The 1,059,829-nt window shown below is 39.3% G+C and overlaps 1 protein-coding gene, 1 long non-coding RNA gene and 2 pseudogenes across 5 annotated transcripts; 1 reads left to right on the top strand and 3 right to left on the bottom strand.

The window, feature by feature from the left end:
• Positions 1-21,346: 21,346 nt before the first annotated feature.
• On the bottom strand, positions 21,347-22,191 carry LOC104657868 (annotated as a pseudogene). The gene has a single exon (XR_747347.2). The product of XR_747347.2 is annotated as a gamma-aminobutyric acid receptor-associated protein pseudogene (transcript).
• A 134,024-nt stretch (positions 22,192-156,215) lies between these two features.
• Positions 156,216-1,007,081, top strand: EXOC4 (exocyst complex component 4). 2 transcript variants are annotated; one of them, XM_010357736.2, is made up of 18 exons: positions 156,216-156,352; positions 178,579-178,768; positions 193,010-193,204; positions 217,128-217,312; positions 228,828-228,934; positions 261,837-262,080; positions 280,427-280,601; positions 385,966-386,111; positions 390,774-390,862; positions 535,752-535,848; positions 731,285-731,504; positions 814,411-814,547; positions 843,001-843,156; positions 862,506-862,684; positions 923,445-923,586; positions 937,167-937,345; positions 939,950-940,109; positions 1,005,609-1,007,081. In XM_010357736.2, exons 1-18 carry the CDS (start codon positions 156,267-156,269, stop codon positions 1,005,844-1,005,846), a joined length of 2,925 nt encoding a protein of 974 aa, XP_010356038.2. In that variant the 5' UTR covers positions 156,216-156,266; the 3' UTR covers positions 1,005,847-1,007,081. The 2 variants fall into 2 exon arrangements, with proteins under 2 accessions (XP_010356038.2, XP_030788391.1); XM_030932531.1 differs by lacking the exons at positions 535,752-535,848; positions 731,285-731,504; positions 814,411-814,547; ... (4 more) ...; positions 939,950-940,109; positions 1,005,609-1,007,081 and adding an exon at positions 443,831-444,000.
• LOC104657870 lies at positions 539,157-539,664 on the bottom strand (annotated as a pseudogene). The gene has a single exon (XR_747348.2). The product of XR_747348.2 is annotated as an elongin-C pseudogene (transcript).
• On the bottom strand, positions 697,890-715,040 carry LOC115898273. The gene is made up of 3 exons (XR_004057983.1): positions 714,887-715,040; positions 707,206-707,314; positions 697,890-697,989 (listed from the first exon to the last, which is right to left on the bottom strand). It is a non-coding gene; the product is annotated as an uncharacterized LOC115898273 (long non-coding RNA).
• Positions 1,007,082-1,059,829: the final 52,748 nt, after the last annotated feature.

Here is a 1,059,829-nt window from a genome sequence, read left to right as displayed (position 1 = left end):
GAGATCTCAGGGGCAGGAAAGATGTGCTGGAGGAAGGCTGCAGAGAAGGTCCTAGGGGTTAGGGGTTGGAGAACAGAGTGACAAGAGAGATAGGGAAATTCAGTCAACCTTTCTGTGGACTGTGAACTGGCTCCACTTCATTCTTTTTCAGTAGATGCCAGTTTATCTCAGAGTTTTCCAGAGAAATTGAACCGGTAGGAGATATAGATGATAGAGATAGAAGTAGAGAGGTAGATGTGTGCTGGGCATGGTGGCTCACGCCTGTAATCCTAGCACTTTGGGAGTCCGAGGGGGGTGGATCACCTGAGATCAGGAGTTCGAGACCAGCCTGGTCAACATGGTGAAACCCTGTCTCTACTAAAAACTACAAAAATTAGCTAGGCGTGTGGTGAGTGCCTGTAGTCCCAGCCACTCAGGAGGCTGAGGCATGAGAATTACTTGAATCAGAGAATTACACCCTAAGGGGTGGGGGTTGCAGTGAGCCAAGATCATGCCACTGCACTATAGCCTGGGCAACAGAGTAAGATTCTGCCTCAAAAAACCAATAAACAAAAGTAAATAAAATAAAAACAAATACAAGGACCAGCATCACTCCATGGATTAAGGAGGTGCTGTGCAAGTATTAGGTTAGTGCAAAAGTAATTGTAGTGTTTGCCATTATTTTCAACCCCAATTACTCTTCTTCAATATTTTTGCTGATTAAAATTATAGAGGGAGAAGAGGAAGAGAAAGTAATTGGGCAGCTGGGCCTTCTGGCTCTGCCCTTAGAGGATTCTGGGGAGAGAGCCTTCTCTCTGAGGGTGGGCAATCTAAAAGTGTACATCCCAGCGTGCAAAGCTGGCCCGAAGGGAGCACTGGCGTCTTCAGACAGCACTTTGGTGCTTGATGTGTGTGTAGTAACTTAGTCCAAGCATCTGCAAAGTCCAAGTGATCTATTCATTTGTAAATGATAGTACCGCCCAAGAGGAAAGAAAAGGCCAGGAGGGACACAGAGAAGCAAGCTGATTCTAGCAATGGAAGAAAGAAAATGCTCCAAAGTTTCCTTGGGTAGCCCGTAGCCTGGTCCTCTGAGGAAGAACTCACCTTCCTGCAGCATTGGCTTCTTTGGGTCCCGAATGTAGGCTGCTCAAAGCCCTGTGTCTCAGGGCCTCTTCTTTTTTCTTTTTCTTTCTTTTTTTTTTTTGTTTTTTGAGACAGAGTCTTACACTGTTGCCCAGGCTAGGGTGCAGTGGCGTAATCTCCGCTCACTGCAACCTCCACCTCCAGGGTTCAAGTGACTCTCCTGCCTCAGCCTCCTGAGTAGCTGGGATAACAGGTGCCCACTACCACACCTGGCTAATTTTTTGTATTTTTGTATTTTTTATTTTTTTCATTTTATTTATGTATTTATTTTTGTATTTTTAGCAGAGACAGGGTTTCACTATGTTGGCCAGTCTGGTCTTGAACTCCTGACCTCATGATCCACCCGCCTCGGCTCCCAAAGTGCTGGGATTACAGGCGTGAGCCACCGTGCCTGGCCCCAGGGCCTCTTCTATAGAGAGCAGCCTGACAGGAGGGAAAAGAGGCAGCCACTTCCTGGGCCCCCATCTACCCTCACCCCATCCCCACTGAAGCATCATGGATTACCTGTAGACTGTTGAAGCCCTCTTGGCCTTCCCGGAGTAGATTTCCTGGATGGGGATGCCGTCCTCCAGGCACCCCTTCCCAAGCTGCGTGCTATAAACTGAATCCTCAGCATGGAAAACAAAAGCCTTGCTGGCCCACAAATCACTTTTAATGATCCCTGAAAGAAACCATCAGTAAACCTCAGGCAGAGATCTGGAAGTCTGGAGGTATGGCTACAAAACACAAGGTGAGGAAGGTGACATATCAAGGCTCATTTCACTTGGGCAGCATCTCTGTTGCTTTCTTTCATGGATCATTGTGTTTGCCTCTTTGTCTGCCGGGAGGTAGAGATGCATCTTACCTGAACACATTAGGAATTTATAGTTAATCTTGAGCTGTGATGAGCCTTATCCATCTCGATATTGGTACCATACTTGGAACTGTGCTGCCCGTGTGTTCAGGCAGTGGGATTCGATTATAAACAAAATGCCTGCAACAAATGCCAGCCTTCTCCTATTAGAATGTTAAATGGTCAGTGTAGCTGTGAGCGCAGAAGGAAAAGCTATTGTCAGCTCCCTCCACCCCTCACCCTACTTCATTTCTTCTGCCCTGCCTTCCCCAGCCTCTTAGGGATCTGGTGTGGTGATGAAATTCGGTCCTCACCCTTTTAGCCTGGCCACAGTCCCCTCCCAGGTTTAAGTAGACTCCAGAGTGCTAGAGCCCATTCGACAGAGAGGAAGTGCATCAACTTTTATAGCCCTGATTCAGTGTCACAAATATGGTAAATCATATTTTCAAAAAATGGCCAGAGCCATATTTCCAATATTTCTGGTCCCATGTTCTTTTCCTGAACTTTTCACTCCCTATTAAGGAGTGGAGTCTACTTTCCCTTCCTCTGAAACTGGTAGGGCTTTCTGACAGCTTTAGTGAATAGAGTGCAGCAGATGAGATCCTGTACAGCTTCTGCAAGGCTGGGTTATAAAAAGCAATATTGCTTCTGCCTGGTTCTCTCTTTCTCAAGATGCCAAGCTTTGGAGCCCAGCCACCATGCTGTGGGGAACCCCAGGCCACATAGAGAGGCCATGTGTGGTTGTTCCAGCTGACAGTCCCTGCTAAGGTCACAGCTTCCAGCTGGCAGCACCCACCAGACCTGGGAGTGAGTGAGACTTCAGACGATTCCAGCCTTGACACACCCCAGCGTGTGTGGGTGGAGCACTTTCTTATCCCTGCTCAGCCCTGCCCAAATAGCAATTTGTGAGCAAAATTAATGCCCTATTGTTTCAAGCCGTAAAGTTATAGGGTAGTTTTGTTGCAACAGGCATAGCAACTGGAATAATGACTCTTCTAGATCTGGAATCTAGAAGCCTGAAAAGACTACTGCACTCCTCACTCACTGAGTCAGGTCAATCTCAAGCCAGGCCCAGAAAGACAAACACTGCATGATCTCACAAGTGGAATCTAAAAAAGTTGAACTCACAGAAGCAGAGAGTTGAACAGAAGTTGCCAGGGGGTGGGGAGTGGGGAAAATGGGAGATGTTGGCCAAAGGGTACAAATTTTCAGTTATAACATGAACAAGTTCTGGGATCTAATGAATAGCATGGGTGGTGATGGATGTGTTAATTAATTTGACCGTAGTAACCATTACACAATGTACATATATGTCAAATCATCACATTGTACACCTGAATACAGTCTCTTTTTATTTGACAATTCAATGTTTTTTTGGGAGACCGAGGCAGGCAGATCACTTGAGGTCAGGAGTTCGAGACCAGTCTGGCCAACATGGCAAAACTCCATCTTTACTAAAAATACAAAAATTAGCTGGGCATAGTGGCACGCACCTGTAGTCACAGTTACTCAGGAGGCTGAGGCATAATAATCACTTGAACCCAGGAGGCGAAGGTTGCAGTGAGCCAAGATCACACCACCGCACTCCAGCTTGGGCAATAGAGTGAAACTGTGTCTCAAAAAATATATATATATTTTAAACATTTTTAAAAAGAAAATACCCATGCTTTGCTGAAGTCAACAAGCTTTGTGAAAAAGCACTGGTACAAGCCAGGTGCAGTGGTGCCAGCTGTAGTCCTAAATTGGAGGCTTGAGGCAGGAGGAATAGCTTGAGCCCAGGCATTCAAGACCAGCCTGGGCAACAAAGTGAGACCCTGTCTCAAAAATAAAATAAAATCATTTTTTCAAAAGCACTAGTACAAATAAAAGTCTTGATAGTTTTACTGTAAAGAAAAAGGTCTAGAACAACCAACATTAAATTGGTCATTTTTGAGGAGGAGAATGGGATGTGAGGTGATAAATTGCAGACTTTAGTTTTTTGCTGTATATACCTCTGTATTATTTGAAAAGAATACAAACAAGTATTACAATTTCTAAAATTCTAAAACCAACCAACTAGCCAATTAATAAGTAAATGTCTTGCTTGTTGATTGACTTAGAATTGAAAAGACAGAACGGACATGTCTTGCCATCCCCGGGCTCTTTCTGGAGCACTTGGTTCCTTTCTGGATGTTGGCAAAAGGGACGGTGATGGGGAATCTCCCCTTAGACTTCTTCCCCTTTCCCATGCAGGGCAGGTCTGGTCAAGTACAGGACACCTGTGGCCCATGAGGTCCTGGGATGATTAGCAAATATCAAATCTAAGCAGCACCGAGCAGGCTCCCTCTCGGGATTTCTAAGAAAGTCTGATACCCAGATGCTGTTTCTTTCATTTGAATGTGAGGATGAAGCTGTTTCTTTACTTTTCTTTTTCAGCACAAAGCTTTTAAAGCCATACCATCAGTTGATAATGCACCTTGAGTTGTTTGTCTAAAAATGGGGATAATTTTCTCAAAGAACTACTGGTGAACACTTGCCAGGTTTCTCTGACAGCCACTGGGCTCAATTTTGGGAGATGTTGGTTATGAGTAGTTGGTGACATTGGGAGAGAGAGAGACTGAATTCATCGTTCAGATCCAGTAACAACAGAAGTCGGTCATTTTGAAGTGGATACAGCTGATCTTGTGAATGGACATGGCACCAGAATACAATGCATTCTTACACTTTATTTACTAAGCAAACAGAGGCAAATGGCTTGATTTCTCTTTTATTCACCCCTGTAACACTCAACTGAGCTCCCACTTGTACCAGAATGTTCCGTCCTTAGTAAAATGAACAGCCAGCAGACAGCATATGAGTGGCTTGTAAATGCAAAAGTGTTGCCTTTTACCTTGGATGTGCCTTGGCCAGCCATATGTAACTGAAGCCATGGCTACCGAGAGTGACATTTTATCAGGTTCCCCAGGGAACAGCAGTGGCAGAATCAGAAATACAAAGCTGACCAACAGCTCTCTTTTCATGCTAGATGGAATTTACTGAAAGTGAATCCAGACTGCAAAAGGGTACTGAGGCTGGGTTAGAAATTATAAATCTCCATGAGACACAAATAAAACACACTTTCCTATCAATCAGCCAGCAGTACAGGAGAGCACTGCCAACCAATGAGACGTCCGAGAGCTTACCTCCACAAGATTTCAGTGGAGTGACACTGGGGAGCAGGTAGCATTTTGATTGTGAATGTTTCTTTGATTTGGCACTGCTCTGAGATGGAGCTGTTCCATAACAGATTTAGTGTGGTTATATACACAATCTTATGATGCTGGCTAGCAGAAAGTTTGAATACTCAAGTGATACTTTAAATACACTTTTCAAAGGAAAGCATTTTTAAGTATCCCTCAATTCTTTCATTTCTTTTATCCTTTGAAACTCAAGGTGTTTCCTCATCAAACAGTACATTCTCTTTAAATATACTAATCACATGCTAAGCATTCCTTGCCCTCTTTTTACAAAATGATCAGATTAGGAAGAATGACACTGCAACTGTATTGCTAATTTCTTTATCTGTCCTTACAAAGGTTTAGCTTTCCAAAGCAGCTTTAAAATTTAAGTGCCTATAAGATGCCATGTGCAGTCAGGTACCAAAGCTACAGTTCTACCGCAATGGCTTTCTGTTTGGGGTGACAGTTCTAAGCATTAATGTATTAATGTGCACCAGAACGACCTGAGGTACAATTTTTTTTTTTTTTTTTTTTTTTTTTGAGGCAGTGTCTCACTCTGGTGCTCAGGTTGGAGTACAGTGGTGCGATCTCAGCTCACTGTAACCTTGACTTCCCCAGGCTCAGGTGATCCTCCCACCTTAGCCTCCAGAGTAGCTACTACTACAGATATGCACCACCATGCTCAGCTAATTTTTTTTTCTTTTTTCTTTTTTTTTTTTTTTTTTTTTTGAGAGACAGGGTTTTGCCATGTTGCCCAGGCTGGTCTCCAATTCCTGGGCTCAAGTGATCTACCCATCTTGGCCTCCCAATGTGCTGAGATTATAGGCATGAGCCACCACACCTGGTCTGGGATACTTTTTATTTATTTATTTATTTTGAGACAGAGTCTGGCTCTATTGCCCAAGCTGGAGTGCAGTGGCCTGATCTTGGTTTACTGCAACCTCCGCCTCCTGGGTTCAACCAATTCTCCTGCCTCAGCCTCCCAAGTAGCTGGGATTACAGGTGCCTGCCACCATGCCCAGCTAATGTTTGTATTTTTAGTAGAGACAGGGGTCTCACCACATTGGCCAGGCTGGTCTCAAGCTCCTGACCTCAAATGATCCACCTGCCTCAGCCTCCCAAAGTGCTGGGATTACAGGCACGAGCCACCATGCCCAGCCTGGGACAGTTTTTAGACGTGTAAATACCTGGACCCATCCCCAGAGGTTGTGTTTCATTAGGTCTGGGGTGTGTCCCCTGGCATCTGCCTTTTAAACAAGCATCCCAGATGATTCTGTTGAAAGTAGTCTTCAGCCTACACCACCCCTCCAGAGGTGAAAATCTCCATGGCCTTCCTGTCTGCCTACACTAGAAAGTGCCATTGTGCAGCATTTGACACTTATCTGTCATTCTGCTTTTCAGAATTGACTTTTTATATAATGACTTTATTAAAATTCAATTTTTACTTTTTCCTGTTTGTCCCGCAAGGTACAGACTTGAGATAGAAATAGGTTTGGGGCCGGGCGCTGTGGCTGACGCCTGTAATCCCAACACTTTGAGAGGCTGAGGTGAGCAGATCATGAGGTCAGGTGTTTGAGACCAGCCTGGCCAACATGATGAAACCTCGTCTCTACTAAAGATACAAAAAATTAGCTGGGTGTGGTGGCATGCCCCTGTAATCCCAGCTACTTGGGAGGCTGAGGCAGGAGAATCACTCAAACCCAGGAGGCCGAGATTGAGTGAACCAAGATTGCACCACTGCACTCCAGCCTGGGCCACAGGGTGAGACTCTGTCTCAAAAGAATCATAATAATATAATAAGTTTGGAGGAGCAAGATTACAGGGAAGTGGATGTTTAAAGTCTAAATCAGAATCTAATTTTGATGCAAGGTATAATGTTCACTTACTAAACGCAGCTTAGGGATTCTGAGCTAAGAAATATTCATGTGAATAAGAAAAAAATCTATTGTAGAAGTAAATTATATATTCTTTTCAGAAATGTCATCCTCTATTTCATTAAAACAGTTTTAATGCTAAAGAAAAAAAGGCATGTGTCCTGTTTAGCTAAACTGTAATTGCTGAAAGTATCATGATAGGACATTTCATTCTCCCAGCCCCCAGGCTTCCCTCAATTCGTGTTAATAGTCAGGTTGGCAGGACACACATCTTGAACACTGAAAAGGTCATCACATCCTGATTCAAGACCTCATAGCTAAATTTATCATCTTATCATTGGGTCAAAAAAATCGTTACTTCTGTTTTGACCTTCCATAAACCCCCTTCTCTCCCTAGGGCTCCTCGGCATAAAACAGAGTTGAGACCAACTAAGCAGAGTCACAAATAGTACTTCCCATCTGTTCCCTGGGCTTCTTAAAGATGGTCGCCAGGGTTAGGAGAGTGGATATTACTCCTGAACTGTGTGGATAGAGTGAATAAAGTTGTGAAGTCTCCTCTCCTCTGATAATTAAGGGTCTGATCACAGGAGAAGAAGAAGAATTAGAAAAATGAGTGGTACTGGATGATTACTGTTTTGTTTGTGTGTTTGTTTTCTCCATTTGACATCCCTTTCTCCTTCTGGTAATTGAATCCCTCTTTTCTATGGGAAATTCTTTACGTGTGGTTTGGATAGAGTTGCCACTGCCCCATTACCACAATCAGAGTACTTGGGTTCCTCTTCTTAACCCCTCCGCACCTCCCCACCACCCCGCCCCAATCCCCAGCCCTGAAGTAGTTGGCTACAAGATAGGCATAGAGGCATATGCCTTAAAGGGGCCAGTCGATAACCTCCCTGGTACTTTTCTGCCAGAGGTACGAGAAACCTTCTCTTTCCACTGGGATTGCTAAACCAGCAGGAGGGGAATCTTGGGCTGTGGGGTATCATCATTATCATCATGATGAAAGAGCCTACCTGAGCTAGGAAAAGATAGATGGACCTCAGGTGACATTATTTGAGCGCTGACTGCAGCTAAGTCTGATTTTTAATTACCTGAGTCCATAAAAACCCTCCCATCACTTGAGGCCAGGAGTTTGAGATCAGCCTGGGCAATATAGTAGACCCTTCCCTCTTCAATCAAAATTTAAAATGAGCTGGGCATGGTGGCATGCACCTGTGGTTCCACCTACTTGGGAGGCTGAGGTGGGAGGATCGCTTGAGCCCTGGAGGATGAGACTGCAGTGAGCCATGTTTGTGCCACTGCACTCCAGCCTGGGTGACAGAGTGAGAACCTGTCTCAAATAAAATAAAACTCCTCCAGAGACTGTTTATCCTTAGGTTAGTTGAGGGTGGCTCTCTGTCACTTGCAACCAAAAGAAGCCTGAGTAACACAGATTTGTACATTTGTCCTTGAGATTTATGGCATGGTGGAGTGGATGCCACTGATGCAGCCAGTGGCCTCATCTCCCAGCTGCTGTGAGTGGTATCTAATGACTTATACCTGTTATAGTCCTGGAGGATTGCCCTTGAATGACAAAGCACCTTCACCCTGAAATGCATGGGAAGTTACATCCCACCCTGGAGTCAGGCATGCACTAACTGATACACTTCTGCCGCAAGGTAGGACAGCTCTGCAGAGCAATTTCTGAGCCCAGGCTCCCCAGAGATCCGCCAAGCCTAGCGTTTACCTGAGGCCACACAGTGCTCAGCTCTTCCCCTTCCGTATCTGCTTTTCTTGCCCCCTTACAATTTTCCTGAAGAGCCTTCCCTCAGTATATTCCTTTCTTTTTTTTTTTTTTTTTTTTTTTTTTTTTTGATGGACTCTTGCTCTGTCACCCAGGCTGGAGTGCAATGGCGCAATCTCGGCTCACTGCAACCTCTGCCTCCTGGGTTCAAGCGAATCTCCTGTCTCAGCCTCCCCAGTAGCTGGGATTACATGTGCACACCATCACGCCCGGCTAATTTTTGTATTTTTAGTAGAGACAGGGTTTCACCATTTTGGCCAGGCTGGTCCCAAACTCTTGACCTGAAGTGATCCTGCCTCAGCCTCCCAAAGCGCTGGGATTACAGGCATGAGCCACTGTGCCCGGTGCCCTCGGTACATTTCTCACACCTGAATTCCTGCCTTGGCCTCTGCTTTTAGGGAATACAATCTAAGACACATAGTCTTTTTTTTTAATTCATTCTCATTTTAATCAAATAAATGTATTACATGGTTAATAAGCAAGAAGGTATGAAGAGGCTTTTGCTGGTAAACAGCAGTCTCCTGCTCAACCCTTCTCCACCCCCAGTTGAGGGGGAATTAATCTTGACTCTTCTAATTCCCTATTACCTATGTCAATGATTTGAATAGCAAGCATACGTTATTTCCATTTTCAGCATTATCTGCTGACGTCCCCCAAGGGCAGAGGAGAAATTTGCTCATTTATACTGCCTTTGCTCTCATTCTCCCCATCCCCCACCATCATGATGTATCAGAAGTTTTGCTTCAATTAATAGTTGTTTGTTTGTTTGAGACAGGGTCTTGCTCTGTCGCCCAGGCTGGAGTATAGTGGCCTGATTCCAGCTCACTTCAGTCTCAACCTCCCAGTCTGAAGCCATCTTCCCATCTCAGCCTCCTGAGTAGCTGGCACTACAGGCATATGCCACCACACCTGGCTAATTTTTGTATTTTTTTGTAGAGATGGAGTTTCACCATGTTACCCAGTCTGATCTCAAACTCCTGAGCTAAGGCGATTCACCCACTTTGGCCTCTCAAAGTGCTGGGAGGCATGAACCACTGTGCCCAGCCAATAGTTATTTTTTATATTATTGTGACTATTATAACCTATAACCGTATTTCATCAAATGTAAGATTGTCATCAATTGTAAAATATATTATTTTGTGGGTACATAATAGGTGTATATATTTATGGGGTACATCAGATATTTTGATTCAGGCATGCAATGTGAAGTAAGCACATCATGGAAAATGGGTATCCATCCCCCCTCAAGCATTTATTCTATGTATTATGAACAATCTAATTATGCTCTTTTAGTTTTTTGTTGTTGCTGTATTTTTTTTTTTTTTTTTTTTTTTTTTTTTTTTTTTTTTTTGTGAGACAGAGTTTTGCTCTTGTTGCCCAGGCTAGAGTGCAATGGTGTGATCTTGGCTCACTGCAACCTCTGCCTCCCAGGTTCAAGCAATTCTCCTGCCTCAGCCTCCCAAGCAGCTGGGATTACAGGCATGTGCACCATGCTTGGCTAATTTTGTATCTTTAGTGGATGGAAACGGGGTTTCTACGTGTTGGTCAGGCTGGTCTGGAACTCCTGACCTCAGGTGATCCGCCAGCTTCGGCCTCCCAAAATGCTGGGATTACAGACCTGAGCCACTGCGCCCAGCCATTCTTTTAGTTATTTTTAAGTGTATAATCAAACTATTATTGACTATCATGACCCTCTTGTGCTATCAAATACTAGATCTATTCATTCTTTCTACTGTTTTTGGTACCCCTTAACAAACTTCCCCTTCCACCCACCCCCCACCCCTGCCCACCCACTACCTCTCCTAGCCTCTGGTAACCTGTACTATTATTTTATATACTACTAAGAAGACAAAATGTTTCCAATTAAGCACGACATACCATCAATTATATGTTGCATCCCAGTTTCAGAAATAGCAACATGTAAAAAAATGTTTTGTCAGTCCCCCTTCCCTACACACTAGAATATCAGATCCATAAAAGCAAGCATTTGGTTTGTTTTCTTCACTGCTGCAGGCTGGGTAAAGCACACAGAGCTCAATGAAGAACTGTTAAATGAATATGCAAATTCTGATTCCTCTTGAACTGCACAGTTTGCTATGATGCCATTTGATTCTTATGTAGAATTTGCTTAGTTTTCTAGGAACCTCCCATTAGTAGTTCCCAAATGTCCCAGCATTACTGTCACGTATGCTTTCATTCCATTCTCATGTACTCAAACATGTCAGTCCTATTTTCTCTCCCATTTAGGAGGACTCTGGATTGACCTCCTGAAGCCTTCTGTCCTTCTGTTCCCATCTCTACCTCCCTCACCTCATCTGGGAATTCCCTTTACTGCTCTCTTGTGTTTTCTCCTTGATCCCATGTTTCCCCTTTTTTGGATTACCACCTTGTTCTTATGGAGCATATCCTTGATTACCTTCCTGGGAAAGGTGTTTTTTGGGGAGTGGTTGTGTGTCTAAAAAGATCTTTATTATACCACCCCACTATTGATTGATAATTTGGGGTAGGTAGAGAATTCTAGAATGAGTATTAATTTTCACTCAGAGCTTTGAAGGCTCCATGGAATGAATCAGCCCTCCTAATCCCACAGGCACTGTGGTGTGGCCTTCTTTGCTAATCAGCTGCTACTCTTCCATCTTCCTGCCATTTCCCAAAAATATCCTGAAATCTGTTTATTCTTGCTTCATCTCCATTTTTTTTTTTTTGGTATTTGTGAGTTTATCCCTTTTTAAAAAATTTATTTACTCTTTATTATTTAGTAGAGTTTTAAGAAACAGAGGAAAGACATTACTTCTGGTTACTGTTTTTCCATTGGGGATTTGTTTTTAAATAACATTTCCTTATTTCAAAGTTAATGTATGTTTATTGAATAAAACACAAATAAGCAAAAGCAGGAAAATTATATCACCTGTGATCCCACTGCCTAGAGAAAGTAATTGTGACTATAGATTTTTCCAGCACTTTTTACTATATGTCACATAAAAAAAGTTGTCATTGCTATTGTTACCCATTGCTACCCTATTAAGGGGTCGGAGAAAGGATGCTGGTAACAGAAGATCCCTTTGTGAAACACTACAATGGGAGTGGTAATGCAAATTTGGAGCTAGAAGCTGAAACAGAGGATTATTCTACATAATTAAAGGGGATACCAATGCGTTTGGGGCCAGAGGGAAAGCCAGGAGAAAGTGTACAGAGGTCAGGGATGTTGAGTGTTGTATTAAAGATGAATGGCAAAAAAAAAAAAAAAAAAAAAAAAAAAAAATCCTATTGGCATCAAGGTAGGAAAAAAAAAAAGGATTTTCAAAACTAGACCTGACTGATGGATCAGTGCTTGCTTAAGGATGTGAAGTGTAAACCCACTTTATTGTATTGTTCAATGATACCTAAATTAGCAGGCTCTTTCTCAGAAAATTCAAGAGCTACTTAGTCATCTGTACAATTCAGCATAAGAATAAGTATTACATGTGGAAAAAGGTGATATTTAGTTTACATAACCATATATGTAGATTTTAGGGAAAATGGGACCATTTTTATACTGGACACTTATGTATCATGTTTTTTTCCACTGAATATATTGTGAATGACTTTCACATTATTACCAATTCCCCCACTGAGACAACTGAATAGATATCTCCCTGCAAAAGAAAGTAAAAAGACAGCATACAAAAATGGGAGAAAATATTTGCAAATCATATGTCTAGTATCCAGAATATGTAAAGAACTCCTACAGCTCAACAACAAAAGGTAAAACAGTGAAACTAAAAAAATAGAGACAGGACTTGAATAGAGATTTCTCTAAAGAAGCTACACAAATGGCCAAGAAGCACACAAAAAGATGCTCGGTAGCATTAGTCATTAGGGAAATGCAAATCAAAACCACAAGATGATACCACTTCACATCTACTAGAATGGCTATTATAAATCTTTTTTTTAAAGATAGAAAATAGGCTGGACATGATGACTCATGCCTGTAATCTCAACATTTCGGGAAGCCAAGGTGGGAGGATCATTTCATGAGGCCAGAAGTTTGAGACCAGTCTGAGCAATATAGTGAGACCCTGTCTCTACAAAAAATTTGAAAAATTAGCCAGGCATGGTGGTGCACATCTGTAGTCCCTGCTACTTGGGAGGCTGAGGCTGGAGGATTGCTTGAGCTCAGGAGTTTGAGTTTGCAGTGAACTATGATCACACCACTGCACTCCAGCCTGGGTGACACAGCAAGACGCTATCTCAAAAATAAAATTAAATTAAACACAGAAAATAAGTGTTGGTAAGAATGTGGAGAGATTGGAGCCCTCATACATTGGTTTTGGGAGTGTAAAATGGTTCAGCTGCTGCAGAAAACAGTTTCTTTTTGGTTCCTCAAAAAGTTAATGTATGACCTAGCAATTCTGCTCCTAGGTATACACTCACATGAATTAAAAACAGGTACTCAAATACATGAACATCCATGTTCGCAGCACTATTCACAATAGCCAAAAAGTGGAAACAACCCACATGTTCATCAATGGATGAAGGGATAAACAAATTGTGGTATATACATACAATGGAATATTATTCAGCTGTATTAAGAAATAATAAACTAATACATGCTCTACAACATGAATAAACCTATAAAACACTCTGAAGTGAGGCACAAAAGCTCAAATATCATATGGTTCCTATGGTTCCATTGATTTGACATATCCATGATAAGCAAATCCATAGAGACAGAAATCAAGGTAAGTGGTTGTCAGGAGCTGGAGGGATGGGGAAATGAGAAGTAATGGCTTAATGTTTGCGGGTTTCCTTTTGGGATGATAAAAATGTTTTGAAACTAGATTAAGGTATTAGTTGTGCAAAGTGTAAATGTGCTAACTGCCACTAGGTTGTTCACTTTAAAATGTTTTTTTTTGGTTTTTTTTTTTTTTTTTTTGAGATGGAATGAAATGTGTCTCTCTGTCGCCCAGGCTGCTGGAGTGCAGTGGCACAATCTCAGCTCACTGCAAGCTCCGCCTCCTAGGTTCACACCATTCTCCTGCCTCAGCCTCCCGAGTAGCTGGGACTACAGGCACCCGCCACCACTGCCTGGCTAATTTTTTTGTATTTTTAGTAGAGATGGGGTTTCACTGTGTTAGCCAGGATGGTCTCAATCTCCTGATCTCGTGATCTGCCTGCCTTGGCCTCCGAAAGTGCTGGGAGCCACTGCACCCGGCTTAAAATGGTTATTTTTATGGCATGTGAATTTCACCTCAAACTTTTAAAATCCCCTAAACATTGTTTTTAATGACCACAGTGTTATATTTGGCAGATACACTATAATTTAAAAAAAAAAAATCCTTCCTTTTTTTTTTACCATACAGATTGCTTCTAGTTTTTCCTTGGTATAAACAGAACTGTACAAACACCCTGGCAGCTTAATATTTGCAGCTATCTCCATTTAGGAAAAAACAATCCCAAAAGGTAGGCATGCTTGAGCAATGAAGATATATAGTTAAAAATGTTTAGATAATTTTTCCAGATTGTCCACCAGAAACACTGAAAAAGATTGATTCATCTACTGTACTTCAGGGAAATTATTTGTATCAATATGTTTTAACCATTGCTCAAACTAGAGCCCTAATGACATCACACAGATTTTCCAACATCACCACCCTTCTTGCAGTCCTATGGCAACAATCTCTCATCTGTATCTTCAAATATCACCTATATGTGTATAATTCCCAAAGCTCTATCTCCAGCCCAGCTTTCTCTCTTGAATTCCAGCCTTGCATACTAAACAATTAACTAGTTTATACTGCGTAACAAACAAGTCCCCAAATTCAGTGTTTTGACCCATTTTTTGCTAATCAAAGTTTTTTTCCCCCCACATGGTACAATATGGACCAGCAGTGGGAGGTGGAGGGAGGGGTGTTCCTCTACCCTGTTACTCAGGGACTGTATTAGTCAATAAGGGTTGCCATAACAGAGTTCCACAGATTGGGTGGCTTACACAGCAGAAATTAACTTCCTCACACCTCTGCAGGCTGGAAATCTGAGCTCAAGCTATGGGCAGGGTTGGTGTCTTCTGAGGCCTCTCTCCTTGGCTTGTAGATGGCCGTCTTCTCCCTCTGTTTTCATATGGCCTTCCCTCTGCATGTCTGTGTCCTAACCTCCCCTTCTTAGAAGCACAGCAGTCTTATCAGATTAAGGTCCACCCTATGAACTCATTTTACCTTAACCACTTCTTTAAAGACCCTGTCTCCAAATACAGCCACATTCTGAGGTCACTTCCACATAGGAATTTGGGAGGGCTACAGTTTAGCCCATAACAGGCGCCTGTGTTGACAGAGGCTCCAGCATGGTAAGGCACTCTCTGGAACATGGAGCCTTTCTTAGTGGAGGTGGGCCAGGGAAGAGAGAACTTCAGGGTCTGCCCAAAGATTCAATGCTTCAGCCCAGACATGGCACATGTCATTGTCATGTACATCCCACTGGTCAGAACAAATCACATGGCCCTGTTCGTCTGCAAGGAGACTGTGAAGTGTAGTCTTTCATGAACCTGGAAGGAGAGGAAAAGCAGGTATTGACAAGCGCCAGCAATGCCTGTCAACAACTACCGACCAAACATATCTGTCACAATGGTCCACAGGCACCTCACATTCAACAAGTCTCAGACTGACAAAGTCATCTTCCCCACTCCATGCCACCCCACCCCATCCCAAGCCTGAGCTGTGCTTGTTTGGAGATTGACACCATCCATCCAGTTGCCCAAGCCCAAAGCTGGTGCCCACCTTCTCCCTTTATCTCTAATACAATTGGTCATAAAGTCTTTTAATCCTGTTATCCTAACAGGTTTTGGTTTAGCCTTCCCACTCCATCTCTAATATGGTTTTAGTTTCAGCCCACCTTGCTTCTCTCCTGGGGTATTAGAAGAGGCTCTCTTTTTCCTTCCAGCCTTCTGGCTCCCATTCACTATCTACCCTGCTGGCAGAAGTAACCCCCTAAAATTCAAAGTGCACTCATGTCTCCCCAGTGCCTAAAATACTCCACTGCTTTCAGTCCACGGTCAGAGCTCCTCGGGGATGTGGGGTCAGGTGCACTCCTACATACTCCATAAGTCAGAATGTGTCCTCCTCTGCTCTGAACCTTCCCATGGCTCCTCATTTCATACAGAGTTAAAAGCCAGTATTTTTCCAGCATCTCACAGGATCTGACTCAATCTGCCACCTCCTATTACTTCTCTACCTCCACTTACTCCTCTGCTCCTTGTCCATCTTGTTCCAACCACACCGACCTCCTCAGCATCCTTCAAATACTGCAGGCCCCACCATCATAGGGACTTGTGTTGGCTGAATCCTTTGCCTGGAATCTTCTTTCTCCAGTTCTTTGCAGGATTGACTATCATTTTCTTCAAGCCTTTGCTCAAAGTTCCCCTTTTCAGCTTTCCTCACTGTATTAGTCTGTTCTCATGCTACTAATAAAGACATACCTGAGACTGGGTAATTTATAAAGGAAAGAAGTTTAATGGACTCACAGTTCCACATGACTGGGGAGGCCTCACAATCATGGTGGAAGGCAGGGAGGAGCAAAGTCACATCTTACACGAATGGCAGCAGGGACGAAGCCATGTGCAAGGGAACTCCCCTTTATAAAACCGTCAGATCTCATGAGATTTATTCATTATCACAAGAACAGCACGGCAAAGACCCACCCCCATGACTCAGTTACCTTCCACTGGGTCCCTCCCACAACATGTGGGAATTATGGAAGCTACAATTCAAGATGAGATTTGGGTGGGGACACAGCCAAACCATATCACTCACTCCACCTGATCCTCACACTTACCAATCTACTCTGCTTTTAGCTTGTTTTCCTTGTACTTATCACCTTCTAACATGTTATACAATTTGTCTATTTATTTTTATTTATTATTTACTTTCTGTCTCCTTCCTACTGGAATATAAGATCTGTGAAGGGCCGGGCGCGGTGGCTCAAGCCTGTAATCCCAGCACTTTGGGAGGCCGAGACGGGTGGATCACGAGGTCAGGAGATCGAGACCATCCTGGCTAACACAGTGAAACCCCGTCTCTACTAAAAATATAAAAAACTAGCTGGGCGAGGTGGCGGGCGCCTGTAGTCCCAGCTACTTGGGAGGCTGAGGCAGGAGAATGGCGGGAACCTGGGAGGCGGAGCTTGCAGTGAGCTGAGATCACGCCACTGCACTCCAGCCTGGGCGACAGAGCGAGACTCCGTCTCAAAAAAATAAATAAATAAAATAAAATAAAATTAAAAAAAAAAAAAAAAAAAAGATCTGTGAAGGTAGGGAACTTTCGTCCATTTTGTTCACTGATGCATCCCTAAAGCACACCCTGGGTGCATAGCACACGGTAGTGCTTAGAGAATGCATGAAAGATTGAAAGAATGAATCTCTGTTTTATTACTTTGCACAGAATAATCAATTATCTACTGACTTTTCTGTTGCTCACACTACAATGTGGATTATTTGATTTCTGTAACTGCCTTCTGATGCCTGACACATACGTGCTTAATCAATATTTGTGGAATCAATAAAATAGGATAAATCTATCACTGTACCAATAAGAACACAGAGGCCACAGATCTTGCTCCATACCACACAGTGAGGAAATGGTGAGGTCAAAGCTAGAAGCCAGGACTTCTGTATCCCTGGGCTGATATCTCTCCACTGTCTCATCCAGCTCTACTGAAAATAGTTTAAAGTCTATCTTGGCTTCCAATTATGTTGCAAATTTCTTGAGATGGGGGCAAAACACCAAGCTGCTTTAAAAGCTCCCACAGTGCCTGATACAGTGCTAGGTAGGCATAATACTTATTCAATAAATATTCATGGTTTGAGTGCTCGATAAAAATATTATTGTTAGCATTATTTCCACTTTTAATGACAGAAATGATAATAGCCTCCCAGCAGTCTGCTTTAAATAGGTTCAAGACACCGAAATACAATTTGAACAGTGTCTTCCATCAGCTTGCTCCCTGGAGAGATGAAATGAGTTCATAATGAGATTCCTGCAATGAGTCAAAAAGCAGAGGGAAGGAGTGCAGGGTTTTGCTGCAGTGGGCGCAGATGCTTCATTGGCATTTGGGAGCCCAATTTTTCTCTGCAACTCAGAGCTAGCACCAGTCCATGGGGGAGGGGCTGCAGCATGCAGTCCCCCTGGCCCCACATTACTGAGCACACATTCTCTTTTCCGGGCACTGCACTGTCCCTTCATATCTACTTTAGTTGTGGCAGAGGGTTGATGGAGAGCTGATTGTCTATTTAGAATAAATGTAGTGTGCTACCACCTATGGAAACCACGAGGGCCCCTGCATCCCACACAAAATAACACATTGATTAATTGCTAGCAACTACAACAGGTTATTTTCTCAGTCAGAGATTGGCACGAAGACTCTTACTTCAAGTTTCTGTTGCTAATAGGTTTGACTTGCTTGATTTGGAAGTATAGGTTAATGCTAGCTGGAGTTTTTAAGCTTTGGTGATGAAAGTGTTAGTTCACTAGAATCTGGGGCCAGAAGTGGCCAAATCATTGCATGGGTAGGGGTAGGGTTTTATCATCTCACTTTATGCAACTGATATTTCATTAGGAAAAGGAATAGAGAAAGGAGGAAAAATGAGCCACAAGGTCATCCAGCTCCTCACACGGGGACACTTACCTGGCTGCTCTGGATGGAAAGGGGTCTTGAAACACTGCCCTGTTCTTCTGTCTGAGGTCAATCAGGGTCGACTCTCCAATGACAGCCTTTCAAAATGCTGCTCTATTTATTCCAACTCGTGGGATACACTATCCAGGGGCCTTTTCCACCTGAAATGACTCTTCCCAGTAGTTCAGCATCACCCCCTCTCCAGCTCCCTTTTTTGTCTGTGAGGCCATTTAGAGCTTCTCTCCGCATCTTCAATTTGCCTCCTCACAAAGAACTTCTTCCTTCAACATCCTTAGAGGAGAGAGGGTTTGGAAATGACAAATATTTTTTCCTTTGTCACATTAAGTGAAGGGGGTTAAGTGTTAAGGGCTGAGATAAGGGGTACTTGGGCGCTAAATGACATGTGGCTCAGCTCTGGTTAGGGCAGTGTTCCAGTGAGGGCTCTGGGCCCAGCTAGAGGCACTGGCTGGGAGTTGAGATGTTCAGCAGAAGGTGTTTGATGTGGTTTGGATTTGTGTCCCTGCTCAAATCTCATGTCAAATTGTGATCCCCAATGTTGGAGGAGGGGCCTGGTGGGAGGTGAATGGATCATGGGGTCACATTTGCCCCTTGCTGTTCTCATGATACTGAGTGAGTTCTCAAGAGATCTGATTGTTTAAAAGCGCGCATCACCTCCCTTTGTTCTCTCTTCCTCCTGCTCCTGCCGTGTAAGAGGAGCCTGCTTCCTCTTTGCTTTCCGCCACGATTGTAGGTTTCCTGAGGCCTCCCCAGCCATGCTTCCTATACAGCCCGAGGAACTTTACAAATTACCCAATCTCAGGTAGTTCTTTATAGCAATGCAAGAACAGACTAATACAGTGCTTCACCCCTTTGTTTCCTCATAAGGTGGAATTAATAATATTACCTTCCCTACTTCCTCTGCAAGGTGGGATTCTAGATGAGAAAGCACAGGAGAGAATAATTAACAGATTATGTGAAATTGCTTTGCCCTGGCCACAGATTCTGTGATTACCTTCGCAGTCTTACAACTTTTAGTGGTTTCTATCTGTAATTATTCTTTCTGTCTCCTTTCCCCACAGGGGCTAAAGAAGGCCAAATAAAACCTCTAGAGCTTCCTGAACTGTTAGCACATCACATCTGTCCAGCGTAATGCTTGCCTTACTAGCTCTTTTCCCCACACCCTTCTTGTTTCTAAGAAAAACATTGCACTGAAACTAAACACTATCCCTTTTCTAGTCCTGATATGCATTTTCTTCACTAAGTGTTTATTTCTGAAGGTTTCCAGGGAAAGTGCAGGGAATAATAGTCACAATAGTAAATCGAATCACATTGTAGTGGGATGAGGTGGACTCCCAGGTTAAAAAAAAGTGACAATGTATGAGATATTTTTATTATTTTTAGCAAAAGTATTTCTTAAAGTAGATTTCACCCAAGGATTTTTCTGTTAACTTGACACCCAATGTAGCCACACATGCGCGAGCACACACAGACACACACACACACACATACACATATACATACACATAAACAAGGCAAAACAGAGGAGAAATTTAAAATCAAATTAGATTGAGATCTTTTTTCCCTCTCTTTCTCTCTCAGTTTTGCCATAATTCCCTGTACTGATGGCAAGAAGGAGATGATCTTCCGTCTGGGCATTTGTTGCCATTAAGAGGAAGAAAACACCAACAGTGGGTGGAATTTTTCTTTGATGCCAAATTCTATTGCACAGTCTCTCATAAAAACATTAGTATACTTCATTTCATTTTCAAAACAACTCATCTCAAAAACCTTGGGGCCAGGTGCGGTGGCTCATGCCTGTAATCCCAGCACTTTGGGAGGCCAATGCAGGCAGATCACCTGAGGTCAGGAGTTCAAGACCCACCTGGGCAATGTGGTGAAACCCCCGCCTCTATTAAAAATGCAAAAATTAGCCAGGCACGGTGGCATGTGCGTATAATCCCTGCTACTCAGAAGGCTGAGGCAGGAGAATTGCTTGAACCCGGGAGACGGAAGTTGCAGGAGCAGAGACCACACCATCGCACTCCAGCCTGGGCGACAGAGCGAGACTCCGTCTCAAAAACAAAATCAAAACCGAAACAAACAAAAAAGTTGGAAGCTCTTAGCAGTACCTCAACAATACCGCTAAATGTCCTAGGATTCAGTATGAGTTCTGAAATCCCTTCCCAGCTTATCACTTTCATACTTAATGGACCTGTTGATTCCACGACATGCCAGCACACGAATCCATCTGTCACAATGGCATGGTGCCCTTTCTGTAGGATGACATGCCAATAGCCACCAGCCCCAGTGCCAGCCAATGTGGCATTAACAACAATGCCCTGCATGACACAATAAACTGTGTACCGATTCAGCAAGAAGGTCTTCCCAGGGAAGCCATGAGCTGCCAAGTGAGAGGCATGCTGCTCATTATGACAAGTCATGCATGGCTCATTCCAGTGCAGACCCTGTCCCATGGGTCACATTAGCTCTGTCTATGTGAAGCTACGATGACAGAGAACAATTCTGTCTTCAGCAGCCACTCCGTGGTACTGACAGAACACACTCTGGAGAGGAGAACTATCAATTGTTAGAACACCCCCTAGGGTGACCCACGGTCTTGGTGTGCTAGGGACCGAAGGGTTTTCTGGGACATAGGACTTTCAATGCTAAAAACAAGAAAGTCAAAGAACTAGAATGAGTTGACCACCCTACCTGTATCCCTATCCCAGTTGCCACTGGTACATTCCTCCTTGTCTTGTGTCTTCATCCAACCTTGTTTTACTTCTACTTTTATGGTAAGGATCTGAAATGGCCTCAGTGATCCCCACTTTTTGGCATTCATACCCTTGCCTAATCCCTTCCACTAGAGAGTGGGCTGGACTTATTCACTTACTTCTTTTTTTTTTTTTTTTCAGTTCAACTTGGTGGTTTCCTCTTTATTGATGTGCCTCCTACCTTTCCCCCCACAATTTCAGTCCCTTCTAACTACCCCCAAAAAAGAAGGTAGTGAAAGGAAGGGATTGCTGGGGTTCTGAGCCCCTTGGGCAGTCAGAAAGGGAACAGAAACCAAAACAATCACTGGATGTGACAGAGACTGACAATCAAGAAGTCTAAAGCAGGATGGGAAAGGCAGGCAGAGAAAGGGGAAGAAAGGAGAAAGGAGAGGTACAAGATGCCAACTCCACCATTACCCCTCCTAAGAAAGGCTGGAGAGAAAGCCTCAAACATTAAGAAGTGCCCGTCCTGAATAATGGAGGTGGTGTTTGAGCTTGAAGGAGGAGGACGTCAAGAAAAGGGGGCCACCTCTCTCTTTGTAGAACAAGGCCCCCCTCCAGCTCAGGGACAGCAGCTTCACAGACCGTAGACACTTTCGTCACTGTAGGCAATGTAGAGAAAGAAGTCTTCTTCATGGTGCTCCTGGTAGAGCTGACCCATTGTGGCACTGGTGGGTGGAATAACATTGTTGACAAAGAAAAACAAGGCATCCTCAGCTCGGAGATGAATTCGCTTCTGGATCAAGAAGTAGAACTGACCAACTGTGAGATCAGAAGGCACCAGGTATTTCTTTTTGTCCAGGTCTCCTATCCGAGCTTTGGGAGCCTTTTCTACTATCACCGGCACCCGGTCCAGGTATTTCTTTCGGATCTTCTCGCCCTCAGAGCGGCGTTTCTCGAACGGATGCTCTTCTTTGTACATGAACTTCATCCTCCCGGGAACCGGGCTGGACCGGGCTGGGCTGAGGGAACCCAGGGGGGCTGGGCCGGGCTCACTTACTTCTAAGAAGGGCAGAAGTGAAGAGACGTCACTTCTGAGATTATCTTAGAAAAAAAGACTATGGTGTCCATCTTGGGCACTCCATTTTTTCTTATCTTCCCTTCCCCAACACTCAAGCCCCTACCGTTTTTTCCTTCTCCCTCTGAGGGTAACCAACTACCATGTTGCAAATAGCCGCATGGAGAAGCCCATGTGGCAAGGAACTGATGTCTCCAGCCAACAGCTGGAGACCTGCCAATAGCCCCCTGATTGAGCTTGGATGCAGAAACAACCTGAAGCCTGCCAATAGCCCCCAGAGTGAGCTTGGATGCAGCTCCTCCCTCTCTCCAGCCTCAAGATGACTGCAGCCTCTTCTGTCACCTTGTTTGCAACCTTGTGAAAGGCCCCAAGTCAGGGCACCCATCTAGTCATGCCTGGATTCCTGACACACAGAAACTATAAGATGATCAATGTATGTTGTTTTAAACCACATGAAAGTAAAGAACCAAAACAGTTTTAAACTGTGAAGAAGCAAGACTCAGTTCTGAAACGGACTGGACTGATAATAGCACTTTACAGTTAACAGGAACCCAGGAGATCAACTGTTCCACTCCATTCATTTGACAGGTGAGGAGCCTGAGCCCAGGGGAGGCCAAGCACCTCGTTCTGTAGCTCGTTAGCCACCGCTAGACTGTGCCCTGGGTCTGCTGACTCCTGCTTCGGTGCTGGTTATCTTCAGTGCTGCTGCCCAGATTGGCAACCCCAGCGCCCAGATTTTCAGGCTGTACCTGGTTGTCAGAATCCTGCTACCTCTCATTTGCTTCACAAAAGAAGATTGCCTTGAACAGACCAGCTCTTCTTAATCATCTCTTCCCTGCTGGAAGCCATTCTAACTCCTGTTAGCTCACTGGATGCTGCTTTCAAAGGCTTTCTAGATGGAGTGGAATGGAAGTCCCATCCCCCTATTTGCTTCTTTTTTAAATTGTGTTGTTTCTCTGAGATCTTGCAGGGAGAGAATTTATCTCCAGCTTTGTCACAGGGTTGATAAACTTAATAAAATCTTTTCTACATGATGATCTAGAAACACTGCAGATTTATTTCTGGCTCTGAAAATCAGGAAGCCTCATATCCTCTTTAAATCAGATTTCTGCAGTGTAAATAAACCATCATTTCAATTTAATTCAACAAATATCCCTAAAGCACCTATACCATTATTTGTTCTAGAAGGGTTAGAATAGAAGAAGGCACAAATGGAAAAAAAAAGACATGATTATTATTCTCAAGGAACATTTCTGGATGGAAATAATCATTATCATAATAACATTTAGCAAAAGGGACTTATCTATGTTTATCTATAATATTTTATTTATTTTAAATGATCTGAAAAAGAAGAAATGTTAGCAGTTGTTGATCCTGAATGGTGACCTCAAGGTTGTTATATTATTTTCTTTTTACAAATATACACTATATTTTAATAATATATACTTTATAACATATTAAAACATACATTATATTTTTAGAGTATATATTATAATGTACATTAAAAATGCATTATATTTTCTTTTTTTTTTTTTTTGAGACAGTCTTGTTCTGTCACCCAGGCTGGAGTTCAATGGTGTGATCTCGGCTCACTGCAACCTCCACCTCCTGGGTTCAAGCAATTCCTGTGCCTCAGCCTCTCAAGTAGCTAGGACTACAGGCATGCACTGCCATGCCCGGCTAATTTTTGAATTTTTTTTGGTAGAGACGGGGTTTTGCCGTGGTGGCCAGGCTGGTGTCGAACTCCTGACCTCAAGCAAAGCGCCTGCCTCGGCCTCCCAGTGTGCTGGGATTACAGGCATGAGCCACTGGGCCTGGACATAAAAATATATTATATTTTCTAAAGGTAATTTTTTTCAAATTAAAAGAATCTAACATAATGACTCTAAGGCACTCTAATGAGCACTTTGCAGGAATATCTCACTAAATCTTCCCACCAATCCTCCGAGGGAAGTACTGTGCTTTCCTTGTTCCTCTGCAGCTCAGAAACGTTGAGTAACTTATTCAAAGTCAGCCAGCTAATAAATGAAATTAAAATCTAGTTCTGTCTTATTGCAAAACCAGTTATCTCATTGCCAACCTTTAATTCCTGCCAACAAAAAGGATATCTACGTGGAAAAATGAGAAATACATGTATGAAACAAGTTCAGGCAAATAATTTCAGCAAGCTTCTACATAAGATATATATATATAAGTGTTAGACAAGACAAAACAGGGCACTGTTGCAGTGGAACTCACATTCTAGTGGGGAGGGATTGACAATCAAAAAGTACATGAGGCTGGGCATGGTGGCTTACACCTGTAATCCCAGCACTGTTGGGAAGCCAAGGCAGGCAGATCACTTGGGGCCAGGAGTTCGAGACCAGTTTGGCCAACAAGGCAAAACCCCGACTCTACTGAAAATACAAAATATAGCTGGGCGTGGTAGCAGGGGCCTGTAATCCCAGCTACTCAAGAGGTTGAGGCATGAGAATCACTTGAACCTAGGAGGCAGAGGTTGCAGTGAGCCAAGATCGTGCCTTTGCATTCCAGCCTAGGCGACAGACCCTGCCCCCGCCCAAAAAAAAGTACATAAATTAGACAATTTCAAATTATGATAAATACTAGGAAGAAATTAAAACAGAATGAAAGAGTAGTGGAAGTGAGGGCTTTTAGGTTGATTGGTTTAGAAGACTCCACTGATTAAAGTTTGAAATCAGTTTCCCTCCTTCCACATTCTGCAGAGGTCAAGGTCTCGTGACTGGTGCACCCCAAATTGTAATCAGTGAAGTTTATGGGGATGGGACCAGTATGTGAGAATTGACTATGTCAGAGGACCTCATTCTTCCATGCATATAATCTCATTTAGTAATATTTGGATATGTTAGGAGTGGGTGGTAAATAGAGATTTGCCCATCATGTTCTATTTAAGAGCAAGAAAAAACATTATGTGTTTGGACAACAGTGAGAAAGCAAATCAGATTAAGGGAGGGTGCAGGCTACATGGTGGGAATCAAGGACAGAGGATTGCAGACAGATAAGGAAGGGCCAGACTTTTGAAAGCCAGTATGGAGCCTTGGATAAAAAATTAGAGCCTGATTAGATACTGAGCAAGAGAATGAAATGATGAATGTGACAGTCTAAATGGCCTACTCTGCAAACAGAGCATATAGCGGTGGAGATATCCGGGGGGAAGGAAGCCTTTCAGAAGACTATAGTTTATATTGGCCATATGGAATCCTTATCTAAGAAGGCAGAAATTGAGAATGGAGGGATGTATCTGAGAGACATTGCAAAGAAAGAATCAACTGCTCAACCCCAAGAGGTAGGACTTTTGGATGGAAATTGTGCGAGCTCTTAGTGGGAAGTGGCAGCATTGTTTTTGCCCAGCATTTCTGGGGATTAAGTTCCTCTGGTCTGTTGATGCTTGAACAGATTGTGAAAAAGCTCTCTCCAACTTTTTGGTTTTGGACTCAAGATGGAAAGTTGATCTGAACTATTTACTTGGGTACGTGGGAGGATCATGCGTAGGACTTGAGCTTCCGGGGGCAGAGAGCTGTTGCACAGATGGATACGTTACAGAGTAGAGATCACAATCAACTCCAGCATTTAGAAGATTTCCTTTCTTACTCAAATTTATTTTGCCCTTTGAGAAATAACAAAAGAACTCGTGCCATATGCCTCAAATATCACTAATGCTCCAGTACTTTCCAAAGATTTTTAAACTTCTATCCCTTCTTCTGTAATTAACACCCTATTTGCCAACTTATATGTATTTTAATTTGAATCTGAGTTTCAAAGAATAGAGATTTGCCCAAGTTACCTTAAAATTCCATTTCAGAGTATGTTCCTGGAGAATGCAACTTGTAATGCTATTGCTAATGCTATTGCTATATGACTTCAATACTCTTGAAAGGTGTGACTTCTTTTTTGGTCCTATCATGTGGTCCGTTTTTACAAATTTTCCATGAGTACTTGAAAAGCATCATCAGGCTAAAGATGCTGGTGCTGTGCTATTGGGTGCCATTAGGCCAAGTTGGTTAATTAAACTGTTGCTGGTTCTAGTCATCTATAGTCTTAGTGATTTTTGCCTGCCCTTTCTATGAATTTCTGAGAAAAGTGGTTAAAATTTCTTGCTAGCCAGGTGCGGTGGCTCATGCCCTGTAAACCCAGCACTTTGGGAGGCAAGGCAGGAGGATCACATGAGTTCAGGAGTTCAAGACCAGCCTGGGAAACATAGTGAGACTTTGTCTCCACTAAAAAATGTTTTAATTAGCCAGGTTGTGGTGGTGCGTGCCTATAGTCCCAGCTACTTAGGAGGCTGAGGTAGGAGGATCACTTGAGCCTAGGAGGTGGAGCGTGCAGTGAGCCATGATGATACCATTTTACTCTAGCCTGGGCAACAGAGCCAGATCTCATCTCAAGAAAAATATATAAATAAATAAATAAAATATCATGCTAAGACTGTGAATTGATCTATTTTTCTTGTTAGTTATGTCCATATTTGCTTTCTATACTTTGAGATGATTTTATTAGATATATATTAATTTAAATTTACTATTTTTTTGGAGATTGCAATTTTATTAAGAAGTGATCATTTTTACCACTAGTAGTTATTTCTTTTGTTTTGTTTTGTTTTGTTTTGAGATGGTGTCTCCCTCTGTCGCCCAGATTAGAGTGCAGTGGTGTGATCTCCACTCACTGCAACCTCCACCTCCCAGGCTCAAGTGATCCGCTCACCTCAGCCTCTAGAGTAGCTGGGATCACAGGTATGCACCACCATGCCAGGCTAATTTTTTTTCTTTTGTATTTTTGGTAGAGACAGGATTTCGCTGTGTTGCCCAGGCTGGTTCTCGAACTCCTGAGCTCAGGCTATCTACCCGCCTCAACCTCCCAAAGTGCTGGGATTACAGGTGTGAACCATCATACCTGGCCTACCACTAGTAATTTTTTAAACTAAAAGTTTATTTTGCCAGATATCAGTATAATTAAATCAGCTTGCTTTTCAGTAGTATTTGTCCAGTATAACTTTGTGCATATTTTTACTTGTTTTTTTTTTTTTTTTTGAGACAGAGTCTCGCTCTGTCGCCCAGGCTGGAGTACAGTGGTTCAATCTCGGCACACTACAAGCTCTGCCTCCCAGTTCACGCAATTCTCCTGCCTCGGTCTCCTGAGTCGCTGGGACTACAGGCTCCCGCCACGACGCCTGGCTAATTTTTTGTATTTGTAGTAGAGACGGGGTTTCACTGTGTTAGCCAGGATGGTCTCGATCTCCTGACCTTGTGATTCACCCGCCTCAGCCTCCCAAAGTGCTGGGATTACAGGCATTAGCCACTGCACCCAGCCCATATTTTTACTTTTTTTTTTTTTCAGCTTTACTGAAATATAACTAACATATACTAAAAAATACAGAATTAAAACATACAGAAGAAAAAGTATTAACATAACACACATGAGATTATCAGCACAATCAAAACAATGGACATGTTCATCTTCCCTGAAAGTCTCCTTGTCCCCCTTCTCTTTCCCTCACTCTCCCTGCATCCTCCGCCACCACTTCCCAGGCAACCACTGAGGTTTCCTCTGTCACTATAGGTTAGTTAGCTTTGTCTAGAACTTATATAAATGGAGTCATCATGAGATACTTAAAAAAAAATCCAGCTCTGTCATTCAGTATAATTATTTTAAACTGTATCCTTGTTATGTGTATCAATAGATCATATTCCTTTTTATTTCTTTCTCTTTTTTTTTTTTTTCTGAGACAGAGTCTCACTCTGTTGCCCAGGCTGGAGTGCAGTGGTTCAATCTTGGCTCATTGCAACCTTCACCTCTTGAGTTCAAATGATTCCCCTGCCTCAGCCTCCCAAGTAGCTGGGATTACAGGCATGCACCACCATGCCCAGCTAATTTTTATATTTTTAATAGAGATGGGGTTTCACTGTGTTGCCCAGGCTGGTCTCAAACTCCTGACCTCAAGTGATCCACCTGCCTTGGCGTCCCAAAGTGCTGGGATTACAGGCGTGAGCCACCATTCCTGGCTGCATCCTTTTACTTTTAATCTTTCTGTTGACTCAGGTTTTATATGTGGTTTTTGTAAATAATGTGTATTTGGACCTTTTAAATCTAGTCTCAAAGTCTTTGTGTTTTAACTGAAGCATTAGTCCACTTTTTTTTTTTCCAGAGTCTCACTCTGTCGCCCAGGCTAAAGTGCAGTAGTGTGATCTTGGCTCACTGCAACCTCCACCTCCCAGGTTCAAGCAGTTCTCTGCCTCAGCCTCCTGAGTAGCTGGGATAACAGGTGCCTGCTGCCACGCCTGGCTAATTTTTGTATTTTTAGTAGAGACGAGCATTCACCATCTTGGCCAGGCTGGTCTTGAACTCCTGACCTCATGATCTACCCGCCTCAGCCTCCCAAAATGCTGGGATTACAGGCATGAGCCACTGTGCCTGGCTGCATCCTTTTACTTTTAATCTTTCTATTGACTCAGGTTTTATGTGTGGTTTTTGGAGATAATGTATATTTGGACCTTTTAAATCTAATCACAAAGTCTTTGTGTTTTAACTGAAGCATTAGTCCACTTTTATTAAGCAATTGCTGATATGTTTAGGTTTACATCTACTACCTCATCTTTATATTATTTCTCTCTGCTCTACATTTTGAAATTTTTTCTACGGTGAGTGAAGTGGTGAGTTCCTCTAATTCCAGTGCTTTGGGAGGCTGAGGCCAGGAGCTTGAGACCAGCCTGGGCGACATGGAGAGACCCCATCTCTACAAAAATAAAATAAAATATTAGCCAGATGCAATGGCACGTGCCTGTAGTCTTAGCTACTCAGGAGGCTGAGGTCGGAGGACCACTTGAGCACAGGGAAATTGAGGCTGCAGGGAGCTATAATCATGCCCCTGTACTCCAGCCTGGGCCACAGAGACCCTGTCTCTAAAATATATACATCACTTTAAAAAATGTTTACTTCTTATTTCCCTTTTGGCTTTCTTTTAAATTGATTACTATTTGTTTTTTTTTTTTTTTCATATGTTCCATCTGAACTACTTTGGAAGTTACTAGTCTATTATACTTTAAAGAAGCAAGTTTTGTAAACCTGATAATATAGTCAACAAGATTCAGAATCATGAGTAGACCAGAATCCAGGTGCTGTAATGAAATCACAACAGGACTCTGAAAAGAAAATTTAAGGAATGTGAAGTATCCAGCATGGCTACTGAGTAGAAAATTAATTAATAATGGAAGGGGAGATAGCTGAAGGAGAATAACTTGTTATTATCAACACAGATTCTGGTGGCAGAGGTAAAATGGCAATTGCTGCAGTACTTTTAATCATACTTACATGCCTTATGGGGCCAAGAGAGCAAATGAATTCCTGAAGATTTCAGAGATAGTGGGAGGTGGGTGGTGTAATCTAAGCTTTCTGGCCGGGCATGGTGGCTCACACCTGTAATCCCAGCACTTTGGGAGGCTGAGGAGGGGCAGATCACTTGAGGTCAGGAGTTCAAGACCAGCCTGGTCAACATAATGAAACCCCTCTCTATTAAAAATACAAAAATTAGCCAGGCATGCTGGTGGGCGCCTGTAATCCCAGCTGCTTGGGAGGCTGAGGCAGGAGAATCGCTTGAACCTAGGAGGTGGAGGCTACAGTGAGCCGAGATCATACCACTGCACTCCAGCCTGGGTGACAGAGTGAGACTTGGTCTCCAAAGAAGCCTTTCTGCATCTTGCTCTTTCTCTAAATTAAAAAGTCTTTCCTTAGGGAAATAATAATAATAATAACAATGACAGTAATGACAGAGTAGCTTATGGTTTTTGAGCACTTAATTATGTAATGTGCAATGCAGTTTTTATGGTTTTGTCACTTAATCTTCCCAGCAATCCTTTGATAAAGATACCAGGTAGGACACCATCTGTACACCACTTCAAATCCCCTCAGCATTGCCTATCTGCTAATTTAACCACTGCTGCAGTGGCCTGTCCTAAGCAGATGCAACCTGGTGACACTTGTTCCCAATCCTGTGCCACACACCTCTTGCTTCCTGCGCCGAAGCTTCTTTATTGATGCCGCAACTTGGAATCCTAGGAGAAAGTCCCAGATTATGTCATTGGGATAGATGTACTTGGAAATTGGAAGAATCTTCACATTATTTCTCTGACCTGTAGAGAGCTTTCTACTCCACCTTACTGGAGATAATAAAGCAATCATGCATCCCAGAAGGAATTACAGAGATTAATTCTACCATTAAAGGTTTAAAAGATATAAGAGTAGCAGTCCCCACAATTATTCCATTCAATGCACCTGCCTGGATGCATCAAACAGCAACAACAACAATATAGCTCATGGTAGATGACAATCGTAAATTTAATTAGATGGTAACCCCAATAGCAACTACCATGTCAGCTGTTGTAGCTTTACTAAGGCAGATCAGCACAGAGTCTAGCTCTTGGTATGTGGCTATTGATCTGGCAAATGCCTTCCTCCCCATCCAGGTCAGTACAGGGAGAATCAGAATCCGTTTGATTTTACATGAGAGGGATAGAAGTGCATTATTTACTGTCTTACTCCAGGGCTATGTTAATGTTCCTGTTCCCTTCCCCAGTAGAATCTGCAGGGACTTGATTGCCTTAAGGTCCTACCAGAATTTAATGACGTCATACAAATGGGCTCTGGTGAGAATGGGATGGCAGGTATGTTGGATGCCCTTGTAAGTGAGCCCATTTGTGAAGATAAATCCTATGAAGACTCAAGTGGCAAGCACTCCTAATGTACTTATTTACTGAAAATTTAGTTATTTGAATTAAAACATTTAAAAACTTTTCTTATAGAAAATATCAGACATATAAAAAATTAGGGAAAATATAAAACAAACAATATATTTGTTATAAGTAATATAACAAATAACCAGCTCCAGCAATTACCAATTTAAAGCCAGTTTTGTTTCATCCATAACCTCATTCCTTTCCTCCTCCCATGTTATCCTGAAACAAATCCCACATCTTTTCATTCATAAATATTCCATATGGATTTCTAAAAGATAAAACTTCTTTTATAACATAACTGTCATATCATTATCGCATCTAGGATAGGACTGTCATATCATTATCACATCTAGGATAGGATACTTTTTTTTTTTTTTTTAAGACAGGGTCTCGCTCTGTCACCCAGGCTAGAGTGCATTGGTGCCATCATAGCTCACTGCAGGCTCAACCTTCCAGGGTCACCCTCAGCCTCCCAAGTAGTTGGGACTACAGGCAGTAACAACCATGCTCGGCTTTTTTTTTTTTTTTTTTTTTTTTTTTTTTTTTTATTTTTAAGAAACAGGGTCTCGCTATGTTGCTCAGACTGGTCTCAAACTCCTGGGCTCAAGTGATCCTCCCACCTCGGCCTCCCAAAGTGCTGAGATTATAGGCATGAGCCACCATACCTGGCTCAAAAAATAAAACTTCTTTTATAACATAACTATCATATCGTTATCAAATCTAAGATACTTAATAATTCTTTAATACTATCAAATATTCAGTCATTGTTGAAATTTCCAGTTGTTTCCTAAATGTCATAATTTTTAAAAGTTGGTTGTTTGAAAAAAGATACAAATAAAACCTCGACATTGCAACTGGTTGATATGCTTTAATAGTCTCCTCTAGTTTCTTAGTTCTCCTTCCATCTCTCTGGTTTTATTTTTTGCAATTTATTTGTTAAAGAAACTGGGTCATTTTTCCTGCAGGGTAGATTTTGCTAATTGCATCCCTATGGTGTCTTTTGACATATTCCTCTATGTTTTCTATAAATACGTAGTTGGTAATGACATTTTTAGTGGCCCCTGGAGTCTAGGATGTCCTGGGATATACACCTTTAAGGTAGAGAACAAGTTTTTGTACCTTGCGTCTTGTACGGTTAAGAAGGAGACACATGTTTGATTAATCTTCTTGGATTTTGGAAGCAGTGTACACTGTACTTGAACCAGTTTATCAGGTGACTAGAAAGGCTTCCATTTTCAAGTGGGATTCAGAATACAAAAAGAACTCAGCAACAGATCCAAGTTGTGTTGCAAACTGCCCTGCCACTTAGGCCTCTGCCACCCAGCAGATCCAATAGTCCTAGGGAGATCCCTGGTGGATAAGAATGCTGCATGAGGCCGGGCACAGTGGCTCACACCTGTAATCGTGGCACCTTGGGAGGCTGAGTTGAGTGGATCACCTGAGGTCAGGAGTTTGAGACAAGCCTGGCCAACATGGTGAAACCTGTCTCTACTAAAAGTACAAAAATTAGGCCTAATCCCAGCTACTCAGGAGGCTGAGGCAGGAGAATCGCTTGAGCCTGGGAGGCAAAGATTGCAATGAGCCTGGGCAACAGAGTGAGGCTCTTTCTCAAAAAAAAAAAAAAGCGGGGGAGCGAGGAGAGTGCAAGAATGGACACATAACCGAGGATCCTCTGGTCTGACAGTGTACCCCATTATTCAATAGCAACCCACTTAATAGAACACTTTATTAAGGAGTGTCTGATATGGTTTAGCTCTTGGCTCGGTGTCCCCACCCAAATCTCATCTTGAATTGTAATACCCATATTTTGAGGGAAGGAGCTGGTGGGAGGTGACAGGATCATGGGGGCAGTCTCCCCCATGCTGTTCTCATGATAGTGAGGGAGTTCTCACGAGATCTGATGGTTTAAAAGTTGTGGTTTCCCCTGTGCACGTGCTCTCTCTCTCTCGCTGCCATGTAAGACGTGCCTTGCTTCCCCTTCACCTTCCACCATGATTATAAGTTTCCTGAGGCTTCCCTAACCACGCAGACCTGTGAGTCAATTAAACCTCTTCTGTTTATAAATTATCCAGTCTCAAGTATTCTTTATGGCAGTGTGAAAACGGACTAATACAGTGTCATCCCCAGGAAGGTTCCATTTCAGAGATAACACTGCTGGATTTGCTCTAGGATACAGAAATGCATTGAGCCAAAAGAAGGCATGTGGTGCTATCTCCCCAACAGCTAGTATCCGTGGTGGAGTGCAGGGTGGATGAATGAATGCCATGGGACTTAGTCATTGAACTTGAAGTGGCCACTACCACCAGATCACTCTGGGATCCTCATACTGAAGGACAAGGTAACTAAGAAAGCAATTATTACACTAGCAAGGATAAACGACCCTGATTGCCACAAGCAGCTACTGCTACTACACGATTAAAGTAGGGAGGAGTGGCCAGGTGCGGTGGCTCACACCTGTAATCAAAGCACTTTGGGAGTCCGGGGTGGGTGGATCACCTGAGGTTGGGAGTTCAAGACCAGCCTCACTAATATGGAGAAACCCCATCTCTACTAAAAATACAAAATTAGCTGGGCGTGATGACACATGCCTGTAAACCCAGCTACTCAGGAAGCTGAGGTAGGACAATCACTTGAACCCGGGAGGCAGAGGTTATGGTGAGCCGAGATCATACCATTGCACTCCAGCCTGGGCAATGAGAGCAAAACTCTGTCTTAAAATAAATAAATAAATAAAAATAAAGTAGGGAGGAGCATGTCTGGAACACAGGGGATTCAATGGGGGCATCTCTTCAGGCAACCTCTCTGAGCCTTAGTTTTCTCATCTGTAACACAGGGGTTGTGAGGATTACATGAGGCCATATAGATCCTGGCATAAGTTAGCTCCACAAAAATGTTATTTCTCTTTTTCTCATTCTGGCCTTTAATTTTTCTGCCTTAGTTCTCCTTAAACATTTATAAGGACTTTCCATGAAACAGCCAACTTTCTGGCAGGAGAAGGCAACTCTAGGAGGCCGTTGGCTGTGATAGGTTAGTTACAATATTTAGGAATAGTTTACAAAGGAAGATAGAGTTATAGTCCTGCAATCACATAGCTTTTTCCAAATAAAGAGAAAAAGAAAAAGTTACAGACCCATAATCACACAGTCTTGTCACATTCACCATGGAAACAGGTTTGGGTTACTAACCAGAGGCATGTAAACACAATGTAATAAAAAATAGATGATACTAGAGCTATGCTCCTTTTATTAGGAAATTTTAAACTTTGTTTTATATGCATGGCAGTATTAACAAATGCTTTTTGAATTCCCACTATGTGTTCATCACTGCACTGGCCCCTGGGGATGGAAAGGTTAAAGCAAGCTGGTCTCTGTCCTCCAGACTGAGGGGTTAGAGTGTGGTCTACACTAGATTTCACAGGTAACATATGACAGGTGTCATACTATTAGTACAGCTGCTTTGTCCTGGGTCGCCTACGGTCCTAGAGGGTGGGCCAGGAACAGTGATGGGGGTGGAGTGGGGTGTTGTACCAACCAGGCTGAGCAGGTAATCAAGTGGGCAGGTCATGGCTACAGGGGGATTCTGGCTCAGGCCTGAGTAGATGTTAATGGGAAGGTTGTAGTCTCTTGTTCGAAGCAAGATGAAATTTAGTTGCAGCTCAACTAAATCCAGTTCCTGATGGCTCCTAAGGAAGGATGTCTGAAGCCTGAACAGATGCACATGGCTGGCTCTTGCTCCCAGCTCCTAAGTAGGGAATTCTGGTATCCTGAGAGATTCAAGCTAAACTGTCAGCTGATCTCCCTTCATATGCAAGGGGAGGTTGCATTTGAACACCCCTGTGGCAATGGTTGGGTCCTTCCTGGCCCACCTTGATGTGGTTTTTCTTTTCTTTCTTTTTTTTTGAAACACAGTCTCATTCTGTCGCCCAGGCTGGGAGTGCAGCAGTGCAATCTCAGCTCACTACAACCTCTGCCTCCCAGGTTCAAGTGATTCTCCTGCCTCAGCCTCCCGAGTAGCTGGAACTATAGATGCACACCACCACGGCAGGCCAATTTTTGTAGTTTTAGTAGAGACAGGGTTTCACCATGATGGCCAGGCTGGTCTCGAACTCCTGACCTCAAGTGATCCACCTGCCTCGGTCTCCCAAAGTGCTGGGATTACAGTCTTGAGTCACCACAACTGGCCTTGATGTGGTTTTTCTATGGGTAGTTCAACATCACTGAGGGGACTGGGTTTTACTTGAGGGGTTAAAGCCCCCTTCTTGGTTCACCCTTGGCAGCTCATCTAGGGTCTTCAGATTTCACTAGTGAGAATTCTTCTGGAGGAAATGGTCCTTGCTGGAGACTGGGGTCAGAGGTGCGTCTGGTAGCATCTTTGAGTGTCCACTGAAGGGAGAGTCCTGAGGACTCTGAGAGGATCAGAAAAGCCCTCCCAGAGGTACCATGTGAGGAATTAGATAGCTGATCACATTGTGGTCTGTGTAAATAGAGCCCTGGAGCTGTGCAGTGCACAAACTGTGTAACCGTATATGGCATCCCTGTAAATAAGCAAAGAAGAAGGGGATTAAGTAGTCCAGGAAGTGAAGAAGACAACATGAGCAAAGGCCCAGAAGCTCTCATTTGGTCCACATTCATTTATTACCACTGTAATCCAGGGAACATTCTATAACTCACAGGCATTTTCACCTCATTATTACTTCATTAACTCCCTCTGTATCTCGAGAATTGCTTTGTGGAAAGCATTATTACCCTCACAGCATCTCGAGTAGAATACATTAAGAGTAGCCACTTGGATTCTGAGAGTGAATTATTGGCTAGAGTTGGGGAGTGAGAATTTCCCACCCCCCAGGTTCTAGCTCCTCTCCGGTCCTGCCTCAAATTCTGTCACTTACATGTTTAAAAATCAACCTGACTTTTTTGAGGATGATGGGGAAAAAAGCAAGCTGGCCATGAGTACACTCCACTAAACAAGGGTCGAAGCTGGAAGAAAAAAATTAAAGTCACTTATCCTTGCACAGTGACAAACTGAAGTTGCTATAAACGCCAAGAGAAAACAATAGAGAGAAAATGAATGGGGTTACGGGAACATGTTCATAAATCTGTGCAGTAAATGCGCCGTGCATTCTCCAATTGGCAAATGCCTGATATAAGACAGTATTAAGACACTGCAGAATCTAAGTTAGTATAACATTTCCCCACGATCCTATTGAGATTTATAGACTGAATTTTTATGGGTTTTAAACAGCTTTTTCTTGACATTAAATATTTAGCAGTTAATGGTTAATTTGTCATTTTAATCTCAAATTGTTTCATACTGCATAATATGACAGGACTTGGGGGGAAAGAAAGAAGTGCGATATGGTTATGCCTTATCACATTTGGATTTGTGGGCAAGCTTGGAGATGGGAATGCCAGATTGGAAAATTTCAATGTTTTGATGAATCTCTTGTACTGAAAATGATGAAATGATGTGTTTTGAGGCTCTCATGGAAGGTATTTTGGGGGTAAAGAGCAAGGTCTCCACTAGTATCACCACCTGCTGTTAGCAAGAATAGATGTTGGTGATTAATTTCTACATACGGGAGAAGTTAGGCACCAAAAGCAAGTTTCACGTGGTTAGCAAAATGTTGATAATTGTTGGATACGCGTAATGGGTACGCAGGAGGTTGATTAGAGCATCCCCTCTGTGTTTTCTTTTTTCTTTTCTTTTCTTTCTTCTTCTTTATTTTATTTATTTATTTATTTTTGTACGTTTGAAAGTATCCATAGCAAAAAGGAGAAAGAGAGAGAGACTCTAGAAAGGAATACTTAAAAGGAAAAGCGTATTTTGCCCTATGACAAGATATGACTGAGCCTGGGTGGCTGTGCCATTTCATCTGCATGGTGTCCCTGGCAGGCGTTCCTCCAGGCCTTTCTGAGTCACGGCTTAGAACCATAACTGCAAATACAGTATTGGGTCCCTTTTAAGATTTCAGTTGGGCTGGGCACAGTGGTTCACACCTGTCATCCCAGCACTTTGGGAGGCCAAGCGGGGAGGACTGCTTGAGCCCAGGGGTTCAAGATCAGCCTGGGCAAAATGCTGAAACCTCATCTCAAAAAGAAAAAAAAAAAAAAATTAGCTGGGCGTGATGGCCCAACTACTCAGGAGGCTGAGATGGGAAAATTGCTTGAGCCTGGGAAGCAGAGGTTGCAGTGAAGTCTGATCCAGCTTGGGCAACAGAGGGAGATCCTGTCTAAAAAAAAGTATTTCAGTTGGAAGAAGCCATAGAAATAATAAAAACATCACAGTTAAAAATAAACCAGGCACAGAAGGTCATGCCTGTAATCCTAGCACTTTGGGAGGCCAAGGCAGGTGGATTGCTTGGATCCCCCACTGTGTGAGGCCAGCAGGAGGATTTCACAAGTGCCAAATAGGATGAGACCCCAGGCAAAAAGTCTGAGGTTCAGGGCAAGCCTCTTGGCACAGCAGAAATCCTGGGAGTCCATATCAAGTACTCAAGGTCATTTGGGCTTGATACTGGTCCCTGATTATCCTTTCTACTCTAACCTAATCTTGCCCCACCCACACTGTGGTTGACATAATGATTCCAGGAAATACCACTGTAAAGCTCACTGTGATTTCCTCAAGGGAAAGAGCCATACAGTTAACCTTCCATACACTGCACTTTCTAATGCAATGCCTAGTTCCAAGGAGGTCCTCAAGAATGTCTGTTGACTGTTGAAAAAATGAATGGGAAGATTCTATACAGGGATATGATATAGAAACTTACCTTCTAAAATCAAGATGATCCAAACAGATCAGGCCTGTCATTTGGCTCATAACTCCCTGGTTTTTCATGACTCAAAAGGTCATCACTGAAAATAGCAGGTCAGTCCTCTACACTTGACTTCATTTGGACCTTCTTCAACCATGATCATCCCACTTGGAGCTCCCTGAGACCAGCGCTTCATTCCAGGCCCCAGGTCTCCTTATGCAGGCCAAGCTTAAAATGCTGGAGTGAAGAGCTGGAAAAGAATAGCAAAACCTAGGAACGGTCAGACTTTCTCTCTGTGGATCTGTTTCTCATTCTAGGGTTAGCCCCATTTCATGAGCATATATTGTCTTGTTGATACTGGAATCCAGGCTCCAGATGCTGCAAGTAGAGGCTTTCAGAGAAGCTAACTCAAGGACCTGAGTCATCCTTATTTTGATAAGAGTCACTGGGAGAGCAATGCCCAGCATGGCTCAGCCCTTATAACATGACTGAAATCTTGGTGAACTTACCTTTGCTGCTTACCACTTTCCAAGGTAGTTGAGTTAAACCAATCTGAGTTCTGCAAGCACAGGTTCCTTAGAGACAATGAAGACAACAGCTTACCCTGGGTCATGTCCTTCCTTTGTAGAATCAATCTTTGAAGCTGTTTCTGGCTTCCCTGTTGCTAGTGGACATTCCTTTTGTATCAGAGTTGGGCTGTGCAGCCACCAGGCAACAAGAAGATTTAAGCTCACCTCTCAGCTTTTGTCTTGCATCTTCCAGAGCCTGATGGATTTGTACAGCAAGCTTCCTGCCAATGGACCATCCGGAAGGGCTAGAGGCACTAGGCAGTCTGGGTCAGATGGGCTCCCCTTTCTCATCTGATTTCTATTCTTTTGCTGGAATTACCAGGGTCTGTCTTAGTGTTCTTGTGACGGATGCTGTGATATATCACTTAGATCCTCATTTAAGAAAGGAGGAATTGTTGCCCCAGCTGCTAAGGGCTGTAGGCAGCTGTCAGCCCCTTTTATAGATTGCTGGAGAGCCACTTTGCTCAAGGTCATGCTTCCTTCCCACAGCAATCAGCATCCAATGATTGATCCATAGGGAGCTTAAAAGTCAAGTCCTCTTGCCCCAACAGGGGAAGTTCTGAAGCTCCCCATAGTGTTGGCCAAAACCATTGTTGAGCTTGCCTCACAGCTCTACTTCTCTCTTGGCCCAATCTTGCTACTGGAAGTCTCTTCTGTTTCATTTGTATCAATCCCAAGAGCCCTCCCAGTAAATCCCCCAATTTCTGGAGAGCCAATCCTGTGACAACTCTCACACTCCAGGCCTTGAACTTGCAGGTGTGGGACTGGAAGGTAGAAAAGTTAAGGCTTACCTACATGGACCAGTTTCAGATGAGTCACTGTCAGAGTGTGCTCCAGAGTTGAGGAGTGGTAGAAGAGATCTCCAGACGTACCTAGGACCTTGAGACCTTCTCTCTCCAATTGTTTATTCTCTGTTCTCCTTGGATGGGCTAAATTGGTTTCTACTTTAATTTCAGAGTCATCCAAGAGTCCTCTTGAAGAGGCCAGAAAATCTGAGCAAGGAAAAGCTGAGGCAATGCTTTTCTCTACCAAGTATATTTCAGTGGGGTTCAATGTTCCCTTTTTGTTTTCTTTGTCTTTTACATTGCTTGCACTTAATATGGGTTTTTAACTGATATTTGAAAATTAAGTTCTATTTTCTTTTGTTTTGTTTCTCAGTAAAGTCAATTTGGCAATTAGCACTCCACACTCAGATTGTAGTCCATGTAGCAAGGATCATAGCCTCAAGCAGAGAAGAAAGGCAGAGGATGACTTTGTGTATATTTACAACCTTGTTAAGGCTCTCGTATCTTTTGCTTTCCTGGTATGTTTGAAATTTCTCAACCAGGATGGGGCTGAGTTATACTCTCCATTCATTGCCTCTGAAAAAAACAGTAGTGCAAGTCAGAGAGAGGAAAGGCAAGGGTACCTCTGGAAGGTGGGATTGAGAGTATTTAAAATATGTTTTTTTTTAATCATGTATACCCGGGACTACACTGTGTATGTTAGTAGGCCTAAATAGAAGAGGGAACTCCAAAGTTACATCTCCAAATACTCGTATAATGACTTTCATAAAAGAATAAGAAAAGTCATTGCGCTTTCTCTGTTTTAGGGCCTTTATTAAGGAGAAATAAGGATATCAAACTGACTTCTGTGATTGGGCAGAAACATATCTGTTAGATGGTCAAATTCTCACGAATACAGAGCAGTGAAAGAAATATGAAGCAATTGACATAAGACAATGTGGCTTACTGCAAATTCCAAATACAGCAATGGTGGGAAAAATCTTTCAAACAGCAGATCTGCAACTGTGGGTTTAGTTATTGCCTTTGATCTGTGCTTTTCTTTAAGAATAGTGAATATCCCTGCGCTTCAGTGTTTAAAACAAGAGGGCAACTTGAAGGATTAACTCCAGAATGTGAGGGCTTAATTATTTTTTTATAAAAGTTATTTTTCTAAATGCAAAACCTGAGCACTACTGCTTATCATTTTCTTGAAGAAGGAAATGCCGTTGGAGGTGGAGGGATGAACTGGCGAAGAAGCCGCAGAAAGGGACCTCAGGAAACCAAACTGTTTCAAGGCAAAGTTGGCTCAGAGAGTGGACATTCCTGAACTCTCACTCCAGCACCACTGTTGTAGGACACTAGGTACTCACTTCCCCTATCTCCAAAATGGAATTGGTTATACACAGTGCCTCTCAGCTGTTGTAAAAGTAGATTTAAGCAAAATAGATCTTTCCACAACATTTTCACCTAGACTGAACCAAGAAGTGATGAGCGTTGAATTCCAGATGTTGACTGATCCTCTATTGCTATCATTTCTCTCTGCCCCTGCCTCTTTTTTGACAGCCCAGGGTATGGATGGTATCCTGAGATGGCTCACTGCTCTGTCTGTTTCCCCTCCCTTCCTCCCTCTCCCTTCCATCCCTTCCCTTCCCCCCTCCCTGTTTATTTCTCCCTTTGATGAACACTGCCATCTATCAGAGTACAAAACTTTGCATATATTTAAAGGAAAAAATATTCTTTTCTCCCCAGATATTGCACAAGTAGCAAACACAATAAAAAATCAACTGCTTGGAAATATGAAAAGTGTCTTTTCAATGGTGCCAGGGAAGTGAGATGCCTGTAATGTGAAGAGGTTTACCATCTGCCACCCAAACATATTCTTTTCTCAGGAAACAATGAGGTGCTGGGCTCAGGGAGGTCCCATTCTTTCTTTTTTTTTTTTTTTTTTTAATTTTAAGGAAAAATCCTTGCTAATGGTTTAACTGCTTTTCTTTTCTTTTCCTTTCTTTTCTTTTTTTTCTTTTCTTTTCTTTTCTTTTTTTTTTTTTTTGAGACGGAGTCTCGCACTGTCACCCAGGCTGGAGTGCAGTGGCGTGATCTCGGCTCACTGCAAGCTCCGCCTCCCGGGTTCACACCATTCTCCTGCCTCAGCCTCCTGAGTAGCTGGGACTACAGGCACCCGCCACCACGCCTGGCTAATTAACTGCTTTTCTTGAAGACAGTAACCTTCCTACAATTTTTCATGATGCTTGCACTTCCTTGATGCCTGCAAGCTGGACTGATTGAAAAAGAGGTGGGGAAATGCTAATGTATCCAGTGGGTCATCACTCCATGTCATGAAACATCCAGGAGCCAAGCAAACTCATCTAATCCACAGAGGCAAACTTCAACTGCTGAGAAGCAGTAAATGTACACGGATCGGGGCTCTAGGCAAGTTGCTGATGGGTGATTAACACTCTCGGAAAAGTCTTCTGTAGTTACAGAGAAGAAATGTGAGGGGGCATCTGACAGAAATAAAAAAATAATAATAGACTGGGCACGGTGGCTCATGCCTGTAATCTCAAAACTTTGGGAAGCCAAGGCAGGTGGATCACCTGAGGCCAGTACTTTGAGACCAGCCTGGACAACATGGTGAAACCCTGTCTCTACTGAAAACACAAAAAATTAGCTGGGTGTGGTGGTGCACACCTGTAATCAAAGCAACTCGGAAGGCTGAGTCAGGAGAATCATTTGAACCCGGGAGGTGGAGGTTGTAGTGAGCTGAGATCATGCCACTGCGCTCCAACCTGGGGAACAGAGTAATAATAATAACAATAATAATAATAATGTATTTATATGGTACTCTGTTCTTTTATAAAGCTTGAAACATGTTTAATCCTCATCACAAATGTATGAGTTAAGGAGGACAGTTCTTTTCTAGTTGGAAAAGATACATGGCTTATCAGTATTAGTCAGGGACTAAGGCACAGTAAGCCCAGATGAAATGGGGCCTCTGACTCCAGAACTATGTTCTTTCCAGCACATGAGGCATTTGTTCCCCCAGGAGCTGCGAAGCCAGTCAGGGGATGTGAGTAGGCAGCAGCAGGAGGGCTCAGTCGAACAGCATGCATCACAGCCTGGGGCCAAAGCTCAATCCTACTCTTACTCAGCTGCATGGACATCTCTGCAGCAGGTGGTCATGATGCAACGTGACACATCTCCTAGACCCACTTGATTTCAGCACAGCGGTGGTGGACAGTTCCATGCATTTTGCAGCATCCCACCACCAACATAAGGTCTCTGCCTTGCTCACATAAGCCTTCCTCTGAAATTCAAAAGGCACTCAGCAGCCACCCGTAGGTGCAACCTGGAAGTGCAGAAAAGGAGGTAATGAGGGCTTAACCAATGGTAAAAGATCCGTGGGTAAACACCCCAGCTCCCCTCTCCTAGTTCTGTGCTGTTCCTCTGAGGGTTCCCAGGACTGAGCCCCAGTTGCCTAAGGCAGTAACCAATCATTAACAGACCCTTTATTAGCTTTTCTCCCTTTCTGTTTTACTCTTTTTACTCCCTCACTCCTGGCTCCTGAGCTCACCTCCCAAATAACCTTCCTATACTCAAGCTCTTATCTCAGGCTTTGCCTTCAAAGAAACCCAAACCAAAGTCAGTCTCCTCCTTAATCCACTTCCCCTGCAACTCTCACTGTTTTGATGTCTTCTTATTAATCATGACCAGCCAGCCCCACCTTCTCTTTCTTTGAACCACCCTCCCCCACTTCATTGCTCAGTCCGTCTTCTTTGTAACACCATTAACAGTTGCTAATGGCCGGTTCACCATCTTTGCTGTCCTGGAGTCTTGAGGGCAGGGAGTAGCTGGCAGTATTTACAACTCTCTTGGCATGCATCACGTTATGAGGTAGCTTCCTCTTACATGTGCATCCCCCAAGACCATGGCTGGCAAAATTTTTCTTTAAGGGGCCAGATAGCAAATATTTTAGGTTTTGCTGGTCATTAAATCTCTGTTGCAACTACTCAATTCTGCTATTACTGTGAGAAAGCAATCATAGACCATATATAAACACATAAGCAGGGCTGTGTAGAACTTTACTTATAGACACTGATCTGTGTTTCATATAATTTTCATGTCATGAAACATTCTTTTATTTTTTCAACCATTAAAAAAATGCAAAGACCTTTCTTAGCTCTTGGGCTGTACAGAAATGGCTGCTTCTGCCTGCCCTTGCCCTTGGTCTTGAGCTACTTGAGAGAGGAAATGACTTGTTCAGGCAGCCTGTCCTCTGTTTAGCACAGAGCGTGGGATCCAGAACATGCTCAGCACTCACTGGATGGCTAAATAAATGGGGCAAATGCCACCCCTAGATTGCTTCCTAAACAACATTCACCTGCTCAACCTCATATTCCATCTGCTCAGGAAGTCTCTCGAAAGGCAGCTGCTTCCCCAACTTGATGTTCCTCAGTCAGCTGGGAGGTTTTCCTCAGCACCAATGGCTCTCTGAAAACCACTTACATTATATGAATTTGTGTTCATTGTCAGCAGCATAAAACCTCTTTCCCAGTCTTGTTTCCAAAAATTTCCAGGAAACAGTTTAGCACTCAAATCATCTGAATTTGGGTGTTGAAAACAGGAACATAGGTAACAGGTGCTTCTGCTGCTCTGGCCAGGAAAAGACGAAAATTTCAACCATGTTGAAAGCTTTGTTATTAAAATGACACACACACCACGGGAAAATAATGATTACAATCTGATCAAGCAATATTACCAGACTGGTATTATATAAGCCCCAAGTACATTCCCTTAGATGACATCCCCACTGATTTCATCCGCACCGTTAGGATAGCCATCTGCAGACTCAGCCTAAAGGATTTATCGCCTCCTGGTTCTGCTGCTAGAACAAGTGCCCACTGTCGATAAGATCAGGAGGCTGATTTAACAAATTGAACTTTAATATGATTTTCCTAAGAAAATTTATCATCCCCGATTCCCCTCTGGCTTGTTGAAACAGTCCCCACAGGAGATAAGAGATAAGGAAGTTCTGAAACAGCATGGCCTTTAGGCTCAGCCCTACCCTGATTCTTGGATCAAGCTTTGTGGCTGTGTGGGCACACGCCACATCCAAGAGCTCCCAAAGAAACGTAAGTGAGGCTGGGAAAAGACTGACCCAGGGACATCAACGCTCCTGCAGTGTGGCGCAGGGACCCTGAGCTGACTCCAGGCAAAGGTAGGATGGGCACATCCATCCAGGCTTCTGACAGCCTCATCTGAGGCCCCCTCCAATTGATGTGCTCCAAACACCCCGATTTCCCGAAGCCAGGCCTTGTGTCTTTGCTGCCCTCTCCTCTATCAAAACTTGTTTTCAGAAAGCATATATGATGAACTTATTCACACTGAAATGCTGACTTCCCTAGAATAATTATAACTAACTGTTCATTGCCTATCTCTTTACATTGGAATATAAGCTCAAGAAGGCCAGTGCCTGCTTCTGCCTTTACTTAACAGATTATCAATACAACTTTTTTATTTTTATTTATTTATTTTGAGATGGAGCCTCCCTCTGTCTCCCAGGCTAGAGGGCAGTGGCATGATCTTGGCTCACTGCAACCTCTGCCTTCTAGGGTCCAGTGATTCTCCCACCTCAGCCTCCTGAGTAGCTGGGACTACAGGCAGCATGCCACCACACCTGGCTAATTTTTGTATTTTTAGTAGAGATATGGTTTCACCATGTTGGCCAGGCTGGTCTTGAACTCCTGACCTCAAGTGATCCACCCGCCTCGGCCTCCCAAAGTTCTGGGATTACAGGTGTGAGCCACTGCACCAGGCCCCAATACATCTTTTTTGAAAGAATTAATGAATAAAGGGCATATACTTGAGCATGGAAATGCTGTCTCACTGACCCCCAGAAAAGAAGAGGGATGAGAAAGAGAGAAGAAAAGATATGCCCATTGCTTAAAAAAAAAAAAAAAAAAAAAAAAGGCCTGGGACTCCTAGACCTAAATATACCCAAATGATTATACTTGTAAATGTGTATGGTTTGAAGAAATTTAATATTTGTAAAATGCTTAGAACGGTGTCTAGCTCATAGAAAACAATATATGAGTGTCTTAAGCAAGCAAGCAAACATATATAAATAAAATAAGTAAAAACCTGGTCAACCTTCTCCCATTGCTGAGAGAAATTTTACAGGATAGCCCCGCCCAGGCATAGTGGCTCATGCCTGTAATCCCAGCACCTTGGGAGAACAAGGCAGACTGATCACCTGAGGTCAGGAGTTCGAGACTAGCCTGACCAACACGGTGAAACCTTGTCTCTACTAAAAATAAAAAATAAAATAAAATAAAAATTAGCCAGGCATGGTGGCACACGCCTGTAATCCCAGCTACTAGAAAGGCTGAGGCAGGAGAATCGCTTGAACCCAGGAGGCAGAGTTTGCAGTGAGCCAAGATTGCATGACTGCACTCCAGCCTGGGTGACAGAGCAAGACTCCATCTCAAAAAATAAAAGAAATAAAAATTAAAAGACAGCCCTTCTTAACACCCCTCCTCCATCACCTCTTTGTCTCACATTCTAACCCCATTTCTCTCCTCCTTCCCTCTTAATCCAACCAAATTGCACTTTGTGTTTTTCCAATTTAAGGCTATTGCTGCTATTTATTCTTACCTGCTTGTATTTGGTCTGGGAATGTTAGAGGTTGGGAAGGGCCCCCTGCTTCTATACCCTTAAGGAGAAGTCCTTCTAAAAGCCCAGCAATGAATAAGCTCCTGTGATACCCCAGCTGCATTTTAATAGTCTGGAACTCAAGAAATACCTCTGTGAAGGTGTAACTTTGGGGATACTGAATGGGTTCAACTTGGCCCCTTAGGTCTCACTGAATATGTAAATAGCTGATTTGTAAGATCAGACCTGGTGGGTCAGTTCAGCATTGTTCTTGATAATGAAGATATGAAGATGATGACAAAGAAGATGAAGACAATGGCTTCAATTCAATGTGCTTGACACATTCTATTCACTGTATAAGAAGTTCTTTTTTTTGTCAGGCGCGGTGGCTCACACCTGGGGAAGCCATGCCAGGCAGATCACTTGAGGTCAGGAGTTTGAGACCAGCCTGGCCAACACGGTGAAACCCATCTCTACTAAAAATACAAAAATTAGCTGGGCATGGTGGTGTGCACCTGTAATCCCAGTTAGGAGGCTGAGGCAGGAGAATTGCTTGAACCCAGGAGGCGGAGGTTGCAGTGAGCCGAGATCATGCCACTATACTCCAGCCTGAGCGACAAAACAAGACTCAGTCTCAAAAAAAACAAGCAAACAAATAAATAAATAAAAGCTCTTTTTAAAAATTAATTACCCAATGTAATCCTAGAAATAGCTGTCATTTTTATCTCCCCGTTTTATACACTTACAGAGATTATCTAACTTACTCAGGGTTCAAATAGCTTGTAACTAGCAAGGCAGAGATTCAAATTCAGGTCTGTCGTTATTCATATGTACTATGCTAAAGGCCATGCTTATATTATCTCTAATTCTTGCCACAATACTGCAAGGGAGGTATTAGTGGCCCTTTTTTATAGCTGTGACAAATGAGGTTCAGAGGAACTAGTGACTTGTTCAAGGTTACAGCTAAAAAGTGACAGAGCTGGTATCTGCACTGAGAATTTTTAAGTTTTTTGAACATGCAGTTTTGTTCTAGAATTGTGAGTCATTATTATTGTCTCCTTTAAATTTAAAAAAAATTCAGATTTTCAATAATAAGCATATATAATTTTTATTTGTATTTTTATAGTCTTTTTTATTATGAAAGTAATATATGAATGCATGCTTATTGTAAAAAACTTACTACTTTAGAAGTTAGATTACTTTTATGCTGAGGAGAAGATATTACAGGTTCTTTAGGCTTACTGATGTCTTCATTCTTGTTATCACTAGCAATTCTTAGAGAGCGAAATGGGGCAATACCCCCATTTTTCAGATAAAGGCCCTGGTAAGTAGTGAGAGTGCTTTTTTTTTTTTTTTTTTTTTTTTGCAACGGAGTGCAGTGGCTCAATCTCGACTCACTGCAATCTCCGCCTCCTAGATTCAACTGATTCTCCTGCCTCAGTCTCCTGTGTAGAGTGCTCTTCGCCATTGGTTTATGTTGAGAGATTCAGCACATCTCTCATCCTCCTGCTTCTACTCGGTCTCCCAATACTAGGGCAGTCAGGGTAGGCTTCAGTGGTGCCAAGGGGAAACAAGCTTCTCTTGTGTCTCCTGGAGAGGCAGTGTGGGTTATAGCCTGGTGGGTTGCAGGGCGTTAGGGATAGATCAAGCACATAAGGAAATATTGGTGGTGATGAAGATCTTGAAACCCTGAGGATCACTAGGATCAGAGCAGGATTAAGCTGGTCCAGTCAAGCAGAGAAATTGGCACTTGTTTAATGAAAGAGCTACTTACAAAGGTGTAGGCAAGGCTAAAAGAAACCAATAAGTGGGCTGGGCTTGGTGGCTCACGCCTGTAATCCCAGCACTTTGGGAGGCCTAAGCGGGTGGATCACATGAGGTCAGGAGTTCAAGACCAGCCTGGTTAACATGGTGAAACCCTGTCTCTACTAAAAAAATACAAAAAATAGCCAGGGGTGGTGGTGTGCATCTGTAATCCCAGCTACTTGGGAGGTTGAGGAGAATCGCTTGAGCATGGGAGGCAGAAGTTGCAGTGACCCGAGATCATGCCATTGCACTCCAGCCTGGGCAACAAGAGTGAAACTCTATCTCAAAAAAAAAAAAAAAAAAAAGAAAAGAAAAAGAAAAAAAAGAAAGAAAGAAAAAGGAAAAGAAAAGAAAAACAAGTGATGGTAAAATATCCAGGGTAGCAATGGCAACAGTTACCAGCCTAGGTCTGAAGGAGCAAGAGGAATGGGGAGTTAGGGAAACCTTGAGGGACAGCTCCAGAGAGGGACCCCCAGCCAGAGCTCTGGCCTTGGATAATACAATATAGTCATTGCAAGTCCACAGCTCAGCAGCAGGGGTGTTACCGGAATAGATAGCCCAACCTCTCCTCCACTTTCATCTCCTGCCAGTACCTACCATTTGCAGAACCCAACCAGAAGTCAGGGGAGGGAGATAAGGGAGCCCAGTTGGTGCAATTCATAGTGGTCAGCTTCTATAGGCACAGAGAAGGGTGATGCAAATATAGCCAGTATCGCCCTGCAGTCCTAACCAAAGAGGAAGTGGGGCATGAGAGAAGGGGACCAGGATGGTAGTTCTAATGACCCCAGAGCCTGTCTTATTTATTTTATTTTAAGACAGAGTTTCACTCTGTCACCCAGGCTGGAGTGCAGTGGTGCAATCCCAGCTCACTGCAACTTCCACCTCCCAGGTTTAAGCAATTCCCCTGCCTAAGCCTCCCGAGTAGCTGGGATTAAGACGTGCGCCACCATGCCTGGCTAATTTTTGTATTTTTTGTAAAGACAAGGTTTCACTTCACCATGTTGGCTAGGCTGGTCTCGAACTCCTGATCTCAAGTGATCCTCCCACCTCACCTCCCAAAGTGATGGGATTATAGGCGTGAGCCACCGTGCCTGGCCCCCTTTATTTATTTTTTTATTTTTTATTTTTTTGAGACGGAGTCCAGCTCTGTCGCCCAGGCTGGAGTGTAGTGGCCGGATCTCAACTCACTGCAAGCTCCGCCTCCCGGGTTCACGCCATTCTCCTGCCTCAGCCTCCCGAGCAGCTGGGACCACAGGCGCCCGCCACCTCGCCTTGCTAGGTTTTTGTATTTTTTAGTAGAGATGGGGTTTCACCGTGTTAGCCAGGATGGTCCGATCTCCTGACCTCGTGATCCACCCGCCTTGGCCTCCCAAAGTGCTGGGATTACAGGCTTGAGCCACCGCGCCCAGGCTTTTTTTAAATAGACTATTTTTTAGAACAGTATTAGAGTTATAGAAAATTTTTAAAGGTAGTGAAGACACTTCTCATATACCCTTTACCAAGTTTCCCCTATTATTAACATCTTATGTCAGTATAGAACATTTGCTACAATCAATGAGCCAAGATTGACATATGACTATTTTTAGAGTCCATTGTTTTTTCAGGTGTCCTTACTTTTTCTGCAATGTTCTGTTTTTATTCCAGGATACCACATCACATTCCGCTGTCATGTCTCCTTCAGCTCATTTTAACTGGGCTGGTTTCTTAGACTTCCCTTGTTTTTGAGGTCTTTGACAGTTTTGATCGGTACTCTATTGGAATATGTCTGATGTTCTTCTCATGATAACACTGGGGTGTTGGGTTATTGGGAGGAAAGCCACGGAGGTAAAGTGCCATTACATCACTTCATATCAAGGGTACACACTATCAGCTTGATTTGTGACTGTTGATGTTGATCTTGATCACCTGGCTGGGGCAATGTTCGTCAGGTTTCTGTATGTAAAGTTACTCTTTTTCCCTCTTCTCGGTATTATACTTTTGGGAAGGAAATCACTATGCATGGTCCATTCCTAGGGACTGAGGAATTATGTCCCCCTCCTAGAGGGTGGAATATCTACATACATTATTTGGGATTCTTCTGCACAGGAGATTTCTCTCCTCTTTCCTATTTATTGATTTATTCAATACTTTATTTATATCAGTGTGGACTCATAAATATTTTGTACTTTGGGTTATAATCCAATACTACTTTATCATGTTGCTCAAATTGTTCCGGATTGACCACTGGGAGCTTCTTCAGTTGCCTCCTGTGTTCCTTTGACACACCTCTATCAATGCATCTCTGTGTGTGTGTGTGTGTTTGTGTGTGTGTGTGTTTCTCATCTTCTGGCACTACAAGATGCTCCAGGCTTATCTTGTATATTTCTTACTCTAGTCCTAGAATCTGTCATTTCTCCAAGGATGCCTGGTTCCTGTTACTGGAAAATGATATTTGAAACCAAGATCTGGATGTTAGGTATGTTTGTTGTCATCAAGGTATTGTTTTTTGTCAGCCCTCTGAGCTGACATCAAAAAAAGATATACTTGTTTATGCTAACTGATATCCATATCTATACATACTTCTTTTTTTTTTTTTTTTTTTTGGGACGGAGTCTCACTCTGTTGCCCAGGCTGTGGTGCGATGGTGCGATCTCTGTCACTGCAACCTCTGCCTCTCATGTTTAAGTGATTCTCCTGCCTCAGCCTCCCGAGTAGCTGGGACTACAGGTGCCCGCCACAATACCCAGCTAATTTTTGCATTTTTAGTAGAGATGGGGTTTCACCATATTGGCCAGGCTGGTCTCGACCTCTTGACCTCGGGTGATACGCCCACCTCAGTTTCCCAAAGTGCTGAGATTACAGGCGTGAACCACCGTGGCCGGCTGTCTATACACACTTCTATGTTACCATATGTATCTATATTAAGCTAAATATGAGTTCATAGGATGTGTCCAACTCTAATCTTTCACTACATGAATCCACCTAGGTTCCGATCTTTGCCGATCTGTAAATTTCCACTCCGATTGTGATGAATCCGGCTCCCACATCTGCTATTCATTCACTAAATTGTTCACTTCCAATATACATGTATAGCAGTATCAGAACTGTTGACCCATACCCCTGTGGTTTACAACCTACCAACTTGTATAAACTCAGTGCTTTATCAATTAGAGCACAGTGCTTAGGTGCTGTTTCTTTTGTCTTCAGTCAGAGATTTCACTAATTACCAGTTACCTGGGTCAGCATTATTTCTCTTGTCCCCTTCAGTGAGGTTGTTTCATATATTTGTAACACAGTTAGATTCTCCTGTCATACTCTGCACTCCTTCCTGGGACTCGTCAACTTCCTCAATGATTTTTTAAAATGTACATACATTAAGTTTCACTTTTTGTGCCACAAAAGTTCTATGGGTTTTGACAAATAGATAATAATATATATGCATAATGTCATGCACCTATGCAGTGTAACACGGAATAATTTTAGTGCTTAAACACCTCTGTACTTCACATATTCATTCCTCCCCTCATCCCTTTGGATACCTGGAAACCACTGATCATTTTATTGGCTGTATAGGTTTTCCTTTTCCGGAATGTCATATCACTGGAATTATACAATATATAACTTTTTAAGACTTTCTTAGAAACTTTATTTCCATCATGTATTTTTGTGACTTGATAGAGAGTTCATTTCTTTTTATCACTGAATAATATTCCAGAGTATGAGTTAATGTAGTTTGTTGATCCATTTACCTATTGAAGGACATCTTGGCTGCTTCCAGTTTTTGACAATTTTGAATGAAGTTGCTAAAAACATGGATGTGCAGGTTTCTGTGTGAACGTAAGTTTTTATATCCATTGGGTAAGTACCCAGGAGTGTGATTCTGAGATTATGTTAAAAGACTATGTTTAGCTTTGCAAGAAACTGCCAAACTGTCTTCCAAAGTGACTGTACCATTTTGCATTCCCATCAGCAATGAATGAGGGCTCCTGTTGCTCTGAGCCTTCCCTTTGAATTCAAATCATATCTCTCACAACATGAAGAAAAGCTCCTAGCCAATCCCCTTCCCACAGAAGGCAGAGTTTCCATAAGAAGAGGTAATGACTGGGGCACAAGTCCTCAGGATCCACCATGTCCATAACTCGAGGAGTCATGAGTTCACAGCAAATACCTGGGACTCCCATATTTTTGCAGTATGAGGGGAAGTGATGATTCCCTGAATGAAATAAGAGAATAAGATGTAGAGGATACCCAAGAGAGTTGAACTTCTCATTACACAGTCAAAGACAGTAGTTTTGTGATATCAAAAAGGAACTTCATTAATCAACACTCAAGATGAACATATGTAACCTAGGTCCCAAATTTCCCCACATACATGATAGTCAGGACAAATCGACCAGCAGGAGCCTTTAAAGTATGAAAATGTGACATAGCAGAGCAATTAAGAACTTGCTAGCGTTTTCATTCACCAATGCTCAACCTCAGAGATCCATTGAGCCTGTGCTATGTGCCAGTCACGTGCAAGATGCTAGCATTCCAGAACTCAAAGTACAACGGAGGAGCCCGGCATGTCCCCAGATCATCACTATCCGATGTGGTACATGTAATATCAAAGAAACACACATTGACTTTGGATCTGATGATACAGATCTGGTTAGGAAAAGAGAACAAGTTCACTGGCCATTTCAACAACAGCCTTTGCATCCAAGGAACCTGGCCAGTCAACCTGAGGGGCCATAATAACTTCTTCAGGCTTATGCTAAATTACTGCCATGAGATTTGTTTAGATGGATTTGAAGGAGGGGATGAATTCCCTTGTGTTTTTGAGGCTATTGTGGAGGAAAGGGTGGCAGGGGGCAAAGGAAGAAGTCCAGTGGTAGAGCAGCCCTGGGCAGAGAGAAGCAGAGACATTTATTACAGGAGCAGCTGCACCCCACACTCACCAGTTTCCAAAGCTTCCCTCTCATTTGGAGAGAAGACAGAACACGTTTTAAGGACACAGTAGATTGCAAGCAATTGATGGGTCAACACGGCTGGCTGGGCTGGTGATTTTGTAATTACGAAGCAGATTTTTTAGACAGAATGGTTACCCCAACTGTGTAATTAAGAGAATCGTTAAGGAATGTTGCTGGGCTGTGCATCACCCTGGGGCTAGAGCTACCACATGGTTACAATAGAAAATGCAGTCAGGCTGCATCATAGGGCCATTGCTAATTAATTGAAACAAATATTTGCAATAACAATTCCTATAGATGATATATTTGCAACAGTTGAATGCTGAGAGAATCTTGATAGGTCTGATCAGGGGTGAAATAATAGAAAAACAGGTGGTAGTCCCCAGGTTAGAGAAAACAAATGGGCTGGTTGAAATTGGATGGCCTTGGTGCAGTTTTAGTTGAATCCAACTCTGTAGCACTGGTTTGGATCTTATTTTTCTAGCATATTTACTGTAGAATGGGCATGGCTAAACTGGAGAAATTCCAGAAACTAACAAGAGTGATTTCAGTTGGAAAATAGCACCTAGGAGGAAGGTGAGGAAAAAGTTAATTTACTCTGGACGATGTCTGCATAACACATTAATAAAGACTTTCAAAATGACAAGAAGTTTTCCTTTCCAAGAATAGAAATTAGCCATGTCCATCTCCTTTGAGCACAAACAAGCCATCAACATCAACTGCAGAATGAGGAATTTGAACTAAGCAAAAATTTTGATGTTTTAGATTTTTTTTTTTTTTTTTTTTTTTGAGACAGAGTCTCGCTCTGTTGCCCAGGCTGGAGTGCAGTGGCCGGATCTCAGCTCACTGAAAGCTCCGCCTCCCGGGTTCACGCCATTCTCCTGCCTCAGCCTCCTGAGTAGCTGGGACTACAGGCGCCCGCCACCGTGCCCGGCTAATTTTTTGTATTTTTAGTAGAGACGGGGTTTCACTGTGGTCTCGATCTCCTGACCTTGTGATCCGCCCACCTCGGCCTCCCAAAGTGCTGGGATTACAAGCGTGAGCCACCGCGCCTGGCTGATGTTTTAGATTCTAAAATAGGAGACTACACAGATATTTGATCTAATTCCCGTGAACACTTTTTAGAACTGTAGAGAGGCTATAAATCCCAACACAGGTCACTCCGTGTTCTGCACAGATTTTCATTTTGCTTCGTATTATTCTAGACATCTTCTTGGTTGGAAATCATTAAACCGCCTTTGTTAGATGAAAGTACTACTTTGGTAAAAAAAAAATATAGGCCAAATCATTAACAAAGGACTGGATCTCATGCATCAGAAGTGGGGTCAGTTTGTAGCTTATAACTGAATCCACTTAAGGCTTAGGCATGGATTCTACATTCTTTGGAGGTGGCTTCCAACCTTAGGATTCTAGAAACGACCACTTTCTTTCTATCTTCAGTGACTGCTACTGTGCTCAACCCATAGTAGGTGCTCAGTAAACACTGCTACTAGAGAGCACATGTAATATAAATCCTCAGTGTTCTTGTTTAAAATGCAGATGACATCAGAATCTCAGGAAATTTACATTTTAAATAACGTCTCCCAGTGATTTTGAAAACTCCTGGCCTAGGGCAACCAAACTTCAGCACTGGGCTTGAAGTAATCTCCCTGGGAACAGCATCCTGGGAGAAAATGCTAGGATTTCAGTGATCAGAGGGAGAAGCTCTTATCTAGTTAACAAATTCAAGCTGTATCTACTCAGCCAGCCAGGTTGTCATGCACAGATAAAAAACAGAAAGACCTGCTGGAATGACCCTAGATGTCTCCCGCACTGCACAACGCCTCACTGGGTATGTGCGGAGGTTCTGTGAGAAGTTGACAAATGCATTGCTCTCAGGGCCTAATTATGAATCAGTTTGTTCCAGCAGCCCCCTTCACTTCTGCAGGGGTTTGGCCAGGCAGGAAGGCACATCACTGGTAACAGACAGACCCTCGGTGCTCCAAAAGCCATGTTCCTTCAGCCATGATGTGAGAAACCACAGGAGACATCTAACACCTTCCCAGTTTGTCAATTTTATTCGGTGTTCGGTAACTAAAAACAATTTTTTTTAACATTAAAACCAAGGTGGTAGGCCAGGCACGGTGGTGCATGCCTATCATCTCAGCACTTTGGGAGGCCAAAGCAGGCGGATCACCTGAGGTCAGAAGTTAGAGACCAGCCTGGCCAACATGGTGAAACCCCATCTCTACTAAAAATACAAAACCTAGCCCTGTGTGGTGGTGCACACCTGTAATCCCAGCCACTCAGGAGGCTGAGGCAGGAGAATCACTTGAACCCAGGTAGGTGGAGGTTGCAGTGAGCTGAGATCCCACCACTGCACTCCAGCCTGGGTGACAGAGTGAGACCTTGTCTCAAAAATAAAAAATAAAAAAAAAAAAAAACAAGGTATACATCTTATAGAACTGAAAAATCACATCTTTAAACAAAAAGAGAGAGAGATACTTCAAAGAAATTTCTCCCCTAATAACGTTCTGTTAGAGGCTCCAGAACCCCAGGACTATGCACTTACTCTCCTCCAAGGATTGTTCAGAGCAGCGCTGTTCCTAGAACTTTCTTCGACCAAAGAAATGTTCTGTATAGACACATACGCTACTGAGCCCTTGAAATGTGGCTGGTGAGACTGAGGAACTGAATTTTTAATTGTATTCTATTTTAATTAATTTAAATTTAAATAGCCACATGCAGCTAGCAGCTACTGCATGGGGCAAATTTAAAGGAAAAGTTTACATTTTAGTCCCAACGTCTCCTGAGAAGTCTTTGGGAATTAAGGAAGAATTTAGGAAATGGAGCCAAGCAAGAGGCATTGGCAGCGTTCACTGTCGGTCATCCTTCACTTCTGTTCTCAACCCTTTCCTTACCTGAGAGCCCCTTTTCTAGTCTGCAGAAAGAACGAGCATGCAGTAGAAGGTAAGACCTGTTTCTCTGGAAAGCCAAGAATGAGGAAGAGGGAGCGTGAGAAAGACCCAATCTTTGGCCGGACACGGTGGCTCACACTTGTAATCCCAGCACTTTGGGAGGCCAAGGCAGGTGGATTACTTGACGTCAGGGGTTTGAGACCTGCCTGGCCAACATGGCAAAACCCCATCTCTACTAAAAGTACAAAAATTAGGCCGGGCGCGGTGGCTCAAGACTGTAATCCCAGCACTTTGGGAGGCCCAGCACTTTGGGAGGCGGATCACGAGGTCAGGAGATCAAGACCATCCTGGCTAACACGGTGAAACCCCGTCTCTACTAAAAAATACAAAAAAACTAGCTGGGCGAGGTGGCGGGTGCCTGTAGTCCCAGCTACTCGGGAGGCTGAGGCAGGAGAATGGCCTGAACCCGGGAGGTGGAGCTTGCAGTGAGCTGAGATCCGGCCACTGCGCTCCAGCCTGGGTGACAGAGCAAGACTCCGTCTCAAAAAAAAAAAAAAAGTACAAAAATTAGCCAGGTGTGGTGGCACACACCTGTAATCCCAGCCACTCGGGAGGCTGAGGCATGACACTTGCTTGAACCCAGGAAGCGGAGGCTGCAGTGAGCCGAGATTGTACCATTGCACTCCAGCCTGGGTGAGAGAGACTGTGTCTCAAAAAACAAACAAACAAACAAACAAAAACAAAACAAAAACTCATCCTGGGTGTCTTCTGTCCCCTCAACAAGATCTTAGGAATTCTGGAGGCAGTCATGTTCAAGTTCATCTTATAGGAGGGGAAACTGAGGCTTGGGGGTGGAAATATGTTCGTCCCAGTGACTTGGTGAATGACATGGTGCTAGCACTCTCAGCCTCCAGCCACCGTGAGCTCCTTCCTGTACTGCGCCTGTGTCCTTCTCAGGGGAAGAGGATGGATTGTTTTTCTCTGGCCTGCGAGGTCGCTGAGATTTCAAAACAAGACAATATCATTATAATTTGACCATATGTATCCCATGATTTACAAATGTCCCTCTGACCTAGTGATTCTTGTACTAGTAATTTATCCGAAGTAAATCATGGGGAAATGTGAATAATGTTGAAATTAAGTAGAAAAAAAATAACAAAATTATCTGTGTGTGTGTGTGTGCGTGTGTGTGCGTGTATGTGTATGTGTGTGTGTGTGTGTGTGCGTATATATATATATATATATATATATTTTTTTTTTTTTTTTTGAGATAGGGCCTCACTTTGTCAACCAGGTTGGAGTGTAGTGACATCATGATGGCTCACTATAGCCTCAACATCCCAGGCTCAGGTGATCCTCCCACCTCAGCCTCCCGAAGTAGCTGGGACAATAGACACACGCCACCACACCTGGCTAGCTTTTGTATTTTTAGTAAAGACAGGGTTTCACCATGTTGCCCAGTCTGGTCTCACACTGGACTCAAGTGATCTGCCTGCCCCAGCCTCCCAGAGTATTGGGATTACAGGCGTGAGCCACCACCCCTGACCATATAGTTAAACACATATAAAATCTCAAGATTTTTGTGGGGTTTTTTGGTTGGTTGGTTGGTTGTTTCAGACAGAGTTTTGCCCTGTTGCCCAGGCTGGAGTGCAGTGGCATGATCTTGGCTCACTACAACCTCTGTCTCCCAGGTTCAAGAGATTCTCCTGCCTCAGACTCCTAAGTAGCTGGGATTACAGGCACATGCCACCATGCCCAGCTAATTTTTTGTATTTTTAGTAGAGACAGGGTTTCACCATGTTGGCCAGGCTGGTCTCAAACACCTGACCTCAAGTGACCCACTCACCTTGGCCTCCCAAAATCCTGAGATTACAGGTGTGAGCCACCATGCCTGGCCTATTCTTAAGAGTTTTTTAATGCATATGTACATTTATTGAAAAAAATAGAAAATATATAGTGATTATCTCTAAGTAGTAGGGTTATAGATGATTTTAGTTTTCTGCTTTATGCTTTCTGTACTATAATTGGAAAGGCCAATTATTGATAAACACTGGCACTTCATTTATTAATAGTGATTCAGTATGTGGTATTCAGTGAAAGCCCGTAATATCATCTTCATTGTTGCAGACACAGAGTGTGCTTTGGTCCTGCCTCCAGGGAGTGGATGTTCTAGGTCAGTACGGAATTTCACAGATCCCCTTCACTTCCCGTGTAAGTTTTCTCTGCAGAGGGCCCTGTGTGGAGGAGGCATGTTCAGGAGGAGCAGTGCCCATGGGCAAGAAGCAGGTAGCCTATTGTCAAAGTGTGCAGCCTCATAGGTACCTGGTAGAAAAAGCAGTGCCTTAATTTACAAAAAGTCCATTTCCAGGCTAACAATAGCCCTGTGCAGGCAGGCTCTTTGGTATCAGCAACTTGATCATATTCACAGTGAAATGCAAACCTGGCAAAAACCTGCAGGGGCTACATGGGAAGTTACCCTCACGAGAGCCTTCAAAAGTCAAGGCAAATGCCAATATCTCAAGCGCACCTAATTTCTAACCACACACATGCAATTCCAGGCTCATCTCTTCCCTGAGGTGGTGGTAGGTTGAAACTGATAGGCTTCACTTTTGAAAGCGTTTGCTGATACAATGTGGAGTTTTTGAAAGCAGTTGCCAATAGAACACAACTAAGAACTCAGGAGTGGTTTCTAAGGTATTGAGAGAGCTCATTGCAGAAGTGAGGCAGTTCCCCTCAGACCACTGACAGATGCAGGATCAGTTGAGAGCTGGGCTTTCTGTTATGATGTGCTGATCCTACTGAGAACACGCTGCTTTGTAAGCAGGACACGTAACGTTGAGTTATACATCTCCCAGCTTGCCACATCCTGTTATGTTGCATCCCATCAGCCTAAGCCATGATGGAGGCAAACACAACCTGGGGTGACATGTAGTGCTTTGTAATGCATCGTAGCATTTAAATCTACATTGGCCAAGTTGCACCCATCAGCTTGGACATGAGATGCTCATTATTCAGAGAATGTGATCTAATGTGCAGGGACGGCTGGCTGAGGGTATAAAATGCACCCAGGGAGAGCATGTATGTCACACTCCATCTGAGAGCCAAAGTTCATCCACTACATTGAATTCCCATTTCTCCACTGGAAAACTCCACAACCACCAAGTCCTTATGAGAGAGGATCTGATAAACAAAATACTCAAAACTTTTGGAAAGAACACGATGCCTCCAGTGCACAGTGGGAAGAATCATGCCCTGTGCAGAGATTTTCAAGCATTGATGCTGATGAGTAGTAAGACGGTTTCTGAAGCATGTGACTGGATAACAGCTGGCACCTCCACTTAGAGCAATACTAACTGATTTACTTGGAGTTTAAACTTAGAATCTTTGGAATACCATGCAGCCATCAAAAAGAATGAGATCATGTCCTTTGCAGCAACATGGATATAGCTACAGACCATGTCCTAAGAGAATTAATGAAGGAACAAAAAACCACATACCACATGTTCTCACTCACAAGTGGGGGCTAAACACCGAGAACACATGGACACAGAGAGGGGAATAATAGACACTGGGGCCTACTTAAAGGTGGAGGGTGGGAGGAGGGTGAGGGTCAAAAAACTACCTGTCAAGTACTATACTCACTACCTGGGTGATGAAATCATTTGTACACCAAACCCCAGCAACACTCAATTTACCCATGTGACAAACTGGCACATATACCCACTGAACCTAAAATAAAAGCTGGAAAAAAAAAATACTTATGATCTGTTTATTATCCTTCTTCTAACCAGTAGATTGATATACATGGGACTTTTCAAGAGAGCTGTGATGATGAGTGATGAATGAGTGAATGTCTTAAGGCTCGAAAGCCACCCTTCACTACAAATAAAGGCTTGACACCAGCATTCTACAATCTTCTTCTCCAGTCACTCCTTGAAGGCCCGGGCTCTGATACTCAAGGGAAGCCTCATGCTCTCTAAACCCAACTCAAGGAGCAATAATGGGGCAGCCAGCCCTCAAAGGATAAAGAAGCATTGGCATATGGCCCAAGCCATTAATTTCTCAGCTGGCTGGGAATCCTCAGAGTTTCCTCGTATGAAAGAGGGATTTGCTGCAATTTCAGGAGGGCTTCAAGAGCTCATGGCCTCCCTTTAGATTAACAGGAGCTTTCTATTTCATCCTTTTTGAAAATGTCATGTTCTGAGGTACTCTTGGCCCAGTCAGAGAGCAAGGAAAGCTTCAGGAAAGGAGGGTCAGGCTCTGTTTCTCAGGAGAGTGTTTTTATAAAGTAGAATTGGAACCTTCCAATGGACAAGAGGCCTGTCCAATGACTGGGGGTAAGTAGGAGGCCCACAGCCATGGTGATGTCAGGTAACCTCTTAGCCCACAACCCCCCACCAGCCTCTCCTGATGTGACTAAATTTTTACCTTTCTCCTTAGTTGAGGCTATTTGGTTGGTGGTAACAGAAATCCACTTAACCTAGCTCAATCAAAAAAGTGCAGCTAGGCCAGGCACGGTGGCCCACACCTATAATCCCAGCACTTTGGGAGGCTGAGGCAGGAAGATTACTGGAGGCCAGGAGTTGGAGATGAGCCTGGGCAACATAGCAAGACCCTTGTCTCTACCAAAAAAAAAATTACTTGGGTTTGGTCCCAGCTACTCAGGAGACTGAGGCAGGAAGAATGCTTGAGCCTAGGAGTTGGAAGCTGCAGTGAGTTAGGATAATGACGCTGCACTCCATCCTGGGTGACAGAGTGAGACCCAGCCTCTTTAAAAAAAAAAAAAAAAAAAAAAAAAAAAAAAAAAAAAAGATGAAGTGCAGCTAGACCTTACCAGATCTGGCAAGCCATTGAGTCAAAGCAGCTTCTCTTCCACTGCACTTGGTCTCTTTCTCTGTCAGCAGCCACGTGGCTTCTCACCTTTACTTTCCCTGTGATATCTTTCTCTCTCTGTCCCTCTCCCTTTACCTCTGTGTTTTTCGGTGTGTCCAACTCTCTTAACCGGCTCTCTCTGCCTCTTCTTGTGCACATAAATAAATGTGGCTACCTAAGTCCATTTTAATTCTGTCAGTTCAAGTGACTGGCTGAAAAACGCACTCATATTCCATAGTTCCAATACACAGTCCCAGAAGCTTTGGTTCACATTGGGTCTACTCCATTGCAATCAGTACTGTCCTCTGATCGTCCACCCAAGTTGCCCAGCCTGGCCTGGATGGTATGGTATGGCCATGCAGTGCACACACAGCTGTCTTCATCCACTCCTGTCCCTGTGGAAGGTTCTCCAGAAACGGGACTGTGGGCTGGACATGCACCTCCAAGGCATACTTGTCATGTCTATTTTCTCTCCACTCTAATCACATCCGCCATCCTCTCTTCCAAACTAGATGCCACACAAACCATGGGATAGTGGAAGAGAAATAGGCTTGGGAGACAGACTTGGTTCCTAATACTGGCTTTTTAATACTAGGTTTATGGCCTTGATTAAGGAGGGCAAACCTCAATTTCTCCATAAGAATAGGGGAAATAGTATCTATACCAGAAGCTGATTTTGAGGATAATGACCCATTTTGGAAAGAATCATCTAAATACAGAATTTTTATTTCTTCATTTTTCATTTATTCTATACTATACAGGTGGCTCACGCCTGTAATCCTATTTACAGGTGAATATAGGCTCACACCTGTAATCCTAGCACTTTGGGATGCCAAGTTGGGCAGATCACTTGAGGTCAGGAGTTTGAAACCAGCCTGGCCAACATGGTGAAGCCCTGTCTCTAAAAATACAAAAAAAAAAAAAAAAAATTAGCTGGGCATGGTGGCAGGCACCTGTAATCCCAGCTACTCGGGAGTCTGAGGCAGAAGAATTGCTTGAATCTGGGAGACAGAGGTTGCAGTAAGCCAAGATTGTGCCACTGCATTCCAGCCTGGGCAACAGAGTGAGTGTCAAAAAAAAAAAAGAAAAAAAAAGGCTCAAAGTGTGTGAGGGTAGGAGGGGGAGATGAAGAGAGGTTGGTGAGTGAGTACAAACTTACAGTTAGATAAGAAAAAGAAGAAATAAGTTCTAATGCTGGACAGCAGGCTAGCGGAACTGTAGTTAGCATCAATACACTGTATATTTCAAAGTAGCTAGAAGAGAAGACTTGAAATGGAACCAACACATAGAAATGATAAATATTTATGGTGATAGCTACCCTTAATGTCCTGAATTGCTCATTACACATTCTATGCATGTAAAAGATACTCATATGTATATATTGTATATATCAATAACCTGTATATCAATAACAGAAAAAAAGAAACTAAAAAAAGGAGGGTACAGCTACTACATTTCTATTTAAGACACTGGCACTCCTATAATTTCTACAGTCTTCCTTCTCCCACTTCTTGATTTGTGTTGCATTATTGGTATTTTGTTTGTTTGTTGTTTGCTTGTTTTGAGATGGAGTCTCGCTCTGTCATCTAGGCTAGAGTGCAGTGGCACAATCTCGGCTCACTGCAACCCCTGCCTACCAGGTTCAAGTGATTCGCCTGTCTTAGCCTCCCGAGTAGCTGAAATTACAGGTGCCCACCACCATGCCAGGTTAATTTTTGTATATTTAGTAGACACGGGGTTTCACCATGTTGGCCAAGCTGGTCTCAAACTCCCGGCCTCAAGCGATCCACCCACCTTGGCCTCCCAAGGTGCTGGTGTGAGCCATCGTGCCCAGCCTGTTTTTATATGTTTAACATTTCAGTTTAATTTCTGTTCACATAATTCCCACGGTTGCCTGGAATCTGGTTTTGGCTCTATATTCCAATGTATTTTATGCTTATATGAGGTTTCTTTTGTCATGGAATATCCATTCCAGAGTACTTTGTTTTGATTTGTCTCCATGTGGAATTTTATCAGCAGTTTTTTCAGAAGTGCTTATGTGTCTGTATTCTCTGATTTATTTCATGTGTTTGAGTTATTTTCATGTCTGTAGCTTTTTGCTGGAAGGCTTCTTAGAGAATGTCATGCTCACGGTCACACATACTTTCCCTTAGAACTTTGATGATGTTCCCCCTTTGCCTTTTTCTGGCATTGAATGATCTTGTGGAAAAGTCTGGGGCAGCCTTATTTATTGTTATTGACTGTATGCTGGGGAAAAAAAATCTCTCTGTGTCTGTGTTCATATAACTGGCTTAGCTTAGCTAGACTGGATCTTGAAGTTCAGTGATCTGAACGATTGAGATTATGTATATAAAAAATTGATGTTCATAAAATGCTCAGCACAGAATCCAGTATGGGGTCAGCAAATTATGGCCTACAGGCCAAATCCAGCTCACAAACTACAAGTAAAGTTTTACTAGCACACAAACATATTCATTTATGTATTTATCTGTGGCTGCTTTCCTGCCTCAATGGTAGGGCTGAATAGCTGTGACAGAGACCATATGGTCTGCAAGTCCTAAAATATTTACTATCTATCCCTTTTACAGAAAATGTTTATCAACCCTATTCCCCAACACACATACTCACTCTGTCCTATAGAATCAGGAAAAACTGGCTATTGAAAGTGACTTTACATCTCACTTTCTAGTCTAACATGATGTTTTCTGCAAAAGCAATTTCCATAAAATCTAGATGTGTGCTCCACCAACCTTAACCACTTCCAAAGAGAAGTTCACCTGCATTATGTAATGTCCATATAATATGGTATTATCTTTTGAAGACAAGCTCACATCTATAGCCAGAGACCGAGTCACAATTGAGGCACAATGACGTTTCAATTTAAAGCTATATTCAGAAACTTTCCCTATTACCGCCACATAGTCAGATGGCCCATGCCCAGTTGCAAATAACCAATCAATATCAACAACATGGTTGTGGCACTTCAAAAGTGGCAGAAGAGAAGGAAAAAAAAAAGGTGATTTTCTTTTTAGTAAAACCCAAGAAAATACAGTAAGTCTATAAAAGGCAATTTTGAAATGGTCCATATGTTAAGAGTTTCGCTGTTGCTGCAATGACTTTGAAATGCCCTTGAACTAGATTCATCGGGTCCTTCCTCCTGGGGAATGGGCAGCTTTCTACCTAAGGAATACCTGTAGAGATTATTTCTGGCTCTGTGAATTGCCATTCTGCATTCACTATCTCTCATGTACCAATTTGGGAAGAGTGATGAGGGTGGTAAGATAGGAGAAAGGATTAATAGTCTGCTTTCTAGTCACTGGGAATGTTGAGAATAGATATTTAGCAGAGGGTGAGATAAGGAATCTCCACACTTTATGTGTCTGTACATGGAAGATATTATCAATATATCAGCCTTTCAGATAGCCACTTGCCTTAGGTCAGTAAAAATTAGAGGCAGACATTTTATTTAACTCTGCGTTATCTCCTCTTGGCAACCTGAAGTAGACATAGGCTAGTTAACACAAAATATTATTGGGGTGGATACATACTTGTAATTGATATAAAAGGCTGAAATACACCTCATTCTATTTCTTTGCCCAAAGATGGAGTAAGCATTTATAAACTTCCTATGAAATATTACTGCCTTAGAGTCAGGAGACCCAGAATATGTGAACTTGGCCAAGTTTCTTAACCTGCTCTTTCTAGTTTTCTGATCTCTAACAAGAGCTAACCTTTGTCAATAATTGCCTGTGTGCCAGGAATGACTGTAAATGTTTTCCATGCATTTTCTCATTCAATTTCACAACTGCTTAAGGTTCATATATATATAATATATATTATATATGTATATATTTTATTTATTATATATTATATATTTATATATTTTATTTATTACACACATATATATATATATATATATTTTTTTTTTTTTTTCAGATAGAATCTTGCTCTGTTACCCAGGCTGCAGTGCAGTGGTGCAATCTCAGCAATCTCGGCTCACTGCAACCTCCACCTCCCGGGTTCAATTGATTCTCCTGCCTCAGCCTCCTGAGTAGCTGGGATTACAGGCAACCGCCATCACACCCAGCTAATTTTTGTATTTTTAGTAGAGATGGGGCTTCACCATGTTGGCCAGGATGGTCTCGAACTCCTGACCTCAAGTGATCTGCCCACCTCGGCCTCCCAAAGTGCTGGGATTACAGGCGTGAGCCACCGTGCCTGGCCAGGTCCATACTATATTATGATGCCTCCTTGCATGAGGAGACTGAGGGATAAAGTGGTTCAAGTCATTTTAAGAGGTAAAGCTAGAGTTGAACTTGGCAGTCTGGCTCCAAAGTTTGTTCTACCTCTTACTAGTAATAAGATTGTTAAAAATATAAAAAGAAAAATTGAAGAATATATTTTTATTATATTCTTTGTATATAGTAAGCATGCAACGAATGGTAATAATCTATATAATAGTGATGATGACTGTGATAAAAAGAATAATAAAAAACAGGGTGACTATGCTAGGTGCGGAGGCTCACGACTGTAATCCCAGCACTTTGGGACCTGGAGGTGGTGGATCACTTGAAGACAGGAGTTTGAGAACAGCCTGGCCAACATTGCGAAACCCTGTCTCTACTAAAAATACAAAAACTAGTGGGACATGGTGGCATGCGCCTGTAATCCCAGCTACTCAGGAGGCTGAAGCATGAGAATCGTTTGAACCCAGGAGGTGGAGGTTGCAGTGAGCTGAGATCACGCCACTGCACTCCAGGCTGAGTGACAAAGCGAGACTCCATCTCAAATATATATATGTATATATAAAAAATATATATATGTATAATATTATATAATATATATATAATTAAGAATTAAAAATTGTAAAAGGCTATTTAGAAAATACATTATTATAATCCTTGAAAGGGCTTCTGGCCCCAAGCAAACTATTCTCCTACGGGAGAGAGGGATTTCTTAATTTGTGCATAGATCTGACTTGGGACAAAGACTATCTGCTCACACTACAGTGTTGATGAAGTTCAAAGTAGCTGAGGCTACTATCACATCATAGTTCTGGTTTTTGGTCTTTGACTACTGGGCTTATGTTCAGCCTTTGTCTTTTGCCAATCTCAAAATCAGGGATGATTCTCATGTATTCAGGTGGACTTCCGTGTTGGCCCTAGTAGGCAAATGGTGAAAAAGGGCCCGGGGAGAGAAACCAGAATCTGTGAGTTGAAGAAGGGGAGGCAGGGAGAGCCAGTAAGGAGAAGAGACGGGATCCAGGCAGTGACAAAGAAAGGCTTTGGCAGGAACTGTGAGTCAGAGGAGATGAAAGTTGGCACAGGATCACAGAGCAAAGGAGATCACCATACTTCTGAAGAGTAGGAAAGACCAGAAGAATCGAAAACCAGGACTTGAACAGATATTTGTACACTCATGTTCACAGCAGGATTACTCACGAAAGTCAAGAGGTGAACACAACCCAAATGCCCATTCACAAAAGATGGAGGTCAATGCTTTTCTCACTCCCAGAGACACTGGACTCCAGAAAAGGTGTTGATTGATGTGGCTGCAGTATTGCCATGTCAGCAGATGAATGGATCAGCCGATGAGTGGATCAACAAGATGTTGTAGGTACATAATGGAATATGTATCCAGCCTTATAAAGGAGGAAATTCTGACACATGCTACAAAATGAATGAGTCTTGAGGACATTATGCTAAGTGAAATCAGCCAGACACAAAAGGGCAAATACTATGATTCCACTCGTATGAGATATCCGGAGTAGTCAAAATCACAGAGACGGAAAGTAGGATGGTGGTTGCCAGCGGCTGGGGGGAGGGGATATGGGGAGTTATTGTTTAATGTCACCATCCCCAACCTTCTTGGCACCAGAGATTGGTTTCATAGAAGACAGCAGGGGTGAGGGGATTGGGGAAGTGGCTTTGGGATGAAACTCTTCCGCCTCAGATCATCAGGCATTAGTTAGAGTCTTATAAGGAGCTCACAACCTAGATCCCTGGCATGCGCAGTTCACAGTAGGGTTCACGCTCCCATGAGAATCTAATGCTGCCGCTGATCTGACAGGAGGCGAAGCTCAGGCGGTCCTGGCCCAGCTCCTAACAGGCTACGGACCACTCTGTGGCCTGGGGTTTGGGGACCCCTGTTTAACAGGTACAGAGTTTCAGTTTGTGAAGATGAAAAACTCCTGGACATGGATGGTGGAGGTGACGGTTGCCCAACAATGTGAATGCACTTAATGTCACTAAACTATATATTTTTCAAAATGGTTAAAATGGTAAATTTTATACTATGTATATTTTAACACATTAAAAATAATAAAGAAAATCTCACAATAAAAAAAGAGAGGGCAAATATGAATGACATGACTTAACTATAACAGTCGCTATTTAACGCACATCTGTTACATAGATGTATGTCTATATATTCACCAGTGGTGGCTGGGGCAAAGAGGAAACTGGCTAAATGTGTAGAATTTCCATTTTTGCCAACTGAATCAACCCATTGGTCAGAAATGGGGCCTATCATTTATTCCGGGGAACTACCACAAAGTAACTCCAGCTGGAGTTATTTTAATTGAGTATTGAGCACCATTTCTCGATGGTGCTCATAAAAGGACAATTGGTGGGTAGCCCTGCCTTCCCCCACCAACCACACTCCAGAAGGGACCATGGTGGCCAGGGGACACCTGCTGGAGGGTCATCACCACGATTCTGGATGACTGGAGCTGTTGCGATTAGATCAGCAGGGAAGTAGGTGAGAGAGAAGCCACTTACCGGCTTGCAGAGACTTCGGCTGGGGTGCAGAAGAGCAGGCGGTGCTGCCGGCCGTGTATCAGGACACAAGTGCCTTCTTATGCACCAGCAAAAGTTGTGAGTTTCAGCAGGGCGTAGTGGTTCACATCTGTAATCCCAGCACTTTGGGAGGCTGAGGTGGGCAGATCACAAGATCAGGAGATTGAGATCATCCTGGCTAACACGGTGAAACCCTGTCTCTACTAAAAATACAAAAAACTAGTCGGGCGTGGTGGCACCTGCCTGTAATCCCAGCTACTCGGGAGGCTGAGGCAGGAGAATCGGTTGAACCCGGGAGGTGGAGGTTGCAGTGAGCAGAGATTGTGCCACTGCACTCCAGCCTGGGCAACAGAGCAAGATTCCATCTCAAAAAAAAAAGAGAGAAAAAAAAAAAGTTGTGAGTATCACAAAGGTTGCCTAGAAACCAAATCATAAGACTTCCAGCGACTCTGGCAGGCTCCCTAGTGTTGACAAATCAGGGCATCACGGGACTCTAGTCTCCCTACAATTAAACAGATAATTAAGAAATAAGAACATATTTTTCTGATATAAATTGATAGATTCTAGTTGGTTATGTTAGCATCAGAAATAAATTGAGCAGTAATCTGCAAAGGATGTTATTGCATTATAAAATAAAGATCTGTCTCCACAACCAATCAATTCAGCAGATATATACCAACAATCAAATTGTTAAAAATGACTTCTATAAATTATCCGGGGTTCTGTCTAATGGCGCCAGAAGCAGCTGTGATACAATTTAGGGCTGATATAACCATACATCGAGAGTGCTTTTTCATTCTGATGCCTTCCGTTCCCTTCAAAGCAGTTGTAGTGGAGCCCACAGCTTTGTTTTGTGCACTCATGTGAAAACAAAGTGTATTTCACTCCATAGGTTAGCAAAGTCATTTTGGCAGCAATATATGCATTTAATATGGGAAGAATAATTCAATTTTCTTTCTATTATTTCAGATACAAAGTCGCCATATACTTAATTCTTCATTAAGCCCTCTGGCTTGCAAGGAAGGTGCTGTTCTTTATGAGCTGCCATACTTCTTTCAAATGAAGGTGGAAAAGACCCACCAAGGCATAGTTATAATCATGCATTTTTCAGTCTTGTCTAACAGCCATTTCAATGAAATCAGAACGATTTAGTACCTTTTCTTAATACCGGCAGCACTTAAAAATTCAGTCTGTCCAAACTGTGATTGTCTGTTAATGCCTAATCACCAAGCCGCACCGGGATCTGTCGGTAGCCTTTTTTTCCTTTGCATATTCATGTCAGTTGAAAAAGCAGTTAAATGCTGGCTGAACTGAAAGCAATTTTCCCACTTGGGAGCCCTGACACAACAGGAATCCATCGTCAATATAACAGCTCCAAACTTAGTTCTTCCGCGAAGGTTTGTCTAGTAAGCTTAGATGGTGCCCAAGCTGAGACATGGTTTACTCTCCAGACACAATTAACAAAGACAGCAAAAAACTGCAAACAGTAGCCACTGGACTCCCACTGGGTATTAAGTTCTTTCCTCAGAATATGAGACACCAGGAGACACATCAAGACAAATAAACATGGTCCCTGCCCTCAAATAACTTACAATATAGTAAGGAAGTAGATAAAAATTTGAATGGTTTGAGAATAACTAAGTGGAAACAAATTAGCATCAGTCTCAACAATGGATCTGCTTTTGGAGAAAAGGTTCCTATTTCTCTGCTAGATAGAGGTGGAGAGGCTCTGCATGGGACATTGTGGAAGGTACAGAAGGATCTAACAACCTGGTTGAGGAAAAAAATTCAAATAATGGCTGATAGCATAAGGTGAGAGAAAGAAAGAAATTCAGGGGCAGGGGAAGGAGAGCATAGTTGGAGGGGTGCTGGAGTCAGGGACAGGTTTAGAGAGGCATGAGTGAGACATACTAAATTTGCCATAGAAATGGTGCTCAACAGTCAATTGAAATCTGAGTCTGGAACTCGGGAGAAAAGTCAAAAATAAAGACAAAGATGTAGGCCGGGCATGGTGGCTCATGCCTGTAATCTCAGCACTTTGGGAGGCTGAGGTGGGTGGATCACCTGAGTTCAGGAGTTCAAGACCAGCCTGGCCAATATGGTGAAACCCAGTCTCTACTGAAATACAAAAAAATTAGCCCTGCACGGTGATGGGTGCCTGTAATCCCAGCTACTCAGGAGGCTGAGGCAGGAGAATCGCTTGAACCCAGGAGGCGGAGGCTGCAGTGAGCTGAGACTGCCCCACTGCACTCCAGCCTGAGTGACAGAGCGAGACTCCATCTCAAAAAAAGACAAAAGAAAAAAAAAGGTTAGAGATGTAGAGGTCTTGGATTTTTTGGAGGACTGGTCAGACATGTTGTAGAATGTCCTGTTTTTAAATATCTGTTTTAATACCTGGAGCACTTGAAAATTCCGTCTGTCCAAACTGTGATTGTCCGTTAATGCCTAATCACCAAGCCACGCCAGAATCTGTCAGTGGCCTTTTTTGCCTTTGCATATGCATGTCAGTTGAAAAAGCAGTTAAATGCTGGCTGAACTGAAAGCGATTTTCCCTTTAGGAGCCCTGACACGACAGGAATCTATCTTTAATATAACAATATAACAATTTAATATAATAATTCCAAACTTAATTCTTCCACTCAGATTTGTTGTAGAAGTACATGTATACAATGTATACATTACAGCAGGATAATTGGGATATCTATCACGAGAAGTCCTGTTTTGACTCTCAAAAATAGTTAATTTCTTTCCTATTAGGTACCCATTCTGAAATTCTCAATGGACACTCGCCAGCCTTCAGTGTAATGTTTGGATAGAAACATGTTGATAACTCCTAATTGGTCCTTGTACTAGAGATTTTCTGGCTTTACCTCCACATCCTCTCTTCATTCTTCTCCTTCCTGCTTTTGCCCTGGCAGGCTCAGCTCTGTGAACTGCATCACCTTGCCCACTGGCTGCTGAATGGTTTGGCCAACGGGAGACACAAATGAGACATAATAGCCTGGAGGGGAGTGAGCTCAAGATGCACATTTATTGTGAATCCCTCTTCGCCTGGTCATGACGAACTGGCTGCTTCTTTGTACAGCCACTTGCTTTAGGTTGCAGTCAGCACTCTCCCTACTTGCCAGTCTGGCCTAGAGGTGGTGACAGCTCCCGCTGTTAGCCTGTGGGAACTGACACTATCCCTTGTGAGTTTCCCTACACCTTGCCTATTCTTTTTAAACAGTGCTTTTGGTAAGCTTCATTAGCTTAACTTAATGAAACTCTTCTCAATTACCTAGTTTGAATGCACTGTGTCTTTTGTGACATGACTGTGAAAGAGTCTTCTGCAAATATTGATTGATTGATTGACGATATTGTCTGATCTTGGTTCTAATATATCTTCCTTTAAAAAGTTCTACAACATAGTAATCACACTTGGGCTGATCTGTTTTCATGAAAGAAAGTACTTAAGATAGTTTTCTCCAATTTAAATATTAATAGGAAAATGATTAAATAAATTATGATCCATCTCTCTATATGATACTTTTTTTTTTTAATGAGACAATTGGCCAGGCACGGATGGCAGCTCATACCTGTGATCCCAGTACTTTGGGAGGCCGAGGTGGGTGGATTACCTGAGGTCAGGAGTTTGAGACCAGCCTGGCCAACATGGTGAAACCCCGTCTCTACTAAAAATACAAAAAAGTAGCTAGGTGTGGTGCTGCGTGCCTGTAATCCCAGCTACTCAGGAGGCTGAGGCAGGAGAACTTCTTAAACCTGGGAGGAGGAGGTTGCAGTGAGCTGAGATCACGCCACCGCACTCCAGCCTGGGCGACAAGAGTTAAACTCCATCTCAAAAAAATAAATAAATAAATAAGAGAGAGAGACAATCTTACAGGTATGGACATAGAAATATCTTTAAGAAACATTAAGTGAAAAAAAATAAAGTGACAGAAGAATAGGCTCAGTATAACCCCATCTATGAAAACAACACCAAACAAAATAAAACTATACATTTTATATAAACTCTTATGAACACATGGGCCTTCAGACTCTAGTCCTACACTTTTCCCTTGCCTCACCCCCTCCAATATTCCCGCCTTGACATTGCACTTCAAGTCAGTGACTACATTATGCACTCACTAAATTAGAGTAGGCACTCAATGCTTGTGGGATAAATGAATGAATTGCAATTTTCAAACATGTCCTTCACTTTCAAGACTCCCTCTTAGTGTTTGTCCCTACTGTTCCATCAGCTTAAAATGCTGTTCTTCTTAGTTCTTCTACAACAGATCTGTTGTAGAAGTACATGTATACAATGTATACATTACAGCAGGATAATTGGGGTATCTATCACTAGAAGTCCTATCTCTAGAAGTTCCCTCAGCAACTGTGATTTAGTTAGTAGTCCTCCAGCATCCACTAAATTCCACTTTATTTGCAAAGTCTTCCCAAACCCCTTAAACTAGAATTTTCTGGCCCTCCTCTGCTTTTCTAGAGCAATTTATAACTTCACCTGAGCACTCAGAACACCTTGCTTTGCAATCAAATACAGTTTCCCCTACAAGATTCTAAGATCCTGGGGGAGCTTTGGCAATTTTGTATTCCCCATAGTCAGCATAACATCTCACACATAGTAGTCACTTGGTGTGTTACCTTTAATTAAATCTGATTGACTGTTAGGGTCCCAGGGGCCAGGTACACCAGACCAGGTAAAGTAGAATAGGTACAATGCCTATTGTAGATTATTAATTGAATGCCTCCAAACAAAGTAAATTGATTAATTTAATCATGAAATTGCATGCCATCCTACTTTAAATAATTTACTCTAAAACTTCAGGCAATTTAAATCTAAGATGGAAAGCAGGTGGAGAATGTAAGAGCCTATATAGGACAAAGTTTTCTTTGTTGGATATCAAAGGGCCTCAAGGAATGATCTGGCCTGGACAATGCAGGAATGGGCAAGAGAGAAGGACATAGTTGAACAACCTTCTCTCTCTTCTCTCCTGAGGAACAAGCATATTTTCCTGCCGACTTTAGTAGCAGTTGCCCCCTGTGGATTTCCCAATGAATCAGAAGCCGCCTCCGCACAGACCCCTAATCCACAACTTGCATTTCTCAAATCTAATTTATTAAAAACTCATTTATTTTCGACAACACCAGATTTCTGATTAACTCCCAGCACCATGGGTTATTTAATGCAGTGAGTTTCATTGTCATTTCTGATTTCCCTAAGTGCTTGATTGATAGAAGCTATCATGGGCTTAGTCTGTCAGTGTATTGTTCCTTTGTCAAGTGACAACAAAAAACTTTATTAATGAAATTGGTGGTGTCTCCTAAATAAGGTGGAAACCCAGTATGGCATTGGAGACCCACAGGCGCTAGGCTTTCACCAGGGCAACTACAAATCATGCCCGGAAGCTTCACTGAGATCCAAGGCAGATATCCCTACCTATGCTCCACCTGGAAAAATCTGGCAGAGTCCACAGTTGTGTTTTCTCATCTGGTGTCAAGGAAGAAAGGTTTATTTTCATTTTGCCTTTTGATAAGGGTGATGAAATGCACTGAAGTAGATTCAGAATGATAAATCAACTTTAAATGCGACCAGCCTTATCTTTTGTTTGTTTTTATAATTTTTCAGACCCATTTAAATCTTTGAGGAGAGTGACCCCTTAGAATACAAGATAGAGTTGTTAAGACTCTAAAATAAAATATGATAGGCAGCAGTGGCTCATGCCTGTAATCCCAGCACTTTGGGAGGCTGAGATGGGAGGATCTCTTGAGCCCAAGAGTTTGAGACCAACCTGGGCAACATAATGAGATCTCATCTCTAAAGTAATAATAATAATAAATAAAATAAAATCAAAGCAATAGCTGTTGTCATGCTGTTTGTGTAGCTAATCCCTTAACCTGTCTTCTGGACTGAGATTGCTTCCTCAGCCCAGCCATAGACTTGAGCTACCCAGAGATGTGAATTAGGTGGAAAAGCTGCCACAAAAATGTCAGTAAAGGTGAAAGAAGCAGGAGCAGGTCTCCCACATATTAGCAAAATGTCTTCACAATTTAGTGTTCTCAGTTGGCTGAAATATAGCAGATCTCCCTTACATACCTTCCACTGGTGTCTTTGGTGCTTTATCTTCCTAGCTAGACAAGGACTCTGGATGGAGGAGAATCGGTCATTCAGTGGAAAGTCCAATCTCCTCCCATTTCTCAAACTTGAGAACAGATAACTTCCTAATCAGTTCTTCCCTTCTGAACATCTCCTTCCACAACCCTCTGTGACTGTAGCCCAGAGATTTGGATTAACTTCTGTGCCAAATTTTTCCCTTTAGCGTGGTGGCTGACAGCTGAGATGTTGTGATGTTTATGAACTGTTCAGTCAAAGAGATTATATAGCACCTTGAACAGCTTAGAGGACACACACTGTGTAAATCTAAGCACTAAGAAGTCAGGAACATGAGAAGAAAGCATAATTCAGGATAAGTCTCCCAATACCTTCCCATCACCTCTACTTGTCTCCCTGGGGAAAACCTCTAAGAGGGCAAACTAGAGAATAAGGCACAGAATCCAGAGTTCTTGAGATTTCACTTCCCTGGGCCCTTTTACTGAATATGAACAAGTCCACTGATGGGCAATCTCTTACATATAAATACTACTTTTCTGACACTGTAAGAAAGGTGAGCCCTTTGAGATATTTCCCAAGAGTTATCTATAGTAATTTATCTACTAACATTTGTATGCAAAGACACGTATTTACCGAACAACTACATTTAGGATTAATGGGATCTTAGCACCGTTTACAAAAGCTATAGTTAAAATTACGCTACCCCCATTTTTCCCTAAGATTGATGAAATTTAAAAGCTAATAATTAAGATGGTTAAGACATGGGGAGTGCATGCTTTTTTACGTTGTTATACATAAGTTGGTGCAAACTCTATGGAGGGCAGTATGAGAACATTTGTCAAAATTAAGATGTGAGGCTGGGCAGGGTGGCTCACGCCTGTAATCCTAGCACTTTGGGAAGCCAAGCTGGGCGGATCACCTGAGGTCAGGAGTTCGAGACCAGCCTGGCTAGCATAGTGAAATTCTGTGTCTACTAAGAATATAAAAATCAGCCAGGTTTTGTGGTGGGTGCCTGTAATCCTAGCTGCTTGGAAGGCTGAGGTAGGAGAATCGCTTGAATCTGGGAGGCAGAGGTTGTGGTAAGCCAAGATCATGCCACTGCACTCCAGCCTGGGTGACAGAGTGAGACTCCATCTCAAAAAAATAAAAATAAAAATAAATAAATAAAAATAAATAAAATGTGCAATCAGAGATTTTTCCATTTTAAGATAGTAGTGAAAAGATTTTTTTCTGCCCTTGCTCCTTTTAGGACATTACCCCAAACCAACAAGGGTGATGAGAAAAAAACCTGCAAATTTCATAATCCATGAAATTAGGAAATGTTTATATGAAAATGAATGAAGGAGTTTAAAAAATGATGTAGCAGAGCAGAGGTAGCCTATATTGTTAATTAGTGACAGGATTTTTTTTTTCTTCTTTTTGATACAGAGTCTCATTCTGTCACCCAGGCTAGAGTGCAGTGGCATGATCACAGCTCACTGCAGCCTCGATCTCCCAGGCTCAGGTGATCCTCCCACTTTTGCCTCCCGAGAGGCTGGGACTACAGGCACCATGCCACCTATGCCTGGATAATTTTTGTATTTTTTTTTTGTAGAGACAGGATTATACCGAGTTGCTCAGGCTGGTCTTGGACTTCTGGGCTCAAGTGATCTACCTGCATTGGCCTCCCAAAGCACTGGAATTATAAGCATGAGCTACTGCATCCAACAAATGACAGGATTTGGGTTTTGTTTTGTTTTGTTTTGTTTTGAGATGGAGTCTTGCTCTTTTCCCTAGGCTGGAGTGCAGTAGCACGATTTCAGCTCACTGCCACCTCTACCTCCCAGATTCAAGCAATTCTCCTACCTCAGTCTCCCAAGTAGCTTGGATTACAGATGTGCACCACCATGCCTGGTTAATTTTTGTATTTTTAGAAGAGACAGGGTTTCACCATGTTGCCCAGGCTGGTCTCGAACTCCTGACCTCAGGTGATCTGCCCGGCTTGGCCTCCCAAAGTGCTGGAATTACAGGAGTAAGCCACTGTGCCTGGCCAATGACAGGATTTTTAAGATACTAAATGCCACAGGAAGTGAGGGTTAAGAAAAGGGCTAAAAGCGAAGACAGTGTGATGATTCCTCAAGGATCTAGAACTAGAAATACCATTTGACCCAGCCATCCCATTACTGGGGATATACCTAAAGGATTATAAATCATGCTGCTATAAAGACATATGTACACGTATGTTTATTGCGGCACTATTCACAATAGCAAAGACTTGAAACCAACCCAAATGTCCATTGATGACAGACTGAATTAAGAAGACGTGGCACATACACACCATGGAATACTATGCAGCCATAAAAAAGGATGATGAGTTCATGTCTTTTGTAGGGACATGGATGCAGCTGGAAACCATCATTCTCAGGAAACTATTGCAAGAACAGAAAACCAAACACCGCATGTTCTCACTCATAGGTGGGAATTGAACAATGAGAACACTTGGACACAGGAAGGGGAACATCACACACTGGGGCCTGTTGTGGGGTGGGGGGATGGGGGAGGGATAGCATTAGGAGATATACCTAATGTAAATGGCGAGTTAATGGGTGCAGCACACCAACATGGCACAAGTATACATATGTAACAAACCTGCACGTTCCGCACATGTACCCTAGAACATAAAGTATAATAATAATAAAAAAAGAAAATATGTGTGCACAAAAAAGACCTATATAGGAATGTTCATGCAGCTTTATCTGAAATCACTAAAGACTGGAAACATGTCCATCAACAGTGGAATGGATGAACAAAATGTGGTATATCCCTACTATGCAGTACTATTCAGCAGTACTAAGAAACTATTAGAACCTGCAGTGTCAGTGCATCTCAGAGACATTACGCTGAACAAGAGGAGCCAGACTCAGGATGAGATGCTGTATGATTCCACTTACACGTAGTTTTAGAATAGGTAAATTAATCTAGAGTAATAGAAATCAGATTAGTGATTGCCTGGAGTGAGGGGTGGGGAATTCACTGGCAAAGGACACAACGGATCTTTTGGGGGGTGATGGATATAGTCTCTATTTTGACCAACGTGGTGATCACAGGTATGTGCACATTCGTTAAAACTCATTGAATTATATAGAGCACTTAAAATGAACACATTTATTTTCCTGTGTGTAAATTATGACTCAGTACAACTGATTTTAAAGCATAAAAAAAAGATAAGGGCTAAAAGTTGGGAGATTTATTAAAAGTCTATATAAGGAGCAGAAAATATCCCACCCTCTCCTGAGTGGCCAGGAGACTACCCCTCACATAATCCATACCAAGAAGAAATTAAACCAGTGTAACTCCAGACTCAGGAACCCCAGCCCAGTGAATGGCAGGTAATAGGCACAAGGCTAAAGAAGATCAAGTGTAAAGTGAATAGTGAGACCCTCACTGCATGCTCAGCTTCCAGAACACTGGGAACCAGCCTTATGGCCATGGCCTCCTCCTTTTCCCACCACCCTCTACCCAAAGAGAGCAAATTGTCGAATTCTTCTCCAGAATACGGAATATCCCAGAGAAAATACCTAGAGATACAGATAGTTATGAACTCTACCAATAAAAATCAAGCAGCCTGCTACTCCACTCATCTACAATGAAACCAACAAGCTCAACCGTACAAGTGGAATTTTCAATCAGCTCTTTGATGGCTCCTTTTTAAATATGAACTGACAACCAGGGATCACTTGACATTTAAGAAAGATTTTCCAATATGAAAGACTCTAAAACACACACGAATGTGTGCATATGTATGCACACACAGAAAAAAGGAACTAGGAAGAAACAAAGACAAGGTAGGTAGCAAAAAAATTTTTCAAAATTAAATCTAATTGATATTCTTAGAAATAATGAAAATATTACCTCAATAGGAAAAAACTGGGTACTACATAAAGAATAACAAGAGAAATGGAGCTCTTAAAAATTATAGATATTGGCCGGGCACGGTGGCTCACACCTGTAATCGCAGGGAGGTTGAGGCAGGAGGATTGCTGGAGCCCAGGAGTTCAAGATCAGTCTGGGCAACACAGGGAGACCCCATCTCTACAAACATTTTTTTAAAAGTTAGCTGGGTAGGCCGGGTGCGGTGGCTCACAGCTGTAATCCCAGCACTTTGGGAGGCCAAGCCGGGCGGATCACAAGGTCCAGGAGATCGAGACCAGGGTGAAACCCCATCTCTACCAAAACTACAAAAAATTAGCCGGGCATGGTGGTGGGTGCCTGTAGTCCCAGCTACTCGGGAGGCTGAGGCAGGAGAATGGCGTGAACCTGGGAGGCGGAGCTTGCAGTGAGCTGAGATCGTGCCACTGCACTCCAGCCTAGGCGACAGAGCGAGACTCTGTCTCAAAAAATAAAAATAAAAACAAAAAAGTTAGCTGGGTGTGGTGGTGCATGTCTCTGGTTCCAGGTTCTTGGGAGGCTGAGGCAGGAGGATTGCTTGAGGCCAGGAGGTCAAGGCTATCACATTGTACCACTGCACTCCAGCCTGGGCAGCAGAAAGAGACCCTGTCTCAGAAAATTTTTTAAATATTAAAACAAAAACTTTTAAGTGTTTTTTCAATAAAGGGGTAGAAGACAGAGTTTAAGAAATCTCCCACACTGACCAGGTCCAAGATCCCGTAATCCATGGTTCATGCCTATAATCCCAGCTCTTTAGGAGGCCAAGGCAGGGGGATCCCTAGAGCTCAGGAGTTCAAGACTACCCTGGGCTACATGGTGAGACCCCGTATCTACTTAAAAAAAAAAAAAAAAAGCCTGGCATGGTGGTGTGCACCTGTGGTCCCAGCTACTCTGGAGGCTGAGATGGGAGTATCACTTGATCCCAGGAGGCAGAGGTTGCAGTGAGATGAGATCATGCCACTGCACTCCAGCCTAGGTGACTGACAGAGTGAGACCCTCTCTCAAAACAACAAAAAAAAAAAAAAGAAAAAGAAAAAAAGAAGAAATCTCCCACAGAGTATAACAAAGAAACAAGGAGATAAACCTTAGGAGAAACTTAGAGGTTCGAACCAAGAGATTCAACATCTGATTAATGAATGTTCCAGAGAGAACAAGGAAGGTAAGTCACAGAGAGGAAATTATCAAAGAAATAATTCAAGAAAAGTATAGAACATGAGTCTCCAGATTAAAAGAGCCCTAAAATGTTGGTATAAAAAGCACCCCCACCAAAGGACATCATTGTGAAATTTCAATACATCAGAAAGACCTTGTGCAGATGAGAATGGCATCAGTGGTCAGAATGGCACTGGACTTCTTAAAAGCATTATTGGAAATTAAAAGATAGATGGGGAAATGTCTTTACAATTCTAAGCAAAATCATGCTCTACTTATATTGAGCCAAGCTACCAACTATGAGAGTAAAATAAAGATATCTGCCTGTAGAAAAGAACCTACACATTTTATTCCTCATTACCATTTTCAGGAAGCTACTAGAAAATGTACTCCACAGAAAAGATTAAAACAAGAACAAAAAATATAGGGAGCAGGAAATTGCGGGTCAAACAGGGGAGAGAGACATAAGGAGAATTATTAGAATGATGGTAAAGGCCAGGTAGCCCAGAGAGCAGCAAGTCCAGAGAGCAACTGTCAAGCTGGAGCAAGAGAGTGGGAGGTTCTAGGGGAAAGAAGAAACGGACTGATTATCTGATGAGTGTGATGGCATGAAAAACAGCATAGAAAACTGGATTGAAAGGTTGTTGGAAGGAAAATTAGATATTTAGCCCCCCATCCCAAAAAATAAAAACAGAATATGAAAAATATAAGGCAATCACTAACACCAGGGGAATAAAACGTCTAAGAAAGGAAACAACCATAGTATACTACTTGGCACACCAATGAACAAACTTTCACAGTCATAATAATGTAATGTAAATATGCATGTCCATTTAACCTTAAACTGTGGTTCAACCACGCTGGGAGTCTGGAGGGAGGGGGAAGGGGTATGTAAGAAACCTAGATATTTTCACATAATATGAAATCAATAGAAAACATCAGAATGGATAAACTGAATATTAATGGTAGGAGCACATGACATAGAAATATGGTGAAAACCAGAAGAAACAAATGAAAGGGTTGAAAGTGAAGGAACTGGCATGTGGGAAATCAAGAAATAGTGGGACAGGGGACTGTGGTTTTTAGTTATAAGGTTTATAGCCCTATTTGATTTTTTAAAATTGTCTACCTGTGATAATTTGATAAAATATAGTACTTGTTTAAAAATAATAATGGGATTATATGATATGATCTTTAAATGTTTTTCATAGCTATAAAAGACACTATTGGCTGGGTGCAGTGGCTCACACCTATAATCCTAGAGCTTTGGGAGGCTAAGGCAAGAGGATGAGTTGAGTTCAGGAGCTTGAGACCAACCTGGGCAACATGGTGAGACCCCATCTCTACTAAAAACACAAAGAAAAATTAGCTGAACGTGGTGGTGCACACCTGTGGTCCCAGCTATTCAGGAGGCTGAAGTGGGAGGATTGCTTGAGCCGAGGAGGTGGAGGTTGCAGTAAGCCAAGATCACACTACTGTGCTCCAGCCTGGGTGACAAAGCAAGACCCTGTCTCCTATAAAAAATAAAAAGTTTGTTCTAAAAAAAAAAGGCACTATTGAAAATTTCAAATGAAAGAAACCTCTCGAAATAGAAAAGTATGAAAAGTAACTAGCAGGTTAAAGAAATAAATGCTTTTTTCTGAATATGCTTCTTTTTTTCTGCTCTTATGCTAATTCCATAAGCTTTGGACTAGAAAAGAAAATGTTTGTACAGTAGCTGTAGACTGGAAAAGAAAATGTTTGTGTGATTAGAACCTACATCTGAACTTGGCCTACGTTAACTTCCTGAAGAGTAATTTGAAAGAACACAAACAGAAGAACTACTCGGCAATAAAAGGGAACACATTTCTGATACCTGCCACAACATGGATGAATCTTCAATGAATTAGGCTAAGGGAAGGAAGCCAGCTCCATAAGACTGTATAATGTGTGATTCTATTTATATGACATTCTAGAAAAGGCGAAACTATAGGGATAGGAAACAGATCAGTGGCTGCCAGGGACTGGAGGTAGAGTATGCAGTTGACTCTGAAGGGGCTCTGGAAAATTTTTTTAAGGTGATGGAATAAGTCTATTTCTCAGTTCTGCTGGGGATGGAACAACTATACATTTGTCAGCTTATAGAACTGTATGGTAAAAGGGATGAATTTTATTTTATGTACATTATCTCTCAGAGAGAGAGAGAAAGGAAGGATATGGCTTCCAAAGTAGTTTTAGCTTTACAGATTGTCAAATGAAACTAAAAAATATCCCACCTCCTTGGGCCTCTTCTCACTCTACTGGGTGTATCATGAAGACCCCATAAGACCTTCTTTCCCAGATGTACCAGTTGGGATAGGAAGCCCCAAAGTGTCATGCAGGAGTCTATATTAGCTTCATGATCAACACAGTTTTTCTCAGAATTTTCTAAAAGCCAAATGTTACACAATAAAAACATCTCTACGGTAGATTTTGAAAACAGCTGCAATTATTCCTCTCCTGAAACCCACATTAATTTGCAATACGCTTTTGCAGCTCTTTCTCTCAAGAGGAAGAGTCTAGTTCTCCACCCCGCGACTCTGGGCTAACTTTGTGAATTGTATTACAAACCAAATATGGTGGAGGTGTGACTTTGTGCCAGTTGTGAGCATAGGCCTCGAGAGACCTGTGGCCTTTCATGAGTTCACTTAGAGCCCAGACGAGCTACCCAGAAAGATCCCAAGCTGGTCTCTATGAGAGAAATCTGACCAGTCACCTTGTCACCACAGCTAATAGCTTGCCAACTTCCAGACGTGTGAGTGAGGCCATCCTACACCAGGAACCTCCAGCAAATCCACGGGCTGCCCACGGACACATTAGCACCCAGTCAAGTTCAGCCAAGCTTGGCCCAGATGAGCTGGGTTATCCAGTTGATCCACAGAAACAAAAACAATAATAAATGGTTGTTGTTTTAAGTCACTAAGCTTTGAAATACTTTGTCATGTAGCAGAATCTAAGTGATACAACATGAAAAAGAACATACTTTTGTAAAAACATAAAAGGGGGGGCGAGAAACAGCTCACCTAGGTGTCTTTCTACTGCTAGATATTTTTGACCAGGGATAAGTCATAAAATAAATGACTTCTTAAAGTTTCATAAAATAGCAGATTGCATTGTGAAAAAAATCAGTTTTGCTTGCAGGAATTTACTCTATAGGTATACTCACATTGGTGTGTATATTATTAACTAAGTGAGCCCTGATCAGCCTAAATAAAGTTTTACTGGAACACAGCCTCAGCTATGCATCTCCATATTCTCTACAACTGCTTTCACACTACCATGGCAGAGTTTAACAATCTTGACAGAGTATATGTGGTGCACAACGCCTAAAATAGTTACTATTTGGTCCTTTACAGAAAAGTTTGCCGAGCCCCTGGTCTAAGCCAGTGGATCTGGAACTTTAGCATGCATCAGAACTACTTGAAGAATCTGTTAAGACACAGATTGCTGCATCTACCTTCAGGGTTTCTGATTCAGTCGGTCTGGATAGGGCTGAAAATTTTGCTTTTCTACTTCGGTCTCATGACCCTCAAATTGCCCTGTGGAGGTGACTGCCTGTTCTATGACTCCTGTGAGCTGGTTACAGAGGCTCCTCAATCCACACCTAGGTGCATTTAGAGCAGAGTTCAAAACAGCATTGCTGTGCCTTCCACGCACTGAGCATTCTGCTGAGCCACAGGGTTGAGCTCACAGCTCCCACTTTGTCTTTTTTTTTTTTTTTTTTTTTTGAGACGGAGTCTCGCTCAGTTGCCCAGGTTGGAGTGCAGTGGCGCGATCCCGGCTCACTGCAAGCTCCGCCTCCCGGGTTCACGCCATTCTCCTGCCTCAGCCTCCCAAAGTGCTGGGATTACAGGCTTGAGCCACCGCGCCCGGCCCACTTTGTCTTTTAAGTGAGACACTTCATCTTTCTTCCCAGGCATCTGGAGGGAGAGCCACAGAACCTGGAAAAGAATGTTAAGAACTGGATCCAAGTTTCTACTGCACTGTGTGCTTGTGTAAGTCAGTTTACCTCTGACACCTTGGAGATAATAAAATACTCTTCCAGGCCAGGCACGGTGGCTCATGCCTGTAATCTCAGCACTTTGAGAGGCCGAGCCTGGTGGATCACCTGATGTAAGACGTTCGAGACCAGCCTGACCAACATGGTGAAACCCCGTCTCTACTAAAAATACAAAATTAGCCGGGCGTAGTGGCGCGTGCCTGTAATCCCAGCTACTGAGGAGGCTGAGGCAGGAGAATCACTTGAGCCTGGGAGGAGGAGGTTGTGGTGAGCCGAGATCGCACCATTGCACTCCAGCCTGGGCAACAAGAACGAAACTCTGTCTCAAAAAAACAAAAACAAAAACAAAAAACTCTTCCCTACTTTACATGGCTATTGTGAGAATTAAATGGGAAATTTTATGCAAACTACTTCATCAGTGTTAACATTTCATAAAGTTAAATTATGTATTATCATTAGTAGTCTATTGTATTGTTGGAACATTGCTATTATTGGTAACCCTAGCAGTTCTAAGTAGAAGTTGCTATCAGCAGAGAAAAAGGCTTTGCCCAGAAAGAATAAACATTAATGAAATCAGTCCCTGATTAAAAGGAAGGCCTGTCACCCATTTTGTAGCTTCAGACATTATTCTGCATTCAAAGGTAAATATTTATCTTCATCCTTGGCAGAAGAGAAGAGTGTTCAGGACATGTGAGTGGTGTTGATGGATCCGAGTTGTCAGATCTGGGAGCTCAAAGCAAACCCTTCCTGTATCCCCGTCCAGAGCACCTCCTCAATCTTTGGGTTCCATGTTCAGCCTCCAAGGCCATGCCAGCCTCTGAGCACCTCCAGGTGCTCCAGCAATGTCTGCTGAATCGCCCCAGGAGGACTCAAGGCACCAACACCTTTCCACACAGGAACGCTCAGGAAATGCCTGCCAGCTGGCTCCAGGCCACAAAAAGTCATTAGCAGCTTGTGACCCCTGGCATGGCTGCCACAGGCTGGAGTGAAAGTTGATGCAGATTGTAGCAACCCGGCATTACCATCCCCGCTAGCCGCCCAGCTCCCCAGACATGCCTGAGCTGACGTTTGCTGGCTGTCTGATCTCCTGAATGTCTTTGTTGCAACCTCAGCTCCGTGCTTCTCGGGGAGGTGAGCCAGAGGTGGAGGCCTGACTATTTGCTTCATGTTTGCTCTTTAGCTATTATTTCAAGGTCATCTTAACTCCCTGGCAGCCAGGTCCCAGATTACCCATCAGCCTGGCGTATGCGTCTCGTGTCCTATTTGAAGCATGGTGCCTATAAGTGCTCTCCCTTGCCCCACTCCCCAAGGGACAGATTTACTAATTCCAGTGTTTGTGGCCTCCCAGCAATTCCTTACGCCCAGCTCACTCAGAACTCAGGTGAACCTCCATGAGAGCTCTGGGCTGGTGCCAAGAAATTCAAATCCCAACAACACATGGCAAGAAGGCTCAGAGCCCACTAGGGCTGTTAGGTAGCCTTAGGGGAATGGCTGTTGTCTAGTCCACAGGGAGGTGGAGGCTCCTGATCCAGCCTTCTTAGGAAGTTCTGTGCCTCCAAAAGTTAGACTGCATATGGCTTCACCCTTAGAGGCACTAACGAGTTTATACTGATGGTGCCTGAGCACTCAGTCAGCTTCTGATTGATAGTGTGTGATCTTCCCTTGGAATGAGGGAGTCAGAGGGCTGGATCTGGTCTTTCTTCTGCCACTAGTTTACTCTGGGGTTTCCCATAAGTCACATCACCTCTCTAGATCTTGGTTGCTTTCTCTAAAAAAAATGAAGGAAGAATTTGCATTATGATTTCTAAGATTTCTCTGAGTGCCAAGGTTTTATGATTGAACTCTGGGGATGCCATTTCTACCCCCTCCCCCAAATATATACACACTCATAAAGAACGCAAACAATTTTTAATATGAATACAAGCAAAATGTAATAAAGAAGGTAAATTTGCTGCCCCAAATTTGCATAATGTATTCTCAAGCCAAGCAGAAATGGCATTTGAGTTGTGTGCTGTTTTGAATTATCTGCACCACCGCACCCCTGCGTTTGTGCAGATAATTGGAAGGTGGCTCTATATGGGGCAGATGTACAGTTGTCCCATATGGGTCACATCACAATAGCATTTCTCAGAGTTGGGGTTAATGTGATTAACTCAGTTGGTGGAGTCCAAGGAAGACCATGAGTCAGATCTCTGCAGTTTTATATACAGAAAATTCTCTTTTCAGATGTCCCTAAGTGTGCCCCTGATTATAAAAGGAATAAAGAGGGTAAGAAAATGCATGTGTTAACTAAATTCTGAATCAGTAAACACTTGCATTCATAAATTTTGGTTTGCAATCAAAGTGACTCCAAAGGCAGGTAACATAATGTGTCACTTTATTGAGGCATGAGCTTGAATCACCTGTGGTAGGTGACAGGTGACAAGAAAAAGAGCTACAGACAGTGATGACACCAACCCAGTCTCAAGATAGCCATGCAGCAACTCAGCCTTGTCCTCACAGGCAGCAACACATGCAAACACTGTAAAGAAGTGTTTCACTTGGACACTTCAATAAAGCTTAAAAGGCTATAAACTTGTCTATGAAGATATGCAAAGGAAATGCATGATTTGGAATGCAACTCTGAAGAAAGCCTGGACTCTGTACAAACGCTCCCATTCACTTGAATTCAGAAATGTGAACAGGTTCTCTTGGTGAAGGTCTCAGGGACTACAGAGGTAGACCCAAGAAGCTGTCTTAGGAGCTTGAAAGGGATGGTTTTAGGACAAATACAACAAATTACTACTCGACAAAGCAGGTAGTAAAGAAATGAAACATGTTGCCCCTGAAGGCAATACAGGCTGAAAATAGAAATAGGTTCAAAAATTGCTTTGGATAAATTCAAGACCTATAAATCTACAACAGAGGTTTCCTTTGTAATAGGAAAGCTAGGTCTACTTGACACTTGACAGAATAGCTGTGCTTGATACAAATCGTCCTTATTGCCACTCTCAGAACCACGGCTGCTACTACTGCCCTTTGCTTTTTGAGTGCAAGGGACTTGCTAAGAACCGTACATGCATTCTCTTGTTTAATCCTCACAGGTACACTGTATCAGGCATGATGGTTCCCATTTCAGAAAAGAGGAAACTGAGTATTGCACAAACCTCCTGGGTTGACTGCTCAACTCTGACAGTCTCTCCCACCATGCGACCACATCTGGATCTTGTGATCCTGCTCCCCTCCCCCCATTGCCAACTGATACATGGGCAAACCCCTGACCCAACCCAAGGTGAGTCAGACACATTCTGTCTCCAAGAAATGTGAAGTGAAAGTGCACAGATGTGGGGCTGTGCCCACTGATGGCAGAAATCCAGATGAAGAACATGTCCCTGGAGAAACTGTAACCCTTGTACCTTGATGGTGGGAATGTAAAATGGTGCAGCCACTGTGGCAAACAATTTGGTGGTTCTTGAAAAAGCTAAACACAGAACTACTACAAGACCCAGCCATTCTACTACTATGTATGCATCCAAAATAACTGAAAACAAGGACCTAGATACTTACACACTAACGTTCATGACAGCATTATTCACAATAGCCCAACGCTGGAAACAACCCCAGTATCCACCAACAGATGAATACAGAAATAAATGTGGCCTATCTAGACAATGGAATATTATTTGGCTATAAAAAGGAATGAAATTCTGATACATGCTACAACACGGATGAACCTTGAAAACATTATGCTAAGTGAAATCGGCTAGACACAAAAAGACAGATAATGGATTATTCCACTTATGTGAAATATCTAGAATACGCAAATTCATAGAGACAGAAAGTAGGTTAGAAATTACCAGGGACTGGGAGAAAAGGAATATGGGAAATAATTGCTTAATGGATACAGAGTTTCTGTTTAGGATGATTTTTAAAGTTTTAGGGAAAGATGGCAGTGATGGTTACATAACATTGTAAATGTAATTCATGCCACTGAATTGTACACTTACAAATGGTTACAATGGCAACATTTTATGTTATGTATCTTTTACCCCATTAAAAAAGTAAACAAAGACACAGCCTTCTACTGCTAGCTCCCCAGTGCAGCCCTCACTGCTTAGGCTCTTCACTTGGCTGTTTAATTGAAATGACTCAGTATTATGAGAATAAGTTTCCTTCTGTTATTTAACTAGCCAGACTCAGTGATGTTACTGGTGACCACTAAACTGAAATAATATATGAAGTTTTCAGGTTTCAGAAGGAACTTGCCTAAAGTCTCGCAGCTTCAGAGTATCAGAACTGGGATATAAGCCCAAAAGCCCACAAATGTCTGGCCTCAGACAGATCTCAGAGCCATGATTTTAACCACAGTGTCACTGCACAGTGTCAGAAAACTGATGTTGGGCTGTGTAGGGTCTGCAAGCATTCACTCATGCCATTTTCATCTTCCAGAATGCAAGTATCCCAAGAGCACGAAAAATGAATTCATTCATTCATCTATCAAGCCAGTTTCCCAGACAACCAGTCAATGGCTAAGTATTTGTTGGGTATATAACACTGTAGAGAGAATATTCAAAGAGAGAGAGAGAAGGAGGAGAAGGAGGAGGAGAGGAATAGGAAGAGGAAGAGGGAGAAGAAGGAGGAGGAGGAAAAAGGAAGGAAGGAAAAAAGGGAACCCCAAACTTTATAACCTTGTGATCCATTTGGGGGCCAAGTACCACGTGGATAAAATACCTAAACGACTAGGCCATGTGATCAAGCCTTGCACATCAAAGCCTCTGAGGGTAACGAGATTGAATAAAAAGAAAAGAAAAAGCCATATGTTGTGAATTGGCTTCAGCAATAAAAGAAGTTCTTCCTGGTGGACAGTCTAGGCCTGGTGGAGATAATTATTTCCAATTGGTTTAGCAGCTCAACAACCTTAATTACAGTCCTCAAATACCAAGATTTAACCCCTAGGCTGGGCATGGTGACTCATGACTGTAATCCCAGCACTTTGGGAGGCCGAGGCAGGTGGATCACTTAAGGCCAGGAGTTTGAGACCAGCCTGACCAACGTAGTGAAACCCAGTCTCTACTTTAAAAATACAAAAATTAGCCAGGCATGGTGGTGCACCTCTGTAGTCCCAGCTACTCGGGAGGCTGAGGCACAAAAATATCTTGAACTCAGGGGGCAGAGGTTGCGGTGAGCTGGGATCACACCATTGCACGCCAGCCTGGGCAACAGAGCAGACTGTCTCAAAAAAAAAAAGAAAAAGAAAAAAAGATTTAACCATTTAACCCTTTATGTTATTCCTCAAAAGCCACCAGACACCCCCCTGTTTCGTCATTTTTGATGTTACTCCTCATGTCGCTGGTTCACTAGATTTTACTGTGAAAAGTTTGGCCCAGTTAGGATTTGGGGGAGGGGTGTTCAGTGTTCAAATCAAGAATAGGCCTGCCTTTACTTAGGCACAAACTTGTTTTATAGTCAGAAATCTGACTAGTCACAGATGTTTTTAAGAAGAGTAGTCCTGCATTTCATTGTTTATTTAACCAAAGGAAAATCTCACAAAGTTCCTATCACTGTAAACCACCTTCAAACCCAGTCTCCTCTCTGACTTAACACTTTGGCTGAGCCTGATTCATCAGGTCAGGTAGTTCAGCAATCAGCCACGTTAATCACAAAAGCATGTCTTAAATTTAATCTGATATGTTCTACCCATGAATACACACAAGGAAACACCCTTATATATGGATCTAGGAAGAAGTAACAACCATTACACCTGACCCGCTAATATATCTCCTTTGGCCTATGTGGCAGACACTGTTGATAGATTATGCAGACACCTTTCTCAAACATCTCTTCCTTGGCCCCTCCCACTATACAGGGCCCTCTTGCAACTAAGAGGGGCCTCATGATCCAGTTTGGGCCTTTGAGATGTAAGTGAAAGACTGTTGGGTTAGGGTGAGGGGAAATTCTAAAAAAGAGCTTGCTTTCCTGATAAAAAGGGAGATGGCCCCTTCTTCATGCCATGAAGGTGAACATAGCCGGGAGTATGGTCATTGTCACATGCAGTGAAAGGCTTAAGGATGAAAGCCGATAACCAAAGGTTGTAGAACACAGATATTTAAAAAGCTGGGCCCTGAGTCAATACCAGATCCATTGCTTTTGGACTTCTTCCTCTTCCTTTTAAATATTTTTACTGAACTACAATATGCATGCAGAAAAGACCCCTACCATAAACGCACAGCTCAATGAAATCTCACAAACTGCACACACCAAGGTAAGCAGAACTCAGATCAAGAAAGAGAACATGGCCAGCACCCCAGTGTCCCCCTGATGTGGTCTCTTGCAGTCTTTACCTCCACAAGGACAGCCCCTTCCTGCTTCTAAAATCATTGATGAGTTTGGCTTGATTTTTGTGCTTTATATAAGTGGAAGTGTAGGGTGTGTATTTTTGTGTGTCTGGCTTTATTTGCTCAATATTATGCTGGTGAGATTCTTTCATACTGGTGTGGGTAGTTGTGGTTTATTCATCGTCTTTATCCCATGTGTAACCCATGTGTGTATACTTCAAAATTTGCTTATCCATTCTACCTGTGATGAGCATTTGTGTGTTATTCAGTGTTTGGTTATCAATAGACATTCTCTTTTTTTTCTTTTCTTTTCTTTTTTTGAGACGGAGTCTCGCTCTGTCTCCCAGGTTGGAGTGCAGTGGTGCCATCTTTGCTCACTGCAAGCTCCACCTCCCGGGTTCACGTCATTCTCCTGCCTCAGCCTCCTGAGTAGCTGGGACTACAGCCACCCACCACCACGCCCGGCTTTATTTTGTATTTTTAGTAAAGACAGGGTTTCACTGTGTTAGCCAGGATGATCTTAATCTCCTGACCTCGTAATCCACCTGTCTCAGCCTCCCAACATGCTGGGATTACAGGTGTGAGCCACTGTGCCCACCCCAACAGATATTCTTTAACAGTCTGATATAAACACATGTGCACATTTCTGTTGTGTATATACCTAGGAATGGGATTACTGGGTCATAGGATATGCACTGCCAAGTAGTTTTCCAAAGTGGTTATGTCAGAAATCTCTTTAAGCAAAAAAAAAAAAAAAATATATATATATATATATATATGTATATTTGTTTAAGCCACTGTAAGGTAGGTTTTCAATAACTTGAAGCTGAATGCATTCCCAACCAATATACCCTTCCTGGTGATTTAATTTTTCTTTTTCAATTAGCTCAAACACATTCAGGGAACTTAACATGAAAAACTGCATTTCTAGCTTATCCTGAAATATTAGAAGATCTTACAAGATAGCACACATTCCTGGATGAAAACAAGTGTCTGAATTTAGAAATAATAATTGCCAGCATTTGTATCATTCCTACTATATGCCAGAAACTCTTCCGGATGCCTTCTATATATTGAGCATTTAGTACTCACAATAACCTTAGAAGGCAGGTGCTTGTGATGAGCCCATTTTACTGATGGGAGGCTGAGGTGCAGAGAGATCACATATTTAGACCATGATCACACAGTGAGAAACAGCAGAAGCCAGATTTGAACTCAGTCTGTCTGGTTCCAGGATCTGTGCTGTTAGCCACTGCACACCACCAGTAGCAGTGCTATGCATGCTCCAGTTCACCACAGTCTCCATCCATCTCCATCGTCTGCCACCTAGTGCTGCCTTCATTTATGTCAACCTGCTAGTTTCTGTAGACATCCAAATTTGCAACCTCGGCATCACATATTTAATGAGGGAAAGAAAGCCCAGCATATAAATTTAGGAATTTTGCCATACCACCAAATTGCTGACCCCTGGAACTCAAAACAAATTCCATACATTTATCCATGTGCAAGAATTTAGCAATTCTTATTATCACCCATCATAGTAAATTTCCCACCTCCCAACTTCCTGTGGATTTTTTAAAAAACTGTTTATTTGATGGCAGTAGTTTCACAAGTAATTTGTGTTTCCATATGTTGAAGTCAGCAATGTTTTGCAGGTTAGAGGCCCTGTAGGCCTGTTATCTCAAATATACTTGTAGGATAGTGCAAAGGGAAGCATTAAGAGACATGGGAGGCCAGGTGGGGTGGCTCACACCTGTAATCTCAGCAGTTTGGGAGGCCAAGGTGGAAGGATCACTTGAGCCCGGTAGTTCGAGATTAGCCTGGGCAATATAGTGAGACCCTGTCTCTACATAATAACAAATATAAAAATTAGCTGGGTGTAGTTATGTACACCTGAGGTCCTAGATACTTGAAGGAAGACTGAGTTGCGAGGATTCTTCAGCTCTGGAGGTCTGAGGCTACAGTGAGTCATGTTCATACCACTGTACTTCGACCTGGGCAACAGTGCAAGATCCTATCTCAAAAAAAGAGAGAGAGAGATACAGGAATGGGAAGCAGAATGGTGCAGAATGCTGTGATGTAAGTGAAGGAAAGCAGAAGTAACCAGAATCTGAGAAAATGAACTGAGGAGAGCCCAGAAGCATCTTGAAAGCAGGGAACCAATGCTGAAGGGAATATTTTCACTTAGGTCGAAAGCTCTGAGCAGAGAAAGGAGGGCAGGGAATGAGGAGCACACCATTTAGATTGACAAGCAACTGAGAAACTCATTTTCCAATTGGAACTGTAGGTAAGAGAAGTTGTTCCTGAAAAGCAGAGAAAAGGACCTTAAGTTTCTAGGGATGCAGAGAAAAAAAAAAGAGGAGAAAGGCTGTGTAGTGGACATTGATTGCTTTTGCTTACCCAGGACTTATTTCCCCTTCTTGGTTATAACACTACTCCCAGTCAGTGTCATTCTGAGAGAACTGACCCCACCCATGGCTCCAGAAATTGGTATGTGGCCCAAGCATGGCCAGTCAGAAGATTCCATTCTGCTGGCTACACTGATTGGTTCAATGACGTGAGTGCCATCTAAGCCAGGCGATATAATTCAATCCTGTAACTTGCACTGGAATTACTAGGACAGGTAAGCTCTTGCAGATATTTCTAGCTATTAATAAAAGAATGGTAGATGCTTGAAGCTGCTGGGAGCTCCTATAAGGAGAACAATTTGAAAATGATGCTAATACAGATGAGAGAAAAGAAAACGGAGTTCTATTGATTTGACATGGTTCAAGCCTCTGGACCCAGTCATACCTGAAGCTCTGAACCTTTCCATCCTGAGAACCAATAGATTTCTTGTTGCGCTAAACTCAGTCTGAGTTAGAGTTCTGTTGCTTGCAACAACAAAAAATATCTTTATTTGTTCGTTTATACTTAGATTGTAATCTAAAACTGTAAACCTAAGCCATGATAAAATATAAACTCTTAAAAATTAAGAGAGAAAGAAAAACAGAGACATAGCTAGTACAGAATAAAAGGAGAGAGGGTGTATCTAAGTATGTGTACCTCAGAACTGTCCAGAGAAAAGTGGAGTTGGGGAAGAAAACTAGAAGGGCTGCTGGTACCTTGTTGGTATGTGAAAGCAGGTTGGGCCAGATGAGCCATGGGTGTTTGCACCCTGCTCATGTCCCTACACACTGGAGGGCCGAGTCTGTAGGATTTGGAAAATGTGTCTGAGAAAGAGCTCCAGGGAGAGAGAATGCAAATGGCTCTGGACGTAAGATCTCATGCTTTAGACACAAGCGCTTTGCATCTCTGGAAGATGGTGAACACATTTCTGTTGGTTTCAGGCCAGCAGTCTTCTGGGTTTGGGGAGGGTGGTGGATGGGGGTTGGACCTTCCATGGCTACTGAAAGTCACAGGTGGACTCCAAGCCGAGCTGATTTACCAGTTGCTGCTAGTAGAAGTCCAGTCAGTGGCAGAATGCTGGGGCTGGGGTTCAGTTATGCAATCAATTAGCTGGCATAACAGAAACATTATTCCCACCAAACAACTCCCCATTTCCATGTTCCCCCAGCCCCTGGCAATCATAATTCTATGCTCTGTTTCCATGTGTTTGATTATTTTAGATATGTTATGTAAGTAGAATCACACGGTAAATGCCCTTCTGCGACTGGCTTATTTCACTTAGTATAACATCCTCCAGATGTATCCATGTTGTCACATATGGCAGGATTTCATTCTTTTTATGCTCAGGCCCATTTAGCCAACAACTTTTCTTTGGATTTCTTTTACTTTTCTGTCATTTTTCTCTTCTCACCTTCTCCGTCCTTTGAGCTGAATTTCTTTCTACTCCATTTTTCTTTTTACATTTGGTTGGTATGTGAGAGCTCAACCTGCTTTCACATACTAACAAGGTACCAGCAGCCCCTCTAGTTTTCTTCCCCAACTCCACTTTTCTCTGGACAGTTCTGGGGTACACATACTTAGACACACCCTCTCTCCTTTTATTCTGTACTGGCTATGTCTCTCTCTTTTTCTTTCTCTCTTAATTTTTAAGAGTTTACATTTTATCATGGCTTAGTCTTACAGTTTTAGATTACAATCTAAGTATAAACGAACAAATAAACATATTTTTTGTTGTTGCAAAAATCTTCTCTTCCTTGAGAGTTCAAAAGAACTTCAGATTGTCATTAATCATTTGGTATTTAATTGGGTTTTCACTAATATCTATGGATTAAGGTCACATCCTTCTCTTGGAATTTCTGGCAGAGTAGTGAAGGTGTATATAATTCTAACCCTGAGCCCCAAACTAAAATACTGTGGGCTAGGACAAATTACCTGTCAACATTTTGTTAATGTCCAGCTCCCAAATCATAAGACAAGTTTCTCAAGTGTTACAGATAGTGTTAATTTCATCACCAGGGCTATCCTTAAGTGAGCACTGATTTCCATGACTGAATCATTCTTTTTAATTGTGATAAAAACACTAAACATGAGATGTACTATCTTAAATTTTTAAGACAGTACAGTACCGGTTTTAAACTATAGGCACAATGTCATACAGCAGATCTCGTAGAACTTAATCAGCTTGCATAACTGAAACTTTATTCCCACTGAACAACTCCCCATCTTCCCATTGCCTCAGCCTCTGGCAACCACAGTTCTACTGTTTCCATGTGTTTGATTATTTTAGACATGTTGTCACAGGATCCTTGGGGAATCACTTGGCCAGCTGGAAACCTCTGTGGCTGTTGGCACCTTTGCCCAAGTTTTGCTTGGGCCCACTGGGCTTGTTCTGCCCACTAGGCCTGGCAGGCAGCTCTCAGCTTGCACTACAAGCCTGGATCTCATACCTGCCAAGGGTGAGCCAGGGGCAGAGCAGCGAGGAGTGTGTGAGCAAGCAAGCACAGGGTCCAGCCACTGTGCACAACCAGGCACACCTGCTGCCACAGGGTGGACAACGCCAGGAGCCAGCAAGGGTGATGGCTCCCTGTGAGGCTGCAGCTGGACAGGGTATACTGCAAGCAGCTTTCACTGAGGACATTGGGGAACATGGTGGCACCCAGAAGCTTGGAGACACCAGGAACTACAGAGCCCCAAAGAGGGTGTCACAGCCCTGGCTCATGTAGCTCCTACATCTGGACTCCCTGAAGGGCCACAGCTCTTCTTGCTTTCTCTCTTCTCTCCTTCTCATCACCCACAACATGATGAGTCAGGGGGCATGTTTCAGCCATGTTTATGTTACAGCCCTTTCAGTCCTGCCATTTCATGGGTCTCGAGTTCTTGTCCTGTGTCCAGGAAGAATGAAGTATGAACAGGTCTTCCTGGACAACTGGAGGGTGAGCAAGGTGAAGAGGTGCTTTATTGAGTAACAGTACAGCTCTCAGGAGACTCGAAGTGGGTAGCTCCTTTCCACAGGCAGGTTGTCCCAGTGAGTGCAGCTCTCAGTGGAGAGAACACCAGGAATGGGTAACTTCTATCCACAGGTAGGTTGTCCTGCCATCTGCAGCCCTCAGGAGAGAGGTGACCCAGAGTGGGTAGCTCTTACCTGCAGGCAAGTTGTCCCAGTGTCTGCCCAAGTCTGGCTGAGTCTGGGGGTTTTATGGGTTTCAGAGTGGAGGAAATGCCTGCTGATTGGTCTGTGGGCAGCCAAGGGTGGGCCAAGAAAAAGCACCATAAGTTGTCACTCCAGTCTGTGGAACTAGCAGCCCAGCCCCCATGCTTCAGTCCATCCTGGCTTGAAGGTGGAGCTTCACCAGGGACTGCCCCTTTTCGCACAGGAGCCTGTCTGCCTACTGCCACCATCAACCTGCCATCCATGGTGCCCACAGTGCCCAGGCTGTTTGTGCCAAGGGATGCCTGCAGGCCTGTGCCAGCCTGCCCTCAGCACTCCCTTGAGGTCCCTCCCATGCTCGTCAGCACCCAAAATCCGGAGGAGGCCAAGACAGCAGGGAGCTGGCATGTTAGCACTGCCCTGGGTGGGTGCACATCTGGCCGGGTTGCAACAGCACCCAGCCTCTGCCACAACTTTGTTCCAAATTTGGAGTGGGTGCTGGGAGTGGGGAGAGGCCAGGCAGTAGGAACAGTCCCTTCTGAGCTTGTTGAGGGGAGAGGAAGTTCCCAGGTCCCCAAGAATCCGGGAATGTCTGGACCACAGCCACAGCTGGGTGGCTGCAGCTGTGCCTGGGAGGGCAGGGCAAGAGCACTGCCAACTCAAAAGAGGGCAGGGCTCCCACCTGTTCCTGGCTCCCACAGGCTCTATGGAGCTGCAGCCCTGGCTGGGCCTCCCCTGCTGCAGCCAGTATTTTCTTTTTATTTATTTTTTTATTATTATACTTTAAGTTCTAGGGTACCTGTGCATAACATGCAGGTTTGTTACATATGTATACTTGTGCCATGTTGGTGTGCTGCACCTGTCAACTCATCAGCACCCATCAACTCGTCATTTACATCAGGTATCACTCCCAATGCAGTCCCTCCCCCCTCCCCCCTCCCCATAGTAGGCCCTGGTATGTGATGTTCCCCTTCCTGTATCCAAGTGATCTCATTGTTCAGTTCCCACCTATGAATGAGAACATGCAGTGTTTGGTTTTGTTCTTGCTATAGTTTGCTGAGAATAATGGTTTCCAGCTGCATCCATGTCCCTACAAAAGACATGAACTCATCATCCTTTTTTATGGCTGCATAGTATTCCATGGTGTATATGTGCCACGTTTTCTTAATCCAGTCTGTCACTGATGGACATTTGGGTTGATTCCAAGTCTTTGCTATTGTTAATAGTGCTGCAATGAACATACGTGTGCATGTGTCTTAATAGCAGCATGATTTATAATCCTTTGGGTATATCCCCAGTAATGGGATGGCTGGGTCATATGGTACTTCTAGTTCTAGATCTTTGAGGAATTGCCATACTGTTTTCCATAGTGGTTGAACTAGTTTACAATCCCACCAACAGTGTAAAAGTGTTCCTATTTCTCCACATCCTCTCCAGCACCTGTTGTTTCCTGACTTTTTTTTTTTTTTTTTTTTTTTTTTTGAGACGGAGTCTTGCTCTGTCACCCAGGCTGGAGTGCAGTGGCTGGATCTCCGCTCACTGCAAGCTCCGCCTCCCGGGTTTACGCCATTCTCCTGCCTCAGCCTCCCAAGTAGCTGGGACTATAGGCGCCCACCACCTCGCCCGGCTAGTTTTTTGTATTTTTTAGTAGAGACGGGGTTTCACCATGTTAGCCAGGATGGTCTCGACCTTGTGATCCGCCCGTCTCGGCCTCCCAAAGTGCTGGGATTACAGGCTTGAGCCACCGCGCCCGGCCGTTTCCTGACTTTTTAATGATTGCTATTTTAACTGGTGTGAGATGGTATCTCATTGTGGTTTTGATTTGCATTTCTCTGATGGCCAGTGATGACAAGCATTTTTTCATGTGTCTGTAGGCTGTATACATGTCTTCTTTTGAGAAATGTCTGTTCATATCCTTTGCCCACTTTTTGATGGGGTTGTTTGTTTTTTTCTTGTACATTTGTTTGGGCTCTTTGTAGGTTCTGGATATTAGCCCTTTGTCAGATGAGTAGATTGCAAAAATTTTCTTCCATTCTGTAGGTTGCCTGTTCACTCTGATGGTAGTTTCTTTTGCTGTGCAGAAGCTCTTTAGTTTAATTAGATCCCATTTGTCAATTTTGGCTTTTGTTGCCGTTGCTTTTGGTGTTTTAGACATGAAGTCCTTGCCCATGCCTATGTCCTGAATGGTATTACCTAGGTTTTCTTCTAGGGTTTTTATGGTATTAGGTCTAACATTTAAGTCTCTAATCCATCTTGAATTAATTTTCATATAAGGAGTAAGGAAAGGATCCAGTTTCAGCTTTTTACTTATGGCTGGCCAATTTTCCCAGCACCATTTATTAAATAGGGAATCCTTTCCCCATTTCTTGTTTTTCTCAGGTTTGTCAAAGATCAGATGGCTGTAGATGTGTGGTATTATTTCTGAGGGCTCTGTTCTGCTCCATTGGTCTATATCTCTGTTTTGGTACCAGTACCATGCTGTTTTGGTTACTGTAGCCTTGTAGTATAGTTTGAAGTCAGGTAGTGTGATGCCTCCAGCTTTGTTCTTTTGACTTAGGATTGTCTTGGCAATACGGGCTCTTTTTTGGTTCCATATGAACTTTAAAGCAGTTTTTTCCAATTCTGTGAAGAAAGTCATTGGTAGCTTGATGGGGATGGCATTGAATCTATAAATTACCTTGGGCAGTATGGCCATTTTCACGATATTGATTCTTCCTATCCATGAGCATGGTATGTTCTTCCATTTGTTTGTGTCCTCCTTTATTCCACTGAGCAGTGGTTTGTAGTTCTCCTTGAAGAGGTCCTTTACATCCCTTGTAAGTTGGATTCCTAGATATTTTATTCTCTTTGAAGCAATTGTGAATGGAAGTTCATTCATGATTTGGCTCTCTGTTTGTCTGTTACTGGTGTATAAGAATGCTTGTGATTTTTGCACATTAATTTTGTATCCTGAGACTTTGCTGAAGTTGCTTATCAGCTTAAGGAGATTTTGGGCTGAGATGATGGGGTTTTCTAAATATACTATCATGTCATCTGCAAACAGGGACAATTTGACTTCTTCTTTTCCTAACTGTATACCCTTGATTTCTTTCTCTTGCCTGATTGCCCTAGCCAGAACTTCCAACACTATGTTGAATAGGAGCGGTGAGAGAGGGCATCCCTGTCTTGTGCCAGTTTTCAAAGGGAATGCTTCCAGGTTTTGCCCATTCAGTATGATATTGGCTGTGGGTTTGTCATAAATAGCTCTTATTATGTTGAGATACGTTCCATCCATACCAAATTTATTAAGAGTTTTTAGCATGAAGGGCTGTTGAATTTTGTCAAAGGCCTTTTCTGCATCTATTGAGATAATCATGTGGTTTTTGTCTTTGGTTCTGTTTATATGTTGGATTACATTTATTGATTGCGTATGTTGAACCAGCCTTGCATCCCAGGGATGAAGCCCACTTGATCATGGTGGATAAGCTTTTTGATGTGCTGCTGGATTCGGTTTGCCAGTATTTTATTGAGGATTTTTGCATTGATGTTCATCAGGGATATTGGTCTAAAATTCTCTTTTTTTGTTGTGTCTCTGCCAGGCTTTGGTATCAGGATGATGTTGTCCTCATAAAATGAGTTGAGGAAGATTCCCTCTTTTTCTATTGATTGGAATAGTTTCAGAAGGAATGGTACCAAATCCTCCTTGTACCTCTGGTAGATTTCAGCTGTGAATCCATCCGGTCCTGGACTTTTTTTGGTTGGTAGGCTATTAATTATTGCCTTAGTTTCAGAGCCTGCTATTGGTCTATTCGGGGATTCAACTTCTTCCTGGTTTAGTCTTGGGAGAGTGTAAGTGTCCAGGAAATTATCCATTTCTTCTAGGTTTTCTAGTTTATTTGTGTAGAGGTGTTTATAGTATTCTCTGATGGTAGTTTGTATTTCTGTGGGGTCGGTGGTGATATCCCCTTATCATTTTTTATTGCATCTATTTGATTCTTCTCTCTTTTCTTCTTTATTAGTCTTGCTAGCGGTCTATCAATTTTGTTGATCTTTTCAAAAAGCCAACTCCTGGATTCATTGATTTTTTGGAGGGTTTTTTGTGTCTCTATCTCCTTCAGTTCTGCTCTGATCTTAGTTATTTCTTGCCTTCTGCTAGCTTTTGTGCAGCCAGTATTTTCACAGTGGCTGCTCCAGATGGGTCACTGCTGCCATCAATGTCATGTAAGTGGAATTGCATGGTCATTACATTTCTGTGGCCAGCTTATTTCACTTAGCATAATGTCCTCAGGTTTATCCACGTTGTGGCATATGGCAGGATTTTCTTCTTTTTTATGGCTGAATAATATTCCATTGTGTATATGTGATGATTAATATTAAGTGTCAACTTGACTGAACTGAGGGATGCCTAGGTGGCTGGTAAAGTATTGTTTCTGGGCATGAGGGTATTGCCAGAGGAGATTGACATTTGAATCAGTGAAGTGGAAGAGGAAGACCCATCCTCAATGTGTGTGTGCCATCCAATTGGCTGCCAGTGCAGCTGAAATGGAGCCAGAGGCGGAAAGGGGAATAGGCTTGCTCACTGAATCTTCTAGCTCTCTTTTTTTTCCCATGCCAGCTGCTTGCTTCTTCTCCTCCTGCCCTTGGACACCAGACTTCAGGTATTTTGGCTTTTGAACTCTGGTACTTAAATCAGCAGCTTCTCAAGGGCTCCTAGGCCTTCAGCAGCAGACTGACAGCTGCACTGTAGTTTTTGTCTGCTGCATTGTAGCTTCCCTGGTTTAAGTTTTGGGACTTGGACTACTGGCTTCTCTCTCTCTCCAGTTTGCAGATGGCCTACCTGTGTGAGCCAATTCTCCGTAATACACTCTCTTTCATATACACATATATCCTATTGGTTCCATCCCTCTGGAAAACCCTGACTAATACATTATATATACCACATTTTCTTTATCGGTTCTTCTGTCAATGGACATTTAGGTTGTTCCTGCATCTAGCTGTTGTGACTAGTGCTGCAATGGACATGGGGGTGCAAATATCTCTTTGAGATCCTGATTTCCCACAACTGAATCTTTTAATTGAAAACCATAACACACACACGTGTGCACCAGCACATGCACACGCACACACACAAACACACACATATATATATACATATACGTATATAAAAAGGTTGAGAATATGGGATTTTTTTCTCATTTTAATCCGAAAGTTTCAGGAGAACACTTTTCCTTGTATGCTTGTTCTTTACCTGACTCAGGTAAACCTTAATTCCACTTTCGATTGGTGCTCATCATCACAACTGAAGGCAATATTAGGAGACTCCTTCTACTCTAGTAAAACATTTAAGGATCCTCTTGATAGTTATATGTCACTGTAACTATTGATGCATCAAAAGTGTTTGGAAGCAATTAAAAGATCTTTCCAACATATATACTTTAAGTTATCTATTCTCCATTTTCACTGGCTTCCTCAAAAATCATAGCTAAACTTGAGTCACCTCTTTCTTTTGCAGTCTGTTTTCCTCCTCCCTCCCTCCCTCATGCTGTTAGCCTCTCTCTCTCTTTTTCTGTCAACATTTATTGAAGGTGCATTGTGTGTCAGTATTGTTGATTCTGAAATGACACTAAAATGTCCCTTACAGTTAGGTTACAGCCACTCTTGTTCCCTATTATTTAATTTAATACACTGAGAGAATAGTTTTTAATTTCATTGCTGGAAATTTCTTTAGCTTCTGATTTCCCCAGGGGATTGTGTGTTAAGCAAGAAAAAAAATTACTCTTTTTTTCCTTCATCTTAGTGAGTTTGAGGGCTGATATACATCATTGAAGTTTGCTATTAACATTAAGTTAGTTAATTATGGCAAGCACATACTCGACATGCTGTGATGATGGAAGAGAAAAAGAATAGTCCATCAGTCAGAGGATCCTCTAAACGATTTTGCCGTAATCTAGAGATATTGAAATTGATGGGTTTCAGCCCATCAACCAACCAAATATAGAACCCAGCTCTTACTGAGGGACAGGATCTGGAGTTTTAGGCATGTTAAAATCCACAGGCTCCATCAACCAACCAAATATAGAACCCGGCTCTATACTGAGGGGCAGGGTCTGGAGTTTTACGCATGTTAAAATCCACAGGCTCTGGGGTTGGTTGCAACATGTCACACTTGAACACAGAATTATTTCCATATCCCTCTCTTGTACCTCCCACAGATGTCATGGAACAAACTTGCCTATATTCACTACACTAGTGGTCCCCAACATTTTTGGCACCAGGGCCCAGTTTCGTGGAAGACAACTTTTCCACAGACTCGGGGAGGGGGATGGTTTCGGGATGATTCAAGCACATTATATTTATTGCGCACTTTATTTCTATTATTATTATATTGTCATATATAATGAAATAATTATACAACTCACCATAATGTAGAATCAGTGGGAGCCCCGAGCTTGTTTTCCTGCAACTAGACAGCCCCATCTGGGGTTGTCAGGTGACAGGTCATCAAGCATTAGATTCTCATAAGAAGCGTGCAACCTAGATCCTCGCATGCGCAGTTCACAATAGGGTTCACACTCCTATGTGAATCTGTTGCCGCTGCTGATCTAACAGGGGGCAGAGCTCAGGCCATAATGAGCCATGGGGAGTGGCTGTAAAAATACCACGTGCTGTGCAGCCTCGTTCCTTATAGAGCACGGACCGGTTGGGGACCCCTGCACTACAGGGCCTATTGTTGTGTCTTTTGTCTTTTCTGACTGTTCCCTTGCTAAGAGACACCTCTGGCTTTGTCCCTGAAACTTGTGACTTTGCCACCTGAGTTATGAGTGGTCCTGACTGGGTATGTGCCAGTGTTCCAGGCTTTGCCTCCACCCACAAGCCACAAGATGGACCCACCCATTATAAATCTTGAGACAACAGAAAATGTAAGAGTAGGGACTCCTGCTGTCCCTGCTGCGAGCCATGTCACTCTCCGAGGGGTAGAACGCACCCACCTTGCCCCACCTTGCCCGGTAACGGAGAACGGGGGCAGAATTTGACAACTGAGATCCGAGCTGCTTTGAATTGTTAATTACGGCTATCAGCAAACAGTTGGAAGACATTTTAGAAGCTGATGAAAAACCCACTCCTATAGGCCTTCTCAATCACCAGTTCCCTTCTTCTCCCCTCTTTCTCCTGTTACTTCTTTCTCCTTGATTCATGCAAACGAGTATGTATGGAACTTCCTTAATTGCACGGGGAGTCCTGGACTAAACTCAATGCTGCTGGGAAGAGGGATTTATAACCCCATCACAGCTGCAGGTCAGCACGATGGAAGCCTCATAATGGTCATTTTCCAATCAGAAAAGGCTTTTAGAGTCTCTATACCAACCTGCTGTCAGCATTCCCCTCCATCTCGAAGCACGTCTCTGTCTTCATCTGCATACACTTTTTCTCCTTAATAAGAACTGCAGCAGCCTTGAGCAGTTCATTTTTCCAGCCTGACCTCTTCTAGCAATAGCTCTCTCTTAAAATTACTGTGTATCATTTTCTCTGATGAAACTGAATATTAAAGAAGAACACACAGAGAGGCTTTAGACCACACAGGATGACAGTATTTCATCCGCAGAGACAGAGGGTGTTAAAATGTTCTACAGTTCGGCCGCGCGCGGTGGCTCAAGCCTGTAATCCCAGCACTTTGGGAGGCCGAGATGGGTGGATCACGAGGTCAGGAGATCGAGAACATCCTGGCTAACACGGAGAAACCCCGTCTCTACTAAAAAATACAAAAAACTAGCCAGGCGAGGTAGCGGGCGCCTGTAGTCCCAGCTACTCGGGAGGCTGAGGCAGGAGAATGGCGTAAACCCGGGAGGCAGAGCTTGCAGTGAGCTGAGATCCAGCCACTGCGCTCCAGCCTGGGCGACAGAGCTGGACTCCGTCTCAAAAAAAAAAAAAAAAAAATGTTCTACAGTTCTGCACCGAGGAAATTTCTTTTCCCTCACACCTCCATGAAGCCCAGAGCTGTGGCTAACAGGCTTTCGGGGCCACATTTAGCACATATTTAAACTCTCACAGCTTCTAGATGGGCATCTAATCTCATTTCAAAGCAAAGTCAGCCGGATTGGGCCACCTTATCAGTCTGAACCTATTAAATCTTATTTATTTCCCAGCTGCTAGAGATTCAGGTAATGGTTATTTATGTAGGAATTTGGCGAATGTCAGACAAACCCAGTGATGCTTGTCTAGAGGCCCATTTGCAAAGGATGGCAGCCAATGGGTCATGTGAGTATTTCATAACCTTTTCTCCTAAGACTACTCCCATTTGAGGTTTTAGACAACAAGGCCATACAAAGTCTAATCAGGAATGAGATGGTGAAGGTGACTGTCTTATTGAATGCTGAATGCTTCCGGAAGTAGAACATGATTTATATCAATAGTATAAACTGTTTATTCCACAAACTCACAGTGCAAATATGTTCACAGTTCTTTTGCTTTTCTCATTATTGTTTGCCCTGCAGCAAAACTTTCCCAAGCACCTATTGGCAGAAAGCCCAGGATTTCTCGGCTGAGGTCCACCCCAATACCTTGAATTGTTACTAGATGCTAAAGGCTTAATTTCTAGGGAGGGTGTATTGGGGATGGTGGTGATGGTTCTTCCGGAGAGCCAGTTTACCAGCCCGCCATTGCCCAGGAGTGAGATCTGATGGTGTTTCAAACCTTTCATTGTGTTAGAGCCAGTCCTTCTTTCACAATCCTTTTGTTCCGCCTCTACCCTTCCCCAAGTGTTTACCTTTCAGGGCAGTCTTGTGTTTCTGTCAGTTGGTTCATCCTTTCCTCAGATACCAGCATTTATGTATTTATTTATGAGACAGAGTCTCACTCTGTCACCCAGGCTGGAGTGCAGTGGTGCGATCTCAGTTCACTGCAACCCCCACCTCCCAGGTTCAAGTGATTCTCCTGCCTCAGCTTCCTGAGTAGCTGGAATTACAGGCATGCACCACTACGGCCAACTAATCCAACTAATTTTTGTATTTTTAGTAGAGACAGGGTTTTGCCATGTTGGCCAGGCTGGTCTCGAATTCCTGACTTCAGGTGATCCACCTGCCTGGGCCTCTCAAAGTGTTGGGATTACAGGCGTGAGCCACTGCATCCAGCTGAGACCAGCATTTATACTAAAATGTACTGACTGTGAGTGGCCTTGCCACCCTGCCTCACAGCTACAGGTGGCCCCTCTCTTAAATTTGCGTGTGGTCAGCTCAAGTCACTCTTCCTTGATAAGATAAGAACAGTCTCCCAAGGAAAGGTGTCATTTGAAGCCCCACTGTCAATGGACACTGTCTAATCCTCTAATCTCTATCTTGCTAGGCACACTGTTCCCAGAACATCTCTCACACATGGCCATCTTCGTTTTGTTTTTTAATATTTTCGAGACAGGGCCTTGCTCTGTCACCGAGTCTAGAGTGCTGTGGCACCATCATGGCTCACTGTAGCCTCAGCCTCTTGGGCTCAAGTGATCTTCCTGCCTTGGCCTCCCAGGTAGCTGGGGCTACAGGTGCACACCACCATGCCCTGCTAATTTGTGTGTGTGTGGAAATGGGGTCTCGCTGTATTTCCCAGATTGGTCTCAAACTCCTGGCCTCAAGAGATCCTTCTGCCTCGGCCTCTCAAAGCACTGGGATTATAGGCATGAGCCACCTCGCCTGGCCACGTGGTCATTTCTTTGTTCTTGAAGCAAACGGAGGACTGAAAAGCTCCCTAAAGTAACCTAGATCCATAGCCCGCAAGCTTATGGCAAAAACCAAGGCACTCACATTACCCGAGATCACCATCCCCTAGAGCTTCACTTGCCAGACCTCCTCAAGCTCCCCCTGGTTCCTCCTGGGAGTCCCCTTCACTGCTTGCCAGCTGCCCGCAGCAGGAGAGAGACAACTCAGATGTCCTTGAGGCCAGCCAGCCAGCCTGCAGCAATGAGATCTGCTGGGCCTCCTGCTGGCCTGGAGTCCCCACCCCAAACACCTGCCATCAGTTCAAATGGAATGTCAGGCAGTGGCAGCCAGCCACACAACTGCCTGGTCTCAGAGGGGTACAGCTCTTTGAGTTGACAGCCATTTTTACCATGGAGGTCTCACAGCACTGGGAAGGCTGAGTGAGAAGTTTTAATCCATAGGCTGTGTCCCAAACCAGCAGGTGTTTTCTGACAGCCAAGCTGCTCAGGCTAGGTCCAGGCCACCAGCCCAGATTTTGTCCTCTTTTGTGGTGGTCTCTTCTCAGGGACCTGCAGGTTCCGTTCTGCAATCTGGCCTTAGGCTGAAGCACTGGTCTATCATAATACTTGTGTGTCTTTCATACTCAGAGGAAAAGGGATAGGGTCTAATATATGTTCCCTGGGTGGCTTTTCTGCCTCTTATTTCTGAGTGCAAATTGATGAAGACTGAAGTGGGAAATTACCTTTCTACCTGGAAATAGCCAAAACCCACACCTAATCCTCACACCCTCACAACAGCTCAGCCTTGATTCTTGCCAAGCCAAGCTTAAAATGGTCTTTTTGATTTTTGTTTTTATTTTTTTGAGACAGAGTTTCGCTCTTGTCACCCAGGCTGGAGCACAATGGCATGATCTCAGCTCACTGCAACCTCCGCCTCCCAGGTTCAAGCAACTATCTTGCCTTAGCCTCTCGAATAGCTGGGATATCAGGCATGTGCCACTACACCCAGCTGATTTTTTGGATCTTCAGCAGAGACCAGGTTTTACCATGTTGGCCAGGCTGGTCTCAAACTCCTGACCTCAGGTGATCCATCCACCTCGGCCTCCTGAAGTGCCAAGATTACATGTGTGAGCCACCACTCCCTGCCCTAAAATGGTCTTTTATAGCCACATATGATGACAGTGATATATCTCATTTACATGGCCCTTTGTATTAGTTTCACATTGCTATTGTAATAAATTACCACCACCAAGAACTTAGAACAAGAACTTAGGATTTTTATTATCTTATAGTTCTGTAGGTCAGAAGTCCAAAGTCTCACTGGGCTAAAGCCAAGGTGTCTACAGAGCTGGCTGCTTCTGGCGACTGTGAGGGGTGAAGTTTCCTTATCTTTTTCAGCTTCTAGAGGTTTCCTGCACCCTTCGTCTCATGATGTCTTCTTCACATCACTCTAACCTCTTGTCCCCATCACCACATCTCCAACTAATCACTGCAATATCCTGCCTCCAGAGCTCCTAAAAAGACACTTGTAGCCAGGCGCGGTGGCTCACGCCTGTAATCCCAGCACTTTGGGAGACCAAGGCAGGCGGATCAGGAGGTCAGGAGTTCGAGACCAGTCTGGTCAACATAGTGAAACCCAGTCTCTACTAAAAATACAAAAATTAGCCGGGTGTGATGGTGTGCGCCTGTAATCCCAGCTACTTGGGAGGCTGAGGCAGGAGAATTGTGTGAACCTGGGAGGCAGAGGTTGCAGTGAGCCGAGATCGTGCTGTTGCACTCTAGCCCAGGTAACTGTGCGAAACTCCATCTCACACACACACACAAAAAGACACCTGTGATTACATCAGACCCACTCAGATAATCCAAAATTATCTCCCTATCTCAAGATCCTGAGCTTCATCACATCTTCAAAGGCCCCTTTACCATTTAAGGTAACATACTTGCAGGTTGCAGGAATTCTGATGCGGACATCTGAGTGGGGAGAGTCATCTATTATTCGGCCTACCACACCCATTGTTTTTTTCAGCAATGTTTTTAGATAAATTATCGTATGTAATATTTAAGACAACCTTGAGAGGCAGGTTATGGCAATTTCTGTTTTACTAGATAGGATATTACATAGGCTAAAGCTATGCCGTCCAATATGGTAGCCACTAGCCACACATGGCTTTTATCACTTGAAATGTGGCTAGTTCAGGTTGAATTATGAAGTAAGTTTAAAATTCACAATGGATTTTGATGATTTCTTACAAAAGGAATGTAAACTGTCTCATTAATAATTTTTAAAATGTAGACTACATGTTGAAACATTTAACAGATAATAATTTTAAAGGTCATCAATTACAGGAAAATATCACATGTATATAAAACTTTTTCTCATCTACATTAAACCAGAGAAATCTAGTTTTTATAACAAATTTTTTATAATTTTAACTCCAGATACCTATTGTATGGTAGCTGTCTACAATGCCTGCATCTCCACCAGCAGAGTAGTTTCTTCCATAAATGCAGAAGGAACAGGGCCTGTAGACATCAAGAAAGAAGTCAGACCCTTCTGGGACCAATTGTACCAATAAGAAAAAAAAATTAACTGGTGTGCACTTATCTTAGTTTTTCAGAAGTTTGCCTTGAGTGAAGTATGGCAAACTCATGAAGACGAAGTCCTTTGCCCGTGGATTCTCCATTTGTAACATAAGCATAAAGCTACTACGTAGTCCTCTGCACAGAAACATGGCCAGCATTTCATTTACTGTTCTGTTTAGCAACGTGTAGTAGGAAATTAATAAATGTCACATGAAAAGAATGCCCTGGTGAAACAAGTTCAGAAAACTAGGTTGAACAAAATATACTGTTCTGCCTATGCTAATGTACATCATGACTCACCAGGAATCAGGAGGCAGTATGTAGATTCCCAAAGTTATTTGACTAAGGAAACCCCTTTTTCTTTTGGCTAAATATGGAACTGCTATGGAACTAGTATGGAGTTCATATTCTGGGGAAATAATTCAGGGAATGTTGATCTATTTAAATGGAATTTTTGTTTTCTCTGTCTCTCTCTCTCTCTGTGTGTGTGTGTGTGTGTGTGTGTGTGTGTGTGTGTGTGTCAAAATCAGTTCTCAAGTTATGACCTAGACATGTTGTGGTTGCTGTTGTTTATTTGAACCTCGGGTCCAAGTAGTTTTATTATCATACTTCTCTGTTCATGGCACACTGTCAACATCAGTTAGACTTGTTTTCCAAATCTTAAAACTCAAGACTGGGTACAGTGGCTTACACCTGTAATCTTAGCACTTTGGGAGGCTAAGTAGGGAGGATTGCTTGAGGCCTAGAGTTTGAGACCAGCCTGGGAAGCATAGTGAGATCTCATCTCTACAAAAAAAATTTTTTTTTTTTTTTAAATTAGCCGGGGAAGGTAGCTCTAGTCTTAGCTACTCGAGAGGCTGAGGTGGGAGGATCATTTGAGCCCAGGAGGTGGAGGCTTCAGTGAGCTATGATTGCACCACTGTACTACAGCCTGGCCAACAGCAAGACTCTTTCTCTATAAAGAAAAACAAGACCTCAAAGAAGTGCTTTTATTACTTTATTCTTCTTAGGACATCCTTTTATTTATCGATTTACATGATAGTCAAATTCCCAGAGGAGAAATAACTCCCAAAGGAGTCTTTTAAAGACTAACTCTTTAAGGATAAGGTACTTGAGTGGACTTTGGATGTAAAGGAAATCATTTTATTTTAATAATATGGAAAACTGTAATGCAAATTTCCTCTTGCTTCAACAACCACGCTGATATTATCAGTCTTTTGCTTCTCGTAGCTTGTACCATGTCCCCTTTTGTCCTTACTGAAATGGATAATGTAAATCTGATCTTACTCTAACTTCATCAGCCCACTTAAATGAAAGTCCTGAGGAGCAGAAATCAGAAATCCTGTGTCCTCTTTGTAGCAACTTTATAACTTCCTCACCATTTCCTGGAACTCATACCAAATATATTGGTACAACCTTTAGATGAGCTGGATGCATTCTGTCTTTCCAGGACAAACTAATGGATAAGCATTATTTTCTTTAATGATGGCATAGTCTTACTTTTTTTTTTTTTTTTTTTTTTTGAGACAGAGTCTCTCTCTGTTGTCCATGCTGAGTGCAGCAGCCCACAATCTTGGTTCACTGCAACCTCCGCCTCCTGGGTTCAAACGATTCTCCTGCCTCAGCCTCCCGAGTAGCTGGGATTACAGGTGTGTGTGACCACGCCCAGCTAATTTTTGTATTTTTAGTAGAGATGGGGTTTCACCATGATGGCCAGGCTGGTCTTGAATTCCTGAGCTCAAGTGATCCACCTGCCTCGGCCTCCCAAAGTGCTAGGACTACAGGCCCCTGGCCATAGTCTTACTTTCATTAGCAATCATTCTAAAAAGCAAATAATCTCATTGACAAACTCCTATCAAAAAGGGAAGCCTGACTGGGCATGGTCGCTCATGCCTATAATCTCGCACTTTGGGAGGCCAAGGCACCTCCCAAACTTCCAGGGCCCAAGAGATCCTCCCACCTCAGCCTCCTGAGTCACTGGGACTACAGGCCTGTGCCACTATACGCAGCTAACTTTTTTATTTTTTGTGGAGATGGGGTTTTGCCATGTTGCCCAGGCTGGTATCAAATTTCTGGGCTCAAGCCATCCGGCCCCCTTGGCTTCCCAAAGCACTGGGATTACAGGTGTGAGCCACGGCGCCTGGCTAGCACATGAATTTCCTATCAACAATGTGGAAGATCTCTGCTCTAGGTCTCAAATTACCCACTATTCATGGTCTGTTAATTACTCACCTGAGACCACTGATTAATTGAGAAGAATTTTCAAAAAAGCATGGCCAAAGATATATCCTTCCAGCTGAAATTCTCCTCTAGCCTAAGTTCTATCCTCATGCTGAGTCAAAAAAACTAGCAAATAACACACCTGGGATAGACTTCTTTACACTACCTATGAGAAGACCTTAACAAATCAATGGCTTAACTGTCTTCCTTTGGCACTTTTCAAGGATATATTTGAGAAATCTTCATGTCAAAGTATTCCGATATCTCAAAATTAAATATAATAAATCTACCATATTAGTTGAATATCTCTGTGACAGATAAATTCAGTTTAGAATTTAATAATAGGAAAGGCATTTTTAAGGTTGGTATATTTAATTTCACAGATAATAAAGCCTAGTTCAGTTATTATATTTTCTCTTTTTTATCCTGGCTTCCGGGGTGCTCAGAACTATGTTTGGGGATCAGTTGCGTGGTTTTGCTAAACCTAAGTTTTATGACACAGCTATAATCCACATATTGGTTGGCTCATATTCTTCTGCTATCTTTTAGTGGTCACCTAGCATTTTAGTCTTTATTGTAAGTCATTTCAAATCCTCTTGAGCTATAGATAAAATCAAAATAAGGCTGGGAGCAGTGGCTCACACCTGTAATCCCAGCACTTTGAGAGGCCAAGGTGGGTGGATCACCTGAGGTCAGGGGTTCGAGACCAGCCTGGCCAACATGGTGAAACCCCATCTCTACTAAAATTACAAAAATTAGCTGGGCGTGGTGGCGGGTGCCTACAATCCCAGCTACTTGGGAGGCTGAGGCAGGAAAATCGCTTGAACCTGGGGGGTGGAGGTTGCAGTGAGCTGGTATCATGCCACTGAACCCTAGTCTAGGTGGCAGTGTGAAGCTCTGTCTCAAAAAAAAAAAAAAAAGTAAATAAATCACAAGTAAATTTTATACCATTATTCTAGGAATTTGGTAGAGTATAGTTAATAGTGGTGAGAAAATGAACTGCCACAGAAAAGGGGGAAAGCACAGATAGAGAGTAAAGGAAACTTCTGTTTTAGAGGAAAAGTGGGAAGAAATAATCTGACCTATGCAGCCCGCTTATTTCCTGAAATGGATTAGGGTTTGTACCCTCTCTGGATACTGAGCAGATCTACTGCTCCTTTGGACAAACTGTTAGTAACCTTTTAACAGAAAGAGAGGGAGATAAGATGGAGATAAGATGTGATTTATTTTAATTTAAGAATAATAAAAAATTAAGGCTACCTCTGTACGTGAATTTTTTTTTTTTTTAAGACAGGGTCTCACTCTGTCACCCAAGCTGGAATGCAGTGGCACGATCATGGCTCACTGCAGCCTCAGCCTCCTCAGGTTCAGGTGATCCTCCCGCCTCGGCCTCCCAAGTAGCTGGGACTGCAGGCATGCACCACCATGCCTGGCTAATTTTTGTAGACATGGGCTTTCCAAGTAGCTGGGACTGCAGGCATGCACCACCATGCCTGGCTAATTTTTGTAGACATGGGTTTTCCAAGTAGCTGGGACTGCAGGCATGCACCACCATGCCTGGCTAATTTTTGTAAACATGGGCTTTTGCCAGTTGCCCAGGCTGGTCTCAAAGTCCCAGGCTCAAGTGATTCACCTCCCTCGGCCTCCCAAAGTGCTGGGATTACAGGCATGAGCCACTATGCCTGGCCTGTACACGAAACTTTTAATGGTGTATGTTTGTTGCTTGCCTGCTTATTTGGGGGAAATGTTTTCTTTTCTCTTTTCTTCTTTCATTCCATGGTTTGTTCCTAGGCCTGTCATTTCCAAGTACTCTAGAGATCACGAACTCAGATGTGTTCAGCAGAGACCCCCTCATCAGCCCATCAGTCCCCTGCACTGCCTTCTGTGCCAAAACTCCTCTCTCTGTCTTATGATTCCCAGGTCAGAGTGAATTGGCTGGGTGGCAAGTATCTCTTGACGTCCCCTCAACAACTTCAGCTGCAGGGCTGGGCTCTTGACGGTCAACAAACAGTGTGTCAGGGTCAGCTGTTTAAGCTGAAGAGATTGATCCTGTTTAAATAAAATCTGGGGGGGTGACTAGCACAAGACTTTCAGGTGCTCTAACAGGGAAGGGTCACACCGGGAGAGAAAAATCTGATCAGTCAGAAGGGAAATGTATATGCTGGCAGCTTTAGATCTCACTGACTACAGAAAGGGATCTCAAATACAAGTTTAAGGGCTGGGCACGGTGGCTCACACCTGTGATCCCAGCACTTTGGGAGGCCGAGGTGGGCAGATCACTTGAGGTCAGGAGTTTGAGATCAGCCTGGCCAATATGATGAAACCCCGTCTCTACTAAAAGTACAAAAAATTAGCTGGGCATGGTTGCGCACACCTGTAGTTCCAGCTACTCCAGAGGCTGAGGCATGAGAATTGGTTGAACCTAGGAGACAGAGGTGGCAGTGAGCCCAGATCGTGCCATTGCACTCCAGCCTGGGCAGCAGAGCCAGACTCCATCTCAAAAACAAAACAAAAACGAACAAACAAACAAGTTTAGGGGAAAATATTACAAAAAAATTTTTTAAATTTTGGCTAACAAACCAACTTTGTGGTATGATCATAATATCATATAACTGTAAAGATACCCACAGTAATCAAATTCAGGTTATATTAAGTGACAGTTAACGAAACTTTCAAAAACTGAATGCAATATTGCGTGGGTATGTGCAAATGTTCATCCTTCTGGAAAAAGGAGTTATATTTTCATCATCACATTTTCAGAGGCCAAAAATCGAAAAACGGTCCAGAACCTCTCACTGATTCAATCCAATGCCCTAATTTCCTAGAGACCATCCAATCAAAACTAAATCAAGCAGAGCTGCCAGGTGAGGGATTAGGAAAGATCAATTGCAGGAAAGAAACTTTTCTAATGAGTTTTTTTTTTTTTTTTTTAAGTCCAATAGCTTGCAAGGCTAAAAGCATTGTATAAGCACAGAGAATGCCTCAAGTCTCTAACTCTTCAAACGCACCACTGCCCCCTACATTTCAACAGATGACATTATCTCTTACTATACAGAGAAAACAAAGGTCATCAGACTGAACATTTAGCAACTTCCTGCATCTGCACTGAGTTCTCCTCCTTTCATTCTGCTTCAGTTGGTTGGAAGTAAAGCTTGGAGTCACAAAGCAAACGAGCACTCAAACAAAAGATTTCTTTTTTTTTTTTTTGAGATGGAGTCTTGCTCTGTCGCCCAGGCTGGAGTGTAGTGGTGCAATCTCTGCTCACTGCAAGCTCCACCTCCCGGGTTCCCACCATTCTCCTGCCTCAGCCTCCCGAGTAGCTGGGACTACAGGTGCCCGCCACCACGCCCGGCTAATTTTTGTATTTTTAGTAGAGATGGGGTTTCACCGAGTTACCCAGGATGGTCTCGATCTCCTGACCTTGTGATCCGCCCACCTCAGCCTCCCAAAGTGCTGGGATTACAGACATGAGCCACTGCGCCTGGCCAACAAAAGATTTCTTAGCAAGGCAAATTTACTTCTGCAGAAGGGTGCTTCTCACGGGACTGTTTCCCACGAGAGCAAAAGAGGGAAAGGGTTTTTTTATTCCTAGTGCAGCTTGTCCCTACTACTGTGTTCTGTCTCCGTTGGCTGGAGTTGGACTGCACAATCTAAACTGAACCCAACTGGCTAACTTGAAAGACAGCTTTGGCAGGAAGAGCCATCACAGCGGGAGGGGTAAATTACAGAGTGAGTAGCAGATGTGGGCTCTGTAGATAAGGACCAATGGGAGAGTTGTTTACTGGAACTAGGAGCAGGGAGGCACAAAGGATAAGGAAGTTGGACCTTGAAAGTAGAGAACAAAGAAACTAAGAAAACTAAACCTTTGAAGAGGAACTTCTCTTGAATCTGACAAGTTGAAGAGAGGCTTCTCCTTTGTGTAAGGGTAATTTCTCCTTCTTTCTCCTAGGTCTCATTCCCTCCAACCTCCTTGGGGAACCTCACCCCAATTACTATGCTTTCTCTTCCAGCAGCATCAATCTCTCCTACTCTACTTACTCCTTAACACAGTTCTCTAATCTTTAAGAAAATTCTGTACTTTAGACTTGGCAATAATCATCTTAACTAAGTGGTCAAGCTTGGCATCCCCCAAAGTGGGGTGGTCTGATATGATGTGCCTCCTAAGGTAATAGAATTGGAGAAACATAGCCTCACTTTTGTGGAGTTCTTACAAGACATACATGACCCGAAATTTATGGCAAGGAAACAGATAAACTCAGATCGTGAGATACTCCATTGAACAACTAGCCTAGACTCTTCAAAGGATTCAATGAGATGAAAAATAGAGGGCAACATTGGTGGAAACTAAAGAGACATAACTGCCAAATGCAAGGTGTGAATCTTGATTGGATTCTGGATAAAAAATAAATACTAGGCTGGGTGCATGTCTCAATAGTTAACTCCTTTATGTTGCTGAGAAGTGTGCCATTGTATAGATACACTACAATGTGTTTAATCACTCATCTGTTGATGAACATTGGGGTTGTTTCCAGCTTGGGACTATGACAAATAAGTCTCCTATCTACATGCATCTACAAGTATTTGGATAGACATACATTTTCATTTTTAAAAAATAAATAATTAGGCCAGGCACGGTGGCTCAAGCCTGTAATCCCAGCACTTTGGGAGGCCGAGATGGGCAGATCACGAGGTCAGGAGATCGAGACCATCCTGGGTAACACGGTGAAACCCTGTCTCTACTAAAAAATACAAAAAACTAGCTGGGCGCGGTGGCGGCGCCTGTAGTCCCAGCTACTCCGGAGGCTGAGGCAGGAGAATGGCGGGAACCCGGGAGGCGGAGCTTGCAGTGAGCTGAGATCCAGCCACTGCACTCCAGCCCGGGCAACAGAGCAAGACTCCGTCTCAAAAAACAAAAACAAAACAAAAATAAATAATTAACAACCAATGGTTGGGTCACATGATAGATAAATTTAACTTTTGTAAAAGATGCCGAACTGTCTTCCAAGGGAGTTGTACCATTTTACACTCCCACCACTAGTGTATGTAATATATGAAAGTGCCAATTACTTCACATGCTGTCCAACATGTGGTATGATTAGTCTCTTAATTTTAGCCATTATAATAGGAGTGCAGTGGCATCTCACTGTTGTTTTAATTTGCATTTCCCTAATGATTGATGTTAAGCATTTTCATGTGATTATTTGCCATCTAAATATCTCCTTTGGTGAAGAGCCTTCTCAAATCTCTTTTTCCTATTTTTAAATACAATTGTTAACTTTCTTATTGACTTTTGAGAATTCTTCACATATTGTATATTTGAGTTCTTTACCAGATATGTGATTTTAAAATATTTTTTCGCAGTCTGTGGTTTGTTTTTTAATTTTCTTAACAACATCTTTCTAAGTTCTTAATTTTGATGAAATCCAATGTATTCATTTTATCTATTTATGCATTGTGTTTTGGGTATTTTTCATAAGAAATCTTTATCTAAAGTCACAGATGTTTTCTTCTGTGCTTACTTCTAGAAGTTTTACAGTTAGATCTAAAATCCGTTTTGAGTTAGTTTTTCGTATGACATAAGGTATGGATCAAAGTTTATTTTTTGCATATTGTTGTCCAATTGTTCCAATATTTTGTTGAAAAGATGATCTCTATGCCATTGAATTGCTTTTTATCTTGGTGGAAAATCAATTGGCCACATATGTGTGCATATATTTCTGGACTCTCTACTCTGTTTCATTGATCTATTTTTCTATTTTTTTGCCAATATCACACCGTCTTGATTACTGTATCTTTATCACAAGTCTTGAAATTAAGTGTAGCGTAAGTCCAAAAGTGAATATACTATCTTTTTAGTCTTATTCCTGTCTTTATCTCAATGAATGGTAGTGCCATTCATTCATGCCAGAAGCCCAGCATCATCTTGGACTTCTTCACCTCCTACATTTCATCAATAACCAGTACTTACTTTTCTCCACCCTTATTGTGACTACTCTGAGCTACTTTTTTATTACACATTCAATCTCACTCTCTCTCTCTTTCTCTCTCTCTCTCTTCCTCCCTCACCAAGCTTTCGTGGGGCTCAATAAATGTTGGTTGAGTGAACTAGTTAATTAGTTAACTTATCACCTGGATTTCTGCCACATGTACATATATGTCTTTTAACTGGTTTTCTCCAGTCTTGGATCATCCAATACATTCCCCACAATACAGCTGGAATAATTTTTCTAAGAAAATCTGACCAAATGCATTTCCTTTTAAAACCCCTTCAATGGGGTTGCAATCCTGGTGTCTGATAAAACAGACTTTAAACCAACAAAGAGACAAAGAAGGCCATTACATAATGGTAAAGTGATCAATTCAACAAGAAGAGCTAACTATCCTAAACATATATGCACCCAATACAGGAGCACCCAGATTCATAAAGCAAGTTCTTAGAGACCTACAAAGAGACTTAGACTCCCACACAATAATAATGGGAGACTTTAACATCCCACTGTCAATATTAGTCAGATCAGTAAGACAGAAAAATAATAAGGATATCCAGGACTTGAACCCAGCTCTGGACCAAGCAGACCTAATAGACGTCTACAGAACTCTCCACCACAAATTAACAGAAAATACATTCTTCTCAGTACCACATCGCACTTACTCTAAAATTGACCACATAATTGGAAGTAAAACACTCCTCAGCAAATGTAAAAGAACAGAAATCACAACAAACTGTCTCTCAGACCACACACTACAATAATATTAGAACTCAGGATTAAGAATCTCACTCAAAACCGCACAACTACATGGAAACTGAACAACCTGCTCCTGAATGACAACTGGGTAAATAATGAAATGAAGGCAGAAATAAAGATGTACCTTGAAACCAATGAGAACAAAGATACAATGTACCAGAATCTCCAGGACACATTTAAAGCAGTGTGTAGAGGGAAATTTATAGCACTAAATGCCCAAGAGAGAAAGCAGAAGAGATCTAAAATCAACATCCTAACATCACAATTAAAAGAAGTAGAGAAGCAAGAGCAAACAAATTCAAGAGCTAGCAGAAGACAAGAAATGACTAAAATCAGAGCAGAACTGAAGGAGATAGAGACACAAAAAATCCGTCAAAAAATCAATCTATCCAGGAGCTGGTTCTTGGAAAAGATCAACAAAATAGATAGATCGCTAGCCAGAGTGATAAAGAAGAAAAAGAGAAGAATCAAATAGACACAATAAAAAATGATAAAGGAACTATCACCACCAATCCCACAGAAATACAAACTACCATCAGAGAATACTATAAACACCTCTACGCAAATAAACTAGAAAATCTAGAAGAAATGGACATATTCCTGGACACATACACCCTCCCAAGACTAAACAAGGAAGAAGTTGAATCTCTGAATAGACCAATAACAGGTTCTGAAATTGAGGCAATAATTAATAGCTTACCAACCAAAAAAAGTCCAGGACCAGATGGATTCATAGCCAATTTCTACCAGAGGTACAAGGAGGAGCTGGTAGTTTCCTTCTGAAACTATTCCAATCAATAGAAAAAGAGGGAATCCTCCCTAACTCATTTTATGAGGCCAGCATCATCCTGATACCAAAACCTGGCAGAGACACAACACAAAAAAGAGAATTTTAGACCAATATCCCTGATGAACATCGTGCGAAAATCCTCAATAAAATACTGGCAAACCAAATCCAGCAGCACATCAAAAAGCTTATCCACCATGATCAAGTCGGCTTCATCCCTGGGATTCAAGCCTGGTTCAACATACATAAATCAATAAACGTAATCCATCACATAAACAGAACCAATGACAAAAATCACATGATTATATCAATAGATGCAGAAAAGGTCATCAACAAAATTCAACAGCTCTTCATGCTAAAAACTCTCAATAAACTAGGTATCTATGGGACGTATCTCAACATAATAAGAGCTATTTATGACACACCCACAGCCAATATCATACTGAATGGGCAAAAACTGGAAGCATTCCTTTTGGAAACCAGCACAAGACAAGGATGCCCTCTCTCACCACTCCTATTCATCATAGTACTGGAAGTTCTGGCCAGGGCAATCAGGCAAGATAAAGCAATAAAGTGTATTCAAATAGGAAGAGAGGAAGTCAAATTGTCTCTGTTTGCAGATGACATGATTGTATATTTAGAAAATCCCATCGTCTCAGCCCAAGATCTCCTTAAGCTCATAAGCAACTTCAGCAAAGTCTCAGGATACAAAATCAATGTGCAAAAATCACAAGCATTTCTATACACCAACAACAAACAGCGAGCCAAATCATGAATGAACTCCCATTCACGATTGCTACAAAGAGAATAAAATACTTAGGAATACAACTTACAAAGGATGTGAAGGACCTCTTCAAGGAGAACTACAAACCACTGCTCAAGGAAATAAGAGAGGACACAAACAAATGGAAAAACATTCCATGCTCATGGATAGGAAGAATCAATATTGTGAAAATGGCCATACTGCCCAAAGTAATTTACAGATTCAATGCTTTCCCCATCACCATTGACTGTCTTCACAGAATTGGAAAAAAACTACTTTAAATTTCATATGGAACCAAAAAAAGAGCCTGTATAGCTAAGACAATCCTAAGCAAAAAGAACAAAGCTGGAGGCATCACACTACCTGACTTCCAACTATACTACAAGGCTACAGTAACCAAAACAGCATGGTACTGGTAACAAAACAGATATACAGAAGAATGGTACAGAACAGGAGCCTCAGAAATAACGCCACACATCTACAACCATCTGACCTTTCACAAATCTGACAAAAACAAGAAATGGGGAAAGTATTCCCTATTTAACAAATGGTGTTGGGAAAACTGGCTAGCCATATGTGGAAAACTGAAACTGGACCCCTTCCTTACACCTTATACAAAAATCAACTCAAGATGGATCAAAGACTTAAATGTATGATCTAGGACCATAAAAATCCTAAAAGAAAACCTGGGCAATACCATTCAAGACATAGACATGGGCAAAGACTTCATGTCTAAAACACCAAAAGCAATGGGAACATAAGCCAAAATTGACAAATGGGATCTAATTAAACTAAAGAGCTTCTGCAAAGCAAAAGAAATGAGCAGCAGAGTGAATAGGCAACCTACAGAATGGGAGAAAATTTTTGTAATCTATCCATCTGACAAAGGGCTAATATCCAGAAACTACAAATAACTTATATAAATTTACAAGAAAAAAGCAAACAACCCCATCAAAAAATGGGCAAAGGACATGAGCAGACACTCCTCAAAAGAAGACATTTATGCAGCTGACAGACATATGAAGAAATGCTCATCATCATTGGTCATTAGAGAAATTCAAATCAAAACCACAATGAGGTACCATCTCACGCCAGTTACAATGGCAATCATTAAAAAGTCATGCAAAAAAAGATGCTGGAGAGGTTGTGGAAAAATAGGAATGTTGGTAGGAGCGTAAATTAGTTCAACCATTGTGGAATGTAGTGTGGCAATTCCTCAGGGATCTAGAACTAGAAATACCATTTGACCCAGCAATACCATTACTGGGCATATACCCAAATGATTATAAATCATTCTATGATAAAGACACATGCACACATATGTTTATTGTGGCACTATTCACAATAGCAAAGACTTGGAACCAACCCAAATGTCCACCAATGATAGGCTGGATTAAGAAAATGTGGCACATATACACCATGGAATACTATGCAGCCATGAAAAAGAATGAGTTCATGTCCTTTGCAGGGACATGGATGAAGCTGGAAACCATCATTCTCAGCAAACTATCACAAGATCAGAAAACCAAACACTGCATGTTCTCACTCATAACTGGGAGTTGAACAATGAGAACACATGGACACAGGGAGGGGATCATCACACACCGGCGCCTGTAGGGGGTGGAGGACTAGGGGAGGGATAGCATTAGGAGAAATACCTAATGTAGGTAATGGGTTGATGGGTGCAGCAAACCACCATGGCACGTGTATACCTAGCTAGCAAACCACCATGGCATATATATACCTAGGTAACAAACCTGCACGTTCTGCACATGTAACCCAGAACTTAAAGTATAATTGGAAAAAGAAAAAAAAAAGACCTTAAAATTTAAGATAAATAAATAAATAAATAAATAAATAAATAAATAAATAAAATAAAATAAAACCCCTTCAATGGCTCCTCATGACCCTGAAGATAGTATCCAAATTTCTTAGATTGATTTTCACCGCTCTTTTGACCTGGCCCATACTTAGTTCCTTATCCCCAATTCTCATCACATCCATCTTTAACCTGACGTTCCATATCCTCTTTCACCTTTTGATCTTCACTCATACTGTTTGCTTACTTGTACCAATGTTTTACTCTACCTGTCTCCTCTTTCTTTCCATCAAGTTAATGCCTACTCAACCTCATGTTTCAGCTGAAATGTCTTCCCTGAATTCACCACACCTGGGTTAAATGTTTTTCACAATTGTGCTCAGAGTGCCAGGTATTTCCACCTATCACAGCATATTATAGTTATCCATATCCATAGAGGGCTCTGTAGCAGTGGGGAATGCTACTATCTTGATCCTTGTATCTACAGCAGTTCCTGGCACCTAGTGGGACGGGTGCTTAACAAGTATCTGTTGAATAAATGTTGCATACTCTGACCCTTATGATTCTAACTATGTGTGTATTTGAAAGATTCACATTATTTCAAATGTATTTTTCTGTATTAGCAGATTTACAACTCTTGAATGTCCAACTTAAGACCTTTGAAATTTTTTTTTTTTTTTTTTTTGACGGAGTTTTGATCTTGTTGCCCAGGTTGGAGTGCAATGGCGTGGTCTCAGCTCAATGCAACCTCTGCCTCCAGGGTTCAAGCGATTCCCCTGCCTCAGCCTCCCAAGTAGCTGGGATTACAGGTACCCACCATCACGCCTGGCTAATTTTTGTATTTTATTTAGTAGAGATGGGGTTTCACCATGTTGGCCAGGCTGGTCTCCAACTCCTGACCTCAGGTAAGCCACCCACCTCAGCCTTCCAAAGTGCTGGGATTACAAGCATGAGCCATCACACCTGGCCGAAAATGTTTAATTTTGACATACATGAAGTACTTTTAAAGAAATCAAAATCGAACCCAGCACTTCTTACATTTTGGTGTGCACAGAATAACGTGGAGAACTTCTGAGAATTCCAGATTCCTGGGTGCTATTCCTGGAGTTTCTGCTTCAGCATATCTGGGAATGGGGCAAGAAGTCTATACTTTTCGTAAGCATTGTATTAATGAAGGTGTCCTGGTTGCCATAACAACCCTGCCCCCCTAACCTCAGGTGGTAAACACAACAAAAGGTTCATTTCTTGCTTATATCCCAATCCAAATGGATTGGCAGCCTTCCATGCAGAAGTTCAGGGACCTAGGCTGCTTACGTTTTAAGGTTATGTCATTTTCTTGGGACTTGAAGTACTACATGGAAAAAGTCTGTCTCCAATCAAAAAATGAAGGAAGACTGAGAATGTGATGTATATACTATGTGAGAGGTTTGAGAGTTTTTGTTTTGTTTTTTGTTTTGTTTTGTTTTGTTTTGTTTTTTTGAGACAGAGTCTCACTCTCTGCCTCCTGGGTTCAAGCGATTCTCCTGCCCCAGTCTCCCGAGTAGCTGGGACTACAGGCACGTGCCACCATGACCGGCTAATTTTTTGTATTTTTAGTAGAGACGGGGTTTCACTGAGAGGTTTTATAGGCTATCATGGTAGTGGCCATATTATGTCCAGAGCTGAACTTAATCCGGAGGTCACGTCTAGCTATAAATTGGGAAGGGGAATGTAATCTCATGATATGTTCAGATAGAACAGAAAAGGCTTGGACATTGGTGAGCACTAGCATTCCATGTCTCTTATGCCCTTTATTTCAGATCCACTAATCCATTGTCAATAGTTGGAAAACACCCTGGTATGTGGTAAACCACAGTTCACTTCTTACAAATTCTGAACACTATCATTCATAGCATGATATATCTTCCCAAGACTTGATTCGAAAATGTCTTTGTAATTTCTCTTTAATTCTTATTTTAAAGTCAGATAACATGTCAGATGGGCTCTGTAGTCTGCCTTAGGGTGAAAAGTTGTTTTCGTAGCTTCCATCAACTATTGGCTATCGCTTTAACTTAAAGAATCCTTTCGGTGACTTCCTTTCTTTACAGCTTCTGCTGAAGTTGTTTCTCTTAAGTTTCAGGTCTGATCATCGATTCTTCCCACACAGCAGGGAAGGAGGCGATTATGACCAGGTAAGGCATTTCAGCCCTTCAGCAGAAACCTCTTGGTAATTAATTCTATTTCTAGGTCCCTCTTCACTTGAGTGCTTTTACATCTTTGCGTTTTATTTTTCTTTTATGTGAGAGCTCACTCCAAGTTATAACCATTTGATCAATATTTTATTTTGCACATAAATGATTTTCCTCAGTAACTTCTCAGCAACTTACAACTTTTATAAACTGCCTTCTTAAGTAAACTGCTTTCTGAGAAAGATTACATAAGAAAATAGTTTGTAAAGATTATAAGTTGTAAAAGAGTGCTAATAAAAATTATTATGAGCAAATTGTGTTTTTGCTTGCAGAATTCATATTTGGAATAGCATTTTAGCACCAAAACAAACCTGTTTAAAGGAGATTTTAAATGTTTTTCAGGACTCAATGGCTGCAGTAATTATATGAATTATTTGGATGATTGGAAGTGGGGGTGTAGGGGAGATAAAGTGTTTCTTCAGCTTTAAACATGCAGAGTCCATTTTCACCTCCATTTTCTGCATTGGGGAAAGAGAGTTATAGGTGAAACCTAGGACATAATTATTCTGAGATGCTGAAGAATCACTGAGGGGAAGAAGGGGAAAAAAATTGGAAAGCCTCTGGTTGAGTTTCTAATTAATTCATTATGCCATCATGGATTTTCAAATTGCTCTTCTTACAATCTGGAATATCTTTGACTCCATCATTCCCCTACTTCCTGCCTCAGTTTTGCCACTTTATGGGCCAAAAAGTCCTGCACTAATCTATGAACTTAGAGAATCATAGATCAGAGAAGTTATGCCAGATCTGAACATTTCCTTGAATTCTGTTTTGTAAAATGGTAAAATTAAAGATTGATAAAAATATTGTTGGCAAGATAAGGCTCTGTCTCCATTTATTAAAGGCATTGTTCTCACTCCCAGACCTTTCTCAAATGGCCAGGGAGAAGGGTTGAGAAGAGGCTCAGCCTCCTTCCAAATAAGTAAATGTTAGCTCTTCTAATGCAATTTAAAGTTCAAAGGATAAGCAAGGAGAACACATCTGGGACACAGTGGCAAGGGCTCTGTACACATTTCCAGGAATGAAATTCCCTTAAGCCTTGAGAGGGGAAGAGCCTGATGAGCAGTGGCCTTTCTCTCTCGCTGCCTGGCTTCTCTCTCACTGCCATTCTAAACACTGGCAGATGACAGTTTTGATAGTGTTTCAGTTTAATATTTCCCAAGCTCTGACTCTGTGGACCTCACTGGGACTGGGTGACAGGATCTCAGTATTTTGATCCTGGCTATGTGGAGTGAATTCTGGAAGGAGCTTAGTTAGGATGGTGGAAATAACCCTAATCTAAAAAGTTCTACATCATCCTCCATCACTGATCCTAAATTCTAGGAGCTTAGCTTCTTTCTGCCTCTCCTTTCACATTGAAAATCTTTGGGCTGGGCACAGTGGCTCACGCCTGTAATCCCAGCACTTTGGAAGCCCGAGGTGGATGGATCACGAGGTCAAGAGATTGAGACCATCCTGGCCAACATGGTGAAATCCCATCTCTACTAAAAATACAAAAAATTAGCTGAGCGTGGTGGTGCGCACCTGTAGTCCCAGCTACTCGAGAGGCTGAGGCAGGAGAATTGCTTGAACCTGGGAGGCAAAGTTTTCAGTGAGCCGAGATCACTACCCTGCACTCCAGCCTGGGTGACAGGGTGAGACTCCATCTCAAAAAAAAAAAAAAAAAGAAAAGAAAAACTTAGATGGTGCTGTCTGCACTAAGGTTGTGTCAAAAGATGACAAGAGAACAAGAAGCTTTGAATATTTTATAGGAAGAATTTCCTATGGCTTATATGCCATGCCAGACATATCACTAAGTTTAGATTACTTTTTTAAAAAGATAATTTCAACTTTTATTTTAGATTTGGGGGTACATGAGCAGGTTCGTTACATGGGAATAGTGCATGATGCTGAGGTTTGAGGTACGATTCATGTCATCTCCCAGGTAGGGAGCATAGTACCCAATAGTTAGATTTTCAACCTTTGCCCCACTTCCTCCCTCCTCCCTCTAGCAGTTCTTAGTGTCTATTGTTCCCATCTTTATGTCTCTAAGTAGCCAGTGTTTAGCTCTCACTTATAAATGAGAACATGCAGTATTTGGTTTTCTGTTCCTGCATTAATTCGCTTAGGATAATGGCCTCCAGCTACATCCACGTTGCTGTAAATTACATAATTTTATTCTTTTTTATGGCTGCACTTAGATTACTTATAGATCAAATACAGAAAGTAGCTAATACTAATGCTAGATCTCATATAAACTTCAGGGGTTAATTAACTGTGGCAAATACTGTATCGTTCCTTAGAATTAGCATAATTACAGCCCCTCTTAAAATCTGTTCAATTGAATTTTTTAAAAATACCATTTTCAATAATTTTTCTTTTCTTTTCTTTTCTTTTTTTCTTTTTCTTTTTTTTTTTTTTTTTTTTTTTTTTTTTTTTTTTTTTTTTTTTGCCTTAAGACAATACCAATTTATTATCTTTCAGTTCCGGAGGTTGGAAGTCCAAAGTGGGTCTTACTGGGCTAAAGTCCTGTGCTCCTTCTGGAGGCTCTAGGGGAGAATCTGTTTCCTTGTCTTATCCAGCTTCCAGAGGCCACCATATTTGTTGGCTCAGGCCCCTTTTCTTCATCTCCAAAGTCAGCAATGTCAGGCCAAGTCCTTCTGACACTGCCATCTCTCTGGTTCATTCTTCTGCCTCCCTCGTCCACTTACCTTTTAAGGTTTGAATGTTTGTCTCTTCCAAAACTCATGTTGGAACTTAATCTTCTATGTGCAGTATTATGACATGGGGCCTCTAGGAAGCAATTGGATCGGCTCTTCCTTCATGAATGGATTAGTCCATTCATGAATTAATGGATTCATTCGTTATCATAGGTGTGGATTAGTTAGTTATCATTAGAGTGAGTCTATTGTGAAAAATAGCTTGGTTCTCAGTGCACACACTCACTTTGTGATGCCTTCTGCCATGTTATGACAAAGAACAAGGCTCTTACTAAATGGTGATGAGATGCAACTGTCCAGTCTTGGACTTCCCAGCCTCCAGAACTGTCAGACATGAACCTCTTTTCTTTATAAATTATCCAGTCTCAGGTATTCTAATGCAGCAACAGAAAACGGACTAAGACAGGACCCTTGCAATTACATTGGGCCCACCCAGATAATCCACCTACCTTTTTTTAATTAAAAATTTAAAACATTGTGGTAAAATACACATAACAAAAAATTTAGATCTTTCTTAAGCTAGGGGTGGTGACATGTGCCTGTTGTCCCAGCTACTTGAGAGTCTGAGATGGGAGGATTGCTTCAGCTCAGGAATTTGAGAACAACTTGCGCAACACAGCCAGAACCTGTCTCTTAAACAAAACAAAAATCTTAACCATTTTTAAGTGTACAGCTTAGTAGTGTTAAGTACATTGTTGTGCCTTTTAGATAATTCTTGTGTTAAAAAGGAAATTCAAGTCCATTTAAAATATCACTTGAATATTCAAAACACCTTTCTAATATTTCTTGGTTTAAAAAATCAGTAATGAAATTACATGTTATTGAAAAATGAAGGACTATAATGGCCCTACATATTAAAACTTGTTGGGTGTGTCCAAGGAAAATTTAAAGCCTTAAATATATTTATTAGAAAATAAGAAAAATTAAAAATCAATGAACTAGTCATTCATCACATGAACCTTTGAAAATAACAAAAAAGTACAGAGGAAGTGTTGTAAAAATAAAAGCAGAAATAGATGGAACAAAAAAAATACTAGACTTGGTCAATATAAATGTAAATGAATTATCTTAAAAGAATAGTAAGTAATTTTTTGCCAATTTTTATAAAGAGAAAAAAGAAAAATAATAAGCCTTAGAACAAATGAAAGTGAACAAATGAAAATTACAGCAGTGCTTCTCCTTCCAAGAGAGTATGTAAGTTTTGTACCATTGTTTGAAAAGGTAGATAGAATAGATGGTTTTCTAGAAAAAATATAAATTTTTCATATTGACTTAGGGAGAAATAAGTGGTAGAATACTGAATAATTCAATAACCATAAAAGTAATTTAATAGGTAATCAAATACCTATCCTTTAAAAGACTCAGTCCCAGACAATTTATAGGCAAGTTCTAACAAACTTTCAAGAAACAGAGAATTTTTGTTTTATATAAATTATTCCAGTAATAGGAAAATATGTAAAGCACTTCAACTTGTTATACAAACATAGATGGAACGAAAAATTACATGGTCATAAATGCATATATCCTAAATAATATAAAATAAAGAGAGAGAGAGATATATATATATCTCACATAATCACACCCTACCCAAGTGTTATTTAATGCCATGAATATAAGGATATTGCAATGTCAGCAAATCTTGTAATTTTCTACATTAACAAATGAAGGAGTTGACATTGCTATATGCTTTAAAAATCTGCTCAAATTCGGCTGGGCATGGTGGCTCATACCTGTAATCCCAGCATTTTGGGAGGCCAAGGTGGGTGGATCACCTGAGGTCAGGAGTTTCAGACCAGTCTGACCAATATGGAGAAACTCTGTCTCTACTAATAACACAAAATTAGCCAGGCGTGGTGGCGCATGCCTGTAATCCCAGTTACTCGGGAGGCTAAGGTAGGATAATCAGTTGAACCCGGGAGGTGGAGGTTCCAGTGAGCCTAGATCACACCAGTGCACTTCAGCCTGGGCAACAAGAGCGAAACTCTATCTCAAAAAAAAAAAAAAAAAAGAAAGAAAGAAAGAAAAATCTGCTAAAATTCAACTCTATTCAATTATTTCTGATTAACATTAAAAAAAAAAAACCCTCCTACTAAAATAGTAAAGGGAGAAAACAGTCTTAACTTGATACAGACTGTCTGCCATAACTTCAGCATAAGCAATGAAACTTCAGAGGGAACATCAGAAACATTTTCACTGACATCAGGACAAGGGGAGGGTATCTGTATCATCTCAACTATTCAGCATTGTCCTGGAGCTTCAAGCCAATACAGGTTTTATTATTTTAATTGCTGGGTCATAAGGCATGTGCATTTTTGATAGGTACTCCATTTTCTTCCCAACATAGTAATATGTTAAATCTGTTTTCAGTATTATGAATATATAAGTATTGTTTACTGCTGAACCAACCAATGTGCCGTAATTATATTTATTTTCTTGCACAAATTTTTGTTTTGCCTGGAGTTAAACATATACTCATATTTTCATTCACTTAATAGTCTTTGAACCTACAGTTAAGCTATCCCATACAATTACAGAGACATGTAAAAATGCTACTGCAAAGAATTTTCTACATAGCCAAACTTGTCAGGAAATTGATCCATTCTAATATTCATTTCCCGGAAATATTCCTTTTAGAGCCTCCACCTTCCTGTTCCAATCTGGACCCTCTCTGGTTCAATTTCTCCAAAAAATAAATCTCTAATCTCCTGCACGAGTCGGTGTGAGTAACTTTTCCATCTTTACATAGTGTTGCTTGGGGTAATATATAACCAGGTAGAGTTTGTGTTTTTGGTCACTTGTTGTCATTATTGTTTTGGGATGACTCTCAAGAGGAGAAAGGGTTGTATTTTTCACAGTCCCAAGAGGAAACACATGACATGCTAAATTTAGAATAATTTGAGAAATGTTCAGTTAGTGAAATGTTTACAAATGTATGAGCTGGATGTAGGGGAACTACAGGGAGACTGTAGTGCCAGGGGCTGTAGCAGAGCTCTTACTCACCTAGCATCTAGCCCGACAGGAAGAAAAGGGATAAGTGGGACCCAGAAGAGAGAATTAATCAGAGGAAGCCATTTTGAAAGAGTCGAGTGACCTTTGACTCCAAAGGGAGGAAGACCTCATCATGCTTCCTCATCATGCTTCCTCCCTTTCATCTCCTGTGAGTGAAGTTGGGGGCGGGGTGGGAGGGTGCCCAGACTGCAACTCAGTCAGGAGCCAGAGGGCAAAGGGGCCCATTGACAGCTCTGCACATACATATAAATCTCCTTGAGGAAGAAAACAGGGTAGAAGGAGGAAGAAAATGGGTCTGGAGGGTTGCACAGAAGATATCTGGCACAGGGGTAGAAATCTCTTCTGCACCTATTTTAAAACTGGAAGTCTGATATCCTGGCTTAAATGTTATCTCTTATTTGACACCTAAATTGAGGTTATTAAGGCCTCAATTTATATCTCAAACCAGACTTCTCTTTTAAAATCTAGATTTATAGCTCCAGCTGCCTACTTAATAGCTTCACTTGAATATATAACTGACATCTTGAACAGAACATGTTCAAAACAGAATTCTTGATTTTTACCCCCAGATGTATGCCTCCCCAGCCTTTCCAGAATTAGCAATAGCATTGCCACTTTCCCAATTGTTCCAGTCAAAAACCTAAGAATCACCATTGATTTTTCATTGATTCTACCCCCAAAATACATTTTGAATCATGCCACTTCTCTCAATCTGTACAGCCACGACCCAGTCCTGATCTCCCCTAATCTCTTGCCCCAATTAGGAATTTAAATATCTTCTAATTAGTTTCTCTGTTTGATGGCCACATTCTGAAAGCTACAGCTCTGATTCATAGTTTCTTTCAGCCCACCTAATTTTTTGGTTCAAGAACTGATTGGTCTTTGTTACTGGACCAGTTGCATTCAGTTGTTCCTAAATTCTGCAACTAAATTGATCGACCCATTTGTATAGTCCATTTTCAAAATGCTATGAAGAAATATCCGATTCTGGGTAATCTATAAAGAAAAAGAGCTTTAATGAACTCACAGTTCCACATGGCTAGGAAGGCCTCACAATCATGACAGAAGATGAAGTAGGAGCAAAGGCACATCTTACATGGTGGCAGGCAAGAAAGCATATGCAGGGGAACTGCCCTTTGTAAAACCATCAGACCTCATGAGACTTATTCACTGTCATGAGAACAGCACTGGAAAAACCTGCCCCCATGACTCAATTACCTCCCACCAGGTCCCACATGGGGATTATGGGAGCTACTATTCAAGATGAGATTTGAGTGGGGACACAGCCAAACCATATCATCATTCTTTCATTGATCTTTACATTTTCAGTTTTATCAGCAGTTATACCATGTAGGTCAAAGCCTTGTTTTTATTTGGGTTTAAAATATTTTAATCCATCTTGGGCTCACTAACACTAGCTAATGGTTTGATGACTTCATATTTAATGCCTAGTGTCCTGGTTCTGAAGAAATTAATAAATAGAAAAATAAAGCAATCCAAAATATGAAGTTTCAACATCCCTTCAGCAGGAGGTATTACTTAATGGGTGCAGAAGTTCTGTTTGGGATGAGAACAAGTTCTGAAAATGGATATGATGGTTGTATAACATTGTGCATATCTTAATGCCACTGAATTCCACACTGAGAAATGGTTTAGATGGTAAGTTTTATGTTATATATATTTTATCACAATAAAAAAATTTTAAGTTTCAACATCTTTGTTATCAGAAAAAAATAGGAAGTTTCCTAAAATGTTGTAAACTAGACCTGAAAGTCTGTAATATCATCTAGAGTAGAGACTGTTTAGTATAGTTCTCTTACCCTACACCCCACCCCCACGCTAACCTGCATTTCCAGGAGCCCAGCCCAGTTTGTGGAACATGGGGGGCCCTGAATAAGCACTTATTAATTGAATTTTGAGTGTCATATTGATGATGAAACAAGTCTACATTCATCAGTTAGTAGTAAAAACAGATTGAAATAGATATTACCTCATAAACATTACAGTCACTATCCTGCTTACTTTTCTGTGCATGAGCCTTTTGTTATCTAGAAATTCATTTCTATCACCTCTTGTTATTCTACCATACTTCTCTTCTTGTTTCTTTAATCATTGCTTCAGAGTTTTGCTTTCCCAATCTTTTTTGTTTGTTTGTTTTTTTGAGATGGAGTCTCGCTGTGTCACCCAGGCTAGAGTGCAGTGATGTGACCTTGGCTCGTTGCAACTTCTGCCTCCCGGGTTCAAGTAATTCTCCTGCCTCAGCTTCCCGAGTAGCTGGGACTACAGGTGTGCGTCACCACAACTGGCTAATTTTTGTATTTTTAGGAGAGACAGGGTTTCACCATATTGGCCAGGCTGGTTTTGATCTCCTGACCTTGTGATCTGCCCCCCTCGGCCTCCCAAAGTGTTGGGATTACAGGTGTGAGCCACCGTGCCCAGCCACTTTCCCAATCTTAAATCACTCCTGTCAGTCTCAGATTAGTGCACTAATATGAGCTCAAGGTCAAACTTCAGATACAATTTGTTAGCTCCCTATAGGGTGGGTGCACACCATGTCCTACATGGTTAAGAAGTGTCTGGCCTCATCCTAGACTTTCATGATGAGAATGGGGCAATGTGCAGTCTGCCTTGCCCTCTTTCAGAATCACTGGGGAACCAATCCCGCACTTAATCACACCCTTACCACCTCAACATTTTGGTTTGCTGCTTCTGTGTTGGACCTTTCACTCCCCCATCCAAACTAATTTCCAGTTCATTCTCCATACCACACACTCACCTATGGGTATCCCCATCCCTCCCCTTACCAATTGCACTCTAATCAGTGAGGTGCTGCTAAGTGTTTCACAAACAGCTCCCCAGGCAAAAAACAAGCACATGAATAATGCCCAAAGAAACAACAAAAACCGCTTGATTTGTAGCAATTTCTGATTTCTGTGGTGTAAATACTTATACCATGGCCAAGTTCAGGCAATCAATGTGATGTCACTGAATGTGGAGTTGCGAAGAGATGCATAGTAGCACATCACTTTATTGTATGTTTACCTATGTTAGTTAACCTCTAAGATGTGAGCCCTGGTATTCAATGTTTATTTCCCTCTCATATAGTTCCACGGTTGTTTTGTATAATCAGTAGGATATAGTGGAAGTGGTTGTATGTTACTTCCAAAGTTAGGCTATAAAAGACACTGTAGCTTCTATCTTGGTCTCTCTCTCTCTCTCTCAGATCACTCACTTTGAGGTAGATTAGCTGCTATGCTCTGAGTTACTTGACGGAGAAGCTCATGTAGCAAGGAACTGTGGCCTCCAGCCACAGTCATATGAGTTAATATTCATGGAAGTCATACCTTTAACTCCAGTCAAGCCTTGAGATGACTGCATCATCCCCTGACATCTTGACTGCAGTTTCATGAGAAATCCTGAGCCAAAGCCACCGAGTGAAGCTACTCTCAGATTCCTGACTTAGAAACTATGTAAGCTAATTAATGTTTGTTATTTTAAACTGCTCAATTTGGGGATAATTTGTTTTACAGCAATAGATAACAAATACACCATCATAAAGATAAAATAGATATAAATACCCTAAAGAGCACAGAATTAGTAAAATAAGAAGAGTAATTAGGAAATGCCAAGTTTTGGATATTTACTACCTTTGTTTTTAACATATATAATTATAAGTTTATGTAATTAAAATTTTAATAATATTTGTTGTATTAGTTCTCATGCTGGTAATAAAGACATACCTTAGACTGGGTAATTTATAAAGGAAAAGAGGTTTAATGGACTCATAGCTCCACGTGGCTGGGGAAGCCTCACAATCATGCTGGAGAGTGAAGGAGGAACAAAGTCAAGTCTTACGTGGCGGAAGGCAAGGGCAGGGGAACTACCCTTTATAAAACTATCAGATCTCGTGAGACTTATTCACTATCACGAGATCATCACAGGAAAGACTCGTTCCATGATTCGATTACCTCCTACTGGGTCCCCCCACGACATGTGGGAATTATGGGAGCTACAATTCAAGATGAGATTTGAGTGGGGACACAGCCAAACCATATCAGTTGTGTATAACAGGTAGTTTTAAAAAATTCCTGAAGTTTTTATAGCCGGCACTCATAAGCCTGTAGGGGCAAGTTCTAGCACAGCACTGACTCTCATTTAGTGGTTGTCTAACTTTTTTGTTTGCATCCACCTATCAGTAACAATTTTTTGAGCATATCATTGCAAAATATTTGTAGTTAGCTTTATATTATATACATACACTACTCTATTAATATGGTTACAAAATTTTTGAAGGGAAAATAAACAATATTTTAAAATACATTTTATTTCATTTATTTGTGATCTAAACCTTTTTATTTTTAACAGGAACAAACTTTTCATAAGCAAGAGAGATGTGTCAGCTATATTACATGACCACTGTTTTCACCTGTAATATGGCTGAATGAGAGCTCATGCCAGAAGGAGAAAAAGTTATCAGCTCTGCCAATTTCTTGTTGTTTCCTTTTGCTTGTGTTATTAAAACTCAATTCAATTCATGCTCTCTCTGCAGGAATATTTTAAAACTAAATAACCTCATCTGTAAAACCATATAACTTTTTACATGCAAATTGCAATATTTCACAATTCTAGGAAATAGAATGAATGAGAATGGAGGAGTCTGTGTTGCCACAAAGGAATATCTGAGGCTGGGTAATTTATAAAGAAAAGAGGTTTGCTTGGCTCACAGTTCTACAGGCTGTACAAGAAACACGGCACCGGCATCTGCTTGGCTTCTGGCGAGGTCCTCATGCTGCTTCCACGAACGGGGAAAGTCAAGGGGAACCCATGTGTGCAGAGATCACACAGTGAGAGCAAATCAAGAGAGCCAGATGCCCCGGGGAGGTACCAGGCTCTAATAACCAGTTCTTGGCTGGGCGTGGTGGCTCACGCCTGTAATCCCAGCACATTGGGAGGCTGAGGAGGGCGGATCACGAGGTCGACAGATGGAGACAATCCTAGCCAACATGGTGAAACCCCATCTCTACTAAAAATACAAAAATTAGCTGGTTGTGGTGGCGCATGCCTGTAGTCCCAGCTACTCGGGAGGCTGAGGCGGCAGAATCACTTGAACCCGGGAGGTGGAAGCTGCAGTGAACTGAGATCATGCCACTGCACTCCAGCCTGGCGACAGAGCAAAACTCCATCTCAAAAAATAAAAATAAAATAAAAAATAAAATAACCAGTTCTCCTGGGAACGAAAAGTGAGAACTCACTCACTGTACCCACTCCCCTCAGGGAGGGCATTAATCTCTTCATGAGGGATCCTTTCCCATGACCCAAACACTTCCCATTAAGCCCCAACTCCAACATTAGGATTAAATAACACCATGAGATTTGGAGGAGTCAAACATCCAAATTATAGCAGGGGTCACTGTCAATCCCAACTCACTATGGAATTCTCACGCTCCCTAGGACACTTGGCATACCAGTGAGAGTGTCTTTGTGTATCCATACAGTAAATACTAAAGTTGAATTCCTTTCACTTTTAAGAGAAAGAGATAACTGTTTTATTATTTTATCCTCATACACCAATAGATCATTTTGCCCAAACCCTAGAACATCACATTCAGGAATGAAGAGGAATATCTCACCCCCACCTCCCCCTTTAGAGACCTGTGGTCTAATCCTTTGCTGGAAACTAATGCTGACAAATGGTGTTAAGTGGTCACATAGGACCTCCACGAGGGCCCCTGAAAGGCACATCCCCTTTGGTAAGTGGTAGGGAATCACTGTACCTTGGGTTTACAAAACTGGATTGAATGCAGGGGATGTAAGTACACAAGGGATATAAGTTTGGAAATGCTTAGCTATCTCTGGAGTTGGAAAGACGAGCATACAAGAAGAATGTGTGAAAAATAAACAAAAATAGCAGCAGACACCTAACATGGGTGATGAATATAACAGTCAGAGCTATGGTGCTTTGCTGAAAGCAAAAGTCTAGAAAAGCAAGTGAGATAAACTCATCACAAGCATCTTTTGAGTCCCTAAAGTTTCTTTTCCTGGGAAGATTTAATAGAAGAATATGGCAGTCACCCATCCTCTGGCATAACATCAATAAATGTGTTATTCCTCCATCCCCCACCCAAAACTCTTTTAAGTTGATCATTCAAATGCATATTTTTCTGCATATTATAAAGTAATTTTTGACTTCTTTTGTATTTTGATAGATGTTTCCTGGTGTTTAGCTTCAGAATGTTTCCTTTTATGCATTTGAAACATTGTCATTTCTTGGAGACTCTAATGTGGCTTTAAAAAAAGAGGATCACTCTGTCCCCAACTGTCACCTGCTCTCCAAGGGAGAGCTCAACCCCAGGAAATTGGAAGGTACCGATTATTTAGCCTGCCTTAGTTCAGCTTCGTTATCACTGTTACAGCACCTTTGACTAGTGTTGCTGTTAGGGTGATGGCGAAGAATATATATTGACAATGTTTATTTTCAAGAGATCAAAGCCTGTATTAGTTATAGTATTCCAAAAGGAGAAACACATAATACATTGTTATAACCATATTCTTTAACATCTTACAAAGTACTTGTATATCCTTTTCTCATTGAAGCCTACCTGCAGTTCTAGGTTGAGATTATTTTTATTTACCATTGAAAAAAACTACGGTCATGTAGCTTACCCAGTTTACACAAACCTTGTTTCTAAGGTAAATATCACAGATATAGCAGGTCCCCTGTTCTGTGACACATGACAAAAAGAGACAAATAAAACATGTTTTTCCTTCTCTTTTACTTGATGTTTTCACTACCTCCCTAACTCCATCTGGTCCAGGTTGAGGTGAGCTGACAGTCTTCATTTACTTTCTGGTTGTTTTCAGAAGACTCTTAAACAAAATTAAACCTTAGGGGCAGGATAAGAAAATTGGGAGAAGGAGACAGGTTCATTGGAATACATAAACCATGAAGATGATTGCCAATATGGGGACAGACAAGGTTAACTAGAAATCTGTTTGGCTATAAAGCAGGAAAGATAGAGCCAGTAAAGGAAGATCAGAAAAAAGACAGGAATCAGGGAAACTCCCAAATTTTCAGACCACGATTTCACCTTTTCATAGCATCTTAGGATGAAATGAACAGAAACCCTGTTTCAGTATGTTAGACTGTGTAAACTAGATGAGCCACATGTATTCTCTGGGCCTGTTTCTCTCTCTCCTAAACAACACACACACACACACACACACACACACACACACACACACACACACACAAGGAAGGCCAAATAAAACACCAGATACCCAGTTAAATATGGATATCATACTAAAAGATAAATGCTTTCTTAGTCTAAGTATGCCCCAGTTTCATATGAAATATATGAAACATACTAAAAAATTGGTTTCTCTATCTGAAATTCAAGTTAATTTGGTGCCCTGTATTTTTATTTACTAGATCTGGCAACCGAAACCTAATGAAACTTGAGGTCAACTTGCTGTCACTGAATGAAGCTGAGGAAATCACTACTGCCCCCTGTTGGACTCTGTTGGAACAGTCATTTTCTTGTTTTGAGACGTGCATATTAGTTGCAAATAATTCTTGATTTCTGTCTGTAGCTACTCAAAGTTTGTGCTTTAAGTGCACTTTCCACTCTGTAGATGCTGAAACAAGTTTTTCAAGTAGGTCTATTTTGGAATTTGTTATCTCCTTCCCCAAATTCCAGAGATGCTCAACCCCTTCCACTATCACCAAGATAACTTCCTTTGCCAGACTAGCAAACATGTCCAGTTAAATCATAAATTGAACTTAATGTCGGCCTCCCATGGATGCATTACACATTACATATACCGTTAATGTGTACATATTACACATTACTTCCTATGCCAAAGTAACAAACATGTCCAGTTAATGATAAATTGAATTTAATGTTGACCTCCTATGGACACATTACAAAGACATAATCATCAATGTCATAATTTTCCCTACAAATCCTACTCATTGGATATGAGATCTACTACAATCATTTTGTAGAACCTCCCTTCCTGGGAGTTGGTTAACTTGAGAGAGGCCATCTCAAATGGATCAAATGCAGATGTATCAAATGGCAGGGGGGAAGAAACAGGCGACTCCTCAGACTCCATCGATTACGTTTTTATTTGTTATATCTCATTCTCCACTTTGCTAGGGAGAACATATGAAACTGGATTTGCAAAGATGGTGAACCATCTCTTCCAAAGAGTGTCGAGCGATACTCCCATCCCTGCATCTGACTGTGAACCTGACCCTTTTTATAGACCCCACAGTAAAAGCCAAAAGAAAGTAAGATTGCTTTGTGTGCCCTTGAGGTGGTTTTGGTACACAGAAATCATTCAGCAGTCTAAATATTCCTATTGAATGTATTAAATGTTAACTATGAAAATATAAATCTCATCGTAAGTCTTTTCTTGAGGTGAAATTCACTTAAGATTAGGCATTTTAAAGTGGACAATGCAGTGGCGTTTAGTTCCAAACATTTCCATTGCTCCAAAGTAAAACTCCCTTCTTGTTAAACAATCATTCCCCATTCCCACCTTCCCCCTCAACCTTGGCAATCACTAATCTGTTTGCTATCTCTATAAATTTGCCTATTCAGATATTTCACATAAATTGAATCATAAGCTATGTGGCCTTTTGTGTCCAGCTTCTTTCATGTACCATAATATTTTGGAGGTTCATCCACATTGTAGCATGAATCAGTACTTCATTTCTTTTATGGCTGAATGATATTTTCCTTAAGTTTTTTAGTTCAGCTTACAAATCTTATTATTCTATTTCGCGGAATTAGCAAATTTTGAATGATAGCTTTTACTGACTGATTAATATTTAGTCCATTGACACAGTTAATTAAAGCCCTTTAAAATTTCAAATAGTATATATACATTTAACATGTTCAATTTTCTTTAATAGACTTTTTAATTGAAGTATAACAGCCATATAGAAAAGTACACAATTCCTCAGTGTGCAGTTGCATGAATTTTCACAAAATGAACATGCCTATATCGCTACCAACCAGACCAAGCGGAAGAACATGACCAGCATTGCAGAGAGTCCCCCTGGCCCTTTGCATTTTCCTGTGAAAGAACCATCTTTAAGTCCTGAATCTGTCTGCTTTTCTGTGGAAGAAATACTTACCTACCAAATGTTCTACAAATTATTTGCTAGCCGCTTGTCTACCTTAACAGAAATGGCTGCAGGCTGCCAAAGACATGATTCAGAAGGACGCTCCCTGTGGTCTTGTGGTTTTGGCATCCTCTAACACCCCCTCAGAACCCTCTGCCCACAGATCTGTCCCTTTGTGCTGAGTACGCGGCACACATTGCCCTTTAGTATGAAGGAATTGGAAATAGCAGAGAATGACACTATCTCAATTATAACTGGGTTTATGCTGAAGATCCACTGCTAGTTGCTGTATATACATTTCCTACAGTTTTATGGGCAATTAATCCTTTTTTTTTTTTGAGATGGAGTTTCGCTCTTGTTGTCCAGGCTTGAGTTCAATGGCACAATCTCGGCTCACCGCAACCTCTGCCTCCCCGGGTTCAAGCGATTCTCCTGCCTCAGCCTCCCGAGTAGCTGGGAATACAGGCATGTGCCACCACGTCCGGGTAATTTTGTGTTTTTAGTAGAGACAGGGTTTCTCCATATTGATCAGGCTGGTCTCAAACTCCCAGCCTCAGGTGATCTACCTGCCTTGGCTTCCCAAAGAATCCTTTTTTATTTTATTAAAAAAACATTTTTTTTGAGACGGAGTTTTGCTCTTGTTGTCCAGGCTGTAGTGCAATGGTGCAATCTTGGCTCACTGCAGCCTCCGCCTCCCAGGTTCAAGCGATTCTCCTGTCTCAGCTGTTCGAGTAGCTGGGATTACTGGCGCCCGTCACCATGCCTGGCTAATTTTTTGTATTTTTAGTAGAGATGGGGTTTCGCCATGTTGGCCAGGCTGTTCTTGAACTCCTGGCCTCAGGTGATCCACCCTCCTTGATCTCCCAAAGTGCTGGGGTTACTGGCGTGAGCCACCTCGCTCGGCCTAATTAATCCTTTTGTTATGAAAATCTTTTAGGTATTTCCAGATGTAGACAGGGAAACTCAATGGACTTTAATGGCACATGCTGTCAAGGGTTCCTGTGGCCAGACCAGGATGCCTTGAGAAGAATTATGTCTAGCCAGAACAGACTTTAATAGCATAAGCTAGATGAACAGAAAGCCCAGAGCTAAGGTAAATGCAGAAAGGAGTTAAGAGTTCTGGTGAGGAAAATAGTCTGGGACCATACGGTACAGAGCTTCAAAAGCTAGGGCAGGAATGTGTTATGAGGCAATCCGGAATCACCGGAGGTTTGTGAAGGGAAACCCATCAGGGGCAAATCACCCTCCTCTCTTATATCATTTTTATGTTCAAAGGGGGCTTCTGCCATAAGGAGTAGGACTGATGAGTGAATTTTCACACACTTCTTGGGAGTGATGACTCTGTTCACACAGACCTTTTATCAGCTTCTGTCCTTACCATGGAGTTGACCACCTACCTGGCCTTGTACTTCTTGAGTGATGATGGGCATGTGATCCATAGCAACCATAATAATAGGTAACAGTATTTATAATGTGTCTGCCACTGTTCTAAGTAATTTTTAATCATTTTTATCTTCACAACAACCCTCAAAGTCAGTACTATCATTATCCCCATTTTACAAACGAAGAAACTGAAGCACAGAGAGGCCAAGTAGTTCACCCAATGTCACCACTAGCCAGTAAATGGCAGAAAAAGGATTCACAGCCAAGTGGCCTGACTCTAGAGGCTATATTCTTACCTTAATCTACTCTAGACTAATTCTCAACCTGAAGATATTTTATCTACATCAATGCTGCATTAAACGCTCAATTGTTTCTTCACATCTGTATGCTGCTATTGCAAACGTGGGATGAGGTTCTGTTTTTTTCTGTCCTTTCTCATCTGGGCCCTGGGCAATTGCTTAGAGGTAGGGCTGTCTTCTGCTCCTCCTCACCTGTGCTCCAGAGGACAAACACAGGGCAGCCTGCATCATTTCTTGCCCAGTTATTCAACACTCATTGATTGCCCATCTCAGGCAAAGCACTGAAAGGATTCAAGCTACACATGACATAATCCTTGGCCTGGAGGCTCTTACACCTCATCTGGATCCAGGGGCATTTACAGGAGAAGAAGATGGACAGGCCAGGAGACCATTAAAAACATGAATACTTGGCAAGGCATGGTGGCTCACATCTGTAATCCCAGCACTTTGGGAAGCAGAGGCGAGTGGATCACCTGAGGTCAGGAGTTTGAGACCAGCCTGACCAACATGAAGAAACCCCATCTCTACTAAAAATACAAAAAATTAGCCCGGCATGGTGGCGCATGCCTGTAATCTCTGCTACTTGGGAGGCTGAGGCAGGAGAACCACTTGAACCTCGGAGGCAGAGGTTGCGGTGAGCCGAGATTATGCCATTGCACTCCAGCTTGGGCAATGACAGCGAAACTCCATCTCAAAGACAACAACAACAACAAAACAAAAACAAAAACAGGAATACTCACCTCCAGCCGTGTTTGGCTACATGCTTTATTTCTCTTACTCAATCTCTGAATCACTGGGGTGCTATGGAAAAGTGACCGCCTTCATGCATCTCCTTTTCTACCTAAAAAATGTAGCTTCCTTGATTGATTTTTTTTGCCATAGAATACTGCATGGTTTGTTAGAGTGAAAGTGGTTTAAGATCTAAGGCAAAATAACAAAGTGTTATTATCTGAGTACATAGCACACACTGCCCTTTCAAAACTATCGCCTGTAGACTTACTGCACAGAGCAAAGCCCTCTGGGAACAAGCACTTACAACGAAAAATGGTTTATTATCATAATGGAGTATTCAATTACTTGCTCTGATGAGAGTTGGAGGGGTTTCTAAATTCATTGTATTAATTTAGACTTTGGGGGAGGGAAATAATTAAAAATGTAGGCCACCTATGGGTGCTACATAATGTGGATGATATAGTGTTGTTATAATGGGAATGTGATACATTTTATTTAGACAGTCTCTAGCTACAAAGAGTATATTAGGTATTTTACAGTGGGGCTCAGAAGCCTAAAACAAACAAGATTAAAATCAGCAATAAAGCAGATCGGGAGAAGCCAGTGAAATTCAGCAATAAATTTGATGCAAAGCCAATGTGATATGCCAAAGGCCTTTTAGAATTTGCTGCGGGCTGATGATTATGTTTTCTTAGTTTAGTGATATGGGAGGTTATAGAAGGTAGGGTTGATGACTGTGAAGGAGAGGTCAGGCAGGGAGCACTTCCTATTGTAGGAAGAACAATTCCGACTTGGTGGAGAATAGAATATTCATGGCCTAAAGGTTTTTGTGAAAACTGTGCGTGTGTGTGTGTGTGTTTAACTCTCCACAGTCACTCATTCCTGTGTGATTCATAAGTCTTATAGTCAGGAAATCCTTTCCCCACAACCCCATATCATTTTGTGGGATTTCCTACTCATGTTCTCTTTTTTTCTTCCAGTCCCATGCGCAGCCTTCAATCTTTTAAAACCTCCAGACTCCTGTAACAATTACTCCTGGTATTCCTCATGTTAATATAGCACAGCATACTAGACAGAAATAAGGCCCATGGAGAGGACAATGCAGACTTAACAGTCATATGGGATTCACTGGCTCCAATCTCAGTGTAATAACACTTAGCAAAATTTACCTCAGAATTCTCTGAAAATGGCAGCAAAGATTTGCTGAGAAAGACTGCATGTACTGTCTATTTTTCTCCAGGCACTTACATTAAACATACCCTAAAGCATATCTTCTAATGCCCTGGCAAAAACCCTTAGCCCACGTGTTGACGAGAATGGTTCTGGTCTATCTTGTGTCCTCCTTTATGTGTTCCATGTTGTTCTTGCTGCAAATGTAGACGCATTTGCCTGTCAAAGCATCAGTTCAAAGGACTGAATATTATGTATTTTCTTTTTCTTTCCTTTTCTTTTTTTTCTTTCTTTCTTTTTTTTTTAGAGACAGAGTCTTGCTTTGTTGCCCAGGCTGGAGTGCAGTGGCACCATCTCAGCTCCCTGCAGCCTCCACCTCCTGGGTTCAAGCAGTGAACTGCAGCCTCCCAAGTAGCTGGGACTACAGGCACAGGGTACCATGCCCGGCTAATTTTTGTACTTTTAGTAGAGACGGGGTTTTGCCATGTTGGCCAGGCTGGTCTCGGACTCCTGACTTCAAGTGATCTGTCCGCCTTGGCTTCCCAAAGTGCTGGGATTATAGGCATGAGCCACCACGCCCAGTCATATTATGTATTTTCGGTGGGAGACTTGCCTATGTGTTATGGATTCTAAGAATTATTTGCTAGTTGCCTGCTCTACTTGTTAATGAAAATGGGTGCTTGGTGAGAAAGAAAGCTCCGCTCTCAGGGTCCTCAGAGCATGTTGCATCCTTGGTCTCTTCAGTCTGTGTTCTTGCTTTGGCACAATGCGTGTTCCCTGTGTGGTGCAATCCCAGGGCTGGTTAATCCTCTTTAGTGGGAAGTATTGCTCCCTGCCTGGCAGCTACACTAAAAGGTTGTACTTTGAGTTACACCATGGCAATTTCTGGGCAACAGCATTAAGTATTCTCTTCCCTTCTATGCCAGTGACTCTAGGTGTTATTGTTTAAACACTTCGTATCTAAAACTGCATAGTAACATCAGATTATAATCATGTACAGTGCAGTTATTTGTTCCCACCTTGCTGGTGTGTTTCTACAGGGTGGACACGACTTCCACATTTTCTTAATTTTTCTCCATGTCTGGCTCATTGCCATATATATATATACACATATATATACACACGCCATATATATAGCCATATACATGTATTGTGTGTGTATATATATATGTGTGTATATATACATAGAGAGAGAGAGAGAGGGAGGGAGAGAGAGCAATGAGCTAGACATGGAGAAAAGTATATTTATTGAATAGCTTACATAAATAATATGTATATAAAGAATATTTATTGGGCATTTTCTTTTTTCTTTTTTATTTTTATTTTTTTGAGACGGAGTCTGGCTCTGTCACCCAGGCTGGAGTGCAGTGGCTGGATCTCAGCTCACTGCAAGCTCTGCCTCCCGGGTTTACGCCATTCTCCTGCCTCAGCCTCCCGAGTAGCTGGGACCACAGGCGCCGCCACTTTGCCCGGCTAGTTTTTTGTATTTTTTAGTAGAGACGGGGTTTCACTGTGTTAGCCAGGATGGTCTCGATCTCCTGACCTAGTGATCCGCCCGTCTCAGCCTCCCAAAGTTCTGGGATTACAGGCTTGAGCCACCGCGCCCGGCCAGCATTTTCTATATATACACACACCATTTATATTTTTTCATTTTCTCATGTTTTCAGAAAGTTTTGAGACATAATTATATATCTTTATGGGGTTACAGAGTGTTATTTTGCTACATGTATACAATGTGTAAATGCTATTTCAATAAATGTATACAGAGTGTTATTTCTATACCTGTATACAATGTATAATGATGAGATCAGGGTAACTAGCATACACACCACATCGAACATTGATTATTTCTTTGTGTTTGGAACATTCAAAATTCTCTCCTTTAGCTATTTGAAAATATACAATGGCCAGGTGCAGTGGCTCACATTTGAAATCCCAGAACTTTGGGAGGTTGAAGTGGGAGGATCACTTGAAGCTGGAATTCAAGACCAGCCTGGGCAACATAGCGAGATCTCATCTCTACAAAAATTAGAAGACATTAGCTGGGTGTGGTGGCATGTGGCTGTAGACCCAACTACTCAGGAGGCTGAGGTGGGAGGATTGCTTGAACCCCGGAAGTTGAGGCTGCAGTGAGCCATGATTGTGCCACTGTACTCCAGCATGGGTGACAGCTGGGTGACAGACCAAGACCCTGTCTCAAAAAAAAAAAAAAAAAAAAAAAAAAAAAAAAAAAAAAAAAAAAAAAAAATTAGCCAGGCATGGTGGTACATGCCTGTAGTCCCAGCTACTCAGGAGGCTGAGGTGGAAGGATTGCTTGAGCCCAGGAGTTCCAAGCTTCAGTGAACTATGATCATATCACTGCATTCTAGCCTGTACAACAGAGTGAGACTCTATCTCTTAAAAAACATAACAAAAACTAAGAAATAAATTAATAACTATAATCACTCTGTAGTGCTATAGAACACTGTAAGTCATTCCTCCTATCTAGCTTTAATTATGTATCTGTTAACCAACCTTTCCCTATCTCCCTGCTCCCCTTCCCAGACTCTAGCAACCACAGTTCTACTCTCCACTTCTATGAGCTCAACTTTCTTAGCTTCCACATATGAGTGAGAACATGGGATATTTATCTTTCTGTGCCTGACTTATTTCATTCACTTAACATAATGTCCTCCAGGTTAATCCATCAACATCTTATTATGAAAATGCTCAAAGCTACGTACAGAAAAGTTGGAAGAGTAGAACAGAGAAAACTTGTATACATTTACCTAGACTTACCAGTTGTTAATATTTGGCCACATTTGCTTTGCCTGTTCATATATACCTTAGTTTTTTTCTAAAATATTTGAAAATAAGCTGCAGAAAACATGACATATCATTTGCAAATATTTCAACACACATTTCCTAAAGATAAAAACAAAAAAAAATATAACTACAATATTGTAATGACACATAAGAAAAAAATACAGTTCATATTTTAAATTCCATAATAACTAAGGAGGCTGGTAAGAGGATTGCTTCAGGGCCGGGCGCGGTGGCTCATGCCTGTAATCCCAGCACTTTGGGAGGCTGAGGCGGGCCGATCATAGGTCAGGAGACCGAGACCATGCTGGCTAACAAGGTGAAACCCTGTCTCTACCAAAAATACAAAAACTTAGCCAGGTGTGGTGGCGGGCACCTGTAGTCCCAGCTACTCGGGAGGCTGAGGCAGGAGAATGGCATGAACCCAGGAGGCAGAGCTTGCAGTGAGCCGAGAGCACGCCACTGCACTCCAGCCTCGGCAGCAGAGTGAGACTCTGTCCCCCACGCACAAAAAAAAAAAAAAAAAAAAAAAGAGGATTGCTTCAGGCCAGGAGTTTGAGACTAGCCTGGGCAACGTAGTGAGACTTTGTCTCAAAAAAAAAAAAAAAAAAAAAAATTCCATAGTCATTTCAAACATTTTAAATAGTTGTTGTTATTATTGCTTTTATAAAAATATAGGACTTTATATATATATTCATGAATTGCATGCTGCCAATTATTATTTCTAAATTCAGACACTTGTTTTCATCCAAGAATGTGTGCTATCTTGTAAGATCTTCTAATATTTCAGGATAAGCTAGAAATGCAGTTTTTCATGTTAAGTCACTTTGAACAAATGTGGAAGAGTCATTTATTTACTGTTTCTGTCCCACAGTTCTTCTTGGTAGAATCTGAGATGAATATTACTACCTACAAAGATGATAGAGGGACTAGGAATAATAAGTATAGAACATATAGAACAGGATGTAGTCAACATATAAGACACTTGTTACTGGGAATAGCTAGGATTAGAGCAAGGCTGACATTCTGGTGATATGCACTCATATAATTGCATGATTGTTAATGTCAAAATGCTATTTACTATTGGCACACTATGGCATCAAGGCCTTAATTCCTGGCACCCCAGATGACCTCCAGGCCCACGACTGAGATGTCTGTTCTAATTGGTCAGTATCTGTGTCATATTCTTAATTTTTAAAATATCCCTCTGGAATGAAAAAAAATGAAAACCTTGAATAGACACATTCATGAGTACTCTGCCTATTTCAGTTCTCCTGTCTATTAACAGGGATTGTGGTTTTTAAAAATGGTTTTAGAATTTGTATTTTACCAAGTCACTCATAGATTTAGGATTAAACAGTTTTTACTACTTAAGGTCTTCCTGTTACTCTTATAAATTTCTGCATTTTCCTTTTCATTACACTCATATGAATCATATATTAAAATTTCAGACATATCTATGTATAAATATCATATTTCCCCAAGGTAGAGCACATTTTCTACATGTTTACTCCAGCCAAAGAACCCAGCATTCGGTGTTCAAATAAAAACCATATTTATTATTTTATAAATGTTGGCACTGAACAGATAACATGTGGTAGTGACTGTTTCTTAAGAATTGTGTGCACATCAGAGCATTTATTTACTTAATATTTTTGAAATTAAGCGTAAAAATTTCATAAACCTGTAAAGCTAAACAAATGTCATCTATTTTGCATTTACTCAGTACATACAAGTGTTTACAGAAGTGGTGTTTCTGAGCGGCTATTTACATAATCAAAGAATTTGATGAGATTTGGAGCAATAATTTCATTAAAGTTTAAAAAGTTTTAGAATGTGTAAAAGTGACTGAATGGTTATGTATGAATTCTGGGAACCTGCATCAGAAATGCCAATGAAACACTGGAAGAGGTTTTTTTTTTTTTTTTTTTTTTTTTTTGAAACTGACATTGGACATAGACAGAATGCTGAAGAATTACTGGAAATGCAAAGAGTGGTTAACAAGCTGTCATCACCTTAGAACACAAATGTGAGCCCTGTGCAATTCACAATATTAAGTGCCAAAAGGAAAACACCTTAAGTAAAAGCAAGAATACTGAAACTATAAGGATCTGTCAGAATAATGCATATTATACTGTGTAAATCTTGTTGTAGTGATTCATTTATTTATTTATTTTTTGAGCAAATACTAATTTATATGTTTCAAAACGTTAAGAACATGCACCCCTGGCTGGGCACTTTGGGATGCCCAGACTGGCGGATCACCTGAGGTTGGGAGTTCGAGACCAGCCTGATCAACAGGAGAAACCCTGTCTCTACTAAAAATGCAAAATTAGCCGGGCGTGGTGGCACATCCCTGTAGTCTCAGCTACTCGGGAGGCTGAGGCAGGAGAATCGCTTGCTGAGGCAGGAGAATCACTTGAACCCAGAAGGCAGAGGTTGCTGTGAGCCGAGATTGCGCCATTGCACTCCAGCCTGGGCAACAAGAGTGAAACTCCATCGCAAAAAAAAAAAAAAAGAAAAAGAAAATGCACCCCTATCCCTCAGCCATGTGTTTTTTCCCAAGAGACAGCCAAGATGATCATGTTATCTATTTCTTATATTCTTACAAGAATATATAATTCATATAATGTATATACATATGTATAATCAGAACATATATTCAGTGTATATATTCACATTCAGAAAAGTGAACAATATATTTGGCAATATATTGTTGTCAACTTCAGAAAAATTAGTAAAATATGACCCCCATAAAGCACAAAATATAAAATACAAAAATAAATAAAGTTAGTATCTATGTAATCAGCACCTGATCAAGAAAGAAAACATTACCAGCACTCCCCAATTTCTACCCTGTCTCTCCTACCTGGAAGGTAACTATTATGTTGATATATAACAATATATTTTGCCTGTTTTTGAATTTTATATAGATGAAATTATACAGTACACATTATTTTTATTTATTTGTTCATTCCATTTTATTTTATTTTGTTTTATTTATTTTATTTTTGAGACGCGGACATGTTCTGTCACCCAGGCTGGAGTGCTATAGTGTGAACACAGCTCACTGTGGCCTTAACCTTCTGGGCTCAAGCTATCCTCCCACCTCAGCCTCCCAAGTAGCTAGGACCACAGGCAAATGCCACCATACCTGGCTAATTAAAAAAAAATTTTTTTTTGTAGAAACAGGATCTTGCCGTGTTGCCCAGGCTGGTCTCAAACTCCTGGGCTCAAGTAATCCTTCCGCCTCAACCTCTTTAAGTGTTGGGATTGTAGGTGTGAGCCACCATACCCGACCTCATTTTATATTTTTGAGATTCATTCATGTTGTTTTGTGTAACAAAAGTTGGTTTCTTGTACATTGCTCTAGTATTTTCTGTTGTATAATTGTGGAACTGTTCATGCATTCTACTGTTTCGGCACATTTCTCTTGCAATGCTCAGCAATACTGCAAATATCTTTTGTTTTTTTTTTTCTTTTTGAGATGGAATCTCACTCAGTTTCCCAGGCTGGTGTGCAGTGGCACACTATCTCAGCTCACTGCAGCCTCCACCTCCTGGGTTTAAGTGATTCTTGTGCCTCAGCCTCCCGAGTAGCTGGGATTACAGTCATGCGCCACCATGCCTGGCTAAGGTTGGTATTTTTAGTAGAGACAGGTTTTCGCCATGTTACCCAGGCTGATCTTCAACTTCTGCCCTCAAGTGATCTGCCTGCCTTGGCCTCCCAAAGTCCTGGGATTACAGGTGTGCACCATGATGCCCTGCCACAAATACACTTTTTATGTTCCTTCGTGTACATGTACCCATATATCTGGAGAAGAAGCATGCACACATACATGTGTGTGTAAAACGTAAATAAGTTGTAATGTGTTATCACTCCCTCCACACACAATGGCTTTTCTTCACAAGGGCTTTTATTTTGTGAAGGACTAATAGAGGCAAGTGAGTTTTGGGGAGCTCATTAAATTATGGGGTAGCTGTTTTTCAACTATGTGGATAGCTGTTTTTCAATTATAAGGTAAACCAACTCACCTTGATAATCTCTGTTCAATGGATGTTCATTTTAGTACTCTTCACACGATTTTTAAAAAGCACAAAATACTCAAATGTCCAAAAGTAGGAGGTTGGTAAAATAATCACATAACTGTTCAAAGCTATATTATTCAGCTATTTTTTTAAAAAAATTAGTAGTAGATTATATAATGATACAGAAAACTGTTTATTATTTTAAATAAAGCAAGTAACAAGATAATATGTATTGGCATATACATAAACGAAATCTTAGAATACAAAATAAAATGTTAATAGTGGTTATGTCTGAGTAGCAGGTAGTAGAATTACATGGGATTATTTCATTCATTTTGTTGCTCCATGTTATTTTTTTTTTCTATAGTAAGCATTACTTTCATATTATTTTAAAAGTTACTCAGAAAAGTGGAGGCAGAGGCAATGATTTGTTGACTTGGACAGTGATGAACATCTGGGGAATTCGTGGTGCTATACCCCGTTCTGCCATGACTATTTTTAATTTTCCCTCTCTGTATAACTCTCTAATGACTTTCTGGAATCTCACTTGATTTTTCTTTAATATCCTCTCATGTTCTCTCTCTCTCCTCTTTGTTCCTTGTCTGTTCTGGGTACTAAGGGAACTAGGGAACTTTGTTGAGTAGCCATTGCTATAGGAGATATCCTGCATATTATGAGTCCACCAATTTATCCACCAATCCATGCAGAGCAGTTGAAATCATCTGTTAACTGGATTTCCCCTGCGATACCTCCCTAACCTCTGGATATCTATGGGACATTTGTTATAATAAATAAAATGATCTCTGTGGATGGCTGATAATCCTCTCCAAGGAGTTAAACAGAAATAGTAGTCATGCTGTTGAAGCTAGTTCCCGTTGCAATACGAACTGTGATTTTAGCATAATTGAACTTTTTAATGTCTGGTACAACCTTGTTGGGTGTTTTGTTTTGTTTTGTTTTTGTATCACTGATGAGTCAATGAAGGACCAAAACAGGCATCAAATAAGTATTAAGAGGCAGGCAGATCATGAGGTCAGGAGTTCGAGACCAGCCTGGCCCACATGGTGAAACCCCCGTCTCTAGTAAAAGTACAAAAATTAGCCGGTCCTGGTGGCACGCGCCTACAATCCCAGCTAATCAGGAGGCTGACGCAGGAGAATTGCTTGAACCTGGGAGGCGGAGGTTGCAGTGAGCCTAAATCACACCACTGACCTCTAGCCTGGGTGACAGAGCAAGACTCCATTTCGAAAAAGAAAAATAAATAAACAAAAATAAATAAATAAATTTCAAAAACTTTTGTATTTTGGATAGTGTTTCATCCCACATGAAATATCTATAAGTATTTTTACAGAATAAGTACATGGATTTTTGTACCATCTACAGTTTTATTCATATATGGGAAAAACGTAAACATAACATGATTTTACTCCAGAGAGTATGAGAAATTTTAGATATGAAATTATGTTGCTGATTCTGTTTTAATATTCCTCCCAGTTTTATGTATTAAAATAAGTTTATGAGCTATAAATCAGTCAAAACTGTTTTCTATTTTTGTTATTGTTCCCAAAAGACAACTTAAGTTTGCATTAATTCATCTAAACAGTGAAGTTTTAAAAAACGTATAAAGGAAATACTGTGTTTAAGTCACTTATCATTAGTTTGACAACTGTGATGACTTTTACCAGCCTCTATGGTGTAATTTTCCTTAAAATGAAGTGTTTCTTTTTTTTTTTTTTTTAGACTGAGTCTCCCTCTGTCACCCAGGCTGGAGTACAGTGGCGCAATCTTGGCTCACTGTAAGCTCCGCCTCCCAGGTTCAAGTGATTCTCCTGCCTCAGCCTCCTGAGTAGCTGGGACCACAGGCGCCCGCCACCATGCCTGGCTAATTTTTGTATTTTTAGTAGAAATGGGGTTCCACTCTATTGGCCAGGCTGGTCTTGAACTCCTGACCTTGTAATCTGCCCACCTCAGCGCCCCCCCCCCAAAGTGCTGGGATTACAGGCATTAGCCACTGCGCCTGGCCTAAAATGAAGTATTTTTGAAAGGTTCAGTCTTGGCCACGTTAGATATTAAAGTAGGATAGAGGATGTTACAATTCGACAAACACTGAGAGCCCTGCTCCATTGAAAGCATTGAGAGTATGAAAATGAATACAACAATGATTTTGTGTTCAAGTTTACAAATGAACTCGACTAAAGGGAACAAACACATCCTCTATAACAGTCATATTATCTTTTATTTGTTTGTTTTGTTTTTTTAGACTTAGTCTCTCTCTGTCGCACAAGCTGGAGTACAGTAGCATGATCTCCCCTCACTGCAACCTCCACCTCCTGGGTTCAAGCGATTCTCATGCCTCAAGTGCTCCAGTAGCTGGGATTACAGGTATGCGCCATCACCCCTGGCTAATTTTTGTATTTTTGGTAGCGCCTGGGTTTTGCCATGTTGACCAGGCTGGTCTCAAACTCCTAACCTCAGATGATCCACTTGCCCTGGCCTCCCAAAGTGTTGGGATTACAGGCGTGAGCCATCACATCCAGCCAATAGTCATATTATGTTGTCATACCAGTACTAATCAAGAATTAAAAGAGTTATGGTGTGTAAATGTGTGTGAATGCTTAGGTGAGCTACTGAACTTTGGCCTTGAAGAATAAACAAAGTTTTAACCCGATGAATTGAAAGAAACTTTTCTTAAAAAAGAACCCAATGCTGAGTGTCCTATGTACATATCTTATTTTCTCCAAGTCTCTCAACGACGCTGAAGATAGGTAGCCACATTTTAACAGATGTATAATCCGGGGCTCAGAGACATTTTAGGTTGAGCAAAAGTATGCAGGAAGAAGGGAAATATAAGAATCCTGGCCCACTTGGCACATAACTGGTTAGAGACTGGGGTGCAATGGCAAGAGTAATCAATAAAGAAGCTGAAAAGGTAGTTTGGAGCTGGTTCTCTAGTGAACAGTTTGTAAAACAATTATACGGGAAGTGGAGTCCTTCGAATTTTTTAAAGCTGGGCTATAAGGATCAGAGTCATGCTTCACTATAATCAGGAAGAAGTGTGGTGGGTAGACTAGAATGAGAACCAATCTCTTTTCTATTTAAGAAAAAGGAGTAACAACTGAGAAACCATTGCAGTAGCTGATGGAAGAGAAGATGAGGCCTAGTCAAGGCAATGGGAGTGGGAATGTGGAGAAGAAGATTAATTTAAGAACCACTGGCAGGGTGCGGTGGATTATGCCTGTAATCCCAGCACTTTGGGAGGCTGAGGTGGGCAGATCACGAGGTCAGGAGATCGAGACCATTCTGGCTAACATGGTGAAACTCCGTCTCTACTAAAAATACAAAAAAATTTGCCAGGTGTGGTGGCGGGTGCCTGCAGTCCCAGCTACTCGGGAGGCTGAGGCAGGAGAATGGCGTGAATCCAGAAGGCAGAGCTTGCAGTGAGCCGAGATAGAGCCACTGCACTCCAGCCTGGGCAACAGAGCAAAACTCTGTGTTCTCACTCATAGGTGGGAACTGAACAATGACATCACTTGGACTCGGGAAGGGGAACACCACACATCAGGGCCTATCATGGGGAGGGGGGAGGGGGGAGGGATTGCATTGGGAGTTATACCTGATATAAATGACGAATTGATGGGTGCTGACGAGTTGATGGGTGCAGCACACCAACATGGCACAAGTATACATATGTAACAAACCTGCACGTTATACACATGTACCCTAGAACTTAAAGTATAATAATAAAAAAAAAAAAAAAAAAGAAAGGCGACTTAATGGATCCCAACTTGGGGACTCAAAAGATTTTTCTTTTTAGGTAGAGTTTATAACATGAAAGAAACCATTTGAAAGTATACAATTTGGTGACATTTAGTACATTCACAAAGGTATGCAACCATCAACTCTATTTAGTTCCAGAACATTTTCATCTTGTGCACTCTATGCATTCAGTGTTTATTGAATGATGGAATTTGGGAGAGAAACTGGGGGGCCATTGCAGTCTGAGCTCAATAGCGATCAGGCTTGCATCCCACAGAAACAAAAAACATTCCTCTTTCAATGAAGCTATCCTTTATTATGGAAAATAATATCCTTGACCAACTTCCTAAAACACCCAGAAACTCAAATGCAACATGAAGATTAAGTCACAATTCCTGCATTAGACAACATAGGCTGAACCAGGTATTGAGAATACGGACAAGAAAATTAACAGCTTACTGTAATCTACTGATAACATTTTCCTCCAAATAGAATATACTATGTGTATATGTTTAACTAAGCTTATATTTAATTCAATGTAATTGAAAAAGCTAACATACAATTTAATTCCTGAATAAAATAAAACAGTTGCTTTTTATATGGTGACAGAATCATTGACTTTTCCCTTCAGTTTATTATCTATATCCTATACCTTGATTTACTCAGCCTTGGCTAAAGCACATTTTTAATATCTTAGCTGAGCTGACTTGTAAGCAGGCAATATTGATGGGGTCAGGGAAGCAGCCCCTTTTCAGGGTTCTGGCCACATAGCTGATATTATGAGACACTTCATTTTTCTGTTTGTTTGTTTGGTTCCAAATCTCCCGTGTCTGTGTTGGGTGTCCTGTAGACACCCAAGCCTGGGCATTTTTTATGAATCTCAGGGAGCCACTCTGCTGCTGAGCTGGCCTCACTCACACATTTCATTTATCCACAATAATAAGAATATCAATACCTTGGATTTATATAGAGCCATTCATCCAAAGAGGTCAAAGCATTTTAATTTAATTGGATGTTCCCGTGGCTTTAAGAGCCCCTAGGTATATTTACAAATGTAATATTAGGAAATGGTCTGCCCTGGTTTAGACAACATAAAACAAGACCTGCATATATACTGGTTTTAGCCGGGCATGGTGGCATGTGCCTGTAATCCCAGCTATTCAGGAGGCTGAGGCAGGAGAATCACTCGAACCTAGGAGGTGAAGGCTGCAGTGAGTTGAGATTACATCACTCCAGCCTGGGCAACAAGAGCAAAATTCGGTCTCAAAAAAATAAAATAAAACAAATTAATTAATTTGGGTGTGCTAATTTATTTATCACTTAATTGTATTTTCATTTTGTGATGAAAATAGGACATCATTTTTGACACTTATCCAATTTCCCTTTAAAGGAAGTACTTTTGTGTATTTCTGTTTATAAAAAGCAACACCTGGAAGCTTCTTTTTTTTTCTTTTTTTGAGATGGAGTCTCCCTCTGTCACCCAGGCTGGAGTGCAGTGGCACAATCTTGGCTCACTGCAACCCTCGCCTCCCTGGTTCAAGCAGTTCTCCTGCCTTAGCCCCCAGAGCAGCTAGGATTACAGGAGCTTACCAACACGCCTGGCTAGTTTTTATGTTTTTAGTAGAGACGAGGTTTCGCCATGTTGGCCTGGCTGGTCTTGAACTTCTAACCCCAGATGATCTGCCTGCCTCAGCCTCTCAAAGTGCTGGGATTACAGGCATAAGCCACCGTGCCTGTCCCGGAAACTTTGTAAAACACAGAAAAGTGTAAAAAAAAAAAAAATTACCCATGTTATTGAGGCTCAAAATAACTTTGCAATACCCCCAGAGATGTACTTTCAACAAAATTAGTACCATACTTTAGTAATAATAGCTGATATTTACCAAGTGCTGATAATGTATAACTCACATATTCTTACTAACATTCTCTACGTGACGTACAATGATCACCCGCTTTACAGATAAGGAAACTGAGGCAGAGTAAAGTTAAGGAACTTGCCCTAGGTAATCTAGCCAGGAAGTGGAAAGCTGGGATTGAATCTAGGCCATTCTGCTACACAAACTGCATTCTTTTTTTTTTTTTTTTTTTTAAAGGTTTGGTAAAAAACACATAACAAAATTTATGACTTTTGACTACTTTAAAGTTTATAATTCACTGACCTTTAATACATTCACAAGCTATGCAACCGTCTACTGTAGTTCCAGAACATTTCATCACTCCAAAAGGAAACTCTGTATCCATTAAGCAGTCATTCCCCATTTCTTCCTGCCCTGCAGTCCTTGGCAACCACTGATCTGCTTTCTGTTTGTATGAATTTGCCTATTCTGGATATTTCAGATAAATGGGGTTATACACAATATGGCCTTTTGTGTCTGGCTTTTTTCAGTTAGCATGTTTTCAAGATTTATCAATATTACAGCATATATCAGTACTTTTTTCATTTTTATGTGTGAATAATATTACATTGTATGGATATAGCACATTTTGTTTATACCACACTCATACAGTCATATTGTTGCAGTTCATCGATTGTTAAACATTTGGATTGCTTCCACCTTTAGGCTATTTTGAAACGGTGTTTTTATGAATGTTTGCATACAAGTTATTTTCTGAACACTTGTTTTCAATTCTCTTGTGTATATACCTATGAGTGGACTTGCTAGGTCATATGGTAACTTTGTGTTTAATTTTTTAAGGAACCACCAAATTGGTTTCTGCAATGGCTGAACCATTTCACATTCCCAAAAGAAATGTACAAGGGTTCCAGTATCTCCACATACTTGCCAACACTTATTTTCCATTAAAAAAAATTATAACCAACCTAGTGGGTGTGAAGTGGTATCTCATTATGGTTTTACATTTTCCTATAATGACTAATGATGTCGAGCATCTTTTTATGTGTTTTTTGGCCATTTGTGCATCTTCTTTGGAGAAATGTCTATTCACATCCATTGCCCAGGTTTTAATTTTTATTTCCTTTTGTGTTGAGTTGTAAGAGTTCTTTACATTGTCTAGATACAGGACTCTTATCAGATACTATATGTGATTTGCTTTTATTGTCTCCCATCCTGTGCCTGTATTTTCACTTTCTTGATAGTGTACTTTGATGTATGAGGGTTTTTAATTTTAATAAAGCCCAATATATCTATTTTTTCTTTTGTTGCTTATGCTTTTGATGCTGTAGCTAAGAATCATGAAAATTTACCCTTATATTTTGTTCTAAGAGTTTTATCTCTAATATTTAGGTCTTTGATCCACTTTTAGTTAATTTTTGCATATTGTATGAGGTAGGGTCCATCTTCAATTTTTTGCTTATGCTTATCCAGTTTTCAACACCATCTGTTGAGGAGACTATTTTTTCCTTATTGAATGGTACTGTCACCCTTGTTGAAAATCAATTGACTGGTCAGGTGTGGTGGCTCACACCTGTAATCCCAGCACTTTGGGAGGCCGAGGTGGGCAGATCACCTGAGGTCAGGAGTTCAAGAACAACCTGGTCAGCATGGCAAAACCCCGTGTCTACTAAAAATACAAAAATTAGCTGGGTGTGGTGGTGGGCGCCTGTAATCTCAGCTACTTGGAAGGCTGAGGCACGAGAATTGCTTGAATCTGGGAGGCAGAGTTTACAGTGAGCTGAGATTGAGCCACTGCACTCCAGCCTGGGTCACAGAAAGAGACTCTGTCTAAAAAAAAGAAAGAAAGAAAAAAAAAAGAAAATCAATTGATCATAGATGAATAGGCTTATTTCTGTATGGCTTATTCTATTTATCTATGTGTTTATTTTTAGGCAAGTACCATGCTATTTTGATTACTGTGGATTTTTAGTAAGTTTTGAAATCAGGAAGTGTGAGACCTCCACATTGATTTTTTTTTCCCCAAGATTGCTTTGACTATTAGGGGCTCTTTTAATTTCCATATGAATTTCAGGATCAGTTTTTCTATTTCTGCACAAAAAGCCTAGTGAATTTTGACCGGAATTACATTGAATTTGTAGATAGTTGTGGGGAGTTTGGCCATCTTAACAATATTAAGTTTTTCAACCCATGAACATGGATGTCTTTCCATTTATTTGAGTCTTCTTTTATTTCTGGCAGCAATGTTTTGTAGCTTTCAGTGTAGTAGTCTTTCACTTCCACGGCTAAGTTTATTCGTAGGCATTTTATTCTTTTTGCTGCTATTGGAAATGGAATTGTGTAAATTTCCTTTTTGGATTGTTTATTGCCAGTTTACAGAAATACCACTGATTTTCTGTTGCTGTTGATTTTGCATTCTGCAACTTTGCTGAATATTTTATTAGCTCTAATAGTTTTTTTTGTGTGTATTATCTAGGATATTCTATATATAAGATCATATCATCCAAAAATAGATATTGTTTCATTTCTTCCTTTCCAATCTGGATCACTTATTCATGTTCTTGCCTCATTGCTCTGGCTATAACTTGCAGTACTTTGTTGAACAGAAGTGGCAAAAAAAATGGTTATCCTTTTTTTGTGTCTAATATTAGTGGGAAGGCTTTCAGTTTTTCATTGACTATGATGATTGCTGTGAGTTGTTCGTAAGTACCCTTTATAGTCTATAAGAAGTTTCCTTTTATCCCTAGTTTTCTGAGTGTTTTTATCGTGAGAGTGTTTTGGATTTTGACAAAGCCTTTTTCTGCATCGGTTGAGATGATCACACTTTTTAGCCTATATCCTGCATTCTTAACCAGTAGGCCCACCTGCCTCTCCCTTTCTTTATGAATTATTTAATTTTATAGTCCAGTTTTTATACTTATACCATAAAAATCTTTTTTTTTTTGAGACAGTGTTTCCCTCTATTGCCCAGGCTGGAGTGCAGTGTGCAGTGGAATGATCTTGGCTCACTGCAACCTCCACCTTCTGGGTTCAAGCAATTCTCCTGCCTCAGCCTCCCAAGCAGCTGGGATTACAGGCATGCACCACCATGGTCCGGCTACCTTTTGTATTTTTAGTAGAGACAGAGTATCACCATGTTGGCCAGGCTTGTCTTAAACTCCTGGCCTCAAGTGGTCTGCCTGGCTCGGCCTCCCAAAGTATTGGGATTACAGGTGTGAGCCATCGCACTTGGCCCAAAAATCTTATTTTCTTTAAGAGTCATTAAAATTAAGATTCCCAGAAGCTGTATGTTATTTACTCATTTGAATGTTACATAATTCATTTAATACTTCTGTGTTATTTCAAAAATGTCAGTACCCTATCTTTATTTCTTTGGGAACAAAGTCCCTAGAACTGGAATGATCAGGCCAAAGGTTATGAATACTTTTAAGTTATCATATCATATATGTGTGTGTGTCATCTTCAACTAATTTTTAAAAATGTGAACTTCTACCAGCTCAATGTCTACTTATAAAAGTAGTTGATGCATTCTGAGTTTGCTGCTCCACAACTCCAGGACCTCTGAGTTAGTTTGCTTTCCATTCCTTTAAATTCTTCAATCTTTATTGTTACTGAGCAGGCTACCTCCTTCCTTACTTTTAATTTTTATTATCATTCTTGTTCCTCAGTCTAACCACTTTCCACACACATTCTGGTCTTGTTTTGTTCACTTGGTCTTATGAATTAACGACTAAGCCAACGGAACCAAATGCAGGAAATACTAAAAGCTTACCGGTAAAAGTATTAACACAAATATGCATTACTACTAACTATTTCATTTAGCTTGAAAAAAGGGAATCTGCAGTGTGGTCTGTTTGTTTTTCGCTTATACTGTCTTTTCTTCATCAATATTCATTTGTTTATTCCTGTGCGTGTGTTTTTGGGGCTATCTGGAAATATAAGAACACGGGAAAATTGAACTCACACATAAACCTAATGTAGAAACATTAGTTTTACAGAACATTAAAGAAAAGCATTTCTGCTTATATTCATTTTCGTATTTTATTGGATTTTTAAAAAAATCACTTGCGCTTAAGGCTAAAACTTCGCACATAGGCATCCAGCAGAGAACCCCTCTTTCATTTAAATACACACCCTAACAAATTTTGGCATCATCAGATAAATTTGATTTAAAGCCTGACAAAATTCTAAAAGCAAGGAAGCCGAAAAAAGCTCGAAGTCAGAATAAAGACAAATGAAGACACTCATTACAAGACTCATGAAGTTGCAGCTGGTTTAGCTTTCATGCGCGCCCAGGAGACGGAGAAGGAAAACTACGACTCCCAGAGTGCTTAGAGCGAACAGGAGCGTCGTTGCCTCAAAACCTGTTCCCTTAGTCCCGCCTCCTCACTTCAGTGATTGGATTTTCCACTTCCGCGCCTCTGGAATTCTCCTCACCCATTGGTGGAGACTCCAGCGGGGTCAAATACAGAATTTACGTACTCTTGGCTTCCTTGGAGCCTAGCGGCTCTCCCAGCGTCCAAGATGGCGGCAGAAGCAGCTGGTGGGAAATACAGAAGCACAGTCAGCAAAAGCAAAGACCCCTCGGGGCTGCTCATCTCTGTGATCAGGTGAGGGAGGCAGGAGGCAGGGTCTGGGGACTGGGGGCAGCGGCTTAATCTCCGCTTTGGAAGGGAGAAGGGTTAGCTGGGTCCCACCCTGCTCTCCCTTCCCTTTCCTCCTTGCCTCCCGCAGCCCCTCCCTAGGGCCCTAACCCCTCCCCAGGGCCCCAGCAATTCTCCCCCCACCTTTTTTTTATGGGGTTAGCTATAGAGAGAGGAGCCCCGCCTCAGTCTTTTCTTTAGGGGCAGCACCTTCTATTACAGTTCCGGGGCCCCAAAGCACGCTATTTGGGTTTGCTAGAGAAGACCAAGTGAAGGTGTGTTAATTATTGATTCCTAAAATGTTTGTTTATTGTTTGCCTGTAGCAGCACTCACTGAGAAAGGCGTCTTGTTTCCTGGACTTTGGGATGTAAGGCCTTGGAGTCTGGAGACTCCTGTGATGAGTTGCAGATTGTGTTTTCACACTCTGGATACTTTCAACCACCTGTGCGTGGCCACAGCCACAAATACAAGAATCTGCAGTGAGCTGGTAGGAGGACTGGGTTTGAAGGCACACATTGGTTTTCGATTTTTGCTCTGCCTTTTTCTGCCTTCCCATTCTGGTCCATTCCTTAAAAAAACCAAACCAAACCAGTTTCAGATTATCTTCAATGCACTCCCGCTCTGCACCTACCAGAAGATTAAGGTGGGGGTGGACTGGGAGTGGTGGACCTTTTAGGAACTTTTTTAAAAAAAGTGAAATATATTGAGGATGGGGAACCCTTTCAAGAACCTTGGAGATGATACAGGTACTGACTAAAACCAATCTAAATAAAATTTATTATGGCACGTTTTTTACGTTGTTGGCATTTGAATTTCAACTCATTTATTTTTCGTAAACACTCCTATTTTTCCCCAACAATGCTAAACTTTTGTTTGAATTCTTGCAAGGCTCCTGGAATGTGTTGATCATCTTTTGAAAACCCAGGGCCCAACATTATCTGATGGGTACTAAGCACTTCAATGAATGAATATATCAAACCATTAAAACAGCTTACCACTCACTGACAAAGACACATCTTATGGGTCTTATTTAGGGAGCTTTACGATTATAGCCTGCTAAATCATTACTGTTAATTTTCTTTTGGGCTTAAGAGAAAAAATCTCTGCGTGGAAATGCTTAATATACTTGGTAGGCCATACAGAGGAAGTGCTGTTCTATTGTGAATCGATAGGCCCACATTCTCGCTGCGACAATACACAAGTAGTGTAGATGTATGTCATGATACTAAAATTTCAGTTAGAATGTTTGTTGTTTCCCATCTGAATTTCCTGTGGAATTAGAATTCCTGGACATTATTTGGATCCTTTTTTGAACTTGTTTGTTTTTTCTACCTTGTAGTCAACATTTAAGCAATAGGTATTTAGTGCCAGTTTGTAGTATGGTGTCTGGCACATGTTACATATTTAATAGCATTTGTTGACTGAATGAATAAATGCCCTGAGTTTTGCAAAAATAAAGCAGGCACAGTGTTACCCTTGAGGAGAGTATAGTTTACCTGGGGGATAAAACATGTCAGTAAAAATGATGACATAAGACTACGAGAGAGACATGAAATGTTATGGAAATCCAGGAGGATTAGCCATTTCTAATGAAAGTGAAATGTGCCATCTCATCTGTTTACTTTTGATTCTCCAAGCTCTTCCCATTTCTTTTATGCTATTTGTGCTTTCTTCAGTGCCAGTTGAATTTACTCTAAATGTCATATTTTTGAAAACAGCATGAAAGCCAACCTAAAGCATTTTTTACTAATGCTAATTCAGAACATACCTTGCCTTTGGTTGACCGTTCCTTCATGTTCTCCAGGAGGAACCCCGTACTGCTTAATGGCAAAGATTTTGTGGTCATCCATCTCTTATGCCAGTTTATTAATATATGCCCTGCACTTTATCAGGCCTAGGCATTTTTTACTTTGATCTCTGTTGTGCATTATTGCTTTTCTTTTCTTTCTTTCTTTTTTTTTTGAAACAGAGTCTTGCTGTGTCTCCAGGCTGGAGTGCAGTGGCGCGATCTCAGCTCACTGCAACCTCCGCCGCCCAGGTTCAAGTGATTCTCCTGCTTCAGCCTCCTGCATAGCAGGGATTACAGGTGTGTGCCACCACACCCAGCTAATTTTTGTACTTTTGGTAGAGACAGGGTTTCATCATGTTGGCCAGGATAGTCTCGATCTCTTGACCTTGTGATCCACCTGCCTTGGCCTCCCAAAGTGCTGGGATTACAGGCATGAACCACCGCGCCCAGCCCTCATTTTTCTACTTTATCCTTGATCACCTCAGATCACTGAATAACACTTCTGTTATATATTTTTTATAAGTGTGGTGTAAGGGAATGTCTATCCTTAGTATCCCGGGCAAGTTTAGTAAGGTTTGGGATACATTGTTACATGTGACCTTGAGACCGAATGGTGTTGGTGTTTGTATTTCAACATTTCTTTGAGTCACAGGGAGATTTTGGTGTTGGAGTGAGGATGTTGGTAGCTATAACTTCGTGTTATTTCCTTCCTAATACGCTTTTGAACATACCCAGTGGTTTAAATTTTATAAACAGTGGTAGTGAATGAGAGGACAATGGTTGTATTACTGTGGTGTTTGGGATGGGGAATGAGGGGAGAGTCCTGTGGGTAATAGAACCAGGAATGTATATTTCTTGTTAGTAAATTGTGCTGTCACTTGGAAGTTGCTTCTTGTATTTCTGTTCAATTTCTGTCCTTTGTGTTTTCCTTCTTGCAACATTGTATTCATGATTCTTAATTCCTGATATAAAACTTTGCTTATCTCCTCCTATCTTTTAACTTTTTTTTCAAATTCTCTCCCAAAGACTATAGCTTTCCTAGTTGCTTTGGCAACAAGCCACAAAAAGGAAAACCCATGTTAGGCTCGTGTTTGTAAGGTCTGAGCATTCCTAACATGTACCAGATACCTGCTAGCTCCTTTCATGTTTCCATGGACTTATTTTGTCACAAAATAAATTACCTGTTAGAGAGTGTACTGTCTTTTGAAAAGTTTGATCAGTTTAGCTTTTTAAAAAATATCTTTTTGTATCACTGAGTAGTAGTTTTTCTTTTTTAAATAGTGAATGTTAAAAATGCTCCTTTAATTCTCTTGCTCACATGTGTGAAAATGTCATTTCTGTACTACATTATGATACATTATGTATCATAAAATTTTGTATTTTTTCAATGCTTTTCCTAATAGTTGGGGTAGCTTTTATTGTTACAGTCATTTTTAATATTGTATTCAAAAAACTACAGGTGGATAAGGGTTTGACTTAAGGACAGAGTAGGTGTAGACATGGGGAATATCCAAGTCTCATCGCTATTTCCAGCCCTTGGACTAAATAGTTAAATAATGACTCTATTTTGCTAGCATAAAGTATTTTGCTAGTACAAAGTATTTAAACTTTAAAGCATTTAAAAGCCAAAAATAAAGATGAAGTATAGTGTAATTGTAATGTAAGTATTATATACTTTTTAAGTGCCTTTTGACTCAAATAAAAATGCTTAATTATTTAAAAATTATTGAGTAAAAATATGTCAGGGCAGTCAGATGTTTCAAAGGGTAGACTTCCAGGGCTTTACAGAAGAGGACCTCAGGCCTGTGAGGTGGGGCTTTGGTGAGGGGACAGATAGTGCTTGGAATTCAGTTTGTTGGAGGCTTCGGCCAACTGCAGCTTTTGGTTTTAAGTCTTGCCACTAGCCCTTTAAAATGGAACTAACTGTGGGGACAGAATCCTGATTACCTGCTGATGTGTGATGTACGATTTGGAGTTTTACACACACACACACACACACACACACACACACACACACACACACAGACACACACACCTACTTTTCTTTTACCCTGCTGATGTAAGATTTGGGTGTTTTATACACACACACGTGCACACACACATACAAGCATATACACATACAATTTTTCTACTTTTCTGTTGATCTCCCTTGCCAACCTTTTGTTTGGTGGGAAGTCAGAGGAGGCAGCCTCTCTAGATGGGAAATAAGATGGCATTTTGGAGATATTTTATTTCTGTGAGTTCTTGTCAGATTTTTAATTGGGAAATGTGTCTGCCACTTACTGTTAGGTGATTTGCTTTCCAATTAAATGTTGTCTCTCTTTATAACTTGGCCTGTAATAGCCAGTTTAATTGGGAAGACAAACTTTGGTTGCGACTTCAGGAGACCTTATCGGAACCTTGGAGCAGAGCTTTTGAAGACACACTCTGGTTACAGATGTCAAGGAGGTTTGAAGGCAGTGGAAGGCTCACGTTTTCATCAACTCTTATGTCTTCACAGAAGTTGAAATTTCAAAAACGTAGAAAATCCTTTATTGTAGACACCTGTTAAATTCTCTTCCTCCTTGGAGAGTATTTTGGTCAGCCCTGTGTTTAATTCAAAGTAAACTTTGTTGAAGGGGTCCAGGCTTTGACCAGGGCTTTGAACAAACAGCTTTGAGGTTCATAACACAGTCTGTGGCAGGAAAGGAAAGGAAAGCAGTCAGTCTCTTCCCCTGTTCTGAGCCGAGTCCTGGGAGTTGGGTTAGGTGTTAATGTTCTTTGCATCGCCATCTCTTCTCTTCATTTGAGCCCATCATATAATGGTTTTTTGGTTTCTAGCTCTCTTTGTACCCTGGGACATCTTGGCCCTACCGATGCTGTGTTGTTTGAAAATTACTACTAGAATACTCAGAAACAGTGCTTCCTGGAAGTCCTGGGATGTCTGGCAGCGTATGTGAATGTAAGGGGCAACACAATTCCCATACTTTGGCTCAGAATTAGTGTCTTGTGGACCCATGTCTTAATGTACCTTGTGTAATTGTTAACACTGGGATTTCCTGAAGGCTTTGAGGCCTGTAGTATTGATGGTGGGTGGTATGGTCAGGTTTTTTCAAGCCATTACTTGTAGATAGATGTGGTCACAGCCTGTGGTGAGAAGTGCTGTGGTGGTGTGTTGTAGTTGAAACTTGCTGTATTACCTGGGTAACATTAGACCAGTTCCTTAAAACCACCATGTCTTAGTTCCCTCATTTGGAAAACGGGCTAATACGATCTGTGTTTTTTTGCAACATCACACGAGATGAGAGTATATAAAAGTGCCTAGCACAGTTTGGCACACAGACGTTCATTTCCTTCTTTCTAGATCTGTAGCCTCTTTTGTTAAGAAGGTTCTTTTGATTTTAATAAATTTGCCAGATAGTAACCAGGCTATAAGGTTAATTTGCCACCAGAAATAACCTTGATGCCTTGACTAGAGTGTTTGATTCCATTCGTCAAGATGTTGTCTTTGTAACCAGGGAATGTTGTACAGCTGAATTAAAATAGTAATTATTTGGTAATTTGAGAGTCAGCTAAAGAAGCTAGATTTAAATATATGTATGGTTATGTGGGTATGTAAAACATGTAAACTATAAACACAAAGTATAAAACATTTATTAGATTAAAAGACTGAAAAGACTACGAACAAGCAAATCAAGGGGCCCATACTCGGTTGAGGTAATCCTTGTTGTCCTTTATAAAAAGGACAACAATATTGTGGGTTGTACAAATTTGTAGAGACTAGAGTCATAGAAACATTGTCCAGCAATCTCATTTCCCAAAATACTACCTGTTTTTCAGGTTTTCGTGTGGATCTTGTCCATGTATATACATTTTTTTAGTATTGCTATACAGTCTTCATAGTTATAAAAGTTTTTTAGGTGGAGGAATTAAACATATACAGAACAATAGGGAAGAAAAAAATCATCCATAGTTTCTTTTCTTTTCTTTTTTTTTTTTTGAGGCAGAGTCTTGCCTTGTCACCCAGGCTGGAGTGCAGTAGCGCCATCTCAGTTCACTGCAACCCCTGCCTCCTGGGTTCAAGTGATTCTCCTGCCTCAGCCTCCCGAGTAGCTGGGATTACAGGCACATGCCACCATGCCTGGCTAGTTTTTGTATTTTTAGTAGAGACGGGGTTTCACCATGGTGGCCAGGCTGGTCTCAAACTCCTGACCTCAGGTGATTGACCTGCTTCGGCCTTCCAAAGTTCTGGGATTACAGGCGTGAGCCACCGTGCCCGGCCCACTTGTATTTTCTTCACTAGCATTATCCACTATTAATACTTTTGCTTCCAGTTTAAGAAAAAAAATCACTCTATTGTTATAAAAATAGTACTCTCATGATAAATAATTCAAACAATGAAAATGCAGAAAACTGTGAAGATGAAAATAAAAAAATTATTTCAAATTTTGTCATCTATAAGTTATTATCATTGATATTAGAAGAACTGAATTCCAGACCCCTCCCTTTTCTGTGTGAATGTATGTGTGTATATGAAATGTTGATGGCCAGAAATAATTTTTCATTAAATATGGGATCTTACTCTATATACTAATTTCATTTGTCCTCCTTTTTGAGGTACACATATATATGCTAGAGTGCACAAATCTTAAGTATATGGCTTGATGAATTTTTACCTGTGTAACCACTGTCCAGCTGAAGATATAGAACACTTCCAGTATACTAGAATGATCCTTCTCTACCGTTTTTTTCCAGTACCTTTTTTTTTGTGTGTGTAAGGATATCCATTTCCAACACCACTTGTTAAAAAGACTATGCTGTCTTTATTTGCTTTCTTTTGCAACTTTGTCAAAAACCAATTTACTTTATATGTGTGGGTTTATTTCTTGACTTTCTAGTCTGTTCTATTTATGTTTATATTGATAACAATATCGTACTGTCTTGATTACTGAAGACATAGTGTTTTTTTTTTTTTAAGTTCTGCAGACATAGTGTAAGCCCTTCAACTTTTTTTTTTTTTTTTTTGAGACAGAGTCTCGCTCTGTCACCCAGGCTGGAGTTCAATGGCACGATCTCAGCTCACTGCAACTGCCGACTCCCGGGGTCAAATGATTCTCCTGCCTGAGTAGCTGGGATTATAGGTGTGCGCCACCACGCCCAGCTAATTTTTGTATTTTTTGTGGAAGCGGGGTTTTACCATGTTGGTCAGGCTGGTCTTGAACTACTGACCTCAAGTGACCCACCTGCCTCGGCCTCCCAAAGTGAGGCATCGTGCCTGGCCCCTTTTACTTTATTCTATCTTTTCAAAGTAGTTTTGGGTCTTCTAGGTTGTTTGCATTTTCTTACAAATTTTAAAATAAGCTAGTCCGTTTCTACAATAAAACCTGCTGGGATTTTGATTGGGATTAATATATGAAATTGACATCTTAATATTGAATCTTCTGATCCATGCATGGGGGTTATATATCTCCATTTAATTCTTCTTCAGTTTATCTCAGCAATTTGTGTGTGTGTGTGTGTGTGTGTGTGTGTGTATGTGTGTATGTGTATATGTAGATTTTAGTGTCTAGGTTTATATGTCTTTGGTCAGATTTATCTCTATTTTAGGCCACTTCAAGTTGTCCTACAGTTCATGGAATGTTGATGTTCATTAAAAAACGCATTTTTTTTCTCTTGGTGTTTTGTTTTATATAGTTTGTGTTGCTATGCTAGTTCACTAGTCTTTTCTGCTATTCCTAATCTCTTGTTAATCCCATCTAATGTTATTGTTTATCTTAGATTGTACTTTTCAATCTAAGATATAGAAGCTTATCTTCGTTATCTGGAAGTTTGATTTGGGTCTTTTTCATGTCTCTGCTTACATGTTTAATTTTTCCTGTAGCTTTGTGAACAAATGAAATACGGGTATTATAAGAGTTTTAATGTCCTTGTCTACTAATTTTATCATCTGTGCCATTTCTGGGTTAGTTTCCATTGATTAATTTTCCCTCTTCCTTTACATGCCTTGTAGTTTTTTTTTTTTTTTTTCTTTCTGAGACAGAGTCTAGCTCTCTTGTCCAGGCTGGAGCACAGTAGCGCAATCTTTGCTCACTGCAACCTCCACCTCCCAGGCTCAAGTGATCCTCCCACCTCAGTCTCCCAAGTAGCTGAGACTATAGGTGTGTGTGCCACTGCACCCGGCTAATTTTCGTATTTTTTTTTCAGGTTTTGCTATGTTGCTCAGGCTGGTCTTGAATTCCTGGCCTCAAGCAATCCGCAGGCCTCAGCCTGTGAACCACCACACCTAGGCATCTTGTACTTTTTGAGTTGATGCTAGACATTGCCAGTTTTATCTTGATGGCTGTTGGTTTTGGTATTTTTGTATTCCACTATTCTTGAGCTTTGTTCTGAGATGTGGTTAAGTTACTTGGAAACAATTTGCTCTTTTCAGGCCTTGTTTTATGTTTTGCTAGTTAGAAGCAGACCAACATTTAGTCTAGGGCTAAGTTTGTCTCACTACTGTGACAAAATTCTTTTGAATATTCCACTCAATACCATAAGAATTGTGAGACTTTTTCACTCTGGCCTAGGATGATAGGCACTATTTCCAGCCCTGTGTGAGTTCAGATCATTAGTCCCTCTAATCCTTTCAGGTTGTTTTCCTGGCCTTGGGTAGTTACCTGTCACATGTGTGCTGATCAATACCCAGCTGATGACCCTCTACAGATCTGCAGACTTCCCTGTGATGCTCTTTCCCATCTCCATTACTGCCCTGCAGATTCTAACCACTTTAATATGCAGTGTTTTGAAACCTGTTTTGTTTGTTTGTTCGTTACTTTGTTAGTCCCTGTTATTTTTTCTGGGCCTGAAGTAGAAGTCCATCAGCACTTCTTATTTTAAAAAATAGCTCTAAAGGTACTATTTTGGATTGCATCTTCTCAGTGTGGAAGAATAAGATACTCAAATGTGCTATTTAAGATGATGGGAGCTGGGTGCAGTGATATGTGCCTGTAGTCCCAACTACTCTAGAGGCTGAGGTGGTAGGATTGCTTGAGCTCAGGAGTTCAACTCCCGGTGGGGCAGCATAGTAAGCCATGAAATAAATTATGACCTTTGTCCTTATAGTGGTCAGTTTTTTTATGTGCTAGGAGTTTAGCTTTGAATACTATAAGTGTGTACAGTTTAACAGGAAGTAATAAGGGAAAATTCTTGTATTACATTTGACACCTGGTAAGAAAATAAAATATTTCAGCTGGGTGCAGTGGCTCACACCTGTAATCCCAGCATTTTGGGAGGCTGAGGTGGGTGGATCACGAGGTCAGGAGATCGAGACCATCCTGGCTAACATGGTGAAACCCCGTCTCAAATACAAAAAATTACAAAAAATTACAAAAAATTAGCTGGGTGTGGTGGCAGGTACATGTAGTCCCTGCTACTCGGGAGGCTGAGGCAGGAGAATGGCATGAACCCTGGAGGCAGAGCTTGCAGTGAGCCGAGATAGTGCCACTGCACCTCCAGCCTGGGCGGCAGAGTAAGACTCTGTCTCAAAAAATAAAATAAAATAAAATAAAATAAAATAAAATAAAATAAAATAAAATAAAATAAAATAAAATAAATAAAATAAAATAAAATAAAATAGATACTTAGGAGATTCTTAGGAGACCCTTTTCTGACTTTTATTGATTCTTTTAAAAGTATAAAGTCTTTGTCAAAAACAAAGTAGAATATAATTAAAAAGTGTTTTTCCATTTAAAACCTATAATTGTGCTGAACATTATTTGAGAATTATACTAAAAATATCACTTGAGAGCTTGTTAGAAATGCAGAATCTCAGGTCCTACCTGACCTACCTGAGCTGAATCTGCATTTAAACAAGAGTCCCAGGTGATTTGAAAGCACAATAAAGTTTAGGTAGCCCTTAGAACAAGAAACCCCAGGCTTGAAATGTTCTCAACACATAGAAATGATAAATGCTAGTGACGATGGATATCCTAAATACCTGATAGTTCGGCTGTGTCCCCACCCAAATCTCATCTTGAATTGTAGCTCCCATAATTCCCATGTGTCATGGGAGGGACCTGGTGGGGGGTAATTGAATCATGGGGGTGGGTCTTTCCTGTGTTCTTCTCATGATAGTGAATAAGTCTCATGAGATCTGATGATTTTATAAATGAGAGTTCCCCTGCACAAGCTCTCTCTTGCCTGCTGCCATGTAAGATGTGACTTTGCTCCTCATTCGCCTTCTGCCATGATTGTGAGGCCTCCTCAGCCATGATGAACTGTGAGTCAGTTAAACCTCTTCTCTTTATAAATTATCTAGTCTCAGATATGTCTTTATTGGCATCTTGAGAACAGACTAATACACCTGACTTGGTCATTACACAGTCTGTGAATATTACAAAATCACATGTGTGCCATAAATATGTACAAATATTTTGCATTAATTAAAAGAGATACAAGAAGCCAATTGCAATTGTTAAAAATTTATTCTAAGATAAACGTTATATAGATATATTTTTTGAAAAGGCATTCTTTTTTTTTTTTTGAGACAGGGTCTTTCTCTGTCACCCAAGCTAGAGTACAGTGGCGTGATCTCAGCTCACTTCATCCTCTGCCTCCCAAGCTCAAGCAATTTTTGTACCTCAGCCTGCTGAGTAGCTGGGACTACAGGTGTGTGCCACCAAGCCCAGCTAGTTTTTGTATTTTTTGTAGAGAGGGAGTTTCACCATGTTGGCCAGGCTGGCCTCAAGCAATCTGTCTGCCTTGGCCTCCCAAAGTGCTAGGACAACAGGTGTAAGCCGCCAGACCCAGCCAAAAACATTATTCTTAAGCAGTGTATATACTGAAATACATACCAACAAAAATGATATCATGTCCAGGATTTGCTTCAAAATAATGAGAGGAGGGTTAGAGTAACTGGGGTTGTCAATGTAGAAGACTGGAATGTGTTGATAATTGTTGAAGTTGGATTCATCTGACAGATCTTCTTTTTTTAATTTTTTTTTTTTTTTTTTTTTTTTTTTTTTTAGTAGAGATGGAGTTTCACTATGTTGGTCAGGCTGGTCTTGAACTCCTGTCCTCAAGAGGTCTGCCTGCTTTGGCCTCCAAAAGTGCTGGGATTACATGAGCCACAGTGCCTGACCTATTTGACAGATCTTTTAATTTTTGTACATGGTTGAAAATTCCATAAAAATTTTTATGTGTGTGTGTTTACATATGTATATGTTGCGGGGGAGGGAAGATAGTGAGAAACAAAGTTAATTGATTGATGTTTTAATAGATTAGTATATTACAGAAATGCTATATATTCTTTATGTCCTGTTCTCTCTCCCCTAGACACTTTGAATGATAACATATTTAAATGTCCCTGATTTCTGCATTTAAGAAATCTGCTTCAATTTGTGTAGCCCAGAATTTCCAAAATTTGACCACATAACACCTCTTAATTTTTTGTAAAACATTGTTTCTGAGGAAGTCACCAGAAAACAAGATCACTGGACGATGCTTAAAGAAGGATGTGGGGCTGCAATAGAAGTAGAAAAAGAGGTCAGTTTGGTGACGTAAGAGTAGGGGGAAGTTTTTAAGTTGACTTTGTCAACTTTGGGCTCAGTTTTATGCATTAGTGGGGTGATTTTACTTAATATTAGATAATGACCTTCTTTATTGCCTAAGAGATTTATAGCTTTTGGTCCCCAGAAGTGTTCTATAACTGAGTTAATTGAAATGTTGAAAAACTGTATGTGTTGGGTGTAGTAATTCACCCTAAGTGCTGTCTGAAGCAAGACACCAACGAATTTTCAATTGACTTTAAGCAAAAATTGTTTAGTGTCACTTGATATTAAATACATCTCTTTGTACTGTTAGAGGATATTGTTTTTATTTAGGGGATATTGTTTTTATGCATCAGAAAACTTTTTCAGAGGGACTTGTCATTGTGAATTGCTATCAGTTGGGATAGGATTAGCTTGCATTTTGTGTGCTCTAATAAGACATAATTAAGAAACAAGCAATCACAATGTATAATTGAATATAATAAAATCCGATTTAAAAATGTAGTGTAGATTTGGTTATGCTTTGAGTGAAGCCGTATCTTATATGATTATATAGTGATACACATCTTGAACATTTCTTTAATGTGTAATTTTTTACACATTAAGCTCATAATTCTGAGTAACTCAGAAAGGATATGATGAAGGTCTCTTATTTTTGTAATTCACTGGGAGCATTTATAGACTATTTGTCTTATACAAACTGTTCTGCTTAGAATAAGAGGCTTGGAAGACTTATTTCTTAACTTGTTTCTTTAGTGTTTATATTCTTAACTATCTCTTTTCCTCTTCAGTTTGTACTTTCATTCTATTCATACTTAGGACTGGCTTTTGTTTCCTGATGACATTATAGGTATGTGGTGCTGTCAGCCATTTCTTAGATTGGCTCTTTAGAATTTTAAAGGCAAAGAGAACCTGACTGTCACACTGTGAAATTAGGGCTGAATAGATACAATAACTTAACCTAATGTCTTCTGTTTAAAAGCAGTTTGGGAGAGAAAACAGGATTTGTGTTGTAAAGAATCACATCAGCTGTAGACTTTTTTTTTTGCATTGGGATTAGTAGCAACAGGAATATTATGTTCTGGAAAGATCAGTAAGCTAATAATTCCTTTTTTTTTTCATCTTGGAGTGAGGTTCTGAAACTAGTGAACTCTTCAGCATTTGTTGAGCATTTATGCTTAGTTTTTGCCTTATGATAATGTGTTAGAATACTTTGTAACTAAATCAGGATGGCTCCTTCTCTAGTACTCTTTGCATTATACAGTTTAAGAAATTTCATTGGGGCCAAGATTGCGCCTCTGCACTCCAGCCTGAGCGACAGAGCTAGAATCTGTCTAAAAAAAAAAAAAAAAAAAAAAAAAAATTTCACTGGAATTGTCCCAACAAGAGAGAAGGTAGCACTGATTGGACGGTTCAGGTGCTTGATGAGTAGAAAAGGCAGGGATTCCGTGATATAGTTTATTCACGTAGGGGCCCATTTTGAGTACTTTTAAGAAGGGTCACAGATTTGATTCTTACTATAGATTGTGCTCTGTAGAGCTGTTGCTTCCTGGTAAGTGATTTTTGGATATGTGAAGCTGTACTTGTGATTAGTTTTTCTGACTTGCTGGAAGGGATTTCCATTAATTGTTTTGTTAATCTTTATTATTCCTGGAGGAGAGGTCACTGGATGCCAACAAGGAATGTCCTTAATAGACAATTAAGCCCATTAACTGTTTGCAGAAAGCATGACTTAATACTAATTATTCTGCAGGTGTCGCCAAAATTCAGGTGTATTACATTAAATAGTTCTTATAGCTGGTTAATTAGTTTAGTTATCAGGGGCTGTATTAGGCAGCTAATTCTTGTGGATTTGCCAAGACTCTGTGTTGCTTATGACTAAGAGTAACTGATAACATCTATCTTGAGAAATTAGCCAACCAAAATAACACTGCTTGTGTTTTAAAGTGTGGTGTATTAGTCTAGTTGGGCTGCCATAACAAAACACCAAATACTAGGTGGCTAAACCAATAGAAATGTATTTTCTCACAGTTCGGGAGGCTACAGGTTCAAGATCAAGGTCAACCCATCAGGGCTGGTTTCTAGGGAAGCTTCTCACTCTGCTTGTAAATGGCTCCCTTACTCTACTGTCACATGGCCTTTGCTGTATAAGTGTGTGGAGAGGGCTTCTCCTTCCACTTCCTTTCTTCTAAGGACATCAGTCCTTTTGGATTAAGGCCCACCCTTATAACCTCACTTAACCTTTATTACCTTCTTTGTAGACTGTGTATCCAAATACAATAACATTGAGAGTCAGAGATTCAACATCTGAATTTGGGAGGGACACAGTTATGAACTGAAGTTCATAACAGGTGGTACCCTGGGGACTCTTATTACTTTGAAAAAATATCCTAAACTGCTTCTAGAGTGACAATCTCTCATCATCTACAAGTAGCCTTGAGGCTCAGGCAAGAGCCCTGATCAGGCTGCTAATTTTTCACAATTGTTTGTCAATCTTACTGCATGCTTTTCTGGTTTATATTAAAATTAATAAAACATAATTTGATCTATTTAGTCCTGAAAGTTCCTAAAATTCTAGCCTTAAATTAAAATGAATTGTTGGAAAACTTTATACCTGGGCTATATTCAGATCTTTCAAAATCTCTAGGCCTGAATTGAGTTTTAATGTTATGTTCTTGAAGGAACTTACAAGAAATGGCCATGTAAGATTTGTGACTTTGTCTGCTTTCAGAAGACTGGTAAGGACATCTTTTACTATATTAGGTCTTCCGTGTTTTTTAAGTGAAAGATTTCTTTTAGAATTTAGGACTAGTTCAAAATTTGCTTCCTTAGGAGGAACTGGAGTCTATAATTTTGACAATGAGAATTATATCATGTGACGTGTCTCCTTTTGCCTGGGCTGCTAGGAAGCTCAGATTTAGTTTGGGGGCTCACTTCATATTCACTCTGCTTGCCCATATGATCTGCATAGTTGTCTTTTACATCTATTTGGTGTTGTTTAGCTCTGCATCTCTTTAGTCCCGCTTTCTCATTTGTATTTTACTTTTTATTGTTTATACTCTTGTGCAAGCCATCTCACATCTTTTTTGGGAAGAGGTGGGATATAATTAAAATGAAACTTGAATGTAGATATTGTTACTTAGTTTCACCATTAAATACTGGTTGAATGGTTATCAGTCTTTAACTGGGTGCTCACCCCCAAGTAGCTTCATAGAACACTCAGAGTAAAAGCTCGCAAAGTTGGGACTGGTCTGACTCCTAATTTTCTCCTTTATTCATATCCTGTCACTGTCACTCTTCCTCAAGTCTCTAAAGCCACACTGACCTCCTTGTCATTCCATGTTCCTTGAGCAGGCTAAACACATCTTGTTTCAGGGTCTGTTCTCTCTGGAATCAGCTTCCCAGATAGTGCTCTTTCTCTTTCACTTTCCAGTAAGCTGTATTCAAATGCCATTTTCATCCGAGAGGCCCTCCCTGGCCTCCTTATAAATGAAGTAGCCGCCTTCCTCCTTGTCTGTCTTGGCTTTTGCGTAGCTGTTACCTCCCAGCTCCCCTCACTAGAACATAAGCTTCATGAGGGAGGGATTGGTTTTGTTCATTGCTGTATGTATCTCTAGGCCCTCAAAACTGTGCCTGGTAAGTAATAGATACTTAGTGAATATTTGTTGAATGAATAAATGAATTAAATAGGGTCACTAGCAACTAGTATTTGTTCTTTTCTGCAGATTTGTGAGCATGTCTTTCTTGTGAGACAATTTAGTTACAATTGTTTCTTAAGGCTGGGAACTGTCCTCCATGACCTCTCTAGATCCTGCATGGCATTGCTGCTCATAACTTAGCTTTTACTAAGCACTCAATGTACCAGGCACTGTAAGAGTATAGAGAAAAGGTCTGCTCTTAATTCAGAAATAGATATCATCAGGAACTTTAGAAAGGGGTAGACTTTAGGGGATTTGGGCTAACAATGTTGTGATTCATAGATTATTTATTTTGTTCCTAATAATACATCAACCAACACTTCTGTCACACTTTCTATTTTCAGAGCACATTCACACACTTCTCCAGTCCTAGCAATATCCTGGTGAGGCAGGTATTCTTATTATCTTACCTGTTTTACAAAGAAAAAAACAGACCCAGAAAAGTTAAGTCACTTACCAAAGGTCAAGCAGCTTGAAAGTTGCAGAGCTCTGTTTAAATCTGGGTTTTTTAAAATTCCAGAACCTGTGTTCCTTTAATGCGTATGTGGATGGCTTTTGTTTGACATGCTTGATGAGGTAGTAAGAGACTTTCTTGGTGTATTCCTAATGGTAGTATTCTAGATTTGGGTTTTTCTTTTTGCATCCTCTTATTCCACGTGAGAGGTGTGCTTTTTCCTTTATTGGATCTTTCTTTTGTCTTTAGGAACAATACCGACTTTTATGTATTTTTTCCTGTCTGGACTCCATTACTCTGTTAAGTCCAAAGTGAAAGCAAAATTGCTCCACAGAAGGAACCAGTGATGGTGATTGGTTATTTTCCTTTCAAAACATTGGATCGGCTATACTGAAATACAGAAGCTAGTATGAAAATGGGAAGCAGACAAATTCAGTTTTAGATCTCCCATTATTTACCCTGGGTTTTAATGCTTGTTTATGGGACTCACTTGGAGCTCATGGTTGTGAATCAACTAGAACTTAATAACATATTTGTTCCTACTAGATGTTGTTAACAGTAGCTTAACATGTGTACCGTGGTCCTTTCAGCCCTTTAGGTAAATAAATTCCTTCCTGGGGATTAATTAGTCATGGTTAAGATGTAATTCATCATGCAAAATACCAGAGCTGTCTTAGTGAAAAATTCTTAATGATCCAGAAATGTCTTTGTGTCCAGCTTAACTGGAATCTTGTTTATTCTTTTACGTTCCTCCATGAACTTGACAATAGTTTATAAGTCATAATCATTTTGAGAATAGGAATGGAAAAAAAATCTAGAGTGATTCAATAACTTGAATACGTCTTGGGTTGGCAACTTTATACCATTGATCCTTTGATCATGTCTTTTATTTAGCTCATGCTTTTAAATCTTGCCCAGATTCAAGACTGTTATTACTAAAAAAGCTGCTTGGTGCTCTCTTTTCATCCCTAGCTGTCTGCTGTTCTCTTTACCTATGAACTGTGGCTTGATGAGAGTACGTGTCCTGCAGCTCAGGAGTTGAAGGCAGGAAAGATAGGATTTTGTAACATGTATAGTAGAAGGAGCATGGATTTTGGAGTCAAATATACTTAGCTTTAATTTCAACTCTGATATTAACTGTGTGCATGTGTATAAGTTACTTTACCTCTCTGACCCTCTGATTCCTTATCTGTAAAAAGGCTGGTGATAATATTTTATTATACTAGACTGCTTTGAGGATTGTCTTAGACTAGGTATGCAAAATAGCCACTGTATTGCCTGGTGTATTATAGACACTCAGTAGTTTGTATCCTGTGCCTCACTTTCACCTTCCTTTCCAAACATGTAATTCCAAACATGTAAGACACAGGGATGTCCTAAATTTGTAATACATGTAAATTTCTGCATTTAGTTTTAAAATTTCACAAGTGGAGGATGAATGAGGGTTGACTTGTCAACACTTACTGTCAAAGGGATCTTGGATAATTTTTGGACTATATTTTTTTAAAATGCAATGTAGTTTTAGGCTATATTATTAGAAATATAGTGTTCATGTTGTGGGATATAAAACCTCTTTCCATTTGGAAGTATGTTGTGTTCACTTCTCAGCACATCTGAGAGGCAGGTTAGTGAAGCCATTAAGAGCCATATGGCCCAGGTTTGAGGTCAGACTCTGCTCCTTAAAGACTGTGCCTTGAATAAAAAACTCAATCTCTTTATCTCTACAAAGAGGGATAAGTATGGTACTGATATGGTTTGGCTGTGTCCCCATTGACATCTCATCTTGAATTTTAACTCCTACAATTCCCACGTGTCGTGGGAGCAACTCAGTAGGGGTTGATTGAATTGAGGGGGTCTCTCCTCGCTGCACTGTTCTTGTGATAGTGAATGAGTTTCATGAGATCTGATGGCTTTAAAAAGGGGAGTCCCTGCACAAGCCCTATTCTCTTGTCTGCTGCCATGTGAGATGTGCCTTTCACTTTCACCTTTCATCATGAGGCCTCCCCAGCCACGTGGAATTGTAAGTCCAGTAAACCTCTTTCTTTTGTAAATTGCCCAGTCTCGGGTGTGTTTTTATCAGCAGCATGAAAACAGATTAATACAGGTACCTACCTCATAAGGATGTTTTTGCAATAAATTAATTAATATGTGTAAACCACTTAGATTAATGCCTGGCACATAATAAGTTCTATGTGAGTGTTACCTGTTTCCGAGGGGACTTCAGATGAAAGCAAAAAGGATGGTGGGCTGTTGGAAGTCATGGTATGGAAGAAACAGTTGAAGAAACTGGAGGTGTGTAACCCAAGAAAGAACTATCGAAAGTCCTTTGCCATTTAAAGGGAAATTTTATGGAAGAAGGAATAGACATTTTTTGTGTTACAGAAAAAGATGGGACTAGGATCAATGGGTAGAAATGATAAAGAGGCTGATTTTATTTGATTTTAATGGAAGGCTTTATAATAAGTAAAGCTGTTCAAAATTGCAGTGAATTGCTTTGTGAACTGGTAGAGCTCTGCATTGCACAGAGGCTTAGAAGGCTGAAGAGAGGTTCATGACCTGGCTGGTGGAGTGAGCTCAATGACAAGTGTTCTTTTCTGCACTGCTGTCTGTTCAGGTTAAGGGACTAGTGATAATCCCACACTGAAATTTGCTGGGATTTGCTAGCGTTCATGAGAACTTTCCCTAGAATTAGTCAGCTCTTTCATGCTTTTCTTTCTTTTTCTTTTTGAGATGGAGTCTCACTCTGTTGCCCAGGCTGAAGTGCAATGGTGCGATCTCGGCTCACTGCAACTTCTGCCTCCTGGGTTCAAGTGATTCTCCTGCCTCAGCCTCCAGAGTAACTGGGACAACAGGCACAGGCCAGTGCGCCTGGCTGATTTTTTATATTTTTAGTAGAGACAGGGTTTCACCGTATTGGCCAGGCTGATCTCGAATTCCTGACCTTGTGATCCGCCCTCCTTGGCCTCCCAAATTGCTGGGATTACAGGTGTGAACCACCGCGCCTGGCCTCTCATGCTTTTATGGTCTATCATTTATTCATTTTTATTGAATATTTATCTCAGACAAATATTTATTGTCTGAGACATTGTATTTCTGCTCTCATATTGCAGAAAAGAAAACAGAGCTTGGAAATAAATATTCACTGCCTGCTGTTGCTTGGCACCATGCATTCAATCCTTGAAGGAACCCAATGACTTAGATTTTATTATTGTTGGGAGATTATTCTCCTCAGGTCTCTTATGTTTCTGAAGTTCTTGTGAGCCAAGCACTGATTGCCCTTTGTTTTAGGTTATTTTGCCAAGGATGTTTGTTTAGCAAACAGCGTTGGAAGATAGAGATGGTCTCTCACTCCAGAGCAAGGGGCAGGTGTGTTTCCAGTCCAGTCTCTGAGCTTAGATTCGGTTTTTGGAGCTTGGAGTTCTTCTCCAGAAGCTGCCTATGTGGGCAGGCTTCTCTTTGGGCCCATCTGCCTAACCCTTGTGGGATTCGGGGGCGAGGGGAACTGATGTGAACATGCTGCACTTATGCTGCACTTACGCCGCTTGCTGTGCTATGAGTGTGATCAAGTCTTCTGGATTTGAGGAGCTCCAGGAATTTTGTGTCTTCTGCCAGCACCTGTGAAACTGTGGCTAACCTCTTAGCTTGCAAGTAGGATAAAATCTCAACCTTCACCATTCTTGACATTAAGGAGGAATAAAGTGAGAACCAGAGAGTTTAAACCTAATGCCCAGAGTTAAGTGATCTAGTATTTTGGGGGCGGTGGGATTTTAACTTTTGTCTTCAGAGGGTGTACTTTTTATTATATTGTGGAAAAACGCTACTGCCTTTGCTGCTGCTATTACTACTGTTATTACTAGAACAATAATAGCTAACGGCAACCACCAACATTTGTTGAGTGTTAATGACATACCAGGCCTTGTTTGATCTCATGTAATTCTCACTAACAACCCTATGTGGAAGGTATCTTAGTATTTTCACTTTATAGATGAGCAAAATGAGATGCTATTACTAAGGTCATGAGTAGTCAGTATGGTGGAGCCACGATTCTAACCCAGGCAGCTTTACTCTGCCTGAAGAGACACCACTCTGTAGCTGTTAGGAGTGCAATCTGAAAGCAGACCAACCTGGGTTTAAAATCCCCATACTATTCCTAACCTTCATTGTGTGAGGTGGTGTAAATTAATGTAACCTCTTTAAATCTCAGCTGTTTCATCTGTAAAAAGAGGGGAGGGAATAATAATAGGACCTACTCCAAAGGCCTGTTATGAGGATTAAACATACATTCTATAAAATGTGCAACACAGCTGGCTCCTGGCAGCTAGTAAGCCTCTCTAAATATTAGCGGCTATTATTATTTTTATTATCCTTGCTGCCTTTTCTCTAATTAAAAAAAAAAGCTTTAATAGTTTTGCACTCTGAGTTCTGTAATGTAAATATTTTTCACTAAAGACAAAATATTATTCATCCCAGTTTACATCAAGAGGATACATTTCAAATATGGGGCAAAGCTGGCACAGGGTATTTCTTACATAAATATTTTCTTGAAAAAGGAAAATAGGAGGCAAACCCCCCAGTAGACCCAATTTACTCTCTAATCTTCATTTTAGTAATCCTTTCTATTCCCTAAATAACTCCTAATGATCTAGTAATGTGTTCACAGTGACAGCTGATGCCAGAGAAGGTGTCCTCTCTGGGCCTGACATTTTCCTTAATGGTAATTCTAACTAGTTAAGGTAAACAATGTGAAATGTTATATTTTTTCCACAAATGGTAGTGGAGCGGAAATCATGAAAAGCCTTGTAAAGATGGCAGACTGATTTGGTGTAGCTTTGCCAATTCTGTGACTGCTGTTACAAGGGGAAATAATAGTTAAACATCTAGGAACCCTTACCTTTGGGACAGTTGATAAATTGAAGGCATTTTCTGATTGTGCTTTACTTTAGATTAACAGCCTGGAAGTTTCAGATTTAAAGAGCAAAGTTGTGTATCATTAAAACAAGAAGAACACATGATACATGCTAAGCTGCTCTGTACCCAAATATTGCAAGTAATCTTGGTAGCTCTATCTTTGAAGCCTAGTTTCGCTTACATTCTCCTCTCTGATTTACTTTAATAGTCAAACACTTGGGTGGTATTCTCTACCTGCAAGAAACCTTGGAAGTAGTCTGGTTTAGGGTCACCAGTTTACAAATGAGGAAACAGGATCTCTCATGTAAAGGCTTTAAATCAAGTCTTGTGGTTCCCAGTAGTGTTCCTTTCCGGAGCATCGCACACTGTCCTTAGTGGCTTTTGCACTTAGCTTCTTTGCCTTCGTTCCTGCCATCCCCCTACTTGTATTCATGATAGAGCTGATCTTTTGGCATCCCTAACACCTAACAAAAAGAAGTATAAAATTCTTTTTGGAGGTTAGATTGAAATCAAAGACTGGCCTGAATTTCCCTATAAATTGAAAAAGGAGTTTTATATATTGTGTGGCTCATGAATTAAGATCCTTTGCTCTAAATGACAATTCAGAGCAGACTATTGTACAGTATTTTGCTTGCAAATATCTAGAAGTGGATATGTGATTAATTTGCTGACAGACCATCTCTGAAAGCAGTTCTAATGATGGACTTATAATTGATGGTATCCATCATTGAGAACCTAAAATATCCCCCTCCCTAAATTAAAAAAGATAAATGAAATAAACTAGGCTGAATGTATAAGCTGACAAATCTGAGAGAATTTAATGAAACTCTAAATTACCACAGCCAACAGATAAGAGGAAAAGGTTCCTTTGTTACTGATTATAATACTAAATTAAAAAAAATTATCCGAGAAAGATAGTAGAGGAAACAAAGATCTGTGGTCCATGTATCAAACGAAGTTATTGAAATATTTTTAGTAAGTATATCTATCTCATTCCCTGGTTATTGTTGATTCATATCAATCTTGTTAGTGCTGTTTGAGGACTAGTAAGTGCAGGAACTGTCCTGTAGGATACCTTAGATGACTGCTGTTGTAAGAGATTTTAGAATTAATATGACCTTATTTCCAGACTGCTGGGGGCTCCATAGCAAATTCAGGTCATTCAAATGAGCTTTTTGGAAGGTGGTTCCTCAGTGTATAAGTAATTGTATCCGTTACTGTGCTTTCAGCTATGTATGAAAAAGACCAGCTGAAAGTGACTTAAACAATGGATATTTATTATCTCCCCTAACAAGAAGTCCTGAGGTAAGGCTGCTGTAGGGCTGCTTTGGTGGCCAAGGACATAGTGATAGCTTGGCATTCCTCCTGGTTTTTCCTTCTACGGTTACTCAGACACATGGCTGAAGTGTCTGAGTATCTTGTCTTTGTACAGTGATACCTAGGGTTGGGAAAGGGACCTTTTCTTGTTATTATTCTTGCAGAAAATTGTTCCTAGTACTTCCTTAGGTCTGTCTCATTGACCAGACTTGTCACTGATAAGGAGAATGGAACAGTTCACTCAAATCAAGAGTTACCCAGTCTCTTGAACCGTTGCTGCCTGCCTGCTAGCTGATTAAAATCAGTTCTAATGCCAGTGACAGAGGAGAAGGGCCCCTTGGATAGGCAACAACAAATCCACTTGGATGGGCTATTGGAATTTACTGTGAAGGAAGTTTTGTGTTTTGTGTTTGTAACTTACTTCATTTCCTAGTTAGTAAGATGAATGTGCTTCACCTTTCTTTTGCATTTTACTTTCAAGTTTTACTCAGCTTGATATACTCTCTGCCTTCACCAGGACTCTGTCTACTAGTGATGATGTCGAAGACAGGGAAAATGAGAAGGGTCGCCTTGAAGAAGCCTACGAGAAATGTGACCGTGACCTGGATGAATTGATTGTGCAGCACTACACAGAATTGACGACAGCCATTCGCACATACCAGAGCATCACAGAGCGCATCACTAACTCCCGAAATAAAATAAAGCAGGTATTCCTTCCTTTTTGTCCGGTGATGGCAGCACTTCCTATCAGTATAGGCGTTGCAGCTTGGAGAGGAGCCATGGTAGTGGCTAATGGTCCTTAATAAGTGATTCAAAATGCTGCTTTTCAGGAGTTCTGCAGGTATCTGGAAAGGCTGGCTGGGAAAGACCACAGAAGGCATCCTCGGGTGATTTCTCCCCTCCCCTGTGTCTTATCATTGGTTCTGCCATTATTTCTCACTGCAGTGTGGAATGAGACAAGCAAGATGGCCTCCATTTGCTTGTGTCTTACGGTCCATCCCTAACAAACTAGTAGGCGTACTGGCCCTTGTATTCTCCATTCTCATTCTAGCAGTTATTCCTGTACTTCACACATCTAAACAACAAAGCATAATATTCGGACCGTTGAGTCAGTGCCTATTCTGAATCTTAGTGGCCGACCTATTTACACTCACATGAATTGGAGGGCAGCCAGCTGAATGCCCTTTTATCGGAATCTAAACCACAGAAGAGAGTGTGTCTCCTACATTGAAGTTGGTTGTGATTTGCCTGCATTTATTGTGCATTCTTGGTATTTTTTGTGAAGTGAAGAAAATTTAACCTACAGATTATTTAAACATAAAATGAAATGTTTATGAAAACAATTTTTTTTTTTTTTTTTAGAGATGGAGCCTTGCTGTGTTGCCCAGGCTAGAGTGCAGTAGTGCCTCACTGAAGCCTTGAACTCCTGGGCTCAAGCAATCCTCCTGCCTCAGTCTCCCAAAGTGCTGGGATTATAGGTGTGACCCACCATGCCTGGCAAAAAAGCAAAATTCTTGAATATCATGCTTTAGTTGTGACTAATGTGTATTAATTTTTTTTTTTTTTTTAAGTGTTTGAGATGGAGTCTCACTCTGTTGCTCAGGCTGGAGTGAGTGCAGTGGCATGATCTCAGCTCACTGCAAGCTCTGCCTCCCGGGTTCACACCATTCTCCTGCCTCAGCCTCCTGAGCAGCAGCTGGGACTACAGGTGCCTGCCACCGCGCCTGGCTAATTTTTTTTTGTATTTTTAGTAGAGACGGGGTTTCACCGTGTTAGCCAGGATGGTTTCGATCTCCTGACCTCGTGATCCTCCCGCCTGGGCCTCCCAAAGTGCTGGGATTACAGGCATGAGCCACCGCACCCTGCCATTAATTTTTATTTTGTAGTTTTCTTTTCATGTTTTGGAACAATTTTTCTTTTATTTGTTATTTTTCTCCCTTTTTCTCCTCCTTCCTTTCTTCCTTCCCCCACGTTCTTTCTCCCCTTCTCTCTCTTCTCCTACCCCATCTTGCTCCCCGCCCCCACTTTCTTCCATTTGCATTAGGTCCTAGAGAAAAATCTTGGTTCTTGGGTACTATGCCTTTTGTACCTAAAGAATAAAATGGTTTTGTAAGGAGTATTTTCACAATTGGGCAAAGGATGAACTGATCAAATAAGGATTATGTAGTATAACATTATAGTTATGTGGTTTTTAACTGTATATTTTGAGATCACTCCTTTAATACCGCTCAGTACTACCCTGTGATAAATAGCAATAATTGCCACCACTTACTGAACACTGAGTCTTTGCAAGGGATGATTATGTCCAATCATCTCAATGAATTTAGAATTTGAACTCTAATCTCCCTGATTCTAAAGCCTTTGATGCTGATTTTCAGGCATTTTTAAAGCAGCAGAAACTTTTTTTTTTGGATGATATTTTGTAGAATACCAGCATATCAATCATTAGGAGAGGCAATGCTCTCCTCTTATTTGGTTTTGGGGTGAGAGATCTAAAGCATCATGCTTGGTTCTCCCCACTGCTGTGGGACTGAGGGATGCATAGACCGTGATTTAAAATTCACTGCCCTATGCTATGAGATTGGTTAGGGGACTGTCTGGCCTGTATCTGCCCAGTAACAGCTGTGCATATGGCATCTTCATGTTTTGTTTTGTGTCCATTAGGTCTTATATTATGATTTTGTAAGCAGATATATAAATTATGCTTCTACAAATACTGATGATATATGACTTTCAATGTCTAAGAGTCTAGTTCCAGAATCAGTATGCTCTTAACCTTTTTGGAAGCCACATGTTGACCTCTGTACATTTTAAAATTAACTGGGCATTTTTTTTTTTTTTTTTTTTTTTGAGACAGAGTTTCATTCTTGTTGCCCAGACTGAAGTGCAATTGTGCAATCTCAGCTCACCTCTACCTCCATCTCCTGGGTTCAAGTGATTCTCTTGCCTCAGCCTCCCGAGTAGCTGGGATTACAGGCATGAGTCACCATGCCTGGCTATAACTGGGCATTTCTGAAAGGGATACTATAAATGTTTGCCTTTACAAGTGCTGAGTTCATCCTATGGATTTATCTGTGAAACTTGGTAAAGTTATAGATCACTTGCTCTAGATTTAAAGTAAACTGTAGTCCATTTTAACCCAATATACTAAGCTCAGGAGGGGTCAGTGAATGTATAGAGCTGCTGACCTTCTGGCTTTGCCTTGGGTAATCACAGCAAAGGTGAAGGACCTCATGGTATGTGTGTTTTCTGATTAGTCTGGTTGACTGAAAAGACATTGTCCTAATCTCACGGGAAGCACCAGCAGTGATTTCTGCTTTGCTTCCCATCACTCTGAGTCAGTAGCATCTTTGCTGCAAACAAACAATGTTCTCCTAATATTGAAAAAGAGCCTCGTCTTGATCATTTCACATTTGTTTTAGTAGCCACATTTCTGACCGTCCTCATTTTCAGTATGCTAGAGTTTTGAGCAAAAGAAAATAACAAAACTTTATTATATCTGATAGTTGTCAAGAAAGTAAATGTCATACTATTCTGGGTTATGAATTAGCTTCAGTATTGGGAAGAGAAATAAAGGGTCAAAGCTCTTTTCAAAAGAGCCTTTAATAATTGATTAATGGGAAAATAAAAGTGTTGGGGGAAAACGAAAATGAATTTGTTTTTGACAATTTTATACCATGACAGTCCATTTCTTATCACCAAGGAAACACTGATGTTTTCTCACTAATCTTTTCCTGTCATTTTTGGCTTTTAATTGCACTTTGGATTATATATGAAATATAGGTATGTATTTTTTTAAAGTGAAAACATGGATGATTCAGTAACAATTGGGCTACGTTATCTCAGAGCCAAGCAAGATGCTAAGAATGTGTAGATCTGAGTTGAAATTTTCTTTGTGTTCTCTGCCAAAAGAATAAGCATTCATGCAGCAAATATCTGTTGAGTGCCCGCTACATTGCTGGTTCTGTTTTAGGTGCTAGGGCTGCACAAATGGGAAACACCAGTTCCTGTCCTCATGGAGCTTATGTGCAAATGAGAGGATAGAAAACGAACAAATAGATAATGTTGAGCAACATTTATGTTGTCTCTATGTATTGAGTGTCTACTTTGTGTTGAGGATTGTTCTAGATTTTCAGGTATAGAAGTGAAGAAAACACAAATGTTTCTTTTTTTAATTTTTTATTATACTTTAAGTTCTAGGGTACATGTGCACAACGTGCAGGTTTGTTACATATGTATACATGTGCCATGTTGGTGTGCTACACCCATTAACTCGTCATTTCTATTAGGTATATCTCCTAATGCTATCCCTCCCTCCTCCCCGCTCCCCACAATAGGCCCTGGTGTGTGATGTTCCCTTTCCTGTGTCCAAGTGATCTCATTGTTCAATTCCCACCTATGAGTGAGAACATGCGGTGTTTGGTTTTCTGTTCTTGAGATAGTTTGCTTCCAGCTGCATCCATGCCCCTACAAAGGACACGAACTCTTCCTTTTTTATGACTGCATAGTATTCCATGGTGTATATGTGCCACATTTTCTTAATCCAGTCTGTCACTGATGGACATTTGGATTGATTCCAAGTCTTTGCTATCGTGAATAGTGCTGCAATAAACATACGTGTGCATGTGTCTTTATAGCAGCATGATTTATAATCCTGTGGGTATATCCCCAGTAATGGGATGGCTGGGTCAAATGGTATTTCTAGTTCTAGATCCCTGAGGAACCGCCACACTGTTTTCCACAATGGTTGAAGTAGTTTGCTGTCCCACCAGCAGTGTTAAAAGTGTTCCTATTTCTCCACATCCTCTCCAGCACCTGTTGTTTCCTGACTTTTTAATGATTGCCATTCTAACTGGGAAAACACAAATATTTCTGTCCTTGTGGAGCTTACATTCTACTCGGGGGAGACAGACTATAGACTATAAGTGAATATATGAGTAAAGTGTGGTATAGCAGATGGTGAGAAGTGCTACACACACCCCCACCCCCCCACCAAGGAGGGGAGATTAGGGAGTTGCTGTTTTAGCTGGGTTGGCCAGACAGGGCTTCACTGAGGTACTATATGAGCCAACATCTGAAGGAGGTTAGGGAGAGTGTCAGGAAGAGCATTCCAGGAAGAAAGGACACAGGTGCCCAGATCCTAAGGCAGGGACATGATTGGAGGTTGGGAGCAGCAGCAAGGTGGTTGGTGAGGTTGAAGCAAAATGAGGCATGGGGAGAGTGGCAGGAGAGAGATGAGAGAGCTAGGGCATGTGGTGTGGTGGATGGGTGGATGGAAGTCACGTAGGGTCTTGTAGGTCACTGGAAAGACATTGATTTTAACTATCAGTATTGATTGTAAGGCTTTGAGCACAGGAATAACATGGTGTGGCTAACATTTTAAAAGGCCCACTCTAGCTGCTGTGCTGGGAATGGATTTCAGTGGGGACCAAGGCGAATGAAGATGTTCATATTTGTCCATTGCCACTTTTTAAAGCTTGAGACCACAGAACTGTTTATGCTTCCCATTTGAGACAGAGTCTGTCTCCATCACCCGGGCTGGTGTGCAGTAGCACCATCATGAGTCACTGTAGCCTCGATCTCCCAGACTCAGGTGATCCTCTTGCCTCAGCCTTCTGAGTAGTTGGGACCATAGGTGCGTTCCACCATGCCTGACTAATATTTGATTTTTTTTGCAGGGACTGGGTCTCTGTATGTTGCCCAGGATAGTCTCATACTCCATCAAGTGATCCTTCTGCCTTGGTCTCCTAAAGTGCTGGGATTAGAGGTGTGAGCCACTGTGCATGGCCTACACATCTCATTTTTTGACATTACTTTCATATATTGATTTATATTATATTGGTAGATTCTATGTTTTTGAGGATAAAAATGAGCTGACAGATGGATTTAACTTTCTTCCCTGATGGTCCAAGCTTTTTTAAAAAAAAATTTAATTATTGATTTATTTTAGAGATAGGGTTTCACTGTGTTGTCTAGGCTGGAGTGCAGTGGTGCCATCATAGCTCACTGCAGCCTCAAACTCCTAAGCTCAAGGGATCCTCCTGCCTCAGCCTCTTGAGTAGCTGGGATTACAGGCACTCACTACCATGCCTAGCTAATTTTAAAATTGTTTTTGTAGAGTCGAGATCTCAACAGAAGGCTCATAGGCTCAGCCTTGATACCATGTACAATTGATCAGGTCAAGTAATGTGGACGATAAGCAAAATAATTGGGCAGTTCTATTACTTTTGAATGCATTGTAAACTTTCTCAAAATGAGATGTTATTGCATTGGTAAACCTCCAATTCCATAGGTCTTGCCAGTTCTCTCATAATAATGACCGACCAGCTTATTATAGCAGCAGCACCAAAATAGATGGATATGAGTTGAGACAAATTGGGGATTTGGGCCAAATGAATTGGTGTGTTTCTCTATGGTGTACTAGGTGAATGAGATGACCTCAGATTTCTTTAAAGTTACAGAGTAGTCTAATGCTTATCACTGGAGCAGGGTAGGTTGAAGGGAGATACCTGGCTTTGTTGTGATGTGCACACAAACACTTAACATTTCATCCCAATTTTGACCACCTTGTTGGTACTAGATCAAGTTTTGAATCTCATTTTTCTTGCCTATAATGAGAAATAACTGTACACGATTATTCAAGTGAAGTTGTTAGGGCTTAATCATTGAGTAATGAAACATTTATTATTTAATATATACCTAAAATAATTCTGGCTTTTAAATGAGATTATACCTTGAAAGGTAGAATTAGAACGAGGAGTAGCCTTAATATTAAAAATGTCCTAGTAGAACAACAAGGTTTGGTAGGAAGTTATTTACAACCCAAATATAAGATGGAAAATTCTAGCCACTTGTATGAGAAAGGGAGAAGGCCTTTGGTTTCTATAAATGGACATGCTAAACAGTGGGTAATAATGAGATATAATTTTAAATGTGTGCAGCACTCTAGAGCACATTAATGCAGTCGCAGGAACCATGAGGTGATCTTTCCATTAAGTTCAGGTGTGTGTGTATTTGTGTACTGTATTTAGGCTCTGCAGCTCAAAGGAAGGTATTGGAAAGCGTTGAGGGGAGCCTCTCAGAATTTCAGACCTTAGAATGGCAACTGAAAAAACCCGGGGAAAGAAAGCACAGGCAATACAAGTTTGAAGGTAATTTAAAAATGATCTATAGTTCTAAAAGGCTTTTAAACAGAACATTGAATGGTATTTCCAAGGTTTGTTCTTTCTAGGTGCTTTCTATAAGACTCCATGGAAAAAATTGGGTTGGTCTCTTATGGCAGGAGAAAACCTATGATAGTGCTTATATGTAGATTTACTTTTGCCAACAAAATTCAACAAAAACAAAGAAGACATCTCAATATTTTATACTTTTAAAATTAAGAATGATGTCAACACATTAATTTTCATTTACTATCCTTGCCTCATAGAGAATTTTTCAGGATATTTCTAGTCTATAGTTTCAATGAGCTGTTTGCACGTTGTTGTATTTTATTACAGATAATATGCATACGCAGAGGCATTCCCACACTTCTTTATCTTTTCATTGATCCAAATTCAGTACTTTTCTTTTTTGTTTTTTTTGTTTTTTGGAGACGGAGTCTCGCTCTGTCGCCCGGGCTGGAGTGCAGTGGCCGGATCTCAGCTCACTGCAAGCTCCGCCTCCCGGGTTTACACCATTCTCCTGCCTCAGCCTCCCGAGTAGCTGGGACTACAGGCGCCCACCACCTCGCCCGGCTAGTTTTTTGTATTTTTTAGTAGAGACGGGGTTTCACCGGGTTAGCCAGGATGGTCTCGATCTCCTGACCTCGTGATCCACCCGTCTCGGCCTCCCAAAGTGCTGGGATTACAGGCTTGAGCCACCGCGCCCAGCCCAGTACTTTTCTTTTTTTTTTTTTTTTGGAAACAGAGTCTCGCTCTGTTGCCCAAGCTGGAGTGTAATGGTGCGATCTTGGCTCACTGCAACCTCCGCCTCCCGGGTTCAAGTGATTCTCCTGCCTCACCTTCCAAAGTAGCTGGGATTATAGGCACCCACCACCACACCTGGCTAATATTTATATTTTTTAGTAGAGGTGTGGTTTCACCATGTTGGCCAGGCTGGTCTTGAACTCCTGACCTCAAGTAATCTGCCCAACTTGGCCTCCCAAAGTTCTGGGGTTACAGGCAAGAGCGATCACGCCCAGCCAAATTCAGTACTTTTCTGATTTTATGACTTTAAAGTTATGACCTTCCCCAGGCCTGTGTGTATCAGCCCCTCTCACTATATATATCTCTCTGGTCTTCCTCTCACAAATGCTAAGGCAGTTTTATTCAAAGCCCCACTTTGCTTTTCTCACCCCTTTATCTTTTCCAAGAGAGGGCTGCAAAAATCTCAACTTCTCTGCCGTCTGTATCATCTCACATTTCTATTCACAATAGCCTCTTGAGCCCTGTTTTCCTTCTTTTCTCTTTTTCTAATAGTCTCTAGTTAGGGTGACTTGTAGTTTTTGTGAAATTCTAGCTATTGCTGAACAGGTGATTATGAGCAACTGTGAAGTTACTAAAACTCTGAGAAAGCAAAGGAAATTTGTTTCTGACTTGATGTCGTGGTTTGAACAACCTGACTTTTCATGCATTTGTTTAAGGAAGAAATGGAGTAACATAATTTTTCAATCTTAATTATACTTATACATTAAATAGAATGAAATGAAAATACTGTCATCACATTTATAAAAGTAAAACAGAGTTTTGAGAAATAAATGATTCAGTGTTATTTGATACTTTTCTAACATTTGAATGTTATTATTCATTGATGGGTATAGCCCTGTTTCTTCCCATTAAAAAAAATTATTTTTTAATTTTAAAAAATTGACAAAAATTACATATGTTTGTAGTAGACAGCATGATGTTTTGAAATACATATACATTGTGGAATGGCTAAACCAAGCTAATTAACATACACATCACCTCACATGCTTGTCAGTTATTTGTGGTGAGAATACTTAGAATCTACCTTTTCTTCAATTTTCAAGCATACAATACATTGTTATTAACTGTAGTCACCGTGTTGTACAATGGGTTTCTTGAACTTACTTCTCTTGTCTAACTGAAGTATTGTATCATTTGACCAACATCTTCTCAACCCGTCCTCTCACTCCGAGTCGCTGGTAACTACTGCTCTACTTTCTGCTTCTATGAGTTTGACTATTTTAGATTCTACATATAAGGGAGATGATGCAATATTCATCTTTCTGTGTCTGGCTGATTTCACTTCACATAATGTCCCCCAGGTTCATCCGTGTTGTTGCAAATGACAAGAGTTCCTTTTGTTTTTGAGACAGGGTTGCACTCTGTTGTCCAGGCTGGAATAAATGGCGTGATCTTGGGGCTCACTATAGCCTCAACTTACTGAGCTCAGGTGATCCTCCCACCTCAGTCCCTCTGCTATCTGGGACCACAGGTGCATGCCACTATGCCCAGCTAATTTTTTGTGGAGATGGGTTTTCACCAGGTTGCCTAGGCTGGTTTCAAACCCCTGGGCTCAAGTGATCTACCCACCTCAGGTTCCCAAATTGGTGGGATTCGGGCAGGTGTGAGCCACCATGCCTGAACAGATTTCTTTCTTTTTAAATGCTGAATGGCATTCCATTGTGCTTATACCATATTTTCTTTTTTCATTCATCTGTTGATGGATACTTAGGCTGCAGTGATCACGGGAGTGCAGATGTCTCTTTGACATATTGACTTCAATTCCTTTTGATATAGACACTGTAGTGAGATTGTTGGATCATATGGTAGTTCTGTTTTTTCATTTTTTGAGGAAACTCCATACTATTTTCCACAGTGGCTGTATTTTCCATCTTTATTGAGGTATAGTTTACGTACAGTAAAATGCCATATTTTCAGAGTGCAGTGCAATGAGTTTTGGCAAACGTATGTATCACTGAATGTGTTACCATCACCCCGGAGTTCTCTCCTGCCTCTTTGGAGTCGGTTCTCTCTCACATCCTGCTCCAAGCAACTACTGATTGGAATTCTGGCACTATGGATTAGTTTTGCCTGTTCTGGAACTTTGTATGTTATGCCCTCTTTTGTGTCTAGCTTCTTTTGCTTGGCATAATGTTTTTGTGATTCTTCATTATTTCTTCCTTTTTGTGGCTGACTGACCCTATCCCCCAACTTCTAAAATAACATTTTTTTTACGACTGTGACTTTCTAATCATAAAGCAGAAACCTCAGGGCAATTTAGTATTAAAAGTTCCTGTAGTTTCTTTGGTCTGTAGCTTTGTTACCTCGGTTTAGAGAATCTTGGCGTGGTCATTTTCTACACAGCCTGATGCCAATTGTTTACCCCCGACAAATTCTGCTTCACTTTTCTTTCCATGTAGTAAGCAAAAGTGAGGAGTGAGCTGATTACATTGTACATATCCTAGTGTGAAATGACACAATTGTCTTTTTCCAATCAGATAGGAGTTTGCCAAGCTTTACTGACACCCTGTAAGTTTGTCCCCCACTCTGGATCAAGAGTCTCGTTGGGTGTTGTATGACATAAAATTTATTTTTAACTGTTTCCATGGTAACCATTACGCATAGAGGAAAAAGCTGAGAACTATATTAGCAAGGTGATATGAGCAGGATATCAGAAATCAAGATTCTAACAGATTTGAAGTAAGATTTAAAATGGAATGATTTAATAGCTGGAGTCTTTAACCTAGAGACTAAGAACTCCAGTAGAATCTAGGAATGGCTTTTAGAGAGATGCTTTTTTTTTTTTTGAGACAGAGTCTTGCTCTGTCACCCAGGCTGGAGTGCAGTGGTGCAATCTCAACTCACTGCAAGCTCTGCCTCCCAGGTTCGTGCCATTCTCCCGCATCAGCCTCCGGAGTCGCTGGGACTACAGGCGCCCGCCACCACGCCCAGCTAATTTTATTTTTGTATTTTTAGTACAGAGGGGGTTTCACCTTGTTAGGCAGGATGGTCTCTATCTCCTGACCTCGTGATCTGCCCGCCTTGGCCTCCCAAAGCCCTGGGATTACAGGTGTGAGCCACCGCGGCCGGCCGGAGAGATATGTTTAAAAGTCAAATAAAGCCACAAATGATGATAAAAGACTGGACTCTCCTACCTCATCCTACCCTAGTCCCAGTTCCAACATCTCAGAGGTGCCGACTTTTACTCTTTTAGTTTTTCTTTTTTAGGTATTTCTATTTCTAATAGTATGCTTGTGCTGTGTGTGTGTTTTTTAAATGTTATGTATTAACTTCCAATTACGGAAGATGAGGCCTTAGCCCGCTTCCCAATCTCTCCTCATCCTACCACATCCTCTTCCTTCATCCTCTCTATATAGTTCTATTCTAGTTTTGGTTAAATAGATGATCAGTGCTTGCCTTTTTATAACTACACTAATATGTACATCTAAGCCATACAGCATACTGTGATTATGTTTTTTCTTGTGTGCTCGTGTTGTTGTTTTCCTGGAGTTACTGATTGAATAGTCCTGTTACCTTTCTTCTGTATTGTGTTTCCTGGATCCCTTGTTTCTTCTCTTCTGTTTTCTCTTGTAGTGGTGGAACACATTCTTCAGTAGTTTGCTGAGATATGGTGCATACAAAGTTGAGTTTTTGAGAGCTTGCAGGCTGGAAAATGTCTTTATTCTTTCCTCATACTTGATTGATAGTTCTTCTGGGAAATAATTCTTACTTAAAATTTTGAAGGTTTATCGTTCCTTTGTCTTGTAGCTTTTAATGTTGCTGCTGAGAGAAATCTGATGTCATTCTGATTCACAAGCCTTTGTATAGGTCCTGGTTTTTCCTTTTTTTCTTTGACAGCTTTTGTGATTGTCTCTCTATCCCTTGTGTTCTTACATGTCAGAATAATGTGTCCTGACTTGGGCCTTTTTGCCTTCCATTTTCTTGAGCACTTGGTGTGCCTTTTCAATCTGAAAACTTAGGTTTTGGCATGTTCTGGCATTTTTTTTCTTTCTTCTTTTTTTATTAAAAAAAAAAAAAAAGAGCTGGAGTCTTGCTTTGTTGCCTAGGCTGGATGCAGTGGCACGATCATGGCTCTCTGCAGTCTCAACCTCCTGGGCTCCAGTGATCTCCTAACTCAGCCTCCTGAATAGCTGGGACTACAGGCATGTGCCACCATATCCGGCTGATTTTTTAATTTATTGTAGAGACAGAGTCTCCCTGTGTTGCCAGAGTTGGTCTTGAACTCCTGAGCTCCAGCAGCCTTCCACCTTAGCCTCCCAAAGTGCTGGGATTATAGTAAGACACTGCCCTTTTTTAAAAAATTTATTTAATTATTTTTTAAAGTTTTTAAAAAAAATTATTTAATTATTTAATTATTTTTTTAACTTTTTTTCTCCACTCCATTTTTTTCACTTTTCCTTACTTGGAACTCCTATCTGGTAAGTGTTGGACCTTTTGGATCAATCCCATTGTTTTGTTTTACCTCCTAACTCATTTTTTGGTGTTTTCCTATTTGGAGATTTCCTCAAGGATACATTCTAACCTTTCAATTTGATTTTTAAAATTTCTATTTTAATTTCTAAGAGTTGTTTTTCATTTCTTGACAATGTTTATATCATTCTGTCCTTGGTTAATTGATGTAATAACTTCTTTTATTTTTCCTAAGGATATTAATTATAGTTTAACAAAATTATCTTTCCTGCAGTTTCTGTTCCCTCATGTCCTGCTTCAGTAATTTTCTCTTTTTGTTTTGATGCCTGTCATTCCATTCTGCAGGCTTTCTGTGAATGTCTGATGATCCTTGGCTGACCATCTGTGAGTAAGAGGCAGGCACTACAAAGCTGATTGGAAGCTCAGAACATGTTATGGAGCTTGTCCATAATGATTGTTGGGTAGGGACTCAGCAGTTTCTTCCGTGAATCGTCAGATGTCACTATCTGTATAGGCCTTTTCACTTGGACCAGTTCACTTTCCCAAGGGAGAAGTCATGTGTCTCCTGTGTTGGGGTGAAAAGTCAAGCCGCCAGTGTTTTGGAGCCTAACTGTTGACAGAGACCGAGAGTCCATGGGGGCTGAGGATCATACTGTTTAATAGGTCCTACTTTGTCTTCATCCTCCTGTTTTCTGTGTAGTGTCTCATGCCCTCTGCTCAATCATACCTGACATTTCCTTGTCTAGATCCTTTCCAATTCAGTTGCTCCCAATTTGGCCAATGCTGTGGGGAGGGAATTACCCATGTGTGTGGCTTGATGGGGATTTGGGGCTCAAAATACTCCTATGGAAACTTTTAACCCAGTATCCCTGCCTTTAGTATACTTGGTGCCTCCTTTTTGATGTTGGCAAATCCTGCTCCAGGCTAAGGTTTTCAGATTTCTCTGGCCTGCTAATTTAGTTGCCTACTGTCCATCTTCTTGCTAACTTCCACAGTTTTGTTATCATCTCTTATTTGCTGTTCTTCTTCTCCGTTCTCTCTTTTTATGCTTAAAAAAATTTCTTTGCTATTACTTTGGTGGGATTGCAGGAAGGAGTAGAAATAATTGAAATTATCTTCATCAGATTCATCAGATTTTCAAAGAGTTCTATGACACCCCAAATTAATAATCAGTTTATTATACTTATTAAGAGAGGTTACAAGGTCTTCTTATTCAAGACTTTTTTTTTTTTTTTTTTTTTTTTTTAACATGGGAGAGTTTCACAGAAGCATGATTTAGGTGTTGTCATGAAGTTGTAGGACGGGATTGGGGCTTTCTCAAGAAACCTTTTAATCTTAGTATATTGTCCTCATATTTTCCATACTTGTTGGATGAATGTTGAAATTTAGTTTTGTAATCACCAGAGGCATATAGTGTCAGTGAATATTTTCATCACCATATCAAATCTTGTAGAAGAACAATACAGATTTTCAGTTATCAAAAGTATGGTAGACTCTCTGCGCTGATGGACATGTCCCATGTATTGATGAAGGTTTGGATTATACAAGTGGGCGCATTTGCCAAAACTTACCATGTGGTACACTTGAGATGCATTCATGGATAAATTTTACTTCAAACAAAAACCAGAAACAAAACTGTAAAGAAATATTTAAACTCAAATTTAAATAACATACATGTGAAGACTATCAAAAATATATGAAAGTAGTTCTGTGAATTTTGAAAGATCATGGTTTTTAAAATTTTTCCATGTTGCTGCAAAATGGCTGTCATTCCATTCTGTCATGGCTGTCATTTCCATTTTCCAAAAATGGAAAATTTTCAATTAGGGGAGCAAATAAAAACTTACTCCTATCACGTGCATCACAACTACCTCCTCCATTCCTCTGCTCTCCCTTTTATTTTGTCATGTTTTGCGTATGCTAGTTGCTATACCGTGCAGATCTACAGGTGGTGGAGGTTGTCTTATTTAATATCTGATAATCAGAATGCAAGGCAAAAAAGCCTTGGTACGTCCGTTTATTTTGAGATTATCTCTGGATGTGCCTACTCTCTTTTGGAAGCTGGGGTTATTTTTATTTTAGTCAGTTAAGTTGAGCACCCAGTTTCTTGGTTTTAAACTTCAGCTGGAGTTCTAGAGCTAGAAGCATGGACCAAGTGACCTATCAGCTGGATAGGAGATTTGCAGGGATTGGGGAAGGTATAATAGCATGGACTCTCACACTGATCACTCCCTTTTTAGGTATATTAATATTTATGAGGTACTTCATGTTTTCAGAGTGCTTTCTCTTTAGTAATTTTTTCTAGATTACTCAAAGGTAATCTAGAAAAGGTAGGTTGGGAGTAGTTTTTCTTATTTCATGGGAGAGAAATTAGAGAGAGGTGGAGATGTGCCCAAGTGAGTCTATGTCAGAACCAGGATTAGAATTTTGGAGGCAGACCAAGGAGAGTAAGTGGCAGTGGGAATTAGGAACTGCTACATACAGTAGTACCAGTGAAGACTACTAACCAGATTATAGGTTTAGACTGGCAAGACTTTGGACTGACCCAAGACTGAATCTGTTTTATTGTAGGTAAAAGAGAACCTGCTTTCATGCAAGATGCTGCTGCACTGCAAACGGGATGAGCTTCGGAAACTATGGATTGAAGGAATTGAGCATAAGCATGTCCTGAACTTGCTGGATGAAATTGAGAATATCAAGCAAGTGCCTCAAAAGCTGGAACAGTGCATGGCCAGCAAGCACTATCTCAGTGCCACTGACATGCTGGTAAGATAACAGCCTGTGCTAAGGGTCATTTTTGTTAAGATGTAAAAGCACTCTCTTTTGTTCTCTCTAAATCCTGTAATGTGTGTAGCACATTACAAACTGCCCTCTTGGGATGCATGAGCCCTTGCAGGTGAAGCCTGGCTGGTTCTCTTTCTAATTCCAGTGTTTGAAATGGTAGGTGATTATTATTTATGTATTATCTGCCTTTGTAACAATGGGAATAAATATAATAGTAAGAAACCAGTACTTAAATCAGGTTACAATGGTAATGAGAGGCGTTTTTTAGCTTCAGAGGAAAATAGTTAATGAATCCAATTTTAAAGAATGAAATCTACATGATACAGAACTTCTGAAGATTTATAGACTAGTGTTCCACACATTTTTTGAAGAAATTTTTACATTAGGGCTTTGTTCTTTTCCTTGAAATTGATAAGAAATAAAATTTTGGGAGACTAATGCTGGAAGCAACTTTATTGAGCAAGAGTACTCCACAATCTAGCCTTTAGCTTCTATCTTAGTTCTGTGTGTATGCTCCTTTTTGAATTGCTGAAAGTTCCCTGAAGGATGCAGTTAGTAGTTCATGTGGCTGAGTGTCAAGAAGATGAATAAAAAATAGAAATACAGAGTTTGTTCCCTAATAATCCTAACTTTCCCAGGGCCTGTGGCTCTTAGAGAGGGCTGCTCTTTCCCTCTTTCCTTCTACCCACCCAGTCCCACTTCCATCTCATTCAGAGTTGGTGAAGGAAGCGCTCTATAGGAGCTCTCAGCAGCAGATGGGCTGTATTTGCATTGTTGTTTTTTTCTTCCTCACAGTAGGTGAAAGCTCTTTACCGTTGTTTCACCAAATTAGATTGGCTTTAACACTGGAAAAAACACTGAGGGGAATTGGTAGGGACACAGATTAAATGCTCTAAGTGGTTCTGATTCATTCAGACTTCCAAGAAGAATTTTGCTAAAAGTCCTTCTTAAGAAGCTTTTTAAGGAAATTTGGTAACCAAGGAGTGAGAAGTGCCATGATATTCTATGAGATATTAAAACCTGGTTATGTGATAAGACTGAATGGTCAGTTTCCACAGTGGAAGGAGATTAATAATGGTTGGCCCTTGGCTGGCAGTTTGAGGCTGCAGTGAGTCATGATCGTGCCACTGTACTCCAGCCTGGGCAATAGAGCAAGACTCTGTCTCAAAAAGAATCCCAAAAAACAACAAAAAAAGATTGACTCTTGGGAGTGACAAAAGAATTGGTTATTTTCAGCATCTTATTCAAAGTGGCTTCTTCTTTAGTAATAATGACTATAGGGTGTCTGGTAGAAAAAAATTACTTTTCACCTTTAGTGTTGATTTATGCATTATGAATGCATACTTGTGCTAAATCATCAAGATTCAGCAATCAGATAAGCATGTATATATTTGTGTCGCAAATATATATCTATTTGAATCATGATTTTTTGGAGTGGGCTTGCTTTTAAGTAAGTGCCACAGATTAAAATAGGTTGTTAGAATTTATTTGTTAATTATATTCATTTAGGATTTCAGATTTTTGTGTAATGGTCTTTGTAGGGCTAATTTATTTACTTAAGGGCTAATCAATTTATTTACTTAAAGGCTAATCAATAATGAATACTGTTCCTTTTTTTCTAACATATTTTCCTCAAGACTCGTTAAATAACTTCTTTAAATTCTTGGTTGTAAGTTACAGAAATTCACCTCTAGCTAGCTTAAGTGGAAAGAATTATTTGACTCATGTACCAATCTACCAAAGGAACAGGAGTGTATGTGGAATGTCACCTGTGTGTTTTCTCTGCATACCCTCTTCATTGTTCTACTGAAGACTCGTCTCTTCATGTGTGAGGGAGGAGGTTGGGTATTGAGAGAAAACAGGGGGCACAGGCTATGTCTACATCTTTCCACCTTTACAGAAGAAAATACTCTTTTTTTTTTTCCCCGTAATTCAGAAATCTAGGGTTAGGAGCTAGATTGAGCCAGGTTGGGTATGATAATCATCAATAAAACTATCTGGTTGGGGACATGGGGGTGGAATGGGGAGGAAGAACAGTCATGTCCAGAAAAGAGTGAGTGTGTAAGACACATTTTCTGGAGGTTTTGTTTCGTTTTCTGTTTGGTTGTTTATATATTCTAGATACTAATTCTTCTTGTGTGTTAGATGGATTGCAAATATCTTCTCCCAATTGGGGATTTATCTTTTTCCTTTGTTTTTTTTTGTTTTTTTTTGTTTTTTTTTTTGAGGCGGAGTCTCGCTCTGTCGCCCGGACTGGAGTGCAGTGGCCAGATCTCAGCTCACTGCAAGCTCCGCCTCCCGGGTTCACGCCATTCTCCTGCCTCAGCCTCCCGAGTAGCTGGGACTACAGGTGCCCGCCACCTCGCCCGGCTAGTTTTTGTATTTTTAGTAGAGACGGGGTTTCACCGTGTTAACCAGGATGGTCTCAATCTCCTGACCTCGTGATCCGCCCGTCTCGGCCTCCCAAAGTGCTGGGATTACAGGCTTGAGCCACCGCGCCCGGCCTTTCCTTTGTTTACAGTGTCTTTGTTATAAAGAAATTAAAAATTTTAATGCAAAACAATTTCTCAGTATTTTTTATTATGTGATTTTTTTTTTTTTTTTTTTTTTTTTTTTTGAGACAGTCTCACTCTGTTGCCCAGGCTGGAGTGCAGTGGCATGACCTCAGCTCACCATAACCTTTGCCTCCCAGGTTCAAGGGTGTCTCCTGCCTCAGCCTTCCAAGTACCTGGGATTACAGGCGTGTGCCACCACGCCTGGCTAATTTTTGTATTTTTAGTAGAGATGGGTTTTCACTATGTTGAGTAACGCTGGTCTGGAATTCCTGACCTCAAGTGATCTGCCTGCCTTGGCCTCCCAAAGTGCTGGGGTTACAGCTGTGAGCCACAGTGCCCGGCCTGTTATGTGATTTTTGATGTAAGAAAACTTTTTTCCATCCCAATGTCATAAGAGAATCTCCTATGTTTTCTTCTTTAACCCATCGAAAGTCCATTTTTATATATAGTATCAACTGAGGATCTGATTTTATCTTTCTTCTATATAGTTGCTTGGCTCAGGCTGTTTATTGAATCCTTTTTCTACTGATTTATGATGCTATTTTGGTTACACAGCAACTTTTCACATATGCATGGATCTGTTTCTGAGCTCTTTATTTTGTTTAATGGTATTATTTGTACCTGCACCCAAACCGTGCTGTTTTAACTCCTATAACTTTATAATACATCTTGATAGGAAGTGAAGAGATTGTCTCTTGCTATTCAAAATTGTCTTTGTGGCCAGGCATGGTGGCCCACGCCTGTAATCCCAGCACTTTGGGAGGCTGAGGTGGGCAAATCACTTGAGGTCAGGAGTTCGAGACCATCATGGCCAACATGGTGAAACTCCATCTCTACTAAAAATACAAAATGTAGGTGGGATTACATGCCTGTAATCCCAGCTAGCTCAGGAGGCTGAGGCTGGAGAATCACTTGAACCTTCAATAGCTAATAGATAGAATTTAAGAGAATTATCTTTGCAATGTTAAGTCTCCTTATCTGTGAACATATTCCTTTCATTTATTAAAATCTTCGTTTGTGTCCTTTAATAATGCTTAGCAATATAGTCCTCAGAGGTGTCGCATGTATTTTGTTAGATGTATTTCTGGGTATTACATTTTTTTGCTGTTGTCTTTTAAAACAGTAGCTATTTATTTATTAAGGTTTCTAGTTACTGGTTGCTGGTGCATAAGGATGTGATGTATTTTTCTTTTTTAATTGACCTTATATTTCCCTGAACTGATACCTAATACTGTCTGCCTGAAAAGTGATGACTTATTTTTTAAGACCTGGCTCAAATTTCATCAACTCTTTGAATATCCCAGATATTCAGATAGCTAGGTGCTTTTCTTTATGAAAAAGACATCAGCTCGTATGTTTCATTTTAATATAATTCCTTTTGTTGGTGTGGTAGGTCATTGAGGGTAGGGGTTGTGTCTTACCTATTTTTGTCTGCCCTGTTCCCAGCATAGTGTAGCTCATATAGTCAGAGTTCACAAATCATTAGCTAAATGGGTGACTATGTGGAAGACTTTAATCCCACTACAGAAAGAAAAAGGTGTTTCTTTTGTGGGAGCTTTGTTCTGTTTTTTCTTCTCTGGTTATTTATTTATTTATTTATTTATTTATTTATTTATTTATTAATGGCAAGATTCTCTAGTGTCTAACCTTTCCTTTTTGTAGTAATTAAATGAATGACAATGATAACAATAGCTAGTATGTATTGAGCACTTACTATGTCCTGGTACTATCTGAAATATGTTACATTTGTTAACTTATTTCTCTCAACAACTCCACTTCTGATATTACCATTTTATAACTTTGCATGTTCTGGGGAGTTGGCATATCCCAAAAAACAATGATTTGTATATCCCAATATGCAAAAATTTCGTGAAGGTAGGATTTAAAGTGCACTTAAAAGGTTGGAGATATCTTCAACTTGGTCTGTTGTATATAAGATTGAGTAGTAAGCTCTATAATTGCTCTTTCATTGGACTTCACGTGGAAAGCAGTCACATTTTCTTTCCCCATGGTTATGTACTATTAGAAGTAAAATCTACTTAAGGCATCTCAAGGGTCCAAATGGAAATCTTTGCTAAAAGACATCAGAGGAAAGTGAAGACAAAACAATCTAGTCTTCAAAACCCCCTGATTTCCTTGGATTTGTTTGTCAGAAGATTTAGCATTTCCATTTTAAGGCAGATGCAGATGCTTAGTAATTTAATCCCTACTCAGAATAGATTAATAAATCCAGAGTAAATAACTCTGTGGTGACCCATTGCTCTTGGCAGCTCCTGCTGTTCCTACTTCACCATCAGACTGGTCTGGTAGCTATAGGCTTGGCTTCTAGGTGAGATATTTGTTTCTTCTTTTGATATGATAACCCGAGTATTGCATAAAATAATTAAATTGTCATGACAGGGAATGTCTGCAAATAGGTCTGGCCTTTTGTTTCTTTCTTCAAGGTAAACAGCTGCTGTTGGCTTATGAAAAGCTAAAAGTGATCCAACAAGAAGCCTGTATCCGTCACATTGAAATCAGAGACTTGATTAATATTGTAGCCTGTAGCTTTGTGATATGTACGGTTTAAATTAGACCTTTGCATTCATTGTGCTGGGTTGATGCAAGCACATTAATGACATAATTTCTGGTTGCAGCATCACATTTCTGCAGTCTGTCCTTTGTATTCCACTCACATTAATTGAAGTAATTTTGCCAGTGAAGCGTGTTTCAAACCTCTGCATTTAAATTGAAATTTTAATTCCCTTATTGTCTTGAAAAGACGGCTGAAGATGCCTTGTTACAGGTTTCATTATCACTCAGAACACTCCAGCTGCTGGTTCTAATGTACAAAGAGTGATTAATTCTGGGAAGAATTATTAATATAAGAATAGCAGCTTCTTCCCAGTGGCATGAGCTAACCAGGAAGGTATTTCATGGTAGTTAATATTTTCATAAACTTTTTTTTTAAAGGGAAAATTTGTGTAGAAGTCTGCATCAAACTAAAATTGCACAGATGAGCTTTGAAAACCACTTACACAAGTTCTGATTTATCATCCCATAGAAGTCAATTCATAATTGCATTCAATCAGTGGAAACCAAGCCAGTGCAAATAGTTTTGAAGCACTTTAGCTGACAGTCACAAGGCTTGTGACTAAAATAATTTTTTCATTTCTAAGCCTTCCTGAGATTGTAGAGATTTTGAATGTCTCTTAATCATTTTGTCTGTCTTTATTTATAAGCCTTTTAAAAAGAATCCATAGCTGTATAGTCAGATAAGGATTATTATGATAATTATAATAACAACTTATATTTATATAGCTGCCTTCTTCCCAGAGGATCCCAGAGTGCTTTGCTGAGAGAATGGTGTAATGGAATTATTTCACTTACACTGTGAAAATGTGGCCATATCTAGGATAGAGAGAGTAGGGCAGCTATTTAATCGAATAGTTTTCTAAGACTTTATGTAATGAAATAAGTATATTTGTGGTATTTTTAGTTAACAAGATCCTTTGGATTTGGATAACATGGTGGGTTGTGAATGTCAGCATGGGTCTTAATTTGGATTAGGTTGTCTGATGCTGGAATCCCAGCTTTGGCTCTTAGTAGCTGGATGACTTGTGGTTAGTAATTTATCTTTGCTGAAAGCTGGAGTTAAGAATAATAAATATATCTCCAAAGGTTGTTGAATGGATTAAGTGAGATATTAAACTGTGTACATAAAGTATATGCAGTATAAAGTTTTTGAAATGTTATGTACAATAAATCGATAAATTTTACTGACATTGTAGGAAATGATATGATGATTGCTTCCATGTTATAATCTCAAAAACTGTCTCGGAGGTGGACTTCTTTTGAGCTAGTAAAAGTTGAAGTAGGGTTGGGTTAAGCAGTTTAGCTTCCTTTTCTTCTTGGCCCAACATGGATATACCTGAATGAAAGACCAGCCTACCTTTTTTTTTTTTTTTTTTTTTTTTGAGGCGGAGTCTCGCTCTGTCGCCCAGACTGGAGTGCAGTGGCGCAATCTCGGCTCACTGCAAGCTCCGCCTCCCGGGTTCACGCCATTCTCCTGCCTCAGCCTCCTGAGTAGCTGGGACTACAGGCGCCCGCCACCTCGCCCGGCTAGTTTTTTCTATTTTTAGTAGAGACGGGGTTTCACCATGTTAGCCAGGATGGTCTCGATCTCCTGACCTCGTGATCCGCCCGTCTCGGCCTCCCAAAGTGCTGGGATTACAGGCTTGAGCCACCGCGCCCGGTCCAGCCTACCTTTTTTAAAGTTAAAGGAACTCTTGTGGGTGGATAGGGTTTTCCTCAGAAAGCAATTCTAGTCTACTCTAACATAGGCACAGATGGGCCACCAAGACCCACAATTCTGTGTTATATTTCTAGGATTTGGCATGGACAAATTTCAGATTCTGTGTCATCAGTTACCTACTCGGCTTACATTAAAAATATGTTCATAGGGTACCCATTGATTGTATAATCATGAGTGATGTAATTTGTTGGTAAAGTATCCAAGATGAGCTTGTAAAATCTACTTTTAGGTAAGTAAATATGTTAATCCACAGGGTATCATCACTAGATATAAGCCAGGTCACTACTGGAAGGTGTTTGTCATCAGAACATTTTAGTGTTAGAAGAGTTGGTGTTAAGCTATTGTTTCTGTGAGTGCTTAGATAGCAGGACCAGTGGACCAGTGAGGTTGCTTCTATTTGTGTCAATAAAACTGTGTCATTAGCAAATAGACTGATCTTATTTTCTCTTCTTTATGCACAAGGAATGGGTGATCATGCATCCACTGTGAAATGATTAATGTGCAAGCAAGAAAAAAGGGGACCAAAACATACATACATCCCTTTTATCTGGCTTGAAAGTTTCTGAGATCTCACAGAATTGTTTTTTCTTATTACTCTGGGAAAAGTATTGACGTGAAAGCTCTGTAGATGACAGGAGCTGGAATATTCTAGTGAGCTTATTGGACTAAACCTGAAAGTGGTTCAGTGACTGTACAACGAAGTTCCAATATTCCATATGGATTTTCCACAACATGATAAAAATATATCAGTGATCAATAATGAAATAGCCATTACTAAAGCCCATCTGTTCCTAGTGTAGAAGAGCAGCTTGAAAGACTGAGGCCAATATTCTATGCTAATAATTTATCAGGAAAGAATCTGGCACATATTTTGATAAAGAGACAAATGATTGGGTCTTTAACATGTGGTAATGCCATTGTTGATAACTTCTGTTGTTGGTATGTGTTTGTGTGAAGGTGGCCTTAACCGTGGAGGATATTACTAGCTAGTAGGTAGAGACAGATGGTGACCAAATAGTGTCTCTCATATTATATTAAGTACTATGGAGAAAAATACAGTAAGACAGGGAGACTGGGAGTTGGGGTAGGGGTAGTGTGGTTTGCTATTTAAATAGGGGTGGTCAGCTGTAGCTGCTTTTAGCCGCATTTGGGACCCCCCTTCATTCTTCCCTTCAAAAATATTTAGGAAAAGCTGAAAATAAAATGAGTAACTTTGTTTTTTTTATATCTACAATTAAGTGAGTAGGTTTGTGACAGCTTTATTTTTCTCTTATAGAGTAAAAGTGCAGGGCTTTTTAGTAGCTATTTTTCATGCTGCTCAAGGCCCTTTTTATTTATATTTGTTTTTGAAGGCTGGGGTTTTTGGAAACCAGTTTGTTTGATAGGCACCTGGTTATTGTGTTAGTTTTCCTTTTTTTTTTTAATTTGCTTTTTTAATCTGCTATTCATTTGCCTCTTTTATTTTAAAGCCAATGGAAATTCTGTTTTATTGCACTAAAGCCTACGAGGTTCAGCAATTTCCATTTGGCTTGCTTGCTGTGGGGCAATGATTCCCACACTGCATATTAGAGAATCTTGCAAGAATTCTAAACTCAGGTCACATCCCAGACCAGTTAAATAAAAATCTCTAGGGGTGGGCCACTGACTTCAGTTATTGACACTCTCCAGGTAATGCCAATATGCAGACAACATTGGAACTATTGGTGTAGAGTGTAGCTTGTTCTGTGGAATTCAGCAAAACTTAATTTTCTTGTCTTCATTTAGCGACAGCGGTAAGTAGTTGAAAACCAAGTATTTATGTAAGACACATATCACATGGTGATATTCACTTTTATGTAGAAGTTTATTGTTTGAAGTTGCTTTGTTGCCATACTTTATTGTAGTTTTGGGATAGAGCTGAGTATTTGGCTTTTATTCTGATTTTATAGTCTGATTATTTGGTCAAATAGATTTAGTAGTTAAATGAGATGATTTAGTAGTTAACTCACTTAGTTGTTAAATGAGATGATTCTCCAGGTTTGGACTGACTTGCACTCTTCAGAGCTGTCATCTTTGATGCTCTGATTTGTGTATTTTTGCTATGGGTCCTGATATGACCTACTGCAGGGATTTAATGGATTGAAATTAGAGAATATGTTTATTAATTGACAAGTGGTGGCTGTGTATAGTGTGTCATAGTGGAAGCAAAGTGGATTTAAAAGCAAGAATTCTTAGTTCTAGTCCTGATTCAACGACTTACCAGTTACTTGAGCTTAGATAAATAAATTACATTATCTCTCTGTTTTAGTATCCTTATCTGTAGAACAGATAAACAGATACTTACCTGTCTACATTATAGAATGGTTATAAGAATAAAAGTGAAATATAGTACAGGAAGAGTGCTTTGTAGAATACAAAGCAGTATAAAAACTTAAACGATGTAGGTAACATCGTCGTCACTTCCCAGTGCCAGGTAAAAAGAAAATGCAGGAGTCTGGGCTTGTTTACACTGAGCAGCATTTCTATTCTGGTGCTACCATCATTAATGCATACCTGTTTTAATCAGATAAACCAAGTGTGACTGTGTTTGCACACTTGAGTCTACAGGAAGAATGTTCTAAGTCAAGAATAATGCCTAAGTCATTTGCTGCCATCCTCCATCATATTTGTGGTTTCAACCTCACATATGACCTTTCTTGAACAGATTTTCGATTGGTCAGTCTGTGGCCAGATGGGAACTAGATATTTGTGTAAATTGCAGCCAATGACAACCATGTTGTTGATGGGGGACTTCAGTCTCAACTTGATGATGGTCTGAGAATGCTAATCAGTAGCTTTTGCTTGGCTTGACAAGATAGGAGGAGCTTGTTAAAGAAGTCTGTTTTCTCTGAGATTCATCCCAATACTAATTACTTGTGGTTGCCTAGCTCTTGAAATGAAAAAAGCCATATTCCTCTGTCATTCCTTTGTGGGATTTTAATAGTTCATGTTAGTAAAGAGCTGTGTAAGTGCTGAGCATTTCTAATGGATTTGGGGCTCTTGCAGAGTGTGGGTGAAATTGTCTTGATTGAAGTGCGAGCCTGAAGTGATTCTGAGACCTCCTTTGCCAACTCTTAAAAAGAGAGTTGTTCTGTAACTTTTTCTTATCCCAGAGTAACAAATAACATGACGGGGTGAGTGACTTTAGGACACTTGTTAAAAAAGAATGGCTTTTCTAGTGGTCTCTTCTACTGCATTTTGTAGTAGAAACCTAGGTTTTAATGCTCTCTTACAGAGCACTGATGGGAACTGGGAATTGAAGGAACCATGAGGTTAGGAACAAAAGAGGTTTTTTTTCTAGGTTTTCCTATGAGCAGTTTACAGTTATCTTTCTCTTACCATGTTAAGTATAGTTTAATTTCATCAGGAAAGTAATTGTGAACAGATCTGTTACAAGGCCTTTTAGAAGAAATAAGGCTCTTAATGTGGAATTATGCATCAGAACCCCTAGAACTATGCATAGCTTAGGACTTGGGATCTACTTCTAGAATTGTATTTTAAGGAAAGAATTAAGAATTGTAACTGTTTTGTGTCACAAATATGTATACAAGGATACTTATCACAGTAAGATCTATGAAAGTAAAAAGATTAGCAATGACTTAAATATAGGGAAGTGGTTTAAGTCATTGTATATTCATACTCATGGACTAGTATGAAAATACTAAATAGGGCCGGGCGCAGTGGCTCGCGCCTGTAATCCCAGCACTTTGGGAGGCCGAGGCGGGCGGATTATGAGGTCAGGAGATCGAGACCATTCTGGCTAACACTGTGAAACTGTGTCTTTACTAAAAATACAAAAAATTAGGTGGGCGTGGTGGCGGGCGCCTGTAGTCCCAGCTACTCAGAAGGCTGAGGCAGGAGAATGGCGTGAATCCAGGAGGCGGAGCTTGCAGTGAGAGGAGATTGCGCCACAGCACTCCAGCCTGGGGGACGGAGTGAGACTCCGTCTCAAAAAAAAAAAAAAAAAAAAAAAAAAGAAAATACTAAATATAATGTTTAGGGATAGGCACATGCTCCCAGTGTATTGCCAAATGGAAAAAGCATGTTTAGAAACAAGTATTTTTGCAAACACTTTGCATGGAAAAATGATTGGAAGGAATTAGGTTAAAATATTATATATTATTACATCAGATGAGTGACAATATGATGATCTTTTTCTTTTGTAATTTTCTGTGCTTTTCAAGTTGTCTTGGTTGAGTAGGTATTATTTTTGTAATTTGGGAGAAATGCAAAGCTTAAGAAAAAAATACCATTCTAGGCCTCACTTCTTTTTAATCTGTGAAATTAGGGTGGGACCTCAGTCTCGACAACCTTTAAAGGTCTTTTTCAATGGAAAGTTCTTACTTTTCATCTCAGATACTGTTGTTCTGTGAGGCTCAGGCTGATAGAGTATCTTAGAAGACTTGTCTGTCCCTACTTTAGGAGGGAAAAAAAATATTACTTTTTCTTTAATAAAATATGGGAATTATTTGTGGCAGAATGCCCTGATGTTTAAGGGGGAAAAACAAAAAAACCAACAGCAAAACAGGGAACCCCGAAGAATGCTTAAGAATAACTTAGTAAGGTGGTATGCTTTTAGAACAAGTCTGCATTTCATAGTAGTAATGAGATGAGATCTTTCATGAAGGAAGAAGTCACATTTGATCCTGTTTTTGAGTTTTATTTTCTAAGCTAGATCTGAAGATACTTTAAAGAAGAAATTCACAAGTAAAGGGCCTTTTCTTTGACAGCACTTTATCTTGCAGGCCCCCCTCCCTTCATTCACTTATCAATAACTTCATCTAATTTGCCTTATCCTGTAAATTCCATTATCTCCCTGGCAGTCTATTGCATTAAGCCCTTAGTACCTAATATCGCCTCATTTACATTGACACATACTTGACCTCAGTCCTTCTCCTCTCTTTGTTAATGCACCAACAAGCACTGATATCTCTCTGGAGCATTATCATTTGCTGTTAGCTCAACTAATAACAACCGTTCATTTGAGCTGATGAAGGTTTATTAAATACAAAACATGCAATAACCTGGCAGTAATGCAGGGAGAAGGGAGGTAGACAGCATCCTTTTAATGGTGAGAGTACACCAAGTCTGCTTTATAGGTATTGGGTTTCCTAAGGGAGATAGGACATCTGAATGGGTCTGATCGATATTATTTTGTCAGGCTGATTTAAGAATGGGCATTTTTGATTGTCTTACTTGATCACTGTTGATTAGCATATAGGCTGAGGAGTTAGGGGAAAAAAGTATTCTTGCTCCAGGCACTTGGCCTTGCTCCTGACGCAGCTATTTTTGAAAGTCTGCCTTCAGTACCAGATTGTCAATAACCCTGAGGCTTTCAGGCAGTGGCAAAGCTTGGTCATAGGGAGCCAGAAACTTCATCTTAGTCTTCTCCAATGAAGCTGAAATCAGAGATTGTTTTTCCCATAGATCCCGCAAGAGTCCCTGAAACTTTCACAATAGCCCTGAGCCTTGAATGAATCCCCTTTATTTTCCCTTGCATGTCCCATACTCTTATTCCCCCTGACCACCATTTTTACATGAAGACCAGTCTACTGGTGTCATGCTGTAAACAAAAGTTATGTGGATGATGTTATTAGGTTTATATTAACAGTTGGGATTTTTGGGTTCACTTGCTTGCACATTTATGTCACATACATATATATTGTGGTATATTCTACTAGTAAAATTGTTCCTAGTTTATCTGCTGCAGTTAAATACATAGAGTTCTATAAAGGCTACAATGTTTTGCAAAAAGTGCTGTGATGTCCCAGATGTATCAAAGCTTTCAGACTTGCTGCTACAGCTGTGAGGTTGGACCATAGGAAATAACCATAGATACCATATATATATATATATATATTTTTTTTTTTTTTTTTCCTAACCTGCATGGTTTGTTTTACTAGTTTCTGTCTGATAAAGATAAAAGTTTCTGCCTTGGGAAGAATAACATGTAGCAAAGTAGAAATAGTTGGTGAGTGAATGATCTGGGATTCTTGACTCCTGTGTGATAAATATCTTCGCTGCTTGCTTAGACCTGAGTCGGAATCATTCCGCATTCACTGGGAGACCTGGAGGCTTCTTGTGCCCACCCAGGACTCCCTGATCCTGAAGGTGGACACTTGGGGGTGGAGGCCCTCTAGGGAAGCAGGGCCTAAAACCACTGGAGGTTGCCTTCCAGCAGTGCAGGGGCAGGCAGCAGCAGGTGGGTGACCTGGGCACTAAGTAAATCTAGGGCTTCAGGGCATGTTTCTTTTGTTCATAGCCAGAGATTTTGCAGTGTTCTTATTTATTAAATAGTTGAGACTGCTGAACAAGTTTGTTTAACTGTGTCTTATATATATGTAAGAAGGGAGAAGGTATCAATTTTCTGGAGTAGCCTAATTTCATATGTTTTTTACTGCAACTCCAAGGTAGACCATGGCAACATTTTCAGAATGGTTATGTTGTCTTCCTAGAAAAATGCTTCCTTAAGGGAGATTTACTGACCTAGTGAAAAGTGATAAAACATTTTGGAACCATATAATTTTCAGAGTCCTCAAGGAAATATTTGTTTTGGATTCAACAATGGCAATACATTTGCTTTCCTTAGGAAACAGTGTTGCCAAAATAAGCATATTCATTAGCTACCAGATGATTTAGTTATCAGTTGTGTTTTTTGTTTATACACAAATTTTTCTTCTTTTTTTGGCTTGAACCTTATTTCTATTCAGAAACAGTTACTCATGTCATTTACCTTTGTGTGTCTTACTCACCTCAACTAGAAAAATTAAAAGATCAGTAGTTTCTTTTACAACATTTCTTCAACAAAGCAGCTGCTGAGAATGGCCAAGTTTAGTGTTCCTCCAAGATATTTACAGTGGTTCATGTCAGGACACAAGCTAGATCTTTTTACCTGATAAGCATGATTAAGATTGGCTAAAGACAAGCATTTAACTATGAAATAATTATTTCCTATGTTTTACACTAAAATGAAGTTGAGAAATAGACATTGGGAAAGAAAATTTAAGGGTATGGTGGTTCCTAATTGCAAATATTTTCTTTTGTTGTAGACTTATATCTCAACTCAGGGAAATGTTTTTGAATTCTTGATTATATACATTTTAACTGTGTGTTTGACCTATTCTTTTAGTTATAGAAACATAATTTTTGTTTTCTTACATGGATAGGTTTCTAATAGCAAAACATGCTTTCCTGTTCAATATCATGTGATAAAACATTTGGAAAATGTTTGCTTATCTTCATAATCCTAAAGGAAATATTTATTTTCAGCTCTAAAACAGATTTCTATTATCTATCTGAGCAGTTTCCAACTGTATTGACTAGAACATTAATATTCTATTAGATGGTAATAGGTGTTCTGTGAAAAAATTCACTGGTAGTGATATCTTTTTTCCTCCAAAATACATGTAAAACTACCTATATCTATCTGTATGAAGAATTTAAATACATTTAGGTGAATCATTATTATATAGTAATCTAACTTTAAGACACTGTGAGATATACCTGATAATTCTAGGACGTCATATTAGAGATCATTTGGTACATGAATGCATGGTGTTCGATTTGTGAATGGAGGAATAGACAGCATTTACCAATTCACTATACTGTGGATGTTGTCTGTTTGGTCTTTCATCTGCTATGTTTTATCTTGTAATTTTAATAATATTTGTGACATTATTCAGTGTTGTGTGTCACACTTATAAGCCTGTTTTTTTATAATTTCTTTTTTTTTTTTTTACTATTTTTCTCATAATTCTTTTATTTTTTTATTTTTTATTATACTTTAAGTTCTAGGGTACATGTGCACAACGTGCAGGTTTGTTACATATGTATACATGTGCCATGTTGGTGTGCTGCACCCATTAACTCGTCATTTACATTAGGTATATCTCCTAATGCTCTCCCTCCCCCCTGCCCCCACCCCACAACAGGCTCTGGTGTGTGATGGTTACCCTTCCTGTGTCCAAGTGTTCTCATTGTTCAATTCCCACCTGTGAGTGAGAACATGCGGTGTTTGGTTTTCTGTTCTTGCGATAGTTTGCTGAGAATGATAGCTTCCAGCTTCATCCATGTCCCTACAAAGGACATGAACTCATCCTTTTTTGTGGCTGCATAGTATTCCATGGTGTATATGTGCCACATTTTCTTAATCCAGTCTGTCATTGATGGACATTTGGGTTGGTTCCAAGTCTTTGCTATTGTGAATAGTGCCGCAATAAACATATGTGCGCATGTGTCTTTATAGCAGCATGATTTATATAATCCTTTGGGTATATCCCCAGTAATGGGATGGCTGGGTCAAATGGTATTTCTAGTTCTAGATCCTTGAGGAATTGCCACACTATCTTCTACAATGGTTGAACTAGTTTACAGTCCCACCAACGGTGTAGAAGTGTTCCTGTTTCTCCACATCCTCTCCAGCACCTGTTGTTTCCTGACTGTTTAATGATCAGCATTCTAACTGGTGTGAGATGGTTTTGATTTGCATTTCTCTGATGATGAGTCATGAGCATTTTTTCATTTGTCTGTTGGCTGCATAAATGTCTTCTTTTGAGAAGTGTCTGTTCATATCCTTTGCCCACTTTTGGATGGGGTTGTTTGTTTTTTTCTTGTACATTTGTTTGAGTTCTTTGTAGGTTCTGGATATTAGCCCTTTGTCAGATGAGTAGATTGCAAAGATTTTCTCCCATTCTGTAGGTTGCCTGTTCACTCTGATGGTAGTTTCTTTTGCTGTGTAGAAGCTCTTTAGTTTAATTAGATCCCATTTGTCAATTTTGGCTTTTGTTGCCGTTGCTTTTGGTGTTTTAGACATGAAGTCCTTGCCCATGCCTATGTCCTGAATGGTATTGCCTAGGTTTTCTTCTAGGGTTTTTATGGTTTTAGGTCTAACATTTAAGTCTCTAATCCATCTTGAATTAATTTTCATATAAAGTGTAAGGAAGGGATCCAGTTTCAGCCTTCTACATATGGCTAGCCAGTTTTCCCAGCACCATTTATTAAATAGGGAATCCTTTTCCCATTTCTTGTTTTTGTCAGGTTTTTCAAAGATCAGATGGTTGTAGGTGTGTGGTATTATTTCTGAGGGCTCTGTTCTGTTCCATTGGTCTATATCTCTGTTTTGTTACCAGTACTGTGCTGTTTTGGTTACTGTGGCCTTGTAGTATAATTTGAAGTCAGGTAGTGTGATGCCTCCAGGTTTGTTGTTTTGGCTTAGAATTGACTTGGCAATGTGAGCTCTGTTTTGGTTCCATATGAACTTTAAAGTAGTTTTTTCCAGTTCTGTGAAGAAAGTCATTGGTAGCTTGATGGGGATGGCATTGAATCTATAAATTACCTTGGGCAGTATGGCCATTTTCACGATACTGATTCTTCCTATCCATGGGCATGGAATGTTCTTCCATTTGTTTGTGTCCTCTTTTATTTCATGGAGCAGTGGTTTGTAGTTCTCCTTGAAGAGGTCCTTCACATCCCTTGTAAGTTGGATTCCTAGGTATTTTATTCTCTTTGAAGCAATTGTGAATGGAAGTTCATTCATGATTTGGCTCTCTGCTTGTCTGTTACTGGTGTATAAGAATGCTTGTGATTTTTGCACATTGATTTTCTATCCTGAGACTTTGCTGAAGTTGCTTATCAGCTTAAGGCGATTTTGGGCTGAGACGATAGGGTTTTCTTGATATACAGTCCTCTCATCTGTACACAGGGACAATTTGACTTCTTCTTTTCCTAACTGAATACCCTTTATTTCTTTCTCCTGCCTGAGTGCCCTGGCCAGAACTTCCAACACTGTGTTGAATAGGAGTGGTGAGAGAGGGCATCCCTGTCTTGTGCCAGGTTTCAAAGGGAATGCTTCCAGTTTTTGCCTATTCAGTAGGATATTGGCTGTGGATTTTTCATAAATAGCTCTTATTATTTTGAGATACATCCCATCAATACCTAATTTATTGAGAGTTTTTAGCATGAAGGGCCATTGAATTTTGTCAAAGGCCTTTTCTGCATCTATTGAGATAATCTTGTGGTTTTTGTCTTTGGTTCTGTTTATATGCTGGATTACGTTTGTTGATTTGCGTATGTTTAACCAGCCTTGCATCCCAGGGATGAAGCCCACTTGATCGTGGTGGATAAGCTTTTTGATATGCTGCTGGATTCGGTTTGCTAGTGTTTTATTGAGGATTTTTGCATCAATGTTCATCAGGGATATTGGTCTAAAATTCTCTTTTTTTGTTCTGTCTCTGTCAGACTTTGGTATCAGGATGATGCTGGCCTCATAAAATGAGTTAGAAGAGGATTCCCTCTTTTTCTGTTGATTGGAATAGTTTCAGAAGGAATGGTACCAGCTCCTGTTTGTACCTCTGGTAGAATTCAGCTGTGAATCCGTCTGGTCCTGAACTTTTTTTGGTTGGTAAGCTACTAATTATTGCCTCAATTTCAGAGCCTATTATTGGTCTATTCAGGGATTCAACTTCTTCCTGGTTTAGTCTTGGGAGAGTGTTAAGTGTCCAGGAATTTATCCGTTTCTTCTAGGTTTTCTAGTTTATTTGCGTAGAGGTGTTTATAGTATTCTCTGATGGTAGTTTGTATTTCTGTGGGGTCCCCTTTTTCATTTTTTTATTGTGTCTATTTGATTCTTCTCTCTTTTTTTCGTTATTAGTCTTGCTAGTGGTGTATCAATTTTGTTGATCTTTTCAAAAAACCAGCTCCTGGATTCATTGATTTTTTGAAGGGTTTTTTGTGTCTCTATCTCCTTCATTTCTGCTCTGATCTGTTATTTCTTGCCTTCTGCTAGCTTTTGAATGTGTTTCTCTTGCTTCTCTAGTTCTTTTAATTGTGATGTTATGGTGTCAATTTTAGATCTTTCCTGCTTTCTCTTGTGGGCATTTAGTGCTATAAATTTCCCTCTACACACTACTTTAAATGTGTCGTGTCCTAGATATTCTGGTATGTTGTATCTTTGTTTTCATTGGTTTCAAGGAACATCTTTATTTCTGCCTTCATTTCGTTATGTACCCAGCAGTCATTCGGGAGCAGGTTATTCAGTCTCCATGTAGTTGAGCGGTTTTGAGTGAGTTTCTTAATCCTGAGTTCTAGTTTGATTGTGCTGTGGTCTGAGAGACAGTTTGTTATAATTTCTGTCTTTTACCTTTGCTGAGGAGTGCTTTACTTCCAACTATGTGGTCAAGTTTGGAATAAGTGCAATGTGGTGCTGAGAAGAATGTGTATTCTGTTGATTTGGCATGGAGAGTTCTTTAGATGTCTATTAGGTCCCTTCATGCAGAGCTGAGTTCAATTCCTGGATATCCTTGTTAGCTTTCTGTCTCCTTGATCTGTCTACTGTTGACAGTGGGGTGTTAAAGTCTCCCATTATTATTGTGTGGGAGTCTAAGTCTCTATGTAGGTCTCTAGGGACTTGCTTTATAAATCTGGGTGCTCCTGTATTGGGTGCCTATATATTTAGGATAGTTAGCTCTTCTTGTTGAATTGATCCCTTTACCATTATGTAATGGCCTTCTTTGTCTCTTTTGATCTTTGTTGGTTTAAAGTTTGTTTTGTCGGAGACTAGGATTGCAACCCCTGCCTTTTTTTTTGTTTTCCATTTGCTTGGTAGATCTTCCTCCATCCCTTTGTTTTTTAGCCTACGTGTGTCTCTGCATGTGAGATGAGTCTCCTGAATACAGCGCAATGATGGGTCTTGATTCTTTATCCAGTTTGCCAGTCTGTGTCTTTTAATTGGAGCATTTAACCCATTTACATTTATGGTTAACATTGTTATGTGTGAATTTGATCCTGTCATTATGATGTTAGCTGGTTATTTTGCTCATTAGTTGATGCAATTTCTTCCTGGCATCGATGGTCTTTACATTTTGACATATTTTTGCAGTGGCTGGTACTGGTTGTTCCTTTCCATGTTTAGTGCTTCCTTCAGGAGCTTTTGTAGGGCAGTCCTGGTGGTGACAAAATCTCTTAGCATTTGCTTGTCTGTAAAGGATTTTATTTCTGCTTCACTTATGAAACATAGTTTGGCTGGATATGAAATCCTGGGTTTAAAATTCTTTTCTTTAAGAATGATGAATATTGGCCCCCAGTCTCTTCTGGCTTGTAGAGCTTCTTCCCAGAGATGTGCTGTTAGTCTGATGGGCTTCCCTTTGTGGGTTACCCAAGCTTTCTCTCTGGCTGCCCTTAACATTTTTTCCTTCATGTCAACTTTAGTGGATCTGACAATTATGTGTCTTGGAGTTGTTCTTCTTGAGGAATATCTTTGTGGTGCTCTCTGTATTTACTGAATTTGAATTTTACCCTGCCTTGCTAGGTTGGGGAAGTTCTCCTGGATAATATCCTGCAGAGTGTTTTCCAACTTGGTTCCATTCTCCCCTTCACTTTCAGGTACACCAATCAGATGTAGATTTGGTCTTTTCATATAGTCCCATATTTCTTGGAGGCTTTGTTTGTTTCTTTTTACTCTTTTTTCTCTAATCTTGTCTTCTTGCTTCATTTCATTCATTAGATCTTCAATCACTGATACCTTTTCTTCCAGTTGATCGAATCGGTTACGGAAGCTTGTGCATTTGTCACATAGTTCTTGTGCCATGGTTTTCAGCTCTATCAGGTCATTTAAGGAGTTCTCTACACTGGTTATTCTAGTTAGCCGTTTGTCTAATCTTTTTTCAAGGTTTTTAGCTTCTTTGCGATGGGTTCGAACTTCTTCCTTTAGCTTGGAGAAGTTTGATGGTCTGAAGCCTTCTTCTCTCAACTCATCAAAGTCATGCTCCATCCAGCTTTGTTCCCTTGCTGGCGAGGAGCTGCATTCCTTTGGAGGGGGAGAGGTGCTCTGGATTTTAGAATTTTCAGCTTTTCTGCTCTGTTTTTTCCCCATCTTTGTGGTTTTATCTACCTTTGGTCTTTGGTGATGGTGACGTATGGATGGGGTTTTGGTGTGAATGTCCTTTCTGTTTGTTAGTTCTCCTTCTAACAGTCAGGACCTTCAGCTGCAGGTCTGTTGGAGTTTGCTGGAGGTCCACTCCAGACCCTGTTTGCTGGGTATCAGCAGCAGAGGCTGCAGAAGAGCGAATGTTGCTGAACAGCAAATGTTGCTGCCTGATCGTTCCTCTGGAAGCTTCGTCTCAGAGGGGTACCTGGCCATGTGAGGTGTCAGTCTGCCCCACTGGGGAGTGCCTCCTGGTTTGGCTACTTGGGGGTCAGGGACCCATTTGAGGAGGCAGTCTGTCGGTTCTCATATCTCAAACTCCGTACTGGGAGAACCACTACTGTCTTAAAAGCTGTCAGACAGGGACACTTAAATCTGCAGAGGTTTCTGCTGCCTTTTGTTCGGCTATGCCCTGTCCCCAGAAGTGGAGTCTACAGAGGCAGGCAGGCCTCCTTGAGCTGAGGTGGGCTCCACCCAGTTTGAGCTTCCTGGCTGCTTTGTTTACCTACCCAAGCCTCTGCAATGGTGGGCGCCCCTCCCCCAGCCTAGCTGCCCCCTTGTAGTTAGATCTTAGACTGCTGTGCTAGCAATGAGGGAGGCCCCGTGGGCGTGAGACCCTCCGAGCCAGGACCCGGATATAATCTCCTGGTGTGCCGTTTGCTAAGACCCTTGGAAAAATGCAGTATTAGGGTGGAGGGGACCCGATTTTCCAGGTGCTGTGTGTCATGGTTTCCCTTGGCTAGGGAACGGAATTCCCTTATCATGCACTTCCTAGGTGAGGTGATGCCTTGCCCTGCTTTGACTCTCGCTCTGTAGGCTGCACCCACTGTCCTGCATCCATTGTCCGACACGCCCTAGTGAGATGTACCCGGTACCTCAGTTGGAAATGCAGAAATCCCCCATCTTCTGTGTCACTCATGCTGGGAGTTGTAGCCTGGAGCTGTTCCTGTTCAGCCATCTTGGAACCATCCCCCCTTTTTAAATAATTTCTTATAGTAGCTACCCTGTGAAATTATTTTATTGCTGTCTACATTAATCCAACTGCATCTCTTAAATTTCTGTTAATCTTTCATCAGTGTGTTATTTAAAAGGTACTCTGTGGTCATTACATTTGGAAAAGTGCAGTAATTTATACAGTGACCACTTCCCATATATTAAAACAATCTTTTTATTATTAGTTATGCACATTCCTAAATACAGATGATTATTATTTCTAGTAAATCTCAAGTCTTAGTAAATACCTGGAAACTGCACCTCCCCAGTACAACAGAATTGACGGTCAGGTCAGAGGTGGTAGTCTGTTGGGTTGACTGCTACCTCACCAACTGTTCCTTTGTGGGTGAACTTTATGTTTCCAACTCCTTAAAACCAGATAAGATAAATGTTAGGGCTGGGCGCAGTGGCTCACACCTGTAATCCCAGCACTTTGGGAGGCTGAGGTGGGTGGATCATGAGGTCAGGAGTTTGAGACCAGTCTGTTCAACATGGTGAAACTCTGTCTCTACTAAAGATACAAAAAATTAGTTGGGCATGGTGTCAGGCTTCTGTAATCCCAGCTACTCGGGAGGCTGAGGCAGGAGAATTGCTTGAACCCCGGAGGCGGAGGTTGCAGTGAGCCGAGATTGCGCCACTGCACTCCAGCATCGGCGACAGGGTGACTCCATCTCATAAAAACAGAAAAAGGTAAATGTTAGGTTTCTAAATATATATTCTAGAGAGCAAATGTTGCATTGACAACTATTTTCTTTAAATTGGTTTGAGTACCACTTAGTATGGTTAGAGTAAGGGAAGATAGTGGCCTTGTCCAGCTTCCATAATTACAGCTTTATAAATAGACTATTAATAAGTGAAGGCCAGAAAATAAAACAGTGATTTCTTATAGAAATAAGACACTATTCTCTTTTCTCTTTTGTGGTAAGGTTTTCAAATTTTTGAAGTTCTGAGACTACCTTTGATAATATATATGTTAATTTTACTTGTATTTTGGGTCAAGGAAATATATTCAAAGTTTGTCATTTAAATGGTTACAATGGCTCAAAGAAGGAAGGAACACTTACTGAAATTGCTTCACTAAAACATGTTGGGAATACCCTCTGAGGTTTCTTTACTCATGGAATAAATAGGTACTCTTAAAAATAATTTCAGTAAGCATTGAGGAGGTGCCAGGCACTGTGCTAAGTGTTGTACCTGAATTTTTACTTTTAATTTAATTAGGTGGCTTTGAAAGTTGACACTTGTCATAAAATTCTGTATTTGGACCATGTACTGTTTGGGTTAAAAATCTTCATGTAAATTCCTACAAACAAATCAAGTGTGGATGTGCAGTGGGTGGTTTTTAAGCTTAAATATCTCAGCTGGATTTAATTACCTTAAGGGATAAGGCTACATGATGGGCCAGTGATTTACCAAATTATTTTTCGTTTTTTGGATCTCAGTGTCACTAGAGGTTAATGCATCCTCTTTTCTCTGCTAGAGACCCGAGTTAAAATCCATTTTAGGGCATAAGTGTAAATGAATTTGTTGTTGTTTTTTCCTCCTTGGGGACACTGGTCATTTTGTGAGGCTGCCTTTCCATTTGGAATTGCTGGCAGCTTGCTCTGGGCCCAGGGCCTCTCATAGCAGGGGCAGTTGCAAGTCAGCGTGAAAATGAACTGGTAGGCTTCAGAGGGCAGAGCTGGCCCAGGGCTTGTCACTCTTACATTCCTTGATTCTTTCTTGGTTAACTTAAGGAAACTTATTTGCTACTGACATTTGATTATAGCACATCACAAAACAAGTGATGTGGTTGTGGGTAAGCCATCACATTTTCTTTACCATTTCAGGCTGGTTTATATTGGGCAGCTACAAAGATTTCTTTCTTCACTGTCCACAAACTCCTAAATGACTCCTTAGAATGCTGTAGATGTGTGATCAACATTTTTGATCACCAATGTGTTTCATGGCTTTAATTACCTATTGTTTTAGTGTAAACGGTTCATTCTTTAGGAGCGTGTTTGTATCCAGAATTACATTTAAGGGTTTTACCCTGAAGTATCATTAGTTATTTCCTTTATCTGTACCTATTATGAATATTTAGTATAACCTACGCAGGGAATAACACACATAGCATTTCATCCCTGAGGGAGCTCACTTGTGTTCTTTCCCTCTAAGCTCATCCTGTCATTTCTATTTTCTCTCAAAGAATAGCACCTAGAGTATGCTCTTTAAGTTTTTTTCTTTGAAAAGATACAAGATCTTTATACATAAAAACAAACGTAATTTTGTGTACATGAATAAATGGGATCATATCATGCATGCTGTCTTTTTTTTTTTTTTTTCCCTTTGCAGATGTCACTTTGTGTTTCAAAGTGAGTGGGTTGCTCCAGGTTCCCTGAAGCCTTCATGTTCTCCATTTATTGTAGGCATTCCTATACCAGTTTGATTTATACAGTCCTTTTGCCTTGAAAATCTCCCAAACCACTTTGTACCAGGAGTATCTTCCTCTTTATGTTATGTCTTCCAGTCACCGTTCATTTCCCATTTCTTCTATTAAACTGAATCAGGACAAGGAGAGGTGATGACTACTATTGTCCACTTGTAGCATTCATATAAAAAAATGTATTTACCTCTGTATGATGTGTATTTGTAAAAGAGTGAGAGAGAGCCCGACTCTTGGTAAGCATAAAGAGTCATGATTGCTGTGAGAACAAGTTCTTTTTAAAACATTTATATAGTGTGCTTTTTTTAAAGCCTTAGTTTAAAAAAGCTAACTTTGAGTAAAAGTTGATTAAACCATTAGTACATGGGATTCCTGTGAGAATGTGAATGAGAGTATCATTTAAATAGGGAGGTCTCTTTACATGTGTCCATTGATGGGCGTGTGTGGGCATAAATAGTTTGCTGTGGTGCTGTGTATGCTTTCATGTTTATCTTTGTCAAGACTGTTTTATCATTATCTAAGGTGAGAAAAACTCTCCCCTAGCCACATTATACTCTGCAAAGTCTTGGATATGCTGATAAAGTTCTCATAAGCTCCCTTTTGTTAGTATCTTTTTAAGATATCTTTCTTATTTACAATATTGCCAGGTTATTAAGTTGTACTTAATTTCTTTCTTTCTTTTTTTTTTTTTATCTTTTCAGGTGTCAGCAGTTGAGTCTTTGGAGGGCCCCCTGCTCCAGGTGGAAGGACTGAGTGACCTTCGACTAGAGCTTCACAGCAAGAAGATGAACCTCCATTTGGTTCTCATAGATGAACTACACCGGCACCTATACATCAAATCGACTAGCCGAGTTGTGCAGCGTAACAAGGAAAAGGGGAAAATGAGGTTAAAGAGGCTCTTTGCTATAAGTGTCTTGTGGCAGTGTAGGATTAGAAGGAATATTTTTTGTTTTCCAGAATGTTGTTGTAGTTTATTTTTCCTTTAATGTACTGTCTCTGAAACTTCAGGATGGTTTTATAATAGCAAATACTCCATGTTCTGAGAGGCTGACATTTGAAGTTTGTTCATTCATTCATTCTACATTCATTATGGTCCTTTTCTGTGAGGATATATAAGAGTAATTTACTGTGGGTCTCATATTCTGGATCAGAGACATTGGTACGTCTCAGAAGGAAGTTGAAAAATTCTTAAATTGGACTGTGAAGTCAGCCTAATTAAGAAATGTGGATATATTGGCTGGGTGCAGTGGCTTACGCTTGTAATCCCAGCACTTTGAAAGGCCAAGGTGGAAGGATCGCTTGTGCCTAGGAGTTCAAGACCAGCCTGGACAACAGAGCAAGACCCTGTCTCTACAAAAAATAGGCCAAAATTAGCTGGATATAGTGGTGTGCACCTGTAATCCTAGCTACTCCAGAGGCTGAGATGAGAGGATGGCTTGAGCCCAGGAGTTTGAGCTGCAGTGAGCTATGATTTCTCCACTGTACTCTAGCCTGGGTGACAGAGACAGAGACCCTGTCTCTTAAAAAAAATGACAAAAAGAAATATAGATGTATTGATTGAATAAGATTCTTTGTTACTTAGGGTTATGTTCAGCTTTAGGTTGTCCTTTTTCTGGAATAGTTAAGGAAAGGTTCAGAGAGAACACTTTTATTCCTTGGTTGGTTGTAGCATAGCCCTATATTTAATGGCCTGGGTAGTCTCAAGAAATTCATTAGGTTAGTAGAGGCCTGGTAGGGAATAAGACTAGATCTTAAGATGATAGAACATTGGAGTTTTTAGCATGTTAGATAGCTGTGCATGGTACATGTCCTTCCAACATTTCTTTAGAATAGATCTTTTCAGAGGGCATTTTAGCACTGTCTACTGAAATATACATGTTGACGCTTTTTCATTCAGATATAGACAAGAAGAGTACTGGAATCAATGCACACTGGGAATGAAGTCTTTCTTACCCTGTTTGAACAAAAAATGCCAAATTTGCATGTGATGCTTCAGTTTAATCAGAGACCCTGACAGAGAAAGAGAAGTTTCTACCTCTTTTCAGCAGATGGGCACTAGAAATACTTCTGCCGGGCACACAGATTTGATATGTATCTGACACATAACTTCAAGGCTAGCTCTGAGTACGGTATCTGTCAGTACCTCAGCAGAGAGTGAAGTGGTGGGTAGGGGAAGTGCTAAGGAATTCTTTCTACAATGCCTGGTGATAAATAGCAGATCTGAAGAGATTTCTTCCCATACAAGGTTAAGTAATAAAATCACTATGAGTCCTGTGAAAATATTCTATATTATAAGGGAAAATGAGCATTATTTTGAGGTCTCAGAGGAAGAACATTTATTTAAAAAAAATTTATGTAAAGCAAGCAAGAAACATTTAAGAGACTTAAGCTCAAAGTTTCTCAAAAAATATAAGAAACACGATGTAGTAGACTATTCAGAATAATCACTCCTTTCCCCTCTACTTTAGTGTGAGGAGTAGTATTTCCTACCCTTTGGTTTTGGGGCTTTGGCTTTTGCCATCATTAGGGTACATGACACAAGCAGGGGCTTCAAATGTGCTTATGCTGTTGAGTGTGGCCTCTCGTGCTTCTGCCATTGTCTTGCTGTTGGTCCCAGGAGAAGGGCGAGAGACACATGGAACTGACTGAAGATCAGCAGACCTGCCTAGCCTGCATCAACCAACCCCCAAAATATATGCTTATTGTTGAACATTATTGAGATTTTGTGGTTGTATGCAGCAGGCGCATAGCTTATATGAAAACAGTAACCAGGAGTTACAAGAACAGAGTGAGGAGAGATGCTAACAGAGCTAACAAAAACATGGAAAACATGTAAGGAAACCAAAATGAAGTAGGGAAATTTAAGTCTTTAAAACTTTAGAGAGAAGATCTGAATCACTGATGTGGAGGGAAAACTTTTCTCATGATGAAGAGGAAAAAGACAAGATGCCAAAAGGAAGATGATAAATATGGAAGATGAACAGTGGCCAATCCAGTGATTTTAGGGTTTCCAGAGGATCACACTAAAATGATAGTGTTTGGGGCTGAATTATATTCTCCCTAAAATTCATATATTGAAATCCTAATCCCCAGTACCTCAGAATATGACTGTATTTGGAAATAGGGTGTTTTAGGAAGTGACTAAGTTGAAATGAGGTCATTAGTGTGGGCCCTAATCCAGTAGGCCTGATGTCCTTTTAAAAAGGAAATTTGACACACTTGGAGGAAAGACCATGTGAAGACACAGGGAGAAGATGGTCACCTACAAGCAAAGGAGAGAGGTCTCAGAAGAAACCAGCCACGCCCACACCTTGATCACAGACTTCCGGCCTGCAGAACTGTGAGAAAGTAAATTTCTGTTGTCTAAGCTATCCAGTCTGTGTTAACTTTATTATGGCAGCGGGAGTGAACTCAGGGGATCAGAAGCAATAATTAGAGTATAAATAAAGAAACCCACTTAAACAGAAAAACAAGTCTGCAAGTTGAAAGAATTTAAGGTAAAGTTAATAAAAAACTTAATAAAAAAAGTTACTCTTTGATATAATCTGGAAATTTTTATGATTTTCCAAAACAAATTTTATAAGCACCGGGAAGAAATATTATGTGATCTGAAGTGATAGAGATAATTATTTGCCCACCCAATATCCATTCTTCCCTTCATTTTTAATGACAATCTTTATTTCATTCCTGGTGGCTATTGGCCCAGCTAAAAGGCTGCATTTTCCATCCTCCCATATAGCTAGAGGGCGATTAGTGGGACTTCAGTTTGCAAGCTGTTGAATGGGGAGGTCATTAATTTTTCAAAGATACCAATTAAACTGGTATGCTCACTCTTTTACCCCTCATTTGCCTTTCTTTACTTTCTATCTGGGACATAGATTGGTGCCATCAAGCCATCCTAGACACAAGGTGACCTTGAGGATAGAAGCCACATCCGAAACTCCGTGATCACCTTGAACCTCTTTTCTAGGCCTGGATGGGGTACTTCTTTAATATGAGAGGAAGTTTTGTTTTACTCAGACCACTGTTATTTGGTCTTCTTTTTATACACTTAAAACCAGTTCAGTTACACAGAAAGGAGCAAAAATCAGGCTCACCAGGATTTGCTGAATACTAACGCCAGAAGACAATAGAACAAAGTCTATAAAGCTGAATGGAGAAGAGTTGGGATCAAAGACTTCTCTACCCAGCCAAGGGGACATTGATATGTGTAGGTGATAGAGAGACATTCTCAGATATGAATTTATAATAAAAAAACATGAGTATTCTTTTTCTGAGCAAAATTCTCAGAGGTAAACTGTAAGACCTACATCAAAATTACAACCAGAGAACAATAAAGTTGTAGGTAATTTGAAACAACTTTGAGGGCCACATACTGTTAAATATGTACGTGTATATTTGTAAGTAACTGAAAAATATATTTTTGCAAGATTGAGAATATCAGCTAAAAACCATTGTTGAAAAAAAGGTCGGCCAGGCATGATGGCTCATGCCTGTAATAAACTTTGGGAGTCTGAGGTGGGAGGATCACTTGAGGTCAGGAGTTTGAGACCAGCCTGGTCAACATGGTAAAACCCCATCTCTACTAAAAATATAAGTTAGCCAGGCATGGTGGTACGTGCCTGTCGTCCCAGCTACTCAGGAGGCTGAGGCAGGAGAATCACTTGAACCCAGGAAGTGGAGGTTGCATTGAGCTGAGATTACGTCACTGTATTCCATCCTGGGTGACAGAACAAAAAAACAAACAAAAAAAAACAAAAAAAGGTCTATGTAGTCAAGGAGTACTCTCTAATAGTAAACAGAATTTATATCACTTTTTACTCAGTTAATAGTGACTAGGAAATTTGGATAGTTAGGAGAAAGGAATGCTGAATTCTTGCTTAAGATGAGGGTGAAGTTTTGTTTTGGACTTTAGTAATTAGAGAAAATGTTTAATTTTGTTTTTATTGATCTAGATATGTATATTTAAAGATTTTTATATTTAAAAATCAATAGAGAAGACAAATAAAAATGTTCTGTATTACAAAGGATATTGTACTGCAGCCCTCCTTTGTCAGCAGGGGATATGTTCCAAGACCCACAGTAGGTACCTGAAACTGCAGATAGTACTGAACCCTGAATCTGCCTGCACAGTAAATTCTCACTTAATGCTCTCAGTAGGTACTTGGAAACTGTGACTTTAAGTGAAATGAAGCTGTAACTTTAAGTGAAATGACGTACAGAAGGTCCTAGAATAACATTGTGTCCTTCAAGGTCCTCTGTTGATGAGAGAAAAACAAAAAATGGTTAAATGGTTTCATTATATGCCAAGATTCTTGATTGCAAATAGAGGAAATCAGTCTGGGTAACAAAAATAGGAAAAGAATTTATTGGAAAGTTATCAGGTTGTTCACGGAATCTATGGGAAGTCTGTATAATCAGGCTCTAAAACCCAGTAGGAACCAACGGAGATTAAGCAGCTGAGCACACACAGTCTTAGACAAGCCACAGGAAGGGTCTGTTTGGGTTGCTATTTTTGCTGGCACCCTGCCCATAGTAGCTGGATTTTAATTCTTCTGTAAATGATCTCTAAATGTCCCTGCATCTTTCCTTTATCTCTTCAAGATTCAAAGTTCTGGATTCAAGCATCCAGTTTGCTGAGCCTGGTAATGCCTGGCCTCCTTCAGCTTCCATAGTAGGAAGTGGGGCCTTCTTTTTGCTTTGATGCAGTCAGTGGGGATGGACTGTTCAGATGTTTGGTAGCCAAAACAAACACCCAACAAATTTCTACTGCGGGAGAAAACAAAGGAAATCACGTGAAGGCACTTACGTATAAAGACTACTAGACATTTTCGAAGTAGAAAATAGGTAGTAGAATTGACAAATGAAAGAAAGGTACATACTCACATACAAAAAATAATAAATATTTTATTTGGAGGAAATGAAACAAATAAATGGTGAGACTGTCCTTGTTCTTAGCTCATGAAGATGTCAGTTCCAGTTAAATTCCAGTTGAAAATTTTGAAACTGTCAAATGAAATCTAAAGTTCACATGGATGAATACATGCGTAAGACTTGTTTAAAAGAATTGTGAAGGGAGGTTATGAGGGGGGCATTTCTTATGTGATATCAAAGCATATTGTAAAACTGTTTTAGTCAAAACAGTACAGACATGCAAAAACAAAATTTTTTTAAAAAAGAAAACAGTACAGACATGCAAATAGAAAATCAGATGGGTGAGACAAAGTAGAGTTGAGAAATAGACCCCAGGATCTATGGACTTTGGTATTTTTGAACAATAGTTCAAGTCAACTGGGGGTAATGAAGGCTATTTATTATATAGTGTTCAGACAATTGACTGTTAATTTGAAGAAAATAAATTTAGATGCCTACCTCTTATGTACAAATAATTCAGCCAGATGTAAAAATCACATAACACTGTATTAGCATTAGAAAAACTTATAGAAGGATATGTGTGGAGGAGCCTTTTCCAAGCATATCAGAAGACATAAAGAAATATATTAAATGGTTTAGCCATTTAAAAACCCAAAACTTACCTTTAGTAAAACGAAGTCAGAGGATAAACTACACTCTGAGAAAATATATGTATGTCATATAACGCTTTAATATCTAAAGCATGCAGATATTTGTAAGCTTAGTAAAAAGGGATATAGACTGTTCATAGATTAAAAATGCAAATGGCTAATAAACATAAGATTGTTCAATATCATGAGTAGTCAGAGAAATACACTTTTGAAAAATTAAATGCAATTTTTTGTTCAAAGACATTGATAGCATGTTATGATGGCAAAGATGGCGGAAATGCATACCTTTCTCTTAATGGTGGAATAACCAGTATGCCTTTTTGGAAAATAAATTTGCATATTCTTTGTCCAGGGAATTTTGTTTCTAGGTCTACATCCTACAAAAACAGTACCAGTTCATAAAAATATATGTAACAAGATATTCATTGTGACATTGTTGGTAAGAACAACAAAAATATGCAGCTTAAATGTTCATCAAGAGGAGTATGGTATATTGATACCATGTAATTATAGAACTTGAATGATAATGGTCTCTATGTGCTGATGTGGAAAGGTTTCTAAGGTGCATTTTTGGGTCCCAAAAGCAAATTGAAAAATAGCATAGATAGTACGAACCTATTTGTGAAAGATTGAAAAGATAGAAACTTAAATATGTATACTTTATATGTTGGTATAAATATTTGTATGTGTATAGAAAATGTCCAGACAGATAATGTCAAAACACTGACAAAAGGAATTACTTGTGAGAAATGGAAATGTGAGGTGGGGAATAGGGAAGTAGAAATTCTTTTATTTCCTGTATACATCATGAGCGTGTTTAAAAAAAAAATACAATTACTGATGATCTTTTTGAAGATTTTTAAAAATGAAATGGGAAAATGCTTAGGCTATATGCTTGAAGGGAAAAACTGGAATTCAAAACTATGCAGGATGATCAAAGAATGTTGAAAAAGGAGCATGTGTGCCATTTTTGTGGTGTGCGATGTTGGGGGTGGATGGAGAGACAGAGACTCATTTTTAAATTTTTTTTCAAGCAATCCTTGCACCTCAGCCTCCTAAGTAACAGGCATATCACTGTGCTTGGCCTTGATGCTCCTTTCTGTAAAATGTTTTGGAAGGCAATATACCAAAATGATGTGAATGGATTATTTTTTTTTTTTTGTATTTTCTAGAAAGAATTTACACCTTTATAATCAGATAAAATTAAAAAGTTGTTTAAAAGTAATTCTTTTATTTATTGCATGATCTCTTGGATTAATACTTGGTTTAACCTTGCTTCCTCAGCCATCCTGGGACATCCTCTAGCTCATGGAAGAGAAAATTTGGTGTCCATATTTGTCTCTGGGCATGTAAAGAACGTTCTTGACTCCATTGTATTTGTTCCCTATTTTGTCTTTTAAAGATTTTTTTTTTCTGTTCACATATGTTGGTTTTCTTTTTATCGTTCAGTTTTTGTTGTTTTTTTTTTCCCCTCTTTGCTTAGATTTAAAATTTTTAGCTTCACTTTATTTTCTGTTACCATGTCTTCACCTTTGGTCTGTCATTTGAAACAATGGCTCATTTTTACTTTTATACCCTCTAAATCATTCATTATTCTTTCTGAGTGTTCCACCAGATCTTAGAACTATTGAGAATTACTATGCCAGCCATTCCTGTTTCATTATTTAGTTAAATCTTCTTACTAAGGGCACATTATCTTTGACAGATATTTCTCAGCTCAGTTTGATTTAACAAAATTTTATGAGCACTTGCTCTTTGACAGGTACTGTGCCAGCTGTTCTGGTTATAGAATTGAATATGTCAGTTAATTCGATTTACAACTTAAAGTTCAACTCATCTCTGTCATTTTTTAGTTTCACAAAATCAGCCAAATGAGTTGCAGTTGTAAATTTTGTACGTAGTTGAACCCATTTATTGCGAAACGAAGGAACAGAAATATGTTATAATTAAAAAGTAGATGTTTAATAAGCTGTCAGCACTTCTAACCCCTCTTAAAAAACTGTTTTCATGTTGTGAAATTTTGAACATTTAGAAGCAGATCTTTACTAGTTGGATGGTTGGTTAATGGCCAGGAAGTTCTTGAGGTTACAGTGGCAGTGGTTGTTGTTGCTTGTTTTTGGTTTAATTTGTTGTATACTTTTCTTGTCCTCTACCAATGTTGCTATTAAATGGCAAAATGCATTCGGTCATAATATATAATTGGTAATTTTGGGGGGACTGTTTTATACTAGCAGGGATTTACTGTATATCAGCTGTCTTTTGATCTCAGTTATGAATGATTCTGAATGGATTTAAAATAAAAAATTGTAATCATGTATTTAAAATGAAAAATACTATCAATATTTCCAAAAGAGCAGTCTAATTTTTATTTTATTTTTTGTTTACAAAAAATGCTTTCTCTGAGAGATTAAAAACCCTTTGAAGGTATTAATTAATCCCTTCTCAGCTTTATCTCTGATATGTGGTGAGGTCTTTTTCTCTCTTGTGAAATGCAAACTGAGGTCCATACTATTTAATGCGATATTCTACAATAGCGCCTACCTTCTGCTGAGCTTCATTCATGTCTATAGTCACAAAGTGAGTGGGTGTGCCCCTTTCTCTGGAACTTTTGAGACTAAGTCCTTTCATAAAACAGCGGGAGCAAAACTAAAGTCATTTCCAGAGTTACTTGCCTTTGGGTTAGTGCTCACAAAGGAGAAAATTGAAGCCTAAGGGAACATTTTAGAGAGAGAGATGAGTGTATGAAAATAGTTTTGCAGTAAATTGACTTTCTAAAAGTTTATTGATGGAATTCAAGGGCCCTTCTGGCTCTGATAATAAAATCAGCAGGTTATGTTTTTCAGAGTTGAAATGGCAAGTCGTTTATCACCCTAAATTTAACCGAAATATGTTTTTAGGTTAAAACTGAGAAAATAATTGTAGGATTTAATCTAAAGTGATTCGCATGTACATCTATGTTCATAGAAGTATGTACTGTTATAAATACACGTAAAAATATCAATGTGCACTGAAAAGTATCAGTGTGCACTGTTTCATCATTAGGTGTGGCAGGCAGTATTCCAGCTATATAACTGAATTTCTCTGCTGATTGATACCTTTGTTTATGCTTTGAAAATAATTCCTCCACTTTGTTCTAGAAATATTTAAATATTTAGACAATGTATTATTCCTGTCATTTAAAGTTAAAGTTTTTTTACTCTGTAGCAGTACCATAAACCTGTGTCTTTTTTTATAATTAAAAAATTTTTTATTGCCCCAGCACTTTGGGAGGCCGAGATGGGCGGATCACGAGGTCAGGAGATGGAGACCATCCTGGCTAACCCGGTGAAACCCCGTCTCTACTAAAAAAATACAAAAAACTAGCCAGGCAAGGTGGCAGGCACCTGTAGTCCCAGCTACTCGGGAGGCTGAGGCAGAAGAATGGCGTAAACCCGGGAGGCGGAGCTTGCAGTGAGCTGAGATCCGGCCACTGCCCTCCAGCCTGGGCGACCGAGCGAGACTCCGTCTCAAAAAAAAAAAATTTTATTTTACTTTATTCATTTGTCCATTGAAGCATTTTATTTGTAAATATGTATTACATCCCTAGATGAAGAACCCCAGAATTTTCTCTCCTGTGTGTTTTTGTGTTGCTTCTTCATGGTCCATGATTTGAGCGAAATCAGTACAATGAAACCAAACTGGTGGTATGGGAGCAGATTATTCTGTGTTTTTTCTAGATTTTTCTAGATCTTTGAGTTGGACATCAAATCTGGGGCTGATCACACTTGTTCACAACAACTTGGTCACACTGTGAGGTTCACAACAATTTTTCCAGCTCTGGGATCATCAGTGATTTCAAATTCGCCCATGTACCCATACTTTGTCATCACAGTTGATGAAGACACCAGACAATGACTTTGGAACAAGGTCTAGTAAGAACCAGGTGTTTCCCTCTCTTTTCGGCATTGTCGATGCTCTTGAAAGCAGCAGACAGGACATTTATGCACACCATTACGGTGGCATGGAAAGATGGTGGAAAGAGCTCTCTGTGTCTTTGGGCATCTGTATCCAGGGCCTAGGGGAACCTGTAAAGTGTTTTCTAATTGTGAGTAAAATGCAGGTGAAAGAGGATGACGTCACTGAGTGGAAAAAAATGAGAGGACAAAAGAAGTCATAAAACATGAAAGAACGGACAAATCGATTATCTATTTTATAAATAGATAAACCATTATGAAAAGTTATTGGATTTGAGGACTGTTGGATTTTCTTGAGATAGTTTAGGCTGGGAACTTACAGGTTTATATTGGTGGAAAAGAGTTGTTGGGAGGATGCCAGTTCAATTCCTGGTAAATGCTTTCTGTTACTTTAATATCTCATACTTCACTTTTCACATTAGCCTGTGGGTAATTTTAACAATTGAAAATATGCTGTTTGGTTTAGCTCATTTGGAAATAACGCTGTTTGGTTTAGTTCATATCTTAGTCATACTCGCATCCTCAGAACTGAGCACAGTGCCAAGCACATAATGGATGCTGAAGAATCGTTTGAGTAATGATTCCCTTGTTCCTTGTAATAAGTGAAAAGGGAGAAGTTAATGACTGTCATAGTGATCCTCAAGGCCTAGGACAGTGGCTCCCACATTATTTGCACTCAATGAAAAGAATAAACCCTTAAGTGATAATTTCGCTCTTTAACACAGTGCGAAATTATCACTTGAACCTGAATTATCACCTAACAAACTTTATTTTTCAAAGTTCTCTGAGAGAACATGTTTGTTTTTTATTGGGTTATAAATACACACATACCTAGCACATTCGTTCCAAAAGAAGTGTAGGGGGGAGATGGGGATATATCACTGTAGTGGGGGCAGACGTTGTTCCCAATTGCACACATCCTTCCTTTCTTCCATTTGAAGAAATCTTTCCTATGGGCTTGGTCGCTTCCCTGCTCTTCCTTTGCCTGCTCTCCATAGCCAGTGCTACTGATGATGTATTTCAGTACTAAAAAGTGAGAATTACGGCTTTGACTTCCCTACCCTTGGATTTGGCTCCGAGGGGCTTTTCTGTTGTAGATAGTGTGGCGAGACGATTCCATTTCTTGAGAGCAGGGCATACAGTTTAGTTGGCTTGGCATTGCCTGCATTCTTGCACTTAACAGGTACTTTGAGATGGGAATTAATTTGAAATTTTGATTTTTATAGTTTTCGTGATTTAAAATTAATGTGTTTATTTTGAAGGAAGTTGATTTATTAGTTTCTTTAAAGTTTATTAGTTTATTTAAAGTTAATTATTAAGATGAGGAGCTTGGCCTTCTTAGGAAAGGTGAAATGGGTAATCAAATACTGAATTAACCTGTTTGAGATCCTTAAATCATTTTAATTGTTGTGATTATCAACGTCATGAAATTTATGAGTCTCTTTTGAAGAAAACTAAATGTAGTAAACTTCTGGAATATGTCAAAAACTGTAGCCTGAAAAACATATGTAAACACTAGTTAAACCTTTATTCAGTATCATGGCATGTTGTCATTTGATCTTTCTTTGTTGATAAATTAATATTTAATACAGATACAAAGGAGGATAGTGAAATTGCCTGGCATAGTGTTATTACAAGGTGGTTATCCAGTGATCCAGAATACACTACGCTAATTTTTTAAACAGCTTTGAATGAAATGACAAAATAAAAATTTAAGTACTTAGAATCCTTACAATACATTTTTATACCCCTGTCTGTGACAGTTACCTCTTTATTGAAAATATACTGGGGAGATCCAGATGTTTGAAGTTCTAGTGTAAAGAGGACTCATGACAAAAACAAAAGTGGTAAGGATGGGGCATGTAGTGGGAGGACTTCAGTTGGTTTTGGAGAAAGTGGTAACTAGTGCTGTTTTCCATTTCAGCTCCCTTGTGAAAGATGCTTCTGTTCCTCTGATTGATGTTACAAACCTCCCTACTCCTCGAAAATTCCTTGATACCTCTCAGTATTCTACTGCTGGAAGCTCAAGTGGTAAGTATTTAATTCTTCAGCCACTAAGCTTTTTAGTATGCCTCAGTTCCTAGGCAAAGACCTGGAGGAGCTTTCTGGGGGCTAAGCTAGGTTGGGCTGGGCTGGGTGGGCCTGAGGTAAGTGCGTTGGAACCTGTGATGAGCCCTTTGCAACCTTCAGAGCAAATAAGATGTACAGTGATTCATTGGTCTGTTGTATTATCAGGGTTGAAAAGTGGCAGCTGAACCTGGCCTGCCTGCTGAATCCAACTGCATCTGTGTTTTATTAGACCAGCCCTCCCTCCCTCCCTCCCTCCCTTCCTTCCTTCCTTCCTCCCCTCCCCTTCCGTCCCCTCCCCTCCCCTCTCTTCCATCTCCCCTCTCTTTTGTCTCCCTCCCTCTGTCCCCTCCTCTCCCCTCCCCTTTCTTTCATCTCGCTCTGTTGCCCAGGCTGGAGTGCGGTGGCACAATTTTGGCTCTCTGTAACCTCTACCTCCTGGGTTCAAGGGATTCTCCTGCCTCGGCCTCACAAGAAGCTGGGATAACAGGTGCCTGCCACCACGCCCAGCTAATTTTTGTATTTTTAGTACACACAGCGTTTCACCATGTTGGCCAGACTGGTCTCAAACTCCTGGCCTCCCAAAGTGCTGGCGTTACAGGCGTGAGCCACCACACTTGGGCGACCAGCACTGTTTTTCTAAAGTTGAATGCTTTTTGATAGAGCATATACTTTCCTTTGTGCTATAATATTTATTACTCCTAGTAGCTTTTACTCAGTTATCTCATGTATTACATTCAATGTCTGGTCCTGGGAGCTTTTGAGTATGGGACCTCTGTCCTATGCCGTCTCCACTCCTAAATGTGCACGCATCCACATGTGCATACATAGTCATACCTGTAACACACTTTGAGGAAATATCCATGAACTTATTTTTTCTTCTTTGAAGACACCCAATATCTTACTGAACAAGACAAAGCCATTTTGGGGTTATGTTTAGGGTTGAGGGCAGGAGGGTATACTTTGAATGTGAAGATTTAGGGGAATCTTGTGGATTGTCTTAGACTTGCTTTTACAGAGGGTTCAGCTCAACTGGGCTTGGAGACCTTCTGGACCTCTGCAGAGAGTTTCTTTGCTATTATAAGTTTGGGTTGGGGAAGAAGACTGGATGTCTTTTGTGGGATGCCTCACACGTGCCTTCTTGTGGCAGCCAAAATCTTCATTGCATTTTAACAAAATTGTAATGTTTATTATCATTGTCTTTTCAGATAAAAATTAGTTCTTATAGTTCTTATTAGTTCTGTAGAGCTTGAAATAATGAAAAGGTAGAAAAAAACAGAAAAACAATTTGGATTCAATCAGTACATTTTGTATAACTAATTGGAAATATTTCTGTTGAGAGCTTAATATATTGTTGGAGCATATTTTGCTACCTTTAAAATGCCACTTAAAATTATTTTAGGGTTATTTAGGCGTGGAATCTTGAAGTTTATTACTTTAACTACAGGAAAGTATAGAATTTGTTAATAAATTTTCCTTTGTTTAATTAGTAGCCAAATTTTAAAAAATTGCAAACATTTAGTTTTATTATACAATAAATACAATAGTTTGTACTCCAGTCTCTTCTTGGAGCTAGAAAGGTTTTGTTTTCTCCCTCTTTCTGATGTAATGTTGCTTTTGAGTTTTAACACTGCTCTGAGGTGTTGTAGACTGTTGAAATATGAAACAAAATGTATTTGTACCTTTGATTTGTATTTTATCTCTGCCTTTCATGGAAATTACCAACTGTTACATCTTTGCTTTTTTATAATGTGAATCATTACTGCTTAGCCTGGTTATATTAATTTATGTAAATGTTGCCAAGTCAGTGGCCAAGTGAAATAAAAAATTTAATTATTTATGAAGAAATGACAGGGCAGGCTTTGCAAATAAGTGTTGTATAAATATAAAATAAGCTGAAATATGCCAATTATGGCAGATTTCAGTAGAAGCTAATTTTGCTACATCTGTTATTTTTACTATGATAGGCCTTACTTTTTGATAGGCACTTTATTTGTCAGCGTCTGGAGTTTGCATTCATCACCTAGTGGAGTTCATGGTGGCACTCTGACTTTGGTATTATTAGGAATTACTCTTGAAGAACTGCTTGGTAGTTGACTGGGGCTAGGAGCATTATGGGGACTGCTTGTAGAGATGTGTATAAACCTTTCATTTATTTATTTATTTGAGATGGTGTTTCACTCTTGTGGCCTAAACTGGAGTGCAGTGGTGCAATCTCGGCTCACTGCAACCTCCTCCTCCTGGGCTCAAGCGATTCTCCTGCCTCAGCCTCCTGAGTAGCTGGGATTACAGGCATGCATCACCATGCCCTGCTAATTTCTGTAGAGACAAGGTTTCACTATGTCAGCCAGGCTGGTCTCAAACTCCTGACCTCAGGTGATCACCCACCGTGGCCTCCCAAAGTGTTTGGATTACAGTCATGAGCCACTGTGCCTGGCCACAGCTTTCTTTTTAGATGGGTTCATTTCCTTGACTATTCTGAAGACTTGATCTTGTTCTTTTTTTTCTTTTTTTGTTTTTTTGTGCATGACCAAAAAAGAAGGTAAAAATATTACTGATTAAAATCAATAATAGCAGAGGTTAATATGTGTTTAGTGCCTAGTATATGGTGAAGCCATGTCTTAAGTGCTTTACAACAATTTTATAACAATTTATTGTCAGTCCCATTTTACAGATGAGAAAACTGAGGCACAGGGAAGTTAATAATTGATAAAAGTTTACACAGTTGACAAGTAGTTGTGATTTAAGCTCAGAGCCAGGTTCGACTATGCTCTTCTAACCAGTTTGTTTTGCTGAAAACAAGCTAAGTATCCTCTGTGTATTAATTTTCCACTCACGCAAACTTAGTGGCTTAAACAGCATACATTTATTATCTTACAGTTTTGTAGGTAAGAAGTCTAACACAAATCTGATTGCAGTAAAATCAAGATGTTGGCAGGGCTGTGTTCCTTTTTGGAGGCTCTAGGGGAAAACCTGTTTCCTTTCCTTTCTGGCTCCTAGAGGCCACCATATTCCTTGGTTCATGGTCTACTTCCTCCATCTTCAAAACCAGCAACGATGGGTCACATTCTTCTCACGTTGCCTCTCTGTGACCCACTCTTCTGTGCTTCCTTCCTCTTTTTAAGGACTCATGTGATGAGATGGATTCCACCTGGATAATTCTGGCTAATCTTCCCATCTCAAGTCCTTAACCTTAATCACATCTGCAGTCTCCTTTGCAATGTGACTAATCACAGGTTCTAGGGATTAGGACATGGATGTCTTTGGGCAACCATAATTCTGCTTACCACACTCTGCACTGCCCATTTTGTGACTTAAATTATCTTTAGGAGCAAGTGTAAAAATTTGACTTTCTTCAAATTATGTAGCGAAATCTTTTTCAGTCATTGCAGTCTAGTCTTTAGGACTCTATTAATCTGGATCACATTATTAAAGGGAATTGTATAAATGAGGAAGATGTAAATTATGTAGAGAACTCTACAAAATGTTACTAAATACATATAAAATTATGGGACTGATGAAATATACTATAATAAAAAGCAAGAGTTTTGTCTTATTCTTAATAATAAACTGTAAGTCCTAAGAGTCTATTTGTGAAGTGCTCTGCAAGTCCGCCTAGAAAGTAATAGCCATTTTCAGCAGGAAATTTAACATAGGCTCTTAAAGCTCCTCTCTCATTTTGTGAAACAGTAAGATTGAGGGTGTAATCCATTAGAATTGACACTTTTATAGAGGAAGTTCCAGTAGGGAATCCCTGGGTAGTATGGCTCTCCCACTGGGGTACCATAAATTAAGGTTGGAGGTGATTTCCTGAGAACTTTCAGGTTATTATTAATTAAATGAGAATTCTGATTGCTTTTAAACAAGTCGTTTCTCACAAGTCCTATTTTGAGGTAGAGTTGTGGGTGACTATTTTTTTAAAATCATACTTTATGTTCTGGGCTACATGTGCAGAACGTGTAGTTTTGTTACATAGGTATATCTGTGCCATGGTGGTTTGCTGCACCCATCAACCCATCATCTACATTAGGTATTTCTTCTAATGCTATCCCTTCCCTAGCCCCTCACCCCGACAGGCCCTGGTGTGTGATGTTCCTCTCCCATGTCCATATGTTCTCATTGTTCAATTCCCACTTATGAGTGAGAACATGAGGTGTTTGGTTTTCTGTTCTTGTGTTAGAAGACCTGAACCCATCCTATTTTATGGCTGCATAGTATTCCATGGTGTATATGTGCCACATTTTCTTTATCCAGTCTATCACTGATGGACATTTGGGTTGGTTCCAAGTCTTTGCTATTGTGAATAGTGCTGCAGTAAACATATATGTGCATGTGTCTTTATGGTGAAATGATTTATAATCCTTTGGGTATATACCCAGTAATGGGATTGCAGGGTCAAATGGTATTTTTGGCTCCAGATCCTTGAGGAATCACCACACTGTCTTTCACAATGGTTGAACTAATTTACACTCCCACCAACAATGTAAAAGCATTCCTATTTCTCCAGATCTGCTCCAGCATCGGTTGTTTCCTGGGTTTTTAATGATCACCATTCTAACTGGCACGAGTTGGTATCTCATTGTGGTTTTGATTTGCATTTCTCTGATGACCAGTGACGATGAGCATTTTTTCATGGGTCTTTTGGCTGCATAAATGTCTTCTTTTGAGAAGTGTCTGCTCATATCCTTCACCCACTTTTTGATGGGGTGGTTTTTTTTTTTTTTTTTTCTTGTACATTTGTTTAAGTTCTTTGTAGATTCTGGTTATTAGCCCTTTGTCAGATGGATAGATTGCAAAGATTTTCTCCCATTCTGTAGGTTGCCTGTTCACTCTGATGAAAGTTTCTTTTGCTGTGCAGAAGCTCTTTTAGTTTAATTAGATCCCATTTGTCAATTTTGGCTTTTGTTGCCTTTGATTTTTATGTTTTAGACATGAAGTCTTTACCCATGCCTATGCCCTGAATGGTATTGCCCAAGTTTTCTTCTAGGGTTTTTATGGTTTTAGGTCTTATGTTTAAGTCTTTAATCCACCTTGTTAATTTTTGTATAAGGTGTAAGGAAGGCATCCAGTTTCAATTTTCTATATATGGCTAGTCAGTTTTCCCAGCACCATTTATTAAATAGGGAATCCTTTCCCCATTGCTTGTTGTTGTCAGATTTGTGAAAGGTCAGATGGTTGTAGATATGTGGTGTTATTTCTGAGCCTTCTGTTGTTCCATTGGTCTATATATCTTGTTTTGGTATCAGTACCATGCTGTTTTGGTTACTGTAGCCTTGTAGTATAGTTTGAAGTCAGGTAGTGTGATGCCTCCAGCTTTGTTCTTTTTGCTTAGGATTGTCTTGGCTATGCAGGCTCTTTTTTGGTTCCATATGAAATTTAAAGTAATTTTTTTTTTTCCAATTCTGTGAAGAAAGTCAGTGGTAGCTTGATGGGGATGGCATTGAATCTGTAAATGACTTGGGGCAGTATGACCATTTTAACGATATTGATTCTTCCTGTCCATGAGCATGGAATGTTTTTCCGTTTGTTTGTGTCCTCTCTTATTTCCTTGAGCAGTGGTTTGTAGTTCTCCTTGAAGAGGTCCTTCACATCCTTTGTAAGTTGTATTCCTAAGTATTTTATTCTCTTTGTAGCAATTGTGAATGGGAGTTCATTCATGATTTGGCTCGCTGTTTGTCTGTTATTGGTGTACAGAAATGCTTGTGATTTTTGCACATTGATTTTGTATCCTGGGACTTTGCTGAAGTTGCTTATGAGCTTAAGGAGATCTTGGGCTGAGACAGTGGGGTTTTGTAAATATACAGTCATGTCATCTGCAAACAGACAATTTGACTTCCTCTTTTTCTAATTGAATACCCTTTATTTCTTTCTCTTGCCTGAGTGCCCTGGCCAGAACTTCCAACACTATGTTGAATAGGAGTGGTGAGAGAGGGCATCCTTGTCTTGTGCCGATTTTCAAAGGGAATGCCTCCAGCTTTTGCCCATTCAGTAGGATATTGGCTGTGGGTTTGTCATCAACAGCTCTTATTATTTTGAGATATGTTCCATCAGTACCTTGTTTCTTGAGAGTTTTTAACATGAATGGGTGTTTAATTTTATTGAAGGCCTTTTCTGCATCTGTTGAGATAATCATGTGGTTTTTGTCATTGGTTCTGTTTATGTGATGGATTACATTTATCGATTTGCGTATGTTGAACAAGCGTTGTATCCCAGGGATGAAGGCCACTTGATCATGGTGGATAAGCTTTTTGATGTGCTGCTGGATTCGGTTTGCCAGTATTTTATTGAGGATTTTCACACTGATGTTCATCAGGGATATTGCCCTGAAATTTTCTTTTTTTGTTGTGTCTCTGCCAGGTTTTGGTATCAGGATGATGCTGGCCTCATAATGAGGCCTCTTTTTCTATTGATTGGAATAGTTTCAGAAGGAATGGTACCAGCTCCTCTTTGTACCTCTGGTAGAATTTGGCTGTGAATCCGTCTGGTCCTGGACATTTTTTGGTTGGTAGGCTATTAATTACTGCCTCAAATTCAGAACTGGTTATTAGTCTCTTCAGGGACTCAACTTCTTTTTGGTTTAGACTTGGGAGAGTGTGTGTGTCTAGGAATTGATCCATTTCTTCTAGATATTCTAGTTTATTTGCGTAGAGGTGTTTATAGTATTCTCTGATGGTAGTTTGTATTTCTGTGGGATCAGTGGTGATATCCCCTTTATGATTTTTTATTGCATATATTTGATTCTTCTCTCTTTTCTTCTTTATTAGCCTGGCTAGTGGTCTGTCTATTTTGTTAATCTTTTCAAAACACCAGCTCCTGGATTCATTGATTTTTTTGAAGGGTTTTTTGTGCCTTTATCTCCTTCAGTTCTGCTCGGATCTTAGTTGTTTCTTGTCTTCTGCTGGCTTTTGAATTTGCTTGCTCTTGCTGCTGTAGTTCTGTCAATTGTGATGTTAGAGTGTCCATTTTCGATCTTTCCTGCTTTCTCTTGTGGGCATTTAGTGCTATAAATTTCCCTCCAAACACTGCTTTAAATGTGTCCCAGAGATTCTGGTACTTTGTGTCTTTGTTCTCATTGGTTTCAAAGAATATCTTTATTTCTGCCTTAATTTTGTTATTTACGCAGTAGTTATTCAGGAGCAGGTTTTTCAGTTTCCATGTAGTTGTGCAGTTTTAAGTGAGTTTCTTAATCCTGAGTTCTAATTTGATTGCACTGTGGTCTGAGATACTGTATGTTACGACTTCTGTTCTTTTGCGTTTACTGAGGAGTGTTTTACTTCCAATTGTGTGGTCAATTTTAGAATAAATGCTGTGAGGTGCTGAGAAGAATGTATATTCTGTTGATTTGGGGTGGAGAGTTCTGTAGAGGTCTGTTAGGTCTGCTTGTTCCAGAGCTGAGTTCAAGTCCTGAATATCCTTGTTAATTTTCTGTCTCGTTGATCTAATTATTTATAGTGGAGTATTAAAGTCTCCCACTATTATTGTGTGGGAGTCTAAGTCTCTTCGTAAGAACTTGCTTTGTGAATCTGAGTGCTCCTGTATTGGGTCCGTATATATTTAGGATAGTTAGCTCTTCTTGTTGAGTTGATCCCTTTACCATTATGTAATGGCCTTCTTCGTCTCGTTTGATCTTTGTTGGTTTAAAGTCTGTTTTATCTGAGACTAGGATTGCAACCCCTGCTTTTTTTTTGCTTTCCATTTGCTTGGTAGATATTCCTCCATCGTTTTATTTTGAGCCTGTGTGTGTCTTTGCACGTGAGATGGGTTTCCTGAATACAGCACACCGCTGGGTCTTGACTTTTTATCCAGTTTGCCAGACTGTGTCTTTTAATTGGGGCATTTAGCCTGTTTACATTTAAGGTTAATATTGTTAATTTGGTATGTTTTTGCAGTGGTTGGTACAGGTTATTCCTTTCCATGTTTAGTGCTTCCTTCTGGAGCTCTTGTAAGGCAGGCCTGGTGGTGACAAAATCTCTCAGCATTTGCTTGTCTGTAAGAGATTTTATTTCTCCTTCGTTTATGAAATTTACTTTGGCTAGATATGAAATTCTGGGTTGCAAGTTCCTTTCTTTAAGAATGTTGAATATTGGACCCCACTATCTTCTGGCTTATGGGTTTTGCAGAGATCTGCTGTTAGTCTGATGGGCTTCCCTTTGTGGGTAACTCAGCCTTTGTCTCTGGCTGCCGATAGTATTTTTTATTTCATTTCAACCTTGATGAATCTGACGATTATGTGTCTTGGTGTTGCTCTTCTTGAGGAGTATTTTTGTGGTGTTCTCTGTATTTCCTGAATTTGAATGTTGGCCTGCCTTGCTAGGTTGGGGAAGTTCTCCTGGATAATATCCTGAAGAGTGTTTTCTCAATTGGTTCCATTCTCCCCGTCACTTTCAGCTACACCAATCAAACGTAGATTTGGTCTTTTCACATGGTCCCATATTTCTTGGAGGCTTTGTTCATTTCTTTTCACTCTTTTTTCTCTAATCTTGTCTTCTTGCTTTATTTCATTAATTTGATCTTCAATCACTGATACCCTTTCTTCCGCTAGATCGAATGAGCTGTTGAAACTTGTGTATGCTTCACAAAGTTCTCGTACTGTGATTTTCAGCTCTGTCCGTTCATTGAAGCTCTTCTCTACACTGGTTCTTTTAGTTAGCCATTTGTCTAACCTTTTTTCAAGGTTTTTAGCTTCCTTGCGATGGGTTAGAACATGCTCCTTTAACTTGGAGAAGGTTGTTATTACCGACCTTCTGAAGCCTGCTTTTGTCAACCTGTCAAACTCATTCTCCGTACAGTTTTGTCCCTTGCTCCTGAGGAGTTGTGATGCTTAGGAGAAGAGGTATTCTGGTTTTTGGAATTTCAGCCGTTTTGCACTGGTTTCTCCCCATCTTTGTGGTTTTATCTCCCTTTCGTCTTTGAAGTCAGTGACCTTCGGATAGGATCTCTGAGTGGACATCCTTTTTGTTGATTTCTGTGTGTTAATTTTCCTTCTGACAGTCAGGACCCTCTGCTGTAGGTCTGCTGGAGTTTGCTGGAGGGCTATTCCAGACCCTGATTGCCTGGGTGTCACCAGCAGAGCCTAAAGAACAGCAAAGATTGCTGCCTGTTTCTTCCTCTGGAGGCTTCATACCAGAGGGGCACCAGCAAGATGCCAGCCAGAGCCCTCCTGTATGAGGTGTCTGTTGGCCCCTACTGGGAGGTGTCTCCCAGTCAGGAGGCACAGGGGTCAGGAACCCACTTGAGGAGGCAGTCCGACCTTAGCAGAGCTTAAACGCTGTGCTGGGAGATCCGCTGCTCTCTTCGGAGCTGTCAGGCAGGTACGTTTAAGTCTGCTGAAGCTGTGCCCACAGCTGCCCCTTCCCATACGTGCTCTGTTCCAGGGAGATGGGGGTTTCATCTGTAAGCCCCTGACTGGGGCTGCTGCCTTTTTTTCAGAGATGCCCTGCCCAGAGAGGAGGAGTCTAGAGAGGCAGTCTGGCCACAGTGGCCTTGCTGAGCCATGGTGCACTCCACCCAGTTGGAACTTCGCGGTAGCTTTATTTACTCTGTGAGGGTAAAACCTCCTACTCAAGCCTCAGCAATGGTGGACACCCCTCTCCCCACCAAGCTCGTGTCCCAGGTCAATCTCAGACTGCTGCTGTGCTGGCACCAAGAATTTCATAACAGTGGATCTTAAATTTCCTGTGCTCCGTGGAGGTGGGACCCACCGAGCCAGACGACTTGGCTCCCTGTCTTCAGCACCCCTTTCCAGGGGAGTGACCAGTTCTGTCTTGCTGGTGTTCCAAGCATCACTGGGGTTTGGAAAAAAAAACTGCAGCTAGCTCCGTGTCTGCCCAAATGGCTACCCAGTTTTGTGCTTGAAACCCAGGACCCTGGTGGTGTAGGCACTGGAGGGAATCTCCTGGTCTGTGGGTTGCGAAGACCGTGGGAAAAGTTCAGTATCTGGTCCAGAGTGCACTGTTCCTCATGGCAGGGCACAGTCCCTCACAGCTTCTCTTGAGTAGGGGAGAAAATTCCTCGACTCCTGTGCTTCCCAGGTGAGGCGACATCCCACCCTGCTTCAGCTCGCCCTCCGTGGGCGGCCCCACTGGCCAACCAGTCTCAGTCAGATGAACCAGGTACCTCAGATGGAAATGCAGAAATCCACCTTCTTCTGTGTCCATCTCACTGGGAGCTGCAAACTGGAGCTGTTCCTATTCGGCCGTCTTGCCAGCAATCTGTGGGTGACTTTTCTGTGAGAGGTTTTTTTTTTTTTTAAATCATAGTTTATAAGTTATAGTTTGCAAAATATATCATTTAAATGATGCAACAGTCCTATGACGTAGTTAGGGCAGGTACTATGTGATTACTATTACAATTATTATATTTAGATTGTTAAGTTTAAGTGTGTGATCAGATATAAAACATTACTTACAAGATGCAAAGTCAAGGCACAGGTTGGCAAAAGCAAGTAACCCATTAAAAGAAAAGTGATTAGCATCCGCTTAGCTTTCCTACATATTAATGAAGAAAAGAAATGACATAATAAAGAACTGAGCAAATAATGGACAATTCAATGAAGAGTCCCTTTCCATGGAAAAATTGGCATTTATCTGATGGAGATTTAAGTATCTAGAATATGTTAAGAACCTCTATAAATCAATAAAACAAGCTAATAGAATAATAGGCAAAATTATGAACAGTTTACATAAGGGGAATCCAATGCTAATAAATATATGAAAAACCACTTATATTCTAGTTAATCAGGTATTATCTTTACAATCACTTTACAGATATGGAAGCTGAATGCAGGTAGGTTGAGCGGTTTGGCCAGGTTCAACCAAGATGGTAATTGTTGGAGCCTGGCCTCATGCTGTTCCCAGACTAAATATGTAGGGCATGTATTTTGCAAGCCTTTCTGTTTTTCTCCTCAGTCACAGTATTTTGTAATGCACAGAGAAACTAATGTCTAATTTAGATGCAATAGTTCATCTATAACTTAGGTAGAAGGATGGGAGACGTGTGGAGAAAAGCCAATCATTGTAGAAGAATGTTGGTTTAAGCTTTTGGACTCCCAGTATGTCTTTTCATTTGGCAAACTGCCTTTGGAACATTTTGACTGAGCAGTTACTCCCAGGGAACACAGGTATTTCATTTGTGGCCTCTTTATTCATTTTATTCATGCTTCTGCTGGGATTGCGTGAATATGACTATAATGAAACTGGACTTCTTAGTTCTTTTCTTTTTGGTACAAGCATAGGTTAAGCAATAAAAACCTAAAGAGAACACGAATTAAATGATTTTTTTGCTGCTATTTTCTTGATGTGCATTTTATTCCATAAAGTTTTGTTCTGAGACTTAATATATATCTTAAGAATTTGGATGCCGGGCGCAGTGGCTCACGCCTGTAATCCCAGCCCTTTGAGAGGCTGAGGCGGGCAGATCATGAGGTCAGGAGATCGAGACCATCCTGGCCAACATGATGGCCAAAATACAAAAATTAGCTGGGCATGGTGGTGAGTGCCTGTAATCCCAGTTACTTGGGAAGCTGAGGCAGGAGAATCGCTTGAACCTGGGAGGCAGAGGTTGCAGTGAGCCGAGGTCTTGTATCTACCAATTTTGTTGAATTATTTTCAAAATTCTAATAGAATATTTAAAAAATATATTTGTATATTTTCCTGGATTTTGTATGTAAACAGTAAGTGTCTGCAGGTAAGGGCAGTGCTGTCTCCTTTTCTTAAAGATTCCCCTTTTTGTTTATTTGTTTTTAATTTTTGCATAGCTGGGAAAAATTTAATTTTTGCATAGCTGGGAGGCAATAGTGTGAGTCTTGCCCTTAATGGAAATGGTTCTAAAATGTCATCAAGTATAATATTTACTTTTCATTTTTGACTGGTTATTTACGCTTCTGGGTGGGAAGCTATAGATTATATTTTTGTTCTTTTAGATTTTAACCTTAATTTTTGGCACCTACTATGCTATAGAGATATTTTAAAGTTATCAAATATCTATTTTTCTTTAATATTTCAAATGCAGTGCACATTCCAAGGTATGATTATTATTCTTGCCTATAGCAATTATCAGGTGTTGGTCAAATTATGATTTTCTTTTTCTGTCATTCTTTTTTCATTTACTAATAGAATTCTACTGTGATGAAGGGCTGTGTCTTCATGTATTTCCATATTCATTAATTGTTTAAATCAGTAAAAATTTATGGATATTTACTTTGTTCTATGACTTGTAATCAGGTGCTGTCATTATTCATATTATTGTTCAAATTGTCCCAAATTTGGCCACTGGTAGCTCCTTCAGGTTGGTTCCTAGGTTATTCCAACATGTCCCCATCCATTTTTGAAAACTTCCTTACATTCTGGTACCACGAGACATTTCAGACTCACCTTGTACTTCCCCTCCCTTTGCCTTGGAATTAACCATTTCTCTAAGGAGATCCTTGGGGTTTTTTTTTTTTTTTTTATTGGAGAATGATATTTTGAAACCTAGATTTGTATTCTAGTTGAATACATTGCTGTTGGTGTAATGTTGCTGTAGTCCCTCTTAGTTGACAGAGCTAGGGGATAATGTAGGTGCATGCTTATGTATATTACATGTGTATATGTGTGTACACCATACACATGTATAGACAGAAACATATATATATATATATACACATCTGTATGTATCTATTTCTGTATGTATTTCTACATAGATCTGTATCTATTTATTTCTGTATCTGTTTATTTCTAGCCATGTGTATATATAAGTAAAACATGAGTTCAACTCCAATGCCATGTCAACCACTGCAGTTCAACTGAGCCTTCCTCTTTTCCTTATTTCTAGCTCTTTTTAATAGTGAGACACCTGTTTCTTGTGACAAGCAACTCATTTGTGTAATCCTAGTATACACATAAAATAATTTTACAATTACTAACCAATGAAAAACAATTCACAGATGTGAAAAACAAATCTATTGACTTGAGTACAATGTTTGTGTGCAGTTCAATTTGCATATTAGACGGCTTATAATATTTAGTCAAAATAGTCAAAGTCCAGTTACTTAGGTTAGTTCTTTTTGAACCCAACCCACTCACTTATGGTTATGTTACTTATTTGCGATGCGTTTAGGTTCATTTGTAACTGTTTTTATTTCATTTGGGTTCTCCTAGATCTCAGTTGATTTTAATTATTTATTGTGGGGGTACGTTGGAAGCATTATCACGTTGTAAGCATTAGAACTGTTAACACAAAGCACTCAGGCAAGTGTCACTTTTCCATCCTTATCTTTTATCCTATTCCCAGTCTCCTACCTATTTTTTCCATCTGTCCCTATAGGTCATCAATCACATTAATTTCTGCTTTATTCTTCCTGTATTTCTTTTTGCAAAAGCAAGGAGTTAAATGTATCTTTTCTTAAATCCTTTCTCTCTTCCATGAAGGGTAAGGATACTATAGATACTCCTTTATACTTTGCTGTTTCACTCTACAATATATCCTGGAAATCATTCTGTATTAGTTTATAGAGGTTCTGCTCACTCTTTAGTGTTCTTTTTATATCTGCATAGTACTCTGTTGGGTTGATTTATCATAGGTCAACCACTCTCTGTTGTTGCTCTTTTTTATACTTTTAAGTTCAGGGGTATATGTGCAGGTTTGTTACGTAGGTAAATGTGTATCATGGGGGTTTGTTGTATAGATTATTTCATCACTCAGGTATTAAGCCTAGTACCCACTAGTTATTTTTTCTGATTCTTTCCCTTCTACCACCCTCCACTCCCCACTCTCGATGGGCCCCAGTGTGCATTGTTCCCCTCTGTATGTCCCTGTGTTCTCATCATTTAGCTCCTACTCATTAAGTGAGAACATGGTTATTTGGTTTTCTGTTCCTGCGTTAGTTTGCTACGGATAATGGCCTCCAACTTCATCCATGTCCCTGCAAAAGGACATGATCTCGTTCTTTTTCGGTGATGTAATATTCCATGTTGTATATGTACTACGTTTTCTCTATCCAGTCTGTCATTGTTGGGCATTTAGGTTGATTTCATGTCTTTGCTATTGTAACCACTCTCTTTTGTATGAGTATTTAGATTGTTTTCAGTATTTTGCCATCAAGCAGTGGTGGAATAAATAACATGCATGTGTATTTACATGTTGTTGGAGGTGTATCATTAAATTTCTAGAAGAGGGACAGCTCAATCAGAAGGTAAGCCCAAGCCCATATGTATGGAATCTTTTTTTATAGCTTAAAATTTTTTTAAATGTTTTAAAAAACTCATGAAATTTACTGTCAACCGTTTCAAAGGAGACAGTTCAGTGGTGTTAAGTATATTCACATTGTTGTGCAGCCAGTCTCCAGAACTGTCTCATCTTGCAAAGCTGGAACTGTGTGCCCATTAAACAACTCCTCTTTGTCCGCCCCCACCAACCCCTGGTGACCACCATTCTACTTTCTGTTTCTATGAATTTGACTACTGTGGATACCTCATTTAAGTGGAATCATGTAGTATTTGTCTTTTGTAACTAGTTATTTCACTTAGCATAATATTTTTAGCATTCATCCATGTTGTACCCTATATCAGAATTTCCTTCCTTTTCAAGGCTGAATAATACTCCATTGTATATATACTGTATTTTGTTTATCCATTCATGTGTCAATGAACATTTGGCTATTGTGATGGTGTTGTGAACACGAGTGTGCCGATATTTCCTTGAGATCCTGCTTTCAATTCTTATGAATATATACCTAGAATTGAATTGCTAGATCATATGGTAATTCTATATTTAATTTTCTGGGCATCTGCCATGCTGTTTTCACAGCAGGTATACCGTTTTATATTCTCAACAACAGTGTACAAAGGTTCTACTTCTCTGTATCCTTGTCAACATTTGCCATTTTCTGTGTTTTTTTCTTTGGATAGTAGCCATCCTAATGGGTATGAGGATATATCTGATTATTGTTTTGATTTGCATTTCTGTAATGATACTGATGCTGGACATTTTTTCATGTGCTTATTGCTCATTTGTAGGTCATCTTTGGAGAAATACCTACTCAGGTCCTTTGCCCATTTTAAAATTGGTTTATTTGTTTTTGTTTCCGTTGAGTGGCAGAGACTCTTTATATATTCTGTATATTAACACGTTTTCAGATGTGTGACTTTCAAATATTTTCTTCCATTTCATAGGTTGCCTTTTTGCTCTGTTGACCATGTATATTGATGCACAGAAGTTTTAAATTTTGATGTAGTATAGTTTTACTTTTGTTGTCTGTGCTTTTTATGTCATATCTTGGAAATCCTTGCCAAATCCGATGTTATGAGGCCTACTCCCTGTGTTTTCTTCTGAGAGTTTTATAGTTTTAGGTCTTATGTTTAGGTCTTTGATCCACTTTGGGTTACTTTTTGTATATGGTATAAGGTCAGCATCTATGCTCATGTGTAGTTTTATTAGGTCTTGCCAGATGCTCCCCCAAAGAGAGTAGTACCGGTCTGCATTCCCACCACCTGTGCATCGCAGAGTTTCCACACAGCCTTCCCAACAGAATGTGTTTTCATTTTACAATTTTTGCCGGTCTGAGAAGTAAATAATGTTATCACAGTGTTGTTTAATTTTCATTTCTATAATTATGTATAACATTTGTACAATTTCTGATATGTTTAAGGTTTATTTTTATATATTTTGGTGAATTATGTATTTTTTTTTCAATCTTTCTGTTTTAATTAATTAATTTAGAGATGGAGTCTTGCTTTGTTGCCAGGCTGGAGTGCAGTGGCACGATCTTGGCTCACTGCAACCTCTGCCTCCTGGGTTCAAGCCATTCTCCTGCCTCAGCCTCCAGAGTAGCTGGGACTACAGGCGCATGCCACCACGCCTAGCTAATTTTTGTATTCTTTAGTGGAGACAGGGTTTCACTATGTTGGCTACGGTTGTCTCAAGCTCCTGACCTCGTGATCCACGAGGTCTAGGAGCTTTTTGGATGAATCTTTGGGGTTTTCTAGGTATATGATCATCATATCATCAGTGAACAGGGACAGTTTGATTTGCTCTTTACTAATTTGGATGCCCTTTATTTCTTTTTCTTGTCTAATTGCTCTGGCTAGGACTTCCAGTAGTATGTTGAACCGAAAAGCTGAAACTGGGTGTCCTTGTCTTGTTCTGGTTCTCAGGGGGAGTGCTTTCAACTTTTTCCCATTCAGAATTATGTTGGCTGTGGGTTTGTCATAGATGGCTTTTATTACGTTAAGGCATTTCCTTTCTATGCCGATTTTGCAGAGAGTTTTAATCATAAAGTGATGCTGGACTTTGTCAAATGTTTTTTCTGCATCTGTTGAGATGATCCTGTGATTTTTGGTTTTAATTCGGTTCATGTGTATCACATTTATTGCCTTTGGGATGTTAAACTATCCCTGCATCCCTTCTGTGAAGCCCACTTGATCACGGTGGATTATCTTTTTGATATGCTGTTGGAATTCAGTTAGCTAGTATGTTTTTGTTTTTGTTTTTGAGGATTTTTGTGTCTATGTTCATTGGGGATATTGGTATGTACTTCTTTTTCTGTTATGCCCTTTCCTGGTTTTGGTAATAGGGTGATACTGGCTTCATAGAATGATTTAAGGAAGATTCCCTCTTTTTCTATCTTGTGGAATAGTGTCTATAGGATTGATACCAATTTTTCTTTGAATGTCTGATAGAATTTGCTGTGAATCTGTCTGGTCCTGGACTTTTTTTTGTTGGCAGTTTTTAAATTACCATTTCAGTCTCGCTGCTTGTTATTGGTTTGTTTAGAGTTTTCATTTCTTTCTGGTTTAATCTAGGAGGGTTGTATATTTCCAGGAGCTTTTCCATCTCCTCTAGGTTTTCTAGTTACTGCTCATAAAGGTGTTCATAGCCTTGAAAGATCTTTTGTATTTCTTTGGTATTGGTTGTAATATCTCCCATTTCATGTCTAATTCAGCTTATTTCAATCTTCTTCTTTTCTTGATTAATCTTGCTAATGTTCTATCAATTTTATTTATCTTTTCAAGGAACCAGCTTTTTTTTTGTATTTTATTTATTTATTTTTTGTTGTTGTTTGTTTCAGTTTCATTTAGTTCTACGCTGATCTTCGTTCTTTTCTGCGGCTGGGTTTGGGTTGAGTTTGTTCTTGATTCTCTAGTTCCTTAAGGTGTGACCTTAGATTGTCTGTTTGTGCTCTTTCAGACTTTTTGATGTAGGTGTTCAATGCCATAAACTTTGCTCTTAGCACCACTTTTGCTATATCCCAGAAGTTTTGATAGGTTGTGTCACTGTTACTGTTTAGTTCAAAGAATTTTCAGATTTCCATCTTGATTTCCTTGTTGATGCAAAGACCATTCAGGAGCAGGTTATTTAATTTCTCTGTATTTGTATTGTTTTGAGGGTTCCTTTTGGAGTTGATTTCCAATTTTATTCCACTGTGGTCTGAGAGAGTACTTGTTATAATTTTGATTTTCTTAAACTTGTTGAGACTTGCTTTGTGGCCTATCATAATGTCTGTCTTGGAGAATGTTCCATGTGCCACTGAATAGAATGTATATTCTGCAGTTGTTGGATAGAATGAGAACATAAATATCTGTTTGTCCATTTGTTCTGTGGTATGGTTAAGTCCATTGATTCTTTGTTGACTTTCTGTCTTGATGACCTGTCTAGTGCTGTCAGTGGAGTATTGAAGTCCACCACTACTATCATGTTGCTGTCTATCTCATTTCTTAAGTCTAGTAGTAAATATTTTATAAATTTGGGAGCTCCAGTGTTAGGTACATATAATTTAGGATTGTGGTATTTTCCTGTTGGATTAGTCCTTTTATCATTATCTAATGTCCCTCTTTGTCTGTTTTAGCTGCTGTTGCTTTAAAGTTTTTTTTTGTCTGATATAAAAATAGCTATTCTTGCTCACATTTCCTGTCCACGTGCATGGAATATCTTTTTCTACCCTTTTACGTTAGATTTATGTGAGTTCTTATGTGTCAGGTGAGTCTCTTGAAGATGGCAGATACTTGGTTGGTGAGTTCTTATCCGTTCTGCCATTCTATATCTTTTACGTGGAGCATTTAGGTCATTTACATTCAACATTAGTATTGAGATGTGAGGTACTGTTCTATTCATCATGCTATCTGTTGCCTGAATACCTTGTTTTTTTTTTTCATTGTGTTATTGTTTTATAGGCCCTGTGAAATTTATGATTTAAGAGGTTTTGTTTTGTTGTATTTTCAGTATTTGCTTCCAGATTTAGAGCTCCTTTTAGCAGTTCTTGTGGTGGCTTAGTAGTGGCGAATTCTCTTAGCATTTGTTTGTCTGAAAAAGACTGTATCTTTCCTTCATTTATGAAGCTTAGTTTTGCTGGATATGAAATTCTTGGCTGATAATTGTTTTGTTTAAGGAGGCTAAATATAGGACCTCAATCCCTTCCAGCTTGTAGGTTTCTGCTGAGAAATCTCCTGTTAATCTAATAGGTTATCTGATGCTTTTGCCTCACAGCTGTTAAGATTCTTTCCTTCGTCTTAACTTTAGATAACCTAATGACTGTGCCTGAGTGGTGATCTCTTTGCTATGAATTTACCATGTGTTCTTTGAGTTTCTTATATTTGGATGTCTAGATCTCTAGCTAGGCCAGGGAAGTTTTCTTTGATTATTCCCTCAAGTAAGTTTTCCAAACTTTTAGATTTCTCTTCTTCCTCAGGAACACCAATTAATTTTAGGTTTGGTTGTTTAACATAATTACAGATTTCTTGGAAGCTTTGTTCATTTTTTTTTTTTTTTTGATTCTTTGTCTCTGTCAGATTGGGTTAATTCGAAAGCCTTGTCTTTGAGCTCTGAAGTTCTTTCTTCTACTTGTTTAATTCTATTATTGAAACTTTCCAGTGTATTTTGCATATCTCTGAATGTGTCTTTTATTTCCAGAGGTTGTGATTGTTTTTTATTTATGAAATCTATTTCTCTCAAGATTGTTACATCCATAGCTTGCATTAATTTTAAAATTTGTTTTTCACCTTTCTCTGGTGCCTGCTTGAGTAGCTTAATAATTGACCTTCTGAATTCTTTTTCTGTCAATTCAGTGATTTCTGCTTGGTTTGGATCCATCACTAGTGAGCTACTGTGATCTTTTGGGGATGTTACAGAACCTTGTTTTGTCATATTACCAGAATTGTTTTTCTGGTTTCTTCTCATTTGGATAGACTATGTCAGAGAAAGGATCTGGGACTCAAGGACTGCTGTTTAGATTTTTTTGTCCCACAGCCTGATTCCCTTGATGTGGTGCTCTCTGCATTCCCCTATGGTTGGGGCTTCCTGACTGCTGGACTGCTGTGATTGTTATTGCTCTTCTGGGTCTAGCCACCCAGCAGAGCTACCAGGCTATGGGCTGGTACTTGGGGGTGTCTTCAAAGAGTCCCGTGATGTGATCTGTCTTCAGGTCTCTCAGCTGGTCTCTCAGCCAGCACTTGCTCCAGTTACCACCACTACACTTGGCTAATTTTTCTATTTTTTGTAGAAAAGGGGTCTTCCTATGTTGCCTATGCTGAACTTGAGCTCCTGGGCTCAAGTGATCCTCCCACCTTGGCCTCCCAATGTGATGGGATTACAGACATGAGCCACACACTAGACTTAATCTTGTCTTTTCCTTCCGTTGTTTTTTTCTGAGTTTCATCACTTCCTTCTCACTCGTTCATGTTTTTTGTTCATGTTTTTTGTTCATGTCTTTTCTTAGTTTTGGAATTTCTGGCTCAAGGTGGCTTTTCATATCCCTCATCCTGCCTATTTCTTTATCTGTACTTTGTTCTCTATTTTGGTGTCTTGTATTTCCTCAGTGTTTCCTATGAATTATTCATTTGAGCCCCTCTCTTGGACATTTAATAATTTATTATTTATCTTTGATTTTTTTTTTTTTTTTTTGAGACAGGGTCTTGCTCGGTTACCCAGGCTGGAGAGCAGTGGTGGAATCATACCTCTCTGCAGCCTTGAACCTAGGCTCAAAGGGATCCTTCTGCCTTAGCCTCCCAAATAGCACTACAGACGTGAGCAACCACATTTGGCCAACTTTTTTATTTTTGTTTTTTTGTAGAGATGGGGTCTCACTATGTTGCCCAGGATGGTCTCAAACTCCTGGCTTCAAGAAGTTCTCCTATTTTGGCCTCCCAATATACTGGCATTACAGGCGTGAGTCAGAGCACCTGGCCTAATTTTGTCTTTTTCTTCCATTTCTTTTCTGAGGGTCATCTTTTCTCTTCACACTTTCCTGTTTTTTGTCCATATCTTTTCTTAGTTTTTGAATTTCTGGCTCAAGGTGGCTTTTCCCATCCCAAATTCTTGTTTGAGTATATCGGTTCCTTCTGGAATGTTGCCTTCTAGTTTTCTTGTGGTTCATGGTTGTTTTGTTGACGGGAATTTACCCCTGTTGCTGTGTGTTGGATATTCTGTCTTTTTAAAATAATACTTCACTGTGAGTCTGTTCATCATTTTTTTCTGTTCATTTTTATGATATTGGGGTGTTTTATAGGATTTTTAGCTCATTGGCTCCCTCTTCTGTCACTAGAGCAAAGTCCAGATTTTTGTTTGTTTTGATGGCAGCGGAAGGTTGTATGGTCTCTGAATTTTAGCTCTCTTGTCATCGACAGGATTCCAAAATTTCCCCTTTTTTCCTGTTTCTCTTTTAGCCATCCAACAGCCAAAGAGCATTTCTCTCTTCCTTTTTTTTTTTTATTATTTGTTTCCCAGAAGGTGCATGTTTCAAAAACTGGTCCTTAAGATTGTGTCTGCTTTTACATCCCATCCCTGTAGTCAGCTCTCTTATCTTTCTGGATACCTTTTAAGTATTTTGAAACTTAGGGTTGACTTTGTCTTTCCTCTGATGGTTTTAGATCAACCTTAAGTTCATCACTAATTCCCTTCTCTCTTTGTTACAGTTTTTCACATTCTACCTTTGTTTGCAATAAAGCCTTCTGGCAGATCAGGGGCAGAGGAGGAGCATGAGAGATCACTTGCTGGGATTAGGTTTTTGTTTTCTTATTTTTATTTACAGTTGTTTTGGATTTTGGTCAGTTTCTGTTTTCTAGTGATCCTGAGGACATGGTTTTTGTGTAGCTTTGCTGCTTCTTTTTCTTGTTCTCTATTGCTTCTGGAGGAAATATTGAAAGATGGAGACATAAGCAACCACCATTGTCAGCCTGGGAGTTTCCAAAGCCAAACATTTTAAAAGTGCCTTTTAAACTATTTTTCTTAATTTTGAGTTTTGATATTACATTTCATCACATTATCTCATTAAATTTACACACCTCTGAGCTACACATATTATCTCCATTTCACAGATGAAAAAATCAAGGTCCAGCAAGATTAAATGACTCAAGGGAGATCACACAACTAGGAATGATAGAGATTCTAATCAACTCTGAAATTGTATGATGCCAAGCTCTTGTTCTTTCCACTACATCTTGCCATCTCTCTGAGCAACTGAAGTTAGAAAACCCATGCATTAACGAAATACTGCAACCTAAAACATTTTAGTGATTATAAACTGTCAATTTATTCATCTGTTCCTTATCCCTCCTATTATCTTGTATTCCTGTTATATTTTTAGTAGCCTCTTCTCCACTGGCTGCTACTCCTTGACCTTCTAAGGTGCATTTTCTTTCCTGTAAATGAGATCATGTACATTAAGTGCTGTCTCTTGAGAAAAATGATTCAACAGATGTCAATTTTGTTTATTTTATTTATTTATTTTCCTAATAGAGCTTTCTACTCTATCTCCCCTTAAAGCAGACCTACTATCATTTCCCTCTTGGCTCACTTTCACTTACGGGAGGACCCGTGCACACTCACCTGGCTTTCAAAACTCACTGCCCTCCCTGTGCAAACTCCCCACTTAATGGAAAGGATAGCGCCAAGTAGCAGTTGGCAACAACTTTTGGCCGCCTCCTTTCAGGAGTGGGTGTTATATTGTCTGTAGTTTTCTTTAAAGTAATTTAATCTGCACCTTAGGGGTGCTTAGTTAACATTTTTGAAGTACCTTAATCATGAATCTACACTCCAGGGGTAGTTAGTTAACATTTGAAAGACCCTAATCAAAATTCTGTACTCCAGAGGCAGCCAGTGCCTCAGATATTGCTCTCAACCTGCACCAGTGGGTGCATTAATTAGAATAAAAGATGTAAGAAGTAATTTTTCACTGGTGAAGGGAATGCTATTTAAGATATGTAGTTGGCCAGTTTCTTACACAGAGATAAGACATGAGTGGAGGCTAAGGATACAGATTTGGCAAGGGCAACAGCCTTCCAACCTAGGTAGGCCCTTGATTTGGTCCTGTGCTTGCTGCTTTTGATGGAGGATTGGTTTGATTGGCTCCCCTGGCCTGTGGAGCGCATTAAGTCTCTATTACCCTGCATGGGCCAAATCCGGTCTGCTTCTGTCTACTTCACCCAGTGCTCACTGGACCTGTACTCCAGCTCCTCTTCATGTTTGCATTTCTTGTCCACAGAGATGTTACTCTGAATCTTGAGTCAGATGATTTCTTTTTAATTTCTTAATTTATATTTTTACATTTAATTATATTTTGAGCATATTGGATATGTTAAGTGTGAATTTATAGTGCCATTTTGATCAGAAGCACTCACATTATTTTTAAATGGTAACTTTCTGTAGGGCTTGTAGATAAGTAACTTTTTTGATACTCTAGTGGTCTAATTAGACTGGGTAATGTTTTTGAACACTTTTTTTTATATTGAATTCTATTCAATAGTGGCAGACAATTCTCATGTGATAGAGGGATAATATTCTTGAACACATGTGATTTAAGTTATGTAGATTGAAATCATATATGTGATTTTTGTGTAATTTGTGTATCATGTGTGGTATAAGGAATGACATCTACCAAGAGTTTCTATAGTAAACACTGTTATTGTCCTATATCTTAGTTAACATGTACAAATATAAATGAAATAATTTAGTTTATTAAGTAAAAAGTTGAAGTATATCACCAGGGCCCTTACCTTCTGGGGTTTGGTGATGTATATGTATGGTATGGCATATGTTACTGATCTTGTCCCACCAAATATACTGAACAAAGGAAGCAGTCATGATGAACTGGTGGTCTAGATTGCTTTCTGTACTTGCTAGGACATGAAGTAGTTTTTTAAATAAAATATTTAACTGTATAAATAGTCTATTTAGCTTTTTTATATGTTGTTTTTTAAATGAGCCATCTATAATATAGGTATACATGTAAGTAGCTGTAGGCTATGGTAACCAAGGATATATAGACGTAAACTCTACTTTTTTTTGAGACACAGTCTTGCTCTCTTGCCCAGGCTAGAGTGCAGTGGCACGATCTCAGCTCACTGCAACCTCTGCCTCCTGGGTTCGAGCAATTCTGCTGCCTCAGTCTCCTGAGTAGCTGGGATTACAGGTGTGCACCACCACACCGAGCTGCTTTTTGTATTTTTAATAGAGACAGGGTTTCACCATATTGGCCAGGATTGTCTCGATCTCTTCAACTTGTGATCCACCTGCTCTGGCCTCCCAAAGTGTTGGGATTACAGGCGTGAGCCACCACGCCCAGCCTGTAAACTATACTTAGTGGAATCATGGAATTGTAGAGAATGAAAGGACCATAGATATTATGTAGTCAATCCTTTCATGAGTCCCAGAGAGTTTTAGCTAAGCCCTCCTTTCATGATTCCATTCTTAGCTTCAATCACAGAGATGATTTATAGCCATTTAGACGTATATACCAATATTTTCTTATCTCTATATATAATGTGTGTGTGTGTGTGTGTGTAGGGGGCTGTGATCACAAGCACTTGGGACCAAGAGAATTTTAGTAGAAATAATTGGTTAAAGGGCATTCAAATCTTTTAATATTTAGCATTATCTTATCAGTCTGTGAAAGTCTTCAAAACTAGGTTTGAGAAATCTTCACTCTTTAAGACCCTCAGAGCAGAATAATCAAGGGTAAGAGATTTGGGAAAGGAAGTAAAGTATTTCTAATTTTAAAGTGTTCTAAAACCTACATGCTGAGTACATATCGTAGCAATATAGATACTAGGGAATGACTAGGAGTTCAGTCGTTTGGAAATATGTATATTTTGTTATAATTCTGGTGTGAGACTTTACTGAATTCCTGTTAACTTATTTTTGTACAGGGCTTTTTTCATAAAGCACCAATAATTCTACCTGACCTCACAGGGTTTTGTGATATTAGACTAGTCATGGTTGATTATATTATCCTTTTAAATTGCCTTTTAATTTTCAGCTGATGTAAGTGAAATAGATAATATAAATTAATTAATATTGGATCTGTTCAGTGTTTATGCTCTAGGATATTTCAGGAAACAAACAGGAAGATAAGGTTCTAAACAAGTGCCATTTGGGGCTGTGTCATTTTATTACTCATACCTTGCTTATTTGCTGTTTTTTAGTGGGCTATCTATCATATTAGTGTGTATATAAGAGGCTACATGTGACATGATCTCAGGCCTTATTGATTTAAACTGCATTTAGCTCATCACTAATCACCTTTGTGGCAGTTAGCTGCAGTGGTCGGGGGCACTTTGTATGTGTCACGTTTGTGACTTGTGCTCTTTTGTGAACAGCATTTTGTCTCACCTAAATTCCGGTTACTTTTTTGTAGTTCTTGAAGCTCTGCTTACAGTTTTGCGTGTTTCTACCCCCAATCCCTAAACATGCTGGATTTAGTTGGCTCATTGACTGCTAAATACTTTTCTCTCCTTGCTGTGGTGTTGGTTTTGCTGGATGGAGTACTTCTGATCTAGCTTCTTCATGTGTAAAACAAACCCAGTAACTGAAATTTCAAATTTGGAAATATCAGTGTCTTTTTTTTGATCTGCCTTCAGCATTGCGTTGTCATCTTTATGAGCTTAAGACTTCTTGGTTTTATTCCAAGTTTTACTAATATTCAAAAAGTTTATTTGTTAAATCCCATATCATCAAATGCCCTCCACATTGCAAGTAAAACCACATGAATCTGGTCATTATACCTCTCTCTCCTTATAGATTTCAGGGATCTAATGAGTCTAGTAAGATTTGCATCATGGATAATTAGAGGACTTATTCTTATAAGAATAAAACTTGTGTAAGTGATTATATCATGTATGTAATTAAAATGGTTTTGATTCAGATTTAAATGCTTTTTTTTTTTTTATTGTGGTAAAGTCATATACCATAAAACCTACCATTTTAACCATTTTGGAATGTACAGTTCCGCAGTATTAAATACACTGATAGTGTTGTGCAACCATCACCAGCATCCATTTCCATAACTCTTTTCATCTTGTAAAACTGAAACTCTGTACTCATTAAAGACCAATTCCCCATACCCCTCTTCTCCCAGCTTTTGGCAACCAGCATTCTACTTTCTGTTTCTATGAATTTGACTAATCTAAGTACTGCATATAAGTAGAATCATACAGTATTTGTCTTTTTTTTGACTGAGTTATTTCATTTAGCATAATATACTCAAGGTTCATCCATGTTGTAGCATGCATCCAAATTTCCTTCCTTTTTAAAGCTGAATAATATTCCATTGTATGTATATATCACATTTTGCTTATCCATTCATGTGTTGATGAACACTTGAGTTGCTTCCACATTTTAGTGATTGTGAATAATGCTGCTATGAAAATGAGTGTACTCTTCAAGACCCTGATATCTCTTCAAGACCTTGCTTGCAATTCTTTAAGTATATACTCAATTAGAATTGCTGGATATATAGTAATTTCATTTTTAATTTTTTAAGGAACTGCAATACGGGTTTTCATAGTGACTGTACCATTTTACGTTCCCAATAACAGTGCACAAACGTTCCAATTTCTCCACATCCTTGCCAACTCTTGCTATTTCCTGTTTTTTTTTGGGGAGATGGTGGTGATATTAACAGTAGCCATCCCAATGAGTGTAGGACAGCATCTCATTTTAGCTTTGATTTGCATTTTCCTAATGATTAGTGATGTTAGGCATCATTTCAAGTACATATTGGCCATTTGTATATCTTCTTTGGAAAAATGTCTATTCAAGTCCCTTGCACATATTCAAGTTGACTTTTTTGTTGAATTTAGGAGTTCTGTATGTATTTTGTATATTAATCCCTTATCCAATATGAGATTTTGAATTTTTTTCCCAATCTTTTGGTTGCCTTTTTACTCTGTTCTTTGTGTCTTTTGGTGCACAAAAATTTTAAAATTTTCATGCAGTCCAATTTGATTATTTTTTCGTTTATTGCTTTTGTTTTTGGTATCATATCCAAGAAATCATTACCAAATCCAATGTCATAAAGCTTTTGCCCTGTGTTTTCTTCTGAGAGTTTTATTGTTTTAGGTCTTACATTTAGAACTTTGATCTATTTTGACTTAACTTTTGTATATGGTGTTAGATAAGGATCCAACTTCACTTTTTGTATGTAGATATTGTTTCCCTGTACCGCATTTGTTGAAAGGCCATCCTTTCCCCATTGAATGGTCTTGGCATTCTTGCCAAAAATCATTTGACTGCGTATGTGAAGTTTTTTTTCCTAGGGTCTGTTTTCTATTCCATTGGTCTATATATTTGTTTGTGTGCCAGCACCACAGTGTTTTGATTACTGTAGCTTCTAAGTAAGTTTGAAATTAGGAAGTAAGTTTTGAAATTAGGAAGTATGAGTCTTCTAGATTTGTTCTTCTTTTTCAAGATGGTATTGGCTATTTTGGATCCCATGAGATTCTGCATGAATTTTAGGATGGTCTCTCTCTGCAAAAAAATGTCATTGGGAATTTGATGGGGGTTGCATTGACTTTGTAGATTGCTTTAGGTATAATAGTATCGACATCTTCACAGTAGTAAATCTTCCAGTCCATGACATGGGATGTGTTTCTATTCATTAATTATAATTTATTAATTTAGCAACATTTTATAGCTTTCATTATATAATGAAAGCTACTATATATGTATATAAGCTATATAAGTTTTTCACCTTTTTTGTTAATTCCTGATTATTCTTTTAAATGTAAATTGAATTATTTTTATAATTTTCTTTTGAGATTGTTAGTGTATAGAAATGTTAGTGTATAGTTAGTGTATAGAAATGTTAGTGTATGGAAATGCAACTGACTTGATCATGGTGTATAGTCCTATAAGTATGCTGCTGAATTCAGTTTGTTAGTGTTTTGTTGAGAATTTTTACATCTGTATTCATAAGGGATATTGGTCTGTAGTTTTCTTAAAGTGCTTTTGTCTGGTTTTGGTATCACGGCAATTCTGGCCTCATAGAATAACTTAGGAAGTTTTCTTCCTTCTTCTAGAATTTTTTGGAAAAGTTTGGTTTTCTTTAAATGTTTGGTAGAATTGACCAGTGAAGCCATCGGGTCTAGAGCTTTTCTTTGTTGGGAGATTTTAGACTACTTATTTAATCTCCTTACTAGTTATAGATCGATTTGGATTTTCTATTTCTTTGTGATTTAGTGTTGATAGGTTTTATGCTTCCAGGAAATTGTATGTTTCATCTATGTTATATAACTTGGTGTTGTACAATTATTCACAGTACCCTGTTATCAATTTATTTATCTAGAATCAATGGTAATGTAACTTCTATTTCTGAATTTAGTCATTTGAGTCTTCTCTATTTTTTTCTTAGTTCACCTGGCTAAAGGTTTGTTATTTGCCCAGACTAGCTCGGTTGGGGAGACCGTAACCCAGTGGTGCTACAGGAATTAAAGACACACACACAGAAATATAGAGGTGTGAAGTGGGAAATCAGGGGTGTCGCAGCCTTCAGAGCTGAGAGCCCCAAACAGAGATTTACCCACGTATTTATTAATAGCAAGCCAGTCATTAGCATTGTTTCTGTAGATACTCGATTAACTAAAAGTATCCCTTATGAGAAACGAAGGGATGGGCCGAAATAAAGGGGTGGGTCTGGCTAGTTATCTGCAGCAGGAGCATGTCCTTAAGGCACAGATCGCTCATGCTATTGTTTGTGGTTTAAGAACGCCTTTAAACGGTTTTCTGCCCTGGGCAGGCCAGGTGTTCCTTGCCCTCATTCCAGTAAACCCACAACCTTCCAGCGTGGGTGTTATGGCCATCATGAACATGTCACAGTGCTGCAGAGATTTTGTTTATGGCCAGTTTTGGGGCCAGTTTATGGCCCAAAATGGGGGGCCTGTTCCCAACAGTTATTTTTGATGATGTTTTCAAAGAACTAACTGTGGTTTCATCAGTTTTTGGTATTGTTTTTCTATTCTCTATTTTATCTCTGCTCTAATCTTTATATTTTTTCTGCTAGCTTTGGTTTAGTTTGTTCTTTGTTTTCAAATTCCTTAAGCTGTAAAATTAAGCTGTTGTTTTGAGATCTTTTTTGTTTTTTACCGTAAGCATTTATAACTATAAATTTCTCCTTTTTTTGCTGTTTTTCCTGCATCCTGTAAATTGTATTTCATATGTTGTGTTTTCATTTTCCTTAATCTCTAGGTATTTTTCTAATTTCCTTTGAAGTTTCTTCTTTGATACATTGGTTTTTAAAGAGTGTGTTAATTGACACAAAGTTGTGAATTTTCCCTTTTTAACTTTGTTATTGATTTCTAACTTTATCCCTATTTAGTTAGAGAAGATACTTTGTGTGATACATTCTGCTTAAATCTATTGAGACTTAATTGGCAGCCTAATATATGGTTTGTTCTGGAAAATGTCCCATGTGTACTTGAGAAGAGTGTGTATGTTGCTGTTTTGGGGTAGAGTGTTCCATATGTGTCTGTTAGATCTAGTTGGTTGATTGTGTTAGGTCTTCTATTTCCTTATTTCTCTCTGGTTGTTCTATCAATTATCAAGAGTAGGATATTGAAGTCTTCAACTGTTGTAGAACTGCGCATTTCTGCCTTCAATTCTGTCAGTTTTTGCTTCATATATTTTGATAGTCTGTCATTAGGTGTATAAATGTTTATAATGGTTATATCTTCTTACTGTGTTGAGCCTTTTATTAATAAATAATGTCCTTGTTTGTCTCTTGTAATCTTTTTTGATTTGAAGTCTATTTTTTTCTGATATTAGTATAGTTACCCCTGCTCTTTTTTTTGCTACTATTTTCATGGAATATCTTTTTCCAGCCTTTTACTTTCAGTCTATTTGTGCCTTTGAATCGATTTTGCCTTTGTAGACAGCATATCATTGGGTCATGAATTTTTATTCATTCTGCTAGTCTCTGTCTTTTGGTTGGACAGTTTACCCCATTTACATTTAAAGTAATTACTGATAAGGAGTGACTTATTTCAGACATTTTGTTATTTTTTTCATATGCATTATTATTTTTTTGCCCTTCATATTCTACATTACTATATTATTTTGTGTTTAGTTGACTTTTTATAGTGAAATGTTTAAATTCCTTTCTCATTTCCCAATGGTGTACATTCTGTAGCATTTTTCTTTGTGCTTACCATAGGAATTATGTTTAACATTCTAAAGTTATAACTCTCTAACTTGAATTTGTACCAGTTTAACTGCAATAAAATACAAAATGTCCACCCTTTAATGGATTTGTCCCTAACACCTTTGGTTGTTGATGTCACAAAATTGTATCTTTATACATTGTGTGCTCAAAAACATAAGCTAATAATTCTTTTAAATGCAGTAGCCTCTTAAATGACGTAGAAAACAAAATGTGAATTTACAAACCAAAGTTAACAGTAATACTAGCTTTTAGACTAATTATTTTAAAAATCTTTTAATATTCTAAATTATGTAGAAAACAAAGTTCCAGTTAGAAATAATTGTCTTGTAACATTACTAATTTTTATAATTGCCTAGACATTTATCTTTATTGAGATATTTATGTCTTCATATGCCTTCTAGTTACTGTCTAATGTCCTTTCTTTTTAACATGCAGGACTTTCTAAAGCATTTCTTGCATGGCAGTCCTGATGGTACTGAAATACTGTAGCTTTTGTTTACCTGACAATGTCTTAATTTTTCTCAATCACTTTTGAAGGACAGTTTTGCGAGATACAGAATTCTTGGTTGACAGATTTTTTATTTGTTTGTTTTGGCACTTTGAATGAATCCACTGCCCTTTGGCCCCTGAAGTTTCTGATGAGAAATCTGTGGATAATCTTATTGGGGATCCTGTATGTGATGAGTAACTTCTCTCAAGATTCTCTCTTTGTCTTTTGAAAGTTTGATTCTAATGTGTCGTAGTGTAGGTCTCTTTGAGTTCCTCTCACTTGGAGTTTGTTGAACTTCTTGGATATTTATATTCATGTATTTCATCAAATTTGAGATGCTTTCTGCTATTATTTCTTTAAATATTCTGTGCTCTTTTCTCTCTCTCTTCTCCTTTCAAAACTCTCACAATGTCTAAATTAGTGCATTTGATTGTATCCTGTGGGCTCTCTTCACTTCTCTTCAATCTTTTTTCTTTCTGTTCTTCAGATGATAATTTCTACTGTCTTATCTTGACATTTGCTGATTTTTTTCTTCTCCCTGCTCATATTTGCCTTTGAATCCCTCTAGTGAATTTTTCATTCCAAGTATACTTTTCAACTCAAGAATTTCTTATTCTCTTTTTTTTAGTTTTTATATCTCTTTATTGATATTGCCAGTTTGTTTATATATAATTTTCTTGACTTTCTCTATATTTTTTGTTATTTGAGCATCTTTAAAATAGTTAAAACTTAAAAAAAAACTTTTAAAAAGTTTTTTTCTTAATATATCTACCATTAAGTCTTTTTCAGGGACAGGTTCTGTTGATTTATTTTTTTTTCCTTTGACTGGGCCATATTTTCCTCTCTATTTGTGTGCTTTGTGATTTTTTTGTTGTTGAAAACTGGACATTTCAGTTTAATGATGTGGTGACTCTGTAAATCGGATTCTCCCTCTTTTCCAGGGTTTGCTGGATTTTGATGTTGTTATTGTTTTATAAATTACTATAGCCAGTGTCTATCCCAAGGATCAGCCTGGGCGTTAATTTAAGATCTCCTCAAATTAAGCTTTTCTAAGCCTGCACCTTTACATGAGCATGCACGGTCACTTTATAATTTTTTGAATACATTCAGTTGTTTTTGAATGTCCTAGTCCCAATGTTTGGGTTTAAAAAGGGAGCAAGAGAAAAATAAAGGTGGTGGGGGAAGGCTGTTGGCTCTTTAAATTTCCTGGAATTTACTTCAGCAAGAGTAGGAGAGGCTTGAAAAATTGGAGGAGGTGCAACAGCAATGGTCACCCACCTCTTTGTACCTCTGTGATTAGAGGAAGCAATCAGCGATCGGAGCATAGATTATTGATACTTGGTGGGCAGGGTTCTTTTTGCCCACCATGTCTTCACCAGGTGTGTGCAAGGTACTCCAGGAACAGGTACAGGGATGTCTGCCACAGTGCTGGGTAGCTACTGTGGTAAGAGCTGTAACTGACCGAAATTAACCACAATTTACCATCTAAGCCTTCCCTTGGAAGTTGCAAGCCTTACATAGACTCCAGAGTTACAAAATAGTTACATCAGAGAGATTCTGCCAGTACAGTCGTGTAGGTGGGGAGATTCCTGGTGCTTCCTACTCTGCAGCCTTCCCAGAATCCTCCTTAAGTGCATTTTATAAGTTGGGAACCCCCAAAATAGGGACTGAGGAGAATGCCCTACAGTGGATTTCAGATCATCTGAAACAGAGGTTTTACGGACTTTATGCAGCAGTTACAAGAACTCATTCCATATACTGGGATGTTTTCTTTCTTCCCTAGTAGATTTCAATACCATTCCAGTAGTGCTGAATAACTTAGAATGACTTGTAGTCTAATTGAGTTTAAATCTACTAAGGAAGAATGTATTCATTCTTTCAGGATATTGCATATTGTTAAAATCTCGCATTTGTTTTCAGGGATGGAGGACAGAGGTGGATGGGGCAAACTTTTGACTATTAGTCTCCATCTTCAGGCTTATGTCCACTTTTGCTTTTGTATATCTTAATCCAGCCATTTGTAAAATGAGGCAGTTACTTTTAAGTGAGAGATTTGTAACCTGTTTTTTTTGGCAGTTGTGGAAACCCGGAATTCCTATGTGAAGTTTTGCATATGTATATTCATTCTTTGGAGAGCAAGGCCTTTGGCTTTCAGTAGATAACAGAGATCTCCTATCAGCAGTTCTCCCCTCTCCCCAACTTGCCACAGGGGTTAAAAACTAAAGTTTTGGTTATTTCTTCAATTTCAATGCCAGATTGTTTGAATGAATGCTGTATTCTGAAGAGCTACAGAGGCTTTTGATATATAACATTACTTCTCAGAAACCTTTCATGGATTATTAGCAAGATCTGTCTCCTATAGATAATGATGTTGTAGCAGATTATGTTTAAAGAAAAACAGGTTGTTCTTTTGTATTTATGAAGTACCTCTTCGTTACTCTATTTCCTCAAAGTCTTGTCTCACTTGTATGTACTGTTTTTCCTTAATCTTTTTAAAAAATTTATTACAATTTTAATTTATTTACCACCCTTTCCCCTGTGTGTGTTTATGATGTCTTTTTCTCCAGTGACTTACCACTTTTAACTAACAAATACAAACCTGAGGCTAGGATCCAGCTCTTTAGAATTCTCTTGCAGCACCACATATGGCATTTTATAAACAGCAAGTGCCTAATAAATGTCATGGGCCAGCGGACTCATGGCAGAAGTAGTAGTCTGTGGAAAACTTCCCATGGTGATTTGTTTACTAATTTTTATTGCGTCTGCCTCTTATTACTAACTGATGGGTATGATTTGAGGAATACAAATGTTATTTTGTGACTCTTGGATGGTTATTGGGCAAATATAATTTAATTGAAAAATCCTCTTTAATCTTAAGAGAGTAATCAAGGCAGTGATTTCATTTATTAGACTGCTCTTTTTTGGGGTTTTTGAGTGGAGTCTGTATCTGTTATTGTTATTATTTAATTTTTCAGTGAGGGAGATAAATCTGCAGGACATCAAGGAAGATTTAGAATTGGATCCAGAGGAAAACAGCACCCTTTTTATGGGTATCCTCATTAAGGGTCTGGCCAAACTGAAGAAGATCCCAGAGACAGTTAAGGCAATCATAGAGCGCTTGGAGCAGGAGCTGAAGCAAATTGTGAAGAGGTCTACAACCCAGGTGGCAGACAGTGGCTATCAGCGGGGGGAGAACCTTACTGTGGAGAACCAACCAAGGTAGGTGGGAGTGTAGTTTGTATTTTTGATAACTCCATTTACTGTACATTTTCTAGGCAGAGCGTAAGTAACTTATCTTCTGTTGATGTTATTTTCCTGAATTTAGGATACTATAGCCCATACAGGCCAGGTGCAGTGGCTCACGCCTGTTATCCCAGCACTTTGGGAGGCTGAGGCAGGAGGATCACTTGAGGTCAGGAGTTTGAGACTAGCCTGTACTGGTAGTGAAACCCCATCTCTACTAAAAATACAAAAATTAGCTGGGCATGGTAGTGCATGCCTGTAATCCCAGCTGTTCTGGAGGCTGAGGCAGGAGAGTTGCTTAAATGCAGGAGGCGGAGGTTGCAGTGAGCCGAGATCACACCACTGTTCTCCAGCCTGGGTGACAGAGCGAGACTCCGTCTCTAAAAGAAAAAAAAAGGATACTATAGCCCATACAAACTTAGATTGGTAAAAACAGCTTGACTAGGCATAATTCAGCTGTCTGCTTTTTGATATTGTTGAAAAATTTAAAGCATATTGTCACTGAGTGAAAAATATGGACGTATTTATAGTAAAGACTGTCGATATTTAAACATATTTAAAGAATAAATAAGTTGAATCAAATAATGTAGTAGCTGTTGTACACATACTAAGTACTCAGCAATGTTCAAGGCAATTTATGTATATTATCTCACTTAATTATCACTACAACTGTATGAGCTAATTATTAGTATCCACATATTGCAGTTAGAAGAACTGGAGCTCAGAGATTGAATAATTAGCAAGCTCTTAGAACAGGTGGCTTGTCTTGGTGTTGAATACTAGTCCATTTGATTCTAAAATCCATGGTCTTTCCTGTGTCTTATGCTTTCTTCTTTAATGTGTAATGATATTTTCCAGTAGACAAATCAGTCTCAGGAATTTTTAAAACAATAAGATTTGAATTTCATAATGCTTGTTTCATATGGAGAGTACTGAAATTCAATTCAGATTCTAACTTTGTGACTATCATATGCTAAGGGATCATGTGTGACAAACAAGAAATCATAATCTTGTAGATAAGTTGTTAAGGAAATATCTACTGTTTTTACTTGGGGCGTAAAATTTTTTTAAAAGAAGATAAAATTAAGGAGAAATAATAACTCATTTAGTATAGAGTTCTCTGTAGACTTATTTAAATTTTTTGGAAAAAACATATTCTGTATTTCTATGTTCTTTTGCATATCTAAATAACATTGATTTCAGTTATACTTTAACATTTCAAAAATTAATTTCCTTGTAAACTTGATTCAAAAGTACTATGCTTGGTGAATGAAACTACCCTTTATCCTTCTCCTGCCACAGAATGTTTCAAAGTATATATCTGGCCAGGTGTAGTGGCTCATGCCTGTAATCCCAGCACTTTGGGAGGCTGAGGTGGGCAGATTGCTTGAGGTCAGGAGTTCGAGACCATCCTGGCCAACATAGCGAAATGCCGACTCTACTAAAAATACAAAAATTAGCTGTGCGTGGTGGCGCATGCCTGTAGTCCCAGCTACTTGGGAGTCTGAGGCACAAGAATTGCTTGAACCAGGGAGACGAAGGTTGTAGTGAGCTGAGATCACACCACTGCACTCCAGCCTGGTTGACAGAGTGAAACTTCATCTCAGAAAAAAAAAAAAAAACAAAACGCAAAAAAACATAAAACAAACAAAAACACCAAAAGTAAATATTTGATGGGTTTTGGAGAACAGACCTGACTTTGTATCCCCATTTTTTGATTTGCAAAATATACCTGTCTTACAGAGTTGCTTGCTTTAGATGAGGTTATATGGTTGTGGTGGTTAGTGGAATAGCACCAGTAAGTACTATAACATGCATGCATGCATGCTTGTGTATATGCATGTACACATGTGCATATGAATACACGTTTATTATCGGTGTCTTCCTCAAATTCCATGTTCTTTGATCATTTACATCATGATCCAGAGAAGCTGGAGAGTGGTTCTTTGAGCTTTGCCTTTCTTCTTTCTTTGCCTGGTACCTGGATTTTCGTGAAGACCTTTTGACTCCTTACTGATGATACTCTAAAATTCTGGTTTGCTCTTTGCCCTGTTGCTGCAAGTTCCTAGATGAATACAGTGAACTTTCCTAGGGAAATAACATTACTATAGTATATATCAGAAATAAAACAAAAGGGCATGGATTAATAACTTTTCTGCAGATCTCATTATAGTACCTTTAAAAAAGCACTGTGTCTTTCATAGGAGTTTCATCTTTTTTTTCCCCCTTGCCTAAACTCCTTCCAGAATTCATGAGTGGAAATTATAGCACTAGAAGTATAATGGAAATTCAGCGCACTGCCCTGGGAAATACTAAATGTTTCTCTATGAGGAATGAGTCAGCAGCAGGATTTTTTTCCCTGTTAAGTGTCTTTTTTTTTTTTTTTGTCGTATTTTAGAAAGCTTTTGTAGGCAGGGTATATTGGACACTAACAAGTGAATGAGCTGTTTGCCTTGGCTTTATGTCTATAATATAATCCCATTTTATAAAACATACAAATTCAACATTTGGTACCCAAACTGTTTATTATGAGACAAAATAGTACAGAGAAAGCAAATATTTGGAGTAAACCAGTTTGTTAGAAGATCAAAGATTCAATTTGGGGGTTGGGATTCCAAATGACTGATAATTTTGAGCTAGTCTCTAGTTGTGTACTGTCAAATGCTTTAAAACTTTTCAGGAATTAATTCTCTTGAATTAAGCACAGTCATTCAAAAATGATTAGCACTGTTGCTTCTAAAGGATTGGAATTTTAGAAGCAATATTGTCAAATTATCGCTTACAGCTTGTGGTGCTTTTGTGCATTGAATTTTACTTAGGAAGGTATTAGTGGCATTTATTTCAGAGAGAAGTAAAATCACAATACTTGGCATAATTTTTTACTATTGTTTACCATTCATGAAATTTTATGGTTAAAGATCCACGAATTTATTTCTTTAAAGAAAGTTGGAACATAGACCAAAAAATTCATAAATCCTGTTCCCCAACATGCATATTTTCTCCCCCACCCTCCAATGAAATATCCTGTTCTAAAACATTAGCTATTCTGAGACAAGATACCCATACTGTAACTTTCCCTGAAGGTTTCATCATCTTATTAAATATATTCTGGTTGTGATGCATTGCAGGCTTGTTTTCATTTGTCTTTATGTAAAGAGAATTAATGTTGTATGCTATTTTGCTAGAAATGTAGAAGGAAACAAGCTAGTGAATTCTTTCTTGCTTTTAATTCCGACAGAGCCAGGATACTTTCCCAGCCAGTTTTTTAAGAAATCACTTTGGTGACCTACATATTATTTTATTTTATTTTGTTTTTGATCTCCCAAACTATCTGTTGTCTATTTATAGGAGAAATATTTTGTCTTTTCTGTTCATTCATAATCTATCAGTGTCTTTAAGCCTCTACTTACTATTAAAGGAAAATACTCAAATACAATTATTGCCAACTTGATAAACATTAGGGTAACATTTGCCTTGCTAATTTACCAGAACCACCTGCTACCCATTATTTCTCTAGAAAGGTAGGCAGTGTCTTCAACTTCAGATGGTGACTGTGGCCTGAAGCCTCTGCATTTCAGAATCGATTTCTTCAACTCCGGCTGCCTGATTGTTGATTCTGTCCCAAAATCTAATTCATGAGTATTTTTATATTATTTTTATTTAAAAGAAGCTGGAAGGAGTTCTATACTTAACAAATAAGAAAAGCATAAGGAAGAGATGGAGGAAAAACTTACCAAAGATGTGGTATCTTGTCAAGAATATGGAAGAAAAGAATGTGGGAAAAGAGAATGGTTGGCATGTGGGAGGAAAATGGACCTGTTTAAATGCAAAGGCAAAAATTCATTGCACAAAGGGATGATGGAGGTCAGCTTCACTTAGGTAGAGCTGTTGGTCCTAGAGAGGGCAGAAAGCGTTGAGTGAGTTGAAGCCATTGCTTCCAGGGAGACATTGCTCTCTTTTGGAAGGAAACCATTTTAAAAGCTTCATTGACCTCTGTTATGAAGAAAGAAGATTAAATGTCAGATGTGAAAAGCAGAGAACTTTGTGTGTTTTGCGCTTGTTGTGATATTGAAGAAAGCTTCATGCAAAACATGGGAAACAAATACGCTTAATGCTAAAAGTAGTTGTGTTTGGTTAGTAGGCTTGTAGTCTTTGCTTTTTCCTATTTTGCACCTCAAGTTATAGTGAAAATAATTCATAATCAAGAAATTACATTATTACTTAGGTTATTTTAATCACAAGAAATTATTAGAAATTAAAATGCCTACGGGAGCATGAAAGTTCATAAAACTAAATTTTAATATAGAAAAATGTAATACCTGTTTTTAAACCAACTTGACATCGTTCATTAATTTTATTATTATGTGTAACTTTATATATGTTTGGTTATTTATTGGCTGCCTCTAGAATGGAAGAGAAGAGAGCATTAGTTTGTCTTATTCAGCACTGGTGTATCTCCAGAATCTAGTACAGTGCCCACCTGACCCATAATAAATTTATCGTTGATTGCAAGAATAAATTCCACATTTATGAAATATCTGCCATGGACCAGACACCGGGCTAAAATGCCCAACAAATTATATGTGGTCCCTGTCCTCCTGGAGTTTAAAGGGGGAAGAAAGGCATTACTCAAAGAACCCTAAGATGTGAGAATGAAAGCAGCCAGATTCTTGATAGGCCATTTTCACTGATTTTGCTTACCTCTGTGTTGATTAAATTTTAACTGTTGCCAAGTGTGCTTTTAGAGATGATACCAGTTTTTCATGTCATGGATAATGTTTGAGAGTTCCTATATACCCTTGCCAACAGATTGTATTATCAAATACTTTTATCCTCGCCAATCTGAGAGGTGAAAAATGGTATTTCCAAGGTGGTTTGGATTTGCATTTTTATTATTAAGTACGGTTACACTTCTTTTCGTTTGTATAAAAGTAACTTGTCATAATATCTGGGTTATATATGGATGTATTACTTCAAAATAAAATAGGTTGTGAGTGACTGAGGATACACTTACAATAAGCCATGAAATGATACTGAAGCAGGGTAATAGGTACAAGGTGGTTCATTATCCTATTATCTTCACTTTTTTAATGTTTGAAATTTTCAACAGTACAATATTTAAATAGTGTTTATTTCCTTTTCAATGAATTATTTTTCTAATATGTTTGTCTTTTATTGATTTGTAGGAACTCTTTACATTTTTCTAGTATGTTTGTCTTTTATTGATTTGTAGGAACTCTTTATATATCTAGGAAATTCGTTCTTTGGAATTTATTTTGTAACTTTCTGCCAGTTTCTCTTTTGACTTCATGATGCTTCTGGGCATGTAGACATTTGTTTTAATTTTTTTTTTTTTTTTTTTTTTTTTTTTTGAGACGGAGTCTCGCTCTGCCGCCCAGGCTGGAGTGCTGTGGCCGGATCTCAGCTCACTGCAAGCTCCGCCTCCCGGGTTCACGCCATTCTCCTGCCTCAGCCTCCTGAGTAGCTGGGACTACAGGCGCCCGCCACCTCGCCTGGCTAGTTTTTTTGTATTTTTTAGTAGAGACGGGGTTTCACCGGGTTAGCCAGGATGGTCTCGATCTCCTGACCTCGTGATCCGCCCGTCTCGGCCTCCCAAAGTGCTGGGATTACAGGCTTGAGCCACCGCGCCCGGCCGTTTTAATTTTTTATGAAGCTATATTTATCAGATTTTATAGCTTCTGGGTTTTGTGTCATACTTAGAGCTTCCCTACTCTTAGATTATAAATAAAATTTTCAACACTTTTCTAGTACTTACATAGTCTCATTCTTAATATTTATATCTTTGATACATATGGAATCTGAAGGAGTGGCCAAACGACTTTTGAGCACACCTGTCATGTACTACACTGTATTGTAAGGGGTTGTACACCATTTTCATTTCTGTCACCCATGTATCTGTCATGTAATTAATTGTCCATGTTAGCTGCATAATTGCTGAATAATTCTAACATTGAATCGTTTATAATATAGCCATAGTTCTTCTCAAGGTTGGTATTTGCCTCATTTTCTAAAACTCTTTCTTCCCTCCTGGTTTTTCAGTCTGTGAAGACTGAGATTTTCAGAAATACATTTAATTATTGCTCTAAAATTGAAAAAATAAACTTTTGAAATATTTTTTATATTTTGGAGGCCAGAATTCAGAATGAGGGCGTACTGATATAATAGAACATTCGTATAAAATGTTTTTCTCTGTGAGGAAGACTAAAGGCTCAGGCCTCAAGGATAGTTTTGTAGTATAAATACAATGTTTATGGAAAGAGAAATAAATGAAATATTGATCATGATTTTTTTTTTAGACCTGTGACTAGATTCAGGCATGAGTTTCTTTTTCATATAAATAGCATTTCCTTTTGTCTCTTCTTTCTATGTTAGTTACCCGTCTTCTAAGTATCCGAAATACAGGACATGGTGGAATTGGTCATTTTATTTTACAGAAAAGTCATTTAAGAGCAGCTTTGAAGCAAGGTCAGGCATTTGTCCTTGTGGCTTCTTATAGCCATTCCCAAGCACCGCATGTAGCACCTGGACATGCTTGGAATCAGGAAGGGCCTCCGTGTAATTTAGATGAGTAGTTAATTCGAATCAAAGCAAGCGGGAAGCAAGTAAATTTAACTTCAGTGATTATGATTCCATTTGATTAAATCTCTACTTTTGATTACATGTATCAGTGAGAACATGCTTTAAATATACCCAACTATTAAATATTGAAGGGGATGAATAGGATGAACCAGAGACATATAGAAGAAATTCCACTATTCTTCAACTAGGATATGTCCCCTGCAGCTTAACTGAAATATTTTTAGAACAAATGAATTAATTTTTTTTTACATATGGGACTTATTACTCCAATTGTTAACTAAAATATATAATCATTACCATGAAAGGTCCCAAGTCTATATACTTCCTAGTAAGACTTAAATAAATTAATTGATAATAGCTCCATCACATATACAGTGACTGAGAAATGTCGATAATGTTCATAGTTCTTTTGTAACCATGAGGTTGGACAGCTATTATTCTGGTTGTGTATTGTCCTTTGGTTATAGTCATTAGAAAAAGGCTTCTTGGCTGAATAAGCCAGAGATGTTACTCCATATTACATTTCTTAAACCTTTGTTTTTTTATGTGGCAAAGTTTAAAAAAAACAAAACAAACCTACTCTTGATTTCTCATGTTTTACATATTATAGCAGGTTCAAATTAAAGATCCGACCAGTCAGAGGAATAGATACAATCTGTTTCATGGACTGTCATAACTTTATTTAGATGTCAGCCATTGTGCTATATCAAGGCCACTTCTCTGTTTGCTAGAATGGGAGCTGTCTTAGGTTTTGTCATTTTTGTGCACTTGCTAGTGTTGTAATAGGAAAGGCACTCCAAGCTCAGACTAATACTGGATCTTTCCATTGCAAAAACAAACTAACAAACCTGTGTCAAAGGAAATTCTTTCATTGATGATGTGTAGGGGCGGTGTCATATATGATTAAAGCACCTTCATGTGTTTCTCAGGCTGATTTCATATTGTCTGGGCTCTTCTAGCTCCTGCCCCATCCTCTTGTCATAGTCTCTAATCAGATTGGACTGTGAGTTTATAAGGGGAGGGGGAGTGTTTAACTTTGTGTTTGCAGCCTGATTTAGGGCTGGGCACATATTAAATGCCTACGAGTTTATTTTTGTGGATGGGTGATCTCACTCTGTCACCAAGGCTGGAATGCAGAGGCCCAATCATCATTGCTCACTGTAGCCTTGACCCCACTGGGCTCAAGAGATCCTCCTGTTTTAGCCTCCTGAGTAGTTGGGACTACAGGTATGTGATACGATGCCTGGCTATTTAAAGTTATTATTTTATTTTATTTTATTTTATTTTGTAGAGATAGTGTCTCACTGTGATTGCCCAGGCTGGCCTTGGACTCCTGGTCTCAAGCAGTCCTTCCACTTTAGCCTTCCAAAATACTGGGATTACAGGTGTGAGCCACTGTGCCTGGCCAGTTTTAATGAATGAACGAATAAGAAAAATATGCAAATAAGGTAATTTAGTGGAAGTTATTATTATTATATTTTTTAGCACTACTCACAGTGAGTCTGTGGACCCACATCACCAGTGTCACTTGAGAATTGGAAATGCAAATTTCTCCAAGAAGCAGTGGTTATTAAATTGGAATGTTTGGGTGCAGGGCCCACAGGACTCTATGCCGTGGTTGATTCTTATGCACACTGAAGTTTGAGAACACTCTTTAGATAACATCACAAACGTCATAGAATTTTGCAATTTTGTAGTATTCACGCTTTGCAAAGCTGTCTGCCATCTGGTATCTCACCTGAGTGAGCCTCACCACTTGCCTCCTCACAGGCAGGGGCATTATTATTAATCCCAGATTTACCCAGAGAAATGTGAAAGCTGAAATAATTTGACAGTTCACAAAGCTTGTTCGTGGTGCAATTAAAATTAGAAGTAGTCTTTTTCCACCATGTAAGTTTGCTTTCTGGCTTATATAAAGACGATGTTTCCAACCCATGTCATGGGCCTGATTTTGTTTGTCCTCAGAAGGATGATCTCTGTAGTAAATATCCATTTTCCTACCCATACCTCACACTGTGGTCAGTGACAGGCCTCAGAGATAGCTGGAGATGTTGAGAAGTGTGAAAAGTAGCCACAGAGTGCCTGGATTCTAATTAGGTCACTTGAGAATCAAATTTGATTATCTAAATAATTCCTCTAGGGGCATTCTTGTACTAAGAACAAAACACAACAAAGCACTAAGAATATGCACCTAAAATCTTAACTTTTGTTGTCCCTGGGAAGTGGATTTATGGATCATTTTTCTAATATTCCACTATGATGAAATGTTATTTTTGGAATGGGGGAAAGGATTTCAAAAGAGTGATACTGATACTTTAATTCAAAGAAAGAGGACCTGGGTTTATTTTCTAATTTTAGCCACTAATTTGGCATACATCAGGATTAGATGTTTGAGGTCATCTCTCTAGAACTCAGAAACCTGACTTGACAAGGAGGGAGTAACACAGGAAGGAAGTGACTAGCGCCAGGCCCCACTTCAGTATTCTTGTTATTTTTACTGTGTTTCATTCTATATTACTACTAATTTTTTCTTGCTCTTTTCATAGAGCAGATGGAGAATTAGTCAGCACTCTTTAAATAGTAACCCCTTTTTACATGAAGACTTATTAATAAGTGGTAAAACGTATTTGTATCCCTTAAAAGTAAGTATTAGATAACCTTGAAGATTAAATGGGCTCCATGTCCTATTTGAAATGAAAAATAGTAACTCAGCCAGGTTTATTAAGGAAATGTGTATGAGAGATATGGGCAGGTAAAACAAAGACCACTTTTAGCTAATTGATTATACATTTCTTTTTATAAAATTATAAAGTTTTTATATAAAATCTATGCTCTGAGTTCACTACTTTCTTACCTTTTAGAGCATAGTAGTAGGGAAATAAACATTCTGTGCTTATTGCCTTTGTCTGTCAGTGGGGAAATGCAGAACCCTGATATTAAAGTCTCAGCAGATAAGTAGTAGAACAGAACTAATTCTTCTACCTTGTGTGTGTCTTTGCTTCGTGATCAAGTAAGGCAGCTTCTTGGCTGCAAACATGGGTTTTCCAGCCAAATGACTAATTCAAGGTTCCCTGGATGTTAAATTTAGATTCAGATAGTCTTATCTCACCTTAAATATTGAAAATTTTTCACAGCTTAATGATGTAGCTTTACACTGTTGATGCTTCTTGCCTTCTGCAACTGTGACTGTTTCTTAACATGTGCCTCTTAGCCTTCTGCCTTTTTTCATGGTAGCACTTGAAGATGAGATACCCAGGGATTGCTAAGTTAGTAGATGATCTGGAGAATAAGTAACATTTTACTTCTCTAGGAAGTCTGGTTTTAAAACCCGCTGGGTAATTGGATATGAGTTTAAGGAATTAACACTTTCTTCATCCTGATACTTTTCTGTTTTTTAAATGTAAAATATATTTTATTGCCATATTATTAAAGTTGGCTCTTAAAGTGTGTATCTTTCAGCTCGTAACTCGACTTCATGTTCTCATGTTTAGCTTTATAAGGTTACCTTTTTGAGAGCCTAGTTTTGTGTGAAATATTTTTTATAGTGGGCTTCTAAAATCAGGAGATTTTTAATCTATAACACTTTTTTTCTAACCACCTCATCTGTAATCAGGCCTCTCTCCTGTTCTGCTGGAGCCCACTTTTTCATTCCTTCATCAACAAATACTCATTTATTGCCTATCGTATGTTATTTTGCCAATTGGTGTCATGCCAAATATTTGGAATACAGTAATAAATCAGAAACTCATACCCATAGTGAGCTTACAGTAGGGGGAAGAGGAAAGGACTGGAGGGAAGGAGAGACTAGTTTGAGGACAGTTTTAATAATCCTGGCAAAAGGCAGCATGGCCTGCATGAGCAAGGTAACTGTGACAATGGAGTGAAGGAGGCCTATTTGAGAGAGAGTAAAGAGGTAGCAGTAAAGAGACTTGGTGATGCGTTGGGTATGAGGGAGGAGGGCAGGTAAGGATTTTTTGCTGGGGCAAGCATTACCATTTACTGACGTAGAGAACATGAAGAAGTAGGTTTGGGGAAGAATATGATGAGTTCCATTTAAGTCATATGAAGTTTGAGGTCTACAGCTCAGGGGAGTAATCTGGCCAAGAGATATGTGTGAGAGTTGATAGCGATAGATAATTGAAGATTAGGGGCAAATGAGCTCAGCTAGAGAGAGTTTGAGGGTTGAGAAGAGTTTACCGCATTTAAGGAACAGGCTGAGGATGAGGTTCCTGAGAAGGAGCAACTGGAGAGGTGGCAGGAAAGCAGAAGAGTGGAGGGTTGTGGGGCCGGTGGAAGCCAGTGTTTCAAGAAGGCAAGAGTGGGCAGTAGAAACAAGTGCTATGGCTGTTTGATTAAAGGCCAAAGTGGGTTTCTTGGATGGAGCAAAATAATTATTAGGGACTTTTAGCAATAGATTTTTCAGTAGAGTCCCAGGGGTGAAAACCTGTTTGTGTTGAGAAGGAAGAGGCAGTATAGACAGTTGGTTCTCTTTCTAGCCTTGGCTTCCCTAGCATCATAGAGTACTTACTTTGGCCTCTCTTCTAAAATCGTTTCCTTGTTTTCTAACACCCCTAAAAAGGGACATTCTCCAAACCTGTGTCCTTTGTTCTCTTCTTATCTCTGAACTTCAGTTTCCTTGTCTATAAAATGAGGATAAAGTAGTACCTTCCTCATAGGGCTGTCCTAAGGATGAAATGAGATAATCCAAGTAAAGTACTTAACACAGTGCTCAGAATGTTGTGAATAATTAGGAAAGAGTGGCTATTATGAGCATAGGTCTCCTTTTTGTTGCTATCATGATTTCATTGTCATTGTCACTGATACTTCATTTCAGTCTTACTTTCTGAGGAATCTCCTCCATTATGACACGTAGCTAACTACCTGCGCCTTGTAGAAGACGGACCCCAGGTCATCATCTTTCATCCTGGACTTCTGCTCATATTGCCATACTGCATTGCTCATTTTTTTATTCATGAACTCATTTGCCCTCAAAATTCGACTGTTTTCTCCGTTCTGGACATTGGTCCATGTGTTATAGGAGAGATGTGTTTACAAAGAACCGTAAAATAGGAATTCTGCCTTCACTTTCTGGCTCGGGAGGCCACGCATGCCTGTTTTGTCACTTCTCTCAGTTCATTGTAATTGTTTGGAGGGATTGTAGAATCACAGAGGAAAGAGAGAATTAGATTCTCTTACTCTATGGATTAGGCCTCTTTTGGTTATAAGTGCCAGAAATTGAAATCACCTAACTTAATCAAAGAGGGGCTTTTTATTAGAATGATACAGAATTTTCATTATGGAATATAAGCAGGACTTTACTAACCAAGCTGTTAGAAGGAGAGAGATGCGCTGGGCCTTAGGAACATCCAGAGTATCTCTTATCTCCTTTCCCTCTAGATGATAAATGTTAAAGATACAGGAATTAATTCATTATTACTTTTAATTTGCTGTTGTTTTAAGTGTTACATTCATATATATTTTTGCATGTAGCTCTCACAGTCAATTTCTGAGGAAGCTGAAATTTGGAGAAGTCTAGAGAGCTGGTATTCAAGTCCAGGTTTCTTACTGGCATTTATACCACATTGCCATCCAGGATTAATATTTTCTTTCACCAACTGTGATGCTGTATTGAGTATTACTACATACTGTTTTGTGACTTTAGAAATAACTTGTGAGAGAGGGGTATGTGTGTTATTTTTTTCTGAAGGGTAGAAATTGCAATTTATTGAAATTAAAATCTCTAAGGTTCTTGGGCCTTTACTAATTCAATTCAGCTTAAGGAATCATGAGATAATTTCATGATCTTGTCACTCTTTTGTCTTTTTGAGATCAGTGGTGAAAACCTTGATCCTAGCAGGATGTAAGCAACTGAGCTAGCTGCAATATAATGTTTTATTTCTTTTATTTAATATTTTGTGGTGGGAGTGGGGCAGGGAATGATTTCAATGGGGCGTTGTGTTTTCATCCTCAGTGTGTCTGCGGCTAAAGGCAAACAGCTCTTTCTCAATCTTGTGGGCAGTCAGAGAGTGTATATAAATATTAACAACATATTTCACTTTATTTCTGGTAGCTTTAAATTGGGCCAAGCTAGTGCAGATTTACATCCTGTTTATGTGAATGATTCCTAATCTCTTTTATTCTGTGCTGCATCAGGGGAGCGTTGTCTTCCTTTCTCCTTTTCTTTTTAAAGGAGTGTACATGCTGGTGAGGGACAACGTATGATTGACTTTGGTTTCTTTTTCCTTATTAGTCATTCACTGCTTATCCCACTACTGAGTTCCACTCAATGGTCCATTGAAACCCTTCTTGTCAAGGTCACTGGGGACCTTAAGTTGTACATTTCTCTCTTTAAGCCTTACCATAGCCTTTTGCTCTGCTGGTATTCTCTCTCTTTTCTCCTCTGCAATGTTCCCTGGCCTCCTTCTTCCTCTCTAGTTACTTTCTAACCATCTTTTTAATGATACTCTTTCCTGGAGTATTGGTCCTGGACCTCACTTGCTTTACTTATTCTGCATATTATCCCCGAGTGATCTCATCTCCTCAAATATTTTTCACTTTTAAAATTTCCAGTATCATTCTCTGCTGAGCTCCAGACTTGCATATCTGACTACCTAAGGATATACACCTTAAACTTAACATATCCAGATAAAAACCCAACATCTCTCCTTCTAGATTTCTTTCTTTTTTTTTTTTTTTTTTTTTTGAGATGGAGTTTCATTCTTGTTGCCCAGGCTGGAGTGCAATGGCGCAACCTTGACTCACCCAGCCTTCGCCTCCTGGGTTCAAGCGATTCTCCTGCCTCAGCCTCCCGAGTAGCTGGGAATACAGGCATGCGCCACCACACGCAGCTAATTTTGTATTTTTAGTAGAGACGGGGTTTCTCCATGTTGGTCCAGTTCCTGACCTCAGGTGATCCAACACCTCGGCCTCCCAAAGTGCTGGGATTACAGGCGTGAGCCACCGCGCCCGGCCTCCTTCCAGATTTCTAGTTTCACTTTAATTCTCTCTCCCCCTACCTCTCTCAAGCGTAAACCAAAGAGTATCTGAGGCAGGTCTCAACCATTTAGGAAGTTTATTTTACCAAGGTTAAGGACGTAGCCATGACATAGCCTCAGGTCCTTATGAAATGTGCCCACACTGGTCAGGGCACAGTTTGTTTATTTTTATTTTGAATTTCATACATTTTAGGGAGACATGAGACATCAACCAATATATGTAAAATATACATTGGTTTTGTCCCTAAAGGTGGGGCAAGTCGAAGCGAGGAGGGGCTTCCAGGTCATAGATAGAGACAAACAGTTGCATTCTTTTGAGTTTCTGATTAGCCTTTCCAAAGGAAGCAGTCAGATACAAGTTTATCTCAGTGACCAGAGACATGACGTTGAGTTCTGTCTGTTCTTTGTCCACAAGGAATTTCCGTGTGGACAAACTGTGAGGGAGGTATGTAGCTTTTAAAAAAAATCTTAGTAGCTGTTTTTTTAAGGAATAGAACAGGAAGCAGGTTTGCCCTAAGCTGTTCCCAGCTTGACTTTTCCCTTTGTCTTAGTGATTTTGGGGTCCCAAGATTTATTTTCCTTTCACACAGGAAAGGTTAACCATTCTCCTCAGTGTTGCTCAAGCCAGAATTTCAGACAAAGGAAACCTGAACCTTCCCCTCTCTTTAGAATTGTACCATTACCTCAGCTAGTTCTATTTTCTAATTCGATTTTTCCAGCAGTGTTGTGAGTCTCTTAGAACAGTTATTAATTAATACTTTCGCTTTGCAGATGGGGACACTTGGAGAAGTTGGGAGAGTTTTTTCATAATGAAAGATGTAGGAAGTGTCAATGCTGGGAAAGAATGGAAATCTGTTGTTTCTTACATGTTATTTAAGAAGGAGAAACAAATAAAAAACCAAGTGAGCTAAAAGAGAAAAGTTGATGTCCTCCTGGTAGTAAGAATGTAAAGGAATCAGCTTTCACAACACCTTGGTTTTTGAGATGCCAAGTTTCATTTTTCACTGTTTTATGTATTTCCTCTTCACTGTTAGAGAGGTGCTAGATCTTCCCTCTCCCCATTCACAGCCACAGCTGCTGTTCTTTGAACAGCTATATTGAGGTATAATTCACTGCTGCACAATTCACCTATTAAAAGTATACAATTCAGTGGTTTTTAGTACATTCGTAGAGTTTTGCAACCGTCACCACTATCTGGTTCCAGCAAGTTTATGTCCTCCCTAAAACAAATCCCATATACTTTATCAGTCAGTTGCCACCCACCCCCAGCCTAAGTAACCACTAATACATTTTGTGTCTCTATAAATTTGCCTATCCTGAATATTTTATATTACCATAATCATATAATATATGGTCTTCTGTGACTTTTTTTCACTTACCATAGTAATTTCAAGGTTCATTCCGATTGTACCATGTATCAGTACTTTATTCCTTTTTATGGCCAAATAATATTCTATTGTATGAATATACCACATTTTATTTATCCATTTATCAGTTGATGGATATTTGGATTGTTTCCACCTTTGGGTTTTTACGCATAACACTGCTAAGGACATTTGTGTACAAGATTTTATGTGCACGTATGTCTTCATTTCTCTTGGGTATATAGCTAGGAATGGAATCACTGGCTCCATATGGTAACTATGTTTAATGTCGCGAGGAACTGCCAAAGTGTTTTCCGAAGCGGCTGTACCATTTTACATTCCCACTGGCACTGTATGAGAGTTCCAATTTCTCTGCATCCTTACTCATACTTTTTATTGCTTTGCTTTTTGATTATAGCCATCCTAGTGGACTGAAGTTCTAGCTCATTGTGATTTTGATTTGCATGTCTCTGATGGCTAATGATGTTAAGGATCTTCTTGTTTGCTTATTGGCTATTCATATATATTCTTTGGAGCAATGGATATTTAAATCCTTTGTCCATTTTTAAGTTCAGTTGTCTTTTTATTACGAGTGTAAGATTTTAGATTTGTCTTTTATCAGATTAATGATTTACAAATTTTTTTCTCTCGTTTTTTGTATTGCCTTTTTACTTTCTTGATGGTATCATTTGAAGGACATACATTTTAAATTTTGGTGTGAGAGCTGTGGGTTTTATTAAATAATATGACACCATTGTGCTTTGGTAAGGTGGAAGAGAGCTTTCCTCCTGTTAAAATGGCTGGAGGTCTCAAAATAGGTAGAGCTGCAAGTGGAGTGTCACCACTTGTGATCTATCTCCTAGCTACAATTACATCTCCTTTCCTTCCTCTCTGTGTAGCCTGTCCTGTGGCTATGATGGCCACACTATAGGAACAGGCTTGTTTTGGCTTTGAGCCTCCAGGAGTGGCAGAAGCTGGAACTGTGTCAGCATTTTATTAAGAGATGGCTATTTCCAAGATGTTAACAGATACTGTGAATCTCATCTTACACCTCTATTCTCTACTGGGTTTTTTTTTTTTTCTAAATGTAGCACTGCTCCTGGCTGCTGAACAGCTGTTGTCCTTGACTGACAGGCAAGGTATGCAGTTGTGGAACTCATCAGCTCTGGAGATAACTAGATAACAGCACCCCTAACAAGAGGAGCCACTTTTCCATTAAAACTTTGCTGCTGGTTCACAATCCTGTATCTAGAACTTCATGCCACTGGGACATTAGACACCAGTGTACCTCAGGCATCTGAATGTCATGGATCAATATGATTTCACACCATGTTTTGAATACCCCAACATTTATGTTAACATACATTAAGTTTTAATTTTCTCCAGTAAGGACATTTGGCAACATAACTGCCATTCATGGCAGAAAATAACTAAGATTTTCCTATCAAAAGAGTACAAAAGATGTAATGTTAAATAAATTTACCTTTGTGAAAAGTCAGTATATTATTCATACTTTGGTATCCACCACTCAAAAACATATTAAGTCTATAGATTCATATTTGAGAACCACAGTCTTACATACCTAGGATAAATCTTTGTTGGAAAAAGAGAACCTTCACTTAATCAGGTATGTACTGATTAAGTTACTGATCTGTATGATGTCGGATACCAGTTTTATACGGATTATTTCCCTGCACCACATTAAGTGTTTCAGTTGGTATGTTTAGACACATGTTTCTGTATCTTGTATGTATCTCTGCTAATATTTGAGTAGTTCTTCAATAACACAGATGAGAAAGAAGAATTATTTTAGATATATGTGAGTATAAATATGAATTTGACTTGTAAAGGATTAAAAAGAATCATCAATCAAAAGGTAGAATGACTTCTATTTATAAACACAATATGTAACATCTGGATTATGTATGTATATTCTAGGCTGAGAGTACTACATAAATTCTATTGATTTTTGTCTCATCTGAATCACAGTGTCAAATAGATATTATGGTTTTACCAAAGATAGTTATGGGCTGTCACATTGGCACATTAATTACAATAATTGGGCAGTAAAGAAGCCATAGAATAGATAATGTGCTGTACGTTTTGATGAGATTGTAGTTATAACCCCTTATTTATGGTAATAAAACCTTGTTAATTGACACTGCTGACAAGCTCTTTTGCTTTCCTTTTCAACTTTCCAAGTTGGTTTATCAGTATATTTAGGAATTACAAGCTGAGAGCCACAAAATATACAATAAAGCTCACATTGCAATATTTTCTGTACTTGTTCATCCTATACACGTTAAATTCATTCAACAGTATTTGCTAATTATTGTTCTAAGTGCTTCTAAGTATTCAGAGATGTATAAAGCGGTGCCTACTCTGAAAAGTTAATAATGGAGAAGTGAGGTAAAATGTCTATATATAAAGAAATATGACCATCATTTATTGAGCCACATATGTGAGGCTCATGTGATCAGTTCCTTAAAAGCAGGACAAAATAGTATACAGGTTCAGAGGAGGAAAAGATGGTTCCAGGCCTATGTGATCATTGAAACTGTAAGTCTCAGTGGTAGAGGAATTACTTTGCATCTATGACATAAATCTTTGTGCTATCTCTAAAGATACATCTACATTCTAGAACTGTAGTGAGAGGTAGGTGGCTAAATGTACTGACATGGAAATCAACTTTTGTTCTAGGCCTAGCTGCACTGCAACCTTATTTTGTGTCCTTGAGTATATAAAATTGATGTAATAATATGTGTCCAGCATATCTCACTATGATGAATGAGATAATGTGGATGCCTGAGCTTCTCCCTGTGGTGAAAGTCAGATTGCTTGGCAGGTGTATATATTTTTTCAGGCAACTCGGGCCATGCATTTGGATTGTAGTAAGCGCAGCTTTCCCTGACTAAATGGATTAATATGCTTATCAAAGTGCCTAATTTATTGCTAGGGAACAGCATATTCTGTCCTACATCTGAGCTGTTGTCTGAAATGCGTGAATTCCTTGGAGAAGCTGCCTATATGAATACATAGTAGTAGTATTGTAATCAGTGAGCTATGTTAAAAAGGCAACATATGTTTATTGAGATGCTATTGGTAGTTTAGGGGCTTTACAATTGGTTTTAAAATTCTTACATCATTTCCATTTTATAGCAGAGGAAACTGAGGCTTAAATAAGTTCTTAAAAGTTGCTTAAGATAATACAGTTGTTTGAATTCACATCTGCTGAAATCTAACGTTTATGCTGTTTACATTGTAGAGTGCTACTTTAGTTTGATGTTTTTCTTGCAGGTCACGGTAAGCCATTTATCTGCATGTATGTATGTGTCAATGTTATTTATTTGTTTATGTCACTAGGTTGCTTCTAGAACTGCTGGAGTTACTGTTTGACAAATTTAATGCTGTAGCCACTGCACACTCTGTGGTCCTGGGATACCTGCAGGACACTGTAGTGACTCCACTGACTCAGCAGGAAGATATCAAACTGTATGACATGGCAGATGTATGGGTGAAGATCCAAGATGTTCTACAGGTAAGAGCCTTTTACAAAGGGTGTCGTCTTGATTCAGAGTAACAGTTTAGAATAACAACAACAACAGCAACAACAAGCCACCTAAAACATTACCTTGAGAGTCATAAAGAGGATGAGAAAGTAATGCTTGCATTTGAACGTGATGTTGCTGATGGCATTAACTTCTATCATCTTCAAAAAACTTTTTAACAGGCTGTGTGCAGTAGCTCATGCCTGTAATCCCAGTACTTTGGGAGGCCAAGGTGGGCGGATCACCTGAGGTCAGGAGTCTGAGACCAGCCTGGCCAACATGGTGAAGCCTTGTCTCTACTAAAAATACAAAGATTAGCTGGGTGTGGTGGTGGACACCTGTAATTCCAGTTACTTGGGAGGCTGAGGAAGGAGAATCGCTTGAACTCGGGAGGCAGAGGTTGCAGTGAGCCATCGTACCACTGCACTCCAGCCTGGGAAACAGAGTGAGACTCCATCTAAACAAAACAAAACCTTTAACAGACTTCTTTTTTTTTTTTTTTTTGGCAGACTTTAAAAACAGAAGCATATTCTTAATATATATAGTATCTGTCTTTCTGTTGTAGTATACTGTACTTCACTGGAATTAGTCATATATTAAGGTAAAAAATATTAAACTGTTCTTAAGCATTATTTTATAAACATGTATGTAGCTTAATTTTGTTGACTATTTCCTTAGAGTCAACTTGTGCATATATTGGGTTACATGACAGAACAAGAGCTTATTTTGAGAGATGAGAATAGATCTGTGAGGTATAAATGTATCACTTTGCTTGATTTGTTGAAGATTAGAGGAATGATATTACTGTCTGGTATGATGCTGCTGAAATGATATTTAGAAATTGTATTATATTTTTTCTGCATGTGTGAGCAAAATATATTTGATTTGGCCAGCTGGAAATTAGAAATATAATTAAGAGTTAGCTGAAGCAAGTTTGACATAACTAAATAGAAGTAACTTAGTTAGATAGTATCTGCTAATATGAAAAAAATTAAGTATATGTAGGGAATTGGAAAACGTAACTGTGTAGGAATGAAATTACTTCCATGGCAAATAGGAGTCTTTGCAGGAAAAAGTAAATCATGAATGTCAATTATAGTCATTTTTTAGAATGTAGACATGCTCTTGGTGGATTGAATGATTGATTCCTGGTTTCTCATTCGTTAGACAACTTTTGGTACAGTGTATATGCTTTACTGGTGGTTCAGTAGAAATAATATTTTGGTTGAAACTATATGCTCTAAGTTCTTTTTACTGCTTTGTCAATTACCAAGCCTGTAGTAGGTACTTGGTGAATATTTTTGTATTGAATAAAATATCTTTATGGGTTGGAGGCTGGTTATTTAACATTTTGCATCTTGATTTGCTCATCCGTCCTATGTAAATAATGTGTGCCTTTCATATCCATGTTTAAGTATGAAATAAGATAATAGATTTTAAAGCTAGATTAAAAATAATTAGAATTAGGGACTTCTGTTTTTCGTCTTGATGAAGTTACCTTTTGCTGTAAGCAACTTAGGTAGTCAGCACAGTCAACTGAGAAAAAAGAACACACTAGGTGAGCTCTACCTTCATCCCTGCATCTTCTTCGTGAATACTTTCCAAACTCTTAGCCTGTTGAACAGATATGAAGCTGTGTACACCACAAGGCTTGGCAGAAAACAGCTACTGTGGGACTGTGAGCTGAATGAAGATTTTAGAAGTTGGAAGCTTCTGAGCAGTGTTGGAGCTCAGACCAGCCAGTGTGGGGAGAGCTTGCTAAACATACTGTGCTTTCAGCTGTGACCTCAGAAAGGTCACACCTTATGAGTAGGGCCATTCTAGGAGTAGAAGACAGGCTACTATAGATCTCATACAACAAAGCCCCAAACCAAGCCTCTATTTCAGCATCTTGATCCACCTATAGATTTATTGTCTGATAGAAGAAAACTCTCTCTAAAGTAAGACAACATAATTCAGTTTCTCAATAACAAAGCACCTGCAATGTCTAGCATAGAATTATTATGCTTGTTAAAAAGCAGGAAAATGTGACTCTTAACCAGAATGAAAAAGTTGATAGAAATAAATATCTAAAATGAAAAACCCACCAGGAGTGGCTCATGCCTGTAATCTCAGCACTTTGGGAGGCCAAGGTAGGTGGGTCATTTGAGGTCAGGAATTCAAGACCAGCCTGGCCAACATGGTGAAACCCTGTCTCTACTAAAAATACAAAAAAGTTAGCCAGGCATGGTGGCAGGTGCCTGTAATCCCAGCTACTCAGGAAGCTGAGGCAAGAGAATTGGTTGAACCTAGGAGGTGGAGGTTGCAGTGAGCCGAGATTGTGCCTCTGCACTCCAGCCTGGGTGACAGTGTGAGACTCTGTCTCAAATAAATAAATAAATAAATAAATAATAAAATGAAAAATTCACCAGATGATTTAGCTGCAGATAACATACTGTAGAAGAAAGGATCAGTGAATTTGAAGATAGGTCAATGTAAACCATCCAAATCAAAGCACAGAGAAAAAAATAGACAAAAGGAAAATGAACAAAGCTATAATATCTTCAAGGATATTATGCAGCTTAACAATTATGTGGTTTACAGGTACAGAAGGAGAGAGGACAGAGTGATTGGGGTAGAAAAATATCAGGGGAAATAATGACTGAAAAGTTTTGAAATTTGTTGAGAAACATAAATGCACAGATGCAAGAAACGTAACAAATCCCAAGCAAGATAAACACAAAGAAAATCAGCACACATATGCACATTATGAAAACCAAAGAAAAAAATCTTAAAAATAGCCAGAGGAAGAAAAACACGTTGCCTACAAGCAAACAGTGATAAAAATTATCAGTAACATCTCATCAGAAACAATGCAAGCCAGAAGTCAATGTATATCATTCCAAAAGTGTTGAAAAGAAACAAAAATTGTCAATCTAGGATTTTGTATTACCAAAAACATTCTTTAAAATGAAGCTGAAATAGAGACATTTTCAGATGAAGTAAAACTTAAAGAATTTGTCACCACTAGACTTACACTTAAACGTTATAGAAAGTTTTTCGGCCAGGCACGGTGGCTCACGCCTGTCATCTCAGCACTTTGCAAGGCCGAGGCGGGTGGATCACGAGGTCAGGAGTCCAAGACCAGCCTGGCCAAGATGGTGAAACCCTGTCTCTACTAAAAATACAAAAAAATTAACTGGGTGTGGTGGCTGGCACCTGTAATCCCAGCTACTCCGGAAGCTGAGGCAGAGAATTGCGTGAACCCGGGAGGCAGACGTTGCAGTGAGCCACGATCGCGCCGCTGCACTCCAGCCTGGGCGGAGGGGCGAGACTCCATCTCAAAAAAAAAAAAAGTTTTTCAAGCTGAAGGAAAATAATACCAGATGATAACTTAGATCTACAGAAAAAAGTAAATAGGGCCAGAAATGGTGAATATGTGGACAAAAAAATAAAATGCTTTCCCCCTCCGCATTTCTTGATTTATTTTTATTTAAAGAATTTTTAAAATTTCTGTCTAAGTCAAAAACAATCATGGTGTATGTGGGTTTTATAATATATTTTGAAAGGCAATATATGACAATAATTATACAAAAGATGGGAGTAGAGTGAATGATACCATGCTGTTGTGAATTTCTTATATAATACATGAAGAGGTATAATGTTTAGGGTAGCCTATGATAAGTTCAGGATGCATATTTCAATCCCTGGAGCAAACATTAAAATTCTAAGATACATAGCTAAGAAGCCAGTAGAGGGGATAAAATTGAACAGTGAATATATTTTTGATTAATTCAGAAGAAAGAAAAGAAGGAAAAAGAACAAGGAAGAAAGAAACAATAAAAAACAAAGCAAAGATAGGATGAATAGAACCCAAAAGCAAGGTGATAGACTTAGCACCAACCATGTCAATAATTACATTAGATATAAATTGACAAGATACTCCAGTTGAAAGACAGAGATCATACTGGATTTAAAAAAACCAAGACCCAACTATGCTGTTTCAAGAGATGCATTTTATGATGTTTTATTACTTTAAAAAATTTTAAATAATTTTAAAATTGTAGAAAAGTTGTGAGAATAAGAATAGCACAAAGAGCCATATACCTCTTTATTTGAATTCAGCTGTTCTAAACATTTTACCACTTTTTTCCTGTTTTCTCTGTGTATATATGGACACACACATGCATTTCTCTTTGAAAAATTGACAGCAAGTTATATACTCTACTGTCTATATTCTTGTTTTGTCAACTGACCCAGTAATGTTCTATACAGCAGTATTTTTGCCCCTCCAGTAGAGAAACCAGTTTAGGATCAGGTATTTCGTTTGGTTGTCTTTAAACTTGAACATTTATAGTCTTTTTTTTTTCTCTTTTATGATAGTGGCATTTTTGAAAAATATGTATCTCTCCCCTGTTAATGCAAATTTGTCGTTTTGGGTTTAAAAGATACACTTTAAACATAAGATTAAACGTATGAGAATAGAAAGAGATATACCATGAAATACTAATAAAAATAGCTAGTATTACACAAATACATCAGACATTATTAGAATATATAAATGTAATTATTTGTATTATAGTAGTTAGGACATTTAGAACTTGAATACATCAAGGCCTAGAAAGTGTATTATGGACTATGTAATTTTACTTATGGCAAGGTCATAAAATAGTTTCTGAATAAGTTTTTATGACCCCCCCCATCTTTGGCTTTTACTTATGTTCTAAACTGAAAACAATTATTAAATCTGTTAGAATGCTATTTAGAATACTACCATGAGGAATTAGCTGTGATTATGAACAAAGTAAGATATCATGTCTTCCCTAACTCTGCTTACTTTGTAATTGTCAGATGTATATAATTCCTGTACAACTGAAAACAAAACCCATTATTTCATAATAAAATTGATTTTAATGAACTAAGCAACTTTAAATTCTATCAGATATTAACAGGTGAAATTTACAGATTAAAAATAGGTATTTCTGTTTTATTAAATGAGTTATACGTTTCATACATATAGTTTAAAATGAGTGATTTGGAGATTCTGTCTAAGTTATGGAATGAGTTAGTTGTTTATTTAAACAGCTTTATTGAAATATAATTTACATGCTGTAAAGTTTACCTATTTGAAGTATAGATTTCAGTGGTTTTTTAGTATGTTTATGGAGTTGTACAACCATCACAATCATATCATTTTAGAACATTTTCATCTATGCCAAAATAAATCTTGTATCTATTAGCAGTCACTCCTCATATCCCACTTACCTGTAGGCCTAGCCTGTTAGGGTACTGATCTACTTTTTGGAAATGACTTATTTTTATCGTGGATCCACGATCTTTATTTTGTTATTTTTCTAAAATATGGATCCTTGGAAATTTTATAGTTTAAGAGAAAGTAGACAAGATGAATTTAAGACACTAAAAGAGGTATCAATTTTGTGTTATATCTGTCAGAAACTTGTAGTCTCCAAATTATACACTTGGCAGTGCTGTTGCTATTTCACGTTAATGCATACATGCACCAATGGCATAAGCTATTTGACAGAGAAGGAACATAGAACTGAAACTGTTCTAATGAAAGGTGAGAGGTCTGACATAGAAATAACATTTCATTTCATGTATTTTGTTTAATTGCTCTGAGGCCAATATATGGCAATGTTCTTTGCATTTTTGCTTGCTTTCTCTTTCCCCATTTTTCTTCCCCTCTTAACTATCTACTTTTCTGCCCTTTTTTCTTAAGCATGTTGTGGAAGAATGGCCTTAGTCATGACTTGAGTTAATCTGTTGTTGATTGTTTCTTAACTATCTATTCTACTCATCTTTATTATTGTCCTATAAATTTGAGCATAGATCATTTTTGAATAAGAGGTTCATATAAATATTTTAAATTGTAATTGCTGTGCAATCAAAATTGTTATATAACTTTTAAATTATTTTTAGGTTTCCATGTTTTCTAGTTCTCTCAGAATTCTTTCAGGTTATACAGTACTGAGTAATGTTAGGCTATATACTCATCAATAAACTGGATGGCTAATGGCACAGACACACAGATGGACTAATGCTGCTGAATGTAAGAAGAGTAGTAGATGTAATATGTAATGTTATTATTCTGAGACATGTTGAATGGCCCAAGAAAGGCTTTGGAGATTGATGATGAGTTGATCCTTGGAGGATTCGTAGAGGTAGAGGAGATGGGAAATGGCACTCCAGGTAGGTGGAAAGACTAATGAGATAATATTTGCAAGTGGCAAAAAAGGAATGAATAGACAAGGATATTCAGGGATAGGTAAGAAGAAGAGTGTAGCATAACTGAAGGTTTACTTTGTGGATCTGATGATAAGCTTGGTTAGGTAGATTTGGGTGTAGGTTGTGAAAAGCTGTTAGGGTTATCTAAGTGGTTAGTGATTTATCTTTAGAGTAATAGTTTCTGAACCTGGTTACACATTTGACTCATCTAGGGATTGATTCTTAGCTCCATCCTACACCCTATGAATGACAGTTGCTGTGGATAAGGACTACATTCCGTTTTTTAGCACCTAAGGTGATTCTGATGTATTTGTTTAGGATCTTGTATTTGGAAGTCATTGTGTTGGGTGAGTGATTCTCAATGTATATCTCTTAGACCATCATTAGCATTATATGGGAACATATTAAAAAATGCAAATTTTTATCCCCACCTTTGATTGACTGAAACAAGAACTCTGGGGGCGGGACCTTCAGGTGATTCTTAGGCACACTCAAGTTTGAGGGCCTTTGCTGTAGGTAATATGGGACCTTTGGAGATTTGTATTGGAGTGTGATGAGATGAAGGAAGATTATGTGGTAGTAATGAAAAGGACTGAGTGAAAAGGACTGAGTAGAGAGGGTGGGGACTAAGACAGGCAAACTATTTTGTAGGCAATGGAGAGTCTATGCATATATTACTTGAGGTACTGTTTAATAGTGAAGTAAACAAGACAGGCTTTGGTGTATGGTCAAGGAATACAAAGAAGGGAGAAGATTTCTAAACCTTTTCAGAGTCTTTTAGAAAATCTGTAGGATGATATGGTCCATCTGCCAGCCTAGTTTCCAATATGACAGATATTTTAATGATGGTTTAGTGTTAATATTATTGTGACCAACTATGTGCTGAGTACTGGGGAACAGAAAAAAATACGTTGAACACAGGAGAGCCCTGGCTAGGAAATATTTAATGTTCACTTATATGGAGGGTTTAGGACGAAAATTTTTGGTTAAGTTTCTATGTACAGTTTTACACATGGGGCCAATTTAGTTTTCATATACTTGTTGGAGGAATGTTCTTTAGGTTAGAAATCATTCCTGGAGAACAAAATAATTGAACAGAATACTAGAAGCCTTTAGTTAAGTATGTAACAGCATGAATGAAGGTGATGGGATATTATGATTAATAGAGTTATAAGTGTTTAGAGTTCAAATTTCTGTATTTCTTTGAATGGAAAACGTTTCCTGCTGAAAAGTTGAAATGTTCCTTATATATTAAATTCTTTGTATAGTAAATTAATTCTTGGAGGAGAGAATAATTTTTGATCTTTTAATGACTTCAACAGTTTTTTTCCACTGGAACTTGGGCTTTCCCTAGCAGCCAGAACCCATCCTTTAGTTGGAAGGCTCATTTGTCTCAGCGTGTTTGTCTGAAGACAGACAGTGAGGAGACAAGGCTATAGCTATGATAGTAACGGGGTGTCATGGTTTTTCCCTGGTCTCAGCCCTGTGACCACACACCATTGCACTCCTTTTTCAGTTTTACACTCTTTTTGAAACTGTGATAATAGAAATACATGTTTTTGCCCTTTTGAGCAGCGGCAGCACCTTCCAAAATGATACCTGCTTGGTGACAAGTGTGTCATATTGTTGGCTGTGTGTTTTCTTTCTTTTTCTTTTATTTTGTATTATACTTTTAAGTTCTAGGGTACATGTGCACAATGTGCAGGTTTGTTACATGTGGCATGTTGGTGTGCTGCACCCATTAACTTGTCATTTATATTAGGTATATCTCCTAATGCTATCCCTCCCCCCTCCCCCCATCCCACAACAGGCCCCGGTGTGTGATGTTCCCATTCCTTTGTCCAAGTGTTCTCATTTTTCAGTTCTCACCTATGAGAACATGTGGTGTTTGGTTTTTTGTCCTTGCGATAGTTTGCTGAGAATGATGGTTTCCACCTTCATCCATGTCCCTACAAAGGACGTGAACTCATTCTTTTTTATGGCTGCATAGTATTCCTGGGTGTATATGTGCCATATTTTCTTAATCCAGTCTAACATTCATGGACATTTGGGTTGGTTCCAAGTCTTTGCTATTGTGAATAGTGCTGCAGTAAACTTATGTGTGCATGTGTCTTTATAGCAGCATGATTTATCATCCTTTGGGTATATACCCAGTAATGGGATGGCTGAGTCAAATGGTATTTCTAGTTCTAGATCCTTGAGGAATCACCATACTGTCTTCCACAATGGTTGAACTAGTTTACAGTCCCACCAACAGTGTAAAAGTGTTCCTATTTCTCCACATCTTCTCCAGCACCTGTTGTTTCCTGGCTTTCTAATGATCGCCATTCTAACTGGTGTGAGATGGTATCGCATTGTGGTTTTGATTTGCATTTCTCTAATGGCCAGTGATGATGAGCGTGTATTCATGTGTCTGTTGGCTGCATAAATGTCTTATTTTGTAAAGTGTCTGTTCATATCCTTTGCCACCTTTTTGATGGGGTTGTTTGATTTTTTCTTGTAAACTTGTTTAAGTTCTTTGTAGATTCTGGATATTAGCCCTTTGTCAGATGAGTAGATTGCAAAAATTTTTTCCCATTCTGTAGGTTGCCTGTTCACTCTGATGGTAGTTTCTTTTGCTGTGCAGAAGCTCTTTAGTTTAATTAGATCCCATTTGTCAATTTTGGCTTTTATTGTCATTGCTTTTGGTATTTTGGACATGAAGTCCTTGTCCATGCCTATGTCCTGAATGGTATTACCTAGGTTTTCTTCTAGGGTTTTTATGGTTTTAGGTCTAACATTTAAGTCTTTAATCCATCTTGAATTAATTTTTGTATAAGGTATAAGGAAGGGATCCAGTTTCAACTTTCCACATATGGCTAGCCAGTTTTCCCAGCATCATTTATTAAATGGGAATCCTTTCCCCATTTCTTGTTTTTGTCAGGTTTGTCCAAGATCAGATGGTGGTAGATGTGTGGTATTATTTCTGAGGGCTCTGTTCTGTTCCATTGGTCTGCTGTTTTGGTTACTGTAGCCTTGTAGTATAGTTTGAAGTCAGATAGTGTGATGCCTCCAGCTTCGTTGTTTTGGCTTAGGATTGACTTCACAATGCGGGCTCTTTTTTTTTTTTTTTTTTTTTTTTTGAGACGGAGTCTCGCTCTGTCGCCCGGGCTGGAGTGCAGTGGCTAGTTCTCAGCTCACTGCAAGCTCCGCCTCCCGGGTTTAGGCCATTCTCCTGCCTCAGCCTCCGAGTAGCTGGGACTACAGGCGCCCACCACCTCGCCTGGCTAGTTTTTTGTATTTTTTTTTAGTAGAGACGGGGTTTCACCGTGTTAGCCAGGATGGTCTCGATCTCCTGACCTCGTGATCCACCCGTCTCGGCCTCCCAAAGTGCTGGGATTACAGGCTTGAGCCACCGCGCCCGGCCTGTTTTTTTGTTTCCATATGAACTTTAAAGTAGTTTTTTCCAATTCTGTGAAGAAAGTCATTAGTAGCTTGATGGGGATGGCATTGAATCTATAAATAACCTTGGGCAGTATGGCCATTTTAACGACATTGATTCTTCCTATCCATGAGCATGGAATGTTCTTCCATTTGTTTGTGTCCTCTTTTATTTCATTGAGCAGTGGTTTGTAGCTCTCCTTGAAGAGGTCCTTCACATTCCTTGTAAGTTGGATTCCTAGGTATTTTATTCTCTTTGAAGCAATTGTGAATGGGAGTTTACTCATGACTTGGCTCTCTGTTTGTTTGTTATTGGTGTATAAGAATGCTTGTGATTTTTGCACATTGATTTTGTATCCTGAGACTTTGCTGAAGTTGCTTATCAGCTTAAGGAGGTTTTGGGCTGAGACGATGGGGTTTTCTAAATATAGAATCGTGTCATCTGCAAACAGGGACAATTTGACTTCCTCTTTTCCTAATTGAATACCCTTTATTTCTTTCTCCTGCCTGATTGCCCTAGCCAGAACTTCCAACACTATGTTGAATAGGAGTGGTGAGAGAGCGCATCCCTGCCTTGTGCCAGTTTTCAAAGGGAATGCTTCCAGTTTTTGCCCATTCAGTATGATACAGACTGTGGGTTTGTCATAAATAGCTCTTATTATTTTGAGATACGTCCCACCAATACCTATTTTATTGAGAATTTTTAGCACATAGGGCTGTTGAATTTTGTCAAAGGCCTTTTCTGCATCTATTGAAATAATCATGTGGTTTTTTTCTTTGGTTCTGTTTATGTGTTGGATTACATTTATTGATTTGCGTATGTTGAACCAGCCTTGCATCCCAGGGATGAAGCCCACTTGATCGTGGTGGATAAGCTTTTTGATGTGCTGCTGGATTCGGTTTGCCAGTATTTTATTGAGGATTTTTGCATCGATGTTCATCAGGGATATTGGTCTAAAATTCTCTTTTTCTGTTGTGTCTCTGTCAGGCTTTGGTATCAGGATGATGCTGGCCTCATAAAATGAGTTCGGGAGGATTCCCTCTTTTTCTATCGATGGGAATAGTTTCAGAAGGAATGGTACCAGCTCCTGTTTGTACCTCTGGCAGAATTCAGCTGTGAATCCATCTGGTCCTGGACTTTTTTTTGGTTGATAAGCTATTAATTATTGTCTCAATTTCAGAGCCTGTTATAATTCTATTCAGGGATTCAACTTCTTCCTGGTTTAGTCTCGGGAGGGTGTGTGTGTCCCAGAATTTATCCATTTCTTCTAGATTTTCTAGTTTATTTGCATAGAGGTGTTTATAGTATTCTCTGATGGTAGTTTGTGTTTCTGTGGGATTGGTGGTGATATCCCCTTTATCATTTTTTATTGCGTCTATTTGATTCTTCTCTCTTTTCTTCATTAGTCTTGCTAGCGGTCTATCAATTTTGTTGATCTTTTCGAAAAACCAGCTCCTGGATTCATTGATTTTTTGAAGGGTTTTTTTGTGTGTCTATCTCCTCCAGTTCTGCTCTGATCTTAGTTATTTCTTGCCTTCTGCCAGCTTTTGAATTTGTTTTTTTTTTTTTTTTTTTTTTTTTTTTTTTTTATTTTTTTATTTTTTTATTTTTTTTTTATTATACTTTAAGTTCTAGGGTACATGTGCATAACGTGCAGGTTTGTTACATATGTATATTTATGCCATGTTGGTGTGCTGCACCCATCAACTCGTCAGCACCCATCAATTCATCATTTATATCATGTATAACTCCCCAATGCAATCCCTCCCTCCTCCCCCCTCCCCCCTCCCCATGATAGACCCCAGTGTGTGATGTTCCCTTCCCGAGTCCAAGTGATCTCATTGTTCAGTTCCCACCTATGAGTGAGAACATGCGGTGTTTGGTTTTCTCTTCTTGTGATAGTTTGCTAAGAATGATGGTTTCCAGCTGCATCCATGTCCCTACAAAGGACGCAAACTCATCCTTTTTTATGGCTGCATAGTATTCCATGGTGTATATGTGCCACATTTTCTTAATCCAGTCTGTCACAGATGGACATTTGGGTTGATTCCAAGTCTTTGCTATTGTGAATAGTGCCGCAATAAACATACGTGTACATGTGTCTTTGTAGTAGACTAATTTATAATCCTTTGGGTATATACCCAGTAGTGGGATGGCTGGGTCATATGGTACATCTAGTTCTAGATCCTTGAGGAATTGCCATACTGTTTGCTCTTGCTTCTCTAGTACTTTTAATTGTGATGTTATGGTGTCAATTTCAGATCTTTCCTGCTTTCTCTTGTGGGCATTTAGTGCTATAAATTTCCCTTTACACACTGCTGTAAGTGTGTCCCAGAGATTCTGGTATGTTGTGTCTTTGTTCTCATTGGTTTCAAGGAACATCTTTATTTCTGCCTTCATTTCGTTAGGTACCCAGTAGTCATTCATGAGCAGATTGTTCAGTTTCCATGTAGTTGAGCGGTTTTGAGTGAGTTTCTTAATCCTGAGTTCTAGTTTGATTGCACTGTGGTCTGAGAGACAGTTTGTTATAATATCTGTTCTTTTACATTTGCTGAGGAGTGTTTTATTTCCAACTGTTTGGTCAGTTTTGGAATAAGTACGATGTGGTGCTGAGAAGAATGTATATTCTGTTGATTTGGGGTGGAGAGTTCTGTAGATATCCATTAGGTCCGCTTGGTGCAGAATCGAGTTCAATCGTAGATATCCTTGTTAGCTTTCTGTCTCGTTGATCTGTCTAATGTTGACAGTGGGGTGTTAACATCTCATTATTTTTGTGTGGGAGTCTAAGTCTCTTTGTAGGTCTCTTAAGGACTTGCTTTATGAATCTGGGTGCTCCTGTATTGAGTGCATATATATTTAGGATAGTTAACTCTTCTTGTTGAATTGATCCCTTTACCATTATGTAATGGCCTTCTTTGTCTCTTTTGATCTTTGTTGGTCAAAAGGCAACCCCTGCCTTTTTTTTGTTTTCCATTTGCTTGGTAGATCTCCCTCCATCCCTTTATTTTGAGGGTATGTGTCTCTGCACGTGAGATGGGTCTCCTGAATACAGTGCACTGATGGATCTTGACTCTTTATCGAGTTTGCCAGTGTGTGTCTTTTAGTTGGAGCATTTAGCCCATTTACATTTAAGGTTAATATTGTTATGTGTGAATTGGATCCTGTCATTATGATATTAGCTGGTTATTTTGCTCATTTTTTGATGCAGTTTCTTCCTAGCATCGATGGTCTTTACAATTTGGCATATTTTTGCAGTGTCTTGTACTGGTTGTTCCTTTCCATGTTTAGTGCTTCCTTGTAGGAGCTCTTGTAGGGCAGGCCTGGTGGTGACAGTATCTCTCAGCATTTGCTTGTGTATAAAGGATTTTATTTCTCCTTCACTTATGAAACTTAGTTTGGCTGGATATGAAATTCTGGGTTGAAAATTCTTTTCTTTAAGAATGTTGAATATTGGCCCCCCACTCTCTTTTGGCTTGTAGAGTTTCTTCCCAGAGATCTGCTGTTAGTCTGATGGGCTTCTCTTTTTGGGTAGCCTGACCTTTCTCTCTGGCTGCCCTTAACATTTTTTCCTTCATGTCAACTTTGGTGAATCTTTCAATTGTGTGTCTTGGAGTTGCTCTTCTGGAGGAGTATCTTTGTGGCGTTCTCTGTATTTCCTGAATGTGGATGTTGGCCTGCCTTGCTAGATTGGGGACATTCTCCTGGATAATATCCTGCAGTGTTTTCCAACTTGGTTCCATTCTCCCCCTCACTTTCAGGTACGCCAATCAGATGTAGATTTGGTCTTTTCACGTATTCTCATATTTCTTGGATGCTTTGTTTGTTTCTTTTTATTCTTTTTGCTCTAAACTTCTCTTCTCGCTTCATTTCATTCATTTCATCTTCAATCACTGATACTCTTTCTTCCAGTTGATCGAATCAGCTACTGAAGCTTGTGCATTAATCACGTCATTCTCGTGCCACGGTTTTCAGCTCCATCATGTCATTTAAGGACTTGCCTACACTGGTTATTCTAGGTAGCCATTTGTCTGATCTGTTTTCAAGGTTTTTAGCTTCTTTGCAATGGGTTCGAACTTTCTCCTTTAGCTTCGAGAAGTTTGATGGTCTGAAGCCTTCTTCTCTCAGCTCATCCAAGTCATTCTCCGTCCAGCTTTGTTCCATTGCTGGCGAGGAGCTGCATTCCTTTGGAGGGGGAGAGGCGCTCCGATTTTTAGAATTTTCAGCTTTTCTGCTCTGTTTTTTCCCCATCTTTGTGGTTTTATCTACCTTTGGTCTTTGATGATGGTGACGTACAGATGGGGTTTTCGTGTGGATGTCCTTTCTGTTTGTTAGTCAGGACCCTCAGCTACAGTCAGGACCCTCAGCTACAGGTCTGTTGGCGTGTGCTGGAGGTCCACTCCAGACCCTGTTTGCCCGGGTATCAGCAGCAGAGGCTGCAGAACAGCGAATATTGCTGAACAGCAAATGTTGCTGCCTGATCTCTCCTCTGGAAGGTTCGTCTCAGAGGTGTACTGTGCCGTGTGAGGTGTCAGTCCGTCCCTACTGGAGGGTGCCTCCTAGTTAGGCTACTCGGAGGTCAGGGACCCACTTGAGGAGGCAGTGTGTCCTTTCTCAGATCTCAAACTCTTTGCTGGGAGAACCACTACTCTCTTCAAAGCTGTCAGACGGGGACATTTAAGTTTGTAGAGGTTTCTGCTGTGTTTTGTTTGGCTGTGCCCTGCCCCCAGAGGTGGAGTCTACAGAGGCAGGCAGGCCTTCTTGAGCTGAGGTGGGCTCCACCCAGTTCGAGCTTCCTGGCTGCTTTGTTTACCTACTCAAGCCTCAGCAATGATGGACGCCCCTCCCCTAGCCTCGCTTCCCCCTTGCAGTTCCATCTCAGACTGCTGTGCTAGCAATGAGCGAGGCTCTGTGGTCGTGGGACCCTCTGAGCCACGTGTGGGATATAATCACCTGGTGTGCTGTTTGCTAAGACCCTTGGAAAAGCGCAGTATTAGGGTGGGATTGACCCCGTTTTCCAGATGCCGTCTGCTTGGCTGGGAAATTGAATTCCCTGACCCCTTGTGCTTCCCGGGTGATGCAATGCCTCACCCTGCTTTGGCTTACACTTAGTGTGCTGCACCCACTGTCCTGCACCCCCTGTCTAACAAGCCCCAGTGAGATGAACCTGGTACCTCTGTTGGAAATGCAGAAATCACCCGTCTTCTGCATCCCTCACGCTGGGAGCTGTAGACTGGAGCTGTTGCTATTCGGCCTTCTTGGAACTGCCCCTGGCTGTGTGTTTTCAAGTGTGTAAAAGACTGAGGTACACTAGAAACACAAAATATTTAGTCCTGTTGAATTCTGTATAGCAAAGGAAGAGGATCAGTTTCAACAAACCCATCCTCCAGATGTTTTGATTCTGTAAAAAATAATAATTTTTTTTTCACATCTCATTTCAAAACACAACTGGCTATTTAGCCATTGTTGGCTTAAATGTGTAACCCCTTGGCATGCTAAGCAGTGTCTACAGATGGAGACAGTGGGTTCTGATTATATGGTTTACCACTATTAGTGACACCTAGAATAAGTCATTTTACTTTTTTTAGTGCCTTGATTTCTTTTTCTGGAGATTAATGGAGACAGATTGTAAAATCATTTTACTTTTGTTCACTGCCATATAAATGTTTAAATAGTGATAAAATTAACCTCTTGCAGAGAGGGCTTGACGTTTGCTGTCAGGTAAGAGAATCCACCAGATTATTAGCACTGATCCTTGACCTGGAGTGGATTTTCAAGGAGACACATGCAATTTCTATTTTGAATCCACGTCTGAAACTAGGTTATTCTTAGATTTTGTTGAATTTGGTATTTTGGTTAGCTGAGGATTCTATACCTTAAAGTAAAACTAGCCTACTTTAGCATTTCAGGCCAGAAAACGTATGAGAACTTTCTTGCAGAAATAGTTTTTCTTTATTTCTAAGCCTGTAAAACTTTTTGATAACCTCTATTTTGGGTGGCATCATGAAGTCATGTTTTTGGCCAGGCCATTGAGTCTCCACAAAAGTGCTTGCTCCTAGAATGTTTCTTCTGTCTTGTCAATGGATAGTATGCTGCCAAGTGAAGAGAATATAATTAACATTTGCAAGTTAAATTAAAAATCTTCTAACATCGAGTTTGTTTCTATAGCACCAGGACTCTCCCTGTGTTGTTTTATGTTCACTACTAATTCTTCAAGCAGGAGCTGATGAGCAGCCAGGGAGATTCCTCTGGCTTCTAGTACAGACGTAGGAGATACCCACGTCAGAATGCTGGGGTGTCTAATGCCTAGTGAAGTGTGATGTCAATGTCGTGGACATTTTAGTACACTGGGCCAAACTTTAGAAAATAGTAGCTTTGCTGGGGATACCCCAGAATAGGTTGATCTGGTAGGAAGGCTATTCTCCTTAAATTTTCACATACCCAGGATGGGCCTGCTCAGGGCCTCATTACGTCTTGATCTAGAGAACACAAGTGTAGAAATGACAGCTCTTCCTTCTCCCTCACTGCCTCCAAAGCTTATCTCTCTCTGGTTTTGTCTGCTGTTTTAGAGGGTGAACTGTTAAAAGCCAAGTGTCCATCAGACTCATGCTGCTATTGCTCCTTTAAGTGTCCTCATCAAGATTTGGTGCATTTGGGCCAAGGCAAGAATGTTGCTAGGAACCAAGAGGCCATAATAAGTGGTGGTGATTAATAGCATGAAGTGAAATAGTGTGATGTAGAAAGTATCATTCTGTGATTTGAGTGAAATTATAGCTACTGGCATGAACTTCACTGATATATTGCTCTTGCCTACTTGAGAAGGTTTTGGAGCAACAATAATTACATTTTCCTGAATTGGTCTTTTTTTTTTAAGCGTATTTTTTAAAAAAAACGTATTCTGATTGTGGAAGCAATGGGTATGTCTGAATCCTTGCATATAGCGATAGTTCTTCTGATTTTTTTTTTTTTTTTTTTTTTTTTTGCTGTATAGCACATTCTTCAGAAACTTGGTGGTTTAAGACATCAACCATTTTATTTCTCATAGTTTTGTGAGTCAGGAATTCATGAAGGCTCCGATGCACAGTGCTTCTACTTGACATGGCATTGGCTGAGAACATTCACTTGGCTGCGCATCTGCAGCATGGACTGGTTAGGAGGTCCAAGAAGACTTTATTATGTATCTGGCACCATCATTTTTCTCTACGTGGCTTCTGTTTCACCACATGACCTTGCAGCAGGGTTGTCTCAGGGTGGTTGGACTTCATACATGATGGCTAGCTTTAACTAGAGAGCATTCTAAAGGGGGAAGGCTGCAGGTCTTTTAAAGCCTGGCCTTGGGCATTACTTGGTATCACGTCTACCGTGTTCTTTTGGTCAATTGGGTAGCTCAGATTTAAGTGGAGGGAAAATAGAATTTATTTAGTGTGAAGAGTGGCAAGGAATTTGAAGCTATTTTTTTTCTACCACTTCGCTGTGGACTTTGTAAGTTTGCCTTATAGACCCACCAGTCAGACACTGGCATGAGGTTATTGTCTTTGGGTTTGTATCATAAGATAGAGGCCAGTATTTCATTGTCTACTGTTCTTGTTAGAGAATATTTAAATGATTACCAGATTCAGCAACATTTCACCAGTTTGATCATATTAAAGACCATTCAAGATACATTTGGGAAAATACAAGTCTTTCACAGAACTCCTTTGTTCAGGTGAGTTAATTCTTATAGTAGTTATACTTTGTCACTTTACACACAAGCACTGAAATGATTTTTTATATGTTATTAATCCTTTTGATCTTTCTGTTGTTACAATGTGTCATATTGTGCCCCATTTTAGAGGTGGAGAAACTGTGATGGGTTTTAAATCATGTTTTTTTAGCATCAAAGAGTCAAATATGGAGTCAGCTTGCCCTAGCTTTCTTTTACAATGTTTAAGTCATCGATTTAAAAGCCTACTTTGGCTTATACTTTGGCATCTTGACATTTTACTTAAGAGAATTCATGATAACTCTTTCAGCTGATTCATTTAGTTAAAATGATTTCAGTTCACATATTTTTAAAATCAAGGCTTTGTGTTGAGAAATTTGTTCAACCAGGGATTTTACTGTTTGTATATATACAAGTGTGTTTACCACTATACATGTATACGTGTATTTGTGTATGATTGTTTTCCAATTGTGAAGATTCAGGATTTCAAGTTTATTTTTTTTACATTGACAGATAAAATTGTACATAATTACTGTGTGGATTTCAAGTTTAAAAGAATAACCATCTCTGCATAGAGATTTGTCTTTTCCTGTTTCAAAATACCAAAGATTTTGATAAAGGCACTAAGATTGGTTTAAGCCTTTGCATTACCCTATACAGTCAAGAAAGGTAAGGCTACGTCTGTTTCGTTTTTGGCAGTGGCTTCAGATTAGATCAACTGAACATTCTGAACATTTTGCTAGTTACGGCTATTCCAGTGGTCACTGGGCCTCCCACCATTCCTCTCCAGAGCCAATGGTAACTGCAATAGCTGTGACTTCCTCCCTCCCTCTTTTTAGAAGGTGTTGTTTTCTCTTGTATATCTTGCTTTTATGAAGTGGCTGTCAGCAGGGAGCACAAAGAGGCTCTCTGGCAGTTGCTGTTCCTTTGAGAGTGTGCTTCTTTTGCCTGTTTGTCACTCCAGTGAGGACTGCATTCTGGTAGTGAAGGGAGCAGTCCTTCGCCACTTCAGTTTGTGCTGCTTATACTCTTGTTCAGGGGTGAAGGCTGGAATATAGAATGGAGGGATATTACTGACATGTGTACCATAATGTGTATGCAAAACTTAAGTTAAAAATTGAGTAGAAGTGATATTGTAGGATATTGATATTTTATGCCCTTGACTTTAAACCCTCTGTGGTAAAAGGTGACGTAGAACCTGTTATTGCACCATTTCTTCTAATCTTGGCCTGTCTGATCTCCATTAGTTGGAATTCTGCAAATGAAAGACATAATGAAAGAAGAGTTTTTTTGTGTGAATCTTTGCTATACTGGGCAAGACCCAGTTGTTCTGGTAAAGAGGTGGCAAGAAACACCAGTGCAGAAGTCACACAGTACACTATAATGTATTGAACCCCATTATTTGGTCTATTTTAAATGTATGTGTAATCTGGTTGATGAAGTCTTCTGGATTCTGTTATCCTAGTCATGGTCAGTCTTAGTTTTGTTACCTTTACTATCTTAAAGCAGCAGATCTCTGTGGGGATGCACAATCAGAATGGCCTGTGGACCCTACATCTCTAGAGCATGCTTCAGTAGGATTCTAACTGATTCTAATGCACACTCCTGGTTAAGAGGCAGGATTAGTAAGTGATACAGGATTGGTCATATTAAAATCAAATCCATTAAAGTCTTAAGGGGTTGAAGAGGTTTACAGAGGCAAATTTTGATTCATTTTGAAAGATACGTCACGTTTAGGAGAGTGTTTGTATTCTGCAACATATAGCAAATGAAGATAGAATTATGAAACTTCATAAATATGGGAACGTGCTTTAATGTACATTGCTATAAAGGGAAAAGAAAAGCTAGACATCTGTGCTCTAACTGATCTCCATTTACAGATTTTGGTCAGTTTTATTTAGAGTAGCAGCCCAAAGTTGGCAAACATAGATAATTCCTATTTCTGACTTGAACAGTTGAGAATGTTGACAAATGCATTACTTCATCCAATAATTTTTTGGACTGGAAACAATTATATCATCATGTTAATTGTCTGTTATTAAGAAGGGGGTTTTCTAGGTTGCTTCTCACCCCACCTCCATTTATTACTTGTATAAATTTTTAAGGCTTATATTGATGAGATTTTTATGGAATGGAGGGGAGAAATTTTTTCCTTTTTAACAAGTTCATGTAAAAGGAATTTACGAAATTATTTTAATCCTGCTGGGAGCTGAGGACAAAACACAAAACAAAAACAGAGCAAAACAGTTTATGGTCCCATGGACAAATGGTCAGTCTGAACACAAGTGCTAGAGAAGACCTTGGGAGGCTGAGGTCAGAGTGGGTTAAAGTAGTTGAGTTCATGGGCAAAGGGGGACTTGGCATGTTTTTACACAGTTAAGTCTAAATGCATAATATGAATAGCACTATACAGACCTGGGGAGGATGGGTTTTGGGGGGTTTGTTTGTTTTCTTAGAACATGTTACCAGAAAAAAAAAAAGATTGAATACTTTTGGGTGATAGAGAGACCTTTGAAGAAGAGGTTGGGTGGCTTGGACTTTGCCTTTTAAGCCATGGACTGCAATTATAGTTTTGTTTTGTTATTACTATGGAAAATTTCAAACATGTTCAGAAATTGAACCAGTAGAATGGTTCCCCATGTATTCATTATCCAGTTTGATCAGTTTCAGTATTATCAATTTATGTGATATTGTTTTCTACCCCTCCCTGTTTCCCTCTCCTTTATTATTTTGAAACAATCCTAGAAATTATACTGTTTTGTCTATATTTTAATATGTATCTCTGAAAAATAAGAACTCTTCTTTTTAAAATTATACCTAAAAATTGGCTGGCTGTGGTGACTCACGTCTGTAATCCCAGCACTTGGGAGGCCGGAGTGGGCAGATCACTTGAGGTCAGGATTTTGAGACCTACCCGGCTAACGTGGTGAAACCCTGTTTTTACTAAAAACACAAAAATTACCCAGGAGTGGTGGCCTGTAGTCCCAGTTACTTGGGAGGTTGAGGCAGGAGAATCGCTTCAACCCGGGAGGTGGAGGCTGTAGCGAGCCGAGATTGTGCCATTGCATGGGTGATAGAGTGAGACTCTGTCTCAAAAATAACATAAAATAATACCTAAAAACATAATTTCTTTATCATCAAATATCTAGTCAGTGTTCACATTTTCAGTTGTCTCAAATATTATAATTATATTTTTTTACATTATGTTTGAATCAGGATCCAAATAAGGTTTAAATATTGCAATTTGATTAAGTTTCTTAAGATTCTTTTAATCTGTAAGTTCCTGCTCCATCTGTCATTTTATCTGTCATTTTATTTTTATCCTTTGAAATTTATTTATTGAAGAAACTATATCATTTGGTTTGTAAAATTTTCCACAGCATGGCTGGCTTTGGCTGATTGCTAGCGTCATTTGCTATTTATTTTTGTCCTGTAGCTTGGATCTAGAGCCTTGATCAGATTTAAGTTGATTTGTGGTAACATGATTACTTCATAGGTATTATGCTTTTTTGGATAGAGAAGTAAAGTAGTGAAAGTAATGTTTTTAGGATGGTTTGTCTGGCAGCAGTGTGCAAAATGAATTGGTAAAGGAGGAAATAGAGAGATTCCAATTAGAAGGCAGGTTCAATCAATGCGGGAGGGAAAGGCTACAGTAAGGCAGCAGCAGGGAAAAGAAAGACAATAGAGATGAGAGAGATTTTGAAAGAAGAAGGAATTTTCAAAACCTTTTAGGTTTAACTATAAGAAATGGAGAGTTGGCTGGGCGTGGTGGCTCACGCCTATAATCCCAGAACGTTGGAAGGCCAAGGCACCGGGTGGATCACCTGAGGTCAGGAGTTTGAGACCTGCCTGGCCAACATGGTGAAACCCTGTCTCTACTAGAAATACAAAAAAAAAAAAAAAAAAACACCAGCCGGGTGTGGTGGCGGGTGCCTGTAATCCCAGCTGCTTGGGAGACTGAGGCAGGAGATTCACTTGAACCCAGAAGGCGGAGCTTGCAGTGAGCTGAGATTGCACCATTGCACTCCAGTCTGGGCAAAAAGAGTAAAACTCCTGCTCAAAAAAAAAAAAAAAAAAAAAAAAAAAAAAGGAGAGTCATAAGTCAGGTTAAAGTTGTGAACCTTAGTGATTGGGAAATAGGGTCAGGAAGATGGTGCTTTGTGCCTGTTGAATTGAAGGTCTGAGTATTGGTAGACTATCCTTGCAGAATTGTGTTACAGGAAGTGTATTAGTCTGTTTTCATGCTGCTGATAAAGACATATCGCAAACTGGGCAATTTACAAAAGAAAGAGGTTTAATTGGAATCGCAGTTCCATGTGGCTGGGAAGCCTCACAATCATGGTGGAAGGCAAGGAGGAGTAAGTCACATTTTACATGGATGGCAGCAGGCAAAAAAAAAAAAAAGAAAAAAAAGAAAAGAAAAAAAGCATGTGCAGGGAAACTCCCATTTTTATTATTATTTATTTATTTATTTTTTATGATTTTACTTTAAGTTCTAGGGTACATATGCACAACATGCAGGTTTGTTACATATGTGTACATGTGCCATGTTGGTGTGCTACACCTGTTAACTCGTCATTTACATTAGTATTTCTCCTAATGCTATCCCTTCCCTCTTCCTCCAACCTGCCGGGCAGGTCCCGGTGTTTGATGTTCCCCACCCTGTGTCCATGTGTTCTCTTTGTTCAGTTCCACCTGTGCGTGAGAACATACGGTGTTTGGTTTTCTGTCCTTGCGATAGTTTGCTCGAAATAATGGTTTCCACCTTCATCCATATCCCTATAAAGGACATGAACTCATCCTTTTTCATGGCTGCATTGTATTCCATGGTGTATATGTGCCACATTTTCTTAATCCAGTCTATCATTGATGGACATTTAGGCTGGTTCCAAGTCTTTGCTATTGTGAATAGTGCTGCAGTAAACATACGTGTGCATGTGTCTTTATAGCAGCATGATTTATAATCCTTTGAGTATATCCCCAGTAATGGGATGACTGGGTCAAATGGTATTTCTAGTTCTAGATCCTTGAGGAATTGCCACACTGTCCTCATGGTTGAACTAGTTTACGGTCCCACCCACAGTGTAAAAGCGTCCCTACTTCTCCACATCTTCTCCAGCACCTGTTATTTCCTTACTTTTTAATGATCACCATTCTACCTGGTGTGAGATGGTATCTCATTGTGGTTTTGATTTGCATTTCTCTGATGGCCAGTGATGATGAGCATTTTTTCATGTGTCTGTTGGCTGCATAAATGACTTCTTTATTGTAAAGTGTCTGTTCATATCCTTCGCCCACTTTTTCATGGGGTTGTTTGATTTTTTCTTGTAAACTTGTTTGAGTTATTTATAGATTCTGGGTATTAGCCTTTTGTCAGATGGGTAGATTGTAAAAATTTTCTCCCATTCTGTAGGTTGCCTGTTCACTCTGATGGTAGGGAAATTCCCATTTTTAAAACCATCAGATCTCATGAGACTTACCACTATCACGAGAACAGCACAGGAAAGACCCACTCCTATGATTTAGTCACCTCCCACTGGGTCCTTCCCACAACACGTGGGAATTCAAGATGAGATCTGGGTGGGGACATAGCCAAACCATATCAGGCAGCTAGATTGGTCATGGGGGACTAGGGGAAAGGTAAGGGCAGGAGATAGAAATTTAGGGATTCTCTTGTCTGCCTGGGAATAGCTGAAGCCATACAAATGGACCAGCTCAGAAACTTATGAGTGAAGTGAGGAGCACTTTCCTTAAGTAGTTCGTCAGCTTAATCAGCTCTCTGTAGTTGTCACAGCAAAATATTACACGGTTTTTAGAGACTGGGGTTTCTCATGCTGATGCCACATTTTGCGTTTCTTTGCTTCTGTGGCTTTTCATCATTTATAGGTGATACGGTAGCAGATTTTTGAGCAGGATCCAGCTGCTGTTCAGGTCAGGAGTGTTGGCTTTCCGAAGCTGGTGATTCCATTGGGGATGTAGACACCTTGGGAGGAAATAAAAGCCAAGTCCATAAGTGAGCCTGGAAGGAGTGAAGAAGCAGAGTAAGCAGGACAAAGTGGGTGGGGCCAGCTGTAGGGAAAGACCTTGGAGTTGAAGGGATTTGATAGACTTGCGTTAGTCTCTTTTAGTTCCTTCAGAAGCCCAGCCTGACCTATACATCATGAGAGAACTGGTTAGTGAAGGTGGGGCACCAAGAGTTCCCTTTTGTCCTCTCCTGCTGTTTCTGCCTTATATCCACTGAGACTACAGAGACTGTGGTTAATGGGAAACTACAAAACTTATATGTAATCATTTCAAAAGTCCTCCCTAGCTGAAAGGATTTTAAGAAAATGTGCTATTCGGAAATATCCCTTAACCTGTATAACAGCGTCTTATTTACTCATCTGTGTTTTATGAATACTTTTCCCTAGTTGCAGAAGGATGGCAAAATAAATGTTTGCTATCAAATCTTTGCCTGTAATTCAGTGAGGCATTGAACACAGGTGATGTGCCCTTCTTCACAGGGGAATTGTGTTCAAAATCATTTTAATTTTTTATCCTCAGTAATATCATAAAGAAAATCTTTTATCTCTCAAAGGTGCAGATTATATTTTTCTGTAATAGTTCTGGGCTTTCCAGAAACTTTTGTTGGTGTTGCCAAAGAGTTGTGTCACGTAAGTGAGTGGCACAAACCTTTTTTGACTAGCCACCTGAAAGTCTTGAAGGGTTTTGAAAATATAAAGTAAAATACAAAGTGAGCACCACCACCGTCAACAAAATTCACTGCTTTGGATATGATTCCACAGGAAGATGACGGCTGTTGCCAATTCAACTACAGCAAATGACGAAAGCTCAGCACGAATTAGCCAGTCTCGTTGGGGTGATAAACGACAGCACATTAAATATGTGTTAGCAACGTGATATGGCAGTGAAAAAAGCCAACACTATTTTTGGCTGTGCTGCACAAAACAGCATCTCATCACCAAGCTGGGGCTGATCATTCCTTCCTACCCAGTACTTGTGAGGCAGCATCTGGGATGCTGTCTTGAGTGTAGGACACGTGCGTACCGGAAGGATAGACAAATGGGTAGGAGTCCCAAGCAGAGCATCTGCCGTGACTAAGGACTTTAGATGAGGCAAGTTTTAGAAGTGGCATATTTAGGAATGAGCATAGAAGTAAAGAGACGTTAACCTTTTCAGAGATAGGCTGATGTTGATGTTGAGGAAATACATCATAGACCTCTTATAGTTGGCATTAGTTTAGTACAGTGCACTTTAGAGGAATTACCCAAATACTTTCACAGGCAGCATATCAGCAAAAAGGGGCTCTAAAGCAAAATTAAGCAAAGACTTATTTGTGATCAACTGTGTTTTAATCAAGAGATTAACATTGGCAGTGCTTGCTATGATGTGAGAAGGAATAGAAAATAATAGATTATGTAAGTCAGGTGCTTTTGATTGGAAATTCAAATGCAAATATTAAACCTGGGAACAGTGGGAGTGAGACTTTATACTTAACTTTCCACAACAGTATAGGCAAACACAACAGAAAGAAATAATTTAAGAAATACAGAGTATAAACTGAATGTCAGGGAGCATTTCTGCAGTGACAACTATTGGACCATAGGATATTCCCCTAGGAAAATTGGGTTGAATTTCATTGGACATTTGATCCTGACAGAACTGGATGTGTATCAGTAGGGAAATAGACAGAAGATCCTTGTAGGCATTTTTCATTTCTCTCTTCTCTGATTCTGGGTCCTGTTGATGGTCTCTTCACCTGCTGTGATCAAGAAGAAATTTTATCTCTTGTTTTTCTATACCCAGGCACATTTTAGATGCTTTCCTGATTGACATAGGCTAAAAGTGGAGCTTCATTGCCTTGAGGTTGACCTGGCACCATCCCTCCTGGTGTTGTAGAATTTCTCCTTTCTATTTGGGAGGCAGTGTTAGGTTCCTTTACCTAAGGTGAATACATGTAATATAGAATGGACCTATGTGTATGGGGTCAGTGTCTTCTCCAAATATGTCTGATAACCCAACAGGGCTGCACGCTGGCCTCTTTGGGTGCTTTGGGAGTGAATGATGGTTTTATTTCCCCCTCTTCCTCCAGGACTTTACTTTGAAGAAAAAGGATATTTAGCAGACTAGGAGACCACAGACTTTTACTGTGTCCTGTAGAAACGTGAAAATGTCAGGTTCCTGGATGGGAAAGGGCTACTGGAGAAGAGCTTGACTCCTTATGATGTGGCAGTGGTGTGTATGCCAGTCTTTGCCTGTAGTAGTATCACTGTATAATCAAAGAAGTCAACTGAATGTGCAAACTAAATTTCCGGTTCATTACAATTGGTCTGTGTTTCCTTGTTATAAACTAGTCTGTTGAATAAGATTGTTAGAGAGATTGTTATCCAATCTTAAGTCTTTTGGATGAGATTGTTTTCTTAGCTTGGCATTCAAATACCTCTACAATTCGGACAAAGTCTCTGCTTTTCCAGGCTTAGCTTTACCACTTGTCTATAGAAATGCTGTAGTCCAGTTAAATCAGGCTTTCTTTCTGTCCTCTAAAAATGACTGTCCTTTCCTAAGGTAGTAGTTTTGTTTATTCCATACATCTTTCCTACTGTCCTTGCCCTCATCTCTGAATACCTTCTCTGATATGCTACAGTCCTCTGTCTTATCTGTGAAGCATTCATTGATCATTTCCCTTCAAGAACTCTTTGCACTTCTTGTTTTTACTACTCATTTGACATATCTAACAGTTATATTTTTCTTCCTCTCCCGAATCCACATCTTTCCTTTTTAATCAGATTAAAAAGGCTCTCTCGAGGACCATTTCTTACATGTCTTTAAATTTCTCACAGTGCTTTTGCCTTCCATTTTTAAATTCAATTTTCAACTAGTCTTTAAGCCTTTGGAGGGAAGAAACTATGGCTTATTTATCGTGCCTGTCTCCTCGCCTCCACTCACAGAGTTTGGCAGTATGCACTTATGTTTTGAGCAAATGAGTAGTAGATACTCTATACGTATCTATTGATTGATTAAGATTTGCTATAGACTGAATGTTTATGTCTCCCCCACCCCCATATTCATATATTGAAAGCCAATCCCCAATGTTTTGGTATTTGGAGATGGAGCCTTTGGGAAGTAATTAAGTCATGATAGCAGAGCCCTCATGAATGGAATTAGTGCCCTTATAGAAGAGGCCCCAGAGAGCTCCCTCGACAGTTCTGCCATGTAGGGTTACAGCAAGAATATGGCCATCTGTGAAACAGGACAGGAGTCCTCACTAGACATTAGATTTGCCGATGCCTTTATCTTGGACTTCCCAGCCTCTGGAAATGTGAGGAATAAATTTCTGTTGTTTATAAGCTGCCCAGTCTGTGGCATTTTGTTGTAGTGGTTTGAACTAAGACAAGGTTGAATTTTAAATGCTTTGTAAATGTGATGAACTTTGTAGGTTTAAAATCACGTAGCAGAGGACTCATAAAACTACGAAGGTTTGCTATATTCCCAGGAGACCAGTTCCTCCTGCTTTCTCTTAGACCGGCCTGCAATTAAATCATCCCTATATGAAGAGTTTCTGTTGGCCAGACAGATTGTTAGCTCAGATTTCTAGATATGAAATGATGTCATGAAATAATGGGCATGAAATAATGTTGGCAAGATAAACCATTAATAATTGGGACTGTCATAGTATACTATTATATAGCCAATGCTCATGCATAGATAGTATCATTTCTATCATGGGCAAGACAATAATAGATTTGGAAGAATGGTGAAAAATCTGATAATAGGTTAAGTGAAATTAAACTATACAACTTGTCCTTTATTCTTTGAAAATAATTTAAATTTTTGATTTTTCATTTTAATTTTCTTATTCGTATTTAAAAAATTTTCCTTCATATCTTGCTATAAGTGAAATGTACTTGCTGCAAATTAAATCTACTTCTTTCAGTGATAGCTTTGGTTTGTAATTACCTTCTTTAAGTGTTAAGTCTGTCTTTAGAATCATCAGAGCTTCCATTATGTAATTCTTTGGAGTAAACCCTAGTTAATCAGAGCATGCATTTCACTGGAGGGGCAGCTTCCAGTGAGTGATGTGAAGGTGTTTCCTCTGAGAAACAGAAACAGTTATGAAGTGTTTTGTGGTCCTCTGGGAGTTGAGGTGCTATAGAAATATAAGGCTTTTATTACAACTCCTGACCTACTATACAGAGCCATGCTAACATCATTGATGATTCTTTTGCATAATCAAAGAATTAAACATAAAAGTCATATTAATTTTCAGCTTCATTAGAGATGCAAGAATCAAAAGAGATGTTTGCCAAATGGGAAGGCACTAAATTGGTAGAAGAAAGAATTTTAATTTCAAGCTTCAAGTGAATGTTACAAATAACCTAGCATAAAAAAGACACTACCAAAAGTGCCTGATAGTGTCTTTTTTAAAGATCAGCAACGTTTAAAAGGGGAAAATATAAAAAAGAAAAAAAAAAAGGAAAAAAGAAGCTATAAATATATGGAATTAAAGTTGCAGTATTTGAGTCAGTTTATGGTAGCAAATTACTTCTGAGAGCCTCAATTTGAAGATCACCAGCTAGTCTGTGGTAATTAGTGTAATTTTGCTGTGGTCACCAAATCTTTATATTATGTTAGCTGGTCAAACAGCAGTACTTTTGCCTTTTTTTTTTTTTTTCCCCTTGGTCGCAATTGAAGATGATGAAAAATCCATTTACTCGTGAAAGGGTAAATGCAACTTCCTGATGTGAAATAGGGATGTTTGAAGCACTCACATTAAGGAAAGTTTGCATTTTAAATATAAAGTAGTCTTAAAATTTTTCTCTACCCACATATAAACACCATTCCAATATGTGTGAAGAGCTGTTGTTCATCTTCTGGGATCACTAATCAGAGGATTAAAGCAATGAGGAAGTATATACAGTGAAGAATGATGCCCTTTTCTTTAAAATAAAAATCTGGAGGCCGCCAGAAGAGCTTGGGAAACTTCTCATATTTTATACCTATTATGCTCTTGATTTTACATCTACTATATCTCCCTGATCTGTGGCCAGCTGGGATGCAAATACAGCACAAGAAGTTCACAATATCAAAGGAGCAAGTGAATAGGACCCCAGAACTGTGATTGTTATGAAAGTAAAGTATTGAGATTATTACATTTAGGCCCTATGTGATTCTGGAGGAAGTGAGTTTTACTGCTCAGTAGAAAATTATATATATATACTGTATATATAAAATACACACACTGTATTTAGAAAGAAAAAGACCATCTGTTCATTCTGTCTGTATTTCTGTGGGGATTTAATCTGACAGTGAATCACTTGGGATTTGTACAGAGTAAACTTGAGCTAACATTTTATGAAAAAGGGGAGGAGGACAACCAAATTTCTGTTTAGGAATTGTTTAGCTCTCAAGTCAGCAGATGCCTTTTTTTTTTTTCCTTTTTCTTCTTTACAGCATACAAACATGGCAATATGATTGTTTTAAAAAAAGTTTTTTTTTTTTTTTTTTTTTTTTTAAATGTTAGCCTTTTCTGATTCTATAGGAGAGGTTCATTCCTTTGTCTTAGCGTGAAAATTTCTCAGGATAGACAATAGCATCAGGAATGATCTTTGATAGACTAGTGGTTTTCAGAGAGTGATTCCTAGACCAGCAGTATCAGCATCACTTAGGAACTAGTTAGAAATGTAGATTCTAGTGCTGTATCCCAGATGTACTGATTGAGAAACTTGGAGGATGGAACTCTGCAGTCTGTGTTTAGTAAGCCCTCCTGGTTATTCTGATATGCAGGAGAACCATGGAATTAGACACAGACTGTAATAATGAAATGCTAGTGTTATTTCAAGAAACATCAACACTCAGACTCACTTATGCTGATGAATATGACCTGGGCCAAACCTTAAATATCTTATTTCCTTCCACCCTCATAACACTTCCGAGAGCCTGCTGTCATTATTCTTCCGTTCAGATGATGACACTCTGTTTATGCTCATTTGATTGGTAAGCAGTAAAGCAGGCTTTGAATCTTGGTCTGGTTTCAAAGTTTATTTTCTTAACTGCTGTAGAATAGGAAGATTTAAAAAAGAATGATTTTGAAGTGGCTATTCTTGTGCCTTTTTAAAACTAAGTATGTCATCAGTTAGGAAAGTGCCTGAGAGATTGAGTGGCAAGTTGGGTGCGAAGAGCAAACCAGAGTATAATCTAGAACTCAGCTCTAGTCCTGACTCTGCCTTTACTCTCTCTCATTCGTTTAGTTGGCCTAATATCCTCTGAACAGGCTTCCTCCTGGGAGACTTGATTCCTTAGATGACTGTACTTTCCCTGTGAAGTGTGCTGCCTATTTTACAGTGAGGCTTTCCACTTCGAACTGGAAAAATAAGCATAGTGGAGTGTCTTTTTCAAGGTCATTATTCCCTTTCAATGGGAGAGCTATAGTTTGCTTCTATGCAGTACCATCCTGTTGTGATGGAAAAAGAAATACAAACCAACCAAGATGCTAAAGTTTGCTTTTACCTGCATTTTATTTAGGGGTTCATTTGCAAACCTGAAGTTTTGCACTGATGTGTACCTTTGCTGTTTGTCACAACAATAGTCACGGTTCTTCCATCGCAAGCCTTGATTTGAAACAGCCTGGATCTGGTCCAGACATATCCCATCTGGTCATTATATCTAGGCCTTTCGATATCATCTTGTTTGTTTTTGTTTCATTTGGTTTTCTTACCTGTCACCTAAAGTTGCAGTCTCCTTAACTGAATTGTTAGTTCTTGGGCATTGAGGACAGCTTCTTTGCTTTTTGTCTGTAAACTCTTACTGTGTCGTTTTCACAGTGCGTGCTCGATAATGTCATAAAGAATTAATATTTTGCCTCTGTCTTATTTTATTGTCCCTTCCTATTATTTTCCAGCCTATCTTCTGTACATTATTCCGTTTATCTTTTCTCTTTGTGAGTTTTTTCGTCTGTTCCCTCCGAGCGTTTGTACTCGCTGTTCCACTACTGCGGATACATCATTGTTTTTTGCTCTCTCTCTTTATTCTCTCCATTAATAACAAAAAATTAAAAAATTACAGCTAACATTTGGTGAGCATTTGCCACATACCACCGTGCTTAGTACTTTATATGCATTATCTCATTTAACCCCCACATTTATAATGCCATTATTATTCTTAGTTTGTAGGTGATAAAAATGAAATTTGGAGAGGTTAAGTGCCTCGCCCCAGCTGTTAAGTGGTGAAACTGAGAATCAAATTCAACTGTATCTTCGTTCCAGTTAAACTGTTAACCACTATAGTATATTGCCTCCATTGTTTTCAAAAGATATAAAAACCTTTATGGCTTTGTCTCCTTTGCTTTAGTATGACATCTTTCTTACCCATGTATTAGGCTTAACCTGCTTATCATAATCTGGAAAAAAAATATGTAGAGACCTCTAGGCCGACAGGCACCTACCTACACCTAGAATAAGGATTTTCTGCTAGAGGGAGCTGAATGTCATATGGGGCTGTGATGGGCTACAGCCTCCCAGGTTAAGACTTATTTCACATGGCTCAAGCTATCTCCTCACTCTAGCCATGACACAGTTAGTATATATGTTCATAACTAAGCTTAGATGCCATTTTTAATAAATATACCAGTATAAGGTAAGGACAAGGATGCACACACAGTCCTGTTATGAAATAGGGCTGTATCAGCGTTTTCCCAGTTTAGTTACTTCCTTCCGATATTTCAATTCCTTTCAATCCAGGATCTTAGTGATTTCGTATTTTGCATGTAAACCTTTTTCCTATTTCATGCTCCCTCTTTGCATTTGCTTTATTCAGTTGTATTGAATTTCTAATGTGGATTAGATCACACAGTAGGGCGGGATCTTCATTTTAATAACTTTCCTTTCCAGGCACTCAGTAATCCTTTCTTTTTTTAAGCCAGGTTTAGAGAGGGAGCTAAAAGCAAAACAAGAAATTTGAGTTTGTATTGTTCTGCTTTATTTCCATAAGTTCCGCATTCTCAACTGAATTTCTAGGGACGAAAGAGAACCCGATTACCTTTAGATTACCTTTAGTTCCTTTCAGTGCCACTCTAACTTAGTGACTTGACTTCCATTTCTCTAAGTGGAAATATTTACATGTATTTCAGAGGATGCCCTCTGGCTTAATTAGTATCTCTACACTGATTAGAGAATGTAAAGTGATGTTTAAGTGCTTATTATTTTTAAATTACATTTATAGAGGTTAAAATATAGATAACCATTATTATTATCATCATTTAGAATGTGTATACCATTTACATTTCCAAAGTGCTTTGTTCATGTAAATTAGCTAGTCCTCCTGGCATTTCTATAAATTATGTCAATATTATCCTCTGAAATGTTGCCATTTTCCGTTTATAGTTCTTATTTTTATTTTAGACAACTACACCTTGTTAAAAGGGTGAAAGTGATTAATAGCTTTAAAACCACTAAAGGTAAACATTTTTAAATACCCTTGAAGTTAAGGAGATGCCGGAATTGCCGACATGGCTGCCGACATGACTTTCTTCTTCTCCCCTCTGTTTATTTTTATATTTTTTATTCATACAGGAATGTGCACACATTGTATATTTTTCACAAATGTTCATGAACTAAACCTACCCACTTAACACTTGGGTCAGGAAAAAACACACTACCAGCATCACTCGTTTGTTGAATCTCGATTTGAGTGTGTGATTCTGTCTTACAGACTGAATCTGTCTAAACATCAGCATGGTTGGAATTATGGACACAATGAGTTTTCATGCTCAGATGTTTCTTCCATTATAAAACTCATTTCTGTATGTTCCAAAAGTGTTATCTTACTGGATTAAAGTAACACTGAGTAGTCACAGTAAGAGATGCACACAAGTTGTGTCTCATGAGTGGTGTAGACAAGATCTACTGTTGGACATCACAGAAGCAAAGTTGTACCTTTTTAGAAATGCTTTACGTGGAGGTGGAATTAGAACTGAACTGCCCACTGGGGATAGAGGGCTTAGACATCAGTGTAGGCTTTGGTAAGAGAAACAAAAAAGAGGGAGTAGTGGTGACATGTATCCTAAGCAGGGAAGATAGCTATGTCTTGCATATTACATGTTTTGATACAGGGAGATTTCCACTTTGTTTGGAGTAAGGGTTCATGTATGGTTTAGTCACCATTCAAATTTGAGAGTTAAATAGAGGTCAGATCTCTAAGGACTTTGAATGCTAGCTAAGGACTCATAGTGAACTAACACTTACTGAATACCATCTGTGTGTTAGGCACAATGCTCAGCACTTTTATATGCATTTTGAATTTATGCTCAAGACACTTGGACTGCGGGGGCAGGAGTTAGTGGCACTGAGATATATGAGCAACCTGGGTAAACATGGGGAGACCAGAGATAGAAATAGCAGAAGGCTGTTAGGGTCGACGACCCCTTGGGTTATGGTTGGTCCTAAAATTTCGAAATTCAGCTACTGAAGACCTGGTTCTAGATGACTGAAACTTCATATTTTCTTGGTTATTCTACATATCATCTAATGTAATAAGAACTTGCAATGACGAGTATTTAGTTGGCAGATATTTATCAATCACCTACTCTATGTACATCTCTTCATTAGATTTGACGGGCTGCTTACTCTATCCCTCTGCCCACCTGATGTTAGTTACTTTGGGGGACAACCATGTAATAAGTTACTTCCTAGTATTTGTAATGACCAGTTATTTGGGAGTCACCTGATTGACCAAAGACTGTGTTTTTACAGTGTTGTCTCCTTTATTCTTTTCTTAGGATTTTTTTTTTTTTTTTTTTTTGGCTTTTCATTTTTACAACAGCCTACTGTGTTGCATCACTGAATCTAGTTTATAGTTTTTCGTTTTTTTTCTCTGTATTCCATCATTTTAGAAACAAAAGCCACATCTCTTTGAAGAAGTAGTTTTGACTTTTTCTCCCAATTTTAGCACTTGGCCATAACAACTATCTAAGGTTTGTTTTGGGCCCTCCTTTCTTTCCATCACCCCTTTGAGGGGCTCTTGTGCCCTGTTTTGTATTACGTGATAGGTTAATAAACAAGGTAATGAGGAGATGAATGTAGAGGTAGGTGAAACATATAGATTGGTAGATTAGTGGATATTTCGGAAAATGAATTGTTTCAGAGAGGATAGAAGTTGAAAACAGAAGGACAGAAAATGAAAACGTATGAGACCTCAGAGTGGGGGCACGAGTTGCTGTTTGTAGCCAGAGGTTTCTGATTGAACTCAGGTTCCTAAACTCTGAGTTGTACAGGAAGTAGTAAAGGTTATTCAGATGTCTTTCTAGGTCTCTTTTAATCAACTAGAAGAGTTGCCAGAATTTTTAATTTCCACGCTGGGGTGTGCCTAAGAATCTTAGTTACCATTACCATTTGTATACAATATTATTCCTTGGGAATAATTCCAGAGCCCACTTTTTTGTTTTTTGTTTTTGTTTTTTAACTTGGCAGTCTGAAGAGATTAGGCCTCTTTGTAGTGATTTTGTGCTAATATTGATCCAAATTTAGTTTCAGTGCCTGTTTTCTTCTCTTTCCTATTCAGTCAAGTATTTAACCTCTCAATGATTTTAGTTGTCCTGAAATTTGGTCTTTCTTAGCAAGGACAGTTTATTTTATGTTCTTTAATAGTTAGAGGATGACTGGTTTCATGCCCATAATCCCAGCACTTTGGGAGGCTTGAGATAGGAGGATCATGAGCTCAGGAATTCAAGACCAGCCTGTGCAATATAGTGAGACCCCCTTCTCTACAGAAAATAAAAACATTAGCTGGGTGTGGTTGCATGGGCCTGTAGTCCCAGCTACTTGGGAATATAAGGTGGTAGGATTGCTTGAGCACAGGAGGTTAAGTCTGCAGTGAACTATGTTGCTGCCACTGCACTCCAGCCTGGGTAACCCTGTCTCAAAAAAAAAAAAAAAAAAAAAAAAAAAAAAAGATAAATCATCACTCTGAATCTTTTTCACTGAGAATTTGTTTAAATAGCTTAAGATACTAAGTAGTCTACACAGTGATTTCTGCATGATTTTTCTTGTTTTTTGGTCTAAATCTTGACATAAGTTTACCTTCTTCAACCTTTTAATCTATTCCTGAATGCATTATTTTAATAGATGTGCTATTTATTGATATTTTGGAACTAGAATATTAATTACCCCTTTTAAGGCAAATCACTATCCAAAACACATTAACTGTGCCTTCACTAAGAACCTTGGTAACACATTTGCACCTGATAAAAGAGGGTAGGCAGAAAATTAGCTAATGAAATAGTTGTTCTGGACTACTATGTAATTAAGGGCTTTGCAGAGCCCTTGGGGAAGCTGGAAGACTGGGAATGAGTTAAATGTATATAAGTTTTCCAGTGCTCTAGTAAATAAATATGTGGTGGAAATGAAAATTTTCCTCTGGAAAGTATTTAAAACAAGGACAAACTGTAAGTATATTAGTTTGTCTAAGTATTCTGGCCTATAGGAAATCCTGAAGTTACTTTTTGATGGCTAATTGCCATTAAGTACCCATGTCTACTGCTTTGTAAGTGGTATACTTTGAAGGCTGTTGTTGAGTAACTGTTTCAAACAGGTATGAAGTCAGCAGTGCTTATGTTTTTGTTTTATCTTTAGGGAATAAGTTGTGGACAAGTCTCCTAATTCGGTGCTTCTCAAGCTTTAACAAGCATATGAATCACAATCACTGGGGGATCTTCTTAAAATGTAGACTTTAATTCAGGATTTTTGGGGTGGGACTAGAGAATTTGCATTTCATTCATTCATTATTTATTTTTTTAGATGGAGTCTTGCACCATCTTGGCTCACTGCAACCTCCGCCTTCCAGGTTCAAGCAATTCTCCTGCCTTAGCCTCCCAAGTAGCTGGGATTATTGGCATGCACTACCACACCCGGCTAATTTTGTTTTTGTATTTTTAGTAGAGAAGAGGTTTCAGTATGTTGGCCAGGCTGGTCTTGAACTCCTGACCTCAAGCAATCCACCTGCTTTGGCCTCCCAAAGTGCTGGGATTACAGACATTAGCCACCGTGCCTGGTGGAGAATTTGAATTTTTAACAAGCTATCAGATGATACCAGTGGTGCATAGACCACACTTTGAGTAGCAAAAGCCTAATCTTTCTTTCTTTCTTTCTTTCTTTCTTTTTGTTTTTTTTGGAGACAGAGTCCCACTCTGTCACCAGGCTAGAGAGTAGTGGCACAATCTTGGCTCACTGCAACCTCTAACTCCCTGATTCAAATGTTTATCCTGCCTCAGCCTTCCAAGTAGCTGGGATTACGGGCACGAGCCACCACACTCAGCTAATTTTTGTATTTTTAGTAGAGATGGGGTTTCACCATGTTGGCCAGGATGGTCTTGATCTCCTGACCTCATGATCCGCCTGCCTCGGCCTCCCAAAATGCTGGGATTACAGGTGTGAATCATCGCGCCCGGCCGCAAGAGCCTAATATTTCTTAGAAGAAGGGGAGAAATCCTTTACTGACAGGAACTATACACACATGCTCACACGTATGCACAAGCATGCCTGCTATCCATAAGCATTTGTCATCTTTCAGATGATGGGAGCTGTTGGAGACCCTTAAGGGACTGTAGTCATGACTCCTGTCTTTTCAGTATCCCTTTCCCCTTTTATCACTGTGATCCTACTGCATTTATGGAAAAACTGCTGGTGGGGTATCATGTTTGACCCAGAGCTGAAGTTCTGAACTTCCTTGTTGATTACCAGCGTTAGTAGGAATGAATTTAGTCCATTATAGTGATTGGCAGTTAGAATGGTACCAACATTATCAGTTAAATCCTGTCTGTTTGCTTAACTCAGTTTTGGGTCCTACGGCAGCTGTGTTGTCCATTTCAGTAACTTCTGAATATTACCATTCAGGTGCTCTACATCAAAAAGCCTCACATTGGCTGGGTTTTGTGGCTCACACCTATAATTCCATCTCTTTGGGAGGCCAAGGCAGGAGGATTGCTTGAGCCTAGGAGTTCAAGACCAGCCTGGGCAACATAGCAAGATCCCATCTCCAAATTTTTTTTTTAAATTAGCCAGGTATGATGGTGCACACCTGTAGTCCTTGCTGCTTGGGAGGCTGAGGTAGGAAGGTAACTTGAGCCCAGGAGTTTGCTGTCAGAAAGGTCCCACATCAGTCACTAAAGTCTAACAATTCTACCTCTTCCTGTCTCTAAAATCCTCTGAAGTCTGTCTGTCTGTCTCGAAGACCACAGCTTTAGTTCAGGGGCACTGGTCTGTCTCCCCAGCTCACTATACCATCCTATTAACTGATCTTCTGGCCCTATTCTGATATACTCTCCATAGTGCAGCTGGGATCAACTTTCTAAGTGACAAATCCCTCCTTAACATTTAAACTCTGAAAGTTAAGTCCAAATTCCTTGACATGGCACACAAGGCCTTCCTTGAGTCTGGCCGTGGAAGCTGTGCGTCTCACATTAGTTTCTTGGTGGGGTCCTTTTCTTTCTTGCCTCCAATCTTTTGCACATACTGTACCCTTTGTTGTAGAATTCCCTAAAGTGCTGTGCACATTTCTTTCTCGCAGTTTTCATCTTATGTTGTCATTGCCTTTTCTTGACTCAACTGGGAACTTTCTTGGGGCCATGACTGTGACCTGTGCACAGCTGTCTTAGTGCCTGGCACCTCTTATTGAATAAGAGGTGAAATGAAAAGAAAAGGCCTGCGTGCAGTGGCTCATGCCTGTAATCCCAGCACTTTGGGAGGCTGGGGTGGGAGGATTGCTTGAAGGCCAGGAATTCAAGACCAGTCCGGGCAACATAGTGAGACTGCGCCTCTATCCCCTGCCCCTCCAACACACACACACACACAAACGCACACACACACATTAGGTGGGTGTGATAACCTACACCTGTAGTCCTAGCTACTTGGGTTGCTGAAGAGGGAGGATCCCTTGAGCTCAGGATTTCAAGGCTGCAATGAGGTATGATCATGCTACTGTACTCCAGCTTGAGTGATAGGGCAAGACCCTGTCTCTAAAAACCGTTTTTAAAAAAAGAAAATTAAAACTTAGGTAAGTACTGTTTCTTTATTTTGTGTGAGGTAGAATTTACAATGTTGAGGCTATGGAAAGTTTATATTAAATTCATACACATAGATTTAGTAATAAAGCTTTAATGATGTATGTAGAGCAAATATCAGTAAAACAAAATTTGTAATTTTAGTATGTAGGCAGTGATTCATATTAAATATGGAAGAGGAGGGAAAATATCTGGAATAATAATCATAAAACCAATAATAAATATTTGAATAAAGATAGAGATGTAGCAATTGTGAAACGTTAAATTTTTCCATTTTTGTGGTTTCTCTATTTAGATCATGGTATAAGTATTATAAAAAATTGATTTTTTTGTTTTCTGAATATTATTTTATTTGTCTTTGCTAGCAAATGTACCACCTTAAGGTAGTAATTGGATTCTGATTTAGGGCTAGAAAACAGGAAGGAATTGCCTCCATCCAAATATACAGTAGTCTTCCTTTATTTGTGGGGATAATTTCCAGGCTCCCCGGTGAATGCCAGAAACTGAAGTTTGTACCAAACCTTATATACACCATATTTTTTCCTATACATAACTATGATAAACTTTAACTTATAAATTAGGCACAGTAAGAGATTAACAAAATAATAAAAAAGAACAATGATAGCAGTATGCCATAATAGTTACATGAATGTGCACTTGTGAACTCTTTCATGCACACACTCTCTTGCTCTCTCTCAAAATATCTTATTTTACTATATTGAAGGTATGTACTATACTGTGGGTAACTGAAAACATGGAAATTGAAACTGTGGATAAGGGGGGTCTATCCATTTACCTCAGTTAGTAAATATTTGAGTGCCTACTGTGAGCCAGACACTGTGTTAGGTGCTGGGATTATAAGCAAGATATATATGATCTGAAAGATAAACTATGTCCATTATTTGCAAAAACAACTTACATGTGAGTGTTCTTTGCTGTCTGTAGATAACGAATATGTGTATAGTGATGTACTGCTCATAGAGCTCTTTCGTGCGTCTTATTGCCTTTAATTCCACATCACAGATGAGGGAAACAGAGACTGAGAGTAATTTGTACAAAGTGACATTGCTGTGTGATGGAGAAAGTAAACTTGAACCTAGGCTAGGCTCCGATTCCAAATCCCGTGCCATTTCCTCACACCGTACTGTACTACATCCATGGTCGATTGTGGAGTATCGTACAGAATCATATCAAGTTTTTAAGAATATGGTTTGAAAAGCACTTTTTTTTGGTATTTATGCTGCAAATGCTTAATAATTTTTGAGCCTTGGGGATGAGCACAACCTAATTTATATCCATTATATTACTATTGGGTCTCTGTCACTGTAAAATGTTAAAAGCCTGGTTTTACCCTTAATGTTTTCTGGAATTGTATTTTTTTTTTTAAATTAGCAGTAAAGGGAAGGTATGTATTTTTTGAAATTTCTTTAGATTCTTTCTCTCTGCCTTTTGCAATTTCCTTGCTATCTTGATAAAATACAAAGGATGAAATTCTTATAGCTAGAAGGAACTTTAGAGAAAGAAATACATTATTGGAATTACAACACATAAATAAAATATCATAGTTCACTTCAGTTTAAATTATTTTTTGTATCTGCTTCTGCGGAAAGTTTTCGTTTAGGCAACAGTCATTTATATTGACAGTATCAGTTGATAAAAATGAATGTAACTGTGGTTTATTAAATGCAATGTGATGTATGAATGTAAGGTGGTATTATTATAGTCCTCCACTTGGACAGAGAGTGGGAGGGGACAGTCCATTGCCACTGGTATTGATGTCCTAAAATGTATGCCATGAACCTTATGTTCTTTATTAGGAAGGCTACTCTGGCCTGCACTCAGGGCTTGTTTACTCTTGGATTTGACAAAGACTGTTTCCTAAGGGACAAACTTCAGTTAGGTTCCTCTGAGCCCTCTTCTCAACTTGGGGTCAACCTTGGGTTTCTGTGTTTGTCCTTGCTACATCCAGTTTTAGCAAGAATCCTGTTGTGTCAGTTTATTGAGAATCCACCCTCTCCTTGATACCTGATCACCCTTGATATCTGATCAAGTTCCGCATTCCCCACCTTTGATCTGTAGGTCCTTGACCTGCCTTTAGCAACAATTCTGTTAGGTTAGTTTAATAAGAATCCCCCTCTTCTTGATGTGTTCTTCCTCTTAGTACTTTTTCATTCACCGTCCTCTTACTTTGCTTGTTGGCTGTAAATCCCAAATGTCTTAGCTTAATATGAAGTTGAGCCCAGCTTCTCTCCCCTGTTGCAAATATCTGTATTGTTGTGGTCTTGAATAAAATCTTTCTTACCATTTTTAACATGTTTGAGAGTGACTTTTTTTTCTTTAACAGATTCTCAGCAGCAAAAACAATTCAAGTAATCAAGTCTACGATTGGGTTTAGAGGTTAAGGTCCCTGTGGCCTAAAGATAAAAGAAGGGGATATCAGCCATATTCAAATATGTAATGTTTAAATAAGCTACGAAGAATAGCAATCTAGAGTATGATAAGGTGTATGTAAGATGTAGTCCCCAGCAAACTGAAAAGGGTGGCCGTAAATTCCAGGAGTAAGATTAATTTAAATAAAATGCTGATAATAAATACTAGTATTACCAACCTATGGAGCATTTCTCCTTGAAGGAGGTTGTAAAAACATTTAAAGTCAAGCTGGAATAAGCAAAATAAGAATTTAGTTAACCATGAGGTTCATGTTGAGCTCCTAGATTTCTAGATGCATACCTGGTCGGACTTTTTTTTTCTTTTATCCCCTCAATAATTATGCAAAGCCGGGACCATTAATTATTTTTCACTTTTAGATGATAAACTTGAAGTTAAAAATGGTCAAATAATTTATTTGAAGTCAACTAGAACTTAAACCTAACTCCAAAACCTGTAAAATAATGGTGGTGGTACAGATGAAGAAGGGGGACTGGGGGGAAGTTAGTGGTGATGGTGGAGGTGTTGATGGTGTTATAGGTGATGGTGGTGGTGATAATGGAAATGGTGGTGCTGGTAGTGGAGAAGGTGGTAGTGATTATGGAGGTCATGTTAGGGTGGTGGTGATGATGGAGATATTAGTGATGATGAATTGATGGTGATGATGGAGGTGGGGAGGGAATGGTGTTGGTGGGGTGGGACTGGTGATGGTGGTGATGATGGGGGTCATGGTAGGGTGGTAGTGATGATGGAGGTATTGGTGGTGATGATGGAGGTGAGGGGGGTGGTGATGGTGGGATGGGACTGGTGATGGTGGAGGTGATGGTAATGATGATGGAGGGATTGGTAGTGATGATGGAGGTGGAGAGGGAATGGTGTTGGTGGGGTGGGACTGGTGATGGTGGTGATGATGGGGGTCATGGTAGGGTGGTAGTGATGATGGAAGTATTGGTGGTGATGATGGAGGTAGGGGGTGGTGATAGTGGGATGGGACTGGTGATGGTGGAGGTGGTGGTGGTGATGATGGAGGGATTGGTAGTGATGATGGAGGTGGAGAGGGTTTGGTGATGGTGGAGTGGGAGTGGTGATGGTAGAGGTGGGACTGGTGATGGTGGTGATGATGACGGAGGTCATGGTAGGGTGGTAGGGATGATGGAGGGATTGGTAGTGATGATGGAGTTGAGGAGGGGCGGTGATGGTGAAGATGTTGATGGTAATGATGGGGGTGATGGTGTTATGGTGGTGGCAGCTGCCACTTACTTAGTATTTCTTTTGTCCTAACCTCTGGAATGATCTCATTTCACCTACACCTCTGCATCCATAATGTACTACATGCCTATTAAGTGACAGAGCTTGGATTTGAACCTAAGTTTGTCTGACACCAAGTCCACATACTTCACAGAAATGTTACGTTGCTTCTCACATTATTTTCAGTCCACCATATGTGAATTCTGTGTATTTTCACAGACTAACGACACCTGTATTCTGGGACTGTGGGACTAGTATAAGATGGTCAAACTGCCATCAATAGTTCTATTCTCTTACCTTTGCATATTTCAATATCCACCACTTTATTTATAAGACCAAAAGACCTTTCTGAACTATCATAGATAGCCTGTGTTAGGACAATCTCATATAAACACTTTTCTCTTGCTGGAACTATCTGGAGTGACTGCATAAAAAAGAAGTGTAATCAAAATCAGATAAACCTCCCAGTAGGTTAGTCAATAGATAAATCACCGTTGTTCTTACTTATAGGCTGTACCTCCGTGTTACTCATAAGGGATTATACAGTAACTAGCAAATTTGTAAATGTTTAGCTAAAATTCAATAACAGAATAATCAAGTTTTATTGCCACTTTATTGAGGCTTTGTTTTCCTGTTAGAAAGCTACCATTTGATAGCCTACTAAAAATACCAGAATTTTAGCTGTATTAGATTTACTCTTAATTCATTGCCATTACAGAATGTTCCTATAGCACAAGTGACAGGAAAAATCCATGTATAAATGTCTGTGCTACATGCTGTATGCACAGTGATACCCACCTCCATCCCCCATCTTCTCAAAGCAGTCATGTGAAGTATCACCATCTATGAGAGACAGAATGTGCTGGAGGCTGAATTGCTTTGTTTCTCTTGAAAGTGTATCCAAAAATGGCCACAGGAGTTGATTTGCTTTTGTTTCCATGAGTATTTTCACTATTACCTTTAGAAATCACTAACTCAGAGCAGTTCATGTGACTGTCTGCTGCCACCGTCCTGACCCCAGCCTAAAATTTTCTTACTGTGGAAAGTATTAACAATTGACCTTATTCAGCCATTTGGCAGGCTGTGGTCATTCAATTAATTCCTTCTTTCTTTTCTATACATTTTAATTGCCCTAGGGATCTGGTATTCTGAAGAATGTTACTAGTGGCTAGCTTGATAAGTTTTGGAAATACTTTCGTCTTCATAGCTCTGGGTTAGTTAGCCTTACAGGACTAGGAAGAACAGTTGAATGAAAGAACTAGAAATTACTAGATCTTTCTTACAAGGGAAACCTCTTTTTAGCTAACATTTTAAAATAATTTTGCATTTTTTTTTTTTTGGTTTTTCAGTACTTAATTAGGCTATCTGTATGATCTTCTTAAAAGAATATTCAGAATTATTAGCTTGATTTTACCAATAAAGATTAGAGACTGAGTCTACAGATTTGCTGGGAGTCTCTTTTTCATGCTAACAAATGAAGTTTTATTTTACCCAGGCCTCCCTGCTTACCGTCTTTTCATTTTTTCCCTTCCTCCAGACAACCCATCCTGCTGAGCCAGTACACAGTGAATGTACTTTTGAAATGGTTTTATGTCTGTGAGCACCACATGGTTAGTCTGCAGGAATCATAATAATGTCTTGGACATGTGTTTCAAGATAGCTCTGTCTTCTTATCAAGACTTACATCTCACAGTATATCAGAGGAGGGAGGGAATAAAGCATTATATTAGGGTAAAAAGCATTACATTAGGGAAATTAGAGTTTTGTGCGGGGTTATCAGATGAACATTAATATTGACGAATGTATATCTATCTATGTGTGTGGTTTTTTTTTTCTCCATGTGTGGCTCTACTACATGCATTCACATTGTGCACACATGGGCATCTGTCTGTTGCCTTGTTTTATCTTATTTTTTTTTTTTTTTACAACACAATCACTTAATTTGACTCACCTGAGGGTTTATTTGGTTATCAGCATGTTGTCCGCTTCTATGTTAGGTCTATTTTGATTCAAACCTTGGATTTTTACCTTCAGGATTGTGTGTTGGGGTGGGGGCATGTTGGGGATGACAGAGGGAGAAAGAAATATTTTTATTTTTCCTTGTAATAAATGTTCATTGAGAAAGTTATAGAATATGGAGAAAATGAAATTTACTCTATAACTATCCTATGCAGAAATACTGTTAGCTGTGAGTTTCTTTTCTATATATGCTTATATAGTTGAGATTATGCATGTATACAGTTCTGCATCCTAACTTTAAAAATAATGTCACATCTTGATAATTTCCCAAAGGTATTAAAACTATTTGAAGATATAATTGATGTATCACCTTGTTTTATATTCTATTTGAATAATACATCAAAGGTCACCAAAAGATGACAGTGAAATATATTGTTTGTAATCTACATTAGCATCAATAAATATGAACCATTTAAATTGTGCTAAGTCAACCTCTCTGATCTTATTTTACTAAAGTTTAGGATAGGCACTACATTGGATGGGACTGTGATTTTAAGAGTCTCTTACGAGGCTGAAGTTACAAATTGTAGGCTAACTATCTTTGGATTAGTTAACTTGGGCTGTTTTTTTAATTCATGTACTATACCCCAAATTATGGCCAGCCATCTTAAAAGTTTCCATCTTTTGTATCAAAAGGAATTTAGCAAAAAGATGTATGTAGATTAGTGCACACTCATTCTCACTTTTGTAAACAAATAGTTAAACTTGATGTCTTAAATCTGTAGCCTCATTTTTGGATACAAAGTCTTAAATAGTTTGTGTTAGCCAAATATAAAGAAGTTGAAGCATCTTTGTATATTCCGTAGATCATAGATCCTCACTGAATCATTTTACTATAGTGTAGTCTTTAATAGTTTATAATGTCATTAGAAGTAAACTCAATAATTCTTATTATTACTATAGAATAAACATGCTATTAATAAGAATAGAAATATTCTTAGTCATTTATGCGTTGAAAAGACATTTCCCATTTCCTGTGCTTTTCCTGGCCTCAACCACTACATTAGCACATTCATACACTAGCAGAATTCTAACTAGATATCATCACAGATTGTGTATCTGTACATTCAATCTTTTTAAGACTTAGCATCAGCAAAAGTAGGGCAGTTGTTTTAGTCCTTATATTCCATCTAAACATGTATTGACATTCTCACGAAAGTCATTTGAACAAAAATCCCAACATCAAGTACTCCAGACAGGGCATCTCCAGGTGCAAATTATGATCAGATTATGGGAGATTTATCTTCAATGTCACAAAAGTATGCTGGCTTTGGGGGAAGCTGTGTCATAGTGTCAAGTGGAACATGCTCGTTTATTTGGTACTCACGCAGCGTTGTTTATACTGAAATACTTGAATGTATGTGCTCACCTGCTGTTTTTCTTCTGCCTTTTAAAAGTTTTGGAGTACATCATTATAACAAAGCAATGTTTTTTGATTTTGCATTGCAAGTTTTTGTTTCTCTCTAATAATGCAGTTTACTTCTAAGTGTGGCTTTGATAGGAAGAGGTCAGACCTTCAAGTGGATCACTAAATAATAATCACTTGTCTATCACTGAGCTTGTTATAAGGTGTGTTGCTTTTGATGGGCTATTACCTGACTGCTGGGCCAAAGTTAGTTTTGCTCTGTTTTGGTCTATCTAAATTTAAGCCTTGAAGAGCGTCTAGACTGTGCAGAATTTCTGATTTGTATCTGGTCAATACCTTCAGAATTCAGCTTTTTTTTGTTGTTGTTGTTGCCAATATTGGTTGACGGGAATTAGTTAGCTGATAAAAGTGGTATGTTGTGGTGGGGCATTGTGGGAGGATTAGACATACTTTTATTTGAGTATATTTGGGTATTTTAATATTTCCATTTTTTTCAGATAATGTCTTTTTTTTTTTTTAACATTCAGGTATAAAATGTTTTTTTCTTGAGCATTTGTCTAATGGTAGCCCAGCTCTGCAACCTCACAATTAATCCCAAACCACCATGAAAAATCAAATACCCTCTTTAGCGGTGGTCCCAATTATGCTGGAGACTGAGGCAGGAGAATTGCTTGAGTCCAGGAGTTTGAGTCCAGCCTGGGCAACATAGTAAGACTCTATCTCTAAAAAAATCAGAACAAAACAAAAGAACAGGACTGGGCCATAAGCCTAATATGACAACATCAAGCATCAGAAAAAAGTAGTAATCATAGAGAAGTTTTTCATAAGTAAATTCTGAATCATATTAAAATTTAATGGGAGAAATGAAGTTTGAGGTTTTCTTTTTTTCCCATGAAAATAAAATTCAGAAGATGTTTACAATTGTTCTGCTATCTTTCTCAAAATAGTGGTTTAATGGCAAACCTCTCGGCAAGGACTCTCTATCTTTCTTAGAGGTGCTGAAGGCATTGTTGGTGCTCAGTTCATGTTTAATAATAATGTTATTCTGGATTGAAATGTGGCTAGTATACTAGGGTGAATGCTGGCGCTTTAAGGAGAAGGGTGATTGGCATTGTAATCAGTGGAAATGTTCAGAAACTTTGTCTGAACGACTGTATTTCCAACTGTTCGGATTTCTCAGTTCTGGTTCAGTACCAATTCAAAGGGGAGAGCTCCATCTACTGAAGACCTATTTCGGAATGATTTCTTCTGTTGAGTTCAGTGATTTTCCGTTTGCACAGCTCATTGAATTTTTTTCTGATTTATGAGCTCCAATGAAAGTTATGATGAAACTGGCAGTTTGGTCATTTCAAAACCAAATTCCTTGTCATTTTGCTTGGTGCCTAAATCCAAAGGACTTACCAGGGGGCATTCTTAATTAACTCTATTTAATAGTCAGGTTTTCTTGGGACCAGTGTAGATAGTAAGACTGCTCTTAAGAAAATGTTGCTGTAGATGGTCTTTCTTTAGTCTTCCCTAGCTTTAATCCCCTTTCATATACTCACATTGGGATTTTATTGATGATGTCATAGAACTGCAGTGACTTTGGTGTCAGATTTAGGCTTGACTTTTGGTCTTGCTACTTTGGATGGCTCTGGGGTATTGTGCAAGTGACTTAATTTTTATAAACCTCAGATTCCTTTTGGGGACTTATAGCCGTGTTTAATCAGTTTGGACTTGGCTGGAAGTGCAGAAGAGTCTTCGAAGGGTTTTAAATAGGAGATCATTCATATTTGCACTGTGGGTCAAACCAAAGATCTTGGTACCCAGAACTTCAGCTGTCACCTTGTTTAGAGATTGCCAAAGCTGCTGAGAGCTATGTTGTCCAAGATCATATACCTTCCCGGTTTGGCCCATAGTGACTGATCAATGAAGGAGGTATAAAGGCCAGGCCATTTCAGACAAACTCTGAATAACTTTAAAGGACCATACTTTCATGACACTGTAATAGAGAAGACACTTAAAGCAGATATAAAAATCACAAGCCCTAAAAGACTGACTTAAAAAAATACATTAACTTAAAAATCTTAAATATAACAAAAGACATTAAAACAAAACAAAATGCCAGACCACAGACTGGTAGTATGTATTTGTAACTCTTCTAAGTGGCCAAAGAGAATATCCAGAATTTGAAAGAAGTCATACAAATCAATAAGAAAAAGATAAAGTACTCAGTGGAAAATGGATAAAGAATATGACTAGGCAATTCACATAGGTAAATGCTTGAATGGCCAATTATAAAAGATGCTTAACTTTGCTAATAGTTGGGGAAATGAAAAGTAAAACCCTCGTGAGATTCCGTTTTACAACTATTGATTGGCAATACCTAATAAGCTTGATAACACCAAGTGTTGGCAAGGATGAGAAGAAACAGGAACTCTTGTATATTACTAATGAGAATAAATTACTACAGTCTTTTAAGCAAGCAATCTAGAAATATCTGGTAAAGTTGAAGATGTCCATATTCTGCAACTTAGCCATTCTGCCTTTATGTGTTAGCCTAGAAAATTGTCACACATAGAAAACAAAGAGACATGTACAAGGATGTTCATTTTAGCACTGTCTACTTCAAATAGAAAGAAAGTGGAGGAATGGATAAATGTAGGGTGGTGTTTCCTCCATACAGCAGAGCAGTTTAAATAAACTAGTTGCACATGTATCCACATGGATACATCTCAGAAACATGCTAAGGGTAATGTAAGCTGTAAAAGAGTATATAATATATGTAACATAACTATTATATATGTGATATAGTGATTGTCTATTTTCTCTATTATAAGTAAACCTTTTTTGAGATATAATTTTGATACCATACAGTTTACCAATTCAAAGCACACAATTCAATGGCTTTAAACTTGTTCACAGAGTTGTGTATCTATCACTGCAGTCAATTTTAGAAAATTATCATTACTCCACAAAGAAACTCCGTTCTCTTAGCCATCAGTCCCCTACCCCCAAACCCTGCCAGTCTCTCATATTCTCCAGCCCTAGGCAACCACAAATCTTTCTTTCTCTGTATATTTGCCTGTTGACATTTCATATAAATGAAATCATATAATATGTGGTCTTTAATGACAGACTTCTTTCAGTTAGATAATGTTTTCGAGGTTCATCAGTGTTGTAGCATGTATCAGTACTTCATTTTTTTTTTAATTGCTGGGTAATATTTAATTGCATAGATATACCACATTCTGTGTATTCATTCATTAGTTGAACATTTTGGTTGTTTTCACTTTGTAGCTATTATGAATAATGTTGCTATGAGCATTTATGTTTAAGTTTTTGTGTAGACCTGTGTTTTCATTTCTCTTGGGTATATACCTAGGAGTGGAATCACTGGATTCCTGGTAACTCTATGTTGGAATAGCCAAATTGTCTTCTAAAGTGGCTGCATGCTTTTACATTCCCACCAGCAGCATTGAGGGCTCCAGTTTCTCCATATCCTTGTTGATAATTGTTACTGTCATCTTTGATTATAAACATTTTAGTGGGTGTGAGGTAGTATCTCATTGTAGTTTTGATTTGCATTTCTCTGATGGCTAATGATGTTGATCATCTTTTTCATGTGCATATTGACTGTATGTAGATTTGTAAAGCATATAAAACATTGGCATATATTGTTTCTCGATACACACATGTATGATCAAAGTATAAAAAATGGGAAGAGATGGTGAGTGAAGCTTTAGCTATATTTGTGTCATTTTGTTTCTTAAATAACAAAAGGCATTAAACAAGGCAGAATATTAGCATTTGTTAAAGCTGTGGTACTAGATACATAGCTGTTATATCATTTTCTAAAATACAGATATGTATAGATGTAGTCAACAACCTCAAAATAATAGTCATTGTGATGAGAGTAGAAAATTTTGCCAAGGAAGAATTAAAACATAATACAAGTTGCAGAAATGCTTTGGTGCATGCTTACATCTTGTTGAGATCTGACAAACAGGAAATAAAATTTGGTCATAAAGGTATAAGTTGGAGAATCATTTATTAGTACAGATACTAAGGAAAGCTTGTCAACAATGTCAGATGGTACAGAGAGGGAGTGAATGTAGTTAAATAAAAACAACAAAACTTCATATTTGGCAATTAGCTTATTAATATCCTCCTAGGATGCAGTTTTCATTTTAGAAGCAAGGTTCAAAATCAGATTGTAGGGAGTATACAATATATATATACCCTATGAGAAAAAAAGACTGTGGTGTAAAACACATTAAAAAGGTTGTCAGTGAATTGAAGGAGAGAAATAGGGCTTGAAAGGAAAGATGGAGCTACGAAGTTTGCCTTATGCATCAGATTTGCTGTAATACTTGACCATCACTCGTGTGAACAGTTTGAAATTTCCAAGTGGTACCACAGCAACATAATTCTGATTTAGATACCTAGAGTGACAAGTTTTTTATTCATACCTTCTCTCTTTTAAAAACATGTTATGTGCATATAGGGTTGTTTCTCTTTCCAACGCTCAAAGATCCTTTGAGTAAGGAATAATAGTTTCTATAATACCACTGCCAACCACAGAGTATAGTCAGATACATAAGCAAATATATCTTGAAAAAGAACTTTATCCAGCATGGAGAGACTTTGTATGTGGGAAAGCTGTGAAAAACCTGGGAAGATGAAACAATGTGTGCAAAGTGCCATCAACACTGCCTCACTCACGATCAGTCAATCTTTAGTATTTCCTCATGTCTCCTCCACTAGATGTTTGAGAAGAAATAATTGAGGTAAACAGTTTCAGAACACTCTGAAAGGAATGAAGAGAAAGGGCAACAGTACGTTTTTTAAAAAAGGATGGGTGGATGGATGACTCTTTGCTTGCAGGGAGGGAAGCTAAGCTGATGTTGGAGTAGAGGAGGAGCTGAAGGAATGCATGGTGAGTGCCCTCCAGTTGGTAGGAAGAGGGCCTGGTGGTGATGAAGGTAGCAATGTGGGGCATTACAGGGAAGGAACAACATTTGGAACATCTTTGGATGAGTGAAGACTTGAAAGACAGATGTCTAAATGCATTGTCTAACAACATTGAGGATTCACATGGATTTAGATAGTACGAATGATGAGGTCTATGTGATTATATGATTTTTATACTTTGGAAGCTGGGAATGAAGAAGAGCATACAGGGTGTGTAATGAAAGGGATTTGCGGGACTGCAAGGACAGATTCGGTGGAGACATGGCAATTTCCCTTAAATGTTTTAACAGTTCTTTTATGGTTAACTATTTTAATTCTGTTTTATCATAGGACAGAACTCAGGCACTAAAGAGTCAAAGAAAGGCAGGTTCCTGCCCAGTCAAAAGAAATCACCAGTAATTAGAGCTATCTATTCTTAGAATACACTGTCTTTAGAGGTAGGGAGTTTCCTAACAAGGGAAGGATTCAGAGAGAAGCTAGGATGTGAAGATGGAAAGTCTGACTGCGTGTCAACTGAAAGCCTTTTTTACACTTAAGGTGTTAAATGGCTTTATAATCAGAACATTGATGGGGTAAAAAAATCTCATTTATAATTAAAAGCAGAATAAATGTAGTGACTATAAGAATCCAGGCTAGGTTAGAATACATATAGTGACTACAAGAATCAAGGTTAGGTTCTACTTGTACACAGAATGGAGCCAAGGATCTAAGACATTTGAGGAATATCTTTGCCATAGTTTACATCCTTTTTTTCTGCCTCTATACTAGTGACATCAAGGACTGATCATATCGGTAATACCCCTCTTACTTGTTGTGATCCTTGATCAGTTGACCTCATCAGTACCTTTAGGTACCGTGTTTTTTTTACCCTCGTTTAAAATTTCATTTGAGAACAAGTCATTATAATTGGCTTCTTTAAAGTAAAAAACCAAGGATTATTAAATTTATTTGTAGACTGTGCATGTGAAACATTAGAATTCTTTATAGGTTTCCAGTTTTTGCATGATTTTTAACCTCTGGCATCACTCAATAGATGAATATTTGATTTTAAGTGAAAGTCATAGTATTAATAACTAAATGTCTCTTCCATTTTTACTAAAAAAGAATTTTTGAATAATTCCTTTCTACCCTTTCTTTCCACTTTCATCTCTGCTTAGTAATAGCAAGAACATAGCAGATGTATCAGTTTCACTCATCTCATAAAGATAATGTCATCAAACATGTTATGAACATAGTTCAGGACAAGAGACAACTGTATGTTTGATTCCTTTCTTGGTTCAGTGCTTTACATGTTTAGACAGTAGGCTGCAATCTTGGAGAATCCCAGACTCGACACTTTTTTTGTTGCTGTGGCACATTAGTGCCCAGAAATTTAGTATTGGTTACTGTAGTTTGTCTTGCCTCATCTGAATGTGAAAGGAATGGCAAAGTAGCTTGGTTCGTAATGTTGGCCAGTTAGCTCTTTTTGCTTACTGAGGTTGAACATTGGTTTTGGAGAAGACTGAATAATCAGTCTCAGAGTTACTTTCACATTGTACTGCTAAGATACTGTTGAATTAAAGTCACAGTGTTCATGGAAAATAATGTCAAAAGTTACTAAGAATAATGTCTGAAATGTGCACGGGTTATGAAGTGCTGGAGAGAAAAAAATGGGTCAGTGCATTGATTCTCTTGGGGTAAGGGTGGGGACCACATTCTTTAAAGGGTGATAACAGAAGCTCTAGTTAAAACGTTTCTAAATATACACAACCCACCTCCTGAGATTCTGCTGTAGCTGTCATCCCCAGGGTTTGTTGTTTTCCTTTATTCTGCTTTGTATCACTCTGTGTACTCACTACTAGTAGTTACTTTTAGGGTTATTGTGAATATTGTTAGATATAAGATGAATTGGTGCATATACTCTGAGGCTGGGAGACCATTGTAATTGATTGGTCAGGTATTTTATAGCAAACTTTTATGCAGGATATAGGATTAGATGAAGCCTTCATATACAGTAAGCTTTCAGAATTTAAATTAAAAATGAAAAAATAAATGGAAATTTATGGGAATATATTATAAGGATGACAGATAATTTCAGTGGTGAGAAAAAGGTCATCTCCGACTGTGTTTCAAAGTCATAAAGTGGTTCAGTATGATATTCCTGGTGTAAGTGAATTCAAGGAGTATTGTACAGCAGAGGAAACGGGAGACATCCTCTGAATAACTGTTATTTCAAGAGGCTGGGTATAGGCAGAATTAAAGAAGGTAGAAGTGGAGAGAGGATTTCAAGAAAATAGCAAGGTGGTTTCAATTTGAGAGACATTAGATGAATCATGTAATGAGGATTTGGGGTGGTTATGGACTTGTAGCACCATCAGCAGCATATGAGCTGATGTATGATTAGTAGGACTGAAAAAATGTCAAGGAAGAGGAGGAAAGGAGACTCATAGTATGGAACGGATTGAGGACTTATTTACAGATCCACTGAAGGAACACATTTGAAATTCTCCAGTTCTTCAAGTTGGTACTCATGATTAAAAGAATTAAAAAGTCAGTTTTGAGAACTAACAGTAAAGCAATTGATCACCTGACTGGTGTTTTGATGTGAAGCAGAGTTAAAGGGATAAAATCTATATGATGGGAGATCAGGAAGGCAACAGTGGTGCATTCATGCACAGCCAACACTCAAGTATTTATTTGAGTATTTTCCTGGGGAGCCATGGAGGATATGGTTTTTGTGTTTTAAGGGAATCCTAGTCTGATTGGCAGAGGGATAACATCAAAGGCCAACCTAAACGGAAGACAGCAAATGTTGGTGTGTCAAATGAATGTTAGTGCTGTTTGAAGTGTGAATCCCAGATCCCAGGCCCCAGTCCAACCGACTCTTATTATTTTCCTATGGCTGCCTACAAATTACCACAAACTTAGTGATTTAAAATAGCACACACTTATTATCTCTCAGTTTTGGTGGGTCAGGAGTCTGGGATGCTAAGATGGTTCCCCTGCTTCGGGATCTGTCACCATGCTGCAGTCAAGGTGTTAGCCAGTGCTGGGTTCACCTCAGAGACTCAACTGAGGAAGAGTCTGCTTCTAAGCTCCAGTTGTTGGCTGAGTTCTTTTCCTTGCCGCTCCAGGATTCATGACAACTTGCTTCTTCAAAGCCAGCAGTGGGGTTGGTGGGAGGGGTTCTACTAGCTTCAGAGTCTTGTATAGTGTCATGTGACAGCCTGTCATCTTTGCCATATTCTGTTGGTTAAAAGCAAGTCACAGTTCCCTCCCACACCGAAGGGGAGGTAAACACACAAAAGCCTGGACAGTGGGAGGTAGGGATCATGGGGTCACTGTAAAGTCTTGTCTGTGGCAACTACTGAATCAGAATCTACATTTCAGCGACACTCCTTAGACGATTACATTTTAAGAAACTTTTACAGATGGTAGGTGCCAAAGAAGGTTGATTTAGAGGGAGAAGAAAGTTCTTTGGGCTTGACCTGGCCAGGTGAATTGTTTTATGGTCAGCAAAATAATTTGTTATGTAAAAGCTTATTCACATTAGGGAATTTTTGGTATTCTTTCTCCCTGCCACTTCTGCTTGAGTGTAGTGTTTTTCACGTTTGTAGTGCTGTTGAACTCCCTGAGAGAGTTTGTAATATCCTAACTTGGGCTTAAAACAAAAAAAAACGTTGTTCCTTTCTCTTTTACTATTCCATTTTGGTGATGGGGGTTGTTGTAAAGTAATGGACATGCTCTGCCCTAATAGCAGAACTATCTTGGGAAAGACATTGAACTATCCTTAGCATCAATTCTTTTATATGTAAGTTCTGTCATTCTTCTCTTATAGGGCTGTTGCGTGAATTGAATCAGTTAAAGAGGTGAAAGTTCTTGGTAAAGTGTAAAGCATTATATAATGTTGTAGTGGACTCATTTTGTTGTATTGCTTTATTCACAGGGCTGTCCCCTTCCTACCAATAGTAGTGTGTACCCAAAAATCATGATTGTTCCTTGAATTAGTCTGACAACAGTCCTTCAGGGAAGCCATGGATGGCTGATCCAAACTGGGTCACACAGATTCTCCGTCTTGGGAATTTGGATTTGGGACCAAATGATGACAGTTTAGTCCTTGCTGATCTAACGTAAAGAGATTAGAAACCGAGGAAGCTGTGGTACAGCTGACTTCTACTATATGAGTGGCAGAGAATGCTCCTTGCAGAGGACAGAGGGAGCTCAGATCTGAAGAGAGAAGAAAAGTTATGGAGAAAGAGGGCTTACTGCTGGGGACCAGTCTGCTTTTCATTTCCTGCTTGCTTTTCTGGGTCCTGGAAGCATTTTTGCCTTTAAGTTGTATAACACATAACTCTAAATCTAGGTATTAGTAATAATTTTCCCTCTTTTGTTCAAGCTATTTTGAGTTGTTTTCTGTTACTTTCAACTAGAGAGCTGAAATGTGAGCCAGTAAGTGTGTACTTAAAAGTTTTAAAAAATCTCCTAACTACTCATTTATTTTCCCCCCAGTGCCTACATAAGTTGTTTTTAAAGGCCAATTACATGTCTTCATTCATTGAATAGTCATTGAGCAGTTTTTCAGGATACTTTAGAAATACCAAAATGAAGAATATGATCCTTGCCCTGAAACGGTTTTTTAATTTACTAAGAGAAATGGACATTTAAATGACAACCTATAATACTAGGCAGAATAAAGAAATAAGAGCTATGTGCAATTCATTTGAGGTAATTTTTATGTTATGCCCAGTAACCTTATTGAAGGTCATTAAAAATTTCATTTTTTGCAAAGAATTGAGCCCTTTGTCCCTGATTGATGGTAAGGCCCTGACATGCTTTTGGACCCATCATGTTTGCTTGTGTCTCTGAACATTGGAAGTAGGCTGGGCAGTCCGGCCTACATACATTTCTTCATTAAGTAGGCAGAGGACAATACACTGAGGTAGGCAAAACTGAAAACAAAACAGAAGTTCAAATCGGAGATTTAAAACAAAACTTGCTTAGTGAAGTTGCTGATTTCTTGATTAAGCCATCCTTTAGCTCTGGGCAATTTTCATGTTTCAGGCTGGTTTTAGAGGTTTTGTTTTCCTTATAGCTTGTATCATGTATAAAAAGGGTACTTATATATCTTCTACAATAAAGAGGGTACTGATAATGCTTGCATTGCTTAATAAAAAGGGTGCCGAACGTAAGAGTTCTGTGTTTCCTGTAGTTTGCATTACATAATAAAATCGGTGCTTAAATTAGATGGGAGCCAGTGAAATTATAGTCAAACTGCATGAAGCTGATTTTAGAACCACATTTTCTTAACATGGAGGTTATGTAGGTTACATGTTTTACTGGCTCATGCAGCTCTTCAAAATGACCCAGTTCAGAATGACATTCAACTTAGAGCTGATTGAAGTGGGCATTGGTGGAAAATCCCTTGGGGATTTATGGAGCAATTAAAAAAAAACTAGGAATCTCATTCTTTTTAATAATAGAAAAAATATCTGTAGTTAGAATTTTAGAGAAGTATGTGAAGGTTTTATCTTACTGCAGAAATTGTGGGAAATGCTTACTTTTTAAAAGCAGAAAGGGAAAGAATCTCATGTTGAAAATTATCACTAGGTAAAGTAATAGAATTAACGGAGCAATCCAAAATGAGCTAAATAAGTTTCTTTGTGAGAATTCTTTTAGAGATTAATTCTAGAATTCTTCTAGAGGCTTCATAATATATGGTAAAACTAATATTGCTGCTTAGATATTCTGTGTCATCTTTTGTCCTCACTTTAGGTAAGCCATATGTAAGCCATAGCACCCTCTATCTTACTTTACATCACTTTGCTCATTTGGTGATTGTGTAGGTGTGAGTATGTGCACATGTGTAGACTTTTGTCAGTTTCCTTCCTGCTAAATTTTAAGCTCATTGAAAGTAAGAACCATGTGATTAGCTTATTATTATGTACCCCGTACCTAGTGCTGTTCTTGGACATAATAGGTGTTTAGTAACTACTAAATGAATAAATGAATATTTCTCATAACCTTGTACCCCACAAGCATTACTCATAAAAAGATATGCCTGGAATATTTAGAGGTAACGTTATGTTTAGAGTCATAATATTGTATATTCGATGTGAGGTTTAGCACTATGAATAGAGTCAGTCAACAATCCCTAAAAATGTGATCAGCTTAACTCTTGTTTCTTATATTCTCTCAGAGAGAAGCTAAACTTAAGAAAAGAGAGAGGGAGATCAATAGATGGGACATTTAAAATCTTTAGCCTGTAACTTGACAAATGACTACCAAAATTCTCTGGAGGCAAAGCCTCTAGAAGGTCGGTTGGCTAGCACACAGAAAACGTTAAGGGAGTTCCCAAAGCTTCAGACTATATTAGTGATGGCAACCAGTTCAGCGAGGAAACAACAGTGTTTCCTAGGGCCAGAGCTCAGGATGGGGAGACACTGCCATGGTACCCTGTGGGGGAAGGCATGGGCTCCATGGACTCCAGTTACAGTTGGCAGGGAGAAGAACTTTAAAGACAGTGAGCTGAGCAGCCATGGAAGCTTCAGGGGATAGGGAGATGTTGGTAGGGGGTTGCTTTTTCTTTTCTTTTCTTTTCTTTTTTTTTTTTGAGACGGAGTCTTGCTCTGTCACCCAGGCTGGAGTGCAGTGGCTGGATCTCAGCTCACTGCAAGCTCCGCCTCCTGGGTTTACACCATTCTCCTGCCTCAGCCTCCCGAGTAGCTGGGACTGCAGGCGCCCGCCACCTCGCCCGGCTAGTTTTTTGTATTTTTTAGTAGAGACGGGGTTTCACCAGGTTAGCCAGGATGGTCTCGATCTCCTGACCTCGTGATCCGCCCGTCTCGGCCTCCCAAAGTGCTGGGATTACAGGCTTGAGCCACCGCGCCCGGCCTGGGAGTTGCTTTTTCAAGGGAGGACAGAATTTAGAAGTCCGTAGTCTGGGGAATGTAAACCAAAAATAAAATTCTGAGGCCCCCCAATCATTTGAATGGACTTCCTCCTCAGCCAAGACACTCTTTTTTGTTTGTTTGTTTGAGATGGAGTCTCGCTCACTCTGTCACCTAGGCTGGAGTGCAGTGGCGCAATCTTAGGCTCACTGCAACCTCTGCCTACTGGGTTCAAGCAATTCTCCTGTCTCAGCCTCCTGAGTAGCTGGGATTACTGGTGCACGCTGCCACACCCGGCTAACTTTTTGTGTTTTAGTAGAGACGGGGTATCACCATGTTGCCCAGGCTGGTCTGGAACTCCTAAGCTCAGGCAATCCACGTGCCTCAGCCTCCCAAAGTGCTGGGATTACAGGTGTGAGCCATCACGTCTGGCTCAATACACTCTTAACATTTAATCTGAAAGACTGGCTTAGGTCATGACGGGAACATGGGCAGTTGGACATGCCCCATTATACCTCTCTAGCATTAACATCAACACAGACTTTAAGTCTGAGGAGAAACATTTTACAGCCTATTCTGTAAAGCCTTCTACCCGAAGGCTTCCTCTGCAAATAAGAGCTTTGATCTCCACAGTCCTTTCTCTTAACCCAGCCATTCCTTTCTCTTGATCCCAGGTCTTTAGCTAAACTCAACCAATTGTCAACCAGAAAAATTTTAAAATCTACCTATAATCTGGAACACCCTGCTTTGAGGTGTCCCACCTTTCTGGACCAGACCATTATATTTCCTAAATGTATTTGATTGATGGCTCATGCCTCCCTGAAATGTATAAAACCAAACTGCACCTCGACCATGTTGGGCACATGTTCTCAGGATCTCCTGAGGGTTGTGCCATGGGCCATGGTCACTAATATTTGACTCAGAATATATCTCTTCAAATATTTTACAGAGTTTGACTCTTTTTGTCTATAAGAAGGAGATGTGAACACCCCTTTCCCATAGATGTTTTCTGTTTCTGGTGATGATGTTTTTCGTGTTAGGGAATTCAGCCTTGGCTATTCTATGTTCATTTTAAGGTTAGTAACTTCATGCCCCAGTTGGGGGTTACGTGTCTGTAATTGCCACAGAAGCAGCCCTGTGTGTTATGCCTGCAGCTGGCTCTGAATCTGTCAAGGAAAGAGCAAGTAAATATTTTCTTACAACTATAAAAGGAAGAGTTAAACACTTATTGTTTGGAAACCAAGCTGATAAGCATATTATATTGTCTGAGGCCCCAGAAATAAGCAAATTAATTACATGCAAATAAGTTGCTCATGAAATGTGGGATAATAATAGTATCTGTTTGGATGTTTATGGCAAATTTATTTACATGGCTCAATTTTCTGCTAATTTTCCTGTGGAAAATAATAAATATTGGTTCCTTTTGCCTTTCTTTTAGAAACACTTCCTTGAAATTATGAAAACTGTTACCATGTCTTGCTATCTTTGCTTTGCCAAGGGCAATTTTAAAGACAGTATTTGTAAATACATGGTGAAGAAAGAACTATTAATGAATGTAGGTTCTTTCTGCTGTAAACAGATGGTTGTCATCACCAACATCATTAAATAATACAGAGGTTCTCATTGAATATTAACATTCAGTAGTTCATTTGACTTCCTGTTGATCTTTTTCATGAACATCTTTTGATGTCAGCTTCTTGCTGAGCTTCAGACATTTCCTCTCTTAAGGTAAAACAGGGAATTGAGCAGTTTGTATTGACAGTGTGATCCATGGTCTCTTTTTTCATTAATGAGTAATTGGATTCACATTGAAAAGATGGCTCTAAACTCTGCCTGGTGCTCCATACACTCTAAAGGAACCTTAGCATCCAATGTGACTCTCTTGATGTTCCCATTTATTTTTTTTTGAGGTATATCAAAGGTGATTTGATGAGTTGTTTTATTTTTTTCAAGATAATCATTTTTTTTGCAGTTCATTAAGTTGGATTGTATGTCAGTCACCTCATAAGCTAGGGGATGAGTGTGGGAATGAGTCTTTAGCTGGGATGAAGAGTGTTTGTTTTTGTATCCAACTTTATAGGCTGTGCTTCTCCACTCCCAGCCTTTGTGAGCCACAGCTATACCGGGTTACTGTTTTATTTGTTTGCTGTCTATATGCTAAGGCTCAGGCATTGACATTACCTCTGTGCATTTTCATCAGCAACTCTGACATTTTGACATGACAAACTTGAAACTATTATCTTTATGGAATGCCAGACACCATGATCTGTTGTTCACAAAACAGGAAGTAGAATGGAAATGGATTTTTGTTTTAATTTTTGGTAGAGCAGGAATTTTAACATCTAGTCAGAAAGGAAAGCAGCAATTTGTATCTTGGATTAGCTTTTATCAGCTACTCTGCAACCTCATTTCTGCCATCTACAAGTGTGTTGGGGTGCAGGGAGATGTGGGGTTGGCACAGGAAGGTTCAACCACCAAACTCTGTACTCTATAAATTAACATCTTGTTTTTGCATGGGTTCTCTTGGCCAGTTTTCTCCATCAATTGCCGTGGCAGAGATGAGAGTTTGGGAGGCTGGTGGCCAAATATTTTCTTATTGTATTTCCAGTGGGTAAGGGGTGGTACCACACACACCTTGGGTATTCCATTGTTCTTCCTTTCAGTTTGAGATTCCCATGTAGAAAAATTATACTTTGTTTTGATAATCTGATTAATAGAAGGAGAAAAATCAATTGGTAGATTTTGAGGAGATAATCAATTTCCTTATTACAGAAAAAGATGAGAGACATAACTACTTGTGTTTGCAAATTATTTGCTTCAGTCTGTGATGCTTTCAAGAGTTTGAGAAATAGGGTATTTAACTTCTCAACTTGTGACTGATAGGATCATGGTAAAAGTGCTCCAGCCTAATGGAAGCTTAAAAATGCAGCTCTCAGAATTGCTGGATCACACTTGACAGTGATTTGTATGTCTACAGCTTATTAAACCTCAGCATAGAGAATGTCCTGATTTAAAATTTTTCAATTTTATTCACTTGGTCTGATGTGAGGAGCAGCCATCCTTCCTGTTGTCTTGTGTAGTTGATTGTAAATTTCTCAGCTACAGTTAAATTTCTGATCAGGGCCAACCACACTGAGTGTTAAGGAGCTCTTCCTTGGATTTCTCAATCAGAGAATTGCTAACATTTCACCTTTGACTTTGTTCACTATTGACATCTAAATGCCATTTGTTATTCCAGTATCATAAGCATTTGCCACCAAGTAGAGCACATGCCTTAGAGTGATCAGGAATAAGCAATGTCAGAACAAATGGTCATCACTCTGTGCTAATATTCTATTCTATTCTGTTCTTTTCTGTTCTGCTCTGCTCTATTCTTATTTTATTGTAATCCTTAGAGCATATCCAGCTTTGGCTAGTTATGCACAAACTCAATGCTTTGAAATTTGCTCTTGTAGAATTTATAAATCAGGAAACGGATTCAATAGTTGTGGCTTGAAGACTTGTTTAGTATAATATTCGGGTTCCTTCAGTTATATTCTACATCAGTGTGTTTTCTGGTATGCCACTTGCTTTCTTTTATGCCACAAACATCTATTGGTGCTTATTGTAGATATTAAATTTTGAGCCACAGTATACCAGGACTTATTAAAGTTAATTTTGGTAAAATTGCTTGCAGTAAGTATCATCATTTTTCTTAATTTTGTTTTTGTATTTTCTTTTTCCCTTTTTCCCTGATCAAAAGTTACCTTATGAGTGTTATACAGATGTGTAGATTAGATATTCTTATAATAAGTCAAACGTTGACTAGAGGAGGATTGTGGAAATATTGATACCTTGGAAAGGCTGAAGTTGCAGGGAAAGTATTAAGCAAGAGAGGCATGGTTTGAGAAGAGGGATTGAAGTGATTAACAGCATGGGTTGGAAGAAAATGATGAAGGAGAAGTAGTGAGGATATTGATTTAGTAAAATGAAAGGGCACTGAAACAACGAAGTCTTAGAATATTAGAGAAAGAATTGATGGAAACATGACTTTTCATATTTTGTTTGAATCAATCTTAATGATGTTTATTTTGGATCTAAAATAATGAACCAAGTGTAAGACTGCTTTGAAATCACAATCTGAACATTATTTTAAACATTTCACTAGCAAATCATCTGCTTTCTGTTTTACTATGCTGTTTTCTAACTTTGCTAAGATAATTGATTCTGTTACGTATTAGGACCTAAATTTTTCCATAATTTTTAATTTTTTAAAATTAAAAATATTGCGATACAATTCACATACAAGTCACCATTTTAAAGAATGTAACTCAATAGGTTTTAGTATATTCACAAGGTTGTGCAACTATCGCCACTGTCTAATTCCAGAACATGTTTTTCACTCCAGAAAGAAAACTGGCCATTAGCAATCACTCACCATTACCAGTCACTCCCATTCCTGTTTCTCTTCAGCCTTTGGCAGTCACCAATCTACTTTCTATCTCTGTAGATTTGTCTATTCTGGACATTTTGTGTAAATGGAATCATACAGTATATGGCCTTTCTGACTAGCTTTCATTTAGCATAATGTTTTCAAGGTTCATCCATGTTATAGCATGGCAGTACCTAATTTCTTTTTATTGCTTAATAATAAGACAGGAGAATTCCCTTGACCCCCTCATGGGACTTGTGATGGGGGTGTGGCCCGCTTACTGGGCTGCTGCTGTGCTCAAACCTCTTGAGGAATGGGGAACACTCAGGCGAGTGGGTCAGGGCTGGGACAAGTGCTTTTGGGCTCCAGCCCCATGACAGTGTCTAGGGGTGTGTTAAAATTAATGCTCTTTTAGCAGTTGCTATCTGTGAACAGCTAAGTGTTAACAAGCTCAGTGGAGAGTCAGGGTGACAGCCTTTTACACCATGCCTTCTTGGTACCTGAGTTCTTGTCTAGCATCCAGGAACAATCAGGTCACATGGACTTGAAGGATGTAGAGATTTTATTGAGTGATGGAAGTGGCTGTCAGCGGGATGGGGAGATGGAAAGGAGGTGGAGTGGGAAGAGGATCTTCCCTCATCTCCGACCGTCCCAGCTGAACTCCTCTTGACCTTCAGATGCTTCTTCTCTTTTCTCCTTCTCTGCTGCGCTGCTCTGTTCCTCTGCCAGTGGAGTTTGGGGATTTTATGGGTACAGGATGGGGGGTGTGGCGGGCCAGGGTGGTTTTGGAAAAAGCAACATTTGAGCGGGAAAACAGGGATAACTCTTCCCATTTAGGGCAGTGGTTTCCAGGCTTGTGGGTGGGGCCTTTGCTGGGGAACTGCCTTCTTCTATCTAATATTTCCCTGCCTCCTGTCCATATCAATAATATTCCATTATATGGACATTTTGTTTCTCCATTCATCAGTTGGTGGATATCTGGGTTGATTCCACATTTTTGCTGTTATTAATAATGCTGCTATAAAAATTTGCATGCAAGTCTTTCTGTGAATATTTGTTTACAATTTTGCTATACCTAGGAATGGAATTGTTGGGTCATATCGTAACTTTGTGTTTATCTTTCTGAGGAACTGCCAAACTGTTTTCCAAATCAGCTGTATGATTTTATATTCCACCACACATATTGGGCATATTATTTGAAATGTAACTGATATACTAACACAAAATAGGTTTACCCTTTCTGTCTTGCCTTTTGGACATCATATATACTGGAATGAGTTATTGTCTGGTACTTTGAAAGGCCCTAAAGTTGTAGAACTTGAGAGGTTCTAATGAATCCATCTTTCTGCTGGAATGGAAAATCCCTGAGGTCAGGTGCCTTGTCCGTTTTGTTCACTTCTGTATCTACTCCACCTATGTCAGCACTGTAAATACTAGGTGCTCAGCCAGTTTTACTGAATAAGTGAATCTAATCAAACTCCTCTGTTTCATAATGAGAAAAATGATGCCCAGAGATGTCAGGTAACTTTCTAAAGGTCACTAAGGAATTTAGTGGTAGAACAAGGACTAGAATTCTGGTCCTGATTTCCTTGCCAAATTCTTGCCATCATAGTCATCTTGAATTCACTCTTCTTCCTGAACTTCGTGGTCCATTGCTGACCTGATACAGAATTTTCAGACAGTTTTATAGCTGTGCTTTGGGGGTTTATCGACATTTAATGAGTGTTTTTGTTCTTGTGAAGTCATTTACATGTTTACTGCTGAGGCTAGCATTCATAACAAGAAAAAAATATTTAAATGACTGCATTTTACCCAGGGAAGATAAATTACAGTTGCCTATCAATAAATAGATAACTTTCATTGCTGCCAAGATTATTAGATTGTGGAAGGCAATAAATTTGTACCCTCCCTTGTGAGTTACTTGCCTTAAAAATTTCACAACTAATTATCTGAAAGTGAGACAGGTTAGTACAGGTTTGCTATCTATCTACTGGTATTCTTTTCTTTGCTAATCACCCTTGCGGATGGAGGAATCCATTTTATCAGCCTTTCCTCCTTATTCTGCTCTTCCAGAGTAATATGTGTGTAAATTAAATGTAGCATAGCTTAAGTAAGCATAGATTACCCTGTATCTGAGGCATTGTTCTTGGAGCCACATTTGCATGTTAAGTGGAGTTGTGTGCCATGAGGGATAGGTTTATAGACTGGACCCCTAATGGAGTTGAGAATCGTGCAAAAACTGTAGACTACAGGTAGACATCAAGAGCCTTTGAATGCAGAGAGCATATATTTCATTTCCTTTTGACAAAGACTTTATTTTATCAGGCTTTATGCGAAACAGTGTGTTCAGTTACCTTAGTTAAAACTCATTCCAGGAAGCAGACTGTTAAAATATTACTTGAAAGTACTGAGATTTCCCTCTTTTTGTAACTTTTGATCAACTGATTGATACCTGGTATTTAAAGTAACACGTTTAAAAGATTCCTGAATTTTGTTGTATCTGTGAGAGATATTCTAGGAGGATCATAAGTCTATTATCATAATTGTGTTTCTGGTCTACTCTATCCCTTTAGTGTTGGGAGTTGAGAATGGGAGAATATAAAAGAATCCTTTTGGTTCAGGTAAAAAAGGCATTTTTAGAGAGTTAGCATGGGACAGTCAGGAAAAAACAAAACAGGCTTTTATTTAGAAGATTTGTGTTCAAATTCTGGCTCTACATCTAATTAGTTATATAACTTTATTAACTTTACCAAGGCTTACTTTACTCATTTGTAAAATGTGGACAATAATAATAAGTCCTACATTACAACATAGCTTTGTACTTTGTGGGCTAATGTATGGGATACACAGTAGGCATTTAATAGCTGATAGTGAAATCTGAACCTGGGGTTCCTTGGACCTTCTTAAGAAAATTTTGGTAAATAGATATATAAATATGTGTCATATTTATATAATATACATATTCCTCTCCCCCCTTTATATCTGCATTCCATGTCTTGTTTCCACTAGGATTTAACTGGTATGTGGTTGACAAGTTAACTTTTAAATGTATGTAATAGCCAGAGCCTTTTAAAGTTATCTTAAAATGTTCACTGTAAAGCTTTGTTAATAGCTGCTCTAAATCTGTTTGTCAAGTGCTTTCCACTCTCTTCCAGTTTCTGCTAATGCCACTACTATTGCTTACTACATTATCGAAGTTGGAAACCTTGGTGTGATCTTTCCTGCTTTCTCTTTTCTTTGTAATTCTGCTGTCTAGTAGGCTATTTGTATGCAAAACTAATACTGCATAAAATATTATTGATGCCGATGTAAGGTAGACAGCTTAGCAAGTACATGGACTTGAAACACTAGAGTATACTAAGCAGTACTCTATAGCTGTAATGTATTACCCTTTGTCAACAGATTTCTGAGACATCAATGAAACTCCTAATCATGTCCATTTATACAATATAATACCAGTTTTACAGTTTTTTCTGCTTAGTTCTCATTCTTATTTTCTAATGGTACTATAAATGGCAGACTTAATGTAAAACTAGGACTTATTTACTTAGATGATGAGATCTTGTTATTACATAAGCAGCAGGATACCAGATGTGGTAAACAAATAACCTCTAGCAGCCTGAATGGAAGGATGCGGTAGGTTAGATTATTGTTCAGCAAATATTCATTCCCTAACCCACCCCACCCCCAGCAGCCCCCCACCCAACCAGTGAGAGCGGTCTGTTTCCTCATCCAGTTGCTCTTGGGCTTGGTCGTGTGACTTGCTATAACCAATGGAATGTTAGCAAATATACCATTAGCAAAGGCTTGAAATATGCTTGTGCAGTTGGACTTGGTCTTTGTACTTCTATTGTTTGCCGTGAGAAGAACATGCTTCTAGTAGCTGCTAATTCAAGGAGGATGAAAAGCACCGGCTCTGGACCTGATCTGCAGGTTGGTACCAAGCCCAGTGTAGTCCAGCCTACAGCCAAGTCCCAGATAATGAGCATATATATGAGCAAGGAAGATATACTTGTTGTATGCTGCTGAGTTTTGAGGTGGTTTGTTACTCAGTATTGTGGCGGTAGCCAACAAATACAAAAGGATATTCATTTCTTTTAAAGACTTTCCTTGGGCACTGCTGTGAAAGCTGTAGCTTTCCATGTAGCATCAAGAACTTCACTGTTCAATGGCACCTATTTTAATGCCAATTTTGTCTCTGGTTACTGGCAAAACTGTTCAGGATTGAAAGCTCAGTTTAAAGAAATGCTTACAATTCAGATGGGAAGAAGAGTGCTGGTTGACCCTGTCTATCTCCACAAACCTGTCTGTACTTGGAAGTTGTTTCTAGGAAAGTATAATGGCCAGTGGCTCTTTTTTTTGTTGTTGGATCAGATAGTTGTATGTCCTTAGTGGTACAAAGGGCGGTGAATACACAAAGATAGTGTCTTTAATTATGGAAAGAGCCTATTAAAATTCCATTTTGTCTTAAGAAGTAAACATATAAAGGAATCTGGAGGAGGCCAAACGCCTCTTTAAAATAATGATTGTCTTGGGCTAATTCCTTTACTGTGCCTTCAGCATCATTAGATGCCAATCCTACTGTGTAGGTTCATTTGCAAACAAAACTGATTAGAGACTGGAGGCTGTGTGCATGAGACTTCCCTAAAGCAGGTTTCAGAAACCTGCACATTGTTTAAACTGGTTACCCTCAGTACTACCTTTATTTATTTTCTCTCTACATGGGGGGAAAAAAGAAGGTTGTTTATTTCAAAGGATATTAGAACCCATTCTTCAAAAGAGAATACTGAAAAAAGAGAAAAAAGAATATTGTGTAAAAGCTCAGAAGGTTTTCAGAATTTCCCTTTTTTGCCCATTATAAACATGATCTTTCCCTTTGCTCTGAGCTCCCCCCTCTGGCATTCATGGTATATTTCTCTTTCTAATACTACAAACTTCAGAGCTCCCCCTCCAAGACATTCTGCAAACCCTCTAGACTGTAAAGTAATGATAGGGACTGCTTTTATTTCCCAGAGTTTGTGGTGGGGGTGGATTGAGAAATGTAGAGGAATTGCTGGCAAAATTTATTAACTTTAAATTTGGTGCAGAAAAAATCGGAAACCAAGTACCATACACCATTGATGTTGCTTCAAAGATACTTTGAGCTTGTTTAACCATTTTTTAAAGCTAGTGTGCCAGGACTGAAATGAGGTGCCTTTTACACAGACTTCAGGATTGTGGTGTCATAATAGATAAATCCATGTATCTGTTTGTTTTTGTAATTAAAGCTTTATTCTTCCTCTTTTTTGTCTTCAATGGCTATCTTTGTTCTGATAGAGACTGATTGCTTTATTGTAAGTAAACTCCTAACTATTGTGTGATAGTTTCTTTAAAAAGAAGACTGGTGATGCCTAATTTATTAGCACCATCTAGGAATCTGATTTTCAATATGGCTTAATTTTCCAGAAAATAAAGTCTCTCCCCTTTAAGCATTAAAGGTTGTATTTAACATCTTTAGTGGAAATTTTATAAAATCTATTTCTCAGATTTGGTCCTTTTGTCACAACGTCTGAATTTGAGCACATTCAGACTTTTTCTGGTAACTGAAGGGCTGTCATTTTGAACCTGGTTAATGGATGCTTTGGTTGCACTTTTGCACACTACCCTTTATTGAAGGTATTGTGATATGTCAGAGGTCATCTTGTCGCTTGTGAAGGCATGGACAATGTTCCACCATGCTGAACCAGTCCTGGACTTCCATTAAAAAAAAAAAAAGCTTCCTTGTTGACTCTTCATGCCCTCTGTCTTTCCCTTGCTTTTTGGGGTAGGTTATCATGTCTAGCTATTGATTGTGTCTGTTTCAGACAAGCTCCTCTTGCTAAGTTGCTCAACTATTGTGTATGAGCTACAAAGGCAGAGAACCAAGGTGGTTAGAATTGTGTGTAGAGTAAGCGACCAGAGATCACTCTGTGGCATCATGCCCATGAATTCTCAGCTATGGATTGTATAACATAAGGAAATTTTTCCCCTGGAAATGTCCTTTTTTTCTTAATTTTCTCATCTTTAGTTTCTGCTATTCTTACTAGTCCAGGCTGCCAGGTAAATTAGGTGTTATTCTGCTAAAAATGGCAATCAAATGATACCTAAAACACTTTTATTGTAGAAGTCTTTATCCTAGTCCCATCCATCTGTATTTGTGTTCCTTAAGTTTTAGCTATTCCATGAAGATCCATTTCTGGGAAAAATGCTCCATTATCTAGTGATCTGTTAATTTCTAGAAGTGTCTAGGTTGGGGTTAAAGTTATTGCTGTTTATTTTGCCACCTGGATTGTGCTGAATGGATAAGTGAATGAATAAATATGCTTCTTTTGGTACTGAAGAAAGTGGGTTTTTTCTTTTTTGTGTGTGTGATTAAATATTTGGTTACTTTTTTTTTTCTCTTAATTTGTTCTTGTCCTTTATTCCTTAGAGCCACATAAGGAAGGACAGGGTGAAAGAATTTGAATTATCTCAGTTGTTTTTTTTTTTTTAAAGTAGATAGAATTTGCTCTTGCTATTCATTTCAAGAAATTGGTGCTCTTGCATCAGCCTGCTTGTTTTTGAAAGATGTTTTTCTTGGCATCCATACAAACTAACGATATGAACTGTATCAAACCCAGAGTGGCGTGGGCATTCCTTGTGCTGCCTTCTGACTGTTTCAGCTGCTGTGTCTGTACTTGCCCTGAGCTCTGCCCTCTGACTGAGAAGATCTAGAATTTGACTGTCCTCTTTAGGCCAGAGCTATCATTACTCATATAAATGATATTCTTTTTGAGATAGTTTTCTCCTTTCCTCTTCATTTGGCATCAAAACTAATAAATGATGAAACTAACTTCCTTTCCAGTAATTAGAACCTTTTTCTTTTTCTCTTTTTGTCTCTCTTTTCCTCAGTGAAGGCAGTGTGGTGGAAAAAAAAAAAAAACCTTAATATTATTCATATCTTATGGGATACTCTACTGGCATAATACTTCTAATACTTCTTTACTAAAGCCTAGAACCGTAGAGTTCAGTTTTGGGGACCTGACAAAAGAAATGAGATAGACCTATGAAATAATCAGCCTCTTTAAGTATCATCATATACCCTTCCTATATATGAGCCAGTGGCTTTCAATTGGATTTAATCATATATGGTTATTAATGTGCACTATTATGGAATGCACTGTGCTCTATGCAAAAAAAAAAAAAATCCAAAAATGAAATCTTCACCCCCACCCCTACCCCCACCCCCTTTATTTTAGCTTGTAGGAAATGCATTTCTTCTATTTTCCTTGGGTTGATAATTACTTTAGAGTAACTTATGATCTTTTCCCATGAGCTTTGTGTCAGTTTCCTGGAGGCATATACTTTTATATAAATTTGCCTGTTGGCCCTGTCTATAAATTGAGGATGAATTGATTAAAAAATAATACATCTGAGTGACTATGGATGGGTTTGTGTTGGAGTGTGTGAAGATGCGAGGATCTTCCGTGATTCATTGAGTTATATAGTGGTCATAGTAAAGGCTAATTTAAAAATTTCTCTTTATTTTTGATTTCTTTTTAAATTTTGCATGTTATCCAAATTTGTTAGAGGGTTTCATTTTAAAGTACTGAAAATATTTGCCCAAATTAATATTTGTGTTCTACTTTTTTTTTTTTTGCTTTTATAGTTTCTCAAATTTACTTATATTTGTGTTACTAGAGTTTTTAGATGTTTATTCTGATTATGGCTTATGATGTAATTATCCACCAGATGTTTAAGGATTTTACCTTTTGCTATTATTTACGGGAGAAAAAAATGAACTGTAAGCTCCCTGTGGTACAATTTTCTGTTCAGAAGAAATGGAAAAGTTTGGTGGCATTCATTTTGTAGCTCATGGTTTTTTCCCATTTTCAGTTATCTGGTGATCACTTACTATTTGCTCTAAACTCCAGACTAATGCTGGACAATGAAGAACAATGCCTCTGACTTCGTGGAGCTCACATCAGGATGGGAAAACAGTGCTACTGGTTTCACCACTAAAATTTTCCATAGTATTTCTTTGTTACCATTTTAAGATCGATAGGATATTTTGTTATCTAATATTTTTTCCACTTCAGATCTTTTATTTCCCCATTTTTCTGTGATGTTCTGTAATGATCGTAAATTACTCCACAAGTGCGTGTGTGAATTCCCTTAAGATCCTCTGCCTCCCATCATCCAGGTCTGCTGATTGGTATGAGTTCAGTATTGTCAAGTGTTCCCCATCTGCTTTTTGTCAGTCGCTATTTTTGCAAAGTCTTCATTCTCTCTAATTATACAAATATGTCTTCTTCATTTTTCTTGTCAAAGACAAATTAAAAAGAATTAGTTCAGTTTCTTAGCTAGTTTAGTCTTCATTAATTCCAAACCCCACTCCATTTTTAGCAGCGTTTTCCTTTTCCTAGTCTTTGTCCCGCTCTTGGTAATTTTAAAAGCTCCTTTTCTCATGTCTGACTTATTTGAGTAGCATGAATTAATTTGCTACCTCTGACTCTTTTCTGTAAGTTTTAGCTGACTGTAACAAGATACTTTTTCACTTTTCTCCATATTTAGTTCAGATCTGTCTTTGTCTGTAGATATTTGAAGAGTCATTTGTGAAACTACATTAGGTGTTTCTTGTTCATTATCATTTTCCCCAAGAGGAATTTTAATCCTATGTGTGTTAATTATTTAATTGTCCTAATGATATCTCATATGGTACCCCTGGCCTCTTGCACACTGATGGAATTAATTCCTTATCCAGGGCTCCTCAGAGTTCCTGATTCCTTAATGTTTATACATTTATATTTAAATAGTCTTATATTAGTTTTTAAGTAACTTTCCCCTGGTTTTTCCTTGTCATCTTGATTTTCTCTCTTATTTCTCTAATGCCCTATGTTCTTTTGATTTAAATATTATGACATTAGTTTCTTCCTTTCTGTTGCCTCCAGTGGGGGTTGTTATTATCTAATATACTCTGGTTTTCAGGCTTTAATGCCATGAGAATCACCTGGAATGCTTGTTAAAAGTCCAGATTTCTGAGTCTTAGCCCCAGAAATTCTAATTCATTTGGTTTGTGAAGAGCCTAGATATGAAGAGCCAAACATCCCAAGAAGTTTTAATAAGGTGGTCTACTGAGGCAGTCCACTACTGCTACCACCTGCTAACTGCCATTCTTTATCTTAAACACAGCAGCCAGATTTTTCATCTCAGAACATTTATAAAATGCCTGCTCTCTGTTAGGCACTGTGGGCACTCAGAATATCACAGTGAGCAAAATGGACATTGTTCCTGATCTTGCAGTTCTTATAGTATGTTAAATTGCTTTCTTCATCTTAAAAACTTATTTGATCACCTGTTGCTTACAGATGACAGTAGGTCAGTTCATTAGTATTTTGCTGAGGTGCTGATAGAACGTAAGAACAACGACTGGGAATCAGGAAATTTGACTTACAGGTTTGGTTTTACTTCTGCCTCTGTACACGTATATTTTTGTGTATGTGTGTATACGTATGTGTGTGTTTCACTTGTAAAATGAAGCAGATTGGACTGGATTACCACTGTTCCTTTCAGTCAGTATTTGAACCTCGGTTTTGGTTTTCATCTTCCAGATGTTATAGTTATTTAAAGGAAATGTACCATATTTCATCAGTTCCTTTTTTTTTTTGGAGACAGAGTGTCACTCTCTCTCCAGCCTGGAGTACAGTGGGGTGATCTTAGCTCACTGCAACCTCTACCTCCTGGGTTCAAGCAATTCTCCTGCCTCAGCCTCCCGAGTAGCTGGGATTACAGATCCCCACCACCATGCCCAGCTAAGTTTTGTATTTTTAGTACAGACGGGGTTTCATCATGTTGGCCAGGATGGTCTCGATCTCTTGACCTCATGATCTGCCTGCCTCGGCTTCCCAAAGTGCTGGGATTACAGGCGTGAGCCACCACACCCGGCCCATATTTCATCAGTTCTAATGTATCATCACTTATCAGATCCCTCCCAACTTCAGAGATGTTAAAATGTGAAATAATAGGTATCATATGATCCATGAAGTATAGTGTACATATTTGTGTGTGAGTGTGTTTGCAGTTGTGAGGATAATGATACCACACAAAGCTACCTTCTGACAACTGACACATGGTTGCTTGGGACCAAAAAAGCTGTATCACTGGTCTGACACTCCTGAAAGACTCAGGATTTATTAAGAGACATAAAGCCTATAACACAAAAGAAGCAAAGATGTAGGAGGAGATTACCAGTCTCTCAGCCCAGATGACCCTTCTCATGTTTTCTCTGGACCTGCCTCACTGTCGAATTGTGTAGTGTGTAAAGATTCCTAACAACCAAGCCATCAGCGGGACTGTAACTCAGTGGGTAACTCTTCCATCTATCACTCACCTCTGACATCTCCAGGAAACCAAACTCAGATGAGCACAATTCTTATTATGAGTTATAGCTTCTTTATTTATTTTTTTACTTTTTAATTCAATATATTCATTTGAAAGCATTAAAAAATAAATTTAGTGATTAAATTGAATAATCACTTACGGCAACCCTCTCCCACCCCCACAGGGACACACAGTTTAACTATTTCTGAGTCGAGGCCTTACATAGGTAACATTAACTACTGTTTACATTCTTCAGGAAGTTGTCATAATTCTTGAACACTGCAATGGCTTTCTTATCTCTCTTCATGTTTTCACTGGATCTGAGTCTTCCTGGGTGTGACAGTGACTTATTCAGGGATTCAGAGGAAAGTACAGTACTGGAATCAATTCTGCATTTTTATAAAATCTCTCATTCTGTTATTTTTCCCACTTTTATCTCCACCCCCCATTATCCATTCAATTCTGTCTTCCTTCCAAGTACCTTTAGCCTTAGAATTAACTTCTCATGCTGCAGTTGGTCATCAGAGTTCATGATGTGGCTGGAAATGTCAGAGACATTTAAACCAGAGCAACTCCATGTTGGGTAAGGGCTGGGTAAAATAAGGCTCAGACTTACTGGGCTGCATAATCCAGATGGTTTTAAGTTACAGGATGTGATAGGAGGTCAGCACAAGATACAGGTCATAAAGACCTTGCTGATAAAATAGGTTGCAGTAAAGAAGCTAGCCAAACCCACTAAAACCAAGATGGCAATGGGCGTGACCTCTAGTGGTCCTCACTGCTACACTCCCACCAGCAATGTGACAGTTTACAAATGCCATGGCAATGCATTGTAACTTCCATAGATGAAGTTACCATATATGGAAGTTACCCTAAAAAGGGGAGAGGTGAATAATCTACCCCTTGTTTAGCATATAATCAAGAAATAACCATAGAAGTGGGTAGCTATCAGTCCTTGGGGCTGCTCTGTGGAGTAGCCATTCTTTTATTCCTTTACTTTCTTAATAAAACTTGCTTTCACTTTACTCTGTGGACTCACCCTGAATTCTTTCTTGTGTGAGATTCAAGAACCCTCTCTTGGGGTCTGGATCAGGACCCCTTTCTGGAAACAGAAACATTTTAGTACTGTTGCGAGATTTTGGCTGAGGTCTTCTATTTCAGAAGTTGTAACATCAACAGCCAGTGGCAAATGCCAAATAAATGATAGACTGTAAGTACCAGGGGAGTTACAGGAAAGTAGAGATCACTGAGTTGTTGGAAAGTGCAAAAGATGGAAGAGATATTTACAGCAAGTAAGATCTGGAGAAGCAGTACCAGAAAGAGAGTTAGGAAAGTATATGGAATGTGTGGACGGAAGGAATATAATGAAGGGACTAGACAGAAGGTATGCATGTAAGACGTGTGAAAGAAAATCCTGGTCAGGTAGGTTGGGACTGGCTCATAAAGGGCCTAGAAATTCCACCTGAAGATTTTCAGTTGCATATTTTATGGAGCAAGGGTTTCTAATTGTCTTTTTGCTTTGTTTTTGAGACATAGTCTCACTCTGTCACCAAGTCTGGAGAGCACTGGTGCAATTTCGGCTCACTGCAACCTCTGTCTCCCAGATTCAAGTGATTCTCATGCCTCGGCCTCCCTAGTACCTGGGATTACAGATGTGTGCCTCCACTCCTGGCTAATTTTTGTATTTTTTTTGTAGAGACGTGGTTTCACCATGTGACCAGGCTGGTCTTGAGCTCCTGGCGTCAAGTGATTCACTCACCTTGGCCTCCCAAAGTGCTGGGATTACAGGCATGAACTACCACGTGCCACCATGCCCAGCTTCTAGTTATCTTGAAGAGGCATTTATCACTTCCTCTAAGGTTCCAATCATCTTCTAAGAGATGTGGCTTGCAAATGATACAGTGGGGCTAATTTTGACTCACACTGTTAAGCTTCTGTGGTGTGTGTGTGTGTGTGTGTGCGCACACACGCATACCTATGTAAATACAACATCCCTACTGGTGTTTATTCCTAAGATGGGAGTCCTTGAGCAGAGTGGGGGACAGTGCATTGCTGCTGGCTGAGTTCTCCTCCAGTGAATAATCCTGGAATACTGTGAAATGAAATTCTGACCACGTGGTCATTCAGATCTACGGACAACTAATGATTGACCCACTTACAAGGCTTGCCAATAAGCAATGGCAAACCATTAGAGGTTTTTTTGTTAGCTTATTTTTTACATATTATGTTTATTTTCATGTGTGTTTTTTAATACCTGCAATTGATAGTTTGAAATTATTGTTTTAGGAAGGATGTACTGGATATAATTGATGAATTGGAGCTGATAAAATCTTAAGCCACATTAAAAAGACCCTTTTGAAAGTCTAGCATGAGATGAGGGGAACAGAATAAGGACAATGAGAATAGAAAGAGGTGGTTATTAGACAGTAGGAAGGATGAATTAGAGAATGATTAGAGGGAGAGTTTATTCATTTAGTAAACATTTATTGAAATTTATTACACTGTGGAGATTTAAAGCTGAAAAAGCTGGACTCCACTTCAGAGAGCCCCCAGTAGCTAAGCAGTGATGGTACGCTGTGCTTCAGGATGAAACAGGCTGAAGCGCCCTTGAGGCATGAAGTGATGCCTCAGGCTACGGGGGATGGGGAATGGACTAGAGAAGAACTTGTAGGGTGGTATTTGAGCCCATTTATAAACAAAAGGAAACAACCTAGTAGAGAAAAAGAGATGATCTGGGAGAGAGAAGAGGAGATTAATAAAGTGAATTATGGAGGAGGTGAGAGTAGAAGGATTTTGACCACTAGGAGAAGGCATTTGAAAGAATTAAAGATTTGTTGGATACTGAAGAAAGGAATGAATCAAAGATGACCAAGGAATCAGTTGTGTGTGACTGAAAAGAATGGTGGTCCCATTTGTAATAAAGAGATGAATCTGTTTTTAAATACATTTGAGTTTGAGATAATGGGAGTCCAGAGGAGGCTTGTACTGAAGGTTGATAGGGTTGACTTGTGAAAGATGAGGGTGAACACCGTTGATTACAGAGGAGTGTAATGACAATGTAATCTACAGTACAAAGTGCCTCTCTTCAGAACATGGGTGTTTGTGAAGTAGTAGAGTGAGAAGCTCTGGTTGCTGTGACAGGAACCAGGAGGTGAGATTTAGAACAATTTATTTGCCTGTGGGGGTGGTGTATAGCTGCTTCATCTTCACATCTTCTTCCGGAGTCACATTTGTCCAGGATCTCAGGCACAGGCATGGTTGTGGAGGCTCGACCTCGCATGGGCAGAAGCACTGTTAGACACAGAAATGCCCTTTTCAAGGCTGGGGTGGGTTCCCAGGAAACCCTAGCATGGAGGCCCAGGGCAAGGGGAAAGATGAACAGTTGACACACCAGCCTCTTGGTAAAGTCTCATGCACAGTACAGAATGTGGGCCCATCTCTGCTTTCTCCACCAGAGAGCAGCTGGATAGCCTTGGATGGAGTTAGAAATCAGCCTCTAGGTCTATGAAATGCCTATTAGTTGTTCCTGAGTCTGTTGTCACTTCAGTCTGGTGATAGAAAGTCAAATACCAAAAACTCCTCTGTGACCTTTTCCATGGTCACGCACCAGGGTGCAGAATCCAGCAGTTGCTTTGGGTGAGTGTTTGTCTCTGCTGCTCTACAGATTCACTTCCATGCAGGTGGTCTTGACCTCTCTAGGGGCATCAGTGGGTGGTGTGAGTGGCCTTTAACAAAGGTTCTCCCATTTTCCTGGCTGTGATGAGGAGCCAGAACTAGTTACAGTATCTAAGGACCCCAGAGCTCCATCTCTCTGTCTCAAAGTTATATTCCAAGAAAGGTCATTTGGAAAACACCCCCTCTCATAGGGGCATGTAGTGTTTAAGCGTTGTCTTCTGTACACAAAAAGCTCAAACTGTGTAAGAAGCACCTGTATTGGAAGATGATGCCCAGATAAGGAAAGCTGGGAGTGTGGCCTTTACTTTGGCCATTGTGCCAGGCAGGACCAGGGACAAATGACAAACCCTAGGAACTATGTAGTTCAGGGAATTACGAGCATTTCCTGTTCTCTTGGGTCAGGAGACCTGAGTATACTGATATCCGGGCCCAAAAGATATGCTGAAAACCAGGTCTTCATAAAAGTGGAGTGTAGCTCACTTTCTGATTGTGTGTAGCCATGGGTTCTGTCTGAGTGTTTCTTCAGGAGAAGCCAAATTATAAAGTCAGGCTGGCTGACCAAAGGAGTTTTAGTCCAAAGGGGCAAGAGAGATTCTGGATGAGAGCCAGCAGAATGGACCAAGGAGACCAGCAAACGAAGAATCGGAGCAGAGGGTAGCAAGTGGGGCTTGGCGTTTCCTCCAGGCTCTTTATTCTTCCTGAATCTCCCTCCTTCCATATGCTTCAATTTGGACACATACTTAGCGAGGTGGAGACTAACATTTATTGAGGATTGACTTTGTACCAGATATTGTTTTATGTGTTGGGGCCACAGCAATGAGCAAGATAGAACAAGACAGTCTTATACCCCCGTTTCCTGCCCCGTGGATCTTATGTCTTAGTGGACAGGTGGAGATGGTAAACTCCTATACACTTAGGGTAATTCCTTACTGATGATTTCCTATGAAAAAGATATAATTAGAGAACCAGCGCTGCAGGGTGTGTATTTGTTCTGTAGGTGTTAAAGCTAGTGCGGTCAGCAAACCTTCTTTGAAGAGATGGCGTTTGGGTTGAGTCCTGAGTGGTGAGAAGGAGTGCCACATTAAGATTGAGGGAAGGGAGAAGAAAATTGGGTTTTGTATTTTGGCTGTGTTAAACGTCGGTTGCCTGTGGTACCTGAGATCATGAGCAGGTAGGTCGGTGCTGTCAGCTTGTTGATGCTCAGGTCAGAGGTCTGGGATGACAGATTGGAGGGACTTACCAGATAGATTGTATTTTAAAGTCACAGGACTGGATGAGATGGCATTTTCACACTTTTTTGGAGCTCTTTTAATCATGTGTATTTGCCTGGAGATTAACAACACGTAAGATTCTTATTTTAAATAGAACAGATTTTTTGTTGAATGAGGCAGAACTTTGGGAGCATGAATATGATTTTGTGTGTCTATGTTTTTTTCATGTTTCTGGACCGTATGTGTACTGATTGACAAGTTCCTCCTGTCATGTACTTGATGGCTAAAAGACAGCAATTCTCAAAGTTTTCAGCTTATATCCTGACAAATGGAAAATTTTCTAAACTCATTATAGAATCTACTCAAGTGTGCATATGCAGTCATAGGTTTCTGATCTTCAGATTTATTAAGAGTCCCAGAAATCTCTCTTAGTAAATACTGTATTTGAAAGAGATGGCTGGAACGTGTGTCAGGTACTTTATAGGTAACACACATCTGAGGTTCCAAAACCTGTGTGAGGTAGAAAGATGTTGTTCTCTTTCCTTTGCAATTGTGTGGGGTAGAACTTTGGACTATAAAGTGACTCTGACGGGAAAATACAACTAAAAATTGTTAGGACCAATCTTAGAATCCAAGGCTTTAATTTATGTGCCAGGGTCTTTCCACTCCTTCAGTGGTTCTCAGCCTTTGCCCCATGTTAGCTTCGTCTTGGGAAGTTACAAAATAAAATAAAACAAAAAGCCCAGCAACTGTGCCTCCACCTCAGAGGCCTGGACAGTTACTTCATACAAACGAACAAACAAACAAATCAACCTCTCATGGTGATTCTGATGTGCAGTGGTAGCTGTGAGCCTCTGCCCTATTCCACATTGCCTTACCAGGAGCTGCGTTATCTGGTGTGTTGTTACCCTGTAATCCCAGCACTTCGGGAGGCTGAGGTGGGAGGATTGCTTAAACTCAGCCCAGGAGTTTAAGAACAGCCTGGGCAACATAGCAAGACCCCATCCCTACAGAAAATACACAGAACAATTAGCCAGGCATGGTGGTGCATGCCTGCAGTCCCAGCTACTCAAAAGGCTGAGGTAGGAGAATCAACTGAGCCCAGGATGTCAAGATTGTAGTGAGCCGAGATTGCACTACTGCACTTCAGCCTGGGTGACAGAATGGAACCCTGTCTTTAAGAAAAAAAAAAAAAAAATGGCTGAGCCAACTGGGATACTTCTAATGACCTTGTTAAGGAAGTCCTCTCTTTTCTTTCTTTGAGTCTCAAGCAGAGTCCTTCCTCTTTCTTGTGACTGTTTCTGTTTCTGGTTGTGAGTTTGCAGGTATCACACATTCTTTCTCTGGTATCAGTATTCTCTCTGCCTGTACATGAGACCAGTGAAACTGGACTAACTCCTTTCTTCCCACAGCCCAATTTAATTACGACCAAAACCTGTCAATAAAACTGTTTTCTTATTTACGAGGGAGACTTTATTCCGTTTTTTGGATATAGAGAGATGCTTTTTATTTTTTGCCCTACTCTGTGCTATAAAATTATCTCTGGAGATTCGGTTGTGTTTTTGAAGGTTATTCCTAGCTTTTAACACAGGGCTGTCTGTAAAATGAAGATAGCTTCTTCTCTAGTTTGCTCACTGTTAGCTAGTGAAAACATGCTGGCTTATAACTTGGCAAGATTACTCTGAGCTACTCAGGGCAGGGTCCTCAGTCCAGTGACCAGTCTACTCGCTATTACCCATCCTTGATGAAATAAGTACAGAAACCGAGATGAAGCCATTAGAAGCTCCTAGTGATTTGGAAAACATAACTTTAGATTTTGTTCATCTTTGTCTTTTTAAAAAATACACTTTTAATGTTTTGTAAAGTAACAAAAACTGGTGATAGATAATTTTAGAAGCCATGGACTAGATCTCTGAATCCAGTAGTCACTAAGAGGACTAATAACTACCCCTGCTCTTTTCACGAGTAGAAATAATATTCTTGATTTGTGACTGTTTTAAGGATTAGAGTAACACACTGTAAGTGGTAAATTTCAAGTTCTGGCACTGGGCATTAGCTTAGAGCTTAGCCTTAATCTATGATATACATTTCTCAACCTGCTTCTGATACTTTGCCACCTGTCCTCTCTAGGCTGCAGTTTACATTTACAGATGTTTCTATAACCGTTTGAAGACTCAGGAACATTTTGGTTGGTTTTTAACCATAAGTGAAGTTATAAAGGGGATAGATAGATTTCAGTTTGCTTTGGCAGCTTTTGTTTTCATTTTTGAGTGATTCTGACCAAGTCAACTCCACAGTTCATTTTTTATATAGTCACTTGTATTTTGGCTGTACACTAGTATGTTCTATAAAGTACATCATTTTCTAAAGTACATTGAGGCATGAAAACATCAGTGTTAATCCTTTTCTCTTACACATTGTTTTAGGCAATCAAAGATTTCTGCTTGCTTTTTCCTAACTAGGATGTATAGATCCTCTTACAGATGAGAAATGAGCATTGCTTCACTCTCTTGTCTTTTGTAGAGTCTACCAGGCAATTCCTCCACTCCCTTTTTGTATATTATTTTTCTTACTGTAAGAATAATGCATGCTTATTATAGAATATTTGGAAAATACAGAAAAGTACAACAGGAGAGTTAACTTTTTTATATTCTTAGCACTTAGAGAATTCACATTTTTATGCATTTCCTTCTTCAAATTTTGCTTCATTAAAAATTACAAAATTTTCAACATATTGGGAGTACAAAATTCTATGTGCTTATTTAAATAAGCTGTTTTTTCCTGTTATCAATAAATGTAGATATGTATATTATAAAAATATTAAGAAAATAGAGAAAACTTACAAAGAAGGTTTAAAAATCACCCAAAATCCTATATCCCAGGGACAATTTTAACCTTCACTTATATTTACTTACTTTTTAAATTGGATTCATATCATAATTATTTTTAAATATACCTAATACAGGCATTGTCACAGGTTACGGATGAGAGAAGGAGTTAATAAAAATACTAATGACTCAGGTCATTCAGTTCGAGTTTCAAAGATGTGAGAAATTATTTCTGAAGTTCCTAAGGAAAAAGTGTCTATTATGTTGTGATATGTAACTCTTCCCTTTAGAGAGAAAGATGTACTTTTTATTTAGTTGTTGTCAAGGAATATTGTCCCAAATGTGTTTAAAATAGTTGAGCCACTATTAGTAAGTGCTAGAAAGAACAACACTGCTGTTGTCTTAAGTGTTCAACTAAAATACTGTGACTATGGGTTAAAAAGTGGCTCTAGGTGAGGGACAGAGCAGGAAAAAGTACAGTTCAGTGAAGCATTTCTGGGCCTCCCTTTGCCCTTGGACTGTGGAGTATGCCCTGCTGCACTCAGTCTAGTTAGATAACTAACATTGGAACTGGGAAACCCCACCAGTCCTATATATTGTGACTTCTTTATGCTTTCAATACCAATTTTTACTCATTCCTCATATGTCTTTTTTTTTTTTTTTTTTTTTTTTTGAGATATGATCTTGCTCTGTCACTCAGACTGGAATATAGTGGTGCAATCATGGCTTACTGCAGCCTTGACCTCCTGGGCTTAAGCAATCCTCTCACCTCAGCTACCTTAGCAGCTAGGATCACAGGCCACACACCACCATGGCTGTCTAATTTTTAAATTCTTGTTTTGTTTTGTAGAGACAAGGTCTCACTATGTTGCCCAGGCTGGTCTTAAACACCTGGCCTCAAGTGATCTTGCCTCTTCACCCATCCCGAAGTGCTGGGGTTATAGGCATGAGCCACCCTACCCAACCTAGAGCAGGTCTTAAGCCTCTTTCCTCCGCTTATGGTGGATAGAATTGTATCACCCCAAAAGGTATGTTCAAATCCTGTCGTCTGGTATATGTGAATGTGACCTTTTTTAGAGAGAGGGTCTTTGCAGATGCAGTCAAATTAAGATGAGGTCATACTGAATTAAATTGGGTCCCAGTCTAATGACTAGTGCCCTTATAGGAAGATGGAAATTTAGGCCAGGTGTGGTGATTCACACCTGTAATCCCAGCACTTTGGGAGGCCGAGGTGGGTGGATCACTTGAGGTCGAGAGTTTGAGACCAGCTGGCCAACATGGTGAAACCCTGTCTCTTCTAAAAATACAAAAATTAGCTGGGTTTGATGGCACGTGCCTGTAATCCCAGGTACTCAGTAGGACGCTGAGGCATGAGAATTGCTTGGATCTGGGAGGTGGAGGTTGCAGTGAGCCGAGATCATGCCACTGCACTCCAGCCTGGGTGACAGTGAGACTCTGTCTCAAAAAAAAAAAAAAAAAAAAAAGAAGAATATGGAAATTTGGTTACAGAAAAGATACACTGGGAATGTCATATAATGATGGAGGCAGAGATTAGAGTAAAACTTGTACATGCCATGGAACGCCAAGGATTACTGGCTACCACCAGAAGCTAGGAAGAAGTAAGGAAGACTCCTCCCCTAAAGACCCCAGAGGGAGCATGACCCTGCCGGTACCTTGATTTAAGATCTGCAGCTTCTACAACTGCAAGAGAATACATTTCTGTTGTTTTAAGCCACCCAGTATGTGGTCATTTGTTACTGTAGCCCTGAGAAACTAACACACGTCTCATGAACACCTGTGTCTGAACTCGCTCAAGTTGTTTTTTGAGCTTTCTTAAATGCAAGGATAATTTCTTTTAATACAGTGTTTTTTCTTTACAAATCTATCAACATTGCTCCTTAGTCTTCTGTCATTTAGTGTTACAGGAAGTATATAGCTATCGTGATTTTTGTTCTTTTTATAAGTTCCTTATTCTACCTGTATCTAGATAAGTGTAATTTCATTGTTTTCCCTGCAAAATGTGGTAAACTCGTTTGTCTTACTCATGGTGTTTTTTTCTTTAAAGCAAGAAAATACATATTTGTGTGTGTGTGTGTGTGTGTGTGTGTGTGTGTGTATACACATATCTCTTTTTACAAAAGTTATTTCTGTAATTCTTAGATTGAATCCCTGTTCTAAAATTTTTATGTCTATCATCTCTCCTCAACTTTTTCAATCTTGATTGTTGCTGTATTTCCCATCTTTATTTGGGAGTATTTCTCAATTTGTTTTTTGCATTTCTGATTTTATTTTCTGGAATATCAATTGTTATTTCCTAGTTCCTTTATTATGGCTTTCTCTTCTGAAGTTATAGCATTTTAACCTTCCTTACAATTCTTATCTTTCCCTTGTTCCCCCTTAAAAAAAATCTTATCCTGGTATCTTTTCCTCAAAACCTGTTTTCTCTTTAAAGATTTCTTTTACTGTTGCAAGTGGCTATGTGTTCTTGTATGCTATTGAGGATGCCAGGATTTACTGAAAATTTCTTGTTTCTAGTTTTTGGGTTTTTTTTTTTTTTTTTTTTTTGAGACAGAGTCTCACCCTGTTGCCCAGGCTGCAGTACAGTGCAGCTCACAGTAGTCTCAAACTCTTTGACTCCAGCGATCCTCCTGCCCCAGTCTCCTGAGTAGTTAGGACTACAGGGGTGTGGCACCACACCCATTTAATTTTTATTTTTTGTAGAGATGGGGTTTTGCTTTCTTGCCCAGGCTGATCTTGAACTCCTGGCCTCAAGTCATCCTTCTGTTTTGGCCTCCCAAAGTACTGGGATTACAGGCATGAGCCACCGTGTCAGGCCTCTAATTTCTTGAAATGTGTCTTTTCCTCACTTTTTCTTTTCCCTGTTTACTCATTCTCAAATGAGAGGAAATCTACCTAGACCTCATGTTTGCTGACTCTTGGAATACGAAGACTGCCTTTTAGCCTGTTATTTAAATGTGTGCTAATACAATCTTTTTCTGAGTTTTACTGCTAGTAGTCAATTTCATGTATACATATGCTAGCTCAACTCCTTGTTAACGTATAATGCAAATCTGGTTTTCTGAGGTGGTACTTCAACCTGTATCACTATCTGGCTTCCTGAAACACAGAAAATAATAAATGAATTGCTAAGGTAAACATAAATCATTTTCCATGATTATTTTTGTATTTATCTACAGTATTTCACAAAAGGTGATTCTCTTTGTCAACTCCATTGTTAGTCCTCTCTACTTCATAGTAGACTGTGTAATGTGAAGTACTATTTCTAATGGATGCAGGACAAGAAGGGTTCGGGTGGGATGGTGAGTGGGAGGGCTAGCTGCTTCTCAGGCCAGCAACTATGCGGTCGTGAACGGTTGCTCACTTTGGTTTGGAGAGTACAGGCAGTGTAAGAGTGGGAAAGGCTTTTTGTACCTACTTCCAAGTAAGAAGGTTACTTTCCTTGTAACACAAACCATTCAGTGTACGTGTTAACTCTCTTCCATTGACCTTGTATTTAGTGGAGATTGTTTAAAGATTCTGGCTGTATGTGGGCCCAGATTTTTTTTTGACATTGTGAAGCTTTTTTTTTTTTTTTTTTTTTTTTTTTTTTTTTTTAATATTTTGCATTCATAGATATTTGAATGAGTATGTGGGAGAGATCATGTGGGGTATTACTAGCCAAATACCATTTTAACTTGGAAGTCTGACGTTTGTTCCTCATTTCTACTTGTAGGTTTCCTAATGACTTGTAATTTAGGGTGATATCCTCTTTTGATCTTATTTTCTTCAGCTCTAAATGGGATTTCAAATTTAAATATGTTTTAGTTAGCAGATTAACATCAATGTTTCAGGTAACTTACTAATATTTTATTTGTTAATATTTAAGAGAAAATTATTTCTCTTGTATTCCTGAATGAATTTTCTTTCTTGCATTTGTTTGATAGACTCAATATTTAAAATGTTTTACTTTCTCTTTTATTTGTATATTTTCCTCTCTCATCCCCAGGCATATATTATTTAAAAACCTTGAGTCAGAGAAAGAGTTACAAAGACTTATTTGGGGAGTTGAGCTAATAGCCACCCATCAGCTGAGCTGCCTTCCTAGGAACACGATGAAATGGATTCTCAATTCTGATGTTTCATCCCTAAGGTCTCCAGCATGATGCTGGTTTCCAGTGTGTTGGTAGGGTAGACCTGCTCAGCCCATAGCTAATTGATATGATGGAAGGAGGTCAATGATTTTGAGTTGGAAACACAACTGTATGTCAGGATAATTACAGAGAAACCTGTTGCCTTGTTATTACCTTTTTTAAAAAAATTTTAATTGTAGTAAAAACCACAAAATTTACCATCTTAACCATTTTTAATTGTACAGTTCAGTAGTGTTAACTATATTCACATTAGTGTTATCTTTTATTGCCTTTATCTTTGAAAGCTTTTTGTCCTACTCTGAAGAGCTGAGGCTCTGATAATTAGCCTGATGCACTGTGAGTTGTTGAACAGTCCAACTTTTCTCATGGAAGGAACCGAAGACAAAATGAGAGAATAAAAGCAGAGAGGAGGGAAGAGGATTATAGCTTAGATTATAAATGGTCCCTACAGCATTATTAGTAAATGTCTCCTTTCCTTGATTCCAAGACCCTAAGAAGTGTAAGATTAGGACAAAAAAGTAAAACTACCTTAAATGTATATACATCTATCATAAGATAACTATTGATTTTTAGATACATGAAAAAATGTGAGCAAATGTGTACCTTAGAATCTGAGAAATACCAGGAAGTCTCCCACATGGTGATAGGAAGCAGCAAATGTTGTGTTTGAGGAGGAAGTTGGTGACCAGAGTAGAACAATGCCACAGCACTGGCATCAAGAAGCTCACAAGCCATGTTCCCTCAATAGCCTCTGCCATCCTCATGCCCCACCCAACCTTTAGCTCTCTGTGCATCTCGTATGTCCATAATAGCTAATGCTCATCCATTCTAGATAGCAGTTTTATTTTTTTCTATAAATGTTATTTTTAACTAAGTTGTTTGATTCTCTACCATTATGGATTGTTGAGAGCAACTGACAGCCTGACAAATGTACCCTGTGGAACATGTGCTTAGCCATGATGACAGAATAGCCAACAGAATGTTACATATGTAAACTACTCAGCTTTGTGTTCACTCTGGGCAAATGAACAACATATGGACATTTGAAATATATGTGTGTTTAAAATTCTGTCATGTGAGGTTAGTTGTGGAATTCGATAGTCCATTTTGTGTTTGTTTCCATGTGAAAAGGGCCTTATAATGTCATTACCAGTTGTTCGTTAATCTCCTTTCCCTTATGTAGAGTCTCCTTTTGTCCTCCCTCTGCCAGTCTGTAAGTTTGTCATGACATTTATACATGGAATGGATTGTTACCTTTTCTGGGAGGAGAATAAACCATAAATATGAACGAGGCATTAAAAGAGCTTAGCATAAATCACTAAGAAAAATCTATAGACTTGGGAATATAAAAGTCACGGTGAATTATAAATAATACAGCAAGGTTATAGAAATCATTTTATGTAAAGGCAGACATATATTTCTACTTCTCCCAATAAGTCCCAGTGATTTTAATATCATTGGTTGGCCAGCTTCTATAGTAGGAATATAGGCGTGGAATATACTAGAAAGTTCCATAGTGAGCATTCTGGGAGATCATTGGTAGCATGGAACAGTGATACTTTCTGTTGGAGATTGCATTTGCTTTATATTGTTATCAAAATTTCAAAAGAAATTTTACATTTTCTCTCTATATTTGCTCTTGGATAATAGCATGCAGATTTGTAATCATTTAAAGAATGAAAATCTGTATTGAAAAATTTAAACATTTTGTTTTAACTTGTTTAAAATGTCATTTCTCTTTAATTAGTGATTAACTTTTAGACTACTTTTTTATAAAGCATTCAGAGAATCTCCTTAATTTTTTTTTCCATATTGTATCTACTTTAACAATATTTTCTAGGGAAAATTAATCATAAGCATATAAGTTTATGTAAGTTTACATAAACTTATGTATTCCTTTTAAGCATGTATTAAAGAGAGTATTCTTTTTACTAAAGGTATCGTCTCTTGGTTAATTACTTCCATTTTAATAAACAGATTCTTTGCTGAAGAAAGTTTTCTTTATAATATGTAACTCTTACACAGTTAAGAATTATATGTTGCATGGTAAGTACATACTTTATTGTGACAGCCAGATGATTTTCTTTGTATATAAAAAATGCTTCATTCATGTCACTGGAATTAAGTCACCTCTATACATAATACAAGAGATAAAGAAGAAGTGTAAGACACAATGTTGTTCTTAGATTGCTTCCTAGTTGAGATCAAACTAATATAATTTTAGCAGCACTGGCATTTCCAGACAATTTATGATTAAGTTTTAAATTCTGTGATTCAGATTGCTTTTAAATGCCAATCTTAAAGAAAATTAAAGACATGCTACTATTACAGTTTCACCCCTACTCACATATAACTAGAGTGAAAACATTATAAAAATTCAGTTTCCAGTAGATAAGGAAATCTTTTCCTTAATTCATTTCTGAAAGGACATTTCTTTCATACTAAAAGAACCTTTTGTTTTATATTACATTTTAAATAATTTCTCCAACACTGCTTTCATTTATTTTATTTATTTACTTTTTTTTGAGACAAAGTCTCACTGTGTTGCCCAGGTTGAGGTACAATGGTGTGATCTGAGCTCATTGCAGCCATTGCCTCCTGGCGAAGCAGTTCTTGTGCCTCAGCCTCCCAAGTAGCTGGGGTTACAGTTGTGTGCCACCACACTTGGCTAATTTTTGTATTTTTAGTGGAGATGGGATTTTGCCATGTTGTCCAGGCAGGTCTCAAACTCCTGGCCTCAAGTCATCTGCCCGCCTTGGCTTCCCAAATTGCTGGGATTATAGGCTTGAGCCACCATGCCTGGCCACTGCCTTCATTTCTTTTGAGGAGCTTTGTTTCTTGTTAGGCCAAAGTTTATGAAACAAAATTTCTTTCTTGCTAATAATAGAACTTATTTCTAAGATGGCAATATGTGATTACAGTAATCCTCCCTTATCTGTGGAGGATATATGTGCCAGGACCTCCAGTGGAGGCCTGAAACTGAAGCTAGTACAGAACCACTCTATATACTATGATAAAGTTTAAGTTATAGGCCAGGCACAGTGGCACATGTCTGTAGTCCTAGCACTTTGGGATGCTGAGGCAGGTGGATCACTTGAGCTCTGGAGTTCAAAATAAGCCTGAGCAACATGGTGAAACACTATCTCTACAAAAAAATATAAAAATTAGCCATGCATGGTGGTCCCACCTACTTGGGAAGCTGAGGTGGGAGGATTGCTTGAGGCTGGGAGGTTGAGGCTGCAGTGAGTCGAGATTTTCCATTGCACTCCAGCCTGGGCAACAGAGTGAGACCTTGTCTCCAAAAATATATATATATATATATGATAAATAAAAAGTTTAAGTTATAAATTAGAGTGAGAAATTAACAACAATAACCGATAATGGAACAGTGATAGCAATATACTGTAGTAAAAGTTATGTGAGTAAAACTCACATAACTTCTCTTTCTTAAGATGTTTGAGGAAGGGATGAAGTGGGCCGGTACAAGATTTCATCACATTACTCAGAGCAGCACGCAATTTAAAACTTACTAATTATTTCTGGAATTTTTCATTTAATTTTTTTGAACTGTGGTTGACTGTGGGTAACTAAAACCATGGAAAGCAAAACCATGGGCCCAGGGGTTAGGAGAGGTGGGGATGGGACCACTGTATTATTTAGTAGTAGTATTTTCTTACCAAATTTTACCTGACAAAGTTTAGGAATACCACCATCTAGATTTTAATCATAGATTTTCAGTTAAAGTGTCATGGTTGACATATGAGACAAAATGAGTTTATTTTCTAAATTTGTTAGAACCTGTTTATTATAGAGAGTTTTAGGCTTCTTTGAAAGCTGTTCTAGAATTGATAAATCTGAAAATTCAAGTGGTCGCTAAGTATGTGAACCAATATCATGGACAAGGCTGAGCTAGTGGTTGCCCAGTGAATAAGTGCTTACTGGAGCTTTAAAACTGCATATATAATATGCATAATTGGCATCCCATGGATTTATGGGTTTTAAGTTACTGCTATTATGACTGAAAGACTGAATGATCTATCTGTAGTGATAGTGATGTTTCAAACATCAAAAGTAACAGAATTTCTTGCAACATAAGCAGTGCACCTCTTGCCATGTCTATTGTATCCCAGACCATACACCTTTGTTATTTATTAACTCAGAATTATTGCAGTAGGTTTACTCTCTGAGAAAATAAATTATAAGGAATGAATTATGTGAGCCGTTTGTCTCCTTCCACCTTGGAATAAGCCAGAATATCTTTGGTTGATATGCTTCATTCTGTAATCAATATACATGTGTTCTGCTTTTATTCATGGAGGCTATTATGTAAAGATAAGTACATTTTTATCAGTCGAAGGTAAATGCAAAGGAAGGTAAAGCACCTCTATTCCAGCCTATATATTATCATTAATCATTCGAATGTCTTCTTGTAAGTTATTGTAACTGAATCCTAGAATCACTGTGTTTATATGGATCACCAGATTCTAGAGAGGTCACCATGTGGCTGGAAACTATTTGAGTTTTAGTTTTATGTACCCAGAAGAAAGAATGGCTGCACCAAGGTCAACAAAATGGGCAATAATTATATCTCCACTGTGTGAAAGTGCCGCAGTGTCAGGAATCGTAAACTTTGTTGCCTTTATGGAGCACACTGCCATAATTCACATTCATGTGATCGTATAATTGAATTGACTTAGGAGGGAGAGGAACTTGAGATGAAACTCCCCTGGTAGTTTGGTAAATAACAGTAAACCACATTCTGTACTATCTAATCAATGTCTGATATGATAAAACTTAGGAAACATCATGAATTGAACTTTGCAAACTCCCTTGAATGGTGTGGATAATCATCTTGAACTTGAAGGCAGGTGTACCTTCCGAAGTTCTCTGAGCTCACTTTTGGGCTGCAGCTACCGCCAGTATGGAATCAGGTATCACAGAGCCCAGGATGAAGGACATGATAGGTGGTTTGGAGAAATGAGTCACTCCACAGATCACCTAGGTGACGAAGATACTTGTGGTGTGTAGCACACAGAAAGCACTCATAAATGCTGTTTAAGCTAATAAAGGAAATTACAGGAATAGGCCATAGCATGTGAAGAACAGAGATAACACTTCAGGTTAATTTTATTTGCAGGATTATTTGTATAAGCCAGCAGAGAAACTAAATGTAGTTCAATGAAATGGAAGACCACTAAAGAACACTGAGAGCTCCTTCTTGAGCATAAACTGTCTTATTCATCTTTTCATGGGCAATACCTAACATAGTACCCTGCATTCAATAAATGCTCATTGAATGAACAGAAACTTTAGTGAAACATTCATATTTGTGTTGGGCCTTGAATGGTGGTTGAATTTGATTTAGTGAAGGAAAATGACATGGCTTTTCAGAATAGTAGGACTCAGTGAACAAAGGCACAGATGTTGGAATGAGCTTATTTGATTTTGTGACACACAGGAGCGGTCAGTCTGATGAGAGGCCCGTGGTGTATGTCGTGGTGGTAATGGTTGGTAAGAGGTTGATATTGATTGCACACACACAAAAAGACTCAGTGCATGCTTCTTTGGGGAAATACAAAGGGATGAGACATTTTTGTACTGAGAAATTCTGTCTCACAGACTAGTCTCATAACTGCTGATCAATAGGCTTACTATAGGCTGTTGGTCTCAAAAGGGCACCAGCAAGAAGCAAGTGCAGTATATAGCTCAGCGCACCCGTCTTCCTCGGTAACTCGCCACATTGAGTGGGATCATTTTCTCAATTAGGTTGCTTATCAAAATTTGATACTTGTTGAATTGAATCAAATTTAAAACTCTGAAATGCTATTCTCAGGAAGAGGGAACCTCCTTACAGTTGGTATATACCATTGTCCTTGAGAGGCAACCAGGGACTCTGCCAGAAGGACTTCACAATCTGGCAGAGACAGTTGCTGAAAATAATTATTTAAAAATTCTTCCCTTCTCTGCTTCCTCTTCCTTTTTCACTGTAAATTGGATAACCAATATATTTTATTACTTTTTCACTTACGGATTCCTTTAAACCTCAGGTATTTTGATTAGTTCTGTGGCCAAATTTAATCATAATCGTACGGTAGAAGGTGTAGCTTCAGTAATGATGCTAAGAATCTATGCTTTTCTTTTAAAGTGTGCTGTAGGTACTTGAATTTAGCAGACACTGAATTTTTTTTAGACTTTTAGAAGAAATAAAATAAGGAAGAATTAGAAGTATAATCAGAGACCAATAGTGGGGTTGACAGAAGGGGTGTTTTTCTTAGTAAATGTATACCTAAAGAATAATTATTTTTACTGACTAGATGTCACACTACAAATATTTTCTGATTTTGAGTTCTGTAGTTATTTTGTCTAGAGCCCTACACAGCTGTTCATCTCATTCATTATTGCACTTATCGGTTGTTGTACCTAGCTCCTCTTAAGCTGGGGAATCTGAGATTAAGTATTAGAGCTGGAATAAGGACCTGACTCTGGGGGTTGGGATTGTCATTTATCCTATTGCAGGATGCAAGCCCTCGCACATTTTGTGAAGTGCACTCCAAAGACATGGTTTTGCTTTCAACTGTGATGACACTATAATTGATCAAATATATTCTTTCAAAGAATCATAAATTCTTATTGGAGTTTGAGGAGATGTTGTGTTCATTTGTCAGCATGTCACTCCAGGGACACAGGTGCAGCAAATTTATGGAGGAAGCACCTCGTGTTTCTCCTGAGTCACATAAATATGAAGCAGAATTGATTGAAAACGTGTGGTTTTAGATTACTCCTCAGGTGGAGAGCAATTAAGATCTCTCTGTAAAGGCATTTCACTCTGCTTCTCAGGTTTTCTTGTAGCATAGGCAGAGATCAGGTCTGAGGGGACTCCAGAGAAATTTTTGAAGACCTGCTGGTGTCTTCTCAGAAAAGAATATGAAGACATTTTGCTGGCAGCGAGAATATTGCACATTTTTAGTCAAGTGCATGATTAACTTTGACATTTGGAAATGGAACTTCACGTAAAAATAAGCATGGTACTTCTGCATGTTTAATTAAGATGTTTAGTTCCTGTCAAGGCTGGTAGCCCTCTCCCCATCCCTGCACCCCCCGCCCTGTGAAGGGCAATATATCCTCAACTTCCGAAATTTCAGAAACCTGTACTTAACCTTTAATTGTCACTCCATTTACATGGAAATCTGATTAACAACTTTTAAAGTTCATGAGCTCCTGGTAAATGCAATTAAGACCTTTTTGGAGTTTGTTATTAAGAGCTGGCATTTAAAGAAGACTAGGGCCTGGCTACTGTTGCTCTCTTCTCTGTTGCAGGATATCTTAAGCAATTAGCAGAGAACATGAGGTACATGAATTGTATGGTATTGCTTCTGCGTTAACATGGTTGGTATTTAAATAGCATGCTGTCTTTTTTTCTTTTCTGTGGCTTGCTTTATGGTATGAACTTGTTACTGAGTGGTAGGATAGAGCTGAGAATAATTAGGTAGAGCTGTGGTGGTTTTCATTTAAGTACCAGAGATAGGCATAGTTCCTCATCCCATTGGATGTTCTCTAGTTATGTTTATAAACACTCACTCTCATGTCTTATGGAGTCAAGGCTAATCATCCTACTGTGATGAATTTATTGTATCCATCTTCTGGCTGTGGTTGTCTTTTTGAGAGTTAATATTAAAAGATGTAGTTATTGGAGAGAAATGATCCAGGTATACAACTAATTTCTGATATCAGGCATGTGAGCTGTTCAGCCGTTGCCCTTGGATCATGGGGGCGGAAGTGGGGGGTTAAGTTTGTTGGGGCAGATGTACGTAGTATAATTTACAAACTGAGATGTGCTGTGATAAATGGAAAATGGGGAGTAAATAGTTGAAAGAAAGGATCTTATTGGATTATATACTGCCAGTCATATAGTGTGTTTTTCATTTACTGATAGAATTGGACTGTTCGATGGATGTATATAATGCATTTCTTAGGTACTTTATGTATGCAGGACATTGTGCTTATTAGAATTTAAGGGATGATGAGAAAAATAATGAAATGATAAATCAACAAAGACATATGATTTAAATACATTGCATATGATTGTGCTATTAAAGAATACTGGAATCTACATGTTTCTGTCCTCTTTGAAATTTTTATGAGTGTATATTGCTTTTAAATAAAAGATCAAAATAAATAATTATTTGGGGAAAAAGAAATAGGAAAGCCAATGCAAAAGAATGAAATTGGATGCCAGAAATATCAGTGAAATAGTTCTCCATTTTTGTACACTAGAGCAGTGGTTCCCAACCTTTTCTGGCATCAGGGACCAGTTTCATGGAAGAGGGTTTTTCCATGTATGGGGGGTGGTGGGTGATGGTTTTAGAATGCAACTGTTCCACCTCACATCGTCAGATATTAGTTAGATTCTCATAAGGAGTGCACGACCTAGATCCTTCACATGTGCAGCTCACAATAGGGTTCACACTCCTATGAGAATCTAATGCTGCTGACAGGAGGTGGAGCTCAGGTGGTAATACTTGCTCCCCTGCCCCTCACCGTCTGCTGTGCAGCCTGGTTCCTAACAGGCCATGGGCTGGTGCTGGTAAAGGCCCATAGACCGGTAATTCTAGTGCACAGGAACCCTTGCCCTAGAGTTTTCACATTTACTGTAAACTTACTTAAACCAGCAGTGCAGTTCATTTGAGTAACCTTTTAAATTTTAGACTGTCCTCAAGTGTAGTGCATAAATAATATAGTTTAATTCCATGTTTTGAATTAACACATAACATTCAGTATAAATAATGTATAATAATCAAATACCTATTGTAGATATGGAAATTTTTTTTGGCAACAAAAGTGATAAAATAGTATTACTTTTTGTTTAACCAAGCTGTCGACAGGTATTTTTCATTAGTTTCGTAGCTTGCTCAAGTGTACCCCCACACCACACACACACACCATCACCTTCAGACAGAAGAATTTTGCTTATTTCATAGGCAGAATCTTTCTTGTAGATTCAAGAGTTGACAAAGTACAGAAATTAGTGATATTAAGTTGTTCTTTCAGTCATAAAGCATTTTAATAAGATACTTCAGTGGAAATATCATTAGACATGAATTTTGTCTAATACATGCTGATATTAGACAAAACACCTTTTCCTCAAGTCATGTTGAGAGGTTAAGAGAGAAATACAGGAAAAGTTAAATATACAGCAGTGTGTGATTAATTGCCAAGTCCAAATATCATCTGTGGATCCTCTAGGAATTTAAAAGATAACTTCAGATAGATTGGCCAGAGAAGGTTTTGCGCATGGGTTAGAAGCTGAACTGGTCCTTGAAAGAAGGCTAGGATTTAGGTATTTTGGAAAGATCATTTTAGATAGGGATAATATGCATATATTCAGAACAGTGAGCACCTTACTGAATTTAGAACTAGATTCTGAAGAGGCTTCAATGAATTCGGTTGAGATGTTCTTTGTGGACTCCTTAAAGAACGGAACCACTTTATTTGTCTCTGCATTCTGGTGCCTTGTATTCTCAGTGCTTCCAAACCCCCTTATCTCCTGGTCTTTACAATGTTCCCCTTAAATTCCAATGAGACGGTACTTGACACAGTTCCTGGCACTTGGTAAGTACAAAGTAAATGCTGGTTGAATCTGAATTTGTAATTGTTATCTCTAAAAATTCTATTTTGAATGAACTGTAGGCAAATATTTTTTTATAAATGTGTCAATATTTACATATTACAGATAACCGATATAAAAGCATCTTTAGTAACTGAATTGCTAATTGAAAATGCTGGATCTTAGACACTTAATTGAGTCAACTGTCTCCAGAGAGTAATTTGGGTCTTTTCCAAGTTGCATTAACTCTTTCAGGTCATTAGGGTGGCACTTATCTCATTGGAGCAGAAATGTAATAAATGGTATTCCTATAATGTAAGTAAATTAATGTGCCTCAAAAAGCCTGAAGTTTCACCATGGGTGTTGTAGTTGTACTCTGAGGAGCTCATCTATGAATATGAAACAGCAATAAGTAGCTGCTGTTTGGAGCATCTTACTTTCAATTTAGGTAACCTACTAGAGAGTCCCTACTTTAAGACACTGTGCCTAGATGTTGACGGAGATACAAAGAAGAGACCTGGCTGACAGGCAGCAGAGAAGGCAAATAACTGCAAGATGATATCCTTGAGAGATACAAACTGCTGTATGGGTTTTAATTAGAGACAGATATCATAGTTGACAGTCGAGATAGATGGTAATCTCCCAGAAGACCGGAATCATGGCTTTTTTACACAATATACTCATTCATGTTTATTCTCAGTATATAGATATGTATATGTATAAATATTAATATGAACAAATATGTAAATATGAGATGAATAAGTCATAAACATATTTTACAGTTTTCATATATGTGCTTTTTTTCCTCGTGATAATATGAAATATTAATGTCTTGCACTGATCTAAAGTGACTATAGTAAGTAGGTGAAAACCAGGAAAAAAAAAACAGCATCTTTTAGTGATATACGCCACTCACTGGTTCCCTGTAACCTCAACTTGAGTGTCAGCCTACTGGTGAGATATTGACCTTTAGCTAGAAGAGAATATAAGAATGATTTATTCTACCCACCAGCATGCTACACATTTACATCTGATGGGAAGATAGAGGCACATAGTTGTCATCATAAGACCAAGGGGAAGTGATGTAAAAAGACCAGTGCAAAAAGAACTTTCAAAAGAAGAAGGTAGAGGTAACATTTCCATGAGAAGATAAAAATTCAAAGCTATAAGCCCCTCCCTCTGTTTCCTCATGCATGGGGTTGGCTTCATCTCCATGCATGTAAGTCTGATGAGTAACATCTGAATGGAGCAAAAGTACCTTGCTAAAATCCATTAAATTCTACTTAGATTCACTTTCTTGATCTCATACCCCAAGCTTTAAAAAAAAAAATTGTTTTTCCCTGATACCTGATATATAGCTAATATTCCCTTTACTTGATAAATGGAAGAGTAGTTAATGGCAGGAAAAAATTAGATAAATTTAGACTCGATGGAAAGCCTTTGGGAGTTATTTAGGAAACAGGATATAAAATTTTAGTTTAATCAACTGGTAATGATGTAAAAGGAACCAATAGGATCTAATCCTACAGAGGTTGATTGGGGCTGTGTTGTGAGAAGTGCTGAATAATAATGAGAAGATAGAGGTTTATTTATTTTGAAGGCATGGAGGAAGCCATTGAAGGACTTGTCAGATGAATGAAAACATTGAGTTTAATCTGGTAGCAGGTTGTGGGATAGACTGTCATGAGATGCATAAAGCAGGATATGGCCAGTGGGAGACTGTTTTAATAATCTGCATGAAAGATAATGAGGACTTGATTTAGAAAGATGAGTATGGGAATGAAAATATTTAGAAGAGGAACTGGATGTGAAATGTGTACTATTAAGTCTGTAGGATTTGGCAGGTGATTTGGAGAACAAGGCTGAGAAGAGCCACAATGAATTACACATTTTGATCCCAGGTGATCAGAAGAATGATGACATTAAGGAGTTCCCCGCCTTTGGTCCCCTTCCTCCCTTTGAGGAGAGGTGGTAGTAGAGAGTTTACCTGGTCAGGCTGAGTTTGTTGGACCCATGCTTTAGCATTTCCTAAAATCTGCTGCATTATTTTGACCTGCTTACTGTGATATGGATGTGAGAACCCAGACATTCTTGCAGGCAATGGCAGTGTATCTTTGGAGCTTGAGAGAAAGTATGATGTAAGAGGGATAATTGGGAATCATTCAGAATGTAGAAATAATAAAAATGGAAGAGAGCAGGAGCAAGGGTTAGGATATTTTACTTCCATGGTTTGACTACCGCATTTTACAGCCTAACTACTAATACTCAAGTAATAGTCTTAAGTATTAGTGTTAGTGTTAGTTCTTACAACCTAACTACTAATGCTCAAGTAGTTAGGTTGTAAAATATGGTAATCAAACTCATTGAAGTGAAAGAAAACATTCCAAAAGTTTAGAGAATGAGTATTAGCAAAAGCCTGAATTTGGTGATTGAGACCTTTATTGTAGAGCAAAGGGGAAGAGGAAAGAAGGAGAAGAATGATAATTGTGAGGAGATGATGAAGATACACAGATAATTTCATTTACCCATTCATGAACTCATTTACACTTATAAATTGATTACTGTGCTTCAGGCAGTGTTCTAAGTGGAATATTCATTTGACCCTGATGATAGTACTGTGGAATAGATGATATTATTTCTGTTTTACAGATGAAGAAACTGAGGTTCTGAGAGGTAATATCATAGATATATAGTTACTGGAATATATTAGAAAAGAAACAGATTTCTGAGCCTTATACTGAAAGATGATAATAGTCTGTTATGTGCTAAGCATTTTATATGCATTATTAAAAATTTTTTCATATTAATTCTATGAAGTAGTTCTTTTTCTGTTTCCAGCTTTTAAGTTCAAGGGTACATTTGCAGGATGTGCAGGTTTATTACATAGGTAAATGTGTGCTTCTATGAAGTAGTTCTATTATTATCTTTTATTATTATTTTTATTTCACAGATGAGAGAAGTGAGGCTTAGAAAGATTAAGTAACTTGACCAGGGTCACATAACTAATAAGTAGTAGAGTTGATTTCAAGCACAGACTTTCTGCGTTTTTATATGACCCTCTCATTTTGTAGTTCTAAGGCAGGCACATGAGTTTCTATTTTAAAAGAGTTCTCCAAGTGATTCCTATGTGCAGACCAATCTTCCCAGAATTTTAGCACAAACTGAGAAGGAAGAGGTCTATATTTTTTGGGAGCAGATAAAACATTGTGGACAAAGAGAACTCAGAGTTGGTGACCTTATAGATGGAGTATTTCCTAAGGACACAGAATCCTAAAGAATAGTAGAGTGGAGGTTATTGGAATCTAGGAGACTGAGAAAGACTCTGTGATGGTAGAAGGAGTCAATATATTATGATGAAACATATTAGTCTTACAACAGAGTAAAATTGTGCTAATTAATTAATTAACAATTAACCAGTAGCTGAAGTGTTTTTTTTTTTGGAGTTAGGGTCTCATTCTGTCGTCCAGATTGGAGTGCAGTAGTGCAGTCACAGCTCATGGTAGTCTTGAACTCCTGGGCTCAAAGGATCTTACTGGGTCAGCCTCCCAAGAAGCTGAGACTACAGGCACATGCACACCTGGCTAGTTTTTAATTTTTTTTTTTTTTTTGGTAGAGACAGGGCCTCACTACTGTTACCCAGGCCGGTCTTGAATTACTGGTCTCAAGCAGTCCTCCCGCCTTGGCCTCCCAAAGTGTTAGGATTATAGGCATGTGCCACTGCACCCAGCCTGAAGTTTTTGTAATGGGGTAAGACAGTTCTAGAGTTTGGTAGTCAAAGTTGAAGAGAAAAGGGGAGAAAGCAATGTAAATAGGTAGAATGAACTTTAAAGTATGTTTAAATGAAATGGGCAGAGAATATATTGAAGCTATAGTTAGGAATATACCTTTGAATGTTGAGACCATTTTTGTGCCGTCCCCTAGCATAATCTCTTTTATTTGTCTTTTTTTTTTTTTTTTTTTTTTCTTAATGGAGTCTTGCTTTGTCGCCCAGACTGGAGTGCAGGTGGCACCATCTCGGCTCACTGCAGCTCCACCTCCTAGGATCACGCCATTCTCCTGCCTTAGCCTCCCGAGTAGCTGGGACTACAGGCGCCTGCCACCATGCCCGGCTGATTTTTTGTACTTTTTTAGTAGAGACAGGGTTTCACCGTGTTAGCCAGGATGGTCTTGATCTCCTGACCTCGTGATCCGCCTGCCTCGGCCTCCCAAAGTGCTGGGATTACAGGCATGAGCCACCGTGCCTGGCCAACTTGTCTTTGCTTTTTAAGAGTGAAAGTAGAAATAACAAACTATTGAAATACCATGAGATCCAAAATACATGGAGGAAAAATTGACTGAAAGGAGTAGTGGAAAATTCAGTAATTATGGTTGGTGATTTTTTAAAATAATGAATACTCTTTTTCAACAATTAATAGAACAACTAGAAGAAAATACAGAGAAGACTTGAGCAACACTATTAACCACCCTGATTTAAACTGACATGTATGGTACAGTCAACACCATCAGAATTCAGATGATCTCAAGGTCATATAGAATATTTTCCATGTGAGTCTATATACTAGATCACCAAGTAAATCTCAATACATTTAAAAGAATTGAAATCACACAAAATATATCCTCTGACCACAACAGAATTAAACAAAAAAAGGAAAGAAATTTGTAGGTCCCCAAATATTTGGAAAGAAGACAACAAACTTGTGAATATACTATGGGTAAAAGAAGAAAGACCTAAAATGAATAATCATATGTTTTCATCCCAAGAGCTAGAAAAAGGAGAAAACTCAGCCGGGGGCAGTGGTTCACACCTGTAATCCCAACACTTTGGGAGGCTGAGGTGGGTGGATCACCTGAGGTCAGGAGTTCAAGACCAGCCTGGCCAACATGGTGAAACCGTGTCTCTATTAAAAATACAAAAAAGTAGCTGGGCTTGGTAGTAGGGGTCTGTAATCCCAACTACTCAGGAGACTGAGGCAGGAGAATCACTTTAACCCAGGAAGTGGAGGTTGCAGTGAGCCAAGATCACACCATTGTACTCCAGCCTGGGCAACAAGAGTGAAATTTCATCTCAAAAAAAAAAAAAAAAAAAAAAAAAAAAAAAAAAAAAGAAAACTCAAAGCCAAAGCAAGCAGAAGTTAGGAAATAATAAAGGTAAACTGACAATCAATGAAATAAAAATCAGGACAACTGTAGAGAAGAACAATGGAACCAAATAGAGGTCTTTTGAAAAGATCAAAAATTGATATATCTTAACCAACCAATTAAAAAAAAGGGAGATCTAAAGAATACCAAAATCAGGAAATGAAAGAGGAGATGTAACTACAGACTCTATACAGAAATTAAAAGGATTCTGAGACTACTATGATATGCCAGTCAGACAATGTAGATGAAACAAATTTCACACAAAGGACCAAAAGTGACCCAAGAAGAAATAGAAAATCTGAATTGTCCTATAACAAATAAATTAGTAATTAAAAATTTTCCTGCACATTATGTAATTCACACAAATATTCTGTCAAACATTTAAAGATGAAATAATATCAGTCCTTTGCAAACTCTTTCAGAAAATAGAGAAACAGTTTCCAATGCATCCTAGTAGGCCAGTCTTACCCTAATAACAAAGCCAAAGTATTATAGGAAACTGTAGACTTACAAACATAAGTATAATAATGTTGAACAAAATATTAACAAGTTGAATGTATCGACATATAAACTGTATTATACCATGATTCATTGGGATTTATTTTAAAAGTCAATTAATGTGTTACCATATTAATAAAGAGCCAAAGTCACATAATCATCTCAATAGATATGGAAAAGCATTTGATCTCCACTGATTATTCATTAAAAAAGGAAACTTACTTAACCTCATAAAAGACACTTGTGAAAAACCTGCAACTAGCATCACCAAGGAACTTTTTGACCTAATGCAAATTTATTAACTTATAGAACATGGAGATACCATCAATCTTAACCTATTCACATTATTTACCTCAAGTTCAAGGGAGTATATTCAAAACAAAATTTATTGCCGCCATGCGCTACACAACCCATGTTTCATGCATTCTTAATTATTGTTCATAGAACCATAATTTTTAAAATCCCTCAAATAGCAATCTTTTAGCCATTGCTTTTATTTCACCTTTTTTCTCCTTTTTTTTTTTCAGAATGACTGATTAAATTTTGTTCATTTTTTTTCTCTGCCTTGACTCTTAAATTTGTCCTAATTGTATAATCTTATTGCCACTGCTTTAGTTTAAAACCTTTTAATTTTCTAAATTGAGCTGTCTTGGTAGGTTGTCTCTTCTTGGTCTCCTTCCTTTATAGGATTTTCCTGATCATTCTTTTTGCCCCCAATCCCATTTCCTTCCAGTCAATAATTTTGTATGCTGTCAGATCAATTTACATACAGCATATTTATCACCATTTTATTTGCCTGTTTAAAACTCTTTTTTCGTTGCCTCATTTTGTATTTGGCTTCAGTTTGTAAGTTTGTTATTACAGATTTTTTTTTTTTTTTTTAAAGATTCTTGGACGTTTGTCAGTGTACTCCCTTTCCAGGCTTACCTCTCGTTGGTCATTTTAATGTCACCTGAAATATTTGTTAGTTACTGAAGACAACTTAAATGTTCTCAGCACTATTTCTTTGCTTATTCTGTTCTGTGCCTTTTTTTTTTTTTTTTTTTTTTGGGGGGGGGGGGGTTCACACATTCTAAGATTCAATTTATGTCCTTCTGTAGTTCCATGATCTTGAATGCTTTTTTTGTTGCCCTAGTTAGAAGCCATCTTGTCCTCCTATAAATGCACTTAGCCATATTTTTGTCCTGATGTTTTACCACTTTCTCCTTTGTGTTGTCATTCGTGTGTGTCTCTATTACTAGATAAGTACACTGAGGGAAGGACTTATTTTTGAGTCCTGGTTTTATATCTAGCATAATACTTTGCATATTTTCTGTGTTAAATAAATATATATTTAAAATGAATGAAAGCATTTGGAAGCTATTAAAACTGGGCTTTCTTTGCTAAGAGCTATTCTCTTGGGAAAAAGAAAAAAAACAAAACATGAGTAGTTTGATCAGATGTTTGATACAGGGCCAAAAATACATGTGTACTCTTGGAAGTTTTTGATTTGTTTTATTCTGAACACTAATGAACCATTCACAAGACCATAGCATTAGTGATTTTAATTGTACAACTGCCATTGACAATGAGTATAATTGAGCAGGCATCCGCTTTGTTTTCAAAATGATGATTTTTCCTTTGCTTTCCTTACTGCAGAATATTTTAGACTTTATACAATGGGGAAATTAGACTGCTATATTGAAAAAATAACTTTTTCTGTTATTTTTTTCTGTTATTAACATTCTATTCATAGTAAATCTATGAGGAAAACCCAATAATTTTTGGTAATTTAAAATGGACATCCTAACTTAAAAATATTACTGTATTATTTCAGTCTCTTGGCTATAATGTTTTCAGGAATCAAGGTTATAATTTGGTTGATATATTACCCTGATTTTGTCTCTCATCCTTTTCAAGTGCTTTTGAGACATCCTGTATTGGGTGCTATACTTTCTGCTTGGGCTCTTCCCTTGCTCCATGAAAACCAGGAGGCGCCTCCTGGAAGAAAGCCAGAGGAATTCTCCTACTGTGCTTCCTTGTTTCTTCCAGGGATCATAGCTGTCAGTTTCTGCCTAATTTGATTCCTCTCTAGGGTCTTCAAATTCTTATTTTTTAGTATTTTTTTTGGCTTTTACAATTACCAGCAAGAGGACCAGTTCAATGAGAACTGCTTTGCTGTACCCGGAATACAAACTATTGGGCACTAACATTTTAAAAGAGCAAGTTATTGAAAATTCCAGTATTTAATATAGGCACATTTAAAATATTGCCCAAGAGAAGTTGAGTCTTAGTTCATGTTGAGAGCTTGAGGTGATGTTTTCGTGTTACTATTTCTCATGTCTATTATCAGATTCATCAAGGAGGACCAATATACTATGGTTTAATGTAAATCACTGAATATGTGAAGTTAGTAGTCAAGAAAATTGGGGCAGGACGTAGTGGCTCACGCCTGTAATCCCAGCACTTTGGGAGGCTGAGGCGGGCGGATCACGAGGTCAGGAGATCGAGACCGTCCTGGCTAACACGGTGAAACCCTGTCTCTACTAAAAATACAGAAATTAGCCTGGTGTGGTAGCACGCACCTGTAATCCCTGCTACTCAGGAGAGTGAGGCAGGAGAATCGCTTGAACCTGAGAGGCGTTGGATTCAGTGAGCTGAGATCGTGCCACTGCACTCCAGCCTGGGCGATAGAGTGAGACTCTGTCTTAAAAAAAGGCAAGAAAAACAAATAAAAGGAAAATGGGGTTCATAGTTGTACAGATTGAAATGTGTGCAAACCACTACTCCTGTTTTTATGAGATACCAGTATTCTGCAAAGATAGTAATTTTGGTATAAATGTCAATAGATGCATATTAATATATACTCATTGGCCGGGCGCGGTGGCTCAAGCCTGTAATCCCAACACTTCGGGAGGCTGAGACGGGCAGATCACGAGGTCAGGAGATGGAGACCATCCTGGCTAACATGGTGAAACCCCGTCTCTACTAAAAAATACAAAAAACTAGCTGGGCGAGGTGGCAAGCGCTGTAGTCTACTCGGGAGGCTGAGGCAGGAGAATGGCGGGAACCTGGGAGGCTGAGCTTGCAGTGAGCTGAGATCCGGTCACTGCACTCCAGCCTGGGCGGCAGAGCGAGACTCCGTCTCAAAAAAAAAAAAATGAATAAAAAAAAAATGTATATATATACTCATCAATCCATAGGTATCTTAGTGAAGGAACAAATACTCATTTAAGCTAAAAATATATATTAGATGCTCCAAAGACATTTTATCTGTGATTAAAAGTCACAACCATCCCTTTTCTTTTAAATTTTATTTGTATTGTAGATTTTTGTACTGAGGATTAATTTAAGAGTTCATTCTACTTTGGAGACTATTTTTAATTTGCATATAACAACATATTCATTAAGGCTTCTTATATACTTTTTAAAAAAATGTTCAGGAGTTTGTTGTACTTTTTTGATTTGCTGGTCCGTTGCATGGCTCTATGGTGGAAGTAAAGAAATGTAATGCTTTAAGGAACATACAAATTGGGGGTAGTCAGGTGTCTTTTTTATTAAATAAGGACTAATAGTATCAGGCAGTTTTTGATGAATACTTATTGAATGATGTAGAAAATGGGTGTTTTAAGAGTTCAGGAAAGGGTATAGCCGACTAGACTGGCCTGGGAAGGGCTCATTGAAGAAAAAACATTGGAAAAGGAACATACAAATTGGGGGTAGTCAGGTGTCTTTTTTATTAAATAAGGACTAATAGTATCAGGCAGTTTTTGATGAATACTTATTGAATGATGTAGAAAATGGGTGTTTTAAGAGTTCAGGAAAGGGTATAGCCGACTAGACTGGCCTGGGAAGGGCTCATTGAAGAAAAAACATTGGAATTGTTCCTGGAAGGGTTTGTTGGTATTTATTTAGGAGAGAAGGTAATCTAGATTAGGCCTTTTAGAAATGAAAATGCCCACATATATTAAGGGAAGAGTTAAGTAATTTTGATTACAGTGTTGGGTTCACATTTAAGAGAATAAGATACACTTGGAAATATGTATTGAAGTCAGAATATTGTAGATGATGAAAGGAGTAGCCTTCTGATGATAGCAGCAGTGTTTTAGGACTGTCTGTTGATAGTATGTGAGGAGGACTGGGAGGGTAAGAGATGAAAGGCAGAAAATTCAGTGAATACTAATTGAACTAAGTTGGTGGCTGTCAAAATGGACAGAAATGGGCAAACTAGTAGAGAGTTGAGGAACAGTCATTAATGATCTTGAGGACTAATTCCTTTCTGGGCACAAAGGGTATGGGAATGTATCAAAAGATGGTTCTGAAGTTTTAAACCTGAGAAAGTAGTGAAAATAAGAAACTACCAACAAAAAAAGAAGACAGAAGTAATTAATGCTTTTATGGGAAGATGATTTAGGTTTCAGAAAAGTTGATTTTATTAGTGAAATATGTGAATGTATATCAAGCATGCAGTCACAGATGTGGGACTAGAGCTCAGGAGAGAAATGAGGAATCAATCACATTGTGATAAAGGAAACAGTAGATGTAAAGGCTACTTTTTAAAGTTTGGGACCCAAAGACAAAAGGAAAATAAGATTATAGATATAGCATAAGGACCAATGTAAGTTTTTTGTTGAGAAAGTAGGATAAGTATGTGTTTGCAGATTGAAAGCAGAAGTGGGTGGCTAGGAATAGACTAACAATGCTGAGTGGTAACAGTTAAGGGGACTTTACTGATGATGAGAAAGGGCAAAATGATCTTAAAATACCTGTGTTTTGAGGTCAGTATTTTATTACACAAGGCCTTAATCATTGGATTCTAGGACAGCAAGTGCCTCAAAAGAGTTACTTGGATTAATGTATTTTCACGCTTTAGTAGAAACATCACTCTGTCATGTTGGTGTTAACCATCTGAAATATGAGTGAAACAATGCATTTATTTACATCTTTCTGTGTTATATTAATTTGAAATTCTTTTCTGGTTTACTGGTCTTTTTGATTGCAGATTGCTGAAAATCTTATTAGTAGCAGTGGCAAATATACAATATAATTTAGTCCCTGCATTGAGTTGTTACTAGAGACCCAACTCAATATTCTCCCTGACCATTGGGTAGTTTGGGTGATGTATTAACAGAGATAGTATTTATCATTATATTATTTCATTCATATACTGAATAATACTCTAGTGGCTTCATAAATAAATAAAAAATATTTACCAGTCTATTGACATGTCTTGTACTTTCCAGGTGCAATCCTTATTGGATTGAAATAAGAAAATGAAATAAAGTCCATTTACTGCCACCTATAGACCTGTGCTTATTTAGGTGCTCTTGTGTTGGGTGCATATATATTTACTATTGTTATATTCTCTTGCAGAATTGACCCCTTTATTAATGACCTTTTTTATCTTTTTTACAGTTTTTGACTTAAAGTCTATTTTGTCTGGTATTGGTATAGCAAATCCTACTCTTTTGTGTTTTCCATTTGTATGGAATATCTTTTCCCATATCTTTACTTTTAGTCCGTGTGTCTTTATAGGTAAAGTGAGTTTCTTGCATGCACCACATTACTGGGTCTTATTTATTTATTTATTTATTTATTTATTAGACAGAGTCTCACTCTGTTGCCCAGGCTGGAGTGCAGTGGTGTGATCTTGGCTCACTGCAAGCTCCGCCTCCTGGGTTTATGCCATCCTCTTGCCTCAGCCTCCCGAATAGCTGGGACTACAGGTGCCCACTACCACGCCTGGCTAATATTTTGTATTTTTAGTAGAGATAGGGTTTCACCGTGTTAGCCAGGATGGTCTTGATCTCCTGACCTCGTGATCTGGCTGCCTCCGCCTCCCAAAGTGCTGGGATTACAGGGGTGAGCCACCCCTCCTCCCCGTCTTGTTTTTTTAATTCATTCAGCTACTGTGTATCTAATCAGGGAATTTAGTTCATTTACATTGTGTTATTATTGATAGGTAAGGACTTACTGCTGGTATGTTGTTACTTGTTTTCTAGTTGTTTTGTAACTCTTCTTATTGTCTTTCTTTGTGGTTGCATGATCTCTCTGGTAGCATGTTTCAATTTGCTGCCTTTTGTTTTTAGTGTATCTGTTACAGGTTTTTGCTTTGTGATAATTCTTAGATTTTAAATTGGATTGATTTTATAAGTAGGACCTGTTGGCAGTAGTCAATTTTTTAATTTTTTAATTTTTTTGAGACGGAGTCTCACTCTGTCACCCAGACTGGAGTGTGGTGGCGTGATCTCAGCCCACTGCAACCTCTGCTTCAAGTGATTCTTGTGCCTCAGCCTCCCAAGTAACTGGGACTACACTTGTGCACCATCATACCCAGCCAATTTTTTTTTTTCTTTTTTTTTTAAGTAGAGATGAGGTTTCACTATGTTAGTCAGGCTGGTCTCGAACTTCTGTCCTTAAGTGATCCTCCTACCTCAGCCTCCCAAAGTGCTGGCATTACAGGCATGAGCTGCTTTGCCTACCTAGTAGTCGATTTTTTAAAAGGCAATTGCTTTTCTTGTGTTGAAGCTCTCAAATGAGTAGTGGCTATGGAAATTCTTTGCAAGTCAGGACTTCTTAGCTTCCTGTGGCCTTTCTATATCTCTTATTGGCAGGTTTGTTGTAGTGTTTATCTACTATGTGTAATAGTGAGTGGTAAGAGCATGGACTTCCTAGTCCACTAGGAATCACTTTACAACTCTTGAACCTCTGTAAGCCCCATTTCTTTATCTGTAATCTGTGAATTTATCTGATAAAATTCTGTGCTTTGCAAGAGATAATACATTTTAGATGGATTAACATGTTGCCTACATCATAGTAAGCCTTGAGTAAATGTTATGGCATTGCTGCTAATGCTGCTATAGTTCAGAATAATGAGCATTAAATTGTGATTAAAGAGGAATGTTAACTCACTCAGCACAATATCTGACACATAATAGATACTCAATAAAAACGTTCCTTTTACTCCCATGTTCAAATGCCCACCACACCTCTCTTCCCTATGAATAGGTAACAAGTAGATGACTTACTAGCTATAATGAATCTTTTCTTAGATCCCCAACTAGGAAAGTTAATGACCAGGTTAATATATTCCTGAATGTCAAGGATGAGGTTTTAGAATTAGATATGCATAGTTTTAAAATAGTTTTTCTTAATAGCACATTAAAAATGTGTATATTAACATTAACTGGTTTATCTGGTTGCACAGATGCTGTTAACTGAGTACTTGGATATGAAAAATACTCGTACGGCTAGTGAACCATCAGCTCAACTAAGCTATGCCAGCACTGGACGAGAGTTTGCAGCCTTTTTTGCCAAGAAGAAACCTCAAAGGCCAAAAAATTCTCTTTTCAAGTAAGTATTATTCTGCTGTTAAGATAATAGGTTTTAAGAATTGTTAGACTGAAGTAAGACGACTTCCTACTTTATTGATAGCCATCACTTTCTCTAGCTTAAGTTGATTGAAGTAATTTAACGGAAGTGAATATATGTTGAGTTTTATTTATTTTTGTTTTCTGTCAGGTGAGGTGGCTGTTTTGGGTATGGTGACTGGACTACCTGGAACTCCTAATAAAAATTTCTGGAACTTGTTTCAGGGGAGTTTTATTTAAAATTAAGAGAAATGAAACTCCCCAATTGTTTCTGGGAAATTTTATATGAAATGAAAGGAAATGAAATATGTCAGCCTTGAAAAATCCCCAAGAGCCAAGAAACAACCTTTGTTAATAAAGTTATGCAAATGTTTCTAGCTAAGCAGTATTGGGCCTTATGTGGTTACTTGTTTAGTAAAAGAACAATCTGGGTTTTCTTTTCTCTAATTATTACCTTAGTTAACTCCACCAAGCCATGTGCCCAAAGTATATATCTCTTGGCAACAACTAATAGTTAATAATATTGATAATAACTTCAATAATAACAGCTACCATTGATTGTTTCCTAGGTATCAGGCACTGTACTGGGTGAGTTTCTCAAAATAATCTCAATTAAACATACTTTAAATTGGATTATACTAAATTTCAGCAGCAGCAGTAGTAGCTCACGTTTATTGAGTTCTTACTAAGTGCTAATCAAGGCATTACATTATTTTCATAGATTATTTTATTTACTAATTACAACAATCTTATAGGCAAGAGTTGTATTTTTAATACTTTGTACACATAAAAAAATTGAGACATGAATGGTTAAGTAATTTATATAAGGTCGCATAGCTAACATTTGGTAGAAGGAGGATTTAAATTCTGGCAGTCTTACTTTAGATATATTTTCTTTTGAGGGTTTAGTAGAGATTTAAGTAGTTGTGTCTGTAAATATAAGCATGTGAAGTGACCACCATAGAAGTATCCCAGTATATTGAATTTATTCTTTTTCAGCAGTTGGAGCTCTAATACCTTCTATTGATTCACATTTGAGGCCTGGTTTTATCTTAGATTTGTAGTGTTTTTAATAATTAAAGAAAGCTTCAACAGTTTATTTATTTTGTGATCTAGCAGAGAGATTTATTTAGTATGTCCCTGCCAGAAATGAAATCTATTCCGTTTATTGAATGCATTCCTTTTTAAACAGTTTTATTCAGAGAGTAGCTGCAATATCAGTTAAAATGCTTTAGGCTGCAAGTAACATAAAACCTTAAATACAACAGATTGAACTATAAGAAAGTTACTATCTCACATAACAGGGATGAATGTGGAGGTTTCCTTAATTCAACTGTACAGTATCGTAAAGGACTTAGCCCTTTCCATCTCTCTGCATTGCCATTCTCAACACATTAGTAATGGTTTCTATTGCGATCACGTGGTGTATCCAGTCCACTAAAGACAGTGTGGGCAAGAAAATAGCATGTGATTCTCCCTGTGAATCTGTCTCTTTGAAAAAACATACAGACTTTATTTTTAGAACAGTTTTAGCTTCATAGAAAAGTAGAGCAGGAAACACAGAGATTTCCTTTTTCTCCCGTTCTCATTTTACCCTGTTAACATCTGGTATTAGCATGGTCTGTTTGTTAGAGTTGATGAACCAGTATTGACATGTCATTATTAACTAAATTCCATAGTTTACATTAGAGTTCACTCTTTGTGTTGTACAGTTCTAATGGGTTTTCACAAAGGCATAAGGTCATGTATCCACCATTACAGTGTCATACAGAACAGTTTCACTGCCCTAAACATCTTCCATTCACCGCATATTCATCCCTCCACCCTCCCTAACCGCCGGCCACCTCTGATCTTTTGACTATCTCCACAGGTTTTGCTGTTTCCAGAATGTCGTATAGTCAGAATCAGTGTTTAGCCTTTTCAGAATGGCTTCTTTTGCTTAGCAATATGCATTTAAATTTCTTCCACATCTTTTTGTGGCTTGATAGATGTCTCTTTGTGTTGCTGAGTAACATTCCTTTGTGTGGATATGCCATAGCTTGCTTATTTACCTATTGAAGGACATTTTGGTTGCTTCCAACTTCTGGCAATCATGAATAAAGCTGCTCTAAATACTCATGTGCAGGTTTTGGTGTGACATAAATTTTCAACTCATTTTTGTAAATACCTGGGAGCAACATTGCTGGATCATTTGGTAATACTATGTTTAGCTTCATAAGACACTGTCAAACTGTCTTCTAAAGTGGCTATACCATTTTAAATCTTTTTAAATTAGTACTTATTAATTATCAATTTATTAGTCATTTCTGCTAGTGACAAAACTCTTTGGTAGGTTTCTATTAAGCTCTAGGATTGGGTCGTAAGCCCATTCCTAAACTAGTCACTGGCAAGGGGAAGCAGATCTCAGTGGTTGTCTTAAACTAGTCAGGTTCCTCTCTAGTGCTAGGTTTCCAGCTGGAGAGGAAGCCACTTTTTCTGAGCACATGACTGAGTAAAGAGCAAGGAAGTAGAATGCCCAGATGGAATCAGGGCTATGCCAGCAAGCACAAAGATAGTAGAAGGAAAAGGTAGCTGGTAGAGGCAACTGACACTGTCTCAAATGCGCCTAACCAGGCTCGGCTCTTCTCTTCTCTTCTCTTCTCTTCTCTTCTCTTCTCTTCTCTTCTCTTCTCTTCTCTTCTCTTCTCTTCTCTTCTCTTCTCTTCTCTTCTCTTCTCTTCTCTTCTTCTCTGTTTTGTTTTCTCTATTTCTAGCTCAATTTAACCTTCTAAATATGGAATCATTGCAGAAAGCAGGCTTTAGGGTTTTTAGAGATCATGCTCTCAACCATCACTCTGACTTTCAGCCTCAGTCAGACCACATACACATTTTCAAACTTTTAGCCAGTGCTTCTGAAGTTGTGGTATTGGAAAAAAAATAGAAATTGTTGGAAATGAACAAATTGTCTTAAATAATTATTACACATTTATTATTGTTGGGCAGTAATGAAACTTATCACAGAGACACAGAATTAGGCCGTTATTACAGATGTATCTGTTTCCAGTCTTGGTTCTATCATTGAGCCCATGTGAGTTTGGGCAGGTCTCAGTGCCTCTGGCTATAAAATAGGGAGGTGAGACTCAATCTCTATTGCCTCTTTTACTGCAAAATTGTATCAATCTGTGACTTGTCGCAGACATAAAAAGAATTCCTGAGTAGCAAAAATACATCAAGTCATAAAGGATTAAGATTTTGGCGAGCTGTAATCTGTTTTTATCACATCTGTAAAGGACTTTATTACCCTCTTTAATTGCCCTTAGCTAAGGTTAATTAAGTTTGTTTAAGTCCTGCCTTATTGTGCTATGTGTGCCTCTCTATTCTTTGCTTAAGAGTTTTTTTTTTTTCTTTGCCATATCTGATCAATAGCTGTCAGCAAGCTTTTTGGAGGTCAGTGGCTTCTTTTCTGCCCTTGACTGGCAGGTGGCATGTTTGAAGTACTGCACACTTTGCCTTATTTCCGGCTGTTAGTACCCTCTTAGTTCTTGGCAGCGTGCAGAGAGGGGATCAAGCAACCCAAGTGTTTCCCTCACAGACTGACATTCATCTTGGTATTCATCTTCCTTGTCAAGGAAAGGATAAAGAAGGCATAATTAAGAAAATGATGGTGTGCCTGCCTTGTTGCCAGAAACCTATCCCATTAGCACTATTGCTTGTACTATGTTGCTGCTTACCCCTTAGTGGCAGTCATTCATAGAAGGATTCCTCCGTCTGGCAGGTTGTTATCCTGCCTTTGAAATCTCAGTTTGAAATGGAATCTCTTAGCACATCAAAGGATTTACTGTTTGATATGTCATAATTTTATCTGTTTTTTTCTTACTTGCACGTTTCTCTTAAGACTGATTTGTTTTTGTTATTTCTTTTTATAGTTATTATTTTAGGTTTTAGAAACCTGTCCTTTGTCATGAGTCTCTTGTTCTCCTTCCTTCACCAGTGTTTCTAACCTCTGAAATAGTTCCTGGGTAGGTGTGAACAAATATTGCATAGCTTGGTATTTTTGAGAATATTTTATATGGTAGGCAGCAGGTCAAAAAACTAGCAGCCATTTAGAGAAGAAACTGATTTTTAGACCGTTTAGGGAGAGACCATAGCTGCCTTGCTTTTCTGGTGCCATTTTTCAGCCACATTTCTAGTATGTCCTTTGTCTAGTCCTCTACCTATGGGAGTTAGGCGCGAGTTCTGCTCTGAGGAGCCAGTGTGTCTGTGTTGGCAGCTGGCAGTCATTGGTGACTTTTGAGCTGGATGGTAACGTAATTAGAATGACTTCATAGGATGCTCTCATTGCTGTATGTATAAGGATCCTGACAAAGGCAGATGGGGGTCTGAAAGCAAAAGGAAGTTGGGGCAGATCAGAGTTGTACCAGTTGAAATGGAGAATAAGCAAAAGATCCAAATATGGTTGTAATGGAGCCTTAGCCAGGAATAGCATTCATAAATCAAGGTCTGTGGCAGCTGGCCCTGGCCCTGTCATGGTATAGCCAAAGTGTCTTCATCACAGAATGTCGGGGAGCACCACACAGACCAGAGTAGAATACTTGTGGAATACAGAGCTGGTCAGCCCTTACTCATTTTATACCTGCTTGTCTGTTTCCCCTGTGTTTCTCCGCAGGTTCGAATCGTCCTCCCATGCCATCAGTATGAGTGCCTATCTGCGAGAACAGAGAAGGGAACTCTATAGTCGGAGTGGAGAACTGCAAGGTGGGTGATTGCGCTTCTCTGGAAAAATTAATTTTCTGGAGGAATATCTCCTTTATTGCATGTGAGTTTGTTTCCTGAATTCACAAGATCCTTTCAAGATAACAAACACTTTATGACTTAATAATTTGTTTCGTCTATAATTTCCCAGCATCTGCTGCCAAGCAGGTAAAACTATTACTGTGGCCATAGGACTCATAAACCTGCGACTGTTCAAGTGGGAATTCAAAGCAAAAAGAGATGAGGCCAGGTTCGTCTTGCTTAAACAGAAGACCCGAGTCCAGTCAGAGTCTAGGAGAAGGCTGGTCTTCTGCAACTGTCACTGTTACTTCTAATTGCTGTTTTTGACACCTTCTAGAATATGGCAGGAGTACCTGAGATTTGGGAAAGGGAAAATGCAACCACTGTCATTATTGAAAGGGAAAAAGATTTCTCTAAATAGTATGTTATAATCGACATAACTGTGATATACAGGATCTTTGATACCCATGTGTGGTTACCAAAGAGTTGTAAGCTGAGGAAGAAAATATTTAGAAAATAAATGAAATATAAATAAATATATTAGACTGATAACATTTCCTTCTGTGACAAAAAGGTGCTGATCATAGTAAATGTAATGGGTTAAGAAAGATTTAGAGGTCAGGTGTGGTGACTAATACCTGTGATCCCAGCACTTTGGGAGACTGAGGTGGGCAGATCACTTGAGTCCAGGAGTTCAAGACCAGCCTGGATGACATGGTGAAGCCCTGTTTCTATAAAAAGATACAAAAATTAGTTGGGCATGGTGGCATGTGTGTATTCCCAGCTACTCAGGAGCTTTAGGTGAGATTGCTTGAGCCTGAGAGGCAGAGGTTGCAGTGAGCTGAGATCATGCCACGGCACTTCAACCTTGGTGGCAAAGTGAGACCACGGTTTCAAAAAAAAAAAAAAAAAATTGTTGAGGGCCTGCTAAGTGTAAGACATCTTAGGTGTTGGAAGTAATGGAAGTTGGGTACAAAGAAATATAAAGCCTAAAGATCTAGTTATGAAAGTAAAGTATACGTATGTGTGTGTGCATATATACATACACACACACACGTCAATAACAATATCAGGAAGTAAATACTAACAACTGAGTGTGTGGTATGGATAAATTGCTAGAGAAATTACAAGAAAGGAGTGATTACATAAATTATTTTATAACTCTGGGCTTTTCTCCATGAGGGACGGGAACAAATACTTTTACTGTCTTTGATACATTGGAAGCACTTAGCATTTTGCAGTGACTGGCCTGTGTAATTAAATATTTAATTTTTAAGACTCATTATTCTATACCACAAGACTATGAAGTAACCACTCAACCTTTCTTGATTTAAAGACTATTGCCTTATCATTCCTAACTTCACCTTTATTATTAATAGAATAACCTCTAAGTTTTTCCAGAGATGCTGCTGTACTCTCTCATAGTTATATCACAGTGATAGTTCTACAGCCCATATATGTGGTCACCAGAAGTAAAAGCCTAGAAGTATGTTTAAGGTATTAGGAAGAGGAGATTAGCCTACCAACATTTTATTTGATATGAAAGGGTTGTCATGCATTCTGGAAGACATGCAATGTGCATGTTGAGAGTCTTGATGAAGAGGAGTACAGACAGTCATTAGACCTGGAACAAGTGAAAGGACAGAAAGGAGTGAAGGAGGAGGGTGACCCATGCTCTGGTAGGCTGCTGCCTCCCAGGAGAAGAGGCTAGGCTGCCAACAGTGAAAGGAAATGATGATAACAGAACATACATTCTTGTAGGAGGTAGGATTGTGCTTGAACTGCCCTTAGCAACTTATCTAAGGTTAGTGTGTCTTCACATTCACGGTGTCCTAATTTTAATTTCTCTTCAGAGTTGCCTTAAGGAATAGTTTACATTTGCCTCCATATTTTTTTCTCCACCTGTCTTCTAATACACATACATTTATTTAATGGTGACAAAGCGTCTCCTTTCTTCTTTTTTAGGTTGAGTCCTGATTATTTTCTTTCTTAAAAATTGATAAACATTATCTGTTAGAGCAGTTATAAGGTCCCAGCTAAATTGAGTGGAAAGTAGAGTTCTGTGTGCCCTTGTCCCCACACATGCCCACCTTCTTCCAGTGTCGACATCTGGCAGCACAGTGCAGCCTTCCATTTGACCCTTCCAGATGAACAGGCAGAACATGTCCCTATGGTTACATAGGGACCAAGGACCTCTCATCACTCACTCACACTCAAGCATAATTAGTCAACAAGGGCACAGGACTGGTGGCAGATTCTTTCTGCTTGTATGAGTGAGAATGGAGAGCACTCTGTGCGGCAGCCATGGGAAGGCTTTTCAGTCCCACCCCAGTGGTCCATGCTCTCTTGAGAGGCAGTATAGGGTGGCAGTGCAGAGTAGGCGGCTCTGGGCCCAGGTTGCTTCCATTTAGGAACCTAGCTCCCCAGCACTCTTTGCACTCTTTGTAACCTCCGGCAAGTTCCATGGTCTCTGTGCCTCTTTTTCCTTTTCTCTAAATGGGAATAAAAGTAACACTCCCAACTTCACGAGGTGGTCGTGAAAATTAGGTGAGTTAAGCTAGGAAGTGTTTCAAAAGGTGTCTGACATACACTGGATGCTATGCCTTTCTTCTTCTCTATTTCTAGTATTGTGGTGTAACTTCAGAGTTTTCACACACATTCTGTTTGTCCTTTCTGTCATCTGTGTATGGCTAAGCCCTCCTGAGCTTTCCAAGTTAAATTTAGGTGTCGCTCATTCAGATGGGCTTCCCTGCTTGTCCCTCCTCTCTCAGCCTGACATGAATACACGCACATTCTGGGGTTGTGGCCCCTGCTGTGTGTTACTGCCACATCTTTAATGATGTTCTGCTGAGTACTTTCCATACTGCAGTGTGGAACAATGCTCTCTTGTTTGAGTTTGCCACAAAACTATAAGCTCCAAGGGTAAAACACTATTTTATTTTCTGTGCTTCGCACAGTACCTGGTACAAGAAATGTTTGATAAATACTGGTTGACTTAGTGACAGAATGAATGAGGACAGTTAGGATCTAAAATAGGATAGAGAGCACCATGGAGAGGCAGGAACGGCCTGAAAGGAGCTACTTTCAGCTTTATAGTTTTCCATTAGTCTTTAAGTTGAAGACAAAGTAGAGGGTATACATATATGGTTTTGTCCTCTGCAGTTATAAGCTTTATTAAGTAGAAATATTGCCCTTGAGCTCTCTGGCCCAGGACAAAACTACTGTATGTAATTGAAAAACATTTTAAAATCTAAGTGACAGAGAAATTTTACTCTGTGAGAATGGTTAATGGAGAAATCACTATAATCTAACTAGGAATTTTCCCATCCTTCAAAAAGTTAATTGAAACACGGGCTTTCAAGCACAAATCAATTGAACTTACCAGTTTTCAGCAAGGATATTTCTGGTTACAACAGAAAAAAAGTAATAGTTAGCAAGCACATTATGTTCCTAATAGCCATTAAAAATACTTTAGGTGAACTGACATATTACACACTTGGTGAGAGAATGAATCAGCGGACCAGTTTTTGTAAAAGTCTGATGATGTTTCATTGAGGAGGGAAAGTTTCTCTGATCAATGCTTTTAACATTTCAACAGGAAAAAAAGAGAAGAAAATCATACCTGTCTTCCATTAAAAACTGCTGTCCTTTTTCAATTATTCCATTAATCTGACTGGTCCAAGGACCGCAATGAGATTTGCATTTCAACTTATCCCTAAAAAGGCATAATTGAATAATTCAGTCAAACCATAAGAGACTAGGGGAAGATTTTTGTTTCTTCTGTTAACACCATATAGCGGCAGCTTTGCTTCCCAGTAGTTTCGGTTCATAGGTCAACTTTTCCTTCCATTGCAGGGGAGCGGCAAATAAATCCACCAGAAAGACAAAGTAACATTAAAAAGCTCAAATTTTACAAAAGTTAAGTTCCTGCCAACATTTTCAATTTATCATACAATTAGAAATGTTACTCAGTCTAACAACACCCAAGGGGATAAAAGGATTAAAAAAATGAGATTTCTTTGGTGGTATCAACCCATCTCAATAGGCTCTAACTGTTATGGTACAGATGGTTCATTATATAGTCTGCTGTTGGCAGTTGGGCTGCAGAGATGCGGGTGCTGCTTCAAAATGTGTGAGATACCAGGTGGAAATCTAACTTGTGGATGTGTCAGTGTTAATCATGGGCTTCCTGTGGTTTTAGCCTCTGCCGTTTCATTGTACTTAGACAGCAGTGTTGGGAGTGAAGAAAGATACAAGTTTTAATGAACATTTAATTTGAATATAGCTTCTCAGGTTTAATGTATAATTCTTCAGGGGAATAGCTAATTGATGAACACATTATCTGGTGGGAGTTAAAAACAAAAAACAATCTAAAGACTGCCAGTCATGACCAAAATAAGCTCACAGGTTTATCAGTGACATTCTGCCTCAGATTTCTCATAGAAAAAAATTAGAACTGTTATCAGTTCTGACTACTTTAGGGGAATGTTGTGACTATTAACTTAAATATTAAATTATTAATATTAGAAATTTCTACATTAGAAACATTAGATTAGCAATGTTGATTTAAATGATAAAGTGGTGTTTTAAAAAATCATCTTGGGCCGGACACAGTGTCTTATACCTGTAATCCCAGCACTTGGGGAGGCCCAGGTGGACAGATCACTTGAGGTCAAGAGTTCGAGACCAGCATGGCCAAAATGGTGAAACCATGCCTGTAACCCCAGCTACTTGGGAGGCTGAGGCAGGAGAATTGCCTGAACCTGGAAAGTGGAGGTTGCAGTGAGCCGAGATCGCGCCACTGCACTCCAACCTGGGTGACAGAGTGAGACTCCATCTCACAATAAGTAATTAAATAAGTCAGTAAATAAATAAATAAAAATAAAAAAATTATCATCATGGAGTTAAGAGTGCCCCATCTACTTCTTTACTTCCCATTTTCTCTTCAACTCCAGTCCACTGAGTTAGCTCTCCTCCGAGTCACCAGTGGTCTCTGCTTGGCAGACTTAGTATTAGCTTTTTCTGGCATTCATTTCACTTGATCTTTCCACTGTTTTTCTTTTCTTATCCTCATGTTCTTTCAGAGTCTTGTCAAAAGCCTGTTGGAGTATCTCATGATTTGGTCCTGGGATTTCCTCTGTGCTCACTTTGTAGACTTTCCCCAGATGATCTCAGCCAAGAAGACCAAGCTTCACTGGGTGCCTGAGCACAGCTGACCTCCATGTCTGTGTCTTCTGCCCTTTTCTCATTGTTTTCTGACCTTTTCTAGCATCCTATCTCTCCACATTATAATTCTTTATCGCAATATTTAAAAAATTTTTCTCTTTATACTTTTCTTAATATGTACATGTCTTATTAATTTCTTAACTTCCTTCACTTCCCTTGACCCAGAATGCGAGCCTTATTCACGGGTACATTTCAGTACCTAGGATAATGCTTGGCTTGAATTAGGCACTTAAAGACATATATGATGAACACATATGATTCTGTCTTTAATATCTCCTTATTTGTGGGTACAAGCCTACTTATTTGAGAAACCCTAGTGGCTGTTTAAATAAACAGACTGGGAGTCCTGTGATTTGTCTTTTCTCATTTTTAAGGATAATAAAGCCCATGAATGAGTAAGAGTATATTAATTGCCATTGATTCGAACAGAAATATATACTCAATTTCCATTATGTTTTCTTTTCTATCTCGGGACTGCTTAATACTTCTGTTTTTATTCAATGATATTACCTTTAGAGTGCCATTTTTATTTCCATTAGTTTAATGAGTGGCCTTTCTATAGCTCTGACATTAAAATGTTCTGTAAATCTCCAACCACTTGAGACTTCAATTCTTTAAGATGATTTGCATTACATAGGAAATATGGACATACTGGCATAAGGAAAAACTGAGCTCTTATACTGACCTGACTTGAATTTTCTGAGTTTTTCTCTCTAATGGGTTGTTGGTGACTAGGATTGTGAATGCTTAATGATATTGTATGTAATTAATCTGTTCGGGAGTGTCTTGCCTTAAGAAAAGGTTTGAGATAGTATTTGAGATAGATTCACTCTGAGTTGATTATCCATTTTTACTAAAAGGATTTATAATAGGAGTCTCTTATATAGCAAGCTGTTCTATAATGGAGCGTTTAAGGCAATATTTCACTTTCGCACACATTTTTGGGGTCATTTTGATTGAAGTGAGGTGCGTTATTTTGTATAGCAATATTACGCTCATGACATATATTTGTTCTGCAGCCTTAAATATAAGAAGCACTTTCAAAACTTTATACCCTGAAGTTTGATTAGAAAATTCTTTGTAGCCTTCTAGAATTTGCTTAATGACTTCGTTAATAATAGCTATGTAACAATATGCAGGGAACATGAAAAAAAGTACATTTTTTCTTCTGAAAATTGCATATAATTATCGCAAAATAACTTTTAATCTTTCATAGTTATCTTTTCTGTCTTAGCCTCTAAAATAGTGTTTAAAAATTGATTCCCCTTTTCTTCGTAGATTTATATTCTTGCTTTTTTAAAAGAATGACCTTAACTTACTTATATGTAAGATTTGTCTTATAATAAAGTTATAATAGAATTTTTACAAATGCTAATTTCTTTCTCTATCCCTAAGACGTTGTAACTAATAAATATACTTTCCTCAGGTCATGAACAGATTGCATTATTTCAAATCATTTAGGAAATAAAATTATTCTTATGCCAAGATTGTTATCAAGTGTATTACTTTTTAGCCTTAATTGATATGATGTAGAAATTTATTTAAAAATATTCTTTAGTTATGAATTTAGTTTATACAAATTAGATTTGTTTTCTGAATAAATCTGATCATTATTTTGTCTAGCCAGTAGACAAACCATGGGTAGCTGAACCATATGGAAGAGCCTGGAATTTACGATAACATGGATCTTTGAGAGTACAAAATAACAATCACAAAGCCCATTGCTTAGTAAAGCCTAAGAACCTCACTCTTGAGATAATGATACTTGGTCATCACACAGAACTAGTTGATGACATCTAACCTTATTTCTAAAAGGATTCTAATCATTCATACAGATGTGAGAAAAGAGGGAATGCTGGTAAATGAAATATAATGTATTTGAGTTTTAAAAGTTGAACAAATGCATTTCTCTATATTTGTATTATACTTCAATTATAAGGTTTTTTTTTAAAAGCCAAATTTATGGCCTTGGGGTGGTGGCTCACTCCTGCAATCCCATCTCTTTGGGAGGCCAAGGCGAGTGGATCACCTGAGGTCAGTAGTTTGTGACCAGCCTGACCAATATGGTGAAACCCTGTCTCTACTAAAAATAGAAAAATTAGCTGGACTTGGTGGTGTGTACCTGTAGTCCTAGCTAGTCGGGAGGCTGAGATAGGAGAATTGCTTGAACCCTGGAGGTGGAGGTTGCAGTAAGCCGAGATAGTGCCACTGTGCTCCAGCCTGGGTGACAGAGTGAGACTCCGTCTCAAAAAAAAAAAAAAAAACATCAAAAAAACACTAAATTTGTGTAAAAAGTTTTTGTTTTCAGAACAAAAACTTCTGAAACGATGCAACAGGGAAATTTAAAAGTTAACTTATATCTCATATTTTTAATTATTTGATTCACATTAGTTTTTTAATAAGGTAGAAATAACAGCTTTGCTCATCTTATTAGACCTTTTTTAGGCCCACAAGAAAGTATATTTTTAGCAATTCTAATAGTTTATGTAATACCACTCATTATGAGTTAAGCCTTGTTAAAGTACACAGAAGACCACAAACATTTATGGCATATAGTAAAGAAAGTAATTATTAGAAACGGATGAAAATGCTAAATAATGAATTTATTATATTGTCCCAATAAACACAATTCGTGAGATAATTTTGTATTTGAAAATGAAATTTGGATCCTTTTAAGAATACTAATAGTATTAATAGAAATTTTCCTTTCTGAAGGGAGCTATTAATTACCAAATTTCAGAGGAAATTTATGTAAACTTGCAGGTAGTGTGATATCTGGAAAATCAAACAATAGATTTTAGTGTTAGAAAGTGCTTTAGAACTCATAGTCTAGTGCTTTTTAAATTCATTTTTTGTTATAGAACTCTTCTTCTGTTTCATCTTATGTCACAGTTCAAGGTAGACAACAGGTAGAAGTGGAGATGGTTTAACAAAGTGGGGTTGAGGATTCAGAGCCCCATCTGCCCCGGCCCCCATTTCATATTTTTCTTTTTCCTTCCTCTGTGTTGGCACCCAGAGTACTATTGAAAACACTGAAGACTCAGAAGCAGACTTACGGAAATATTATATGAGGGAGAAATGATGTTATAAAGTTTAGGAAGAGAACAGACCAGCCAATAAAGAATGGTGAGACAATTGATCATGCATACAGGAAAAAAAAAAAAAAAAGAAATTGGATTTGTACCTCATATCATTTAGGGAAATGAATTTTTTGTTTTTTTGTTTTGTTTTATTTGTTTGTTTGTTTGTTTGTTTTTTGAGACGGAATCTCTCTCTGTCGCCCAGGCTGGAGTGCAGTGGTGCTATCTTGGCTCACTGCAAGTTCCGCCTCCCAGGTTCTCGCCATCCTCCTGCCTCAGCCTCCCGAATAGCTGGGACTACAGGCGTCCACCACCACGCCCGGCTAATTTTTTGTATTTTTAGTAGAGATGGAGTTTCACTGTGTTAGCCAGGATGTTCTCGATCTCCTGACCTCATGAGCCGCCTGCCTCGGCCTCCCAAAGTGCTGGGATTACAGGCGTGAGCCACCGTGCCCGGCCGGAAATAATTTTTCAATAGGTTGATAACTCAAATGTGAAAGTCAAACCTATTCATAATAACATTATTTTAGTAGCAAAAACTGAGAACAGCTCAAATACCCATAGAAAGAAGGATGGATATGTAAGTTGTCCTAGAGCCACGAAGTAGAATACTATGTAGCAATTAAAATGAAATGAACTATGCTATACATTGAGTTGGTTGAATCTCAAAAGTAGTCATATAAGAAAATATTAGATTATATATTAGAAATTAGATTATATATAAAAATATGTAAACATTTATAATGTAATACATATAAAATCTCTATAAAGTCTAATATATAATATATAAATCTAATATCTTACATATGTAAACTTAATATGTAATATATGAATCTAATAGATAATATCTAATATATTTAGTATATGTAAAATCTAATGTCATTTGTATGAAGGTCAGAAGCAGACACGACTGAATAACCTGTTTCGTAGGAATATATCCTGTGTGATAAAAAAGTGAAAAAGGTAAAGGCATAAATATAAAACTCAAGGAAGAGATCACCTCTGGAGAGGATGGAGGAGGGATGTAACCAAAGAGAGGAGCTTGTGGGGATTCAAAGATACTAGTAATGTTCTGTTTCTTAAGCTGTTATAGAAATACTGTTGTTTTATTCTTTTAAAAACTGTACAAATGTCGTATGTGCTCATACATTTCATAAAATGTACAGATATAAACAGTTGTTAAAGAAGTCTCTTAAAGCTTTAGAGACAAAACCATGTATATAGTTTAATGTTCCCATTTAGAAATCCAGACCAAATGTGGGGTTTTCTGGACAGCAGCACTTCCGTTGCAACTCCTGGTACGTGCCAAAGCTATCAACTACCCCTGAACTAGTACTGTACCTTAAGTCATTCATGAGAAGACATCTTTGTGGTTAGAAGAGTTTCCTCCCAACTTACCTGTTCTCTCCATCATCCTCCCTCTGGGATGTCAGACACCCAATATTAATTGGAGTCAGCAGCTATTATACTTTTGTTTCCTGTGTTAAATGACTTTCTGTTTATTTATTAATACTGTGTAGATTTATTGTATGTTTACTTGTGCTGGATACTTCACTAGACCCTCAGAACAAAATAATGAACAGGACTGCCTTTGAAGGCCAAAAGAAAAGAAAGGGACTATAAATGTGTCACTCAGATGGTCACCTGCCTCCCAGCATTTGTTCTCCCTTTCCTCCAAATTCGTAGAGTCCCTGATATTTCACTAGTCACACAGCCACCCAAAACAGGAACATTTCTAACTTTCCTTGCAGCCAACATGGACATGTAATTTAATTCTGGCTAATAGGATGTGATTGAAAGTAATGTGTGTAACTTTGGGTCATGCTCTTAATGGGAAGAAAGGGTCTGTCTTTCTCTCCCAGCCCAGCATGTGTGTGAAGGTATGAATATGAATGGAATGTGGTAAGTCCTCCTCGACCATGCAGTTGAGGCAGCACTGGAGGGAAGCTACAGCAACAAGACAGAGGGGGCCTGGGTTTCTGATACTGTGCAGTGCCGTACCTCAAGAACTTCCTGGACCAGAGTCACCACATCATCCCAGACTTCTGCATGGGAGAGGAGTAAACTCTGACTTGTTAATTCACTAGTGTTTTGATTCATGTTACATGCAGCCCTACTTATATCTCAGTTAATTCAGCAGGAACACGAGTGATCACAGCTCTGTGATGCACACTATCACGGAGTTGTGTGTATATATATGGACAACTGGGATGCATATAGAAGTTCTGGGAAAGGCAGGGAGGCATCTATAAGTATTTAAAGCTTAAACTTGGTTATAACAGATGAAGAGAAGTTTTCCAGGTAAAGAAATTGAGGCAGGCATTTCAGGCACCAGGCACAGTACAGGTGAGTGTATGAAAGTGTGAGAGTATAGGCTCTTCTCTCATCAGAGTTTCACAACATGAATCGGATATTTTTCTACCAATTAAGGAACTCAGTGTATAAATACAGATTTTTACTGATTGTAATTTGTTACTTTCAGGAGTCAGAGATGAAAGTACATCAAAGCTATTGTGAATGGCTTTGGCCATTGTTCATCCTAATAAGAGATTAAGAATTGATAAGAACCAATGGTGTACTGGTGATATAGTGCATTAATAACTTTGTTTTAAATGCACTTGCTATAGCGTATTATATTAGACTGTGCATGGTAGCTGAGGCTGGACATATTGGTAGAGCTCCCAGCACAACCTATTTCTAAACTACCTTGAGTTAAAAATAGAATGTTCAGCTTGAACTGCAAGTGATCATGATGGCTGCCTGGTTCTATATGGAGATTGCAGAGCTCTGTGTGCTCACATCTGATTTCCAGCTTGTCATTTTGGTGTGGATGAAAACATGCGTTAAGTTACTTCTGGCTTCCCCACAATTTTAAACTGGAAAAGCCCATATTACGGTAATATATGATAGTATGTATGAATGCGACATGAATATTGTAATAGTCATAATATAGGATGTTCACTCCTAGAATTGTGATGACATCTACTGAATTGCAGCCAGTAATTTGCATATTCATGCCCACTTAGCTCAAATAAGTCCCTGTTTGTTTGCACATTAATGTCTGATTTCAGCACCAGCTAACTCATTTACATATCCCTGTTCAGTTGGTTAGTGATGTTCATCTGTGGAATATTGGTGCAGCTCTGTTTGGGCTTTGAGTAGCTTGGGGAGTGTTATGGTTTAGCAGAATGATCACCTATTACTCATCCTAGCTTTTCTAGGCAAGGCACTTTACTTTTCTGAGCTCTAGGTTATTCATCTGTGTAATGAAGTTAATGCTGGTTAGTTCTTAGGGCTGTCATATCAGTTGACACACTGGAGGTTATGGTGTACAGTCAACATTTCTAGGCCAACTATATTCTGGAACATTTTCTGTGTACAGAGGAGTTCTAGATGCTGTAGAAGATAAGACATGCAAACAGTCACAGTTTCAGTGAATATTAGAAGTACTTTGGGGAGTACAGAAGAGAAAACACTCAACATTTTCAAGGGAGGTCATAGGGAGTATTACAAAGGTGCCTTACGCAGAACTGGTAAGATGAGTTGACACTGAACAAGGGAAGGGAACTCGCTGCAACTAGGGAGAAGATGCGAATGAACACACAGACGTGTGAGAATTTCATGGAACTGGAAATAATTTGTTGTGGTTAAGCGTAAAGTATATGGGGAAGATTGAATATAGACAGGGAAGACTGGTAGGCAGATCTCAAAAGACCTGGTATGCCATAGCAGGAAGGTTCCGTTTTTGTCCTGTGGGTGATAAGGAGTCCCCCAAGGGTTTAAAGTAGGAGAGTCGCATAATGAAACGTGCATTTTAGAAACTGTTTTCTGATGACTGTGTGGAGAATGAATTGAGTGGAATGAGAGTGTACACAGAGGCAAGTTGTGTTGTTATTTCAGGTGAGAGCTTATAGAAGAGTATTTAGGTGAGGTGGGAAGTGACCCAGAACCTATTTTGGAGGTAAAATCAGTTGGACATGGTGGCTCATTCTCTGTGGTGTTTCAGCAGGAGGGATGTTTTTTGGTGTCTTGGGTAGGTAATGATGTTATTTATTAAGATAGGAAATATAAAAAGAGGAGTAGTTTTTATGGAGCATTAGGGGTGAAGCTAGCGTTCATTGTATATGCTTTTAGTTGTGTTTAGATCTGTCTAATCTAGCCCAATATAATTTTATTACATAGTCTAATCTTCTATTTTTCCTTCAAGTGTAAGCTTTCAGCAGTTTGTGATTACTCATAACCATTACTCTTCCCAAGTTCAGAGTAATGGAGTTACGGTTTTCTTCCATCCCTTTTCCTCTTTTTATTTTTTAATTGCAAATACTACTTTCTGTTTTTTCTAGGCTTTCATTGATGTATTAGTTTTAGTGCCCACTTTAGTCTCTTAAGAATATGAATTCTTTCATTTTTATTCCTTGATGTACCCTGTATTTTTATTATTAAAATCAAACTGCTAGTGATGTTTCTTGATAACTTGCTCTGACTTTGTGCAAATCACTTAACCAGTTTTCTCAGTTGCAAAGGGAAGAAGGTAAATGATTTTTTGTTTTGTTTTGTTTTGTTTTGAATGTCATTTATCTCCAAAGCTCTAGGTTCTTGGATTCTCTTTCACTTGCCCACTCTCTGTTCCTCAGGGCAGAGTCTGGGGACTAGTTAAGGTTCAGAGTGTGGTCTGTGGAATGTGACTTACTACCTAGGTGACTTTGGGCACATTAACTCCTGTATGTCACTTTCATTTTCTTAAACTGTGAATATAATATACCTAACCTCATAGGGCCATAGTGACGATGAAATGAGTTAACACATGAAAAATGTTTAAAACTGTGCCTGGGGCCTGGCACAGTGGCTCATGCCTGTAATCCCAGCACTTTGGGAGGCCGAGGTAGGTGGATCACCCGAGGTCAGGAGTTTGAGGCCAGCCTGGCCAACATGGTGAAGTCCTGTCTCTACTAAAAATACAAAAATTAGCTGGACATGGTTGCACACACCTCTAGTCCCAGCTACTCAGGAGGCTGAGGCAGGAGAATTACGTGAACCCAAGAGGCAGAGGTTGCAGTGAGCCAAGATCGCACCACTGCACTCCAGCCTGGGTGACAAAGCGAGACTCCATCTCAAAGCAAAACAAAACAAAAAACTGTGCCTGGCACATGTTAAGTACTGATAAATGTTAGCAACTATTATTTTACCCATAACCTGTAGCACCTGGCATCACTCTTCACACATAGGAGGCACTCAGTAAATGTTTTTTTTAAATTAATGCACCAACAAGCCTGTTAATGGACAAGTAACTTCTAGTAGTATCTCCTAGAATGGTCCCTAGAAACTCTTCCCCCCCCCCCCGTTTTTCCTGTTTTCTTCTCTGACAGAAGTCTTTCTAGAGTGTTGAGAAAATGTGTTTACCTCAGAGATTGTCCCAATCTTGTAATGTTAAGTGACATCCATTTTGAGAATGTAGGTGTGATTCACATATACCTCTAAGAGGGCCATACTTGGTGACCTTTAGTGAATTCGTCTTTCCGGCCTATATCCACCCCAGTGATAAATATTAATGGCCATAATGAACGTGACCATTTTTCTTCAAAGCCATTTGATCTGCAGAGGCACGAACTCAAAATTTTACTACACAAATAATTTAGGACGATAGGAATATGGCTAGTAAAGAAGTTAAAATGGAAAGGACAGCCCTTCTATATATGAATTAATGGCAGCTGAAAATTTGGCGTTGTTTTATGTACATTATTGTTTTGCCTTCCTCCTGCCTCCAGTTTGACATCACTTTCTTGCCGCTTGTGAAAACAAAAATAAAAATGCAGTTGTAATCCTTTAACGGATTGGGTAATACATTGGTGAGGGAGAGCTTCTTTCTTCAAGTCTACAGATTGGAATGCTGACCTCTTCCAGAAGTACCCTTATAGACACACTCAGAAATAATGCTTTACTAGCTCTGTGGGCGTCTCTTAGCCCAGTCAAATTGACATATAAAGGTAACCATCACAGAAACAAAATTTGAAAAAAAAAAATTTACAGGTGATCTGAAAGGGAAATTTTTGACTTGGCTTGGAAAGCAAGCAATGAATTGTTTATGGATGTCATTCCCCACAGCATGTCTGCTGAAAGAGTACTGATAAAAACAAGGCTATTGATGGGACTGAATCATTCACTCATTTATGATTATCTACCATTTCTAGATTACAGGACTGTTATTGAGAACCATTAACTCCATATCCACTTAAATATGTCGTGAATCATTTTAAAAATTCCTCAAGACAGGAACTTTTTCCATAAGAATTCTTTAACATGTAAATTGAGTGGTTGGCTGTCATTCCTAAATTATGGTGTTTCCCCTAACACAATAGATGCAGTTGCCTTAAAATAGATACAGAATTTGGTCTAACTTATTCAAACCAATTGAAATCCTTTGTCATTCCCAAATGATACTCAGTATGGTCTTCTTTTTACTGTCACTTCCAGGACATTTTTTAGGCAATTATAATGCCTAAGAGGAATAATTAACTCTTTAAGTAACTTCTACTTTTCTATCTATTTTAGTTGGTTTCTGTTTAGTTATTAGCCATATTTGTTGCATTTTACACTTTGAAATTTGTAGTTCCTATAAATACTTTTAGAAGTAATAATAATATACATTATATTAAAAATATTGAGTGTGGCATGGTGGCTCACGCCTGTAATCCCAGAACATTGGGAGGCCGAGGTGGGTGGATCACGCAAGGTCAGGAGTTTGAGACCGACCTGGCCAACATGGTGAATACAGAATTAGCTGGGTATAGTGGCACATACCTGTAATCCCAGCTACTTGGGAGGCTGAGGCAGGAGAATTGCTTGCGGCTGGGAAGTGGAGATTGCAGTCAGCTGAGATCACGCCCTTGCGTTCCAGCCTGGGTGACAAAAGTGAAACTCTGTCTCCAAAAAAAAAAAAAAAAAATTTGTGTCTCTAACACTGGAGTTTTAAATTCCTGTACACTGAATCTTTTCTGTTCTTTCTCCCTTTTTTAAACCTTAGTTTATTTATTAATATTATTATTACACTTTTATTAGATTTCACTTATTATTGAGGTGAATGTACGTGCAGTGAAGTGTGTAGCATGCACTCATCTTAGATGTACAGCTGAATTCTTGCACACATATATTCCCATATAACTACCACCCAGAAGATTTCCCATGCTTCTTACCACTCCCTGAGGGTCAACACTATTCTGATTTCTAACTCTATCTCTTAGTTTTGCCTGTTCTTTAACTCTAAATAAATAGAATCATATTGTGTTTTGTGTGTCTGGCTTCTGTAACTCAACAAAATGTCTGGCACATTCGTTCTTGCTGATTTGCATATCAGTTTTTATTATTGCATAGTATTTTATTCTATGACTATAGGACAATTCATTCATTCACCTAATGGACTTTGATCGTTTCCACTTTGGGGCTACTATAGATAATTATCCTATGAACAGTTGTGTTACAAATGCACTAATTTCTCATGGGAATATACCTAGGAATGGAATTGTTGGTTCATGACATTGGCATGTGTTTGGCTTTAGGAGATACAAGCATTTTACCTTTATAGAAATTGATAAGAAATTGTATGACATTGTCAGTTGCTCTACGTTCTCACTAATGTATTTTTATGGGCTCAAATTTTTACCATTCTCTTGAGTGTGTAGTATACCTTCTTCTTCTTCTTCTTCTTCTTCTTCTTCTTCTTTTTTTAAAGAGTATACCTTTTTTTTTCTTTTAAGAAAAAATAAAAGAGTCTAAGCTTTCCTTACTTCTGCACTCTTCCCCTGCCCCCATACTGGCAGGAATTTCTGGATATGATTATTTGCTATACAGACTGTCTGCCAATTTACTGATTTACAGTACAACTTTTTTGTTGTTGTTGTTGGGGTTTTTTTGAGATGGAGTCTTGCTCGTCCCCCAGGCTGGAGTGCAGTGCACCAGTGTGATCATAGCTCACTGCAGCCTTGACCTCCTGGACATCAGGTGATACTCCTGCCTTAGCCTCCCAAGTAGCTAGGGCCACAGGTGTGCACCACTGCATGTGCCATCACACCTGGCCAGTTTTTAAACTTTTTGTTGAGACAAGGTCTCACCTTTTTGCTGAGGCTGGTCTCAAGCTCCTGACCTCAAATAGTCTTCCTGCCTCAACTTCCCAAAGCACTGGGGTTACAGGCTTGAGCCACTGCACCCAGCCAGTATAGTTTTTCATAGTTCAGTGATCTTGTATTCTTTCTAGAAGACGTCCTGATCATGTTCATACAGTTTCTACCCAGAATTCTTTAGTGGCCTTTCTTACTAGAAATCATCTACCATATTTCTTAGCACCTTCAAGGTGGAAGATAAAGGTATCTCCTCTCTTTCAACTTTTTGTAATTTTTTGGTCAATGGTTTTCTAGTTGGAATGATCTTTTTATTGCATCTTTCTTACTGATATTCCCACTGGTAGTAGGCAGAATTCTAGAATGACCCCAGTAACCAGACCCATGCCCATGTATTTACAATTTTTCCCCTTAGTGTGGGTGGTATCCATGATTTTGATGGACTGTCACTCTCAGGGTTAGTTTTTTATATGGCAACACTGAATGGATTTTGCAAGTGTGATTAAAATCCCTAATAATTTAAATTTGAGTCAATCAAAAGGGAGATTACCCTGGTCTGGCCTCACACATTCATTTGAACCCTTATAAGAGACAAAAAGCAGCAGAAGGTGCTCTTCTGTTAGCCTCAAAGTAATAATTCTTGTAAATAGATTAGGCCATGTTGTAAGGACCTGGAGTCATCTGTCTAACAGCCAACAGAAAAATAGGGCCTCCATCCTACAACTGAAAGGAACAGAATTCTCTCAACAATCAGAATGAGCTAGGAGGAGGGCCCTAAGCCTTGGATAAGATTGTGACCCTGCCTGACACCTTGATTTCAGCATAGTAAAACCCTAAACACAGGACTCAGCTAACCCATACCTGGACTTCTGACCCACAGAAATTGTGAGATCATCAATTTTTGTTTTTTTAAGCTGCTAAATTTGTGAAATTGTCCCTTTGAGACTCCCATGTAGTTCGTAAGACTGATGGATGAAAGTTGCTAGACTAGCTCTCTTGTTGTAAGAAAGGAAAATACCCTACCCTCCCTACCCTAAATTTACTCCAACTGTCTGTCAGTCTTTTTTCTTTTTGAGACGGAGTCTTGCTCTGTCGCCCAGACTGGAGTGCAGTGGTTCTGATTGCGGCTCACTCACTGCAACCTCTACCTCCCAGGTTCAAGCAATTCTTCTGCCTCAGCCTCCTGAGTAGCTGGGACTACAGGTGCCTGCCAATAAGCCTGGCTAACTTTTGTATTTTTAGTAGATATGGCGTTTCACCATGCTGGCCAGGCTGGTCTCAAACCCCTGACCTCGTGATCCGCCCACCTCAGCCTCCCAAAGTGTTGGGATTACAGGAGTGAGCCACCACGCCCTGGCCAAAGTAACACCTTTGCCTCCCTGTCAGGGAATCAAGCCCCGGTCTCCCAAGTGACAGGCAGGGATACCACTATACTAATGAGGAAGACACGTCTGTCAGCCTTGAAATATTTCCTGGCCCCTCCAGTTCTCTATGGCTTTTATTTAATTTGGAAGCTGAAAGGGGCTTTGGGAAAGGATGGAAGTCTTATAGGTTTTCTCTGTTACTGTGGGCTTTATAGTATGAGATACCCATTTTGAAAATGTTTGTAGTTATAGTAAAGACATCGTTGTGATGATAGCCCCCTGAGGAAGGCAGCACAGATTATCATGTTACCTTCCTGGGCTGTCTTACGAGCACCTGGCACTGAACATGCCCAAATGAAACTCATGATTCCTCCTTCTCCCTACCACTCTCAAACCTGCTTTTCTTTCAGTGCACCTAATTTTGTTAAATGGCACTGTTGGTAAACCTGAAAGGCATCCTTGACTCCTCCTCCTTTACCCTAGACAGTTAATCTGTCAGCAGATCCTACTGATGCTGCCTCCTAAGTGTGTTACAAACCCACTTACTGTTTCTTTTTCTTAAATTAATTAATTAATTTATTTTTATTATACTTCAAGTTCTAGGTACATGTGCACAACGTGCAGGTTTGTTACATATGTATACTTGTGCCATGTTGGTGTGCTGCACCCATCAACTTGTCAGCACCCATCAACTCGTCATTTACTTCAGGTATAACTCCCAATGCAATCCCTCCCCACTCCCCCCTCCCTATAATAGGCCCCGGTGTGTGATGTTCCCCTTCCCGAGTCCAAGTGATCTCATTGTTCAGTTCCCACCTATGAGTGAGAACATGCGGTGTTTGGTTTTCTGTTCTTGCGATAGTTTGCTGAGAATGATGGTATCCAGCTGTATCCATGTCCCTACAAAGGACGCAAACTCATCCTTTTTTATGGCTGCATAGTATTCCATGGTGTATATGTGCCACATTTTCTTAATCCAGTCTGTCTCTGATGGACATTTGGGTTGATTCCAAGTGAATAGTGCCGCAATGAACATACGTGTGCATGTGTCTTTATAACAGCATGATTTATAATCCTTTGGGTATATCCCCAGTAATGGGATGGCTGGGTCATATGGTACTTCTAGTTCTAGATCCTTGATGAATCGTCATACTGTTTTCCATAATGGTTGAACTAGTTTACAATCCCACCAACAGTGTAAAAGTGTTCCTATTTCTCCACATCCTCTCCAGCACCTGTTGTTTCCTGACTTTTTAATGATTGCCATTCTAACTGGTGTGAGATGATATCTTATACAGAATGGGAGAAAATTTTTGCAATCTACTCATCTGACAAAGGGCTAATATCCAGAACCTAAAGAACTCAAACAAATTTACAAGAAAAAAAATAAACAACCCCATCAAAAAGTGGGCAAGGGTTATGAACAGACATTTCTCAAAAGAAGACATGCGTACAGCCAACAGACACATGAAAAAATGCTCGTCATCACTGGCCATCAGAGAAATGCAAATCAAAACTGTTTCTTTTTTAAATGTCCCTAGCAGCCGGGCATGGTGGCTCATGCCTGTAATCCCAGCACTTTGGGAGGCTGAGATGGGCGGATCACGAGGTCAGGAGATCGAGACCATCCTGGCTAACATGGTGAAACCCCGTCTCTACTAACAATACAAAAAATTAGCTGGGCGTGGTGGTGGGCCCCTGTAGTCCCAGCTACTTGGGAGGCTGAGGCAGGAGAGTGGTGTGAACCTGGGAAGTGGAGCTTGCAGTGAGCTGAGATCATACCACTGCACTCCAATCTAGGTGACAGAGTGAGACTCCGTCTCAAAAACAAACAAACAAAAATAAAATGTCCCTTGCTTCTACACAGGTTCTAACTGCCATCATCTCTTGGTTGTTCTTGCTTCTATCTCTTATCCCTCCAAGCCATTCTTTATACCAGAACTATAGTGAGTTAAAGGTGGTTAACAATTTCTTATGTACTTAGTACTAAGCCCCATGTCCTCAATATGCCTAATAAAGTTCTGCATGATTGAGCCACCACTATATGCAGCAGCTTCTTGGCCTCTTTTGAAAATCATAGCATTGTGGACTTCCCAGAATATGCTGTGCTTGTTCAGGCCTTGAAGCCTCCTTGCATGCCGCTGTCTGTACATGGAATTGGCTTCCTTCCATATTCTTGATAATTAATGCCATCTTTAAGCTAATCCTCTCTGTATAATAAGAGTTTTATATAATGCTTATTAAGTACTTACCATATGTCAATCAGTATTCTAAAACATTTTACAGGTAGTATATCTTCTTCTTTTATTCTCTTAACCATTATTTCCTTCGGGAAGCTTTTTGGAAAAAAAAAAAGAAAATTACCCCAGACCAGGTCAGCTTCCTACTTTGTAGCACATGGCATACTTACATTATTCAATTGGCATACTTAGTTATTTAATTATTTGCTGTTGTTCGAAATGTGTATTTATCATTCATTTTAAGTTCCTTGCAGTCAGGGACCAAGTCAGTATATACCAATCACTAGTGTAGTAAGCACCTAATACATAATCATGCTTATTAAAAGTAAAAGAAGTTCAATATTATTAAACAAATGCCTGAATGAGACAGTAGCTTAGGTATTTTCCCTTCAAGTTTAGAGGTTTTTTCCATAAGCGGATAATACTTGGAGATATACAGGAATATATCACAGATTAGATTATATTAAGAAGGAAGCTAAGAGAAACTAATGTTATTTGAGAGAAGAGCATGAAGTGACTGAGATGGAATTATTTAGGGTATATACATAACTATTTTGTTCTCATAATGATTTTGTCAAGTAGGCCTTTTGATATGGTTTAGATATGTGTCCCTGCTCAAATCTCCTGTCAAATTGTCATCTCCAATGTGGGAGGTGGGGTGTGATGGGGGTGATTGGATCACGGGGACAGAGTTCTCATGTCAGGTTTAGCACCATCATTCACCTCTGTGCCGTTCTTGTGACAGGGTTCTCCTGAGATTTTTCTCTTGCTCCTGCCATGTAAGAAGCGCCTTTACCTTCTGTTTCCCCTTTACCTTCTGCCATAATTATACATTTCCTGAGGCCTCCCCAGAAGCAGAAACCACTATGCTTCGTGTACAGCCTACAGAACTGTGAGCCAGTTAAACCTCTTCTGTTTGTAAATTACCCAGTCTCAGGTATTTCTTTATAGCAGTGTGAGGATGGACTAATATGCCTTGTTATTTCATTTCTTTTATAGCTAAGGAAAAAAATATGGCTCATGGAGATTAAGTAACTTGACCAAAGTCACAAAACCAATGAAGGACAAAGTTGTTACATAATAGTTATTATATAGGGTTTGCAAAATAACTTGCATTTGAAATGGCTTGTGTGTTTTCCACTTTATTGAGATATTTTCTATATAATCCACATTTATTTAAAATGAACAATTTGATAAGTTTTGGTGGATGTATACACCTGTGAAAATAATATCACTATTAAGATACAGAGCATTTTCATTACCTAGAAGTTTCTTTGTGTCCTTTTCAGTGTTTCTCCCTTGATTTCAAGCCTTTGGTAACTGTTAAAATGTTTTATGTCATAATAGATGAGCTTTTGACTTCTAGAATTTGATATAACTGGAATCATACAATAGACAGTTTTTATGACCAGCTTCTTTCACTCCACATGATGATGTTGGCATTCATCCTCAGTGTCGCATTCTTAGTTGTTCTTTCACTGCTGAGTAGTACTTACTCTATCATATGGAGATACCACTTATTGCTTATCCCTGCAGTTGTTGATGTACGTTTGGGTTGTTTCTAGTTTTTAGTTATTGTGAATAATGCTGCTGTGAACATTTGTGTGTAGGTGTCTGTGTGGGACAGTATTCCCTGAGGAACACCTAAGAGTGGGATTCTTAGGTCATATGATTAGTATATGTTTAACTTTTAAAGAAATTCCCAGTTTTCTAAAATGAATGTGTTATTTTATGTTCCCAGCAACAATGTGTGTCAGCACTTGGTATTGTTCGTTCTTTTAATTTTAGACATTGTGCTGGGTGTGTAGTGGTGTCTCATTATGGTGGTTTATTTTTAATAGAACATCTTATTGATGTAGGAGGCCACACGAATGTGGATTCAGGCCTTCTATATCCAAGTTAGAATCAACCTCAAATCCTTTTTATCCTGTGAGAATTCGTCTAAACCTCTTATTATAGGTCATGTCTTTTGGAATAACTTGTGTCTACCTCCATGAAGTTTTTAAATACAGAGAAAATACATGTAACTATTTTACGAGTCAACTGGAAAGCCATACATATATGTATATGTTTGTGTGTGTATGACATATATGTATATATATAATTACACATTAAAAATAATGCTTACTAAAAATACTCATAAAATGCTCATTATTGTATATATCTATATTTCCAGCATCTTCTGGAAGTTTGTGGGTAAGTTCTGAATAAGTCCTGCTTTGAAGATAAAAATTCCCAATTGTTGCTTTATTAGTAATCACAGGGCTAATGCAAAGCTCTGATAATTAAGACTTTATGTTTTTCTTTGAGTGCCACCATGGCAGCAAATGGTATCTTAAACTGAGAAGCTGTGAATTAAAACTTTCAGAATGCAAGGACTAGTCTAGGGAAAATGAAGTTATGTATAGGTGACTTGTTCCATTTGAATTAATCAGAGGGCTGCCGGTGTAGACCAGCTGTGTTCTCTGATGACAAAAATGAATCTTGACATTTTAGATAATGAAAATTCAGTTCAGCACCTCTTAGAGATATGTGTGATAATATATTGTCAGTCAGAAACAGAAGGGGAGAAGCACAAACCTTGTCTTATTAAAATAGACATTGTGACAAGTGGACATTGCTGGATCTCTGGTTTCTAGGGGAATAATGTCAAGGGAAACTTCTTTTTTTAAAAATGATGGGAATGGCTGTTTTATGAGAAAGTAGGGTGAAAAGATTTGACTTCTGATGCATGACCTCTTTGACAGTTGCCTTTGTTCATGATTCCTAGTTTCGTGGTTTATTTTATTGGGGTACAGGGTGAGGTCTGGAAGACTTGGAAAGGAAACTCACTTTTTTGGTTTGACAGTATTAATGCAATCATCTAGTTCATACCTTGTAAGCCCACTTATTATTTCCTCTGCGTGTGTTTTTTCTGGTTTAGCGGATTAGCTGCACTGTCTCTTCAAAGGCTATCCAATCAAGGAGGGGTTATTAAAACCAGGGCGATTTATGACTGAGAATTAATTAGAGAAGCATTTTCATGCAAAACATCCAATTTTTTGATTAGCAATGGAGCAGGGCCGCAATTAACACTCGAGGAAGCTTAAATTTCCAGCTTTTTGATTCTCAGGAAATGAGATTATCAAACCAGGGTCAGACACTTGACAGCAAAGCGGGAGTGGGGGAGTGTGAAATTATATGTAAAAAAAAAAAAAAAAAAAAAAAAGAGTCTTTTGATTTTGATTCTGAGATTGCTGTTACGGCAGTGGGAAATTCAGAGGAGGGAAAGAACAACAGATCTGAAATGGAAGAACCTGAAAAGACTGATTCTGTTGTGGCCTATTTGCTATGCAAAATATCTGTTGTAAATGTTTGCTGCAAGTATGTTTTAGGAGCACAGCAATATTGTTTTGTTCCGTCATTGTTACTTATTATTCAGTTTTTCTCTCATAAATTTCTCTTGGATATTCAGTGGCTGAACAAATATTTAAAATGTTTATATATGTTGGAGAGAGGCCAAAATTTCTCTTGTTGGAAAAGGGAGCTTCTTGCTTTTTTTTTTTTTTGACGGTGGGGAGGGGTCTGTTTCTTTTCATTGGTGTTTTTCACTTTTTTAAGTCACTCAAAACACAGTTTAGGTAGTGAGTTATGTCAAGCCATAGATGACCACTTATTGATAAGTGACCTTGTCAAGCTTAGGTGCCTGAGATAAGAAGTAAGGCAATCCCAGGTTTGCTGTAAAACAAAGTGTATTCTGTCATCAGTGTAATTGGTGTTCCCTGAGGAATGCAACATAATGAAAAATTCATTTGTTCTGGAAAATATTTTTCATCTTGTCTCCTCTTAATCTGGACATCTAATTTTCACAGAGAAATAGAGGAGCAGTGTATCCTTTGTTTTAATTCATTCTGCCAAGTTAAAACTCATATGCCTCTGTTCTTTATTCAATAGGTTCTAAGATTTTTAAGAGACCTTGTCAGTATTTTTGAATCATCCAACCTTCTCTTCATTACCTTGTTTTCATATTTGCATGTATGATGAATTGCCTATCTATAAATAGTATAAAAATAGTACACTATAAATATTAAAATTAGTAATATGTACTATTTATGGATTGCTTGCTTATTGATGTTAGGGAACTCGTTGGCATCCAGTTCTAAGAGGGAACACAAGTGAACAACGTGTCTTTGGCCCAGGGTGGGAGAGGGGCTGAGAACTGATTGACAGTCTTGTGTGAATCTGGTTTCTCTCATATTCTCCTAGCGTTGGTTTCTCTATTTAAATAAGGGATAGGACTTTTTGTTAGAATCTGGGAAGTTGTTTTAAAAAACATCTTCATAAGCAGATACCAGACTACACTAAAAATGAATGGAAGAGGCCATATGTCATTTGGATATAATCAGAGATTTTTGCTATTGCATTTTTCTTTCTAAAGCCCCTCTGATTTAGGAACATGATCCATTGATCTAGCCTATCATTCTTGCAATCCTACTATGGATTCTCAGCTTTGTTTGTCAGTCTTGCTTAATCCTCCTTCCTTTGTTGATGAAGAGTATCTATCACTGCCTGGATGAAAATTGGCTGCAGTTTAATCTTGGGGGAAAAAGGAAGAAAACTGCCAGTCAGAGGTTGAAGAGTTGATCTTGTCAGATTTGTAGTCATCAGTTATCAATGCTGATCTTCATGTTTTTAGATATTGATGATTATGATTACATGCCTTTCAGCATCCAATAAACATTTGTGGAAAGAATTTATAGTTATATTTATGGATATTTTCTTTGTTGGGAAATGTTTCTACCAGGTCCATAACAAAGGGAGCCTAAGCATATGAATTTAGGGATTCTTAATCTATGTGTGTCTATGTGTTGGGTGGTTTGGGGGAGGGTACATGGGTAGCCTTCAGGGAGTCTGTGACACCCAGCAGTGTCTTCAGATTAGAGGGTTGGGGAGCAGGAAGAAGTTACCAAGTTTTCATTAGGTTTACAAAATGCTATTGTTACGTGTGTGTGTATATATATGTGTATATATATGTATATATACACACGTGTAGATATGTGTATATATACACGTGTAGATATGTATAGATGTGTGTATATATGTAAACACGTATATACACACACACATATTCATAAATACATATACAAATACAGTTCCCAAGTTGGAGAGCCTTATTATCAACAGAAGAAAACAATATAACAGCTTTAGTAAAAGCACATAAAATGATATCCTTTTGTAATAAATATGAATTAAATACATCTAACCTATATTTAAATGCTTAGTAACATTTAATATTAATTATATTAACATCACAGGTAGGCAGAGAAATTGAATTTATAAAAATTGAGAAAATTAAGAGAGGCATAGTAATTAAGTGTGAATCATTTGAAAGAAAACAAGGATTATTTAATGGAGTAGAAAAGCAGAAAAGCATAGCTATTCTAGGTTTGTTTGTTTGCTTTTTCTCCTTTAATGTGAAGTTTTTTTAAAAGTACAGTTTGATATAGCTCAATTGATCATTTAGTTAAGGAACTTGATTTGCTTTAAGAGGCTTTAAGAGTTGATAATAATCATATTATCATGTTGAATTCCCAGTGGTGAGGTGAGGGTGTCACCTGTTCTACTGGCTCATTTTTGCTTTGCTTGATTTGCTTATGCTCAGTTTATATCATGGTAGATGACGGATGTGGAAGAATATTTAAAAATCATTGCTGGTGATGGGTGGAAAAGAATGCCTTTAGTTTTTAGTATGATATAATTAATCTTTAATAGTGATCAACTAATGTGTGTTTATATGATTATATCTGAAGAGATATTTATTAAATATCTATGATTGATATTTCTGTAGGGATAACTGTTATTATTGAGTGTCTGGAACTCTTTTCCACTTCTCATCTAAATACTTGCTTTCATGAGAATTTCCTACTCTAGCAGAAGTAGTGTAGGTACAAAGAACCCTATTTTCTTAGGATAGTAGTCAATCTAATTTATGAAATTAGATTTTTGTGAGCATGAAAGTGAGTGTAGGCCAGTGAAATGAAATATGGAAACCTCAGGGTTCAAAGCAATGGGTTGGCAGAGAGTCAGGTCGGAGATTGAAATGTTATGAGTCATCTATGAGATAGATGGAAACGCTGGAGTTGAGCTTTTAAAACAGTAATAGATGGAAAGAAAAACTCTAGACTCTGCCTAAGGAAAAGGCTGCTAGTTTGTTGAAGAAGAGTAGGCTGTGAGACTCAAGCAGTGTCTTGAATAAGTTAGAGGAAAGGCAGGCAAATGGACACTTAAGGTTTATAGTGTGAAAATCTTCTATCCACTTTTTGAAAAACACATTTAGATGAGTTCTTAATGATTCCCAAGAACCACAGTCCGATTTTGGCTTTTGTTTCCTGTGCCCTCCTGCCGGTTTTGATAACCGCACTTTTGTCTCTGAGCCCGATTTTTCCAAAATTATGGGTTCATTTTAATTGTTTAATAGTCTGCTCTTGTCTGCAATTTTCAGAGTTTGAATTGTATGATTTTTGCAGCCCGTAAGAAAGTGGTCAGTGAAAAAGAATTTTTGGTTAACTATGACATCCTGTATTTAATGGAAATATTTTGTTTTAGTGGCATGAAACTAACTATAGCAATGAAAATTTTTCTAATGTAACATCAAGAACTTCTCTTTGTATCTTATATGAACCTTCTGTGAGGTCCAGCTAATTGCAAGACCTCCTAAGTTAGATATCTCATACCCATTCTGAGTCTTCTAAGAATTTAGTACTATCTTAGATCACATTAAGTTTTTCAGATTTTTCTCTAATTGCTTGATAATGTAACATAAGCTTGATAGTATAGTAACAAAAGCTTGATGTTCTGTAGTTAGATTCTTTTAAATAATATAAAAAAAAGTTATAAATGATTAGTAGCTTGGATGACTTTTTGCATTTCTCTCTGGGAGTTTCAGTTGCTATGATTTTGTGGTTGTGTTCAGCTTAATTGCCATTAGCTACTGCGGAAGTCTCCTGCTTACTCACTGTGCAGGCAGTGTCCGTCAGGAGCATTTAGTACAGGATGAATGAACAGTTCCTTTTTGTTATGTTCAATGGAATATGTAAATACTTTCAAATGGCCTTCTTCAACTAGATTTTTTTTTTTTAAATGAGAGATATGCTGGAAAAATACTTTGAAAAATATTCATATCCTATTTAGTGGTTGGCTTATTTGTTAGTTGTATTATATTTGGTAATTGGGTGATAGGATATGTTTTAGAATACCTAAATAAATTAGGGAGGATATATTTCTTTAATATGATTGTTTTAGGTTGTAGATGGCACTCATGGTAATGTTCTGGTAATCTAAATGTACTTATGTCTGTAATTAAAGTTTGGATAATCATTAGTGATATTAAACCCCTCAAAAAATTACATTCTTCCCTGGGGCTAGGAAGCATCTTCTGAGTTAAGCTACTCTAGCAGTTTTAAAACTCTGTGTTCCCTAGAACAGTTAGAGGTCTGGAAAGGTATAAGAAATTAGGCGATCAGAATTCTCAATTCCCTCTTGAAAGCTTCATCCAGGGATGCTTAATTTTTTTGGTTTTGTATCTTGGGATTTCACACAGACATATTTTCTAAATTTTGCTATTTCAAAAATTGCAATACAGACTTTTATGAACATTTGTGATACTCCTTTAATGTAGGTATCTAGAAGATGAATCATTGGATTAAAAAGATAGTCTTATCTAACATTTGATAGACTAACAAATTACTTTCCAGTGTTTCCTAGTTTATACTTCTTTCAAAATCTATGGAAACATCATTTCTTTTCATCCTTGACATCATTTAATATTACCAAATTTTTTAAATTTAAATTTTAGGCCTTAAAATTTGAAATTTTACCAACTTGATTAGAGTGTGTACCTGATTACTAACCAGGTTTAGCATATTTTTTGCCTTTATTTGACATTTGTAGTTTTTCACTTAATTATTATCGAGTCTAAAAATAATCCCTAATACCTCTTTCCTATTTTTATTGGACTTTTTTTTAATTACTGATTTTTAGATACGCTATATATTCTAGATACAAATGTATTACAAATACTTTTCCTCTTAGTCAGACATTTAGATAAGATTTAATTTGGGGACAAAGATGATTTTTCTAAAAATAATTTCAAAGCTATTATAGTAGTATTTTTTGATAGTATGATGTCTTTCAGATGGATGTTTTTAAAAGACCATAAAGTAAGTAGATATTACAGTTTTCCTTGGGGAATCACTTCTAGTCTCTCACAGTCCTTATTAACTTTGTTTCTCAACTTAAAAAAAAAATATATAAATGTGTTAATTAACATTAGTCGATATACCTATCTAGCTTATTTAGTAGTCTAAAAAAATTTCCTATTAACATGAAGTTTCAAGATTTCACTAAGTTTTTAAATTAAATCTCAAATCTTTTGTTACTAAGTAGCAACATGACTGCATTTCTTCTTAAAATCAGTCTGTTTTATAAACTGTCAGCATCATAATATCCTTCTGGATCAGTTGTGAGTGGGCAGCATCTGTGCTTTTCAGAAGGGAAGAATAGATATTTAACAGTTTACTGAAGGTAGTACCGTTGCAGAATCCAAAATTAGAATCTCAGTCTGTTGAGATGTGCTCTCAAGGTAAAATACATGTGCCATGCAAATAGGGCATAGCTTTCTTGTCTAGCAATGGTTGGCCCAGTATGTGGCCCAACATATATTTCCTTGTAGAAAGCATGGGAATCACTCCTGTGTTGATGACCATAGCTGAACATGACTGGAAGAATTTTAGCATGACCAGTTGACTTTTTTCCCTGTCACCACTGGCTAGTTCTGAAGTGTAAAGTGTTAAGTTATAAACTGCAGCATTATAATTCCTCTTCTGGTAACATGAAAAATCAGTACTGTAATCCCAGCACTTTGGGAGGCCGAGGCGGGTGGATCACCTGAGGTCAGGAGTTCAAAACCAGTCATGCCAGCATGGTGAAACCCTGTCTCTACCGAAAATACAAAATTAGCTGGGCATAGCGGCGCATGCCTGTAATCCCAGCTACTCGGGAGGCTGAGGCAGGAGAATCACTTGAACCTGGGAGGCAGAGGTTGTAGTGAACTGAGATCGCACCACTGCACTCTCTCAGCCTTGGGCAACAAGAGCAAAACTCTGTCTCAAAAAAAAAAGAAAAGAAAAGAAAAGAAAAATCAGTAACAAATACACAGATTTTGTTTGTTTAATCCATAGCTACAAAGGTACCCAACTGAATAATACATCATGGTATTTCTTATATCATTGTCCTTAAGAACTTATGTCTTTTCAGTGAAAGAAATGAAATATGAAGTATTTCGTGAGATGGTGTTCTCTAACTTTGGGGTGCATCAAATACCTGGAAGTCTTGTGAACACAGCTTGCAGGACCCCATTACTTGAGTTTCTGACACAGTAGGTCTGAGATGGGGTCTGAAAATTTGCATTTCTAACAAGTCCTTTTATGATGCTTATGGAGGGAACACACTTTGAGAAGCACTACTCTAAACCTTGTAATAATAATGATGAAAGGTGGTGCTAATCAGGATAGCCTTATTGCCTGTGACCAACTACTTTTGTTTCCTCTTTGACATTGTAGCACTTAGGAATTATCTTATTTCCCCTGGAGAAGATCAAACCTAATAGAATTATGCATGCACTGTAAGAGATCATCAACCTTATACCTTTTCCCTTGGGCCTAGAGCAATTTGAAAAGAGACATTTCCATCAAATGACATAAAACCTGTAGCTACAGTCACAAATTAACAATTATCAGGGTGTTTGTACCAGTCTCCTCCATTTGGGTTTTATGCATGAATTGTAAAACTAGAGATGGGAAAGCAGGAAGAGGATGAAGGAGTAGCATCCAAACTGTTATTCCAATAGAGATTTCGTACTAATTGTGAATTGAAAGTGAGTAGTCGGTTTAGATGCTTATAAGGCATACCACACTATTGAAAAATAATAAAATGCTGTAGAGAGATATTATCATTGTGCTACATGTTTGTTGTACGTTACTGTTGAGTTTTTACTCCAGACTTTCTTTGGATTATTTTTGGTCCTGAGCAATTTTAGAAGGCACATAGTAGAAACTGCTGGTTGCTTAGTATCCAATTACTCACCCCTTTCTCCTCCTTTTTTACCCCTTCTGATTATATTTAAGGTGGCAGTATTCCCAGTGATACATTTCTCAGTGTCTTTTGCAGTTGGGTGCAACCATTGAAATACAAGCAGAGGTAGTTGGATAGGGCTTCTGAGAAAATTCCTTAAAGAAGGCTCAGCTGGAAGGTACTCTTTTATAACCCTTCCTCTTCCTCTCTCCCTGGCATTTGGATGTTTTAGTGGCCATCCCGGACTCTGAGGCCACTTTGAAATTGGAAGCCAAGCACTAGTAGAGCAGGAAGGAGCCTTGATGCAACATGATCACAGACCAACATTTCCAGCCCTGGACTGTGTACTGTCAGATTGGAGAGAGAAATACATGTCTGTCTTGTTTAACCAATTTATTTGGATTTTCTGTTACTTGTAAGCAAACCTTGCTATTTATATTGAAGATGGCATTGTCTGTCTTTGTTAATGAAGGGTATCTCTTTAAAACCTATGAGGTATTTTTACAGATGACTTTGTAAGTTCATTGTAAATTATTCCACATGTATCACTGGGTCCCCGTCATCTTAATCTTTTCTTTCTTCTTCTTTTCACCTAGTGAAATGGTGTATCTTTTGGAGTCAGATACACCTGTTTTATTTTTAACAAGTTTATGGAGGCGTAATTACAGAACATAAAATTCGCCCCTTTTAAATGTACAATTCAGTAATTTTTAGTGAATTTACTGGTTTACAAACATTACCACAATTCAGTTTTAGAGCATGTCAACCCATTTATGTTATCCCTTGTTCCTGTTTACAGTAAATCCCCACCTCAGCCTCAGAAGATCACCAATCTAATTTCTGTCTCTGTGTATTTACCTTTTGGGACATTTCATATAAATAGAATCGTGATGTGGTCTTTAGTATGACCTTGTTTTAGTGAGCATAATGTTTGGAGGTTTATTTATAATTTAGCACGTATCCGTAGTTCATTCCTTTTTCTTATTGAATAGTATTTTATTGAATGAGTATACTGTATTTTGTTTATCCATTAATCAGTTGATGGACATTGGGTTGCATCCACCTTTTGACTATTGTGAGTATGCTGCTCTGAACATTGCTCTTCAAGTCCTTAACACACGTGACTTTGAATCTTAGCTCTGCTTAATAGGCTAGTGACCTTTGGCAAATTGCCTAACTACTCGTCTCTAAAACATGTGGTTTTCTTATCTCTAAAAGGTGATAATACAGACTTCCTCGTGGAGTTGTTGTGAGGATTAAATGAAATACCTTACGAGATCATTTGTTTAGCAGTCTAAACACTGAAAGCATGCGAGCAATAGAATTGTTTCAAAAGCATGTATTAAAACAACCCACACCATTATAGTGATTTTCAGTAATGCACTGTGGGTGGTGATAGTGGGACCCACAGGGCTTCAAATGACTACTTAGTATTGTCTTGATAGTTTATTCACTCATTAAGGACAGAGTGGTATACATCACACCAGAAGCCGTAGTGACTGTATTGTCATAGTCCTGGTAATGCACAAGTTGTGACTTTTTCATTGCTCATATGGTTTGGCAAGTAAGAACCATCTTAAAGTTCAGAATTGTAGTGTCCGGTACATAATCTTAATATGCTCTTATAACTTATTTATAAAAGAAAGAAAAGCCGAAAGAGTATATCCACGAGATCTGCATCATTTTTCTTTCTCTTTTCTTTACTGGTAGGTAAGATACCTACATTTTGTAAGTGTTAATCCAGAACATTTAGGCTCCAGACATCCTGGCTACATACCCTCTTTAGGTGTGTGCTTGAGGTCTGTGAATTAAACAATAAAAAAAGACAAATTAACAAGATTAACAAAATAAAAAGCATACCAGTTTTATTTTAAATTTTACATGTGTGGAATCAGAAAGGAAGTGAAATCTCAAAGAAGTAGTTAGATTGGGGGGCTTATATACAATTTTAACAAAGGGTACTAAATTGTTGAGAATTGACTAGGCAAAGAGGGTTTGGGTTTCTGGGGGCAAAAAAAAATTGTGGGAAGATTAAATATATGGGGGAAACTAATGGTAGATAAGGTTTATTTTGTAAGGGTTGATTATGCAGACTCATCTCAGTGCTCTCTCTGTCTCTGGTGATAAGGATTGTTCTTCATTTCCTGGCATGGGGGTCGGAGTGGGCCTTCGCAAGGGAGAATTAATGCCTGCTTTTAGGCAGATGGGGGAGGGCAGAGAGCTATTCCTGTTTCTGCTTTTTCTCAGTTGCCTTCAGTTCAGAATCATCTTTATGCCAAAGTGGCATGTTTCGGGGTGATATATTTTGGTTCCCTTAAGTATAATCATTGTAGAGCAAATGCAGGCACAGTACCTGTGATGTAAATATTAGTGAATGAATTTAGTCCTGTGCGAAATCCTCCCTCCCCTCCCTTCTCATTCCTTCCCACCACTTCACACTTAACCACAGCGCAGCATTCTTTCTTTTTGGGGTGACGTATTCTGGTTCCCTTAAGTATAATCATTGTAAAGCAAATGCAGAAACAGTACCTGTGAAGTAAATATTTAGTGAATGGTAGTCCTGTGTGAAATCCTCCCCTCCCCGCCCTTCCCATTCCTTCCTACCACTTCACGCTTAGCCACAGCACAGCATTCTTACTTTTCTCCACCTGCTCAGCTTGGAGGATTCAGATATCAATGAGACAAAATGGATCCTACTCTGCTGGAGATTATAGTCTAGCAGGGGAAATGTATATTAAGCAAATATCACACAAATAGTTGTTAAGTTGTGATAACTACTGTGAAAGGAAGGTATAGAGTGCTTTGAAAATGCACTGGCACTGTGGCTCACACCTGTAATCCCAGCACTTTGGGAGGCCGAGGCAGGTGGATCACCTGAGGGAGGGCAGGAGTTCGAGACCAGCCTGGTCAACATGGGGAAACCCTATCTCTGTTAAAAATATAAAAATTAGCCAGGCATGGTGGCACGTGCCTATAATCCCAGCTACTCAGGAACTGAGGCAGTAGAATTGCTAGAACCCAGGAGGAGGAGGTTGCAGTGAGCTGAGATTATGCCACTGCACTCCAGCCTGGGCGATAGAGCGAGACTCCGTCTCAAAAAAATAAAAAGAAAGAAAGAAAAAAGAAAATGCATAGTACAGGATCTAGCCTAGTCTATAGAGTCAGAAATCTTCTCTGGGGAAGATCTCTGAAGGATCCTAGCATCAGGGAGATGGAGCAGAGGCAAGAAAGGGAATGCCAAACCTAGGGAAGATAGTTGTGAAGGCTCCCAGTGAGGAAGAAGATCAATGTGCACAAGACATTCAAAGAAGTTAGTGTAGTGAGGGAGAGCTTAGCTCAAAAACAAACAAACAAACAAAGAAACTGGACAGTTAACTGAGTTTAGGTCATGCTGCGCTGTGGTTAAGCGCGGTCTTAGTCATCTGATTTTTGGCAAGTTACTCTTTCTAAGCCTCAATCTGTTATATTAAGGTTGATCATTCTCATCCTCAGGGAAGCAGTTAAAATGGAAAATAAATTATATGAAACTGGCCAGGTGTGGTAGCTCACACCTGTAATCCCAGCACCTTGGGAGGTCGAGTCAGGCAGATCCCTTGAGTCCAGAAGTTCGAGACCAGTCTGGCCAATATGGCAAAACCCTGTCTCTACTGAAAATACAAAACTAGCTGGGCATGGTGGCGTGCACCTATAGTTTTAGCTACTTGGGAGGCTGAGGCAGGAGAATCACTTGAACCCGGGAGGCGGAGGCTGCAGTGAGCCGAGATTGCGCCACTGCACTCCAGCCTGGGCAATAGAGCAAGACTCCATCTCAAAAAAATATATAAATAAATAAAGTATATGAAACTTTTAACTGTATGTCTGGTATTTTTATTTTATTTTTAAATTTTTATTTATTTACCTATTTTTGAGACTTACTGGGTTATGAGACTGGCTAATTTTTGTATTTTTGGTAGAGACAAGGTTTCACCACATTGCCCAGGCTGGTCTCAAACTCCTGAACTCAAGCGATCTATTACCTTGGCTTCCAAAAGTGCTGGGATTACAGGCACAAGCCACCACACCTGGCTTGATATCATTTTTATCATCAAAAGTTTTACCTGTTTTCTAGGAAAAGCATTCTAAGATATTTTACGTATTTTTCTGTCTTTTTGAACATAATATTTTAAACATGAGACACTTTTGTATTGATAACTTCAGGTTGTCATTAGCAGCTCCAAACAGCATACTATACTAAAGTTTCAGTCTGATTGTCCTTGATGTAAGTGATCCAGCATCCTGTCTTTTTGTGTTCTTGGGTCTGATTTGTATTTAATTTGTTATTTGTTTGTTTCAGGCATTTTCTTCTTGCTCATAGCTTACTGTCTTCTAGTAGTCTTTGTTTCCTTCTTTCTTTTGGAGTTAGAAATCGGATATAAGAATGTGTTGCTCTGTGTAAAGTAAAAGTAAATAGACCTGAGGTGAGTAATAAGGTTTGTGAAATTTTAACATCTGTCTTGTCCCTTGAGAGGCCATTTTTGTTTACTTTCAGTTCTTGGTTATTATGAAGATTCATGAAATTGCTGGATATGTGAGCTGTATCTGCTCTTCAATTTGCTAGACAGTAATTGGACAGAGGAGAAAATTGGCTGTTCCATTGGGTAGTGTTTTCCTAGCACATTGTGGCTGGCTGGCTCAAGGCACTATATAATGCTTATTAATTTATGTATGTAGCGTGATACTTAACATTTATTGTTTGTTATACGCAGACATTGTTCTAGGTGTTTTACATGTATTAATGGTATTGATAAAATTTTGTTTCTATTATGTGATCAATTTGATTAATTTAGTTCTAATATCCATCTTGTTGGAACATCTTTTTTTTTTCTTTTGAGACGGGAGTCTCGCTCTGTTGCCCAGGCTGGAGTGCAGTGACGCGATCTTGGCTCACTGCAAACTCCACCTCCTGGGTTCAAGGGATTCTCCTCCCTCGGCCTCCTGAGTAGCTGGGACTACAGGCGCGTGCCACTGTGCCTGGCTAATTTTGTATTTTTAGTAGAGACGGAGTTTCACCGTGTTAGCCAGGATGGTCTCGATCTCCTGACCTCATGATCTGCCTTTCTTGGCCTTCCAAAGTGCTGGGATTACAGGCGTGAGCCACTGCACACGGCCTGGAACATCTTTATACTTAAGTAACTTTCTTTTTATCCATGTGATTTCTGATAAATCCACTCCTGGAATGAATGTTCTAGAAAATTTGGCAAAGAGGTGCCTTTGAGCAGCATCAGATAACCCCTTCAGTATCTAAATGATTGATGAGAGACTCCTTAATCTAGATTTAGAGACTTTCCATACAGGCAGCAAGACGCACCAAAGTTCTTAAAAGGAGACTAATGAAAATATAAACAGTTGTGCAGAAGAATAGGTTAATATTTTTTGAGTCGATTACATGGCAAGGAAAGCCCAAGAAAAGTCTGGACCCTGTAGGAGAATGTGAATTATTTTTGATCCAGTACTTTATACTCATTACTATGATAAATGATATCATTTCATATAAGGGCATTTTAATCTGATGCATTAGACTAAGGAGAGTGAATGTTTTTGTTGCTACCACCACTTTAAGTCTTTATTATTAATGAGAAGCTCAGATTGATAAAGTAATATTAAACTATAGTTCTTACTATATTAATGTCAAAATAACAAATTTTTAGAGCACTTTTTTGTATACATCTCTACAAGATAGTTTATTTTGTTTACTAGCTGCTCAACTTTTTTATATGTGTGGAATATGGATTTACTTGATTATTTTAGACTGTTATACTGAGAGAGGGATAAAGAACTGGACCAACATTGTGCAATTAGTTAATGCTGATGCACGGTGCAGTATATTGCAAGAACTTCAGGACATACTTTTTTAGGTGGGTTTGTCAAACTTTTATAGCTTCTAACCATGGAGGTTACTCCAATCAGTAGCCCAAGTGTGTATACACACACACACATAATTATATATTACACATATATAATTATATGTGTAATTATATATAAATATATGCACATATATACACATACACATGTGTATATATGTACACACATGTGTATTTTACATACATATATATACATATATACATATATATATATAGAGAGAGAGAGGGAGAGCTTGAGAGAGACTGTTTCATTCTGTTGCCCAGGCTGGGCAACATTGTAGAATGTCACTACAAGGTCATAGCTTACTGCAGGTGGAATTCCTGAGCTCAAGTGATCCTCCCACCTGAGCCTTCCCAGTAGCTGGGTCTATAGGCAGGTTCCAACATGTCTGGCTAATTTTCAAATTTTTTGTAGTGACAAGGTCTTGCTACATTGCCTAGGCTGGTCTCAAACTCCTGGCCTCAAACGATTCTCCTGCCTTGGCCTCCCAAAGTGCCCAGATTCCAGGGGTGAGCCAGAGTTCCTGACCAGCACTTTTTTAAAAAATCAAATCAAGTTTTTACAGAAGTAAAAACAGATGCTTCACTATAGCCAGTTTCTAAAGAATTCACCAACAACGTCTCTTCTTACAGTTTATAGTCATTATCAAAATTGTGTACAAATGTATTGAAGAGCTTTATTGTCTGTAATTGTGGTTTCATCAATCTGAATAGAAAATTTGTCATCTAGTTGCTCTTCAATGTTAATTGACTTATTAGCTATATACTGCAAATTGAACCATTGCTCAATGGCAGTGATTTAAGAGACTGGAAGAATATGGATGCATCACTATTGAAATTACAGTCTCTGAGGTGGGTAATATGACAGTCTTAGCAACTGTATCACCACTACAAGGTTTGGGGGACTTTTTTGTTTTGTTATTTTGATTTTACATTTTAAAAAGCAGCTGTATGGAAATACTTACCATACTATTCACATACCATACTATTCACCGATTTCATATGTATAATTTAGTGGTTTTTAGAATGTTCACAAAGTATATAACCACACCACAGTCAATTTAAGGACATTTACGCCATCCTGAAGAGAATTTCTGTACCTGTTAACAGTCACTGTCTCTTCTTTCTTTTTTCCTCTAATCCTAGGCAGACAAAAATTATTCTGTCTCTAAAAAATTGTCTTTTCTGGACATTTCATGTAATGGAATCTTATAAGATGTGGTCTTTTGTGACTGGCTTCTTTCACTTAGGTTTTCAAGTTCATGCATGTGTGGCATTGGTCTCTACTTCATTGCTGAATACTATTCTGTTGTATGGACATTTTATATATCTTCTCATGAACTGTTGATGGACATTTGTGTTTTTTCCAATTTTTGGGTACTATGAATAACATTCATGTGCAGGATTTTATATGCACGTTTTCATCCTGCTTGGGTAAACACCTAGAAGTGGAAAGTCTGGATCATATGGTCATTCGGGGTTTATTCTTTTGGGAAACTGACAAGCTAGCTGCTCATTTTTTTTTTTTTTTTTTTTTTTTTTACAGAATTTATACCATTTATTTACAGTAGAAAACATTCAATTAAAATATTTTTGCTTTAGGCCATCATCTTCAAGGTGAGTTGTTTATTCTTCCCTCTTCGAGGTGTGAACTTGTCCATTTGTGATGTAGATTAGTCATCACATCACAAATAGTACATGTAAATACACCATTTATGCACATACACCTAAATCTATTCTTTCTAAAATGTATGTGTCTATTTAAGTATCCTTCTGATGAACCAAGGGACGTAACTATGCCATAACCATAATGATATTGATACTAATTTGGACAATGAGAGTAAATGGGTCCTTCACAGAGCAAAAGGAATTCTATACATTTATTTAAAAGACAATTATTTGATTTGTAAAAATAATATCAAGACAGTTGGAAGACATGTTTGAAACTGCATGGGAGGCAGTGTGATTAATAGAAAGTATAGGGTTGGGAAGGAGGATTAGTTATGGCAGTTCCACAATGAGTCTGGAGAGAGGGTTTAAAGGCAGTGTGCAGGGAATAACAGAAAAATCAAGAAAAAGGTATTGCCTGCTATTATCAATTGTCTGTTGAGATGGGAAAATGAAACCTACAAATCTATTAATCATTTGAAGATATTAACAAAGATAATATATAAGTTTTGTTCTCTTGAGTTCCTTACCCTGCTCCATGTGTGTTAGCTCATTTTCATGCTGCTGATAAAGACATACCTGAGACTGGGCAATTTACAAAATAAAGAGATTTAGTGGACTCATAGTTCCACCTGGCTGGGGAGGCCTCACAATCATGGCCGAAGGTGAAAGGCACATCTCACATGGCCATAGATGAGAGAAGAGAGCTTGTGCAGGGAAACTGCCCTTTATGAAACCATCAGATCTTGCGAGACTTATTCACTGTCATAAGAATAGCACCAGGAAGACCCGCCTCCATGATTCAATTACTTCCCACTGGATTCTTCCCACAACACGTGGTAATTGTGGGAGCTACAAGTCCAGGTGAGTTTTCAGATGAAGTTCCCAGTCAGTTTCTATAGGAACCTACTGTATATGATCATTCAGTGTGGAAAGGATGTAGTCAGTAAATGGTGCTACAGAAACTTGGGAAAATCTCACAGATAATGTGTGGTTTAATTCACGTCACATTATCTGACAAAATTAATTACAGATAGCTAAGTAGTAAAATATAACAAATGACACAAAAAATTAGAAGGTAAAAGTAAATATTTAATGTTTGGATATACAAATACTTCTTGCATAATAATAGTAAAAGAACTTTAAGAGGAAATGATAACAATATTGCCACATAAAAATGTAAAACTTTTTATAATCCAAACATAAAATTAGAAGTCAAAAAATTTAATTGAATAATGTTGCCAAAAATATGACAGAAAGGCTAAAGTTCTTACCAGATAAAATCCTCTTTTGGGTGAAAACCTGAGCATGTATCTTATTCCTGTTCTTGCCACATTATTTTATAATTACTGTTTTTGTATCAGTCTCACTTGGGGTGGGATATGTATGTGTGTGTACCTTTCACATCTTGGTATTTTCAGGGACAAACACAAAGTCTAGTCCAGAAGGCATTTTGTAAATGTCTGAGTATGAACAAATTGTATTCTGGGGCTATTATTTTACTGTGGTCTGAAATGCTGACAAATGCATTTGTCAATTGATGAAGCAGGTTTGAGAAGGGGGTAGAAAAATGTTCAGTTAAGTTACTGTGCAAATGCAGCATACGTTAACTTTCTTGGTGCAAAATATTTTAAAATATGAAATATACATTCCAGTAAAATATTAGATGGCTATTGAAGTCACATTACAAAATGCAACTACCACACATTGTTTATATGAATCAATTACAGGGAGATCTTTCTGGTGCCGTTTTTAATTTTCCCTCCTTCCAGTTGCTGAAGCTCTACCTTAATTCCTCCTGTCTTAATTTTCCCACCCCCATTCTCTTTACCTCTTTTTTTCTCCATTCTCCCTTTCTTTCTTTTCCTTTCTCTGTTGCCTTCCCCACAACAGCTCAGTGAAAGAGTGAAGTTTTTGAGTTTCATTTATGCCTTTGCCTATTTTGCCATAAAAATCAACCAAGGATGCTTTCATATAGCACCAGTATGATGAGGAAAATAAGCTTTCACTGCAGAATGATTACTGTTGGTGATGATGTAGAAAATAAAGGGAAGGATGTTGTGTGGACTGTTGCCCCTTCAGGGCTTATAAGTCCACATTACGTGGTCTGGATGGTAAACTGAGTGAGTTTAATATTAGCTACTGGAAATAACAGTGTTTATAAATTTTCAAAATGACATTTGTATCAGTCAGGCTTTAGCTTTTATTGTATTGAATACACTTACTATATTTTAATATTTTTCTAGAGCTGCTTTATGCTGTGGGAAACACTAGTTGGCAATTGAAAACCCTAGACAATAGATGATTTTTATTTTACGTTATCTTTTGTATTAGTTGTGATTATAATTTTCTTTTTGTAAGTCACTTCCCCAAAGCACAGGAGAAAAAAAACAGATTTTTCTTCCATGATTTTCTCACTGAGGTTAATTTGTGTTATTTACTTAAAAATACCTTCTTTTAAACAATAAAAGTGGCTCTATCTAAGGCTGTTACTTTATAAAATCAGAAAGTATTTATTTGTTAACACTTATTTATTTCTGTAGCCTTTGAAATTTTATTCTCCCCCAATGTATTTTAGCAAAATGGGAGAAATGAAGGATCACCTAGTTATTCTTAATATTGTTTTAATACCCTTCAAACTGGATATTAAAACAATCATAACCTTGTGTCTTTATAATCATCAGGTATGCTTGGATCTCTCTATAAGAGATACTCTTGAAATAGTAGTTTATAAGCCAGATACACTCAAAGTGCTAAGGAACAGCTCACTGTTGAAAGATATAGTAAGAATTGAAAGGTATATATACTCTTTATTTTCAGATGAGATCATACGTATTCCAAACACCTGTGACCATACTTTGGAAAAACATGGCAGTAAACTATGACTTCAGTGTTACATGGACCTCCCCAAACTAATTTATAGGAAACTAGTAACCATTAATATACTTAAATCCTTACTGAATTTAAAATATAGAGTCTGCTTTAACAGAACTAGCTGGTTATCTTCCATTTATTCTATGAGATTCTGAGCTTTAAACTTTTCTTTCTGGTCTGATCTTTTATTCTAAAATATCCTAAAAGTGGGTAGTCTCAAGCAATATGAAGCTGTGGGCACCTCATACCCATTACCTAGAATTTTAACTGAGGGCAAATAATGGTTATCATTATACTATAGCTTTCAATGTATTTCTTACTGGCATCAGGCAACGGCAAACACTAGGTGGTGTGTTAAATGCCAGTGGTCAACTTGACTTGGTTTGGAAATGAAGTATTGCCCATGCCCTTCAAATGGGCTCGTACATGGTAAGAGTTAAAAACAAACCAGTTGGTCATGGTTTTTATATGGTCATATCAGAGATTCTTGGGAATGTAGGCTTCCATTTCATTCAAGTCACCCACAGAATGAAAGCATTTTAAATCTTGTGTATGCAAAAATCTTTCAAAGGGATATTTCTGAGACAGATTTTGTGCATTTAAAATGCTCTTCAACTAGAGGGAAAAAAAAAACCCTCTCTTCGAACAAAGAATTTTCTGTTTTCCATACTACTCTGTGCCGTATGCCATCCCGGTTTTTTAAAAATCTGCACACACAATTATGATTCAGTTGAAAACAAAGATAGTACCACTATAATTGTGCCCAATGAGCCCAAAATATTAAACTTTTATTTTCAAGTTTGGCTTTCATCACTCCCTCCCCCAATGCGCTATATATGATAATATATTATTTGTTATTCAGAAGAGGAAGAGTTCCATACAAAATGAATGACTTCAATTGCCTTATAAATAAAACATGGATAAATGTCTTGGTAAAATAAATTAAAGGAGCATTTGTATTTGATCACTCCATCATATTACCGTCTTTATCTACAAGCGGAAGAAGCTGTTGTGTATTTCCTGAAATTCATTATGTGCAAAGTCCATAATGGAGAAAAATCACTACTAAGTTATGGCTGAAACTCAAACAAATAACACGTATTATGCATCTCAGAGAGACTCAAACACATTAAAGGCACATTATCTTTTCTGAGAAAAGATAATGAAGGTCCACACCTGTAGTTTAGGGGTTTGTTTGTATGTTTGTTTTGGAAGAGGTTTAACTAGCTTTATGACTGGTATTCAACTCCACTTTCACTTCTTACAGTTTACTAAAATGTTTGAAGAGGACAGATATTGATGAAATACTTTTGCTGATTTTGATTTATAAACAGGAGTCATGAAATAAATAACTCACATCCAGTTTAAAAAAAAAAACTGAACCCACACCATTATTATTATATTGTTAAAGTTACAAACATATATATAAAATAGAACTGAAATGGGACTGGGCGTGGTGGCTCACACCTGTAAACCCAGCACTTTGGGAGACCGAGGCAGGCGGATCACAAGGTCAGCAGATTGAGACCATCCTGGCTAACATGGTGAAACCACGTCTCTACTAAAAATACAAAAAAATTAGCCAGGCGTGGTGGCACATGCCTGTAGTCCCAGCTACTCGGGAGGCTGAGGCAGGAGAATCGCTTGAACCCAGGAGGCAGAGGTTGCAGTGAGCCAAGATTGCGCCACTGCACTCCAGCCTGCTGACAGAGCGAGACCCCGTCTCAAACAAAACAAAACAAAACAAAAACAAAAAGTAGATATAGATGATAATATTAAAGGGGGCAAAGTTACAAAGGGACAATAACCTTAATACCACCCCTGTTAACTGGATTTTTCTTACATCAAACTGTAGTTCTTTTAAAATAATGTGTATTTAGCCGGGCCCAGTGGTTCATGCCTGTAATCACAGCACTTTGGGAGGCTGAGGTGTGTGGACCACCTGAGGTCAGGAGTTCGAGACCAGCCTGGCCAACATGGTGAAACCCTGTCTCTACTGAAAATACAAAAATTAGCTGAGCATGGTGTTGGGGGCCTGTAATCCCAGCTGCTTGGGAGGCTGAGGTAGGAGAATTGTGTGAACCTGGGAGGTGGAGGTTGCAGTGAGCTGAGATCGCGCCACTGCACTCTAGCCTGGGCTATAGGAATGAAATTCCATCTCCAAAAAATAAAATAAAATAAATAAATATATGTATTTCAGTCATCCAGTTGTTGGGCCTTCTACGTTGGTTAACTAAAGACTAGAGCATACGGTTAGAAACTTTTATCTGATTTATCCGAACATGGGATCTTCCTATGGTAAGTCTGCTGTTACTACACTCTGAGCAATACATAAAGGAATAATAATAAAAAAATTTTGATTAAAAACTAGTTAGAATAAATTTCAAGTTGTGTAGAAGAGAAAAATTGTGTTTAGTTATAACAGTAGGTTTCAGTTCATTTTGTGATGCATGGAAAATTTGAATTACATTCAAAGAATGGCTGTAGTTGAAAGAGTTCTGTTCAGTAGGCCACTATATGAAGCCCTACAAAACAGTCATCAGTATTCCCAAATAAAATACAACATTGATCTTCAAGAATCATTCTTGTTTTTAGCCAAAACTGTGTGTGAGGGTGTGATATAGTGGGGGGATATTTACTGTTCATGCTCACTTCCTTTTCGTACTTGGTCAGACATCTTTGAATGTATCAGTCATTCTCAAACTTTGTTTGCATCAGAATCGCCTGGAGGGCTTGTTAAAACACAGACTGCTGGGTACCATCCCCAGATTTCTGATTCATTACGTCAAGAGTGGGACCCAATGATGTGCATTTCTAATTACCATACTTTGATAACCACTATATTGTCCATTTAATTTTTCCTAGCAGTAGTGAAGACTCACCTGATGATCTTTGGCTTAATGACAGATGGTATCTATGTGACATGATAGAACACCTCATCGTATTAAAAACAAGAGGGAGCAGTTTCACAGTTGAAAGAAGGTGTATAATAAAACTAAATGGAGCTCTGAGCCTTGATCTCAGGAACATTCAAAGTCCTTTAGATTGGTGAGAGATTTCCTTATAGTCTTAGGAAATATAGGGGTCAATGAGATGTTAATATTTTTAATTGTCTGTGAAAGTTCTGATTTTACAAATAAACTTGAGTTCGACATTAGTGGTTGTGATTTTTGAATGTGGCAGTAGTGATTCCTTGATAGGAACTATAGAGATCTACAGCTGTATATATTCTTTCTGGTGGCTGATCATTGTATTCTCTTCAGACTGTTGTCACTGTCAGTTGGTTTTTGCAAACCTAAATCGGGAAGAGCCTTTCAAATGATCTTCTATGGCCTTTTATATGTTGATTCATTCAGATACCGAGTGACCATGTAATATTTTAAGTCAGCCAGGACATGTGAAAGTGCTCAGAGTGAGAGAGTATATGAGTACTCCCCGTATCACCTGCTTAATTTTCTATAAACCTAGAACTGCTCTAAAATTTAAAGTCAATTAATTTAAAAAGAAAAAGTACTCAGAGCCAACACATTTGTCTGAACAAAAGAAGAGATGAGAAAATGTACATAAGTTTGGAGAAGAAAGATCCTGAATGTGCAAGGGTTTTTTTCTTCTTCTTCTTAAATCTCTGTTCATTTATACATCCAAACATCAACAGATGTATGATTTAGCATTTGCCCTGCACCTCTGGCTCTAGGGACCATGGAGTTTTGTATGTGGATACTCTGCTGCAGTGAACTCTGTCATTGTTCTGAACAGCTGGGAATGGAATATAGCTCATTAAGACAGGAGATGTTATCCAAGCCTCCCCTGGCATCCTGAAGAGTAGTGAATATGTTGTGCTTCCTGAGATCTAAAGTATCCATTTCATTACCACCTAGTGTTCTCTTCCTTTTATTGAAAAACTCTATTGGCCCCATTGCCTCTTTGAATGATGTGCACAGTTTATGCCAGCTGTTCCTTTTCTTAATCCTTTCTCCTTCTTCTTTGCATTTTTATTATCTTTATGGTGTGTGCTGTGCCTTGTATTTAAAAAAATAAAACCCTAGTGTAATTAGTACATATCACTTGTTTATGTAACCAGAAGAATATTAAGGACAGATTTTCACAATAAACCCCTGTCATTCAGACATCCCTGCTCCCTTTGGTATAAAAAGCAACTTTGCTGGAGAGAGGATTGCAAGTTTAAGTTTCTCATACTTATCAGGCGAGGGAGCTTATGAGTTTTTATTTTGTATCAGGTGCTTAGTCCTATTACTCCATTTGATTGTAGCAAGAAATCTATGAGACATAAAGATATAGGAATTATTATCTCATTTTGTAGATGGGGCCCTAAACATCAGAAAGATCTAAAACCCAATTAGTAAATTGTGAAGCGGGGATTCATATCTGTGTCTTTCTGGCTCCGTCATCTCTCTGTACTATTTATGCAACCTTTTGCTCAGTTACATATAAATTTAGATGTCTATATTCATTTTTTATGTGGCATCATTGTTTGCTTATGTGGCATGATTATTTAGGACAAAAGAAAGATAAGAGGAACCATGTTAAAAATATCACTTTTATCCGAAGATTCAGATTTATATCTAGGTCATCATTTTTCTATTTGGAGAGTTATTCAGGCTTTGCAAATGAAATAGGCAGCGATGTTCAGGAATAGCAGCCAGCCAGGTGCTTTCTTTGTAACTGGAGAGAAGAAAATATCAACCTCTCCACTAATGTGTATTGGGAGTTTACTAAGTGCCAGGCACATACATGCGTTATTTTATTTAATCCTCTAGGTGGTGTAAGAGTAGATGTAGAAAATGAGGTCCAAAGCATTTAAATAATATGCCCAAGGTCACATAGCCTGCAAGCGTACAGCTGGGGCTAGCGCTGCCATCTGATTCCAGAGCTCGAGCTCTCAATCACTACGCTACACTGCCAAGGAATGGCAGTTTAAGAGGTGGAAGTGGTGTGACATAGTAACCTAGAAAAAGAGAGGTAAGTTATTTGAACACCTGGATATTTTCTTTTTCCATCAAACAGGAAGAAATATTGAGAAAATGGATATACAATCATGCATCACTTAATGATGGAGACACACTCCCAGAAGTGTGTTACTAGTCAATTTCATAGTTGTGCAAATATCATAGAGTGCACTTACACAAACCCAGATGGCATAGCCTACTACACACGTAGGCTACATGGTTTGGCCTGTTGCTCCTAGACTACACACCTGTACAGCATGTTACTGTACTGAATAGAGTCTTTGTAACATAGTGGTATTTGTGTATATAAACATAGAAAAGGTACAGTAAAAATACCATAATCCCATGGAACCATCATTGTATATACAGTGTGATGTTGATGGAAATGTTGTTATGAGGCATACAACTATACATTTATCCATCCTCAAATGCTACTCTCCTAAAGAGAAATGAAAGCACATGTAGAGTTACTTGGTAACTTTTTATTAATACAAGAAAGTTAGTTATGTGATTTCTAAATCACTCGTGTTGGGTACAAGTGGAATCTAGGGGTTCTGAGAGTAAAAAAGGAAAGTTAAAGCAGTGGCAGAGAAAGGCTAGATGGGTTTGGCACATATTCAGCTTTGTCAAAGGGAATATGAAGGATTCCAGTTCACTTTACATGCCAAGGCATCTGTGATGATGGAGAGAGTGATGTCACATGCTTTGGCAAATTAACTGCATAACCTTGAATGTAGTCAAGGGGCTTATCCTACTCTTTTTTTCTAGTTAAAGTGTCTCTAAGGTTGGCCTTTCTGACATCATGGCCAGACTCATAGAGGCAGGACTTAATGGAAGCTAAAATCATTAGTATACATATACATACAAATACTTCTTAAGATACATATTTTCTGTAAGGAATCCAAACTGTAGGAAAAGGATAAAATGAAGTTTTTAGTAAGGAATATATTTTAATGGAAATAATATTATAGTACCCATTATTATTCATTTCCTTTAAAATATAGATGATATTATCTTTATAAGAGATGGTGTTTTTATTTTATTGACTATAAATGTACTTATGAAATCTTTCCTAAGTTAACTCTTGAAACACAGATTATAACACTGCTGTTGCACAGAACCCAACCATCCATGTTGGAGAGTGTCTGTGCTGCTTTAATTAGTTCTGATATAATAAACCATTTTATGTTTAGCAGTTTAGATTTATAATATGGTCTAGTTGGCTTCTAACTACAGATCATTGACTGAATTTATATCTAATTTTAAAATTTTGACAAGTAGGTGAAAACTGGAGGAGCGACAAGGGAACATTTTGGTAGAACCAAGAAAGACTTGTCATTAGTCAGGGACTGTGGCACTACCACTTATTTCAGAGCCAGGCAAGACTTACGAGCAGATTTACCAAAGTCAGGGTTCAAAATTAGGAAGAAAAAAGACATGAGAAAAGTTCTTCATATGTGAAAAGTATAGTAGTCCTTAGGTACATAAATCCTCCTTGGATTTGTGATTGAGAATTCAGTTGTACTGCTTCTTTGCAGTGAACCTGACTTTTAATAATGTGATAGCTTTTTTATTTTCAAAAAATCTTCCTTTAGAATTGTTTTTAGAAATTAGTTTTGGGGACTAGAGGCCTGGTAGACCTACAAGCACAGATTGAATATCCCATATCCAAAATGCTTTGGACCAGAAGCGTTTGGGATTTGGACTTTTTCAGATTCTGGAATATTTGCGTATACATAATGAGATACCTTGGGAGTGGAACCCAAGTCTAAACATGAAATTCATTTGTTTTTATATATGTAGCCTGAAGAAAGTTTTATACAATATTTTAAGTAATTTTATACATGAAATGAGGTTTATGTTAAGTACTTGTGTAGAATTTTCTACTTGTGGTGTCGTAATGATGCTCAAAAAATTTTGGATTTTGGAGCACTTTAGATTTTGAATTTTTTGATAAGGAATGTTCAACCTGTACCCAATACTTACTATTTCTAATGTTGGCAAAGCCAGTAATTCCAAAAATATTCTAAACCTCTTTTTTCTTCATTAGCTTGAACTTAACTCTTTTATTTTCATTCATCAATATATGACCCATCATTTAGCAATATTTTAGAAACATAAAAGGAGGGATGGGCCCAAAAAGACAGGAATTATAATAAATTTCTTCAGTGAAACTCCTCTTAGGAAATGAGTATTAATTGCACTCTTCCACTGTAAACAGGAGCAGAGTAAGCACACCGATCAAGAGTTGGTGCTTAGTTTTATAGGTAATTTGTTTTCCTGGGTGCCAAGTGCTTTTTATATATGGTGCTATGGTCATATCTTAATGCCAAGAAATGAAGCATAATGCTAAAAGAAAACATAGTTCTAGGAGAAAGTCTGCTTTTCATACCTGTTTCTTCTAGAAGTGAATAGGACTTTGGTGTGGGCATTTTAAAAGTTGGCCACATCAGGTTTTAAGCTTGGAATCCGTGTTTGATTTTGAATCTTAGCCCAAGAAAAATAAATGTATTATTTTCTCCAATATAAATTTGTTTGGAAGTGTCAGTAATTGACTTATTTAGCAGCAATAAAGCAATTCAGATAATTTTAGAAAATTTACTTTTGAGGAAGAATTCTAATGAAGGATAATTTAAACAATTATGCATGAGAAATAACTATTTACTAAACAAGAAATAGGGTTACTGTAGATGGTTAGAGTTTAAAAGTAGAGATTTGCTTTGAATGTAATTTTTTTCTTTGAGATTTCAGGGTGAAAATTGCATGGCTGGAGCATGACCCAGAAACAGCCTTGTCATTGATTGCCACTGGGAATACAGTAATTGAAGATTTGCCTGTGTTGATTGACTTTCAGTATCTGATTACAGAAGCTCTGAGCAATGTATCTTGTTCTTTTATCTCCTTTGTTGCCTCCTTTCAGAAATGCTTGTAAAATATGTCTGGTTTATCTATAGATTTTTGGATTCTTAGAAGGCCACTTAACCATTTCTGTTAGTATTTAACAGTTCAATCAATTTGAATAGTAATGAAGAAAACCTGAATTAAAATGTACTAGGGTTCTGAGATTGTTATTTCTGGTATATAATATACTTTTCTAATTTATTCTTTGTAGAACCTCATCTCTATAAATGTTTGTGTTGAAATGCTTTTTGGTCTTAAGTGATGGAATGACGGCCTATGCCAGGACATCGTAGCTTGTGGATGCCTACTCTTTTCAGATGACTCGGTGGTGCAGGTTAATATTTTGAGTAAATCTTTAGGAATTAAATTCAGTACTGTCAACAATGAGAATCTGGCCAGTTTACGTAGAGCTTAACAGAGGCAGAATGTATTAGTGGATTTTAGTTTTTTTTTAAAAAAGGGACATTGGTATCATACGCTATTCTATACCTAGCTCTGGGGATAGCGTGTACAGTGTGGATTATTTATGGTCCACTCCTGGCCACAGGTCTTCTGTGTTACCTTTAAAAAGCTATGGTAGTGCCACGGCTGACTGTGCCATCTCTGTATGGATTTTCTGTTTATTTGTTTTATAGAAACTAGTAGTATGATGTCAGAAACTGGCTGGATTAAGTACAGTATGTTGGAAAAGAGAAATGTGTTACCTGCTTGATGGGAGTACAGTTTGACTCTTCTCTTTCCCTGATGTGCTAATCTAATGATTTGGCCTTGATGGTATGGGAGTAGCTGGTGAGAAAAAGGAAGGGAAGGAAGATGAGGTAATTGTCCTTGGATAAAAGATCTAACTTCAAGTCTTTGCAAATGACAAAATGGGAGAAGTTCACATGGCATTTGAGAATACCTCTTCTAAATTACTCAGTTTAGGTCAGAGAATTTTGTTTCAGCTCACGTAAGAACTTGATTTGTTTCTAGTGTTCCCTATGTTTTCATAATCAAACCGTAGCCTCTGCCTTTTGACGTTTTGTTTTGCTCAGCACTTTGGTTCCGTGTATTCATGTTTTTGTTGCCATTTTTGATTTAGTGTAGGATTTGATTAATGACTGCATACATTTTAAACGATGTCACATTGAAATGTACATTTGCTCAAATTTATGTATAATCAGTAAACAGATGTTTTTGTTCTTTCTGTTTCCGAGATGCATGTTTGGTTGTAGTTGTTTCCATTTTGTCCTAGGTTGAAGATCCTTAGCTAATTTCAGTCAGCCCTGAGCTGTCATTCCTGTTCATCACTGTCACATCAACATTGTTCCTGTTCATCACTGTCACATTAGCAGCAAATCTGAACTTGCTGATTAGTAAAGTGGATGGAAATCACAGCTCTGTGTGTGTCCAAATAGCTACTCATCAGCAAAGCTTGTGATGGGGCCTGATGGTTTAATGCAGGCCGTAATCAAGGGCTAGGAAATGTTTTCTCTGCAGTTTAACCTGGTAGTATTGAATTACATTAACATGTATATACACTTGCATACACATACACAGTAGTGTTACATCAGTGTTCAAAGTCAATCAGGCCAAATCAAACAGAAGAAGGAAATAGATTTTGAAGATGACTTTTCTTGTGATTTTAGTCAGCAAACTTAAACAGCACATTTTCCTTTGGTCTCATTGATTTCCTCATATCCAGCTGAAGAACTGCTTGATTAATAATATACTGTCTTTGGTGACATGGACTGAAAAAGTATGGGGTAAATGGGGTGAATTTTATGTTTGGAGCTGTTATTATCCCATGTGGTATCTGTTGCTTACTTCTCAGTGGTACTTGTATAGATGTGTCAACAGATTTGTGCCTATGACGCAGAATACTTAAAAGGTCATGAGAGTCATTACTTGGAGACGAGATGGGCCCTCATATTGTGCTCACAATGTCTCTGCGTGAGCACATGGAACAACTATATTTTATTTTTTGAAAACAACTTTTTTGAGTGTCAAATGCTTATCGGTTGAGAGCCCACTGTAAAACTGAATGTCTTTGTGGCACTTGACTTTTGAGATGATGTTTTTATAATGCCTCATTGTGGGAGGTTAAGAGTCATTATCCTGATTTTACTCAGGAAGTTCTGAGCAGGTAAGTGACTTGTCCAAAGTTACCCTCCCCGTAAGTAAAAGCCAGACCTTGAATGCAGGCCTTCTGACTCCAGCTACAGTGATTTTGTCTTTCAGCCATTAACAGCTGCCTTGTTTATGTGGCTAACATGATTCTAGATAATTATGAGAAGAATTTCATTTAAAAGAATTTCTCATACCTGGAAATTTATAATCATACCTGAATGACCACAGCCGCGTGAATCCTAACTTCAGTCAAGATAAGCAGTAATATTGGAAATACTGTAGAAAGCAAGGATGGCATCACAGTGTCTACCAGCATTCTGTGGGAGGATTATAGGATTTGCATGCAGACCAAGGGCAGCCTGGGTAATCAGAGCTCTGATACTGTTTTATGGAAAGCAATTTAATGCATATTTTTAAAGCAATATCAACTCTTTTATATGATTAAAAATGGTTTCTAGCTTATACATTTTAATTTTCTTTTATAGATTTCAGCCCCGGAATTATACATATCCATCCTCCAAACGTGTCATTTTCTTCCTCTCAAGGCTAGTGGTACACGTTTAAGTATTTCCAGCATACGTTTTGTTGCTGTTATAAACTCGAATAAGCATCTTCATTTTCTTGCAAGATTTCTGTCACTATCGCATCATCTTTGTCTTTTCTGATGGCTTACATTAATGCAGGCAGTGCTAACACATTTGTTTCTTTTGTCTTTTATGACAGTCTGAGTTTTAAAACTTCACTTTTATTCTGAGTTTAGTAGTTTTTGTTCAGAAATAGAACTTTGAGGCAGCAGCATCAGGTAATGAAAAAAGTGTAGGCTTTTGAGACAAAGACCTGAATTTGGATTCTTGCTGTTCCACTTACTAGCTTTATTGAATTACTCAAATACTCCCAGTCACACCCAATCCTGTTAGTAAAATAGGGGTTAGTTGTGCTGTTGTGAGGATTTGATAGGGCAGCCTGAGAGAAATGCCTGCCATGGTCCCTTACTCAGAATAAATGTTCAACAAATTACAGTTCTCCTTTATATGCAGTACTGTTTCTCATGCTTTTTAATTAGATATTTTGCTCCCTCTGTTCGCCTCTCCCTACTCCTCTTTTTCTCCTTCTCTCTCAGTTTGTAGCCACAAATTCTTATGAGATCACGCACATCCACTTCGAAGTTTACTTTGACCATGCTCTGATCATACGAATAGTTTCCAGCCAGACTTCTTCAAAATATTGCTGGTAGCAATTTTTATCACACTACTTTTTCCAGTGATATCCATTGTCTCCCCCGTTATCTATTTTATCTGTTCTTGTTTCCTTCTCTTTTGTCAGTCCATTTTTAAAAAAATTTTTTTTTGAGACGGAGTCTCGCTCTGTCACCCAGGCTGCTGGAGTGCAGTGGCATGATCTTGGCTCACTGCAAGCTCCGCCTCCCGGATTCACACCATCCTCCTGCCTCAGTCTCCTGAGTAGCTGAGACTACAGGCGCCTGCCACCACGCCTGGCTATTTTTTTGTGTTTTTAGTAGAGACGGGGTTTCACCGTGTTCTCCAGGATGGTCTCGATCTCCTGACCTCGTGATCCACCCGCCTCGGCCTCCCAAAGTGCTGGGATTACAGGCATGAGCCACCGTGCCTGGCCTCTTTTCAGTCCATTTTAAAGGCCTCCTTATCTAGTTGACAGGCTTCCTTTATCCTGGCTATAGGAGTAGGTTTGGTTGTGAATAACAGAGACTCAGCATAATAGTGATATCACAAGACAGAACTTTATTTCTCACATAAAAGTGTGGGAGTCAAGTGCTTGTGTGGGGACTTTGATCTGCAAAGTCCTCAAGGACCCAGGCTCTTTCTATCTTAATGCTTCACCACATGCGTGCTCCATTCCTAAGGTCCCCTCCTGGTCCAAGGTGGATACTTGAACTCTTACTATTGTATCTACATATTAAGCAGCAGGAAGTAAACGGGGCAAAAGTAAGACATATCCTTCTCTTTGGAAGTTGCCCACACTGACTTCCTCTTACATTTGGCCAGAACTGTATTACATGACTATGTCTAGATACAGCAAAGACTCAGAAATGTATCCTGTTTCAATTATCCACGAGCCTAAAAGAAGGAGATAATGGATATTTGAGGACAACTGGCAGTGTCTGCCTTGTTGGTATGTGTGAGATATGCCATATCCTTAGCCAAGGTTTTAGGAAACCAAATCCTCTAATTTCACACTGTAGATTTTTTTTTTTTTTTAGATGAAGTCTCACTCTGTCGCCCAAGCTGGAGTTCAGTGGCGTGATCTCAACTCACTGCAACCTCTGCCTCCCAGGCTCAAGTGATTCTCATGCCTCAGCCTCCTGGGTAGTTGGGATTACGGGCACCCCCCACCACATCTGACTAATTTTTTTTGTATTTTTAGGAGAGATGCGGTTTCAGAATATTGATCAACCTGGTTTTGAACTCCTGACCTCAAGTGATCTGCCTGCCTTGGCCCCTCAAAGTGCTGGGATTACAGGCATGAGCCACCGCGCCCGGCCTAATTTCACACTACATAGCTATCTATTGTTATCCCATGCTTTATCTTTCTAAGTCCACACTATCTATGGAAATAGAATACCACTTGTATTTCGTTCATTTTCTTGCCAAGAGAAAAGTGTTTCTTCTAGTCAGATTCTTTGTTTTCTCCTGAACCACCCACCATGGTCAGTGACTGTAGTCTTAGCAGGCAAATCTAGCAGAATGCCATATTGGATTTTTTCCCCCACATTCCTCTGAAAGTAGTCTAACGTGGATTTTACTGTTGTTTTAAACCCAAATAATGGTAGTATAACACTCTTTCATGTATTTTTATCAAAGCATCTGTGGAAATATATCAGTGCTCAAGTGTAACGAAAGAACATTTAACCAAACTGTATTGAAGATGGGGTTGTAAAAAGTTTTACATGTTGATCACAATAACATATATTTGTGGTTCATTTTGTTTTCTTTTATAAATAAATGTTTCCTTTCTTTAGTAGGAACAATTACAAGAGCTTTCCCAGGTATCTGAGGCCATAAGAATATTTTTATTTTAAAGATGAGGCAACTGAGTTCAGACGTTGGATAACTTGTCCAAGGCCCTGTAACAGGCAAGCAGCAGATCCCAGAATCAAACCCAGGTCGTTTGAACTAAAATTCACTTCCTTTTTCACGTGGTACAAGAATGGGAAAATAAGAGCATTCTTTTGCATATTATAGACTGAATTCTCAAAATTCTTTATTTCTTTGATTTCAGAGTGGATGGGTCATCCTTCATGGCAGAACCCTCATCTCTATACCGTATTATTCAGCTGGGATAGAATTATTTCCCTTTATTTCCTGTTAAATGGTTTCCTTTTCATCCATAGCTTGACAAACATCTCCTTTCTGGTTCTTAAAATATTTTACTCTTAGACCTTCCCCCTTTCTTCTCTAATTGAATACATAATATTTTTTAACAGTCGTATATATGCTCTCAAGGTACTTTAAATCTCTTCAGGGACACATAATATATGTATGAAAAAGGATTGATAGGAAAGGAGTGGCAACTCATGCCCGTACTCTCAGGACTATGGGAGGCTGAGGCTGGAGGATCACTTGAGTCTGGGAGTGTGAGACCAACCTAGGTAACAAAGTGAGACCTTTGTTTCTACAAAAAATAAAAATAAAAAAATAAAAAACTCAGCCAGCTGAGGTAACATGTGCCTGTACCCCCTAGATACCCGGGAGGCTGAGGGAGGAGAATCGTTTGAGCCCAGGAGTTAGAGGCTGCAGTGAGCTGTGATCGTGCCACTGCACTGCAGCTTGGGCTACAGAGCAAGATGCTGTGCCAAGAAAGGAAAGGAAAAGGAGGAGGAGGGGGAGGAGGAGGAGGAGGAGAAGGAGGAAAGGGGAGGAGTAGGAAAGGGGAGGAGGAGAAAGGGGGGGAAGGGTAGAAGGGAAGGAAAAGAAAATTGTCCCTGTGAAATTGCTGTGGAGGAGGTGGAGGAGGAGGTGGAGGAGGAGGAGGAGGAGGAGGAGGCGGTGGGGAGGAGGCGGCGGAGGCGGAGGAAAGGGGAGAAGGGGAGAAAGAGAAGAGGAGAAGGAGAAGGGAAGGAAAAGAAAATTGTCCCTGTGAAATTGCTGCCTTTTTTTTTGTCTTACTTAGTCTTCTTTATTGGTCCATTTTTAATATAAACTGCTGCTGATCTGTCATTCTCTATTCTGGAAATGTTTACTTCATTGTCTGTCTTTATCTTTTACCCAGGTATCTTGTTTCTGTGGTATGCTTTTTTTTTTTTTTTTTTTTTTTTGAGACGGAGTCTCGCTCTGTCGCCCAGGCTGGAGTGCAGTGGCCGGATCTCAGCTCACTGCAAGCTCCGCCTCCCAGGTTTACGCCATTCTCCTGCCTCAGCCTCCCGAGTAGCTGGGACTACAGGCGCCCGCCACCTCGCCCGGCTATCTGTGGTATGCTTAAGCCTCTGCTCTACCTCATTGCTTCTAGAAAGAACAATTTTATCCTTAGACACACACATGCATGTGTCTAAATGGCAATATTACTATTGCCATTATATTACAGAGAGTGAGACAGAAGGCAGTGACAGAGTGTCCTGCCCTCCCTGGGAATGGACAGAGCAGCATTCTTTCTGTCCTACTTAAGCAATGTGAGGCTTTGATTTGATATGAGACTTTTTTTTTTCTTGTATTGTCTTCTTTTTATTGTACTATTATTTTGTTGTCTGACAAAAATAGCCATCTCTCCTGTATCTCTTTTTGCCCTTAACCTTTTCTGCTGGGTTGGATTTTTTTCCTATTGTATAACTGCAATGTCTGAACCTTAAATTGAACTCAAATTATGAACTTTGAAATGAACTTCCTTTGGCAAGACTGATTTAACAGAGTTCTAGATCTCAGTTGCATTCAATTCCATGTTGATTTAAGTAAAGACAGGCTTAATACCTGTTAATCAAGAATAGGAAAGTTTGTTTGCCCCAGATATACATTCTCTCTAAAAGCTAACTATAAAATCGGTGTAGTAGCTTGGATGATTTAATGACTTGGAGATTTTTTTCCTTTTTTGTGTGTGACTTAGCAGTTTTTAAGTATAGGAAAGGAAATTATAATACGGTTTTATAAAAATGAAACCTGTTTCAAGATCCCATCATTAATGGGGCCTGAATTTTTTTGTTGGTCTTTGCAAAGGAGATCATTGCTCTGTGAAGTTTATGAATCCCTAGACCTGAGAATTTCCAACACTATCTTACTAAGGAAATGTATAGATGCTCTCCCAGAAGATTCTAAGGAGGCATGCCCTAGGGGCACATCTTCTGTAGAGGTAATGAGTTCACTGGAGGTAATCTCACAATCCCTTCTTGCTTGATGATTTTTTGATAATTCTGTAATTCGAGTATGAAAAAAAAAATTACCACCAGCAACCTCTAAAACCTGGGAACAGCAGTTAGCTATTTCCTGGTAGTATTTTTGCGGACTTTAGAAGGTAGGCACTAGATAAACATAAGGCATTTTTTGTTATTACTGTTGCCATTACTTGTTATCATTTATGTAGCACCTGCTTCACTAATGCAGTTGCTTACAGGAGCTGCAATTTTACTCCTGATGGCTACTTTTTGTCATTATGTAATCTGTGGTAAACCACATACCATCTAAATGTTGCCACTGGATTTCTTTCTTCTTCAAACTCCAGCCCTGGAATACTGTTGCTGTTCTATTTGTCAATGAACCGCTAATAGAAATTTCTTAGGAACATAGCATACTAGATGCCCAGGAAAAGAAAATATTATTAAAAACCAGCGTAACTCCACCTGATTACCCCATCATAGTTCTTATTACTTCAGAAAACTGTTAAAAGAACATTAATAAGTTTTCCATGCATGGCTTCATTTTTATAACCAATTGCTAAATTGCTAAGTTGCTGTTTTATTCACTTTCAAATTTACAAACAATTTCCAAGTCTGTGCTTTCATTTACTAATGCAAAGCTCTTTGCATATATATATATGTATGTGTGTGTTTCCTGGTAAATTGTCATGCCTTCCTTATTCAATAGCTTTGGGTCTCTTATTCTGAAAGATTCCTGCCAGCAGTTATCAATTTGCATGTTATGGAACAATGTATTGACCTGATAGACTTTGCCAGTTTTACTTGCAAAGCTAATAGCTTCCCATTATATGGTAGAGAAAGGCTTTGTTACACAGACACATTTATTAATTCTCTATTTACTGCTCCTCAAAAAACTAAAAAAATTTTTGTTTTGAAATTTGGAATCTTGATGTTTGGAATATTTTTACACAATGAATCGAAGCACTTCTTGCTAGCTCTTTCCCCTTTTTTGACATTATTAACAATTTTGTTTCTTTAATTCTAGGAAAAGGAAAGATTTTACATTAAGATACGCAATAATAAGGAAAACCATGGCACATCTCCTGAATATTTATGTCTACATGAAATGATTTTTGAGACAGAATGTTTTTGAGTTATTTGTAATATAGTGTCCTTAGGTTATTAAACTAATTATAGTCATTATTTACCATTTTCATATTGAAAATGATTCCCCATATTTTTCAAACCATTTGAGAAATTGTGCACTATGCAGGAAGTATCAGTTAGATATACCGTCTCTGAGAACCTATGCCCAAATGGCCTTCAGCTTAATTTTTCATGTTTGAATATTGGTCACTGTTACCTGTCCGTTATGGGGCACTGTGGTTAGAATCTCCCTGATAGCCTTAGAAACTGTTGGCTATAAACACTTGGGAATAATGATGCATTATTTCTCATTAAATAGTTGCCTCATAAATAACTACTTTCAGGCATGAATCATCTACTGAGGTATATTTGTTTTTATGTTATGTTAAGTTACGTTACGTTATGTTATGTTATTTTTTGAGAGAGCATCTCACTTTGTTGCCCAGGCTGGAGTACAGTGGTGTGATCATGGCTCACTGCAGCCTCAACCTCCTGGGCACAAATGATCCTCCCATCTGAGCCTCACAAGTAGCTGGGACTGCAGGCGGGCACCACCATGCATGGCTAATTTTTTGTATTTTTTTTTGTAGACATGGGGGTCTCGCTATGTTGCCTAAACTGGTCTTGACTCCTGGGCTCAAGTATATTTGCATATTGAAGGAAAATTCTTAGTGGATGTTGGCCTCTATCTGGTGAATGAATAAGCAGAATAATAGATTTTAAAATTCTGGGTAATATTGGGACTAATTTTTGGGGAAAGAAGTTTTCCCCAGGCACTGTATCCTGTGTCATGAGTGAGGGGTGGGTGTCCAGTGAGGAATTCCAGCAGAGACTGAAGTCCCATTTGTGGTGGTCATGCACTTTTGCTTTCTGGTAGATTCAAGGTTCCAGGGTTCTTGTTAGGAATCTTGCTTTAGGACACAGTGTAAGTGCATTTTAAGAACTTATTTTAAAAATTATTTTGAAGCAATGTGTGTACAGGCCAAGATCCTTGGCCTTCTGAAGATTCACTGAAAATTCAAATGGCAAAAGGCAGATTAATTAGAGAAAAGGCAGACAAAGTTTGTCTAGTTTGTGTGTGTGTGTGTGTGTGTGTGTGTGTGTGTGGGTGGGTGGGTGTGTGTGCCTTCAGAATGAAGACCCAAAGAAACAGAGGTAATTGTCCATTTTTATGTTTAGGTTCAACAAAGTATGGACAATCATGTAGAATTATGATTGGACAAAAGAGCATGATCATGATTCTCACAGAAGGAGTGGGGAAATCCCGCAAGGCCTGTCCGTCTAGATTCTTCCCAGCCTCTCTGAGCATGCATGCCTTCCTTCTGGGTATACGGCAGGACCCTTTCTGGAACTGGGCGTGGGGAGTGGGGGCTCTTATGACCTATAGTGAAACAAGGTTGGTCAGATAAGTTCCTTTTGGCCAGTTTTTACATGGAAATGTGGAGAGAAAGTTAGGGTAATATTTTTAGGTTTTATGGCTGGCCTTGAGGTAAAGGGTCTGGCTTCCGTGACCAGCCTTGGGCAAGAGGGATTCTAGTTTCTGTGGGTAGCCTTGGGGGAGAATAGGACTGAGGAGGAGAGAAGATCAGAGAAAAACTTCAACTTCTGAGGCCACTTCTGAAGCCTTCATTTTGGGGATATTGTCTTCTGAGCCCCAATATATGTCACTTGGAGAAGGCCTACTTAAAGGTGTTCAGAAAATGATTTGAAATGGTTTGAAGCTGATCTAATGAATGGCATTTAATTCTATGGTTGATTGTCAGTACCATTTTAGTTTTTCTTCTATGTAAAAAAAAAATTTGAATTTTTTTTAGAATTGTTGGATTCAGAATAAAAACTTAGAGGTTATAAATATTAATAATATTAAGTGTGTTTAGACTAGAAATATGGTAATGGAGTGCCCTAAGATGACCACAGCTATCAAAAGAATGTTTTGCTTATTTTCAGTTATACCACAAACATAACAGCTTGAATATATTGAGAAACTTGAACTTTTCAGATTTGTCCTTGAGCTCTTGATTGGCTTTGCCATTTATTTTCTGGATGGTGTGGTAAAGGATTTAATACCCTTTGGTATTGATTTTAAAAGGTAATGAGAATTTTTTAAATATAATCCTTGCAAAATATACTTTGTGTATAAATTGAGTGTCCTGACATAATCTCAATAGCCTAAGATTTTCCCCTAAGGCACATTTTTACGTTTCTATTCAATATTTATTTGAGCTAACTCAGGCATTGACGATATAATTTAATTAATTCTGTTTATTCCACCCAAGCTCTTATCAGTTGATTTTCCCTAGTGTTGAGTCTCAGAGGAGTATTTTTATATTTTCATCGCTATGGTTATACTGTGGGCATTTTTTCCCCTCATTTTACCTGGTCCCTTAATTCCATTTCTCCTGAGTTGCTGCTCCCTTGAACAGCCTCATCCATCCTTCATACAATAAGCTTTCGTATATTTAATAACTATTATTAGGTTACCCTTATGCTGTCTTTTCTTCAGCCACAATAATCCCAGTTCCTTCCAGTTCCTTTAAGCTTTATTTTTATCCTGCTTTTATCCAGCCTTTAATATTTTAGCAGCTTCTTCTAGATCTTCTTTAGAAAAGAGTAGTATGAGATTATAAAACAAACCTACTGCTAGAAGTGTGCTTGTCACTTCTCCTCTATAGCAGTCAAATTCTTTGAGATCCTCAAACTGAAGCATCCATGGGAACATTTATTATTTGTTTAAATATGGCCATAAAAATCGACTTTGCAATCATACTGAGTCATCTTGACAGTGCTGTGAGTGACAGAAACTAATCTTATCTGCTGGCTAGCGTTTTAAAAATGATAAATGGACCCTCAGTCTTTAGTTTGCCTGTAAATGAAATTAGGTTTATCTTATTTCTTCCAGAAATAGCATTACTTAGAAAAATTTTGAATTATTTCTTTCTGAACAAAGTTAAATGGCCAAGGCTAGGGGCTAAATTTTGATTATTATTACATACATATATTTTTTTGCCTTTTATCACAAATAATGGTGCATTGGGAAAATTCAAGTACTAAGAAATCAGCATATATTTTCTAAACAGAACAAAGATTCCTCACCATCTATACTTGCAGCCGAACTGAGAAATATATGTTCAAAGTAAATTTTACTGAATATTTGTTCTTTGATTTTTTTTTTCAGATCTAAAATAAAGTTCCAAATCTTGATAATCACAGCATGTTTAGGACTAATGTCTTCATTGTTTTATCTGTCTTCCTTTTAGTTGCCTAATCATTTAAAGATCAAATTAAATTGAAATCTAGTATAATTTCTGCTGGTAAAGTGACTTTTATAGTAACTTCCACCATTTATTTGTTTTCTCAGTAGGAAACTGATTTACCTTTACTTCCACGTGTGTTTCTGGTATCTTTATTCTGAAATTGTCTTTTCTTTGTCAGTCAGGATCTAGGACTTCAGAACCCGTTTGTATCAGCTCCTATAAGAAACGAAATGAGGTCACCTAACGGTGTTGAATGCCTTTTTCTTCTGCATTTTAACTGACATTTTAGAACTCCAATACTGTCATTTTTTTTTCTTTCCTCTATTCTTGATCTCTAGGACCATGTTAGTAAGTTTGTTACATATTTTTTCAAATGTGATTTTTAACCAAATCGAGGGAATTAAAGCAATAACCTTTTTATGTTCTGTTTCTAAAGCAAGAGGACATTGCTGTGTGGGTTGATTTTTTTGAAAAACCTTGTTGTCTTCCACTTGCAGGTTTCCTTCCCCTCCCCCCCCGCCCTGCCTTTTTTTTTTTTTTCTGGTCAGTGTATTTCAGGGCTCTTTGTATCTTGCACATGAAATAATATGAAAAGAAGGTTTGAATGAATGGGAGGATAACTCTTCACTTTTTGTTTCAATTATTTCGTTTTTAAATTTCATTTCACTTTGGGCCTTTAAAAGCATATGTGTGTGTACATATGTATGTGTGTGTGTATTTATGTGTTTAGTATTTGGAAATTTGTAAGGGATGAAAAGGTTACTTCAACAATTCCCTTATCTATGTGGTAGCTGTTTCTCTGTCAAATACTCATAATGAGTTATTCTTTTCCTCCCCCACTTTAGGTTCAAGATTCTTGCATTGTAGAAGAAAAAAGTATAGTAATGCCTCATTTGCTAGTATCTTTAAGAAACGAAGTGTCTCTCAAAAGTTAATTTTCCAGATAACTAAATCCTACCTCTGGGAATCATACTAGCTCCTCCATTTTTAGATGTTGAACAAGTTATAAATTTCATTGAACCTCCATTTCTTCTTTTCTAAAGATGGACATGTAATACCTATTTTAATGATTTGTTCAGAGGATGAAATAAGTGTAAAATGCCTAGAACTGCAAAAAACTTAGTATTTTTGAGATATCAAGAAAACTGGATACCTTATAGCCGATTGATAAATACTAGGTTCTTTCCCTTTTCCCATTAAATGCCATATCTTGATTTAAATTTTCTTTTTCTTATTTCTTCATACACTCATAGTCATAAAATCATTTAGATTTTACATTCAAATTAAAAAAATTTTTCCTTTCTGTATTTATTACAGATTCTCCAGTTTACATTCTCTTTATCATTCACTTGAACCGTTTTCAATATTAAAGATTCTTAAAAGCAATCTAGTTTGACTACTGTCCCAATAGTTGAATTCTATTTGCATCCCTTCTTCAAGTTACTTTGCAGTCTATATCTGTTGCTTAAATGTGCTGGTCCTAGTTTGACCCTGTCTAACCACAAAGAATGTCAGATCTCAGTCTCACGTGGCACCCTTCAATACATGAGGATGGTTGGCATGTTCTCACTGAGCCTCCCCTTTTCCAAATGAAAATCCCTACTTACCAGTTTATATTTTGGGGTTTCCAGTGGCTTGACACTGGGGTTGCTATTTCCTGCTGTTTCAGTTGGTTTAACTTGCTCTTGGATTGGAATGGACTCTAGTCTAGATATGATTTAACTAATCCAGAGGAGAGTGAGATGATTACTTCTCTTCTAGATACTTCTGTTAATGTAGCCTAATATCACTCTAGGTATGTTTTATAGCCAGTCACTCTGTTGATTCATAATAACTTCTAAGAATTCTTTCTTATGGCTACTGTTTTTAAACTATATCCATTTTATTTTTTTTAAGATCAGATTTATTGAGATATAGTTTACATACAGCAAAATTTTACCCTTTTTATAATAGCTGGAAAACTTTTTTTTTTTTTGAGAGATGGAGTCTTGCTCTGTTACCCAGGCTGGAGTGCAATGGCACGATCTTGGTTCACTGTAGCCTCTTCCTCCTGGGCTCAAGTGATTCTCCTGCCTCCGTAGCTGGGATTACAGGCATGTGCCACCACACCCAGCTAATTTTTGTATTTTTTGTTTGAGATGAGGTTTACCATGTTGGCTAGGCTGGTCTCAAACTTCTCACCTTAAGCTATCTGCATGCCTCGGCCTCCCAGTGTGCTGGGATTGCAGGAGTGAGCCACTTTACCCGGCCTTAGCTGGAAAACTTGAAGAGTTTTGACAAATGTATACAGTCATATAACTATCACCAAAATTGAGATATAAATTGTTTCCTTCCTTTTCAAAAGTTCTCTAGTATCCCTTTGCAGCCAGTTCATTTCCCTACCCCCAGCCTCTGGCAACCTGATTCCTGTCCATACAATTTTGTATTTTGTAGATACCATTCTATTCTTACATGGTTGGCTTCTCTGCTCTGGTATAATACTTTATTTATTTAAAATTTCTTCATCTTAATTTGGATATGTAGCTCTAGACTGTCAAGATAGTTTTAATCCCAATTCTGTTTTTATTTTCTTCCCTATCTCATACCATGCATACATTTGATATGCATTTTAGCTGATCCTCCATGTTATTGGGGATAAAAGGCCAACCAAAGATAAGAGCCAAGGGGAAAAAAACTCACAAAAATTCCTTATTTGACACTAGACAACATTATCTAAGGTAACACTTATTCATTAATCATTGTCTTTTGATATTTTACTTTAATCCACTAAACTTTATTATTGTTCAGTTTGTACTTATATAGGCATACGTTGGAGATATTCCAGGTTCAGTTCCAGACCACCAGAATAAAGTGAAAAATCACCATATACCAAGTCACATGAATTTTTTAGTTTCTCAGTGCATATAAAAGTTACGTTTACACTATACTGTAGTTTGTAAAGTGTGTGATACCATTATGTCTGAAAAACAAAATATATATCTTAATTTATTGATAAGCTTTATTGATAAAAAGTACTGATGATCATCTGAGCCTTCAGCAAGTTGTCATCTTTTTGCTGGTGGCGGGTCTTGCCTTGATGTTGGTGGCTGCTGACTTATCGGGATGGTGGTTGTTGAATGTTGGGGTAACTATGCCAGTTTCTGGAGATAAGGTAACAATGAAGCTTGCCCTATGGATTGACTCTTCCTCTGACAAAAAACTTCTCTGTAGCATGCAATGCTGTTTGATAGCATTTTACTCCCGGTACAACGTCTCTCAGCATTGGAGTCAGTCCCCTCAAACGCTGTCACTGCTTTATCAATTAAGTTTATGTAATTCTAAATCCTTTGTTGTCATTTCAACAGTGTCTACAGTATATTCAAGAGTAGATTACATCTCAAGAAATCACTCTCTTTGCTTGACTATAAGAACTCCTTGCTCATTCAAGTTTTATCATGAGATTGTAGCAATTTCATCTTTAGGCTCCACTTCTAATTCGCTTGCTGTTTCTACCATATTTGCAGTTACTTCCTCCACTGGAGTCTTGAACCCCTCCAAATCATCGACGAAGTTTGGAACCAACTTCCAAACTCCTGTTAATGTTGATACTTTGACCTCTTCCCATGAACCAGAAATGTTTGTAATGGCATCTAGCGTGGTGAATCCTTCCAAAAGGTTTTCAATTTACTTTGCCCAGATCCATCAGAAGAATCACTATTTATAGCAGCTATAGTCTTATGAAATGTGTTTTTTAAATAATAGGACTTAAGAATCCAAATGACTCCTTGATGCACGGGCTGCAGAACAGATGTTATATTAGCAGACATGAAAACAATCTCCTTGTTTTTATGTCAACAGTGTTGACATTTCACTAGTGTTTACAGCATCTTCACCAGAGTAGATTCCATCTCAAGAAACCACTTTCTTTGCTTGACTGTAAGGACTCTTTGTCCATTCAAATTTTATCCTGAGATTGCAGCAATTTAGTCCATCTTTTAGCTCCACTTCTATTTATAGAGAACAAGCAGAGTAGATTTAGCATAATTCTTGGGGGCCCTAGGATTTTTAGAATGGCAAATGAGCATTAGCTTCAACTTTAAGTCACCAGTTGCATTAGCCTCTAACAAGAGAATCAGCCTGTCCTTTGAAGCTTTGAAGCCAGCCATTGACTTCTCTCTAGCTCTGAAAAGTTCTAGATGGCATCTTTTTCCAATAGAAGGCTGTTTCATCACACTGAAAATCAATGCCTTCATCAATGTTCTTGGCTAGATCTTCTGAATAACTTGCTGTAGCTTCTACATTGGCACTTGCTGCTTCGCCTTGCCCTTTTATGTTATATAGATGGCTTCTTTCCTTAAACCTAATGAACCAGTCTCTGTTGGCGTCAAGCTTTTCTTCTGCAGCTTTCTCACCTCTCTCACCCTTCATAGAACTGAAGAGAGTAGAGCCTTGGTCTGGATTAGGTGTTCGCTTAAGGGAATGTTTTGATTAGTTTGATCTTCTATCCAGACCCACTAAAACTTTCCCCATATAAGAAATGAGGCTGTTTCACTTTCTTATCCTTTTCTCTTGGTTCACTAGAGTAGCACTTGTAATTTCCTTCAAGAACTTTTCTTTGCATTCACAATGTGGCTGTTTGGTGCAAGGGGCCTGTCTTGACTTTCCATGTGCCTTCCTCACTAAACTTAATTATTTCTAGCTTTTCATTACTTAATTAATTAATATATTTTCTTGGGACAGAGTCTCACTTTATTACCCAGGCTGGAGTGCAGTGGCATGATCTCGACTCACTGTAACCTCCACTTCCCAGGTTCAAGTGATTCTCATGCCAGCCTCCTGAGTAGCTGGGATTACAGGCATGTGTCACCATTTTTGTATTTTTAGTAGAGATAGGTTTCACTGTGTCGTTAGACTGGTCTCGAACTCCTGCCCTCAAGTGATCTGCCTGCCTTGGCCTCCCAAAGTGCTGGGATTACAGGCATGAGCAACCACGCCCAGCCTCTAGCTTTTAAAATGAGAGACGTGTGACTTTTCCTTTCACTTGAACACTTAGAGGCCATTGTAGGGTTATTAATTTGTATATTTTACGAAATTGATGTGTCTCTGTGAATTGGGAAGCTGGAGGAGTGAGAGAGAAATGAGGGAATGGCCAGTGAGTGGAGCAGTCAGAATGCACACATGCATTGATTAAGTTTGCAGTCTTGTATGAGTGTGGTTCGTGGTGCCCCAAACAATTACAGTAGTAACATCAAAGATCACCGTGATAGATATAATAATAATGAAAAAGTTTGAAATGTTGCAAGAATTATCAAAATGTGACATAGAGACACAGAGTGAACACAGGCTGTTGGAAAAATGGCACCTATAAACGTTCTGGGTACAGTGTTGCTACAAACCTTCAATTTGTAAAAAATGCAATAAAGCAAAGCATACTTCAAAAAACATGTGCTGGTACATGTGTTTTAACCAAGGACAGCACAAGAAATCTTGGCAGATGTCATGTTGAAATCTGGAGCATGCCTTTAAGCCTAGATTTCCGTTATATAAAAGTTTAGTAACCTTTTCTGCCTACTAATGTGACTTTGAAAGTATCACCTGGCACACTGTTTATTGAAATTCACATTTTTCTTTGTCATTTTTGTTCTTTCACATTTTTAAGTTTGAAATTTATGTGGCTGATACTTTCCATAGCCATAAGTTGTACAAAACCAGTGGATTTTTGTTTCTCATTTGACTATTTCTTATGAATGAAATCTTCTCTAAAGTATGTTTTTCTATTTGAATTGAAGCCCTTGTTGCCTGCATTAGGTATTAAACAGCCCTACACTGGCAGGAAGAGGTGTTATGTAGTAAATCATTTATATTTACTAAATGAGCCCTCTGAGGGCAGGCACCATGTCTCCTTTGTGTACTAATGTGATCCCAGAATCAAGCACAATGCCAAGTACATAGTAGGGATTCTCAAATCAGAATCTCTAACTCTAGCCTAAACCTCTTTCATAGCCGAATGTACTGTATTCTGTTGTATTAAATATCAGGCCCTGTTTGCAGATGACATGATTGTATATTTAGAAAACCCCATCATCTCAGCCCAAAATCTCCTTAAGCTGATAAGCAACTTCAGCAAAGTCTCAGGATACAAAATTCATGTGCAGAAATCACAAGCATTCTTATACACTGGTAACAGACAAACAGAGAGCCAAATCATGAATGAACTTCCATTCACAATTGCTTCAAAGAGAATAAAATACCTAGGAATCCAACTTGCAAGGGATGTAAAGGATCTCTTCAAGGAGAACTACAAACCACTGCTCAGTGAAATAAAAGAGGACAGAAAACAAATGGAAAACCATACCATGCTCATGGATAGGAAGAATCAGTATCGTGAAAATGGCCATACTGCCCAAGGTTATTTATAGACTCAATGCCATCCCCATCAAGCTACCAATGAGTTTCTTCACAGAATTGGAAAAAACTGCTTTAAAGTTCATATGGAACCAAAAAAGAGCCCGTATTGCCAAGACAATCCTAAGTCAAAAGAACAAAGCTGGAGGCATCACGCTACCTGACTTCAAACTATACTACAAGGCTACAGTAACCAAAACAGCATGGTACTGGTACCAAAACAGAGATATAGACCAATGGAACAGAACAGAGTCCTCAGAAATAATACCACACATCTACAGCCATCTGATCTTTGACAAACCTGAGAAAAACAAGAAATGGGGAAAGGATTCCCTATTTAATAAATGGTGCTGGGAAAATTGGCCAGCCATAAGTAGAAAGCTGAAACTGGATCCTTTCCTTACTCCTTCTATGAAAATTAATTCAAGATGGATTAGAGACTTAAATGTTAGACCTAATACCATAAAAACCCTAGAAGAAAACCTAGGTAATACCATTCAGGACATAGGCATGGGCAAGGACTTCATGTCTAAAACACCAAAAGCAACGGCAGCAAAAGCCAAAATTGACAAATGGGATCTAATTAAACTAAAGAGCTTCTGCACAGCAAAAGAACCTACCATCAGAGTGAACAGGCAACCTACAGAATGGGAGAAAATGTTTGCAATCTACTCATCTGACAAAGGGCTAATATCCAGAACCTACAATGAACTCAAACAAATTTACAAGAAAAAAACAACCCCAGAAAAAAGTGAGCAAGGGATATGAACAGACATTTCTCAAAAGAAGACATTCATACAGCCAACAGACACATGAAAAAATGCTCTTCATCACTGGCCATCAGAGAAATGCAAATCAAAACCACAATGAGATACCATCTCACACCAGTTAGAATGGCAATCGTTAAAAAGTCAGGAAACAACAGGTGCTGGAGAGGATGTGGAGAAATAGGAACACTTTTACACTGTTGGTGGGATTGTAAACTAGTTCAACCATTATGGAAAACAGTATGGCGATTCCTCCAGGATCTAGAACTAGAAGTACCATATGACCCAGCCATCCCATTACTGGGTATATACCCAAAGGATTATAAATCGTGCTGCTATAAAGACACAGGCACATGCATGTTCATTGCGACACTATTCACAATAGCAAAGACTTGGAATCAACCCAAATGTCCATCAGTGACAGGCTGGATTAAGAAAATGTGGCACATATACACCATGGAATACTATGCAGCCATAAAAAAGGTTGAGTTTGTGTCCTTTGTAGGGATATGGATGCAGCTGGAAACCATCATTCTCAGCAAACTGTTGCAAGAACAGAAAAACAAGCACCGCATGTTCTCACTCATAGGTGGGAACTGGGCAGTGAGATCACTTGGACTCGGGAAGGGGAACATCACACACCAGGGTCTATTATGGGGAGTGGGGAGCGGGGAGGGATGGCATTGGGAGTTATACCTGATGTAAATGATGAGTTGATGGGTGCTGACAAGTTGATGGGTGCAGCACACCAACATGGCACAAGTATACATATGTAACAAACCTGCACGTTGTGCATATGTACCCTAGAACTTAAAGTATAATAAAAAGAAAAAATCAGGCCCTGTTTAGACTTGTTTTGTTATACATTTATGGCTATTACTCTCAATAACAGAGTTATTCTTCCTGCAGGAATTTAAATAATAAAGATTTTCTTGAAAAATGTAACTAAGTTTGAGACTATAAAATCTATATCTCAGAGCAAATCTAGCATTTAATGACATCTAGCTTTTACTCAAAGGTAACGGCCTTATAGTGTTTTATTACCACCAACAGTATTATAAGTATAAGGCTTTTTACACTTTCCTTTATCACTCATTTTTATTAATTTCGGAAAATAAAAGATAAGCATAAGCACTCAACTTTAACCGAGATGCAGTTGCAAGAATACTGTCCAGAGTTTCCTAACCTCACAAATGAGGGCATGTTCCTAGCTTCCACATTAGAACTTGTAATGGCCTTTTTGATATGTTAACATTTCTGGACTACCACCCCCAGTTATTCAGCAAAACACTAATTTAAGTGCTGCTGCAAAGGTATTTTGTAGATTTGATTAAAGTCCATAAGCAGTTGACTTCATGTATGGGAGATTATAATAGATACTCTAGGTGGGCCTGATTCAGTCAGCAAAAAGTTCTTACAAGAAGAGTGTGGCTTTCCCTGAAAAAAATTTCATTTGTGGACAGCATCTTCAGCTGATTTCTGGGACTTAGGCCCCACCTTCCTGACAGCCTGTCCTGATGATTTTGTACTTGGCCAGATGGCTCCCACACTATTCTAAGCCAATACCCTGCAGTATATTTCTTAACGTGTATCTCCATTGGTTCTTCTCCTCTAGTTGAACCCTGGCTGATATATTACTCTATCAGAATGATGGCTCCTGATAATTTTTTAAGAAATAGTGTGATGCTAAGCATGATTCTTAATTAATCACCCTATTCCTATGCTACATATCAAAAAAAGACCGTTGCTGCATGTTAAGTTCTTGGACTAAACATACTTTTCACTTGCACAGCTGCCACAAACCATACTATTGTATACTTGCCGATTTTGTCATTTGATTTTTTTTAATTTCTAGGTTTATTCTTTTTAAGGATAGTTTCATCATGTTATTTTTCTGGTCTAGAGTACAGAGAAATAATATTTTGATAATTTTAGTTGTTTCAAAATTGCTCTGTTTTTTGGAAGGAGAAACGTAACTGCCGTGCATTTTACTATAGTCAGTAGTTAAATGTATAACATGTCAGCTCAAAGATTAAAATGTGAATATTCTAGAGCACGAGTACAGAGAGTTGATACAAAGGGGGATGTCAGTTGCTCTGAAGTTAAATTCCAGGATTCTGTCACGTGCTGATATAGTGCCAAAGCATATGGATCTCCATATGGTGCTGCTTTTGGGGTTTATACCACCTGTAATCTAGCCGATTTTCATTCATTTAAATTTGTCCAAGAGGTAAGCAAACTAAATAAGGAAATGAAAATAATATGCCTGTGTTAAAATGCCGAAGTTTGGGATGAGTTACTGTTGTTACAGTGATTACCAAGAAAAAAAGAATGGTCCATTAAAGGAGTGCATTAGTAATATAGCAGTAGTGTTTCTATCACCTCATTAACAGCAGGGAACAGTGTATCTATTTCTGACTTGTGGAGTGGAGAGGGAAATTAATTTTTTTATTTTATTGAGTCTTCATGAGACGATGGAGTTAGATCATTTTGGACATTTTTTAAAGTAATAGTAATGAATATAAATATGTTTTCATGGTTCAGGAATAATGATATTGTGAATGGCACTTGGCATTTTGATTGAATATAAAAAGTAATAAAACTGGTTGCATTCTGACTGCATGATATTGCAGTTGTTTTATATCATTAAGAACCTTTGATTTCAGAAACAGAGAAAAAAAACATGGCTCAATTGAACCATGGTATTCAGACCTCATAAAAATGCTTCTCTGAGCTTGAGGCAGAGTTGTTGGTTTATGTGTCAGCTAGCATTGTTTTACATTGCATCTTAAATATTTTAGCCTCTCTTCAAAGCAACTGTTTTAATAGACAGGGTAGAAATCACTGAAGATGTCTTTGTGTTACTGCTGTCACATACAAACAAAAAGGTACTACTTGTTTACAGTCTAGCAGACATTTGAGATTTTTAACTGCAGGTATTTTATTAATACCCAACATGTGAGAGAAATTGAGCCATAATTATTGATATTTGAAATTACTTCAAAAGCCATCTATGTTAGGCATTACCTCCTTTCAACCATAGCCACCTCTAGGGAGATATGGCAAATTGGACTGTTTCTGCAGACTCGGCTGAAACTCAGTGATAACTTAGAATCGGGGTAATGAGGAGGGACAGTGTCCTTAACTAGTGACAGAAATGATCGTACATGTATAATCAGCACAGTCAGGCTACATGGAAGTATCTGCCACTGTATTCATAGCATCTGGCACAGTATCTGGTGCAAAGTAGAAAACACCATATTTTTCTGATAATAACAAATCATGTTTTTTCACACTTAAATGTTTGTCGTTCAGGTGTATTTTACCCATTAATGTGTATATTTACTGTTGTTTTTGGCCTCCTCTTAAAGTTTTATTAAATATTTGAATAAAATGAGTTTGGTGAATTAATAAAGGAAGGAGGAGAACTTACCTTTGTAAAGTCTGATCCATTTGCTTTTCGTAGAATTGAAGGATTATTGACTGGATTAACATGTAGTGAGCTCCAGTACTATCCTTGCCATTTACTAGTGGGTGTGTGACACTGGGCAACTTACAACATCTCAGGCACTGATGGATTCTTTATTGATAAGCTAGGGTTAGTATTATATATCCCACTTTATAGGATTATTATGAGAATCAAATAAGATAATGGATATGAAGTGTTTTATAAAGTGTGGTATACATACAAAGGGTATTACTAATCACAGTGTGTCTGTAATTTACATCTTTGTTTATTCTGACGGCCCCAGCTAATTCAGGCCTTTTGCTACCTCACACTTGTATTGTACCTATCTTCTGCTAAATCAATTCCCTGTCTCTTGCTTTTATAGGATGTGTTGAGTAGTCCTGAAATAATGTTCTAAATATGTTACTTTCCTTTTCAAGACTTTTTGCTGTGCCACCTGTCTACTCTTCTAGCCCTTATCTTCTCTTTATACTCCTTCCTCCCATTTCATCCTCTGAACTGCTTGCTATCCCGAGCTCTTTATACTTGCCACCTACATGCCTGTGCCCGTGCTGTTATTTCTACCTAAAATCCTTTCTCCTTTCTAACCTCATAATGTTTCTACTCAACAAAATCTGATTTGTTTCTCAAGACTCATCTCAGATATGACTTTGTCCCTTAATTTTTTTCCTCCTTTGCCAGGCCCAATGTTTCTTTTATAAAAATGGAATAGATAATGGTAGGAATGGGGATGGCAGCCAGGGGAGAGAAAGTATTAACAAATTTTATTTTCTGTTGTTCCCAAGAAAGTGAGAGGTGATCCTAGGTTTTATTTTGCTGTTGGAGAATTTAAAATTGTGGTAGGTTTTTATCGCTCCTGTAGCATGTTACCAGTTTCTCCCGCCTCCACCCATGTCTATTCTTTGGTGCTTACATTTGTACTTTACTGATAAGGGGAGTTTATGTAGATCTATAAGCATTCTTATTTTATGTAATATAGATAGTAATTTTTAATACATTTTATAACGTAAATTCCATAGGAAATAGCTGTTTAGAGGAATGAAGAGGTGAGCTATCTAGAAAGCAAATAACCAGTTTTTACGTTGAAAAACCTCATAGTTTATCTGTTACGTAGACTCCTTTATATTAGCTTTTCTTAAGTCGTGCTTTATCTCAGGTGGATCTTTAGGAAAATAGTAACTTTACAGCCCAGGCCTATTCGTGAGACTATTAAAATCTTCATAGACTGTACTACTATAGATTAATGAAATGTTTTATTTTATCTCTCAGTAATTTAATACTATTCTCTAGAAATCATTCTTAATATTATTTGAGTATCAAAAATCTTGTAAATGTCAACAGAACAGCCGTATATGTTTAAATTCTAAGTTCCTAAGCTCTTTACAGGAAAAATAGAATTGTTGTTATACATTTTCTCAATTTAAAAATAAATTGAAATCTGGAAGAGTTGTTTATTGCTCTGCTCGCCAACCTTCATCTAGTGCTGGGGCAGTATCTGTACCTATCTGCCTGATCTGTGTTTCAAAATGCTACTAAATTGATGCCTTTTCTTTGACAAAATCACCATGAATCAGAATGCCAATCACAGGACCCCTGTGAGTTTTAGGTTTTGTGGCCATTGTCATTTCCTCCTCATTATTTGAAACCTGTCCTTTCCTAGGCCTGCTGCTTCAGGCATCTTGTAGCCTCCTGCAGGTCACTTTTCATCCACGGAGCCCCACCTGACCTTTTAGAGTTTATCTTCCCTTTCCTATCCCAGTAGCTCCTTATATGTAACAATCGGCACATTGTATTATAATTTTGCATTTATATGTTTAGCTCTCCAACTAGACTGTGAGATCCTTATGGGCAAGGGATCATGATTTATTAATTTTCTGTAATCCTATGCCTTGCACATTACATGTAGTAAATGAGGAATTAAAAGATGGATTAATGATTGTAAGATGCCTCATCTTGTAGTTTCCCTTAGGTATAGCAGTATGTCATGATTTCTATGGATAGAAAATATTGGGGAAAGCAGTGGATTAGAAATGATTGGAAAGATTGAATCTAGCCTGTAATTCCTTCTGAGGTGTGGATTAATTCCTGTAACAGAGAATGGCCTGGGCAAGTTATTTATCTAAATAACAATGAACTATATTGAGTCCCCCTCAGCCTAAGGGACTGTGCTAGACTTGAGTCTTCTTTGTATAGACCAAGGCATCTAAATAGATTGAAAAACTAGTAATGTACCTTTTTTTTTTTTTTTTATTGGCTGGTCACTGAGCGTGTAATGGTTAAGAAGATGGTAATATGTTAGCGTGTGTTAACTATTTTCACAGGTAAGACATTTTATGTTTCAACTTCAAAGATTACCTAGAACTTTATTCTTGTTAGCTATATTTTTTCTTTATAATAGTAAGTTTTTGAGTAATATGTATATGTTCCTGTTTTTATTTCTTTAATAAAATTGAAAGTCATTTAAGTTATTCCTCTAAGAACCTAGGTTTATATTGAGAAGCTCTAGAGACTATTTGAAAGACACACAGACAGAAAGAGCACAGACTTCATAATCAAATTGCATGGGTTGAAATGTTGGCTTTGCTACTCCAGCTGTATGATTTTAGAAATATTTACTGTAGCATCTTTTTGCTATTTTGGCATCTACAAAATAATGGCAATAGTGGTACTCACCTCATTCCGGGGTAATTCTGAGAGTTAAATGAGATAATGCCCATAGGATTGTTAGCTATTATAACATATGCTTGATAGACAAGTATATTTAAAATAAAAATTCCAGTTCGGCATACTCCTACGTAGCATGCCAAATACAATTTTGAATTTTCAACATTTTGAATTTCTGTACCTTGTATATGTAAGGTCGTTCTGCTTTTGTGAGAGGGTTGGCCAGATACATTAGGTTGTTTCTGATAGAAATAGGATGTGTGCATCACTTAGAAAATTATAACCACTTGACGTGATTTTTCATAAACTTCATTTTACCTGTTATTTGTTGCCTGTAGTTAAGTTGTTGCAGTGCAACTTGGTACCTACACTTGTCACCAGCTATATTCTTCATGGATTGTTGTAACTTTAATGAAATCTAGTCTTGCTGAATCACTAAACCTGTTCTCTCCTAGAAGGCTGTTTATTGGGACCTGACAGATCACCTCTCCAGAGCCTTCAGACGTCCTGGCTCTTTAATTCTTCTCCATAACGAGTTTTGGGCTGCATGATAAAATATTCATGTTTAAATAGGTTCTAAACTAATTATCTGTAGCCAGCAGTTGCCGCTGCAGTCATTTGCTATTAGCTTGGCTCAAGTTAATGGCTTATATTTCAGTACAAATAGTCCCTTCTGGCTGTTTCCTGTCGCTGATTCTTATCCTAAATGGAATTTCCATACATATCTAGAGTTAATTCTTCTTCTTTTGAAAGGAGATTTTTTGCCCTACCTTTTTTCATCTCATTTTATTAAGATTAGCTTATTTTAGTGTTCAGTTCCTTATTGTTTCTTATCCATCTTCAAATCCTACATCCCTGCCAAATTCATAATTCCCACACTGTCCAAAAAGAAATAGTAAAGCACCGACTTTCATACAAATATACTATGTCAGATTTTTGAAGAAACAAAAATGGTGTTCCACGGTGAGGATGGGATCTAGTTTCAGTGTGTATGATAAGCATTTCTGCTTAGTTGCTAGAGACCTACACAGGAAGTGTTATGATAGGAATTAACCACTTTGGGAAGAATTATGGGGCTGGACATGAGGGAGATAAGGCACTAATGGAATATTTTTCTGTGGGTGTTGTTGGAAATGATGAATGACTTGCTGAAGGAGTGGGAGGGTTCATTACCAGGACTAAGGACTTGATCTTCAGGGAATCTGTACTTTGATGTAGGTGTGAAAAGAGCTGGAGCCCTCTAGCAAGGAGGCCTTCCTGATACCCAAGGACGGGTCAGTGCCAGGGGCCTTCTTGAATCCTTTCTGCGTCCCTCTGTTTCGGTGAGTGAATGAGTGAGTGGATATGAAAGGATAAGTCAAAGAAAGAAAATGTTATTAGACAGATAGAGGATGGACCTCCTTTAGAAATTCTAAGTGCCTCTCACTTCCGAGTCATTGTGGTCACTGAGCTCTTCAGAAAAGAGCAGTTAACCTAAAGTACTTAACTGGAATGTTGGACCAAGGAGACAGGTACCCTTTTCTTTAACTAACTGTTAGAGCGTTTGTTCCACCTGACTCATTCAGAATGTTGTAGTCATTAAACTCTTAAATACCACCTGGTTTCTCCTCCCTCCCCCAAAGCCCCTCCCTTCCTACCTTTCCCTTCAAATAAACCAAACACAAAAGTCTTGCATTTCTTTTTCATTCACTATTCTCTATATTTCACCTTTATTTTGTATTTAATTGGCATATAATTGACACCTAATAATTGTTAAGTTGCACACTGATTCTCTGTCAGTTAAATGGTATATGCCATATGCATTCTGTCAATGGCCTGGGGATTTCACGGGCCCAAGGTTAGTGCTTTGATTTTGAAATCAAAACGTTCAATTTCTCATGAACTTAAAATTGTTTTATTTTGAATAAATAGAGTCAGTACATTCACAGTGTTAGGGCTTGTCAGGATGCTGGAATCACAGATGTGTGGTGAATAAAACATACGTGATTTTTATGGCATTCGGAATAGTAAAAGTCTTTCTGATCCTAAACGCGCAAATCCAACATTTTATTTTCTGTTGTACTTAAAACAGCACAAATGGTGGGGTTGTGGTGACTCATGCCTGTAATCCCAGCACTTTGGGAGGCCTAGGCAGATGGATCACTTGAGGTAAGGAGTTCTAGACCGGCCTGGCCAACATGGTGAAACCCTGTCTCCACTAAAAATACAAAAATTGGCCAGGCATGGTGGCAGGCACCTGAAATCGCAGCTACTCGAGAGGCTGAGGCAGGAGAATCATTTGAACGCGGGAGACGGAGGTTGCAGTGAGCCAAGATCACCACTGCACTCCAGCCTGGATAACAGAGCAAGACTCCTTCTCAAAAACAAACACAAACAAACAGCAAATACAGGAAATTAGTATGATAAGTGTTTTCCCCTCATGCATGGTTTCTAACCTGTGTCATATATTTGTTAATTCATCTGCTTTTTTATTTCTTGATCAAAGAAACATGCCTATTAAAACTCCCATGGTGAAATACTTCCTGAAAAGAAATGCTAGCTGGCGTTTTGGTTCCTTTTCTTTTCTTTTCTTTTCTTTCCTTTTCTTTAAATAAAAGCACTTTTTGCCCTGTAATCTGTTATAAATGTAAATCCTGTGAGATATGTAAGAGGGAAATCTAATAAAGTATCAGAATTATGGCTTCTTGGAATTCAGCTATAACTTGGAATTTAAAGAGTTACATATGTTGCTTTATATTCATTCTGTGTGTATAACACCACAATAATAGATTTCTTTAATTCAATACATAAATAATAATTTAAGTTCGTGAAGTACCTGAGGCACTGGGGAGAGGGGTGTGTTAAACATTGACTAATTTAATGAGAAACGTGTTTAATCTACTCCCTCTTTTAATGTAGAACAATAATTTTGGAAATTACAAACAAATGTACGTATTCTTCAAATGTCTTTTTTTTCTTTAATTTTAAGGATATAGATTGTATTTTTCTTTTGTTACTTTTTTCCCATAGGCTGTGACTATGCTCACTGAAAGGATGTGAGATAGATATAAACTGTGTTCCATGGAATCCTGATCATCTAAGATACCACAGTTAACATTTCAAATCATTTAATACACTTTCATTTACTCAGAAGAGAAATGCTACTGATAACTGCCTTCAAGAGAAGCCCGAGGGGCAGAAGGAGGAAACCCTGTGCCCACCTATCCTCCGGGGTCATCAGTCATATGACCAACCATAGTAGCCTTTCTATTTTAAGAATAAAAGGCATAGGAGGAGAAATTCTTGATAATATACAGGGTCTACGTAAAATGCATCTCAGGTTTATGATTTTAAACAGTTAAACCAAATACTGCAAACTGTGAACTTCCACTTTGGTGTGCATTTGGTGTTTGTTTCTGTCTTTCCAAATGACCCATTCTTATCCCTTTACCGTATTAATATATACGTATTAATATTTGTGTATATTATGGGTATCCTTTTCCAAGTGTGGCAAATTGTTTTCTCCCAGTTTGTTGCTTATATTTTAAACTTTTATAGTATCTATTATTATGCAAATGTATAATGTTTGTGTCATGAATTCTTTTTTCTTTATAGCTTCTTGGTTTTTAAATTTTCTTTGGTTAAGCTTTCTCTACACTAATATTGAAAACACACACTTTTTTTTTTTTTTTTTTTTCTAGACTTCATTGTTTAATTTTTCTGTGTTACATCCAGGCCTTTAATCCATATAGAATTTATTTCTTTGTAGGATATTGATTTAATTTTTCCTGATGTTAAAAAATAAAAAAGGGTCTCAGAATCTTTTGTTGGTCAGTTCTGTCCGTTCCCAGTGATTTGAAATACACTGTGTTTCCCAATTCCAAATGCGTAATTAGAATTTCTTGATTTCGGGTGTAAAGGACTCAGCTTAATGAGCATAAACAAAGTTGGGTAATTTTTAAGGAGAGCAGGCTTTTCCTCATGACCACAGAGCGGGTGGCTGTGCCTTGGCAACAGCTATGTACAGGAACTCAAATCCCGTCAGGTTTCATTCTCTTTCTTTTTTCCTTTGTCTTCATTTCTCATTTCTTCTCTTTTTCATATATTGGCTTCATTCTTCTTCCTCACTGTACACTTTTTCTGAGTGGTTCCTGAGTGTTTCATCTACTCAGAAACTACTTTTTTGGTTACCAGTTGAAAAATCTCAGATTTCAGTCAGCGGCCCTTCACTGTGTTCTGGAAATGAAGTCATTAAAAACATAGCCAGCCCTGACCATAACCATGGGGATGAAAGGCTAATTCTTCTTTAGAAAAATTAGGCAGCTTAGGTACATAGGTCTCGTTCTGGACTCTCTAGAAATTATATCTGTTTATCCATGCCTATTTCAGTTCAGTGCTGTGTCAATTACCGTAGTTTTGTTTGGCTTATAAAACTGTAGGACAAGTACTTTCTCATTTTTTTTAACTTTTCAGAATATTATTGGCTGGTATTTATTCTTCCCAATGAAATTTGGAATCAGTATGTCAAGTTCCAGTACATATCCCATGTTTTTTGATGGGAATGTATTGAAGTTATAGCTTTCTGAGTGGAAATTTGCCTTCTTATTTTGAGATTTTTTTGTTTTTGTTTTTAGACAGAGTCTCTGTCTGTTGCCCAGGCTGGAGTGCAGTGGCGCAACCTTGGCTCACTGCAACCTCCACCCCCTGGGTTCAAGTGATTCTCATGCTTCAGCCACTTGAGTAGCTGGGATTACAGGTGTGTGCCACCATGCCTAGCTAATTTTTATAGTTTTAGTAGAGATGGGGTTTCATCATGTTGTCTCTACTGGTCTGGAACTCCTAGCCTCAAGAGATTCTCCCGCCTTGGCCTCCCAGAGTGATGGGATTACAGGAGTGAGCCACTGTGCTGGGCCAAGGTTTTTTTTCCAGAATCACGGTATGCCTTTCCATGTAAAAAAATCTTTCTTTTATGGTAAAGTGGGCTGGTGTGGCTATATTACTGTCAAATGAATGCCCATTACTAATCTCTGCTTAATCAAATAAAACTTCGTTGAATAATGATAATTTAGAAAGCAAAGATGAGTAAAAGAAGAAAAAGTTTTCTTATAATCTTGCCATTTAGGGATAACTGTATATACATTTAGGCATATCATGGTGCTATATCTTCCACAGAGGTTAAATGTTTAGGATACAATAAATTGGCATTTGTATCAGGAATGCTTTCCCATTTAAGTAAAAAGAAACCTGCTAAGAGTATGATTTTATTATTCATAATCAAAGAGGTTTGAAGATATTTGTTCAAAGACGATTCTGTACAGTTCTTTTGGCCTTTCTCTGGTAGCCACAAGATGACTGCTACCAGGACAGTCATTATGTACCTGTTTGAGGCAAGAGGGTGACAGAATGTTTGATGTTAGTTTGTTCCCTTGTTGTCAGTAAAACGAAAGCTGTCTTAGGGTACCTCTGTTGCTGCCTGGTCACATGAACTCTTCTCCATGCAGGTAAGGTTGACAAGCAAGCACATGGCTTTTTAATCTCTATTGTGGAAAGTGGGATTGGAATGGCCTTTGGGTAGCCAGTCAACACCATCTGCCTTTGCAAATAAGGCCAAAATTACTTTTGATCTTAAATTGTACAAGCCAATTTTTTAGACAGTGGATAAATAAGTTCTTCTTAAACATCTTCTTAAACTAGTGTTTCTCTAAGCCTCTTAATTTATTCATTTATTTCCCTCAGTGATTTCTAGGAAGCCATTACCCCTATTTGCCTGGCACTTATACAGTGCAGAAAAGGGTCCTCAAAACCCAAAAAATCATTTATAGTGTGTTTTCCATCATTTTAAAATGCTATTTCTTGATTGCCTAAGACTGAATTGCCTTGGGCATTCCTCACTGAGCTGGAATGCTGATTCTACAGCAGGTTCTTGAATAACATCGCTTTGCTATAACGTTGATAAGAAAAAGGAATTGATTCCTGGAGGGCCCCACTGTCTGTGTGAAGTTAGCACATTCTCCCCATGTCTGTGGGTTTTCTCCGGATACTCCAGTTTCCTCCCACATGCCAAAGCTGTGCATGTTCTTTGAATTGTCATGTCTAAATTATCCCAGTCTGAATATGGGTGCGCGCGCCCCGAGATGGAATGGTGTCCTGTTCAGGGCTAGTGCCCGCTTTGCATTCTGAACTGCTGAGATAGGCTTCTGCTACCCACCGCCCTGAACTGGATTAAGCGGGTAAATATCTTACTTGGTGTCATTTATCTCAAATGTATGCATAGCTCACATTTATTTCAGTATTTAATATTAGTGTTTTTGTCTTCATTTAGAGGTTTGGTGATGTTTTTGCAACCAGAAATATGCCGTAACAACTCAACTCTTGTTTACGTCAGTTAGCCAGTGGGGAAATTGGTTTTGTGGTACATCATTTTGTTTAATGTTAAAGTTTCTAAGAACTTATAGACGATGTTAAGTGAAGAACTTGTTGCATTTCTGCTTATGTATTTGCTTTTACCATGAAGAAATAGTTGAACTTCTGTGAAGGGTGCATTTGCTTTTAGTCCACTGTGTGCTGCTCTAGACTGTCCAAGCCCAAGGGTTGGTTTCTGCTCCCATGATATGAAGGCAGTATGAGCATTCTCACAGGGCCCTAGCCTGACCTCTGGATTAGGTTTTCATGGTGTTGCTCTGGTTCCTGGTTTCTGCAATGCTAGGTTTCCCGGCTTGCCTGACCTTGCCACCTTGTGCTTCTGGTTAATGCGGCTCTCTCAATCCCATTCACCTGACACTTCCAGACTTGTCATTTTTATTAGGTCTCATTGCTTCAGCAGTTATGCCATTCTCCTGACAAATGCAGTTCTTTCTTACCTAGGAAAAATATTAGCTTTATTTTAACTAGAGCTGTTTTCACAAGTGTGTGAAGAGCTGGAAAATTGCAATTAGTTTCAGATAAGCACAGCTGAAATATTCTTGTTTTGTACTAAGGCAACAAATTGAAAGAAAGATTGAGGGCATTGAGTCATTGTAGTTTCTAACGATACAACGATTACGTTATTGGGTTCGCGTATCACACTGGGACCTTGCTACTTACAAAATCTAAAGTAAAAGGATCTTAATGTGTCTTTAGTAATCCTCATGCCTCTTAATAAGAGCTTTTAATTTTTAGTCCCTGAGTCATCACATTTTGGTATTGCTAGCCCTCCTGTGGCCAAACTGAATACTTTCCTAATTAATTTTAATAATAGAAAGACTCATTAGGAATGCACTGGTCTGCTGGGACGACTGGTGATGCATGAAGTCTTGAAAGGAGGATGAAATCATTTTGGGCATTTCAGTGACATTTTTTATTTAAAATGGGTATTTCAGGCCAAGGAGCACTATTTGTGGTCAGCATTTGGGAGGCTGAGTGTTCTGTTGTAAACTGTTATATTTCATTTGTTTGATTTGTACTAGTGGGTTGTCACACTCTGGCATTAGTGGTCATTTTTTAATGGCCATTTTAATGGCATATGAAATTGAAAGAGACTGAAGTGTTGGAAAGAAGGAAAGTTAGGTTTTTTTAATTATTAAAGTATCCCCCCAAAAAATGGAATTTTAAAGAATGTCTCAAGAAATGTATGTGTTAAAAAAGTCAATCAAAATTGGGCAAATGAGCTTTTGCTCCCGAACATCTGTAAAGCATTGCGTTTAATTGCTCTGCAGCTGCTGTTGGCTGTGAGGTTTCTAGTTTTACTCGTTTCTCCTCCATCTTACATGTCACTTTATTTCCTCTTTCCGACTGTTGCCTGGGTCACATGCATTTGCTTGTGTCAAAAAAGTAAGATGATTTAGTTATTTTTAAGATCCTAAAGACAAGGATGCTTATCTGTTAAAGCCTTTTCCTCCAAGCACCTGTTAAGAGTTGAATTTAATCTACACCAGCTGTAGCCTAGTTATGTGTAGCTCGAGTAGGAGGTGTCTGATACATTGTCTTTTCTGTTTTCATTGAAATGGATTTGGTAAAACTAGGCAGCGTAAGTTAGGGGGGAAAATTGAGATATATCTTAGATTAAATGAAGACCTTTCAAAATAGGGCTTTAAAATATAACAATTCAAATATACTTGCTTATACTTTTACGTGAATTACAAATTGTGTAAAGATAGAAATTTGTTTCTACAGAATTGCCCGGAATTATATTACACGTTGAGACCACTGACTTTTGACACTGGTCGCTTTGTCCATTTGAATTTTCCTGCTGAGTTACTCTTTTGGGCATAATTCTGCAGAATGGAAGTCTTTAAAGGTAAATGAAGGTGCTGAGAATGTTTTATTCTTGTTAACATATGAATTATGGAAAGATCACTTACTTCATAGAAATACTTTTATTTTACCTACTCAGTAATAGGTTGTATTAGTCCATTCTCGCATTGTTATAAAGTAATACCTGAGACTGTGTAGTTTATAAAGAAAAAGAGATTTAATTGGCTCACGGTTCTGCAGGCTGTATGGGAAGCATAGCAGCTTCTGCTTCTGGAAAGGCCTCAGGAAACCTACAATCATGGCAGAAGGTGAAAGGGAAGCAGGCCTATCTTACATGGCCATGATAGGAACAAGAGAGAGAAAGGAAAGGTGCCACACACACTTTTAAACAACCAAATCTCATGAGAACTCACTCACTGTCATGAGAATAGCAGCACAGGAGAAATCTACCCCTATGATCCGGTCACCTCCTACCAGGCTCCACCTTTAATGTTGGGGAGTAAAATTCTACCTGAGATTTGGACGGGGACACAGATCCAAACCATATCACAGGTCAAATTCAAGCTCCTATTTTTTTTTTTGTTCTCCTTCTCCACTTATTTTAAATTGGAAATTAAAAGATAGAATATAAGATGTTTTAGTCTTTATGAAATACCTTTACCAAACCAACTACACCGTACCTTAAACCTAACTAACCTCTTTTAGTGATCAATTTTGAAGGTAAGGCCCAGTCAAATGCTGAATTTTGTTGACCAGTACAAGTCAGACAAAATTTTTCACTGTTCACTTAATATTTTTTAAGATTTATAATGTATGAAGCTTTTGATATGTAATGTGAGAGACAAAAAGGAGACATCTTAATTCTACTCTTAATGAGTGGAAATATTTTCTAACCTTCGAGTTCGCTGCAAATTGTCCTGGAACTGAACCTTGAGGCCTGTGAACGAAGATTGCTAAGGCCAGGGCCAGTAGGTCTGAATCACAGTGTTCCAGGGATTCCAGGAACTCAAACCCAACCCAGCCAAGTATAGACGACCTCGGGGTCTAACATGGTGAAGTGGAATTGTGATAGAAATCGAATTTGATGAATAGTGGTGTTGGGATGTTTGGTTTTAGTTAGAATTAGAATCCCAATTAGTGGCCTTGGTAAATACTTCTTCCATGTTCAGAACCATGGCAAAATGGCTTGAGGTTCAGGGGAACTGTAACCTAATTAGGAGTCAAGGGAGAAGCTAATTCCCAAGGATTGGAAATGCCTGGCAGGCTTGGTAGGGAAGACCATAGACTTAGTTTGCTCTCCGAAGCATGCTGAATACTGAGCTTAACCTCCCCTACTCTTAGTTTTCTCATCAGTGAAATGACAGTAGTCAATAATTATAGTCACCTCATGGGGTTGTTTATGATGATTAAAAAGAAAATCCATAAATAACACGTAAAATACTGCCTTGACATAGTGAGTGTTCAGTAAATATGTTGGCAATTACAGATACTACCTACTCAAAGGAATGGGTTTTTACCTTAGGCCCCGGAGTTGTTTGGAGATCACCTTGAGTACTCATTAAAACACAGATTACTGGAAATGATCTTCAGAGTTTTCTTGATTCAGTAGCCCTAGGGTAGAGTTGCTAGATAAAATACAAGATGCCTAATTAAGTTTGAATTTCAGATATATGGTAACTAGTCTTTTAAATATGTCCCATGCAATATTTGGAACATACTTATACTAAAATAATTCACTGTTTATCTGAAATTTTAATTTAACTGTGCTAAATTCATTGTTTATCTCAAATTTGAATCTTCTGGGTTTTTGTTTTTGTTTTTGGTTTTGTTTTGACTAAATCTGGAAAACTGAGTCTGGGGTGGGGCAGTTTGAATTGGCATGTCGAATGTGTTCCTTCCCAGGTGATCCTACTGGTGGTTCAGGACAGCACTTTGAGAACTCCTTGATACCTGCAACCTAATGGATCTGAGGAGTATGTTGACGATCATTTACAAATAACTGCAGCAGAAGGCATCACATTCCCTGGGAGTTCAAAATATATGCAAGATACAAGTCAATAATGTTAGTGTCAAAATAGTTGCACTTTAGTGGGGGTTATATATTTGTGGTTAAGTCTTTAAAATAAGGAACATGAGTTTGAGATCATTTGTAAAGGTGTGTAACTAAGTGCATTGACCTAAATGAAAATATAGGTTCCATCTTTTTGGCCTTATTTTAATTGAGCTATACTTTCATGAACTTCAAATTTATAGCTTTTTAATGCCAGGAATTATTTTTGGGGTTGGGAATGAGAGAGCCCAGGATGAAACCTTAAACTCATCTGTACTTTATCTATAATCCCTTTAAGTCAGAAGCCAGTAATTAGAGTCGTACAGGAGGCAGTGTAGAGAGATTATTTCATGGGCTTTAGAGCTATTTCTCATTTGTGTAGTAGAAATAATCATAGTACCTATCTCATAGGATTGTTGTGAGCATGATGTGCAAGGGTACACATAGAACATGGTGTAGCTTGCTGGACACAGTGGCTTATGCTTGTAATTCCAGCACTTTTGGAGGCCAAGGTGGGCGTATCATGAGGTCAGGAGTTGAGACCAGCCTGACCAACATGTTAAAACCCCGTCTCTACTAAAAATACAAAAAATTACCTGGGCGTGGTGGCGGGCGCCTGTAATCCCAGCTACTTGGGAGGCTGAGGCAGGAGAATTGCTTGAACCCAGGAGGCAGAGCTTGCAGTGAGCCGAGATGGCACCACTGCACTCCAGCCTGGGCAACAGAGCTAGACTCTGTCTCAAAAAAAAAAAAAAAGAAAGAACATGGTTTAGCATACAGTGAGCACTTAAGTGCAGACTAAAGTAGGATTAGGATTAATAAAACTCAAATCCTCAATTTAGTAGGTAAGTTTTTAAGACATTGTTAACAAATCCTCTGAGTCAAGTTGGTTTTGTTTTGTTTTTTTTTGACTAAGAAACATCACGGATTCATGCGTAGACAGGAAGGTACATATTAGAACTTGGTTACTTGGTCTACTATCCACTACAATATTAGCTCCACAATAGCAGAGACTATTCTTGCTTTGTTGTTTTTTTTTCCTTAATGTCTAAAACAGTTTTTTTTTTGTATAATAGATAATAAATATTTGTGGGAAAAAACAAAAAATGACTAACACTGGTAAATGCTTTCAATAAACTGTGTTTAAAGGATATTATGGTTATGTGTAGACAAAGTTGTTATATCAGAAAGTTATGTTCCCATGGATATAACATTAGACTAAAGGTTCAGAATATCGCAAACAATGAACCTGGACACATATACACAATCATACAGAATGTCAAGAAAAATGGAAATGTTTTAAATGTCTGATGTAAGAACAGTCACTTGGTTTTTCTTCTCTTTTTTAACCTTTCAATATACTATGCTGGCTTAAGAAAACTACCTTTATTATTCTTTTATTTATTTATTTATTTTTATTATACTTTAAGTTCTAGGGTACATGTACATAACGTGCGGGTTTGTTACATATGTATACTTGTGCCATGTTGGTGTGCTGCACCCATCAACTCGTCAGCACCCATCAATTCATCATTTATATCATGTATAACTCCCAATGCAATCCCTCCCCCCTCCCCCCTCCCCATGATAGGCCCCGGTGTGTGATGTTCCCCTTCCCGAGTCCAAGTGATCTCATTGTTCAGTTCCCACCTATGAGTGAGAACATGCGGTGTTTGGTTTTCTCTTCTTGTGATAGTTTACTAAGAATGATGGTTTCCAGCTGCATCCATGTCCCTACAAAGGATGCAAACTCATCCTTTTTTATGGCTGCATAGTATTTATTATTCTTAAAAGTAAATTTAGGCCGAGCGCGGTGGCTCATGCCTGTAATTCCAGCACTTTGGGAGGCTGAGGCGGGCGGATCACGAGGTCAGGAGATCGAGACCATTCTGGCTAACACAGTGAAACCCCGTCTCTACTAAAGAATACAAAAAAAAATTAGCCGGGCATAGTGGTGAGCGCCTATAGTCCCAGCTACTTGGGAGGCTGAGGCAGGAGAATGGCGTGAACCCAGGAGGCGGAGGTTGCAGTGAGCCAAGATTGTGCCACTGCACTCCAGCCTGGGCGACAGACCAAGACTCCGTCTCAAACAAACAAACAAACAAACAAAAAAGTAAATTTAAATAGGCAATACATTCCCATGCTTCAGAATTTAAAAGTATAAAAGTGTATATGTTAAACATCTCCTTAAAACTCCTGTCCAACAGATACCCTGTTATCTTTCCCATGGGTTAAGTTATATCATTAGTTCCTTATATATCATTCTAGAATTTTTTTGGCATATATAAGTGAATATATATATATTTTTATATATATACTTTTTTTCCTGTTTTACACAGATGGTAACAGTATGAACACTGTTCTGAACATCAAATATTTTTCATTTTGTATATCATGGAGTTTTATTTCTTTATTCTTTGTTATGGCAAGAGTATTACATTGTATTGTTACACCATAATTTATATAACCAATCCTCTGTTAATATGCATTCATGTTGTTTCTAATCCTTTACTATCACAAGTAATGCTACAGTATAACCATCATTGCATGCGTGTGCTAATATGACTGTAAGATAAATTCCTGGAAGTGGCATTTGCGGGTCAAACCCTTATATTCCAGGGTTTGTGCATTTGTAGTTTTGATGGATGCTGCCTGTCTGAGTTCGTTTTCTGCTGCTGTAACAGAATATCATAGACTGGATAATTTATAAAGAACAAAAGTATATTTGACTCATGCTTCTAGAGACTGGAAAGTCCCAGAGCATGGCACTGGCATCTGGTGAGGGGCATTCCATAACAGAAGGGCAAAAGGCAGAAATGAACACAAGAGACAGAAATATGGGCCTGAATTTATACTTTTATTCTGAGCTCACTCCTGTGATAACTAATTTATTCCCATGATAAGAATACTAGTTCATTCATGAGGACTCTGCCTCTTCAAGGTTCTACCTGTCAACCCAGTTACAATGGCAATTAAATTTCAACATGAGTTATGGTGCAGGTGTTCAGGCCGTAGCATTGCCATACTGCCCACCATAGTGGTTGTACCATTTTACACTTTTACCAGGTAACATTCTTCATTCTTTACATTATTATCAATATATTGTGTTAACACACTCTTGACTCATTCCCATTCTGATATGTAAAAATGTTTTATTTTAGTTTGAATTTATATTTCTCTTGTGAGATTGCACGTTTTCATATATTTAAGAACTTTTTATATTTCCTTTTCTGTGACCTGTCTCCTCATACGATTTTGAATAATTTTCAGTTGCCTCTTTTTTCCCCCTTACTGATTTGTAGGATTTTTTTTTTTTTTAATCTGGGAATATAGCAATTTGAGATATGAGATTCCAATTTTTTCCCATTTAACTTTGGCTTACCTTTGCATAATTTTTGCCATGCAGAAATGTTTAATCTTTATTTTATTTAATATAACAAACTTTTCTTCGACATATTCTACATTTGTGACACAGTTATAAAAGACTTCCACCAGCTGAGGTTATAAATAAGGAATTTTATCATAATTTTAAAATAACTTTTATAGTTTGTTTTTCGTTTAAATTTTCAATTTGTTTGGCAATTATCTAGGTATAGGTTATGAGGAAATCATTCGATTTCTGCCTTGACTTTGTTTTATTTATGACTTCACTATTTCCACCAGTTTTCATTGAGTATTATTTATATATCAGGAAATTTGGTGGGTGTCCCTCATAGAGCATATTAAAACTTGGATGACTAGGATTTCCAAAACAAATAATGAATGAAAAGTCATATGAAGTGTTATGGTAGAGATGTTTGGGAATGCATAGACAGGAATGATTCATTCTTTCTTTGTATAGGAAAGAACAGGACTCAGAATAAGGAAATATTTCTACCATACTCATCTTTGAAATCAGAAATATCTTAAAACAGTTTAGTTTTATGAAACTGAAGGATTTATTTAGAAGAACAGATACAGTCTGAATTATAAGAATGTTGATGTACAGTATGAGTACAACAACTGATAGGATTCACGTTTATAAGACTGGCAGCTTTCTACTGATATTTTTTAGCAAGGTAAAAATAAGCAAATAAATAGGACTAAGAGAACTAATTTGAGAGAGTTTTCAAGATGTTGGAGAGGGTAGTAATATAAGAACACTAACTTCCCAACTATGTGATTTTGGAACTCCCTTTGAGAAAAAAAAGAATAATTAATAAAGATTTTTTAAAAGGCCAGATTAATAATAAACAACAAAGCCTCAGATAACTTGAAAGGTGAGAGTATAAACTGCAAGGTAATAACATTAAATGTATAATACTTTGTACAGCCAATAAAAGCAAGTAAGAATTTTCAGTCACTCTATAGGACTTTAATGCAGGGGACAAGAAATATGTTAGACATACCCAAAGGACTTGACTAATAAGAGAAGAGCTTCAGTTTTGAAAGTAAGATAAAATGTATAAGTTGACATAATCGTAAGTGTTCCCATGTTAGGTACAAGCAGGCAGTTGTTTTCAAGTAGAAAGATATGAAAGTCTTTTAAAAACTGAGTATAGATATATAACTTTATTATTAAACATGCATTAACTCAGTGTTATTAAGAGAGTAAAGAATTAGGAAGACAATATTGAGGAAGGATGTGTGGATTATATTTCAAATGTATATACATGTGTATGTGTGTGTAAGACATAATGATGGAGTGTTGGGTTTTGTTTCCAGAGAGCCAAAAGAAGTACAGAATATTTAATTATTCTTCAAATTTTGACACAGTATTTTGCCTTTCATTCATGAAGATGAATATTATTCTTTTCCTTCATAATCAAATGCCCAAGTTTCCAGGCTGCTTCCAGTGAATGTGTGGCTTCTGCTAGAGATTCTGTATTTTACAGATTCTATATTTTACCTCATATTTTACATCTCTGTCATCTTTGAAATATGTTTATGAGGTCTGTGCTTATCATGAGTGTACACACTTGTCTTTCTGTTCACCACTAAATTTTATAAGATAATGGTGGAACACAATAAAATACCACATAGTTACCTAGCCGCTTCTATACCAAGATGTCAGTGCTGCTGAAATTGAATTGTGAGCTGACCGCAAAGGCTGCAGTGGATTAATAGGAAATATTTGACAGTTCAAATCTGGTATATAAAAGTTAGCAGTGTCAATATATAATGTATAATAGATGCCACTGTGAATGTTGATGACCTCATGCACGTAGAGCCTCTGCACACTTTTCATATTGTCGGGAGAGCTTTTAGACTGAAGATTGGGAGCTGGAGGTCTTACACTCTCACCAGTTAGTGATCATCCAGTTCAGTCACATTATTTTATAGTAGGAGAGTGGAACCTGAAGAAGTAATTTTTCTGTGTGTACGAAGCAAATTTGGTGGTAGAGATTAACAGGTTTTCTGTCTTGTTTCATTGCTTTTCTTTCAGCACATGTTGGTCTTCTACCATCGTGGTTTTCAACTCTCAGTGTACCACGTGTGATTCGTGGTCAAAGTGCAGATTCCTGATCTCCAACCTCAGAGATGTTGATTTAGCTGGTCTGGGATGTGGGCCCAAGAATCTCAGATGCAGATGGCTCTTGTGGCAGGCACACTTTGAGAAGGCTAGGCCATGTCATGCGTGAAACCGAAATACATAGAAGTTATATATCCAAAGTCACACATGTAGGAAATGGGGAAACCAGGACTCCTATCCACTCCTCAATATTTTTTTTGATGTATGGTTTTTCACATTCTAGAAATTGGAGTGACTCACTCTACCTAGAGGTTTGGAACAAGATTTAAAAACATCTAAAATCAACATGATGCCAGTTCTTAGGGTGATGTATGCTTATTAATAAGAAGTAAAATTGCCCAGCATGGGCCAGCTTTAATTAGGCATTTTAAAGAAGTAAGACTGTGCTACCTAGTATTTGAAAATTGATTTAATTTGGAACTGATTATCAAGGGTAATTTAAGTTTTGGTATCCCATCTTCACTCCTGCTGAGCAACCTGGGTGGCCTTATCTTCCATGACAGTGAAATTTATAATTATTTCAAACTCTGCCTTTAAGTAACTTAGAATCCTGCAGAAGATACAACTTATAAACAGATTTAAAGAATGATATTTTAAAAAGTGATTATTTAATGATCACTTGTGTAGCTCTCGATCATGTAATGGTTTAGAGGAGGAGAGACAAGTTTCAGTCAGAACTGTGTTGGGATAAGCCCCTTTGATGGGGCTTAACCTGAAAGGGAGCCCTTATCTGATCAAAAGTCACCAGACAGAAGGGAGCCAGTGAGTGTGGAAATTACTAATAAAAATGAAGAAAGGTGTCTTCGCCCTTTTGTGCCACTTTACCAAAATACCACAGATTGAGTAATTTATAAAAAAGAGAGATTTAGGCCAGGCCCAGTGGCGCATGCCTGTAATCCCAGCATTTTGGGAGGCTGAGACAGGCACATCACATGAGGTCAGGAGTTTGAGATCATCCTGGCCAACATGGTGAATCTCTACTAAATATACAAAAACTTAGTTGGGCATGGTGGCACGCTCCTGTAGTCCTAGGTCCTTGGGAGGCTGAGGCCAGGTATGAGAATTACTTGAACCCAGGAGTCAGTGGTTGCAGTGAGCCAAGATTGTGCCACCGCACACCAGCCTGGGTGACAGAGTGAGACTTTGCCTCAAAGCAAAAAAATAAAATAAAATAAAATTAGTTTTCTCACAGTTCCAGAGGCTGGAAAGTCTGAGACCAAGGTGCTGGCAAGTTTGGCTGTTTGTCTGGTGAGAGCTGCATCCTCCAGTGAGGAGGACACTCAGGGTCCTGATGTGGTGGAAAGCAGAAGAGTAAGAGAGCTGAAAGCTACAAGGATTCTATTTTTCTAAGTAACATAATCTCACTCATAAGGGAGGACCATCATGGCCTGATCACCTGTGAAAGGCACCAGCTCTTAATTATCATCACATTGGCAACACTGGAATTTTAAAAGGGATACGTTGAAACTATAGCAGAAGGTTAATGAAAAATTAGTATTTGCTGGGAAGGTATGCACAGGGATTTTCTTTGTTAGTGAGTTACTGGGTGAAAATATACAATGATGTATACAAAATATGCAATGACTGTAATGAAAGAGTGGTAGTGTTTGTGAACAAGGAATTTAAGTGTCAATATGTATCAAAGAAAGGAAGCAATTATTTGGATGGTCATACTTGTGCTTAGAGGTTCTTTACTACACCACCCCAGTCTGTTTTCTTTTGTTTCTGCATTGTTACAGATTATTTGAATAACTCAGATTCTTGTCTGAAATGCTTTGTAAATTCCTCCAAATTTGCACCAAGGCAAACAGTACATCTGAATTGTAGCAGTGAATAATTGAACAGGCTAAAACATGAACTGGAAAAGATGACTGGAACTGAAAAATCAATAAGCTTAGGGAAAAAAAACTTGTAAAAGCTTATTCAATATAAAAAAAAGAATAAATCAAGAATAATAAATATCCAAGTTGCTTCTATAATCGTTTTACTTTGAACAATATAATTTTTTTTTAAAAAATTGATAGTCTTCTTGTGTGTACATGAAAGATTTCTAGCATTTGAAAGGTTACAGCAGAATAAAGGAAGTACAAGCAAAAAAAAATACATAAAAAGAATTCCTTCCAGCATAACAAAAATCTCTTTAGTGAAATGATAAACTTTAGTGTAGATATATTATTGAGTTGAAGAGCTGTTGGCATTCCAGGGAAGCTTTTGGGGTCCCTAAATGTCATTCCACTGAAACAGCATGATTGTGATTGCTGATTAATAATCCAAGAATAATGATCTCTGAATATGGTCTGTAGTGATTTAAAAAGGCTTATGACCAGCTTCTCATTTGAAACTACTAGACAATTTTCAATTTAATAATCTTAGTTTCCCACTATGAAAATGAGGATTGCTTGGGGGTAAGAGTCTATTATTTTTGAATTTTTGAGTTAGACATCTTCCATTCACCAGAAAGCACTATCCAGATTCTGAGGTAACATTTCAGGATACGACCATATGGCAAAGCACTTACTATATGTAGCTAATATGAAATTATACCAGTTCTAAAACAAACAAATAAAAGGATTTGGTCATATATAGCAGTGGTAATACATGAACACTTACATCTTGAGTATAGTTAATATGTTGACTGTGGAGTTATCCAATTAATAACAAAAAATACTTATCTGTGATATATAGGATACTTACGACTTTATATATATTGTTAGAGATGGAAGGAACCCCATTTTTACACAATGACAAAACTTAGTTCTAGAGAGGTGAATTGACTTGTTATTGACAGAGATAAGTAAGCACCAGATCTTTTGGGCACCATTGTAGATAAACCATGATGCTACTTAGAAGAATAGAGGAAGAACCAGTTTCAGCGCCATACAGTATACTTAGGATAGCCCTTCACTCACCTCATTGCCCTCTCTGGTAAGTCATCATCTCTGGTCCTCTACTTAGGCCCATCTAGTTGAGGTGTCACCAGAGGCAGCTTCTGTAAGGGGGAGTCAGGTACCTGGAAAGCTGTGATAATACACCCTAAAGTATACAGTCCTGCAGAACTTCTTCAACTCCCCTCCCCGCTTTTCTTCTTTTGACACACGGTTTCTCTCTATTGTCCAGGCTCTGTTGGGCAGTGGCATGGTCATAGCTCACTACAGCCTTCCACCCCTGGCCCCAAGTGATCCTCCTACCTTGGACTCACAAAGTGCTGGGATTAGAGGCATGAGCCATTGCACCTTGCCAAACCAGGTCTTTAACTGCCAGCCTATGGTTTGATTCATTGCTGTCAACATTGTAGTTTCCTGTGTTAAGTACAAATTAACGATGTTGGGGACTTCATACATTTCTACTGTGTAGAGAGATTCTTCAGCTTTGTGAAATTTTTTTTTTTTTTTTTGAGACGGAGTCTCACTCTGTTGCCTGAGCTGGAGTGCAGTGGCCGGATATCAGCTCACTGCAAGCTCCGCCTCCCGGGTTTACGCCATTCTCCTGCCTCAGCGTCCCGAGTAGCTGGGACTACAGGCACCAGCCACCTCGCCCGGCTAGCTTTTTTTTGTGTGTTTTTTAGTAGAGACGGGGTTTCACCGTGTTAGCCAGGATGGTCTCGAACTCCTGACCTTGTGATCCGCCTGTCTCGGCCTCCCAAAGTGCTGGGACTACAGGCTTGAGCCACCGCGCCAGGCCAGCTTTGTGAAATCTTAAAATACCTTTGGTTACATGGTTTTTTTCCCAGTTATTATTTAGTATATTTGAAACATTTTGTATTCTCACAGTGCTTCTTAGTATCATGAGTTATTAAGTAAGACTGCTAATAAGTTGCTGTGCCTATTAATAGTTTGTGATTATAAATTATTCGTAACTGATATCTGATGTAAGTATAAAGTGTGTAATATATATAAGAAGTAGCTCTGGCTCTTTCAAAGAGAGTGTGTATGTTTGTGCACATGTATTTGTGTACATGCATGTGTTTGTATACATGCATAATCATATAGTCATGTATAATTATATATGATTTATACAAATATGAACTCTGTATACATATATGTTTACACATACACCAAAATGCACACACTTACTTGCTTTCTTAGATATTTAGGGAATGAATTAGATTGAATCTAGATTATAAGCTTCTTCACTAAGGGGTTTGCTTCTTGAGGGTAGATATTTTCTCTTGTTTTTTTACTTCATAGACACTGAATGAAATATTTGTTGCTTGCCCTGATTTTGGGACTGGGTAAATTGTTACATTTCTCTAAAGAATAACTAAGATCAGGGTGCTTTGTTTGTGTATAAGCCAGTCACTTTGTCTAGAGGATTGGTGAGCTGCAACCACTGATAGCTGCCTTGACCCTGAAGTATCTGCTCTTTACATGAATTAAGAATGAAGCTCGTGATCAGCGTAACCATTGCTTCTCAGAAATGCAAATTTTCTCACTCTTGTGAATATTGTACCTACAGCTCATGCTGGCTGCTCTCCTCTTCTTCTTTTCGTTTTTTTCTCATTATAACTTTGTCTCTGTCCATTGTACCCAGATATATCCAAAAAGTTGTCACCTGCAGAGATGCTATTTGGTGAAGATTTGAAACCTCTTAAGAGTTAAGAATGGGCTGGGCGCGGTGGCTCAAGCCTGTAATCCCAGCACTTTGGGAGGCCGAGATGGGCGGATCACGAGGTCAGGAGATCGAGACCATCCTGGCTAACACGGTGAAACCCCGTCTCTATTAAAAAAATACAAAAAACTAGCTGGGCGAGGTGGCGGGCGCCTGTAGTCCCAGCTACTCGAGAGACTGAGGCAGGAGAATGGTGTAAACCCGGGAGGCGGAGCTTGCAGTGAGCTGAGATCCGGCCACTGCACTCCAGCCTGGGCGACAGAGCGAGACTCCGTCTCAAAAAAAAAAAAAAAGAAAAAAAGAAAAGAGTTAAGAATGATCCTTTATCTTCAGCGTTGATGACAAACCTGTTAGAAACAAATTTTTGGATGGGATATTGTAATACAAATGAAACTATTGGTGAAACAGATGACCTGATTGTTTCATGTGCGTTTATGTTATCTATATTGGTAATTTGCTCCACAGGATCAGATAATTATGAGTATACACACGTGTTGAAAACAGATGCATTCAATTCACAGCTATGGAAGTTTTAAAGTGACTTTTTCCCCCCAAAGAAGTCAGAATGTATTCATTTTTTCTTGTCATTTCCTTCTTAGCTTAGAGTTACCCATTATGGCTTCCTAATTTCATTGCTACCACATTGTCCGAGTCTTCATCACCTCAGGCCTGAGTTACTGTACACTTAATGCTTGTCTCTCCTGTTTCTGGTTCATTCTATATACTGTATACTTCAGCAGACATTTATTTACCATGGTGGTGATAGTGGTGATAAGATTTTAGTTCTAGACTAGAAGGCGTAATTCATCAAAAAGTGCACAAGAGAGGTATTGGTTTGTAATTTTTAGAGCACTAACTTGAAAATTGCCCCCCACCCAATTAAAAAATAATTGTGGACCTATAACATATACAGTACCGCTTTAGATGGTGAAAACGTTTAATATATTTACTGAATTGAAATAGTTTGTTGATTTAAAAATTCTTCTATGATGGTAGGATATGGTAATGGGACGATTCTAGAGAGGAGCAAATCCGGTATGTAGCATGTTCGTTGTCCACAGAGGACTATTTCTGAGAATGAGTAGAGCATTTTTGAAATTAACATTGTAATAAGCACAATGCAGCAAAGAAGGTTTAAATCATAGTGGTGCCTCTCTCCTCCCTGGCTTCCCTGATGCCCAGTGGTATACAATTCAAAAATATCTGATGAGTAGTTATAACATTTGTCTGATTTTCCCCTTTCTTTTCTTCATCTCCAGGTTCATCTTAAATGAACCTCTCCTTGGTCCCATAAGGCCAGTCTGTTTTTGCATTCCTCAGTTCTGATTTCTTTTGGCAGGAGGACTAGATGTGGTTGACAGATTATATCTGAAAAGGGCTTTGGTAATTGCTCGTTCTCTTCAGCGACTGTGTTGCTGACAGATGGGCACAGTGAATATTGAAAGTGTTCTGGACCTCCGCTTACTCCTTCAGCTTATGAGTGGTGAGCACTGCCAGCATTTTTCTTATTATCCATTAGCAAATTTTAAAAGAATTGCTTGGATCTTTACATCTTTTTGGACCTATAACTAAATCACATGTATGGCTAAGTTCTTTCCCACCTCTTCTACCCCCCCGTTTTGTATTTTTTGGAATAGAGAAAATTCTCAAGATGTTAGTGCAGGCTGGCATGAATGGGTGCCAACAGTCCTTACAGACTTGTTGAAAGATTTATTTTTTGCCTGAGAGTTACACATATGGCCTAGAATGATAATATTAGGATCTGTGTCGGTTGAGATAATTGGCAGATCACACCTTAAGAAAAGTGATTGGTTGGCTTGTTTCTTTCATTTTAATCTGTTGTCTCCATCACAGTCAAATTAGCATTATGTAGTATATTACTACACTTAAAAAATTATTTAACCCATTTATAGAGGGCATCTGTCAGTTGCATTTGAATTATTTGAAATATTTTCTTACATGGCCAATTTAGTAACGGCAAGCAAAACCAAAATGAGCAAAGGAGAGGATCCCAATAATCCCAGATCTATAAAGCGGATTTCTCAAGGGGGTAGAGATAACCACGTAGCTATTACTAAATGTGATCTCACTCAGTTGAAAAAGAAACAATCAGAAGGGAGCAATGGGACCCATGAAACCAGTGAAGACCTGTTGGCAACATGAAGATAGAAGATATTGGTGTACAGGGTACTGTTGGAGAGGTAACTGTGAGGCCTTCACACCCAGACAGCCCTTCTGTGCACGGCAAGTCTTTACTGAACTCCTCGAGATTTAGGGCCAATTAATTCATCTGTTTTAAGATGAATTCATCTGGGTAATCTGTTTTAAGATTAAATTAACTTGTTAGTTCTTGCTTTCCAGATCTCTTATTCACTGCATGTGTGTATGTGGGTATGTGAGTGAGAGTGAGAAAGATAATATGCCGGGGTTGGATATCTATTTTCATTGATTATTAAGTAGAAGAAGATGCTCACATATTTATAGGTACAGAGGCTTCAACATAGCAGTCTTTCACAGTGTGAGTTATGATAGACGTAATCTTTTTTTTTTATTTATTTTTTATTTTTTGAGACGGAGTCTCGCTGTGTCGCCCAGGCTGGAGTGCAGTGGCGCGATCTCGGCTCACTGCAAGCTCCGCCTCCCGGGTTCCCGCCATTCTCCCGCCTCGGCCTCGAGTAGCTGGGACTACAGGCGCCCACCACCACGCCCGGCTAGTTTTTTGTATTTTTAGTAGAGACGGGGTTTCACCGTGTTAGCCAGGAGGGTCTCGATCTCCTGACCTCGTGATCCACCCACCTCGGCCTCCCAAACTGCTGGGATTACAGGCTTGAGCCACCGCGCCCGGCCAGACGTAATCTAAGAGTAAATTATACAAGTGATAGGGCCGGGACAGACCTTTATTAAATGTTGGGTACTACTGTAGATCAGAAAAGTAAAATGTGTCACCTCTACTTATCTTTAAACATTCACTCTATTTAATGTATTCTTCAGACCTCAAGAAGCTTGCAAGTATATTCTGAGGTTACAAATTTGTATTTTCTTTGTAAGTAATATTTAGTAATATTTTCCATTATGGAAAAACGTTTAAAATCTAAAAATGCCACTGTGTGCCAATGTCCTGTATCACCTCTCTCTCAGTTTTCATTCTCTTTCTTCTAATAACTGTTTCTAAGAAAACTACTTTTAACAAATTATTCCAATGATTACTTTAAAATTAGAAGATCTCTTAAATAGCATTAGTGTGATTTACAACAGAGATAACTAAGTTCCCCAAAAGTTGTTACATGTTTAAGATTACACAATAAGTTAAGTCAGAGTATGGAGAGGAACCTAGATCCTTTCATCCTTGTTCAGTCCTTTTGACTCTAATGTTGCCTTCTATCACATTCTCAGTCTGGCTGGGTTGGCTGCAAAATGTCAAGGGTATGCTGTTTGCAGTCTAGTTTAGCAATTATAATCAGTGTTGTCATCCATGTTTTAATAATAGAATTATAGAATTAAAATTTGTTTTCCATAGGCCATCTTTGTAAAAAATGCTCAATACATATTTATTAACTGAGTGAATGAAACTGGTAGTTTTGTTTTACATATGCATTTTTTCTGACTTTCAAAAAAAAAAAAAGTTAAAATCAGAAAAGAAACCAAAATGGATCCATCTGGCTTATTTGGAAGGACATTATTGCATAATGAAATACCAACGCAGTCACATTATATAAGTCAGTGTTCATTATCACAGACAAATTAGCATGGTAAAGGTGATAGATTTTCAGAATAGCATAGGGATTTTTTTAATAATTCCCCAATAAATAGAAGCAAATAGTTTTCCAACTGAACATACCTTTGAATTATTACTCATATTATTATCTTAATTTGTTGAAATTGTAGTGTTTTTGTAATGTGATTGCCACATTGCTTTTCAGGAAGAGGAGATTTATGATTCTGTATCCCCTTTTGGTCCTGTTTGTCCCTTTTAAATCAGTTTCACCTCTCATCTTAGACTTACTGGGATTTTTATGAATGTACCTGACTGTCCTTAGTATATAAAAAGAAGACTCTTTTCACGTTACTTAATGCTACAAAATTTTGAGTATAGTTCCCAGATGGCTAATTATTTATTTGGTGACTAAAAATCCAGCGTCTTGTTCTCCAGTCACATATGTGATTTTTGGATCTTAAGATATATTTTTATATCTTGTATGAGTGATCGTAGAATTTCCAGCCATTTCTTATCACTATGGCTAACTTGAATATAATAACATGATTTAAAAATATATATAACCCTGACATGGTGATATACTTCTGAAAGCTCCTTGTATTAGCAAGTGATTTGTACAGCTGTATCAAAAAGAGTTGCCTTACTTCAGAGGATTATCAATTAATTTGCATAAATATATTTATGCTTGAGAGTTGAAGTAATACACTATTAGTTTTATAAAACAGTTGGCATACCTGTCAGAGTTCTTAATGTTCTTTGCAGTGTTAGGGCTAGAATTTCCCAGGGCATTGAAAGAAAAAGCAAAGAAACAAATCTTTGATAGTGTTGCATTCTGCTTGTTCTCTTGGGCTTGCATTGAAGAACGGGTGTTGAGGTGGTGTTGAAATTAGTTTGGAATCATGAAAAAATAAAATACAACTCTTTGAGGTAGCTAGGGCAAAATGACTTTGCAGCGTCACGACTGTTCTGCCTGTGTCTGAGAAAATGCTTCTTGCGCTCAGTAGCTCTTGTTAACCTGAAAAACTCTAGAATTACATAAATAATGAATGGATGCAAAATGCATTGGTTTTTGTAATGCAGATGAAGGTAAGATGTCCTGTCAGAACTGTAATTTGCATATTAGAATAATTTAGTTATCCTATCTTTTTCTTTAAAGCAATAAATGACTATGAATATTCATGGTCAATTAAAATATTAATGGTATACTGATAACTTTAGTTTCAGGTCTTTAGCCATCCATAAAGGGTTTCATTTAAACTTGACTAACAGTGAAGGGATGCTTTAGCATAGTGTGTAATATATTGGCATTTTGTCTCTGAAATGAAAATGTAGTACCTGATATGAGTAAATAATTTGCTTACTCATGTAATTCATCATTTCTTTTGATAAGAAAATATTCTCTTCTTTTATAGACTAAAACAGGGACACAGTGTATATATGTATTTTGGTGTTGAAGTACTGTAATTTTTTTAAGCACTAGTATTTATCTTTATTATGTAGTTAGAGTTTCATTTAGTTGCTTCAATTGACTTTTAGAAAAAAATTTGTAAGTGTAAAGTGTACAGTACAGTGTTACTCCATCCACATTGTTGTTCAACCATCACCACCATCCATCTCCACAACTCTTTTTCATCTTACAAAGCTGAAGCCATATCCATTAAACAATAATTCCCCGTTCTTCTCTTCCTCAAGTCCCTAATACCCTAATAATCACAATTTTACTTTGTTTTTTTGAATCGGAGTCTCACTCTGTCGCCAGGCTGGAGTGCAGCGGCATGATCTCGGCTCTCTACAACCTCTGCCTCCCAGGTTCAAGTGATCCTCCTGCCTCAGCTTCCTAAGTAGCTGGGACTATAGGCATGCGCCACCATGCCCAGCTAATTTTTTGTATTTTTAGTAGGGACGGGGTTTCACCACGTTGGCCAGGATGGTCTTGATCTCTTGACCTTGTGATCTGCCTGCCTTGGCCTCCCAAAGTGCTGGGATTACAGGCGTGAGCCACAACACCCGCCCACAATTTTACTTTCTATGAACTTGACTCCATTGATTCCTATAAGTGAAATAATGTAGTGTTTGCCTCTTTGTGACTGACTTATTTCACTTAGCGTAATGTTCTCAAAAGTTTATCCACGTGGCAGTATGTGTCAGAATTCCCTTACTTTTTAAGGCTGCAGAATATTCCAAAGTATATATACATCACATTTTGTTTATTCATTCTCCTGTTGATGGACATGTACTTTAAATGTGTGACTTACATGGCATGTACATTATTTGGGTTGCTTTCAGCTTTTGGCTTTTGTGAATAATGCTGCTCCACGAACATGGGTATACAAATATTTTTTTGAGACCCTGCTTTTAATTCTTTTGGATGTTTACTCAGAACTGGAATTGTTGGATCTCGTGGTAATTTTATTGTTATTTTTTTGAGGGGTCTCCCTACCGTTTTCCATACGACTACAGCATTTGACTTTTCCATCAGTAGAGCCCGTAGGTTCCAATTTCTCTACAACCTCGCTGACACGCCTACATTTCTGTTTAATATATTGATTTTTAAGTTATAAAAGTTTGCATATTCTTATTGTAGAGATTCAAACGATTCAGAGAGGTGTGAAGTAAACTTGAAAATCCTTCTTTATTTTCTCTTTGACTCTAGAAACATTGATTAACACTGATTGAATCAGATCCAAGATGAAGTTTCAAATTCCTCTAAAAATCTTCCCAAGAAAGCTTTTTAACACCCTCCCACACATATCTGTAGATAATTGTCTTCTCTTTTGAGCTTCTCTTTTAAGGTACTGCATCTTAGTGCAGTGACTTCCATTTAGTGAATGCAACTGAATGTGGGTTTATGTCAGACACTGTACTATCCACATGGTTTTCAACTTTATAGCATCAGCAGTACCGAAGTCATAGTGCCTGGCAAGTCATAGGTGTTCAAAATACATATGATACATGAATACACAGGTCCAGTCTGGGAGGAACTTTTCAGGAAGTAACTAACATAGGCCTCTTTCCTTTCCAGTGCGGTATAAGCAGTCTCACGCTGGTGTTGCTTTGAGCATGCATTTTCCATGTTGTATAATATAATATTGCTTTAAGGCACACACTGGGCCTACGAAGACTGGGCCTTTGTTTCCTGCTGCTTTTGATACAGGACCAGAAAATATTTGGACCCACCAACTGTTCTCTGATTTGTTAACACTGGCTCAGAATTATGGAAGTTTGAAGTTGGCTGGAAGCTATGAGATGATTCAGTGAGAACCTTATTTGATAGCTGAAGAGACTGACATAGTCAAAGACTTCTACTGTTGTTAGGAACAGCACTTGTTTTAACCTTTATTTTAGGTCGGGGGTACATGTGCAGGTTTGCTAGATAGGTAAATTGCTTGCCACAGGTGTACAGATTATTTCATCACTCAAGAGATAAATATAGTACTTTTTGATCTTCACTCTCTGTATTAGTTTGTTTTCACAGTGCTATAAAGAATGACCTGAGACTGGGTAATTTATAAAGGAAAAAGATTTAATTGACACTCAGTTCTGCATGACTGGAGAGGCCTCAGGAAACGTATAATCATGGCAGAAGGCGAAGGGTAAAGAAGGCACGTCTTTTCATGGCAGCAGGAGAGAAGGAGCTCAGGGGAAACTGCCACTTTTAAATAAACCATCAGATCTCGTGAGAACTCCCTCACTATCGTGAGAACAGCATGGGGAAATCTGCCCCCATGATTTAACCACCTCCCACCAGGCCCCTCCCCTGACATGTGGGGATTGCAATTTGAGATGAGATTTGTTTGGGGATACAGAGTCAAACCATATTACCTTCCTCCCTCCCTCTACCCTCAAGTAGCCCCCGGTGTCTCTTGTGCCTTTCTTTTTGTCCACATGTACTCAGTGTTTAGCTCCCACTGATAAGCAAGAACATAATGTAGTATTTGGTTTTCTGTTCCTATGTTAGTTCCACTTAGGATAATGGCCTCCAGTTCTATCCATGTTGCTGCAGAGGACATGATCTTCTTCTTTCTTATGGCTGTGTAGTATTCAATGGTGGATATGACCACATTTTCTTTATCCAGTCTACTGAAGAACAGCACTTTTAAACGATACTCTTCATTTCAACTTTGGTGAATCTGACAATTATGTGTCTTGGAGTTGCTCTTCTTGAGGAGTATCTTTGTGGCGTTCTCGATATTTCCTGAATTTGAATGTTGGCCTGTCTTACTAGGCTGGGGAAGTTCTCCTGGATAAAATATCCTGCAGAGTGTCTTCCAACTTGGTTCCATTCTCCCCCATCACTTTCAGATACACCAATCAGACGTAGATTTGGTCTTTTCACATAGTCCCATATGTCTCAGAGACTTTGTTCATTTCTTCGCTTCATTTCATTCATTTGATCTTCAATCGCTGATACCCTTTCTTTCACTCAATCGAATCGGCTACTGAAGCTTGTGCATTCATCACGTAGTTCTCGTGCCACGGTTTTCAGCCCCATCAGGTCATTTAAGGACTTCTCTACTTTATTTTTCAAAGTCTAATTGTTAAAAGTGTCCTTATGGATGTTACTGAAGCCTCCATATCCAAGATAAAATAGACTGCTTTGCAGGGTTGTTAAAATCAGGTTTTTCAAACATAATTAATCAAATAAAATTTACCTAATGGTATTTCCATAGTCCGTATGGGGTCACAATCGCTCTGTATTTTTTTTTATTTTAAATAAGGAGAAATGTAAATGAAAGTTTTTCCTAATGTTGTTTATATGTGCAGAATGATTAGATACCTTGCCATTTTAGTATAAATGTGAATAATGATCATTGGGCTAATGATTAAAAATAAAAAAATTAAGAAAAAAGCATTTTAAATTGCAACAGAAACAAATCACAAGGACCAGAATTACCCGTTTCTCAAGCAATCAGAAAATTTTCCAAACAATAATTAACATGTTAAAAGAAAAAAGAAGTAGAGTCTTAAGAAATACAAAAGAGTTCATGGGGGTTTTGACAAGTTTCATTCTTTGCAGATGAATTGCATCCTTTGGGAAATAACAGTATATGTAGAAGTTAAGAAACATCAGTCTTACGTATTCTTTAGTGTTGTTTAACAGCTTTTTTGAGAAATAATTCACATGCCATGTAAGCTACACATTTAAAGTATACTATTTATTGGTTTTAGTATATTCACTGAGTTGTATAGCCATTGCTCCGTTCTAATTTTACAATAGACTATTTTTCTTTTAAAGTGTGTTTTTTTTCTTTGTTTCTTCATATTCTCACCAACAGCCTCTATTATTCTTTATTTACATTTGATTTCTTTGAGATCTTGCCTACTGTTTTTTGGCTGTTTCAACTGTTAATACGGAAACACTAGTCCTACACTCCAACTTGTTCTTCTCACTTCCTTAATATTACTCTGGTAATCTCTTATGTGTCCTGCTATTTTATGCATTCATTCAGCATTTATTGAGAGCCTGTTGTGTGCTGGGCACTGAGGAATGTTGGTCTAGCTGGGAGGACAGTTACGTAAACAAGTAATGGTGGCACTCCAGGGACTGAAACGCTGTTCAGGATGCTCTGGGAACATAGAAGGGCACTTGAGAGGTGCAGGCACGATTTTGCAGGAGGAAGAACTCTTGAGCTGAATCTCAAAGAGTAGGTAAGAGTTAGCCAGATGTACGAGACAGAGAATGCCAAGCAAATGGATTATCATATATGAAGCTTCTAAGATTCGAAAGAACCAGTTGTATTTAGAGGAAAGCGACCAGTGCATTCAGTGGCGTGTCTAGGAGACAAAAAGTGAGAGGGAGAGACTGGGAAGGGCCTGATTTTTGAAAAACCTTGAATGCCATACTAAGGAATATCATCATTATCCTGAAGGCAGAGATAGCCTTTGAAAGATTTTACGTGGAGGAAGAAATGATAAAGCCAATGATGGATTTTAAGCAGAGGATTGGTATGACGAGATGTTAGCAGGAGGTCTGAAGGTAAATTTGGTAAGCCAAGGCAAGGAGACAGGATGTCTATGAGGTGATTGTGGTTGCTTTAGTTAGAGATAATGAACTGTGGCTGTGTCTGGAGGATAGTGACTGTGTGGGTTGGGGAAGAAGAAGGGTTATAAAGGACAAGGAGGAGTGTGAGATGACTATGGCTCAGAAAATTGCATGCTGGAGGGTTTAACTTTGGTGGAAGAAGGGCAGGATGTAGGGAACAAGAGCTCAGATTTGGATTTGAACTTGTTGAATTTGGGATGTGTGGACTATTTAGGTGAAATCTGGAGTTTGAGAGAGAGGTCTGGGCCACACATGGCTTTGAGTATCATTAGCATTCAGGTTCTCATTGACTTGATATCATGATTGTGTATTTGATCAGAGATACAGTAAGAAGAACAAAGACTTGAAAAGAATCTTGGGGACCCCAGCAGGTGAGGGATTTTGAAGGTGGAGGAGATAGTCATCATTATCTGCTCAAAACCCTTTTCTTACTAAATTGTCTTGTTCACTCAAAATTGTATCATTCTCAATGTAGTTGGAAGCCAGAGTTGGGAGTCTTCTCTGACAATTAACTGTGTAATCTCTCATCACTTAGTCATCATGATTTTGCATTTTTCCTGTGCAGTACCTTTTAGATCTGCCGTTTCGTATTGTTTCCCACTTGTATCACTATTTTTCAGGCCTTTGTTTTTTACCTATTTCAGTTTTTTTTTTTTTTTTTTTTTTGACAGAGTCTTGCTCTGTTGCCCAGGTTGGAGTGCAGTGGTGTGATCTTGGCTTACCGAAACCTCTGCCTCCCGGGTTCAAGTGACTCTACTGCCTTAGCCTCCAGAGTAGCTGGGATTACAGATGCACTCCACCACACCCAGCTAATTTTTGTATTTCTAGTAGAGATGGGGTTTTACCGTGTTGGCCATGCTGGTCTAGAACTCCTGACCTTAGGCGATCCACCTGTCTCGGCCCCCCGTGCTGGGAATACAGGCGTGAGCCACCGCGCCTGTTCTAGACTTTTATCTCTGTAATATGTCAGAGTTCTATATAAGATTTCCAATGACAAAGAAGAGTTCTGCTGTGAAAAAAAAAGTTTGAAAGTATTCATTTATAAAAATACAGATCCTGGCATTCAAGGCTCTTTGGAGTCTCTCCCTATCTAATTTATTTTTTCAAATGTAAATCTCAGCATAAACCTTAGGCTTCTGTCATTCTGTGATATTCAATGTTCCTGAATTTTTATGTCTGCCTTTTAAAATGCTGTTTCCATTACTTTCTTTACTCCTCACACATGCAAAGGTCAAATTCAATAATTCAAGTCTCATTTCCTCTTCGTAGAGGAAGCAGTGTGGTATTTTATAAAGTTTCATGCAAATCCTTGTGTTATCTGTGTAACTTCAAATGACGGACTTTCCTAAACTTTAGGTTTCTTATGTGTAAAATAGACCATGTGTAGGTTAAATTAATAAAGTGAAGTGTATAGCACATGGTTACTTTTTCTGATCTCAGTCCCTTTGTGCACCCTCATTCATTTGTTCATTTAAGAAGTATTTACTTTGGCATTACTCTGGGCAGTGATGATACAGCAGTGAACAAAATGAACAAGAATCACTGTCATCGGTCGGGGTGGTGGCGCACACCTGTGGTCCCAGCTACTCGGAAGGCTGGGTGAAAGGGTCACTTGAGCCTGGAAGGTTGACACTACAGTGAGCTGTGACCACACCACTATACGCCAGAGCCTAGGTGACAGAGTGAGACACTGTCTTAAAAAAATATAATAAATTAAATAAATAAATAAATAAATAAATAAAAAGTAGCTGTCAGCACGGAGCTTATGTTCTAGAAGAGGAGATAAATGCTAAGAAATATATACTTTTTTTTTTGAGATGGATTTTTGCTCTGTCACCCAGGCTGCAGTGCAGTGGTGAGATCACAGCTCACCGTAACCTTTGCCTCCCAGGTTCAAGTGATTCTCCTGCCTCTACCTCCCTTTTAACTGGGACTACAGTTGCGCACCACCACGCCAACCTAATTTTTTGTATTTTTAGTAGAGACGGTGTTTCACCATGTTGGCCAGGCTGGTCTCGAACTCCTAACCTCAAGTGATCTGCCTGCCTCGGCCCCCCAGGGTGCTGGGATTACAGGTGTGAGCCACCGCACCTGGCCTAGAAATATATACAGTTTTAATAATGATAAGTGCTAAGGAGAAAAAGGAGGAAAAGGAGATATGAAGTATCAAGAGGGGTGGTAGAAATTTTATTTATTTTTTAAATTTCAGATTCAGGGGTACATATGCAGGTTTGTTAGATAGGTAAATTGTGTGTCATGGGTGTTTCGTGTACAGATTATTTCTCCACCTGGATAACAAATAGAGTACCTGATAGGTGGTTTTTTGATCTTCACCTTCCTCCTTTCCTCCACCCTCAAGTAGGCCCTGATGTCTGTTGTTCTCTTCCTGTGTCCATATGTGCTTAATGTTTAGCTCCCATTTACAAGTGAGATCATGCAGCATTCGGTTTTCTGTTCCTGTGTTAGTTTACTTAGGGTAATGTCCTCCATTATTTGGATAGTGGCCTACAGCCCCATCTATGTTGCTACAAAGGATGTGATCTTACTTTTTTTATTTTTAATGTCTGCATAGTATTCCATGGTTGTGTATGTGCACCTCATTTTCTTTATCCAGTCTACCGCTGATGGACATGTATGTTGAGTCCAGGAATGTCTTTGCTATTGTGAATAGTGCTCTGATGCACATACATGTGCATATATCTTTATGGTGGAATGATTTATATTCTTTTGGGTATATACCCAATCATGGGATTGCTGGGTTGAATAGACAGATTGAATGGGAAAGGCTTCTCAGAAGTTTTCTCTTCAGAAATTGGGAAACACATGACATACTCATAGTACACAGTCTTTGACATGCGGTCGTTTATCTAGATATACTCATTCTGTCAGCTGTGCCCTCACCTCTGTTATGGGCTCTTTGTATTCCTCATCCAATTTTTTTTGTTTGTTTTTTGAGGCAGTCTCACTTCATCGCCCAGGCTGGAGTGCAATGGTGCGGTCACAGCTCACTACAATCTCTGCTTCCTGGGTTCAAGTGATTCTTTCTGCCTCAGCCTCCTGAATAGCTGGGATTACAAGTGCACACCACCATGCCTGGCTAATTTTTTTTTGTATTTTTAGTAGAGACAGGATTTCATCATATTGGCTGGTCTCAAATTCCTGACCTTGTGTGATCCACCTTCCTTGGCCTCCAAAAGTGCTGGGATTACAGCAGTGAGCCACCATGCCTGGCCCTGATCCCATTTTTATTGCAGTAGAAGTATAGTGACAAGGAATTGGTATGGTATCAAAATAGAACAGGAGATAATGGAAGAGGCAAGACCTTCACATCCAGGAAGAGACTGGTGAAATTCTATGAAAGTTAAATATTTAATACTTGTTTTGTCTAATTTTTATTAGTTCAGACACTTGCAAAATGAAAACCAGAAGAATAAAGACTACCTGCCTCTACCAGCCATTATTAATTGCCCTTTGGAGATTTTGAATGAGGATGTTAGTGTCTTTGAGTTTCATAATGGAAACTGGAACTATGGGGAGAAATTGCTTCATCTCAGAACTAACTGAAGCTCCAGTGCTCAGAGTGAAACTAAACGATACTGGCCTCGGACAGGTGGGGAGTTAGCAGCCAATTTTATTCACTATATTTGTCTTTTATAAAAGGTGTTTGCATGTCAGATTGAGCAAAAATCAAGTAAAATGCCCAAGTTTTAGCATCATTGTTTGAACCTATCAACAAAATCAGATGGCTTGAATATGTAATTAACAGTTAAATTTGTCCTCCAGATTTTTTTTTTAGCTTCTAGCGTACCAGGCAGGAAATTGAAATTAGAAAGAAGACCTCAGAATGTGAAACTCTCATTTCTGGTGCAGTTTTTTTCCAAAGAACTTATCCAGAGAAGAGTTAAATTTCCTGCCAGTGATGACATGAAAACTATGTGGTTGCTATTGCTTTTGTTTTGAACTTTGCAAAAGGAAAAAAAAAATTCACCAAACACTACACTTTGATTAGTTCTAGCAGGTTTTTTTTCCCCCTTAGGGGAGACTGTAGAGTGTAATTTCATCACAAAAAACATGGTGCCTGAGCTCTAAGCAAAGTTTGAGTTTGTTTTTCCCTTGAGGATTTGACATTTTCTGTTTCCTGACATTTTTACCGTTGTTAGACATACTTCTTTGTATTCATCCCCTAAGGGAAATTGTGTATTTTATCTACTGGAAGGCAGGAATGCCTTCTGTTTTGGACAAGCCATTTAATTGTTCAAATAAATTCAACTATAGTGTAATAGACCAATCATTAGGAACTGGGCCATGTGGCAGCATTTAGATTCATGAGACCCAGATTCTCAGTTCATTCCAAGAAAGAAATTAAATACTGTGGACACAAAATGAATGATTTCCTTTCCTCCCTTCTTTCTCCCCGAGGTTTCCCATTTCACCCTTTAGAAATATAAGTGATATCCTAAATACACACCAAATGCTTTTTGTTTCAGTATTTTCTTATTTGTGGTTTTCTTTTTAGTGGTTAATAATTTACTTATCATTAAGAAAAATATTAGCAGATTTTTTTTGCCACTATTCTCTATTTACTGTATAAAAATGTGATGTCCATATAAAAGGGAAATGAAGACTTACCACTTTTTTGCCTTCTTTTCAACTTTTTGGATGTAATTCTATTTTAATTAATAAATATATGGCCAGGTGCGGCGACTCATGCCTGTAATCGCAACACCTTGGGAGGTGGTGGCGGGCGGATTACCTGAGGTCAGGAGTTCGAGACCAGCTTGACCAACGTGGTGAAACCCTGTCTGTACTAAAAATACAAAAATTAGCTGGGCATGGTGGCTTGTGCCTGCAGTCCTAGTTGCTTGGGAGGCTGAGGCACGAGAATCGCTTGAACCCAGGAGCTGGAGGTTGCAGTGAGCCGTGATCACACCATTGCATGCCAGCCTGGGTGACAAGAGCAAAACTCTGTCTCAAAAAAATGTATTTGTGTGTGTGTGTGTGTATGTATGTATGTATGTATGTGTAGATATGTGTGTGTGTATATATGTGTGTGTGTGTATATGTATGTATGTATGTGTAGATATGTGTGTGTGTATATATGTGTGTGTGTGTATATATGTGTGTCTGTATATATATGTGTGTGTGTGTATGTGTGTGTGTATATAGATATGTATACACACACACAAGGGGGACTTCAAAAGGTCTTGGATAAAAGGAATTAAAAGATACAAAATAAAAATATAAGCTTTATTTCTCAACATAAGCTGCATCAAGGTCAGGACACTTTTATAAGTGATGGTATCAGCCATTTAGTCCTTCCCTAAGGAACTGAGGCTACTGGGAACCTAACCATGTCAGTGCCATCTTTTTTACATTACTAACTGCAGACAAATTGGTGGCCTTTAAAGATTTTTCAAGATCATCTGGACATTTTTCTGCTAAAACTTTGGCTAACTTTCTCATAACTCTGTCATAATAATCAGATGGTATCATTCTTTGGTCTTCTAGAAAGCCAGTAAGGAGAATACCCTGAGCATCTCAAAAAGCTGTTGCCGTGATCTTTGCTCTTCACCTGTCCATTTTTGCTTTGACTGGACGCCTTCCACCTCTTGGGAGGCATTGCTTTGTGCTTTGTCTTCAGGATCACACTGGTAAAGCCATGTTCTGTCTTCTGTTACAGTTCTTCAGAGAAGTGCTTCAGGATCTTGATCTTTCTTGTTTAAAATTTCCATTGAATGCTCTGCTCTTGTCTGCAGCAGATCTGAGCACAACAGTTTTGCCACGCAGAGTGGAAAGTTTGAGTGGAAAGTTTGCTCAACTTTAATTTTCCAGTCAGGAGTGTAGGTAAGCTGAACCAGATGGGATGTCTATCATGTTGGCTATTGTTTGTACTGTTAATTGTTGGCCTTCTTTAATTAGGGCGTGAACAAGATTGAGTTTTTCCTCACAAATTGATGTGGATGGTCTGCTGCTGTAGGCATCATCCTCAAGATTGTCCTGTCCCTTCTGAAAACAAGTCACCTATTTATAAACTGCTGATTTCTTTGGGACATTATCTCTATCATCTTTATATAAAGAATCAATAATTTTGATGCAGGATTTTTTATTCCTTAGTTCAGCTAAAATCCAAGTTATTGTCTCACGACCAGAAAAAACTAGGCTTGCAAACACATTTAAAGGTGAGGAAAACAGAATTGATTAAAAGAAATCTGTCTGCAGAAAAGGGGAGTTCTGCTAATAGGCTCCCACCTCACAGATTGAATAACAGGCCACCACACACAAGCTGAAGACCCCCGGCTCCTCGTCTAAGGCTCGAATTTCTGATGCCTCCACCCCGTTTTCCCAGTACACATGCAGGCCCCTGGTCCGTTGTGGGCATGCTCAGGCAAGACCCTGTGTAGATTCCTTTCTCTGCCTCCTGGATCTATCAGTTTCACCACTCTTCCATCCAAGCTTCACCATATGGTTTTTCTATTTTTTAAAACGTAATTAATTATTATTTTTATTTTTAGAGATAGGGTCTCACCCTGACACCTAGAATGGAATGCAGTGTAACAATCATAGCTCCCTTTTTTTTTGAAACGGAGTCTGGCTATGTCTCCCAGGCTGGAGTGCAGTGGCCGGATCTCAGCTCACTGCAAGCTCCGCCTCCCGGGTTTACACCATTCTCCTGCCTCAGCCTCCCGAGTAGCTGGGACTACAGGTGCCCGCCACCTCGCCTGGCTAGTTTTTCGTATTTTTAGTAGAGACGGGGTTTCACCGTGTTAGCCAGGATGGTCTCGATCTCCTGACCTCGTGATCCGCCTGTCTCGGCCTCCCAAAGTGCTGGGATTACAGGCTTGAGCCACCGCGCCCGGCCTCATAGCTCCTTTTGATATGGACAGGAGTCAGGGAAATACTGGGTAGAAAAGGGCAGGGTCCCTGGCAAGGGCTCCACCCTCAAGCCTGAACCCGCAGCCCAAAGTGAGAACATACTTTCCTGTTTTCTCTCCCAAATGCTGCCCTTTCTGAAATCACCCTAGCTTGCCCTGCCCCCATCCTGTACCCATAAAACCCCCAGGCTCCGCTGGTAGAGGAGCGGGGCAGAGTGGCAGAGAAGGAGAGAAGAAGCAACCATATTTCGGGGAAAAGCAGCTTGACTTCAGAGGGACGGCTCGACGGCGGGACTTCAGGGAAGAGTTTGGCTAGGGATGGCCGAACCTCTGGGGAAGAGCACCTTTCCACTTCATCCCCTTTCCAGCTCTCCATCCCTCTTGAGAGCCTCTTTCATCAGTAATAAAATCCCTTGCATCTACCGTCTTCAATTTGTTCCTGTGACTTGATTCTTCCTGGATGCCGAACGAGAGCTTGGGATACAGAGGGCTGTCACACTGAGCTGTTAAACACATAGCCATTGATAGACAGCAAAGCTAAGAGAGCACAGTATAACATTCCCTCTGGGGCATCACAGATCATGGGCAGGGCACCTCCCTAGACACTGCCACGTGGCTGATACAGGGCTCGGCCCTGCTTGTGTCCAAAGGTACTTGCCCCAGCCCCTGTACCTGCTCACCTGTGTGCTCCCCTTCCTGTGAGGGGTTGAGGGCTGTGGGCTGAGTAAAAAAGCCACCCTCTTCAGGAGTCCCACAAAAGGGCCGAGAGAACTATCCCATTTCAATTGTAGCATATCCCGAGTTGCTGAGAGTATAGGCATGTACCACCACACCTGGCTAACTTTTACAATTTTTTTGTGGAGATGGAATCTCACTATGTTCCCCATGCTGGTGTCATACTCCTGGACTCAAACTGTCTTCCCACTTCAGCCTCCCAAAGTGCTACTGATTATAGGGTGAGCCTTGGCTCCCAGCCTTCACCATAATTTTGATGTTCATTCTTGCCTCAATTTTAACAGAATTCATGTGACTGATGTTTTATCCTTTTTAGTGCCTCAAACTAGATCCTGTTCAGGCATGCTATAGCAAGCTTAGTTTGATACAAAAAAATTTTTGAAACCCATGGCATAGTTTTTTCATATGCATTTTCTGTGAACTTTTAAAAGACCTCGTGTGTGTGTGTGTGTGTGTGTGTGTGTGTGTTTTCTAGCAACACTGTTTCTTTTCTTTCATTTTGCACTCTGTATATTTTTGTAAAAAATACATCTTTGGATCTAAGTGGCCGACTTGAATTTGTTGAGACTAACAGTTTTTCTGCAGAAGTGAGTTTCCTCAGGTCTGTGCGCTGCTGGTCAGAATGGACTGCTCTGTAAAAGGTGACACTTGGGTTTGTGGGACTGAATGCATGTAGGTTGGGGAATCAATTAAAAACACTTTCATTTTCTCCATGCTGTGGCAACAAGGTGGATACAGGTATATACACTTGGAGCAGTGATGCGTGTTGTGATCCTGAGCTGCCCTTTGAGTCTGCTGAGCTAAACAGTTTTTGAATTTTTTTCCACTCAGCACTCTAATATTCATGTCCTGGGATTATTCTTTGGCTATAGAAAAGTATGCCAAAGTGTGGCAAAATCTAGATATGAGTTCTTTGGAGACATTTCTTTTTTTTCTTTTTTCTTGTTTTTTGAGACAGGGTCTGTGCTCTGTTGCCCAGACTGGAGGGCAGTGACATGATCAGAGCTTACTGTAGCTTCATACTCCTGTGCTCAAGTGATCTTCCTGCTTCAGCCCCATGGGAAGTTGAGACTACAGGTGTGTGCCACCACATCCAGTGAATTTTTTTTAAAAAAATTCTGTACAGGTGGGGTCTTGCCATGTTGCCTAGGCTGGTCTTGAATTCCTGGGCTCAAGCAGTCCTCCTGCCTTGGCCTCCCACAATATGGAAAACCTTTCCATTTGGCTACTTTAGTGCCTTGGAATATCTGGAGAGTCCTTGAAAGATCTATCCAGCAACTAAATTGGTACATATTAATTTTTGTAAATTTTGTTTTTGAGACAAAGTCTCACTCCATCATCCAGGCTGGACTGCAGTGGTGCAATTTCGGCTCACTGCAACCTCTGCCTCCTGGGTTAAAGTGATTCAAGTGCCTCAGCCTCTTGAGTAGCAGGAATTACAGGCATGTGCCACCATATCTGGCTTTTTTTTTTTTTTTGTGACGGAGTCTCACTCTGTTGCTAGCTGGAGTGTAGTGTCACAATCTCAGCTCACTGCAGCCTCTGACTACTGGGTTCAAGCGATTCCCCTGCCTTAGCCTCCCAAGTAGCTGGGATTACAGGCATGCACCACCATGCCCAGCTAATGTTTGTAATTTTAGTAGAGACAGGGTTTCACCGTGTTAGCCAGGATGGTCTCGATCTTCTGACCTCATGATCCATCCGCTTCCGCCTTCCAAAGTGTTGGGATTACAGACGTGAGCCACCATGCCCAGCTCATGCCCGGCTATTTTTTGTATTTTTAGTAGAGACCGAGTTTCACCATATTGGCCTGATTGATCTCAAACTCCTGATCTCAAGTGATCTGCCCACCTTGGCCTCTCAATGTCCCAGGATTACAGGTGTGAGCCACTGTGCCTGGCCTAAATTGGTAGATATTAAAGCTTATACTTTCAAAATTAGGCAAGTCTTTTGTTTTGCTGTCAGTAATTCTTGTTGTTTTTGAGTTTTTGTGAAACATTGGAGAGAAAAAGTGGTGTGAACAGTCGTCAATTCTGTACCGTAGTAAGCACTGTGATGCTATTGTTTCATTTTGTTTTTACAAGTGAAACAGGAGAATGAATCACGTATCATCAGCAAGAGGAGATTTGTTAAGGCAAGATGGGAGATGCTGCTTCCTTGTTTTGGTTGTGGAGTATGATGTTTCTTCATTAGTTCTTGGTATCTCTTGTTCACTATCTGAAATTAACTCTGGTAATCCTCACCCAGCAGGCATAACCTTCAGAGTCTAACAGAATCCAGCTAGAAATTTTTAAGCCCTAGGCCATCTTGCTCCCTGAATCACTAATGTGTAATTATAATGTATGTGATTATAAAATGGGAATCAATGTGTTTTGGGGAGTCTGGATTCAGAAGAATAACTGATGAAGTTCAGTTGTCAGATTTATATGGTAAATTATCATAGGGGATGTTTATGGATGAAAGCTCTTGAATTATAGAAACCTCTCCTGATTCTAGTTTTCAGTTCCGTTTCCCACACATCAAAAGACTTTCAAAGACAATCCTTTCCTCCACTTGGCACAACTCCTGCACCTCGCTTTTCTAAATTTTTGGAGGAGTGTTTCTATAATAGATGAGCACACACATATTTTGAGCAAATACAGTAAAATAGACAACATTCTTACGAATAATATGCAAAATTTTTAAGCAAACAGAAGTAGACCAGTTTTGTGTTTTATTCTGATTAAATATTAAAACAAGAACAAATGCTTTCTAATTTTGTATTGGAACACACATTTATGTGGTTATGTAACAATGTGGAAAGTTTAATGATTTTTAAAGAATGAATTTATCAAAAAAAAAATGCCTGTGCCTAACTGTAGATTAGATAAAAATAATGTTCTTCTAACAAGTAGAATTGAAGCATAGTAATTAAGAGACTGTCCTCAAACTGAAATAGTCATATTGACCATTCTGAGTGTTATTGAGGCAAAACTGTGTTAAGTTGAACTGAGACAGTAATCTTAGAATCCAAGACTTGTCAGAACCCTTAAATGTGAACCACTTTGATGCAAAGTATCTGTTGCTTCCCATTAACCAAAAAGAGAGTTGATGTGTGAGTCTTTGTATATTAGAGAGACAGTGGCTAAAAAGTAACTGGAAGAAAATAAATTCAGGTAATGAGAGATAGAGTAAAAAAAGAATGAATAATATTTTCATTTGAAAACCTTTCCTCTTCTTTTCCTTTGGCAAATATTGTTGAGATCCTACCATGTGTTAGACAGTGTTTTGGGCAAGGGGTATAGGCAGTGAATAAAACACAAAAAGTCTCTGCTTTCATGGAGCTTACATTTGTTATGGAGCGTGGGTGACACAAGAAATAAATAAGCTTGACTCTTTTTTTTTTTTTCTTTTTTTTTTTTGAGGTGGAGTCTTGCTCTTTCTCCAGGCTGGAGTGCAGTGGCGCGATCTTGGCTCATTGCACCCTCTGCCTCCTGGTTCAAGCAATTCTCCTGCCTTAGCCTTCTGAGTAGCTGGGACTACAGGTGCATGCCACCATATCCAGCTAAGTTTTGTATTTTTAATAGAGATGGAGTTTCACCATGTTGGCAAGGATGGTCTCAATCTCTTGACCTCGTGATACCCCCGCATCGGCCTCCCAAAGTGCTGGGATTACAGGTGTGAACCCCTGCACCCAGCCAAGCTTCAGTCTTTTTAAGCCTACTCTGGCTCAAGAGCCTGCCAGAATAAAAAAATAAACATAAATTAATAAGCAGATCTGATTATGGGAAGTATAATGAGAAAAATGAAGCGGTTCAGGGGTCAGAGTAATGATGGGAGTAGGTGTCAGTTGCTATTTCAGATCCAATGGTCAGGGAATGCTTCCCTGATAAGGTGATGTTTGAGCAGGAGCTGAAGGCAGTCAAAGAACCATGCAGATATGGAGGTGGGGGTGGAGGAAGTCGTTGAGAACTAGCAAGGAAACCAGTGTGGATGGAGGAGTGTAGGTAATGGGGAGAGTAGGTGGATGAGATCAGACAGGACTTTTTCCCCATATAGTAAAGGAAGAGAAGGAGGATGGAACCCAGTAGACTGTGCAGTAGCACTCAGGAGAATCAGAGCAGGTGGTATCCTGGAGGCCAAGAGAAGAAGGGAGGTGATCAATAGTATGTGTCAAATGCTGCTGATACCCTTAGAAGTGGTGAACAAAGTTCTTGGTCCTACAACCTAGAAAAATCTGTCTCTATCTTTCCCCTGTCCTTTGTCCCTTGCTACGAGGTCTTTAGTTTCTATAAGTAATTTGCTTTTGTTGCATATGCCTTTCTTAAGACTTTTCCCACAAATGTCTGTTTTGCATACCTCATGAAATTAGCGTCTACTTTTATGGGATGAATTATTTCTGATGTGCTTGTTTTGTGTGTTTGTATGTCAGAAAAACATTTTTTAGTTCTTTCTGTGTGTCAGGCATTGTGCTGAGCACTTTATGTGCATGATCTCATTTAATCCTTCTTACAGCCTTATGAGCTATAACTACCTTTATCCCTATTTTACTGATATGGAAACTAGTGATCAGAGAGGTTTAGAAATCAGTGCAAGGTCACATAATTAGTCAGTGGCAGAATTGTTTTTTAAAACTTCTGTCTTTCTCATTCTAAAATTTACACTCTTAGCAACAAGAAGTTCCTTCCTATACCTCGCACTGTCTTATCACCAAATATCTCTACTCTTAGAGTTTTTCTAGAAGCTAATGGAAAGGCTCAGATTCTAGTATCTCCCCCCTGTACCTACCTACCGTGCCTCTGTCTTCTCTGGATTCTCCTACAGAGCCGAAGCCCAGATTCTGGCACCCCTGTCTGCCTGTTTTTGTCTTAGCTAAGTGTGGCTCCCAACCAGCCCTGCCTTTTTCCCACACTCCCATTTACTTTGCTCCAACATGCTCTCTTTGTACAATGTTATTCACATGACTTCCACCTCTGCCCTTGTCTTCATATGCCTTTCATCTGTGTAATTTCTTTCTCTCATCTCACAGCCTAAATGCTACATGTCTTTGATGTCTCAATCCTTGACCTAATCTAGAGTTCTTTCTTGCTATTTAGTGAAAACTGTATTTGGTTATTTTATTTCACATTGGAAAAAGAAAATGTTCCATGGATTTTTGAGAATTTCTGTGATTTCTGGCTGTTTTTTTATGTTTCATAATGTGCTGCCTCATTTTGGAGAAAAGACAAAAATAGCCTAACTTTGTTTTAAAACTAGGGAACATGTGCAGAGAATTGTTCATATTTGCAGAATGAATTAATAGTAGAACTACTTAAAATTAGATTTTCCTGCTTTAAACTCCCATTCTTTATCCTCTGTTTCCGTAACTCAGCTATGTATTTTTGTTTGTTTGTTTTTAATCGTTTGTTTGTTGTGTTTGGAGCTTGGTAAAAGAATGAAATGATTGTGTAGAGAAATTCACTCTTCCCCCAATAATGTGGCTCCCCCATCAGTGCAACAAGACATCTCTCAAATAGGGTGAGCTTTAGTCTCATTACAGGGGGTGGGTTCCAGCTTCATTTCCATGCCAGTATCATGGTTTTTCCCTTTTCCAAGTACAAACTTCATCTTCAACTTAGTTCCAAGATGGGCACTAGTGTACCCAGCATCATAGCTCTCATAGCTATAAAATCCACTCAGGACCTTTAGAGCCAACAAAGACTCATCTCTTTCTGCCTCTCCTTTATAAAGCAAGTGAATCTTTACTGGAAGACCCCATGTCTCATTAGCCTGAATTGTGGACCTTGCCTATATCTATTTCTGGCCAAGGACTTTGGGTCAGTCTCCCACGAAGCATCCAGCTGTCCAGAAGAACAGAATTAGGGTTCTTTTTAGAGGAAGCAATCAGGGAGGATATGAATTTAGGTTGACAGCCAAATTTTTAGTTTGTCTTCTTCAGTATATGTGGAGTATCCCCTCATCCAGCCAGATTGTCCAGATCAAGTTTGGTGAATAGGACAAAGATAATTCATGTCACTGGAGCAGCCCCCTCCTCACCTTTATCGGTGTGGATTAGATTCCGCTACAGGTAGCGAAGACCTAAAATAACAACAGCACCCACAAGATGGACATTTCCCCTTCTTACTTACAAGTCAGATTTAGTTCAGGGCTGATAGGACAGCCTTGTTGCATAGAATCCTTGGAGGCCAGGCACAGTGGCTCACGCCTGTAATCCCAGCACTTTGGGAGGCCGAGGCGGGCAGATCACCTGAGATTGGGAGTTCGAGACCAGCCTGAACCAACATGGAGAAACCCCGTCTCTACTAAAAATACAAAATAAGCCAGGCGTGGTGGCACATGCCTTTAATCTCAGCTGCTCAGCAGACTGAGGCAGGCGAATCGCTTGAACCCAGGAGGCAGACATTGCGGTGAGCCGAGATCGCGCCATTGCACTCCAGCCTGGGCAACAAGAGCAAAACTCTGTCTCAAAAAAAAAAAAAAAGAATTCTTGGAAAATTAGGCTCCTTCCAACTCATTCTTTGGCTAAACAGTGGTCCAAAATGGTGGCCATTGCAGCTACTGAATGGAGAAAGGAACAGAGTATTTAGGTTAGTGCAAAAGTAATTGTGGTTTTTGCCATTAAAAGTGATGTCATCATGCCTGTAATCCCAGCACTTTGGGAGGCTGAGGGGGACAGATCATCTGAGGCCAGGAGTTCGAGATCAGCCTGGCCAACATGACGAAACCCCATCTCTACTAAAAATACAAAAAATTAGCCAGGCGTGTTGGTGGCGGGCACCTGTAATCCCAGCTACTCTGGAGGCTGAGGCAGGAGAATTGCTTGAACCTGGGAGGCAGAGGTTGCGGTGAGCCGAGATGGCGCCATTACACTTCAGCCTGGGTAATAAGAGCAAAACTCTGTCTCAAAAAAAAACAAAAAAAAACAAAAAAAGTGGTGGCAAAAACCTCAATTACTTTTTGTACCAACCTAATAGAGACAAAAGGCTTATACCAGCTATCATTTCAGGAATATTCTAAGAAGCTACCACGTAACACTTCTGCTTATGTCTCACCGGACAAAAGCCTTACCTAACTGCAAGAGAGGGCCAAAAGTGTAGTCTTAATTCTAAGAAAAAATCGGGGGAGTTTAATTATTAATTAATAATTAATCTACAGTTTCTGCTAACAGTTTCTGCTGTACCCTCATCTAATCACCTGAGTTAATTATGTTAATGAACAGATGATCAATTACTTAGTATTTGGACTTTGTTTATCTCCATTTGCCCTTTTGAAATCTGTGCCAGTATCAGCAGAATGATGTCTGATGTTCTAGAGACTGCAGAACTTAATGTATGTGGCTGTCCTGTCTGGCATAGCAGCCACAAGTCACGTGAAACTATTGAGTTCTTAAAATGTGGCTAATGCAACTGAGGAACCAATTTTTAAATTTAATTTAAAAACTGATACTTGATTCAATTTTTGGAAACTTTTAATTGTGTCTGGAACAACTTGGGTGTGTGACTCTACTTTTACAACTGTACATTTTATAAAATCTAGATAGGTATATCCGATGAACATTTAACATCTGAATTGAGTTGTACTCTAAGTATAAAATGCAAACTGAGCCGGGTGTGGTGGGTCATGCCTGTAATCCCAGCACTCTGGGAGGCTGAGGAGGGTGGATTACCTGGGGTCAAGAGTTTGTGACCAGCCTGACCAACATGGTTAAACCTTGTCTCTACTAAAAAACACAAAAAATTAGCTGGGCGTGGTGGCAGGTGCCTGTAGTCCCAGCTGCTCTGGAGACTGAGGCAGGATAATTGCTTGAACCCGCTAGGCACAAGTTGCAGTGAGCCAAGATCACGCCACTGCACTCCAGCCTGGGTGACAGAGCGAGGCTCCATCTCAAATAAATAAATAAATAAATAAATAAATAAATAAATAAATAAATAAATAAAATAAAATGCCAACTGAATTTCAAAGACTTCAGTATGAATAAAATATCTCAATTTTTAAATGTGACTAAATGTTTGCATGTTATTTTGGCTATATTAGGTTAAATGAAAATATTAATGCAACTAATTTCACTTGTTTCATTTTACCTTCTTAATGTGGCTACTGGAAAATAAAGAATTACATATGTGACCCACATTATAGTTCCATTGGTTGGCAGTGTTATAAAGCCTCATCTCTTAATAGAGGACATGACTCTGTACAAATGATGAGGCTTCTTAATATCTTCTGATTTCAGAAGAAACAAATTTCCAAGATGGATACAGCTGGGCCTTATCTTTTTGTTGTAATGTCCTTGCTGAATGCTACTATCTTCTTCTTTATGTTCTTGTGTTTCTCTAGTTCTTTCACTTTATCATGATCGTTTCCTCAGCCTTCCTCTTAACCCTGCCTCTGCCAGAAATAGGACTTCTCTAATGGCTGTTGAACAGAAGATGACCATACTGTGTAATCTTCATGTGGCATACTTTGCTGAATGTGGTGTATCATTGCCTCTTTGATGACAGTTACCAAATTAGCCTTTCAGACAATAATTTCCATAGCTAGATGGACCTTTTCTGGACATTCGTCATTTCTTAGATGATGAATGAGCAGAGACCAAACTTTTTATTTTTTGAAATTGTGTGGAGTATATTGTATCCAGAGCATACTGTTTATTTACTATTTCATTTATTTTGTTGTCTCTGGGGGGTAAAGTGGTGTGACTCTTATTCTATAAAGTACAAACTCATGTCCACCTTGACATTATTACCCCAAAATACCACACTAGATGTTAATTATAGAGCAAGTATTAAAAATTGAACAGATTCCTGAATTTTTTTTTTTTTTTTGAGACAGGGTCTCACTCCTGTCGCCCAGGCTGGAGTGCAGTGGTACAATCATGGCTCACTGCATCCTAAACCTCCTTGGCTCAGGTAATCCTCCCACCTCAGCCTCCCAGGTAGCTAGGACTACAGGTGGGTGCTGCTGTGCCTGCATAATTTTTTTATTTTTAGTAAAGATGGGGTTTCACCATGTTGCCCAGGAGATTCTCGAACTCCTGGGCTCAAGCAATCTGTTGACCTTGGCCTCCCAAAGTGCTGGATTACAGGCATAAGCCACTCTCCCCTGACTTTTGAGGTCTTTGAATGTTGCTTGCATTGCCTAGCATTTTTGTTTATTTTCAACTGCCAGCCATCTGTGAGGATCTTGGGCAAGATGCTTCAGCTTTTGGGGTCTTGGTTTTCTCATTGGTTGCTTCAGTAATATTTGCTTTACCTCATAATACTTTGAGACTCAGAGGAGAATATGATTGCAAAGGCAATTTGGACACTTAGTAGCTATGTTATTATAAGATATTATTTACATAGACCTTTTTTCTTCTTCAGTGAAATGAGAGTGGTGTAGTTTTCCACTTTCCCAATCACCTAGGTGCAGTGTACCCTTTATTATTTGCACTAATGGAGAGAATCGATGTTGCAAATTTTCCAAAAAGCCATATAATTAGAAAATCATTCAGAAAATAATTCAGCATTTACATTTACATATGGGTCTCTCTTGTGTTCCAAGAATTCATAATTCAGAAAACAAAAGCAAATAAGTAAATAAATAAATTAGTCTGACTCAGAAGAAAATAAGCTTTACAACTTGCCGTCTTTGCCCTTTGTTCCCAGCAACCTTTTGTGGGACAGATACGTATCTATGTCTCTAACCGGTGCAGAGTTCTAGCTTACAACATTGTTGGCTTATTTTTATTTTTTAACATTTCAAACCTTTAGTCAGACAGGAACTGACTTGTGTGAAGCATCTTGTTTTCTCAGCTTCTATAGCAGTATCAACTACGTATAGATTATACTAAGAAAGTATGTAATTAAATACTGTCAATGTACATTTGAAAGCAGGTTTGCAGTGAATCACCTATCCAGGGAATAATCCTGGATTGTCCTGTAAGAGTACCTAGAAATGCAGCAGATGTACACTGCATTGCCTATCCTCCCCTTTGTTTATATGCTGCTTTTTAAAAAATTGAGGAATAGGTTGTTTGGCATATTCTTTTCATAGACCTCTTTGTTAAGTGTTTTTTTTGGGGGGGGGTAAAAATCTGATTGCTTTTTAAATTCATTGAAATGCTGAATTTTGTTGTTTTACTGGTATCCTTTGGTTTGGCATACTTATTTATAGTCCTGTTATTTTTATTTGGAGAAATATATTTCCCTTTATTAGTGGAAAGATACAGTGAAAATCTTTGGAGGCCTGTAGGTATGTATGTATGTGTGTGTGTATGTGTGTGTATATATGTGTATATATATATACATATATATATTTTTGAGGGGGTTACATATTTTTCAAAAATTAAGGATTAGTTCATTCCCTTCAATTCTAATAGGCCATAAATCACTCTGAATTGTTGTATATCTATCCCACCATTATATTCACATTTCCTGGTGGACATGATCTTTATAAGTGAATAAAACATTTCAATCCAGCCTCTCCCTCCCCATCTTCATGTTCCTTTCCCACTGCTACTTTCCCTACTTCTCTCCTAGTTGGAAGAAGAGAAATCCCCTAGAAGTGGGAGTGGAGCAGACAGGATGGGCTAGCAGTTTTCTGCCTTCCTTCTCTCTCCTCCATGATGACAGAGAACAACTCCCCTGTGCTCTCACCAGCCACAGTAGCAGTGGCGGCAGCTGCTGTATCTTAAGGTGTGCTTGTGGCCTTTGCCATTTCACCAGGATGTTGCGTAAAAATAGAGCTACTGGTGGAGTGAAGTCAAGCCACATGGCTTCCTGAACATCAGGGATGTGTGGCTATTGCCAGCTTGGCACTGAAAATACTCTATCCCAAATTTCTGTTTTGAAGAAAGCCTCCAGACCATCTCTGGGGCATGGAGGCAATCCAATCCAGATCCTGCACCTGCCCACCCAGCTGGTCACCAATTTTACAGGTTCGTATTTTTCAGTAGTTTTGTTGACTATATAACCTCAGTTGGGTGACTGCATGCCGAAATGGCGGTGTATGTGTGTGTGTGTTTGTAAAAGTTTGCAACTCCAAACAGAGAGGTTGTATGCAATATAATAAGCAAATTTGTATCTATAGAAGGTGCATATATGTAAAGATTTTGGAATTTTGCTAAATTGAGTCCAGCGTGATACTGACACATTGACTTTTATGAAATTGGTTTTTATTAAAGTCTGCAGGTTGTTCTTGTACTGGCAATGGCTTTGATTAAGCAGTGTAGTAGGGTCATATCCTAGAATAACAGCATTTCCAAATCCCTGGCTGTTTTTGAAAGAATTGTGATTAAAGTTCTGGCTGTTTTCCCATGATTACTAATGTCTGCTGAGGGTTGAGTTTCCTAGGTTGTTATTGGCCATTGAGTTGTGTGGCAGCCCCTTGTGCTTTCTTGCCAATATCAGTGGCATTCTCCAAGGGGAAGTGATTTCACATTGAAATGCGAGAACTAAAAGCTGTAACAAAATTAACACGGGGTCTAGGGTTTCTGATGTGACTACAAAACTAGAATGGGAATGTTTCTGAAAGCCTAATTCATCTGTGATTGAATTTCAGACTAAACAAAACTGCCATGATGAGAAGGTAGAGAAACCCATCTAAAAGAGATTATGGATGAACAGATTGAGGAACATGATATGGCAGGGCAAAGTCTAGACAATCATATATTTCAGCTTCAGCTGGGCCTTTCTTCTTGACAGGTGTGTTCTGTGCCTTGGCATGAGCAGCTCAGGCAGCAGCTCACTTGGGAAAGCCCGTGCTGTTAGGAATGATCTCTTTGCCTGCCAATGGGAAATGGAAAATGAGCTCCTTTCTTATATAATATGTAGGAAAAAAATAAGTGTTATTGGTGTTGGGTGGCTCTCTAGATTTTAAGATGTACTGTGGAATTATGGTTGTCTAAAAACAATTATTTCACGTCTACCACCCCTGTTAATGATATGCTCTTTTCCACATTGAAAAAATATGCAGGATTTTAGAAATCAAGAATATACAAGGTGATTTTTTTTTTTTTTTTTTTTTTTTAGTTGCTACCAAATTTAAACTTTACATAATTTTACTCTTTCACCTGCTGGTCTTTTACCTTGGAAATTCTAGGGTTTGGTGCTGATTCTGTACCTTTGTAGGTTATGAAGTGCTTGAGGTAGAGCACTATATTTTAGACTCTTTGTTTTCTCTCTAGGTGCCATACTCACAATAGTTTTGTAATGCCTGTCTGGATTGATTTAGAACTTCCTCTTTGTGCTCTACAAAAAATAATTTTTAAACTCAAATGCAGCTTCATGCAGATACCTAAATACAGTCATTTCTCACTTAATGATGTGGGTATCTTTTTGAGAAATGCATCATTAGGTGATTTCATCATTTTGTGCACATGATAGAGTGTACTTCCACAGACATGGATGGTATAGCCTACCTACACCTAGGTTATATAGTATAGCCTGTTGCTTCTGGTATAGTTTATGATATGCCTGTTGCTTTATAAACCTATACAACATGTTACTATAGTATGTGTACAACATGTAGGCAGTTGTAACAAAGGGGTAAGTATTTGTGTAAATAAACATGTAAACATAGAAAAGATACGTTTTATCTTTTGCAGTGAAAATACAGTATAAAGGTAAAAATGGTCCATCTGTATGGGGGCCTTTACCCTATGAATGGAGCTGGCAAGACTGGAAGTTCTCGAGTGAGTTAGTGATGAGTGAATGTGAAGGCCTAGGGCATTCCTGTATTCTACTGTAGATGTTATAAATATCATGCACTTAGGCTACACTTAATTTATAGAAAATATTTTTCTTTATTAATAAACTTAGCTTACTGTAACTTTATGAATTTTTATTTTTCAACTTTTTTACTCTTGTAATAACACAGCTTAAAACACAAACACAATGTACAGCTGTACAAAAATATTTTCATTATATCCTTATTCTATAAGCTTTTTTTCTAATTTTAGAATTGTTTATTTATTTATTTATTTATTTTGACTTTTTAAACTTTTTTGTTAAAAACTAGGATATAAACACACATGTGAGCCCAGGCCTACACAGGGTCAGGATCATCAGTATCATTGTCTTCCACCTCCACATCTTGTCCCACTAGAAGGTCTTCAGGGACAATATCATGCATGGAGCTGTCAGCTGTTATGATAACAGTGCCTTCTTCTAGAATACCTCCCTAAAAATTCCCATACTTTCAGATTATTCCATCTGCTATTATTTCTTGTACTCATTTATAGACCCTGGGATTGTTCCACCTTTTCCTAGCTGTAGATCCTACAAAGTGTATTTGCTAATAGTAATTTATTTTCCGAGTTTTGGCAAGCATCATTGTTACAGCCTGGCTTCTATGTGGTTTATAATAGTGAGGATACGTTTCTAGAGCAGTTTTTCTGAGACATTAGTAAATATGGAAGATGACAAATGCGTTAATCAGGCTCCTGCCATACGGCTCTGATTTTTAAAAAAATGGATGAATTTTAAATGGTTCGTGTAGTCGAAAGGAGAACTTAACACATGTGTCTGACAAGCTGATCAAATGATAAAGTGAAGGAAAATTGAGCCTCAACCTTTTGGGCAGCCAGTGAAAGTAAAGGCACATTTGCAGTTTTCTTAGGCAGATGGAATGTGAACAACTAATAAATCAGGTTTTGAAACATTGAAGAACAACTTATTTCAATGCATATGGTGTTGGATGTCAGACAAGATAGTATTGGAAATAAAAACAGATTCGGCAGCATCAGAAGGACGTTGTACCTAAGCATTATCTGCATAACAATATTTAAATGCATTTCATGACATCAAGCTCCGATATGTAGCAAATAAATAATTACAGGGCACCAAAAAGAGCCTTCAAGATCTCCACAGAGTTGACATAAAAGAGATCAGAGTGAAATGGCACTATCACAGGCATTCTGTGATCATTCTAATTTCTCCATCTCTCTTGTGCTTTAAGAAGATCAGAAGACTATAATCGATTTATAGACTTCTCATAAGAAACACTAAAAGTAGAAGTGCGGATTATTATAATGAAGAAATTTGCATTAATGCCTGCTATGTGCTATGTAATGTAAAATGGACCATTGCATAAAACTACGTACCCCTTAACTATAACAACAGATTTCAGAAAAGCAAACATGGCTCTGAAATTTCAATTTCATCTTCACCAAGTGAAGGGGTAGTGGGGGGAGCAAGCCAAAATTGGTATCAGTAAGTCATTTTTAAGTCATCCTTTATTGACTTTTTCAGTTGTAAATAGAGTTAGAAAATTTTCTTTTGAAAATTTTTTTTGAAATCTGGCATTTGTTAGTAGAATATGCTTCAACTCAAAGATGTTCAGACTTTCATAATAGAATTTTCCTGGGGATTTATTCTTAAGCTAGATTCTGGGATATTAGTTTAATATAGAATACTTTAATCTGAGTTTGGGACTTATTTTTTGTTAGGTAAATGGAAAACAGCAATGGAAATACATTTTCCCTTGAAAAAACGGGATGATAAGTCTAGTGAATATTTTCTCTTATATTGCTTAAAGGTATCTAGATTAACAGTTTGTTTGATTACCGCATTTGAGTTTGTGGTAATTTCTTTCTGCCTTCCCAGAATAGATCTATATTTGTTATGATCATCAGCTAGTGAACATTATTAGAGATTTAGGCATTATACTGAAATAGGAGTTAAAAAAGAATGTAGTATTCAAACTTGCTGCAACAGTGTTTAGGAGTACATCATACCAAAGACCCTAGTGGATGTGGGGAAAATTAATAAATGGTTGTTATCCATAGTAAATATGCTGTATTTCTTTCTTTCTTTTCTTTTCTTTTTTTTTTGGAGACGGAGTCTCGCTCTGTTGCCAGACGAGTGCAGTGGCCATCTTGGCTTACTACAACCTCTAACTCCCTGGTTCAAGTGATTTTCCTGCTCTAGCTCCCGAGTAGCTGGGATTACCAGCCCAGCTAAGTTTTCTATTTTTAGTAGAGAGAGGGTTTCATCATGTTGGCCAGGATGGTCTCCATCTCCTGACCTCGTGATCTGCCTGCCTCGGCCTCCCAAAGTGCTGGGATTACAGGCGTGAGCCACTGCCCCCAACCTTAACCGCTGTATTTCTGGTAGCTTTATTTACTTATTTTGGAAGAATTTCAAATAAACACACAATTTGGGAAAATAGTTTAAATATAACTTATGTGTTCATTTCTCACATTTAAGTGTCATGTTGTTATCAAAATTTTATCATGCCGGATTCATCTATTTTGTTTTATTTTTTTTCTTTTTGGAAGTATTTTAAAGCAACTTCCAGACATTACGTCATTTTACCCCTGCTTGCCTGAATTCACATCTTTAAAACTGAAGAGCACCTTCTTAGATATCCACAAATCCATCAATTGGGATATCTAAGTGTGGGGAACTGTAATTATACATTTTGTCTCCATTTAGGGTTTACTGATTAAAAGGAGGTAATAAAAAAGAAATAATTTTTGTTATATGGAATCCAGTATGACAGTGCAGAACTTCTTCCTATTGTTTTATGTGTGGACTGTTTCCATACTTAAATTGAACTTGTGACTGTTCCAGGTCTTGATTCAGATGTTTATGCCAAGTGATTTTTTGGCTATTGTGAATATAGCATATTCCAATTACATGTATATTGTGCCTGCAGTGAGTTGAAAAATAGTAATTTTCTGATATTACTAATTCATAATAGCTCTGTAGCAATTGCCCTTTTCTCTTGATTGTGTAATAAGCACAGGGAATACGTAGAAGTCAGCTGAGAAGAAATGTTAATAGAGGAATATTTCCCATCAGCTGCAACTCTCATATTGACACATAAATAAAAAATTTATATGTGTAAAGCATAGTTACAACTAAACTGGGAAAAATCTGTATTTAAACATCATTGCCTTACATGTGGTTTTATCCTGGGGATTGGGGAGTGATAAAATTATAAGAATCATGAGAATAGTGATAGACTCGGTGGGCCAGGTGGGGTCGAGCGGACTCACCGGAGCCAGTGGTGCACATCTCTTCCCACTGAACAGTCTGCATTCAGTGACATCATGTTGGTAGCTTAGAATCGGCCACGATGGTTGTAGTTACACAACAGAAATCAGCAAATGCTACCACAGGACTCTAGCCTCTCTCACAGAGCTGCTTATTAAACATTGACCAACACATCAGTAATTATAGTCCATGAACAACTTTTTACCCATAGGAAGAGAGGCTCAAATGCTGCTTTATTGTTCTGTAATCTTAGTCTTCTTAAACACTACTCTCATTGTTTCATAATCACCTGTTCCTTGATGTGTGCAGTGTTCCTTTTTGTTCTTGATAGACATAACTAGATGTAATTAAATTTGTTATAAATTTAGTTTCCTTTCTGTGCTCCTCCATGACTGTGACAGAGAATTATACTGAATTTCTTCAGGGAAGTTGACACTGGCTGCAGAAACCTTGGTGATGGTTCCTGACTTAATATTTATGGATGTAATCCCAGGATATTTTGATGAATTCCCAGAATCTCGCTGTTGGAATTGATTCTTAACATTCTAATCAATGTTTTAAATCTCCTTTATGAGACCACAACAAGTGGACCTTCAACTTCTCTTAGGAAAAACAAACAAAAGACTGAAGTTGCAGAGAATAAACTGTCTCCTAAGAAAGCCATTACTTTTTCATGCCCTTCTTAGTAAGTTTTTGCTTTTATAAAGTCAGATCTGCCTTTTTGAAAGTTTCAGCCTGTTTATTTTAATACTGTCTTCTAGGACCACGGAATATAATTTTAACTCCTTTTTCATCATGTAGCTTTTCACATGTCACACGACACTAATCATATTCCTCCCCACACCCCCACTTCTCTCACCTAAACAGTCCCCATTTCTTCCACTTTTTTTTATATTCTTGAATAAAACTCTAAAACTTAAACATGCTTTCCTCTGAGGATTCAACTCTTGTGATTGCCTCACAGCAGGGATTAGCAAAACACACAATTGTTTCTGTGTTACAGTAACTAGCATTTATAATGTCCTTTATAAAAATTTTACAAAGAACTTAACACAAATATATATAGTTTGTTTTTTTAGGCAGGATCTCACTCTGTCACCCAGGTTGCCATGCAGTATGTGATTATGACCCACTGCAGCCGTGACCTCCTGGGCTCAAGCAATCCTCCCACCTCAGCCTCCCAAGGAGCTGGGATCACAGAAGTGCACCACTATGCCTGGCTGTTTTCTCTATTTTTTTTTTTTTTTTTTTTGTAGAGATGGAGTTTTACCATGTTTCCTAGGCTGGTCTTGAGCTCGTGGGCTCAAATGATCTGCCTGCCTCAGCCTCCCAAAGGCTGGGATTACAGGCATGAGCATCATGTCTGGCCTTTATTTGTTCATTTAATGAGAGGATTATGAGAGAGATTATAGAGTGGTAATGGTTAGATTGTTTCTAGCCAAGAAAATAAGCCAATGAAATAGGAGTGAGAGGTGTGATGGGTTTTGGTAGTGGCCAGAGGTTTTGTCACTTTAGCATGACTGATGATGGTCTTAGAAGGTACAGACCTTGTGTGCTGCTTGGTAGGGAGAATAGGAGACATTTCAGATACTTTGCTTTGGAGCAGATAGGAAAAGCATTTTGAAGCTAGACTTTATATCAGGGTAAAAATTAAGGAAAAGATTGTGTCAGAGGTTACTCTGAGTTTTTAACGACATGATCTTCTGACATTTTCATTGTATCACTCGCCTGCTCTAAATCTTTAATAGCTTCCCGTTGTACTTAGGATACAAAAATGTCTTTTCCTTCATAGGACCTACCACACCCTGTTGATCTGGTCTACCTACCTCCCTTCTTCATTCATTCTCCTTCCTCCCTAGCCTTCTACACTCAACTTTTTTAAATGCTTTGAATGTGCCCAGGGCCTTCACACATGTTCTCCCTCTGCCCAGAACACACCTTTCTCTGTTCTTTACAGACCACCTCCCACCTGTTTTCAGGTGTCCGTGTGTCATTTCCATGAAGTGAAGCCTGAAATGGGTTTCCTGGGCCTTGACGTAAATTAGCCCCTAATAGGTATTATAGAGATTATTGTTAAGTACTATAGAGATATTAGGGTCTCTCCTGCCGTTCTCTTCCAATCTTTCATAACACAGAAGGCAATTTGTAATTACATCTTTATTTGCAGTATTGCTGAATATTATTTACTACATGTAAATAATCTCATTTACAATATGGTCAACTCCATGAAGGCAGGGACCATGTCGCACCTACCATAGTGCCTGGTGTGCAGCAAGCTGTCTAGTAACAACTATTGACGGGTGAATGTTTGGTGCTTCCCGACAGTATTTGTAATCTTTAGTATTCATGTTCTTAAGAATATTTAATGACATGGGAAAACACTTAGGATAGCTTATTAGGAGGAAAAAGCTGACTCAGACATTTATATAGATATGGTTTCAATTTTTATGTGAGTTGTGAGCTTGTGCAAATGTTTTCTTTTAGTGGGCATTCCCAGGTAATCTCTCTCACAGTTATATCATCCTGGGCAGATTTCTGAAACTTACTCTTACTTGCTGCTATATAGAAGTATACATTTTCTACTGACTAGATTTAATATTTAAATGATCTTATTTATATTGGATTTTACTCTTACTTTATATGCCAAGGAAGGGCTTACTGAGAAGGAGTTAGTTGAATAAAGACCTGAAGAAGGTAAGCGAGTGAGGTCTGCAGTTCTGGGGAAAGAGTGTTAACATAGTAGAGGGAACAAGATGAACACAGGTCTTACAGGTCATTTTAAGGAGTTTGGCTTTTACTTCAAATGAGATATGAAGCCTCTGGCGCATTCTGGAGAGAAGAGTAACTGGATTAGGCGTGTATTTTAACAGTATCACTCTGGCATGTATGACAATCCACTTACAGGGGGCAAGGATGGATGAAGAGAGACCAGTTAGGAGGCCAGTAATCCAGGAGACAGATGGTGGTGGCTTGGAAGGTAGTAGTAGCGAGGGTGGTGAGAGGTACTGGGATTCTTCATGTTTTGATGACAAAATGGAAAGCGTTTACTGATGGATTGGATGAGAGGTAGACAAAAATACAAGAGTGAAGATGACTCCAAAGTTTTAGACATGAGCAACTAAAGGTGGTTGTTCTTACCATCACCAGGACCTTGTACTGTACCTGTATATGGCTGGTACTTCATAAATACTTTTTGGATGTATAGTTGGCCTGGAACAACATGGGTTTGAACTGTGTAAGTCCATTTGTGTGTGGATTTTAAAAAATAAATATATTGAACAAATTTTTGGACATTACCTATAGTTTGAAAAAACTCAAGAGACAGTGTGTAGTGTAGAAATAGCAGAAAAATTAAGAAAAAGTTAGATATGTCATGAATGCACAAAATATATGTTGATGTTAGCCTATTTTTATTATTTATTAGAAAATATATGACTCTATTATAAAACTTAAAATACATCAGAACTTTTACACAAATACAGACCTTACATGGTGCCATTCACAGTAGAAAGAAATGTAAAGAAACATGAAGATGCAGTGTTAAATCATAACTGCATAAAATTAGCTATAGTGCATACTGTACTATTGCAGTCATTTCATAGTCACCTCCTGTTGCTGTTACCGTGAGCTCAAGCGTTGCGAGTATTTGCTTAAAATGCTGTGTGATACTAATCATCTCCTTGTGAGCAGTCCATCTCTCCAGTAAATTTCATATGGCAGTGAGAAGTGATCTTTGGCAGTTCTCATGTATTTTGCATCGTGTTCAGTACGATACTTTAAGCCTTGAATAACTCTATGGAACCCATACAAAGTGCCATTAGTCACGCTGGAAGTGCTCCCAAGAAGCAGGGGACATTACAAAAAAAAAAAAAATGTTGAATTGCTTGATATGTACTATAGATTGAGGTCTCGGAGGTTGCTCATGAGCACACCTGGTTGCCTTATTTTATTGGCAAGAAATAGAAGTCCCAGATAGGTTAAGTAGCTTACTTAACGCCATATACTTTATGTCAAAGTTAGATAACTTTGTTTTCCTAGTATCTGATTTTGTAATGTATAAATTGCATTGTATTATATATCATTATATTTCACTATATCAAGTTAACATAACATTTAAGGCAAAAGCTGTATCCTCTTCTATATTAATTATTTTTGGATTATTTATAGTGATTGCCTTAGTTAGGATTACAAGAAAATGGACTAAAACCATAAAAACAGTAATAGTTTATCTGAGTAGAATCCAAAGACACTTACACTGGAAAAACTGAATGGTGAGGTGAAGTTATTTGTAGACTGTTCCGTAAAGAGAGAGGGTTGGTGGAGACTTCTCTCTCCAGCATAAGTAGTACCTTCATTGATCATTTCATGAAAAAACTAAAATTGCCATAAAAAAACATTCAAAAGTGTGTTAAATTGCTTTGATGAACTGGCAAGAAAGATAGAATTCACATAAGCAAAATAACACAAACAAGCTGCAGGGAGATATTAGACAAAGTACAGCTAAAGCCAGTTTTCACCCTAAGGGTATTTGCTAAACCCAAGTGAACTAGCATGGCACAGGAGAAACAGAACAAAGCCCAGGACCTGTGCAACCTGGGGAGTCTGACAGAAGCATCCCCATCTTCTACATAAAGCATATGGATCATCTAAAAATATCATCTCTTTCCCATAATATGGGGAAAGAGGGATATGAAGCACCAAGTCCTTTGAGTTTTAAGCTATTGCTTGTAGTGTTCTGGCGAGTAGTTTTGTTGTTTTAACTATTAAAGTTTAGGGCTAAGCATAGTGGGGTATCTAATCCCAGTTTGAGTCTTGGCTATTGTGTATTCAGAAATTTTAAAGCCACTTTCGTAGTCTATTTTACATTGGCTAGGATTTTACAGTTTAGAAAGAGTTTAGCTTTATTTAGTTGGATTTGTCTAAAACACCCTTTACGCCGATGTCTGTTAACTCGGGTCAATCGTATGGCCGCGGTGGCCGGCACGAAATTGACCAACCCTATAATAGCATAGCTTAGTTAAACTTTCGTTTATTGCTAAATATTAGTCACTGCTGTTTCCCGTGGGGGTGTGGCTAAGCAAAGTGTCTTGAGCTGCATTGAGCGTGCTTGATACTTACTCCTTTTAATCATGATGATTTGTAGGGTGTCTTCACTGGAGCGGGGATGCTTGCATGTGTAATCTTGCTAGAAGTTAATAGAAAGGCCGGGACCAAACCTATTTGTTTATGGGGTTTGTGGGCCCATAATACCCCACCTCCTGTAAGAGACTAAAAGAAAGTTGGTCATCTTGACACAGGCTGAGAGGAGAAAAACATCCCTAAAGAATTCTTAACCAGATGTCTTGTCAAAATATACATCCTCTGGATAGTGTGAGGAAAGTTTAAAGTGAGAATTGAGTTCCAAATGTGTTCCAGGTTGGTAGTGCCCTTAAGTGGATTAGCAGAACTGTTGCTAATGTTTGGGTTAGGACCTACTTTCAAACCGGGCCTTAAAGAATTGCTATAGATAAAGATCTAAGGAAGATGACATATACACACATGATACACAGGAAAAAGTTAACCAGGATTCAGTAGCGGTGAAAAGAGAAGAACCAGATCAGCAGAGACTTCCAGTATTGTAATTATCAGACACATGATACAGGCTCATTTTGTAATATGATTTTAGTTAATAACCTTTCACCTTAATGACGCCTGCCTTTTATATTTTTTTCTTGCTTTATTGCAGTGTTTATTTTTAATGGATGCATAATATTCTAGTTATATATATGTGTGTGTGTATGTCTATATTTATGTTTATTTAATCTAGTCTCTGTTTTGCATTTTGAGAGTTTTGTTTTTTTAAAGTTCAATATACCATTCTGTGAGGAACATCTTTGTTGCCAAATCTGAATTTCACCCATGCTATTTTTTATTGAGGTTGGGAGTAAATTCCTAGAACTGGAATTTTGAGATCAGATAATATTCAAAATGTTATAACAATCAAGACCGATCAAATGGAAAATAAAAATTTTGAGTTTTCATGTAAGTGTGCTAGACAAATGTGGAGCAAATAAGATTGGAAAAATTCACTACTTTTTGCTTTGGTGGATGGTCAACATTGAATTTACTGAATTCAGTGAAGGACAGAGGTCAGTATTTCAAACATAGAATACTTACCTTTTTTCTACTGGTTGGTGTCATTATTTTGATTGAAGATATGTAGGAGTGCTGTATTTCCTTTTGTTATCAATATAGTACTCCATCAGAGCAAAAATTTAAACTGTATTCTACCTTGGAGGTCTGCGAAATAGTCTGAGTCTGGATAGACTGTAAAATGATGATTATTTTTTGTCAATTATTTGTTGAACATAATAAATGTACAAGTAATATTATATATCATAGTAATATGTAATGTTCTCTGTGTGAAAACAGGAAAAACGACTCTAGCAATTGTAATTTTGAATATTGATCTTGTCATGGCTCACATTTCCCTGGCTTGGAAGACCGATTTTGATTTTGTTAGAATATTATGAAAATTGCTGCCTAGAGTGCCTGGAAAGTTGACTGTTGCCAGTGAAACCTAAACGGCAACTATAGGTTTGCTGGTAAAGTTATTTAAAACCACCTGTGCCTCAGTAATCCAGATGCTTCTAATGAGCCATGAAATAATGCTGTTTCTTTTTAGATGCCAGCTCTGATTATCTTTGTCAGTAAGCTAAATGGCACCATGTTTTGCAACCTGTATTTTGACTCTGATTTTGTATTTACAGAGCACTCTATCTCTCTGACTTCTCTTAGTCATCTTGAATTATACTTGTTATGCCAATCCCTTCAAAATAATTTCTTTCCGAATTTGGGAGTACTTAGATTTAAGCACACCTCTGTGAGTGAAGACAATGACAGCGTTTAAACAGCACTGTTTCTTCTATGTGAACTAGCACTAATCATTTCCAGTGGCCTGAGCTCTTTTGTGGACCCTTTCACAGACAAAATAAGATTGATAGGTCAACATATTTTCAGTTTGAGGCTTATTTGCATCATAAATCTACTGCTCAACTGGCAAGCTGTCATCAGAGGATTCTCAGCTAGCCAACCATACGCTTTAGGTCAGCAATGAGATGGGCTCACCTGATTAGAGAACTTCATGGCATTCTGTTGTCCTTCATATCATTCTTGCTGTAACAAGAATTACAGAGCAAACAGTAAAGTCTTCTGCAATCTAAAAGTTGAGTGAGAAGAGAAACCTTATTGTCTGTTTTAATCGTGAGTGATAAAACAGACTAGACACTTAGTTCAAAGAATGCAAATAGCACAGATAATTTCCTAGTTGGCCCAGTTCCCCAGTGCTTCTGCTCTAGCCATCATCTGTTATGTCTGGTAATGCCTTCTCAATGATTCTTTGACATACGCAAGACCACTCCTACAAGAGCCAGGTGACAGAGCCTAGAGAAGAAAATATTCATACTTTCTCTGCATGCTGCCTACCTTCTCTGTCTCCCCATCTCCCCATTTTCTGTTTTGTTTGTTTTTTTTTGTTTTTTTGTTTTTGTTTTTGTTTTTTTTGAGACAGAGTCTCCCTCTATTACCCAGGCTGGAGTGCAGTGGCCTGATCTTGGCTCACTGCAGCTTTCACCTCCCAAGGTCAAGCAGTTCTCCTGACTCAGCCTCCCACATAGCTGGGACCACAAATGTGCATCTCCACACCTGGCTAATTTTTTTGTAGTTTTAATAGAGACTAGGTTTCACCATGTTGGCCAGGCTGGTTTCAAACTCCTGGCCTCAAGTGATCTACCTGCCTCAGCCTCCCAAAGTAGTGGAATTACAGGCATGAGCCACTGGGCCCTGCCATTTTCTGTTAAGCAACTAGTTACTTAAAAACAAAAAACCTAGCATTAGGGTTCAGCCTCTCTGAAAAGCAATCTGGCAGTTTCTGAAGATGTTTAACACAGAGTTACCATATAACTTAGCAATTTCAGTTCTAGATGTAGTATATACTGAGGAGAGTTGAAACATGCATCCACACAAAACTTGTACCTGGATGTTTCTAGCAGCATTATTTAATCTAAACAGTAGAGATGTCCAAATGTTCATCTGCTGATAAATGGATAAATTAAATGTGGTGTATACATGCATTGGAATATTATTCTTCCATAAAAGGAAATGAAGTACTGATACCTGCTACACCACTGATGAACCTTGAAAACATTATGCTTAGTGAAAAAAAAAAAAAAAGAAATGTAATTAGAAGTACAGTTCCCTGGCTCACACACATGAGAATCTCTGAGCTAGATATACCCAAATAGCCACTGAAACATATTTAATAGATTCAAGATAATTAAATCTGGAGAATCAGTTAGAGTGGAAAGAGAAGAATTACTGCAATCTTCCAAGGTAACCTTAATATAAAGTGAGTTGTAGGATAATGTCACAAGGATAGGAATGCTCCTCACTGGATCGTCAGTGAAAACTCCCTTGTGCCTTGTTGATCAACCATTTAAAAATATGCATGGAGTCACTGTGGATCCTTTGGTAATTGGCTCATATCTTACATTTTGCTCTTCCTAGAACATGCTGTTTTCAGACTCTATTGTAGAAACACTGGGCACTGCTGCTAATGGACCCTCCTTTGACTTATGCTCAGGGAAGAGCTCCAGGTGAACACATTTTACTGATGGCTCAGGATGAGCTATTATTAACCTTCAAATTTGTTGCTTCATTTTTGTTTCTTCCCTTGTTATCTTGTCCTTTCACTCCTCTTTTAATTTATGGTAAGGAGATAATTGAGAAAGCTGCTTTTTTTTCTCTTGTTTTGTGTTCTAAACCAAGAGACTACCTTGAAATAAATAGTAGATTATTATAGAATTCATTGTTATATAGGAGCTAGAATGCACTCAGTTGTTGAACTACAAAAAATATGATTTTTATTTCTTCATGAGGATTATTTTATGGTCGTTAGCCAAAAATCTAGGAGAGAGTCGTACTTGAAGCAAAACTTCGATTAGTTATTTCCATTCTAGCAGTCTACTGGCATGGACATTTCCAGCACACATAAGATACTGCACATACACATGACATGCTGTTCTTTTTACTTTGGCACATATGAGAGATGTCCTTCTCACAATAATCCATCATTAGGCAGTCCCACATTTAGATTCTCTTTCTTGTGAGTGACTCTAGGGAGAACCTATTCCTGTGAGTGACTCTAGGGAGAACCAAAAGGATCTGTCCTTTCTCCTCTGAGTTGAGATCCTTGGAATTTGCCTTATTTCCTTCATTTATCTGGAGCCTTATGGCCACCTTTTTAAGGCCCTACCTCTTAATACTGTTGCATGGCAATTAAATTTCAATGTGAGTTTTGGAGGGGACATTTAAACCATAGCTTTTTTCTGTGTCATGAGGAAACTGCAGGACATTGTTTGGGTCTCGGATGATTAGAAGTGTGGAAATGGTCTGCGGTAACAGTAACAGAAGCAAGAAAGGTCTGTTGACTAGTTTTCTTTTGTCTGTCTGTCTGTGTGTCTGTCTGTCTGTCCATCCATCCATCCAATAAAGATAGGGTATCACTCTGTTACCCAGGCTGGTGGGCAGTGGTGCAATCATGGTTCACTGCAACCTTGTACTCTTGGACTCAAGCTATCTTCGTGCCTCAGCCTCTCAAGTACCTGGAACTACAGTTGCTCCTCACCATGCTGGGCTCATTTTTAAATTTTGTGTAGCGATAGGGTCTCGTTACATTGCTCAGGCTGGTCTCTAACTCCTGGCCTCAAGTGATCTTCCCATCTTGGCCTCCCACAGCACTGGAATTAAGGGCATGAGCCATCGCACCTGGCTGATTTTCTTTTTCTCCTTTTGAAGGAGAAACAGAATAGATGGATTTCTATCAGTGTTTCTGGGATGGCAGGCAAACTCTCCACAGTTCTTTTCTTGAAAGTTGCAAACCCCTCCTTTTTTTTTCGTTCCTCCCTTCATGTTTTTGACACCCAGGGAGCTCTCACCAGCAGTTTGAAGGTGAGGATGGGATAAGTATCATCATAGCCACTATTAGTCAGGAGAGACAGAAAAACGCAGAGCTCTAGTTCTTGCTACTAGGACTGTATTAGAGAGGAGAGTATTTCTAGCTTCAGTTGGACCACCCAAACCTTGCATACATGATCATTATATTTATATATATAGTACATAACCTATATATTGTTTCTCTTAAGCTTCACCTACATTTATAATGAGGCTTTTTGTGTTTTGGCTGGAATAACCAGCTGCTTTATTTAATGTTGATGCCATGGAAAACATTTTGTTTGTCAAACTCCATCACAATATCAAGGTTCAGTGGTCCCTGTTTTAGATGTTTCCTGCACTACTATCATCTACATCCTTTTATTCAACCTGCAGATTCCTTGGAAACATAAAATGATATTAAGCACATTGTAGGATATATAGTTGAAAAAATTGTTCTTGGAGGAACAGACTGAAGTTTGAATAATGAACCTACTCTATGTGTGACCTTGAGCAAGACACTTCATGCCCCTTAATCCCCTGCCATGAGCCTCCATTTTTTCATCTCTATGGTAGATAATAATATTTCAGGAATATTATTAGGATGAAGTGAGTATTTTTATGTAAAGGATTCAGCATAGTGCCAGTTTCTTAGTAGATGTTTGATAAATTAGAATTGCCCCTTGCCCTTCTTTTATCTTTTTTCTACATATCCAGGATAATACTTGGCACCTGTCTTAACCTAAAGTACAACACGAGAGCTATACAAGAATAAAATATAATTGAACACAATATTGGCAAGACATTTACTTGTCTTATGATGAGAATAATGAATTTATTTCTATTTGTGAGATTATCTTTTATAAATAATACTGTAATCAATATACTTTTTCAGCCCTTTCTTGAAACATGGATTTCTCACTGAGCAAACTTTATGTGAAAACATAATTACTATTTGCTCCTAGTTGGTTTGTAGGTAGAATTCACTTGTTCTAAAAAAGATATTCTTTCTCACTTTTTGTTTGTGCATATGTTCATTCAACAAATATACTGAGTGCTTATTCTCTGGTAGAAACTGTCTTAGGCACAAATAATACAATTATGAACAAAATAGTATTGTTGTTATTAATAATGATGACACACTACCTAAGAGTTGAGTGCAAAAGGTGATTCTTTCCTTGAAGGAGCTTGTTGCCTGGATTTTCTTCCTGTGTCCAGCAGCAGCTCACTCTTGGGTAACACAGTACCATCACTAATCCTGATTTACTTGACTTTGCTGTGATAGTAAATCATTTGAGGGTAAGGATAAGTAATTTACCTTTGTTTCTTCTTGATGTAGCAACAAACCCCAAGGTCACATACTTGTAACAAGGTTACCCTTCTGACAAGTTTAGTGGTGGTGGTAGGAGCGGCAACAGCATTAAGCCATAATGATCACATGTGCTTTAAGAATAAGCACTTGCTAAGAAATGTAATCTAAAAGAACCCCTCTGGCAGGGTGACAGCTGTGAATTCAGGGAACTCTTGAACCATTCAGCTGGCTCTTAGAGCCAATTAAAGACCACATTTATTGATGCAGTCAGGAATTCCATATTTATTATACTGTATACTATTTCATAATCCTTAGAAAGTAGTTATGAAGCAAAATATTTGCTATAAAAGAATTCACCTTCACTGTGGTTCTTTTCTATGTGGAAAGGCCAATTTAAAAATCAGGACACATTAAAAAGGTCAGATGGGGCATGCGACTCTCTGTGGCTCAAAAAGTCATGATCAGTTTTATGCTCTTTTCACTTGAGCACTTGGTACAAGATGGTTATAATTTCAACATCTATACATTTAATATTCATTATTTTTAATTGAAAAATAAAGAGTAGGGCTGGGCAATCCCTACTTCTTTGGGAGGCCAAGGTGGGAGGATCGCTTGAGTTTAGGAGTTCAAGACCATCCTGGGCAACATATTGAGACCCTGTTTCTACAAAAAATAAAAGATGAACCAGGTATGTTGGTATGCACCTGTAGTCTCAGCTGCTCAGGAACTTGAGGTGGGAGGAACCCCGTGATCGCACCACTGCACTCCAGCCTGGGCATCAGAGCGAGACCCCATCTCTCTCTCTCTCTCTCTCTCTCTCTCTTTTTTCCCTTTCTTTTTGAGACAGAGTCTGACTGTGTTGGTCATTCTGGAGTGCAGTGGCATGATCTTGGCCCACTGCAACCTCTGCCTCCTGGGCTCAAGCAATTCTCCTGCCTCAGCCTCCCGAGTAGCTGGGATTACAGGCATGCACCAACACGCCTGGTTAATTTTTGTATTTTTAGTAGAGACAGGGTTTCACCATGTTGGCCAGGCTGGTCTCGAACTCCTCACCTCAGGTAATCTGCCCACCTCAGCCTCCCAAAGTGCTGGGATTACAGGTGTGAGCCACCGTGCCCAGCCTGACCTCATCGCTTAAAAAAAAAAAAGAGTAGGGGGAACAATGGCTAACACTATCTAATGTTTTTATAAATTTAAAAAAAAGAGGAAAAATTAAGACTAGAGAAAACCTTTTTTCTTTCTGTCCTGCTAAGTGTTCCCATCAAATTTCTAAATCTTTCACTACAGTAATATTTCCACGAAAATAAGGCAAGCATGTTTCACACATTTGTTGTAAAGTTGATCTCATTAATGATATTGACTAGTATTGTGTTGCCTAAAGTAACAAGAACAACCTTTTTTGAATTTGGACTTTCTTTTTCCCTAGTTTGTGAAATCAGTTAGATCCTTCAGTGTTTGGTAATTCTAATGGAAAAGGAAAAGAGCATTGGCGATGTACTCGGCACAGAACACTGTACTGAATGCTCTTATCTGCGTTACTTCCCTTAAACATCACAAGTCTTTGAAAGAGTTTATTGCAATCCTTATTTTATAAATGGCAAGGCTGAGACTCAGAGAATTTAAATAATTTTGTCGCACTTATGCTAATAATGAATAGTGGTCTGATGTTTGACACAACATCATTTTGATTCTTCCCTCTGTTCCATAGTTATTTCAGTGAGAATCCTGTTTCCATTTCTTTCTGAGGCTTTAGTTTCTGTTTGTGTTTTATTAATATGACAATATTTATTACAAACCACATTAAACTCTAGTTGGGTAGAATCAAGGAATAAATAAATGTGGAATCTTATTACTTAAAAGCAAATGAATTCTAAAAGAAGGGACCAACCTGTGAACACTAAGATGTTGTCATTCCAGCAGTTATCAGGTGGCCTCGGTGCCTGTTGCCAGCTGTCTGGGACAGCGTGTCAAATCATCGTCCTCATTGTTAAAAATAGGAAATATCTGGGGCCTTTCTTCTCCTTTTGCATAGTATATTCCACTTGTAATACTATTGTCGGGTTCCCTTGCATTCCAGCCATCCATCATCATTTGACATTTTCTCTAGTGCCTGTCACCTGGCTTCTCACAGCTACAATTAGACCATAAAGAGAGTGAAGGGAAGCACTGACCTGTCCAGTGCTCTAACCAGGATTGAACAACATGTTCCTTAAGAAGGCTCCTGGCCAGGGATGGTGGCTCACACCTGTAATCCCAGCACTTTGGGAGAGTGAGGCGAGTGGATCACTTGAGGTCGGGAGTTTGAGACTAGCCTGGCTAACATGGTGAAGCCTCGTCTCTACTAAAAATACAAAAATTAGCCAGGCATGGTGGTGCGTGCCTGTAATCCCAGCTGCTCGGGAGGCTGAGGCAGGAGAATCACTTGAACCTGGGAGGTGGAGGTTGCAGTAAACCGAGATCTCACCAGTGTATACCAGCCTGGGGGACACAGCGAGACTCCATCTTAAAAAAAAAAAAAGTTCCTGACAGTAGGTCCCAGGTTATTTGATCATGAGAAGATGAGAAGGCACGTGAGGAAAAGTGAGTTTTGTTTTTCACTAAGAATACTGAAATGCTAAAGTAGATTTCAGGGGTTCAGGACTCAGACCTTATGATTTTTGGCCATGACCTTTACTTTTGTTTCTAACAGCTTTATTTTCAAGAAAATTTTCATTGGGTTGGCTCTGTTTATTGGTAATGTAGTAAGAAACATTTGACTTCTCATCTTCAAGAGGAAATCATGACAAGTGCAGTATAGATGGCATTTGGTAATGGAGCTGGAAGAGTGTATGAGGTTCCTGTAGATGGAAGTCTGGTTAGGGGTTGGGGTAGGGAGGAGAGTCTCTTTTTTCATATTTTTCTCTGAACTCTACGTTTTATTTAGCTTAACTGCACTATGTGAATCAGTAATCATCTTTTTGTAGCTAGCAGGGGTTTAGAACTAATGAAAGTATTATTTAGTTTCTAACCTCATACCCTGTCATTGTACCTATATTTTCACAGCCATATCTTCCTCTCACTGACGTTTCTAGTGACTCTGATGCTGTATTTTTGGTATTGTAGCTTATCTTTTGTTATCTTCGTTCTCTGTAATATGGTCATCAACAAATGTTTATTAAGCACACCTACTCCCTATACAGCTTTGATGATACAGTGAGATTTGCTTACCTTTATTAGTTTTTGACAGTTGCTTACATTTATTTGGGTTTTGACAGTTTACATTTATTAAGCTTTCACACATACTGTCTCATCTAATTACTATAACATTTTAGCAAGTTAGGTCTTTTTTCCTTTCATTCAGCAAATGTATTCTTGTTTAATCACTTTCCAGGAAGTTACATTCCAGGTGGGAAAAAGTGACATAAGGAAGAAAACACATAGTAACAGAAGTGACTTGTGTTAAGATTCTTATGGGTTATTTTATACATAGTCACTGTTAATAGAATTGTGGACTTTGAGAGAAGGGCATTTGATAGTTTGGGAATAGATGTGAGACCTAAAGAATTGGTACGAGGGGAGAGAGACCTCCAGATGGTAGCGCAGTGTGGCTAAGGCATAGAGGTGCACATGCATACAGCGCATTTACCATACGTGAAGGTTTTCATTTGAATGAAGCCAGGTTAGTCAGGTCTGAACTTAATTATTGAGTGCCTAATATCGTAGCACTTCAGAATATTTATAAACTGTTGGAAATCATCTAGTCTATCTCATATAGGTTATCAAAAGACATGTTCATATTGTGTCCATTATTACATTATTTTCATGTAGACTTATTTACCTGTTCCTGAAGTGTAGAATATATCCCGGTTTCTTCTATACATATCTCCTTTGTGAATGAATTCTGACTAGATTTTATAATCTTAAAAGGAAAGATGTTAAAGAAGTTATACTTATTCTATCATTTTTGTAACTATACCATGTGACCTTTCAAGGAGGATTTTATTAGAAGTGTAGTGTTTGTTTCAGTCTTCATGCTTTCCTTAACTCAGCAAAATTTAGCAGCACGTTCATATCTCTGATGCAAACATTGTACAAGATTGATTTTTTTTAATGAGAAAAAACAGTGCACGATTTCTAATTAAGGGTTGACTATGCCATTGTATTTTTGGTTATTCTTAAGAAAAAGTATGCACTGATGAGTTGGTAGAAACAACTGATCCAAATGTCTAGACTTTGATGCCTCTGGGAAGTCCTGATGATCCAGGGTATGGATTTCTGAAGCTTCACATGTTTTTATCAGTCAATTTCCAAGATGCCTAGAGACCATTCAGATAGATAATAAATCAAGGGAGATTTAGCTGTGTTTGGTAACATGCAAAGAACTATACTCAGAAAGAAAATGTTTAATTTAGAAGAAGGAAACCAAATGTTGGAAGTGTAGATTGCTAGGGTTTTGAGGAAGCCCACTAAATAGTAGCCATCTTTCCTGCTGGAGTTTTGAAACTATTGAGAAATAAGTAAGGTAGATAGTAAGTGAAATGTCACTTTTATATTGATTTAAGCCAGATTGCAGGATGTAACCCAGTTTGAGAATCAAACAAAGCTTGCTAACTGAACATCACAGTTAAACAGATTTACTCACCCATTTAGAAAAGATGTTGGCCCACTTCAGGCCTTCTCTGACAAAGCAGGACCTTTATAGCTAAACTTACACCAGACACCACTTAACTGTCTTCAGGCACTCTAGTTTCTAAAGTGGAATATGGGAGTTGCTAAGCCATGCATGCCCAGCCTTTTCTTCTCAATTTTTATCAGTCAGAGGCATTATATCACTTCCCCTGGAGTGGGTAAAAGGTGGAAAGAGGTCAGAGATTACATTAGTTGAACTTCATTATAGTGGCAAGAAACACAAGTGGGGGAGAGCATTTTTCCCAACATCCAAAGTGATACATCTTTTCACATTCTAAATTCTCTGAAATGAGGATGTATCTGAAATGAGTGACATCTTAATGGCTGCCTACTGGAAACCAGTCATGGTGAATTGTCACCGGTGCAGTGTGTGTGAGCTTGTGTTACTCCTAGCACCATGACCCTTCAGTGTTTCCATTAATGAAGCAGTTAAGGACCATTTGAGGAAAGAGTATAAGTCCTGGTTGGGATAGGAAAGCCTTCTGTTTAAACCTTCTGATAGCATCAAGAAAGCATCAACTTTAAACTTTGCAGGATGGATATCAGCAGCGTGCAATGAAATACGGGATGCAGCATGGAGCATTCCTTTATGAAACACACGCTCTTGGTGACAGTGGATGACAATGTTTAGAAAACAAGGACATTGAAAACTCTGAGTCAGAGTGATTCGAAAGAGCTAGACTTCAAATATTACTTAGTGTTAAGAATGCCTTAACAAACTTATTTTTCTTATATTTTCTTATTGAATGTGCCTGAGAGGTTTATGGTAACCATTTGTTTCTGTGAAAAGCCAAGCTATTCAATAAGGAAAAGGAAACATTCCAAGAAAGCATTATATCGTTTAAATAGCAGGACTTTTTTTTTCTTGGTGATGTGTAAAATAATAGTATGTCTTGTAATCATTGGGGTCTCAGATTTGATAAAGTATGGTAAGTTAGGCTTATATGAATCTCTGCTCCAATCTTTACAATATGCAGCAACTTTGAATGGCAGGCACTTCATCCTTTCTCTGAAAGCTTTATGTCCCATACTGTCCAAGATGGACCCTGGTCATTGGAGATCAAAATTTTCACCTTAACGGAATTGTAGCCTTGCACTGTTCCATTAAATGTAGCATTTGTTCTTACTGTGATTCCATGTTCTTACTCAGAATAAAAATGCTGGGTGTTTGTTTGTTTGTTTTGAGATGGAGTCTCGCTGTGTCGCCCAGGCTTTAGTGCAGTGGCGCAATCTTGGTTCACTGCAACCTCCGCCTCCCAGGTTCCAGCAGTTCTCCTGCCTCAACCTCCTGAGTAGCTGGGACTACAGGTACATGCGACCATGCCTGGCTATTTTTAAAAAATTTTTAATAGAGACAGGGTTTCACCATATTGGCCAGGCTGATCTCAAACTCCTGGCCTGAAGTGCTCAACCCTCCTCAGCCTCCCAAACTGATGGGACCACAGCTGTGAGCCACCTTGCCCGGCCAGGGTGAAAATTCTAATCTCTTGTTTATTCAAGTGAGGAAGCCTGGATGAAGTCGTTCAAAATAATTTTGTACATACCGAAGGTTATTGCTTGCAAAGATGGTCCTAATTATGACAGTATAGGACTCATCTAGATATGCTTGGTTTGTTTATTTATAAACGTTTCAATGAGCTAAGTCTCTTTTTTTTCTTTCGTCTGAAAGGGGGTCCTGATGACAACTTAATTGAAGGTGGAGGAACAAAATTTGTCTGCAAACCTGGAGCCAGAAACATTACTGTCATATTCCACCCATTACTAAGGTAAGTCAAGTGCTGTGATGTACTTACTGAAGATCAATATTTTCATTATTTATGCTGCTCTGCGGAATACCAGTTGTTGCGTCAGCATTGAAACAAGTCATAAAAGAAATTTGTTCTATTTTTAGGGCCTCACTATCAAAGTTAGTCAGTTTAACAGATAATCTCAGTCCCACTGAGTAGCTACTTATTTTCAGGAATAAATACTTTTATTTGATTTTCTTTCTTTCACACTCCCTATCTCTGTCCCTCGCCCGCCCTCTTCCCTTCCCTCCTTCCCTCCCTGTCTCTTTCTTTTCTGTCTCAGGAGTTGGCAAACTATGGCTTACTGGAGAAATCTGCCCTGCACATGTATTTTTAAATACATTTTTATTGACACACAGACATGCTCATTTGTTTACGTATTGTCCATAGCTGCTTTTGTGCTACAAGTGCAGACTTTTAATTACAACAGAACTCATATGGCCCACAAAGCCTGAAATACTTACTCTCCGGCCCTTTACAGGAAAAAATTGCCAACCCATAATCTGTCCTTGTCATTTACACCAATGTCCGAGATATCCTTTGAGAACTGGCAGGTCTCTGAAGAAATATGATTTATAAAAAAATGAAAGACATACACATCAAGTGTATGTTTTTATATGTTGAAAGATAACGTGATGTGACCAGAGTGAAATCGATTCTAATGCTCAGTTCATTAGGATAACATGATTATAGGAATGTAAGAATCCATAGTGCCTCCATTAAAGAAAAAAATCTAAATCCTGAATACTTTTAAAAGGATACTTTTTGAGAGTGGAAAAAAGAGGCAATTGTCGAGTAGATAAAAAGTTTCAATTTATGATAGGAAAGTTCTAGAGATCTGTTACATAACAGTATGCACATAGTTGACACTACTGTACGGTACATTTAAAAAAGGTTGATGGTAAATTTAATGTTATGTATTTTTTTTTACCACAATTTTTAAAATGCACCTTTTGGGATCCAGATATCTAATATAATATCAATTGTATGTTTTCTCTGTAAAGAACCAGAGTATATATTTGTGGCATTTTCATATAATAGACCAGAAACTCCTGAATTTACTAAATGTTAGGTACTTCAGAATATCACCTTACCTTTCTCCGATCAATTCTATAATATTTGAAGCATTTGGAATAACAGTTAAGCAAATGCTGTTGAATTGGCCAGAGATAATATTATGAATATTTTCTCCAAGCATAAGCAGTTTATTATTACAATGTCCTACCTTCTCATTATTCGAGACTTACTAAATTGATACCATTAGAACTAATTACATTCTAATCTCTTATATGGGTAACCAGTGTTCTAAATTGTACTGGATTAGTTTCCTCAATTGATTTTAAATACAAAAACATAAATATGTAAATTAAATATCGAAAACTTGACTTTCACACAATAAAAAGTTTTTAAAGAAATTTTACTGACTTTAAGAAGTCTGTTTTAGCAGAGATTTGTAGCAAGTAAATTCATTTAAGAACCATGGGATTAAGAAAATTAAGACTATTAAGAGATTAAGAAAATTAAAACTGTTTCTCTGTAGGTTTAGTTGATAAGTACTATATGTATATAATAAGTAAATTATAACATACAGAATTTATAATTAAATAACATTGATTATATATATCAATTGACTTTGGTAATTAGTTTAGTTTTCACTGTCTTCTTCAATTACAATTGATTTCTACTTAGTTAATGTTGCTAATTGTTAGAAATTGGAAAATACCTTAATCATGGTAAGCATCTTCTAACCTAGATTTAGTGCCATAATTTACTGCTAAGTTATACTATAGTTTGGATAAGTGGAATTCTTGTGCTTACATTTATTCCCAAGTAGAAAAGAAATCCTTTAGAAGCCATTAACAGTGTTGTCAGTAACCACTTTTCAAGAGATTTTTCCTCTGTTTTTTTTTTCTTTTTAAATGTGAAGTTAGAAGAATGAAATATATATATATACACACATAATATATAAATATATATGTTAGTACTTATTTTACACTTAATAAAATGCATTTTTTTTTTGTAGAAGATTCTGGTGGAACTTAATGTATTACAGTTCTTGACAGTTACTTGTTAAGTCTTTATAAATGCTGCTTTGCTAGATAGTTGTTTCAAGGCTTGGTAGTACTCCCAGTGGTTTTACTCTCTTACTTGATTTCTACTTTCATTCAGAATTTTAGCTTATTGATTAAAACTGAAAAAAGTTTGTTGCCTGATATAGTTTATCATTCATTCTTTCTCTGTGTATCTCTTAATGGAATTTCCAAAAATATTGTGTGGTCTGAAAGGTAAGTTCATTCTTGGATGAACAGATGACTGTGATAGAGTTTTAATTAGCTCTTGGCCCAAATTGCAACCTTGTCAAAAACTCCTGATTGACTTGTGGAACTTGAAATGGTTAAGATCTTTTAGTGGTTTTTTACCTTTTTTATTTGAGTTTTTACACTTCAGCATTTCCTGAGTGTTGGATTTATTATTTCTTCTAAAATTTAGAAGTTTCATTTTTGTAATTAAACGAACCAGTGTGCATTATCATACTTGTGTATTTTATTAGTACTATTATAATTTAAAATTTTTCTTTTATATTCAACAAATATTTATTGAATACTTATGATGCATATTTTCCTATCTCCAAGTTAGATGTGGTCTCTTGTTCAGACGTAGTTGCTCGTATTTTTATGAGATTATATAAACAAAAATTGTGTAGATATGTTTTCTGTTCTTTAGAACGGTCATTGCTTTTATTCTATGCTAGTTTAAGTGAATGTGAGTTAGCATTCTGTTATTTGAAAGATAGTGTAGCATAATGGGAGAGGCAGTGTAGAAGAATGAAAGGTGGAAAAAATGTACAGGATTGCAAATTCCAAATGGAAAACATGACAAGTGATCTTGGTTCAGGTCTAGGCTTCTTCACTTCAGTTTTACTCAGTGCTTGTTATTAGACTCTGATTATGCCACGTCCTGGGGAAAGAAAAAAATAAGATCATATCCTTACCTGCAAGCTCCTCTCTTGGTAGCCGCATGGGCTGCAAAAAACGAAGAAGCCTGAAAACATCACATATTGGTGAGGACATGGATCAGTGGGATGTCTCATACCTTGTGGGAGGATGTAAATTGGTTCAGCGTCTCTCAGCTGGTTTGACATTATTGAGAAATCACATTTCCTGTTACCTAGCAGTTCCCTCTCCTAATGCTCTTAAATGTGTTTCTACTTGTTATCAACTGACTCATATTATTTTTCCATGCCAATTTGCCAAACTCTTTTTCTTTCTTTTTTTTTTTTTTAACAGTTTATTATAATTTATTTTATTGAACAATCTAGGAAGTTCACAGCCATCAGCAGTTCTAGTGCAATTTCAGGTGCAATTGGGAATTCGGGAATCTCGGTGGAGCTGTTAGTGTAGCGAACCTTGTACGTAAAATACATGCATACTTTTGATAGCACATGTGAAGGTATCTCTCTAAAATGGACCTCATTGGTTTCGTTCTCAGCAAACTGACCTGGGCCACTCAACATGGCTTTTATCGTGCCTGATGTTAATGCATGTTCTCTTTTTACAATAAATTCATGGCCATCAGATGACATCAATTTGACATACATGGCATCAGGGCCTTCACAGCCACCATAGGTTTTCTCCTCTCCATCCATTTTGTTCTTATGAAATTCTACTTTGCTTCCCCAGGAACTTTAGTAGCTTCCTGGAGCTCCGTTTCCGCCCCAGCCCGAGACTCAATCGTCAGCCCTGCAGCCACCGCAGCCGGGTCCCCGCGTACTGCCACAGCCCCTATCCCAGGGCGGCCCCCCCACCAAACTCTTTTTCTAATTGGTTACAATAATTATTCTTTATTTATAGCTTAGCTCATATTAAAAATAAGTTTGGCTGGGCACGGTGGCTCACACCTGTAATCCCAGCACCTTGGGAGGCCGAGACGAGTGGATCACCTGAGGTCAGGAGTTTGAGACCAGCCTGGACAACATGGTGAAACCCCGTCTCTACTAAAAATACAAAAATTAGCCAGGCATGGTGGCATGTGCATGTAATCCCAGCTACTTGGGATGCTGAGGCAGGAGAATCACTTGAACCCAGGAGGCGAAGGTTGCAGTGAGCTGAGATTGCACCACTGCACTCCAGCCTGGGTAACGAGCGAAATTCCATCTCAAAAATAAAATGAAATAAGTTCTAGAGAAACTTACCACAAGTTGACTTTTATAAAAAATCAGGACCTATTTAAACATTATATCTTTTTTTTTTTCTTACATGGTCTCTTGGCAAACTCACATTTGTTTTCAGTGGAGGGAGATCCCTTTCAAGTGTTTAGGTCCTTCACTTTCCTTTGCTACTTTTTCCCTATGTCTGGTGTCACTGGTACTGTACTGTCTTCTGAAACTATGCATATGACTATTCTATACACTTCATTTATTAAAATCATTCATTTCATAGTTTTCATTCTAGTAGTGCATTCTTTCCAGCTTGGAGGGTTTCTATGTTGACAATTCCAACCACCCTTCTAAGAATACCACAGCACAGTTTCCCGTTATGCTGGTTTGTATATTCTCAGTAGTTGCTTTTACTCTCCTTTCATAAAATTATTATACTGGGTCTTCAATTCTGGTAATCTTGCTAACTTATTTTTATACTGTTCTCATAGCTACTGCAGTTCCATCACTAGGAAATCTCACAGGATGTGAGAGTCAAATATACTGACTTCTAATTTGTTCACTGCCCATTAACTCTGCTTGTCCCTTTACTTGCTTATTTAATGCTTTCCTTATTGTTTTCTCTTTACAGTCAAGCATGTCTCTTAGAGAGTAAATTTCTAGAAAGAAATGGGGTATAGTATATTATCTTACTTGCTTTACTCTTAGCCTACCAAGACATTGTCTGTAATTAAACCTTTAATGAATGTTTTTAATGATAGGTCTTTTTTTTTTTTTTTTCTTTTTTTTTTTTTAAACTCATTCTGTTGTCCAGGCTGGAGTGCAATGGTGTGATCTTGGCTCACTGCAACCTCTGCCTCCTGGGTTCAAGCAATTCTTGTGCCTCAGCCTCCCAAATAGCTGGGATACAGGCATGCGCCACCATGCCCGGCTAATGTATTTTAGTAGATATGGGGTTTGCCATGTTGGCCAGGCTGGTCTCAAACTCCTGAAGGTGTTGCCACTCCTCCCAAATGCTGAGATACAGGTGTGATGTGCCCAGCAATACAGTCCTCATCCTGTTCTGCCTGTGGGCTAATGAACAAACATATAAAACAATGCTTTTTTTTTTTTTTTTTTTTTTTTTTTTGAGAGTCTCGCTCGTCGCCGGACAGTGCGTGGCCCGTTAGTCATGCAAGCTCCGCCTCCCGGTTTGCCCCGCTCAGCTCCCGAGTCTGGACTACAGGCGCCGCCCCTCGCGGTAGTGTTTTTTATAGACGGGTTCTGGTAGCCAGATGTTCGAGCTCCTGTCGTGATCGCCGTTTGGCTCCAAAGATGTGGGATTACGCTTGAGCCATACGGCAAAACAATGGTTTCTAGCCATGCCCAGATAGATTCTGAAATACTTTCCCTAAAATGTAGACTCTGAAAGTGATATAACTGATGCCTTTTTTTCTTCCATTGACATGTTTCCTCTCTTTCAGCTTTCTCTAGAAGGCTTTAAGACAAATGAATGAGTTCATTCTTATAAATGGAATTTATGTTATGGGCCTTGATTTTGGGAAACAGAAGGAAGATATGTTAATGTTGGAATTTGAGTGACATTATTTCTCTTCTTTTGTGTAGTTCTGATGTGCATTTAGGTTTCTTTCCAAAAATAATTATTTTTGAATAATTACATCGTGGTAATTTTTAACCATGATCTGAATATAAAGAAACCTTTGGCCATGAAGTACATTTTATTATAGTATCAATCACAATTTAAATGAGGGTGACACTTTTTATTACAATTAATATATAATGTAGTCTTTTCAGGAAATTTGAAATTACTTTGTAGCTGTTATTTGTGGGATTTGTGGGGAGAAGGAGTGAGAATGTACTTTTCTCTTTGTTTTTTTTCATTCATTTTTTATTATTCTTTATTCTCTGCAAGTCTAAAAACAGGTAATTTATTGTGCCTTAGATTTGTTAGTACAGTTCTTTCACATAGCAAACACAGGTGAGAACACAAGTTATTTCTTAGAAAATCTGAATGCTTGCACCTAACTAGAAGTATCATTCAGAAAATACTCTAATGCCATTTTTTCTTCCTGGACCAATAAGGCGTATTGGTGGGAGCGTTGCTAAATCGAAACAAAGTCATGCCTTTGACAGGTGCACTTAGCACCTCATAACCACAGAGTCCCAGTTAAATAAGTGGAATTGTCAAAGAAGGATGGCAACATTTAATGCAGCCCATCACTGCTTTAGAAACAGTGGTTAGCTAGGACAAGACTCAAGAACAAGGACACACTGGCCCAAGGAAACCTTCTGAGTCCTCACATGGCCTCTTCCCTGTGCACTGGGACAGAGCTCCCTGGTGTCGCTTCCTCTTACAAGAATATTAGCTCTATGGTATCAGGGCCCTGCCATTGTGACCTCATTTGACCTTAATTACATCTTTCAGAGAATATATATTAAAATTCACTGTCAGACAGACTATTAATTAAAGTGGTATTTAACCATCCTTTTAGCATTGGAATCCTATTTTAACTGGAAAGGAGTTTTGTACATTGTATGAGAGAGAGAGAGATTAGACCACTAAAAGTGAAGAAGTGAAGTGTTGGGGCTGGATAGAAGTGAACACATTCTAAGTTTTGATGTCTGCCAGATCACTGGGAGCCTTCGTTTCCCTTATCTGCAAAGGAAAGAAAAACATTCATTAAGTGTTTAATGACAGACAATGTCTTGGTAGGTAAAGATTAAAAGCAAGATAATACTATACCTCATTTCTTTCTAGAAATTTACTCTTTAACAGACGCACTTAACCAGAAAGAGAAAACAGTAAGGAAAAGCATTAAATAAACGAGTTGGTTGGTTTGGATGTTGCTTTCTACCTGTTAAGTTTTGTGATTCTGTGACTGGGCAGTGCTTTTATAATATTTAGGGAATCTGAAGGCCTGGCATTTTGAAATTTAAAAGTTTATGTAGCAAGTGAGTTTTATAGTGTGTTGGAGAATTGTTGCTTATATGCTTCAACTGGCTTTTAAAAGGCATTTGGCTCTTTAAGGTAATGAACACTTGGCATGCATGAAGTAATATGTTTCTTACGGGACAACTGAAGAGCAGTTGTTTGCAGTCTTGTGACATGGCAGAGGCAGGAGGCTGGGGACATGGGGATGATGATGCCATTCAAGTTGCAAAGTGTTACTGATTCTAGTTCTGTTGGACACTGCTGGAATGTTGAACATCTGGGCTATAAGCATTTTTTACTAGTAATTATCATCCACACCTCATTAAGATCAGACATCAATTTATGTCTTTCTAGGTAGAGCAAAAAGTGAAATATTTATTGGCCAGTGAGAAAAGTCCTGGCATCTAGATCAGTTAAGAAGATGAACCTCTCTTGGCAACTTGGGCTTTTGGTGATGGACGGTTTGGTTTGCTGTGTTCCATCCTTAAGACTAATAACAGTCAGAACAAGTGGTTGTAGTCATAGCTAATGCATAGAGAAGAATTTCTAAAAATTACTCTGAGATGTAGATGTTACACATAGAAATCGCTATATCGCAGCAGTATAGGGTACTGTTTTGTGGCCTGTTTGTGAAATAGCTTTGAAATGCCTGTGATTAGGAGATGCTTAAAGTTAGGACAGGAAGTAACTGAAACCAAACCTGGAGCAGTGAAAGGTTCCAAAGGTGATTATGCTATTAACCAGTAATTTCTGTTTCCAAAAATGACATTTCAAAGTAAAAGAGAATTGTGATTAGCATTTTTATTTTATACTTTTTGTTTTAATAATTATAGTACTTATAATATCACATATTGCCAATATTTTCAGATCAAAGGCATATATAATTTACTGTTATAATTAAGCACATTTTTCTTAATATTTTTATCTTTGAAAAATGCAGTGACATTGTTCTACCCATGTCAATTTGATGTGTACATTGATATTTATTTAGCAGAATATTATTCTCAGTGTTCACAGGTATTTGATATTTTTATACAGATGCATGTTTGTTCTTAATGAGCTAAAGCTTATGTAGACATTTTGAAAGATGTTAGTGATTAGACAGCCTAGCAAATAATGTTGTAGATCATACATTATTCATGCATGGGTGGAAATGTGGACACCTTGTTGCATTTTTATGAAACACAGCCATTTTTTCCCCTCTGCTCAGAATTATGAAAAAATATTGCTAGTTTTCGGTCTGCCTGACCTGTAAGGCCTGTGAAGTGCTGAGTGGTTGGTATACATAGATTTCAAGCCCTATATTTGAGTAACTTCTTTTGATTTAATATTATAAATGTTAAATGCTATAAACCTTCAGACCACCTAACTTTTGGAGATTAAAAAATTTCATTCTAAACTTTTTTTACTTTTATATTTTCAAAATGTATGACATATGGCTAAACACTGATTGCAACTAAATGGTCAGTTTTGTACTACTGAGTAAAATGGAGAGCCAGTCAAGGTTTCAACCCATGTATTTATGCACATTTCGGCAATTTCTGAAAAGGTGAAGCATCTCAATCTAGTTAGCACAAAAGAATAGGCCATTTCTCGTGAGAAACAGTCGGAAAAACTGGAAATGTTAGTGAAAAACAGGGGGGAAACAGAATATTTTTTATCTGTTTACATATATAAAGAGATCACTTTATATTGTAATCCCTTAAAGAGATAAAGTTATTTTGTTATTTGTTGCTTCGTACATATGGATTATAACTAATTGGTTGTATGTTTCAAGAGATTCTGCTCTACACAGTGAAAATTTTCAAATGAATAAGGCAGCAGAAATAGGAAAGCTTTTCTTGGAAGATAATATTTTTCATGGAGATGATTAACCAGAAGCTGAATTTATGATGCAGTTAACTGGCTGTTGAATTTCCAGGTCGACATTCTTTAAATCTCTGATTGTAAGCCTTTCTAACATACTGTGCAACTTCAGAGCTCTGGGGAGATATGTTTCTTCCAGTCTTGCTCATTTGAGTTACTTTTTTATGCTTCAGCTTAATGCTGATGATTATCATTGGCAGGGTCAAGGGAGTATAGTTGACTTCTGTGTCACTTCAGCATTGACTTTCTTCTTTCGAACACAAGGAGACTCATGGAAGGGTTGTTAGACAAACGCCACCTCTCCCTACCATATAGTTCCTTCTATCCTCTTTTTTTCTTCTCTGCTTTTATTTTTGTATTTTCCTTTTTCATGTCCACTAACTGGTACATACGAGTATAACTTAACTCTTCCAGTGACTGTTAAAGGAAAAAGAAAACTAGCTTTCTTTTGTTGTAAAAGCTAATTTGGAAAGGATCCAGTTTCAGCTTTCTACTTATGGCTAGCCAATTTTCCCAGCACCATTTATTGAATAGGGAATCCTTTCCCCATTTCTTGTTTCTGTCAGGTTTGTCAAAGATCAGATGGCTGTAGATGTGTGGTATTATTTCTGAGAACTCTGTTCTGTTCTATTGGTCTATATCTCTGTTTTGGTACCAGTACCATGCTGTTTTGGTTACTGTAGCCTTGTAGTATAGTTTGAAGTCAGGTAGCGTGACGCCTCCAGCTTTGTCCTTTTGACTTAGGATTGTCTTGGCAATGCGGGCTCTTTTTTGCCTTACCCCTTATACGAAGATTAATTCAAGATGGATTAGAGACTTAAATACCATAAAAACCTAGACCTAATAGACCATAAACATAGACCTAATACCATAAAAACCCTAGAAGAAAATCTAGGTAGTACCATTCAGGACATAGGCATGGGCAAGGACTTCATGTCTAAAATACCAAAAGCAACGGCAGCAAAAGCCAAAATTGACAAATGGGATCTAATTAAATTAAAGAGCTTCTGCACAGCAAAAGAAACTACCATCAGAGTGAACAGGCAACCTACAGAATGGGAGAAAATTTTTGCAACCTACTCATCTGACAAAGGGCTAATATCCAGAATCTACAGAGAACTCAAACAAATATACAAGAAAAAAACAAACAACCCCATCAAAAAGTGGGGAAAGGATATGAACAGACATTTCTCAAAAGAAGACATTCATACAGCCAACAGACACATGAAAAAATGCTCATCGTCACTCGCCATCAGAGAAATGCAAATCAAAACCACAATGAGATACCATCTCACACCAGTTAGAATGGCAATCATTAAGAAGTCAGGAAACAACAGGTGTTGGAGAGGATGTGGAGAAATAGGAACACTTTTACACTGTTGGTGGGATTGTAAACTAGTTCAACCATTATGGAAAACAGTATGGCAATTCCTCAAGGATCTAGAACTAAATGTACCATATGACCCAGCCATCCCACTACTGGGTATATACCCAAAGGATTATAAATTATTCTACTACAAAGACACATGCACACGTATGTTTATTGCGGCACTATTCACAATGGCAAAGACTTGGAATCAACCCAAATGTCCATCTGTGACAGACTGGATTAAGAAAATGTGGCACATATAGCCGGGCGTGGTGGCGGGCGCCTGTAGTCCCAGCTACTCGGGAGGCTGAGGCAGGAGAATGGTGTGAACCCGGGAGGCAGAGCTTGCAGTGAGCTGAGATCCGGCCACTGCAATCCAGCCTGGGCGACAGAGCAAGACTCCGTCTCAAAAAAAAAAAAAAAAAAAAAAAGAAAATGTGGCACATATACACCATGGAATACTATGCAGCCATAAAAAAGGATGAGTTTGCGTCCTTTGTAGGGACATGGATGCAGCTGGAAACCATCATTCTTAGCAAACTATCACAAGAAGAGAAAACCAAACACCGCATGTTCTCACTCATAGGTGGGAACTGAACAATGAGATCACTTGGACTCGGGAAGGGGAACATCACACATTGGGGCCTATCATGGGGAGGGGGGAGGGGGGAGGGATTGCACTGGGGAGTTATACATGATATAAATGATGAATTGATGGGTGCCGACGAGTTGATGGGTGCAGCACACCAACATAGCATAAGTATACATATGTAACAAACCTGCACGTTATGCACATGTACCCTAGAACTTAAAGTATAATAAAAAAATTAGAAAAAAAAAAAAGCTAATTTGGGACCAACGCTGTATTTCCAAATAACCCTAAAATCAGCATTACTTTGCTGCTGTGATTTTGACGTAGATTTAAGTTGATATTTTAGATGCAAGTTTTCGTCTCTTTATCAATTACATTTTGTTATTAATTAACCTTATTAGCAGCTTACATATAAAAGACAGTAGAAAAGACTATTCAGAACAAAAGGCTTGCACAATTTGTATGCTGCTTTTTATGTATTCTGAACATGTATTCGCCTTTTGGACTGCGATACACAAAATATGCTTATTCAGCATTCGATGAAATATGTTTATGTCCAGCCACAGGGCCATTTACATCTGATTTTGAAATCTGAATTGATAATGTAATTTGGTGTTAAAAATAACATAGGCATACCTAGGAGGAAAATACAGTCTCTCCCTTTAATAACATGTATTCCTTTGAGTGTTGGCTTTGCATTGTTTCTTTGTATGATTGGGAAAATTATTTTATCATTCCTCTTGCTCCTCAAAAAACAGAAAGACACACACACAACCTCTTTCCTGTTTACTTTTTTCTGTTTCTGTTTTGCATTCTTTGTTACTGGGCCTTCTATATAATACCAAAGACTCTTCTTTGGTCATAATTGTCATTTGAACATTTGATCATTAATATTGCCTACCATGTTTTTAAAAAATGTGTCATATTGCAAGTGAAGTATTTTTCTTTTCATGGTCATGAGATCTTTTTTATTTTCCTTTTGTAGTTAAACAAAAATAAACCCCAAAATAAGCAATGATATTTTCTCAGGATTTTATTATTTAATAACTAAGAAAGGAAACTTCTTTGATTCAGCAAGATAAGTGAGAACAGCCAGCTAGAAAGGAGAAGAAAGGTGGAAGCATCATAAAGGAAGTTTTAGTTTTGAATTACCTTAATTTCATTTTTTGGTAAGAGTAGTGGTTATGAACCTGGGAAGTGCTGGGTCTGACTTTCATGTTGCACTTGAAATAGTTGCTGGAATGTTTGATGTTTTTATGTTGTTTTTACTAGTTGGGAACGAATAGTAATTCTGACAATCATACCGTTTTTAAACTCGGTGAGCATTCTTCAAAGCCTATTTCTGTAAAATATCACATTGTAAATAGGTGAGAAAGTATTCAATAATGTCGAGAAGAAAAAAAAACTATAGTGCTAACAAGTTTCTACAATACCACTCTTTAGTGAAAGAATATGGAAGTATGTTACTTAATTGGACTCCGTAAATTCAGAATCTATACATTTTAAAAAATCTTTTAAAATTTTTATTGAGATACACATATATACATTCAAATGTATAAATCTGTACACATTTTTATATATTTGTATATTTGTATGAATTTTTACATATGTGTACACAAGTATAACCAGGACACAAATCAAGATATAAGACATTGACATCAATCATTTTCAGTACCCTAGAAGACTTGCTTATGTTGACAGTCAATCTCCTTCCCTGAGAGATAACTATTATTATGAATTCTGTCCCTACAGATAGATTGGTTTTGCCTATGGTTTAACTTGATATAAATGGAATCATATAGTATGTACTCTTTGGTGCCTGACTTCTTCTGTGTGACATGATGTCTATGTTAGTCATCCATAGACTAACACTGATTTTTTTATGTTAGTCATTGTGTCAGTATACTACTGAAATTAGCAATTATAAAATATAATATTCAATCATTATTTTGGAATAAAAGAACTTTTAGAATCCTACGGTCCTAAAAACTGTTCACAAATTAAACTTCTTCTAAACAACTTTCCAAGAAATCTTTTGATTTCCTATCTTGTGGGTCCAAGGAGGTTCTCAGGGCAGTAAGAGATCTTGCAGTGGGGCAGTGTCCAGCAGGGCAGTGAGCCAGTGTAGCTGGAAGCCACATTCTCTCTGTGATGGACGTAGACTGTTTCCTACAGCTTTGGTAGTAAAAGCTAGGGAAGCAAAAATTAGTTGACATGTTTCCTAGACTTTGGGTTTTCTGATCAGTCAGTGAAGAGATAATTGGCAATTAACATGAGTTGCTACTTTTATTAAATAAAAGGGATTTTTCTTAGAATTAAGATCCATCCTTTTTAAGGAAAGATAATTGGCAATTTAAAATCGACATTCTCTTTTTTTTTTCTTAAGAGATAGGATGTTGCTGTGTTGCCCAGGCTAGTGCAGTGGCTGTTCAGAGGTGCAATAATAGCACACTGCAGAATGCCTGGGCTCAAGCGATCCTCCCACCATAGCCTCCATACCCTGCTTAAGTCAGTGTTCTTAAACCAACATTAATATGTAGGCTAGTTTTTGGGGACAGTAAATTCAGTCAAAGAGGGAGGAGAGAAGCTTGACATGAGGGATTAGCCAAGAGCCAGATGCAGAATTATCACAGGAAACCATGATCAGGTGTGGACCCAATTGAGCGACCCTAACATAGTTGTAGTGAGTTGGGAATTTACTTTTATTGATCGTAAATCACATGGTTCTGGTCCCTAGCAGGCAGTCACTAAAAATGTTTTGAGTAAATGAGCAAATTAATTGAATTTAAAAGTGGTGGGGGCAGTTTTAAATGTATAAGGCAAACTGGATGGATATTGAATATTCTTTTAGTATGTCTGTAGAACCTTTCATTGTAATTCTTGAATATTAAAAGATACTTTTTTAACCTCTTTATACTGTCCTGAGCACATATATACGTACATACATATACACACATACATATACATACATATAAACACACACACTCATTGTCTTCACTTTAGCTAGTTGATTATTAGAATATATTTTATACAGTCACATTTATTCCAGCCACTTTTTTTTTTCAAGTTTTTGTACATCTGCAGCCTCTCCTGGTGGCTGCTAGTATCAGTGTCACCTGCAGTGCTTTGCCAACCACCTGAAGCTCTCTTACTCTGTCCAGTGTGCTGAGGGTGCTGGCATCCATCAATGTCTTTTTTTGCGTATTCTATTTAGTTTTGCTTTTTGCATCTGTGAAAAATGGTAGAACATCTTCTCAATGTAAGAGTGGAAATAAGAATAGTAAAGAAAACTGTACAAAAATAGGCCACTAAATTCATTCTTTAGCGTGAAATTATAAATGCTGAACAGGGTTGATAGAGGTGCATCAATGCTCAGAAATGCATCTAAGTGAATCTACAGTTCTTTCTTTCTTTGAAGCTTTTAAGAAAATTGATATGAGGATTTCATGAAGATTAAAAAGAAACCAACATCCTTCTCTGAATGTTGGAGGTCTGTCTGCTTTATAAGCCTCAACTCATTACATTTTCTTTTTTACATATTTTTGATTGACATGTTGATTTTAAAAATGCAACTTCAACATTCAGTGGGAGTTGACAGTATTTAAACTGAATTTTGGGGCAAAATTCTTCAATATAGTCATATTTTTCTGTTATTTTTAATTCATTCTTTTTTTTCCAGCAACTACTCACTGGGTGCTTACTATGTGCCAGACACTGCCCTTGGCTTTGTGGAGACTGTGTTCCTAACGAGGGTATTGTGGTAATTTGAGAGTAACAGAAAATCTATGACAAAGGAGCCCATCATTCCACTAGTGCTAAATTTCTTCCGGTTTCCTTTTTTAAGCTTAGAAGATTATCTGTTGCAGAGGCACATCTCTTTTCATGCTGTTTCTTTTTCAGAGGTAGTTTCACCTCTGGTCTTCATCCCACTTCCCTCCATCCCCTTTGGGATCCAGACCAAAAAATCTTGAAGTTCCACTTAGAAGACCCTTGTCCCTCTTACCCCACACATCTAATGTTGCTAATTTCTACCAGTCCTACTTTTTAAATATGTCTCAAATTTATCCAGTCCCCCCTTCGATACTTGTTGCCATCGCTTCAGTCGCTCAGTTTCCTAATTGGTTTCTGCTACTCCAAACCTAAATTTCTTTAATCCATCTTCTACACTTCTTCCAGAGTGACCCATGTCATTCCCCTCCTTCTTTGTGTTTTCCTGTCCCCAGCCCTTGAAGTGGAACTCCTTGTTGTAGAATAGAAGGCCTGACTTTCTGACTTTATGCACACAGCTCTTAGGCCCCCCTTGTACACTTCAAAGGCACAAACCCTTTCTTTTTCCAGGTCTGTCATGCTATTTTCAAAATTTTTTTCTTTCTACCAAAAAGGCATCTACCAACACTGACCTTTGACCTCCTTCATTATCTGAAAGACATTTTATCCTTCAAGAATCAGCTCATGTATCCCCTTTTCTTCCAACTTTTTCCTGGGCCTACTCCTACCCACCCTTGCATAATGTAAGTGGATCGTTGTCTGCTTTTTAAAAATCATTGTGATTTTGCTGTATTTTTATTATAGCACTGAGCACATTGTCTGGAGATGACTCAAGATAGAACACAGGTGTTATTTGGTGTATTAGTCAGGGTTCTCTAGAACCTCACATGATCGCAAGGTCCCACAATAGACCGTCTGCAGGCTGAGGAGCATGAAAAGCCAGTTCAAGTGTCAAAACTGAAGAACTTAGAGTCCAATGTGTGAGGGCAGGAAGTATCTAGCATGGGAGAAAGATGTAGGCTGGAAGGCTAGATCAGTCTCTTTTCATGTTTTCTGCCTGCTTTATTCTAGCCATGCTGGCAGCTGATTAGAATGTGCCCACCCAAATTAAGAGTGGGTCTGCCTTTCCCAGCCCACTGACTCAGATGTTAATCTTTGGTAACACCCTCACAGACACACGCAGAATCAATACTTTGTATCTTTCAATCCAGTCACATTGACACTCACTATTAACCATCCCAAGTCCACCCCTTGTCAACTTGAACCCATATACATCTCCTGAGATCATGTATAATGTTAAAGACAATAATAAGGTCATTACGCTTAACATAATACAACTGTCCTTTGTACAACCAGAAACACACCAATCCTCAACCCAAATACTATTACATGAAGTTAACAATACTTAAATGCTGATATGAAGTCGATAAATCTCATGTCACATAATGAAGGAAAAAGGAAATGAAATGAAGCAATTTTCTTAATGCAAGTGTATACATACACAAACATGTTTTTAACAAAAGAAGGAGGAAATACTCATTATAATTACCATCCTTATTTCTGCAACCAGTCACGTGGTCATAGCTGTTGTTGATCATAGGTATTGATGACTGCTTCCTCTACTGATCATTTTCCTTTCCCCAGTGTACAGTTGCCATGGTAGAAGGCCAGAGGTCTCCTTGGGGAAGGATGGGAGAAAGATTCGCTGCATAAATTGTCAGTAATGCAGTGGGCTCCTTCCTCGAGGGGACCTGGCCTCGCCTTCATTCAAGGAGTTCTGGGTCTGTAAACTGGCTCAAGTCTGAAAATTGGTTGAGGGGCTGTGATTCCTGTTTTTATAATTCAAATTAGTTTTTTGTCTATTTGACCTAGAAGTTTTCTGTTTATATAAATAAAGTAGGAATGCAGTAGGCTTCCTGTCAATTTCACTTCTAGGAACACTGTGGTTAATTAGCCAATGCCAGAGCTCTACAGAAGTCAGACTATTCTGATTGCTGCTCTGCCCCTGCTGTCTGTTACTGTAGCTATGCCTTCTTTGCCTTTGATGGTTGAGTGCCGTCACTTGGCCCCTGCCATCTTGGGATGCAATTATTCCCATTGTATTTAAATTTTGTAGTTGAGTGACTGTGGTTCCCATGGTTAGATCTATTATAACTTTATTACTATGATTATGATGTTTACTTAAATATGTAAAGTATATAATACCATTAATAGCTAACATTTAAATACAGTTTGCAAAATACTTGAAAATACATTGTCTTTTTTGGTCCTCATACCAACCCTAAGAAATAGTTCGAAGTAGACATATTATTTCTGTTTTATAGTTGAGGCTTGGACAGTTTCTTGTTTAAAGTAACATGGTATTAGAGGCAAAACTTAAAAATCTGTGAATCTGATTATAAATCCTGTGTTTTCTGCACTTTGTTGGATCTGGAGCCTGGGCCTGAAGAGAGCCATTCCCAGGTACTCCATGGGATGTACCACAAGGTGAGTCAGGGATCCAGGCCACCTTCATTTGGTGGACCCCTCATGCCTAGGCCCTCAGAGTCTTTTCATTTAGTAAGTGCATGAGAAAGACGGGATTGTAGAACTCTCTTTTAAGCATCATTTCCTTCATTTTTCTGTATTCTTCGTGTAGTGCAAACTAGTTAAAGTTTTGTGAGCCACAGTGCTCGGCCATAGCTATATCCCTTTGTATTTTTGTATGTGTTTTCTTTCTCTCTACTTGATGCCCTTTTCCTCCTCCTTCACCTGATGAATTTCTACTCATCCCTCAGCAACGTCTTTTCTGGGGAGCCTTCTACCACCTTTTTTTTTTTTTTTCTTGAGACGGAGTCTAGCTCTGTCTCTCAGGCTGGAGTGCAGTGGTGTGATCTTGGCTCACTGCAAGCTCCACCTCCCAGGTTCAAGTGATTCTCCTGCCTCAGCCTCCCAAGTAGCTGGGACTACAAGCACAGTGCCACCATGACTGGCTAATTTTTTGTATATTTAGTAGAGTCAGGGTTTCACTGTGTTAGCCAGGATGGTCTCTTATCTCCTGACCTCGTGATTAACCTGCCTTGACCTCCCAAAGTGCTAGGATTACAGGCATGAGGCACTGCACCCAGCCCTCTACCACCTCTCTTACTGCTCCTCATCTCTCAGTGGTCCCTTTCCTTTTCCTCTGTGCCCTTGTGGGACCTAGCACATTACTTCCTGGGTGTTTCTTCTCCCTCAAAAAGAAGATGCTAGGGACCATTATTTGATTAGCTTTGCATAACTAGAACTTGAATGATTTTTAGCATACACTAGATTCTCAGTAAATATTTGGTGAGTGAATCAGTAATGTGACTTTTTCATGGAAATTAAAGTCATATAGTTCTCACTGTCAGAACCAGGATATCAAGAACAGACAACCGGTTGTTAGGAAACCACACACAGTTCATGGTTCAGGTTTTGTGCTCCTGTGTGCCTTCGGACCACTGCCCCCTAAAATAGATTTGCATCCAGTGTTTCTTCTTGGAGTTGCTTTTGATATCCAAATAGACAAATTACAAATATGCACTTCCAAATGTATTTTGTGGTAAAGTTATTTAAAGTGGACTAGTTTTTACTTAGGTCATTGTAAAGATGAGGATGAAGCAGAGAAAGAAGGTCTTTTGTTTTGCAATCTTGATTGCTTTATGTTAGCTGACAGACTGCCTGTGTTTGATTAAAAATGATAGTCTGTAAACTCCTTAAGTTAGGCCATTAATTTCCCGTGACAGCACGTGAAGCGTCTCCTCTCCTCCCCTCCCCAGACCCAAGCACACGTATCAGAGGAGCCTTCTATGTGAGACATTTGTTTAACGTTGCCTGTCAGAGAAGGTGCTACAACAAGTCAGTCAGGTTTGGAGTTTGCAAACATACTTCCACCTTACTGAACATCACAAAGGCTGTCAAAAATTTCATGTCCTTATATTTTTTCTTCTCTCCAGAAGAAAAACCATTACAGATGTAAATGTTAGAGAAATTTTGTCATACGCTTTGGAGCTTCTGCAGGAAGTATTTTTCATAGTTTGGAAAAGAGGAAGGAGGCCTCTGCTGACACATTTGCAATCTTTCCAATATTTTGTGTGAACTTTATAGTTTACTACACTACAAGAGGCTATTTTTTCTTCTAAATATTACTTATATCTCATGTTGGTTTTTTTTCCTGCTTTCTCTGAAAATGAAAGTGTAAGCTTTTTCAAATGACCTTGATATTTCCACAATCTCTGTTTATTTTTCCTTTTAGTTTCTTCCCAGTCTTCTAGATGCTTTCCACCAAACCCACTTCTGGGAATTATCCACATGTGTACTTACTTGGGAGTTGGATGAAATATATGTATGTGTGGTATGCATATTTCAGATATTATTTTAGTTTGATGGATGTTGAATAACTACTAAGAGAGAAACCAGTTGCTCTTCAAAATGTAATTAACAACACCAGCCCTGGAGAAGTTTACGTTTGGTTGTGACAAAGCTAGTAGCATGCCCTCTGCAAAGAAGAGAAGGGGAAGATGGATGCATTTCTAATGCAATCAGGAAACCCCTCTATAATTTAAATGTATTAGCATATTCTAAGAAACCCAGGTATTTAAATGTTCCTAAGACAGCTCAAAGCCTTTCCCAAACAAGCATGATTAAATTACTTGGAACACATTGAAACAGCGCACATGGCCCTTAATGGATCAGCATTATCAATATGCATTTTCATGGCCAACTCCAGGAAACCCATCTCTGAAGCCATAAGGAGTCAGATTACTGATGCAATCCTAGTGATTTTGCTTGCATTGCTCACATCCAGTTTGCCACGAAGTGTTTGACGGCATGCAAACACTGAATTTCACAAACATTAATGCCATTTCCTACTTGTCCCTAGAAATGGTAATTAGCATACATCTTGAATCCTTTTATTTTGGATTATATACAAGAAAGCAAAAGTTTTCAAATATTCTGAAGTCTGGGCATGTTGGGATAATATGACATGGAACTAATTATCTAAGGGTGCATTCTGGGTCATTTGAAATTTGTATATATATTGCAAAGGTCACAATCAACTCAAATAAATAATAAGAGGAGCTACAATGATTGAGCCTTAGTGATGAACTCAGCTATGTTATAAACAGTTTGCATGTATTATCTAATTTAGTATTCCTAGCAACTCTATGAAGTAGGAAATAGTATCACCCCTATTTTATAGCTAAGGAACCTGAGGCATGCATGGAGAGATGAAGTAGCTTGACCAAGATCAAGCGATTGTAAATAGGGGGCTAGGATCAAGCCTAGACAGAAGGACCCTAGAGCCCCAGCTCGTACCTTTTACTCTATGCCTCAGGTGTGTGCCTCCATTTAAAACCCTTACCAGAGGAGGCTCTCAGGCTCGAGGACTCTTCCATAGTGGCTCTAATTAGGCTGTTTGACGCTGATAATCCAGTCAAAGAGTTTATCCACAGTCAAACAGAGTAGATAATCCACTCTGATAATCCACAGTCAAACAGATGATCCAGTTCGACTCTGGATTTTCAAACAGCCTAAGTAGAGCCATCATGGAAGATGTCTGGTTCATAAACAGTTCTCCTGTTAGGTTGAAATACATGATTTTTCTGTTAAAAAAAAAAAAGAAACTAAGATGAAAAGATAAAATATGACCAGCCCTGTGTCCCAGAGACTTCCAGGCCAGGTCAAGATGAGCTCAGAACACTTCGTTATGTTGGTCCAGCCCAGTTACTGTGCCCTTCTATTAGTTTTGCTTCTAAAAGATAAGAATCTAGAAAGAGTTGGGCCAATTTAGAAGAAAAGATTATGTATTTGATGGGCTAATATAGGTCTAATTATTTGCATAACTTAAGGGCTTTTATTAAATACATTAACCCAAGGTAAATTTTCAAGCCCATTTAAAATATAATTTAATTTATTTAAAAAAATTGATCTGCACAGATTAGGGATGCCTCTATGGCCGAAGAGGAGCACTTAAATATTTTTAGAAGTGAACATTGTGATTTCCCTGTTAGCTTTAGGTCTTGGTCTGAAGTGAAAGGAAAACTTTCAGCAACCTCACGTGCTGCCTACGGGACTGTCTCCTTTATAAACATTCTCTGTTGGCACTGTCTTCTGGAGAGCATGTACTTCCCTACATTTTGTGGCATTACCTTGTTTCTCAAATGACTTCTGCCTTTGTAGAATCATCTTCTTTTTTCCATGAGATATGTGCAATATAATACTGTTCTCAAATATTTTAGTCTTCATGACACTATTGTGAATCGTCTTTAAACACATATATCCCCCAATGTATGACATATTCCTTAGTCCTTATTTTATAGTAGGATGATACAGTGGGTGCCATTAAAGGGGAGGAAGACAATTGTGACTTAAACAGACCGTTAGTGCTGCCTTTGAATCCTTAGTCTTACATGAGGAGGAATAGATACATTTACATATTTATTTGGAAAGGTTGAATAAAGGATTCGCAATTTGATTCAGAAACGTCATTAATTTTTAAAATGTATTTACTTGCTTATCCCTTTCTGAAAAGACTGTGAAACAGTTGCCTGAATATTTCATTTGAGGGGTGGTTAAAAACAGAAGTTGTGGGAAAACAATGTCAGCAACAATTTATGAAAGGAAAGCATTGGACATATTTAGTTTTTCTTACCCATTTCTCTTGAAATACCTGTGCTTTTCCATGTAGTGCCTTTAATATCACAAAGAGATGAAAGGGATGAATTTTGTCTGTGGTGGATTGCACAGAGGCTTGAGTAGACTTTTTTGGTAGTTTCATAAGTCTCAGCATACCACTCATAAAGGGAAAAGTCACCTTGGCTTTTAAATTTATTTGGGCATTTTCTTGAGCTTATTATTTTAAAATAATAATGCCTCCTCCTCTTTTTAAAAATTACTGGTGTTGCAATCCCTTTTTAATAATTTCTTCCTAATGTTTGCAAAATCCCCCTGAGGATACTTACGGTTCTATGGAATTCCTCTTCTCCAGATATTGACAGAATCATTAAACATGCTGAGCTTCATGATTACTTTTCCAGCACCACTTTCTTTGCTCTTTATCATTGCATTTGGTTATGTTTCATCTAGTTTTCAATACACATGATAGGGTTCATAGCCCAGCCAACTGGAATGAATTTGATAGCTAAGCATTTCACGGGCTGGCTCTGTAACTAACATATTCTGCCAGACCCTACCATGTGTGAAGCATTACTACTTTTTTTTACCAGTAAAGATTATTTATAACTTTGATTTCTTTCATGCTCATTTGTGTTCCTGAAGAAGGGAGGGAAGGGTGTGCCCTATCAGAGTGTTTCTCTTGGCTTTCCTCTATGTAAACCTCACTAATACTTTCAGTCACCACCTTCTGTGTCGTTCCTTTCGAGCGAAAGGAAAAGAAGTGGAGTTCGGTTCAAGGCCATGCTTTGCTTTTCACAGGAGAGTGCTCTCAGAAGCTCTGGTGTAGTTCCAACACCTTATTTCTATGGCTGCCTGATAGTGGCTTGAAGTGGTTAGAGGGAGAGGGAGGCTTGGTGGGAATATACTTCATGCATTGTTTTTGTTGTTGCTGGTACTGGAATGAGCTTCAGTAAATGATTTTAAGAGCATAGTTCTTAGAAGTTATGATGATAAATGACTGAATAAGAACCTATTTAATGTTGCATCACTACTTTGGGGAAAAGTAATTTTAGCTAAGTATTTCAGGAGTAAGAGAAAGTTTATATTCATAAGATTTAGTTATTTTCTAGGTTTTTAATCCTTTTATAAATATACAAAACTATTCATAACAGACTTGGTTAATACTCTGAACCAGCTTGGAATACACTCTTTTATTTGATCATTTTTCCTTTATTTTTCAGTTTGATAATTTAATTTTACAGTCATATGTATGTTCCCTAGTCTAGAGAGTTCTGTCACATGGCACGATTAGCAATTGTGTGTGAAATGATTATGTGGCAACATTACTAGTGAATTACAGCTAGTCTAAATACTGTATGTTTTCACTTGAGAACATTGGCTTTGGAATGTATATCTGGCACCAAGAAGGGGAAAAAAAAGAAAAAAAGACTTGATGATAAAATGCAGCCAGAATTTAAATTGTGAAATGGAGCTCTAAACTCAATTGTTCCTCCCACTGGTAGCAACTTGAGATCATGCATTTCCTTTCCAGAATGAAAATTATGCCCTTTTAAGAATACTTGGTCAATTTTTCATCTTCAAATTGGTGTTTTTTTAAAATAAAAAAAGCCAGAAGTTTACATGGTGTGTGTTTATGTCTGTATATTATACAAAGGATCTAAATTATAAGCCCTAATTCATGCCACTTCAAACTAATGGAGTACTTGTTTCAAGGTCCCTAACTATAGTAGTTATTCCTTGGAATGAGGAAGTGAATCTTATGTTAAGACTTTACAATCCTGGCTGACTTCATATTGAAGCCCAAATCTGGAGGACTTGGTCTCATCATAAGATGTAATCAGCAACCTACCCTGCTGGATATTCACTGTTTGGTTACTAACTGTACAATAACTGCAGTGGAAGAAATACAAAGCAGAAGTAAAGCCAGGAGACGTATTCCTAACTTTTAGGTTATTTTATCCCATAATAGAGAGAAACTGTTCATTTAGGATTATAAATAAAGCTTTCTTAGTACATACTGAGATTGGTCAGGTTTTGTTTTTTGTTTTTTGTTTTTGAATGGGCATTTATTGTGTGTTGTCAAAGAAAGAAAGCAGGAGGGAGTTTCCTTAATGATTTAATTATTATGATTGTACAAGTTTCTTTGAATATGTTCAAAGCACTCCCCATGTGAGAAGGAAGAAAATGCGAAAGTCATACACCACATATCCCACAGTTTTTGTCAAAATAAGACCTCAGTGTTCTGTAATAAAAAGTCCCTTTCTACTCACTCCCAGCATTTGACATAAGTGATTGACAGCATGTGTAGTACCTTCTGTTCATTAGGGTCTAGGTCAAGGAAGACATCATAGCTAAGGAAATCAAAACTCAGAACTGAAGCAGGAACTTTTCATTCAAACTTGAATAAATCTAAAGGAAAAGGACGTTGTATCTTCAAAAAATTAAAAACCAAAACAAAATGTGAAAAAACTCCAACACCTATAGTATTCTCAGCACTACAGATTCTGTGTTTGTTTTGAATTGAACATTTTCAGAAAAACATCATGATTCATTAGTCTGAAAAATTATCACATTATCATAAGAAAAGGATTGTTGACTATAATGGAAATAGGCTTTGGATCACTTATGATATGAGTAAGTGCTTTGCCTCACAGCATTAAACCAGGATTCCAAGATATAGATTGTTCATTGCATAGAAAGATTTTAAAAATTATTTTGAGGACTTTTATCTGATATTAGAGTTTCCCAAAAGGATCACACCTTGTAACTCAAACTGTGTTTTTTATATATATACATGTTTTTGAGACAGAGTCTCGCTTCATTGCCCAGGCTAGAGTGCAGTGGCACAATCTCAGCTCACAACCTCTGCCTCCCAAGTTCAAGGGATTCTTGTGCCTCAGCCTCCCAAATAACTGGGATTACAGGTGTGCACCACCACACCTGACTAATTTTTGTATTTTTAGCCGAGACGGGGTTTTACCATGTTGGCCAGGCTGGTCTTGCTGACCTCGGGTGATCTGCCCACCTCAGCCTCCCAAAGCACTGGGATTACAGGCATGAGCCACCACACCCTGCCATAACTCAAACTCTAGAAGGCAGGTGCGACTTGGTAGATTGATTCTCATTATTGGCTTAGAAATAAACGGGAAACCCTGGTTGATTTTCTTTTCCAAGTAATTCGGCTGTGGTGTGGATGGTTTATAATTGCCCTTCTCCCCGTGACACTAATAGTAAATATTTTCCATGTAGATGAAAAGCTACCAGTATACGTATTAATACTTATAATAGAAAGATACACATTTAAAAAGATTTACATGTGAAAAAATATGAACTGTTATTACTTTCACATGCAGCCTAGACATATAGTATCTTTGAATGAATGTAAGTGGGAGTTGGAGGAGAGATTTTAATTTGAAAGCGAAATACTGGTAAAATACAGTTTGTTGTTGTTATTCTTCAAGAAATAGAAGTGATTTAATTTTCTTTAGCATAATGTAGAGATTATAGTGCTTTGTTTACTAAACACAGCGGTTGTTTTTTTTTTTTTTTTTTTTTTTTAAAACAAACAACCAAACCTCAGTTCCATAAAAGCCACTTAGCAGAGGGAAGGAGTGAAGACTGGAGTTTCCCGCTTGCCCAGTGGCAAAGGGAAGCCATAGAAAGAAGAAAGACAAAGACAGACCAGGATCCAAAGAGGAGTGATGGGGGAGGGGCAAGATGGAGTCCTGGTTCAAGAAGGAGACTTGGAGATAAATGGAGATTGTAGGGTGGCTGGGAAGGGAGAAGCAGCCACAGGTCAAAGGGCCTTAGGTGGCCCTCTTGACGTTTCCGCCTCATGAGCGAGCAGTCAGGTTTTGCTGTTTTGATGAATTTCAACTGTTTCTCCATTCCAAACCTGCCTCATCATCATCAGTTTTACTTACAGATAGGAAAATGAAAATAACTTTAATGCTTTTGTGGCCATATCCTAAAAGCTTGCAGACTGCATACTATATTAAAGTAGACCCGTTTTGGACTTAAAATAGCCTGCTTTTTCTTGTTTGAAAGAGTGAAAGTCTTTAGGACATAGGAATGATAGGAATTTAAAACTCTCAGTGACCTATTTTGGCAATGCTTACAATTTTTTTAATTAGGTTAACTCCTAGGAAGAGAGCAACATCAGTAAATAAGTGAGATTGGGCCTTGAAGAATTTTGAAACCTGAGGTTATATGTTTGCATCTGTAATAGAACAGTTGTATGTAATGTTTTTCTACATACCACATGGTGGGCCTGGGGGTGTCTTCTAATGAAACTTCAGAGAGGAAGAAGATCATTATTAATATTAATATGCTATATTAGTAAGCAGATACTATATTTTCAGATTCTCTATTACTTTGAATTGGTTTGGAATCTAAAACCAAAACTTAGCTTTCACTAGCTTTTTTGCCCTAAAGGGCAATTGCCGATGATAAAATGCTCTCAACATATCTACCTAGAACTGTTGAGAATACTCACTGTGTTTCAAGAGTAATTTGTTAACATGTACAGGACCTCTCTGTACTATTTTTGCACTATTTTGTGTTTGCACACAAATGCAGCAGTACATTTATCTTTCAGAAATTTCACTTCTCTCTGGCAAGTTGGTAGGGTAATAACCCTCTCTAATCTTTTTTTCTCTGGGTCTTCAGCTCTGCAAATATCCCCTCATTCCTTGTAAACTGTCCAAAGCTCATGAAATACCTTTCCCTATATAGCTGAATATTCTTTCCCTTGTAGCTCCAATTTCCTCCCTTTTGACAGGTAAGAAAAAGTAAGCCTGACTTTGTGAACCTTTTTCTGAGTTGTCACTCTCTAAACAACTTTCCTGTTTCTGAACTGCACAGCAGAATTTGAAGTGAGCAAATTAGAGATATTGAGAATGGTGTACTCTCTGTCCATAGCTACCTTTTATGAGTGTGAGAACAGGAAAAGGGCAAGAGAGTGCCCAGGGCAGCAGAGAATTCAGGGCTAGAGAAATTCCATTTCTGTTGGCCAAGGTGAATAGTACACAAGAAAGTCTAATTACAATTAAGAAACCTAGTCGGGAAAGGTAGGGATAGTCATGGAAGAAGTGTCTCCTCTAGAAATGTTTCCCCCTTTGGGACTAATAAAGTAGGCTTTCTAATAGATGAAGTTTTGCCTTAATAAGAAATCGAGTAGTGCACTGGGTGGTCTCTGTCATTACAGCACCAGTTCTATGCATGTGTGAATTAGGGCTTATCCAAATCAATTCTGCATGAAAGAATATACCTTAGTAGGAATTTAAAGGAGGACCTTAAATTCATTAGTATTCTGAGAGCTGTGAGTGAAACTGTTTAGCCCTGAGAGCAGAAATACAGTTGAGGTTCAGGTTTTAGAGTCAAACTAATCTAAGTTCCGTTCTTGTTTTAGTCACTGAACTTCCCTAAGCCTCAGTTCCTTCATCTTTAAAATGGCAATAATATCATTAAGTTTTATGGGATTGTTAGGAGAAGATGAGCCATTATACCTAAATTAATTAGAATTGTACTTGAAACATGGGTCTTGTTAAATGATATTTGTACAGGTGGTTGTTATAGAAACTGAAAATGGTTGGTTAAATGGATTAACACTTTTAGAGGATCTGAGGGGCCTTAGCATTTAGGGGGTATTGGTTATGGATAGAGCAAACTGAAGGGTATGGGAGTATTATCTGCTCCTTCCCTCTTATCTCCGTACTGGGCTCAGCAGTTCTCTTTCTTTCTTTTCCCTGTTGCTCAGGCTTCATTCATATTAAAGTATAGTCACATATCACTGAACCATGGGGGTGTGTTCTGAGAAATGCGCCATTAGGTGATTTCATCGTTCTGCAAACACTGAATGTTATAACCACAACACCCCTAGGCCCTATGGTATAGCCCATTGCTCCAGGCTACAAACCTGAACAGCAGGTTGCTGTTCTGAACATTATAGGCAGTTGCAACACAGTGGTAAGTACTTCTGTATTTAAACATATCTAAATAGAAAAGGCAGAGCAAAAATACATATAAAAGATAAAAAGTAATGCAACTGTATAGGTCCTTTACCCTATGAATGTTGCTTGCAGGACTAAAGTTGCTCTGGGTGAGTCAGTGAGTGGTACGTAAATATGAAGGTCTAGGATATTACTGAACAGCATTGCAACTTTATAAACTGTACACTTGAGTTACACTACATTTATTTAAAAATATTTTTCTTTCTTCAATAATACATTAACCTTAGCTTACTGTAATTTTTTCAACTTTATAAACTTTAGAAATTTTTGTTTATAATTGACATATTGTACACATTGGGGTACAGTGTGATGTTTCGATACATGTATATATTTTATAATGGTTAAATTAGGGTAGTTAGCATATCCATCACCCCAAACCTTTATCATTTCTATGTGGTGGTTACTGTTGTCTTTTCTAAGCTATCTTGAAATATACAATACATTGTTGTTAGCTATAGTCTCCCTGCTGTGTAATAGAACACCTGAACATATTCCTTTTAACTTTTTGATTCTTTCCTAATAACATTTGGTTTAAAACACACATTGTACAGTGGTACAAAAATATTTTCTTTTTTACATCCTTATTCTATAGACGTTTTTCTGTTTTGGAAATTTTTTATTTTTTTACTTTTTAAAACTTTTGTTAAAAACTAAGATACAAACCCACACATTAGCGTAGGCCTACACAGGGTCAGCATCATCAATATCACTGTCTTCTGCCTCCACATCTTGTCACACTGGAAGGTCTTCAGGGGCAGTAACACACATGGAGGTGCCTCCTCCTACTATAACAATACTTTCTTCTGGAATACCTGTTGAAGGACCTGCCTGAGGCTGTTTTACTGTTAACTTTTTTGTTTGTTTATTTTAATAAGGAGGAATACACTCTCAAATAATGATAAAAGCTGACTATAGTAAATAAGTAAACCAGTGACATTGTTTGTTATTCTTATCTGGTATTATGAACTTTACATAATTGTGTATGCTGTACTTCTATAAGACTGACAGTACAATAGGTTTGTTTACACCAGCATCAGCACAGTACATGAGTAATGCATTGTACTGTGACCTTATCATGGCTGTGACATCACTAGGAGATATGACTTTCTCGGTTCCACTGGAATCTTACTGGACCACCATGGTATATATAAGCAGTCCATGCTTGACCAAAACGTCATCATGTGGTGCATGACTGTAATAGGATATATTGCCTCACCACAGTATTTGTAGTATAGAAGCACTTGGAGAAAGATCACTTACACTTAAATCATTAAGGGCTAAATTTGAAACTTTAGTGGCAAAGATACCAGTTGGCAAGGGGGAATTCATAAAACACATAGAATGTACTACTTTCTTTTCTGCCTGTGAAAATGATTTAACAAGTTTGAATACTGGAAGAAATAGAAAATGAATTTCATCTTGTAAAGCATCCAGAGTATGTATGTATGTATATATATATATATATATATATAACTGGAACAGTGAGAATCACTATTTTTGAATTCTGAAAATATTAAGGAGGTAATAATCTCCTCAAATATAGAAAAAGTGCTAGTAAAATGGTGAGTGATCCTATTAAGTAATAGTGCAAATGAGATGACAGCAACTACTGATGAAATGACCCATCACAGACACGTATGTGTTAAATTAATTGTGAGGACTTTAGTGAATCCTTACCGAATAAAAACACAAGTGCCTACCTATTTTAAATTGTTTCCATCTTAAGCAGAAAATGTTGCCAGAAACAGTAGAGTTGCAGTTATTTGTACTAAATGGATCAGGTCTGACTTACCACGTAGGATTTGTGCCAGAACACTAACATAAATTTGAATATTGTGAAATGATATAGTATAGCTTTGAAGGGATTTGTGTAAAGTTGTATATACTTGCCTGAATTTTACTTTTGATGGTTTAGGAATTAAGTTATGATTTTGGCACTTGAAATGAGAATAATTCAGAACAGCATTTCAAATAACAAATGACACTTGGGGGAACAAAAGCTCATTTATCTAATTTAGCATATGCTATGAAGATGTGGAGACAGCCAAGGAGAATATCAGAAGTGGCAGATATTATCTCTTGTCTTTTTGTTCTTAGTCTGGAAAGGTAAAATGGTATTTCCTCTAGGAATTGAGGCATGGCTAAGAGAAACAAGTTTTGCTAAATGCATGGTGACAGTTGCTGGTCCCCTCCGGTTTCATATTAAATTAATGATGTGAATGAAGTTCAGCAAATGAGAAGCATGGACATCAGTTTCTTTCCATTCCTAGTTAATATTCAGCCCAAGAAGGGATGGCCATTCACAGCTACTATTAAGAAAGCTTTAGAGTTTTGTTACTGAGCATAGAGAAATAACATTTTAAATATCAAAATTTTACTTCCGAGCATTTTTTTGTTTTAGCATGGATGTTAAACACCATCAACAGTTCTGTATTAGTTCTATCCCAACTCCCTTGATAGATACAATTAAATTTTACTAATGTTGGTATTTTACTAAGGAGGGTCATTCTACTTTAGTATAAACTGTAATTCTAAGCAGAAATGATCTTCAGTTTCCCAAGGACAGCATTTTGTAAGTGTGGTGTATGCTTTTTGAGTTTCTTCTCATCTCACCAGAGTTGCAGTGTTACATTAGAAATCAGTGTGGATCCTGCCTTGGCTGAGTGTGGACTCAGCATTGGGGGATAATTGAGTTGGTTACAGAGACTGTATGGAGAAGCTTGGAACTGGGAGATATAGTTTCTCTGTGTTTCTTGTAATGATATGCGTGGGTTTTGCCTTTTGGTACTTTATACTGCTGCAGGGAACCCAGCACTTGAAATAAATCTTATAGAATTGGCTCTGCCATGAACCTACTGTGGGTCCTTGGAGTTTGTCAAGGCTTAGTTTCCTTGCTTATTTGTTCATTGGTTTATTCATTGATTCATTCAGCAATCATTTACTGAACACCCATTGTGTGGTTGGCTCTGTGCTAGCCAATAGGAATAAAATAGACATGAGTCATTCCAGCCCTCATGGTGCTCACAGGTTAGCGGGGAATATAGGCAATCTTAAAGAAAGCAGTTAGTTACCAAAAGGGTGGGAGAGTATAGTAGAGTAATCTAACTCTACCTTTGAGGGACAGGGAAATCCTCCTGAAATAGGAGATGTCTAAACTGAGACCTAGAGGATGACTAATATTTAGTTAGGGATATGGGGAAGACCTTTTCTATCAGAAAGTACATGTGCCAAGGCAGTCAGAAAAGAGAGAGTGAGAGAGATCCCTAAACATCTGTGAGGACTGTTTGAGTCTAAGATCTACCACATTGTGCCAATATGAACTTGTTTGTCCATTAGCTCTTGCACTTTCTCGCCTATGGTTTGAAAACGCAAGTAGTTGATTGTAGGCCACATGACCCTTCTGCCAGTATGTTTTAGGGCCTTTAAGGATCCCAGCAGGTTAAAATCTACTTATATCTACCCTGTGCCCAAATAAGGAGGTCCACATCTCCTGTTAGTGTGACTACCCCTGCCGAATATCCTCTGTATGGCCAGGCTGCTATGGGGCTCATGCTGCCCGTGCCCCAAAAGTACATGATTGCCCCTAGCCTGTGGGGTGCTGTCTATTCCCAGCCTGTGCTAACTGAAATCATGAGATTGACTATGTCTTTGGGCTAACTCTGCAGTTTACAGTCACTTCTTCTACAGACTTATTATGACATTGAAGTAAGTTGTAAGCACGACAGAAAATTCCAACAGGAAAGGATATGAGGGATGGACGTGTGATCAACTGGAGAGGTTTCCTAGGAAGGTAGGAATCAAGTGAGATCTCAAGTAAAGGTACGGGAAAGGAATATTGTTGCAATAAGGAGTAAAGATGCGGTGTTGAATAATCCTGTTTAATCTCAATGCATAGTTGATGGAGAGAGTAGTGTACCTGGAACAGTGACTGCATGTTGATGTTGTTGCAAATGATATTGCATAGGAAAGAAATGACCTTTTGGTTTAGTTTCAGATAAAACAAAAACAAAAAACTCAGCCAATTATTGATTTGGTGAGACTTCAGAGAAGCTTTTTTTTTCTTTCTTTCTTTCTTTCTTTTTTTTTTTTTTGTGGTTCATATAAATGAGAAAAGGGGCTGGTTTTAGGGCTGGTTTCTCCAAGACAGAAGTAGTTGTGGTGTCCCCTCTCAGGTAAAATGCCCTCAAAGCATTAGTCATTGACTATCCATAGAGAATAGAGACATAGACTGTGATGTAAGGGCAGTTTAGCTCCATGATATCTTGGCTGTGTGATATTTGGTCGGTTGTTTAATCTATCTTCATCTTTCTCATGTGGATAGTAGTAGTAGCAGCACCACCAGCAGCTATTTCATAGTGTTGCTGAAGATTATGTTAAGTATCCCATAAGTGATAACTATGGTGACAGTTGTCTGCCTGTGTTTGCTAATGATGAACGTGTTCATTCCCTCACTCATTGATTCACTAAGCAAATATGTACTAAGGATGCTCTAAGGGCCTTGTCACCTACCTCAGTTCTGGGGAAAAATGACTGGTTTTATATTGTTATTTGCATTTCCTCCCTTTTTTTGGCAAAAGCAAATGTTTGCTTATTTTGGTTTCATTTATACTTTTGCAGTGTTTGTCAAAGTGTGTTCTAAAAACTGCCTGCATCAAAATCAGCGGGAGTTCTTGTTGTAAGTATGGATTTCTGGTCCTTAGGTCAGACCTGCTGAATCAGAACCTCTGGGCAGAGCATGGAGAATCAGCATTTTCAACAGGCTCTTAGGTGATTTCTATACGTATTGAAGTTTACAACCTGTTAGGGTCACATTGTCTCCTGAGCACAAACCTCCCGTTTGGTGCTCCACTAAGGAAAGGCTTACAGTCACTTCCTCTTCTTTCTATTACCTACTCAGATTTTCTACAACTGTGAATCCTGACAAACCTTCTTTGCGTTACTTTGGGTGGAGAAACTGAGCAATTTACTTCTTAAGTAGGCTTCATTTATGTGGATAATTCCCAGAGATAAGTAAGATATGACTGAACTCACTTCCTTTCTAGGTAAGTCTTCTCTTACTAGCATCCATTTCTCTGAAACCAGAAGCAGAGGCTGGCACCATCAGCCACCAACCTGCAGTGTCATGGAGTTACCAATAACAAACCCCAGCTACCATCCTGGGGTTTGTTATTGCCCTGGAGCAGTACGTTTAGGATTCACAACCTGAATGTTAATAACAAGCTAAAAACAGACTGGAACTTCTATGTGTTTTCATTATTTTTTTTTTCAGCCTTGAATTGATTGCTTCCCTTTCCCCAAGCATACCTACTGAGACTCTGATTTAGTGTGGCTTGATCAATAGACTGCAGAATGATTAATTTGTTTCTACTCATTTCTTTACTGAGTATTTTCCAAGCAAAGGTGAGTTAGGAAACCGTGAGCTAGAGTAAGGGGAAATGTTGAGGCATAAATAGCTGTCTGCCTGCATTTGCTGTGGGAGTTTTTAAAAGAATAAACAGGCGAAAAGAGTGGTGGTGAAGATGCCTACCCCCTCTAAGGTATTACTTCGGCCACACTGTGTGGAAGACTTCTTGATTACAGGATTATAGCACAGCGTGTCTTGTTTTTGTTTTGGGCTGATCTCTATAAGTCATGGAAAAGAATTTATTCCCTGCTGAATGGTCTTAGTGGAACTCTGCAAAGTTTAAAAGCATCCAGTCAGAAGAATATTAAACCTGTGAGTGAAATTTAGGGCTTTCCTTATCTTTTTAAAAAAATTATTCTTTACTTTTTTGCCTCTGATTACTTGTTAGGGAGACCCAATGGTAGTTTTATTCCTTGGGGATACATAGTAAATGCTTCATTAAAGTTGAGTACAGAATTTGATGAAAAGTGTGGATGTGTGGGATGTACTGCCACCTTCAGAAGTGCACACATTGCCTGGAGGGAGAGAACTGCTGTTTATTCATTGATTAAGCACTTGCTGTGTACCAACTACTTTTCATGTCTTATGTTAGTTCTCATAACAGTTATGGGATATTTAAAAAAAACCCTGAAACTGGAGAAAGAGATAGAGTGATTTGCTCAAGGTTATAGAACATACTACCATGTGTTGTATTTCAGATTTTAATTCACATTTGTCTGATTTTAAGTTTCATTTGCTTGCCAGGGTACTCTACGAAAATGCCAAGCAGGGCATTTTCATAATGCACTTGAGATACCTGAAATGACAGGGTAGCATCACGCCTGAGAGGGGTCAAGGATGGGAACCCACCTTCCATGCCCGCTGCTTGGCAGTCTCTTGCTGCATGCTGGCAAAGCCACCGTATATTTGCTGAGGCTCTGGGAATTAACTGCTTAAAGAGCTGTCTTCTGGAGGGAGAAGAACACAAGGTCACAATTAACCATATACACATCTTACTGTGCGAGGTCATTGAGCAATACAGGAGGGATTTTTTTACATTTTCGCAATTGTCTTCAAAACCTGAGCTATAGTTGTATTCTGCCCCCTTCCTCTGGGCAAAAGTGAAAAGTTTGCTGCTATAAAGAATACATAAAACTCACAAAGAAATGCTAAAATACACATTTAACTGGCCCTGTGGATATATCGTATTAACTGCTCATCATTAGGGGCTGTATATTTGTAAAATAAAAGATTTTGGGGGGTTCCCTCTCTCGGCTTTGGAGCCCCCTCCCTTTGTCTCTATATAGAGGAACTTCTTCCTTCTGCTTTCTTCTTTGCCTATTAAATTCTCCACTCCTTAAAACAAAAAATAAAATAAAAAAGAATTTTGATCACAGTCAGACTCTATATTTTAAAATAGATTATAACCAGTGAGCTGGGTGTCCAGCAGGAGTTTGATGTGGTACCGTGCTTTACAGAACTATATTGGTAGTCCTATAAAGCATATATTGTCCTGTAAAGTATGGTGTCACATCAAACTCCTTAGTACTTAGAGAGTAGTTAAAAAATAAACTTGAAATTAAGAAAGGCTGGAGCCAGGAATTTGTTTTTGGGAGCCACAATAATAGCCAGCATTTTTAAGATGCTTAATATGTGCCAGTCTCTGTGTTGAGCCTTTTACATGGATGAGCTCACTAAATCTTCACAAAAAACTCCACGAAGGTAGTATTAAAATCCATCTTTTGCAGATGAGGAACGTAGCGCAGGAAAGGTTTTTGTAATTTGTCTCAGGTCACACAACTGCAATTGTTAGAGCGAGATTCAAAGGCAAACCTTTGTGATGTTTACATCTAAACTCTTAATTCCTATGGTAGTCTGCATAGAGGTGATTTTGGAACCTCGAATATAGTTGAAAGCAGGGTTCAATTTAATCTTGGAACATACCCTTATTAAGGGTGAGAGAAGTGTTGAGATAGCACGTGAAGAGATAGCAAACGACACTGAAAGAAAGCCAATTTCGGGAAACCATGCAAGAGTATTTAGAGAAGAAGAGAGTTATTAAAAACTACAAAGAACTCAAGGAGAATGGGAGGGAAATTATTGGATATAGAGATTATGTGTCTTTAGGGACTTTGACAAGAACAGTTTTGAGTATAATATTTAGTCATATCTCAATATGCCATTCATCTTGAAACTTTGAATTAGTTTATTCAGTGATTATCCTCACCTGTCACATATGGCTAGTTTAAGAGCATTATTTAATCTAGGGTAGCAGTTCTGAATATTTTTTAACAACAACAAAAAAAGTAGCGCATGTGACACTTCCTTTACTTCTTTGTCCCATTCCTTCTCTTTTCTAAAATAAATAAATATGTGTATAAAACAAGAAAAAAAAGTGTGGGATAGTGTCTGCTTTACTGAGAAAGCAGAATTAGCTATTTTTCTCTATTTTGCCTAGGAAGTATTTTACTAAGAAGAAGTGGATGGAAGATGGCAGTAGGTAATAGGGTAAATGTGTTAGTGGACTCAGTTGAAAGTGGGATTTCCTATACTTTTTACTGAGGTACTCCAAACATCTCACAGACGTGCTTCGTTTTATAAATATGTATTGTGCAAAGGATGTGGCTGTTGAATTTCTTTGTTTTCCCTTTTGCAGTGGAGAAATTGAAACAGAAAGGACTGGTGTGGGACAATTGCAACCCCCAGTTTTCCTTTTCTGTGCAGTGTCTCCCAGTCTGCGTTTTTCCTGCTCATCAGAACAAAGTGTCACCACCGTTGTGACCAGCTAGTCTGACATGTTACTAAATCCATCTATAGTATTTGATGTGGCTCACTGGTATCTTCTCCTTGAAAGACTCCCTTCACTTCGCTCCCAGGATACGCACTCTTTTGATTTTTCTCCTGCCTCACTGTCTTCTCCCAACTCTGTCCCCTTCATCTGCCTGACCTCTTATTAGCCTGTAGTACCCAGGGGTTAGTCATTGACCACCTTTTCTTCTTTCATGTACACTCACTTCCCTGGTAATCTGATCCAATCCTAAGGCTTTTAATACCATCTCAAGCTGATCACTTCCAAATTTGTCTCTCCAGCCTGGACCACTTCACTGAACCCCAGCCTTAAATGCCTTTTGGCTTACTTAACATGTCCACTTCCTTGTTATATTGGAACCTCAGATTTAAAATATGCAAAACTGAGATCCCAATATTCCACACTCTGTGCTCAACACCTGCTTTCCCATAGTCTTTGCATTTCAATGAGTGGCATGCCATCCTTCCAGTTGCCTAGACCAGAATCCCAGGAGTATCCCTTTTCTCACACACCTCAGAAGCAATCCATCAGCATGTCCTATTGACTTTTCAAAACATACCTAGAATCTTAACCATTGCTCACCACTTTCATAACTCCTACCCTGGTCTAATCTGTCAATACTCTTGCCTGGATTAGGCTTCCGCATGGTCTTATACTTTATCTCTTGCTCCTCTCCCTTTTAACCATAATGATGCTATTAAAATGTAAGTCACATTACAAGAACTTTTGGCACAGAACTTTTTAACTGCAATTCATGCAGAGTAAAAGCCAGAATTCTTTTCAGTGATTTACAGGGCCCTAAATAATCTGCCCCTACTGGTTGACACTGAATGCATTTTCTACAATCTTCTCTGTGGATCACTGCTCCAGCCACACTGGCCTCTCAGCTATTCCTTGAACCTTAATCATTTGTACTACTTTTCTTCCACCAAACATCCAAGTAACTTGCTCCCTTAATACCTTTACGGCTTTTCTCAAACGTTATGTTCCTAGTGAAGCCTACCTAGGCCATCCTGTTGAAAACTGTGATATCTTCTTCCAGCATGCCCTACTTTGTAATGTTTTTCTGTTGCCCTTATTACCATGTACATACTTTATCTGTTATCTGGCTTATTGTCTGTATTCTCCCACTAGAACATAAGTGCCAAATGGGCAGGAATTTTTGTCTGTTTTGTTCACTGTAGTTTTCCTACCACTTAGAATGGTTCCCGACATACAGTAGACCTTCAGTTAATGTTTGTTGAATGAATGAATGAAGTTTCAGAGTCTAAAATAGAGTGGTTGAGTCAGGGTTATGTCAGTGTATATTGGTCTGTGAGTACGATTTTTCTACTGATCTCCGAACTGCAGTCTCAAGACAACAGTTTTCCACCTCTGAACAGAGGTGCCTCTGAGTACCCAGATCTTTATGTCTCTGAACAAGAACTGCCTATTAGAGCCAAATAAGAGAAACACATATTACCATCTCCAATTCTTTAGTCCTTTTGCCCAGAATGACTTCAAAACGCTATCCCATCAAGGCAAACAAATCCAGAGACCTTTGTAGTTTCCCTTAGCCTCTGCTGCATTAGCTGAAGATAAATCTATGCAGAGTTCACTAGAGGGAACAGACAACTGCATTAAGCTGTGTAATGATGAACACTAATGGCCTGTGACAAAATGGGTCTCTGTAGGCCTAGCAGCCATGGGGATTTTTTCCTGTTTTTGTTAAGGTAATGAAAAAAGAAAAAAAAAAAAACTCATCCAAAGGTGCAATGAAACAATCTGCCGGGCCAGGTGATTTTCATGGTATCTTTTTGTTTTTCCTTTCTTTGTTTTTGTAAGTACATGCATCTTGGCTGAAAAAGATCCATGCACCATTTTACAGTGGTGAGGGAATCTCTACTGTATCGGGCAAAAATGCAATGTTCTTTATTTCCAACCTGGTATAGTTCATTCATTCCTTTTCCTGTGGTATTCACATGTCTTGCAAATTGTTATGTTGAATTGTTTAGTTCCTTGTTGTTTTCACTTGTAGACACTTACACCAGGATCACAGGAATCTATACTGATTTCTTTCACTTTCCATGCATTTGTTTCCATTATTAATTTAAGTGAGAAGCATGTGTGTCATTCCCCTTCCTATTTGACCTTTACATGCTTAACTGGTGATCTCAAGTTGATCAGTTAACTTTTCCTATTGTGCATGGTTGTTGTGGGAATCAAATGTGTACAAATATGCTTCATAAATTGCTGTAAACATTTAAGTTAATGGCACTTATGTGGATATTAAACCAGTTGATTTGTAGACTTGAATCGTTCTAAGACTTCTGAAAGTAATCCTTCTAGTAAATTCTATAAAATTAAGGTAATTGGGATGTATATACATACATACATAACATTTGGGGTTTCTGTGAGTTGACCATGAACTATTGAATGATCTGAAGTGGCCTAGGATGTTTTTATAATCTATTCTGAATGTCACTGTGACGCACATACTATATTTTCAGTATTTGATTCTCAGACATTCAGAACACTTTTTACCCTACGGCAGAATTATTTGACAACACATTTCCTTCCTGCCCTCTGAATCTCCCTGGATGATTTACAAAAATATAGCATCTACATTTGTGACAATATAAAGCTCTAGTTTGACTCTCCTCTATAAATCCAGTTTTATTGCCTTCTTCCAAAGTAATTTCTGTTAATCCAGCCAGAACCTTCATTTTTGTTCTGTCATTTTCAAGCTAGATTGTGAAGTAACAGAACTTACTACAATTTTAGCCTAAGAGCAAAAGAGTTTCAAGGCCTATTTCAGGACCCTGGTTTTGCTACCTCATCTACTAAATTTATAAATTCTAGAAATCCATTTACTTTTTAAAACATTTCTGTTCTTATTTTCAGTACCAATTTGTTTCCTTCCGCCTTCCCACATGCATGACTTTTATAGCATGGCATAAAGTAGAGTGCTCTGCCATATTGATTTAATGGTATGTTTCAATAAATTTCCCCTGTTACAGTTCTTGCTCCATACCAGGCATCCAAGAGGGAAGCAGACGGATGTGCTGGTTAACTAATTTTAAAAACGAAAAAATTCCATTTTCTCCATCCTTTAATGTCAAAGCTGTCCTGCCAATGACCTGATACTGAGATATATTAGGTTTCCCTGACATATGTTGTAGGAAGTAGTGACCTGACCTTTTAAAATTTTTATTAACATTTATAAATTTGTTTTAGTGTATTATGTTGGAAGCAGTGATTTTTCTCCAGAATGGATTGGGGTGACTGGTGTCCAGATTGATAGCCATGTCATATATTAAGGTGGTGGACATTTTATAGAATGTAGAAATGCTGTCTTTTTCCCCCCTCCCTCTTCTCTCCTGCCTTTAAGGGTTATGCTAATGGGGATGGAAACATTCAAAATCTTACTTTGAAGCAGTTCATAAGCAACTAGAAGCATTACTGTCAGCTTTTTGGTAGCTGGTTAGGCTTTGACTATTGCTTAATAAGACATTGAGACATAGATATTCATCCATTTATTCATTCAGCCTTTCCTCAGTGCTTAATGTATTCCAGACACTATGCCAGTCAATGTAAGAGTGATTGCCACAATACCTGCTTCGACGCAATTTATAGGCTGATGGATTAGGAACCAGTAGTATACAATGAAGGTCCTAATCAAAGATTTTTTCCCTTCTTCAACTCTGTTCAAAACCCAGATAAGTATCATCTCTCTCTTTTTAAAAAAATTTTTGTATATTTAGGGGGTACGAGTACAGATTCTTACATGCGTATATTGCATAGTGGTGAAGTCTGGACTTTTCCAGATGAGTGTCTTCTTTTTTCCTCCTTCCTTCTTTCTCTTTCCTTTTCTTCCATTCTCTCTTAGCATTTCCTAGGAAATAATTTATATATATTTTGTAGGCACAAATGCTTGTCATACATTAAGGGAAATCTTCATTGATGTAAAGCATTGGAACTTGGCTATATCCAGTTTTATTGCCTTAGCAATTCTCATCTTTCCTTCATACCCTAACTAATCGAGAAGAGTGTGGCTTTAGAAAAAGGACACGTCTCCCATGACAGAAAACACAGGAGCCAGGAGAGTTGGCATGCTGGCTTTCTAACCTGCTTGCCGCAAGAGCAGTTATGAGCAGTGATGATGACTGACACTCACATCCATCATTTGCCTTCTTCCAAATGCTTCTGAAACTGAAATGGAGCCTCCCAACCCCTCAGTGAGTATAGATGGCTGTTTTATTTTATAGTAAGTATTTGTTTATTTTCTAGACAGGGAAATTGAGGCATTGAGAATGTAAGTGGATAGATAAATAAGTTATGGACACTGCTGGGAAGCATTAGCTAATGTTTATTGAGCTCTTGTGGAGTGTAATACTTTCCTAAGCCCTGTGTAATGTATTTGGTTTCTAGTTTTCCACCTTGTACTTGACGGAAGTATTCCATGGATCTTCTTGGTTTGAATTTACTCTTTTGTCTTCATAGAAGGTTATTGTTTTGTTGTTGCACATTTCACAATTACATTTGCATTTTCTTCAAACATTTTGTTTTTTTATCTTTGCTATGCAAGACTTAATAACAGGAATTTTCTCTGTATTTCCAGGCTCACTGACTTAGTTTCAGAACTTCAGATTGTTCCAACAGTTACTCAGTTGTTGGAACTCCAACAACTAGTGCGTTTGGTAAGAACTCTTACGTAAATAGCCGTTACAATCAAATAGACAAAAAATATACTGTACGACCAAAAACTTTTTGCTGTTTTCCCACAAAGTTACCTGAATTTGTCTGCTGTTCTTTTTTTCTTTCTAATTGTCTCATCTGCTGCCTGTCCTAAGATTTAGGATGTTTTTACCTTAATAGCTATATCATGTTTTTATCATGTCTCTCCTTCATGCTCTACAAACAAATATAAAGTGACTCAGTGTTAAAACCTGATGCGCTACAGAAGCACTGTATGGTTTATATTCTGAATGGTTTTTTATGTCAAGGGAAGTGCAATGAATATAGGCAAGGAAGTAAAACCATTAAATGTATGAATGGAAAATATTTTATAACAAGGCCTTATTTTTCTCATAAATGTATTCCAGAAACATGTGTAAGTTCAATAAAAATGTATACATACAGAATATTCAGTGGTCATCTTTAGGTCGTGTTCACAGTCATTTGCCTAATCGCCTGTTTTCTGAAGCTTTTTTATAAGCAGGGCACCCCATTACAATCATAACAATATAGTTTTTTTATTTGTAAATAGATTTTAGTTCATACATCTGGTTCACTTGTAAGTCAGTTGTTTGAAATTCAAAATGCATTTTCTCATAGACATAATCTTATATTATCTTGATTGGTGTAACCCTCTGCAACACAGGTTTATCCATAATGTATTTCTAGTATCTTATTGTGGCTTTCTGAAATTTAACTAAAGTGTTAAGCATGTGTCCTGGGAATGGACTTAGAGTTTGACTTGAGATTCTAGGAGCACATTTCTTCCTACTGAATGCTGTGCATGGGATCACAAGCTTATGCAATGTTAGGACATGGTCAACAGAGGGGACGTTAAAGCTTATTAGTCCGCCTTCCTTTGTTTTGAGAATGAGAACATCACCTCCAACATTCCCAACTTATGGTTCCGAGGGCCTGGGCTAGAGGTGCCTTTCTGGAGAGAGTTAGGTGGTAAGGGGCATTCTCCAGGGGTCACTGGTATAAGAGGCAGGATGTGGCCTGGGTCAGGTAACAGCTTTGGAGTGAGGCATGGAAAGGGAAGGAGGTGATGGGGGTCTGAGGATAGGAGTGAATATGTGGGCCCCTTTTGTTATGCACAACAGATTGTTCTCCCTATTTTATTTATTTTTTTGCCTGTCACTTCATGCTCCATTCTATTTACTTCCCTTCCTAGTTAGTAAGGCCTGTTGGGTGAACTCCCCCTTTTTGGCAAAAAGACATTTACCTTTCTCTTCCTCATTGCCACTACCAGCACACCAACACAGATTTTCCCCCTCACTCAGGGAGGCCATGATTGGAGGGAGAAATAAGAAGCCAAATCGAGCTGTCTTTGGTGGATGCAGCGTCTGCAGTGGTGAGAGGAGGAGCAGCGGGATGTTTCAGTTGGTTGTAAGGAAAAGGAGCTCCTATGGCCTGGCTGGCGTGTGCAGCGGATGAGGCTGCCTCCATGCAGGTTGAGATCCACATGTCACACGGTGGGGGAAGCCATTGCTGAGGTGGGGAGGGTAAACAATGCTAGCTCTGTGGCCAGGCCAGGGCACCTGTGTGCGTGTGGGGAGGACAGTTGAAGAGAGTGCTCAGTACTTTTCTTTGGAATCAGAATTTCTGATTTAGTGGCAAATCATGGAAAGTTTAGAATGGAAACTTTTTAATTTTAGAAACCAATTAAGTAATATTCAAACACAGCAGTGAATAAAGAACTATGTTCACTAAATGCCTGACTGTGTTTAACACATGAGAAAATATGTCCCTTGACCCTGAATCTTCTAAATATGCACCGTTTTCAAAGACAGGAAGTTGCAGTAAAATGCATTTGTGTGTATTTAGGGTAAGAGAGGGTGTTTGGAAAGAGAGGGAAGCTAGATGGGCTGAAACATGAGATGAATTCCTTCAGAATCCCTTCCACTCCCATAAAGCTTCTAGAATGGCGTCGGAGATAACATTCCTATTTCTGAGGAACACTTACAAGGACGCTAAGGAGTGTTGTTTCCCTTATTATACTTTTATATCAAAACATTGCCACAGTTATTTTCTTTACCTAATCTGGCACTGTAGCTGTGATTTGGCAGGGGGTGGGGTGTTAGGAAGTTCATTTTCTTTTTACAATTGAAGTTTTTAATGAACTTTTGGTAGATTTCCTGAAGGTTAGTCATTTCAACTTTTGGTATTACAAAGTCATGATTAGTTTTCATGTTGAACATTAAGATTGCAAATAACTGCTGTGGGGAGGGTGTTTCTTTGTGAATTTAAAGTGTCTCGTTTAAAGATTGGTGCGTACATTGCTAATGTACCCTCAGTAGCTATTTTAACTTATCTCAGATTGCAGAGTCTTTGGGGTGGTACTTGCGTTAAAATTCTAGCCATGCAGCTTTGTGACTTAGGGCGAGTTTTTTAATCATCTGAACTTGTTTCCTCACCTGTACGATGGAGCAAATACTACCTAGCTCACCTTTCTGTTCAAGTGTCAACTCAAATGATATATGTGAAAGATTCTGGCATTTCCTAGCTGCCCAGCCAGTGCATGGTTTGTTCCAGTTTGATTCCATGTGTGACTGCATGCTCTTCCACTATTGCTAATGAGCAGGCAGAGAAACAGTAGCAGTACAGTCTGGCTGCAGGGCGTCTGTTGAGCCGCCAAACATTGAGGGGCAGCCTGGAAGACTACTTTGCCTCTTTGTCAGGGGCATGAGCCTCCAGAGACTCTTTCCTAGATGCCCTCCTTGTGTTTCTTCTTCTTCACTGTGTAACATGTTATCCTGGGAATCTCTCCTGAATGTTTGTTTGTGTCTGTATCTCTATATTTTCTGTGACAGTATTTGCCTGACTGAGGTAATCCCAACTGGAGGACTGAGGTGACAGATTTGGAGAACATTCTTATAACACGCTGTTCGAGCATTTACCACCATGATGTAATAAGTGTTTGTATTTAACAATATTTATTTAGCTCCTGTTATGTATCAAGTAATGAAAAAAAAACCTGCTTTCATGGAGTGTACATTCTAATGGGAAGGACAGACAATAAGCAAATGTCAAATGCCTCAGGTGTGTTAAGTACTGTGAAGAAAAATGAAGCAGGCTTAGGAGGAGTCAGATAGGAAGCTGCTTGCCATAGGGTGCTCAGGGCGCGTGATCAAGCAAAGACTTCAGTGAATTCAGGGAACAAACCCTGAGATACCTGGGAGAGATGCATTCCTAGTGGAGGACAAAAGCCCTGAGACCCGTACACCTGAAGACAAGCGAGCAAGGAAGGGAGTGTGTCAAAGATGACATCAGAGAGATGCTAGCACAAGATTATGAAAGGTCATTTAGATGGTAATAAGGACTTTGAATTTTATCCAGAGTGAGATGGAGAGCTATTGGAGAGTTTTGACTAGAGGGCTGTCATAATCTGCTTTCACCTTTTTAAAGGACAGATTTGGGCCAGACACGGTGGCTCTAGTCTGTAATCACAGCACTTTGGGAGGCCGAGGCAGGCGGATCACTTGAGGTCAGGAGTTCAAGACTAGCCTGGCCAACATGGCAAAACCCCATCTCTACTAAAAAATACAAAAATTAGCTGGGCGTGGTGGGGGTGCCTGTAATCCCAGTTACTTGGGAGACTGAGGCAGGAGAATCACTTGAACCGGGGAGTCAGAGGTTGCAGTGAGCCAAGGTCACGCCACAGCACTCCAGCCTAGGCAATAGAGCAAGACTCCATCTTAAATAGATAAATAAATAAATAGGATGGATTTGGCTGCCATATGAAGAATATGCTATAGGGGAATAATAGTAACAGAGAGCAGAAAACCATTGTAATAATTAATGGTAAGAGATGGTAACAGTGGAGGGGAGAAGTGGTCACATTCTGGATGAAGTGTGAAGATTTGCCAATTGGTTTAATGTGCACGTAAGAAAAAGAGGAGTCAAGCATATTGCACAGGTTTTTCACTTAAGTAACAGCACAATGGAAACGTAATTTCAGAAGACCGTAGGAAGACTACAGGAAGAAGCTAGCTGGATAGTAAGATTGTGAGTTTGGTTTGGGACATGCTAAATTTGATGTATCTATTAGATAGTCAAGTGTATATGTTGAGTAGCTAGTTGAAATACATGACACTAAAGTTCGGAAATGAGAACTAGACTAGCACTGTCCAAAAGAACTTTCTACCGTAATAGAAATGTTTTATATTTTCACTGTTCAATATAATAGCCACTAGTATGTGTGGATATTGAGCACTTAAAATGTACCTAGTACAACTGAGAAATCGATTGTTTATCTTATTTAATCTTAATTACAATTTAAATAGTCATATGTGTGTAGTGGTTACTTATTGCTTGGCATGGAAGACTATGGATATAAACTTGAAAGCCATCAACATTCCAGTGTTTTGTAAGGTCATGAGACTGGGTAAGTCCACCTGGGGGAAGCATAGGTAAAGAAGAAAAGACATCTGAGGACTGAGATCTCCAGTGTAGAGGTTAGGAAAATGCAAAGCTACCAGCAAAAGGTATTCAGAAAGCAATAGATGGTGAGGAAGGGGAAGACCAAAAGAAATCAGTTTCCAAGAAGCCAAGTGAAGACAGTGTTTTAATGAGAATAATCAAATGTATAAATGCTGTTGATCTGTTCATCACCTTCATTGTAGAGCAAGTCATGTAAGGATTTATCTCTTTGAAACCCATTCTTATCCCAGGCCCTAACAAATAGTTACTGCTTTATAATCACTTCTGAAATGAACAATGCTGAACAAATTAATGGGTTACTCGATTAGCCTTTAAAACTTTTTTTTAGGAAATATGCTCTCTTCTTTGAGGTCCAACCACTGCCATCTTATAACTGCTACCTGTTAGAAATCCCAAATTCTGTTCATGACCTCTTACTCATCAGCCACCCACCATCACCCCTCCCCAGTTCTTTCAGGGCTTATTTTAGAGGAGCTGGATTGGAGATAGCCTCAGTATTTCTTATTTCAGCAGTTGAGTTTAAAGAGCCAAACATCTGCCTAGCCCTGGACTTTTCCTTTCTCCCTTACTTTGCTCTTCTGTGGTTCCTTAAAGGAGTACTTAAAGGGAGTTAGTTCCTAGATGGGGAAGCTAGAATCTGTATGTATACTTGGCCTGTGGCAACTTGTAGGAAGTTATTGTATATGGTTGAAAAGTAGATTTTACCCCAAATCTCTGATAGCTAGATCTGATTATCTTTCCATTATTTTTATCATCTTCTCTTTTAATTCTTCTTCTGGATGTCAAATGTAGAGAGTTAACCTTTCATGTCCTGTCTTTCTCTTTTCCCACTTGAATGAAGTTCCATTCGTTGTTCCTATGTATGCCCTGATTCAGAGTCTTTCTTGGTCTCACCACACACACCCTTGCTTTGTCTTGAAGTACTCTAACAAGCCTGCATTTGGAATTTCTCCTCCATGTCCCAACCTCTGGTTGTATTCTGTGCACCTGGCTCTGCCTTAGCTTCCATTCTGTATTTGATATACTGTTTCCTGTGTTCTCTGAGCTATTACACTGGCATGGAGATAAATCTGGAAAACAAGAAGACAACATGCATGCATTTTTTCCTTGCTATTTTTAATATGTTGATTATAGGTCTTGTGGGAATTCTGTTGAGTATGTTTTTCAATAATTACTATGGCACTCTGTTACTTATTTTTCTTATTCCTTATATCTGTGTTGTACCAGCTTATAATACTAAATAAATGCTGTGACTGACACAGAACATGCATCCTCATTCCTATTGGTAAAGCTACTCAGTCCTGTAGGAAGTGTTGGTACAGCACTGTATGAGGAGGAGCAGATGCTAGGGTTGTATGGTGCCCTATTCTTAAGACCCACTGTGACTTGCTATAGTGGAGTTCAAGTAAGGCAAGGAATTTGCGTCACTCTCACACCCTCCAGATTTTAAACGTGCGAAGGAAAAAATGCAGAGCTGGAGCTTGCCTTGAATGATTAAAAGTCACATGAAGAATGCGGAAAGAAAATCCCAAAGGAGTGATGGCTAGAAAGTATTTTATAGTCAAAAGCTATACCAAAAGCAATTGCTCGAAACCCTAGAAACCACAAATGGAAATGAGAGTGGATTATATATAGTACAAAAGACAGATACAGACACATTCCCCACCCAATGGGCTTTACTATAAAACAAGCCAATTAAGACAAAATGCACAGTAATTAGGAACATCTTAGAAGAGGTCAGGGTTGCTGGATTTTTAAATACATTCATATACTTAATTTATTTGAAATTCTATCAGGATAATTACATTATTTTAAGGTCTGAATTTTTGCAATTCAGGTATATAAACATGATAGATTATTAAATGAGTTTTGTTGTGTTTAACCTCATGATTCACTTATATGCCGATAATGTGCCTTGCCTATAATGTTTGCTTTGTAATGTTTCTGTGTGTTACTCCAGCTGCCTCCCTTTATTGCTGCCATATTACAATGAATGTTTTCTGCATATTTATGAAGAGCCTATTAGCAGCATAGGCTTGATTTAAAGAACTTCTCCAGTTTATGAATACAGTTCATCTCTTGTGAATGAATTTAGCACTTTAACGCTATTTATTTACTCCACAGCATAAAATGTACTATAATAAATAATAGGTCCCTTGGGCCTATGGTGAAACTCACTGATCATCCTCTCAGCAGGAAGATGAACACAACCTGAGTGGAGAAGTAACGATCAAAATTCACCATGCTCGCTGGCATGTCATTTGTATACCTGAATCTAATAAAGGCAGAATTACAGTGCTTGACATCGTGCTCACTACTAGCATCTGAATTCAGTGAGACTCAGGGAGGGAGGAGACTGAGTCACATGAGCAACATCTGAGAAGGTGATACCAACTGTAAATCGGCAATTCAAATAAGAAAGTGTTCTTCAAAAGCATATAATGCTTAATTTCTTACGCTAAATACGCAGTAAGTTAGTGTTTTCCACTTTCTTCACCCTTGGAAAACCCTTAGTTTTGGGGGGTTGTGTTTTTGATGGGGGGGTGGGAGAGGGCAGGGGATTGCTTCAAAATCTCTTCTCTGTCAATTCCATTTGGAATTTTCAGGGCGACTCCAGCCGTCAGCTATCCATAAATGCAATATCTACAAGCCAGAATGTCTGTGTGGCATTTGGTCTGAGGGCCCTTCTGTTTTATGGTTGAAGTCTAGAAAGAGTCAATATATGAGTGTTCAAAAGTCTTTCTAGATCAATGTATGCCTGATTATATTCTAAGATTATTTGGTTTATTTTTGTATTGTCTTTGTTTTTATTTGATATGATTTGCTTTTCTAGATATTTGTTCCTTTAAATAAATGGTCACAAATTTGAATACCTAAAATTTGATACCAGGTAGGGTGTTACAGAAACAGTATAGGCCATGGTTCTGTATCAGGGAAGAATTGACTTTATTCTGGAAGATTTTGAGGTCTGATTTACTAGTTGTCTACTTCTATGTGGACAAATCATTCCACTTCGTAGATTATTTGATTTAGAGCAGACTGCATTCCTGATGGCTCTGCCAAGATGAATTAGCCCCTCACTACATCTCCAGATAACGGCGTAGGAGTGAGGAACCGTATACCGTGTCCTTCTAAAGAGAGGCTTCAAAAAGCACAATCTTGATTTGGGTAGTTGGAAGTTGTTCCTTTGTTGGACAGTTTTAATTATTAAATTGAGATGAAATATGCCTTCTTATAATTTTTAATACTAATTTATTCAACCTCAAAATTCCCAGTGCACTCTTTGGTTCTCTTCTCAGGCAAATGTTAATTTCTGTCTTGTGTGTTATTTATGCTTATACTATGAATAAAGGATGTCTCATCTCTATGTGGCAACGTCATCTGCTTCATGAGCTGACAGTTTTGAAGAGGAACATGAGACAGTCAGATATGTTCATGCAACTCAGTCAAGCAGGTGGTCACAAAATTAATGGCGTGAGAGTTGCAGTCATTCATTCATTCATTCAAAAAATATTTATGGAGTCCCCGTTATGTATCAGGCACTGTTCTAGATACTAGGTGGTACTCATCCTCTGCATCTTCCTTTTATTTCTAGACCATATAGTGTATGAGAACAGGGTTCTTGTCTGATCACCTTTTACCTTCTACTTCACCCGACAAAGTACATTACATTTAGAATGGACTCAAAATTTTATTTTAAACAAGTAAAATACCAAGTATGCCTGTTTTGTTTTAGCTGCAACTGCTGGAATGGGACCAACTATGCCTGTTTTGAAGAGCAACATAGAGTAGTTCTGATCACTTTATGACGGCCATTAAATATTTCAATCACATTAACCTCCAGTCTAGACTGAGAAGCAGCAGTTCTTCTTCTGAATAGTTTGGCTGCCCTTCTGTGAGTCTTTTCTAGTTGACTCTTGTCTCTTTTCATGTGTAGGAACCAGGATTGAAGACAGTAATTGTGAGAGGATCTAGCATATACAAAGTGGAAGGGAGGATGTTATACTTCTGTGATTTAGTCATTTCCCATAAGATGTTTTATTAGCTACCACCCTATTCTTTTTTCCCCAAGGCAGTCTTTTCTCTCTTTAATTAAGTAAATAAGTTAATTAATAGGATATCCATGTGGTATCTAACTGTGTATACCCTTGAGCTATTTATTTTCCTATTTTTCTGGTCATTTTCACTAGTTAAAAGTCTGTTCCTAAATCTCTTATTTACAGTAGGAGGTTCTTATGTATATTATAGAAAACTATTCAAAAAGTTATATCCATTTATTCAAAAAATAAATTATTGGGGGGTATGTAGTAAACTGTGTGCATGTGTGTGTGTGTGTGTGTGTGTGTGTGTGTGTGTGTGTGTGTGTGTGTTGAGAACAAAGTGATGAGTCACCAAGGCTTTGGAGTTCTTGCCCCCTTTATTCGGACAGTCATTCTTATTTATGCTGATAACATCTGTCTTATCCTTATAAGATATTATTCTGTTTTATTTGAGCTCCCTGTTGCATATACATGAGAAAAAAACTTAGTGGTTTAGTAATTCTTAGTGTCTCCCTTGTCTCTCATTTTTTGAGTTTTAGAAAAAAAGAACAGAAGATTCTTGTTAACATCTTTGTTACTGTTAAGATGTATTGTTGTTTCTAGGAACAAATGACAAATCCCATGTCTTTGTCATTCCATAAGGCTTCTACCAAATCCATGGGTCAAAGTGCCGTATGCAGGTGATTTACTGTGCTTGATTTGTTCCATGATTTCATCTTTAGACACTTCCATCTTTGTCAAGGCCATGCTAATCTCACCACAGGGAATGTATACTAGAATTTCTCAAATGTCAAATATATTGTGTACACTTAAAAAAAAGATTGTCATCTGAGTTATCAATCATAAAAGTAAAATTCTATAGCTTCAGTTTGCAATTACAAGCTTGTGTCTTAAAGTTTCTTTTGCTCCGACTTTTAATTTGGCTTTTTCTTTCTTTATACATTTCAGCTTCCTTCTTTTTCTAGTTTAATTTCACAAATATTTCTTAAATGTTGGCTATGTGCAAAGAATTGTTTTAAGCACTTTAATAGTTGCAAAGATAAGTAAAAGCTAATTTCTACTTTCTCCTACCCCAAAGCCACCCAGACCTGCTAATCAATCTTAAATTCTTCTCTTTCTGCTAAATAGCATTAGAAGGCATCACTTTGATGGCTTTTTTTTTTTTTTGTATTAGTTGTAACTGAAGGATTTCTTTTTTTATGTTTTAAGTGGTTATTATTGGTAGATATATTTGAGAGACCGTACATCACATAGTGAATTAGGATGTTTATTGAATGTCCTATAATGTGTTCAACATTGTACTGTTGTTAAAAAGCATCATTATAATTGTACTGCAAAACTTGCGATTTTTAATGTCTTCATTGCCTCCTGTATTTGTTGAAATCAATAATAACCTTTTAAAAAGTATGAACTTTAGGATATGTAAATTATATCTCAGTAAAGCTTCTATATAAAAAAGAATAACCTAAAATATCTACATTATATTGTTGTGTGTTAAAACACAAATAGCCTTCTCTCATTAGATTTAACCCCACATGTAACAAATTTGCTGGGGCATTTTGCAGCACCATAGATTGACTGCTTTATTCCACATACTACAGTTCTAAAACATGGGGAAATCTTAGTTAACTAATTGAAACAGTCATTTGGATAAGAACTTGAGCATGGTTCAATAATTCTCAGTTTCCCACTTTGCTTGCAGAACACAATGTGAGTGTGGAATTACGCTCTTCACAGCGTGTTGCACTACGTGTTCACTCACAGAGAGATAGTTTAAAGCACTTCCAACTGTTTCCCTCGTGCCGACCCCTTTCTTACGGTCATGAATTTCTCAAGGTTATGTTTATTTTGAAATTATTTTCTTGGAGGTCATAAATTTAGCCACACACCTGGTTGGTTTCATTCTCCTTTTGATGTTTTCCCCTTTGAAATTTCCACATTGTGTCACCAAGCAAGCTCTTGATTGCTCCCACCCTCTTTTTTTTTTCTTTTTTCGTTGTTGAGACAGGTTCTTGCTGTATTTCCCAGGCTGGAGTGCAGTGGCATGAACACAGCTCACTGCATCCTCAACTTCCTGGGCTTAAGTGATCCTCCTGCCTCAGCCTCCCAGGTTGCTGGGGCCACAGGCGCATGCCCCCACACCTGGGTAATGTTTTTTGTTTGTTTGTTTTTGTAGAGATGGGGTCTTGCCATGTTGCCTAGGCTGGTCTCAAACCCGGGGGCTTACGCAATTCCCCCGCCTTGGTCTCCCAAAGTGCTGGGATTACAGGCATGAGCCACCATACCTGGCCAGCTTCTACTGTCTTTATGGCTCTTCATCCTGCCTGGTTAATCTCATACTTTATTTTATTTTTAATTTTTGTGTTTATTCTTTATGCTTTCAAACCAATGTCATAACTTCTGTTTTGTTAAAATCTTTAAGGCCCATCACGTGCTAATAATTTAGGTCCTTGCCTTGGTGTGTTTTCCTTGGTGCTCCGAACCATAGAGAAGTAGGACAAGTTTATAGTTGCTGTTCCTCTAAGTGTGATGCTTCTTTCCCATAAGTTGTTGTTTTGGGAATGAAGCATCTTGCTAAAAGTGCATGTGCCATTTTGAAAATCTTAGCAAATTATATTTTTAGAATTTTATAAGGCCTTTTTTTCCCTTTCGCTACTTTTGTTTCAAATCATGTTTTTGAAACAATCTCTCTCCCAAAGCATTTCTATTAACAATACTTTTCAGTTCTCCCTCTTAAAGCTCATTGTGAAAAGTTACTTCCTCTCCCCATGATGTTAATGCTCTGGAGGCCTCTGAGAGTTCTCCTCGTGGTGGAAGTGCACTACATAGCTGCTGAGAGCAGAGCCTTTGGCCTGATGGTCCAGGAGCTCCTACTACTGCCCCATCCATCCATCCATCCATCCATCCATCCATCCATCCATCCATGAATGATAGCTATCATCTATCATGCCTCAGAGCTGGCCCTGGGGAGTGGTTTTAGCTTCACTTGAATTCCACCTTCTCCTCATAGAATGGTATGGACATCATACTCACTATAATACCATTATAATCAGTTGACTTTGCCAGTCATTATTTGAGACAGGCGTTTGTTCTCCTAGAATTTGCATATTCTCACGCAAAACATTCTGTAGAATGGTAAAGCTAAAAGATTGCTCTTGAGTGGCCATATGTGATAACATGCAGTACATTAATTTGCTCATTTGTTTGTGATTTAATTATGAGAGTAAGTGGAAAAGAAGGTTTACACTGGCTAACAAATGATACTATCTCAATATGAAATAGTGGGGAATTTGTTGTTGTTTTTTTAAATTGGGTGAAAGTCCTTCATTACTTTTTTTTGTTTAAGTAATTTGTATGTTTTCTCCCTTCCAAGGAGTGACCTTTATTCTTCATCATAATCCCTGTGAATTAGAGGCTAAAACTCTTTGTTTTACATCTGGAGAACAAATGGATGTTCCTGCCTCATTCTCAGACAAGCAAGTGATTGATAGCTTTGATATCAGATTCTGAAATGAAATAAATTTTGTCTACATTTAAGAGAAAACAGTGATAATACAGATCCTTTCGGCCAACAAACTCAGGCATGTGGGCCTTTTATTTTTTTATCTTTTTTCATTCACTACAATTCTAAATTGAAAAAATCTCACATTTTCTTCTAAAGTAGATTTAACAATATAGTTAACATTTAAAAATATCTAAAATAAAGAATATAGCACATTCTACTGAAATAGGCAACTGGCAGTTTATACACGTTTGGTCTAATACATTCCTCACCTTGCATAAATCTCCAGAAAAGCTATAGGAAGGAAACACATTCCCCTGACATGACAGGATGTAAAATGGATATAAACCAATTACTGTTTGCAGTTCCCAGAGTCTCAGGAATACTGACCCTTCTGACTTCATTTTCAAGCAAGAACTCTCCACCCCCATCTTTTAAGGAAAAATAATTGAGCTGAATTTCTAGCAAGAAGTGAATCAAGATTTTCAAAAAATAATTTCGCTAGGACCTGTGGAGCAAATCACCTTTCAAACATACCAAAGGTAGTTACTTGAATACATTTAAGCCCCTAATCACAGAAGTCTTTTGATGAACTTTGCCCACTTTAAATACATCAAACAAAGCAAAGAGAGTAGAGAAAGCCATTAGAAAATCATTATAATAAATACCAATATTGATCTACTTCTTCTCTCTCCTTTGGAACCTCCCCTTTCCTTGTTTTAAGTCTTTTAGTTGGACTTTATATGGTAAAGTAATCAAACTTTCACAGGCCATTAAAAAAGAAATTTAAATGATTTTTACGAAAAACATTTTCCTTGTTTAAGATTTCAGGGAACCTGGTCAGTGCTGTGAGGGCTCAGTTTTTGGCTGTGACTTTCAAGTTGAACCTTTTTGATGGTAAATAGCCTTCTGCTTATGCCTGTGTGTTTCGGCTTAAAAAATCAATCTCTGAGAAAATGGGCTTCCATCTTCCTTTCAGCCCCGTCTCCTTTGATGATTGATGTTAATTCAGTAAGCTGCTGACCCAAGAAAAAAAGAATTGTTTGTGCTGTTGTTTTGAATAAATAAACTTACAAAGAATCAATGGCTGTAACTTAGAGAAATTAGGTAGTAGAGAGCATAAAGTCTCTCTCTGTCATGCTTCTCATGTAAATAAAGCAAGGTAAAGGACATTTCAGCACCAGATATCTTTCTGAATGATGAACATTTGCTTCAAGGGCAAATTTGTTTTTATTTAAAAATAGATGTTCTCTCTGTATCTATAGTGAGAAAGGTCTGTAGTTGTGACAAAATAGGACACCTACTTATTCGCATAATATTTCGAATAAGTAGTGAAGCAAAGCAAATTCCTCAGTCACTGGGCCCAGTTTACATTCAATGTTGTTAGTATGTGGACTTCAGTCTTCCTACCATAGTTTAGAGAAAAGTTTTTGAAGGACTTTATAACACCATGATTCAATTACCTCCCCTTGGATCCCCCCCACAACATGTGGGAATTCTGGGAGATACAATTCAAGTTGAGATTTGGGTGGACACACAGGCAAACCATATCATGGAGCAAAATGATTAGCTTGCATATTGTATGAATTTGACCTTTACTTCTTTGTGTCTGAGTTATCTCACTATGAGATAAGGAAGTGCCTGCTTCATCAGTTATACGTTTTAGTTGTAAAGATTAAATAAATTAATAAATGTGAAATGCTTAAAACAGCACCTGATTTATAATATTCCATAATTGCTAGCCATTGTTATTATTAGAGACAGTATCACACTCTGTAGCCCAGGATGGAGTGCAGTGGCATGATCATAGTTCACTGCAGCCTCGAACTCCCAGGTTCCATCAATCGTCTGGTCTTAGTCTCCCGAGCTGGGACCACAGGCATGTGTAACCATGCCCAGCTATTTTTTTTTTTAAGAGATGGGATCTTGCCCTGTTGCCCAGACTTGTCTCAAACTCGTGGACTCAACTGATCATGGCGCCTTGGCCTCCCAAAATGCTGGGATTACAGGAGTAATCCACCACATCCAGGCAGCTGTTATCTTTATTACCTAAATAGATTTACTGATTTTCTGACTTTTATATTATTTACCAAAGTTGTAAATTTTTGTATTTTAAAAGAGTTTCCATTCTCAACCATTTTGATATAAAATTCTTCACCCATAGTAATTTGAAAAGTATATGTTATGTGCTATTCTCATGATGGTGAATAAGTCTCATGAGATCTGATGGGTTTATCAGGGTTTCTGCTTTGGCTTCTTCCTCCCTTTTTTCTTGCTGCCGCCATTATCACCTCCCGCCCTGCTTCTGAGGCCTCCCCAGCCATGTGGAACTGTAAGTCCAATTAAACCTCTTTTTGTTTCCAGTTTCGGGTATGTCTTTATCAGCAGCATGAAAACAAACTAATACACCCCATATCTGGAATTCTCCTACCAGGTTTATACCATTAAGTTTATAGGGGTAACAATCAGATAACTGTGTATGGCATTATGGAGGAAGGGCAAACCCTGAGCACTTTCTTAAGCCATGTTTCTCATGTATACATTATAATTTCACTGCCTGCTAGTCACCTACCACATGTAAAGTAGTGGTAAAGATCAGATGCTTTTACCACCACATAGAGTTTGAGGTTCTCAGTCAAAATGACTCAAATGCTGCACCTGCTGGGTCCCAGAGCCCATTGTGATTTTCTCAAGTACCGATACATGCTTTTGAAGGAAAGGAGGTGGTGCAGACATGGCAAAGAGATGTATGGATTTACCCTTTTGTGCTGAACACCATGAAATGCTTTCCTTTAAACAAGTTGGTTTTCTGATCTTACAGAGATGTTGTCATTCTGTGAAAGGGGGAAAACTGTGAAGGCTCATTTAAAAGACCACCCTTCTCACCTTGATTATCTGAGCACTATGACTCTTTTGAATGTCATCTCTCCTCCTCATCTTTTACCCTGTCTTTCTTTGTGGGACCTGACTTCTCCTTCCCCTTGTGTTTATATTGCATAGCTCATTCTAGCTGACACATTTTGTTAGTGTTATCAGAGAGATTAGAAGGAGTAAAATCACTGAGAATGTTGTTTTTCATTCTTCCAGGTCAACAGGCTTACTTTCAAAGATAGCACTCCTTGATTGCTCCGCTTGGGGCATAATTGATCAGTATCAAGTTTGCAGTTTATTCTACATCTGACTTGTTAATTTAACTCACAGTGTACTGATTTTATATGCAGTGTTGGTTCATATCTTGGGGCTCAGTATCTAACATATATATTAAACTGTCAAGACTCTGGCAATAGGAGAATGAATGCTTTATAATTTGATCATCTGAGCCATTTGAACTAATATCTGTATCTTTTGAATCAAATGAAAATATACTGTGAGAATTACTCTTTCACTGAATGTTGTGTTATTTTAAGCTTAGAATTATGAAAATAATTTTTAGTAAAGCCCACATTTAAAAGCCCTACCCCTAAAAATAAGACAAAACAAGAAAAGCAAGGAAAAATAAAAAATTCCTACCCTTCTTACAGTTGTATGGTCTCTACATAGCACATTGTCTCTTTTTTCCAATTTTGGGGTACTCATATGAGATTGTAGGCATTCTTCAACCAAGAAACAACTTTACCAACTCTGTTAAAATTGCCACTTTTGTAATATGTGGGGATAAACAAGATAATATTTATTAACATCAAAATATAACGAGCTGGTAAATATCTTTCCTATAGATCTAAATGCACAAAATATAAGGCTGCAAAATAAAAGTCCTAGAAAATATAATTTTTTTTTCAAAATTAAATATAGCCTGTTGAGCAAATGATCACAATGTCCATCCAAGTTAGTTTATACATGTTTAGCAATCTGTCCTATATGATTTAAAAAGCTATGGAATCACATTTGCTATTTTAAATATTTATTGTTCTGCTATAGCATACACTGTTTATCCAAATTATTTAGATACCTCTACTGTAATAAAGTATAACTTGTAGATCCTACTTAGCACAGATACAAGGAACTTGAGTGAGAACTGATCATATCGCTCAGAAAAGATGTCTCAGGATGTCATATCATTCTTGCTTTACAAATCAAAGCGTTCATCCTTCATGATAAAAAGGTTATTTAGAATATCAGAATTCTTTATTCTTTGAGTTGTAATACACTCTTAACTTTGTAAAAGATTCAAAATTGATGGTTTATTATGTGTAAACTTGTTATGCTTCTAAAGACAGTTATAGTACAAATTACCATATTTTGGATTGGTAATTTAAAAATACTAAATTACTTTGACTTTTTAATAATTTGGTGTGATAAGGTAGACGGCTTTTCCATGATATCTGATAGATTTGTGGGTTCTATGTCTTAAGAAAATGCAAAAGAGCCAAACATGGGGCCATGGACCTGTAGTCCCAGCTACTCAGGAAGCTGAGGTGGGAGGATGGCTTGAGCCCAGGAATTCAAGGTCAACCTGGGCAACATAGCAATACCTCATCTCACAGAGAAAGAAAGAAAAAATGGTGAAGAAAATATATTAAAAAGGACCCCATAAAAAGAAAATGAAAGGACTTTGATTCCTGGCAAGGTTGAGTGCTAAAATGTCTGGTAAATTTCCCAGTACAAAGCAGTTAGAAATGCTGGGTAAAATGCAATAAACTTCCTTTTAAAAGCATTGTTGACCTTGTTTAGAGAGTTAGAGGTCTCCTGGGGATGCAAATAAAGAGAAAACTAAAAACCAGAGCAGTAAACGGACACTGAAATTTCAGCTGCCATGGGGCATTTTTCAGCCTCTGTAACCTAGAGGTCCAAGTTTGAACAGCTGGATCACTATTGAAGACAGGGCCTTTGGCCTATACAAAATGGGATGGAGAATTGAAACCTCCTTTTTATAAAGCATGTAATTTTTGAAGGGATACATCATCAGTTAAAGGGTAGAATAGAAAAAAATCTTATCAGCAAAGGGAGATGGCAAGGAAACTTGTCTTGGCAAAAGCAAGCAGTTCTTCTCTTGAGGAATTTGCCTTCAGTTTAGGCCTTTGTTCTTCCCATGGATAAAATCTTCTAAAACATGAGTTCACAATCCCCGATCATAGAAATATACAAGAAATATGTAACCATAAACTGGAGTCGGCAGAAACAATAAGCAATTGGTATGGTCAGGCCTTGTGTCCCCACCCAAATCTCATTTTGAATTGTAATCCCCATAATCCCACGTGTTAAGGGAGAGACCAGGTGGAGGTCATTTAGTCATGGGGTGGTTCCCCCATGCTGTTCTTGTGGTAGTGAGTTCTCACGAGATCTGATGGTTTTCTAAAGGGCTCTTCCCCCTTTGCTCAGCACTTATCCTTCCTGATGCCTTGTGAAGAAGGTGGCTTGCTTCCCCTTCACCTTCTGCCATGATTATAAGTTTCCCGAGACCTCGCCAGCCATGGTGAACTGTGAGTCAGTTAAACCTCTTTCCTTTATAAATTACCCAGTCTTGGGAAGTTTTTTTATAGTAGTATGAAAATGGACTAATACAACAGTTCAGTTAGTTCCTAATAACTTTAGAAATGAGATTTCTGATTATAGAATATCAAATGGCTAGGTTTTAAACATTTGAGAAATAGAAATCAAAACATAGTAAAAGTAGTAAAAGATTAAGATGCTACCAGAGAAGATTAGGCTGACTTGAGAAGGAACAAGTAGACCTCTAAAAATGAAAATGTTAAATATTTAAAAATTTCTATAAATTTAAGGTACACAAGTGCAGTTTTGTTACATAGACATATTGCGTAGTGGTGCAGTCTGGTCTTTTAGTGTAGTGATCACCTGGATAATGTTATTAATTAATGCTATTAATTTCTGATCCCTCACCTACCTCCTACCTTTCTAAGTCTCCAGTTTCTATTATTGCTCACTCCATGTCCAAGTGTACACATTATTTAGCTTCCACTTACAAGTGAAAACATGAGTGTTTGGCTTTCTTGTTTCATTTAAGATAATCACCTCTAATTCTCTCCATGTTGCTGCAGTAGACGTGATTTTATTCTTTTTCGTGGATTAATGGGTTATCATGAGAGTGGGACTGATGGCTGTGTAAGAAGAGGAAGAGAGACTTGAGCTGGCACAGTCGGCCCCCTGTCCATGTGATGCTCATTACCACCTCATGACTCTGCAGAAAGTCCTCACCAGATTTGACCACTTGACTTTGGACTTCCCAGCCTCCGTAACTGTAAGGATAAGTTCCTTTTCTTTGTAAATTACCCAGTTTTAGGTATTATAAGCAACAGAAAATGGATCAAAACATGTATTTTGAGTTCAGAACTTCTGTATTGGCATTTCCCTCCTCTCTGTTGCCTCTTAACATTTTTTCCCCACACCACAGGACTCCACTGTTGATGAAAACCCAATAGTCCTATAGACAGTTGTTTTTGGATAAACACAGCAATTGATCCTCCTGGCCCTAAAGCTTGAAACTTAACATTTGTTTTGTCTGAGTACCTTCCTCAGGAATGGACTTTCAGGCCTCCCAAAAAAGTATCTAAAAATCAAAAAGTGGACTAAGGACATGAATAGACAGTTCTCAAAATAATATATACAAATGGCCACGAAACATATGAAAAAATGCTCAACATCACTAATGATTGGGGAAATGCAAATCAAAAGCACACTGCAATACCACCTTACACCTGCAAGAATGGCCATACTAGAAAAATAATACATGTGGGTATGGATGTGGTGAAAAGGGAACTGTTACACTGCTGGTGGGAATGTAAACTAGTACAACCACTATGGAAAACAGTGTGGAGATTCCTTAAAGAACTAAAACTAGAAGTACCTTTTGCTCCAGCAATCCCACTACTGGGTATCTACCCAGATGGAAAAAAAGTCGTTATACAAAAAAGATACTTGCCCATGCATGTTTGTAGCATCACAATTCGCAATTGCAAAAGTATAGAACCAGCCCAAATGCCCATCAATAAATGAGTGGATAAAGAATTGTGGTGTGTGTGTGTGTGTATGTGTGATGGAATACTACTCAGCCATAAAAAGGAACGAATTAATGGCATTTGCAGCAACCTTCACGAAACTGAAGACTGTTATTCTAAGTGAAGTAACTCAGGAGTGGAAAAGCAAACATTGTATGAAGTTCTTACTCAAACCTGAGAGCTAAGCTATGAGGATGCAGAGGCATAAGAATGATACAGTGGACTTTAGGCACTTGGGAAAGGGTGGGAGGCAAGTGAGGGATACAAGATTACAAATTGGGTTTAGGGTACAGTAGGGTGATGGGGTGCACCAAAATCTTCCAAATCACCACCAAATAACTTACTCATGTAACCAAATACTACCTGTTCTCCAAAAACTTATGGAAATAAAAAATTAAAATATTATATTTAAAATTAAAGAAAAAGAACTGAAACTCACCAGATCACTAAATCCAGACAATAAGATGCTGGACCCCTCATTCACCATGATTGCTTCCTTGCCTATCCCTAGTTCTGGTTTTCTTGACACATTGTTTCATTTCTTCTCTGCTATATAAACCCTTTGTTTTGGACAGTCAAGGAGATTGATTTGAGACTGAGTTCCTGCCTCCTTGGCTGTAGCACCTGACTAAAGTCTTCCTTGGCAATAGTCACCATCTCAGTGATTGACTTTCTGCACAGTGAGCAGCAGGACCTATACTGAACTTCTGGTGTTTCTGTAACATTAATACAAGTGTTAGTTTTTCTCCTAACTAGTTACATTCTTCAATCTGTCCTTAAAAAATAATTCAAACAATTGGTCATTATTTTAGCTTAACTAGCTGTTAAATCAGTTGCCATAAAAAAAAAAAAAGCATGTTAGATAAAAGATATTTAACATAAATATTTTCATTGCATCTTAAAATACTAGTATATAAATCTAACAAACTGTATATACAGGCATGTGTGAAATTTACTTTTTTTAGGATTAGAGAACATCTATATTTGCCTTCAAGCTCCCTTAAAATAGCTAGTTTAGAGAACCATTTAGCATCACTTTCCGTGCCATTGAGCTCAGAGTTAAAATCATGATTGAGACACCCTATAATGTAAATAGAAATGTCCTGAGGTCATTGTGTAATTTTATAGTGGTCTTCACCAAAGCAAGGAGGAAGGCAGTAAGTTTTATAGCGTGATAGGTGGCCTTTATGTGAAGTGGGTTGAAATGTGCCTCTCTGTGTAGGCACACAGTGCATGGAATAGGCATTTCATTATGTTCATATCTACCTGTGTTTTTCCTTTGATCAATGCATATGTTTGATTAAACCGAATGAAAATCTACAGAAGTGAAAATATGTATTGAAAAAAGTAACAGTAGTAAAGCAATATCTTGCAGCTTTTTACTTTGAGTCCCAATGGATTAGCGATTTTACTTTAGAAATGACAGTACAGTGATGATTATTGTTCCTTTGGGACTGATAAGAACAGAAATGGTGCCCAATTATATTAGTCATTAGTATTCTTTGTTATAAGTAGTATGGGAAGCTTGTGGAGCTAGAAGAATGTGGCCTGAATATATTTTTAAACAAGTAAATTATCTTTCAGTGTTGGCAAAAGGTAGTTTGTCTGCCTTAGAAAAATAAAATGTTCATACACAATTTAGCTTGTCTGTCATTTTAAACATTTCAGAAGGCATAGCCCCATGGTCTGGGCCCCCCTTTTTTTTTTTTTTCCTTTTGTCAAGAAGTGCTTCATTGGTTCCTGTGTGAAAGTGTTGACATTTATATCACACTCTGAATACTTAAGAAACCAAAGGATTCTAGTTCTTTTGGAATTAACCAATGGGATCTCATCTACTAGTCAGGCATTCACAACATTCTGTGCACATGCTGAATTTGTGCTGTCTTCTTTCCATAGATATATTTTGTTAATGTGACTATTTATCTATATGGTTTCTTTCATACATGGCCCAGTCTTCATTCCCTTGTAGCCACCCTCCTTCCCCAAATGTGTTGCTTTAGTCGAATAGTTTGGAAAAGAAACAATCTGGAAACTATGCTTCGGTCTCTTAGGTAGAATAACCAACACATCCAGCAATTTCTCGGTGAATGGCTGTCATAGTAGAGGTGATTATTCATGATCATGATGAAATACTTTCCCTGACCAGCTTACGCTTCCTCCTTTAGTGTTTTCATAGTTCCTCTTACATTTATCTACTCTAACACATATAAAATACAGAAAGCTGAGCAGTCTCGTGGCCTAATTTAACAAACCAATCCAACAATGAGGGCTATGAAGGAATTGTTAAAGAAAAAAAAATCAATTATTTCATGATTCTTGTTAAAGACAGAATTTATTCAAGGGGGGGCTGCTACGATGGAGTTTTGTAGTGGGGTAGAAAGATCAGTTTCAACTGCGAATATATTAAAGAGAAGTAGAGATTTATAGCCAAGGATATGGATGTGGCTCACTGTATGGAAAATTACTAAGAAGAAACATCAGGGGTAACAGTGTTTTGGCTAAACCAACTTGATAGGATTATTGCTGAAGGCAGGCCAAGGTGGTAAAACATGGAAGGCAGGGGATAAAGAATTTGATCAGATATCAAAGGTAGTCAGATATCAAGGATGGGGAGGTGGAATTTGATCAGATATTCAGAGTGAGGGACTTTTCCTCAACTGACCCAGTAGGATTGTTGCTAAAACTAGACTGAAGGAGCCAAGGACAGAACCCAAGGTCAGGGACCTCATCAGAAGGAGGACTCAGAGAAGCCTGACTCAAGTTTGATCAAGGGAAAGAATTGTCAAAAGAGAAAATTACAACAAATTTAGCTTAAACATCTTAAATGACCTTTATTTGCAATTTTAGAATCAAGCAATGCCTCATTCTATAAAACAGAATGAGTGTTTTGATGAGCTGAGCAGATGAGTTTGGCTTTATAGACTAAAAATGACTGTGGAAAACAAAAACAGACTGCAGAAATTGGATTGGTCATTTCAAAGCTATTTTCTTTATGAAAGTTGAAGCACAGGGAACTTCTTTATCATGCCAGCTAAAACTGGGCTGTTTGGAGTTTCGGCTATCATCTCTCTCCTGGTTTCCCAGAAGGTCAGATAAATAACTTACTTTCAGCTTGGTGGCTTCGTACTTCAGCATGAGTCACTCCATTTTGGTTTGGTCTCTTGGGCTTAGTGTAGGATCTGAGTCCAAACCCATAGCCTCCTATAAATTTTATTCAACAAAGTCTTTGTCAGAATAAAGATACTTACTCTTAATTTTCTTGAAGAGGAGAAAGTCACTTTTTAAGATTCAGCTCACAGCAAAACTTTGTAAAAGCCCTCTTCAGATACCTCCTCCTCAGCCCAAAGTTTACAGTGATGGGAGCAGCTAAAATTGTGCCCGCAGGCCGCATACCACCATGCTATCTCCCTGTTACCATTGCCTTCTTCTTTCTCCCCTTCCTGCTGATGCAGCAATGCCTCCTGGGATACAGGATCATTCCTGCTGTAGGCTTTTTCCTGAGAGGGGCAGCTCTCCTGGGATTCTGGCGAATCAAATGCTTCGTCTCAACAAACAGTTAGATTTTGTTTATATTCTCCTCTTTTCCATGTGGTGGGAGGAGAAACTTTTTCACTACATTCTTCATTTCAGTGCCTGAGGACCACTGAATTAGAATAACAAAAGACAGATTAATAGGATAAAAGCTACACAGGTTTTATTAATATTTATATACATGGGAGTTCACAGAAGAGAAAATCAAAAAAGTAGTTAGTCTCAGGGTCTTATGTCATTCAAACGCAGGACAGGGTGGGTTGGGCTTCAAGGAGCCATAAATTGTGGGGAAGTGACTAGGAATATGGGGGAAACTAATGGAAGATAGGATTATTTTAGTAAGGGTTGCTTATGCAGCCTCATCTCGGTGCCGACTCCTCATCTTGTGATAACTTGTAATAGGAGTTGCTCTCCTTTCTCTGGTCCAGAAGTAGGGAACACCCTCACAAGGGAAATTTCCGCCCTGCTTTTGAGCAGATAAGGGAGGGCAGAGAACTCTTCTGCATCTGTTCTTTCTCACTTGCCTTCAGCTCAAAATAATCCTTGTGTTTGAGCAGCATATTTTAGGGTAGTATATCCTCATCTCCCTCATTCACAAAAGATTTAAGGTGGCTTTTACAGATGCAATTAAGTAAGCTAAACTTAATGATATATGAGAAATATGAAACTAAGGAAATGATGGCTCAAAAAGTCAGAAGCAGCCATTGATGTTAGTGGTTGGAGATGGACTGTGACTGTCTTGAGCTTTCCAGCAGTCAGCACAGAGATGCACATAGATATATCTCATTCGATTCCTTGGGTCTATCATATAAAATAAATCATTTGCTCTGAAGAATTATCTGTTCCTGAAAATGGGAAAGCTTCTAGAGATTCTCGTGAAGATAATACTTTGTAATGTAATGCATATATTTTTAACAATGAAGTAAATGCAGTACAACAGAGCAAATAAAATATTAATAATATGTATTTACTGAGTATATTCTGTATGCCAGAAACATATTATGTATGCTGGATATGTAATAGTGAACCAGATAGACATGACCTGTGTCTTCAAGGAGCTTATAAATATAATGGGGAGAGACAGATAATAAACAAGAAGTAAGCAAGCAAAAATATCAGATAATTACGAAATCCAATAAGTGGCTGGCAGGAAATCCCCAGGGAGTAGTACAGTAAAGAATAAAATTTGGTGGCAACTTTAAGAAGTTTCAGCCAAAGTTGCCTCCTGGGGAGGTGTATTCAAGTTGAGAATGGATGTTTCTGAGGTGAGGAAGAGCTTGGCACATTTGAGAAATCGAAAAGCAGCCAGTGTGCTTAGAATAAGGCTGTGCTTAAAATCACAGGAAGCCTTCACATGGAAAAGATACTATCCTTTGACCACCTCCACTGTGTGCGTCATAATCTCATGGCTGATGTTTCAATCTGCTGTTGGAGAGACCACCTCATCTCTGATGGGAGGCAAAATAATATAGAGGAAATAATGATAGAGCTGGGTCAAGAGTGTCTTTGGAAGACATTCACTTCTCACCTATGCATAAATAATGAGGCTATGGAGTATGTCTGTGGTAGTTTTAACCTGCAAAATTTGTGAAGCAGTAGTAACAAAAAAACTACCTTAGCGCCAATAAACCTAAGTAGAGAAAACTATCAAGCCAAAAGTAATCCTCAAGAGAGTATTTCTAGAGTCTAGCTATGAGCAGTAGAATTTCCTGGCATACTCTCCAAATGTGATTGCAAAATATACACACTATTAGTTGTAAAAAAAAAATAGTTTTTAGTAAAGTCTTTTCTCTACCAATCTAGGAATTACTCATTCTGTGCTTTTCTTTTTATAGCGTCACAGTGTCTCCCCTAACTGAGCTCAGATTGATGGTGTACAACTCTTAACACTTACCTCCCACCCTGGGACACTCACAGGGTCTGTGGACCTTTTATGGGAAATCTAAGGAAATTATTGTTGTGTGAATGGGAAGATGGGAGAAATCCCAGATACTTGTTAAACACTTCCGTCTTACCCATATTCGAGAGATTCTACTTCCATAATCTCCCCTTCCAGTGAATCAGAATCCCTCTGGATTGCCAGTTGTGAGAAACTGGAAAAGAAAATATTTAAAAAATCAACAGAGTTCTTAGTCCTTTTTAAACTTAGTACTCAGTCTGTGCCCAGAAGCAATAAGTATCAGTCTATGTGTAAAAATCAGTGTATGTTCATGTACCTTTTTATTCAAGAGTTTTCCAACAGCACCTTAACGTTCCTCCTCCTCCTTAGTATTTCTTAATAATATTGTCAACGAAATAGAAATTAATTATTTTCCACATGTTCGTTACTGTGCTAAGCACTTCACATATTATTTTATTCCATTTGTAGCTTGGTCCTGTGAAGTGTGTCCTGTTGATATCCTCCTCCTTGTTTTGGATAGGGAAACTGAGGTCCAGAGAATTTAAGTACCATGCCCTTATATTAGGGTTCTCTAGAGGGACAGAACTAATAGGATCAATGTATATGTGAAGGGGAGTTTAGTAAGGAGTACTGAGTCACACGATCATAAAGTGAAGTCTCACAGTAAGCTGTCTGCAAGCTGAGGAGCAAGGAAGCCAGTCTGACTCCCAAAACCTCAAAAGTAGGGAAGCCAGCAGTGCACCCCTCAGTCTGTGGCTGAAGGTCCAATAGCCCCTGGCAAACCACTGGTGTGAGTCCAAGAGTCCAAAAGCCAAAGAACTTGGAGTCTGATGTTAGATGGCAGGAAGCATCCAATGTGGGAGAGGGATGTAGCCAAAAGACTCAGCAAGTCAAAATTCTTCCACTTTCCTCTGCCTGCTTTATTCTAGCCCTGCTGGCCGCTGATTAGATGGGGCCCACCCAGCTTGAGGGTGGGTCTGCCTCTCCCAGTTCACTGACTCAAATGTGAATCTCCTTTGGCAACACCTTCGCAGACACACCCAGGAACAATACTTTGCATCCTTCAGGCCAATCCAGTTGACATCCAGTATTAACCATCACACTCCTAATGACACAGTTAGAAAGTCATGTAGCCATGATTCAAACCCAGGCAATCTGACTCCAGGACCCACTCTCTTGATAATCACATGCATTTCAATCAGTAAAAAATAAATAAAATGCTGTCTCTATTGTAGGCACGGGTGATAGAAAAAATAGCCATGTAGATAAACCTAGCCTCAGTGCAGTCCCTGGCAGAGAAGGGCTGTAAGGAAAATGTCTTTTCTATAAGAGGAAGGGGAAGCAGGATAGGAAGATACCACTAAGGTCTCAGATGAGGCTTCAGAAAAGAGATTATTTATGACCCAAGCTTCAGTGGGTATGGCCAGGTTGTTTAGTGGTGTTCAAGGCTGAAGAGATAATGCTTACCAGGGAGTCTCACAGAGTAACCCTTGGATGAACATCTCTTAAGATTGTTAGAAATGTTGGCCAGGTGCAGTGGCTCACACCTGTAATCCCAGCACTTTGGGAGGCCAAGGTGGGTGGATCACAAGGTCAAGACATTGAGACCATCCTGGCCAACACAGTGAAACCCCATCTCTACTGAAAATACAAACATTAGCCAGGCGTGGTGGTGCATGCCTATAGTCCCTGCTACTTGGGAGGCAGAGATTACAGTGAGCCGAGATCAGGCTGATGCACTCCAGCCTGGCAACAGAACGAGACTCCTTCTCAAAAAAAAAAAAAAAATTGTTAGAAATGCTAAGTCTCAGACCTATGGAAGTAGAAACACTGTTGGGCCCTGAAATCTGCATTTTTAAAGCCTTTATAGGTTATCCTTAGGTATGCTCAAACTTGAGAACCGCTATAAATGCTCAGAAGATGAGCGAACGTGACTTATTTCAAGAATTACAATATTATTTCCATTCCTCTCCCTTGAAACCTAAAAGAAACAGAGTTGTTTATCATACTGAAATTGTCTACTTTTGGTCTAACAGTGTGTGTAAAGAAAAGCAATTAAAGATGTATTCTCATTTCATTTATTTTTTTTTAAATTGTTACATAACAGTTGTGTATATTTTGGGGGTTCTTCTGAAATTTTGATGCTTACATTTGATGCTTACAATGTGTAATGATCAAATCAAGGTAATTGGGATATCTGTCACTGTAACATTTTTCTTTATGTTGGGAACATTCAAATTCTAGCTATTTTGAAATGTGCAATAAATTATTAACTATAGTCACCCTATTTGCACTATCATACTCTAGATCTTACTCCTTTTAACTGCATTTTTGTACCTATTAATCAACCTTCCATCATCTTCCCTTCCCACTACCTTTTCTTTGTGCAGTGGCGCAATCTCAGCTCACTGCAACCTCCATCTCCTGGGTTCAAGCGATTCTCCTGCCTCAGCCTCCCGAGTAGCTGCGATTACAGGCGTGCACCACCACGCCCGGCTAATTTTGTATTTTTATTAGAAATGGGGTTTCTCCATGTTGGTCAGGCTGGTCTCAAACTCCCAACCACAGGTGATCCACCTACCTCGGCCTCACAAAGTGCTGGAGTTACAGGTGTGAGCCACCGTGCCCAGACCCCACTACCCTTTCTAACTATGGTAATCAACAATCTACTCCCTATCTCCATGAGATTCATTTTTTTACCTTACCACATATGTGTGAAAACACGCAACATTTGTCTTTCTGTGCCTAGGTTTTTTCATTTGACGTAAGGACTTGCAGTTCTATCTATGTTGTTGCAAATGACTTACCATTCTTTTTAATGACTGAATAATATTCCAATGTGTATGTGTATTGTAGTTTCTTTATCCATTTATCTGTTGACGGACTCTTAGGTTGATTCCATATCGTGGTTATTATGAATAAGTATTGCGATAAATATGAACATATAGGTATCTTTGATATATTGATTTCCTTTTTTTTGATTATATGTCTAGCATTTTTTTTAATAAGAAGGTAGACTTTGTAGATAGCAGGTTTCCACATTTCACCTTTACTTTTTACCTCTTTCTCAATAGTTGAATCCCTTCCCAACTAGCCTCTTACTTTTAAGAGACTTCATATGATTTAATAATGTTATAATTAACTAATGACTTACTATTTAAATATTGGGGTAAAACCAAACCATCATCAGCTTAAATAAGTCTGTATTGATAATTGTTGCAGTGACATAGAGATAGCACCTTTTCTAGTCCATTATCAGTGATGTTCATTGAGTTGTCTCAGCATTTTACAAATTTGAAATAGAATTCCAGAGGCATCTGAGTTATGCTTATCCTAACAATTACATTGTATGAATCAAATCCTATTATAGTAAAAGCCAAGGGACCATCCAAATTCATTCGTTATACTGAAACACAACTGTATGTAGGGATTGCTTGAAATAATGTTTTATTATATGAAGATTAACATATAAATATGGTTCAAACATTTTTCATGTTTTAGAGGTTATTTGTACTGCTTCTTAGGTCATTAAAAAATAAAACATTTTACTGATCGAGGGGCATTTAAAGCATGACATTGTTAAAGTATGCCCCCGGCTGGCAAAGTGGACTTCCTGTGGCTAACTGAGGTGCTTGTTAAACAGATCAGGTGGCCATGACTGCGTGAGGGGGTAGTCATGTACTCTGTGTTTTGCAGAGATACTGTTAAAAGTGTCACAGGACCTCCCTTTCTACAATCATGCCAAACCAGTTTTTGTTGTCAATGCAGAGATTGGCTGTAGCTGGAAATCCCCCAGCTGACCACCAACAGACCACCTGACACCAACCAACTGACCACTGAACCAGCTGGTTAAGAGATACTGGTGATTTAGGGCTTAAAGGTCATCCAATCAAGACTATTCCTCACTCCCCTGACTCCCCTCTTCTGTCCTCCAGTTTTTGCCTTCATAATCTCTGACTCTCCAACCCATCCTCAGAGCCAACACATTTTCAGTTTGCACTGTAGGCTTCCGGTCCCCAATCTGCATATTGCTTATAGAAAATAAAGCTCCTCTTTTTTTCTCCCATGTACCTCATGGTCTTATGTTAACAATATTTTAAATGCAAAACAAATGAATGTTTCCACTCAAATTCTGGTCTCTTTTTCTGTATTATCTTGGTTGTTGTTATTGATATTGACAACAGAATAACATAATTATTAATCTCTTATAGCTGCTTTAGAGCAGCACATTAATCCCGCTTTCCTCTTTACTATGTTTCTGCTGTTGCATTTACCACAATTTTATTTAATTTCTTTGTTTATATATCAGCCTCTCCCTTACTATGTCATGAAGGCAAAATGTCTTATTTTTCACTACATCTCTTGTCCCTGGCAACATCATTAGTGTAGTTTTTCTTTTTAATGATTTTACAAGTGGGTCAATTAGTCAGTCATGCAATAATTCATTTAATAAACATGTTTTGAGCACAAACTTTGTGTCAGGACTGTTACCTGTTGTAACAAATTTGTTCTAAGCGTAGGGCTGGCTGCATCATGTTGTTTAGGGAACTTTGAAAGTGGTTCTTACTCCTACACTCCATCCCTGGTGATTCTGATACTATAGGGTAAGGCTTGGGACTGGAGAAGTCTTTCTTTTTTTTTTTTTCCAAAGCTCTCATAGTGATACTAGTGTTCTGTCATGCTTCAAGATAAAGAGATTGTCCTTTCACTAGACTGGATATATCATCTTTTTCCTTTTCTTTGATTAATATCCTTGTCTCTGATTTTTTAAAATTTTTATTTCTATTCACAGGAGAAAATAGGAATTGGGAGACTAAGTAGCTTATTTTCAAGTTTAAGGAAGGGGAAGACACTTCAATACAGATTATCTTATTTCACTCAGAATAATTTTGTAAAGTGAATGTTATTATTTCCCTTTTTTTCATTGAGCACTGAAGGTTTTTAAAACTTACAGAAAGCCACAAAACTAGTTAATGGTAGAATATGGCTTGGGACCCAGAGGTGTGTAACTCCAGAGCTCATATTCTTTTCTCTTAATAAAAGCAGTGTTAAAGAAAAAAATTGTTCTTGGCACTTGTTAAAGATGGTGAGGGAGGCTTTATTCAAGGGGTCGTGGCCATAAGTATGGGGACCACTGCGATGGGGCCTTTCAGTGGGGGAGAGAGATTGGGCTCTACCCTGACTCCAACAAGGACAAGCGGAGATTTATAACTGAAGAGCATGATGCAGGATTGGGTGGAAAGTCCCTAAGTGGAAGCATCAGCTGCAGGGGTTTCTGGCTAACTCGACCTGATAGGACCCTTGTTGAAGGCAGGCCAGATGATAAGTTATCCACGGTGGTCAGATACCAAAGGTGGGCGATTTTCCCTAAACCGACTTAGCAGGATTCTTGAGCTCTAACTGGATTCTACAAGAGCAGAGAGGGAAGCCCAATGTCTGCTTACTCAGAAAAGGACTCAGAGGAGGCCGACTCAAGTTTTGGTCAATGAAGAGAGTCTATCACCAGCTCTATAGTAAAACCAAATTTAGCTGGTTTATAAATGTGTTGTACTAACTGCATATGTGTTCTGTTTTGAAAAACAGAAGAAAGTGAATAAGTTATTTCGTTAAAAAATGTAAATAATTTATGAAAAAAATTATGTTGGTTTATATTTGTGACTTTGGTTGTGTTGTGTTTTGTTTACCCCTGCTCTCTGTATCAGTGCCTTTCCATGGCGGGCGGGGAAGGGGGGGTGGAAATCCTAGGCTATTGTTTTTTTAAAAAACATTGTGTATAGTTTAAATAGTGCCTTCACTTCTGTGTTGAGACTGTTATTCTTAAAGAAGATGCAGGCTGGTTGCAGTGACTCATGCCTATAATTCCAGCACTTTGGGAGGCTAAGGCAGGACGATTGTTTGAACCCAGGAGTTTGAGACCAGCCTGTGTCTCTACAAAAGACACAAAAATTAGCCCGGTGTGGTGGTGCCCGCCCTTAGTCCCAGCTACTTGGGAGGCTGAGGTGGGAGACTCACCTGTGTGTGTGAGGTTGAGGTTGCAGTGAGCCAAAATCACGCCACTGCGCTCCAGCACGGACAACAGAGTGGTGTCAAAAAAAAAAAAAAAAAAAAAGAAGCAGATACGATACATGTAGATATACAGCTATTTTTTCACACTACAGACTATATAACTATTTCTTAAACTTATAAAAACAGCAACCTATATTCAGTGTGCACATTACTTTAACACACTCTGTGCCTTGTTTTTTTCTTACGGCAAGTATGTTGGCTATTGTTTTTCTGTCTTGGTGGCTTTGAGGCCTTGTACTGTGATTTTGCATAGAATATTAAGGTTTAGAAGGTGATGGTTAATTTATTTGTGTATGATGTGTGTCTGCAATATGGAAATTAAAAGCTGACTGTAACAATAAATTATGAAAATGAAAAAGTAGGGAATAAAATAGGCATGTGCTTTGAAGTTCTGTAGCATGTATATTATATTTCTTGTAAAACTGTGCACTAACTTGAGGTTGCTTTCTAGAAGTAATGTTATTGTTTAGTATCAGCATTCACTTTTTTTAGAATCACATTGATAAGATATAAATATTTGCACAGGTGAAATTAAAATACACAGTAAAGAGGCTAGTCTGAAATCTCGAGAGGGATGTATTTAACTTAGAGGGTTTAAAAATGCATGTTCTTACACTCTTCTCTCTCTTTGAAATTCTCTTTCCCTTTGCTGCTCCTGGAGCAAATTGGTGTGCATCCCCTCAGGTCCATTCTTCAAAAGAGCCCTCTCCGCCTGACACTTTTCTAGACTGAGTCAGTGTTTTTCCCCCAGTCTGTACCTGCAGTGGTTTTTTTAAGTGTATGTCTTATCAACCTAAAATAAGCAACAGAAAGATCAACTCTCCAAAGAGTTTCTTCAGGAATAGCAGGGGAGCGATCCAGGATATTCCTGCTATGATGGATCATAGGCGCTTCCAGAGAGGCAAGGGAAGGTAAGAGTCTGTAAAGGCAAAATGAGGGAGGTTACGGTAGCTGTTTGGCATCAGTTCATTAGTGGAACAGGCAGTTGCTGGGCAGGTCTCCTCGTAGAACTAATCTGTATGTACGGTTGCAGTAGGCTTTATGTAACATTGTGGTTTTGGCAGTCTCTTATGATAATTCCTTTTGTCAAGCAAATGTGCATGAGGGCCTGTCTTTCATTGCATCCTGGCTCCATTTTGTTGGAGTTTGACATAAGTGACTGTCTTTTGACGTGGACAACTTTCACAGTCCTCTCAAGTACATATGAGCTCCTTCATTTAAGGACCATCTCTGGGAGCTCCCATAGAGTCTGAAACATTGAACATTCACTAAATGTTTGATTTTGATTTAATGAATAAAATTTATTGTTTGCAATAGAAAATGTAACAGAACAACTGATTTCACATTATATAATTGTGACATATGTTATGATTCTTATTTTTAGAAAAACTGAGGTCTGAGGTAGCTAAATAGCTTGCTGAAGTCATACAGATTGTCCCTTAGATTTAGTCTGACATTATGCTCATTTGTCAGTCAATCCTATATACTTTTCAAAAAACTAGCTTTTGCCTAGCTACAGTCCACGTGACACTGTTGCTTCCAAGAAACGTAACTGGAATCATGGCCAGTGGAGGAGAAGATGGATTTTGGAAAAAACTCAAGTAAAAGTTAATAATATTTTTTACTTTTGACTCCAGGACTTTTCTCAACTATAATGGGCTAAAGTGCATAGTGCCAAAGAGATTGCTATAACACACAATATTTTACAGTTATATGTTAACACAATCCCTCTTCAAAATTACTCTTATTTTTTCTTGAGGAACTATTTTTTTTTTTCAGGATGTAATTTGGAGGAGCTGCACTAATCTATTCTGTAAGATGTTGATTCAAGTTCTTTATATCAAAGTCATCTCAACTTTGTATGTTAACAAAAGATATTGAAAATATATTGGTTGTGGGCTCTTTTCTTATATTCAACTCTGATATGCTCTATGAGTTTTGACAAATTCCAAAATTGCAGGAAATTGTTTCCATTTATTCATTAGCAAGGGGGCTATCTGAGGAGACACATGGGCAAATACTCAGCTTTTGGATTTGTGAATTTCAGCTTGTAGTCATTGTTTTGCTAATAGGTCTTAGTTAAGATGTATATGTCAGATTATATTAGATTGTGTTATAACAAATAATAGACAATCCACATTTGTTTATTTCACTGGATTTATGTTTTTATTAGCTGAAGGAGATTGGCTTGGTAATTGTTTTTTATGTGGAGACTTAAGTATCAAATATAGTCTAAGGAACACTACAGGGACCCTTGTCTGTGGCCCTTATTTTTAGTTAGTAAAGGGAAAAAAGAGGGCTTCTCTGATAGTCAATATTAACTTAGTTTAGTAGTGTCTGTTGTAAGTTAATTTAACTTGATCAAATTCAAATATTAGGCTTAGTATGAGCTCAGGAGTTCAAGGTCAGCCAGAGTAACATAGCCAGACCCTGTCTCTACCAAGAAAAAAAATTATAATGTATTCTTACCTGGTATAATAAATAGAAAAGACCAGGTAAGCAGTATGAGAATAAAAATACAGGTATGTATGTTAATGAAAATAAACATTACTTTGAATTTACAAGTAGTATTCCACCAGAGTTAAGAACACATATGAAATCTTACTTTTCCAACTTGGATTTCACCATAGATAATGCAAAGTAAAATGTCCTAGACTTGAGAATTTTTTTATTATCCAAATAACTCTTACATGCCCCAAAAAGATCTCCACAGGGTGCAAGAGACTTCATCATTCAGCATTAATCTGAATTGGAAGTGAGTTGAAGCATAGTATTACCTTAAAGATTTTAATGAAGGAGAATATTAACCTGATTAAACAAGATCAATAAGCTGAAAAGGGAAACATTTGCCTGCTTAAGCAACAGTGTTTTAGACACTGTTAAGGATTTTGCCTACACTGGGGCCTTGTTATGCTGGTTGTTGGTTAGAGTGACTCCCCGCCTTATCCATGGGGAAGACATTCCAGGACCTCCAGTGGATACCTGAATCCATAGCTAGTGCCAAGCCCTATATACACTGTGTTTTTTCCTATATGTACATACCTGTGATAAGATTTAATTTATAAATTAGGCACAGTCAAAGGTTAACAACAATAACTAATAATAAAATGCAGGTTGAATATCCCTTATCTGAAATTCTTGGGACCAGAAATGTTTTTGATTTTTTTCAGATTTTGGAATATTTGCATATATATAAAATGAGATCTCTTAAGGATGGGATCCAGGTCTAAATAAAAAATTCATTTATTTTCATATACACCTTGTGCACATATCCTGAAGATAACTTTATGTAATATTTGTGATAATTTTGTGCATGTAACAGAGTTTGTGTACATTAAACCACCAGGAAACAAAGGTGTCAGTATCTCAGCCACCCATGGGGACAATCTGTGGTTGTTTGGAATCACTGTCATTTCCCTTCCCTTCCCTTCCCTTCCCTTCCCTTCCCTTCCCTTCCCTTCCCTTCCCTTCCCTTCCCTTCCCTTCCCTTCCCTTCCCTTCCCTTCGCCTCCCCCTCCCCCTTCCCCTCCCCCTTCCCCTCCCCCTCCTCCCCTCCTCCTCCTCCTTTCCCTTCCCCTTTTCGAGACAGTATCTCCCTCTGTTGCCCAGGCTGGAGTGCAGTGTGGTCATCTTGACTCACTGCAGCCTCGACCTCCCAGGCTCAAGCGATCATCATTTCTGACTCTGAGTATATATGCTACTGATAAGCAATCATTTTCTTACGCTTCGCTTATTCACACATAAATAGTTAATAGCAAAATATATAACATACCATTAAAACAGTGAAAACATAATGTGTTCAGGGTATCTAAGCAGCACAGCAGCATCACCAGAACACCCACATCAGCTGCTGAACCACAGCCGGCTTTGTCGCCTCCCTCCCTCCCTTCCTTCCTCTGTCTGTCTTGACAGGATCTCATGCTGTTGCCCAAGCTGGAGTGCAGTGGCGTGATCACATCTCACTACAACCTTTACATCATGGGCTCAAGGAATTCTCTCACCTTAGCCTCTTGAGTAGCCTGGATTGCAAGTGGGCATCATGACTTCCAGCCAATTTTTTAAAATTTTTTTGCTCTGTTGCCGAGGCCAGTCTCAAACACCTGGATTCAAGTGATCCTCCTGCCTTGGCCTCCCAACTCGCTGGGATTACAGATGTGAGCCACTGCACCTAGCCTGTATTTTATTTATTTAGGTGAGAAGAAACATCAGAAGCAGTTGAGGGTCCAGGAAGTGGATCCCCTAGGGATAAGGAAGCATTCTGCTGGGTGGCTTTTAAAAATGCTTCCAGCAGAGTCATCTGCGACTCCATAATGATTTTTGTCTTAGAAGTCTTTCTTTAATTTTGTAAACTGTCATGTTCTGTTATGAATGTGCACTGCTCTAGTCCTTCAATAAGCTCATCACATATTTGCACCATGTTGTCTGTAGATAGTAATTTTGCAGTGTTAACAATGCCATCTTTATCATCACTATTATGCAATCACCTTGATTCAGAACCATTTTGGTTATTTTGTCATCAGTCAATGAGTGAAATAACTGAAGCCTCATTATCAATGTTAAATTTCTTTAATATCCACTTCTTCCAGCATACTGATGGATTCTGAAGATACATCTTTTGCATATGTAAGGAGATCAGACATTTTTTTTTCTCACATGGCATGTGAAATCCTTCAAAGTCAGCATTTTGTTCATCATTATCACTGAACGTAGTCACTGGTTAGCAGCCGTGTCAGGCATGCACCACTGTGTCTTTAGTCACAGTGTTCTAGGTGTTGGCAATAGGATATGTAGCATTATTTATGTTAAACTCCTTTTTAATATCTTCCACAAGCACACCAATGTTCATTGCTGCTAGCATGTTGTTCAAGAGTGCATTTTTATATTCACTCTCCATTGATGTAAGGATACCTTCGTCACATGGATGAATTAATAAATTCACATTTGGGGGAGTATGTGTGGCATGAACATGATTTTTGATGAGAATTTCTGCTGGAGGATGAGCAGAACCGTGGTCAAGGAATAATAAAGTTGTGCATTTGTCATCCCAGCCAGCTTCCTTTCAATGAGCACAAGTCACTGGTACAAAATGTTTGTGAAACCAATCAGAAACCAATCAGAGATGTCCCTGGTGATAAATGCCTTTTTGTTCATTTAATAATAGACTAGTAAGAAATTCACTCCTTGAAAACAGTGAGATCATAGCCTTTGCCTACCATAACAAATTTATCCTTATGCATGCCTACTGCATTGGAACATCCCAGCACAGTTATTCTGTCGTTGGCATCCTTAATTCCTATAGGAGCTGTCTCATCAGCTGTAGCCAGTGTCTTTCTGGGACCATACACCAAAACAGTGATGTTTAACAGCATTATAGACTTGTTCAGGCATCAAATTTCCATCAGCAATGACCTTGGCAAATTCGTCAGTGAATTGTTCTGCTGCTTCATGGTCAGCAGATGCTTTCTCACTGTATAAATCTTTAAAACAAATTGAATTCCATGTCTTAAGTTTCTACAAGTAGCCTGTTGAATATTTACAGTTCTCTTCAATTTTCAGTTCATCTTGATAGAGCTTTGCTTGTTTCATCATCAGCATACCATTAAGTGGCATGTGTTCACTGTGACACTGATGAGTCCCCTCTTTCAACACCTAAGATTTTAAAATTAATAAATTGTTTTTTAAATAGTGGTGAGGACTTGCCATATTGCGCAGCCTGGTCTTGACCTCTTGCAGTTAGGTGATCCTCCTGTCTTGACCTCCCAAAGTGCTGGTATTACAGGTGTGAGCTGCCATGGCCATCCCTAAGATCTGTATTTTTAGCTTTCTGCAGTGTTTTTCTGTGTTTCATTAACTTTGTTTATCACTTTCAGCATGGAACTTCAACTGTTTATCCTTGTTTTCTTCAGGTCGTATATGGAGGTCATTGTAACACCATAGTCTTCTGTGACATGTTTCATACTTAACACTGCTATTCAGTTTCTCCAACAGCCTGACTTTCAGAGCTATAGAGAAACACAAATGCTTTCTCTTTTTCCGATCACTGTTTTTCATAGCCTTCTTGACATTTTCAACAATATCTTTCACCACAGAGCAGAGAATAAGCACACAAACACAGTGACTAATGCACATAGGTCTTAGCCTCATCCTGGGGAACCTGTCCTTGCTGCATCTGGCTTGTACATGTGGCATTGTATTACACTTTGTGAGCGTGCTTTTATGGGGAGAATCTGGGTATGTGTGTGGAAGATACACTGCAGCTGAAGGGAAGAAAGATATCCTTCCTGGGAGGGTCATTTGTCCCTTGGGAGTGCTGAATAAACTGTGTTGTGCACCTGCAGTTGGACTGTGACTTGTCACGTGAGGTCACATGTGAATTTTCCACTTGTGGCATCATGTGATGCTCAGAATGTTTCCGATTTTGGAGCATTTCAGATTTCAGACTTTTGGATTAGGGTTGCTCAACATGGTGAACAATTATAAGAATCTGCTGTTCACAATTTCACAGCTAGAAAATTTGTTCTTACCTTAGATCTTAGTAACCTCAGCATATGATTTTATTTTCTTTCCCTAAATTAAGAACTTTCACCTTTCACTTAGCAGAAAAGCCAGGTAGATACTGTATTTTTTAAAAATTGAGAGAGAAGCAGCCATGGTAGCTCACGCCTATAATCCCAGCACTTTGGGAGGCTGAGGCCAGTGGATCACTTGAGGTCAGGAGTTCTCAAGACCAGGCTGGCCAACATGATGAAACTCCGTCTCTTACTAAAAATACAAAAATTAGCCAGATGTGGTGGTGCATGCCTGTAATCCCAGCAATCCAGGAGGCTAAGGCAAGAGAATCACTTGAACCTGGGAGACAGAGGTTGCAGTGAGCTGAGATCATGCCACTGCACTCCAGCCTCGGGGTCAGAGGTAGACTCCATCTCAAAAAAATAAGAAGAAGAATAATTAAGAGAGATTATTTCTAAAATTATAAATGTACCGGAACTGCTAGTTAAATTCTGTCTACTTCTAGTAGAAACTATAGTTACTAAACAAATAAAAATATAGTAGTTTCTCCTTATCCACAATTTTGCTATTTGTGACTTCAGTTACCCGTGGTCAGTTGTGGTCCAAAAATGTTAAAAGGAGTACTTGAACAAAAGCACTGCAATACCCATCTGAGAGTTGACTTTGTAATCGAGATGGCTACAAAGTGACTAACGGACAGGTAGCATAAAACTCATGGATACACTAGACAAAGGAATGATTCATATCCTGGATGAGACAGAGTAGGACAGCATAAGATATCATCACACTATTCAGAAGGGTGTGCAATTTAAAATGCATGAGTTGTTTATTTCTGAAATTTTTCATTTTATATTTTTGGAACACAATTGACTGCAGGTAACTGAAGCCACAGAAAGCAAAACTATAGATAAGGAGGAACTACTGTATTTTTATTTGTTTTTTAAACTTAATTTCTACTAGAAGCAGACAGCGTTTAACTAGCAGTTCCAGTGCAATTATAACTTTAGAAATAATCTCTCTTAATTTTTAAAAAAGTGTAGTATCCACCTGACTTTTCTGCCAGGTTTTGTATAAACTTCCCTCCCAACAAGTTTGAATTAATGTCATTTTGATGACCACCATATGTGTATGTACGTGCAAGTCTGTATCTGTGTGTGTGAAAAATTGTGTATTTTTTTTATTAGTTCCATTAGCCTCAATATAATTAAATTATTGTACCAAAAATATCCAGATAAGTAATTTCCAGCATGCTACTATGATTTTACTTCATAAGAATTTACAGAATAGGTTTATCAGTTACAAAAGGATACAACAAAGGAGAGGTGCACAAACATATTAGTATTTGTACTTACATTTACATTTATACACACATACGTGGAAACCCCCAAGTCACCATTAGACATGGCTTTTGGTTGACTAAGAGCCCTCTCTGATAGCAGAAATATAATGCAAGTCACAAATGTAATTTTATTTGCAATAGAAATAATATGAGCCACATTAAAAAAGTATAAAGAAATAAATGAAATACATTTTAGTAATACATTTTATTGTACCCAGTACATCCAAAATATTATCTTTTCAATCTGTAATCAATATAAACATTTTAAGGAGATATTTTACATTCTTTTTTTCATGTTAGGTCTTAGAAACCCAGCATGTATTTTACACTTAGAGCATATCTCCGTTTGGACTAGCCACATTTGAAGTGCTTAATATCCCCTCATGGCTTATGGTTGGAGCAAGGGGAAAAGCGGGGAGGGAAGAGCACCTTTCTCTCTTCTTGTTTGCATAAGGGCACTAATGCCGTCATGAGGCCCCACCCTTATGACCCCATCTAAATCTAAGTACCTCCCAAAGGCCCCACCTCCTAATACTGTCACACTGGGGATTAGGGCTTCAGCCTGTGAATTTGGGGAAACACAGACATGTATAACTTCAAGCTTTCACTGTCTCTATCCCAGTGAACCAGAGCTCTTATAAGACATGCGTGTGTACACATTAAGTGGCCTTTTTTTTGCCTGTGCTTTCAAAAAACCAAAAAGAATTGAAGCTAAGAGACTAATTTGGGACATAATTCATTGTAAGGTTCTTTGAAGGATCTGTATTGAAGCATTTACAGGTAAAAGTATAGAATTTAACATAGATCCATGATTAGTCAAGAAAATGACAGAAAATGTGGTGGTGTATGTCTATAATCCCAGCTACTCTGGAGGCTGAGGCACGAGAATCACTGGAACCCAGGAGGGAGGTGGAGTTTGCAGTGAGCCAAGATCATGTCACTGCACTCCAACCTGGGTGACAGAGCGAGACTCTGTATTGACATATACAAAGAAAATAAAAGATGACAGAAAAGCCATTGTTGTTGTTTTTTTCCTCCGCAAGAGTCAACTCAAAAAAAAGCCATTGTTAAAGAGAAGCAAAGACAAAGTTGAAAATGAAATACCAATTAATTAAGTTTTCTATTTTAGTGTAGATTTTAGGAATCTGCCCCGTTTGTGCTCACCTCCCAGGTGCTTATTTCTGAACAATATTTGCTATCTTTTTTTTTTTTTGGAAACAGAGCCTCACTCCATCACACAGACTGGAGTGCAGTGGCATGACCTCGGCTCACTGCAACCTCCACCTCCTGGGTTCAAGTGATTCTCCTGCCTCAGCCTCCTGAGTAGCTGGGACTACAGGCACACACCACCACGCCTGGCTAATTTTTGTATTTTTAGTAGAGACGGGGTTTTGTCATGTTGTGCAGGCTGGTCTCAAACTCCTGACCTCAAGTGATCCACCTGCCTTGGCCTCCCAAAATGCTGGGATTATGGGCATGAGTCACTGTGCCTGGCCTCACTTTTGGTTTTGATGGAATGGAATTCCTGGATTTTGAAATTCTGAAGTTCTGGTTATCATGAGTGGCAGTGAACAATTATTTAGATAATGGAATGATAAAAATACCAGAAATTTTTAAGGTGCTCTGTGGTTCATATTATTTATAATGTGCTGTTTTGAAATCTTCAAGATAGAATCTAATAAAAACTTTCAGACTCAGAAGTTGGAAGTAGGAGTACTGACTTCTTAGTATAAGGTGAGGCGAAAGTATATGACTCCTTATTGCAAGGAGAAAAAGACACAAAAAGGAAGAATATGTGGCCAATACAGAAAAATAGGAATTCTTCATATGTGACTTGATAAACTAAAATAAATGAAGAATTTGAGGCATTTTTTATAGTCTGTTGTTGAGTTTATGATACTGAGTTTGGGAAAGAACAAACAGTTTAGTTGGCTAGATGGCGAACATTGATACGAAAGAATTCAGTAAGTTACCTCGTCCTAATAAAAGAATTCCGTTCCACAGCATGGAAAACAGAGATCAATATTAATTGGTATTGAATGGATTGGAAGAAGTCAGTCAACACATTTATTCATTTATTTATTCAATAAATATTTGTTGGACATTTATTATGTGCTGCAGAACAGACAAGATTCCCTGCCATTGTAGAGATTAAATTCTGATGAGAAAGAAGTTGCCATTTTGTTGTGGGCCCTGTGCTGAGTTCTTCATGTTCATTCTCTCATTTAAGTTCTGCAGCAACTTATGGCATTATCATTATTTCCCATTTAAAGATGACCAAACTGAGTCTCAGAAAGTTGCTCAAGATTACACAGCTTGTAAGTAACTGGAAAGGTAATTGGTGTATACTTACTTACAAATTCATCAAGTTACATGCCTTAAATATGTACAGCATCTTGTTTGTCAGTCATAGCCTAATAAAGTGGTTTCAGAAAACAAAAATCTCAGTTGGTCTGACCCCATGGATCCATAGCTCCACTACTGTACTGTCTCTTTCCATGGTCACACTCTTTGTAAGAATTCCTTACCAAATGTCCACATTTAATAATTTTAGAGTATATGAGTTTGTTCATCATTCAGTTGCATTTTTTCAGAGCAGTTATTTTGGAGTATTAGGCTTGGTAATGTCTTCAAAGAAATGACATCTGATATGGCTGTTCTGATCTGGTCGCACAAATGGCTACTTCTCGTCAATAACAGCAGGAAGATTCGTAATGGGCACTGTGTTCAGAAAGGTTCTGATAACCAGTTTCCTCTTTACTAGTGTAGTCTGTGTAATTGCAAAGGACAACAAGTTATCACCAGGCAGTGTCTGCCAAGGTGGACATTGATGGAGGTGCTGTAGACACATATAGATTTTGTGGAGGAATAGGACGTAGGAGATGACATCAAGGAGGAAGAAAAGATAAAAAGGAGGCAAGACAGTTCCATGCACAGACCGGTCAGCTACAGTGAAGCGTCCTGCAAACTGATTATCAGCAGTGGCTGTCACCAGGCTCTGCCCCAGCAGGTGACAGTTGCTACCTGCCAATTTGTTTAGACACCTTGTTTGTTATTAGATTAAGGTTTTGATTACATCTGATCCAAGAGAAGGGGACATAATCATATTTAATGTATTTTGGCCAGACCTCAGACCACATAGCTGGAAGATTATAGGTGTTCATTGCCTATAGTGAGTTTAGCAGTTTAGCATTGTTTTAAAATATCCTCTGATAAACTCATCACTATCATAATCTGTTTTCTTTTTTTTTTTCCAAAGCAGTGTGTGGTTTCAGTGTCATGGTGAAGACTCTGTGGCTTTTTAGCCAAATCGCCTTAATGCCAATCCCTTAACCCCTTGTGAAACCTTGGACAAGTGACTTAATCTCTTGTCTCAGTTTCCTCCTCTGTAATATGGGGATAGCAGTAGAACCTACTTGATAGCATTTTTGTGAGTAAAGCACTTCGAAGAGTGCTTGGCACATGGTAAATGCTGTAGGCATTAGCTAGACTGCTATTACTGTGATTGTTGTTATTGCTGTAATTATTATTACACATGTGTTATCACACCATGCTTAAATCGGTCACCATTATCCTCTTAGCATCTAATGGCAGATGAATAACAGCATTTACTTTTAGATTCCTGGCACTTTGCCTATGAGTGTTGTCAAATTTTTATCAGCCATAAAATAACTTACGAGTTTAATGAAATATCGTATGCCATAGTAGCCAGGCATTTAAAACAGAATACTTGGGAGGAAGTGCAGCAGAAGCAGCACTGGTGATGGTCTAGGCTTCCATCACAGGGTGGGACTGACCTCGGAGATATGCTGTCTCCTCTGTACTTGATCTTTCAACTGCCATCCATAGTCTTCCCTCTTGCTCAAAGGCCTGGGTCAGTGCGTCTTTAATGGCTCAGTTTGTATGGGGATTTCACTCAGTGGTGAGATGATTTGGACACAGAAACTAGTTGTGATATATATTGGTAGTTGCAGATACAAAATGCTACTGCGGGCTGGGCGCGGTAGCTCAAGCCTGTAATCCCAGCACTTTGGGAGGCCGAGACAGGCGGATCACGAGGTCAGGAGATCGAGACCGTCCTGGCTAACACGGTGAAACCCCGTCTCTACTAAAAATACAAAAAAAACTAGCCTGGCGAGGTGGCGGGCGCCTGTATTCCCAGCTACTAGGGAGGCTGAGGCAGGAGAATGGCATAAACCCAGGAGGCAGAGCTTGCAGTGAGCTGAGATCCGGCCACTGCACTCCAGTCCGGGCGACAGAGCCAGACTCCGCCTCAAAAAACAAACAAACAAACAAACAAACAAAAAAACAAAATGCTACTGCGTAAGATCTGTCCAGTAGCTTCAACTATTTTTAGTATGCAGTCACAGAGATAGAAATGTATTTCAGGGCAGCTGCTACTAATTTCTTTTTTGTTGTTGTTGTTTTGTTTTGACATGATACTTTTTGCCAGATACTGTTCTTTTCCTAAATCAGAAAACCATGTCATGGCATCAGGCTTAATTTTAACAGCCAAAAAAAAAAAAAAAAAAAAAAAAAGATTGCCACCAAGATATAAAACATTTTACAAAATGAAGGAAGGAAGAGATTTTGAGCACAGTATTGGTAAAGTACAGTTCAAGGGGTGAGAGGTATGATACACCACACTGTCCCCATGGAAAAACAGCAATAGAAAATGAACTATATCATTTTTTACTGACTTGTTCTGTTGGTGATTGAGGCATTTCAGTGCACAACCAGGAAAATAATAGGTTACTTTCACAATGGTAGAAGTTTAACAAATGCTCAATCATTCACCCTACATCTTCGCTGTCATTGGTGAGAGCTTTACTGTATGATATTGATGCCTGGCTTCTTTCTTATTGCTGTATTCTTTTCAGATTCAATCTGTCTGCAATGGGCCACTAAACATTTCAATCTGCTACCTGTAGAGCTAGATTGCAATGCTCAGACTGAAATGAGAAAGAAATGGATTTCGTGAAACTCAAAATAGAGAGAGTTTCATGGATTTTTGTGGAAGGATGCACAAACTGAAACCCACTGATAAAAATACACACGATTGCTTTTGAGTGTCTCATAAAAGTACATGGTATTAAGCAATTCATGGATGTTTTTAGGGAAAATAGACTCGGTGAGATGGAGACTGATAAGACCCCCGGCACTTAGAGGAACTCAGACTCTGTCAGTCTGGGATGTAGTTGTGTATAGTCAATGCCATTATCATAGCCCTTGAATACAGTATTTGTAAAGCCATGCTTATTTAGGTGCACTTAAGAGAGCTGAGCGAGCAAAGTACAGGATAAAGTCCAAATTATTTTCTGGCCAACCCCAGCATTTAGTCTTTTCCTAGCAGGAATCATTTAGGAGATTTCCTGGTTGGGGGAGAGAGTTCATTTCTTATGGGTGCCTCTTATTATTGTCATTTCCTGACTGTTGCCCATAGTTCTTGACTGACTGTAGTACTCACTATCTTATCATGCCTTCCTGTTTATTTATTCATTGATGCCCATTTTGGATTTGTTGTTCTCTTTGACTATCAAGATGATCTAAAAGTTTCCCTACCTTGCCTAAATTTGAGCTCCGTGAAATAAAGTGGATTTGACAAACATCAAGAACATTCAGAAGTAGTCAATAGAAAATGCAAGTATTAACAATTAGAGCCTTAAAAAAGACCGAAGTACCACAATAAGGTGTTACTTCTCACCCACTAGGATGACTGTAACATAAGAATGCAAAATAACAAGGCTTGCCAGGACATTAAAAAAATGGAGCCCTCTGGCCGGGTGCAGTGGCTCGTGCCTGTAATCCCAGCACTTTGGGAGGCCGAGGTGGGCAGATCACCTGATGTCGGGAGTTTGAGAGCAGCCTGACCAACATGGAGAAACTCCATCTCTGCTAAAAATACAAAATTAGCCGGGCATGGTGGTGCATACCTGTAATTCCAGCTACTCAGGAGGCTGAGGCAGGAGAATCACTTGAACCCAGGAGGCGGAGTTTGCGGTGAGCCAAGATCATGCCATTGCATTCCCGCCTGGGCAACAAGAATGAAACTCCGTCTCAAAAAAAAAAAAAAAAGGAGCCCTCCTACACTGCTGGTAGGAATACAAAAGGGTTCCACCATGATGGCAGGTTTGGCTGTGCCTCAAAAAGTTAAACACAGAATTAGCATATAACTTCACTATTCACTCCTAGATACATATACCAAAAAAAAAAAAAAAAAAAAATTTAAACAGGGGACTCAAACAAGTACATATACACACATTAATAAAGCTGTATTCACAATAACTGAAAGATAGACATAGCCCAAATAGCCATCAGCAAATATATGGGTAAACAAATTAATGGTATATCCATACAGTGGAGTATTACTCAGTGATAAAAAGGAATGAACTATCAATACATGCTACAACATGGATATACCTCCAAAACATTATACCAAGTGAAAGAGGCCAGGCCCCAAAGGTCATGTATTATATGGTTCAATCTATATGAATATCCAGAATAGATAAATTTGAAGAAACAGAATGCAGATTGGTGGTTACCAGGGGTTAGGGAAAGGGGACAATTGGGAGGAAGTGCTTACCAGGTAAGGGCTCTTACTTTGGGATGATGGAAATGTTTTGGAAATACAGAGAGGTGGTGATAGCACAATATTTATTGTACTAGGTGCCCCTGAACTGGTCATTTTAATATGGCTAATTTCATGTTATATGAAATTCACCTTAATAAGTTATTCCTGAGGGAAAAAAATGAAACAGCTAAGAATTCTTATCTGGAAAGAGAAAGTAAAGGGCTAATAAAGACAGGTCCTTATATGCAGTAGGTTTTATAAGAATAACCAACTCATCTCCTCTTCTACACAGTTGCCTAAGTAAGAAAAGATAATTTAATTTATAGTGAAGGAATATGAACTATGTTCATTCCTACCAACTAGATTGTGACCTCCCTCAGAATGGGGGGGATTATTCTTTGACTTACCAATTATTTTTTTCACAAAGGTACATAACAGTCATTGATCTCATCATTCTGAAATATTCAGAATGCTTGCTGTGCTGTAGGCATTATGTTAGTCTTAGGGATATAAATGTGAGTAAGATATCATCTAGAGTTAAGGTTCTGTTTGAGTAGAAAGACCAAAAAATAAGTAAACAAACACAAGAAAGGTATTTGATATGGTTAGGCTTTGTGTCCCCACCCACATCTCCTCTTGAGTTATAATCCTCATAATCACCATGTGTCAAGGGAGAGACCAGGTGGAGGTAACTGAACCATGGGGGTGGTTTCCCTTATGCTGTTCTTGTGACAGTGAATGAGTTCTCACAAGATCTGATGGTTTTATAAGGGGCTCTTTCCCCTTCACTTGGCACTTCTCCTTCCTGCCTCTTTGTGAAGAAGATGCCTTGCTTCCCCTCCCCCTTCTGCCGTGATTGTAAGTTTTCTGAGCCTCCCCCCGCCCCAAACATGCTGAACTCTGAGTCAATTAAACCTCTTTCCTTTATAAGTTACCCAGTTTTGGGCAGTTCTCTACAGCAGTATGAAAATGGACTAATACGGTATCATAGAACATAAGAACTATAATGGAAACCAATAGGCAACTGAGACATAGAAATATGGTGGATCCAGGACTTGGTCTATCCTGCTTGATAGGATACACAGAGCCTTGGATGCAGACACAACCACTGTCAGGCCCACCCTAACACCAACAATAAGTGCCAGTACTAGGTGGAAGCTTTCTAGAGTTGGGAGAGAGAGGTCTTCCTTCTTTTGCAGTTTAAAGGGAAGATAATCTGAGGGCAGGCTGACCATAGACTAGGCAGAAGCCAAGGGAGTGACAGACAGCTGGAGCCACAGTTCACCATCCTGGAACCCTCCCCACCTTCTGACTAACTGTTGCATCCTCTTGCTGCTGAAAGAGTGCTGACGGAGAGGTCACATTGGATGTTTCTTCCATAGTCTGTATTGTATGTTTAGGAATTTTAGTAACCGATTAGTTAGTTAGCAAGTCATCCCCATTTTACCCGAGTGGGAACAAAGCCTCTAGTGGTGTAGTGACTTGCCTAAGACTCAGCCAGGATTCAAGTCCTGATCTTTAGAACTCAAATCTAGCTGTCTTTTTCATTCATATTATAATCATTGTCATAATATAATAAAAGTAATACAGTTGGTCCCCCATATTCCTGGGTTCTGCATCCAGTTCAACTGAGTGTAAATCAAAATGTTGTTGCATCTGTATTGAGCATGTACAGACTTTTTTTGCACAACTATTTACTTAGTATTTACCTTGTATTAGGTATTATAAGTAACCTAGAGATGATTTCAAGTATGTGGGAGGATGTGCATAGGTTACATGCCAGTACTACATCATTTTATATCAGGTACTTGAGCATCCGCGGGCAGCGGACTGGGGTTGTTCCTGGAACCAGTCCCCATACAGATACCGGGAATGACTGCACTAGACTACAAAAGAGCAAGCAGATTTGGACTTCAGCCTCTACTCTGCTACTGTGTGACCTTGAGAAAGACATCACATCTCTGGGCTTCGTTTTTATCTGTGGTATGGGATAGGTTATATGTGTTGATCTCCAGCTTTTCTTATGGTTCTGATACCTGATTCCATTAATATTTCTTCTTGTCTTCTGTTTTTTCTTTACTCCTCAGAATCGTCATGATCATCACAAAAGAGCAGCAGTTTTTTTTCCTGTGTTGTATAAATAAATGAGGCTAGAGAGCAGAGAATGGAAACTGTGGGCAACCATGTACTGAGTGTTCCAGTATCTCTAATTCCAAACTAGTATACGTTTTTTAAAAATTTCTTTTAGAGACAGAGTCTTGCTATGTTGCCCAGGCTGGCCTCAAACTCTTGGGCTAAAGAGTTACTAGAATGTAACTGTTCTGCCTTAGCATCCTAAGTAGCTGGGACTACAGTTCTGCCCAAATCAGTTATTTTTGAGACTTCATTGTTCTCATTATCCTTTCATGTCTTGTGATTACCACGGAACACGTTAGCTAGAAAAGGCAGTAACCTGACTGCAGACTACAAAAACAGATCTGGTCTCTAGCAGTCGTACAGTATAAAAATCTTTATATTTTGAGTGAATATAGGACATTTTCTTTTCTTTCTTTTTTTTTTTTTCTTTTTTTGAGAGACTTATCTCTGCTCTTGTCTGCTGAATTCAAAGCTGACCACTTTCTACCTCTTCTGCATTTTGTGTATTGTTTCAGCAGACATTGTTTGTTGTTTTCTTTTCACTCTTAGAGGCATTCGGTGAGGGAAAGGAAGGGAAAAGAAGGGAGGATGCTAGGGTACCAATGTCCTTTGATTCTTTAATTCTCATGAGTCTGTACTATAGACACATGAGGCTAAGCAGTTTACTTCCCATGTTAACTCTAAGTCTAAAAAGCATATTTTTTCATTGGAAGGTTACTGTCAGATTGCTATATTATCCTGTTCAAATGGGGAGAACCATTTACAGGTGATGCAGAATCATTAAAGCACTTAACTCTGCCAGAGAATATGGAAGGCACATGGTATCTCAATTGAGACATTCTTTTCCTGCTTCTTTAAATTATTAAAGTCAAATTCTTAAAGGACTATATGCTACAACACTGCTTTCAAAAAGGTTTATTCTGGCATGATACTTAAGTATCCTTTTTCTAGATGCATTTCATTCATTTAGGCATCCATTCAGCAAATGTTTATTGAATACTTATAATGTGCAGGGCACTGCAGAGTGCTGGGCATGTAGCAATGAAAAGTTGACATGGGACTCTGTCTTTAAGTGGCTTTCACTGGGTGGGAGAAAATAAATTGAAAAATATAAGGGCTTGTTATAGAGCTGAATACTTGTATATGGGAGCGAGTCTTGGGTGAATGCAACCTATGTATACAGATAAGGATTTAGAAAAATGTAAGAGCAAAAACACTACTTTAGAAGGATCTATAAGAGACATTCTGCCTATTCACAGAACAGTGTGTACTTTCTACATCTAATCTTGCCTGTTAGACTTGAAAACATAAAATGGTTTTTAATATAGATTATGGTCCCCTATCATGACATATGGAAATGAAAATGCCCCCCAAAAAGAGCTTACTTCTAGAATATTTTTGTAATGATAGGATTTATTTGTTTTACATTAGTTAGAAAATATTCTTCGGCCGGGCGCGGTGGCTCATGCCTGTAATCCCAGCACTTTGGGAGGCCGAAGCAGGCAGATCACAAGGTCAGGAGATCAAGACCATCCTGGACAACATGGTGAAACCCCGTCTTTACTAAAATACAAAAAATTAGCTGGGCGTGGTGGTGTGCACCTGTAGTTCCAGCTACTCAGGAGTCTGAGGCAGGTGAATCACTTGAACCTGGGAAGCAGAGATTGCAGTGAGCTGAGATCATGCTCCTGCACTCCAGCCTGGCAACAGAGCAAGACTCCATCTCAACCAAAAAAAAAAAAAAAAAAATTCTTTAAAAGTACATTTCTTCAATTGGCCATAATTCATACCAGTTCTGTGTTTCTTGGGCTCAACTGTAAGAAGCAAGAAATTTAGTTTTTCTTTCATTGTTACATATTTTAGAAATTGGTATCCTGAATAGATTCCAATAAAAAAAATTCCAGAGATGAACTGTGAAAACTTCTGAAAGGTTCACTATTTTCTTATCCTTTAAGGTGGCTACTGCTGAAAAATGAAATCAGTGAAATTACTTTTGGTGTGTAATTCAAGGTTAATAACTTGTGGGAGAACTTTTGATCATTAATTGAGCTTTATAATTTTATCAATGATAGGAATAATCTTCTATTAGGTTAGTATTATTCATTTAATAACTAAAGAGTTGATGTACTTTTCATTCAGTTGTAGATATTTTCTCCCTTTTAGTCTAATCCATCAGAGCACTACTAGAATGTAACTGTTCTGGCTGTGCACATGCTTGCCTCCCCCAACCCGTGAGGTCCTCCATGATGTGCCCTCCACACTACCTCACGGTTCTGCATAAATTTTTTGAATATATTGTTTGTATATTCATCTTACTGCCAGCTTGGGAGCTTCTTGTGCCAAGACAGCATCTTTGTGGACCCAGTGCCCAACACAGTACTTGGTGTATTAGATATGTGAATAATGAGTAGATGAAGTGTGTGGTCTTCAGAATATACTTATACACACAAAACCAGCAAATATACATTAAATGCTTATTTTTTTACATGTTTATATCTGGTCCTGTTGAAGTTGCTAAATATAAGGCTCTTGTCTTACCCTTAGGGAGTGTACAGTGTCATTGGAACCAAAATTAACATTTGTGAAAACATTGCCTTAACTAAAGATGGTATATATCTCAAAGCCTTGCTTTATTCACAGGCTAAAGGATCACCTCTCTTATAAACAGAGGCTAAAGAACTCCCTTTAATAAGGAGAATCAGAGACTTCTTCACAGAGGGAATGGGACTTTAGCTCAGCCTTAAAAGAGCGAGTGAGACACATGCCAAAAGGCACTGTCGTGGTGGTGGTGGTTTCATTCACTAGATTCCATCTAAGTCTCCATTCATCACGCACCAGAGTTCAACACTGATTGCCCACCTCACCCAGCATGGGTTAAGGAATAGATTTTACTGGTGAAAGGGAAAACTTAGAAGGCTCAGTCAGCAAGAGAAAAGCGGACGTACTAGGTATACTATGTTTGGATTCTGCTGAACCTACTCTGTGGATTTCAGTGGTATTGTGCCTTACCACAGGGCAAGAATGAGGAAGCATTCTTACTGGTGGAGAATACAGAGGCTACTTAGGACCCAACAGTTCAATTTAGGACCCCAGCTGCCTACAGAAGTTGTCTGAGAATGTCAGCTGCTTGCCTAGTGCTTAGATGCCTTTAGACGGATGTGAATTGGCAGTTTTCTCTTTTCAGGGAAGCCACCAGTGCTGAGGATAACTGATTTGGGAGGAAGGTGTTCACCTACCCAAGCCAGCCCATTGTCCCGGCATGAAGTGAGGATTAAATAAAATAGTCATGTAACACATGGTGAATGTTTAGTAAACATTAGCTGAAAAGTAAGGATCCTCTGAAAAAGTGAGTGGTGAGAACATTTTTATGGGCATAGGCATGTTCAGGGATAGTGAGTGGACCCACTTTCCCAGTCTTGTTAGGGAAAGGGCTCATTCTAGGGAGAATAGACCGGATTTGTGGAGGGCCCTTAATGTAAGACCAAAGAGTCATCTTCCAGTCCATTTGGAGCCATTCATGATTTTCATGTCGAACCATGTGAAACGGTTTGGCTGTGTCCCCGCCCAAATCTCATCTTGAATTATAACTCTCACAATTTCTATGTTTTGTGGGAGGGGCCCAGTAGGAGGTAATTGAATCATGGGGGCGGGTCTTTCTTGTGCTGTTCTCTCAATAGCGAATAAGTGTAACAAGATCTGATGGTTTTAAAAAGAGCAGTTTCCCTGCACAAACTCTCTCTCTTTGCCTTCCGCCATCCACGTAAGATGTGACTTGCTCATCCTTGCCTTCCACCATGATTGTGAGGCCTCCCCAGCCATGTGAAACTGTAAGTCGATTAAACCTCTTTTGTAAATTGCCCAGTCTTGGTTATGTCTTTATCAGCAGCATGAAAACGAACTAATACACCATGACACATAGAAGAATTTTTAGGAAAAGTAATGCGGTGGTAGGCATTCCACGTAGATTAAAAAGTAAACAAATTAAAAGCAGGAAGACCTTTTAGGCTAGAGGTAATTTATTTTCCAGGAAGTCGTGGATTTGAGTTTTTTAAATTTCGACTTCCATCTCGTCTTCCATCAGCCTTCATTCCTTTAGTTATGCCCTTATTTGCTGTATGCCTCAGACCTTTGTCTGTCTGCTGCTTTTCTTCATTGTGTGCATGGTTTGAGGGTTAGCATTGCAAAAAAGAGTTGAGTAATCAAAATTATTTTTAATAAGGCATAGTGACAAAAACAACATAAATGGCATTTCTCTGAAGTGAGTTTTGGTGATTTCTCATTAAATTGAATTGGCAGAAACTCAGAAACAATACTTTCTCATTGCAAGAAATAGTAATTGTTTTTAATGTAGCGAGCCAGAGTTCTATAAAAGTTTGCAGTGTCTTGTTCAGCATTGTGTCTTCTAACCCTGTCTAGCATAATGCTTGTAAGAAACTAACTTCTTCTCAGGAAAGGATGGATGGAAATGGATGGATGGATGGATGGATGGATGGATGGATGAATGGATGGATGGATGAGTTGAAGGTATGCAAAGGAGTTCAGAATCATTGGACCTTATCCCACTGATTGTGATTGATCGTATATGATTGTCTAATATGTCTTCACCATCACCACATTTGGCTGTGGACCTCTTGGGGCAAGATCTGTGTCTCTTTTTTCTTACTGTATTACCAGTTCCTAGCTCGTTAACTAGAATACTCTTTCGTTAAGTGAGTAAGTGAATTTATCCCCGAAATAATGCTAAGCATGGAGTTCTGGGAGAGTATCTCACCAATAAAGGATTATGTTCCGGCCTTGGGCCTTAAGCCATTCACTTAAGATCTCTGAACCTTGGTTTCCTTATCTAAAAAAAATGTATAGTACCTATTTTGCCAATACATAATAGGTTAAAATATAGTAATACCTTAGAGTAATAATAATTAAATCTGCTATATATGCAACTAATCAAGGGACTTATTTAATGAGTGTTGCGCATAAACCTTCATAATAGGAGGCTGCAAGGCATGACCACCGGAAGGCATGACCACCGGTAAGGAAATAACCTGTTTATCCAAGAGAACCATAATGCACGGAACAGTCGACCATAGGCTCTTATTTTGGGGGTATTTTATTTTTTATTCATGTTAAAGAAAATAAAATAGCCCCTTTTGGAATATATCAAGTTATACAACTAGAAATTTCTGATAGTGTGGTGGATTTTGCATGCCTGCCTCAGTTGTTTTCATGTTAAAATACCAAAGAAAAATAAATTTCAAGAGAGTCAGGACAATATTTTGCTTAACTTGTTGACGGTACTTAACGGCAACCTGCTATTGTATTTAGCAAATCATAATATTTCCATGGTAGATAAACAGAACATAGACTATTCGGAGATGCAGAAAATGAACATTCCAGCAAGAGGATAGATAACTTCAAACTGACCTGACTGCTATCCTAAGCGTGCCACCACAAAAACAGTGAATAGTTATTTAGGACTTAAATGTATCTGATAATTTTGAGAAGAAAATCTTTTGAGCTAGAATATAACTTTATAGCTTAAATAGGAGCCTTCAATTTTCCTACAGTAAATATGTAGCTTAGTGGTATTTGATGTTGAAATGGTAGTTTTGTTCTATTCCTTTTGCTTCTGGCAGACTTGCTCTTGAATTTATCTGTGTCCAATTAAGGGAAAATAAAGAACTTGAAATTCAGAGAACTCTTTCTTCGTATCACTAAATTAATGGGCTGGCCTTGGTTTTGGGTGAAGATGAGAAAATATGGAGCTTCATTTTGATTTTTTTCATTAAGATTATGAAAAAAATCTGTATTTTGCACATTTATCAGCAAGTGGCATTACCTTGCAATTTACTATTTCCCATACTCATAGGAACTTATTATAAAGAAAAATACCTCAAAACATTACCAGATATACCTTTTGAGTGTTACCTGTTTGAGGTTCATATAGTATCCTTAGGGAAAGAGCTACGAATCAAAACTGGTAATTGGAATCATTAATAAGAGAGAGATTCTCTTATAATTTGAAGCCAGGGTGGTGTGTCAGAAAAACGATATGTTTAGAAGCCAAGGAGTCTCATTCCTATTCCTAATGTTGTCAGAGGCCAGATTTTATCACATTAGACATAGGCCAGTTTTAAGATTTAGAAAAAGAAAAATCCAGATAAAATATGATGCTTGGTGTATGATGCAGTAAGTTTTTGAATCTTTGTGGTCAACCAAAAGCACCAGGTCTTTTTCATGACTTCCTAATACATCAGGTGTCTCTTTTCATGTAACCATGGGGCAGGTTTACACGGTAAGAAGGAATTTGTTGGAGACAGTGCTCCATGGATTACTTGTGTACGTGTCTCATGAACAGAGGCACAGTGACACCCTTTTGGTTGTGAACTGAAGGATGGTTGGTTAGTGAACAGCCTTGTAAGAAAGAGACAATGCCTCCCACTAAATGATGATACTCTGGCTACTATTTTTGTGGGGAGTAATAAAATATCCTTGTCCTTGACCCAGGAAGTTTTTTTTGTTTGTTTGTTTATTTTTAACTTCTACCAGCATTCGTGAAATGATAGCAGGCCAACTTGTTAGCTTGCAAATAGGGTAAAACCTGAGATTCTTCACAGTTTCTGGCAGAATTGAGTTTGAACATACTGAATTTAAAGTAAGGGACAGAGATGAAGTTATATATCTGATGCAATTTGCAGCTGCATATAAATTCTGGCACGCAAACGGGAGGTCAGAACTAAAGACATAAAAATGTGGCTTTATGATTTCTTGCTAAATAGGCTTTGCCCCTTATCCCATTTGGGACTTGGATGCCTGAAAGCTATTCTTTCGTTGCAGTGAAATGTTGGAAGTCTACTGATAATGCACTTTGATTTTGAGAGTGTTAAGACATAAAACCAGAGAAAACTGGTATCTCTGGCCACACGTATTCAGCTGCTTTACCTGAGTTCATTACATTCTTGTTGCCTTTGCATTTATCTAGAGTACAGTCTCTTTAAATGGAGAAAATAGTTAATTTCTTTCTCCTTTAGAAATCAAGATTCTACAGAATGAGGAGTCCTAAGGAAGCAATATATTTTGTTTTTTCCACAGGGAAAGGGAAACCGGCTATTGTTCAACCCTGTCTTTGGCAATTGCATGTCTCTATCAGTAGCCAATTTGGAAATATTGAAACCCTGTCTTTGGTGTAATACAACTGGTGTAGTAAGCAGAGGTGGTAACTGTTAGGTACTTCACCTTGAATTTTAGGCATTTTAAAGGTCATTGGGGAAGGTAAAATAATCCATTAATTTTTACTAGAGTGTTCATTTAAGTGTCTTCTGCTGTGAAAATCAATGTAAAATTTCACTGCCATTCAAAATGCAAAGTGGTGTATAATATCACTACTCCAAACTGCCCTAAATTGTTGCATTTTTAAACAAGCAGGGTTTGAGTTATGCCCTTACCTCATAAATTCAGCTTCACAGATTGGATTGTTGCCATATGGATGTAGTAACAGGAAAAATAAATTTGTGTCTGTCTGAATTCTACTTGTGCATTTATTAAACTACTCTTAACCTTTTCTTAGGTCAGTGATCATCATACAGATTTGCTTTTATATGCCTCAAAGAAGAAAAATTCTTCTATGAGTATTATTTATGAGTTAAGTGTTACTTATCCATTTACATTAGTGATCTTAAATTATTTACCTGCTTTGGAATTCATATGTTACAAATTTGCCAGATGAAAGCTGCCAGATGAGTGAATGTATTTATGCTACTTGTCTGTTGCTCATTAAAGTAGCTGGCTTGGTTCACAGCAAAAATAAAAAGTGTTATAAGGGGCAGAAAAGAGGGAAGAAGAGGTCAGGCAGTTTATAACAAAGTCTGCTGTGCTGCAGCTGGCACTGACTGGTGCCTTTGGGCAGTTTCTGCTAAACCTTGAACAATTGCTTTCACTCTTCCACCTCCCATGCTGTTTCATTCATTCAGTCTTCGATGGGATTGGTTGGAGTGGAGAAATAGAACGCTATTTAAAACAAGAGAAATGGTCTATCCGTCTCTGGCAGAGAACACAGGTAAGACATTACCTTTTGTACTTGATGGGAGGATATATATTTTTTTCTTTTTCTTTCTTGTTCGTTTGTTTGTTTGTTTGGGACAGAGTCTCACTCTGTTGCCCAGGCTGGAGTGCAGTGGTGTGATCTTGGCTCACTGCAACCTCTGCCTTCTGGGTTCAGCAATTCTTGTGCTCCAGCCTCCCGAGTAGCTGGGATTACAGGCATGTGACATCATGCTCAGCTAATTTTTTGTATTTTTAGTAGAAACGGGGTTTCACTATGTTGGTCAGGCTGTACTTGGACCCCTGGCCTCAGGTAATGTGCACACCTCAGCCTCCCAAAGTGCTGAGACTACAGGCGTAAGTCATCATGCCCAACTTACTTATTTTTTTCATTTTAATGAGACAGGGCCTCACTGTGTTGCCTAGTCCGGTCTTGAACTCCTGGGCTCCAACAGTCCTCCCACCTCAGACTCCTGAGTAGGTGGAATTATAGATGTGCCACCATGCCCAGCTGAGAATATTATCTCGATCTACTAAATAAATAGAATTTATTTATAGTGACTTATTTAAAATTAAAAGTGAAGCCCTGAGTTATGTAAACAACAACAAAAAACGTACATGCATTTGCTAGTCAGACCAGTTTAACTTATGTGAGAGTCAAAAATCTTACATAATTATTAACAGTTTAATGATGATAGATTATTGATTATAATTAAACCTAGGCTGTCAGACTAATCAATGGTAAGTTTAGTCTGAGGTCTTGAGTTGCTAAATCAGATGTGGTTTTCCCAGGCTGATATTTCAAAAGTCTTACAGTCTTATTTTGTTGAGACTCCTTCACTTTTCCAGTTACTCCAAAGGAGACCTCAGTCAGACCAAAGTTTGATGGAGGTCACGATAACATTTAAACCATATCTGGAAGCTAGGTCAGTGCAGCAAAACCAGTTTCTGAAGCATTGCCTCATGCACCTTAATTCTTCTGGAGAGTCATTTGCTGGGTGTTTTCATTCGTAAGTTCATTTACTCAGCACTCATTCCACAAATATCTTTTATTTTTTTCAACAAATATTTACTGAGCATCTACTGTGTACATGATATTGTTCTAGACTCTGGAGTTGTATTAGTGACAAAACAGAAAAAAATTCTGTTCTTTTGGAACTTGTAGGGAAATACAGATGTTAATAACATCATATCTATTATTGTATTAATGAATCATAAGATACAGATAATAGATCATTTGGTGACGAGCACCATAAAGGTAAAGTGGACTGAAGGGCTAATTAAGAAAGGGATCTCTGCAAGTGATATTTGAGCAGAGGCCAAAAGAAGTATGGAAATGGTTCATGCAGATATTTGGAGACAGATGTTCTAGCAAGAGGGAACAGCAAGTACAAAGTACCTGAAAGAAACTTGTGCTTGGCATTTTGAGGAACTGTGAGGGGACTGGTAGGATTAGAAGATGATGAGTGAGAAATGAAGGGAGATGAGGTCGGAGAAGTGCTGTGGAACTGGGGATGGAGGGTGATCACATCATAGGCCATAGCAAAGATGTTTACATTGAATTAAAGAGCTATTGGAGGATTTAGAGAAGTAGAGGAAAATGATGTGACTTTGGTTTTAAGGTGGTCCTGAACAGTAGCACTTTCTGTGATGATGGAAATATTCTAAAATCTGCAGTGCCTTCTAACCCTTTGTCGTTATTGAACACTTGAAGTGATGCCGGTGCACCTGAGGAACGGAATTTTTAAATTTAATAGAATTTTAATTTAAGCAGCAACATATGGCTAGCATATTGGTCAGAAAAATTTTATACATTTTCACAGGTTGCTTTATGGAGAATAGTATGTGGAAGCAAAGAGACAAAAGCAGGGAAAAGCCTTAGGAATGCAGATCAAGGCTTAGCAAAAAAACAAAAACAAAAAAATTTTTAATTAAAGGCTAGCTGGTAACTATATTAGGGTTTATGTTTCTTTTTTTCTTTCTTTTTTTTTTTTTTTTTTGTTTTTTTGAGATGGAGTTTCACTCTTATCACCCAGGCTGGAGTGTAATGGTGCGATCTCAGCTCACTGCAATCTCCGCCTCCTGGATTCAAGTTATTCTCCTGCCTCAGCCTCCCGAGTAGCTGGGACTACAAGCCCCCGCCACCACATCCAGCTAATTTTTGTATTTTTAGTAGGGACAGAGTTTCACCATGTTGGCCAGACTGGTATCCAACTCCTGACCTCAGGCTATCCACCTGCCTCGGCAGTCCAAAGTGCTGGGATTATAGGTGTGAACCACCACCTCTGGCCAGGGTTGACATTTCATATGGACTCTGACAACTGCTGAAGTATGCTATTGACAATATGTAAATGAACTAGCATGGTTGTGTTTCAATGAAAGCTTATTCATTCATCAGTCAGATTTGGCCCATAGGTTGTTGTTTACCAACTCCTGGTGTGAATGAGAGGTGGCGATGACCAGGCTTGTTTCAAAGGCAGAGTTGATAAGATTTATTGGTGGATTGCATGTGTGGTGTAAAAGACAGAGGAAATTCAAACAAATAACTTAAAGGTGTTTGGCCTCCGCATTTGACAAAATGGAGTTGCTATTTACTGTGATGGGAAATACTTGGATAGAAGCAGATTTGAGAGAAACTTTTAAATTGGGCTTGAAGTTTAAGATGTCTGTCAGTTATCCAAGGGGAGTTTGGAGGTGAGGACTGAGATCTGGACTGCAGCTATATATATTTGATAGTTATAAAAAATGGTATTAAAACCATGGGTAGGAATAAGATCTCCTAGAGTGAGAATTTGACAAAGATGGGAAAAAGGTCTGAGGACTAATCCTTGGCATACTTCAGTATGTGACAAAACACATAAGGAAAACTGAGAAAAGAAGACTGCGGAAGGGTGAAAGAAACCAGAAAGTGATGTTTTAGCAGCCAAGTGCAAGTGTGTCAAGGGAGACTTCATCAGTACTTATCAAATGCTGCCTGGTACATAATAGGCACACGTATGTGTGCTGTGTCAACGAATGACTGGGCACACACTATTCTATAGTGACTTCTGTTGAGTTCTAATATACAACACCCCCTTACCCCATTCAGAGGCCTTTAATAGCTCCCCATTGCCAACTCCTTGACCAGGAATTTGTATTTTAATATATGACTGAGTTGAACTGCAGCACCTCTTTATAGGCCTCCAATAGGCTCTGCAATTTTGCATTTATTTACTCATTCTATGCAAATTCCTTCATGTATGAAATGCCATTCTGTCCTTCTTTACCTATTGAAATCTTATCACTCTACTAGGGGCCATTTCAAATGTGCTCTGCTTCATGAGTACTTCCCCTTCCCTCCACTTCTTTTCTAACCTGTCCTTAAACCCTTGTCATGGCTCTACTGACATGCATCCTACTTTCCATTTGGTTCCAGTTGTTCATTTTGTTTTGCACATATTTTGGGATCCCTGTGAGCAGGTGCATGACACCATAGTGGAATGATTATGAGCATGGAGAATGGTATAAACAGACCGGTTTTCAAATACTAGTTGTTTCATTTACGAGCCTGTGACTTTCCTAAGTAACCTAAACTCCTGAAGGCTCCATTTCTTCACTTGTAAATGAAGACAAATAAGGTGTCATGGAATTAGTTGAGATAGTTACATTAAGTTTATTCAAATATTGCACTTATTGCCTGTCAGATTCAAGCTAAGTGTTTTCAATTTAAATGATTTATTTTTAATAGATTGTCAATCTGTTTTTGTTATTGATCTAAGCACTGTACACTGATTAGATACTTTAAGTAAGTGGATGGCAAGCTAGTGTTAACAGATAGCTATTCCCAGCATAAGAATATTCCATGCCTACCTAAAAATATCAGAAAGAAATAAGACCAGCCACTTATGAGAGAAGGTGCCAGTGCAATGGCTAATTTTTATCAGAAAGAAGAAACTTTTTTTTTTTTTGAGACAGAGTCTCGCTCTGTCGCCCAGGCTGGAGTGCAGTGGCCAGATCTCAGCTCACTGCAAGCTCCGCCTCCCGGGTTTACGCCATTCTCCTGCCTCAGCCTCCCGAGTAGCTGGGACTACAGGCGCCCGCCACCTCGCCCGGCTAGTTTTTTGTATTTTTTTTTTTTTTTTAGTAGAGACGGGGTTTCACCGTGTTAGCCAGGATGGTCTCGATCTCCTGACCTCGTGATCCGCCCGTCTCGGCCTCCCAAAGTGCTGGGATTACAGGCTTGAGCCACCGCGCCCGGCCGAAAGAAGAAACTTTACAGCACATTTTGAGTAACTTAGTGCGTGGACTTAGTGGGCCACCTGCTATGACACCACCTTGTAATGGGTTCTACAATTAAGGCATTGCTGGGTCTTGCCTTTGCGCTGCCAAAACCAGATGATGATGCTGTTGTCCTCTTCGCAGACACAGCCCCCTATATGCTTGTTGGTGATGGACAGGACTAAATTAGGCTCCTCCTTGGTTCCTGCCTTGCAGGCTGTCTTTGGGGGTCAGTATATTGTAGGGTCCAGTCCCTTCAGGGCAGCCATCATGACCTCTCTCTCCAGCCCAGTCACCTGCTTGCCATCACTAGGAGCACCACCTCCAGATGCCATGGAGCGCACTGCGGTCGCCCCATCGGGAATGCGGGCCTGAACAGTCAATGCTCCAGCTCCGGAAAGTAACCTCGAAGCCATCACACCCACAACAAGCAGCAGCACATCAGGGCAGATAATTTAATAAACAAGTGTGTGCAAGGAAAAGTTATAAAAAGATTACTCCCATTTTTATTCATGTTTTTATGTTTTTTATAGTGTTTCCCACTTTCCCTTGTGAACACATGCTTATTCTTAAATTATTTACATTGAAAGGATTAAGCATTAACTTTTATGTTTTAAGTTAATTACAGTTGAATTTCTTTCTTTTTTATTTTTCATTCTACACTCCTTGTTAAAATCCTTTTAAATCATTGCCGACTTGGCAGTTTATTGCCTTGATAACAACAAATGAGTGTCTGATTCTTCCTTTACCCCAAATTGCCACTTTTCTTGTTGATCAACAGCATCACTGAGTGAGAACGAGCAACAGCCAAAGTCAATATTCATAACTTTATCATTAGACCTTAAAATCTTATGTTAACAGTTTATGGTAGTGCATCAGGTGGAGAGAGAGAAAGTTCCATGGGAAGCTAAACCTCTGCTTAATAGCTTTGTGAAACTTGGCTAGCAAGAAACATAGTTGCTGTTTCAAGAAAGTAACTATTTGCTAGGGGATCCGTCTTGATAGGATTATTTCTGTGACAGTATGTACTGGGGAAATTTTTATTGAGACTTTCTATTGATGTTGTCACATAATGTTTACTGTAGACAGCTTTTTATTTCAGAACTGTAGATAACATTGAGAGTTATAGACTGTCTCAAGCTTTTCTGACCCCATCGAATGAATCAAAGAGTGTCTTTCGTGTCTTTCCTTGTTAGATTTAAGTTGGATTTTCTTTCCTTCCCTTGGAAAATGGTTGTATTTGCGGGTAATTTGTCTTGATATTTAGTGCAGACTTCCCTTACTTCATTGCCACCTAGCTATTTGTAATTTACAGTATATGCCACTATAACATGATGTGTAAAATTCATCTATTCTACAAACTTCTTTTGGGCTGTTACCCCATTTCATTATTTGCTGGCCAGTAGCATTAACAAGAAGGACTTCTACGTACAAGTCATTACACTGAGACCTTGAAGGTTTTCTAGCCCAGCCACTCTCTAACACATGATCTTTTCTCTAGCATCCCTTCCTTTTGAATTTTGTCCACCCTAACATTTAGGCTGTTAGTAATACAGAACTCCCCACCGTTTGAGGAAACCCATTTCATCTCTCAATGAAATTACCTATTAGAAAGCCTTCCTCTAATGCAAAACACAGTCTCCTCCCAGCCTCACCTGTCCTTGAAAGGATTATTTGTTTGACAGTGTATACTGGGGAAATTTCCATTGCACTTCTAGCCTTTGGGTTTCTATGGAAATAGTCTAATCTCTCTTCCACAAAACAGTTCTTCATATATTTGAATGACAGATTCATAGTTCTATTCTGTAGACTCTGTTGGTTCTCAAATAATGTTGGTTATTGATGAATTTTCTTCCATTATATTTCCTTAGAATTAGTTTCAAGAAAAGCTAAGAAGAACAGATATAAAAACTTAGTTGCAAACTAAAAACTTGAGGCAAGTTGTGAGAAGAAATGTGGGAATGATTGACAGCTGGCTTGATTACCTTCTATTGAGTGAATATATAATTATGCCATTTTTAAAAACTTTTTTTGAGAAGACAGTAATTGCACTAGTCTATTGTATAATTGTTAAAGCAATGCTATTTGCTTATTTGTCTTTAATCAATGGATTTGGACTCACATTGACCTAATATACAAATCTTGCAAACTGCTCTTTAAGGGGATTGGGGAAGGGAGAAATACATAAAAGATACTGCCAGGTAAATATATATTGAACCAGGAAGAGTCAGCACTGTCAGCTTAGTTCACTGCATATTAGGGAGCAATAAAAAGACCTCATTGTGCCTCCTGTGATTGAAATGATGTTATCTGGCATGATTGGGAGAGAGTGCTTACTTACAGAATAACTTCTTTTCAAAGATGGTAAGACTTCTCAAGCTTTCTTGTTATTTTATTTTTAATTATAGATTTTTCTTTTAGAGTATTTTTCAAACTTCATTATTTTGATGGTAACTTTTTAAAAAGAATTGAAATAGTCATTATCAGCTTTTATATTTCTCCTTTTCTAAATGCTTCCATGTATTCAAAAGATAGATTCTCTCCTCACTACAGAAGACTAAGAAAACTTCCTTTTCTAGGTCTAAAATAGCCTAGTCTCTTGGTCAAAGGTATGTGATAAATTAAATCTTTATCTGAAAACCTCCCAGAGGGAGATAAAGTAATTGACCTTTAGAAATTAAATGTTATAGCATCCGGATAAATAATCATTGGCTATTGTGATTACTTTTCTTGGATTTAGGTGAAGGAAATAAAAGATGTAGGCTTTTGACCAAATAAGAGCATGGCTTTAATTTCCTGTTATTCCAACATTGCTACTCTTTCTAATAACCACAAATCAAGGATAACAAACAAACAAAACCACCCACTAGATCCCAAAGGCAGCTAAAACAGCTTCTTAGTGACCTTCTTTCTGACGTACATTGTACAAATGAGATGATTGGAAACAGGATAATAATTGATTGTGACAATATGACAATCTTGTTAAATAGGCTTGAAATTACATTCTCTACCTGGACAGGGACCTTGTAGGGGAGATCTTAGAGGTAACGGGATCCTCATGTATGGAGTGTTAGGATTCATTGTTTATGATGGCACTTTACTGAAATGTTCTAAATTCTCATTATTCCTTTCAAACAGATTATAGATTAGTAAGATGGTATTAATGGTCCTGCCCTATCTGCTGAGCACTGTTGTTAAAAAAAAAAACAAAAAACAAAAAACTAGCTTTCTGATCTAATGAAAGTCAACTTGGTGAGCTACCAGTTGTTTCAGATTTGGCAGATTTCTCATTCGCTTTGGGATGCCTGTTTGAATATGTTTATGAAGTCATCAGTCTTCCATCTCTCCTCTCTTCCTGCCTTCCTTCCTCTATTACTTGCTGAATTCTGGGCATACAGCAAAGCGTAAGACGAGTCTCTGTCCTCATGGAGCTTACAATCCAAAACATATTGAAAGAAGAGTTCAAAAATACCAATACTGAATATCAAACTATTGGAAATTATGTGCTTTATTGGTTTTATTTTTCAGTTTTGTATGAATTAACTCACAACAACAGATAAACACAAGTATGGTGCGCTTTGGTCATTTTTTGGTGAATGCTGTGGAAGACAGGCCTTTAGTACAGTTAAATATTCTACTTTCCTCTATCAGATCTCTTGATTTTCACAAGACTCACTTGATAATCATTACAAAGTGAATCCAGCTCTTCAAATGGAAGATAGGACTTAGGTATTTTTTACTTTAGATTTTACTTAAAAATATAGATTATGTTTAAATTAAAAAGCAGCATATTTAACAGATTTTCAAAAATATTAGATTTCACCCTAATTTATGTTTTGGACAGTATTTCAATGAAAATTTGATGTGTTTTTAAATGTTTTATTCCCTTTTGATCATTGCAATAAAATAATAAAACATAACATCAGATTTACTGTTTTAACCATTTAAGTATATGATTCAGTGACCTTAAATACATTCACATTGTTAAACAACCATGAACACCATCTATCTCTAGGAGCTTTTCATCTCCCCAAACTGAAATGCTACCCATTAACTAATAACATCTCATTTCCCTTTTATTGCTTGCTTTCTTCTATGTGAGATGTGTATAAATGAATATCCCATATCTTTGGCTTTTTAAAAAAGTAATAGGTACTAACTGAAGACTCTCCATTTGTTACTGGGATATGATAAAAAAAAAAATTAACCTGTAGAACTAGTAGACTTCTAGAACTACTACTATGCTATTGCAAAACAGCAGAGAAAGAGTAAAGAGATAAATAAAATAGTAACATGTCTGGCCAAGCAAAATACTCACTAGTACAATGGAGTAGCATGGAATTTGGCATGAGACCTCAGTTTGAATCCTGACTTTACCATTTAGCCTAAATGGTTGGTTCTAGGCAAGTTGCTAACCTGTCTTAGTTGTCTCAGCTGTAGAATGGGCATAATAAAAGCTTGCTTTTTTAGCCTCACATGGAGGTTGTGAGGAACCAAAAATGTAATTATATCAAAGTATTCTGAAAATCGTAACTCACATTTCAAAAAGAAATTTATACGAATCAAATGATGGAAATGTAAATTAGTTCAAGCATTATGGAAGACAGTGTGACGACTCCTCAAAGACCTAGAACTAGAAATACCATTTGACCCAGCAATTCCATTATGAGGTATATACCCAAAGGAATGTAAATCATTCTGTTATAAAGATGCATGCATACGTATGTTCATTACAGCACTATTCACAATAGCAAAGACACAGAATCAACCGTAATGCCCATCAATGATAGACTGGACAAAGAAAATGTGGTACATATACGCCATGGAATACTGTGCAGTCATAAAAAGGAACAAGATCATGTCGTTTGCGGGGATATGGGTGGAGCTGAAAGCCATTATCCTCAGCAAACTAACACAGGAACAGAAAACCAAACACTACATTTTCACTTACAAGTGGGAGTTAATGAGAACACATGGACCCAGAGAAAGGAACGACACACACTGGGGCCTGTCAGGGGTGTGGAGGGAGGGAGAGCATCAGGATAAATAGCTAAGCATGCGGGGCTTACTACCTAGGTGATGGGTGTATAGGTGCAGCAAACCACCATGGCACACATTTACCTATGTAACAAACCTGCACATCCTGCACATGAATCCCAGAACTTAAAATTTAAAAAAAAAAAAGACTGAATTTGAAACAGATTCTTGAACTAGTGATTCACACCCATCAGCTTGTTCAACTTCAGCAACTGTCTGGTCTCTAGTAGCTTTTCCAGAACCACTACCTTCACCATGAAGCTTCATGCCTTTTCCCAATTCAGACTTGGGCTTAGCATTTTTACTTTTCTAACAAAGACATCATGGAAAGGATAAATAGATTGGCAACCCATTTTGATATATTTTCCAGTGCTGTCCAAAGTCAATTTACTGGCCAATTCTTTCAGGTCATTTGTCTTATACTTTTTGGGTCAGGGTTTTATCATCATTTCCTGAATTTGGCGGACCTGTTGGTGCTGAGCATAAGAAGTCTTTCATATCTGATTGTTTACATTTTAGTAAAACCCACACAGAACAGATGAAGCAAATAAGTATCAGTAGTCTTGACATCAACATGAACTTCAATTATGGTCTGCCATTTTTTGGCCATGAAACATATTTTGTCACTGGTAAGATCCATGCCATGAAAGTTAGGCAGTTTTTTTACCTTGTTCATCTTCAGTAATCAGCTTGACTTTTCTAAATGCAACTTGACTGCAGATCTGCAAGGCCCACTTCAAACGCACAAACCCTTGAGGCCATCTCATGCAATTTTGGTTCCTTGAGTCCTGGTGACTAGTGTCTTTATGATATTTCTTACATTGAACGTAGCAGATGCTTTCACATCACACTAGTCACTCTTAGAAAATGGATCAACCAGCTGGGCACGGTGGCTCACACCTGTAATCCCAGCACTTTGGGAAGCCGAGGCAGGCAGATCACGAGGTCAGGAGATTGAGACCATCCTGGCCAACGTGGTGAAACCCCATCTCTACTAAAAATACAAAATTAGCCAGGCATGATGGAACATGCCTGTAATCCCAGCTAGTCAGGAGGCTGAGGCAGGAGAAACTCTTGAACCCGGGAGGAGGAGGCTGCAGTGAGCCAGGATCACACTACTGCACTCCAGCCTGGGCGACAGAGAGAGGCTCTGTCTCAAAAAAAGAAAACAAGAAAGAAAAAAGAAAAAAAGGAAAACGAATCAACCACTTTCTTGGCTTCCTTTTTGCCACCTTTTGTAAGGCACTTGTTCTTGGCGACTGCCGTGCTGCTACCGAGAGAGCCAAAAGGGCAGAAAGTGCCTCAAATGTTAATGTACATGGCATTTGGCATATACAGATATATGGCATAAATATTTTCCTCTTATTGTCTTTCCTTGCCAATTCTTGACTACTAGTTTTGTCATTACGCTTGACACATCAAGGTGTCACTCTTTAATTTTCATTCTCCCTGAACTTTAATTTTTACAAGTCTATGGTAACTTTCTCTTCAGTGTTTGTAACCTACCACATTTCTGTAGAAATCTTAGGGTGATGTATTGAGATTCTTCACCCTTCACTTCTAATTCCTCATGATACTATGGCAGTGACAAAAAGGTGGCTTGTGGCAGAGAAATATGATATTTAAATAAAATCCTTAGAATCAAAAAAGTGCCTAAGTTAACAACTTTTTAAAAGGGCTATTTTACCAACTCCGTAATTGACATCCTGTCGCTGCTCAGACTTTATTTCATTCCTGCTTACCTCAATATATGGATTTTTATACAAGCCATTTACCAACCACTAGACAACAGCACCTGTGGCAGATCAAATTTGTACAGGTAAGTTGTTTGTTATCCACCGGAGAGCTTCATGGCGTCCTTGGGACAGCTTCCGTTAGCAGCCCAGAATGAGAGCTGATGACACTCACAAGCTCAAATTATTGATGAGAACATCCCCAAGTACTAGGAAGAATTTAAAATTAAACCTTTTAAGACTGTACAGTCATTATCACATTAAGCAGGGGGATGGCGATGGGTCATAAATTGGTTTTCCATTTTACTTAAACAGGACCTGGCAGAATGTAAATGGAATCTTTGAAGTTCACTTATCTCATGACAATTCTTCACTTTTTTTTTTTTTTTCCAAGATGGTTATGAGGTTGAAACTTTAGATCTCTAATTGTTTCTATTAGATTACATTTACTGGAAAAATTATATTTTAAAGATTTTTCCTTCAGTTTCTGTATGCCTTCCAGAAACCCAGGGATTTCTTGACATTCTAGTTTTTCTGTACAGGTTGAATCTCCCTAATTTTGAATTAGAAAATTCAAAATCTGAAATGCTCCAAGTTTGACAATTTTTGAGCACCGACATGACATTCAAAGGAAATGCTCATTGTAGTATTTTGGATTTTGGATTTCTGGATTAGATATGCTAAATTGGTAAGAATATGTGATACAAGTATTTTAAAACCTGAAAAAGTCCAAAATCCAAAATACTTCTGGTCCCAAGCATTTTGGATAAGAGATACTCAACCTGTATTAGTTTCAGGCAACTTTTTGACATATTAGAGATTTAACAAGTCATGACCCTCACTTCATTGTCTGTATATCGTAAATGTTAAAGGCCAGGTGCAGTGGCTCACGCCTGTAATCACAGCACTTTGGGAGACCAAGGCAGGTGGATCACAAGGTCAGGAGTTCGAGACCAGCCTGTCTAACATGGTGAAAACCCGTCTCTACTAAAAAAAAAAAAAAATAGCTGGGCATGGTGGTGTGTGCCTATAATCCCAGCTACTCAGGAGGCTGAAGCAGGAGAATTGCTTGAACCTTGGAGGTGGAGGTTGCAGTGAGCCAAGCCACTGCACTCCAGCCTGGGCAACAGAGCAAGACCCTGTCTCAAAAAAAAAAAAAAAAATTATAAGTTAAAGTACAGTTTGGTGTTTGTCAACTATTTTAAAGCCATTTCTTACTCAAAACTTTGATCAGATCTTTAACTCTCTTTAGACTTAATGTACATGTTGCAACATCAGTTTAAGCAGCCCTTTTTCTTTTTTATAAAGCAGCTGGGATCGGACTTTTAATCTTAGCATATTGTTTATAAACCTCTACTAGATGACTTACAAGTTTATCTGAGTCATCTCCATGCACACCACTCATCTTCCTGATCTTTTCTTATAAGGAAATCTGATTAGTTGCATTAGAAGATTATGTACCTGCCTCAGTTAAAGGGGATCTTACATTCTTTATTTTTATAGATATTATAGTCCTCCACTTTCTCCATTTGAGACCCTCTGAAGAGCCTTCTTCTAGCATGCCCCTACTCTACTCAAAAATCTCTTTTTATCTTTCTCTTCTCTTCTTTTCTTCCCTCTTTCCTCAGAACGAGTTGTCTTCTGCTATATCAAGCGAAACTCCCCATTTGTGTTTTTGATTATAAACTCTCCAAATTTTCTAGAATCTTGCTACATCATCCCCCACCTAACCCAATCCAGCCCTCTATTACCATAAGATACTTATTTTCTGCCTGGGCATGGTGGATTATCCCTGTAATCTCAGCACCTTGGGAGCCCGAGGCAGGCAGATCACTTGAGGTTAGGAATTTGAGACCAGCCTGGGCAACAGGGTGAAATTCCATCTCTACAAATAATAATAATATAAAAATTAGCCTGGTGTGGTGGTGCATGCCTGTGGTCTCAGTGACTTGAGAGGCTGAGGTGGAGGATTGCTGGAGCCTGGGAGGCGGAGGTTGCAGTGAGCCTACATTGCACCACTACACTCCAGCCTGGGTGACAGAGGGATACCCTGTCTCAAAAAAAAAAAAAAAAAAAAAAGGTATTTGCTCTATGTCCACTGATCTCGTTCTTTCTACTTACAAGCATGCTCATTCTCCCCTTATCCTAAACAAACCTTCCCCTAACCTGAGATCCTCTCAAGATGCTCTTCTACCCCACATTTATCCAAACAGTAGACTGTGTTCCTTTTCTCTACTTTAACCACCCACTGACTCTAATCTTTCTCTTTTGAATATTTTTTGCCTCATCATTCTGTGTAGAACAGTGTTTTCAGCCCTGGTTGTGTTATAATTCATCTGGGTTGCTTTTAGAAACTTCTAATCCTTTGGTTCCATCCTGAAAAATTCTGATTTCATTGGTCATTGATAAGTCTTCCCATTGATAACTTTAAAATTTGCCCAGAAGACTCTAATGTGCTTTGGGTTGAGGACCATTGCTCTAACCAATCACTATAATACCTCCTAAAGGTTAAATTCAACAGATTTCCTTCCCAACATTTACCCTTCTAGGTTTATTGTTTCAAAGCATAATAAAACATTCCCTGTGTCCATGAATATTCATGGTTGAAACAGTGAACCATATTTATCCTCCCACCTTTCTGACTGCTCATTGTCTTTGTCTTCTTTTGACTGGTCTTCCCCTTGCCTATTCCAAAAATACTGTTTCTGCCCCAATTATTAATCTAAGTAGTTGTTCTAATCTATATAGTCTAAAGTAATGATCTTATTTCCTCACTTTTCCATTATGTGTGTGTAATGTCACCCTACTCTTTCCCCAAACCCAGAATCCTCAAAACAAACTGCCTTCTGGGTACCTTTTTACATATACCATTGGCATTCTTGTCCAGAGAAGAGCTTATTGTCTTGCTGGAATTGTTTTTTTTTTTTTTCTTTCTTTCTAGCTCCTGTTTTTTCAGCCACCTGTGACATAAACATCATATTTAAATTTTATCTTACTTTTTGTCACTAACAGTTCTTATCTAAAACCTATAGATTCCATCCTATGAACAGCTTCTTAATTTGCTATTCTTTTAATATTCGTATAGTCATTAATCTTATTCTGGCTGCACATGTACAATTATAATAACCTAGTAGCTGGTCTTTACTATGTACCACACAGTGCTGTCATATTTTCAGGCAAAGCCCCAATCTTTTCACTGTCTTTTAATATGTTCTATGGCTCCTTATTGACTATAATTGAATCCAAACAATTAGGGTGAAATTCTAGGCACTTGGTAATAGTTCTCTGCCAGCATTTGCAATCCATCTCTATCACTCTTCTGCAGAGACTCTGTGCTTCAGCTAAACTGGGCTGCTTGGTGTTCCCTAGCCTTTAAACTTTTTTTTTTTTTTTTTTGACATTTCTTTTCTAGCATAAATGTTCTTTTTTCTTATTAAGCTTATTAATTTTTTTTCTGAATCCCTTAGGCAGGAAAATTTTTGCCTTGTTCTAGGCTATATGCATCTACCTCATGTTATATTAGACTTCCAAATTCAGTATAGAACTAGTAGCTTACCATTTCTAGTTGTTTGGATCTCAATTAACTAGGATGTATTTGTACATTAGAAGATGGCTTGTGGCTGACTGTGATGTATGTGACATCCTAGGACCTTTGTGTAGCAGATTTTTTTTTCCTTCAAACTATACATGGCAAAGAAGAGGTTTTTCAGGTGTGTTTTGTTTTTTAATTACCATGTTTTTGTAGGTCAGAGGCTATCTTCACAGCCTCCATGATTTATGGAATATGCCATTCAGACTTTGAGTTAAATGACAAAATAAATACCCTAGAAAGTTGGACTCATATACTTTTAGATTCTTCTAACTTCGCCCACTTTTTGTGCCTCTTGATTTTTTTTTTTTTTTTTTTTTTTTTTTTTTGGAGACAGGGTCTTGTTCTGTTGCTTAGTTTAGAGTGCAGTGGTGCAATCTCATTTCACTGCAGCGTCTGCCTCTTGGATTCAAGTGATTCTGCTGCATCAGCCTCCTGAGTAGCTGGGATTATAGGTGCATGCCATCATGTGAGGCTAGTTTTTGTATTTTTAGTAGAGACTGGGTTTCACCATGTGAGCCAGGCTGATCTCAAACCCTTGACCTCAAGTGATCCTCCTGCTTCGGCCTCCCAAAGTGCTGGGATTTCAGGTGTGAGCCATCAGTGCCCAGCCCTGATTGATTATTAAATCCAAATTGTCCTCCTGCTACCTTGAAAGAAATGAAATTTCTCAGTAGTAGCAGACAATGTCAATCTATTTGAGACATTAATGACTCATTTATAATGTCAACAGTCACATGAAGGCTAGAAAAATTAAATGTGTAGCCTCATTACCTTTGTGGTTATCTTTGCTTGGAAATAGCATGGTGCTTACTTAGTGCAACATTTTAAAAGACAAGAAGAATTCCTTTGGAGAAGAGCTTTATAGTTGAGAATGTGGATAATGGAATAACAAAATGATAACTTCTTACTCTCTGAGCTGCATTCTATGAGACATTCTTTAGGATTAACTATCAGACTCTGCATGTATGAAGAAGCTCGGTTGTTCCAGTCATTGTGACCTGTTTTTCATAGATAATTTTGACATGTATTTTTGGAGTTTTGAAAACATCATTTTCAGGGAACATGATTTAAAATATTTTGTAAAGTGGTAATTATTAGAAATTATCTAAACTATTAGCTTCTTCTAATTTGAAGATAGTGTTACATCTCCAAGGGTACTGCAAAAAGGAGCTTGGGTACCATGTGAACCAGCATGCCTGTAAGTTTCCTATCAGCTCCAAGTTGTGTTGGTACTTCCATTCTGTTCAGATTGTTTGCAGCACCTGAAATGAATATGCTCTAGGCTAGTCTTCCTTTTTATATATGGAATACACTTATAAAATAGATGGATTATTTTAACAGTTTGTAGCTGTGGAAGAGAGCGAAACCAACCTGCACAATGGAGACTGAAACATAGCTTGAGACCCGAAAGTGTACTCTTAGCTATAAAATGTAATATGAATGTAAATTATTTGTTGTGGTTTAGACCTGATACTCTTACTTCTGGTGCCTTTTATGAATACCCGCCATAGTATAGGACTATACTGTTTTCTAATAGAACAACAAAAGACATTTTATGAAAGGATAGCATTGAACTTTATCATGACATCTACCTACCTTACAGAGGCACATGTAGAGGTGAGTGTGTGTGTGTGTGTGTGTGCGCGCGCACGTGTGTGTGTATAAAAAGAGATTTGTTGCAGGAACTTGACCTCATTTAATTGTGGGATCTGGCTAAACAGTCTCTGTAAGATTTTTGTCTTCACAACTCATAATGGAGCTTGAAGTTCAGAAGGCAGGCCATCAGAAGACAGAGAGGGATATAAAGTCAGGGAGAGCAGTGACAAGCTGGAACTGCGATAATAGGCTGGAATTCATGTCAGTTCTCCCTGTCTCCAGTCCTAATGATGTCCTGTAGGAGAAGCATCATGGAGCTAGAGAAACCCTCGGTTTACACATCGATGAAGCAGAAAGGAGATCCAGGAAAGCTGGAGCAGCTGCCTCATGAAAAGTTGCTAAGCAGCAACATTAAGGCTGCAGCTGCTGATTGTCTAAAACAGACTGACTATTGCTTTACTTCCACCCTTCACAGCTCAAGCAAAAATGTCTCTTTTAGCCCACCGTACCCCTGAACACACAAGAGAATTCTGGGAAATGCAGTTCAGCCTGGCCAAGTTGCACATTACAAAGCCATCATAACAAATAAGCCTTCTGCATAACTTGTCTAATATTTCAAAAGGGTAGTATTCTGCAACCAAGGCTTTTTCCAACCTTCTCATGATATCTGGATGATGAAATTTGAGGCATAACCAGTGTATTTCCTTGCATCACTATTGTTACTGTGGGGCTGAGAGTCCTATAGCATGGCTCATTGTATTTAAGGGTAAATGATTCTAATGTAGCAAAATTAAGAGTAAAGAAATGATGATATTAGAGGAAATTTCTTTGAAAAGTTTCATCATCAATTTATGACATCCAGTTTTGTAATATTTCATGTTATAATATAGTTTGATTCGGTGAGTTAACTTTAGCAAGCAGAAAGATACTACAAGCATGATAATAGTAATACTTGCTACCCTCATAGAACTATATGAAATAAAATTCTACTGAGTGTAAAAAAAATAATGTTAGGACTTGACAGGAATACTTTATGCATTAGCTTGTGCACTGGAAGCAACAAGCAAGCATATGACCCTTTGAAAACTGTAGGACCGGCCGGGCGCGGTGGCTCAAGCCTGTAATCCCAGCACTTTGGGAGGCCGAGACGGGTGGATCACGAGGTCAGGAGTTCGAGACCATCCTGGCTAACATGGTGAAACCCCGTCTCTACTAAAAATACAAAAATCTAGCCGGGCGAGGTGGCGGGCGCCTGTAGTCCCAGCTACTCAGGAGGCTGAGGCAGGAGAATGGCGTAAACCCGGGAGGCGGAGCTTGCAGTGAGCTGAGATCCGGCCACTGCACTCCAGCCTGGGCGACAGAGCAAGACTCCGTCTCAACAAAAAAAAAAAAAAAAAAGAAAGAAAACTGTAGGACCATAAAATTTCCAATTTTTCACACATTTTATATATGAGTCTGCATGGATGTTAGCATGTACATTAATACCAAAACCTGTCCCTTAAACTTGAGGTTCTTGATCTATTATTACCTGCTGGGATGGTGGAATTGCTTCATAAATGTAGTCCACCTTCATTTACATACTGACACTGCTAAGGAGAGTCTCTGTTAAAAAAAAATTATCTGGAAACACTCCAACACTGTTGGGCAGTTTCATGGTTTGCTGGTTGTCTTTGATTAGATATGGTCTAACCTTCTTTCCCATGATGACAATATAAAATGCTTCAGAAACATACATCTCAGCAAATTGCTTTTCCTCATGGCAATTATTTTTCCTTCTAATTAACACTATTCTGAGACTGGTGATACTTTCTGAGAAACAAAGTCCCCTTTCTCACTCCCCCTTATAATAATAATTGCATCTGCTTGTATACAGAGAGTTTACATATGTCATTTAATGTGATCCTCTAGGAATGATGGCCCCGTTAGATAGCAGGCATAGGTTCGTTCTCTTGGGAATGATGACCATGTTCAATGAGTAGGCAGATATTAACATCCTCATGTTAGAATTCAGGAAAGGAAGACCCTGTGAGTTGGAGGTATAATAACTAGAGTGGTTTCTGTCTGTTACAGTGAAACCCTATTTGCCACCTATAGTCAGTTTCCTGTTATTTGCAGCTCTGTTAACCCTGGTGGAAACAGTCACATACAGAGTAAATACTGGAGCTAGAACTTAAATCCAGCCCATCCACCAGTAAATTCAAAGCTCTTTCAATTATCGCATGCTTAGAAAGTTGGTAAAAACTAGAGTTCAATTTCTGGAAAATGACCGTCTACTTTTTTATTTCATCTTTCTTTACTCTTCACTTTGTCTCCTAAAGTAGCTCCCCAGCAGGTATCTTCATCTCTCTTCCCATTCTTGCCTCTAAACACAGGTCTGTTCTTATTCATACCAGCTTGTCTCTCGCCAGCATGCCTGAGCTGACCTGAGCATGCCAGGGCCCCTTTCTACCCACTGTTCCAGCCCTGCTGCTCTCCCGCTGATCATTTCAATTATGTTTCAAGATATAACTTAAATGTAACCTTCTAAAAAATATGAAACCTCCTGTTTTCTTTCTTTAGTTAACATAACACCTTGCTCCTGTCATAATTATTGTTCCTATCACATTGTATCGTAATTATCTGGGTGTTTCTCTCCACTAGGGAAAGACCTTTCTAGAGAGAAAACCTCGGTCATATCTGGCCCTATATTCTACCATCTGGGACATAGTTGGCACTCAGAAAATGTTTCCTGAACTTCTGAAACATTGAGTGCTCTAATTGAACTATGTGCATAGTACGGTATTACTTTTCAGAATTAGGTAATTCAAAATCCTAAAGATATTTTTCAGCTTTCATTTCTGAACCTTAAATTTAAGGTACCCGAACTAACATTTCACTAAGGCATGTTTGAAACCTATATTATGGATGAGTATCTATGACTTTGTCTGATGCTTTTCATACTGTTGTATAGATTGTAGTATGACTTCGTTTCTCAGTACCTTCCAGTGAATTGTTTGCCATTTGCTGATCTGGACTGGTGATAGACTTATTCCTGAGACTAGCTGATTACAGTGCTCTCAGGGACCAATGGAGCTATTTTAATAGAAATCCATTTGCCCTTTCATGAAATGAATGCCCCCAAAGTCTGTAGAATTGTCATGTTGTAATGAATGTGCTGTTGTTGTTATTATAATACACTTTGTAAGTACTAAGCTACTTCTGCGGCTGCTTCTACTGCTTATCACACCGTCTGTGTTAAATACCAGTCATTAGCCCTCTTTTTTAGTCTAATGCTTTTTTAATTCTTTTTTCCTTTGAATGATTGGGTTCCTTCTCCTGTCCCTTTCCCCATGCTTCTTGGATTAGACAACACTAACACCGTTTTTAGGGCTGTTGCTAGCTAGCCCTTGAGAAAATCCCCCTTTTAGAGATTTCTGGTTACTTTTAGCCTTGAGAACTGCTCCTGCTTCATTTATTTCTTCTTAGAGTTCTGCTTTAAAAGATACAGTAAAACAGAATGCAACATGATACCCTGGTTTACCAAGGTCTTCTTGGCTCCTAGAAAATGGATTTGTGACAACTTTACTGAATTATGTTTGCTTAAAGTGAGCTACACCTTGATAGCAATTTAAGATTCCCAACATATAAGATATTATTAGTATTCCATAAAACTTGGATTTATGAAAAACCAAAAGGTTTAAGGTATTTTAGAAGTATTTTTAAAGCTAGTTTCATATCCCGCAGCAAGAAAACCATACATTTCTCTCTGACAAAGGAATCAGAATCTGTTAAAAGCATTTGTCAGTGATACATTAATATTCAGGATAGCTCTTGCAATATTGCTTAGTTTTTGGTTTGTTTTTCCCCCCAAGTTGACACTTTAAATACAGCAGCAGTTAAAAGGGAACACATGTAGCTCCAAAGGATGTCACCTTCATTCCTGGGTTGTGCATCCCCCTGGAGTTGTGGACCTGGGAGTTCTAATAGAATATGTGTTAAAAATAGGGGAAACATTATTTTAACATCGAAGGAGGAACAAAGAAAAAGGGATTGTTTTTGCTTTTCCCAGCTGCCCTCTGGTGGCAAAGGCACAACAGACAGCAAAGACGCTTAACAAAGATTCTTGGCTGTGTAGGTGCTGCTGGTGGTTCCTGTGAGGGTCTTAAATCAAAGTCTGTGCTGTACATGCGTGCTTCTGAAAAAGAAGAACAGAATATTGGGTCTCGTAATTACGTTTCACTTCCCAGCGGCATCTCTTCTTATCATAGTAGCACCAGGCTCTACCAGCTCAGTCAATACTTGTATATTAACAAGAGACAATCGATAGAAAAATTAAAAAGAAAAGTCAAGGTAATTAGGCTAAAGCTGCTGCTTATGAGTTTTCAATAATTACTTTAGCTTCCTCTTGTTTTCCCATCTCCAGAAAAATAGGGCCTGATTGAAGGCCCTGATTGAAGGGTCTGGGTCGTGTTTGACTGAGGACATGTCAAAATTATACAAAGCCAAGCAGGAAATAAAATTAAGCTGTATTTGTTTTAGAGCAGTAAAAGGGGCTTTGCATGATGGCATGGGAAGAATAGATATTGATTTAAATGTGCCCCTTAGCAGCTGTGCCATTGTTGGTACCTGTTTCATGTCATCAGTTTCTGTACTACTGGCAGTAGCCCACTCAAAAGCACTATGACATGTCATATATTAAAGCTCCAGAGGAAGATAGTGGATGGATTTCTCCCCAAAACATCAGGATATTTTTGAAAACTAGATGCCATCCTTTACAAAATCATGAAATAAGTCAAAAACCCCCATGGTTGCCATTGTGGGCCATACTTGGGCCATTGTTCTTTATGGACATAATTGCTAGAGATCACTGTCCATTTAGTGAGGCTTAATCAAAAAGCCATACACATTAGGTGAAGAAGCTACTTGGGTGTTTTCGTGCCCTGATGCTGTGAAGTCTTCTAAGTAAATCAGAGCCACCCTGCTTCTCACTGCTACTTATTAGGTTGGTGTGTCTGCCTCCTAGGGGAAGGAGAAAACCAGAGGAATTCCTAGTTTTGGAGAGAGAACTCTATGGAGGAAGTATAGGCTACTGAGAGAGATATTTCATTTTTTATGTTCATTTACAGTCTTCATTTGCACTATTTCTGTCAGCTCAAAGCACTTTATAAACTTTACAACCAAATTATGTACCAACATCATTTCATTCATTGCTGATATATAGCTGTTAAACATCTGCCAGGTACACAGTTCCTAGAGGCAGAAAAAAAAATGTGGAACAGAATTAGATCTTGTTAAATGTACAGAGAAAATGTAGATATGGGGCACATTATATGAAGATATTTATTGACCACCTATGTACAAGGCATTATCGAAGACATCTTCTATACAGGAACTATAGCAAACTCTTAACTCTGCCCCTCACCACCGCTGTCCCCCTGAACCTCCCCTCCTTCCCTCGTAAGTTCATTAATCAAAAGTGAGTGATGGAACCAGGATTTGAATCCAGGAGAGTCTGATTTAAAAGCACAAACCTTTCATTACAATTTTTACTTGATGTTTAAAAGAAAGCCTCTCTAGGGGAAGAAGAAATGTATGAAGCTGGTATTTACTCAGTGAACCCAAAATCTAACTGATGATAGAGATGTTGGTTTGGGAGAGTGAGATAGAAGAGTATTGAATTAAACGTACAAGCCCAAAGGCATTGAAAAGTAAAGAGGAGGAGGCATAGATAGAACTAGAGCTTTGTGAGAACTATTGTTGATTATTTTTAATGCTACAAATGGCTTTGTATTATTCCACCACTGGTTAAGCTCGCATGTGTGAATCCCTGCTGTCTGTAAAACCTACAGCACGTAAAACCTTTGCTGATTGGTGACTTGACTCTGTCATTTTTATGAAACTGTACCAAGGCTTGCAGAAAATGCTTGATTCTATATACCCTTTCCACTGAGGCCAGTGAATTGCACATGCAGCCAAACCTGAACAGAGCTGATGGCTACATTTTTGCTGCATTTTGCTCATGATCCCAAGTGTATAGAAGGTTCTAGCTGATGATTTCATGGTGAAACTAGTACATAATAAGCATTTTTTTTTTTTTTACTTAAAAAAATAAAGTTATTTCAAATGCATAATCACTTCTGGATCAGCAATGTCTGGAAATTTGCCAAGGAGATAATTTTTGAAATTCACTTTTTCTCCCCTTTCTTGATCCTTTTTATTTCATCATTCCCAGGAAATGTTCTTTCTACTGCTCTGCCTTTTTTCTTTCATATTTGTTGCTTCCATTGTCTCTCCATATTTTTTGTCTTTACTGTTTTGATTTTCACCCTATAGAAAGTTTGTGTGCCAAATACCAAATAAGAATGATGGAATATTATGCAAGCACTAAGGCAGTAGAGTGTAGTTATGTAATAAGAGCTTACAGTCAAGTACAACTGCCTGGTTTGAATCTCAACTGTTCTTTTAATTAATTATATAATCTTCAGTAAGTTCTTTAAACTTACTGTCTAATTTTATATTCTATAAAATGAGAACTATAGAAGTATCTTCTAGCATTGTTATCAATATTAAATGACTAACATATAGGAAGTATTGTGTACACAGCACTCTATAAATATATGTTAACCTATTTAATAACAAAAACTTATTAAATTATGTCTATAAGATATGTGTAATGATACAAAAAATGTTCATGAGAGAACTTTAAGAAGGAGGATATAAAGTGACATATGATCACAACTATTAAAATAAACATTTAAACATTTTTAAAAGGACTGGAATAAAATAGAACAAAATATTAATTATGGTTTAGTTTAGAACTATTGCCTTCTGTTACTCTTTTTTTTTTTTTTTTTTTTTTTCCTGTTTGGGTTACTTATCACAATCCAATTTCTGTATTTGTCTATTTAGTTGGTTTTGATTGTCTCTCCTTGTAGCATGTATGTTTTAAATGAGAAAGGACTCAAGTCAATCTTTTTCTACCATTATATATTGTGTCTAATGCCAAGTGTCTGGCACAGGACATCTCTTCAATAAGTACGTGTTGAGTGAATATATTTGCTTCTTACTTTTCTATGTTTTCCAGTCATGTTAACAGAAAATCCCTAACTGTTATAACATTTTTTAAAAAGACTGTTTTTAAAACATTAGCTCAGCTTTCTTAAAGGCTTAAAATAGGTAATACTTAAAAGTATTACCCTACAGTTCATGGTAAAGTATCAAAGAAGAAGAAGAAAATTCTTGTATTACTGTTCACTTGTTTGTTTTTAGAAGTGGCCATTCCAACTCACAGCCTTTATTTATTTTAACTTTTTGATGTTTTTGTTGTTAGCTTTTAATCAGTCTGAGAAAATCCTAAGTATATTAATTTTCCACTATTCTGTTTTATACCGACTAAAGCTCTTCTTTTTTGATTAGGATAGTTAGTTCCAAGTGACATAAAGAACTTTCATTACTTTGCTAGTTAAATGTTACCTTAAAGCCTTGTTGTAGGTGAGAAAATATCCCCGTTTTTAATTCCAAAAATTGTAGCGTGGTTAATGAACTCACAGATTCCATTAATGGTTTACTCTGTATTAATCTTCCCAGTGCCAGAGTTTCTACCTAGCATGCTTTGACTCACTGAGCCACGGTGCATTTCTGCCTACAGCTAGGTTACCTGTAAGTTACCTGCAGATACGCCAGTGAGAGGAATACATGTTTCTTTGCCAGAGACTTTGCTTTCCAGTAAAACTTGGCCTTGGCATTCGTTGTTGAGGTTCATAAGGTTTTCTGTAATTCAATGCTCATTTTTAAAGATGAAACTTCAGTGAAATAGGATTGTAACGATACACACAGGTTCATACAGAGAGAATTCAAACAGAATGCAGAAACCTTCTCATCTGTTACTAACAAATTTCAAAGCCAGAGATGCAGCCCATCTTTCTTGTGATTCCTCATTCAACTGCCAGATTGACAGCAGGAAATTCTACCATGGTTCTTATGAGTCAGGGCAGAGTTTTCTCTTTTCTAAAGAGGGTCTCACTGAAGGACTTTAGAGAAAGCAAAAACAGGAGATGAGAGAAAGAGAGAAGGAAATAACTTGAGGAGAGAAAGTCAGAGGCTCAGACGGGTATTTACTGACTGGCAATACTAGTAGTACAACTACACCTGGGGAATGTTAGGAATTAGGTCCAGACAAAAAGTATGTTGTTTGAAGCAGCACTTAGAAAAGCATCCACTTCTCAAATCTTTGGTTGAAGTGATGTAATTAAATGTGTGTAATGAGTCTTCCAGTAGCATTTGTTTACTCTGAAGGTCTGAGACTTTTCTGAGCCCTTAACTCCAAGTTGGTGGTGTATTCAGTTTTCTGAAATACCATATACTCTTATTGCTCTATATTAAGATCTGTTGTTTAATATAATATTGGAAAGCATTGCAGCAAACACACCTAAAAGCAGTTACTATTGAAAGTAATGTAGTCCAGAATAAAGACAACTGTATGCTAAATAGAAGGAATAAATGGTACATTTGAATTGATCTTATGGCAGTGGTAGTACTGTTGGTCACTATCACTGTTATTTTTCTTACAGGAAATAAACTTGGCATGTTTAACTTGTGGTTAGAACTCCAAGAAGACTAATATTATAGTACTATAGTAACATTTATTTAAAATCACACCAGAAATAGTCATATAAATTGATATACTGTGAGTATCAAATGAAATAATTTGTGAATTGACTTTGAAATGCATGTACATTGAAGTGTATGTTGCTAAAATGGTGATGGTAATGCACCTTTCTGACCTTGGTGTATTCATTTACGTTTGTCAAAAAATAAAGGTGATATGAGCTGTTTTGCTCCTCCGAGGATCCACTTGAGCGTATAACCTGACTTCCTAGCTGCTCTGTTGCTGCCCGCTCCTCCATCCCCATGCCAACATAACTGTTCCTATTCTGAGACAGTGTTTTAAATCTGTATTATTCAGCAAGAAAAAAACAACAGTCAGGGAGAATATTAATTATTTTCTTGCCTATCAGTCACCATCACATAATTGCAACATCTACATCCTAATTGAAGATTTGATCTTTCAGATTTAGAATGTCTCATTAGCTTTTTGCTGCCCGTCTCATACTGAAAAAGGAGAATCTAAACAGTCACAAAGACTAGCAGAGCAGTAGGTTTTCTCTTCCTGTGGACATATACCTCAATCTTCATGCTAGACCAGCCCTCTTTGCAGATCTAAGAGCTGCTGGTGTATTATGACTGGAGACACTGCAAAGCCTGTATTGCCCCCAGATTTTTTTTTTTTTTCACTGATCAATTATTGACCTATCATCTTTCTACCTGACCTTAGATTTCTCCCATTATAGTTAATACTTTGGCTCAGAAAATGAACCTGAGGATTTTCTTTCCAACATGATACAGTTTTGAAGAAAGACCTTACATCTTAGAACTCTGCAGTGACCCTTCTTCACTAACACACTTTATCAATAATCTAGGAGAGTAAGAGCTAGGCAGGTTTCAACAGGGGGAAAGTGAAGCCTATCAATCAGTGAGCCCCAGGGATGAGAGGAACCACGTGAAGGCCCAGATTGGCTAGGCATTCCAGAGTTGCACTGGGGTCCCCCAAATCACTCCCGTGTTTGGAGATTCACTAGAAGGACTTATGGAGCCTTAGCGTATAATTGTATTTATGGCTGTGATTTATTACATTGAAGTAGTAAGGTTACTCAACTGGATAATAAGGGGAAAAGCACAGGTGTTGAGGTCTAGAGGAATCCATGTACAGGCTTCCTATGCTGTCTCCCTTCCATGAGAGGGTCATATAGAGCACACTGTTCCCCAGGAGACAAAAATGCAACATTTGTGAGAGATTCAGTGCCTAAGATCAGGGACTTGTCACCCAGTCACGTCGGCAACTCTCTCACTGGCATAAACCAAAATTTCAGACTTCCAGAAGGAAATCAGGTATTTGGCATAAACCGTGTTGTTTGCACAGTCTAGACAGGAAACTACCCTTATCAGTCAGGGAAAGGGAAGCTCACTTCCAAATCCCAAGTTCCCAAATGCTACTCCAAGGCCAACCTTGCAAACAGGCCCTTTTTAAGATAGCAGTTTCAGCCTGCACAAAGATAAATACGTGGCTTCAGTGATTTTAGTGGATAGGCAACATGTAAAAATAGGCTCAGGAGCCTGGGCAGTTGGTGCCTGTTTTCATACATGAGAGATAAATACTTTCATGCTTTCATTAGTACATATAACTCACTATTAGTAATCTAAGGGAACGTCATTACTTGGAAATTAAATTCAGGAGATTCTGGTGCCCTGCTCTTTTGTTTGAGAATCACTGTTCTCTGTGATAGACTTTTCACTGGCGCCTGAAGGGGTGATGGAAAGGAGAGATAGTCCCCCATATGGCCTACTTTACAATTTTACCCATGTCTCTGGGTCCTGATGGATAGTGGCCCATATTTAAAGCTTTCCGCATAATCAGTCTGAGGAACTCTGAAAATGTGACTTAATTGTTTTGAGTCTTTTTTTTGGTGATAGAGTCTCACTCTGTCTCCCAGTCTGGATTGTAGCGGCATAATCTTGGCTCAGTGCAACCTCTACCTCCTGGGTTCAAGCGATTCTCATACCTCAGCCACCTGAGTAGCTGGGACTACAGGGGCGCCCTACCACACCCAGATAATTTTTTGTATTTTTAATAGAGATGGGGTTTTGCCATGTTGACCAGGCTGATCTTGAACTCCTGACCTCAGGTGATCCACCCACCTTGGCCTTCCAAAGTGCTGGGATTACAGGCATGAGCCACCAGGCCTGGCCTGTTTTGAGCTTGTTCAGTCTATGTCATGAGTAAACCTAATCTTATTAAACTTGAAAGGGATAATATTGTGTCTAAAATTTCAATTCAAGCACTGAGCATGATATGCATTAGTATCTTAACATCGAACCAATGGTCAATTATTTTTCTAAGCTAAATTGCTTTTACTTTTACAGTACCTTGAGGTTCAGTAGAAGACGAACCCTAACACTTGTTTAAGACATTCTGCTCTTCCTTGTTGGGCTTCCTAAAGGTGGTTGGCGTTTTTTGTTTTTTGTTTTTTTACCAGTGAATTTTGGTGCCATGAACTCTAAGCAGATAAGCCACTGAGACCAAAATGAGATTGCTGGAAATGTAGCAGAAGTGAAGGAGTGGTCCAAGGCCTAATGTGTTTTTCTTGGTCATAAGCAGAGAAGGGAGGTTGTATATTAGAATTATCTGAGGACTCAGATTACATGGGCTTCTGTTTCTTCACTGCATCTGCTTCCCATTGTCTCCTTCCCCCCAAGACTCTGGATTCTGTGTGTCCTTAACAGTGAGCCATTGTCATGATCATGGATGGAAATGTGCTTTATATTTCAAGCATATTTAGATCTCGATGTAAGGATCATTGACCTAAAACACTTTCCAAGGCATCCATTGAACTCCATTTCCTTAAGAGGTCTTATGCTCTTTTGGTTTTATATGGTATTCCCTAATTAGAGGTTCAGAGCATCATTGGTAGCTCACTGGTTTCTTCTGTAATGAATATATATGTAAAGCAGAATGCCTGTAGTGCTTCACGCTGTGAGGAATCCAGCTTTAAAACTATGGTCAAGGTAGTGTGCTGCTGGAGAACGTATTTGTTGTGTGAGGGGATTATGGACTTGTTTTTAACCTTTCTTTTTTTGAAATAGGGTCTCATTCTGTCTCCCAGGCTGGAACACAGTGGTACAATCATGGCTCACTGCAGCCCAAATCTCCTGGGTTCGAGTGACCCTCTCACCTTAGCCTCTCAAGTAGCTGGGACCTCAGGCTCACAGTACCATGCCCAGATAATATTGTTTACTTTCTGTAGACACGGGGTCTCCCTATGTTGCCCAAGCTGGTCTCAAACTCTTGGGCTCAAGCTGTCTTCCTACCTCGGCCTCCCAAAGTGTTGGGCTTACAGGTATGAGCCACTGTGCCCAGCCTTGAACTTTTTTGATGGGAAAACTTACGAAGACCCATTTTTGGAAAGCATGAAGTTTCCTGAAATACAAGAATCACACCACTTGGACAGACGTTGTTTGTATTTCACACCCACACACGTGTGTTAGTGTGGAGGAGGACCATTTTGGAAGAAAGTACTTTTTCCCCTGAACTGGTTTCCTGAATCCTTTGAGTTTCATGTTTTATGAAAGACCATCAAAATATTTGGAAGGCCAACTTATTTCATGGTCACAAAGGCAGCTTTAATTGCTTGCGTAAAGTTGGAGCCTGTCTTTCTCCTTTTCCAACAAAGTGACATTTATTAGCATTTCTCTGGTAGTTATTTGTAATTGCACTAGTGTTCACCATTCCCAAATGTTACAATTAAATCATTTGGGAGTCTAGTCACATTTCTAAGCAGATGTACCAAATTACAGCTCAAGACTTCTGCTTGAAATCTAGAGATCCAATTAGTAAAATTTTGGGGTTGGGAAGGGTTAGCCAGGGAAAGACCTGAGAAAACACATAGCCCAAAATAGTTTGAAATTTCCTTGCTGCTTTGCCTCCACCCAAAGTTGATTTGTCAGCATGTAAGGGGGTGTTACATCTTCTCAGAAACTGCTTGGCTTTCTTTTCATTCAAGTTTAATTGGTTTTCATGGACTGAATTGAAGCAGGAAGGCAGAAGTTAGGTAGATGATGTAAGTGAGCAAATCTCCATATATAGCAGCATCTTGATTTGGGTGTTTGTTCTTTGTTGTTCTTTTATTTCTGTCAAAACCATAGCTTCCTATGTAGCTCTTCTTGTCACATGGGTTTTTACGTCGTCTTAAAACTGTGAAACAGTTACATCTACTTTTCCTTTTTAACTTGATTCAAGAGCCGTTGAAACTATCCTTTTACATACTATTTTTCTTCACTTGGAACGGCTACTCTGTTATATTCTCTGAATTTTCTAATTTGTTTTCTTCAAGACCAGCATTAGCCAGGTACTGTGGCCCCTACTTTTACTTTCAGAACTTTGGGCGGCCAAGGTGGGAGAATCGCTTGAGGCAAGGAGTTTGAGACCAGCCTGCGCAACATTGTGAGACTCTCTCTCTACCAAAAAAATTAATAAATAAATTATCTGGGCATCGTGGTATGCCTATAGTCCTAGCTAGTTGGGAGACAAAGGCAGGAGGATCTCAGGAGCCCAGGAGTTTGCAGGTACAGTGAGCTATGATCATGCCACTGCACTCCAGCCTGGGCAACAGAGTGAGACCCTTTCTCTTAAATGAACAAACAAAAAGACCATTATCTAAAATTTCTTCCTCTAGTAAGTCTTCCTTTTCTGGAGGACTCATTTATGTTTCCTCAGCACTTAAGAATTTAATTTTACTTGCTTTAAAAGGGAAGCTCTGTGATCAGGAGGAAAAAGCATGGGTGGCAGAGTCCTAACGTTTTTGGACTCGCAACTGCCTTCGCTGCTTTCTGTCTCTGTGAATTTGGTCAGATCAGTTAATTTCCCAGTCCACAATATTCTCATTGTAAAATGGGACTAATGGTACCCACCTTTCTGGGATGATGTTTTCTCATTTGGTCATTTGTTCTTTCATTCATTCAGGGTATGTATTGAGCATTTACCTTGTGTGAAGCCCTGTGCCAACACCAGAATGTCAGGAAGGACATAGTCTATGCTGTCATAAAACCCACCATCTATTAGGGAAAATGAACATTAAAAATGTGGTTATAAGTGTGATCACTGTTTAAAAGCAAAACAAAAACAAAAAAGAGTGAGTACAGGATGCCATGGGAGCATGAAACAGAAGAAGCAAGGGGAAACCATCAGTCTTTCTTTTTTGGTGGGGTATGGAGAGAAGGCACAAGCAACTTTCCTCAGCATGTAAATGTTAACTTAATGAATGTCTTCATGAAAGATGAGGAAAAATAGGCCTTGTTTTGCTGCCCTTAGCAAAACTTGCAGGTGTTTCACCAGTCTCAGTTTCCCAGTTCTTCTCAACCTTTGACTGCTCCGCTGGCTCTGTCAGACATCATCCCACAAAGATGCCCAACCTCCAACGCCATGTTTTGCTAATGCCATCCTGCTTAGGCGAAGCTGGTTCATCTGTCTTCCTTTTCTGTTATTTGATCATTTCTGCTTCTGCAACATCATTCTTTTTATCCTTATCCTGAGGAATATTCTTGATATTTTTCTTCACCATATTGACCAACTCTTTTAAAGATCAAAGAACTCAATCTTCTAAAAATGTGCTTTATATATAAATTATGTTCTGTGCCTTTTCAGCTTAAATGTATAAATATAGAAAACTTGATCCATTAGGAATGGAAATGGGAAGAAGGTGAGGTAACTGTTCTTTCCAAAGACTAACTTTGTAGTCCTCATTGTAACTGTTTGTTTTCTGAATCTGCTACCTTATTGTGGTCTCAGTGAGGCAGGATTAGAATTTATTCACCTTTGTATTACTAGCATAGACACCCAAGAATGATAGACACTTGATAAAATGTTACTTAAGTAAAGGAATATATTAACAAACATTTAGGGTTGAGCTTAGATTATATCTAAACAACAACCCAAAACTCTAGAAATCAGCTGTGTAAATATCTAATAGGTAATTAGAAATAATTATTACTACAGAGATATACTGAAGATGTTAAATCACCCTACCAGGGGAGGTACAGAAAAGCTCGATGAATGTTATACTATTTATGTTAAAGGATGGCAAGAATTTCTCCAGGTGAACAAGGAAGGAAGCACATTCTTGCCTGAGGAGTCAATCTGTAGAAAGCATAGAATTGGAAAGAATCTCACATTTTTGCACAGCTACAAGTTTCTCACTGTACCTAGCATGCTGAGTGTATTTAGTGGTGTGAACTTGAGGCTGGAAGGGTGGAGCAAGGCTGGAACCTCACTGATGTATAGAGGCCTGATTCATAGAGGACTCAGAACTTCAGACTTTATGGGTTGGGGAATGTTGAAGGAGTATAAGTCAAAATGGATTGATCAGATTTGAACTTGAAGAAGGTGGAAAAAAGGGAAGAGAAGGTGATTATAACTCTTCTAATGTGCCAGGCAAAAAATCACATTCTTTATATATATTAACTCATTTAATCTTCACATCTTCGATGCCCAGAATAATGTGTCAGTCATGTAGAGGATGTTTTGAATGGGGGCAAAACTAAAGGCAATGGGAGTAGTTTATTATAATACCCTGGTTGAGAAATGATGGGTCCTTGAAATCAGATTGTTTCAGTAAGACTGAGATAAGGGGTTTTGTCACAAGAATTGACAGGTCTTAGCCTGTTGGAGGTAAAGGGGAGGGAGAAGGCCATGGTGACCCCCTGGTTCTGCCCTGGGCAGCTTGCAATGGCAGTGCTTTTCTCTGAGCTAGAGACTGAAAGCAGAAGCAGGTTTCTGGAGAAGGATGTTAAATTTAGGTTCGAATTTGTGGCATTTGAGGTCCCAAACAAATACTGAGAAGGAATATATTCGTTTGTTAGGAATGCCTCTCAAGAGCTCAAAGGGTTATCAGTAAAAGGTTTATGAAAGGGAGTTATTGGTACTTGGGTGCTCGCTGAGACCATGTCAGTAGTTGAAATGAACTATGTAGTTTGTTAAATAAGAAGAGAACTAGGTGACACCTTAGGGAACATAACCATTTCAGGAATGGTCAGAGGATGGGGACTAACATGAAGATTCTACTACTATATACTGTTAACATTTTTGCTGTGATAAAATCATTAGCCATCATAAATGTACAGTATGGATTGATTATATGAGATGCTCTGATGTACTATGAGCTATGTATATGTACTATTTTAAAGTCCAACTTGATTGTACTTTAAATTTAATGCTAACAAATAGGACAAACATCATATATTTAGTTAATAATTTTCTTTCTTTCTTAGAATTTAGAAGGGCTAAGAAGTATTATCTCTAAGACATGGTCAAAAGCTCTTCAAAGGGACTAAATTGATGTTTTCTTTTCTCTACATACTTGCCCTTGCTCTTAACGAGGAGGGATTGTTTGCGTTTTCCCACAGATCTGTAAATACAGTATTATAGTTGCTGGTCAGTGAATGCATATTGATGATGTTCTTTTCCCTACTTAAAACAAAAATCTTGCCAGAAACGTTGACCCTACATTTTTTCCAACATCCCTTTCTCTATCAACTCTTAGCCTATTTAAAATATAATGAAAAGCTGAGAAACAGGCTAAAGATCAACAGAAAATAAGTGCTAACAAATCCTTCATTTACCAGTTTTATTTCCATAAGGCTTACTTGATGTTACATAAATTCTTCACACAATGAAACAGTTAGTAAACCATTCATTTATATATATATATTAATAAAATATATATATATATATATATATTTTTGAGACTGAGTCTCACTCTGTTGCCAGGCTGGAGTGCAGTGGTGCGATCTCAGCCCACTGCAACCTCTGCCTCCCAGGTTCAAGTGATTCTCCTGCCTCAGCCTCCCAAGTAGCTGGGACTACAGGTGCATGCCACCATGCCCAGCTAATTTTTGTATTTTTAGTAGAGACGGGGTTTCACCATGTCGGCCAGGATGGTCTTGATATCCTGACCTCGTGATCCGCCCACCTCGGCCTCCCAAAGTGCTGGGATTACAGGCGTGAGCCACCGCGCCCAGCCTCGTTTATAATTTTTAAAGCGTCTATAGAATAAAAACAGTAGCACCTAATTCCATTTGCAAATGCCTAGCATACTAGGCTCTGTGCAAATAGGTACAGTACATGTCTCCTCTTATCCACAGAACTATGTGCTCAAACACCCTGAACTTCTTAAACCATTTCCAAGATATTCCTGTTTTTAATTTCTTTGTGTCTCTTGTCAAGGTGGAATCTTTGACTTAAATAACTTGCTTTTCCTTCTCTATTTTACCTCTTCATCCTCCATGACTTAGCTGATATTACCAGAGTCTGCATAGTGGCTGTACTGTGAATAAGATCATTGGGAAAATAGCCTGATGCTAATGAAATATTTGAATGAAGAAAAAACATCATATTCTATCCCAGCATAACTCATTTTAGTTCCATACCCTCCAGCTCTTTTCCTCATGCATGTGTATTCTTATAAAACCACTCGTACTGTTTTGTATTCTGCTTTTCTCTTACACAGCATATTTTTTCATATTTCTATATAATTCTCAGAAGTATCATTTACATCATAAAAACAATGTTAACCCATTACAGAAAATAAATCAACCATAATTACTATCTTGATGACACTTCCTGCCTTTTTTCCCGTAAGTACTTGTGTTACAATATAAGGTAAGGGGTGGGGGTGTTTAGCTGAGGAAGCCAGACTGTCACTTTTAATTTCGATAATGTTACTTTTTCACAAGAGTTATTTCAGATTCGCTTAACCTCTCTGATCTTTCATTATCTCACCTGTAGAAGAGTGTTGAGCTTGATCATCTCTAAGATTATCTCGAAAGTCCTGTTAAGCTCTAACTAGTCTGTGACTCGATGACCCTCTGAATGTTATAATCCTCTATAATGTTGGTGATTCTTCACCTTTTTTGTGTCGTACACCCCACTGAGAATACGGTGAAAGTTTTGAATCCTCCTCCATTTAAAATTGCCACTGCGCACAAACATATGTAATGTTTCATGCAGTACCATCTGGGGATCAAGAATATTTTGCCCTAAGCATAGGAAAGAAAAATTTATGGAAATGACATAGAATTCAGAAAGTATTCCCTATCTAAGAGGTGGGAGAAATTATGTGGCTTATTTTACTCTAATATTATGCAACCAGGAAAGTAGAAAATTGGAAGATATTCTGAAAAGCATGTATAAAACGCATTGCAAGGTTACATAAAATAGTGACTAAAATGAGTTCAATATATCTGGATCTGATCTGATTATTTAGCTTAGGAGAATCGCTGTTGTCAAAGATGGTGACTCTGGAAATGCTAAACTCAGGCTTCTAGAATGAGAAGGGGAAAATGGGCAAGGTCACGATGGTCTAGCTGCTTTTTAAAAATATGTATTAAAGACTTGAATATGTTTCCTAGCTTCACTGTATGTTATTAGAAAATCTATCTGTGAAATTGGTTGTTCGAGTTTCATTTTCTGTGTGTAAGTGGCTGTTAAGATGCTTACACGCTGTCTTAATGCCGAAGATGCCACCCATTTTTCCAGGACCCTCTTCTTACATGGGAAGATACTGGATCCTACTTCAAAATGTGATTATAGTGGGGAAATGATCTAATGTTGAATGTGAGCCATTGAACACAAATTGCATTTTATGGCTTTAAATGGCTCAGGATTGTTCTGCTGAGTTAAGGGAGGTGGGAGGAAGTAGTTTTAGGAAAAAATATGAAGCATCTTATTTTTAAAAAAATGCAGATTGTGTTTGCTTTGTGATTTTGATGTTTAAAGGAGGGTCATGAATAAGGTCATGAGTATGCTTCAGCTTTGGAAGTGTCCAGGTTGAGATGAGAGAGAAAAATGTCAGACAGCCCTTTTCCTGAGGGATTTGGAAGTCAAAACTACTTGATGGATTCTTCTGAGAGAGGCCTATGCCATGGAATCCCAAATTGGATTAAATTACAGTAAAAAAAGGACAATAATCCCACAGTGGGATATCTTCCATTGTCTGTGCAAAACCCTTTTATATTAACATTCTTGGAATACTGCAGAGCTGGATAAAGACAAGGTATTCGTATATCTGGTTTCAACTAAATATGTGTTTGTTCAGTGACCCCACTGGTTTCTCCTCAGCCCTGAGTGCTATTCGTATGAAAAATACTGTGTGAGTGCTTCTGTGTTTATAAACTCATTGAATCCCTTTAACACCCCTATGAGGTAGTTACCTGTACTATTATTATCCCTCATTTTTAAAGAGAATAAGGAGACAATCTTAAAATTTTTACACAATTTGCTTAAGTTGACACAACAAGTAAATGGGAAAACGGAGCTTTGAACTCAGGACGTTGAGCTGCAGAACTTGCTTTCTTATACAGAGGGGTTGAAGAAGGATCACATTAATGGTTGCTTTTATTTTTTGTTCAGTTGGGGGAATTTTGAATTGCTAGACTATTTAGAAAACATCTTCAATGGGATTATTAGTAACTGTGATCCAGGCAGAAAGTCATGAAGCTAATATGAAATAATGAAATCAATGCATAGTTTGTTTATTTTTGTTTTTGAGATGGAGTCTCGCTCTGTTGCCCAGGCTGCAGTGCAGTGGCATGTCTCAGCTCACTGCAACATCTGCCTCCCGGGTTCAAGCGATTCTCCTGCCTCAGCTTCCCGAGTAGCTAGGATTAGAGGCACATGCCACCATGCCTAGCTAATTTTTGTATTTTTAATAGAAATGGAGTTTCACCATGTTGGCCAGAGTGGTGTCGAATTCCTGACCACAAGTGATCCTCCCGCCTCTGCTTCCCAAAGTGCTGGGATTACAGGCATGAGCCACCATGCCCGGCCCATAGTTTATTCCTTGAATTGAATGGTTATTTATTGAATGTTTATGATATCCCAGGCCCTAGGGACAGAAAGATGATTAAAGGCTAGGTCTCAATCCCTGAGGAGCTCTCTGTCTGAGAGAAGCAGATATACAAATCAACAGGTACACAGAGTCACATATACAGATGCAGTGAGGGCACTGGGGATGAACATGTGTTCTTTGTTTCACTCATACTTCAAGAATGCATATATACTTTTGATAAGTAAAATAGACACATGCTATATAGTTATACCCTGAAAGTGTGTATGTGTATATAATAATTTCATTAATTTTTCTTGCCAACCAGATGATTCTTTATTAATCTTTGAAGTCTAATAACTTTACTAAGATACAGCTCTTCCCCCTGCGCCCCAGAGATACAGCATGCCTTTTTAGTCTGTAGATTACAGAGGACAAAGATTGTGTTATTCATAAGGGGAAATCAAGAATTCAAGTGCTTTGGCAGTTTCAAGTGCTGAAGGAAAAAATGCTGAAATGTTGAGGCGTTTCCTAGAGGGTAAAGAGGAATAAGGAGAGGGACCGCTATCATGTTGACAGAGTAGACAGTTTTAACTGTGATGAATTTTTTTGGATTTAGGGATTGCTCCCCATGCCAAAAAGCCCCTACAGGCACACCTCCTACCCCAGCTAATTAAAAACAACAACCACCACAACAAAAACAAATGATTTTTTGTTGTTGTTAGAGATGGGATCTCACTTTGTTGCCCAGGCTGGTCTTGAACTACAGCCTTCAAGCAGTCCTCCTGCCTTCATCTCCCAAAGTTTTGGGATTACAGGGATGAGCCACTGCACCTGTCAAGAATCCTTTTTCTTGTGGAATATTAAACTAAGATATTATTTCTCTGAGCAGTCATCATTTAAAACTGAAATGGATCTGGGAGAGGCTAGTAAATGATGATGAGATGATGATGGTTACATTATGATGTTTTAAAATGGTACATAACTGCACTGTGTCTCAGGCACAGATCTACAGTGGCTTTCCATGTACAAGTATTATCTCACTTAAATATGACTGTCCTATGAGCTTCCTCATTTTGCAGATGAAGAGATTTTGGCTTAACAGATTTACATAACTTTTTCATGGCTACATGACTAGTAAATGGCAGAGCCAGGATTCAAACCCTGGTAGTATGACTCTACCCCCACTGCATATAAAGTTGTCATTAGATATTTGCCACCTGAAATCACGTATTGACTCCTTTCCTCTATCCTCTATGACAGCAAACTGAGAGAAGGTCCCTGCTTAGTTGGAGTTCTGATGGAGGTTGAGGGAAAGGAAGAAGGGGAAAGGTTATCAGTCCTTGGATGTTGGGGGTGTGGGGGTGGTCGGAGTATAGGAAGGAGTACAGTAGAAGAAAAGTAAGATGGGAAGGCAGTAGCCGACTCACCTGCTTTCCAATTTGGGCTACAAGAACACAAAAGGGCTACAGGAAAGGACTGAGAAGAAACTGTGCAGGCGAGAATTCAGCTTTGACTCTCCACGTCAGCACGAGTTTGACCAATGATGAAATGGCGTGACGAGTGAAAATCCTTTACTGGCAAAATCACCAGAAATTAAATTCTGTTTTTAGGGGTACCGTTGTGCTGCTCAGTTCTGTGTAATCAGGCTACTCTCCTGGGGCAGCCATTGTAAACACTGCCTTCCTGATAGGGATACAGCAAGCTGTAGAGTCAAAGCCAATTTGTATAACAGAGCCATTCAGAAGACCCTGTCCATTTTTTGTTCTTTTAATGAAGAAAGTAACATTTTGAGTGTAGTGTGTATGTATAGTGACTATAGTGGAATATAATGTGTAATGCTTTCAATAAACCCAGAAACTTCTAAAATATTGTTTTGGTTCATGGGATGTGATATGGAAGGATAGACACCATCTTAGTATTTTCCTCTAATAGAATGTCAGTTCTTAGAGTAGGGGTGGGGCAGGGAAAGTGGGCTGTAAAATCACTGGCTATCAAATCAACTTGTCCCCTTTGAATCTCAGAATCCAGTGTCTTCTAGGGCAGATCTCTACTCGTCATCTCTACCTGATATGACTGCACACGTGAGTGCCTGGCACCTGCACTTTCTTTTGCTCTGATGATCACTTCCTTTCTGCCCGTGTGTTTTGACCTCACACCATTCTGGGGCTTTTAGGAAAGGCATTTGTAACAAAGGCGGGACCCAAGTCTCCTGGTTTTCATCTCCCTGTTGTTTTCACTATATTATAAAACCTTCTTTACTTAAAAAAAAAAAAAAAGGTTTAAATGTAGCCCAGCATGCTTAATGTCCTATCAGGTTGATTTAAAAGGGGCCTCTTATCTGGACAACCGAAAGTTCTGTGTAACAAAAGTATTTCCAAGGCCTAGAAAATGCTCTTATTTCAAGCAGTATTTGATACAACAACATTCTAAGGAAGTAAACAGATACATATCACCTTTTGTATTTCTGTTTATCATTATTTGACTCATAACACTCAGTTTTACAGCTTGATGGCAAAAAAACAAGATGGCAAATTCACAACCCTCCACCAAAATTATCGCATGTTCAGCCTATTGATGATAAGTGAGAGGGCAAACAAACTGATAAACTAAGAATGTAGTATTAACAATAAATCTACTGGGGTTTCAACCTTCCCTAATTAAGAAGTCTTAGAGGGAGATTAGCATTCTCTGTTGATGTTTACCTTTGAAATTTTGAACAAAACATTGTAAGCAGAAGATACCCTAAGGAGCATTTTTGGAAAAATCCCAACAATTGCGTAGAGCCACACAGATGAAATGATTTAATTAGCTTGGATAACACTATTTCTTCTACAGTATCTGAAACAGACTCATGAAACTCATAAAAAGCCTTGTATTTTCTAGCATATGTGAGAGTTTAAGGGTGCTTAAGAGCCTGCTTTGAAAGGTTTGCTGAGTCTCTTGGTAAAAATTATTGCCCGAGTTATATGGAAAAGAGTCACTCTATAGTATTCTTCAATTGTCAGTGTCATCACAGAATTCAGAACTGGAGAGAGACTTTAGAACTTTTCATATCTGACTCTTTTTACGAAAGGGTGAACTGATGTGTTGACTGTTGACTCAGCGAAGGTCCCACAGCTGGCTTTGGCAACAGACCCAGGGCTAGACTCCAAGCTGACTGAAAGATAAAGAAGCGTTCACTGCTCTTCCCATCCCACCATATTGCCTGGCTAGTGTTTGATTAGCTTTTCAATGTACAGTCAAGTTGTTGATTGAGGTAATAACTTATAAGTGAATTATCTTTATGATTGTTTTCATTTCTAACCATGTCCCTGTGCACTTTACGAACAATACTAATTTTAAGCAAATACTTTCACCTGGGCCCAATGATTTTTACCTGTACTGACCAAATGAACAACTTAGGCTGGCTTTTGCGAGTGCTTCTCCCTCCTGACATGAGACTTCACTGAAGTGACTTGCCAAGAAGAAATGAGAAGGTGGCACATGGAGAGCCATGTGGATGCTCTTCTCTGCCTCAAGCTCAGCTCTGTCATGCTTAATCTGTTCTGTCTGTGCCCTTTAATAAAATGTTTAAATGTCATTGGCTACTTGGTTATAGGAGAAGGCAGAGCTCTGAGTGGAATCCATGATGGTCCTGAGACTAGTGATACGTATTTTTTTCTTTTCATGTATATATGTCTTATATCCCCATTTGAGAATTCTATCACTGTAAGTGATACAGCTTCAGAATCCTAAAGGCTAAGCTATTAGGTTTGAAGAATATGAAATTGCTGGTTTCAACTGTATTATATCTACAAAAGGGCAAGTTCATATGGCTTAACCTAAAAAGTAAACATCAAATGACATCCGTTATGTGCAAAAATGTGATAAATGGCTGGTGAATATATAAGAAGTTCAACATTACTAAGAGTCAAAAATTGAAAAAATAAGAAACCATTTTCTTTTTACTTCGTTAAATAATAAACCAACAATTAGTCTTATACTTTCCTGGTTTGAGCATTGATTAATACAACCAGTAAGTATGCAAATATTTAAACTCAGTGTTTTTCACTGCTAGATATTTATACCAAGGTGCTAGATTGATACGCGTATAAATATTTTTGCACAAATATGTTCTTCAGAATTTGTTTATAACAGCAGAAAATGGAAAACAAACTAAATATCTAGCAATAGGGAAGGTAAATTAATCATGTATCCATATTACGTAGTGTTATATAATTAAAATTGCATAATACGTAATTAAAATATTTACCAAGTGTTTTTAATGACATTGGAAAACATGTAGAATATAGTAAGTGAATAAAGTAATTTCAGAATAGTATATAGAATATGATAATTGTGTAAAAAGCTGTACACATTGAAAAGAACAAGAAAATATACCAAAACATTGATAATGTTTTGACTTTTGAGAAAGAAATATTTTTTCTTTGCTGTTTTAATTTTGTTATACAATTAACATCTATTGTTCTACATCATTTATATATTAATAATTGCATGCTTACAATTGTTTATACCAATTTATAAAGTCAATATGCTCCCTGGCCAAAGGTTAGCATGTTCACATGGCAACATGCACATAATGCATTTCTAACAAGTTCCCAAATAGTGTTGATGCTGTAAGTCTGGGCACCACACTTTAAGAATTACTAATGTGGGGGGGCGGAGCAAGATGGCCGAATAGGAACAGCTCCAGTCTCCAACTCCCAGCCGGAGCGACACAGAAGACCGGTGATTTCTGCATTTTCAACTGAGGTACTGGGGTCATCTCACTAGGGAGTGCCGGACAATCGGTGCTGGTCAGCTGCTGCTAGCCTGACCAGCGACAGCTGAAGCAGGGCGAGGCATCGCCTCACCTGGAAAGCGCAAGGGGGAAGGGAATCCCTTTTCCTAGCCAGGGGAACTGAGACACACAAAACCTGGAATATCGGATAACTCCCACCCCAATACCGCGCTTTAAGCAAACGGGCACACCAGAAGAATATATCCCTCACCTGGCCGGGAGGGTCCCACGCCCACGGAGCCTCCCTCATTGTTAACACAGCAGTCTGCAGCGATCTAACCGCTGAGGCAGCAGCGAGGCTGGGGGAGGGGCGCCCGCCATTGCTGAGGCTTAAGTAGGTAAACAAAGCCGCTGGGAAGCTCGAACTGGGTGGAGCTCACAGCAGCTCAAGGAAACCTGCCTGTCTCTATACACTCCACGTCTGGGGGCAGGACTCAGCTAAAAAAACAACAGGGGAAGCAGCAGAGTCCTGAGCAGACGCGAACGACACTGTCTGACAGCTTTGAAGAGAGCAGTGGATCTCCCAACACGGAGGTTGAGATCTGAGAACGGACAGACTGCCTACTCAAGTGGGTCCCTGACCCCTGAGTAGCCTAACTGGGAGACATCCCCCACTAGGGGCAGTCTGACACCCCACACCTCACAGGGTGGAGTACACCCCTGAGAGGAAGCTTCCAAAGTAAGAATCAGACAGGCACACTCGCTGTTCAGCAATATTCTATCTTCTGCAACCTCTGCTGCTGATACCCAGGCAAACAGGGTCTGGAGTGGACCTCAAGCAATCTCCAACAAACCTATAGCTGAGGGTCCTGACTGTCAGAAGGAAAATATTAAACAGGAAGGACACGTATACCAAAACCCCATCAGTACGTCACCATCATCAAAGACCAGAGACAGATAAAACCACAAAGATAGGGAAAAAGCAGGGCAGAAAAGCTGGAAATTCAAAAAATAAGAGTGCATCTCCCCCTGCAAAGGAGCGCAGCCCATCGCCAGCAACGGATCGAAGCTGGTCAGAGAATGACTTTGACGAGATGAGAGAAGAAGGCTTCAGTCCATCAAACTTCTCAGAGCTAAAGGAGGAATTACGTACCCAGCGCAAAGAAACTAAAAATCTTGAAAAAAGAGTGGAAGAATTGACAGCTAAACTAATTAATGCAGAGAAGGTCATAAACGAAATGACAGAGATGAAAACCATGACACGAGAAATACGTGACAAATGCACAAGCTTCAGTAACCGACTCGATCAACTGGAAGAAAGAGTATCAGTGATTGAGGATCAAAGGAATGAAATGAAGCGAGAAGAGAAACCAAAAGAAAAAAGAAGAAAAAGAAATGAACAAAGCCTACAAGAAGTATGGGATTATGTAAAAAGACCAAATCTACGTCAGATTAGGGTGCCTGAAAGTGAGGGGGAAAATGGAACCAAGTTGGAAAACACTCTTCAGGGTATCATCCAGGAGAACTTCCCCAACCTAGTAGGGCAGGCCAACATTCAAATTCAGGAAATACAGAGAATGCCACAAAGATACTCCTCGAGAAGAGCAACTCCAAGACACATAATTGCCAGATTCACCAAAGTTGAAATGAAGGAAAGAATCTTAAGGGCAGCCAGAGAGAAAGGTCGGGTTACCCACAAAGGGAAGCCCATCAGACTAACAGCAGATCTCTCGGCAGAAACTCTACAAGCCAGAAGAGAGTGGGGGCCAATATTCAACGTTCTTAAAGAAAAGAATTTTCAACCCAGAATTTCATATCCAGCCAAACTAAGTTTCATAAGTGAAGGAGAAATAAAATCCTTTACAGATAAGCAAATGCTTAGAGATTTTGTCACCACCAGGCCTGCCTTACAAGAGACCCTGAAGGAAGCCCTAAACATGGAAAGGAACAACCGGTACCAGCCATTGCAAAAACATGCCAAAATATAAAGACCATCGAGGCTAGGAAGAAACTGCATCAGCTAACGAGCAAAATAACCAGTTAATATCATAATGGCAAGATCAAGTTCACACATAACAATATTAACCTTAAATGTAAATGGACTAAATGCTCCAATTAAAAGACACAGACTGGCAAACTGGATAAAGAGTCAAGACCCATCAGTCTGCTGTATTCAGGAGACCCATCTCACATGCAGAGACATACATAGGCTCAAAATAAAGGGATGGAGGAAGATCTACCAAGCAAATGGAGAACAAAAAAAAGCAGGGGTTGCAATCCTAGTCTCTGATAAAACAGACTTTAAACCATCAAAGATCAAAAGAGACAAAGAAGGCCATTACATAATGGTAAAGGGATCAATTCAACAGGAAGAGCTAACTCTCCTAAATATATATGCACCCAATACAGGAGCACCCAGATTCATAAAGCAAGTCCTTAGAGACTTACAAAGAGACTTAGACTCCCATACAATAATAATGGGAGACTTCAACACTCCACTGTCAACATTAGACAGATCAACGAGACAGAAAGTTAACAAGGATATCCAGGAATTGAACTCATCTCTGCACCAAGCAGACCTAATAGACATCTATAGAACTCTCCACCCCAAATCAACAGAGTATACATTCTTCTCAGCACCATATCGCACTTATTCCAAAATTGACCACATAATTGGAAGTAAAGCACTCCTCAGCAAATGTAAAAGAACAGACATTATAACAAACTGTCTCTCAGACCACAGTGCAATCAAACTAGAACTCAGGACTAAGAAACTCAATCAAAACCGCTCAACTACATGGAAACTGAACAACCTGCTCCTGAATGACTGCTGGGTACATAATGAAATGAAGGCAGAAATAAAGATGTTCTTTGAAACCAATGAGAACAAAGATACAACATACCAGAATCTCTGGGACACATTTAAAGCAGTGTGTAGAGGGAAATTTATAGCACTAAATGCCCACAAGAGAAAGCAGGAAAGATCTAAAATTGACACTCTAACATCACAATTAAAAGAACTAGAGAGGCAAGAGCAAACACATTCAAAAGCTAGCAGAAGGCAAGAAATAACTAAGATCAGAGCAGAACTGAAGGAGATAGAGACACAAAAAACCCTCCAAAAAATCAATGAATCCAGGAGTTGGTTTTTTGAAAAGATCAACAAAATTGACAGACCGCTAGCAAGACTAATAAAGAAGAAAAGAGAGAAGAATCAAATAGATGCAATAAAAAATGATAAAGGGGATATCACCACCGACCCCACAGAAATACAAACTACCATCAGAGAATACTATAAACACCTCTACGCAAATCAACTAGAAAATCTAGAAGAAATGGATAATTTCCTGGACACTTACACTCTCCCAAGACTAAACCAGGAAGAAGTTGAATCCCTGAATAGACCAATAGCAGGCTCTGAAATTGAGGCAACAATTAATAGCCTACCCACCAAAAAAAGTCCAGGACCAGATGGATTCACAGCTGAATTCTACCAGAGGTACAAGGAGGAGCTGGTACCATTCCTTCTGAAACTATTCCAATCAATAGAAAAAGAGGGAATCCTCCCTAACTCATTTTATGAGGCCAACATCATCCTGATACCAAAGCCTGGCAGAGATACAACAAAAAAAGAAAATTTTAGACCGATATCCCTGATGAACATCGATGCAAAAATCCTCAGTAAAATACTGGCAAACCGGATTCAGCAGCACATCAAAAAGCTTATCCACCATGATCAAGTGGGCTTCATCCCTGGGATGCAAGGCTGGTTCAACATTCGCAAATCAATAAACATAATCCAGCATATAAACAGAACCAAAGTCAAGAACCACATGATTATCTCAATAGATGCAGAAAAGGCTTTTGACAAAATTCAACAGCGCTTCATGCTAAAAACGCTCAATAAATTCGGTATTGATGGAACGTACCTCAAAATAATGAGAGCTATTTATGACAAACCCACAGCTAATATCATACTGAATGGGCAAAAACTGGAAAAATTCCCTTTGAAAACTGGTACAAGACAGGGATGCCCTCTCTCACCACTCCTATTCAACATGGTGTTGGAAGTTCTGGCTAGGGCAATCAGGCAAGAGAAAGAAATCAAGGGTATTCAGTTAGGAAAAGAAGAAGTCAAATTGTCCCTGTTTGCAGATGACATGATTGTATATTTAGAAAACCCCATTGTCTCAGCCCAAAATCTCCTTAAGCTGATAAGCAACTTCAGCAAAGTCTCAGGATACAAAATCAATGTGCAAAAATCACAAGCATTCTTATACACCAGTAACAGACAAACAGAGAGCCAAATCAGGAATGAACTTCCATTCACAATTGCTTCAAAGAGAATAAAATACCTAGGAATCCAGCTTACAAGGGATGTAAAGGACCTCTTCAAGGAGAACTACAAACCACTGCTCAGTGAAATCAAAGAGGACACAAACAAATGGAAGAACATACCATGCTCATGGATAGGAAGAATCAATATCATGAAAATGGCCATACTGCCCAAGGTTATTTATAGATTCGATGCCATCCCCATCAAGCTACCAATGAGTTTCTTCACGGAATTGGAAAAAACTGCTTTAAAGTTCATGAGCAACCAAAAAAAAAGCCCGCATTGCCAAGACAATCTTAAGTCAAAAGGACAAAGCTGGAGGCGTCACACTACCTGACTTCAAACTATACTACAAGGCTACAGTAACCAAAACAGCATGGTACTGGTACCAAAACAGAGATATAGACCAATGGAACAGAACAGAGTCCTCAGAAATAATACCACACATCTACAGGCATCTGATCTTTGACAAACCTGAGAGAAACAAGAAATGGGGAAAGGACTCCCTATTTAATAAATGGTGCTGGGAAAATTGGCTAGCCATAAGTAGAAAGCTGAAACTGGATCCTTTCCTTACTCCTTATACGAAGATTAATTCAAGATGGATTAGAGACTTAAATGTTAGACCTAATACCATAAAAATCCTAGAAGAAAATCTAGGTAGTACCATTCAGGACATAGGCATGGGCAAGGACTTCATGTCTAAAACACCAAAAGCAACGGCAGCAAAAGCCAAAATTGACAAATGGGATCTAATTAAACTAAAGAGCTTCTGCACAGCAAAAGAAACTACCATCAGAGTGAACAGGCAACCTACAGAATGGGAGAACGTTTTTGCAATCTACTCATCTGACAAAGGGCTAATATCCAGAATCTGCAAAGAACTCAAACAAATGTACAAGAAAAAAACAAACAACCCCATCAAAAAGTGGGCAAAGGATATGAACAGACATTTCTCTAAAGAAGACATTCATACAGCCAACAGACACATGAAAAAATGCTCATCATCACTCGCCATCAGAGAAATGCAAATCAAAACCACAATGAGATACCATCTCACACCAGTTAGAATGGCAATCATTAAAAAGTCAGGAAACAACAGGTGTTGGAGAGGATGTGGAGAAATAGGAACACTTTTACACTGTTGGTGGGATTGTAAACTAGTTCAACCATTATGGAAAACAGTATGGCAATTCCTCAAGGATCTAGAACTAGATGTACCATATGACCCAGCCATCCCACTACTGGGTATATACCCAAAGGATTATAAATTAGTCTACTACAAAGACACATGCACACGTATGTTTATTGCGGCACTATTCACAATAGCAAAGACTTGGAATCAACCCAAATGTCCATCTGTGACAGACTGGATTAAGAAAATGTGGCACATATACACCATGGAATACTATGCAGCCATAAAAAAGGATGAGTTTGCGTCCTTTGTAGGGACATGGATGCAGCTGGAAACCATCATTCTTAGCAAACTATCACAAGAAGAGAAAACCAAACACCGCATGTTCTCACTCATAGGTGGGAACTGAACAATGAGATCACTTGGACTCGGGAAGGGGAACATCACACACTGGGGCCTATCATGGGGAGGGGGGAGGGGGGAGGGATTGCATTGGGGAGTTATACATGATATAAATGATGAATTGATGGGTGCTGACGAGTTGATGGGTGCAGCACACCAACATGGCACAAATATACATATGTAACAAACCTGCACATTATGCACATGTACCCTACAACTTAAAGTATAGCAAAAAAAAAAAAAAAAAAAAATTGTGATTCAAAAAAAGAAAAAAAGAATTACTAATGTAGAGAATCACCATATGGAGATATATATCCCCAGTGAGAAAATAAGTTGCTGGTGTCAACATGTATACACTGCTACTCCCCCTGCCACAGCCTCTGCTTCCAGGGGTCAGAAACTCTTATCAATGGTCAGTTGAATTTCATTAAAACAGGGCTGAGTACCAAGTATAAATGCTGTCTTGAAGTCACCAAGCTGTAACAAATTAAAATTCCTGTCTGTATCCCTTTCACCTAGCACAGTCCATGACTTAGGAAAAAATGTTCAGTTGTGTTGGTTGGTTTATGGAATGGAATAAGTGGTAAAGAGTACAGTTTTGAAATCATAAAAAATGAATTGGAACCTTGGCTCCATAAACTTACCCTGATGTGCTGTTGGCTAGATTATGTAACCTCTTGCTCCCCCAGTTTGCTCGTCTGTAAAATAACTTCATGAGGGAGAAGTAAATGAGTTAATGCACAAGTTTTAGAACAGCACTTAGTCAATGTCAGCAGCTGTTGTTACTGTCGTATAGGATTGCTTGCATTTTTAATCCTTTTCAAAAAAGAAGAGTTATTTGAATACCTAGAGAAAAAAAAAAAGATTGCAACAGCAAACACTTTCAAGAAATTGTAGTTTTGTTGCTGTTGTTTTTTTTTTTTGTTTGTTTGTTTTTTAATTTACTAGGGAAACTTGGGGAAAGGACTATAGAGAAAATAGAATTCTCTGAAAGTAATATGGCAGGTTTTACTGGACTTTTCTGCTTTTAGTGGCTCTGAAAGTCCCAGGATTTACCAACTAGGAGACCTACCAAAAAAGCATATGAAAGTTTCTTAGTCTTGTTTTGATTTTTGTAGCCATAAAAAATAAACCACAAAGAAGCATGGGAAGTTTTCTCTTTGACCTTAGTAGAATTCTTTAACCTTGTGATTTTGCCTTTGTCTCTCTGTGAATGGTGACAGTACTCACTCCCTTACAGGTTAGTTGTGAAGATGAGGTGAGGAATTAGCAAGGTGCCAGGCACACAGCTGATTCAGCTTCAATGTTAATTCATTTCATTTTTCCTTCCCACTTTCCCTTCTGCTCATCCTGCAGCCCACATTCCCGTCGTTTTCAAATGTACAGAAGTGAAGATTGTGTTGTCTCTAGGATTGGCAAGCTTTTTCAAGAACTGCCCTAAAAGTTGACAATCTAATAATTTTTCTGATACTCCTATTAAAAAACATATTCTCTAAGAGTTAATCCAAATCATCAAAATATGAAGTCCTCCTTTCTCTTCCAGGACAAGAAGGCTTCATGAATATTTTATGATGGCATCTCTATTTAGGGATGAATCCATTCCCCCTCCTAGAAGAGCTGCAGCATGCTGTGGGCTGCCAGGACTTAGTCCAGGAGTATGATGTTTTACTGAGGCAAAGGTGCCACTAGAAATTGTTTGGTTTGAGGTGTTCAGTTCAAAAACTTTCTAATCCCAGAAGAGTGAATTAATTTCCTGTGAGGATTAGGAAACGAACTTTATATCTCATATATGCACAGTTGCCATTTAATTTTCTTTTTAGGTAATATTTGAAATACTGAGAAAGTTTGTAGTTTTAAGTATATTGGGTAACTTTTCTAGATAAGTTGTTTCGCCATCAGCTAACCCAGCTGGGAGGTGCTTAATATTGACCAAGCATTTGCTCATCTGGAGAATGATGATGTCTATTATACATATGTACAGATCTGTGTTCTCTTTGACATCTGGAACGTGATAGGAAAGAGTAAATTCAAAATACAAAGACTGGTTTTGAGCCCCAGTTATGCCACTTATTAGTTAGGTGATCCCAAACAAGATATTTAACCTCTGCAGTCTCAGTTACCACATCATTAAATACAGATATGAATCACTAGGTAACTACAGTTGTGACCACCAGTTAAGTTAAACTGTGAGATAATTTCTACAACCACTGAAGCCCTACCCAGAGGTAGATGGGACCTCTAGTCCTCCATAGAGGTAGGCTGTCGCTGCTGTCTTTGTGTTATAGTGTTTATGAAAATAAGTTTTCTTTTCTATAAAGTAAGCATACTTTCATTGCTTAGGGAGGGTTTATACTTTCATTGAACTGGATATTGCATCTAGTGAGGATTGCTGTTTTTTTCTCCCTGATTTCAGGATTTAACATTTAAATGAAAGTGATCCCTGCCTGCCTTTGGATTGAATTTATCACTGGTTTAGAATAACATGTGTGACACAAAATTTAAAAAGCTGAATAGCTGATTCTTTTTGAATGCAGAGTAGATCATATTTTCAAATGGCTTGTTCTCATTTAAAAAACCCAAGGCAAATAGAATACCTATAAGGATGGCAGGCTTGGGAATTGAAAGCTGTATGTGTGTCTCCAGATGTGCCGTTAACATGGGCAGATCGCTTATTTCTCGATCACTAAAAGCATCATAGTTTTTGTGTGTTTAGGATAAAAATAAAAAGGGAGTATGGTATTTTAAGATCTTTGTGTAGCATAGCATTGTGATGTTAAAGTTTATACTTGGGCTTATTTTAGAAGTGACCTAATTAAGTCTTTCTTTTTTCTGCGTTAATCACCTTCCTTTGTATTATAATCTTTCCTATAAGGAAACTAGCAGACTGACCCATCATATTTCTTTCCTCAGTGTTAAATAAGAATACATATTTTAAACTTTACCTGTGAATCATATTCCTCTCTCTTCGGTAATTTATTTCCCTACTCTCTCTTTTGGTACTCAAAGTAGTATATGACTTCTAGATGACTTGCTTTCCTTTCAAAGGACAAGAGTACTTACTGCTAGGAGATTATGTAAAATCAGTCTTTTAAAAATATGACTTTGTCTCTCCTAGCTTAGAGATACAGCTCCATAAAACGAAAGTGAGGATGATACCTGGTAAAGTTCAGATGGAGCTAAAGAATCAAAATCAACTGAACTTTTACCGGGAGTCCTTAGTGAAGTAATTGATTGCGCTCTCCAGCGCCCCCCTTCAATAAGATTTCTGTTATTTGTTTTCTTTTACTTGAATATGGCTTTTAGGAGGCTTGTATTTAGAGTTTCTGTGCTTATGAAAAAAGAGATAGCTTTATAATTACTATGTAAGAACTATGAAGTGGGAAAGAATACGCTGGCAAGACATATTACAATTACTTTGTCATGCATCTGGTTATGTTGGCATATTTGTTTAATTAAATTCCCTGCTAATTATAACTGTGTGTACTTGTGTTAATTATTATTTGCCTAACACTGGTAACAGTGTAATTCTTTAAAGGAAAGCAACTCACTTTCTACTTAAATTAAACTTCAATTTAATATGCTTCCTAAAATAATAGTAGTGACATTTCATTAGAATAGTAGTTGAAAAATCTTTATCTACCTCAATGGAATTTGGACTCGCTAAAATTTAACAGAGTTGTTTTAATATCAGATTGTAATTAGGGATCTTCAAGTTTTAGAGTAAAATGGTTAACATGGCCAAACCACCAGCTGATGCTGCACGTGGTTCATCTGCTGAAGGAAACATTTTCATCCTTTAAGGAAAACCTTGCCTGTTCTTCCGAACTTCCTGATCACCTACTATAAAAGAGAAAGGGAGGGAATTATACTTGACAGTGATTCTCAAAGACCTAATTAGAAGTGGGTCTAATATATTCTCTGAAGCATTTGTTTAAAGTCACATTGCCCAGGTCACTTGGTTATGATCACTCACCCAGGTACTTAGCATATGTGTAAGCTTTTTTAGGGTTGCAAATCTATTCGAGTTAAAATGGGATTCCCAGTGGAGCTGAGTGTTTTCCATTTCATTCACTTCATCCTCTCTGTTTCAAAATTCTTCTACCTCTACAGATGTCTTCTTCCTCCTACCCTTTGTCAGACACTAGATATTTTTTAAAATTTCCCCTACTTATCCTAGTGATAAGCGGGGAACTCTGATTTCCATAGCTGCTCCCTCTTTTTGCATGCATACTTGCATCTTTTCAGAGCGTTTGACTCTTATCTGGGTTTTTTCCTTCAATTTAAAACTACTTCCTCTCTCTGAAATGCCAATCTAAAAAAATTTGCAATTTCTTCTACCTAGTCACTCTCCCTAATTTACATCAAAAACTTTCTTTTCTATCACAAGAGCTTGATCTTTGGCTCCAGACAGAAATGAGTTTAAAACATGCCTCTTTAGGTAAGTTGCTAATTTTCTGAGCCTCAGAGTCCTTATTTGTAAAATGGGGTGCTCAATGATGACAGCCATCTAGGGCTAGAGAGAAGGTGAAATGATGTAACATATGTAAAGCATCTAATTCATAGTAGGCTCCAATTATAAACAGTGGCCTTTAATACACACACACACACACACACATCCCTACCCCTTATATATGTGATATTTTATATGTACCGTGTACACACCACTGAGTTCCTTTTGTCATATGCTCACACTCTATTTCAAGAGACAAAATATACCAACCAATGAGACAGAAGCTACTAAAGTCAGTGCTTTTCAAGCTTTCTTAGTAGTGAAAAATCTTTTCAACTGCAATCTTACATGAAACCATAAGAAACTTATGTGAAACAGAGAAAGGGGTAACTGCTGTCCATGAAATACAAGGTCCTTTTGTGTTCTAAGTCAGACCCTGCAAAATCAGATAGTTCTGAAGTACTGAACCGTTATTTTGAATTCACTCACATTAATGAGTGCCCACTACATGGTAGACACTTTGCTAGGACTAGACACAAAGACAAATTAAGACATAGTCCTTCCCGTGAAGGAGTTCATAGTCTGGTAGACAACCTCTTTGAACTCTTAGATTCAGCAATTCTAGATTCAGTTAAAGAAAGTAGTTTTAAGGCAATATGCGTGGCATAAATGGAATGTGTAAGTACCTAGGGCATAGAAAGCTGTGCTTATCCATGAACTCATCTAAGAAGGCTTTCTGATGATTAACAGTTTGCGCCTTGATTGCCAGCAGCGGAAATGAATCCTTATGTAAACAAAAACCTCTGCAAGACTATCAAGGACTAAGACAGAAGACTAAGAAACCGTGGTGGGAAACAACAAACACATTTATCCTCCTAAATGGGAAAGACCGAACTGAGAAGCTGGAAATGAGGTAGAAGGAAAGAGAAGGGACGAGTTGTTTGATGATTTGAAATAAACATTTTTTATTAATATGAGGAATATAGATTTTTTTAAATTAAGAAAAAGTGCAATTTAGAAAGAACGTTATTGTCCATCTTAAAGTTTTTATTGTCTCCCCCACAACTCTTCCCCAGTGTCAACTGGGAATGGTCAGTCAGGCTGCTGTCTAGGAGAGAGAGGCCCTAGGGTATGTAAAATACTGCAGATAAATCTACTGTGTCTACAACAGCAACTGGGTTCTCTAGGAACCTAAAAATAGTCAAAACTTCTTTTCACGTTCAACTGTCACCAAGGTTAGATAATAAACCTTAATTGGCAAAACAAAAATGCTGCATTGTTTTTTGAGGATTCTCAGTTATAATATGAAATTTGTATCTGGTTCATAGTAAAGTGTTATTTATTAGCCACACCTTGATGAATTCCCTAAAATTTGTTGCTGAATTTGGGAGAGATGTTCAGTTCAATTCAACACTCTTTGAGATTGACTGTTGGATATCAGGCACTATATTAAGTGCAAGAGTGAAAAGGCATGGCCCGTTTTCTCAGAGAGCTCATGGTCTAGTGAAGGAGTCAGATGAGTAAGTAGATAATTACGAAATATCGTGGTAAGTGCTACAGAAGAAACCTAAAGAGCAGGTTATAGAAAAGAGGATGTCATATCAGAGGCCACGACACTTAAACTGAGTCTTTCAGAATGAATGAGAAATTAGGCAGATGAAGACACAGGGAAGGATGTCCTATGTACTTTCTGTTAATGTGCAAATCACATATACTTGGATGTCCGATACTTGGGCCAGTCATGCAGCTTCTCTGAACATAACTTTCCGCATCTGCATTTAGTGTTTACCACAAAACATTGTGAGAATTGCATGTGTGAATGCAGGTAAAGAAGCTACTCAAGCCTGGTGCGTAGTCATTTAAAAATAGGTTGGTTTCCACCATGGCACATGTTATACCTATGTAACAAACCCACACATTCTGTACTTGTGTCTGGAACTTAAAGTAAAACAAAAAATAAAAATAAATAGATTGGTTTCTTTTTAAGTGTTGAAAGCTGGGCTTCCATTGCCAAAGAAGGCAAATGTTGGTGTTTCATAGCAGCTGAATTTGCCAACCACCTACCCAGTGGTTAGGCTACTAAAATGGAAAGTTTCATTCCCAATTAATGCACCATTTTTCTCAGAGACTTTGAACAGACGTGTTTTTGATCCATCAAACCTTTCTGTCCTGAGGTTGTGTTTGGTTTTTATTTCAATACTAAGGTCTGTCTGAACATGCTGTGCCTTGAGCCATGTAGCACACAGAAGGACAAATGATTTCTTCTTATTATTCTTTTTATTAACAACTGAGGGGAATAGTTAACATTTATTTAATAAAAAAAAAAAAAAAAGGACTGACTTGAGAGAAACTTTTGGTTATTTTCTAGTGAGGGGAAAAAAAGCTCTAAATGCAGTATGTCAATCTTGTTTCCTAGGTAACAAAGCAAATCTAAAACAGTTTTGAACTTTTTTCCTTATTCCCTTTATCATGAATGTTTAATATCCAAAGGAGCCAATTTTTGTTGAGAATTAGCTTCCAGGTTTGGAGACTATTAGCAATCACCACAGGGAGCCTCACACTCCAATTCTATTTCCCATCCTTTTTCCTGAATCGGAATCATTTTCTGTGTAGTTATAGCAAGTGCCTCTGTTTTGCTAGCCTCATCTGCTGTTTTTAAATGTCCACCTCTGCCAAGCTGAAACCTCGTGAAAGTAATCAAATTATGTATTAGGAAAGAGTAGGTCATTGCTTCAATAAACTTGCCAAAATCAACATGTGTAGCCATCTATACATGTGGAATGTCACTTTGGTCCCTCCTGTAACTATTTCAGTAACATCATAAATGTTCTTGTAATCATTTTATAATCATAATATTAGTTAACTATTACGTTTTATCACTTAACTCATGCTAAGCATTTAGCCTGTATTACCCAAGTTACCTGTACAATAGTTCTCTCAGGTAGATACTAGAGTGTTATCCTGTTTATTGTGAGGAAGCTAAGGCACAAGAAATTAAGCAACATGCCCATTATCCTACAGCTAACGGTGCTGGATTCATACCCAGGCCTATCTGGTTACAGAGCCCATGCTCTTAAATGCTATGCTATACCTCATCCTTTTAATCCTTCTGTGATCTTAAAAAAAGACATGACAGTTATTGCTGTAAACCATAATTTGATCTCTTATGATAGCACTTATTAGCTTATTGGTAGTTTTGTTTGGAAATGTTGAAAGCAAGCTTTAGCCAATGCATACTTAATAAGATTTGTATTCAGCAAATGTGCTTTTGCTAATAGTAAGCCAGACATTGTATCAGGCATCAGGGTAAACATACATATACATATGTATATGTCCCGACCTTGAGGAGGTCACATCTAGCTGGGGAAGCTTACTAATTGTACATAATCCATTATCCACAATTCTGATTTCCAAAATGCACTAAGAAATGAAATTTTAAAAATGTGTAGACTCATTTAGCACTAATGCCTGAATTCATATGTGGCCACATTATATATAGCCTTTGTTTGTACCTCTTAATATAATTTTTCATATGTGTGTTTGATTATGAGGTGCTACCCCAAGCTCTCCTGGCATTGTTGCATAATACATATAATACATAGTAAATGCCCTGAAAACCTTTCTAAAATCTGAACTTTTTGAATTCTGAAATATATCTGGTCCTAAGAGTTTAGCAGAAGGGATTGTGGCCATACATGAATGGACATGTTGTAGCCCAGTGAAAGGAATGATTTACTTCCCCTTATTGAGTAAGGATTCACTAAAGAGGCTGCAGGCAGTGAAACTGGAATTTACCAAAGTTGTTTTGGCAGCCTAGGCAGAACTGAAGTCACAGCCAAAGACGTAGACTTATAGAGAATCGGGGGAGGGTATACATGGGAGACAGGACTAGAAAGGCGAGTTGGCAGCAGATTATGGAAGGCCTCCCATGTCACAGGAGAATGTATTCTTTTTCTATCAACTGACAGCCTTTTTTCCGATTTCATTCAGCCTCATTTGCTGATGTGCCTTGCTTTGTTGCAGTGTGTCATGGATCCATTTGGAGAAGCTGATGAGTCATCTTGTGGATGAAAAAATGAAGTGAAGGAAATTGCTTACTTTCTATGTTGATTCAGGCCTCATTTCATCTTAACCCCCTAGTTAGAGGACATCAGTAATGATTCAGTCTCTGCAACTCATTCCTAAATAAAATTAATTGGAAACTAGATAGCTCCCTAATAACCATGCTTGTTTTTGCATAATAGAAGGAGAAAAGGATTAAATTCTTTGTTCTAATTAATAGGAATGAAAATAGAATTGCAATCCGTGGTATGGCAAAATGAGAGAAAATAAGGCTTGTAAGTAATTTTCATGGTTGTTTAGGAATAATTGTTTCATTATTGAGTTAATAGTTTTTACAAACAGCTTCCATTTCCATATCATATTGCTACAGTCGCTCTTTATTGAGATTGTCTCGGCAGAAGATGACAAGAAGTTGTTTTAAATCCATCACTTGTCTAAAATATGAGTTCCAAAGTAGTTAGGGGAGGGTATGCAGCAGGAAAGAATGAGGTATGGGAGGGAAACAGGGGGTCAGACTGAAATCAGTTGATTAATAAGACAACAAAATTCATTCACCAGCTTGTTTCAAAGGAGACTCTTATTATTCTGGAAAGAAATTAGACATCAGATCCCTCATAGGCCCCAGGCTCTGACATGTGTTTTATAATGACAGTTAATTAGATACTGTCTGCAGCAATCATAGGCTGTCATTTTTAATACATTTCTGGGAAGTTGAAGGACAGGAGAAGTCACCCCCTCCTCATATTCCCCCTTCCCGTAACTGAAATCGGTTGCCAAAATTAACTGTGAATACATGAGGCACGAGTTCAACAATTATACAGCCGTTCTGCACATTTATGTTTCCTACTTAGTATGTACTCTGCATCCCAGGCTGGGCTGGGCATGCCTTTTGCAGACAGAGATGTTACTGCAGCACTGGTAATATTAGGAACATCTCACACAGCAGTCTAACACCTGGTCTCAAGTGGAAGATGCCTCTTGTCATTGCAACTTATGCATTAGAACAAAAAGAATCTTTCACACTGTTAAATTCAAACTACGAGGCTTCCCTCTTTTCTAAAACAGAACTTGCAATGCATTAATTAAAGTCATCTATTCTCACATATGTTAAAACCTTAAATTTGAATAATTCCTGCAGTAGTACTTAACCTAAATTTTTCATGCTCCCTTTTACCGAACATCATTATAGCATGACAATAAAGTATAATGTTTCTTAAAAACTAAGCCATGAAGTAGAAACCGTGTTGAAATCATAGATTGTTAACATTTTGGAATGTTCTTGGAGCATTCTTGGAAATTTTCTAGTCCACTCGTTTTGCTCTGCAAACAAGGACATTTGAGTCCCAGAATGCTACAGTAATTTGCCAAGATTGTGCAGTTTCTGGGCAAGCCTGACTTGGAATTCCATTCTCCTGAGTTCTAGGCTGTTACTCTTTCCCCTTAAGGGCACTAGCTAGTGACATTACCTGAGTGACTTTGAGCTAAGCCCTAGATGTTTCTGAATTTGAGAGTCCCAGTCTGTAAAATGGACACAGGAATAATATGTACCTCATAGAATTAAAGTGAGCGTCAGTGGGGAAGCCACTCCGAAGCCTTCAGTAAGACTTCAAGCAACTTTATGTTGCCTTCTGATTGCCTTTATCTTTAGGTGTCCCTAGGTCATTGCTGTCGTCCCAGAGCATGCCTGGAGCTTGTAAGTGCCTTCTCAGGGGCATAAGAAGGCTCTCAGTGCCTTTGTGATTGAAAGCCGTACTCTTTTATGGGCCACCCAGTACATTTGTTTCTTATTTTAGAGCCATGCCCACTCAAGCCATGTGCTGACATTCAAGCTTTTTCAACCCAAGTTATCATAACTGGTGTCTCTAGGACAGTGCTTCCCAAACATGCCAGAGGAAGAATTACCTGGAGAATGTTTTAAAAGTACAGATTCTCGTTCCCTGACCCACTCAATGCCCTTCTGTCAATTCCCCTCGAAGGAAAACCTTTAGTACAGGAAGTTTGGAGAAGAGCCTGTTAATCTATGTATTTGCTAGGTTTTGTTTTATTGTTATTATTATTTTCTTTTTGAGCTCCCTGGATAATTGTGAAGACCAGCCAGGTTTTCGAGTGCCTAGTTCTATCAGAACAGATCACACCATACCCAAAATATGCTAGCTTCAACAGCTGCTAAAATCTCTGGGTACTTTTTGTGGGTTGTAATTAACTTTCACATGTTGGGGGTTGAAATATCAGCAGTGAACTGATAATATAAATTTTTGGACGCACTGGCATTTCTTTGCTTGCGCTTATGTACTCATTCGTGCACAAAGCTACCCAGCACCCACTATCACCACTTGGTCTACAACCCTTCTAGTCTAAATGGATTATATAGTAGATAGCTGCTATTGTCTGTGAAGATAAGCCTGCTGTCTGCTACCAGTAGAAAACATGTTTGAGATTTGTTTCATTTTATTTTATGGTGGTAGTGGTTTTAATCCCTTCATAATCACCATCCGAATGATATGGCTGGGTTTGTATTAGGCCATTCTTTCTTACATCTGGTTTCCTCATAATCACTGACACAGATTTTCAAAACACGTAGCTGGGATTAAGGATGTGGTGTGTGGTACTGATTATTTTCTGTGTAAAATAGACTGGGATCAGAAAGCATAGTAAGCCATAAAACAAGGCCTAACCTTGCATGAGTCTCTACCCAATGAGCTAACCAGCCAGGGCAGAGTTGGGAAGGCTATAGGATTGTAGGCCATTAACATCCCCAAAGAGCCAGGCTGATCTCTTGAATTATTCTCAGGCATGAGCAGAGAGTGTATGCAATAGCCAATTCCATATGTTACTATAATGGTTCACTTGCTTTCTAAATGAATGCAACCTCCTTACCAGCTGTGGACTCTTAAATGTTTGTAAAGGTTTGAAGATGCCCCATAGGAGGTAGAATGACATTGAATAAAGATGTTGAAAAAAATAATGCAACCAAAGATGACGAGATAAGATATATTAAAGTTAGTTTAGCCAGAGCCCAGCACATAATAAGCTTTCAATAAATGTTAACCTCAGTTGATGTTATCACTATTATTCTTATGCCATCATTGTTTAACTCAAGTTATTACTGATAATCAGTGGCATATTGACTGGATGTGAAGCATAGAAAGTTCAAGGCATTTAACTTGATTTTCTAGAAAACAGCAGTTTAAACAATCTACTTTGTTCAAGCCTAACTTCTTACCCTATTTGTGCATATTATAGTATATGGTCCTTAACTTATGGACATTAGTTCTGTATTCATATTTCCACTGGGTTTAGTGCATTGGATGTTTTTAGGTGAACTAAATGGGCTGTATGAAGCTCATCTCTGGAATAATTTCAAGAATCACTGAGGCTTATGGATAATTCACATTGTCAATTCAAAGTTTATGATTATTTTTCCCTAAAGACTCAATCCTCCACCCAGCTTGCTCCCCCACCCCCCACCACCACTTTATTAGTTGAATAAATTAGGATGAACACATGGCTAAACTGACGAAAGCCTGTTCTCTCTAGCAGTGGCCCAGATAAAGGGCAGTGGAATAGAGCACCGTCTTTACCCCTGGGACTCCAGGTCTGGGGATTTTAAATAACATTAACTCTATGGAGCTATAATTATGGCAGTTTTTCAAAAAGGTAGACGGCATTTTACATGATTTTTTTTCCCTTAGTTTGTCTTTTCAGAAGTGAGGAATTGCATTTCTCTCCTAAACTCTTTACTAGGTTGTGCCATGTGCCAGGATTTCTTAACGTCTTTAATCTGTAGTATGCCTAATCTTTGGGAGAAAAGGAGTAGAAATCAACATGCATGAAATGTACAGCCTTCATGTGTTAGGCTTTGTCTCAGTTAGAAGAGTGTACATGGATCATTTGCAGCTTGTAGCATGGAGAAATGATGTCAAGCCACCGGTGAGGCCATTCATTTAAGCAGTCAGTTTGACAGTCTCACAGGGTGATCTGCAAACACGTGACCTTAATCTGGGTACACAATGTAGCTCTGTTTATATATTCTTGTCTTTTAGTTTATTGTCTTTAATAAAGTTAGGCAAGAGGATAAATTAGTTTTATCTGCCAAATACATAACAGGTACATCAGCAGTCATGTCTATAACTACACTAAGGCTATCTGGGATATATTCTCCCTATAGTTTTTCTTTGTATTAAGTACATAGGGAGAACTGTGGCACAGTTAAAGCATCAAAATGTCCAAGAAAATATACAAGATTTTTTCCCTATCTGTGTCTCCCATGGGGCATCAGTAAGCCTTTCATTCACTTTTCTATCATGCATCCTTAGAGACAGTAGGACTGATTTTGCACTTGCAATGGAGAAAGTCATGGCTTATAGACCATGTGGGATATTCTTGTGTCTACATTAGAAGAATTGAACTTTGATGTTCTCTACTTTTCTTCACTTCAGGAAAGGATTTCTAGGAGATACAAGACTAGGCTCAATGCTAGAAGGAAACCACATCATCTAGAAGGAATTGCATCTATCTTCTTTTTACTTATAGTCTTAATAGACTTAGGGTTTATTGGACATTACTGGGTATTCTGTAGTTAAAAAGCACTCTTAAAGAAATAAAGAAAAATAAGATGGGATATCTAATTCTAGCTGGGCTAGAAAGCTAAAGCAAGTAGGGACTTCAAGTTGCAACCATGATTTTAAAGAATAGGTTGGCAACTTAAAGATACTGAGTTTTTCAGTTTCTTTTTCCACCATCTCTTTATTAATTGTCATGAGTCTATTTTCCAATTCAACCCGTCGGTTCTAGGAATACAAATAGTCTTGTCTTTATGTTGTTGCAAAATAAGGCAACAATGCAGCATCCTCCTTAAAGGCTGCTCTCTCTCCTTTTCTGATGCCGCCAACTGAAATGACATGGTTTTTATGTTAGTTTCGGTTCTATATTAATTTATTCAGTCATCTTTCAGGAGTTAATTGAACATCTTGTCTCTTGTTCCAGACATTTGGCACGTATTGCCCCAAGCCTAATTCCTTTATGTGGAAAAAGGGATTGCCAAAGAAGGCTAATTTACCTTCTTGTGAATGAAGGACTCCAGAATGCGAATGATGAATTGGGATCCATTGTCACTGTGGACATGAGTCATTTACTCTCCTGTCTAATTTTTTAGATCATGGGTAATTTATGAAAAATTCAATTCATGTTTGATTTGTACCCTCTTAAATCATCAACATATTATTTTTTAAGAGTTATCAAGTGTTCAAGAGCTAACATTTGGCTTAGAGTTAGCCTATTCATATGCCAAATAATTTGGATGAAGTACAGAAACCTATTGCTTTGGGTCTTCAAATGGATGATCTTAACAAAGTATGATTCTCTATGTTTCTTTGTTGCATGTTATGGGCCATGAATTTGTTCCCTGCTTTACTGATGTCCTCCTAATTGCTTGGTATCTAAGAATACTTATCTGTAATTCGCTGCCATATTACAAATACGAAACAAAGCTGTCCTGTAACAAGAAGGTCCATTTAGCATTCTGGAAAGTAACAAAAATGAAAACAAAAAGGAGCAGGAGCTTTAAATTTGTTCTAAATACAGGACCATTTGAGGAGGAGAATTAATTTATATTTTTAAACATTATAAATATATTTTGTTGTTGATTTTTTATATTTAGTCTGCTAAGATTACAGATTTAAAATGGTGAGTTTTACCACAATCTTTATTGATTTTTGTTCCCTATCAAGCAGAATTCTTTGAGCATAGTATTTATCAGAACTTCTCCTGAGATTGAAGATCATGTATACTTTCTTCTAGTCTGAGAGAGAGAAAGAGAGAGAGAGAGAGAATATGTATATATCAAATGTGATTGTATTAGACATATTTTTCAGAAGAAATTATCAGGAAACATTATTACTGAATTCTATATCCAGATCTGATTCGGACAATCTGAGGATCACCTTTTGGAACACAGTGTAGAGAAAAATACTTCCTGCAGAGGGTTATGTGAGAAGGTGCTACTCTAGAGCTGAAAAGGACTTTCGCATTCTTAGTGCATTTATTCTAAGGAATAGGACAGTGTTATGATTATTGGTGGAATGAGGATGCACTGATTTGGAATTATAGTAGAAAGTGGATGAGTAATATAGATGCGAGATGGCAGCACATTGGTGGGAATGCAGACTATCTGGGTTCAAATTCTGACTCAGTCACTAATTAGCTTTGTGACCTTGAGCAAGTTGCTAAACCTCTCTGTACTTTGGTTTCCTTATGTGATATATGGGGATGATAATGATCAATACCACCTTTTATAAGGTTGTTTTAAGGATTAAGCTTGTTAATACATGTAAAGTTATTAGAAAAGTCTCTGGCATATAGCTAGTATATATGAATGACTATTATCATGAGTCGTTATGAAGTTTGTCTTAGTGGATACCTTACCCAGGTAATAGTCTGTGCTTTCTGGAATTACATAATCTCTGCATCTCTGTGCTAGTTGAAGCCTAGATATCTAGTAACATTCATTCTCTATCTTCCATTTTTTAAAAAAAATTTCTCGGCCGGGCGCGGTGGCTCAAGCCTGTAATCCCAGCACTTTGGGAGGCCGAGACGGGCGGATCACGAGGTCAGGAGATGGAGACCATCCTGGCTAATATGGTGAAACCCCGTCTCTACTAAAAAATACAAAAAACTAGCCGGGCGACGAGGCGGGCGCCTGTAGTCCCAGCTACTGGGGAGGCTGAGACAGGAGAATGGCGTGAACCCGGGAGGCGGAGCTTGCAGTGAGCTGAGAGCTGGCCACTGCACTCCAGCCTGGGTGGCAGAGCAAGACTCCGTCTCAAAAAAAAAAAAAAAAAAAAAAAAAATTTCTCTGAAAGATTTATAAAAATATACTTGATTGAGAAGTACAGGCATTCTCCCAAGAATATTTACATTTTAACCAGGACTGTGCCATGATTAAGACAAAGGAAAGGTTCAAAATATTAAGAGTTTTGACCCAAGTTGCCATCCATCCTACTCCATCTCTTGATGCTTATCTTAGGGGATAATTAATGAAAAAAGAAAAATGTAAACCAGGTTCCTCATGAATCCCTTATTAACTTTGAACAGGACTCAGTCTGAGATATTATCTCATTTAAGACTTCTCGGGTCGGGCATGGTGGCTCACACCTATAATCCAAGACCAGGAGAGAGGCAGGAGGATCACTTGAGCCCAGGAGTTCGAGACCAGCCTACGCAACATCAGGAGACTCTCTCTACAAATAATAAAAAATTAGCTGGGCGTGGCGTGTGCCTGTAGTCCCAGCTACTGGGAAGGTTGAGGCAGGAGGATGACTTGGGCCCAGGAGGTGGAGGTTGCATTTAGCTGTGATCACACCACTGCACTCCAGCTTAGGCAAGAGAGTGAGACTCTGTCTCAAAAAAACAAAGACTTCTCTGCTATTCTAAGATGCAGATAGGTCAGAAGTTTGTGACCACTGACTGTGTCCCACCATTACTCATTCAGAAAGTTAGCATCTTCTAACCGAAGTTTCAGAGCTGTGTCCTCTTCATTCTATCACACAGCAGAAACAAAACCTAAGCAATAATTGCTTTATCTAATCACTTATTAGTCTATAATGTGGTCTCTGTTATGTCATTTTTTTCTTTTAATTTAATTCTACTAAAATGCTAACACTGTTTCCCTTCTGATTTAGCCTCACATAGGCTGCATCAGAGACTTTTAAGTAAATTGTTACAGTGTTAATTAGAATTTCATGGTCAGGCTCCACTCCTTTAATAGATATGATATGATTTGGCCTTCTCTGTATCTTCGAATAAGCAATACTCAAACATCCTTATGATCTCTCCTGCTGCCTTAGAAGATTTGAGATAATGGAGGGATGATGAAGCAATCAAACAGAATCTATTGATTCACCTTGGTGAGTATCATTTATACATCAGTGAGTACCTTGGATGCAAAATTACCTTTGGAGTTTAAATGTTGTTGCAAAGTTGTATTGGGAAGGTAATTTTGTTTTGGTAGGCCATGGGGTTTTGCTTTCTGATACTATGAAATTTATATCTACTTGCCATCTTCATTGTATAAATGAGAGGTTTAAATGCTGTGTATTTAATGCCCCTGTCTATAAAAATGAGGGTTTTTTTTAAATGGCTTTCTCAATACTACTAACTCTTATTTTTGCCTCAGTGTTGAGAATTATGGATTTATGATACTATAAAATGCAAAGAATAGGGTGACATCACAAAACTGGGTAGATAACCTTTTATTAGCCTTTGGAAGCATGAGGCACTGGCCAGTGAGTCAGCAGCCCCAACAGGAGTAGAATATGCTGTCTGTATTCCTGCCAACACTTTGGTTCTGAAAGAAAACGCTGACTCTTGGATATTATATCTTTCTATATAACGGAAATAAAAAGTATCAAGAAGCAAAATTCCCTTCTAAGTGTTGAATTCAAAACCATTTGTGAAGAAGACTTTTGGAAGCAGAAAACTTTTGAAGGCCATTCCGGGTTTTCTCGTCCATTTCTTCACACCCTAGGGTGGCCATGAAACTCAAGATCAGACCAGATCTCTTGGGGTTCCTGGAGTCACCATAAAAAATAAACTGGCTTTCTGTAGGCTATAAAATCTGAAGATGGTTTGTCCACACTGAGGTACCATTAAAAGAATAGTGGGCCTGGAGTTTGTAGACCTGAGTTTGGAATCTGGCAGAGCCACTTACTAGTTGTGTTTCCTTGAAGATATCACTTAGTCTCTGGGTTTGTTTCTTTGTTTGCAGAGTGCAAGAATTGGAATGGCAGTGAGTGAAGAGGCCCTTTACAATCCTAAAACTTAGTAATTCTGTCAGTGTCAGAGCTAAGTAATTCTAGATGATTGCAGTCCTCAAAGCCCAGCTGCCCACATACTTAAAGCTCGTGGGAGAGATTGATATGTCTCCAGAGAGTCTGCCTTGCTCTGGGCCTTCTTCACCTCTGTGGGTCTCCCATGTGAGGCTCAGCAGTGACTCATGGTGATCACTGGAGTGGTAGGGGGCTCAGAGCCTCAACTCCCAATTGTGTTCTGGGCTTACAACTCTTAATGCCTTTGGCCAAGTTATCTAACTTATCTTTAGTTTCACCAGCTGCAAAGCACAAATAATGTGTACTTCCAGACCTGCCACATAATCAGTGATAACACAGAAAAAGCTTTTATTATGTCAGAACCAATCTCTTCTAATTTTAATTATTACTTTGTGGCTTCTAATTTTAATAATCATTTCTTTGTAATCCTAGCCTATATGAATCGTTTTGGGAGATGAATAGAACCAAGTGGGGTCAATATCAAAAGGCTGCCAAGTGTCACTGCTGCTTGTGTTGCAGTATTGTCTGCAACTAGTATCTTTGAAGCTTTTAAGACCATATTGGCTTCCTTAGCTCAGAGGAGTTAGGAAATGTTATATTTATCCATATCCATAGGTATACTAAAGTAAATGTAACCTCTGAGGGCATGCAGTCATTCAGGGATCCAGACTAGCTAGATAGTTGGGCCTCTAGGCTCACAAATAAAGTAAGTATCCCTCCTTGGTTTTATAAAGTTCTTGGATTACTTCAAATCACACAAATGTACCCATCCTTGGGGCCTTGAGGGCATTAACATTCATCAAAGTGATGCAAAATTCAATTAGAAATTATCTGATGCTCCCTGCATGTTGATTTTACTAGGCAAGGAGTCTCTTTTGCAATAATCTGCTTGAACAGATGAAACCAAGATCAGGCAGGCTGAAAGCTGTCAAAGGATAAGTTTCACATAAGGGCAGAAAAATGAACCTGACATGGGAGCCTTCTTCACAGTCATTCATAGTAGGAGTGGAGCCTGGAGCAAATCACACTCTAATAGGTCCCCTGAAACACTTCCTTTTGTAGATAAAATCTGGTTAAATGAATGCCAGGAATGACTGTCACCTTAGATTAAATGTTCCTCAGACCTGGGTACATAACTACAATTATACTATGCATGTGGAGAGAGGGGCACCATAGCAAAGGCAAATGGTATTGTGAGGTATGTATAGAAAGACAAAATTAGTCTCCATAGACCATCCCTCTGGCTTCAAGACCACCCACTGGTGGATTCTGTATGGTTACTTGCCCAGGCCATTGGAAAGCAGGGTGTCAGAGTGGGAAGACCCAAATGTCAAGACAGACTAGGGTCTGAATCCCAGCTATGCCATTTATTTGCCTGGTGACTTTGGACAAGTTACTTAACATCACTGTGCCTCATCTTTAAAATGGGGAAAATGGGAATATTTTGAAGATGGGTAATAAAATGTTTATAGGAATTCATATAATGCCAGATACATAGTAGCATTAATACATTATTTTTTAAGGAACCTCTTATAACTTATATCTGCTACTGTGAATATAAGCCTTTGCATCCCTTGAAAACTTTACTTTTTTAGTCCCTTTCCTGTCACAGGGGACTGAAGTATATGAAGTTATCTTCGTAGCATCCTTAAGTCTCATTGTTGCCCGTGTTGCCAAGGCCAGCTCTAGTAGGACATGTCCTGGGATCAGGGGTTGGTTGTTGAAAGAGTAGATCATAATTTCATACCCATATGGACTTTGATGCTTACATATGAAGCACTGCTGTGTGTGACATCATGATATCAAGTCATGGCCTAGCCTTCATCCTATTTGTGGTTCCCTTAGGATGTAACTGCTTTTATGAGCAATGAATTTCATATGATTCCTAGTGGCAGAGAACCAGAATGTTCATATCCCTTGCCATGCAGAATTACTCATCCATCTATATTCTCTTGAACCCTGTTACATTTAGGTAGTGTAATGAAGTGTGTGTTCAGTGAACTGTGTGGAGAGTTAGTGTATGGGATCATTGCTTGTTGGTAGTTTTAAAAACTGCAGATGATTTGGAAAGGAAGAAGGTTTAGACTTTGATAGACTCACAAAGATAGCTCAGTTCCTTCTTACTTTATGTACAGTATACCAGAGATACATGTTCTCAATAACAGGAGGTAGTACAGATTTGGGGCTGTGATGCTTTCAAACTTTGCCAGACTCTTTCATACAGTTTAATTGCATAGGCCCTTAGTTGATGGCATGAAGAGAAAGCTTTATACAGTGGATGAAATGCATGTTTATTTTTGATGTGGTTTGGTTTGCTTTCTTTGGACAACTTATGCATGTAATATATTCCTCATACCCCCATCCTTCCACTCTTAAATAATAGGAATCATTAGTTTAAAAACGTCTGTTTTGGCCGGGCACGGTGGCTCACGCCTGTAATCTCGGCATTTTGGGAGGCTGAGGCAGGCAGATCACAAGGTCAGGAGATTGAGACCATCTTGGCTAACACGGTGAAACCCCATCTCTACTAAAAATACAAAAAATTAGCCAGGTGTGGTGGTGGACACCTGTAGTCCCAGCTACTTAGGAGGCCGAGGCAGGAGAATGGCGTGAACCTGAGAGGCGGAACTTGCAGTGAGCTGAGATCGCGCTACTGCACTCCAGCCTGGGTGACAGAGCAAGACTCCATCTCAGGAAAAAAAAAAAAAAAAAAAAAGTGTGTTTTAACTATCTTTCCATTTTCAATGATAATAATACTAATTATGTTAATAATTCTAATCAATAAAAAATGCCACTTAATTTTTTTAAAGTGCTTTATCATTTGATTAACATGTAGTCTTCTCTTTGCTCATATTTTTTTTCTTTATCATCATCTCTTTCTTACTAGGCAAAGGCCAAGTAGAAATGCTTGTAATAGTCCATAGCAGTTATTGAACTCTTGTGGTTAAGACTTCCAAGAGTTCATTAAGAGGACAGAAAAATGCACCTTTGATATCTTAATCTGATCACTCTAATTGAGAAAATACACCTTAATAATTATTCAGTAGGTTTATTGACCTGATCATTCATTTGCCTTCTAATTTGGACCCTTGGTCTTGGCCCTTCTAAGTTTATCTCCATTTAACTAGGTGATATATGAAGCACCCTGGACATGAGTATTCAAGGAATGAAGCACAGGTCTTTCTTCCTCTCTGGGGTCTGTTCTTCTCGTGTGTGGCATTGCTGGTGAGCTCCATCAGGGAGCTGACAGTCCGGGCTAGTGATAATGATGCCTTCAGATTTCTTCAAAGTCTGTAATTAAATGACATCACTGAGTCTTAAATGCATCTGCTGTGAAAGTCAGAAGGCTAAATTATCCCATTAAAGAGAGAAAAGTGTTACTTGGTATTACAGAATCCCAAGTTTAGTATGCTGAGGAGTTGCTTCGGGAAGGCTGTTGAAAGCCAGTTGAGCATGGAACATAGTGGGAAGATTGGGAGGCTGGAAGGCCATGTGGTTCAGAACAAGCTGTTCAAGAATCACAGCTGCACCCAGGCTAAAGTTTAAAAAAAGAAGCCATTAAAAAATATATTTTGCTTTCCCAAATGCAATTAACTGCTTGACTGCTGGTTTTTACTCCTAACAGCTGTGCTGTTTCGGGACCTCCAGAGAGATCTGCAGCTACATGACCACAGAACAGTGTATTGTAGTTAATTAGAGCATGGTTTGCGTGAGATCAAGACCACGAGTTTAGTTTCCGTAGGGGCTAACTTCACTAAGTTCAATCACCAGTTAATATATTCCCAGCCTTACTTACCCATCTTCCAGATTACTGCCTTATAGCAAAACGGGTCTGGAAAAAGGAACTGCTGTTAATCAGCCCAAGTGCCCCCGCCGTTGGAATAATACCTGAAAATTATGTTCTCTAGGTCTATTTGGCTACATGGGTAATTTCTAGAATTAAAGCACTACTAATTTTTCAGTTGCTAGTTATGATATCCCCTTTTAAATATAAAAAATAACAATATAGGCATTTGATCAAATCTGAGTATTTTCAATACCCATTTTCTTTGACACTTCCATAGAATTGAGAAATTGTTTCAGTTGACTTTTTTTCCTTCCCTTGTGTGTCTGATTTACTGTACTGTATCATAACTTAGGAGTTTTGTCTTTTGATGACTGTATAATTTAGGGATAGAGTGAAAAGACAAGGAGGAAGTGAGGTGACTTGGACAAAAACCACCACATATTCCCTCCTTTTTCACTAAGCACATACTTACTTTCTCTAAATTGACTGGCTTCTTTCATCATCAGCCCCCAAGAATGCCATTATTTCTACTCACCAAACCGAGGCCAGAGGAAGAGATGGAAGACAGAAATGGGCACATGTTTTGGTTTTGTTTGTTTGTTTTGTTTTGTTTTTTGAGATGGAGTCTTGCTCTGTCGCCTAGGCTAGAGTGCAGTGGTGCAATCTTGGCTCAATGCAAGCTCCACCTCCTGGGTTCACGCCACTCTCCTGCCTCAGCCTCCTGAGTAGCTGGGACTGCAGGTGCCAGCCACCACGCCTGGCTAATTTTTTATATTTTTAGTAGAGATGGGGTTTCACCGTACCCAGGATGGTCTCGATCTCCTGACCTCGTGATCCACCCACCTTGGCCTCCCAAAGTGCTGGGATCACAGGCGTCGGCCACTGCACCCGGCCAGAAATGGGCACATGTTTTATTTTCTTGGTTTTACTTTAGAAAAAAAAAAAAAAAAATTAGCCAGGCATGGTGGCGGGCGTCTGTGGTCCCAGCTACATGGGAGGCTGAGGCAGGAGAATGGCGTGAACCCGGGAGGCGGAGCTTGCAGTGAGCTGAGATCCGGCCACTGCACTCCAGCCTGGGCGACACAGCGAGACTCCGTCTCAAAAAAAAAAAAAAAAAGAAACTTTAATTAATATTCTTACTTCACACTTCAATTTCTTTCCAATATACCAAATATATCAATAAAGGGTTCTATTTGGTACATAAAAGAAACGAATACAAAAACATTTTTAAGCAAAAGAGGTACTTTTTTGGAGGACACTAGAATGTCTCATAGAATCTAACCCTTTGGAAGGACAAAAACCAGGGCAGCACTGGGGGCCTCAGCAGGAGTCGTCTGCGAATCTTCCCTCTGGGTCATTGCGTGACCCAGTTATCACTAACTCCTAAGCCCCAGGTCTCTTGCTTCGGCCAGGGGTCTACTGATATTGTGCACATCATCTAGAGCAAAGGCAAGGCCATGAGACAGAAAACATGGTTTCAGAGTCCACCCTGCTGGAGACTGGATCCTTCTCTGAGAAAGGAGACTGGGTGTGCCACCCACGAACTATCCATGTTGGTAGATCCAGGGTTAAGGCAGGGTCCAGAACATAATTCAGAATATCACAAAACAGGTGTCAAAGTGTTTTCCAGATCAGCATCTGTTCCAGACATATGAGGAAAGCTCTCAAAGTATATTCAGTACCTGAGAAGTTTGGAACTCCACATCAAGAGAAGCATTTTTACTCAGGCTTAAGGCCACATTGAAGGTCTGCACTCTGTGTCGCTTTACATTTTACTGCGCTTTATTCAATTGTTTTCCTCGTCTCCCCCATCTAACCAAAGGCCATGTAAGATCCAACAGTGATGATTTCACCATCTTGGCTATTAGAAGACTTATGGTTTAAGTATCTCATATTAAATGTTTCCTCCTAATCATCCAGGCAAACAAAGAAGTCAGAATATATTAGTCCCCTAATGTATGTTCAGCATCTGCTGTGCTCCCAGTATTGTGCTAGAATTGTAGAAAACATAAGGAAGTTGAACCAGTTGCTGAATTCAAATTGCTTATACTTTAGTTATCAATATAAGATATAAACAGGGAAGTAGTTACAACTGTTCTTCAAGGTTTTAAGTAAATTCCAAACGATCAGTCTGTAGATGCAAAGTGCCTTAGGCATAAAAGATTCATGAATAACAAAAATAATGATAAGCAATATTTACTGAGCATTTTCTGTAAGGTGCTTTTTTTTTTTTTTTTTTTTTTTGAGTCAGTGTCTTGCTGTCTTGCCAAGGATGGAGTGCAGTGGCAGCATCATAGCTCACTGCAGCCTCCAACTCCTTGGCTGAAGTGATTCTCCCACCTCAGCCTCCCAAGTAGCTAGCACCACAAGCATGCACCACCACAAGAGGCTAATTTTTTTTTTTTTTTTTTTTTTTTGGTGAGATGAGGTCTCCCTGTATTGCCCAGGCTGTGTCAAGTACTTATACAAAGCACTTTTTATGGGTTAAATCATTTAATCCCTTAACATATAGGTGGTACTGCTTTATAGTTAAAGAGACAGGCTTACTGTCTTAGTCACTTTGACCTGCTATAATAAAATACTGTAGACTGGGTGGCTCAAACAACAGACAGTTCTGGAAGCTAGAAGTCCAAGATCAGAATGTCAGTGTGGTCCAGTTCTGGCAGAGGCTCTTGCTGGCTTACAGTTGGCCTCCCCCTTGCTGTGTCTTCACAAAGGGTGCAGGGAGAGAGCAAGAGCAAGCTCCCTGCTGTTTCTTCTCATAAGGGCACTCATCCTGTTATGAGGGCTCCATCCTCATGATCTTATGTAAACCTAATTGACTCCCAGATACCCCACCTCCGTATACTCTCACATTGGGGATTTGTGAGGATAGGGAGACCCAGTTCAATCCATAGCACTCCTGGAGGTTAAGTAACTTATTCAAGGTCACACAGGTAGCCATCTAGATACTTCTTCTCTGTGCATGCATATATATATATAAAATATGGAATTCATATATATATGGAATTTTCTACAGGAAAGGGAGCCTGAATAAGGTTCATATAGCTTCTAAATACTGCACTTGCTGGTTTCTTGGTTGGTTCTTCTGCTTTACATGCTGTTACTTTTCCTTTGCTGGCCCCTCCTCATCTTCTCTACCTCTTAATTGGAGTATCTCAGGGCTCAGTTTTAGACCTCTTCTCTCCTCTTTTCCATCAGATCCACTGCCTAGTCTTACAGCTTTAAATAACAACTATACAAGAATAGCATCTAAACTTTTATTGCAGTGCCAGTCTCTACTCTCAACTCTCAGTTCATATATCCACTGCCCACTTCATGTCTCCACTTAGATGTCTAATCAGCATCTTAAACTCCACTTGTCCAAAACAAAACTCACCAATTTTTTTTTTCTAGAACTGCTCGTCCTACTATCTTGGTCATCTCAGTAAATGCTTCACCCTCCTATTTGCTCAGCCAAAAGTTCTTTATGTCATGCTCAACACTTCTCTCTTTTTTTTTTTTTTTTTTTTTTTGAGACAGAGTCTCAGTCTGTCACCCAGGCTAGAGAGTGCAGTGGTGTGATCTTGGCCCATTGCAACCTCCACTTCCCGAGTTCAAGCAATTCTCCCTCAGCTTGCCTAGTAGCTGGGATTACAGGTGCCCACCACTATGCCTGGCTAATTTTTTTTTTTTTGACAGGTACGTCCAGCTAGAGGTGCAGTGGTGTCTTGCCATTGCACCTCATTCGATTCTTTCCTTTGCCTAGTAGCTGGGATTACAGGTGCCCACCACTATGCCTGGCTAATTTTTTTTTTTTTTTTTTTTTTTTTTTTTTTTTTTTTTTTTGAGACGGAGTCTTGCTCTGTCGCCGGGGCTGGAGTGCAGTGGCCGGTTCTCAGCTCACTGCAAGCTCCGCCTCCCGGGTTTATGCCATTCTCCTGCCTCAGCCTCCGAGTAGCTGGGACTACAGGCGCCCGCCACCTCGCCCAGCTAGTTTTTTGTATTTTTTAGTAGAGACGGGGTTTCACCATGTTAGCCAGGATGGTCTCGATCTCCTGACCTCGTGATCCGCCCGTCTCGGCCTCCCAAAGTGCTGGGATTACAGGCTTGAGCCACCGCGCCCGGCCTTAATTTTTATGTTTTTAGTAGAGACGTGGTTTCACCAAGTTGGCCAGGTTGGTCTCGAACTCCTGACCTCAGGTGATCCACCTGCCTCAGCCTCCCAAAGTGCTGGGATTATGGGCGTGAGCCACCACACCCGGAAACACTTCTCTTTTTTTTTTTTTTGAGACGGAGTCTCGCTCTGTCGCCCAGGCTGGAGTGCAGTGGCCGGATCTCAGCTCACTGCAAGCTCCGCCTCCCGGGTTCACGCCATTCTCCTGCCTCAGCCTCCCGAGTAGCTGGGACTACAGGCGCCCGCCACCTCGCCCGGCTAGTTTTTTGTATTTTTTAGTAGAGACGGGGTTTCACAGTGTTAGCCAGGATGGTCTCGATCTCCTGACCTCATGATCCGCCCGTCTCGGCCTCCCAAAGTGCTGGGATTACAGGCTTGAGCCACCGCGCCCGGCCAACACTTCTCTTTTTTTAATATCCCACATGCAATAGGCCCTCAACAAACCTTGTGTGCTCTACCTTCAGGCTGTACGGAGAATCTGACCTTTTCTAGATAGCAAGATGATCTGCTCTTTCACCATATAATTCGTGAAATATATGTTTTCTCATAAAACAAACTTGACACCCTACACTATCTCTACTGCTACCCCACTGAATGAGGCCACCATCATGTCTCATCTCCATTATTTTGCAATGTCTCCTATCGGACACTTTTTACTACTTTTCTTGTCGTATAGTCTGGTTTTCACATGGCAACCAGAGTGATCCTATTAAAACACAGGGTACATTATGGCACTTTGTTAGGGTAAAGTTCCAATTCTTCACCATGCCCTATAAAGCAAGAAGGAAGGAGGAAAGGAAAACTAGGGGCCAGAGCATTTTCTGGATCAGCATCTATTCCAGAAATGTGATGAAAGCCTTAGTTTATTCTTTATCTAAAAAGTTCTAGAGCACAGGTCTCCAGAAAATACTTGAGGAAAAGATTACAGCCATACAGAAGCTCTCCATTTAGTACGACTTTGCATTTTGCTGATGTTTCTTGAATTCTGTGCCACTACTCCCTCCCCTTCCCCAGGACCAAAGGGCATATATTTTGCTTTCGATTACTTGTGCAGTTGTTGATTTCCAGCAAGCTTCTGACTATAGTTTCCCACTAATGATACAGCATTACCATTTGATGGTAGAATAAAAGCAGTATGATGTATTAGAAAGAAGATTGGCTGAGGATTTGAAAGCTGTGGATTCTAGGCCCGTTGCTGATCTTAGGTGTATTTTTGGTCTACTTTAATGACTGTATATCTATCTCAGTGACTGTATTTGGTTTTAAGATTGTGTTACTGTTATAATAATTGCAGGTTTACTAATCAGCCTGTCTATCCATTTCAAAGGGAAATTGTTATTTTGGTGTCATTTTCAGGGTATGATGGGGAAAGACTTTCTCTGTTCAATTTCAATTTCTAAGAATACACTGTTAAAAGTACTGATAAACTTGATATACAAGGTGTGCATTTTAACCATCACAGCCATATTATACTGAGTTACTTTCTAACTCTCCATCTTAGATGTAGTCAACATTTTGATCATATGTTTTAAAGTATCCAAGGACTTGCCCCTCTTTCTGGATAGGGAGATCTTCAACCTGTTGACCACATAATTAGATGAAATATATATTCTCTTGTAACCTGACGTCAGTCGTGTTAGGCAGCTCCTTGGGGAGTCAGAAGCTGCTTCCAGCCTCGTAAATAATGAGCACATAACTAACAGAACCTGATCTTCCCAGCAGAAATGTCAGCCTACTTCACAGTATGCAGTATGGTCCAAGTATCAGTGGTTGCTGAGTGAACTGCATTTCCCCCAGCTGGAGAAGCAAGCTTTTTTAGGAGCGATAGAGCATGCAATAGGATGTAGACAGGAAAGGAGTCTGATGAATTGATTTTCACTGGAAAAGTCTCAGAGATTCTTCACCTGAGATTGCTTAATAGTCTTAAAGCTTTAAGCTGCTGCTGAGTCTCTGTCCAGCCCACTGAGGCACTTCCATGTTGTGAAGCACTGAGTAGGCTGAAACAAATCATGGAAAATCATGCCTCCATTTCCTGGAGCTGTGGGGGCGATGACCATAACACCTCAAGTTGCATCAAAGTGATGGAACTTAGGCAACTGGATGGAAATATGTGGAAGTAATTTGCTGCTATCACAAGTTCACATGTTAACCTTATTTACCCAATTTGTATTTTGTGGGTGACCACATGCATTTCATTTGAAATAATTAGGCCAATTCTTCGTATAATTCATCTCCTGTTACTAGAGCTAGGTTGTCCTTCTATTTAAGATTTACAACTAGCCAGTAACTTAAGGCAACGTATGACTGAAATATTCTTCAGTTCCATGAAACAAGCCTTTCCAGATTGAGATTTGCAGGTAGAATTTCATGAGGCATGTGGCTGGGGGCTCTCTGGAACCTGCTTGTCAAATAAACAGAGAACATTCATTCTCAGACATGTGGTCACCATAGCTTTCACAAGCATTAAACTCACTTAGAAAATAATTAGTAATCAAAAAAGGCATTTAAACTCAACTCTCTGAAGCATGGAAGGAGATGTATATTACATCGATTGAATTATCATTACAAAGATCTACTTTAGTTGTAGGCGTAATTAGGTTTTAGAAAAAGAAGACATTTATGTAGATTGGGTGATGTGGAAGGTTTTAATCACTGGAATACCATTTTTATTACAGCTGGATATTAGGGACTGATATTGAACAACGGATCCCCTCTTTTCCACTGAGAATGGTGGAATCTTCACATTTTAGAACCAAGAGGAAGCTGGCAACTGATCTCATTCAGCAGCTGCCTGTTCAGGCTACCCAATCCCTAGAAGTCTGAGAAGTTGGTGATAGGGTTTACAAGTTATTTTTAGTATATTTATGAATATGAATGCATGCATGATATGACCACAAAACTACAAATTGATTTATTTGTATTTGGGTTGGAGTTATATCAACTCAAAGTGTAGCGTGTATTGTATGCTCCATAGAAATAGGGGCTGGGTCTACCTAGTTGAGTTCTGTGTCCGTAGCTCTCATGAATAGGACTTCACACCTGGTAGGAATTTTAATATTTGTTGGTTGGATGGTTGAACAAATGAGTGGAAGAAGAACTAATCAGAAATTCTTTTGGCAGTTATAGAAACTTGGATTAATTTTCTTAAAGAAGGAATCAATTACTGTTTAATAAGCACAGTTTGGTTAGTAAAAATATTTCAAAACAAAATCTCCTTGAGAGCAAATTAGTAATATAAGTTCTTGGTGTGAAAATGACTTTGCACAGTTGTAAACTAGAGCCCAGAAAACTTAAGTGTCTTAAGTTGAGCAGGGGGATGATGGCAAAATCAGGATTAGAATCCAGAGCTATTGGCCCACCGTCTTCCCACCACAAACTATATTATTGAAAACAGATCAGGTTCCTTTAGGTGTTTAACCTTTATGAATAAAAATGCTGCCTAAGATTTGGAAATCAAACATTTACAGCTCTAAATAAAACTTGCCTCTACAGTTACTTCTCACTTTTATTCTTACGTCTAAAAGGTGTGGAAACATCACTGAACATTGTTTTTCACATGCAGTTGAGACTCTGTTCAAGGGAGTTTTGTGGTTTAGGAAAGTTTGGGGGGTTACCGGTACCTTTGAGAATCTGATGACAGCTGTGTACCATGGACAAACACGTGTATGCCCAGACGTAGGCAGTTTTACTCACGGCATCGGGCAGTTCACAGACTCCATGGTGAGGATCCTGATTTGGGGGCTCTGCCACCATTCTGTTTGGCCCTCTTTTGGTTTGGATGTTCCTTTCAGAATTGATGAGCTTTCACATTTGCTTCTACTCCGATTAAACAGCTCACATTGTTTCATCATTTAAAATGCCTTAAAATGGCCAGGTATGATGGCTCAGACCTGTAATCTCAACACTTTGGGAGGCCAAAGTGAGAGGATCACTTGAGCTCGGGAGTTCAAGACCAGCCTGAGCAATGTAGTGAGACCTCGTCTCTACCAAAAATTGAAAAATTAGTCGAGTGGTGTGGCACGCACCTGTAGACCCAGCTACTCGGAAGGCTGAAGTGGGAGGATTGCTTGAGCCTGGAAGGTTGAGGTTGCAATGAGCTGAGATCAATCACACCACTGTACTCCAGTCTGGGTAACAGAGTGAGACCCTGTCTCCAAAAAAAAAAAAAAAAAAACCCTAAAAGGTACTTTTTACATTGTCCGTAGAAGGTGATTACTTTACAACTAAGGCATTTTCATTTTTGAAAAATATGGAATATAAAAAACCTGTTGTAGAAGAAAATTGTTCACAATGAACAAAAATCTAAATCACTATGTTATGTTGAAGCCTTAAGTGGAGCTATTGTAAAGTATGCATTTTTATCCCAAAATGGAAATGGTACTGTAAAAATGGAGACAATTTTAATGTTCTGAAAAAGTGTATAAAAATAGCATACATTTAGAGTTCTTCAAGAAAAGGTACTAAATAATAGAATAGTCAATGGTAGGTGTCTGTGTGGATTTGGAGGCTCATTAGTGTAGAGAGAACCAAATGGTGAGTCATCCTCTCAGGCTGCTCTCCTTACCTTCAGAACATCAGCAAGACCCTGATGAGGACAGGAAGATGCACGTGGACAATCACCTGGGCTTTTTTTTTTTTGCCGTTCTCCCCGTAACCCCGCCCATTTTCTTTACCTGTGAAAATAAGCCAATTACTAGGAAAGCAAACCCAATGTATCCAATTAGCAAATGAAGATATTTAGTAAAAATGAAGCCCCAAAATCTTGAAAGGGCAGAGTGAACAGGGAGCACTTTCAACTCCTTTTATCTTCATTAATACTTTTAATTCTAGTGATTTGAAGAGATATTAATAGACGCAATAGTACTCTGTTAATCTTGACTATATTAATACAAGATTAGGGAAGTTTGGGAGGGCTACAGCTATGTTTAAGAATCTGATGACAGCCATGGACTGTGGACTAACACTTGTGTGCCCAGACCCAGGCAGTTTACTCATAGCGTCGGGCAATTCACAGACCCCATGGTAAGGATCCTGATTTGGAGGATCTACCACCATTCTGTTTGGCTCTTGTGGTTTGGACGTTCCTTTCAGACTTGATGAGTTTTCACATTTGTTTCAACTCAGATTAAACAGCTCGCACTGTTTCATCATTTAAAATGCCGTAAAACAAGGCCGGGTGCAGTGGCTCGTGCCTGTAACCCTAACGCTTTACGAGGCCAAGGTGGATCACCTGAGGTCAGGAATTGGAGACCAGCCTGGCCAACATGGTGAAACTGCGTCTCTACTAAAAATACAAAAGTTAGCTGGGCGTGGTGACACATGCCTGTAATCCCAGCTACCCAAGAGGCTGAGGCGGGAGAATCTCTGGTACCAGGAGGTGGAGGCTGCAGTGAGCTGAGATCACCTCTGCACTCCAACCTGGGGACAGAGCAACACTCCATCTCAAGAAAAGGTAAAAATAAAAATAAATAAATAAATAGCTCTAAAACAGCAGGATAAAGTTAATTCTGACTGTATTTATCAGGTACTTCACATAACTGTTGAACTGTGGGTTTCAAATATACAACTCCAAGAGGACTTTCAGCTTCACGTTACCCTTCTAAGAACAATAAAAATGCCCCCTTAGATTTGGTAGGTCTTTCCCTCCATATGTAGTCCTGATACAGTGAGAAACTGACTGAAGAGGTAGATTCAAGGACCTTGAACTTCTCCTCATATATCTAGTTCATTTTTTTTTTTTGCTACTATCTAGTAACAAAAACTAAAAAAAGTTTAGGTTTAGTTTTTTAAAAACTAAAAAAAAAAAAAAAAAAAAACCTGACCTGTCTAGTTCATTTTTTGGTTTGGGCTTTTCTGATACACTTTCCAGTTACTATAATCAGCTTTGAATCCTCTGTGATGCTTCTCGTGATCTTTATCCCTAGTTGGAAAAATAACTCTTTGAAGATACCTTTTCAGGCACATTCGGGAGACATCAGCAATTTGGGTGATATTTTCATCTTTACTGTCTAGATGAGTCATAGACTGTGTCTCTCTCCTGGTTTAAGTGGTGAATTCCTTCAGAAAGCCACTGACGGACTAACCCCTCGGCGACTGTCCTAGTAACATGGAAGCTACCTGGCCTCCTTAGTGAGCCCAGGAGAAGAACCTTATTCTTCTACTTTGGAGTTCTTACTTTATTTTCAGCGTTTGTGAAATCTCAAAATTAAGTTACCTGTTTTTCTGATTTCGAGCTTTAGTTACTAGGCTATTCCATGTCTTAGCACCTAAGAGGCACTACCCTCAGTTTGATATATTCAGGTTTCAATTCCTTCAGCCCAGATGTTCCTTCTATCATTATATTAGTTCCCTTGGAAGCTATCCAGGCTGCTGCTAATAGCTTGAGTGTGTCACAACCCACTGGCACTTACCATTGTCTCTTCAGTAGCAGAACTGTTGCCCCATTGAGTGAGCATCTCCCAATCAAATCACAATGGATAGTTTTCAAAGCAACTACCCATTATGCATGTTTTCTTAACTGGTACATTGAAGACACTATTTATTCAAAAAACCTTTTTTTAAAAACTCAAGTATTGCACAAGCAAGCTCATATATAACCATTGTTGAATAGAACTATTACCCTCAATAAATAAGAAATGATGACACCTAGAAAAGAGAGAACAATAGGTAATGGGTCTGCTTTTCCCTCTAACCACAACCACGAAAGTATAATCCTCATTAAAGGGCTATAAAGTTGTCTGCTTTCTCGGTTCAGCACACTGATGTCTCCTTGCTTTTAGTGCTGTTTTAGTATGTTGACCCTCTGTTCCCTGCAGCTGGGAGTTTATTAGTCTTTGTGGCCTTTGGGAATGAATATTCATAATGAGATAGTAGTGATGTTTCAGATCCTTTTTAAGGCCCCAAGAGAATTACTCTCAGCAACTCGGAAAACTGAGAAAAAGGCAAATCATGCCAGCATCCCATATTGAATCATGGAATGCGAGGCTGTATTGCAAAGGACCTGGTGAGGAAACTGAAGCCTGGGGCTACCCAGTTATGAATAGCACAGCCAGGCCAGAATCCAGGTCTTTCAACTCGCGGTCCAGATTCTTTCTGTGACATCGTATTATCTCCATAAGAATTCGCCTTTTCCATTCCTGAGCTTCTAACCTATGAAAAAGACAAAACGCCAGATATCTAAAATTAGAATTTGACCATGATGGTAGAACTTACGTGACAAAGTTATTCAAGGAGGGTAGAGGAATAGAAAAGCATCTCTATCAACTGTGTAGTTTCTTAGAAGTAAACTCCAGTTATATTTGGGAGTATTAATTTCACCAACTATATCACATATTTTTCTTTTTAAAAATTATCATTATTCATGTTTTAAAAACATCCTTAAGCTTATTCAGAGAGTCTATGAAACACCTGTTAAATCATATTTACCCTTCTTAGAACAATATAAATTGATCACTATGGTAGATACAGTCGAGAAGAAGGAAGACATGTGATGATGCTTCCTTTTACTTCTTTTTTCCTAATTGTATTATGAACATCCTATGAAGTTAAGGTAACTTCAATAAAATTCTTATGATTAGGTCTTAATTTACAATAGACATTTAAGCCTTAAAAGTTTTCAGTTAAATTCTACATAACTTTCTCCATAGGCAACTTCTTTTAGTCAGTGTGGTACTTCTTTAAATTCTTAGTAAGCTCAGATCTGATGAAATAGCTGTTTTTCTTTCCCAACGTGACATCATTTGGATCCCAGACTGAGGCTGCCTTTTTCCTTGGGTGGATACCAATCAGATGTACGGATTGTGGGGGAAAGACTCTGGTGGAAATAGGGCGAGAGGACCACTCCTCCTGATCAAGGCTGCTCAGAAAGGTTCCTCAGTTCAGATGAACTGGATAGCTTTGCCTATTACAGGCATGGCATTGATGTAATAGTGGGTTAACAAGATTATTTTGGCCGGGTGCAACGGTAGCTCACCCCTGTAATCCCAGCACTTTGGGAGGCCGAGGTGGGCGGATCACAAGGTCAGGAGATCGAGACCATCCTGGCCAACATGGTGAAACCCTGTCTCTACAGAAAATATAAAAATTAGCTGGGCATGGCGGCACGCACCTGTAGTTCCAGCTACTCTGGAGGCTGAAGCAGGAGAATCGCTTGAACCTGGGAGGCAGAGGTTGCAGTGAGCTGAGATCATGCCACTGCATTCCATCCTGGTGATAGAGCGAGACTCCATTTCAAAATAAAAAAGATTATTCGTAGTAATCTATATCTTTGGGTTTATTTGGAAGGTACCTGACTTCATCGAAGGCTCCTTCCCCAGTTACGTGCCTGGGAAACTAATTATTCAGTCGGAGGGTAATGAAAGACCCTGCCATCTGTCTGCCAACTTAATGGAGTGTCAGCATATCCCAAATAGGAAGTAATTGGATTGACAGACACAAAGTCAGTTATTAGACTGTTATTATCTGATTGGAAAAAAGCAGCCAGAGAAGCATACAACTGTAGCAAAAACTAATCTGATGATGTCTGTTGTTCTGGGAATGCAGAATCCACCACACAGAATGCATGGGCTTTGAAACCCCTGACCGGCTTAGGAACGTTTGGAGTTCCTTCTCTCAGAATTCATCTCTGTATTCTTATTACAAATCATTATAATGCAATCGAATAAAACACAGTTTGCATAAAGATGGGGCCCATTTATAAAACTGTCACCACAGCCACTCTATTAATAGAGCCATTTTAAAGATTTATTGTGAGCATATGTTACTTTTTACAGGGGGCCAGATTGAGAGCCGCAGGATTTGAACATGGAAGAATGTGCTACTGGTGATAATTCAAAAAAAATTAAAATTAAAGCTATTCTGCCCAAGTAATATCATTAGACTGGTACTCTTCTCTTTTCAGGTATGATTATCAAAGATCAATCTTAATGAGGCATTAAGGACAGGTGACAAGGTCTAGAGCAGTGCTACCTAACTACTTTTTTAAGTTCACAGATTGTAGTTTTACTTCCTGGGACCGCTAGAGGTCAGGGAACTCAATGGATGGGCTAAATATAAGGGTTTGGAAGCGGAACTGGGTTATGAGCTTTATTCTCCTTTGAAAAACTGTGGCTGCATGTGTCTGGTGGGGAAGAAGTAGTAAAGACATCATCTCTATTCATTCACTATTGATTCAGTGAGAGTCACAGCCCTGCTCTATAGGATTCCTAGAATCTCTAGTCCTTGAAGTTTATGCAAAGAGCTAGACAGTTTCACAAGCTTACATTTATTCAGCAAGTGTCTAAGTAGCACTTGCAGTGTGCTAGGCACTTTCCTAGGTTCTAGGTATACAGCTGTGAATCCATCTAAGACCCTGCCCTCATGGGGCCTACTTTCTAGTAAGGCAAATGAAAAGTAAACAAAGTCAGTGCATGTGGTATCAGATTATAAGTGCTGTAAAGGAAAAAAAAGGCAGTGAAGGGAGATGGAGAATGATCTTAAGAAGGTGATGTATGTCCTGGCACCCTACTGAAGTCAGCAAGTGAGTTGTGTAATTGTCTGGAGGAAGAGCAGCCCAGGCAGAGGGACCAGGACTTTCAGAGGCCCAAGCAAATTATAAGTATTTTTGTCAGTCCTACCACCAAGAAACCAGCTGCTTCCAGATTTTTTTGCCTGATAATATTAGAGTTAGTCCTCAACATTTCTTATTTGTAAGTTAGGGCATACAGAAAATATGCATGAGAAGGTACTGTAATCTATAAGTAATACATAAACATAGGATATTGTTAGTAAGCTCCAAATAAGCTTTAGAGATCTCCATCATTATAATCTGAGTCATTAAAAGCTTTGAGGGAATTCCCACTTAAAGAGACCAACTCTGTGGTGATATCACTTTTATCACACAAACCTTTTAGCAGTAATTTTCTTGGCATATTTACAAATAAATAAACAAAGGAATTACTTGTTAGTAATATTACCTGCCATATAATGAGTGCTACCATATTTCAGACACTGTTTATAGACACTAGGTGAATTTAAGGTACGACTGCAATACATACATCACTGCCAACCGTATAATAACCCTGCAAGGCAGATATTATTTCCTCATTTTACAGATTAGGAGCCTGAGAGGTCAGAAAAGTGCCACAGTTAAATATCTGGGAGAGCTGAAATTCCAACCCAGGCCTGTCTGACCTCAAACCCTGTGGTCTGTCCTGTATATTATGTTGCTCAAAAGATCATACCATTGAGTTCTTAATATGAGTGGCACACTGTGTTAGGAACCATGAGAAAGACAAAAAAATAAATAAAAGCACAATCCCTGTACTCAGAGACATGAAAATATAGTTGGGGAGAGGTAATTTTAAGAGAAATAACAGAGGGCAGAGAAAGAAGAGTTAGAAACACATCATTGCATTCCTTGGACTGTGAAAGCTAGGGAACAGAAAGAGATTAATGTAGACTACAGACAATAAGCCTTAAGCTGCAATTTTGAGACAGGTAAAATTCAGGTGATCTCTGTCATAGAGTTCCAATCACATATGGATGTTAGAATCTATTCCTGTACCTAGGATGAAAATCATATGTCATCATGATTACCTGTGAAAATTGCTTAGCAAGAGATGAACTACTGTCTCTCAATATGGTCAATATAACCCAGCTACGTTTTCCTCCAATTTTATACCCGTTTGGTTAAACTCCAAAATAAGTATTCCCCCTGTGAATAATTATGTCACATAAAAAATGCACATTTTAAGTACTAGATCACACAGTCACACTCAGGGTGACTAGAGTCTAACACCATGAAAGACATCCAGGAGCTGAGTCTGATTGAGAGACCTGGATTGGTGCCTCCCTGTCCTGCATACTGTGGGACACATTCTCATCGAGTGGAATGGCAGGCCAAATACCTTGTTGTATTTGCATTGCCCCAGTCCCTGTCAGCCCATGCACCACTGATTTCATGTATATTAAATATGGGTATTCTAAAACCTCACTGAAGTGGAGTATATTCTCAACAAGTAGAAAAACATAAGCAAAAGAACCAGGACAGAAATAATTTTGGATTCTCCTGAAATCATCAAATGGCCTTTACGCAGAGATATGGGAAAGTAACGCAGCCTGATCCTAAGAGGGCCATGAAAACCAGAGAGAAAATGAGAGATTCATGAGATGGAAGTAAAAACCATTAAAAGTTTTAGAGAAATGAAATATACTGTGAAAACTTGATGCAAATTAGTCTAGTGGTGAAATGTAGGGTGGGTAGTGAAATAGGAATGGAAAAGACCAGACCAGAGACACTTATAATCTAGAAGAAGGTATGGACTAGAATTAGATCATTTCTAGAGATGGTACTTGTTTGGAGATTACTTTTCACCTTACTTAATCTCATTAATGTGATTTAAAGGAAATAATGCACACTCGAAGGAGCAGGTTAAATACCAAGAACTTAGTGAGTCAGGTAGCTGTAGCTTTTTAGAATGCACTTTTTTCATCCATCCTTTCATCCATCCATCCATCCATTCATCTACCCATCCATCCACCCATCATATTTTCTTTCCTCCCTCTCTACATTTATACTTACGATCAAACATATCACTTCCCCAGATGAGAGTCTCAGCTTAGCACTCTAAAATGCTGGTGGCATTAAATTAGGTAATGAATGTGAAAATGACTAAAAAATTCTGAAAACAAATTTGAAATGTTACTATCCAGTTGTCATCCTTTTGAAGTCTCTTAAAGTCACATTTAAAGTAGGTAGATTTATATATTACTTGTACTTTTGGAAATAAATATACCCTTCAATCATTCTAATAGTTTTTAACTATTCTGATTCCTTTTGAAAAGTAAAAGTTTTCCTGTTTTGTTTTAATAACATTCCTTTTATTGTCCTCATAAAGCAGTATTAAGTAATCATCACATTATTAAGTAGTATTTCTGCACTGAATTTTCAGTCCTCTGATGATAGATTTTCTTTCTTTTGTTTCAAAAATTGAAGCAATCTTAGGAACAATAGTCAAAAATAATTCATTTAGGGAAACATTTCACAAAGATCCCCTGGTCATTGCTTTCAAAGTTTAGATGACCCAAGTAATGGACAGTGTTGACGTCTAGTCATAACTTCAGTGTGGATAGGCAGGCATCTTCTGTTCTCTAATAACGATATTACAAAGTGTCAAGCATACATAAATTTTCAAATCTGAGCATGAGATACAATTTTTTTTAAAGATAATCTCATGCTTCTATTCCATTCCAATGTTTTAACTTACATAAATTATCTTGAGGAATACAGTGGCTCAAGCTTGCGGTTGAAGTTGATCAAGTCCTTCTTTTGATGAGTGAATAAGTGAATAAAGGGATACCCATGTCTGCTCAGAACCATCTTTGATTCGACCTTATGAATAGCACAGATATGTCCTCTATAATGACCTAAAGAAATAACAAAAAAATTGTTAGTATCTCATTCTGTCACCTCCACTGAAATGCCTATAGCAAGATAATGAATTATATATTATCAGGAAACAATCCATGTAGTGTAAGGGTAGGCAAAACATCTACCACTCTCAACTTTTAATTCATTTTCTCTCACTAATGGTCTCTTTTCATTCAGCATGCTCTTGAGGATTTTCCTGAAACCATGACAGAAGGAATGAACTCTACCTTCAATTATTTATGGTTTAAATGAATGCAAATAAGACTTTCTGGCTTGCTGTGCTGATACTCATTAATAAATATTTCACTGGGTATTAGGAAGATTCAGATTGACTAAATGAGGCTCTTCTTCAATATAAACAAAAGCCCTTGTGTTTTTCGCTACTGTGCAGGCCTGATTCTCGTGTCTGGCCTTCATTAAGGCGGATGAATGTTAGATATGTTAGATGGGTGCATCAACACAGGGATGGATCCTGTGGGAACCTGAGTCGGTGGGGGGTTCTGCAGTGAAATAATCCTCTAGTTAAACCAAATTTAATCTCATTAGCGGGGTAATTGTGCTGTTAGGGGAAATGGCCGACCAGGTTACAGAGAAACCCACATAGTCTAATTATTCTTTGACTTCTGTCATTGGAGAACTCAGAGGCAAAAGATGCAGATTTTGTGCTCAGCCTACTGTTGTGGTTAAGTCTTAGAAAAATCTCAGATCTTTCACAGTTGCCAGAACCTGTGTATAGCATTGATCATGTCCTACCCATTTTGGGATCCTTTCCTATATAAATTAACACACCAATAGTACAAGTTCCTGTCATGTTGCTCCTTTTTATATACACATTTTGCCCACCCACTTTTCCAACAAGGTTGTACACATTAGACTTTGCTAGTGTTTTAAAACTGTTCAGGATATAGTAGTGCATCAGAAAGTTCTAAAACTACCAAAATATCTAAAACTTAGTTACGAAAAATGAGCCTTTCCGTATTTCTGCTCCTTGGGAAATTTTCTAGAATCTTTGAACCTGTGGGCCATGTATTTTACATTCCTCTGGATTTCCAGGCATTATGGACTTTGCCATTTTTAGGATGTGGTATAGAAGAAAGAATGGTGGACTAATTGGGAACCAGATCTGGCTTCAAGATACAGTCTGAAAGCTTGATAGCAGTGTGACCTTCAGTAAATTACTTATCTTGTCTGAACTGTAGTTTCCTCATATGTAAAATGGAAATAATTATCACTGTCAAAACAGCCCCCAAAGCAGAATGAGGTTCAAGTATGTGAAAGTCTTTTGTAAGCGCTAACATGCACTATAGATATGAGCAATAATCATGTATCCACTTGATTTACATGACTTGGCATTCCTAGCTTCTAGGGCACAGCTTGCATATGGTCAGTAAATGTTAGTTGAATTAATACTTAGATATTTGGTAGGCTTACTGTCATGTTTCAGGTTGTTGCTGGGATCTTACGTGAATAACTATTGCTGAGAATTTGTCAAAACCAAACAGCAAAACGGATGCTGCTCCATATTTTTTAAAAAGAGCAAATAGGCCAGGCGCGGTGGCTCACATCTGTAATTACAGCACTTTGGGAGGCCGAGACAGACAGATCACCTGAGGTCAGGAGTTTGAGACCAGCCTGCCCAACATGATGAAAGCCCATTTCTACTAAAAACACAAAAAATTAGCCAGATGTGGTGGCCAGCACTTGTAATCCCAGCTACTCGGGAGGCTGAGGCAGGAGAATTGCTTGGACCCGGGAGGCGGAGGTTGCAGCGAGCCAAGATCAGGCCACTGCACTCCAGCCTGGGTGACAAAAGCAAAACTCCATCTCAATTAAAAAAAAAAAAAAGAGAGAGAGAGAGAGAAAATACAGTGAATACCTCCTGTCCAAGAAGGGCTTATTATATTGCTTCCAAAACAAGATATGCATGTCGAAATGACAACAAAAAAACACTTCTAAAGACATGAATAAGTGTGAATGCATTGAAGTAATGAACTGAATACATAAATGGTAAATGCAGAGCTAACTTTTGTGCTTGTGGCTATCATGCCTGTTGCCATAATTTTTTATTGTTAGCCTTATAACAATGGACAATTTTATGAATACTATCATATTTAAAATCAGCTGTGTTAGAACTCGCTGCCAATATGATGGCTAGAAATTTTTTCACAAGTTTTATCTGAGCCAAAGTAGTTTTCTGAAATAATTTTTTCCATTAAGATGTATTTTGTGTTTGTGTTATGATAAAGCATATATTTCTTGTATTTTTCCATTACTTTGAAAACAGGAAACAGTTCTCAGATGAAACCAGGGCTTATACTGGAGTTTTGTTGTTTTATTTTTTTAAATGTACAAACTATTTCTACAGGCTTTTTCTGTCTCTTGCATATTCTGCTGAGTATAACACACTGGGCAGAGTCACCTGATTGCAGACATTGACTCTTGCTTGGACAGCTCTTTTATCTTCTGTGAGTTTTAGGAATTTGTCATCAACATAATCCAAAAGAATATCAGTTCTGCAGGAACTGATAATATTGTAATCAAAATACTTCTACAGAGTCTAGTTTTTCTTAGAAAATGATGCATATTCCATCATTTTAATGCCTATATACAATTGATAGATATTCACTTGCAAGTAATCAGTTAGACAGGAAGATACCTTTTCTTTATTATCCTGTATAGAGATGTAATAATCTATACTTTTCTACATCTCAGGTTTGTAAGCAGAGTTTTTAACTCTGATTTAGCCTTACAGGGGATATGAAAACATAAATAAAATAGAAAGGTGGAAATACTAAAGTATTTAATTCCTATGTAATAAGTGGACCTATTTATGAAATTAACTATAAAGAAGAATTTAACACTGATGCCTCTTGAAGGAACAAGGAACTGTAAGAATGGAATGCTGGCTGAGATGGCTTAAAATATTTAGCTTGGTTTACTGTTAGTTCACTTTTGATGTAAATTTGATGTTACTCCAACCCATTTTGTTATGTAGAAATCCTGATAGTGTGATGTTTCAATAGATGGCCCAAAGTGAGACTCTAAAAGGCAATAATCTCTTCTAAGTAGGAAAGGGCTCTGGAGGAGGTAAATATGAGAAAAACTTTGAACCACCGTAGAAAAATAACTTTGTGAATACTGTTGCAAGATAATTGTAGATATTTTTCAGGCAAAGTGTAGATGTGGGAACAGAGAAAGAAACCAACAGTGATATGAGAAGATGATCCTGGCTTACCTGAATTAATGATCAAGTGTGTGAATACAGGAAAACAAAAATAGAAAAGTTTAAGGGACAAGACTTATTGCCTGTCTGTGACTCATATCATTAGTGACTACTTTTTTTTTAGGGCACGGTGCATTCAGAACACTTTGCCAGTTAATCAAGTGATAGTAAACATAAGAGTGCGATAATAAATAATAAATAAATAAATAAATAAATAATAAACTAAGTTCAGCAATAAGGGTCGTTGCCAAATAGGCTCATCAGAGACCATTCAGACTAAGTTTTCCAAAGCATTCATTTATTAAATGTAATGCAATCCATCCTGTTGAAAAAGAGTGGAAGAACCATGGAGCCAGTTTGTTTCTTCCAGACAGTATATACTATAATTTTATCCTAGTAGGTACACAAGTCAGTCACATTTTCGACATACGAAATACTTCCAGACTTTGACTTCTGTTATTGATACCTGAGTAATGTTCAGCTTAGGCCAGCTTCACTAAATTTCACGTTTGAGAAAAGGACTAGGTTTTAATTTGCTGATAGTTTGCCTTAAAAATGCCTCATATTGATATGTTTAACATAGTACATGCATCATTTAACTTCACAACTTTCTTTTTTTCTTTCGCCATCTCTATTCTTTATCTTGCTTAGCCAGCCATATTTCTTTCCTAAAACATAGCTTTAAAATAATCTGTATATTGTATCCCCTTCAAGAAGGACTTGCCTTTAAAGACAAGCCTAAACAAGCTGTAAAAATGACAATATTATTTATTAAAACATTAATTATGTCCACTGTACTTGATATAGTGTTAAGTGTTTCAGGTATAACTCAAAGATGTACAAAACACAGTTGCTGCTCAGAAGGAACTTAAAGAGAAAAACAGGTAGAAAAAAAGACTAATGCTGTGAAGTAAAATAGTTCAAATACATGAAGCAGTTTTAAAGGCATCAGGGAAAACTTTGTGAGTGACTTAGTTTTGAAGTGGTCCTTGAAGAAAGGCTGTTGTGAAAATGATAAATTTTCGAAACTCCTCTTTAGCTGATTTGCTACAATTTAGAAAATGTAAGGGAACACTAGAAGTAGACCACAGGAGCATTATAAGAAAAGGCATGAACTTAAAAAAATACAGAGTACATGGGACTCAAAGTTTGCTAACGAGTAGGAGTAGAAATAATGTTAGACTTACTTCTTGAGTTCCTACTGGATGTCAAACATTGTCTACAATGAAAAAGCCATGTTCCCTCTTTTCAAGATGTTTAAAAACTAGTAGGGAAGACGGATACCTCCATAGCAGCAGAATTCTGTGGACTTAGGGTGGTGTGGTGACATAGTCAAAGGGCGTTCAACATACATTTAAGGAGAAGGGCCTCTGGAGGAAGTGACATCTAAGCTGGTGGCTACCGGACAAGTGACAGGACAGATATATGGTGACACTGTTCTAGATAAATGAACCAGCATGTACAGAGACCATGCTGGAGGCAAGAGAGAGCAAGGCATGTTTTATGAAACTGCGAGGAGTTCTAGATTCTTTGCTTTAGTGAGATTAACCAAATAGTCATATATTCCATAAGTTGAAGGAAGAAAGGATGGAAGAAGGAAAAACCAGTTAGGAGACTATTTTAGGGAGGCCTGGGAAAAGTTTTGCCTTATTTTAAATTCTGTCTATTCACATGCATCATCTCATTTTGTAAGAACCTGAATTAGTATGTGAGTGTTACAAATGGAGGCACAGGAATGTTGGCTTGAGTGCCAGCATTAAACGACTTGAACACTATTCATATCATATGCTAAGTGGGTGATAGCTCCTGGGGCATAATTCTTTCACTGTGGGTGCCTTAGACCTAGAACACTAACATAGTGCCTACCTTTCAGCATAAGGAGTAATAAATAAGTGAAGGGGTAAACAAGTAGATAAATGTATGAACTTAAGATTTAATATAAAGAGAATGTCTATACATCTAGAAGCTTCTTGCATGAGTAGCAAGGCTGAAGAAAAAGTGAAAGATGATTTTTAGGCTTGAGCTTAGGTAACTGGAATGATGATGACACAAAAATAGAGAACACAGGAGGAGAGAATGGAAATGATAATGGGAGTGCAGCAGCGAAGAGCTCCATGTTGGACATAGTTTGAGTTATCAGGAGGACATCACTTGAAAGTATCTATCAAGTGATTGGAAACACAGGTCAGGAGCAAGAAGTCAGGGCTAGAGATAATATTTATTGTATTTTAAGAGAAATAATTCGGTCTTTGATATATTCAAATGCTTATGTTTAGTAATATTATGGTACTCTCCATCCACACAAGGTCCCAGTACCTCAACACACACTTTAGGGTTTTCAACATGGACTTAAGTCTATTGATTGTCATCCCCTTACCTGCCCACCTCTGGAGTTCTAACCCTACAGGTGAACCCTTGAGAGGCAGCGATGTTAGAGAAGTATGTTGGGTAGAGTGATGAAGTCTGGCATGGTCTCTGGAGATGAACTGTCCAAGGTCAAATTTTGGCCCCATCCGTTGCTAGCTATATGACCTTGGGAAAGTAACTTCACCTTTCTGTGCCTTCATGTCTTCTTCCAAATGGCAATTATAAAAGTACATAACTTCATAGTGTTGTAAGGAATATGTGAAGCAAAGCATGGTGATTACTTAAAACAGTGCTGGCCTATCCAGTTGGCCCTCAGACAACACTGGTTTGAACTGCGCAGGTCTACTTCTATGCTGATTTTCTTAAATAAATATAGTTGGCCCTCATATCGGAGGGCTGTGCATCCACAACCAAATGCAGATCGAAAATACAGCATTCACAGCTTGTGAAATCAGAAGATATGGAGGGCCGACTTTTCATATACGCAGGTTCTGCAGGGCCAACTGCCGGACTGGAGTGTGCACACACCCAGATGGTCTTGTAACCAGTCCCCCAGGGATACTGAAAGATGACTGTAATAAGAACAATAAGAACTGTCAGCTGTTAATGTTACTGCCATTTTTTCAGCTGCTCAGTTTTATCACATGTAAAATGGAGATGGTAAAAGCACAGTCCTCATAGAGTGTCTGTGAAAATCACATAAAAAAGAATCCATATAAAGCTCTTTGATCAGGACATGGTAAGCGCTCCATGGGTGTAAGCAATTATTAATACAGCTCCTACTGGCATAGCAACAGGTAGGAGCTTTCCCAGATTCTTCTGTGTCCTGCATTACAGAGTCTGAAGGCCAAACTGATATGGGGCGCCTAAAACAGAGTATATTTAATATGTGACACGTAAGTTTCCAGGTGTATGATAGACATTTTGTAATAAATTACAGTTTTTCTTGGAAAATTTTCTGAAAGCTTGACCTTCTGAAAAAAACATAAAGAAGAGGTTATTTTACTGTGAGGTAAACTGAAAGGATAAAAACAAAATTCCAGACCTATCGGAAAAGCAGGATTATTATTTTGTTCTCTGAGTTTTGTGTCAGCATCCCTTATTTATTTATGCAATTTTTGGTTTAAAAAGATTGTTTGATATTAAGGGTTAGAGTTTAAGTCACTTCAATTTCCAAATTATATGCTTAAAAAAATTTAACAGCTGTCATTTTTAGAGAGGCTTACTTCATTTTGCCTAAAGTGCTTTTCAGTCTAGAGGGAACACTTAACTGCAGTCACAAATCACTTGCAATATACTCATGGTAAGATTTTTTAAGTTAAATTTGTTTATAAACCTGCAGAATCCAAATTTTGTAGATGATATTCTTTCTCCCTTTATTTAACGATTTTTACCCCTTTTCTCTTCTACTCCCAGACATGAATTTCACACACTACAAATAAGAGCACCCAAATCCCTTTTTATTTGATTAGTTCAGCAAATTGTCTCCTATGGGTATGGGCTAAGGACATGATTGGGCTCTGCAGTGATGAGCTTATTTTGCACTTTTACACAGAAAATCTTTATATACAAAAGGCACAGATAGTAGTTACACTCAGCATGAACAATTACAGCTTGTTGGGAGAGAACCTCTTCCTGATGTGCCAATGGCTTACTCCCATGAATTAAGAGGCAAATGTGCTCCAAAGTGCATTAACCTTTATGGATTTTTCTTCGGTTTTCATGTTCCACTGATTTGTGGTCTTAAATATGCCTGTTGCTGCTGTTTCTGAATGAGTCCCTTGTAAATCATTTCTAAATGATCTTTTTCGACTCAGATAATACTAGTGAGTCGAATATATCTCAAATCAATTCCTCTGAGGCTTCTTTCCTTTGCCCGAGTTGTTTTCCAGTTTGTTCTGTGTCTTAAATGTCATACCTGAGAGCAGTTGAGAAAGTAAGAAATATATTTTAAAGGAGCCCTGTTTGCTGGGGGCGCCTTCTTTCTGCAGACGGAGTTGTTTCCAGCCTTTGGCATGGCCTCGCTTGGCTTTGATTCCCAAGGCCTATTTATCATCTGAGTATAGCTAACTGGTCACAGTTCTTCGTACAAGGATGGGCCCATGTCTGGGGGTGGATTTTATTATGAGTTGTAGGTTGATTTTTTTTTTCCCATATAAATCTAGCATGGTAGAGATTTTGATTATACTGTGTTCTCATAAAAGTCCATGATTTCCCTTAGAGTGGTGTGCAGAAAGTGTTATCCGAATGCAGCACTGTGTTATTGGTGCTGTTTGCCATCTTTGTACATGGGCCCATATCTCTCCTGAAAAGTTCTGCATTTGACAGTTAGTGTTTCATTCTCATTCTGGGTCCAAAGATTATTTCAGTTCGCTGGATTTGGGGGGAAATGTGCATTTTATTTTCTCTTTGTAACTCATGTATCATTCATGCTACAGGCTTCTTATTACTGTTGTTTGCATTCTTTACATAAAACCAAACTTCAAAATCAAAGGTTCAGAATTCTGATGCAGAACTGTGGCTTTTGTAGGACACATAATTCATTCATGATGGTGTCACAAACAGTATATCACTGCTTATTGCTAATTAAAATTTTAATGTATGCTTTTATACACAATCTGTGTCATACAACAATATTAAATGTGACAGTAGAGGATTGGCACAATGAGGATGGGACCGTGTGGACTTACTTTTGATCATGCAAAGCTTCTGCAGACCTGTAAATGTCATGCAACTTTTCACATAGAAATCTTGGACTAAAATGGAGATAAGAGAATTCAGATTATTTTTTTAGTCTTTAAAATTATTAGTAGGAGAGATTCAGAGCTTCTCAGTAAGGATAGTACATCTCTGCAGAGTGAAGACTAGATTAGAAAACATATAAGAGGAAATGATATGTTGAGAGATCCTGCAAAATGCAGAAGTCGTAAAGGATAAATCACACATTTCTATTGGTTGTGATACATGGAATCAGTAGAAAACTTCCCAGGCCTCCCAGATACCTATATTAATGTGTATGTTATTCATCCTAAACTACCAAATTGTATGTAATGATACACAGCAAAGTCAGGAAATAGCCAAATGAAAAGTTTATGTTGTATGATACAGAGTATATGTAAATGTATGTATTACAAAACATAATTAGCAATAAACAGTGATTCACTGTTTATGACAGAGTCATGCATGAATTACTTGTGCTGTAAAACCAGAATCCTGAATTTGAATATTCTGAAATTTTTCATATTTTGGTTTTATGAAAGATGATGTGCTGTTGTGATTAGATTCAAGTTACGCATTTTTTAGCAAGAATAACAGAGAACAATACTGTGTTCTTCTTTATATCATGTCAGGAGGTACATGATGTCCATTTTGTCCCATTATTAGTGATGTTGGCCGTCGAATTTAAAAGCTTTTTAGGGTATGAATATACGGAATACTTATTGAATAAGCAATCATTTTTATTCAAATAAATAACATATCACTGCTCATATTGCAGCTTCTACAATACGATGTAGGACCTCTCTGTTCAAGGATATTTCCAGCTGGTAACAGCCACAATTCTTGGCTGAGATGAAATGGAAGAAATGGAGCTGTACAGTGAAACAGAATTTGTGATAAGGCTGGGCTAAGTGAGGGATGCTTGAGTGAAATTTTAATTAGTTTGTAATTTCCCTCGATAGCAACCAAATGAAGATTAAAAATTTGAAAATATTGGGTAAAATGTTGGTAGTGTGTGCTCATGTGTGCATTCCAAAGGACACATAACTTGCCGTAAGAAAGTAAATTCAACAACACAGGTATTGCTTATGTGCATACATTTAGAGGGCCCTTAGTTGAGAATCTGAAAAGGAAAACTTCAATTAAATATTTATAAATATTAGAATTTAGACAATAAGATCCATGCTTTTATTTTATCTTATCTTATCTTATCTTACTTTATTTTTTAGAGGGAGTCTTGCTCTGTCGCTCAGGCTGGAGTGCAGTGGCACGATCTTGGCTCACTGCAACCTCCGCATCCCAGGTTCAAGTGATTCTCCTGTCTGTTTCCTGAGTAGCTGGGACTACAGGCGCCTGCCACCACGCCTGGCCACTAATTTTTTGTATTTTTAGTGGAGACAGAGTTTCACCGTGTTAGCCAGGATGGTCTCAATCTCCTGAGCTCGTGATCTGCCCGCCTCAACCTCCCAAAGTGCTGGGATTACAGGTGTGAGCCACCACGCCCTACCAGATCCGTGCTTTAAACATTCAAAAGCAACGAGAGTCAGTTGCATACTAGCATTATTTGTTTTTTGGTTTCTCCTATTTTACAGCCTTAAGTTTAGGAGGCTGATCTGAATAAGGGTCCTCAAAATCCTGTGATGAGATGCTCTCCATACAGCATTATGTATACCCTTTTCTTTGACTCTCATAGTCTCTTTTTCCATATACACAGATATACCTGTACGTTGTGTTTGCCTGCTCATCATTTACAGAGATAGGAAATCCCTGGTGTAAAAGCACTTCATGAGATTAAATAATACTCTTTTGACAGGGCTCCATCTGTGTTCTAACTTAACTTTGAAGTGAAGTATTTTCTTTTCTAATGAGATTCTTTTCACTGTTAAAAATTCAATGTTTTCATACTTCCATAGAGCTAATGAGGAGCATTGTTGGGAAAATTGGGCTTTCTGATTATTTTCTTCTATACCCTTGACTCTCCCTCCTGTCTCCCATTCAACAGATCATTTTTAAACATTTGCTAGATGAAAGGACTCATCCAGTACACTGTGGCAAATCAGGGAAAATAAAATAAAGACTCACCAAAAATGTTGAAGAGCTACTTGCAGTATTTTAATTTTGTGGAAATAATTCAACAGAAGCGAAATGAAGATGTTCCCTAGTAGAGGTTTGGTTAATAATACTGTGTTCATTAGCTTGATAGAATGAGTCTGTAATACTCTGTGAAAGAGCAGAATACAAAGTAGTGTGAACAGCCATATTGCACAAAATATAAAACAGTGTGGGATGTGCATAAGAATGAGAGAATCTTCTGTCAATAAGAATTACTGGTTTACATTGGAATGGTGGAGATATGGGATGATTTTTTAAAAATTTTGTATTGAAATCTGTAGTCCAAATTCTTAGGAGAAGGGCATTACATGCCAGATAGATTATGTCCTAGTTTCAGGAACTATGGGTTATGATCAAAGGACCTTTTAATTATTTTATCCAATATTTTATTCAATAAGCATTTCCTACAAGTCTACTGTGTGCCAGCCATAGAGTAGCACTACTCGGCACGAAGGATTCAGCAGTTAGCAATTTACACTTTGCCCCTGGCCACATGGGGTTTCTTGCTCATTCCTAAATCCATTTATTAGTGAAATATTCCAAGTATTAACCTAATGGTCTGAATTGCCAACTAGGGATGATTAGATGGGAAAATAAGGGACCAAAGTGTAAAAAAAAAAAAAAAAAACCATACAATATTTCACACTTTCCTCTAATCTCCAGCCTCATCAGGGTTTATGTAAGATAGTAATTCTAAAAACCACTGCAGCACCATTTACTAAGCGGTTATTGTGTGCCAGTCTCTGTTTTGAGTGCTTAATTTTTATTTCCTCATTAAACCATCAGAACAATCCTGTGAGGTAGGTAGTATTATTATAGCCATTTTACAGAAGACACAAGTAAAGCTAAGAGAGGCTAAGTAACCTGCTCAAGACTGTGCGTTCCAGGTCCAAACTCTGGAAGCCCTACTGTAAGTATTCCTCTCTTGACCACTCTCCTCTAAGTCACTCCCCTCTGCAGAGTGACAGTGAGTGAGGTTCATCTCCTGAATGGCTAGGAAGGCTCATTTTTCTGTGTCCTTCCTGCCCATGAAGGGTAGATTGCCCATTTAATGTAACTACTTTTTTTTCATATTTATTTATTTTTAATTGAAAAATAGAAATTATATGCATTTGTGATATACATGTTTTGAAATATGTATACGTTGTGGGATGGCTACATTGAGCTAAGTAACATGTATTACGTCACATGTTTATTTTTTGTGGTGAGAACACATAAACTCTGCTCTCTTCGTGATTTCTAGTATCCACACATTGTTACTAACTATAGTCACCATGTTATAGATTAGATCTGTTGATCTCTTGAATTTACTCCTCCTGGAAATTTTGTATCCTTTGACCAACATCTCCTCCCCTCCCACATCCCTTAGCCCCCATTCTACCCATTTTTCACTAAGGTAAAGAAGGTGGAACAGCCTTAATTTTTCTTTCATTCTCACCCACGTGTTTTGTGCTTCTGCACAGGGAGGTCCCCTGCAGCTCTGAAAGCAGATTTGGAAACATGTTGAATGAGTCCCCTCCAGTTAGCGCTGACAACATCAACCTGTATGTGTCATGTGAGATAGATGTGTATGCTTTAGGGAATAAATGATGTGAATTGGAAAGAAATCACTCAGCCAGAAGCGATGGCGGCCCCTCTGTCTGTGCTGCTCAGCGCAGTTCATATTTTAGGGACACCAAAGGCAAATATGAGAAAAAAAGAAAATGAGGCTAATTTAGAGTCTTCTGCCCATCTGTTTAGCAGCAGATTGACTAGTAAAAATTTTGTTCTAATAAATGTTAAATATTTTGAAAATGTCAGAAGTACTTACACTCAGAAAACTCTTTTCCAAAGTCCCTTTGAAGAAAATAGAGATTTTGATGATTAATTCTCATAATATTAAAAAATAATAAAAAGAGTTTCGATGTATTTACTCATTAGGAAATTAGTAACAGGGGTTTTCTTTTGGAAGGCAACCAAGTAGACTAGGATGCACCTGAGTAGGGCATCTTTTTGAGGGTTAGATGAGATCAGAAGGGGTCATCGTAGCAGGATGTGGTATTTGGAGATCTTCAAATTGTGGCCATGCTTAATCATCTACTTTTATTTCTTCATTTTTCCCTGCCTTCTTTCACTCACCCTCTCCTTAAGATCCATTATATTTTGGTTTTGGTCATATTTTATTTTTCTTTCACAGTGATAACATCAGTTAAGAAACCTCAGTGCTCTTTCTTGTGCTTTCTCAATTTCGTCTTTCTTTGAAGAAAAGCTACTTTTTTCATTGTGACAATCCTATATATACACCATCTTCATCCCCCACCACACATACACCCCAGGGATTAATAGAGTGTTTAACTGGTAATATGTAAGATTAACTGCAATGTATTATTGATTTCATAAGTAAAGAAAATTCTTTATTAGGTTAAACAGCTAAAGTTAAGGAACTGTTTATACACCACACTTTAAATGTGTCCTAATTAGACAGCAATTTATGAAATAAAGTCTTTGATACGTATAGCCAATTTTTAAATTCTCTGATTTAAAGTTATTTGAGTAGCTAATACATTAACAGTTTTTAACAATCAAATGATTATTAAAAGTTAAAATTCAGAAGTCTAATTTCCACTCCTCTTCCAGACCTGACCCCCACCCCTGCCTCCTATGGATAGTTAGTCATTTTTTTGAGACTTCCCAGGGTGTCTTTATGCTAAAATAAACAAATGAGGATATATAATTGTTATATAGGGGTTAGTGTAGTAAATACTACTAACTGTAGATTGATCTGAGCTTGTTTTTTTCCTTGTAACAATATATCCTGGAGGTCTTTTCACATTAGTACATCAAAAGTTTCCACATTTGGGGGTAGAGGGAGCTGTACAGTATTCCAAAATGTAAATATACCACAGTTTATTTAATTATTCCCTAATTGATGAACTTTTAGGTTGTTCCCAGTCTTTTGCCTAAAAACAGTGCTGTAATGATCTGTATATTCGGTATGTAGATCATCACATCCATATTTAGATAGAGCTCTCGGAAGAATTTCCCAGGAATGAGATTTCTGAGCCATAGAGAAATGCATCTGGATTTTTGAATAATAGTGCCAACCTGCTTTCCACAAGGGTTGTACCATTTTTCACTCATATCAATAATATATGAGAATGCCTCTTTCTTCGCACTTACGGCAACAGAGTGTGTTTTCAAACTTTTGGAACTTGGCCAATTGCGTTGATGTAAAAATTGGTATCTTAGTATAGTTTACTTTGCATTTTTCTTATGAATGAATAATTTTTTAAATGTTTAATATATTAGTCATTGTATTGACTATAAACAGTCTTTTCATGTGTTTTGATCATTTTTTTTACTAAGTTATTTGGTTTTTTTTCTTGTTGAGTTCCAGCCATCATCTGTGATTCAAACTGCAAATATATCTTTCAATTGGTTATTCATTTTATGTTTTCATTTATTTTTCTTCTCCCCCTTTTTGAGAAGAAATTGAAGTACAATACAGCTCTTGCTTTCCATAGCATTGTGGAACTGTAAAAATGACCATGCAAGTTGAAACCACGCAAAGCAATCTTAATCAATGAGGATAGTCACAATTGTTTCATGACTTTACAATTTTTTGTGAAAACATTAAAAAACCTTTGGGAGGCCGAAGCGGGCAGATCACATGAGGCCAACAGTTCAAGACCAGCCCGGCCAACATGGTGAAACTCCATCTCTACTAAAAATAGAAAAAAGTTAGCCGGGCATGGTGGCACACACCTGTAATCCCAGCTACTAGAGAGGCTGAGGCAGGAGAATCTCTTGAACCCAGGAGATGGAGGTGAGCCAAGATCGTACCATCCTGGGTGATGGAGTAAGACTCTGTCTCAAAGAAAAAAAAAAAAAAAATTAAAAACTCTATTCCTGGCATTTATAAATATATACAGAAATGAAAAATAAGAAAACCAATATGTATTTAGTACACTGTAACATTAGAAACATTGAGAATTAAAGTGTTTTATTTTTTGTTAAAATCTTATCAAGATTAGTATAGCAGTGCTTGCCGCTGCCTTATATACTTTACAGTATACAGCAAGTGTCTTTTCTGGGCCTCGGTGAACTGTCATACTTCTAAGTTTGGCTCAGTTGCCAGCATTTTATCCTTTATTTTTTCTGTGTTGTGAAATATCTCCAAGAGGTTTTTAAGTGTGAAATTTGTTGCCAACATCACTTCCTCTGACATCTCATCTCTCTTCACCCTCTGCATCCCTTTGGTCACAACCACCTTCCTGGTTGGTTCTCGCCTTCAGTCTGGCTATGCCTCTCCAGTGGCAGCAGTGTCAACATTCCCAGGGGCAGCTCTTTCTCCTGTAACTCCATTTACATTCAATTCAAATTTCACTTCCAGTGTTACCACTTTGTGGTACTTTTATCTTTGTTGGCCAATTCCCTCCCTCTTTCAATTATCCATTTTTATAAAATGCCACATGGGTTTATCAGTGGGAGACAGGGAGGCACCACAGCTGCATGCTTTGCTGCCTGTACATGAAGTGAATAACAAATGCACAGTGACCAGTTGCCAGTAGACATTGGAAGAAGGGGTGTGATTGGTCACTAATCGTGATGAACACATATCAGTTATTTACATTGGGATTTCAGAGGAGCTAGCAACAAATTTATACTTTAGTTACTTAAATTTAATGTACTGTGGTGACTATACTGTGGTATTGAGATATTGAAACTATGTAATTGAAGGACTGATGTTATTTAACTAAAAAATAGTAGTAACTTCAATTTGTTCATATAAGTAGGGGCTGCCTGAATAGAAAATTAAAAAGAATTATAATAATAAATTTATTTTGTTTATTATTAAAATTAGAATTTTAATAAATATCTATATACTCATCTCTGAGACTTGACAATCATTACCATTCTGTTGTGTATTCTTTAAGTGTTTTTAATAAAGGAAATAGATCATTGCAAGTAAGGTTGAAGTTCTCCTTTGTCCTCCAGCTCCCATCCCATTCCCTTTCTTAACCTCTGAACTCACATATCATCATGAATTTTAGAGTATCCTTCATTCTCTCTCTGTTTCTCTCTTTTCGACATTTATATATGTACATGTAAAGCAGCAGTCCCCAAGCTTTTCTTTGCACAAGTACCAGCTTCGTGGAAGACAATGTTTCCATGGACAGGGGTTGCGGGAGAGATGGTTTCAGAATGAAACTGTTCCACCACAGGTCAGACATTAGACTCTCATAAGGAGCATGCAACCGAGATCCCTCACATGCAGAGCTCACAGTAGGGTTCATGCTTCTGTGACAATCTAATGTGATTGCTGAACTGACAGCAGGCAGAGCTCAGGTGGTAATGCTCGTCCAGCTGGCCGCTCACCTCCCGCTGTGTGGTCTGGTTCCTGACAGGCCACAGACCAGTACTGGTTCATGGCCCGGTGCGGGGGTAGGGGGACCCCTGATGTAAAGGTTTCAGTGGGAAATATGTACTCTTCGGGAATGTGCTTTTTAATTTGCACAATAATTTGTGTTTTTTGTTTTTCATGTTTTCCCATTGTTTCTTGTATTCTTATCTCCTTCTTGAATTAAAAATAGTTTTTGTCTTCTCCTTTTCCCCCCATTTTTAGAAGTCATGTTCTCTGTTTCATCCTATTTCTATTCAATTAGTGGAATAATTTATATTTTTAAAAGATTAAAAATTATACAGAGATGAGCATTATGATGACCTGCCCTCTTCACAGAAATAGCCAACGCTAGATATTATCATGTCATCTTGACATATTTATATAACACTTTCCTCATAAATTTAATAACCTTCTTACTGTTTGTCTTCCAGATTTATTCAGGAGATTGAGCATGCCCTGGGTCTTGGCCCAGCCAAACAGTGTCCTCTTCGAGAGTTTCTCACCGTGTACATCAAAAACATCTTTCTCAATCAAGTCTTGGCTGAGATCAACAAGGAGATTGAAGGAGTCACTAAAACATCTGACCCTTTGAAGATTCTGGCTAACGCAGACACCATGAAGGTGCTGGGAGTGCAGCGGCCTCTCCTACAGGTAATAATACACTTTGAACTTATTTTTATCAGCAATTTTCATTGACTTGGCAAGCGTCATAAATTTAAAAAAGAAGAAGAATTACCATCTGTTTCCATATTCATCAGGGACAAAACAAAAGAAAATAAATTAAATAGGCACTAGGGAAATTTAGATTTAATGTAGTTGGATGATGGAAGTTCCTTAAGATCTTTAAGGAAAAAAAAAAAAACACCTTTGGATATGAGAGATGGTGAATCTCATTAACATGCAGGCAGTTCCTCATTATTATACCTGGAATTTGTCCTTGAAAGGAACTGTTTTTCCATTGGTGAATGCATCCCTGAGTATGAAGGATTAACAGGAAGGAAGTTATGATGCCCAACCTCAATTACCAGCAGGAAACCCTCTGTACCTTTTAAGGGCAGCCTTACCTTTCAATGACTTCCCTACCTCACTGGGAATTTGAACTAGTAAACTGGCCTTTAAAAGTCAAATCACTGAATTCACATGATGATCTTGTTAGTATTGGAAATTTTACTTGATATTTTAAAAAATGGTTTCTTAGCATCAGAAAAAATAAAATCATCTGTCAGTACATATTTTTGATTAATAGGCTTGAGGCATATAGTTTATATACATTTTAGCTGGTGACTTGGAGGTAAATATAAAACTAAAAGAAAATTAGTAGGAGTTTAAATTATAGGTATACATTAACTATTATTTCACTGGAATTGAATCCTTACTGTGTTTCTTCATTTAAGAGTAGGATGGGCACAGTCTCACACTTTTAGTAAATTGTACAATATGAGACTATTCAGTATGTGGAAGACTTGGGCTTTTCCAAGAGAAGTTGTATAATTGGAAGGGAGTTATGCTTGCTCCAGTTGCCTGCCCTTTCCTGCCTTTACATATGTCTCCCTTGATTTTTCTTTGTACGTTAGAATTTACAGAAGTGCTGGACCTTTCTTAGAGAAGTGTTCTGCTTTTGAGTATGTTTTTTTATGAACAAGCTTTTCTATTATGTTGATAAAATAGAATAGGAAGGTGTTCATTTGGATGGTCTGGGTCTCTGATAACCATATGCCTGGTGAGGGATCTGTACTGAGTGTGGGGTGCAGAGAAGGGAGAATGCCAAAGGCACATGCTCGCTCTTCCTTCTGCTGGATTTCTCTTCCAGCTCTTTGTGTGGCTGGGGTCTTCTCCTCTCTGGGTGTCACTTCAAATGTCATGTCCACTGGAAGGCTTTTCCTGACTGTCCTAGCTAAGTAGGTGCCCTTTCCTGGTTATTCTCCATTCTCCCATTTTCCCTCACCACCACCCCCATCCATTATCAATACTGAGGCCACACCCTATGGACTGTGTCTGTGAACTGTGTCATGGAGGCCCCCTTGCCAGATAGCTTCTGATCAAGTTCTGCCAATAGGCAGCACAAGTAGAAGATTGGAAAGTGGGAGGAGAACGAGGGTGGGTGATTTCTTCTCCCCTTCCTCTTCACTTTGGATCATGGCCCTGGCTGTGCGTGCCTCCCTCTATCACCGGAGATCCTGCCAGGTGACACATCCTCCATAGCTCCAGCTCTCACTGGACTCTAGCAAGGTCATTTCTTCTCCTTGCCTCTTGATTTCAACTTTCTGCTGTTACAAGCCTCTGGGTGCCTCAGTATCCCTTGTTGCTGCTTTCAACCCTTCCCATACCTCTGTAAGTTATTTCTTCATTCATATTTCTTTATTTGAATCATCTGAATAGAATACCTTATTTTGGGGGGGGGGTCAGGATCCCAGGTAGATCTCCCCAGTTAATCAGTATTTTAATACTTTGGTTTTTTTCTTCCTAACACTTATCACAACTCTAATTATTAATTAATTTCGCTAACTTGTATATTTTCTGTCTTTTCCCACTAGAGGGTAAGTTGCAAACACATATTATAATGCCAGGCAGCAGGAAGGTGCTCAATGAATAACTTACTGAATAAATGTGTGGTGGAGGGAGGGAAGGAGGGACGGATGGAGGGATGGGTGGATGGATGGAAAGAAGGAAGGAAAGGTGGAAGGATGGATACAGTGAGTAAGTTTTGAGAGTCATGAATACTCGCAGAGTCAGAATGGGGAGATGAGAAATAGAGAGTGACAAAAATATGCTTACTTTTATGTGTTGTCTGACCATATCATTAGCCTCATTTCCATCAGAAAACCTTTCAGTATTTATCTGAAGTGTCACGCTATATGCCATACAGAGCAACCTGAACATGTTTAGTGTACTGAATTTAAAAGGAAAAAAAAAAGGCAACAGTACATTACAGAGTGAATCTGTGAACCAATAATACTATTAAATGTGATAATTTGCAGCTTCAGTAGCAAAGATGCATTAAAACTCGTAACTCCTTAGCTACAATCTGGGCCATGTCAAGGCCATATGCTACCAGCAAAATGACATATCTGGGCAGTCTATCCGTGTGCCTGTCAGATCCCTCCCAACCTCATCACCAGCCATTTTGTACACATTACTGTGCTTCTTGCCCTTTAAGTCATTGTGAGGCTAGGTAAGAACTCCAGCTTTACCCGTTCTCTCTTTGACCTTGTCAAGATATAATTATATATAAGTGAATAAATCTTGAGACTAAGACCATTCAAGCTATTAACCTGCGATTTTTTTTTTCTAGAGCTAACACACCTACTTAATTTTTTGTGTGATTATGTTACTCTCCTTTCTTTCATAAAAATTTTATTTTATGAAAATGCAAATTGTTTAAACCATATCAATAAGTTTGTTTAATATTCTCAGAGAAAGTTATGCAGTTTAAAAAGCAAACAAGGAGATGGTTATTTTTTTTTTCCTATCTTGGGTATTTTCCTGCCTTATAGGATTGTAAATTGTTTTCTAATAATTCCCCATACTCAAGCTTCATTCTTTTTTTGTCTCCCTCTACACGCACAAGGTGAATTTTATTCTCGGATGTGTTTCTATGTTTCCTCAATATTTTATTCCCAGCTAATTGTGGGTGGCTAATCTGAAGAAAGAGTAAGAAATAATTCTCAAAAACTTTAACTGAGAATCGAAAACAAATGTTAAGAAGGAGCTTGGAGAAATATGTGTATGTGTGAAAGATGCACGTGGGTTAAGTATTCAATTACAGGAAGTATAAAAATGTCCTTTAAAATTCTTCCCTTTGCTAAACTGTTGTTTGGTCACAGAGTAGAAGAGAGGATGTGCCTTTCCCTGAGGCAACACCCAGTGTCACACAGCATCAGCCCAGCCAGATTCTCCAGGGAGGGTGGGAGGACAGCTGTCTCAGCGATGCTTCCACTTGTTTGATAACAGACAGACACAGTGCCTAGGAGCCCTGTGGAGAGAACCCCAGGACACTTTGTCCTTGTCTCTCTGAAGTGGCAATTGGGCAGTACAGACACTTGGGTTATTAGAGGCCTTTCTGTGGGTGCCAACATGTGTTCTAAGTGATTTCATTTTCTAGTCACAGATTCCATAGGAGGGAAGGAAGTCAGTAGGAAGGAAGAGATGACAAGCAGCATTTTATACATAAAACAACTGTGCAAGTGTTGGCCCAAGCTGATACAGCAGAGTAACACTAGTAGTAATAACAGAAGAAGTAAAAACAGTAATGATAGCAGTTATAATAGTAGATAGTAGTAATGATAGCAGCTAACACTTTAGTAGCATTTACTATGAGTCAGACACTATTCTGAGTGCTTTGTCTATATTGATTGCAAGTGTTTAAAATGTATGGCAGCAATTCTGAGTGGTATTCTTTTTATGGGGAGGAAACTGAGAAACAATGAAATTAAATAACTTGCCCACAGTCACATAGCTGCCAAGTAGTAGAACTGTAATACAAACCCAGGCAATGTAACCTGGGAGTCTGTGCTCCCGGCCAGTTCTACCCAAAGTGGATTCTGAGGATTATGCTTGTCTGCAAGCTGTTTGTCACCAGTCTGCTATGAGACTTAGAGAATTTAGGAGTGAGCATTTAGACACTTAATTTTTTTTAGCATTTTGACATTGTCTGTTGAATCCAATAATAAAAAATTAGGCCTCTTGTATATCTTTGTGGGTTTTAAAATTTCTTTGTTCTAGCAATTCATTTTTATGTTTTATAAAAGTATCAATGTGCAACTGATTGGGGATTAAAACTGGGCTCTCCGTAGTTAGAGAAGAACTTTTTAAATCCCTTACTCTTTGGTACTGCCTCACAGAGAGGTAAAGCACAGAACCATCTTTTTTGCTCCAGTGCCTAAAGCATTTTACAATAGATAGATAGAAAAGCACAGATACGTGTTTCAGTTGGGTCTCTCCTAAATCACCAGCTCCTAGAATGGTGTCTGCCGTGGAGGAAACACTCACTATTTAATAAATGGATAAATGAATGAGTGAATGAAAATGAATGAATTAATTATGAATTCCTTAGTACAGGGACATGGCTGTGTTTTCTGCTCACAGTATAAGACTCATGATCTTGGGTTTAAGATAGTTAATGGTGCTAAAATGAAAAAGTCACAGTTCTTATGCCTCTAATGCTCCCAGGATGAGGGCAGGATTGGATGCATCTCACGGTCTTACCATCTGAGATCCCTCTGTTGCCATCACTTTTTCTGAAGAATGGCCTCCACCTGTTGCAAGGCAAAGCATGTTGACTCAAACTAAGGAAATCTCTTAAGAGAAATTACTCATTTCTCCTGAGTCAGATTCTGAACGTGGAGTTCTGGAAACAGTTCATTGAAGTGGATACCATCTCATGCTTTATATGTCTCCCAGAGTACAAGTTACTCATTCCTTAAAAATGAGAAGACAGACTAAACTGATTTACTGCGTTTCCCTGGTTTATCAATGATTTGGAGATGCCATTTAATTTATTTCTTCTTTGGTGTCTCCATCTGAAGAAAGAGTGAAGGGACTAGTGCTTAAAGTTTTTAACCCCTTACCTATCAAATTGCTGAATGGGCAACTATCTATTTGAACAAGCGATACAAGCAAACTTTCTTCCTCTATCCCCAATGGAATATCCCATACCCTTGCTACTTAGAGAGTGTTCTGTGGCCAAGAACATCAAACTCTGATCAGTCTGCATTTGTACAGAATCGCGAGGTGATTTGTTTATATAGTAGAGTTTGAGCAGCATTGCCTTATACCAGTGCAAAAGCAAGTGTGGCCCGTGGACTGAGAGCATCAGTGTGACCTGGGAACTTAAGAGAAATGCAGATTCCTGAACCTCACTCCACTCTGGATATCTCTGTTCAGACCAGCTCTCCAGGTGATATTGATACTCGCTGAAGTTTAAGAAGCATTCTCTTAACATAGCATCATCATGATACCCAGCGTGAGGTTAGGAAATGGTATCTAATGTTGTGGGGTCTTAGCTTTGTGGTGCACAACAGTAGTCATTTTTTAAAAAGTATTCAGCTTTGTTTCATGCAGGCCCAGCAATTGTAAAAACAATATTTGCAGCAGCAGCAGAAGCTGCTTCCTAGTCTAGCACATTGATTTTGCAAAGTTGTTTCCAAGTACAGGATGAGCCTACATTTTCTGGCTCATGCAGGGCAATGTGAGACAGAGGCAGCTTTTCTAATGCTCAGGCTTAAACTCTGGAGGAACAAACATAAGCTGTGCAAGTACAAATTCTGGGCAATCTTGAAATGTTTAGAGTGTATTTTCATTTTCCTCTCTGCCCCAGTATTTATCAGAGTAACTTTTGAGAAGTGAAATGGCTAGAATCTGCCTGCAAACACCACGCTGTCGTCTCTTCCTCTGCCAGCTGCACTTTCCACTTATATCTGTAGGCTTACAGCGTGATTCTCACCAACGCCACCCATTAGAATCACCCAGGAACTTCCTAAAAATGCCACTTCCCAGATCCCATTGGTTGGTCAGGGGTGGGGCGTGCATGGGCATCAGTGTTTGGTATGATGCCCAGATGATCCCAACATGCAGCCGGAATTTGTACCACCAGCCTCGATCTTTCTACTCCCTAGTATCAGTTATTGCTGGGAGAGATAGTACATCAAAAATTACTGTTGAAGGCCAGGCGTGGTGGCTGACACCTGTAATCCCAGCACTTTGGGAGTCCGAGGCACGTGAATCATTTGAGGTCAGCAGTTCGGGACCAGCCTGGCCAACATGGCGAAACCCTGTCTATACTAAAAATACAACAGTTAGCTGGGTGTGATGGCACGTACCTGTAGTCCCAGCTACTCCAGAGGCTGAGGCAGGAGAATCGCTTGAACCCGGGAGGTTGAGGTTGTAGTGAGCCAAGATAGCGCCACTGCACTCCAGCCTGGGCAGTAAAGCAAGACCCTGTCTCAAAAATACATATATATATACACACATATAAAATATATATAATACATAATATTACATATATATAATATATATATAGTTGAGGGTTTCTTTAATGCAGCCAGGTTTATAAAACACTGCTCTGTAGGATACTTTGAACCAAGCCTTGGAATCAGATGCAAATGGATTTAAATCCCAGCCATGTCATTTAATAGCTTTGTGGCTGTCACCAAATTGCTTAACTTCTCTGTACCTATTTCTTCCCCTATAAAATGGGAATCATAAAATCTGTGTCATAGCAACACTCTAGTGGTTAAATGGAGTAATGAGTTAAAACGTGCCCTCTCCTTCCTACCCCGGGTCACCTGAGAGCAAGTCTCTGCATTGACTGCTCTGATATGTTTCCTGCCTGCCCCTTAACACCCCGCCTTCCTTCCTGAACTCTACTGACTGCTCCCCAACTCCTCCCCTCTCTGCCCAGATTTTCAGCCTGCATCTTCTCATCACCAGCTTGCTGTTTACCCACCTTCTGTTCTTTCTACTCTAGCACCCAGCTAGTAACTTCTTTCCTGCCTTCTCCTACCCTGGTGTGACAGCAAGAGAAGATACTGTTTCACATGCTTTCTCCTTTTCCTGGAGTTTGTCAGCTGGTCATTTATTAGCAGCTGAAGCAGCATGCACTGTTTTTGTCCATTAAAGCTAGGGGATTAGTTTCCTAGGGCTGCCATGACAAATTACCATAAACTTAGTGCCTTAAAACAACACAAATGTATTCTTGCACAGTTCTGGAGGCCTAGGAGCCACATTCCCTCCAAAGCTCTGGAGGAGGATCCTTCCTTGCCTCTTTCAGCTTCTGGTGATTCCCATTGATATTTGGCTCTGGCAGCATAACTGCAATATCTGTCTCTATCGTAACATGGCCTTCTCCCCTGTATCTCCATGTTTTCTTTACTGGCTCTTGTAAGGATACTTTCATTGGATTTAGTGTTTGTCTTAATCCAGGACGATCTCATCTCAATCCTTACCTTAATTACATCTAAGAAGATTTCCAAGTGAAGTCACATTCTGAAGTTCCATGTACAATTTTGGAGGGAGACACTATTTAGTCCACTACAGCTCATAACTAGAATACAGTCGATTCAATTGGCAATGTTTTCCTTGAAGACTCTCTGGCAGGAAGCAGTGTAGAAGTATTGCTGTTGGCCAGTCTGGGTGGTACACACCTGTAATCTCAGTACTTTGGAAGGTCAAGGTGGGGGTGTTGCTTGAGGCCAGGAATTTGAGATCAGCCCAGGCAACATAGCAAGCAACTGTCCCCCCCACCCCCAGAAAAACGAAAAAGAAAGAAAAGAAAAAATTAGCCAGGTGTCATGATATATGCCCGTAGTGCCAGCTACTCGGGAGGCTGAGGCAGGAGGGCTGGATCACTTAAGCTCGGGAGTTTGAGGTTGCAATGAACAATGATCATGCCACTGCACTTCAGCCTGAATAACAGAGTGAGACTCTGTCTCTAAAAAAGAAAAAATAAATAAATAAGTATTCTGTTAAGGCAGTAGGCCCAGGATGGTCTAAATTCTAGATGTCAACAAGGTTCAAAGTGAAAGTGTTTGGTAGGCTGAGTGATTGCTGGAGCTCTTACTGAAAGTTGGTGGACACAGCTGCTTACAGTATAATAATTTGCTAGAGATAATTATACTGCTGCCCAAACCTATTATCTCCTCAGCCAAGCTAAGGCACTGCCAGTAACTTCTTCTGGTTTCCCGAGGAAGTGTGGCCAGCAGCAGTAGCATATTGTTCTCATCATATCACATTATGTTCATATGAAGAACGTTGCGTTTGAGCAGCTTTTGCATCACAGCCAGTTGTTGCCCTTCCACTCTCTGGTACAGAATAGATTCAGCTTTTATTAGTGTAAATAGATTAGTCCCATTTAAGGTCTGCTGGAAGTCATTATGAAAATCATTAGGTTGAAGAGAACTGATCAATTGATTTTTTTTCCCCCTGTAAGCGCTGAGAGATGGTGCTAATGGTCTCACTGTGCTAAAAATAAGTCTTAGAACCAAGATGCCTTGGGGTCTAATCTGATTCTTCAGTGTTTATTGATACCTAAAGAAACACTAACTTACCACTCAGAGTTTTGATTTTCTTTGCATTTTACTTTTGTTATTTTATTTATTCACCAACTATTATTTTGCCTCTTCATGTCAAGAAATAACCACTTGTGGCTACCTAAGACTTCATCGAGGAAGATGGAGTGGAAGATGCCTTTGTTCTTGTCTTTATTTAGATTGTCCAGCACTCACCTGTTCACTTCCAAGACACCAGAGCAAATTAAATCTTTTATTACTAATAGAGCCTTTCGGATCTGATAACATTCGTCCATGTTTTCAGATCATTTTTATCCAGTTGTGTTACTTGTGTATTGTTAATTCTATTACTGATTTAGTACATTTTAATTTTGTAGAAGTTTTGTTGTGATTCTTCATAGCCATCTTTGAAAGTGCTTACTGCTACGTTTCATCATGGTGAGGTGGGAAATGGATATGAAACATAGATTTGGTCTCCGTAATCATCAGCTCAATGACCTTAGACAAGTCCAAGCCACTTGCCTTCTCTGAGCTTCTCCTCTCTCATGTATAAAATGAGAATGACACTTGCCCAGACTATAGACTACCTCCAAAGACTAGGATGAGAAGTACCATGGGATCATGGATTCAGCAGGGATTTATGAAGTCTTCTACATATTGATCTGTTTCATAATTATTATTAGTGGTCCACATGCCCACACATTTCTCCATTCAGGAAAAAAAAAAAAAAATCCACTAGTGTTAAAGGGAGTGGTGCTAAGAAAATGCCTACATGAATGAAAATATTTTCTACTAAGTGGAAAGCTTCACTAATATTTACTGGTTTGTTTCATACATGATTAGACAACCAGTACAAGAACCTGGCAATATTTTTTCCCCAGTTTATCACAAAGATGTTTTAAATATACAAAAAATCTAGAAAAAAATGTCCACTGAACACCCACATACTCACCACCCAGATTCTGCCATTAACATTTTTCTATGTTTGTTTTATAGCATAACCAAACCTGGTCATTTTGATTCCTCTTCAGCCTTCACAGAAATGAATTCCCCATCATTCCATGAGTACCTTACTATGGTGCTATTTCCAGTATTTTAATCTTAGAAAATCTGAACATACAAAGAGATACATTAAGTAAGAAAGTAGTTGCTTCAAAAGAGTATTTATTTTCTAAAAGTACTCATCCAAACATTTCCTTCACATAGTTCCATGGAAAAGGAAATTGACCAGCTCATGCTTATGATTAATCTATCAGTAGTGCCTTTATTGATATAATATTACAAAGGAACTTGTCCTCATAACTGTTGATGAAGAAGGCTGTAAGTCGAGTCACTCAGAGATGATTTTTTTAATATACAGGCAGAACAGGCCCATTATATGATCAAATTGAATTTCTATAAATATCGTTAACTTATTGTCTTACCTTCGAATGAAAAAGAAACAGGATCTCCTCTGACTGGCTGGTTTTCTTAGAGAAGTTCCTGGTTAACTAGACTTCTGTAAGTAACTTTCTGCAAAGCAATGACAGAAAAAAATATTTAACTGTATTTAAACTAGCTTCTATATAATATAGTCAGCTAGGGTTTTGGAATAATACCACAGGGACTAGAGATAAACATTATTTTCTTTTGTCTTCAGAAAATCATCTGCAACCAATCTTACACATTTTATAAGGATCCTTAATTATCTCAACATTTTTTATTTTTGAGGTCAACCATTATTCTGAATGTTTTCTTCAACAGTCTATCATCTCTCTTAATGTATTTGGAACAGATTTTAGTTTAGATGCAACTTTTAAAGAATTCATCTACTACATCTGGGTTATGAGGTCAGTTTAAAAAGAATAAACTGGAAGCCTTTATCTCCTTGGGTAGAGGAGTCATGAGGGACTACTGAATGAGAAAGTAATTATAGTCGGTGACACTTGTTTACTAGCTTTGCTTGGTGCTAGGAAACTTGTCTGAGCACGAGGCTGTTTCAGAATGACATCAGTATAGGGAGAACCCCTGGGTTTTAAAGTAGGACTCTGAGATTACTTGCTATCATGAGTAAAGAAGCCCCACTGATGGTCGTCTTAGTTGTCACCTAGACTGTTCTATGAAACAGGGCTTACTTGGGGTAAGCATTTTGAGGTTTTGATTGGCTGCTGTCCATTTTGATCTTGCCTCAGCCCACTCGTTGGTAGATAAGCAGGAGAGAAGGTAATGACTTATGACAGATCTGCTGACAGGGATTGAAATACATTAACACTCTGTCACTCAGATCTTTAGAGGACTGCCTTTGCCTGAAATATATTTGACTTTACTTGCTAACAAAGGCATCTTCAGATTTATTTCTTTTCCTTAAATGTTAGAGAAGAGGAAGAGCATCCCATTGAAAGATACTAGGAAGAGAAAAGCCTGGCTCAACAGCCCAAGCAAATGATGGTTATCATTCTTGGGAGCAGCAGAATTGCTGATTGTGCGAGATTGCTAGTAGGAGCCAGATGAGTGTAGACAGAGAACTGCTGTACTTAGGAAATTTTTGAGGTTCTTATTCTAAGCAGTTTTTGCCCTATGTGGATGTTGCAGCTCTGGCTTAGAGATGTTCTAGTGAGAAAATGGAGGGAAACAAGACTATCTCAGCTTCAAAGTTTAATGGCCCTTTAAGATTAACTGTTCGAATAAAGCAGCTGCTTTTCTTCATGCTTTTCAAGGATCCTGCCCTACTCAAAAACTTGTGTGTACTTAATCTTAGCATAGACAATCTCAGATGGGCTGGTGAAAGCTGACACATCTCTTAAAACAAGAGTGACATGGCACAGTGAAAGAATTTTCACCACTGAAATTTTAATAAAATGAAATGATTAGTATGTATTTATTAAACACCTGCTTTGTGCTATCACTCGACAAGGTGATGTGCAGATACAGAATACTTTTATTTATTTATTTATTTATTTATTTATTTATTTATTTATTTATTTTTGAGATGGAGTCTCGCTCTGTCGCCCAGGCTGGAGTGCAGTGGCCGGATCTCAGCTCACTGCAAGCTCCGCCTCCCGGGTGCACGCCATTCTCCTGCCTCAGCCTCCCGAGTAGCTGGGACTACAGGCGCCCGCCATCTCGCCCGGCTAATTTTTTTGTATTTTTTAAGTGGAGACGGGGTTTCACTGTGTTAGCCAGGATGGTCTCGACCTCCTGACCTCGTGATCCGCCCGCCTCGGCCTCCCAAAGTGCTGGGATTACAGGCTTGAGCCACCGCGCCCGGCCAAGAATAAATTTAAAGCAAGACTCCTTCTCAGGAATTTAGTAGGGATCAATTAATTAGGAAACTGGAATTTCTCACACCTACAAATCCAAGAACAGTAAAGGACACTTTATAATTGAGTACTGAATATGATGGTTTAGAAGATTTTCACTATAAGAGCTGAAGAGAGAGAGACAGAAGGCTGGAGGATTCAAGAGAGACCTTAGGCAAGAAGTGGGCCCTGGGTCATTGTAGGATGTGTAGAAACGAAGAAGGCAGAGGAGAAAAGTGACCTGAACAGCGGTCACAACGTAAGCAAAGACACAAAAGGTAAAACTGACCATCGCGTGTTCATCAGTGAGAGTCTAAATGAGTGAAGGAATGAAAGGAGAATGAGAAATAAGGTTAACAGGGGACACAAAACTCTACCAGGGAGGTCTCAAACTCTAAACACACCAGTTTACTTTTGAAATGGAACTGATACAGAATGGTGACAGTTTTTAGAGAAGGGACGTGTTCAAATGGATGCACTTTTAAGGAACAGTGGACCTTGGCAGTTCAGACAGGATTAAGGGGTAGAGAGCCTGGGGTCCCAGAGGCGGCTGAGGCAGAGATCCACTAAGTTCAGCTCTGAAGGGGAGACAGAAAGTTGCATGTGTTTCTCTCCAGACCAAAGTTTTGGGTGATGGCGTCATGGCTGCCTGAGATCCGGTGAGCCCCAGCATTGTGCCGAGCTTAGCATTTGTCATCAGTCTTTTGAATTATTGTCCTGGTTGACCAAACCACCCAACAGTCTGACTTTCTGGGGTAAATATTGCACTCATGAATCTCCGTGAGGGTGTTGCCTCCTGAGCCCTCAAAGGCATGACCAAATGCGGTTCATCATCACCTCCGTGTCCACAGGGGCAGCCATCTTGGCTTTAGCACACTCACATTTGTTTAAAGTTTAAGCTGTACTTTTCTCATTTGCTACTTTTTTAGACACACAGGAGCTCTGTCAGTTAAAGTCCTGCTTTGGGGAAAAGGCAACATGCCGCCAGTTCATTAACAGGTTATCTATGTCGTTATGCCCTTTCTGGATTGTGCATATTGGAAATAGAGTCTTTTGAGGAGGAAAAAAAAAAGCTGTCTAGCCTTCTAGTTTCCCTTTCTTTTTCTTCTTCATTTTTATCTCCTTTTTTCCCCTTTATAGTTACAGCTATTCCCATGATGGATGGTCATATCTGTGAAGTCCAGAATACCCTGAGTATTCACTTGCAAATAGCTACAAAGTCAAATACAGATAACTACACTTAAATGAGAGCTATTCTCCACCTCTTCTCACTGCACACACACTACTTCTCTTTGCCCCATTTCAGCTGCAGGAGCTTAATTGCTTCTTCCTTTTTATTCCACAAAGCATTTCGGAATTTGTTGTCCCCTTGGTCATTTCAAGGTCAAGGCTGCCTATCAGGCACTTGCAGAAGTGCTCCGGTGACCTTGCTTGCTGTGTTTGCCCATGGCTTCTGAGGCTTTACCAGAGTGAGCAGCCTGCCCGAGCAGAGAGAAGGTTGGCCTGTCAGTTAATTTCTTGCCTCTTGAACAGGAGGAGTACGCTTTTCTTCCAACCTTTCAAAGTGTTGCTTTAGAGCCAAATAAATCTTTAACACATAGTAGGTACTTATTTGCCAAATGAATAAAATGAAAATTGCCAACAGCTGTGTTAAAGTGTGGCCTCTGGCTTACTTGGTTAGGGCTAGGGTGTGTAAAAGCAAACCTCTGTTGTTTGCCAAGGAAAGGAGTATCAAATATTTGTGTTTTAAAAAAAATAAACTTTATTTCAGAAAAGTTATAGATATATCAGTATTGCAAAGACAGTACAAAGAGTTCCCATATACCCCCACTTTCCCTATTATATGAATATCTTACACCTGTATTCCTATGGTGCATTTATTGCAATTAATGAGCCAGTATTGACACATTATTATTAACTAATACTTTATTCACACTGCCTTGTTTTGTGTATATGTGTTATATGTGTGTGTGTATATGCCCTCTTGCTGTTTGGGATACCACAATACATTTAGTTGTTATGGCTTCTTAGGCTCTCTTAAATGTGACAGTTTTCTCACTTTCCTTTCTTCTAATGACCGTGACAGTTTTGAGGAGTGCTGGTTAGGTATTTAGTAGAATGTCCTGCAATATGTGCCTGTCTGCTATTTTTCTCATGATTTCACTGGGATTATGTGTTTCTGGGAGACATTTTCATCACATCTTACCAGGGTATACACTATCAATATGACTTAGCACTGTTGATGTTAACCTTGATTACTTGCTTGAGGCAATACTTGTCAGGTTTTTTTTCACTACCGAGTTACTTTTACCCCCTTTCCACAGTGTATTCTTTGGAAGGAAGCCACTTTGCCCAGCTCACACACTTAACGTGCAGGGAGTTATTCTCCACTTCCTTGACGGTGGAGTATCAGTATAAATGATTTGATTTAGAATGCTTCTACATGAGAGATCTGTCTGTTCTCCTTCATTTATGTAATTATTTGGTTATTTATTTGTCAGTATAGACTTATAGATTTGTATTTTATTCTTGGAGTTATAATCCACTTTATTTTGCTGCTGATGTCTAGCTTTGGACATCAGGAGCTTCTTTGATTGGCTTCTGTTATCTCCTAAGTTCCCATCTTTGTGATTTTTTTTTTTTTTTAAGGCACCTCCTTACTTTCTGGCACTACAAGGTGCTCCTGGCTCATCTTGTATGTTCCCTGCCCAAGGCCTAGCATCAGCCATTTTTCTAGGAATCCTAGTTCCTTTATTAGACACTAGTACTGGAAAACAAGATCTGGGGTTTTAGAATGTTTCTTGTTACTTGAGTATCATTATTTCTAGACCCACTCAGCTGACATTGAAAGGAAAAATATATGAGTGTATACTAACCCTTGAATATATTCATATCTGTATATATTTCTATATGTAACCATTTATATCTATATTAAGCTAAAAACGAGTTCATAATGATGTCTCCAACACTAATCCATTACTATGTGGAGCATTCTAGCCTCCTCTTGGTTAGGTGTGACCTACCTCTCCCTCAGTGAGAAACCTGGCTCCCACCATCTGCCATTAGTTTACTTAACTGTATACATGGAGTCTAGTATACATGTGTAACAATAACACAGTCATTCAATTCCAATATATACGTATAGCAGTGTCAGAATTGTTACCGCATACCCTTGTGGGAAACAACTTTACCAGCTAGTATACAGTACTTTTATAGTTTCTTTTGCCTTTAGTCTTATAGGCTATACTCATTTCTGGTGTTACTTGGGTCAGTACCTTTTCTCCCTACCCTCTTCAAAGACATTGTTTTATACGTTTGTAATAGTTAGATAGTTTTGTCACATTCTGCACTAAATCCTAGGATTCCATGATAACCCAAATGATGTTTTTAATTTGCATACATTAACATTCATTCTTTGTGCTTTAACGTTCTGTGAGTTTTGACAATGCAATATGTCATGTATCTACCATTATGATATCACACAGAATGGTTTTTACTACCCTAAAAAATTCCCATACTTCACCTATTCAACATTTCTCCCTTCTCCCTAAGACTCTGACAGTCACTGAGTTTTTCACTGTCTCCATAGTTTTGCCTTTTCCAGAATTCATATCATTGGAATCATATAAGAAGTGCCTTTTTCAGACTGGCTTCTTACACTCAGCAATAAGCTTAAGATTCATTCGTGGCTTTTCACGACTTGATAACTCATTTCTTCTTATCATTGAATAATATTGTGTTGTATTCATATACCATAGATTCTAAAATACATTCGCCTATTGAAGGACATCTTGGTTGCCTCCATTTAGAATGATTATGAATAAAACTGTTATAAACACTTATGTTTAGGTTTTGTGTTGGATACAAGCTTTCTAATCAGTTGGAGTTTTTTAATGTATTGAAATCATAGGCGTCAATGGGCTTGTGGTGTGGTAGAGGGAGATTTACAAGTAAACAAGTATATCAGTGGTAAGTGCTTTCATAAAACTATAAATATAACATGTAAACTGTTGAATCTAAGAAAAAGGCAAAAGTAAAAATACTTTAATCATTCTTAGGCTCTCTTATAGAAAAGATAATATTTAGCAGTTCTTTCCAGGAAAAACACACCCTTAACACACATAGATGCACACACACACACACTCCAAACCAACCTAACTTGCTGAAGACACACTGTTAAAGCTCTAGCAAAGACCACAAGTCAGGTGGTAGACTCCTGCAAAAATTAACACAATGATTTTTCTTCTTCCAACTCAAATAATAGGAGAGAAATTTCATGTAAAGCTGAATAATCAGTTGTTGCCTCTAAGAAGAAAAAAAAAAAAGGCCTAGGGATGTTTAGGTATTTGGAAACCTGGAATTGATTAATAAGACAAAAGAACAAATATAATTATTTTACCAAGTCATTTAGAGATAGCAACAAGTCATTTTTTCTGGGATTTGGGGTTCCTCCCAGATATATCTTATAGAGGGAGCTAAACCCGAAGGAGCTCACCAAATGGTAAATGAAATCTTCCTTTGTCAAGAGCTAACTAGGAGTTGTTTTTGTTAAGCTTCCAGGAAGAGATGGCTTTGACCAGGAGGCCTTTCAGAAGCCTCTTGCTTCCAGCCTACACACCTTTGTTTGGTTGGTTGGTTGGTTTTTGAAATAGGGTCTCACTCTGTCACCCAGGCTGGAGAGCAGTAGTACAGTCATGGCTCACTGAAGCCTTGATCTCCTGGACTCAGGTGATCCTCCCAACTCAGCCTCCCAGGTAGCTGGGACCACAGGCATGTGCCACCACACCCACCTAATTTTTTTGTATATTTTATAGAGATGGGGTTTTGCCATGTTGGCCAGGCTGGTTTCAAACTCCTGGGCTCAAGCGATCAGCTTGTCTCAGCCTCCCAACGTGCTGGATTTATAGGTACGAGTCACCGTACCTGACCCTTGCACAGCTTTCAGTATTAGGTGACTGATTCAGCTGGGCCAGTTAGAACCTGACTTATATACCAGTTATTGGTGAAGAAGGTAGAATAGAGAAAGAGAAATATATTTACTGCCTAGCAGATGGAACACACAGGAAGGGGTACCAAGCACACCCCCCACCTTGAATGCACAGTGACCCTGCATATTAGTAAGATATAATCTCAGAGGCTTGACTAGATTAACAAGCTCTCCTCATTTGAAGCAGAATTGTGGGATATGATGAGGTTTCTCTTCAAATAATCTGATCAATCTTTTATTCTTTAATTCATAGTACCCCCCACCTTTTCCCTTTTTTCCTTTTTGCCTTTGTTAGATGCCCAGGCACGCCACAGTACCAGGCGTTCTCAGTACCAGCTCACATTCCTTTCCTTATTTGGAAAGAGGACTATCTAGCTCATTACAGACATCCCTTTCCCTTCCCCTCCACTTTCTTTTAAGTGCCCACCTTATCTAAAAAAAATCAAATGTTTAGCCAACTGGGATTGGTTTACATTGTATGACCCGACCCCAGCCATTGAGGAAAGGGTACAGGGGCAGGAGTTGTGTCAGGAATAAAGGCTCTCGTGTCCCTTTGTTCAGGTGTGCTCTCATGGCAGCTGGCCAAGGAGGCATCCCTCTGCACAGAAGTAAAATTGTTTTTCTAAGAATCCTTTGTTCCAGTGTTCAATTTCCTTAGGATTTTGAGCATTATTCCTAACAAGAATTAATAGGATGGAAGGAGTATGAGCAGAGGAGCCAAAGTATAAGTGCAGAAAGAACTTTCTCCAACAGCCAACATGACAAGAAATTTGTAAACAGCAAGTGATCAGAAGCGTTTTGATACATAGAACATAAATAATAGAAAATTTAAGATTTCTCTTTAAGTAAATGATATGGTTTGGCTGTGTCCCCACCTAAATCTCATCTTGAATTGTAACTCCCACAATTCCCACGTGTCATGGGAGGAACCCGGTGGGAGGTGATTGAATTAAGGGGCGGGGGGGAGTCTTTCCTGCACTGTTCTCATGATAGTGAATGAGTCTCACAACATCTGATAATTTTAAAAATGGGAATTTCCTGGCACAAGCTCTCTTTTTTTGCCTGCTGCCATCCATGTAAGACATGACTTGCTCCTCCTTGCCTTCTGCCATGATTTTGAGGCCTCCCCAGCCAGGTGGAATTGTAAATCCGTTAAACCTCTTGCATGTATAAATTTCCCAGTCTTGGGTATGCCTTTATCAGCAGTGTGAAAATAAAATAATACAGTGAAAAAAAAGTCAGAGATAAGTTATAATTTATGTTACAGTTGTGAAGCCCAAATATCTGAGACAGGTCTCAGTAAATCTAGGAAGTTTATTTTGCCAAAGTTAAGGACGCGTGCCCATGATGCAGCTTCAGGAGGTTCTGACAACATGTGCCCAAGGTGGTCGGGGCACAGCCTTGTTTTATACATTTTAAGGACACATGTGACATCAATCAATACATGTAAGATGTACATTGATTTGGTCCAGAAAGATGGGACAATTCGAAGTGGGGACAGGACTTCCTGTTCATAGGTAGGGAAGAGACAAGGGATTGCATTCTTTTGAGTTTCTGATTAGCCTCCAAAGGAAGCAGTCAGATATGCATCTATCTCAGTGAGCAGAGGGATGACTTTGAATAGAATGGGAGGCAGGTTTGCCCTAAGCAGTTTCCAGCTTCACTTTTTTGCTTTAGCTTAATGAATTGGGGGGTCCCAAGATTTATTTTCCTTTCACATAGTTGGTGAATGTTTTTAATTAGTCCCTGGGTAAGTATATTTTTAAAAATCATGTTATAGTTCATATATTTGTCTAAAATGCATTAGTTAAATATTTATGTGATTATATATTTATAATATTGCCTTTTTATGGAGTCGTTTTATAGAAATCATCGTAAATGAATGGAATGGAAGCTATCTTTACTCTTTGTCAACCAGCTTTATCTAGGGAAAACCAAGCTAACTGGCTCATGAAACTGTTGACCAGATTAACTTCATGATTACTAACCCAATTATAAACCTTGTGCCTGGGTAGAAATAATTAATTGCCTTAGTGCTAGCTTAGCAAATGCAAATACCTCAAGTAATAGCAAAAATTCTATGCTTATTTCAATTCTGTTTCCTTATTTCTTTCAGGTTCTGGACATATAGACACAGGCTAGTTTACTTACATGATGGAAATATATAGCAGTCAGGCAATGTTTTCACCAAACGTATATACATGGGATAATTATTCTGAGTTATAAATCTTTTCAATAAAAGCCTGATTGTGTATAGTTAGCCTACATCATTAATTTTCCCCAGCTAGCATTGGTATTCTCTATCATATAACGGCTAGACTTCAATAGAATGTTAAGGCTGGAAGGTATACCTTAGAAATTAATTTCTTTACTGGAGTCAAGTTCAGCACATTAAGTGCTTTGTCTAAGATGACATATCTGGTAAATAGCAGATCCAATAGTAGAATTCAGGCCCTTCTCCTTCTAGCCCAATTCTATTTCTGTTCTACCTGTTAACCTTTCATGTGCTGGATGATGTATTTATACTGGATTCTAACAGCGCTGACACTTGTACTGTAAAAGAAATATTTTGTTCTGCTGAAGTTCCAGTAAAGGAACATCTTAAACCACCTCCTACTTAGGGTGACTTTGCCTTTCCTTTTGCTCCTCTCTCTAAAGGCAGAACACGTTTCACTCCAAAACCAAATAACACACATCTCACTCCTAATTTATGGTTTTCAAAATTTCAGAGTTTTTTTTTTTCCCCCTTGCTGTCCAGAATGCTGTCTGAAAAGTCACAATGATTTAAATAATTGATGGCTACTTTATGAAATTGTCAGCCTGGATCCATCCTCCTGCCTCCCTCAACCGCAAGTCTTGAGCAGCTAATCCTTTTATGTTGGATGCTTTATTTTTCCCTTCCTGGTTTCATTTAGATAATTATATTATTCACCCTGGAATATAATTGCCGTTATACTGTGGGGGATGTGGGAGTGAAGTAGGATGGGAGCTGCCTGCTGCTGGCATCTGCAGGTTGTAAAATGTCTGTTACACTCTAGCCTCTAATTTTTTTGCCATCCCACCTTTCAAAGATTTAATTATACCTGTGTAAAAGCATAATTTGAAATCTGACTTATGATTCTTTTGGAAGATAAAAAAGACTAATCCATTGTTAAACATGAGTAAGCATGGTACAATGGAAAAAACTTTGGCCTGGAATTCAGTTGAACTAACAATTTTTGAATGCCTACTGTGAGCCAGGGACAGTACTAACAATTAGGAAGTGCAAAAATTTAAAGAAAAGGACTGTCCTCTAGGAGTGTTCATCCTGGTGATCTCCTACTAACTTGTGGCATGACTTTGCACAGTACACTTAATCTGTCTGGACCTCAGTTTTCTCATCTCTAAACAGAGGGTATTGGCCCTCTTCTGAATTTTCTTCTAGCTATAACATTGGGCAGTGCTCCAAAAAAAGATCATACAATAGCAGCCACATTGCTTCTTTGTCAGATTTAATTGGAAGAATAGGGAGTGGTAAAAGGTTTAAATTTTCTGTGGCAGAAGTCATGTTGTCATCTCTGATTTCAACTCTTTGACAAAGGATTCCTTTAACTTGAATACATTTTCTTCCTGCTAAGTCCTGCATGCCCAAAACAGGGTGTGTTTGGAGGCAGAAGGTAACAATCTCTGAGTAACTGAAAGTTATCAAAGCAGCAATAACTTTCTCTTTCAAATTATTGCCTGATGTCTTCTTAGCTCGTGAAGCTGTTTTTCCAGCGAGGATTCTAATTCTAATGTGGTTTTCACAAGCCTGAGCTTCACTATTTATTGGTTAGAAGAGAAAGTCACAAAATGGGTTTTGTGCTTTTTTATATGTTATGCTTTTCTTTTTGGAGGTGTCTGAGTTGGATAAGGTAAAACTTCCTAACTCAAAAACTTAGAAAACTTAAGGATCTTAAGTGTAAATACAATAGAGCAGGCTTTGCAACTTTAAGAGGAAATGCTTTTCATCTCTGCCAGACCCTTATAGCGCTGGATAAAGTCAACCCCAAATGACAGCGTATAGCCTGTTACAAATGGAACACAAATAACACATGATAAAATAGAGATTTAGAGTGGATTTTATAACATGTTTATTTTCAGGGAGCAAATCATAACCCATTTGCCTTATTGGAAAAACAATTTTCCTGTTACACAGGGAGAATGGAGTATTTAAAAAGGAAATGAATATGACAACCAAATGGACTTGGTTGAAATCAGCAAATTTGTTTCTTATTTACTTGTTGTTTTTGTACTAGGGAGAATGATATGGGGCCCAGACCAGCTCTCAGCAGTAATGGTTTTTTTATGAAAGAAAACAAAGTACCTAGCCGTCTGAGTTAAAGTAGTTTTCACATGTCCCGTGGTCTCTAGGGGTATAAATTGATGCTGTTTAATAGAAATCTCTCCGCTTCATCTGCAATATTAATGTGTTCCCTAATTTGCAATCCACCTCCTTTTCTCTCGTCTTTATAAAAATCTTCGCAAGCAGCCCTCTTCTCTGCTGTCTAATAATAAAATATTGTGAGTCTAGTAATAATTTACCCACCCCCTTTTTGGTGAGTTTCTTTCTTTTTATACCAGTGCTTCTAAACTTTTAATATTCACTTTCATCACCAGGGACAACTTAAAATGCACATTCTGATCCAGTCAGTCTGGTTGCAGCCTCATGTTTTGCGTTTTGAATAAGCCCTCAGGTAATGCCTACGCTGTAGGTCCACGGTACTACTTTAAGGTAGCAAGGCTGTAGACCAGGGGTCAGCAGAGTTTTTCTGAAGAGAGCCAGAAAGTTAATATTTTCAGCCTGTGGTTTATATCATCTCTGTTTGATTGTGTCATCGTAGTATAAGAGCAATCATAGATGATATGTAAATGAATAAGCGTGGCTGCATTTCAATTACAATTTTATTTACAAAAAAATGTGGCAGCTGGATTTGGCTTGCAGGCTGTAGTTTGCCAACCCCTGCTTAGGCAATGTATTTGAAATGGTTTGTTGTTATTTTTAATGTAAAAGTTGTCATCCATATATCTACATAGGATTGTTTTATAGTGATGTTAGGCATATATACAATGAGTAGAGGTTCATTCATGCTATACCTAGGTATTATGCAAGAAAAATTTTTAGTCAATTAACAAAGTATCTTGTTTTCTCTAGAGAGCTTAGGGTAAGGTGAGCGGCATAATGGCTTAGCTCTATTGTGGCATAATAGTGCCAGCATTTTGAAAAATCACTTCTTTGGCAAACAGTCGTTTATACTTGTATATTGCTGTGTGCCTGCCTTTCTCCGAACTCTGACTTTTTCCTGCATGTGTGCATTTCTTTTATCCCATCCCTTGCCATATCATTTGGCTCTGATCCTATTTGGATAATGAGACAGTTTGTTGTGCCTGCAATGAAGAAAATGATTTTAAATGTTTTTTAATAAGTTAACAGGAGCAAGTCTTGAAATTACTGTAATGAGATAATGACAGTGTAGCATATTGCTTTGAAGATTGTGCTCTGGTGAAAAATGTATGCTCTTAATAAATTCATTTTCACTGTATTTTCCTCAGCAAGGTTGTTTAGCATTTGCCTATTTGCCTACCAGTAATAGGGAAATGGTCATATGAGTTGGCAGACAATAAAGAATGAAGACCAAAGTTGATACTCAGGTAAGAATTCTATTGAGTTTTATGATATCAGCCATGGAGGACTTGTACCAAGACCCGAATCCTATAGCGACAGGTGCTTTATAGGAATATTAAAATCCAGAACCTCAGGCCTCTATATTAGGTTCATCTTTTTAATTTGTTCATTACTATAGATCACATATATTTCATATCTTTGAAGTTCTAAGTATTACACTTGAAAGTTTTCTAACAGTCCATGCACTTATTTAGCCAACATGTATCATGTGTATATGCTCAATCCATACCACAGTCTCAGACACTGGAGCAACAGAGATGAAGGAGACCTGAGTCCTGCCCTCAAGTTTATTAGAGAAGGGCAGATGTACTAATAAATTAATGTTATATCGGCCATGGTCTACACTTGTGTATGACACATGACACATTGGGAGTTCAGGAGACAGTGGTCAATTCTACCTTGAAGGTCATTTTAAAAAGATTTCATAAAGAAGGCGATGCTTAAGCTGAATCTAGAAAGGTAGATAGATTCCAAATAGAGGAAAAAGTATTAACAAAGATATAGTGGCATACCTCATTGAGGGGAATAGATATATTGTCATATATACCTATAATGGAATCCGATACAGGAGTGAGAGTGAATGGATGTACCGCATGTCATACATAGCCTGCATTAATCTAACAATGTTGAAAGAAGCAAGACACAAAAGAATATGTAAAACTTGATTGTATTCGTAACAGGCAAAATTAAGTTGTACAGTGTAGGGATGCATATCTAAGCGGTAAAATCATAAAGGATAGCAACAACAAAGAAACACTATTACAAAGGTTGCCTCAGATAGGAAGGGAAGAAGATTTTGACTGGGCAGGACAGCACTTGGGATAATGGAAAGTTTTATTTTTTTATTTTTTTTGAGATGGAGGCTTGCTGTGTCCCCCAGGCTGGAGTGCAGTGGTGCAATGTCAGCTCGCTGCAACCTCTGCCTCCTGGGTTCAAGCAATTCTCCTGCCTCAGCTTCCTGAGTAGCTGGGACTATGGGCGCGCTCCACCACACCCGGCTAATTTTTGTGTTTTTAGTAAAGACAGAGTTTCACCATGTTGGACAGGATGGTCTTGATCTCCTGGCCATCACCAGGCCAGGAGACCACCCGCCTTGGCCTCCCAAAGTGCTGGGATTGCAGGCATGATCCACCGCACCTGGCTGGACACTTCTTTTCTTTACCAAGTTTGTGGTTCCATTGGGTATTACCTTTATGATTATTAAGATGTGCATTCCTGTTATAAACTTTGTCATATATATGTTAGGTTACATTTCACAATAAAAGAGATTTTTTAAAAGACAATGAGAGCCTGAATAAGGCAGTAGGAAATGGAAGAATGGGTATTGTCACAGGCCATTGGGGCTGACATAACAAAATACCACAAAATGGGTAGCTCATAAACAACAGAAACTTAATTCTCACTGTTCTGGAGATGGGGAAGTCCAAGATCAAAGTGCCGGCAGATTTGGTGCCTGGTGAGGGCCTATATTTTCATTCATAGTTGGCTACCTTTTCTCTGGAACCTCACAGTGTGGAAGGGGTGAGGAATCTCTCTGAGGGCACTAATCCCATTCCATAAGGGCACTAACCCCATTCATGGGGGCTCTGCTTTGATAACCTAATCACCTCCCAAAGTCCCCACCTCCTTATACTGTCAGCTTGGGGGTTAAGATTTCAACATATGAATTTGGGAAGTGGTTCGTAAACATTGAGTCCACTGACGATGTGAAGGGTATTAAGCATTAGAATCACCTGGCCACTGATAGGACATGGGAAGGCAGGGTCTACCATGGTTCCCAGGTTTTTTAATTTGTTGATTAGGAAGATGGCATGTGCTGAGATGGGGAATATAGTATCCACAATGGGCAAGGCTTTTTCTGCTGCAGGTTTTTTTTTTTTTTCCTTTGAGGTCCATTCATTCTACAAAAAGGTTATTTTTCCTGCCTACTTCTTCAGATAGGTATAAATCAGTACCATTTCCACCACAGTCCTGATGAGAAAACTACTCAATTCCCCATCTTTATGTATTTATTTCCAGAAAGTTCTTTTAAACTGTTATTTTAGGTTCAGGGATACATGTGCAGGTTCATTATATAGGTAAATTGCATGTTGCAGGGGTTTGGGATACAGATTACTTCGTCACCCACATAATAAGCATAGTACCCAAAAGGTAGTTTCTCAGTCCTCACCCTCCTCCCACCCACCACCCTCAAGTAGGTGCCTGTGTCTGCTGTTCCTTTCTTTGTCTTCATATGTGCTGCATGTTCAGCTCCCACTTATAAGTGAGAACATGCAGTTTTGATTTTCTGTTTCTGCATTAGGTTGCTTAGGATGGTGGCATCTGGCTCCATCCATGTTGCTGCAAAGAACATGAGTTCATTGTTTTTTAGTATTCCATGGTATACAGGTACCACATTTTCTTTATCCAGTTTGCCGTTGATGGTCATTTAGATTGATTCCATGTCTTTGCTCTTGTGAACAGTGCTGCAGTGAACATATGTGTGCTTGTGTCTTTATGATAGAATGATTTATATTCCTTTGGGTATATACTCAATAATGGGATTGCTGGGTCAAATGGTAATTCTGTTTTAAGTTCTTTGAGAAATACTCAAACTGTTTTCCATAATGGAAGAACTATTTTACATTTTCACCAGCAGTGTATAAGTTTTCCCTTTTCTCCACAACCTCACCAGCATCTATCTGGTTTCTTTTGACTTTTAGTAATAGCCATTTTGACTGGTGTGAAAAGGTATGTCATTGTGATTTTGATTTGCTTTCCTTTTATTATTATTATTATTATACTTTAAGTTCTAGGGTACATGTGCGCAACGTGCAGGTTTGTTACATATGTATACATGTGCCATGTTGGTGTGCTGCACCCATTAACTTGTCATTTACATTAAGTATATCTCCTAATGCCATCCCTACCCCCGACCCCTCCCCACAATAGGATCCGGTGTGTGATGATCCCCTTCCTGTGTCCAAGTGATCTCATTGTTCAATTCCCACCTATGAGTGAGAACATACGATATTTGATTTTCTGTTCTTGCGATAGTTTGCTGAGAATAATGGTTTCCAGCTGCATCCATGTCCCTACAAAGGATGCAAACTCATCTGTTTTTATGGCTGCACAGTATTCCATGGTGTATATGTGCCACATTTTCTTAATCCAGTCTGTCACTGATGGACATCTGGGTTGATGCCAAGTCTTTGCTATTGTGAATAGTGCCACAATAAACATATGTGTGCATGTGTCTTTATAGCAGCATGACTTATAATCCTTTGGGTATATCCCTAGTAATGGGATGGCTGGCTCAAATGGTATTTCTAGTTCTAGATCCTTGAGGAATCGCCACACTGTTTTCCACAATGGTTGAACTAGTTTACAGTCCCACCAACAGTGTAAAAGTGTTCCTATTTCTCCACATCCTCTCCAACACCTGTTGTTTCCTGATTTTTTAATGATCGCCATTCTAACTGGTGTGAGATGGTATCTCATTGTGGTTTTGATTTGCATTTCTCTGATGGTGAGTGATGATGAGCATTTTTTCATGTGTCTGTTGGCTGTATGAATGTCTTCTTTTGAGAAGTGTCTGTTCATATCCTTTGCCCACTTTTTGATGGGATTGTTTGTTTTTTTCTTGTAAATTTGATTGAGTTCTTTATAGCTTCTAGATATTAGCCCTCTGTCAGATGAGTAGATTGCAAAAATTTTCTCCCATTCCGTAGGTTGCCTGTACACTCTGATGGTAGTTTCTTTTGCTGTGCAGAAGCTCTTTAGTTTAATTAGATCCCATTTGTCAATTTTGGCTTTTGTTGCCATTGCTCTTAGTGTTTTAGACATGAAGTCCTTGCCCATGCCTATGTCCTGAATGGTATTACCTAGGTTTTCTTCTAAGGTTTTATGATTTTAGGTCTAACATTTAAGTCTCTAATCCATCTTGAATTAATTTTCATATAAGGAGTAAGGAAAGGATCTAGTTTCAGCTTTCTACTTATGGCTGTTTATATGCTGGATTACGTTTATTGATTTGTGTATGTGGAACCAGCCTTGCATCCCAGGGATGAAGCCCACTTGATCATGGTGGATAAGCTTTTTGATGTGCTGCTGGATTTGATTTGCCAGCATTTTATTGAGGATTTTTGCACCGATGTTCATCAGGGATATTGGTCTAAAATTCTCTCTCTTTTTTTTTTTTTTTTTGTATCTCTGTCAGGCTTTGGTATCAGGATGATGTTGGCCTCGTAAAATGAGTTAGGGAGGATTCCCTGTTTTTCTACTGATTGGAATAGTTTCAGAAGGAATGGTACCAAATCCTCCTTGTACCTCTGGTAGAATTCGGCTGTGAATTCTTCTGGTCCTGGACTTTTTTTGGTTGGTAGGCTATTAATTATTGCCTCAATTTCAGAGCCTGCTATTGGTCTATTCAGGGATTCAACTTCTTCCTGGTTTAGTCTTGGGAGAGTGTAAGTGTCCAGGAAATTATCCATTTCTTCTAGGTTTTCTAGTTGATTTGCATAGAGGTGTTTATAGTATTCTCTGATGGTAGTTTGTATTTCTGTGGGGTCGGTGGTGATATCCCCTTTATCATTTTTTATTGCATCTATTTGATTCTTCTCTCTTTTCTTCTTTATTAGTCTTGCTAGCGGTCTATCAATTTTGTTGATGTTTTCAAAAAACCAGCTCCTGGATTCATTGATTTTTTGGAGGGTTTTTTGTGTCTGTGTCTCCTTCGGTTCTGCTCTGATCTTAGTCATTTCTTGCCTTCTGCTAGCTTTTGAATGTGTTTGCTCTTGCCTCTCTAGTACTTTCAATTGTGATGTTAGGGTGTCAATTTTAGATCTTTCCAGCTTTCTCTTGTGGGCATTTAGTGCTATAAATTTCCCTCTACACACTGCTTTAAATGTGTCCCAGAGATTCTGGTATGTTGTATCTTTGTTCTCATTGGTTTCAAAGAACATCTTTATTTCTGCCTTCTTTTCGTTGTGTACCCAGTAGTCATTCGGGAGCAGGTTGTTCACTTTCCATGTAGTTGAGCGGTTTTGATTGAGTTTCTTAGTCCTGAGTTCTAGTTTGATTGCACTGTGGTCTGAGAGACAGTTTGTTATAATTTCTGTTCTTTTACATTTGCTGAGGAGTGCTTTACTTCCAACTATGTGGTCAATTTTGAAATAAGTGCGATGTGGTGCTGAGAAGAATATATATTCTGTTGATTTGGGGTGGAGAGTTCTATAGATGTCTATTAGGTCCTCTTCGTGCAGAGATGAGTTCAATTCCTGGATATCCTTGTTGACTTTCTGATTCATTGATCTGTCTAATGTTGACAGTGGGGTGTTAAAAGTCTGCCATTATTGTTGCATGGGAGTCTAAGTCTCTTTGCAAGTCTCTAAGGACTTGCTTTATGAATCTGGGTGCTCCTGTATTGGGTGCATATATATTTAGGATAGTTAGCTCTTCCTGATAAATTGATCCCTTTACCATTATGTAATGGCCTTTTTTGTCTCTTTTGATATTTGATGGTTTAAAGTGTGTTTTATCAGAGACTAGGATTGCAACTCCTGCTTTTTTTTTTTTTGTTTTCCATTTGCTTGGTAGATCTTCCTCCATCCCTTTATTTTGAGCCTATGTGTGTCTCTGCATGTGAGATGGGTCTCCTGAATACAACAAACTGATGGGTCTTGACTCTTTATCCAGTTTGCCAGTCTGTGTCTTTTAAATGGACCATTTAGTCCATTTACATTTAAGGTTAATATTGTTACGTGTGAACCTGATCCTGTCATGATATTAGCCGGTTATTTTGCTCGCTAGTTGATGCAGTTTCTTCCTAGCATCGATGGGACTTTACATTTTGGCATGTTTTTGCAATGTCTGGTACCTGTTGTTCCTTTCCATGTTTAGTACTTCCTTCGGGATCTCTTGTAGAGCAGGCCTGGTGGTCACAAAATCTCTAAGCATTTGCTTGTCTGTAAAGGATTTTATTTCTCCTTCACTTATGAAACTTAGTTTCGCTGGATATGAAGTTCTGGGTTGAAAATTCTTGTCTTTCAGAATGTTGAATATTGGCCCCCACTCTCTTCTGGCTTGGAGAGTTTCTGCCGAGAGATCTGCTGTTAGTCTGATGGGCTTCCCTTTGTGGGTAACCCGACCTTTCTCTCTGGCTGCCCTTAACATTTTTTCCTTCATTTCAACTTTGGTGAATCTGACAATTATGTGTCTTGGAGTTGCTCTTCTCGAGGAGTATCTTTGTGGCATTCTCTGTATTTCCTGAATTTGAATGTTGGCCTGCCTTACTAGGTTGGGGGTTTCTCCTGGATGATATCCTTCAGAGTGTTTTCCAACTGGGTTCCATTTTCCCGGTCACTTTCAGGCACCCCAATCAGACGTAGATTTGGTCTTTTCACATAATCCCATGTTTCTTGGAAGCTTTGTTAATTTCTTTTTGCTGTTTTTTCTCTACACTTCTCTTCTTCCTTCATTTCATTTATTTGATCGTCAATCGCTGATACTCTTTCTTCCAGTTGGTCGAGTCATTACCGAAGCTTGTGCATTTGTCACGTAGTTCTTCTGTTATGGTTTTCATCTCTGTCAGTTATTTTAAGGTCTTCTCTGCATGGATTATTCTAGTTATCCATTTATCCATTCTTTTTTCAAGGTTTTTCGTTTCTTTGCGCTGGTTATGTAGTTCCCCCTTTAGCTCTGAGAAGTTTGATCGATTGAGGCCTTCTTCTCTCAACTGGTCATTCTCCATCCAGCTTTGTTCTGTTGCTGGTGATGAGGTGCGTTTCTTTGGAGGGGGAGATGCGCTCTGATTTTTTGAATTTCCAGCTTTTCTGCACTGCTTTTTTCCCATCTTTGTTGTTTTATCTGCCTTTGGTCTTTGATAATGGTGACATACTGATGGGGTTTTGGTGTGGGTGTCCTTTCTGTTTGTTAGTTTTCCTTCTAACAGTCAGGACCATCAGCTGTAGGTCTGTTGGAGTTTGCTTGAGGTCCACTCCAAACCCTGTTTGCCTGGGTATCAGCAGCAGAGGCTGCAGAAGATAGCATATTGCTGAACAGCGAGTATTGCTATCTGATTCTTGCTCTGGAAGCTTCATCTCAGGGGTGTACCCTGCCATGTGAGTTGTGAGGTGTTGGTCTGCACCTAGTGGGGAATGTCTCCCAGTTAGGCTACTCAGGGGTCAAGGACCCACTTGAGCAGGCAGTCTGTCTGTTCTCAGATCTCACCTTCCGTGCTGGGAGATCCACTGCTCTCTTCATAGCTGTCAGACAGGGGCATTTTCCTCTCCAGAGGTTTCTGCTGCTTTTTTTTAACTATGCCCTGTCCCCAGAGGACAGGTCTACCGAGGCAGGCCGGCCTCCTTGAACTGTGGTGGGCTCCACCCAATTCGAGCTTCCTGGTGGCTTTGTTTACCTACTTAAGCCTCAAAAATGGCGGACACCCCTCCCTCAGCCTTGCTGCCACCTTGCAGTTAGATCTCAGACTGCTGTGCTGGCAATGAGGGAGGCTCCGTGGGCTTGGGACCCTCTGGGCCAGGTGTGGGATATAATCTTCTGGTGTGCCATTTGCTAAGACCCTTGGTAAAGCACAGTATTAGGGTGGGAATTACCCGATTTTCCAGCTGTTGTGTGTCTCAATTTCCTTTGCCTAGGAAAAGGAATTCCCTTCCCCCTTGCGCTTCCCAGGTGAGGCGATGCCTTGCCCTGCTTCAGCTCTCGCTGGTCGGGCTACACCTGCGGACCAGCGCCAACTGTCCAACACGCCCCAGTGAGATGACCTGGTACCTGAGTTGAAAATGCAGAAATCACCTGTTTTCTGTGTTGCTCACACTGGGAGCTGGAGGCTGGAGCTGTTCCTATTTGGCCATCTTGGGTGCACCCCCTGATTTTCTTTCCTTTAATGATCAGTCATGCTTAGCATTTTTTCATATGCTTCTTGGCCACATGTATATGTTATTTCAAAAAAGTATCTGTTTATGTCCTTTGCCCGCTTCTTAATGGGGTTCATTTTTGCTTGTAAATTTGTTTCAGTTCCTAATAGATGCTAGATATTAGACCTTTGTTGAATGCATAGTTTGCAATTTTTTTTTTTTTTATACTTTAAGTTCTAGGGTACATGTGCATAACGTGCCGGTTTGTTACATATGTATACTTGTGCCATGTTGGTGTGCTGCACCCATCAACTTGTCAGCACCCATCAATTCATCATTTATATCAGATATAACTCCCAATGCAATCCCTCCCCCCTCCCCCCTCCCCATGATAGGCCCCAGTGTGTGATGTTCCCCTTCCCGAGTCCAAGTGTTCTCATTGTTCAGTTCCCACCTATGAGTGAGAACATGTGGTGTGTGGTTTTCTGTTCTTGTGATAGTTTGCTAAGAATGATGGTTTCCAGCTGCATCCATGTCCCTACAAAGGATACAAACTCATGCTTTTTTATGGCTGCATAATATTCCATGGTGTATATGTGCCACATTTTCTTAATCCAGTCTGTCACAGATGGACATTTGGGATGATTCCAAGTCATTGCTATTGTGAATAGTGCCGCAATAAACATACATGTGCATGTGTCTTTATAGCAGCATGATTTATAATCCTTTGGGTATATACCCAATAGTGGGATGGCTGGGTCATATGGTACATCTAGTTCTAGATCCTTGAGGAATCGCCATACTGTTTTCCATAGTGGTTGAACTAGTTTACAATCCCACCAACAGTGTAAAAGTGTTCCTATTTCTCCACATCCTCTCCAGCACCTGTTGTTTCCTGACTTTTTAATGATTGCCATTCTAACTGGTGTGAGATGGTATCTCATTGTGGTTTTGATTTGCATTTCTCTGATGGCGAGTGATGATGAGCATTTTTTCATGTGTCTGTTGGCTGTATGAATGTCTTCTTTTGAGAAATGTCTGTTCATATCCTTTGCCCACTTTTTGATGGGGTTGTTTGTTTTTTTCTTGTACATTTGTTTGAGTTCTTTGTAGATTCTGGATATTAGCCCTTTGTCAGATGAGTAGGTTGCAAAAATTTTCTCCCATTCTGTAGGTTGCCTGTTCACTCTGATGGTAGTTTCTTTTGCTGTGCAGAAGCTCTTTAGTTTAATCATACCCCATTTGTCAATTTTGGCTTTTGCTGCCGTTGCTTTTGGTGTTTTAGACATGAAGTCCTTGCCCATGCCTATGTCCTGAATGGTATTACCTAGGTTTTCTTCTAGGGTTTTTATGGTATTAGGTCTAACATTTAAGTCTCTAATCCATCTTGAATTAATTTTTGTATAAGGAGTAAGGAAAGGATCCAGTTTCAGCCTTCTACTTATGGCTAGCCAATTTTCCCAGCACCATTTATTAAATAGGGAGTCCTTTCCCCATTTCTTGTTTCTCTCAGGTTTGTCAAAGATCAGATGGCTGTAGATGTGTGGTATTATTTCTGAGGACTCTGTTCTGTTCCATTGGTCTATAGCTCTGTTTTGGTACCAGTACCATGCTGTTTTGGTTACTGTAGCCTTGTAGCATAGTTTGAAGTCAGGTAGCGTGACACCTCCAGCTTTGTCCTTTTGACTTAGGATTGTCTTGGCAATGCGGGCTCTTTTTTGGTTCCATATGAACTTCAAAGCAGTTTCTTCCAATTCCGTGAAGAAACTCATTGGTAGCTTGATGGGGATGGCATTGAATCTATAAATAACCTTGGGCAGTATGGCCATTGTCACGATATTGATTCTTCCTATCCATGAGCATGGTATGTTCTTCTATTTCCTAGTGTCCTCTTTTATTTCCCTGAGCAGTGCTTTGTAGTTCTCCTTGAAGAGGTCCTTGACATCCCTTGTAAGTTGGATTCCTAGGTATTTTATTCTCTTTGAAGCAATTGTGAATGGAAGTTCATTCATGATTTGGCTCTCTGCTTGTCTGTTACTGGTGTATAAGAATGCTTGTGATTTTTGCACATTGATTTTGTATCCTGAGACTTTGCTGAAGTTGCTTATCAGCTTAAGGAGATTTTAGGCTGAGACAATGGGGTTTTCTAAATATACAATCATGTCGTCTGCAAACAGGGACAATTTGACTTCTTTTCCTAACTGGATACCCTTTATTTCTTTCTCTTGCCTGATTGCCCTAGCCAGAACTTCCAACACTATGTTGAATAGGAGTGGTGAGAGAGGGCATCCCTGTCTTGTGCCAGTGTTCAAAGGGAATTTTTCCAGTTTTTGCCCATTCAGTATGATATTGGCTGTGGGTTTGTCATAAATAGCTCTTATTATTTTGAGGTACGTTCCATCAATACCGAATTTATTGAGCGTTTTTAGCATGAAGGGCTGTTGAATTTTGTCAAAAGCCTTTTCTGCATCTATTGAGATAATCATGTGGTTCTTGTCTTTGGTTCTGTTTATATGCTGGATTATGTTTATTGATTTGCGAATGTTGAACCAGCCTTGCATCCCAGGGATGAAGCCCACTTGATCATGGTGGATAAGCTTTTTGATGTGCTGCTGAATCTGGTTTGCCAGTATTTTATTGAGGATTTTTGCATCGATGTTCATCAGGGATATTGGTCTAAAATTTTCTTTTTTTGTTGTGTCTGTGCCAGGCTTTGGTATCAGGATGATGTTGGCCTCATAAAATGAGTTAGGGAGGATTCCCTCTTTTTCAATTGATTGGAATAGTTTCAGAAGGAACGGTACCAGCTCCTCTTTGTACCTCTGTTAGAATTCAGCTGTGAATCCATCTGGTCCTGGACGTTTTTTGGTTGGTAGGCTATTAATTGTTGCCTCAATTTCAGAGCCTGCTATTGGTCTATTCAGGGATTCAACTTCTTCCTGGTTTAGTCTTGGAAGAGTGTAAGTGTCCAGGAAATTATCCATTTCTTCTAGATTTTCTAGTTGATTTGCGTAGAGGTGTTTATAGTATTCTCTGATGGTAGTTTGTATTTCTGTGGGGTCAGTGGTGATATCCCCTTTATCATTTTTTATTGCATCTATTTGATTCCTCTCTCTTTTCTTCTTTATTAGTCTTGCTAGCGGTCTGTCAATTTTGTTGATCTTTTCAAAAAACCAACTCCTGGATTCATTGATTTTTTTGGAGGGTTTTTTGTGTCTCTATCTCCTTCAGTTCTGCTCTGATCTTAGTTATTTCTTGCCTTCTGCTAGCTTTTGAATGTGTTTGCTCTTGCTTCTCCAGTTCTTTTAATTGTGATGTTAGGGTGTCGATTTTAGATCTTTCCAGCTTTCTCTTGTGGGGATTTAGTGCTATAAATTTCCCTCTACACACTGCTTTAAATGTGTCCCAGAGATTCTGGTATGTTGTATCTTTGTTCTCATTGGTTTCAAAGAACATCTTTATTTCTGCCTTCATTTTGTTATGTACCCAGTAGTCATTCAGGAGCAGGTTGTTCAGTTTCCATGTAGTTGAGCAGTTTTGATTGAGTTTCTTCGTCCTGAGTTCTAGTTTGATTGCACTGTGGTCTGAGAGACAGTTTGTTATAATTTCTGTTCTTGTACATTTGCTGAGGAGTGCTTTACTTCCAATTATGTGGTCAATTTTGGAATAAGTGCGATGTGGTGCTGAGAAGAATGTATATTCTGTTGATTTGGGGTGGAGAGTTCTATAGATGTCTATTAGGTCCGCTTGGTGCAGAGATGAGTTCAATTCCTGGATATCCTTGTTAACTTTCTGTCTCGTTGATCTGTCTAATGTTGACAGTGGAGTGTTGAAGTCTCCCATTATTATTGTATGGGAGTCTAAGTCTCTTTGTAAGTCTCTAAGGACTTGCTTTATGAATCTGGGTGCTCCTGTATTGGGTGCATATATATTTAGGAGAGTGAGCTCTTCCTGTTGAATTGATCCCTTTACCATTATGTAATGGCCTTCTTTGTCTCTTTTGATCTTTGATGGTTTAAAGTCTATTTTATCAGAGACTAGGATTGCAACCCCTGCTTTTTTTTTGTTCTCCATTTGCTTGGTAGATCTTCCTCCATCCCTTTATTTTGAGCCTATGTATGTCTCTGCATGTGAGATGGGTCTCCTGAATACAGCAGACTGATGGGTCTTGACTCTTTATCCAGTTTGCCAGTCTGTGTCTTTTAATTGGAGCATTTAGTCCATTAACATTTAAGGTTAATATTGTTATGTGTGAACTTGATCCTGCCATTATGATATTAACTGGTTTTTTTGCTCGTTAGTTGATGCAGTTTCTTCCTAGCCTCGATGGTCTTTACATTTTGGCATGTTTTTGCAATGGCTGGTACCGGTTGTTCCTTTCCATGTTTAGGGCTTCCTTCAGGGTCTCTTGTAAGGCAAGCCTGGTGGTGACAAAATCTCTAAGCATTTGCTTATCTGTAAAGGATTTTATTTCTCCTTCACTGATGAAACTTAGTTTGGCTGGATATGAAATTCTGGGTTGAAAATTCTTTTCTTAAAGAATGTTGAATATTGGCCCCCCACTCTCTTCTGGCTTGTAGAGTTTCTGCTTAGAGGTCTGCTGTTAGTCTGATGGGCTTCCCTTTGTGGGTAACCCGACCTTTCTCTCTGGCTGCCCTTAAGATTTTTTCCTTCATTTCAACTTTGGTGAATCTGGCAATTATGTGTCTTGGAGTTGCTCTTCTCGAGGAGTATCTTTGTGGTGTTCTCTGTATTTCCTGAATTTGAATGTTGGCCTGCCCTACTAGGTTGGGGAAGTTCTCCTGGATGATATCCTGAAGAGTGTTTTCCAACTTGGTTCCATTTTCCCCCTCACTTTCAGGCACCCCAATCAGATGCAGATTTGGTCTTTTTACATAATCCCATACTTCTTGCAGGCTTTGTTCATTTCTTTTTCTTCTTTTTTCTTTTGTTTTCTCTTCTCGCTTCATTTCATTCATTTGATCCTCAATCGCTGATACTCTTTCTTCCAGTTGATCAAGTCGGTTACTGAAGCTTGTGGATTTGTCCCGTATTTCTCGTGTCATGGTTTTCATCTCTGTCATTTCATTTATGACCTTCTCTGCATTAATTATTCTAGCTGTCAATTCTTCCACTCTTTTTTCAAGATTCTTAGTTTCTTTGCGCTGGGTACGTAATTCCTCCTTTAGCTCTGAGAAGTTTGATGGACTGAAGCCTTCTTCTCTCATCTCGTCAAAGTTGTTCTCTGACCAGCTTTGATCTGTTGCTGGCGATGAGCTGTGCTCCTTTGCAGGGGGAGATGCGCTCTTATTTTTTGAATTTCCAGCTTTTCTGCCCTGCTTCTTCCCTATCTTTGTGGTTTTATCTGCCTCTGGTGTTTGATGATGGTGACATACTGATGGGCTTTTGGTATAGGTGTTCTTCCTGTTTGATAGTTTTCCTTCTAACAGTCAGGACCCTCAGCTGTAGGTCTGTTGGAGATTGCTTGAGGTCCATTCCAGACCCTGTTTGCCTGGGTATCAGCAGCAGAGGTTGCAGAAGATAGAATATTGCTGAACAGCGAGTGTGCCTGTCTGATTCTTACTTTGGGAGCTTCCTCTCAGGGTTGTACTCCACCCTGTGAGGTGTGGGGTGTCAGACTGCCCCTAGTGGGGGATGTCTCCCAGTTAGGCTACTCAGGGGTCAGGGACCCACTTGAGCAGGCAGTCTGTCCGTTCTCAGATCTCAACCTCCGTGTTGGGAGATCCACTGCTCTCTTCAAAGCTGTCAGACAGAGTCGTTCGGGTCTGCACAGGCCTCTGCTGCTTCCCCTGTTGTTTTTTTAGCTGCGCCCTGTCCCCAGAGGTGGAGTCTACAGAGACAGGCAGGTTTCCTTGAGCTGCTATGAGCTCCACCCAGTTCGAGCTTCCCAGCAGCTTTGTTTACCTACTTAAGCCTCAGCAATGGCGGGCACCCCTCCCCCAGTCTCGCTGCTGCCTTGCAGTTAGATTGCAGACTGCTGTGCTAGCAATGAGGGAGGCTCCGTGACCGTGGGACCCTCCCGGCCAGGTGTGGGTATAATCTCCTGGTGTGCCCGTTTCTTAAAGCACAGTATTGGGGTGGGAATTACCCGATTTTCCAGGTGTTGTGTGTCCTAGTTCGCCTGGCTAGGAAAAGGGATTCCCTTCCCCCTTGCGCTTCCCAGGTGAAGCAATGCCTTGCCCTGCTTCAGGTCTCGCTGGTCAGGCTGCAGCAGCTGACCAGCACCGATTGTCCGGCACTCCCCAGTGAGATGACCCCAGTACCTGAGTTGAAAATGCAGAAATCACCGGTCTTCTGTGTCACTCGTGCCGGGAGTTGGAGACTGGAGCTGTTCCTATTCGACCATCTTGCTCCGCCTGCAAATATTTTTTCCCATAATGTAGGTTGTCTGTTTACTGTGTGGATAGTTTCTTTTGTTATGCAGAATCTCTTTAGTTTAATTAGGTTCCATTTGTTGATTTTTGTTTTCATCGCAATTGCTTCATTATGAAATCTTTTTGAGGTCCTATATCCAGAATGGTATTTCCTAGGTTATTTTCCAGGGTTTTTATAGTTTTAGGTTTTATATTTAAGTCTTTAATCCATCTTTAGTTGATTTGTATGTATGGTATAAATAAGGAAGGAATCCAGTTTCAATCTAATACACATGACTAGCCAGTTATCCCAGCACCTTTGATTGAATAGGGAGTCGATTCAATAAATGAACAAATTTCTTCATTGCTCATTTTTGTGGATTTTGTCAATCAGATGGTTGTAGATTTCCAGCATTATTTCTGGTCTCTAATAGGGCTCTCATTCTGTTCCATTGATCTGTGTGTCTGCTTTTGTACCAGTAGCATGTTTTGGTTCCTATAGTCTTATAGTATAGTTTGAAGTTGGGTGATGTGATGCATCTAGCTTCGTTCCTTTTGCTTAGGATTGCCTTGACTATTTGGGCTCTTTTGTGGTTTCATATGAATTTTTAAATAGATTTTTTTTTTCTAATTCTGTGGAAAATGTCATTGGTAGGTTGATAGGAATAGCACTGAATCTGTAAATTGCTTTGGGCAGTATGGCATTTCAACAATATTGATTCTTCCTATCCATGAGCATGGAATGTTTTTCTGTTTGTTTATGTCATCTCTGATTTCTTTGTGCAGTGTTTTGTGACTCTCATCGTAGAGATCCTTTACCTCCCCGGTTAGCTGTATTCCTAGATATTGTATTCTTTTTGTGGCTATTGTGAATGGAATTACGTTCTTGATTTGGCTCTCACCTTGGATATTGTTGGTGTACAGGAATGCTACTGATTTTTGTACGTTGATTTTGTATCCTGAAACTTTTCCAAAGTTGCTTATCAGATCAAGGAGTTTTTGGGCAGAGACTAGAATTTTCTAGGAATAGAATCATAGCATCTGTAAACAGGAATAGTTTGACTTCCTGTCTTCCTATTTGGATACTTTTTTTTTTTTTTTTGTCTGATTGCTCTGTCCAGGACTTCCAGTAATATGTTGAATTGGAGTGGTGAGAGAAGGCAGTTGGAGTGGTGAGAGAAGGCATTCTTTTCTTGCTCCAGTTTTCAAGGGGAAGGCTTCTAGCTTTGCTCATTCAGTATGATGTTGGCTGTGGGTATGTCATAGATAGTTCATATTATTTTGAATTATGTTCCTTCACTGCCTACTTTCTTGAGGGTTTTTAACCTGAAGAGATGTTGAATTTTATTGACAGCCTTTTCTACATCGATTGAGCTAATCGTGTGGTTTTTGTTTTTAGTTCTGTTTATGTGATGAGCTCACATTTATTTATTTGTATAAGTTGAACCAACCCTGGATCCCAGGGATGAAGCCTGCTTGATCATGGTGGAGTAGTGTTTTGATGTGCTGCTGGATTCAGTTTGCTAGTATTTTGTTGAGGACTTTGGCATCTATATTTTATTAAGGATATTGGCCTTAAGTTTTTTTGTTGTGGTGTCTCTGCCAGGTTTTGGTATCAGAATGATTCTGGCCTCACAGAATGAGTTAAGGAGGAGTCCCTCCTCGATTTTTGGAATAGTTTCAGTAGAAATGGTACCAGCTCTTCTTTATATGTCTGGTAAAATTCAGCTCTGTCAATTTCTGTCAATTGCCTGTCTTGAAATCCAATGACTACCTGAAATTATTTCTAATATCTTTTACATTTATACCTGATCTATTTAATTTCTTGGATTCTTCACTACTACCACACATTCCTTTTTTTTTTTTTTTTTTTTTTTTTTTTGAGATGGTGTCTTGCTCTGTCACCAGACCAGGGTGCAGTGGCGTGATCTCGGCTCACAGCAACCTCTGCCTCCCAGGTTCAAGAGATTCTCCTGCCTCAGCCTCCCAAGTAGCTGGGACTACAGGCGCAAACCACCACACCCAGCTAATTTTTGTATGTTTAGTAGAGATGTGGTTTCACCTTGTTGGCCAGGATGGTCTCGATCTCTTGATCTTGTGATCTGCCCACCTCGGCCTCCCAAAGTGCTGAGATTGCAGGCCACACATTCTATTCTGACCAGCTTGACAATGGAGTACCTACTGCTCATTGTTCTTCTCACTGGCCATACCTCCCTATCATGCTTCTATAGGTAGAACAGCATCAAAGTATCATATGCCTCAAACTCTACTCAGGTGTTTGTAACCAAGCTTAGAATCCCCTTCACCAGCCCATTTCTGACTAAAAAGGAGGTCATTTCAGGCACTCTGAAACATGACCTGAAAACACCCATGTCCACATTAAAACCACACTAGATTTTCTACTTTATAGCAAATTTCGTTGTGTCTAATATGAATTTTATTTGAAAGGGCCTTTGATTAACTCAAGCCTGAAGATCTAAAGTTATATCTTAACATTGAAATTTGTATGTGTAAGTAGACTCTACATCCTGGGAACTTTGGGTTGTATTGCTTATGTGTTTTCTCTTTGTATGAAATAGAGTGAATAAACTATTGCCTATTTAGAAAGATGATATGGAAGCCTACTCTGACTAGGTAAACGTGTGCTTTATGTTGCTTTTCTAGTGCAAGAGCTGCAGTTGCATGATCCATGCACGTACCATTGCCTGTTTTGTTTTACTACAAATGGCCCACTGGGAATATTCCCTTCAATTAAGATGTACTGAGCACCTAGCATGGGCCAACTAGCATGATATGCAGGTTAGGAGTGAGTGTGTGTGTGTGTGTGTGTCTGTGTGTGTGTTAAATACAATATTATATGTAATACATATATTTACTATATTTATATATATTCTTATATTTACTAGATATATAAGATATATAAAAGAAATATAATGTTTGCCCATTATACTAACTGAAGATGTTTGTGAGTTAGACTTATCCCAAACTATCCAGTATTTGATTCTCTTAGAAAGTCCAAAAGCTTTTCACATAACTTGGTAGGCTTTCTCCCTGACAGAAGCATTTCACATATGCCTACTCTAGCATGTCATTCCTGCCACACATCTCAGCCATGGGTGTCTACCTCTCAGCTAGTGGAGTCTATCTTGATACATGCTTGGAACTTAGTATAAACAAAACTCTATATACTTGATGTTGCATGCAGTGAACTAAAGGAAGCTTTGCTCACTTTCACAGATTAAAGGTTTATTTTATAATCATGCTGTGAACACAAGTCAGAGTAATCTGATTCTTTGCTGCAGTGGCATTAGACCACTGATAGCACACTCTCCTTTTTCAGGAAGAATGTTGTGTGTCTGGTTGACTGGATAAACTCTTTAGTCTTATAGGATTTGAAAGAACATAAAAGGCAGGCATTTGCTTACTATAATAAAACAATTGACTTTGCAATGAATTCTGTAATAACTGCCTTTTACTCCTCACTACCCTCCCCACACACAAGAACTTTATGCCAAAAAAAAAAAAAAAAGTTAAACGTCACACTTATTTTATATCTCTGAAGTTGGTCTTCAATCAAGCAAAAAAATAGGGGATAAAGTGAAAGGAAATTTGAGAAAAGATGCTGCAAGAAGCAAGCTGAGACTAGAATTTCATAAAATCCATTTCTAGCCCTGTCAGCTGCCTGCCTCATTACCTTAGGCTTTCATATAATCTTTTAAGTATTTAGTTCAATCTTTCTACTCAGTTATTTTTCTTCAGTTTCTTGTAACCTTCAAAAATGCTAATAGAAATCACAGGCCAACCTGAAGTTAATCCAGTACCTTGTAATCACAGCCTTTTACCACCCTTAAGTGAGCTGTGTGTAGGTGGCATGCATCCCACGGTTGGTACTCTGGGATGAGGGAGTCCTTATATGCTGTGTGGGTGGCATTCATCCTGTAGTGTTCCTATGGGTTTAGGGAATCCCTTTCCAGTACCCAATCAGATATAGATTGTTCTCTATATGCTGGGCTGAAAGATTCCATACTTTTGTTTCTAGGAATTTAGGACCATTCAACTAAGATAATATGGTATAATGCAGGGACAAGCAATCTTTTTCTTCTTGGGCCCTGCGGTCTGTGTTGCAGCCACTCGTCTCTGCCTTTGTAGTAGGGAAGTAGCTGTAGACAACATATATATAAGTGAATGCATGTGACTGTGTTCCAGTAAACTTTATTTACAAAAGTGGGTGGCAGGCCACATTTGGCCCTCAGGCCGTACTTTGCTAACTCCTGATATGTGGACGAGATTGCTGGGTTTCAAGCTGAGGATTCATATGGGGCTTGAGACCCATATAATCAGTGTGGTCTCAAATGGGTCTCATACTTTTGTATGTATTTGTAAAGTTCATGGTAATAGCACTTGCCATGCCTTCCTTAGAAAGTCACATGGCATGGGATAATTTAATTTTTAATTTTTGTTAACATTCTATAGACTTAAAAATTTTTTTATTTAACACATTATACATATTGATGGAGTGCAATTTGATGCTTAGCTATATAATCATTATGTTACATAATGATTAAGGTAGTTAGCATACCCATCACCTCATGCATTTATCATTTCTCTGTGGTGAGAATATTCAAAAGCTTCTCTTCTGGCTATTTTGCCATATACAATACTTTACTGTTAACCATAGTCACCCTACTGTGCAATAGAATAAAGAGCATAATTTAGATAAATAAGATGTATTCACTATGATGTACTATGTAAACATAGACTTTTCCCCTAATAAGTATTATTAGCAGCAGCAAGGGCAATTTTTCTAGAGGAGGAGAGGATTAGGATTCACTTCTTTTATTTTTTTAATTTCTGTTTATTTTTTAGACTGAGTCTCGCTCTGTCCCCCAAACTGGAGTGTAGTGGCGCAGTCTCTGCTCACTGCAACTTCCACCTCATGGGTTCAAGCGATTCTCTTGCCTCTCAAGTAGCTGAGACTACAGGCCCATGCCACTATGCCCAGCTAATTTTTTGTGGGGTTTTTTTTTTTTTTTTGGTATTTTTAGTAAAGATGGGGTTTCACCATGTTAGCCAGGCTGGTCTTGAACTCCGGACCTCAGGTTATCGGCCCACCTCGGGCTCCCATAGTGTCGGGATTACAGGTGTGAGTCACCTGTGCCTGGCCGGGTTAGGATTCATTCTTTCTTTCCTTTCTGTCTTTCTTTTTTGGAGTTGGGGGTGGGGGATGGAGTTTCGCTCTTGTCGCCCAGGCTGAAGTGCAATGGCATGATCTCGGCTCACTGCAACCTCCTCCTCCCAGGTTCAAGCAAGTCTCCTGCCTCAGCCTCCTAAGTAGTTGGGATTATAGGCACCTGCCACCACACCCAGCTGACTTTTTTTTTGTATTTTTAGTAAACACGCGGTTTCACCATGTTAGCCAGACTGGTCTCAAACTCCTGACCTCAGGTGATCTACCTGCTTTGGCCTCTCAAAGTCTGGGATTACAGGCATAAGCTACCATGCCTGGCCCAGGAGTCACTTCTAATGCCCCACAGCTATCCCAGAATATCTTTGAACACAGGATTTAGTGACACAGCCACAACAAGCCCTATGAGAGCCCCACACTGGGCGGTACACAGCACCTGGAAATGTGCATGTGAATGTGATTCTAATCTGAAACCCCAGCAACAGATCACCTAGCAAAGGGAACAAATGTGAAAGGAGGCTTTTTGCCCGCGTGTACAGCTTCAGGAATAATGCATAGGAGAAGAGGAGGATGCCTCCAGGGTCTGTGATATTTTTATATCAACTCCAGCAGTCAATGAGGTGATAGTTATTATAGCTGGTTTCCTTCCCATCTAAGTGTTCCCATGTGAAAATGTTTAACTTGCCAAGATTTGATGCACTCAAGGGACATCATATTATGACTTTCCCAGTCTCTGAATCTTTAACACTAGTGAAGCTAGCAGGCAAACATGTCTATAAGGACAACTGTGGAAGGTAATTGTATCTTAGGTAGAATGGTATATTCTGTATAGCACAGACCTTCTCATTGGTCTAGTTATTGTCCCTGAATGCATACATGGCATTGTCTTGACCCCTTACTGTTCCACAACTCTTCCCTCTCTACCTGAAATATCTTTCATACTTTCCTTCAGCTGTCAGATCTTATCCATAAATACATCTCACCCCTTCTCTGGGATCTAAAATGTTCTCATTCTCTAAATTTTAATAGCTTGTCTGGACCATCATTTAAAATTACAGTTTACTCATTTTATTATTATCTTTTCACATCTTCTCAATGAGATTAGAAATTTGGGGACATCAGGACGTTTCTAGTTCAGTTCTGCCTCTCTCTCAGAACCTCGCATGTGGTAGGTTGTTCAGTACATATTTGTTGAGTAATAATATGTTTAAGCAAAAGTAAATACAGTTTTCTTATAGGAGAGCCCTTCTTAATCCAAGAATACCAGAATACAAAAATCTTGTTTGATAGCTTTTACATGTTAATGGAGGCCTCATCTGTTTTAACCTGAAGCCTTGAGACTTTGGAAGAAATGTACAGTTTTTCTAAGAAAATTCATTATATAGAATTTTCATCATACAGCTATACTAGACGCTAATAACCCCAAGAGCATAAAGAGACTGGGTACAGTGACTCACCCCTGTAATCCCAGTGATATGGGAGGTGGTAGGACTGCTTGAGGCCAGGAGTTTGAGACCAGCCTGGGCAGCATAGCAAGACCTCCATCTTGACAAAGAAAATAAATTAGCTGAGCATGGTGGCACATGCCTGCAGTCTGAGCTACTCGGGAGGTTGAGGTGGAAGGATTGTTTGAGCCCAGGAGTTTGAGATTACAGTGAGCTATGATTGTGCCATTGTGCTCCAGCCTGGTGATAGATCAAGATGCTGTCTCTTAAATTAAAAAATAAAAAAAGAGTTTAAGGAGTAGTGAAATATATAATAAGATAACTGGGAAGTGAAACATTTTGAGTATTACCATTGTTTTTAATAAATTTTATTTAATTGTACACTTATATAGTTTTTAATGATGGCTGTGTTTAATAACTGACTCATGAAAGTCCTAAAACTTTAACAGTACACGCTTAGGAGCCAAAAGAGCCAGCTCCAGCACATCGCTATTCTTACCACAATTTATTATAGTGGCTGATTTCATTTTCTCTCTCTTTCCCTAAATAATGAACTTCCTGAAAGCAGCGATAATGTCTTTTTGCTCACCATTGAATCTCTAATGCCTAACACGTAGTAGGAGGTACTCAGGTATTAGCTGACTGAATGAATCAATCCAATCTTTTGCATTCTTACCAGATTAATACAACTGAAAACAAAGGAAAAAGATTTCTTGTCTAAAAATCACATTTCATTTTCTTTCTTTTGGTCAGCTTTAACAATATACTATAAACGTTCATCCCTAAGCACTTCAGCATATGAAATATTAATGTTTTCAATATCATCCAAGTAAGTGTATCTGAGTTATTCATGGCCATAATGTTCACAGAAACAACTCTCAATGTAAATATGTTCAGGAACTATTTTTCAGTAGAATGTCAATTTCTTTCAGCTGCGTGTGTTCTTCTAAACCAACAAAACACTGCCAATTCCTGTGATATGTAGATTATTTGTCTTTATAACATTGCAGAAAATTGAAAATTTTTCTCTGGGTACTGTATCTTTTCCACATTTTTAGCCTAGAGCTTTGGCACTGACCTGAATGTAGAAATAGGAATTCTAGTATTTTTGCATTTTAGGGCATTCTAAGGAGAAAAGAATTTCTCCCTCTAGTATAGGCTACCATTTCCCAAAATATATTCCTTGGGATCCAGCCCTGTGGGATGTTAATAGGTACTGTATGAAAACTGATTCATTTCCAAATAGGTTTGGAAAAAATTGGTTCAGTATTAAATAAGTTTGCCTTTTGTTTTTTCTTTTCTTTTTTTTTTTAAACGGTAGCACATCACCAAAGGGGATATAGTATATAGTATTTCCCAAATGATTTTTTTTTTCCACAAGAATGTCACAGGGACCTAATATTCCACTTCTCTTTGGGAAATGCTGTATTTATGTATGAACAGTCTTATAGAATCATACGTTCAGACATGAGAGGGCTTAAAGGTTATCTAGGTTACCCCACACACACACCCATGTCAAAATCCATTTTATATCACTCCGACAGATGGTCATCCAGCCTCTGCTGAATACAGACCTTAGCAGGAAACTTCCCATCCCAAAAGTCATTCCACTCCATGGCTGGCCTCCTTTCCTTTTTTAACAAAGATTTTCCTTATAATTGAACCAAAAATCTGTTTCCCTGTAACTTACTCATTCTTTCTAGTTTTGCCATCTGGAATATTGGCAAAACAAGTTTGCTTTCTTTTCTGCAAGATGACTATAATGTTTCCTGTTCACCTTCTCTTCTTCAGATTGACTATTCCTAGCTTATTCAACTCTTCCTCATATGAAGAAGTTTCTAGAATTCTCAACATCCTGGTTACTTTCCCCTGGAAAACGTCCAGTGTCCCTCTCAAAACAAGATAACTAGAATTAAACACAGTCTGCTATGATCTGTCAAGCACACATGTTTAACTTTTTATTCAACAAATACTTCTGGAGCCACTGTTCTCCTTTGGGCACTATTCTAGAGTCTGGGAATACAGCAGACAAGAAGACAGGCAAGGTCGGATATTTCATGGAGCTTCTAGTCTTGTAGTGGAAAATCAAGTAAACCAGGAAACACAGAAATAAGCAAGATGGTCTCTGGTAGTCAAAAATGTTACAAAGAAAATAAGACCAGATAATATGATAGAAAATATTTGCAGAGAGGTAGTATTTTTTTATTTTGTTTATAAATAGAGACAGGGTCTTGCTATCTTACCCCAGCTGGTCTCAAACTCCTGGGCTCAACCCGTCTTCCTGTCTTGGCCTCCCAAAGTGCTGGGACTACAAGTGTGAGCCTCTGGCCCGGCCAGGGTGGCATGTTTTGATTAGTGCTGAGGGAAGGCATCTCAGAACGTGCCATTTGAGCTATTCCGGAATAATACAAAGGAACCAGGGAGCGAATGAAGGTCTGTGGACAGCGCATTCCAGCCAGAGGGAGTGGTACATGGCAGGCTCTATGGTGAACATGAGTCTTGTCAAAAGAAAGAGATGTCGTGTGCAAAGTAGAGCAAGAGAAGAGGAGAGTCACTTCAGCAACATCAGAGAGGAAGCCAGCAGCCAGCGTATTTAAGGCATCACAGCTGTGTTACCAAGGCTCAGGTAAGTATAGGTTGTAAGCATAGTAGGTGGCCACTGGAAGATTTTAAGCAGGAGAGTGTTACAAACTTCAACAGTTCATTCCAGTTGATTTGATCTTCCCATGAGTCATCATGCTACATTATACTGCTGTTAGTCCAGCCCAAGATTTTTGGTTGTTGCCATTGTTTTGCTAAGAACCTAGTCAAACTTCTCAAACAAACTTATTTTTGGCGAATTAAAAAGATCTTTTAAAATTTTCTTATAATCTTGACAAAGCCAGTAATTTGGAATCTCAATGAAAAATATTTGTTGCTCTTAAATTTTATAATTTTGTTTTCATGCCTTGTTAGAATAATGTTGAATCCTGACTTTGTCGTAATACTAGAGCATTCTCAGCTTTTGGGTTTTACTAAGTTTAATAAATAAATTTTTTATTCAAAGTTGGCAATAAAGTCATTGTATAGATTTTTTTTTTTTTTTTTTTTTTTTTTTTTTTTTTTTTTTTTTTTTTTGAGATGGAGTCTTGCTCTGTCTCCCAGGCTGGAGTGCAATGGTGCCATCTCTGCTCACCGCAACCTCTGCCTCCCGGGTTCAAGCCATTCTTCTGCCTCAACCTCCCGAGTAGCTGGGATTACATGTATAGGTCATTTCTAAGGACTGTAGTCTGTTACAAGTATCCCTTTAGTTGAAAGAATCCATTAAGCAACCTTTTCTCAATATAGCTTTTCAACCACCTGCTAATATTTGACTACATGAATTTTCATTTCCCCATATTTTTCTGCAAGGATAGCCCATGAGATAATTTAACACATATAGACCGCTTAGTCTGCTAATCCTATAGCAAAAGAAAAGAAAATTAACATAATATCTAGGTGAATGTATAATGGCTTTTAGTTAACATTTCTTTGTCTAAATATTCATAACCCAAGGGATGATTGAAATTTAATCAATAATTTCTAAAATCCTTTCCCCCGCTTTTAAAAAATAACCATAGCATTTCCCTGACTCCTGTCTTTGGGATGGAGATTGGGGAACAAGTAAAAGCTTATAGAGTCTTGTTTGATAAAAAAAAACATTTTTTTCTAAGGGAAAGGAATAGCAACATTTGCTGCCACTTAAAATCCATCCTTAAAATCACACAAAGCACATTTATTGAGTACTTTCACAATGATCTAGGGACCAGAGTAACAAAAAACAAAACAATAAATAAATACACAATCAGGCATCTCTGCTCTCAAGTATTCCTTGAAGGCCTGGCAGAATCTGGCATGGATTAAGTTACTGGAAGCTGGATTTAGTCAATTACCTGTCTTTTTGCTTCTAATGTTCAGAATCCAGTAAATGGCTGTAGCCTAAGGTAGAGAAGTACCAGTTAAGTGCATTTTGACTGTGGTTTAAGCAGTCGAGGTCGTCTCCGGCTTCTTTGGAACAATGCCATTCTTTAGCATGACATGGGGGATAACTATGTGCTTATTCACTAGATGGAACACCTGCTTCGTGTAGCTGGCTGGGCTCTGTTACCATCTGTTTCTTTGTTTCTTTCTGTCTGTCTCTCTCCCTCTTTCTCCCTCTTTGTCTCTCTCTCTCTCTCTCTCTCTCTCTCTCTCTCTCTCTCTCTCTCTCTCTCTCTCTCTCTCTCTCTCTCTCTCACACACACACACACACACACACACACACACTTTTTAGAGAGATGGAGAGAGGGTCTCATTATGTTGCCCAGGCTAGTCTTGAACTTGTAGGCTCAAGCAATCCTCCCACCTCAACCTCTTGAGTAGCTGAGACTACAGGGATGCACCACTGCAGCTGGTTTCAATATTCGTATTGTCAATATCTCATCCATGTTTTTGACCATCGCATCCTCTATCTGTTTTATGGGGAAAGAAAATCTTTCTTTGCCCTAATATCTAAGTAGCTTAGGCACACCTGAGAACTGGGGAACCATTCCCAACCATTGCCAGTGGGGAGACATCCTGCTTCAGTTTGATACAGTTAGCCCATGTTTATTGAGTCCTTCCCCATGCTCATGTTTGTATTCATCTCTGAGGAGTGTCTCTATAGTGATCCTATTCTAGAAGCATTTCCCTTCTCTTCTGGACAGATTAAAACCAAGAAGAACTTGCTGGTTCCTGTGAGCTGAGCAGCCTGTTTGTACTGTGCCCTCATTCCAGGTGCATTCTTTGACTGGCATATCTGTGAGCACAGAGTATTCGTGAACAAGGTTTCAGCAGTTTACAGTCCCTAGGGTGAGGGGTGAGTCAAAAACATTGACTCTGTTTCCATTTGCCTTCTGGAGGCAGAATGTTTAACCTCCAAGTGGATGTGGTGCCCGGAAGAAACAACCTCAGCCAGGAGCTGGCAGGCAGCTGCCTCATCAGGGCATCAGTGTGCACAGGGAGAGGGAGTGTGTCAAAAGGCCCAGCCCATTTGGCTGCGGGAAGAGGCCTCATAATAACACATCAGTAGCATCACTTTACATGTGCCTCTGCAGACACTAGTGGTCCAGCTCCCTGTTCCTCAGAGTGAGGCTGGGGTAGAGCTGGGAATGAGAATGACGGACTCCAGGGCCCTACCTTCGAGACCGAGGATGGTGTGCCCTCGCATGTGCTTGCCACCTCTTATTGGTCTCCCGATTCCTAGGGAATTTTCTTTAGCATTCTTCTCAACTGGGCTCAGCTGTTAAACGTTAAAATGTATGTGTGTGTGTGTGTGTGTGTATGTGCGCGCGCACACATATATACACACACACATTTTAATCCTGTGCTTCACATGCTGTGAAGCTAAAGAAGAGTGCAAGAGGAAAGCAGCTTACATCAGATCTGACAGTCTTACTGATCGTTGCTGATAAAAACTGGCAAAGGGAAAAGTAATCGGAGCCTCGGGAATTCAATTCACTCCTTTAATCCACTCAGCAGATATTTTATTTTTAAAACACAAGCGCAGCCATCAGCAAAATTGAGAGGCTGTGTGGGACCTCAAGGCACTTTAGACTTTTGAGCCCTCTTAACTCCCACTCCAGCCCTACCTTCAAATAGCCCCTCTTCGCCATTTCATCTGCTTGGGTGTATCCTCCTCACCATCCCTTTTCCTTACTCCCTAGAAACCAATAAAAAAAAAAAAAAAAAAAAAAAAAAAAAAAAAAGAACTTGCCTGTTGGCATTAATTAAAAAAGGAAGACACCTTATGATCTAGATCATCAGCTAGAGACTTGTGCAGTATATTTTCCCTACTTTTTATGATTCTCTTATTGTCTTCATGTCTTTCTCATTTGCAGCAAGTAGATGACACAGTGCTGCCCTCTAGCCGATTATGGGATTATAATGGCTTCTTTATTCCTAAGGCTTTTTTTTTTTTTTTTTTTTAAATCAGCAGAGAAGTGGACAATTGTTTTTCATGTATGGCTTACCCCAGACAATGAGTAGAGCACCTCTGCTGCTTTATACTCTCTCAGTCCTCCTGAACCAACCTTCCTGGAATAATCTAATAATCTAAACCAGAAAACCAACTTCTTTCCACAGCAGATTTCAGCTGTTCCTCTACACTACAGCAGGTACCCTGTCAGATTTCATTTCTTCAGAAATCTGAAATGAAATGAAAAGATGTACAAACGCCCATGTCTGTGTGTCTTCCATTTATCAGGCAGGCAGGATTGATTATCTCAATTCTAAAGATATCAGCACATTTGAAGGTACGTGGCTTTTATTCTAGGACCCTGGGATTCATATTTTAGCCTATAACCTTCAAATCTCCAGATTCATTTTCTCCACCCTAAGTGCCTATATAGTGATGTAATAGCACTGTTAACATAATAATAGAATGATCAGTGATTTTGAAAAACATAGTACCTTTCTCTTTGGGAGGAGGGTAAAAGCAACTACTGATAAGAAAGTAAGGCTTAGCCAGCTCCCCACAATCCATCTGCCAGTCAAAGCAGTTAACCTTATATAGCCCTTCCCACTCAAGAAAGTCAGTGAACAGTTATGACATGGCTGCAATAATTATCTGTAAGTGTTATATCTACAGATGTAGACTGTGTCTGTCTACAGGGAAGGCACTGATTTTAAGCCTGGTTTGGCACCTGGTTTTAAGCCTTTGGCTTTATCAACCATGTACATAGGTTGTCACCCATATAAACAGGTCGTATCCCTCACCATCCTGAGCCTTGATTTTCTTACCTGTCATCTGATAGTTACTTCACAGAATTGCCAGGAAGGTTAAAAGATCTAGAACACGTAAAAGCACTTTGTCAAACCCTACATGCATATTAATTTTAAGAAACTGCCCTGTGTCATTAAAAGAGCATGGACTTTGGAATTAGACGTGGGATCAGATTCGAGACCTCCTCACTAGCTGTGTGGCCTTTCACAGGAAGCCTAACTTCCTTGAGCCTTAGCTATAAAATGGAAGTAATACCAATTTACAACACCAATATGGGGATTCAGTCAGTAACGTGTTTAAAAGAAGGTCAGTCCTACATAGATTTAGGTTATTGGTGCCATTGTAAGTGGGAAAATAATATGTGTGATGCTTTAGGGAGTTGTGAGAGAGCATCCAAATGGCTAAGCACCTGGAGCACGTGATCCCTGACACTGCCATTTACTAACATTGTGGCGTCACATTTTTTGAAATTGTGTATTTACTTCTCTGTCACTCACAAGTCTGAATTCCTTGAGTATAGAGAGATTGTCTTCTCACTGTGTGGGCAGCTCCTAGTGGAGTATCCAACATGTAGTAGATAGAGAAAGTGTGTTGAATGAATAAATGTGTGATTTTTATCATCTTACATACCTTTTATACTATGGTACCTCTTAGATATCATTTACACTTATAAAAATAACTATGAATTGGAATTGGTAGGGCAATGGCCAATTAGTGTAGCTCACAGGAGATCCAGGTGCTTCATTCTGCATCTCTAGGTTTCTTGATGCCTCTTGGGCCCTGCTTGATAGGTTCTTATCTAAAGCCGTAAATGCAATGGAGAAACAGAACACTTTAAAAATACTACCTCCACTTAACCTCCCTGGATGATTCTCTTAGTGTCACTTCACCAACCGGAACCCTCTGTGGCCGGCGGCGCCTCTGCTTGAGTTTCACTCATGCCTGTCAGGCTTGTTCTGTCCCCCTTGGCCTGCCAGGCTGTGCTCGGCTCGTGCTCCTGACCCAGACCCATGCCCGCTGAGGGCAAGCCAGGCATGGAGCAGCGAGGGGTGTGTGCGTGAGTGAGCGTGGAGTCCAGCCAGTGCGCACAGCCAGACACACCAGCTGCTGCGGCAGGGCAGGCAGCTCCAGGCTCCATGCAAGCCTACAGCTGGACTAAGCATACCACAAGCGGCTTCTCCTGTGGGTGCCAGCATCTGGATGAGGGGAATGTGGTGACACCTGAAAACTCGGAGATGCCAGCAACTGCAGAGCCCCAAGGGGTGGGTGTGGGGGCGCTCTGCAGCTCTCTCGTTTCCACCACCCACAGCTTGGCGAATGGGGGTGGTAGGAGGGAGGCGTGTTTTTGCCTCATTGAGTCCCACCGCCTCACTGGCCCACGGCTCCCAGGCTGCCCTGGCCCCATTGCTGCTTCCCGTCACATGGGGTAGCCACCCAACACCAGCGGAGGGTAGGAAGGATATAGTGTTACAGCTCTGGCTTGGGGAATCCTGAGGTCTGGGCCTCCAGAAGGGTCGCCAGTGTTCACTCCCACAGTCTCATGACCAGGAGCATGTCATCGCCCGCAGCTCAGCGGTCTGGCCAGGAAAGTGTTACAGCCCTTTTCGAGCCCACCATTCGGTATGTTCTGAATTCTTGTCCAGCATCCAGGAAGAATGAGTTTCCACAAACTGGAGGGTAAGCAAGGCAGAGAAGAATTTTACTAAGCCACAGAACAGCTCTCAGCAGAGAGGAGACCCAAAGTGAGTAACTCTTACCTGCAGGTGGGCAGTCCTAACGTGGGTGAGTCTGGGGTTTTTTATGGACTCAGGATAGAGGAAGTGTGTGCTGATTGGTTCATGGGTGGACCTGGAAAAAGCACCATTGGATTGACCCGAAGGCATTAAGGAAGTTCTCACTCTGGATAATGGAGTCCCCAAGACTGGCAGCCTGGTTTTCAGACCTCCCGCTCTATTTGGCTTGAAGGTTAGCTATCACCAGGGACCTGCCCCTTCTTGCCTAGGAATTTGCCTCCTGCTGCTATCATTAGTAACCTTGGACTAAACAGACACAATTTTATTGGAAACTTGTTGAGGATGGAGACCTGGTGTTGTGCGGGTGCTCATCAAATGTTGATTCTGAAATGGAATGGTGTTCTGTTCAGTTCCCAATATCAGACTTTTCCTGCACTTTTACCCCATGGTAGTTAATCCAAACCCTATAGTATTACATTATTTTCAAATTAGTCAAATCGGTGTTTCAGTCTGAGATCCTTCTATGCTTCATCTGTTCTGAACAGCAAGTGGCATCTTGTTGCAGCTTGCTATCCAATCCCAAGATGCATTTCAAATTCCAGGCGCCTATTCTGTGACAGCCTTCCACCCTGGCAGGTCTCTTTTTTGCCATCTTTTGTAGCATCCTCTGGGTATTTGACTTTTCTCCCCTCCCTCAAAACTTTGCAGAACCCACCCAGTGGCACCAATTTGTTTTTCAAAAACCTTATTCTACTTGTCTCATTGTTTCTTTTCGGTAGAGTTAAATCTACAACCACTGCTTGTGCATCTTCGTTTTTCCAAGCAGCCATTAGAGGCAAATGGCACCACAGCTCCTGCTACATTTCAAGCTCATGTCCCAGAGGTGGCAAGACAGAACATCAATCTTCAGTGCCACCTGGCTCCCTGATAAGCCTTTTGTTTCATGTGTGGCTATGTTGTCGGGAGCTTCACGCCCTCTCTTCCCACTACCTCACCCAGAGAGCTTTTCTGAATATGACAACCATCTGAAGACGAATTATCTCGTCGCAAAGTTAATTTCTGTTTCTCAGCAGGGAGCCACTGGTTCCCGCTGGGCTGGAAAGTGCTGCTGTTTGGTTAATGGATGAGTGTCTCTTGGATCCTGGTACCCACACTGGAACTACTGCAGCGCCTGGCTTTCCATTTGCTTTAATTTCCTACTTGCAGCTGGTGTTAGGAGACCTAAATGGGTTTATTCACGGAATAGTGGCTTACAGTCATTAGCACTGGGAGGAAATCATATTGAAGACAAGGACTAGAGAGCTGCTTTCATGCCATCCTTGAACACTTAGGACAGTTTGGTTGGTTGGTTGATTGGTTTTGGGTTTTTTAGAGAGCAAATTCACAAAATCCTTCTAGAGATAGAACCAAAGACCTAACATAAAACGTTTATTTCTGACTTTAAGAGTTAGAAAAAAACAGTTTTTTTTAATGTCTTCAATGTACAGAATGGTGAAGATAAAATGAGATGCTGGTTAAAAATTGCTCTGAGCGCTTGTAGGTGTAATAGTCAGGGCTGCTATTGTTTGGTATGCTGAAGCTCTTTACGGTGCGGGAAATTTTGTTACAAAGATTTGTGCTGCCTTTATAAAGCAGAGCCGGCTGCAGACTAGAAAACTCCAACTCATAGAACATCTGGAATGTTTGTTTCTATTCATTATGAAATTGCCACCTTTGTAGGTCAAACAAGGTCAAATGGTGGCAATTTCCTACTATTCGACCTATGCAGTTTTGTTTTTAGATAGAATTCTGAAGGCCAAGAGAGCACCATAGGTATGTTTCCTGCCTCTGAAAAAATCCGAAGCCCATGGGCCAATGCCTGTTTGTCCTTGAGAGGAGCCCAGTTCTAAGCTGTTAACTGAATCTGAAATGTGCCTCAGAGTTGCTATGCTAGGGGAACATCTGGTCACACAGACTGGCTAATGTCGGACAGCTCGGTCTCCCTTTCTCCGCCTCGTTTTCCACAGCATTTCTACATATTACACTGTCAAGCTAACAGAGCATGAGAGAACATCAAACTAAAAGTTCCGAGGAAGAAAGTACAAGTGCAAGCAATTCCTCATGCCTACAAAGTGCCATTGACAAGGAAAAACTTTAACACTGGTGACTCCAGAGATGGCAGTGTGTGAAAGGGAAGAAAGGACTATGGAAAAGAAAAAGAAATCTTTTCCCCCCTTACAGCTGCTGTGTGACTTTGGGCAAATATTTTCATATCTACTAGTTCTGATTTATTTTAGAGAAATGTTGAATTGAAGAGAATCAAATAGCTAAATATCACATATACAGCCAACACACACGTAAGTGCTTAATAGATGTTACTTCTTTTTCCTCTTTACTTTCAGTTTTCAAACATGGGCCTTAAATGCTTTAATTTAAACCCATGAAATAATAATACTAATAATAATAATACCCTTTGGAAAACCCTCTAAACCTTTAAAAGCACTTCCACATACATGCATGATGTCATGGTCTACCTAAATCCATTAATATGTATGATCTCAACATGTATTTGTTTGTTTCTCTATATATGACTAGAAATAATCCAAGCACTTAGGCCAAACCCAACTGCTACCTTTCCCCTCACATTCTGAGAGAATGCTTGCTTTTACATTCTTACCCTTCACTTTTCTCTGTTGAAAATGCCCTTCTACCCATCCAGAGATATCCAAATATTACTGACTCAGCTGCCACCTCCTTCACAAAACAACCTCATCAGCTGAAAGTAACTAAACTGTTCTCAAGTCAAAAGGGAAGAGAGGCATGTGAAGAGAAGATTCCTTCAACACTGACCTGTGCTTTCACAGTCAATGCTGACCTGTGCTTTAACTAAGTCAGAGAAGAGAACCCCAAGGGTTTTCAGGAAATGAGGAGAAGCTACAATAGGGCCAGAAACAGTGGTTCTTACATTTGGGTGCATGAGAATTGCCTGCGGACCTTGTTTAAAAATGGAAAAACTACCTATTAGGTACTATGTTAATTATCTGGGTGGTAAAATAATCTGTACACCAGACCCCTGTGACATGCAATTTCCCTACATGACAAACCTGCACATGTGCCCCTGAACCTAGAATAAACGTTAAAGAAATAAATACAATTTAAAAATAAAAACAAAACGGAAACTCCGGGGCACCACCCCACAGATTCTGATTCTCTACATCTGGAGCGGGGATCAGGAATCCCCCCCCCTTTTTTTTTTTTTGCGACAGAGTCTTCCTCTGTCATCCAGGCTGGAGTGCAGTGGTGTGATCTCAGCTCTCTGCAACCTCTGCCTCCCGGGTTCAAATGATTCTCCTGCCTCAGCCTCCTGAGTAGCTGGGATTACAGGAACCCGCCACCAGGCCTAGCTAATTTTTGTATTTTTAGTAGAGACAGGATTTCACCATGTTGGCCAGGCTGGTCTCGAACTCCTGATCTCAAGTGATTCACTGCCTGGGCCTCCCAGAGTGCTGGGATTACAGGCGTGAGCCACCTTGTCTGGCTAGGAATCCCCAATGTTAACAAGCACCCAGGGTGATTCCGTTGAAGGTGTTTCCTGGACCTGCTTTGAGAAACACTGGTTTAGAGGACAGGTGCCTTTCATACTGAGGTAAGGCATGGTACAGAAGGTAAAGTTGGGGATGTTAAAGGGATGCTTTCACGGTTTCATGTGAGATCAAGTCCATTTTTCTCTGGTGATTACACATAAAAGTCATGAGACAAGGTACTTAGTCAGCAGTTGTGTATGTAGCTTTAGAAGCAATCCCATAAAGCCGTAAGATTTATATCAGCACTGGCTCATATGATTCATATCTTTAGTTTTCTTTTTTTTTAATGTTACGTTTTTCATTAAAAAGAGCTTTATTCTAGGTCAGGCGTGGTGGCTCACACCTGTAATCCCAGCACTTTGGGAGGCTGAGGTGGGTGGATCATGCCAGGAGTTCGAGACTAGCCTGGCCAACATGGTGAAACCCGTCTCTACTAAAAATACAAAAATATTAGCCAAGTTGGTGGCACACCTGTAATCCCAGCTACTCAGGAGGTTGTAATCCCAGCCTGTAATCCCAGCTACTCAGGAGGCTGAGGCAGGAGAATCACTTGAACCCAGAAGGCAGAGGTTGCAGTGAGCTGAGATCACGCCATTGCACTCCAGCCTCGGTGACAGAACAAGACCGTCTCAGGGAGCGGGGGGAGGGGGGAATAAAAAGAACCTTATTCCCAGAGGCTTCATTAATTAAGGCATTTTATTTTGGGGTTTGATTGATTGATTGACTGACTAAAGTACTAGTTACAACAGAAAGGATGGCCTTTAGTTAAACAAAATAATTGCTTTCCAGCTGTGAAACTGGTGGCTGTTGCTAAGATTTTTAGGAAGTCTACAAGAAGTCAAAGTTGCTCTTTAAGCTATAGATACATACATACTACATACATATACGTGCATACATACATATTTCTTTTTAAAACTGAGATAGTTATTATGTAGGGAAAACATTTTTCTAAAATTTTTTTGTTATGTTTACATTTGGTTATGTGACAGATTTATGTTTACAGTGAGAAATTATACCAGAGCAAATACATGTGAGTAAAACCATTTGAAAATTAACATCTAAAGCATAGTTATCAGTGTGAGAATCTCTGAGTTATCACATGGATCCATTAATCAGAATTATTAGGGTTCGTACGTAAGTGTACTATTTGTTAACATGGGTAACAGCTATAATGATAACTATAAAATAATTATAAACCTCACTGAAGTTATAATATCTTTAGGTAATTAAATATATTCTTTATCAATAAATATTGAACATACAGATGCCATCATGGGGAGATCCACACAATTTTTTTCATTAAAAAGAAATCAGTGGAGCGTAATAGAAAATCAAAACCAGACCAACCTCTGACTATGAACATTGCCATTGCAGGGCTATGGGGGAAGGGTAGTCTTTCCATATTGGTGCTGGATCAACTAGATATCCAAATGAATTTTAAAAATTTGGAAAGATAAAATAGAATATATTTATGACTTGCAGTTAGGCAAATATACAATGGAATATTATAACAATGAAAAATAATAAACTCTGACTAAATGCCACAATGTAGAGAAATCTCATAGACATAATAATAAACCAAAAAAAAAAAAAAATGAGACACGGTAACCATATACTGTGGCATTTCATTATATAAAGTTCAAAAACAGGTCAAAGGAATCACAGGGATAGAAGTCAGAGCAGGGGGTTACCTTTGGGCAGGAATAGTGACTGGGAGAGTCCAGGGAGAGAGGCTTCTGGAGTGCTGGCAGTGTTCTCTATCCTGATTTGGGTGGTGGTTATATGGGTGATTTCACTTTGTAAAAGTTTGTTGTGCTCTATACTTACAATTTATGCACTTTGCACTTTTCTGTTTATATATTTTCTTTCACTTAAACATATTGCCAAGAAAATCAAGGCTGTATTAGAGGATGCTATTTAGTTTGGAATGGCTTTCTTGCTTAGAAAAGCTTCCTGCTTTGCAGCTCTGCACTAGTGACTGACAGTTGTGACATTCAGTAGTTCTATTACAACTACTGACCAAACAGAGCTTTGAGCAAACAGATTTCACAAAAGGCAGTGGGTGGCCATTGAGTTGTTTGTTTTCTGCTTGTATCTGCTTAGGGTGGCATTAGCAGCAGTAATAAGTATATCTTCTGATGTTGATTCTGGAATTTGTTATTTGTCGACTTATTCTCATCATCATCATCAGTTCTTTTGTTGATTGCTGAGCATGTCTCTGCTGTAATCTCTGATGGCTAATTTGCATAAATAACTGTGCTAAAATAAAATAGCACAGAGCTTTGTGTGTCCACTGTAGTTTTTGTTTACAGGTACTGAAACTTGATTTGACTAGGCCCACTCGTTTATATGTGGAAATCGATATTAATGAATGTCTGGATAGCATTTTACTTAATGCCTTTGTGTGTATCATGTGTACAACAACTCTGTGAGATAAGTTATTTCTTCTATTTGGTTGAGAGGGAAACTATATGACTTAGTTAATATAGCACAGCTAGTAAGTGGTAGCCCAGGATCTAATATCCAGATCTAACTCTGATTTTGTGTGTTTCTCACTGTACTGCACCTCCTCTTTTGGATCAGAAAGGCTTTAGGGGAGTCTCATTAATTTACAAAAAGCTGGTAAAAATTATTAGATGATTTCACTAGCCCCCAAACTTTTCCTGTAACTGTTAGTATTTAATAACTTACAAATTATCATTCCATGGCCTATTGGTAAGCAGTAAATTTCCAAATCCTTTCCTCCTGACTTTTACGACAATTATATTCAAATTAGGAAAAGCAGGGAGATTTGGTGACTATAGATAATTATGGAGCAAGAGATAGATCTCTTCTGTCACTAAAACTTTGGATTTTATGAGTATATGTGCCAGAAAGGGAAACAAGCCTTGTCATGTGTGGCTCATCTGGATCTAGCAGTCTTTAATGGTAGGAAGTGAAAAAATGCAGGAGTGACGCTAGGTATCAGATTCCTCAGAGCAGGAGTCTGAGGGCAGAAACTCCAGGCATGGACAGCTTTGTCCCCATGAGCCCTGATAACACTTGATAAATTTCATGGGATAGGGATGTTATCTTAACTCATTTTATTTGCCCAATCAGATGTAAGGTGATTTCTAAGATTTTTAGTTTTACTGATTTTCTTACTAAACTACCTGTTAGGATTTTATTTAGGAAATCCTTGTCTGAAAAATGAAAGTGAGTAGTGAAGGATTATTATACATGCAATTTAAAAGATATTTACTGTTTTATCATACTTTTTTCTTTTTCTTAAATAAATTTCATGGGACAGAGATCTTTCCCTAATTTTATCAGATTTAAGGTGGATTCTAAGATTTTTATCTTACTAATTTTTTCATTTCCATTAAAAAACCATCAGTAGAAATGAAGAATAAGAAATTCATTGGCAGTGCATTGAAACAAACAGGTGAATACATAAGTATAGTTTGTTTATAATGAAAACCTCCAGGGTCCTCTCATGGATTTTACCTAGAAATGACATATAAATTCAGCATATGCCAACAGTTCTTTTAAATCATGGTAATATTCTGAGCATACAATTGTCCTACATTGTTTTCCCATCTCTAGCATTTTCCTGTTTATTTGTATTTATTCCTCTGTAGAAACACTTGTATCTTAGTTGCTCTTTTAAGATATCTCTACTAATGATCAATTGTGTTAGTCTGTTCTTATACTGCTATGAAGGACTACCTAAGACTAGATAATTTGTGAAGAAATAGATTTAATTGACTCACAGTTCCACAGGCTGTACAGGAAGCATGGCTGGGAGGCCTCAGGAAACTTACAACCATAACAGAAGGCGAAGGGGAAGCAGGCACATCTTACCGTTGCGGAGCAGGAGAGAGAGAGCAAAGGGGACGTACTCCCACTTTTAAAAACCAGATCTTGTGAGAACTCACTATCACGAGAACATCAAGGGGGAATGTTGATCCTGTCACCTCTCACCAAGCCCCTCCTCCAACACTGAAGATCATAATTCAACATGAAATTTGAGTGGAGACACAGAGCCAAATCATATCACCAATCATTGTGAACTTGGAGACATCTATTTTGCTGTGCATATTTTCTTAATAAAGATTATAGTCATTTATCAATAATTTCTCAGAGAAATTACCTTCTTTCAACTAATATTTATGAAGGGGGACATATAATAACTCTGGGACTGACAAGTAACATTTATGATGAGAAACTATTAATAGCTAACAATTACTAATAATAAGCACATTACTGTTGAGTAACATGCTTTTCATATATATGATCTCATTTAATCTTTGCAACAATACTATACTGCAAATACTTTAAATATGAGATTAAGGGAAATCGAGCAACTTCTCAACGTCACAGAGTGAGTCACTGACAGAGATGGAGGTGCATTCAAGCTCTTCTGTCCCTACTACACACTACGTGGCTCAGGTACTTGGCTTACTGGGTACCAGACATTGACTAGATGCTCAGGATGCACCGGGCCTTGTGTGTGTCAAGGCCTAGTTGGTATGAGATGTTTGGGGGCAGGGAACTAAGGAATAGGGGCACAGGTGTGCTCTTCATTACAGCTATGGAACATAGGGGAGGTAGCAAGAGATAATGCTAGCTAGAGAGGCTCTACTGGTGAGGCTGCTGTCCTGTTTTGGACAAGGGATAGCTAGTCGTGTAGGCTGGGCAATGGGATTGGTTAATTTGAGGCATCACCACTTGCTTCTTACACTAAATCTCAGCTCTAACAAGTACCTTTTAATTTATTTATCTACTTTCCTTCTTCCAAAGTAAAACTCATTTTGATTCATCCCTGGATCCGAGAGCCTATGTGCTCTAAAGCTTTGAGTTTTAAAAAAAGTTCCAGCTTTACTGAGACAATAAAAATAAAAATTACTTATATATAACGTGTACAATGTGCCGATTTGATCTATGCATCCATTGTGAAGTGATGCCCACAATCAAGTTAACTAATGCTTCCCATTTAAAACCTTTTTTGGAGAGCTTTATAAGAGTTGTACAACTTGTTCTACTGAAAAGAGAAATGTGCATGCCCTCTCTCCTAAAATGCATTCTGTCCATTGCCGTCTTTGCTGAGAGGGTCACTTTCAAGTCCCTTCAGGAGATTTGAAAACTTTTGGCTCTGCCGTGCCCTGTGATCTTGCCACTCATGCCAGTCGAACTCAACCACTGGAGCCTGTATGGAAACTAGCACTCCTCAGTCCAGGCATTCCCAGGCCAGGGATCTACTATGAGTAAATAATCCAGTGGGCTCTGCAGCCAGACTGCCAGGGTTCAAATCCTGGCCCTCCCATTCACTAGCTGTATGGCATTAGGCACATTATTTATCCTCCCTGTGCCTCAGTTTTCTCTTTTGCAAAATGGCAATAATAATACCCTCTTCACAGGATTGTTGCAAGGATTAAATAAATTAGTATGTAAATCTCTAACTTGCATATTACTATGAAAACTTTCAAACACAGTAGTCAGCACTCAGTAAATGTTCAAGTTTGTTCTCATTACCATTATGGCATCAATCTTTACGAAGTGTATAAAACCTCTTACCCCTTCCCATTGAGGGCAGTCTCAGCTTCCTCTCTCAGACACCTGGCTGGTAGGTTTTTAGGGGGATATTTCCTGGAGCAAAGGAAACTGTTAATCCTTGCCTGGGGAACCATTCTTTTCAAGTGAGGGCAGAGAAGGAGAAAAATATCTTTGGGGTGTTTCTCCCCCCACCCCCCAGCCCGTCCAGTGTCCTGCAGCAGTTAGAACAGAAAGTAGCCTCTCAGAAGATTATCCTGCCACATTCACTTAAATGTGATGCATAGTATGACCTGTAGGATAACAGTGGAAAACCCTAATCACTGACTTAAACCTGCCACAGACTAATTTTTAGAAGTCTCAGAGGTGGGTGTGCATATTAAAAGAGACCAGGTCCTTTCCATAGAACCCTGAGCAAATGTGTATTGATTAACTTAATTAAAGGAAGATTATGACCTGTGCACTGCACTGTGTGTTATCTTACTGTATGGTTTAGGGGATCTTTCAGGCATATGTGCTAATGTCCTTCTCTTTTAAACCAGCGTGAATCTGAGGTTATTCCATTAATGTGGTAAGCAAATAATTGCCAAGAACACAGAAGGTAAAAAGCATTTTCTTCTGTAAATAAATTAAAATACTTTAAACTGTTTTTTAGTAATAGTTTTATATGGAGTTTGGTTCAAAGAGATCCTTTTTATTTTTCAAATACTAAGGAATGGAGTTGTTTAGCTTTTATTTATTCTTCTCATCTTATCTCTTGGCTTGAGGTAGGGTCATAGAACCATAAAGATTTGACTGGGCCATTTATTTGCGAGACCTCCAATGTCAGTATCTTTAGGTCTTTTGTCTTAGACCAGATACCACAGAGAAAGATTCTCTAATCTGCTTTCTGGAGATCAAAGGCCTGGCTGCCAGTATCCAGGAAACCAAATGGGAAGAGGGTAGAAGAGAGGTGGGAATTTCTGGCGTCCAGTATATGTGAATTCACTTAATATTTCTTCCACCCTTAATTGTTCATGAAGTCTGCCAGTCCAGAGACCCTCTATTTTATTCCTTCCAAAAAATAAACCTTCAAGTTTTTGCTGGGGTGAAGAGACAGTTGCCCAGGGAGGGCCTAAGGGATCTAGGGGGCTGACTACTTCTTCAGTAGACTTTCAAGTAATCCTTTTATGAACCACTCCCCCGCTTTTGCCCCCATGTCCAGATGTACCTGGGGCTGCCAGGAATTCAAAATAAAGATTAGGTTGTTTCCCAGCCTTCCCTCCTATTCACACAGGATTCCATTTTCTTGAGTCTATTAAAGGAACTGATCTCTCTAATATGCCTTTCAGCTTCCAAAATTACGTTGCTTTTGTTTTCTCCCTCTTGTTCTCCTTACCCTTGTAGGTTTATGTCTTGGGGAAAAAATAATCTCTTTATCATCATTTCAATGGGGTTTCAAGAGGGAGGGAGAATAAATGTGTATTTTGAATCTGCTTTCTTTACCTAGAAGTAAATTCTCCCCTCGATAACATCTGTCCTTCCTGCTCCCTGTGCCTTTACTTAGAAGGCCCTGCCCTGCCTCTCCCAGCAGGCGCTTGGAAGAATATGGAACACCCACCCCCCTTCTTTTCTTCCTATGCATGCACTGCAAATCCAGCCTTTCTAGTTACCCTCCCTGAAGGCCCACCTGAGATTCTTAAGTTGTCTAGAAAACCATGGGCAGCTGAATTCCTGTGTATGCATATTTTCTATCCTCTTCAAGAAGACTCAAACTAGATCAACTAGACTGCATTTGTTCTCGCTCCAGGGCTTTGCCTGATAATTCTTGAAATAAGTTGCAATGTGGTATAGTAGAGCAGGCCTTGGGGTAGGAGCAGCCTGGGGGCAGCTCTGGGGCCCACCAATTACTAGCTGTGTTCTCTTGGGCAAAGAACTTAACCTTTCTGTAGCTCCCTGTCTTCATCTGTAAAATGAGGCGTGTGAGGACTAAGTGAGATGAAGCCTTGTCCCTGCTTAGCATAGTCCCTGGCATGGAGGAGGTATTTAATAAAAATTAGTCTCCTGCCCCTTCTATCCACACATCTCCATAGCACAGTACATTCCTTGTAGTAGGTGCTCAAGAAATATTCACTAAATGATTGTTCTGGAAAAAGAACTTGGTAGAGGTTCTTCATTAGATAGACTCTATTTGTATCCAGCTGTACCACATCAACTATGGCAGGAAATAGAATCCCTTCTCTAAACTAGAATCATGTGGCAGGAAGTTCTTATCACTTAAGGGGCATGAGGGAACAGAAACACAGTGTTCAATAAAACTGAAAGGGCCTCAGCCTCAGTGTTGGCTTCACCAAAGCCAACCTGAGGCTTTCAGCTGTGCCTCCTCTTTCCAGTTGTAAATGAGAAGTGTGTTAGCTAACTTCCAATTCAATCCACAGCTTGCCACTTGGGATCTGGAAGCTAGCTGATTGTTTGACCCAAGGTGCTCTGCTAGGTAGGGTTGCTAGTTATAATTATATATTCAAATGTCAATTAGCAGAACAGTCTATTATTTGGCAGTTTGGTGTGATGAGATGGCTCTTGCACTAATCTTTCAATTCAGCAAGCATTTGGTAAGTACTTTATACGTAAAATTCTTTACTGTGCTATATCTAGTAAAGGTTGCAGGCAGAGCTAGAGGTAAAAGATTGTTAAGTGTGCATCCCTTTTTGAGCTCATGAATTTTCAAATATCTTAAGCAATAAAGAAAAAGGCAGCGGGTTTTCTTTTTTCTCACACACATCTCCCTACCTCCCTTTGTACTCAAGTGACAAAAATTTTTAAAACGGTTACCTCATGGAACAGATACCATGGAAATCCATTTAGTGGAAAATTCTTCCCAAGTATGATTGTACTAGACTCTGCTTGATTCTCAGGAAAACTTGAGTGAGACAGATTGTTGCCCTCCAAAGATTTCTAGCTGCCTTTGATATTTGACTTTTTCTTTTCTACCAGAGCCAGTCTGTGCAAATTTTTTCTCAGTGCTACATCCAGCTTTGTGTGTAAATGGTTTCCATTAAACTCCTGAGTTGTATTTTCTTTTTACACAGTTGATTATTGTGGCTCATCTAAAGAGGGTCATTTTATGAAATGTCTCTACTCCTTCTTGACCTCTGTTTCCTGTGAGTACAAATCTCAGTAGAACAGAGAAAGAAGACACAAGACCTCGCTTAGGGAGTTCAGGGTAGGTGGTAAGGTTGTTTTGTTTGCCACTCGTGGCCTATAGCCTGGTAGAGAACACACACTCAGCCCTTCTCTAGACTTGCCTTCTCAAACTCTTTCACACTTGACCTCTTTCTCCAGTCTTCAAGTTAGAGTGGGTATTCTGTTTCTCATAAGCTCTGTCATTTTTGTTTCCCCTCTTTCTGCATTTATTTCCTAGCTAGGGTAAATTTGGGGTCTTGTGAAGATCAAGTCTCAGCTCACTCTCCATCCACTTACCTGAGAATAGAGGCACTCGGGTAGTCATACTCACATTCTCTGTGCTCCAGGGAGCTGGTTGTCAAACTTTCTGAAATTTTGTGAGCTGATTGTTAAATACAGCCATTATTAAAAAGCAAATTCCATAATATGACAAAGGTGATAAATGCCAAGACTCATCATTTCTTAATTATTTTATAACATTTCAGGGTTATCTATGTTCTTGAGGGTGTCTGCATCTACTGCTGATAGTAGAATTATTATACCTTATTACTGGTTGTGTTGCTTTTCATCTCTTCCCAACTCTGAGTTCAGTGACATCTTTAAGTTCAGTGACATCTCAGTGGTAGCTTGAAATCAGCCATGGTGGGACTATTTATACCACGAAAACCACCAAACACCACAAACCAGGACCCCTCCATTTCCCTGGTTGTCAAAACATTTACCAGCACACCGCTAGTCATGCTCTTCTATTCCTGCCAGTCATGAGTGATTGTGAGCTGCACCAATTACCATTCGTCTTCAAGATGGCAAAACTCTTCCTCCAAGGTGGTTATACCAACCTTACGCATTTTTGCCCCACAGCCGTATGAACACCAAGCCCAGATTTTCACTCTGGATCCATGGTTACTCCTAGGCTGCCTCTCCCTCCATCTTTCTCATCCCCAATGATTCAGTCATTAATTTCCCTCTTTCTCCCTCTATTTCTGCTTCCCATCCTCTTCTCCTTCCTGCTTCTTCACATTCTTCCTCTACCAATGGTTAAGAGCAAGGGCTCTGGAGACAGACTGACTGGCTTTGAATCTGGGCTTCATCATCTGCTGGTTATGTTACCTTGGGGTTGTTACTGAACTTTTTGTGCCTCAGTTTTATCATCTGTAAAGTGGAGATAGTAACAGTATCCACCTAGCACAGTTATTATGAGGACCAAATGAATTAATTTAAAAGCACCTAGAATAATGGGTGGCTTATAGTAAGCAATATGTGCATATTTACTTAATAAAATAAACACTTGTATTTGTCATCCAGCCCTTCCTTAGGTGCTAATGTTCAAGGCCAGAAGGATAACAGCAATGGAACACATGAGAATAAAAGAAGAGGCAAAATGGCCTGGGGTTGTATCCCAGGAGTGGTGTGACAGTTCTAGGGAACTAGGAAAAGAGTCAATGAAATGAACTGGAGGAAAGGTGGGAATCAGGAAGGGAGACAAATAAAAAAATTACATTTCAAAATAATCTGCAAAGATTAAAATATACATAATATTAGCTTTTAGTATTTTATTTCAAGTGTAAACCCCAGAAAAATAAAGGGGTATTTTTTATAAATGCATAGAAAGTTCCCATTTTGATGTTAGCAGTTAATTCAGTTTTGGTCTTCACCCCAGGCAGGAATGTGGTAGCCACATATTTAAGGTACTTAGGCTAAATCAACTGTGTATTGAACAAGAGCCACAGGGACAGAGTGAGAGATGTGTGTCCATATCTATCAAAAATGCAAGCCGGGAGCTGAAGTACTCATTTGTCTGACCATCTGGAAATCTCTAGTGGTCCAGGCACTTAATTTTACCCTCATTGTTAGAGCAAAAGGGAAACAATAAAAGAAGAAAATGGGCAGCAGGGACATTTTACTTTTCATTTACAAAAATCTTAGTGATAAAAGGAGCAGAGAGTTTAAAAGAAAAAAAACGAGAAACGATTAAAATGATTTGAATGCTCTGTCTATGTTTTGCGGTGAGCGCTATTGTCTTCAGTTACTTGGGAACTGTGGTCAATTTATGAATCATTAGAATGTTTTTCCAAATTATAACTGCATGTTCTTAAAATCCCTCCTAAGTAACCCGCAGTAAGAGGCTGTTGAACAATTTCATTTAACACTTTTGAGTTTCATATTAATTTTATATTTTAAAAAATGCATACTTAATAGCCCAAAGATAAAATCATGATAACTGAGTCTTTGTATGTTTTCTTTCCTCTGCTTTTTAAAACATATGACCCTATCTCTGTTCTCCTCCCCAGTCTAGTGACAGACTTGAGAAAATACAAAGCCTGGTTTGGTAGAATGATGACTTCTCAGTCAAAAGCAAAAGCTCGGTTGGGCACAGTGGCTCACGCCTATAGTCCCAGCATTTTGGAGGGCCCAGGTATGAGGATTATTTGAGACAGGAGTTTGAGATCAGCCTGGGCAACATAGTGAGACCCCATCTCTACAAAAAAATTTAGCCATTTGTGGTGGTGTGCACCTGATTGTACTACTGCACTCCGGCCTAGGTGACAGAGCCCGACCCTGTCTCTAAAAGCAAATGAATAAAAATAAAAGCAAAAGTTCCTCTGCCTCACCCAAAGTTGAAAACAATCACAACAGTCAAACATTGTCTTTTGGCATATGTCTCATCAGGCATAGTCATCTGTGAAACATGTACTCTGTTAATGATACCTCACACCTCTCTCCTAGAGGAAGGTACACAAAAGCCTGTTCACTAACCTGGGGCAGCCAGTCCAGCATGTGATCCACAGAAAATGGGGAAAGTAAGGTCAAAGTAGTGGGTAGGGTGGATGTGTGGGAGGTGGGGTAAGTGTGAAGATTTTGAGTTGATTTTCTTAGAAGAGACTGTCCTTTTTTCTGATATTATTTTCCTCCTATTTGGTGTTAAAACATTGCCATTATTTTATGAAAAGAGTGGTAATATAGATAATCCCCCTTTGTTTTAAGTATTCTAACTTGATAAAATGAAAAATTGGATCTATATTGGTCCTTTTTTTTTTTTTCTGGTTGGTGAAATCTGAGTTTGAAAACTATCGTACATTCTAAGTGTTGGCTGTCTCCTTCCCAGGGTGTAGGTGTTTCCTGTATGAAGAGATTGTCTCAGAGGGAAACTTAGCAAAGATTTGATATTCTGATTTTTAAACACTAACTGTTCTTGGACTTGGGAGAAAAGCTGCTTCCCTGGGCAATACGTGGGTGGTACTGTTACTGTTCCTTTCATATAAACTTGGGCAGGATGCCACTGAGTTTAATTAGAATGCATTCCAGTGATTTCCAATATCATATTGGCCTATCTCTTCACAAATTATGTGCTTTGATAACTAAAATCTAGGAAATACAATGACTCATCTCCTAAACTCAGGGAGACAGTTAAATTAAAGCCTAAGGTTACTTTATGGTGGGAAGGCTGGAGATATCACCATGGTTCATAAAGGTTATCATAACCCTTGCAAATGAAGAAAAGGAGAGCAACTTGTTCAACATCTCAGAGTCAGTCAATGTTAAAATTATGTTTGGAGCCCAGGTCACCTGTTGGCTAGCTATTTGATTTTTGCCCAGTGGTGCATTTTGTTTTACTCAGCATGGAAAAGTTATATAAAGCAGTTAAATTTATTTTTGGAATGAGCTAGAATGCTGGGTTCACAACAACCAGTTTTGTTAAAATCAAGAACTGCTCTGAAAATTCATTAGTTCTTCTCAAGTGTTATTGTCCCTCCCAGTAGGAGGCATATCCAAGCTGAATCTCCACTCTTGAACAAATTTTCCCTTGCGCGTGTACACTGGCACGCTTGCTTGCACACTCTCTCCCTCAAACAGTTCCATATGTTCTGTTTTACGGGAAGCCAAGCTCCCTGCTCATTCTCCTCCTTAGAGGGCTGCAGATCTCACCTCTGAGGTGCACGCGTAACTGAGGCTGAAACCATTTGTAGGGAAACTTGTCAGCAAAATTGATTATTATATGGTGTGAACCACCAAAGACAGGTGAGCCTGCACAGAGCGGAACAAATGTATATGTGGTACGCATCTCCCACTGCATGTAACCGGACTTCTCCTCTGACATGTTGATTGATATATTTGTAGCTCTTCCCTAATGAATCATGCCCCATTATGGGTCATTGGAGCCTCCTGCTGAATAGACCTTACCTTTGCTAGCAAAAGGAATAGTAAAGGTTCTCCTCTGTGAATTTTGGGGGTTTATTGGCTCTAAAGGAGTGGCTGAGGACACGTAATCTTTAAAAGGACAAAATAATCACATAAAATGTCTAAATAACATTGCTACATCAAGAGGGGCTTCTGTAACTACAGATGCTTTGCAGCATGACAAACTAGTTGGTGTGGAATGCGAATCTGAGATACGTGAGGAAATGAAAGCATTTCAGACCACCTTTGGTGGCAGCTTGATATTCTGGAGTTCTTTGAAAACCTTTCTCTAGTGTTATACTTGTTCCTTGAAACGGCTTTAAGTGTTAGACTCGTGATAAAATAGGGATGATAATGACTGCTCTACTTTCTCACAATCTGTTTGGATATTGATTGAGATATTTGCAAGTACTCTGAGTTCCGAGGAAGAAGGGTGTTAGGAAATGCTGTGGTGATGTTTTTAGCAGGGCGTGGAAACCTATGCTAAAATAATTTCAGAATGTTAAGTTTGAAGACAGGTTGGATTACTGGCCTGTACCTGTATGACAATCAGTATGTCCTTCTGGTCTGTCCTTTTGTCTTAGGTATCAGTTCTGAGTAAATTTAGAGGTCAGGGTTTGAGGCACGTGGGATGAGAGAAGAGATCTTGCTGGCCCAAAACTGCCCAGGAAGTGTCTCTTGGCTGCTGGCATTGGAGTGGTCTGTGTCTCCTGAGACTGGTCACATAGAATGGTCCATTGATGATCAGGAAGGTCCCATCTTCATTTGCTGTCCTGACCCCATCCTATCTACTTACTGAGTTACTTCACACCTTTTTTTCACTGGTGAATATCTCCGATGACAGTGTGTCTTCCTGCACCACACACTACCTTCACAGCTTCCTGTAAACCTAGTTTTGGCCTCACCAATCCCACCATTGGAACTGTCATCTGAGGAAGGTCACAATAACCTTCTTCTACAAGCAGTCTTCATTCATCTTTACCACGCTACACCTGGCATCATGGACTACCTGAAAAGATTGAACTTACTGCTTTTCATCTTTACTGGAAGTAACAAAAAAATAGTGGTTAAGATATGGGCTCTGGATTCAGAGCCTGGGTTTCAGTCATAACAGTATAAACCGTTTTGCTGTTGTATTCGAGAGCATAGCATAGTAGCAGTGCCTGCCACATAGTAGGTGGTCAATAAATATTGGATGGATTCACAGATAGGTAAGTAGGCTTATTCTAACATTCACATTTATATATAATATAAATGCTGTTGATATAGTATCTACAGGTATACCCAAAACAAGAGAAAGGAAGCAAGAGTGCTTGGGTATTTTACCTTGTAGGGGCTAGAGTTGGTTATCTTTGAATATATATCTGTTTGCTATAAGCTCATCTATATTTGTGGCTTTTCATGTCTTTTAACTTTTATATTGCTTCTTGCTATTAATATTTTTCCTTGAGCAAATTACATTTAAAAAATAACAACTCATATTGCTTAGGTTAAGGAACAGAGTGAAGGGGTGTGTGTGTGTGTAGACTGTAGAGCAGGGAATCATATTGGGTCTTTTGAGCAGGAAAAGAATATTTGGAAATATACAACTGGGAAGTAAAATTTCCGGGGACATCACTACCTCAGATGCCTTACTGTGAACTCTCACTTCTCCAGACCACCCCAGTGTGTCTGCCAAGTCTTCATCGAATACCATTTTCCCGGGGAGGGGGCACAGTATAGGGTGGTAAAGAGAACATCAAACGGACTCAAAAGGCCTAGATTCTTCTTTTTCCTTTGAAATCTCATTTCTTTCTTTCTGTTTTGTTTTGTGTTGTTTTTCTGGCGGTTGTTTTTAAGATGTTTCTATTTATCGCTGATTTTCAGCAATTCGATTATTTGTGACTTTCTATAGTTTTTATCTTCCATTTGAGATATATTGAGCTGCTTGAATCTGTGGGCTTATACTTTTCATCAAATTTGGAAAATTTCCAGCCACTATATCTTCTTACATTTTCTCTGCACCCCCCACCCCCAGTTGCATGTATATTAAGCTGCCTGATATTGTTTCTCAGTTTGCTGACTCTCTGTCCTATTTTTTTTAATCCTTTTTTCTCTATGTGTTTTATTTTGGATAGTTTCTATTGCTGTGTCTTCCATTTCTGTTTCCGCCGTGTTTATATTTTCCATTATGTTTTTAGACATAGGACCCTATTCCTAATAGCTGTTTTAACCTCCTTTTCTATTATCTGTGTCATCCCTGGGTCTGTTTCCCTTAACTGATTTTTACTTCTCCTCATATATTTTCCAACTTATTTCCATATGCCCGGTAATTTTTTTATTGGATCCTAGACATGCGAGGTTTTTTTTACATTGTTAAGTGCTGGATTTTGTTATAGTTCTTTAAATATTGTTGAACTTTGGGAACACATTTAAGTTATTTAGAATTATTTTCATCATGTCAGCCTTGCTTCCAGGCTTTATCAGACAGGTCTAGGGCAGCTTTTACTCTGAGGCTAATTTGGCCCCGCTGCTGAGGCAATATTGTTTTGAAGACTACCTGGCACCCTATTTATTAGGAGGTTCTTCCACTCTAACTAGTGGAAAGGAACATGGACCATTCATTGCCCTGTGTGAACTCACAGGATTTGTGAGTTCACAAATTGGATTATTCTGCCTGCTCCATTGAGGTGGTCCTCTCTGGCCTCGGTAGCGTCCTTCACACAGACCAGTACTTAGCCAAAGGTTCTACACAGAAGATCTACACAGATCTTGTGCTCACATATGCTCCCTTTTGCACACACGTGCTCTCTTTCTCTCCCCACCCTCCCCTCTCTTTGTGAAGCTCTCCACTCTTCAGTATTTTGCCACAGTGAACTGTAGCTGTCTTGGTCTTCTGAAACTCCGAATTCTGTCTCAACCTAACAAGACTGCCAGGTTCTGTCCAGGTCCCTTCTTCCTGCATTATGACCCAGAAACTCTTCAGCTGGGGCACTCAGAGGGCTCACGTCATTTGTTTTTCATCTCTGGTGTCTGAAACTATTGTTTCCCATATTTTGTCTGGTTTTCTAATTGCTTAAGGCAGGATTTCAAGCTATTTTATACTGAAATACTTTAATTTTACTTCCCTGCAGAACAAGAGCATTTTCTTCATTATCATTAATGTATTATCAAGACAGCATTATCACTATCACAATTAGAAAAAGTTTCTAGTATCTCCATATTTCTAATATGTAGTCAATTTTGCATTTTCCCAGATGCATTGTCCCAGAAATGTCCTTTTCAGCTGGTTTGTTCAAACTGGGATTCCATCTAGGACCATAATTGTTATGTGGCTTAAGTCTCTGTAATCCCAAACAGTCACATTTTTTTCTTGACACTGATACAGTGAACGGAACCAGCCAGCCATGCTGTGGAACATTCCAGCTTCTGTATTTGATTGCTTCCTCTGTTTCCTGTTACTAGAAGTTAGGTCTGAAAGCTTGATTAGATTGAAGTTAAATGCTTTTAGTGAGAATATATCATAGATGATGTTATATTCATATTCTATCTCATTCATAAACCTGTAAGAACTGGCTTCCTTACATTAATTAGGCCGAGCTCGACCCCTGGATGAGGCTTGTGACCTTCTAATCCCTCCATTGTGTAATTTGATTTTTGTTGTGGGGAAGTAATTGATGTTCTATAACATTGACCCTATGTGGATGTTCATTTCCACAATTTCTGGTTAACTTTCATTTTGGTTTTTTGTGTTTGTTTGTTTGTTTGTTTTTGAGACGGAGTCTTGCTGTGTCACCCAGTCTGGAGTGTAGTGGCGTGATCTCAGCTCACCGCAACCTCCGCCTCCCGGGTTCAAGTGATTCTCCTGCCTCAGCCTCCTGAGTAGCTGGGACTACAGGTGTGCTCCACCTTGCCTGGCTAATTTTTGTATTTTTAGTGGAGATGGGGTTTCATCATGTTGGCCAGACTGGTTTCAAATTCCTGACCTCAGGCCGTCCACCTGCCTTGGCTTCCCAAAGTGCTAGGATTACAGGGGTGAGCCACCGCGCCTGGCCTCAACTTTCATTTTGTCTTAGTACCAATGGATAACCTTTACCTGAATCAGTTGTTTTATTAGGGGCCACAAAATGATTTTTTTATTTGTATTACTATTTTTTTTGAGACGGAGTCTCACTCTGTCGCCAGGCTTGAGTAGTGGTGCAATCATAGCTTACCTGGAACATCTAGACTCAAGTGATTCTCCCACATCAGCCTCCAGTGTAGCAGGGATTACAGGTACACATCACCACACCAGCTAATTTTTCAATTTTTTGTAGAGACAGGGTCTTGCCGTGTTGCCTAGGCTGGTCTCAAACTCCTGGGCTCAAACAGTTCTGTGTCGGCCTCTCTAAGTGCTGGGATTACAAGTGTGAGCCACCACATCCTGCCTTATTTTGTAATTATATTATTTTTTCTACATTTATTAGCTGGTATTCTTCCTTAAAATAGGACTTTTTGAATTTGGTAATGCTGAAATATAGTTCCTACTGGCAAGATAGCACAAATGCATAATTTTTATTTACCAAATTTCAAAGACAGTTTTGTTTTAATAGCCACCTTAAATGGTGACAAATGAGTTTTTTCTGACTTTCTCTCTTCGTTGATTTTTCAGTATGTGTAATCATCTGTAATAATTTATTCTTTCTGATGCACTAATCATCAGCTTTGGCCAGAGGGACTCACAGAGCTGGATTCTAGATTTTGAAGTATCATAAACTATCTATATATTTAATGTCTTTGACAGGCCCTTTAATATTTGTTATGGTTCTTTTTTAAGCCAGAGAATTAGACTAGATAACAACTTTCAGCTCTAGAATTAGGATCGTGAGCTCTGCTACCGAATACTGCCCTGCCTCTGTCCAGCTGCAGAACACCCTCAGCCTGTCTGTCATTCAGGCCTTTCACAAGCTGGCTCCCCCATCCATTCAACCCTTTCTCCAGATTCCTTGACAGAAATTCCCTCCTCCAGCCACACTTGTCTCCTAACTGCTACACATGACCAGCTCATCCTTTATCCCCAGCCTTTACTTACACCTTTTCCCTTGCCTGAATACCCTGACTCTGCCTCTGTAAGTATCCAAACCTCCCCGTACTCCAGATCCCAGTTCAGGCTCCCCCACCTTTTTATTCCTGTTCCCTTATCTTGTCTTTTATACTCATTTCCCTCTTCTCTTGGAATATCACTGTTTCCTGTTCTAATTGATGTTTTCTCGAGTAGATTATCATCACCCCTGAAAAAAAAAGGCCATGCTTTTTACCAAGAACATTGCTAGGCCCAGTAGAAGTACAGTATCTGCTAATGTCATTGTTACATTTCTGTATCTTTTCTAACATGTAGCACCTTCTGTTTTGCTGAATAACAGCCTTAAGGTGCTTTTGAAGTGTGCATGGGTGTTTGTGTGTGTGTGCTTGTGCTGGGGAAGGAGGGTGTTAGGGATATTTCTTATAAATGCTAATACTTTCCTATTCATCGATCTGTTTCTACCCATATGTAATGGAACCCATTGCATATCAAGAGGTATTGACAACTTACCCGTAGAGTTGCATTGATTTGAAATACATAAGTCAACGATTACTGCCTTATTATGTAATATTAGCTAGGGAAAGAAAGATGGCCCCTGGGTTCATACGGTCTAATTAAGCACAACTGTTGTAGACTTTTTCTCCCTTTCCTGCTGTTATGTTTTGTTTTGTGTTGAATATGAAATCACAAACCCCCAAATAAGCCTCATAAAGAGACAGCTGTGCTTATAAGATTATGTTCGTCACAGATTTTATTCAACCATAAATGATTTCTACCCAAAATGTTAAAAATATATATTATTGATAATTTATATCATATACATTTTCCATGTTTTTATTGGCAAATAAATTTAATAAGAATAGCTTATGTGAATTCTAAAGGCATATAGTTTTTTTGATTGTCTAAAATTTGACCTCATATTTTTTGTGTAAGCCTATTTCTAAATTCTGCCTCGTTAGCCTGACAAAAGAACTTCAGAGTTTATTATGTAAGTATATTCATCTTTTCTGAACAGTGAAACTTTTTGAAATTATCTTCTGTACTTGAAGTGGCTCATCTAGTGATTAGTGTCATCAGATTGAATTATTTATATTTTCTTGCTGGAAATGAGTGATATTCCAAATGTTCAAGTACTCTGTCTGTGTGTGTATGTATGTACGTATGTATGTATGTATGTATGTCGTAAAAGGACATTCATGACTTGGCTTCTGCTGACTGCCTCTCTGAGCCCTCCCACCTGATCATGCATACATACCCCCCCAATCCCCATTCCCCTACACACCGCCTTCACCCCAGCCATGAACAACCACTTATAGTTCCCTGAATCCCATGCTGTTTCATGTTCATACTGCTCCATCTTCTTGAAGTGCTCTTTTTCCATCTTTGTTCATTCTACAAATCTCAATTATTTATCTTGCAGGAGTCAGTTCAGTTGTACACTCTTCTTTCTCACCTCTCTCTCCCTGCCTTTCACCCCAGTCCAATTAACTCTTCCTCTGTGCCTCTACTGTACAATATGCAGATGCCCATCAGCACCTAGGACATTTTATTGTCCTTATTTGTGAACTTATTTTCTTTCTTTTTTTATCTTCATCAGGAATTTCTTATTTATTTATTTATTTATTTATTCTTATACTTTAAGTTCTAGGGTACATATGCACAACATGCAGGTTTGTTACATATGTATACATGGGTTGGTTTGCTGCACCCATTAACTCATCATTGACATTAGGTATTTTTTTTAATGCTATCCCTCTCCCATACCCCTTACCCCATGACAGGCCCCAGTGTGTGATGTTCCCTGCCCTGTGTCCAAGTGTTCTCATTGTGTGAACTTACTTTCTTAATCCTGCTAGTATCTAAGATTGTTGGAGGGCAAGAATCTTATCTGGCTTTGTATCTCCTGCAGTTAGGCTAGTGTTTGGCATAGAGAAGGTACTTACTTATTTATCTATTTAATCAATTAGCTAAGTTCTCTGCTGTTTCCCCAAACAACTTCCCATCCTCTCCAGAACAGTTTTCATCTGGTAGTCAGTAGCAGTGTTGCCAACAATACTTCTATGTGTTCACATTTTTAAAATATATCATAAGTAAAAACTATTGTATTAGAATACCAATATACCTAAGGATTGTATTCTCAAAGGTTTTTGAAGAGGTACCTATTTGTAACAATGGTTGTAAATAAATTGTTTAAAATTGAGGCTTAACATGCATTCATGTAACCACCAACCAGATGCCTTTCCCAGTCAATATCCTCCCCACCCTGCTCTAAAAACAAATAACCACTATTCTGATTTGTCTCACCCTATATTAGCTATGCCGGATCTTGACCTTCACATAAATGAGATCAAACAGTATATTTCTTTTTGTGACTGGCTACTTTCATTCGGCATTATGTCTGTGATATTTTTCCATGTGAATTCTTATGTTAACTACTAGCTTGCTCTTTTTCATTGCTCTGTAGCATCTCATTGTATGAATATGTCACAGTTTTATTTATCTACTCTACTGTTGATGGACATTTGGGTTATTTCCAGACTTGGCCTTGAACATAAAGTTTTATTTGAGAACCAAACTACAGAGCATAGCATTAGACCTGCTTTTTGTCCTTTCTCTGCCTTCTAATAGGCAACGAATTGATCTTAATATAGGATGTACTTAACTTTACTCATTCAGTTAAGAAAGATTTATTGAGTACCTGTTGTGTGCCAGGTCCTGAATAAGTGTCCCTCCCTTCTGGAATCTCACAGACCACTGGGGAAGGCAGACCCTAAACAAGCCATTACAAGTGTGTTAAGTGTTGTAACAAAGACATAGAAGGTGTTCTAGGTGTTTATAACAGGAAAACCTAATCTGGTATGAGGGTTAGGGAGAATCTTCCCACAGAAAGGGTATGTTAGCTGAGACCCGAAAGAGAAACAAAAGTACTGTCGGGAGACAAGGAACAGCATTGCTGGAAGGTACAAGGTCCGGAAATGGTAATGAAGAATTGAAAGAACCCCCATGTAGCTGAATCATAGAGAGGAAAGTAGAAAATGGTAGGAGGTGGGGCTGGAAGGGTAGACAGAAGCCATGTCATGAAGGGCCTTCTGAGTTATCTGAGCAACGTGAGTCCTCATCCATTAAAGAGTTTTAATCCCGTGAACGGACATAACTTTAAATTTTTTTCCTTTGATGTTAACCTTACAAATTCTGAAGTGCACAAATCTTAAGCACAAAGAATTTTTATATACATTTTTACTAACACAAACAGCTATTCCATCAGTATAATGCCAGCACCTAGAATGTCCTCTCCTTCGCAGTTAGGACCCTCTCTTAAGGGTAGCCACTATTCTGACTTCTATCACCAGAGGTTACTTTTCCCTGATTTTGAACTACAATAATCATAAAATTGTCCAGTTGCACACCTTTGGGTCAGGCTACTTTGACTCAGCCTAAGATCTGCACAGTTCATCCATGTGTTGCCTGCAGCAGTAGCCTGTCTCTTTCATGACTCTGTAGTTTTCCATTGTATGAGTATACCACAATTTATTTGCCCACTTTGCCCACTTTATTGATTGACATGAGAATTGATTTTTTTTTTTTTTTTTTTTTTGGCTGTTATAAATAAAACGATTAGGCCAGGCACAGTGGCTGATGTCTGTAATACCAGCACTTTGGGAGGCAGGGGTGGGAGGATCATTTGAGGCCAGGAGTTTAAGACCAGCCTGGGCAGCATAGCAAGACTCCATCTCTACCAAAAAAAAGAAATTAGCCTCGTATGGTGCCCTCTGCCTGTAGTCCCAGCTACTGGAGAGTGAAGTGGGAGGATCACTTGAGCCCAGGAGCTTGAGATTGCAATAAGCTATGATCACACTACTGAGCTCCAGTCTGACCCCATCTCAGGAAAAAGAAAAAATTAAGCTAGAGCTGCAATAAATAAATAAAATCATTGTGAAGATTTGTGTTCATGTCTTTTGATTGACATGAACACTCATTTCTGTGGGAGGTAGAATTTTCAAAAAGATTACTCTGCGTTCAGGGTGGAGGCTGATTTGGAAGGCACAGAGGTGGCAGTTCCTCAGGCACCAGCTCTTGGACGTATAGCCTTTTGCAAGTCATCTTAGTAAAGAGAGGACACATTCAGAACAGTTTAAACATCACACAAATCAAAGCATAGATTAAAAAATGGAAAGCATATTTCCTTTTGTCTGTATCATTACTGTCGTTTTCATAGTTATTGTCGTTTTTTACAGGCAGCTACAGCTTAGAGCTGATAGTAACTGGAAAGACAATATGATATACAAGTTTTAGTGACTTGTCATTGAATATGCCCCAATAAACAAAACCATTATTGTCATCAAACGTTTGCGAAGCCCTGTTTTCACGATTGCTTCTTGTTGTGCCAAACCCTTGTTAACCTCAGTAGGAAACGCATCAGGTTCAAGAGGTCGAAGAAGAGACCCAGAGCCAGCAGAGGAGAGAGGGGGTTTTATTACGGGCTTAATACAAGGGAGAGAGTCCAGTGGGGACGGGCTGGGCAGGAAAACCACAACCACCTACAAACATCATGCAGTTTATAGAGCATTTCCACTTACCACCCTCCCAACCACCTCCACCTGGCAACTTTTAATGTAACCCAAAACTCAGGGCCTCAATCCCCCCTATGGCTGGTGTTCCATGAAATCAGCCAGGGCCCTCAGATGTTTATCATAGATAAGGAAGGAATCTCCAGGTTAGCCACTCCCAAATTACCTAGCTCAGAACACACATTCAGGTGCATTGCCACACAGGATCATTCTAAGGAGATGCTTAAATTATTGCTCTCAGGTGTGCTTGCCCTACACTCCGTGTGTGTGTGTATGCGTGCGCACGCACGTGTGTGATGGTGCTGGAAATGTGTGTCTGATGTGATAGACATATTTCTCTGACCATACAGAACCTTAGATTCTTAGCAGCATCTCTGATCTGTCCTCTCAGGAAGTAAAACAATACAGATACAGAGACTCTATTCGCCAAACTAAAGTTGTTTTGATGTTGGTTTTGTTTCTGAATTGTGAATTTATTTGTGTCTTAAAACTTTAAAATCAGCACATTTTGAATTGGGAATTTATGTCTTAAAACATTAAAATGAACACATTCAGTTATATATACATATATAATGAATTCCCATTATAGAAAAAATACAATCAGGTGAAGTTAAGAGTGCTGTTGTGGAAATACCCAAGACTTTCAGCCACAATAAATGTTCAGTCCTTAGAACCATGGAAATTAAGATACAGTGTAGTGGCCGGGCACAGTGACTCATGCCTATAATCCCAGCACTTTGGGAGGCCGAGGCGGTCGGATCATGAGGTCAGGAGATCGAGACCAGCCTGACTAACATGGTGAAACCCCCTCTCTACTAAAAATACAAAAATTAGCCAGTTGTGGTGGCACGCGCCTGTAGTCCCAGCTACTTGGGAGGCTGAGGCAGGAGAATCACTTGAACCCGGGAGACGGAGGTTGCAGTGAGCCAAGATCATGCTGCTGCACTCCAGCCTGAGCGACAGAGTGAGACTCGGTCTCAGAAAAAAAAAAAAAAGATACAGTGTAGTAATAAGGAGGCAGTGGTCTCATTTCACCTTACCAAATCAGGCTCTTATCCACTACTACAATTATACTCTAACTCTCTCTTTTCACCCTATTCTGAATGTGTTGTGCATGTGCATTAAATCAATACATGTTTATTGAGCACCTGCAATATGCCATATACCTTGTGAGGTGTTAGAGGTGTGAAGGTACAGTCACTGATCAACAGGAATTAGCAGTGTAGTGGAAGAGATGGTCAATTGAACCAGTGATTACCACACTCCAATTAGAGCATGGGCCAAAATGCCAGGGTCCTCTGGTGGCACAGAAGGGGCATTTAAATCAGAGAAGGTAATCTCCAAAGATGAGAGTCATGAGCTAGCAATAATATTCCAGACGCTAAGATTAGGAGGCACAAAAGCACAAAGGCAAAAAGTAGCCTGGTGCAGGCAAGGAGTCACTAGTAATTTAGTGTGGTTGGAGCAAAAGATGGGCATGTTCAGAGGAACTGGAGAGAAGCATAGAGGAAAAAATAGTAATAATAATAATAATTTTAATGGAGAAAAAAACTTTTAAAAAGAGAGAGAGAAGCCTAGAGGGGTAGGCTGGACGCAGAACTGAAGATGATTGGTGTTCATGAAAGGGCTGAGAAGGAAGGATCGAGAAGTAAGAGGCCTGATCAAGCTCGCCCTGTTGACAGTGGTACTCCTCATGTGTCCTTAAGCATGTCATTGGGCCTTAGGGTCCTGATTAGTATGACCAGAGAATTAGGGAGAGTTGTTCCCAAACTGTGAAACACTGTTCCAGTAGATGTGAAAAGATGGACTATGAACAATGGTTTCATTACTTTGATAGTTAAGGGAAGACTGAATACTGCATTGGCCTCTTTAAGACTCTTCATGACTCTAGCATATTAAAGGTTTCTGAAGTCATCCAGTAAAAACACCACTTCAGTTTTCTTTAATTCAGTATTTTCCAAATTATGTGGACTGGGAGCCGATTTTCTGTAACAGGATATTAGTATCATGAGGCAGAGCCCCATTCTGGCAAACAGTAGACTAGTTCTCAAAAGTACAATCATCTTTATTCATTCACTGATTAAATTTTTTTAAGTGCAGAACCAAGCAACTGGTTCACTTTATACTTTAGATGACCAGCGTATCCCTGTAATAAACTTTAAGTGTTTATTTTCCACAGCAATATTTTTTTTATTACATCAACTGTCCTGGGATTTATCATTTCTTTTCTCATTTTTCATGTCATGCATAGACTTTATTACCTGGTAATAAGTTGCAAGAAATGTGAATTGAGTTGTTTCTAAGTAAATATCAATCATTTATGATTTGTTTAATAGAAATTATAATGAAGAAAATCAGGGTTTTGCTTATTATGAAGTCATTATAGTCAACATTAGCAAATCCCAAAATTAATAATGTGTCAGTAAATCATTTGCATTGCTAAAGAGATCAAATAAATAAAAACAGGATTGACCTTGTTAGAAATTTGATATTTTCAACATTTATCTGTCAGAGCCACTGATTTGGAAATTGTTATAAATTCTTGAAAAATGGAAACTTTTTTCCCTGTAAAAATACCCATCATTTGGCAAAATACAGTGTCATTTTTCTTGAAAAGAATGTAGTGATTGATTATCCAGAGTGCTACCATGACAAGGTAAACCAACCAAATAGCTGGAAAATTGTATGTAATCATATAGCATCACAGAGGCTCTGTGTTGAGCACAACCATTAGAATTAAACCATGGCATCTAATCATTCCCTGCTGGTACTTCCTGTTCACCCCCAAAACCTTGACCTCCAGTGGATATGCAGAGGTGTTCGCAGTCATCCCTTCCCCTCCAAATGCTATCAGCACAATTCTAGTCAGCTGAAAGCTCTGCAATAAATACAAACCAAACCTAAACCACCCAAGGAGACTTCAAAATGCACAGGTGTCTGTGTCTAACATCCCTCACATATATGGCATTCGGAGATTTATTCTGTGTATTAACATTGTTAGCCTAGTTTCTTTTATTAATAGTATTGTCCTGAAAATTCTGAGAGATTATAAACAACTGAGGGAAGAGAAGGATGGGAGATGGACAAAAAGAAAAGAGGAATGCTGATCCCTCTTGAGAGGCTGATAATCTATTCAGGAAGACGAAATACACCTGAGATGCCTTGAGAGCCATTACACAGTATTCGTCCAGTATGAAAGCGCCAGTACACAAATTGAATGCATGAGTCATGGGGGCCAACAGAGTAAAGGAGCAATCCAATTATCCTTGGTTATTAGAGAACTAAATTGAGTCATAAGAAAGGAAAGGACTACCCAAACCTACCCCAGAGATGGTCATCAATAGCATACTTGGGAGTAGAACCAGGCCCTTTCTCCCAATAATCAGAGGGATCTCCTCATGCTCGTCTTCCCTGCAATGTTTTAGATTTTAAACAGGCTTTGTTAGGATGGCTGAACTTCAGTCTCCTTTGTTAATTGCTGCCCACATGTTGTAGGATATCTTGTGTTTTGAATCAGGATGAGGATTTTAAATTCTTCCTAGTGTAGGGACGTGTAGCCAGGCAGAATCAATTCCTGTCACTCACACACAAATACAGAGGAATGGGATTATGGATCAGGGTGAAGCTGCAGTGCTTTAATCTTAAAATCAATACAGAAAAGGAAGTTGAACTTGTGGGGATTCTATAGAGACTGTAATTTGACTTCCTATGAGGTTTTGCCTTACAGAATGTAAGTGCTCCTTGCTTTTCACCTTCTGATTATTTTACTGGGGTGGGAAGAATGAGAGGAAGGGGAAAGATGACAAGAAGCTTCTACCACCAAATCTTGAATAAGCATGCAAGTGTAACTCATAATTCAAGCTAATCCCCTACTGTGTTGAGAAGAGCCATACACCTTTGTTTAATCTTTTGATTTTAAGAAAATAATTAGCCAAAACCCTGTACCCCATCATCTGTATTTAAGCATAATGAAAATGCCTTTGATTTCTTCATAGTTCACTATCAAGACTGGAAAAGTATTTTTTTAAGCTTATTTTTATGGCTAAGCTTATCATAGCCTATGTAATTTTATATAAATATAAAATCAACAAACCAGTTACTGACTGAAGGATTCCAAGCTGCTAAGCATGCGATTAATATTTACCCCAGTGTAATTTTGCTTCTTTTGAAAGAGGCATGAACTAATGGTTTAAACAACTAAGTCTTTTCTTAATCAAATATTTAGAATTTGTTGACTATGTGTCTTTTTCAGATATAACACTGATTTACTATACAATGCTGTCGGCATCTAGCTTTAAGATGGGCTTATTTTTCCTTTCGGATAGTTTTTTAATTCAGTTTTAAAATATGTCTGAGTGTGTTTAGACCCTGCGCCTACAGTGGTGACAGCAATATGAAACACTGTAATCTCGTGAGAAAATGCACTGTGGGCAACAGAACTCTGGTCTGGCTCTGAGGCAGAATGGTATAGTTAGAAGAGCAAAGCCTGGAGCTCCTTCTTTGTTTTCTTCATCTTCCTAAGCTTGTTTCCTCATCTTTAAACTGGGGATGATGATAGGATACACCTGATAGGTATAGGGGTGTTGAGAGAATTAAAGGAAATAAAATATACAAAGTGCTTATCATTGTACTTTGCACTTGTAAGAACCCTATAAATGTTCATGATTATCATGATTATTGTGTGAGTCTCAAGTGAGATAACATATGCTGTGTATGTGAAAACATTCTACAAGCTGTAAAACACAATACAAATGTTAGTTGTTATTCTGAATAGATTGATGGTTTTGAAACTTTTAAAATAAATCATGGAAGGTTTTTTCTTTGTGCTGCCTGTCATAGGTTCCTAATCTCAAAGAGCCTTGGAGTGATAAATCAGGCTCCAGCTGAATATGCATTTTCTGTCTTAAAAGCCAAAGTTATCTTGTGAGTGTCAAGAATTCCATGATATCAACTTGAAAATCCCCATTCTGTGTCCTTCCAGAAAAAACACTTGCTCAGGTCTTGGGAAGACCAGCGCTGTGTAAGATTCTTATTTGGTTGTTGTTTTGAGTTCATATTTCAAAATGTCACATTCTTCCAGGAAAGCTTAGGTACCTTAAATTATGACATACTTGGAGTTGTCCTTCCTTGTCCTACACATTACTTGACTACAGAAATCTCATATCCTCTCTTTGTTGTTCATTTCCAGAGCACAATCATTGTGGAGAAGACAGTGCAAGACCTCCTGAACCTGATGCATGACTTGAGTGCATATTCAGATCAATTCCTCAACATGGTGTGCGTGAAGCTCCAGGAGTACAAGGACACCTGCAATGCAGCTTACAGGTGTAGCTTCTGTTAGGAACTAAGCAAAGTAATGTTGGAGCCTGAGGGTGGTTCTGATTGGTGACATTGCCTCAATAGCCTAATTTTCAAAAGGATCATCTCTGAGTTTGTCAAGAGATGAGAACATCCATCATGGAAATAGTCTCCTAGACCTTTGTGTAGTCAGAACAACAGAGAGAATGAAAGTGATGAAGGGACAGAGCCACTAGGACTGCCATTGAGTGGTTCAGATTATGTGTCAGCCTTGATGTTCATGAAAACCTGGAATGATAAGATCATGTTCCTCAAGGAAATTCCAGATCTTGGTTAGTCTATCTTATGGTTAAAAAGATCCTTAAAATAGAGCAATTTGAAACTCTTAATCTTTAATAGTATTTCTTTTTAATTAAAAATATATTCTGGCTGGGCGCGGTGGCTCACACCTATAATCCCAGCACTTTGGGAGGCCGAGATGGGCGGATCACGAGGTCAGGAGATCGAGACCATCCTGGCTAACATGATGAAACCCCGTCTCTACTAAAAATACAAAAAATTAGCTGGGCGTGGTGGCGGGCACCTGTAGTCCTAGCTACTGTGGAGGCTGAGGTAGGAGAATGGTGTGAACCTGGGAGGCAGAGCTTGCAGTGAGCCGAGATCGCGCGCCACTGCACTCCAGCCTGGGCGACAGAGCAAGACTCCGTCTCAAAAAAAAAAAAAAAAAAAAAAATATATATATATATATATTCTTCCTGACATTTAATTTGTAGCATTCCTACTGTCACAAAAGAACAGTTACCCCTGTTTTCAGCATCAGTAGCAATGAAAAACCATTGTTATGAACTTGAAAACCGTTAGTTATCCCTCTGATTTTCTTCCCTAGGTTCAAAAAAATCTCTGGGCTTGTGGGAAAGATCATAGCAACTCTCTAAGAAAGCTTATAATAGGAACAAATTATGGTCTGGTTCACAATACATGAAACGATTAGGGAAGAAAAGAATGTATAATAAAATACTAAATTTTCTGTGCTCTATATTGAAGACTAGATAGGTGAAGTGCACTACGTAATCAGGCGCTGCTTGTATAATATGGACTTTGAGGGCAGAGGGATCAAAACACAAGAAAGAGAAAGGGTTGTAATCGGGAATGGTTTTACAAGTGAGATATGTGCTGGACTGATGAAATTTGCAGAGGTGGAGAGAATACACAAAGGCGGGGATGGAGGAAGCAATGAGACAGTTGCCCACTATTTTACTTTATTTATTTTATTTTATTTTTTGAGATGGAGTCTCGTTCTGTCGCCAGGCTGGAGTGCAGTGGCACAATCTCAGCTCACTGCAACCTCTGCCTCCTGGGTTCAAGTAATTCTACTGCCTCAGCCTCCCGAGTAGCTGGGACTACAGGTGTGCACCACCACGTCTGGCTAATTTTTCTGTTTTTAGTAGAGGCAGGCTTTCACCATGTTGGCCAGGCTGGTCTCAAACTCCTAACCTCGTGATCCGCCCACCTTGGCCTCCCAAAGTGCTGGGATTATAGGCCTGAGCCACCGCACCCAACCCAGTTGCCCACTATTTAAAGGAGACAATGAGGAGGAAGTTTGACTGGGACAGAGTTCCTAGGAGAATCTAGCAGGAGATAATGTTGAATAGGAAGATTAAGACCGACTAAAAAAGGGTCATAAAAAATAAGATCCTGAAAATGTAGATGTTGGATAGCAGATAGGGAATCATTATAAGTGAGCAAGGAAGCAATGTTTACAGAAGATTGATTTGGCAGAGGAATACAACATAGATTAATGCTTAACCTTCCTGATTCCAGCAACAAGAATTATCCGCAGTTACATGGACAAATTAAACAACAACCATCTCATTGAGATGCTGTCCCAATAACCTTTTGTGTTCAATAATTATTTATCAAAACTTATATTTAGGTTAAAATCATACATATAATTAACAATTATGTCAATTGGTTGTGTAGTAAATAATAATTATAATGGTAATTCAAACAAAAGAAGGTTAAAACTTAGTCTTGTGGTAACAGAAACTTTAAAGATTTTGGATTTTAATTTATACAGATAGTCTTTTGTAAAAAACTACAATGGAATAATAAAATAATTTCAAGCATAAAATATATTTTATTAGGATAAATTTCAGTGAGGAAATGAAATAGAAATAATAATTCAAAGAGGAAAAGGAAAAGTGAAAAATATCCAACTGTTAAAGAAGAGCTTGTTCATATGTATTTTAAATGTATAATGGAGAGTATCAAATCCCTGTGGCATTGAGATTCCATTGGATACTTTTTTTAAAATTTTAATTGACAAATAATAATTATATAATAAGTACAATGCGATGTTCTGATATATGAATACATTATGAAATGATTACATTCAATCCAATTCGTATATCCATTACCTCTCATACTTGTCTTTGTGTGTCTTTGTGCTGCAAACATTTAAAATCTACTCTCAGCATTTTGAAATATATATTATGTTATTATTAATTATAGTCACCATGATGTTCATTCATTCTCAAAATGCCATTCCTCCTAACTGAAACTTTGTATGGTTTGAGCAACATCTCCCCACCTCACCCCACACCCATCCCGCTCCCTTAGCCCCCAGCCTCCGGCAACCACTGTTCTCCCTCTACTTCTGTGAGTCTTTTTTAGACTTTTTTAGAGTCCCCATATCAGTGAAATCATGCAATATTTGTCTTTCTGTGCCTGGCCATTGGATACATTTAAAATAGTGATTTTTAACATTGTCAGTCTTTAGGATATGCCAAAATTTATGTCTTTTGCATCTATTTAAACGCATGCTAAAAAAAATTAAATGTCAACTTAAAAAAGGAAGGAGAATATAGTTTTCCAAAATTATTTTAAGGATACACCAATAACAATTGTAAAAGCCACTATTCTAGGTTAATTGTCTGAGATTGGAATTTCTGGGCCATAGAGTCTTGGATTTCCAGTTTTACAAAACCAAACTCCAAAGTGGTAATACCAACGTCTCATCTACCAAAAGAGAATTGAATAAAATATTTTAACTATTGAAACTTAGTCCCGGTGCAGTAGCTCACGCTAGTAATCCCAGCACTTTGGGAGGCCGAGGCGGGTGGATCACCTGAGGTCAAGAGTTTGGTACCAGCCTGGCCAACATGGTGAAAGCCCATCTCTACCAAAAGTACAAAAATTAGCCAGGTGTGGTGGTACATGCCTATAATCCCAGCTATTCGGGAGGCTGAGGCAGGAGAATCGCTTGAACCCGGGAGGTGGAGGTTGCAGTGAGTCGAGATCGCACCCCTGTACTCTGGACTGGGTCACAGAGTGAGACTCCATCTCAAAAAATAAAAAATAAAAACCTAAATATTAAAAAATTAAAAATTTTAAAAATAATTGCATTTTAATAATATTATACTTTAAATTTATGTTTAACCTCCATTAAATTTAAAGCTTTTTTTTTTTTTAAGTAGGGCATGCCCTCTTTTTCTAGCAAGTTACCTCATTATGGGCACCCAATTACTTTCTCACAAATAATAATGTTGATAAATAGTAATTATAGTGGAGACGTTGCATAACCTGACCACGATAAGGTCAAGTTGTCTCTAGAATGCAAATCCCACTGATGGCCATTTATATAGTATTATTGATGTTGTTGTCCTGAAAGACATGTTGTAAGTTCTTGTAGCTTGGCACCATATTCATCATGCGTGACTTTTTTTCCAATCATTTATGTTCCTGCCTCTCAAGAGGTCAAGTGGCTAGAAGCCACTGCATCTGCAAAGCAGACTGATCATTGTTGAATAGTTTTCATCTGGAAGTTTTCTCTTAGTTTGAAGTGATACTCTCCTATCCATTGGACACAGTTCTTTTCTCTGAATAATAACTCATCAGTTTAATCCTTTTCTGAACGCCCTTCAAATATATGAAGATAGCTATCATAGTCCATTTAGTCTTGCTTTTTCTCCTTAAACTGAACATTCCCAGTTTCTGGCATGCCCTGGTCTACGAACTATCCCAGTCATCTTTCTCCATTACCCATTAGCTTGGCAGTGTCCATCTTAAAAAGGAGTGCCCCAGACTATGCCCAGTGTTCCAGATGTACTCTTCCTTTTTTTTTTTCTTTTTGAGATAGAGTCTGTTGCCCAAGCTGGAGTGCAGTGGTGCAGTCTTGGCTCACTGCAGCCTCTGCCTTCCGGGTTCAAGTAATTCTCTTGCCTCAGCCTCCTGAGTAGCTGGGACTACAGACGCCAGCCACCATGCCCAACTATCTATCTATCTATCTATCTATCTATCTATCTATCTATCTATCTATCTATCTATCTATCTATAGTAGAAATGGAGTTTTACCATGTTGGCTAGGCTGGTCTCAAATTCCTGGCCTCAAGCAATCCTCCCACTGCCTCGGCTTCCCCACGTGACCAGATGCACTCTGGGTGTTGAGCAGCACCATCACTTTCCTTGTTCAGGACCCAGTGCTGGACACAATGCTTCTTAGTGTGTCCTGTCATTGCACTTGTCAGGTATTTACTGAGCATTTACCAAGATGCCGTGTGGGTGTGTGGGGATAAAGAAATGAATCAGTCAAGATTCTACCTTTCATGTGCTTATATTCTTGGTGAAGAATAGAAAGGGAAATACGGGACAAAGAAATAGCATATATCCACAGCATTAATTCATGACAGAAAATATGGCAGGATAGGTAAAAATGCCTTGCTGTGGGAGGAAGAAATTACGAAGGAGAACAGGGAAGGCTTGGTGAAGGATATGAACTAGACTTTGTGAAGAATAAAGAGGATTTAGACAGAGGCTTGAAGAAGAGCAAGAGTAAGTGATAAATGTCTGGGATGTGGAAAGGAAGGCTTTCCTCAGTGGATCCTCAGACTGGAGGATCGCGAATGTCAGACTCAAGGAACTTTGCCTTTTTAAATTAAGTAGCAAGGAGCCACTGAGTGAGTGTTAAGCATGGAGTGCCACGTGGAGACCTGTGCTTTAGGGAAATTTTTCTGAGTTTTGTGTAAGATGGATTTGAAAAGCAAGAGTATAGAGATAGAGGGGAGAGAGACATTAAGTGCCTGAATTAGGGGACAGGGAAGGAAAATGGAGAGCAAGGAACAGATTAAGAGATAATAAAGAGGTAAACTTGATAAGACTTGGCCACTGATTGGCTATAGAAGAAATACTGATTGAAATTAGTATTATCTTTTCTATGCTGTATTTGTGGTGATTTCTGTAAAACACAAATTTAGGATCTCACATTTACCCATTAAATTTAATGTTATTTATTTATTTAGAGAGATTCTCGCCCTGTTGCCCAGGCTAGAGTGCAGTGGCACGATCTCAGCTCACTGCAGCCTCCACCTCCCAGATTCACGCAATTCTCCTGCCTCAGCCTCCTGAGTAGCTGGGATTACAGGCGTGTGCCACCACGCCTGGCTAATTTTTGTAGTTTTAGTAGAGATGGGGTTTCACCATGTTGGCCAGGCTGGTCTTAAACTCCTGACCTCAGGTGATCCACTCACCTCGGCCTCCCAAAGTGCTGGGATTACAGGCATGAGCCACCATGCCTGGCCAAATTTAATGTTATTTTTAAGTCACCATTTCAGCCTATTGAGATATTTTTGAATCTTCATTCTGTCATCAAAAAATCTTAGCTATTCCTGTAAGTTCCATGTCTTCCTTGATTACATAAGCAGTCTTTTTTTTATGCATGTCATTGAAAAAAAATGTCCAACAGCTTAGGACTAAGTTGAGAATTTGGGAGCTATACCTCCTGACACTTCCTTGTATGTTGACGTATGTATTACTTAGTGCCTCAGGAGTTCATATGTTTTTCTAACTAGGAACCTGGGCTTTAGCTCAAGAGCAGGCCCTACAGCTTCAGTTTAAATGCCAGCTTTTCTACCTACTACTTATATGACCCTGAAAAGCTACTCAGCCTCTCTGCCTTGATTTCCTCATCTGCAAAAAGGTAATAATAGTCCTTTTCTCAAAGGGTTGTCTCAAAAAATGTCAATCTTTTGTAACCGGTTTTCACAAAATAATATGCTCCCCCCAAAATGATTTGCTGCTATTTTGATAATGATGATAATGGTAATGACAGTAATTGCCTTTACCAGTTCCCATGACAGTTATTCCACATATTTCGTAATCTGCCCTGTAAAAGATTGATCAGGTTTCTTACTGGCATCTTCCCAGCCTGATTCTTTTAATGCAGCCAGCCCTTCCTCATGTCCACCCGAGATGGGCATGCAAACCTGTTACGGACAATACTAGATATTTGTTCAGGAATCCTCCCATCCCTTTACTGTTAGGACCCACTTCTCCCAACTAAACCATTCCTTAAGAACTCTCTTCTTGGGCAGCTTTCAAATTACCTTTGGAAACAAGATCAAGACAACCAAGAGCTGAATTTACCACTGCCCCAAGTCAGTTAGGAAAGGATCATTTGACCTGTTCTTTGTGAGATCCTTCTAGCTTCTAGTGAGTACCACTTTCAAATTATTCATGAACTACTTTTTAATTATCTGTTCAGAATTTTGCCTACAATTCCAAATTCACCCCATTTCTGTATTATGTCCCTTTTCTTTTATGAACATCAGGGATTTGCTCCCAGGCACTTTTTCCTGTGTGTCAGGATACCTTCAAAATGTTCAGCCGTGGTTCTGTGATTCCATGCTTTGAATTATTTCGGCACCACAAGATCCTTCCCTAAATTTGTTAAACCTTTCAGGAATTTTTTTGATCTCAATAACCATTAACAAACACAGTGGATCACTGCGTCCTTAAAACAATTCATTCACTTAGTTTCTAGAATTCCATTTATCCAACAAATATTTATTGAGTGCTTGTACGAGAGTTTGTTGATATAACAGTGAACTAAGCAGGTTAAATATCTGCTTTCATGGAGTTTATGTTCTGTTGTGGATGAGAGAGGGGAGATAGACAATAAATGAATGTAAAACATAAACATGAAGAATTTTAGGGCCAGGTGCAATGGCTCATGCCTGTAATTCCAGAACTTTGGGAGGCCGAGGTGGGCGGATCACGAGGTCAAGAGATTGAGACCATCTTGGCCAACATGGTGAAACCCCATCTCTACTAAAAATGCAAAAAAAAGTTAGCTGGGCATGGTGACACACACCTGTAGTCCCAACTACTCAGGAGGCTGAGGCAGGAGAATCTCTTGAACCTGGGAGATGGAGGTTGCCGTGAACCGAGATTGCGCCACTGCACTCCAGCCTGGTGACAGAGTGAGACTCTGTCTCAAAAAACAAAACAAAACAAAAAAAGAATTTTCGAAGATAGTGAGTACTGTGGAAAAAAGAAATGGTGTAAAGTAGATAGACTCAGGAGTGTGGGAGGAGCAGGTTGTAGTTTTAAATAGGATGCCCCAGGGAGGCTCTGTCGCGTTGAGCTTAGAGGAAAGGCTCCAAGGGGTTGAAAGAGTTTGACCAGCCATATGGGAAGAGTGCACTGGCACAGGCAAAGGCCAGGGGGCAGGGTTCTCTGGGACACTTTTAAGGAATAGCAGGGAGGCCAGCATGGTTGGAGTAAAGTGAACAAAAGGAGGAAGGGTATCAGAGGATCATCAAGGGGGAATGGAGGGCCTGGTAGGCCACTCTAGGGATGCTGAGTTCTACTGTTAGTGAAATGGGAAGCCATTACAAGGATTGTGTGTAGGAGCAGCATGATCTTACATGTGTTTTAAAATTTAAGTATTGAAATAGGCTTTAGGGAGACAAGGATGGAAGCAATGAGACCAACTAAAGGCTGGAGTGGTAACCCAGGTGAGAAATGAGGACTCTTTGCACTGTTGGTAGCAGCAGAGATGGAGGGAACTGAGTGAACTCTGAATGTATTTGAAGAACCAGCCAGCTGAATTCCCTGCCAGATTGAAGATAGGGTGTGAGTTAAAGAAAGGTGTCAAAAATAACTCTCAGGGTTTTATATTTGAGCAATGAAAAGATGGATGGAGTTGCCAGCTATTGTGACGGAGGATGCTGCAGGTCTGGGCAAGCCGATCAGGGCTTAAATTTCGAGTGTCTCTTAGCCACGTGGGGGACGGAGTTGGACATATGCATCAAAATAGGAGAGGTCTGGCCTGGAGATAGATATTTGGCAGCCATCGGCATATAAATAGTATAGCTAAATGGAATTTAAAACTATGGGACTAGATGAAATCTTCACAGGAGGGAGTATACTCATGGCAAAGAAGAGGACCATGGACTTCATGAGGCAAAGAAGAGGACCGTGGACTTTATGAATTTTGCAAGATGAGGAGAAATCATCAAAGGACATTGACAAGCAGCAGCCAGTGAAGGAGGAGGAAAATCTAGAAAATGTAGTGTTGTAGTGTTGCCAGCATTAGAGCTCAGCATGGACTGAGTGATAAATGTGAATGTTTTTGTGGAGTAGCAGGGATGAAAACTGGACAGGCATGGCCTTAAACAAACTAAGAGTAGAGGAAGGGTAAATAGAGGCAAAACTTTCACACTGAGTTTTGCTGCAAAGGGGTATGGAGAAATGGCATAGTGGCTGGAGAAGTGAGGTCACAGGAAGGTTTTTTTGTTTTATGTGTTTTTTAAATAGAAGAAATAAGTACATATTTGTATTTGAAGAAATGGACTCGGGAAGAAGGGAAATTTGGTGATGTAAGAGAGAAAGGAGAAAATCCTGAAATTATGTTTTTGGCCAGGGAAGTAAGGGTGGAGGAGGGGTGCGCAACTGGAGTGATTGGTTTAAGTGGGAACATGGATAGTTTTGCCCATGCTGTCTGTCTGTTCTACAGGAATTGAGTTATTTCTCTGTCATTCGTATTTTACTGCTTTGTCCAAACAGCAGAACTCTGTCTCCCTTGGACTACTACTTCTGGAACATGGCCATTGCTTTTGGTTTTTGACATATTCTGGTCGTCAGGAGCATTTTGATTCCTTCCCGTAAGAAACTCTACTGCTGTGGCATCTCTCCTACCCATAGTCTCTGAAATGGTGGCCACCTGTTGCTGCCCACTGTCACATCACAGGGGATTGTCTGCGAGGGACCTACCGTAGTTGCTGAATGATGGACCTATGTTAAATTTCTCTCAGGATTGGGAAAAGTACTCTGTGAGGCTTTGAAAGGGAATAAATAGAAAATCATCTTTCTAGTTGTTATACAACAATGCACACTCAAAGGCACAACACATGCCCCCACGGTGCTGTTGCCTGCTGGTTAATCAGCGTATTCAGGTTTCTGGAGACAGTGTTTTCTTATTATATGACTCTGAAGATGCAAAGTGTCCTTACTTCCTCTCTTCCTATTTATTGCCCTCCCCCAGATTGGCACCTGCTGAGGAGTAATTAGGGCAGTCCTAATTTGGACGGCCAAATCCTGATTACAGTGAGGGGAAAAACAGGAAATGTTCTAGTTTTGCTGCCAGCAAATGACTGACTTAAATAGAAAGCCATATACAATTCAAATGATCCAAAATGGTATAACACTGGGGAAGGAAGAAGGGAGCAGGAAGACATTGCAGTCTGATTTTCTCCCGTGTGATCCTCAGCAGATATCCTTCAGAGAAATCAGAAAATCTAGAAGCTCACAATGCCCTCTGCTGAGGGTTGGCTTGTCTTCCAAGCTTCCCATGAGAACTGGGGCAGCTCCTGGGAGCTTGGCGATCTGAGGAAAGATGAAAAACATACCACCTTTCTATGAGTACCTCATTCTGGAGAGAAAGACTGTGCCGCAGGTAATGATGTCAGGTTACGTGCTTTGGATTAAGAGGGCTTTCTTAAAAAGGGAAATGAGGGCTAGAAGTCTTTTCCCTAATTATCCACACCCCTTGGGGCTTAAAGGGAAACGCAGCTGTGAATTCTGTACTGCTCGACATTAGCCATCAGGCACTTGGCCTATGAGTCGCCTATGTCTAAGCAGAGTGCTTCCCTCCCCTTGCCTGTCCTCTGTCCTGAGATCCAACCAGCAGCTCATGTGTCCCAAAATAATAATGTAAAGATCGGAAATCACAGTTTTCGGAAGTTTCTCTGTTCCGATTTAGCATCAGTTCATTAATCAATGTTTTTCCTTGGAGGTGGGGGATAACGGGGCTCTCTGCCTTGTGTCGGGCCTGGCAGAGAATACAAATAAAACCTCTTCCCTAGTGTTAGAGGCTCAGTTGGTTTGAGTTGATTTAAGACACAAGCATGTTACTTTCAGCTCACCCCTTTCACCACTTCAGAGAGGAGCTAGAACCCATGCTGGACATGAAGAAAGAGTGAGGAGGAGAAACCTGCAGTGGCTGATGGCAGACATCAGAGCTGGCACTGGGCTAGGTACCTTGTTGACCCTTAGTATGCTCACTAAATGAATGAGGAAATTTCTGCCAGACTGAACAGGACGAGCAAGCAGTGGAGCAGGGTGGATGACCATGGTGCATGGGAGAAAGGCTGAGCAATCACAGTGACTAGGGTGGACAGTGTGGTTGGGTAGAAATGGGCAGGAAAGGGGATTTTTTTTAATGTCCTGTATTAGGTAAAAGAGTACTATCGTAGTGTCATGCGCGTCCGTGTGAAGAGACCACCAAGCAGGCTTTGTGTGAACAGTAAAGCTTTTTAATCACCTGGGTGCAGGCGCGCTGAGTCCAAAAAGAGTCAGTGAAGGGAGATGGGGATGGGGCCGTTTTATAAGATTTGGGTAGGTAAAGGAAAATTACGGTCAAAGAGGGGTTGTTCTCTGGCGGGCAGGAGTGGGGAGTCACAAGGTGCTCAGTGTGGGAACTTTTTTGAGCCAGGATGAGCCAGGAAAAGGAGTTTCACAAGGTAATGTCATCACTTAAGGCAAGGACCAGCCATTTTCACTTCTTTTGTGGTGGAATGTCATCAGTTAAGGTAGGAACAGGCCATTTTCACTTCTTTTGTGATTCTTCAGTTACTTCAGGCCATCTGGGCGTATACATGCAGGTCACAGGGAATGCGATGGCTTAGCTTGGGCTCAGAGGCCTGACACATAGGTGTTGGTAAGGAGGATGACATGGTCAAAGTGGTGTTTTACCATCTCACTGGCCCCACGGTGCTCAATAGCAGAGACTAGACACTAGGGGCTCTGGTTGCTTCTGAAGCCCTTCAGGTTTCCTGTGTAGCCAGAGGCCAGGGTCCTATAGGAATGAGACTCTCCTTGAGCTGGCCTTGGAGCTTTTGCAATCTAACTTAACTTCGAACCTCAGAAGAGCCAAGGGCATACACCAGGGAAACCGTCTGCAAGCTCCAGCTTGTGACCTGTCTCTCAAAGCTATGTTGTCTCCTAACACTGATATATATATTCATTTATATTAAACATTAAATAGGTGCAAAAACATTATAACCTATATACAGCATCTGTTTCATAGAGGGCATTCAGCAAATATGCTTTTATTATGTGCGTCTATAATTTATTATGCAAAACTTTATACTGGCATTTATTCCATTGTATTGTAATTTAGACTTTTAAAATATATTATTTCATTAGTTATTGGTTTAACTGTTTTTCTTTAAAAAAAAAAACGAACACATTGTTTTTCAATTGTAGCTTCACACAGAGTTATTGAGGGAAATTTCAAAACACGTGTCCTGGGTTCTCCATACTAGGCCCACTGAGAGTTGGACCTGGGCAAGTTTAGTTTAAAAATATCCTCAAAGTGATTCTCATGTGTTACTGGTTAGAAATCACTGGTCTGGGCCAGGCACGGTGGCTCACGCCTATAACTTCAGCACTTTGGGAGGCCGAGGTGGGTGGATCACCTGAGGTCAGGGGTTCGAGACCAGCCTGGCCAACATGGTGAAACACTGTCTCTACTAAAAATGCAAAAATTAGTTGGGCATGGTGGTGGGTGCCTGTAATCCCAGCTACTCAGGAGGCTGAGGCAGGAGAATCACTTGAACCTGGGAGGCAGAGGTTACAGTGAGCCAAGCCGAGATCATGCCACTGTACTCCAGCCTGGGCGACAGAGTGAGACTTGGTCAAAAAAAAAAAAAAGAGAGAGAGAGAGAGAAATCAAGAAATCACTGGTCTGAACTCTTATGAACTCTTAGCTTCCAGAAGTAAGTTATTATGTTATTTTCTGCACACCTGTCTGCAATATCTTGCATGGTGTCTCTGTATAGGCCTTGCACTCTTGATTTTTGATCAAGTGAATCCCTTCATTCATCCTTTCCAGTACATATCAGCTGCCCTTCTGGCCAAATACAGATGCTGCCCACCTAACCAGTTGCCCTACAAATTCTCTAGCAAGCAGCCAGTCCTCATTTCTCCTACCCAAGTCACTCTACCATAATCAGATAGGAGTCTGTTGCAGTGACCTTGACATAAAGTAACAAGGACCTAGACTGGAATGAAAATAAATAATAAAGTATTAATGCATAGTCTCTGTGCAAGGGACTTTATAGTCATAGCTCATCTAGTCAGTCGCAACAATTCTGTTAAATTAGATTCTCTCTGCCTTTCAGATGAGGAAACAGAGGTTCAGAAAAGTTAATAACGTGGCCGCAGAGCATGAAGTGGTAGTGCGTGTGTGAAAAGCACTAGCTATATCTCAGTCTTCAGCCCAAAGGAGAGGCAATGGAATTAAAGAGGAAATAGGAAACCTGAAAAATGCGTCCAATGCTTTAGAGAGACAGTGTAATAACTAGGAAAACAGACTGCAGAACAGCAGGTCTGGTTCATTTCAGGTTCTACCTTGCTAGTTGACTGACCACCATCAAGTTCCCAACCTTCTGTGCCTCTGTATTTCACCTATAGAATGGAAGTAATGTTAGTACCTACCACACAGGGTGGTTGTGGGGATTAAAAGTTAATATATGCCAAATGCTCAGAAGAATGCACAGCTCATGGTAAAGGCTAAATTGTCGGCCAATATGATTATTTATTGTTGCTGCATTTGGTGCTGTTTTGTATTATTTACTTTTAAATTCATTGATGATATTGTTGATATTCAATAATAAGACGGTACAAGAAAGTTTTTTTAATTTTATTATTATTATACTTAAAATTTTGTTTTTGTTTTTGTTTTTTTGGGGGGGTTTTTTCGTTGTTGTTGTTGTTGTTTTTTGAGAGGGAGTCTCTCTTTCTCGCCCAGGCTGGAGGGCAGCGGTGCGATCTTGGCTCACTGCAAGCTCCGCCTCCTGGGTTCACGCCATTCTCCTGCCTCAGCCTCCTGAGTAGCTGGGACTACAGGCGCCTGCCACTACGCCTGGCTAACTTTTTTGTATCTTTAGTAAAGACAGTGTTTCACTGTGTTAGCCAGGATGGTCTCCATCTCCTGACCTCGAGATCCACCCGTCTGGGTCTCCCAAAGTGTTGGGATTACAGGTGTGAACCACGGCGCCCAGCTATTATTGTACTTTAAGTTCTGGGCTGTAGGTGCAGAACATGCAAATTTGTTGCATCGATATACAATGTATACCACGGTGCCACGGTGGTTTACTGCACCCATCATCCTGTCATCTACATTAGGTGTTTCTCCTAACGCTATCCCTCCCCTAGTCTCCCAGCCCACAACAGGCCTCAGTGTGTGAAGTTCCCCTCCCTGTGTCCGTGTCCATGTGTTCTCATTGTTCAACTCCCACTCATGAGTGACAACATGCGGTGTGTGGTTCAGAAAGATATTTTTAGGTCGTTTGTTATTTTCCCGGTGTTTGGTGCTTCAGTTGTATCATTCATTGCTTCAATCTGTTAGTCATTCAAAAATCATTCATTGAGCACCTCTAGGAGCCAGCGTTATTCTAGGGCTAAAGGTGGAGAAGTGAATTGACTAGGTAAGGTCCTTGCTTTCATGGATTTTACACCTTAATGGAGGGAGCTAGATAATAATAAAGTGGAAATAAATAATAAATTTCTCATTAATAAGGATGATGTGATTAAATAAACAAGAGGTTCACGTGAGGAGTAGGGTCAGGGAAGCCGTCGTGGAGGATACGGTGTTTGAGCTCAGTTCTGAAGGATGAGAAGGAGCCACGTGGAAATGTGGGGAAGAAAACTCCAGGTGGAGACAGGAGCAAGTCCGAAGATGGGAACTAGCTTGAATTCAGGTTAGTGAGCAAAGAGAATGAATACTGAGTGACATTGGACAGGTACAGGGGTCGGATCATTTGGGTCATTTCTGGCTGCACATGAGAATCACATGGGAGATGAAAACATATCCAAACTGAGCCCCACTTCAGACTGTGAATTGATGTATTTTTAAAATGCTTCCCAGGTGTTTTCATGTGCAGTCAGGATTAAGAACCATTGATAAAGGATCTTGAGGCTAGAGAATTTGAATTTTATTCTCAGTTAAATGGGAAGACATGCAAGGTTTAAATAGGGAGTTATCTGATCTGAGATCTGCTTATAAAGATCTTAATGATATTCAAACACAGACTATATTTAAATTTGCTTTATTATGAGAAAAATCTGAACATTGACGGTTGAGACAGTTCTTTTTTTTTTTTTTTTTTTTTTTTTTTTCGAGGAATTTTGCTCTTGTTGCCCTGGCTGGAATGCAATGGCATGATCTTGGCTGTCTGCAACCTCTACCTCCCAGGTTCAAGCAATTCTCCTGCCTCAGGCTCCCAAGTAACTGGGATCACAGTGCCACCATACCCAGCTAATTTTGTATTTTTAGTAGAGACAGGGTTTCACCATGTTGGCCAGGCTGGTCTCAAACTCCTGACCTCAGGTGATCCACCCATCTCGGCCTCCCAAAGTGCTGGGATTACGGGCGTGAACCACTGCGCCCACCTGATACAGATTTTATATGAATTCTTGGTCCACTACCTGTGTTACAGTATAATTTTTTTCTTCTTGATCTTTTAAGTATCAAACAGTTATGACCCTTCATATGAGAACTTATCTGTTTAAAGGTTGTTATTAAATTATCCCCAAGAGTTACCTTCTGTGAACTGTCATTCCAAAGCTTTTTTCCCTAGGTCCCCTTGGATGGTTTCTGTTTTCCATGGGCCCTCTCCAGAGTTATCAGAAGTTGTCATTCTCAGGTAGACATATATACTATCATAAAGCTCTCTGATCAGCATTGAGTATGGTGTCAAAGATGTTCTGATGTTCCTCTCCTCTTTTCCTATGTATCCTGCTCCATCTTAACTGACTTTTTGGTTTTGGTTTTGTGTTTGTTTTGTTTTATTTGGCAGCACAATACTATTATCTTTGCATCCCTAATTATCATTATCACTTGTGCTGCTGGACATTTCACTGCGGTTTCGTCTGCTGCAGGTCCAGTTATTCACAGTCTAAATTGGACGACAGCACTTTAATTTGGACCAGCCTTGTCCAGGGTTCATTTGTTGAGCTTGGCTCCTAGTTTTTGAAGTATCTTGAAAGATTCAGTCTGGGAAAGTAAACATCATGCCGTGGCTGTCACCAAACAGTTGAATCCAATTAGCCCCACCTGCCCCTGGTTGTTTACCTAATGAAACACTCAGCACCCCAGCTGTGTCCAGGGACCATGCACACTCGCACTTCCCAACTGTTCCAGAGAGGAAGCGGTACACATCAGAGCCAGGCGACACCAGCAGATGTTTTCTGAATGAAATTCACTCAGCCGTATCTCGAGGGTAGACCTTTCTCTTGGCAGCCTCATCACCTGTACCAAAAGGTACACCTATTTTCCTCTTCCTCTTGGGAACAGATACAAATAGTTACACAGATGGCTCTGTCTGTGGCCCATTGAGCTGTGAATTAATGAGTACATTATGGTTCTGGTAGGGGTGATTAACCTTGCTTCTCCTATGGAATAATTGTTGGAGGTATAGCTCTCCTTTTTTGAAGCTATTTGGATATGTCCTGGACTTCTGTAACCCACATGATCTGATTTATCAGAAAATCAAAAACAAATAAATGCAATGAGTCAGGGTGGACTTGCCACTTGAGTGAAAAATTTTCTTTAGGGTAATTGTATATTGCTGATCAATGCCAGTATTTCAAATTAGAATATTTGGGATTACTTTTGGGATTGATGTTCCTTCTAGTATGTACTAATACATATATTGTTGAGGGCAGTATGTTAGTAGCATTTTCATTCATTGGGATGACCATTTTTTAATAAAATGGGATCGATGCATATTGGAGATAACATAATCTTGAATTACTGAATTAATCCAGTCCTCTAAAAACATGTAAGTAAATAATGTGGGTACCTTTAATGTCCTCCAACCTAACCTAATTTTTTTAGTTCAGCTAATGCTAAAATGGAAAATTCTAGCCCTTCAAAATGTACAATACCATCTCACACCTACCGATCCAACTATTTCCTGAACCTGAGGGCAGATACGGGCCAGCACGGATGGGCTCAAAGACGTAGATGTTGACAAAATGAGTTGGGCTTGGGCTTCTCACTCTGTGAAACAGAATTTGACCCGTAGTGTGGGTCTAAGAGGAATTGAGCCATACAGCCAAGATTCTTTCTGGATATGAATGGTGAAATTGAAATTTTATATAATTTCCACATGTCACAAAATATTGTTCTTTTAGTTTTTTAAAAACCATTTTAAAATGTCAACACCATCGTTAGCTTACAGGACATACAAAGACCGCTGATGGGTAGGGTTGGCCCACAGGTCATGGTTTGCCCACCCCATTGTATCAGACAGAGTGCTAATTGGGAAGTTAGGGGTAAGTGTAAAAGGAGGGGTTTTGTTTGTTTTGTTTCCGAAGGGAGAGATCATTGTAGACTGACATAATCAACAAATTCTTCACAGAGAAAGTGAGTTTTTGAGGAGACTTTCCAATAATAGGCCACCTAGGAATAAGTAACGTAGAAGGGAAAGGCTTGTTAATAATCTCTCCTTGGTTCATTTGTTTTACGAGTCAGGACTATTTTATGTTGGAATTTTTCAGAAGGGGACACACCTGTATTCATTATCCTGATTTGCATTGAATCCAGAGAGGCATGGAGAAGGGCGTGGCACAGAGTGATCTGTGATTTGGTTAAATGCCAAATGACTTGACAGCTCATCAAAGTTGTTTAGTGCAGAGAAGAAAACTGAAACCATTAAGATGCTTTTAGTGCAATAAGTTATCTTGACTTTTGAAATTGAAGAGGGCTTATTTTTATCTGTACTTCAGTTCTTATATGCCTTCCATATACCAGGTATTGTGCTAGTCACTAGGGACACAAAAACTAATAAGAAATCAGCTCTGCCCTCAGAGAACTCATCATCCAGTTTGGGATTCCAGCTTGCAAAAAAGTGTAGAAGGACCAGTTAAAATAGAGGTTGGCAAATGCAAAGGTTGTGGCCCTTGAGTGCACATTTAAATCATATGGGAAACTATAAAAATTTCTGTTGCCTGGGTCCCACGGCCCAGAGATTGTGATTTACTTGGTCTTGGGTATGGCTTGGGCATCTGGTTTTTAAAATAGCTTCCCCAAGTGATTCTAATGTTTAGTCGAGATTGAAAACCTCTGGTATAGGGGTGATGAGGCACAAAAAAAGAGGACTCAGATGTACCAAGGGAGGAGCTGGGGCAATGCTTGACAAGTAGAGGCAAACAAGGAGAATGAGAAAAAGGCTTTCTAGGCAGAGATGACACACAGAAGCAGGAAATAATAGATCCCATTTGGAAAACTTTGGAATACTCATTATGGGTAATGTGTTCAACCAGCATGGGCAAGGGGTTGGCTAGGAATAGTGAACAGACACAAAGGAGAAAAGGAATAGCAGGAGATGAAGCTCAAAAGATAGATGTTCATGGCTTGCTAAGTCTAGCCTTGGTCTTACCTGGAATTAGAAGTCACTGAAGACTTGTAGGAAGGGTTATAACATGATTGGATTTGTAGTTTAGAAAAATGACTCTTCTGACTGATGTGGTAAGTTGAACTGATGGTCTTGTAGCTGCAGGCGAGAAGCCCAGTTACAAGGTTATTGCCAAGTCCAGGTTAAAACAGATGAGGGTTAAAATATAGGTTAATAGCAGTGAATCTGGACAGGAAATGACAGATTTATTAAGATATTAAGGCAGTGTAATTGGCAGGATGTGGTGAGTGGGTAATTAGGATGACTCTGCGTTCGTTCCTGACTCGAATAACGGGATGGCTTGAATAGGGAATACTAAATGCTCAGTGGGAGAGAGAGAGTAGTAGTTAGTAAACTGAGTTCCTCTTGACTCATTTTAACTTGAAATGTGGATGAAACTTTCAAGTAGAGTTCTACAGTAAGCCTTTGGATATGCAGACTGGAAACTTAGAAGAGAGGGCCACCCTAGAGATGATAATTTCAGAGTCATCAGAATATAGGTGGTTCAAGTTGGGCAAGAAGATGACTGCCCAAGTGGCAGCGATGCAGAATTCTGTGGAACATAGCATTTGAAGTACGGATGGAGAAAAAGAGCCGTCAGTTTGGCTAAGAAAGGTTAGGATGGTAGGTAAAGAACATGATGTGGAAAGCAAAAGAGTAATATTTCAAGAAGAGAGTAATCAAAAATCGTGGATGCTTTAGAATAGTCAAAGAGTGCAAAGAATAAAATAAAAAGTGCTCATGGGTTGGTGGAGCAATTTCAATGGAGTAATGGTTCTAGAACCCTGATTGCAGTTGATTTAAGACTGGATTTTGATTTCCTGTCAAAAGTTTGGTACGAATAGATTTAAAAAGCCCTTTTCTTGTTTTTAACTTGTAGAAATCCTGGATTAAAAAATTATAACTTTAAAAGCATTTTAAATATGTAACCAAACTCAAATAGATGAAAGGGAATTCTCCAAATGCCATGAATGAAAGAGGAATTAAAAGCCAGAAACAGACAACTGTGGAAGTTGAGTGGGCTACAAAGGTTTCAGGACCACATATAGAGGTCAAATAGAGGCTAGCATCTTGACATCTTCCAGGCAATGAGGGAACTTTATCTGTGCAGAAGTTATGCAAATAACTGTTTCGTTCATATTTCTTAGTTCATTCATGAATGGAACCAAGAAAACTTGGGACTTAAGAAGGAGCTACCCAACCTAGAGTAGGAAAGTAGCCCCTAAAAGAAATCAAAATCCCACACCTCATGTGATATGTGTAAGAACCTCAATCTGTACTGCCTACATAGGGAGAAAAGGCCTTAAGCCAAAAGTAAAAAGTAAAAAAAGGCAAAAAAAATTAAAACCCTGTTTGGAACCAGTGAAACTCAAAGGACCCAGAAGAGGCAAATGCAGACTACCTAACAGTGATATCTTGAAAATTCAGGGCAAATGCAAGATTCCCACAGAGGATAAGTCCCACTGCAGTAGAGCTTCCAGACCAAAGTAGCAGACCACATAAGGAAATGCACCATCATTAGAAAAGAAGGCAAATTCAACAAACAGGACACTTGACATCTACAAGAACTACCAAAGAATATAAAGCCACTTCGTAAAAGGAACTTAAAAATTGTTGTTTTCTAAAACATTCAAGGAGATAAAGAAAAGAGCAGTTTCCATGATACAAGAACAGGACAGTTTGGGAGGGAAAAGCCAGTAGATTTGTAAAAGAGGCAAATAGAAAATCTAGAAATGAAAAATACAATAACTAAAAATTTTTCAAAAAGCAGATAGGTTAAATCATAAGTAGACCTTGGAGAGAGATTTCATGAATGAGAGGTGAGGCAGGGAAGTCAATTAGTGCAGGCTTCTCCTTTGATGAATGCCTTCGAAGGAGAGGGAGCAGCTTTGTTAGAGAGGAATGCAGAGAAGAGATTCATTCATCCATTCATTTTTAAAATAACAGAGGATTAGGGACTATATAATGGAAAGAGTAAAAATACAGGAAAAAGGGGAGATAGATTGGGGAGAAAAGATCCCCAGGAGCCTAAATAGAGGAATTACTGGAAATGAATGAGGGTGAAACAGATTTGAACATATCTCTGTTGGGGATAGGAGGTCAAATATTCGAAAATATGTAAGTAGATCCCTTCCTTTCTCTGTCAGATAAGAAGGATATGGGGGATAAGCAATGAGCAGATACAGAAAGGGCAAATGTTTTTTAAAGAAATCGCTACTAAGATAAATGGGGAGATGAGCCTGATCAGAGACAGGTATAAAGAATGTCAGAGAACATTGAGTGAGGGTACACCTACAACAGAATCTCATCTCTGAGGTGGTACCATGCTATAAGATTGCACCTAGCAGTGCGAGTATAAGATGGTAAAAGTTGAATTGTTGGATTAGTGCATAAATATTGCAGAAAAGATGCAAGGAAATAACAAAAGAGGAAATAGAAGATAGCAGTAAGAAAGTAATTTGAGAGATTGGAGGGAAGAAGTTTCTGTAATCCAATTTTTGTGTCTCCGACCATGGTTACTACGAGAAAACATTTGCTTATAGTGAATTAGAAGAATTCTAGAATCTGTTTTCCTCCTGCCTCACCTAATTTCCCATGCATGTGTGCCTTGAGCTCAAAACTTTAAGAGAGCAAATAAATAGCTGTCTTATTTATTCTAGTTATTTTAAAAGAACCAGGGTAATATTGCTCCCTACAACAGTGGTCCCCAACCTTTTTGTCACCAGGGACTGGGGTGGGGTTTGGGGGGAGAAAAGGGGATGGGATGGTTTCAGGATGTAACTGTTCCACCTCAGATGATAAGACATTAGTTAGTTTCTCATAAGAAGCATGTGATCTAGATCCCTCGCATGTGCAGTTCACAATAGAATTTGCACTCCTATGAGACTCTGATGCCTCCGCGGATCTGGCAGGAGGGGAGCTCAGGTAGTAATGCTCACTGACCTGCTGCTTACCTCCTGCTGTGCCGCCCAGTTCTTAACAGGCCACGGACCAGGACCAGTCCGTGCCCCAGGGGTTAGGGACCCCTGCCCTACAACACAAAACTATGTTAACTTAAGTCAGTCTGTCATGAATCAAGCTTTGTAGGCTTCAGCTTATTGTAGAGAGGGTCAATCTATGTTGCCCAGGCCAGTCTTGAACTCCTGGCCTCAAGCAGTCCTCCTGCCTCAGCCTGCCAAAGTGCTGCAGTCATAGATGTGAGCCACTGCGTCTGGCCCAGGCTCCACCTTCTTTTGTCTACAAACATTAATTGTCTGTTGGGTCAAGGAGGTATCATACATACATGCCATATATATTGTTTATTTGGAAGTGCAGAATGTCCGCCAGTACCAAAAGAGATTCCTGCCTATGGTGAGGGCAATCTTCTGGAGTCTTGGTCAGCCCCAGAGGAGGAGCCAGCTAATTGGCACTCCTTTCGTAAATAAATGTCACTTCTGTCACCTAGTATTGCTGACGAGGATATTTAGATCATTAAAATCAGTTACAGTGACAAATGTTGAACAGAAAGAAAAGCTTTTTAATTAAATTGAACTTGAACGTTTAAGATGAATTTACAGGTAACATTCTGGTAAGAGCAGTATTAATAGCTAACCCCGGGCCCTATTAAAAGACTTGAAGCCTGTCAGCTCTAGGTCACTAGTCAGAGCCCGGTGGAGATGGCAGCAATCAAAGGCTTTTTCTGACTGACATCTGGGGCTCAGGGTTTCTTTTTTTTTTTTTTTTTTTTTTTTATTATACTTTAAGTTCTAGGGTGCATGTGCATAACGTGCAGGTTTGTTACATATGTATACTTGTGCCATGTTGGTGTGCTGCACCCATCAACTCGTCAGCACCCATCAATTCATCATTTATATCAGGTATAACTCCCAATGCAATCCCTCCCCCCTCCCCCCTCCCCCCTCCCCATGATAGGCCCCGGTGTGTGATGTTCCCCTTCCCAAGTCCAAGTGATCTCATTGTTCAGTTCCAGCCTATGAGTGAGAACATGCAGTGTTTGGTTTTCTGTTCTTGTGATAGTTTGCTAAGAATGATGGTTTCCAGCTGCATCCATGTCCTTACAAAGGATGCAAATTCATCCTTTTTTATGGCTGCATAGCATTCCATGGTGTATATGTGCCACATTTTCTTAATCCAGTCTGTCACAGATGGACATTTGGGTTGATTCCAAGTCTTTGCTATTGTGAATAGTGCCGCAATAAACATACGTGTGCATGTGTCTTTATAGCAGCATGATTTATAATCCTTTGGGTATATACCCAGTAGTGGGATGGCTGGGTCATATGGTACATCTAGTTCTAGATCCTTGAGGAATCACCATACTGTTTTCCATAATGGTTGAACTAGTTTACAATCCCACCAACAGTGTAAAAGTGTTCCTATTTCTCCACATCCTCTCCAACACCTGTTGTTTCCTGACTTTTTAATGATTGCCATTCTAACTGGTGTGAGATGGTATCTCATTGTGGTTTTGATTTGCATTTCTCTGATGGCGAGTGATGATGAGCATTTTTTCATGTGTCTGTTGGCTGTATGAATGTCTTCTTTTGAGAAATGTCTGTTCATATCCTTTGCCCACTTTTTGATGGGGTTGTTTTTTTCTTGTGAATTTGTTTGAGTTCTTTGTAGATTCTGGATATTAGCCCTTTGTCAGATGAGTAGATTGCAAAAATGTTCTCCCATTCTGTAGGTTGCCTGTTCACTCTGATGGTAGTTTCTTTTGCTGTGCAGAAGCTCTTTAGTTTAATTAGATCCCATTTGTCAATTTTGGCTTTTGCTGCCTTTGCTTTTGGTGTTTTAGACATGAAGTCCTTGCCCATGCCTATGTCCTGAATGGTATTACCTAGGTTTTCTTCTAGGGTTTTTATGGTATTAGGTCTAACATTTAAGTCTCTAATCCATCTTGAATTAATCTTCATATAAGGAGTAAGGAAAGGATCCAGTTTCAGCTTTCCACTTATGGCTAGCCAATTTTCCCAGCACCATTTATTAAATAGGGAATGCTTTCCCCATTTCTTGTTTTTCTCAGGTTTGTCAAAGATCAGATGGCTGTAGATGTGTGGTATTATTTCTGAGGACTCTGTTCTGTTCCATTGGTCTATATCTCTGTTTTGGTACCAGTACCATGCTGTTTTGGTTACTGTAGCCTTGTAGTATAGTTTGAAGTCAGGTAGCGTGATGCCTCCAGCTTTGTTCTTTTGACTTAGGATTGTCTTGGCAATGCGGGCTCTTTTTTGGTTCCATATGAACTTCAAAGCAGTTTCTTCCAATTCCGTGAAGAACCTCATTGGTAGCTTGATGGGGATGGCATTGAATCTATAAATAACCTTGGGCAGTATGGCCATTGTCACGATATTGATTCTTCCTATCCATGAGCATGGTATGTTCTTCCATTTGTTTGTGTCCTCTTTTATTTCACTGAGCAGTGGTTTGTAGTTCTTGAAGGAGGTCCTTGACATCCCTTGTAAGTTGGATTCCTAGGTATTTTATTCTCTTTGAAGCAATTGTGAATGGAAGCTCATTCATGATTTGGCTCTCTGTTTGTCTGTTACTGGTGTATAAGAATGCTTGTGACTTTTGCACATTAATTTTGTATCCTGAGACTTTGTTGAAGTTGCTTATCAGCTTAAGGAGATTTTGGGCTGAGACAATGGGGTTTTCTAAATATACAATCATGTCATCTGCAAACAGGGACAATTTGACTTCTTCTTTTCCTAACTGCATACCCTTGATTTCTTTCTCTTGCCTGATTGCCCTAGCCAGAACTTCCAACACTGTGTTGAATAGGAGTGATGAGAGAGGGCATCCCTGTCTTGTGCCAGTTTTCAAAGGGAATTTTTCCACTTTTTGCCCATTCAGTATGATATTAGCTGTGGGTTTATCATAAATAGCTCTTATTATTTTGAGGTATGTTCCATCAATACCGAATTTATTGAGCATTTTTAGCATGAAGGGCTGTTGAATTTTGTGAAAAGCCTTTTCTGCATCTATTGAGATAATCATGTGGTTCTTGTCTTTGGTTCTGTTTATATGCTGGATTATGTTTATTGATTTGCAAATGTTGAACCAGCCTTGCATCCCAGGGATGAAGCCCACTTGATCATGGTGGATAAGCTTTTTGATGTGCTGCTGGATTCGGTTTGCCAGTATTTTATTGAGGATTTTTGCATCGATGTTCATCAGTCATATTGGTCTAAAATTCTCTTTTTTTGTTGTGTCTCTGCCAGGCTTTGGTATCAGGAAGATGTTGGCCTCATAAAATGAATTAGGGAGGATTCCCTCTTTTTCTATTGATTGGAATAGTTTCAGAAGGAATGGTACCAGCTCCTCCTTGTACCTCTGGTAGAATTCAGCTGTGAATCCATCTGGTCCTGGACTTTTTTTGGTGGGTAGGCTATTAATTGTTGCCTCAATTTCAGAGCCTGCTATTGGTCTATTCAGGGATTCAACTTCTTCCTGGTTTAGTCTTGGGAGAGTTTAAGTGTCCAGGAAATGATCCATTTCTTCTAGATTTTCTAGTTGATTTGCGTAGAGGTGTTTATAGTATTCTCTGATGGTAGTTTGTATTTCTGTGGGGTCGGTGGTGATATCCCCTTTATCATTTTTTATTGCATCTATTTGATTCCTCTCTCTTTTCTTCTTCTTCTTTTTTTTTTTTTTTTGAGACGGAGTCTCGCTCTGTCACCCAGGCTGGAGTGCAGTGGCCGGATCTCAGCTCACTGCAAGCTCCGCCTCCCGGGTTCACGCCATTCTCCTGCCTCAGCCTCCCGAGTAGCTGGGACTACAGGCGCCTGCCACCTCGCCCGGCTAGTTTTTTGTAGTTTTTAGTAGAGACGGGGTTTCACCGTGTTAGCCAGGATAGTCTCGATCTCCTGACCTCGTGATCCGCCCGTCTCGGCCTCCCAAAGTGCTGGGATTATAGGCTTGAGCCACCGCGCCCGGCCCTCTTTTCTTCTTTATTAGTCTTGCTAGCGGTCTGTCAATTTTGTTGATCTTTTCAAAAAACCAACTCCTGGATTCATTGATTTTTTGGAGGGTTTTTTGTGTCTCTATCTCCTTCAGTTCTGCTCTGATCTTAGTTATTTCTTGCCTTCTGCTAGCTTTTGAATGTGTTTGCTCTTGCCTCTCTAGTTCTTTTAATTGTGATGTTAGAGTGTCAATTTTAGATCTTTCCTGCTTTCTCTTGTGGGCATTTAGTGCTATAAATTTCCCTCTACACACTGCTTTAAATGTGTCCCAGAGATTCTGGTATGTTGTATCCTTGTTCTCATTGGTTTCAAAGAACATCTTTATTTCTGCCTTCATTTCATTATGTACCCAGCAGTCATTCAGGAGCAGGTTGTTCAGTTTCCATGTAGTTGAGCGGTTTTGATTGAGTTTCTTAGTCCTGAGTTCTAGTTTGATTGCACTGTGGTCTGAGAGACAGTTTGTTATAATTTCTGTTCTTGTACATTTGCTGAGGAGTGCTTTACTTCCAATTATGTGGTCAATTTTGGAATAAGTGCGATGTGGTGCTGAGAAGAATGTATATTCTGTTGATTTGGGGTGGAGAGTTCTATAGATGTCTATTAGGTCCGCTTGGTGCAGAGATGAGTTCAATTCCTGGATATCCTTGTTAACTTTCTGTCTCGTTGATCTGTCTAATGTTGACAGTGGAGTGTTGAAGTCTCCCATTATTATTGTATGGGAGTCTAAGTCTCTTTGCAAGTCTCTAAGGACTTGCTTTATGAATCTGGGTGCTCCTGTATTGGGTGCATATATATTTAGGAGAGTTAGCTCTTCCTGTTGAATTGATCCCTTTACCATTATGTAATGGCCTTCTTTGTCTCTTTTGATCTTTGATGGTTTAAAGTCTGTTTTATCAGAGACTAGGATTGCAACCCCTGCTTTTTTTTTGTTCTCCATTTGCTTGGTAGATCTTCCTCCATCCCTTTATTTTGAGCCTATGTGTGTCTCTGCATGTGAGATGGGTCTCCTGAATACAGCAGACTGATGGGTCTTGACTCTTTATCCAGTTTGCCAGTCTGTGTCTTTTAATTGGAGCATTTAGTCCATTTACATTTAAGGTTAATATTGTTATGTGTGAACTTGATCCTTCCATTATGATATTAACTGGTTATTTTGCTCGTTAGTTGATGCAGTTTCTTCCTAGCCTCGATGGTCTTTACATTTTGGCATGTTTTTGCAATGGCTGGTACCGGTTGTTCCTTTCCATGTTTAGGGCTTCCTTCAGGGTCTCTTGTAAGGCAAGCCTGGTGGTGACAAAATCTCTAAGCATTTGCTTATCTGTAAAGGATTTTATTTCTCCTTCACTGATGAAACTTAGTTTGGCTGGATATGAAATTCTGGGTTGAAAATTCTTTTCTTTAAGAACGTTGAATATTGGCCCCCTCTCTCTTCCGGCTTGTAGAGTTTCTGCCGAGAGATCTGCTGTTAGTCTGATGGGCTTCCCTTTGTGGGTAACCCGACCTTTCTCTCTGGCTGCCCTTAAGATTCTTTCCTTCATTTCAACTTTGGTGAATCTGGCAATTATGTGTCTTGGAGTTGCTCTTCTCGAGGAGTATCTTTGTGGCGTTCTCTGTATTTCCTGAATTTGAATGTTGGCCTGCCCTACTAGGTTGGGGAAGTTCTCCTGGATGATATCCTGAAGAGTGTTTTCCAACTTGGTTCCATTTTCCCCCTCACTTTCAGGCACCCCAATCTGATGTAGATTTGGTCTTTTTACATAATCCCATACTTCTTGTAGGCTTTGTTCATTTCTTTTTCTTCTTTTTTCTTTTGGTTTCTCTTCTCACTTCATTTCATTCGTTTGATCCTCAATCGCTGATACTCTTTCTTCCAGGTGATCGAGTCGGTTACTGAAGCTTGTGCATTTGTCACGTATTTCTCGTGTCATGGTTTTCATCTCTGTCATTTCGTTTATGACCTTCTCTGCATTAATTAGTCTAGCTGTCAATTCTTCCACTCTTTTTTCAAGATTTTTAGTTTCTTTGCTCTGGGTACGTAATTCCTCCTTTAGCTCTGAGAAGTTTGATGGACTGAAGCCTTCTTCTCTCATCTCATCAAAGTCATTCTCTGACCAGCTTTGATCCGTTGCTGGCGACGGACTGCGCCCCTTTGCAGGGGGAGATGTGCTCTTATTTTTTTGAATTTCCAGCTTTTCTGCCCTGCTTTTTCCCCATCTTTGTGGTTTTATCTGTCTCTGGTCTTTGATGATGGTGACGTACTGATGGGGTTTTGGTACAGGTGTCTTTCCTGTTTAATAGTTTTCCTTCTAACAGTCAGGACCCTCAGCTGTAGGTCTGTTGGAGATTGCTTGAGGTCCACTCCAGACCCTGTTTGCCTGGGTATCAGCAGCAGAGGTTGCAGAAGATAGAATATTGCTGAACAGCGAGTGTGCCTGTCTGATTCTTACTTTGGAAGCTTCCTCTCAGGGGTGTACTCCACCCTGTGAGGTGTGGGGTGTCAGACTGCCCCTAGTGGGGGATGTCTCCCAGTTAGGCTACTCAGGGGTCAAGGACCCACTTGAGCAGGCAGTCTGTCCGTTCTCAGATCTCAACCTCTGTGTTGGGAGATCCACTGCTCTCTTCAAAGCTGTCAGACAGAGTCATTTGCGTCTGCAAAGGTTTCTGCTGCTTTTGTTGTTGTTGTTGTTAACTGTGCCCTGTCCCCAGAGGTGGAGTCTACAGAGACAGGCAGATTTCCTTGAGCTGCTGTGAGCTCCACCCAGTTTGAGCTTCCTAGCGGCTTTGTTTACCTACTTAAGCCTCAGCAATGGCGGGCGCCCCTCCCCCAACCTCGCTGCTGCCTTGTGGTTAGATCACAGACTGCTGTGTTAGCAATGAGGGAGACTCCGTAGGTGTGGGAGCCTCCCGGCCAGGTGTGGGATATATTCTCCTGGTGTGCCCATTTGCTTAAAGTGCAGTATTGGGGTGGGAGTTACCCGATTTTCCAGGTGTTGTGTGTCTCAGTTCCCCTGGCTAGGAAAAGGGATTCCCTTCCTCCTTGCGCTTCCCAGGTGAGGCGATGCCTTGCCCTGCTTCAGCTCTCACTGGTCGGGCTGCAGCAACTGAGCAGCACCGATTGTCCGGCACTCCCTAATGAGATGACCCCAGTACCTCAGTTGAAAATGCAGAAATCACCGGTCTTCTGTGTCACTCGCGCTGGGAGTTGGAGACTGGAGCTGTTCCTATTTGGCCATCTTGCTCCGCCCCCCAGGGTTTCTTAATGATGGTAGATTGGCTGTGAAGAGAGGGGTGTCCATAATTCAAACAATACCCTCACCTAGAACTAATTGATAATTTAAACCAAGAAGTCAGAGTACAACCTTTTGTAACACTTCTGTCACCTTTCAGGTACTAGTTATGTTGTCACTTAATAGCATTGTTTAACATGGTTATCCCACTTTTTATTCAAAGATCCCACTTTTTCTTAAAAGATTCCCCCAAAACATACCATACGCTTTTATTTATCCTAAGGGATCAAATACAGTAAGAGGACCTAGTTAGTGTTTTCAACTGTCACAATTACTCAAGAACTAAGAAACTAAGAATGAAATGTGGAAGTGCTGTTCCCCAGTAATTTGATCTACTAATGGGTATCACGGACTCCAACTTAGATAATGGATTATGTTCAAAAGAGAGATGAGTGTGATCTCTTTTTTGCAGCAAAGGTAGATGGAAATGCTAACTGAATACCAGGCATCATGCTACAGTGTCTCTTTTTCTATTGGCTGTGTTTAGGGGTATTGTCCAGTCAGAAGAAAAACTTGTTATCAGTGCATCCTGGGCAAAAGATGATGATATCAGCAGACTCTTGAAATCTCTACCAAACTGGATGAATATGGCTCAACCCAAACAGCTGAGGCCAAAAAGAGAGGAGGAAGAAGATTTCATAAGGTAAAGGGTCCATTTTCTAAGTTGTACTAAACATGGGGAGGAAGCACATCTGTTTAACCAATCTTTTCCTTACATGAGATTTTGGCCAATTCTAAAAATCAAACAGCAATTACTTGAACTTAGTAAAATCTGTTTTCTTCCTGCCTCACCTCATTTCCCATGCAAGTGTGCCTTGAGCTCAAAACTTCAGAAGGAAAAACATTAATGCAAGTCAAATTTGGAACATTGCTAAATTGGGTTAAAATATCTCTTAATTTATAGGTTCTTCTTTCCTCTTAGAGGAAAAATAGAATTCATTCATTCATTCATTCAGCAAAGCTGTTTATAGCCCCCATATGGGCCATACCCTTTCAAACATGAGAGTAAGATAAATTTCTGTCCATACAGAATATGTTATGATTGTTCTTAACATGTTCTTCAGTCCGTAGAACTGTTTGTTGGGCTTTCTGGAAAACACAAATGTGCTTCCTGTGTGTGTGTTCACGTACTTAGTATCATCTGTGATTGTTTTCTGTGTTTTAACAAAAGTAGAGTCTTTCTTTTATCACTCAATATTTGCCTTTGTTCAATTTGAATTATTTACTTAGTCATGAAAATGTGGCCTCATTTGATGAAGTTACTCATTTCCATATGGCTGGCTTGTCACAGTGAAACATTTTCACCTCTGTCACTTTAGAGCAGTGTAAAGTAGAAAAACAATGGTGGTAATACTTTGTCACATCAAAGTTAGGTTTAATATTATTTTCTTTTGCCTAAGTGAATTGAGTAAGTGGTAAAAATAAAATAAAAGCATTTTAAAGAAACAAAGACTAGAAGAGGAATAAAAGGAGTAATGGCCCATGTTTTAATTCATCACAGAACTGTGTTCTTGTCTCTCTCTCTCAAACTGTGCAAACGTAGACAAATCTTTACTGCTCACAAAGTTAACCTATAATCATACACTATAGTGTCATATTTTTACCAACTTTTTAATATGAAAATTTTCTATAGCGTCATGTTAAACTTTCTCAAAACCATTATACTCAAAAGTGCATGTGTAATTTAACCTAAATTCTTCCTGTTTATGTTTTTCTTCCTTATTTTTCACAGTATCTGAAAGAAACTTGTTAGCTAGTTAATTATATAAGAAAACTCTATCTCTCACCACCTTCATTTTTTGAAGGAGCAATTTTAGGTTTACAGAAAAACTTGGACAAAAAGTACGGAGTTGCCATAGATCCCCTTACACTTCCACCAACCATTTCCTCTGTTTTTAACATCTTGCATTCATGTGGTATATTTGTTATAATTGATGAGCTAATACTGATACAATATTAATGACTAAAGTCTGTAGTTTACATTAAGGATCACTCTTCATATTCTAAATATATGTGTTTTGACACATGTATAAGGAATACATCCACCATTATAGTATTATGCAGAATAATAATTTTGCTACCCTAAAAACTTCCTGTGTTCTCCTATTCATCCCTCCCTCCCTCGACACCCTGAGCCCCGGCAACCACTGATCTTTTTATTATCTCCATAGTTTCGTCTTTTGCAGAACGTTATACAATTGAAATCATACAGCATGTTTCCTCTTGAGAATGACTTCTTTTGCTTAGCAATATGCATTTAAGTTTCCTCCATGTTTTTTTGTGGTATTATTGCTCATTTCTTTTTATCTCTGAATTATGTTCCATTTCATAGATGTACTACTTTATTCACTCATCTATTGAAGGATATCTTAGTTGCTTTCAAGTTTTGGCAATTATGAACAAAGGTGCTGTAAATAATTTGTGTACTGGTTTGTGTGTGGATGCAAGTTTTTAACTCATTTGAGTAAATACCAAAGAATGTGATTGCTGGATCATAAGGGTAAAGTATGTTTAGTTGTATAAGAAACTGCCAAAATGTATTCCGAAGTGGTTGTATCATTTGACATTCCTAACAGCAAGGAACAAGAGCTCCTGTTTCTCCACATCCTTGCCAACATTTGATGCTGTCAGTATTTTGGATTTTAGCCATTCTTATGAATGTCTAGTGATATCTCATTGTATTAATTAGCAATTTCCTAATGACATGTGATGTTGAACATCTTTTCATATGCTATTTGCTGTCGGTATATCTTTGGTGAAGTGTTTATTCAGATCTTTTGCCTACTTTTTAATTGGGTTATGAATATTCTTCCCAGTTTTAAGAGTTATTTGTATATTTTGGGTAGCAGTCCTTTATCTGATAAGTATTTTGCAAAGATTTTCTCCCAGCCTGTGGTTTGCCTTTTCATTCTCTTCATGACATCTTTTGCAGAGGAGAACTTTTAATTAAGTCCAACATTATTTTTGTGAATTGTGCTTTTCTGTCTTCTCTTGTTTTAATTATTTTGTATGATCCCATTTTTCTTGTCTTTTACCATATTAGTTATACTTCTTTTTTACTCCTTGCATTCGTAGTATACATTTATAACTAATCCAAGTCTGCTTTCAATAACACTGTACCACTACACACTATACTGTACACTACAAGTAAGAATTAGGAAAGGTTTATTTTTACCTTTGTTTATTCCTCCCTAATTCTCTTCCTTTCTCAGTGTAGATCCAGGTTTCTGATCTGTATCAATTTTCTTCTCTCTGAAGAACTTCTTTTGACATTTCTTGCAAGACAGATGTACTGGCAGCAAATTCCTTCAGTTCTTATTTGTCTGAGAAAGTGTTTATTTTTTCTTCACTGAAAGGATAATTTCACTGGGTACAGAAATCTAGACTGATGTATTAGTCAAGGTTTTGCAAAGAAACAGACCTAATAGGATGGAGGGATGGATAGACAGACAGATTGATTGACTGATTATAGGAATTAGCTCATTAAATTATGAGACCAAGTTCCACCATCCACCATTTGCAAGCTGGAGAACAAGGAAAGTCAGTGGTGTAATTTATTCCAAGTCCAAAGACCTGAGAACAGGGGTGGAGGGTGGGGCTAGTGTAAGTCATGGAGTCTGAAGGCCTGAGAACCAGGAGCTTCAGTGTATGAGGACAAGAGAAAATGGGTGTCCTGCTCTAGCATGCAGAGAAGGACTTCACCCATCTCCACCTTTCTGTTCTATTCAGGCCCTCAGTGGATTGGATGATACCCATCCATGTTGGTGGGGGAGGATCTTCTTTACTAAGTCTACTGATTAAAATGCTAATCTCTTCTAGAAACACCCTCACAGACACACCAGAAATATTATACCAGTTATCTGAGCATCTCTTAGCCCAGTCAAGTTGACATATAAAAGTAAATATCACAATTGATTGTTGTTGTTTTTTCTTTTAACAAATAAATATTTCACTCCACTCTCTTCTTGCCTGCATGATTTCTGAAGAGAAATCTGTTATAATTCTTACCCTTGTTCCTCTATATGATTTTTCCCCCTCTGATTTCTTTAAAGATTTTTTTGTCTTTGATTTTGTGTACTTTGAATATGATATGCCAAAGTGTAGAATTTATGGTGTGTATCCTGCTTGGTGCTTTCTGAGCCTCCTGGATCTGTGGTTTGTTATCTCCAATTGATGTGGGGTAATTTTCAGTTACTCTTGCTTCAAATATTTCTTCTGTTCCTTTTCCTCTTTCTTCTCCTTCTAATATTCCCATTATGCATATGTTATACCTTTTTAAACTGTCTTATAGTTCTTGGATCATATGTTTTTTAACTGTCTCAGAGTTCTTAGATATTCTGTTGTTTTATTCTTCTTTTCTCTTTCTGGCTCAGTTTTGAAAGTTTCTATTGACATTTCTTCAGTGTCTCCAGTTCTTTCCTTGGCCATATCCAATCTATTGCTGAGCCCATTGGAGGCATCTTTATTTTTGTTACAGTGTTTTTTATTTCTAACATTTCCTCTTGATTCTTTATCTTAGAGTTTTCATCTCTTCTTGCATTACCTGTAGTTTGCTTTTTATTGGATATCTATTTATTATATATACATACATTTAATGAAGCATAATAAATATGTGAGAAGGTGCACATATCAAAGTCACAACTGTGCCAATTTTTACACTTTTCTCTTTTGTAACCAATACACAGATCAAGAAACAGAATATTAGCAATAAGAAATAGAACATAACAACAAAAGGCCTTCTTGTCCTCCTTCCTTCTAGTTACTGCCTGCCTCTTGAAAAGTTACCCTAGCTGACTCATAACTACTAGACTAGTTTAATCTATTTTTGGACCTTATATAAGTGGAATCATGCAATTATATACATTTTTATTTTTATGACTGCCTTCTTATGTTCCACATTATGTGAGCAAGATTCATCCATATTGTTGTATATAGGTTCTCATTACTCCATAGTCTATATTGTATTTCATTATGTTACTACAACAAGGTTTTTAAACAATTTATACATGTGTGTGTCTATGTGTGTGTATGTATGTACATGTGATTGTGTATTCATACATACATCATTCTGATGGGCACTTGGAACTATTTCAAATAGTGCTGTTATGAATATCCTGGGGGTTTTTGATAACCATATATATGCATTTTGGTTGGGTATATCCTAGGAGTAGAAGTTCTGGGTAATAGAGTATGCATATGTTGAGTTTTAGTATACACTGCCAAATAATTTTCCAAAGTGGTGGTAAGAGTTTATACTTTTTTTTTCCTTGAGACAGAGTTTCACCCTTCGCCTAGGCTGGAGTGCAGTGGTGCAATCTCAGCCCACTGCAACCGCCGCCTTCTGGTTCCAAGAGATTCTCCTGCCTCAGCCTCCCAAGTAGCTGAGATTACAGGCGCCCACCACAATGCCCAGCTGATTTTTGTATTTTTAGTAGAAACGGTTTCACCGTATTGGCCAGGCTCGTCTCGAACTCTTGACCTTGTTATCTGCCCACCTCGGCTTCCCTTATAGTGTTGTATGAGAGTTCTAGTTGCCCTATATCTCACCAGCACTTAATTTTTTATTTTAGCCAGCCCAGTAGGTTTGTAAGGGTATCTCTTTGTCGTTTAATATGCATTTATCTCTTGAACAATGAACTTGAACACTTTTTTATGTGCACTTACGTATTCATTGGCCATTTGAATATCCTCTTTGGTAACACATTTGTTCAAATCTACTGCCCATTTTAATGAGCTTGCCTGTCTTAGTGACTTTTAAGAGTTCTTTGCATATCTGGATGTAACATATTTGAGATAGATAGATAGATCAACCTACCAACAGATCTTCTCCCATTGTACAGGTTGCCGTTTTTACTCTCTTAATGGTGTCTTTTACTAAACAGACTTTTGAAAGTTTTAATAAATTGAATTTGATATTATTTATGGACAGGGACATTTTGAATCCTATTTAAGAAATCTGTGATATACCAAAGTCACAGAGATGTTTTCTTCTAAAACCTTTATTGTGCTGAACATATTTTCCCCCTGCATCTGATATAAATTATAAGCGCTTACATTTTTATTTCCTCTACCTGTTCTCTTCCCTTCATTTGCATCATGTTGTCGTGACTATAGTGTAGAGAGTAACTTGAGGGTTTTTTTTCTATCAAGACAGGTAAAGAATGATTGAGAGATCATTAGAGCCCTGAGTAGAAATAATTAAACTGACCTTAGGACAGAAGTCAAGCCACAAGGCTCCACTCTTTTACAGTATTGCCATAATATTTTCCCACTGCCAGATTTTGAAGACACCTGGGTGAACATGTCCCCACTCGTTCTCTGTAAGCATACTCATCTAACTACAGCTGTCAACCTTAATAGTCGCACTACAAGCAGCTTCTGGAAGAAAAATTACTTTTTCCCAACCTTGCAGATTATTTTAAATGACTAAATATCTTCTTCTTCTTGTCCCTCAGCCTATTTTTCTGTAACTCCTTAATTGTATTCGATGCTTAGCAATGGGATTTTCCATCAGTCTTATGAGGTATCTTCAGTAGCTTAAATTGAAGGGAATGCTTTCTAGCCTCATTCCAGAAGAGAGAATACTGATCCAAAGAAATGAGTTTTTACCACCTCATGCTTCTGATTTAGAAAAGCTAGAATCAAGGTCCTGGCTTTCTTTATTCTTGTTTGGCTCACTGAGTTATATCACTTTCCATCTTAAATTTGAAGGCAAAACAAATTAAATGTATATTTCTTAATACATGAAGTAAAGTGTAATCTTAAGTGTATAACTAAATGTAATGTTATATCTCATTATATAACATCCCAGATCAAAATATACAATTTTTCTAGTATCCCCAAAAGTCCTGCTCTCAAAGTAACCACTAGTCTGACTTTCATCACCATAGTTTAGATTTACTTGTCTTTTAATTTTATATAAATTTAGTCATAGCATCTGATTTATTTTGTTCAACATTATGCCTAAAGGATTTATCCATGTTTTTGCTTATAGGCATGGCTTGAAAAACAAACTATATTTGCCTTAACAAAAGAAAAGTAACTTTTAGGTCTATTTGGTATATGATTGACTCTTTCCTTTTAACCTGTCACATTCTCTATCCCAATTAGAAGTTTAAAGCAAAGGTAAGTAGAAGAGGACACTCTTCATTGGTATTCCAATGTGGTAGACTTGGCAGAGTGCCTTGATTTAGCACTTTAGAGCACCATAGAATATGGCATGAGCCAAAAAGACTGAAAAGTCACAATTTCCCCCTATAATTAGTTTGTAAAGCTCAGAGGGCTGCTTGGCACATAGATGAATATAGAATCCAGTGCCCTTTGCATTGAATAAAGGTTATGTTCCCTTCATTACTAAACGAGGCTCTTTTCTATTCTTGCTTTTTAACTAAAAAATAAAATGTATTATTTCCAGGCTTAACTTTGAATGGAGGGAGGAAAAATAGGTCAAGCAAGGGCGTTCATAGAAAAAAGAAAAATAGCAAATATCCTTTTATTCCCAAAGAAGCTGAAAGCAGGCTTTCTAGCCCATTGTCTTTGCACCTGCCATATATATGTATATATTTATCCTTTTGAGATCAATGAGTATCTGCTGGTAAAAGGCATTCCTGCTTTCTGGAGATGTAATTAACGAAGGGATAAGGTGTTGGGGGAAGCAAAGGGGACAGGGAAGGAGCTAGGGAGGCCATGTGTATTAGAAAAACAGCAGCTGCCCCCCCCCAAATTGTTACCCCCATTTCATTCATACCCTGAATGAAAGAAGAAGAATCAGTTCTCTAGAGCCGGGTTTGAAAATCCTTAAGTGGATAGGTGTGATTGGCAGGACCTGGAGCAGAATTTTCAGGTGCTAAAGGTCAAGCAATATATAAAACCTACAGATTAGTCTTGAAAGATGCACAATAAATAATTAAGATTGTGCATGTAATCCCAGCACTTTGGGAGGCTGAGGTGGGTGGATCACGAGGTCAGGAGTTCGAGACCAGCCTGACCAACATGATGAAACCCCGTCTCTGCTAAAATAGAAAAAAAAATTAGCCGGGAGTGGTGGCACATGCCTATAGTCCCAGCTACTTAGGAGGCTGAGGCAGGAGAATTGCTTGAACTCAGGAGACGGAAGTTGCAGTGAGCTGAGATTGGGCCACTGCACTCCAGCCTATGTGACAGAGCGAGACTCCATCTCAAAAAAAGAAAAAAAGAATTAAGATTGTTCTGTCTATTCCAGCAGTCACAGCAATAAGAGTTGTCAGTGCCTGGCACTGTACAGCAGCAGTACAAAGTTTCAGGAATTATTGTTCCTACTCAACATATGAGGAAACTGAGGTGCAGAAGAAGTAAATGACTTCCCCAAATTCACACAGCCACTAAGTGACAGAGCTAGAAATTGACTCTAGGTAATCTGACTTCCAGAGCCACCACACTATGACTGACCAGCCTAAAAATGAATCAGGAATTTGTGGATTTTGACATTTGAATTATTCCTTCATTTTCATTGACCATCATAATCTTGACTGATAGTTGAGTCATTTTATGCTAATGTCACAGACATTTATCATATAAGCATTTTGACTCTAGATTTTGTTTTCTATGGTATTCATTATATTATACCTAATGTATTATATTGTTACCAAATGTATTATAATGTATTATATTGTTATAGGTTCTCTCCCTTCCAGTAACAGGTTGTTAAACAGAACATCCAGCTGTATTTGGAGGAAAAACAATACATTGAATCTAGATGCTTTAAAACTACTTGTCTTATTTTCCTCTGAGTTATATGTCTGACTAATCAATGCAAAGAAAAAATAATAATCATTGTTGAAAAGAAGATGGGAGAATGAAATATAAAAATGATGTGAAATACATTACATAGGTTTTGGGTGGAGGGCGATGCAGTCCTGAATAGGGAAGAGAGACTAAAGGATGTTTTGTAGCTATTTGTGGTTATTGAGTTATTCAGAAAATAACTTTTCTATTTTGTCTGGAGAATCAGATGAGTGGTATGTTTATTATGACTACCTTTTGGGGTTTTGTGAAATTAGGAAGTCAACATGATTAACAGCAAAATATTCATTTCCAGCAAGCAAGACGGTTGATCTTAAGTTATTATTTGACGTGAGTCATATGTTAAGTGTTCAGTGAAAAAGGAATAAAAGCAGAAAGCAGGTTTGCACTTTTACTTTTCTTCTGTGGAATCCTCTTAGCATAGGTCCTCATACCATAGGTCCTCAATAAATGTTGAATGAGTGAGAAGGATCAGCTACTCATCAAATGAAAGGAATAAAATGTAAAAACAAAAAAAATGAGGAGGCCTCAGGCTTCAGTGAAGTCTCTAAAAGTTACATGCATAGTAAGAAATTCCCTTTGGAAAGTCACTGGCCTACATTCTGGTCCTCAGCACCATCATTAACTAGTTTGTTTTGTTTTTGTCCTTAGTAGTTCTTTATACCTCTTCAATTTTTTCATCCAATTCAGATTAAACAATTCCAAGAGAAGCAGAACTCTAGCAGGGCTAGGAATGTGTTTAGATGAGGAAATTATATGAATAAAGTAAAGCACAAATGATTCTCAGAAAAGTTCCTGTTGGAAATTTGAAAGATTCTCAACGTAATATAAGCCACAGCTGTTAAAAGGTTCCAGCTGACTATAACTACCAAAGAATCTTTAGATGAGTTTGAAGGAGTAAATGAAAGGAGTGAAGTGGGGAAAAAAAAGACTTTAGCTGTCTTGAACAAAATGTTCATATTTATGTGCATAAATTGGAGACATTTATTTCATTATATCTGGATGCTTAATGTAACTTTTAAAATATAATTATAAAAGGAAAGACAAATTAGAAAACATGAATATATTAAATAAGTGCAAGAGTAGAAAATGCTTTACTAAAATATTTTCTTTGCCGCAGTTAAATGAGGTGAAGGTCGTAGATAGATATAGGATGCTGCCAGGCAAGTCTGGATGAGAAGCTGACTTAAATCTCAAAACTAAACAAAAAAGACAGGTCATTAACTGGAGACTCAGCTGCAAACATATCAATTAATGTTCAAGATGATTGAATTAGGCATTCTGTTATTATATGAAAATGATACCATTCTTGTTAGCATAAGATTGGCAGTAAATGGAAAAAAACAAAATGTAAAATCTCCCCTACACATCACATTAATGCTAGTGTATTTGGATAATTATTTGAGAATTATAATTATCTGTTAGTATCATTAAAGTGTTACTAATTTGTCTCCTACATTTCATTTTTTATTTAATTTAATTTTTTTCCATTACAGTGGACATTTAATACCATACCTCTTTCATTTGAAGCTTAATAAAAGAAAAAAATGCAAGGTAGTCCCACTTAGCCCTTGAGAAAGGCTGGCAGTGGTCACCTGTGCCGTTGTGGTGGTGGGCAGGATGCCTGTGATCAAGCCTTGGGTAGGTTGCAGGCAGAAGTGTTCCCAAGACCAAGGGCAAGTGGTGAGAAGGTCTAGAAGCACTGCCGAAAGCCCATGCCTTCTGTAGGCTTTGCCCCGCTCTGTCTCTGCTGATGCCTGTTCTCTGCTGCAAGCTGAAATTCCCTGCCAGGGGGTGAAGGACCATTTGCCTCCTCACATCTGCCTTTCTCTCCCTGTTAAATTGTTTCCACTTCCCAGTCCACCATCCTCTTTCATACTCACCTTTGCCATCAAGATTCAGCTCCGGTATCAACTCCTCCAGCATCTCCTCCCAGAAACCCTCCTCCGCCTCCACACTCCACGCTACTCCCCTCACTCACAGTCTGTGGGTGAGTCAAACAAGTAAGCAGACCCTTAATAGTGCGGTGAGTGCTACTGCTGGAAGGAAAAATATGGATAAACCTACACAGAAGAGGCCAGAGAACTAAAAAGCATACTATAACTACATTAGAAAGACAAAGGGGATGGAATTGGAGCTCAGGGGAGGGGTTCCTCATGCATCCATCAAACGAGGTCAGAGCACATTATCTAAAATTAACATCAACAAGTAGCCATTTCAAAAGATTTTTTAGAGAGATGGTGAAAATCACTGGAAGAATTTTAGAAACAGTAGTACTTTTTTTTTTTTTTTTTTTGAGACAGCATCTCTATCTGTCGCCTAGGCTGGAGTGCAGTGGCGCGATCTTGGCTCACTGCAACCTCTGCCTCCCGGGTTCAAGCGATTCTTCTGCCTCAGTCTCCCAAGTCGCTGGGACTACAGGCACGTGCCACCATGCCTGGCTAATTTTTGTATTTTTAGTAGAGATGGGGTTTCACCATATTGGCCAGGCTGGTCTTGAACTCCTGACCTTGTGATCCATCCACCTCGGCCTCCCAACGTGCTGGGATTGCAGGTGTGAGCCACCACTCCTGGTTACGGTAGTACCTGTTTAAACAGTTATATGTGGTTGTTTCTGGGGCACAAGACTGAGACTGGGGAGTGGTAGGACAGTGGGGTCACTACTGATTAATGTAGGTTATTTAACCATGGGTAATTATTCCTTTGGGTTAGAATTGTTATTTGCTTTAAAAATAACTCTGCACACATCCTCAAACCCTGTGACTGCTCTGATAGTTCCCTGCTGCTCCCAAATACACTGTTGTTCTAACACTTCTGTCCCAGAAAAAAAATCGATCATCTTAAGCCATTTTCACTTTTTTTGGCAATTTTACACAAAGCATTTACTCTTCTGTATAGTATCTCTTTTTTTTTTTCTTTCCAACTTTTATTTTAGATTCAGGGATATGTATGCAGGTTTGTTACATGGGTAAATTGCGTGTCATGGGGATTTAGCGTACAGAATATTTTGTCACCCAGTTAAGAAACATAGTACCCGATGGGTAGTGTTTTGGTTCTAACCCTCCTTCTACCCTTCACCCTCAAGTAGGCCCATGTCTACTCCTCCCTTCTTTGTATCAGTGTGTACCTCATTTTGCCCCTGCCAGGGTTCACATCTCTCTCTTCCTCGTCCTAAAACCCCCTCCCCTACTCATTCCTCATCCTTTCTCTTCTCTGTTCCAAGAGAAAAGAAACCTTACCTGATACCTCCTTGCTTTTGCCTGAGGTCAATTGTTTAATGTCTCTGCTCTGAATAGATATCAGTTCTTCAAGAGGAAAGCATATGGCAATTTGACAAATAACCAAGACACTCAATAAGCTGGTATATAAAGTATGACTTTTAAACCCATACTCATTCTCAGTAGTGGAAAAACCAGAGTATTATGTGTTCAACTTATAATAAGTGATTATTGGTTATTTTACTCCTATCACCTGGTAATCTATTTTGAAGTTCAGGAATTCTTTACGGAAAGTTATTGTTATAATTATGCACTGTATAATGCATGTTATACAGTGACTCCTGGCAGAAAAACTGCATACCTACGGAAGTCCTAGCACCTAAAGAAAAAACATGAACCTAATTGTTTATACCTAGTGTTGCTTGACAATTTCTATGAAGCAAAGCTAGTGGCCAAGCTTATTTGAGTGTCTTAGCTAAAGAAAGATGCATTCTTTTTCCAAGCTCCTAGAGCATTTCCATGCAATTGTGTTCCAAGTCTACATATCATAACTCTGAGCTGGTGCTGTCAGCATCAAAGTACTACATGCTGCTTTGCAGTTAGCTTTTTGTTTAGTTTCTAGTATCAGTTTTCACGGAATTTTTTCACTGTCTTTACCCACTGATACATCAGTGTACTCTTCTGCTTGGTACCAAAAACGGGGATACAAAATGTGGAGAAACCCTGAGATTGAGCCTTGGGTTCCTGGCCCCCTGTGCCGCTAACTCCCCGTGTGTCCCTTCCTCCTCTGCACCTCCAGCTCTTCCTCTGTAAACGACAACCTGTGAGTCTCCAACTTACTGGGTTTTTTTCTTAAGTGATGTTTGTGTGTGTGTATGTGTTTATGTGTATTTATTTGTTTTAACTAGCTTATTAGGTCATATTTAACATCCAGTAAAGCTATGTTTTTAAGTCAGATATTTATGCTTCAGAGGAGGCTGGAACCCCTTGTGTAATCACCTAATGTATTTCTACCCATTTTGTGGAACTTTGAATATAATCGTACTATTTTTAGTTACTACTTTGGGTTCTAGTTTACATTTATGGCATTTTTTTTTTTCAAACATTCGTCATTTATTTGATGTCTCAGAAACACAACCTCCAATTGTAAAGCTGTTTTAAAAGAAAATTGGGTCAATTTTTTCATAATTACTATTTTCCAGTGAGGTTTCCAGAAAAACAGTATCATACAACCAAAAGCTGCCTGTAATTGCTTTTGAAGGATCCAGTTCTTAGATAAACTCAGGATTCAACACTGATATCAAAGATGTAAGGTTAATGACCAGAGTGCCTAGCCAGTTTTATTGTTCTAGAATTTAAGTGTTTAATGACAGGCATCAAATGAGTCACACAGGAGTGGCTCAATAAATACTTGTTGAATGAATGTATGTCTATATTCATGTGCTACTTGATATATAAGTAATGGATTCAAATAAGAGAAAGGATAGTATAGGAGGAATCTCAGAATATGGAGTACAAAAACTTAATTGTTTGCCCAGATTCTGAGCTGCAGTTTTATATTGGCAATTGAAAATTACTCAGAAATCAAAAAGTTATCTATTTAATATATAGAATATATTTTTAATAATATAGGCAAAAGAACAACAGTTATGCTGCTAGGAAAGAAAAACTGTAACTTAAACTAAAAGTATAATTATAGAGAAATTTTAAAGAATTTCTTCTCATACACATTATACAGATCTGAGTCAAATAGGAACAGGTTTTTTTAAAACATAATAAATCTCTCATACTAATGCATTTGGACTTATCACACACCTTGACCTGTGATTAAGATCTTGGCCTCTAATTGGAGAAGCTGTTTGGATCCTGGTGTTTTGCTACCAATCTAGCCTCCATAAGGATGACGTGTTTGTGTCTTTCTCTTAGACTGGGAGCCTGCATGGTGGCAACGCCGCCTTAGCAGAATGGTGTGTGCAATTTACTCTCTAGACCTTTGCCTCTGCCATAGCTTTGATAACTCTAACCTTGCTTCTTCTAGAAGAGGCTAAATTATGCATAATAGTTTTTCTGTGCTCAGCCTTAAGAACACAACACATAAACCACTCAAAAATACTTACACAAGGACAGAAAGATAGACTGATAGAAGAAACTATGCGTTTATGCATTCCTGGATTGAACATGTCAAAACCTAACTGATTGTCATTCTAAATTTTCTCTCTCCAGATCTGAAATTAAAACGGCAGAGATAGTTTGCAGGGATTCTGATTGCTTTCGTAATATTGCTTAAGTTTGTAATTGGTACATTAACTTCTCATCGTACATGTTATATTTTGTATAAAACCTTCATTTCCAGAAACTCGGCACGCTGGGAAGAAAGTTAAAGAGCACTGTCAAGGGATCTATGTAGGAAGTGATTCCCAGGAGTTCGCCATCTTAGGAACTATTTTGGACAGGAGTAGGAGAGATACTGATTTTGAAAAGCCCAACAAAAAATGCTTTTTCTCACTTCTTATTTGTTCCCTGAGCTTAACTCTTTGTTGTTATTTTAGAAATTTGAAAAACAGTAAACCCACAGAAAAGTTAACAGTGCAGTGAATGCATATGTGCCATATACTGACTGAGATTTCCTGACCACTGACATGTTGCTATACTCACTCTATGCTCTCTCCAAATATATACACACACTTCCTTGCCAAACCATTCAAAAGTAGGCTACAGACATAATGACCTTTATTCTTGAAATCTTTAGCCTGCATTTCCCAAGAACGAAGACATTCTCTTATGTACCCATATCATTACCGTATGTATTAGTTTTATGTTGCGGCCTTGTAACAAATTACCACTGTTGTCAATAGGCTTGGCCATTTGAGTCTGTCCTGGCCTTTCCCCTGCTCTGTTCTTTATCACAGGGGAACTGACTTTGCAGGCAGCATTTCCTAAGCTCTTGGGGCAGTTATCTCAGGTCTGGGCTCAGCAATAGAAAGTGGCAATGAAAGATTTGGGGAACATGGCCAGGAGAGAGAGAGAGATGGGCCTGAGTGTGTGTGTGTGTGTGTGTGTGTGTGTGTGTGTGTGTGTGTGTGTGTGTGTGTGTAAATGTGATCAGATACAGCACAGGTCTGCAGACCAATCCCTGAAACCATTTGTGATGTTTTGTTCATAATTGCATCAGGTCTGCTGAAAGTGCAGATTTTTTTTTTCTTTTTCGCTTTCCTTTCAGTAGATAACAGAATTCTTTAAAGACTAAATGGAGACAATTTTGAGCGTCTTTGGCAAAATTTCCTTAAATGAATTCTTGTCAGATAGACCTTTTTAAAGATTGTAATTGTGTGGTAAAATTAAGTTAAATGGGTTTAACACTCCTGGCAAAATTATCTTAAATGAATTCTTGTCAGAGCTCTTTAAAGATTATAAATAATTGTGTGGTAAAAATTAAACTTAACAGGTTTAACATTCTTCTTTAGTTTCATAGGCTTCTATGTGAGCCTGTTGGCCAACCGATTTGGAAGGCAAGTCCTGAGATGGGATCCAGTACCCAAACACTCATGTTTTGAGTTCTGATTCCCGCTCCTGCTGTGTCGCATCATTTTGAGCAATTGCTAAGTGCCTGTTGCCTTTGAGTTTCTGTTACTTCACCTTCTGAAGACAATGTTAATTTGCTGCCGCTTTCACTCAAAAATACATAGTGTCTTCATTAAATAATGTGTTATCATAATAAGCAGAAGATGAAGGGTACGTAAAGCGGAAATAATACTATCCAGTTGCCAGGCAGCAGCCATTCTGGCTGTGAGGTCTTCTGCAGGGGACAAGTGACTGTGTCTTCCGCAAGCCTGGAGCCACCAGTCCAGACCAGCTTCAGGCCAGTGGGCCCACTGCCTCCCACCTTGGCACAAGTAGCTAATACCCGTGTCCTCCAGTTTTATGTGCTGGGATTCCTGCCTGACGTGCCCATTTGAAAGTTCTCTCATATGTGGTGAGATGTTCCATTTTTCTCTTCACTAAAGCGTGAACTTGTTTTTCTGGAGAACATATGGATGGTATAGAAAAGCATGATACGTTTCTGCAGTTAACATTTTGGCATATAGACATCCAACCTTTTCTCGGTTCATGTATTTGTTTATTTTCTTAATATCATACAGTACCTACAGTTGTATAAATTTATTTTACACCACTGCATATCATAATGAAAAGTAAGCTATACCAGTTTTCCATGTTATCAAGTTTTTTGTATACATAATTCCTAATGAATTCATGGTTTTCCATAGTATAGATAGATGATAATTTAATAAATCAGAGGGTTTGGGAAAAAAATCTGTAGTCGGACAGCTAAAGCCATCCCTTTAAGGTTATTCTAACACATAAAAATCTTCCACCAAGCTCTTTGACACACACAAATCCTCGAAGGAATGATTTTTTGTGTGAAATGGTTATAGCTGTCAATCACTGATTCTCTGTGTCATGGTTTCTGTGCTCTTTTCAGGTTGTTAGGGGCTGATTATGGATTCCTGTCAAATGAGATGTCTGCTATGTATTCAACATGAGGCAGTTTGTATTTTTCTCAGTCTATTGCTCTTCTGTCTGAGGAGGTTAAGCAAATCTCAGTGAGCCAGAGGGAAATGGGATAGGCATCAAGCCCTGGCAGCACAGGCAAACATGCCCAGGGCCCAAGATCCCCACTCAAGCAGATTAGACTTCTTACATAAATACATTTGTCTTGATTGTCACATTCCACCTAGGGCTACAACTAATATGCATAAAAATAGCTCCAAGCCTGGTTTTCAAAGCCATTTGCCCCCCCTGTTGCTTTTTCACCACCCAGCTCAGAGGCATTTTTTGTGTTATATCTATCACAGATGATTAAGGGGCTCCAAGAGTTGATATATAAGGGCAGATTAAGAAAAGTAAATATTTACAACCTGACTGAGTGACAGCCAGGGGAAATACTATAAATGTCTTCTGGGCTCGAATCACGGAGGAGACATTGTTTTGCTTTTCCTAGTAAGTGGATTTTAGAGCTATCCAAATTCAGAGAAAGCTTCCTTGGGATGACATCTCGTACGCTAATTAGATAAATGAGTCAGCTAGAAATTGCATTTAGCAGCTACTAACAGAAACTTGAAATAGCAGTGGCTTAAACAAGTAGGGTTTCATTTTTCTGTGCTATGACATGAAGCTCAAAAGCATTTTTATTGTCTGGGACTGCACTGGTGCTCCATGAGGGCATCAGTGCGCCATTGCCCCACTGTCTTTGGGCTCCATTATGCTCAGCGCTGGCTTCCATACTCAAGGTCACCTGATGTTTGAGAAGAGCTGCTGCAGCCCCAGTTGCCATGGCTTCATTCCAGAAAGAGAGAAGGCAAAAGAGGTCTCTGCTAACTAAGATTGCTTAAGAGAGCTTCCTTGAAGCCCATCTACCGATTTCAGTTTACATCTCACTGGCCACCGCATCTGCAAGAAGGGCAGAAAAATTTACTGGGGTTTTTTTGTTTTGTTTCACCTTAAGTTGGGCACATTGCTGACCCCAACAACATCAGGGTACTTTTACCAAGAACACATGGGATAATGGATACTGGGTAGGCAGCTAATGGCTTCTGTCACAATAATTAACATCTTGAAAATTCTGATGAAAGTAGGGACTGTAAGACGCTGCGGTTGGTATTTGTAAAACTCACCCTTGATATGTAACATATTTCCTCCTGCTCACTCTCATCTACTTAAATTCATTCATCATCCCGCTAAATAAACTAGCCATCTCAACAGACCTGAGAATAATAATAACAATAGTAGTTTTTACCAGGTAAAAACTGTTTGCACTGTGTTATGCACGTAAAAGCATCAGCTGAATGATTTGCTTTAAAATTTTCTAAAGTGGTGATGGGGAGGCGTAAATAAGGATAAATGGAATAAGACTTCCATGAGTTGCTAATAGTTGAAGCTGGAAGACAGTTACATGGGGGGGTTGTTATACTCTTCTTTCTACTTTTATAATTATTGAAATTTTCCCAATGAAAAGCTTTAAAAGTCGCATTTAATCCTCACATTACTTCATATCAGGTCAGTTCTTTTACCCCTGGATAATAATGCTTGGAGTTAAGGAGTGTCACACAGCAAGCAAGTGGCAGATTCAGTATTCAAACCTGGGTTTATCTCGCTTTGAAGTCTATGTCCCACCCTTGCCACTCAAGGAAAACACTTTTCAGACAAGCAGCCTGGGCATCACCTGGAAATCAGTTAGAAATGCAGAATTCAGGGCCCCACCCCAAGACCTTTTCCACACCCCTTAGATCAGATTGGTGCACACCCACATTCCATGTGCTGGGTTCACTGCTCTTCATTGCCTCAACATCAACTGTGGCGTTTCCTTTAGAAAAGATAACCCTTGGCTAAAATAAGGAGGCTAGTCGTGTCTCACTTCTTGTTAGCATAAACATTTTAGATAACCATTTGATTCACAGCAGTTGTTTCTTTCAACATTGGGCATCTGCTGTAGTGCTGGGTGCTAAACGCCTGTGTGTCAATTAAGCATCTTTCTGACTATGTGTCAACAATTTTTATTAATCACTGCATGCTCAAACTTAATTTGACTTGTTCTAGTTAAATTAAGCCCTTGCTTCTTCTCACTTAAGGTGTGTTAGATTTTAAAAGCCTTGGGTCTTACAGAAAACTCTCCAGGTGCCTATTTCAACCTCCTCCAGCATCAGCTTTGCTTACCCACCTGTGTGTAACTTTCTCGATTTTTTTTCCCTAACAGTCGCAGTCTTTTTTGGGGGGGGGAGGGGGGATGGGCGGAGACAGAGTCTCATGCTCTGTTGCTCAGGCTGAAGTGCAGTGGCACGATCTCAGCTCACTGCAACCTCTGCCTCCCGGGTTCAAGCGATTCTCCTGCCTCAGCCTCCCGAGTAGGTGGGACTACAGGTGCACACTGGCACACCTGGCTAATTTTTTGCATTTTAGTGGAGACGGGGTTTCACTGTTGTTGCCCAGGCTGGTCTCGAACTCCTGAGCTCTGGTAATCTGCCTGCCTTGGCTTCCCAAAGTGCTAGGATTATAGACATGAGCCACTGCGCCCAGCCCTCCGTCATCTTTTCTAATTTTAGCCCTTTTCATTTTTAAAAGGAAAGAGAGCTGTGGAAATTAGGCAGCCTGAGTCCCAGCTTTGCCACTCACGTGTCATGTAGGCAGAACAGTTAACTGTCGGAGCCTCCAGTTCTTCATCTCCGCAGTGGCTGAGCTCTGTGATCTCAGGCCCCTTCCAGCTTCATCCTTTGTAACCCCTATAACTTGATTTTTCAACCCCTCCCTGACCCTGCAAAACGTTTTAGACATTGGGCTCTGCGTGCAACCCACTCGATTATATTTTTCCAGTCAGTAAAAGGATCCCAGCATTGATGTTTTTTAATTGGTTTCTCTTTCCAAATGCTAAATGCCTTAATAGTTATACTTTATGTGTGTTGGATCCTTTTTAGAACAACTTAGTAAATGAATAAATGAAGCCTGTCATCCATCTCAGTTGTAACCTACTCTTTTAAAGAGTAGGGTCTTTGCCTTTGAATATTATTCAGTATTTTCTAGGTGTCAGATTAACTTGGTGGTTTTATTTTCACTACAATAAACTTTAAACCATGTACATATTTAACACCCTAAGCTGTTTGTCAACCTGTATAGCATGAGAAGAGGCAAGGAAAACACCTACAGGAGAGCAGTATAGACGCCATCCCCAGGAACCATCACTGTATAAATCAGGCCCATGCTCGTCCCTGTTGAAGGCACAATCATTGGAGTCACTTATTTCTTCTTCTAAGAACTTTTTCCCCTACCAGAATCATGCTAAGCCGGCATGTGATAGTTGTCTCACAAAGTGAAACCTAGGGAAAAGAGCATGCTGTAAACTAGTGATCATGTCAGTCCTTGTGCTAGGTGTGCCTGAAACAGTTGCCCGGTCCCACCTTTTCCATGCTGTATATATGAAGTGTGTTTCCAATTTGCTTTTCAGGGCAGCTTTTGGCAAGGAGTCTGAAGTTCTTATTGGAAACCTGGGTGATAAATTAATCCCTCCACAAGACATCCTTCGAGACGTCAGTGACCTCAAAGCCTTGGCCAACATGCATGAAAGCCTGGAATGGTTGGCAAGTCGAACAAAGTCAGCTTTCTCCAATCTTTCTACATCCCAGAGTAAGTATCTAGTAGGAAGCTGTTGTGGGGACAGTTGAGGAATAGACTGAATGTGTTCATTGAAAGATGAGAGTATAAACTGGTCACCATGTCGGGGCGCGTCTCAAGTTGTCAGAAGATCCTGGTTAGAATTCTGCTTGTGTTGCACTTCTCGTACTTTGTGATTCTGGGAAAGGAACTAATCTTGGTTTCCCTGTGTGGAATGTGGGAAGCCAGGAAAGGCCCATGTTAACATAGCTTGATATTAACATAGCTTTAGAAATATCAGTTCATCTAGGATTGAGCCACTGTGTCTCAAGAATAGAAAGGAATACCTTTTTTCCTGCTTACAGCAACTTCTCAAGGGCAGAAACTGTCTCAGAGCTCAGGGCTGTGTGCACGGCTGACATTCTCATTTTACTTGGCATAAAGCTAATTTTTTAATTGGAGTCATAGAAGTGATTAAGGTGCTAGAAAATAGAGTCAATGAAGACAACAATTATTCTGGAAAAAAAGATGGCTAAGAGATAGCAATTATAGATTTCAAGGAAATTAAGGAACAGAACATGAAATTAGGGGGAGCCTCTTTTTCTGTCAAGGACCAATGACTTAGAGAAAAATGATTTGAAAAAAATGATTTGAAAACTTTAGGGCACATAAACTTTAATAGCTATACAATTGTACTTAAAGCATTACTTCAGGAGTATGTATAACACAATTGAAATAGAGACAAAGAAAACATGATATGAAGAAGACATAAAGGAAAAGGCAGATTTATTATCTATTTATTGAGACAGTCTCACTCTGTCGCCCAGACTGGAGTGCAGTGGCACAATCTCAGCACACAGCAACATCTGCCTTCTGGGTTCAAGCGATTCTCATACTTCAGCCTCCTGAGTAGCTGGGATTACAAGTGTGCACCACCACACCTGGCTTTGTGTTTTTAGTAGAGATAGGGTTTCGCCATGTTGGCCAGGCTGGTCTCAAACTCCTGGGCTCAAGCGATCCACCTACCTTGGCCTCCCAAAGTGCTGGGATTACAAGCATGTAATCCCACCACGTCCAGCCCAAAAGGCAGATTTAGATGCATGAATGGAGAGATAGAAACAGGATAGAAAAAGCAAAAAAACAACAGGAAGGAGAAGGAAGCAAAATCACCTCTGAATTTAATATTAGGGCTATTAGACAATTATTAGAAAGAAAACATTATTTGCACTGTGCACAGCAGAGTGAGTTTTCTTTAATCACCGTCATTTGAGAAGGTATTATTACTTGATTAGCCTTGTTTCCAGCCTAGAGATGGAAAGGTGTGGATTAAATGCACAGGGTGAATTATTCCCTTATCCTCTCAGAGTCTAAGGAGGCCCTTAAGTGCTCACTGCTTATATGGCCTCATGCTGATTCTCTGCCTATCCCAAGGGCCAATGCAGGGGTGGGAAGAAGGCACTGAATCTTTGGGCTTTGGAGGGAAATCACAGAATCTGCACTAGAAATCTTCTTAAAATATTACTGTATATTTATACTTTTATTCTTATGTCTTTTATTGAAAATACTACTTATTTTTGAGACAGTCTTGCTGTATTACCCAGGCTAGTCTTGAACTTCTGGCCTTAGGTGATCCTCCCATCTCAGCCTCCCGAGTAGCTGGGACTACAAGCATTCATCACTATGCCCAACTCTGAAAGACTGCTTTTTATCTGATGACAAAATTATACAAGTTTATTCTCAGAAATCTATAAGAATAGAAAATGTGTCTACCAATTAAGGATAGCTTGGGCACAGTATTACTTTTGATCAGATTCTACATACGGATGTATCCTTAAAGGCCCCTTTAAGTTTATAATCCCATAGTATCAGGCAGTTCTATTACAAGCAGCAGTTTAAATTACCCATTTTATCTGCCAAACCCACTCTGCTCCCTTCTCCCCTCTAGAAAAAGTCAGAAAGAACTAATTTTTCTTTGCTAGTTTTGCTAGTTGCAAAATGAACAGCTCTAAAAAAAGGTGCCACTTGCCTCTTTTCCTGGTTTTCTTTGACTTGGAAATACAGAGCTGCTTAGGTAGTTTATTTAGTAATGTTTGGAAGGAGTGCTGTCATTTAGTATGTCATTAGCATCTAATATTTAATGCTACAGTCTCTTGTTTCTAATGACACAGCATTCTAGATTTCTATTCTGCCCATTCTAAAAGGGCTTCACAAAGCAAGATAGTACATAACCTCTGTAGCAAGCCACTGAGTGATTCACACAGGCTAACCTGGCATCAACTGTTTTCAAAAGGAGAAAGATGCATTCTGAGTTACGCTTAACTTTGTAATTGCACAATTTAGCTGTTGTGTTCATGTCACTGAAAGTACCCCATAAAGTTGATGTCTAATTCGTGCCTATAATCATCTCTGTTATTCTGACAAAGATCTCATCTACCACGCCTGTTAATCCTTTGCCTCATGTTCTCAGTTCCATTTTATAACATAAGTTGTACCCTCTCAGTTCCTTCCAGGGTGATTATTCCACCCAGTGAGTGATTTAAGTAACTGTCAGCATTTTGAGGATCAGTGCAAAACCCAAGTGAACTATAATCACTACTTATGGTGTCTTTGCTAAAACAAAGCATCAAGCAAGCCTGGTTTATCCTGCTAACAGCAAGCCTGGCTCACCCCCACTTACGTGCTCTTTGAATTCCCAGGAGAGATGCCCATTGATGTTTATAATTTGAACAAAGCAGAGGATTCTCTGATAATGACTAACTTTGATTGCCCTATGTCAGTGTGACTCTAGAAGGGGAACAAGGGGATGCTTTTTAATATTTTTTTTTTTCGAAAAGTGAACCAAATGATTACTGCAACGAAAGTTTTTCCAAGTCTGGAGACTAGAGAACTTGAGGACAATGCTCAGCAGCGTGGGAAGAAATCAAGACAAGAAGATGTTCGGTTTATTTCTTGTTCCCTGTTCTGTTAACTATTTGGTATGGTAAAGGCCATGTTTTATTAAGCTTAAGAAGCTATTACTGTGATAGGGTGGAAAAAGTTTGCAGAAAATTATTTTCTTTCTTTTTTTCTTTTTTTTTTTGAGACGGATTCATGCAGTGGTGCGATCTCCACTCACTGCAAGCTCTGCCTCCCAGGTTCAAGCGATTCTCCTGCCTCAGCCTCCCGAGTAGCTGGGATTACAGGCGTGCGCCACCACACCCAGCTAATTTTTTGTATTTTTAATAGAGGCGGGGTTTCACTATGTTAGCCAGGCTGGTCTCGAACTCCTGACCTCGTGATCCGCCAACCTCAGCCTCCCAAAGTGCTGGGATTACAGGCATGAGCCACCGCGCCCAGCCGAAAATTATTTTCATAGTAGAATATCTCTTCAGATAGGACAGTAGGATTCTCATCCACCTGAACATTTCATGTCAGGTATTACATTTAGAAGAAAGTAGAGAAAAAAATTCCACATTTTAATGGCGGAGCATGGCTGGCTATATACATTGTTCAGCAGGTTAAAACTGATTACTTTTTTTCTAAGGTAATTTTTTCATTTCTTTTCGTATTTGCCTAAATGTTTCTCTAACTCCTTTAGACATGAAAGGGTCTCCTGGTTGTATCTAACTCCTGACCACACCAAAGGTCCAACTCTTTTATTTGCCCTACCACACATTTGCCCTGTTCCATCTTCTCTGGTATTCTCCCCTCAGTCTTTCCGACACTGGTTCTACTTAAGATTCTTTCAGTTGAAAGTCACAGACTTAATTGAAGGAAAAAGAATGCATTGACTCATACAACTGATAAATCAAAGGACTTTAAGAGTGGCTGGATCCAGAGGTTCTCCAAATATCATCAGGTCCCAGGCATGCTTACACACCTGCTCTCTCTCTCTCTCTCTCTTTTTCCCGCACACCCCACCTCAGTCTCAGCCTCCCATCCCTACCCCTAGAAGACCCTTACATTCAGGACCTGCTTTAACAGATGTGCTTTCAGTGCAAGGAAGGTGAACAGGAGCATATTTAGCCTTGAGCATTCAGGATGTAAGTTTCTACTTATTTTCCTGCATTAATCACAATTTCAACCTTGTAATAAAGGCACAAATAATGCTGGCTTTTTGTAATGCTTGCTGTTTGTAAGATCCCTAAATAAAGACTCCGAAATTGTTATCATTAAGAAAATTCTCAGAACAAAATATGACCTACATAAAAATTGTTAGACTATTTTTCAGTTTAACATTAGTGATTTTCTTTTGCATCTTATCCTTTTGTTTTAAAGATGGATTGTTTTTAAAAATAGACTACACAGAATTTGAAGGAGGCTCAAGGGCTTATTTTGTCTCCATGGCTTCCTTAGGGAGGCCCTTCTCTCTATCTTGAATTCTGTAAAAATCTCTGGGATTAGAGATTCTACAACCTCCTTGATTATATATTCTGCTCCTTACCATCTAGGAAGTCATTTTTTTTTTTTTTAAGTGAAACCCCTGTGCTTCAGTCTAAACCTCATTCTTCTTTTATACTCTCTTCAGAAATTAAATGATGACTATTAACAACTGTTTTCTCTATAAAATATTGTAATGCTTCCAAAAACATTTCCGTGGCCTTGTACTTCCCTTTCACTGGATTTTAAAGATTTTTGGGCCTGTGACAATTCCAGTCTGTGAGTCAAGGACACCCAAATCTAGTAGGATTAGGAGCCCCGATCAGGCGCAAGTTCAGTCTCTTGGACGATGATTTGGCTGTTGGCTTTTGTGAATGTGGGGCTTAGAGTAGGATCTTTGACACCAGGCTTACCCACTCCAGCTCTCTGAGTTCCCGTTGCCGAAGTTCTTGCTAAGCCCACATACATGAATAATAAGAGTAAGAAAAACCATGCCCTAGTCTTTTTCAGTCTGAGCAACCACAAAGTTAAACATTCTTCTAATTTTTCGGGCAAAAAAATAATTTTGGTTACCAGAATTGGTTTGTGAATTGCAGTATTGTTATACAATTATTTATATACTTCTTTCTTAAAGGTAAATTATTGTTAGGCATCTTACAAATCATCTGGTCTAACTCAGTCATTTTGCACATGAGCAAATTAAGGTCTCAGAGTGGTTATATCACCTGTCTGTGCCAAACTGAGATGGAGCAGGTCTTCAAATTCCCAGTTTAATTTTCTTTCTACTACGTCAGTTAGAGCCACCAATGGGACCTTTCATGCCATATTCCTATTAAACCACTCCAGCAGTGTGGACATATTTTATTTTAATGGAAGCACTTTAATGCTTACAAGTAACTTGTGATCATTTCTGATCATTTTCTTGTACCTAAACAGAATTTCTACACCTAAATACGTGGAATTATTGTACAAACCCCTCTTAAATTTCATCTTAGTTGCAATAAAACATTTCTCTAATTTGCCACTCTCTATTTTTGTTTTGCACATGTTTTCTAAGTTAGAAACTCCATCTGTCTTGTTATCATGCCATGTAATATATTCTAGATATTGCTTTGTCCTACACAGTAGCCACTAGCCTTGTGTGGCTATTTAAATTTAAATTAATTAAAATTAAAAATGTAGTTCCTCTGTCATACTAGCCACGTCTCAAATGCTCAGTGGCTGTTATATTGGACAGTGTAGGTATAGAACATTTTCATCATCACAGAAAGTTCTGTTGGCCAATGCTGTAGATCATCACCGAGGTCATTAATAAAGGTTAAAAATAATTCCAGTCCATATACTTAGGCTTTGAAAGATACTTGAAATGCCTACCTAGTTCTATCAAAACATGGTGAACTACTTTAATTGTCCAGCCTCAGATCACATGTACTCTTCTGATGAAGGTTGATGTTTTTGGCTCTGCATTATCAAAATTTCTCCTATTGATGTTAACTAATGCTAAAAGGGAAAAGGTTTTGTGATCAAATAGACTGGGAAAATATTAAAGTACATTAAATATAATTCAATACCAGAAAACCTCTAAAATCTTTACTATATTAACCAGATAATTACAGCAGTGGAATGTTTCTTAAACTTACTTTTCATTGGAATTCTTTTCTCCCAGCGTATCTCACAGGGCTTTTTGTCCATGAAACAACTTCCAGGTGACACTGACTGATGCTATATTTATATAATTTGTTTAGAATAGTTTATTTCTTCCAGCACCATCAGGCTCAGGGCAGATGTTCCACTATTGTGGGAACTTACTTTCATATTATTGGCAAATTTGCATACTATCAGATGACTTATTTTGCAATTTGGTTGTTTGATTATTTGATTCATTTCGTGATTTTTAGAAATGTTCAAGTCAACCAATATAAAATAACCATAGTTTCCCTTTCCGCCTGTTTCAGGCTTGGCTACTGCTATACTGACCCTTTTCCAGTCATTGTGCTTTTCTCACAATTCTCAAAGATTCTAGCTACAATTTTATAACACACCCCAATTTATGGCATAATGTCAATATATCCATTGTGGGGCTCCTGGGATTGATTTACGGTAAAAATTTGTTGTATAATATTTTTAGATTAAGTTGCAAAGATATTACAGATAATCTCCTTATGTCTCTCATCCAGTTTTCCCCATTGTGAATATATTAGTATGATACATATGTTGCAACTAATGAATCAATATTGATACTTTATTATTAATGAAAGTCTATAGTTAGTTCAGATTTTCTTAGTTTTTCCCTGATCTTCTTTTTCTGTTCTAAGATCTCATCCAGGATGTATCACATATACACTGCAGTTTTCCCATATCACAGTTATCACATATATCACATAATGATGTCTCCTTAGGCTCATGTACACTGTGACAGTTTCCTAGACTTTCCTTGTTTTTTATGACCTCGAGAGTTTGTAGGAATTCTGGTTGGGTATTTGTAGAATCTTCTTCAGTTTGGCTGTATCTGGTGTGTTTTCCTGATGAGACTGGGCTTGTGGGTTTTCAAAAGGAAAACTACAGAGGCGAGGTACCAGTCTCATGAAATCACATCAAGGGTGCATATCATCAATGTAACTTATTACTGATGATGTCTGGGATTGGTTTTGTGCGTCCAATTTGTGTAGTCGTCTCTTGACAGTTCCTTCCGAATTTTGGATTGACTCTCCACTTTCCTACTACAAATTGCTTATCTTTCTAGCAGCTGTTTATTTTTTTAACATGATAGAAGCATCTTATTATAAGCCCAATGTTTGGATGAGTTGAATACTTGCTAAGAAAAATGGTTGTCTACCTTAAACAATTATGCAGTTGATATGAATTATAATCTTGTGGGTCTGAAAGACTGTGTGGGAGGAACTGTTTTTTAATACCCTGAGCCACTTGACTAAGGCCTGTAGCTACTTTTTGGTTGCTACATATGCTAAACATCCCTTAGTAAATATATACAACCATATTAATTTCCAACAAAACCATGCTGACATTGAGAGAGTTTAACTAAATTTCTGCACTAAAAATAAAGTCTTATTTTAACCCATTGTAATTAAACTGTAATGTGCAGTGTTGACTCAAAACCCATTCACAAGTGGAACTCGCTTCCTGAGAAGTCCTTTTAGAGTAGGATACCGCATACCAAGCTGCACATCAGTTACAATCAGTTAGAGAGCTTTAAAAATACTGATGCAGAGATTTTGATGTAATTGTTCCTAGGTATGACATGGGCAACAACAGGCTACACCCCAGACCAGTCAAATCAGAGGCAGAGAACCCATGTTGTAAAGGAGTGGTTTTCAGCCTCATCTCATTAGAAATGCCTGTGCTTTTTAACATATCCCCAGGCAATTTTAACAAACAGCCAAGGTTGAGAACCACCAATTTAGAGCCCCTAAAAATTGATTCTTCAATTTCTGTCACTCTCTATATTTGGGAAATGCTTTGTAATTATTTTGCCAGTTCTTCTATCCTCTGAAGCTTGAGATTAACGTGATGTCCCATTTTACAGACGAGAACAGTAGGCATGGAGATACTGTACTTCGTGTCCATGCCGGAGTCAGGACCACAGCCTTGCTTAGCAGTTGTTAGCTAAACTGTCACCCAAATCTGATTAAAAACAAAAATGTTCCTTTTACACTTTTCAAGCCAGCTAAATGAGAAGGGCATAAGGAATCTGTGTCTCTCAACACAAAAGGCTGCAATTGCCAAACCAATGGAATGAATGTAGATATGTCATTGAAATTATATCATTGAAAATAAATGGAAAAGGCCTAGGTGTTGGTCCACCCCCATCCCCCAAGTGCACAGTTGTGCAGTATTCCGGCATGTTTTTATGCATTCCCTGTGGTGATTTAATATTTTCTATGAGATGGAATGTGAATTTTCTCATGCTAGAGCTCACTATCATGGACTCTTTGTGCCTTAATAGTAAATGAAAAATAAAATGCAAATCACCCAGCTGTTTGTTTTTCTGCCTTGGCACAAATGAGAATAAGAATTTCCCTACCCAAGATCTCATGGGAATCTGTCATGTTTCAGGTTTGCGTTTGTCAAACCACTAAGCCAGAGTTTTCCTTGTCATAATTTCATCTGATTCTTTTTAATTAGAACTCTATGCATGGTAATTCCTCTCCCGCCTCAGTATTTACAAGGTTCAAATATTTGTTGACTGTTATCAGACAGCTCCTCCTCAGCCCACCGTACATGTTTAGTTTCTCTAATCACCTTTCTGTGGTTAGACTTTCCACACCCTTCATCGTTTTTCAGCCTTAGTAATTGTCATTTTCCTAAGCTGACTCTCATATTGTGGCTTCATTTCTGTTGTTCTTATTTGATTGATGATACTTTCCAAATTCATTGCCAGTTGGTTGATTTCATGATGATGCTATTGACTAAGAAAATTAATTTACCATTGGTATTATATTTTGTTCATGAGCTTCCCACCCCCTGCCTGACTCTAAATATATTTTGACCTTATCTAATTAACATTACTTGTACTTCTGTGTGAGCCTTTCTCACTTTTAAAAATAATGTCCAAATATATTTCCATGTTGTGCTCGATGTCTCAACTAATCTTTTGTAGGTACAAAAGCACCAACTGATAATTGTATGATGATCCAGTTTTGTTCGTTGTCAGTCTTAATTGTACTCTGTTTATATTCACAAACTCATTGAAACTTATCATAATGAAGAAAGAAGTGTGTGGAAAGCCCCTGTGCTTAGCGTGTTCACCTGATTCTTCTTAGCCCTCTTCTGAAACCCACGTTGTTACTAGGAATGGAGATGCTGCTTATTTTTTTATTTTCTAAGGAATACCATCTAGACCTCTCTGTCTCCTTCTGTTTATCATGCAAGCTTCAGAGTGACCCCAGTGGGGTTCCCCGTGTTTCTTGGTTTTGAGCACATTTTAAATTGCTGATACACAAGGGTTACCCCCTTTGTAAAACATCTCTTCTCTCTTGTTTTCCCTCTCCTGTGATTGAGTGTCTTGAATGTCTTCCCTCGGCTCCCCAATCATGGTTACTTTTGACTCTCCTCACAATTCATGAAATTCTCCTTTTAATTCATAGAATCTTTGTAATTCTTCTCCCTTAGTCTAGGAGACATAGAGCACATATTTCACTTTGAAGTCTGACACACTTAAGGACAAATCAGGCAAGCTAGTATATAACCGGGGAAACTAGCCTGTCTGACCTAAATAGGTCTTCTCACCTGTTAAATTGAAATAATGATGCATACTCGTTGGATTGCTCTAACTATTAAATGATCTGATGAACTTGAAGTTCTCAGCAGTGTCTGATACACAGTGAGGCTCACTATGGGGTTTCTGGGCTTCCTAACGTAAATCTTATCCCTGGAGCTCTCATTCGCTGTCCTGGGTCTTCCCCTTCCTCCTGCTCCTTCAGGCTTCTTTTTTCTCTCAAGTTGTATGATTGCTTTCAAAACTGTTACTATGTATGCTCCTAAATCATTTCCAGTAAATCATGGCTCTCACTCACCAGAACTCCCAAAGTGTTTCTGAGGTCATGGAAGTGTGTCTGAGAGTGGGCCTGCATCTGAGGGCCTACTAGTGCTCATCTGAGAAGCCAGGGTTGAATTTGAAAAAGGCATCTTTTGTTCTTCAAAACTGTGAAAACAAGGCTCAGCTATATTGAAAAACATGCCAAATCCAACCACAATTCCCTTCTGTCAATCAGCTGGTCGTTAGTAGAGTTCACTGTCCTGTGCGGATTAGAAACCAGTACCCCACCTCCCTCCGTAAGGAGGTGATTATCAACTGTGGAGCTACAGAAGGCTAGTGCTGTGGGCGTTTCAATGTCATTATGGAGTTCTAAGTACTTGCCCATAAAAAATTATGTGGCTGTTTCTTTGGAAATACCAACATTTGTATCCATAAGGGAAATATTTTATTAAAATATGATAATATCATGGATGCTTAAGTTTGGTGGCTGGGAGCTGCCAGCTGAATGATTGTATCTTCAAGCAAAACTATAAAATGGAAACAACCAGAAGAAACATAAATGAAAAAAAATCTCTGGGAAAGAGGAGAGACAGAAGGAGTTCGAAAGCAAGAGAAGGCTCTAAAATGGCATGCTGAAATTGCAGAGCCAGAGAAGATGGTGGAAATGCAGAGTCGCCAGAGCCTGAGCCGACACCCCGCACAGCAGAGAGGAGGAGCGGCTGCTGCAGCAGAGTGACTTGAACAAGACATCTGAGGGGACTGATGTGGTTGCCGAGCAGAACCATGCGTTCCAATGAGGAGCAGTGGAAGATTGTACCTGAAGGCGCTGATTGTGCTATTCAATCTGGCCTCTTATCTAGAAAAACCCTTAGACACTTGGTTGCTTTAAAACCTGAGATAAGCCCAGGAACCCGTGTGAAATCATGGCTTAATGAACTCCTCACCAGAGAAAGAGTGTGTCTTTCCATTCTTCACCCTTGAAACTAAGTTTAGATCTCCTACAAAATGCAGTGGGTGAGGGGAGACAAATCCTGACAGGGAAATCAGAAAGAAGATGGAAGGGCTGGCCTGAAGTGACGTGGAAGAATTCTCCATTACCTCGTGGGACTGAATTTAGAAAAATGTTCTAAATGTGAACTGGACGTGCTTTTTTTCAAAAAGCTTCCTTATTAATCAATAGTGCATAAAGACTTTTTCCAGACAGCCCAGGAAAATGTAGCAAAGGGGCAGGATGTGCGAATCGTATGCGTGTAATGGCCCCAAAGGATACTACGGTAATGATCATGGATTCAACTTTTAGATTACGTTTCAGACTTTCAGGGACCTTTATAACCACTCATTCTTAATCTCTTATCCCTGCCTCAAGCTGTAGTTGACAAACCAGCCTTTATATTCTCAGTTTTACAAGGCATGATCATGAAATGCAAAAGTTTGGCAGTTGCCCAACGTCAAAATCAGTCAGTGACAAAAATCTAGACCACATCTGTCTGTTCTCAGAGTGCAGACCAGAGTGTCTGGAAAAACAATATAATCACCTATTATAAGTTATGAGTGACAGAGCTACAAGCACACCAAACCAGTGTGCCTTTGTTTCCCCACGGAGGCAATGCTGTTGTTCAGCCATCTCCCAAAGCCACAGCAGCAAGGCGAATGCAATGCTGTGTGCCTAGTATAAATGGTATTGAATAAAACATTTAGTATAAATGGGTATTGAATAATACACTTTAAAAGAAGGAGTGGGGAAAAGTGAGCTTGACATTATTTTAGTCTCTTTCAGAAGCTGAGATGTAAAAGCTGTACCTCCTGCCCCCAAAGGACCTATTTTGGAACCAAATTTGGTAATCATGCATTCAGGGAGAGGTTGTCTTATTATCTTAAATTCAATACTGTGATTTATATTAAATATTGTAAATTATACAATAAAAGATTTGCTTCTTCATATGGGTACAGAGGTAGGTCAGGTATAGGTCTCTAAGGCATAGTGTTCCTTATTAATAGCAGTTAATTCTGTGTACTAACATCTTTGAGCTCTGGTTGTTGAATCCTAGGTGGATTTGACTAGAGTTCTTAACCAACGTCTTAATCCAATTTTTATGAAAGGAAGAGTAATGAGGACTTTTCAGTAAGACTGATGAAAAACCTAAGTGTCTTTATAGAAGCCAAGAATATCTGATCAGATTCTTCAAGGAAGCAAAAATCCTGTAAATGTCAGAAAGATGTTACATGCTGGAAAACCCCTTTGGTCAAATTCATCTAAAGAAGGTACTATTTGTAGGTGACTTTTCAGCAAGTCTGTCAAAAGCTTCTTGCTACAGATAAAAATTCAATAACCTTTCACTGTGGATGTGCCACAATTATCACTAATTTAAAAACAGTCCCTCTAATAGAGTATTTTATCATGCCGGACAGTCTCTGCATTGTTCATTATTTAGTGTTTGCTAAGCTGATGGCACTTCCACCACACTTTTCTTATCTCTGCTTCTTCAGAATTGGATTTTATATTTCCAAACCAGCCAGATATGACAAGTCATTTTCGTCTCTCTTGTCTTTTAAGAAACGCAAACTTGATTTCTTTTTTTTTTTTCTAGCAATCACCACTTAAAAGATTAAACTTATTGGAAATGTCTGTATTAACTAGCATTGGGATGTGCAGTAAGGCCTATTGCATTTTAATTGCAACTGGGGGTCTTCCCTGTTTTATTCTTTTTATTTTCTAATACATGTGTATTCTCTATCTCTTTGGATTCCCCCATTCTGCTAAAACACACAGTGTATGGCAAAGATGAGGTATTATGAAGCCTGATGTAGTTAGAAGACAAGGCGAGGAGAGTATTATCAGAATTATTATATTATAGAACCTCCAAAAGGTGGTGATAAACGATATAAGTAGATCTTTCAGTAAATATAGACCGTCTTTATATGAGAAACTTCCTGAAAGGAAAATGATAAAGTCATTAGCCTGACACCCGAGGGATACATGCCACTTCAAACAACATCTTTCTATGTATAGCTCATTATTGAAATTTTTAACTGTTTTAGAGCCTGAAAAAATTCTACTCCCTGTGGTTCTGAAAGGATTTTAAAAGATCTGTATGCTTTACCCAAGCTTTGGACCCCAAGAAGACAGCCACACATCTTCTGTCGCTGGGAACTCTCTCCTTAGGCCTCAGGGCCTGCTTCTCTGTCCAAGAGTCTCTCCCAATTTTCAGGGAAGTATAGAACTTCATTCAAGAAGTTTGATGATAAGATTTTGACCTTTTATGGGTACAGTCTTTCAATAGTGACATCAGAATGCTGAAAAAGATTGTGTTAGAGAATCTCACCAAAATATTCATTTTAAGATTTATGGGTTATTGTTGTAAGCATCAAACAGAAATAGCATTGTAGTCTGTCTTCATACATTAATAATAAGGGCTGCCCTTTAGGATTGGCTTTACGATGAAAAATATTTGCTCAAACTTTACCCAGAGACAGGAGATGCTGGTCACGTCTGCTTCTAAAAGAGGGACTGTGACTAAAAATCTACCATCGTATTACTTGTTTAATGGTACCACAAGTCCAATTAACGCATTTGTTCAAGCCAGCAGCCTTTTAGCTTTTCACAGAAATCTTGGAAGTGTGCTAGAGAAACACCCCCACAAAAGAGTTTTGCATATGCTGCTGTATCTGCCTCTCTCCAGGAAGCGGAGCATGGGTCACTGACAGACAGATGGCTGCCACAAGCACCACCAGCGGCCGGAAACTCCTCCCACCAGCTCCCATTCCCACAAAATGAATGGGAAGGGGTGCTTTTCTTGAATGCTGTGCCTGGACTTTCTGTCCCTTGACCCAGCCCTACCCATGGAATACCGAGGCAACCTCAACATCTGTTACACTCCTGCCTTAATTCTAGTCCTCAGCACCAGCGTAACTCAATAGAGGAGTATGGGCTTGTCCTTGGACAAGGTACTTGACATTGCTGATGGTGTCATTTGTATTATAAATCCCTCATAGGTTGTTTGGAGGATCAGCTCAACTAATGTATACACAACACCTGGTACAATGCCTACAAACAGTGATCACGTGATAAATAGTAGTTTCTTCTGCTTCCTCTTTTTTAAGCTCTTTTCCTCATTCTTATTCTTCCCAAGAATATTTTATTTCTCTCTTTCTCATTTAGCTACCAATAGTTGCCGAAAGTGGTACTCACCGTGAAATGCCCAAGTTCGCCCTCTGTTTATTTCCCCCTGCTCCTGTCCTTCCTATTGATAACTAGGTTATTCTGCCCATTCTGCTTGATAGTTTAATTTCATCTCAAAAGATCTTTGCTGTATTGCAGTTGAAATTAGATTTTGAGCTCTTAAGTTTAACAGCCTTCCAAAATCCACATGTCCTTGGAACATAGGCATAGGGTAAGGTCGTATTTATTCAGGGGCACAATGAGTGAAACTTAAGGTTAAACCTCAAGCTCTCATTAAATTACTTCCTCTGTGAACTTGTATGTCAGCATATCAAGAAATATGGCAATGAAGAAGCTGCTGAATTGGCCGGGCGCAGTGGCTCACACCTGAATCCTACCACTTTGGGAGGCCGAGGCGGGTGGATCACCTGAGGCCAGGAGTTACTAGCCTGGCCAACATGGTGAAGCCCCATCTCTACTAAAAATACAAGATTTAGCCAAGCGTGGTGACAGGCACCTGTAATCTCAGCTACTCAGGAGGCTGAGGCAGGAGAATTGCTGGAACCCACGAGGCAGAGGTTGCAGTGAGCCAAGATCATGCCTTTGCACTCCAGCGTGAGCTGACAACAGCAAGACTCTGTCTCAGAAAAATAAAAAAGAAAGAAAGAAACTGCTGAATTGTGTCTTCAGTAAAAACTATTACAAAAATGGCAGACCAGCTAATTTCAGAGCCCACAGTAGCTCTGGGACTCAGGCCTTTTAACATCAACGGAATGATTCTGTCTGTGTTGAAGTGGGCTTTGGAATAGCTCTAGTTAAGATCTATCCAAGCTTCAGCTGGGCCTCTTCCACAGGGGTGACAATAATCTGGTTAGCTGTGTATGCCTCTCTGCTGCCTAATAACACACTTACGGGAGTTCTGGGAGTCTCAGTTCTGCTAGGATCTTAGGAGTGTTCGCTAGGAATGGAAATTTGTGTTCGTTTTTATTATCATTTCAGCCATTTTTAAATGTCCAGTTTGGGGCATTCAGTACATTCACATTATTGAGTAACCATCACCATCATCCATCTGCAGAACTTTTCTCATCGTCTCAAACTAAAACTCCATATTCCTTAAACAATAATCCCTCATTTCTCCTTCCCTCCAGCCCTTAGCAACCTGCATTCTATTTCCTATCTGTATGAATATGACTACCCTAGGTGGCCCATATAAGTGGAATCATATAGTATTTGTCCTTTTGTGACAGACTTGTTTTGTTTAGCATGATGTCTTTAAGGTCCATCCATGTTGAAACATGTGTTAACATTCCCTTCTTTTTTGAAAGCTGCAGATACTCTATTGAATGACTGTACCACACTTTATTTCTCCATTCATCCATCAGTGGATGCTTAGGGTGCTTCCACCTTTTGCCTATTGTGAGTAATGCTGCTGTAACATGGGGGGACAAATATCTGTTCAAGTCCTGGTTTTCAGATCGTTTGGGTATATACCCAGAAGTGAAATTGTGGAAATTAGTCATTTGAGATTAGATGTACTTAACATGTTTTTCTACTTCTTCTCAACTCTCTGATTGCTTATATATGTGACGTCTTCTGAAGGAAAGTTCAGTATGTTTCTCAGATATGATAATAATATATATAGGCCAGGCATGGTGGCTCACGCCTGTAATCCCAGCACTTTTGGAAGCCAAGGTGGGTGGATCACTTGAGGTCAAGAGTTTGCCGCCTTCAAATCAATCATTACTTCTTACCACCTCTTGAAATAGAAAATAAAAAATTTGGCCAGGTGGTGGCCAGGCACAGTAGCTCATGCCTGTAATCTCAGCACTTTGGGAGACTGAGGTGGGAAGATCTCTTGAGCCCAGGAGTTTGAGACCAGACGGCAACATAGGGAGACCTCATCTCTACAAAAAAAAAAAAAAAAAAAAATTATTTAGCCAGGTGTAGCCCCATTTCTACAAAAAAAAAAAATTTTTTTTTTTTTTTAGTTAGCTGGGCATGGTCATGTACACATGTGGTCCCAGCTACTAGGGAGACTAAGGTGGGAGGACCACTTGAGCCTGGGATGTCAAGGCTGCAGTGAGGTGTGATTGCACCACTGCCCTCCAGCCCGGCAACAGAGAAAGACCCTATCTCAAAAAGGAAAAGAAAAGAAAAAAATTTAAAAGCCCTAGAGAGTGCCCTCCTTTCACTCCTAGAGAATTCAACATTGACAATGGAAATTTAAACTTACTGGCTTGTTCTCCAGATCAGCTGTTTACAATGTTGGCTATATGCCCCCCAAGAATTGTGTAAAACAATACATTGAAGCATGGGAAGGAAACATGAGACCATTTATGTATACTTTTTAAAAGTAAAACAGTCAGAAACGATGCAAGTTTTACTAATATTTAACATAAGCGATGACATGATAGCCCTCATTTGAGCCATATGTGAAGTACTATACGGAAGGAGTCCTGCAGGAACCCCAAGGATTCCTCAGTAGAGAGAGGCTCACTTTGGCATCTTCAGCCATTTTTTAAAATTTTCAACATTTTGTAATATGTTCCAGGTAGATTACATTTTTTAATTTTTACTAAACTCACCTTCCCCAAATGGATAAGTGACTTCAAAGGGAAACTTTGGATTGACACTATAAGCAAAACTGAACGATGAGAAAATGGCAGAGCTGGCATTGTCATTGTTCCTGGCGGGGATCTTCATCAGTCACATTATAATTATCTAAGCAGTAATAATCTAATCAGATGACTGGAAACTGGCAAAAGAACTTGTCAAGGACATTATTTGGAATATGGATTTACATCTACAATTATTAACATGAACCTTGCTCTAAGTGTATGTGTGCCTTGAAATATTACCTATTACATGTTGAAGCTGTAATCATTAGGAAGACATTTAAGAATATCACTTGTTTCGTCTTTAGCTTACTTTTTATTGATTTCTGGTTATATTTTTAAACTTATATAATGTATTAGTACCAGTATATATAAATAACTAAATATACATTTACTCTGAATCTGGACACAAATATTTTTTGCTGTTGGAATACATAATCAAAGAGGTTTGGAGATCATTGTGTTACGGGATCCTTGGGGTGTCTCTTCACTAGCAGGAAGCCTCTGTGGCCACTGGTGCCTTTGAGTTTTGCTCAGGACCACTGGGCTCACTTGACCTGGCAGGCTGTGCTCGGCTTGGCTTGCGCTACCGGCCTGGATCCCATGCCTGCCAAGGGCAAGCAGAGCGGCAAGCGGGGTGTGAGCAACTGAGCGTCAGCTCCAGCCACTGCTCACAGCCAGATACACTGGCTGCAGTGAGATGGGCAACTCCAGGTGCCAACATGGGCGCCAGCTGCCTGCGAGGCTGCAGCTGGACCAGGCATACCACAGGCAGCTTCCACAGCTGGCACCAGGGAACACGGTGGCACATGGAAGCTTGGAGACACCAGGAACTGCAGAGCCCCAAAGAGGGTGTCACAACCCTGGCTTGGGGAGCTCCTAAATCTGGGCTCCCCAAGGGGCTGCAGCTCTTCTCTCCTCTCTTCTCTCCTTCTTGTTGCTTGCAACTTGGTGAGCAAGGGGAGTGTCTCAGCCCTATTTACATTATGCCTCTTTTTTTTTTCTGAGACAGAGTCTCACTCTGTCGCCCAGGCTGGAGTGCAGTGGCGCAATCTCTGCTTACTGCAAGCTCTGCCTCCCGGGTTCACGCCATTCTCCTGCCTCAGCCTCCCGTGTAGCTGGGACTACAGGTGCCCACCACCGCACCCGGCTAATTTTTTGTATTTTTAGTAGAGATGGGGTTTCACTGTGTTAGCCAGGATGGTCTTGATATCCTGACCTCGTGATCTGCCCGTCTCGGCCTCCCAGAGTGGGGGGATTACAGGCGTGAGCCACCGCACCCGGCTTATGCCTCTTTTAACTGTGCCATTGAGTGGGTCCTGATTTCTTATCCTACATCCAGGAAGAATGAGTTACATGTTCAAGTGTTGGGTGAGCAGAGTGAAGAGGAGTTTTTTTGAGCAACAAAACAGCTCAGTGGAGACCTGTGGTGGATAACTCCTCTGTGTAGCAAAGGCATCCCAATGAGTGTTCAGCTCTCAGCATAGAGGAGACCCTGGGGTGGGTAGCTCCTCTCTGCAGCTGGTCGTCCTGTCAAGTGTTCAGCTCTAGGCAGAGAGGAGACCCTGGAGTGGGTAGCTCCTCTCTGCAGGCAGGTCATCCTGTTGATTGCTTAAATCTGGCTGAGTCTGGGGCTTTTCTGGGCTTCAGAGGGGAGGAAGTGTATGTTGATTGGTCCATGGTTGGGCCTGGAAAAAGCAACATAAGGTCCCATTCTGGTCCATGGGAGTGGCAGCCTGGCCCCCAGGCTTCAGACCTTCCCTTGCTTAAAGGTGGGGCTTCACTGGGAACCTGCCCTTGTCAGGAGGCCTGTCTGCCTCCTGCTGCTGTTCATGGTACCCAGGCTGTTCATGCCAAGGGGCGCCTACAGACCTGCACCAAGCTGCCCTTGGCACCCCATCAGCCCCCCTCCTGACAAGCCAGCACCCAATGGCGAGTAGGGGCTGGCGTGTCAGCACTGCCCTGAGTGCGTGCATACATGACCAGGTTGCAACAGTGCCCAGGCTTAGCCTCAACTTTGCTCCAAGATCAGAGTGGGCACTGGGAGCATTGAGAAGCCAGGTAGTGAGAGTAGGCACTTCTGAGCCTTCAGGGGCAGTTGGGGGGCTTCCCAGGTCCCTGAGTCCAGAGATGCCCAGGTCTGCAGCTCCAGTTTGGGTGGCAGCAGCTGCACCTGGGAGGGCAGGGCTCCTGCCTGCTTCTGGCCCCCAAGACCACAGGGAGGCCTGGGTCTGCAGCTGTGGCTGGGGGCCATCAATTGCTTTAGACACTATTGTCTCCAAATGAAGTTGTTATGGGACCACAGGGACAGTAGTACCATTGCTTTTTGTTCTTTTTTTTTTTCTTTGTTTTGTTTTTAGATGAACACTGTGAATTGTAGCTGATAATATGACATAATTAGGACTTTAGCAGTCTCCAGATTCTTTCCATATAACTTAAAGTAAGTGGTAAAAGATAGAGGTGGCTCAAATAGGATGGGATTTTCTGACAGACAAGCAGACTAACAACAGTTCTTCCTCCATGGAAGCTCTTTTGTCTGTTTGAATCATTGCAAAGTGAAGCATATCATGGCCAATGCTGGAGTGTACAGAAACTTGACCTTTCCGTTATCTGTACCTGGCATTTAGAACAAACCAGCCCAGATACTTCTCGCAATTCAGTGAGTTGACTGAGCAACTTTTCTAGCCAGAGCTCCTCAAGTAGCTGTGCTCAGCTGGTGGCTAAGTCGGGGCTGCATCATGTGAGAAGACTGGAGGCCTCTCTCCGTGTGGTCCTTTAGTCTGGGCTGCTTCAATGCACACAGGTCTCAGGGCAGCTCCAAGAAGGCAAAGACTGAAGCTGGAATAGCTAAGGCCCAGATTCTGAAAATCACATAACAGAACTTCATCCATATCCTATCAGTCAGTGTAAGCTATAAAGCCAATCAAGATTTAAGAGGTGAGGAAAAGACTCTATTTCTTAATGGGAAAAGCTGCAAAGAATTATGATCATACTTATTCCACCACACTGGTGAATTATGAAGAAACAATACCAAAAAAAGATATTTATAATTAATCACTTTGGCCTGTACAGAGAGCATGTTTTCTATGCATTTTCTTATAAAAAGTGATAAGAAAAAGTGACTTATTTTCCAAGTGATAATACAGTTGATTTTTTTTTTTTTTTTTTTTTTTTTGTCAATGTGAGGACTATATAGAGAGGCTAAAATGTGCAATTGAAATGATGCATCTTTTCAGTGTTCCTCAATGGCATACTCAAAATGATCTTTACATTCATGGCTTAAAATTAACTAAATTAAGTTTTCAATGCAAGTGTTCCCTAAAGTCAAAGCTTTTCTTCCTTTCTTCATTAGAGATTAATTTGTAACATGTCTCATTGAATGGATTGCTCACAGTGATTTTTTTTTTTTCAGTTAGACCTCTGAGAAATAGTTTTATTTTGGAAAGGCAGAATAATTATAGACTGTTAAATATCTGAGTGACCCTGAATAGTTTTAGGAAGGTGTACAGAATACTGATACTTCCTTAATGCCCTATATGCTGGAAGTTTTAGAGTAAATATGCATTAATTAAAATATCTGCCATAACTTTCAAGGACTTACTTTTGAATAACTATAGTCTTTAGTCTTCAGTAAAATCCCGATGCACAGTATAACTTAGTCTAAATTAGGATTTTCCTTATAGAATCTAAGGAGTTCAAGCCACTCTGGTCTTTGGAAAGTCAAGATTTTTAAATGTTAATGTGGCATTTCCTGTGTTCACTCTTTGGATAATGGATTCCTCCATCATTTCTTTTGTATACCCACCCTTTATAAGGATTATTTCTTAAGGTTTCACATACGTCATGAAACAACAAAAGGCTTCATTGTCAGGATCTTCTATTCGCTTCAGCAGAACCATTTGAAACATCTAAACAGTTGAGAAATGCATCCCAGTAATATACTCAGAAGAGCTAGAAAACAAGAATAGTGAAAATAGCTATTTAGCTCAAATTCATTAGGGGTTAATTAGCCATGCTGCAGTCTACTTAATTTTCTACTTTCCACACTGAATTAGTCATGTGTATTACTTAACCCAGTCACCACTGCCAGATCAGTTAGCACTATGATTCCTTTTCCTCAGCAGTGCTTCATATTGTGACTTAGATTGTAAACCAGAGCACCAGGTAGAAATCACAGCCAATCTGAGTGTGCTGCTTGGTGCCTCGTGATACTTCCTGTTGATTTAGATGTTGACAGGGTCAGTATCAGTAATAAAATTAGTTCAGGGCATAACTCCTTGAACATAGCAGGCACTTAATAAATGTTTTATCAAATTGAATTAAATTAACAAAATGCTTCCAGTGAGGGCCTGAAATCTTCTACCCTGCTTTTATTTGCCAGATTGGCTACTTATTCAAATGAATCAACCATTTTTCTTATTTTTGCAAGTACTATCATTCCTTTTCCTTTTTTTTTTTCTCCCTCACATTTCAAACACTGATAGTAACAATTATTAATGTCTTATAGCACTGGGATGTTCCTCTCTAGTCATCCATTTATTTCTGTTATGAATTTCTGTTAGGGTTAAATGGTATGATTATTGTTTCCACAGTATTTTGGTCATTAATGTACACATTTAAAGCAAAATATTTAATTATATGCCTATTTTACCCCTTGCTAAATGTGGATTTTCTTTACTGAAACTGTTCTCTCTGACCTTCTACTTTGACTTCTCTTACTTTTTCTTAAACAATCTTTCCTATAGTACCTACTCTGACACAAATATCACTCACTGAATAATATATGTGTTATATTCCAGAAGTTCTTTTTTAACCCAAAAGATAGAGAATTGGCACAGCTACTGACATTGAAGGAGGAAATGAAGATAAGGCTAAAAACAGGAGGACTTGTTAAAAGTCTGTTTAGGAGATATTTACCCTCAGATTTTTCTCTCTTACTTCATGTACCTGTGCCACTGCTCCTATCAGAATTGCAGCTGAGCACTGGAGAGGTTTAGTTTCTGAAAATGGTAAAATAGAGATTCCTTGGACTGAGGGACATAAGTCATAGCTGAGTGTGAGGGCTGTTGTTCTGAAATTAGGCAAAGTTTACATTAATGACTGCTGACACTTCTGTTCTTTTTCCTACTGGCTGGCATCCAGGAATATAACTTCAGACAAAAGACTAGAAAGTCTTTTTTTCTGAAAAATCTGATAAGCACCAGGATGGGGCAGGTGGAGGCAGGAGATAGACACTAACATCAGTGGTTCTCCATTAAAAGAGACCAGCCAGATCACCTACAAAGACGACTACAGTGCATCAGCCTTACCTCCAGACACAAAACTTCAGTCAGCCCCACGTAAATATGAGCAGACAGCCAAGAAGAGTAGATATTTGAAGAGACCTTATTATAGGAAACAGAGACCAAAACAAACAGAAAAAGCAACTTAGAGGAAACCAGGATTATCCAGAAATTAAGAAAATCTTTAAAAAATGAAAGTTAGTATTCCTAGAAGAAATAAGAGAAGATATTGTATTCATGAAATAAGCATAGTATACTATATGAAAGGAACTTTCAGAAAACAAGAACTCTTAGAAATAAAAAATAAAGGGAAATAAAAATCTCAGAAGAAAGACCAGAAGGTAGAATTGAAATATCCATGAAGATGGAATAAAAAGGCAAAACAGAAAAAGGACCCTATGGAACAGCAGGGTAGTCCATAACTGAATTATATGTCCACAGAGAAAGAAAAGAGAGAAAATAGAGAGGGCCATAAACAAAATTAAGAAAACTTCCCAAAATGGAAAACAGGAATTTTCAAAACGAAAGGACCCAGCGGATGAAAACAGACCTACATCCTCACTAAGGCAGTCATCACAAAATTGCAGAACCCTCGAGTTGAAAAGAAAACCCTACAACTGTCAGAAGAAGAAAAAAATGAAAGTTTTTCTACAAAGGACATCTAGAAAAGAAGCAGAAAAGCAATGAGTTCTCAAAAGTGGCAGAAGAAGCTAGATGACAAAAAGGAAAAAACTATAAGATTCTAAGAAAATTGATTTTCAACCTAGAATTGTGTATCTAACCACACTACCGGTTCCATGTAAGGGAAGAATTCAGACATACAAGTTCTCAGAAAACTTATCTTCCATGCAGTCTTCCATAGAATCTACCAAACTGAAGGACTTGACATAAAAATAGGAAAACATGCGCTGCTACAAGAAATGGGGATCTAGAGTAGTTACAGAAAGAGAAAGTTATCTCCAGAATGATCATGATAGGATATGCCAAGATAACAGCTCTGCCACAAACTTAGGATGTAGCTAGCCCAGAGAGGAATAGCTGAGCTCTCAGGAGAGCTTCTTGGAGGAGGAGGATTTTGATTAGAATACCTAATATGTTTAGATTTATTGAAAAAAAATTTGTCCATCAGAAGAGAGTTTGGAGTTGAGTACTTAAAACTAAATAATGATTAAAACTTACAAGGAATTTAGCGTCCATGTTCATCTGGGATATTGGTCTGTAGTTTTCTTTTTGGGTTATGTCCTTTCCTGGTTTTGGTATGAGGGTGATAGATACTAGCTTCATAGAATGATTTAGGGAGAGCTCTCTCTCTCTCCATCTTGTGGAATAGTGTCAGTAGGATTAGTACCAATTCTTTGAATGTCTGGCAGAATTCTGTGAATCCATCTGGTCCTTGACTTTTTTTGTTGGTAATTTTTAAATTACCATTTCAATCTCGCTGCTTGTTATTTAACATACACAAACCAATAAATGTGATATACCACACAAACAGAATTAAAAACCAAAATCACATGATCATCTCAATAAATGCAGAAAAAGCATTTGACAAAATCCAGCATCCCTTTATGCATCCTTGGTATGAAACCCTCTTGATCATGGCGGGTTACCTTTTTGATATGTTACTGGATTCGGTTAGCTAGTATTTTGTTAAGGATTTTAGCATCTGGGTTCATCAGGGATATTGCTATATGATTGATTATAAGATCACAGAACTTGCAAGTTTGACAGAACCTCAGCCAGTAGTCTGCTCCAATGACAAGCACTGCCATATGCTGAGAATTTATGATACATGAGATGCTATACTGAAGATTTTAGGATATCATCTCTAATTTTCACAACCTGTGTAAGTTTGGTAGGCAGAATAAATGGCTCCCCAAAGATGTCCACATCCTAATCCCCAGAACCTACAAAAATGTGAGGCAAATGACAACTAACGTTCTCAGCTCACCTGAGAATAGGGAGATTATCTTGGGTTATGCAGGTGAGCCCACTGTAATTACAAGGGCTCTTAAAAGTGGAAGAGGGAGACAGAAGAGTAGATTAGAGTAATGCAATGTGAGAAAGACTCAACCCTCATTGCTGGCTTTGAAGATGAGGAGGAAGCCAGGCAGCCTCCCAAAGCTGGAAGAGGCAAGTAAATGGATTCACCCCTAGAGCCTCTGACACTTACTTAAGCCATTGAGACTCATGTGAAACTTGTTTCTTTTTTTTTTTTTTTTCATTTTTGAGACGGAGTGCTGCTCTGTTGCCCAGGCTGGAGTGCAGTGGCATGATCTCAGCTCACTGCAACCTCCGCCGCCCAGGTTCAAGCAATTCTCATGCCTCAGCCTCCCGAGTAGCTGGGACTACAGGCGCATGCCACTGCACCCCGCTAATTTTTGTATTTTTAGTAGAGACGGGGTTTTGCCATGTTGGCCAGGCTGCTCTTGAAATCCTGACCTCAGGTGATCCGCCGCCCGCCTTGGCCTCCCAAAGTGCTGGGATTACAGGCATCAGCCACCGCGCCCAGTCTCATATCCAACCTCTAATCTCCAGAATTGTAAGATAATAAATGGATGTTGTTTTAAGCCATAAGGTACATGGTAATGTCACAGCAGCACTGGGAAGTTAACACAGTAGGTATTAATGCCTCCATTTTTCTGATGACAAAACTAAGTTTCAAAGATTGAGTAACTTTACAAAAACCATGACTAAGTAATTGGCACAGCCAAGACTGGAACCTAGGCCAGTGTGACTCTCAGACCAGACTCTTTCAACAGCAGTTAATAGCTGGCATTTATAGAACACCAACCAGGTAGGAAGCAGGCTCTGGTCTATGCACTCTCATGTGGTACCTCATCTAGTCCTTGCAGCAGCCTATGGGGGAAGGTGGTGGCTGCCCTCATTTTTTAGAGGAGGAAATTGAGGCCAAGCTTGGTGGAAACAGGATTTAAAGCTGTGCGGTCAGACTCCAGTGCCCGCACACTTAATCTCAACACCTCTTTGCTATCTCCTAGCAGTTTATGAATGTGAAAACTGAACCAAGATGTCTGACTCTCTCCCAAGGTCACACCTCAAGATTGCTGCCACAGCCAGGTCTAGAACCCAGGTTAAATTCTGTCTCATCTAGGGCCTTGTCTTCTTAAAGAACATACTTACTGTGGAAATACAGGTGAAAATTCCAGATCAAACAAAGATACCAAATAACAGCTCTAAATAGACAATAATGCATTTGCTCTCTCCTTGTTAGTGTAGTTTAATTTCTTGAGAAGCTTTACACATACCTCAAATCTTTTCTGTCAGAGCTAATTGTGCAACTCCCAAGTAGCTGTCCTGCCTATGTTTTGTTAGTTGGGCTCATTAACATACCCTTTACCTTAGATGACACTTCTCATTAGGTTAAATTAATTAAAAGATGATCATCGTGGCTACATAGCTTCAGCCCGAGCAGAGATGTGCCACCTTTGATCCTCTGGTTCCCTTTGACAGCCTCTGTGGAGATGTACCCCAAGACATTTAAAAGGCTGTGCTCTTATTTTCTGTCACTCTTTATATACTATCTAAATCTTACCACACAAACAACATTTAGCATGCAAGTTAAACAGATTTAAATTTAAGCAAAATTGAGTGTCACCACATGTGCTTATACCAGATCTGTATAATTCTTTTGAGGTTTTTGGAAACATGAACCAAGCCATTTACGCTTCATAGGAACAGATTATATCATTTGAAATCCTCAATAAAAATGCAGTCTCATATTCTACAGATGGGTGTCATTTAATTAAAATATGTATTTAAAATGCAAAGGGCTACATTAATTCCACACTGTGGCTGAGATTTTAATTGCACTCAAGTTAGGAGATTCTGAGTTAATGTTCCCCTGGCATCTCTCATTCAGCCTCTTAGAACAGATGTATTGTGATCCAAAGAGGATTTCAATATGTTTTCACATGCTGCACATGTAGGAAGGGCTCTGAGATACAGGGTGGCAGCATGGTAAAAACAGGAGTTGATCCCAAGCAAGGGAAGGGAATACTGCAGCCTGTGGCTGCCTTCCCTGTCCCCCCACTTCACCAGGTAGCCCTTGCTAATCACTCACCACAGTTGTGCCTCTTCCCACTCCCATAGATCAGGTATCACAGAAAGGTTGTTGGGGTGCTCCCATTTTTGTTTTGGTGAGGGAGAGGGGAGGCATCTATAGTACTCAGAACTGTGAAAATGCTCATAAATTAAAACCTCTGTGAATGCTTTTTAGTTGTAGAGTACATTTTAGGGTATACATTAAGGGTTTAGGGTACACATCAGCCTCGCTTAAGTACTGTTGTAATGTAATACCCTAGAAAATCTATTCCACAGTGCAACACAGACATTTTGAACCCTCAGGAATTTCTCTTAGACTAAAGACAGCCCGGAGGCAAAAGAAATGCCAGCACCCGGGGGTGTTTCCTGACAAGGCAAGGAGTGAAAGGAAAGTGACAAGTAGATGTTGTGGGCCCCAGAACCCCATGAAATAACTGCAGCGTGAAGGATTTGGGGGAAGACTAGTTTTATGCTTAAATTATTAGAGAGTAATCCATGATATTAAAGTGTCAAAAAGGAAAGAAATAAGAATTGCCATGAAAGGAGAGAAGAACGTGAAATTGGCACTGAGCAAGAAAGCATATTGTTTTTTCATTCATTCTGTTACTTCAATCCTTCAAGCCTGCTCTGTGCCCAGGACTGTTAGGCATGGGGCATTCAGCGGTGACCATTAGATATGGTGTCACTTTGGGGATTACAACCTAGTGGGGCCATTATCTACATAAGACATGAGTTAAATTAACGCAGAGACTTCTGTTATATTTTTAACGTGGTTACCTAGGAAATACAGACAATTATGGAAAAAAGAAGAAAGGAGTAGTTTGTCTTGAAAGGATGACTGTTAAGAATGTTAAGTACGGAAATAGGGACTTGTCTTATATATTTTATGAGAATGTTTTTATTATGTATGTATGCCCCTGTGAAATCTTTTTAATTAAAATCCGCAAAGCTAATATGAGGTAATATATGAGAAAGAACTTCAAGTTCTTTGAAAATAGGCAGTATATAAGTCTTTGGGGAAGAAAGGAACTCCCAAACCTCCTTAGAAAAATCAGCAACAGAACAGTCATAGAACTCAGACCTCCTGGCTCCTTGTCCAGTTCATTATGTCAGCGTCACAACTTTATATTACAAAACAAAGCCAGCTAAGTTGAAAAACCAACCATATTTTTCGCTTGTGTGTTTTTTTTTTTTTTCTTTCTATATACTTTAAGTTCTCAGATACATGTGCAGAATGTACAGGTTTGTTACATAGGTATATACCTGCCATGGTGGTTTGCTGCACCCATCAACCCGTCATCTACATTAGGTATTTCTCCTAATGCTATCTCTCCCCTAGCCCCCACCCAACGACAGGCCCTGGTGTGTGATGTTCCCCTCCCTGTGTCCATGTGTTCTCATTGTTCAACTCCCACTTATGAGTGAGAACATATGGTGTTTGGTTTTCTGTTCCTGTGTTAGTTTGCTGAGAATGATGGTTTCCAGCTTCATCCATGTCCCTGCAAAGGACATGAACTCATCCTTTTTTATGTCTACATAGGATTCCATGGTGTATATGTGGCACATTTTCTTTATCCAATCTATCATTGATGGGCATTTGGGTTGGTTCCAAGCCTTTGCTATTGTGAACAGTGCTGCCATAAACATACATGTGCATGCGTCTTTATAGTAGAATGGGTTATAATCCTTTGGGTATCTACCCAGTAATGGGATTACTGGGTCAAATGGTATTTCTGGTTCTAGATCCTTGAGGAATCGCCACACTGTCTTCCACAATGGTTGAACTAATTTACACTCCCACCAACACTGTAAAGGCATTCGTATTTCTCCACATCCCCTCCAGCATCTGTTGTTTCCTGATTTTTTAATGATTGCCATTCTAACTGATGTGAGATGCTATCTCATTGTGGTTTTGGTTTGCATATCTCTAATGACCAGTGATGATGAGCTTTTTTTCATGTTTGTTGGCCGCATAAATGTCTTCTTTTGAGAAGTGTCTGTTCATATCCTTTGCCTACATTTTGTTGAGATAGTTTTTTTTGTTGTAAATTTGTTTAAGTTCTTTGTAGATTCTGGATATTTGCCCTTTGTCAGATGGATAGATTGCAAAAATTGTTTCCCATTCTGTAGGTTGCCTGTTCACTCTGATGATAGTTTATTTTACTGTGCTTTTTAGTTTAATTAGATCTCATTTGTCAATTTTGGCTTTTGTTCCCATTGCTTTTGGTGTTTTAGTCATGAAGTCTTTGCCAATGCCTATGTCCTGAACGGTATTGCCTAGGTTTTCCTCTAGGGTTTTTATGCTTTTAGGTCTTATGTTTAAGTCTTTAATCCATCTTGACCTAATTTTTGTATAAGGTGTAAGGAAGAGGTCCAGTTTCGGTTTTCTGCATGTGACTGCCAGTTTTCCCAACACCATTTATTAAATAGGGAATCCTTTTCCCATTGCTTGTTTTTGTCAGGTTGGTCAAAGATCAGATGGTTGTAGATGTGTGGTATTATTTCTGAGTCCTCTGTTCTGTTGCATTGGTGTATATATCTGTTTTGGTACCGGTACTATGCTGTTTTGGTTACTGTAGCCTTGTAGTATAGTTTGAAGTCAGGTAGTATGATGCCTCCAGCTTTGTTATTTTTGCATAGGATTCTCTTGGCTATATGGGCTCTTTTTTGGTTCCATATTGAATTTAAAGTAGTTTTTTCTAATTCCATGAAGAAAGCCAGTGGTCGTTTGATGAGGATAGCATTGAATCTATGAATTACTTTGGGCAGTATGACCATTTTCACAATATTGATTCTTCCTGTCCATGAGCATGGAATGTTTTTCCATTTGTTTGTGTCCTCTCTTATTTTCTTGAGCAGTGGTTTGTAGTTCTCCTTGAAGAGTTCCTTCATATCCCTTGTAAGTTGGATTCCAAGGTATTTTATTCTTTTTGTAGCAATTGTGAATGGAAGTTCACTCATGATTTGGCTCTCTATCTATTATTGGTGTATAGGAATGCTCGTGATTTTTGCACATTGATTTTTATATCCTGAGACTTTGCTGAAATTGCTTATCAGCTGAAGGAGATTCTGGGCTGAGATGATGTGCCATTTTCAAAGGGAATGCTTCCAGCTTTTGCCTATTCAATATACCATTACCAGTACTGGCTGTGGGTTTGTCATAAATAGCTCTTAATTATTTTGAGCTACATTCCATCAATACCTAGTTTATTGAGAGTTTTTAGCATGAAGGGGTGTTGAATTTTATCGAAGGCTTTCCTGCATCTATTGAGATAATCATGTGGTTTTGGTCATTGTTTCTGTTTATGTGATGGATTACGTTTATTGATCTGCATATGTTGAACCAGCCTTGCATCCCAGGGATGAAGCCAACTTGATCAAGGTGGATAAGCCTTTTGATGTGCTGCTGGATTCAGTTTGCCAGTATTTTATTGAGGATTTTCACATCGATGTTCATCAGTGATATTGCCCTGAATTGTTGTTGTTGTTGTTGTTGTGTCTCTGTCAGGTTTGGGTATCAGGATGATGCTGGCCTAATAAAATGAGTTAGGGAGGAGTCCCTCTTTTTTATTCTTTGGAATAGTTTCATAAGGAATGGCACCAGCTCCTCTTTGTACCTCTGGTAGAATTCGGCTGTGAATTCATCTGGTCTTTGGCTTTTTTGGTTGGTAGGCTATTAATTACTGCCTCAATTTCAGAACTTGTTATAGGTCTGTTCAGGGATTCGATTTCTTCCTGGTTTAGTCTTGGGAGGGTGTATGTGTCCAGGATTATTCATTTCTTCTAGATTTTCTAGTTTATTTGCATAGAGGTGTTTATAGTATTCTCTGATGGTAATTTGTATTTCTGTGGGATCAGTGGTGCTCTCCCCTTTATCATTTTTTATTGCATCTATTTGATTCTTCTCTCTTTCCTTCTTTATTAGTCTGGCTAGCGGTCTATCTATTTTGTTAATCTTTTTAAAAAACCAGCTCCTGGATTCTTTTTTTTTTTTTTTTTGAAGTGTTTTTCATGTCTCTGTCTCTTTCAGTTCTGCTCTGCTCTGATCTTAGTTATTTCTTGTCTTTTGCTAGCTTTTGAATTTGTTTGCCCTTGCTTCTCTAGTTCTTTTAATTGTGATGTTAGGGTCTCGATTTTAGATCTTTCCCGCTTTCTCCTGTGGACATTTAGTGCTATGAATTTCCCTCTAAACACTGCTTTAGCTGTGTCCAAGAGATTCTGGTATGTTGTGTCTTTGTTCTCACTGGTTTCAAATAACTTATTTATTTCTGCCTTCATTTTGTTATTTACCCAGTAGTCATTCAGGAGCAGGTTGTTTAGTTTCCAAGAAGATGTGTGGTTTTGAGTACGTTTCTTAATCCTGAGTTCTAATTTGATTCCACTGTGGTCTGAGAAACTGTTTGTTATGATTTCCGTTCCTTTGCATTTGCTGAGGTGTGTTTTACTTCCAATTATGTGGTCAGTTTTTAGAATAAGTGTGATGTGGTACTGAGAATAATGTATATTCTGTTGACTTGGGGTAGAGCGTTCTGTAGATGTCTATTTTTTTTTTTTTTTTTGAGACGGAGTTTCGCTCTGTCGCCCAGGCTGGAGTGCAGTGGCCGGATCTCAGCTCACTGCAAGCTCCGCCTCCCGGGTTTATGCCATTCTCCTGCCTCAGCCTCCCGAGTAGCTGGGACTACAGGCGCCCGCCCCCTCGCCCGGCTAATTTTCTGTATTTTTTAGTAGAGACGGGGTTTCACCGTATTAGCCAGGATGGTCTCGATCTCCTGACCCCGTGATCCACCCGTCTCGGCCTCCCAAAGTGCTGGGATTACAGGCTTGAGCCACCGCGCCTGGCCTCTGTAGATGTCTATTAGGTCCACTTGGTCCAGAGCTGAGTTCTAACCCTGGATCCTTGTTAATTTTCTGTGTCGTTGATCTGTCTGATATTGATAGTGGGATGTTAAAGTCTCCCAGTATTATTGTGTGGGAGTCTAAGTCCCTTAGATCTATAAGAACTTGCTTTATGAATCTGGGTGCTCCTGTATTGGGTGCATATATATTTAGGATAGTTAGCTCTTCTTGTTGCATTGATTCCTTTAACCATTATGTAATGTCCTTCTTTGTCTTTCTTGATCTCTGTTGGTTTAAAGTCTGTTTTAACTGAGACTACAATTGCAACCCCTGCTTTTTTTTTTTTTTTTCTTTTTTTGCTTTCCATTTGCTTGGTAAATATTCCTCCATTCCTCTATTTTGAGCCTATGTGTGTCTTTGCATGTGAGATGGGTCTCCTGAATACAGCACACCAACAGGTCTTGACTCTTTATCCAGTTTGCCAGTCTATGTCTTTTAACTGGGACATTTAGCCCATTTACATTTAAGGTTAACATTGTTATGTGTGACTTTGATCCTGTCATTATGATGCTAGCTGGTTATTTTGCCCATTAGTTAATGCAGTTTCTTCGTAGTGTCGATGGTCTTTACAATTTGGTATGTTTTTGCAATGGCTGATACCAGTTTTTCCTTTCCATGTTTAGTGTTTCCTTCAGGAGCTCTTGTAAGGCAGGCTTGGTGTTGACAAAATTCTTAACATTTGCTTGTCTGTAAAGGATTTTATTTCTCCTTCACTTATGAAGCTTAGTTTGGCTGGATATGAAATTCTGGGTTGAAAATTCTTTTCTTTAAGAATGTTGAATACTGGCCCCCACTCTCCTCTGGCTTGTAGGGTTTCTGTGGAGAGATCTCCTGTTAATCTGATGGGCTTCCCTTTGTGGGTAACCCAACCTTTCTTTCTGGCTACCCTTAACATTTTTTCCTTCATTTCAACCTTGGTGAATCTGACGATTATGTGTCTTGGGGTTGGCCTTCTCGAGGAGTATCTTTGTGGTGTTCTCTGTATTTTCTGAATTTGAATGTTGGCCTCTCTTACTAGGCTGGGGAAGTTCTCCTGGATAATATCCTTAAGAGTGTTTTCCAACTTGGTTCCATTCTCCCTGTCACTTTCAGGTACACCAACCAAACGTAGGTTAGGAGTTTTCACATAGTCTCATATTTCTTGGAGGCTTTGATTGTTCGTTTTCATTTTTTCCCCTCTAATCTTGTCTTCATGCTTTATTTCATTAAGTTGATCTTCAATCTCTTATATCCTTTCTTCCACTTGATCAATTTGGCTGTTGATACTTGTGTTTTCTTCATGATGTTCTCATGCTGTGTTTTTCAGCTCCATCAGGTCATTTCTGTTCTTCTCTAAAGTGGTTATTCTAGTTAGCAATTCCTCTAACCTTTTTTCAAGGTTCTTAGCTTCCTTGCATTTGGTTAGAACATGCTTCTTTACCTTCGAGGAGTTTGTTATTACCCACCTTCTGAAGCCTACTTCTGTCAATTCGTCAAACTCATTCTCCATCCAGTTTTGTTCCCTTGCTGGTGATGAGTTGTGATCCTTTGCAATAGAAGAGGCATTCTTGTTTTTGGAATTTTCAGCCTTTCTGTGCTGGTTTTTCCTCATCTTCGTGGATTTATCTACCTTTGGTCTTTGATGTTGGTGACCTTCTGGTGATGTTTCTGTGTGGATATCCTTTTTGTTGATGCTGATGCTATTTCTTTCTGTTTGTTAGTTTTCCTTCTAACAGGCCCCTCTGCTGCAGGTCTGCTGGAGTTTGCTGGAAGTCCACGCCAGACCCTGTTTGCCTGGGTATTACCAGCGGAGGCTGCAGAACAGCAAAGATTGTTGCCTGTTCCTTCCTCTGAAAGTTTTGTCCCAGAGGGGTACCCACCAGATGCCAGCTGGAGCTCTCCTGTATGAGGTGTCTGTTGACCCCTGCTGGGAGGTGTCTCCCAGTCAGGAGACACAGGGGTCAGGGACCCAGTTGAGGAGGCAGTCTGACCCTTAGCAGAGCTTGAGGGCTGAGCTGAGAGATCTGCTGCTGTCTTCAGAGCCGGCAGGCAGGAACGTTTATGTCTGCTGAAGCTGTACCCACAGCAGCCCCTTTCCCCAGGTGCCCTGTCCCAGGGAGATGGGAGTTTTATCCATAAGCCCCTGAATGGAGCTGCTGCCTTTGTTTCAGAGATACCCTGCCCAGGGAGGAGGAATCTAGAGAGGCACTCTAGCTACAGAGGCTCTGGGGCACTGTGGTGGGCTCCACCCAGTTCAAACTTCCCAGTGGCTTTGTTTACACTGTGAGGGGAAAACTGCCTACTATCACCTTAGAAATGGCAGACGCCCCTCCCCCTACCAAGCTCAAGTGTCCCAGGTCGACTTCAGACCACTGTGCTGGCAGCCAGAATTTCAAGCCAGTGGATCTTAGCTTGCTGGGCTCCGTGGGGGTGGGATCTGCTGAGCTAGACCATTTGGCTTCCTGGCTTCAGCCCCCTTTCCAGGGGGGTGAATGGTTTTGTCTCACTGGTGTTCCACGTGACACTGGGGTGTGAAAAAAAAACTGCTGTAGCTAGCTCAGTGTCTGCCCAAATGGCTGCCCAGTTTTGTGCTTGAAACCCAGGGCCCTGGTGGTGTAGACTGCGGAGGGAATCTTCTCGTCTGCAGGTTGCGAAGCCTGTGGGAAAAGCATAGTATCTGGGCCGGAATTCACCGTGTCTCACAGCACAGTCCCTCACAGCTTCCCTTGGCTAGGGGAGGGAGTTCCCCGACCCCTTGCGTTTCCTGGGTGAGGCAATGCCCCACCCTGCTTCTACTCACCCTCCGTGGGCTGTATCCACTGTCTAACCAGTCCCAATGAGGTGAGCTGGTTACCACAGTTGGAAATGCAGAAATCATCCACCTTCTTCTTCGATGTCACTGGGAGCTGCAGACCCGAGCTGTTCCTATTCAGCCATCTTGCCAGCCACCCTTCTCTTGGGTTTTTAAATTTCACTGCTTCAAGATGGTGAGCTATGGAGCCACCAGGAAACTGCAGGTTCCAAACGGCTTTCCCCTGACCTGCCTTCCTTTTCTTAAATCTGCTGATTTCTCAGCCCTGAAAAATGATTCCCAAATTGCTTCTAAGTCTTTGAGAAAGGTCTTCTTGGTTAAAAACCCCCAGGGAAGCTGGTTAAAGACTGAAGAGAGAACCTCAGCCCTAACTGTAGTGCCTTCATGAAATATAGAGTTTACAGTAAACTCCAGAGAAAGGAAATACTATTATGTGCATCAGAGGCCCGGGCTTGACTTTCTGATTCTGCAGGGGTACAGAAGGTTTACAGAACCTTGGCAAATGGAAAAAAACCTAATCATCAGGGTTAATGTGCAGGACTTGACGAGTAAGAGATTGATTTCTCTTTGTTACAAAGACCAGTAGGGCTTCAGAGTTGTTGGTTTTTTAAAAAAATACTTCCAGCTCCTTGAGCCTGGGCTCTTATAAGAATTGTGGGGAAAAATTATATATATATATATATATATATATTAGAATATTCTATATAAGAATATGTATTGTGTATTCTTATAAGAATATATGAATATATATACATATATACATACGTATATTTTTTCTTATAGAAGATTGTCTTGCCTCTTATTTTTTATTAAATAAATAGATTTTTCTATCTAAAGGCAGGATGTTTGCAGAAACTAATGGAAAACAAACCTTTTTTAAAGGAGTAATTGCCTCCTTAAAAGTGCTAATTTCCATGTGAAATTTATGCCTTCTTGCAGAGGCAGTGAGGAGCACCCCAGGCAGTTCGAAGGAGACAATTCAGTTACTGGTTAGTGTACACACACTATGAAGGACATTAATTCACAAAATGAAAAACTAATAGAGTGTTTAGCTGACTCTTTATCACCAGTGGCAGTCTGCACTATCTCTCCATCATTAGTGTTGACTGAGCTGTTGGAGACCACAGTCAGGCCTGCTTATCACAGCTCATCTTAGATGACTTTACATCACTTTCAGAGCTTCATTGGGCATCCCTCCTCGCTTCTTTGAAATGAGGAATCCAGGGGTCTCAAGGAAGCTATGAAATTATTGTGTCCATTTTTAAATTTTCTTCCCATTCTCTTTGACTTTCTGATACGTCCCAAGCAAAAACTCTCTAGCCCTATACATTTGTACCTTACACTGTAGTCATCCCACAGCCACTTTCTGAGCTAATTAGAAAATTAACATCTTAACTCCCATTTTACAGATGGAAAAACTGAAGTATAAAAGGTATGAATTATCTTTAGCCAATGAGAGAGCTGGGATATTGACCCAAGAGCTACATTACTTTTTATTAAACTAACAAGAAATTTTACCCTGCTTCTTTTTCTCCTTCTTACATTCATTATTTTCCATTTTTTCAGTACCACTCATGTAAGTGCTTAGTCTGTCCACTATATTTATGATTTCTACTTTCTCATGTGACAGAAAAATTTTTACCGATCCGTCAGCTGAAGTATAAAGCAAAGATGTCTTTTCTTCTGAAAATCTGTTTCGGTGATTCTTGGACATACTTTAACTTTCTGGATTAGAAAGTTCTTTACTTATCTTCCTTATCATTTAAGTTGTTTTCTTAACTAATAAAAATAGGTATAATGACATTTTCACACTCGAAATATCAGAATTGCTTTATTAAGTTCAAAGTAAATTTGAAAATACAGTGTGGTAGCAATGTGCAAAGAGAGGATCATTTACATGTCTTTATATCGAAATAAAGCAATGCTTAGATAAATATTGCAAATGCAAAAACCCAGAAATGTTCACTATCTACATTAGAGAATTTTTGGTAACTTTGTGTGTTGTGGGTTTTTTGAGTTATAGAGCATGAGGAAGTGCTGAAAGCGGTCTTACTTGGAAAAGGAAATTTGGCTTCCCTGTTTTTGCCTTTGATTTCTGACTTCCCTATTGTATTCCCTGGGTCTGTCCCCTCCTTCACTCTCCATCTTCTCCAGTAGGCATCGCCTGCTGGGGGAACAGACAGATACATAGTCAATCAGCCGAGTAGCCACAACTGTTACACACATAGACAGGGATTCATACATCATGTGTTCTGGGGGATTTTTCAAACACAAATTAAATCAGTGGTGCACTATCTTATGGGGACATTAGAGAAGATATTCATTGATTCAGTAAGTATTTGTGGATCAGTTCAGTTTAACAAATAACGCAGTACCAGCTATGTCTCTAGGCTAGAGGGGCATGGATAAACAAGACCCAGCCTCTGCCTACGGGGAATTTAAAAGTCATGGAAAATACAGGCATGAAAGTAATAACCTCATAATGTGATTTGGCGACTGTGGAAAAACCACAACATATAATTGGAATATATGACGTATGCATCTTAAGGGGGATGTAAGTATCAAGGAAGGCTTTCTGGAGAAGATGGCACCTGATCTGTGTCTTGAAGGATAAGTAGTAATTAGCCAGACAAAGAGGGGTTAATATGTTATATTGTTATTACATTATAGAAGTCATATTATGGAGGGTAAACTAAGTGAAAGGAAAGAAAAGGCTATGAAGTGGAAGCAAATATGATGAGTTCGGGGTAATTCACGTATTCAGTAGGGCTACATTGCAGGGCTTACTGTAGGAGAGCAGCAAGAAGTAACGAAGCTAGAGATGTAGGCAAGGTCAGTTGAGATTTTATGTGGAGGACAATGTCAAGCTATTGAAAGATTTTAGACATAAAAGAGACATGATCAGATGGTGTTTTGGAATTATTTCTCCAGTAAGAATATAGGGGAATGAATTGGAAAAGAATAATTCTTGAGGCAAGAGATTATTTAGAAACCTGATGCATTAATATGGATGATAGATGGCAAAGGATTTGTCTTAGTCTGTTTTGTGCTGCTATAACATAATACCTGAGGCTGGCTAGTTTATAAAGAACAAAGATTTATTTCTTATAGTTCTGGAGGATGGGAAGTCCCAAACTGAGGGGCCTGTATCTGGCAAGTGCCCTCCTGTTGCATCATCCCGTGGTGGAAGGTGGAAGGCAGAAGATGAAAAGGCAAGAGAAAAAGGGGCAGGGCAGCAAACTCAGCCTTTTCATAACTAACCCACTCCTGCTATGATGGCTTTAATTCATTCATGAGGATAGAACCCTCAGGCCTAGCCACCTCTTTAAGGTCCCACCTCTTAACATCGTTGCATTGGGATTAAGTTTTCAGCCCACACTTTTTGAGGGACACATTTAAACCATAGCAGACTATACCAAGGCAGAGATAGTGGGGTTGGATTCAAGAGATATTAAGAAAGAATGTTACAGGGAGTACAGGAAACAGGGGCATCAGAAGTATTACCAAGTTCTTTGTCTGTACAACTAGTCACACTATGGCTATATTAAGCACTGTGCTAGGATGCAGAATCATCTATGCCAAATAGAACCATATGTTAAAATGACATTTATTAAAATGAAACTTGACCTGTACATCACAGATGTGTATTACAGCTTAATTCTAAATACAAACAACAAAAGAAAACTGTCCAAATAATTTAGTTGAACTAGAACTTTATAAAGTTTTCCTTAGGATATACTGTTGATTCATAGAAATCTCTTCCAGTATAAAGATATTTGTAGTCATATTATTTGGTCTGTAATACACAAATCTAATCTTAGATTATTCTCCAGATAGACCTACTAGAAGCAGCAACATGGACTCACTTGAATGGCATTTTGTTCGTGCCCTGTATTTGTTCCATTTGGGAGATAGAGTGAAACAAGGGTTCTGTTTTGGGGTTAACAGGAAGAATTATAAGCAGCTAAACAACCTGAAAGAGTTCAAAACACAAAGGCAAAGAAGGTAATTCTCACCCTGAGCAATAAGCTTTTGAATGTCCCTAAAGTAACTCAGCTCATTAGTAGTCCTTGTGAATGGTTTAATGAAAGTAAAAGTTGATGGTACTAACTAAAATAAAATTACGGAATTCTGTGTAAGTTTCACTGAGAATTGAATCTATTGATTTTGCAAGTACTTATCAACATCTTTGCTCTATGTATAATGCTTTCACCCAAAATTATGGCGAAGTACCAGATGGACCATTTGCAGCAACCAAATAAATTCAAGCCTTATATAAATTCCTGTACCTTTTTTTATTTTTTATTTTTTATTTTTTGAGTTCTGTATCTCATATGGAGGAAAGCACAGATATTTATTCACCATCCTTGTTTATAAGTACAGTGTGGAAAATATCTTTTGGAAATTCACCTCTCTGAGAAATTAGAAAAAATATTCAAATGAAGATTAAAATAAATGAAGAAGGAAGAAGCAAGTGATATTTTCATAAAAGTGTACTATTCACTCAGTGAACTATAGGGTCTGGATCATGCTTTCTTGACATAAATGATGACACTGATATGGGGATGGTAGGGATGGTTTCAATGAGCTTGACGTTTCCAGAAGTCAAATTCAGCCAAACTAGAATGATAAGTTCTTGACTCATCTTTTAGATGATCTTTCTTCTCAAGAGAGAAACACGTGGAGACCCACCATTTTGTGCATAATTCTGACCAAAAGGAAGAATTCATGGGAAAGTAAAAAATCAATAATCTTTAGAGAATATTTTCATATCATACTGGAATTTACACAGCAAAGAAAGTAAACACTAGGCATAGCTAGATGTTTAGTTTTCAGAAAGTTAAATTTTTAGACATTTGGAGAAAATGTAGGTATGATCTCATGAATAGAAACCTGTCAAAGGGAATGTAATTTATGATGAGAGGTGGGAGATTATACAATGTAACATTTGAACTATAAAATGCTAAGTAATTTTAACAAAAAGTAACAGCAAGCATTCATTGACAAGGTGTATTCTAAAATACACACACACACACAGAGAGACAACTATTCACTTTCACAATAACCCAAGAAGTAGATATCATAATCTTCATTTTTACAAATTGGGAAACTGAGTCACAGATTAAAATAACTCAGGGACACACAGCTATTAAATGGTGGAGCCAAAATTTGAACCTATTTAGTATGCCTTCACAGCCTGCCTGTGTTTTTAACCACCACACTATTGTGTAGCATTCAGAGAACTCTCTGATGAGGTCACGTAGAAGAAGATATATTTAAAAAATGAAAGAAAAGTCCTGCAGTCAATCACAGATGAGTGCATATAGCAAGCACACAAAATGTCCGGGGGACTTGTAGGTACAGTGTTGGGGAGGCTAAAGCCTAGAATGACTTAATGGTCATCAGAGATGCCAAGGACCACAAAATGCAGTGTGTGGCTATGTTTAAGCACAAAGAGAACATGAAACAGATAGGTCCACAGATTGGTGAAGTAGTGAATGTAATGTTAAGAAAAAGCAGGTCAGGAGATGGAGATGATCCTGGCTAAAACAGTGAAACCCCGTCTCTACTAAAACTACAAAAAATTAGCCAGGCACGGTGGCGGGTGCCTGTAGTCCCAGCTACTTGGGAGGCTGAGGCAGGAGAATGGTATGAACCCGGGAGGTGGAACTTGCAGTGAGCCGAGATCAGCGCCACTGCACTCCAGCCTGGGTGACAGAGCAAGACTCCATCTCAAAAAAAACAAAAAGAAAATGCGGAACTACTCTAACTTCTCTTTTGTTTCTGTCTTATTTAGAAAGGGGCCTGCTCTGCAAATGTAAGGATAAGACAAGTTGTGATAAGAAACAAAGGTGAGGAAAGTGTCAGATGGCATCTGGCTTCTTTAGAGTAGAACTTAAATAACTCAAATCCGAGGGTGTTAAGGAAATTTGCTGAATTTGAGAAATTGTAGAGCATGTAAAAAGTGACAGAACACCCAGATTACAGCAGATATTCCTATTCTTAAAACAGAGTGAAGAAGAAATTCTAGAAACTACAGATTAATGTTAGACAATGATCCAATATGATAGTTAGCACATGGAAAAGAATATGATGAGTGCCAGAAGCCAAAATGGTTCACAAGAGGGAGAAAAAGTATCATAGGTGTCCAAGGGCTACTGAAAGAAAATGGACAGGCCTTCCCATGGAAGGAACAGGGGCATTATGCATATGTCCTTGTAGTTACCAATCAGAGACCAAGTCTTGCCACAGTCTCAAACACCTTTGTTTGGTTTATAAATCGGTATGAATACATGTATTTTTAACTTAGCTCTTATGTCCTAACAAATCAAGGTTTTCCAGGATCAGCCCACTGTTTCTCTGAAAATCAAATTTGACTTAATCCAGCAAGGGAACATGGAAAACTTTAAGTTTCACTTTTTAAAAGTGAATGTTCTGATGAATGAGCCTTAGAACAAAGAGAGCTAAGCTTTTCTGCCTCGATAGGTGGTTCTTTCTCAATTTCATACCTTTAACCTAATTGCCAAAGACTTGCTTGAGGCTTGGTGGTCTAACCTGTGGAGCCCAGAAGTTGTAACACACTGAGTGTACTCATAGGCATGGACTTTGTGTGGAAAGATACATTCAGTCTTCAACTGAAGTTTTTACAGAGTAATTGAAAGCAGTTCCAAATTGAGTGACCCTGCTAAGAAGTCTGTTTTGTTGGGGTCTACATCTTTAACCTGGGATTCTAGAAAATAGTAGAAACCCATGGCATACTTTTCTAAAAAGTTAGAAAGTAAAATAGTCCTGTGAAACATTTTCTGAAGGGAAAGCTGAATCTGCTTTGCAAGGGAATCTTGTGTGTGTTACTGAGAATAAGAGCAATTTATAATGTGTTCGGTATTCACTAAATACAAAAAAAAAAAAAAAAAAAAGATACTAGAGTTTATATAGCAAAAATAATGAAGAGAAAGGAGAAAGCAAATCACTTGCTTCCAAATAAATATTATTTATATAGATTTTCCTCCCCCTCGTCCTCAACCTATAGGAACGGTGCCATAATTTAAATGTTTGACTTTTATCCCTACCTTCGCTCACAACTAGAGAGTGGAGTGCAGTAGGAACTTGTTTGCTGTGACCAAATCCTTCCTTTTCAAAGACAGTGGTTTGTGAGCAGCTGGTTTTTTGTTTGCTTTGGGTTGGTTGGTTTTTTCGTTGTCGTTTGTGTGTGTGTGTGTGTGTGATTGTTTGTTTGTTTGTTTGTTTGTTTTAGCAGCAGAACCCTTTCTTCCAGCAGAATTTTACTATAAAATCCGAATTGGGTAACAAATCAAAGTGGAGCCTCTCTGACGAAGGAAGCAGAGAAGGCAAGATGGAGAGAATGGAGATTGAGGAATGTTAAATTGAATTAAGTTTGGCCCAAAGCTGCCTATGTGCATTTTTTGGTTTGTTTGTTTGTTTTTTGAGACGGAGTCTCGCTCTGTCGCCCAGGCTGGAGTGCAGTGGCGCTATGTCAGCTCACTGCAAGTTCCGCCTCCCGAGTTCACACCATTCTCCTGCCTCAGCTTCCTGAGTAGCTGGGACTACAGGCATGCGCCACCATGCCCAGCTAATTTTTTGTATTTTTAGTAGAGTCGGGGTTCCACCACGTTGGCCAGGATGGTCTTGATCTCTTGACCTTGTGATCCGTCCGCCTCGGCCTCCCAGAGTGCTGGGATTACAGGCGTGAGCCACCGCGCCTCGCCCTCTGTCCATGTTTTAAGTTTGACCTAAGGGGTTCTTTGTACATAGTGAACCATAACCTAACTTGATGTGTAAACAGACTGGAACCTACTCTTGTAACAGGTAGCTGAGTCTCAGCCAATCACAGCAGCCGAGCTTCAGTCAGTGATAGGCAGCCAACTCTTCAACCCAGGTTCAAATGAGGCAAACACTGAGCTTTAACTAAGTATGCATCCTTTGTACATCCCTTGCGTTACATGCCACTTCCTTTTCTCTGGCTATAAATATAATCTACACATGTGATAGAGCAGAGCATTCTGAACCATTTTTGGTCTGGGCTGCTGCACTATTCTAGAATCACAATTAAAAGCCAGTTAAGATCTACGTTTGTTGTAATTTGGTCTTTTAACAGAGATTAGGAACTCTGCAGGGCACTTTTTAAAAATCCTTGCCTTAGAGGTTGCAGCATGGCATGAAAGGTAGACCAGAGATCCTTGGTGACGCTTCCACCTCGCTCCTTCCTGCTCCGGTCTTCTCTGAGATTTAAAGTGCCACGGTTCAAAAATACCTCAAGAGTAGAAGGTTACATCCATTCATCAAGGCTCAGTTGGGAAAACAGAAACCATTTTAGGTATTTCAAGCAAGAAGGAATTTAATACAGGGAATAAGATGTTTCAGAAATTGCTGAAAGGGCTTAGACAGCAGTTGGAAGGATACCAACAGCAAGGAATCTAGCTGCTGCCTTTCGGGATAATCCGGAAATGCTACCGGGGATTTCACCTTCCTGCTGCGAGGAAGCAGCTGTCTGCAGGAGCTCTTCTGGAAGCTGCTGCAAGCTTCTGATTTGCCAGCTGCCTGAGCATCTTTCTGCCGCTGTAAGAAGAGAATCCTGCCTTCCCTTTCTTTTTGCCTTACACATCTTTTGGGAGTACCTCTCAGTGGCAGAATCCAAACCCAAAACCCCTTCCGGCAAGAAGTTGTAAATGTTCCTTTGCTTCCAGGAAAGTGGCTAGAGGTGACGCTGAGTTGACAACAGACAAGGCACAAGGGTATTTTCCCATTTGACTCATACAGTAAATTTAGTCTAGAGTAACAGGAAGATCAACATATTTCCAAGAAAGCAGATAAAATAACAAGTCTCCTGTGGTAGAAAATATAAAAAGCATCTTTCTGAAATAATCCTGATTCAGCTGTTTTAAGCCTTAATGGAAAACCTGATTTGTCAGTGTTTTTATGTACATATTAAAATAATTTATAACCCAATTTCTGTCTCTTCAGGTGAAAATAACACAATTTCTATCATTTCAGGTCAAAACTTCATAGGTATCATAATGGCTTTTTAGGTTCAGAATCATTACTGTCTTACCTTTACCACCAGGAATCACACTCACGTAATTTTCTTCCCTTCTCATAGGGCCTCTTTGACAGAAAGGAAATAAACTGTGGTCAGGAAAGAAATGCTGATTCCAGGCCCTGTTTGAGTAAGGCAGACATGATCTCTCAATCACATGAACAATTTCGAGGCTTCGGTGAATATTCTTTGAATTCCTAAAATAACCCCTAAATTGCGGCCAGGTGCAGTGGCTCACACCTGTAATCCCGGCAGTTTGGGAGGCCGAGGCGGGCAGATCACGAGGTCAGGAGATCGAGACCATCCCGGCTAACACGGTGAAACCCCGTCTCTACTAAAAATACAAAAAAATTGGCCGGGCGCGGTGGCTCAAGCCTGTAATCCCAGCACTTTGGGAGGCCGAGACGGGCGGATCACGAGGTCAGGAGATCGAGACCATCCTGGCGAACACGGTGAAACCCCGTCTCTACTAAAAAAAAATACAAAAACTAGCCGGGCGCGGTGGCGGGCGCCTGTAGTCCCAGCTACTTGGGAGGCTGAGGCGGGAGAATGGCGTAAACCCGGGAGGCGGAGCTTGCAGTGAGCTGAGATCCAGCCACTGCACTCCAGCCTGGGCAACAGAGCGAGACTCCGCCTCAAAAAAAAAAAAAAAAAAATTAGCCAGGCACGGTGGCGGGCGCCTGTAGTCCCAGCTGCTGGGGAGGCTGAGGCAGGAGAATGGCGTGAACCCGGAAGGCGGAGCTTGCCGTGAGCCGAGATCACGCCACTGCACTCCGGCCTGGGCAACGGAGCGAGACTCCATCTCAAAAAAAAGAAAAAAAGTAACCCCTAAGTTGCCTTTGTTAAAGAATCTAGCTTGGCAGACATCCTTTCCTCGGAAAGGGAGATCCCTGTCATTCCTCAAAGTAATGTTAAAAACACTGCTTTATCTCCTCCCATACTGCCCCTCAACATCAGTCCTGGCTTTCCTACCAGTCCACTACCTACCTCATGCCTGAAGAAGGCCATCTCTACGGATGAACTGGCGACTGGAGAAAGGCATTCTCCCCTTTTTATGTATGAAAAGATAAATTGGAACCTGCCCTATGCTTTTATCCCTTTTCTCTCCTGTGTGTTTTCACTGATTTGAACATTGCCAGACTCCTGTGTTGTTCTCATACTTCTGTGATTCCTTATTTTAAGTGCAGAATGTCATGATCTTATCCAGTGTATATGTTTAATATATTAATATATCATTTTCTTTCTGGCCATTAGCCCCATGAACAACTAGGCCCACAGCTGTCAGATTTTTTACAAGGTTTTTCGAGGAGTAAGAGTATGAGTCTAGGAATCTCACTCTTTTAGGATCTTCACCAGGGTGTTCAACAATGATCACTTCGATTTGCTGACCACTTACTATGTGCTGATTATTGTTCTAAATATTTTATGTGTTTTATATCATTGAATCCTTACCATGACCCTTTGAAGCTGAAAATAGTCACTTAGATAAACAGGTTTAATGATTTCCCCAAGGTTATCCAGTTAGTAACTGGTTAAATCATAATGTAACTACTACTTTCTGGGCCAATCAAAAAGAAATGGTTGTCAATTCAAAAGAAATGTACATAGGAATTTGGTTCTTAGTTAATAGAAGAATACTCATATCCTTTTACTTGGAGAAAGATATTTAGATTTTGAGGTAATATCCTGAAATTGTGTAAACAACTGATAGATGATTGCTTCTCTATGTAGCTTGAATTCATTCTCTATGTACTCTCAACTGGCATAAACAGATTGATTATTAATCTTTTACTTTTTAAAAAATTGATTCTGGAAGCATCTATATGAACTGTTAATTATTCTAGGGATTACATGGCAGAACTGGAATGGATGTGTGAATAGTATTCATGTGTTACTAATGTATAAAGACAGAAATATAGTCGTATATTATTAACCTTCACAAAGCATTAGTCAATATGTATATCACACCACCTCATCAATCAGCCTGCACAGGGACTGTCTGACCCTTAAGAGATTAAAGGGGAGGTACTTAACTGTTATCTTCACCACATGCTGAGAAGTGGCCACACTTGTCCTCACTGAGTAGAAATTGTCTTAGCAAGATTTACACTTGCAAAGTCTACAGTGCGTCAGCAAGTTAATTCTGTATTTTTCACTTCTCACATGCTTCAGAGGATCCCCCACCAATTACACAGCTAGTCACGGTGATGATCTATGTACTTGGTGGCAGGGTCAGCTTCTTCTAGATAAATCAGTTGTCCAGATGTTACCCACATGGCAGTCAGAGTGGCCATGCCCTCTGAGATTCTGCCTGTTTTCCTCTGCAGTCTTGATGGCTCTCAGATTTTGCCATCAAATGTATAAAGCTAGAGTCATTTTCCCAATGCCCACATAAAACTGTAGATGGAATGAAAACTACTGGGTTTTTAATTTGTAAGAAGAAACAACCCCATTAAAAAGTGGGCAAAGGACATGAACAGATATTTTTTGAAAGAAGACATACATGCAGGCAACAGGAACAAAAGCTAAACGTCACTGATCTTTAGAGAAATGCAAATGAAAACCACAATGAGATACCATCTCACACCAGTCAGAATAGCTATTATTAAAAAGTAAAAAAAATAGCAAATGCTGGCAAGGTTGCGGAGAAAAGGGAACACTTACACTCTCTTGGTGGGAGTGCAAATTAGCTCAACCATTGTGGAAAGCAAGGTGGCAATTCCTCAGAGGGCTAAAAACAGAACTACCATTCTACCTAGTAATCCCATTACTGGGTATATGCCCAAAGGAATAGAAATAGTTCTACTGTAAAGACATATATATGCATGCAAATGTTCACTGCAGCACTGTTCCCAATAGCAAAGACATGGAATCAACTTAAATGCCCATCAGTGGCAGACTGGATAAAGAAAATGCGGTGCATATATACAATGGTAGACCATGCAGTCATAAAGAATAAGATCATGTTTTTTGCGGGAACATGGATGGATCTGGAGGCCATTATCTTTAGTAAACTAATGCGGGAACAGAAAACCAAATACCACACATTCTTATGAGTGGAAGCTAAATGATGAGACCTCCTGGACACAGAAGGGAACAACAGACTCTGGGCCCTACTTGAGGGTGAGAGGAGGGAGAGGATCAGAAAAAATAACTGTTGGATATTAGGCTTATGCCTGGGTGACAAAATAATCTGTACAACAAGGGTTTCTTGTGACACAAATTTACCTATATAACAAACTTGCACATGCACCCCTCAACCTAGAATAAAGGTTTAAATTAAAAAGATACTGGGTTTTTGTTATTTATTCAACACCTTTATTGAGGAGGAAGAGGAGGAGGAGGAATTGCCATGTATTAGCAATTGTGTGTCAAACACTGTTGTAAACCTTTATATATTTTCTCATTTAATCATCAGAATCCTGTGAGTTAGGTAGGATGATCCTCCTTTCACAGGTGGGGAATCTGTTACAGAGAACTTCTTCCAAATAGTATAATATATGAGAAAGTCAGAAATATGAACTCAGGTCAGTGCGCCTCCAAAGGACCACCTTCCTGTTCACTATACTTGGTACTTACCTGCTGGTTTCAGAAAACACATTATGTGTTGGGGATACAAAGATAAAACTGACGTTGTACCTGCTATTGGTTAAGAGGTATGGTAGTCTGTTCTTGCACTGCTATCAAGAAATACCCGAGACTGAGTAATTTGTAAGAAAACAGGTTTAATTGGCTCATGTTTCTGCAGGCTGTACAGAAAGGACAGTGCCAGCATCTGCTTCTGCGGAGGCCTCTCCTAGGAAGCTTCCAGTCACGGCAGAAGGAAAAGGGGAGCAGGTATCTCATGTGGTGGGAGAAAGAGGCGGGAGATTCACACACTTTAAACAACCAGATCTTGCAAGAACTCACTCACTATTGTGAGGATGGCACCAAGCACTAAGGGATCCTCCCCCATTACCCAAACACCTCCCACTAGGCCCCACCTCCAACATCGGGAATTATATTTCAACATGAGGTTTAGAGAGGATACATCCAAACTATATCAAGAAGGTAATGAGTATTTCAACTTAGATCCAAATTTACGAGTGATGCAGCTGCCTCAAAAAGAAACCCATGAAATACAGCAACTGGAAAAAGTTAAGCTGAAGAGGAACTCCATATGGGACTTCCAATTCAACTTCTTTAGTTCTGTTTCTACTTACTTGCTGTGTCGTATTGGGAAGTGTGCTTTATTTCTGTTTGGTTCAGTGTCACCATTCGTAAATGGTCCTAATGTTTCCAGTTTACCCGTGAATAAGCCATTCCCTAAGGCTCTTTGGAAGATTTACAAATGCTTAAGCTAGAAGGATCCTATTTGAACACATAGACAAATGTTATCTCTCTGCCATGTAATATTTTTGCCTCTAGAATTCTGCAAAGCTTAAATCTGTGTCCCTTATTCACCCAAAATACCTGATTAAGTATTGGTTAACACTTTTAGATGCTCTTTGATGCAGGGTTTTACAGAAATACAAAAGGCTTACAAAGTCCATGGAAATCTAATATAGCACCACAATAGTGCTTTTCAACAGAAGAACGGGAGCTGTTCATTAGCCTCCACTCCCCTACCCATCCTGTTTCTCTTTCATATCCGGCAAGAGCTGAATTGGCCACACCATACGCCTTTTTAGCAAATGATGACTTTTTTACCAAGCCTTAGGGAGGATTATTTGGAATAAAGGAAAAATCAATCTTAATGTTTCTCCCCAGGACTGAAAGACACTGAGGTCTGTACTGTCAATCACAAGGTATAAAAATCATGTGTCCGTGCTGGTTTGCACTGTATGCAGATAGGACCCCAAAGCTAAATGTCCTGGGGGACCTAGGGCTTGCTCAGACTTGCTCATCAAGCACTGTTTCCGGAGGAACCAGATGCAATTTTCTCTCTGCAGAGCTGTGCAGTGTGTAGTGTGCACTGTTGGCTCAGAACTGGCCTCTTATCCTGTGGTAGCCTAAGGGAACGACTATCCATTTCTACTTTGGCTCTTATTTTTGTTTTGTTCATCAGAACGGGCCTTCCATGAATCTCCTTTGTTCTCTCTATGTAGTTTGATATTTGGGGTAATTCTTCCATTTCAGATGCTCATATCCTTCCTGGAGCTTCAGTTTCTCACCCTGAAACAGAATAATGTTCCAGGCGAATGAACTATTTGGAAGACATTAAGTTAAAGGCATTGTGAAAATATAATGAAAAAAATCGTTATAAAACTCTTTGATTTGTCCTTAACTTGAAGATAAAATTCAACAAGCATTATCAGCAGTCTACTGAGAGTAAAGAAGAGCTATACACTGAGAGATGCCAGGAAGAAGTAGTTACTGTTTTTGTTATCACAGATCTCACAATCTACTAGGAATGCTGTGGGCAAATACAGTGCAAGATGAAATGTACTAAGTCCGTAGGAGAGAGGCAGAGTGTTACCAGGGCTCAAAGGATGGCCCTTAACTTTGTTGCAGACACAGTGCAAGGTGCCACATCTCCCATTTGGTCCTCACTCAACTCCCTAAGTTGTGTATTTGAGGAAAACAAGACTTAGAGTTGTTAAGAAATTTGTTCTGGAGGTAATAAGAAGTGGAAGAATAAATTATATTCCTCTGGGAAGCAGCAGGAAAGAATATGGTTTCATAGAGATGAAAATTTCTCTTAAGTAGCAGAGTTTGGTTTTTACTATTTTTTGGGAGGCTCATAATAATATTTTCTCAAACGAGTGTAGAGACATCTAAGACATTAAGCAGAGCAGTGAATGGAACAGGTATATCTTTGCTTCCGCATAGAGTTACTGTTTGTAGCTAGGGTAATATAAGATATTTAGGAGGAAGCATTCTGAGAAACACTAACAAGTTATATTGCCCATAGTCTTATGACCAGTGGTTGGGGGAAGGTGTAACAAATGATCATTTAAATAACAAATGGGAACGCATAAAAGAAAGTAGGTCTCTGCCACCTATACGCAAATATAAAACGTCCCCTCTGTGAAAGTTCATTATACAAATTGGGTCATTCTTGTCATCCCCAACTAAATGCAACTCAGGAGGCCAGAGGTAAAATCACTCTGTGTACATTACCCCTGCTCCAAGAATTACATTTTCTACAAGGCCAGCTGCTGAAATGGCCTGCTGTAACTCTAAGACCAGTTTTACCTAATAGCTGCGGAAACAACCTGCTGTGACTCTGAAGTTGCTTTTATCTACCACCATCACTCCCAGTCAGAGCTTGACAGCTACTAGGGCCAATGAGCTTTCTTTTAAAACAATACGTAGTGTTTGTCTTTCTCACAAGACTCCTAACCTTCTCTTTGTTCTCTTTGTTCTTTGGTCTTTGTTCACAGACTACCCATTCTCTGTGTATGCCCCAAATTGCAGTTCTTACTTTCCAAGTAAAAAATTTCAAATTTAGACATTCATCTCTATATTTTATCTGACTTCAACACCTCCATATTCAGGAAGCATTTTTTAAATATAAATATATTACCAATTATGTGACTAGACCATAGAAAAGCACATATAATTAAGACGCCTTCCCCCGATCCTCCAGTTTCCCTCGTTCTTATCCCTTTTATCCTTACTGATGATTTCTTTCACTTTTCTCCATCCCAGTTCTTAATAAATCCCTTTCATCTGCCCTCCGTCTGTAAAAGTGGGCAAAAGAGAGAGAGCAGTGAAAAGGCAGGGAATGATTGCTCCGTTATCGAGATGTGAAAGAATTCATTGGTTGCATGTTGTGCCACACGTGTATGCATGCATAGGACCTAATCTGACTAATGTGCATTATGTCCCCATCCTGTGCAATCAGAAGGAACAGTATCAGTGAGCATGGTGGTTTTCAAAATCAATTTATTTTGCTATTAGTAGTTCAAACCTAAAATATCTGGGGTCCGTGACAAGAGGTAGTTATTATTTGGAGGCAGAAGAACTATTGCTTCTGAAATAGGAAGCAAAATGAAGAGAACTTTCCAAACATGTTTCTTAGATAAGGTCTATCCTGATGTAGAAACAGTTTTATTATAGATGGTTTGGAAGATGGGAAAGAACAAGTAAATACATGAATTACTAATAGTGGCAGAAGCCAAGTACTGTTGGGAAAAGAGTAGTAGCTTTGGAAAATGGGACTCAGGAAAGGGTGATCAAAAATAGTTACCATGAAATTTTAGTTTGGTGTAATGACTTAGTTCAAGAAAAAAGGACATCTCTATTCCAAGAAAGTTAAAGTTACTTTAGCATGTGAAGATCATCCCTCTGTTCCAAAAGCCAGTAGGCTTCATAAGTACATAATTTATTTCTTAAACACGTATTTAGTGCCTACAGTGTACAAAGCACTGGGGTAAGGAAAGATTAGTTTGTATAGGTTTCCAAATAATTCAAGGCAATAAATAAAATGCAGGGACAGTAGTACAGAGAAATTATGGAGACTGGGGGTAGAATTAGCTGGCATTAAATCTCTAGCTTGGAGCTGGAGTATTATGGTGTCTGACACTCAAATGTGATCCCAGTGTTAGGCGTGATAGCAGCATATCCCTTAGGCATTTAAGGAGAGGAAAGAAGTTAGATGGAGGGGCTCCTGTCACTGTCCCCATTGACTTTGTAGGCCCTGTGAATTCTTAATATCACAGACCTAATGAGCATTCCTATTTTTTTTTTAAGTATTTAGTTTTGTCCAGGCAACAACATCAAAGGATTTCAGAGTTGTCTTAAGACCTAGTCACATATTGCTATAGGAGTTAGGAAGGTACTATTAATAGTTTTCTAAATAGGAAAACTGAAGATTAAAAATTAAATATTTTGAGTCTGGGCAAGGTTCCTCACACTGTAATCCCAGCACAGGGAAGCTGAGGTGAGAAAATCACCAAGAGTTTGAGACCAGCCTAGGCAACATAGCCAGACCCTTTCTGTACAAAAGAATTAAAAAATTAGCCAGGCGTGGTGATGCTCGCCTGCTATAATCCCAGCTACTTGGGAGATGAGGTGGGAGGATTGCTGTCTTAGAAAGAAAGAAAAAGAGAGAGAGAGAGAAAAGAAGGAAGGAAGGGAGGGAGAAAAGATAGGGCAGGAAGAGGAAGGAAGGAAGGAGAGAAAGAAAGGAGGGAAGAGGGGAGAGAGAGAGAGGAAGGAAGAAGAAAAGAAAGAACAAACTGATTTTATCCCAAGTTAGAGTAGAAAACTGTGTGGTATCTTTCACCTCTGTACAAATAGGAAGAGGATTCGGAAATCATTATTATACCAAAATTTGATCTTCTAAAATGTTTTCAGTGAGAAAATCTCATGGGATCATTCTTCACTGTCTTTTTCTATCTTCTAAAAAGTTTGAATTCACAGTGTTAACCTTTCCTTTCCTGCCGAGATAACCATCTTTCCCTTTTCATTTTCTCACTTTCCTAACAGCTGATACCAGTCTAAGCTAATACTGGAACAATTTTAGATAATATTGCAGATGCACAAGGACATCCTCATATGAATCAATTAAAGAAGTCACAGTAAGTTGCCATTGAAAGTGTAGCAGCTGCATCCTTGAAAGCAGATGCTCTTCTGGGTCTGAATGAGTCCAATTTTAACTAATTTTAAGACCTAAACAGATTTCAGTCTGGTTAATATTAGGATGTGGAACCACTTGAGACATCCTAATGTCCTAGTCTGATTACTTCTCGATGACAGTTCGTATGTTGGCTTTCCTTGATAGATGCTAGGTATTTAATGCCAGACATTTTTATGTCAATAGTAAAGAGAGACCCCAAGTCGTGGATGCAGCAAAGTGCACTAACAACTCATGAAATTAAAGTGGCTTCTAACAGCAGCATGATTTATAGGGAAAGAACTTGGGGTATAAGAATTCACCAGAATTGCTTTAAATTATATTTCTGTTAGATTCCTGAATCCCCAGAAACCAGCTATAATGAACTACTTCCCCATCCCTACTCTATCTCTAGATTATACTCAGAAAAACTAAGGAGAAAGTTCGAGTTGTAAGTGGCAAGTTGTTTCTTCTTTTTTCTGATCTTTCTTTAACAATCTGTTATGTTCATTGTCATATTGCATTGGTCAGTTTAATTAAAAAGGCATTGATTGAGCTTCTGTAATGCCTCTAGTTATTCTGCTGGCCTTGAACGGGGGAAAATACATATAATACATCATTCTTTCACTGAAGTAGTTAATGATCCGGAAGGGAGACATAGTTAATGGAATATAACTTCTAGAATTGAGAGGGGTGGGGGAACATCCAGAAGAGCCACTGACCCTTCCTGGGGAATCAGAAAAGACTTTCTGAGCCAGACAAGGCATAAATAGTTTTGTAAGAGGAGTAAGAGCCATCAAAGGTGTAGAATCATGAGACAGCATGATATGTTTAGGAAATTTGCTTTAAAAGGGTGGTAAATCAAAGGGCCAGGGTTGGAGAGGGGATACGCTGGAGAGAAAAAAGGAATGGAGAGATGGAGAAAATCTGGAGGGTTGGACAGAAATAAAAAATCTTGGAAAGCCTTGCTAAGGAGCTTAGACTTGATCATATAAGCAGTGGGAAACATTGATATTATTTATACAAGAACTTAACATAGTCAAATTTGTGTTTTGGGTAAATAACTTTAACTCATATTTAATTAGATAAAAGGGGGCCAGGTAAGAAATAGAGACACCAGCTGGGAAACTATTGCAGTAGTCCATGGAAGAGATGGGGTCCAAACCAAGAAAGTGGCAGTAGATACAGAAAAGAAAAAATAAATATTAAGAAAATATTTGTAAATAAAATTGGTAGAGATTAGTCTTTGCTGGAGAGAGTCAAAAATTACACTCATGTTTGCAGTTTGTACTCCCAGATTGATGTATCACCTATAAAAAGAGAATTCAGGATAGAGAACAGATGCTAAAGAAAGATAATGAGTTTAGTTTTGAACACATTGCATTTGAGATGCCTATGGGATATACAGGTAACAATATCTTGCAAATCATTAATCAAATAAGGTTTAGGAGTCATCATTTCATGGATAGCAGTGCAAACAATGAAAAGGGATGAGCCCACTCAGAACATATTGGCAAGTAAGGAAGACCACTAGAAGAAAAAGTCCCCAGAAACCCCAGCATTGTGGACGGACTAAAGGAAGGGGATTCAGTGAAGGAAGCTATGGAAGAAATGCCAGAGAGAGAAAACAGCAACCCGAAGAGTACGCCACATAAGCCAAAAGAAGATGATTTCAAGAAGTAAAGGGCCAGTGAATTCAGAGATAGCAGAGAGCCTGCACGAGATGAGGACTGAAGAGCAGCCAGTAGATTTGGCAATTACGGTATCATTGATGGCTATTACCAGAAAAGTTTTGAACGAAAAGGTGAGGGCAGAGTCAGATTGTGGCACACTGAAGCGTTAATAGGAGGTGGGACTGGAGAAAGTCAGTGCTAAGATTCTTTTGAGGTCTTTGTTGAGGACTAATAGGGAGCAGGTAGTACAAAGGGCCTGAGGAGAACAGCGTGAATCTGGAAAAGTTGCTGAGAAAGGGAAGGAGCTAGCCAAGCACCAGGGAAAGGATTGACAAGTGGTACTGAAAGGTTTTTTTGAAATTAAAATCCAGAACATTTTAGTGGCAACAATCTATACATTTTTGTCTTTTTAAATTAATATATTATAGCTGTACCTATTTGGGGGTACATGTGATATTTTGATAAATGTATACAATATGTAATGATCAAATCAGGGTAACTGGGATATCCCTCACCTCAAACATTTATCTTTTCTTTATGTTGAGAACATTACAATTCTCTTCCATCTATTGTGAAGTATACAATAAATTATTGTTAAGTATACTTACCCTATGGTACTATCAAATACTAGAACTTATGTCTTCTAAGTGTATTTTTGTGCCCATTAACTAACTTTCCTCTCCCCCTCCACCCCCTTTTTCTTCTCAGCCTCTGGTAATCACCATTCAGCCTCCTTGAAATTCCCTGTTCAGGTCCCACATTCGAGTGAGAATGTGTGATATTTGTCTTTCTATGCTAGCTTATTTCACTTAACATGATGACCTTCAGTTCCATCCATGTTGCTCGACTGACAAGATTTTATTCTTTTTTTTTTTTTTTTTTTTGAGATGGAATCTCACTCTATAGCCTAGTGATGCAATCTCGGCTCACTGCAGCCTCCACCTCCTGGGTCCTGGTTCAGGCGATTCTCCTGCTTTAGCCTCCTGAATAGCTAGGATTACAGCCACTTGCCACCATGCCCAGCTAATTTTTGTATTTTTAGTAGAGACAGGGTTTCACCATGTTGGCCAGGCTGGTCTTGGACTCCTGACCTCATGATCCACCCGCCTCGACCTCCGGAAGTGCTGGGATTACAGGCATGAGCTACTGTGCCCTGCCAGGATTTTATTCTTTTTATGGGTGAATAATATTCCATTGTGTATATCTACCACATTTTCTTCCTCCATTCATCAGTTGGTGGATATTTAGACTGGTTCCGTATTTTGGCTATGGTAAATAGTGCTGTAATAAACATGGGAGTGCAGATATCTCTTTGATATACTGATTTCTTCTCTTTTGGATATACCCAGCAGTGAGATTGCTGGCTCATATAGTAGTACTATTTTTAGTTTTTGAGGAAACTCGATGCTGTTTTCCATAATGGTTGTACTAATTTACATTCCCACCAACAATGTATGAGCATTCTTCTTTCTCCACATCCTCACCAGCTTTGTTTTGTCTTTTTTATAATAGTCATTCTCACTGGTGTGAAATGATGCCCCATTGTGGTTTTGATTTGCAGTTCCCTAATGATTAGTGATATTAAGCATTTTTTTTTTCATGTACCTGTTGGCCATTCGTGTGTTTTCTTTTGAGAAATGTCTATTCAGGTCTTTTGCCCATTTTTAGAATCAGATTGTTTATTGTTTTTTTGTTTTTGCTGTTGAAGCTGTTTGAGTCCCTTATATATTCTGGTTATTAATCCCTTGCCAGGTATATAGTTGGAAAATAATTTGCTTTATTATATAGGTTGTCTCTTCACTTTGTTGATTGTTTCCTTTGCTTTGTAGAAGCTTTTTTGGCTTGGTGTAATCCCATTTGTTTATTTTTGCTTTTGTTGCCTGCACTTTTGAGGTCTTACCCAAAAATCTTTGCCCATACCAATGTCCTGTAGCATTTCCCCAATACTTTTTTCTAGTAGTTTCATAGTTTTTAGGTCTTACATTTAAATCTCTAATCCATTTTCAGTTGATTTTTTTAATATGTTAAAAAATGAGCATCTAGTTTCATTCTTAGGCATACAGATAGCCAGTTTTCCCAGTGCCATTTATTAAAGAAACTGTCTTTTCCCCAGTGTGTGTTCTTGGTGCCTTTGTCAAAATGAATTGGCTCTTAAGTGTGTGAGTTTATTTCTGGGTTCTTTATTCTGTTTCATTGGTCTGTGTGTCCGTTTTTTATGCCAATACCATGTTCTTTGGGTTACCATAGCTTTGTAGTGCAATTTGAAATCGAAGTAGTGTGATGCCTTCAGCTTTCTTCTTTTTGCTCAGGATTGCTTTAACTATTCTGGGTTATTTGTGGTTCCATTTGAATTTTAGGATTTTTTCTTTCTATTTCTGTGAAGAATGTCATTGGTATTTTGATAGGGATTACATTGAATCTGTAGGTTGCTTTGGGTACTACAGACATTTCAATAATATTATTTCAATCCAGGAGTGTGGATATCTTTCCATTTTGTGTGTGTGTCTTCAATTTCTTTCATCAGTGTTTTATAGTTTTCCTTGTAGATGTCTTTTACTTTGATTAAATTTATTCCTAAGTTTTTCTTATTGTAAATTGGATTTTTTTCTTGATTTCTTTGGTGGATCAATTGCTGTTAGCATCTAGAAGTGCTACTGGATTTTTGTTTTGTTTTGTTTTTTTGATACAGGGTCTAGCGCTGTTGCCCAGGCTGGAATGCAGTGATGCAATCTTGGCTCACCGCAACCTCTGCCTCCCAGGCTCAAGTGATCCTCCCACCTCAGCCTCCTGAGTAGCTGAGATTACAGGCACCCGCCACCATGCCTGGATAATTTTTTGTATTTTTAGTAAAGACAGTGTTTCACCTTGTTAGCCAGGTTGGTCTCTAACCCCTGGTCTCAAGTGATCCGTGCGCCTTAGGCTCCCAAAGTGCTGGGATTCCAGGCATGGGCCGCCGTGCCCGGCCTGATTTTTGTATGTGGATTTTGTATCCTGCAACTGTACTAAATTCATTTACGAGTCCTAAGAGTTTTTGGGTGGAGTCTTTAGAATTTTCTAAATATAAGATCATGTCATTTGCAAACAAGGATAATTTGATTTCTTCCTTTCCATCTTGGATGCCGTTTCTTTTCTTTATCTTACCTAATTGTTCTAGCTAGGATTCCAGTACTTTGTTGAATAAAAGTGGTGAAAGTGGGCATCATTGTCTTATTCCAGAACTTAGTGTAGGGGTTTCAATTTTTCCCCATTCAGTATGATACTAGCTCTGGGCCTGTCATAGATGGCCTTTATCATGTTGAGTTATGTTCCTTCTATACCCAGTTTCTTGAGAGTTTTGATCATGAAGGGATGTTGAATTTCATCAAGAGCTTTTTCTGGCATCTGTTGAAATGATCATATGATTTTTGTCCTTTATTCTGTTGATATATCACATTTATTGATTTGCATATGTTGAACCGTCTTTTCATCCCTGGGATGAATCCCACTTGATCACTGTGAATGATATTTTTAATGTGTTGTCAAATTCTATTTGCTAGCACTTTGTTGAGGATTTTTGCATTCATATTCATCAGGGATATCAGCCTGTAGTTTTCTTTTTTGTTGTTTCGCTTTGTCTAGTTTTGGTATCAGTGAATAATATGTTATTTTGTTTTCCTGTCAAATGATGAGTTGTAGAATTGACTCAATGTTACGTGAGTTTTAGGGCAATTATAGTGAAAGAAAAGTATTCAAGGGAGTTGAGGTTTATGGTCAAAGAGTAGCTCAGGGGATCAACCATGCAATCCATGCTGAGGGTCCTAAGAGGGACTTTTTCTACCAGGAGAAAATGAGGGGATTACAGCATTAAAGTTATAATGGAAATCAGGGTGGGAGAGAGTTGAAAGAAGAAAAGTTTTTGATCTGAGAATATGATATTAGAATTTAAAATTTCAGAGGCTGAAAACAGGATTTAATTTGGCAGCAAGTTATTAATTTTTTTTTTATTTGCAGTGATTTAAAGAGGTGTTTGTTTTTCTAATATAGCAAAAAGTCTGAAGTCAAGCAATAGCTTCTTTTGGCCAATGGTTCAACAATACTTAGTCCAGCACCTCTCTGATTCTTGGTCTTTTCCTCTCAATAGCAAGATGATGCAACTTCAGGTACTTCAATCAAATCAGAAAAGTGGGGAAAGTGGGAGCAAGTGGTGGCACCAGCCTCAATTCTCCTTTTAATCGGGGAAAACAAAAGACTTCCCGATAGCCACAAAAGACTCTACTTAGGAGTCCAGTGGACAGACTGATACATGGCCACCTCTAGCAACAAACAGGGCTGGGATTACAAATATTTAGCTTTCCAGAATCTGTAGTGGAGTGAGTAAGGGAGAGAATGAAATTGGAAGTAGCTGCTGGTTCACCAAAAAAGCAATGTCTGCTCCAAAGACCAATGTTCGGCTTCCTTTTATGGAATAATGTTTATGTAGTACAGAAAGCCACAATCATCCTGCCACAAACAGCTAACTAGGTGACTTAAAGATGCATGCTTTATGATGTTCCCCTCCCTGTGTCCATGTGTTCTCATTGTTCAACTCCCACTTATGAGTGAGAACATGAGGTATTTGGTTTTATATTACTGTGTTAGTTTGCTGAGGATGATGGTTTCCAGCTTCGTTGATGTCCCTGCGAAAGACATGAACTCATTCTTTTTTATGGCTGCATAGTATTCTGTGGCGTATATGTGCCATGCCTGTCGAGGGGAGGAGGGCAAGGGAAGGGAGAGCATTGGGAGAAATACCTAATGTATGTGGAGGCTTAAAATCTAGATGACGGGTTGATAGGTGCAACAAACCACCATGGCACATGTATACCTATGTAACAAACCTGCACGTTCAGCACATGTATCCCAGAACTTAAAGTAAACTAAAATAAAAATAAAAGATGGCATGCTTTATGCAGTGGTCATAGGAGGAACAAAGATACTAAGAATGATCTGATGTCACCCATCCTTAGTATTAGGAAAACAGCTCAAAGTGCATATCTTCATAAAGTGATCAAGCACTAACATATTTAAAGTCTAATATGTGTGGTCTCTGCTGATATGAAGAGCAATACTGGAGATAAATATACAATGTAGCCTCTTAAAGGGTATGTATGAGGGTGTGTTTGTGTGTGTATGTGTGTGTGTGTGTCTAGTAATCTCATACCTTAACTGTAACCTCCCAAGCAGATTGTGTTAACATTGCTTTTTTATAGATTTTCATTTGACACTGAAGATCCAGTTAATGGCTTTTGTGTTGTCTTTGTTTGCCATGCTTAGTATTTCTTTGCTCAGTATATTCCTTCTTGTTAAGAAAACTGTGTAAATTTCAGTAAGCCCTGAGGAGCTCACAAGCCAGCTTTCTAGTAGAGCTCTGGGCATAATTTTTCATGTTGCTTTAATAAAATGTTATATTTTTGCCACAGATGACAGTCAAGTGAAATGTAGTGTGCTGTTACCTGAAACTACTTTTTACCTCACTCATTCTAAGTTTTACCTCAGCAGCTAATCTGCCATAGACTTTCAACTTAGATATTTCTTAATTTGTAATCTGATAGTGGTTAATTGCCACATGATAAAATTATGTATTTATAAAATAGGAAAGGGGAATTTTTAAAGTTTCTTGGCGGGATTTGTCCAGAATGCCTTTGATGGAATTTGGTCAATTAGTATATCTTTGGACCTCAGACTAGGAGTGAGACTTCAAAGTCCAATTTCTGCCTCTTCTCATTGATATAAGATAACTCTCCATGCTACAGTCACTATCACCCCATAGAGGAATTGAAAGACTGAAAAGCCCTAAAATGTTTTTAAATATTACAGTTGTATAGTTGCTTTCCTCTAGCCTGTTCCATGAAAACATTGCAAAAGCAGTGATCTTGCCTTGCGATCAAACAACATGACTAATGCTAACGTTAGAGAAGAGATGCAATGTCATACATCTAGGCTTCAGCAGATCAAGTTAGTAAACATCTAGAATGATACCAAGGCTGGCAATAATTTAAAATCTGCATTGCTACATTCCCTTCCTCCTCACCCATCAGTTCCCTTGTACAACGTTCTTTTTTTTTTTTTTATGTTTGCCATGTTATTTTTACTTATTACAATCTGGTTCCACAGAGGAGAACTTAGCCTTACATATTATAAGCCTGGATTGTCTATCCAAGCCGTTTTCTGGACTTAGCAAAGTTTAGGAACGGATACAGTGCTGAAAGGTCATACGTGTTGACACTACACACTACAGCAAGACATTGGCTCTCTACCCTATAAGGTGAATGACCTTCTGAGTTAGTGATGTCTCACCAATTCCCATGTTCCCTAAGTCCAGAGCACCTCTTTCTTCCAAAGGACTCTCTGAAAAAGAGAAGGATTTTCATACAGAAAAGCAAAACATATCAGCAATTGAATAAGGATGGATGGAATTATTTTGTAAGTCTACTGTTGCTATAATAAATCAAAGACCTAACCTGAAAAAATCACTTGCTAAAGAAGAAGAATAATTGCTTATGTTTCTTGCTTATATTAAGTTTTATATGTTGTTATTCTAAGTGTTTCACCTACATTAATTCATTTAACCCCATGATATAGATACTATTACCCTCACTTTACAAAATAAAATAATAAGGCAGAGAAAATTTGAAGAATTAGCTCTTGGTCACATAAAGGAAATGTTGGAGCCAGGACTTAAAGCCAAACTTTGAGGCTCTAGAGAGCTAAGAAAACCTTTGAATGAGATTACCAAATTGTTGGTTGGTAATCTTTGAGAAATTGTGGGGAAATGGGGATACAATATAAGTTTAGAGATAAACAAATGTTTTTTATTTGTGTTCAGCATTTCTTTGAAGAAAATGTCTAAGTGGTGCTAAATATTTTAATAAATTGGTTTGGAAATATATAGAAGGTAACTTTATCAAATTTTCCAGAAAGACCTTTTTAGGACTCTTAGTTGGCCATAAGCTGTATATGAGTTGAAGTGGAATATAGCACACTACCACTTCCACCTCCCAGAATTTAGGGAGGGGTAAAGCATCATGGCATCTAGAAAAAGGGAATTGATCATTCTGTCTAGACTAGTCAGCCCTTTCTGTAGTGTTTATTCTGTTTTGTCCTGAGTTCTGCATTTCAAGGGAAATACAGGAAAATTCGAATGTTTTGGTAGGTAAATTTTGAGAATTATAAAATGATTTAATTCAATCATTAGAAGAATGGGTAAAGACCTGTGGACATTCCACCTACAAAAGGGAAGACTTCAAGGAAGCCAAAAGAGGTATCTTCAATACTTGTAGTACTGACACATGTGGGATTGCAAAGTTAGGTAAAATTAGAGCCAATGATTAGAAGTTAATGGAGGCAGATATTGGCTTGATGTAAGATGGTCAAATCTTTCGGAGATGGAACAGGCTGCCTCGAAAGGTATTAAGTTTCCTTTCACCAGCGTTTGTGTAAGTGTGCAACCAGAATGTGGACAGCCACTTGAGGTGCACAGAAGATGGCGGCACAGAGCAGATGGTTGGGCCACATGATAGTGAAGGCCTCTTCCAGCTCTGAGGTTCTCTTTCTGTAGGTTGGTGCAAAAGTAATTAGGGTTTTTGCCATTGAAAGTAATGGCAAAAGCCGCAATTACTTTTGCACCAACCCAAATATTATTCTATGAGTTGATTCAAGATAAGCCACTGAGCTTCTATGTGTAATCAAATATAGAAACAGTCTATCATGTCTTGGACTTCTAATGCTGCCAACACTAGTGTTACCCAAACTAGTAAAAACAACAAGATGAACAGCAAAATAATGTCATTTCAAAAAAATCTGTAGGCATGTAATGAAATGACTGGTGTTTTATCCTTACCTTTCAGTGCTTTCTCCTGCTCAAGACAGCCACACGAACACGGATCTTCCCCCAGTGTCAGAGCAGATCATGCAGACTCTGAGTGAGCTGGCCAAATCGTTCCAGGATATGGCTGACCGCTGCTTGCTGGTCTTACATCTGGAAGTGAGGTATGAGCCAAGCCCAGGACCTTGCAATTTGAATGCACTGTGGTTCATAAATCACTTACTTATTTCCAGGGAGTATCGCCATAATTTCTGGCTCATATTATTGATATTATCCCTTTTTACGCTGAAAGTTATTTTTAGCCGTATTCAGTGACTATTTGAGTGCACTGTGTATTGTGAGTATGGTAATTCAGAGCTGGCATGGTCTATGAAATCAGGTCACCTGGATTGGAATGTCACTATCAACTGGCTAGGCAATCATTGGCCAGTTAATTAACTTTACAAACCACGGTTTCCTTATTTTAAAAATGGAAATGGTAGTTTCTAACTTATAGAGATTTTATAAATGGAATAATAATTAACACAATGCCAGACAAAAAGTAAGTGCTCAAAATATGGTAGCTTTGCTATTGTGGTGACTTTATTGTGATTGATATTTTTAATAAAGTGCTCTGCTAGTCAAGAAGGGAGTCACGTTGGAAAAAGTAGAGGGAAAGAGGTAAAAGAATTACACTAATATATTTTAGTTAACCCAGTATATCTAAAACAGCATTTCAATAGGCAATCAACAGAAGTGATTGAGGTATTCAGCGTTTTCCTTTGCACTAAACTTTTCAAAGTGCCCATTTATACTTACAGCACATCACAATGTGGACTGGCCATTTTAAGTGACTGGTAGCTACATGTACCCAGTACTAGCATACTGGGCAGTTGCCAAGAGTGGCTGGGGCTGACTAGGAATGGGATTTTTTTTTTTTTTTTTTTTTTTTTTTTTTTTTTATTATACTCTAAGTTCTAGGGTACATGTGCATAACGTGCAGGTTTGTTACATATGTATACTTATGCCATGCTGGTGTGCTGCACCCATCAACTCGTCAGCACCCATCAATTCATCATTTATATCATGTATAACTCCCCAATGCAATCCCTCCCTCCTCCCCCCTCCCCCCTCCCCATGATAGACCCCAGTGTGTGATGTTCCCCTTCCCGAGTCCAAGTGATCTCATTGTTCAGTTCCCACCTATGAGTGAGAACATGCGGTGTTTGGTTTTCTCTTCTTGTGATAGTTTGCTAAGAATGATGGTTTCCAGCTGCATCCATGTCCCTACAAAGGACGCAAACTCATCCTTTTTTATGGCTGCATAGTATTCCATGGTGTATATGTGCCACATTTTCTTAATCCAGTCTGTCACAGATGGACATTTGGGTTGATTCCAAGTCTTTGCTATTGTGAATAGTGCCGCAATAAACATACGTGTACATGTGTCTTTGTAGTAGACTAATTTATAATCCTTTGGGTATATACCCAGTAGTGGGATGGCTGGGTCATATGGTACATCTAGTTCTAGATCCTTGAGGAATTGCCATACTGTTTTCCATAATGGTTGAACTAGTTTACAATCCCACCAACAGTGTAAAAGTGTTCCTATTTCTCCACATCCTCTCCAACACCTGTTGTTTCCTGACTTCTTAATGATTGCCATTCTAACTGGTGTGAGATGGTATCTCATTGTGGTTTTGATTTGCATTTCTCTGATGGCCAGTGATGATGAGCATTTTTTCATGTGTCTGTTGGCTGTATGAATATCTTCTTTTGAGAAATGTCTGTTCATATCCTTTCCCCACTTTTTGATGGGGTTGTTTGTTTTTTTCTCGTATATTTGTTTGAGTTCTTTGTAGATTCTGGATATTAGCCCTTTGTCAGATGAGTAGGTTGCAAAAATTTTCTCCCATTCTGTAGGTTGCCTGTTCACTCTGATGGTAGTTTCTTTTGCTGTGCAAAAGCTCTTAAGTTTAATTAGATCCCATTTGTCAATTTTGGCTTTTGCTGCCGTTGCTTTTGGTGTTTTAGACATGAAGTCCTTGCCCATGCCTATGTCCTGAATGGTACTACCTAGATTTTCTTCTAGGGTTTTTATGGTATTAGGTCTAACATTTAAGTCTCTAATCCATCTTGAATTAATCTTCGTATAAGGGGTAAGGAAAGGATCCAGTTTCAGCTTTCTACTTATGGCTAGCCAATTTTCCCAGCACCATTTATTAAATAGGGAATCCTTTCCCCATTTCTTGTTTCTCTCAAGTTTGTCAAAGATCAGATGGCTGTAGATGTGCGGTATTATTTCTGAGGACTCTGTTCTGTTCCATTGGTCTATATCTCTGTTTTGGTACCAGTACCATGCTGTTTTGGTTACTGTAGCCTTGTAGTATAGTTTGAAGTCAGGTAGCGTGACGCCTCCAGCTTTGTCCTTTTGACTTAGGATTGTCTTGGCAATGCGGGCTCTTTTTTGGTTCCATATGAACTTTAAAGCAGTTTTTTCCAATTCTGTGAAGAAACTCATTGGTAGCTTGATGGGGATGGCATTGAATCTATAAATAACCTTGGGGAGTATAGCCATTTTCACGATATTGATTCTTCCTATCCATGAGCATGGTATGTTCTTCCATTTGTTTGTGTCCTCTTTTATTTCACTGAGCAGTGGTTTGTAGTTCTCCTTGAAGAGGTCCTTTACATCCCTTGTAAGCTGGATTCCTAGGTATTTTATTCTCTTTGAAGCAATTGTGAATGGAAGTTCATTCCTGATTTGGCTCTCTGCTTGTCTGTTGCTGGTGTATAAGAATGCTTGTGATTTTTGCACATTAATTTTGTATCCTGAGACTTTGCTGAAGTTGCTTATCAGCTTAAGGAGATTTTGGGCTGAGACGATGGGGTTTTCTAAATATACAATCATGTCATCTGCAAACAGGGACAATTTGACTTCTTCTTTTCCTAACTGGATACCCTTGATTTCTTTCTCTTGCCTGATTGCCCTAGCCAGAACTTCCAACACTATGTTGAATAGGAGTGGTGAGAGAGGGCATCCCTGTCTTGTGCCAGTTTTCAAAGGGAATTTTTCCAGTTTTTGCCCATTCAGTATGATATTAGCTGTGGGTTTGTCATAAATAGCTCTTATTATTTTGAGGTACGTTCCATCAATACCGAATTTATTGAGCGTTTTTAGCATGAAGGGCTGTTGAATTTTGTCAAAAGCCTTTTCTGCATCTATTGAGATGATCATGTGGTTCTTGTCTTTGGTTCTGTTTATATGCTGGATTACATTTATTGATTTGCGAATGTTGAACCAGCCTTGCATCCCAGGGATGAAGCCCACTTGATCATGGTGGATAAGCTTTTTGATGTGCTGCTGAATCCGGTTTGCCAGTATTTTATTGAGGATTTTTGCATCAATGTTCATCAGGGATATTGGTCTAAAATTCTCTTTTTTTGTTGTGTCTCTGCCAGGCTTTGGTATCAGGATGATGTTGGTCTCATAAAATGAGTTAGGGAGGATTCCCTCTTTTTCTATTGATTGGAATAGTTTCAGAAGGAATGGTACCAGCTCCTCCTTGTACCTCTGGTAGAATTCAGCTGTGAATCCATCTGGTCCTGGACTTTTTTTGGTGGGTAGGCTATTAATTGTTGCCTCAATTTCAGAGCCTGCTATTGGTCTATTCAGGGATTCAACTTCTTCCTGGTTTAGCCTTGGGAGAGTGTAAGTGTCCAGGAAATTATCCATTTCTTCTAGATTTTCTAGTTGATTTGCGTAGAGGCGTTTATAGTATTCTCTGATGGTAGTTTGTATTTCTGTGGGGTCAGTGGTGATATCCCCTTTATCATTTTTTATTGCATCGATTTGATTCCTCTCTCTTTTTTTCTTTATTAGCCTTGCTAGCGGTCTGTCAATTTTGTTGATCTTTTCAAAAAACCAACTCCTGGATTCATTGATTTTTTGGAGGGTTTTTTGTGTCTCTATCTCCTTCAGTTCGGCTCTGATCTTAGTTATTTCTTGCCTTCTGCTAGCTTTTGAATGTGATTGCTCTTGCCTCTCTAGTTCTTTTAATTGTGATGTTAGAGTGTCAATTTTAGATCTTTCCTGTTTTCTCTTGTGGGCATTTAGTGCTATAAATTTCCCTCTACACACTGCTTTAAATGTGTCCCAGAGATTCTGGTATGTTGTATCTTTGTTCTCATTGGTTTCAAAGAACATCTTTATTTCCGCTTTCATTTCGTTATGTACCCAGTAGTCATTCAGGAGCAGGTTGTTCAGTTTCCATGTAGTTGAGCGGTTTTGATTGAGTTTCTTAGTCCTGAGTTCTAGTTTGATTGCACTGTGGTCTGAGAGACAGTTTGTTATAATTTCTGTTCTTTTACATTTGCTGAGGAGTACTTTACTTCCAATTATGTGGTCAATTTTGGAATAAGTGCGATGTGGTGCTGAGAAGAATGTATATTCTGTTGATTTGGGGTGGAGAGTTCTATAGATGTCTATTAGGTCCGCTTGGTGCAGAGATGAGTTCAATTCCTGGATATCCTTGTTAACTTTCTGTCTCGTTGATCTGTCTAATGTTGACAGCGGAGTGTTGAAGTCTCCCATTATTATTGTATGGGAGTCTAAGTCTCTTTGTAAGTCTCTAAGGACTTGCTTTATGAATCTGGGTGCTCCTTTATTGGGTGCATATATATTTAGGAGAGTTAGCTCTTCCTGTTGAATTGATCCCTTTACCATTATGTAATGGCCTTCTTTGTCTCTTTTGATCTTTGATGGTTTAAAGTCTGTTTTATCAGAGACTAGGATTGCAACCCCTGCTTTTTTTTGTTCTCCATTTGCTTGGTAGATCTTCCTCCATCCCTTTATTTTGAGCCTATGTATGTCTCTGCATGTGAGATGGGTCTCCTGAATACAGCAGACTGATGGGTCTTGACTCTTTATCCAGTTTGCCAGTCTGTGTCTTTTAATTGGAGCATTTAGTCCATTAACATTTAAGGTTAATATTGTTATGTGTGAACTTGATCCTGCCATTATGATATTAACTGGTTATTTTGCTCGTTAGTTGATGCAGTTTCTTCCTAGCCTCGATGGTCTTTACATTTTGGCATGTTTCTGCGATGGCTGGTACCGGTTGTTCCTTTCCATGTTTAGGGCTTCCTTCAGGGTCTCTTGTAAGGCAGGCCTGGTGGTGGCAAAATCTCTAAGCATTTGCTTATCTGTAAAGGATTTTATTTCTCCTTCACTTATGAAACTGAGTTTGGCTGGATATGAAATTCTGGGTTTAAAATTCTTTTCTTGAAGAACGTTGAATATTGGCCCCCACTCTCTTCTGGCTTGTAGAGTTTCTGCCGAGAGATCTGCTGTTAGTCTGATGGGCTTCCCTTTGTGGGTGACCCGACCTTTCTCTCTGGCTGCCCTTAAGATTTTTTCCTTCATTTCAACTTTGGTGAATCTGGCAATTATGTGTCTTGGAGTTGCTCTTCTGGAGGAGTATCTTTGTGGCGTTCTCTGTATTTCCTGAATTTGAATGTTGGCCTGCCCTACTAGGTTGGGGAAGTTCTCCTGGATGATATCCTGAAGAGTGTTTTCCAACTTGGTTCCATTTTCCCCCTCACTTTCAGGCACCCCAATCAGACGTAGATTTGGTCTTTTTACGTAATCCCATACTTCTTGCAGGCTTTGCTCATTTCTTTTTCTTCTTTTTTCTTTTGGTTTCTCTTCTCGCTTCATTTCATTCATTTGATCTTCAATCGCTGATACTCTTTCTTCCAGTTGATCGAGTCGGTTACTGAAGCTTGTGCATTTGTCACGTATTTCTCGTGTCATGGTTTTCATCTCTGTCATTTCGTTTATGATCTTCTCTGCATTAATGAGTCTAGCTGTCAATTCTTCCACTCTTTTTTCAAGATTTTTAGTTTCTTTGCGCTGGGTACGTAATTCCTCCTTTAGCTCTGATAAGTTTGATGGACTGAAGCCTTCTTCTCTCCTCTCGTCCAAGTCATTCTCTGACCAGCTTTGATCCGTTGCTGGTGATGGGCTGCGCTCCTTTGCAGGGGGAGATGCGCTCTTATTTTTTGAATTTCCAGCTTTTCTGCCCTGCTTCTTCCCCATCTTTGTGGTTTTATCTGTCTCTGGTCTTTGATGGTGGTGACGAACTGATGGGGTTTTGGTATAGGTGTCCTTCCTGTTTGATAGTTTTCCTTCTGACAGTCAGAAGGACTGTCTGTTGGTCTGTTGGAGATTGCTTGAGGTCCACTCCAGACCCTGTTTGCCTGGGTATCAGCAGCAGAGGTTGCCGAAGATAGAATATTGCTGAACAGCGAGTGTACCTGTCTGATTCTTCCTTTGGAAGTTTCCTCTCAGGGGTGTACTCCACCCTGGGAGGTGTGGGGTGTCAGACTGCCCCTAGTGGGGGATTTCTCCCAGCTAGGCTACTCAGGGGTCAGGGACACACCTGAGCAGGCAGTCTGTCCGTTCTCAGATCTCAACCTCCGCGTTGGGAGATCCGCGGCTCTTCCCAAAGCTGTCAGACAGAGTCGTTCGCGTCTGCACCGGCTCCCGCTACTTCCCCTGTTGGTCTTCAGCTGTGCGCTGTCCCCAGAGGTGGAGACTACAGAGACAGGCAGGCTTCCTTGAGCTGCTGTGAGCTCCACCCAGTTCGAGCTTCCCAGCGGCTTTGTTTACCTACTTAAGCCTCAGCAATGGCGGGCGCCCCTCCCCCAGCCTCGCTGCTGCCTTGCCGATAGATCGCGGCAGACTGCTGTGTTAGCAGTGAGGGAGGCTTCGTGGGCGTGGGACCCTCCCGGCCAGGTGTGGGATATATTCTCCTGGAATGCCTGTATGCTTACAGCGCAGTATTGGGGTGGGAGTTACCCGATTTTCCAGGTGTTGTGTGTCTCAGTTCCCCTGGCTAGGAAAACGGATCCCCTTCCCCCTTGCGCTTCCAGGTGAGGCAATGCCTCGCCCTGCTTCAGCTCTCGCTGGTCAGGCTGCAGCAGCTGACCAGCACCGATTGTCCGGCACTCCCTAGTGAGATGACCCCAGTACCTCAGTTGAAAATGCAGAAATCACCGGTCTTCTGTGTCGCTCGCGCTGGGAGTTGGAGACTGGAGTTGTTCCTATTCGGCCATCTTGCTCCGCCCCGGGATTTTTTTCTTTAAGATAAAATGGTCAAAAGAAATGTGACAAAGTAACAAGAATGATCCATCTGTGCAAAGACCCGGAGGAAGAGAGTTTCAGACAGAGGGAGGCACACTAACAAAGGTCTTGAGACAAAAATCAAGCTTGGCGGTTTTAAGAGCAGAGAGGAGGCTGATAATGCTTGTAGGCTGATGAACAAGCTGGGTGGGGAGGACTGAAAAACTAAGACACAGGAGACAGGCTAGAGCCCAGTCCTGTGGAGTCATGAAGCCTGACACATTACAGGGTCTTACAGACCAAGTGAATCATTCAGATGTCACAGAAGCCATGGAAGGGTTTTAAGAAAGGGAGAGATACCAATTAATTAGCATTTTTTAAAGGTCACTCTGGCTGTTGTATGGAAAAGGGATTGCAGGGAAAAATACGAATGGAAGCAGGGTGACCAGTTGAGACCAGCTCTGAGCATCAAGGTGACAGAGGTGGAGGTATGAAAAGTGTAGGATTTGGGACACATGCTGAAGGTAGAGCTAATGAAGTGTGTTGATAGATTGTATTGGAAACAGGGGCTGGTGCAATGAGAGGAAACACTCAAGGAAAACCACTAGTTTGGGGCCAGAGCAACTGTGTGGATGCTGGTGCCATTAACTGAGGCGAGAAAGACTGAGGGAGGAGAAGGGTTGAGGAGAAGGGCGGCAATCAAGCCTGCCATGTAGAGACGTTCAGCTTGAGATGCTTACTAAACAACTAGGTAGCAATGTCCAAACATCAGGACCAGAAAGTGCATGGTGTGGTAACACATTCTGTTCTGTATTGCTTTGGAACATGATTAACATTGATAGACTATTTTTCTTTTCATTTGAAGTCTTTACTAGATTTAGGGTTTAAAAATGTAAATAGGACTTTGTTTGATAGGTGACCCTTGGGACTATGTTTGGACTCCAGTTAGAACTTGGATTTCTTTCCAGGGTGACTCCTTGTGTGTGCTGCTTGCTTCTTATCCTTCTTCATTACCATTGCCCAGTGAGTTACCTCCTTATTGCTTGTGAGAGCCTTGTGAGTGGAACAAGAGAAGTTAACATTGCAGATTTAGAATCTGCTACTCAGCTTTATTCCTGATGTTATTTCTCACATTAATCTGTCCAGAAATAAAGCTCTTTCTATATATTTTCTGATTTGTTTTAAAATAATTTTCAGATTTGATATCTCTTTATTTACAAGTGGACAGTGAAATAAATCAGGTGTTTTCTGTGAATAAATATATGCAATAGATGGAAGGAAATGAAAAACACCAAGTAATATTCTAGTGCTGCTGTTACCTGAGTTACAAAGGAAAACAAGGGAATACCAAATTAGTTACTATCACAACTCCTGGAATTTATACTATTGATTGTGTGCTTATATGTGTTCTACATTCAGAATTGTCTACTTATGTGTAGTTAATTCCAAGTGGGATATTTGCAATACATTTGAGTAAGATCTTTTAAGTCCTTAACCCCTATTTCTGCCCTTTTGATACATCTTGGCAATACTCTTCTTAATACTGAACATGCTTTAGTCATTAATTTACAAGAAACTATACAGTGCTATAACACCAGTTGCTATATCTTCTTCAACATTAGTCTAAAAACAGAAAAACGTCATTTTTAAGAATGAATATTTTAAAAGACTGAATTTTAGAGCCCTGGATGTAGAATTATCTTTCCTTGAATTTAACTCAGAACACAAAACATGGGATTTTTTTAAATTAAATTTCCTCACTTCCTCATATAGCATGGTTCCAACACTCAGGTTGCTTTCTTGTAAGTATGCTTCATTTCGTCTTTGTTCCTTTTAAAGTAAGGTACATACAACTAGCAGAATACACCACATAAGGCTTGGATAGTGAATGTAGACACACTTACTGTGTCCTGGTCATGTTAACAATTTTTTTCAGTTTGCACAGTGATGATACAAAATGAATAAGACAGATTTCATGCCACTCTAGCATAATAACGCTAGAATAGAGCTGTCTGCTAAGTGCTCTGGGGGCATGACTGTGGAAGAGACCATCAAACAGCTCTTCCAGGTGTGGCTTGTTCATTGTGATGGCTGGCCCCGAAACCTAATATCATGCTGTATATTAGGTGCTCAGTAAACATGTGATTAAGAATTAGCTGGTTTGAAACCAAACTCAGATAAAGTAAGTGCTACTTTATCAAACAAAACCTGTTGTCTTTAAAGAAAACGAATTGGTTTGCAGTTTCTGTTTTTACACAGTAGTGCACTTGTAAGTCCACTGAATTATCTTAAGAGGTACAGAGGCTGTGTGGCCAACATCATTCTCATCAACTAATGTTTGTTTTGTTCCCATCCTGCTGTAAAAAGGGAATTAGAGCTTAGGCCCAGTTGTCCAGCAGCTGTTGTGGTGAAAAAGTGGCTAGTTAGCTCCTGTGTCTGGCATTTTTAGCCAAGAAATCACTGAGATAAGAGTACAGATAGAAGAAAAAAATTCATGGAGAAAAGTAATGGGATATGCCAGCAAAAAGTCCAGAACAACTTCAGATGCCAAAAACTGGTCTTGTTCCCCAAAATATCTTTATATCCATAGCCCATATTTTTCTTTGACATTATTAAAGTTCAAACCAAAAAACTGTTTTCAAATCCCACGCAGTCTGTGTTGAAGGATCTATCTAAGGAGTGTTTGACATTTTACCTGTGTCATTGTGGTTCACATTTTAACCACCAGGCAGCCCCTTTCCACAGTACAAAGCATAAAGCGAATGGTACCCCCAAGAGACGAAAGACATGGTGAGCCCATTAAAAACTGTTGAGGTTTGTTTTTTCTATTTGAACTTTAGAAGAAGAAAATGAAGTTGCCATTTGAGTCCAAGATGCCAAGAATGTCACCTTTATCAGCTGATTTTTCTCACCATCAGGAGGGCTCTAAGTAGGTTCAACAGCAACTGTCTATCACTGTTAGGATCCTAAGTGTGCACTCTCTGAAAATCATCCACCCCACTGTGTAATCAACAGTGTTTGCAGAATACATTAATGTCAAAGTCATACTAAGGTCAGCAACAACAGGCCAGAATTTAAATTTTAAAAAATACTTGATTTGAATTTGGCATTAGCTGATGACTATTTTAATTTTTTTTTTTTTTAAATCTCTAATCACTTGGGAAGAAGATAATACCTTAAAGAAAGGTTATATGTCTTCTCTCCCAATAGCTTCAGGATCTCATAAGCTCTCACCTCCAGTTCCTAAGAATTTCCTAACTAGTCACTCTACTTCCAGTTGCTTCCATTCTCTGCTATTAATCCACTCATATACTGTGCCAGAGTGATCTTGCCAAAGCTTAGGTCTGATTATATTATTCACCTCTTAAAATCCCCCTAAGGCTCCCTGTGGCTTCTAGGATAAAGGCCTGATTCCCTACATGGCCTTCAGAGCCTGTGCTGACCTGGTCTGTGCCCATCTCCCCAAGCTCGTGGCATGCCTGTAATGTCGGATCTGTGTGCATCCGAAAAGAGCTACTCACCAGTCCTCAGAACATCCTGCATTTATAGTCTCATGCTATTTTACATGGTCTTCTCATTGCCTGGAGTCATAATATCTGTCATTTACTTGAAAAATACTTTAGCGTAGATGCTTTAATTTTATTCAACTTCTTTGAAAATAAAGTTAAAAATAAAATTTAAACTTTATTTAAATTTCAACCACAGTAGCAATCAGTGCCCTAGTCATGAATCCCATTCCAGAGTTGGTCAACTTTCATTCTGTCAGAAAGATCACGTTCCAGGGGAGGCTGCAACCAGTACCATTACTGGTATTCTTATCAAAATTATACATTTGTGCCAATTAGTACATGAATGTCAGAATGGGTTTTTATTGGTGAAATTAGTTATTAGTTAATTAGCAACTGTTAAGATGAGCATCTATCAGTAAAAATGAGCAGTAGTCAAGATACTTGGATTCTCTTGGATGAACTGCTTTTAAGAATATAACACATCCCATATAAAAGTTAGCTTAAAATGGATCATTCAACTAAATGTAAAATCTAAAACTCTAAAACTTCTAGAAGAAAACATAGGAAAAAATTTTTATCATTTTATGTAGGCAGAGATTTCTGAAATATGACACTGAAAGTACCATCCAAAAAGAAAAAAGTTATAAATTGAACTTCATCAAAATTAAAACCATTTTTGATAGACATTGTCAAGATTAAAATACAAGCAAAAGACCAGGAGAAAATATTTGCAAAATGCATATCTGATAAAGGACTTGTATCCAGAATATACAATGAACTCTCAAAACTTAAGAAAACAAAAAACCGAATTTTTAAAACAGGGCAAATGATTTGAACAGATATTTCATCAAAGATATATGTACAGAAAATACGCACGTGAGAATATACTCAACATCATTCATCATTAGGAAAATGCAAATTAAAACCACAGTGAGATACTGCTCTACATCTATTAGGATGACCAAAAATTTTTCTTTAAAACTGACAACACCAAGTACTGATGAAGATGTGGAACAACTGGAACTTTTGTATCCTGCCAGTAAGAAAGCAAAATGGCACAGCTCCTTTGGAAAGCAATTTGGTAGTTTCTTACAAAAGTAAACATACGCTTACCATATGATCCAGCAGTCTCACTTCTAGGTATTTATCCAAGAGAAATAAATACGAAGTTATATGCACACAAAAATGTGTACATGAAGTAGCTTTATCCACAACCACCTAAATCTGGAAAGAATCTAAATATCAGTGAGTGAATAGATAATCTGTGGGACATCCAATTCAGTGGAAGGCTACCCAGCAATAAAAAGTAATGAACAACATAGATGAATCTCAAATGCTTTGTGCTAAGTGAAAAAGCCGAACTCAAAAGGCTACATACTGTATGATTCCATTTATATGGCATCCTGGAAAAGACAACTTTAGAGGCAGAAAAATAGATCAGTGGTTGCCAAAGGTTCGGGAGTTGAGTAGGGATTGACTATAAAGGGACACAGAGAACTTTGGAGGAGATGTTTGTGTTCTATAATTTGGTTCTGGTGGTGGTTATACAATTGTACATGTTTGTTAAACCTAATAGAACTGTACACTAAAAGGGGGGAGTTTTACTGTTTGTAAATTATTTCTCAATAAACCTGACTATAAGTAAAGAAAGATGACAGGCAAAGCGTGGTCGCATCATTAGAGATAATAATGCCCTAGGCTTTTGCAGCCATTCATTTAGGAATATTTCTTATTACTTGATGCCAACTGTAAAGGTAACAGAACGTGGACCCTGGATTATGTCATCATGTCTTACCTCCAGTGAACCTTCCATGCAAGGTCAGACAGAGCACCTAAAATGACAGAGTTAGGACTAGACTGGGCGTACAGAATAGCCTGTTTGAACTCTGCCTGCCACGGAATACTGTTGGTTTGGGATTTTTTTTTTTTTCTTTTTACTAGGGTGGGGGATTCAAAATAAATACCTGCATGTAGGGCAGAATTTGGACTGAAACACACTCTGATTACAACTTTAAAAGGCTGTGTTGGTGCAGCCAATCCATACCCACCTCAGACTTCTTCAGCAGCTACTAATATCTGCCAAAAAGAACCTGAGAATTGTGTGTGACCAGACTGACACAGGCCATTTTCACACAGAAATGCCCTCCTTCCTCAAGCTGTCAGATATATTCTGTGAGACTCAAACATCACCTTCCGTCAGGACCCTTTCCTGATACCCTGTGGCACGTTTCCATGGGACACTGTGTAGATGTGCTTGGAGTGAGATGCTGTTCTCTTTTAGTCATTTTCTTAATCTGCCCCACTAGGCTGTGGGTCTTTAAGGATACAAACTGTCTTATATTTCCAGGGCCTAGCACAATTTCTTACAAATTCATAGAGGTTCCGTACGTGATTTACGTAACTAATACATTATCATTAATAAATATAAGACTAGTGATGACAGCCAATACTTACTATGCACGCCATTTGTGCCAGACACTGCTATACATAACACTTAATATGTAGTAGTAGCAGTGTTATGTATAGCAGTGTCTGGCACAAATGGCGTGCGTAGTAAGTATTGGCACCCTATGAGGCAGCTGTTGTTTTCACCCCCATTTAATGGATAAGGAAACTGAGGGATAGAGAAATAAAGCCTAAAGTTATACAGCTGGTGACTGAAGCCAAAGTAGTCTCCTTACACTTTTAAGATCTGTAAACTCTGCCTCTCATCTTCATTGCAACAATATCTGTTGAAAATTACAATGCTTTTCACACTATGCCTACAACCCTGGCATTGAAAAGAATTTTGGAACTCCTTACCAACACTGTATGGATTAAACAAGCAATGATCATAGCAGCCAGCTTGCCCCAGATCACTCAGTTGTTCTACAGAATAACTAAGATGGCTTTCTGGTTAAAAGAGGGGAGGGTGTTTACATTAAAACATACAAGGCCACAGCTGCTTCATATTAAGTGTAGAGCATAGTGTCTGGCACAAATAGAGTACAGAGTTAAGCATTGGCTATCATCGCTAGTCTTACATTTATTAATGATAATTTATTAGTTAGTTTGGTGCTGTGTCCCAAGATCATTGCCCTCCCTGGAAAGATTTATTAGTAACTGCTCTCCCCATCTCTCTCTTTTTCAGGGTTCACTGTTTCCACTATCTCATCCCTCTTGCAAAGGAGGGAAACTATGCCATTGTGGCTAATGTGGAAAGTATGGATTATGACCCCCTAGTGGTGAAGCTCAACAAAGATATCAGCGCCATTGAAGAAGCCATGAGTGCCAGCCTTCAGCAGCACAAGTTCCAGTATATCTTTGAAGGTCAGACCCTGCTTCTGTCTCTGGGAGTTGGGGAGGAAGAAAGGATGAAGGTTTTCCTGATTTTCTGTATTACTGAAGTTGAAGACTTGTAGAAAAGAGTTGTTTGTTTGCTTGCTTGCTTGTTTGAATTAAATCTGCAATACCTAGCCTCTTTGTGCGTGACTAGGTAGACAACAATATGGCCGCCATCTGCTCCTGGTTGATAAGGAGATTTAATCCAAGATAAGGCAGATGGCTGCCTCCCTGACATGCCACTCATGAGATTTGAGAGAATGTGCAGACTGGGCCACAAATTAACTCAAGAGGAGCTTATGAAAGAAAAAAAAAAAAAAAAGCACACATACACAATGAGGAGAGAATCCTGAAAGATCACTCATTGGCTAAAATTATCACTGGAACGGGAAGTTTTCTCACAGAATGTTATAATCATCTGGAAAGAACAGAAGCCTCTGATTAGCAGCAATTTTTAGGAAGGATATGTCCATAAATGCCTCCAAGGGGCAGGCAAGGAAGGGTGTGAGAGACAGGAAGTACCATCTAAAGACATTATGCTTCACAATTTTGAAAAAATGTGATGGCACCCAAATAATTTTTCATGATGAATTTCACCCAGAGGACCCCTGTTAGGATTTCACATTATGTTCCCTTTGTCCATGTTTTGGTTTGTTTATGTGAAAACTTGTATCTGTGTTCTCTCACAGAATTAAACTAGTATTTTTTAAAACAACTAAGAAGGTACATTGTCCAAAGGATTGTGGCAAACTGACAATACATGGCCAATGTTTGCTTTATGAAAGTTATATTCCTGCAAATTTGGACCCCCTCAAAATCCAATCCTTAAATATATATGGAGTTATAAAGAGATGTCTTCTCTTGGGGTATATCTCTCAAAGACTTTAGCCAAAAAGTGTAAGTGATTAAAGGGTTAGCTGTCAGTTAACCCCATGGCACTATGAGTTGGGCGGCACCTGGAATATTCTGCCACTTTAAGCTGCAGTGCCTACCTGAGAATTCACTTTTCTGTTATTACACCGAGTTTCCTCTTTGCTCTTGACTATGGCTCTTCCCAGCCCCTGCATATCAACATTTGTTTTATTCCTATGACAAAATGCATTTAATGTATTTATTATAATGTATTATTATTTCATATTCTCTACAAACAGCATACCCCTTCATTACCCAGACTTGCAGACCATGTTATACTGTGGCAGGGAAAAAAAAAAAAAAAAAAACTGTACCTAAAGTTGTGGACGTGAGAGAATGACACCAAAACTTGGCCTACAGAGATTTTTCATATAAATAAGTTGTCTAGCTTTAAATGTAGAATCTGCGGTTGTGTTTTTCTTTGAATAAAAACTTTTCTTCACATTCAAATAGTAGCACATATAAGTTTGTGGTCTTGAAGCAGTGTTGTGTGAGTGTAGCTGAAGCAAGACCTGAATGCATCTCCTCCCTCATTTCTACTTTCACCTTAATCAAGGGAAAACTCATTTTGAAGACATGGGGAGCCATGGACCTAAAGATAAGCCCTGCACTCTGATCTAAACCTCAGAGTCTTGGGGAAGGGACTAGACTTCAGAACAGGAAAACAACCAATAGCAAATGGCTTGCGACTAGTCAGACCAGCTTTACAATTCCGAGGAAAATGTCCTGCTAGCATCCAAGAATAAGAAAGAAGGAAGAAACATTTACTGAATTCCATTTAGAATTAAAATCCAGCTTTTAAAAATAGTAACCCATATGTGCCTCACGTTGTTCTGAACCAGCGTTTCTCAACTTAATTACATGGGGTATCCTGAGGAGGACTTGGTAGTTTGCTGATGTCCTGAGCTGTCCTTTGCTAAATTTCACAGACCACAAAACAACCCTCCAGATGTAAGAGCAAACCACTTAGGGGGCCCCAAAATGTCCAAAGATGTCTCACAGGAAGTCAACAGTTAATGTATTATCTGCTTTGCCTTCACCCTTTGTTTCTAATTACATTTTCTCCAATTACTACTTTAGAAATACACCCATTGCCATTTTTAAGGTGTGTTAGCATTACTGCCAATAACCCAGTTTTCTTATTGATTTAGTTTTTACTTGACAGTGTTGAAATATATTAACATTATTGCCAAGGCCCAGTTTCGTATTGATTTTATTTATGTAGCTTCCCAGTCAACTTTTGAGCCAAAAGTGTCCTTCTCTACTTTTCAGGAGGAAGGAGAGGCCAAACAGGTCATTTTATATGCCTGTGTTCTTCTCTGCTTCCCAATTGTCTGTAAAGAAAAGCAGGATTTCCCATGCACTTCTACAGTTTGTAATAACCTGGCCTCTTCTCTAAGGCCTTGGCATGGTGGCAGTAGGTGTACATGGCAATGCTGGAGATGTGGCTGTTACCAGGCTTTGCCGCCAACATGAAGTCCACCCATTTGTAACTACTAGGGCGATGTAGAAATACCCTAAAATTATTGTCAGATCAGCAGATGCAACCATCAGAGGTAGATTTTCTTTGGTCATTTAAACGTAGGATTAGAAGACAGCAATTCTGTGTGCAGGTTTCTGTAGGAATGCCTCTAATCTGTCTTCCGTTTTCTTTGCCCCGCACTGTGGCTGACCCCTCAGGCCTGGGCCACCTGATCTCCTGCATCCTCATTAATGGTGCCCAGTACTTCAGGCGCATCAGTGAGTCTGGTATCAAGAAAATGTGTAGGAACATTTTTGTTCTTCAGCAGAATTTGACCAACATCACCATGTCACGGGAGGCAGACCTGGACTTCGCAAGGTAGGAGGTTTTAAAACTGGGCTTAGTTTCTTGTGCCAAAGTCAAGACCCCATTGCCTGTGAAGTCATTTTTTAAAATGGACTCTTGATGCAGAAAAAGCTTAGTTTAAAAAAAGAAAGAAAGAAGCACAGATACATGTTTTTAGGTCCTATAGAGAAGGTAATTTCACAGAATTCTATTGAATTTTGTTACTTTGGCAGGTAGTTTTTCCTGATTTCTAACTGAAGTTGTTCTTATTACAGTACTTGAATAATGTTTTTTTCTGCGTATAAAAGTATACATGCTTATTGCATAAAATATATAAGATAAAATACAAAGAAGAATATAAACCTTTATCTAGAGGCTAAGATATTTGGTATATTTTCTCCTGACTTTCTTGCATGTGCTGTGTTGTTTATGTGACTTTTCACACATACTCAAGCATATGATTTCCCTTTTTCCAAAATTGGAACTATGTTAATGCAATTTTATATTAATTTAATTTTGTTTTCCCATATCAATAGCGTTGTTTGAAAACATAATTTTTCCACATTCATTAATACTCCTTGAAAACATTACTTTTAATGATGCCCGAACAAATATTTCATGGCATAAATGAGCCATATTTATTTTTAATCACTTGCAAATTTTGGAACATTTGAATTTTTCCCCTTTTTTCTCTCATTGTAAATAACATGTATCTACTGTATTTTTATAGGAACCTACTTCTCATTTCTTCCATCTTGTTCTGATTGAAACCCATCTCTTCTTGTTCTCACTGGGAGGAAAGTGAGAACTCATCACTCTCCTTTCTCTAAGTTTTCTGATCTTAATTTTTTTTTAAGTGACGGGTATTTTGCTCTGTTACCTAGGCTGGAGTGCAGTGGTGTGAACATGGCTCACTGTAGCCTTGAATTCCTAGGCTCAAGGGATCCTCTGAGGAGCTGGGACTAAAGGCGCACACCACCATGCCTGGCTAATTTTTATATTTTTTTTTTATAGAGACAAGGTCTCACTATGTTGCCTAGGCTGGTCTTGAACTCCTGGCCTCAAGCAATCCACCTGCCCCAGCCTCCCAAAGCAATGGAATTATAGGTATAAGTCACTGCATCTGGCCTTGATCTCAATTTTTAATGTTTTTGTATAACACACTTTTTCAAAATTTGAGAGTTAGTTTTCTTCTCTCTTCATTTGTTTTAACACCATCTAAACCTTAATTAGAATATCATACCTTTGGTGCTTTAATAAAAGCTTAAGCAATTTGAAGATGATAAATATGTTATTTTCATGCTGTATTGCCGTTTATACCTGAGTGGATTATTACGTAAACTCCCTTATTTTCCAGAAGCCTTCATGGCTAGGAAGTCACTTGTTTTTAATAATCCCCAATGTTTCTGCCTGACATTTAGTATTTCTGTGTCTTTTCACTTAATTTTTTTTTTTTTTTTTTTTTTTTTTTTTGAGATGGAGTCTCGCTCTGTCGCCCAGGCTGGTGTGCAGTGGTGTGACCTCGGCTCACTGCAAGCTCCGCCTCCTGGGTTCATGCCATTCTCCTGCTGCAGCCTCCTGAGTAGCTGGGACTACAGGCTGATTTTTTTTGTATTTTTAGTAGAGACGGGGTTGGCCAGGTGCAGTGGCTCACGCCTGTAATCCCAGCACTTTGGGAGGTCGAGGCGGGTGGATCACGAGGTCAGGAGATCGAGACCATCCTGGCTAACACGGTGAAATCACTTGATTTTTTTGATTCCTTGAGAAGTGCAGGAAAATTTGAAACAATTCTTGAGGCATTTACGGAGATGATGAAATATTATATTACTTTAACAATTATAAAGACAAATATGCTGTGATCTTTGTTTTGGTTATGAACCATATATGTTCATTTTTAACCTTTCTTCCTCAATCTTTTACTACATTTGTTCCATTGCTACCCTGTTCCTCTGCCTTTCTATCCTTCTCCTTCCCTTTCTTTTTCTATTTGTGGGAAAGTAAGAGAGACAGAGAGAGAGAAAGAGAGAAACATAGTGTGTGTGTTTTCATTAAATTCCCTGTTCTAGGCTAAATTTGGTGGAAAGCCTTCCTTGCTCAGATTAGGGAAACCAGGTGTGACAGAATGCTGCATTTATTTGGTCGCTCTTATGGGGAATGATCTCATTATTGAATTAGTCTAGTCATAATAACATTGACAAGGGGAAGTTAAGAACATAGAGGCCTGAGGGATACAGAAACCCATTACTAATGCTCTAAGGAATACAATTCCTAAATTCAATCATCCTATTTTAAATGATTTTTTTTTTTTTTTTATTTAGCTGAAATAAGTAAATTAACACAGTTTTTGGCAGACAGTATGGGGCCTGCAAAACCTGGCATCTGAATAATGCAATGCTGACTGGGCAGGATTGAAGTTGGCATCAGCAGGTCATGTGCCGATGAAGCATTTCTTCAGGAACTAACTGAGTCCCAACCACGCCACGCCTTTTACAGTTAGATTGGTGAATTATGTCCCAGAAAGTAGGTACAAGTGGCATGTGGACCACTTGGGAGATGTACTGCTACTATTATTCTTTATTCTGACATGGGTTTTTGACAGGAAATAGGCTAGCATAAACATACAGTACTGGCTGAATCTGTTCTTCTGTTCCTGCTTCAGAAGACATCTCCTTTCTAAGACTATAAGCTCCAAGAGGCTGAGACTTTTTTCTCAGTGCCTGTACCAAAGTAAGTGTTCATTGTATGTACTGAATGAATGAACAGATATCAAATCAAGGCTAATTTTGGTGTGGATGAAGGCCTTGGATATCGACAGGTTAGTTTATGTTTAATTCCCTGAAGGTTTAAACTAGCCGGCATGGGTCAGTTTTCTTATAAGCTTGTAAGAAAAAACATATTTTCCTTGCAGTTCATTCTTTGTAAAACAAAAAGCATTACAAAAAGAAATAATGTAGCCCTACTATTCAGAGTCTCTTTCCCTCTCATTTTTTCTTGCTTTTATACAGACATACTTTATAGCCTTATTTTTCCCCCCCTTCTTGTTTTTGATAGGGACAGGTTTTGTGAAAGGGGCTCCATCAATTCTACCATATTTGAAGCTATGTAAAATAAATAAAACAGCAATACCAAAATAGCCAGAAATAATAGACTGCAGCAGTATACCTCAGCATTCCTTAAGCAATGTCTAATCAAGCATGGACAGCATCTGTACTTCCAGCAAATCTCTATAGGAATGTTATCTGCTAACACAGTAATTAATCACTAGTTGCCATGTGTCAGAAAACTTATTTAACAAGAAGTTGCAAAGTGCTTGTAGTTTTCTTACCTTCTCAGCCTTCCTGGCCAGTGGAAAATATAACACCTTCCTGTAATAAAGAAATGAGGGATCTGGAGCAATTCCATTGATGTTGATTCTTCTACTCATAGTATTTTTTCTAGTCTCTCTCTTTTCATATACACCTTTCCTCTAACTGATCTCTAATAGGAGGGTAGATCTTGGGTGAGCAAAGGAACCAGACAACCTGTAACATTACCGGAAGTACAGAGAGCCTCTGTCCTCTATGGTAATGATCATTTAAGCTGTCTTACGGTTTTGACCCCACTGTTAATTTTCAGAGTCAAAAAGATGCTTTATCCAGGAAAATCAGTGCAGATGAGTTAGAAGGTAGAAGGGCTTTATGAGTGTGCTTTTTTAGTTCCTTTCATCACAGAGCATCTTAACTGGAGCTGTCATGTGCCCTTCCACATGGGAGTCACAGAAGCCTCCTAGGAGTCCAGATGGTGGGAGCATAACAAGAGAGGTCCAAATGCATGGTGATTGGAGTCCCCAGGGTGTATCTGACAACCCTTCCAGCTTGAGTGACGCCATCATTCAAAAAGAATATCCCAGAGTTTTCTTCCCAGTTCTCCCCTCTTTGCCCCATTTTGTCTCTTTCTCTACCTCTTCAACTGTCTCTTTTTTCTCCTTTATTTCTCCAATAACTCTACTTCCTGCTGTCCTCCTTCAAGGTTTCATTGCTCCTCAGTGTTTCCCCTGATTTTGGTTTTCTTTGGACTGGTATCTTTCATTCTTAAACCTGTGCAAGATAAGGAAACAAAAGCTGCAGTTCAGGAAGTAGTAGAGCAAAAAATTGTAACACCCAAGACAGATTCCTCGCCCTGTTATTTCTTCATGTCTTCATTCCTTCATCGAATATTTATTCAGTGTGTGTTCTCTGTAGGTCCCGGCCTCATGAAACTTGCATTACTGTGGGGCAAGATGCAAAGTAATAAGTAAAATATATATAAAGTATTTCAGATGATAATATATGCTGTAGTTAAAAAAAAAAAAAGAATAGGCATGGGGAGGGGACCAGAGGGTGCCAGAGTATAATGGAGGTAATCCGAAATTTTAGAGTGTTCATGGAAGTCCTTAATGAGATGGTAACATTTGAGGAAAAACCTAAAGGAAGAGTAGGAGCAAGCCACGCAGCTATCTAGGGAAAGGGCATACCAGGAAAGAACATGTCAGGGTGAAGAGCCAGAGGGAGGCGGACACTTAACATCTGAAGAACAAAGCAGAAAGGCCAGAATGGATGAAGTGAGTGAGCAGGGGAAGAGTAAGAGATGAAGTCTGAGGTTTGATCTAAGGAGCTGAGATCTGGAAAGTCGTTGTAATGACACTGAGTTTTACTTTGCATGAGGTTGGAAGCTATTAGAAGGTTTGGCGCAGAAGGACGCTACATAATGTGAATCAGTCTGGCCGCAATGTTGAAACTAACATCGCAGTTGTTAGTTGTGGAGGAGTATTGTAGGCAAAGGCAGAAGCAGGAGACTCTTTAGAAAACTGTGGCAATAATCTAGGTGAAAGGTACTGCTGATTCAAAGCAAGATGGTAGCACTGGAGAGGATGAGATATGGTCAGATTAGGATATATTTTAAAAGTTAAGCTAACAGGATTTGCTGAGGAATCAGAAGTGAACCAGAGACTCCAAAGTTTTTGATCTGAACAATTCAAAGCATGAAGTTTTTATTTACTGTAATGAAAGTGAACCAGACCATAGGAGAGGCTATTGAAGTGTGTGAAGGGCGGAGCAGGGGTTCAGATAGAGAGTGGATAACAAGAAATGTTAGTTTGAGATGCCTATTAGGCACCAGAATAGACATAAAAAGGGAGCTGGCTATACAACCTGGAGTTGAGGAGATGGGAGTTTTGGAGTCATCAGCTTATAGGTGAGATTCAAAGTCATGAGAAAGGCTGGGAGGTGAGATCTCAATGGGAGCACAAGTAGAGGAAAAAGAGAAGCTGTCCAAGAATTGGACCTTGGGTACCCCACTGTTGAGATGCTGGAGAAGAACCAGCAGAGGAAGTTGAGGAGGTAGCCAACAGAATAGGAAGGTAACTAAGAAAGGGTGTTGTCCCAGAAGTCAAGGGAGGTGTTTTCAGAGGAGTGTGTCTTCATCTGTGTCAAATGCTGTTGATAGGTTAAATTAGCTCAAGACAGAGAACTGGCTACTGGTGGGCTTGACAAGAGCCCTGAAATGCTTTGGTTTGCATTCCTTTATCTTCTGTACACAACTGACCTAAAGTAGGAGTACGCTTCAAATGTATATATTTGGGAAGAAGTTCCTCACTCCTCGAGTCTACGGTAGGGTTTGATGTGATCAGGGCAAAACAAAAATGCAATTATTTTTAGTGCAACGTATAAAAGACCAAATTGGCAGCCTCTCTTTTCTTGAGGTCAATATCAACATGTATAAATCATGTTGACAGTATGTCTATGTGCCCTTGACATGATGTGATGAAAATGGCACTTTACCAAAACCTATTACCTCAGTCTAATCATAAGAAAGACATCAGAAAGATTCCAATAGAGATACGTACTGTGAAATACCTGATCAGTACTCATCCAAACTGTCAAAGCCATCAGAAATAAGGAAAGTCTGAAAAACTATCACAGCCAACAGGAGCCTAGGAGATATGATGACTAAAATGTACTGTGACCTCCTGGATGGCGCCCTGGAACAAAAACAACATTAGGTAAAAACTAAGAGGCCCTGAATGAACTATAGATTTTAGTTAAAATAATGTGTTAATATTGGTTCATTCACTGTAACAAATGTATCATACTAATGTAACATGTTAATAACAGGGAAACTGGATACAGATTATATGTGAACTCTGTACTATCTTCTCAATTTTTCTGTGAATCCAAAACTATTCTAAAAAATAAAGTCTATTCATAAAAATATTAGACAAAGTATTTCAGAGAACATTTATCCAATGAAGGTATACAGGTGGCTAATTCACATTGAGCATGAAAAGATGCTCAAATTCATTTGTTATTAGGGAAATGCAAATTAAAACCACAATGAGACACCACTCTGTGCCCACCAGGATTGCTATAACAATAATAATAATTTTAAAAAGACAATGAAAATGTTGGCAAGGTTATGGAGAAACTGGAACCCTCTTTTGCCGCTGGTAGAAATGTAAAATGGCACAGCTGCATCAGTTCCTCAAAAAGTTAAACATAGAGTTAGGTATGACCTAGGAATTTCACTCCTAGGTATATACACAGATAAATGAAAACATACATGCATACAAAAATACATACACAAATGTTCATAGCAAGCATTATCTATAGTAGCCAAAAAGTATAAACAGGTTGGGCGTGGTGGCTCACACCTGTAATCCGAGCACTTTGGGAGGCTGAGGTGGGCGGATCACGAGGTCAGGAGATCAAGACCATCCTGGCTAACACGGTAAAACCCTGTCTCTACCCAAATGTCCATCAGTGACAGACTGGATTAAGAAAATGTGGCACATATACACCATGGAATACTATGCAGCCATAAAAAAGGATGAGTTTGTGTCCTTTGTAGGGACATGGATGCAGCTGGAAACCATCGTTCTCAGCAAACTATCGCAAGAACAGAAAACCAAACACCACATGTTCTCACTCATAGGTGGTAACTGAACAATGAGATCACTTGGACTCGGGAAGGGGAACATCACACACCGGGGCCTATCACGGGGAGTGGGGAGGGGGGAGGGATTGCATTGGGAGTTATACCTGATGTAAAGGACGAGTTGATGGGTGCTGACGAGTTGATGGGTGCAGCACACCAACATGGCACAAGTATATATATGTAACAAACCTGCACGTTATGCACATGTACCCTAGAACTTAAAGCATAATAAAAAATAATAAATAAATAAAATAAAAAATAAAAAAACCCTGTCTCTACTAAAAATACAAAAAAAAATTAGCCGGGTATGGTGGCAGACGCCTGTAGTCCCAGCTATTCAGGAGGCTAAGGCAGGAGAATACTTGAACCCAGGAGGCGGAGCTTGCAGTGAGCCGAGATTGCGCCACTGCACTCCAGCCTGGGCGACAGAGCGAGCCTCCGTCTCAAAAAAAAAGTACAAACAACCAGATATCCATCAACGTATGGATGTATAGAATGTGGTACATCCATACAATGGACTTTATTTGGCCACAGAAAGAGGTCATGTGCTTAATCTTGAAACATTATGTTAAATTTAGGAAGCTAGTAACAAACAAAAAGCCATTTTGTATGATACTATTCATATGAAATGTCCAAAATAGGCAAATGCATAGGATAGAAAGATTAGTCGGAGTTGAAAGGAGATGGGGAAATGGATAGAGGAGTCTTTGGGGGGTGATAAAAATGTGCTAAACTAGATTGTGCTGATGGTTGTACAGCCCTGTGACTATTCTAAAAGTCCTTGAGTTGTACCTGCTAAGTCTGAAAATTATGTGGTGTGTGAATTAGATCTCGATGAAGCTGTTTTAAAAACAAACAAAAAAAAGAGGTTGAGCTTTAAGACTTAAAAAATCTAATGATTTGCCATAGGAAATGAGGAACCCAAGTTTTTTTTTGTTTTGTTTTTGTTTTTGAGACGGAGTCTCGCTCTGTCGCCCAGGCTAGAGTGCAGTGGCCTGATCTCAGCTCACTGTAAGCTCCGCCTCCCGGGTTCCCGCCATTCTCCTGCCTCAGCCTCCCGAGTAGCTGGGACTACAGGCGCCCGCCACCTCACCCGGCTAGTTTTTTTTATTTTTTAGTAGAGACGGGGTTTCACCGTGTTAGCCAGGATGGTCTCAATCTCCTGACCTGGTGATTCGCCCGTCTCGGCCTCCCAAAGTGCTGGGATTACAGGCTTGAGCCACCGCGCCCGGCCGAGGAACCCAAGTTTTATCCTCTCATTAGTAGGGAAACTTTTAAAAGGAAATATTTGGCTCATTTTTTAGTTTCCCTAATCCATCCTGAGAGGTAGAAGATAAAGGAAGAATTTTTGGAGAAGGAGGTGATGCTTCATATTAGTCTTGATAGGAATTATCCGGAATAGGGAGAAAGTCATTTGGAAGAAAAAGGGTAGTTCCGGGGACTGGATAAGATGTTCAAGGAAGGAGATGGTGAAAGGAGAGACCTGAGTCGTCATCAGTCCTGAAGTCAGGGCTGGCTTAGGATAAGCCACAAATGCCACCTTATTAAGGCCTTCTCTCCTGCACTTTGAAAACATGCCTTCCTCCCCAACCAGCCCTCCCTATTCTCCTTACCATGATTTTAAAAAGCAAGTATCTGACATATTTTATATTTACTTATTTGTTCCTCATCTGTCTACTCTGAATAGAATGTAAGTTCCATAGGCAGGGATCCTTTTTTGTTCACTCCTGTAGCCCCAGGACCTAAACCAGTACCTGGCATATAGTAGACATTCAGTAAATGCTTGTGGGTGTTAAAGTTATTTGGACTTTATCCTGTAAGTAACTGAAGGATTTTAAGCAGAGGAGTGAGATGGTCAGATTTATATTCTAAGTACATCATTTCAGCAGCAGTATAGGACTTGGATTTGAGGAAGATAAAACTGGATGCCTTCCAATCAATTGGAAGATGATTGCTAAGAAAGTGATGTGTAGGGGCCGGGCACAGCGGCTCAAGCCTGTAATCCCAGAACTTTGGGAGGCCAAGACAGGTGGATCACGAGGTCAGGAAATCGAGACCATCTTGGCCAACATGGTGAAACCCCATCTCTACTAAAATACAAAAAGCCAGGCATGGTGGCACGTGCCTGTAATCCCAGCTACTTGGTAGGCTGAGGCAGGGGAATCGCTTGAACCTGGGAGGCGGAGGTTAGAGTGAGCTGAGATCGCGCCACTGCACTCCAGCCTAGTGACAGAGCAAGACTCCGTCTCAAAAAAAAAAGTAAGTGATGTGTAGGGCTTCAGCAATATCAGGGCTTGGCGGTAGGGGGAGGGGGAATGGAGGAGACATATTTGAGAAGTGTGAAGGAGCTAAAATTGGCAGGTCTTGGGGAGTGATTGAATAGTGAGGGTAAAGGGAAGGAGTCAAGGATGACTCTCCAATTTCTAACACGAGTGTCTAGCCAGATTACACCACAGTCAAGTAAGATAAGGATACAGGAGGAGAGAGGAGTAGGTTTGATGGAGGGAAGATCATCAGTGGCTGTGGTGAGTGTAAGATGGATGTAGGACTTCCAAGTGGAGACATCTAACATGCAACTGGACATGTGAACTGGAAGCTTGAGGGAGAGGCTGGGAGTGAACCAACAGATACGGGGAATCATCATCATGGAGCTGTTTAAAACCATTAATGGAGATCAAGGCTGTAGGTAGATGGAGAGCAATCCCCTGGGGAAGACCCAGAGTAAAGGGCATGAGAAGGAAAAGGAGCCCCTGAAGAAGATAGGGAAGGAATGGTCTCATAGGACAAGGGCAGAACACAGCTCATGAAGACCAAACAGAGTGCATGATCACATAGCTGCCTGCACAGAAATGCTACTTTCCCCATAAATTGATAGAACATCCTTCTTCCCAATAAATGGAAGCATTTTCTCATGTTAACTTCTCCAGCTCTTTTAATTAAACTGTCCAGATACTTTCCTCAAGTGACGAGTGACAAAGCCAGCCTAGCAACTAAACATACGGATTCAGACCTCTGCTTCTTCCTTGACCGTGTACCTTCACTAAGGCCAGGAATGATCTCTGGCATAGCTGAGAATGTTGAATTCTTCCCAGGGGAGCTGTTTACATAAATTTGTTTCCTACAAACCTATTGCACCAGGAACATTACTTTTTGTTTTCTGCAGGAAAGGTTATGAATTTTCCCTTTTGGAATGACCGAAGTGTAGTTTGATAGAAGGGGATTAGCAATGACATGCTGCCACCTACTGGAAATGCCCACAGACAGCCTTACTGAGAATGTCTGTGGTCTCCTAAATCTCCCCTGACTCTTCTGAATCAAGAGAGGGTACTGCCCCTGAAGTAGACTTCAAAGGTGACTTGCCTTGAAAACATGAAATGCCCCACCCTATCAAATAAAATTGTATCTGACTGCTTTGCTAGAAGAACAATTTTGTTTCTGAGAAAGAAGCACAATATTTGTCACATCCTTTTTTCTGTTTGTGTTTGCCAGCTTTATTCTGCCATTGGTCTTGTTCGCCTTCCCAATTCTAGGGGCACCTATCCTTTTCCCAAGATTTACCTTTAATACTCCAGAATTTTGACTGAAGATTATTAGCCATGTAGATTTGGGATTAAGTTTGTAGAAAAGACTAGTCTGCTGCCAAAAAAAAAAGTCTTTTTTTTAATGATGATGCCCCTTAAAATGCTGTGAAATCTCTTAAATTTAATAGTGATAAAAAGCTAGCCCCGGTTTTCCTAGGGACCAGAGTAAATTGGGAAATGCGATGGTTTACATGGCTCCCACTGCCAGATAGAAGGAAATATACCAGTTGATAAAATTCAATAATAAAACAAAATCTTGTATGGCCTGATCTGATGGACTTTCTTAAAGATCTTTATATAAATAGATTTAAATAATATTACATCTCTCTAATTAAACCTCATTTGACCTTGCTGTCCCGTTTCTGACCATGTCACTGTTTTCTGATCTCCCTTTTTTTTTTCACATTTACATTAGGTCCCGTGCATTGTAACAATTAATTAATTGATCTCTAATTAATCGTTTAATTAGGACTCCTTGAATACAGGTGAGCATGCCTTACTGGTCTGCATATCCTTCACAGAGCACTTCAGAGCAATAAATACTTCTAAGCCTCTCACAAAAATTTCTCTCAGTAACTGACGTTTGATTCCCCATAAACATGTCTCATGTGTGAGGCTTTGGTTAAGTAAGATTTCTTTTGATTATGCTCAATTAGTGTCACCATATTTTGTACATATATATTGTCAATGTATAATTTAGGGTTCCTCGAGATTACTGGCAGACAGTGACAGTCTTCCCTTTGTAGCACATGTGCTGGAATTGGAATGATTCAGAGATTAGCATAGATAGCGAGTGTTATTATTATTCAATAAAGATCCCAAGGAACAGAAATAAGAAGTGACTTGTCCAAAGTCTCTCATCGAATCCTGCTATTTATGTATCCTGCAGTACCTTTGTATTCATCATAGTTAGTAAATTAAATTAACCCACCCAGGGAGGCTATTTTTCTGCCAGGGAAGGGTTGCATTGTACTGAAAAGATACTAAGCTTGTTCTGTGACTGAAGCCCAAGAATGATCATTTACCAACTCTATTAGAATTCTCACTGAAAAAATTGAGGCTGGAAGCTGACCTTTCTTGTTTTGTAAATAAAGATGTAGTGTTTAAATTTTGATGCTTAAAAGTAGGAAACTGGCACAATTGCTGTTGTAAAAGCAGAGCTACAGTCCCTTGCAAACGGTATCATGGTCAGACTTTCTATCCTGCCCCTCCCGTTACCTGCTTTGGCATATACAGAAAGAAAGCCCTTCTCTTCATTCCCACCTCCTGCTTTGCTGAACACCCTTTGCTGATCCAAAGAGAAAAAGATCAGAGTACTGAAGGAAGGTTACATGGCCACAGTGAATTCTGTGGCCAGCACTCAGCTCAGGGACCTTTTGTTCCCTGAAACCTTCTACAATGTGCCTGGCCCATATCAGCTGCTCTTTTTATAATCCTTTTTTTTTTTTTAATTTTCTGTACTCTAAAATTAATACCTCATTATGTGCTATATTGTTCTTCATTTGTTCCCATCTTTTAATATTTTATTCCTCTAATTTTTATTAGCATGTTCTCTCTCTCTCTCTCTCTCTGTACTGAATTATAAAGTTCTTGTGACTAGTTACCATGATTGTATTTTGTTTGGTTTCTGGGTGGTTTTCCCTGTTTTACTTCTCTGTCATAGACTAATTGTCAGCAATCTAAAGTATTTATGAAAATAATTTGGGTTTCAAAGTATGTTTGATATGTGCTGCTTTCGATGTGTGTTTGTTTTTGTTTTTTCTTTGAGACAGAGTCTTGCTCTGTCACCCAGGCTGAAGTGCAGTGGCGTGATATCGCCCCATGCAACCTCCGCCTCCCAGGTTCAAGCGATTCTGCCTCAGGCTCCCAAGTAGCTGGGACTACAGGCATGTGCCACCACACCCGGCTAATTTTTGTATTTTTAGTAGAGACGGGGTTTCACTATGTTAGCGAGACTGGTCACAAACTCCTGACTTCAAGTGATCCACCTGCCTCAGCCTCCCAAAGTGCTGAGATTACAGGCATGAGGCATGGCGCCCAGCCGTGATGTATGTTTTAGAGAGCATCTATAGCTAAATACAAATAAGTTACCAAGAAATAGTTTTTGTACCTAGCTTTACAGACCTTTAACTTTAAACTACGTTCTCTAAAACAAGGAAAGCTCCTGCAAGACATGTGATTTTTTTTTTTTACAAACCATCCTAGAGGCCTATATTGGTGACTTTCTCTCAGTGATGATGATGATGATGATGACATATTCCCATCATAATACGAGTACTTATAATTAATATTATGTAATGATCTCAGCACATGACATGAATTTTAGTAAATGCTTTACCTACGTTGGTTCACTGAGTGTCCCTGAAACTCTGTATGTAGCTATTGCTGCAAATAGATGAGAAAACTAAAGCTTAAGGAAGTTAAGTAAATTCCTAGTTTACATAAGAAGAGAGGCAAGATTCAAACTTAGGTCAATCCAACCCTAAAGTCTATGTATGCTCTTAACTACATGAAGTGAGGCTACCATTTTGGTCAATCTTGGGTCTCTCTTTTGCTTATATTAAAATATGATTTTATTTTTCAGTTAGTCTCTTAGCTACCAAACATTTTCTTTCCCTTTATTTTCTCTGGTTGGGTGTCTTTCCCAGTTGATTTCCACTGAGCTCTGATTGCTAACCGTTTTAATCCGCTTTAATGGGCAGTTTGACGGCAGAGGGGTCTGCAGACTCTTCCTACCTTGGTAGGTGTTATGGGGTTGGTTTTGCTCAGCTGTCAGGTGTTCGTGCTGCTTATGGGTCTTCTGCTGGCCTTCCAAACAACTCCTGGGGAAGCAACACTTAGACCCAAGACCAGTGTCTCAGAACCTCACCACAAACTAGCACATCGTCCACGGCACTGAGCAGCCCTGTCATTAATCCAAATGCACACACCTGTGCTTTTAAAACAGCAGCTCAACCAAGTGCTTCCCAAAGACTAGAAGATATAAGAATTTCCTGATCAACTATAGGGTCTCTTCCAGGGAAATTGCTTTAAGTGGAAACTCTTTGACTCCATCCCTAAAAGTTCTGATTCAGGGCTTGGGCATCTGCAGTTTAACAAGTGCTCAGGAGATTATCCCCATGCAGAAATACTGGCCTGACCTGTTTTCTCTGAGAGTCATGCAATATCCAGACCATTGTCTTTCAGCCTCATGTTTCTCCTTTAGTCCCCCTGACTCTTATCTCCTACTGCAGGCAGTGAAAGTCAAAATAACTTGAAAGCACTTTTCTAGATTATCTTAAATTATCATTAAAAGGACCCACAAGGTGGTCACCATTATTACTCTCAGTTAACATGTGTAGACACTGAGGCAGGGTCGGGTTGTATTCTTGGAAATTTGGGAGTAAATAGCATTTCATTCACCTAGTAGTTGGCTAATAAATCAACCTTTAATTGTTGCATGAATTTGAATAAGTCACTTGATGATGGCCGAATAGGAACAACTCCAGTCTCCAACTCCCAGCGCGAGCGACACAGAAGACCGGTGATTTCTGCATTTTCAACTGAGGTACTGGGGTCATCTCACTAGGGAGTGCCGGACAATCGGTGCTGGTCAGCTGCTGCAGCCTGACCAGCGAGAGCTGAAGCAGGGCGAGGCATCGCCTCACCTGGAAGCGCAAGGGGGAAGGGGATCCGTTTTCCTAGCCAGGGGAACTGAGACACACAACACCTGGAAAATCGGGTAACTCCCACCCCAATACTGCGCTGTAAGCATACAGGCATTCCAGGAGAATATATCCCACACCTGGCCGGGAGGGTCCCACGCCCACGAAGCCTCCCTCACTGCTAACACAGCAGTCTGCCGCGATCTATCCGCAAGGCAGCAGCGAGGCTGGGGGAGGGGCGCCCGCCATTGCTGAGGCTTAAGTAGGTAAACAAAGCCGCTGGGAAGCTCGAACTGGGTGGAGCTCACAGCAGCTCAAGGAAGCCTGCCTGTCTCTGTAGTCTCCACCTCTGGGGACAGCGCACAGCTGAAGACCAACAGGGGAAGTAGCGGGAGCCGGTGCAGACGCGAACGACTCTGTCTGACAGCTTTGGGGAGAGCCGCGGATCTCCCAACGCGGAGGTTGAGATCTGAGAACGGACAGACTGCCTGCTCAGGTGTGTCCCTGACCCCTGAGTAGCCTAGCTGGGAGAAATCCCCCACTAGGGGCAGTCTGACACCCCACACCTCACAGGGTGGAGTACACCCCTGAGAGGACACTTCCAAAGGAAGAATCAGACAGGTACACTCGCTGTTCAGCAATATTCTATCTTCGGCAACCTCTGCTGCTGATACCCAGGCAAACAGGGTCTGGAGTGGACCTCAAGCAATCTCCAACAGACCAACAGAGAGTCCTTCTGACTGTCAGAAGGAAAACTATCAAACAGGAAGGACACCTATACCAAAACCCCATCAGTTCGTCACCACCATCAAAGACCAGAGACAGATAAAACCACAAAGATGGGGAAGAAGCAGGGCAGAAAAGCTGGAAATTCAAAAAATAAGAGCGCATCTCCCCCTGCAAAGGAGCGCAGCCCATCACCAGCAACGGATCAAAGCTGGTCAGAGAATGACTTGGACGAGAGGAGAGAAGAAGGCTTCAGTCCATCAAACTTATCAGAGCTAAAGGAGGAATTACGTACCCAGCGCAAAGAAACTAAAAATCTTGAAAAAAGAGTGGAAGAATTGACAGCTAGACTCATTAATGCAGAGAAGATCATAAACGAAATGACAGAGATGAAAACCATGACACGAGAAATACGTGACAAATGCACAAGCTTCAGTAACCGACTCGATCAACTGGAAGAAAGAGTATCAGCGATTGAAGATCAAATGAATGAAATGAAGCGAGAAGAGAAACCAAAAGAAAAAAGAAGAAAAAGAAATGAGCAAAGCCTGCAAGAAGTATGGGATTACGTAAAAAGACCAAATCTACGTCTGATTGGGGTGCCTGAAAGTGAGGGGGAAAATGGAACCAAGTTGGAAAACACTCTTCAGGATATCATCCAGGAGAACTTCCCCAACCTAGTAGGGCAGGCCAACATTCAAATTCAGGAAATACAGAGAACGCCACAAAGATACTCCTCCAGAAGAGCAACTCCAAGACACATAATTGCCAGATTCACCAAAGTTGAAATGAAGGAAAAAATCTTAAGGGCAGCCAGAGAGAAAGGTCGGGTCACCCACAAAGGGAAGCCCATCAGACTAACAGCAGATCTCTCGGCAGAAACTCTACAAGCCAGAAGAGAGTGGGGGCCAATATTCAACGTTCTTAAAGAAAAGAATTTTAAACCCAGAATTTCATATCCAGCCAAACTAAGTTTCATAAGTGAAGGAGAAATAAAATCCTTTACAGATAAGCAAATGCTTAGAGATTTTGTCACCACCAGGCCTGCCTTACAAGAGACCCTGAAGGAAGCCCTAAACATGGAAAGGAACAACCGGTACCAGCCATCGCAAAAACTTGGCAAAATGTAAAGACCATCGAGGCTAGGAAGAAACTGCATCAACTAACGAGCAAAATAACCAGTTAATATCATAATGGAAGGATCAAGTTCACACATAACAATATTAACCTTAAATGTTAATGGACTAAATGCTCCAATTAAAAGACACAGACTGGCAAACTGGATAAAGAGTCAAGACCCATCAGTCTGCTGTATTCAGGAGACCCATCTCACAGGCAGAGACATACATAGGCTCAAAATAAAGGGATGGAGGAAGATCTACCAAGCAAATGGAGAACAAAAAAAAGCAGGGGTTGCAATCCTAGTCTCTGATAAAACAGACTTTAAACCATCAAAGATCAAAAGAGACAAAGAAGGCCATTACATAATGGTAAAGGGATCAATTCAACAGGAAGAGCTAACTCTCCTAAATATATATGCACCCAATACAGGAGCACCCAGATTCATAAAGCAAGTCCTTAGAGACTTACAAAGAGACTTAGACTCCCATACAATAATAATGGGGGACTTCAACACTCCGCTGTCAACATTAGACAGATCAACGAGACAGAAAGTTAACAAGGATATCCAGGAATTGAACTCATCTCTGCACCAAGCGGACCTAATAGACATCTATAGAACTCTCCACCCCAAATCAACAGAATATACATTCTTCTCAGCACCACATCGCACTTATTCCAAAATTGACCACATAATTGGAAGTAAAGTACTCCTCAGCAAATGTAAAAGAACAGAAATTATAACAAACTGTCTCTCAGACCACAGTGCAATCAAACTAGAACTCAGGACTAAGAAACTCAATCAAAACCGCTCAACTACATGGAAACTGAACAACCTGCTCCTGAATGACTACTGGGTACATAACGAAATGAAAGCGGAAATAAAGATGTTCTTTGAAACCAATGAGAACAAAGATACAACATACCAGAATCTCTGGGACACATTTAAAGCAGTGTGTAGAGGGAAATTTATAGCACTAAATGCCCACAAGAGAAAGCAGGAAAGATCTAAAATTGACACTCTAACATCACAATTAAAAGAACTAGAGAGGCAAGAGCAATCACATTCAAAAGCTAGCAGAAGGCAAGAAATAACTAAGATCAGAGCAGAACTGAAGGAGATAGAGACACAAAAAACCCTCCAAAAAATCAATGAATCCAGGAGTTGGTTTTTTGAAAAGATCAACAAAATTGACAGACCGCTAGCAAGGCTAATAAAGAAAAAAAGAGAGAGGAATCAAATAGATGCAATAAAAAATGATAAAGGGGATATCACCACTGACCCCACAGAAATACAAACTACCATCAGAGAATACTATAAACGCCTCTACGCAAATCAACTAGAAAATCTAGAAGAAATGGATAATTTCCTGGACACTTACACTCTCCCAAGGCTAAACCAGGAAGAAGTTGAATCCCTGAATAGACCAATAGCAGGCTCTGAAATTGAGGCAACAATTAATAGCCTACCCACCAAAAAAAGTCCAGGACCAGATGGATTCACAGCTGAATTCTACCAGAGGTACAAGGAGGAGCTGGTACCATTCCTTCTGAAACTATTCCAATCAATAGAAAAAGAGGGAATCCTCCCTAACTCATTTTATGAGGCCAACATCATCCTGATACCAAAGCCTGGCAGAGACACAACAAAAAAAGAGAATTTTAGACCAATATCCCTGATGAACATTGATGCAAAAATCCTCAATAAAATACTGGCAAACCGGATTCAGCAGCACATCAAAAAGCTTATCCACCATGATCAAGTGGGCTTCATCCCTGGGATGCAAGGCTGGTTCAACATTCGCAAATCAATAAACGTAATCCAGCATATAAACAGAACCAAAGACAAGAACCACATGATTGTCTCAATAGATGCAGAAAAGGCTTTTGACAAAATTCAACAGCCCTTCATGCTAAAAACGCTCAATAAATTCGGTATTGATGGAACGTACCTCAAAATAATAAGAGCTATTTATGACAAACCCACAGCTAATATCATACTGAATGGGCAAAAACTGGAAAAATTCCCTTTGAAAACTGGCACAAGACAGGGATGCCCTCTCTCACCACTCCTATTCAACATAGTGTTGGAAGTTCTGGCTAGGGCAATCAGGCAAGAGAAAGAAATCAAGGGTATCCAGTTAGGAAAAGAAGAAGTCAAATTGTCCCTGTTTGCAGATGACATGATTGTATATTTAGAAAACCCCATCGTCTCAGCCCAAAATCTCCTTAAGCTGATAAGCAACTTCAGCAAAGTCTCAGGATACAAAATTAATGTGCAAAAATCACAAGCATTCTTATACACCAGCAACAGACAAGCAGAGAGCCAAATCAGGAATGAACTTCCATTCACAATTGCTTCAAAGAGAATCAAATACCTAGGAATCCAGCTTACAAGGGATGTAAAGGACCTCTTCAAGGAGAACTACAAACCACTGCTCAGTGAAATCAAAGAGGACACAAACAAATGGAAGAACATACCATGCTCATGGATAGGAAGAATCAATATCGTGAAAATGGCCATACTCCCCAAGGTTATTTATAGATTCAATGCCATCCCCATTAAGCTACCAATGACTTTCTTCACAGAATTGGAAAAAACTGCTTTAAAGTTCATATGGAACCAAAAAAGAGCCCGCATTGCCAAGACAATCCTAAGTCAAAAGGACAAAGCTGGAGGCATCACGCTACCTGACTTCAAACTATACTACAAGGCTACAGTAACCAAAACAGCATGGTACTGGTACCAAAACAGAGATATAGACCAATGGAACAGAACAGAGTCCTCAGAAATAATACCGCACATCTACAGCCATCTGATCTTTGACAAACCTGAGAGAAACAAGAAATGGGGAAAGGATTCCCTATTTAATAAATGGTGCTGGGAAAATTGGCTAGCCATAAGTAGAAAGCTGAAACTGGATCCTTTCCTTACCCCTTATACGAAGATTAATTCAAGATGGATTAGAGACTTAAATGTTAGACCTAATACCATAAAAACCCTAGAAGAAAATCTAGGTAGTACCATTCAGGACATAGGCATGGGCAAGGACTTCATGTCTAAAACACCAAAAGCAACGGCAGCAAAAGCCATAATGGACACATGGGATCTCATTAAACTAAAGAGCTTTTGCACAGCAAAAGAAACTACCATCAGAGTGAACAGGCAACCTACAGAATGGGAGAAAATTTTTGCAACCTACTCATCTGACAAAGGGCTAATATCCAGAATCTACAAAGAACTCAAACAAATATACGAGAAAAAAACAAACAACCCCATCAAAAAGTGGGGAAAGGATATGAACAGACATTTCTCAAAAGAAGATATTCATACAGCCAACAGACACATGAAAAAATGCTCATCATCACTGGCCATCAGAGAAATGCAAATCAAAACCACAATGAGATACCATCTCACACCAGTTAGAATGGCAATCATTAAGAAGTCAGGAAACAACAGGTGCTGGAGAGGATGTGGAGAAATAGGAACACTTTTACACTGTTGGTGGGATTGTAAACTAGTTCAACCATTATGGAAAACAGTATGGCAATTCCTCAAGGATCTAGAACTAGATGTACCATATGACCCAGCCATCCCACTACTGGGTATATACCCAAAGGATTATAAATTAGTCTACTACAAAGACACATGTACACGTATGTTTATTGCGGCACTATTCACAATAGCAAAGACTTGGAATCAACCCAAATGTCCATCTGTGACAGACTGGATTAAGAAAATGTGGCACATATACACCATGGAATACTATGCAGCCATAAAAAAGGATGAGTTTGCGTCCTTTGTAGGGACATGGATGCAGCTGGAAACCATCATTCTTAGCAAACTATCACAAGAAGAGAAAACCAAACACCGCATGTTCTCACTCATAGGTGGGAACTGAACAATGAGATCACTTGGACTCGGGAAGGGGAACATCACACACTGGGGTCTATCATGGGGAGGGGGGAGGGGGGAGGAGGGAGGGATTGCATTGGGGAGTTATACATGATATAAATGATGAATTGATGGGTGCTGACGAGTTGATGGGTGCAGCACACCAACATGGCATAAGTATACATATGTAACAAACCTGCACGTTATGCACATGTACCCTAGAACTTAAAGTATAATAAAAAAAAAAAAAAAAAAAAAAGCTGGAGACAATGATGATCTCAGGTTTTCTTCTAGAAGAGAAAGAGCTAAAGGCAATGATGCATGATTTGCAAATCAAGTGCTGCAAGATACAGCAAAAGTTGAACTTCGGAGATACACATTTTAGAAGCTTTAAGAGAAAAACTCTACCTCAAGGGATAAAACTAACACTCTAAATGAAGGTGAGAATGTTGCCAACCTGAAACTAGAGAAATTAAATCAATCTCAGGAAGAAACGTGGCATAAATGGAAACTGTCTGCAATTTAGAAGGTGGCTGTTAAAGAAACGTATTTTAGAATTAATAATCAAACCTTCCTACAATTTTACTAGGATCAGATCAGTACTTGAAGGAAATAGGGAGGTTGAGGCAGGAGAATGGCCTAAACCTGGGAGGCGGAGCTTGCAGTGAGCTGAGATCCGGCCACTGCGCTCCAGCCTGGGCTACAGAGTGAGATTCCGTCTCAAAAAAGAAAAAAAAAGAAGAAGAAGAAGAAAATCTTCTTGTTCTAACAGAGGTGACTAAACATTTAGTTTTCTATCAGTGTATTTTTAACATCAAAGCTCAATGTTTAGAGGAACATAAACAGTTGTTTTTCTAATTCTAGCCAAATTGATCACATATAAAATTTTCTTAAATGTATTATTTACAAACCTTTCATGACCTACTCTGACTTTCGATAATATGTTTAAACTTCATACTTTGTTCTATACTTCTTTCTTAAAAAATCACCCATTTTATTGTAGAAAAATTATTATGTAAGACTTTTCTTATACAATTTTTAAGTTTTTTAACCAAATATATTTATAAATATAACTTACTTTATATCCATCTCTCCTACTTACTGTTTTCTTTCTAGCTAGTTTTTATTTTCTTCCTCAATTCATATTTTGAAACAATTTTTAAATAAACTCTGAGTTAAACAAAATATATTTTTCTTAATAAAGACACATTTCATGCCTTTTAAAAAAAAAAAAAAAAAAAAAAAAAAAAAAAAAAAAAAAAGAATAAGTCACTTTAGCTCTCTTGGCTGAAGTTTCCTCATCTATAAAATAAAGGGTTTGTGCCTGTAATGCCAGTACTTTGGGAGGCTGAGGCAGGGGGATCACTTGAGGTCAGGAGTCTAAGACCAGCCTGGCCAACATGGTGAAATGCTGTCTCTACTAAAAATACAAAAATTAGCCAGGCGTGGTGGCAGGTGCCTGTAGTCCCAGCTACTTGGGAGGCTGAAGCAGGAGAATCACTTGAACCTGGGAGGGGGAGACTGCAGTGAGCCGAGATTGTGCCACTGTACTCCAGCCTGGGCAACAGAGTGAGACTCTGTCTCAAAAAAAAAAAAAAAAAATGAAGGGTTTGATTAGAAGATCAACCATAGGGTCTCTTGCAGATTGGACTTGCCTAGAGTTCCATGACATAAAGCCAGAGAGGGGTTTGAGAGATCTAGAGCCCTGCCTCAACTCCTAGCTCTCAGAAGAGGCTGTCACAGGAAAGCTATCTAAGAAGAAGGAAATTAGCTCCCATCCAATTCTTTAAAGATACTGTAAAGATTTCTGAGATATGCAGTATATAACAGGCATTTTAATATTTGTTGACTGGATAAACTAATGCGTGTGTATGTGGAAGATTTAATGAGGAAGGAAGGACTGTAGGCCTGTTCATTTTCTTAGTCAAGATCGTGCTTATAGCATTTGCTCACCACACGTACAGGAAAGTAAAACAGAGATAGATGCTGGCTACTGCTTTTGCTTGACCTATAAAGGTCTTATAAGGCTCTGAACAGTAATTCAAAACATAAACGTGTAGGTACTCAAAAACATAAATGTCACATCTGCTTTAGCTCTTCATCTCCTTTGCTGTGCTGTAGTTTTCCAATTGATGGAAAGGTTTTATTCAGATCAGCCATTTCTCTTTTTCCTGGAGGCATTCTTAATCTCTGTGTTCTAACCTTTAACGATATAGACTTTGGTTGTCGTGTAATGATTTCCATTGCCTGGAATCTGCATGTTTAAATTCCTCCAAAGAATTGTGCACCTTCTGTTTTTCTCAGTTGCAGATGGAGTCAAAGCAGAAAAAAAAAAAAGAGTGGAGTAGGAGAGGCCAGCTCTTGACTGACTTCTCTCTCTTGACACACACAGTCAGGGGAAGGAACGGATCAATGGCCTCAACTTTTCAGCAGGCATTAACACTGCATCTCATTCTCCTTCAGGCAATCTGTTTTACAGAGACGCTGATTAAACATTTTGGGGTATTGGGGACAGAGGGAGGGAAGGAGAGGTTGGGGATTTTTAGTGGCTAGAGCCTTTTATTGACAACATTAAAGGCTTCATGATATATTTGACCAGAAATTAATTACAGCCCAGTTCCCCATTTCTCCCTTAGGTGACAGTCGTCTGTTGATGTGTGCTGCTGTGAAAGTAATAATAGGTTTCAAATGTTTGTGAAAAACATAAAGTAATTACTTGCTGTGGTAAATCAGTCATGTGAAGCTTCGGCTTCTCTCTGTTTTATGTGTGTGGCAGTCCGTCTGTTTCTTTTGTTAACTTTAATTATATAGCGTATGAGAATTTTTATTTTTCAGTTTTCAGAAATTTTGCTTTTTTCATTTCTTGGTGCATAGTTCTCCAGGGACATAGGTATTGAAATGATAATGACACATAACCAGCATTTGAACAAGGGAAGCATATGTGTGTGAGGAAGCTCATTGCTTTGGTTAAGTTTCGTAGCTATTGGCTATCAGCTATTTGCCAGTTCTCTAATGGGCCTTAAATATTTACTGTCTGTTGTATAGAGGGGAAGAATTGGCTTTCAGGCATTTTAAGGCTCCTTCCACCAATAGCATATGTTTACGTTGTGGACCCTCAAGCCAAAGAGTCTGTAATAGCTCTTTCCCCTCTTTCAAATTAAAAAAAAAAAAAAAAAAAAAAAAAATCTGTTTTTTTTTCTATTAAAAGCTGCAGCTCCTTGCCTGGGGTTCTTGCCTTCCAGTAAGATCTGTAAAGATCTACTTGGATAATACCAACCTCTGTGTTGACTCACCTGGACAAAGGAAGAGAAATTTCCTTTTGGCAGCTATTTGAACAGGTACCCTTGCCCTGGCAGATAGAATAGTGAGGCCTGTATACTGGCCAGCATGGCATATTATCACACATCAATTTCCTTCTCTCTGCACTAAGGCTAACTCACTCCTCAAAATAGGAATTGTTCACATGTATTTTCAACTCAAATAATTCATGTTAATCTTGCTTCTCTATTCTATCTAATCTCTCTTGTTCATTCCTGATCACTGAAGTATCCAAAGTCTGCATTTCAAAGATTTGCTTAATTTCCCATACCAAGCTGTCCCTCTTAAAACAATGTTTTCCCCGTTCAATGTTAATCTCTTTCATTGAACTATTATTTATATTTAGAACCAAATATAAGAACAGTAAGAACTGGTTATCAGTAATTCCTCTGTATGGAAAATTGTGCTAAACTAGGACTCTGTGCTTTTACATTGCAATGATAATTGGGATTCATGATGCTTGCCTGAGTCTAGAATATCCCATCCATTACCAAAGAAGAATACTACTACAATTTAGTATAGTTGGCATTATATATATTTTGCTGTATTCTGTCTCTGAAAAATCAGTGACTCAATATGATATATCTGAGAATAAGCAAGGATATCTGATTAAAAATAAGCCCTCATTTTCTCTTCATCCTGCATCGTAGAGTATTTGTATCTCTATAATTGTCATAGCATTTCATTTCTTTCATAAGACTAGGTAGTAATGACAAACTGCTTAAAATAATTTTATATTACTTTGTTATTTTTAGTATTATTAATAACTACTATGAATTGAGTACTTCGTGTAACTTATGTGATTTGCACACATTATCTTATTTAATCCTTATACTAACCTAGTATGTTTACAAATTAACTTTTTCATTTTGCAAATGGGAAAACTCAATCTCTGAAGGATTAAGTAACCCGGGTTCTACACTGTAGTAAATGACAAGACCATGATTCAAAGTCAGGTCTATCTGCAGTTTAGCCGTGGCGCTGTACAGCTTATGACAGTGTAATACATCAGTATTTCAAGAAAATGTACCACAGCCTCAATATTCTTATTGACTGTATTGCACAGTATTCCTAGTCAAAAGAACTTAAAGGAGGGATGGCAGTGTTTTATCTTCACAGAGAGGAGCTGACAGGAGATGTTGTATCGTAGACCTGCAGGAAAAAACAAAAGAAGACCCAAGAAGATGATGAGGCAGGATTGATGAGCGCAGCCCCAAAGGCCTGTCTGGGAATTGCCCACAGGCATGAAGGGGGTGTAAGACCTCAGAAAGACCTGGCATGGCAGCAGCGTTAGGGGTGCCCAAATCCAGGAGGAAAGCTGGACCACACCTTCCAGGGAGAATGAGTCCACCAAGTACAAACCTCAGTTCCTACAGTATCAGTACAGCTCCTACCTAGGGTGGTACTGATGAAAGTGTCTTAAAATAGCCCTTAAGAAGTTAGTGGCCGGAAGCAGTGGCTCACGCCTATAATCCCAGCACTTTGGGAGGCCGAGGGGGGCAGATCACGAGGTCAGGACATTGAGACCATCCTGGCTAACACAGTGAAGCCCCATCTCTACTAAAAAATATTAAAAAATTAGCTGGGCGAGGTGATGGGCGCCTATAGTCTCAGCTACTCAGGAGGATGGTGTGAACCTGGGAGGTGGAGCTTTCAGTGAGCCGAGATCACGCCACTGCGCTCCAGCCTGGGCGACAGACCAAGACTCCATCTCAAAAAAAAAAAAAAAAGTTAGTATTTTTTGTTTTACTTTTCTTTTTTTTTTTTTTTTGAGACGAAGTCTCGCTCTTTTGCCCAGGCTGGAATGGAGTGCAGTGGCACGATCTTGGCTCACTGCAAACTCTGCCTCCCGGGTTCACGCCATTCTCCTGCCTCAACCTCCCAAGTAGCTGGGACTACAGGCACCCGCCACCACGCCTGGCTAGAAGTTAGTATGTTTTTAATTACTTTAAAACATTCACAAAGGAGGAGAAATCAAGAAGCTCTGTCTTTTGTTATTTCAATAAAAAATCTAGTCATTTTAAAAGAAAAAGTAGTGATGTATTATTGACACTTGTCCATTTTTGGCTACCTCTCCTCTAAAATCTATGTGTAAGGAATTCCCCACAACCTGGTCTTGGAGTGAAACAAAGTGGATCTTCCACCACAAACACACAGAAGCCCAACTTGCTTATTGTGTGGGGGACAACCTCGGCTGCACCCATCAGATGCACTCTGAACTCTGATCGGGGGCTAAGGACTCCAAGCACAAGGGTGACAGAGCACCACGAAAGGCTGTCTCAGCAGCAGTGGTAACTTCTGGTTACCTAAGGTGGCGGCAGTAGTAGTGGCAGTGGTATGGCCAACATCCGCTTCTGCTGGCAGCAGAGCAAAACCTGGTGTTCTGTGTTTAGCAGCAGCTGTGGTGATATCTTCACAAAACTATCTTTGAAGTGTGATTCTGGAGAGATTTTGGCCACAATCCTAGCTGCTGTCTAGCTTTGTTTATTCCTATTCCCTTTCCAAGTCGCATTCTCCAGCCTTCCTAGCTCATCTTGGAGTTGCCCAGTACCCTTTCAATAATTCCTTCTCTGCAACTTTGAACCCTGATTGTTACATACATATATTTGTAGTAAAATCTAGTAATAATTGTTAATCTTACCTTTTAATTCTGGCAGCCCACAGTGAAGTTTGGAATTTTGCATTATTATTATTACTATTGAAGTTTCAACCCACATTGTATCACTTTATCTTTGTCAATTATACAACAAACTTAAATGTCTATCAAGAATTTTTATTTTTTAAAGAAAAAGCAAAATTGACTAGATTGCATGCCCTGAAGCAAGGCTACCCAGATCTAGGAAAAGGTAGTTATTGGATCTACACATTTGTTTCCAATAAATCATCCCAAAGCGCAGTACCTAAAACAACAACCATTATATGAGTTCTCTTAGTTGAGCAGATTGACTGGGGCCCGGCTGTAAGGTTCTTCCCTGGACTGCCTTGTGTTCTCTCCTGTGGCTGCAGTGGGATGGCAGCTAGGGCTGGAACATCCAAAATGGCTTGTCTCATCTGTCTGGTGATTTGGTGGGGCCAACTGGAAGCCTGGACTCAGCTGGGAGATGGGCATGGCTCGGTTCCTCTCTCTGTTTCTGTGTACTCTCAGAGATTCCCCCTCTCCATGTAGTTTTTCCATGTGATTTCTTCATCAGGGTAGGCATACCTCTTGCATGGTTACTTGGGGCTCCCAAAAACATGAAAGTAGAAGCTATCAGGCCTTTTTAAGGCCTAGACCCAGGACAAGCATAGTATCACTTCTGTCACTTTCTTAAAGCAAGTCACAGGGCTAGCCCAGGTTTAATGTAGGATAGGACTAAACAGAGGCATGAATAGCGGGAGGCATGGTTCATTAGGAGTTATCTTTGGAATTTAGTTACCGCTATACTTAAACTTCAGCCTCCAGTTATATGCACCCAACACAGTGCCTCATACAGTAGACCTTCCATCTATTTGTCAGAATGCTTTCAGTGCAAGGAGCAGAAACTTAATTCAAATGATTAAGCCAGTAAAAGAAATTTCTTGAATCATGAAGCTAAGATTTTCAAGGGCTGGTTGGTTTTAGGCTTGCTTTATCCAAGGATTCAAACCATATCAGCAGGATCGCTTTTCTTCCTCCAACTCCTGCTTCTATTTGCATCTGCTTCTCTTTATTACTACATAGCCTGCTTCCCCACGACGGCAAAGTGGTACCCCAGGCTTATACTCATAGCTGGAAATCTTAGGGAAAAATCCATGGGAGGCCTCTTGATGGGCTCTGTCCATTTCTGAGCCAATTCCTGTGGTCAAGAGGAATGCTACATTCTGATTGGACAATTTCAGATCACTCATCTGCACCTGTGGTGAAAAGTTGCTCAGTCTGATCTGGACCTAGAAGAACATTTTCTACAGAAAGAGAAGATTTGGTTACCAAAAATAAGGGGGATAGATACTGGATAAACAAAAACAAGATCATCCCTAAGCCCAGTGGCAGTTTGCTGAATGAATAAAATGTAGGTTATAACTGAGTGGTGCAGGCACTACCGCACTGAGTTTATTAGGTGTCAAAGAAGACAGACATTTAAAAACAATGCTGTTATGGAAAGACATTTTTATGGAAAGAGGTAGAAGTGGAGCTGGAACATTACTCAAAGTGGGTTGAAATCTTTAGAGAAAATGTTGTAGAAGCAATTTTTGAGCTGTACTTTGAAAAAGGTAAGATTTAGAAGGAAGGAGGGTTTTATAAGCAGAGGAAACGTTGCTTTCTTTAAAAACAAATGCTGTTAATAAAAGAGAAGGTTGCAGAGTATAATTTCAGGATGTTTCTGATCCTCTGAAATTATACCTATAGGAAAATCAGGAGTTTGGTTATTATAGTATGTTGAACTATATAGTTACAGATTTAGTTGGTTCCAAAAAGAATTTTTTTAACCTAGATATGACAAATAGATGTTTTAGTGATTAAGGGGAGGTGGGAGGCTCACACAAAAATAAAACTATCAAGGTGACTGCTATCAAGGAAAACTCTTTTAAAAGTGTACAATATATGCATTTTTGTTGTCCTTTGTCACTTTGATTAACAATAGATGCTGAAATTACCAGAAATAACAGTCATCTGTATTTATAGTCCTCCTGTGAATCTGAAGGTTTCCATAAATGTAAATTAATTTGGTTCCACTCTCATGAACTCAGGAGGAAACAGAAGCAAAATACTCCCAACCACCCCACCCGCACCTCTGTCTGAGAAAGACAGTGAAAGAGGACTGAGAATACGAGGAGAAAAGCAGCAAAAACTGAATTGGCTGGCCGGGCACAGTGGCTCATACCTGTAACCCCAGCACTCTGGGAGGCCAAAGCGGGCAGATCGCAAGGTCAGGAGATCAAGACCATCCTGGCCAACATGGTGAAACCCCGTCTCTACTAAAAATAGAAAAATTAGCTGGGCGTGGTGGTGCGTGCTTAGAATCCCAGCTACTCGGGAGGCTGAGGCAGGAGAATCGCTTGAACCCAGGAGGCAGAGGTTGCAGTTAGCCGAGATCACGCCACTGCACTCCTGCCTGGTGACAGAGAGAGACTCCATCTCAAAAAAAAAAAAAAAAAAAAAAAGAATTGGTTGAGCTGACTTTGTAGTTCTCATGGGGTTAGTGAAGGAGAAAGAAGCAGAAATCTGAGACAGGATTTGAATTTGCTAAGAAGAGAGTCCTGGTTGACTCAGATCACTAGATCGTACTGTCTGAAACTCAGAAAGTCTTAATTGAGTAGGACCTTAGAGATGGTGTCTTCTAGCCCCTTCATTTATCAGGCTGGAGACTTGCTCTGAGAGATAGAGTAACTGGGCACAAATGATCCAGATAGGGCTAGAACCCAGATTTCTGAACTCCTTGTTCTGGGCTCCCTCCTGGAGCTCTGAACACCCCCTGCAGACTCATGTCAGGAGTTCTCAGCCTTATTCACATTCTCCCTGGGAAGAGTGATGCCCTAGGGCCGCAACAGGCAACCCAGGAATATGATTACTAGAATCCTCTGGAGGAGGGTCATCTTGTGAGGTGTTTCTCACACCATCCTAAGAGTATCATGTTAACCCCATTAACCATAATATCCACCTCCTCTAATACTAGAGTAACATTGCTGTGGACACATCTTTACAAACAAAAATTATTATGTGACCAGTAATTATGACTTCTGTTCACATACTCATGTCCTTGTTACTAAGTAAATGCAGAAAGATTATTAGTTTTATTAGCCTTTGGTATTGAAATTGTCATGTTCTCTCTTAGCTATAAAGACCTGCTCTGCCCACATCAACTTGGTTATTTTTTCGAAAGGAAATTGAAGTAGAAACTATAACACAATTACAATCAAAATTCTACTAAACTGTAAGTCAAAACAAAATATAAGAACTGTGATTATGTGAGAATAACATGTGGGAGACTGTTCCTGCTGCTAAGATGCAGAAAGTGAAATCTTTGGAAGAAGGCATGGAGTTCCTAGGTAGCCGCAGTGTGGAGAATGGCTGGACTCCTCTTTCGCTAGCAGTGGGCATGGTGCCATTGCCCAAGCTTGGAAGATGAGTGTCTTCACCTAACTTGTTAAGTGCCAACTAGTCTTCTGCCTCCAATGAAGATTTCTCCTTAGGGTGCACAGGTTCTTCTCCTGAGCCCAGAGTTTAGGGTCATCATGTGCCCTTAACATGTGGAGTGATAAGAGGGAATCTCTGTACCTCTGACCAATTTGGAGGAGAGCAGAGATTTAGTATTGGGGCCACTTACACGTAACCTTCTTTTTCTCACTTTTTCGCTGAGAGGAATGTGGTCTAATCTAGACACCTACTGGCTGCCTTGAAAGAACATTCTCAGCTGTACTGGCATATCTAGCAAAGAGATGTGAAAGGATCCTCAGGTGGCCGGCCTCTTCAGGGGTCTTTCTGAGGAGTTAGGAGGGACCAGAGGGAACCAGCCATTGTGACCATAGGACACCCACCCAGGTGGTTTTCTCTTAGCTTCATAAAGGAAGCTGACCTTGTCGAGGCCAAGATATTCACCCAGTGGGTTATCTTTCTTATGTGGTGGGATGACATACCCTCAGGATCCAAAACATTCTAATGTGTCCCTTGTCTGTTTACATTATGCCTCCTCCCCACTATAGGGCCTTGGTGGTCTTATCTATTGATTGATTGGTTGATTGATTGATTGATTGGTTTTATTTTATTACTTCATGAATGACAGGGTTTTACTCTGTTGCCCAGGCTGGAGTGCAGTGGTGTGAACACGGCTCACTGCAGCCTCAACCTCCTGGGCTCAAGTGATCCTCCCAGCTCAGCCTCCTGAGTACCTGGGACCACAGGCACACACAATCATGCTCAGCTGATTTTTTTAAATTTTTGAGGAGATAAGGTTTCACCATGTTGCCTAGACTGGTCTTAAACTCCTATACTCAACTAGTCCTCCAGTGTCAGCCTCCCCAAGTGTTGGGATTACAGGCATGAGCCACCATGCCTGGCTGGTGGCCCTTTTAAAGTAGCTCTTCTTAGGCTCTTACATATCTTTGGAACCATCCACCATTGAGAGCTTCTCTCCACTACTTTCTAAAATGAGAATAGCCATGTACAAGCATATGTTTTAAACTGTTTAAATATCTGGAATGTTTCTTAAAGAAGTCGCTTGCTTGAGGTTATGACAGATTGGCAAGGGGTCAGTCATTCCATTCATACATCAAATATTATTGAATAAATGTGAGAGCTAATCATTCCTGGAGCTACAAAGATAAAAATATGATTCCTGTTTGTACACAGTATAGCACAGTAGACCTCAGTAATGGGAGCAGAACCTTGTGATAAGAATTAAGAGAGGGAGAGGATTAAGGTAAGAAAGGAGGTTAAAACCTCATAAGATTCCCTCCTAGGTATATACCCAAGAGAAATAAAAAGCATGTGTCCACACAGAGACTTACACACAAATGTTTATAGCAGCAGTATTCATAATAGCCAAGAGGTAGAAACAATTCATATGTCCATCAATGATGAGTGGATAAACAAAATGTGGTATATCGATGCAGCAGAATATTATGTGACCATAGTGGACTTGAAGTACTGATACATGCTACATGCTGCCAAGCCTGTCCCACAGACTCTGGCCGAGCGACAGATGGAAGAAGTTCACTGACACAGGTATGTTGCCTGACAGCATGGCTAGAGGACCCCACAGCTTAGCACCGCTGATGAGAGTGCAGTGCAGCCACAGCAGCCCCCATAAGCCAGAGACACTCGCATTTATTTAGTACAGATTTAATGACAAAGGCTTGAAGCTAACACAATTTGTGGATAATAAATATTGTTGACCCCGCAAGTAGAGAGCAGTCCTGCACATGATTGATCAAAGGTTGGTTTCTGGAGACAGGAGTAAACAAATTCATCTAGATAAGACCCTTTACATTCCCTTGTTATCTACCCTTTGCTGTCAGGCTCTGGATAAGAGAATTTGGCTGCCTTCAGCCAAATTTTCTTTTGAAGCTTTTGCACAACCTCCCAGCCTTCCAAGAAGGTTTGCATCTTTCCCTATAACTTTTAACCTTTTGCCACCACCCTGGCCAATCTCCTACAACATACAACATGGGTAAACCTCAAAAACATTGCACTAAATGAAAGAAGGCAGTCAAAAGAAACCACACACTTTATAGTGTCGTTCATATGAAGGTCCAGAAATCTAGAGAGACAGAAGTAGATTAGTGTTCACTTTAGGGCTGGATGGAGAGTAGCGGGGAAGGGGATGAGAGCTAAAGGATACGGGGTTTCTTTTTGAGGTGAAGAAATGTTCTGAAATTCATTATGGTCATGGTTGCACATATCTGTAAATAGGTTAAAAATCATTGAATTGTATACTTTAAATTGGTGATTTGTATGGTATGTGAATTATATCTCAATAAAGCTGCTTTTTGAAGAAAAAAACGAATAAGAGCAAAAACTGAGAGCAGTGGTAGGGAATAGCAGAGAGGTTTTTGTTTTGTTTTGTTTTTGTTCTCTCTCTCTCTCTCTCTAAAAGGGAAAACATTTTTACGGATTATGGAAAGACAGACACAAGGTTTATAACCCTGCCTGGAAGTAAGGAAATGGTTTTAGTGGTCCTGGTGATTTTAGTATCATTACTATCATCATTATTGTTATTAAGAGTTGATTGTGGAGCTAACTAGGACTAAGGAACTTTCAGGTAGAGGAGGAGCAGATTACACTTGGGAGGGTAGAGAGAAGTCTTACTAGTTCAGAATCTGACACCTCCATCCAGCTGGAAGAAGACTTGCTTATGCTAGAAAGGGAACTATGCTGCCATGAGCTACTGAAGAAATAGCAATTCCAAAGTTAGAATAGATGCATCCAAAGAAGGGAAGGAAACGTCTATGCAAATGAATCTAACTTTCCAGTATATACCCATGAAGTGAAGAGCTAAAGAAGCATACAGAATTATTTTGTTTTATACATGCAACAAAGATTTTTTTTCTAAGTTTCATTTGTTGCTGAATCTCTCTCAGTTGTTGTTATTTTAATAAGCAGTGCGTTTATAAAGTCCTGATTTAAAATACTAAATGTCTAATCTCCCTAGTAACCCCAAGCATCTGGGATTATAAATTATGACTCTTTGTTGCCACCTGATGACAACAAAGAGTACACCCCTTCTGGAAATACTAGCCTTTCTAGAAACAAGTTAATTTCTTGAAAGATGAAATTAGGAATCAGTGATTCAGAGATGGTGACAAAGGCTTTTTATAAGGTCCTTGACCTTGATATGAGAAAGAGGCCCCTTGTCATAGGCATCTTGACGCACACTGAAGTTTTTTCTTATAAGTACATTACCTAGAAAGCAACATCCTCCATATTGAAAGTGATTTTCAATATATTACACCAAAGCGTTCAGCGTGTATTGCCCTAGGTCTATGAACACTTTCTCCTGCAGTTGTCGCTGCTGTCACTGTCCAGTGGCTGCTCCTCTGGTGTCGCTGCTGTCACTGTCCAGTGGCTGCTCCTCTGGTGTCTGAACAGCTGCCAGCCTGTTCTCACTGTTGCTGCTGTCATCACCATCACACACAAGCTGTTGCCCCTGCCACCATCTTCCTGCTGCTAATGGGACTGATTGGCACCTTTCCATACCACATCAAGGTGCAGGAGCTGTTTCCCCTGCCAGGCTCAGAGCCATCTGACACCTCTTACTGCCACCATTCGTTATCACCCTCACAGCAGTGAAGCCAACAGGAACTAGCCCGGTCCTGAGCCGGTGGGAGGCCTCACTGGTGAAGGGAGTGTGGTGGCCACCTTTCTGCCTGCAGAAGCAGCTGGGCCTCTCAGTGAGACTGGACCTGGGGACTCAAAGAATTCTGTACTTTTAGGGGTCAGCACATTAGAGCCCCAGCATGTCTCTTCTGTACTGGTTACTGGAGATGAAAGCAATTAGAGAATTATTCTGTCTAGGAGAGTGGACAGCACCAACAGCTTTCTCCTCACTATGTGCCTGCATAGGTAACAGAAATAAGCAATATTCTGCCCCTCCCTGACCACTAGGCAAAGATTAATGCCATGCATTGAAAATTATTTTTAAATGTCCTCCATTAGCTCTAACATTTTTAACAAAGCTTGTAAGGTTTAGGTAATGCGTAGGGTATAAGATGGCAGACTTCATTACTGTACTTTCACAGAGAAACAAAAAGGGATAAATCCACAACTGAGAAAGAATAGGAGGATTTACCAATAAGCAAACGATGACAGCAACTTTCTGGATGATAGGACAAAGATGGAACATTGTTAATGGGTAAAATAGTGGGGGAAAAGGAAACCCTCAGTCTGGAATGTGCAATGAGGACCTCAGAGAAGTTCCAGGCTCATAATCAGAAGTTCAAAAAAAAAAAAAAAAAAATAGGAGTGCCAAGAGACACTGAAAATAGAGATGAATGAAAATTTTCTAGACATAAAAATGTATATCCTACAGCACTATTTTCTTCATCCCTCCGAAATGTTGGTATCCAGAAGTTGTTCTTGAAGGAGCCATCCTAGGAAATATTTAAGGAAAGTCAAAACTTCTGGTGTGGATGTTGGAGAGCCAGAATAAAACCTTCTTCATTCTAGCATTGGAGGAAGAGGTCCCCAGCCTGACAGTTGGCATCCCACCTGCTCATCCTAAAGAGAAACTCACCTGTTAGCACCTTCTGCACCACCCCACATAACACTCCCAGGAACTCCCTCCCACTAAGAGCCTTTTTAGAAACATGATCTTGCCTATACTTAGAGGCCCAGGATTCAGCTGGAGTCTATGGAAAAGAGAACAGAAAATGAAGAGAAGGGGGAATTACTGAAGAACTAGTAAAAATGCTTTTCTAGAACTCAGAAAGGGCCCAAGTCTTCATATTAAGAGCCTGTTGGGTGCCCAGTGCAGTGAATGAAGAAATAGCACCTAAAACACAGCCTCGTGAATTTTCAGAATGCCAAAAGTAAACTTATAAAAGCTCCAGAGAGAGGGGCATAAAAAAATGTCAGCTGGTATCAGACTTGTGATCAGTAGCACTAAGTGCTAAGAAATAATGAAGCAATGCTTTTTTAGCTCCAAGGAAGAATGATTTCAACCTAGAATTAGACATCCAAACAATGTATCAGCCAATTCTGAGGGTGCAATAAGGGCATCTTCAGATTTATAAAGACTTAGAAAGTTTACTTTTCATGCTCTTCTTTCTAGGGAACTTTTTGAGAATGCATTTAAGCAAAGCAAGTAAATAAACCACAAAAATTAGAAAACGTCATGTCTAAAAAACGCTTGATCCAACTCAGAACAGTGAAAAGGTAACCATGAAACAGGCTTAGAGAGGAACCCGTCCAAATTGGGATAATGAGATACAGCTGTTCTGGGGAAAGGTCTCTGGGAAAAGACTCAAGAAAATAAGTAGTATGATTGAGAGACTGAAAAAGAGCCTATGATGTGAAAAACTCAAGTAGTACAAGAAAAAGGAAAGGCAATTGGAAATCTTTAGGAAAAAAAGCAACTATACAGGAAATGTGTGGCCTGCATACAAAGTGAACTTCTAGAAGCACCCTCTTTGAGAGGCCCCAGGGCTGTGATATAGTTAGGCTTTGTGTCCCCACTCAAATCTCATCTTGCATTGTAATCCCCATAATCCCGTGTCAAGGGAGAGACCAGGTAGAGGTAATTGAATCATGGGGGCAATTTCCCCCATGTTGTTCTCATCATAGTCAGTGAGTTCTCATGAAATCTGATGGTTTTATAAGGGGCTCTTCCCCCTTCGCTCAGCACTTCTCGTTCCTGCAGCTTTGTGATAGAGTGCCTTGCTTACCCTTCACCTTCTGCCATGATTGTAAGTTTCCTGAGGCCTCCCCAGCGATGTTGAACTGTGAGTCAATTAAACCTATTTCCTTTGTAAATTACTCAGCCTTGGACAGTTCCTTATAGCAGTATGAAAATGGACTAATGCAGGTTGTAAGTGACTGATAGAGAAGGAAATATAATCCTTAGCAGCAGTGGCTGAGCACTATTTGCACATATGCATGGCCTAAATGCTTTTTATTGTTTTTCATGAATCATTATTCAAACAAAGCATGAAAGACTCCGTTGTGTTTGCAGGATAGTATGTAAATATTTATCTTCTCCCAGCAAAAGTAAGAATGTAGCTGAGAGAAAACAGGTGAGACACAGAAATAAGGTTTGGGGGAAAGAAGGAGGAAAAAACGTTTTTTTTTTTCTTTTCTTTTCTTTTCTTTTCTTTCTTTCCTTTTTTTTTTTTTTTTTTTTTTTTTTTTTTTTTTTTTTTTTTTTTTTTTTGAGACAGTGTCTAGCTGTCAGCCAGGCTGGAGTGCAGTGGCATGATCTTGGCTCACTGCAACCTCCACCTCCCGGGTTCAAGCCATTCTCCTGCCTCAGCCTCTGGAGTAGTTGGGATTACAAGCATGCTCCACCACGCCCGGCTAATTTTGTATTTTTAGTAGAGACAGGGTTTCTGCCTGTTGGTCAGGCTGGTCTCAAACTCCCGACCTCAGGTGATCCGCCCGCCTCAGCCTCCCAAAGTGCTGGGATTACAGGCATGAGCCACTGCGCCTGGCCAAAAAGTTTTTTTAAAGGGTCATTAATAGTGTCATCGTAAAAGTGGGGGCAGGCGGGAGATTTGTTGAAGTAAAAATAGTGGTTTAGGTAATTAAATTACAAAGAACAATATTGTTGCACAAAAATGATAAAATATAACCATAAAATACTGGAAGAAGGAGAGCAGTAACAGATGAGCCATATCTTTGTCTTCCACATCAGGAGATTTATCTTTCAGGATACTTTTAACCACATGTAACAGAAAACACTGACTTTAAATAGTGACTTTAAACTTTTTTTTTTAAGTTTTCTGTCATCTAATGTGAGGTCCCAAGGTAGGTTGGCTTGTGGGTGGGCTAATTCAGTAGCCCACTGATGTCGTGAAGAACCCAGGTTCTTGCCATCTCTCTGCTCTTCCTTCCTTAAAGTTTGTTGGCTTCATCCTCTTAAGCTGCTCCTGTGGTACAGGGTTGCCTGCTGAGTTTCCAGTCATCACAGAGACACATTGGAAGAAGAGTGTTTCCTTCTGGGCTTTATCTTGATCAGCAGGGAAACATTTCCTAGAAGTCCCTCAGCTGACTTCCTCCCATGTTCTGTTGGCCAGAACTTGATCACACATTCCCCCTAAACTAGTAACTGACAACGGAAATGGAAAGCTGCTTTCTTACAGCCATTCTTCAGCAGATTTGATTTGGTGGAAGTCCCTAGAAATAGCAATTTGTATCTCAGCATGAACCTAAGACTTAAGTGTGACAACTGTTAATCTCACCTTTTCCCTTAATTGATAAGTGTTCTTACCAGTAGACCTATTACAGACAAGTTGTCTATGCTGTCCCTGTATGAGTTTAATGACACAAAATTCAGGGAAAAAAAAGGCCATGGTGACTTTCTAGTTTCCTTGATCAATAATTTTCCCTTGAGATACAGAAAGAGAGCGTCCTTCTCTCCAGCTTATGTATCATATCAAAATCCTCAGACTTGCATGGGCGCACGGTGGCTCAAGCCTGTAATTCCAGCACTTTGGGAGGCCAAGGTGGGTCCATCATTTGAGCTCAGGAGTTCAAGACCAGCCCAGGAAACATAAGGAAACTCCATCTCTACCAAAAATACAAAAATTATGGGTGTGGTGGTGCATGTCTATTGTCCCAGCTGCTCAAGAGGCTGAGGTGGGAGGATCCCTTGAACCTGGGAGGTTGAGGCTGCAGTGAGCCGTGTCCATGCCATTGAACTATAGCCTGGAAGGGAGAGCAGGGCCCTGTCTCAAAAGAAAAAAAAGAGAGAGAATCCTCAGAACTGCTGAATGAATTTTTTCTTGGATTAAACAGCTTTATATAATTCATAGATTCTAGAAGTTTCTTCATCTCTGTAAATCTATAGATTTTACATTTACATATGTAGAGATTCTATAGAGACAGAAGGTTTCTGTGTCACTTCTCAAAGTTTCCTTGGTGAGGTGGAAACCAAATGCAAGCTAGAGCTTGAATCCCACCTTTTACTAGTAGCTGCTTAGCTCCCAGTAGCTTTTTAACCTTTTAATACTTCTGTTACCTTATCTATAAAATGGAGATGATTTCTTTACACTTTAGGGTGGTTGTAGATTAAATGAAACTGCAAGTAAAATACCCAGTACAAATAGAAGGGGGAGATTTGTGATTGTTCATTCTTATTCTTCCCATTGTAATGTGTAAGAGGATATCTAGCACTTGGTTTCCCCGTTTTTGTATTTTTGATAGTAGCTTGATGTTATCGAAAAGTGAGTCAAATTAGGGGGCAAGGCAGAGGAATTTAATTCTCATTTTAAACAGGAATATAGTAACAAGAGGAGAGATGAAAGGCAGCAAGGATAAAGACCGAAGGGACAAGATATCAGTGGTTTTGACCAAGTTTTCTCAATCAAAGACTGCAAGCTGCTCCCACGTTGCCCAGAGCCAGATCCTACAGAGCCCCATTGAAGGGGATTTCAGTGGAATGGTTTCCTCACAGAAGGAGACCAGGGTGACTTTATTTCTTCGCTGAAACACTTTGAAATCAGATGATCAAAAAGCATGAGAAGATGGGTGAAATATGTTATAGGATTATAATTCAATAATAATTGAATTTCTCTAGCATTTTTCCCTTGTGGGAGGCTCAAAGAAGTTCAGATGTATTATCTGAATTCGTTTTGGCATACATCGGTGGAGAGGGGCCCTGTGGTAGGCTTTCCATTCTTCACACCCTACCAAGGCCATGAGACCAGAGCAGTGTTCCTGTAGCTGTGGTACCCACGGCTTTATAAACATGAACATGAACATTTTAGGCACAATGTAGAAGAAATGTTCTTCTTTACGTGTGACTCACAGTCCAACCTCCATGCCTTTATTCTGGCTGTTCTGATTCATTCTTCAACTCCCAGCCTTCAAAACACATCACACTCCCACCCCTCCTCTGGAATAATTGACTGCTCCAGTTGACCCTCATTTTTCAGTTTTCCTCCTCAGGGAGAGTCCTTGGGTAGGAGCATCATCTTTCCAGTTTCTTTTGAATCCCCTTTGAGCAAATGCTCTAGGTTCAAACAGTTCATGAAACAGAATGCCACAATAAAACTGAAGACTTCCTATGAGGTTTTACAAGTTCTTGTTTCCCAGTGATGTCCCAGGAGTTCTTGATAAAAAGGACCCTTTTTCTTTCTAGTATTCCAATTATAAGATAGCGATCCTCAGCATCTTGCTACTCACCAACTCATGTGTTCTCTGATTCTGAACCCAGGGAGTTCTTTTCAGAATGCCTACAACTACAAATAACAGGTACTAACATAGATAACTTGTCTTCCACTGTTTACCTTTAAAAGGTCAAGACCCAGTGCCATCTAGGCCCCCTATACCCACTATGGACCACTCAGTAGAACAGACATCACATTTCCTGAGGCCAGTCTGAGAAGCATGGGCTAAGGAGTCGCAGTATTGATTGTATAAGGATTAGCATATCTGGCAGATGGGAACTGTCTGAACTCGTTCAACTGAGAGGCATCTGCATCAGGCAGATTGGCATTGCTGAACTTTCACACAGCAAATTGAGGATTTTAACATGCAGCCCGACTTCTCCCGTGGAGATCCAGTGAACACATAAAAAGATTTCAGTCTTTATGAATTCCTGGATCTATTAGGCATTACAAAATAAAAATATTTCCCAAGTGCTGTATTAATACTCTAGGCATATATTTACGTTTATGTTCTTCGGGAACCCCTCCGTGTAGTCAGATATTCAGGGATTGTTGAACTCTCGTTTGTTTTATATATCCTTTAATTGCCTTAGACTGCTGAGCTTCATGATGTGGGTCAATTAGTCTTTTTTGAGAAATCACTTGTAACACACTAATTTTATTCTCTCTTGCTTCCTTCTGATTCCTCATATCTTTCCCAGTCTTCACCCTCTAACTCATTCTCATTTTTATTTTACTTCTCCTGTTTATTACCTTATGTTCCTTCACTATCCTCTGTGGCCCCATGCCCTTATCTTCCCAGAGAGTGCTGGGAAGCCTAGAACAAGCAGAACAGCCACACCACAGGCTGCTCCCAGTCTGTGTCACTTACCGTTGGCAATAACTAGAGGCTCTTGGAACATCCCTGAGCTATCAGTTGGAAACAAGATCTTCCTAGGGCTTGACTAGGTCTAGGTCAGGATGCTGAGAATCAAGATGAATGGACATTTGCTTACCTAGCAGTCTCAAAGCACTCCAAATGCACATGTAAAGAGATACCTATGTGTGTCTACATGGTAAATCCCATAACCTGTGTTCCCACTTCTGGAGATACTGAGGTTTCTGCTTTAATTTTCCTTGGTGCAACATGGAAAGGTTCACCCACCTTTACATTGCTCCGCTCTCCTGCTTCTGTGTATGGTCTGAGTAGACATCTTGCTTAATCAGAGATAGAAATGAGTGAAAGATTGCTACATGAGGCCTTAATGATCGATAGATATAGATAATAGATAAATGTTTATGTACTCACGTAGGTATGGTATAAACCATATACTCCTAACTTGGAGTGCATGATAAAGCTTCAGGGAGTCCATAAACCCCCAAAATTATATGCAAAATCTATGTTTATATAGATGTGAATTTTTTCTGGTAGGATAGTCCATGATTTTCCCAAATTCTCAAAAGGTGCTGTGAGATTCTAAATCCATTCTCTTTGGATGGCTGTATTTGCTTTCTTGTTCTTGGAATTCTGAACAGAACATTAGGAATCAGAACAGGCAATCGTACTAATGCTGAAATGAAATCATCTTTCCAGGCCTGCTAGTGTCATCTCCTTCTCTGCTGCCCTCCATCATAGTCCTCCATTCAGAACTGACCTCTACCTGCAGCTGGTCATATTGCTTTTCCTTGCTGCCGCAGTATAATGAGCAACCATGGGAACAGAGTCTCAGGATATCCAGGTTTTCACCATACTGAAGAGTTTACATGCAAAGCTCATCATCTTCTCTCATACAGCAGGTCCCCGTTTCTAACTCATTCAGGAGGGAAGTCTTGGATGGTTGTTCACTCCTGATTCTCTTTCATCATCTGTATCTGGTCCTAGCAATTCTACTTCCACGTTTCCAGATGTTGGTAACAAACTAATAGCTTCATTAACTTGGATTTGGGTTCTCTGTGAAAGTAGCCTCAAGATCTGCCAAATCTGAATCTTAGTCCCGTATTCCATCCCTTAACCTTACATTTCACATTATACAAATTGCCAACACCTCTCTGTGACTCAGCCGTCTGTCCTGTCAGCCCTTTATATCCTGTTAAACACATAGACTTGTTGAGTCTTTCTCCCTCCAAATGGTTCTCAGTTCAATACCTGTTTTACTGTTCCCACCATTGCCACCATATCACATCTGGAATAAAGCGACAGTCCCACAGCTGATGTTTATATCTCTTGGTCTCTTCCCTTCAGCCATCCTTTGTGATGTAGATAGACTAATCATCCCAAGATATTGCTTCTCTTAATTTTTTGCCCAATCCTTAGAGTGACTTTTTTATAAATATACTATTTGGCCCAAACTTGTCAGGATTAAAGAAAAATTTGCCTGATCACTGTTCTTTCTTAATTGGCCAGCATCTTCTCTCATTATTTAACCTTATGTTCCCACTGATTTAAGAGTCTTCTTTACATGGGACTCACGGTCCATCCTCCAGGCCTTCTTTATTCTGGCTGTTCTGATTCATTCTTCAACTCCCAGCCTTCAGAACATATCGCACTTGCACCCCTCCTCTGGAGTAATTGACTGCTCCAGTTGACCCTCATTTTTCGGTTTTCCGAAGTCATTGGCATGTTACGTGAAACCTCCATAATGAAGCACAAGGCATAAAACAGATATTTAATAAATATTTAATCATTTCAAAGATAGTTTTCCAACCAATGGACTTGAAGAGCAATAAAGGCATGTCTTGGGGAAAGCAAGTAATGATAATGGCAAAGTAATGAGTGCACAAATTCTTAGCAATATGTAGCGAATTCTGAGGTAACTAAAGCTCAGTTAATATTTGTAATATTGTTTGTCAGCAAAGAAAAATATGTAAGCATGTTTCAGGATGATACTTCTAAAGGATAGTCAATCACCTGTGTATCATCAATGGTACTATTGTTGGTCAGCATATGTGGTATTGGTGGTCGGGCCTTCTCTTTAATCAGATGAATATTTAATATAACTTCCCAGGTCTGATCCTTGGCTGAACTGTGACACGTGATCAGCTGGTGTGTACCTTTACCCTCTAATAAAGCCGAACCATGCATTTTCCTTCCCCTCCCTAAACTGATGGTAAAACCCACCAAATTTGCATATAGCCACCTCTCCCCATGATTATGACATCAGATGTTTATAGATAGTTCTGTTTGAGTTGATCCTAAATAAGGGAAACTTTTACCGTTGTAACTGCTATTCCCAAAGGATAACATAAACTGCTTTAGTCAGCAAAATATATATATCATCTTTGCCTTGGTAGATATTGAATTGCTGACTCTCTCTTCTTTAGACCCAGTAGTCATTTCTTTACCTCCTGAATTTATGCATGAAGCCAAAAGAAAAATTACTTCATATTCTTAATAAAAACGGCATAAGGTTTAGATAATTTTTTACTATATGCAGTAAAAATGCAAATGTGTGTGGCTTATTTGCAAATGTAGACATTAATAACTGATATTTAAACAGGCTGGATTGGCAATTTTACTGATATATTTAAGAGATTTTTCCAATAATTTGCACACTCAAAATCAATTTAAATACAACATGTAAATTGAATTTAATTTTTTGATATAAAATTGTGGTTATCAGCTTGAACCATTAAATTTACTATTTAATATATGCTCTCCAGATCACTTGGTTAGAATTTCATTGCACCTTATCTATATAAATTTAATTAGGCTTGATATCATCAGTATATTATAGAACTAATTAAAGATTTAGATAAGTGCTGAGGGGGCTTATTGAAAACTCCATAAAGTTCCATTTGGAAAATGAGATATTCTTCCTTCAGTTCATTGTGAGAGAAGGAAACAGCAAGAATGTTCCTTGCAGTGTTTCTGAAAAATTATTTAACTGGATTTAATGGGCTTATTCCATTCTTTGAAGAGCTTTTTAATTACTCTGTATCTTTGTGCAGTCCAACAACAGTTACAATCTTTATTTAAAGGCTTTAAAATCCTCATTTCCCTCTTCTCCCACTGAGCCAGCTGTGTTACATTCTGCTGGGCGTATGTGCAGGTAGGCAGTACAGGTTTTGTGTACCCTGATTGCAATCATATAATATGTAGCGGCATTTGTGGGGAAGTCTATCTAGTCCTCCCAAGCAGAATAAACATGGAGAAAGATCAGCGAGCACTGCCACAAACGTCTTAGGAAAAGAGAAAAGAAAGAAACCCTGGCCCGGGAGGATACCTGGGAAAAACTGACGCTTCTACTCAAAAGATACAGTGACTTTGAGTGAATCATTTTGCAGAAATCACTTTTGAATTCCCTTGTATCTGCATCTCTGCTATAGAGTATAAAGCAGATTAATGTAAAAGACTATTATTTCAACTAAGTGCTTTGTGTCTTCATTACAAAGCACAATAAAGCTTTTTAATACAATAAAGCCTCTATTACTTTCAATTGAATATGCCTGGAAATAAAGCTGCATCAACCACATTTCCCAGTGTGCTCAGTGCTCTTGTCAAAAGCACTTTTTCTTCATTGCAGATTGAGTGACACAATGCATGCTATGAAAAAAAAAAAAAAAAGGAAAGTGAAAGGACACATGACAAATGTGGGCCATCTACGACTGGGCACACTGTTGACTATGACAGAAGCCTGAGGAAGCCAGGGAATCGGATAAATTGTCAAGAGCCTGTGTGGTGTACTAGAAAGGTTAGAGGCTTTGGGCTCAGGATATGCAGATTTAAGTGAGAGCCCTGCCACTGATTAGCTGTGTGATCTGGACCTGTCTTTTCGCACCTAAATCTTATTTCCTGGAAAATGGAAATAATATTAATAATGCTGCCCGGCCAGGCACGGTGGCTCACGCCTGTAATCCCAGCACTTTGGGAGGCTGAGGCAGGTGGATCACTGGAGGTCAGGAGTTCGAGACCAGCCTGGCCAACATGGCAAAACCCCGTGTCTATTAAACATACAAAAATTAGCTGGCCGTGGTGGTGCATGCCTGTAATCTCAGCTACTGGTGCGGGGGGCCGAGGCAGGAGAATTGCTTGAGCCCGAGAGGCGGAGGTTGCAGTTAGCCAAGATTGTACCACTGCACTCCAGCCTGGGTGACAGATCAAGACTGCATCTCAATCAATGAATCAATCAATATAATGCTGCCCCTTCCCCCACTGCAGTTTCCCTCATGGGTTTGGATGGTTTTTAGACGTTATATATTCTAGCCTACTCCATTTTTTTCCCAGATATGGAAACTGAGGTACAGTGGGATTGCGTGACATGATCGTGATCACTAGTGAGCTAGTGCTGGGGCAAGGACTGGAATAGATGCCTCAGAGATATCATGTCATGTCTGCGCTGTCACACAGCACATAACGGAGCAGATAATGATTTTCTTAATGACACCCTGGCTGCATTTGGTAGGGGTGGGATTTTTTCCCCGAAGCAACGATTACTGAAACACATCACTGCTGTTTTCCTACTCAAATGGTTTGTAAACATACACATCCCCCAGCCTGAGAAAACATTCGCAGAAACATTTGGGTCACAAACCAATGTTTGTATCACCACCACATTTGAAAGATTTCTCTTTGAAAACATTAGAATGTTTGTCAGTAAAACAGATTCTCAACAGAAGTATAAATCTGGAAAGGGAGGGACATCCACAGCCACCTGGTTTGGGGCATTCAGGGTCCTCCAGGGATAGCAGTTTCTTCCTGGCCCCTAGGAATGTGTGACACCTCCCAGCATCACCTTAGACTTTGACTTTTCTCGGGTGTAAACTATTAGCGGTACCTTGAGGAGTGCGGTGGTTTCAGGGGAGGTTTGGCGGTGGCAAGTGAGTTCTCTCATGCAGCTGTGAATGTAGGGTAGTTGTTGAGAAGGAAGTGTAAAGACAGGAGGCAGGAAGTGTAAAGTGTAGAGAAGGACAGGCTGAGGCTTACTTGATTCTTCCTCATTTTTTCCCTCACTTCCCAGCACAGCCTCTGCAGCTCCAACACAGTTGTGCTGATTGGAAATGGGGTCTTTAAAATAACCTTGGTTTGTAGTGCTGGCCTGATCAGTGATGGAGCATGGTCTAGGAACTGGATCAGCAGTTCAGAGTCCAGGCAGAATGGGTTGAATCCTAACTCTGTTTCTGACTCATGGATAATCTCAACTAATCCACCTTGCACTGGGTGAAGCCTAGTGGAGAAGAGCTCAAAGGAGCCTGTCCAGAGTTTGCCCAAGGGAGTCCTTGTCACCACCTTCCTCCCATTTTGTTTTCTCCACTGATATCCAGGTCATGAGAGCAGCCGTTTCTCTGAGCCACAGGGAAGTAATCAATAAGGCCACATCCCGCTCACTGACATCCCCACTGAAACAGGTGAAGCACCTGTGGAAGGCCATGAGATTTTTGAAAGCACTTGAAATTACAAGACTAATTCTGAAGGTAGCAAGTGTGACAGAAATGGAACCTCTGCTACGTCGTGCCTGCCACCATCTTCTGCAGGATTTGTGAAAAACTAGGTTCAGGTTTCCAGGCTACTTTTGCTGCCTTTTGAACAGTGTCCACTTTTTCTACTAGGGATCAGCATGTATTTTCTTTGACATCTGTATCTGCTGAGATCACAGGCCATCCTGGTTGCCTCCTTGCTGTCTAGAACAGCCTCAACTCAACTGTGAACAGTCATCCATTACCACGAATAAAGGTCTGAAGGTCTGATCTGTGAAAGAGCAGACAATTGCAAGGCATCTCCCCCTTCACTTCAGTGTAGCACAAGTTAGCACAACACGCACACTTGCAGCAGTCAGCCGCACCCCAGTTTCCAGCTCCCCCCATCCAGGGCTGTTAATATGTTCTTGCTAGATACTTATATTCACATAGCACTTTACAATCAACATAGAGCTTTCACAAATATGATTTCAGTGGGTCTCTTGATGAGTAAACATTTTTGTCTCCCCAAGCATTTTCTGATTTGAACTGTTTTCTCACAGCCTAACTCAGCAGTTTTCCTGGAATGATGTGTAGGAGGTAGGGTATGATAGTGTCTTGCTATATAGTCAAACTTTAACCCTGAGAGAATAAAAGAAATCAATCCTGGTGCCAGCCAGGTGACCTTAGGCAGGTGTTTTGCCTTTGGAGCCTCAGGTTGTGAGGACTAAATCAGGTGTATGTGAAAGGACCTGGTATATAGTAAGTGTTAAATGCTAATTGTTCCCTGTAATTATGGTCCTTCTTAATAATAAACATTAATAGAATCTTTAGTGAATCTTTGGCTGAATTATATTTCTATCGTACATAGAGTTGTTCCCAATTCTAACCTATATTTCTCGTAAGGGTTACTCATTACTAGTTGTTATCAATGTTTCTTAAGAATAGTATGTAGGGATGGAGAGAGTTCAAAGGCATTTAGTACAAAGATGCTGGGGGTCAGTTAACTTACAAAAATGTAGAGCCCTGAGACATGACTTTAATACATTTCTGGGGCACTTAGTGAAAATGTGAGCTGGTGAAGATGTTGCCATATCTGTCAGCTTACAGAATCTTCTCTGCAGTTATCACAGGAGAACGTGGAACTGCAGCAAACGTCTCAATTAATGGATCAATTCTCACAACAGTATTGGCTGTGGACAGGTGTCTTCTGTGTAGTTGAGAAGTCAGGGTTCTAGTTTATAGGATTTGCATTTTTATAATAGCTTTATCCAGATACAATTTACATACCATAAACATTAACCCTTTTAATGTGTGCAATTCATTGCTTTTTAGTATAGTCGCAGAGTTGTACAGCCATCATCACCAGCTAGTTTTAGAACATTTTCATCACCCCCAAAAGAAATGCCCGTATCCATTAGCAGTCACACCTCATTTCCCCTAAACGCTACCCCTGGCAACCATACATCTACTTTCTTTCTCTGTGGGTTTGCCTCTTCTGGATAGATCATAGAAGTGCAATTACACAATATTTAGTCTTTTGTGGCTAGCTTGTTTCAGTTAGCAGAATATGTTCAAGATTTATAAAATTAGCACTTGTCTTAATAACCAGGTATGAGACAGTTAAAAATATACTCATGTACACATCCCAACACCTGGCCTACAGCCTGCTGTCTGTTATCATTTCCTTTTTCTGTAGGGGTGGGGAGAAGGAAACTAAGGTGTTTATAGCGAAGTATGGCGTACACACAGTAAACTGCACAGATCTTAAGTACACAATGGGATTCCTCTTGACAAAGAGAACACACCCTTATAACCATCACTCCCGTAAAAATACAGAATGTTGAAACCACCTCAGGGCCAGGCACAATGGCTCAGGCCTATAATTGGGAGGCTGAGGCAGGCGGATCGCTTGAGGCCAGGAATTCGAGACCAGCCTGGCCAACAGGGTAAAACTTTGTCTCTAATAAAAATACAAAAATTAGCCAGATGAGGGTAGTCCCAGCTACCTAGGAGGCTGAGGCAGGAGAATCGCCTGAACCTGGGAGGCAGAGATTGCAGTGAGCCAAGATCGCACCACTGCATTCCAGCCTGGGCGACAGAGTAAGACTGTCTCAAAAAAAAAAAAAAAAAAAAACCGGCTCAGATTGCCCCCCTCCTAGTCGTTGCCCTCACCACAGGCATTTCCTAATTTTGTTTGATTTTTTTTTTCTGAGTTTGTTTCCCTGTATATCTATTAATACAGGCAGTAAGTATGGGGTCCCCCAAGCCTGGGAGACCTTTCCCCAGTACTCCAGGCCCCAGTTACCTGAGTTCGTTAATGTTGGTTCCCAGGGAAAACAAGCAGCGTCAAGCACTCAGGACCCACAGCCTCCCCTTCTGAACCCAGGGACTCCCATGCCTTTGTATTTTCTCCTCACTTTTGTCCCCAGCTTTCCTTCTAAACACCAGCGAGCTCTCAGCACAGGTAATTGCAAAAAACAATTCAGGGGAGTGGGGCGGGCTGTGGAGGGGAGCATTAATCCCCATCAGGGACATCTGGGGGCAAATGTTGGGCTCCAAAGGCAGGTGTTTTGAGGAGGACTCCTAATTGTGACAGAGGCAGCCCCTGCACACTGGATGCCGGCCAGCCTCTGCCATTAACTCACCTGCCTCCTCACTGGTGCGATCAAATCGGTACTGCTGTTATGAAATTATGTGTGTTAGCTGGCTCTTCAGAAATAAAATATCTTTTCTTAAAGAAATTAAGGTTTCATTTTAAATTCACTTTATGGTCTTTGAAAAACTTTAGTTTTTGTGTGGTCCAGAGCTATAGGTTAGCATTAGCATTTAAATAGAAGCATTAAACTTGCCTGAAGACCTTCCTCTCATAATGTTGCCCTTTCTGAGAGGTTTTTTTCAAATCAGATACTTTTTCATCCTAAAAAATGAATGCAAATGCTCTCTATATTTTTCCCATCAAAGGCCTTTTTTCTTTATATATAGGCTTAGGAGAGCCACATTGTGGAGCAGCCTCAGTATTAGTCTTTTTGTATGGAAAGGGCCACTTAAAAAAAGTTGCTATTCTCTCCTACAATGCCTGATTTTCTTTGCTGACTCTCAGGATGTATTTTCCTGTGGTTAATTTTATCCTATTATATGTCATTCCACTCCAGACACCCCCCCAAGGCACAAATCCCGGTTCTACAACTAAGAATCTAATGTAAACTCCTGCTGTGTAACAGTGACCCTAGGAGTTCCCAGTGCCCCCAGCAAATCCCCATAACTGTAGTAGAATCAGAGTTTGAGCTTTTGAATTGGATGAACTAGAGTTTGAGTCGTGTTCGTCACAAGGAGGTTTTGTGACCTTCTTCTCTGACCCTTTATTTATCTGCCAAATTAAGGTTATCAAGCGTTTCTTGTATGTTTGTCAAGAGTTTAAATGAGATCATATTTGTACTCCTAATTTATACTCTGTGCTCTTAGGTCCTGTAACCTAACTGGACAGGTTCTTCCTGCCTGCTGCACAAATAAAGACCATGGCATTGCAGTAAAGAAGGAGTCTAATTGACGTGAGGCTGGCCATGCCACACAGTAGATGGAGTTGTTACTCAAATCAATCTCCCCAGAAATTCAAGGATTAGAGTTTTTAAGGATAATTTGGTGGGCAAGGGATCAGAAAGTGGGGGGGTGCTGATTGGTTGGGTCAGAGATGAAACATCGGGAGTTGAAGCTGTTATCTTGCACTGAGTCATTTCCTGGGTGGGGGCCACAAGACCAGATGAGCCAGTTTATTAATTTGGGTGGTGCCAGCAGATCCACTGTGTACAGGGTCTGCAAAATATCTCAAGCACTGATCTTAGTTTTAACAATAGTGGTGTTATCCCCGGGAGCAATTTGGGGAGGTTCAGAATTTTGCAGCCTCCAGCTGCATGACTCCTAATCCATAATTTTGAATCTTGGAGGTAATTTTTTAGTCCTGCAAAGACAGTCTAGTCCCCAGGCAGGAAGGGGTTTGTTTTGAGAAAGTGCTGTTGTCATCAAAGTTTAACTATAAGCTAAGTTTCTCTCAAAGTTAGTTCAGCATATGCCCAGGAATAAGCAAGGACAGCTTGGAGGTTAGAGGCAAGATGGAGTCTGTTAAGTCAGCGTCTCTTTCACTAATAACTTTCTCAGTTATAATTTTTGCAAAGGCAGTTTCAGTCCCCCTCCCTCACATTTCAACCAGACCAGTTGAGGAGTAGGTTAGGAGGAACCTTTGAGTAAAAGGTGTCCTCTTATTTCTTATATTCTCACTGCTAGCCTTCTCTGTCCTCTCAGATACCGGCCTCATCTCAGTACCGTTGTCTGTATGTTAATGGCCCCAGGTCACTGTTGACCTGAAGGAGACATACTAGAGGTGAGAGCCTGATGTGTTGTTCTTTACTGAGGTGCTGGCATCCTTCCCTCTTTGAGGTTGATTTTGTTTAGCTACAAGCTTGGGGATGTGGAGTTGTGAGGAAACCTTCTAGAAGATTGGCGTGGTCTGATACTAGAAAAAAAAATAGCCAAGTTGCCCAACAGTCTGAAGACTTTCTTACTCTCAGCTCCACCCACCATGCTGCAGCTAAAAAGGTCTTTCTAAAACACAGTTGTCATCATGTGTGACTTCTTTCTAAAATTGTTCCAGATTCCTCCCTGTCATTGGTTCCAAATGCCAGGGTGTATGTAAACTGAAGCTGATTGTCCTTATCCATAGGAAAATTAGAAAAATAATGACTGTACTTGGTGAGTTTCTTATAAATAATGACTAAAAGTTTCTGAGTTTCCCAAGCAACAAAACATTTAACCTTTTTGTTCTGAGATTATTTTATTTCCACTTAAGGTATGTTAACATACCTTCTTTCATCAAATTCTGGTCATAATAGATGATAATTGTTTTGTTTAAATAATCTGGGCAAAATAAAGGTTAATTCACCTTCCTCCTTCCACTCACCCATGAAAATCCAGAGTCTTAGCATGGCCCACAGGTCTGTTATGCTCTGGGCCCAGCTTGCCTTGCCCACCTTTCCCCTTCCTTGCCCTTTCCCACACTCCATGCACTACAGTGAGCGATAAACCACTCGTCGTTTTCCCCAAATACCGTATTCTTCCTACTCTCCCACCCAATTTACGCATTCTGTTTCCTTTGCTTGTGGAGGACTTTCTTTCCTTCATATTTGTCTCATTGTTGATAACTTCTCCTTCTCTATTAAGCCTTCTCTGGCTGCTCTAAGAAGCCTACAACCCTTCCTGTCTGTGATATTAGAGAATCTCCTCCGTACCTTTATTATAGCCACAGTCACATTGCTATAAGTACATACAGTGCCTGGCTACTTTCACACCAGACTCTGCATTGCCAGAGAACAAGGACTATGTTTTACTTACCTCTGCATCCACAGTGTCTACTGAATACTGCCTGATGTGTCATTGATGCTGAAATATAGGTTGAGCAAGTAAACAGTTTCAAAAAGGACTTTGAAAGGCACTGTATAAGCAGTGAGGATGATACAAAAAGTCATAAGACACAGTCTTTGACATCAAGGAGCCTGCGGTCTAGGTGAGGATAATAAATACATATAATGGTACAGCCACAAAATTGAGTACTCTGCCACCATTAAGAAGAATGAGGCAGGTTGATATGAACTGAAATGGAACCTTCTCCAAGCTCTATTGTTAAGTAGAAAAAGTAAGGTGCAGAACAGTATGTAAACACCATTTATCTTTAAATATATTTGTGTGTCTATATATACACACACACTCAAGAAAGACTGCTTGTGTATGTATAAAATATATTTGGAAGGATACCCTGGAAACTAGTAACAGTAATTGTCTCTAGAAAAGGAAATGGTGGGAGAGAGGCTTTGCACTATGTGCTTATTTTGTACCTTTATCTTTTTACATAACAAGAATGTTATGTGCCAGGCACTGTTCTAAGCACTTTACAAATATTAACTTGCTTAGTCTTCTTAACAATCCTATGAGCTAGGTACTATCAGTATCCTCATTTTACAGATGAGAAAACTGAAGCCTGTAAAGGTCAAATAACTTTCCCAAGTTCACACAACTAGTAAGTAAATACCCTAGCAACCTTTTTTATTGTATCATCAGCTCAAAAAGAATATTAAGAGTTGTTTTTTAATAAAAGGTATGATTCTGCATGATAAATGTTAAGTGGGTGACCCATGCAGTAAGTGACAGAGAAGAAATAAATTGCTCAGGATAGCTTCAGAGAGGGTAGAGGATTTAGCGATTCTGAACATGAAGTAGGCTCTGGATACTTAGAGCCAAAAAGTACTAAGTATTATTCAGGGGACAGTGAGTAGCTCAATTTGGCTTGAATGGCAGGTTGAAGCAGGGAAGAATTGGGAGAAAAGGTGGAATACAGGTCAAGTCTTTAAAAGGCCTTGAATGTCAGTGTTGGAAGTTTGGACTTGATTCTGTTAGCACTAGTAAACACACAAGGTTTTTTTTTTATTATTAAATACAGAATAGTGATATGATCCAACTAAGAACTGGGGGTTAGTCTAGGAAGAGTGAGTGAGTGAGGTGGCCAGTTAAGAGGCAACTGTAGCAATCCAATGAAAAGTGTGTAGGACCTGTGATAGTGAGATTGGAAAGAAGAAATGAACATGAAAGATGTTGCAGTGATAGACCTGGTAACAACTGGACAAAAGATATGAAGGAGAGTGAAGATTCCAGGTGACACTGAGATTTTGAGGTTTTGCAAGCTAGTACTGTTAAGCAAAATTCAGAGGCTAGGGAGGCCACCTGACAAGGGCAGCTGATAGAAATGTCTGCAGACAAGTGAAAATGAAGATTTGATTATTGAGAGACCAGATCTTGAGAGAGACATCTGAGCATTACATGCACAGATAAGACTTTCAGAAGCAGAGGGAGAAGAGTGGAGGGCCACCCGCCCCCTCGCTGCCCCCCCATCCGCCCCCTCACTGACCGGCAGGAACACCTGCAGCAAGCAGACACAGAGCCAATAGCAGAATCAGAGAAGAAACTCAGAGGGAGCTGGGAGAAGTGCCTTAAAAATGTGGCTCCATGGGGCCGGGCGTGGTGGCTTACGCCTGTAATCCCAGCCCTTTGGGAGGCCGAGGCAGGTGGATCACGGTCAGGAGTTCAAGACCAGCCTGGCCAAGATGTGAAACCCCATCTCTACTAAAAATACAAAAAATTAGCCGGGCGTGGTGGCACGCACCTGTAATCCCAGCTACTCCGGAGGCTGAGGCAGAGAATTGCTTAAACCTGGTGGGGCAGAGGTTGCAGTGAGCCGAGATCGCACCACTGCACTCCAGCCTGGGAGACAGAGCGAGACTCCGTCTCAAAAAAAAAAAAAGTGGCTCCATGGACTGGCGCAGTGGCGCACACCTGTATTCCCAGGACTTTGGAAGGCCAAGGTGGGTGGATCATGATGTCAGGAGATCGAGACCATCCTGGCTAACACGGTGAAACCCCTTCTCTACTAAAAATACAAAACAATTAGCCGGTCATGGTGGTGGGTACCTGTAGTCCCAGCTACTCGGGAGGCTGAGGCAGGAGAATGGCATGAACCCGGGAGGCAGAGCTTGCAGCGAGTTGAGATCGCGCCACCACACTCCAGCCTGGGCGACAGAGCAAGACTCCATCTCAAAAAAAAAAAAAAAGAAAAGAAAAAGAAAAAAGAAATGTGGCTCCATACAGTTGGGTTTAGGATGGAAAACTGTCAAGGAAAAGAGGACTTAGGAAAAGCCGCTGTGTGTGTCCATGAGGACGTCGCTGATGACCCTTTTCATAGATGCAGTGGAGGCATAGAAAGGACAGGCAGTGAATACAAATGATTTGTTCAAGAAATTCAACAATGAAAGGGAGAAAAGACACAAAAGGAGAGATGGAGTGGACACGGGATCACGTAAAGGGTTTGGGGTTTATTTCTTGATTTGTTTTTCCAAAATGTGAGAAGCAGAAGGATGTTTGAAGCAGACATGAAAGAACCAGTGAAAAGGGAAGATACTGGATACAAGAATTAAAAACAAAACAAAAACCCAGCAGAGTCTTGAAAGCATTGGGAGGGGTGAGGATCAAAGACATAGGGTTAATCTTACAGAAAGAAACCCCTCTTCTTCTGAGTCGAGGGAAGGATTGATTGTTTAAAATGTATTTCGGTACGGAGGGTGTGATACCTCATACAACTGTGAGACCCTCAGAGATAGTGTATACATGAACGTTGGCCAGTACGGACTGCAGAGGAGTATGCAACCAAAGTTAGCAATTATTTTTATCATTTGTATTATATCACATAGCAGGTGTTCTGTCATATCATTTGATTAATCTTCAAACCTAACATGATGTAATATTGTTTATCCCATGCCTAAATGAAAAAACTGAAGTTGAGACAGGTTCAGAAATTTCCAGTCATGCATTTTAGGTAAAAGATGTAGGATTCGTGTCTAAATCTGCCAGAGAATGAAAAGCTGAGAAGGATTACAGATCACTAGCCAAAACATGGATCTCTGTGTCACCCCCCTTTTCCATTAGCGACCATTATCCTGACCATCTCCCCCCGGAGTTACATCAGAATAACATTTTGTGTTTCATATGGATCAATTATTTCATTCATACTTCCTCTCTTCCCAGTGTCAGAGAATCATAGACTGCTTTTTAGATCGTATGCCATACTTAATGACATGTATAGACTATCAGCTCTCTCATTCATTCATTCATTCATTCATTCTTTTTCATTTACTCAGCACTCACTAGTTACCATCTCCTTAGACCAAGGGGTAAGAGCAAGTTGAATATAGAATTCAGCCTTGCTCTAGAGAATGGCATGAACCCGGGAGACGGAGCTTGCAGTGAACAGAGATCACGCCACTGCACTCCAGCCTGGGCGACAGAGCGAGACTCCATCTCAAAAAGAAAAAAAAAGAAAAAAAGAATTCAGCCCCGCTCTAATAGAACCTGCATTGGAGGAGCGGGAAGCAGATACTTGTTTATGTACTAAATGCTTCTACATTCTTACTCTGTGTAGCCACTGTTCTTAATCATTTAAGCCTTGGAACAATCCTGTGTTACTATTTCCTTTTCTCAGATGAAGAGAATAAGGCACAGAGAGATTAATAACTTGTCCAAAGTCATACAAATAGGAAGAGGCAGAATTGGGTTGAAATCCCAGGCCACTGGCTCCTGAGTCCATGATCTTAACCATTGTATATGCTGATCAAAGTATCTCTGATTTTATATTTAAATATATAATTTTAAATATATTTTGGAAATATATTTTTTAGATGGAGATGAATGCTAAAAAGAAAATTAAAGCTTATTTAAAGGACAAAGCTTGATGAGGATGGAGCAAGTATCATTTAAAATAAAGGTAGTCAGGGAAAACCTTGCTTATTGATAAGCAGACATTTGAGCAAAAATTGACCTGAATCTCTTTTAATCTTCTAGTTTCCCCCAACCTCCTGTCCCTTTAATCCCATCTGATCCTCTTTTCTGATTTTCTTTCAATTGGCTTGCAGTATAAAGCAAAAGAAGAACTATGAAGTACAACAAGGACAAATCATTGTCACTTCCTTGCTCTATAGCTGGTACTTTTTCTTCTACTTTATTTTTTAATTATTTTTTCTAAGATGGAGTCCCGCTCTGTCACTCAGGCTGGAGTGCAATGGCATGATCTTGGCTCACTGCAGCCTCCACCTCCCAGGTTCAAGCAGTTCTCCTGCCTCTGCCTCCCAAGTAGGTGGGACTAGAGGTGCGCACTACCACGCCCAGCTAATTTTTTATATTTGTGGTAAAGACAGAGTTTTGCCATGTTGGCCAGGCTGGCCTCGAACTCCTGACCTCAGGTGATCCACCCACCTTGGCCTCCCAAAGTGCTGGGATTACAGAAATTGTACTTTTTAAATAGGAAATAAGAAATGCTCTGGTTCCATGGCCCTTACCACCCACCCCAACACACCCACCGCCTCCTCCCCCTCACCCAGTGACCATTCACCCACCTGTTCTAAGGTTTCTCCCAACTATTGAATAAATATAGGAGGTTAGAATTTCTCCCAAACAAATTCACTTGGGTTTTTCTAAGATGAATCCCCTTTCATTACTTGCTTCCCATAATTCCAGATTCCCTGGAGTCCTTGATGTGATTTTTCCTTTTTTGTTGCCATTCACAGCCCTTCCCCGTTCACTAACATTGGCCCCTTTCACCACTCTGTATCTTCCTGTGCATTAATGAAGGTATTAAGTGAGATCAGTTCTAAAGCCAGCATCTTTAGCATTCACTAGATGCTTCTCTTCTGCATTTGTTGACTTGCCGTTATCATTACCCTCTGTTTGTTTTTCAGCCTGTGTCCTATCGAGGGTAGCCATTCAGAATAAATTCATTTTGCTAGTTATATTTTTCTAGAGGTACTGCATCAAATGGTTCACTGACACTCAAATATATATCAGCCACGGTAGTCTTTTCATCCACCAAATTCACATTGTTATCCAAAGCTATCCATCACGTTTGTCAGAGTATTTGGGTCTTTAATTAAACCTGCTGGATACTGTTCATATTTCCATTAGCTCCTTTCTAGTTAGTCTATTATTTTTCTAATTGACATCTGTTCTGAGTCACATGTCCTAGAATCTCAGGTGGCCCATTTTGTAGCTTTGGTTTATTTAGCTTTTCTCTCTTTCATAAATTACCTAAGGGCTTAGTTAATACACCCTCAAGTGTTTGCCACTGAGACCTGCTGATTTGCATATGCTCACACTTCTCATATATTCCAGAGTTTTTTGGTTCTTCTATGAAATCATTTTCCTTTGTGGCCCTTCAGTCCTGTAAGAAGTGGTCTTGTGTCTCAGCAAGGCAGAGAGATCTACAATTTCAAGAATTGTGCTAGAGTCACTAACCAGGACCAGAAGGTCAGGAATCAGGGTTTGAGTGACTCAGCCAAGTGATGGCTGAATAGCAGTCCTTGCGTCTTAAGACTCCCAGCAGCTGTAGTAGGTTGCAGTGAACTCTCCATTCAGCCTCCCCTAGCCCTGTCTTAACATCATTGTGAGGTAGCTGGCTGGGGGCAGAGTCAGTGGCCAAAAAATAGAACGAATTGGCACCTGCTAGAATCAACCATTACCTTGGCCTCACTGGCATCATGCTTATCATGCTCTCGTTGATGGAAGCATATGTTCCCATCAAAGCCATGCAGGCCATGCCTGTTGCCACTGACCATTCTCCTCACACACCCCCAGGTAGGGCAAGATCCAGTATTATAAATACAGGAAGCCCCTTACCCATTCACTTCACCATCTCATTTCCAACCCTGGTCGTCATTTGGAGCAGAAGCGTTGTTTTTGTCCCTTGTCTAGGGCACTCCAACTCTTTGTGCCCTTCTTACGTACCAGGAGACAAGGGCAGGCAGGCAGACTGCCAAGCCCTAGATTTCCTTTACTTTAAATTAAAATGTTTGCTTCATGTCTTGGGTATTTTTGATCTGGGCCTGGATTGGATTTTAAAAATAAATAAATAAAGCTTCTTGAAGCCAAGGACTATACCTTTCTATATCATATTAACATTTAAAATGTTATTGGAGTTTCCTAAGCATTAGTAATAACATTAGGTTTTGCTTTGAAGAAATCCTTTGCATTATTTATTGAAAAATTAATGATGTGATTTTATTACTAAAAATTGAAAAAGCCGTAGGGCCTCTCAGCAGTTGTTTCCCGGATTGCTAATCTGAAAAATGTAGATAATACACACTACAAGAGTCTTGTGCTAATTGGGTTAAATGATATGTAGCTTTGTGGTCACCAAAGTATATAATACAATGTCCTTTTTATCAACCTATGATATTAGATAAATTGTCTTTAAAAATCAGAAAGACTCTCTAAAGTGATATTTGATTAACTATTTTCTTAAATTGAAAAGACTCTAAAGTGATATTCAGCCCAGAATAGCATTCCTTAACCTGGACTCACCTTTTGATAATCAAAAGAACATTTACAGAAGTATGAGACATACACAATTATGAAAGTAAAATGAAGACCCTAAATAAAAAATCACAGAACAAGAGGGTAATTCTATTCACTCTTTCATATTTCATTATTTGATAACATCAGAAGATGAATCCATCAGAATTGTCTTGGCAAGTGCAAACAGAAATGTGCCTGATCAATATTTATTAAAACCCTCAAAATGGGAGAAGGAGTTGAGCAGACTTCTTAATGGGCTGAATAATTATTCATACAAATAGGGTTTGACCAAAGGCAGTGCCAGACCAAAGAGACACAGTTTTAATTGTACTGAATTTAAAATGCAGATCTTTCTCCAGCCCTGTTGTAGAAAACTTAATTTAAAAAATTATCTGATGTAGCGGAGAGTGACACATGAATCCTTAAGTTGTTGAAGAGGACATTTCAACCATAGATGTTTATAAATTTAGAATGTGTTCCAAAGGCAGGGAGCAAAGTTGCTAGCTAGCTAAGGAAACAAAAAGAAATTTTAGCCCCATTTCAGTGACTGTAACCGAGCCTGGGAGTGTGTCATCATCTTGACGCTGATGGGGATGTCTTGGAGGAGTTTCTTTGTTTCAAGTGGTTTTATTTTCTGACGAGAAATAAAGCAAGGCTCTAGCTGCTGCTGTCTATCAAAAATGTCAGGATACGTTCCTGAGAGGAGTGAAACAGCTGATTTTAACTTTCAGCGTCTCCCAGGAGAGCCCAACCCCTGCTGTACTGCCAAGGCATGATGGTTATCAGAACAAGGCCAAGAGGTAACTGGTAACTGCCATTTAAGGATAGCGCCATTGACAAAGGGTGGGTGTGTGCATGTGTCACTATATATAAAAAACAGGTAGGTAGATGACCGATCAAAGAAGCCCAAGCAAACCTTAAAGCAACAGACTCCCAGGCTATCTTTACCTCTTGAATGATTTTCTGCTGCCACCAGCTGAGGGAATATAGGCAGTATCTTTTCTAAAGACCATCCTTTACTTCTAGCATGTCCTGATCACAGCAAAAACCTGTACAATCTGTTGTGAGAAGTGAAAAAAAAAAAAACACTACCCCGATATAGAATATACACCTAATTGTGCCATGAACTGTCTGAAAATTATTTAGCTTTTCTCTACCTTAGTTTTCTCATTCCTAAAATGAAAATAACTTCAGCTCATTTTAAATTAGAATTTTCAATCATGTTTGTAATAAACTCTAAGCTCTTCGAAGGGGAATACAAATAAGAGCAATTAGATTACACTTTTTAATAAACTAATTTATTCTTCTGACACACAGATTACCATCCGTTTTATTATTGGTCTGGAAAGTCCATTTGAGCTGAGATTACACTTGTTCAGAGTTTTCAAATCAATTACTACTGCCTCTTGTCTACCATTGCTTGAAGAAAAACAGCATCAGCTAATTCTGATGGGAGCCCCATGATTTTAAAGGACCAAGCAGGGGATGCTGTAAAGGTTTAAAATCCAAAAATGCCAGTGCTTATATAGCATCTGCTGTAACCTTTCTGCTTTGGACATGAGAAATAGATCCAGAGAGCTGATGGTATTTGCCCAAGGTCACGTGGCTAGTTAGTAGTGAGGAATGAAAGACTTACCCAGAATCTGAGTTTAGTTGATCTCTTAAATATTTACCTCACTAAATTGTTGTGCTATAACCATGACCTCTCAATTATTTATGGGATGATTATCTGGTTTGTGGATTACTCTTTTTTCTCTTGTCATTTCCCTGTTATTACATAGGTACCATTGAGTGGGTGGAAAAGATAGGAGTTCACTGCTTCACTTGACAACTTAGTAACCTGTCTACCATTGGGTTTTTATTAAAGTGCTCAAAATGCTGTAAATATTGGCTAAAACTAATGTTGGGAGCTACTGTCAATACTAAGTTTTATTCAGCTCAATTTTTCTCCGTCTCAAATTTGTATTTCAAAAGTCAGATTCAGCACATAATTCATTTGTTGACGTTAATACTGGAACTTTATCTTGGGAAGGACTACAAGAGAAAGTCTTTACAATGAAAATAATTGTCTCCCTTTCCCAAAAATGTACTGAATCAGAGGGACAGTCAACTTTTGGAAAGAAAGGTTACTTCATCCATTACCAGCTTGAAGGGGCAAAAAAGGAAGAAATAAAAGAAATAAAAAGCCAAAAAGTCTTTCCTGTAAACTCCCAAATTAAGTGTTAAATTTACAACATGACTTTATTACTTGGTTTAGAGCACCGAATTCCCAGATGAAATCCAGTGTTGTTCAAATATACCGCAAAGTTCATACAAACGAATTTGAATCGCCACAATACTGGCTCATTGCATTACAATGAAAGGCAGAGCTGAGTATGGGAATTTTATTTAATTCATGTTTGTGTACTCAAGACTCAAATGAGTCAGCGATAAAAATACTCTTTTCAGTTCTTTTGCTTTTTATAATTTCAAATATTTTTGTATTAAGGTGGTTTTAGAGTAAATACAGGGCTCAAAGTCTTTCATTTTGAGTCCTTAGACAAATCACTCATACTCTGTAGAGCTCGGTTTTCTCATATGTATAATGTAGATAATTGTAGTACCTATTTAAAAGGATTTAAATGCACCTAAAAGCTAGACATTATTATTAATATTCTACAATCAAGACAGATTCCAAAACCCAGCATGAGATGTAGCTATATATTTTAAAACACAGTTTCCATCCCGGGATCTCGGACCTGAATTCTACAAAGTAAAGGAAGGCAACAGGCAAAGCTTTCCTCAGGGACCTTGTATAATTCCCCAGTCAGGGCCTTGCTGTCACCCCTACAGGCAAAGTTTATTGAATGCCTACAAGTACAGGAACAAGAGTTGCCATGGGTGGGAATAGTTTATGTTAGTGAATATTTCTTCCCTCAATTTGCAAAGCAGGGAACTGAAACTTTCTAATCGCTTTCAGAGATACAGTACTAATTTTTGCACTGAGTATGCCAACGTGGGAGATAGAACCAGGGATGAGAAAACTCCCTGGCCTCTTGTCTATGAAAATTTATGGAAAGCTCTTAAAGAGAAGTCAGAAAAGCATTAATACTCAAAGATAAAAAGATACCAACAATTCATTTATACATACACACATACCTACATACATTAAAAACAAGTCAGCTGGAAACCATCATTCTTAGCAAACTATCACAAGAACAGAAAACCAAACACCGCATGTTCTCACTCATAGGTGGGAACTGAACAATGAGATCACTTGGACTCGGGAAGGGGAACATCACACACCGGGGCCTATCACGGGGAGGGGTTGGGGGAGGGATTGCATTGGGAGTTATACCTGATGTAAATGATGAGTTGATGGGTGCTGACGAGTTGATGGGTGCAGCACACCAACATGGCACAAGTATACATATGTAACAAACCTGCACGTTATGCACATGTACCCTAGAACTTAAAGTATAATAATAATAATTAAAAAAAAAAAGAAATTCTGCAGTAGATGGATGGCCCTAGAGAAAGGGCAATATTCTTGACATGACTGGAACAGATCTCATTAAATATAATATGGTTTGAAAGACAAAAAAAAAAAAAAAAAAAGTCGATGAAAAATTGTTCAACCTCATGCAAATCAAAAGAATGTGAGTTAGATGCTGCCCATATGTTGTTGATAGGAGGATAAATCGATAGAGCTTTTTTAGAAAGCAACTTGGCAGCATTGTCAAGTGTCCTCAATAATATACTTATCTTTTAACTAATTCTGTTTTTAGAAAGCTATCCCTGAGAAAGTAAGTCTTTATAATTGGAAACAATTGAAGTATCTAATTGTGTTTCAACCTAAATATTTCAACTATAAGAAAAAAAATTGGCTAGAACCCTACATGTGCTTGGGGCAAACTACAAGAAAATATGCCAAACTGTGGTTTATCTTTATGATGGAATTCTGAGAAGTCTTTCTCTATGGCCCATATATTATATATGGCACGTGTATTAACTTTCCAATCAGAGGAAGATAAAATTTTATTTTAAAACTTTAAAAAGATCTGCCCACCTTTCCAAAATACCTTGCATTTCCTTCCTGGTAGAAATGTTTTCAAACAGAATGTGTGGGGGAGAAAGAGTCGCAGTGCAGTACCATTAAAATAAAGCACAAAAGAAAAAGCCACAGAAAACAGTCTGTTGATAAAGCAAACATGAGGAAGATAAGAGAAAATGATCTGTTTGCACCAGAACAAAGCATAAACATTGTCATGTTCTAGACTCTGCACATGAGACCAGTCTGTGAAGTCACACCTCCACTTCTCTGTCGCTCCACTCCCTCACCCTCTCTGCTCATAATACTTTGGGAACTGCTGCTCAAAGGCACACAGCAAATGGTAGGAGAAACCACAGCAAGGCACACATATCCTTCCAGAACGTTCCATCCACCAGGGTGACATGAAACTCTTTGGTCTCCAGAATAAGGTATTTGGTGTACATGTAGCAATTGGCTGCTGAACATTGTAGGCTATGAAGAGGCTGTGAAGGGCTACAAGCCCTGAGCCAGAAAATGTCTCAATCAAATGTGCATTCACTGATCCCATCCAGGCAGCCCGAGCAAAGTGTCATCAAATGGAAAACGTGTTGCCCTGGAAGCCATGACTGCTATTTTAATGCTCAATAATGAAGACCAAGCTTTCAATTTCCTGGGGCCTCAATAAGTGTTGATAAATTACTTATCCCTATTGGGTGACATGATTTCATTTCAGTCTGTCAGTGTTTATCATGGAAGCTCATTCTAATGGTATAGTTTGGGGCATTTTTCTATTTTCTCTTCAGGGCACCTGGTAGCATCTTTTCCCCACCTCCAAGTGAAACTGTTGCTATGTCAGTTTAGTCATCTTTGCCCCTGGGTACCATTCTAAAAGATAAATGAATTTTGTTCTGTCTTTAAATATTTATGATTCTTTATGATCTAATATATCATCATGGTTATGGAGGAATTTTTTTCTCCATAACTATAGAAAATACACCATCAGTTATTTGTCAATTTTGTTGAATAATTCACTTTGCAATTCAGGGGCACTGTTCATCCGAGGCTCTTGAGGACTCTTAGTCTCTCAGTCCACTTCAGACTGTCATTCTGGGATTTATAAAGGTCTTCACTGCACAGAGGATATTGAAACATTAAGGACTTAAGCAGCATGCCCTTTATCACTCATCACACCGGACGATCCAGTAGTAGAAATGCAGGCATCTTTGTTTTGTTGTTTGCTCCCAGCATGGAACAACGGCCTCTGTAGAAAACCAGCCAGTATCCCTGGAAACAATTCAGCAGATTTTTCAAAAGAAATCCAATTTCATCTGGCATGATGGGTTCAGTGTTGCCTCTTAAGATAAATGATAAAAATACCAACATCCTAATACAAAGAAATCCAGTTATTTTGGTTTAATCTCAGTGAAAAGCATCACAAACCTTTTATTGCTTCTGTAGCCTTCCCTGATGTGTTTAGGTCCTTGGCTGGAGGAGACAGTAGTTCTGTAACTGTTCGTCTGCCAAACAGAGTCTGGCTGAGTCGTGGCTGGTTCAGAACCTTTAAAAAGCACGTATCTGGGGATGGGGCCTCAGGAATCTGCACTTTTCATAAGCACCTCAAGGTCATTCTTAGTTAGGTACCCTGAAGTTCAAGAACTGCTAGTCTAGAAACCGCAGCTTTTAAGTTCCTTCTAGCTTTAAAAAAATCGTGAGCCCCAGATTCGCTCTTATTTCATTTGGTGAATCTCGATGCATGCATGAGCTCTTCTTGGGCAATTTTTTAAAATGTATACTCTTAGGAAGTTCCATTAATAGACAACTCTCCTTCGCCTGTGCATCTACAGGAAACAGAGTTAGATGACATAGGGCATCATTTCTCAAAATAGGGGCCAATATCAGTGAGAGCCAGGGGACATGCAAAGCTGTAGGATAAATATTAATGTGATGCATCTTCCTGCAGCATCAAGTTTTTCTTAGAAACAGTGTATTTAAATTACAGCAGATACATTGAGGAGTAGAATGCAAAGTTCATGTGAGTTTTATGCTAAACATGAAACTTCAAAAGATTTACTGATTGTAGCTGATACTGGGGTCTCACACCTCTGGAAGCGGAGTTTTTTCTCCTCTTCTACCAAGCATTTCTGTCTATATTCAGGGTCACCCTCGACCAGTGATTGCTATATATCTGCTTCTGTGATGCCAAAATGAACATCGTTTGAAACCACTATAGAAAATTAGCCCCCTGTGCCGGGTGCGGTGGCTTACGCCTATAATCCTAGCACTTTGGGAGGCCAACGCGGGCAGATCACGAGGTCAGGAGATCGAGACAATCCTGGCTAACACAGTGAAACCCCGTCTCTACTAAAAATACAAAAAAATTAGTCGGGTGTGTTGATGGGCGCCTGTAGTCCTAGCTACTCAGGAGGCTGAGGCAGGAGAATAGTGTGAACCCGGGAGGCAGAGCTTGAAGTGAGCCGAGATCGTGCCACTGCACTCCAGCCTGGGCAACGGAGTGAGACTCCATCTCAAAAAAAAAAGAAAAAATTAGCCCCCTGTACACAAGGATGCTGACCGATTTGCTCCCAGGAGATCCTCATTAACTTACCAATCTACAAAGAGCCCTTTGAATTTCTGCCACTATTTGGGGAATATTCACAAAAGATTATTCTTTCCCCTATTTTTTAAAAGAGTGTGTTAGTTAGAAAAGGAGGCTTAGCAGGAGGAAAAGAAGCTAACCATGTGAAAAGACACCGCAACTCTTCCTGACCACATTCCCCTTGCACTAGCAATTCAGTAAAATAGGCCTGAAATTATGGAGCTCCTAGAATGTATTTGTTACCACAAGGATAGCTTCATTTCCCCGTAGGAGGCTCTTTTTCTTCAAAATGTTGCTGATGAGAAAGAAACAAATCCACGGCCCTGAGTCTAATAATACAGGATTTCTGAGCCACTGATCCTGTTTGGTCTGGAAGATTCTTTCGCCCCCAAGAGTTGCCTTGAGTGCACTGCCTGGTTCTGTCCCCTCAATCTTGGCAAAGTTACCCTTCACATCAGAGGGAAGTAAGTAACACTCTTCATTTCGCTGACAAGCTGTGATAAGCCTTGCTGGGTCAGAGTCTGTTGAACTTGACCTCCTGGGTAATTTGGAGTGGCTGTGCAAGTCACAGCCTCAGAGTCCAGTAGACTCAGAGATAGCAGTTGCACAGTATTGGTTTAAAGAATGGTGAATGGTCATCTTCTCCACTTCCTGACTCCCACCTTCATCTTCTCACTGCATTGAAGAATCACTCTAATGCGTATTTCTATTATAGGCACAAGTCTTTCTCCACCACCCAGGCTAATGGCCTTGCCAGTAAGTGGCTCTCAAGTCTCTTTCTGCTAGAATTGTAACCAGTGCCCTCCCAGACCATTCTGCATCCCATTGTCACATTAATCTTCCAGAAGCACAACTTTGAATGGCACCTCTGATCTCTGGAAAAAGGAAGTCCTTTATTGGCTTAACTAGGTCTAAAGTCATAGCCTGATGTTCAGGGGCGTCAACTGCCTTATCCCAGGACTTTCTGCTATTGCTCTGCACTCCCCAGTCTAACCAGATCACTCATCCATGCCTTTTCTCATGCTCTTCCCTCCAACTAGAATTTCCTTCCTGGAAGCCCTGCCTGACAGAATCTTACCCATAGGACGTCTTCCTCAGCCCCACACCATCCCCTCTGCATGATGCAATTTCTCCTCTTCTGCTACTAATTCACGGTACTAGGACCTCACTTACGGCACATAGAATATCCTTGTGAGTTGTCAAGTGTCCGTGAAAAAAAAGTCTTGAACTTAGAGTCAGAAACCTGGAGTCAGATCCTGGCATAGTCAGTCCCTGTCTTTGTGCCATGGGAAAGCCCTCTAACTTCTCCATGCTTTGGTCTTTGTGTCTGGGAAAAGGCAGGTGTAGCCCCTGGGTGGAGTGAGGGGTAAGTGGCACAGTGCATGGGAATGAACTTGGTCAACAGCACTGAAATCCTTATGTCTCTGCTTTTCAGGACCTTTCCTCCTTGTCTCTGAGCTACTTGAGGAAAGGGGCTGTGTCTTGCCCATCCTTATATACTACTATTAATTTGATCACATTACTATCACACATTAGCATCATTATAGTTCTAATAGTAATAGTTAATCTTTATGAAGCACCACCACTCTGAGAGCTTTATATGTATTAATTAATTCAACTATTTCAATAACCCCAAGAGGCAGGTACTATTATTAACCCACTTTATGGAGCAGAAAACCATGTGCAGTATTTCACAAAACCTCCAATGAATAATGAATGAATGAGGGATTGAATGAGACAAAAACCTGTTAACAATGCCTTCTCTCCTTCTTCAGGCTACACTCCTACTTTTCTTTCCTTTCTCCCAAGGTAAATGCAAAATTAGCAAACAATGTAGAATAAGCTGAGCCACTGAAAGGTGTGCAGCCTCCCTGGGTCCTCACCTAGACTTCTCCTGAAGAGAGTTCCTATGAGCTCCAAAGGACAGAGCTTGTGGCTGTCATGTTCTTTATTCTATTGGTGGGGCCCAGAACACTGCCTGCTGATCAATTTTTATGAAGTCAGCAGAGGAATCAATGTATAGACAGCATATATGTCCCCTCGAGATGGATGTTACCAATGGTGGAGCTGGTGAGCAGTGTTCTCTCTTGCTTTCTCAGGCAGTACTACGAGATGCTTTACAACACAGCTGACGAGCTCCTGAACCTGGTGGTGGACCAGGGTGTGAAGTACACGGAGCTGGAGTACATCCACGCCCTGACGCTGCTGCACCGCAGCCAGACAGGGGTGGGGGAACTGACCACCCAAAACATGAGGCTGCAGCGGCTCAAAGAGATCATCTGCGAGCAGGCTGCCATCAAGCAAGCTACCAAGGACAAGAAGATAACTACTGTTTAGTGGGACCTACTTCGGTTGGTAGCTGGGGTCCTCTCAGTCACACTCAATTTTTCCCTTGGTATGTTATTGGTATATTCTGAGCTTAGTTTTCTCTACACTGTTGCTTTAGTGGAGAGGAGGTGTAAGGATTTTTTCTCTCTAGTTTGACTTTTCATATAAATGCTAAAGGAAGATGACAGTACTGACTGTTTTGGTTGAACAACTACTTTAATGCAGTCAAGTCTAACGGGACTAGGGTGGGATAGGGAGGAAGGTGGTATCAAATTGCTGGACTCTGAAAACGAGTAGATGGATTACTAATATTTCATTTATTACTCTCTCTCTCTATATATATATATATAATTCCAGCCTTGGAAAGTAGACTGCTACATAAGTTTTGGTCCCTTCCTAAAACCATTTAGTAGGGTTCTATTACATAAACAGTAGGATTTTTCCTCTCCTGACCTTATCCATTTACAGTTCAATGAAATAAGTGTCTGTGCATTGCTGCCTGTCTTTATTGCCACAGTCAAATAAATGGCTTCTCAGCTGCTGTTTACAACAAACTTCCCTAACAAAACAGAACCTCTAATTTAGGGCTAGGAATCGAAGTCTTTTGATCCCAGTCCCCGGGACAGTTTTGTATGCCGTATCTTGTACACAGGTTGTAGGTTGGTTTATTGCCATTTTGTTTTATTTCTGCTATATAAAAACCAAGAGCCGTACAATTAGACAAATATGGAGGAATGAAAGGCAATTCAACCGTCTGCTTGATTTCCAACCCACCCCCCCCCCCCACCTCTCAGAGCCCTAATTTCTGAGAGAATAATGGTTAGAGAACATTTCATCTCACTTGAAATGTCCTTTGGGAGTAAATGATTCTTAAGTGCTCACTTGGTCTGAGCTCAGCTGAATGCAGGGAAGATGGGACAGTGTGACATTTCTCCTCTGTGTGGCCTCCAGCTGAGCCTGTCCCTGGATTGTCCTGCCCCGCATTGTGGGCATTTACCGTGTTCCTGGCACATTGGACCTCACCATGTCCCCAGTCCTCTTGCTGGCCATGGTTCATAGGTCACAGAAGGCAGCAATGCACTGACTGGGCCACATCTTGAAAACTCGTGGAAAGGGGAGGAGGAGGGACTTTGACCACACACAGTGATGCCTAACACCCTGAAGGTGGGGGATTTTATACCTGTTTGTACAACTTCGGTCTTGATGGGAAAATGGAATATTAAAAAGTGTTTTGAGAAGCTTAAGTGTTTCATGTTTTTTTTCTGGTGTTCTTTATTCAGCAAATATTCCCCAGAAGCATAATATGTGCTCCATGCTGCCACACACAGGAGCAAATGGATAGATGAAGAGGACACCCTTATTATCTAAGAGTGTGGGAACTGGACTGGAGTCAAAAATCCGAACAGCTTAAACTCAGGGCTGGGTCAGAATCAGGTCAGGCAGTGGGGCTGCCGTGAAGGGGATTCACTGGGCAGCTGGAGGTTCCAGGGGATTCTGGTGGGAAGGAATGTAGTCAATCTGTCTGGCTCCAAGGGCCTAACTGGGAAGAAGAAGAATCTCTGTAGGAGACAATTGTGGAAAAACATACTGCCCTAAACAATACCATGAGAAATAGTCTACTTTAGAAGCAGTGGTGGGAGAAGGGGGATGAGAGGACATTAGGTTTGCCTAAGCTGCTTCTTCATGGCCATGACCCCCAGCATTGATTCTGTACCTTTCCTTTTTCTTCCTGTCCACTCCAGGCGGAGAACCCGGAGTGGTGACAGTGATGGCAGCAGAGCCAGGGTGGGACTGAGAGTGCTCAGACTAGTTTTTTTGGGGTGTGGAAAGAGACATGGGTTTGGATTGAGCAGAATGTCAAGAGCCCTGAGAACCAACCTAAAAATGGCAGATGAGCTGCTTCAGGGGCAACATTTAGGAAAGTGAAATCCCTGCTCTGCTTACAATGACGGGACTGAAAATGGTAATTCTGCACAGAAAAGGGGCTCTAGGACTCTTCCAAGACATTTAGGACATCCAAGTTTCTTTGAAGGTTGGCACATCAGTCTTTATTCTTCCACAGATAAAGAACAGCCAGTGACACACTCAGTGGATAGTCAGCGGCTACCTCAGAACCTACATGCCTTTGGAACACAGTGAATATTTCCACATTTTGATCCTACTTAGAGGTATTTTGTGAGACTGTTGTGCTGTTTACAGGGTCTGCCAAGGACAGGGCCCACCAAACACATACAGAGTTACATAATGTTCTTGTATGAAGACCTCTCCCTAAGTGTGCTATTGCAGATAACAAGGCCGACAAAGACTGGGTGCAAGGCTCACGCCTATAATCCCAACACTTTGGGAGGCCGAAGCAGGTGGATCAGGAGGTCAGCAGTTCTAGACCAGCCTGACCAACATAGTGAAACCCCACCTCTACTAAAAATACAAAAATTAGCTGGGCGCAGTGGTACACACCTGTAATTCTAGCTACTCAGTAGGCTGAGGTGGGAGAATCACTTGAACCCGGGAGGTGGAAGTTGCAGTGAGCCAAGATTGCCCCACTGCACTCCAGCCTAGGCGACAGAGCAAGACTGCGTCTCAAAAAGAAAGCCAATGAAATAGGCCTTACCAGAAGGGGTGCTGGAAACAAAGCAAACCATTTTCTCGTTCTTATACAGAGGTACAAATGGGAGGGACATGTGGGCTGCTGCCCGCATCGCTAGTCACTGCACCATGGAGAAGGCCCACAGGAGTAGGAGGGATCCTGAGATGGGAAATCAACATGACCATAAAGAAGGAAGGCTTTGGATTGATGTCATCTGACTTGGTTATCAGAACCGCAGCTCCCAGAGAGCACTTCCTTCTGCTAACACTGTTATCTACTCTCTGGTACTTAGCATGTGTTCCCATTTTGTCCTCACAGCAACCCATGTCATAAATATTACTTTCCTTTCTTCCATACCCAAGGGCCCCGAAACCACTGAAAGAATCTCTTCCAAGTTAGCCATCCTTGGAATAAATTCCTTGAAAAAGAAGTACTAGTTCGTCAGCTGGGATCCAACTATTTTATGTATATATATATATATATATACACACATATATATAACCACACACAGGCAAATTGTGTTCTCAGATGTGCAGGTAGTGGTTTCTACATTTTGTGGTTACTTTTAGCTATCATATTATTGCCTGTCAGTATACCTTTTAATTTATAAATGAAAATACTCTTTGGATGATATTGTGCCCCTTACCCCACAGGCACTTCTTTCTACCTGCTCTATTAATACAGTTTCTTTCAGGGTCTTACCCTAGGACAGTGTTTTTATTCCCGCCTCACAGTAGGGTTTGGAAAATCTTACTGCCCAACTAGAACGTTTTCCCCCTCCACACTGATTTCATCCCAATGGTTAGATAAGGATTGGTACCTCAGGTTGCCCTTGCTGTAAGAGGACAAGCCCTGCTTCCAGGCTCTGAAAGACAAGCTTATTTTTTAGTATGTCCAGATCAGCTCAAGTTTAGTGATGAGACCAGGCCTGAGCTGCTATAGCCCTTACTCTTGAAACAGCCAGTGACACTGCACTGGAAAAAGCAGAGGCTTTTCATGAGCTTTCCTGCTTGTTTCTGACCTACTTGAGGAAAGGGGCTGATATGGTTTGGCTGTGTCCCCACCCAAATCTCATCTTGAATTGTAGCTCCCATAATCCCCACGTGTCGTGGGAGGGACCTAGTAGGAGGTTAATGAATCTTGGGGGTGAGTTTTTCCAGTGCTGTTCACGTGATAGTGAATTAGTCTCACGGGATCCGATGGTTTTATAAAAGGCAGTTCTCCCACACATTTCTCCTTGCCTGCCGCCACGTAAGATGTGACTTTGCTCCTCTTTCACCTTTCGCCATGATTGTGAGGCCTCCCCAGCCATGTGGAAGTGTGAGTCCATTAAACCTCTTTTTCATTATAAATTACCCAGTCTCAGGTATTTCTTCATAGCAGTATGAAAATGGACTAACATAGGGGTTGTGTCTTGCCCATCCTTAGGTACTGTTACTTCTACTACATTACTGCTAATCTGGTAGGACCCCCTTCTGGCAGTTACTGCCCTCTGCAGAGTAACCCCATTCCAAGAAGCCCCAGCCTCTCTCCAAGACTTTATTCTTGCCTGAATGTTTTCTGAGCCTGACAGTCCTTATTTATGTTTCAAATAGCTTAGGAGGAAAAACTCCAATTCAGACAAGTTGAATTGGCAACCAAACCCTGATGCTACTTACTGTCAAGTCATATCCATGAATTTCATAGCATTAATGCTTGCATTCAGTTAGTCAAAGAGATAGAATTGCCTGTTACAGCTCAGGTTGATACGGGAGTCAAGCAATGGCAGGCAAAAGAGACAGCCCCTTGTAACACAAAGTTTATACTTCCACTGGCTTCTTACAACTCCTGTCCGATATACCCTTCCCAGAGTCCTTATTTCCCACCTCGATTCTCCGAGACCACCCTTTCATTTCGGAAGACAGCTTGAATCTTCAGCCTGACTCTGTGCACTCTCTTCTGAGCTTTGCTTCTCTGGAAGCTTAAGACTCTCACGATCCACTGTGCCCCACTGGCTAGCACACCTAGCAGTTCACCCTTTACCATTTTTTCTTCCTCTCCTTCTCCTTCCTCCTCCCTCCTCCTCTTCTCCTCCTTCTCCTTCTTTCTTCTTTCTTCCTTCTTCTTCTTCGAGACAGGGTCTCACTCTTTTGCCCAGGCTGGAGTGCAGTGGCACCATCTCAGCTCACTACAACCTCTGCCTCCTAGGTTCAAGCAATTCTCACATCTCAGCCTCTCGAGTAGCTGGAACTACAGACCACACCCAGATAATTTTTGTATTTTTAGTACAGATGCGGTTTCACCATGTTGTCCAGGCTGGTCTCAAACCCCTGGAGCTCAGCCTCCCAAATTGCTGGGACTGCAGGCATGAGCCACCACACCTGGCCGCTTTACCATTTCTTGATGGAACTAATGGATTCCCACCCCCACAGCCTTTATGAAAGGACTGAGGCCATTGAATTCAGGATTCTTGCTCTGGTGTGTAGCTGTGGCTGCCTCCCTAGGACCAGGGCACAGAAATTTCACAGTAACCATGAAGGAGACCAGAGACCACAGTAACCATGAAGGAGACCAGAGTCATTTCATTCAGGGCAGATGTGATCAGAAGACCAGCCAAAGGGCTGTCCCTGTAGCAGGATATGAAAATAAGGAGAGTCCTGGTCAACACAATTTTGCTTTCCAAAGCAAAGTGAATGCTGAAATACACACACCTGAGAGTGATTGTCTTAATGTGGCAGGAATGTTAAACAAATTGGACATAATTTGGAGGGAGTGTAATGAGGTACCAAAAACAAGAAAACATAAAGAATCACTAGGCTTGGCAAGGTGTCAACTCTGTCCTAATTAGGCACAGTTGTTATAAGAAGTACATAATTAATAAGCATGTGACCAGATGTGCAATACAGCAGAGGTTTTTCCTGAAATGGAGGTGTAATGAACTGTGCGCAGCTGGAAGTAGTTGTCCTAATTTGGTGGAGGCAGAGGGCCTGCCTGGGATTTTGAAGAGGTGTAGTAACATGCACACCACAGGTTTACACCTGAAAACAACTAATCCTATTCCAACTGGGCTGGGGTGTAATGAGATAGAGCTAATTATCAAGAGTGTAATGAGATGCAAAAGCCATTGGAACTGAGCTGGAAATTTCTTTAAAAGTGAACTAAGACACAAACACCAGGAGAGAATTTCTGCTAATGGAGGTAGGTGTGAGTGTGATGAAACTACACGATGTGGGGAGGGGCCGTTTTAATATGTCTGGGCCAAAGACACGTCTGTAATTAAAAATATTGCCAGGACATTCACACACCTGGAGCAAGAGTCCCCGCGAACCTAAGAACGCAATAATTTGTAAAAGCCACATGCATACTATTAAGATGTACGTGACCGCTTATGTGTGTACAAATAACCCGAAAAAAAAAAAGGAGGTTAGGTGTTTTCAGGTGAGTGCAGTTCCCATTTTCCTTGATCCCATTTAGAAAAATGACCTCAGATTCTTGCTGACTTTGCAATAGATACTGTAGCAGGAACCTGATTCCAAACAGAAAACCCGGCAATCTCCTCATCCCAAACTGATTTAATTATCACCAGCTCAAATTTTCCTTCACACAAGGATTTATGTACTGTGTGTGACAGATCAGGAAACCATTAGTAGCTGGTTTTTGTGGTTGTTTTTATTTTGTGATTGCTGCTATGTTATTCTAGACACCATTTATGGAACCCTTCATGTGTATCAGGTGCTGTCCTAAATGCTTTACCACATTATTTCATTTAATCCTCACAATAATCTGACAAGATGTATACTATTATCATCCCCACGTTACAGAGGAAACTAAGGCTCAGATTAAGGGCTTTGCACCAGATCTGGTAAGTGTGCCAGTTCTGCCCAACACGAGAGTTCATGCTTGGAACCATAGCCAAATCCAAAGCTCATACCACTCGTCTCACAACGGCCAATAAGACAAGACATACTCAACTATTTTTTCCAAATAAAGGAAAGTGACTTTATTTCAGGAAGCTGGCAAACCAAGATGGCGGACTGGTGTCCTAAAGAACCATTTGAAAGGTATGAATCTCAAGCTGCTTTTTATATTGGGTAAAGGGAACAAGGAGGGGGTTAAGGTCAGGAGGTGACAGGTGACCACAGACATCTGGGTGTCAGCAAGAGTCTGAGGGAGTTTCATAACTTCTTTATCCTTGGTCAGGTCGCAGCGCTCCTATAAGTCTTTAGCATAATATTGTTACTTGGTTGTATGCCCTCCTTATCTCCTCAGGGGTTACTTTGGGGAAGGCCCTGTTATCAACCTTGCTTTGAAGTTAAGCTACACACTGAATTCCTCCCATAGTTAGCTGGGGCTACACGCAGGAATGAGCAAAGGCAGTTTGCTCGGGGGTTAGAAGCAAGATGGAGTCAATTACGCTAGATTTCTCTCACTGCTACGGAAACCCCCTCTGCTCTTATTTTGAGCCAAACCCCCTTGTCTAGTGTGGCAAAGGCAGGGACTCTCACATGCTGTACTTGAGCCCCAAGTGACACTGTGTGGTAGTCCGACTCATCCATTCACCCTGTCCTCTCCTGTAACCTCCAGCAGGAACCATTTCTGGACCACATTTGGGGCCAGCATTGCCCACTCTCCTCTCTGCTTCTCTTCCACCCCCAGCTGCCCAAGCCCATCCCTGTAGCCAGTACATTGACAGAAATCTTGGAAACACAAACCTTTGGTTCGGGGACTGACCCCAGCCAGTTGGAGACTGGAGATAACCCCGAGAGGCTGAGGCTAAATGCTCAGGTTCTAGAATCTGGTGTATCTTGGTTCAACATATTACCTTAACCTTTGTAGGGGAGGCAACTTATCTTTTCCTTCTATCCATCTTAGGTTCATTGGCTGGAACCCCTGTAACAAAAGACAGGTCAAGAAGAAGAAAGCATACTAATTTAATATAACTTATACATGAAAAAAAATAAAGACCCAAAGAAGTAGTTAAACCTGGGTGGGGTTTTGTTGTTGTTTATGGTGGTGGTGGCGGCGGTGTTTTAGAGGCAGGGTCTTGCTGTATTGCCCAGCCTGGTTTCTCACAGGAGGATCTTAGGCCTGCTTCAGGGGAAGGTCAGAAAAGTCTTCCTAGGTTTTATCACCTGCTTCAGAGGGGAAAGAAGTGGGATGGCGGGGGGAAGGTCAGAGAAAACTTCTTGAACATACTGTTTTTTTGATGGGTTACACGTGCTTAAAAATGCCCTCAGTTGCCTCATCTTTGAAATGGGATAACAGTGATACTAATAGCTCCTGTCCAACAGAGGCGTTCAGTGCCTGGCATGTCATAAATATTATATATACATAACAAATAATATTATCTTGTCTGTTTATTTGAGGAGTTTCAGACACACTGTCAAGAAAGCCTGCTGTGTTGAAGTGTAGTAAGAGTGCAACCCCGCTTACCACGCTTCTTGGTTAGAAAAGCCCAGGTTAGGCTGGGCATGGTGGCTCATGCCTGTGATCCCAGAACTTTGGGAGGCCGAGGCGGCCTCCAAAACTTTGGGACTTGAGGTCAGGAGTTCGAGACCAGCCTGGCCAACATGGTGAAACCCCATCTCTACTAAAAATACAAAAAGTTAGCCGGGCATAGTGGTGGGTGCCTGTAATCCCAGCTATTCAGGAGGCTGAGACAGGAGAATCGCTTGAACCTGGGAGACGGAGGTTGCAATGAGCCAAGATCGTGCCATTGCACTCCAGCCTGGGTGACAGAATGAGACTTAGTCTCAAAAAAAAAAAAAAAACAAGAAAACAAAAACAAAGAAAGGCCCAGGCAATGGCAGGGTGGACCCAAGACTGTTACTTGCTGTATGTGGACACCTGAAGGCCCCCGGAACCGGATGTCCTCATCATAGGAACTGGATATTCTGATCTTACACGACTGTTTCAGCCCTCTCCCCACACAGGCCGACTGCCCTCAGTGTCTGGCTCCTTAAGCCTGCTTCCATTTTAGCTATTAACGAGGGTTTTGCATCTCATTGCCTGCCAGCATATTATGAGCATCTCATTAACTCAAGGCTCCAGTACCCTTTAGGGACCAGACCTTCACAGACGTAATAGCCTTCTGCCTGGGGTTTGAGTTTGCTGTTACTCTTTCTACCTCTGCTGAGGAATGTCAGCCCCTGAATTTCTAATAAGTTCACAAATTGCTCTATGAAATTGAGGTGAGAAAAATGTCACATTCTTTTTTTTTTTTAATTTTTAAAAATCAAATCTGGCTCTGAGTTCCCGCTTACCATTCTCAGCAGAAGTCCGACTCCAGTCATTGTGAATTCCTCATGGGCCGGGGATGGGGATTTTGGGGAGAGGCCCCCCCTTCTTCAGGTTGCACCAACACCCTGCTGCTGAAGCAGGTCAGGAGAGCGAGGTGAGCACTATATCATCAGGGCATCCTGATCACTCTGTCCCCGTGCTCCTTCTGCAACACACTGAAGGCTCTAAACACTGTCTGGTGCTGCCCTCAGGCCCTGTGCTCCACACGCCGAGCCCTTTCCAGTGTGCCCAGGCTTTGTTCCAGGGACCTCCAAGCCTCAGTGTCCATCCACCACAGGCATCCCTCTCAGCTGCCCGACACGAGGGCCTGCCCGCATGGGCACTGTGAGCTAGATGCGGTGGAGCTCCCGTGCACGCTCCAGCCCTTGTCTCTTCCCAGCTTTGGGGGATCCAACACTCCAGGTTGGGCAGCTCTCTCCTCTTTCCTCCCAACGCCAAAGCCTCTTTTCCTTTCTGCCACTGGGAGAGCAAAGCCTCCTTTCCTGGGCCTATATCTTTCAAAACAATAGGCTGCTGGAGGGAGTATCTGAGTGAAGATAAGTTTTCTCTCTCCCCTCCCCTCTCTTATTCTCCCCCCTTTTTTTTTCTTCTGCCCTGAAACAAGAAGTTTGTTAACCAGACTTCTGAGGATAAAGAGAGCCTGGACTCAAGAGCAATCCCCAAGTAACCCTACAGGGTGGCAGTGGGAATCTTTTATCCTAATTTGGGGTGGGGGGTTGGCATCAATTACTTTCACAATAACTTACCGTTTGGATTCAGAGAACTGGATATAACTTGAGAGAGCTTCCATCCCAACCATCTCATTTTTCAAAGGAGCCAGAGGAGCAAAGGGAGCAGGCCCAAGAGAAGAGAGTGGGGATGCCTAGTTCATGTCTGAGCCAGGACCAGCATCCAGGTCTCGACTACCATTCCCAGCCTCCTGCATTTGGGAGCCCCCATGTGAATCACGCTGTTAGACTGCCAAGTAGAGGGATAGAAGGCAAGGTCCTGCCTTCAGAGACATGACTGTTGCATGGAAAGAACAGAGCAACACACATGAATCCACTGTGGAGTATCGTAAGCCAGTGTACCACTGAAAGCTCACTGAGTGGTTTCTGAGGAACTCAGAAAAACGAATAACGATTGTAGACTATCGTTAGTCAAATACAACTTAATTGGGAAAATGGAACTGGACCATGGTCTTGAGAAACAAGTGGAGCTACAGAATCAATGTGAGGGCTGAGATGAAGGTATGCATTTTGTCAACCTCCACAGGCAGTCAGCAGATACATGGGATCTTTGAACCCTCTAGAATTACATGCATACAATATGGGTGATTTGAGGTGATGGTGTATAAGTGCATTATATGAAATCAGGTCTGAGGTTTTCATTAGGTTCTCAATATATCTTGCTCTTCCTCTTCCAGGAATATAGTAGGATTGCATTTCTGAGCCTGTATTAGTCCATTTTCACACTGCTGATAAAGACATACCCAAGACTGAGTAGTTTATAAAGAAAAAGAGGTTTAATGGACTCACAGTTCCACGTGGCTGGAGAGGCCTCACAATCATGGTGGAAGGCAAAAGGCATGTCTTAGATGGCAGCAGGTAAGACAGAATGAGAGCCAAGTGAAAGGGGAAACTCCTTATAAAACCATCAGATCTCATGAGACTTATTCACTATCGCAGAGCATTGTGGGGGAAACTGCCCCCATGATTCAGTCATCTCCTACTGGGTCCTTCCCACCACATGTGGGAATTATGGGGGCTACAATTCAAGATGAGATTTGGGTGAGGACACACCCAAACCATATCAAGACCCTTCTGTGTTTGGGTGGTACCATGTGATTATTTGGCCAACAAGTTATGAGTAGAAGGGTGTCACTTCCCAACCAAAGCCATTTAATTACCTGTGTGAAACCCTCCAGAGCTCAGTGCCCCCTCTGTCACAATGACCAGCAATGTTCCAGATAGTGACCACTCACTCAGCTAGGGTTCCAGAGGGAGGAAGATGCAGACCAGAGCCCCAGCTGACCTGCAGTAGACACATGAGGTAAGGAATACATCTTTGTTGTTTAAAGCCATTGACATTTTGAGATTGTTTGTTACTGCAGCATAACCCTGCCTATCCTGACTGATACACACAACAAAGAGGCTGATCATGGTGAGGAGCCCAGAAACAGCAAGGGAATTTTAATGAGGGATGAAATTTTGACTTGAAAGAGAACTAGTTGAGTGGAGGATTGAGAAGAAGAGCCAAATTTAGAGGCTGAAGGGGGAGAAAAGATAGCACTTTCCCAACAAGTCCTCAGTCAGTACATGTCTGTCCTAAAGACAGAAGCAACAAGTATGTGTTGTTCACTCAAGGAGTGTATTAGCCAGGGTTTTCCAGAGAAATAGAACCAATATATATATATATGTATCTTTAAGATATATATATCCAACATATAAACAAAAATATATAAATATATATCTAACATATAAACAGAAAAAACTATTGTCTATAATTTTATATATATACATATATACGTATATCTCAAACAATAAATGAAGAACAACAAATATTCTTGACTTTTTTGTTCTTACCTTGTTAGAACTCAGCAGATACATGGAATCTTTGCACCCCTAGAATTACATGTACAGATGATCCATGACTTACAATGTTTTGGTAAAATTTTTTTGGCTTTACAATGGTTCAGAAGCAATACTCATTCAATAACACTCCTTGACTTACATCCTGTTAAACACATCGTAAGTTGAAGACCTGCATATGTGTGTGTGTGTGTATAAAAGAGAGAGCAGAGCAATCAGAGAGAGAGACAAGGAGACAGAATTATTATGGGAGTTGGCTCACATGATTATGGAGACTGAGAAGTTCCATAATCTGCCATCTGCAAGCTGGAGAATCAGGAAAGCTGGTGGTGTAATTCAGCCCAGGTCTGGAGGCCTGAAAACTAGTAGAGCCAGTGGTATAACTCTCCGTTGGGGAGTTGAAAGTGGGGGACTGCTCTAAGTCTCAGAGTACAAAGGCTCAAGAACCAAGAGCTCCAATGTTTACAGGCAGAAGAATATGGATGTCCCAACTCAAAGAAAGAGGGAAAGACTTGTCCCTGCTCCACCTTTTTATTCTAACAGGGCCTTCAACAAGTTGGATGATGCTTACCCACATTGGTGAGGACAGATCTTTACACAGCCTACTGCTTCAAATGCTAAGCCCTTCCAGAAACACCCTCACAGACAGACCCAGAAATAATTTATTACCAGCGATCTGGGCATCCCTTAGCTCAGTCAAGTTGACATATAAAACTAACCCTTGTTGCAGGATTCAGGAGGACGAGAGAGACCTCGGGTTGGAACAGGAGAATCTTTATTGAGTGCACTCAGGCCCAGCTGACTCATCTCCAAAAAACTGGACTTGGAACAAAGACTGCACCTGACTTTTATATACACTTCACAAAAGGGGATGGGCTAGCTTGAAGCAAGCTCACAGTGGCATGAAAGCAGGGATGCAGAGGCGGGACAAAGACGGGATTGCACGTGACTGTTGCCAAGCAACCTAGATGTCCATTCCCTAGGTTTGTCTGGGAACAGACTTATCCTCTACTTCATTCTGGTGCCCAGGCAGCTGTAGTTCAGGCCTACTCAGGCTTCTCATGGCCTTCGTTGTACTTCTTAGATAAAACAGAATACTTGAAGTCACTAGTTACAGAGAATAGGAATCTATCAATTCATTCCATAAAACAAAGGAACATTTGTTTTTCTTCTCCTTATGTTGAAGGAGTGCTGGGAGAGTCTCCAGAGCACATTACATAATATTACCAAGACTTTTCCTGGGTCTGGGCTGTGCCTGTTGCTGCCTCCGGGGTAAGTCAGACTAATACAGGAAAACTTATTTCTCTTTCTTTTTAATTTATTTTTCTTTAATTTCCTGCCTCAACCATCACAACAAGCAACCCTGGATCCCCCCAGTTTATTTGTGTCTTTTGCTTTATCCACCTTTTTCCTTTATTTGAACTCCTATAGTATTAGTGAGCTCAAATACATAGGTCTTAATTCAGTGTCTCTGAGTATTCATAGGAAAGCCTCTATGTAAATCCAACAAACAGAATAAAACTATAATAGTTAACTATGTATAATATTATAGATAGATATTATAAATCTGCTATTCATAATAATTAGCTGTTATTGAAGCTTAAAACCCCCTACAAGATGCCACACATCCCTGCTCCAAAATCCTGATGTCTAATTATCTCACTGGACCAGCCCCTTTTCCCTTACGAACTTTCTATTTCAGTATCATTTATTACCCATCCTCAGCAGTAAGTGTTTACCGTCTAACAACATAGGCCCAATCACCAAAACATGAAAAAGATTCAGGAAAAGAATATATTTTTCTACCCTCCTCCCCAACAACTTAGAGTTCCTTGTATTTCTCTGATATCCCAATGGATGTAAATGCTAATGGTTTTGAATGAGATTTGAAGTTGCAATCTTAAAATGAGGAATCATAACACTTAAATGCTGTTAACTCAGCTAGCTTTAAGAGACTAATAGAGCACAAGGTACTAGGCCTCTTGGCAGTTAAAGAGCAATTCATCATCTATGATAACAGCAAATATTAAAATGTTTTCATAGGGGATATAGAAATTCTTGCATCTTGCAGTTGTATTAACTGTTATCGTTTTCTTGTATTTTCATTTCCATGTTTCCTGGATGCCCCTGAGGTGCTTACACACTGTTCCAGACCCTACAGAGTTCAGAAGGGAAGTAAGAGTAGTTACATCATTCGCCCCACATCCCACCCTCCATCGAGGACTGATCTAGGGCAGTTTGACATTCCTGCTGTCCAAATTCCTTCAGTAAACATCATTAGCCTTCTGCCATAAGCAGAGATGGAAGCAATGTGGCTCCTCCTCACAACTTTGCTAGCAGGTAGTATGCTACAAAATAAGCCGTCCACAGACAACATTCATTAGCAAGCGAGCACAAACATCGTCTTCCAGCCTGCTCAGAAAGCACTCTCTGTCCCTATTCTCTGTCCAGCACCTTATTGGAAAGTTTCCTCTGAGGCAAGCACAACGATATTCTGTCAGCAGGATCAGACCCACCTTCTAGTTTTATCTAGAGACAGAGTTCTGCGTGCGTTCTGGGTGCTTGAGGACCCAGAATGCTGTTTCATAGACGTCAAGTACTAGGTTTACTTATTTTTTTAATTCATTCACAAAAAGTTGCTAAAGCCCATAAAGTCTTACCAGCCCACCACATGTCTTGAACAATTTCAGCACTCATTTCTTACCCCTTTTATGCTGATTAACCAACCCTCCAGCACTATTCCTGTTTAGATGGCAGTCCTTGAAAACTTTGCCACAGCCACTTCTGGGAAGTGTGTTCTGGAAGGAGGCACCTGAGTCTGATCTTTAAGGATGTCATTTCTCAGGGAGCTGCCCAATTTGGGCTATCCTGTCCCTCCTTAATAAATGCCCTGCCCTTCAGATGCAGTGTCAGTTCCTCTGGTCCTCCACAATAGGACATCTACTCACCATCACTTTCCTAGTTATGGGCATGAGTTTGCACTGAGCCATCCACATGTCCTTGGAAACTTCAATGAAAATTTGCAAGGCAGGACCCAGGGTGTAGTCCCAGCCTGCCTCAGAGCACAAGGGATGCTAAACACATTCACCAGAAACACCCTCTCGCCCACAAAACCTAACCCCTGATGCTAGTCCAAACAGGCTCCCTCTCCAAGGATACAGAGCCTTGGACTCTGATCATGCCAAGATCTAGAGTCCTTCCAGCTTATGCTGTTAATAGTTGGGGCCATGCTGATTAATAATATGTAGCTGCAGCCCCTTAGTTCAGCTGTAAACATTCCTCATCTGCGTGATTAGCTCTTATCTTACTGATTAGAAAGCTTCATCCTGCCACAAAACCTGCCCTTTCTGAATGAATGGCTCTTTTAAAGGCAGCCAAGTTCTCTAAAACACATCTCAAACCCAAATAAAAAAGAATCTACAACAAAAACAAAATTCCACTATTTTCTTTATGGAATGAGAAAAAGAAAGAGCTTCAGAAGGTTTTTAAAAGTTCAGCTCCATGCTTACTGAAAGGACTAAAAGTAGTTGTGACTACAACTGGGGACTTGGAGAGATAAGGTTGGAGAATAATTCAATGGCCAGTAGGAGATATTAATAAGTATTTTTTTTTTTCTTGAGGGATCTGGTATAACCACTAAGGAGTTTTAAGCAAGTAAGTAGTATTGAGTTTTGACTTTACAGATATCACCCCAGAGGATGGATAATGGATTGGAAGGCAGATGGCAGGAAGACTAGTCAGTGGTCAAGGAGAATGATGGTAGTGGCTTCAACTAGGGTGGTAGTAATACAGATGGAGGGAGGTGGACAGATTCAGGAAATACTTAAAAACACAATGGCCAGGTGCAATGTCTCATGCCCATAATCCCATTCCTTTGGGAGGCCAAGACAGGATTGCTTGAGCCCAGCAGTTCCAGACTAGCCCTGGCAACAGAGCAAGACCCCATCTTTAAAAAAAAAAAATCTAAAAATTAGTCAGGCATGGTAGTACCCACCTATAGTCTCAGCTACTTGGGAAGCTGAAGCAGAAGGATTGCTTGAGTCCAGAAGTTCAAGGTTGAATTGAGCTATGATTGTAGGCTATTGCATTCCAGCCTGGGCAACAGAAATGAGACCCTGTCTTTAAAAAATTGTAAATACATAAATAAAAGCATGATTGCTTCCTCACCTCCTTTAGGTCTCTGCTTTAATTTTACCTTCTAAATGATTCCTTTCTCGACCACCTATTTAAAACAGCAGCCCCGGCCGGGCGTGATAGCTCACGCCTGTAATCCTGGCACTCTGGGAGGCTGAGGCAGGTGAATCACCTGAGGTCAGGGGTTTGAGACCAGGCTGGCCAACACGGCAAAACCACATCTCTACTAAAAATACAAAAATTAGCTGGGTTTATTGGCACATGCCTGCAATCCCAGCTGCTCAGGAGGCTGAGGTGGGAGAATCACTTGAGCCCAGGGGTTGGAAGTTGCAGTGAGCTGAGATTGCACCACTGCACTCCAGCCTGGGTGACGGAGCGAGACTCCATCTCAAAAAATTAAATAAATAAATAAATAAATAAAACAGCAGCCCCTTCCCCACACCGTATACTTTCTCTGCTTAATTTTTCTCCATGGTTTTTATTGCCATCTGACATTCTGTATAACTCAATCATTAATTTGATTATTGTTTGTCTTCCCCAACTAAAGTATACACTCTTTGAGGGCAGAGGCTTTTATATCTTTTGTTCTCTGTAGCTCCAATACTTAGAGCAATCCCTGGCACACAATAGATGGTCAATAAATAATTTTAGAATGAATGAATAGGTGAAAGATGACAGAATTGACAGGACGTGATAATTGGTTGAATGGGAAGGGGTAAGAGGAAGTGGTAAAGGAGCAAAGGTAGGTTCCCAGGTTTCTAGCTAGGTTAACTGAGGGGATGGCCTGCTATTCAGTGAGATAAGGAACACCAGGCAGGACGGGGAGAAGCAGGTTTGGAGGTAAAGGGTTGGAGGTGAAGGAGGTGATGATAAACTTGAGGCACTTGTGGGCCGTGTACAGAAAGATGTAGAGGCAACAGGACTTTGGGCTGAAAGAATAGATTGTGCAGCCTTTGGAGTCCTTATACATTAAAAAAATATTTGTTGTGAACCCACTTGGTTCCAGACCCTACACCAAGCATGTTGGATACACAGATGAGTAAACTGAGGTTGTTACCAGAAAGCGGTCCTGATCCAGATCCCAAGAGAGGGTTTTTGGATCTCACGCAGGAAAGAATTCAGGGAGAGTCCATAAAGTAAAGTGAAAGCAAGTTTATTAAGAAAGTAAAGGAATAAAAGAATGGCTACTCCATAGGCACAGCAGCCCTGAGGGCTGCTGGTTGACCATTTTTTTGGTTATTTCTTGAGTATATGCTAAACAAGGGGTAGATTATTCATGAATTTTCTTGGAAAAGGTGGGCAATTCTGGGAACTGAGGGTTCCTCCCTTTTTTATACCATATAGGGTAACTTCCTGGTGTTGCCGTGGCATTTGTAAACTGTCATGGCACTGATAGGAGTGTAGCAGTGAGGATGACCTGAGGTCACTCACATGGCCATCTTGGTTTTGGTTGGTTTTAGCCAGCTTCTTTACTGCAACCTAGTTTTTATTGTTGTCGTTGTTGTTGTTGTTTGATACTGAGTCTCGCTCTGTCACCAGGCTGAAGTGCAGTGGCATGATCTCTGCTCACTGTAACCTCCGCCTCCCGGGTTCAAGTGATTCTCCTGCCTCATCCTGCAGAGTAGCTCAGACTACAGGCACATGCCACCAGGCCCAGCTAATTTTTGTATTTTTGGTAGAGACAGGGTTTCACCATGTTGGCCAGGATGGTCTCAATCTCCTGACCTTGTGATCCACCTGCCTCGGCCTCCCAAAATGCAGGGATTATAGGCATGACCCACTGCACCCAGCCTAATGCAACCTCTTTTATCAGCAAGTTCTTTATGACTTGTATCATGTGCTGACCTCCTATCTCATCCTGTGACTTAGAATGCCTTAACTGTCTGGGAATGCTCAGCCTCATTTTACCCAGCTCATATTCAAGATGGAGTTGCTCTGGTAAAGGCCTCTGACAAGGTCATGCAAATGGATGACGTTACATATAAAGTCACAGTTACCACACAGTTGATAACAGCCAGTGTTACTGAGGGGGCAGTAAATAAGCACTCTCATAGACTTTGGAAGCAACTGGAAAAGGGTGATCTTTCTGGAATACAATTTGACAGTGTATATCAAAAAGTTTAGAAATTTACATATCCATGACTAGCAATTTTCCTTCTAGATATATATATTTGCTGGTCATAAGCACAAGATCTGCTATTCACCAAGAGGAAAAGGGAGGGTATGACCAGCTAGTGTACTAAGCAGACACCTAGGAGCCCCATTCAGTGATGCACCAGCAGGACACCCTAAGAGAGGTTATATGGGTCCCATCTGGGTGCAGCTACAGAAAAGTAACGGTCTATCTCTGGTTCCTTGCTCATGTCTAAGGCAGACTCTCACAGAAGGGCAATTGGCTCCCTGTTCTTGTTATTCGTCTCTGCAACACAAACTAATCCAAGACTTAGTAGCTTAAAACAGTTATTGTATCTCATGATACTATGGGTCAGGAATTTGAGGGGTGATCAGCTGGGTGATTCTTCTGTTCCATATGGCACCAACTAGAGTCACCTGATGGTACTAAGCTGATACCTGGGACAGTTTGGAACATCCAAGATGGCTTCATTCACAAGCCTGACACCTTGGTGGGAACAGCTCTCAGGCTGTAGTCTTAGAGCCTATCCATGTGATCTCTTCAGCAGGGTAGTTGAACTTCTTAAACGGTGACTCAGGGCTCTAAAAAAAACCAAAACAGATGTGACCAGTCTTTTTAAATGCTAGTCCTAAAATTAGCATAGCATCACTTTGACCATATGCTAAAGGTCAAAATGTAATAGGCCAGTCATAGATCCAACCTCTCAACAGGAGGAATATCAATGAATTTGCAGCCATCTGTAATCTGCCACACTCTCTGGTTCAGGATTTTCAAGGGGGCAAGGTCTGACGCATACATCCAAGTTGTTATCCTTCTGCTCCTCTTACTGTGTGGGCCAATTTCTCTCTAGAAGTGTCTTGCAAAGTCAAAATCTCTCCACTTCTTTCTTCATAGGAAATGAGGCTTATTATAGCAAACAAAAAGGATCCCTTATGCTATCATTCTAATCCCAGGGCTGTCTGGCTCCATTGAGATGCTAAGCTGGCTCTCCTGAGAAGGCCATTTGCTGTGAAAGAGATGTCATCAGCCTGGCAACATGACTCATCCAAGGGTGTGGAGTTTCTACTGATCAGTTATCACACTGGTCACCGGCAATAACTGGCCATTCTGAAGGCAGCTAAGCCAGACGTGCAGACCTTCGTTATAATTCCTGAATATTCTTGTGAAAGTCATTGAGACTTCCTTATTTCCCATTAGTGAAGAGATATATCTCTTGCCAGTGTTATAGACAGTTTAAAATCTCTTAGGGCATCACGAAGTACACAAAAAGTGCCTGAGGGGTGGCCAGAAGTGAGAAGATAGCTACAAATTGGTGAGGCACCGTCAAGTCAAGGAGAAGAGCGACTAGTGGCACTGGGAAACCTCACTGAGAAAGCTGATCAGAGAGAAGGTCCCAAGAGGCTGGAAGATCCTCTCATCTCAGCCTGACATCAGGACTCGCCTTGGATTATCTTTATATCAGGAGGGCCTCAGGAAGGTTCCTCTGAACGTAGATACCTTTCTACCTTGCAAGGCTGGCAGGTGGTTACAAAGGGCACAGGCTTTCCAAGTGCTCAAAGAGAGAACAGGTGGCTCATGCCTGTAATCCCAGCACTTTGGGAAGCCGAGGTGGGCAGATCATGAGGTCAGAAAATCGAGATCATCCTGGCTAACAAAGTGAAACCCCATCTCTACTAAAAATACAAAAAAATTAGCCAGGCGTGGTGGCGGGCGCCTGTAGTCCCAGCTACGCAGAAGGCTGAGGCAGGAGAATGGCGTGAACCCGGGAGGCAGAGCTTGCAGTGAACTGAGATCGCGCCACTGCACTCTAGCCTGGGTGACAGAGCAAGACTCTGTCTCAATTTTAAAAAAAGGGGGGGAAAGGACAGAAACTTCTGGAAAAGCATTTGGTGCAGCTGTAAAAAAAAAAAAAAAAAAGAAAAAAAGAAAATTTCACCAAAAGGACAATCTTCCCATTCCCTTTAATTCCATTGCTAAGCCTCTGTTAAAAGAAAAACTTCAGCCAAATTAAATTTAAAGGAGTTTAATTGAGCAATGAATGATTCACGAATTGTGCAGCCTTCAGAATCACAGCAGATTCAGAGAGACTATAGTGATGCCTGGTGGTCAGAACAAATTTGTAGACAAAAAAAGGGAAGTGACATACAGAAATTGGAAGTAAGGCATAAAAACAGCTGGGTTGGTTACAGCGGGGCATTTGCCTTTTTTGAACACATTTTGAACACTCAGCAGTATATGGGTGGTTGAAGTATGGCTGCTGGGACTGGCCAAGACTCAGCTATTGTTACAGGTGCATACTCCTAAATTAGGTTTTTAATCTTGTCTACCTATCCAGTTAGGTTACAGTTCATCCACAAAGACTCAAATATAGAAGTATGGAGTCCTTGTCAGACCATGTTTAGTTTGCTTTAATACCTCATAACTGTTCATTGCAGCTCTAGGTCAGGTTGAGAGGTTGGAAACTTCCAGAATGGTGAAGTAATAACCTTACCAAAATCCACTCTTCAGAATACGTGGCCAAAAATAATAATAATAATAATAATAATAATAATAATAATAATCAACTTTTTAAAAACTCTGCAATTAACCAAAGGCTTGCAAAAAACCCAAGGAACATTAATGCAAGAAAAACTGCTGAATCTTGGTAAGAATAGCAAAATGTTGTAACATTCTAACTTGCACTATTCCTGTACTCCTCACTCCCACTCTGCAGAAACCTTGAAAACAGCAGCTCTGCAATTATGGAAGCTATGAATATGAGCAGCCTTACTGCCACTGGAGGTATAACCTGGGTTTAGAGCTCCCCCAAAAGCACGTCTCCTTAGAAATGTCACTATTTTACCTGTCTTTCAGCTCCCTGGAAAAGTTCCATTCACAGGATGTTATTGTCATTATTTGATTGCTTGGGATCTGGGGAGTAGAACTTATCCCTAGGGTATTTGTCAAAAACAACCAATAGCAATGATTTAACATGTGGCTGCCTGAGGCTGCAATACCAGTTGGGGCAAATGGGAGCCTGGCAAAACATTTAAAAGGAAGATCTTGGGAAGGGGATATTCACAGGGGGCTTTGAAAAGCTCCAACATATCACAGGGGATCTGGAAGGCCATACACATGGCAGAGCTGTGTGTGCTCAGGAAAGACCTAAGTGGAACCTAACTTCTCACCTCTGACTGACCTTGCAAGCAGGAAGTCATACCAGAGCATTGAAAGTGTGCCCCAACACATAGCTAACAGTACCCCTTGGCTAAGGCTAGAGACTTATTAGTTCAAAGAACTTAAGAAAACCTCTGTTCAATTATTAGCCGACCACTAAGTTAACTGAGTAGGACTTCAATCATAATAGGAAATACTTATTTACAGAATTTGTCCAGGAAAGTTACTAAGCAAACAGTAAAAACAACAAAACAGCAACAACAAACCCTGGATACAGAGGGTACAGGTTGAGCATCCATAATATAAAAATCTGAAATTTGAAATGTTCTGAAATTTGAAAGTTGAGCACTGACATGATGCCATGAGTAGAAAATTCCACAGCTGACCTCGCGTGACAGGTCTCAGTCAGAACTTTGTTTCATGCACAAAATTATTCAAAGTATTATAAACAATTACTTTCAGGTTCTGTGCATAAAGTACGTAGGGGAGCAAACATAATTTCTTTTCCTTTTTAAGTTCTTAATTGAGACACCCTCCTGAAAACAAAAGTAAGATTAACAGAAAAAAAACAAGAAGAAGTTTAGTAATGCATGCTGTACCATCACAGGGAAAGCCCTCAGTTCAAAAGTATTTCCCTCTCAAGGCAGTGGTTCTGGGGCCTTGCTTAAATAGTATTGTTAACAAGAGAGGGGTCCTGATCCAGACTCCAAGAGAGGATTCTTGGATCTTGGGCAAGAGAAAGTTCAGGGCGAGTCCACAGTACAAAGCAAAAGCAAGTTTATTAAGAAAGTAGAGGAATAAAAGAATGGCTACTCCATAGACAACGCAGTCACAAGGACTGCTAGTTACCCATTTTTATGGTTATTTTTTGATGATATGCTAAACAAGGGGCAGATTATTCATGCCTCCCCTTTTTAGACCTTATAGGGAAACTTCCTGTTGTTGCCATGGCATTTGTAAACTGTCATGGCACTGGTGGGAGTGTAGCAGTGAAGACAACCAGAAGTCACTCTTCATGGCCATCTTGGTTTTGTTGGATTTTAGCCGGCTTCCTTACTGCAAACTGTTTTATCAACAAGGTCTTTATGACCTGTATCTTGTGCTGACCTCCTGTTTCATCCTATGATTAGAATGCCTTAACCATCTGGAAATGCATCCCAGTAGGTCTCAGCCTCATTTCACCCAGCCCCTATTTGAGATTGATTTGGTCTGTCTCAAATACCTCTGACATTCCCCACCACCCCCACTTTTAAAAGACAACCCTAATTTCAAGATTTGCAGAGGAATGAAGATCTATCTTCTGTAACTTCTTCAGGCAGAATAGGGGCAATGATGTTCATGCCTAACTATTAGTCTCTTATATTTGGGGTAGAGAACAGCTCAATCAGAAAGCATTGGTATGATGAGGGCTATTCATAACTTTTGAGTTCCAACAAAAGGTGATATCTGGAATATTAATAAGTGTTCAATTTAAGAAAACATTGAGTAACCTCATCCTTATTCGTATACAAAGAGTACAATAGCAATATATTACACAAGAGTAAGGCAAAATAAGTAAAATTATCCCAAGTAAACTAAATTAGAAGGCTGTCCATGAACTGGGCAGCTGTTGGAACCAAGCTGATATGGGGTTGCTAGATGATTTCAATATGTGCCTAGGATTAGAATATTGATCCAGATTTTTACATTACCCATGCCTCTTGTTTCTTCTGAGCAGCAGCCAGAGATCACTGGTTGGTTCACAGGAATAAGCAGGATCAGTCTTAATTGCAGGAAAGAAACTGATAAACAACTAATGAGACTAGAATTTAATAACAAGTGTACCATCGTTCTTGAAACATAATTTTTCTCTCTCCAGTTTCCCATTTTTATTAAGACAAATCATGGTAAGACTGATTTGTTTTATTTTACTTGGCCTGATTATTTGTATAAAGTGCAGCAAGAATAATTATTTTTCACATAAGCTCTCTTTAAATTGCCATTGATGGAACTCTGTTCCATAAAAGGAATCTTAGATAAGACTTTTTTAGAGCTGAGCCCTGCCATGGGTCTGTACCCGCAAATACCTGTAAGTTGAATAAATTCCTCTCCTCCTGAGGTTCCAAGATAACTTAGCTCTCCTAGGCCTGATAGAAAGTGACATTCTTTACTTACGACATGTCAGGAACCCTGCACAGGGACTGTGTAGACAAGGTATGATGCCAGTTTTCCCAAGGGACTTTTATTGGCTCTATAAGTCAAATTTAATTCCTTAAAGGAAAACACACCATTCCAGTCAAAGCCTTGGTAAAATAACCAGTTTTTCCAATTGTGTCCTGTTACAAAAGAAAACAGATTCTTATTGCAAATAACTTATGCAAATAACTATATTGCCATAAATTAAGATTATTCACATGTAGTTTCCAAATTCTGGAGAAGCAAGGTAGAGAGAAACAAATATGCTCTAAATTAGGTTCATAGGAGTATACTTTACCTAATTGACAAAAGCCATAAATAGCTTAAAATTTGTTTTCTTGACTTTGAAAAACAAAACAAAGAATCAGCAACGTTTTAAGCAAAAAGTTAAAAAGATTACTTTAGACTTCTTTTAGTTTACTCCATGCAGTTAATTTCTCTTCTGTTTGATATTCATGAACATTTCAGTTCTCCATGAGAATTCTGAAAGTTGTTTCTTCTATTCTAATGTCATAATTTCCAAAGTTATCAGAAACCTGCATTTAAGAACACCTGTTAGAGTTCTATAGCTGACTATAAACCACCTTTTGAAGAGGATTAAAACAAGACAACAGTTGTTTGTGGATGACAAAATGTTTTAGGACAACCACAGCCAAAAACATGATTGAAAAAGAAGTTTGGTTGCCTCTGTGGCATACAATGATTTTATGTAACAATTATAATTATTAATAACCTACAATAAGTTTTATTATATTTGTCAGTGCTTCTTGTATGATTTTACTATACCAAACAAGGCAAATTTTACCTTTGCATTAGTGTACTGTTAAACCCAATTCTTAATAAAACCTTATACATAAATCTGTCCAATCTTAATCCATTTGACCATAAGATAAGATTTTCATAAATCTTGTATAACCCTTTACAAATTTTTATTAAGAGCAGATTATAAGCAGATTTTTGCTTTAAGAAAAACTTGTTGTTCTTTTATTCCACTGTTCAATTTATGGAAAAACTGAATGATACCCCTTTAACTTCAGCCAGTATGTTCACACACAGAATCTCTTTTACAACTAATTTTTCACAAACCTTCCACACCTTGCTTAAATCTTCAGCTTTACCTTATCTAACTTAAAACAATCCTTTAACACTTTAGGCATAAAAAATCCACATTCCTATGACTTCTTATAATCTTTTACCAAAAACACATTTCACTTTCTTTACACACCTTGCACATAAAACTGTTTTTTAGTCTCAAATACATGTTACATTGTTAACTCTTAGCAACTCTTACGTCTGGTGAAAAGCCTGGTTAGTAAGCCATTTTAATTATGTACTAGTGTGGAGCCTAGGACCCAGACAGAAGTGCAGAGAAGTCCTGACTCTTTTCAACATCTAACTTCACAGGTCCCAAGCCTTACATAGCTGTAAAGCAGGCAAGTTGTACAGTTAAGCATCACAGTAGTATTCTATGAAGCATTTAGGAGGCCTAATCACCTTTAAATTTTACATTTCTTGCATAAATTCCCTGTTATGGGAATTTCGTGACCTACACAGACTATCTACGACATGCTTTGACTTTGTGACTTATCCTAAACATCCCTTTTTTAAAACAACCAGTTATTTTAGTTTAGGACAAGAATTTACCATATAAGATCCTTCCTTGTATAAAGTCTCTTTTCTTTATAAACTTCTTTGCATAGCTATGGGGTATGGCTAATTCCACATGTCTCCAGGCCTTATCTAGAATCTAGGGCTTCAAAGTAGGTAAACTGAACAATTTTTAAAAGTCAAAGAAGCAGTTTATGACCTTAAAGCATTTAGTAAACTTAATATCTGACCTGTATAATTTAGACCAGATGTTTACATTTTGGAAGATATTTTTATTTTACCAATAATTTTAAAAAAGTCTCTATTTTCCAAAGATTACTAAAGTCACATGAAGTAAAAGGCATTACACTGTCTACTTTTTTGACAAAATACTTGATTTAAGCACTTATTTTTAAGCCAATTAATCAAAGCTCTTTCATATATAATCACACACACAACACATATAAATACACAGACAGACAGAAGATAAAGGACTCATTCTCTAAACCAGGAATTGGACCCTGAACCTAGGCCACCATTATGAAAAGAGAAAGCATGGCCACATGGTTACAAGGTCAAGCTCCCAAGGACATACTAGACAAGAAGGAAACCTCATCCAGTTTTTTTCAGGGACCTGCAGCAAAGTTTGTAGCTGACCAGTTTGTTGGGCCATTTTGAAAAGCCCATGCTCTATCCTAAGGTACCCCTCCTTATGACAGAACAATACAGAAAAACACACAAAGCGCACCAGATTTACTACAGCTTAACACTAGTCTCTCAAATCCTTTTTCCATTAATCATAACTTTACAGAGGAGATAAATGTGATTCTTACCATTAATTCAACTGGTTAGCATAGAAAGAGAGAGAGAAAGAGAAAGAAAGCATTGCCTGAGGCAGGGTGGGGAAGGTGAAGAGCTCAGGGAGACCAGAGAAAGATCCACACGTTGCTCAAACGTTCAGGCAGCCGCTTGTTGGTCATGAAGGGATCTTTTCCAGCAGTTTCATCAGCTCTTAGGTTTTCCCTTTTAGGGAAGAAGACACTCCCCATGTCCTATGATCCTGTACATGCCTAATCCTGTCACCCACAGCCGTCAGCAACGAGTGCAAGGCAGATTAATGCAAAGAGAACAGCAGTTAGCATCCCATAGTGCCAAACCCATCCTTAGCCAAAAGGGACTTTACCGAGAGGGGCCTCTAACCCACTTTGTCTTAGGAGAGACTCTAACTCCTCTAAGTTGAGCCTCTAACCCAATTCCATTCTTTACCAGGTATATGCACCCTACTTACCCAAAGTCAGCCAAAATTGGTGCAAGCAGATGATTTTTAGTTGGGATTAGGGGTCTCTTCAGTATCATCCCTTCGTGGTTGCCAGAAAGATGTTACAGGAAAGTGGTCCTGATATAGACCTCAAGAGGGGGTTCTTGGATCTTGGGCAAGAAAAAATTCAGGGCGAGTCCACAGTGCAAAGCAAAAACAAGTTTGTTAAGAAAGTAGAGGAATAAAAGAATGGCTACTCCATAGACGGAGCAGCCACAAGGGCTGCTGGTTATCTATTTTTATGGTTATTTCTTGATGATATGCTAAGCAAGGCTGGATTATTCATGCCTCCCCTTTTAAAAGACCATATAGGGGAACTTCCTGTCATTGCCATGGAATTTGTAAACTGTCATGGCACTGTTGAGAGTGTAGCAGTGAGAATGACCAAAGGTCACTCTTCATGGCCATCTTGGTTTTGATAGGTTTTAGTCGGCTTCTTTACTGCAACCTATTTTATCAACAAGGTCTTTATGACCTGTATCTTGTGCTGAACTTCTATTTCATCTTGTGACTTAGAATGCCTTAATCATCTGGGAATGCAGCCCAGTAGGTCCCAGCCTCATTTTACCCAGCCCTTATTCAAGATGGAGTTGCTCTGGTTCAATGCCTCTGACAGTATTTTCACAAAGACCCATAAATCTTATATAGTGACAAGACAAAGAAGGCTTCCAAAAGGCAGGAAAATGTGGAAAGGTGAATTTATGAGAAGAGTAAAATCTGCTCTAGATGATCTAGCAGCACTGTTTCTGACTTCTGTCTCTCAGTTTATAAGCAAGCATTATAAAGGGGCCTATCTTTAAGTGGGAAAGGCAGAGAGCAGGGTCAGAGTGTGCCCCTGTGTTTAAACCTTTTATAAGACTTAACTAAAATCCCCAGTACTTTAGAGAAGAATATTTTTGTTTCCTTCAGCTGTATATGAAACACAAATGAATTTCTTATTTAGACTTGGGTCCCATCCCCAATATATCTCATTGTATATATGCAAATAATCCAAAATCCAAAATAAATCCAAAATCCGAAACACCTTTGTTCTTAAGCATTTTGAATAAGGGTTATGTGACTTGGTCTGATTTCCACAATTACTACATTACATTATTTTAAATGTCCAGTTTTGAATTACTAGGTATGGGGTTTCTTTTTGGGTTGATGAAAGTGTTCTGGAACTAGTGGTGATGCTTCCAGAACCTTGTGAATATACTAAAATCCACTGAATTATATGTACATTTTAAAAGGGTCAATATTATAATATAAGACATATTTCAATTAAAAATTTTAAAGAAAAAAAGTCCAGTTTTTAACAAAAAAACTTATGAGATGCACAGAGAAATCAGAAAAAGACGTACACAAGAAAAGATGAGTCAATAGAAATTGAGGAAATCCAGATACTGTACTTATTATACAGATACTTTTAATCATCCAATATGAATATTTTCAAAGAATTAAAGGAAATCATGTCTAAAGAGTTAAAGGACTGCATAATAATTGTATCTACTCAGCAGAAACCTTATAAGCCAGAAGAGACTTGGGGCCTATTTTCAGCATTCTCAAAGAAAAGAAATTCCAAACAAGAATTTCATATTCCACCAAACTAATCTTCATAAACAAAGGAGAACTAAAATCTTTTCCAGACACAAAGACGCTAAGGGAATTCTTTACCACTATACTAGCCTTACAAGAGATCCTGAAGGGAGGTATATACATTGAAACCACCTGGCCAACATGGTGAAACCCCATCTCTACTAAAAATACAAATATTAGCCAGGTGTAGTGGTACATGCCTGTAATCCCAGCTACTGGGGAGGCTGAGGCAGGAGAATTGCTTGAACTCAGGAGGTGGACGTTGCAGTGAGTCAACATCGCGCCACAGCAAACATCATACTGAATGGGCAAAAGCTAAAACCATTTCTCTTGAGAAGGGGAACAAGACAAGGATGCCTACTCTCACTACTCCTATTCAAGATAGTACTAGAAGTCCAAGCCACAGCAATCAAGCAAGAGAAAGAAATAAAAGGCATCCAAATAGAAAAAGTTAAACTATCTCTCTTTGTGGATAATAGGATTCTATACCTTGAAAACCCTAAACACTCCACTGAAAGGCTCCTGGAACTAATACATGACTTCAGCAAAGTTTCAGGCTACAAAATCAATGTACAAAAATCAATTACATAATTTCTACACACCAACAACAATATTCAAGCTGAGAGCCAAATCAGAACACAATTCCATTTATAATAGCCACACCAAAAACAAAACACCAACAAAAAAAATCCTAGGAATACATATAACCAAGAAGATAGAAGATCTTTACAAGGAGGACTACAAAACACTGCAAAAAAGAAATCATAGATGGCACAAACTAATGGGAAAATATTCCATGCTCATGGATTAGAAGGATCTATGTTATTTAAATGGTCATACTTTCCAAAGCAATCTACAGACTCACTGCTATTCCTATCTAACTCCCAACTTCATTTTTCACAGATTTAGAAAAAACTCTTCTAAAATTCGTATGGAACCATAAAAGAGCCCAAGAAGCCAAAACAATCTAAAGCAAAAAGAACAAAGCCAGAAGCATCACATTACCCAACTTCAAATCATACTGTAAGGCTACGGTCATGAAAACTACATGATACTGGCTCAAAAACAAACGCATACACCAATGAAACAGAATAGAGAACCCAGAAATAAAGCTGCACACCTGCGGCCATCTAATGGCATCACATTACCCAACTTCAAATCATACTGTAAGGCTATGGTCATGAAAACTACATGATACTGGCTCAAAAACAAACGCATACACCAATGAAACAGAATAGAGAACCCAGAAATAAAGCTGCACACCTGTGGCCATCTAATCTTCTACAAAGTTGACAAAAATAAGCAATGGGGAAAAGACTTCCTATTCAATAAATCTTGCTGGGATAACTCGATAGCCATATGTAGAGAAATGAAACTGGACCCCCACATTTCACCTTATAAAAAAATAACCCAAGAGGCATTAAAGTAAATGTAAGACCCTAAACTTTAAGAATCTTAGAAGAAAACCTAGGAAACACCATTTTGGACATGGACTCTGGGAAATAATTTATGACTAAGTCTTCAAAAGCAATTCCAATAAAAACAAAAAGTGACAAGTGTGACCTAATTAAAGAGTTTCCTCATAGCAAAAGAAACTATCAACAGAGTGAACAGGCAACCCACAGAATGGGAGAAAATATTTGCAAACTGTGCGTCCAACAAAGGTCTAATTTCCAGAATCTGTAAGGAACTTAAATAATTGAACAAACAAACAAAAAAAAACATTGAAAAGTGGGCAAAAGACATGAACAGACACTTCTCAAAAGGAGACATACAACAATATATGAAAAAATGTTCAACATCACTAATCATCAGAGAGGTGCAAATCAAAAGCACGGTGAGTTTTAATAAAAGGATGAACTTTACGTAGGAAGACTAGCCCACAATGGAATAAATCACATTTTAAAGTGGTGTGCTGCTTTTCACTTAAATACTTCAATCCAAGATAGAGGGCCATTTATCACAATGTTGAATGTGATTTTCTTCTCTACTGGGTAGAGGATTTTTTAGAAGACCTCTTGTGTTAGGATTCTCTAAAGGGACAGAACTAATAGGATATAGGTGTATATATGAAGGGGAATTTATTAAGGTGTATTGACTCATACAATCACAAGGTGTAAGTCCCACAATAGGCCATCTGCAAGCTGAGCAGGGAAGGGAGTCCATCCCAAAACCTCAGATGTCAGGAAGCCAACAGTGCAGCCTTCAGACCATGGCCAAAGGCCCAAGAACCCCTGACAAACCACTGGTGTAAGTCCAAGAGTCCAAAAGCTGAAGAATTTGGAGTCTGATGTTCAAGGGCAGGAAGCATTCAGCATGGGAGAAAGATGTAGGCTGGAAGACTCAGCAAATCAAGTCCTCCCACATCCTTCTGCCTGCTTTATTCTAGCCTCGCTGGCAGCTGATTAGATGGTGCCCACCCAGACTGAGGGTGGGTCTGCCTCTCCCATCCACTGACTCAAATGTTAATCTCCTTTTGTAACACCCTCACAGACACAACCAGGAACAATACCTTGCATCCTTCAATCCAATCAAGTTGACACTCAATCTTAACCGTCACACTCTGTTTTCAAGTTGACTTATAACTTGCATCCACCACCACCACCAGTTTTTTTACAGAAAAAATATGAAGTAGTATGGAATTATGATATATACACATTAAAAATATACAAATTTTAAAAAACAGAGATCAGAAACCACATGGAAGACTTAGGAGAGTAGCAAGAATTAAAATTAAAAATTTGAGCTTATGGAAGTTCAAAGAAGAAAATTCAACTCCCAACCATTGGAGATGTTGATTTAGTACATCTGGAGTGGAACTGGGTAATATATTCTTTTTTTAAGCCTGTTATCTAATTCTGGTTAGAGATCGACTGTCTCAGACCGTCTCTCCCAGCTCTTGGTCATCTCCTCCATGATTTTGTCAGGGGCTAAACGTTACCCAATTTAAGGTAAGCTTAAGAGTATTCCTGTTACAGATAGAAAAAAAAAGTTCGCGGGCAGCAGTTCCCAGAAGGTGGGTATGAAATGCCTAGCTCCCTCCCTAATGGAGAAAAGCAAATCTCACCATTCATTATTCACAGGGACTGCTTTGTAGTTCCCTAAAGCAAAGTTGTTTTATCCTGCCTAACTTGGGAGGCATTCTCTTTGGTTCACCCTAATGGAAAACGGAAGAGAAAATGGTTTATCGACTATTCTTGCTGAGACAAGCCTCTGAGTGACCCAAAACAAAAATCAACTAATCAATCCCAAGGCTTCCCACACATTGACTGGAAATCTACCCCCACAAGTTGATGTGGGAGGGAAACACCCAAGTTCCCAGAAAATCCCATTTATCCATAAGACCCTTCTCCTGGTTATTTCAGCCTCCCTAGGGATAGACACTAAGGTGTTATAGCTCTGGGCCATTGCATGAAGAGTTTTCCGGGGCCTGCAAGATGTTCATGGTGGCATCAACTGGCCACCTCAGTCATAAATGGTCCTGGAAATCTGACTTGGATCAGTACTGCCTTCTGATCAAAACTCAGATGATCAGTGATATCCAAGGTCCCTAATAACTACTGGATTCTCAGATTCCAATGTGTGAGCATGAGACAATGAAGGCAAATGGGTAGAACCTGGCACACACACATCCCAAGCACTGTCACAAAAGGAGGATTCACACATACCAACAAAGTCTCAGACCAAAGCCAAGAAACAGCACCTGATGTTCTTTTCAACCAAGACCTCTGCTTAATTGCAAACATATTCTTCAGGCTGGATGTTGGGCAGCTGAAGGGTGATCAGTCTTCTGCTGGAATTAAAGCCTGCTGTGATGTTAATGAAGAACCACCAGTGGGTTTGCTGGAAGGTAATTTAGATCTACATAATTATGACTTAATCCCTCACCTGGTGACATCAGAAAGGTCCTTACCCAAGTGCAAGCTGCATGGTTTCATGCCACAAAGAGTACAGCTGTGTGACTCCTGTTCCCTTTTGTGAGTAGTGCTCACATCAGTCATGATAGCTTTATTAAATGGTGTAACCCAACCCAATTCTTGCACACGGAGTGCTATTTCCTAATCAAAACTGCAAAATGTGGCTGAGCAAGCTGTGAAAAGAAAGCTAGGTCTGCATCTTAAATAGCAGATTAACTGCTCTGCATGGGAAAGTTGCTGGGGTGGAGGGGTGGGGACAGCTGAGAACATCAGTACTTCAGGGGTAGCAGTTGGAGGTACTGCCTCTCTAGCAGTTGGAAGTGAAGAAATCCTCACAGCTGTCTTCAGAACTCTACCTCTGGTTCTGGGAACAACTGTCATGGCAGAGACACACATTCAGCCAGTTCCCAGGGCCAATGAGAGCTCTCACTGAAGTGTTTATGCTTCTTGTCCTCCATCCTCCAAGGGAGATGAGACATGGGTGTGAGAAAGAGAAGCCCTTTAGAAAATAGCTTGGAGCCACGTCCAACACAATGCCTGACTCAAATGCAAAGCCAGTGTTTTGTGCCATCACGTATGATAAAGATGTAAGAGTTTCTTGAAGGCCAGAGGCATTCAAGGAGGGATAGAGTTTATGTCAAGCTTGGGGTAAGGAGGTGGGGAAAGGGTCAAGGTTGTTTCCAGAAGGAGATGGTGTTTGGGCTTCACCTAAAGGATGGTGTTATGAGTTGAACTGTGTCCTGCCCCAAAATGCGTATTTTAAGTCTTAACCCCCAGTACCTCAGAATGTGACCTTATTTGCAATTAGGGTTATTGTAGATGTAATTAGTTAAGATGAAGTCATACTGGAGTAAGGCAAGCCTCTAATCCCATAAGTGGTGTCCTTGTAAAAAGGGTGATGGGACTCAGGACATGCTACTGAAATTGTGGCACTTTGGCATTTGAGAAAACAGCAGAAGCAGGAAGGTCATTTTCACCGTTCCCCTCACCATTTGTCCCTGAAGCAGGCCATAAAACCTAGGAAGGTCACTCTTTGACCTCCCTCGCTTCTGTCCTGGAGATGCTCATGTGACAGCTCTCCTGTCTTATACCTAGTGGGAAGGAAAATCACACAGGGATACCAAGAAGGAGCTGGACAAACAGGCCTTCTAGCTCCCCCCAGTGTATTATCATTAGACGGTTCCCTTTGCTCCTTCCATCACACTTCTTTTTTTTTTTTGAGATGGAGTTTTGCTTTTGTTGCCCAGGCTGGAGTGCAGTGGAACAATCTCAGCTCACCTCCACCTCCTGGATTCAAGTGATTCTCCTGCCTCCGTCTCCCAAGTAGCTGGGATTACAGGTGCCCACCACAACACCCAGCTAATTTTTGTATTTTTAATAGATACAGGGTTTCGCCATGTTGGCCAGGTTGGTCTCGAACTTCTGACCTCAGGTGATCCACCTGCCTTGATCTCCCAAAGTGCTGGGATTACAGGCGTGAGCCACTGCACCCAGCCCTCCCATAACACTTCTGCACAGGTTTTCCTGGTTCTTTAGGTCTTTATTTATTTATTTATTTATTTATTAATTTATTGAGACAGAGTCTCACTCTGTCACCCAGGCTGGAGTGCAGCGGTGCGATCTCTGCTTACTGCAAACTCTGCCTTCCAGGTTCAAGCGATTCTCCTGCCTCAGCCTCCTGAGTAGCTGGGATTACCATGCCCGGCTAATTTTTGTATTTTTAGTAGAGACGGGGTTTCACAATGTTGGTCAGGCTGGTCTCGAGTCCGTGACCTCGTGATCTGCCCGGCTCAGCCTCCCAAAGTGCTGGGATTACAGGCGTGAGCCACCGCGCCCGGCTAGATTTTCATTTCTAAAGTCTTCCATGTCACATAAAACTTAAATAAACATATGCATTTTTCTTGCTGATATGTCTTTTGTTATAGTGGTCTCAGCCATGAATGTTGTTAATGGGTGAGGAAAATACCTTTTTCTCCCTACAGGAGGAAATTTGGAGACAGACACATACATGGGAAGATGCCATGTGAAGACTTGAGTTCTGCTGTCACAAGCCTAGGAACCATTAGAAGCCAGGAGAGAGGCCTAGAACAGCTCCTTCCCCAGCACCTTCAGAGGGAGCAAGGCTCTACCAACATACTGATTTTGAACTCCTCGCCTCCAGAACTGCGAGACAATGTATTTCTGTTGTTTTAAGTCACCCAGCTTGTGGTACTTGGTTACAGCAGCCCTGGCAAACGAATACAGGTTTGTAGAACTGTATTTTTAGAAATGGGAAGGTGAACCTCAAGTGGAAGGAAGAGCATGAGCGTACTGGGGTAAGAATATGTATTTATATATTGACAGCATTCAGCAGTTTGGTTCTACTGGAACCAAGGTCTGTAAAGGAGCGTGGGAAGGTTACTGTGGCCAAGTAACAGAGGCTTTGAATGCTGAAAAAGACATCTAAATTTTGGGGCCGGGCACGGTGCCTCATGCCTATAATCCCAGCACTTTGGAAGACCGAAGGGGTAGATCACGAGGTCAAGAGATCGAGACCATCCTGGCCAACATGGCGAAACTCCATCTCTACTAAAAATACAAAAATTAGCTGGGCATGGTGGTGGGCACCTGTAGTCCCAGCTACTTGGGAGGCTGAGGCAGGAGAATTGCTTGAGCCCAGGAGGTGGAGGTTACAGTGAGCCAAGATGGTGCCACTGCACTCCAGCCTGGCGACAGAGCAAGACTCCATCTGAAAAAAAAAAAAAAAAAAAAAAGACATCTACATTTTTATCTAGCAGAGTTTGCTTGTTTTGTGTTAATATTTATTTCTATCTATCTTGGCCTAAAATGATTTGAGGTGGCTGACCTTAGCATGTAGATCATGGCAAAGCAGATTGTGGGCCAGGAAGTGACTTGATCAGCACCTGCACAGGAAGATAATCTCAGATGCAACTCCTTGGAGAAACAGAGCCAAACAGCAGCCTAGGTGAGAAGCTGTGGCCATCATCTGAAAACTATGCAAAGCAGGTCTGAACTAGGAAAAGGGCAGCAGGTCAGAGAAGAGGGGATAAAGACAAGAGGTGAAATGATGGGTTGACCTGGCAAATGCTTGCATGTGGGAGGAAGGGAGAGAGAGGAATTAAATGGAACGTGGTCAACATTTGAGCCTGGTGACTGTGAGGACAGTTGGTGCCATTTGCAGATTTAGGAGGAAGCATCACGTGGGGGAGGTGGAGGAGTTTGTTTTGCACACATTGACTCTGAGGTAGTGGAGGGGTCCAGCAGGCAGTTGGACTTAGGAGAAAATGTGCCATTATTCATCCAAACAATAGAAGTGAGGTTTTGAAGGCAGCTAAAAAATAATGATTCTACTCTGCAAGAAATGAAGTGAAATGGTTAAAAAAAAAATACACAAATAAGCAAAAAACAAAATAAATTAATCCATTTAGAGGTTGTTCTCATCTAGTCAAATGTGTGTGTGTGTGTGTGTGTGTGCACTTAGGTACTATTAACAAAGAAAAGGTCTGGTCAGTGGCAAAAACTACTTAAACACTGCTTTTAGCGAAGTCATCCCTCTCTTCAGAAGGATGGAGTACTCTTGTTTGTCAAGGAAGGTCCCTCTCAACTAGAAAGACAGATGCAGGAACTCCAGCCCGAGGTCCCCGCAGCCCACAGGGGTGATCTCTTGCTTTGCTCTCCTGGCTGTCCCAGGAAGCAGAAGTGGAAACATTTGAAATGACAGCAGCTCTGCTTTCTTTGTAGAGTTAATTAGCTGGTGAATACTGAGTTCTCCCACAGAGAGGAAGCTCGGGTTATCAAAGTATTATTAATTGATGCATCTGGAGAAAGAGAGAAGCAGCCCCATCTGGATAGAGCTTGGATGCTTTTAGCGCCAGAATGGAAGAGAGGCCTTTCCTTAAAGTACAGTAAGAAAAGCCTGGTTCAGCTAAACAGTGAGGGGTAGTAGAATCTAACTCACACTCAACCCTACTTAACTCTCTTCTTAAGTATTTATTAAGCCTGGTACAAGTGACAAATACCACATGTGATCTGTTGTCACCAAACTCATTAAGACAAATAATATTGAATAAGATCACACAGGATGGCTTGCCGTGGGAACTACTTACTACTTCAGGCCGGGTGCCATGGCTCATGTCTGTAATCCCAGTGCTTTTGGTGGCTGAGGCAGGTGGGTCACCTGAGGCAAGGAGTTCAAGACCAGCCTGGCCAACATGGTGAAACCCCATCTCTACTAGAAATACAAAATTTAGCTGGGTGTGGTGGTGGGTGCCTGTAATCCCAGCTACTCAGGAAGCTGAGGCGGGAGAATCACTTCAACCCAGGAGGCGGAGGTTGCAGTGAGCCAAGATTGCACCACTGTACTCCAGCCTGGGAGACAGAGCAAGACTCCATCTCAAACAAACAAACAAACAAATAAACAAACAAGCAAACTACTTACTACTTCAGCGGTCTCCAATAAAAATAGAATACAAGCCACATGTAACTTTAAACTTTCTTTTCTTTTTCTTTTAGAGACAGTTTCGCTTTTGTCGCCCAGGCTGGAGTGCAGTGGTGCGATCTCAGCTCACTGCAACCTCCACCTCCCAATTGGTTTCAAGCAATTCTCCTGCCTCAGCCTCCCAAGTAGCTGGGATTACAGGAGCCCACCACCACGCCTGGCTGCTTTTTTGTATTTTTAGTAGGGACAGGGTTTTGCCATGTTGGCCGGGCTGGTCTCAAATTCCTGACCTCAGGTGATCCACCCACCTCTGCCTCCCAAAGTGCTGGGATTACAGGCGTGAGCCACAGCACCCAGCCAATAATTTTAAACTTTTTATAGCCACATTTTAAAAAGTAAAAAGAAACAAGCAAAGTTAATAGTAATAATATATATTATTTAACTCAGTGTGTCCAAAATATTACCATTTCAACATACAATCCGTGTTTTAAAATTATTGAAGTATTTTACTTTCTTTTTTTTTTTTTGGTGTGAAGTCTTCAAAATCCAGCATATACTTTACACTTAAAGTGTATCTCAGTTTTTTGTTTTGTTTTGTTTTTTGAGATGGAGTCTCGCTCTGTCACCCAGGCTGGAGTGCATTGGCGCAATCTCGGCTCACTGCAAGCTCCGCCTCCCGGGTTCACGCCATTCTCTGGCCTCAGCCTCCTGAGTAGCTGGGACTACAGGCGCCCACCACCATGCCTGGTTAATTTTTTATATTTTTAGTAGAGACAGGATTTCACCGTGTTAGCCAGGATGGTCTTGATCTCCTGACCTCGTGATCCGCCCACCTCGGCCTCCCGAAGTGCTGGGATTACAGGCGTGAGCCACCGCGCCTGGCCACGTATCTCAGTTTTAAGTGTTTGAGGGTCCTATGTGGCTGGTGGCCCACTTATTGGGAAGCACAGCACCATCTCTTCTGAACAGAAGACTTCAGTCCTTGCTATTTATACAAACCCATTCTCTAGTTATGGCATCACACCTCATTTTCACCATGGATGATCTTTCTTCTGATTGAAAAAAAACTGTAGATAAGATACATTTAACAGAATTGATGTGAGCAAAGAACAATTCATGAACTGGGCAACAGTCCAAAGCAGGAAAGGTTCAGAGAGCTCTGTAGCTGTAGCAGCATGAGCAGTGAGCTTTTATAGGCTGGGATGGAAGTAACACAAAGAAAATCTATTTCACTGCTTACAGTAGAAAGATCTTAGTTGGAGGTTTATTGGCAGTTTCTGGTTGGTGAAGTTTTTAGTTTTGTTTTGGCGTTTACATCAGGCTTTGGTCTGCTTACATAAAAACTTAAAATGTTGGAGTCACCCCAGTCTAATGATTCCCCATCCCCAGATTTTTTTAACACTTCAAAATGTGTGACCAGTTAATTTTCTAGAGATTTCTTCAAAATTATAAGGTATTTCCTCCTGTTTGAAAGCTACAGGACTCAGGGCCGTAGGTGGTGGCTCATGCCAATAATCTCAGCACTTTGGGAGGCCAAGGCAGGCGGATCACTTCAGTTCAGGAGTTTGAGACCAGCCTGGTCAATATGGCAAAACCCAGTCTCTACTAAAAATACAAAAATTAGCCATTCATGGAGGCATGCACCTGTAGTCCTAGCTACTAGGGAGGCTGAAGCATGAGAATGGCTCGAACCAGGGAGGTGGAGATTGCAGTAAGCTGAATTGTGCCACTGCACTCTAGCCTGGGCAATAGAGTGAGACTCCATCTCAAATAAATAAATAAATAAATAAAAGCTACAGGACTCAGTTTACAGATATTATTTTGTGCTGATGGGGTTCAGGATTTGCTACTCAAAAATATGGCTACCTTGACATATTGAACATTGTAGGGTGAAAGAATTTGAGAAAACCAAAGAAGCAGGAGGGTCACTTTCTGACTTTCTTTCACACTTCTCTTCTGAAGCATAAAACCTAGGAAGGATTTTCTGACCTTCCCCTGAAGCAGGTTATAAGACCCTTATTCAGGAGGTGCCCTCTCTACACCTACAGGAAAGGAACATTCTTATCTTTGAGGATACAAAGACACAGAGAAGAATCTGAACAAATAGACCTTGCTAAGATATCCCTAGTTTATTACCATCAAATCATCCCCACTTTGTCCAGTCATATTTCTCCATGACTGTCCATTCTTCACTAAACTTAGCATTAAATTATACTTAAAGTGTTTCTTAGGGTTATTTCTTTATAAAGGCTCCATGTGTGTAAAACTTATTAAATAAATTTGTATGCTTTTTCTCTTGTTAATCTGTTTTATGTTATAGGGGCTTTATCATGAAGCTAACAATGGATGAGGAAAAGATGTTTTTGTTCCCCTACAGTGCAAAGGCAAGCTTGAATCTCAAATTTTAATAGAAAGGAACTGGGGAGAAGGAGAATATTTACCCAGTGTTTTTTCTTTTTTCTTTTTTTTTTTTTTTTTGAGACGGAGTCTCGCTCTGTCGCCCGGCCTGGAGTGCAGTGGCCGGATCTCAGCTCACTGCAAGCTCCACCTCCCGGGTTTACGCCATTCTCCTGCCTCAGCCTCCCGAGTAGCTGGGACTACAGGCGCCAGCCACCTCGCTGGGCTAGCTTTTTGTATTTTTTAGTAGAGACGGGGTTTCACCATGTTAGCCAGGATGGTCTCGATCTCCTGACCTCGTGATCCGCCCGTCTCGGCCTCCCAAAGTGCTGGGATTACAGGCTTGAGCCACCGCGCCCGGCCTACCCAGTGTTTTTTCTATGTGCCACATACCATGCTAGGCACTGCATTTACACTATTTCAGGTAATTCTTTTTTTTTTTTTTTTTTTTTTTTGAGGCGGAGTCTCACTCTGCCGCCCAGGCTGGAGTGCAGTGGCCGGATCTCAGCTCACTGCAAGCTCTGCCTCCCGGGTTCACGCCATTCTCCTGCCTCAGCCTCCTGAGTAGCTGGGACTACAGGCGCCCGCCACCTCGCCCGGCTAGTTTTTTGTATTTTTTTAGTAGAGACGGGGGTTTCACCGTGTTAGCCAGGATGGTCTCGATCTCCTGACCTCGTGATCCGCCCGTCTCAGCCTCCCAAAGTGCTGGGATTACAGGCTTGAGCCACCGCGCCTGGCCGGTAATTCTTACATTCAACTGAGCAACGCATAGATTAACACCATTTTTCTGCTGGGAAACTGAGGATATAAGAGGATAAATGCCTTGCCCAAGTACATATTACCAGTAACAGCTGGTGTTACCAGTAAAGGCCCTAATTTTCAGTATTACTGGTCCTTTTTACTGTTAAGTATCATAAGGACAGAGGCCAACTCTACTGGCAGTACTTGGTAGATTTCCGTATCTCTGTCATTGAACAAGTCACATGGCATGTGTTACAATGTGCTCTTTTAGTTTTGCCATCTGTAGGTGGCTTGTGTTAATCAGCTCAGTTAGACCCTGTGCCTTATCACAAAGACAGAGGGCTTTCTGTATTCGGGGGTTCTTGCCTTACTGTACTGGAAAAATTGGATCACACATGGGCTTGGAGAATGAGGGCAAGGTTTTATTGAGTGGTCAAAGTAACTCTTAGCAGATGGACGGGAGCCAGAAGCAGGGTGATCTTTCCCTGGAGTCAGGCCTCTCAGTGGCCGGGTTCTCTTCCAACCACCCTTGACTGAACTTCACGTTGTCCTGTTGTACATTACCTGCCAGTGTCTCTGGTGTCTGCTGGTGTGCTCTTCTGCCAGTGTGTTCCTCTTGACATCCAGCCACTTGTGTCTGTGCCCACTAGGGTTTTGGGGTTTTCATGGGCACAGGATAGGGGCATGGCAGGCCTGGGTGGTCTTGCAAAATGCAGCATTTGGGTATGAAAACAGAAACGCCTGTCCTCACTTAGGTCTGTGGGCACAGGCCTGAGGGTAGAGCCCTAGCCAGGAACCATGCCCTTCTCTACCCAGCACTTTCCTGCCCCCCTCCTGTATCAAATGCAGGCCATGTGGTATCCAAGCCTATCTCACATTCTCATCAAGGTATGTGGCTCATTGGATGCAGCCCATCCCACTGCCCCCATCTCAGCCCACAACAGTACCAGCAGATCTCACTCAACCCAACACTGAAGCCACATACACCTACTGATAGGGTAGGGCAGACAGGGAACCTTATTCACAGACAGAAGCCAAGGCATCTGCCCACTCTCTACCCTGGGAAGCCCCAGTCCCTCTCCTGTTAAACTCTTGTTCCCTCAGGTGATGCTGAGGGATGAGATTTTACTCAACATCCTGGAGCTGGCTCTTCCTCATGCCCAACCTTAGAAGATCCCAGGGAGAAGGGGTGGCAGCTAGCAGCAATAAAATATGTTACTGGTGGAGGGTGTCCAGGTTCTTGGCATATTTTTTTTTTTGGAGACTGAGTGTCACTCTGTTCCCCAGGCTGTATGTAGTGTAGTGGCGTGATCTCAGCTCACAGCAACCTTCACCTCCCTGGTTCAAGTGATTCTTCTGCCTCAGCCTCCCAAGTAACTGGGATTACAGGTGTGTGCCACCATGCCTGGCTAATTTTTGTATTTTTCGTAGAGACAGGGTTTCACCATGTTAGTCAGGCTGGTCTCAAACTCCTGACCTCATGATCCGCCCACCTCAGCCTCCCAAAGTGCTGGGATTACAGGCATGAACCACGGTGGCCAGCCAGTTCTTGGCATCTTGAACAAAGAATTGGACAAAACGCACAGATGAATCAAGGAAAGAATGAAGCAACAAAAGCAGAGATTTTTTGAAAACGAAAGTATACTCCACAGAGAGGGAGCAGGCCAAGCACAGGGGCACAAGAGCCGGTTACAGAATTTTCTGCCATTTAAATACCCTCTAGAGGTTTCTACTGGTTACTTGGTGTATGCCCTATGCAAATGAGGAGGATGAAATAAAGTTACAAACTCATTTACTTGGTGTATGCCCTGTGTAAATGGAAAGGATATTTCCTGTCATAGCTGAAGTGTTTCCATTTGATTTAGTTCTAGGAGGTCAGCATGAACTGGCCTTATGTTCCCTGCCTCCAGATCCTATTCTCCTGCCTCAATACTACATTTTAAAAAGTGGTTGAAGAGAGCTCCTCATTGCAGAGGGAAGGCAGTAGTGCACAACAAGGGGCAATGGGCTAGTTAAGAAGAGAGTCAAGAAAAGGGTGAGGTGGAAAAAATAGTGAGGGGCCTGGAACCTGCAGTGTCCTGCAGTTGATCTGCAAAGTGAAGGAGGCAGGAGCTGACTCCCCTCTTCTGCCCCCCTCCCCCTGTCTGCTCACCCCCAAGGCTCACCTGCTCTTTCTTCCTCAGCTGGTAAAAGATGGTACCCTGATTTGTACTCTCTGCTTACTTTACCCTGATTTATTTCCCTTTCAAGAGTATAAGCTGAGGGCAGAGACTTGACTTTACTGGAGTTTATATCTTGCATCACACTTACCACAGTGCTTTGCACGTAGTAGGCAATCCACACTATTTGGTGAATTTAGTGATGAAGATCTGGGGTGCTCTGTGAATTTAAGATTGTAAAGGGGTTAAGAGTAAAAAGACAGAGAATATTGAGACATTCATTTGCATCTGAGAGAGAGGAGTGGGAGGAGGATACAGAGAGGGACCAAATTGGGACAAGAGATACAAGTGGGGTGCAGTCTGCAGACCCTTGAAAAGCCCCAGAGAAATCTGAGACCTAGCATTATCTCATTATCACATTAAAGAGCTCCAGCCTGAATGACTGCTTTTTATTGACAGATACCTGTTGGATCTTACAAAAGAACATGGGGAGAGAAGTTTCCTCCGGCTTCCTGTGTAGTTGCTCTGCATTTCAGAAAGAAAGCTCTGTAAATTACAAGAAAAGAAATGAATGTGTAGTAATTAATTGCCCCAGATTCTCCCCCCCAAAAAAAAAGGCAACATAGTTTAAGTAGTCATTTAACCACTGGAAACATCCAAAGGCAGTTATCATCATCAAGGGAAATAAGGAAAGGTCCAAGCTGGTTTTCTGTGGGATGCACAGAATGTGATAGAAAGAGCATGGGTTTAGGGATCGGAAAACCTGGGTTGACATTTTTTGCAGCACCACTGAGTAGCTTATGTGCTGTCAGTCTTAGGCAAGTCACCTAAATTCCTAAACTATGTTTGTTCCTCTGCAAAGTGGGGATAATAATTCCCACCATTATAAATATTAAGAAACAGAAAGTGTGTGAAGAACTCAGTATAATGCCCGGATTATAGAAGGTGCCCTTACTGTGAAATCCCGTTATTCTACATATGTCCAAAATGGTGGCAGTACCTGGTGGGCCAGCTGCTTATTAGTTTGCTAGCGGGTTGACATCCTAGATTTGTTTTCAGAGGAAATGCAATAAATAATTTACAGTTCACAGCGTCCACAGAGAAAACTGGTAGGATTGCATGTCTTCGTAAAATATTGAGGAAGGGAGGCACCTAGAGCCAGTCAAATTTGGAGGCTCAAACTGAAAACGAAAACATTGGCATGTTATCTCTCCTCACTAGGACTTGGTACTCCACTTGTTCACTAGTCTATGAAGTGAGAACTGTTGGGTACAAAAAGAGCTCCACTGGCCCCCATTTCTGCTGCTTTCTGTTAGCCACTGGTCCATAGCTCCATTAGTACATAATCGCATTGTATTACCACAGCCACCCATCTTTATGAGTCATCTGGACTTAGTTCACTTTCTCCTGCTAGACCATGGGTTAGCCTAGGCACTTTTGAAAAAACTTTTCTTATCTTCCTAAGGGAAATTCCAGGAATCTAGAAGCTTCTGTGTAGTATGTAAATTACAGAGAAAGACTGCCGTTTTCCAACTGAAATATGACCCCTTTTAGTGCTGTGATGAGGTCACGGGATGTTCATTTCCTTGTGTCTTTAAGGGATAGCCGCAAAGTTAACAGAGCTACTTTCAGAGGAGCCATTAGGAAGGCAAGGGAGGGCTGAGGCTCTGACCCACATTTCATTTTTGTGAGGGTCTGCCATCTTCTTGCTGAGTCATTCCTTTTTTTTTTTTTTTTTTTTTTTTGAGACAGAGTCTGGCTTTGTTGCCCAGGCTGGAGTGCCATGGCACAATCTCACCTCAACGCAACCTCACCTCCCGAGTTCAAGTTATTCTCCTGCCTCGGCCTCCTGAGTAGCTGGGATTACAGGCACCCTCCCCTACTCCCAGCTAATTTTTGTATTTTTAGTAGAGATGGGGTTTCACCATGATGGCCAGGCTGGTTCCGAACTCCTGACCTCAGGTGATCTGCCTGCCTTGGCCTCCCAAAGTGATGAAAGTACTGGGATTATAGGCGTGAGCCACTGTGCCTGGCCTTATTCCTTTTTTTCTTTTTTCTTTCTTTTTTTTCTTCTTTGTTAATCTCAGGCTCTCATGGCAGCTCTCTAACTGTTGGTCTTTGAGGGGGAGTTCTTGTTCCTCTATTCTAGTAGAGTGGCTCCAAGTTTATGGAATCAGCTTTCTTTGATTTGCTGTTGTTCCTCTAGAAGTTGTGTGCTTACCAGAGTTGCTTTAAGAAGAATGTTTGATTTTCTAGTAGTAGTCTTGAGTTGAGCAGTGGTGGCTTCATCCTTGTTTTGCATTTCTACATATTACTCATGCAGTGATACTTCTTCACCTTAGACACTTTGGTCTTTGAGTGGTTGAGCTCAGAATTGTAGCTTTGACAGTCTATAGCTGAAATTCTACAGTTTGTCACGTAACTCAAATGCCTGTGCTCTTTTGCCCTCAATTAATTTATCAACGGGCCTGCGTAACAATGAAATGTATCCAGTTTCTATATTTATTATCTGAAATCGTGAACAAGGTAGGTGGGTAGCCCTGGTGATCCTAATAGTAGACCAGCATTTGTTTTGGGAAGGGAAGGCAGACTAGGGTGGGAAGGGGTAATCAGGCTGCAAACCCAAGTCCTGTGCCCTATAGGAGAGGAAATTGTCTCCTTCTACCCATCTTAGGTCCATTGGCCGGGCCCCCAAAAGACAGGCAAACTTATTTAATATAAGTTTTATGTGATACAGGAGCCTTCATAAAGAAGACCTGAAGAAGTGGTTAAACCTGAGTATTTTCTTTTTTTTTTTTTTGGAGATGGAGTCTCGCTCTGTCACCCAGTCTGGAGTGCAGTGGTGCTGCCTCGGCTCACTGCAACCTCCACCTCCCAGGTTCAAGCAATTCTCCTGCCTCAGCCTCCTGAGTAGCTGGGACTACAGACACATGCCACCACACCCAGCTAATTTTTTCTTTTTTTTTCTTTTTGGATTTTAGTAGAGACGAGGTTTCACCGTGTTGCCCAGGCTTGTTTCAAACTCCTGAGCTCAGGCAATCCGCCCGCCTCGGCCTCCCAAAGTGTTGGTTACAGGCGTGAGCCACCGCACCTGGCCCTGAGCATTTTTTAATAGTAGGTTTGATGAAGAGCAGAAAATTGTGGAGAATCATGATATGGCAAAAAAGGAATGATCTAATGGTAATAAACTGAGGGAAACTTAGCAAGCCCTGTTCAGATTCTTCTTGCCATCTCTGTGTCTTCAAAGATAAGAATGTTATTTCTTCCACATGCAGGTGGGCACCTCCCACATTAGAGTCTTTTGACCTGCTTCAGGGGAAGGTCGGCAAATCCTTGTTAGGTTTTATGATCTGCTTCAGGAGGTTGGGGAGGGTGGGTGGCAGTCAGAGTGACCTTTCTGCTTCTGTAGTTTTCTCAAATTCTTTTGGTGTGAAATATTCAGTACCTCAAGGTGACATTTTGGGGTAGCATTTCTCAAACCCCATCATCCCCAGGTAAGTTCTGGGCACCAACTAATATTTCAAGATGGAAGTTTGCTAAAGGCTTAAAGCCAATAGCCACACTGTCACTTGAAGGTAAGCAGACTTGTCTTTGATCCTGAATAACATGACCTTCCCTGCTAAAGCACCTGATCCTTTTCTGGACAGTACCTGGCCCATGCCCACGTTGGTGTTCAGCACTCTCTTCCCCTGGGTTGAGGAGCTTGCCTCTGCTCTTTCTTCTTGCCCTCCTTCATTCATTCCCTTACCCCTGGAAACAATATTGCTGCTTCCCATCTGAGTCTGCTTGTGCAGTCAAGACTGGACATAGACCATGGTGTATTCTTTTCTCTCCCTATCTTTACCCTCTGTTCATCTATTTCTTCCTAAGCAATTCAAATGACAACCTCTTCCTACAATGGCAGCCTCTCTGGTAGATACTGTTGTAAAACAATATAGATCTTTTTCTTCTTCACTCAGAAAAACTAATGTCTTTTGTGGTCAAAAGAAAATTAGTAGCAGCTAAAAGTGGAATTTTAATGACAAAACAACCTAATTGTTATTCAGCTTTAACTTTCCATCCTACCTCCTCTTCCACAAATTCCTATTAATTCATCAGTTAAATAATGTGGCTTCTGCTAAAGATTCTGACATCTAATTCTCTGCCTGTGCAGGTTTATTGCCAGGGTGAAAAATACTTTGTCTTTATATTTTCATTTTTAAGAACAAGCATAATGAAAATATAAAATATCGTTTAGGATTTATCTAAGAAGGTTTGGCAGCGTCTCTGAGAAATGTTGAGATAAAGAAATATGTATCAAATTTAGAAGTCGTCTCTCCTAGCCTTACGTCATTATTTCAATACGTATGAGCTGATTAGATGGGGAGAAGATCTCTCTATCTATAGTTTAACTGTGATCCATGTCCACTTATTTATTTTAAAAAGTTTAACATAAAGAGTAATTTTTGAGACAACAAGGGATTAGGAAGTAGTCATTTAACTGTGTAAATTGTGATGGTTATTATCCTTGAAATAGGTTGGGTTTACAACGCTCATGCGTGGCTGGCTACAAGAGGATACAATCCCTTTGAAAGAGGACTAAAAGAGCAAGAACAAGAGAAATAGAACACTCCGGTAGTCCCAGATTGGTGTCATAGCTCTCATTCACTTCTGGTATGATAAATTTTGCTTAATGTAATCCAGTCCTGCATTCACTTGTTATGTCCAAATTATAAATGTATTTCTGTGGCTGAGTGATACATAAACAATGCTTAACATCTTGTCTGGGTTTAGGGAGACTGAAGAAACCCTCCTGGATCCTTTAAGCTGCTGGTAGTGTAAAATCCTATTACTTGTCTGCATATAATAACTATATGAATCACTACTCAGTAAGAGATGTTGGTCTCTTACATCAAGTTTTCCCTTTGGAATCTTAGCCTTTAAAACACACACACACACACACACCTCACCTCAGAATTTCCCTTTCCTTTTTTCCCCCACAGTTCCCCATGCCCGTACAGAAAAAAAAAAAAAAAAAAAAAAAAAAAAAAAAAAAAAAAGGAAAGAAAAGAAAAGAAAGATTAGAAAGAAAAGAAAATAAAAAAGAAAAAGAAAAAGCACAGGAGACATGACTCCTGGGTCTCTCTCACTTAACTGTCAAGTTCCAAACAGGATGTAAGTACCATAATGAATATCTCTCTAGACTAGTTTTGTTGGCTCCTTTCAAATGGTTGTCTTTATGTTCACACACCATTCTTATTGGGCAGGAGCCCAGCAGGAAACATTTGACCCACTCAAAATTCTGAAGAGAATTTAATAAAGGGTCGATGTACAGAGGTATGGGCAAGGTTAAGGAAACTAATAAAGGATGCTGAGGTCCTTGGGGCCTAGCCACAGCAGGAAGCTGAAGGATGAAGAGAAGCAAACAATATATTTTTAAAAAGCAGTAGGGTCTTTTCAACAGATGATATTGGGACCACTGGATGTCCACAGGTAAAAGAATGAAATTGCACCCTTATCTCACACCATATATAAAAATCAACTCAAAATGGATTAAAAACTTGGCCAGGCATGGTGGCTCACGCCTGTAATCCCGGCACTTTGCAGGGCCAGGGCGGGTGGATCACCTGAGGTCAGGAGTTTGGGCTCAGCCTGGCCAACATGGTGAAACCCCATATCTACTAAAAATACAAAAATTATCTGGGTGCAGTGGCACACGCCCATAGTCCCAGCTACTCAGGAGGCTGAGGCAGGAGAATCGCTTGAACCTGGGAGGCAGAGCTTGCAGTGAGCCCCAGATCGCACCACTGCACTCCAGCCTGGGTGACAGAGTGAGACTCCATCTCAAAAAAAAAAAGGGGGGGGGATTAAAAACTTAAACATGAGACTTCAAACTGTAAAACTACTAGAAGAAAGCACAGGAAAAAAATGATTCTTAATGTTGATCTTGGTGTAAGCCAAAAATAAAACTCTAAGCTCTCCCCCGACCCCCAACTGACTGAGTGACTAGTCTCTCAGCCAAGGACATTCCAAAGTAAACCTGAAAAATTAGTTCAGGCCATGATGGGAAGGGGGAGGGTCAGACATTATACCCTCCTCCCTTTGCAATACAAACACAGCTGACCAACATTAACATTAAAACAGAGATCTTAAGACTGACAAAACAGACTTTTGTAACAATAAGATACTGAATTCCGATCTGACTCTAGTATACCATCACATGACAGGTAGCAGGCCCTGAAAGAAATCAAAGTGTTTTACCCCAAAATATATTTCTTTGACATATTTTGAAATGGCCCTGCAAAACTATTTCTTGCAGGGAAAATTTACATTCTGGAGAGAATCCCCTTCCATTTCCAGGTCATTTCCTGATCCAGGAGAGAACTAAGAGTCTGGCAACTTTTTAGGTCTGATAAGAGTCATTTACCATCTATTCTCTCTGAAGCCTGCTACCTGAAGGCTTCATCTACATAATAAAAACTATGGTCTCCACAACCCTTTATCTTAACCCAGACACTCCTTTCTATCGATTCTAGGTCTTTAGATAATTACTTAACTCTTTCAACCAATTGTCAATCAGAAAGTCTTTGAATCCACCTATGACCTTGAAGCCTGCACTTTGAGTTGTTCCATCTTCTCAGACTGAACACCTTACATGTATTGATTGATGTCTGATTGAAACTTCTGTCCCCCTAAAATATATAAAATCAAGCTGTAACCAACCACCTTGGGTACATGTTCTCAGACTCTCCTGGGGAATGTGTCCTGGGCCTTCGTGACTTATATTTGGCTCAGAATAAACCTTTTTAAATATTTTACAGTTTGACACTTTGTTGACATTGGTCTTGGCAACAATTTTTTGGATATGACAGAAAAGTTCAGGCAACGAAAGCAAGGATAAACAAGTGGCATTGCAACAAAATGAAAACCTTCTGCACCACAAAAGAAACAATCAACAGAGTGAATGAGAGAAAATGTTTGCAAACCACATATCTAACAAGGTGATAACATCCAAAATATATAAGGAACTCATATAACTCAATAGCAAAGAACACAAATAACCAAATTAAAAAAGGAGCAAAGGACCTGGGTAGACACTTTTTCAAAGAGGACATACAAATGGCCATAGGTATATGAAAAGATGCTCAACATCACTATCAAGGGAAACAGCGGTTGGTGAGTGATATGGTTTGGCTGCATTTCCCCACCAAAATCTCATGTTGAATTGTGATCCACAGTGTTGAAGGTGGAGCCTGGTGGGAGGTGATTTGATCATAGGGGTGGTTTCTAATGGTTTGGCACCATCTCCCTAGTGCTGCCTCATGATAGAGTTCTTGTGAGATCTGGTTTTTTACAAGTGTGTAGCACCTCCCACTTTGCTCTCTCTCATGCCAGCCATGTGCTTACTTCCCCTTCACCCTCCACCACGATTGTCAGTTTCCTGAGGCCTCCTCAGAAACAGAAGCCTGTACAACCCACAGAACCGGGAGCCAATTAAGCCTCTCTTCTTTATAAGTTACCCAGTCTCAGGTATGTCTTTATAGCATTGTGAGAATGGATTAATACAGTGAGGATGTGGAGAAAATTGAATGCTTGTACACCGTTGGTAGGAATGTAAATTGATACAGACATTATGAAAAACAGTATAGGATTTTCTTAAAAATAGAGCTATCCTGTGATCTGGCAACTCCACTTGTGGGCACATAGCCAAAGGAAATGAAATCAGGATTTGGAAGGAATAGCTACATTGCTATGTTCATTGTAACATTATTCACAATAACCAAGATATGAAAACAACCTAAATGCCCATTGGCAGTTGGATGTGTAAAGAAAATGTCAGATACATGTATATATATGTGTGTGTGTGTGTGTGTGTGTGTATGTATATAACTGTGTGTGTGTGTGTGTGTGTGTGTGTGTGTGTGTGTGTGTTTTGAGATGGAGTCTTGCTCTGTCACCCAGGCTGGAGTGCAGTGATATGATCTTGGCTGACTGCAACCTCCACCTCCTGGGTTCAAGCAATTCTCCTGCCTCAGCCTCCTGAGTAGCTGCGACTACAGGTGTGCACCACCACACCTGGCTAATTGTTGTATTTTAAGTAGAGATGGGGTTATGCCATGTTGACCAGGCTGGCCTCAAACTCCTGACCTCAGGTGATCTGCCCACCTTGGCCTCCCAAAGTGCTGGATTACAGGAATGAGCCACCAGTCCTGGACAGTATAAAACATTGTTGATTTTGATGTTTGATGCACATAAGTTTTCAATTTTGATGTCATCTTGCTACTTGTCATCTTTGCTTTTGTTTCCTGTACTTTTATGTCATATCCAATCATATGTATTATATATATACACACATATACATATATATACAACAAACATATATATAAAATGAAATATTATTCAGTCTTAAAAGGGAAAGAAATCCTGTCATTTGCAACAACATGGATGAACCTGGAAGACATTATGCTAAGTGAAGTAAGCCAAATACTGAAAGGGAAATAGTGCATGATCTCATTCATATGTGGAATCTTTAAAAAGTGAAACTCATAGCAACAGAGGGTAGAATGGTGGTTCCCAGGAGCCCGAGAGAGGACGAAATAAGGAGATTTTAGTAAAGGGTACAAAGTTTCAATTATGCAAAATGACTAAGTTCTGGAGATCTAGTGTATAGCATAGTGACTATAATGAACAATATAGTATTGTATACTAAAATTTGCTAATAGAGTAGATCTTCAGTGTTCTCGCCACACATGCACACACACATACACGAAAGAAAATGATAACTATACAAGCCAATGATATGTTAATCAGCTTGATTGTAGTGATCATTTTACAATGTGTACTTATATCAAAACATCAGATTGTATACCTTAAATATATATAATTTTTATTTGTCAGTTATACCTCAGTGAAGCTGAAGAAAAAGAGGGGAAAGGCTTAATGATATTGGATTTGGCAATGACTTTTTGGACATGACAGCAAAAGCATAGGCAATAAAAGTAAAAATAGATAAACTGGACTACATCAAAATTAAAAACTTCTTTGCATCAGAAGTCACAATCAACAAAGTGAAAACACAACCCATAGAATGGGAGAAAAACTACTTGCCAACCATGGATCTGATAAGAGGTTAATATCCAAAATATATAAAGAACTCCTGGCCGGGTGTGGTGGCTCACGCCTGTAATCCGAGCACTTTGGGAGGCCGAGGTGGGCGGATCACAAGGTCAGGAGTTTGAGACCAACCTGACCAAGATGATGAAACCCCGTCTCTACTAAAAATACAAAAATCAGCTGGGCGTGGTGGTGCACGCCTGTAATCCCAGCTACTCAGGAGGCTGAGGCAGGAGAATTGCTTGAACCCAGGAGGTGGAGGTTGCAGTGAACCGAGATCTTGACATTGCACTCCAGCCTGGATGACAGAATGAAACTCTGAATCAAAAAAACAAACAAACAAACAAAAAGACAAAACAAAACAAAAACTCCTACAGCTCAATAATAACAGAACAAATAACCCAATTTAAAAATGGGCAAAGGACTTGAATAGACATTACACCAAAGAAGATATACAAATGTCAAACAAGCACATGAAAAGATGAAAAGATGCTCAACATTACATTAGGGAAATGTAAATGGAAACCACAATGAGAAATAATCCTGTTCCCTTTAGGATGGCTGCTATAAAAAAAAGAAAATAAGTGTTGATGAGAATGTAGCAAAATGGAAACCCTTGTGCAGTGTTGGTAAGAATGTAAAATGGTGCAACCAGTGTGAAAAACTATATGGCATTTTCTAAAGCCAGTGTATTACCATATGATCTAGCAGCTCGATTTATAGGTATATACCTCAGATAATTGAAAGAAGGTTCTTAAAGGGATATTTGGACACCCAAGTTGATGGCAATATTATTCATAATAGCCAAAAGGTGGAAGCAACCTAAGCGTCCATTGACAAGGTGAGTGGGCAAGCAAAATGTGCTCTATCTGTACAATGAAATATTATTCAGCCTTAAAAAGGAAGGACATTCAGACAGATGCTACAACATAGATGAACCTTAACAGCGTTATGCAAAGTGAAATAAGCCAGTAACAAAAAGGCACATACTGTATGATTCCACTTATATGAGGTATTTCGACTAGTCAAATTCATAGAGGCAGAAAGTAGAATGGTGTTTGCCAGGGAACAGGGGAGAAAGAAATAGGGAGTTATCATTTAGGAGCAATGGACTTTCAATTTTGGAAGGTGAAAGATCTTGAGACAGGTGGATTGCACTGCAATGTGAATGTATTTCATGCCAGTGGACTATACACTTAGACATAGCTAAAAGGTAAATTTTATGTTATGTGTATTTTACCACAATGTTTTTAAAGGCTGTAGTATTAAGAGAAACTCAATACCTAAAGAGTTAAAATCAAATTTCTCTAAAATGGTTTTTCTTCAAAAGAATTTTGTAGAAGTCCATAAATCACTTTCAGAATGAGTTTCCAGTCCAGACAGACTTTTGAGTAGCTTGATTTGCTCAGGAATGAAAGTCAGAACGTGACAAAGTGAGAACTTCTTGAGGATGCCTGAATAATGAATGACTTTGAAAAATGCCCTATGTCTCAATTTATTTATAATGGAAATACCAAGCCTACTCAAAGCTGTTTGTATGTGCAAGACTGTATATGTATCAGTAAATAATTCAAACACAAAATCACTCACCTTGATATCTAAAGGCAATGAGGGACAAAGGTCAGGCTTCTGTCTTATTCCTCACAAGGCAATGGATTTTTGTCCTCCAGAAATGCATGTTGCTGATGTCCTATGCCTCACCAGAAGGCCCTGTGTGAAATGACTCAGGGTGTGATTCTCTTTTTATGATACTCTTTCCATTTTAAACATTTAATGTTTGATTTGAAGGGGAAGGAATTTCAAAGCCACTTCTCGTCTACTTGTACTTTTTCATGCAAGTGTGGCTCTTTTCACTATTATTATCTTATTATCTTATTATTTCTATGTGCATCCTAGACTTTGTAGTATTCTTTTTTTTTTTTTTTTTTTTTTTTGAGACGGAGTCTCGCTCTGTCGCCCAGGCTGGAGTGCAGTGGCCAGATCTCAGCTCACTGCAAGCTCCGCCTCCCCGGTTCCCGCCATTCTCCTGCCTCAGCCTCCCGAGTAGCTGGGACTACAGGCGCCCACCACCACGCCCGGCTAGTTTTTTTTGTATTTTTAGTAGAGACGGGGTTTCACCACGTTAGCCAGGATGGTCTCGATCTCCTGACCTCGTGATCCGCCCGTCTCGGCCTCCCAAAGTGCTGGGATTACAGGCTTGAGCCACCGCGCCCAGCCGACTTTGTAGTATTCTTAATGGTTTGCATCATCACAAACTTTAAGGAAGGCTGGAGCACTTTGCAGACAGTGGTGCACAAAATGGGCGAAGATGTTCCTGCAGAGCACGCATGAGGCCCACTTGGCTGGATGGGAAGGCTGGTACAGCAACATTCAAAGATGTAAGGTTTGTTCTTTCCCTTTAAGAGATTCTAAAGGACTTTCTGTTTGCTGTGGTTTGAACATCTCCTCCAAAACACATGCTGAAACTTGGTTGCCATTGTGAGGTGTCAAGAGGTGGGGCCTTTCGGAGGTGGTTGGGCCATAAGGACTCTGTCTTCATGAATGGATTATGTGTTTATCATGGTAGTGGGTTAGTTATTTTGGGAATTTGGCCCCCTTTTCGTCTCTGTCTTGTGCCCTCTCACCCTCTCTTGCCCTTCTGCCTTCTACCCTTTTACTGTGAGATGACCCTTGCCAGATGTGGCACCATGCTCTTGAACTTCCCAGCCTCGAGCACTGTAAGAAATAAAATTATTTTCCTTATAAATTACTGTCTTTGGTATTCTGTTATAGCAGCAGAAAAAAGACTGACACTGTTCTTTACTTAGAAACTTCTCTAAGTGTTACATGCTGTGATAGTTAATTTTGTCAATTTGAGTGGGATATGAGGTGCCTAGATATTTGGTCAAGTTTTATTCTGGGTGTGTCTGTGAGGGTGTTTCTAGATGAGATTAACATACAAATGGGTGGACTGAAGAAAGCAGATTGCCCTCCCTAATGTGGTGTGCTTCATCCAATTAATTAAAGACCTGAATAGAACAAAAAAGCTGAATAAGAGGAAACTTTGTCTGCCTGGCTTCTTGAGCTGAGATTTTGGTCCTCCCCTGCCTTCAGACTGGCATTTACACCATTAGTTCTCCTGGTTCTCAGGTGCTTGGACTTGTACTGGAATTTTACCACCTGCTCTCCTGAGTCTCCAGCTTGCAAACTGAAGATCATGGAATTCTTAATCTTCATAATTGCATGAATCAATTCCTTATAATATGTATGTATGTATCTATAGCCTATTCTATTCATTCTGTTTCTCTGAAGAAACATCTTCCATCCTATTGGTTCTCTTTCTCTGGAGAACCCTGACTATGAATACACTTTCATTGTGGGAAAGATTTGCAGCTTCTTTTTTGGCCTTTATAGCAGCAAAGATTTGTTTATTACGGAAGATAGTACTCACAGTAGCAAAGACTAATATGAAACTAATCACTTCAGTGAGAGTCAGAAAATAAAGTCTTTTACTAACCAGTTGAGTGAGACTGTAGGCATCTCACATCCTATATACATCCAGGTACTGTATGTATAAGTTAACTTTTACTGCCTTTCAAACTATCCCAAATATTAGTGGCTTAAAATAGCCATTGATTTGGCTTATGATTCTTTGGGTTGCCTAAGCAGTTCTTCTGGCCTGAGTCATCTCAACTGATTTTTACTGTGCTCCCTCATAAATCAGTTGGCAAGGCAGCTGGTACCAAATAA

Source organism: Rhinopithecus roxellana, chromosome 6 (genome assembly GCF_007565055.1).
Source record: "Rhinopithecus roxellana isolate Shanxi Qingling chromosome 6, ASM756505v1, whole genome shotgun sequence".
Taxonomy (NCBI): Eukaryota; Metazoa; Chordata; class Mammalia; order Primates; family Cercopithecidae; genus Rhinopithecus; species Rhinopithecus roxellana.
This window is presented reverse-complemented; position numbering and strand designations above follow the sequence as displayed.

Excerpts from the sequence above, each read along its gene's own strand:
- EXOC4 (XM_010357736.2), top strand. The coding sequence starts at position 156,267 with ATGGCGGCAGAAGCAGCTGGTGGGAAATACAGAAGCACAGTCAGCAAA. Across the intron at positions 262,081-280,426 it reads ACTGTGGAGAACCAACCAAG|GTTGCTTCTAGAACTGCTGG; the intron begins GTAGGTGGGAGT and ends TTATGTCACTAG. Across the intron at positions 862,685-923,444 it reads CAATCTTTCTACATCCCAGA|TGCTTTCTCCTGCTCAAGAC; the intron begins GTAAGTATCTAG and ends CTTACCTTTCAG.